Here is a 1,153,433-nt window from a genome sequence, read left to right on the forward strand (position 1 = left end):
AAGTGGAGGAGTGAAGCGGCTCCGGCGCCGGATACAGCCAGGCGCACGGAGAATCACTCAGAATGGGGACCAACTAGCAGCATTCCACGTGTATGCACGGATGCTGGGAAACTGCATACCAGCGGAAAGGAAACCTGAACCCGCTTACAGCTGCGGTGGCGGTGAAAGAAACACCTGCTGACAGAAGCAAAGTACAGGTACCATTAGATAGTGAAAGATAGTTTGTTCACATCCCTATTTATCATTAAAGTGCAAACAGCATTTATTGGAACCTACTCCTTCATGGACAGTAATTTATCTTAAAAGAGCTATAAACATTATTTTAATCTTTTTTACTTTTACGGGTTTTGCGTACACATATTAATTTTACTCTCAAGTGCTCTATGTTTTATATTTATAAAATGGTGCATGGCCTACATCACAAAACTTAACAGAAAAGACTAAAAGATCTTAACAAGTACAGTTTGGAGCAGGGAAGGGAAAGGGAGACATGATCGAAACTTTCAAATATACCAAGGCTTTTAACAAAGTACAGCAGGGAAACATTCTTCAAATATAGATAAATATTAGAACTCAAGGACATACACTGAAAATTGAGGGAGGCAGGTTCAGGGGAAATTTAAGGAAATATTACTTCACAGAAAGGGTAGTGGATAAGTGGAATAGCCTCCAGTCAGAGGTGGTAGAGGCTAAGACAGTAGAGCAATTTAAACTTGCTTGGGGTAGGCATATGAACATCCTTACAAAGAACTAAGGTTCAAAAAGGTTTGAGATTGCCTGAAGATTAAAAAAGGGGTAGACTAGATTGGCCAAGTGGTTCTTATCTGCTGTCAAATTCTATGTTTCTGCGACCTGTCCAGGCATGGACTCCACAAGGCCTCTGAAGGTGTCCGTTGGTATCTGGCACCAAGACTTTAACAACAGATCCTCAATGTCCTGTAAGCTGCAAAGTGGGGCATCCATAACTTGGATTTGTTTTGATGGCAAAGTTAACACTTTGAAATTTTACCATGTTCCTCAAACGTTCCTGAACAATATTTGTAATGTGGTAGGGTGCATTTTCCTAGTGAAAGAGGTCACTGCCTTCAGAGAATACTGTTGACATGAAGGGGTGTACTTGGTCTACAATAAAATTTAGGTAGGTGGTACCTATCAAAGTAACATCCACATGATAGTCTAGATTAAGGCTGAAATGGACACCGTCATGCAGACATAATCAAGGGGGGACTGCTGGAACTGGAGTTCCAGGCCTGGAAAGAGGGGGGCCAGGGAGTACACTCCCACTGCCTGCAGGCACAGGCTGATCCAAACCTTTGACAGGTCATCTGCAGTGCTTCTAGGATTTGCATTCCACTGTGGAATGTAAACTGGAAGCTGTCATCTGCTCTGGCTAACAGGCACTTTCAGGTGCCATTAGCCAGGTGTAGTGGTGACCGTATACCTAAGGCCGAGTAGAATGGAGCCATGTGCTCTGATGGCCGCACCACCTTGTGTTGTTTTGGGTAACCTGGTGTCCAACACAATCCACTGAGTGAGCATGAATCAGTGGCATGTGAGTGATTGTTCTATATTACTTCTCGATAAGAGCCTGCAGGAGGCAGAGCAATTTTTTTTATATTGTTTTGGAGGAAGGGGGGGGGCGTGGCCTGACTTTGAATCGAGTCCCGATGGCAGAATATGGGGGAGGATGCAGGTAGGAAGGGATATTGCTGATATGGGAAACTTAGAAAAAACCTGAGAGGCTGATAGAGGATAGCTGCCCACACAGGCAATTGCACTGAGCTCATGCAGCCTATTGAAGGATGGTGCATCCCGGCTTCCAGTAGTGTAGGTACTGACTGAAAACTTTATTTTCATCTTGTATGACCCTACTACCAGTACCACCCACAGCTGACATCTGTGTCCCAACTATCACACTGCTACTACTGCCATCTGCCACCTGTGTCTCTGCTACTACTGCCATTTGTCACCTTTGTTCCTGCTACTACCGCCATTGTCTTCTGATTTACTACTGCTACCAATACCTGTCATCTGTGCCCCTGCTACTAGCACCATCAGACTCCTGTGTCCCTGTTACCACTGCCTTCTATGCTGTTTCTACTATGGATATCTGTCATCTGTGCCACTGCTACTACCACCATATGTTTTCTGTGTCCCTGCTACTAGTAATATCTATCACCTTTGCCCCTGCTACTACCAATATCTGTCATCTGTGACCCTGCTACTACCAATATTTGTCATCTGTGCCTCTGCTACTTCCAATATTTGTCATCTGTGACTCTGCTACTACCACCTTCTGTCACCGGTGTCCCTGCTAACACTGCAATCTGTCATATGTGCCTCTGCTACTACCTACCTACTGCTAAATAGCGTGTACCTGCCTGGGGCACTGCAATACCTTGTAATGCCTCTGGCTGGGATATGGACCATCTGGGAGCCCTGCAGTTTCCTCTAAGACCTTGGCCTGCATTTAAGTATGATAGACAGCTCAGCTTTCTGTGGGAGACTAGGAAAATTTTGTACAGTTGTGTCCCCATACAACTTTCCCTTTTTTTTGTTTACTTCATTTGGCATAAAATGCGTAGCATGGCTGAGATACTCAACCACGAGTAGCAATTGGATGGATTATCACATTTTTTTGCCACAAAAGAATTTGTATAATGTAGCAGATTAAAGTAGCATATCTTGAAAAATCAAAAGGAATGACTACAGTATGTATGTCGCAGATTCCATTGCATGGCTAATTTGACAATACAACTTAAATGGGGAAAGGTGTATGTGGATACATCTGTATGTTCTATTTTTCCCTGTGGGGCCAATGTGTGTGTTTTTCCCTGTCGGGGGCTAGTGTGTTTCTTTTTTGTGGGGGCTATTTTGTCAATCTTGCCCCTCCCCCCCGGTCTCCTCCCTCCTCCCCGATGGCAGCCCTGGATTTTATAAATTTCTTTGTTGGATTAAAAGTTTCTCAATGTTCTTCTTTGACGGGACCTCCCTTTCACTCGTGTAGATGTCACCATGAAAAGAAAGGATTGTATAAATGTGTGACAGAGTCTTTAATAGTCCATGAATATCTTTTTATTAACTGAACGTATCAGACAGTGAAGAACGTGATTATTTCACCAAAGAGGCGTACCCCAACTCACTTTTCCAAAGAAAAGATTACACTCATAAAGGTATCTTTCATCCACCACTGTGTTAGACAGAATCACTCTCACGGTCAAACCCTTTTGCACGGGAAGAAGATGGGCATACCTCACTCACAATAAAGGAGGCTGCTTCAAACACATCAAGGTTTCTTTTGCTGATAGTTCTTTCTTCCTCCTAAGCAAAATGTCCTTCCCTCTCGTATGGGTGTTGCCGTGAAAAAAATATATATATGTGTGAAATCATTTTCACCTGTACAACACTTTTCTAAAATGTAGATTTGTAGGATTATATAATAAAGATTCTTTAACAGTCCATAAAATATCTTTTGTTTCTGGACTTATCATACAGTGAAGAACGTGATTATTTCACCAAAGAGGCGTACCCCAACTCACTTTTCCAAAGAAAAGGTTAAACTCATAAAGGTATCTTTTATCCACCACTGTGTTCAAAAGATTTGCTCTCACGGTAAACCCTTTTACACGAGAAAGATAGGCATACCTCACTCACAATAAAGGAGGCTGCTTCAAGCGTGTAAAGGTTTCTTTCGCTGCTGATACCTTCTTCCTTCTAAGCAGAATGTCTCTCCCTCTCGTGTGGGTATTGCCGTAAAAAAAGGAATATATATATATGTGTGATATCGTTTTTACCTGCACAACACTTCTCTACACTGTACAATATTCTCTTTCCTTAATATATGCATTCATCCATAAAGGAATGGTGATCACTCTCCACGCGGGGGTGTACCTTGACTCACTCTTTCTATAGAGGGGAAACGCCCATCAAGGTATCTTTTTATTCCACCACTATGATCAACTCGTAAGCCCACTTTGCCCAAAGAGAAGGAAGCGTACCTCACTCACACAAAAGAATGCTGATGGAAGCACATCAAGGTTTCTTTATATTTAGTGAGAAAATATCAGGCGTACCCTACTCACAGAAAAGATGGTTGTGTGTAAGCTCATCTGGGTTTCTTTGGGAGACTGACCAGGGTAAAAGAGAAAGTTCCTGTCTCCGTGTGTATTAAATCCACCGTAGTGGTAGGTTTCTCAAAAAAAATGTGTTCCAATCACAATGGATCCATATGCAAAAAACACAATTTTTATTGTTAAAAAATACCCCACACACTCGGGGAGACATACAGCTGACAGAAACAATTCTTTTAAAAAACGGAGTCTAAAAAAGGATTGTAGCAGCAAGACTCACGATGGTAAAATGACTCAAAAAAAAACATATATATTTAAAATCCATATATACAAAAAAATCCTTGGAAAAGTACTTGATTCATACCTATGTGGAGTGTGGATCTATTACATAGGTATGAATCAAGTACCCTGGTCAGTCTCCCAAAGAAACCCAGATGAGCTTACACACAACCATCTTTTCTGTGAGTAGGGTACGCCTGATATTTTCTCACTAAATATAAAGAAACCTTGATGTGCTTCCATCAGCATTCTTTTGTGTGAGTGAGGTACGCTTCCTTCTCTTTGGGCAAAGTGGGCTTACGAGTTGATCATAGTGGTGGAATAAAAAGATACCTTGATGGGCGTTTCCCCTCTATAGAAAGAGTGAGTCAAGGTACACCCCCGCGTGGAGAGTGATCACCATTCCTTTATGGATGAATGCATATATTAAGGAAAGAGAATATTGTACAGTGTAGAGAAGTGTTGTGCAGGTAAAAACGATATCACACATATATATATATTCCTTTTTTTACAGCAATACCCACACGAGAGGGAGAGACATTCTGCTTAGAAGGAAGAAGGTATCAGCAGCGAAAGAAACCTTTACACGCTTGAAGCAGCCTCCTTTATTGTGAGTGAGGTATGCCTATCTTTCTCGTGTAAAAGGGTTTACCGTGAGAGCAAATCTTTTGAACACAGTGGTGGATAAAAGATACCTTTATGAGTTTAACCTTTTCTTTGGAAAAGTGAGTTGGGGTACGCCTCTTTGGTGAAATAATCACGTTCTTCACTGTATGATAAGTCCAGAAACAAAAGATATTTTATGGACTGTTAAAGAATCTTTATTATATAATCCTACAAATCTAAATTTTAGATAAGTGTTGTACAGGTGAAAACAATTTCACACATATATTTTTTTTTTTCACGGCAACACCCATACGAGAGGGAAGGACATTTTGCTTAGGAGGAAGAAAGAACTATCAGCAAAAGAAACCTTGATGTGTTTGAAGCAGCCTCCTTTATTGTGAGTGAGGTATGCCCATCTTCTTCCCGTGCAAAAGGGTTTGACCGTGAGAGTGATTCTGTCTAACACAGTGGTGGATGAAAGATACCTTTATGAGTGTAATCTTTTCTTTGGAAAAGTGAGTTGGGGTACGCCTCTTTGGTGAAATAATCACGTTCTTCACTGTCTGATACGTTCAGTTAATAAAAAGATATTCATGGACTATTAAAGACTCTGTCACACATTTATACAATCCTTTCTTTTCATGGTGACATCTACACGAGTGAAAGGGAGGTCCCGTCAAAGAAGAACATTGAGGAACGTATTGTAAAGTACCAATCACGTTAATATCATAGCGCCTGTATTTGTTTGAGTCCCACACATTCTTTGTGTTAAATTTGTTTAAACTTTGAGTTTTGGTGAGATTCAATTGTGGTGAATCACGGCTTGGGCAGCTTCCAGGGCGCCATTTACAAGGGTTCTCAAATCCGTATTCTCCCGGATTAAAAGTTTCTCCTCTTTTATTCATCACAACAATAAGTGCCAGTCCTTCATTCCTTTCTAATTTTCCACAGATTGCGCTTGAACTGAGGGAACCCCCTGTGCCTCCCCCTTTAATCTGACTCTGATTTATGTGCATGAAGCTGACTTAAAAAAGGTGTTTTACCCCAGGTGTCGGTGTGCATTGGGTATTCTTGACCGGTGGCCAGTATCCCGGCAGTCAGCATACTGATGCCGAGATCCTGGCTGCCAAAATGATGGCAGGGGGGCAAACGTAATGAAGTCCCTTGCAGGCTCGGTGGCTCACTGCGCTATCCACAGGTTCAATTTCCACTCTACGGGTGCCGTGGACACCCATGAATGGGAATAGCCCTCGGCCCCCTGCCGGCTCTGATATGCTGACCAGTGGGATCCCGACCACCGGGATTATAAACACTTGGGTATATGCAATTGCGGTCGAATTTCCGCAAATGTCGAAAATCGGGGCATTTTCGACACAAATTTTTTTTTCGACAATGCATTACAGTACTTTTCGACAAAAAAACGGCAGTTTCAGATTCGACTTTTTGAAATTCGACAGTTGTCAAATTCGACATGTCCGCAATGGTAAAAATGCGGCTTTTCGACAAAAGCATTCGGGGAAAGGGGTCCCATGTGTAAACATGGGACCCCTTTCAGTGCGTGGTCTGGGTTTTGCATTTTTTTTTTTTGCCAAGTACGTGGATTACAAAAAAGAAGAGGACAGATCTACACTGGATTTTGGTGAGTAGAATTTTATTTTCAGGTACCCCGTTGATTCTACTTGGAGAAGTGGACAGAGTCGGCGTGTGAACAAAGGTAAGTATGTGTGTGTCGGCATGCATGTATGTAATAAAGTTTTACTTTCACGGTGTGCGTGTACTGTTTTTATTTGGGTATTTTTTTTGCAGTAGAACTACAGGTATCAGCGGCCTGTTTTCCCCCCGCATGCTGGTACTTGTGGTTCTCCAAGTACCAGCTTGCGGGGGAGGCTTGCTGGGACTTGTAGTTCTGCTACAAAAAACAATATCCACAGCCCTTGGATGGGGGGGGACAGCCTCGGCTTCACCCCTGGCCCTTGGGTGGCTGGAGGGGGGGGGACCCCTTGATTTAAGGGGTCCCCACTCCTCCAGGGTACCCCGGCCAGGGGTGACTAGTTGGGGATTTAATGCCACGGCCGCAGGGACCGGCATAAAAGTGTCCCCCGGCTGTGGCATTATCTCTCCAGCTAGTGGAGCCCGGTGCTGGTGTTAAAAATACGGGGGACCCCTACGCTTTTTGTCCCCTGTATCTTTTGCACCAGGACCGGACGCAGATCCCGGTGCTGGTTGTAAAAATATGGGGGATCCCCTGTCAAATTTTCCCCCGTATTTTTACAACCAGGACCAGCTCAAAGAGCCCGAGGCTGGTTATGCTTAGGAGAGGGGGACCCCACGCAATTTTTTTCTGGATTTTTTAAACACTTTTGTGCCGTCCAAAAAGTCGAATCCAGGACGCCTACTATCCGTCAATTGGTCCATTTTTCAACAGCGGGACTGTCGTATCCGTTTTTTATTGAATATGTCGAATTCGGGTCCCAGCGGCAGGGTGTCTGACTGTCGAATTGTGTCGAATTAAAAAACGGTCGAGTTCCAGCCGTAATTCGACCACAATTGAATATACCCATATATCTCCTTGGTGTGGGCACAAACAAGTTAGGTCTAGATGGTTCCTTACAGTAGAGACAGCAGCTCCAGTGGATCTCCTTTTCTCTCTATAGGAATGATTCCACAAGCTTGCCCTTGTTAGTCTGTAGCAGAGAGGCTAGCACCATACACACAGAAAAATGACATAATGTGACAGCCTTGATAAATAGAATAATTTAGCAAATTAATTAAAGGGGAGTAAGGGTATGTAAGTCCAGTAAACGGGGTATGAAGAAAATAAGGATCGTCATACAAATGACATGCATTCCAAACAAATGAAGCACTATAACTATATAACAATAGTTAGCAAATCAATAATAGCTAAGCAATACTATAGTTCTAATTATAGTTAAATATACTTCTTTACCCTATCTGCTGCAGCACGTCTTTAGCTATGACTACAGAAATACAGTTTTACTATTGCTTCAGTACATTATATTCTAATCACAAAATAACCTTCTCAAAAACACATATACTGAAATATAAAAAAAAAATATCACTTTGCAAACTAGCAAAACCTAAATAATTTACTTTAAAGTGAACACTAAGGGGGTCATTCCGAGTTGATCGCTAGCTGAAAATGTTCACTGCGCTGCGATTAAGTAAAAAAATGGCACTTCTGCGCATGCATATGTGGTGCAGTGCACACGCGCGACATACTTTCACAATGGCCGATGTACTTTCACACAAGTTATGCAAAAATAACAAGAAGGCGCTTTCAAACTTTAGACATACAGTAGATGAATAACACAAATCAGTAGTTACGTTCCTGTTGTAAAACAGTATTCCAGGATGTATCTCCTCTCTTTAAATGAATGAATTGTCTCAAACTTTTCACTATTCCAAACACCTCATTCACGATAATCATAAAAGATAAAAAGTGTCGGATTCTCGATAAAATAGCAATAAAAACCATAAAAAAGTCCTGAATAAGGACTTGTGAAGCACACTCAGCAATCAGTGAAATCCTTAAGAGTGTGTTTCACTGATTGTTGAGTGTGCTTCACAAGTCCTTATTCAGGATTTTTTTAATGTTTTTTTATTGCTATTTTATATGGAGTCTTTTTGTTTTGTATGTTTTATGTGAATAAATGAACGTACACTTTTTATCTTTTATGATCATCGTGAATGAGGTGTTTGGAATTGTGAAAAGTTTGAGAAGATTCATTCATTTAAAGAGAGGAGATACATGCTGGAATACTGTTTTACAACAGGAACGTAACTACTGATTTGTGTTATTCATCTATGTCTAAAGTTTGAAAGCGCCTTCTTGTGATTTTTGCATAACTTTTTGTATATTTATTCATTTAGAGTGAGGGAGTCACTCTTATATATGCATTTGTTGTGAGGGCAGCTTTGCGCATGAAAGGAAGCTTCTATCTTTTTCTACTTTCACACAAGGTCTAGCGAAGCTTTTCAGTCGCAATGGCCGCCGCAGAGTGATTGACATGCAGTGGGCATTTCTGGGTGTCAACTGACCGTTTTCAGGGAGTGCTCGAAAAAACACAGGCGTGCCAGGAAAAACGCAGGCATGGCTAGGCGAACGCAGGGCGTGTTTGTGATGTCAAATCTGGAACTGAATGGTCTGAAGTGATCGCAAGCGCTGAGTAGGTCTGAAGCTACTCAGAAACTGCACCATATTTTTTTGTAGCCGTTCTGCGATGCATTCGTTCGTACTTCTGCACTCCCAGAGGGTGGCGGCTTAGCGTTTGCACGGCTGCTAAAAACTGGTAGCGAGCGATCAATTTGGAATGACCCCCTAAGTTATTTATTTAGAGTACTCTTGCCATGTTGTCACAGTCCTATTACATGCATTCCTGTAATCCACTATAGACAAAGGTAGTAGAATTATCATGTAATGCTGCTCTTTCTTGCTTCAGAGAAAATAGCTTCAGTGCTCCAATGAGAAGACACAGTAAATATACAGTAGTTCAGGTTTAATCTCACAATTATCTTCAGCACTCAATAGTATTTGAATATTAGTACCAAAAAGTACACTTTAAGTCAGTTCTTATTATTAATCTCTCCCCAAAAAATATACATTGTTTCTGTGCTATGAGTGCCACCCATTTGTCTGAATTATAGAGATAGTATACAGCTGTACACATACTGTACATTTATACACATGGAATTATTTATGTTATTTTGCAAGTTGCATGTGATTTAATAAATATAATTGAAACTTTTAATTTACCAACAAATTAATAATTATATACATCTAATCAATTGTTCATATTCATTTATGTTATCCTGCAAGCTACATGTGATGTAACGTAAAATGTTTAGGCACTTTAGTCATTTATTAAAGTTTTTAAATAATGAATTATGATACAACAATAACAATATATTTCAAGTTCTTTAGTCAGTTTAATAAAACACTTACAGACTGGACCTTTGAGACATAGAATGGGTTTCAGCACCTGGGGCTGTGACGACTGTAGGAGGCTTGATTGGTGGGAGTACAGCATAACAAAAGTGATTGTAATGACCCATGGCTTATTACTTGTAAGTGAGGAAGTAGTCTGGGAGACACTCAGCAAAATTAAGATTAATAAATCTCCAGCTCCAGATGGACTTCACCCAAGGGTTCTCATGGAGCTTAACTCAGAACTAGCTAGACCCTTATATTTGATTTTCTATGAGTCAATTACATAAGGCATGGTACCGAAGGACTGGTGTATAGCTGAGGTAGTGCCATTATTTAAAAAGGGAATCAAAACTCATCCTGAAAACTACAGACCGGTAAGTTTGACATCTATAGTGGGGAAAATATTGGAAGGTATATTAAGGGATAGCATACAGGAGTACATGCAGAACTCCAAGGTTATTAATAGGAACAAGCATGGGTTTGTGAAGGATAGGCTTTGTCAGACTAACCTAATTAGCTTCTATGAGGAAGTGAGTGGCAATCTTGACAAGGGAAACGCTGTGGATGTGGTCTATGTAGATTTTGCAAAAGCCTTCGATACAGTGCCTCACAGGAGGCTGATTATCAAATTAGAGGAACTTGGCCTAGGAAAAACTATTCGTACTTGGATAAGTAATTGGCTGGATAACAGGGAACAGCAAGTGGTGGTAAATGGGATGTTCTCCAACTGATCATCAGTATTCAGTGCAATACCGCAAGGGTCCGTACTCGGGCCACTATTGTTCCACATATTTATTAATGACCTACAGTAGGAATAGGACTGGAAAGCACAGTGTCAATTTTTGCAGATGATACTAAACTGTGTGGGGTAATTAATTCAGAAATAGATGTTGAGTCTCAACAGAACGACTTATTTAAACTGGAAAAATGTGCATCTAAATGGAGAAAGAGGTTCAATATAGTAAAATGTAAAGTTATGCACTTTGGGACAAAAAATAAACGTGCAACCTATAAATTCAATGGGGAAAAACTAGGGGAAACGGTAGTTGAAAAAGATTTGGGGGTGCTCATTGATAATAGGCTTAGTAGCAGCATCCAATGTCACAGTGCAGCAAAGAAGGCAAAAAAAAGTGCTAGAGTGCATAAAACATGGAATTGAGACAAGGGATGAGAGTGTGATCCTTCCACTGTACAAATCATTGGTACGGCCGCACCTGGAATATTGTGTACAGTTCTGGGCACCACATTATAAAAAAAATATCTTGGAACTTGAAAGAGTTCAGAGGCGAGCTACAAAATTGGTTAAGGGGTTAGAGGCACTGGATTATGAGGAAAGACTTACTACGCTGAATATGTATACACTAGAAAAGAGGCATCTAAGAGAAGACATTATTAATATCTTCAAATATATAAAGGGACATTACAAGGAGCTACAGTATCTGGAGATTTGTTTATTGAGAGAACACTGCACAGGACACGCGGTTACCCTCTGAGGCTAGAGGAGAGAACATTTTGTACCCAACATAGGAAAGGGTTTGTCACAGTAAGAGCCATGAGGATTTGAACGTCTCTGCCAGAGAAGGTAGTAATGGTGGACTTTGTAAATACATTTAAAAATGGTTTAGATAAATGTCTAACTGATATCCAAGGATATGGAATTTAAAATAATTATATTTTAGGAAGAGCACTAATTATAGTTGTTAATTAGTCTTAAAACATCACTTCAGCTGGGACATTATAGTAAGCTTTAGCTAAATACAGAATAGGGTAAGAATTATAAAACAGGTTGAACTCAATGGGCAACTCGCCTTTTTTCAACCTCATTAACTATGTTACTATGTTACGATACCCCATAGTAGACTATTTATATATGGGGGAGTGGTTGTTGTTGTGGGTAGTTACATTTTCTCCGCCGTCTAGGGCACCTTAAGAAGCCAGGGCCTGGCTACTTTGTACTTGTACCCCTTCTTGACACACCTAGGTACATATTTAATTAAGCAAAAGATGTTGTAGTTTTATTTATTTATTAACAGTTTCTTATAAAGTGCAGCAAATTCTGTTGTGCCTTAAAATTGGAAACAACAATGATAAAACAAAACTGGGTAATAGCAAACAGTCAGAGGTAGGAAGGCCCTGCTCACAAATTTACAATCTATAGGGAATTAAGCATTGATAAACAAAGATAGATGCTATTTATTGCATTATTGTCCACCAGATTACAAAGGTTCTTGGTGGGTTGCATGAGATGGCCACACAGCAATGATCAACCAGGGTCAGGAGGAAAGGAAAGTGAAGAAATAGAAAATATGTGAGGATATGTTTGGACTCTACAGTGGGGACGTAATTGGAGAGGAAAGCTTATGAAGGTTATGTGAGCGGTTCTGGAATTTGATAAGCTAGCCTGAAGAGGTGAGGTGTGGAGACTAGAGAAGAGTCTTATGGTGTGTGGTAGGGCATTCCACAAGGTGGTTGCAGCCCGAGGTACTGTAAGTCCTTCAATCGTGAATGGGAGCGAATAATAAGTGTGGATGAGAAATGTAGATCTTGTGAAGAGGTTGGGAGATATTTTGAGATAAACAAAGTAATGTACGTTGGTGTAGTTTGGTTAATGGCCTTATGTGTGAGTAAAAGTATTTTATATTGAATACAGGTAACCAATGGAGGGACTGACAGAGTGGATCCACATGTAATGAACGTCTAACGAGAAAGATTAGCCTTGCAGCTGCATTCTGAATGGATTACAGTGGTGAGAGTCTCTTTTTGGTAAGACCAGTAAGCAGACTATTGCAATAATCAATGAGGGAGATAATGAGAGCATGGAATAGAGTTTTTACAGTGTCTTGTGTAAGGTATGGTCATATTTTGGATATGTTTTTCAGATGTATGTAACGTGATTTTGAGACAGATTGAACGTGGAGAACAAAGGACAGTTTAGAGTCAAGAGTTGAGTCAGAGTCCAGTTTTGGGTTTTGAGTGTTCTGGTAATTACAGTATAGAATACTTGACTTATCTATGAGGTGCAAGCAAATAAGAATAGGGTTTACTCTAATAAAACATCTTGCAAAGCTATAATATGTACTTGCACAAAACTGAGTCTCCCCTTCCCTCCCCCCTTTATAAGATCTCCTGGTTACACTTCCCTAAATTTGCAGGGGCCTCACTATTAATTTTGCATGTCTATTTCCTATCTAGGCTGACTCAGCTTTTCCAATTGCATTGGACAAAACTAGGACAAATTTTCCTGTATTTTTAGTCAAATCTTTCCCAAGCATTTGTATAACTCCAACTATTTTATTTTGTCTAGTATTTTTTATATATTTTTTGTTTATGCAGAACCCTAAAATTGAATTTTACATGTGTTATAAAGACATGTAACCCGCATTTGTAGCAAATCAGTGTGCAAGAGCCCATAGATGGCGAGAGAACAGTGACAGTGCCATCTTGTGGCCAGGTTTTCTTAAGCGCTGCACAAACATTCCAGAAAAAAACATATTATAAAGCATATTCAATGTCCCTGAACAAAGTTTTTATGTAAGTTTTTATGTAAGTCACAATCCTCTTTTTAGTTAGCAGATTGGAGGCATGATTTGTCCTCACTGTAGTTGAATTGTGAGCATTGGTTTAATATGCAAACTTATTTCGTTAACATTTTAGAAATGTAGAGGTTCCATTCATAGGCGTGCGCACGGGGGGTGCCTGGTGCGCACCCTATCCGTTTGATAGATAGACAGTGTCTAGTTAGACAGTCAATAGATAGACACCATATATTAGACAGACATTAGGTCGACAGGGTCAAAAGGTCGACATGGTCAAGAGGTCGACATGGAAAAGGTCGACAGGTCAAAAGGTCGACATGGTCAAAAGGTCGACATGAAAATGGTCGACATACAAAAGATAGACAAATGTTTTTTTTTTATGTAACATGTTTTTGGATTATTTCATACTTTCTCTATCCATGTCGGCATAGAGTTGGTTATAAACCTTGTGGCGAGCGCAGCGAGCCACCGTGCCCGAAGCGTGGCGAGCGAAGCGAGCCCCGCGAGGGTATGCCTTTCTACAATTGGGGGTCCCAGATGAGAAAACTATCCACACAAACCACAAAAATGCAAAAAACATGGTGTCTACCTTTTTCATGTCGACCATTTTCATGTCGACCTTTTGACCCTGTCGACCTATTGACCTGTCGACCTAATGTCCTTCTAACATATGGTGTCTTTCTATTGACTGTCTAACTAGACACTATCTATCTTTCATACCGGAACCGGTACGCACAGGCACCCCCTAATGTGCGGCACCCTCTCACACACTGACGCCAGGAAGCCGGGACAGTCACAGATCATCCTAGGCTGGTCCCGTTGTCCCCTCAACGGAATGCACTCACCCCTTCTTTGCTGCGATGTGCGGTTAGAGGCAACATTTGTGAAGATCTGCTGCGCGCAGAGCCGGCGCAATGAGCTCGGCGTGGTCAGCAATACAGGGAGCCGCCGGGTTACAGAGGTGCTCTTCCTGCTCCGCCGCTATCTGTTGCTGTGCTGTGCGGCTCCTGTCAAACTGTATGACAGGTAGCTGCAGACCAGCAGAATCAAGGCACCTCAGCTGAGCGCCGATCGGATTCCCCGACAATGCTGCTGCTGCTGTTGACAAAAAAGTTTCTCTTCTGCTACAGCAGCTATAGTTGCTGAAGCCCCGCCCCATAGCTCAAGCCCCACCCCTTCTACGGGCCGCGACTGTCCTCCATCTTCTCCTGGGAACCACCAAGTAGAGCATGGTGGCTACTCAGTGCTTGAGTCTGCAGACACTGCGGAGGGCTGTGCAGTGAGGCACTAAGGTACTGGGGGTCCCAGGAAATGTCCTGTAGAGGTGAGCCAGAGCCAGTGCTGGTAAGTGGTCTCCTTGGAGCACTTATTGCATAAGTTATTCTGGGTGAGAAGGATGTGGGTAATACTGTGGCTGCTGGGGATGGGGCAGTACTCTGGCTGGGGAGAATGGGAGTGGTGCTCTCTGGCTGTGGAGGATGGGGGCAGTACTCTGGCTGGGGAGAATGGGAGTGGTGCTCTCTGGCTGTGGAGGATGGGGGCAGTACTCTGGCTGGGGAGGATGGGAGTGGTGCTCACTGGCTGGGGAGGATGGGAGCGGTGCTCACTGGCTGAGGAGGATGGGAGTGGTGCTCACTGGCTGGGGAGGATGGGGACAGTACTCTGGTTGGGGAGGATGGGAGTGGTGCTTACTGGGTGGGGAGAATGGAAGTACTGCTGAGGATGAGGGCAGTACTTTCTGGGGCGGTGGAAGGTAGTACTTTAGCTGAGAGGTGGGGAGGATAGGGGAGTAGTGCCAGAGCTATTTCTTGTGGCGAGCGAGGCGTGCATTCCCACGGGGCGCCCGCCACAGCTCTAGGTTGCTTTGTTTGTGCTCCTCCTCCTCACCGTCATTACTATTCCGCTCAGGGGCAGCGTTTTGTGCAATAATGCATTTGCGTCGTGACGTCGCGACGCAAACTACACGAAACTCCGTCCCCAAGCCGAGTACTGATGACAGGGAGGAGGGGAGCCGGGGTGACGGCGGCAGAGGCGGGCCGAACGAAGAGCATGCAGTGGGATGGAAGAAGACCTCTGGCCGGCGGATGCCGCTGCAGTGCAAACGTAAGTATAACTTTTTTTCTCTCTCTCACTCTTTCTTTGTAGCAGGGGACTCTGCCTGCTATAATGTGTAAAATGGGGACTCTTGCCTGCCGTAACGTGTAAAATGGGGACACTTGCCTGTCGTAGTGTGTAAAGTGAGGACTCTTGGCTGCCGTAATGTGTAAAGTGGGGACTCTTGCCTGCCGCAATGTGTAAAATGGGCACTCTTGCCTGCCGTAATGTGTAAAGTGGGGACTCTTGCCTGGAGTACTGTGTAAAATGGGGACTCTTGCCTGCCGTAATGTGTAAAATGGGGACTCTTGCCTGCTGTAATGTGTAAAATGGGGACTCTTGCCTGCCGTAATGTGTAAAATGGGGACTTTTGCCTGCCGTAATGTGTAAAGTTGGGACACTTGCATGCCGTAATGTGTAAAATGGGGATTTAATGTATCAAGGGCATTGCGGTGTGTGGCATAATATGGTGCAGGGGGCATTACTGTGTGGGGCTTAATATGGTAGAATTTTTTTTTTCCTGTGGTGGCCTTGATCTGTTGGTGCAGGGTCAAAAACTGGGGTGTAAGCTAGCCATTTATAGACGAGGCCATGCCCATTCTAATTATGGCCATGTCCATTTAAACGAGGCTACGCCCCTTGCATAGTTTTTATTTTTATATCTATGGGGCATATATATATTTTTATATCAAGGGGGGGGGGTAGGCGCATTTTTAAATCTCGCACTGGGAGCCAAAGAAACAGCCTTGGGTAGTGCTCTCTGGGTGGGGTCCGTACACTCTGTATAAGAGTTGGGGGCATTACTCTTTGGCTTGGGGGGATGGAGGTAGTACTTTGGCTAAGAGCTGGAGAGGATGGGAGCAGTGCACTCTGGGTGAGAGCTGGGGCAGATGGAGGTCATATTCCTGGTGATAGCTGGACCAGATGGTAGTAGTACTCTGGTTGAGAGCTGTGGAGGAGAGGGTAGGTACTCTGGCTTGGGAGGATGGGGGTAGTACACGGTGGATTGGGAGGATGGAGGTAATAAGCTGTGGATGGGGAGGATAAGGTTAGTACATTCTGGCAGGGGAGAATGGGGGTACTACTTTGGCTGAGATGTGTGGCGGATGCGGGTAGTGATTTCTGGATGAGAGGTGGGGAGGATTGGGGTCATAAACTCTGGATGAGAGCTATGGAGGATGGGGGAAGCACTCTCTGGTTTAGAGGTGAGAAGCATAGGTTAGGTATTTTACTTGGAGAAGATGGGGGTCATACTCTTGGGAACTGGGCCTGGTGATGGTAGAACTACCTGGGTGAGAGCTGGAATAGATTGGGGTAGTACTTTCTGGATGAGAGCTGGGACCAAATGGTATGGCTGGAAAGTATGGGGTTAGTAATCAATGGGTGAGAGCTGGGCCTGATGAGCATAATACTCTCTGGGTGAGAGCTTCGGAGGATATAATAGGTACTCTCTCGGTGAGAGCTGGGTCTGATGGGGGTAGTACTCTATGGATGAGAGCTGAGGTGGTTGTGGCTACAGTGGGTATCTGAACGCTGGGGCAAATGTGGATACTCTGTAACTTAATGTTGGCTAGATTTGGTCGGGATCGTGACTACATTCCCAGATTTGGTGCTGTGTAATTCAAATAATTCTGCAATCTCCTCTCCAATATACATCTAGCTGGGTGCCATCCAAAAACAGCATGTAGCAAAATAAACAAATTGACATCACTCACAGCATATACCTGTTACGCACACCAGTGCTAACAGGAGTATACCGGTGTATGAACAGAGAGGGAAGCGAAGCAAACGAACTCACAGACAGGATAACATAACATACACAGGAGGTGATGGAATAACTAATAAACACAAAGTGAACGGAGAAGCCCAAAGGCTCAGGAATTGGGTGTCTCCCTAGTGTCAGGAATGCTCAGATGGAATAGAGCGGACAATGAAGCGATGTGTAGTGATTTAACATGTGGAGCACCTGAAATGATGTTGCTAAGAGCAACAGAAAAAACCCCAAAGGGTTACCAACGGGTGTGGGAATAAACTCCTTGGTCAGAGATAGAAATATAGACACAAGGGGGTATATTTACTAAGCTCCCGATTTTGACCGAGATGCCGTTTTTTCATCAAAGTGTCATCTCGGTCAATCTCGGTCATTTACTAAACACTAATCACGGCAGTGATGAGGGCATTCGTAATTTTTTTCTAGTTCAGGTAAAAAATTACGAATGAATACACCATCGGTCAAATTACGCCTGTTTAAGTATGAATCTCGGTCATTTACTAAGAAGTGCAAAGCAAAAAAACCCAAAACACTGCCGTGAAAAATTACAATTCGTAAAAAAGTCCTAAAAAAAAACAGACCTGCTTTTTTTATTCGTGATTTGAGATGCATGCAGGGATCCATGAGATCCGTGCATGTATATCAGTGGGAAGGGGTTGGAAAGTGCTTTTTTTTGCCAAAAAAAATTGCGTGGGGTCCCCCCTCCTAAGCATAACCAGCCTCGGGCTCTTTGAGCCGATCCTGGTTGCAGAAATATGGGGAAAAAAATGACAGGGGTTCCCCCATATTTAAGCAACCAGCATCGGGCTCTGCGCCTGGTCCTGGTCCCAAAAATACGGGGGACAAAAAGAGTAGGGGTCCCCCGTATTTTTAAAACCAGCACCGGGCTCCACTAGCTGGACAGATAATGCCACAGCCGGGGGTCACTTTTATACAGCGCCCTGCGGCCGTGGCATCAAAAATCCAACTAGTCACCCCTGGCCGGGGTACCCTGGGGGAGTGGGGACCCCTTCAATCAAGGGGTCCCCCCCCCCAGCCACCCAAGGGCCAGGGGTGAAGCCCGAGGCTGTCCCCCCCCATCCAATGGGCTGCGGATGGGAGGGCTGATAGCCTTTGTTGTAAAATAAAAGATATTGTTTTTAGTAGCAGTACTACAAGTCCCAGCAAGCCTCCCCCGCATGCTTGTACTTGGAGAACCACAAGTACCAGCATGCGGCGGAAAAACGGGCCCGCTGGTACCTGTAGTACTACCACTAAAAAAATACCCAAAAAAAACAAGACACACACACCGTGAAAGTATAATTTTATTACATACATACACACATACATACATACATACATACTTACCTTATGTTCCCACGCAGGTCGGTCCTCTTCTCCAGTAGAATCCAAGGGGTACCTGTTGAAGAAATTCTACTCACCAGATCCAGTGGTCCAGGCTCCTCGGCAAATCCAGGGATAATCCACGTACTTGAATAAAACAAAAAAACGGTTGCCCGACCACGAACTGAAAGGTGACCCATGTTTGCACATGGGTCACCTTTCCACGAATGCCAGAAACCCACTTTGCCTTCTGGCTAAGTGGGTTTCTTCAGCCAATCAGGGAGTGCCACCAGTGCCGTTTCTAGCGGCGGGCGAGCCGTGCAACCGCACGGGGCGCCCGCCGCGGCACTTCGTGACTACTCCTCTCTTTCCTCTCTCTTCCACCCGAGCGCTCCTGCTCGGGGGGCGGGGCTTCGCGGAATGACGCGTTTGCGTCGTGACGTCACGACGCAAACGCGTCATTCCGCGAAGCCCCGCCCCCCGAGCAGGAGCGCTCGGGTGGAAGAGAGAGGGAGGAGAGGACTGGAGAAGATAACCATCGACGGAGGAGGCGGCCGGCCCGCGGGACCCGAAGAGCGGCAAGTTGTAAGTATTCTCTTTCTCTCTCTCTCTCTTTCTCTCTCCCTCCCCACTTGACACCTGCCGCACTGTGTAAAATGGGGATACCTGCCACACTGTGTAAAATAGGGATACCTGCCGCACTGTGTAAAATAGGGATACCTGCCGCACTGTGTAAAATGGGGGCACCTGCCGCACTGTGTAAAATGGGGGCACCTGCCGCACTGTGTAAAATGGGGGCACCCTCCACACTGTATAAAATGGGGATACCTGCCGCACTGTGTAAAATGGGGATACCTGCCGCACTGTATAAAATGGGGATACCTGCCGCACTGTGTAAAATGGGGATACCTGCCGCACTGTGTAAAATGGGGATACCTGCCGCACTGTGTAAAATGGGGGCACCTGCCGCACTGTGTAAAATGGGGATACCTGCCGCACTGTGTAAAATGGGGGCACCTGCCGCACTGTATAAAATGGGGATACCTGCCGCACTGTATAAAATGGGGATACCTGCCGCACTGTATAAAATGGGGATACCTGCCGCACTGTGTAAAATGGGGATACCTGCTGCACTGTATAAAATGGGGATACCTGCCGCACTGTATAAAATGGGGATACCTGCCGCACTGTATAAAATGGGGATACCTGCCGCACTGTGTAAAATGGGGGCACCTGCTGCACTGTATAAAATGGGGATACCTACCGCACTGTGTAAAATGGGGATATCTACCGCACTGTGTAAAATGGGGACACATGCCTGCGTACTGTGTAAAATGGGGATACCTGCCGCACTGTGTAAAATGGGGGCACGTGCCTGCGTACTGTGTAAAATGGGGGCACGTGCCTGCGTACTGTGTAAAATGGGGACACCTGCCTGCGTACTGTGTAAAATGGGGATATCTGCTTACCGTACTGTGTAAAATGGGGATACCTGCCTGCCGCACTTTGTTAAATGGGGACACCTGCCTGCCGCACTTTGTAAAATGGGGACACCTGCCTGCCGCACTTTGTAAATGGGGACACCTGCCTGCCGCGCTGTGTAATATGGGGACACTTGCCTGGTGTAATGTGTAAAAAGGGGACTTTTTTATTTTTATTTTTTCCCCCTGTGGTGGGTGTGATATCAGACGAGGCCACGCCCACTGAAATGAGACCACGCCCATTTTAAATCAGGCCACACAGCCTTGTTGGGAGCGCGCGCGCCTTCGGCGCGCGCATGCTTTTTTTCTGGCTATATGGGGGGGGGGGGGGGGCACGCAATTTTTTTTTATACCAATGGGGGGGCGCATTTTGAAATCTCGCACTGGGAGCCAAATTGTCTAGAAACGGCCCTGAGTGCCACGTTGTAGCACTCTCCTGATCAGCTGTGTGCTCCTGTCCTCACTGACAGGCGGCACACGGCAGTGTTACAATGTAGCGCCTATGCGCTACATTGTAACCAATGATGGGAACTTTCTGCCCTGCGGTTGACCTAAAGTGACGTCACCGCTGAGCAGAAAGTTCCCAGCATTGGTTACAATGTAGCGCATAGGCGCTACATTGTAACACTGCCGTGTGCCGCCTGTCAGTGAGGACAGGAGCACACAGCTGATCAGGAGAGTGCTACAACGTGGCACTCCCTGATTGGCTGAAGAAACCCACTTAGCCAGAAGGCAAAGTGGGTTTCTGGCATTCGTGGAAAGGTGACCCATGTGCAAACATGGGTCACCTTTCAGTTCGTGGTCGGGCAACCGTTTTTTTGTTTTATTCAAGTACGTGGATTATCCCTGGATTTGCCGAGGAGCCTGGACCACTGGATCTGGTGAGTAGAATTTCTTCAACAGGTACCCCTTGGATTCTACTGGACAAGAGGACCGACCTGCGTGGGGCCATAGGTAAGTATGTATGTATGTATGTGTGTATGTAATAAATCTTTACTTTCACGGTGTGTGTGTCTTGTCTTTTTTTGGGTATTTTTTTAGTAGTAGTACTACAGGTACCAGCGGGCCCGTTTTTCCGCCGCATGCTGGTACTTGTGGTTCTCCAAGTACCAGCATGCGGGGGAGGCTTGCTGGGACTTGTAGTACTGCTACTAAAAACAATATCTTTTATTTTACAACAAAGGCTATCAGCCCTCCCATCCGCAGCCCATTGGATGGGGGGGGACAGCCTCGGGCTTCACCCCTGGCCCTTGGGTGGCTGGGGGGGGGGGACCCCTTGATTGAAGGGGTCCCCACTCCCCCAGGGTACCCCGGCCAGGGGTGACTAGTTGGATTTTTGATGCCACGGCCGCAGGGCACTATATAAAAGTGACCCCCGGCTGTGGCATTATCTGTCCAGCTAGTGGAGCCCAGTGCTGGTTTTAAAAATACGGGGGACCCCTACTCTTTTTGTCCCCCGTATTTTTGGGACCAGGACCAGGCGCAGAGCCCGATGCTGGTTGCTTAAATATGGGGGAACCCCTGTCATTTTTCCCCCCATATTTTTGCAACCAGGATCGGCTCAAAGAGCCCGAGGCTGGTTATGCTTAGGAGGGGGGACCCCACGCATTTTTTTTTTTTATTTTACATTGTTTAATTAAATTAAAAAAAAATAAGAACCCCAGCACGGATCACACAGATCCGGCCGAGATTGATTGTAAAAAAAAATGGCAGTGTTTTGCTAATCACTGCCGTAAAATTAGGTAAAAAAACACGAATGACATCGACATCGGAAGAAAAGAAAAACCCGAATACGACAGCTTAGTAAATCCATCGTAATCAATTCAAAAAGTTGCAGTTTTACACTGTCGATGTCATTCGTGATTGAACTTTGACCTTTTTTCGGAAATTACGAATCTTAGTAAATTTACCCCAAGGGGGTTTATTTACTAAGATTCGTAATTTCCGAAAAAAGGTCAAAGTTCAATCACGAATGACATCGACAGTGTAAAACTGCAACTTTTTGAATGGATTACGACTAATTTACTAAGCTGTCGTATTCGTGTTTTTCTTTGCTTCCGATGTCGATGTCATTCGTGTTTTTTTACCTAATTTGACGGCAGTGATTAGCAAAACACTGCCGTTTTTTTTTACAATCAATCTCGGCCGGATCTGTGTGATCCGTGCTGGGGTTCGTATTTTTTTTTTTTTTTAAATTAAACAAAGTAAAATCCTAAAAAAAATTGCGTGGGGTCCCCCCTCCTAAGCATAACCAGCCTCGGGCTCTTTGAGCCGATCCTGGTTGCAGAAATATGGGAAAAAAAATGACAGGGGTTCCCCCATATTTAAGCAACCAGCATCGGGCTCTGCGCCTGGTCCTGGTCCCAAAAATACGGGGGACAAAAAGAGTAGGGGTCCCCCGTATTTTTAAAACCAGCACCGGGCTCCACTAGCTGGACAGATAATGCCACAGCCGGGGGTCACTTTTATATAGTGCCCTGCGGCCGTGGCATCAAAAATCCAACTAGTCACCCCTGGCCGGGGTACCCTGGGGGAGTGGGGACCCCCTCAATCAAGGGGTCCCCCCCCCCCCTGCCACCCAAGGGCCAGGGGTGAAGCCCGAGGCTGTCCCCCCCCATCCAATGGGCTGCGGATGGGAGGGCTGATAGCCTTTGTTGAAAAATAAAAGATATTGTTTTTAGTAGCAGTACTACAAGTCCCAGCAAGCCTCCCCCGCATGCTGGTACTTGGAGAACCACAAGTACCAGCATGCGGCGGAAAAACTGGCCCGCTGGTACCTGTAGTACTACCACTAAAAAAATACCCAAAAAAACACAAGACACACACACCGTGAAAGTATAATTTTATTACATACACACATACATACATACTTACCTTATGTTCTCACGCAGGTCGGTCCTCTTGTCCAGTAGAATCCAAGGGGTACCTGTTGAAGAAATTCTACTCACAAGATCCCGTGGTCCAGGCTCCTCGTCAAATCCAGGCATAATCCACGTACTTGAATAAAACAAAAAAACGCTTGCCCGACCACGAACTGAAAGGTGACCCATGTTTGCACATGGGTCACCTTTCCCCGAATGCCAGAAACCAACTTTGCCTTCTGGCTAAGTGGGTTTCTTCAGCCAATCAGGGAGTGCCACGTTGTAGCACTCTCCTGATCGGCTGTGTGCTCCTGTACTGAGTGACAGGCGGCACACGGCAGTGTTACAATGTAGCGCCTATGCGCTACATTGTAACCAATGCTGGGAACTTTCTGCCCTGCGGTTGACCTAAAGTGACGTCACCGCTGAGCAGAAAGTTCCCATCATTGGTTACAATGTAGCGCATAGGCGCTACATTGTAACACTGCCGTGTGCCGCCTGTCAGTGAAGACAGGAGCACACAGCTGATCAGGAGAGTGCTACAACGTGGCACTCCCTGATTGGCTGAAGAAACCCACTTAGCCAGAAGGCAAAGTGGGTTTCTGGCATTCGGGGAAAGGTGACCCATGTGCAAACATGGGTCACCTTTCAGTTCGTGGTCGGGCAAGCGTTTTTTTGTTTTATTCAAGTACGTGGATTATGCCTGGATTTGACGAGGAGCCTGGACCACGGGATCTGGTGAGTAGAATTTCTTCAACAGGTACCCCTTGGATTCTACTGGACAAGAGGACCGACCTGCGTGAGAACATAAGGTAAGTATGTATGTATGTGTGTATGTAATAAAATTATACTTTCACGGTGTGTGTGTCTTGTGTTTTTTTGGGTATTTTTTTAGTGGTAGTACTACAGGTACCAGCGGGCCAGTTTTTCCGCCGCATGCTGGTACTTGTGGTTCTCCAAGTACCAGCATGCGGGGGAGGCTTGCTGGGACTTGTAGTACTGCTACTAAAAACAATATCTTTTACATTTCAACAAAGGCTATCAGCCCTCCCATCCGCAGCCCATTGGATGGGGGGGGACAGCCTCGGGCTTCACCCCTGGCCCTTGGGTGGCTGGGGGGGGGGGACCCCTTGATTGAGGGGGTCCCCACTCCCCCAGGGTACCCCGGCCAGGGGTGACTAGTTGGATTTTTGATGCCACGGCCGCAGGGCGCTGTATAAAAGTGACCCCCGGCTGTGGCATTATCTGTCCAGCTAGTGGAGCCCGGTGCTGGTTTTAAAAATACGGGGGACCCCTACTCTTTTTGTCCCCCGTATTTTTGGGACCAGGACCAGGCGCAGAGCCCGATGCTGGTTGCTTAAATATGGGGGAACCCCTGTCATTTTTTTCCCCATATTTCTGCAACCAGGATCGGCTCAAAGAGCCCGAGGCTGGTTATGCTTAGGAGGGGGGACCCCACGCATTTTTTTTTAACAACAAAAAGCACTTTCCCACCACTTCCCATTGATATACATGCACGGATCTCATGGATCCCTGCATGCATCTCAAATCACGAAAAAAAAAAGCAGGTCTGTTTTTTTTTAGGACTTTTTTGCGAATTGTAATTATTCACGGCAGTGTTTTGTGTTTTTTTGCTTAGTAAATGACCGAGATTCGTATCTAAACAGGCGTAATTTGACCGATGGTGTATTCATTCGTAATTTTTTACCTGAACTAGCAAAAAATTACGAATGCCCTCATCACTGCCGTGATTAGTGTTTAGTAAATGACCGAGATTGACCGAGATGACACTTTGATGAAAAAACGGCATCTCGGTCAAAATCGGGAGCTTAGTAAATATACCCCAAGGAGAGTATCCACAATCCTAACCCCCACTTGCAGGGCACAGGTTCAGCTTACTGCCACTAAACTGACACCTGGACGCCCTGCACAGTGAGGGAGGATTAAGCAAGCAGGTCTGAGAGTACAGCCGCAAACCTGCTGGGTTCACAGAATAGCAAAAGAACCCCAGCAGGTCAAACAACTGACTCCAGTCTTACTGCTAGGTCCGGATTGGCAGAATGAAGTACCGAATCCCAAGGCCTATTCGCAGTAAGCAACAAGTAAATACAAAGTCACACAGTACTAGCTAACTCTCTGGAACTGACTAACAAACAAAGATTCAGCAGCATTTGCCTAGCCTGAGAGGATGGTTTATATAGCAGGTGCTGTCCACGCCCCACTCAGACCTCACAGACTGTGAGCACAAAACCAGCGCCGGATTCCCTGCCGTGCACAGAGCCTGTAACCACTACACAGTAAAAACCCGGACCGGAGTATCAGCTGCGCTCAGGTTACTTCGCTAACACTTGCCTCCCGGTTGCCATGGCGACGTGGCAGCACAGAGCAGGAGATCCTAACAATACCTGAGAATATTTTTTTTGGATGTATATGCTGTGAGTGCTGCCATATTTATTATTTATTAATTTTTTCTTTTTTCCGTCTCTCTCTCTCTTCAGTGAGGCAGGAATGTGCTCCTGTCAGTGAGACGGGGATGTGCTGCTGTCAGTGAGGCAGGAATGTGCCCCTGTCAGTGAGGAGGGGATGTGCTGCTGTCAGCGAGGCAGGAATGTGCTCCTGTCAGTGAGGCGGGGATGTGCTCCTGTCAGTGAAGTGGGATGTGCTCCTGTCAGTGAGGCGGGGATATGCTCTTGTCAGTGAGGCAGGAATGTGCTGCTGTCAGTGAGGCAGGAATGTGCTGCTGTCAGTGAGGCGGGGATGTGCTGCTGTCAGTGAGGCATGGGATGTGCTGCTGTCAGTGAGGCGGGGGATGTGCTGCTGTCAGTGAGGCGGGGGATGTGCTACTGTCAGTGAGGCGGGGGATGTGCTGCTGTCAGTGAGGCAGTGATGTGCTGCTGTCATGTTGACACCCCCCCCCCCCTCACTTGTTTGCAGTAGCAGGCCCCTTGTGGTATGTGATTTATATTGTATTGCGTGCCAATAAGCGGTGATAGACACGCCCAATAGGCAGTGCTAGACACGCCCCTCCGTCGGTGCACCCCCTAATAAAATGTTCTGTGCACGCCTATGGTTCCATTACTCCAGTTACATATCAGGTTTATTATAAAATCAGCAACCACTGAAAATACAAATACTACCAATTTTTCAATGCACATCCTGTGGATAAGAACATGATTATTATTTATTAAAAGTTATTTATATAGCAAACACATATTCCACAGCACTTAACAGAGAATAATTAATTTATATCAAGTTATTTATATAGCAAACACATATTCCACAGCACTTAACAGAGAATAATTAATTTATATGCTCCCCCAACCTCCCCCTCATTTGGGCTACTGGTGTGACGATGGTATGTGGCCTGTCCCACCAAAAGTGCTAATGCCCGGTATTTAAATGCTTTTACACAGCTAGGTCTTGCTAGTAACGGCATTGCTCATTTAAATATTGGGCATATAAATGAACAGATGTGCATGGTTTTACAACCCAACGCATTGTAAATAAACCCCAAAATTTATTTTTAATTGTCAACATTTAGTAAATAACTATATTTTGATTGTTGGTATTACATTTAAATGTCAAAATATTCATTGTTGACATTGGAAAAGTATATCTGAATAAATGCTGTAGAATTACAATGGAATAAGAAATGACAGGAGATGTATGTGGCGATTGATACATATGTGTCCTCATACACTGAGCGACTTGACGCCATACAGCGTGAGAAACTGTACCTGGCGTGACTGAGATGCTCTGAGATGAGTAGTATACCCTATGTAGCCACAGAGAACAGTGGCTTATAGTGTGCCAGAAATACTAGACTGTGACTTTAATTGCACAGTAATTGGTATAAATCACGTACAAAGATGCAGACAAAGCACAATTGAACTTGGCGTATGGAAAGCTGCAGATGATTGTATCAGAGCCCTTTGTACACAGATTCAGACTCAGTAGTAGACACATGTACTAATTAGAGATGTGCAGCGGGCATTTTTCGGGTTTTGTGTTTTGGTTTTGGATTTGGTTCAGCGGTCGTGTTTTGGATTCGGACGCATTTTGGCAAAACCTCCCTTTCGAATTTTTGTCGGATTCGGGTGCGTTTTGGATTCGGGTGTTTTAAAAAAAATAAACCCTCAAAAACAGCTTAAATCATAGAATTTGGGGATCATTTTGATCCTATAGTATTATTAACCTCAATAACCATAATTTCCACTCATTTCGAGTCTATTCTGAACACCTCACAATATTATTTTTAGTCCTAAAATTTGCACCGAGGTCGCTGGATGACAACGCTAAGCGACCCAAGTGGGCGGCACAAACACCTGGCCCATCTAGGAGTGGCACTGCAGTGTCAGACAGGATGGCACTTAAAAAAATAGTCCCCAAACTAGAGATGAGCGCCTGAAATTTTTCGGGTTTTGTGTTTTGGTTTTGGGTTCGGTTCCGCGGCCGTGTTTTGGGTTCGAACGCGTTTTGGCAAAACCTCACCGAATTTTTTTTGTCGGATTCGGGTGTGTTTTGGATTCGGGTGTTTTTTTCAAAAAACACTAAAAAACAGCTTAAATCATAGAATTTGGGGGTCATTTTGATCCCAAAGTATTATTAACCTCAAAAACCATAATTTACACTCATTTTCAGTCTATTCTGAATACCTCACACCTCACAATATTATTTTTAGTCCTAAAATTTGCACCGAGGTCACTGTGTGAGTAAGATAAGCGACCCTAGTGGCCGACACAAACACCGGGCCCATCTAGGAGTGGCACTGCAGTGTCACGCAGGATGTCCCTTCCAAAAAACCCTCCCCAAACAGCACATGACGCAAAGAAAAAAAGAGGCGCAATGAGGTAGCTGTGTGAGTAAGATTAGCGACCCTAGTGGCCGACACAAACACCGGGCCCATCTAGGAGTGGCACTGCAGTGTCACGCAGGATGGCCCTTCCAAAAAACCCTCCCCAAACAGCACATGACGCAAAGAAAAAAAGAGGCGCAATGAGGTAGCTGTGTGAGTAAGATTAGCGACCCTAGTGGCCGACACAAACACCGGGCCCATCTAGGAGTGGCACTGCAGTGTCACGCAGGATGTCCCTTCCAAAAAACCCTCCCCAAACAGCACATGATGCAAAGAAAAAAAGAGGCGCAATGAGGTAGCTGTGTGAGTAAGATTAGCGACCCTAGTGGCCGACACAAACACCGGGCCCATCTAGGAGTGGCACTGCAGTGTCACGCAGGATGTCCCTTCCAAAAAACCCTCCCCAAACAGCACATGACGCAAAGAAAAAAAGAGGCGCAATGAGGTAGCTGACTGTGTGAGTAAGATTAGCGACCCTAGTGGCCGACACAAACACCGGGCCCATTTAGGAGTGGCACTGCAGTGTCACGCAGGATGTCCCTTCCAAAAAACCCTCCCCAATCAGCACATGATGCAAAGAAAAAGAAAAGAAAAAAGAGGTGCAAGATGGAATTGTCCTTGGGCCCTCCCACCCACCCTTATGTTGTATAAACAAAACAGGACATGCACACTTTAACCAACCCATCATTTCAGTGACAGGGTCTGCCACACGACTGTGACTGATATGACGGGTTGGTTTGGACCCCCCCCAAAAAAGAAGCAATTAATCTCTCCTTGCACAAACTGGCTCTACAGAGGCAAGATGTCCACCTCATCATCACCCTCCGATATATCACCGTGTACATCCCCCTCCTCACAGATTATCAATTCGTCCCCACTGGAATCCACCATCTCAGCTCCCTGTGTACTTTGTGGAGGCAATTGCTGCTGGTCAATGTCTCCGCGGAGGAATTGATTATAATTCATTTTAATGAACATCATCTTCTCCACATTTTCTGGATGTAACCTCGTACGCCGATTGCTGACAAGGTGAGCGGCGGCACTAAACACTCTTTCGGAGTACACACTTGTGGGAGGGCAACTTAGGTAGAATAAAGCCAGTTTGTGCAAGGGCCTCCAAATTGCCTCTTTTTCCTGCCAGTATAAGTACGGACTGTGTGACGTGCCTACTTGGATGCGGTCACTCATATAATCCTCCACCATTCTATCAATGTTGAGAGAATCATATGCAGTGACAGTAGACGACATGTCCGTAATCGTTGTCAGGTCCTTCAGTCCGGACCAGATGTCAGCATCAGCAGTCGCTCCAGACTGCCCTGCATCACCGCCAGCAGGTGGGCTCGGAATTCTGAGCCTTTTCCTCGCACCCCCAGTTGCGGGAGAATGTGAAGGAGGAGATGTTGACAGGTCGCGTTCCGCTTGACTTGACAATTTTGTCACCAGCAGGTCTTTCAACCCCAGCAGACTTGTGTCTGCCGGAAAGAGAGATCCAAGGTAGGCTTTAAATCTAGGATCGAGCACGGTGGCCAAAATGTAGTGCTCTGATTTCAACAGATTGACCACCCGTGAATCCTTGTTAAGCGAATTAAGGGCTCCATCCACAAGTCCCACATGCCTAGCGGAATCGCTCCGTGTTAGCTCCTCCTTCAATGTCTCCAGCTTCTTCTGCAAAAGCCTGATGAGGGGAATGACCTGACTCAGGCTGGCAGTGTCTGAACTGACTTCACGTGTGGCCAGTGGCGGAACAAGCAAGCGGTGGGCCCAGGTGCAACAAAATGCTTTGGGCCCCCCCCCCCATCCCATCCAAGTCCACCCCATGGGCAGTGCGCGCCGTAGGCGTGGCTTCGTGGGGAAGGGGTGTGTCCACAAAATAATACCAATTCATAAAACGGTGCTCAGTAGTCTCCATTCTTCAAATTACGCCGCACAGTAGCACCACTACACCAGGTAGAGACCCTTTTACTCCTTACAGCGAACAGATTCCCCTTTTTACACATAACGGCAGACAGCGTGCCCTCGTTACACATAGCGGCAGACAGCATACACTTTTTACACAATGGCAGACAGCGTGCCCTCGTTACACATAGCGGCAGACAGCGTGCCCTCGTTACACATAGCGGCAGACAGCGTGCACTTTTTACACATTACGGCAGACAGCGTCCCCATTTTACACATTACGGCAGACAGTGTCCCCATTTTACACATTACGGCAGACACCATACACTTTTACACATAACGGCAGATAGCGTGCCCTTTTTACACATTACGGCAGGCAGATTCTACCTTTTTACACATAGCGGCAGGCAGATTCCCCATTTTTATACATAGCGGCAGGCAGATTCCCCATTTTTATACATAGCGGCAGGCAGATTCCCCATTTTTATACATAGCGGCAGGCAGATTCCCCATAGGGAAGGGGCGTGACCACATAATAGTGTCAATTCACATTACACCACACAGTAGTGGCGCTTATACACATTGCACCAGGTAGAACCTCCTATGCACACTGATCCAGGTAGATCACGTCATACACTTTGCTCCAGGTACAGCACGTCATACACTTTGCACCAGGTACAGCACGTCATGCACTTTGCACCAGGTACAGCACGTCATACACTTTGCACCAGGTACAGCACGTCATACACTTTGCACCAGGTAGAGCACGTTTTCATACACATTGCCGCTAGGTAGAGCACTTTATCATACACAGTGCACCAGGTAGAACACGTTATACACACTGCGCCAGGTAGAGCACGTTATCATAGACATTGCGCCAGGCAGAGCATGTTATCATACACATTGCCGCTAGGTAGAGCAAGTTATCATACACATTGCATCAGGTAGAGCATGTTATCATACACATTGCCGCTAGGTAGAGCAAGTTATCATACACATTGCCGCTAGGTAGAGCAAGTTATCATACACATTGCGTCAGGTAGAACACGTTATTATACACAATGCGCATGGTAGAGCACGTTATCAGCCACATTGCGCCAGGTAGAACACGTTATTATACACAATGCGCCTGGTAGAGCACATTTTCATACACATTGCGCCAGGTAGAACACGTTATTATACACAATGCGCCAGGTAGAGCACGTTATAATACACATTGCACTAGGTAGAACACGTTATTATACACAATGCGCCTGGTAGAGCACGTTATTATACACATTGCACTAGGTAGAACACGTTATTATACACAATGCGCCTGGTAGAGCACGTTATTATACACAATGCGCCTGGTAGAGCACGTTATCAGCCACATTGCGCCAGGTAGAACACGTTATTATACACAATGCGCCTGGTAGAGCACATTATAATACACATTGCACTAGGTAGAACACGTTATTATACACAATGCGCCTGGTAGAGCACGTTATTATACACATTGCACTAGGTAGAACACGTTATTATACACAATGCGCCTGGTAGAGCACGTTATTATACACAATGCGCCTGGTAGAGCACGTTATTATACACATTGCACTAGGTAGAGCACGTTATTATACACATTGCACTAGGTAGAGCACGTTATCATACACATTGCGCCAGGTAGAACACGTTATCATACACATTGCGCCAGGTAGAGCACGTTATCATACACATTGCGCCAGGTAGAACACGTTATTATACACAATGCGCCTGGTAGAGCACGTTATTATACACAATGCGCCTGGTAGAGCACTGAGGCACATTGCAGTAACCACTCACTTATCACCTCCAGTTGCACGAAGGAGCCGTTTGACACAAGTGGTTCCGCCCCCAGCAGCAACTCACTGACACTCACCATTTTTTCTGACAGCACAGTGCAGTGAGTGCACTGGCACAAGTAGCCAGACTGCGCCTGTAGTAGCCGCAGCCTGGAGGAGCTCTATGTGAAATCGCAAGCAGAGGCTGTTCTCTGGCAAGAAGGAGCTCGTCCAATCGCTTCCCCTGACGGGCTGGCCACTGCTAAATATACCGATAATCAGTTCCAACTGTGTCAAAGTAGTGGAGCCCCAGGTGCAATGGGAAAGTCAGTGTCACTGCACAGTTGTACTGATTACTGGTATATTTAGCAGTGGCCAGCCCGTCAGGGGAAGCGATCGGAGGAGCTCCTTCTTGCCAGCCTCTGCTTGCGATTTCACAGATAGCTCCTTCATGCTGCGGCGCAGGCTGGCTACTTGTGCCAGTGCACTCACTGCACTGTGCTGTCAGAAAAATGGTGTCAGTGAGGCCCTGACACTCTGAGCGGCCTCACATTGCACACACGGAGCTTGCAGCCCCCGGACATCCCGCATCTGCACCAGCTACTCCAGGTGAAGCGGGGCGATGCAGCACTGTCTACTGCTTACCTACAGCGGGAGCTGCGCAGCCCGGCCGGCTCCTGCTGGAAGGTAGTTGTCGGGTCTCGGTGGGGCGTTGAGCGGGTCCCGGGTAGGGGGGTGGCGGCGGGCAGATCCGGAGCTGTACTCCCAGTCGCAGAGGAGGGTGCTGGCGGCAGAGCGGCAGTGGAGCCGGATGAGCGGGGCCAGTCTGTCAGCCCTGCAGCACAGATTCATGTGCTGGCGGGGAGCAGGATTCAAAGCGGGAGATGCTGCAGGCTGTGATTGGAGGGAGACTACAGGAGGTGATTGGCCGAGGAAACAGCCAGTCACCTCCTGCATTCCGCTGACAGGCTTAACACATGCAAACACATATTCAGATGAGCGCGTCCTGTGGGACCCGCTCATCTTCTAAATGTGAGTCCTGGGCGGCTGTTTCTGGGTAAAATACGCGCCATAGCGCGTTTTTGCGATCACTGACAATAATGCACATGACACAATATGCACACACCGTAATGCCCCCTACACATTATGCCACACACTGTAATGCCCCCGACACATTATGCCACACACCGTAATGCCCCCGACACATTATGCCACACACCGTAATGCCTGTGACACATTATTCCACACACCGTAATGCGTGTGACACATTATGCCAGGAATCGCAATGCCCGTTATACATTATGCTACACACTGCAATGCCCCTGATACATTATAGCACATACCACAATGCCCGTGATATAGTATACAACACACCGTAATGCCTGAAACATTATGACACACACCGCAATGTCCGTGATACATTATGCCACACACCGTAATGCCCATTACACATTAAGTTCTACAGTAAGGCTTCCAATTACTTTTAAATTACCTGCTTGTTGCCAGGGGTTTCATGCACTTGGTTCCATGCACGGTGCCAGGATGTCATGCTCGTTGCCAGGGGTTTCATGCACTGGGTGTCATGCTCGTTGCTAGTGGGTAGTGCTTGTTGCTAGGGCCGTGCTCCCAGTGCCACATATGCTCCCAGTGCCAGATATTCCCCCACAGTGCCAGGTATATGCACCCAGTGCCAGATATTCTCCCACAGTGCCAGATATTCCCCCCCAGTGCCAGGTATATGCCCCCAGTGCCAGGTACATGCCCCCAGTGCCAGTTATATGCCCCCAGTGCCAGGTATATGCCCCCCCAGTGCCTGCTTCCCCCCCCAGTGCCAGGTATATGCCCCCAGTGCCGGGTATATGCCCCCCCAGTGCCAGATATTCTCCCACAGTGCCAGATATTCCCCCCCAGTGCCAGGTATATGCCCCCAGTGCCAGGTACATGCCCCCCAGTGCCAGTTATATGCTCCCAGTGCCAGGTATATGCCCCCAGTGCCAGATATTCCCCCCCCAGTGCCTGCTTCCCCCCCAGTGCCAGGTATATGCCTCCAGTGCTGGGTATATGCCCCCCCCCCAGTGCCAGGTATATGCCCCCAGTGCCAGGTACATGCCCCCAGTGCCAGGTACATGCCCCCCCCCCAGTGCCGGGTATATGCCCCCCCAGTGCCAGGTACATGCCCTCAGTGCCGGGTATATGCCCCCCCAGTGCAAGGTATATGTCCCCAGTGCCAGATCTGTCCCCCCAGTGCCAGGTATATGTCCCCAGTGCCAGATCTATCCCCCCAGTGCCAGGTATATGTCCCCAGTGCCAGATCTGTCCCCCCAGTGCCAGGTATATGCCGCAGTGCCTGCTCCCCCGCCCCCCCCTCCCCCCTCTATGTGTTGGAGGGACACGAGCGCATCGCGCGTCTCTCCTGTGTCCCTCCTGGCTCTCCCCCCGGCCGGTCTAATGAAGGAAGTGCCGTTCGTGAGCCAATCAGAGCTCACGAACGGCACATGCTTCCTTAGACAGCTGGGGGAGAGCCAGGAGGGACACAGGAGAGACACGCGATGCGCTCGTGTCCCTCCAACACATAGGGGGGGGGAGGGGGGGCCGGGGGAGCAGGCACCGCAGCCGGGAGGGAGAGGAGACCGCAGATTGACATGCGGACGTTCGTCCGCATGTCAATCTGTTCTAAATGCCGGCCGGCGGCTGTGGGCCCCTGAGTGCGGCGGGGCCCCAGTGCAATGCACTGCCTGCCCCGCCAGTAGTTCCGCCCCTGCGTGTGGCAAGTTCAAAGGGCATCAGAACCTTGCACAACGTTGAAATCATTCTCCACTGCGCCTGAGACAGGTGCATTCCACCTACTATATCGTGCTCAATTGTATAGGCTTGAATGGCCTTTTGCTGCTCCTCCAACCTCTGAAGCATATAGAGGGTTGAATTCCACCTCGTTACCACTTCTTGCTTCAGATGATGGCAGGGCAGGTTCAGTCGTTTTTGGTGGTGCTCCAGTCTTCTGTACGTGGTGCCTGTACGCCGAAAGTGTCCCGCAATTCTTCTGGCCACCGACAGCATCTCTTGCACGCCCCTGTCGTTTTTTAAAAAATTCTGCACCACCAAATTCAAGGTATGTGCAAAACATGGGACGTGCTGGAATTTGCCCATATTTAATGCACACACAATATTGCTGGCGTTGTCCGATGCCACAAATCCACAGGAGAGTCCAATTGGGGTAAGCCATTCCGCGATGATCTTCCTCAGTTGCCGTAAGAGGTTTTCAGCTGTGTGCGTATTCTGGAAACCGGTGATACAAAGCGTAGCCTGCCTAGGAAAGAGTTGGCGTTTGCGAGATGCTGCTACTGGTGCCGCCACTGCTGTTCTTGCGGCGGGAGTCCATACATCTACCCAGTGGGCTGTCACAGTCATATAGTCCTGACCCTGCCCTGCTCCACTTGTCCACATGTCCGTGGTTAAGTGGACATTGGGTACAGCTGCATTTTTTAGGACACTGGTGACTCTTTTTCTGAGGTCTGTGTACATTTTCGGTATCGCCTGCCTAGAGAAATGGAACCTAGATGGTATTTGGTACCGGGGACACAGTACCTCCAACAAGTCTCTAGTTGGCTCTGCAGTAATGATGGATACCGGAACCACGTTTCTCACCACCCAGGATGCCAAGGCCTCAGTTATCCGCTTTGCAGTAGGATGACTGCTGTGATATTTCATCTTCCTCGCAAAGGACTGTTGAACAGTCAATTGCTTACTGGAAGTAGTACAAGTGGGCTTACGACTTCCCCTCTGGGATGACCATCGACTCCCAGCGGCAACAACAGCAGCGCCAGCAGCAGTAGGCGTTACACGCAAGGATGCATCGGAGGAATCCCAGGCAGGAGAGGACTCGTCAGAATTGCCAGTGACATGGCCTGCAGGACTATTGGCATTCCTGGGGAAGGAGGAAATTGACACTGAGGGAGTTGGTGGGGTGGTTTGCGTGAGCTTGGTTACAAGAGGAAGGGATTTACTGGTCAGTGGACTGCTTCCGCTGTCACCCAAAGTTTTTGAACTTGTCACTGACTTATTATGAATGCGCTGCAGGTGACGTATAAGGGAGGATGTTCCGAGGTGGTTAACGTCCTTACCCCTACTTATTACAGCTTGACAAAGGGAACACACGGCTTGACACCTGTTGTCCGCATTTCTGGTGAAATACCTCCACACCGAAGAGCTGATTTTTTTGGTATTTTCACCTGGCATGTCAACGGCCATATTCCTCCCACGGACAACAGGTGTCTCCCCGGGTGCCTGACTTAAACAAACCACCTCACCATCAGAATCCTCCTGGTCAATTTCCTCCCCAGCGCCAGCAACACCCATATCCTCCTCATCCTGGTGTACTTCAACACTGACATCTTCAATCTGACTATCAGGAACTGGACTGCGGGTGCTCTTTCCAGCACTTGCAGGGGGCGTGCAAATGGTGGAAGGCGCATGCTCTTCACGTCCAGTGTTGGGAAGGTCAGGCATCGCAACCGACACAATTGGACTCTCCTTGTGGATTTGGGATTTCGAAGAATGCACAGTTCTTTGCTGTGCTGATTTTGCCAGCTTGAGTCTTTTCATTTTTCTAGCGAGAGGCTGAGTGCTTCCATCCTCATGTGAAGCTGAACCACTAGCCATGAACATAGGCCAGGGCCTCAGCCGTTCCTTGCCACTCCGTGTCGTAAATGGCATATTGGCAAGTTTACGCTTCTCCTCCGACAATTTTATTTTAGGTTTTGGAGTCCTTTTTTTTCTGATATTTGGTGTTTTGGATTTGACATGCTCTGTACTATGACATTGGGCATCGGCCTTGGCAGACGACGTTGCTGGCATTTCATCGTCTCGGCCATGACTAGTGGCAGCAGCTTCAGCACGAGGTGGAAGTGGATCTTGATCTTTCCCTAATTTTGGAACCTCAACATTTTTGTTCTCCATATTTTAATAGGCACAACTAAAAGGCACCTCAGGTAAACAATGGAGATGGATACTAGTATACAATTATGGACTGCCTGCCGAGTGCAGACACAGAGGTAGCCACAGCCGTGAACTACCGTACTGTACTGTGTCTGCTGCTAATATAGACTGGTTGATAAAGAGATGTCTATGTAACTATGTATGTATAAAGAAGAAAGAAAAAAAAACCACGGTTAGGTGGTATACAATTATGGACGGACTGCCTGCCGAGTGCAGACACAGAGGTAGCCACAGCCGTGAACTACCGTACTGTACTGTGTCTGCTGCTAATATAGACTGGTTGATAAAGAGATGTCTATGTAACTATGTATGTATAAAGAAGAAAGAAAAAAAAACCACGGTTAGGTGGTATACAATTATGGACGGACTGCCTGCCGAGTGCAGACACAGAGGTAGCCACAGCCGTGAACTACCGTACTGTACTGTGTCTGCTGCTAATATAGACTGGTTGATAAAGAGATGTCGTAGTAGTATGTATGTATAAAGAAGAAAAAAAAACCACGGTTAGGTGGTATATACAATTATGGACGGGCTGCCGAGTGCCGACACAGAGGTAGCCACAGCCGTGAACTACCGCACTGTACTGTGTCTGCTGCTAATATATAGACTGGTTGATAAAGAGATAGTATACTCGTAACTAGTATGTATGTATAAAGAAAGAAAAAAAAACCACGGTTAGGTGGTATATACAATTATGGACGGGCTGCCGAGTGCCGACACAGAGGTAGCCACAGCCGTGAACTACCACACTGTACTGTGTCTGCTGCTAATATAGACTGGTTGATAAAGAGATAGTATACTCGTAACTAGTATGTATGTATAAAGAAAGAAAAAAAAAACACGGTTAGGTGGTATATACAATTATGGACGGGCTGCCGAGTGCCGACACAGAGGTAGCCACAGCCGTGAACTACCGCACTGTACTGTGTCTGCTGCTAATATAGACTGGTTGATAAAGAGATAGTATACTCGTAACTAGTATGACTATAAAGAAAGAAAAAAAAACCACGGTTAGGTGGTATATACAATTATGGACGGGCTGCCGAGTGCCGACACAGAGGTAGCCACAGCCGTGAACTACCGCACTGTACTGTGTCTGCTGCTAATATATAGACTGGTTGATAAAGAGATAGTATACTCGTAACTAGTATGTATGTATAAAGAAAGAAAAAAAAACCACGGTTAGGTGGTATATACAATTATGGACGGGCTGCCGAGTGCCGACACAGAGGTAGCCACAGCCGTGAACTACCGCACTGTACTGTGTCTGCTGCTAATATAGACTGGTTGATAAAGAGATAGTATACTCGTAACTAGTATGTATGTATAAAGAAAGAAAAAAAAAACACGGTTAGGTGGTATATACAATTATGGACGGGCTGCCGAGTGCCGACACAGAGGTAGCCACAGCCGTGAACTACCGCACTGTACTGTGTCTGCTGCTAATATAGACTGGTTGATAAAGAGATAGTATACTCGTAACTAGTATGTATGTATAAAGAAAGAAAAAAAAACCACGGTTAGGTGGTATATACAATTATGGACGGGCTGCCGAGTGCCGACACAGAGGTAGCCACAGCCGTGAACTACCGCACTGTACTGTGTCTGCTGCTAATATATAGACTGGTTGATAAAGAGATAGTATACTCGTAACTAGTATGTATGTATAAAGAAAGAAAAAAAAACCACGGTTAGGTGGTATATACAATTATGGACGGGCTGCCGAGTGCCGACACAGAGGTAGCCACAGCCGTGAACTACCGCACTGTACTGTGTCTGCTGCTAATATATAGACTGGTTGATAAAGAGATAGTATACTCGTAACTAGTATGTATGTATAAAGAAAGAAAAAAAAACCACGGTTAGGTGGTATATACAATTATGGACGGGCTGCCGAGTGCCGACACAGAGGTAGCCACAGCCGTGAACTACCGCACTGTACTGTGTCTGCTGCTAATATAGACTGGTTGATAAAGAGATAGTATACTCGTAACTAGTATGTATGTATAAAGAAAGAAAAAAAAACCACGGTTAGGTGGTATATACAATTATGGACGGGCTGCCGAGTGCCGACACAGAGGTAGCCACAGCCGTGAACTACCGCACTGTACTGTGTCTGCTGCTAATATATAGACTGGTTGATAAAGAGATAGTATACTCGTAACTAGTATGTATGTATAAAGAAAGAAAAAAAAACCACGGTTAGGTGGTATATACAATTATGGACGGGCTGCCGAGTGCCGACACAGAGGTAGCCACAGCCGTGAACTACCGCACTGTACTGTGTCTGCTGCTAATATATAGACTGGTTGATAAAGAGATAGTATACTCGTAACTAGTATGTATGTATAAAGAAAGAAAAAAAAACCACGGTTAGGTGGTATATACAATTATGGACGGGCTGCCGAGTGCCGACACAGAGGTAGCCACAGCCGTGAACTACCGCACTGTACTGTGTCTGCTGCTAATATAGACTGGTTGATAAAGAGATAGTATACTCGTAACTAGTATGTATGTATAAAGAAAGAAAAAAAAACCACGGTTAGGTGGTATATACAATTATGGACGGGCTGCCGAGTGCCGACACAGAGGTAGCCACAGCCGTGAACTACCGCACTGTACTGTGTCTGCTGCTAATATAGACTGGTTGATAAAGAGATAGTATACTCGTAACTAGTATGACTATAAAGAAAGAAAAAAAAACCACGGTTAGGTGGTATATACAATTATGGACGGGCTGCCGAGTGCCGACACAGAGGTAGCCACAGCCGTGAACTACCGCACTGTACTGTGTCTGCTGCTAATATAGACTGGTTGATAAAGAGATAGTATACTACTAATATTATATATACTGGTGGTCAGGTCACTGGTCACTAGTCACACTGGCAGTGGCACTCCTGCAGCAAAACTGTGCACTGTTTAATTTTAATATAATATTATGTACTCCTGGCTCCTGCTATAACCTATAACTGGCACTGCAGTGCTCCCCAGTCTCCCCCACAATTATAAGCTGTGTGAGCTGAGCACAGTCAGATATATATATACATTGATGCAGCACACTGGGCTGAGCAGTGCACACAGATATGGTATGTGACTGAGTCACTGTGTGTATCGTTTTTTTCAGGCAGAGAACGGATATATTAAATAAAACAAACAACTGCACTGTCTGGTGGTCACTGTGGTCGTCAGTCACTAAACTCTGCACTCTCTTCTACAGTATCACAGCCTCAGGTCAATCTCTCTCTCTCTCTCTCAACCCTAATCTAAATGGAGAGGACGCCAGCCACGTCCTCTCCCTATCAATCTCAATGCACGTGTGAAAATGGCGGCGACGCGCGGCTCCTTATATAGAATCCGAGTCTCGCGAGAATCCGACAGCGTCATGATGACGTTCGGGCGCGCTCGGGTTAACCGAGCAAGGCGGGAGGATCCGAGTCTGCTCGGACCCGTGAAAAAAACATGAAGTTCGTGCGGGTTCGGATTCAGAGAAACCGAACCCGCTCATCTCTACCCCAAACAGCACATGATGCAAAGATAAATAAAAAAAAAGAGGTGCAAGATGGAATTGTCCTTGGGCCCTCCCACCCACCCTTATGTTGTATAAACAGGACATGCACACTTTAACAAACCCATAATTTCAGCGACAGGGTCTGCCACACGACTGTGGCTGAAATGATTGGTTGGTTTGGGCCCCCACCAAAAAAGAAGCAATCAATCTCTCCTTGCACAAACTGGCTTTACAAAGGCAAGATGTCCACCTCCTCCTCATCGTCCGATTCCTCACCCCTTTCACTGTGTACATCCCCCTCCTCACAGAGTATTAATTCGTCCCCACTGGAATCCACCATCACAGGTCCCTGTGTACTTTCTGGAGGCAATTGCTGGTAAATGTCTCCATGGAGGAATTTATTATAATTCATTTTGATGAACATCCTCTTCTCCACATTTTCTGGAAGTAACCTCCTACGCCGATCGCTGACAAGGTTACCGGCTGCACTAAACACTCTTTCGGAGTACACACTGGAGGGGGGGCAACTTAGGTAAAATAAAGCCAGTTTGTTCAAGGGCCTCCAAATTGCCTCTTTTTCCTGCCAGTATACGTACGGACTGTCTGACATGCCTACTTGAATGCTGTCACTCATATAATCCTCGACCATTCTTTCAATGGTGACAGAATCATATGTAGTGACGGTAGACAACATGTCAGTAATCGTTGGCAGGTCCTTCAGTCCGGACCAGATGTCAGCACTTGCTCCTGACTGCCCTGCATCTCCGCCAGCGGGTGGTTTTGGAAATGTTATCCTTTTCCTGGCAGCTCCAGTGGCGGTAGAAAATGAAGGAGGAGCTGTTGGCGGGTCACGTTCCGGTTGACTTGACAAGTGTCTCACCAGCAGGTCTTTGAACATCTGCAGACTTGTGTCTGCCGAAAAGAGAGATACAACGTAGGCTTTAAACCTAGGATCAAGCACGGTGGCCAAAATGTAGTGCTCTGATTTCAACAGATTGACAACCCGTGAATCCTGGTTAAGCGAATGAAGGGCTCCATCCACAAGTCCCACATGCCTAGCGGAATCGCTCCGTTTTAGCTCCTCCTTCAATCTGCTTCTGCAAAAGCCTGATGAGGGGAATGACCTGACTTAGGCTGGCAGTGTCTGAACTGACTTCACGTGTGGCAAGTTCAAAGGGTTGGAGAATCTTGCACAATGTTGAAATCATTCTCCACTGCGCTTGAGCCAGGTGCATTCCCCCTCCTTTGCCTATATCGTAGGCAGATGTATAGGCTTGAATGGCCTTTTGCTGCTCTTCCATCCTCTGAAGCATATAGAGGGTTGAATTCCACCTTGTTACCACCTCTTGCTTCAGCTGATGGCAGGGCATGATCAGGAGTGTTTGCTGGTGCTCCAGTCTTCGGCACGCGGTGGCTGAATGCCGAAAGTGGCCCGCAATTCTTCGGGCCACCAACAGCATCTCCTGCACGTCCCTGTCATTTAAAAAAAAAATTCTGCACCACCAAATTCATTGTATGTGCAAAACATGGGACGTGCTGGAATTTGCCCACGTGTAATGCACGCACAATATTGGTGTTGTTGTCCGATGTCACAAATTCCCAGGAGAGTCCAATTGGGGTAAGCCAATCTGCGATGATGTTCCTCAGTTTCCGTAAGAGGTTGTCAGCTGTGTGGCTCTTATGGAAAGCGGTGATACAAAGCGTAGCCTGCCTAGGAATGAGTTAGCGTTTGCGAGATGCTGCTACTGGTGCCGCTGCTGCTGTTGTTGCTGCGGGAAGCAATACATCTACCCAGTGGGCTGTTGCAGTTATGTAGTCCTTAGTCTGCCCTGCTCCACTTGTCCACATGTCCGTGGTTAAATGGACAGTGGGTACAACTGCATTTTTAAGGACACTGGTGACTCTTTTTCTGACGTCTGTGTACAATCTCGGTATCGCCTGCCTAGAGAGGTGGAACCTAGATGGTATTTGGTACCGGGGACACACTACCTCAAGCAATTCTCTAAATCCCTGTGAACTAACGGCCGATACCGGACACACGTCTAACACCAACATAGTTGTCAAGGCCTGAGTTATCCGCTTTGCAAGAGGATGACTGCTGTGATATTTCATCTTCCTCGCAAAGAACTGTTGGACAATCAATTGCTTACTGGAAGTAGTACAAGTGGTCTTCCGACTTCCCCTCTGGGATGACGATCGGCTTCCAGCAGCAACAACAGCAGCACCAGCAGCAACAGCAGCAGTAGGCGTTACACTCAAGGATCCATCGGAGGAATCCCAGTTAGGAGAGGACTCGTCAGACTTGCCAGTGACATGGCTTGCAGGACTATTGGCGTTCCTGTCTAAGGAGGAAATTGACATTGAGAGAGTTGGTGGGGCGGTTTGCAGGAGCTTGGGTACAAGAGGAAGAAGGGATTTAGTTGCCAGTGGACTGCTTCCGCTGTCACCCAAAGTTTTTGAACTTGTCAATGACTTCTGATGAATGCGCTCCAGGTGACGTATAAGGGAGGATGTTCCTAGGTGGTTAACATCCTTACCCCTACTTATTACAGCTTGACAAAGGCAACACATGGCTTGACACCTGTTGTCCGCATTTCTGTTAAAATAATTCCACACCGAAGAGGTGATTTTTTTTTTGTATTTTGACCAGGCATGTCAATGGCCATATTCATCCCATGGACAACAGGTGTCTCCCTGGGTGCCTGACTTAAACAAACCATCTCACCATCAGAATCCTCCTTGTCAATTTTCTCCTCAGCGCCAGCAACACCCATATCCTCATCCTGGTGTACTTCAACAGTGACATCTTCAATTTGAATGTCAGAAACTGGACTGTGGGTGCTCCTTCCAGTGCTTGCAGGGGGCGTGCAAATGGTGGAAGGAGCCACCTCTTCCCGTCCAGTGTTGGGAAGGTCAGGCATCGCAACCGACACAATTGGACTCTCCTTGGGGATTTGTGATTTAGAAGAACGCACAGTTCTTTGCTGTGCTTTTGCCAGCTTAACTCTTTTCATTTTTCTAGCGGGAGGATGATTGCTTCCATCCTCATGTGAAGCTGAACCACTAGCCATGAACATAGGCCAGGGCCTCAGCCGTTCCTTGCCACTCCGTGTCGTAAATGGCATATTGGCAAGTTTATGCTTCTCCTCAGACGCTTTTAATTTAGATTTTTGGGTCATTTTACTGAACTTTTGTTTTTTGGATTTTACATGCTCTCTACTATGACATTGGGCATCGGCCTTGGCAGACGACGTTGATGGCATTGAATGATCTCTGCCATGACTAGTGGCAGCAGTTTCAGCACTAGGTGGAAGTGGATCTTGATCTTTCCCTATTTTACACTCCACATTTTTGTTCTACATTTTTTAATGTGTGGAATTATATGCCAGTAATATGTCTGGAATTAGTCGGCAGTAATGTCTGGAATTACATACCACTAGAAAGATACCAGATACCACTGTGATTGGAATGATGATGACCTATGCACAGTGACAGGACACTACCACAGCACCCTACAGCAGCAAGATGCAGCACAAGACACTGGACTTTTAGTAATGTACTGTAGTATACTGGTCACCACAATGCAGCACAAGACAATGAGCAGTGATACTGAGCACTGATGAGGATACTAGAATTGACACTGAGCAGCGAGATGCAGCAATGGACTATTGTACTGTAGTATACTGGTCACCACAATGCAGCACAAGACAATGAGCAGTGATCCTGAGCACTGATGAGGATATTAGAACTAACACTGAGCAGCGAGATGCAGCACTGGACTATTGTACTGTAGTATACTGGTCACCACAATGCAGCACAAGACAATGAGCAGTGATCCTGAGCACTGATGAGGATACTAGAACTGACACTGAGCAGCGAGATGCAGCACTGGACTATTGTACTGTAGTATACTGGTCACCACAATGCAGCACAAGACAATGAGCAGTGACCCTGAGCACTGATGAGGATACTAGAACTGACTCTGAGCAGCGAGATGCAGCAATGGACTATTGTACTGTAGTATACTGGTCATCACAATGCAGCACAAGACAATGAGCAGTGATCCTGAGCACTGATGAGGATGCTAGAACTGATACTGAGCAGCGAGATGCAGCACTGGACTATTGTACTGTAGTATACTGGTCACCACAATGCAGCACAAGACAATGAACAGTGATCCTGAGCATTGATGAGGATACTAGAATTGACACTGAGCAGCGAGATGCAGCACTGGACTATTGTACTGTAGTATACTAGTCACCACAATGCAGCACAAGACAATGAGCAGTGACCCTGAGCACTGATGAGGATACTAGAACTGACACTGAGCAGCGAGATGCAGCAATGGACTATTGTACTGTAGTATACTGGTCACCACAATGCAGCACAAGACAATGAGCAGTGATCCTGAGCACTGATGAGGATACTAGAACTGACATTGAGCAGCGAGATGCAGTACTGAACTATTGTACTGTAGTATACTGGTCACCACAATGCAGCACAAGACAATGAGCAGTGATACTGAGCACTGATGAGGATACTAGAATTGACACTGAGCAGCGATATGCAGCACTGGACTATTGTACTGTAGTATACTGGTCACCACAATGCAGCACAAGACAATGAGCAGTGATCCTGAGCACTGATGAGGATACTAGAATTGACACTGAGCAGCGAGATGCAGCACTGGACTATTGTACTGTAGTATACTGGTCACCACAATGCAGCACAGATAATGAGCACTGATCCTGAGCACTGATGAGGATACTAGAACTGATACTGAGCAGCGAGATGCAGCACTGCACTATTGTACTGTAGTATACTGGTCACCACAATGCAGCACAAGACAATGAGCAGTGATTCTGAGCACTGATGAGGATACTAGAACTGACACTGAGCAGCGAGATGCAGCACTGGACTATTGTACTGTAGTATACTGGTCACCACAATGCAGCACAGATAATGAGCAGTGACCCTGAGCACTGATGAGGATACTAGAACTGACACTGAGCAGCGAGATGCAGCACTGGACTATTGTACTGTAGTATACTGGTCTCCACAATGCAGCATTGATACTGAGCACTGATATTGAGCTGATATTGAGCTTTCCACTCAGAGAATGTAGCCACGTCCTCTCGCTCTCTCTACAATGCACGAGTGAAAATGGCGGTGACGCGCGGCTCTTTATATGGAATCCGAATCTCGCGAAAATCTGACAGCGGGATGATGACATTTTGCCTCGTTCGGGTTTTCCGAGTCAGGCGGGAAGAACCGAGGCTGCCTCGGACCCGTGTAAACCACGTGGAGTTCGAGGGGGGGGGGGGGTTCGGTTCTCGGAGAACCGAACTCGCTCGTCTCTAGTACTAATAATGCAAGGCCCAGTGGTCAGTGTATGTGACCAATGTAGTTTTGTTGCTTCTAGTTGTTTTAGTGATGCAAATAAGATGCACATTTTGAGCAAAAAATTTAGGGTAACTGTACAGTGCTGAAAATAAGAAAATATATGTAACATAAACAGAATTGTTCAATACAATGTGTATCTAAACATAATAGGTGCTGTTCTGAAGTAAATGGCATTTCGTTTTTAGCTTGAAACAATCCAGAATAAGACACATGAATAATAACTTCTACTTAGTGCCATGAGAAAATGTAATAGTTATTTTGATGCAGCAAATATAAATAATGATTTGCTAGGAATATTAATGGCGCTGCCACAAATGATACCTTCAATTTTCTTCTCTGTTTCAGATGTGAGATAAGATACTCAGGTGACCAGAACGTCACCCTGAGATGCAGTGCCGTTTCTAGCGGCGGGCGAGCCGTGCAACCGCACGGGGCGCCCGCCGCGGCACTTCGTGACTACTCCTCTCTTTCCTCTCTCTTCCACCCGAGCGCTCCTGCTCGGGGGGCGGGGCTTCGCGGAATGACGCGTTTGCGTCGTGACGTCACGACGCAAACGCGTCATTCCGCGAAGCCCCGCCCCCCGAGCAGGAGCGCTCGGGTGGAAGAGAGAGGGAGGAGAGGACTGGAGAAGATAACCATCGACGGAGGAGGCGGCCGGCCCGCGGGACCCGAAGAGCGGCAAGTTGTAAGTATTCTCTTTCTCTCTCTCTCTCTTTCTCTCTCCCTCCCCACTTGACACCTGCCGCACTGTGTAAAATGGGGATACCTGCCACACTGTGTAAAATAGGGATACCTGCCGCACTGTGTAAAATAGGGATACCTGCCGCACTGTGTAAAATGGGGGCACCTGCCGCACTGTGTAAAATGGGGGCACCTGCCGCACTGTGTAAAATGGGGGCACCCTCCACACTGTATAAAATGGGGATACCTGCCGCACTGTGTAAAATGGGGATACCTGCCGCACTGTATAAAATGGGGATACCTGCCGCACTGTGTAAAATGGGGATACCTGCCGCACTGTGTAAAATGGGGATACCTGCCGCACTGTGTAAAATGGGGGCACCTGCCGCACTGTATAAAATGGGGATACCTGCCGCACTGTATAAAATGGGGATACCTGCCGCACTGTATAAAATGGGGATACCTGCCGCACTGTGTAAAATGGGGATACCTGCTGCACTGTGTAAAATGGGGATACCTGCCGCACTGTATAAAATGGGGATACCTGCCGCACTGTATAAAATGGGGATACCTGCCGCACTGTGTAAAATGGGGGCACCTGCTGCACTGTATAAAATGGGGATACCTACCGCACTGTGTAAAATGGGGATATCTACCGCACTGTGTAAAATGGGGACACATGCCTGCGTACTGTGTAAAATGGGGATACCTGCCGCACTGTGTAAAATGGGGGCACGTGCCTGCGTACTGTGTAAAATGGGGGCACGTGCCTGCGTACTGTGTAAAATGGGGACACCTGCCTGCGTACTGTGTAAAATGGGGATATCTGCTTACCGTACTGTGTAAAATGGGGATACCTGCCTGCCGCACTTTGTTAAATGGGGACACCTGCCTGCCGCACTTTGTAAAATGGGGACACCTGCCTGCCGCACTTTGTAAATGGGGACACCTGCCTGCCGCGCTGTGTAATATGGGGACACTTGCCTGGTGTAATGTGTAAAAAGGGGACTTTTTTATTTTTATTTTTTCCCCCTGTGGTGGGTGTGATATCAGACGAGGCCACGCCCACTGAAATGAGACCACGCCCATTTTAATCAGGCCACACAGCCTTGTTGGGAGCGCGCGCGCCTTCGGCGCGCGCATGCTTTTTTTCTGGCTATATGGGGGGGGGGGGGGGCACGCAATTTTTTTTTATACCAATGGGGGGGCGCATTTTGAAATCTCGCACTGGGAGCCAAATTGTCTAGAAACGGCCCTGCTGAGATGTAATCACAGTATAACAAATCATGATCTTCTGCTCTGGTACAAGCACAGTCCTGGTCTCGCTCTAGAGATTTGTGGTTCTGGTTATGCTACAGTAAATAACCACAATACAAGGTACTCAATTACAGTGGAGAAGAATACACTTACTACACAGCTCCATATAGTGAATGTGAAGGAGGAAGACACAGCTGTGTATTACGTGATGGAGATGGTATCCCAGCTGATGGAATGTCGGCTATCAGGAACGCGACAGCGGCATCCCGACAGTCATAATACAGCAGTGAGCGCAGCTTTGCTCGCCACGGGTTCTATTCTCCCTTGGATGGTGGCGTCAACCCACCACCCGAGTGGGAATACCGGGGAGTGGTCGGTATTCCGACCGCCGGCATTTTACCAGCTGTCAGGATTTCGGCTTTGGAATCCTGAACGCCAGGTTCCCAACAGCTGGTATATTAACTACATCCCGTGTATTACTGTACAGTGACACGGACAGACTGCAGCCTTGTACAGAACTCATACACCATCACACAAGGCACATCTAAAATGTATCAATAATAGAGTATTTAAAAGTGTTTGCAAGCAAGGTGCCTGGAATGGCACCCTGCAACAAGTATTGTTGTGGCAGTGCCACCCGGGGTGTCCTTTGGACACACTGGGCGAGCATCCCCAAAACACGGTGGACAGTGCTGTACTTCCAACTTCTGATGGATCTGCCTCCCTGCACCCACCCCTCTCTGCCCCACCCCTTATATGCAACATCATGACATGATATGCTCAGAGAGCTGGGCCGGCATAAGGCGTCTGGAAGTCCTGTTGTGGCATGAATGGACACATAGGACTGGAGCTGAAATTTATGAAGAGTCTATTGTGTGCCGTTACAGGTGGTCTGAAAAGCGCTCTGGCTGTGTGACCTGTGATTTTTATTAGAGATGAGTGGTTCGGATTACCTTAAATCTGAACCTGCTTCGCAATTTGCCATATGAGTCAAATCCAAGTCCTGGCTCGGATATCAAATCAAGGCCAAAAGTAATTCTCCCGGCATCGGATTCTTGTAGGTTTTTTATTCTAAATAAGGGTGCCGCGGCCAGGACTCTGTGTCATTTCACTCTCAGGCATGCTGCTGTATGCTGTGCTGTACTCTGCTGTATCGGCTATGTGGTGTCCAGACTCACAAGCTGTGCTTTATAGACAGTGTGTATAGGGGCATGCTACTGTATGCTGTGCTGTACTCTGCTGTATTGGCTGTGCGGTGTCCAGACTCACAAGCTGTGCTTTATAGACAGTGTGTATAGGGGCATGCTGCTGTATGCTGTGCTGTACTCTGCTGTATTGGCTGTGCGGTGTCCAGACTCACAAGCTGTGCTTTATAGACAGTGTGTATAGGGGGGTGGTCTTCTGTATGCCGGCGGTCGGGCTCCCGGCGCTCAGTATACCGGCGCCGGGAGCCCGATACCCGGCATACCGACACTTATTTTTCCTCGTGGGGGTCCACAACCCCCATAGAGGGAGAATAAAATAGTGTGGCGCGCATAGCGCGCCACCGTGCCCGTAGCGTGGCGAGCGCAGCGAGCCCGCAAGGGGCTCATTTGCGCTCGCCACGCTGTCGGTAAGCCGGCGGTCGGGCTCCCGGCGCCGGCATGCTGGTCGCCGGGAGCCCGACCGCCGGCCAGCCGTAGTGAACCCGTATAGGGGCATGCTGCTGTATGCTGTGCTGTACTCTGCTGTATTGGCTGTGCGGTGTCCAGACTCACAAGCTGTGCTTTATAGACAGCGTGTATGGGGGCATGCTGCTGTATGCTGTGCTGTACTCTGCTGTATTGGCTGTGCTGTGTCCATCTAAAGTGGCTGTTCACAAGCAGCAGTACATTGATTGCAAAACTACATTTTCCTCTAATGGGCAAAACCATGTGCACTGCAGGTGGGGCAGATATAACATGTGCAGAGAAAATTAGATTTGGGTGGGGTGTGTCCAAACTGAAATCTAAATTGCAGTGTAAAAATAAAGCAGCCAGTATTTACCCTGCACAGAAACAATATAGCCAACCCAAATATAACTCTCTCTGCAAATGTTGTTTTGCAATCAATGTACTGCTGCTGTTGTTTTGCAATCAACCTTGAATTAGACCCATTGTGTAGTGTCATTGTCAGTTACATAAAAAAAGTTTCAAAAAGTATTTTTTTCTTTTAAAAAAGTAAAAAAAAAGTTAAAAAAAACTGACAGTGATGTAACTAGACATTTTAGCGCTGTGTGCAAGAAACAGCATTGGTGCCTCCCCCTATATAAAACAGGGCCAGAGCACGCCGTAGGCCCCATTTTACATATTGATCCAGGTAGCTCCTATCACACATTATGCCAGGTAGAGTCCCCTTTTACAAAGTACGGCAGGCAGAGTCCCCTTTTACACATAACGGCAAGCAGAGTCCCCCTTTTTTTACATATTAGGCAGGCAGAGTCCCCCTTTTTTACACATAACAGCAGCAGAGTCTCTCTTTTTAAACATTAGGCAGGAAGAGTCCCCTTTTTACACATTAGGCAGGCAGAGTCCCCCTTCTATACATTAGCGAGGCAGAGTCCCCCATTAGGCAGGCACAGTGAGAGAAAGAGAGAGAGAGAGTAAGTATTATACTGACCAGCCGACAGGCCTCTCCTCCTTCCCACCCTATGCTGCGTTCTTTGCAGCGCAGGCCATTGTGGGTGGGCTGGGCAGGGCTGGCCTCAGAAATTGTGGGGCCCGGCACTGACAATATAGGCAGCCCCCCTTCCCCCCCGGAAAAAAAGTTAAATAAAAAGAAATATTTTAAAAAATAAAAAATAAAATTTCTATGCAGACACGAAGCCACCCCCTCAAGTCTCAACCTGTATATTTAAGGTAGGAATATATATATATATATATATATATATATATATATATATATACTTGCAATTCAGTCGGCACTCAATAGGTTAACAATACACTTCAATTCTGTATTCATTGCGTCCAGTGCCGTTTTCTTTTGGAGTAATATATATATATATATATATATATATATATATATTTTAAACTTTTTAAATTCCCCTTCAGACACCTCCAGATTTCACCTAATTTTCTTTTTTTTTTTTCTTTTCAGAGAACCCTATATAAAAAAAAGTCTATTTATAAAATTATATATGTATTACTGTATGTTGGTTGGTTTTATGTTAATTTTTAACCTGCAGTTTATCATCTGGACACTTTGTAGAAATTCTATTTACGGTCGTTAACTGTTTCCACTGTGGAGGAGTCAGCTTTAGAATTGCACCAGTTAACGTGTGTGTGTGTGTGTGTGTGTGTGTGTGTGTGTGTGTGTGTGTGTGTGTGTATATATATATATATATATATATATATATATATATATACACATACATACATGCATACATACATGTGCTGCTGTTGGGAGGGCCCAGGATGCTGATGCCGCTGCCTGCCCGCCTCCATCCCCGCTGTTCTGCTGCTCTCCTCTGTCCTCCTGCAGCTGTATTGAAAACGTCCCTCCCAAAATAGCCACCGCCTCAGAGGAGACAGTTATTCAAGATAGTAGAGGGCTCCTCTAGTATCTTGAATAACTGTCTCCTCTGTGGCTGCGGCCATTTTGGGAGGGAAGTTTTCAATACAGCTGCTGGAGGGCGGAGGACAGCTGCAGAACAGCGGGGACGATTGCGGAACGGCGGGGACGGCGGTGGGTGGGCAGGTGGCTAAATGAGCATCCCGGGCCCTCCTCTCTCTGTCAGAGAGGCTGGGCCCGGGACAGCTGTGTCCCCAGCACACCCCTGATGGCCGCCCTGGGGCTGGGGGCTGGCTGGGAGAGACATTATCTCTCCCAGCACACGGGGAGAAGTAGAGGGGGAGCTGCAGCGATGCCCAGCTACCTACAGTGCATCCGGAAAGTATTCACAGTGCTTCACTTTTTCCACATTTTGTTATGTTACAGCCTTATTCCAAAATGGAATAAATTCATTTTTGTCCTCAAAATTCTACACAAAATACCCCATAATGACTACATGAAAAAAAGTTTGTTTGGGATTTTTAAAACTAATAAATCACATGTTACGTCCCTGCACTGACAATAGGTTGACATGCTTAGGTCGACACTGACAAAAGGTCGACACATGACAATGTCGGCATGGAAAATGATCGACACAAAAAAAGGTTGACATCATTTTTTTTAATTATTTTTTTGTGTCGTTTTCACCGTCACAGCACAGTCCCCTTGTATGGCTCACCTCGATCGCAGCTTACTATTCTCAATCATAGTCCGCGCGGATGGTAAAGTATGAAAAAGGTGTATCTATCTATCTATCTATCTATCTATCTATCTATCTATCTATCTATCTATCTATCTATCTATCATCCCTACTTAATGGAATTCACACATTTTATCACTGGGAGCTGGCAATGGATCTGGTCAGGCACCTTACTGGAAGAATATCTGGTTAAACAGCACACCAGCACAGCCTGCCTCTGTCCTTTACTCCCTACACTGTCTTCCCGACTCCCTTTCTGCTGTGCCCCAACATCCAATGTGTCAACACAGACACACTGAGCCTATGGCTGCACTGTAGTGAAGCAGAGCCGAGGCAGCAGGCAGACATAGTCGCACTCCATGGCACCACAGTTGGGGGAAGTGGTGAAGCTAAAGTCGATGAAAAGGCACGCAAACAAGATATTTGATACTTAATATTGTACTCTATTAGAGATGTGCGTGGACCCCCGTGTTTTGGTCCTAATTTATCATCATGTTTTGTTTTTGGCAAAACCACCCTCAAGTGTTCTGGTTTGGATCTGGTTTCGGTTTGGTTTAAAATCTATATATAAAAAAATAATAATGATTGCTACAAATCGATAATAATCAAAAAAATCCTGTAATTTGCACTGAGGACTGCTGTATTTGTAGAAATAATTCTAGCAGTAACAAATTCATTATAAAAACAAAAACATCTATAAGGCTCTAAACCTGTCAGTTCAACTTACACAAGAGTTCAACTTACACAAGTTACACCCATTCTATACATTATTGTTTCACTATAGGGCTGAAATGTGTAAAAGATTTTATCAAATGCAATATATTCTGGAGAAAAGCTGTGTAATATCGGGGAGGGGGTAAAAGACCAGACAAGTGTTGGAAGTGATAATTTGGTAACACTGCACCTATATGTAAAACAGATGCTTGAGATAGAAGCTGTCACATCACATAAAGGGGAAGGAGGTGGAACTTCTGCAAAATGCTTTATCTCGTTTCTCAAAACCCCTCAGACATCCGGCTCGTACACCTTTCACTGTACAACATGGTTTGGAGAAAGAGCACAATTCTTATGCTGCAATTCTGTCTCTTTGCCGCTATTTTCACAGGTAGGACATATGATGTGTGTGTGAGAGAGCATTTAAACAATGTAAGAAAAGTCATTATTAGGAGATACAAATGCTACTTATTGTAGTATTAAGTATTTAAAGTTTTTGTTTATGCCATCAGTATTATAATGCTACAAAACATATCAATGATTTGTGTTAGGAATATACATATAGTATTGCACCTACTACTAATATCTGTATTAATATGGCTTACTCTTTTCCAGATGTGACATCAGACACTCAGGTGACCCAGGATCTCTATCACCAGATTAGAGAAGACCAGGACGTCACCCTGAAATGTAATCACAGTATAAAAAGTTACCAGTTGCTAGTCTGGTACAAGCACGTTCCTGGGCTTGGGTTAGAGATTTGTGCTCATGGTGTTACCACAGCTACTAACCTCATCCTAAGGTACTCAATGACTATGGAGAGAGACACACTTACTACAGAGCTCCATATAGTGAATGTGAAGGGGGAAGACACAGCTGTGTATTACTGTGCAGTGAGTGACACAGTGACACTGACAGACTGCAGCCTTGTACAGAAATCTACTATAGCAACATTGGTGTTTCTATAATGGGTGCAATATGTGCGGTGCACACGGGCCCCTTGGTCCAGGGGGGCCCACACCGCACCCATTGAAATACTTATCTTACCAGAGTCCAGCAGCGGGCGCAGCGGTCACGGCGGAAATTGCCGCCAAAATGGCTACCACGCATGTGCGGTAGTCAAATTGGTCTCCGGATCATGATAGGTGCCATGTTTCCGGAGACCTGCGCATGCGAAGTAGACTCCAGCACTAGGCCGGAGTCTACAGCGCCATCCAGAGGAGGGGGCCCACCTGGTGGTGCACACGGGCCCCCTCCTTTGTAGAAACTAGAAACGCCCCTGTATAGCAATGAACATAGCTGAGGGAGAATGCAACAAAACGTATACAGTATGTGAAATGAACACAAACACCATTTGCACTAGGGGGCGCCGTAATACTTACAGTATATAGACTCTAAAACCAGAAGGTTACTACATTAAAATTCATGGTTTAAGACAGTCTTTGTTAATAATGGTCAGGTACATTAAAGTACTAATCGTATTACACTACTCTCATCAGGGCCGGATTACAGGGTGGGCGACAGGGGCGGTCGTCCCGGGGCTCCCACACGTAGAGAGCCCCTACACATTGACCACAAATATTATATTAATGGAAAGCAGGTAAGCAGTTTGCTGCCTGCTCTCCAGTTCTCCTCCGCAGCTTATCTGTGTAGTGGCAGCTCCCGCCTCCTCCCCAGCAGAAGCTGCAGCAGCCGGTGAGCGGAAAGCAGAGCTGCTCGGCGCATACCCCAACCCGGGCTGTCTCTGTGCTCCAGGCTGGCCGCAGCTCCCAGCGCTCTCTGCAGTGCTTTAATGCTGTTCTCCCACTGCTTCCGCTCTCTTTCCATGCTATCGCACCAGGCAGAGGAAGCGAACCAGACCAAGGTGAGTATCCCGGCATGATAGGGCAGTGCCTGCACTACCTCCATGCAGACTATACAGACCTCAAACTATGTATATATATATATATATATATATTAAAACTATATATACACATATGTGTATATATATATATATATATATATACATACATATATATATATATATATATATATATATATATATATATATCCTATATAATAGCCCTATTCTGTGACCTTGAGATTCATTTGCTAATGCTGGGCGGAGTTACAACAGTGGGCGGAGTTAGTCAAATGAGTCACAGAGATCTGGCCAAATCTACAGGAGACTAGGAGCAGAAGTAGATAGCATGGGCATTGGGCATGGCACAGGCAGGGGTGCAGACCTCCCAGCTTTCTGCAGGAGCTTTATCCAGGCAGAAGGAGGGAAACACACTCGGCGAAAAGGGGGCGTGGCTTCACGGGAGGGTCCCCGTTTTCGTCAGTGAGGGAGCATGCCCAGCGCTCTGTGAGCTGCTGGCATGCTCCCAGGGGCTGATTATGAGTCCGGGGGACCCAGGGCACTTGTGACAGGGGAGCCTTATCTCATTGCTGTGCCTGCTGTGGGTTGGGGGCGTGGCCTAATCGCGGCCCGCGCGGCCACGCCCCCTTATGCAAATTCGATTTTTATTTTTTTGATGGGATTTTGGCCCCTCAGCTAGGGCTAAATCCAGAGGAGGTGGTCGCTCCCCCCCTACACACCCGCACAGGCAGAAGAAAGCAGGGAGACTGCTGCCTCCCTGCAACACCACAGACCTGCCTACACGTAGCAGCGTGCGCTGACTGTAGCACAATGCTGCCGCTGTTACTGGCAGGACGGGGGGGGGGGTAGCTTCTGAGCTGGGACAGAGCTACTCCAGCCGGGGGGTCCCCTAAAACTGTGGGGCCAACGGTACGTATCCCCCCCCCCCCCCCCACCTTAATCCGGCTCTGCTGCTGGAACCCCCCCATTAATCCGTACACCCTGATGCCCCCTCTCCCTCTGTCTCCACTATTCACCGCTGCTCTGCTAAGCAGAACAGCGAGTACAGGAGCTTTCCAACTGCCCCCCCCCCCACCGCCGGACACTGCGACCCGCGGGTGGGACAGCGGGACAGACCCCAAAAAATGGGACTGTCCCGCGAAAATCGGGACATTTGGGAGGTATGGGGGTGTGTGAGGGGTATGTCATACAGACAGACGGGCACCGGCTCACTGTGTGCTTGACCCCCCACATCGGCATACTCAGCAGGGTCTCTCTGATGCGGAGGAGCGTCACTTTCTGGCACACTCCACGCTTCTTAGCTGCAGTTTAGTGGGGCACCTGCTGCTGTGCAGGTTCCATACTGCCTCTGTTATCTCCAGCCCCGGCAACCCCACCGCTAGCTGCAGTGCTGCCACCCGCAGTGGAGTGCGCCCAGCTCATTCACACACTTTAGCTGGCGGGTAGCGCTGCAGAAATCCGAGCTGCTTGCAGGCTCTGACCCACTCCTCCCTCCAGCCGCAGCGTCTCCTGGGAGCTAACCAGTCACTCCCAGTCTCCCCTTACCACAGTGCCCGGAAGCCGTGAGGTCCGCGCCACGTGCATGCTATGACCCCCTCCTCCCTCCAGCCGCAGCATCTCCTGGGGGCTAACCAGTCATTTCCAGTCTCACCTTACCACAGTGCCCGGCAGCTGCGCGAGGTCTGCGGTGTGTGACTGAGGAGGGGGGAAGGGATGCGGACGGGCAGAGGAAGAAGGACTCCAGCCTGAGAGCGTCAGCCATGCCAAGTCTCCAGCAGCAGCAGATCCCACCAGGTTGGAGTGGAACAGCAGCAGCCAGCAGCAGTGACTCCGGTAAGACACATCTGTCTGTCACCACTGTTTTGTCCCTAATACCAATCTCTCCCGTGCCCTGTGTTCTGTCATGTCCCTGTCACCCCTGGCCTTGCCCTGCCACCCTTATCCTGGCCCTTTCACCCTTATCCTGGCCCTGTCACCCTTATCCTGTCCCTATCATTTCTGTCCTGGCCCCGTCACCCCTGTCCTGGCCCCGTCACCCCTTTCCTGGCCCCGTCAACCCTGTACTGACCCTGTCACCCCTGTCCTGGCTCTGTTACTGCATACACTCCAACTACCTTTTATGGCATGTACAGTACCCACAGCGCCTCCAGACCTCTCCCCAATGCACCACACCTCCGCACCTTCCCCTCCACCACATGCGGCACTCCACCCCTCCCCCACATGCTGTGCCTCCAGACCCCCTACACCACCCGTGGCTCCCACTCCTCCACCCCTTCACCACCCACAGCACCTCCAGGCCCCTTCCACCATTCACCCCCCTTATATGTCTCCCCCAACACCTGCTCCCCTCCACCCGCAGCATCTGCAGACACCCTCCTCCATCAGCGGTCCCCCCCTCACCCACTGCTCCCCCACCAATGGCACCCCCGCACCTGCCCCTCCACCACCTGCAGCACCTCCGGACCTCCTTTCCCATCCGCCGCAACACCCGTACCTGCCCCTACCCTACCCATGGTGCCTGCGATCCCCTACCCAACCCCCGGCACTCCCGTCCCTTCCCATCCAACAGCACCTCCGGAACCCTTCATCCATCCACAACATCCCCACACCTGCCCCTCTCCCACCCGTGGCACCCCTGCCCCTCCCCCACCTTCAGTGCCTCCGGACCCCTCCCCCATCTGCATCCCCCACTCCTCTGCCCCTCCCCCACGCGCAGCACCTCCCGAACCTTCCCCATCCGGGCCCCACCCCCACTTCTGCCTCCCTCCACCCGCAGCATCTACAGACACCATCCGCAGTCCCCCCCACACCCGCTACATTCTGTACATCGTGCCCTGCAGGTGCTGTTCACGCCGTCGCAAGGGGCTGCGCCTCCTTCACCATCGCACGCCCTTTCATTGTGCAATATTTAACAACTAACAAAGGAATGCAGGTAATACTCCATATAATACAAATATTAAACCCCAGAAAGGCATGCAAGGGTTAAGGGGGCGTAGCCCCTTGCGACGGTGTGAAGAGCACCCGTAGGGCGCGATGAAGCACCTAGTATATACATATTTGTTCATGGAATACACTCATATTTATAGGGGCCCCCACAAGTTTGCTGCCCAGGGCCCCCATGTTCCTTAATCAGGCACTGACTCACTTAATAAACATTTCTCTATTATTTAGCACTCCAGTTCTTGTTCCTTTATGTATTAAAAAATATTTATTCTAAAGTGTTGGCTATATTAGTTAGACAGTCAAAAGTTAGAAACTCAGATATAGACACCATAATGTTGACAGATACAATATTTAGAAACATTGGGCCTGATTCTGAGTTGAGAGTTAAATAAAGAGATGCTCCCTGCACCTACTCCCCCCCCCCCCCCCCCCCCCCCCCAATAATTAGCACCCTGGAGTCCCACATCGGCAGTGCTACACAAATCACCAGGAAAGTGACACGGCGGCCATTTTGCCAGCATTGTGCAGTAGGGAAATCACCGGGAAAAAAGACCACTGTGCCATTGTCCCAGAGACCTGCACATGCACAGTAGATTCTACAAGCACCCACTATTGTGCTGCTGCTAGAGAGGAGGAGGAGACTATACACAGCCCTTGTTCGCTTACAACAACCCTGTGTATTTCACAGAATCCAAATTATGTAATATAAGTGATTTTAGTGAATTTATTTAGCTGTATAATGTCTGTACATGCATTCTATATACTATTTGAGTCATGTCATACATTTTATTACAGTTGTAGCTGAAAATAATGTCATTGTAAGTAATAGGAAGTTTGAATATTTAGCATAATCAGAGTGATATACTGTAGGTGAGCATTAATACATGTTGCCCTGAATGAGAAAAGATGACAACAAGGAATGGGAGGAAGAGAGTGGGATATAATTTGTGAAGGAGACTACAGTAGATGTGGGAAGCAGGAGTGTTTTAAGAGAGGAGAGGGCCCATGTGCATGATCTGTGCCGGCCCCCTCCTCTCTGATAGCAAGTAGACTCTGGCTTTATGGCAGAGCCTTCTGTGCCTGCACAGGTCTCCAGGAACACGGTGCCTTTGCCTTGTTCTCTTGGACATCTCTACACCCCATGCGCAAATCAACCGGAAAATGGCCACTGCTGCGGTACTCCGGATGGATAAGTAGAATTATATGGGTGCAGGCTGTGCAGTGTGAGTGAACCGCACACTTTGCACCAATTAAAGATACGCCTATGGTGGACAAAAGAGAGTAAGGGGAGCTGTCTCATACCTTTTAGAGAGGACAGGTGGAAAAGTTGCCCATAGCCACCAATCAGCTTCTAGCTCTCATTTATCTTTATGTTATAATACAATGATACAGTAGCTAGAAGCTGATTGGTGGCTATGGGCATCTTTCCCAGATGTTCTTTCTAAAAGGCATTAGACAGCTCCCCCACCTTCTCTTTTATCTACCTGACACTTTTATCTCCAGTTGGATTTGCCAAGCTACAGTACCAAAATCTCAACATATACAAAATGGAGCTCACGATCTTCTCTCCTCATAGTGTCATGCTGATTGGTTGATGCATTATCACTCTCCACTTTCCCTATTTCCAAGGTTTAGTAGATCTCCTCCATAAAGAGAGGGAGGAAACTGATCCATTAAGGCTGCAAACACTCGTAATTGCCCCCTTAAAAAAAAAACTTCTGCACCTCCGGCGATCTCGGACTCCATTACATAAAAACCGAAAATGACAGAAATCATTAATACAGATAATAGAGAGAGAATAGAGAGAGACAGTTAGCCGGGATCATCATAGTACATATTGTATAACTATAAAACATTTGGCAAGAGGGAAAATACATGTAGCTTACACATTGCAGATTACAGCAGCCTGTTATTTCTTTATAGTGATAATCCTCATGAGCACTATTAATTAATTCACTTGCAAGAGAACTCATCTGTCCAAAGAGAGGAAATTAGATATACTGTACGTTACCTCTTTGCATAAGCAAACAATATTGTTTTATTAACATGTCTCGCTGTTGCTAGAGCCAGATTTACCGCTATGCAACCTAGGCGTCTGCCTAGGGCCCGGGGAGTCCCTGAAGTAATGTCTGCAGGGGAGGTTTGGGATGGGTATTCCCCTGCGTGCAATGAGTGCATGCTACAGAGTAACAATGACAACGCTTGTGGAGCACTTTGTCCTCCCACGAGCACTGAACTCCATTTATCCAGACTGTGGGCCTAATTCAGACCTGATCGCAGCAGCAAATTTGTTAGCTAATGGGAAAAACCATGGCCCTCATTCCGAGTTGATCGCTCGCAAGGCGATTTTAGCAGAGTTACACACGCTAAGCCGCCGCCTACTGGGAGTGAATCTTAGCTTCTTAAAATTGCGAACGATGTATTCGCAATATTGCGATTACAAACTACTTAGCAGTTTCAGAGTAGCTTCAGACTTACTCGGCATCTACGATCAGTTCAGTGCTTGTCGTTCCTGGTTTGACGTCACAAACACACCCAGCGTTCGCCCAGACACTCCCCCGTTTCTCCGGCCACTCCTGCGTTTTTTCCGGAAACGGTAGCGTTTTGATCCACACGCCCATAAAACGCCGTGTTTCCGCCCAGTAACACCCATTTCCTGTCAATCACACTACGATCGCCGGAGCGAAGAAAAAGCCGTGAGTAAAAATACTATCTTCATTGTTAAATTACTTGGCGCAGTCGCAGTGCGAATATTGCGCATGCGTACTAAGCGGAATTTCACTGCGATGCGATGAAAATTACCGAGCGATCAACTCGGAATGAGGGCCCATGTGCACTGCAGGTGGGGCAGATGTAACATGTGCAGAGAGAGTTAGATTTGGGTGGGGTGTCTCCTAACTGAAATCTAAATTTCAGTGTTAAAATAAAGCAGCCAGTATTTACCCTGCATAGAAACAATATAACCCACCCAAATCCAACTCTCTCCACACATGTTATATCTGCCACACCTGCAGAGCACATGGTTTTGCCCATTAGCGAACAATTTTTTTGCTGCGATCAGGTCTGAATTAGGCCCAGTATCAGGCTTTACAACCAATCTAAAATTCCCATCAGTGTGACGATCAGTGCTTTGCAGTGAGAATTTTAGATTCATTATAAAGTCTGAATGAATCTGCATCTTGTTACTAACCCCGAGGACAGCGGCTGTATATCACTCCTACAGCCTGCCTGTCACCATCATGCTGGATCACCCCCGCTGGCTGCTGTATGTCAGGACAGACAGGGATGTCTGCCTCATTCCTCATGACATCCTCACCATGATCATGAGCCCCCCCATGTGTCTCCCTCTCTCTCTTTCTCTCTCTCTCTCTCTCTCTCTCTCTCTCTCCCCTCTCTCCATGTCTCTCTATGTCTCTGGCTCTCTCTTGCTCTCTCCATGTCTCTCTCTGACTCTCCATGTCTCTCTCTCTCTGACTATCTCCATGTCTCTCTCTCCCTCTCTTTCCATGTCTCTCTCTCCCTCTCCATGTCTCTCACTCTGTCGCTCTCCATGTCTCTATCTCTGACTCTGTCTCTCTCCATTTCTCTCTCTGACTCTCTCTCTCCATCTCTTTGACTCTCTCCATCTCCCTCTCCATGTCTCTCTCTGAGTCTATCTCTCTCCATGTCTCTCTCTCTGTCTCTCGCCATATCTATCTGACTCTCTCTGTCTCTCTCTCTCCATGTTTCTCTCTCTCTTTCTCTCCATGTATTTCTCTCGCTGACTCTCTCTAAATGTCTCTGACTCTCTCTGTCTCCATGCCTCTCTCTGTCTCTCTCTTTCTCCATGTCTCTCTCTCTCCATGCCCCTCTCTATCTCTCCATGTTTCTCTCTTTTTGGCTCTCTTTGTCTCTGTCTCCATGTCTCTCTTTCTAGCTTTGTCTCTCTCCATGTCTCTCTGACTCTCTCCATGTCTATCTCTGACTCCCTTTCTTTGTCTCTCTCCATGTCTCTCTCTGTCTCTCTTTCTCCCTCTTGTGTCTCTCTGTCTCTCCCTCCCATGTCTGTGTTTCACTCTCCTTACCTGTGTCTTTCTCTCTCCCCCTCTTCAAGTCTCTCTTCCCCTTCCCATGTTTGTCTCTCTCCGTCCCCATGTCTTCCTCTCTCCCCATGTGTCTCTAACCCCCCACCCCCATTTGTGAGTGGACACAGATACACTTGCAGTGGGTTCCATATATGTGCGGTAAACACATACACACACGTATATAATCCTCCAGAAGAACTCAGCACTCGGAGACAACAAGTGATGAAAAAGAATTGTTTATCCAATAGTCAACGTTTCGGGACCATACGTCCTGTCGTCAGGACAGAAACAGCATACAAACAGGGAAGCAACATACTGACACTCCTAAATACCCCACCGGGACCGATTAGCCGCCTCTCCCGCTCTGCACAGCGTCCCTAAAGTTCTTCTGAAGGATTATGGTATTTTTGATTTGTGCACCGGAGCAGGCTGTAATTTAAATGAGAGTGCCGGCTGCTGCTGGAAGATTATATATATATATATATATATATATATATATATATATATATATATATATTAGTGATGTGCACCGGACGGTGTTTTGGTTTTGGATTCGGTTCCGCGGCCGTGTTTTGGTTTCGGACGCATTTTGGCAAAACCTTCCTTTCAAATTTTTTGGCGGATTCGGGTGTGTTTTGGATTCGGGTGTTTTTTTACAAAAAAACCCTCAAAAACAGCTTAAGTCATAGAATTTGGGGGTCATTTTGATCCCATAGTATTATTAACCTCAATAACCATAATTTCCACTCATTTCCAGTCTATTCTGAACACCTCACACCTCACAATATTATTTTTAGTCCTAAAATTTGCACCGAGGTCACTGAATGACTTAGCTAAGCTCTCCAAGTGGCCGAAACAAACACCTGGCCCATCTAGGAGTGGCACTGTAGTGTCAGACAGGATGGCACTTCAAAAAATAGTCCCCAAACAGCACATGATGCAAAGAAAAAAAGAGGTGCACCAAGGTCGCTCTGTGACTAAGCTAAGCGACCCAAGTGGCCGACACAAACACCTGGCCCATCTAGGAGAGGCACTGCAGTGTCAGACAGGATGGCAGATTTAAAAATAGTCCCCAAACAGCACATGATGCAAAGAAAAAAAGAGGTGCACCAAGGTCGCTCTGTGACTAAGCTAAGCGACCCAAGTGGCCGACACAAACACCTGGCCCATCTAGGAGTGGCACTGCAGTGTCAGACAGGATGGCAGATTTAAAAAATAGTCCCCAAACAGCACATAATGCAAAGAAAAAAAGAGGTGCACCAAGGTCGCAGGATGGCTAAGCTAAGCGACCCAAGTGGCCGACACAAACACCTGGCCCATCTAGGAGTGGCACTGCAGTGTCAGACAGGATGGCAGATTTAAAAAATAGTCCCCAAACAGCACATGATGCAAAGAAAAAAAGAGGTGCACCAAGGTCGCTGGATGGCTAAGCTAAGCGACCCAAGTGGCCGACACAAACACCTGGCCCATCTAGGAGTGGCACTGCAGTGTCAGACAGGATGGCAGATTTAAAAAATAGTCCCCAAACAGCACATGATGCAAAGAAAAAAAGAGGTGCAATGAGGTAGCTGTGTGACTAAGCTAAGCAACCCAAGTGGCCGACACAAACACCTGGCCCCTTCTAGGAGTGGCACTGCAGTTTCAGACAGGATGGCACTTCAAAAAATAGTCCCCAAACAGCACATGATGCAAAGAAAAAAAGAGGTGCACCAAGGTCGCTGGATGGCTAAGCTAAGCGACCCAAGTGGCCGACGCAAAACACCTGGCCCATCTAGGAGTGGCACTGCAGTTTTCTAGCGAGAGGATGAGTGCTTCCATCCTCATGTGAATCTGAACCACTAGCCATGAACAAAGGCCAGGGCCTCAGCCGTTCCTTGCCACTCCGTGTCGTAACTGGCATATTGGCAAGTTTACGCTTCTCCTCAGACGCTTTTAATTTTGATTTTTGGGTCATTTTACTGAACTTTTGTTTTTTTGATTTTACATGCTCTCTACTATGACATTGGGCATCGGCCTTGGCAGATGACGTTGATGGCATTTCATCGTCTCGACCATGACTAGTGGCAGCAGCTTCAGCACGAGGTGGAAGTGGATCTTGATCTTTCCCTATTTTACCCTCCACATTTTTGTTCTCCCTTTTTTAATGTGTGGAATTATATGCCAGTAATATATCAATAGCAATGGCCTACTGTACCGTACTGCTATATATTATATACTGGTGGTCAGCAAAATTATGCAATGTCCTCCTACTACTGTGCACAGCAACTAAAATGCACCACAGGTATGGATGGATAGTATACTTGACGACACAGAGGTAGGTAGAGCAGTGGACTACTGTACTGTACTGCTATATATTATATACTGGTGGTCAGCAAAATTATGCGCTGTCCTGCTACTACTGCGCACAACAACTAAAATGCACCACAGGTATGGATGGATAGTATACTTGACGACACAGAGGTAGGTAGAGCAGTGGACTACTGAACCGTACTGCTATATATAATATACTGTTGGTCAGCAAAATTATGCACTGTCCTCCTACTACTGCGCACAACAACTAAAATGCACCACAGGTATGGATGGATAGTATACTTGACGACACAGAGGTAGGTAGAGCAGTGGACTACTGTACCATACTGCTATATATTATATACTGGTGGTCAGCAAAATTATGCACTGTCCTCCTACTACTGCGCACAACAACTAAAATGCACCACAGGTATGGATGGATAGTATACTTGACGACACAGAGGTAGGTAGAGCAGTGGACTACTGTACCATACTGCTATATATTATATACTGGTGGTCAGCAAAATTATGCACTGTCCTCCTACTACTGCGCACAACAACTAAAATGCACCACAGGTATGGATGGATAGTATACTTGACGACACAGAGGTAGGTAGAGCAGTGGACTACTGAACCGTACTTCTATATATAATTTACTGGTGGTCAGCAAAATTATGCACTGTCCTCCTACTACTGCGTACAACAACTAAAATGCACCACAGGTATGGATGGATAGTATACTTGACGACACAGAGGTAGGTAGAGCAGTGGACTACTGTACCATACTGCTATATATTATATACTGGTGGTCAGCAAAATTATGCACTGTCCTCCTACTACTGCGCACAACAACTAAAATGCACCACAGGTATGGATGGATAGTATACTTGACGACACAGAGGTAGGTAGAGCAGTGGACTACTGTACCGTACTGCCATATATTATATACTGGTGGTCAGCAAATTATGCACTGTCCTCCTACTACTGCGCACAACAACTAAAATGCACCACAGGTATGGATGGATAGTATACTTGACGACACAGAGGTAGTTAGAGCAGTGGACTACTGTACCGTACTGATATAATACTGGTGGTCACTGGTCAGCAAAATTCTGCACTGTCCTCCTACTATATACTACAATGCAGCACAGATATGGAGCGTTTTTAAGGCAGAGAACGTATAATACTGGTGGTCACTGGTCAGCAAAACTCTGCACTGTCCTCCTACTATATAATACTGGTGGTCCCCAGTCTCCACAATAAAGCACACTGAGCACAGATATTTGCAGCACACTGAGCACAGTTATGGAGCGTTTTTCAGGCAGAGAACGTAGATATTTTCAGCACACTGAGCAGAGATATTTGCAAGCACACTGAGCACAGATATTTGTAGCACACTGAGCACAGATATTTGCAGCACACTGAACACAACTGAGAGAACGCTGCACACGTCCTCTCCCTATCATCTCCAATGCACGAGTGAAAATGGCGGTGACGTGCGGCTCCTTATATAGAATACGAATCTCGCGAGAATCCGACAGCGGGATGATGACGTTCGGGCGTGCTCAGGTTAACCGAGCAAGGCGGGAGGATCCGAGTCTGCCTCGGACCCGTGTAAAATGGGTGAAGTTCGGGGGGGTTCGGATTCCGAGGAACCGAACCCGCTCATCTCTAATAAATATATATATATATATATATATATATATATAAATGAACGTGTACGGCGGCACTCGGATAAATGAAGACAGAACAACAGCCTCTGTAGCCAACGTTTCAAAGCCTCCGCTTTTCCGCTTTTGCCCTGACGAAAAAGCGTAGGCCTTGGAACGTTGGCCACAGAGGCTGTTGTCCTGTCTTCATTCATCCGAGTGCCGCCATACACGTTCTTTCTCATACGTCCTAGAGAATGCTGGGGTCCACTTCATGACCATGGGGTATAGATGGTTCCGCAAGAGCCATGGACACTCTTAAGACTTTTCAATGGGTGTGAACTGGCTCCTCCCTATATGCCCCTCCTCCAGACCTCAGTTTTCGAAATGTGCCCAGGCAGACTGGATGCACTCTAGGGGAGCTCTACTGAGCTTCTCTGAAAAGACTTATGTTAGGTTTTTTGTTTTCAGGGAAAACTGCTGGCAACAGTCTCCCTGCTTCGTGGTACTGAGAGGGCAGAAGAAGGAACCAACTTCCTGAAGAGTTTCATGGCTCTGCTTCTGGCTGACAGGACACCATTAGCTCCTGAAGGGTACTGAATGCTAGCCGTGTCTAGATGCTCACTCCCACAGCACGCCGTCACCCCCCTCACAAAGCCAGAAGTCAGAAGACAGGTGAGTAGAAGAAGACAGATCTTCTATCAAGAAAAGTGACGGCTGAGGTACAGCACGGCTGGCGGGAGCGCAGCGCGCCATTGCTGCCCACACACACAGGCACTGCAGGGTGCAGGGCGTGGGGGGGGGGCGCCCTGGGCAGCAAAAACACCTCTATAAACTGGCAAAAAGGGGGCATAAGATGCCCAGCACAGCTGGTCCTCCTTCACTTCTGACTACAAGTATCAGGGTGCAAAACGGGGGGGGGGGGCACAAGTGAATTTGGTGCTTTACAAGTGTGTTTTACTGTGTAAAAAGCGCTACATGTCAGTGGGCATTCTGTGTTCACAGGCATTAGATACTGGCACAGGGGTTGTGAACTGGCTGCTCCTAAACTGTGTTCCTCTGACAGATTTTACTGTGGGTCTGTCCCCTATAAGTCCCAGTGTGTCTGTTTGTGTGTTGTACACGTGTGTAAGACATGTCAGAGGCAGGGAGTTCCTCCCCGGAGGATACCATTTTAGGGACACAGAAGTGTAATGTGGTGGCGCTGCCGAAATGCCAAGAGCCTGCATAGGTGAAAGAAATACGTGATAGTATGCATCATATCAATAGGAGATTAGATAAGTCAGAATCTCATGCTGAGTGCTGGAGAAAAACTGTGGAGGATGTGATTTTTCAGGGCTCTGTTCTTCCATCCGCAGGCGACCCCTCTGGGTCACATAAGAGACCATTTGCGAATATTGTGAATACTGACACTGATTCTTGTGTCGACGATAGTGACTCCAGAGAAATAAATCATAAATTGGCAAAAAATATACAATATATGATTGTGGCTATAATGGAAGTTCTTGAAGTCACGGAAGCCACTCCTGTACCTCAGGAGAAGGCTTATTTCTATAAAGAAAAGAAATCTAAAGTCACTTTCCCTCCTTCCCACGAGCTTAATACACTCTTTGAAGGGATGTGGGTGAATCCGAAAAGAAATTTCGTATTCCCAAGAGAATTCAGATAGCTTATCCTTTCCCGGTGGAGGACAGGAAAAAATGGGAGTCACCCCCTGTGTTAGACAGTGCACTGTCCAGGTTGACAAAGAAGGTAATTCTCCCTGCACCTGGCACGGCTTCACTAAAAGAGCCGGCAGACCGAAAGATGGAAACTACATTGAAATCCATTTATGTTGCCAATGGTACGCTACTCAGGCCCACATTTGCCTGCGCGTGGGTGAGTCGCGCTATTGAAAAATGGTCAGAAAGCGTGTCATCAGAAATTGACACGATTGATAAAGATGAGATACTCCTTAAGTTAGGGAATATCAAAGACGCTGCCGCATACATGCTAGAAGCGATGAAAGATATTGGACTCTTGAGTTCACAATCCACTACCATGGCAGTATCGGCTAGGCGGGCGTTGTGGATTCGCCAGTGGAACGCGGATGCAGATTCCAAAAGAAATATGGAGGCTCTCCCATATAGAGGTGAGGCCTTATTTGGCGATGGACTGGATGCGTTAGTCTTGGCGGCTACCGCAGGTAAGTCGACATTTTTGCCCTCTGCGCCTGCACCGGCAAAAAAGACATATCACTCACACATGCAGTCCTTTCAGCCCAGTAAATACAAAAAAGCGAGAGGTTCCCCCTTCTTTGTGGGTAGGGGAAGGGGAAAGGGAAAGAAGTCCACAGCAGCTTCAGGTTCCCAGGTGCAGAAGTCTACCCCTACTTCTGCCAAATCTTCAGCATGACGCTGGGGCTCCTTTGCGGGAGGTCGCTCGGGTGGGGGCACGTCTCAAACTGTTCAGCCAAGGTTGGATTCTGTCTGGCCTGGATCCCTGGGTGTTGCAAATAGTGTCCCAGGGATACAAGCTGGAGTTTCAAGACGTTCCCCCATACCGATTTTTCAAATCGACCTTGCCAGCTTCTCTTCCAGAAAGGGAAGCAGTTAACAGCGGCAATCCAAAAATTATGTCAGGATCAGGTCATAGTCCTGGTACCTTTGTCACAACAAGGGGAGGGGTTTTATTCAAGCCTTTTTGTAGTTCCGAAGCCGGACGTCTCGGTCAGACCGATCCTAAACCTGAAAAATCTGAGTCTCTACTTGAAACGATTCAAGTTCAAAATGGAATCAATGAGGGCAGTGATTTCCAGTCTGGAGGAGGGGGACTACATGGTGTCTGTAGACATAAAAGATGCTTACCTGCATGTTCCCATTTATCCTCCTCACCAGGCTTATCTGAGATTCGCGGTTCAGGATTGCCATTACCATTTCCAGACGTTACCTTTCGGTCTCTCCCCGGCGCCGAGGGTATTCACCAAGGTGATGGCGGAGATGATGGTTCTCCTGCGTCAAAAAAAAGTCAATATAATTCCTTATCTAGATGATCTCCTGATAAAGGCGAGATCCAGGGAGCAGTTGTTACAAAACATCACACTCCAACCACACGGTTGGATCATAAATTATCCAAAGTCACAGTTGGAATCGACGACAAGATTGTCTTTTCTCGGGATGATTCTGGACACAGAAGTTCAGAGAGTATTTCGTCCGGTGGAAAAGGCTGTGTCGATCCATCAGTGCATTCGGTTGTTGGGGAAGATGGTGGTGGCCTACGAGGCCATACAGTTTGGCAGGTTCCATGCCAGGGTATTCCAGTGGGACCTGTTGGACAAGTGGTCGGGATCCCACCTACACATGCACCGGAAGATAATCCTGTCGTCAAAAGCCAGGATTTCGCTCCTTTGGTGGCTACACAGTTCTCACCTACTAGAGGGATGCAGGTTCGGGATTCAGGACTGGGTCCTGGTAACCACGGATGCAAGTCTCCGAGGCTGTGGAGCTGTCACTCAGGGGGAAAGCTTCCAAGGAAAATAGTCTATTCAGGAAGCCTGCCTTCACATAAATGTGCTGGAATTGAGAGCCATTTACAATGGCCTTCAACAAGCGGTACATCTTCTTCAAGATCATTCCGTGCAGATCCAGTCGGACAATGTAACAGCAGTCGCGTACATAAACAGGCAGGACGGAACGAAAAGCAGAGCGGCAATGGCAGAGGTGACGAAGATCCTCCTCTGAGCAGAAAGACATGTAAAGGCTCTGTCGGCAATTTTCATTCCGGGAGTAGACAACTGGGAAGTAGACTTCCTCAGCAGACACGATCTCCATCCAGGAGAGTGGGGCCTCCACCAAGAAGTCTACGCAGAGGTGACAAGTCTTTGGGGAGTTCCTCAAGTAGACATGATGGCATCTCGTCTCAACAAGAAGCTTCAGAAATATTGTTCCAGGTCGAGAGACCATCAAGCAATAGTAGTGGATGCACTAGTGGCCCAGTGGGTGTTCCAGTCGGTGTATGTCTTCCCTCCACTTCCGCTGATCCCAAAGGTGCTCAGTATCATAAGGAGAACAAGAGTTCGAGCAATCTTCATTGCCCCAGACTGGCCAAGGAGGGCTTGGTACCCAGTTCTTCAGGAGTTGCTCATAGAAGATCCTCGGCCTCTTCCTCTTCGCGAGGACCTGCTGCAGCAGGGGCCATGCATGTATCAAGACTTACGCGGCTACGTTTGACGGCATGGCTGTTGAGCGCCGGATCCTAGCCTGTAAGGGTATTCCCAAGGAAGTCATCCCCACCCTTATTCAGGCCAGGAAAGGAGTAACGTCGAAACATTACCACCGTATTTGGAGAAAATATGTGTCTTGGTGTGAATCCAAGAAGGCTCCTACGGAAGAGTTTCAGTTGGGACGTTTTCTCCATTTTCTGCAGGCTGGTGTGGAGGCGGGCCTCCGATTGGGATCAATCAAGGTCCAGATTTCGGCCTTGTCAGTGTTCTTCCAAAAACAATTGGCCTCTCTTCCAGAGGTTCAGACCTTTGTGAAAGGGGTGCTACACATCCAGCCTCCATTTGTGCCTCCAGTGGCACCATGGGACCTTAATGTGGTGTTGCAGTTTCTTCAATCGGATTGGTTTGAGCCTCTACAAGAGATAGAGTTGAAGTTTCTCACTTGGAAAGTGGTGATGCTTTTGGCATTGGCATCCGCACGGCGGGTGTCTGAGTTGGGGGCCTTGTCTCACAAGAGCCCTTACCTGATCTTCCATGAAGATAGGGCAGAGTTGAGAACTCGTCAACATTTTCTTCCAAAGGTGGTTTCATCTTTCCACATAAACCAACCTATTGTGGTGCCAGTAGTTACGATTCAGCACGCTCATACTACGGCTGGATTGCCGTTACCGACATCGGTGAAGGCCCATTCCACTAGGAAGGTGGGCTCATCCTGGGCGGCTGCCCGGGGAGTCTCGGCATTGCAACTTTGCCGAGCAGCTATTTGGTCGGGGTCAAACACATTTGCAAAATTCTACAAGTTTGACACCTTGGCCGATGAAGACTTCAAGTTCGTCAATCGGTGCTGCAGGGTCATCCGCACTCTCCCGCCCATACTAGAGCTTTGGTATAAACCCCATGGTCATGAATTGGACACCAGCATCCTCTAGAACGTATGAGAAAACAGGATTTTGATACCTACCGGTAAATCCTTTTCTCCTAGTCCGTAGAAGATGCTGGGCGCCCGTCCCAGTGCGTACTTTACCTGCAGTTTTGTTTATTAGAAGTTACACATGTTGTATTTTATTAGTTTCAGCATGTTTGCTGTAATTGGTTCATGCCTGTTGGCGTGTTTTATGTTGAATGCCATGTTGTGCGGCATGGTTGAGGTGTGAGCTGGTATGTATCTCATCATTAGTATTAAAGTAAATCCTTTTCTCGAAATGTCCGTCTCCCTGGGCACAGTTCCTATAACTGAGGTCTGGAGGAGGGGCATAGAGGGAGGAGCCAGTTCACACACATTGAAAAGTCTTAAGAGTGCCCATGGCTCCTGCGGAACCGTCTATATCCCATGGTCATGAAGTGGACCCCAGCATCCTCTACGGACTAGGAGAAAAGGATTTACCGGTACGTATCAAAATCCTGTTTTCATATGGGGGAGCTGTAGAGGTCTCCTTCACGGAGGGCAACGGGAAAGGTACCAGCTTGTTTTGCGGAGAAGTGCCGGGCTCATTGACATTATATATATATATATATATATATATATAAAGTACTGAGGATTAAACTGACCACGTTGTTACCTGCTTAAGACGTCTGCTTGAGTGCCGCCTCTTTTCCTCACCAGTATGTATATATATATATATATATATATATATATATATATATATATATATATACCGACCTGTGAGGCAGCACACTCAATGTTCTGTATAACACAGCGCCGGTGCCCTCTGTAGGTCACGGGTAACATGATGTCATGTAACATGAGTAATACCATATTAGACATCATGTTACCCGTACTACCAGATTTATAGTCTATATGATAACATGCCCTTGCGGACTTAGCTATGTGGGAAAGACGGATAGAACTCTGAGGGAACGGATGGCCACTCATAGATTATCCATTAGATCCACAATAGATAGTGGACATAGTGACCAACCTGTCTCCCGACATTTTGTGAGTGCTGGGCATAACCTATCAACACTTCGCTATAAGATCATTCATCATATCCCACCGCACTTAAGGGGTGGTGATAGATCAACAGCATTATTGAAGTGTGAATCTCGGTAGATATTTAGATTGGGCACAATAGCACCTAGGGGTTTGAACGAAAATTTAAGATTGCATTGTTTTCTTTGAGGAATGTTCTGCTTCAATCTTTATGCATTAATCTGCATTTTAAAAAATGTACGAAATGTCCTACATGATTACTTGTAGTGACCTTATGGTTTTTGCCCAGTATGTGCTTATGTATGTAATTAGCATACCGCTCAACCTGCATTTTATTTTTCTGACAGCCTGTTTTTAATATTTTCACAGTTTGTAGTTTTATTTCTCTGACGTCCTAGTGGATGCTGGGTACTCCGTATAGACCATGGGGTATAGACGGGCTCCGCAGGAGACTGGGCACTCTTAAAAGAAAGATTAGGTACTATATCTGGTGTGCACTGGCTCCTCCCTCTATGCCCCTCCTCCAGACCTCAGTTAGTATCTGTGCCCGGCCAGTGCTGGATGCACCCTAGGGGCTCTCCTGAGCTTCCTAGAAAAGAAAGTATTTGTTAGGTTTTTTATTTTCAGTGAGATCTGCTGGCAACAGACTCACTGCTACGTGGGACTGAGGGGAGAGAAGCGAACCTACCTGCTTGCAGCTAGCTTGGGCTTCTAAGGCTACTGGACACCATTAGCTCCAGAGGGATCGAACACAGGCCCAGTCCTCGGTCATCCGGTCCCGGAGCCGCGCCGCCGTCCCCCTTGCAGAGCCAGAAGAACGAAGAGAAGTTGAAAATCGGCGGCTGAAGACTCCGGTCTTCATTAAGGTAGCGCACAGCACTGCAGCTGTGCGCCAGTGCTCCCTTAGCACACCACACACTCCGGTCACTGATGGGTGCAGGGCGCTGGGGGGGGGGGGGGGGCGCCCTGGGCAGCAATTAGATTACCTTACTTGACGAAAAGCACATAATACAGTCTGATAAACTGTATATGTGCATTAACCCCTGCCATTAAAGTACATAAAAGGACAGAAGCCCGCCGCTGAGGGGGCCGGGCCTTCTTCCTCAGCACACCGGCGCCATTTTCTCTTCACAGCTCAGCTGGAAGGAAGCTTCCCAGGCTCTCCCCTGCAGTATCCTGGTACACAAAGGGTAAAAAAGAGAGGGGGGGCACATAAATTTAGGCGCAAAACTGTGTATATAAGCTGCTATAGGGGAAAAATCACTCAGTATAGTGTACATCCCTGTATTATATAGCGCTGTGGTGTGTGCTGGCATACTCTCTCTCTGTCTCTCCAAAGGGCCTGGTGGGGGAACTGTCTTCAAATAGAGCATCCCCTGTGTGTGTGGTGTGTCGGTACGCGTGTGTCGACATGTCTGAGGTAAAAGGCTCCTCTAAGGAGGTGATAGAGCGGATATGTGTGTGGGAGGGTGTCTCCGTCGACAACGCCGACACCTGTTTGGATATGTGTAAGTGCTGAGGTAAAATTATTGCACAAAAGGTTAGGGAACAGAAAGGAAATCTACCCTGGTCTGTCCCTATGTCACCGAGTCCTTCAGAGTCTCTCTATGTTCACTATCCAAAATAACAAAGTATCGACACGGAGTTTAACTCCACTGTCGACTACGATAATGCAAAGTTACAGCCAAGCGGGCTAAAAGATATTCAATATATGATTATTGGAATAAAAGATGATTTGCATATCACTGATGACTCATCTGTCCCTGACACGAGAGTACACATGTTAAGGGGAAGAATGCTGAGGTAAATTTCCCTCCTCTCATGAGGAAAAAGAGCGGGAATCTCCAGACAAGAGACGGCAGCTTCCCACAAGAGAATTCTCAGGCTGTATCCTTTCCCCACTAGGGCCAGGATGTGTTGAGAATCTTCCCCTTGGGTGTCCTGTTTGCACTAGCTATTCTCAGGGATCCTGCAGATAGTGTGCACATTCTAGTATACTACCCAGACCGGCGATTGTGTCGGCATGGGTTTATAGCACTGTGGCAGCGTGGACAGGTACCTTATCAGCAGAGATTGAGACCCTAGTATGCATATAAATATTTTAAGATGCTGTCTTAAGTGATAGATATATAATTATAAAGCATGCCCAAAGGGACATGAGTATACTGGGTCCTAGAGACAAAAGCTATGTCGATTTCTGCTTGACGTGTCTTGTAGAATATACATTGGACAGATGATGCCGACTTAAGAGGCATATGGAAGGCTGAGGATTGTGTGGAGAAAGGTTCTCGGGCCTGGTCTCCATAGCTATAGCTGGTAATTCTGATATTTGCCCTATATTCCTGCACAGCCTAGGAAAGCACGACATTATTAAATGCTATTTTTTCGAATAAAGAAACAAGAAAGTCTGAGGTGCGTCCTTTCTTGTCAGAGCCGGGGGCAGAGGAAAGAAGCTGTACAACACAGCTAGTCCCCAGGAACAGAAGTCCTCCCCGGCCTCTACAAAAATCCACCGCATGTCGCTGGGGCTCCACAGGCGGAGCTAGGCCCGGTGGGGACACGCCTTCGTAAATTCAGCCACAAGTGGGTTCACTCCCTGTTAGATCCCTGGGCAATAGAAATTGTATCGCAGGGATATAGGCTGGACTGTGAGAAGATGCCCCCTCACCGAGGACCCGGCGGGCTTCCCCCCAAGAGAGGGAGCCAGTGTTAACTGCAATTCGTAAATTGTATCTTCAACAGGTGGTGGTCAAGGGTCCCCTCCTTCAACAAGAGGGTGTTATTATTCGACCATGTTATAATCCCGAAACCAGACGGTTCGGTTAGACCCATATTGTATTAAAATCCCTGAACATATACCTGAAAAGGTTCAGGTTCAAAATGGAATCGCTAAGAGCGGTCATTGCAAGCCTGAAATGAATCGGGACATAAGGGATGCATACCTTCGTGTCCCCATTTATCCACCTCATCAGGCGTACCTCAGAATTGCGGTACGGGATTGTCATTACCAATTTCACCAAGGTAATAGCGGATATGATGGTGCTCCTGCGGAAGCAAGGTGTCACTATTATCACATACTTGGATGATCTCCTCATAAAAGCGAGATCAAGAGAGCAGTTGCTGGACAGCGTATCACCTTCTCTGGAAGTGAAACGGCAACACGACTGGATTCTATATATTCCAAAGTCGCAGTTGGTTCCTACAGCTCATCTGCCTCGCCTAGGCATGATCCTAGACACAGACCAGAAGAGGGTTTATCTCCCGATAGAGAGAGCTCAGGAGCTCATGACACTGGTCAGCAATCCATTGAAAACCAAAACAGGTGTCAGTGCATCACTGCACTCGAGTCCTGGGAAGGATGATGGCATCATACGAGGCCATCCCCTTCGGCTGGTTCCATGCAAGGACAATGGAACTTACTGGACAAGTGGTCCGGATCACATCTTCAGATGCACCGGTTAATCACCCTATCCCCCAGGGCCAGGGTGTCTCTCCTGTGGTGGCTGCGGAGTGCTCACCTTCTCGAGGGCCGCAGATTCGGCATTCAGGACTGGGTCCTGGTGACCACGGATGCAAGCCTCCGAGGGTGGGGAGCAGTTACACAGGGAAGAAAATTCCAAGGTTTGTGGTCAAGCCAACAGACTTGCCTTCACATCAATATCCTGGAACTAAGGGCCATATACAACGCCCTAAGTCAAGCGGAGTTCCTGCTTCGCGACCAACCGGTTCAGATCCAGTCAGACCGCAGGGGCTCATGTAAACCGCCAGGGCGGCACAAGGAGCAGGGTGGCGAGGGTAGAAGCCACCAGAATTCTTCGCTGGGCGGAGAATCAAGTAAGCGCACTGTCAGCAGTGTTAATTCCGGGAGTGGACACGACCTCCACCCGGGAAAGTGGTGACTTCATCAGGAAGTCTTCACGCAGTTTTGAAAATTGATGGAAACTACCTCAGGTGGACTACATGGCGTTCCACCTCAATAAAAAGATAAAAAAGGTTTTACGCTGGGTCAAGGGACTCTCAGGCGATAGCTGTGGTCGCACTAGTAACACAGTGGGTGTTCCAGTCGGTCTATATATTCCCTCCTCTTCCTCTCAGACCCAAGGGCTGAGAATTGTAATAAACGGAGGAGTGTGAACAATATTCTTTGCTCCGGATTGGCCAAGAAGGACTCGGTACCCGGAACTGCAAGAAATGCTCTCAGAGGACCCATGGCCTCTGCCTCTCAGTCAGGACATGTTGCAACAGGGACCCTATCTGATCCAAGACTTACCGCGGCTGTGTTGGACGGCATGGCGGTTGAACGCCGGATCCTAGCGGAAAAGGGCATTCCGGATGCAGTTATTCCTACGCTGATATAGGCTAGGAAAGATGTGACAGCAAGACTTTTTCACTGTATATGGCGAAAAAAGGTTGCTTGGTGTGTGGCCGGGAAGGCCCTATAGAGGAATTCCAGGGGGGTCGATTCCTGCACTTCCTACAGTCAGGAGTGACTATGGGCCTAAAATTAGGATCCATAAAGGCCAAGATTTCGGCCCTATCCCTTTTTCTCTCAAAAAGAACTGGCTTCACTGCCTGAAGTTCGGACGTTGTTACAGGGGTGCTGCATATTCAGCCCCTTTTGTGCCTCCAGTGGCACCTTGGGATCTTAACGTGTGTTGGATTCCTAAAATCCCACTGGTTTGAGCCACTTAAAACCGTGGAGCTAAAATATCTCACGTGGAAAGTGGTCATGCTTTTGGCCTTAGCTTGGACTAGGCGTGTGTCAGAATTGGCGGCTTTGTCATGTAAAAGCCCATATCTGATCTTCCATATGGAAAGGGCAGAATGGAGGACTCGTCCCCAATTTCTCCCTAAGGTGGTATCATCGTTTCATTTGAACCAACCTATTGTGGTGCCTGCGGCTACTAGGGACTTGGAGGATTCCAAGTTGCTGGACGTAGTCCGGGCCCTGAAACTTTATGTTTCCAGGATGGCTAGAGTCAGAAAAACTGACTCGCTATTTATCCTGCATGCACCCAACAAGCTGGGTGCTCCTGCTTCAAAGCAGACTATTGCTCGCTGGATCTGTAGCACGATTCAGCTTGCACATTCTGCGGCTGGACTGCCGCATCCTAAATTAGTAAAAGCCCATTCCACGAGGAAGGTGGGCTCTTCTTGGGCGGCTGCCCGAGGGGTCTCGGCTTTACAACTTTGCCGAGCTGCTACTTGGTCGGGTTCAAACACTTTTGCAAAATTCTACAAGTTTGATACCCTGGCTGAGGAGGACCTTGAGTTTGTTCATTCGGTGCTGCAGAATCATTCGCACTCTCCCGCCCGTTTGGGAGCTTTGGTATAATCCCCATGGTCCTTACGGAGTACCCAGCATCCACTAGGACGTCAGAGAAAATAAGAATTTACTCACCGGTAATTCTATTTCTCGTAGTCCGTAGTGGATGCTGGGAGCCCGTCCCAAGTGCGGACTCTCTGCAATACATGTATATAGTTATTGCTTAACTAAAGGGTTATTGTATGAGCCATCTGTTGAGAGAGGCTCAGTTATTGTTCATACTGTTAACTGGGTATAGTTATCACGAGTTGTACGGTGTGATTGGTGTGGCTGGTATGAGTCTTACCCTGGATTCCAAATCCTTTCCTAGTAATTAGAGATGAGCGCCTGAAATTTTTCGGGTTTTGTGTTTTGGTTTTGGGTTCGGTTCCGCGGCCGTGTTTTGGGTTCGAACGCGTTTTGGCAAAACCTCACCGAATTATTTTTGTCGGATTCGGGTGTGTTTTGGATTCGGGTGTTTTTTTCCAAAAACACTAAAAAACAGCTTAAATCATAGAATTTGGGGGTCATTTTGATCCCAAAGTATTATTAACCTCAAAAACCATAATTTACACTCATTTTCAGTCTATTCTGAATACCTCACACCTCACAATATTATTTTTAGTCCTAAAATTTGCACCGAGGTCGCTGTGTGAGTAAGATAAGCGACCCTAGTGGCCGACACAAACACCGGGCCCATCTAGGAGTGGCACTGCAGTGTCACGCAGGATGTCCCTTCCAAAAAACCCTCCCCAAACAGCACATGACGCAAAGAAAAAAAGATGCGCAATGAGGTAGCTGTGTGAGTAAGATTAGCGACCCTAGTGGCCGACACAAACACCGGGCCCATCTAGGAGTGGCATTGCAGTGTCACGCAGGATGGCCCTTCCAAAAAACCCTCCCCAAACAGCACATGACGCAAAGAAAAAAAGAGGCGCAATGAGGTAGCTGACTGTGTGAGTAAGATTAGCGACCCTAGTGGCCGACACAAACACCGGGCACATCTAGGAGTGGCACTGCAGTGTCACGCAGGATGTCCCTTCCAAAAAACCCTCCCCAAACAGCACATGACGCAAAGAAAAAAAGAGGCGCAATGAGGTAGCTGTGTGAGTAAGATTAGCGACCCTAGTGGCCGACACAAACACCGGGCACATCTAGGAGTGGCACTGCAGTGTCACGCAGGATGTCCCTTCCAAAAAACCCTCCCCAAACAGCACATGACGCAAAGAAAAAAAGAGGCGCAATGAGGTAGCTGTGTGAGTAAGATTAGCGACCCTAGTGGCCGACACAAACACCGGGCCCATCTAGGAGTGGCACTGCAGTGTCACGCAGGATGTCCCTTCCAAAAAACCCTCCCCAATCAGCACATGATGCAAAGAAAAAGAAAAGAAAAAAGAGGTGCAAGATGGAATTATCCTTGGGCCCTCCCACCCACCCTTATGTTGTATAAACAAAACAGGACATGCACACTTTAACCAACCCATCATTTCAGTGACAGGGTCTGCCACACGACTGTGACTGATATGACGGGTTGGTTTGGACCCCCCCCCAAAAAAGAAGCAATTAATCTCTCCTTGCACAAACTGGCTCTACAGAGGCAAGATGTCCACCTCATCTTCACCCTCCGATATATCACCGTGTACATCCCCCTCCTCACAGATTATCAATTCGTCCCCACTGGAATCCACCATCTCAGCTCCCTGTGTACTTTGTGGAGGCAATTGCTGCTGGTCAATGTCTCCGCGGAGGAATTGATTATAATTCATTTTAATGAACATCATCTTCTCCACATTTTCTGGATGTAACCTCGTACGCCGATTGCTGACAAGGTGAGCGGCGGCACTAAACACTCTTTCGGAGTACACACTTGTGGGAGGGCAACTTAGGTAGAATAAAGCCAGTTTGTGCAAGGGCCTCCAAATTGCCTCTTTTTCCTGCCAGTATAAGTACGGACTGTGTGACGTGCCTACTTGGATGCGGTCACTCATATAATCCTCCACCATTCTATCAATGTTGAGAGAATCATATGCAGTGACAGTAGACGACATGTCCGTAATCGTTGTCAGGTCCTTCAGTCCGGACCAGATGTCAGCATCAGCAGTCGCTCCAGACTGCCCTGCATCACCGCCAGCGGGTGGGCTCGGAATTCTGAGCCTTTTCCTCGCACCCCCAGTTGCGGGAGAATGTGAAGGAGGAGATGTTGACAGGTCGCGTTCCGCTTGACTTGACAATTTTGTCACCAGCAGGTCTTTCAACCCCAGCAGACCTGTGTCTGCCGGAAAGAGAGATCCAAGGTAGGCTTTAAATCTAGGATCGAGCACGGTGGCCAAAATGTAGTGCTCTGATTTCAACAGATTGACCACCCGTGAATCCTTGTTAAGCGAATTAAGGGCTGCATCCACAAGTCCCACATGCCTAGCGGAATCGCTCCGTGTTAGCTCCTTCTTCAATGCCTCCAGCTTCTTCTGCAAAAGCCTGATGAGGGGAATGACCTGACTCAGGCTGGCAGTGTCTGAACTGACTTCACGTGTGGCAAGTTCAAAGGGCATCAGAACCTTGCACAACGTTGAAATCATTCTCCACTGCACTTGAGACAGGTGCATTCCATCTCCTATATCGTGCTCAATTGTATAGGCTTGAATGGCCTTTTGCTGCTCCTCCAACCTCTGAAGCATATAGAGGGTTGAATTCCACCTCGTTACCACTTCTTGCTTCAGATGATGGCAGGGCAGGTTCAGTAGTTTTTGGTGGTGCTCCAGTCTTCTGTACGTGGTGCCTGTACGCCGAAAGTGTCCCGCAATTTTTCTGGCCACCGACAGCATCTCTTGCACGCCCCTGTCGTTTTTTAAAAAATTCTGCACCACCAAATTCAAGGTATGTGCAAAACATGGGACGTGCTGGAATTTGCCCATATTTAATGCACACACAATATTGCTGGCATTGTCCGATGCCACAAATCCACAGGAGAGTCCAATTGGGGTAAGCCATTCCGCGATGATCTTCCTCAGTTGCCGTAAGAGGTTTTCAGCTGTGTGCGTATTCTGGAAAGCGGTGATACAAAGCGTAGCCTGCCTAGGAAAGAGTTGGCGTTTGCGAGATGCTGCTACTGGTGCCGCCGCTGCTGTTCTTGCGGCGGGAGTCCATACATCTACCCAGTGGGCTGTCACAGTCATATAGTCCTGACCCTGCCCTGCTCCACTTGTCCACATGTCCGTGGTTAAGTGGACATTGGGTACAACTGCATTTTTTAGGACACTGGTGAGTCTTTTTCTGACGTCCGTGTACATTCTCGGTATCGCCTGCCTAGAGAAGTGGAACCTAGATGGTATTTGGTAACGGGGGCACACTGCCTCAATAAATTGTCTAGTTCCCTGTGAACTAACGGCGGATACCGGACGCACGTCTAACACCAACATAGTTGTCAAGGCCTCAGTTATCCGCTTTGCAGTAGGATGACTGCTGTGATATTTCATCTTCCTCGCAAAGGACTGTTGAACAGTCAATTGCTTACTGGAAGTAGTACAAGTGGGCTTACGACTTCCCCTCTGGGATGACCATCGACTCCCAGCGGCAACAACAGCAGCGCCAGCAGCAGTAGGCGTTACACGCAAGGATGCATCGGAGGAATCCCAGGCAGGAGAGGACTCGTCAGACTTGCCAGTGACATGGCCTGCAGGACTATTGGCATTCCTGGGGAAGGAGGAAATTGACACTGAGGGAGTTGGTGGGGTGGTTTGCGTGAGCTTGGTTACAAGAGGAAGGGATTTACTGGTCAGTGGACTGCTTCCGCTGTCACCCAAAGTTTTTGAACTTGTCACTGACTTATTATGAATGCGCTGCAGGTGACGTATAAGGGAGGATGTTCCGAGGTGGTTAACGTCCTTACCCCTACTTATTACAGCTTGACAAAGGGAACACACGGCTTGACACCTGTTGTCCGCATTTCTGGTGAAATACCTCCACACCGAAGAGCTGATTTTTTTGGTATTTTCACCTGGCATGTCAACGGCCATATTCCTCCCACGGACAACAGGTGTCTCCCCGGGTGCCTGACTTAAACAAACCACCTCACCATCAGAATCCTCCTGGTCAATTTCCTCCCCAGCGCCAGCAACACCCATATCCTCCTCATCCTGGTGTACTTCAACACTGACATCTTCAATCTGACTATCAGGAACTGGACTGCGGGTGCTCCTTCCAGCACTTGCAGGGGGCATGCAAATAGTGGAAGGCGCATGCTCTTCACGTCCAGTGTTGGGAAGGTCAGGCATCGCAAACGACACAATTGGACTCTCCTTGTGGATTTGGGATTTCAAAGAACGCACAGTTCTTTGCGGTGCTTTTGCCAGCTTGAGTCTTTTCAGTTTTCTAGCGAGAGGCTGAGTGCTTCCATCCTCATGTGAAGCTGAACCACTAGCCATGAACATAGGCCAGGGCCTCAGCCGTTCCTTGCCACTCCGTGTGGTAAATGGCATATTGGCAAGTTTACGCTTCTCCTCCGACAATTTTATTTTAGGTTTTGGAGTCCTTTTTTTTCTGATATTTGGTGTTTTGGATTTGACATGCTCTGTACTATGACATTGGGCATCGGCCTTGGCAGACGACGTTGCTGGCATTTCATCGTCTCGGCCATGACTAGTGGCAGCAGCTTCAGCACGAGGTGGAAGTGGATCTTGATCTTTCCCTAATTTTGGAACCTCAACTTTTTTGTTCTCCATATTTTATAGGCAGAACTAAAAGGCACCTCAGGTAAACAATGGAGATGGATGGATTGGATACTAGTATACAATTATGGACGGACTGCCACGGTTAGGTGGTATAAAAAAACCACGGTTAGGTGGTATATAATACAATTATGGATGGACGGACTGCCTGCCGAGTGCCGACACAGAGGTAGCCACAGCCGTGAACTACCGCACTGTACACTGGTTGATAAAGAGATAGTAGTATACTCGTAACAACTAGTATGACGACGGTATAAAGAATAAAAAAAAAACCACGGTTAGGTGGTATATATTATAATACAATTATGGTTGGACGGACTGCCTGCCGAGTGCCGACACAGAGGTAGCCACAGCCGTGAACTACCGCACTGTACACTGGTTGATAAAGAGATAGTAGTATACTCGTAACAACTAGTATGACGACGGTATAAAGAATGAAAAAAAAACCATGGTTAGGTGGTATATATTATAATACAATTATGCTTGGACGGACTGCCTGCCGAGTGCCGACACAGAGGTAGCCACAGCCGTGAACTACCGCACTGTACACTGGTTGATAAAGAGATAGTAGTATACTCGTAACAACTAGTATGACGACGGTATAAAGAATGAAAAAAAAACCACGGTTAGGTGGTATATATTATAATACAATTATGGTTGGACGGACTGCCTGCCGAGTGCCGACACAGAGGTAGCCACAGCCGTGAACTACCGCACTGTACACTGGTTGATAAAGAGATAGTAGTATACTCGTAACAACTAGTATGACGACGGTATAAAGAATGAAAAAAAAACCACGGTTAGGTGGTATATATTATAATACAATTATGGTTGGACGGACTGCCTGCCGAGTGCCGACACAGAGGTAGCCACAGCCGTGAACTACCGCACTGTACACTGGTTGATAAAGAGATAGTAGTATACTCGTAACAACTAGTATGACGACGGTATAAAGAATGAAAAAAAAACCACGGTTAGGTGGTATATAATACAATTATGGTTGGACGGACTGCCTGCCGAGTGCCGACACAGAGGTAGCCACAGCCGTGAACTACCGCACTGTACACTGGTTGATAAAGAGATAGTAGTATACTCGTAACAACTAGTATGACGACGGTATAAAGAATGAAAAAAAAACCACGGTTAGGTGGTATATATTATAATACAATTATGGTTGGACGGACTGCCTGCCGAGTGCCGACACAGAGGTAGCCACAGCCGTGAACTACCGCACTGTACACTGGTTGATAAAGAGATAGTAGTATACTCGTAACAACTAGTATGACGACGGTATAAAGAATGAAAAAAAAACCACGGTTAGGTGGTATATATTATAATACAATTATGGATGGACGGACTGCCTGCCGAGTGCCGACACAGAGGTAGCCACAGCCGTGAACTACCGCACTGTACACTGGTTGATAAAGAGATAGTAGTATACTCGTAACAACTAGTATGACGACGGTATAAAGAATGAAAAAAAAACCACGGTTAGGTGGTATATATTATAATACAATTATGGTTGGACGGACTGCCTGCCGAGTGCCGACACAGAGGTAGCCACAGCCGTGAACTACCGCACTGTACACTGGTTGATAAAGAGATAGTAGTATACTCGTAACAACTAGTATGACGACGGTATAAAGAATGAAAAAAAAACCACGGTTAGGTGGTATATAATACAATTATGGTTGGACGGACTGCCTGCCGAGTGCCGACACAGAGGTAGCCACAGCCGTGAACTACCGCACTGTACACTGGTTGATAAAGAGATAGTAGTATACTCGTAACAACTAGTATGACGACGGTATAAAGAATGAAAAAAAAAACCACGGTTAGGTGGTATATATTATAATACAATTATGGTTGGACGGACTGCCTGCCGAGTGCCGACACAGAGGTAGCCACAGCCGTGAACTACCGCACTGTACACTGGTTGATAAAGAGATAGTAGTATACTCGTAACAACTAGTATGACGACGGTATAAAGAATGAAAAAAAAACCACGGTTAGGTGGTATATATTATAATACAATTATGGATGGACGGACTGCCTGCCGAGTGCCGACACAGAGGTAGCCACAGCCGTGAACTACCGCACTGTACACTGGTTGATAAAGAGATAGTAGTATACTCGTAACAACTAGTATGACGACGGTATAAAGAATGAAAAAAAAACCACGGTTAGGTGGTATATAATACAATTATGGTTGGACGGACTGCCTGCCGAGTGCCGACACAGAGGTAGCCACAGCCGTGAACTACCGCACTGTACACTGGTTGATAAAGAGATAGTAGTATACTCGTAACAACTAGTATGACGACGGTATAAAGAATGAAAAAAAAACCACGGTTAGGTGGTATATATTATAATACAATTATGGATGGACGGACTGCCTGCCGAGTGCCGACACAGAGGTAGCCACAGCCGTGAACTACCGCACTGTACTGTGTCTGCTGCTAATATAGACTGGTTGATAAAGAGATAGTATACAATACTACTAATATACTGGTGGTCAGGCACTGGTCACCACTAGTCACACTGGCAGTGGCACTCCTGCAGCAAAAGTGTGCACTGTTTAATTTTAATATAATATTATTTATCATGTACTCCTGGCTCCTGCTATAACAACCTGCAGTGCTCCCCAGTCTCCCCCACAATTATAAGCTTTATATACAATACATTGATGTGCAGCACACTGGGCTGAGCAGTGCACACAGACTGAGTCACTGTGTGACTGTGTATCGTTTTTTTCAGGCAGAGAACGGATATATTAAATAAAACAAACAACTGCACTGTCTCTGGTGGTCACTGGTCACTGTGGTCGTCAGTCACTAAACTCTGTCTGCACTCTCTTCTAATCTACAGTATCACAGCAATCTCTCTCTCTCTCTCTCTTCTAAATCTAATCTAAATGGAGAGGACGCCAGCCACGTCCTCTCCCTATCAATCTCAATGCACGTGTGAAAATGGCGGCGACGCGCGGCTCCTTATATAGAATCCGAGTCTCGCGAGAATCCGACAGCGTCATGATGACGTTCGGGCGCGCTCGGGTTAACCGAGCAAGGCGGGAAGATCCGAGTCGCTCGGACCCGTGAAAAAAAAAGTGAAGTTCGTGCGGGTTCGGATTCAAAGAAACCGAACCCGCTCATCTCTACTAGTAATGTCAGCTCTTCCGGGCACAGTTTCCCTAACTGAGGTCTGGAGGAGGGGCATAGAGGGAGGAGCCAGTGCACACCAGATATAGTACCTAATCTTTCTTTTAAGAGTGCCCAGTCTCCTGCGGAGCCCGTCTATACCCCATGGTCCTTACGGAGTACCCAGCATCCACTACGGACTACGAGAAATAGAATTACCGGTGAGTAAATTCTTATTATTTGTCACTATGGGAACGGGGGAACTGATGATGACGTCATGTGTGGGCATCGTCAGCCAGCCTCCGGATCCCGCGATGTCACGTGGTGTAGGGGATTAAATGGTGAGTTGTTTGTTCAGTTTTTATCCTGATGAGGAGGGAATAAACACCTTTGAAACATTGAGGCATTTATCCTGCCTATGTGTGACCTTATATGCTGAGTGCCGCCGATTGGAAAATTTTATATATATACAGGTTGAGTCTCCTTTATCCAAAATGCTTGGGACCAGAGGTATTTTGGATATCGGATTTTTCCGTATTTTGGAATAATTGCATACCATAAGGAGATATCATGGTGATGGGACCTAAATCTAAGCACAGAATGCATTTATGTTACATATACATCTAATACACACAGCCTGAAGGTCATTTTAGCCAATATTTTTTATAACTTTGTGCATTAAACAAAGTGTGTCTACATTCACACAATTCATTTTTGTTTCATATACACCTTATACACCCAGCCTGAAGGTCATTTAATACAATATTATTAATAACTTTGTGTTTTAAACAAAGTTTGTGTACATTGAGCCATCAGAAAACAAAGGTTTCACTATCTCACTCTCACTCAAAAAAGTCCGTATTTCGGAATATTCCGTATTTCGGAATATATGGATATGGGATACTCAACCTGTGTATATATATATATATATATATAGCAACAGGAATCACGGGCGGCACTCTCCAGACTTTAGATATTCTTAAAAAATAGTCCTTTATTCCTACGTCACGTTTTGGGCTCACGCCCATCGTCAGGGACATACATGATTGTCCCTGACGATGGGCCTGAGGCCGAAATGTGACGTAGGAATAAAGGACTATTTTTTAAGAATATCTAAAGTCTGGAGAGTGCTGTCAGTAATTCCTGTTACTACATTGGGTCAGCGGACCTGGGGAGGGCACCAGAGTAAGATACGTGTATGAGACCTGCAAATAAGAGTGCCAAATTAAACCGAATATCTATCTATCTATCTATCTATCTATCTATCTATCTGTCTGTCTGTCTGTCTGTCTATCTATCTTATCTGGAACCCCCAGCACCGAATGAGCAAACACAAGGTCCTCCTCAGCCAGGGTATCAAACTTGTAGAACTTTGCAAAGGTGTTTGAACCCGACCAAGTAGCCGCTCGGCAAAGCTGGAAAGCCGAGACCCCTCGGGTAGCCGCCCAAGAAGTGCCCACCTTCCTTGTGGAATGGGCTTTTACTGATTTTGGATGCGGCAATCCAGCCGCAGAATGAGCCAGCTGAATCGTGCTACAGATCCAGCGAGCAATAGTTTGCTTTGAAGCTGGAGCACCCAGCTTGTTGGGTGCACGCAGGATAAACAGCGAGTCAGTCTTCCTGACTCCAGCCGTTCTGGAAACATATATTTTCAAAGCCCTGACTACATCCAGCAACTTGGAGTCCTCCAAGTCCCGAGTAGCCGCAGGCACCACAATAGGTTGGTTTAAATGAAACGATGATACCACCTTTGGGAGAAATTGGGGACGAGTCCTCAATTCTGCCCTGTCCGTATGGAAGATCAGATATGGGCTTTTACATGACAAAGCCGCCAATTCCGACACACGCCTAGCCGATGCTAAGGCCAACAGCATGACCACTTTCCACGTGAGATACTTTAGTTCCACGGTCTTAAGTGGCTCAAACCAGTGGGATTTCAGGAAATCCAACACAACGTTAAGATCCCAGGGTGCCACTGGTGGCACAAAAGGGGGCTGAATATGCAGCACTCCCTTAACAAACGTCTGAACCTCAGGCAGTGAAACCAGTTCTTTTTGAAAGAAAATGGATAGGGCCGAAATCTGGACCTTTATGGACCCCAATTTTAGGCCCATAGTCACCACTGACTGTAGGAAGTGCAGGAATCGACCCAGCTGGAATTCCTCTGTAGGGGCCGTCCTGGCCTCACACCAAGCAACATATTTTCGCGATACACGGTGATAATGCTTTGCTGTCACGTCCTTCCTAGCCTTTATCAGCGTAGGAATAACTTCATCCGGAATGCCTTTTTCCGCTAGGATCCGGCGTTCAACCACCATGCCATCAAACGCAGCCGCGGTAAGTCTTGGAACAGACAGGGCCCTTGTTGCAGCAGGTCCTGTCTGAGAGGCAGAGGCCATGGGTCCTCTGTGCGCATTTCTTGCAGTTCCGGGTACCAAGTCCTTCTTGGCCAATCCGGAACAATGAGTATTGTTCTTATTCCTCTCTTTCTTACTATTCTCAGTACCTTGGGTATGAGAGGAAGAGGAGGAAACACATATACCGACTGGTACACCCACGGTGTCACTAGGGCGTCCACAGCTATCGCCTGAGGGTCCCTTGACCTGGCGCAATATCTTTTTGGCTTTTTGTTGAGGCGGGACGCCATCATGTCCACCTGTGGCAGTTCCCATCGCTTTGCAATCTGTGTGAAGACTTCTTGATGAAGTCCCCACTCTCCCGGGTGGAGGTCGTGTCTGCTGAGGAAGTCTGCTTCCCAGTTGTCCATTCCCGGAATGAACACTGCTGACAGTGCTTGCACGTGATTTTCCGCCCACCGAAGAATCTTTGTGGCTTCCGCCATTGCCATCCTGCTTCTTGTGCCGCCCTGGCGGTTTACATGGGCGACCGCCGTGATGTTGTCTGACTAAATCAGCACTGGCCGGTTTCGAAGCAGGGGCTCTGCTTGACTCAGGGCGTTGTAAATGGCCCTTAGTTCCAGTATATTTATGTGTAGAGAAGTCTCCAGACTTGTCCACAGCCCTTGGAAGTTTCTTCCCTGAGTGACTGCCCCCCATCCTCTGAGGCTTGCATCCGTGGTCACCAGGACCCAGTCCTGTATGCCGAACCTGCGGCCCTCGAGAAGGTGAGCACTCTGCAGCCACCACAGAAGAGACACCCTGGCCCTTGGGGACAGGGTGATCAGCCGATGCATCTGAAGATGCGATCCGGACCACTTGTCCAACAGATCCCACTGAAAGATCCTTGCATGGAACCTGCCGAAGGGAATGGCTTCGTATGAAGCCACCATCTTTCCCAGGACTCGCGTGCAGTGATGCACCGATACCTGTTTTGGTTTCAGGAGGTCCCTGACCAGAGATGCTAATTCCTGGGCCTTCTCCACCGGGAGAAACACCTTCTTCTGTTCTGTGTCCAGAATCATGAGGAGATCGTCCAAGTAAGGGATAACTATAACTCCCTTCTTCCGAATGAGTATCATCATTTCGGCCATTACCTTGGTAAAAATCCTCAGTGCCGTGGACAGGCCAAACGGCAACGTCTGGAACTGGTAATGACAGTCCTGTACCACAAACCTGAGGTACTCCTGGTGAAGTGGGTAAATGGGGACATGCAAGTAAGCATCCTTGATATCCAGAGACACCATAAAATCCCCCTCTTCCAGGCTTGCAATAACCGCTCTGAGTGATTCCATTTTGAACTTGAATTTCTTTATATAAGTGTTCAAGGATTTTAAATTCAGAATGGGTCTCACCGAACCGTCCGGTTTCGGTACCACAAACATTGAGGAATAGTAACCCCTTCCCTGTTGAAGGAGGGGGACCCTGATAATCACTTGCTGGAGGTACAGCTTGTGAATTGCCGCCAGTACTACCTCCCTTTCCATGGGGGAAGCTGGCAAGGCTGATTTGAGGTAACGGCGGGGGGGAGTCGCTTCGAATTCCAGCTTGTATCCCTGAGATACAATTTGTACAGCCCAGAGATCCACCTGTGAGCGAACCCACTGGTTGCTGAAGTTTCGGAGACGCGCCCCCACCGCACCTGGCTCCGCCTGTGGAGCCCCAACGTCATGCGGTGGATTTAGTGGAAGCAGGGGAGGACTTTTGTTCCTGGGAACTGGCTGCATGGTGCAGCTTCTTACCTCTACCCCTGCCTCTGGCAAGAAAGGATGTGCCCCTGACCCTCTTGCCTTTCTGAGAACGAAAGGACTGCATTTGATAATACGGTGCTTTCTTATGCTGTGAGGAAACCTGAGGCAAGAAAGTCGACTTTCCAGCTGTCGCTGTGGACACGAGGTCCGATAGACCGTCCCCAAACAATTCCTCACCCTTATAAGGCAAAACCTCCATGTGTTTTTTTAGAATCAGCATCTCCTGTCCATTGCCGAGTCCATAAGACCCTCCTGGCAGAAATGGACATAGCATTAATTCTAGAGCCCAGCAGGCAAATGTCCCTCTGAGCATCCCGCATATATAAGACGACGTCTTTTATATGGCCCAGGGTTAGCAAAACAGTATCCCTGTCGAGGGAATCTATGTCGTCTGACAGAGTATCTGTCCATGCTGCTACAGCACTACACATCCAGGCTGAAGCAATAGCAGGTCTCAGTAGAGTACCAGAGTGTGTATACACTGACTTCAGGATAGCTTCCTGCTTCTATACGCAGGCTCCTTTAGGGCGGCCGTATCCTGAGATGGCAGGGCCACCTTTTTAGATAAGCGTGTCAGTGCCTTGTCCACCCTAGGGGATGTTTCCCAACGTAACCTGTCCGTTGGCGGGAAAGGGTACGCCATCAGTAACCTCTTAGAAATCACTAGTTTCTTATCAGGGGAACTCCACACTTCTTCACATAATTCATTTAATTCATCAGATGGGGGAAAAGTCACTGGCTGCTTTTACTCCCCAAACATATAAACCCTCTTGGTATTAACAGGGTTAATCTCAGAAATGTGTAATACATCTTTCATTGCAATAATCATGTATCGGATGGCCTTGGTCATTTTAGACTGTAAATGTGCCTCATCATCGTCGACACTGGAGTCGGACTCCGTGTCGACATCTGTGTCAACCATCTGAGATAGAGGGCGTTTATGAGCCCCTGACGGTTTCTGAGTTGCCTGGGCAGGCGCGGGCTGAGACCCCGGCTGTCCCAAGGCTGCAGTGTCATCAAACCTTTTATGTAAGGAGCTTACGTTGTCGTTTAAGACCTTCCACATATCCATCCAATCAGGTGTCGGCCCCGACGGGGGCGACACCACACTTATCTGCCCTTGCTCCGCCTCCACGTAACCCTCCTCATCAAACATGTCAACACAGCCGTACCGACACACCGCACACACACAGGGAATGCTCAGACTGAGGACAGGACCCCACAAAGTCCTTTGGGGAGACAGAGAGAGAGTATGCCATCACACACCACAGCGCTATATAACACAGGGATTTTCACTTATAATAAGTGATTACCCAATAGCTGCCTTATATGTTTTATTTGCGCCTAAATTTATGTGTCCCCCCTCTCTTTTTTACCCTTCTTGTACCTGGATACTGCAGGGGAGAGCCTGGGGAGCTGCTTCCAGCGGAGCTGTGAAGAGAAAATGGCGCTGGTGTGCTGAGGAAGAAGGCCCCGCCCCCTCAGTGGCGGGCTTCTGTCCCGCTTTCTGTGTAAAAAAATGGCTGGGTTTTTTACATATATACAGTGCCAGACTGTATATATGTATTTTTATTGCCAAAAGGTACTTCAATTGCTGCCCAGGGCGCCCCTTCCCCCCCCCAGCGCCCTGCACGCAACAGTGACCGGAGTGTGTAAGTGTGCTGGGAGCAATGGCGCACAGCTGCGGTGCTGTGCGCTACCTTAAATGAAGACAGGAGTCTTCTGCTGCCGATTTCGTCATCTTCAAGCTTCTGTTCTTCTGGCTCTGCGAGGGGGACGGCGGCGCGGCTCCGGGAACGGACGATCGAGGACAGGTGCCTGTGTTCGAACCCTCTGGAGCTAATGGTGTCCAGTAGCCTAAGTAGCACAAGCTAGCTGCAAGCAGGTAGGTTTGCTTCTCTCCCCTTAGTCCCACGTAGCAGTGAGTCTGTTGCCAGCAGAAGCTAACTGAAAATAAAAAACCTAATAAATACTTTCTTTACTAGTAAGCTCAGGAGAGCCCACTAGGAGCACCCAGGTCTGGCCGGGCACAGATTCTAACTGAGGTCTGGAGGAGGGGCATAGAGGGAGGAGCCAGTGCACACCAGATAGTACCTAATCTTTTCTTTAGAGTGCCCAGTCTCCTGCGGAGCCCGTCTATTCCCCATGGTCCTTACGGAGTTCCCAGCATCCACTAGGACGTCAGAGAAAGGATGTTATTAGCCTGATCTTTTATTCAAACACCAACTACAGGTGAGAGGGGTTACATGAGCATTCAGAAAGTTAAGAGGTGAACCGGGGAGAAGAGTGCTGTTAAGGCCAAGGGAGTAAAGAGCATAGAGGAGATGTGAGCAGGCTGCATAAAAATCTGTAGAGATGTTCAACTGAGACATTAATAGATCATTGGCTATTTAAAGGCAATCATAGTGGACTGTAGAGGTTGTAAGTCTGATTGCAAAGGGTGAGAAGAGAGTAAGTGGAGAGAATGTGGTGAAAGGGAACTGAATGAAAATGAATGAAAAGCACAGCTTTGTAGATTGAATAAAATAGACATTTTCTAGTGCTTTTGATAGATTTGCAAAAGGTTGTCAAGTTGGCACTTAACAGATCACTGCGTCTTCATTATTTATTACCAGTTATTTATATAGTGCAGCGTTTTACAGAGAATATTTGACCATTCTCATCAGTCCCTGCCCCAGTGGAGCTTACAATCTATATTCCCTACCACATGTATATGCACACACATTCACACTAGGGTTAATTTTGTTAGGAAATATTAACCTACCAGTATATTTTTGGATTGTGGGAGGTAACCAGAATACTAGAGATGAGCGGGTTCGGTTCCTCGGAATCCGAACCCCCCCGAACTTCAGCCTTTTTACACGGGTCCGAGGCAGACTCGGATCTTCCCACCTTGCTCGGCTAACCCGAGCGCGCCCGAACGTCATCATCCCGCTGTCGGATTCTCGCGAGGCTCGTATTCTATCGCGAGACTCGGATTCTATATAAGGAGCCGCGCGTTGCCGCCATTTTCACACGTGCATTGAGATTGATAGGGAGAGGACGTGGCTGGCGTCCTCTCCATTAGAATAGATAGAGACACTTGAGTTGATTACTTAGTAATTTTGGGGAGCATTAGGAGTACTCAGAGTGCAGAGTTTTGCTGATAGTTAGTTACTAGTGACTGACCACCACCAGTTTTATTTATTATTTAATATAATCCGTTCTCTGCCTGAAAAAAAACGATACACAGTCACATACCATATCTGTGCTCAGCCTCAGTGTGCTGCATGATAATATCATCTATGTATATCTGACTGTGCTGAGTGCTCACTGCTCACACAGCTGAATTGTGGGGGAGACTGGGGTGCAGTTATAGCAGGAGTACAGTGCACACTTTTGCTGCCAGTGTGACTGACCAGTGACCACCAGTATATTGTCTGCCTGAAAAAGTTAAACACTCCTGTGGTGTTTTTTTTTTTTATTCTATAAACGCATTCTGCTGACAGTGTCCAGCAGGTCCGTCATTCATTATATTATATAAATATTTACCTGCAGTAGTGTTATATTTTTTTTGTTCATCTCTATCATCTTTATCATCTCTATATTAGCAGACGCAGTACGGTAGTCCACGGCTGTGGCTACCTCTGTGTCGTCAGTGCTCGTCCATAATTGTATACCTACCTGTGGTGGGGTTTTTTTTTCTATCTTCTTCATACTAGTAGTTTAGGAGTCTGCTGACAGTGTCCAGCAGGTCCGTCATTATATTATATATACCTGCAGTAGTGATATATATATATTTTTTATATCATTATCATCTCTATACTAGCAGACGCAGTACGGTAGTCCACGGCTGTAGCTACCTCTGTGTCGTCAGTGCTCGTCCATAATTGTATACCTACCTGTGGTGGGGGTTTTTTTTCTATCTTCTTCATACTAGTAGTTTAGGAGTCTGCTGACAGTGTCCAGCAGGTCCGTCATTATATTATATATACCTGCAGTAGTGATATATATATATTTTTTTTATATCATTATCATCTCTATACTAGCAGACGCAGTACGGTAGTTAACGGCTGTAGCTACCTCTGTGTCGTCAGTGCTCGTCCATAATTGTATACCTACCTGTGGTGGGGGTTTTTTTTCTATCTTCTTCATACTAGTAGTTTAGGAGTCTGCTGACAGTGCCCAGCAGGTCCGTCATTTTATTATATATACCTGCAGTAGTGATATATATATATTTTTTATATCATTATCATCTCTATACTAGCAGACGCAGTACGGTAGTCCACGGCTGTAGCTACCTCTGTGTCGTCAGTGCTCGTCCATAATTGTATACCTACCTGTGGTGGGGTTTTTTTTTCTATCTTCTTCATACTAGTAGTTTAGGAGTCTGCTGACAGTGTCCAGCAGGTCCGTCATTATATTATATATACCTGCAGTAGTGATATATATATATTTTTTATATCATTATCATCTCTATACTAGCAGACGCAGTACGGTAGTCCACGGCTGTAGCTACCTCTGTGTCGTCAGTGCTCGTCCATAATTGTATACCTACCTGTGGTGGGTTTTTTTTTCTATCTTCTTCATACTAGTAGTTTAGGAGTCTGCTGACAGTGTCCAGCAGGTCCGTCATTATATTATATATACCTTCAGTAGTGATATATATATATATATATATTTTATATCATTATCATCTCTATACTAGCAGACGCAGTACGGTAGTCCACGGCTGTAGCTACCTCTGTGTCGTCAGTCACTCGTCATCCATAAGTATACTAGTATCCATCCATCTCCATTGTTTACCTGAGGTGCCTTTTAGTTGTGCCTATTAAAATATGGAGAACAAAAATGTTGAGGTTCCAAAAATAGGGAAAGATCAAGATCCACTTCCACCTCGTGCTGAAGCTGCTGCCACTAGTCATGGCCGAGACGATGAAATTCCATCAACGTCGTCTGCCAAGGCCGATGCCCAATGTCATAGTACAGAGCATGTAAAATCCAAAAACACAAAATATCAGTAAAAAAAGGACTCAAAAATCTAAAATAAAATCGTCGGAGGAGAAGCGTAAACTTGCCAATATGCCATTTACCACACGGAGTGGCAAGGAACGGCTGAGGCCCTGGCCTATGTTCATGGCTAGTGGTTCAGCTTCACATGAGGATGGAAGCACTCAGCCTCTCGCTAGAAAAATGAAAAGACTTAAGCTGGCAAAAGCACAGCAAAGAACTGTGCGTTCTTCGAAATCACAAATCCACAAGGAGAGTCCAATTGTGTCGGTTGCGATGCCTGACCTTCCCAACACTGGACGTGAAGAGCATGCGCCTTCCACCATTTGCACGCCCCCTGCAAGTGCTGGAAGGAGCACCCGCAGTCCAGTTCCTGATAGTCAGATTGAAGATGTCAGTGTTGAAGTACACCAGGATGAGGAGGATATGGGTGTTGCTGGCGCTGGGGAGGAAATTGACAAGGAGGATTATGATGGTGAGGTGGTTTGTTTAAGTCAGGCACCCGGGGAGACACCTGTTGTCCGTGGGAGGAATATGGCCATTGACATGCCTGGTGAAAATACCCAAAAAATCAGCTCTTCGGTGTGGAATATTTCAACAGAAATGCGGACAACAGGTGTCAAGCCGTGTGTTGCCTTTGTCAAGCTGTAATAAGTAGGGGTAAGGACGTTAACCACCTCGGAACATCCTCCCTTATACGTCACCTGCAGCGCATTCATCATAAGTCAGTGACAAGTTCAAAAACTTTGGGCGACAGCGGAAGCAGTCCACTGACCAGTAAATCCCTTCCTCTTGTAACCAAGCTCACGCAAACCACCCCACCAACTCCCTCAGTGTCAATTTCCTCCTTCCCCAGGAATGCCAATAGTCCTGCAGGCCATGTCACTGGCAATTCTGACGAGTCCTCTCCTGCCTGGGATTCCTCCGATGCATCCTTGAGTGTAACGCCTACTGCTGCTGGCGCTGCTGTTGTTGCTGCTGGGAGTCGATGGTCATCCCAGAGGGGAAGTCGTAAGACCACTTTTACTACTTCCACCAAGCAATTGACTGTCCAACAGTCCTTTGCGAGGAAGATGAAATATCACAGCAGTCATCCTGCTGCAAAGCGGATAACTGAGGCCTTGGCATCCTGGGCGGTGAGAAACGTGGTTCCGGTATCCATCATTACTGCAGAGCCAACTATAGACTTGATTGAGGTACTGTGTCCCCGGTACCAAATACCATCTAGGTTCCATTTCTCTAGGCAGGCGATACCGAAAATGTACACAGACCTCAGAAAAAGACTCACCAGTGTCCTAAAAAATGCAGTTGTACCCAATGTCCACTTAACCACGGACATGTGGACAAGTGGAGCAGGGCAGACTCAGGACTATATGACTGTGACAGCCCACTGGGTAGATGTATTGACTCCCGCCGCAAGAACAGCAGCGGCGGCACCAGTAGCAGCATCTCGCAAACGCCAACTCTTTCCTAGGCAGGCTACGCTTTGTATCACCGCTTTCCAGAATACGCACACAGCTAAAAACCTCTTACGGCAACTGAGGAAGATCATCGCAGAATGGCTTACCCCAATTGGACTCTCCTGTGGATTTGTGGCATCGGACAACGCCAGCAATATTGTGTGTGCATTAAATATGGGCAAATTCCAGCACGTCCCATGTTTTGCACATACCTTGGTGGTATGAATTGGTGGTGCAGAATTATTTAAAAAACGAGAGGGGCGTTCAAGAGATGCTGTCGGTGGCCAGAAGAATTGCGGGACACTTTCGGCGTACAGGCACCGCGTACAGAAGACTGGAGCAACACCAAAACGCCTGAACCTGCCCTGCCATCATCTGAAGCAAGAAGTGGTAACGAGGTGGAATTCAACCCTCTATATGCTTCAGAGGTTGGAGGAGCAGCAAAAGGCCATTCAAGCCTATACAACTGACCACGATATAGGAGGTGGAATGCACCTGTCTCAAGTGCAGTGGAGAATGATTTCAACGTTGTGCAAGGTTCTGCAACCTTTTGAACTTGCCACACGTGAAGTCAGTTCAGACACTGCCAGCCTGAGTCAGGTCATTCCCCTCATCAGGCTTTTGCAGAAGAAGCTGGAGACATTGAAGGAGGAGCTAACACTGAGCGATTCCGCTAGGCATGTGGGACTTGTGGATGGAGCCCTTAATTCGCTTAACAAGGATTCACGGGTGGTCAATCTGTTGAAATCAGAGCACTACATTTTGGCCACCGTGCTCGATCCTAGATTTAAAACCTACGTTGTATCTCTCTTTCCGGCAGACACAAGTCTGCAGGGGTTCAAAGAACTGCTGGTGAGAAAATTGTCAAGTCAAGCGGAACGCGACCTGTCAACATCTCCTCCTTCACATTCTCCCGCAACTGGGGGTGCGAGGAAAAGGCTCAGAATTCCGAGCCCACCCGCTGGCGGTGATGCAGGGCAGTCTGGAGCGACTGCTGATGCTGACATCTGGTCCGGACTGAAGGACCTGACAACGATTACGGACATGTCGTCTACTGTCACTGCATATGATTCTCTCACCATTGAAAGAATGGTGGAGGATTATATGAGTGACCGCATCCAAGTAGGCACGTCAGACAGTCCGTACGTATACTGGCAGGAAAAAGAGGCAATTTGGAGGCCCTTGCACAAACTGGCTTTATTCTACCTAAGTTGCCCTCCCACAAGTGTGTACTCCGAAAGAGTGTTTAGTGCCGCCGCTCACCTTGTCAGCAATCGGCGTATGAGGTTACTTCCAGAAAATGTGGAGAAGATGATGTTCATTAAAATTAATTATAATCAATTCCTCCATGGAGACATTCACCAGCAGCAATTGCCTCCACAAAGTACACAGGGAGCTGTGATGGTGGATTCCAGTGGGGACGAATTGATAATCTGTGAGGAGGGGGATGTACACGGTGATGAATCGGAGGATGATGATGAGGTGGACATCTTGCCCCTGTAGAGCCAGTTTGTGCAAGGAGAGATTAATTGCTTCTTTTTTGGTGGGGGTCCAAACCAACCCGTCATTTCAGTCACAGTCATGTGGCAGACCCTGTCACTGAAATGATGGGTTGGTTAAAGTGTGCATGTCCTGTTTATACAACATAAGGGTGGGTGGGAGGGCCCAAGGACAATTCCATCTTGCACCTCTTTTTTCTTTCATTTTTCTTTGCGTCATGTGCTGTTTGGGGAGTGTTTTTTGGAAGGGCCATCCTGCGTGACACTGCAGTGCCACTCCTAGATGGGCCAGGTGTTTGTGTCGGCCACTAGGGTCACTTATCTTAGTCACACAGCTACCTCATTGCGCCTCTTTTTTTTCTTCTTTGCGTCATGTGCTGTTTGGGGAGTATTTTTTGAAAAGGGCCATCCGGCCTGACACTGCAGTGCCACTCCTAGATGGGCCAGGTGTTTGTGTCGGCCACTAGGGTCGCTTAGCTTACTCACACAGCTACCTCATTGCGCCTCTTTTTTTCTTTGCGTCATGTGCTGTTTGGGGAGTGTTTTTTGGAAAGGCCATCCTGCGTGACACTGCAGTGCCACTCCAAGATAGGCCAGGTGTTTGTGTCGGCCACTAGGGTCACTTATCTTAGTCACACAGCTACCTCATTGCGCCTCGTTTTTTTCTTCTTTGCGTCATGTGCTGTTTGGGGAGTATTTTTTGCAAGGGCCATCCGGCCTGACACTGCAGTGCCACTCCTAGATGGGCCAGGTGTTTGTGTCGGCCACTAGGGTCGCTTAGCTTACTCACACAGCTACCTCATTGCGCCTCTTTTTTTCTTTGCGTCATGTGCTGTTTGGGGAGTGTTTTTTGGAAGGGCCATCCTGCGTGACACTGCAGTGCCACTCCTAGATGGGCCAGGTGTTTGTGTCGGCCACTAGGGTCGCTGAGCTTAGTCACACAGCTACCTCATTGCGCCTCTTTTTTTCTTTGCGTCATGTGCTGTTTGGGGAGTGTTTTTTGGAAGGGCCATCCTGCGTGACACTGCAGTGCCACTCCTAGATGGGCCAGGTGTTTGTGTCGGCCACTTGAGTCGCTGAGCTTAGTCATCCAGCGACCTTAGTGCAAATTTTAGGACTAAAAATAATATTGTGAGGTGTTCAGAATAGACTAAAAATGAGTGGAAATTATGGTTATTGAGGTTAATAATACTTTGGGATCAAAATGACCCCCAAAATCTATGATTTAAGCTGTTTTTTAGGGTTTTTTGAAAAAAACACCCGAATCCAAAACACACCCGAATCCGACAAAAAAAATGCGGTGAGGTTTTGCCAAAACGCGTTCGAACCCAAAACACGGCCACGGAACCGAACCCAAAACCAAAACACAAAACCCGAAAAATTTCCGGTGCACATCTCTACAGAATACCCGGAGGAAACCCATGCAAGCACAGGGAGAATATACAAACTCCACACAGTTAGGGCCATGGTGGGAATCAAACCTACCTTTAAGGTAGTAATGCTATCCATTACACTATCCGTGCTGCCCCAATATTTTCTATTGTGCTTATTAGAGATGAGCGGGTTCGGTTCCTCGGAATCCGAACCCGCCCGAACTTCAGCTTTTTTTACACGGATCCGAGCGACTCGGATCTTCCCGCCTTGCTCGGTTAACCCGAGCGCGCCCGAACGTCATCATGACGCTGTCGGATTCTCGCGAGGCTCGGATTCTATCGCGAGACTCGGATTCTATATAAGGAGCCGCGCGTCGCCGCCATTTTCACACGTGCATTGAGATTGATAGGGAGAGGACGTGGCTGGCGTCCTCTCCATTTAGATTATAAGAGAGAGAGATTTACTGGAGCTTAGGACTAGGAGGAGTACTGTAGAAGTGTAGAGAGTGCAGAGAGTTTACTAGTGAGTGACCACCAGACAGTGCAGTTTATTTAATATATCCGTTCTCTGCCTGAAAAAAGCGATACACACAGTGACTCAGTCACATACCATATCTGTGTGCACTGCTCAGGCTCAGCCCAGTGTGCTGCATCATCTATATATATTATATATCTGTCTGACTGCTCAGCTCACACAGCTTATAATTGTGGGGGAGACTGGGGAGCACTGCAGTGCCAGTTATAGGTTATAGCAGGAGCCAGGAGTACATAATATTATATAGTGAGTGACCACCAGACAGTGCAGTTTATTTAATATATCCGTTCTCTGCCTGAAAAAAGCGATACACACAGTGACTCAGTCACATACCATATCTGTGTGCACTGCTCAGGCTCAGCCCAGTGTGCTGCATCATCTATATATATTATATATCTGTCTGACTGCTCAGCTCACACAGCTTATAATTGTGGGGGAGACTGGGGAGCACTGCAGTGCCAGTTATAGGTTATAGCAGGAGCCAGGAGTACATAATATTATATTAAAATTAAACAGTGCACACTTTTGCTGCAGGAGTGCCACTGCCAGTGTGACTGACCAGTGACCTGACCACACTGACCACCAGTATAGTTAGTAGTATACTTATATTGTGATTGCCTGAAAAAGTTAAACACTCGTCGTGTGACTTCACTTGTGTGTTGTTGTTTTTTTTATTCTATAAAAATAAAACTCATTCTGCTGACAGACAGTGTCCAGCAGGTCCGTCATTATATAATATATAATATATACCTGTCCGGCTGCAGTAGTGATATATATATATTTTTTATATCATTTATCATCCAGTCGCAGCAGACACAGTACGGTAGTTCATGGCTGTGGCTACCTCTGTGTCTGCACTCGGCAGGCAGTCCGTCCATAATTGTATACCACCTAACCGTGGTTTTTTTTTCTTCTTTATACATACATACTACTACGACATCTCTTTATCAACCAGTCTATATTAGCAGCAGACACAGTACAGTACGGTAGTTCACGGCTGTGGCTACCTCTGTGTCTGCACTCGGCAGGCAGTCCGTCCATAATTGTATACCACCTAACCGTGGTTTTTTTTTCTTTCTTCTTTATACATACATAGTTACATAGACATCTCTTTATCAACCAGTCTATATTAGCAGCAGACACAGTACAGTACGGTAGTTCACGGCTGTGGCTACCTCTGTGTCTGCACTCGGCAGGCAGTCCGTCCATAATTGTATACCACCTAACCGTGGTTTTTTTTTCTTTCTTCTTTATACATACATAGTTACATAGACATCTCTTTATCAACCAGTCTATATTAGCAGCAGACACAGTACAGTACGGTAGTTCACGGCTGTGGCTACCTCTGTGTCTGCACTCGGCAGGCAGTCCGTCCATAATTGTATACCACCTAACCGTGGTTTTTTTTTCTTTCTTCTTTATACATACATAGTTACATAGACATCTCTTTATCAACCAGTCTATATTAGCAGCAGACACAGTACAGTACGGTAGTTCACGGCTGTGGCTACCTCTGTGTCTGCACTCGGCAGGCAGTCCGTCCATAATTGTATACCACCTAACCGTGGTTTTTTTTTCTTTCTTCTTTATACATACATACTACTACGACATCTCTTTATCAACCAGTCTATATTATTAGCAGCAGACACAGTACAGTACGGTAGTTCACGGCTGTGGCTACCTCTGTGTCTGCACTCGGCAGGCAGTCCGTCCATAATTGTATACCACCTAACCGTGGTTTTTTTTTCTTTCTTCTTTATACATACATAGTTACATAGACATCTCTTTATCAACCAGTCTATATTAGCAGCAGACACAGTACAGTACGGTAGTTCACGGCTGTGGCTACCTCTGTGTCTGCACTCGGCAGGCAGTCCATAATTGTATACTAGTATCCATCTCCATTGTTTACCTGAGGTGCCTTTTAGTTGTGCCTATTAAAATATGGAGAACAAAAATGTTGAGGTTCCAAAATTAGGGAAAGATCAAGATCCACTTCCACCTCGTGCTGAAGCTGCTGCCACTAGTCATGGCCGAGACGATGAAATGCCAGCAAGGCCGATGCCCAATGTCATAGTACAGAGCATGTCAAATCCAAAACACCAAATATCAGAAAAAAAAGGACTCCAAAACCTAAAATAAAATTGTCGGAGGAGAAGCGTAAACTTGCCAATATGCCATTTACGACACGGAGTGGCAAGGAACGGCTGAGGCCCTGGCCTATGTTCATGGCTAGTGGTTCAGCTTCACATGAGGATGGAAGCACTCAGCCTTTCGCTAGAAAAATGAAAAGACTCAAGCTGGCAAAAGCAGCACAGCAAAGAACTGTGCATTCTTCGAAATCCCAAATCCACAAGGAGAGTCCAATTGTGTCGGTTGCGATGCCTGACCTTCCCAACACTGGACGTGAAGAGCATGCGCCTTCCACCATTTGCACGCCCCCTGCAAGTGCTAGAAGGAGCACCCGCAGTCCAGTTCCTGATAGTCAGATTGAAGATGTCAGTGTTGAAGTACACCAGGATGAGGAGGATATGGGTGTTGCTGGCGCTGGGGAGGAAATTGACCAGGAGGATTCTGATGGTGAGGTGGTTTGTTTAAGTCAGGCACCCGGGGAGACACCTGTTGTCCGTGGGAGGAATATGGCCGTTGACATGCCAGGTGAAAATACCCAAAAAATCAGCTCTTCGGTGTGGAGGTATTTCACCAGAAATGCGGACAACAGGTGTCAAGCCGTGTGTTCCCTTTGTCAAGCTGTAATAAGTAGGGGTAAGGACGTTAACCACCTCGGAACATCCTCCCTTATACGTCACCTGCAGCGCATTCATAATAAGTCAGTGACAAGTTCAAAAACTTTGGGTGACAGCGGAAGCAGTCCACTGACCAGTAAATCCCTTCCTCTTGTAACCAAGCTCACGCAAACCACCCCACCAACTCCCTCAGTGTCAATTTCCTCCTTCCCCAGGAATGCCAATAGTCCTGCAGGCCATGTCACTGGCAATTCTGACGAGTCCTCTCCTGCCTGGGATTCCTCCGATGCATCCTTGCGTGTAACGCCTACTGCTGCTGGCGCTGCTGTTGTTGCCGCTGGGAGTCGATGGTCATCCCAGAGGGGAAGTCGTAAGCCCACTTGTACTACTTCCAGTAAGCAATTGACTGTTCAACAGTCCTTTGCGAGGAAGATGAAATATCACAGCAGTCATCCTACTGCAAAGCGGATAACTGAGGCCTTGGCATCCTGGGTGGTGAGAAACGTGGTTCCGGTATCCATCATTACTGCAGAGCCAACTAGAGACTTGTTGGAGGTACTGTGTCCCCGGTACCAAATACCATCTAGGTTCCATTTCTCTAGGCAGGCGATACCGAAAATGTACACAGACCTCAGAAAAAGAGTCACCAGTGTCCTAAAAAATGCAGCTGTACCCAATGTCCACTTAACCACGGACATGTGGACAAGTGGAGCAGGGCAGGGTCAGGACTATATGACTGTGACAGCCCACTGGGTAGATGTATGGACTCCCGCCGCAAGAACAGCAGCGGCGGCACCAGTAGCAGCATCTCGCAAACGCCAACTCTTTCCTAGGCAGGCTACGCTTTGTATCACCGGTTTCCAGAATACGCACACAGCTGAAAACCTCTTACGGCAACTGAGGAAGATCATCGCGGAATGGCTTACCCCAATTGGACTCTCCTGTGGATTTGTGGCATCGGACAACGCCAGCAATATTGTGTGTGCATTAAATATGGGCAAATTCCAGCACGTCCCATGTTTTGCACATACCTTGAATTTGGTGGTGCAGAATTTTTTAAAAAACGACAGGGGCGTGCAAGAGATGCTGTCGGTGGCCAGAAGAATTGCGGGACACTTTCGGCGTACAGGCACCACGTACAGAAGACTGGAGCACCACCAAAAACTACTGAACCTGCCCTGCCATCATCTGAAGCAAGAAGTGGTAACGAGGTGGAATTCAACCCTCTATATGCTTCAGAGGTTGGAGGAGCAGCAAAAGGCCATTCAAGCCTATACAATTGAGCACGATATAGTAGGTGGAATGCACCTGTCTCAAGCGCAGTGGAGAATGATTTCAACGTTGTGCAAGGTTCTGATGCCCTTTGAACTTGCCACACGTGAAGTCAGTTCAGACATTGCCAGCCTGAGTCAGGTCATTCCCCTCATCAGGCTTTTGCAGAAGAAGCTGGAGACATTGAAGGAGGAGCTAACACGGAGCGATTCCGCTAGGCATGTGGGACTTGTGGATGGAGCCCTTAATTCGCTTAACAAGGATTCACGGGTGGTCAATCTGTTGAAATCAGAGCACTACATTTTGGCCACCGTGCTCGATCCTAGATTTAAAGCCTACCTTGGATCTCTCTTTCCGGCAGACACAAGTCTGCTGGGGTTGAAAGACCTGCTGGTGACAAAATTGTCAAGTCAAGCGGAACGCGACCTGTCAACATCTCCTCCTTCACATTCTCCCGCAACTGGGGGTGCGAGGAAAAGGCTCAGAATTCCGAGCCCACCCGCTGGCGGTGATGCAGGGCAGTCTGGAGCGACTGCTGATGCTGACATCTGGTCCGGACTGAAGGACCTGACAACGATTACGGACATGTCGTCTACTGTCACTGCATATGATTCTCTCAACATTGATAGAATGGTGGAGGATTATATGAGTGACCGCATCCAAGTAGGCACGTCACACAGTCCGTACTTATACTGGCAGGAAAAAGAGGCAATTTGGAGGCCCTTGCACAAACTGGCTTTATTCTACCTAAGTTGCCCTCCCACAAGTGTGTACTCCGAAAGAGTGTTTAGTGCCGCCGCTCACCTTGTCAGCAATCGGCGTACGAGGTTACATCCAGAAAATGTGGAGAAGATGATGTTCATTAAAATGAATTATAATCAATTCCTCCGCGGAGACATTGACCAGCAGCAATTGCCTCCACAAAGTACACAGGGAGCTGAGATGGTGGATTCCAGTGGGGACGAATTGATAATCTGTGAGGAGGGGGATGTACACGGTGATATATCGGAGGGTGATGATGAGGTGGACATCTTGCCTCTGTAGAGCCAGTTTGTGCAAGGAGAGATTAATTGCTTCTTTTTTGGGGGGGGTCCAAACCAACCCGTCATATCAGTCACAGTCGTGTGGCAGACCCTGTCACTGAAATGATGGGTTGGTTAAAGTGTGCATGTCCTGTTTTGTTTATACAACATAAGGGTGGGTGGGAGGGCCCAAGGACAATTCCATCTTGCACCTCTTTTTTCTTTTCTTTTTCTTTGCATCATGTGCTGATTGGGGAGGGTTTTTTGGAAGGGACATCCTGCGTGACACTGCAGTGCCACTCCTAAATGGGCCCGGTGTTTGTGTCGGCCACTAGGGTCGCTAATCTTACTCACACAGTCAGCTACCTCATTGCGCCTCTTTTTTTCTTTGAGTCATGTGCTGTTTGGGGAGGGTTTTTTGGAAGGGACATCCTGCGTGACACTGCAGTGCCACTCCTAGATGGGCCCGGTGTTTGTGTCGGCCACTAGGGTCGCTAATCTTACTCACACAGCTACCTCATTGCGCCTCTTTTTTTCTTTGCGTCATGTGCTGTTTGGGGAGGGTTTTTTGGAAGGGACATCCTGCGTGACACTGCAGTGCCACTCCTAGATGGGCCCGGTGTTTGTGTCGGCCACTAGGGTCGCTAATCTTACTCACACAGCTACCTCATTGCGCCTCTTTTTTTCTTTGCGTCATGTGCTGTTTGGGGAGGGTTTTTTGGAAGGGCCATCCTGCGTGACACTGCAGTGCCACTCCTAGATGGGCCCGGTGTTTGTGTCGGCCACTAGGGTCGCTAATCTTACTCACACAGCTACCTCATTGCGCCTCTTTTTTTCTTTGCGTCATGTGCTGTTTGGGGAGGGTTTTTTGGAAGAGACATCCTGCGTGACACTGCAGTGCCACTCCTAGATGGGGCCGGTGTTTGTGTCGGCCACTAGGGTCGCTTATCTTACTCACACAGCGACCTCGGTGCAAATTTTAGGACTAAAAATAATATTGTGAGGTGTGAGGTATTCAGAATAGACTGAAAATGAGTGTAAATTATGGTTTTTGAGGTTAATAATACTTTGGGATCAAAATGACCCCCAAATTCTATGATTTAAGCTGTTTTTTAGTGTTTTTTGAAAAAAACACCCGAATCCAAAACACACCCGAATCCGACAAAAAAAATTCGGTGAGGTTTTGCCAAAACGCGTTCGAACCCAAAACACGGCCGCGGAACCGAACCCAAAACCAAAACACAAAACCCGAAAAATTTCAGGCGCTCATCTCTAGTGCTTATACCTAATGTTATGTGCTACTACGGCTGGTAAAAAGCATATATTGGTGGTCATTCCAAGTTGTTCGCTCGCTAGCTGCTTTTAGCAGCATTGCAAATGCTTGGCCGCCGCCCTCTGGGTGTGTATCTTAGCTTAGCAGAATAGTGAACGAAAGATTAGCAGAACTGCTCCTAAATATTTTCTTGCAGTTTCTGAGTAGCTCCAGACCTACTACTAGACTGCGATTAGCTCGGTCCGTTAGTTCCTGGTTTGACATCACAAACACGCCCTGCATTCGGCCAGCCACTCCCCCGTTTCTCCAGCCACTCCTGCATTTTTCCCTGACATGCCTGCATTTTTTAGCACACTCCCAGAAAACGCTCAGTTACCACCCAGAAACGCCCCTTTCCTGTCAATCATTCACCGATCAGCAGTGCGACTGAAAAGCGCCGCAGGAACACCAGCAAATCTACTAAGTTTTGTGTTAAATAACTTAGCGCATGCGCTCTGCGTGCCATGCGCAAATGCATTTAGCAACAAATCGCAGCATTGTGAAAATCGGCAACGAGCGAACAACTCGGAATGACCCCCATTATGCATTGCATATGCATTTCACTAGTCCTTCAGTGCTTGCTGACAGCTTCTCAATGTATTTACATATGGCTAATACAAAATATGCATCATACAGCACTCTGAAAAATGTTAATGCAACACAAGTCAAAGACGAATAGGTATGGAAAAACTAGAAACAATGTTTTATAGTGCAAAACCCATTTATATACATTTTACATACGTTAGCATGTGACATTCATTTGTAAAATTTAGAATATGAGGCCTTGGACTGCCATAGAATAATTACAGTGCCATCTAGTGGCCAAATTCTCTTAAAACCTATACAATTATTTTTAAAACAAACTGTCTTTATTAACAATATTCCCCAACAGTCTCAATTTTTATGGAAGAGTCACAATTATCTACCTATTCTAACAGATTGGGTGCATGGCAATAATTTAATGGTGGTAGAGCAGCTGACTACTGTAGGTCAGGAAATGGCCTGGGTAATTGAAAAGTAATTTTCTAAGATTTTTTAAGTTTTACATTTTAGTACAGATGAGTACTTCCTTAATTGCTCTCAGCGCAACATAACTTAGAGTGCCGTGAGATGAGTAATGCAGATGCTGCTATCATTAGACTCTATTACATGCATGCTGGCTGTCATCTTGAGTACTGCACTTTAATTTAGGCTTAGTATTGTACTGTATTAGAGAGGTGCATGGACCCCTGTCTTTTGGTTTTAGTTCTAATTTCTCATCATGTTTTGGTTTTAGCAAAACCACCCTCAAAGTGTTCAGGTACGGATTTGTTTCTTGGTCAATTTTAAAAATAAATCGATCATCGTTGATAAAAATTGGTACTAATCAATACAATTATGGAATTTAGATCTGTTTACATGCAATCCAAAAAACGAGTTTGGTTTTTAAATCCGAGATCTGAAGAGACCCGAGCCAGGACTTAGATCCACTTGGAACCCCAAAGTGATTCCGAACTGGGACTCAATTCAAATCAAAACCCCTAAGTTCAGGTGTGTTCGTATTGAATGCTGTATTTTTGTACTGTACGCTGCACTGGGGGAGAGTGTCATGTGTGAAAGACAGTGCAAACAGGGACGGAACTGATGGAGACAATGCAGTCAGTTGCCGCCGGGCTCCAGCCATGAAGGGGTCACTTGTACTCCATTGTCTCCGCAAGTTCCCAGACAAGGCCTGAGAAGATTCAGCTCCACCTCTACACTTACATGTTTGAGGCAAGATTGGTGATTAGATCTGCGCTTATAAATATAGAGGCAGCCTGTGTGGTACAAAAGAGCCTTCACCAAGACCCCAATATAGGACAATAAAAACAGAAAGTGACCACACCTGGCGCCACCATACACCAATTAAAAATTAAACAGGCTTACTTTAATAACAACCAATTAGAGTAGGTAACCTCTTTTTCAGAGGATGTTGACAGAGAGATGTAATAGTCCACTCTTTTCATGTTTCACTGTATTGCAGCAATGACCCTACATACAATACGGAGCAGATTGGTACACAGGCCAACATGCAGTTGTGCTATTCACTAGAGTTTGGAAAACATGACGCACAACAGTATTTGTCTTTGCGGTGTGAGGGTAATGGATCATTAAGTTGACAGTAAAAAGATTGAAAGTGTCTAAGTCGGCCTCAAAAGGTCAACACAAACAAATGGTCAACACATGAAAAGGTTGACATTAATTTTTTATGTTTTGGGGGTGTCAATTTTAAAGTTTGAGCACATGGACCCCCAATTAGTGCACCGTGTTCCCTCACATGGCTCGTGAAGGTTCCTTGCTCACTGCCGTTGCTTGCGGCACAGGTTACCATTCCCAGTCGTAGTCCATGTGGATGGTAAAGTTTGAAAAAATTATAAACATTTTAAAAAATCACGAAAAACTCATGTCAACCATATGCTGTGTCAACCATTGTCAAGTGGACCTTTTGACAATGTCGACCCATTGCATGTCAACCAATAGTGGTCGACCTATTGACTGTAGACTGTTCTACTGTCGACCTAAAGACTGGATACCAACATAGAGGCTATGTGTGGAGATAGAGAAATAGAACTATATACTGTACAGTACAGTATGTTTCCTACAAGAAAGAATATTTTTTTAATGTGACATTGCTTTACATGTTCTTATTTCTTAAGGTATTTTGTGGTCAGGCTGTGTTGAAGGTGTAAGTGAGCTAACATGTTTGCTACATAGAGAAACATCAACAAACACTGGTCTAATATGCAAATAAAGATAATCTATTTTGTTAATATTGAGATTATCTCAAATCACCACACATTTGTATTAACAAATACATGACTATTTACTATCCAATGCTGGAGTTTATGTCATCTTCTATAATGTATGTACTGTGTCAGCTTGAACAGATCCTGTGATTGCACAGGAAGACTCTGATTTACATCTAAGAAAGGGTGCTATGTATATTATTATTACTAGGTGATTCATCGTGCCCTACGGGCGCTCTTCACACCGTCGGTAGGGGCTACGCCCCCTTAACTCTTGCATGCCCCAACATTTTTATTATATGGAGTATTTGCGCCATGCATAATTTAGTGAGTGGTGAAATATTGCATGGACAAAGGGCGTGCGATGGTTAAGGGGCTGTAGTCTGTTGTGACGGTGTGAACAGCGCACGATAAGTCACCTAGTAAGTGCTGTGGTTGAGGGAGTGGCAGGTGCAGGGGAGACGTGGATGGGGAAGGGGTGCCATGGGTGGGGGAGGGGCGGTTGCGGAGGTTTTGTGGGTGGGGGAGGGACGGGTGAGGGCATATCACGGATGGGGAGGGTGCCCGGAGGTGCTATGGTTGGGGGAGGTGCGTATGGGGGGGGGGGGGTGAGGATGCGCAGATGAGGGAGGGGGTGGGGAGGTGCTACGGGTGGGACAGGGTCAGGGGTGTGGGGGCGGCAAATGGGGGAAGGGGTCCGGTGGGGCTGCAGGTGAGGTAGGTATGGGCGTGATGTGTGTGTGGGAGGGGCAAGTGCGGGGCTGCGATGGATGGGGGAGGGGTTCCAGAGGTGCTGCGGGTGAGGAAGGGGCGGGAAGGGTAGAAGGTCTGAAGGCGCTGCAGGTGGGGGAGGGGCAGGTTCAGAGGCGCTGCGGAGGGTAAAGGGGTGGGTATGTGGGTGTCACGGGTGGGGTAGGGGGGCAGGAGGCGACGCTGGTGGAGGAGGTGCGGGTGCGGGGTTTTCGCGGATGGGGTCCAGGGCCTCTGTGGGTGGTGTAGGGGCGGCTGCGAGGTTCCTGTGGGTGGTGGAGGAGCAGGTGCGGTGGTGGTGTGGGTGGGGGAGGGGCACTGTACATGCAGCCAACCATTCACACATGAGACACTGTCCACATACCCCATGCACGCACTATACCCCAGACAGCACACACACAATCTCCTGGAGCAACAGTAGCTGCTTGCTGCTTACTTGCTACTGGTGCTGCTCCTGCTGTCCGGGTAATGGCGGCAGGGGCTCAGAGACGGGGTCGTGGCTAGTTTGCAGCAGGTGATGAGAGGGAGCGTGCCGCCCAGTGACAGTGGGTGCGCCTCCGGTGGCTGACAGTGAGAGGGGATTCGGGCCGCAGCGGTGGGAGGCGGCCTCAATCTGTGCTCAGCCGCCCTCCTAACCGCAGCACAGGATCCGTGCAGGTGTGCTACAGAGCATCCCCAGCTCCCTCCATACAGCGGGGACGGGGGGGTGAGGCCGGGAGTGGATCTGTGTCAGGTGCATGGCAACGTAGTGTCCGACAGCGTCTTGCTGTGTGAGCAGGGACCCAGCAGGTGTCAATCATTTCACTGCTAGCTGCAGGGGTGGCCAATCACAGCGCGGCCTTCCACCAACTGTCCAATGGTTGGCGGGGGGAGGGGCGGGGTTTGGACGGAGCTTTCACCTGCTCAGCTGGCGCTGCTGCTGTCTCCGCACAATCTCCTGCACTCACTCACTAATTATATCTATTTTGCCTAGTATTCAGCTATTATCGATATATCCTCCTCTCCCATGTATTATCCTACTCTCCTATATATTAGGGCAGATCTGTGACTTGACTCCGCCCAGCATCGTGTTGTGGACACCCATAGAGGGAGAATAGCCGGGGGCGCCGGTATTCCAGCGGCAGTATTTCACCGCCTGTCGGGATTCTGGCGTCAGCATTGTGACCACCGGGATCCCGACAGGCGGTCTAGTGATTACCTACCAAAATAAGGGGTCCTTTAAGAAAGTATTCCAAACAAATAGAATCATCATAATAATGACTGCAATATTCGACCTGCACCTTTTACTTATTACACTCCAATCATATTGTTCCATTTGCTTTCCTGTCCCTCTTGTTACCTCCTGCCTTGACCTTTGGAAAGTTTGCATTGCCCCTCACTTATTTTTATGTTGTTCTTTTTATTTTACAGATTTAAACATATAGCTGCTGTGTGTAGTGACTGGGTAACAAAGAAGAGTCTGAGCACAATACTAAGCGTGACATACAGTAGATGCTCTGCCTCTGTCACACTGTATAAAGGGGAGGGGCATAGAGACTTGTGCAATGTTTCATCTTGTTCTGCAAAATCCCTCAGACGCCCGGCTGAAACATCTCAGTCTGCCCCTGTGTAACATGATTCAGAGTAATAGCATAACAGTTATTCCGTGGGTCTTACTCCTCACTACTGTGTTTACAGGTGAGAGATTTTATTCTTCTTACTTTAAAGGTCATTGTATAGTGCTGGAAAGAAGGGAATATATTTTATATAAAACATAAAAACAATTGTTACACAATATAAGTGTAGCTAGACATAATACTGTAATAAACATGATTAATGTTTGTATGTTGAAACTATACAGATTGATATAGACTTATATAATAGTTATTTTAATGCAGCAATTATAAAATCATTCAGGGGAATGTAAATATTATTGCATAAATACTACAATTCTCTTCTCTGTTTCAGATGTGAGATCAGATACTCAGGTGACCCAGGATCTGTACCATCAGACTATAGAACACCAGAGCGTCACCCTGAGATGTAATCACAGTATAAAAGGTTACGATCTTCTGCTCTGGTACAAGCAGGTTCATGGCCTTGGCTTAGAGATTTGTGTTTCTGGTTATACTACATTTACTGGTCGTAATACAAGATACTCAATGACAGCGGACAAGAATTCACTTACTACAGAGCTCCATATAGTGAATGTGAAGGGGGAAGACACAGCTGTGTATTACTGTGCAGTGAGTGACACAGTGACACTGACAGACTGCAGCCTTGTACAGAAATCTAGCAGCAACCACATCAAAAAGAGAAAACAACCAAAAGTGTATACAGTATGAAATGAATACCCTACAACAGTGGTTCTCAAACTCGGTCCTCAGGACCCCACACAGTGCATGTTTTGCAGGTAACCCAGCAAGTGCACAGGTGTATTAATTACTCACTGACACATTTTAAAAGGTCCACAGATGGAGCTAATTATTACACCTGTGATTCTGTGAGGAGACCTGCAAAACATGCACTGTGTGGGGTCCTGAGGACCGAGTTTGAGAACCTGTGCCCTACAATATATAAATAGAAATGTATAGTAACAGTAAAAATGGGCACAATATGAGGCTCAGCTATGAGGACAATTGTGCCTTGGTGTCACCCAACGCCGTAACTACGTGTGTGCCAAGTGGGCTTGGCACACAGCGCAGTTGCCCTGAGGGCGCAACGGCCAGCGGCATGTAATAAGTCAAATTGACTCATTACATGCCGCCTCTGTGTGCGCCGTGCGCGGCTGGTGGGAGAAGAGACCAGCGCCGGGTTCAAGGAGGGAGGGGGAGCAGGGAGCCGCAACAGCGCTATTTGATTGGTAGTAAGCGCCGCTGCAGCATTCCCCTCTCCTTCTGTATTGGCTGCCCGGCGCTGCTATGGATGCTGGGATGCGGTTCCTTCATCCCAGCATCCATAGCAGCGCCGGGCAGCCAATACAGAAGGAGAGGGGGATGCTGCAGCGGCGCTTACTACCAATCAAATAGCGCTGTTGCGGCTTCCTGCTCCCCCTCCCTCCTCCTCCTTCTCATCTCACTGCCTGCACCGAGAGGGAGATGCCAGCACGAGGAGCCTGTCAGCGGGGAGAAGGTAAGTATATCCCTCTCTCTCTTTCTTTCTCTCTCTCTCTCTCTCAGGGGGACACCGTCTGCCGCAATGTGTGAAAAGGGGTCCTGGCTGCCGCAATGTATAAAAAGGGGGTCTGGCTGCCGCAATGTGTAAAAAGGGGGGGTCCTGGCTGCCGCAATGTGTAAAATGGGGTCCTGGCTGCCGCAATGTGTAAAAAGGGGGCCTGGCTGCCGCAATGTGTAAAAAGGGGTCCTGGCTGCCGCAATGTGTAAAAAGGGAGACTGGCTGCCGTAATGTGTAAAAAGGGGGACTGGATGCCGTAATGTGTAAAAAGGGGTCCTGGCTGCCGCAATGTATAAAAAGGGGGTCTGGCTGCCGCAATGTGTAAAAAGGGGTCCTGGCTGCCGCAATGTGTAAAATGGGGTCCTGGCTGCCGCAATGTGTAAAAAGGGGGCCTGGCTGCCGCAATGTGTAAAGAGGGGGCCTGGCTGCCGCAATGTGTAAAAAGGGGTCCTGGCTGCCGCAATGTGTAAAAAGGGGGACTGGCTGCCGTAATGTGTAAAAAGGGGGACGCTGTCTGCTGTAATGTATAAAAGGGGCTCTACCTGGTGTAGTGGCGCTACTGTGCAGCGTAATTTGAATAATGTAGACTACTGTGCACCGTAGTATGAATTGCTATTATTTTGTGGTCACGCCCCTTCCCCGTGAAGCCACGCCCCTATAAATTTTTACGGCACGCACTGCCCCTATCTTACATGGGGGGGCGCCACTGTCGTTTCTTGCACACAGCGCTAAAATGCCTAGTTACGGCACTGGTGTCACCCAATTAATAATAATAATAATAATAATAATAATAATGTTAAATATATAGTGCTCTTTCTCCAATAGGACTCAAGGTGCTAAACAGATAGAATGAACATAATACAGTACGGCAACAATGAAGTACAGAAAAGCTTATCATAAAAAACAGAGAGCATGGAGATACTTAAGGGACATTATGGAAATGCTTGAGTAATCAGGAAAGTCTTGAGTGTATTTTTGAAGGATTCTTTAGTTGGGGCCTCTCACACTGTGCAGGGAAGTGAGTTCCATAGAGTCGGAGCCGCATGACTAAAAGCTCGACCCCCAGATGAATTACTGGAGATTCTAGGTACTGCTAAAAGTCCTTCATCTACAGATCGCAGTAATCGAGTGGGGCAGTATGGGGTCAGTAGCTGCTTCAGGTACCTTGGGCCCTGGTCATATAGTGCTTTGAAAGTCAGTAAGCCAATCTTGAAAATGATTTGCCATCTTACAGGCAGCCAGTGCAGGGAGTATAGAGTGGGTGTTATGTGGGTGGAATGGGGCTGGTTGGTTAACAGCCTGGCCAGCTTTAAGATGTGCTTTTCTTTTGCTGGAAGACCAATGTACAGGGCATTGCAGTAATCTAATTTAGATGATACAAATGCATGTATGACTTTTGGCAGATTATCAGAGGGAATGAAGTGCTTGATTTTGACTATGTTCCTTGGATGAAGGTGGAAATATACAACAGTATATCAGCCTCCCTGTCTGGGAAGACTTCCGTGCCAAAGAAAAAACATCTGTGGCAAAGGGTCTATGATGCAGTGTATGTGATTCACTTCTGGGGAATTTCTGGCTTTGACCCTATAAACAGCATTTAAAGAAACTTGCTGATTGCAGAGAACACACTTGCCTTGACAAAGAACACAGAGTAGCTTGAAACTCATAGGCTCCTAATGGATTTTGCATGACTCTTTTTATTTCTGTTTTGCAACCTTTGGAATCTTATCCATCAGAACTTGAAGCAATATTTCTGGATAGAGAGGATCCAGAGACCCTCATTTCTTAGTGCAATGTTCAAATTATTCTGATTTCCAATACAGTGCTTACCAAATTCTTTTATTATGCAATATTTGCCATTAGTCTCATGTGTGTTTATCTACAGTATTGTTGCAATAAACAGACTACTTCCTGTATATAGTTGTAATTTCCTTACATGTTTTAGGCCAGATTGGTATGAAATTACAATATCTTATGACATGCCCAGAGATCCATCTATGTCCAGAGAACATTGATTGCTTCCTCACTGCACCTAAGGGAAGAATTATTATTAATTATGTAACTACACAATCCTATCTGCTGATCTTTGGCACCAGCACCATCTACTGTATCTGTACCTGTTTTATCTATCTAACTTACATTATAGATTTTAAAACATTACAGAACACTATTTTTGCTGTTCCAGCATGATTCTTTATTTCTTTGCCATGTTTACAATGAAATTATTCACATCATTGAAGAATTTAAGATAATGTGATACTTACACATGCTTTTATGTTTCACATGTCTAATATATGGCTATTAGCCCACCAACACAAACAGCAGGTGGATAGGCGGAATATCCTAACCTTAATTCAAGAGAATGTTCCTGCAGTAGACGCTTCACCTCTTAGACCCCATCACTCCCCTCTCCTACTCACCACAGTACTAGTGAATTCAATAGTGTTTTGAATACAGTCGATTGTAGTGAATAGTTTTTAGACTGTTCCTTTATCCCAGCCTGCTGCCTTACAGTGGATAGTGTGCACCATATTCATCAAGCAGAAAATAAGTTGAGGAAGAAAGCAGCCAAGGTCAAAGGAGTGCAGTAAGCAGGAGCATACCAGTGTGAACTGGGGCAATAAATAGAGTGTGGCATAAAGTGATCAGGGAGCCCAAGAGAGTGGCATAATGTGAATTGGGGCCACCAGAGTAAGACATAATGTGAACTGGAGCCACTAGAATGTGACGTGAACTAGGGGCACCAGACTGTGGTATAATGTGAACTGGGTTTTCTAGAGTGCCACTTAATGTCAACAGGCACTTAATGTCAACAGGGTGCTCTAGAATGTCAATGTGAACTTGGGTGGGGGGCTCTAGAGTGTGGCATAATGTGAATTGGTCACACTTTATAGTTGCATGATGTGAATTTGGTGCACTACAATATTACATAAAATAAACTGGGGTTACTAATATGTGGCATAAAATTAACTGGGGAACTACTATGGAGCATAAAATAAACAGCTGCTATGGATAGAGGTGTATCTCTAGAAGCATTGGCAGGCCCTCAAAACGTTTGCTATGGGGCTCACTAAGATCTGGTTATGCCACGCACTACACCAAAGGATGCACAGAACATTATGGTGTTTAGAAACTTGAAAGAGAACATGTTTTCTTTGTGAGACAAAATGGCACAGATAAGAATTGGATGAGAAGGTCATGTACAAATATTTTGCTGATAAATATTTAGCTTTTACTACATATAGCAGGTTATTCACAGTTGTTAGCAAACCAAAAGAGTTAGCAATTGGGCAAAACCATGTTGCACTGCAGCCCCGAACACACTGTGCTAAAATAGCTCAGTGTGTACATGCTTCTATATCATCGAGTGGTCGGTCGTGGCCTCCCAATCCCAGCTGTTGCAGGAGTGTTAAAGGGTTATGGATTAACCCTCCTGCAATGGTACAGTGCACACACCTCTATACAATGGTCGACCCAATCACCCGATATTGGAAGAATGGACCAATGATTGTTTGCATCCATACACATAAACTGACTATTCTGGAACAGCATATCACAATCACCACTGCAGATTTTGAAATATATCAAGGGTTTTAAGAAGGTGCAGGAGGTCATAACCCCGTAGGCAGATGCTACTGCACCAATGTACCCCTAAGAAAACAACTGGTATTTTCCCATGGGTTACACAAATAGTTCAGCTAGTGACAACATTAATAGAACATCTAAAAAACTTTGGCCTATGATACAAAGTGATGGGGATCTTAAACTGCAGGATACCAATTTACTGGCCAGGTACAGGTGTGGCCGTAGTCAAAGAGATCATCTTGTGAAACTGAATAACACACAATCTAATGGGACCGGGTCCTCAAATTTCTTGTCCAATAAAAAAGGATGCTTGAATTACACATGCACTACACGTAGCTTCTTTATACCCGGAGACACATTCTTCCAACCCCATTCGGGTAAACGGTATGTCATTAGATACAAATTAACGTGTAACTTTATACTTATTTTATACAAGATCATTTGCCCCTGTGGGCTGTCAGATATATATATGTAAGACCGAACGCACCTTCAAAGAGTGGATGACGGCTCACATGTCAGTAATTAGGGCGGCACTACTAAATGGTAGTAGCGACCAGCCAGTTGTTAGACATTTCTGTCAAATTCCACACCCCTTATCGACGGTCAGGTACAGGATGATTGACCACATTCCCACATCCATCAGGGAAGGCAACCGTGCTTTACGATTGTTTCAATGTGAAAGTAAATGGATACATACAGTAGGTTGGGTACTTTAGCACCAAAGGGCCTTAATGAACACTTGGCTTGTCCAATTTCATATAATTTATGTTTACTTTACATCAGATTCTAATGTATGCTTATACTGTTCCTAAAGATGTTTTCTTAGCTCTTAGTAGATCAATATAGGGATGTGGTACAAAAAGTCAATATTCAGAATGTTGACATAACATCTTTTATGGCATTCACAATGTCAACATAATTTGTACATTGTCAGCATGTTAACATTCTGAATGTTGCCAGTCTGAAGAACGGAGGAGCTGCATATGATTATCTTTAGAGTGTCGCTCACATTCCCCATAAACCAAAGTGTTCTTTACATTACACAAGCATCATTAGATGCCAAGATCAAATGCACCAGTTGCATAATAAACATGATCACCGGCATATGTGCAGTATGAATGGTGATCTTCCTGTTCATGCATACACACAGGGGGTCATTCCGAGTTGTTCGCTCACTAGCTGCTTTTAGCAGCATTGCACACGCTAAGCCGCCTCCCTCTGGGAGTGTATTTTAACTTAGCAGAATTGCGAATGAAAGATTAGCAGAATTGTGAATAGAAAATTCTTAGTAGTTTCTGAGTAGCTCGAGACTTACTCCTACACTGCGATCAGCTCAGCCCGTTTCGTTCCTGGTTTGACGTCACAAACACGCCCTGCGTTCGGCCAGCCACTCCCCCGTTTCTCCAGAAACTCCTGCGTTTTATCCTGGCACACCTGCGTTTTTCCGCACACTCCCAGAAAACGGTCAGTTTCCGCCCAGAAACACCCACTTCCTGTCAATCACACTACGATCACTTCAACGATGAAAATTCTTCGTTTGGACGTGAGTAAATCTAGTTAAAATACTTAGCGCATGCGCACTGCGTAAAATGCGCATGCGCATTTTTGCCTTAATCGCTCCGTTGCGAAAATCGGAAACGAGCGAACAACTCGGAATGACCCCCACTGTGCTCTGCATTTAGCAGCATTACAGGGAGCATTACAAGTATATTAACCTAGTGGATCCAGAACCCTTAAACAAGCCATGCCATAATGCTAATTGTGGAAAAATGTCAATGTGCCCTAGAGTCATACACGTTTAGTCAGTCTCTTCCCTGCACCCAGTGCTCACATTGGGCCAGAGCAAAGTTAAGTGTAAGAGGCATAATAAATGTACCTGGAAACTATATGCAGCGTGATGTCCCTATCTGTAGGTCTGGTTCTATACCTGTTATTATCACAATCATTGCACACTTGCATCAACCCTGTTTTTATGTTGCAAATGAATGTACTTGGGGGGTCATTCCGAGTTGATCGTAGCCGTGCTAAATTTAGCACAGCTACGATCGTTAACTCAGACATGCGGGGGGATGCCCAGCGCAGGGCTAGTCCGCCCCGCATGTCAGTGCCGGCCCCCCCGCACAAATACAAAAGCATCGCACAGAGGCGATGCCTTTGTATTTGAGGAGTAACTCCCGGCCAGCGCAGCTCTTGCGGCTGGCCGGGAGTTGCTTGTCACTCCTGCTGGCCGCAGCGGCTGCGTGACACGTCACACAGCCGCCGTGGCCCACCCCCCCAATAGTCCGGCCATGCCTGCGTTGGCCGGACCGCTCCCCCTAAACGGCAGCTTAACGTCGCCGTTCAGCCCCCTCCCTTCTAGCGACCGCCTCTGTCTCAGAAGCGATTGCTAGGTAACGAAAGCTGCCATGCGCTTGCACACTGCGGTGCCGGCGCATGCGCAGTTCCAACCCGATCGCTGCACTGCGACAAACTGCAGTGAGCGATCGGGTTGGAATGACCCCCTTGATTTGCTACTTGGCTACTTGGTGGATGATACATTTCAAAGTAGCATCCACGTGAACATCAGGACCCAAGGTTTCCCAGCAGAACATTGCCCTGAGCATCACACCACCTCGGCCGGCTTGCCTTATTTCCATAGTGCATCCTAGTATTATCTCTTCCCCAGGTAAATGATGTACAAGCACCCAGCCATCTAAATGAAAGAAAATGTAATTCATCAGACCAGGCCACCTTCTTCCATTGCTGCATGTTCCAGTTTTCACGCTCTTGTGCAAGCTGCAATGCACGGTGTATTCTGACACCTTCTGTCATAGCCAGCATTAACTTTTTCAGTTTGTGCTACAAAGCTCTTCTGTTAATTGGACCTAACCGGCTATCCTCTGCTCCCCATCATTAACTTTTTCAGTTTGTGCTACAAAGCTCTTCTGTTAATTGGACCTAACAGGCTATCCTCTGCTCCCCATGTGCATCAAAGAGCCCTGAGTGCCTATGACCCTGTTGCCAGTTCCCTGGTTGCAGTTCCTGGACAACTGTTGGCAGGTGCTAACCACTGCATATCGGAAACACCCCACAAGACCTCTCAGTCTCAGAACAATCAACATAAATGTAAATAAAAAAGGGAGGGCAGGAGGAGGGACTTGGGTGGTGGTGGTGGGGGGGGGGGGGGGTGCATTATATATAAAACCTTTACCTCTCAAGATAGTGCCCAATTTTATGTGTATTTTCTATACAGTGCTGGCTTCCCTCATCTTCTTACTGACTGAAGCCCAAGTCACAGAATACTTGTACAATTTCCTCTTCAACAAATATAAATGCACGATACCATAGACACAATTCCAATGTATTACAGTTAAACAAACATTTCCTATTGTATTATGATTCCAGATAATAAATCAATATGATGCTTATCTGATTAGATATCCAGACACAGATCTGGTCTTTCTACACATTGTTGTGGACACAACAATTAAAGGTTCTTTAAAAGTCTAAAACTTGGTCCAAGTATGTTTCAGCCAGGGGTGTGGCCTCCCATCTGTGATTCTGCCATTTTATAGCACCCACTCACGAGTTCTCATTTTCGTAATTACATAGATCTAAAACATTGCACATACTTCAAAATACATATAATATAATGTATAAATTTGTGATCTACTTACAATAAATGTCCATACTCCTATATTTGTCCCTAGTTACTAAAATTATAAATGATAGATCCTCATACTTGCTGAAAGAGGAGTACACTACTGCACTGACTCCAGTCTTCCTGTCCTCCAGGAAGGCTTCAGGTCCTATCACAAGATGGCCACCAAGATCTCTACTGAGCATGTGCAGGGGCCATTGTCTTTACTGTATAGAGTGGGAGACAGATGTCTCCTGCTTAGCTCTTATGAGTGCCCTGGTTATTACCAGCTAGCAAGCTGATCCAGTATCCCTGCACCACTAACTATTTGCTGTATACCCTCACCGGCTTGTGAACTATATGGACTCCTGGTATCCGGTCTCTAGGTCGACCACAGTTAGTCATTAGGTTGACCACTATTGGTCAACATGCATTAGGTCGACATGGTTTCTAGGTCGGCATGGTCACTAGGTCAACATTTACTAGGTTGACATGACAAAAGGTCGACATGAGTTTTTTTTATTTTTATTTAATTTTTTGTAACTTTTTTCCTACTTTAAGATCCTAATGGACTGTGATTGGGAACAATGCGAGGGGACACAGTGCACTAATTGGGGTTCCCGTCACTGTACAAAGAAAACGACACAAACCCCCCCATAAAAACTCATGCCGACCTTTTGTCATATCGACCTTGCTCATGTCGACCTAATGCTTGTGTTGACCTATTTAGGTGTCAACTTAGTCACTGTAGACCAATAGTGGTTGACCTAGACACTGTCGACCTAAGTGTGGTTGACCCTATGAACCACACCCGGACTCCTGCGCCACTCTGTCACCAGTGTATATGTAACAGGGACGTGCAGTCAGGGGAGGCAGTGCCTCCCCTGTCATTAATGATTAAGATAATACAAAGAAGATGCATATGACACATATTCTGTGTCATATGTATCTTCTTAATATTATTCTTTACATTGCTCCTCTCTTTATGTCATACTTGCCTACCTGACCCTCTCCATGAGGGAGAAAATGCTCTGTTCCTGGACTTTCCTGGTAATGTATGATTGCCATCACCTGTGGTGAGCTAGTTAATTGATAAGAAAGGTGTTTCACCACAGGTGATGGCAATCATACATTATCAGGAAAGTCCAGGAACAGAGCATTTTCTCCCTTATGGAGAGGGTCAGGTAGGCAAGTATGCTTTATGTGCTTGGGAGGCACCGATCGTGGTGCCTCCCGTTGTCACTGGGGAAAGTATGGGGAGCGGGGGGCGGGCACGGGCGGGGACTAGCCATGGGCTGTAAAAGCCCATTGAAAATATATGGGAAAGCGGCACCATTAGTGGTGCCGCTTTCCTACAGGGACGTGCTTTCAACCTATGAAAGCACGTCCCTGTCAGTGAGGCCACAGTGATTGGCCAGCGGATCCGTCACTGGATCCGCTGTCAATCACTGTGTGGGCGACGCTGGCGGAGGAGGTGCGGGCGGCTGGATGCGGCGATGGTCCGGGCGGCGGGATGCGGCGGTGGTTCGGGCGGCGGTGGAGCAGGCGGCGGGTTGCGGCGGCGGAAAATTACCTTGATCCTGCAGAGTTTGGCAGCGGAGCGGTTCCAGTTTCAAAAATGGCGCCTCAGCGTCATTTTTGAAATTCAAGATGGCCGCCGCGAGCCAATCACGGCTCGCCGCGTCATCGCCCCGCCCCCCGGCTGACTTATATAAGTCAGCGCGAGGCGGAGGAGAGTCAGTCCGACGGCGGAGGAGGAGCAGTGAAGAGCTCCTGAAGAAAGAAGACGGCCGGAAGTCCTGGCTGGGCGGCGGCTATGCAAAAGAGCTTAGCAGCCGCCGCCAACCAGGTGAAGACGCTGGAAGCCCTGGGGGGGTGGCGCCCCCCAGGTGAAGACGCCGGAAGCCCTGGGAAGGCGGCGGCCACGCAAAAGAGCTTAAAGGCCGCCGCCCCCAGGTGAAGACCCAGATTAATAAAGCTTCTTTTCAAGACGTGTGGAGTTTTATTTTAATATTTTCTTTACAGGTGGACTACAGGTGCCAGCGGGCCCTTTATGTCCGGGCATGCTGGCACTTGTGGTTCTCCAAGTGCCAGCATGCTGGGGCAGGCTTGCTGGGACCTGTAGGCTACCTGTAAAGAACAATATTACTATTCTTTGCAGGTGGACTACAGGTGCCAGCAGGCCCTTTATGTCCGGGCATGCTGGCACTTGTGGTTCTCCAAGTGCCAGCATGCTGGGGCAGGCTTGCTGGGACCTGTAGGCCACCTGTAAAGAACAATATTAACACACAATGAACCCCGCACCCACCGCCACCAGGGGTGCGGGGCACCCAGTGCTGGTTATTGCTCGGGAGGGGGGACCCCATTTTTATTTTTTGGGGTTCCCACTTTCCGAGGAATTCCAACCCTGGGCTGACTGGCTGGGGGGCAGATTAATGTTATGGCAGGGGGACCCCACACTGAGTGTCTCCCCTGCTATGGCATTACTCCCCCTGGCTGGTTCTGCCTAGTGCTGGTTTTCCTGATGTGTTGGGGGATCACACTTTTTTCTTTCTGGAGGGGGGGGGGGGGGGCGGCTAGTTAGCTGTCAGTGCCTCCCCAACCAGTGACCTCACCGCACGTCACTGATATGTAATAGTAAGTATGGCTGTACTTGCTATGTTTGAATAAACCAAAACCACTGGTTAAGTAACCGGGCTGTTCATAGTTTGAGTCATCTGCTGGTGTGCCTATATAACAATGTAATATTAACACCTGCACACACATCATTTCCAACAGTACTTCTTACATTCAAACCAAAGATTGGTCTGTCTTAAGGAGGGTACACACATACAGATTTCTCCCAGAGATGTGTGCTGAGCGATCTAGCACAGATCGCTCAGCACACATCTCAGGACCAGAGTCGACCCTAGGCATAGGCAAACAAGGAAAATGCCTAGGGCATTTGGTATGCCTAGGGTCACAAGCAGCTTCTGCTGATTAAAATTATATGCGGCATGCCTATATTCTGTGTGTAACAGCGGCTGTATCTGCATACGAAATGCTACATTACAGTGTATTCCTATAAATCCCTGTAATGTAGCATTTCGTATACAGATACAGCCACAGTCGTACACATTATATAGGCATGCCAAGTATCATTTTAATCAGCAGAAGCTGCTTGTGCATCCTAGCACATAGCAATGCAAATAAGATGCATTTTTAGCAAAAAAAAGGTGACCGACGTTAGCAGAGCTGCCATCTGACTCACGCCAGGCATCTCCTGCTGCATGGCGTATTGAGGCAAGATGTATGAGGACACATCTATATCCAAGCAGAGGCAGAGGTCACAGTGTTAGCAGCCATGTGAATGCTGTGTGTGTGTGTGTGTGTGTGTGTGTGAGTGAGTTGGTTGTGCAATAGTGGTTGACATATGTGTAAGGGGCATTATGCATGTCATGTGTATAAATGAATTAATAATGTGTGGCAACTGTTTAAGGGGCACTGTGTGTGTCATTATGTATATAAGGGCAAAAATTATGTGTGGCATATTTGTAAAGGACATTGTGTGTGTTATTATGTGTATAAGGGCATTAATAATGTGTGTCATATGTGAAAGGGACATTATGTGTATAAGGGCATTAATTAAGGTTGGCATAATGGTGCACTATGTTTATAAGGACATCAATAATGTGTGTCATATGTGTAAGGGGCATTACTGTGTGGTATTATGTATATAAATGCATTAGTAATGTGTGGCATTTTGTGTATAAGGTGCTCTACTGTGTGGCATAACGTTTATAAAGGGCATTACTGTGTGGTCTAATGTGAACAAAGAGTAATACGGTGTGGTGTAATGTGAATAAGAAGCAATTCAGTGTGATGTAATGTGAATTAGGGGCAATACTATGAGGAGTAACGTTTATAAGGTAAAGTGGTACTACTGTGTGATGTAACTTGAATTAGGGACACTATCGCATGATAAATTGTGAATAAAGTTGCAGTGCCGTATGGCGGAATTTGTATTGGGGGTACTATTGTGTGGCCATGCCCCTTGCTAGCAAAAACACACCCCTTTTTGGGCTGTGCGCCGAATGTGCGCACTGTTCCTATTTAAAATATAGGGGGTAGGAACACCAAAATAAGGACTGCTATGGGTGAAGGGTGATGGTGCTCGAAAAGGGGTGCAGGGTCAGAGGCAGAACTATCAGTGGTGCTAGGGGCAGCAGCCAATATCTTGCCTAGGGCATTATATTGGTTACGGCCGGCTCTGCTCAGGACACTCAGCACACAGTGCGATGTGTGCTGAGTGAGGGGGGAAAAAAACAAAAAACGCTCACTTCACCCAGAAGTCACAGTTCTGACTAGATTTGGATTGCGTGCAGGCCAATATAGAGTCAGTGATAGCGACACGTGGAGCCGCACATCGCTATTGCTATGGGTTATACACACGGAGCGATGTGTTCTTATATTCTAAGCAATCTAGTCAGATTGCTTAAAATTTAAGCACACATCTCTACGTGTGTACCTTCCTTTAGACTTCTAGAGATAGATTTACTAAAGCCTCTAAAACAGACAAGTGATGATGTTGCCCATAGCAACCAATCAGATTCTGTCTATCATTTTCTATAATGCAATAAGGAGTCTGATTGGTTGCTATTGGCAACACCACTTGCCTGTTTTAGAAGCTTTAGTAAATCTACTAAATCTACTAAGTGGCTTCTGTTCCAATAAAATTGGTTGGGATGCTGGCGCACGAAATGCTGAATGTCAGTATACTGACATCGTTATCCTGTTTGCCAGAATGCCAGTGGGGGGGTGAGCGCAAGGAAGCCCCTTGCGTGTTTGCTGCACTCGCCACACTGTGGGCTTGGTGGCAAACAGGTTCTAGTCTCCCTCCCCTCTATGGGTGTCGTGGACACCCACAGAGGGGGAATCACCTACATACCGTACTTTGCCGGTATAGTACCCCTGCTGGTATCAGGGCATCGGTAATGAGAAAGCCGGGATACAGACAGGCGGTATTTGAACCACATACCATAACATACAACAGATTGCTGTTTGATAATCATGTATTTACTGCCCATTAGGGTTGAGCATCAATTAAAGTCCAACTGCGATGTCCATCATATAATTTCTGCTAAACCCCAGCTGGATCACCTATTTCCGATAGCAAGCTGCAGTCAATCTGCACCTGGGTTTAAGCACTACACAGATGCTTATGATCTCTGAAGGCTTTATTTTTTTATTAATATTTAAAAGGATTAAAATATTTTGTAAAAATTAAATGTGGTCCCCTCTTAATCACAACCAGCCATGGGCCTTGGAGCCTAGGCTAATACTGGAAATTAGGCAGAAAAATGGAGCCAGGTCCCCTATTTTCCAATAACAAGCAACAGGCGGTACCAGCCATGGCAGAAGGACACACAATGTGGGATCCCCTTGCCATAACAGCAATGAACCCCAAACTGGCCAGCCCAAGGCTGTAATCACAGGGAAGTGGGGACCGCCCCCCTAAAAAAATAAAAAATAAAAGACATATATAAATGCATATCTTTTGTAAAACAACAACAACAACAACAACAACAACAAACACTGTACAAACAGTACTTTTTAACAAAACACAATAACAGGATCAGAATAAATATATCATTAAAATTTGACTTTTGTGGTAGGGTGAAAAAATGTCAGTTTGCACCAACTCTAATCACAATTTATTGCCTTATACTCGACAATATAAAAGCTGTGGAATGACAGGGATGTAAAAGACAGTTACAGGTATTGTATGTGATACAGTTCATGAGCGAAGTATCAGGCTTGAGATGCATGCTGGGTATCTGTCACACCACATAAAGGGGAGTGGGAGGTGTGACTTGTATAAAATCTTCGATCTCATTCTACATAATCCCTCAGACATCCGGCTCATACACTACACTGTACTGGCTTGGAGTAGGAGCATAACACTTTCTCTGCGAGTATTACTGTTTAGTACAGTTTTAGCAGGTATAGAAGTCATTTTATGATGATAAAGAGATGTTAAAAACTGGTCACATGGTTTAGAGTGGAAAACAATACAATATAAAGAAAATTGGAACAATGTATGCAGTAAAAATTATTTTGTGTTTAATCAGGAACAGAGAGTACAAATTTAATGTTACAAGTATTTATTTTTAGCAATTGCCATTATATTATGCTATAAAATTATGAATTGTTAGTAAATGTGTAAAATGTATTTCCCTAATTATATATGTAATTAACGTTTTACTATTTTCCAGATGTGTTATCAGACACTCAGGTGACCCAGGATCTCTATCACCAGATTACAGAACACCAGGATGTCACCCTGAGATGTAATCACAGCATAAAAAATTATGATCTTCTGATCTGGTTCAAGCACGTATCGGGGCTCGGCTTGGAGATTTGTGCTCATGGTCTTAGCACAGCTACTTACCTCATCCCAAGATACTCTATGACTATAGAGAGAGACACACTTATTACACAGCTCCATATAGTGAATGTGAAGGGGGAAGACACAGCTGTGTATTACTGTGCAGTGAGTGACACAGTGACACTGACAGACTGCAGCCTTGTACAGAAATCTAGCAATGAGCACATCAGAAAGAAGATGCAACCAAAGTTAAATATGAAAAACCAACTAAATCACCAAAAGTTCGCATAACTATTTTTTACTTAACATAAAGTTGGAGGGTTTGAAAAAAAAAAAATGTAAAGTTGACATTGATATTTGTTTTTCTCTATCGTCCTAGTGGATGCTGGGGTTCCTGAAAGGACCATGGGGAATAGCGGCTCCGCAGGAGACAGGGCACAAAAAGTAAAGCTTTAGGATCAGGTGGTGTGCACTGGCTCCTCCCCCTATGACCCTCCTCCAAGCCTCAGTTAGATTTTTGTGCCCGGCCGAGAAGGGTGCAATCTAGGTGGCTCTCCTAAAGAGCTGCTTAGAAAAGTTTAGCTTAGGTTTTTTATTTTACAGTGAGTCCTGCTGGCAACAGGATCACTGCAACGAGGGACTTAGGGGAGAAGAAGTGAACTCACCTGCGTGCAGGATGGATTGGCTTCTTTGGCTACTGGACATTAGCTCCAGAGGGACGATCACAGGTACAGCCTGGATGGTCACCGGAGCCTCGCCGCCGGCCCCCTTGCAGATGCTGAAACGAGAAGAGGTCCAGAATCGGCGGCAGAAGACTCCTCAGTCTTCTTAAGGTAGCGCACAGCACTGCAGCTGTGCGCCATTTCCTCTCAGCACACTTCACACGGCAGTCACTGAGGGTGCAGGGCGCTGGGAGGGGGGCGCCCTGGGAGGCAAATGAAAACCTTTTTTGGCTAAAAATACCTCACATATAGCCTCCGGGGGCTATATGGAGATATTTAACCCCTGCCAGAATCCATTAAAGAGCGGGAGACGAGCCCGCCGAAAAAGGGGCGGGGCCTATCTCCTCAGCACACAGCGCCATTTTCCCTCACAGAAAGGCTGGAGGGAAGGCTCCCAGGCTCTCCCCTGCACTGCACTACAGAAACAGGGTTAAAACAGAGAGGGGGGGCACTAATTTGGCGTTAGAAATATATAAAAGATGCTATAAGGGAAAACACTTATATAAGGTTGTCCCTATATAATTATAGCGTTTTTGGTGTGTGCTGGCAAACTCTCCCTCTGTCTCTCCAAAGGGCTAGTGGGTCCTGTCCTCTATCAGAGCATTCCCTGTGTGTGTGCTGTGTGTCGGTACGTGTGTGTCGACATGTATGAGGACGATGTTGCTGAGGAGGCGGAGCAATTGCCTGTAATGGTGATGTCACTCTCTAGGGAGTCGACACCGGAATGGATGGCTTATTTAGGGAATTACGTGATAATGTCAACACGCTGCAAGGTCGGTTGACGACATGAGACGGCCGACAAACAATTAGTACCGGTCCAGACGTCTCAGAAACACCGTCAGGGGTTTTAAAACGCCCGTTTACTTTAGTCGGTCGACACAGACACAGACACGGACACTGAATCCAGTGTCGACGGTGAATAAACAAACGTATTCCTTATTAGGGCCACACGTTAAGGGCAATGAAGGAGGTGTTACATATTTCTGATACTACAAGTACCACAAAAGAGGGTATTATGTGGGATGTGAAAAAACTACCGTAGTTTTTCCTGAATCAGATAAATTAAATGAAGTGTGTGATGATGCGTGGGTTCCCCCCGATAGAAAATTATGGGCGGTATACCCTTTCCCGCCAGAAGTTAGGGCGCGTTGGGAAACACCCCTTAGGGTGGATAAGGCGCTCACACGCTTATCAAAACAAGTGGCGGTACCGTCTATAGATAGGGCCGTCCTCAAGGAGCCAGCTGACAGGAGGCTGGAAAATATCATAAAAAGTATATACACACATACTGGTGTTATACTGCGACCAGCGATCGCCTCAGCCTGGATGTGCAGAGCTGGGGTGGCTTGGTCGGATTCCCTGACTAAAAATATTGATACCCTTGACAGGGACAGTATTTTATTGACTATAGAGCATTTAAAGGATGCATTTTCTATATATGCGAGATGCACAGAGGGATATTTGCACTCTGGCATCAAGAGTAAGTGCGATGTCCATATCTGCCAGAAGATGTTTATGGACACGACAGTGGTCAGGTGATGCAGATTCCAAACGGCACAAAGGTGTATTGCCGTATAAAGGAAGAGGAGTTATTTGGGGTCGGTCCATCGGACCTGGTGGCCACGGCAACTGCTGGAAAATCCACCGTTTTTACCCTAAGTCACATCTCTGCAGAAAAAGACACCGTCTTTTCAGCCTCAGTCCTTTCGTCCCTATAAGAGTCATATCTGCCCAGGGATAGAGGAAAGGGAAGAAGACTGCAGCAGGCAGCCCATTCCCAGGAACAGAAGCGTTCCACCGCTTCTGCCAAGCTCTCAGCATGACGCTGGGACCGTACAGGACCCCTGGATCCTACATGTAGTATCCCAGGGGTACAGATTGGAATGTCGAGACGTTTCCCCTTCGCAGGCTCCTGAAGTCTGGTTTACCAAGGTCTCCCTCCGACAAGGAGGCAGTATGGGAAACAATTCACAAGCTGTATTCCCAGCAGGTGATAATCAAATTACCCCTCCTACAACAAGAAAAGGGGTATTATTCCACATTATATTGTGGTACTGAAGCCAGAAGGCTAGGTGAGACCTATTCTAAATCTAAAATTTTTTTAACACTTACAAAGGTTCAAATCAAGATGGAGTCACTCAGAGCAGTGATAACGAACCAGGAAGAAGGGGACTATATAGTGTCCCGAGACATCAGGGATGCTTACCTCCATGTCCAAAATTTGCCCTTCTCACTAAGGGTACCTCAGGTTCGTGGTACAGAACTGTCACTATCAGTTTCAGACGCTGCCGTTTGGATTGTCCACGGCACCCCGGGTCTTTACCAAGGTAATGGCCGAAATGATGATTCTTCTTCGAAGAAAAGGCGTCTTAATTATCCCTTACTTTGACGATCTCCTGATAAGGGCAAAGTCCAGGGAACAGTTGGAGGTCGGAGTAGCACTATCTCGGATACTGCTACAACAGCACGGGTGGATTCTAAATATTCCAAAATCGCAGCTGATCCCGACGACAAGTCTGCTGTGCCTAGGGATGATTCTGGACACAGTCCAGAAAAAGGTGTTTCTCCCGGAAGAGAAAGCCAGGGAGTTATCCGAGCTAGTCAGGAACCTCCTAAAATCAGTGCATCATTGCACAAGGGTCCTGGTAAAGATGGTGACTTCCTACGAAGCAATTCCATTCGGCAGATTTCACGCAAGAATTTTTCAGTGGGATCTGCTGGACAAATGGTCCGGATCGCATCTTCAGATGCATCAGCGGATAACCCTATATCCAAGGACAAGGGTGTCTCTCCTGTGGTGGTTACAGAGTGCTCATCTTCTAGAGGGCCGCAGATTCGGCATTCAGGATTGGATGCTGGTGACCACGGAGGCCAGCCCGAGAGGCTGGGGAGCAGTCACACAAGGAAAAAATTTCCAGGGAGTGTGATCAAGTCTGGAGACTTTTCTCCACATAAATATACTGGAGCTAAGGGTAAATTTATAATACTCTAAGCTTAGCAAGACCTCTGCTTCAAGGTCAGCCGGTATTGATCCAGTGGGAAAAACATCACGGCAGTCGCCCACGTAAATAGACAGGGCGGCACAAGAAGCAGGAGGGCAATGGCAAAAACTGCAAGGACTTTTCGCTGGGCGGAAAATCATGTGATAGCACTGTCAGCAGTGTTTCATTCCGGGAATGGAAACTGGGAAGCAGACTTCCTCAGCAGGCACGACCTCCACCCGGCAGAGTGGAAACTTCATCGGGAAGTTTTCCACATGATTGTAAACCGTTGGGAAATACCAAAGGTGGACATGATGGCGTCCCGTCTGAACAAAAAACGGGACAGGTATTGCGCCAGGTTAAGAGACCCTCAGGCAATAGCTGTGGACGTTCTGGTAACACCATGGATGTACCAGTCGGTGTATGTGTTCCATCCTCTGCTTCTCATACCTAAGGTACTGAGACTTATAAGACGTAGAGGAGTAAGAACTATACTCATGGCTCCGGATTGGCCAAGAAGGACTTGGTACCCGGAACTTCAAGAGATGCTCACAGAGGACTTATGGCCTCTGCCGCTAAGAAGGGACTTGTTTCAGCAAGTACCATGTCTGTTCCAAGACTTACCGCGGCTGCGTTTGACGGCATGGCGGTGGAACGCCGGATCCTAAGGGAAAAAGGCATTCCGGAAGAGGTCATTCCTACCCTGGTCAAAGCCAGAAAGGAGGTGACCGCACAACATTATCACCACATGTGGCAAAAATATGTTGCGTGGTGTGAGGCCAGAAAGGCCCCACGAAGAAATTTCAACTCGGTCGATTCCTGCATTTCCTGCAAACAGGAGTGTCTATGGGCCTCAAATTGGGGTCCATTAAGGTTCAAATTTCGGCCCTGTCGATTTTCTTCCAGAAAGAAGTGGCTTCAGTTCCTGAAGTCCAGAAGTTTGTCAAGGGAGTATTGCATATACAACCCCCTTTTGTGCCTCCAGTGGCACTGTGGGATCTCAACGTAGTTCTGGGATTCCTCAAATCACATTGGTTTAAAACCAGTCAAATCTGTGGATTTGAAGCATCTCACATGAAAAGTGACCATGCTCTTGGCCCTGGCCTGGACCAGGCGAGTGTCAAATTGGTGGTTTTTTTCTCAAAAAAGCCCATATCTGGTTGTCCATTTGGACAGGGCAGAGCTGCGGACTCGTCCCCAGTTCTCTCCCTAAGGTGGTGTCAGTGTTTCACCTGAACCAGCTTATTTTGGTGCCTTGCGCCTACTAGGGACTTGGAGGACTCCAGGTTGCTAGATGTTGTCAGGGCCCTGTAAATATAGGTTCCAGGACGGCTGGAGTCAGGAAAACTGACTTGCTGTTATCCTGTATGCACCCAACAAACTGGGTGCTCTTGCTTCTAAGCAGACTATTGCTAGTTGGATGTGTAATACAATTCAGCTTGCACATTCTGTGGCAGGCCTGCCACAGCCAAAATATGTAAATGCCCATTCCACAAGGAAGGTGGGCTTATCTTGGGCGGCTGCCCGAGGGGTCTCGGCTTTACAACTTTGCCGAGCGGCTATTTAGTCAGGGGCAAACACGTTGGTAAAATCCTACAAATTTGATACCCTGGCTAAGGAGGACCTGGAGTTCTCTCATTCGGTGCTGCAGAGTCATCCGCACTCTCCCGCCCGTTTGGGAGCTTTGGTATTATCCCCATGGTCCTTTCAGGAACCCCAGCATCCACTAGGACGATAGAGAAAATAAGAATTTACTTACCGATAATTCTATTTCTCGGAGTCCGTAGTGGATGCTGGGCGCCCATCCCAAGTGCGGATTATCTGCAATACTTGTACATAGTTACAAAAATCGGGTTATTATTGTTGTGAGCCATCTTTTCAGAGGCTCCGCTGTTATCATACTGTTAACTGGGTTCAGATCACAGGTTGTACAGTGTGATTGGTGTGGCTGGTATGAGTCTTACCCGGGATTCAAAATCCTTCCTTATTGTGTACGCTCGTCCGGGCACAGTATCCTAACTGAGGCTTGGAGGAGGGTCATAGGGGGAGGAGCCAGTGCACACCACCTGATCCTAAAGCTTTACTTTTTGTGCCCTGTCTCCTGCGGAGCCGCTATTCCCCATGGTCCTTTCAGGAACCCCAGCATCCACTACGGACTCCGAGAAATAGAATTATCGGTAAGTAAATTCTTATTTTAAGTAACATATTTTATTTCCTCTAACGTTCTAATCACCTCACCAAGCTTTATCATTATATATTTTCAAATAATAATTTGTTAGGTAAAAGGTATTATTTATTTATCAGATTATGGCTCAATGGGTCGACAAATGAAAATGGTCGACATGGGACAGGTCAAAACATAAAAAGGTAAACATGACATTTTATACTTTTTTTGTGTAGTTTTTTTGCATAACATGACCAGGAACCCCAGTTCGTGCACTGCATCCCCTTGCATGGCTTGCTTCGCTCACCATGCTTCGGGCAAGGTACCTTACTCAGCTGCCACTGCACTTGGCACAGATTACTGTTCCCAATAGTAGTCCAGGTGGATGATAAAGCATAAAAAAGTTACAAATCTCATTTATATTTTACTAATGTCATGTCGACCTTTTCATGTATCAACCTGTCCCGCGTCAACCATTTTAATGTGGCAACCCTTTTCCCATGTTGACCAATAGTGGTCGACATACTGACTGTCGACTTAATCCATGGGAACCTACCATCCGGATACCATTTATCATTAGATTTGTTTATACATGAGATACAAAATTGATTTTAATGAGGTAATACTTAGGGGATCCAGGGCTGCCACCAGAAATTGAGGGGCCCGAGACTGACAGAATTGGGACCCCCCCCTCTCCCCCCCCACACACACTTTTACAAAAGCATATCCCTCCACCATATTTATCCCTACATCTTTATTTTCATTCTCGTCTTACCTCTGACCTCTCTACTTACTATATAGGCTCATATACACTTTTTTTCAGAGAATAATCCCTTTTATATTATATTGCATGACATGCCTGAGCCAGCCACGGGCCCCCTTCTCAGAGTCGCAAACACACAAATAGTGTTCACTCTAGGATTTTTTTAGGGCAGGGTGCTGAGTATTGAAGAGGGCACATTTTTATTTTGAAGGGCGCATTTTTGATGTGACGTTTTGTGCACAAAGCATAGCGCATATGTTTATAGTTTTTGTACATACATTTTGTCCTTAGTAAATCATATACCCATGCATACATATAAGAAACCTGACATCTGTACTGAGATACATACTGTATATGTCCAGTCTTCTATGTGTTATAAAACAGAAAAGTTTTAAACAATGGGTTAAAATATATAGGGAAAAAATAAGTCTGTTCTACTAGGGAAATACTGTAAGCAGTACATGCTCACTGCTTACCCTGTTCTTTCCCTCTTTATCAGAGTGCTGTGTTATTTACAGTGCCTCCTCTGCCATCCAGTTGGCTAAAGGATAGAAATTGTGTTCCAATTTCAGAGGTAGGCAAGGAGTAGACGACAACATTGTAACATGCACTCTGACTGTTGCATTCTGTATACAAGGGGGCAATTTATGGTCCTGCAGGGTGCACTGAAAAAGGGCAGGGTGCTTTTTCACATTTCAAAAATGGGCAGGGTGCAGCACCCTGCTGAAACAGCCTAGAAGGAACACTACAAAAACACATACTTACCTTTCCAAATCCGTCCTGAGAGTCCTCTCTGCTCTCTCCCATGCTGTCTACTCCTGGCCACAATCAGCAGCTTGATGTTTTATTAAATAGTAAGCTGCTGATTGTGATCGGCGGCAAGAACCTATGGCAGGTGGCAGCAGAGGCAGCGGGTGGGCGGCAGTGGGCGGAGGGGTGCAGCCCGGGTCGCGATGATAGCCTCAGCAGAAGGGGAGCAGTGGCGGTGGCCACAGGCAGTCTCAATGGTGGCGGCGGCCGGGATATGAAGGGCTGTTTAACTCGTAGCAGCTGCGGTCACTGATCAGTCTCACTGGCGGCGGCCGCCGCCGGGAATAGCCATGGATGACTGTTTGAGCAGCCCGGGCAGGGGCAAACGCAGGATTTAGTCAGGGGGGTTTCAGTGTATGTGTGTGCATGTATGTATATATGTATATTTATTTATATACATATATATGTACATATACAGGTATATGCAGTATATATATATATATATGACAACCCATGATATTTATGATCCATTCCAATCAGGATTCAGGAGAAGACATAGCACTGAAACAGCCCTGGCGTGTGTGTGTTAAATGATCTTCTGATGGCAAGAGACAGAGGAGACTGTTCAATATTAATCCTTCTGGATCTCTCGGCAGCATTTGATACCGTGGACCATGGGCTTCTGATTGAGCGACTGATACATTTCTGTGGTCTGGATGGCACAGTTATAAGTTGGTTCAAATCATTTCTCACAGGCAGGTCACAGAGAGTATCGTCTGGATTATACTCATCACCACCAGTGCCATTGCCATGTGGTGTCCCACAAGGTTCTATACTATCCCCCATGCTTTTTGCAGTATACATGCTCCCATTGGGCGAAATAATCAGGCGCCATGGTCTGGTCTACCACTGCTATGCAGATGATACACAACTGTACTTGTCCTTTGCTCCGGGCACTGATAACCCAATAGCAACCATAAATGGCTGTCTAGCTGAGCTACAGGAGTGGATGAGTGCCAGTTGGCTGCGACTGAACCCGGATAAAACAGAGGTCCTTATGATATGACCGAAACATCAAAGGACAAGACCGCAGCATAGCCAACCAACTGGACTTACACTCGGGGATTCAGAATTACAGACCAGTGATCGTGTGCGGAATCTTGGTGTTGTCCTGGATGGTGGCTTGACACTTAAACATCAGATATCAGCCACAATCAAATCCTCATTCTTTCACCTGAGGAACATAGCCAGAATCAAGCACTTAATTCCCTCTGATGATCTGCCAAAAGTCATAGATGCATTTGTATCATCTCGATTAGACTACTGTAATGCCCTCTACCTTGGTCTCCCAGCAAAAGAATTGCACCGCTTACAGCTGGTGCAAAACACAGCTGCCAGGCTGTTAACCAACCAGCCCTATTCTAGCCACATAACACCCATCCTCTACTCCCTTCACTGGCTGCCTGTAAGATGGCGAATCATCTTCAAGATTGGCTTACTGAGTTTCAAAGCATTACATGACCAGGGCCCAAGGTACCTGAAGCAGCTTCTGACCCCATACTGCCCCACTCGATTACTGCGATCTGTAGATGAAGGACTTTTAGCAGTACCTACAATCTCCCGTAATTCATCTGGGGGTCGAGCTTTTAGTCATGCGGCTCCGACTCTATGGAACTCACTTCCCCGCACAGTGTGAGAGGCCCCAACTATAGAATCCTTCAAAAGTAGTCTCAAGACTTTCCTGTTTACTCAAGCATTTCCATAATGTTCCTTTTAGTATCGTCATGCTTCTGTATTTTATGAAAATGTACTTCATTATTTTCTGTACTATATTATGCTATGTATCTGTTAAGTGCCTTGAGTCCTATTGGAGAAAGAGCGCTATATAAATAAAATTATTATTATTGTTATTATTATATATATGTATGTATATATATATATATAGCACACAAATTCATACATACATACATACACAAACATACATACATACATACATACACAAGCACACAATCAAACACACATACTTACATAAATACATGCCTACAAATACATACAAACACGCAAACTTCATATACAGTATACTGTACACACTGTATATGTTATACATACCAGGCACCAGGGTCTGGGAGGCAGGAGCACACTAGCGGCAGTCACTGTGAGGACAGAGGGAGCTGCTGTGGCTGTCGCTGAGCATGCACAGCCAGCAGCTCCCCCCCGCCCCCCTCCTCACACGCCCGCCCCAACAGAGAGCCAGAGCTGGATTAAGGCCCGGGGAACGAAAGACAGGGGGGTCCTAAGGTATAAAAAAAAAAATCATAATACACATATATATATATATATATGGTCGAAGAGCCACTAGAAGAGGACGACAGTGTGAAAGACAAAAGAAAAAAGAATACAAAAGCAAAGAAGTAATTTTTAATCTTTCTTCCACTCCTCTTTCTGGAACGGAAACTAAATTACTACAAAAAGGTTTGAGTTTTGTCCCTACCACTGTACACAAGAGCTTCGAGAGCAAAATTGATCTGGCACGTTTTAATCGGCAGCTGAGACTGAAAGAATTCTTCAATGATAAAGCACCAGATCAAGAACTGTCTTCCAGATGCCCGGTAAGAGCCAAATCTACTTTTGACCCGCCTTCAGTTAACCCTGCCATTCGGGCTTACACTAAGACTATGACTAATCAAATAGACTGTGTCACTAAGACTCCGCCTAAATATATGAACAACCTTTCATCTGATGAGCGTACTGCCCTGCACAATTTGTCAGCTAGAACTGATATTACAATCCGCCCCGCGGATAAGGGAGGCGGTATTGTGATTCAGGACTTAGAAGATTATCTATCTGAAGCTTATTCACAGTTAAATGACTCTAAGGTCTATATCAAATTAACACATGATCCAACTGAATCATATGCTAGAGAATTGTATGAATTACTACTGAATGCTGTGGATAGGAATATCATTGATATGGAATTGTTGAATTCTTTATATGTGTCTACACCTATGGTACCTGTGTTCTATACCTTACCCAAGTTGCACAAGAATGTTCATAAACCACCGGGTCGCCCCATTGTTGCGGCCAGAGATTCACTGTTTAGTCATGTTGCTCGTTATCTAGATTTCTTGTTGCAACCAGTCATTCAGCATGAAAAATCCTATTTGAAGGATTCATTTTGCTTTTTTAGATAAATTGAGGGCTTTGTCATTAACCACCAATGAATTCTGGTTATGCACGGCAGATGTTGTGAGCTTGTATACGAATATCCCCCATGAGAGAGGTATATCAGCTGTTAAAGAATTGATCTGTGACAATATGTACTATACTGGTTTCTCTTTAGATTTATTTTTTGACTTATTACGACTGGTTTTGACTCGTAATTATTTTTTATTTAATAATGAATTTTTTTTGCAAGTACACGGCTGTGCGATGGGATCCCCAGTCGCTCCGGCTTACGCTAACGCGTTCATGTTTAATGTGGAACAAAATCTATTTTTCGATGTACCAGAATATAGTGAGAACATTGCCTTTTTTTACTAGGTACATAGATGATGTGTTCCTGATTTGGACTGGTACCCAGGAGGCTTTTATCACCATGATGGCTGATATTAATTCCCGTGATGAGAATATTAAGTTCACATTTAATATACAAAAGGAAAGTATACACTTTTTAGATGTGAATGTTACCCGCAACTCTGTAGGTCTTAAGACCTCTGTCTATACTAAACCTACAGATTGCAATAAATTTCTCATGGCCTCTAGTCACCATCCTCCATCTTTAATTCAGGGTTTACCATTCTCACAATTACTGAGAGTACATCGCATTTGCAGTGATTCATCAGAAGAACAAGTGCAGATGGAAATGCTTATTTCCAAATTTTTGGAAAGAGGCTACTCTAATAAATCACTACAGGATGCTAAGAAAAGAGCACTAGCAGCCCCAAAAATTAAACAGGATGTCAGTACTAAAAAAACAAATGATAAAATTATCTTTGTCAACCAATTTTCCACAGCCAGTAAACAGTTAACTAAATGTGCTAAGAGATATTGGCCTGTAGTACAGTCTGACCAAGCTCTGACCTCTCTTGCGTCCAAAGGTTTAACACCTTGTTATCGTAGAGGACGTAATCTACGTGATCTATTAGTGCACTCTGACATCTCGGATTTTAAATCCACTAAACCAGCTCATTTTCTTAGCAGGAAACCAGGTAATTTTCGCTGCCTTGGTTGTACTACTTGCATGTATATGGAGACGGGAGACACTTTTTATCATCCCCAGTCTGGTAAAGCTATTAAGATCACTCACAGCCTAACCTGTAGTTCTAGATTTGTTGTATATTACATCAGATGCCCTTGTGGGCTTTTTTATGTTGGCAAGACTTCCTGCACGTTTAAAGAACGCATGACACAACATCGTAGTGCAATTAAGCAAATCCTTGAAGGTAAATTAATAGACCAGCCTGTTGCCAAACATTTTAAACAATTTAATCACTCTTTATCCAGTTTACGTTATAAAATGACTGACCACATCCCAGCAAATAAAAGAGGTGGAGATAGAAATAAAAAATTATTACAACGTGAGACACATTGGATTTATCAGCTGAACACTCTCACTCCTAACGGATTGAATGAGTCATTATCTTTCAGCAGCTTTTTATGAATTTATAAAACTGTTTTTCTTTATATATATCTATAATTGATATCATTGTTTCATTAATTGCTCTGATGTATTTTTGCAAGTCTCCTCGTATCTGCTGGATTCACTGACATTCATATAGATTTTATGTCTGTTTTTTTTTTTTTTTCTCTCTCCAGTGTTCCGTTTATCTCACGGTGAAGGGTTAAGTGTTAATTGATGTTTATTGATGTTAATTGGTGAGGTCAACTCTGACGGACGTCAGAGGAAGTCCAGGGCTCTGGGCATCCTGTGGCCAGTTCACGTGTTTTCTGTGTGTTATTTAAAGGTAAGAATGTCTGCTTATATGTTATTATGCCTGACGACGGTTGAAATAAAATTACCGAAACGTTGCAAACTTATGATGGGCTGAGGACTCGTTCTTTGTTAAAGTCCTGAGAGTGACGCTCAATTCTATTTGTTTGTATATATATATATATATATATATATACACACACACACACATGTACATACACACATACGAGATACACGCTGTATCATTTGATCTAGGGAATATTGGGTAATTTGGATAAAAAAATAAAATAAAATAAATATATATGTCTCTGTCTCTCTCTCTCTTTCTATATATTTATATATATATAGAGAGAGAGACATATATATATTTTTTCTTTTATTTTTATATTATATTATATTATATATTATATTTTTCCATCACAAGTCTCTGAGTTCCACAGCATATATTATATATAATATATATTATATATTATATATTATATTTTTCCATCACAAGTCTCTGAGTTCAACAGCATCCTTCCTATATACATATATACAGTATGTATATATATATATATATATATATATAAATAGATGATGAAAACCGAACTTCACCAAGTCACAAAATATCGGGTGCCAGGTCAAATAGTAGCATATCCAATCGTCCACACCATGAGGCTCCGGCAGGGGCTTATGTAGCAGACCAGACCAGCACTCCTTTAACTGATGAGTTATTTTAATGCTTTAAAAGACAATGGCCCTCATTCCGAGTTGTTCGCGCGCAAGCTGCTTTTAGCAGCTTTGCACACGCTAAGCCGCCGCCTACTGGGAGTGAATCTTAGCTTATCAAAATTGCGAACGAAAGATTAGCAAAATTGCGAATAGACACTTCTTAGCAGTTTCTGAGTAGCTCCACACTTACTCGGCAACTGCGATCAGTTCAGTCAGTTTCGTTCCTGGTTTGACGTCACAAACACTCCCAGCGTTCGGCCAGACACTCCTCCGTTTCTCCAGCCACTCCCGTGTTTTTCCCAGAAACGGTAGCGTTTTTTCGCACACACCCATAAAACGGCCAGTTTTTGCCCAGAAACACCCACTTCTTGTCAATCACATAACGATCACCAGAACGAAGAAAAAACCTTGTAATGCCGTTAGTAAAATACCTAACTGCATAGCAAATTTACTTGGCGCAGTCGCACTGCGGACATTGCGCATGCGCATTAGCGACTAATCGCTCCGTTGCGAGAAAAATATAACGAGCGAACAACTCGGAATAACCCTCAATGTGCAATACAAGCATAGTTCAAGCATAGTTGGCAATAAAATTGTTAGTATCTCACGATTCCTCTGGGGTCCTCAGACCAAACCAGCTACAGCTCCCAACAGCCGTTTCGGACCATGCCGTCATCAGGGGAGTATATATATATATATATATATATTAGAGATGAGCGGGTTCGGATGTAACGCCAGAATTAACGCCAGTTCGGTTTTATCCGGACTTTTCTTATTGGCTATCCAAAACACGTGACGTCTGTGAGCCAATAACATGCCGTTTTGAGAACCGAGTAAATCCGAGTAAAACCGAACCCGCTCATCTCTAATATATATATAAATATATATATATACATACATACACACATACATACATATATATATATATATATATATATATAGTGGTAATCCCTGCACTCTCACATAATACAGGCAATTACTGGGGTGCCAATCAGGATCTAATCTTGTGAAAGATGGGGCCCATAGTACAACATACAGTATCTCCACTATGTGGAAAAGACAGCACTCTCCAGATTAAATTTTGAAAAATCAAAAAGTGGATATTTATCATAAAGTCTATCTCACAGTTTATTACGTCAACCTCCCACCGGACCACCAGTGGGATTCCTCTTGGACCTAGCTAGTCTAGTCCTTAAACAAAATCACTTCTTGTTTTGAGGAAAATACTATCTACAACGTGAGGGGACCGCCATGGGATCGAATCTGGCACCGGCCTATGCGAACATATTCATGACCGAATATGAGCAATCATACATCCTGTCCAACTATGGGACTGAGATATTATTTTATAAATGTTTCAAAGATGACATTTTTCTAATATGGAAAGGTAACAAAGACACATTTAACCAGATGGTGAGCTCCTTGAATGGTCTTGAAAGCCCGGTTAAATTCACCTGTCAGAGTGACCCACATAGCATCAATTTTTTGGACATTACTGTCACCTTGGTAGAGGGCCGTATCATCACTAGTCTGTATAGAAAGCCCACAGACAGAAATACTCTGCTACTCTCTAGTAGCCAACATCCACCAGCCTTAAAAAACAACCTCCCAGTTTCGCAATTCCTCAGGGTGATGCGGAACAATTCAGAAAAGGACACCATGAAGAGCCAATTATCAGAGATGACCACGCGATTTATACAACGAGGCTACAAGAAGGAAATAGTTGCCGGGTGCCTGCTGAAAGCCAGGAAGAAGTTTGCTGAGCCGACTACCAACACACAGGGCACAGTAACTACAAATTGGATGGTGTTTACTACCACATACAGTAATCAATCTAACAAGATCGCCAGATCGATCCGTAAACATTGGCCGATACTTACAACAGATGACCACCTTAAACTGAAAAAAAGCACTCCCCCGATGATGGCCTATCGTAGAGCATCAAACCTGAAACAGCTGCTGATGAGACCCTTGATTGAACACAGTCCCTCCACGACACATACATGGCTTCATGAACAACGCCCAGGTTGCTTCAAATGTACAGGCTGCACTACCTGCAGAGGCATGCTCACAGGATCATCCTTTCCACATCCTCATTCTGGACGACCGATAGCGATTAAATACAGACTACACTGTTTGCTGGACCACCTCATCTATATCCTAACCTGTCCTTGTGGACTCTATTATGTTGGGATGACCTCCAGGCGATTCAGAGATAGGATGGCCAACCATAGAACCTCCATCCACCAAGCAATCACAACTGGCACAGCTACATTGCCAGGTGCTCGGCATTTCATGACATCACGACATCAGGTATCGGACCTCAGATCGAAACTTATAGACTGGATACCCCCACCACCTCGAGGGGGAGACCGTACCCTGCTGCTCAAGAAGAGAGAGAGTTCATGGATCTACAGATTGGACACTATTGCCCCTGGGGGCATGAATGAAAATAATCCGTTGTCAATTTTTTTGAAATAACCTTGAACCTTAATGTACATTAATATCCCATTCTTTGTACCCTTGTAGACACACAGTATATTTTCAGTATGTTTAGTGTGATTAGTTTAACATCACTCTTGTCATTATTTGCACTTTCCTGTTATAGCACTATGCACGCATGTTTATCCTCAAGTGATCTCACAGGTCTCTATGTATACCCTATCCATATTGACCCCACTGGGATACCCATTATTAATGGGTAAACACATATGGATCTCTAAGCCCACTGCCTACAAGAAGTAAATGCAATTTGGACATTTACTCCTGCTGCACATTAGTGTGACGCAGCCCACTTCCGGTATCACCGGAAGTGACGTCTGCGGTCCACTATGTATTTCATTTAGCTCTGACGTAAGCGGCGCCATCTGAATATCACACACCACCCTCTGTTGTGTACTCAATACATGTTCCCTTATGGTGCCCTATTCTTTAAATATGATAAGTCAAACCCCACTGTCCGGCTGTTGGCGTGGCTCACTTCCGGTTAATACCGGAAGTGACGCCTGCGTCTCAGCATGCGTTCCGCCAGGCACATCACCTGGCCCTGGCGCGAGGGCGCTACCATGAGTAGTTCCCCCTTGGGCTCCAGGTAATTTTGAGCATTCTGCTCCACACCATGGGTGCCTAATGACATGTAGTTTGACATTTAAAGAGCGTGTATGATTTGTTAACATAGCGCGACTCACTTCCGGTGTTACCGGAAGTGATGTTTGCGTTTCACCTTGCGTTCCACCGCGTCTCCAGTGACATTGGAGGCGGGAATGGCGCCATTTTCAGGGTATATAATAGGGGCCTGTGAGGCCCATTCGGTGCTCCAGTTTCCCTACTTCATTTGACTTATGCTGCACTGCTGTACTGGATGGTTTGTTGCTGTATACCTTGAAAAAGGTCCCGGTGTGGACCGAAACGTTGGACATTTCCTGGAAACTGTGAGATAGACTTTATAATAAATATCCACTTTTTTGATTAGGACATTTCCTGGAAACTGTGAGATACTGTAGACTTTATAATAAATATCCACTTTTTTGATTTTTGAAAATTTAATCTGGAGAGTACTGTCTTTTCCACATAGTGGAGATACTGTATGTTATATATATACAACCCCTGAGGAAGTCCCAAGAAAGCTGTTAAAGGGACGAAACGCGTTGGGCCAGCTTCCACTACCTCTCCAACTACTTGTATAACAGATAAGCCTATTATTGATTTTTAAATTGTACGATTCCATTGCTTATGTATGTGTGTGATTAAAACTGTGAAAAACTATATCACACTATTAGTTCCCTCTTTTTTCCTTCTTTGTTTTTTTCCATGAGAAAAAAACTTTCTCTATAGAGGTACCAGACTAGGTCAATGATCGCCTCATAGGAGCAGCATTCTTAAAAGGAGTGAGTTATTACCTTCCTTTTATTATTTTATTATTCTTTTAGCCACTGGGGTGTGATTCTGATTATCTATATTAGAAATCACAAGAAATATAGTGGTTTATAGAAACACTATAGGCACAGAGCACTTTATATATAAAAAACATTTTTTTGGCACAATTATGGCACGAGTCACTTTATAACAGTAAGAGCATTCTTGCTGACACATCTTCCCTCTCTGCCTATGTAAATTGTGGTTCAACACCCCGCTGAGGGCGTTTACACATGGAGTAAGAAGACAAGGGGAGATGACCAATTAAAGATACCACTACAGGCACAATTTGATCATACTTCCGGTACGCATATAAATATCATTTTGGTTATACACAGATGGAAGTTTCCATACCCAAGCACTGAAGGCGCAGAGACTTTATTCCTATTTGAACATTTGTAATTGTGACTCAGCGAAATACGAGTCAATAAGAGAGTCTATACTGCAGCCCCTACACGTGGGAGTGCTGTTTGGAATTAACGTGAATGGTTATGCACGAATTTTTATGTATTTATTGTAAACGGTTTAGGTTTTAAGCGCTCATTATACACCTTTATTGTACATATATATATATATATATATATACATACATACATACATACATACATACACACATACATACATACATACATACATACATACATATACAGGGCAGTGGCGTGCGGTGAGGTCAGTGGCTGGTGAGGCATGCCCATTACCACCACCATTATGGCCGCCGCCAGTGCCCGCTACTGTACTGCTGCCCATGCCAGCTGCCAGTGCCTGCTAAAGTCACCGCCCCCACAGCTAATTCCCCATCTGATACTGTCGCCAATGCCTGAGAAGTCTGGGGAGTAACAGCAGCCAGGGCCTGGGCAGCAGAGGTGCCCGAAGTTAAAGAGAGCAGTGGAGGGTCTGCCTGGAAGCAGGATTACAGCTGCAGGTCGGTTGATTGAGACAGCGGTAGTAATCGCCCCCCTGCCCTTATACCCCGGCACACACGCAGTAATCACCCCCCCTCTCCTTATACCCCGGCACACACGCAGTAATCACCCCCCCTCTCCTTATACCCCTGCACGTATGCAGCAATCACCCCCCCTCCCCTTGTACCCCGGCAGTCACACAGTAATCACCCCCACCCCTTAAACCCCAGGACATATGCAGTATTCACTCCCCCCGCCCCCCCGAAAGACACACAGTAATCACCCCCTCCCCCCCCCCCTTATACCCCAGCACATATGCACTGCAGTAATCTCCCCTCCCCCCGGCAGACCTACAGTAATCACCTAATCACCCCCACCCCAGCACATATGCAGTATTCACTCCCCCCCCCCTGCAGGCACACAGTAATCACCCCCTCCCCTTACACCTCAGCAAGTATGCAGTAATCCCCCCACCCCTCCCCTCATACCCCAGCACACAAGTGCAGTAATCACTCCCCTTCCTCCGGCAGACCTACAGTAATCATCATCACCACCACCACTGCAGTAATCACCACCCGCCTGCAGGCACACAGTAATCACCCCCCCTCCTTTAACCCCTTATATCCCGTCACAGTGCGCAAATCTCCGTGCTGAGCGCTGCTGTGTACTGACCATGGGCTGCTCTGCTATCTGAAACACAGAGCGCACAGCAGCCCATGGTCAGTATACGGCAGCGCTCAGCACAGACTCTGGGAGATGGCGGGTTATACACACCATCCGGCTGGCAGCGCTGCTGACAGCGGGGACAGTCACTGACCTGTGGAGGAGTTCACAAGACGAGGAGGCTCGAGTATGTCGGGCGGCGCCCCCCCCCCCCGTACCTGGAGTAAAGTCAGTGAGAGCGGCTACCCCCGTTACCGGCAATCAGCGTGAGGTGACCAAGGGAACTGGTGCAGGGGCCTCTCTCGGGGAGGAGAGTGGGCTGGATCCCAGGGATAGCTGTCATTCTGGTGCCCAATCATATATGCATCGGTGACAGGGGCGTGCTTTCATATGGGCTGAAAGCACACCCCTGTCACTGAGGCACATATACTAGTGCCGCTTACCCCGCTCTTTTAAATGGGCTTTTTACTGCCGTTCCTTGGCTCCGCCCCCCGCTTCCTACCCTTTATTATTGTCCGCGGGAGGCACCACTCTGGGTGCCTCCAAAAGTTATTTAAGCATGTTTTTAAATTGTAAAAAGGATTATAATAATATAAAACATATACTTATGACACGGAATGTGTCTTAAGTATCTTTATATTAATGTAATCATTAATGACAGGGGAGGCACTGCCTCCCCTGACTGCACGTCCCTGATACAGGGGCAGATTTCGAACACCAGAGGTGTAAGGTCTAGCCATGGGCCATGCAGCAGCACCCTCTCCCCAAGACTTTCCAGATAGTGGGCATGTCCAACATCAAGGGGGAAGTTAAAAGGAAATAAAATTAAATATTATGAGCACATTATATGTGACACCTTTAGAATTTAGGAAACTATATAATTCTTTAAAAATATATATTTTCTTGCTTATTACACCAACCGTGTCCCAATCACTATTCACTCAGTCTTATATGTCAGCCAAGCAGACAGACAGAGCATACACTAGATCATCTGCAATAACAGGCTAAGTGGCAAAGAAATTTTCATATATGCAAATTATTTTGCATCTTATTCATTATGTCTATAAATAGGACCACATGTCCTCAAACAAAACAGGCCCCGCGGGTGCGCCGGCCCACCGGGAATCTCCCCTGTAAGCCCTATCGTGTGTGAAGGCAGGGATTCCTTTAACCAAATAATCCAAACAATTCTGACAATCTTCCCCCCAACACCCCCCTTTCACACACACTCCCCCATAGCATCTCGTTTAGCATTTACCTGGCTGGCATCCAAGGAGTGGGAGGAGCGGGTGCAGGAGAGAGCACACATGAAGAGAGTTGGGAGGACACTGTACAGGAGGAGAACATGTACAGCGCTGCGTAGTATCTTTATGTAACATGCAGGCAGGGGTAGGTGGATCGGCGGCTGCCAGCAGCAGCTGTCAGTGAGGAGCCCCGCGCTGCGCCGCAGATCTGTCCCCAGAGCACCCCCTAATCCGGCTCTGCAGAGAGCTACTGTATGTAGCTCTCTGCTGCAGGAGCAGGTCCGCGGTCGCGATTGCGGTCGCGATCGCGGCTTTTACTGAGGCGGAGACACTAAAAAGAAAAGTCTGGCTCATCAGGGGAGGTTTCCAGGTACTGGGAACCCCCCCCCCCCCCCCCCCTGCGTGAGCCACTGCCGGGCCCTCCACTCTGTCAGAGTGGCCGGGCCCGGGACAACTGTACACAGGGCACCCCCTTGATGGCAGCCCTGAGGGGATCTATTAGTTTTAATTTGCAGAAATAGACACTTTTTTTTATGATTTACAGACACAAAACCACCAAAACAAGGCAAATTGATGTAGAAATCATCTTTTTTCAAAACGTCAAAAACTTTTAAAAATATAAATAATTCAGGTATATTTTTACAATGACATATTTATTTGCTGCCTCTTATAGAGAGCTTGGAAACCTGAAGTGTTAAGGGGGGAACTCACGGAGAGATCCATGCTTAAAATATAAGCAATCTGACTAGTTTGCTTAGATTTTAAGCACAGATCACTCGTGTGTACCGCCCACAGAGATAGCGATGCACGCCACGCGCATCACTTTCGCCAGTGCTAGATTGAGCTTGCATGCAGGCCAATCTAGCACGTCGCTCATTTCACCCGCTGGTTGAAATGAGCGTCTCCCCGTCATCGCCCGCATTGCTCAGCACACATCGCGCTGTGCTGAGCGGCGGGAGAGATGTGTGCTGAGCGGTTCGCTCTGCACACATCTCTCCCATGTATATGTATATGGGCCTTTAGACAAAAGATACTAAATACAAAAATAAAGGTGCTGACAATTATATCAATATAACCAATTTATTAGTTGTAACAGTTAAAATGTTGACAAATATCTCGACACATTTAAAACCAAATATATAACTAGTATAAAACTTGCCAGTTCTCTTCCTTTCCTCTTCTCCATCGCACGATGCCACCCCACTGCCGCCAGCCAAGCCAATTTACAGTGGGGAGGACCGAGGGAGCAACACGCACCACTCAGAAGGTGGCAGCCATCACCGGAGGACAAGAGAAGCCAGCGTGACAGGATTAGCAGCAATACTGTAACCTGTCAGTGTGCTCGAGAAAAAAAGCCCCTCCGGCCAGCCGTAGTGTCCTCCCAATCTGTAGGTAAGTAAGGTCCAGGGCACCCTCACTTTTACAGTGAAGTGTTTTTTTTTTAAGTGTGCAGATGCAGCCCTGTGCAGTAGGAGGTGGATAGGACATGTTTGCAATAGTACAGCTTTCTGGTTCTCTCACCCGGCTGGGAAGAGAGAGTGCAGACTAGAGTCCCAGGAGCGACTATCCACCTGCTGGGAACTCTCTCCCCTGCCTCCTGGTATGTCCTGCTCTTTGCCTCTCTGGTCCGCACACTGCCTGAGAGGAGGCTCCAGAATCTGCCCCCACTACAGGGGTACTGCTGCTATTGCCTTATGGTCATGCGAGGGAAGGAGGCACAGCCAGGAGCGGTGATGACAGGATATAGTGCTATGGATTGTTTGAGGAAGGGGGGCCCCAAATTGGTATCTTGCTTAGCGCCCCATGAGGTCTAAATACGCCTCTGCATGCAAGCACTGTGAAGCAGCCTCAGGTGGTTCCTGAATCAGGGTGTGTGGTGCAAATAAGCCATGGGGACCGGGAAAGCCGCACCCCACATCCTGCATGTATATAATTATTCTTAATTTCTTCAAAGTCCCTCATCAGCCAGCACTGCAGAGCAGCAGAAATCATCCATTTTCCCAGTGATTTGTGTCTGTGCTTTGGATACGTCACCAGGAACATGGAGCAGCCATGAGAATGTGCAGTAAACTACAGCACAGAGCCAGTCTACTGTGTTGCCAGAGATTAGGGGGCCAGCGTGGAGCCTGCACATGGGACCTCTTCTCTCTTAGCCCCTCTCTGAAAATGAACCTGAATATACAGTAACAGCGCAAAGCCATATTATGTGTGCACATTATACACAGGTTTGTAATTACTTTGATGGTATAGGGGGTTATACCGAGTTGATCGCTCGCTAGTATATATATATATATATATATATATATACATACATATACACTGCTCAAGTAAATAAAGGGAACACTAAAATAACACATCCTACATCTGAATGAATGAAATATTCTTATTAAATACTTTGCTCTTTACATAGTTGAATGTGCTGACAACAAAATCACACAAAAATTATCAATGGAAATAAAATTTATTAACCCATGGAGGTCTGGATTTGGAGTCACACTCAAAATTAAAGTGGGAAAACACACTACAAGCTGATCCAACTTTGATGTAATGTCCTTAAAACAAGTCAAAATGAGGCTCAGTAGTGTGTGTGGCCTCCACGTGCCTGTATGACCTCCCTACAACGCCTGGGCATGCTCCTGATGAGGTGGCGGATGGTCTCCTGAAGGATCTCCTCCCAGACCTGGACTAAAGCATCCGCCAACTCCTGGATAGTCTGTGGTGCAACGTGGCGTTGGTGGATGGAGCGAGACATGATGTCCCAGATGTGCTCAATTGGATTCAGGTCTGGGGAAAGGGCGGGCCAGTCCATAGCATCAATGCCTTCGTCTTGCATGAACTGCTGACACACTCCAGCCACATGAGGTTTAGCATTGTCTTGCATTAAGAGGAACCCAGGGCCAACCGCACCAGCATATGGTCTCACAAGGGGTCTGAGGATCTCATCTCGGTACCTAATGACAGTCAGGCTACCTCTGGCGAGCACATGGAGGGCTGTGCGGCCCCCCAAAGAAATGCCACCGACCACCATTACTGACCCACTGCCAAACCGGTCATGCTGGAGGATGTTGCAGGCAGCAGATTGTTCTCCTTGGCGTCTCCAGACTCTGTCACGTCTGTCACATGTGCTCAGTGAGAACCTGCTTTCATCTGTGAAGAGCACAGGGCACCAGTAGCGAATTTGCCAATCTTGGTGATCTCTGGCAAATGCCAAACGTCCTGCACGGTGTTGGGCTGTAAGCACAACCCCCATCTGTGGACGTCGGGCCCTCATACCTCCCTCTTGGAGTCTGTTTCTGATCCTTTGAGTAGACACATGCACATTTGTGGCTTGCTGGAGGTCATTTTGCAGGGCTCTGGCAGTGCTCCTCCTGTTCCTTCTTGCACAAAGGCGGAGGTAGCGGTCCTGCTGCTAGGTTGTTGCCCTCCTACGGCCTCCTCCACGTCTCCTGATGTACTGGCCTGTCTCCTGGTAGCGCCTCCATGCTCTGGACACTACGCTGACAGACACAGCATACCTTCTTGCCACAGCTCGCATTGATGTGCCATCCTGGATGAGCTGCACTACCTGAGCCACTTGTGTGGGTTGTAGAGAGGTCATACAGGCAGGTGGATGCCACACACACTACTGAGCCTCATTTTGACTTGTTTTAAGGACATTACATCAAAGTTGGATCAGCCTGTAGTGTGTTTTTCCACTTGATTTTTGAGGGTGACTCCAAATCTAGACCTCCATGGGTTAATAAATTTGATTTCCATTGATAATTTTTGTGTGATTTTGTTGTCAGCACATTCAACTATGTAAAGAACAAAGTATTTAATAAGAATATTTCATTCATTCAGATCTAGGATGTGTTATTTTAGTGTTCCCTTTATTTTTTTGAGCAGTGTATATATATATATTAGTGATGTGCACCGGACATTTTTCGGGTTTTGTGTTTTGGTTTTGGATTCGGTTCCACGGCCATGTTTTGGATTCGGACGCGTTTTGGCAAAACCTCTCTGAAATTTTTTTGTCGGATTCGGGTGTGTTTTGGATTCGGGTGTTTTTTTACAAAAACCCCTCAAAAACAGCTTAAATCATAGAATTTGGGGGTCATTTTGATCCCATAGTATTATTAATCTCAATAACCATAATTTCCACTCATTTCCAGTCTATTCTGAACACCTCACACCTCACAATATTATTTTTAGTCCTAAAATTTGCAACGAGGTCGCTGGATGGCTAAGCTAAGCGACCCAAGTGGCCGACACAAACACCTGACCCATCTAGGAGTGGCACTGCAGTGTCAGACAGGATGGCAATTCAAAATATAGTCCCCAAACAGCACATGATGCAAAGAAAAAAAGAGGTGCACCTAGGTCGCTGAATGGCTAAGCTAAGTGACCCAAATGGCCGACACAAACACCTGGCCCATCTAGGAGTGGCACTGCAGTGTCAGACAGGATGGCACTTCAAAAAATAGTCCCCAAACAGCACATGATGCAAAGAAAAAAAGAGGTGCACCAAGGTCGCTGGATGGCTAAGCTAAGCGACCCAAGTGGCCGACACAACCACCTGGCCCTTCTAGGAGTGGCACTGCAGTGTCAGACAGGATGGCAGATTTAAAAAATAGTCCCCAAACAGCACATGATGCAAAGAAAAAAAGAGGTGCACCAATGTCGCTGGATGGCTAAGCTAAGCGACCCAAGTGGCCGACACAAACACCTGGCACATCTAGGAGTGGCACTGCAGTGTCAGACAGGATGGCAATTCAAAATATAGTCCCCAAACAGCACATGATGCAAAGAAAAAAAGAGGTGCACCTAGGTCGCTGAATGGCTAAGCTAAGTGACCCAAATGGCCGACACAAACACCTGGCCCATCTAGGAGTGGCACTGCAGTGTCAGACAGGATGGCAGATTTAATAAATAGTCCCAAACAGCACATGATGCAAAGAAAAAAAGAGGTGCACCAAAGTCGCTGGATGGCTAAGCTAAGCGACCCAAGTGGCCGACACAAACACCTGGCCCATCTAGGAGTGGCACTACAGTGTCAGACAGGATGGCAGATTTAAAAAATAGTCCCCAAACAGCACATGATGCAAAGAAAAAAAGAGGTACACCAAGGTCGCTGGATGGCTAAGCTAAGCGACCCAAGTGGCCGACACAAACACCTGGCACATCTAGGAGTGGCACTGCAGTGTCAGACAGGATGGCACTTCAAAAAATAGTCCCCAAACAGCACATGATGCAAAGAAAAAAAGAGGTGCACCAAGGTCGCTGGATGGCTAAGCTAAGCGACCCAAGTGGCCGACACAAACACCTGGCCCATCTAGGAGTGGCACTGCAGTATCAGACAGGATGGCAGATTTAAAAAATAGTCCCCAAACAGCACATGATGCAAAGAAAAAAAGAGGTGCACCAAGGTCGCTGGATGGCTAAGCTAAGCGACCCAAGTGGCCGACACAAACACCTGGCCCATCTAGGAGTGGCACTGCAGTTTTCTAGCGAGAGGATGAGTGCTTCCATCCTCATGTGAATCTGAACCACTAGCCATGAACATAGGCCAGGGCCTAAGTCGTTCCTTGCCACTCCGTGTCGTAAATGGCATATTGGCAAGTTTACGCTTCTCATCAGACGCTTTTAATTTTGATTTTTGGGTCATTTTACTGAACTTTTGTAGTATACTTGACAACACAGAGGTAGGTAGAGCAGTGGACTACTGTACCGTTCTGCTATATATATTATATACTGGTGGTCACAGCAACATTCTGCACTGTCCCCTCCTACTATATACTGTGCACAACTAAAATGCGGCACAGGCATGGATGCATAGTATACTTGACGACACAGAGGTAGGTAGAGCAGTGGACTACTGTACCGTACTGCTATATATATATACTGGTGGTCACAGCAACATTCTGCACTGTCCCCTCCTACTATATACTGAGCACAACTAAAATGCAGCACAGGTATGGATGCATAGTATCCTTGACGACACAGAGGTAGGTAGAGCAGTGGACTACTGTACCGTAGTGCTATATATATTATATACTGGTGGTCACAGCAACATTCTGCACTGTCCCCTCCTACTATATACTGTGCACAACTAAAATGCAGCACAGGTATGGATGCATAGTATACTTGACGACACAGAGGTAGGTAGAGCAGTGGACTACTGTACCGTACTGCTATATATATTATATACTGGTGGTCACAGCAACATTCTGCACTGTCCCCTCCTACTATATACTGCGCACAACTAAAATGCAGCACAGGTATGGATGCATATTATACTTGACGACACAGAGGTAGGTAGAGCAGTGGACTACTATACCGTACTGCTATATATATTATATACTGGTGGTCAGTGGTCACAGCAACATTCTGCACTGTCCGCTCCTACTATATACTGCGCACAACTAAAATGCGGCACAGGTATGGATGCATAGTATACTTGACGACCCAGCGGTAGGTAGAGCAGTGGACTACTGTACCGTACTGCTATATATATATACTAGTGGTCACAGCAACATTCTGCACTGTCCCCTCCTACTATATACTGCGCACAACTAAAATGCAGCACAGGTATGGATGCATAGTATACTTGACAACACAGATGTAGGTAGAGCAGTGGACTACTGTACCATACTGCCAACATTCTGCACTGTCCTCCTACTATATACTACAATGCAGCACAGATATGGGCATTTTTCAGGCAGAGAACGTAGATATTTTCAGCACACTGAGCACAGATATTTGCAGCACACTGAGCAGATATTTGCAGCACACTGAGCACAGATATTGGCAGCACACTGAGCACAGATATTTGCAGCACACTGAGCACAGATATTTGCAGCACACTGAGCACAGATATTTGCAGCACACTGAACACAGAAACTGAGAGAACGCTGCACGTCCTCTCGCTGTCATCTCCAATGCACGAGTGAAAATGGCCGCGACGCGCGGCTCCTTATATAGAATACGAATCTCGCGAGAATCCGACAGCGGGATGATGACGTTCAGGCGCGCTCGGGTTAACCGAGCAAGGCGGGAAGATCCGAGTCTGCCTCAGAACCGTGTAAAATGGGTGAAGTTCGGGGGGGTTCGGATCCCGAGGAACCAAACCCGCTCATCACTAATATATATATATATATATATATATATATATATATATATATATATATAAATAAACCAAGGGTACAGGCGGCACTCGGAGACTTACACAAAGTGGGTGAGAAACAGCCAGGTGAGTTTTATTGGAGTCAACGTTTCGGGGGACGCACCCCCTTCCTCAGGACACAACACACTAAGTGCAACACAGTGATACAAACTTAAATAACTTACTTACCAGGACCCCAGCCGCCCCACAGTGTCAGCGCCATCCCGGCGCACGCGACCCGCACTTCCGGTCACGGCTCTCGCCCGGCGCAGAAAGTGACGTCATCGCGCCGCCGGGACCCGCCTCCACTGCAGCTGCGTACACAGAGGGACTGGTTACCATGGGAGCAGCACGCACACCCTGTACTCAGCGCGCATGCTGCTGCCAGGTACAGAAACAACATATTAACACACAAAACACATGTGAATGAGCTGCACAATGAAAAAAACACATGGTGACAATATGAACAATAAAAACACTAGAAGTAGTTGATTACGACACACCCCGGATCTCTCCGTGTGTGATGAGTGATAAGAATAAATACCTAATATGTAAGGTGCCTGGTGAACACTTACAATTCAAAACTATAAATAAATAAAAAAATAAAAATCTGGGCAGTCTTGCTACCTCAGCAGTGTATACAAAATCCCTGAATACCAATCAATAGCACAAACTGACCTAACTGACTATGCATGAATCTATGTAACAATAGCAAACATGTGTAACTAACAATATTTTTTGTCGACCTGTCTATGTGACAAAATTGATTAATTCAAGTGGATTCCTTCTACGGCGGAAGGACAGAACGTAATGTGCTAGAGATATGTCTCTAACACTGTATTGAATAATGTGGCGCCAGGGATATCATAAGAAGCACTCAGTGGCGGTTCTTGCCACGGGCAAGCGGTACTTTTGCCCGGGGCGCCGCCTTCCAGAGGGCGCCGGCGCCATCCGGAGGGCGCCACACCAGGGCAAGATCCGCCACTGTGCTCCCCGCAGTGCCCTGCTGTGCCCCCCCGCTTTTAAGGGAACCAGACGCATAGCGTCTAGTTTCCCTTCATTGAGAGGACCTTAGTTGTGCGGTGCTCGATGACGTCATCGCGCACCGCACAGCAAAGGTCCTCTCCGTGAAGGGAAACTAGATGCTACGGTCTAGTTTCCCTTCGTGTAGAGGACCTTTGCTGTGCGATGCGCGATGACGTCATCACGCACCGCACAGCATAGTGGCACAGACACTAGGGGTCATAATTGACCTCTAGTGTCTATGCTGTTCTATGGGAGAGACGTAATAACGTCTCTCCCATAGATCGAAGAGAAGAGAGAGGGGAGAAGAGCGGTGCCGCCGGCGGAGGGGGTCTGGATCAGGAACGGGGATGGTATTCTTTTTATTTATTTATTTATTTTCTTGCAGCGTCGTGACCACGCCCCCAATTGAAGCCACGCCCCCATATTTTGCCCAGGGCGCCACAAGTCTTAGAACCGGCCCTGGAAGCACTGTAGGCTTAAATGTTCATTCAAGCCTCGTGGATAGATGGTGTCGAGTTTATAGATCCCTCTTGCCTCACCTGTAGTTCAATGTTTATAATTTATGTTTTAATCTGCCCGTGTAGCATGTATTATGTTGGCAAAACGCAGTGCCACTTTAAAGAAAGGATGGCCCAACATAGGTCTTCCATCAGGGCAGCTTTGCAATCAGGGAAAAGTGATCAACCGGTGGCACGCCACTTCGCACAGATGCGACATTCCCTGTCATCCGTGCGTTATAAAATTGTAGACCACATCCCAGCCACAATACGAGGTGGCGACCGTATCACTAAATTATTAAAACTTGAGGCAAGATGGATCTATAAACTCGACACCATCCATCCACGAGGCTTGAATGAACATTTAAGCCTACAGTGCTTCTTATGATATCCCTGGCGCCACATTATTCAATGAAGTGTTAGAGACATATCTCTAGCACATTACGTTCTGTCCTTCCGCCGTAGAAGGAATCCACTTGAATTAATCAATTTTGTCACATAGACAGGTCGACAAAAAATATTGTTAGTTACACATGTTTGCTATTGTTACATAGATTCATGCATAGTCAGTTAGGTCAGTTTGTGCTATTGATTGGTATTCAGGGATTTTGTATACACTGCTGAGGTAGCAAGACTGCCCAGATTTTTATTTTTTTATTTATTTATAGTTTTGAATTGTAAGTGTTCACCAGGCACCTTACATATTAGGTATTTATTCTTATCACTCATCACACACGGAGAGATCCGGGGTGTGTCGTAATCAACTACTTCTAGTGTTTTTATTGTTCATATTGTCACCATGTGTTTTTTTCATTGTGCAGCTCATTCACATGTGTTTTGTGTGTTAATATGTTGTTTTTGTACCTGGCAGCAGCACGCGCGCTGAGTACAGGGTGTGCGTGCTGCTCCCATGGTAACCAGTCCCTCTGTGTACGCAGCTGCAGTGGAGGCGGGTCCCGGCGGCGCGATGACGTCACTTTCTGCGCCGGGCAAGAGCCGTGACCGGAAGTGCGGGTCGCGTGCGCCGGGATGGCGCTGACACTGTGGGGCGGCTGGGGTCCTGGTAAGTAAGTTATTTAAGTTTGTATCACTGTGTTGCACTTAGTGTGTTGTGTCCTGAGGAAGGGGGTGCGTCCCCCGAAATGTTGACTCCAATAAAACTCACCTGGCTGTTTTTCACCCACTTTGTGTAAGTCTCCGAGTGCCACCTGTACCCTTGGTTTATATTGGGGTTCACCCCCCTGGGAGGGCACCGGAGCTCATACCTCTAAGGGGAAGCTGAGTGCCGGACCTATCTATGGACTATATATATATATATTAGAAAATCTATCTTCTGTTATAAAATCCTGCATCTAATTATATTACAAATTCCCCTGAGATAATAATACTTAGTGGGAAAAGAATCCTGCACTCTCTGCCAGAGAATTACTACTGTCCTTGTTTTTGTACAAGGTTGTGTGGACAGACAGCATCATTTAATAGTCTGCAGAAGCAAAGAAACCATAGTGGAATACATAACCACTGTTTAGAAGTACAGTTTTACTGCACTGTTACTTTGGAAAGAAACAAATGTATCATGTAAATTGGGGTGTGGTATGGAAGGTAGATAGTAACTAGGACAGTGTCTAGGTCGACCACTATTGGTCGACAGTAACTGGGTCGACAGGGTCTATGTCGACAGGTCAAAAGGTCGACGTGCTTTTTTTATTGGGGGTTTGTGTCGTTTTCTTCTTAGAGTGACCGGGAACCCCAATTAGTGCACCGTATCCCCTCGCATGGCTCGCTTTGCTCACCATGATTCGGGCTTCAGGTTATCATTCCCAATTCTAGTCCACGTGGATCGTTAAGTATGAAAAGGTTCAACAAAAGAATAAAATCGTGAAAAACTCATGTCGGCCTTTTGACTTGTCGACCTAGAACATGTCGACCTAGAGAACCTGTCAATCTAGAAACCCTGTCGACCTAGTTACTGCTGACCAATAGTGGTCGACCTAGATGGTGACAACCTAGTTACTGTCAACCTAGAGACCGGATCCCGTTAACTGCAAGATCTGTAACATAGTATGAGCATTATTGTAATTGTTGTAACCAGTAGCTTGTAGTTTGTGACAAATTCATAATATTCACAGAGTTGATCATTGAGAACGTATGTCTCACAATGATAAAAGCTATATTTATACACATTCACCATTTAGCTTCTTTTTATTTTTCATTACATTTAACTATTACTATAATCTGTTTATAAGTTGCTTGATATAGCCCTAATATAGGGTAATAAATGATTGAGTCATATTATTATAACTAATAACCAACTAATAGCCAGCTAATAACTAATAACTTGTTCAGTTCGTTTTAATTACAAGGAAAAGCAATACATTATCACACTGTGGTCTGAGCAGCTGCGTCCGCTAATCATATACCGCTAAAACGTGTATATACTGTAAATGCTGATCTACTTACAGGACTAAAGGCAATACTTTAAAATACACTCAATACACTTTAAAATCGAGCCGCTGCGGCCGCTGTATTCAATCCTTAATCTACGTACTTTTTACTCAGTTAGCATACAAAGCCCCGTACCGTGTACGCACTTTGCATACAAACGCCGCGACGGACGTACAAAGTACACGCGGTGCATACACCCACAACGACACACCGTGAGCACTATGCAGCTTCACGTGTGTCTGAAATACACTTACAAATCTAGCAGGGAAAGAGACACGACACCAATTGTATTTCAAAAACTATGTTGGGGTCTAACCCAGCAACGGTTATTTTACTTAGCAGGGGGTTACAATAATAACACAATACAATAAAAGATAAAGGCTACAGTCAATGGTACATACGTTTGTTCGCCTGCGCTTCCTAGTCCGGTCCCCAGTCATCAAGGTAGATGACTTTCAGAGATTGTGAGTGACCGGGCCTGCAGCTGGCTTTTTATACATTTGTCCAAAATGGGAACTGTAATCTCTTTGTCCATTGGTCACAGGGATGGTCGTTTACAGTACAGGAGAGGTCATAGGTCGGTTTGAATAGGTGGGCGATGTCTGGTCCAGGTGCACTTGCAGATGTTTTCCACTGGGTTCCCGCCGAATACCAGGAGTACAGTAAATACAGTTAATATTAATATTCCGTTCCTGCACATATCTATACGCAGGAACGTGCTATCTTCCGCAAACCAACACCGGAATATTGCTCTTAAAATACCCTTCAGCTGGATACCAAACACCACCTCATAACCTAATTCTGTCCCCTCCTATCCTGTAAAGGTGAATCCCTTAGTTATTATACCCTTTAAGCAAGTGTAATGCACTGGTGTCGTGCCTGTAGACTATGTGTACTTTGTGCACTATGTGGATTAAATATGTAATGTTTTTTAATGGCTTTTCCATGCAATTACAAATACTACCGTAATTACCCATACCACGCACTAATACGCAACTTGCGAATATGTGCACGCACAGCAGAAAAAGTACGTGCATGGAGGCCATCTGTGTATAGTTTGTACGTGATGTGTGTACTGCAATATTTTTGACTTCGACAGTCCACCCGTTGGCAGTCATCAATAACTGCCGCACTTGACTACTAAACAGAAAATATTATCTACACATTATATACAAGTTTGGATGATCGGGGGAGAGTTGTAGGTGGGAAATGTATGGCCTAATGGGATAGTAAAAAAGCATGTTGGGGTCTAACAGACCAATGGTTATTGATATAGGCATGTATGTATGAATCAATGTCTGAGGGGCATGTATCATCGTGCCATATATGTAGTAAGCTTCGAGGTATTGCAAAGTATACATTAAATCCTTCTCATCCCTTATTAAGGGTCTGGTAATGGGCAAACAAACACTACCGAGCTCTTTTCGGCTTCTTATTCTAACAAATGGGGAGCACATTAAGTTGATGATACATGGAGGGGGAACATATGTGAATGCTACTATATGTGTATGACACCTGTCGACTATTTGCCATTAACTGAGGGTTGCAAAGATGAAGATAAGACACATATATAGAAAAATACATTCACATAAACATTTGGGTAGGGCTGACGTCTTTTCCGGTTGGATGTTTTCTGGGTAAAGGGGGAAACAGAGAAAAATGGTGAAATAAACAGGCCATGAAATTCATTTGCAATCCTTATCATAACACTGTCTCTATGGATGGATCATAAATCAAATCTGCTGCTGTAACAGCGCTCTCGCTCCTTAGACTCATCAAATTTGTGCTGTGCTTGTGCTGCGTTAGAATTCGAACACACCTAAATATCAGACCAATAATTATGATGACTCCCAGGATACAAGGATAAACTTCCCCACACTCATAATAACATTCTGTGCCCACTCTCCTAACCCTGAGAACCATTTCCGTGGGTTCAACCATGAGACCCAGCCAGTCAGTTCATTACCCACAGTCGCTAAGTTAAGATTGTGCTTCCTCCTGAACTCCCACTTCAACTGCAAGATCTCGTCCATCTTCTGATCGGCGATCTCTGTGGGGTCGTCAGTGCTGTTTGTAATATACGTACAGCACTTCACACCATACTCACCTGTCACGGCTGTAACATAACTAAGGACCATCCTGTGCTGGATCAGTTCCTTCTTGTAGGCTTGTAACTCTTTTCCTGTATACCTGAAGGTGTCATCATACATTTCGGTGATATTGTCTATCAAGTTCACTAGCGCATGGATGTACCTATTATTTATAGTTCCTCTGGCAGTACGGGTGATATCCAATGCGAGAAGGAACTGAATCCCGGTGGATTCATGGATCAAATCAGAGGCTGCGTTCTCTGCCCTATCTATGAGGTGTCTCTTGATGATGTGTTCATAGTGGGTATGAGTATAAGGAGTCTGAGCACTGCGGTGAACGTCTTTTATTTTGTCGTTAGTTATAGTCATGACCTCTGGTAGTACTCTCCCAATATAACACAATCCCTCAGAGCTCGGAGAAAGCCACTTGTACGCTTTCCTCCCACATATGAAATAGGCATCATCTGGGAGAACATAGGGGACAAAATGTAACATCACCATATTGCAAACCTTCCAGGTAAAGAAACCAATCCCTAGTTCTCTCATTTGCTCAGTACAAGTATCGGGCTGGATGATATGGGCACAATACCCTGGCGATACTTTTCCAACCCACATGGTCTTGCTTCCACGTGTATACCGATACCGAAAATACCTCCCACTGTTGGTTATCTTGCGTACAAGTTCAGAGTCAATAGGTATCCTATCAGCTCTGTGTGAAAAAGTCATTGTCTGGTTATTCCAAGTCACTTCCCAATTTCCTGGTTTCCGGAAATTGGAAATATTAAAACACAACAGGGACCTATCTTCGTTGTACTGGTGGAGCTTCAAGCTAGGGGGCCTAGAGATATTGAATTTCTTGTCCACCGGTCTCCCACCCCGTAATTTGAGTATCTCATCTATTGCTAAAGGGTACGGTACTAATCCTGACTTACTCTGTCCTTGAGGTACCTGTGAGCACACCCAACATTCTGTCTGGTTTAAGACCTTACCCACTAATGAGTGGTAATCACTCAACGGATGTCGGTCCATGTCGATATTAATGTTGGACTGACACCTCTGGATGCACCCATCTTCGACTATGTTCTCACAATTTCTACAAATGCAATATTCATCAGACAATAACCCTTCACATTGCCCCCGAGCTCCATGACTACCAGAGAGCTTACTGATACTCGAGTGATGTGCTGCTCCTGAGATCCTACAAATTCGTACTCGCCATCAGAACCCATTCCAGATCCTTGCTCGACCTCTCTGGGACCCTCACCAAAACAAATTGTCCTGATCAAAAACAGAATTACTAGCAGAACCCGAAATGCAGTCTCTTGTGATAGATCCATTTCGTTAGGGGAAAGAAGGAAAATAAGGAGGAGAAAAGAAAGGAAAATGCCGGGGGGGGGGGGAGGGTGAAAAAAGAAAATGGTGCGACAACCGTCCTTGATCTTGTTGCTCTCCACGCTCAGGTGCTGTTCAACAGTCCTGCCTCTCAGCTTTCCCGGAATAGACTCTCTAGTGATATGAGGTTCTCTTCACCTTGCTCTTTGTCACGAGTTTTCTTCGGGTCAGCGACCTTCTTGCAGTGGGACGAGTGGACCCAAGTCTCTCTTTTGGCGACCTTTAATGCTGTAGTGCTGGTTAGCAAGACTTGATACGGTCCTTCCCACCTGTCAATGAGGCAACCTGAGTGTAGAAAATTTTGTATCATCACATAATCCCCAGGCTCAATGTCATGACAATTACTGTTCGGTAGGTCAGGAATCACCAGCTTTAGATTTATTTGTTGATTTCTCAGCTGCCGGCTCATCCTAAACAAATATTTCACAGTTATTTCATTATTGCATTTCAAATCATCCTTGGGGTCTATCATTACATGGGGTTGTCGACCAAAAACAATTTCAAAGGGTGATAAGTTAAGCGGTGACCTGGGAGTGGTTCTGATGCTGTACAACACTAGTGGCAAGGCCAGTGCCGTAACTAGACATTTTAGCGCTGTGTGCAAGAAACAGCAACAGCGCCCCCCCATATACACAAAACAGGGCCAATGCGCACCGTAGGTGTGCGTAAAAAATATAGAGGCGTAGCTTCATTGGGAAGGGGCGTGGCCACAAAATACAAATTCATATTATGCTGTACAGTAGTCTCCATTATTCAAATTACGCCGCACAGTAGCGCCACTTACACACATTACACAAGGTAGACCCCCTTTTTACACATTATGCTGACAGAGACCCCTTTTTACAAATTAGGCTGGCAGAGACTCCCTTTTTATACTTTATGCTGGCAAAGACCCCTTTTATTCACATTAGGCTGGCCAAGACCCCTTTTTACACATTATGCTGACAGAGACCCCTTTTTATCACATTAGGCATTAGGCTGGCAGAGACCCCTTTTTTACAAATTAGGCTGGCAGAGACCCCTTACATATTAGGCTAGCAGAGACCCCTTACAAATTAGGCTGGCAGAGACCCCTTACAATTTAGGCTGGCAGAGACCCCTTACAAATTAGGCTGGCGGAGACCCCTTACAAATTAGGCTGGCAGAGACTCCCTTTTTATACTTTATGCTGGTAGAGACCTCTTTTTTTACATTAGGCTGCTGGCAAAGATCCCATTTTTTACAAAAAAAGAGAGAGAGACAGAGAGACAGAGACAGACAGAGAGCGAGACAGAGACAGACAGAGAGAAGAGAGAAGACCAATATATCCGCACTCACTGGTCACTGGGAAAGGGGGCCAAGGGGCAACACTTTCCCTCCAGCGCTGAGGCTGGCCGAGTGCTGTGCTGCTGCCGGGATCACGGACTGCATGGGCGGCAGATGGCAGGACTCCTCAGTGGCAGCGGGTGCTCATGCAGGCTGCAGATGGGGCCGTGGCTGTTGCTTGTAGGCGGGTACCCCCGCACGCCGTAGCTCCCACCACCGCGTCCGCTCCCAGAATGCTGTGTGCGAAGACCTCGCGCCCGCACCTGCATTCTCGGAAGGTGGGACATTCTGGAGAGGGGTAGACGTTACAGGGTGCATTGGGAGTGTCGAGTGGGAGGCGGGGCAGCTCGGGCAGGCAAGGGGACAGCACCGGAGCTGTCCTGCTTGCTTATTCCTCCATTCGGTGTACTGGCTCCCAGCTGACCCCCGCAGCACAGCGATGCGCTCCCTCCACAAGTGCGCTGTGTGCAAGGCACACTTCGCACATACATAGTTACGGCACTGGGCAAGGCTTCTGGCCACAACAATCCAGTTTCAGCCATCACTTTGCTCAGCTTGTTCTTAATAGTGCTATTCATTTTCTCTACCTTCGCACTTGCCTGTGGTCGGTACGGAGTGTGTAGCTTGCTATTAATTCTCATCAGTTTGCACATGACTTGAAAGACTTCATCTGTAAAATGGGTACCCCTATCACTTTCAATCACTCTAGGGATACCATATCTGCACACAAATTCCTGCACAATTTTCTTTGCAGTGAACGTGGCAGTATTTGTGGCAGCAGGGAACGCTTCTACCCAGTTTGAAAACACATCAGTACATACTAACACATATTTCAAATTCCTACAGGGTGGTAACTGTATGAAGTCGATTTGTATTACCTGAAAAGGTCCATCTGTAGGAGGGATATGGGATGGCTCTGTTGGTATTGTCTTACCAATATTCTTCTTCAAGCAAGTAAGACATGTCAGTGCTCTCTTACCGGCATGGGAAGAGAATCCTGGCGCACTCCAGTAGGCTCTTACCAGCTTGCACATACCCTCTTTGCCCAGATGAGTCAGACCGTGTGCCGCCTCAGCTAGACTTGGAAGATATGCTCTGGGGGTCACTGGCTTACCGTGTCCATCTGTCCAAAGTCCTGAGGACTCCTGACCATACCCCTTCGCCTTCCAGACCGCCTTTTCCTGTAGGGAACACAAATTTTGCATTTCAATTAGCTACTGTGTGTTGACCGTATTAAATGTCATCAGTGGTGTGATGTTCGTTTGTATGGTGGTGCTTGCTGCTGATTTAGCAGCTTCATCTGCCCGGCTGTTACCAAGTGATTGGGTCTTGGTTGTAAGTGTGTGCTTTACACTTGATAACAGCCACTCTGCCTGGTTCCTGTATTGCTGTCAGAAGCCTTTTGATGTGGGACGCATGCGCTACTGGTGTACAAGCTGCCGTCATGAAATTTCTGAGGCGCCATAGGGCCCCAAAATCATGCACCACTCTAAAAGCATACCTAGAGTCTGTGTATATATTAGCTGACTTACCTTTGGCCAACTTGCATGCTCGGGTCAGAGCTACCAGCTCAGCGACTTGTGCTGAGTGTGATGGGACAGGCCAAGGGGTTCAGCTTCTATGATACCTTCGTCATCTACAACTCTATATCCGGTGCACAAGTCTCCCGATTCCGTCTGTCTGTGGCAACTACCATCAGTGTAGAAGGTAAAGTCCACTCCTTCCAGTGGGTTGTCACTGATGTCAGGTCTCCCTGTAAAAGTTTGGTTCAGGTATTCAATACAATCATGCGTATCAGTATCTGCACTAAATCCTCCTTTACCATCATTCTCATCCTCCACCCTTTGTGCCTGTCCAGGCACACTTGGCAAGTAGGTTGCAGGATTTAGTGAGCTGCATCTCTTAATGGTGATGTATACAGGGGCCATCAGTGATAATTCCCACTATGTAAACCGAGCAGATGAGACATGTCTGGTTTGGGCGGAGTTCAGCAAGGCTGATACTGCATGAGGTGTATGAATGAATCAAGTCGTGTTCTAACACTATGTCCTCGCTTTTACTTACCAGCAAAGCTATCGGTGCAACACTTTGCAAGCAAGTGGGGAGAGGCCGCGCTACAGTGTCCAACTGTGCACTGTAGTAAGCTACCGGTCTGCTGGCATCACCATGTCTCTGTGTTAAGACTCCTACCGCACACCCAGCACTTTCAGTACCGTACAATTCAAAGGGCTTCTCATAATCTGGCATACCTAATGCAGGTGCTTGTGATAGACACTGTTTTAGCCTCTCATTCGCCAGTTCAGACTCATCTGTGTGAGAGATCCGTTCCAGTTTGCTCGAAGAGACCATTTCTTGCAAAGGTAAAGCCAGTATGGAGAACCCCGGAATCCGGTTATGACAATACCCACACATTCCAAGGAAAGTGCAGATCTGTTGCTGAGTTTGTGGCAGAGTCATGTCGCGAATCGCCTGTATTCTATCAGCGGTCAGGTGCCTAAATCCTTGTGTAAAGCGGTGTCCCAAGTATTTGACCCTGGTCCGGCACAACTGCAACTTATCCTTTGAAACCTTGTGTTCTGTCTGGGAAAGATGAAACAGAAGCTGTTTAGTATCCTTCAAGGATGATTCGAGTGAGTCAGAACACAACAACAAGTCATCGACATACTGTATTAGCACTAATCCATTCTCAGGTTGAAAGGATTCTAAACAGTTATGCAAGGCCTGGAAGAAAATATTTGGGCTGTCAATGAAACCTTGGGGGAGACGAGTCCAGGTGTACTGTACTCCCCTGTACGTAAAGGCAAAGAGGTATTGGCTGTTAGGGTGAAGAGGGACAGAAAAGAAAGCAGAACAGAGGTCAATGACAGTGAAGAATTTTGCAGTAGAGGGAATTTGCATGAGGATGACAGCTGGATTGGACACTACGGGGAATTGGCTCTCAACTAATTTGTTTATCCCCCACAGATCAGGCACTAGCCTGTAACCCCTCCCCCCACTCTTTTTCACAGGGAAGATGGGACTATTGGCGGTGCTGGACGTTCTGACTAGGATGCCCTGCTGTAGCAGCCGCTCTATGACGGGGTACACTTCTAATTCTACCTCTGGCTTCAGAGGATATTGAGGGATTTTTGGAGCTATACTGCCATCTTTTACTTGTATTGCTACTGGAGCTTCATTCGCCATCAATCCAGTGTCCTGTCCATCTTTGGTCAAAAGGGAACCCAGTATTTGCGAGATCATTTCATCTACCTCTGAAGGACACGCGTCAATAACAGTAGAGTGCGACATTAGTCTATGAGGGGTGTCTAATATATCTTACACTTCTTGAGCATGGTTCTCAGGTATATCCAAGAAGGCACCCTCAGGAGTACAGTATATGACAGACCGCATTTTACACAATAAGTCTCTGTCGAGTAGATTAGTCGGAGCCGATGCAGCCAACAGGAAAGACTGTTTGGTTTGCAAGGGCCCTATCGTAATCTCTGCAGGTCTACTCAAAGGGTATTGTTGCACCGTTCCTGTTACTCCCATTGCCGAAATCGTTTTACCCGTGGTTTTTACACCTGATGTAGAATTCAACATTGACCTGGCCGTCCCTGTATCTACAAGGAATGGTAATGGTACACCAGCCTCATCAACCATGACCTCAGGTTCACTACCAAGGCTAGCAATCAATTTCACTGGCTGCAGACTACATGTGTGGCCCAACCCCTATTGTGTAGTGGGACCCTCCCGCAGCGCATTGGCAGCTACAATATGTGAGATGGGTAGCTGTGATTTTTCGGAGGCCTGCCAGTCCCTCCTTGGTGGGTACCTCCTTGTTTCCCCTCTATGTGGCTCGTAATCTCTACTATATGGTCCCTGATCCCAATTATGTGAATTGTAGTATGGCTCATATTCAGGTCTAGGGGGTCTGTATACTTTATGTGTCCCTTTTTTCCTACAGTCCCTTGCAAAATGTCCTTCCTTATTACAATAGAAACATACTATTGACCGTGACTTACCATCAGGGGTCTGGGGTTTTGGCTGATAGGACTTTCCTGTAAGAGCCTGTATACTCACCATCATCAGCTTATCCCCTTGCGACTCCCTGTGTTTACTGATGTTCCGATCGTGCTCGACAGCGGACTCTCTCAACGCAGCCACCGAAATACCCCTACAGTTAGGTAGAGAGGTTTGCACCCTTGTCCTCAGTGCCTCCTTTAACCCGTCCATTAACACAGAGACAGCTACCTCCCTGTGATGTGCATTATCCTTAATATCCTCGATCCCAGTGTATCTAGTTATCTCCTGCAGTGCTCGATGGAAATATTCTGATACCATTTCACCTTCCTTTTGTCTTATGGAGAAGATTTTATTCCATTTAACAACAGTAGGGAAATACACTCCTAATTGCAGGTTGATTTGCCGTACATTCTCCTGATAGTATTCATCAGTGAGAGGTACCTCTGCATCTAACTTACAATCCGTTATGAATTTCGTGATGTCAATATTTGAGGGTAAACACACTCGTAGCACTGTTCGCCAATCTTTATTTGTGGGATCGTGGGCGTTACCTAACTCTTTAATGAACCTCTGGCATCCGACTAGATCTTTTCTGGGATCGGGGAATTCTGACATAATTGACCTTAACTCTGCTCGGGACCAAGGACAATGCATGGCAATGTTCCTGATGGGAGTCACTCCCTGACTGTTAGTCTTCCCATTGGGGACTGCAATCACCCTGACAGGATTTAGTTCAATTATATCATTTTGACTTGATTCTATAATGCGGGGAGCTATTGTCTCTGCATAGTGTGTGGTACCGTACTTACCAGTGGACACAACCTCACTCACCCCTCCGCTGGGGGGCATCGCTACTATTCTTGGTGGTTGGGCCGTGCCCACCTGGGTGTCCTGTATGGTTGCTGCTAGAGAGAGTGCCGATAATATCGTGCTGGGCTCATCTTCCTGCTCACAATCCTGTGAAAAATTTAAAATGGGATACAGCTGGCAAGGGTTAGGGTTAACACATTTATCTATCACTTTCCTATCTTTAACTGATGCACCATTGCTTGTAGCCAATTTCTCCCCATCAATATATGGTGGTGGTGGTGGTGCGCTCGCAATCGCTTTCCCGCTAGATTTGGAACTTGCTGTGCAAGCCAGTTCCTTCAGCACCTCCCCCTTTTGCTGCCACAGGTTTAAACAATTTGTATGTCTGACCCTTTGTTTTCTGGATTCAATCAGACATATTTTAATCCTTATGTTCTGTAACACCTCTGATTCAAAGCTACCCACCTTTGGGAATGAGGCCCTATCTTCCGTAGTCATACATACCCACTCATTGCAAAAAGCCTCCATGTGTGAACCATATTTCTCACACATAATAAACCTCGCTGACCCTCTCGGCCACAATTCTGACCTTCTCGTTACCAACTCTTCAGCCTGAACACTAGCTACCAAATGCCCACTGCTTGTGCAATTGGTTCCCATCGCTGACTTTTTGCCTATAAACGCAATCCCCAAATGCACAACACAAAAGACGGTGAAAGACACCTAACGCTTTCACTCGCTCCTTCTCCGCTGACGTACCACGACTCACTCCAATAGTGACCACCGCGTACCCAGTGAGGCCCTAACTGTCTTCTATTCACTGGAAGTTTTAGAAGTAACTTACCTTTTCCAGTGAATATCTACCGTTGAAGATTTTCCTGAGAGAGACCAGCGAAAACTTCCCTTTTTGACTTACACATATCACACTTGCGTATGCTCTACACAGCACTAATGATACCGCGATTTTATGCAAAAGCTCGTAAAGGGGTATCAAGTTGCGCTATGTATCACACCCACAAACATGTGGTCCAATCGCACAGCATATAGGTACTTGTTACCTATCCGCCCTACGACCACTGGAATCGAATATACAAGCTGCGATCTTCAGCCGGAGCGTAATACAAAACCTTTAAACTTCAACTCACAATTTCATTACTTCTGCACAATGCACAATTCTATATCACGCTCCTCTACAAATCTCTTCACGATTTGCATATTATCTCTATCTATATTAACGTAAGTCAGCCGCCTCACGCCACCAAGCCTCCACTTACTTGGTGTACCACGCGACCAGAATTTCCGGGGTTCAAATCCTATCACAGCCTTTTACGCCACGAGCGCTCTCCTGTACTTTGTCCGGAACACATGTACAAACGTGCATCCACAATAAAACAAATCACACAATCTCTATAAATGTGAGCAATACCAACTATAATCGCTCACAAACACAACCCACACTTGTTCTGTATAACCCTTTACGACTGGGCAAGAACTGCGTTTTGTGTTTTTATAATTACTCCCTTGAATACATTTATTTCTAATTTATCTATATAGCAAACAAATGTATCCGATTTCACACAGGTTTAGAAATGACTAATAACCTATGGCAACACTATGTGGGGGGGGGGGAGTATGCAAAATATTAGTATGCTTTGTTACGCTTTTGGCGCCAAAGAAAATGACACAAATTTTTAAATAGCTTTTTTCCTGTTTACCTACGGGTTCTTTTAGCACCTCTGCAGACCAGAAAGAGCAGACGCAATCTAACAGCACACAAATAGGGTTTTAAAACATACAGCAACCAGAAAAAGGTTTAACGTAAAGATGTATTTCCACCCTTTGATGATAGATTAAAGGCTGCTATGATCTGCTAGCCTTTGAGTGTGTGAAAAACCGGATCGAGCCCCCAATTGTAAATGCTGATTTACTTACAGGACTAAAAGCAATACACTCAATACACTTTAAAATCGAGCCGCTGCGGCCGCTGTATTCAATCCTTAATCTACGTACTTTTTACTCAGTTAGCGTACAAAGCCCCGTACCGTGTATGCACTTTGTGTACAAACGCTGCGACGGACGTACAAAGTACATGCGGTGCATACACACACAATGACATGTCGTGAGCACTATGCAGCTTCACGTGTGTCTGAAATACACTTACAAATCTAGCAGGGAAAGAGACACGACACCAATTGTATTTCAAAAACTATGTTGGGGTCTAACTCAGCAACGGTTATTTTACTTAGCAGGGGGTTACAATAATAACATATACAATAAAAGATAAAGGCTACAGTCAATGGTACATACATTTGTTCACCTGCGCTTTCCGGTCCAGTCCTCAGTCATCAAGGTAGATGATCTTCAGAGATTGTGAGTGACCGGGCCTGCAGCTGGCTTTTTATACATTTGTCCAAAACCTAACACAATGGGAACTGTAATCTCTTTGTTCATTGGTCACAGGGATGGTTGTTTACAGTACAGGAGAGGTCATAGGTCAGTTTAAATAGATGGGCGATGTTTGGTCCAGGTGCACTTGCAGATGTTCTCCACTGGGTTCCCGCCGAATATCAGGAGTACAGTAAATACAGTTAATATTAATATTGCGTTCCTGCACATATCTATTCGCAGGAACGTGCTATCTTCCGCAAACCAACACTGGAATATTGCTCTTAAAATACCCTTCAGCTGGATACCAAACACCACCTCATAACCTAATTCTGTAAAGGTGAATCCCTTAGTTATTATACTCTTTAAGCAAGTGTAACTAACTGGTGTGGTGCCTGTAGACTATGTGTCCTTTGTGCACTATGTGGATTAAATATGTAATGTGTTTTTATGGCTTTTCCATGCAATTACATATACTATGTAATTACCCATACCACGCGCTAATACGCAGGACTGCGGGAGCAGTCATACGCAACTTGCGAATATGTGCACGCACGGCAGAAAAAGTACGCGCACGGAGGCCATCTGTGTGTAGTTTGACCGTGATGTGTGTACTGCAATATTTTCGACTTCGACAATACGTTGCATATACACACCGACACGTTATGCGCACAATATAGCGACACGTGTGGCTGAATACACCTTACCCCAAACAAGAATGGAATGCAACACCGGTAGTTAAATGTAATGTTGTGGTCCAACGCATCAACAGTATTTACTTGAAAACAGTTAAAAGGTAAAACAATACACAGAGAAGAGCTACAACTAATAATACATACGTTTCCGTGAGCACTCCTGGATCCAGGTCTCAGCCAGTCTTGGCAAGATGACTTTAGAGAAATAGGGACTGAAGCCTGGATCAGGAAACCTCTATTTTATACAATGTGTCCAAATGCAGTACAATGGGAAATGTAAGCTCTTCTTTCATAGGTCAGAGGGCAAGTCATTTACAGTACATGAGGGGTCATAGGTTGGTTTGAATCAGTGGGCGATGCTTGCTCCAGGGTGCACTTGCAGGTGTTCACCTCTGATTTCCTGCCGAATATCAAGAGTACAGTATAATAGCAATTTGTGAATATTCCCTTTCTGCGTATATCTACACGCAGAAGTATGTGATATACTTGAAATAGCCACTGGAATGTAGATAGTAAAAAAATGCACATCTGAATAGCAAACACTAAGTCCTAATACTGCCCCATCCCCTCACACCACATAGAGCTGAATAGCTCAGTTGTTTTACCTTTAAAGTGTAGGCAAGTCACTGACAATGTGTATGGGGACTATGTGTAAATTATGCACTATGGGGGTCATTCCGAGTTGTTCGCTCGCAAGCTGCTTTTAGCAGCTTTGCACACGCTAAGCCGCCGCCTACTGGGAGTGAATCTTAGCTTATCAAAATTGCGAACGAAAGATTTGCAATATTGCGATAAGACATCTCTGTGCAGTTTCTGAGTAACTCGAGACTTACTCGGCATCTGCGATCAGTTCAGTGCTTGTCGTTCCTGGTTTGACGTCATAAACACACCCAGCGTTCGCCCAGACACTCCTCCGTTTCTCCAGCCACTCCCGCGTTTTTCCCAGAAACGGTAGCGTTTTTTCACACACTCCCATAAAACGGCCAGTTTCCGCCCAGAAACACCCACTTCCTGTCAATCACATTACGATCACCAGAACGAGGAAAAAAACGTGAGTAAAATTCCTAACTGCATAGCAAATTTACTTGGCGCAGTCGCAGTGCGGACATTGCGCATGCGCATTAGCGACTAATCGCTCCGTTGCGAGAAAAAAATTACGAGCGAACAACTCGGAATGACCCCCAATATGAATAAGGTATTATATATGTCTTTGTGGCTTTTCTGTGCGAATGCATATGCTACCGTTTATACTCTTACCATGCGATAATACGCAAGGCTCGTGAACCTGTATACATACCGTGCGTGTATGCATATGCACAGCGGTAACGCGCCCGAACAGAGGCCACTCTGTTTGGAGTTTGCATGTTGTGTGTATGTATTATTTTTGACTTTGAAAAACTAAAAACAGCTAATAAGTAGCTAATAGCCATAGTAACTACCATGTGCAGCATGGACAGCAGCTAGACAGGCTGAAGCGTGGGAGCATGCCTTGATTATTAACTCGGATGGAGATGTGAGTGCGGACTTCTATTTCTATTTATCTATCTAATGCTGGCCATATATCAGGATGACCCGCATCCCATGCAAGTTGTATAACAATTTTCTTCAACCTCCTGGCAGCTTCCTGGCAGTCCCGGACAACATGAGTGACACATACAATCATGTGCCTCACAAAAAAAAAAAGTCCAGGGAAATGCCACTCAAAATTGTATGATTCATCATATGTGCATAAAACAGTCTGTTTAACCATACTTTACTTAATACCGCTGATTGACGTATTTTTATATTGCATTGCCACCATGTCCCTAGCGCAACCACTCCTAGAAACATAGTACTGCTTGGCTCCATCTATCATATCCTAGTCCCTTGCACTGTTCTGCTGCCTTGTCCCTAGACACACATTCCCATACTCGGTCGCACACAGCATTGGCACTGAGCTCACTTGGCACGTCATTGCTATGTCCATTGGGATCAGCCAGCTGGTGGCTGGTCTCAACGGTCGGTGGCCATTTTGCGCCTGACCTTGCACCTACTCATCTACAGTAAAATCCCATTGTGCTACATACAGTATATCATATCTGTGTTCTTTTTGCACTGGCCTTGTCTCTAGATGAACTTCTGTGTACTTAGTCACAGTGTACTTGGAACATTACTGTCACGATCTGGGTAACTGGACGCCATTTTCTACCAGTTAGGTGTCTCCTGAGATTGGCCCAGCGTGCCAGGGCCGGGTTATAACTATGTTTTGTTTACAATGCATTTGGTATTGCCCGCAGCGCTGGTTCAGCGGCCTTCTTAGTGTGTTCACTTATCTGTGGTATGGCACTCTCAGTCCGGCCGCGGCCGTCATCGCTGTGCCCGTGGTCCTTGCTGCATGTAAGCTGAGTGTGGCATCCTCCGTGTGCTGCGGCCGCCACCGCCATCCCTGTGGCCGCTGTGCGTGTGAGGAGAGCGTGAAGCCTCTGCTGCTGCGGCCTCCGCCGCCATTACTGTTTGGCACATGGTTCTTCAGGTCATCATTTCCCCTTCAAACTCTGTTGGGCGCAGCCATGTTGGATACAATCACGTGTCACTCTCCTCACTAATCCGCAGCGCTGCTGCTGCCTTTGCATAATTGTCAGCCAATCCCTGCTACCCAGCAGGTATAAATATCCTGTCCCAGCAACCAGGAAACTGTCAGTGCTTCAATTGTCTCTCCAGTGATTCCAGTCTTCAGCTTCACTAAAGACTCTCCTGTGAATACCCTCTGTGGTGCAGCTCCAATTCTCCTGTGGATACTCTGTGGTGCAGCCTACTTCCCTTGCTTCCGCACCCAGCGTTAGCAGAGTGTATAACTCCGGCTTCCAGCAGCCACTCTTTAGCAGCCCTCTGTTTCCACTACCATCAGTATTCACCATTATAGTGGAGTGTTTTACCTGCGATCCCCAGCATCACTTAATGCTTTACCTGTGATCCCCAGCATCACTTAATGCTTCACCTGCAATCCCCAGCATCACTTAATACTTTACCTGTGATCCCAAGTATCATAAAGCACTTCAAACTTATACTCTGGTTACTGGGCTCAACCCAATAGGAATTCAGAGACTCTCTTTGACAGCTATTGTTTTGTTGCACATTCTATAACTTTTATTATTTAATAAAAACCCTTAAAGGCACTTCCAGTTGTCGTGGTCACGCCTTCGGGCATTGGTACTACAGTTCCTGTGCATGTCTAGGAGTCCCATATCACCTTCTAAGTTCAGGTACCCATCAGCCCGTACAACTGAGGCTTCCCGCTACCGACACCAGCCCTCAGTTGTGACAATTACCGGTGTTAAAACAATTGAATATCCCCCTGTGTGTAATAAATGATGCAATACAATACGCTACAGTGACTCCACTTCATATTGTGCCATATTACAGTGCACCAATTCATATTTTGTAACATGATAATGCTCTGTAGTTCATTCGTTATCATAATACAAAAAGCACATCCAGGGGCATAGCTAGATATATTGTAGACCCCAAGGCAAAAGTTTGGGAGGGCCTCTATGTACCACCCAGGAGTGGAAAATGTATATAACATGTCATACTTGCCTACTTTTGGAAAAGCATTTCAGGGAGATTGTGAAAGTAACACCTATCAGCGCAGACGTGTCATAAAGATTGCTTACATCCAAATAAAAATGAGCAGCATAACTTTGACGTAAGATCTACTTGCTGAAGTAAAGGCACTGTTATTTTTCAGGATTTGTTTGTGTATTGTGTTTTACAAGAGGTTCCATATACTGTAAGTGGCAGTGATGTGCGGTTGGGTAGGGCAGGTGAGACAGAGCCTTTCCTGTCATACTAACGTTATTGTGTGTAAATCTGGCTCTGATGCTAGCCAGTGCCTCCTGAGCCATTTAGCTCACCGTACATCCCTGGTAAGTGGCCACGACCACCAGTGCAGGGAAATTGCGCTGATGATCCCCTTTGAATGTATGTGTGATAGCCGGGCAGAGGCAGCTCCATCAGTTATTTTTAAAAGCATTGAACACCAGGCCGTCTCATCACATAAGCAAGCAGTTTATTCACAGTTCAGACAGGGTTATCACGACAGTAACATTTAACTTCTTTTTCTTCTCTCCAGCATAATATTCATATGGGTTACATCAGGTTACATCTCCTTTCATTTGCTTCAAAGGCAATAACAGCATTTACAGTGATGTGGCAGCATTACAGTACAGTACATACCAGCGCAGTCTCTGGGAATCAGTAGTGCGGCTTCCGCAAACTGAGATTCATTTCAGTGTGCTCTCCCCCATTCGCTAGGGGCTCTATCTAAACGGGATCTCTCATGGACACGTTACTGGGGGCCTTCCGCCAAACGTGGTTCCTACCACTCACCCAGGTCGTCCTCTCCCACAGACTCACACCTCCTGTCCTGCTTCTTGGGTACCCCTGAAGGTCCTTTGTTCCTGGTTCCTTCCACTGTACTCTGCATACTGTGGCTCTCACACTGCACTCTCCATCTCTCGCTGAAGCTGCTGGCTCTCCTGTCACACTGCAGATATAGGCTCTCCCTCTCCTCATAGCAACACCCACACGCTGCTCTTCTCTCCATCATGCCAGGGACTGTGGAGTGCCATTCTTGTTCCACAGTCCCCAGCCTGCGTTTCTCCTGGACACTTAGCCTGTGCCTTCCATCCTCAGTCCTCAGCTCACACTGAACTGTCCTGTGCTTTGTTCCTTTTACTAAAATCCCCCTGCACTTCCTGTCCTAACCCCCTACATGTGGCAGGGTCTGCAAGTAACTGGTGTTGGGGCCATAAAACTCCCCCACTCACTGATAAGAATCAAAAGGCTTTTGGAACTTTCCAAAATCTGTTGTCTCCTAACATTCCAGTATGCCACATACACCCCTGCTAAAATCTTGCGTGTCCCCACGCAATCTACCTATGAGCTTGCAAAAAGTCTAGCAAGGAACAGTCTCTTATACTCTATAGCAAGGTCAAAACATAACACACAGTAAACAAGGATAATTGCAGTATACATCACACACAGTATAACAATCACATGAGCAGAAAAACATGGCATGCAAACACACAATATAACAATCACATGAGCAGAAAAACATGGCATGCAAAACATCACATGAAATACAAATCACATATACTGCTGCCTATTTCCTGTGAATTACAGTCCTGGGTCACAGATGATCATGAATGTTCCAACATCTTCTGGCAATTGTGCCAAACACTAAGAACCTGCCCGTGCCGGCCCTTGTCTCCCCCAGTTCGCTGGGTCAAAAGAGATAGGTGGCTTTCATGGGCCCCTCCCAATAAAGTTTTCCCCAAATTGTCAAATAAATCTTCGGTACCGATCCTGTTCGCGGACGCCAAGTTGTGATAGCCGGGCAGGGGCAGCTCCATCAGTTATTTTAAAAAAGCATTGAACACCAGGCCGTCTCATCACATAAGCAAGCAGTTTATTCACAGTTCAGACAGGGTTATCACGACAGTAACATTTAACTTCTTTTTCTTCTCTCCAGCATAATATTCATATGGGTTACATCAGGTTACATCTCTTTTCATTTGCTTCAATGGCAATAACAGCATTTACAGTGATGTGGCAGCATTACAGTACAGTACATACCAGCGCAGTCTCTGGGAATCAGTAGTGCGGCTTCCGCAAACTGAGATTCATTTCAGTGTGCTCTCCCCCATTCGCTAGGGGCTCTATCTAAACGGGATCTCTCATGGACACGTTACTGGGGGCCTTCCGCCAAACGTGGTTCCTACCACTCACCCAGGTCGTCCTCTCCCACAGACTCACACCTCCCGTCCTGCTTCTTGGGTACCCCTGAAGGTCCTTTGTTCCTGGTTCCTTCCACTGTACTCTGCATACTGTGGCTCTCACACTGCACTCTCCATCTCTCGCTGAAGCTGCTGGCTCTCCTGTCACACTGCAGATATAGGCTCTCCCTCTCCTCATAGCAACACCCACACGCTGCTCTTCTCTCCATCATGCCAGGGACTGTGGAGTGCCATTCTTGTTCCACAGTCCCCAGCCTGCGTTTCTCCTGGACACTTAGCCTGTGCCTTCCATCCTCAGTCCTCAGCTCACACTGAACTGTCCTGTGCTTTGTTCCTTTTTCTAAAATCCCCCTGCACTTCCTGTCCTAACCCCCTACATGTGGCAGGGTCTGCAAGTAACTGGTGTTGGGGCCATAAAACTCCCCCACTCACTGATAAGAATCAAAAGGCTTTTGGAACTTTCCAAAATCTGTTGTCTCCTAACATTCCAGTATGCCACATATGTACCTCTGATTTGTTTTTTTTCACCAAGAATGAAACAGCTACATAATGAGGGTAAGGTGCAATCAGGGAGATTGCTGGACTATTCAGGGAGTCAGGGAGATTGCTGCTATTTCAGGGAGTCTCCTGCAGGAAGCAGGAGGGTAGGCAACTATGGCCCTCAGTCCGAGTATTTCGCTCGCTAGCTGCTTTTAGCAGCATTGCACATGCTAGGCCACCGCCCTCTGGGAGTGTATCTTAGCATAGCAGAATTGCAAACGAAATATTAGCAAAACTGCTACTAAATAATTCTTTGCAGTTTCTGAGTAGCTCCTGACCTACTCACAGATTGCGATCAGCTCAGTCCGTTTAGTTCCTGGTTTGACATTTAAACACGCCCTGCGTTCGGCCAGCCACTTCCCCGTTTCTCCAGACACGCCGGCGTTTTTCCCTGACACGCCTGCGTTTTTTAGCACACTCCCGGAAAACGCTCAGTTACCACCCAGAAACGCCCCTTTCTTGTCAATCATTCACCAATCAGCAGTGTGACTGAAAATCGTCGCTCGAACACCAGCAAATCTACTAAGTTTTGTGTTAAATAACTTAGCGCATGCGCTCTGTGTACCATGCGCATGCACAGTTAGCAACAAATCGCATCATAGCGAAAATCGGCAACGAGCGAACAACTTGGAATGACCACCAATGTGTGTAACTGCGACAGAGAAGGTGGCCCCTCTCAGCTTTGGGCCCCATAGCAGCTGCACTAACTGCCCCTATAGTAGCTATACCCTTGACTCTACTTCATTACATATCTTCAGTCATAAGATAAGCAACTTTTTGGATAGCTGTGTCTACAGGTAATCCACATCAGCAGGAAATGTAATTTGATTGCAGACCACAAGATGACACTGTTTTACACTCTTTTTACTATTGTGATTCTGTTTACTTCCTAAGTGTTCATGATAGGTCTAACACCATAGCAAACTCTACATACTGTACATTATTGTGTTTTAGTATTTTTAATACCTGTGGTTGCTTATACAGTAAAGTAGGTTTTTCGGTTTGATAAAAAAAAAAAGTTAAAATATTTTTATATTAATGAAAAAAATATTTTGACTGAGTTTAATCAAAAACACTAATTTAATGCAAACTTTGAACATACTCATTGGGGTGTGGTTCATTAGGTCGACACGAGTTAGCTCGAGACATACATTGGGTCGACCACGTTTGGTCAACATGCATTAGGTCGACATGATCACTAGGTCGACATGGTCATTAGGTCAAAGTGCTAGGTCGACATGAAAAAGGGTCGACATGAGTTTTTTTAACTTTTTTTTGTGTTGTTTTCTTCAAAAAGTGACAGGGAACCCCACTTAGTGCATCTTAACCCCTCGCTGGCTCGCTTCCCTCGTCATGCTTCGGGCACGCTGCCCCACCCCGCTACCACTGGTTAGCATTCCCAATTGTAGTCCACATGGATCGTTAAGTATGAAAAAGGTCAAAAAAGTAAAAAAAAATTGTGCAAAACTCACGTCGACCTTTTTCCATGTCGACCTAATGACCATGTCAACCTAGTGATCATGTCGACCTAATGCATGTCCACCAAACATGGTCGACACAATGTATGTCGTCCTAACTCATGTCAACCTAATGACCACCATCCTGCTCATTGAATATGAGTGACGAAAATTAACTAAGAACAATTATCAAGCTGCAAGTTCAACTTTGGGATCAGGGCCATTTAAATGAAACATGTTGTTGGTCATCACATTTGTAAAGTGATACATTTTTGAAGGGGTGTGAAATTTTGGAACAATTCTGTTAATGATCACATTATCCAATCTCAAAAATATATATAAGTAACACAGAAATTACAAAATATTAAGTGATTAAAAAAAGCAAATGTTTGCTGGCACAGCAAAAATAAATATTTTTGAGATTCAGAATTGAGCTGAGAACAAAACATTGCCAGCTGTATTCCGTTACAGGATGGCATCTGACTATCGTAATTTTAGCCAGAAATCTGTGCCTTGCAGTATATCCATTATCATTGTATTTTATGTGTTTTAAAGGGGATGCGTTCAGCATCTCGGCCGTCAGGATGCCAGCGGTCATGTGACCTGTGCCGGAAAACCAACAGCCAACATCCTGAAGGCAAGTATCAGGGTTCAGGTCAGGGTTAGGCACTAGGGGGGCTTAAGATTAAGCACTAGGGGGGTGGTTAGTCTTGGTCGACACCCCCTGAGGGTTAGCCCTAGCCGCCACCATCCAAGGGTTAGCCTCAGTTACCACCCTTCGTGGATTAGGGTTAGGGGAGGGGAGAGTAAAAATATTTACCCCCTTTAATGTTGGGATCTTCAGTGTCAGGAATCCGCGGTCAATCATGTGAGTGCCGACATCACGACCACTGGTACTGAACACCTTTAACGTATTTGAAATACCAAAAGTAATTTTACTCTATGAAGCAACTCGAACATAGCCTTGCTCAAGGTGATGTTCCTCATCAGGTTGGTGTCATCTTGTCATATTGTTTGCTGAACTGTAGCCTAGCATGGTGGCAGGATGCCATTTATTTTATCTATCATTATCTACCGATTTATTTATTTATTTATCTGTTTCTATATTTTTGTAAAATAAAGTAGCACCAGTAGCAATCCAGATGACACAGACTAATAAAATAACCACACTATCTTAAAAATGAAATCAGCAAATATATCTAAAATTATATTGATTCATAATGATAAAGTAAAGGCAGGTACACACTAGTCGATTCTGGATGGACGACTATATTGTTGAATGATGTAGCTTTCAACAATATAGGGCATGCGCACAGCGTCTATTCACCGCTGCTCGGCTAGATAGAACAGTGACTGACAGGAGCCTCCCAACTGATCCTCCCCCCCCCCCCCCCCCCCCCCCCCCCACCACACACACACACACACACACATACGCTCCATAGGACACTGTGGCCTGCGGGTGGGACAGCGGGACAATCCCCAAAACATGGGACTGACCTGCGAAAATCATGACAGTTGGGAGGTATATGAACGGCGTGCGGGAGCGTGCATCGTTCATCGGTCACCAATATTACCCCATACACACTGGACGATATAAGCCTAAAAATAAATGATGACGACATTTATGTCATTATTGTTTATTTTTTAGGCTGAAATCGCCCAGTGAGTACCCCCCTTAAGAGTTATCACTTATTGTAATGTCATAAATAAATGTTATTTTATTTCAGTTCATTTTAAAGACAGTGCAGTTATTTTTAACACTAAGCAGTGAGACACCTGACACGACTTGAAAAGCGATGACTGGCTGCATTTCCTCCTATTTCCTGTGTAATTCCTATAACCTGCAGTTTGCTACTTGTGCCTCATTTACAGCACCAAACATGCATTGCTGTGTATGCCTTCCACTTTTACTTGAAGTCATTTTTATTAGTAAGTACCAGTATGCATGAGTGAGTAGCAGCTTTAGTGAGGATCAGCAGTAATAGTAAGTACCAGTATGTATGAGTGAGTAGCAGCTTTAGTGAGTACCAGCAGTAATAGTAAGTACCAGTATGTATGAGTGAGTAGCAGCTTTAGCGAGTACCAGCAGTAATAGTAAGTACCAGTATGTATGAGTGAGTAGCAGCTTTAGTGAGTACCAGCAGTAATAGTAAGTACCAGTATGTATGAGTGAGTAGCAGCTTTAGCGAGTACCAGCAGTAATAGTAAGTACCAGTATGTATGAGTGAGTAGCAGCTTTAGTGAGTACCAGCAGTAATAGTAAGTACCAGTATGTATGAGTGAGTAGCAGCTTTAGTGAGTACCAGCAGTAATAGTAAGTACCAGTATGAGTGAGTAGCAGCTTTAGTGAGTACCAGCAGTAATAGTAAGTACAAGTAGTAGGGTCATTTGTCAAGTATCATGTTCTTAGACCCACTAATTAAAATGTAATATCGCTGCTTATCGCAACAATATGAAGTTAAGGATCACAAGGATGTGTTACAAAACACCAGCAGGGAAAGGCGTTTCCTGTTCTCTTCATTACCCCATGCAGTCTGCTGACAGACAACATATGTGTGGGTAGTCATTGCCAGGGAGGGATCCTATGGATCCAGGGAGGGATCCTATGGATCCAGGGAGCTATTTCCCAGTAAATAATGAGGTAAATATTCTAAAGGCTATAGGAAAGCTACAGGTGCAGCGTTCGCTTCTGTTGCGATCCCCCATGTATACATTCAAGGAAACTTAATATTTGCAAGTACTATCCGGAAACGCATGTTTTTAGAGGATATTCCGCAAATATTGATTGATGAATAAGACTCCTAGTGAGTACCAGCATTAGTGAGCGGCAGTATTAGTGAATGGCAGTATTAGTGAGTGGAAGTATTAGTGAGCGTCAGTATTAGTGGAAGTATTAGTGAGCATCAGTATTAGTGAGTGGCAGTAGTAGTGAAAAGCAGTAATAGTGTGAATAGTAGAATTTCAATGTTTTTCTGCTTTAGAGTGCAAGCTTCAACATTACATGTACCAAACAGGAAATAATGAAAACTAATCAGTGAGACAAGTGCATTATAGTGATTGTATGTCAGGCTTTATGTTCTCTAACTGTCTTAACCTAATATTCACTTATATATTTAAAATGCCTTTTTTAAATATATTATATTATATATATTACTATTTATTTATTTTTTAAATTCTTGCTAAACTTTCAGGTTCTGCAGCAGCGGAACAAGTTACCCAGACATCTCATGAACTGACACCGCTGGAAGGAATGGAAATAACTGTGGACTGCAGTTATGATGTGAGTGCTTATGCTATGTTCTGGTACTTACAGAAGCCAGGGAAAACACTGCAGTTTCTCCTACAAGATCGCTCAGAAGAGACTGACTTAGCAGAGGAGATGAAAGGTCGATTGGAGTACTCGCACAATACCCAAGGTCGTCTGTTCCCTCTGAAAATTAAAGAGTTGAAAACCTCTGACTCTGGGATATATTACTGTGCTATGAACCCCACACTGTGTGTAGGCCATGTAGAAGACATACAATAAAGTTGCTTTTCCAAGTCTCAGTTTAGCACAACTCTAGGTCACTAGGTGGCAGCATGTGCTAAATTTCATTAAGCCTGTAGTGAATTAATGCACTTCATTGACTTACTCTTGTGCCCTGGGCTGTCATCAGGGGAGATACATGTGGTACGCCAGTATAGGGTCTGGGAAGACAGGGGGGATCCAGACAAAACAAAATAATTGTTTTCAAATAGTGCAGTTTATGTAAGATCCCAATTGGAGCATTTCACACATTTAGTAACAACACTTACAGTTAGTGATGGTCCTTAACCACTTAACTGATGATTTTCTTCTCTCCAAAAAATGCTCAGAAATTGTCTGGGTTTTTTGTATGAAAGAATTAGGTGAAGAACATGTATTTTTGTATCCAAAGTGATTTCAGTGATTTTTATTTTTATTTTTTTTTTTGGGGGGGGGGGGGATATTTGAAAAATAAATTGATTTTTAATACATTGCAACATCAGTCAACACCATTGAAACCATCGGAAACATTGTGATCATCGCTACTTTAATTTTAACAGCTGGAACAGCCGCCAGGTACACAGGTGGGTTTGGGGGGTTAATTTACACTTCCCCAGTGGCTGCTATTGTCTGCAGCCACCGGATAGGATGTTCTGCCATGCTGACTGAACACCAATGCTCAGCAGCACAGCAAACACTGGGCTAGGGTGCAGGGAGGCAGAGGGACTTTCCGGTTCCTCTGAGAGCGGCAGCAGAGGGAAGTTTCTCTTCTCTGCGGCTGTAAACACAGTTTATCTGACTGGTTGCATCCTGTGCGACCAGGTCATGTAAGGCACCTGCTGGTGTGGTTGCATTCGATGCGACCATGCCAGGCAAGTGGTAATGGGCAATTTGCAGGTACTAGCTAGGATTTAGTGTTTTCACATCTGCTGTGTTTTATGATCTACAGTACTTTGTAGACAAATAGATAAAAGGGTATATGCAATTGCAGTCGAAATCCGGCTGGAATTCGACCATTTTTGGATTCGACACAATTCGACAGTCGAATCCCGGGCGCCGGGACACGAATTCGACATATTCAATAAAAAACGGATTTGACAGTCCCGCTGTCGAAAAACGGACCAATTGACGATAGTGTGCGTCCTGGATACGACTTCATGGATGGCACAAAAGTGTTCAAAAAAGCCTGAAAAAAATTGTGTGGGGTCCCCCCTCCTAAGCATAACCAGCCTCGGGCTCTTTGAGCCGGTCCTGGTTGCAAAAATACGGGGAAAAAATAACAGGGGATCCACCATATTTTAACAACCAGCACCAGGCTCTGCGTCCGGTCCTGGTGCCAAAAATACGGGGGACAAAAGATGTAGGGGTCCCCCGTATTTTTAACACCAGCACCGGGCTCCACTAGCTAGAGAGATAGTGCCACAGCCAGGGGGACACTTTTATACCGGTCCCTGCGGCCGTGGCATTAAATCCCCAACTAGTCACCCCTGGCCGGGGTACCCTGGAGGATTGGGGACCCCTTAAATCAAGGGGTCCCCCCCTCCAGCCACCCAAGGGCCAGGGGTGAAGCCTGAGGCTGTCCCCCCATCCAAGGATGGCGGATGGGAGGCTGATAGCCAAGTCTCAAAAAAAAGAATATTGTTTTTTGTAGCAGAACTACAAGTCCCAGCAAGTCTCCCCCGCAAGCTGGTACTTGGAGAACCACAAGTACCAGCATGCGGGGGAAACAGGCCCGCTGGTACCTGTAGTTCTACTACAAAAAATACCCAAATAAAAACAGTACACACACACTGTGACAGTATAACTTTATTACATACATGCACACCGACATACACACATACTTACCTATGTTGACACGAGGCTCGGTCCCCTTGTCCACGTAGAATCCACGGGGTACCTGTAGATAAAATTATACTCACAACAATCCTGTGTAGATTGGTCCTCTTCAGAGTTTGTAATCCATGTACTTGGCAAAATAAAAAAACGCAAAACACGGACCACGCACTGACAGGGGTCCCATGTTTACACATGGGACCCCTTTCCCCGACTGCCGGGACCCCTCGTGACTGCTGTCAAAGAGGGTCCCTTCAGCCAATCAGGGAGCGCCACGTCGTGGCATTCTCCTGATTGGCTGTGCACGTCTGAGCTGTCAGGCGGCGCACTCGAGATACAATGGAGCGCATAGGCGCTCCATTATATTCAATGGTGGGAACTTTGCTGTCAGCGGTTGACCGCGAGTAACCTCAACCGCTGACCGCAAAGTTCCCACCATTGAATATAATGGAGCGCCTATGCGCTCCATTGTATCTCAAGTGCGCCGCCTGACAGCTCAGACGCGCACAGCCAATCAGGAGAGTGCCACGACGTGGCGCTCCCTGATTGGCTGAAGGGATCCTCTTTGACAGCAGTCACAGGGGGTCCCAGCAGTCGGGGAAAGGGGTCCCATGTGTAAACATGGGACCCCTTTCAGTGCGTGGTCCGTGTTTTGCGTTTTTTATTTTGCCAAGTACGTGGATTACAAACTCTGAAGAGGACCAATCTACACAGGATTGTTGTGAGTATAATTTTATTTACAGGTACCCCGTGGATTCTACGTGGACAAGGGGACCGAGCCTCATGTCAACATAGGTAAGTATGTGTGTATGTCGGTGTGCATGTATGTAATAAAGTTATGCTGTCACGGTGTGTGTGTACTGTTTTTATTTGGGTATTTTTTTGTAGTAGAACTACAGGTACCAGCGGGCCCGTTTCCCCCCGCATGCTGGTACTTGTGGTTCTCCAAGTACCAGCTTGCGGGGGAGACTTGCTGGGACTTGTAGTTCTGCTACAAAAAACAATATTCTTTTTTTTGAGACTTGGCTAGCAGCCTCCCATCCGCCGCCCTTGGATGGGGGGGACAGCCTCGGGCTTCACCCCTGGCCTTTGGGTGGCTGGAGGGGGGGACCCCTTGATTTAAGGGGTCCCCACTCCTCCAGGGTACCCTGGCCAGGGATGACTAGTTGGGAATTTAATGCCACGGCCGCAGGGACCAGTATAAAAGTGTCCCCCGGCTGTGGCATTATCTCTCTAGCTAGTGGACCCCTACATCTTTTGTCCCCCGTGTTTTTGGCACCAGGACCGGACGCAGAGCCCGGTGCTAGTTGTTAAAATACGGTGGATCCCCTGTCATTTTCCCCCCCGTATTTTTACAACCAGGACCAGCTGAAAGAGCCCGAGGCTGGTTATGCTTAGGAGGGGGGACCCTACGCAATTTTTTTCTGGAATTTTAACCCATTCCCACCCCTTCCCACTGAAAAACATGAACTGATCTCTCCTATTTTTTTTAGTCAGTAAAAATATATATATATATTCTTTTAAAAAATCTATTAAATAATACTTGTGGCTCCTAAATAGACAAACCAAGTAGATATTCTAATTGTAAAGCGCAACGGAATATGCTGCGCTATATAAGAAACTGTTAATAAATAAATAATAAATAAATAATCCCTTCTAATATAAATAGATATGCTATCAGCAATCAAAAAAACACAAAAAAAATACGTTCTTAAATTTTTTTATTAGATCACGACAGCAAAATGATTCGGAATGAAATTGACGAAATGACTGTCGAAAAGCGCTGTTGTCGAATCGACATTCTTCAATTGAATATACTTTTGCTGAATTGCCGCATTTTTACCATTGCAGACATGTCAAATTTGAGAAATGTCGAATTGCAAAAAGTCGAATCTGAAACGGCAGGTTTTTTGTCGAAAAGTACTGTATTGCATTGTTGAATCCAATTCGACAGGTTTTTTTTGTCGAAAATGCCCCGTTTTTCGACTTTTGCGGAAATTCGACCGCATTTGCATATACCCCATAGCATCATACCAGTAATTCCGATTGATATCTAGGTTTGCTGTACTATACCATCAAACTGGTAAACTCATGAATTACACAGATTATATGGCTGGTTGACTACAAGCCTGCATTTCACCTGGTTTTTATAAGCCACGGAACCTGTGTAATTCATGAGTATCTGGTTTAAAGGGACATTATGGTAAGGCTGTTCACTAAGGATCAAATATCCAGCAATTTATTGTAACTGCATAACTCCCAACTGTCCCAATTTTCACGGGACAGTCACATTTTTTGGGCACTGTCTTGCTGTCCCACCTGTGGACCACAGTGTCCCACCCATGGGGGGGCAGTTGGGAGGCAATCTGTCACTCACGGTGAATAGGCACTGTGTGCAGGAACAGAGGAGACACAGGGTTTAAGGGCATGCCAGCAGCTCACAGAACGCTGGGCATGCCCCCACAGTAAGGAAAATGGGAGACTTGGCTTGCTTGGCTTGTTAAGCCATGCCCCCTTTTCTCAAGGACATGCCCCCTTTTGGATGTGCGCTACTTCACCACGCACAAAGGTCACGCTATGAGAATGCAGAATGTTGAGAGGTATGATAATGCAGAGAGTAATCAATGATTTTGGCAATTTTCTAGCTCTGAAATCAGGTTAATAGCGTACTATAGGTGTAAATATATGCATGGGGGTGACTTATTTGAAGATTACCACTGTGTAACTACAGTATTATTATTATTATTATTATTATTATTATTATTATTATTTAGAGATGAGCGCCTGAAATTTTTCGGGTTTTGTGTTTTGGTTTTGGGTTCGGTTCCGCGGCCGTGTTTTGGGTTCGAACGCGTTTTGGCAAAACCTCACCGAATTTTTTTTGTCGGATTCGGGTGTGTTTTGGATTCGGGTGTTTTTTTCAAAAAACACTAAAAAACAGCTTAAATCATAGAATTTGGGGGTCATTTTGATCCCAAAGTATTATTAACCTCAAAAACCATAATTTACACTCATTTTCAGCCTATTCTGAATACCTCACACCTCACAATATTATTTTTAGTCCTAAAATTTGCACCGAGGTCGCTGTGTGAGTAAGATAAGCGACCCTAGTGGCCGACACAAACACCGGGCCCATCTAGGAGTGGCACTGCAGTGTCACGCAGGATGTCCCTTCCAAAAAACCCTCCCCAAACAGCACATGACGCAAAGAAAAAAAGAGGCGCAATGAGGTAGCTGTGTGAGTAAGATTAGCGACCCTAGTGGCCGACACAAACACCGGGCCCATCTAGGAGTGGCACTGCAGTGTCACGCAGGATGGCCCTTCCAAAAAACCCTCCCCAAACAGCACATGACGCAAAGAAAAAAAGAGGCGCAATGAGGTAGCTGTGTGAGTAAGATTAGCGACCCTAGTGGCCGACACAAACACCGGGCCCATCTAGGAGTGGCACTGCAGTGTCACGCAGGATGTCCCTTCCAAAAAACCCTCCCCAAACAGCACATGACGCAAAGAAAAAAAGAGGCGCAATGAGGTAGCTGTGTGAGTAAGATTAGCGACCCTAGTGGCCGACACAAACACCGGGCCCATCTAGGAGTGGCACTGCAGTGTCACGCAGGATGTCCCTTCCAAAAAACCCTCCCCAAACAGCACATGACGCAAAGAAAAAAAGAGGCGCAATGAGGTAGCTGACTGTGTGAGTAAGATTAGCGACCCTAGTGGCCGACACAAACACCGGGCCCATCTAGGAGTGGCACTGCAGTGTCACGCAGGATGTCCCTTCCAAAAAACCCTCCCCAATCAGCACATGATGCAAAGAAAAAGAAAAGAAAAAAAGAGGTGCAAGATGGAATTGTCCTTGGGCCCTCCCACCCACCCTTATGTTGTATAAACAAAACAGGACATGCACACTTTAACCAACCCATCATTTCAGTGACAGGGTCTGCCACACGACTGTGACTGATATGACGGGTTGGTTTGGACCCCCCCCAAAAAAGAAGCAATTAATCTCTCCTTGCACAAACTGGCTCTACAGAGGCAAGATGTCCACCTCATCTTCACCCTCCGATATATCACCGTGTACATCCCCCTCCTCACAGATTATCAATTCGTCCCCACTGGAATCCACCATCTCAGCTCCCTGTGTACTTTGTGGAGGCAATTGCTGCTGGTCAATGTCTCCGCGGAGGAATTGATTATAATTCATTTTAATGAACATCATCTTCTCCACATTTTCTGGATGTAACCTCGTACGCCGATTGCTGACAAGGTGAGCGGCGGCACTAAACACTCTTTCGGAGTACACACTTGTGGGAGGGCAACTTAGGTAGAATAAAGCCAGTTTGTGCAAGGGCCTCCAAATTGCCTCTTTTTCCTGCCAGTATAAGTACGGACTGTGTGACGTGCCTACTTGGATGCGGTCACTCATATAATCCTCCACCATTCTATCAATGTTGAGAGAATCATATGCAGTGACAGTAGACGACATGTCCGTAATCGTTGTCAGGTCCTTCAGTCCGGACCAGATGTCAGCATCAGCAGTCGCTCCAGACTGCCCTGCATCACCGCCAGCGGGTGGGCTCGGAATTCTGAGCCTTTTCCTCGCACCCCCAGTTGCGGGAGAATGTGAAGGAGGAGATGTTGACAGGTCGCGTTCCGCTTGACTTGACAATTTTGTCACCAGCAGGTCTTTCAACCCCAGCAGACCTGTGTCTGCCGGAAAGAGAGATCCAAGGTAGGCTTTAAATCTAGGATCGAGCACGGTGGCCAAAATGTAGTGCTCTGATTTCAACAGATTGACCACCCGTGAATCCTTGTTAAGCGAATTAAGGGCTGCATCCACAAGTCCCACATGCCTAGCGGAATCGCTCCCTTTTAGCTCCTTCTTCAATGCCTCCAGCTTCTTCTGCAAAAGCCAGATGAGGAGAATGACCTGACTCAGGCTGGCAGTGTCTGAACTGACTTCACGTGTGGCAAGTTCAAAGGGCATCAGAACCTTGCACAACGTTGAAATCATTCTCCACTGCACTTGAGACAGGTGCATTCCACCTACTATATCGTGCTCAATTGTATAGGCTTGAATGGCCTTTTGCTGCTCCTCCAACCTCTGAAGCATATAGAGGGTTGAATTCCACCTCGTTACCACTTCTTGCTTCAGATGATGGCAGGGCAGGTTCAGTAGTTTTTGGTGGTGCTCCAGTCTTCTGTACGTGGTGCCTGTACGCCGAAAGTGTCCCGCAATTTTTCTGGCCACCGACAGCATCTCTTGCACGCCCCTGTCGTTTTTTAAAAAATTCTGCACCACCAAATTCAAGGTATGTGCAAAACATGGGACGTGCTGGAATTTGCCCATATTTAATGCACACACAATATTGCTGGCGTTGTCCGATGCCACAAATCCACAGGAGAGTCCAATTGGGGTAAGCCATTCCGCGATGATCTTCCTCAGTTGCCGTAAGAGGTTTTCAGCTGTGTGCGTATTCTGGAAAGCGGTGATACAAAGCGTAGCCTGCCTAGGAAAGAGTTGGCGTTTGCGAGATGCTGCTACTGGTGCCGCCGCTGCTGTTCTTGCGGCGGGAGTCCATACATCTACCCAGTGGGCTGTCACAGTCATATAGTCCTGACCCTGCCCTGCTCCACTTGTCCACATGTCTGTGGTTAAGTGGACATTGGGTACAACTGCATTTTTTAGGACACTGGTGAGTCTTTTTCTGACGTCCGTGTACATTCTCGGTATCGCCTGCCTAGAGAAGTGGAACCTAGATGGTATTTGGTAACGGGGGCACACTGCCTCAATAAATTGTCTAGTTCCCTGTGAACTAACGGCGGATACCGGACGCACGTCTAACACCAACATAGTTGTCAAGGACTCAGTTATCCGCTTTGCAGTAGGATGACTGCTGTGATATTTCATCTTCCTCGCAAAGGACTGTTGAACAGTCAATTGCTTACTGGAAGTAGTACAAGTGGGCTTACGACTTCCCCTCTGGGATGACCATCGACTCCCAGCGGCAACAACAGCAGCGCCAGCAGCAGTAGGCGTTACACGCAAGGATGCATCGGAGGAATCCCAGGCAGGAGAGGACTCGTCAGAATTGCCAGTGACATGGCCTGCAGGACTATTGGCATTCCTGGGGAAGGAGGAAATTGACACTGAGGGAGTTGGTGGGGTGGTTTGCGTGAGCTTGGTTACAAGAGGAAGGGATTTACTGGTCAGTGGACTGCTTCCGCTGTCACCCAAAGTTTTTGAACTTGTCACTGACTTATTATGAATGCGCTGCAGGTGACGTATAAGGGAGGATGTTCCGAGGTGGTTAACGTCCTTACCCCTACTTATTACAGCTTGACAAAGGGAACACACGGCTTGACACCTGTTGTCCGCATTTCTGGTGAAATACCTCCACACCGAAGAGCTGATTTTTTTGGTATTTTCACCTGGCATGTCAACGGCCATATTCCTCCCACGGACAACAGGTGTCTCCCCGGGTGCCTGACTTAAACAAACCACCTCACCATCAGAATCCTCCTGGTCAATTTCCTCCCCAGCGCCAGCAACACCCATATCCTCCTCATCCTGGTGTACTTCAACACTGACATCTTCAATCTGACTATCAGGAACTGGACTGCGGGTGCTCCTTCCAGCACTTGCAGGGGGCGTGCAAATGGTGGAAGGCGCATGCTCTTCACGTCCAGTGTTGGGAAGGTCAGGCATCGCAACCGACACAATTGGACTCTCCTTGTGGATTTGGGATTTCGAAGAATGCACAGTTCTTTGCTGTGCTGCTTTTGCCAGCTTGAGTCTTTTCATTTTTCTAGCGAGAGGCTGAGTGCTTCCATCCTCATGTGAAGCTGAACCACTAGCCATGAACATAGGCCAGGGCCTCAGCCGTTCCTTGCCACTCCGTGTGGTAAATGGCATATTGGCAAGTTTACGCTTCTCCTCCGACAATTTTATTTTAGGTTTTGGAGTCCTTTTTTTACTGATATTTGGTGTTTTGGATTTGACATGCTCTGTACTATGACATTGGGCATCGGCCTTGGCAGACGACGTTGCTGGCATTTCATCGTCTCGGCCATGACTAGTGGCAGCAGCTTCAGCACGAGGTGGAAGTGGATCTTGATCTTTCCCTAATTTTGGAACCTCAACATTTTTGTTCTCCATATTTTAATAGGCACAACTAAAAGGCACCTCAGGTAAACAATGGAGATGGATGGATTGGATACTAGTATACAATTATGGACGGGCTGCCGAGTGCCGACACAGAGGTAGCCACAGCCGTGAACTACCGCACTGTACTGTGTCTGCTGCTAATATATAGACTGGTTGATAAAGAGATAGTATACTCGTAACTAGTATATATGTATAAAGAAAGAAAAAAAAACCACGGTTAGGTGGTATATACAATTATGGACGGGCTGCCGAGTGCCGACACAGAGGTAGCCACAGCCGTGAACTACCGCACTGTACTGTGTCTGCTGCTAATATATAGACTGGTTGATAAAGAGATAGTATACTCGTAACTAGTATGTATGTATAAAGAAAGAAAAAAAAACCACGGTTAGGTGGTATAAACAATTATGGACGGGCTGCCGAGTGCCGACACAGAGGTAGCCACAGCCGTGAACTACCGCACTGTACTGTGTCTGCTGCTAATATAGACTGGTTGATAAAGAGATAGTATACTCGTAACTAGTATGTATGTATAAAGAAAGAAAAAAAACCCACGGTTAGGTGGTATATACAATTATGGACGGGCTGCCGAGTGCCGACACAGAGGTAGCCACAGCCGTGAACTACCGCACTGTACTGTGTCTGCTGCTAATATATAGACTGGTTGATAAAGAGATAGTATACTCGTAACTAGTATGTATGTATAAAGAAAGAAAAAAAAACCACGGTTAGGTGGTATATACAATTATGGACGGGCTGCCGAGTGCCGACACAGAGGTAGCCACAGCCGTGAACTACCGCACTGTACTGTGTCTGCTGCTAATATATAGACTGGTTGATAAAGAGATAGTATACTCGTAACTAGTATGTATGTATAAAGAAAGAAAAAAAACCACGGTTAGGTGGTATATACAATTATGGACGGGCTGCCGAGTGCCGACACAGAGGTAGCCACAGCCGTGAACTACCGCACTGTACTGTGTCTGCTGCTAATATATAGACTGGTTGATAAAGAGATAGTATACTCGTAACTAGTATGTATGTATAAAGAAAGAAAAAAAAACCACGGTTAGGTGGTATATACAATTATGGACGGGCTGCCGAGTGCCGACACAGAGGTAGCCACAGCCGTGAACTACCGCACTGTACTGTGTCTGCTGCTAATATAGACTGGTTGATAAAGAGATAGTATACTCGTAACTAGTATGTATGTATAAAGAAAGAAAAAAAAACCACGGTTAGGTGGTATATACAATTATGGACGGGCTGCCGAGTGCCGACACAGAGGTAGCCACAGCCGTGAACTACCGCACTGTACTGTGTCTGCTGCTAATATATAGACTGGTTGATAAAGAGATAGTATACTCGTAACTAGTATGTATGTATAAAGAAAGAAAAAAAAACCACGGTTAGGTGGTATATACAATTATGGACGGGCTGCCGAGTGCCGACACAGAGGTAGCCACAGCCGTGAACTACCGCACTGTACTGTGTCTGCTGCTAATATATAGACTGGTTGATAAAGAGATAGTATACTCGTAACTAGTATGTATGTATAAAGAAAGAAAAAAAAACCACGGTTAGGTGGTATATACAATTATGGACGGGCTGCCGAGTGCCGACACAGAGGTAGCCACAGCCGTGAACTACCGCACTGTACTGTGTCTGCTGCTAATATATAGACTGGTTGATAAAGAGATAGTATACTCGTAACTAGTATGTATGTATAAAGAAAGAAAAAAAAACCACGGTTAGGTGGTATATACAATTATGGACGGGCTGCCGAGTGCCGACACAGAGGTAGCCACAGCCGTGAACTACCGCACTGTACTGTGTCTGCTGCTAATATATAGACTGGTTGATAAAGAGATAGTATACTCGTAACTAGTATGTATGTATAAAGAAAGAAAAAAAAACCACGGTTAGGTGGTATATACAATTATGGACGGGCTGCCGAGTGCCGACACAGAGGTAGCCACAGCCGTGAACTACCGCACTGTACTGTGTCTGCTGCTAATATAGACTGGTTGATAAAGAGATAGTATACTACTAATATTATATATACTGGTGGTCAGGTCACTGGTCACTAGTCACACTGGCAGTGGCACTCCTGCAGCAAAAGTGTGCACTGTTTAATTTTAATATAATATTATGTACTCCTGGCTCCTGCTATAACCTATAACTGGCACTGCAGTAGTGCTCCCCAGTCTCCCCCACAATTATAAGCTGTGTGAGCTGAGCAGTCAGACAGATATATAATATATATAGTAGAGATGAGCGGGTTCGGTTTCTTTGAATCCGAACCCGCACGAACTTCACTTTTTTTTTCACGGGTCCGAGCGACTCGGATCTTCCCGCCTTGCTCGGTTAACCCGAGCGCGCCCGAACGTCATCATGACGCTGTCGGATTCTCGCGAGACTCGGATTCTATATAAGGAGCCGCGCGTCGCCGCCATTTTCACACGTGCATTGAGATTGATAGGGAGAGGACGTGGCTGGCGTCCTCTCCATTAGAATAGATTAGAAGAGAGAGAGAGAGATTGTGCAGACAGAGTTTACCACAGTGACCAGTGCAGTTGTTGTTAAGTTAACTTTTATTTAATATATCCGTTCTCTGCTATATCCGTTCTCTGCCTGAAAAAAACGATACACAGCAGTCACACAGTGTGACTCAGTCTGTGTGCACTCAGCTCAGCCCAGTGTGCTGCACATCAATGTATAAAAGCTTATAATAATTGTGGGGGAGACTGGGGAGCACTGCAGGTTGTTATAGCAGGAGCCAGGAGTACATAATATTATATTAATTTAAAATTAAACAGTGCACACTTTTGCTGCAGGAGTGCCACTGCCAGTGTGACTAGTGGTGACCAGTGCCTGACCACCAGTATAGTAGTATATTGTTGTATACTATCTCTTTATCAACCAGTCTATATTAGCAGCAGACACAGTACAGTGCGGTAGTTCACGGCTGTGGCTACCTCTGTGTCGGCAGTCGGCACTCGGCAGGCAGTCCGTCCATCCATAATTGTATAATTATATACCACCTAACCGTGGTATTTTTTTTTCATTCTTTATACCGTCGTCATAGTCATACTAGTTGTTACGAGTATACTACTATCTCTTTATCAACCAGTGTACAGTGCGGTAGTTCACGGCTGTGGCTACCTCTGTGTCGGCAGTCGGCAGGCAGTCCGTCCATCCATAATTGTATTATTATAATATATACCACCTAACCGTGGTTTTTTTTTCATTCTTTATACCGTCATAGTGTCATACTAGTTGTTACGAGTATACTACTATCTCTTTATCAACCAGTGTACAGTGCGGTAGTTCACGGCTGTGGCTACCTCTGTGTCGGCAGTCGGCAGGCAGTCCGTCCATCCATAATTGTATTATAATATATACCACCTAACCGTGGTTTTTTTTTCATTCTTTATACCGTCATAGTGTCATACTAGTTGTTACGAGTATACTACTATCTCTTTATCAACCAGTGTACAGTGCGGTAGTTCACGGCTGTGGCTACCTCTGTGTCGGCAGTCGGCAGGCAGTCCGTCCATCCATAATTGTATTATAATATATACCACCTAACCGTGGTTTTTTTTTCATTCTTTATACCGTCATAGTCAGTCATACTAGTTGTTACGAGTATACTACTATCTCTTTATCAACCAGTGTACAGTGCGGTAGTTCACGGCTGTGGCTACCTCTGTGTCGGCACTCGGCAGGCAGTCCGTCCATCCATAATTGTATTATAATATATACCACCTAACCGTGGTTTTTTTTTCATTCTTTATACCGTCATAGGGGTACATTTACTAACATTCGTAATTCCCGAAAATAGGTCAAAGTTCAATCACGAATGACATCGACAGTGTAAAACTGCAACTTTTTGAATTTATTACGATGGATTTACTAAGCTGTCGTATTCGGGTTTTTCTTTTCTTCCGATGTCGATGTCATTCGTTTTTTTTTACCTAATTTTACGGCAGTGATTAGCAAAACACTGCCGTTTTTTTTTACAATCAATCTCGGCCGGATCTGTGTGATCCGTGCTGGGGTTCTTTTTATTTTTTATTTTTAATTAAACAATGTAAAATCCCCAAAAAAAATGCGTGGGGTCCCCCCTCCTAAGCATAACCAGCCTCGGGCTCTTTGAGCCGATCCTGGTTGCAGAAATATGGTGAAAAAAATGACAGGGGTTCCCCCATATTTAAGCAACCAGCATCGGGCTCTGCGCCTGGTCCTGGTCCCAAAAATACGGGGGACAAAAAGAGTAGGGGTCCCCCATATTTTTAAAACCAGCACCGGGCTCCACTAGCTGGACAGATAATGCCACAGCCGGGGGTCACTTTTATACAGCGCCCTGCGGCCGTGGCATCAAAAATCCAACTAGTCACCCCTGGCCGGGGTACCCTGGGGGAGTGGGAACCCCTTCAATCAAGGGGTCCCCCCCCCCCAGCCACCCAAGGGCCAGGGGTGAAGCCCGAGGCTGTCCCCCCCCATCCAATGGGCTGCGGATGGGAGGGCTGATAGCCTTTGTTGTAAAATAAAAGATATTGTTTTTAGTAGCAGTACTACAAGTCCCAGCAAGCCTCCCCCGCATGCTGGTACTTGGAGAACCACAAGTACCAGCATGCGGCGGAAAAACGGGCCCGCTGGTACCTGTAGTACTACCACTAAAAAAATACCCAAAAAAACACAAGACACACACACCGTGAAAGTATAATTTTATTACATACATACACACATACATACATACTTACCTTATGTTCCCACGCAGGTCGGTCCTCTTCTCCAGTAGAATCCAAGGGGTACCTGTTGAAGAAATTCTACTCACCAGATCCAGTGGTCCAGGCTCCTCGGATAATCCAGGGTTAATCCACGTACTTGAATAAAACAAAAAAACGGTTGCCCGACCACGAACTGAAAGGTGACCCATGTTTGCACATGGGTCACCTTCCCACGAATGCCAGAAACCCACTTTGCCTTCTGGCTAAGTGGGTTTCTTCAGCCAATCAGGGAGTGCCACGTTGTAGCACTCTCCTGATCAGCTGTGTGCTGCTGTCCTCACTGACAGGCGGCACACGGCAGTGTTACAATGTAGCGCCTATGCGCTACATTGTAACCAATGATGGGAACTTTCTGCCCTGCGGTTGACCTAAAGTGACGTCACCGCTGAGCAGAAAGTTCCCATCATTGGTTACAATGTAGCGCATAGGCGCTACATTGTAACACTGCCGTGTGCCGCCTGTCAGTGAGGACAGGACCACACAGCTGATCAGGAGGGTGCTACAACGTGGCACTCCCTGATTGGCTGAAGAAACCCACTTAGCCAGAAGGCAAAGTGGGTTTCTGGCATTCGTGGGAAGGTGACCCATGTGCAAACATGGGTCACCTTTCAGTTCGTGGTCGGGCAACCGTTTTTTTGTTTTATTCAAGTACGTGGATTATCCCTGGATTTGCCGAGGAGCCTGGACCACTGGATCTGGTGAGTAGAATTTATTCAACAGGTACCCCTTGGATTCTACTGGAGAAGAGGACCGACCTGCGTGGGAACTTAAGGTAAGTATGTATGTATGTGTGTATGTATGTAATAAAATTATACTTTCACGGTGTGTGTGTCTTGTGTTTTTTTGGGTATTTTTTTAGTGGTAGTACTACAGGTACCAGCGGGCCCGTTTTTCCGCCGCATGCTGGTACTTGTGGTTCTCCAAGTACCAGCATGCGGGGGAGGCTTGCTGGGACTTGTAGTACTGCTACTAAAAACAATATCTTTTATTTTACAACAAAGGCTATCAGCCCTCCCATCCGCAGCCCATTGGATGGGGGGGGGACAGCCTCGGGCTTCACCCCTGGCCCTTGGGTGGCTGGGGGGGGGGGACCCCTTGATTGAAGGGGTTCCCACTCCCCCAGGGTACCCCGGCCAGGGGTGACTAGTTGGATTTTTGATGCCACGGCCGCAGGGCACTATATAAAAGTGACCCCCGGCTGTGGCATTATCTGTCCAGCTAGTGGAGCCCGGTGCTGGTTTTAAAAATACGGGGGACCCCTACTCTTTTTGTCCCCCGTATTTTTGGGACCAGGACCAGGCGCAGAGCCCGATGCTGGTTGCTTAAATATGGGGGAACCCCTGTCATTTTTTTCACCATATTTCTGCAACCAGGATCGGCTCAAAGAGCCCGAGGCTGGTTATGCTTAGGAGGGGGGACCCTACGCAATTTTTTTTGTAAAAATAAGCACTTTCCCACCCCTTCCCACTGATATACATGCACGGATCTCATGGATCCGTGCATGCCTATCCAAACACGAATAAAAAAAAAAGTTCTGTTTTTTTTTAGCACTTTTTTACGAGTTGTAATTTTTCACGGCAGTGTTTGTTCTTTTTTTGCTTTGCACTTCTTAGTAAATGACCGAGATTCATACTTAAACAGCCGCGTTTTGACCGATGGTGTATTCATTCGTAATTTTTTACCTGAACTAGCAAAAAATTACGAATGCCCTCATCACTGCCGTGATTAGTGTTTAGTAAATGACCGAGATTAACCGAGATGACACTTTGAAGAAAAAACGGCATCTCGGTCAAAATCGGGAGCTTAGTAAATATACCCCATAGTGTCATACTAGTTGTTACGAGTATACTACTATCTCTTTATCAACCAGTGTACAGTGCGGTAGTTCACGGCTGTGGCTACCTCTGTGTCGGCAGTCGGCAGGCAGTCCGTCCATCCATAATTGTATTATAATATATACCACCTAACCGTGGTTTTTTTTTCATTCTTTATACCGTCATAGTGTCATACTAGTTGTTACGAGTATACTACTATCTCTTTATCAACCAGTGTACAGTGCGGTAGTTCACGGCTGTGGCTACCTCTGTGTCGGCAGTCGGCAGGCAGTCCGTCCATCCATAATTGTATTATAATATATACCACCTAACCGTGGTTTTTTTTTCATTCTTTATACCGTCATAGTCAGTCATACTAGTTGTTACGAGTATACTACTATCTCTTTATCAACCAGTGTACAGTGCGGTAGTTCACGGCTGTGGCTACCTCTGTGTCGGAACTCGGCAGGCAGTCCGTCCATCCATAATTGTATTACAATATATACCACCTAACCGTGGTTTTTTTTTCATTCTTTATACCGTCATAGTCAGTCATACTAGTTGTTACGAGTATACTACTATCTCTTTATCAACCAGTGTACAGTGCGGTAGTTCACGGCTGTGGCTACCTCTGTGTCGGCACTCGGCAGGCAGTCCGTCCATCCATAATTGTATTACAATATATACCACCTAACCGTGGTTTTTTTATACCACCTAACCGTGGCAGTCCGTCCATAATTGTATACTAGTATCCAATCCATCCATCTCCATTGTTTACCTGAGGTGCCTTTTAGTTCTGCCTATAAAATATGGAGAACAAAAAAGTTGAGGTTCCAAAATTAGGGAAAGATCAAGATCCACTTCCACCTCGTGCTGAAGCTGCTGCCACTAGTCATGGCCGAGACGATGAAATGCCAGCAACGTCGTCTGCCAAGGCCGATGCCCAATGTCATAGTACAGAGCATGTCAAATCCAAAACACCAAATATCAGAAAAAAAAGGACTCCAAAACCTAAAATAAAATTGTCGGAGGAGAAGCGTAAACTTGCCAATATGCCATTTACCACACGGAGTGGCAAGGAACGGCTGAGGCCCTGGCCTATGTTCATGGCTAGTGGTTCAGCTTCACATGAGGATGGAAGCACTCAGCCTCTCGCTAGAAAACTGAAAAGACTCAAGCTGGCAAAAGCACCGCAAAGAACTGTGCGTTCTTTGAAATCCCAAATCCACAAGGAGAGTCCAATTGTGTCGGTTGCGATGCCTGACCTTCCCAACACTGGACGTGAAGAGCATGCGCCTTCCACTATTTGCATGCCCCCTGCAAGTGCTGGAAGGAGCACCCGCAGTCCAGTTCCTGATAGTCAGATTGAAGATGTCAGTGTTGAAGTACACCAGGATGAGGAGGATATGGGTGTTGCTGGCGCTGGGGAGGAAATTGACCAGAAGGATTCTGATGGTGAGGTGGTTTGTTTAAGTCAGGCACCCGGGGAGACACCTGTTGTCCGTGGGAGGAATATGGCCGTTGACATGCCAGGTGAAAATACCAAAAAAATCAGCTCTTCGGTGTGGAGGTATTTCACCAGAAATGCGGACAACAGGTGTCAAGCCGTGTGTTCCCTTTGTCAAGCTGTAATAAGTAGGGGTAAGGACGTTAACCACCTCGGAACATCCTCCCTTATACGTCACCTGCAGCGCATTCATAATAAGTCAGTGACAAGTTCAAAAACTTTGGGTGACAGCGGAAGCAGTCCACTGACCAGTAAATCCCTTCCTCTTGTAACCAAGCTCACGCAAACCACCCCACCAACTCCCTCAGTGTCAATTTCCTCCTTCCCCAGGAATGCCAATAGTCCTGCAGGCCATGTCACTGGCAAGTCTGACGAGTCCTCTCCTGCCTGGGATTCCTCCGATGCATCCTTGCGTGTAACGCCTACTGCTGCTGGCGCTGCTGTTGTTGCCGCTGGGAGTCGATGGTCATCCCAGAGGGGAAGTCGTAAGCCCACTTGTACTACTTCCAGTAAGCAATTGACTGTTCAACAGTCCTTTGCGAGGAAGATGAAATATCACAGCAGTCATCCTACTGCAAAGCGGATAACTGAGTCCTTGACAACTATGTTGGTGTTAGACGTGCGTCCGGTATCCGCCGTTAGTTCACAGGGAACTAGACAATTTATTGAGGCAGTGTGCCCCCGTTACCAAATACCATCTAGGTTCCACTTCTCTAGGCAGGCGATACCGAGAATGTACACGGACGTCAGAAAAAGACTCACCAGTCTCCTAAAAAATGCAGTTGTACCCAATGTCCACTTAACCACGGACATGTGGACAAGTGGAGCAGGGCAGGGTCAGGACTATATGACTGTGACAGCCCACTGGGTAGATGTATGGACTCCCGCCGCAAGAACAGCAGCGGCGGCACCAGTAGCAGCATCTCGCAAACGCCAACTCTTTCCTAGGCAGGCTACGCTTTGTATCACCGCTTTCCAGAATACGCACACAGCTGAAAACCTCTTACGGCAACTGAGGAAGATCATCGCGGAATGGCTTACCCCAATTGGACTCTCCTGTGGATTTGTGGCATCGGACAACGCCAGCAATATTGTGTGTGCATTAAATATGGGCAAATTCCAGCACGTCCCATGTTTTGCACATACCTTGAATTTGGTGGTGCAGAATTTTTTAAAAAACGACAGGGGCGTGCAAGAGATGCTGTCGGTGGCCAGAAAAATTGCGGGACACTTTCGGCGTACAGGCACCATGTACAGAAGACTGGAGCACCACCAAAAACTACTGAACCTGCCCTGCCATCATCTGAAGCAAGAAGTGGTAACGAGGTGGAATTCAACCCTCTATATGCTTCAGAGGTTGGAGGAGCAGCAAAAGGCCATTCAAGCCTATACAATTGAGCACGATATAGGAGATGGAATGCACCTGTCTCAAGTGCAGTGGAGAATGATTTCAACGTTGTGCAAGGTTCTGATGCCCTTTGAACTTGCCACACGTGAAGTCAGTTCAGACACTGCCAGCCTGAGTCAGGTCATTCCCCTCATCAGGCTTTTGCAGAAGAAGCTGGAGGCATTGAAGAAGGAGCTAACACGGAGCGATTCCGCTAGGCATGTGGGACTTGTGGATGCAGCCCTTAATTCGCTTAACAAGGATTCACGGGTGGTCAATCTGTTGAAATCAGAGCACTACATTTTGGCCACCGTGCTCGATCCTAGATTTAAAGCCTACCTTGGATCTCTCTTTCCGGCAGACACAGGTCTGCTGGGGTTGAAAGACCTGCTGGTGACAAAATTGTCAAGTCAAGCGGAACGCGACCTGTCAACATCTCCTCCTTCACATTCTCCCGCAACTGGGGGTGCGAGGAAAAGGCTCAGAATTCCGAGCCCACCCGCTGGCGGTGATGCAGGGCAGTCTGGAGCGACTGCTGATGCTGACATCTGGTCCGGACTGAAGGACCTGACAACGATTACGGACATGTCGTCTACTGTCACTGCATATGATTCTCTCAACATTGATAGAATGGTGGAGGATTATATGAGTGACCGCATCCAAGTAGGCACGTCACACAGTCCGTACTTATACTGGCAGGAAAAAGAGGCAATTTGGAGGCCCTTGCACAAACTGGCTTTATTCTACCTAAGTTGCCCTCCCACAAGTGTGTACTCCGAAAGAGTGTTTAGTGCCGCCGCTCACCTTGTCAGCAATCGGCGTACGAGGTTACATCCAGAAAATGTGGAGAAGATGATGTTCATTAAAATGAATTATAATCAATTCCTCCGCGGAGACATTGACCAGCAGCAATTGCCTCCACAAAGTACACAGGGAGCTGAGATGGTGGATTCCAGTGGGGACGAATTGATAATCTGTGAGGAGGGGGATGTACACGGTGATATATCGGAGGGTGAAGATGAGGTGGACATCTTGCCTCTGTAGAGCCAGTTTGTGCAAGGAGAGATTAATTGCTTCTTTTTTGGGGGGGGTCCAAACCAACCCGTCATATCAGTCACAGTCGTGTGGCAGACCCTGTCACTGAAATGATGGGCTGGTTAAAGTGTGCATGTCCTGTTTTGTTTATACAACATAAGGGTGGGTGGGAGGGCCCAAGGATAATTCCATCTTGCACCTCTTTTTTCTTTTCTTTTTCTTTGCATCATGTGCTGATTGGGGAGGGTTTTTTGGAAGGGACATCCTGCGTGACACTGCAGTGCCACTCCTAGATGGGCCCGGTGTTTGTGTCGGCCACTAGGGTCGCTAATCTTACTCACACAGCTACCTCATTGCGCCTCTTTTTTTCTTTGCGTCATGTGCTGTTTGGGGAGGGTTTTTTGGAAGGGACATCCTGCGTGACACTGCAGTGCCACTCCTAGATGTGCCCGGTGTTTGTGTCGGCCACTAGGGTCGCTAATCTTACTCACACAGTCAGCTACCTCATTGCGCCTCTTTTTTTCTTTGCGTCATGTGCTGTTTGGGGAGGGTTTTTTGGAAGGGCCATCCTGCGTGACACTGCAGTGCCACTCCTAGATGGGCCCGGTGTTTGTGTCGGCCACTAGGGTCGCTAATCTTACTCACACAGCTACCTCATTGCGCCTCTTTTTTTCTTTGCGTCATGTGCTGTTTGGGGAGGGTTTTTTGGAAGGGACATCCTGCGTGACACTGCAGTGCCACTCCTAGATGGGCCCGGTGTTTGTGTCGGCCACTAGGGTCGCTTATCTTACTCACACAGCGACCTCGGTGCAAATTTTAGGACTAAAAATAATATTGTGAGGTGTGAGGTATTCAGAATAGACTGAAAATGAGTGTAAATTATGGTTTTTGAGGTTAATAATACTTTGGGATCAAAATGACCCCCAAATTCTATGATTTAAGCTGTTTTTTAGTGTTTTTGGAAAAAAACACCCGAATCCAAAACACACCCGAATCCGACAAAAATAATTCGGTGAGGTTTTGCCAAAACGCGTTCGAACCCAAAACACGGCCGCGGAACCGAACCCAAAACCAAAACACAAAACCCGAAAAATTTCAGGCGCTCATCTCTAATATATAGATGATGCAGCACACTGGCCTGAGCCTGAGCAGTGCACACAGATATGGTATGTGACTGACTGAGTCACTGTGTGTATCGCTTTTTTCAGGCAGAGAACGGATATATTAAATAAACTGCACTGTGTGTCTGGTGGTCACTCACTATATAATATATTATGTACTCCTGGCTCCTGCTATAACCTATAACTGGCACTGCAGTAGTGCTCCCCAGTCTCCCCCACAATTATAAGCTGTGTGAGCTGAGCAGTCAGACAGATATATATAATATTATATATAGATAATAGATGATGCAGCACACTGGCCTGAGCCTGAGCAGTGCACACAGATATGGTATGTGACTGAGTCACTGTGTGCTGTGTATCGCTTTTTTCAGGCAGAGAACGGATTATAAATAAAACTGGTGGTCACTGGTCACTATCAGCAAAACTCTGCACTGTACTGAGTACTCCTAATGCTCCCCAAAATTAGTAAATCAAGTGTCTCTCTAATCTATTCTAAACGGAGAGGACGCCAGCCACGTCCTCTCCCTATCAATCTCAATGCACGTGTGAAAATGGCGGCGACGCGCGGCTCCTTATATAGAATCCGAGTCTCGCGATAGAATCCGAGCCTCGCGAGAATCCGACAGCGTCATGATGACGTTCGGGCGCGCTCGGGTTAACCGAGCAAGGCGGGAAGATCCGAGTCGCTCGGACCCGTGAAAAAAAACATGAAGTTCTGGCGGGTTCGGATTCAGAGAAACCGAACCCGCTCATCTCTATTATTATTATTATCCTCTGTTTATATGGTGCCACAAGAAAACCGTGACTTACAGCACAAAACAGTAGGACATGTAGGACAAGGACATGGTTTATAAACATTGCTACATCAGCGATCACACCACTCAAATAAGCAGCAGGGTGGCAGCAACAAAGGATTAGGTGTTCTTGTAGGGAGTATGGAGTAGGTCATAACAAAAGCAAGGAAAGGAGAATCACATGAGGGAAGAGGGACCTGCTTGTAAGTGCTTATATCAGTGGTTCCCAAACTGTGTGACTTTGTGCACTTGCAGGGGTGCCTTGGATTGGTAGTCCAGGGTCAATTAAAATTATTTATATAGTCAATGTAACAGGCAAAACCAGTGTTGGTGACTGTCAGTCATATAATATGTGGACAAGCAGAAGCGAATCTTGTCCCTCTCCACATAACTGAACCTAAGGTTTACATATAAATACAATTTACTTCATTTAAGATTTGTTTTTATACATTTCTCAATAATAAACCTTTGGCCTAGGGGTGCCCTGAAAAACATTCTGATACTCTAGGGCAGGGGTGGCCAACCAATCAGTGACTAAGAGCCAAAAAACCTTGTTAGGTACGTGAAAGAGCTGACATGGAGCCGAAGGCACACATGCAAAAATGGAATGTGGCCTTGTGCCTGCTAGACCACACCCCTGGTATAAAATACATTAAAAAAGCCAGAACAACATAAAATACATTTTTAACACCAGATCCACTGAAAAAGCAACTTTCACATAAAATAACTGAAAAGGCCAGATTCACATAATAAACTTCAGCTCCCCTATGTGTCACTCCAGCCAACACTCTGCTGTCACTCCAGCCAGCTCCCCCATGTGTCACTCCTGCTAACACCCTCCTATGTTACTCCAGCCAGCTCCCCGTGAGTCACTCTTGCCATCACCCCCCAGTGTCACCTCAGCCAATTCTCCCATGTGTCACTACTGCCAGGACCCTGCTGTGTCACCTCAGCCAGCTCTCCCATGTGTCACTCCTGCTACCACCCTCCTATGTCACTCCAGCCAGCTCCGCCTTGTGTCAAACTAGCCCACCCTCATGTATCACTACAGCCCCCCCACCAACTCATGCCATTGCAGCAGCCCCTTATAAGTCCTCTGTTTTCCAGCGGGTGTCTCACCTCTAGTATCTGGCTCCTTCAGTTTTCAGTTTGTAGTGCTGCTGTGTGTCTGGCTGGAGTGCAGCGGTTTCTGTATCTGTTGCGAGCCACATTTGAATTAAGAAAGAGCCGCATGCGGCTCAAGAGCCACTGGTTGGCCACCACTGCTCTAGGGCACCATGAATCAAAAAAGGTATGGGGACCACTAGCTTATATTCTAAAGGGGAGGGGCAGACAGACAAGGGTGACACAAATAGACAGTAAGGAAGGAACAAGGTGCTACGGGTTGGGATGAGAGCTGGGTGGCATTGATGAAAAGGTGGGTCTTGGGAGCCCACTAGAAATTTTGAAGAGAGGTGTAGAGTCTGAAAGTATGAGAGAGAGATTCCAGAGGCAGGGCGCAGCACAGATGAAATCTTGGAGGCAGGAGTGGGAGGAAGTAATCATTTGGTAGGAGAAACAGCATGCATTTCTGGTGCGAAGCAGATGGGCTGGAGTTTGAATGGAGATTAGGTTAGAGATATAGGGGTCATTCCGACCCGATCTCTCGCTGCAGTTTGTCGCAGCGCAGCGATCAGGTCGGAATTACGCGGCGCCCGCGCATGGCAGCTTTCGTTGCCTAGCGATCGCCTCTGAGACAGAGGAGGTCGCTGGGCCGGAGGGGGCTGGACGGCGGCGTTAAGCCGCCATTTAGGGGGAGCAGTCCGGCCAACGCAGGCGTGGCTGGACCGTTGGGGGGGCGGGCCGCGGCGGCTGCGTGACGTCTCCCGCTGCGGCCAGTGGCAGCGACAATTAACTCCTGGCCACCCGCAGGAGCTGCGCTGGCCAGGAGTTACTCCTCAAATACAAAGGCATCGCCGCTGTGCGATGCTTTTGTATTTGTGCGGGGGTGCGGGGTGGCACTGACATACGGGGCGGACTAGGCCTGTGCTGGGCGTCCCCCCGCATGTCAGGGAAGATGATTGTAGCTGTGCTAAATTTAGCACAGCTATGATCAACTCGGAATGACCCCCATAGATGGGAGAGGATTGGATTAGGGCTTTGGAAGTGAGTGTGAGCTTGAATTGGGGTCTGAAGGGCAAGGGGAGCCAGTTTTGTGCTTGTAGGAGATAGAGATGAGCGCCGGAAATTTTTCGGGTTTTGTGTTTTGGTTTTGGGTTCGGTTCCGCGGCCGTGTTTTGGGTTCGACCGCGTTTTGGCAAAACCTCACCGAATTTTTTTTGTCGGATTCGGGTGTGTTTTGGATTCGGGTGTTTTTTTAAAAAAACCCTAAAAAACAGCTTAAATCATAGAATTTGGGGGTAATTTTGATCCCAAAGTATTATTAACCTCAAAAAACATAATTTACACTCATTTTCAGCCTATTCTGAACACATCACACCTCACAATATTATTTTTAGTCCTAAAATTTGCACCGAGGTCGCTGTGTGAGTAAGATAAGCGACCCTAGTGGCCGACACAAACACCGGGCCCATCTAGGAGTGGCACTGCAGTGTCACGCAGGATGGCCCTTCCAAAAAACCCTCCCCAAACAGCACATGACGCAAAGAAAAAAAGAGGCGCAATGAGGTAGCTGACTGTGTGAGTAAGATTAGCGACCCTAGTGGCCGACACAAACACCGGGCACATCTAGGAGTGGCACTGCAGTGTCACGCAGGATGTCCCTTCCAAAAAACCCTCCCCAAACAGCACATGACGCAAAGAAAAAAAGAGGCGCAATGAGGTAGCTGTGTGAGTAAGATTAGCGACCCTAGTGGCCGACACAAACACCGGGCCCATCTAGGAGTGGCACTGCAGTGTCACGCAGGATGTCCCTTCCAAAAAACCCTCCCCAATCAGCACATGATGCAAAGAAAAAGAAAAGAAAAAAGAGGTGCAAGATGGAATTATCCTTGGGCCCTCCCACCCACCCTTATGTTGTATAAACAAAACAGGACATGCACACTTTAACCAACCCATCATTTCAGTGACAGGGTCTGCCACACGACTGTGACTGATATGACGGGTTGGTTTGGACCCCCCCCAAAAAAGAAGCAATTAATCTCTCCTTGCACAAACTGGCTCTACAGAGGCAAGATGTCCACCTCATCTTCACCCTCCGATATATCACCGTGTACATCCCCCTCCTCACAGATTATCAATTCGTCCCCACTGGAATCCACCATCTCAGCTCCCTGTGTACTTTGTGGAGGCAATTGCTGCTGGTCAATGTCTCCGCGGAGGAATTGATTATAATTCATTTTAATGAACATCATCTTCTCCACATTTTCTGGATGTAACCTCGTACGCCGATTGCTGACAAGGTGAGCGGCGGCACTAAACACTCTTTCGGAGTACACACTTGTGGGAGGGCAACTTAGGTAGAATAAAGCCAGTTTGTGCAAGGGCCTCCAAATTGCCTCTTTTTCCTGCCAGTATAAGTACGGACTGTGTGACGTGCCTACTTGGATGCGGTCACTCATATAATCCTCCACCATTCTATCAATGTTGAGAGAATCATATGCAGTGACAGTAGACGACATGTCCGTAATCGTTGTCAGGTCCTTCAGTCCGGACCAGATGTCAGCATCAGCAGTCGCTCCAGACTGCCCTGCATCACCGCCAGCGGGTGGGCTCGGAATTCTGAGCCTTTTCCTCGCACCCCCAGTTGCGGGAGAATGTGAAGGAGGAGATGTTGACAGGTCGCGTTCCGCTTGACTTGACAATTTTGTCACCAGCAGGTCTTTCAACCCCAGCAGACCTGTGTCTGCCGGAAAGAGAGATCCAAGGTAGGCTTTAAATCTAGGATCGAGCACGGTGGCCAAAATGTAGTGCTCTGATTTCAACAGATTGACCACCCGTGAATCCTTGTTAAGCGAATTAAGGGCTGCATCCACAAGTCCCACATGCCTAGCGGAATCGCTCCGTGTTAGCTCCTTCTTCAATGCCTCCAGCTTCTTCTGCAAAAGCCTGATGAGGGGAATGACCTGACTCAGGCTGGCAGTGTCTGAACTGACTTCACGTGTGGCAAGTTCAAAGGGCATCAGAACCTTGCACAACGTTGAAATCATTCTCCACTGCACTTGAGACAGGTGCATTCCATCTCCTATATCGTGCTCAATTGTATAGGCTTGAATGGCCTTTTGCTGCTCCTCCAACCTCTGAAGCATATAGAGGGTTGAATTCCACCTCGTTACCACTTCTTGCTTCAGATGATGGCAGGGCAGGTTCAGTAGTTTTTGGTGGTGCTCCAGTCTTCTGTACGTGGTGCCTGTACGCCGAAAGTGTCCCGCAATTTTTCTGGCCACCGACAGCATCTCTTGCACGCCCCTGTCGTTTTTTAAAAAATTCTGCACCACCAAATTCAAGGTATGTGCAAAACATGGGACGTGCTGGAATTTGCCCATATTTAATGCACACACAATATTGCTGGCGTTGTCCGATGCCACAAATCCACAGGAGAGTCCAATTGGGGTAAGCCATTCCGCGATGATCTTCCTCAGTTGCCGTAAGAGGTTTTCAGCTGTGTGCGTATTCTGGAAAGCGGTGATACAAAGCGTAGCCTGCCTAGGAAAGAGTTGGCGTTTGCGAGATGCTGCTACTGGTGCCGCCGCTGCTGTTCTTGCGGCGGGAGTCCATACATCTACCCAGTGGGCTGTCACAGTCATATAGTCCTGACCCTGCCCTGCTCCACTTGTCCACATGTCCGTGGTTAAGTGGACATTGGGTACAACTGCATTTTTTAGGAGACTGGTGAGTCTTTTTCTGACGTCCGTGTACATTCTCGGTATCGCCTGCCTAGAGAAGTGGAACCTAGATGGTATTTGGTAACGGGGGCACACTGCCTCAATAAATTGTCTAGTTCCCTGTGAACTAACGGCGGATACCGGACGCACGTCTAACACCAACATAGTTGTCAAGGACTCAGTTATCCGCTTTGCAGTAGGATGACTGCTGTGATATTTCATCTTCCTCGCAAAGGACTGTTGAACAGTCAATTGCTTACTGGAAGTAGTACAAGTGGGCTTACGACTTCCCCTCTGGGATGACCATCGACTCCCAGCGGCAACAACAGCAGCGCCAGCAGCAGTAGGCGTTACACGCAAGGATGCATCGGAGGAATCCCAGGCAGGAGAGGACTCGTCAGACTTGCCAGTGACATGGCCTGCAGGACTATTGGCATTCCTGGGGAAGGAGGAAATTGACACTGAGGGAGTTGGTGGGGTGGTTTGCGTGAGCTTGGTTACAAGAGGAAGGGATTTACTGGTCAGTGGACTGCTTCCGCTGTCACCCAAAGTTTTTGAACTTGTCACTGACTTATTATGAATGCGCTGCAGGTGACGTATAAGGGAGGATGTTCCGAGGTGGTTAACGTCCTTACCCCTACTTATTACAGCTTGACAAAGGGAACACACGGCTTGACACCTGTTGTCCGCATTTCTGGTGAAATACCTCCACACCGAAGAGCTGATTTTTTTGGTATTTTCACCTGGCATATCAACGGCCATATTCCTCCCACGGACAACAGGTGTCTCCCCGGGTGCCTGACTTAAACAAACCACCTCACCATCAGAATCCTCCTGGTCAATTTACTCCCCAGCGCCAGCAACACCCATATCCTCCTCATCCTGGTGTACTTCAACACTGACATCTTCAATCTGACTATCAGGAACTGGACTGCGGGTGCTCCTTCCAGCACTTGCAGGGGGCATGCAAATAGTGGAAGGCGCATGCTCTTCACGTCCAGTGTTGGGAAGGTCAGGCATCGCAAACGACACAATTGGACTCTCCTTGTGGATTTGGGATTTCAAAGAACGCACAGTTCTTTGCGGTGCTTTTGCCAGCTTGAGTCTTTTCAGTTTTCTAGCGAGAGGCTGAGTGCTTCCATCCTCATGTGAAGCTGAACCACTAGCCATGAACATAGGCCAGGGCCTCAGCCGTTCCTTGCCACTCCGTGTGGTAAATGGCATATTGGCAAGTTTACGCTTCTCCTCCGACAATTTTATTTTAGGTTTTGGAGTCCTTTTTTTTCTGATATTTGGTGTTTTGGATTTGACATGCTCTGTACTATGACATTGGGCATCGGCCTTGGCAGACGACGTTGCTGGCATTTCATCGTCTCGGCCATGACTAGTGGCAGCAGCTTCAGCACGAGGTGGAAGTGGATCTTGATCTTTCCCTAATTTTGGAACCTCAACTTTTTTGTTCTCCATATTTTATAGGCAGAACTAAAAGGCACCTCAGGTAAACAATGGAGATGGATGGATTGGATACTAGTATACAATTATGGACGGACTGCCACGGTTAGGTGGTATAAAAAAACCACGGTTAGGTGGTATATATTATAATAATAATACAATTATGGATGGACGGACTGCCTGCCGACTGCCGACACAGAGGTAGCCACAGCCGTGAACTACCGCACTGTACACTGGTTGATAAAGAGATAGTAGTATACTCGTAACAACTAGTATGACACTATGACGACGGTATAAAGAATGAAAAAAAAACCACGGTTAGGTGGTATATATTATAATAATAATACAATTATGGATGGACGGACTGCCTGCCGACTGCCGACACAGAGGTAGCCACAGCCGTGAACTACCGCACTGTACACTGGTTGATAAAGAGATAGTAGTATACTCGTAACAACTAGTATGACACTATGACGACGGTATAAAGAATGAAAAAAAAACCACGGTTAGGTGGTATATATTATAATAATAATACAATTATGGATGGACGGACTGCCTGCCGACTGCCGACACAGAGGTAGCCACAGCCGTGAACTACCGCACTGTACACTGGTTGATAAAGAGATAGTAGTATACTCGTAACAACTAGTATGACACTATGACGACGGTATAAAGAATGAAAAAAAAACCACGGTTAGGTGGTATATATTATAATAATAATACAATTATGGATGGACGGACTGCCTGCCGACTGCCGACACAGAGGTAGCCACAGCCGTGAACTACCGCACTGTACACTGGTTGATAAAGAGATAGTAGTATACTCGTAACAACTAGTATGACACTATGACGACGGTATAAAGAATGCAAAAAAAACCACAGTTAGGTGGTATATATTATAATAATAATACAATTATGGATGGACGGACTGCCTGCCGACTGCCGACACAGAGGTAGCCACAGCCGTGAACTACCGCACTGTACACTGGTTGATAAAGAGATAGTAGTATACTCGTAACAACTAGTATGACACTATGACGGTATAAAGAATGAAAAAAAAACCACGGTTAGGTGGTATATATTATAATAATAATACAATTATGGATGGACGGACTGCCTGCCGACTGCCGACACAGAGGTAGCCACAGCCGTGAACTACCGCACTGTACACTGGTTGATAAAGAGATAGTAGTATACTCGTAACAATTAGGATGACACTATGACGGTATAAAGAATGAAAAAAAAACCACGGTTAGGTGGTAGGTATATAATAATAAATAATACAATTCTGGTCGGACGGACTGCCTGCCGTGTGCCGACACAGAGGTAGCCACAGCCGTGAACTACCGCACTGTACACTGGTTGATAAAGAGATAGTAGTATACTCGTAACAATTAGGATGACACTATGACGGTATAAAGAATGAAAAAAAAACCACGGTTAGGTGGTAGGTATATAATAATAAATAATACAATTCTGGTCGGACGGACTGCCTGCCGTGTGCCGACACAGAGGTAGCCACAGCCGTGAACTACCGCACTGTACACTGGTTGATAAAGAGATAGTAGTATACTCGTAACAATTAGGATGACACTATGACGGTATAAAGAATGAAAAAAAAACCACGGTTAGGTGGTAGGTATATAATAATAAATAATACAATTCTGGTCGGACGGACTGCCTGCCGTGTGCCAACACAGAGGTAGCCACAGCCGTGAACTACCGCACTGTACACTGGTTGATAAAGAGATAGTAGTATACTCGTAACAATTAGGATGACACTATGACGGTATAAAGAATGAAAAAAAAACCACGGTTAGGTGGTAGGTATATAATAATAAATAATACAATTCTGGTCGGACGGACTGCCTGCCGTGTGCCGACACAGAGGTAGCCACAGCCGTGAACTACCGCACTGTACACTGGTTGATAAAGAGATAGTAGTATACTCGTAACAATTAGGATGACACTATGACGGTATAAAGAATGAAAAAAAAACCACGGTTAGGTGGTAGGTATATAATAATAAATAATACAATTCTGGTCGGACGGACTGCCTGCCGTGTGCCGACACAGAGGTAGCCACAGCCGTGAACTACCGCACTGTACTGTGTCTGCTGCTAATATAGACTGGTTGATATTTAAAGAGATATTAGTAGTATACAACAATACTATACTGGTGGTCAGGCACTGGTCACCACTCCTGCAGCAAAAGTGTGCACTGTTAATTAATATAATTGTACTCCTGGCTCCTGCTAACAACCTGCAGTGCTCCCCAGTCTCCCCCACAATTAATTATAAGCTTTTAATTTATACATTGATGACTGTGCAGCACACTGGGCTGAGCTGAGTGCACACAGACTGAGTCACACTGTGTGACTGACTGTGCTGTGTATCGGTTTTTTTTTCAGGCAGAGAACGGATATAGCAGAGAGAAGTGAACGGATATATTATATTAAATAAAAGTTAACTAGCAACTGCACTGGTCACTGACTGTGGTAAACTAACTCTGTCTGCGACTCTGCACAATCTCTCTCTATCTAATCTATCTATCTCTATTCTAATGGAGAGGACGCCAGACACGTCCTCTCCCTATCAATCTCAATGCACGAGTGAAAATGGCGGCGACGCGCGGCTCCTTATATAGAATCCGAGCCTCGCGAGAATCCGACAGCGTCATGATGACGTTCGGGCGCGCTCGGGTTAACCGAGCAAGGCGGGAAGATCCGAGTCGCTCGGACCCGTGGAAAAAAAAGTGAAGTTCGTGCGGGTTCGGATTCAAAGAAACCGAACCCGCTCATCTCTAGTAGGAGAGGGGAGGCATGTGTAGTACGTTAGATAGCAAGATGAGTTGGGCATTAAGGACAGATTGAAGTGGAGAGAGGTGGGAGTATGGAAGGCCAATTAAGAGGAGATTACAGTAGTCAAATCTGGAGATGACCAGTTAGTGGATGAGAGTCTTAGTAACATCCAAGGGGAGAAAGGGCCTGATCCTAGAAAAAAATTCTGAGATAAAAATGTCAGGATTGCAAAAGGCACTGAATGTGTAGATTGAAGGAGAGGGAACGGTCAAGGATAAATCCAAGACAGCGAACTTGGGGGATAGAGGAGATGGTTGTGCTGTCAATAGATAATGAAATAATTGGAGGTGAAGTTATGCAGGAGGACAGGAGGATGATCAGCTCACTCTTAGACATGTTAAGTTTAAGAAAGCACTGGGACATCTACTAAAATTAATACAGATGTGTCCTCATACATTTTTGCATTAGTTACGACTAACAGCCCCTCCTGCCATGCCAGGTCTCGTGAGACTGTATTGAGTGTCTATCTATGTACTCCCTATCTACCATCCAGATACTCTCTTTCCTACCATTTGCCTACAAACTCCTTGAGCGTATTGTCTACAACCGCCTTATCACTTTTACTCTCACTCCCTGCTTGACGTATTTCAGTTTGGCTTTCAACCTCTCCACTCTGTCTCCAACTTGGGGGTAAATTTACTAAGGTGGGAGATTTTTAGAACTGGTGATGTTGCCCATAGCAACCAATCAGATTATATCTATTATCTGCTAGAAGCAGCTAGATAAATGGTAAGTAGAATCTGATTGGTTGCCATGGGCAACATCACCAGTTCTAAAAATCTCCCACCTTAGTAAATTTACCCCTTGGTCTATGAATCTATATTTGAAGTGTTGTGATGCAGTTGCTGTGGCTTTTATCCATGCCAACTTCCATTATACTACATAAAGACTCAGTCCCACACAGATATACAAGTGTTGCGTATCAAATAAATCAGCACAGTCTCCTTGTGCATCCTAGTCATATCATGGCATATTGAGGATAAAAGTATAAGGACACACTTGTAGCAGAGAGACAGATGAATATGAGTAAGAAGTGAGGGTGAAGAGGTCAGGGAAGGAGTGGTAGATCTCAGTGTCAGCAGCATAGAGATGATATTGGAGGCCAAAAGAGCTGATGAGCTCACCTAGAGAAGATGTATAAAGGGAGAATAGGAGAGGTCTCAGAACAGAACCTTTGGGGACACCTAACATCACTGGAAGTGGGGAATAAGTGGAGTCATAAGCGGAGACACAGAAAGAACAGTAAGATAGGTAGGAGCACAGCTAGTAGAGGGTGAAGGAGTGAAGAATTTGTAGGAGGAGAGTGTGATCCATAGTGTCAAAAGCAACTTAGAGGTCAAGGGCGTAGCTACCATAGGTGCAGGCGGTGCAGCTGCTTTGGGGCCCAGAGCTGAGAGGGGCCCACCTTCCCTGTCAAAGTTACATGTGTTATATACATTTATCGCCATTGGGTGGTACATAGGGGTCCATTCAAACTTTTTCCTTGGGGCCTGCAATATATTTAGGTATGCCCCTGGACCTGCTCATTGCAGTGTGGTATAAAATTAACTGGATGGCATTTTAATATTATATAATATGAACCGGGGCACTGTAATGAGGCAAAATATGAACGGGGAGCACTATATATCATAATGTGAATTGAGGGTACTGTTTGGCATAATGTGTACTGGCAGCTCTGAAATGTGACATGGGGGAACTTAAGCACTACTACGATTCATAAAAGAAGCTAGGGCACTACTATAGGACATAACATTAAATAAGGCTCTACTATGGTTCAGAAAATGAACTAGGGCACTATTATAGGGCATAAAATTAACAACTGTTGAAGAGAAGCATTGGGATGGGGGCTTCTTCAAAATGTTGCTATGGGGCCCGCAAAGTTCTGTCTACGCCCCTGATAGAGTTCAAGAAGAGCAGAGATTAATGGCCCTTGGAATTGGCAGCAAGGGGATCATTGCTGACTTTTGTGAGGGCAGTTTCAAGTAGAGTGCATAGAAAGGAAGCCAGACTGAAATACGTCAAACAGGGAGTAGGAGTACAGAAAAGTGATAAGGCGGTTGTAGACAATACGTTCAAGCAGTTTGTAGGCAAATGGTAGGAAAGAGAGTATCTGGATGGTAGATATGGAGTACAAGGATCAGTACTAAATGCCGCCGGCCGGAATCCCGGCGGTCGAAATCCCGACGCTGGAATCCCGACCACACAATCCCGACAGGGGTTGCGAGCGGAACGCAGCCCCTTGCGGGCTCGCTTCGCTCGCCACGCTCGGCACACTATTATATTCTCCCTCTATGGGTGTCGTGGACACCCACGGAGGGAGAATATGTCGGGATTGTGGCGGTCGGGATTCCGGCATCAATATTTAGAACGACGGGATTCCGGCCGGCGGCATCTTGACCGCATCCCGGAGTACATAGTTAGACACTCAATAGATCAACAGCAGATGATCTACAGGCAATAGGTCAACAGGGTCAAACGGTCAACAGTTAAATGGTCGACAGACTTAGGTCAACGTGGTCAAACGGTCGACAGGTTCAAAAGGACAACGTGCAATGGTCGATAAAGAAAAGTTTGGCACATTGGTTTTTTTTATGTTTTCCATAACCCTAACCCTTCACCCCATTGCGTAACCCTAATCTTCCTCCTGGTGCCTATCCCTAACCCTCCATCTGGTGAAACCCTAACCGTGCCCTTCCGCAGCCTAAACATAACCCTCCGCCAAGTGCCTTACCCTAACCATACCATCTGGCAGTCTAACCATAATCCTATCCCAAAACCTAACTCTAGGGGTCGTGGCCTAGCTGCTAAAGGAAGAGGACATGTATGAGAGGAGCTCTGTAGCTTACTTCACTTCTAACTCCTCTAATCTGCCAGCCACCGCTCCTGTCCGCTCCTGTACCCTCTCCCCTGCCACAGCATACTGCGGGGAACAGCTCCTGAGAGCCGCGGAATTGGGGAACCGTCTCATATGCTCCCACGGATTGTGGCCTAGCTGCTGTCCAGAAGCTGGGGACTTGATTTTGAAACTTCCCCTGGCCAAACTTCCGGAGCCATTAAACCCCTCCCGCAGCGCCACCCAGCAGCCTAGGCTTGCTGCACATACATCTGGAGGGACCCCCGGCACTCCCCTGAGACCGTGGGTCATAGGAAACGCTGGGCCCTTTCTCACAGCAGCTGGGTGAGTGCACTGTGGAGCTGAGTCCTGCAGAGAGTTAGTGATAGCAGTGGCCATTTTGGATCCTGGACCATCCTGCAGCCTTCAGCCCTGCAACATTCAGACTTGGAGACCCAGACTTAGGCAAGACCTGGACTGGTGCTTTTTACCCTGAGTTACCCTCCACCACTCATTCTCATTAACTCACTCTGCTGGGAATATTACAATATTGCACTGTGCTGCAAGATCTATCCTGCAGTCTGTATCCTTGGTATATGTGATTATATGATGAGGTGTCATGCTGTTAGTGAGTGAGTGATTGATGTGACACACTGCCTTACATGTCCACAGGGTCTCTCTGCTCAGCACATATTATTGCAGTAGAACCGACATTATTCCATCTCCTTCAATCATCTGCCACTGAAGCTAATTGTTACCTGCTTGAACCTTTTTAATTCTAGTGCTCTCTCTCTCTCTCTCTCTCTGATATTATGCCACCTAAGATGTCTGAGGAGTCATTACCCCGCATGTTTCTTTTCCAAGTCAGAAATTTGCCGCGATCCTCACCCGTGGCTCCTGGGGTACTGGCCTCCTCCTCCACTGCTAATATTGGCCAGCTGGAGAAGACATGTTTGCTCTCTGTACCGGGAATTGACCCTAACTCTACTGACCCTTTAACGGTAAAGACTCTCTGTTAAGTCTTAGCGGCTTTTAAGTCACTTTTATCTCAAGATTTAACTGCAGCTATCTGAGAGGTTAAAGTAGAGCTGACCGCTATCGGAGATAGGACTGATCATTTGGAACGCAAAATGTAAGAGTTAGTCACCTCACACAATGACCTTATAAATGCCCATGACCACCAGCAGGCCGAAATGGAAGTGTTCAAAGATAAAATAGCGGATATTGAGGACCGTTCGCGCAGGAATAAATATTAAAATACATGGGATTCCTGACTCTGTATCGAACTCAGAATTACTGGATTATGCAACGTCCTTGTTGTGTAAGCTTCTACCGAAGGCAGACGTTAAAGACCTACTGATTGACAGTCCCCATTGTCTTCCCACACCATGGTCCTCGTCGTCTCCCTTCCCTAAAGACACTCTACTTAGAGTTCACTTTTTTACTATCAAGGAAAGTATCTTACATGCCGCTCGGGATGCAGAGGACTCTGATGTCGTGGGAGGCTTGCAACTTTTCCCAGACTTCTATGCCTACACTATCTTCAAGAGGAGACTATTAGCTCCAGTCACTGCTGCCCTGCGAGCTCACAATAAATGACACAGGTGGGGATTTCCAGTGAAACTGATTATCACCTATGACAACTCCTCGTACATTGTCTTTGATCTAGATGCTGGAGTGAAGTTTCTTATGGACTGGGATATTTCGGTGAAACTTCCCGCAGCTCCTGTTCGGCGTACTCCGCTTCAACCTGAATGGTCTACTACTTGACTTTCTTCCTGATTGATATCTCTACTAATATATTTATGTTCAGTGAGATTACCTTCCTTTTTTCCGCTGGATATCTCTCGGAGACAGTCAAATCACCTTGGTCGAGTTCTGTGAGTTACTGTGTTGGTTCTACATGTATTTGATTTCTTGTATATTGTCAGTGTCTTCACTGTTTTCACTAATTCTCGCTTATCTTCTCATAATATTTAAATGTTGTTTTTGTTGTGCTGATGTATGCTGATAGTTTAAATGTATCTATATTTAAATTAGCTATCATTATTATCTATTCCTTAACACATTTTTGTGAAGGTTATTTATGTCCAGATTGACCCTGGGTGGAATGTTGTTGCCACCCCCCCCCCCCCCTACTCTACTGTATCCTTTCCCCTACAGTAGAAATGCAGATCTGATACGCTGGATTTTTTGGGAGGGGGGGGGGGGGGGGCGGTTATCCCTTGTGCCCCCTTTTTTCTTTTTCTTTCTCTTTCTATCTCTGATTACCTTCGCCTCCCCCTCCCCCCCCCCCTCTGGATATTAGTTTATTCACTATTTGCTGTTTTCTGTACGATGGTTAGACTTCTTTCTCTAAATGTTGAAGGTTGAAATTCTCCCAATAAGTGTAGACTAGCTTTGTCCTCTTTTTATAAACTAAAAGGCGGACATTGTGGCCCTACAGGAAACTCATTTCTCTTCATTAGGCTCCTGGTATTGAAATATCAAAGATTCCCAACAGGTTACTTCGCCAACGGTCCCTTTAAAAGAAATGGGGTAACCATTTTAATCCAAAATTCTGTGTTTTTTGTTTTGCATTCAGAAATTGCTGATAAGTCAGGCCGATATCTTATCCTCACGGGGTTACTAGAGGATAAACTATTGAGTCCCTTTATGCTCCCACTCGAACCAAATTGCTTTTCTTAGGAAGCTCTGTTTATTAATCCAGAAGGTCTGAGTTGGTTCGTTAATTCTCTTAGGAGACTTTAATTTAGTAGTTGATCCAAATTTTGATAGGACACCTCCACCTGCTTCAGCCTCCTCCAAATCGCGCATAGGTCCCTCCCTGGCACTTCGCAATCTCCTCACGGAATTTGATCTGTATGATGTGTGGAGAATCCAGAACCCAACGGGAAGGGACTATACGTTGTTCTCTCCGGTCCATAATTCCTATTCCCGTACAGACCTAATTCTTTGCGATAAATGGACCCTCCAACATTCTGGATCTTTAGATATCTTACCAATATCTTGGTCGGACCATATCCCTTTGCTTTGGAGATGGCATATCTCCAATAATCACATTCCCCTTAGACCATGGTGCCTCTCCCCACATTTATTAACTAACCCTTTAGCAAGGAAAATTATATCTGATTCCATCTCTTTATATTTTGAAACAAATTCCCCTTCTGAAACTTAAATTTTTAACTTCTGGTGTGCTTTTAAAGCGGTAACCATAGGAGCGGCTATTAAAGCTGGAGCCACTCTTAAAAGCGAACTATATAACTGGCTGATTTAGAATCCAAACTCAAAGATCTTGAAGATCGGAATAAATCCCACCCTATTATTATTATTATTATTATCCTTTATTTATATGGCGCCACAAGGGTTCCGCAGCGCCCAATTACAGAGTACATAAATAATCAAACAGGAAAACAGCAACTTACAGTTGATGACAGTATAGGACAAGTACAGGGTAAATAAACATAGTTACATCAGCAGATGACACTGGAATAAGTATCAGGTGGCAGAAGACTCCTGGATGTGGTACAGTTGAAGATTATTAAAGTAAGACAAAGGATAAGCACATGAGGGAAGAGGGCCCTGCTCATGAGAGCTTACAATCTAAAGGGGAGGGGTAGACAGACAGGGGTGACACAGATGGGGTACATAGAGAATGTGGAACAGAGGCTTAGGATGAGATTTGGCTGGGTTTGGTGAAGAAGTGGGTCTTGAGAGCCTGTTTGAAGTTTTGTAGAGAGGTGGAGAATCTGAGAGGGAGAGGTAGGGAATTCCAGAGAATTGGTGCAGCACATGAAAAATCTTGGAGGTAGGAGTGGGAGGAAGTAATCCGTAGGCAGGAGAGTCGTCGTGCATTAGCAGAGCGAAGAGGACGGGTGGGAGTGTAAAGGGAGATAAGGTCAGAGATGTAGGTGGGAGAGGAGTGGGTGAGGGCTTTGTAAGCAAGTGTGAGAAGCTTAAAATGGATTCTGAAAGGGAAGGGAAGCCAGTGAAGGTCTAGTAGGAGAGGAGAGGTAGACGTAGTGTGTTTGGTGAGGAAAATGAGCCGGACAGCAGCATTGAGGATAGATTGGAGTGGAGAGAGGTGTTTGTCAGGAATGCCAGTCAGGAGGAGATTACAGTAGTCCAGTCTGGAGATGACCAGTGAGTGGATAAGAGTCTTAGTAGCATCCTGGGTCAGAAAGGGTCTGATCCTGGAAATATTTTTTAGATGAAAATGACAGGTTTGTGAGAGGTGCTGAATGTGTGGTTTGAAGGAGAGGGAGGAGTCAAGGATTACTCCAAGACAGCGCACTTGGGGCTAGAGGAGATAGTAGTGCCATCAATAGATAATGAGATTGTAGGAGGTGAGGTTATGCGGGAGGGAGGGAAGATGATCAGCTCGGTCTTAGACATATAATATAAAACACAGAAGAGCGGTCCTCAAGCGCTGCTAGATTTTCTCAAATTACTTTCGCGAACACAGTTCTGTAGGCATATATGAGAAGAGATCACCACAACACCATAATGCTCAATAATCAGTGTCAGCTCTGATCTTTCCTAGAATGGACTCCTTTACTCACCGTTAAACAGTGAGATGCATGCACATAAAGGTATCTTTTTACTTGGTACTCCACTTGTTCATAATAAACTGTACTCGTATGGAGCAACACTCACCTGGGTCAAAGACCCTATATGCACAAAAAGGTTTCTTTTTCCTCAAGATATCCTTCACGACACATCCAAGTCCCAAAGATACACAGGATAAAATCCAAAAGAGTATAAAAGGATTTTATTTACTTGAAACAAGATCCATAAAATGGTTAAAAAAGATTCTTTAATTTTTTGTTATAAAATACAAAAATAAAAATGACAAAAACCTGGAGGGCATAAGATTTTGTATCACTCTATACCCATCGGCACTAGGAATGCAAAAAATAAGGAGCCGGACTAATTCACCTCTTTGTTCCCGGGAAAAACAAAAAGGGAACCTCAAAATACTCCTTAAATTTAGATGGTATGCAGACCAAGATGGAATAAAGCCAATAGATAAAATAAGAGTGAATGCCAGTCTCCAGGAATACCTCAACACCAACGCGTTTCGGAAATCCTTTTCCTTCCTCAGGGTGTCTGAGGAAGGAAAAGGATTTCCGAAACGCGTTGGTATTGAGGTATTCCTGGAGACTGGCATTCACTCTTATTTTATCTATTGGCTTTATTCCATCTTGGTCTGCATACCATCTAAATTTAAGGAGTATTTTGAGGTTCCCTTTTTGTTTTTCCTGGGAACAAAGAGGTGAATTAGTCCGGCTCCTTATTTTTTGCATTCCTAGTGCCGATGGGTATAGAGTGATACAAAATCTTACGCCCTCCAGGTTTTTGTCATTTTTATTTTTGTATTTTATAACAAAAAATTAAAGAATCTTTTTTAACCATTTTATGGATCTTGTTTCAAGTAAATAAAATCCTTTTATACTCTTTTGGATTTTATCCTGTGTATCTTTGGGACTTGGATGTGTCGTGAAGGATATCTTGAGGAAAAAGAAACCTTTTTGTGCATATAGGGTCTTTTGACCCAGGTGAGTGTTGCTCCATATGAGTACAGTTTATTATGAACAAGTGGAGTACCAAGTAAAAAGATACCTTTATGTGCATGCATCTCACTGTTTAACGGTGAGTAAAGGAGTCCATTCTAGGAAAGATCAGAGCTGACACTGATTATTGAACATTATGGTGTTGTGGTGATCTCTTCTCATAAAACCTACAGAACTGTGTTCGCGAAAGTAATTTGAGAAAATCTAGCAGCGCTTGAGGACCGCTCTTCTGTGTTTTATATTATATGTCGATTAAAGAAGTGGTGTTCTTGTGAGCAGGACTGAGCTGCAGCTAGGAAGGCGCAAGTTGCATCACTCTATTTTTTGTTATACGGTCTTAGACATGTTAAGTTTAAGAAAGCACTGGGACATCCAGGAAGAGGTAGCAGAGAGACAATTGGAGATACGAGTGAGGAGAGCAGGGGAGAGGTCTGGAGAGGAAAGATAGATTTGGGTGTCATCAGCATAGAGATGATATTGGAAGCCAAAAGAACTAATGAGCTTACCTAGTGAGGATGTATAGAGAGAGAATAGAAGAGGACCAAGTACAGAACCTAGGGGTACACCTACAGTTAGTGTAAGTGAGGCGGAGGTGGAGTCATGAGAGAAGACAGAGAATGAACAGTCAGAGAGGTATGAAGACAGCCAAGAGAGGGAAGTGTCACGCAGACCAATGGAGTGAAGGATTTGCAGTAGGAGAGGATGGTCCACAGTGTCAAAAGCAGCAGAGAGATCAAGTAGAATAAGTATAGAGTAGTGTCCCTTAGATTTAGCAGCATGGAGGTCATTGCATACTTTTGTAAGGGCAGTTTCAGTGGAGTGGAGAGGACGGAAGCCAAACTGGAATGGGTCAAGTAGTGAGTGTGAGGAAAGAAAGGAAATAAGGCGGTTGTAGACAATACGCTCAAGGAGTTTGGAGGCAAAGGGAGGAGAGAGATGGGTCGGTAGTTGGAGAGAGTGTTTGGATCAAGGGTTGGTTTTTTAAGAATAGGAGAAATGAGTGCATGCTTGAAGGCAGAGGGGACAGTGCCTGATGAGAGGGAGAGATTGAGAAGGTGGGAAAGATGGGAACAAGCAGAAGGAGAGAGGTAGCGGAGGAGGCGGGAGGGGATAGGGTCAAGTGGGGAGGTGGTGAGGGGACAGGAATGAATGAGGGCCATGACTTCCTCTCCAGATGCATGGGAGAAAGATGTCAGAGTTGGTGGGAGGCATGGGGAGGGGTGGTAAGGGATGGGAGAAAGCTGGTTACTGATGGTCTGGTGTGATGTGATGTCCTTATGTATGGAGTCAATTTTGGATGGGAAGTAAGTGGCAAAGTCAAGAGCAGAGAGTGAGTAAGGGAGACGAGGTGGAGGTGGGCAGAGGAGTGAGTTGAGAGTGGCAAAGAGACGCCAGGGGTTGGAAGACTGGGAAGAGATGAGGTTCTTGAAGTATGACTGTTTAGCAAGAGAAAGGGCAGCACTGAAGGATGAGAGCATAAGTTTGAAATGGAGGAAGTCTACCTTAGAGCGTGATTTCCTCCAGTGACGCTCAGCAGTACGTGAGCATTTTTGCAGATATCTGGTGCATTTGGTGTGCCAGGGTTGAGGTGTTAATTTACGAGGGTGAATAGTGGTTGGAGGAGCAACAGAGTCAAGAGCAGAAGTGAGGGATGCATTGTATATGGAAGTGGCTTGTTCAGGGCATGAGAGAGAGAGAATAGGAGAGAGAAGTGAGTCAAACAGGGAGGAAAGGAATGTGGTGTCAATAGCCTCAATGTTACGCTTAGTGATGGTAGCCTTAGGAGGTAGAGATGGGGAAGTCGAGAGAGATAGGTTAAAGGAAAGCAGGTGGTGGTCAGAGAGGGGAAATGGGGAATTGGAAAAATCAGAAATATCACAGCGGTGAGTGAAGACCAGATCCAGTAAGCTCCCATTAACATGGGAGGGCGAGGAGGTCCACTGGGAGAGACCAAGTGAAGATGTGAGGTTAAGGAGTTTAGAGGCAGGGGATTGTGCGGGGATGTCAATAGGGATATTAAAATCGCCTAGGATAAAGTGAGGAAGCCAGGAAGCAAATTTGTCGATGAATTTGGAAGCAGCGCCAGGGGGGGGGGGGGGGCGGTAAATGACAGCTACTCTAAGATGGACTGGTTGGAAGAGGAGTATAGTATGGACTTCAAATGTAGAGAATGTAAGGGATGGTTCTGGTGGTATGAGTTGGTAGGAGTAACTAGAAGGTAAAAGGACCCCAACACCACCTCCATGGCGACCCCCAGGTCGGGGTGTGTGTGTGTGAATGTGAGGCCCCCAGCAGAGAGAGCAGCAGGAGAAGTAGTGTCAGAGGGTGTAATCCAAGTTTCAGTAATGGCTAGTAGGTGTAGGGAGTTGGAAATGAAAAGGTCATGAGTGAGGACCAGTTTGTTACAAACAGATCTGGCATTCCAGAGGGCACAGGATAGGGGGTATGAGTTTGTGGGAGAGATGTGAATGAGATTATCAGGGTTGCTGTAGCGATGAGGAGAGATAAACTTTGAGGGCTGGGATGATGAGAGAGTAGTAATGGTGCGGGTGCCTGAGCTAGGAGGGGAAACTGCAGGAGGTGGGCAGGGAGAGAGGTCAGTGTGATGTGGATGGGGGTGTGGGGAGGTGGCAGGGATGGGAGGGATGGAGCAGGGCTGAGTTGTGGGGTAGATGTGAGTGAAAGTGGTGTAACAGGAAAGGAGGGGGAAGGAAACAGAGAGATGGAGGGGAGACAGAGGAGGGGAGGGAGGAGGAGGTGTAGGAGACTAGGGGGGAAGGATAAAGACACATGATTAGGTAGACACTGAGTGATGTGGGGAGTATAAGAAAGCCTTGACATAGTGTTTAGTAGGTAAATAGGTTGTGGGAAAGTGGAAGTAGGAGTGGAGGCTGTAAGGGATTCAGAGCCGAAGAATTGCAGAAATGCAGGTGAGAAAAGCAGTGTCGGCTCAATGGGTGTTGATTTAGTATGAAATGAATCAGAAGCTTAGATAAAGTGGGTGCAGAAATGTATTTGGACAGTAAGAAATGAAAAGAATTGTGAGGTTTGAGATGCAATGGTAATTCTGTACGATTTTAAGTGTTTGTAGGTAAGATTGCATTGGTGCAGCTGTGCATTAAGAACAAAACGACAATAATACAGATACAAGCATATGTTGGTGAAGTGGATGGTTTATGAAATGTCCAAGTAAGGTAGTTCCGTGCTATTTAATCAGATGCAACAATCAGGAGGTGAGTGATCTGAAGAGTAAGTGACTCACATTTGTTATTAGTTCCTCTGTTTTCTTTGTTTTGTTAGATTGGTGTGCTTCTGTATTCCTTCGTTTTCACTTCGATTGAACGCTGATGGAACGCTGCTATGTGTCAATTTAATCACGCTTTGATAAAAATGTACGCTTCGGAAACAAAATTCACAGCCAAGCGGCTTTGCACAGCCTACACCATTGGACTTAAGTAGAGGACTACTACAAGTGAAACCAATAATTGAAATCTGTAACCACACCCCACCCCCTCAAATGCCAGGCAATAAATTACCTTTAAAAAAACAACAACAACAACAACAACAACCAGGCATTCCACAAAGATTAAACTGGGTCTATATCATTCCTAACTAAAAAAAGAACTTCAAAATAACATACTAAGCAATAATGTTTCACTTTGCATTACCTAGCAGAATTAGCTTTGCATATACAGATATTGTGCAGCAGAATATGTTGGTGGGAGTAGTTACCTAGCAGAATTAGCTTTGCATTGTCAGGTCCGGGTGTTTTTGTGAATCCGTTAACCCGGGACCAACCACAGGTGTAGGTGCTGGGGTATGAAGAAAGCAGGGAGGATGAAGAAAGTTCCGTTTCATATGTTTATTAAAAATAACAATTCAGTAGAGAGTTGAATGACAAGTTGTTAATCATCATATTATACTGAAGTATTGTAGGAATGGCAGAAATAATATACAGGATAAAACTCAAAGACAAATAAAAGAAATGTTCATGGAAACGTATGCAAAACAAGCTGATGAATAAATGTTGAATTGTCCAAATATAAACAAGCTTTGATGCTGAACTGTAGAATGTGATTAACTGGATAATGCAGACATGAAGAAATAACTGTAAGGATTTGCAATGGAATTTTGAGAGTTAACTGAGAGACTGTGAAGAATTATCCTTGTTATGACAACATAGCAAATATAAAGTACTGAATAGGATTACTTGCGGGTTCTGGAGATCACTGTGAAACTGTAGTAGATGACAAGGTGATGAATGGGTTAAATGCAGAGTTGAACAAACGAACAGCTGAGGGTAATGGAATCCTCCAAACTTTGTATGGTAGGCAGACAAGGTAACCTCATGCAAGACTCTGGGAATCCAACAATTTCCAGAAGGTGTGCAATTAATTGACAGCACAGCGGGGAGCTGGTGGATCTTTTAGCAGTGAAGGCTGCAGACGGACCTCTGGGAACGGAGGCGATATCTGGACCACGGGAATCACACAGGAATGCACGGAGAGAGCTCAGAGCTAGAGCACAGCGTTGATACAACAAAGCACTGGCCCAGAGTAACATAATCCCAGCCTACTTAAAGGCAGCACAAGCACGGGATTGGCTTACACCTGCCCACAGGTGTTTTCACAAGTGCTCTGTATTACCTATTTGGTCTCCAACATGGCCACCTCCTATACAGCAGACACACCGCAGTGCCTTAGGCCATTTGGTCCCCGCACTCACAGTTCCCAGATTCTGCATTACCTGTGCCACCGATCACGCCGCATCCCCACACGGGCGCACAGCACCGCGAGCAACCACACTGGCAACGGATGAACCCCAGAACCCGCAAAGGTAAGAGACCGGTTCGTGACAGTACCCCCTCTTCTACGGGTGGTCTCCGAACACCTTTGAACCTTGTCAGGATTTTTGGAGAAGTATTTCTGTACCAGTCTTGGAGCATGAACATCTTCAGAGAAAACCCAGGATCTCTCCTCCGGACCGTAACCCTTCCAGTCGACCAAAAACTGTAAACGTCCATATCGGGAACGTGAGTCCACAATCTCTTTAACTTCAAATTCCTCATTCTGCAAAGAGTGAACTTTAGGAGATTTGGACTGGATAGTACGGAACTTATTGAGAATCAAAGGCTTCAGTAAAGATGTATGAAAGGCGTTAGGAATTCTCAAAGACGGTGGCAACTTGACTTTGTATGACACAGGGTTGAGTACCTTTACAATGGGAAATGGACCAATAAACTTGGGAGCAAATTTCTTAGAAGGAACTTTGAACCTGAGATTGCGCGTAGAAATCCAAACTTGGTCTCCCACTTTGTAATTCAGTACAGCTTTACGTTTTCTATCTGCAAAAGATTTATAACGAGCGGAAGTTTTGACCAAGGATTTACGTACACAACTCCAGATTCTAGATAGACGTTGAAGCTCTTGATCTGCCGCTGGAACCTCTAGGGCTGGCACACGAGGATGAAAGCCGAAGTTAATATAAAAGGGCGTAGATTCTGAAGATGAATGGAAGAGATTATTATGAGCAAATTCTGCCAATGGAAGGTAGTCAACCCAGTCATCCTGTGAGGACGATATATATAGCCGGAGAAATGTTTCAAGGTCTTGGTTGACTCTCTCAGTTTGTCCATCTGTCTGAGGATGATATGCAGAAGAAAAATTCAACTTGACATTTAAAGATGAACAAAGCGACCTCCAAAACTTGGCCACAAACTGTGTTCCCCGATCAGAGATAATCTCTCGAGGAAGGCCATGCAACTTGAAGATTTCAGAGATGAACAATCTGGCTAGTAAAGGGGCTGATGGTAACCCAGTTAATGGAATGAAATGTGCCATTTTCGAAAATCGATCCACTATCACCCAAATGGTATTTCGCCCTTTTGATGGAGGTAGATCGGTCATGAAATCCATTGAGATATGAGTCCATGGTTGTTTGGGTATGGATAGTGGATGTAATAAACCTGGTGGAGAACTTCTTGGACTCTTATGTTGGGCACATTTAGGACATGCTGCTATAAACTCTTGGACATCGGCTTTGAGACGTGGCCACCAATAAGACTGTTGAATAAATTTGAGAGTCTTTAGAACCCCAGGATGACCCATGAAGGAAGAGGAGTGAGCCCAGGTAAGCAGCCGTTTTCGAAGACTTGTGGCGACAAAGGTCTTGCCAGGCGGAGGAACTGGAGAGGTTCGAGTCATTAAAAAGAACGTAGGATTCACAATGGCTTGATTCGTGGTAGCATCATTTAATTCAGAAGAAGCAAAGGACCGGGAAAGGGCATCTGCCTTTTTGTTCTGAGACCCTGGACGATAGGTGAGCTTGAAATCAAATCGTGTGAAGAAAAGCGCCCATCGAGCTTGTCGTGGATTCAAACACTGAGCTGACTGCAGATACAGAAGATTCTTATGATCAGTATAAACTGTAATGCGATGTTGTGCTCCTTCTAGAAGGTATCTCCACTCCTCAAATGCCAACTTGATGGCAAGTAACTCTTGCTCACCGATTGCATAATTACGTTCTGCCGGGAGGAACTTACGGGAGAAATATCCGCAGGGATGGACCTTTTTATCTTCAAAGACTTGTGATAACACAGCTCCTACTGCTTCTGTAGATGCATCCACCTCTAGTAGAAAGGGACGATTCAAATCAGGCTGTCGAAGAATGGGGGCTGACCCAAAGGCTTGCTTTAAATCAGAGAAGGCTTTGATTGCTTCAGAAGACCAGTTCGTAGGATTTGCTCCCTTGCGAGTTAGGGCTGTGATGGGAGCAGCTAACGAATAATAATTCTTAATGAATCTCCTATAGAAATTAGCAAAGCCAAGAAATCGCTGAATCCCCTTGAGAGTTGTAGGAGTGGACCAATCTCGGATAGCTTGTACCTTACCGGGATCCATACATAGCTCTGATCCAGAAATTATGTAACCAAGGAACGGTATGGAAGATACTTCAAAAGTGCACTTCTCTAACTTACAATAGAGTTGATTTTTCCTCAGACGTGTCAGTACCTCTTTAACTTGGTGACGGTGAGACTTTAGATCCGTAGAGAATATTAGGATATCATCCAAGTACACTACTAGACACTTGTAGAGAAGATCACGAAAAAGTTCATTCACATAGCTTTGAAAAACTGCAGGTGCATTACAAAGACCAAAAGGCATTACAAGGTATTCGTAATGCCCATCCCGGGTATTAAAAGCAGTCTTCCACTCGTCCCCTGCCCGGATGCGGATTAAATTGTAGGCCCCTCGGAGATCCAATTTTGTAAACACAGTAGCTCCCTTTACCCGGTCAAATAATTCTGGAATTAAGGGTAATGGGTACTTGTTTTTCACAGTGATCTCATTGAGTCCACGGTAATCTATGCATGGTCGTAACCCACCGTCCTTCTTCTTAACGAAGAAGAATCCGGCTCCTGCAGGTGAAGAAGATGGTCTGATAAATCCTTTGGTTAGATTTTCCTGTATATAATCAGACATAGCTTGCGTCTCTGGGATGGATAGCGGATAAATTCGTCCCCTAGGAGGTGTTTTACCCGGAACCAGGACGATTGGGCAGTCCCATTCGCGATGAGGAGGTAGAGAGTCTGCTGCTTGTTTACTGAAAACATCCGCAAAGGATTGATACACCGGAGGTAGGTCGGGAAGGCTAATTGACCGGAGAGGTACAATTGAGGCTAAACAGTCCTTGGTACAAGATTTACCCCACGAAAGGACTTCCATGGTTTGCCAATTAAGTTGAGGATTATGTTTCTGCAGCCAAGGTAAACCAAGTATCACATCTTGAGAGGCTTTTGGAATCACGTAGAAGGAGAGGTATTCGGAATGGAGCACACCAACTTTCATCTTGAGACATACGGTTCGATGAGTAATTATACCATCTGGAATTCGACTTCCATCCACTGCTGTAACAGCAACTGCTGCTTCCAGAGGCATGGTTTGAACTTTAGACCGTATGACAAAGGCTGAGGAGATGAAGTTCTCGGCTGCCCCGGAATCTAGGAAGGCTGAAACTTTCACTGTAGAACTTGGAACTTTTAATTGAATAGACAAGGTCGGCTCTTTCCCAGAACGTGATTCTAAAGTAACTCCTAGCTTAACCTCCCTTGGATAAGCTAGGAGCGAGAGTCTCCCAGGCCAGAGTTTGCAGGATTTAACTAAATGTTCGGAGGACCCGCAGTACATGCAGAGGTTACCCTGTCGACGACGAAGTCGTTTTTCCTCTGTGAGGCGAGAGCGCCCAATCTGCATAGGTTCTTCTGTTGTTACCGGCGACTGTGATGAAGAATCTTGTCGAGGCCTAGGATGATAACGTGGACTGGATCGCTCTGTCCTGGATTTCTCTAAACATCGCTCTCTGTAGCGTAGGTCAAGTTTGTTACAGAGAGAAATCAATTCATCCAGCTTAGTAGGCACATCCCGGATGGTTAAATCATCCTTGATTTTCTCTGAAAGTCCATTCCAAAACGCGGCGATCAAGGCCTCCTCATTCCAATTAAACTCTGAAGACAACGTGCGAAACTGAATAATATATTGACTGACAGGACGTAAACCTTGACGTAGACGGAGAATCTCCAAAGATGCTGAGGTGGTTCTGCCTGGTTCGTCAAAGATTCTCCGGAAGGATGATACGAACTCCTTGTAATTAGAGAGGATAGGATCACCTCTTTCCCATAATGGTGATGCCCACTCCAGAGCCTGACCGGAGAGGAGGACAATAATATATGCAACCTTAGAACGAGCTGATGGGAAACTGGCGGACAACAGTTCGAACTGGATCTCGCATTGATTCAGGAATCCTCTGCAAAGATTTGGAGTTCCGTCAAACTTACTCGGAGAGGGTAACTGCAAGCGGGACGTAGGCAGCGTCACAGGAGAAGCTGTAGTGGTAACTGGGACAACCGGAGTTGGAATCTGGATTTGAGACGTTTTAATAGCCGTATGAAGAGTCTCTAAACGGTCTGCCATAGTTTGCATAAACTGCACTATTTGTGTCTGTATAGACTCCTGGTTTTCCAGACGGGAAAGGATATCTGACGTAGCACCGCCTCCTGCGAATTGGTCACTTGACGGATCCATGGGCCAGTGCTTACTGTCAGGTCCGGGTATTTTTGTGAATCCGTTAACCCGGGACCAACCACAGGTGTAGGTGCTGGGGTATGAAGAAAGCAGGGAGGATGAAGAAAGTTCCGTTTCATATGTTTATTAAAAATAACAATTCAGTAGAGAGTTGAATGACAAGTTGTTAATCATCATATTATACTGAAGTATTGTAGGAATGGCAGAAATAATATACAGGATAAAACTCAAAGACAAATAAAAGAAATGTTCATGGAAACGTATGCAAAACAAGCTGATGAATAAATGTTGAATTGTCCAAATATAAACAAGCTTTGATGCTGAACTGTAGAATGTGATTAACTGGATAATGCAGACATGAAGAAATAACTGTAAGGATTTGCAATGGAATTTTGAGAGTTAACTGAGAGACTGTGAAGAATTATCCTTGTTATGACAACATAGCAAATATAAAGTACTGAATAGGATTACTTGCGGGTTCCGGAGATCACTGTGAAACTGTAGTAGATGACAAGGTGATGAATGGGTTAAATGCAGAGTTGAACAAACGAACAGCTGAGGGTAATAGAATCCTCCAAACTTTGTGTGGTAGGCAGACAAGGTAACCTCATGCAAGACTCTGGGAATCCAACAATTTCCAGAAGGTGTGCAATTAATTGACAGCACAGCGGGGAGCTGGTGGATCTTTTAGCAGTGAAGGCTGCAGACGGACCTCTGGGAACGGAGGCGATATCTGGACCACGGGAATCACACAGGAATGCACGGAGAGAGCTCAGAGCTAGAGCACAGCGTTGATACAACAAAGCACTGGCCCAGAGTAACATAATCCCAGCCTACTTAAAGGCAGCACAAGCACGGGATTGGCTTACACCTGCCCACAGGTGTTTTCACAAGTGCTCTGTATTACCTATTTGGTCTCCAACATGGCCACCTCCTATACAGCAGACACACCGCAGTGCCTTAGGCCATTTGGTCCCCGCACTCACAGTTCCCAGATTCTGCATTACCTGTGCCACCGATCACGCCGCGTCCCCACATGGGCGCACAGCACCGCGAGCAACCGCACTGGCAACGGATGAACCCCAGAACCCGCAAAGGTAAGAGACCGGTTCGTGACATGCATATACAGATATCGTGCAGCAGAATATGTTGGTGGGAGTAGTTACCTAGCAGAATTAGCTTTGCATATACAGATATCGTGCAGCAGCATATGTTGGTGGGAGTAGTTACCTAGCAGAATTAGCTTTGCATATACAGATATCGTGCAGCAGAATATGTTGGTGGGAGTAGTTACCTGTAGGTGGCAAGAATAGAAGAAACGTCAATTCACAATCGATATCAGCTGAAGATAAATTAACGCTGATGGAACGCTGCTGTTATGTGTCAATTTTATCACGCTTTGATAAAAATGCACGCTTTGGAAATAAATGCACAGCCAAACGGCTTTGCACAGCCCACACCACTGGACTTAAGTAGAGGACTACTACTAAAGCTAGAGGAGCCTACTAAAGCTCTACGGGAGGAACTATTAGAGGTTCGTAGTCAACTACAAAAATTCCTCATGGTTAAAACTAGAGATGAGCGCCGGAAATTTTTCGGGTTTTGTGTTTTGGTTTTGGGTTCGGTTCCGCGGCCGTGTTTTGGGTTCGACCGCGTTTTGGCAAAACCTCACCGAATTTTTTTTGTCGGATTCGGGTGTGTTTTGGATTCGGGTGTTTTTTTCAAAAAACCCTAAAAAACAGCTTAAATCATAGAATTTGGGGGTAATTTTGATCCCAAAGTATTATTAACCTCAAAAAACATAATTTACACTCATTTTCAGCCTATTCTGAACACATCACACCTCACAATATTATTTTTAGTCCTAAAATTTGCACCGAGGTCGCTGTGTGAGTAAGATAAGCGACCCTAGTGGCCGACACAAACACCGGGCCCATCTAGGAGTGGCACTGCAGTGTCACGCAGGATGGCCCTTCCAAAAAACCCTCCCCAAACAGCACATGACGCAAAGAAAAAAAGAGGCGCAATGAGGTAGCTGACTGTGTGAGTAAGATTAGCGACCCTAGTGGCCGACACAAACACCGGGCCCATCTAGGAGTGGCACTGCAGTGTCACGCAGGATGTCCCTTCCAAAAAACCCTCCCCAAACAGCACATGACGCAAAGAAAAAAAGAGGCGCAATGAGGTAGCTGACTGTGTGAGTAAGATTAGCGACCCTAGTGGCCGACACAAACACCGGGCCCATCTAGGAGTGACACTGCAGTGTCACGCAGGATGTCCCTTCCAAAAAACCCTCCCCAATCAGCACATGATGCAAAGAAAAAGAAAAGAAAAAAGAGGTGCAAGATGGAATTATCCTTGGGCCCTCCCACCCACCCTTATGTTGTATAAACAAAACAGGACATGCACACTTTAACCAACCCATCATTTCAGTGACAGGGTCTGCCACACGACTGTGACTGATATGACGGGTTGGTTTGGACCCCCCCCAAAAAAGAAGCAATTAATCTCTCCTTGCACAAACTGGCTCTACAGAGGCAAGATGTCCACCTCATCTTCACCCTCCGATATATCACCGTGTACATCCCCCTCCTCACAGATTATCAATTCGTCCCCACTGGAATCCACCATCTCAGCTCCCTGTGTACTTTGTGGAGGCAATTGCTGCTGGTCAATGTCTCCGCGGAGGAATTGATTATAATTCATTTTAATGAACATCATCTTCTCCACATTTTCTGGATGTAACCTCGTACGCCGATTGCTGACAAGGTGAGCGGCGGCACTAAACACTCTTTCGGAGTACACACTTGTGGGAGGGCAACTTAGGTAGAATAAAGCCAGTTTGTGCAAGGGCCTCCAAATTGCCTCTTTTTCCTGCCAGTATAAGTACGGACTGTGTGACGTGCCTACTTGGATGCGGTCACTCATATAATCCTCCACCATTCTATCAATGTTGAGAGAATCATATGCAGTGACAGTAGACGACATGTCCGTAATCGTTGTCAGGTCCTTCAGTCCGGACCAGATGTCAGCATCAGCAGTCGCTCCAGACTGCCCTGCATCACCGCCAGCGGGTGGGCTCGGAATTCTGAGCCTTTTCCTCGCACCCCCAGTTGCGGGAGAATGTGAAGGAGGAGATGTTGACAGGTCGCGTTCCGCTTGACTTGACAATTTTGTCACCAGCAGGTCTTTCAACCCCAGCAGACCTGTGTCTGCCGGAAAGAGAGATCCAAGGTAGGCTTTAAATCTAGGATCGAGCACGGTGGCCAAAATGTAGTGCTCTGATTTCAACAGATTGACCACCCGTGAATCCTTGTTAAGCGAATTAAGGGCTGCATCCACAAGTCCCACATGCCTAGCGGAATCGCTCCGTGTTAGCTCCTTCTTCAATGCCTCCAGCTTCTTCTGCAAAAGCCTGATGAGGGGAATGACCTGACTCAGGCTGGCAGTGTCTGAACTGACTTCACGTGTGGCAAGTTCAAAGGGCATCAGAACCTTGCACAACGTTGAAATCATTCTCCACTGCACTTGAGACAGGTGCATTCCATCTCCTATATCGTGCTCAATTGTATAGGCTTGAATGGCCTTTTGCTGCTCCTCCAACCTCTGAAGCATATAGAGGGTTGAATTCCACCTCGTTACCACTTCTTGCTTCAGATGATGGCAGGGCAGGTTCAGTAGTTTTTGGTGGTGCTCCAGTCTTCTGTACGTGGTGCCTGTACGCCGAAAGTGTCCCGCAATTTTTCTGGCCACCGACAGCATCTCTTGCACGCCCCTGTCGTTTTTTAAAAAATTCTGCACCACCAAATTCAAGGTATGTGCAAAACATGGGACGTGCTGGAATTTGCCCATATTTAATGCACACACAATATTGCTGGCGTTGTCCGATGCCACAAATCCACAGGAGAGTCCAATTGGGGTAAGCCATTCCGCGATGATCTTCCTCAGTTGCCGTAAGAGGTTTTCAGCTGTGTGCGTATTCTGGAAAGCGGTGATACAAAGCGTAGCCTGCCTAGGAAAGAGTTGGCGTTTGCGAGATGCTGCTACTGGTGCCGCCGCTGCTGTTCTTGCGGCGGGAGTCCATACATCTACCCAGTGGGCTGTCACAGTCATATAGTCCTGACCCTGCCCTGCTCCACTTGTCCACATGTCCGTGGTTAAGTGGACATTGGGTACAACTGCATTTTTTAGGACACTGGTGAGTCTTTTTCTGACGTCCGTGTACATTCTCGGTATCGCCTGCCTAGAGAAGTGGAACCTAGATGGTATTTGGTAACGGGGGCACACTGCCTCAATAAATTGTCTAGTTCCCTGTGAACTAACGGCGGATACCGGACGCACGTCTAACACCAACATAGTTGTCAAGGACTCAGTTATCCGCTTTGCAGTAGGATGACTGCTGTGATATTTCATCTTCCTCGCAAAGGACTGTTGAACAGTCAATTGCTTACTGGAAGTAGTACAAGTGGGCTTACGACTTCCCCTCTGGGATGACCATCGACTCCCAGCGGCAACAACAGCAGCGCCAGCAGCAGTAGGCGTTACACGCAAGGATGCATCGGAGGAATCCCAGGCAGGAAAGGACTCGTCAGACTTGCCAGTGACATGGCCTGCAGGACTATTGGCATTCCTGGGGAAGGAGGAAATTGACACTGAGGGAGTTGGTGGGGTGGTTTGCGTGAGCTTGGTTACAAGAGGAAGGGATTTACTGGTCAGTGGACTGCTTCCGCTGTCACCCAAAGTTTTTGAACTTGTCACTGACTTATTATGAATGCGCTGCAGGTGACGTATAAGGGAGGATGTTCCGAGGTGGTTAACGTCCTTACCCCTACTTATTACAGCTTGACAAAGGGAACACACGGCTTGACACCTGTTGTCCGCATTTCTGGTGAAATACCTCCACACCGAAGAGCTGATTTTTTTGGTATTTTCACCTGGCATGTCAACGGCCATATTCCTCCCACGGACAACAGGTGTCTCCCCGGGTGCCTGACTTAAACAAACCACCTCACCATCAGAATCCTCCTGGTCAATTTCCTCCCCAGCGCCAGCAACACCCATATCCTCCTCATCCTGGTGTACTTCAACACTGACATCTTCAATCTGACTATCAGGAACTGGACTGCGGGTGCTCCTTCCAGCACTTGCAGGGGGCATGCAAATAGTGGAAGGCGCATGCTCTTCACGTCCAGTGTTGGGAAGGTCAGGCATCGCATACGACACAATTGGACTCTCCTTGTGGATTTGGGATTTCAAAGAACGCACAGTTCTTTGCGGTGCTTTTGCCAGCTTGAGTCTTTTCAGTTTTCTAGCGAGAGGCTGAGTGCTTCCATCCTCATGTGAAGCTGAACCACTAGCCATGAACATAGGCCAGGGCCTCAGCCGTTCCTTGCCACTCCGTGTGGTAAATGGCATATTGGCAAGTTTACGCTTCTCCTCCGACAATTTTATTTTAGGTTTTGGAGTCCTTTTTTTTCTGATATTTGGTGTTTTGGATTTGACATGCTCTGTACTATGACATTGGGCATCGGCCTTGGCAGACGACGTTGCTGGCATTTCATCGTCTCGGCCATGACTAGTGGCAGCAGCTTCAGCACGAGGTGGAAGTGGATCTTGATCTTTCCCTAATTTTGGAACCTCAACTTTTTTGTTCTCCATATTTTATAGGCAGAACTAAAAGGCACCTCAGGTAAACAATGGAGATGGATGGATTGGATACTAGTATACAATTATGGACGGACTGCCACGGTTAGGTGGTATAAAAAAACCACGGTTAGGTGGTATATATTATAATAATAATACAATTATGGATGGACGGACTGCCTGCCGAGTGCCGACACAGAGGTAGCCACAGCCGTGAACTACCGCACTGTACACTGGTTGATAAAGAGATAGTAGTATACTCGTAACAATTAGGATGACACTATGACGGTATAAAGAATGAAAAAAAAAACCACGGTTAGGTGGTAGGTATATAATAATAAATAATACAATTCTGGTCGGACGGACTGCCTGCCGTGTGCCGACACAGAGGTAGCCACAGCCGTGAACTACCGCACTGTACACTGGTTGATAAAGAGATAGTAGTATACTCGTAACAATTAGGATGACACTATGACGGTATAAAGAATGAAAAAAAAAACCACGGTTAGGTGGTAGGTATATAATAATAAATAATACAATTCTGGTCGGACGGACTGCCTGCCGTGTGCCGACACAGAGGTAGCCACAGCCGTGAACTACCGCACTGTACACTGGTTGATAAAGAGATAGTAGTATACTCGTAACAATTAGGATGACACTATGACGGTATAAAGAATGAAAAAAAAAACCACGGTTAGGTGGTAGGTATATAATAATAAATAATACAATTCTGGTCGGACGGACTGCCTGCCGTGTGCCGACACAGAGGTAGCCACAGCCGTGAACTACCGCACTGTACACTGGTTGATAAAGAGATAGTAGTATACTCGTAACAATTAGTATGACACTATGACGGTATAAAGAATGAAAAAAAAAACCACGGTTAGGTGGTAGGTATATAATAATAAATAATACAATTCTGGTCGGACGGACTGCCTGCCGTGTGCCGACACAGAGGTAGCCACAGCCGTGAACTACCGCACTGTACACTGGTTGATAAAGAGATAGTAGTATACTCGTAACAATTAGGATGACACTATGACGGTATAAAGAATGAAAAAAAAACCACGGTTAGGTGGTAGGTATATAATAATAAATAATACAATTCTGGTCGGACGGACTGCCTGCCGTGTGCCGACACAGAGGTAGCCACAGCCGTGAACTACCGCACTGTACACTGGTTGATAAAGAGATAGTAGTATACTCGTAACAATTAGGATGACACTATGACGGTATAAAGAATGAAAAAAAAACCACGGTTAGGTGGTAGGTATATAATAATAAATAATACAATTCTGGTCGGACGGACTGCCTGCCGTGTGCCGACACAGAGGTAGCCACAGCCGTGAACTACCGCACTGTACACTGGTTGATAAAGAGATAGTAGTATACTCGTAACAATTAGGATGACACTATGACGGTATAAAGAATGAAAAAAAAAACCACGGTTAGGTGGTAGGTATATAATAATAAATAATACAATTCTGGTCGGACGGACTGCCTGCCGTGTGCCGACACAGAGGTAGCCACAGCCGTGAACTACCGCACTGTACACTGGTTGATAAAGAGATAGTAGTATACTCGTAACAATTAGGATGACACTATGACGGTATAAAGAATGAAAAAAAAAACCACGGTTAGGTGGTAGGTATATAATAATAAATAATACAATTCTGGTCGGACGGACTGCCTGCCGTGTGCCGACACAGAGGTAGCCACAGCCGTGAACTACCGCACTGTACACTGGTTGATAAAGAGATAGTAGTATACTCGTAACAATTAGGATGACACTATGACGGTATAAAGAATGAAAAAAAAACCACGGTTAGGTGGTAGGTATATAATAATAAATAATACAATTCTGGTCGGACGGACTGCCTGCCGTGTGCCGACACAGAGGTAGCCACAGCCGTGAACTACCGCACTGTACACTGGTTGATAAAGAGATAGTAGTATACTCGTAACAATTAGGATGACACTATGACGGTATAAAGAATGAAAAAAAAACCACGGTTAGGTGGTAGGTATATAATAATAAATAATACAATTCTGGTCGGACGGACTGCCTGCCGTGTGCCGACACAGAGGTAGCCACAGCCGTGAACTACCGCACTGTACACTGGTTGATAAAGAGATAGTAGTATACTCGTAACAATTAGGATGACACTATGACGGTATAAAGAATGAAAAAAAAAACCACGGTTAGGTGGTAGGTATATAATAATAAATAATACAATTCTGGTCGGACGGACTGCCTGCCGTGTGCCGACACAGAGGTAGCCACAGCCGTGAACTACCGCACTGTACACTGGTTGATAAAGAGATAGTAGTATACTCGTAACAATTAGGATGACACTATGACGGTATAAAGAATGAAAAAAAAAACCACGGTTAGGTGGTAGGTATATAATAATAAATAATACAATTCTGGTCGGACGGACTGCCTGCCGTGTGCCGACACAGAGGTAGCCACAGCCGTGAACTACCGCACTGTACACTGGTTGATAAAGAGATAGTAGTATACTCGTAACAATTAGGATGACACTATGACGGTATAAAGAATGAAAAAAAAACCACGGTTAGGTGGTAGGTATATAATAATAAATAATACAATTCTGGTCGGACGGACTGCCTGCCGTGTGCCGACACAGAGGTAGCCACAGCCGTGAACTACCGCACTGTACTGTGTCTGCTGCTAATATAGACTGGTTGATATTTAAAGAGATATTAGTAGTATACAACAATACTATACTGGTGGTCAGGCACTGGTCACCACTCCTGCAGCAAAAGTGTGCACTGTTAATTAATATAATTGTACTCCTGGCTCCTGCTAACAACCTGCAGTGCTCCCCAGTCTCCCCCACAATTAATTATAAGCTTTTAATTTATACATTGATGACTGTGCAGCACACTGGGCTGAGCTGAGTGCACACAGACTGAGTCACACTGTGTGACTGACTGTGCTGTGTATCGTTTTTTTTTTCAGGCAGAGAACGGATATAGCAGAGAGAAGTGAACGGATATATTATATTAAATAAAAGTTAACTAGCAACTGCACTGGTCACTGACTGTGGTAAACTAACTCTGTCTGCGACTCTGCACAATCTCTCTCTCTCTATCTAATCTATCTCTATTCTAATGGAGAGGACGCCAGACACGTCCTCTCCCTATCAATCTCAATGCACGAGTGAAAATGGCGGCGACGCGCGGCTCCTTATATAGAATCCGAGTCTCGCGATAGAATCCGAGCCTCGCGAGAATCCGACAGCGTCATGATGACGTTCGGGCGCGCTCGGGTTAACCGAGCAAGGCGGGAAGATCCGAGTCGCTCGGACCCGTGAAAAAAAACATGAAGTTCGGGCGGGTTCGGATTCCGAGGAACCGAACCCGCTCATCTCTAGTTAAAACACAAGCTGCTCTTAATAGAATGTGCCAGAAATTTTATTTGATAGGTAACAGACTAGGGAAGGTTCTGGCACGTAAACTATGCGCCCAACAAGCTCAGAATAGAATTAAACATATTCTCTCCCCGTCAGGATCTAAATGAGCAAATCCTCTTGATATACAGTAGCTAATCAATTCACAAGTTACTATGCCCAATTATACAATCTATGTTCTGATTCATCTACTCCACAACCCACTTCTAAAACTGTCCATTCTTTTCTCTCTTCTGTTCGTCTCCATACTCTGACTACTTCTCAGCTGGATACTTTGAATGCTCCCTGGTCTGCACAGGAAATAGAAATGGTAATTAAATATTTTCCTAAAACAAAGCCCCGGGGCCCAATGGCTTCACTAATAATTTTTACCTCTCCTTCAACAATGTACTCTCCTCTACTTTGACATCCCTATTCAATGAGGTAAAGCATGTGGGCTCCTTCCCTCCAGAAATGCTGGAAGCACAAATAGTTGCAATTCCCAAACCAGGGAAGGACCCAACTCAATGTTCCAATTATCACCTGATCGCCCTATTGAATGGTGATAGCAAACTTTCTGCTAAACTGATAGCATCCTGTATTAATGTTTACCTGCCCTCCCTGATACACCCAGATCAAGCCATTTTTTCGTACCCGGCAGGCAAGCCGCAGACAATACCTGAAGAGTTTTTAATTTGCTTGACTCTCTGATGGGGAGAGATTTCTATTGCTTTCTCTTGATGCTGAGAAAGCATTTGATAGGTTAAACTGGCTATATATGCACACAGTTTTGACTACAATGGGTTTCTGTGATCAAATTTTGAGCATTAGTAACATAGTAACATAGTAACATAGTATCTGAGGTTGAAAAAAGACAATTGTCCATCGAGTTCAACCTATTTGTGGTGTCCTATGCATGATGATTTGACTAAAATTTCTGACTGATGCTGCTGTCAGCCATTGCATTTTATCCCTATTTATAGTAACTAAAATGCATGACTATGCACCATACCCCTGGATATCCTTTTCCAATAGGAATTTATCTAACCCATTCTTAAAGGTGTTGACAGATTCCGCCATTACAACTCCCTCGGGCAGGGAATTCCTACAGCTAGGGTATTTAGTAATGGCTTCCTGTCAGACACGTTCCCTATCTCTAAGGGTGCCCTCTCTCCCCCTTAATTTTGTGCTAGTAATGGAGCCTTTAGCAGCTAAAATAAGATCTGATGGGAACTTTCCTGTATTGATACGAGGCGAGACCTCACATAAATGGGATCAGTACGAAATCCCGATGGACCGGATCCCAGCGGTTGGAATACCGACACCGGGATCCCGACCGGTACAATCCCAACAGGGGGTCGAGCGCAACGCAGCCCTTGTGGGCACGGTGCCTCGCTGCGCTCGGCACACTAATTTATTCTCCCTCTATGGGTGTCGTGGACACCCACGGAGGGAGAATATGTTGGGACACTGCCGGTCGGGATTCCGGTGTCGGTATTCTGACTGCCGGGATTCCGTCCGGCAGGATCTTGACCACATCCCACATAAATTATGTCTCTTTGCAGATTACGTACTTCTCTTTGTCTCCCACCCTACCTCTTCACCTTCATGACATTTTAGCTTCAGTGATGCTTATTTTTATAAATTGAATACTACAAAGATGGACGCTCTCCCTATTAACTTACCTGAATCTCTTATAGCCACTTTACGTTCTCACTATCCTTATAACTGGAAATCTGAGTCCCTCCAATACCTTGGAATACATATTTCCCCTTCCACTTCCTCTCTCTTTGACATAAATATGCCTCCTCTTCTTGCAGCTCTTCAGTCTCTCACGTCTTCTTTGACGTCATATGAAATCTCATGGCTGGGTAGATTAGCAGCGTTTAAAATGACTTTATTGCCCAAGCTTATGTACCTATTTCAAACTTTACCATTTACATTTCCAAAACAATATATGGATAAGTGCAAACTTCTACTTACTAAATATATCTGGCAATCTCACCCTCCTTAGTTGGCTCGTAATAGGATGATCTTACCTCAAAATCACATTGGTTTCTCACTCCCGGATTTAAATCTTTATCAGAAAGCTTGTCTCTTAGCATCTCTTAAATATTGGAGGTGGCCTTCCTCTACTTTGACTTGGGTTCCCATTGAAAAAACTGTATGCTCTGACTATCCACTAGAAGACCTTTTGCTTACCCCTAAGCACCTGAGACCACTCCATCTATACTTCCCTCTACAGCTTCTTCTTTACGAGTCTGGGACAGTTTAACTTCTAAACTTAAAGGATACACCTCTCCATACTCTGCTCTTTCCTTAGATGCAATTGTTAAATTAATTCCTAATTTAAAACTCTCATCTTGGACCTCTTGCCAGATTTGAACCCTAGTTGATATACTTGATGGAGGTGTCTTCATAAAATTTTCCCAACTGCAAGAACGATTTCACTCCATTCTATAGAAATGAAATGTATTGATATCTTCAAATTAAACATTGGTTTAACAGTTTACCCAAATCTCGGCACTCTCCCTGTCCTGTAACTCAGTCCGTTTTATCACGTATGTCATTAACCTCCTCTTCGAGGGATATTTCCTTCTGGTACTGTATAATGTGCTTATTCAAATGGTTCCTTCCCAGAAGTCTAATGCGCAGCTTCGGTGGGAAAAGGATCTATATGTTTCGATGTCTAATGCACAATGGGTACTTATATATGATTTGGCTTTCCATATGTCTAGGTGTTTGAACCATACAGAGATGCACATTAAGCTTTTGTATAGGTTATATCTAACCCCGGAGAGATTGCATACTTTTTGGCATTCCTGCTCTAAGTTCTGTTGGTGGAATTGTGGAGAAATAAGCCATTTGTTCCACGTTTTTTGGTCCTGCCCTCGGTTACAAGCTTTCTCGATAGGGGTTTTTGAGTTAATTAATAAAGTCCTAAACCTGTCCCTTAGTTTAACGCCTTTCTTAGTTTTGTTACATACTTACCCACCTGAGGTTCCGTTGTATCATAGATATTTACTGGGACATATGCTTATTGCCGCAAGGGCTACTGTAGCTCAGGTTTGGAAACAATCCGCATATCCTCCGATTATAAAGGTTTTTCACACGATACACTTTCATTTCCTTATGGAAACAGAGAATATACCTTATTCTTCCTTGATTTCTTCTCCCCTTGTATATGGAGGTCTTAGTACGAATACACTAAAGATGGAGAGGGAGCGGTATTGCTACCACACTCTTCTAAGACTTCCCCTTTACAGTTTATTCTAAATGAAGCTTCCTACTCTTAATGTACTTCTTTCATATATTTGTAACCCTCATAATTGTATTTTGTTGTCTGGTTTTTGTTTTTGTTTGTTTTCTAGAGATACCTAGTGGAAGTTATGTTCCCTTTGCGTACTATATCTCACCGATGTCTCCATATATTAAAATTTGATGTATTTTTTTAAATGTATCTGTGTATATTAGAGATGAGCGGGTTCGGTTCCTCGGGATCCGAACCCCCCCGAACTTCACCCATTTTACACGGTTCCGAGGCAGACTCGAATCTTCCCTCCTTGCTCGGTTAATCCGAGCGCACCCGAAAGTCATCATCCGCTGTCGGATTCTTGCGAGATTCGTATTCTGTATAAGGAGCCGCGTGTCGTCGCCATTTTCACTCGTGCATTGGAAATGATAGCGAGAAGACATGGCTGCGTTCTCTCAGTTTCTGTGTTAAGTGTGCTGCAAATATCTGTGCTCAGTGTGCTGCAAATATCTATGCTCAGTGTGCTGAAAATATCTGTGCTCAGTGTGCTGAAAATATCTACGCTCTCTGCCTGAAAAACGCTCCATATCTGTGCTGCCTTGTAGTATATAGTAGGAGGACAGTGCAGAATTTTGCTGACCACCAGTATATATATAGCAGTATGGTACAGTAGTCCATTGCTCTACCTCTGTGTCGTCAAGTATACTATCCATCCACACCTGTGCTGCATTTTAGTTGTGCGCAGTATATAGTAGGAGGACAGTGCAGAATTTTGCTGACCACCAGTATATATATAGCAGTACGGTACAGTAGTCCATTGCTCTACCTCTGTGTCGTCAAGTACACTATCCATTCATACCTGTGCTGCATTTTAGCTGTGCGCAGTATATAGTAGGAGGACAGTGCAGAATTTTGCTGACCACCAGTATATATATAGCAGTACGGTACAGTAGTCCATTGCTCTACCTCTGTGTCGTCAAGTATACTATCCATCCATACCTGTGCTGCATTTTAGTTGTGCGCAGTATATAGTAGGAGGACAGTGCAGAATTTTGCTGACCACTAGTATATATATAGCAGTACGGTACAGTAGTCCATTGCTCTACCTCTGTGTCGTCAAGTATACTATCCATCCATACCTGTGCTGCATTTTAGTTGTGCGCAGTATATAGTAGGAGAACAGACCACCAGTATATATATAGCAGCAGTACGGTACAGTAGTCCATTGCTCTACCTCTGTGTCGTCAAGTATTCTATCCATCCATACCTGTGCTGCATTTTAGTTGTGCGCAGTATATAGTAGGAGGACAGTGCAGAATTTTGCTGACCACCAGTATATATATAGCAGTACGGTAAAGTAATCCATTGCTCTACCTCGGGGTCGTCAAGTATACTATCCATCCATACCTGTGCTGCATTATAGTTGTGCGCAGTATATAGTAGGAGGACAGTGCAGAATTTTGCTGACCACCAGTATATATATAGCAGTATGGTATAGTAGTCCATTGCTCTACCTCTGTGTCGTCAAGTATACTGTCCATATGTGTGCTGAACGTGCTGTTTGGGGACTATTTTTTAAATCTGCCATCCTGTCTGACACTACAGTGCCACTCCTAGATGGGCCAGATGTTTGTGTCGGCCACTTGGGTCGCTTAGCTTAGCCATCCAGCGACCTTGGTGCACCTCTTTTTTTCTTTGCATCATGTGCTGTTTGGGGACTATTTTTTAAATCTACCATCCTGTCTGACACTGCAGTGCCACTCCTAGATGGGCCAGGTGTTTGTGTCGGCTACTTGGGTTGCTTAGCTTAGCCACCCAGCGACCTTGGTGATCCTCTTTTTTTCTTTGCATCATGTGCTGTTTGGGGACTATTTTTTAAATCTGCCATCCTGTCTGACACTGGAGTGCAACTCCTAGATGGGCCAGGTGTTTGTGTCGGCCATTTGGGTCGCTTAGCTTAGACATCCAGCGACCTTGGTGCACCTCTTTTTTTCTATGCATCATGTGCTGATTGGGGACTATTTTTTAAATCTGCCTTCCTGTCTGACACTGCAGTGCCATTCCTAGATGGTCCAGGTGTTTGTGTCGGCCACTTGGGTCGCTTAGCTTAGCCATCCAGCGACCTTGGTGCACCTCTTTTTTTCTTTGCATCATATGCTGTTTGGGGACTATTTTTTAAATCTGCCATCCTGTCTGACATTGCAGTGCCACTCCTAGATGGGCCAGGTGTTTGTTTCGGCCACTTGGGTCGCTTAGCTTATCCATTCAGCGACCTTGGTGCACCTCTTTTTTTCTTTGCATCATGTGCTGATTGGGGACTATTTTTTAAATCTGCCATCCTGTCTGACACTGCAGTGCCATTCCTAGATGGTCCAGGTGATGGTGTCGGCCACTTGGGTCGCTTAGCTTAGCCATCCAGCGACCTTGGTGCACCTCTTTTTTTCTTTGCATCATGTGCTGTTTGGGGACTATTTTTTTAAATCTGCCATCCTGTTTGACACTGCATTGCCACTCCTAGATGGGCCAGGTGTTTGTGTCGGCCACTTGGGTTGCTTAGCTTAGCCATCCAGCGACCTTGGTGCACCTCTTTTTTTCTTTGCATCATGTGCTGTTTGGGGACTATTTTTTAAATCTGCCATCCTGTCTGACACTGCAGTGCCATTCCTAGATGGTCCAGGTGTTTGTGTCGGCCACATGTGTCGCTTAGCTTAGCCATCCAGCGACCTTGGTGCACTTCATTTTTTCTTTGCATCATGCACTGTTTGGGGACTATTTTTTAAATCTGCCATCCTGTCTGACACTGCAGTGCCACTTTTAGATGGGCCAGGTGTTTGTGTCGGCCACTTGGGTCGCTTAGCTTAGCCATCCAGCGACCTTGGTGCACCTCTTTTTTTTTTTTTTGCATCTTGTGCTGTTTGGGGACTAATTTTTAAATCTGCCATCCTGTCTGACACTGCAGTGCCACTCCTAGATGGGCCAGGTGTTTGTGTCGGCCACTTGGGTCGCTTAGCTTAGCCATCCAGTGACCTTGGTGCACCTCTTTTTTTCTTTGCATCATGTGCTGTTTGGGGACTATTTTTTAAATCTGCCATCCTGTCTGATACTGCAGTGCCACTCCTAGATGGGCCTGGTGTTTGTGTCGGCCACTTGTGTCGATTAGCTTAGTCATACAGCGACCTCGGTGCAAATTTTAGGACTAAAAATAATATTGTGAGGTGTTCAGAATAGACTGGAAATGAGTGGAAATTATGGTTATTGAGGTTAAAAATACTATGGGATCAAAATGACCCCCAAATTCTATGATTTAAGCAGTTTTGAGGGTTTTTTGTAAAAAAACACCCGAATCCAAAACACACCCGAATCCGACAAAAAAATTTCAGGGAGGTTTTGCCAAAATGCGTCCGAATCCAAAACACGGCTGTGGAACCGAATCCAAAACCAGAACACAAAACCCGAAAAATTTCCGGTGCACATCACTAGTGTATATCCCATTTTTCTTTCACTGTGTTTTCTCCCCTTCCCATCCCCCCTGCTTTTTTCTGTACCCCACTGTTTGCATATTTCTCAATAAAAAACAGTATATATATATATAGCAGTACGGTACAGTAGTCCATTGCTCTACCTCTATGTCGTCAAGTATACTATCCATCCATACCTGTGCTGCATTTTAGTTGTGCACAGTATATAGTAGGAGGACAGTGCAGAATTTTGCTTACCACCAGTATATATATAGCAGCAGTACGGTACATTAGTCCATTGCTCTACCTCTGTGTCGTCAAGTATACTATCCATCCATACCTGTGCTGCATTTTAGTTGTGCGCAGTATATAGTAGGAGGACAGTGCAGAATTTTGCTGACCACCAGTATATATATAGCAGCAGTACGGTACAGTAGTCCATTGCTCTACCTCTGTGTCGTCAAGTATACTATCCATCCATACCTGTGCTGCATTTTAGTTGTGCGCAGTATATAGTAGGAGGACAGTGCAGAATTTTGCTTACCACCAGTATATATATAGCAGTACGGTTAAGTAAACCATTGCTCTACCTCTGTGTCGTCAAGTATACTATCTATCCATACCTGTGCTGCATTATAGTTGTGTGCAGTATATAGTAGGAGGACAGTGCAGAATTTTGCTGACCACCAGTATATATATAGCAGTACGGTACAGTAGTCCACTGCTCTACCTCTGTGTCGTCAAGTATACTGTCCATATGTGTGCTGAACGTGCTGTTTGGGGACTATTTTTTAAATCTGCCATCCTGTCTGACACTACAGTGCCACTCCTAGATGGGCCAGATGTTTGTGTCGGCCACTTGGGTCGCTTAGCTTAGCCATCCAGCGACCTTGGTGCACCTCTTTTTTCTTTGCATCATGTGCTGTTTGGGGACTATTTTTTAAATCTACCATCCTGTCTGACACTGCAGTGACACTCCTAGATGGGCCAGGTGTTTGTGTCTGCTACTTGGGTTGCATAGCTTAGCCATCCAGCGACCTTGGTGATCCTCTTTTTTTCTTTGCATCATGTGCTGTTTGGGGACTATTTTTTAAATCTGCCATCCTGTCTGACACTGGAGTGCCACTCCTAGATGGTCCAGGTGTTTGTGTCGGCCACTTGGGTCGCTTAGCTTAGCCATCCAGCGACCTTGGTGCACCTCTTTTTTTCTTTGCATCATATGCTGTTTGGGGACTATTTTTAAATCTGCCATCCTGTCTGACACTGCAGTGCCATTCCTAGATGGTCCAGGTGATGGTGTCGGCCACTTGGGTCGCTTAGCTTAGCCATCCAGCGACCTTGGTGCACCTCTTTTTTTCTTTGCATTATGTGCTGTTTGGGGACTATTTTTTAAATCTGCCATCCTGTCTGACACTGCAGTGCCACTCCTAGATTGGACAGGTGTTTGTGTCGGCCACTTGTGTCGATTAGCTTAGTCATACAGCGACCTTGGTGCAAATTTTAGGACTAAAAATAATATTGTGAGGTGTTCAGAATAGACTGGAAATGAGTGGAAATTATGGTTATTGAGGTTAATAATACTATGGGATCAAAATGACCCCCAAATTCTATGATTTAAGCTGTTTTTGAGGGTTTTTTGTAAAAAAACACCCGAATCCAAAACACACCCGAATCCGACAAAAAAATTTCAGGGAGGTTTTGCCAAAATGCGTCCGAATCCAAAACACGGCCGTGGAACCGAATCCAAAACCAAAACACAAAACCCAAAAAATTTCCGGTGCACATCACTAGTGTATATCCCATTTTTCTTTCACTGTGTTTTCTCCCCTTCCCATCCCCCCTGCTTTTTCTGTACCCCACTGTTTGCATATTTCTCAATAAAAAACAGTATATATATAGCAGTACGGTACAGTAGTCCATTGCTCTACCTCTGTGTCGTCAAGTATACTATCCATCCATACCTGTGCTGCATTTTAGTTGTGCACAGTATATAGTAGGAGGACAGTGCAGAATTTTGCTTAACACCAGTATATATATAGCAGCAGTACGGTACAGTAGTCCATTGCTCTACCTCTGTGTCGTCAAGTATACTATCCATCCATACCTGTGCTGCATTTTAGTTGTGCGCAGTATATAGTAGGAGGACAGTGCAGAATTTTGCTGACCACCAGTATATATATAGCAGCAGTACGGTACAGTAGTCCATTGCTCTACCTCTGTGTCGTCAAGTATACTATCCATCCATACCTGTGCTGCATTTTAGTTGTGCGCAGTATATAGTAGGAGGACAGTGCAGAATTTTGCTGACCACCAGTATATATATAGCAGCAGTACGGTACAGTAGTCCATTGCTCTACCTCTGTGTCGTCAAGTATACTATCCATCCATACCTGTGCTGCATTTTAGTTGTGCGCAGTATATAGTAGGAGGACAGTGCAGAATTTTGCTTACCACCAGTATATATATAGCAGTACGGTTAAGTAAACCATTGCTCTACCTCTGTGTCGTCAAGTATACTATCCATCCATACCTGTGCTGCATTATAGTTGTGTGCAGTATATAGTAGGAGGACAGTGCAGAATTTTGCTGAACACCAGTATATATATAGCAGTACGGTACAGTAGTCCACTGCTCTACCTCTGTGTCGTCAAGTATACTGTCCATATGTGTGCTGAACGTGCTGTTTGGGGACTATTTTTTAAATCTGCCATCCTGTCTGACACTACAGTGCCACTCCTAGATGGGCCAGATGTTTGTGTCGGCCACTTGGGTCGCTTAGCTTAGCCATCCAGCGACCTTGGTGCACCTCTTTTTTTCTTTGCATCATGTGCTGTTTGGGGACTATTTTTTAAATCTACCATCCTGTCTGACACTGCAGTGCCATTCCTAGATGGTCCAGGTGATGGTGTCGGCCACTTGGGTCGCTTAGCTTAGCCATCCAGCGACCTTGGTGCACCTCTTTTTTTCTTTGCATCATGTGCTGTTTGGGGACTGTTTTTTAAATTTGCCGTCCTGTCTGACACTGCAGTGCCACTCCTAGATTGGCCAGGTGTTTGTGTCGGCCACTTGTGTCGATTAGCTTAGTCATACAGCGACCTCGGTGCAAATTTTAGGACTAAAAATAATATTGTGAGGTGTTCAGAATAGACTGGAAATGAGTGGAAATTATGGTTATTGAGGTTAATAATACTATGGGATCAAAATGACCCCCAAATTCTATGATTTAAGCTGTTTTTGAGGGTTTTTTGTAAAAAAACACCCGAATCCAAAACACACCCGAATCCGACAAAAAAATTTCAAGGAGGTTTTGCCAAAACGCGTCCGAATCCAAAACATGGCCGTGGAACCGAATCCAAAACCAAAACACAAAACCCGAAAAATTTCCGGTGCACATCACTAGTGTATATCCCATTTTTCTTTCACTGTGTTTTTTCCCCTTCCCATCCCCCCTGCTTCTTTTTTCTGTACCCCACTGTTTGCATATTTCTCAATAAAAAACAGTATATATATAGCAGTACGGTACAGTAGTCCATTGCTCTACCTCTGTGTCGTCAAGTATACTATCCATCCATACCTGTGCTGCATTTTAGTTGTGCGCAGTATATAGTAGGAGGACAGTGCAGAATTTTGCTTACCACCAGTATATATATAGCAGCAGTACGGTACAGTTGTCCATTGCTCTACCTCTGTGTCGTAAAGTATACTATCCATCCATACTTGTGCTGCATTTTAGTTGTGCGCAGTATATAGTAGGAGGACAGTGCAGAATTTTGCTAACCACCAGTATATATATAGCAGTACGGTACAGTAGTCCACTGCTCTGCCTCTGTGTCATCAAGTATACTGTCCATATGTGTGCTGAACGTGCTGTTTGGGGACTATTTTTTAAATCTGCCATCCTGTCTGACACTACAGTGCCACTCCTAGATGGGCCAGATGTTTGTGTCGGCCACTTGGGTTGCATAGCTTAGCCATCCAGCGACCTTGGTGATCCTCTTTTTTTCTTTGCATCATGTGCTGTTTGGGGACTATTTTTTTAATTTGCCATCCTGTCTGACACTGGAGTGCCACTCCTAGATGGTCCAGGTGTTTGTGTCGGCCACTTGGGTCGCTTAACTTAGCCATCCAGCGACCTTGGTGCACCTCTTTTTTTCTTTGCATCATATGCTGTTTGGGGACTATTTTTAAATCTGCCATCCTGTCTGACACTGCAGTGCCATTCCTAGATGGTCCAGGTGATGGTGTCGGCCACTTGGGTCGCTTAGCTTAGCCATCCAGCGACCTTGGTGCACCTCTTTTTTTCTTTGCATCATGTGCTTTTTGGGGACTATTTTTTAAATTTGCCGTCCTGTCTGACACTGCAGTGCCACTCCTAGATAGGCCAGGTGTTTGTGTCGGCCACTTGTGTCGATTAGCTTAGTCATACAGCGACCTCGGTGCAAATTTTAGGACTAAAAATAATATTGTGAGGTGTTCAGAATAGACTGGAAATGAGTGGAAATTATGGTTATTGAGGTTAATAATACTATGGGATCAAAATGACCCCCAAATTTTATGATTTAAGCTGTTTTTGAGGGTTTTTTGTAAAAAAACACCCGAATCCAAAACACACCCGAATCCGACAAAAAAATTTCAGGGAGGTTTTGCCAAAATGCGTCCGAATCCAAAACACGGCTGTGGAACCGAATCCAAAACCAAAACACAAAAGCCCAAAAAATTCCGGTGCACATCACTAGTGTATATCCCATTTTTCTTTCACTGTGTTTTCTCCCCTTCCCATCCCCCCTGCTTTTTTCTGTACCCCACTGTTTGCATATTTCTCAATAAAAAACAGTATATATATAACAGTACGGTACAGTAGTCCATTGCTCTACCTCTGTGTCGTCAAGTATACTATCCATCCATACCTGTGCTGCATTTTAGTTGTGCACGGTATATAGTAGGAGGACAGTGCAGAATTTTGCTTAACACCAGTATATATATAGCAGCAGTACGGTACAGTAGTCCATTGCTCTACCTCTGTGTCGTCAAGTATACTATCCATCCATACCTGTGCTGCATTTTAGTTGTGCGCAGTATATAGTAGGAGGACAGTGCAGAATTTTGCTGACCACCAGTATATATATAGCAGCAGTACGGTACAGTAGTCCATTGCTCTACCTCTGTGTCGTCAAGTATACTATCCATCCATACCTGTGCTGCATTTTAGTTGTGCGCAGTATATAGTAGGAGGACAGTGCAGAATTTTGCTGACCACCAGTATATATATAGCAGCAGTACGGTACAGTAGTCCATTGCTCTACCTCTGTGTCGTCAAGTATACTATCCATCCATACCTGTGCTGCATTTTAGTTGTGCGCAGTATATAGTAGGAGGACAGTGCAGAATTTTGCTTACCACCAGTATATATATAGCAGTACGGTTAAGTAAACCATTGCTCTACCTCTGTGTCGTCAAGTATACTATCCATCCATACCTGTGCTGCATTATAGTTGTGTGCAGTATATAGTAGGAGGACAGTGCAGAATTTTGCTGAACACCAGTATATATATAGCAGTACGGTACAGTAGTCCACTGCTCTACCTCTGTGTCGTCAAGTATACTGTCCATATGTGTGCTGAACGTGCTGTTTGGGGACTATTTTTTAAATCTGCCATCCTGTCTGACACTACAGTGCCACTCCTAGATGGGCCAGATGTTTGTGTCGGCCACTTGGGTCGCTTAGCTTAGCCATCCAGCGACCTTGGTGCACCTCTTTTTTTCTTTGCATCATGTGCTGTTTGGGGACTATTTTTTAAATCTACCATCCTGTCTGACACTGCAGTGCCACTCCTAGATGGGCCAGGTGTTTGTGTCTGCTACTTGGGTTGCATAGCTTAGACATCCAGCGACCTTGGTGATCCTCTTTTTTTCTATGCATTATGTGCTGTTTGGGGACTATTTTTAAATCTGCCATCCTGTCTGACACTGCAGTGCCATTCCTAGATGGTCCAGGTGATGGTGTCGGCCACTTGGGTCGCTTAGCTTAGCCATCCAGCGACCTTGGTGCACCTCTTTTTTTCTTTGCATCATGTGCTGTTTGGGGACTGTTTTTTAAATTTGCCGTCCTGTCTGACACTGCAGTGCCACTCCTAGATTGGCCAGGTGTTTGTGTCGGCCACTTGTGTCGATTAGCTTAGTCATACAGCGACCTCGGTGCAAATTTTAGGACTAAAAATAATATTGTGAGGTGTTCAGAATAGACTGGAAATGAGTGGAAATTATGGTTATTGAGGTTAATAATACTATGGGATCAAAATGACCCCCAAATTCTATGATTTAAGCTGTTTTTGAGGGTTTTTTGTAAAAAAACACCCGAATCCAAAACACACCCGAATCCGACAAAAAAATTTCAGGGAGGTTTTGCCAAAACGCGTCCAAATCCAAAACATGGCCGTGGAACCGAATCCAAAACCAAAACACAAAACCCGAAAAATTTCCGGTGCACATCACTAGTGTATATCCCATTTTTCTTTCACTGTGTTTTTTCCCCTTCCCATCCCCCCTGCTTCTTTTTTCTGTACCCCACTGTTTGCATATTTCTCAATAAAAAACAGTATATATATAGCAGTACGGTACAGTAGTCCATTGCTCTACCTCTGTGTCGTCAAGTATACTATCCATCCATACCTGTGCTGCATTTTAGTTGTGCGCAGTATATAGTAGGAGGACAGTGCAGAATTTTGCTTACCACCAGTATATATATAGCAGCAGTACGGTACAGTTGTCCATTGCTCTACCTCTGTGTCGTAAAGTATACTATCCATCCATACTTGTGCTGCATTTTAGTTGTGCGCAGTATATAGTAGGAGGACAGTGCAGAATTTTGCTAACCACCAGTATATATATAGCAGTACGGTACAGTAGTCCACTGCTCTGCCTCTGTGTCATCAAGTATACTGTCCATATGTGTGCTGAACGTGCTGTTTGGGGACTATTTTTTAAATCTGCCATCCTGTCTGACACTACAGTGCCACTCCTAGATGGGCCAGATGTTTGTGTCGGCCACTTGGGTTGCATAGCTTAGCCATCCAGCGACCTTGGTGATCCTCTTTTTTTCTTTGCATCATGTGCTGTTTGGGGACTATTTTTTTAATTTGCCATCCTGTCTGACACTGGAGTGCCACTCCTAGATGGTCCAGGTGTTTGTGTCGGCCACTTGGGTCGCTTAACTTAGCCATCCAGCGACCTTGGTGCACCTCTTTTTTTCTTTGCATCATATGCTGTTTGGGGACTATTTTTAAATCTGCCATCCTGTCTGACACTGCAGTGCCATTCCTAGATGGTCCAGGTGATGGTGTCGGCCACTTGGGTCGCTTAGCTTAGCCATCCAGCGACCTTGGTGCACCTCTTTTTTTCTTTGCATCATGTGCTTTTTGGGGACTATTTTTTAAATTTGCCGTCCTGTCTGACACTGCAGTGCCACTCCTAGATAGGCCAGGTGTTTGTGTCGGCCACTTGTGTCGATTAGCTTAGTCATACAGCGACCTCGGTGCAAATTTTAGGACTAAAAATAATATTGTGAGGTGTTCAGAATAGACTGGAAATGAGTGGAAATTATGGTTATTGAGGTTAATAATACTATGGGATCAAAATGACCCCCAAATTTTATGATTTAAGCTGTTTTTGAGGGTTTTTTGTAAAAAAACACCCGAATCCAAAACACACCCGAATCCGACAAAAAAATTTCAGGGAGGTTTTGCCAAAATGCGTCCGAATCCAAAACACGGCTGTGGAACCGAATCCAAAACCAAAACACAAAAGCCCAAAAAATTCCGGTGCACATCACTAGTGTATATCCCATTTTTCTTTCACTGTGTTTTCTCCCCTTCCCATCCCCCCTGCTTTTTTCTGTACCCCACTGTTTGCATATTTCTCAATAAAAAACAGTATATATATAACAGTACGGTACAGTAGTCCATTGCTCTACCTCTGTGTCGTCAAGTATACTATCCATCCATACCTGTGCTGCATTTTAGTTGTGCACGGTATATAGTAGGAGGACAGTGCAGAATTTTGCTTAACACCAGTATATATATAGCAGCAGTACGGTACAGTAGTCCATTGCTCTACCTCTGTGTCGTCAAGTATACTATCCATCCATACCTGTGCTGCATTTTAGTTGTGCGCAGTATATAGTAGGAGGACAGTGCAGAATTTTGCTGACCACCAGTATATATATAGCAGCAGTACGGTACAGTAGTCCATTGCTCTACCTCTGTGTCGTCAAGTATACTATCCATCCATACCTGTGCTGCATTTTAGTTGTGCGCAGTATATAGTAGGAGGACAGTGCAGAATTTTGCTGACCACCAGTATATATATAGCAGCAGTACGGTACAGTAGTCCATTGCTCTACCTCTGTGTCGTCAAGTATACTATCCATCCATACCTGTGCTGCATTTTAGTTGTGCGCAGTATATAGTAGGAGGACAGTGCAGAATTTTGCTTACCACCAGTATATATATAGCAGTACGGTTAAGTAAACCATTGCTCTACCTCTGTGTCGTCAAGTATACTATCCATCCATACCTGTGCTGCATTATAGTTGTGTGCAGTATATAGTAGGAGGACAGTGCAGAATTTTGCTGAACACCAGTATATATATAGCAGTACGGTACAGTAGTCCACTGCTCTACCTCTGTGTCGTCAAGTATACTGTCCATATGTGTGCTGAACGTGCTGTTTGGGGACTATTTTTTAAATCTGCCATCCTGTCTGACACTACAGTGCCACTCCTAGATGGGCCAGATGTTTGTGTCGGCCACTTGGGTCGCTTAGCTTAGCCATCCAGCGACCTTGGTGCACCTCTTTTTTTCTTTGCATCATGTGCTGTTTGGGGACTATTTTTTAAATCTACCATCCTGTCTGACACTGCAGTGCCACTCCTAGATGGGCCAGGTGTTTGTGTCTGCTACTTGGGTTGCATAGCTTAGACATCCAGCGACCTTGGTGATCCTCTTTTTTTCTATGCATTATGTGCTGTTTGGGGACTATTTTTAAATCTGCCATCCTGTCTGACACTGCAGTGCCATTCCTAGATGGTCCAGGTGATGGTGTCGGCCACTTGGGTCGCTTAGCTTAGCCATCCAGCGACCTTGGTGCACCTCTTTTTTTCTTTGCATCATGTGCTGTTTGGGGACTGTTTTTTAAATTTGCCGTCCTGTCTGACACTGCAGTGCCACTCCTAGATTGGCCAGGTGTTTGTGTCGGCCACTTGTGTCGATTAGCTTAGTCATACAGCGACCTCGGTGCAAATTTTAGGACTAAAAATAATATTGTGAGGTGTTCAGAATAGACTGGAAATGAGTGGAAATTATGGTTATTGAGGTTAATAATACTATGGGATCAAAATGACCCCCAAATTCTATGATTTAAGCTGTTTTTGAGGGTTTTTTGTAAAAAAACACCCGAATCCAAAACACACCCGAATCCGACAAAAAAATTTCAGGGAGGTTTTGCCAAAACGCGTCCAAATCCAAAACATGGCCGTGGAACCGAATCCAAAACCAAAACACAAAACCCGAAAAATTTCCGGTGCACATCACTAGTGTATATCCCATTTTTCTTTCACTGTGTTTTTTCCCCTTCCCATCCCCCCTGCTTCTTTTTTCTGTACCCCACTGTTTGCATATTTCTCAATAAAAAACAGTATATATATAGCAGTACGGTACAGTAGTCCATTGCTCTACCTCTGTGTCGTCAAGTATACTATCCATCCATACCTGTGCTGCATTTTAGTTGTGCGCAGTATATAGTAGGAGGACAGTGCAGAATTTTGCTTACCACCAGTATATATATAGCAGCAGTACGGTACAGTAGTCCATTGCTCTACCTCTGTGTCGTAAAGTATACTATCCATCCATACTTGTGCTGCATTTTAGTTGTGCGCAGTATATAGTAGGAGGACAGTGCAGAATTTTGCTAACCACCAGTATATATATAGCAGTACGGTACAGTAGTCCACTGCTCTGCCTCTGTGTCGTCAAGTATACTGTCCATATGTGTGCTGAACGTGCTGTTTGGGGACTATTTTTTAAATCTGCCATCCTGTCTGACACTACAGTGCCACTCCTAGATGGGCCAGATGTTTGTGTCGGCCACTTGGGTTGCATAGCTTAGCCATCCAGCGACCTTGGTGATCCTCTTTTTTTCTTTGCATCATGTGCTGTTTGGGGACTATTTTTTTAATTTGCCATCCTGTCTGACACTGGAGTGCCACTCCTAGATGGTCCAGGTGTTTGTGTCGGCCACTTGGGTCGCTTAACTTAGCCATCCAGCGACCTTGGTGCACCTCTTTTTTTCTTTGCATCATATGCTGTTTGGGGACTATTTTTAAATCTGCCATCCTGTCTGACACTGCAGTGCCATTCCTAGATGGTCCAGGTGATGGTGTCGGCCACTTGGGTCGCTTAGCTTAGCCATCCAGCGACCTTGGTGCACCTCTTTTTTTCTTTGCATCATGTGCTGTTTGGGGACTATTTTTTAAATTTGCCGTCCTGTCTGACACTGCAGTGCCACTCCTAGATTGGCCAGGTGTTTGTGTCGGCCACTTGTGTCGATTAGCTTAGTCATACAGCGACCTCGGTGCAAATTTTAGGACTAAAAATAATATTGTGAGGTGTTCAGAATAGACAGGAAATGAGTGGAAATTATGGTTATTGAGGTTAATAATACTATGGGATCAAAATGACCCCCAAATTCTATGATTTAAGCTGTTTTTGAGGGTTTTTTGTAAAAAAACACCCGAATCCAAAACACACCCGAATCCGACAAAAAAATTTCAGGGAGGTTTTGCCAAAATGCGTCCGAATCCAAAACACGGCTGTGGAACCGAATCCAAAACCAAAACACAAAACCCCAAAAAATTCCGGTGCACATCACTAGTGTATATCCCATTTTTCTTTCACTGTGTTTTCTCCCCTTCCCATCCCCCCTGCTTTTTTCTGTACCCCACTGTTTGCATATTTCTCAATAAAAAACAGTATATATATAGCAGTATGGTACAGTAGTCCATTGCTCTACCTCTGTGTCGTCAAGTATACTATCCATCCATACCTGTGCTGCATTTTAGTTGTGCACGGTATATAGTAGGAGGACAGTGCAGAATTTTGCTTAACACCAGTATATATATAGCAGCAGTACGGTACAGTAGTCCATTGCTCTACCTCTGTGTCGTCAAGTATACTATCCATCCATACCTGTGCTGCATTTTAGTTGTGCGCAGTATATAGTAGGAGGACAGTGCAGAATTTTGCTGACCACCAGTATATATATAGCAGCAGTACGGTACAGTAGTCCATTGCTCTACCTCTGTGTCGTCAAGTATACTATCCATCCATACCTGTGCTGCATTTTAGTTGTGCGCAGTATATAGTAGGAGGACAGTGCAGAATTTTGCTGACCACCAGTATATATATAGCAGCAGTACGGTACAGTAGTCCATTGCTCTACCTCTGTGTCGTCAAGTATACTATCCATCCATACCTGTGCTGCATTTTAGTTGTGCGCAGTATATAGTAGGAGGACAGTGCAGAATTTTGCTTACCACCAGTATATATATAGCAGTACGGTTAAGTAAACCATTGCTCTACCTCTGTGTCGTCAAGTATACTATCCATCCATACCTGTGCTGCATTATAGTTGTGTGCAGTATATAGTAGGAGGACAGTGCAGAATTTTGCTGAACACCAGTATATATATAGCAGTACGGTACAGTAGTCCACTGCTCTACCTCTGTGTCGTCAAGTATACTGTCCATATGTGTGCTGAACGTGCTGTTTGGGGACTATTTTTTAAATCTGCCATCCTGTCTGACACTACAGTGCCACTCCTAGATGGGCCAGATGTTTGTGTCGGCCACTTGGGTCGCTTAGCTTAGCCATCCAGCGACCTTGGTGCACCTCTTTTTTTCTTTGCATCATGTGCTGTTTGGGGACTATTTTTTAAATCTACCATCCTGTCTGACACTGCAGTGCCACTCCTAGATGGGCCAGGTGTTTGTGTCTGCTACTTGGGTTGCATAGCTTAGACATCCAGCGACCTTGGTGATCCTCTTTTTTTCTATGCATTATGTGCTGTTTGGGGACTATTTTTAAATCTGCCATCCTGTCTGACACTGCAGTGCCATTCCTAGATGGTCCAGGTGATGGTGTCGGCCACTTGGGTCGCTTAGCTTAGCCATCCAGCGACCTTGGTGCACCTCTTTTTTTCTTTGCATCATGTGCTGTTTGGGGACTGTTTTTTAAATTTGCCGTCCTGTCTGACACTGCAGTGCCACTCCTAGATTGGCCAGGTGTTTGTGTCGGCCACTTGTGTCGATTAGCTTAGTCATACAGCGACCTCGGTGCAAATTTTAGGACTAAAAATAATATTGTGAGGTGTTCAGAATAGACTGGAAATGAGTGGAAATTATGGTTATTGAGGTTAATAATACTATGGGATCAAAATGACCCCCAAATTCTATGATTTAAGCTGTTTTTGAGGGTTTTTTGTAAAAAAACACCCGAATCCAAAACACACCCGAATCCGCCAAAAAAATTTCAGGGAGGTTTTGCCAAAACGCGTCCAAATCCAAAACATGGCCGTGGAACCGAATCCAAAACCAAAACACAAAACCCGAAAAATTTCCGGTGCACATCACTAGTGTATATCCCATTTTTCTTTCACTGTGTTTTTTCCCCTTCCCATCCCCCCTGCTTCTTTTTTCTGTACCCCACTGTTTGCATATTTCTCAATAAAAAACAGTATATATATAGCAGTACGGTACAGTAGTCCATTGCTCTACCTCTGTGTCGTCAAGTATACTATCCATCCATACCTGTGCTGCATTTTAGTTGTGCGCAGTATATAGTAGGAGGACAGTGCAGAATTTTGCTTACCACCAGTGTATATATATAGCAGCAGTACGGTACAGTAGTCCATTGCTCTACCTCTGTGTCGTAAAGTATACTATCCATCCATACTTGTGCTGCATTTTAGTTGTGCGCAGTATATAGTAGGAGGACAGTGCAGAATTTTGCTAACCACCAGTATATATATAGCAGTACGGTACAGTAGTCCACTGCTCTACCTCTGTGTCGTCAAGTATACTGTCCATATGTGTGCTGAACGTGCTGTTTGGGGACTATTTTTTAAATCTGCCATCCTGTCTGACACTACAGTGCCACTCCTAGATGGGCCAGATGTTTGTGTCGGCCACTTGGGTTACATAGCTTAGCCATCCAGCGACCTTGGTGATCCTCTTTTTTTCTTTGCATCATGTGCTGTTTGGGGACTATTTTTTAAATCTGCCATCCTGTCTGACACTGGAGTGCCACTCCTAGATGGTCCAGGTGTTTGTGTCGGCCACTTGGGTCACTTAACTTAGCCATCCAGCGACCTTGGTGCACCTCTTTTTTTCTTTGCATCATGTGCTGTTTGGGGACTATTTTTTAAATCTGCCATCCTGTCTGACACTGCAGTGCCACTCCTAGATGGGCCAGGTGTTTGTGTCGGCCGCTTGTGTCGCTTAGCTTAGTCATCCAGCGACCTCGGTGCAAATTTTAGGACTAAAAATAATATTGTGAGGTGTGAGGTGTTCAGAATAGACTGGAAATGAGTGGAAATTATGGTTATTGAGGTTAATAATACTATGGGATCAAAATGACCCCCAAATTCTATGATTTAAGCTGAATCCAAAACACACCCGAATCCAACAAAAAATTTTCAGGGAGGTTTTGCCAAAACGCGTCCGAATCCAAAACACGGCCACGGAACCGAATCCAAAACCAAAACACAAAACCCGAAAAATTTCCGGTGCACATCACTAGTGTATATACCATTTTTCTTTCCCTGTGTTTTCTCCCCTTCCCATCCCCCCTGCTTCTTTTTTCTGTACCCCACTGTTTGCATATTTCTCAATAAAAATTATTGAAGTTAAAAAAATAATAATAATCTAACCCTAAATATCATGAAAAGTCATGAAAGAACAAGTGTCATCCTTTTCAGTGTTGACCAAGGGGGTAATTCTGAGTTGATCGCAGCAGGAAATTTTTTAGCAGTTGGGCAAAACCATGTGCACTGCAGGGGAGGCAGATATAACATGTGCAGAGAGAGATAGATTTGGGTGTGGTGAGTTAAATCTGCAATCTAAATTGCAGTGTAAAAATAAAGCAGCCAGTATTTACCCTGCACAGAAACAAAATAACCCACCCAAATCTAACTCTTTCTGCACATGTTATATCTGCCCCCCCCTGCAGTGCACATGGTTTTGCCCAACTGCTAAAAAATTTCCTGCTGCGATCAACTTGGAATTACCCCCCATGTGCATGTCGACCTTTTGATCACGTTGACCTTTTGACCCTGTATAGCTAAGTTCATGTCAACCATTTTACTCTCGACTGTTTGTCCCTGTTGACCTTTTGCCTGTTGATCATCTGGTGTCTATCTGTTTACCATCTGTCCTTCAATCCACACCTAGTTTATCAGAGCAAGAGATACAATGGGCGATATGAACTAAAGGGAAAATATGGGCAAAAACCTGAAAACTTCCATTTTTGGACATTGACCACATTTTCCATATATACTAAGCCTTTGATGCGGTGGGTAACGCCAACAGCTGGCACCACCCTATAGAAGCTTATGGACTTCTTTCCGCATTTTCGAATCTGATCCCTCCCAGCACCCCCCGTAGCCGTCGTGTCCTGCAGAGGGACTCCAGGGCCAAAATCCAGAAGTCCCAACATCACAAAGGACACATACCTGAAAGGTATGTAAGGCTCTGCCTCCCCTGCCTCACCCCACCGCATGTCACTGATTGTACACAATGTGTGGTGGGATATACTGCATCAAGGATGCTATGACTGAAAAAGAGAACTGGCTGCGCTGAATTTCAGAAGGATTCAAATAACAAAGGAGAGAGCCAATGTATCAATATAAAAAGACAGCAGGTTTATTTAAAATATAATGTTAATTAGTAAAAATAATGATAAACAGACATATTGCATTAAGGATAACACAGTCCGGTGTCTCACAGTGTCAGCAGTATGTTGGACTTTCACAGAACTGCCTCTGTAAGTGTGATGTATTAACGTCCATTATGGATTTTGGACGTTAATACATCACACTTACAGAGGCAGTTCTGTGAAAGTCCAACATACTGCTGACACTGTGAGACACCGGACTGTGTTATCCTTAATGCAATATGTCTGTTTATCATTATTTTTACTAATTAACATTATATTTTAAATAAACCTGCTGTCTTTTTATATTGATACATTGGCTCTCTCCTTTGTTATTTGAATCCTTCTGAAATTCAGCGCAGCCAGTTCTCTTTTTCAGTCTATGCCTCCACACTATTACACATATAGTTGCAGGCTGCGCAGTAATTCAGAGGGCTTCTGATATATACATATATTTATCACATTGAGGCGCTTTTTCACAGTTAAATTTGTTTGATCAAGGATGCTATACTTAGTACATCCTATACAATGTACAGTACAGTATCTGTTAATAGGTGCCAGCTAAAAAGATTTCTCATGTCATTTGCTGTGTGTAGGAGTTATACCATTGTTATATGATCTTTGCATATACAGTATTACAAATCTGGAAATATATGTACTGTATATAATCACAGTGTAACACACCCTTTTAATTATATTTAATACATATTGTGGTTCCAGCAGGAATACACACTATATCCCGGCTGTCAGGATGCTAGTAGTCACATCTGACCACGGCATCCCGACATTGAAGATCCCGAAATTGGAGGGGGTAATTATATCTACCACCCCCCTTACCCTACCCTAACCCTGCCCCCCCCCTCCAAGTGCCTAACCTAATCCAACACAACTACCTGGGCCCTAACCCTAACCCCCACCCTGATACTTAACTTCAGGATGTTAACGTGTATGGAGTAGGTACAATAGGGTGCGCTTAATAAGTGGATATCAAATGTGGCAAGTTAAATCCCTTTAACGTGGAAAAAAGAAAAACAATACTTCCCTTAATACTTCATATATGCATAAGTTCTTGAATTGGTTCCATATGCAAGGAAACAGATAAAAAGCATATAGTGTAGTATATTTATATAGTGAAAATTTAGTACAATAAACATTCAAGTACAGATGAAACAAATGTCACACACATAAAATGCAAGTCTCTTTTCTTTAAAAGTTTTCACCCAAATGGAGGGTGATATGGGTGAGGATTACCAGATAAGAGTGTTTTGCGGGCGTTCAGATGTAACCTTAGGGTAACTGGCTCCGGAACCTGGTTCCCTCGTCCACATCACAATCGTCTGGTCAGCCTTTCCCCTGTTCAAGGTCCAGTAAGTACTCCACTCTCCTTCTGCTATGCGTTTCGGGATTGTCCCTTCATCAGGCAGACACTGCCTGATAAAGGGACAATCCCGAATGCGTAGCAGCAGGAGAGTGGAGTACTCACTGGACCTTGGACAGGGGAAAGGCTGACCAGACGATTGTGACGTGGACGAGGGAGTAATCCCCCCACCCATATCACCCTCCATTTGGGTGAAAACTTTTAAAGAAAAGAGACTTGCATTTTATGTGTGTGACATTTGTTTCATCTGTACTTGAATGTTTATTGTATTAAATTTTCCCTATATAAATATACTACACTATATGCTTTTTATCTGTTTCCTTGCATATGGAACCAATTCAAGAATTTATGCATATATGAAGTATTAAGGGAAGTATTGTTTTTCTTTTTTCCACGTTAAAGGGATTTAACTTGCCACATTTGATATCCACCTGTTAAGCGCACCCTATTGTACCTACTCCATACACATTCACGTATACACTTTGGTATAAGGGAATACCATTGGTGCAAAGGGGGTAGCTGCTTGTATCCAGAGTTGGCGCCACATTAGCTCTTTTTACCTTCTTTACACCAACTTCAGGATGTTGGCTGATGGTGATCCAGCGCAGGTCTCTTGAGTGGTGTCGGTATTCCAGTGTCCCTTCCAGCAGAGCATGTGAGACTGGTTATGTAATGTTCTTTAATGATTACAGTACATCCATTTGGTACATTTTACTAGCTATATAAATCTGTTCTAGCCTCATGGGCTGGCTCCCACATTTTAGCTAGCCCTGCTGCAACGATATCTTACTGCATATACTGTACATGAACATTGTAATGTACACATTAGGTGGTAAGCACACCTCCAAATTTAGCATTACGAGATTACGCTCCAGAAATACAAGCATTTGGGAAGAAAGATCTCTTACGTAATACAGGATTATATCAATTCGACTGATAACTAATTACTTTTTATTCTGTGCTGGACAACTCCCTAATCTATGTTGCTCACTTGCAGTTGTATAAATTGTTCTTTAAGCAAGCACTAGTTAGCCTATTAGCAATGTCCCACATATAAGAATTCAGATCTTACTGGTAAGCATAGTACTTTCACACTCACAGTCAGATTGTGTGTCCAGTGTCTAGCTCTGCACTATATACCCAACTGGATGTCGTGCTAGTGGCACTGCTTTAAGGAAGAGACTTGGGGGTCTATTCATGAAGCAGTGAAAAGTGTGGAGACATGAGCCAGTGGAAAAGTTGCCCATGCAAACCAATCAGCATTGACGTAACATTTATAATTTGCATACTATACAGTTGTACGGAGCAGCTGATTGGTTGCCATGGGCAACTTCTCCACATGCTTACTTCTTCACTCTTTTTACTGCTTCATGAATAGAGTAGACCCCTTGTTCTTGAAATGCGCTTCATCTAACTGCCATGTCACAGGCTGGGTTTAAAAAATGACAGGAGCTGGTTGGTTGGTACTTTATCTCCTTCCACTTTATCTCCATGCAAGGCTTAGTAAATAGACCCCTTTGAGTACAAATAGGAGAAAAGTGCTATATAAATAATGTTGTTATTATTATTATTATTATTATTATTAAACTGGCTTGCATTCCTCTGCAGAATCTAGTTTACCCTCCCTTTTAAAGCACTTTTTCCCTTCTACATTGCCAACCTCACCTCAATCCACACTTCTTCCAGCCCTTTCTGCTCTTCTTGCTAACTGGCTAAATACCTCCTCCCATTCCTGCATCCAGGCCTTCTCTTATGCTGCTCCCCTCATTTTAAACTCAATCCCCTGACCTATCAGACTGTCGACAAGTCTGCATGGATTCAAATGTGCCCTAAAAAGCCTCATAAAAAATGTTTATTAAAGCTCACAAACTCTTACTTATTGCCCTCCATACCCCCTCCTCATTTTTTCCTGTTGATCTCACAGTTTAACCCCTACACCCATATACTGTACCCTCTCACAGAGGCCATCATAGTAATGATGTTAATAAATGCATTTTCATGATTTTTGAAATATATTAAGCTGTTAGAATTCATGAATGTTGGAGTATATTGAAAACATATCACACTGTACATGGATAAACTTATTAATATTTTTTTATTCTGCTATGCAATGAATTCTCCTGAGCTGTAATAAATTATGAGCCTTAATCAGGTTTGTTTGCAAACCAAAAAAGCACAATAATGGGCAAAACCATGTTGGGGTAGATGTAACATGTGCAGAGGAATTTAGATTTTAGTGGGGTGTGTTCAAACTGTGGTGGATTATATTTTTTCTTTTCATGGTAAATACTGGCTGCTATTTTTACACTACAATTTAGATTTCAGTTTGAAAATACCCCACCCAAATCTAAATATCTATGTACATGTTATATCTGCCCCACCTGCAGTGCAACATGGCTTTACCCAGTTGCTTGATATTTGCTTTATTTACAAACATGAATCAGGTCCAATATATCACTTAGTGGCACTGTGGTTTAGATTCTTATTGCTGTTCTAGTTACCTTACAAAATATATTACTGTGGCTTTATGCTACGGTGGCTTCTTTTTTGAACTCCTTTGTTTAATTTTATAGTGGGTGTGGTTATACCCTGCAAAAGAGAAATAGGGTTATAAAAGGAAATGACTGAGATCACAACAAACATACTGCACATTTCTAACATACATTAGTCACACACATATAATGTCACGTATAATGGATACATTTCCAAAAATCAGTACTTGGAAGTAGAGATGAGCGGGTTCGGTTCCCAGACAACCGAACCCCCCTGAACTTCACGTTCCGAGGCGGGAACCGAGCCCGGCTCGGGACTTCCCACCAGACTCGGAAACCAGAACGAAGCAAAACGTCATCATCCTGCTGTCGTAATTCTCGCGGGTTTTGGATTCCATATAAACAGCCGCGCGTCACCGCCATTTTCACTCCGGACTTGGAGAGTGAGGGAGACAGACCTCTGTCTCTCTCTGTGGGTGGTGGCATCGGGTGAGGTCAATGTGTGCTCTCTAGTGGTGCTGTACTGTCACTGTGGTGTCTCTGTGATGTTAGGGTTGCTGTCCTGGCTGTCACTGGTTTTTCATGTGCTGCAGCTGTACATGGGTGTTGCTGTCCTGGCTGTCCCTGTGTTGTACAGGGGGCAGGGGCGCTGTCCTCCTGTATGTTGTGAAAATACAGGGGTGCTTGTATGCTGTAAAAAAGTGCAGTGAAAATAAATGTACGCTGGTCCTGTCTTGTCTGATCTTTGACTATATAAATTGCAAAACAGTAGGGGTTATTTATTGCTTAACATGCCTCTGTGATATGATGTATATAGGAATGACAAGCAGACAGTTGAGGACAAGAATCATGGAGCATATAAGAAATATTAAGAACGCTTCCATGGACATCCAAAAATACAAAAAAATTACAAGTGTGGCACGTCATTTTTTGAAAATGCCTCAACGGAACCCCAAAAATCTAAAAGCGTTTGGTTTGGAGCAAATCCATTTGGGAATTAGAGGTGGTGATACCACAAAGGAACTTCTGAGGAAGGAAACCAAATGAATCTTTCTCATGAACACCGTTGATCCCATGGGGATGAATGAATATAATCAATACTCAGCATTTCTGTGAAACCATTATAACAATATTAATACTCAATATTCTGGATTCCTACAATAGAAAGAAATAGGAGGGGAATTAGAAATCATCTAGATGATCTTTAAGAAATATGCAGAAGAAAGTCACATGAATATCTAAATTTATATTATCTTGAATCGAGGATACTATACGGGAAGCAAGGAATGATAAAAGGATTACTCTTAAGGGGCAAGAAAATAAGAAAAATACTTTTGTAGGACTTTCCTGTGAACTGAAGTAGACAGTTGTCAATAAATAATATAATAAAAATAATAAGAAGCATACTCATTCATGACCTGTGGGATAATGGTGGAGCTACTTCTATAAATCTATTATGAATAAGGGTAATCAAGGGAAGGAAAACAAGGAAAACACTTACCTGTATTTGTCTGGGAACTGAATGAGATTGTTATTTATAAATCATATAGAAACAATTAAGAAATATACCTACCCATGATCTGTGAAGAATAAGTGGAGACACTCTCATGAATATATTAGGAATAAATAAATAACAATAACAACTAATTCCAAACGATTATGAATTATTTAGAAAGAACTAATGGTGAGAAGTTAATCTGTCTGTAATATCATTCACTTCGGATTTGAGGTTTTCGATCATCTCCTAAAAAATCTGGATTATCGCTAAATAATAATATTTAGTATTCTGGTGAGACTATTATAATAATACCAGTATTCAACAGACTGGATTCTTATAATAGAAAAATGGAAAGATATACTATCTTAGTGACCTCTTTGAAAATATGAGGATGACCCCAATGGGGTAAGAATCCTATGTAGGAGGATCCCCTATGGGAAAAATAAGAAGGATGCAATACTTACATAGGAACTATTTGGAACTAAATGATGGTAAACAAAAATAAAAAATGAAAAATAAATATTATACTTACCCATGATGTGTGAATGAATGTGGAGACATCTCCATGAATATACATTAAATAAGTTATAAAAAATAAGAACACTTCATTTCAGAGGGAAACTAGTGATGAGGGATCTATCTGTCCATAGTGTCACCCACTTTGGATTAGAGGATACTTATCACCCTCTAGAATTATCACCCACGCTTTTGTTTTTTATATTTATTTTTCACCTTTTTTTATAAGTGAGGCACATTTTGGGTTTTGCTTTATCACTAATTTGAAATGTATTAGGTTTTAATAAGAATTGGATTCATTATACTGTCATTTATAATAATTGAATGAAGGGATGGAATATGACTATATTAAATATGCCTAAATGATATACATATTGTCATAATACAATACAAAAACATATATGACCAAAAGAATAAGTTGTGACTCATCATCATAACACAGGTAAAATGGATAAGATTATAAACATACTATTATACAAATAAAGGAAATCATATGAGTCTATGATATATGAGTCTAATTAATATGCAGTTCACTCACTGTCTAAATACACCAATATAACACAATTTGTTTTAATAATCAACAACACTTAGGTCACGCAGTTTTACACTAACAGAGAATAGCACTACTATTTTATTACAAAAGTAACACTAAATATATTAGCAACTTTAGTCACTTTATTAATATCACATTAATATTAGATTATTAATGAACCATATAAATATATTTTTTCACATTTACATAGAGCTTGATAATGTGTCTTCATATACGTGAGTGGATACGTTTTTTTTATGGAGGAACCCATGGAAATATGGTAGATGAATAAAAATTATTATTATTAATTCTAAATAAGTATATATTGGAGTTAAATTTATAGTGGGTATGTAGAAATCTATATGTTCAAAACACCATATGTATAATATAAATAATTCAACACTAAGATTAGATTAGATTAAAAACAAGAGGGTATAAATCAACTATTGAAATTAAAAAATAAAATTAATCATATATATATATCTTAGTAAAGCAGTATGAGTTAATTTATATGAAGAGAATTGCACCAAGACAGGACTTTCAAGATAAATGTATACAAATATATTCAACAATGTATTTGGACGACAAAAAAACAGTAAAAGATGTCACTAGAACTAGAAAACTGAGTTTTAATAGGATTCAATGGGATCTGTGATTGACAGATCCTTTGACCAATAAGAGACTGACACAGGGGATAAAAACCAGCGGAAACAACAGCTCGGGTTAGAGCCCTGAGGAAGTCAATGGTGAAATGCCCGTAGGCTATTTTCCAGGCTGTTACCCAAAGTGTGAACTTATTTTGTGCATGTATAATAATATAAATCTGTAAAAATACAGGGGTGCTGTTGTTAAAATAAAAGTACACTGGTCCTGTATACTGTTCAAAGATATCACAATTCCCCAAGGAGAGTCCATAGGGTAAATTTACTAAGCTGGGAGTTCTATTTAAGATGGGATGTTGCTCATAGCAACCAATAAGATTCCAGGTATTATCTTCTAGAAGGTGCTAGATAAATGAGAAGTAGAATCAGATTGGTTGCTATGGGCAACATCCCATCTTAAATAGAACTCCCAGCCTAGTAAATTTACCCCCAAGTGTGTCCGCGGTTGTGATGTCTAGGCCTGTATAGAAAGAGGAGGCTCTTACCACCATTTGTACGCCTCCTGCAAGTGCTGGGAGGAGCACCGCCAGTCCAGTTGCTGATATTGAGATTGAGGATGTCACGGTAGAAGTACACCAGGATAAGGAGGATATTGGTGTAGCTGTCACTAAGGAGGAAGTTGATGATGAGGATTCTGATGGTGATGTAGTTTGTTTGAATAAGGCATCAGTGGAGACAGTTGTTGTCCATGGGATGAAAAAGCCCATTGTCATGCCTGGGCAAAATAACCAAAAAGTCACCTCTTCGGTGTGGAATTATTTCTCCACAAATCCGGACAACAGGTGTCAAGCCATGTGTTGCCTTTGTCAATCCATAATAAGTAGGGGTAAGGACATTAACCACCTAGGAACATCCTCTCTTATATGTCACCTGCAGCGCATTCATCATTAGTCATTGTCATGTTCAGAAACTTTGGGTAATAGCATAAGCAGTCCACTGACACCTAAATCCCTTCTTCATGTTGTACCCAAGCTCCTGCAATCCACACCACCAATTCCCTTAACGTCAATATCCTCCTCAGTCAGGAGCATAAGTATTCCTGCAGGCCATGTCACTGTCATGACTGACGAGTCCTTTCCTATCCGAGATCCTTGAGAGCCGTAACTTCGGGTTAGCGGGGTATAGGAATGTTTTGTTATGTTTAATGTAATAATTATTTATATACAGAGTAACATCTTTATTTAGGATAAGCCCTCACTTAATGCCCGGGGAGATGAGCTAGAAATAAATAAATAGTTTTGAGATCTGAATTAGACCAGCCTCCAATAATTACATGAGGTAATTTCCTGCTTTATCTCCATTGGCAGTTGGTCCTATAAATACCTAGCCTCAGACACACTCCAGTACATCTTGATAAAGGTCACCTGACCGAAACACATTGATGATTTGAGGAGTGTGAGTAATTCTAAACACTGTTTTTATACAATTTTAACCTATTGCAGCTACTTTTTTGTACTTTGACCTGCCTAGTCATTTTTTTGTATTTATTTTATGTGGATCTATTTATCCTCTATGGATTTATGTATATTCCAATAAATTTTGTTATTTTTGGAAAAAACTGTGGAATCGAGTCTGATTGGCCTCCTTGAAAAGGGGCATATGGGAAATACTTCCCTATAAAGATACCTTTATGAGAACATATTTGCATCAATAACTGTGAGTTGGGGTATGCTATACTATACCCTAAAAAGATACCTTGTTGTGTTCACTGCATACACTTATCCTGTGAGTTTGGGTACGCTCTATATAGAGTAAGCATCTCTTGTCTATATTTAAACCATCCATACTCTTTGTGTACCATGGGACTATCGGTGACTTCTGGTCTTTAGAGTTTGAGAAGCTTTCGGTGAAAGATACCTTTATACTCCATTTGTGTGAGTGGGGAACGCTTCAAGTCTCCATTGTGATAACTCTTCTGCCTCTAAAATAAATTTCTGGACATACTACACCAGGGGTGGCCAACCAGTCAGAGACAAAGAGCCAAAAAAATCGAGTTCGGTATGTCAAAGAGCTGACGTCAAGCCAAAGATCTGCGTGCAAAAATGGGGCCTTGTGCCTAATAGACCACGCCCCTGGTATAAAATAAATTTTGTTACTCCAGCCAGCTCTCCCATGTGTCACTACTGCCAGCACCCTCCTGTGTCACTCCAGCCAGCTACCCCTTGTGTCACGGCAGCCCCTACAACTCGTGACATTGCAGCATCCCCTTATGTGTCCTCTGTTTGCCAGTGGGTGTCTCACCTCTACTATCTGACTCCCTCAATTCTCATTACCCGGATTGCTGCTGTGTGTCTGGCTGGAGTGCAGCAGTTTCCGTATCTATTGTGGTCATGTGATTTTGAGTGTTGGGAGCAGGGGTGTATCTAGGGGTCTGAGCGCCCCTTGCAAAGTAAGGAACTGGCGCCCCGAACCTCCCCCACCCAGGGACACAGAGCGGGGATTTACAGATAGGCTGAGGTCAGGGACACTGAGAGGGAATTACGGGGAGGGTGCGGGCAGGGACACTGAGTGGGAATTACAGGAGTGTATGGGCAGGGTCACGGAGGGGGCAGTTACAGAGATGGTGCAGGCAGGAACACTGAGGGGGAATTACAAGAAGGATGTGGACAGGGACACAGAGGGGATATATGCATACATACATACAGTTAAAAAACCCTCTCTAGGTGTGATGACACTACATGTCCCAGCAAATCCAGTTGACAAGGTGTGCTGGGACTTGTAGTCTCAACACAACTGGACAGGCAGTCACTGGTCTAGATACCTCTCCATACAGAGCTCTTTGTTAACCTGTGATCCAGACTACCAGGATCAGTGTGGGGTATGAAGGGCCCACCGGGGAATGCAGTTATAGGGGCCCATATTTAGGGGTGTAACCAGCCTACAAAGGGGGTGTGGCCAGCCTCCAAAGAGGCTTGAAATGCACAATAGTCTTGTGCAGTGTAATGCAACATATCTACCACGTATAATATAAGTGCACAGTGTGTAAACTTGATCCCCAGAGGAAGGAGTGGGCCCTCAGGCAGTGGGGTCCACTGGTGGTTTCCCTGGTGCCCCTGTGGACCAGTCCGACCCTGGCCAAAATAGACCATGCAGTGCAGCTACGGTACCGCAGAAAATGTACAGGTATGCTCATGCTGCACTGCTGACTGGTGCTGATTGTAGTGGCTGCTGTTTGGTGACAGACCACATGGGACCAATGTGAAGGGGAGTGGATGAGGAAGAGGACGTGCCTCGCCCCACCCCATACCTGGAAGTGCCCCGCTCCATGGCTATATTCACCATCATTGTGACTGTAGTCACAGAGAGTGTCAGAGTGGAATAGGCTTCTGAGAGTCCGGCAGTGGATGAGCACTGCTAAGAGATGTACTCAGTGATAACTACTTTGTCATTCTACCCCCTGGTGCGGGTGGCACTGCTGGGCGGCACCCCCCCTTGGCCGGCGCCCCTGGTAAGTGCCATCCTGGCCAATAGGAAAATACACCCCTGGTTGGGAGCCACATTTGAATAAAGAAAGAGCCACATGCGGCTCAAGAGCCACTGGTTGGCCACTGCTGTACTACACATTGGATTGTTATTTGTGTATATTTTTTACATGATCGGAGCCCTTCCTCTGTATACTGTTCAGGACAGGAGAACCTACAACAAAGAACATCGATCTCATAAACAAGTAATGTATTTCATATTAGTGCTCAGTGTGTTATAGTGGCTGCTACCTTTGTTTTGGATCTTTGAGTGGTACGCCTACTGCTGCTGGCGCTGCTGTTGTTGCTGCTGGGAGTCGATCGTCATCCCAGAGGGGAAGTAGGATGACCACTTGTACTACTTCAACTAAGCAATTGACTGTTCAACAGTCCTTTGTGAGGAAGATGAAATATGACAGCAGTCACACTGTTGCAAAGCGGATTACTGAGGCCATAACAACTATGCTGGTGTAAGATGTGCGTCCGGTATTCGCAATTGGTGCAGTGGGATGTAGACAGTTGCTGGATGCACTGTGTCCCTGGTACCAAATCCCGTCTAGATTTCACTTCACTAGACAAGCGGTTCCCGGACTGTACAGGGACATTACGAAAAGTTTCTCAGTGTCCTGAAAAATGCGGTTGTACCAACTGTCCACTTAACCACGGCCATGTGGACAAGTGGAGAAGGGCAAACTAAGGACTACATGACTGTGACAGCCCACTGGGAAGATGTATTGCCTTCCGCAGCAAAAACAGCAGCCAGTGGCAAATGTAGGATTTGTAGAGGGGGGTTTCCAAATGCATTCTGCAATCTCCCACTCAGCGGAACATTGGCACAAGCACAGGTGTCAGGGTAAGCAGTAGAAGAACCTAGTAACAATCCTGGGCATTAATGTAAACATTGGTATTTTTATACACTATATACTGTAGGGAATACAGTTTTAGGGGTAGATTCAATTAAGGTCGAAACTGCCATCTTGTCGAAAAGACAGCAGTTTTCGACTTTTTCAGGTCAGAAGCGGTTCCGACCTATTCAGTCCCCAGCTTTTTTATTCGACAAGTCGGGGAATTCGACTTGTCGAATAGTACGTGAATCGGCGGTATAGCTGCCGAATCACATGCTTCTGAGGGAAACGTTGCCAAAGTTGACAGGATAACGCCCCGTTTCCGACCATCTCAGTCCAACTTAAAAAAAAGTTGAGATGAGGGACCGGAGAGGAGGAGAGGGGGGAGAGCTGCGGGCAGACGGGGGAGAGCCGCGGGCAGATGGGGGACAGCAGCACTACAGCACAGCGCTGCAGGAGGATGTGGCACAGCTGCCGGACCTCACGGCAGCATCCACCCGGCTCCAGCAAGTGAGGTACCGCTTGCTGGAGCCGGGTGGATGCTGCCGTAAGGTCTGGCGGCTGTGCCACATCCTCCTGCAGCGCTGCTGTCCCCCGTCTGCTCGCGGCTGTCCCCAGTATCCCCACTGGTCTCCCCCCTCTCCGGTCCCTCATCTCAATTCGACTTTTTTAAGTTGAATTGAGATGGGCATTGAATAGCCCTTGTTGGATCCATTCCGACAAATGCATGTCGGAATGGATCCGACCTCAATTGAATATACCCCTTAATATCTATCACTATAGAAGGTCTATAGTATAGACTGTATTGAACATTTAAATAATATAAATAATATCAACTAGTGGTCAGGAAAAGGTTAAACATACCATAATAAATAAATACACAAACATAATAGAACCAGTACTGCACTTTCTAAGCACACATTCTCCAACCTCATGGAAAGGCTCCTGTCTCTTCTTCCTGGTAGCTACTCTCTGGTCCAGTGCATTCGGTTCCACACACACAGCAAACTTGGTAGAAGATGCTGCTACCACTGAGCATGTTGCGGCAGCTCTAGAATTCATATTATAAACCACTGTTATTGTTGTCATAATTTGAGCCACTTGCCAAGAGGAGGGGGTTTCCGGGCAACTGGAACCCCCCTGCATTTGCCTATGGCAGTGGCACCAGTAGCAGCATCTCAGATACGCCAACTTGTTCCTAGGCAGGCTACGCTGTGTATCACTGGTTTCCGTAAGAGGAACACCGCTGACAACCACTTATGGAAACTGAGGGACGTCATCGAACTACCCCACTTAGACTCTTCTGGGAATTTGTGATATTTGACAATGCCACCAATTTTGTGCGTGCATTACATCTGGGCAAATTTCCGCACGTCCCATGGTTTGCACATACAATTAATTTGGTGGTGCAAATTTTTTTTTTTAAACGACAGGGGCATGCAGGAGATGCTGTTGGTGGCCTGAAAAATTGCGGGCCACTTTCGACATTCAGCGACTGCAAGCCGAAGACTGGAGCGCTAGAAAACACTCCTGTATCTGCCCTGCCATCACCTGATGCAAGAGTTGGTAAGGAGGTGGAATTCAACACTCTATATGCTTCAAAGGATAGAGGAGCAACAAAAGGCCTTCAAGCCTAAACATCCACCTATGATATAGGCAAAGGAGGGGGAATGCACCTGACTCAAGCACAATGGAGAATGATTTCCGTGTTGTGCAAGATTCTCAAACCCTTCAAACTTGCTACACATGAAGTCAGTTCAGACACTGCCAGCTTGAAGCAGGTCATTCGCCTCATCATGCTTTTGCACAACCAGCTGGAGAAATTGAAGGAGGAGCTTAGATGGAGCGATTCCGCAAAGTATGTGGGACTTGTGGATGGAGCCCTTCATTTGCTTTGCCAAGATTCAAGGGTGGTCAATCTGTTGAAATCAGAGCACTACATTTTGGCCACCGTGCTCGATCCTAGGTTTAAAGCCTACATTGTAGCTCTCTTTCTGGAGGACACAAGTCTGCAGAGGTGCAAAGACCTGCTGGTGAGAAAATTGTTAACTCAAGCGGAACATGACCCGTCAACAGCTCCTCCTTCATTTTCTCCTGCAACTGGGGCTGCGAGGACAAGAATACATTTTCCTAGCCCACCTGCTGGAGTGATGCAGGGCAGTCAGGAGCAAGTGCTGACATCTGGTCAGGACTGAAGGAGCTGTCAACTATTACTAACATGTCTACTGTCACTGCATATGATGCTGTCACCATTGAAAGAATGGTGGAGGATTATATCGGTGACAGCATCCAAGTAGGCAAGTCAGACAGTCCATATGTTTACTGGCAGGATAAAGTGTCAATTTGGAGGCCCATGCACAAACTGGCTTTAATTTACCTAAGTTGCAAAGTCCAGTGTATACTCCAAAAGGGTGTTTAGTGCAGCCGGTAACCTTGATAGCAATCAGCGTAGAATGAGATGATGATGTTCATCAAAATGAATTAAATATTCCTCAAGGAAGACCTTTACCAGCAATTGCCTCCAGAAAGTACACAGGGACCTGTGATGGTGTATTCCAGTGGGGACAAATTATTACTATGTGAGGATGAGGATGTACACACTGAAAAGGGTGAGTAATCAGAGGATGAGGATGATATCTTGCCTCTGTAGAGCCAGTTTGTGCAAGGTGAGATTGCTTCTTTTTTGGTGGGGGGATTAATTGCTTCTTTTTTGGTGGCGGCCCAAACAAACCAATCATTTCAGCCACAGTCATGTGGCAGACCCTGTTTCTGAAATGATTGGTTAAAGTGTGTATGTAATTTTTTTACAACATAAGGGTGGGTGGGAGGGCCCAAGGACAATTCCATTTTGCACCTGTTTTTTTCTTTGCATTATGTGATCTTTGGTGCCTAGTTTTTAGAACTGCCATCCTGTCTGCCACTGCAGTGCCACTCCTAGATGGGCCACGTGTTTGTGACGCCCACTTGTGTCACTTAGCTTAGTCATAGAGCCCCCTCGGTGCAACCTTTTGGCCTAAAAACAATATTGTAATGTGTGAAGTGTTCAGAATAGACTGGAAATGAGTGGAAATGAGTGTTATTGATGTTAATAATACCGTAGGATCATAATTACCCCCAAATTCTGTGATTTTAGCTGTTTGTATGGTTTAAAAAAAAAAAACCCAGATCCAAAACCAAAACCTGAAAGGGTGGTTTTGGCAAAACCAATCCAGATCCAAAACACGAACAGAGATCCAGATCCAAAACCAAAACACAAAACTCGAAAAGTGTCCGCCGCACATCTCTACTTGGAAGCTGTTTTATTTCAAAGTAATAATCATCTTCTTTCTATGTGAGCAAAACACCTCATATGGGACATATTGATCTACCAATGAAAATATTATTTGGTTGGTAAAGATTACTAAATTATAAACCATCTACAATTATTTAATGCACACTGTTTTGTATCTAAAGTAGTGGCTAATAATGTACTAATTTTTCTATTGTTTCTGCCTGCATCTCTAACTTAATACAGACCCCAAATATGGAGGCTTTGGCAGATGAAGATATTAATCTTACCTGTCACCATGCCTCCCTTCCAGGTAGTGACTATACAGGCTTAAACACACTGTGTGGAGTGCTCTCCCACACACAATAAGACTCTACTCTAGTCTTGAAACCTTCAAGTGTTCTCAGAAAACTCATCTCTTCAGGAAAGCTTATCAAATTCTGAACCACCCACATAATCATACCCACTGTACAGTCCACACATATCCTTATACATTATCTCTTTGTTCACTTTCACATCCTCCTGACCCTGGGCCAACATTGCTGTGTGACCATATCATAGAGCTTATTTCTCTATACATTGTAAGATTGCAAGCAGGGCCTTCCTACTTCTATGCATGTCTGTTATCACCGGTTTTGTTTTATTACTGTTGTTTCCAATTGTAAAGCACAAGGGAATTTGTTGTGCTATATAAGGAACTGGTAATAAATAAATAATAGATATAAATCAGACCCTCCAACTTGACCCGCCCCACTAGGTACAAAATGCTCTGTTTCTGGACTTCCCTCTTAATTTATGATTTCCATCACCTGTGTTGAACTAGTTACATGATAAGAAAGCTGTTTCTTCACAGGTGATGGCAATAAATTAAGCGGGAAGTCCAGAAACAGAGCATTTTGTACCTAGTGGGGCGGGTCATGTTGGAGGGTCTGATAAATCACTTGGTCTTCTGCAACCTCTCATGACCTGCCCAAGCTGTCCCCCTCTATAACATCTCCTTCATGTCTGCCCTTGACTCCACTGTCACTGCTGCTACAATTAGTAACTGTCAATCTGGAAACCCAAACCTGGCACTCCAAATTTACGCGCTTCTTGGGGAAGTGCTCATGCACTGCTGAGCAGTGCTCCAGTTAATCCCAATCTCATGCCAACTTCCCCTACATTAAATTCATACTGTCTTCATACAGCTCTGCCTTTACCCATGCTCACTCTCACACCAAGTCAGACTGCTACTAGTCTCACCTGCTTCAAATGTTCACTCAATACTTAACTGTTCAACAAACCTGCCATCCCTCCTCCTAAATCACTCAAACATCAAAACACTTCCAATTGTTATTCTTGACCTCATTTTGAGTAAGCTGTAAGGTCATTATTGTTGTATAAATATATGTCGTTCCATGCTGCAAATGCATACAAAGATGCATTCATGGTCCCCTGATGTGTAGAAAGATAGGCTTCTCTATACTATGACAAATATGCTCCTATATTATTATACATGTCATAAGATATGGTAAAACATAAGGTAACTCCTTACTTTTGGAGACAGCTCCTAAATTTTAGACAGATTTGTTGAAGCATGCTCATTCTATAAGTATCCCTGGAACCTGCCCTGTTAGCAGTTTAATGAACTGGACCCAAAACCTGAAGATCCTGTTACTTTATATTTGTTTATTATCATTTATTTATATACAGTAGCATCATAGGGCTTTACAATGAAGAGTGCATCAAGTACTGTTGATGTGCAGACATATTTACCCAACGTCATATACTGCGGATATTTCAAGACTTCTTTTCTTGTGGTTTATAGTTTTTTTTAAGTAGGTGTGGTTATACACTGAATAATAGAAGGTGGGTGAAAAAGGAAGTGACTAAGAGGACACCACACAGACATCTTTCACACACTCACATATCCTGTCACTTATAGAAGCTGCATTGTAATCAAATCACTAAGTGCAAGATGCATTGCTTCAATGTCATATTCATCTTCTTTCTTTGTGAGTAGTAAACATTATATAGGACATACTGTACTATAGCAGAAGAAATGTGCTGTACTTGTTTTGTAGCTACAATACACTAGTGATTAATAATTTCCTTTATTTCTCTTTTATCTTTGTTTTCCAGTTTCTAAAGGATCCTCTAATATAATGCAGATGCCCGCAATGGAAACTGTAGCAGGAAAAGACTTTAACCTTACTTGTGAACATGCCTCTCTCACTATTGGTGACTACATCCACTGGTATAAATTGTTTCCTGGTCAAGGACCAGAATTCCTAATCAGCGGCTACCAGTCTTCTCAAAACAATCAATTCCAAATGATCTTCAGTGAGGGCAGAAAATCCAGCATCCTCAGTATACAGAATGTGAGACCTGAAGAGAGTGCAGTGTATCTGTGTGCTCATGGTGACACAGAGCTACTGGCTTATTTCCTGCCCGTACATTATGTCACCCAATACAATAACAGCTGGGAAAGATACTGTAATCTATAGAACATTCTTATGCTAGATACACCAGTATCCGGTCTATAGATCTACACTAAAATATGTCTACAGTCAATAGGTCCACCACTAATGGTCAACATATGCATTAGGTTGACAGGGTCAAAAGGTTGACTTGTAAAAGGTAGATAGTTCAAAAGGTTGACAGGTTGAACAGGTCGACAGGCATATGGTCGTCACACATATGGTTGACACACTTTTCCTCCAACTTTTTCATACTTTACCATCCACGTGAACTACGATTGGGAAAAGTAAATTTCGCTCGCCATGTGAGGGGACACGGTACACTAATGAAGCTTGTTAAGTGACAAAACACCCCCACAAAAAAAAAATTGTGTCTACCTTTTTGTGTCGACCATTTCCATGTCAACTTTTTGACCCTGTCAACCTTTTCTACTGCCTACCTATTCCATGTCAAGCTCTTGACCCAGTCAACCTTCTGACCTGGTCGACTTAATGCATGTTGATCATTAGTGGTCTACCTACAGACCTTTTTAATGTAGATCTAATAATACACATCTTATACACCTGCCCAATTTCACTCATAATCTTACCAACATTTAGATTTTTTGAACACAATGTACACACTAGTGATATACTGTTCCAATCCAAATGATTATCTGTCCTATGATCATCATGCTTTTAAATGATTCTTTTAAATGAACTACTGTTTTATCAGAAATATCAGACATGACCAGAAAATTATAACCACCAGTGCCGTAACTAGACATTTTAGCGCTGTGTGCAAGATAGGGCATCGGCGCCTACCCCCCATGCAAAAAAGGGGCAGTGCGCGCCGTAGGCACATGCAATAAATATGGGCGTGGCTTCACGGGGAAGGGGTGTGGCCACAAAATAATACCAATTCATATTACATATTATAGTAGTCTCTATTATTCATATTACGCCGCACAGTAGCGCCACTACACCAGGTAGAGCCCCTTTTACACATTACGGTGGACAGATTCCCATTTTACACATTACGGCAGACCGAGTCCACCTTTTTACACATTACAGCAGACAGAGTCCATCTTTTTTTGGCACATTACGGCAGACAGAGTCCGACTTTTTACACATTATGGCAGACAGAGTCAACTTTTACACATTACGGCAGACTGCATCCTCCTTTTTACACATTACGGCAGACAGAGTCCACCTTTTACACATTACGGCAGACAGACTGTTAAATAGATAGAAAGAAAGACAGACAGACAGAATAGAATAGATGATACTTACCATCTCTTTGCTGGCTCAGGCAGTCAGGCTCCTCGATGCTGGCAGCTCCGGTGGCAGGGGAGAAGGAAGAGAAGAAAAGGGGGGGGGGGGGAGGGAGCCACAGCAGCTCACTGTAATTGCCGGCGGCGCCGCTGCAGCAGTCCCTCTCCTTCCGCATTGGATGGCCACCGCCGCTGTGAATGCTGGGATGACGGAAGCGCATACCAGCATTCACAACAGCGGCGGCCAGCCTATGTGGAAGGAAAGGGACTGTTGCAGAAGTCGCTGCCACCAATTACATAGCGCTGCTGCGGATCCCTCCCTCCTCCCCCTCCTTCCTCTTCCTTCTCCGCTGCTCCTCTAATCCTCTAGCATATGCGGCTTGTAATGAGTCAATTTGACTTATTACAAGCCGCTGACTTTAGGGAATGGGGGCCGTTGCGCCCTCAGGGCAACAGCGCTGTGTGCCAGGCACACCTGGCACACACATAGTTACGGCACTGATACCCACTATAAAGTGTGTGCAATATTGGCTCATGTTCTGCAGCAGGTCAAATCCAATAATCCAATCTGACTGGCTTCATCTTTTCATTTTTTCTATTTTTCTTCACTCCCATCTCACGATTTTTATCATTATAGACCAATCATATAGGACATGACATTACCAAATTTCTTCTGCGCCAATCACATTCTGTTTTATTATATATATATATATATATATATATATATAAATATCCAAAAAACAAGAATGTCTTTATCCTTGCGCTCAATCCACCAGCAGCAATTTGGAGAAAATCCTTGTTAGTGGACTCCCAAAGAATACATACAATACAAACACCAAATGCGCTTAGTGTATAGTCTTCTAAAACTCTGGTATCTCCAGTGAATGTTCTTCCACAGTGTGGGTTATAAAAACTGGTGTCACATGTAAATATACCCTCATACCAGAAACACACCCAAAACAAAAAAGGCCAAATGGCCCAATTGGTTATGATACCAATTGACTTTTATTAAAAGTACATAAAATTCCATAAATTCATAAGAACATTTAAAAAAAAAAAATACATTGAGACACAGTCCATTAGTTTGTTGTCAGTTTTAGCCTTTTTATATAATCACCATCACCCTATACAGGTTTAAATTCTATAGGGTGCAGTGGCACATATATATATATATATATATATATATACACACACACGTTGCACATTAATTGTGTCAGTATGACACAAAGTTATTTAACTCTGATCACTCTGATTAACGCATAGGTCCACTTATAATCATGACTTTAACTATGGGTACCTTCCACGGACCTTAATGAGGTGGCGTTGTCACAAAATTACAGTATACCAAAAATTATTTTGATTTAGTTCTCCCTCTTTCCCCTATGCACTAAGACACGGTCATGTGAATTATCCTAAACACTTGAATGAGATATACACATACTTGCCTACTCTCCCGGAATGGCCGGGAGGCTCCCGAAAATCGGGTGACCCTCCCGGCCCCACGGAAGAGCAGGCAAGTCTCCCGGAACGAGCTGTCACCCTGCCCGTCCGCCCAGTTACTGTGTAAAGTGGGCGGTCCGGGCAGTTGATGACGCGATTCTTGCTGAATCGCGTCATCATTGCCACGCCCCCCTGCAGTGTAATGCCGGGGATCGCGGCATTACAGAGCGGGGGCGTGGCTTAAACGATGTCCCGTGTAACTCCGCCCCCGCCCCGCCCCTGCTCCGCCTCCGGTCCACCTCCTCCCCACGTCAGAGCCTGCCCCTGCCCCCCTGCTGAGCCGACCTGGCTGCTCTCTCCCGCAGAGCATCTACCCCCGCAGAGAGCAGCCAGAATATCGGCAAGTATGGATATACATATTTTAATTTAAATTTATATTTTATATAAGGGTTACAACTAGTAAATTACATCTTATATATTATGCACTCCAGTTATTAGTATTACTGCATGGCAGTGTTTGCGGGGAATAGGAATATTTGTGTAACACCCCTATCCCCCGCTTATCTTACAGTGGCACAAAATATAAATCCTGCCCACTGAGCATTTTGTTGTTGGTATGCAGGTCTTGTTTTCAGTGTCACCGAGAATAAATTGTTATGATGCCACTCTATGAGCGGCACCCCCTGATGTCACAATTGCTCATCTACAGGGCACTAACTTCCTCCTCCCACTTTCTGCCCCTACCACAGCAGCGCCTACACACCTCTGTCAATCAGGGATGACTGACGTATACGTGGAGAGGGTTAGCACCACCTCCGGACTTCCATAACCGGAAATAGTGCTATAAGAAGCGGCTCATGCTGTTAGCAATTGTGAGCAGTTCCTCTTTGTGAGCAAGCCCCCCCACAGTGAAACGTACGTCAAAGGGAGCTTCCAGGCAGTCCCGCTGACTGCGCATAGCGGGAAGCCCGTCACACAGGTTCCCCATGGTGGTCTATGTGATATAATAAGCAGGCACTGTATGTGTTGTCTAGAATAGGTTATGCATTTCCAGGATGTAATTGACAGCAGCAAGAAGGATAGTTAAGTTGGTTAGATCCTGAGTGACATCACCATACCCTCCAACATTTTACACACAAAAATCGGTACAAATCAGAAAAGGGGCGTGGCCACGGGTAAAGGGGGGGGGGGGCGTGGTCACGCCCCTTTTCCTATACTTTCAATGGAAGTTTGGAAGGCCAAAAATAGGTACAGACCATAAAAAAAGGTACTGTACCTATTAAAAAGGTACAGTTGGAGGGTATGCATCACTGGATCACAAATAGTCCTGTACATACAATGACCATGGTGTAAGGCATATTGCGTTAAATACAAAGGTGTCATATTGCACAGATGTTGTAAAATCACCAAGATCATTAGCTGATTAAGCTGCAACTGAATGTGTGGTTTATTCTTCTATACACAACCTTCCAGAGTGGCTGGGTTATTTAAGCCTAGATGATACAGGCTGCAATGAGAAGGGATACATTCCGTAGTGATACATGTGTAACAAAAATGTTTCATATACTGCACTAAAAAGGCAACAGTGTTCCTAGCTTCTACAGCTGATTGAATATGCTCAATAGTAAGAGAATAAATTGCCACACTATTTTCTCCTAAATGGATGAAGTTGAAATTATTAACCCTATATATCATCCAGTCCATGCACCAACTGTCTCCATTACATCTTTTTCTTAATTCCATAGCTGGGTTTCCAGGGTGCCAGCAGTTCTCTCATCAGCTGCGCTGGCTTTTTTAGCCATCATCTGAAAGCAGAAACAAAGTCACGTACCTGTATAGCCCGGATATCCTTCTGCTTTTCCATAGGCTGATGTGAGTAGGGATCTCTCACCCCATATTCAATGCTGAGGCAAATGCGGGGCAGCAGAATCCAGAAAACACAGGAATAACCTTGGCTGTCTATTTTCTTTCCTTACAGTATATACGGATAACTGAACATCAATGCACAGCGATTGACTGAGGCTAAACATGATACATTTAACCTGAATACATGTTTAACCATGTCTTGTCTATGCATGTTATGTGTTGATATTTCGCCTTTTTAAATTTTGTGGAGTAATTTGTCACTTCAATTTTATCTTGTAGTAAAGTATTAAAGGTTAAGTTTTAGATATTACTTGTTATAATCCCAAGTATCAGGAACCTTGATTGGAGGTATATCAGTGTGCCCCACCCTGAAAGAGTCTACCCAGACGCGTCTTAGCATCCACCTTGTCTTTATAACATACTTCATACTCTCAGGGAGCACCCAAGTGTCCATATTAATATTGACCTATATGTATTTCGGATCTAGGCAATATTAAGCCATATTTATCTATTAGTACCTTGACACTTTGTTGTATATACTCAAATCTGTGCTGTCAATACACCCTTTTCTCCCACATAATCTGGACACCCAACCCTGGCACTCCAAATTTACGCACTACCCGGGGAAGTGCTCATGTACTGCTGAGCAGTATTCTAGTTAATCACACTCTCATGCCGACTTCCCCCACATTAAATTCATACTGTTTTCATACAGCTCTGCCCTTACCCATGCTAAAGAGTTCTATTTTTAATCTCTAATTTTCCCAATCCTCCAACTTTGTCACCTTCAGTCCCTTATGTCTTCTTATTCCTCTCCCCATTTTCAGCCCTCGACTTCACCAACACCTTCTTCAAGCCCAAGATTGATTCCATTCACAAAGATATCTCACCACACAGCGCTCCTCCTATCTCTCCTCTGCAACCTTGTTCTCCTTTTCCCCACTATAGGTGATGAAGGTTGAGGCCTCCTCTCAATATATCACCTGTCCACTTGCCAATTATACTATATCCTTTCTAACTTCCTTTGCTCCCTCACAACTGTTGTTTGCTCCCACCTTGGCCATCTTTTCAACCTGTCCTCCTCTGACTTTCAGAAGTACTAACTAGTCAGCACATAACTGCAATGTTACAGGCTATGTTTGAAAAATGACAGGAGCTGATTGGTTGGTACTTTATCCCTCTCCAAGCTTTGATAAATCATCCCCTTTGTCCTTGCTCAGGTCTCTTCGTGTCTCTCAGCTATCTCATCTCGGATGTCTTATCATTTTCTGCAGTTAAACATGTCCTAAACTGAACTCAACATCTTTCCCCCATTCAGAGCCGTGTCCTCTCTCCCTCTACCTGTCCATAACAAGGTACCCTGCATGGGTGGCATCCTTGACTTCTCCCTTTCCTTCACCCCATACACTCAAAATATATGTCTTTCTTGCTGTTTCTACATCCCAATATCTATAAGGTCAGGCCCTAGTCACTCCTTATGCACTAAAACTCTTGTCTACTCATCATCTCACATCTCGACTATTGTAACCTCCTACCGCATTCTCTGGCCGCACTTACTCCCCTTGTCCACACTTTATCATGAATGCTGCTGCTCATTTCATTTTGCTTTGTGAATATTTTGTGATGGCCTACTTCTTCTGCAAACTGCTTAATTGGCTCCCCAGGTAAAACTCTTAATGCTCACTTACAAATCATGTAATAACTTTGCACCCTCCTACTACATCTCCAACCTCGCTCCCGCCCATTCTGCTCTTTCTTTGTTTGACACCTATACTCCCCACTGGTCTCCTCCTCTCATGCCTTCACCAAGATCTCACCTACTCTTCTGTAGCTCACTCTCACACCAAGTCAGACTGCTACTAGTCTCACCAGCTTCAAATGTTCACTCAATACTCACCTGTTTAACGAACTTGCCATCCCTCCTCCTAAATCACTCAAACATCAAAACACTTCCAATTGTTATTCTTGACCTCATTTTGAGTAAGCTGTAAGGTCATTATTGTTGTAGAAATATATGTTGTTACATGCTGCAAATGCATACAAAGATGCATTCTTGGTCCCCTGATCTGTAGAAAAATATTCTTCTCTATACTATGACAAATATGCTCCTGTAATTTACTTGTCATAAGATATAGTACAGCTTAAGGTAACTCCTTACTTTTGGAGACAGCTCCTAAATTTTAGACAGATTTATTGAAGCCTGCTCATTCTATAAGTATCCCTGGAACCTGCCCTGTTAGCAGTTTAATGACCTGGACCCAAAACCTGAAGATCCTATTACTTTATATTTGTTATTATCATTTAATTATATAGCATCATAGTGCTTTACAATGAAGAGTGCAGCATGTACAGTTTATGTGCAGACATATTTAACCAGCTTCATATACTGCGGATATTTCAAGACTTCTTTTCTTGTGGTATATAGTTTTTTTTAAGTGGGTGTGGTTATACACTGAATAATAGAAGGTGGGTGAAAAAGGAAGTGACTAAGAGGACACCACACAGACATCTTCCTCACACTCACATATACTGTCACTTATAGAAGCTGCATTGTAATCAAATCACTAAGTGCAAGATGTATTGCTTCAATGTCATATTCATCTTCTTTCTTTGTGAGTAGTAAACATTATATAGGACATACTGTACCATAGCAGAAGAAATGTGCTGTACTTGTTTTGTAGCTACAATACACTAGTGATTAATAATATTTTATTTCTCTTTTATTATTGTTTTCCAGTTTCCAAAGGATCCTCTAACATAATGCAGATGCCCGCAATGGAAACTGTAGCAAGAAAATACTTTAACCTTACTTGTGAACATGCCTCTCTCACTACTGGTGACTACATACACTGGTATAGATTGTTTCCTGGTCAGGGACCAGAATTCCTAATCAGTGGCTACCAGTCTTCCCAAAACAATCAATTCCAAATGATCTTCAGTGAGGGCAGAAAATCCAACATCCTCAGTATACAGAATGTGAGACCTGAAGAGAGTGCAGTGTATCTGTGTGCTCAGAGTGACACAGAGCTGCAGGCTTATTTCCTGCCCATACAATATGTCACCCAATACAATAACAGCTGGGAAAGATACTGTAATCTATAGAACATCTTATGCTAGATACACCAGTATCCGGTCTATAGATCTACACTAAAAAGGTCTACAGTCAATAGGTCCACCACAAATGGTTGATAAGTATTAGATCGACAGGCTCAAAAGGTTGACTTGTAAAAGGTAGATAATTGAAAAGGTTGACAGGTTGAACAGGTCGACATGCATATGGTCACCACACATATGGTCGACACACTTTTCCCCCAAACTTTTTCATACTTTACCATCCACGTGAACTGCGATTGGGAAAAGTAGACTTCGCTCGCCATGTGAGGGGACACGGTACACTAATGGTGCTTGTTAAGTGACAAAACACCCCCAAAAAAAATTTGTCTACCTTTTTTGTGTCAACCATTTCCATGTCAACCTTTGGTCCTGTCAACCTTTTCTACTGTCTACCTATTCCATGTCAAGCTTTTGACCCGGACGACCTAATGCATGTTGATCATTAGTGGTCTACATACAGACCATTTTAATGTAGATCTAATAATACACATCAGATACACCTGACCAAGTTCACTCATAATCTTACCAACATTTTGAATTTCTGAGCACAATGTACACACTAGTGATATATCGTTCCAATCCAAATGATTATCTGTCCTATGATCATCAATTTTAAATGAACTACTGTTTTATAAGAAATATCAGACATGACCAGAATATTATTCCCACCAGTGCAGTAACTAGACATTTTTGCGCTGTGTGCAAGATAGGGCATCGGCGCCCCCACGTGTAAAAAAAGAGCTGTGTGTGCCGTAGGTGTGTGCAAAAAATATGGGCGTGGCTTCATGGGGAAGGGGTGTGACCACAAAATAATACCAAATCCTATTTCGTATTATAGTAGTCTCTATTATTCAAATTACGCCGCACAGTAGTGCCACAACACCAGGTAAAGACCATTTTACATATTACGGTGGACAGTGAGAATGCTGATTTATATACAGGAATGAAAAGCTATACCTTAAACACACTTTAAATACACTTTAACATGGAGCCGCTGCAGCCGCTATACTTAATGCACAACTTGCGTACTTTTTACACCATTAGCGTACAGAGTCCTGTACCGTGTACGGACTTTGCGTACAAACGCCGCACTGACTGTACAAAGTACACTAAGCGCGTACACACCCAGAGATACACCGCGAACCCTTAGCAGCTATGCATGCGATAGTAATACACTTTAAACCTTAGCAGGGAAAGGAAGACACGACACCAGATTGTAATTAAACTGCTGGGTTCCGACACCACAGCATATTATTACTGAAAGGGGGTTACAATAACAAAGCAATACAATACAAAAGAATAATGGCTACATTCAATGATACATACTTGTTTGGATTTCGCCGCGCTACCCAGTCTGGTCCTCGGTCATCTAGATAGATAACTTTGTGAGTCTTGTGTGACCAGGCCTGCAGCAGGCATCTTTTATACAATCTTCCAAAACTTAACACAATGGACACTGTAATCTCTTTGTCCATTGGACACAGGGATGGTCATTTACAGTACAGGAGTGGTCATAGGTCGGGTTGAATAGGTGGGCGATGTCTGTTCAAGGTGCACTTGTGGGTGGTCTCCTCTGGGTTCCCGCCGCATACTTAATGCACAGTAAATACAGTTTATTTCTATATTCTGCTCCTGCACATAACTATTCGCAGGAACATGCGATCTTCTTCAAACCAACACCGGAATATTACCCTTAAAATACCCTACAGCTGGATACCAAACACCATCTTATAACCTTGTTCTGTCCCCTCCTATCCTGTAAAGGTGAATCCCTTTGTTCTGTTACCATTTAAACTGCAGTAACTTACTGATGTGGTGCAGGTAGACTATGTGTACATTGTGCACTATTTGGATTAAATATGTAATGTGTTTTGATAGCTTTCCATGCGTTCACAAACTCTGCCGTAAATACTCATACCATGCGCTAATGCGCAGGACCGCGGGAGCGACCATACGCAAATTGCGGATATGTGCACGCACGGCAGAACAAGTACACACGCGGAGGCCATCTGTGAGTAGTTTGTACGTGATGTGTGTACCGCGATATTTTTTCGACTTTGACAGTCCACCCTTTGGCAGTCACCAATAACTGCCACTACCTAATCAATAAGCAGAAAAATATCTACACAATATCTACAGGAGTTTGGATGGTCGGGGCAGAGTTGTAGGTGGGAAATATATGACCTAGTGGGATAGTAAAAAGCATGTATGTATGAAAACATGTCTGAGGGGCATGTGTCATCGTGCTGTATATGTAATAAGCTTCGAGGTATTGCAAAGTATACATTAAATCCTTCTCATCGCGTATTAAGGGTCTGTAAATGGGGCAACAAACACTACCGAGCTCTTTTCAGCTTCTTGTTCCAACAAATGGGGTGCCCATTAAGTTGATGATACATGGAGGGGGAAGCATATGTGAGTGCAGTGGCGGATTTAGCGGGGGGGCGATTAGGGCGAACGCCCCCCCTACATGTACCGGCACCGTGATGGAGACCGGGTCCCGCTGTGGTGGTGGGAACGAGGTGGAGAGCGGTACAGCGCAGCGGAGGACGAGGAGAGAGAGGAGCGTCCTGACGAGCGTACAGCGGCCTCTGTTCTAACCACGCCCCCTCCTTCCTGTACGCGCGTCAGGACGCTCTCTCTCTCTCTCCTCGTCCCCCGCTGCGCTGCACCGCTCTCCACCCGTTCCCAATACCGCGGCGGGACCCGGCCTCCATTCACTGTCAGGTGTGTGTGTGTCTGTCAGGTGTGTGTGTGTGTGTGTGTGTGTGTGTGTGACTTTCTCATACAGTGTGCTATAATGTGACTTAAGTTTCTCCTCATACAGTGTGCTATAATGTGACTTAAGTTTCTCCTCATACAGTGTGCTATAATGTGCTATAATGTGACTTAAGTTTCTCCTCATACAGTATGCTATAATGTGCTATAATGTGACTTAAGTTTCTCCTCATACAGTGTGCTATAATGTGCTATAATGTGACTTAAGTTTCTCCTCATACAGTGTGCTATAATGTGACTTTCGCCTCATACCGTGTGCTATAATGTGACTTTCTCCTCATACCGTGTGCTATAATGTGACTTTCTCCTCATACAGTGTGCTATAATGTGACTTTCTCCTCATACAGTGTGCTATAATGTGCTATAATGTGACTTTCTCCTCATACAGTGTGCTATAATGTGCTATAATGTGACTTTCTCCTCATACAGTGTGCTATAATGTGACTTTCTCCTCATACAGTGTGCTATAATGTGACTTTCGCCTCATACAGTGTGCTATAATGTGACTTTCGCCTCATACCGTGTGCTATAATGTGACTTTCTCCTCATACAGTGTGCTATAATGTGACTTTCTCCTCATACAGTGTGCTATAATGTGACTTTCTCCTCATACAGTGTGCTATAATGTGACTTTCTCCTCATATCGTGTGCTATAATGTGACTTTCGCCTCATACCGTGTGCTATAATGTGACTTTCGCCTCATACCGTGTGCTATAATGTAACTTTCTCCTCATACCGTGTGCTATAATGTGACTTTCGCCTCATACCGTGTGCTATAATGTGACTTTCACCTCATACCGTGTGCTATAATGTGACTTTCTCCTCATACCGTGTGCTATAATGTGACTTTCGCCTCATACTGTGTGCTATAATGTGACTTTCGCCTCATTCTGCGTGCTATGATGTGCATTTCGGATCATTCAGTGTGCTATGATGTGACTTTCGCCTCATTCAATGTGCTATGATGTGCATTTAGGATCATTCAGTGTGCTATGATGTGAATTTCGGATCATTCTGCGTGCTATGATGTGCATTTAGGATCATTCTGCGTGCTTTGATGTGAATTTCGGATCATTCTGCGTGCTATGATGTGCATTTAGGATCATTCTGCGTGCTTTGATGTGAATTTCGGATCATTCTGCGTGCTATGATGTGCATTTAGGATCATTCTGCGTGCTATGATGTGCATTTCGGATCATTCAGTGTGTAACAATGTGAATTTCGGCTTATTCACTGTGCTATAATGTGAATTTCGGATCATAATGTGTGCTACATGGTGAATTTCAGCTCATACAGTGTGCTATAATGTGTGCTGTAGAAAAAGAATTTGTCGGCAGATAAGAACCACTTAGCCCATCTAGTCTGCCCCCTTTTTTTTTTTTTTTACATTATTTTTATCTCTAACCTTATCTGATCCTTATTTCTTTGTAAGAATATCCTTATGTCTATCCCATGCATGTTTAAATTGCCCTACTGTCTTAGCCTCTACCACCCCAGATGGAAGGAATGGCGATTCGCCAGTCTGTATCACCAGTGCGCAGGGTTCTCTCCACTAACTGGCAACATTTTATTAGTAATGGCAACAATAGGAAATTTTAGAAGTGAACGGGAAGGGCATTACTAAGTGGGAGGTGCTATGATTAGGGGGAGGAGTCATAATTCTTGAACCGCCCCCCCCTAAAAGTTAAGTCTAGATCCGCCACTGTGTGAGTGCTAGTATATGTGGATATCACCTGTCGACTATGTGTGCCACTAACTGGAGGTTGCAGAGATGAAGATAAGATACATATATAAAATACATTCACATAAACATTTTGGGTAGGGCTGATGTCTTTTCCGGATGGATGTTTCTGGGCAGAGGGGGAAACAAAAGAAAAACGGGTGAAAGAAACAGGCCATGAAATTATTTTGCAATCCTTATCATAACACTGTCTCTATGGATGGGTCATAAATTAAATCTGCTGCTATAACAGCGCCCTCGCTCCTTAGACTCATCAAATTTGTGCCGTGCTTGCGCCGCATTAGAATTTGAACACACCTAAATATCGAACCAATAATTATGACGACTCCCAGGATACAAAGGAGAAACTTCCCCACACTCATAATGACATTCTGAGCCCACTCTCCTAAACCTGAGAACCATTTTCGTGGATTCAACCATGAGACCCAGCCGGTCAGTTCAGTACTCACAGTCGCTAAGGTAAGGTTGTGTTTCCTCCTGAACTCCCACTTCAACTGCAAGATATCGTCCATCTTTCGATCGATAATCTCCGTGGGGTCGTCAGTGCTGTTTGTAATATAAGTACAGCACTTCACACCATATTGAGTTGCCAGAGTAACACAGTACCCACCTGTCACGGCTGTGACATAATTAAAGACCATCCTGTGCTGAATCAGTTCCTTCTTGTAAGCTTGTAACTCCCTTCCCATATACCTGAAGGCGTCGTCATACATCTCAGTGATATTATCTATCAAGTTTGCTAGCGCATGGATATACCTATAATTTATAGTTTCTCTGGCAGTACGGGTGATGTCTAATGCGAAAAGGAACTGAATCCCGGTGGATTCGTGGATCAAATCAGAGGCTGTGTGCTCTGCCCTATCTATGTGGTGTCTCTTGATGATGTGTTCATAGTGAGTATGAGTATAAGGAGCCTGAGCACTGCGGTGAACGTCTTTCATCATATCATGGGTTATGGTCATGACCTCTTTCAGTACTCTCCCAATATAACACAATCCCTCTGAGCTCAGGGCAAGCCACTTGTATGCCTTCCTCCCACATATGAAATAGGCATCATCTGGGAGAACATAGGGGACAAAATATAACATCACCATATTACAAATTTTCCAAGTAAAGAAACCAATCCCTAGTTCTCCCATCTGCTCAGTACAAGTATTGGGCTGGATGATATGGGCACAATACCCTGACGACACTTTTCCAACCCACATGGTCTTGCTTCCACGAGTATACCTATACCGGAAATACCTCCCACTTTTGGCTATTTGGCGTACAAGTTCAGAGTCTATGGGTATCCTATCAGCTGTGTGTGAAAAGGTCATTGTCTGGTTATTCCACGTCACTTCCCAATTTCCCGGTTTTCGGTAATTGGAAATATTAAAACACAATAAGGACCTGTCTACATGATACTGATGGAGCTTCAAACTAGGGGGCCTAGAGATATTGAATTTCTGGTCCACCGGTCTCCCACCCCGCAATTCGAGTACCTCATCTATTGCTAAAGGGTACGGTACTAATCCTGACTTGCTCTGACCTTGAGGTACCTGTGAGCACACCCAGCATTCTGTCTGGTTTAAGACCTTAACCACTAGTGAGTGGAAATCACTCAATGGATAACTGTCCATGTCGATATTAAGGTTGGACTGACATCTCTGGATGCACCCATCCTCATAAGGAAAGATGCTTGGCTGAACAACAGCCAGCTGAACAGGGCTTTATTATAAGGGCTTTTTTAAAAGGGTTATGAAAATATTACAATATAGACTTACCCAGGACTTCTACATAGTGGCTGTATGTTTGCCATATACTGAAGGGCTGTGCCGGACCAATATGACAATTGCTCTCCTTTCTCTGCAGGTAATCTACACTCCTTTGCATTTTGGATCTGCTCAGAATATATATGCATCAGTGATAGTGTTATTATAACTAGGTAATCTACACTCCTTTGCATTTTGGATCTGCTGAGAATATATATGCATCAGTGATAGTGTTATTATAACTAGGTAATCTTCACTCCTTTGCATTTTGGATCTGCTGAGAATATATATGCATCAGTGATAGTGTTATTATAACTAGGTAATCTACACTCCTTTGCATTTTGGATCTGCTCAGAATATATATGCATCAGTGATAGTGTTATTATAACTAGGTAATCTACACTCCTTTGCATTTTGGATCTACTCAGAATATATATGCATCAGTGTTAGTGTTATTATAACTAGGTAATCTTCACTCCTTTGCATTTTGGATCTGCTCAGAATATATATGCATCAGTGATAGTGTTATTATAACTAGGTAATCTACACTCCTTTGCATTTTTGATCTGCTCAGAATATATATGCATCAGTGATAGTGTTATTATAACTAGGTAATCTACACTCCTTGCATTTTGGATCTGCTCAGAATATATATGCATCAGTGATAGTGTTATTATAACTAGGTAATCTACACTGTCAATTTGTATATCATAAGCTATATTGTATTCTAGGATGAAACTGTTTTGCAGCTTTATATAGTTGGTAACTGCTATCTTAGTATTTGTTTTAGTTGAGTTTTATGGCATGCTCTGTAAACGGGGGTGGGATGTATTGCAATTACTAGAGACACATGGATACTTACCATTCATAAGGAAAGATGCTTGGCTGAACAACAGCCAGCTGAACAGGGCTTTATTAGAAGGGCTTTTTTAAAAGGGTTATGAAATATTACAATATAGACTTACCCAGGACGAAAACAGACGGAAACAACCCACCGACAAAACAGAAAACATCGTCCCTTCCTTACATTCCCAATCATCTGTGTATTTCAGCGTATGTAAATATTTTACCAACTAAAATCCTTATGACCTCTAAGAACAAAATGCAAACAATTTGGTAGACAACTATATACATTGTGATTTACATGTAATTGTACATACCTGTTTGTCACTTTGCTCTATAATGCACAGTTAACATACAGCAGAACAACACCAGTAGGCACCTGCACTTTTAACTTGAACAAGTAAAACCTTACACTCTCAGCCTAGAAAACACTGATTTCATCTCAAACTAACTATGTTCCACAAATTGATTTTCTGCATTGCTCTTCATGGAGTATTCATAAAGGCCATTGCATCATTCAGTCTCCCAGCAACTCACCCCTCTGTACATGTTGCCCCCTCAATTCTACACTCCCCTCTTATTAGCACTCATGAGCTTTTTACTTCCCGATACTCATTGACAATAACATCTACAACCTCTCACCATAAAAAACTTTCACAAACCTCTGACACCCACATTTATCTCTCTCTTCTGCTTCTGATAGCTGGTGACATTTCACCAAATCCAGGACCCAGCCACTTGCATCACTCGAATTCACCTGATTCACAGCAACATAGAAATCCAGCTAACCTCATAAACATCACATGTCTTCCATTACACTCCAGATCACTAAAATGTGCCTTATGGAATGCACGCTCTGTTTGTAACAAATTAACATCCATCCATGACCTCTTCATATCTAACAACATCAATCTGCTGGCTATAACAGAAACCTGGCTCACACAATCTGACACAGCCTCCCCTGCAGCACTGGCACATGGTGGTCTCCACTTTACACACACCTCCAGACCCGATAACCATAAAGGAGGAGGAGTTGGACTTTTACTTTCCCAATCTTTTGCATATACTGTTCTACCACAGGTTCCATCACTCACATTTACATCATTTGAAGTACATCCCATTAGGGTTTACTCTCCTTTCTCTCTGCGTGTTGCAGCTATCTACCGCCCACCTGGGCATCCAAAACAATTTTTGGAAGATTTTTCTGCCTGGCTCCCTCACTTCCTATCTTCTGACATCTCCACCATTATCATGGGTGATTTCAATATTGCTATTGATTGTCCAAAATCTGCTGCGCATGCCTCCAAACTACTCTCTCTAACCTCCTCTCTTGGCCTCTCCCAATGGACTGACTCCTCTACTCATCAGGCGGGCCACTGCCTTGATCTAGTATTCACCAGACTATGCTCCATCGCTGAACTCACTAACACTCCTTTCCCCCTCTCAGATCACAACCTTATCACCTGCATGCTTTCCTCTGTTAATTCAAACCCCGTGTTGCGGAAGTTCTCCAATCTTCCTCAAACTCGCAGAAATATTAACACAATTAATCTTCAAGAACTTTCCACTTCACTCCAACAACTGCTTTCACCTATTTCTGCATTCACCTCTCCTGAGATGGCTGTATCACACCTTAATGAGACTCTAGAACTAGCCCTTGATGAAGTGGCTCCAGCTACCCATCACACTCCACGTAGGCCTAGATGTCAACCATGGCACTCCAAATTAACAAGACAACTACAAAAATTCACACGAAAACTTGAACGTCAGTGGCGTAAATCTCGTATTTCAAGTGACTTCCTCACATATAAGACAGTCTACCATTCTTATAAAAATGCCCTGGACACTGCCAAACAAACATATTTCCAAACTCTTATCTCTGCTCAAGCCTCTAACCCCAAACGACTCTTTAATACATTTAAATCACTTCTGAATGCTCCCGCACCTACCCCACCAGCCACTATCAAGGCACAGGATCTTGCTTCCTACTTCAAGGAGAAGATTGCTAAGATCCGAGATGAAATGGTATGCTCTTCGGCAGCCAGTGACCTGCTCCGTTCTTTACCTGAACCCTCTGGCACTCTTTCTTCATTTGATCCCACAAATGAAGATGAAGTATCATCACTCTTCTCATCCTGCTTCTCTACTACCTCTCCTCTTGATTCTTTACCCTCACAAATAAGTAAAGCTCTGTCTCTGGTGCTCATCCCTACCTTAACTAACATCTGTAATCTCTCTCTCTCTACTGGTATTTTTCCTTCACTCTTCAAGCATGCAGTGATTACTCCCATTTAAAAAAAACAAAATTCTGACCCTAATGCTCTCTCAAACTACCGCCCTATCTCTCAGCTCCCTTGTCTCTAAGCTACTTGAGAGACTTGCCTACACTCGACTCACACATTTTCTTAACTCATACACTTTGTTGGACCCACTTCAGTCAGGCTTCCGTTCCCAACATTCCACAGAGACGGCACTGATAAAGTGGTTAATGATTTGGTCACTACGAAGTCTAAAGGCCACTACTCACTACTTATTCTTCTAGACCTATCTGCTGCATTTGACACTGTAGACCACTCTCTTCTCATACAGACACTACAATCCCTAGGTCTTAAAGACACAGCCCTTTCTTGGTTCCTATCGTACCTATCTAATCGCTCCTTCAGTGTTCGCTTCTCTGAATCTACCTCCTCTTCGCTACCTCTTTCAGTTGGAGTACCGCAAGGCTCAGTCTTGGGTCCTCTGCTTTTCTCTATCTATACCTCATCTCTTGGTAAACTAATCAGCTCTTTTGGTTTTCAGTATCATCTGTACGCAGATGATACTCAAATCTACCTTTCCTCCCCTGACTTGTCCCTATCTGTACTGGACCGTGTCACTGAATGCCTTTCTGCCATCTCATCCTGGATGACATCTCGCCACCTCAAACTTAATATTTCAAAGACAGAGTTAATTATATTTCCACCGGTCAATAGTAGGTACCAACCTGATATCTCTATCACTGTTGAAAACTCGACTATCTACCCTACCCCACAAGCTCGCTGCCTAGGTGTCATCCTTGACTCTGATCTGTCCTTTGTTCCCCACATTCAATCTGTCTCAAGATCATGTTACATGCATCTAAAAAACATATCCAAAATACGACCATACCTTACACAAGACACTGCTAAAACTCTAATCCACGCTATCATTATCTCCCGCATTGATTATTGCAATAGTCTCCTAACTGGTCTTCCCAAAACGAGACTCTCACCACTACAATCCATTCTGAATGCAGCGGCGAGGCTTATCTTCCTCGCTAGACGTTCATCGTCTGCAGATCCACTCTGTCAGTCCCTCCATTGGTTACCTGTACTCTACCGCATTCAATATAAAATACTTTTACTCACACACAAGGCCATTAACCAAACTACACCAACGTATATCACTTCGCTTATCACAAAATATCTCCCAACCCGACCTCTTCGCTCTTCACAAGACCTGCGTCTCTCATCCACACTCATTACTCGCTCCCACTCACGACTGCAGGACTTTCATCGGGCTGCACCCACTCTGTGGAATGCCCTACCACGCACAATAAGACTCTCCTCTAGTCTCCAAACCTTCAAGCGTTCCCTCAAAACTCACCTCTTTAGGCAAGCGTATCAAATTCCTGAACCGCCCACATAACTTTCATAAACCTTCCTATCAAATTACATCCACTCTGTACAGTCCACACATATCCTCACATGTCTTTTCATTCTATGCAATAGATAGCACCTTTCCTTGTGTACATATGCCTATTTCCCTATAGATTGTAAGCTTGCGAGCAGGGCCTTCCTACCTCTATGACTGTTATCACCCAGTTTGTTATTGTTATTTCAAATTGTAAAGCGCAACGGAATTTGCTGCGCTATATAAGAAACTGTTAATAAATAAATAAATAAATAAAATAATCCTCAACTATATTCTCACAATTCCTACAAATACAATATTAATCAGACAATAACCCCTCACAGTGCCTCCAAGCTCCCTGACTACCAGAGCGCTTACTGATGCCAGCCTTTACTAAAGTGATGTGCTGATCCTGAGATCCTACAAATTCATACTTGCCATCAGAACCCATTCCAGATACCTGCTCGACCTCTCTGGGACCCTCACCAAAACAAACTGTCCTTATCAAAACCAGAGTTACTAACAGAACCCGAAACGCAGTCTCTTGTGATCGATCCATTTTGTTAAGGGAAAGGAGGAAAATAAGGAGAAAAGAAAGGAAAAATGCAGGGGGAGGTGAAAAAAAAAGTGGTACGACAACCGTTCTAGGTCTTGTTACTCTCTGTGCTCAGATGCCCTTCAACAGTCCTGCCTCTCAACTTTCCCGGAACAGACACTCCAGTGATACGAGATTCTCTACACTCTGCTCTTTGTCACGAGTTCTCACTGGGTCAGCGACTTTCTTGCAGTGGGACGAGTGGACCCAAGTCTCTCTTCGGCGACCTTCAATGCTGTCGTGCTGGTTAACAAGACGTGGTATGGTCCTTCCCACCTGTCTATAAGGCAACCTGAGCGTAAGAAATTTAGAATCATCACATAGTCCCCAGGCTCAATGTCATGACAATTACTGTTCGGTAGGTCAGGAATCACCAGCTTTAAATTTCTTTGTTGATTTCTCAGCTGCTGGCTCATCCCAACCAAATATTTCACAGTCACTTCATTAATACATTTCAAATCATCCTGGGGGTCTATCATTACATGAGGTTGCCGACCAAAAAGAATTTCAAAGGGTGATAGGTTAAGGGGAGACTTGGCAGTGGTTCTGATGCTGTACAACACTAGTGGCAAGGCTTCTGGCACGACAATCCAGTTTCAGCCATTAATTTGCTCAGGGGTAGCATCAGTTTGCACATGACCTGAAAGACTTCACCTGTAAAATGGGTACCCCTGTCACTTTCAATTATTCTAGGGATACCATATCTACACACAAATTCCTGCACAATTTTCTTTGCAGTGAACATAGCAGTATTTGTGGCCGCAGGGAAAGCTTCTACCCAGTTGGAAAATACATTAATATAAATGAATATAAACTAACACATATTTTAAATTCCTACAGGGTGGTAACTGTATGAAATCGATTTGTATTATGTGAAAAGGTCCGTCTGTCGGAGGGATATGGGATGGCTCTGTTGGTATTGACTTTCCAATATTCTTCCTCAAGCAAGTAAAGCATGTCATTGCTCTCTTACCTGCATGAGAAGAGAATCCTGGCGCACACCAGTAGGCTCTTACCAGCTTGCATATACCCTCTTTGCCCTGATGAGTCAGACTGTGTGCCACCTCAGCTAAGCTTGGAAGATATGCTCTGGGGGCCACCGGCTTACCTTGTCCACCTGTCCACAGTCCTGAGGATTCCTGGCCATACCCCTTTGACCTCCAGACTGCCCTTTCCTGTAAGAACACAAATCTTTTTCATTTTAATTTACTATCGTGTGTTATCAGTTGTGTGAAGTAAACCGTCTCGGATGAGAGAAGAGAGGGGGATATAGTAAATAAAGAAAAGAAAAATGTCAGATTTGGAAATGTCAGGTTTGGCATTCACCAACAGGCTGTCACACCATCATGCATATCAGTGTCTGTGCACAGTCTCCCTTCACCAGTATTCTCATTCTCCACCCTTTGTGCATGACCAGGCATACTGCATTAATACTGGTGTCCCTATGCTGGTGAGATATACTGGATTTGGGCAGAACTTTGAAGGACCGAGTAGGCATGTGGCGTCTGAACTGTAAACCTGTCGGTGAACGCAAGAGATGAAGAGGAAACTTTGAAGACAAATCACATAGAGTTTAGTAACAGATAATTTTGTAGAGGCAAAGAAGATTTTACAAAATTTGACATCTGGATTGGGCACTACGGGAGAATGATTCTCTACTCGGTCTGCTCCCCTAAAAAAATTCTATGTATGTTATATCTCTACTGGGACTATCCCAGCCATCAATCCAGTGTCATGTCCATTCTAAGTTCATAGGGAACCCGGTATCTTTGAGATAATTTCCTCTACCTGTGATGGACATGCATCTAGAACAGTGAAATGCAACATTAGTCTTCGTGGGTACCCAATATACTTTGTGCTTCCTGGGTGGGAGCACTCAATATGTATACCATCTCTAACAAAACTCCTGTTAAGTTAATTAGAGGTCACTTCTGCTAGAAGAAGATGCAAAAGTTTAGAGGCCTCCTCCTAACCCCAGCAAGTTCTGTCAAAGGGTAAAATTGCATTTATTCTGTTCTTCCCATTAACCGAATCTGTGTTTTCTATATGGCTCGTGATTCCTTATTATATGTCCCTTGATCCCGTCTATGTGTTTAATAACGTGTCTTGTTTTCTCTGTCTAGGGGTCTATATTGACTATGGCCCTCATTCCGAGTTGTTCGCTCGGTATTTTTCATCGCATCGCAGTGAAAATCCGCTTAGTACGCATGCGCAATGTTCGCACTGCGACTGCGCCAAGTAACTTTACTATGAAGAAAGTAATTTTACTCACGGCTTTTTCTTCGCTCCGGCGATCGTAATGTGATTGACAGGAAATGGGTGTTACTGGGCGGAAACACGGCGTTTCAGGGGCGTGTGGCTGAAAACGCTACCGTTTCCGGAAAAAACGCAGGAGTGGCCGGGGAAACGGTGGGAGTGCCTGGGCGAACGCTGGGTGTGTTTGTGACGTCAACCAGGAACGACAAGCACTGAACTGATCGCACAGGCAGAGTAAGTCTGGAGCTACTCTGAAACTGCTAAGTAGTTAGTAATCGCAATATTGCGAATACATCGGTCGCAATTTTAAGAAGCTAAGATTCACTCCCAGTAGGCGGCGGCTTAGCGTGTGTAACTCTGCTAAATTCGCCTTGCGACCGATCAACTCGGAATGAGGGCCTATGTGTTCTACTATACCTACAATCTCTGGCAAAATGCCCTTCCTTCCTACAAGTGTAACATATTCTTGGCCTTTTCTTACCACCAGGGTTTTGGGGTTTAGGCTGATGAGACTTTGGTGTACGAGCCTGTATACTTTCAATCCTCAGCCTCTCCTTCTGTTGTTTTCTACGCCCAACAATATTCTTGTGGTGTTCAATTGCGCACTCTCTAAAACAAGCTAGTGTAACCCCTCTCCAATTAGGCAAAGATGTTTGTACCCTGTCCCTTACTGTCTTATTGAGTCTGTCCATTAGCACAGAGACAGCTACCTCCCTGTAATTCGCATCGTTCCCTGTATCTGATACCCCAATGTATCTATCCATTGTTTGCAGGGCTCGATGAAAATATTCAGATGCTATTTCATTTTCCCTCTGTTTTATGGAGAAAATTCTTCTCCACTTAACATTAATGTGGAAACACAACTCTAGTTGCCTATTAATTCGTTCTATATTTTCCTGATTGTTTCTGTCAGTCATAGGACTATCCAACTCTAATCTACAATCAGTGATACATTTTTGCATGTAAATATTAGGGGGCAGGCACGCTTTCAAAAATATCCGCCAGTGTTTGTTTGTCGGTTCATACGCATTACCCAGATCTCTAATAAACTTCTGACATCTGGCTAAATGCTTCCGAGGGTCGGGGAATTCTGAAATGATTGATCGCAGCTCATCTCTGGGCCACGGGCAATACATTGCATTATTCCTGGTGAGGATTACTCCCTGACTATCAGTTACCCCATTGGGAGTTACTATTTCCAAGACAGGGTGTAATTCTACCATTCCGTTCCTAATCTGTTTACCGTGAGGTGTTGTTGTCTCTGTGCAATGAACCGTCTCACACTTACCGGTAGCTGTGACCTCACCAGTTCTTTCATTGGGGAATATTGTTACTGCTCTACCTGGTTGGACAGGCCCCACCTGAGTTTCCTGCAAGGTGACTGCTTGGAGGAGAGCTGCGATTTGGCTGGATCCTTCATCTTCCTGTGACCTATAACCTTGAAAAGACTTCAAAACAGGATACAACTTGCAAAAGTTAGGGTTAATACATTGCTCTTGCATACTATTATCATTTACAGATGTACCATTGATTGCAGCCATCTTTTTTCCTTCGACCTGTGTCGGTAATGGTGTGTTTGTGTCTCCATTGCTGCTAGGTTTGGAACCTGCTTTACGAGTTAATTCCCTTTGCACATCCCCCTCCTGCTGCAATAATTTTAAACAATCGTTATGTCTAATCCTTTGTTTTCTGGATTTAAGAAAACATATTTTACTGCTTACATTCTGCATTACCTCTGGTTCAAAGCTGCCCACCCTAGGGAATGGTTCCCTATCTTTGTCAGTCATAGGTTCCCATGCAGACAAAAAGTCTTCAGCATGTGGACCATATTTCCCACACATAATACTTTTTCCTTTAAACTTCGCTGACCCCCTGGGCTACGGCTCTTCAACCTGAACCCTGGCTACAAAACGTCCCTTACTTGAGCAACTGGCTCCCATAATTGTGGGGCTTTTCCCACAAACACCAAAATACTCAATATAAGGTGACGGTGAAAGTTCTACGAGCGCTATTCACCCGTTCACGCCCACATTGGCCAGTACTACCATACACTGTCGATAGCGAAGGCAATGTACCCAACTTAGGGCCCCTATTGACTTATATTTACTGGAAGTTTTATAACTTACCCTTTCCAGTAAAATATCTGTCGTTGGAGATCTTCCTGAGAGAGACCAGCGAAAACTCCCTATGCACTTTATTATACACAAATCACGCTTGCGTATGCTCTATACAGCGCTAATGATACCGCGATTTTACGCAAAATCTCATAAAAAGGATATCACGTTGCGCTATATATCACACCCACAAACGCGCGGTCCAATCGCACAGCGTATAGGTACTTGTTACTTATTTGCTGTACGACCACTGGAATCGAATCACAAGCTGCGAAACCTCAGCCGTAGCGTATCAAAAACTATATGGGTCACAACACAATTCACAATTCCCTACCATGCTCCTGTGTAAGTCTCCTCACGACTTACGTATTAAACCTTATACTAACATGAGTCAGCCGCCTCACGCCACCAAGCCTCCACTCACTCGGTGTACCACACGACGGGATCCTGAATTCCCTGGGTTTGAATATCCACTCACTCCTACGTTCGCTCACTCAAATACACTTTGTTTTTCTGTACAGAAAATTTTGATTCATTCAGATTGGCAGCTTAACCCCCAGAGGCAATACAGTTTAAAAATGTTTTATACTAATCTGCTTTAGAAACTGGGCAGTTTTGTGCTATTGTAGCATGGCTACTGTCCCACCTTTGAACTAAAGGACACTATTGCGTAATTTGTACTTAGCGCCCATACTCTTACGCACTTTGCGTAAACACGCGACCGTGCGTGTCTTTTACGCTGCGTGCGCAGTCCTGTACTTTGTCCGAGACACGTGTACAAAACCGTACGTCCGAAATAAAACAAATCCCACAACTTCTATAAATGTGAGCAATACTAACTACAATCGCTCACTTAACACAACACACAGTTTTTTCTGTATAAACCTTTACAACCAGGCCAGACTGCGTTTGTGCTTTACACTTACTTCCTTAAACATCTATTTTAGTTTTAACTATATAGCAACAAATGTATCCGGTTTCACACAGATCTAAATGAATCTAGCAATCTGAGTCTTATGGCAACAATGTGAGAGGGTATACAAAGAGTATTGATGCCTTTTGTTGTGTACGCATTTGGCGCCAAAAAAAAATTCACAGATTTTTAAATAGTTTTTTCCCTGTTTATTTTATGGGTTCTGCCAGCATCTCTACAAACCATACAGAGCAGATGTCATCTAATCAGCACACAAGTAGGGTTTTCAGTGCATCCATCGACCAAGAAAAGGTTACGTTGGATACTTTCTGTCTGCCATTTTGCTGATAGATTAAGTCTGCTGTGACCTGTTAGGCTGTGAGTATGTGGAAAACCGGACGGAGCCCCCAATTGAGAATGCTGATTTATATACAGGAATGAAAAGCTATACCTTAAACACACTTTAAATACACTTTAACATGGAGCCACTGCGGCTGCTATACTTAATGTACAACCTGTGTACTTTTTACACCATTAGCGTACAGAGTCCCGTACCGTGTACGGACTTTGCGTACAAACGCCGCGCTGACTGTACAAAGAACACTCAGCGCGTACACACCAGAGATACACCGTGAACCCTAACAGCTATGCATGCGATAGTAATACACTTTAAACCTTAGCAGGGAAAGGAAGACACAACACCAGATTGTAATTAAACTGCTGGGTTCCGACACCACAGCATATTATTACTGAAAGGGGTTTACAATAACAAAGCAATACAATACAAAAGAATAATGGTTACAGTCAATGATACATACTTGTTTGGATTTCACCGCGCTACCCAGTCTGGTCCTCGGTCATCTAGATAGATAACTTTGTGAGTCTTGTGTGACCAGGCCTGCAGCAGGCATCTTTTATACAATCTTCCAAAACTTAACACAATGGACACTGTAATCTCTTTGTCCATTAGACACAGGGATGGTCATAAACAGTACAAGAGAGGTCATAGGTCGGTTTGAATAGGTGGGCGATGTCTGTTCAAGATGCACTTGTGGGTGGTCTCCTCTGGGTTTCCGCCGCATACTTAATGTACAGTAAATACAGTTTATTTCTATATTCTGCTCCTGCACATAACTATTCGCAGGAACATGCGATCTTCTTCAAACCAACACCGGAATATTACCCTTAAAATACCCTACAGCTGGATACCAAACACCACCTTATAACCTTGTTCTGTCCCCTCCTATCCTGTAAAGGTGAATCCCTTTGTTCTGTTACCATTTAAACTGCTGTAACTTACTGATGTGGTGCAGGGAGACTATGTGTACATTGTGCACTATTTTGGATTAAATATGTAATGTGTTTTGATAGCTTTCCATGCGTTCACAAACTCTGCCGTAAATACTCATACCACGAGCTAATGCGCAGGACTGCGGGAGCGACCATACGCAAATTGCGGATATGTGCACGCACGGCAGAACAAGTACATGCGTGGAGGCCATCTGTGTGTAGTTTGGGGGTGATTCCGAGTTGTTCGCTCTTTAGTTTTTTTTTCGCTACGGAGCGATTAGTTGCAAACTGCGCATGCGCAATGTTCACAGTGAGCCTGCGCCAAGTAAATTAGCACAAAATAGAAATAAACAACCGTGCCTGATTAAGTTACGAGATGCATACCCAAAAACTTGTCATAAATATATTGTCAATTCTGAATATTTAGTATATAGCCCAATTGTCAATGAAAATGATATCTTACACAATGTGTTCTTTTTGGGGATTTTAATCAGAAAAAATTATGTATTAAAATCTTTTTGGTTATTGCATACATATAAAGGTATGATGCAAAGTATAAGAGAGAGGAAGGGGGGGGAGAAAGGGGGGGGGGGAATGGAGGAGAGAGACATACACGGGAAACGAATAAATGAGAGGATGAAAACAGTTGCTGCAGTGTTCAGGGGGAGAAAAATCTAGATGTTCTGATTTGTTTGGGAAAATTATAAACACTGCAGTGATCAGTCTGTGATGCACTCAGATCGGTGGCGTCCCACCTCTGTAGTACTAATGTCCTTCTGGATGTCTTGTGAGCTCAGTGCCGATGAGGTAGTGTGTACAAGTGTCCTTTTGAGGTTGCAGAATATGGGGTACCCCTGGTGACCTGCTGGCAATTTAGGATAAGATTGGGGCTGGTACTGTGGTAATTAGGACTCCGGACGCATTGTTATCCCTTGCGCCCCAATCAGCCGCAGTGTCGCTCTGAAAAGCGCACCGTGGTTCTCAGGGCAGCTGGGATGCAGTCACCGTCTTGGAGAGAGAGAGAGAGAGAGAGAAGGGAAATGCTTCCATCCCTGTTCGGCTGTCCGCCTTGCCTTCTCCTCTCCTACGGGGTCCCTTACCTCGTTCCCTCAGCTCCGTCTTTCCTCTTCTTGCCCGCAGCGTCTCGCTTCTCCTTGGTAACCTCTCTTCCTTCCGGGTCGGTCCGGTCACGTGACCACAGCAGCGGCTCTCTCAGTATGCTGTCCCCTCGCTCGTTCTCTGCTTCCTCTCCTTCTCCACGGCTCTGTCTTATGTGTGATCACTTGCAAAGATCGATAGAACAATGCTTGGGGTCCTTCTTTCGTTTTGCCTACTGCAGGCGAGCCAGCAACCGATCGCCAAGAGCACTTTGGCAACTGGGAGGAGAGTGCACAAAAGTTTGGTATTTTACTCACGGCGTAACAAAGATTTTTCATCGTTCTGGTGATCGTAGTGTGATTAACAGGAAGTGGGTGTTTCTGGGCGGAAACTGGCCGTTTTATGGGAGTGTGCAGAAAAACGCTGGCATTTCTGGGAAAAACGCAGGAGTGTCTGAAGAAACGGGGGAGTGTCTGGGCGAACGCTGGGTGTGTTTGTGACGTCAAACCAGAAACGAAACTGACTGAACTGATCGCTATGTGTGAGTAGGTCTGGAGCTACTCAGAAACTGCTAAGAAATTTCTATTCGCAATTCTGCTAATCTTTCGTTCGCAATTCTGCTAAGCTAAGATACACTCCCAGAGGGCGGCGGCTTAGCGTGTGCAATGCTGCTAAAAGCAGCTAGTGAGCGAACACCTCGGAATGACCCCCTTTGTACATGATGTGTGTACCGCGATTTTTTTCGACTTTGACAACAGATTCCCATTTTACACATTACAGCAGACAGAGTCCACCTTTTTACACATTACGGCAGACAGAGTCCACCTTTTACACATTACGGCAGACAGTTCCCCTTTTTACATATTACGACAGACTGCGTCCCCCTTTTTACACATTACGGCAGACAGCGTCCCCTTTTTACACATTACGGCAGACAGACTGATAAATAGATAGATAGATAGATAGACAGACAGAATAGATGATACTTACCATCTCTCCGCTGGCTCAGGCAGTCAGGCTCCTCGGTGCTGGCAGCTCCGGTGGCAGGGGAGAAGGAAGAGAATGGATGGGGGAGCCACAGGAGCACACTGTAATTGCCGGTGGCGCCGCTGCAGCAGTCCCTCTCCTTACGCATTGACTGGCCACCGCCGCTGTGAATGCTGGGATGAGGGAAGCACATTTCAGCATTCACAGCAGCGGCGGCCAGCCTATGTGGACGGAGAGGGACTGCTGCAGCAGGTGCCGCCACCAATTACATAGCGCTGCTGCGGATCCCTCCCTCCCTCCTCCCCCTCCTTTCTCTTCCTTCTCCACTGCTCCTCTCATCCTCCAGCACATGCGGCTTGTAATGAGTCAGTTTGACTTATTACAAGCCGCTGACTTTAGGGATTGGGGCCGTTGCGCCCTCAGGGCAACAGCGCTATGTGCCAGGCACACCTGGCACACACGTAGTTACGGCACTGATACCCACTATAAAGTGTGTGCAATATTGGCTCATGTTGTGCAACAGGTCAAATCCAATCATCCAATCTGACTGGCTTCTTCTTTTCATTTTTTCTATTTTTCTTCACTCCCATCTCACGATTTTTATCATTATAGACCAATCATATAGGACATGACATTACCAAACTTCTTCTGCACCTATCACATTCTGTTTGATATATATATATATATATATATATATCGACCAAATACTCTCCTTCTGCGCTGTTCTGAGGCTAATTGGATACAATGAGATACAGTGTTCCTTGGGAGGGGCTGCCTATTTCACTAAGTCACCTTTTTAGGAGGGACTAAATACAGAAAATATGAAAAGAAAAAAGGAAATTGGCGCCCAAAGGTTATTACAACCTATAAATACAGGGAACCCAGTGGGTTTCACAATTATCATTAATTTTAAAACATAAACATGAACTGTTCTTTCATAAAAAATTTATTAAAATGTACAGAAGCAAAGAAGCATGTCCATCATATTACACAGACGAAATTATGTAATTTCTCTTCGAATAATCTATCATTGAAGTTGGTAGAGGAATATCGGCAACTTAGTGCAGTATCTTTAGTCTTCCTCATATGATATTCAGAGATAACATCACATATAACAATCCAACGCGTTTCGTCTAGTAACTAGACTTCATCAGGGGTATGTCTTTTGGTATTAACGCCTATCAAAATGTAATCAATCAAGGTGGACAATCAGGATTTTTCAAAGAATAATTTCAGAGCATCACAAGAAAGGCTGCCGAGGCTTCAAGCCGGTCTCATATGTTCAACTGATCAGAATTCATCTACTTCCTATGTTTCTAACTTTCAAAAGGAAGGTGAAAACAGCAAGATCCTGCCAAAAGTGGACCTCATGGGTCAAATACAATCCGAACCCGCTCATCACTACCCTATACTATAGACCATCTATAGTTAAATATTAATACTGTATTCCATACAGTATCCAGTGTATAAAATGACCAATGTTTATATTAATGTCCAGTGTCGTTATTAGGTTCTTTTACCGCTACTACAGACTCCTGGGAGATTGTGGACTGCATTTGGAAACCTCCCATCTAGAAATCATGAGTTTGCCACTGCATCCACTCTACTACTGTAACATTTTGTAAATCAGTTTAAAACTAATTCTTTCTTAAAAAGCACTTAAGTCTGTGAAGTATAAAATGTGTGCCACCTCATATGAACATTTCTTTTACAGGAAGTGGGACAGATCACATGATACAAGACTATACCTCTACAGGCACATCTCACCCCACATATGGGCAGACTGTTTGAAGAACAGCACAGAACACAACATGAATTTTATCACGTATATCTTGTCCTGGGCTTTTCTAATTGGTAAGCACATTTTGAAATCTATAAAGGGCTGTTGACGACAGTCCAGTCCAGTATGTTTAGATGTGGATGAAGGAATCAGTAAAATGACTTTTTTATAAATATATGCATATGTATTGCTGGATCAATTGGTAATGCTGGTATTTATTTGCAGGCGGATATAATGCGCAATCCATAAACCAAACAGCAGCTTCTCTGACTGTCTCCAACGGAAAGTCTGTTTTATTGGAATGCACATATACATATTCTGGATCACCTTATCTGGTTTGGTATGTTCAGTATCCTGGTAAAGCTCCTGTAATGCTGTTAAATTACCTGACACTAGAAGAGGAGAAAGGATTTTCAGCCAAGCATGATAAAAGCAAAACATCCTTCCATCTGAGGAAAGCAAAAGTTGATCTGAGTGACTGTGGCGTGTATTTCTGTGCAGTGAGTGACACAGTGACTAGGCTGCCCAGCTCACCAGTCACATAACTCTCTGTGTGTCTCATGTCCTATTAGATTATCCTGTTCTACAAGGCTATTTAATCACTGAACTGTGTATAGAGCCATTGCGCAGGCAACTAAAATGAAGCTCTTGTCATTAGTTATACATCTACTACATGTCTACTCATTATAAGGTTTATAATGAAGGTAGAAACAGCGGCATAGCCAGTTTTGATGTGAGACATATAAACATTGAAAAATAGGTTTCCCATATACACCTTATAAGATTCATTGGACCCCCATCTGCATGTCCTGTTGTGTGCCCCCTTATCCGCTTTTCTAATATTGTGCCCCCAATCTCCTCCCTATCTGAAGATCCTGTATTGTTCTCTTGCCCCCTCTCCTGTTTGATCTGAATTATGTCCTATATCACCCTCCCACACAAAAAAATCTTTATGTCCTATATTGTGCCCTTGCTCTACCATCATCCGTATGCTGGGGGTGATTCTGAGTTGTTCGCTCGTTAGTTTTTTTCGCAATGGAGCGATTAGTCGCAAACTGCGCATGCGCAATGTTCGCAGTGCGCCTACGCCAAGTAAATTAGCACAAAAGTTTGGTATTTTACTCACGGCCTAACAAAGTTTTTTCATCGTTCTGGTGATTGTAGTGTGATTGACAGGAAGTAGGGTTTTCTGGGCGGAAACTGGCTGTTTTATGGGAGTGTGCGGAAAAACGCTGGTGTTTCTGGGAAAAACGCGGGAGTGTCTGAAGAAACGGGGGAGTGTCTGGGTGAACACTCGGAATGAGGGCCGCTGTCTACACACCCCTGTTTTTATGTTTTGCATTGTACCCGTACACTCAGTTTGTATGTTCTATACTGTGCTGCTCCATCTACATATTTGCTATCGTTTCCTATCATCATCCCAGTCATGCCCATTTCTAGCCAGTGCGAACTGTAAAAAAAATGTGCCCCTCCCCCATTACATTCTAAAAAAATTATTTTTTGTGCGCGCCGCCTGCCCATTGTAGAGGTGGCATGACCTCAGTAAAATAGACGTGGTCATGAAGGAAAAGACTACCTTACACCTCAGTTTTTTATCCTGCATCCTCAGACCTCAGCCACCACAGGAAATAAAAAATTCTGCCATATTATGCCACACACAGTAATGCCCCCTGCTCCATATTAAGAAATACACAGTAATGCCACTTGCACCATTTTAAGCCATATACAGTAATGTCCCTTGTACCATGTTAGGCCATTCACAGTAATGTCCCTTGCACCTTAATATGCCCCACACAGTAATGCCCCCTGCACCATATTTGGCCACACACCATAATGCCCCTTAAACATTGTGCAACACCACAAAATGCCACAGACCATAATACCCAATAATTTAACAGTAAGTGCCCCTTACACCTTATTATGCTCCACCCAATAGCGCCCATTAACACCATATTATGCCCCACACAAATAGTGCCCCTTACACCATATTAATTATGCCCCACACAATAGAGCCGCTGACATCATATTATGCTCACACAGTAATGCCCCTTATAAATTATGCCTCTACCTGCTTGTTGTCAGGGGGTTATATGCAGCCTCTGACAAAAAGCCCAGCATCTTGTATGTGCTCCCCCACCTCGCTAGTCAGGGATGCTGGCACTCCCGGGGAGCAATGTTCATGCCTGCATTACTCTCCTAATGTCCCTTCCAAAATGGCCACCAGCAACTCTAGCATCCTTCAGAACTTGCCTCAGGTAGTTGCCATTTTGGGAGCGACATTTTCACAGTATTATATGCGGCTAACCAGACTGCAGAATACTGCACACACTGTCCACGGGCCGGTGCATGGTTAGCCCGGTCTTCAAAATGGTCCTGAACCCAGTCTCTGTATTTTGTTTTTTTAATCATTTTTAACACACACACACACACACACACACACACACACACACACACACACACACACACACACACACACACACACACACATTAAATTCATCTCTTACCACCTCAATTGTTTTGGTTTTGTTTCTGGATCTGGATTTCTTAGTAAATTTATAAAAACAGCTACATTTAAATTTAATTTGGACTTGGCTTTTGTTCCTACAGTATTATTAACATCAATAGCATTAATTTTCAGTCATTTCCAGTGTAAAATGGGACTTGCAATCATGAGGGAGGGACTTACAGGCAATCCAAAACACATGAGATTCAGTGTTTGATCGGAGAACTGAACTTGGCAATATGAACCGAGCTGGGACTCTGGGAGTGATTCAGAGCTGACCGTAGATGTGCTAAATCTAGCACATCTACGATCAGATACTCCGACATACAGGGAAGGGGGGGACACCCATCACAGGGCTAGTCCACCCCGCATGTCAGGCCCTGCCCCCCTCGCACCTGCTGAGTTGCTCCCTGCCTGCGCAGCCTGGCTGTGCTGGCAGGCGGCTACCCGTTGCGTACTGGGTCGCATCCTTTGGCGTTTCTATAATGGGTGCAGTGTGTGCGAGGCACACGGGCCCCCAGGTCCAGGGGGGCCCACCCCGCACACACTGCAACCATTTGCTTAATACTTACCTCTCTGAAGTCCCCCGTCGAAGCCATCCCTTTTCGGCAGCGCAATAGAGTTTGAACACTAGGGGGAACAAACTCTATTGCTCCTGCTGATAACACTGGAAAGATGGCACAGCGGCCATTTTTCCAGAGTTTCGTGAAACGCATTAGCAAAATCTTCCGGAAAATGGCTGCCGTGCCGTGTTCCCAGAGGTTTGCGCATGTGCAATAGAGTCTGTTCTCAGACTCTATTGCCGCTGCCGCGGAGCAGGATGGCACCGCCGGGGGACTCCGGAGAGGTAAGTATTAAATCCTGTGCATCAGTCAGAGAGGAGGGGGCCCCTGAAGCAGAAGGCTGCACACGGGCCTCCTCCTCTCTTAAAACGCCCCTGGTTGCATCGGCAGCGCGTGTCGTCATGCAGCCGCCGCAGCACACCCCCGCAACTGTCCGGCCACGACAAAACAAAGGACGGCCGGGCACTGGTCTAGATTAGATTACAGTTTATGTGTGAAAAACCAAATGTGGACGATTGTAATTCGTGGAAAGAGAATTTATATCTTTCAATTATGGTCCTAGTTGGTGTGTGCGCCCAGAGCTAGGAAGTACAAGTACTAGCAAAGGGAGAGAAAGAAAGCTCTTGTGTGGGCGCACTCTTATACAAAGAAGAAGAATTCTTCAATTATGTATCAAAGAAATATTTTTAAAACATCTGTTTATTATTCAAAATTAAAATAGTTACCTATATATGATCCAAAATGTGAATAAAGAAAGTTGTGAAAAAATGTTAAAATGTTCTGGTCTATTTTTCACAGGGAGTGATTAGAAAGGTTGTAGACACCTGATTGTCTAACACCCATTTCTCCTGACCAGTACAGAAATTCTGTATTAATGGGACCGAGGAGAGGTCAAGATTGTGTTTGGTGTATCTTAAAAGGACCACTTTAATTGGGTAAATACCATACACTTTGCTGGTCACCAGTTAATCCAAATACACACATATTAGGTATATATTAATGCTCTCTATGTACCCCATCTGTGTCACCCCTGTCTGTCTACCCCTCCCCTTAGATTGTAAGCTCTCACGAGTAGGGCCCTCTTCCCTCATGTGCTTATACTTTTCTTACTTTAATAATCCTCAACTGCCCAAATCAAGCAGTTTTTTGGCCACCTTGTAACTTCTCTGTCATTTACTGGTGTAGTTATGCTTAGTTGCCCTGTACTTGTCCTATATTGTCTTCAACTGTAAGTCACTGTTTTCCTGTTTTGATTATGTGCATATGTACTCTGTAATCGGGCGCTGCGGAACCCTTGTGGCGCCATATAAATAAAGGATAATAATAATAATAATAATAATATTGTCAAGGCCTGACGCTGAATTCATGTGTAGAGAAAGGGAGAAGGAAAAAGATTAGTGGTGATACTGCTGTTGGTGTTCACCCTTTAAATAAAGGGAATAGTTCCTACTCTACAACACCAGGTATTCCCAGGAAGTCTCCTCTCCAGGTACTAAACCAGCCCAACGCTGTTTGGCTTCCAAGATTGGACGAGATCGGGCATTGGCAGCGTGGTATGATAGTAGAGGAACTATATACCAATAAGAGTGCACCTATATACGAATAGTAGAAAATATAGATATTAAAGAAAGAGAAAGTATAATATGTGGATCTGCTTTCCACGTTAGGCACGGCGCAACAAACACCACTACTGTGGCGTTGTGCGCCCTGGATCGTGGATGAGAGTCCACAGAAAGATAGTAAGCCGAAAGAAGGTTATAGAAAGAATTATATATTTTTACAATTTTGCTAATTATTTGGTAAATCTAGTGGGAGTAAGAAACTCCAAATTAGTCTCAAGCGTCAAGCAGATTTGTAAACCATATAAGAGTCAGACATACATTCTCCTATATGGAGACACCCGATATTATTGTAGCCAGAGATCATTCATTGGGGTGGTCTTCTGTATGCCGGCGGTCGGGCTCCCGGCGCTCAGTATACCGGCGCCGGGAGCCCGACAGCCGGCATACCGACACTTATTTTCCCTCGTGGGGGTCCACGACCCCCATAGAGGGAGAATAAAATAGTGTGGCGCGCTTAGCGCGCCACCGTGCCCGTAGCGTGGCGAGCGCAGCGAGCCCGCAAGGGGCTCATTTGCGCTCGCCACGCTGTCGGTAAGCCGGTGGTCGGGCTCCCGGCGCCGGGATGCTGATCGCCGGGAGCCCGACCGCCGGCCAGCCGTAGTGAACCCCATTCATTGTTTAGGCACAAGTTAAACCAAGCTTTTAGGTAAAATTGAGTGCAATCATTACACTGCTGATTATGGTCTAGGAATAAGTTACAGATGAATCTAAAGACAAGTGGCCTAAGGATAACAATGGTACCCCTTAGTAGGTGAGCTGTACTTTTCTATATCAATCAAGACAATATATTGGTTATTAATTACGAATCAGACAGATCACTGACACTTATAAACTGTATTCTGCATCAAAATCTAACTGTACCTAAAATGCATTGGTCACATGTAAATAAGTGTGTACCAGGTGAACTGTACTTGTCTATGTCAATCTGGACAGTGTATTAGTTATTCTTTACGAATCAGACAGATCACTGAAACTTATGGACTATATTCTGCACACAAAATCTAACTGTACCTAGAATACAATGGTCACATGTGTACCAGGTGTGGATATGACACCCTGATCATTCCTTTATGACTGTCACAGTTGGATTTTTTGTAAGCCTGCACCCGCTGGGTGAATATCTCTTCAGACAGCAATTTTATTACCCACATATGTAAATCCACACCTGGTACACACTTATTTACATGTGACCATTGTATTCAGAAGCCTTCAGAGTACGATCGCTGCCGTTGCAGCGATCGCCTCTGAATCACCCCCTCTGTTTGACTCGGAACTCTTAAGTTTGGCTATGTTCGATTTTCAGTAAAACTGAACCATTCATCTTTAATAAATCTTTAATAAATAAATAACAGTAGAGTTTCATCAACTGTGCATATGACTCGTGCTAAACAATATAAACTTTAATGAAAAAAACATACATTAAACATATGAATGAATAAGGAATGTTAAACGTCTTCCTCTAAAGACAATTGTTCTTCCTCATATGCAGCATCTCAGAAGAATGAATAAAAGGGACATTTTAAATCTTAGCAAAATAAAATATGCTTTATTGGCATTGAAACATGACCTAAGGGGGTCATTCCGAGTTAGCTAGCTATTTTTTTCAGCGCTGCGAACAGATAGTCGTCGCCTATAGGGGAGTGTATTTTTGATTTGCAAGTGTGTGAACCATGTGCAGCCGAGCGGTACAAAAAAGTTTTGTGCAGTTTCTGAGTAGCTCAGAACTTACTCAGCGCTGTGATCACTTCAGCCTGTCCGAGACCGGAATTGACGTCAGACTCCCGTCTGCAAACGCTTGGACACACCTGTGTTTTTCCAAACACTCCCAGAAAATGGTAATTTGCCACCCACAAACGCCCTCTTCCTGTCAATCTCCTTGCGATCGGCTGTTCGAATGAATTCTTCGTTAAATCCATTGCTCAGCAATGATCCGCTTTGTAGCCTTACGACACGCCTGCGCATTGCGGAGCATACGCATGTGCAGTTGTGACCTGATCGCAGCACAGCAAAAAATCCTAGCGTGCAATCAGGTCGGAATGACCCCCTCAGTACAGGATTCATTCATTATTGTTGGTTTGCATTTTTTTTTTCAGTATTTCTTGTATTTCTCACAATATGTTTTCATTACTATATATGCAATGGATTACATGGGATATCTCGGCACTTTAGATGCCGGCTGTCAATATACCGACAAAGGCATCCCGGAGTTTTAAATCCCGACATTAGTTAAGAAAGTAAGCTAACCCCTAACCCACCTTTCCTACAGCCTAACCCTAACCCCCCTCAGCCTTAGCCTAACTCTCCCCAGTGTTGCCTAATCCTAATCCCCTTCCCCCAGTTTAACCTGCCCACCCCTGTGGCCTAACCCTAACCCTCCCCCCATGGCTTACCTCTCTAGAGTCCCAGTAGTGCCTCATTCAGGATCCCAGCATTCGGGAAACCTGCATTGGCATTCTGAGCAGTGTTGGGATTGCAGCGTTAGTGTTCAGACTGCTGGGATTCCGAACACCGGGATCCTGAGATTTCGAACACCGGGATCCTGACCGCGTCCCTATGAAATATAGGATTTTACAATATGCATATTTAATTTGTATGTTTACACTAGAGATGAGCGGGTTTGGTTCTCTGAGAACCAAACCCGCCCGAACGTCACCACCCGAGCCCGGATCCGAAACAGGCTCGGGTTTTCTCACCTGACTAAGAAACCAGAATGAGGCAAAACATCATCGCAGGGTTTGGATTACATAAGTCGCTACGTGTCGCCGACATTTTCACTCCAGCATTGGAGAGTGTAGAGAGAGGACGTATCTCCGTCCTCAGTGTCCTGCATCAGTTCAGTGTTAGTGTCTTGTGCTGCATCAGTCCACAGTTGTGTCCAGTGCTGCTGTATAAGTCCAGTCCAGTTGTGCTGCATCAGTCCAGTGGTGGTGTCTTGTGCTGCATCAGTACAGTCACAGTGGTGGTGTCCTCTGCTGCCATATGTCCAGTGCTGCTGTATAAGTCCAGTCCAGTGGTGCTGTGTTGTGCTGCATCAGTCCAGTGGTGGTGTCCCTGTGCTGCTGTATATGTCCAGTGGTACTGCCGTATATGGGCAATGATACTGCCGTTTATGTCCATTGATACTGCCGTATATGTCCAGCAGTACTGCCATATAAATCCAGTGATCCTGCCGTATAAATCCAGTGATCCTACCGTATAAATCCAGTGATCCTGCCGTATAATTCCAGTGATTCTGCCATATAATTCCAGTGGTACTGCCAGATAAATCCAGTGATCCTGCCGTATAATTCCAGTGATCCTGCCGTATGATTCCAGTGGTACTGGCGTATAAGTCCAGTCCAGTGATACTGCCGTATATGTCCAGTGTTACTGCCGGATAAATCCAGTGGTACTGCCGTATAATTCCAGTGATCCTGACGTATAATTCCAGTGGTACTGGCATATAAATCCAGTCCAGTGATACTGCCGTGTATTTCCAGTGATACTGCCATATAAATCCAGTGGTACTGCTGTATAATTCTAGTGATCCTGCTGTATAATCCCAGTGGTACTGGTGTATAAGTCCAGTGATCCTGCCGTATAATTTCAATGGTACTGGCGTATAATTCCAGCGTGCCTGCCGTATAATTCCAGTGGTACTAGCGTACAAGTCCAGTGATCCTGCCCTGTAATTCCAGTGGTATTGGCGTATAATTCAAGTGATCCTGCCACATAATTCCAGTGGTACTGGCGTATAAATCCAGTGATCCTGCCATATAAATCCAGCGGTACTGCCATATAAATCCAGTGATCCTGCCGTATAATTCCAGTGATCCTGCCGTATAAATCCAGGGATCCTGCCGTATAATTCCAGTGATTCTGCCATATAATTCCAGTGGTACTGCTGTATAAATCCAGTGATCCTGACGTATAATTCCAGAGATCCTGCTGTATGATTTCAGTGGTACTGGCGTATAAGTCCAGTCCAGTGATACTGCCTTATATGTCCAGTGTTACTGCCAGATAAATCCAGTGGTACTGCCGTATAATTCCAGTGATCCTGACGTATAATTCCAGTGGTACTGGCATATAAATCCAGTCCAGTGATACTGCCATGTATTTCCAGTGATACTGCTGTATAAGTCCAGTGGTACGGCCGTATAATTCTAGTGATTCTGCCGTATAATTCCAGTGGTACTGGCGTATAAGTCCAGTGATCCTGCCGTATAATTTCAGTGGTACTGGCGTATAATTCCAGTGATCCTGCCATATAATTCCAGTGGTACTGGCGTATAATTCCAGTGATCCTGCCGTATAATTCCAGTGATCCTGCCGTATAAATCCAGTGATCCTGCCGTATAATTCCAGTGATTCTGCCATATAATTCCAGTGGTACTGCCGTATAAATCCAGTGATCCTGACGTATAATTCCAGAGATCCTGCCGTATGATTTCAGTGGTACTGGCGTATAAGTCCAGTCCAGTGATACTGCCTTATATGTCCAGTGTTACTGCCGGATAAATCCAGTGGTACTGCCGTATAATTCCAGTGATACTGACGTATAATTCCAGTGGTACTGGCATATAAATCCAGTCCAGTGATACTGCCGTGTATTTCCAGTGATACTGCCATATAAATCCAGTGGTACGGCCGTATAATTCTAGTGATCCTGCCGTATAATTCCAGTGGTACTGGCGTATAAATCCAGTGATCCTGCCGTATAATTTCAGTGGTACTGGCGTATAATTCCAGTGATCCTGCCATATAATTCCAGTGGTACTGGCGTATAAGTCCAGTGATCCTGCCGTATAATTTCAGTGGTACTGGCGTATAATTCTAGTGATCCTGCCGTATAATTCCAGTGGTACTGGCGTATAATTCCAGCGATCCTGCCGTATAATTCCAGTGGTACTGGCGTATAAGTCCAGTGATCCTGCCGTATAATTCCAGTGGTATTGGCGTATAATTCAAGTGATCCTGCCACATAATTCCAGTGGTACTGGCGTATAAATCCAGTGATCCTGTCGTAAAATTCCAGTGATCCTGCCATATAAATCCAGTGGTACTGCCATATAAATCCAGTGAAGTGGTGCTGTCTTGTGCTGCATCAGGCCAGTGGTGGTGTCTTGTGCTGCCATAAGTCCAGTGGTGGTATCGTGTCCTGTGCTGTATATAATTTACTCCAAATAAAAGGCTTATATACATTACTTATATTATTATCCAAATAATTTTTACAGGGTTTGCCATGTGTGGTGTAGGGTACGCTAGCCTGTGCTGCATATTATAATAAAAGCTCCAAAAAAAAGAGTTATTATCCAAATTAATTTTACAGACTTTGCCGTGTGTGTGTGTGGTTTAGGGGTACGCTCTCCTGTGCCACCAATATTGTGCGTATATTACATCTGGGCAAATTCCAGCACATCTCATGTTGTTTGTGCCGCACACTTGTGTCACCTAGCTTAGTCATACAGCTACCTCATTGTATCTATTTTTTTTCTTTGCATGATGTGCTGTTTGGGGCCTAGTTTTTTTAAGTGCCATCCTGCCTGCCATTGCAGTGCCACTTCTAGATGTGACAGGTGTTTGTGTCACACACTTTTGTCGCTTAGCTTAGTCATACAGCCACCTCGGTGCAACCTTTTGGCCTAAAACAATATTGAGAGGTGTGAGGTGTTCAGCTTCAGAATAGAATGGAAATGAGTGGAAATTAATGTTATTGAGGTTAATAATACCGTAGGGTCAAAATTACCCCCAAATTAGCTGTTTTTATGTTTTTTTCAAAAATCATCCAGATCCAAAAACAAAAACAAAATACGAAAGGGTGGTTTTGGCAAATCCAATCCAGATCCAACACTTGAGGCTGAATCAAAACACAAAACATGAAAAGTGCCCGCCACACATCTCTAGTTTACACTCAAAGGCACTAATTAAATTTAGTTTTTACTGTATACTGTATATCACACAGGAATAATTTGCTGAAGCTTCCATTTTTCTCACAATATTTTGTCTAGTAATGATCATTGGGGTAATTCAGAGTTGATCGCAGCAGCAAATTTGTTAGCAGTTGGGCAAATCCATGTGCACTGCAGGTGTGGCAGATATAACATTTGCAGATAGAGTTAGATTTGGGTGGGTTATTTTGTTTCTGTGCAGAGTAAATACTGGCTGCTTTATTTTTACACTACAATTTAGATTTCAGTTTGAACACATTCCACCCGAATCTAACTCTCTCTGCACATGTTATATCTGAACCCCCCCCCCCCTGCAGCGCGCATGGTTTTGCCCAACTGCTAACAAATTTGCTGCAGTGATCAACTCTGAATTACGCCCAAGGAGGTCATTCCGACCCGATTGCTCGCTGCAGTTTTTCGCATGCACCAGTGCCGCATTGCGCCGGCGCATGGCAGCTTTCATTACCTAGCGTTCGCCGCTGAGACAGAGGCGGTCGCTAGGCGGGAGGGGGCTGAACGGCGGTGTTAAGCTGCCATTTAGGGGTAGCGTCCGGCCAACGCAGGCGTGGCCGGTCCGTTGGGGGGGCAGGCTCCGGCAGCTGCGTGACGTCTCACGCAGCCGCTGAGGCCAGCGGGAGCGACGAGCAAATCCCAGCCAGCCACAGGAGCTGTGCTGGCCGGGAGTTACTCCTCAAATACAAAGGCATCGCCTCTTTGCGATGCTTTTGTATTTGTGCGGGATGGGGCGACACTGACATGCGGGGCGGGCTAGCCCTGTGCTGGGCGTCCCCCCGCATGTCTGAGTTTACGATCGTAGCTGTGCTAAATTTAGCACAGCTACGATCAACTCGGAATGACCCCCATTGTTCCTTTGGCCTAATGTTTCTTGTAGCATGCTAAAGTTCTAAAATATGTAAAATGATCAATTTGTGGTTTAAAGCAAAGTATTTAGGCAAAATGCATCTCCTACTGTAGCTTAAATTTTGCTATAAGGTTAGAAGTATTGATACAGTATCACTTCAAATACTTTTTCATAGATGCTCATTTTGCTTGGCCAACATTGCGCCATTTCAAGCAAACAGGTTGATACCTACACAACAAATATATATTTATTAGCTACAATATGATGTATCATGGGATGTATAGTACTAAGGGAAAAAGTCAGTCAAATATCTAAAAACCTAATTTTTTGGAGGTTTGCCTCATTCCCCATGTATCAAGCTCATTGTCAGGCTTGGGTTAGTTCATGGGTTCGGATAGGTGTTGCCATGGGAGTGGGGCGTGGAAGGCTGGGCAGGAACCTAGGCAGCCTGATATAGGGCTTCTTCATACAGGATAAGGAATGGAAGTGGTTGAATCAGGTCCGTGATTGGAGTGCTTGAAGGCAGAGTAGTACCAGCTACAACAGGAGTGGTCGAATGTACAGTAATAGCTATAACAGGAATGCTAGGATGCAGAGCAGAACCAGCTACACAGGTTTGTCGGGGTGTGGAGTAATACCAGCTAATAAAGACTTTGATGCTGGTATGCGGAGCAGAACCAGCTATACAGGTTTGCTGAGATGCGGAGCAGTACCAGTCACTTAGACTTTGATGCTGGGTTGTTGCAGTAACAGATATGCGGGAGCACTGGGATGTTTGCAGTACCAGCTATGCAGGATTTATTGGTATATCACCGTGCCATACATGCAGGTTTACTGGGATATTGCAGTACCAGTTATGCAGGAGCACTGGGATATTGCAGTAGCAGTTATGCAGGAGCACTGGGATATTGCAGTAGCAGTTATGCAGAAGCTCTGGGGATGTCAGTGAGGGCTGAGGTGAAAACTGCACTGAAGTCAAACAGCTGAACGTTAGCTATAGAGATACTCGGTAGAGGTCTCAGCAGTTTATGGACAACAAAGCAATGACAACAGGAAGTGCCTCTGAAGGAACTTTATACCACTGGATCTCAGACTTAGATGTTCACTGCTGATGCTGCTTCCTGCCTGGTTCCATTAGTGCTCCCTCAAGCATGTGACAAGAACTAAGATGGCGGCGCCCATCACCAGCTCCACGTGGGATGACGATCACCGCAGCCAGAGGGGAGAGATGGACAGCAACCCTAAGCAAGAGGACGCTGTCGATGGAGCGGAAGAGGTGAGAGAGTGCCTGACAGGTGAGACTCAAACCTGATAGGCATTCCATCTCTAGAAGGCATTACCTATAGAAACTTATGGGCTTTTCACTGCAGAATTCCCCTGGGAGAGATCTGAAACACACAGACGTGCATGCGCAGTTAGGGCTCCCGGGTCATAAACTTGGGCATCCTCACAACGCAAAGGGCAGCTCTTATTGGAAGCGCTGTCCTTTGCGTTTATATTTGCAATTATTCATGCATATGGCATTATTAAATGCTGCTACTGTATGCGTGCGATAAATGATGGAATGTATTGCATGATTCACCCCACCATTAAACTTTTCACTGGCTGAATGCGTATTGCCCTGCCTTCTCTTCTAAAAGAGGGGCACTTCCAAATCTGCAGACTCTTCCTCTCCAGGCATAAAGTAGTACAGCTCCATAATAGGGGATAGGCTGGTTTCCTCACCTTCAGTTCCTTCATGGATCATTCCTACACAGGCTCTTCCTGTTTAAGGTATCTGCTCCTGTTGTGGGCCCTCTTCTTGTTCGTGCACTGTAAAACATACTGTTAGTGAAAAGAACTTGGTGGTTGTCAACAATTTAAAAAAAACAACAACAATTAACACTTTAGATGCTGCAGAAATTACTTTTAATGAAGATTTGCAATCATAATTATCACAAAATGACCATTAACATTAAATACTCCTCTCAGTGTAATGAATTTGAAGACACAAGATTCATTTATAGTACAGGTACGACACCAATTATCTCTCACCAGATGGTCCGGGGGGGAGTTAGGCTGCAGGGGGAGAGTTAGGCTGCAGAAGGGCTCAGTAAGTCTGCGGGAGGGCTCGGTTAGGCTGTAGGGTAGAGTTAGGCTTGGGGGGTGGGAGTCAGGCTGCGGGAGGTTTGGGTGCTGCAAGGTGGCGTATGGCTGCGGGAAGGCTTAGTTGGTTGGTGGGAGGGCTCAGGCATCAGCGTAGAGTTAAGCTTGGGGGGGGGGAATCAGGCTGTTGGAAGTTTGGGTGCTGCAGGGGGGATAAGGGAGGGCTCAGTTAGGCTGTGGTTGAGCTCAGTTAGGCTGTGGAAGGGAGTCATGCTGTGGGAGGTTTAGGATTAGGTGGTGAGTGGTTGGAGGCTTAGCTGTCGGGATGCTGCTGTATGTACCACAGATAATCCAGCAAAATGGATCATCTAGTACAGTGCTAGAGCCAAGGGTGCCGGATTATCGGTGGTGTACCATGTAAAATACAAGATACAGTAACAAGATCAGTTAAAAACAAACAACATTATGAGAAAATATAAGACATTTGAATGTATTTCCTTACGGTATACTGTGCGCCGGGATCCCGACAGCCGGCATACTGAAGACCACCCCCTTATTGTGCATGGTGAAAACAAAACAGCACAAGCACTTTCTCTGATTTAAAAAGAAGTCCCAAGTCCCTTTTCTTAGTATATTTGTTAAAATTGATACTTGAATTCCAACTTATACAGTATATTGGGGGTAATTCCAAGTTGATCGCAGCATCAAATTTGTTAGCAGTTGGGTAAAACCATGTGCACTGCAGGGGGGGGGGGCAGATATAACATTTGCAGAGAGAGTTAGATTTGGGTGGGTTATTTTGTTTCTGTGCAGGATAAATACTGGCTGCTTTATTTTTACACTGCAATTTAGATTTCAGTTTGAACACACCACACCCAAATCTAACTCTCTCTGCAAATGTTATATCTGCCACACCTGCAGTGCAAATGGTTTTGCCCAACTGCTAACAAATTTGATGCTGCGATCAACTTGGAATTACCCCCATTATACTCAAAGTAAGTAAAAAATAGATGAATTTACAAAAGTTGTATAAAAAACTGAAGAAAGACAACCTCTCACAATATTGATAGGAGATCTTAAACATCAGTGACTGAAAGCATACTTATCACCACAGTTTCCATAATGGATAAAAAAATAATCTATCACATATAACTTTTCTTCCAAACAGAAAATGTTTCCAATACTCCACAATGAAACAATATACATAGTGTAGCACCATCAAATTGTCTTAATGCTTCCCAGGATGACAGTACGCTCACATCCCCATCTAAGGGTTTGCCATAAAAAAAAATGAAAATTCCTGGATTCATTAGTTGATTTGGCTCAAAGTCATTTATCCCTTCAACACGTAATCAATACTTCTCTTGAGATAACAGAATTACATTAAGCTTGAGCCTACAAGACGTGTAGAAGAATATAAGGGTCTAAACATCAATATCAAGGGTGAGTTAGTTTAAAGAAGAGGGAAAATTGTCCTCTTTAATATTGGTTTCTAAAACAGAATTCAGAGTCTCAGCACCTAAAAAATTGTTCAACAGTGGCACTGATTGATTCCGGTTCAATGAGAAACCATATTGATCAGGGTCTTGTACAATCCTACCAAATGCCAGTAATTGCCAGAGATATCAATATGCCTTTAGAACCATTGATGGATCTCCATAGTGTCACACTGTCTTAATTTGGAAATAAGTATTGAGTATTAAAACAATAAACAAACACTGTGAAAATCTGATATTTGATGGAGTATATGCAACCTAGTTCCCTATCGCACTGAAAACACTATGAGTGAAGAATATACCCTAAAATAAATTGGGAGACACAAGTTTTCTTTCCCAATTGCGGTGAAACACAAAGTATGTGTAGGTTCTGCTGGGGCACGCTGTTAAAGAACAAAAAGTTAATTATTTGGATGTTTTGCCAAAGGTATGGCTCTCAGTTCTTTGACAGTATTGCCCAGGGCTACAAACTGAGAAACAGTTCCAAGCATTACTGTAACAAACTGCACATGTGCACAATTAAGAGACATGTCCAAACCGATAGACCAAGTGCCATGTGATTAAGGTCCATTTCCAAATTCTGACCTGAACCTTGCTCCAGTATGCTTGACTAAGCAATTTTAACCTCTGGCTTCGCTGTGTCCATCCCTTTGCCTCAGTGGTTAATATGATAACCTGCGTACCTACACAGCTCATATCTGGGCTTTGAGAGGTCTGGTAATCTGTGTACTGACCCAACTCATATCTGGCCTGTTTATCCACCCAGCTTTTCAAGCAGCATAAAGGTTGATCAGTAATTATTTTTACAATTCCTGTTATGGAAGCCATTTTGCAATGCTGAAACGTTGTAGAAATTAATAATGAAAATGTTAGAATAAAGTTTCATGAGCAGGAACACAAGTAATAATTTCACAGCAGTCATTAGCAGTAACTTGGATGGCATTGCCAATTCAGATTACATAGTTTCTAATGTCATATTCTTGGTTTTTCTAATGCAGTTTCTACTTGAAATAGAGAGGTGTGTTGACTCCCATGTTTTGGTTTTGGGTTTGGTTCTATTTCATCATCGTGTTTTAGTTTTGGCAAAGCCACCCTCAAGTGTTTTGGTTTAGATTCGGTTTTTGGGTCTTTTAAAAATGAGGGGGGGGGGGGGAATCAATAATCATTGATAAAAAAAATCAATAAAACACCTAAAATCATGTAGTTTTTGCAATCCAAAACCCGAAATTTGGATTTCAAATTCAGAATTCTGAACCATGGGAAGATCCTAACTGGGACACAGTTCAGAATGGATCTCCTTGGGAGATCCAGACAGGGTTTTGTTTTTTTTCAGATCCACAAAATTTGGGTGGATTTGGATTTCTGGAGAACCAAACCACATTTCAAGCTTCTGATGCTAGTAGGTAAACAGAAATAAAGTAATATAATATGTTCTTATAACTATTTCACTGTATTTTGCATCCAGCAGAAAGTAAATTAAGCCTGTACTGACCCATACAATTTCAGAATGACAGATGTCACAGTTTTCCATTTTGGAAATATAGGAAGCCAATATAAATCTATAAACAAGGTTATTCAAAAAATAACTTTATATGCTTTATAGATTCATTATCCTTTATTGATAAAGTGTCAGCATGGACGATGTAATGGTTAACATCACTGCCTCACTGCACTGAGGTCATGGGTTCGATTCCCATCATGGCCCTAACTGTGTGGAGTTTGTATATTCTCTCCTTGCTTGCGTGGGTTTCCTCCCATATACTGGTAGGTTGTTTGGCTACCAACACAATTAACCCTAGTGTGAATGTGTGTGCATGTGCATGTGATTGGGAATAAAGATGGTAAGCTCCACTGTTCAGGGACTGATGTGAATGGGCAAAATATTTTCTGTAAAGTGCTGCGGAATATGTGTGCATTATATAAATAACTGGTAATAAATAAATAAATGTCAAAAGATTATGTAGTGCTGTACATTATTACTAACATTAGATGTATTGGTATGACACCAGTGTACTGTGCTGCACTTTGCAACTGGTAGAAGCTTAGCAATACAGAACTGGATATTAATGGCCATACAAGTTGATAAGAGGGCCCTGTTCACAGTCTATAGGAAAATAGAAGTTTTATACAAGAGATTAAGTGTCACTTATTGGATATTGGTAAAGTCATATAACAACGGGAAAAATTGCTTAGTGTCATTATGTGATCCAGTCAGAAGTCAGAGGGTGTGTCAAGTAGATGACTTTGGAATTCTTCAAGCTTGTCTAAAGAAGAACATTTTCAGGGAATGCTTCACAGTTTGGAGGCTAGAAGAAAGTCTTTTTGCATTGTAGAAATTCTTAGAGGGATGCTCTAGTTAGGGAGGACCACCAAATAAGGAATTCCAAGAATCAATATGGGAGTTAATGAGTGCATTACTTCTTATGTAAGATATGTGTATATTGAAATGTATCTTATTTGTTTGTAATGAGATTTGAACACAGACTGCATGTGGAGGACAATTCTCAGTCAAAGATTATACCTAGGAAGACAATTCAGGGCTTAATTCTGAGTCACATGCAAGACTTAATGAGGCCAGACTGCAAATGTGCTGCTGTGAACATATGCATCTCTGCATACTGTATCTCCATGTGATTCTGTCGAATGCATCTCAGCCATCTCTTGTCTTTGAAGTTAGCAATACTGTAAGAGTACCATCTCATGTAGTGAAAGTGTAGAGTTACAAGATTCTAAGTTGTGCATATGTCGAGGTAGGTGCAGTGCGTATCATGGAGTATGTGTAAGTGGCAATAATAGTGATGACAGCTGCTCTAGCATGTGCAGGCTGGGGCAGTAAAGTCACAGAGATTATGCAACCCAAAGTACAGGTGGACCTTTGCGCTAAAAATAAAAATTTTAGCCAATGGGCCTTATTCAAAGTTGATCGCAATCGCACAAACGTCCACTTTTCAGCTGTCTGCACACACGCAGCGGCTGCAGTGCGTGTGCATGAACAATCATGATGTGATCACATCCCAGAATGAGGCATTTGCATCATGAGTAACAGGCAGCATGCGTCCGGGATCGGCGACTCAGCATTGGGGAGGGGAGAGGGTGCACCAGGAAACACAGGCATGTCATGGCCATTTTTAGGCCATGACCGAATGGTCAACATCTATTTGAGGTTTTTGCAATGCGATAGCAATTGAATTGCAATCGCATGACGGGGCTGCGCCACACATCCTAGGCAGCCTTGCCATTGCTCGGCTGTCCACAGCATGTAATTTTAGTGGTCACAGATTTTGCTAAAATAGCTAAATCTACAACCAACTTTGAATAACCACCAATGTACGGAATATTATCAGAGTTGCGAGTGCCTTAGAATCATGCCCTAATTGGGTAGAGCTTCTTTTGTATTGTCTATGGATATCAGGTAGGCACCATTGGTTAACTGGTGAAAAGATTAAAAGCTCACTTTTTGGAAGATTGAGATTGAGGTGATCCTAAATTCCAGATGAGCTTTTTAGTTTTCCAATAGAACTGGAATACATAGATCAGCGTAAAGGACCTACAGTAGGACCGAGCCAACTACTAGTTTAATCGGAGAGGATGTGGACCCAAAGAACATTAGCCATCATGAGTAAATCACCCGTTATCGGCCGATAACACATGGAATCTGTGATAACATCACGGACCCATGTGTTCGTGTCCGATAACGGGTTTCAAGGGGCACCTTATCGGGGATTCTGCCTTGCGTGCCTCAGACACGTGAAGCATAAACCCCAATAAGTGCCACTTTAGGGGGCTAATTGAATAGCCCTGGCGGAAACCTTTAGCTTCTGTAACACACTGCATCTAATAGAATACCGCCATTAATCTTTCTACATATTTACATATTTTTTTCTAAATAATTAGACTTTTTCAATTTAAGAAATCTCCTAAAACAGATTAAAATGAAGGTGAACCTGAAAGGGAACATACAGTAATCTGACAAAATAATATTTTGAATATTCTTTCTACATCTAATTAATATTGAAGGTGATGAAGGGAGTTACACTCTAAATAAATAAAAAAAAATACAGCTGATTGACATCCTTGGTTTGAGTTATGAATTGAATACAGGACATCACAATAAAACATATTGAAATTGCCACTATCCCTTTGTAACACATGATGGCACCAGCATCACAGAAGTGTTACTAGGCTAATGGAGAAAGGACTTCTACATTTAGAAATGATTATTCTAATGTAACCTATTTAGTTCCTTATCTGTGAGGTACTATAACAAAGCATTCTCACATGCACAAAATGAAATAATAAGTCACTTTAGAGTCTCATGTCCAAGAAACAGTGACTTGTTTAGTTTTCTTTGCTTTAGCTTTCTGTTTTATTGGCTGGATTTGGCTGCCACACACTGCACTGAGGTCTATTACCACAACCCTGACAGCTGAGCCACGTATTTCAGCAAAGAGAAATTAAATTAAAAACAAAATACCAAATTAAAAATGTATTTATAATAAATAACGACACCCATTTTCAAGCCTCATTCACAAATTAACTGCTAAGTCCTGGCATCTGGGGAGGTCCTTATCAATCAAGTTATGCATCTACAGCTTGGCAAAATAAGAAACAACTAGTCAACCCCGTTGTTGGAAATCGTGCAAAATAAATATATATATATATATATATATATATATATATTTTTTTTTTTTTTTTTTTTTGTGTCCTACAATGCATTCATTTATATAGATGTGCAAACTTTTTCTTTTTGATGCTAAACTTAACTTTGGTACTTTCAACTATGTGTAAGTTTGACATGTTCGGAATTAGAGAGCGGATTTTTGGTAAGAAAGCTTTGAATTTCTTAGAAATATTTACTACTTTTTTATTTTGTTGCATCATCTGTGGCATTTGTTTTATAAAGGAAACTATTTGTTAGTAGGAAATAACATTCTCGAAACAATGTGTGAAATTTAATGGCAATTTTTTTGAAATTTTTTTTTGACCAACGAACTTTTACTGTATCCATAATTTTACTGTATTTCGAAAGTTTACTGTTTCCGAAAAGTTTACTGTATCCCAAAATGTATCTATATCCTGAACTATTATTGTATCCCGAAAGTTTACTGTATACTGAAAGTGTAAACTTTCGTGAAACATTAAACTTTCGGGATACAGTATTTAGAAAGAATTCACAATATCAACTGAATTAAGGGCAGAAAAAAAATGGCAAGGGCATTTGCCCGTTATGTTCACGCATCCTTTTGGCATAGTTAAGCTTTAAGAAAAAAATATCTTTTAGTATTCTCATTAAAACAGTAATAAAAAAGTATAATGTGAGTAATTATTGTATCCAGAAATGTAACTGTTTACCAAAAGTTTACTGTATACTGACAGTGGCATTGATTCAGCATGAGTTGTAGCACATCTACAACTCTTTACTCTGACTTGCGGGGAGGACGCCCAGCACAGAGCAAGTCCGCCCTGCATGCCGGGTCCTGCCCCCAGCCCCTCCCCCTGCAAGCATGCAAAAGCATTGCACGACGTCAATGCTTTCGCATGTTTAGGGATGCCTCTGCCTACGCAGCCAAGCTGCGAAGGCAGATGGCTACCCTCCATCTGTTGGCTTGCAGCAGCTGCGTGTGATGTCACGCATCTGCCGCAGCCTGCCCCGCGAACGGTCTGGACACGCCTGTGTTGTCTAGACCACACACCCCATGCCGAAATGTCGATGCGACGCCCCCTCCAGTTCCGTGAACTCCTCTGCCTGTCAATCTGCATGTGCGCACTCTTCAAATTGATTCAGCATGCGAACACTGTCGGAGCAGCATTCCATGCTGAATCGGCCCTGTTTGCTGTATCCTGAAAGTTTACTGTATCCCGAAATTAAATTGTATCCAGAAATTTTACAGTATTCCAAAAGTTTACTGTATACCGAAAGTATAAACTTTTGGGATAAAGTATTTAGAAATAATTATATCAACTGAATTTAGTGCAGAAATAAATTGGCAAGAGCTTCGCTGCAATGTACAACCCAAAGGGAAAAAGCAGTCGTCGTCCCCCCACACACACACACACACACACACACACACAGGCCCACACACACACACACACACACACACACACTCAGACACACAGGCCCACACACACACACTCAATGCTGTTTTGCTTAAAGTATGAATAATACACCTTTTATGTATGATGCATAGTTGCACAAATATTGATTGAATGCGGCAGTCGGCATGTCAACAATGGCATTTTTTCTTGACTTATCAACTAACACTAACTGCTGCCTAAAAATAACCATAACCAAAGCCTAACCATAGCCCTAAAATCGGGAAAATAGACTGCTGACAATCTGTCTGTCGACATTGGGACATGATGAACGTGTACCATATCAACATGGGGCAGATTGCTAAGGAATTTATCAAACACTTTGTTGCGCAGAATTCAGGCTGTTTTGATTGTAAATAGGAGTATTAGTACTAAAAAAGTATACCTAATAAAATGGTATATGTGTAAGTTGGCACTTTATCTTTGCATCATATACAATAACAGTAAAGCATTGACTATGGTGTAAGGGTCCAGGATGTACAGTATATAGTGCATGTATACCATATGATACTTCAGTACTACAAATGAATTCAGCATTCACACTGTGCCCATACTATATACAAAATTGTAACAGGATGGAAATATTGCACATATGAAGAAAGTGTTAACCTTCTGCTCAGGAAAGAACCACACAATTTTTTTCAATTGAGAACAGCTACTGTATATAACCAACTCATGTGTTGTCAGTCAAGTGGAGATACAGGAGGGTGTGCACCTTGTTGCAGACCCTGACTTACCACATTGCTGCTCTGCTGTGAAGCTACAGGATATTGCTACATTCCTGAGTTGCTGTTTCTACTCCTGTGTAAGAAGCTATTGCACCAGGTGTACATTTTGCTAGAATAAAAGCCTATTTTGCTTTACCTGCTATCTGTATAAACATGCACAGATTATACCTGTATATTAAAGGCATCCAAGTAAGACTAGTTGTACCCATTCCCATAGCTCTACATTATTATACAGCAGTACTCGCATGAAATGTGCTAAAAACATTCCAGAGGTGTCCAGATTATGTCAATGAATATATAATAGATGTGTCAAGATTGTATGTCCTTTGATCAGGGTAGTGCTATTTTAAGGTAGATTTTGTTTGCACTGTTCTATACTCCCAGGGGGTAATTCAGACCTGATCGTAGCAGTAAATTTGTTAGCAGTTGGGCAAAACCATGTGCACTGCAGGGGGAGGGGAGGGGGGGGGGGGAGATATAACATGTGCAGAGAGAGTTAGATTTGGGAGGGGTGTATTCAAACTGATATCTAATTGCAGTGTAAAAATAAAGCAGCCAGTATTTACTCTGCACAGAAACAATATAACCCACCCAAATCTAACTCTCTCTAAAAATGTTATATCTGCCTCCCCTGCAGTGCACATGGTTTTGCCCAACTGCTAACAAATTTGCTGCTGCGATCAGGTCTGAATTACCCCCTTAGTCTCAAATACTCTGGAGGGATGCTGCACATGTCGCTTCTTAGGAGTTGGGGGTATTCTCCTGATATTTGCTAAGGGAGAAGCAGTGAACTTCAGATATGTTCTGTTGAACTCCAGTCAAGTGCAACCATAATGTAATTTCCAGTCATTTCTTCTCCTAAGCCATGCAATGTAAATACATTTAGAACAGCACTGCTGGCTCGGTCACAGCCCAAATTTAAATTAACTACAATAATTAAAAATAGATTAGTAAAGCAGGTGGCTGCACCAAGTTCCTGAGCCCGGGAGTTCTGATAAGCCTGACCACTGTGTGATAGAGACCGGGATATGAATACATTTAGGATAGATCTACATTTTCAGCTAGGTAGTTTAGGCTTAGAAAACGCTCTATGCAAATAATTGATCAGATACTATTCATTAGGTGGGTACACATTAGGCAATGTGCTCCGTGAGCGACATCGTCTAGTGTTTCCCCTCCCAGCCACCTGTTGGCGGGCACACTGTGAGATATCGCTAGCGATATCGCACAGTAACATCATACCACAGCTGGGCTGTACATGCAGCTTTGGACAATGAGTCCAAATTTACCTGCATCTATGGCTGACACCAAGGGTCGTTAACAACCCGCGGGGACGTGCATTGGCCGTCGTCAGCTGCATACACACTGGCCCATATAGTAAACAATATCCCTCAGGAGAGGGAAACTGGGCGATATAGTTTACTATATTGCTAAGTGTGTATGCACAAATTGACCTATTAGTTTAATTTTCAGATTATTTTAGTTTTAATTTCATTACAATGACCAAGTACTGTAGATACTGTTGCTTGAAAAGGGAGTCTTCTCTGTTACATAAGGGGCTCCTGTGTTACAAGGACATTAAGGAACCATTCCTGTAGAGGGTAAATTAGTAGTCTTAATTAAAACATCCTCTTCTGCTGTAACATTTATAATATCAATGTGAAACAAATAGTTTCTTCAGAAGCACATTGAAACAGTGCGGTATAAAATGTGGGTCATTCGGTGTAGAACATTTGTATTGCAGGAAGTGGGACAGATCACATGACACACGACAGACCACAAGTATACATTTATAAGCACTTCTAGCAACATACAGTATCAAACTGTTTGTAGAACGGCCCATGAACACATCATGCATTCTGTTACATGTATTCTCTCCTGGTCTCTTCTAATAGGTAAACAAATTGAAGCAAGAGTGCTGCTTATACGGTATAACAATGTGGATGATGGATAAGTAAAAACAATATACATACATTTATTAATTGATGGATGGATTAATTGTTAATGTTTATACTTTACTTACAGGTGGAATAAGTGGTCAGACAATAACAATAAACCAAACAGCATCATCTCTGACTGTACTCACAGGAGATTCTGTATTATTGAACTGTACATATAAAGTTTCTGGCACACCCTACCCTGCTTGGTATGTTCAGTATCCTGGTGAAGCTCCTGCACTGCTGATACATTACCTGACACAGAAAGACTATAAAGGATTTTCAGCTAAGCATGATACAGACAAATCATCCTTCCATCTGAGGAAAGACCATGTTGATCTGAGTGACTGTGGCGTGTATTTCTGTGCAGTGAGTGACACAGTGACTAGGCTGCACAGCTCACCTGTCACATAACTCTCTGTGTGTCTCATTATACTCCTGTCACGTTAGGTAATCCTGTTCTATAAAGAATGATTTTATAAGCTCACTGGACTTTTTCTATAAAGCAAGACAATTGGCAGTGTATTATTTACATACTGCATTCAGTGCAGGCAACTGAAAGGCTAACTAGGCAACAATAAATGATGTATTAGATGATGAGCTTAAGAACAAGAAATAATTCACCTGGAAGGATTCTTCCTTGTTCTATTTGGGAATCTCTCCATTCCTTCTCACACCCAGCATGTCCATACTTTTAACTATGTCCACTTACTGACTCAACTGAAGTCCTTAGCCACTGCTTGGATGAGTTACGAGGTCTCTTGGTTGGGCCTACTAGCGGCATTTAAAATGATGCTGCTGCCAAAGTTGATGTACTTATTTTGAGGTATCCCTTATGCTATTCCCTGTAAACTATTGTGCCAGATGCCACATTTAATGACTTCTTACATGTGTCAACATAAGCCCCCAGACTGGCTTATTTCCGTGTGATTCACTCCAAATCTCAGGTCTCACCCTTCCTGATTTGACTAGGTACAATGAGGCCACTTTGCTCTCTCAACTGAGTGATTGGTTTCTTCCCCACATTCTAAGCCCTGGGTAGATTTGGAACATGCCCTACTACATGATTTCCCCCTCCCTGACCTCCTTTGGTTACCCCAACAGCTTTGCCCACAATATCCATTGTCTCCTTTAGCTATTCTCGATACCCTGAGAGTCTGGGATCTTAGACACCCAACCCATTTTGACCTTACCCACCCTACTAGTACTATCTCTATTCAGGTGTTGGACAGCTCTTTGCCACACCTCCGCATTTCCTATTGGGTTCATTGGGTATTAAGTACTTAGTGGGTTTTTTCTCTGCGTCCTCCTTACTATCATTTACAGACCTTAGTGGCAAATTTTAATTAGGTACCTCAGCCTGGTTCTACTGGTTTCAGCATGAATACTGGTTTCAGACCCCCACCCCACCTCCTCCCAGATCATATCCTGGGCAGACTGTCTAGATCCTCCTCCCATGGTGCCATATCCTTTTGGTATGGTTTATTGTAACCCCCAGACTTGACGGTCAAATCTGCTAACCTTAACTGGAAGGCTGACCTTCAGCGTACTTTCACCCTTAAACATTGGTAATGTATCCAACTTTCCTCTTTCTCCTTATTTAATAGTAAATGCATGTTGATCTACTACATAGATTATATATAGCTCCTTCTAAGCTACACAGAATAAGGCCTGCAGCTTCCAAATTGTGCTGGCACCTCTGTAACTTTCATGGTACTGTTTTTCATGTCTTGTGGGACTGTCTCGCTTTACATCCTTTTTGGGTAGAAGTGTTTTCTCTTATATATGATGTTTTAGGCATTGTTTTAACTATGAATCATTCTCTGGTCCTTTTACACGGTATCACAACAGAATTCCCAAATCTGGCCGTTATGTACTTGGACACATTCTAATATCTGCTAGAGCCACTATTGCTCAGCACTGGAAATCTCCCTTCCCTCCTTCATTTGCGAAAGTTATCTCTAAAACCCAATTCCATTTAGAAATGGAGACTAGAGAGATTCAATATTCTACAACCCCACTTTTTCCATTATGAAATGGCTTCCGTGGCACATACATTTTATATGTGTATATATATATATATATATATATATATATATACTGTGCAAATTGAAGCAGCACTCCCAGTGCTTGAATACCTGTCCCGGTGCCAATCCATAGGAAACCACAGCGGGGATCAAAAGTATATCACACTTGTGTAGGCGGCACCAGGTAAAAACACTCTCATAAGCGCAGGTAAGTAATCAATGTTTCAAAGCTTTTAATACCACTTCTTTGTCAGGATACCTGACGAAGAAGCGGTATTAAAAGCTTCGAAACGTTGATTACTTACCTGCGTGTGTGAGAGTGTTTTTACCGGGTGCCGCCTACACACGTGTGATATATATATATATATATATATATATATATATATATATATGAAATTGATTTAGTAGGCACTCAATAGGATCCACATCTGCCCTGGTGCCTTCCACAAAAACAATGTGTAGCAAGCAAGGTGTTCCTGTTAGAGGTGGTGAAGTATCAATCCAATCCCTCAATTACAAGAACAGGCGGCACTCCTGGGTCTTGGTGAAATAAATTCAAGTGTATTTGAAAAATCAATAAGAAAGATGGCACATTACGCCAACGTTTCAGCGCCACGCAGGGCGCTTTTTTCAAGGCTGTGTGCTATTGCTGCAAACAAAAAACAGAATGATGTGTTTGTCTTACCTTTTAAACCCTGTAGTGAGAGAAACCGGCTGACGGTGCTGCGGGCACTGGCGTTCAGCGGGGCTTCTGGTAGGCGTTCCCTTCACTCAGCCAGGACGTGACGTTGCTGGTTGCTAGGGAACCCGCGGGCGTCCCTGTTGCCGCAGTTAGCTCACTGCTTCTGTCAGACCTAAAAGAATGTGGCACCGATGTGTGAAAAAATAGCTGTTATATTAGACTTATGTGCATGTATTGATGCTAATGGTGTAAACTGTGAAGGAATGTGAGGACTATTAAAAGGTTAAAAAGCCGATAAGAGCTGTTCCAGTTCATGAAGCCAGGGTTAGCACCTATGTGGGTGCTGATGTATATAGTTCATTATTTAACAAATATTGTATGTTGACCAAATTCTTGGATGAAATAATCATAATGATGCTGATACGTTGTGTATTTGTTGCACCAATTCCAAAGTGTCTATATGTCAATGGAACCTTGTGATATATTATTATATAAATGAATGGAAATGCTATGAAAATCTTCCTGTTTGTGTGTGATGTATTAAAAAGAGACAGGAAACTGCGTGACTGGGGTACTATGTGACATGAAGATGTTAGATCACCGTGCTGCCCAGGTATTACTGATTGTGTTCTATAGAATAATAGTAATATAAGGGATTTCCCAAGAGTGCCATGTATGGTAGTCAGATGTTAATCACATTGAATGGCTGTATTTTGCCCGAACAGGGCCAATTCATTGCCAAAAGACACTCCAAGCAACATGTTCGTTGAGACCATGTGGGGTCAATGTGGATAATCGATATATCCATTCGATTTCCCTTTGGGCTAGGATTTTAGCTCGATCTCCTCCTCTTGCACTTGCTGGAATGTGATCCACAATCATGTGTCTCAAATGGTGTAATTGATGTTGTGCTTGCTTGAAGTGTCGTGCTACCGGTTGATCATTTGGTTTGCCCTCCAAAGCTGCCTTGATGGCTGATCTGTGTAGAGCCATTCGTTCTCGAAAGGTACGAATGGTTTGGCCCACGTATAGTAAGCCACAGGGACATGAAATAACATATATCACAAATTGTGACAAACACGTTACATGATGGCGAATTTTGAATGGCTTCTTGCTGATAGGATGGATGAACTGTGAGCCTGTGTCCATGTGCTTACATGTGGTGCATGTGAGACATCTTTGGCATCCCGTTTTGTATGCTGTATGTTTTCTTTGGGTAACGTCCGTTTTTACTAGTAGATCTCTGAGGTTACGTCCCCTTTTAAAGCATGGCATAATTGTGGTATTTTTGAATACTGGTACTGTTGGATCCGTGTTGACGATGGGCCACAGAGCCCGTGTGGCCCTTGTAGTGACTGAGCTGGCCGTGGTGTATTCTGTAATGAAAGGTATCTTCTTTGAGGGTTGTTGCTTTTTAGAGACTAATAATTGTTCTCGGGGTATACATGAGACCTCTTGTTTGATGTCCGCCAACTGTTTCTGATTATATCCTCTTTGTGTAAACTTAAGTACTACTTGGTCAAGTGCACTGTCCAATTGTTCCCTGTTGCTAGTAATTCGGGCTACACGTAGCATTTGAGACCTTGGTAAGCCCTTTTTTAGGGCTGGCGGATGAAAGCTGTTCTTTCTCAATAATGTGTTTCGATCCGTTGGTTTATGATATACCGAGGTGGTGATAGTCTCGTTGCAAATGTTTATTTGAACATCCAAAAAATGTATGGACTCCGAACTGGTTTCAGTGGTGAGTTTAATTGGCGTGTCACTGTGGTTGATGTTATTTAGAAGATCCTTCAGTTCATCTTCCGTACCGGTCCAGAAAAGTAGAAGATCATCTATGTACCGTGTGTACAATAGGGACTTGCCTTGTATGTCTTCTGAGCTTAGATGTTGCTGTTCAAATGCATACATATACACGTTGGCATAACTCGGGGATACGTTAGAACCCATTGAACATCCTGCGAGTTGGACAAAATAATCGCCATTATGCAAAAAGTAATTGTGCGTTAGGATGTATTCCAGAAGTTTCATGAATAGAGGTATGTTAATGGTGTTGAAATTCTGCGTGGTTAGAAATTGTTGCATTGCTGCAAGGCCTTCGGAATGGGGAATGACCGTGTACAGACTTTGTACATCCATAGTACACATGATTGTGTTCTTCGGTACCCTGGGTATTTCCCGTAACTTAAGTAATAGTTGAGTGGTATCTTTTAAATACGTGGTTTGTTTACTAACCAATGGTTGTAGTAATGAGTCCAAAAAAATGGAAATCGGCTGTATCAGTGATCCTCTTGCTGATGTGATCGGACGACCAGGAGGATGCAACGGGTTTTTATGTATTTTAGGGACCGTGTACAATACTGGAACCACAGGATGCGGTTGTTTCAATGCAGCTGCAGTTTTGGAATCCAAATGTCCATCTAATACTGCTTGTTTTAGGATGTTATCTATTTCCAATTTGTATTGTACAGTAGGATTGTTGCGTAATTTTTTGTACGTGATGGGGTCCATTAGCTGTCGATCAATCTCAGCAATATAGTCCTTCCTGTCCTGTATGACTATTGCTCCCCCTTTGTCCGCCGGCCGTATAGTGATGTCCTTATAGGAACTGAGATCTTTAATGGCTTGTTGTTCTTGTGTGGTGATGTTTTTGTATATGGTCGGAGCTGCTTGATCATATCTTTTTATTGAGGAGTCCAGTAATCTGGAAAAGGTTTTTATAGCAGCGTTGTTGGATTGAGGGTCAAAAGTCGATCTGGACGGCAGGTTAACAAGTGGTTCACTGGTGATGGATGTGTTTTGGTGTTGAAAGTGCTCCTTGAGTCTTAATGTTCTGCTGAATCGATGTTGTTCTACTGTCCATTTAAAGTCGTTGTAAGGATTGGTGGGTATGAACGAGAGTCCCTTTTTGAGGACTTGTTTTTCTGGATCCGTAAGAATTCTTGAAGACAAATTAAAAACTAAGTCTTCTTCTTGTACCTCGCACCGCGCGGTGGTTTTCCTGAGTCTGAGGTTTTGTCCCCCCCGTCTGGTAGGTCTTGTCCTCCGGGTTCGTGTGAGGTCTTCATAGCCACCCCTAAAGGGGCCTGTTTAGGAGATTTAGAACCATCTGTTTCATACCCACGGAAATCACTATCAGAGTTAGATGAATATGTACGTCTCCCTGATTGGGCTCTTCTATCCCTCCAGGATTGTCGTTGGGTTCTTCTGCTTCCAGGCCGTGCCTCTGATATGCCGTATAGCCATCGGTACACCCGATTATCCTCGTAATCAATGTTGACAGTTTGGAGTTTGGATCTCTTGAATGTTATGAGTTCCCGTTTGTATTTTTCCAATTGGGTTTTCAATTTTTCCCAAGTGCTGGCATATTGTGCATCGTTGAGTACTGTCTGATGGTCTGTAGTATATTGGGCAATGGTGTTTCTGTATTTCTTTAATTCTTTCCCCGATTCTTCTATTACCAGCAGCATGAGGTCCATGCTGCATTTATTAAGGACTGATATCCAACGGTGGCAGAATTCAGGGCTATTTCTGCCTATAGTGGGGACATTTTTAACTCTGAACCCCCTGGGGATGCGTTTGGCCCGGAAATAATCTGACAACGAAGTTCCGTGTAACAAGAAATCCACTTCTTTTTTCTTTAGTCTTAAAAGAGTGTGATAAATCTCTTCAGGGGTGGTTTTCTTCTCTGTCGTTCCTGTATCTTCAGTAAATAATATGGCTGCTGCTTCAGAGTCAGTGAAAACCAACATGTCATCAATGGCCATAGACATACTGTGTGCAGTTGTAGTCTTTTTAGAAGTGCTGGCTGCATTCATGCTGGAGTGTTCAAGATGTGACCGAACACAGTATTCTTGTTTTGTGATGCAAACTGAAATGTCAATTGTGGAAATATCACTCAGACCAACCGAATGAGTGTATAGGTTGTTGTCGATATGTAGATAATTTTGAAAAATAAAGTCAGGTGCCGTACCGCTGGAGACTGCATGCGCAGTCCAATTGATATGAAATTGATTTAGTAGGCACTCAATAGGATCCACATCTGCCCTGGTGCCTTCCACAAAAACAATGTGTAGCAAGCAAGGTGTTCCTGTTAGAGGTGGTGAAGTATCAATCCAATCCCTCAATTACAAGAACAGGCGGCACTCCTGGGTCTTGGTGACATAAATTCAAGTGTTTTTGAAAAATCAATAAGAAAGATGGCACATTACGCCAACGTTTCAGCGCCACGCAGGGCGCTTTTTTCAAGGCTGTGTGCTATTGCTGCAAACAAAAAACAGAATGATGTGTTTGTCTTACCTTTTAAACCCTGTAGTGAGAGAAACCGGCTGACGGTGCTGCAGGCACTGGCGTTCAGCGGGGCTTCCGGTAAGCGTTCCCTTCACTCAGCCAGGACGTGACGTTGCTGGTTGCTAGGGAACCCGCGGGCGTCCCTGCTGCCGCAGTTAGCTCACTGCTTCTGTCAGACCTAAAAGAATGTGGCACCGATGTGTGAAAAAATAGCTGTTATATTAGACTTATGTGCATGTATTGATGCTAATGGTGTAAACTGTGAAGGAATGTGAGGACTATTAAAAGGTTAAAAAGCCGATAAGAGCTGTTCCAGTTCATGAAGCCAGGGTTAGCACCTAAATCTCTTCAGGGGTGGTTTTCTCCTCAGTCGTTCCTGTATCTTCAGTAAATAATATGGCTGCTGCTTCAGAGTCAGTGAAAACCAACATGTCATCAATGGCCATAGACATACTGTGTGCAGTTGTAGTCTTTTTAGAAGTGCTGGCTGCATTCATGCTGGAGTGTTCAAGATGTGACCGAACACAGTATTCTTGTTTTGTGATGCAAACTGAAATGTCAATTGTGGAAATATCACTCAGACCAACCGAATGAGTGTATAGGTTGTTGTCGATATGTAGATAATTTTGAAAAATAAAGTCAGGTGCCGTACCGCTGGAGACTGCATGCGCAGTCCAATTGATATGAAATTGATTTAGTAGGCACTCAATAGGATCCACATCTGCCCTGGTGCCTTCCACAAAAACAATGTGTAGCAAGCAAGGTGTTCCTGTTAGAGGTGGTGAAGTATCAATCCAATCCCTCAATTACAAGAACAGGCGGCACTCCTGGGTCTTGGTGAAATAAATTCAAGTGTATTTGAAAAATCAATAAGAAAGATGGCACATTACGCCAACGTTTCAGCGCCACGCAGGGCGCTTTTTTCAAGGCTGTGTGCTATTGCTGCAAACAAAAAACAGAATGATGTGTTTGTCTTACCTTTTAAACCCTGTAGTGAGAGAAACCGGCTGACGGTGCTGCGGGCACTGGCGTTCAGCGGGGCTTCCGGTAGGCGTTCCCTTCACTCAGCCAGGACGTGACGTTGCTGGTTGCTAGGGAACCCGCAGGCGTCCCTGCTGCCGCAGTTAGCTCACTGCTTCTGTCAGACCTAAAAGAATGTGGCACCGATGTGTGAAAAAATAGCTGTTATATTAGACTTATGTGCATGTATTGATGCTAATGGTGTAAACTGTGAAGGAATGTGAGGACTATTAAAAGGTTATCGATTATCCACATTGACCCCACATAGTCTCAACGAACATGTTGCTTGGAGTGTCTTTTGGCAATGAATTGGCCCTGTTCGGGCAAAATACAGCCATTCAATGTGATTAACATCTGACTACCATACATGGCACTCTTGGGAAATCCCTTATATTACTATTATTCTATAGAACACAATCAGTAATACCTGGGCAGCACGGTGATCTAACATCTTCATGTCACATAGTACCCCAGTCACGCAGTTTCCTGTCTCTTTTTAATACATCACACACAAACAGGAAGATTTTCATAGCATTTCCATTCATTTATATAATAATATGTCACAAGGTTCCATTGACATATAGACACTTTGGAATTGGTGCAACAAATACACAACGTATCAGCATCATTATGATTATTTCATCCAAGAATTTGGTCAACATACAATATTTGTTAAATAATGAACTATATACATCAGCACCCACATAGGTGCTAACCCTGGCTTCATGAACTGGAACAGCTCTTATCGGCTTTTTAACCTTTTAATAGTCCTCACATTCCTTCACAGTTTACACCATTAGCATCAATACATGCACATAAGTCTAATATAACAGCTATTTTTTCACACATCGGTGCCACATTCTTTTAGGTCTGACAGAAGCAGTGAGCTAACTGCGGCAGCAGGGACGCCCGCGGGTTCCCTAGCAACCAGCAACGTCACGTCCTGGCTGAGTGAAGGGAACTCCTACCGGAAGCCCCGCTGAACGCCAGTGCCCGCAGCACCGTCAGCCGGTTTCTCTCACTACAGGGTTTAAAAGGTAAGACAAACACATCATTCTGTTTTTTGTTTGCAGCAATAGCACACAGCCTTGAAAAAAGCGCCCTGCGTGGCGCAGAAACGTTGGCGTAATGTGCCATCTTTCTTATTGATTTTTCAAATACACTTGAATTTATTTCACCAAGACCCAGGAGTGCCGCCTGTTCTTGTAATTGAGGGATTGGATTGATACTTCACCACCTCTAACAGGAACACCTTGCTTGCTATATATATATATATATATATATATAAAACAGAGGGTAAGGGTGACCGCCCTGCCCTCCCTCCTTCTTTCAACTTAAACGAACCCTCAATGGGGGACTCGGATGCTTGAACTTTATAATTTCTTGATTTCTTGCTTACTGTTTGATGCCTTTGGATGACCTGTCTCCCCTGTCCCACCTGTATCTTTGCTCCCCTCCCCATTACCCCTTTTCTTTTTTGCACCCCATAATTATCTTTGCATATTTTCAATAAAAAAATTTATGATGAGAAAAAAAAGAACAAGAAAATAAAAATGGGTGTACTATGATTGGCCGGCTGTGGGCACGGTGGTGCGCTAATCGTGCCATGCTATTTATTCTCCCTTCAGGGGTGTTGTGGACAAGAGGGAGAATAGTTGTCGATATCCCGGCGGTCAGGATCTCGGTGCCGGTATCCTGAGCGCCGGGACCCCGACAGCAGGTATATCGAGTGCCACCCATAAAAAGCTGTTAGGTGCCGCGGTCCGTGGCGCCGCTCGGTCTGCTTCCGAGCTACGCTCACGGCCGCCGCACCTCTCTCCCTGCCCGCCCGGCGCCTAGCAATGCCAGGACGCTGTGCGTACTGTAGCCGCTGGGTCCCTGGCAACGCTAGGACGCCGGGCGTCCACAGCCGCTGGGTCCATAGCAACGGGGACGCCATTGGCGGACCGCGTTCCCCGTTGCCAGATAAAGATTGATTAGTTGCTTGTGCAGCAGGGCAGCTGCACGGCAACTAGTAATTAGGGTCTGGGGGCTGGTCTTGCTGGCCCTCCTGTCATTGGCCAGCAGGGCCTTTTTTATGGGAGCCAGCACACTACAGCCTCGCCGGTGATAGCTTCCTGTATGCTGTTCCTGCCTTGCAATGTCTGTTCCTGTATATGCACAAGAAAAGAAGTATGACTCTTGTTTGGGCGCACTCTTATTTTAGTATCTAAATGTCAATGGGTGACTGATAACTTAAAAATAAGGAGGTAGTCTTTGTTTCTGCTCTTATGGGATACGAAGAGACTCAGTATGCCCTTATAGGCCCTATATATAAAAAATTATTAATGGAATGTTCAGATCTTAGTTATGCCTGGATAACCGCATATTGGAAGGTAGCTACATATTAAACTACTTCCGTCTGCCAAAGATCTGTACAAACTATGTTTGTATTAATGCACCCTTAGTTGGGTTGTGTAAGTGGGTGGGAAAACCCACAGTATAGGAAAATCTGATAGGCAGCCCCTGTCATAGATAGTTCATGGCGATTGAGGATACAAAGGTATGGAAATAAAGTATAAGTGGTGATACTGCTGTTGGTGTTCTTCTAACAGGGAAGAAAAGCCTCCTACTCCACTGGGTATTCCCTAGCGGTCGCCCATCTAGGTACTGACCCAGCCCGCCTTCGTTTAGCTTCCAAGATCGGACGAGATTGGGCGTGAGCGCAGGGGTATGGTCGTAGAAAGATTTCACCCTGTGCCACCAATGAGAGTGCACCGAAACAGAAGAATGGAGTACTTCTTCAAAAAAGAGTTTAGGGTAGGATAAGGTGGTAGCTGCAGTTAAAGAGAGGTTGCAGCGGTTGGATCAGTGTGAATCTGCTGTCCACGTTAGACTGAGGAGACGTGTCCCCTGGGGGGCCCGCTCCCCAGAATCGTGGATGAGAGTTCACAGAAGGAAGGCAGATGGAAATTGGAGGGGGTATAGGGTGGGAAGATGGGTGCTGAGCAGAAGAGATGATGACATGTACAGTAATTGGAAACAAGGAAAATCCCTTGCTGGTTAGACTGTCACATGCTGTTTGAACCAAGTTGGACAGGAACAGAGGTTCGTTTAGAAAATTGTCTGAGGGTTGCACAAACTGTTTCACAATTGCAGAATTAATTTGCTAAAGTAAACAATTCATATATATGCAGGATTATTCTGCTAGATATCGGTTCTAAGTCAATAAAGTATCAGATATCACCCATTCAAAGGTCAAAGAAGCAGGTGCCCATGAGGAATCAAAAAGTCAGCAGGCAGGTACCCATCGGGGACCTCTCTATAAACACCCTGGCTGGCTGAGCCAGCAGTGTTGATAACACAAAAAATATATCCAATGGTGCCACAGGCTGTTTTACAATTTGCAGAGTTAATTTGCTAAAGTAAGCAATTCTAATATCAGGCATTAAATAATCCCCATTGGAGATACCAGTAATCTTAATAACATAAGCAATATATGTGCATATATATACAGAACTATTCTGCAGTAACACAAGAAATATATATATATATGCAGGATTATTCTGCTAGATATCGGTTCTAAGTCAATAAAGTATCAGATATCACCCATTCAAAGGTCAGAGAGGCAGGTGCCCATGGGGAATCAAAAAGTCAGCAGGCAGGTACCCATCGGGGACCTGTCTATAAACACCCTGGCTGGCTGAGCCAGCAGTGTTGGTAACACAAAAAATATATATATGTACTAGTTAGGCTGGAAATACCAGCAATTCATTTAAAGAAAATAACAAGGCTGGAGATACCAGCAATCTTAGTAACACAAGAGATATCGGTTCTAGGTCAATAAGGTATCAGATATCACCCATTCAAAGGTCAGAGAGGCAGGTGCCCATGAGGAAAACGCGTTTCACCCGGTCACGGGCTTGTTCACTTCCATTCTAATGGAAGTGAACAAGCCCGTGACCGGGTGAAACGCGTTTTCCTCATGGGCACCTGCCTCTCTGACCTTTGAATGGGTGATATCTGATTGTCACGATCCGGGTATCTGGACACCATTTCTTACCCATCAGATGCCTCCTAAGCCTGGCTCAGCGCTCCAGGACTGGATCCCATCTGTTATCCTGATGTTTACATTCCTGTATCCTCTCCTGTCACTCTGAGACGCTGTCACAGTAAACGCCATATTACACCTGGCATGGCGTCTCCCGCGGCCTCCGCCGCCGTCCCTGAGCTTCTGCATGCAGAGTGTCTGAGTGGCGATTACGTCAGCCGCGGCCTCCGCTGTGTCCGCGTGGTTGGATGTGCACCTGTCAGCTTGGCGCCTCCTGTCTCCGGTGGCCGGCGCCGCCATTACTGTTTTCATTACCACATGGATTACAAACCAAACTTCCCTCCAAGTGTCTGCATGGGCGCAGCCATCTTGGATTTTGTCAGCTGATCATTTCCACCAATCTGTTCTCAGTATTGATAATCTGCATAATTGCCTAGCCAATCCCTTCCTTGCTGCAGGTATAAATACACTGTGCCTGAGCAAGGAAGGCGTCAGTGCTTTGGTTGTCAAACCTAGTTCCTGTTTGTCTCTCTCCTGTGATTGTCTTCCAGGTTCCAGCTCCTGTCTCAAGACTTCCACCATAGAGACCCGCACCAGCATTCCACCTGCGGTGTAGCCTGACTCTCCGATCCATTGTGGATTCATCTGTTTCCAGCTACAACATTACCTGCTTCCAGCCCAGCTTCCAGCAGAGTACAGCTTCTCTTAAAGGGCCGGTGTCCTTTCTACACTTTACCACTCTCCACCGGTATTATAATTTCACCGCTCTCAAACTCCTAACTTCAGCTCATATTTCATCGCTCCCAAGTTCATTTATTATTTAACTGGTTCCAGCCAGTATCCACTCCGTGCCAACAACAGTCTGGTTCCAGCCAGTATCCACAGCAGACGTTCTATCTTCAGCAGCCCAGCTTTTCCTGGAACACCAGCTGGTACAATCCTGGGTTATCTCCATTGCTACAGTCGGGCCTGGTAAGGACTTTCCATCTAGAAGATTATAAGAACTATCTCACACTACCAGTGCCCTGTGGCTCCTGCCACCCTGTAGTTCCCAGGAACTGTATTTATTCTTTGCTGACTTTTATGTTTCTTTTACTGCTACTGTGATGCATGGAGTTTGTCATAAATAAACATCATTGACTTCTATTCAAGTTGTCGTGGTCACGCCTTCGGGCGGTTCTTCTTCATGTTACTTACATGTCCAGGGGTCTGATACAACCTCCCAGGTTCCGGTACATCTCAGCCCCTACAACTGAGGCTGCCTCCCGTCAGCTCAGGCCCTCAGTTGTGACAGTAAGCACTGACCTAATGAATCCAGCCGGAGACCAGGATCAAGCGGCCAGGCCGATGCAAGAACTGGCAGCCCGACTAGAACATCAGGAGGCTGCACAGGGCCACATCATCCGCTGTCTCCAGGATCTCTCTACTCGGCTGGATGGGATTCAGACAACTCTCCGTGGATCAGACGCGTCTGGTGCGTCAACCACAGTGACTCCAGCTATAACCCCACCCACCTTACCCATTTCTGCTCCACGTCTTCATCTTCCAACGCCAGCAAAATTTGACGGATCTCCAAGATTCTGCAGGGGATTTCTCAACCAGTGTGAGATTCAGTTTGAGCTACAACCTGGCAATTTTCCCAGTGACCGTACAAAAATTGCCTACATTATTTCTCTTCTCAGTGGCTCAGCCCTTGATTGGGCATCACCGTTATGGGAGAGGTCCGACACCCTGCTATCTTCTTACACTGCATTCGTCTCAACATTCAGGCGCATCTTCGACGAGCCAGGCCGGGTAACCTCAGCTTCATCCGAGATTCTCCGTTTACGCCAGGGGTCATGTACTGTAGGACAATATCTGATACAGTTCCAGATCCTGGCATCCGAACTGGCATGGAACGACGAGGCCCTGTATGCTGCATTCTGGCATGGCTTATCTGAGCGTATTAAAGATGAGTTAGCTACCAGAGACTTACCTTCTAAGTTAGATGAGCTAATCTCACTCTGCACGAAAGTTGATTTACGTTTCAGAGAGAGAGCAACTGAGCGTGGAAGATCATCTGCTCCAAAATCTTCTGCTCCTCCTCCTCGCCAACTGTCACCAACTAAAGATGAGCCCATGCAAATTGGCCGTTCCCGTTTAACTCCTGCTGAGCGCCGAAGACGTCTCTCCGAGTCTCTCTGTCTTTATTGTGCAGCTCCGTCTCACACCATTAATGCCTGTCCCAAACGTCCGGGAAACTCCAAATCCTAGCTCGCCAAGGAGAGGGCCGGCTAGGAGTAATGATCTCCTCTCCATCTCCTCAAGATTGTAATCTCCCAGTCTCGCTTCAAGTTGCTCAACGTTATCGGAACGTCATTGCCCTCCTTGATTCCGGAGCAGCTGGGAACTTTATTACCGAAGCCTATGTTAAACGGTGGTCCCTACCCACCGAGAGACTTCCTTCGTCCATTTCTTTAACTGCCGTGGATGGCAGCAAAATTTTTGATGCAGTTATTTCTTTAAGGACTCTACCAGTTCGTCTGAGAGTGGGAGTTCTTCATTCCGAACTTATTTCTTTTTTAGTGATTCCAAGAGCCACACATCCTGTGGTCCTGGGCCTTCCATGGCTCCGTCTTCACAATCCTACAATTGATTGGACGACTACGCAAATCCTGGCATGGGGTTCCTCCTGTGCTGAGACATGTTTGTTTAAAGTATTGCCTGTCTGTTCTTCCTCCCCCAGGTCGTCTGATGTTCCACCTCCTCCATATCAAGATTTCACGGATGTGTTCAGTAAAGCTTCTGCTGATATCCTTCCTCCTCATAGAGAATGGGACTGCCCGATTGATCTCGTTCCAGGGAAGGTTCCACCTCGAGGCCGAACTTATCCGTTGTCTCTGCCTGAGACGCATTCTATGGAGGAATACATTAAAGAGAACCTAGCAAAGGGGTTCATTCGACCTTCTTCTTCTCCAGCCGGCGCAGGCTTCTTTTTTGTAAAAAAGAAAGATGGTGGTCTGCGGCCGTGCATCGACTACAGAGGTTTGAACGACATTACCATCAAGAACCATTATCCTTTACCCCTGATTACTGAGCTCTTTGACAGAGTTAGCGGAGCTACCATCTTTACAAAGCTGGACTTGAGAGGTGCATACAATCTCATCCGGATCCGTGAGGGTGACGAGTGGAAGACCGCCTTTAACACCCGTGACGGACATTATGAGTACCTCGTCATGCCCTTCGGATTGAGCAATGCTCCAGCTGTCTTCCAGCATTTTGTCAATGAGATCTTCAGAGACATTCTATACCGTCATGTCGTGGTCTATCTAGACGATATCCTCATTTTTGCCAACGATTTAGAGGAACATCGTTTTTGGGTTAAAGAGGTTCTGTCCCGTCTCCGTGTCAATCATCTCTATTGCAAATTAGAGAAATGCGTCTTTGAAGTCAAGTCCATTCCGTTTCTAGGGTACATTGTGTCCGGTTTCGGACTAGAGATGGATCCTGAGAAACTACAAGCAATCCAAAATTGGCCGGTACCCTTAACCCTCAAAGGGGTACAGAGGTTCTTAGGGTTCGCCAACTATTACCGAAAGTTTATACGAGACTTTTCCACCATTGTGGCGCCTATTACTGCTTTCACTAAGAAGGGTGCTAACCCGTCCAAGTGGTCTGAAGAAGCCAGGCAAGCATTTCATCTTTTAAAACAAAGGTTCATCTCTGCGCCTGTTCTGAAACAGCCTGACATCGACTCTCCTTTCATCTTAGAGGTGGATGCCTCCTCCGTTGGAGTGGGAGCGGTGTTATCTCAGAGGGCTAAAGATGGCCATTTACACCCTTGCAGTTTCTTCTCCCGGAAGTTCTCCCCAGATGAGCGCAACTATGCCATTGGCGATCAGGAGTTGCTAGCCATCAAGCTCGCTCTAGAAGAGTGGAGGTATCTGTTGGAGGGAGCTTCTCATTCAATCACCATACTTACAGACCACAAGAACCTTTTATATCTGAAAGGCGCACAATGTCTCAACCCTCGTCAGGCCAGATGGGCACTTTTCTTTTCCAGGTTCGACTTTAAACTCCAGTTCTGTCCGGGCTCTCAGAATCGCAAGGCCGATGCCCTTTCCCGTTCATGGGAGCAAGAAAATGAGTCAGAGTCTTCAGACAAGCATCCTATTATAAATCCGTTGGCATTCTCCACGGTAGGGATGGACTCTACGCCCCCATCAGGGAAAAGTTTTGTGAAACCGATGCTAAGGAAGAAGCTCATGCATTGGGCCCATGCTTCCCGTTTTGCCGGACATACAGGTATCCAAAAAACCCTGGAGTTTATCTCTAGGTCCTATTGGTGGCCAACTCTGAAAAAGGACGTCTTGGAGTTTATTGCATCTTGCCCAAAGTGTGCTCAACATAAGGTATCCCGCCAGTCGCCTGCGGGGCAACTGGTTCCACTATCTGTTCCCCGTCGACCTTGGACCCATTTGTCGATGGATTTTATTACAGATTTACCCATGTGCAACAAGTTCAATACCATCTGGGTGGTAGTTGACCGGTTCACCAAGATGGCACACTTCATTCCTCTCACCGGTCTCCCGTCAGCTTCCAAGTTGGCTCAAGTATTCATACAAGAGATCTTCCGACTCCACGGTCTTCCTGAAGAAATTATTTCAGATCGAGGAGTTCAATTCACAGCCAAACTCTGGCGAAGTTTATGTCAAGTCCTCCAAGTCAAGCTAAAGTTTTCCACGGCTTACCATCCTCAGACCAATGGTCAAACCGAGAGGGTGAATCAGGACTTGGAGGCCTTCCTCCGCATCTATGTGTCCTCCTCTCAAGATGACTGGGTTCAATTACTTCCCTGGGCCGAGTTCTGTCATAACAACCAGTATCATTCTTCCTCTGCTTCAACACCATTCTTCACTAACTTTGGATTCCACCCTAAAGTCCCTGAGTTCCAACCGCTTCCAGCAACTTCTGTTCCCGCAGTGGATATCACCTTGCATCAGTTTGCCAATATCTGGAAGAGCGTACGATCAGCTCTGCTCAAGGCATCGTTCAGGTACAAGAAGTTTGCGGATAAGAAGCGTCGAGCAGTTCCTGCTCTCAAGGTGGGTGATCGGGTATGGTTATCCACGAAGAATTTGAGGTTAAGAGTTCCCAGTATGAAGTTTGCACCTCGCTATATCGGTCCTTTCAAGATTGAACAAGTCATCAATCCTGTTGCTTACAGACTCCAGTTGCCTCCCTTCTTATAAATACCCAGGACATTCCATGTTTCCCTGTTGAAACCGCTGATCTTGAATCGGTTTCATTCCTCACTTCCTCCAACTCCGAAAGTCCAAACTCAACGAGGCGTTGAGTATGAAGTAGCCAAGATCCTGGACTCACGTCACCGTTACGGTCAACTACAATATCTTATTGACTGGAAGGGTTATGGCCCTGAGGAACGTTCATGGACCAATGCTTCTGATGTCCATGCTCCTGCCTTGGTCCGGAGATTCCATTCCAAGTTTCCTCAAAAGCCAAAGAAGTGTCCTGGGGCCACTCCTAAAGGGGGGGGTGCTGTCACGATCCGGGTATCTGGACGCCATTTCTTACCCATCAGATGCCTCCTAAGGCTGGCTCAGCGCTCCAGGACCGGATCCCATCTGTTATCCTGATGTTTACATTCCTGTATCCTCTCCTGTCACTCTGAGACGCTGTCACAGTAAACGCCATATTACACCTGGCTAGTTCCTGTTTGTCTCTCTCCTGTGATTGTCTTCCAGGTTCCAGCTCCTGTCTCAAGACTTCCACCATAGAGACCCGCACCAGCATTCCACCTGCGGTGTAGCCTGACTCTCCGATCCATTGTGGATTCATCTGTTTCCAGCTACAACATTACCTGCTTCCAGCCCAGCTTCCAGCAGAGTACAGCTTCTCTTAAAGGGCCGGTGTCCTTTCTACACTTTACCACTCTCCACCGGTATTATAATTTCACCGCTCTCAAACTCCTAACTTCAGCTCATATTTCATCGCTCCCAAGTTCATTTATTATTTAACTGGTTCCAGCCAGTATCCACTCCGTGCCAACAACAGTCTGGTTCCAGCCAGTATCCACAGCAGCCGTTTTATCTTCAGCAGCCCAGCTTTTCCTGGAACACCAGCTGGTACAATCCTGGGTTATCTCCATTGCTACAGTCGGGCCTGGTAAGGACTTTCCATCTAGAAGATTATAAGAACTATCTCACACTACCAGTGCCCTGTGGCTCCTGCCACCCTGTAGTTCCCAGGAACTGTATTTATTCTTTGCTGACTTTTATGTTTCTTTTACTGCTACTGTGATGCATGGAGTTTGTCATAAATAAACATCATTGACTTTTATTCAAGTTGTCGTGGTCACGCCTTCGGGCGGTTCTTCTTCATGTTACTTACATGTCCAGGGGTCTGATACAACCTCCCAGGTTCCGGTACATCTCAGCCCCTACAACTGAGGCTGCCTCCCGTCAGCTCAGGCCCTCAGTTGTGACACTGATACCTTATTGACCTAGAACCGATATCTCTTGTGTTACTAAGATTGCTGGTATCTCCAGCCTTGTTATTTTCTTTAAATGAATTGCTGGTATTTCCAGCCTAACTAGTACATATATATATTTTTTGTGTTACCAACACTGCTGGCTCAGCCAGCCAGGGTGTTTATAGACAGGTCCCCGATGGGAACCTGCCTGCTGACTTTTTGATTCCCCATGGGCACCTGCCTCTCTGACCTTTGAATGGGTGATATCTGATACTTTATTGACTTAGAACCAATATCTAGCAGAATAATCCTGCATATATATATATTTCTTGTGTTACTGCAGAATAGTTCTGTATATATATGCACATATATTGCTTATGTTATTAAGATTACTGGTATCTCCAATGGGGATTATTTAATGCCTGATATTAGAATTGCTTACTTTAGCAAATTAACTCTGCAAATTGTAAAACAGCCTGTGGCACCATTGGATATATTTTTTGTGTTATCAACACTGCTGGCTCAGCCAGCCAGGGTGTTTATAGAGAGGTCCCCGATGGGTACCTGCCTGCTGACTTTTTGATTCCTCATGGGCACCTGCTTCTTTGACCTTTGAATGGGTGATATCTAATACTTTATTGACTTAGAACCGATATCTAGCAGAATAATCCTGCATATATATGAATTGTTTACTTTAGCAAATTAATTCTGCAATTGTGAAACAGTTTGTGCAACCCTCAGACAATTTTCTAAACGAACCTCTGTTCCTGTCCAACTTGGTTCAAACAGCATGTGACAGTCTAACCAGCAAGGGATTTTCCTTGTTTCCAATTACTGTACATGTCATCATCTCTTCTGCTCAGCACCCATCTTCCCACCCTATACCCCCTCCAATTTCCATCTGCCTTCCTTCTGTGAACTCTCATCCACGATTCTGGGGAGCGGGCCCCCCAGGGGACACGTCTCCTCAGTCTAACGTGGACAGCAGATTCACACTGATCCAACCGCTGCAACCTCTCTTTAACTGCAGCTACCACCTTATCCTACCCTAAACTCTTTTTTGAAGAAGTACTCCATTCTTCTGTTTCGGTGCACTCTCATTGGTGGCACGGGTCAAATCTTTCTACGACCATACCCGTGCGCTCACGCCCAATCTCGTCCGATCTTGGAAGCTAAACGAAGGCGGGCTGGGTCAGTACCTAGATGGGCGACCGCTAGGGAATACCCAGTGGAGTAGGAGGCTTTTCTTCCCTGTTAGAAGAACACCAACAGCAGTATCACCACTTATACTTTATTTCCATACCTTTGTATCCTCAATCGCCATGAACTATCTATGACAGGGGCTGCCTATCAGATTTTCCTATACTGTGGGTTTTCCCACCCACTTACACAACCCAACTAAGGGTGCATTAATACAAACATAGTTTGTACAGATCTTTGGCAGACGGAAGTAGTTTAATATGTAGCTACCTTCCAATATGCGGTTATCCAGGCATAACTAAGATCTGAACATTCCATTAATAATTTTTTATATATAGGGCCTATAAGGGCATACTGAGTCTCTTCGTATCCCATAAGAGCAGAAACAAAGACTACCTCCTTATTTTTAAGTTATCAGTCACCCATTGACATTTAGATACTAAAATAAGAGTGCGCCCAAACAAGAGTCATACTTCTTTTCTTGTGCATATACATTTGTTCCCTTTTTTTGACTCTGGGCGCACCGCCATACGGACAGATAGGAATTTCCATAAACTATGTCCATCTCTGGCTAATATGTGATTTATAACGTACTTTGAATCTAAGGTTGGTGCAGGATCAAAAACCCTCTCTTTTTTTGTATAATGTCTGTTCCTGGTCAGCTGTATCTGGTCGATCCTGCTCCCTGCGCTCCTGAGTCCTGGAGTTCTGAAGCCGGTCCTGGGAATCCTTCCTGTCCAAGTGAACCTGTTGCAGTCATCTGAGGGTTCTCGCTTGTTGGGGTTCTCTCCCGGTTTCGTGAGTAGCGGCTTCTGCCGCGGGTTGCGGCCTAGGCCGCTTAAGTCCTTGTGTTAATTTTGTATTGGTGGTTTTTGCGGAGGTTTCCGCTTTTCACTGTCCTCCCCGGTACACGGCGGTGCCGTGTGGGGGTGTGGACAGTGGTGTCTTTTGTTGTTCTTTTCCTTTGGCGGCGTGCCACACATATATTTAGTTTTAGGGCAGTTATTAGCCCCTAGCTTTCTGTTTGCTTTAGTTAGAGGTCCCCTTGTTATTATCCTGTCTCGGCTCACGCCTTGTCTCACTCTAAGACCTGGGGGCATCGCAGTTGGGCAGACCTAATCCGCCCTTCAAACGCGGCTGCCGTGGGCCCAAGAAACCATAGTCACTCAGGCGTGAACTGACCACACGGGTAAAACAATGGAGGTAGGGTGATAGGGGCTATTCCCGTACCATCCCTTATTTCAGCGTCACGTCCTGGTGCTCTGGACTCACTACACAACATCTCTCTAGTTCTGAGCATCAGGAACGTAACATTATCACCGGCCCAAAAAAAAAAAATATATAAAGAGTTATTTGTTTTTGGTGGGCCTTGAAATTCGGCCTCTTGAATACGGCAGTATTAGGACCGAATCCCAGCCAGCTTTTGGCCAACCAGATTCAGGAACTAACTCAGATGGTTCAGGATCTTACTCTTCGGGTGAGATCGCAGGAAGATCTTTTGTGAGCCTCCCCGAGTATGATTCCAGAACCAAAGATGCACCTTCCTGACCGTTTTTCAGGTAACCAAAAGGATTTTTTTAATTTCAAGGAAGCTTGTAAGCTTTATTTTCGTTTAAGGCCCCGATCCTCTGGTACTGAGTCTCAACGGGTCGGGATTGTGATGTCATTACTACAAGGCGATCCGCAAACCTGGGCTTTTGGGCTAAAAGCCGATGATGTTGCCTTGCTTTCTGTAGATGCCTTTTTTAAGTCCCTAGGCCTTTTGTACGATGACCCTGATAGGGAAGCGTCGGCTGAGAGCCACCTGCGTGCACTTAAGCAAGGGAAATATCCAGCAGAGGCGCATTGTACCGAGTTTCGCCGTTGGTCGAATGACTGTGGCTGGAATGACCCGGCCCTGCGCAGTCAGTTTCGCCTCGGTTTATCTGAAGTTATTAAAGACAGTCTCCAGCAGTACCCCGCTCCAGAGACTTTAGACAAACTCATGGAGCTTGCTATTAAAATTGATCGTCGTCTCCGAGAGCGGTGGGCTGAAAGAGGAGCTAGTTTCAGGCCTAGTCCATGTGTGTATACTTTCCCTGAGGACGTCGAGGAGCCCATGCAAATGGGTCTCTCCCGGCTGTCCCCACAGGAAAGAACCAGAAGGCTAAATTCTGGTCTTTGCTTGTATTGTGGTGGCAAGGGACATATCGCGCGTAATTGCCCGAATAAGCAGGGAAACGCTCTGACCAAGTGAATTGTGAGGGGGTTCACTTGGGTCTGCAACTGATCTCCTCTAATGATTCCTTATTAGTTCCTGTAAAAATTTCCTTTGGTAGTCTCAGTTCGTTGGTGTCGGCCTTCGTCGACAGTGGAGCTGCGGGAAATTTCATGGATCTTGGTTGGGCTCAGGCTTTGGGCGTTCCACAGATACCTTTGGATAAACGTATCACCATGCACGGTTTGGATGGTGGTCCGCTTTCTAATGGGGTAATCACTCACCGCACACCTCCAGTACAACTGACAGTGGGGGCCCTACATTCGGAGAAAATCGAATTTAACCTTACCCATTGTCCGGCTGTCCCCGTAGTGTTGGGTCACCCCTGGCTTGCCTTTCATAATCCCACCATAGATTGGCGGTCTGGGGAGATTTCCCGATGGGGTCCCTTTTGTGTTAAGGAATGTATTTCCCGTCCAGTCCGGGCACGGCAGTCACCCCAGAACTTATTCCTTTGGAATATCAGGACTTTGCCGATGTTTTCTCCAAGGGTAATGCGGATATTCTGCCCCCTCATCGGTCCTATGACTGCGCTATTGACCTAGTTCCCGGTGCCTCTTTGCCTAAAGGGAGACTATATGCCCTGTCTGGGCCGGAAACTACGGCAATGAATGATTATGTACAGGAGAGCCTGAAAAAAGGCTTCATTAGGCCCTCGAAATCTCCCTTGAGTGCAGGGTTCTTTTTTGTTGAGAAAAAAGATGGGTCGCTCAGACCATGTATTGATTATCGGGCTCTGAATAAAATTTCTGTTAAAAACACCTACCCCTTGCCACTGATTTCAGTACTATTTGATCAGCTCCGGACTGCCGTTATCTTTTCCAAGATCGATCTTAGAGGGGCTTACAATCTCATCCGAATAAAATCTGGGGATGAGTGGAAGACGGCTTTCAGCACACAGTCGGGACATTATGAATACCTGGTGATGCCGTTTGGGCTGTCTAATGCTCCTGCTGTATTTCAAGATCTCATTAACGACGTCCTTCGCGACTTTCTAGGAAAGTTCGTAGTCGTTTATTTAGACGACATTTTGATTTACTCTGAGTCTTTTGAACAACATATTACCCATGTGCAACTGGTCCTTCAGAAGTTACGGGAAAATCATTTGTACGCCAAACTGGAGAAATGTGATTTCCACATCACAGAAGTGTCCTTCCTGGGGTATATTATTTCTCCTAAGGGGTTTTTCATGGAACCAAAAAAACTCCAGGCCATCCTAAATTGGGCACAACCCACAAACTTAAAAGCAATTCAGCGCTTTTTAGGGTTTGCAAATTACTATAGGCGTTTTATTCATACCTTCTCAGATTTGGTTGCTCCTATTGTGGCATTGACTAAAAAAGGAGCGGACCCTTCCAATTGGTCGCCTGAAGCCAAGTCTGCCTTCCTTGCCTTAAAGCAAGCCTTTGTCTCAGCTCCAGTACTCAGACACCCTAACCCGGATCTCCCCTTTATTGTCGAGGTAGATGCCTCAGAGGTTGGAGTGGGGGCTATCCTTTCTCAGGAAGACCCGGAGTCTCAGGAATTACACCCATGTGCCTTCATGTCCAGAAAATTCTCCTCCGCAGAATCCAACTATGATGTTGGTAATCGAGAATTGTTGGCAGTTAAATGGGCTTTCGAGGAGTGGAGGCACTGGTTGGAAGGAGCAAGGCATACCATTACGGTGTTTACTGACCACAAGAACCTGCAGTATATTGAGTCAGCTAAACGGCTTAATGCTCGACAGGCACGTTGGGCACTGTTTTTTACTCGTTTCAGGTTTATAATCACCTTCAGGCCCGGTTCCAAGAATACAAAAGCCGATGCCCTGTCACGTCATTTTCTTCCGGTTCACAATAACCACCCGGCTACTACCCCCATAGTCCCATCGTCTGTCATCCGGGCTGGCCTCACACAGGATTTATTTACACAGCTAGTCCAGCTTCAGCAGCAGGCTCCCAAAGTCACTCCTGCAGATCATCTCTTCGTCCCTGAATTTCTGAGGGGCACTGTTCTAGCTGAGTTTCATGATAATAAGATTTCTGGTCATCCGGGCATCACTAAGACCTTGGAGTTAATATCTCGCTCAGTGTGGTGGCCTAATCTTTCTAAAGATGTAAGGGAATTTGTCCGTTCCTGTCAGGTTTGTGCTCAGTACAAGGTATCTCGATCGTTGCCGGTTGGGCAACTCATGTCTCTAGCCGTTCCTCTCAGGTCATGGTCACATATATCCATGGATTTCGTGGTGGACCTTCCTCTTTCAGCTGGGTTTCGAGTCAATTGGGTGGTAGTAAACCATTTTAGTAAGATGGCCCACTTCATTGCTCTCCCCCGATTACCCTCTGCTCAAGGGTTGGCAGTTTTGTTTCTCCGCCATGTGTTCAGGCTCCATGGTTTACCCAGGGATATTGTCTCTGATCGGGGACCGCAATTCATCGCCCGTTTCTGGAAACGTTTTTGTGCCTCATTAAATATGAAACTCTCTTTAACATCTGGGTGCCATCCACAGTCTAACGGACAAACTGAACGAGTTAATCAGTCGTTAAAACAGTATTTACGGCTATATTCAGCCAAACTTCAGAATGATTGGTCTGAATTTCTTCCTTTGGCCAAGTTTGCCTATAATAACTCTTGTCATTCTTCCACCAAGCAGTCCCCATTCTTTTCGGTCTTAGGCTTTCATCCTAGAGCCAATTCTTTTTACCCTCATTCTCCAGTCTCCTCGTTGACCTTAACTTCCTGTCTCAGAATGATTTGGAAAAAGGTGCACCTTGCCCTTAAGAAGGCTGCCTTCCGAGAAAAAAAAATTTCTGATAGGTTTCCGACGCCCATGCACTTTTAAGGTGGGAGATAAGGTGTGGTTGTCAACCCGCGACATCAAGCTCCGACAACCCTCGGCTAGATTGGGACCCAAATTTATTGGACCGTTCCTTATCGTTAAGAAGGTCAACCCAGTTGCTTTTCGGCTACGCTTGCCTAAATCACTCAAAATTGGCAATACTTTTCACTGTTCCCTTCTGAAGCAGTATATTTCTTCCAGGAGATTCCCTCGGAAGACTTCCCAGGGTAGACCTCCGGTGGATGTTCAGGGGCAACAAGAGTTCTTGGTGGAGAAAGTTTTAGATTCCAAAGTTTCTCGGGGCCGGCTTTATTTTTTGGTTCACTGGAAAGGCTATGGGCCGGAAGAAAGGTCTTGGGTCCTGGATAACAATTTATATGCCCCTAAATTTAAGAGATTATTCTTTCAGGAATTTCCTCATAAACCCGGCTTTAGGGGTTCTTTAACCCCTCCTCAAGGGGGGGTACTGTTAGGTGCCGCGGTCCGCGGCGCCGCTCGGTCTGCTTCCGAGCGACGCTCACGGCCGCTGCACCTCTCTCCCTGCCTGTCCGGCGCCTAGCAACGCCAGGACGCCGTGCATACTGTAGCCGCCGGGTCCCTGGCAACGCTAGGACGCCGGGCGTCCACAGCCGCTGGGTCCATAGCAACGGGGACGCCATTGGTGGACCGCGTTCCCCGTTGCCAGATAAAGATTGATTAGTTGCTCATGCAGCTGGGCAGCTGCACGGCAACTAGTAATTAGGGTTTGGGGGCTGGTCTTGCTGGCCCTCCTGTCATTGGCCAGCAGGGCCTTTTTTATGGGAGCCAGCACACTACAGCCTCGCCGGTGATAGCTTCCTGTATGCTGTTCCTGCCTTGCAATGTCTGTTCCTGGTCAGCTGTATCTGGTCGATCCTGCTCCCTGCGCTCCTGAGTCCTGGAGTTCTGAAGCCGGTCCTGGGAATCCTTCCTGTCCAAGTGAACCTGTTGCAGTCATCTGGGGGTTCTCGCTTGTTGGGGTTCTCTCCCGCGGGTTGCAGCCTAGGCCGCTTAAGTCCTTGTGTTAATTCCTCCCCGGTACACGGCGGTGCCGTGTGGGGGTGTGGACAGTGGTGTCTTTTGTTGTTCTTTTCCTTTGGCGGCGTGCCGCACATATATTTAGTTTTAGGGCAGTTAGTAGCCCCTAGCTTTCTGTTTGCTTTAGTTAGAGGTCCCCTTGTTATTATCTTGTCTCGGCTCACGCCTTGTCTCACTCTAAGACCTGGGGGCATCGGAGTTGGGCAGACCTAATCCGCCCTACAAACGCGGCTGCCGTGGGCCCAAGAAACCATAGTCACTCAGGCGTGAACTGACCACACGGGTAAAACAATGTAGGTAGGGTGCTAGGGGCTATTCCCGTACCATCCCTTATTTCAGCGTCATGTCCTGGTGCTCTGGACTCACTACACAACATCTCTCTAGTTCTGAGCATCAGGAACGTAACAAAAGCACACAGTGAACACCAACACATCTCAAGGATATCTTGAATATGTTACTACAATGAAGTGCGAGTTGACATTCCTTATTTTTTTGTCTCACCAATCTACACACACTACTTATTGTTAGCTATTTAGCATGTTACAGTCCGTGGCTATAAATTGTATTACTTTGTCACAATAACAACATGATCTGACAAAGAAGACTGTCTCAGAAAATTTTCAACACAGTTCTCTGATCATCAAACAATAAAATATATATGATGCGCTCAACCCCTTGGTGTCTGTGTGTGAGTGTGTTAGGAAGACTGTACAATACAGTATATATGTATATATTCAAAAATAAATTAATTTGGAGGATCAATGTGTTGATTATTATAATTCACTGGACTAAAATATGTGGTACAATAAGCAATATATCAATTAGTCAAATAAAACAAAAACAAAAATGATAGCAGATTAAGCAATAGGAAAGATTAAGGGAAGTCAGTACATTGGCCCTCATTCCGAGTTGTTCGCTCGCTAGCTGCTTTTAGCAGCATTGCACACGCTAAGCCGCCGCCCTCTGGGAGTGCGTCTTAGCTTAGCAGAATTGCGAGCGAAAGATTAGCACAATTGCGAATAGAAATTTCTTAGCAGTTTCTGAGTAGCTCCAGACTTACTCCTACACTGCGATCAGTTCAGTCAGTTTCGTTCCTGGTTTGACGTCACAAACACACCCAGCATTCGCCCAGACACTCCCCCGTTTCTCCAGCCACTCCCACGTTTTCCCCGGAAATGCCTGCGTTTTTCCGCACATTCCCATAAAACGGCCAGTTTCCGCCCAGAAACACCCACTTCCTGTCAATCACACTCCGATCACCAAAACAATGAAAAATCTTCGTTAGGCCGTGAGTAAAATACCAAACTTTTGTGCTAATTTACTTGGCGCAGGCGCACTGCGAACATTGCGCATGCGCAGTTTGCGACTAATCGCTCCGTTGCGAAAAAAACTGACGAGCGAACAACTTGGAATGACCCCCATTGTCCCCACAGGTCAATCTGGAATGTCTTTTTGTGCAAATATGCAGTGCTGTTTTCTAATATTATTCATGTGGCAGGGAGCGGAACTCTGTATCTTATAAAAGCCCCCATACATCAGCAAACACAAAAAAAAATGTGCAGATTCTGAATTTTTTTCCCCCAGATTTAAAGATTCTTCAGTCTACCAATCTGCGCCCATACATTACGGATATTTTTCTACTCTAAAGAAAAATATATTATTTTTTTTATTATTATGTGGCACAATAAGAAAAATAAAAATTATGCTAATTAAACAAAATAAAAATTATAACAGATAATATCAATTAGGCAAATAAAACAAAATAAAAAATGATAACAGAATTGTGCAGTGAATAGAAAGACATTGCAGACTGAACCGTGCTGACACTGTCCTCTATGCTTTTATTCTTTCCTATCTCTTAATCTGCACAATTCTGTTATCATTTTTTATTTTGTTTTATTTGCCTAATTGATATTTTTCTTATTGTACCACATAATAATAAAAATATATATTTTTTCTTTAGACTAGAAAAATAAGTGCTGAAACCTATAGGAATCATTATTCATTATATAATTTTGAAATGTTTGGGGGATAGGGATAATAAACATTTTAGCAATAAGTATGCTTTTAAGACTAGGAACTATGTATAAAATTTGTATAAAAAATTAAATGAATGTGGAGCATAATCTGTCAAATTAACATTGTGAATTTCATTTTCATTTCCATTTAAAACTGAAGTCCAGGGTGGGGGATTAGTTATTCTTTTGCTTATTGATTGCAGGACACTTCTGTATAGTTAAGAAAGAGCAAAAACACATTTCCAAATAAGTATTCCCTTAGCTAACACATGGTGGCAGAAGCATCATGTAGAAGTATCTATCTATGGCCGTCAGACCCAAGTAGTATGATGATTACTCCCTCGCTACTTATATCTTAGCTTTATTATGTTTTGAGAATTGTGGTGCTTTGTTATCTGTACTCTATTTTTGGTATTTATTTACTGTAATGCTAACTTTTGTCTCCATGTACTGTCTTTTGTACGGCGCTGCAAAACACTTGTGGCGCATTATAAATAAAATGTAATAATAATAATAATAATAATAATAATAATGTAAGTCAGTTCGCAAACTTTTCTGAAGGGTGCCACGGCGTACAGTTGAGAACCACTGGTGTAAGTTTTAACCAAATGAAAATAGAGGATTGTCCTCACTGCATTATTAATAATGCTTTTCTAGTGTATTTAATAGTCAGGAGATTTGCAGGAAGCTCATACAGTGTTCTTCACACAACTACCCAGTTGCTACCTTCCCTATGATACAGTAAAGAATGGGTATGAGCAGTGCACTCGACGTAACAAATACTGAATACCACAAACAAAAATATAAAGGGAGCACATGAAGTAAAAGCACTATACATATTTTGTGTAATCGTGTCAACTCAATTTAGAACATTTCTTTTGCAGGAAGTGGGACAGATCACATGACGGATGGCAGATGTGTACATCGTCATCACCTTTATAAGCACATCTGTACTAGTACAGTGTAACACTGTTTGTAGAACAGCCCATAACACATCATGCATTCTGCTACATTGATTCTCTCCTGGGCTCTTCTAATAGGTAAACAAATTATTAAAAACTTAAAAAGTGATTACTACACTGCATATAAATGGGGAGGTGGAATCATTAAATAAATGAATATATATATATATATATATATATATATATATATATATATATATTAATTATGCATGGATGGATAAATTGCTAATTCTGATACTTTATTTGCAGGGGGAAATAATGCACAATCCATAGACCAAACATCAGCATCTATGACTATCCCTGAAGGAGGTTCAGTATTGTTGGAATGTACATATAAAGTTTCTGGCTCACCTGTCCCTTCTTGGTATGTTCAGTATCCTGGTGAAGCTCCTGCACTGCTGATACATTACCTGACACAGAAAGACTATAAAGGATTTTCAGCTAAGCATGATACAGACAAATCATCCTTCCACCTGAGGAAAGACCATGTTGATCTGAGTGACTGTGGCGTGTATTTCTGTGCAGTGAGTGACACAGTGACTACGACACACAGCTCACCGGTCACATAACTCTCCGTGTGTCTCATTATGCTCCTGTCATGTTATGTTATGTTCCAGTGGCGTGCGGTGAGGGCAGTGGCTGGTGAGGCACTGTAACCATAATGTCCACTGAGTCCCGCCGATGCCCGCTACCACCCTCAAGCCAATGCTCACTACCAAAGGCCTTCAAAATCGCCGCCATCAGCCCCCTGGCCCCTCTTGCCGCTAATTTGCATCTCAGGGTGACAGGAAGAGGGTGACACCATGGAGAGGGTGACAGGGAGAGAATGACGTCAGGGAGAGTGTGACAGCGGTGGGAGCTAGGAGAGGGTGACAGCAGTATGTGACGCCAGGGAGAGGATGACACCAGGGAGAGGGTAACAGCAGTGGATGACAGGGAGAGGGTGACAGCAGTGACAGGGAGAAGGTGACGCCGGGGAGAGGGTTACCCAAGGGAGAGGGTGACAGCAGTAGGTGACGCCAGGGAGAGGGTAACAGCAGAGGATGACAGGGAGTGGGTGACACCAGGGAGATTGTGACATGGAGCGGGTGATGCCAGGGAGAGGGTGACAGCGGTGGGTGACGGAGAGAGTGACAGCAGTGGGTGACGGAGATTGTGACAGGGAGCGGGTGTTGTCAGGGAGAGGGTGACAGCGGTGGGAGCTAGGAGAGGGTGACAACAGTATGTGACACCAGGGAGAGGATGACACCAGGGAGAGGGTAACAGCAGTGACAGGGAGAGGGTGACAGCAGTGACAGGGAGAAGGTGATGCCGGGGAGAGGGTTACCCAAAGGAGAGGGTGACAGCAGTAGGTGACGCCAGGGAGAGGGTAACAGCAGAGGATGACAGGCAGTGGGTGACGACAGGAAGATTGTGACAGGGAGCGGGTGATGCCAGGGAGAGGGTGACAGCAGTGGATGACAGGGAGAGGGTGACAGCAGTGACAGGGAGAAGGTGACGCCGGGGAGAGGGTTACCCAAGGGAGAGGGTTACAGCAGTAGGTGACGCCAGGGAGAGGGTAACAGCAGAGGATGACAGGCAGTGGGTGACGCCAGGAAGATTGTGACAGGGAGCGGGTGATGCCAGGGAGAGGGTGACAGCAGTGGATGACAGGGAGAGGGTGACAGCAGTGACAGGGAGAAGGTGACGCCGGGGAGAGGGTTACCCAAGGGAGAGGGTGACAGCAGTAGGTGACGCCAGGGAGAGGGTAACAGCAGAGGATGACAGGGAGTGGGTGACACCAGGGAGATTGTGACATGGAGCGGGTGATGCCAGGGAGAGGGTGACAGCGGTGGGTGATGGAGAGAGTGACAGCAGTGGGTGACGGAGATTGTGACAGGGAGCGGGTGATGTCAGGGAGAGGGTGACAGTGGTGGGAGCTAGGAGAGGGTGACAACAGTATGTGACGCCAGGGAGAGGATGACACCAGGGAGAGGGTAACAGCAGTGGATGACAGGGAGAGGGTGACAGCAGTGACAGGGAGAAGGTGACGCCGGGGAGAGGGTTACCCAAGGGAGAGGGTGACAGCAGTAGGTTACGCCAGGGAGAGGGTAACAGCAGAGGATGACAGGGAGTGGGTGACGCCAGGGAGATTGTGACATGGAGCGGGTGATGCCAGGGAGAGGGTGACAGCGGTGGGTGACGGAGAGAGTGACAGCAGTGGGTGACGGAGATTGTGACAGGGAGCGGGTGATGTCAGGGAGAGGGTGACAGCGGTGGGAGCTAGGAGAGGGTGACAACAGTATGTGACACCAGGGAGAGGATGACACCAGGGAGAGGGTAACAGCAGTGACAGGGAGAAGGTGACGCCGGGGAGAGGGTTACCCAAGGGAGAGGGTGACAGCAGTAGGTGACGCCAGGGAGAGGGTAACAGCAGAGGATGACAGGCAGTGGGTGACGCCAGGAAGATTGTGACAGGGAGCGGGTGATGCCAGGGAGAGGGTGACAGCAGTGGATGACAGGGAGAGGGTGACAGCAGTGACAGGGAGAAGGTGACGCCGGGGAGAGGGTTACCCAAGTGAGAGGGTGACAGCAGTAGGTGACGCCAGGGAGAGGGTAACAGCAGAGGATGACAGGCAGTGGGTGACGCCAGGAAGATTGTGACAGGGAGCGGGTGATGCCAGGGAGAGGGTGACAGCAGTGGATGACAGGGAGAGGGTGACAGCAGTGACAGGGAGAAGGTGACGCCGGGGAGAGGGTTACCCAAGGGAGAGGGTGACAGCAGTAGGTGACGCCAGGGAGAGGGTAACAGCAGAGGATGACAGGGAGTGGGTGACACCAGGGAGATTGTGACATGGAGCGGGTGATGCCAGGGAGAGGGTGACAGCGGTGGGTGACGGAGAGAGTGACAGCAGTGGGTGACGGAGATTGTGACAGGGAGCGGGTGATGTCAGGGAGAGGGTGACAGCGGTGGGAGATAGGAGAGGGTGACAACAGTATGTGACACCAGGGAGACGATGACACCAGGGAGAGGGTAACAGCAGTGACAGGGAGAAGGTGACGCCGGGGAGAGGGTTACCCAAGGGAGAGGGTGACAGCAGTAGGTGACGCCAGGGAGAGGGTAGCAGCAGAGGATGACAGGCAGTGGGTGACGCCAGGAAGATTGTGACAGGGAGCGGGTGATGCCAGGGGGAGGGTGACAGCAGTGGATGACAGGGAGAGGGTGACAGCAGTGACAGGGAGAAGGTGACGCCGGGGTGAGGGTTACCCAAGGGAGAGGGTGACAGCAGTAGGTGATGCCAGGGAGAGGGTAACAGCAGAGGATGACAGGCAGTGGGTGACGCCAGGAAGATTGTGACAGGGAGCGGGTGATGCCAGGGAGAGGGTGACAGCAGTGGATGACAGGGAGAGGGTGACAGCAGTGACAGGGAGAAGGTGACGCCGGGGAGAGGGTTACCCAAGGGAGAGGGTGACAGCAGTAGGTGACGCCAGGGAGAGGGTAACAGCAGAGGATGAAAGGGAGTGGGTGACACCAGGGAGATTGTGACATGGAGCGGGTGATGCCAGGTAGAGGGTGACAGCGGTGGGGACGGAGAGAGTGACAGCAGTGGGTGACGGAGATTGTGACAGGGAGCGGGTGATGCCAGGGAGAGGGTGACAGCGGTGGGAGCTAGGAGAGGGTGACAACAGTATGTGACGCCAGGGAGAGGATGACACCAGGGAGAGGGTAACAGCAGTGGATGACAGGGAGAGGGTGACAGCAGTGACAGGGAGAAGGTGACGCCGGGGAGAGGGTTACCCAAGGGAGAGGGTGACAGCAGTAGGTGACGCCAGGGAGAGGGTAACAGCAGAGGATGACAGGGAGTGGGTGACGCCAGGGAGATTGTGACATGGAGCGGGTGATGCCAGGGAGAGGGTGACAGCGGTGGGTGACGGAGAGAGTGACAGCAGTGGGTGACGGAGATTGTGACAGGGAGCGGGTGATGTCAGGGAGAGGGTGACAGCGGTGGGAGCTAGGAGAGGGTGACAACAGTATGTGACACCAGGGAGAGGATGACACCAGGGAGAGGGTAACAGCAGTGACAGGGAGAAGGTGACGCCGGGGAGAGGGTTACCCAAGGGAGAGGGTGACAGCAGTAGGTGATGCCAGAGAGAGGGTAACAGCAGAGGATGACAGGCAGTGGGTGACGCCAGGAAGATTGTGACAGGGAGCGGGTGATGCCAGGGAGAGGGTGACAGCAGTGGATGACAGGGAGAGGGTGACAGCAGTGACAGGGAGAAGGTGACGCCGGGGAGAGGGTTACCCAAGGGAGAGGGTGACAGCAGTAGGTGACGCCAGGGAGAGGGTAACAGCAGAGGATGACAGGCAGTGGGTGACGCCATAAAGATTGTGACAGGGAGCGGGTGATGCCAGGGAGAGGGTGACAGCAGTGGATGACAGGGAGAGGGTGACAGCAGTGACAGGGAGAAGGTGACGCCGGGGAGAGGGTTACCCAAGGGAGAGGGTGACAGCAGTAGGTGACGCCAGGGAGAGGGTAACAGCAGAGGATGACAGGCAGTGGGTGACGCCAGGAAGATTGTGACAGGGAGCGGGTGATGCCAGGGAGAGGGTAACAGCAGAGGATGACAGGGAGTGGGTGACGCCAGGGAGATTGTGACATGGAGCGGGTGATGCCAGGGAGAGGGTGACAGCGGTGGGTGACGGAGAGAGTGACAGCAGTGGGTGACGGAGATTGTGACAGGGAGCGGGTGATGTCAGGGAGAGGGTGACAGCGGTGGGAGCTAGGAGAGGGTGACAACAGTATGTGACACCAGGGAGAGGATGACACCAGGGAGAGGGTAACAGCAGTGACAGGGAGAAGGTTACCCAAGGGAGAGGGTGACAGCAGTAGGTGACGCCAGGGAGAGGGTAACAGCAGAGGATGACAGGCAGTGGGTGACGCCAGGAAGATTGTGACAGGGAGCGGGTGATGTCAGGGAGAGGGTGACAGCAGTGGATGACAGGGAGAGGGTGACAGCAGTGACAGGGAGAAGGTGACGCCGGGGAGAGGGTTACCCAAGGGAGAGGGTGACAGCAGTAGGTGACGCCAGGGAGAGGGTAACAGCAGAGGATGACAGGGAGTGGGTGACACCAGGGAGATTGTGACATGGAGCGGGTGATGCCAGGGAGAGGGTGACAGCGGAGGGTGACGGAGAGAGTGACAGCAGTGGGTGACGGAGATTGTGACAGGGAGCGGGTGATGCCAGGGAGAGGGTGACAGCGGTGGGAGCTAGGAGAGGGTGACAACAGTATGTGACGCCAGGGAGAGGATGACACCAGGGAGAGGGTAACAGCAGTGAATGACAGGGAGAGGGTGACAGCAGTGACAGGGAGAAGGTGACGCCGGGGAGAGGGTTACCCAAGGGAGAGGGTGACAGCAGTAGGTGACGCCAGGGAGAGGGTAACAGCAGAGGATGACAGGCAGTGGGTGACGCCAGGAAGATTGTGACAGGGAGCGGGTGATGCCAGGGAGAGATTGACAGCGATGGGTGACAGAGTGACAGCGGTGGGTGATGGAGAGAGTGACAGCAGTGGGTGACGGTGAGAGTGACAGGGAGCGGGTGATGCCAGGGAGAGGGTAACAGCGGTGGGTGACAGAGTGACAGCAGTGGGTGACGGAGAGATTGACAACATACACTGCATACCCCTCTACCCCACAACATACCTTACTCCCCCTTTCCCCCCACATACAATAAATATCCCTCTGCTCCAATATACCCAGCAATCCATCCCCCCACATACACCTCATATCCCTCTACCACTCACACACCCTAATCCCTCTGTCTCCTCACATAAAACCCTAGTCTACCCACATACAACCCTCTACCCCAACACATAAGCTAGTCCCCCTGTTCCCTTACATACACCAAATAATGCACTACCCCCACCACACACCCTACTCCCACTGTCCCTCCACATGGTCATGCACACCCCATAATCCCACTTCCCGGTGTAGCCCGCACCTGGGTAGTGATCTCCTGATCTCGGCCGGAGCTCCAGCAGCAGTGCATGGCCCCATCAGCACAGTCAGAGTGTAGCTGGCGGCTCTGCAGCTCAGCGTGAGCTCCACTCAGGGCTCCTCTCCTCAGGATAGCCGAGCGGGACCAGCGCAGCTGGGGAGCTGAGACAGCCGCGAGCAGGGAGCAGAGCAGTGTCCAGCCGGAGATACTGCTGCTGCCAGCGTCCGTCATCCTCCTTTTGAGGGTGTACAGGTGCCGGACGGGAGGCGGGTGTGTGAAGGTGCCGCCGCCGGAGGGCATAAGGTGTGTTCAGGCGCCAGGTGGAGGGAGGGAGGGGGGGGGGGAGCGGCCGGCTCTGGACGTTGCACAGCTTTTAGTGCTACCCCCTACCACTGCCCAATCACAGCTAACTGTGACGCCCCTGTCAAAGAGGCACTTATAGTAAGTGCCGCTTCAGCCGCTTTTTTTAATGGGCTTTTGCTGCTCATTGCTTAGCCCCGCCCTCCGCTTCCGGCCATTTCATATTAATAGCGGGAGGCACCGAGAGTGGTGCCTCCTACACACATTCAAAATAATATTTACAATGTAAAAATTATTAAAATAATACAAAGTCTAAAACATATACCTCTTTGTATTATTTTAATCATTAATGACAGGGGAGGCACTGCCTCCCCTGCGTCCCCTGACTGCACGTCCCTGTAAATATGTTCTGGAGAGACACAATAAGAAGGATATATTCACACACATATATGTAGTATGTGCCATACTGCAGAACATGCTCTCAGTGCAGAATTTAAATTCACAACTTCGTTTTTCTAAGCTCAGGTTCTGTTAATGATTTTATTTGTTATTAATATACTGCAGAACAGTAGCTAACTGACACTAATTTACAGGGTAATCAAAGGTTTTTGATTGATGTCCTTGCAAGTTATTGTCTCTATAAATGTCTGCCTTTTATTAATATTCCCAAATTGTCTTAGATGTAAATGTTATCAGGGCCGGACATGTAAAGGAAATATTCAAATGAAGACAGTACACACGCTGATAGTTGTATTCTTTTATTACATTCTCACACCCACACTCAGGCCCGCCATCAAATGGGTACTGCGGGTGCTTCAGTGCCAGGCCCAGCCATAAGGGGGGCCCGGGTGGCAGTGGTGTAGGTAGTTCCGGGTCATCACTGTTACAGCTAGTGCACCTACGGCAGCAGGTACAGTATGTAGGAACAAGGACAGCAACAAGTTAAATATGCCACAGGCCGCATGCCAATAGGAGCTCGCGGACCGGCAGCCAATCAGGAGCGTCTGGCTCCTGATTGGCTGCCAGTCCGCAAGTTCCTACTGGCTCGTGGGCCGCGGTCGCTGTCACATGTGAAATACAGCTGTCCTTGTCCCTACAAGACTGCTGCATCCTGCCGCCGGTGCACTAGCTGTAACTCTGGTGACCCAGCGCTACCCACATCACTGCCACCCGGGCCCAGAAGCCACTACTGCTGTGAAGCCCAGAGGGTGAGGAGGAGCCGCTCTCTCCTCTCGTGCCCTCCCCTTTTCCCTTTGTGACTGGTGATGTGCTTCTGCTGCAGCTTTGCCATACCTAGGTACGTAAATCATAATTAGCACTATATCATCCTCTCCCTCTCTATTTCTCCCTATCACCCACTCCCATTCACTCTCTTCCTGTCACCATCTAACAATCCCTGTCACCCTCTAAACCTCCCCGTCACCCTCGCCCCGTCATCCTCTCTGTCACATCTATCCAATGCCCCGCCCACATCTGCATCCTGGCTAACCCCCGTGGGGCCCTTTCCATTTTGTCAGTCCCAGGCCCCACAATTTCTGATGGCAGCCCTGCCCACACTCACACTCACTGTACATACATTGTCCCTGGCGCTGGTCGATCCCCTTGTCCAGTCAAAATCCTAGGTGGCACTTGGTCCTATTTTCCAGTAGACATGCCGGGGGATGAAAATAAAAAAATGCATGAGACAATCCATCAGACATAGCTCTGTTAAATGGATATAGTGTGCTTATAGCACAGATTCCAAAAGTGAAGGAACACGTGCGTGTTCCTTCACTTCAATCTTCGTCAGTGGCCACTATCATGGCCACTGATTGACTGTGAATGGACTGTCTCATAGCCAATCAATGGCCAGCCTCTGTTCACATGGTAGCCCCGCTGATTGGCTGACTGGCATAGAAGTGAAGGAACACATGTGGGTTCCTTAGCTTTTGAGAGCCACAACATAAGCACTGTAAACCACTTGGATGCCTACTGGAGAAGAAGACTGAGCACCTCCCAGGATGCATACTGGACACGGGGCACGACTGGTGACAGGGACAAGGTGATTATGTACAGTGAGTGTGTTTGTGTGTAATAAAGGAATTGTTAGGGTCTCCTGCTCTGTGCTGCCACGTCATCATGGCAACCGAGAGACAAGTGCTAGCGGAGTAACCTGAGCGTAGCTGATACTCCGGTTCGGGTCTTTTGCTGTGCAGTGGTTACAGGCTCTGTGCACGGCAGGGGATCCGGTGCTGGTTTTTGTGCTCACAGTCTGTGAGGTCTGAGTGGGGCGTGGACAGCACCTGCTATATAAACCCTCTTCTCAGGTTAGGCAGATGCTGCTGAATCTTTGTTGGTTAGTCAGTTCCTGAAAGCTAGCTAGTACTGTGTAAACTTTGGATTTGTTTGTTGCTTACTGCAAATAGGCCTTGGGATTTGGTATTACACTCTGCCAATCCAGACCTAGCAGTAAGACTGGAGTCAGTCGTTTAACCTGCTGGGGTTCTTTTGCTACTCTGTGAACCTAGCAAGTTTGCGGCTGTATTCTCAGACTTGCCTGCCAAAATCCTTTCTCACTGTGCAAGGTGTTCAGGTGTCAGTTTAGTGGCAGTAAGCTGAACCAGTGCACTGCAAGTGAGGACTAGGATTGTGGAGACTCTCCTTGTGTCTATTATTCCATCTCTGACCAAGAAGTTTACTGCCACACCCGTTGGTAACCCTTTAGGGTTTTGCTGTTGCCCTTAGCAACAGCATTTCGGGTTCTCTACGTATTAAATCACTACATCTCGCTTCTTTCCATCTGAGCATTCCTAATACGAGGGAGACACCCAGTTTCTTAGCCTTTGGGCTTTTCTGTTCACTTTGTGTTTATTTTGTTACCCTATCACCTTCTGTGTATGTAATGTCATATTCCCCAGTCTGTCTGTGAGTTCATTTGTTTTGCATCCCTCACCGTTCAGACACCAGTACATTCCTGCTGGCACTGGTGTGCATAACATATTCAGCAGCCCAATACTCCTGTTGAAATTTTGTGGGAATATGGAGCATACCCCTCAAAATACTTTGCAACAGGTGGTCGATCAGGTGCAGGTCCTGACTCGACATTTTAATGATTTGTCCATTAAAATGCACACCTCGCAGGCCGCTGGCGGAGCTCCCGCAGCAGCAGTACCTTCAGGGGTTAAGGAGCCGAAAGTAAATCTCCCGGATCGTTTTTCTGGAGATCGCTCGCAGTTCTTTTGTTTCAAGGAGAGCTGCAAGCTATATTTCCAGCTTAGGCCTCAGTCTTCTGGGTCGGAGATTCAGCGGGTGGGCATAGTGATTTCCTTGCTACAAGGAGACCCACAGGTCTGGGCATATGGGTTGCAGCCTGACTGTCCGTCGCTTAAAAGTGTTGATGCTTTTTTTACGGCACTGGGCATGTTGTATGATGACCCTGACAAGACGGCCTCAGCCGAGGCTCAGATTTCGATCCTTAAGCAAGGGCGAAGGCCAGTTGAGGTTTATTGTACGGAGTTTCGGAGGTTGGCCCATGATACCCAGTGGAATGACCCAGCCCTGAGACACCAGTACCAAAGAGGTCTTTCTAACCAGTTAAAAGACCAACTGGTACAATATCCCTTGCCTGATAGCTTGGATCAGCTCATGCAGTTATCCATTTGGGTGGATAGACGGCTGAGAGAGCGCAGGCTTGAAAGGGAGACCGAGGTTTCCTTCTTTCCCAAGGGAACCTCAGACTCTGAGGAATTTTCCGAGGAGCCTATGCAGATTGGGGCTACCCGCCTCTCCTCGCGTGAGAAGACACGGAGGAGACAGCAGGGGTTATGTTTGTACTGTGGGAATAAAGGTCATGTGGTAGTATCATGCCCAGAAAAGCCGGAAAACTTCAGGGCCTGAGGGTGATGGGAAATATCCTGTCAGGCCAGAAGTCAGAATTTCCCAAGAAGACTTTTATCATTCCGGTGACCTTGAAGATCCTCGGTCAAACTGTCAAGACTGAGGCCTTTGTGGACAGTGGGGCCGACGGGGTTTTTATGGACCGCCAATTCGCCATGAAACACTCTGTTCCCTTAGTACCCTTGGCATCGGAAATTGAGATCTGTGGGTTAAACGGGGAACCATTATCCCAGGGTAAAATTACTAGAGATGAGCGGGTTCGGTTTTACTCGGTTTTACTCGGTTCTCAAAACGGCATCTAATTGGCTCACGGATGTCACGTGTTTTGGATAGCCAATAAGATTCGGTTTTGAGAACCGAGTAAAACCGAGTAAAACCGAATCCGCTCATCTCTAAAAATTACCTCTTGCACTAGCCAGATTTCTTTGTTTATTGGAGCCACACACTCTGAAAAATTGTCCTTTTATGTGACTGTCTGTACTTTTGCCCCATTGGTGTTGGGGTTACCCTGGTTAAGGGCCCACAATCCTCAATTTGACTGGGTCTCTGGGGAGATTCTTAGTTGGGGTACTGATTGTTTCAGGAGTTGCTTGAGCCTTCCAGTCAGGCTTTCGCAGCTAAGTTTGCCAGGATTGCCAGGATGTTATGCAGATTTTGCGGACGTGTTCTCCAAAAGAGTTACAGAGGTACTACCTCCCCATCGCCCCTATGACTGTGCCATTGATTTGTTGCCGAATGCTAAGCTTCCCAAGAGCAGGTTGTACTCCCTGTCACGTCCTGAGACTCAGGCTATGGCAGAGTACATTCAGGAGAACTTGGCTAAAGGATTTATCAGACCTTCACAGTCTCCAGTTGGGTCGGGGTTCTTCTTCGTGGGTAAAAAGGACGGTTCGTTGCGACCCTGCATCGACTTCAGGGAATTGAACAGTATCACGATTAAAAACTCATACCCACTGCCTCTCATTTCGGTCTTGTTTGACCAGCTTCGTACTGCCACCATTTTTTCTAAGATTGACCTACGCGGTGCGTACAATCTAATCCGAATAAGAGAGGGGGATGAATGGAAGACTGCCTTTAATACTCACTCAGGGCATTATGAATATTTGGTGATGCCTTTTGGGCTCTGTAATGCCCCGGCAGTCTTCCAGGACTTCATGAACGATGTGCTCAGGGAATATTTGGATAGATTCTTAGTTGTATACTTAGATGACATCCTAATCTTCTCCCATTCCCTGGAGGAACATCGGAAGCATGTACGCTTAGTCCTCCAGAAACTCAGAGACCACCGGCTTGGGGCGAAGCTGGAGAAGTGCGAATTTGAAGTTCAGCAAATCGCATTTCTAGGATATATTATCTCCCCAGAAGGTTTCCAAATGGAGGGTTCCAAGGTACAGGCAGTCCTGGATTGGGTGCAGCCCACTAGTTTGAAGGCGCTTCAGCGTTTTCTGGGCTTTGCGAGTTTTTATAGACGATTTATCGCTGGATTTTCGTCTATAGTGGCGCCCTTGGTGGCACTCACTAAGAAAGGGGCGGATGTTGCTCACTGGTCTTGTGAGGCCAAAGCGGCTTTTGCCCGTCTCAAAAGGGCATTTGTCTCGGCCAAGGTGCTGCGACACCCAGATCCAGAGCGTCCTTTTGTGGTGGAGGTGGATGCTTCTGAGATGGGTATTGGGGCAGTGCTCTCTCAGATGGGGGTGTCTGATAATCGCCTTCATCCCTGTGCTTACTTTTCCCGTAAATTTTCGCCTGCCGAGATGAATTATGACGTGGGTAACCGGGAATTGTTGGCTATTAAGGATGCACTCGAGGAGTGGAGACACTGGCTTGAGGGGGCTAAGTTTGTGGTCTCAATTCTCACCGACCATAAGAATTTGGCATATTTAGAGTCAGCAAAGCGCCTCAATGCCAGTCAGGCACGATGGGCTTTGTTTTTTGCTCGCTTTAATTTTTTGATAACATATCGCCCTGGGTCAAAAAACATCAAGGCTGATGCGCTCTCGCGGAGTTTTGCTCCAATCCAGGAGACCACCGAGGAGCCATTGCCCATTGTGTCCCCATCATGTATTAAAGTGGGCATTACCCAGGACCTCTTGTCATTAGTCCTTAGAGCACAGGAGCAGGCTCCTCCAGACCTTCCGGTAGGTCTTTTGTTTGTGCCTCCTAGGTTAAGACAGCGAGTGTTCCTGGAATTCCATGCCAAGAAGTCGGCAGGTCACCCGGGTATTGCCAGAACTCGGGAGTTGCTATCTAGGGCGGTGTGGTGGCCCTCGGTGGCTAGGGATGTGGATCAGTTGGTTCGGGCATGTGACATCTGTGCCCGAAATAAGACTCCTAGAGGGGTTCCTGTTGGCCCATTACATCCACTCTCTATTCCATCTAAGCCATGGACCCACATTTCAATGGATTTTGTGGTGGACTTGCCCAAATCCTCGGGAATGACAGCCATCTGGGTTGTCGTTGACAGGTTTTCGAAGATGGCGCACTTCGTTCCATTGGTTGGGCTGCCATCGGCCAGACGCCTGTCTGAATTATTTATGCTGCATGTTGTGCGCCTCCACGGGTTGCCACTTGATGTGGTCTCTGACCGCGGATCCCAGTTTGTGGCCAAATTCTGGAGGGCATTTTGTTCCGATCTCCAGATTTCTGTCAGCTTGTCGTCAGGCTACCATCCGCAGTCTAATGGGCAGACTGAAAGGGTGAACCAGTCCTTAGAGCAGTTCCTCAGGTGTTATGTCTCCAAGTGTCAGACTGACTGGGTGGCTCATCTGTCCATGGCGGAGTTTGCCTATAACAACGCGGCTCACTCTGCTACAGGGATCTCTCCCTTCCTTTGTGTGTATGGGCATCATCCTAAGGCCAATTCTTTTGACCCCCTGGACTCCACGCCTGGTGGTTCCTCTGTGGTTTCGGTCCTTAGAGGTATTTGGAGGAAAGTGAAGAAAGCCCTTGTGTCTGTGTCATTAGTGACCAAAAGGGTTTTTGATAAGCGGAAAAGACCCTGCAGCTTCAAATTAGGAGACTTCGTCTGGTTGTCTACCAAGAATTTGAAGTTGAGACAGCCATCTCATAAGTTAGGCCCCCGGTTCATCGGTCCTTATAAGATCACTAGGGTTATCAATCCGGTGGCATTTCAGTTAGATCTACACCGTTCTTTAAGTATCAATAAAACATTTAATTGTTCCCTTTTAAAACGGGCGATTAGTAATCCTTCTTCCAGTGGAAGACCTTCCCCTCTTCTGATACGTGGCCAGAGGGAGTTTGTTGTTGAAAGGATTCTTGACTCCAAGATGGTTCGGGGTCGGCTGTCATTTTTGGTGCACTGGAAGGGGTATGGCCCGGAGGAGCGGTCGTGGGTGCGCAGTTGTGATCTTCATGCCCCCAGACTGTTACGCTCTTTCTTCTCGCAGTTCCCCGATAAACCCGGTGGTAGGGGTTCTTTGACCCCTCGTCAGAGGGGGGGTACTGTTAGGGTCTCCTGCTCTGTGCTGCCACGTCGTCATGGCAACCGGGAGACAAGTGCTAGCGGAGTAACCTGAGCGTAGCTGATACTCCGGTTCGGGTCTTTTGCTGTGCAGTGGTTACAGGCTCTGTGCACGGCAGGGGATCCGGTGCTGGTTTTTGTGCTCACAGTCTGTGAGGTCTGAGTGGGGCGTGGACAGCACCTGCTATATAAACCCTCTTCTCAGGTTAGGCAGATGCTGCTGAATCTTTGTTGGTTAGTCAGTTCCTGAAAGCTAGCTAGTACTGTGTAAACTTTGGATTTGTTTGTTGCTTACTGCAAATAGGCCTTGGGATTTGGTATTACACTCTGCCAATCCAGACCTAGCAGTAAGACTGGAGTCAGTCGTTTAACCTGCTGGGGTTCTTTTGCTACTCTGTGAACCTAGCAAGTTTGCGGCTGTATTCTCAGACTTGCCTACCAAAATCCTTTCTCACTGTGCAAGGTGTTCAGGTGTCAGTTTAGTGGCAGTAAGCTGAACCAGTGCACTGCAAGTGAGGACTAGGATTGTGGAGACTCTCCTTGTGTCTATTATTCCATCTCTGACCAAGGAGTTTACTGCCACACCCGTTGGTAACCCTTTAGGGTTTTGCTGTTGCCCTTAGCAACAGCATTTCGGGTTCTCTACGTATTAAATCACTACATCTCGCTTCTTTCCATCTGAGCATTCCTAATACGAGGGAGACACCCAGTTTCTTAGCCTTTGGGCTTCTCTGTTCACTTTGTGTTTATTTTGTTACCCTATCACCTTCTGTGTATGTAATGTCATATTCCCCAGTCTGTCTGTGAGTTCATTTGTTTTGCATCCCTCACCGTTCAGACACCAGTACATTCCTGCTGGCACTGGTGTGCATAACAGGAATACAACAATCGGTGTGTGTGTACTGTCTTAATTTTAATATTTCCTTTACAGGAAAACTATAGTTACCAGCTTGCCCTTAATGCCATGCATGCTGGCACTTGTGATTCTCCAAATGCCAGTATGCATGACAGGCTAGCTGGAATCTATAGTCTCACTGTAAAGGACTATATTATTTTAAATCTGGTGTTCACTACTATCAACCTTGCACCCATCATCAAGGTGCGTTGGGGATAGCCCCGGGCTTCAGCCCAGACCTGGGGTATATTCGAGAGGGGGTACCCCTCTATAGGGAGTCCCCCCTTCCCAAGAGATCCCAGGCCTGGGCTGACTAGTTGGGGAGGTTAATGCTTTGGCTGGGGTGACCCCATCAAATGTGTCCCCTGGATGTGGCATTACCCAACCGCTAGTGGAGCCCAATGCTGGTTCTGTAAATACAGTTTTCCCATATTTTTAGGACCAAGGCCGACCCACTGCTGGTTATGCTTTGGTGTAAATATACACACAATGTATATTTACATATAGAGAAGTACAGATCAGTGTGATCTGTGCAGGTTTCTCCAAACTCACTGCTTATAGGATCCTCTATTTGAAAAGTGTATTTTGTTTTGGGTTTGTTTCGTGTTTATAAGCACACTTTTTTGTAAATTTCCATTTTGTATTACTACTATTGAAAGCACAGTACTTGCAAGTTAGTTCAATGTTGTTATGACTTCTATTTGCAGATGTGGTCGTGTTTTGCAGTTCAAATCATGATTTTACTCCTGTGTTTAGCCTAACTAAACTCCAAGTTTGAAATTAAGGTTAACTTGCATGAGAATTGTAACTCTGACCAACATGGTTTTTAATAAATGTACCCCTCGGAAACAGGCCCTCAGTCTCCGGTGGATTATAATAGGTGTCACTACACACTTTCTGCAGCAAGCTAGTTGGTGAATTACTGCCACAGATAAAGTAGTTCATAATCACAAAGGGTGTCAGATATCTTGATAAAATAATGCTCATGGGGCCTCAGTTAGATGCGGTCACAACTTTGATGGTGTTGCAACTACACCTTCTATGGACTGCATCGGCTGCAGCCCATAGAAGCCAGCAAGGGTTGCCCGAAAGATCGGGAGTGGCTTCTTACTGGTAGCCAGCTCTCTGCTAATCGCAGCCCAGTCTGGCGGAGGGAAACACCTCCCAGTGGGACTGCCTGTCTTACGTGTGACAGGCAGGTAGGACTTCAAAAAGGAAGTAACTGCCAGTCATAGTGTAGCCGGTGTAGTCACGGACTGCATCTGGCTCACTCTCATAAGCTGAGGTTGCGGTTTTCACTGAGGGGGCTGCAGTTCATAGGTAAAATCCACCACTGGTTGCAACTGATCGATTATCGGCAGACTGTGCGCACACCAAGGTACCTTCACAATGCCGCTAGCAGTAAGATATTAGTCACAGAGGGATTCACAGTATGAGACTGTTTGCGGGAGGTAACGGAGCGTCTGTAAAACATGCAGGTGTGTCAAGACCATTTGTAAGGCGTGTCTAGGTGTGCCACTGTGATCTCGTATGCATAATACATGGTGCCAGTGTTGCAGCTTCCAAAATCATTCTGCACAGTCATGGAGGCACTCAGGGAGTCAATGTTATTTGCATCTGCATCATGGTTGCAATGGAGTAATCAATACCTTAGTAAGTTGTGATGGCTTTGGTGGGTGTCTCTGTTCACTTGCAGACTGCTGCTTCACTTGTAGGGGTAAAGGACTCCTAAAAAACTTTACAGTGCTGTTCTTATTTCAGCTTCAAAAATGGCAACTGGTTATGAAAAACAATGAGTTATGGAGAAATAATGAAAATCAAAATCTGTCAGACAATTTCAAATCTCCCACATTCTCCTTCAAAAACCTTTTGCATGGCATACCAAGGATTGTAAAATGGAAGGCTTTCTTATGCTCTTTCTATGCTCTTTCTATGTCAGAAAATCAAAAACAAGTATGCAAGGCCGGTGCTAAGGTGTTTGGCACCCTCCTGCAAACTATGAATTTTGCGCCCTCCCACAAATACACATGCGGCTGCTCTCATCCTACCCGAAAGCGGCCGCATTATGCTTTTGACTAGCTGCAGTAAGCTGCAGTGTGCGATAACATAGACACCATGCGATCATATGGATTGCAGGTGCATACACACCCATGCATATCCATGGGCAAGCTTACTGCAACAAATGAGTCCCATTTGCAGCGATTAGCCTTTAAGCTGAATAGGGACACATCTGTATGTCCTCTTGACATGTCTCTACAATGTTTCATATTTTGAAATGTTAAAAGGGTGAGAGGGTGATGGGGAGAAAGGGAGAGTCAGTGGGTAACAGAGAAAATTTGGCAGGAGAGAGAGGGTGACGGGGAGAGGTTTAGAGTCAGTGGGTGACAGTAGAGAGGTGACAGGAAGAGGGTAACAGCAGGGAGAATGCAGAATGCAGGAGTGTAGGCAACTGTGTAGTAACATAACAATAACTCTGGACTGACAGACCCAGGGGGAGAAAACACCTCCTGCCTGTCTGGCTGTAATTAGCAGGGAACGCTTCCTATGGGAAGTCACCACCACAGCTAGGCATTCCCTTCAATGGGAAGATTTTACTAGGCATGTGTCAGCACTGCTGCCCCAAAGCTTAAATCCATCACTGCTAGTGACCTTTACACAACATTGAGTGCACCTCAATGACTGATACCAAGCTGTAACAAGAGCATTTTAATGCCATCCATATCTACTGGCCTGGGACAAAATGTCAGAGATTCTTATTCCCCACCCACTGCAAACAGCCAGAGGAGCAGGAGGAGGGGAGCAGCAGACCCTATGAACCCCATTTTTGCAATATGTAGGTCACAGGCTACAATGGATAGCACCACTGTATATAAAGATGGTGTCAGCTACCGGGAGAATATAACTCCTGAAAACATTGGTCAATTGTTACAAATACTTCAATATCCTTTATTATTATCATCACAACAAGAGGTTCGCACCACCTTACAAAGTTAATAAACAGGAACAGAATGAACAGAACAATATAAAAGTGACTTACAGTAGAAATTATTGCAGGACGTGGCAAGGTTTACAGACATTGCGGCATCAGCAGTCACAATACCCAAATAAGCAGCAGGCAGCAGAACCATTGAAGGTAGTGGGGAGATGATGATGGTATAAGTGGCAAAAGGAAAAGCATATAAGGTAAGATGGCCCTGCTTGTGAGAATAAATATTTTGGCTTTTCTAGCACACTATATATGGTTTGTACAGTTTACACAGCAACTAAAGGGAGAGTTCTACCATGTCCGAACTGTATGTTTCATGATTTGGGACAACACGGGATGTTTTAAGAGAAGAGGGGACCCGCGTGCAGCCTCCATTGCCATGGGACTTCCTGAGTGGTAAGCATAATATATGGGTGCAGTGTGTGCGGTGTGGGACCCCCAGGACAGGACCCAGCATGAATACTGGTTTCAGACCCCCACCCCCTCCCAGATCATATCCTGGGTAGACTGTTTAGATCCTCCTCCCATGGTGCCATATCCTTTTGGTATGGTTAATTGTAACCCCCAGACTTGACGGTCAAATCTCCTGCTCAGTTTAACTGGAAGGCTGACCTTCAGCATACTTTCACCCTTAAACATTGGAAATTTATCCAACTCTCCTCTTTCTCCCTATTTAATTGTACCAATCACACTGAAATGCATGTTGATCTACTACATAGATTATATATAACTCCTTCTAAAATACACAGAATAAGGCCTGCAGCTTCCAATTTGTGCTGGCACCTCTGTAACTTTCATGGTTCAGTTTTTCATGTCTTTTAGTACTGTCCTGCTTTACATCCTTTTTGGGTAGAAGTGTTTTCTCTTATATATGATGTTTTAGTCATTGTTTTAACCCTGGATCTTTCTCTGGTACTTTTACATTGATATCCCAACAGAGTTCCCAAATCTGCCCGTTATGTACTTGGTCACATTCTAATATCTGCTAGAGCCACTATTGCTCAGCACTGGAAATCTCCCTTCCCTCCTCCATTTGCGAAAGTTATCTCTAAAACTCAATTCCATTTCAAAATGGAGACTAGAGAGATTCCATATTCTACAACCCCCTTTTTTCCATTATGAAATGGCTTCCATGGCACATATACTGTATATATAAAACAGAGGGAAAGGGTGACCCCCCACCTGCACATACTACTTCACAGTGCCCTCCCCCTTCTTTCAACTTAATTAACCTTCAATGGGGGACTCGGATGCTTGAACTTTATAATTTCTTGATTTCTTGCTTACTGTTTGTTTGATGTCTTTGGATGACCTGTCTCCCCTGTCCCTCCTGTATCTTTGCACCCCTCCCCCGTTACCCCTTTTCTTTTATGTACCCCATAATTATCTTTGCATATTTTCAATAAAAAATTTATGATGAGAAAAAAAAAGAACAAGAAATAAAAAGGGGTGTTCTATGATTGGCCGGCTGTGAGCATGATGGTGCGCTAAATGCGCCATGCTATTTATTCTCCCTCCAGGGGTGTTGTGGACAAGAGGGAGAATAGTTGTCGGTATCTCGGCGGTTGGGATCCCGGTGTCGGTATCCTGAGGGCTGGGATCCCGACAGCCGGTATATTGAGTGCCACCCATAAAAAGCACACAGTGAACACCAACACATCTCAAGGATATCTTGAATATGTTACTACAATGAAGTGCGAGTTGACATTCCTTATTTTTTTTTCCACCAATCTACACACTATTTATTGTTAGCTATTTAGCATGTTACAGTCAGCGGCTATAAATTGTGGCTTCAGAGAAAAGGATTACAGCACAATAACAACATGATCTGACAAAGAAGACTGTCTCAGAAAATTTTCAACACAGTTCTCTAATCATCAAACAATAAAATATATATGATGCGCTCAACCCCTTGGTGTCTGGTGTCAGTGTGTTAAGAAGACTGTACAATACAGTATATGTTTTTAATCAAAAATAAATTAATTTGGAGGACCAATGTGTTGTTATTATTATTATTATAATTCACTGGACTAAAATATGTGGTACAATAAGCAATATATCAATTAGGCAAATAAAACAAAAACAAAATGATAGCAGATTAAGCAATAGGAAAGATTAAGGGAAGTGAGTACATTGTCCCCACAGGTCAATCTGGAATGTCTTTTTGTGCAAATATGCAGTGTTGTTTTCTAATATTATTCATGTGGCAGAGAGCGGAACTCTGTATCTTATAAAAGCCCCCATACAGTGCATCAGCAAACAAAAAAAAAAGTGCAGATTCTGAGATTTCCCCCCCCCCCCAGATTTAAAGATTCTCCAATCTACCAATCTGCCCCCATACATTACGGATATTTTTCTACTCTAAAGAAAAATATATATTTTTATTATTATGTGGTACAATTAGAAAAATAAAAATTAGGCTAATAAAACAAAATAAAAATTATAACAGATAATATCAATTAGGCAAATAAAACAAAATAAAAAGTGTGAACAGAATTGTGCAGTGAATAGAAAGACATTGCAGATTGACCCGTGCTGACACTGTCCTCTATGCTCTTATTCTTTCCTATCTCTTAATCTGCACAATTCTGTTATCATTTTTATTTTGTTTTATTTGCCTAATTGATATTTTTCTTATTGTACCACATAATAATAAAAATATATATTTTTTCTTTAGACTAGAAAAATAAGTGCTGAAACCTATAGGAATCCTTATTCATTACATAATTTTGAAATTTTGGGGGGATAGGGATAATAAACATTTTAGGAATAATGATGCTTTCAAGATTAGGAACTATGTATAAAATTTGTATAAAAAGTAAAATGAATGTGGAGCATAATCTGTCAAATTAACATTGTGAATTTCATTTTAATTTCTGTTTAAAATTGAAGTCTAGTGTGGAGGTTTAGTTTTTATTTTGCTTATTTACTACAGTACACTTCTGTATAGTTAAGAAAGAGCAAAAACACATTTCCAAAGAAGTATTCCCTTAGCTAACACTCTATTTTTGTTTTTTATTTACTGTAATGCTAAGTTTTGTCTCCCTGTACTGTCCCTTGTACGGCGCTGCAAAACACTTGTGGCGCCTTATAAATAAAATGTAATAATAATAATAATAATAATAATAATAATAATGTAAGTCAGTTCGCAAACTTTTCGGAATCATGATGCCCCAGAGTATCAGAATTTGTTTCACGGTCCCCCCAGGCCAAAAGTTTCTTATTGGGACATTTTGAAAAAAATATAAAATTAGGTAAATTGTGTTTATATGGGGAGATAAGATTTGATTCTGTTTGTCCACATATTTTATGATTGGCAGCCACCAGCGCTGGTTTTTATATATTACGTTCACCATAAATAATTTGACTTGGTCCTGGACCACCAATCCAATGCACCCCTGCAAGTGCCCTGAGGCACCCCAGGGTGCCACGGCATACAGTTTGAGTTTTAACTAAATGAAAATAGAGGATTGTCCTAACAATAATGCTTTTCTAGTGTATTTAATAGTCAGGAGATTTGCAGGAAGCTCATACAGTGTTCTTCACACAACTACCCAGTTGCTACCTTCCCTATGATACAGTAAAGAAGGGGTATGAGCAGTGCACTTGATGTAACAAATACTGAAAATCACAAACAAAAATATAAAGGGAGCACATGAAGTAAAAGCACTATACATATTTTATTTTTTACATGTTTTTTTAGGTAACCAGAACCCAGCAATCGTGTCACCTCAATTTAGAACATTTCTTTTGCAGGAAGTGGGACAGATCACATGACGGATGGCAGATGTGTTCATCGTCATCACCTTCATAAGCACATCTGTACTAGTACAGTGTAACACTGTTTGTAGAACAGCCCATAACACATCATGCATTCTGCTACATTGATTCTCTCCTGGGCTCTTCTAATAGGTAAACAAATTATTGAAAATTTAAAAAGCACTGCCTACACTGCATATAAATGGGGAGGGGGGATTAATTAAATGAATGAATATATATATATATATATATTATTATATATATTATGCATCGATTGATGGATGGATAAATTGCTAATTCTGATACTTTATTTGCAGGGGGAAATAATGCACAATCCATAGACCAAACACCAGCATCTATGACTATCCCTGAAGGAGGTTCAGTAGTGTTGGAATGTACATATAAAGTTTCTGGCTCACCTGCCCCTGCTTGGTATGTTCAGTATCCTGGTGAAGCTCCTGCACTGCTGATACATTACCTGACACAGAAAGACTATAAAGGATTTTCAGCTAAGCATGATACAGACAAATCATCCTTTCACCTGAGGAAAGACCATGTTGATCTGAGTGACTGTGGCGTGTATTTCTGTGCAGTGAGTGACACAGTGACTACGACACACAGCTCACCTGTCACATAACTCTCCGTGTGTCTCATTATGCTCCCTGTCATGTTATATTACGTTCTGGAGAAACACAATAAGAAGGATATATTCACACACATATATGTAGTATGTGCCATACTGCAGAACATGCTCTCAGTGCAGTATTTAAATTCACAACTTAGTTTTTATCAGCTCAGGTTCTGTTAATGATTTTATTTGTTATTAATATACTGCAGAACCGTAGCTAACTGACACTGATTTACAGGGATAATCCAAGGTTTTTGATTGATGTCCTTGCAAGTTATTGTCTCTGGAAATGTCTGCCTTTTATTAATACAGGTTGAGTATCCCTTATCCAAAATGCTTGGGACCAGAAGTATTTTGGATATCGTATTTTTCCGTATTTTGGAATAATTGCATACCATAATGAGATATCATGGTGATGGGACCTAAGTCTAAGAACAGAGTGTATTTATGTTTCATATACACCTTATGCACCCAGCCTGAAGGTAATTTTACCAAATATTTTTAATAACTTTGTGCATTAAACAAAGTGTGTGTACATTCACACAATTCATTTATGTTTCATATACACCTTATACACACCGCCTGAGGGTCATTTAAAACAATATTTTGAATAACTTTGTGTATTAAACAAAGTTTGTGTACATTGAGCCATCAGAAAAGAAAGATTTCACTATCTCAGTCTCACTCAAAAAAATCCGTATTTTGGAATATTCCGTATTTTGGAATATTTGGATATGGGATACTCAACCTGTATTCCCAAATTGTCTTAGATGCAATTGTTATCAAGGCCGGACCTGTAAAGGAAATATTAAAATGAAGACAGTATACACGCTGATAGTTGTATTCTTTTATTACATTCTCACACCCACACTCGCAATCACTGTACATTCATTATCCCTTGTGCTGGTCGGGCCCCTTGTCCAGTCGAAATCCTAGGTGGCACTTGGTCCTCTTTTCCGGTAGACATGCCGGGGATGAAAATAAAAAAATGCATGAGACAATCCATCAGACATAGCTGTGCTAAATGGACAATGTGTACTTATAGCGCAGATCCTAAAAGTGAAGGAACACACGTGTGTCCCTTCACTTCAATCTTTGTCAGTGGCCACTATCATGGCGCTGATTGACTGTGAATGGACTGTCTCATAGCCAATCATTGGCCAGCCCTCTGTTTACATGGTAGCCCCGCTAATTGGCTTACTGGCATAGAAGTGAAGGAACACATGTACATAGACACCGTGATAGCAAAACTTTATTACATACATGCACGCTGACATACACATACTTACCTATGTTGACACACCGCCCCGGTCCCCTTCTCCAAGTAGAATCCACGGGGTACCTGAAAATAAAATTATACTCACCAAAATCCAGTGTAGATCTTTCCTCTTCTACTTGTAATCCTCGTACTTGGCAAAAAAACAAAACGAAAATCCCAGACCACGCACTGAAAGGGGTCCCATGTTCACACATGGGACCCCTCTCCCCGAATGCCGGACCCCCCGTGACTCCTGTCACAGAGGGTCCCTTCAGCCAATCAGGGAGCGCCACGTCGTGGCACTCTCCTGATTGGCTGTGCGCTTCTGAGCTGTCAGACGGCGCATAGCACTATGCTGCTCCATTATATGCAATAGTGGGAACTTTGTGGTCAGCGGTGAGGTTACTCGCGGTCAACGAGTGGGCCCATTTCCCCCCCGCATGCTGGTACTTGTGGTTCTCCAAGTACCAGCTTGCGGGGGAGGCTTGCTGGGACTTGTAGTTCTGCTACAAAAAACAATATTCTTTATTTTGTCACTTGGCTATCAGCCTCCCATCCGCAGCCCTTGGATGGGGGGGACATCCTCGGGCTTCACCCCTGGCCCTTGGGTGGCTGGAGGGGGGGACCCCTTGATTTAAGGGGTCCCCACTCCTCCAGGGTACCGCGGCCATTGGTTACTAGTTGGGGATTTAATGATACGGCCGCAGGGACCGATATAAAAGTGTCCCCCGGCTGTGGCATTATCTCTCCAGCTAGTGGAGCCCGGTGCTGGTGTGAAAAATACAGGGGACCCCTACGTCTTTTGTCCCCCGTATTTTTTGCACCATGACCGGACGCAGAGCCCGGTGCTGGTTGTGAAAATACGGGGGATCCCCTGTCAGACTAGATGGGCCAAGTGGTTCTTATCTGCCGACAAATTCTATTTTCCCCCCGTATTTTTACAACCAGGACCGGCTCAAAGAGCCCGAGGCTGGTTATGCTTAGGAGGGGGGACCCCACGCATTTTTTTTCAGGATTTTTAACCCATTCCCACCCCTTTCCACTGAAAAACATGCTCTGATTATTTTAATCTGTAAAAAAAAAATATATATATTCTTTTAAAAAATATATAAAATAATACTTGTGGCTCCTAAAACACAAACCCAAGTAGATAATCCCTTCTAATATAAATATATATGCTATTAGCAATAAAAAAAAACACAAAAAAAATGTTTTAAAATTTTTTTATTAGATCCCGCCAGCAAAATGAGGTGGACTGAAATTGCCGAAATTACTGTCAAAAAGCACTGTTGTCGAATCGACATTCTTCAATTGAATATACTTTTGTCCTAAAGCCACATTTTTACCATTGCAGACATTTCGAATTTGACAACTGTCGAATTGCAAAAAGTCGAATTTGAAACGGACGTTTTTTTGTCGAAAAGTACTGTATTGCATTGTCGAATCATTTTTTTTGTGTCGAAAATGCCCCGTTTTTCGACATTTGCAGCAATTCGACCGCAATTGAATATGGCCCATGGTCTTTTATATGGAAATTTTTTATTGTTAATTATTTTACTCTCATATGTATTAAATATTTTTTAAATATTTTTACATCCGTTTGCTCTTAAATTATAAAAGTATTAACCACATCTAGCAACACTTGTCGCCGCTACCCCTATCCCTCCATTTCATATATGCCTAGCAGTACTATACCGGTACTGCATATTTAGGGTTTGGCTGACACCTATAATAAGGTCATGTGTGTTTTTTATGGTAATTTTACTGTTTTTTTGTAGATCACTTAGAGAGTTTTACTGAGATCCCACCTCACAAGTGGCGCTATACTCCCCCCTTTTTTTGCACTATATATATATATATATATATATAAATTTGACACTTTCTCCCCCTTGCCAGCACACATTAATATATATAACACCCCCCCCCCCCCCCCCCCAGCACTCACTAACATACAAAGGAGATGACAATCATACATTAATGCTGGATACACACATGTAGATATATCTGCAGATCAATTGATCTGCAGATATATCTACAGACGGACCGGGCAGTGTGTTGTGCATATTACATGTGTCCGCCCAGTTCTCCTGTCAATCACCACTAACTGCTGCAGCATGTGTATGTACAGTCGGCTGACTGACCATACACACACACAGCGATGCGCTAATATAACTTTAGATATATTGGCTGCCGGCTGTGCTGCAGGGCCGATGCAATATGTCTGTGAACGATGGTGTTCACAGACATAGCGCTCATACACACTGCAGGGACGTGCAGTCAGGGGAGGCAGGGGAGGCAGTGCCTCCCCTGTCATTAAGGATTAAAATAATACAAAGAAGATACATATGACACATATTCAGTCATATGAATCGTCTTTATATTATTCTTATCATTTTACTGTATTAAACTAGCTTGGGAGGCACTGATAGCTAGTGCCTCCCGCTGACAGTAGGAACGGAGATAAAGCTGGGGGCGGGGCCAAGCGATGGGCTGTAAAAGCCCATTAAGAAAAAACAGTGAAAGCGGCACTTCTACAAGTGCCTCGCTGGCAGGGAAAGCACACCCCTGCTAGCGAGGCACATGTGATTGGACAGCGGATCCACTGCTGGATCCGCTGGCCCAATCACCCACATGCAGCGTCAGGACAAGGAAGGGACTCCTTCTCCTCATCCCCCTGACAGCATCCGCCAGCCCTCAGTGATCTACAGCTAGAAGCAGGGCCAATCCAGGCGGAGCTTTTCACAGGAGGACGGAGGAGGCTGCGGTGCAGACACTTCACACAGCCGGGTAACGGCCTGCCCGTCTCTCCTGATCGTCATCCGTCCAACAGTACCCACAGCGGCAGCGGCCAGCGCAGCACAGAGCCGTCTTCTCTCGACGGGGTCCACGCCATGTCCCGGCGGCTGCTACTGAATGTGGATTCCGGAGGCCAAAGCTTGGGAGAATCCCAATTTCTACGGGGAGTAAGTACACAGGGCTCCCAGCGGTGGGTGCGGAACCGCAGGTCACTGACTGTAGATGTGCGGGAGTATGCAGTGCCATGCATAGCGGGTGTCAGCGTCACAGCGCAGAGGTCAGGATCAGCAGCTGTATATACCTGTACTGTATATTAGTATTAGGGTGAATCACATTGTAAACAAACAACGTACAATTCTTATTACTTACTGTGAGTGATTTTATTATTACAGTTTGTAAGACCATTGTCGCGCAGCCGTGGCCCCCCAAGGCGAGTAAAACACACAAACACATACACACAATAAAAAAAAAAAAAAAAGCTGCCGTAATGAGTAAAAGAGGGGGATGCTGTCTGCCGTAATGTGTAAAAAAGGGGACTGTCTGCCGTAATGTGTAAAAAGAGGATGCTTTCTGCCGTAATGTGTAAAAAAGGGGACTGTCTGCCGTAATGTGTAAAAAGAGGATGCTTTCTGCCGTAATGTGTAAAAAAGGGGGACGCTGTTTGCCGTAATGTGTAAAATAGGGCACGCTGTCTGCCGTAATGTGTAAAAAAGGGGGACTGTCTGCCGTAATGAGTAAAAGAGGGGGATGCTGTCTGCCGTAATGTGTAAAAAAGGGGACTGTCTGCCGTAATGTGTAAAAAGAGGATGCTTTCTGCCGTAATGTGTAAAAAAGGGGGATGCTGTTTGCCGTAATGTGTAAAATAGGGCACGCTGTCTGCCGTAATGTGTAAAAAAAGGGGGACTGTCTGCCGTAATGAGTAAAAGAGGGGGACGCTGTCTGCCGTAATGTCTAAAAAAAAGGGGGACTGTCTGCCGTAATGTCTAAAAAGGGGGGCGCTGTCTGCCGTAATGTGTAAAAAAGGGGTACTGTCTGCCGTAATGCAAAAAAGAGGACGCTGTCTGCCGTAATGTGTAAAAAAGGGGGACTGTCTGCCGTAATGTGTAAAAAAGGGTGACTGTCTGCCGTAATGTGTAAAAAAGGGTGACTGTCTGCCGTAATGAGTAAAAGAGGGGGACGCTGTCTGCCGTAATGTCTAAAAAAAAGGGGGACTGTCTGCCAAATAGTTTAAAAAGGGACACTGTCTGCCGTAATGTGTAAAAAGGGGGACGCTGTCTGCCGTAATGTGTAAAAAGGGGACGCTGTCCGCCGTAATGTGTAAAAAGGGGGACTGTCTCCTGTAATGTGTAAAAAGGGGTACCTAACTCTGATCCCAAATCCCCCAACTATTTCAACTCAAGGGCTACCTAAAACACATTTTCAAAAATATATAAATGTTTAAATAGAAAAATAGAAGTAGACAGGCACTGTCAGCCTACTTCCATGACATCACAAGTGGCGGTAAGGTTAATCGCCGGACTTTGCGGATCATTGTGGCTGCAGTGCCTCACCAGCCAATGACCTCACCGCACGCCACTGACACACTGGCCCATCATTGGAATGGTTGCTATATCAACCAGTGTGTATGCACCTTAAGAGAAGTCCAGGAGCAGAGCATTTTATCCCTCCTGAAATGGGTCATGTTGGGAGGTATGCATTAATATATATGCCCACCCCCCTCTCCAGCACACATTAATATATATGCCCACCCCCCTCTCCAGCACACATTAATATATATGCCCACCCCCCTCTCCAGCACACATTAATATATATGCCCACCCTCCTCATTGGCACACATTAATATATATGACACTCACCTCTCCCAGCACTCATTAATATATATGACACTCCCCCCCAGCACACATTAATATATATGACACTCCCCTCCCTAGCACATATTAATATATATATATATATATATGACACCCCCCAAGCACACATTAATACATATGACACCCCCCCTCCCCAATACACATTGATATATATGCCCCCTTTCCTCCCCAGCACACATTAATATATATGACACCCCCCTCCTCAGTACACAATACACATTAATATATATTACACTCCCCCTCCCGCCCCAGCACATATTAATATAGATTCCACGTGATAAATTGACTGTCATTTGGACTCTGGCTTTTTTCATAAATTAAGAACTGCCACGATCTAGGTAATTCCTTATCAGTATTTACCTTCCAAATGCCTCCTGAGACTGTCCCAGTGTTCCAAGCCTGGATTCCATCTGCACTGTCTGTGTGCAGCACGCTGCATCTCATTGTCTCAAATCTCTTTACTGTGATTCTGGCAGCTTCATGGTTAAAGCTCACATTCAAGTTACAAACAATCTTTCCCTCCAAAAGCTACCATGGGCGCAGCCATGTTTTCCTAATCACATGTTACCTTTCAGCCTATCTGCTGCACTCTGCTCCCAGCCTGATTACACAGCAGCTGCACTCTGGTCTCTGGTTAATCAGCCAGCCAATCCCTGCTTCCCAGCAGGTATAAATATCCTGTTCCTGGGGTGGAAAGATGTCAGTGCTTCAATTGTCTTCAGTGATTCCAGTGTGCAGTTCTCCCATGGACTTTCTCTGCAGTACAGCCTGACTCCCTGGTGATTATACTCTGCAGTGTAATCCGACACTCCAGTGATTAACCCTCTACAGTCTACCCTGATTCACCTGTGTCTGAACTCCGGCTTCCCAGCAGCCATTCCCAGCTTCTTCTCCAGCGATCCCCAGCATCACTTCATGCTTCACCTGTGCTTCTAAGTACAATAGTGCATTTCTATCTGCGAACCCCAGCTTCACTCAAGGCTTACCAACGATCCCCAGCATCACTTATGCTTCACCTGTGCTTCTAAGTACAATAGTGCATACCACTTACACCTCAGATTACTGGTCACAACCAGTAATATTTCAGAGACTCACTTGTCACTGTTTTGTTTGGTTGCACATTATCTGACTTTTCGTTTAATAAAAGCACTTAAAGATATTCTTGTTGTCGTGGTCACGCCCTACTAAATTCAAGTACCCGTCAGCCCCTACAACTGAGGCTCCCAGTCACGGTCACCAGCCCTCAGTTGTGACAGTAAGCACTGACCTAATGGATCCGGCCGGATACCAGGTCCAAGCGACCAGACCGATGCAAGAACGTGCAGCCTGCCTTGAACGTCAGGAGACTGCATAGGGCCATGTGATCCGCTGTCTCCAGGACCTCTCCTCTCGGCTGGATGGAATACTAGTAACCCTCCGTGGTTCAGGGGCGTCCAGTGTGCCGACTGCAGTACCTTTGGTGGTATCCCCACCCACCATTCCCGTTTCTGCTCCTTGTCTCCATTTACCAACACCTGCCAAGTTTGATGGTTCCCCAAAAGCCTGTCGGGGTTTCCTAAATCAGTGTGAGATATATTTTGAGTTACAGCCTGGCAGTTTCCCAACTGACCGCACGAAGGTTGCTTACATCATCTCCCTCCTCAGTGGCTCCGCCCTCGATTGGGTATCACCTCTATGGGAGAAGTCTGATGTCCTGCTCTCTTCATATCCAGATTTCGTGGCAACCTTCAGGCGCATCTTTGATGAACCAGGTCGTGTGACCTCTGCCTCCTCTGATATCCTTCGGCTACGTCAGGGGACACGAACAGTCGGTAAATATCTGGTACAGTACCAGATCCTAGCGTCCGAACTTTCCTGGAATGATGATGCTCTTTTCTCAGCCCAAGGAGGGGCGTCTGTGTCTACAGCCCTAGGAGGGGTATCCAATGTTCAAGCTCTAGTAGGGGCATATGAGTCTTCTCAAAAAGGAGTTTCCGATCTGTCAACCCCAGGAGGGGTGCTGGAGAAAACAACCCTGAGAGAGGTGTCTGATTCATCAACCCCAGGAGGGGTCACCAAAGTTTCAGTCCCAAGGGAAGTATCCAGAGCCAAGTTCCCAGATGGAAATTTTTGTGCTACAGATGCAGTTATGAACTCCTGTTTGCCGTCTTCAGAGAGCACCACCCTGTTGGCATCCAGCATGGACCAGGTCCAGGATGGTCTAACTGAACACTCGGATACCACTCATTCCGGTTCTAACCGGATTCTGACTCCTTCAGTTCCAGCTGATTCAACTGTCTTTAGACTCAATCCGGTTCCATCCGTATTGTCTGAAGATTCCTTCGGTTCCAGCCGATTCCGGTATCTCTGGACCCAATCCGGTTCCATCCGTAGGTCCAAAGACTCCTTCAGTTCCAGCTGATTCAACCGTCAATCCGAAGACTCCTCCGGTCCCAGCCGGTTCAAGCTTTTCTGGACCCAATCCGATCCCATCCCTCTGTCCGGATCAGCCTCCTTCGGTTCCAGCCTATTCCAATACCTTCTGATCTAATCCGGTCCTATCCGTCGGTCTAAAGTCTCTGCCGGTCTCAACCGGTTCAAGTTTGTCTGGACTTAATTTGGTCTCGTCCATAGGTCCGGTACAGTCTCCTCTGGTCCCAGCCAGTTCAAGTTCATCAGGTTTCAATCTAGATCCTTCCATTTGTTCAGGTAAAGAACTTATAAGAAGTGTCCTGGGGCCACTCCTAAAGGAGGGGGTGCTGTCACGATCTAGGTAATTCCTTATCAGTATTTACCTTCCAAATGCCTCCTGAGACTGTCCCAGTGTTCCAAGCCTGGATTCCATCTGCACTGTCTGTGTGCAGCACGCTGCATCTCATTGTCTCAAATCTCTTTACTGTGATTCTGGCAGCTTCATGGTTAAAGCTCACATTCAAGTTACAAACAATCTTTCCCTCCAAAAGCTACCATGGGCGCAGCCATGTTTTCCTAATCACATGTTACCTTTCAGCCTATCAGCTGCACTCTGCTCCCAGCCTGATTACACTGCAGCTGCACTCTGGTCTCTGGTTAATCAGCCAGCCAATCCCTGCTTCCCAGCAGGTATAAATATCCTGTTCCTGGGGTGGAAAGATGTCAGTGCTTCAATTGTCTTCAGTGATTCCAGTGTGCAGTTCTCCCATGGACTTTCTCTGCAGTACAGCCTGACTCCCTGGTGATTATACTCTGCAGTGTAATCCGACACTCCAGTGATTAACCCTCTACAGTTTACCCTGATTCACCTGTGTCTGAACTCCGGCTTCCCAGCAGCCATTCCCAGCTTCTTCTCCAGCGATCCCCAGCATCACTTCATGCTTCACCTGTGCTTCTAAGTACAATAGTGCATTTCTATCTGCGAACCCCAGCTTCACTCAAAGCTTACCAACGATCCCCAGCATCACTTATGCTTCACCTGTGCTTCTAAGTACAATAGTGCATACCACTTACACCTCAGATTACTGGTCACAACCAGTAATATTTCAGAGACTCACTTGTCACTGTTTTGTTTGGTTGCACATTATCTGACTTTTCGTTTAATAAAAGCACTTAAAGATATTCTTGTTGTCATGGTCACGCCCTACTAAATTCAAGTACCCGTCAGCCCCTACAACTGAGGCTCCCAGTCACGGTCACCAGCCCTCAGTTGTGACAAGAACAGGGTGATTAACATCAGCTGTACCAAAGAGACTGCAGTGTGATACATTGTTATGCTTGTATCCAAATGTACCACAATTAAGTGAGCTCAGAAGATACTGTTGCCAAACTGAATACTGCTAGACAGAGATTCAACATTATATGTTTTAAATTATATGCTATGAAGTTGTATGGTTATGATTCATTGATACATTTTTATATGTTTTAATAAAATTGTTTATATCCAATTGCTGTGCGCTGTAATACCAGTTCCTTTTTCTTATTTTATCTATCTAATAGGGGTGAGTAGCCCTATATCACTGGCTGCACATTAATTGGAGTGATACAGCGCTTGGTTAAAATATATATATATATATATATATATTCTGTCTAGTTACAGCACTGTGGGACATTATTCTATATTTGCAACATCATATGGACATAATCATCCATTTCATAAGCTACTAAATAGAGTTATGTAAGAAATATAACCTATGTTATGTTCGATGAGTAGTGGATGCTTGTTGGATTCATAGGGGTAAATTTACTAAGGTCCCGATTTTGACCGAGATGCCGTTTTTTCATCAAAGTGTCATCTCGGTAATTTACTAAACTCAAATCACGGCAGTGATGAGGGCATTCGTAATATTTGGAAGTCCTAGGAAAAAATCACGAATGAATACACCATCGGTCAAAACGCGGCTGTTTAAGTATGAATCTTGGTCATTTACTAAGAAGTGCAAAGCAAAAAAAAACAAAACATTGCCGTGAAAAATTACAACTCGTAAAAAAGTGCTTAAAAAAAACAGACCTGCTTTTTTTATCCGTGATTGGATAGGCATGCACGGATCCATGAGATCCGTGCATGTATATCAGTGGGAAGGGGTGGGAAAGTGATTATTTTCTCAAAAAAAATTGCGTGGGGTCCCCCCTCCTAAGCATAACCAGCCTCGGGCTCTTTGAGCCGATCCTGGTTGCAGAAATATGGGAAAAAAATTGACAGGGGTTCCCCCATATTTAAGCAACCAGCATCGGGCTCTGCGCCTGGTCCTGGTTCCAAAAATACGGGGGACAAAAAGAGTAGGGGTCCCCCGTATTTTTAAAACCAGCACCGGGCTCCACTAGCTGGACAGATAATGCCACAGCCGGGGGTCACTTTTATATAGTGCCCTGCGGCCGTGGCATCAAATATCCAACTAGTCACCCCTGGCCGGGGTACCCTGGGAGAGTGGGGATCCCTTCAATCAAGGGGTCCCCCCCCCAGCCACCCAAGGGCCAGGGGTGAAGCCCGAGGCTGTCCCCCCCATCCAATTGGCTGCGGATGGGGGGCTGATAGCCTTTTGTGAAAATGAAAAGATATTGTTTTTAGTAGCAGTACTACAAGTCCCAGCAAGCCTCCCCGCATGCTGGTACTTGGAGAACCACAAGTACCAGCATGCGGCGGAAAAACGGGCCCGCTGGTACCTGTAGTACTACTACTAAAAAAATACCCAAAAAAAGACAAGACACACACACCGTGAAAGTAAAGATTTATTACATACATGCACACAAACATACATACATACTTACCTTATGTTCACACGCAGGTCGGTCCTCTTCTCCAGTAGAATCCAAGGGGTACCTGTTGAATAAATTCTACTCACCAGATCCAGGGTCCCAGGGTCCTCGGGGCAACCATTTGTAATCCAGGTACTTGAATAAAATAACAAAACGGATACCCGAGCCACGAACTGAAAGGGGCCCCATGTTTTCACATGGGACTCCTTTCCCCGAATGCCAGAAACCCACTCTGACTTCTGTCTAAGTGAGTTTCTTCAGCCAATCAGGGAGCGCCACGTTGTAGCACTCTCCTGATCGGCTGTGTGCTCCTGTACTGACTGACAGGCAGCACGCGGCAGTGTTACAATGTAGCGCCTATGCGCTCCATTGTAACCAATGGTGGGAACTTTCTGCCCTGCGGTTGACCTAAAGTGACGTCACCGCTGAGCAGAAAGTTCCCACCATTGGTTACAATGGAGCGCATAGGCGCTACATTGTAACACTGCCGTGTGCCGCCTGTCACTCAGTACAGGAGCACACAGCCGATCAGGAGAGTGCTACAACGTGGCGCTCCCTGATTGGCTGAAGAAACCCACTTAGACAGAAGTCAGAGTAGGTTTCTGGCATTCGGGGAAAGGAGTCCCATGTGAAAACATGGGGCCCCTTTCAGTTCGTGGCTCGGGTATCCGTTTTGTTATTTTATTCAAGTACCTGGATTACAAATGGTTGCCCCGAGGACCCTGGGACCCTGGATCTGGTGAGTAGAATTTATTCAACAGGTACCCCTTGGATTCTACTGGAGAAGAGGACCGACCTGCGTGTGAACATAAGGTAAGTATGTATGTATGTTTGTGTGCATGTATGTAATAAATCTTTACTTTCACGGTGTGTGTGTCTTGTCTTTTTTTGGGTATTTTTTTAGTAATAGTACTACAGGTACCAGCGGGCCCGTTTTTCCGCCGCATGCTGGTACTTGTGGTTCTTCAAGTACCAGCATGCGGGGGAGGCTTGCTGGGACTTGTAGTACTGCTACTAAAAACAATATCTTTTCATTTTCAAAAAAGGCTATCAGCCCCCCATCCGCAGCCAATTGGATGGGGGGGGACAGCCTCGGGCTTCACCCCTGGCCCTTGGGTGGCTGGGGGGGGGACCCCTTGATTGAAGGGGTCACCACTCCCCCAGGGTACCCCGGCCAGGGGTGACTAGTTGGATTTTTGATGCCACGGCCGCAGGGCACTATATAAAAGTGACCCCCGGCTGTGGCATTATCTGTCCAGCTAGTGGAGCCCGGTGCTGGTTTTAAAAATACGGGGGACCCCTACTCTTTTTGTCCCCCGTATTTTTGGAACCAGGACCAGGCGCAGAGCCCGATGCTGGTTGCTTAAATATGGGGGAACCCCTGTCATTTTTTTCCCCATATTTCTGCAACCAGGATCGGCTCAAAGAGCCCGAGGCTGGTTATGCTTAGGAGGGGGGACCCCACGCAATTTTTTTTTTTATTTTACACTGTTTAATTTAAAAAAAAAAAAAAAATGAACCCCAGCACGGATCACACAGATCCGGCCGAGATTCATTTTTAAAAAGTCGGCAGTGTTTTGCTAATCACTGCCGTAAAAAAAAAAAAAAAACACGAATGACATCGACATCGGAACAAAAGAAAAACCCGAATACGACAGCTTAGTAAATTAGTCGTAATAAATTCAAAAAGTTGCAGTTTTACACTTTCGATGTCATTCGTGATTGAACTTTGACCTGAAACGGGAAAATACGAATCTTAGTAAATTTACCCCAATGTTTCAAACTGCATCATTCTCTAAACACAGTTGTTACATACTGTACCAAATAGTTTCTAAATGAGTAGAAAGCAAATACCAAATAGTAGTTTCCATACGATTTTAAGACAATTAAGCTGTTATTAGTGTGACCTAATAGATCCTGCTCTTTTTATACAACCTATTCAGTACCATTACACCCATTTCTTTCCAGTATTCTTTTCAGAAGCTGCGGAAGGGGAAGAAAGGGGGGGGGGGTGTCCTTATGTGGGTGGGGCTGCAGAGCAGTGGAGTAAAAACAGCGTATAAATAAAACAATGATTGTCCTTAAGAGGGAGCATAATCTGACAGAACGTCTAGTACACTGTACGTGTAAGGGCATAAAACACATGTTCATGAAGTATTTCTTAGCAAACACATGGTGGCAGCAGCATCACATAAGCTTCACATGAGCCTGTATTAGGCTAATCTGTTATCATTTTAGACTGCTGATACTGGGGAGGGGGGTTCTCAAGTCAAACATATATAGTCATCAGTGACAATAAACTTGAGTCCAACAATATTGCTGTAGAAATACTATTACAAGTACTTCCTTACTCTATTCTGTTTTATTATCTGGATTTTTGTTAATGTGCACTTTACAAGAAAACTATCTAAACTCTGAGATCAATTATTTAGGCTATTTTGTAATCTTCATTTAGTAGTTAAATGTTTAAGGGTGTATTTTGCATCTATAACCTCTATACTATCTGTGAAGGGGCGTTAGTTCATATGCCGACGTCAGAACGTTAAAAATGCCGCCAGTCAGAATGCTGACCAACAGAGTTTATTTAACATGTGATGTGCAACAATATTTGAGTTCTGTGATTAGAGGTGGGGCAACAGATAATTTGTTATTTTGTGAAATGTGGCCTTGGTAGACTGGGAATACGTATGGCCAATTTAAGCTGATGAAAAATGGTACTTGTAGCTGTTAAATGTTGAGGTTTTCACTCATCAGTAAGTAAATTGTAGATAGTATTTGGAGATGCTAAAGCTCTTGTCATCTATACCAGCAGCCAAAAATGGCTTTAATAGCAGGATCGATATCATAGCAGCCAGTATCCATATTGCAATATCAATAGGTTCATATATTGGCACTAGCTTCTGGCATGGCAAATAGGGATGCGGTCAAGATGACGGTGCCGGAATCCCGATATGCGGCTAGTATGCTGATGCTGGAACTCCAAGATTGGACAAAATGCCACTGCTGGAATCCCAACACCTAGCATCCCAATCATAAGCATGCGGCCCACTGTAAGTTAGGGTCAGACTGAGATGGAGGGAGGGTTAGGTTCAGGCTGCTGGGAGGGGGGGTTAGATTTAGGCACCTCTAGGGAGGGTTAGCGGGGTATTGGGGGAGGTCAAGTATACTTACCTAGCCCCTGTCAGAATTCTCTCCATCTGGATGCTGTGGTCTTCTGACCGCTGGCATCCTGACCACTGGTAAAACATATCACTCCTAGCAAATATAAGGCTAATGGCATATGGTCACTACATGTACAACAAAAACAATGGTGCTTACAGTATATACCATCTAGGCAGAGGTGCCAATGGAAGGCAAGGGGAGGCAGAGGGTGACAGCGGATGGCAAGGGGAGGCAGACAGTAATGGGGGAGGGTGACAGGGAGAAACAGTGAGTGACAGGTGTACAAGCACAATTATTGGGTCTATTTACAGTACTAAGCATTGGATGGAAATAAAGTACCAGCCAATCAGCTCCTAACTGCCATACCACCGGCTGCGTTTGAAAAATGACAGTTAGGAGATGATTGACTGATACTTTACCTCCGTCCACTTTATCTCTATCCAAGGCTTAGTAAATAGACCCCATGTCCTGCATGATGCAAAGAACAGGGAGCATGTACCTTGGTGGGGGCAGGAACACAGCAGCATCTGCACTGTCTATGACAGGGGCTCCTGTCCCTTGTGCTTTCCTCAGTTTGGCACTCCGTCAGGCAGACTCTGTTAATGCCAGTTACACCAGTTATGAGCTGCCTTTAATTCACAGACAGCAGTGAATCAGAAATAATGTACATCTGTCTGTAAATTAGAGGCAAAGGGGGTCATTCTGACCCATTCGCTCGCTGCATTTTCATGCAGCAGAGCAAATGGGTCCCTGTTGTGCATGCGCTGGCGCCTTTGTGCGCCTGCGCATGCGGGACGGCTGTAGCAGGACAGCGATCGCCTCTGCCTGATTGATAGGCAGAGGTGATCGATGGGCGGGAGGGGGCAAAACGGCGGCGTTTGGCCACCGTTTCGTAGGCGCGGTCCGGCCAACCCAGGCGTGGCCGGACCAGATGGGGGATGGGCCGCAGCGGCTGCGTGATGTCATACGCAGCCGCAGCGGGCCAGGGAGCAAGGAGTAGCTCCCGGCCAGCACACTAAAGCTGCGCTGGCCAGGAGCTACTCCTGAAGTGCAAAGGCATCGTTGCTGTGCATTGCCTTTGCACTTCTGCAAGAGGGGCCAGACTGACATGCGGGGCGGACTAGCCCCGTGCTGGGCGTCCCCTCGCATGTCAGGAAAGTTAAACATAGTTGTGCAAAATTTTGCACAGCTACGATCAACTCGGAATGACCCCCAATATGTGGCTGTGATCATCAGCACTGATAAGTGGCTGGACTTTCTATCAGTCCGGCACACACAAGATCAGATCTGCCTCCTTAAGGTAAAGGACAGGTTACTCAGGCAATGGGACCACCCTGCTCTCTGCACTGAGCCATTTGCTGACATTGCTCAAAATGGTCTACAAGGGGGCTAAGTGATAACTCATTGCTGGTCTGGGCAACAGTGGCTCCTTAGTCCTCAGGGGTCCTCGTGCAATGCACCTGATGCACCAATGGAAGTTCCGCCTCTGCAATGGTAAACATTATGCCCTGTCCTTCCCAGCATTATTTAATAGTGCTCTCATAGCACATATCCCAGTCATGCTGGTAGTGTATATACACAGGCGTGCGCAGAGACTGACTGGCGGGTGCCGCTCCGGACTTCCCCCCCTCCACGGCATTATAGTGTTCTCTCACCTCCCCTGTCCTGGATATAAACTGCTCACCTGGGCGGCCCAGGTGAGCGGACCAGGTGAGCAGTCTATATCCAGGACAGGGGAGGCGAGAGATCACTATAATGCCGTGGAGGGGGGGGGGAGTCCGGAGCGGCACCCTCCAGTCAGTCTCTGCGCACGCCTGTGTGTATATATACATGATGTATGCAGAATAAGAAGCAGTTCCCATCAATCAGAGGTGTAGAAATGATGCTATAACAGGGACATTCAAATAGTCTCAAAGGGCGGTTGCAATGTACAGTTGAAATCTATATAAACATTGTGCATGAATTCCCATTAATTTCCTCCCCACAGCTCCTGCACTTTAAGGGGCCTATTTATCATTGTATGACGGTGGATTGAAAAGTAATGAGAATCAGATGATTACACAATACTTGCCTACCTGACCCTCTCCATGAGGGAGAAAATGCTCTGTTCCTGGAGATTCCTGGTAATGTATGATTGCCATCACTTGTGGTGAAACACCTTTCTTATCAATTAACTAGCTCACCACAGGTGAAGGCAAGTATGGACTACACAGGATATGAACATATTTAGAGTCCTTCATATTCAATACATTTTTGTCAGCGTTTCAAGAATTCAAAGACTTGCAGTAGACTGTTTTGTGACATCCCTTTTAGTGTTGCAGATGTGGCATTTTTTACTTCATCATCTGTTGAGAACTTCTTTCTGTGCAGTAGTTTTTTCAGGGTTGGGAATGCCTAGAAATCACAGGGCGCTACGTCCGGGGTGTTCTAGTGCTGTCCCATTAATTTCAGTGAGTGCAGCAGCAGCAGCAATGTGTGGTCGGGCACTGGCCCTCATTCCGAGTTGATCGCTCGCTAGCTATTTTTTGCAGAGCAGCGATCAGATAGTCGCCGCCTCTAGGGGATTGTATTTTTACTTTGCAAGTGTGCGAACGCTTGTGCAGCCGAGCGGGACGAAAAAGTTTTTAGCAGTTTCTGAGTAGGACTCAACTTACTCAGCCCTTGTGATCACTTCAGCCTGTCCGGTCCCGGTATTGACATCAGAAACCCGCCCTGCAAACGCCTGGACACGCCTGTGTTTTCCCTGCCACTCCCAGAAAACGGTCAGTTGACACCCACAAATGCCCTCTTCCTGTCAATCTCCTTGCGATCGGTTGTGTGAATGGATTCGTTGCTAGAAGCATTGCACAGCAACGATGCTGTTTGTACCCGTACGACACGTGCGCATTGCGATGCATACGCATGCGCAGTAGTAACCTGATCGCTGCGCTGCAAAAATCTGCAGCATGCGATCAACTCAGAATGACCCCCATTGTCTTGGAACAAAAAACACTGTTTCTTCAACAAATGTGGTCTTTTCTTCCTCATGGCTCCATGTAAATAGGTCATTTGCATAGTAGTCACCATTAATTGTCTGTCCACTCCACGGGGGACCCAGTGCTGTAGGATCATACCGTGTGCATCAAAGAACAGCAGAAGCATGACTTTACATGCTGAAGGAATCACACAGAATTTTTGTCAGAGGCTATGTAACCATGGTGGATGGTCTCTCGGAGAACGTTTTGTCAGTCGCTCGCGTATTACCCTCTTTGAAGTACTTCCACCACTGAAATACTGCAGCACGGCTAATTGTTTCTCAACAGTATGCTTACCGAAACATTACATGAGTTTCATTTCCACTTTTTCCAGGTTTAACACAAAATTAAATTGCACATCACTGACGTAATCTGACAGATACATCTTCCTCATCCGCCATGAAGAAATGTATGAAGATCTTCCACTCACTGTGATCAAACAAAGAAGACTGCTGCAGTCCAACCACAGGTTCAGACACATCGATGTATGAGCTTCACAATAACCAGCATAGTGTTGCCACATCTACCTTTGGGATAGAAACAGAGGCAGTCCCATTGATTTTCAATTAGTCCTTGTTTATTTGCAGCCTCTAACACAGCACAGAATTGAATCTCCTATATAATAGCCCAGATCTGTGACTCTGTGCCTGTGTGTATAATGCTGGGCGTAGCTAGGAGCCCTCATTGGGTTAGCAGCAGGTCTATCACACCCAGTCCACAGCTGATTGGGTGAGAAACGCCCTCTCACACAGGTTACATCTAATGGGAGGCTCTGCCCTTTGGCTGCTGTGTGTTCCTAGAGCAGGATTAACAATGGGGCTGATGGAGCTGCAGCTCCAGGTCCACACCCCAAAATAGGCCCACTGCATCTGCAGCAACATACCCTCCAACAATTTACTCATAAAAATCGCTACAAATCCCAAAAGGGGGCATGGCCATGGGTACAGTGACGTGACAATACCCCTTTTCCTATACTTTCAATGGAAGTTTGGAGAGTCAAAATCAGTACAGATCATTAAAGAAAGGTCCTGTACCTGCCAAAAAGGTACAGGTGGAGGGTATGCCACTGCATCTGCAGCAAGTCTCTGTGCTGTAAATAGGGGAAAAAAATATTTTACTGCAGCATCCTATGTCCTGCTGCCAGTACGCCTGCCCCCTCCGGCATCAACAATCCCCACTCCCTAGCCACACCGCAGGTAGAACAAAAGCTGCTGCGGCCACCGGCATAGGTGTGTTTGAAAGCTGTACAGCCAAAGGCTTTCATAGTTCTCCCTGCACCACATACTCTCTGAGCCCCAGAGCCTTCTCTTGCGCGTGATGTCACAGAAGTGCCTCCCCACTACAAACGCGCACACATCCCCAGAGGCCCTGATTCCGCAACACAGCATGTAGGCTGCCGGCCTGGAAGCCCCGAGATGGCTAATGTAACGGATAGAGTGGGTGATATTGTGGAGGGTAATGCCTGGATGCTAAATCAATGTAAAAGGTGACAGTGCTGTGCAGTACAGAGGGTGTGCAGTGTCACTGACACTGCACAGCACTCTCACCTTTTATACTGATTCAGCCAGTCAGTCAGTTCTGCCAGCCAGTCACTATTGATAGCGCCGGTGTCCCAACGCGCCGCATTACAGTGAAGTAGATGCTCTAAATAAATAACAGCTCCCAGCAGCCCTTAGTGCTGAAGCATTCCATTGCTAAGGCCTGCTGGGAGCTGTAGTTTATTGAGTGCATCTTCTTCCCTATAATGCGGTGCGCTGGGACACCGGCGCTAACAATAGTGACTGGCTGCTTGGCTGCTGTGCGAGTCTTCGGGAGAGCCACTGCCAAAGGGTGGAGAGCAGCTCAGCTGCTTCCAGGAAGAGAAGCATTACCCGCCCCTCCCCCACTTGCAGTACCTCCGGGCCCCATCCGCGGAACCCCCACTCACCCCCTCCACCACCCGAGATGGCTCCGGATCCCCTCCCCCACCAGCAGCACCTCCGCACCTGCCCCTTCCCCACCCACGGCACCACCGCACCCATGGCATCCCCGCAACTGCACCTCCCCCACTCGCGGGGGCTCCGGACCCCCACCCGCATCACACCCACACCTGCCCCTCCCCCGCCCGCGGCACCACCACACCTGCCCCTCCCCCACCCACGGCACCCCCGCAAACCACCCCACCTGCATCTCCCCTGGACCCCCTCCCCCATCCGCATCTCCCCCGCACCAGCCAATACCCCAACCACAGCACCTACTAGGTGATTCATCAGGCCCTGCGTTGCTCTGTTCATGTCAATGCAAGGGGCTACAACTCCTTAACCATCGCGCGCCCTTGGTCCATGCAATAGTTAACCACTCCCACAATTATGATTGGCGGTAATACGCCATATAATTAAAATATTGCACGCCACAAGGACATGCAAAGGTGTAGCCCCTTACGACGGTGTGAAGTGCGCCCGTAGGGTGCGATTAAACACCTAGTCATCTATATTAACTAATAATAAATACTGTAAGTAAAGCTGGTGACCATGCCTTGGTCCTGCGCCCTCTGTTGCTTTTTTTGAATAGTGGATCTGAGTAGCCTTAAACATATGTTATGAGCAAATGTTTTTATTAAATGATTATGAGCTTGGGGTAGGGGGAGGGGGATGGTAACCTCAATTTGCTCCTCTATCTTAGAATCACTGTGAACAAGTAAATCATTTAAAAAAGGAATCTACACGTTTTGTAATGCATGGTCTTTTTAGGGCAACAGGAGGCTGAAATAGAATATATCTGGGAGACTCTCATATGGTGGGTCAGTTTGTAGGAAGATTAATGCTTAGTCCTATCCTGTGATAAATTATCCTTTCCTTTTCATTGAAACCTCCATCTCTTCCTTGATGTCTTTCTAGCAAATCAATTTGAAACAATTTATTTAAAAGTGCAATGAAACTGAAATATAAAATGTGTGTCACCTCCATAAGAACATTTCTCTGTCAGGAAGTGGGACAGATCACATGACACAAGGTAGTACATGTCTACATCTTCATAAGCAGCTCTAACCATATATGTTGTCACAGTGTTCATAGTAACGCACATAACCACATCATGGATTTCATTCCATTTATTTGCTCCTTGGCTTTTCTAATAGGTAAAAACATCTGAAAAAAAATGTGTGTGTGTGTGTGCGTGCGTGTGTGTGCGTGCGTGCGTGCGTGCGTGTGTGTGTGTGTGTGTGTGTGTATTTGTTATTTTGCTATTATTATACATATATTATTGGTTGAGTGGGTAATGCTGTCATTTTTCTTGCAGGTGGAAATAATGCTCAATCCATAAACCAAACATCAGCACCTCTGACTGTCCTCACAGGAGATTCTGTACTTTTGGAATGTACATATAAAATTTTCACCTCACCTTATCTGTTTTGGTATGTTCAGTATCCTGGTCAAGCTCCTGTAATGCTGATATATTCCCTGGCACAAACAGATAACAAAGGATTTTCAGCCGAGCATAATACAAGGCAAACATCCTTCCATCTGAGGAAAGCTAGAGTTGATCTGAGTGACTGTGGCGTGTATTTCTGTGCAGTGAGTGACACAGTGACTAGGCTGCACAGCTCACCTGTCACATAACTCATATGTGTCTCATACTGTTCCTGTCAGTAACCCTACAGTCAGGAGACTGACAGCGGGATCCCAGTGGCCAGAATCCCAATGGATCCTGTGTCACGATCCGGGTATCTGGACGCCATTACTTACCCTTCAGATGCCTCCTAAGGCGGGCTCAGCGTTCCAGGACCGGATTCCGCTGTTCCTGAGTTTCCACATACAGAGTGGTCTTTTCATCAGCCGCGGCCTCCGCTGTGCCCGCGTGGTTAAATGTGCATCTATCAGCCTGGCGTCTCCTGTCTCCGGTGGCCGGCGCCGCCATTACTGTTTCCCAGACCACATGGATTACAAACCAAACTTCCCTCCAAGTGTCTGCATGGGCGCAGCCATCTTGGATTCTGTCATCTGATCATTTCCACCAATCTGCTGTCTGTGTTGTTGATTTGCATAATTGCCTAGCCAACCCCTTCCTTGCTGCAGGTATAAGTAAGCTGTACCTGAGCAAGGAAGACGTCAGTGCTTTGGTTGTCAAACCTAGTTCCTGTTTGTCTCTCTTCTATGATTGTCTTCCAGGTTCCAGCTCCTGTCTCAAGACTTCCACCATAGAGACCCGCACCAGCATTCCACCTGCGGTGTAGCCTGACTCTCCAATCCATTGTGGATTCATCTGTTTCCAGCTACAACACTACCTGCTTCCAGCCTCAGCTTCCAGCAGAGTACAGCTTCCCTTAAAGGGCCGGTGTCCTTTCTACACTTTACCACTCTCCACCGGAATTATTATTTCTCCGCTCTCAAGTTCTACATTTCAGTTCACATTTCATCGCTCCCAAAGTTCATTTATTATTTAACTGGTTCCAGCCAGTATCCACTCCGTGCTAACAACAGTCTGGTTCCAGCCAGTATCCACAGCAGCTGTTTTACCTTCAGCAACCCAGCTCTTCCTGGAACACCAGCTGGTATAATCCTGGGTTATCTCCATTGCTACAGCCGGGCCTGGTAAGGACTTTCCATCTAGAAGATCATAAGAACTATCTCACACTACCAGTGCCCTGTGGCTCCTGCCATGCTGTAGTACTCAGGAACTGTATTTATTCTTTGCTGACTTTTACGTTTTCTTTTATTGCTGCTGTGATGCGGAGTTGTCATAATAAACATCATTGACTTTTATCTAAGTTGTCGTGGTCACGCCTTCGGGCAGTTATTATTCATGTTGCTTACATGTCCAGGGGTCTGATACAACCTCCCAGGTTCCGGTACATCTCAGCCCCTACAACTGAGGCTGCCTCCCGTCAGCTCAGGCCCTCAGTTGTGACAGTAAGCACTGACCTAATGAATCCAGCCGGAGACCAGGATCAAGCGGCCAGGCCGATGCAAGAACTGGCAGCCCGACTAGAACATCAGGAGGCTGCACAGGGCCACATCATCCGCTGTCTCCAGGATCTCTCTACTCGGCTGGATGGGATTCAGACAACTCTCCGTGGATCAGGCGCGTCTGGTGCGTCAACCACAGTGACTCCAGCTATAACCCCACCCACCTTACCCATTTCTGCTCCACGTCTTCATCTTCCAACGCCAGCAAAATTTGACGGATCTCCAAGATTCTGCAGGGGATTTCTCAACCAGTGTGAGATTCAGTTTGAGCTACAACCTGGCAATTTTCCCAGTGACCGTACAAAAATTGCCTACATTATTTCTCTTCTCAGTGGCTCAGCCCTTGATTGGGCATCACCGTTATGGGAGAGGTCCGACACCCTGCTATCTTCTTACACTGCATTTGTGTCAACATTCAGGCGCATCTTCGACGAGCCAGGCCGGGTAACTTCAGCTTCGTCTGAGATTCTCCGTTTACGCCAGGAATCACGTACTGTAGGACAATATCTTATACAGTTCCAGATCCTGGCATCCGAACTGGCATGGAACGACGAGGCCCTGTATGCTGCATTCTGGCATGGTTTATCCGAGCGTATTAAAGATGAGTTAGCTACCAGAGACTTACCCTCCAAGTTAGATGAGCTAATCTCACTTTGTACGAAAGTTGACTTGCGTTTCAGAGAGAGAGCAACTGAGCGTGGAAGATCATCTGCTCCAAAATCTTCTACTCCTCCTCCTCGCCAACTGTCACCAACTACAGATGAACCCATGCAAATTGGCCGTTCCCGTTTAACTCCTGCTGAGCGCCGAAGACGTCTCTCCGAGTTTCTCTGTCTGTATTGTGCAGCTCCGTCTCACACCATTAATGCCTGTCCCAAACGTCCGGGAAACTCCAAATCCTAGCTCGCCAAGGAGAGGGCCGGCTAGGAGTAATGATCTCCTCTCCATCTCCTCAAGATTGTAACCTCCCAGTCTCGCTTCAAGTTGCTCAACGTTATCAGAACGTCATTGCCCTCCTGGATTCCGGAGCAGCTGGGAACTTTATTACTGAAGCCTATGTTAAACGGTGGTCCCTACCCACCGAGAGACTTCCTTCGTCCTTTTCCTTAACTGCTGTGGATGGCAGTAAAATTTTTGATACAGTTATTTCTCTAAGGACTCTACCAGTTCGTCTGAGAGTGGGAGTTCTTCATTCCGAACTTATTTCATTTTTAGTGATTCCAAGAGCCACACATCCTGTGGTCCTGGGCCTTCCATGGCTCCGTCTTCACAATCCTACAATTGATTGGACGACTACGCAAATCCTGGCATGGGGTTCCTCCTGTACTAAGACATGTTTGTTTAAAGTGTTGCCTGTCTGTTCTTCCTCCCCCAGGTCGTCTGATGTTCCACCTCCTCCATATCAAGATTTCACGGATGTGTTCAGTAAAGCTTCTGCTGATATCCTTCCTCCTCATAGAGAATGGGACTGCCCGATTGATCTCGTTCCAGGGAAGGTTCCACCTCGAGGCCGAACTTATCCGTTGTCTCTCCCCGAGACACATTCTATGGAGGAATACATTAAAGAGAACCTAGCAAAGGGGTTCATTCGACCTTCTTCTTCTCCAGCCGGCGCAGGCTTCTTTTTTGTAAAGAAGAAAGATGGTGGTCTGCGGCCGTGCATCGACTACAGAGGTTTGAACGACATTACCATCAAGAACCGCTATCCTTTACCCCTGATTACTGAGCTCTTTGACAGAGTTAGCGGAGCTACCATCTTTACAAAGCTGGACCTGAGAGGTGCATACAATCTCATCCGGATCCGTGAGGGTGACGAGTGGAAGACCGCATTTAACACCCGTGACGGACATTATGAGTACCTCGTCATGCCCTTCGGATTGAGCAATGCTCCAGCTGTCTTCCAGCATTTCGTCAATGAGATCTTCAGAGACATTCTATACCGTCATGTCGTGGTCTATCTAGATGATATCCTCATTTTTGCCAACGATTTAGAGGAACATCGTTTCTGGGTAAAGGAGGTTCTGTCCCGTCTCCGTGTCAATCATCTCTACTGCAAATTAGAGAAATGCGTCTTTGAAGTCAAGTCCATTCCGTTTCTAGGGTACATTGTGTCCGGTTCCGGACTAGAGATGGATCCTGAGAAACTACAAGCAATCCAGAATTGGCCGGTACCCTTAACCCTCAAAGGGGTCCAGAGGTTCTTAGGGTTCGCCAATTATTACCGAAAGTTTATACGAGACTTTTCCACCATTGTGGCGCCTATTACTGCTTTCACCAAGAAGGGTGCTAACCCGTCCAAGTGGTCTGAAGAAGCCATGCAAGCTTTTCATCTTTTAAAACAGAGGTTCATCTCTGCACCTGTCCTGAAACAGCCTGACATCGACTCTCCTTTCATCTTAGAGGTGGATGCCTCCTCCGTTGGAGTAGGAGCGGTGTTATCTCAGAGGGCTAAAGATGGTCTTTTACATCCTTGCAGTTTCTTCTCACGGAAGTTCTCCCCAGCGGAGCGCAACTATGCCATTGGCGACCAGGAGTTGCTAGCCATCAAGCTCGCTCTAGAGGAGTGGAGATATCTGTTGGAGGGAGCTTCTCATTCAATCACCATCCTTACAGACCACAAGAACCTTCTATATCTAAAAGGCGCACAATGTCTCAACCCTCGTCAGGCCAGATGGGCACTTTTCTTTTCCAGGTTCGACTTTAAACTCCAGTTCTGTCCGGGCTCTCAGAATTGCAAGGCCGATGCCCTTTCCCGCTCATGGGAGCAAGAAAATGAGTCAGAGTCTTCAGACAAGCATCCTATTATAAATCCGTTGGCATTCTCCACGGTAGGGATGGACTCTACGCCCCCATCAGGGAAAAGTTTTGTGAAGCCGACACTAAGGAAGAAGCTCATGCATTGGGCCCATGCTTCCCGTTTTGCCGGACATACAGGTATCCAAAAAACCCTGGAGTTTATCTCTAGGTCCTATTGGTGGCCAACTCTGAAAAAGGACGTTTTGGAGTTTATTGCATCTTGCCCAAAGTGTGCTCAACATAAAGTATCCCGCCAGTCGCCTGCGGGGCAACTGGTTCCACTATCTGTTCCCCGTCGACCATGGACCCATTTGTCGATGGATTTTATTACAGATTTGCCCATGTGCAACAAGTTCAATACCATCTGGGTGGTAGTTGACCGGTTCACCAAGATGGCACACTTCATTCCTCTCACCGGTCTTCCGTCAGCTTCCAAGTTGGCTCAAGTATTCATACAAGAGATCTTCCGACTCCACGGTCTTCCAGAAGAAATTATCTCAGATCGAGGAGTTCAATTCACAGCCAAATTCTGGCGAAGTTTATGTCAAGTCCTCCAAGTCAAGTTAAAGTTTTCCACGGCTTACCATCCTCAGACCAATGGTCAAACTGAGAGGGTGAATCAGGACTTGGAGGCCTTCCTCCGCATCTATGTGTCCTCCTCTCAAGATGACTGGGTTCAATTACTTCCCTGGGCCGAGTTCTGTCATAACAACCAGTATCATTCTTCATCTTCTTCAACACCATTCTTCACCAACTTTGGATTCCACCCTAAAGTCCCTGAGTTCCAACCGCTTCCAGCAACTTCTGTTCCCGCAGTGGATATCACCTTGCATCAGTTTGCCAATATCTGGAAGAGCGTACGATCAGCTCTGCTCAAGGCATCGTTCAGGTACAAGAAGTTTGCGGATAAGAAGCGTCGAGCAGTTCCTGCTCTCAAGGTGGGTGATCGGGTATGGTTATCCACGAAGAATTTGAGGTTAAGAGTTCCCAGTATGAAGTTTGCACCTCGCTACATCGGTCCTTTCAAAATTGATCAAGTCATCAATCCTGTTGCTTACAGACTCCAGTTACCTCCCTTCTTAAAAATACCCAGGACATTCCATGTTTCCCTGTTGAAACCGCTAATCTTGAATCGGTTTCATTCCTCACTTCCACCAACTCCGAAAGTCCAAACTCAACGAGGCGTTGAGTATGAAGTGGCCAAGATCCTGGACTCACGTCACCGTTACGGTCAACTTCAGTATCTCATTGACTGGAAGGGCTATGGTCCTGAAGAACGCTCTTGGACCAATGCCTCTGACGTCCATGCTCCTGCCTTGGTCCGAAATTTCCACGCAAAGTTTCCTTTAAAGCCTAAGAAGTGTCCTGGGGCCACTCCTAAAGGGGGGGTGCTGTCACGATCCGGGTATCTGGACGCCATTACTTACCCTTCAGATGCCTCCTAAGGCGGGCTCAGCGTTCCAGGACCGGATTCCGCTGTTCCTGAGTTTCCACATACAGAGTGGTCTTTTCATCAGCCGCGGCCTCCGCTGTGCCCGCGTGGTTAAATGTGCATCTATCAGCCTGGCGTCTCCTGTCTCCGGTGGCCGGCGCCGCCATTACTGTTTCCCAGACCACATGGATTACAAACCAAACTTCCCTCCAAGTGTCTGCATGGGCGCAGCCATCTTGGATCTGTCATCTGATCATTTCCACCAATCTGCTGTCTGTGTTGTTGATTTGCATAATTGCCTAGCCAACCCCTTCCTTGCTGCAGGTATAAGTAAGCTGTACCTGAGCAAGGAAGACGTCAGTGCTTTGGTTGTCAAACCTAGTTCCTGTTTGTCTCTCTTCTATGATTGTCTTCCAGGTTCCAGCTCCTGTCTCAAGACTTCCACCATAGAGACCCGCACCAGCATTCCACCTGCGGTGTAGCCTGACTCTCCAATCCATTGTGGATTCATCTGTTTCCAGCTACAACACTACCTGCTTCCAGCCTCAGCTTCCAGCAGAGTACAGCTTCCCTTAAAGGGCCGGTGTCCTTTCTACACTTTACCACTCTCCACCGGAATTATTATTTCTCCGCTCTCAAGTTCTACATTTCAGTTCACATTTCATCGCTCCCAAAGTTCATTTATTATTTAACTGGTTCCAGCCAGTATCCACTCCGTGCTAACAACAGTCTGGTTCCAGCCAGTATCCACAGCAGCTGTTTTACCTTCAGCAACCCAGCTCTTCCTGGAACACCAGCTGGTATAATCCTGGGTTATCTCCATTGCTACAGCCGGGCCTGGTAAGGACTTTCCATCTAGAAGATCATAAGAACTATCTCACACTACCAGTGCCCTGTGGCTCCTGCCATGCTGTAGTACTCAGGAACTGTATTTATTCTTTGCTGACTTTTACGTTTTCTTTTATTGCTGCTGTGATGCGGAGTTGTCATAATAAACATCATTGACTTTTATCTAAGTTGTCGTGGTCACGCCTTCGGGCAGTTATTATTCATGTTACTTACATGTCCAGGGGTCTGATACAACCTCCCAGGTTCCGGTACATCTCAGCCCCTACAACTGAGGCTGCCTCCCGTCAGCTCAGGCCCTCAGTTGTGACATCCTGGATGTAAGTATTGGGGTTGGCGTTAGAGTTAGGCAATAGGGGGAGAGTTAGGGTCAGTGGCGTATCTATAATGGGTGCAGTGTGTGCAGTGCAAACGGGCCCCTGGGTCAAGAGGGGGCCCACACTGCACACACTGCACCCATGTCTTCTATACTTACCTTTCTGGCGTCCATCGGTGACCGAGTCTAAATCGCTTGTGCAGGACTCTAAAAAGATGGTGTGGCGCCCATTTTTTCGGACTCTTGCACATGCGTTGTAGACTCTGGAACTGTGCCAGAGTCTCAATGCTCACAGCACTAACAGCGGCACTGATGGTTACAGGGGAGGAGGGGGCCCACACACGGAGACTGCACACAGCTCCCCTCCTCTCTAGATACGCCTCTGGTTAGGGTTATGCTGCTGGGTGGGGGAGGTTAGTATTAGGCTGCAGGAGGGGATAGTTAGGGTTAGGCTGTCACGTCTGAGGATTCTTGTGGATCCAGATTTGGGGAAGATGATTCTGGTGCACTTGGATCTCTGAATAACAAACGAGCGGGACGGATGAAGGTCTTGCGCATTTATTACTTGGAATAGTTTAACAGAGTTCGCCAAAGACAGGTGAATAGAGATACTACTGTAGGTTAGCGGGTGGCTGAGGATACCGGAACCGTGACCCAGTACTTTAAGGAGAAATTCCGAAGGCTGGTTACTGCGGTGTCCAGAACAGGTAGCTGGGAAGGACACGGGAACAGAGTCGGCAGTCTGCGTAAGGCTAAATCAGGAGGCTTGGGTATTTTGCTGTAACAAGAACCTGACACTGGAGATGCTGCAGGAGCACAGAGAACTAGCTTCAGAGATACTGTGAAAGACGTTGCACTGGCAATTTCCCTCCTCCAGGCCTTCCTGTCTTATAGCAGCTGCTAGAGCTAATTGCCCACAGGGAAGTGATAAATTGGTGAAGTGTGGGCAAGACAGGCTTTTTGCCCACATCCAAGATGGCCACCGGGAACACAGCCCAGCCTGTTCACAGAAGCCCTGCTCCACAGCAGCACTGCTAACATGCTGCCAGTCTGCTGAGCTGCCAAACAGTGCCCCTGCCTGTCCTCCCAGCACACCCTGCCCGACGCCAGCAGCCCGCACCTCCGCCAGCTGGTCCTCTCCAAAGGGACCGGACAGGTAAGAGCCGGCTCCTCTGCACAGTCTCCCGCCGGACCGTGACATTACCCCCCTCTTTAGAGTGGCCCCTGGACACAATTTCGGCTTCTCTGGATGTTCAGAATGAAATTTGCGAACTAATGCTGGGGCATGAACATCTGTTGCGTACTCCCAGGACCGTTCCTCTGGACCATATCCTTTCCAGTCCAATAGGTACTGTAACCGGCCATAACGAATTCGGGAGTCAAGTACCTTTTTAACCTCAAACTCTATTCCACTCTGGGTGAGTACTTTGGGTGGTTGTGGTAACAGTCTCCGAAATCGGTTCAAAACTAAAGGTTTTTGCAAGGAAACATGGAAAGAAGAAGGAATTTTGAGGTAAGGGGGTAGTTTGAGTTTATAAGCCACTGGATTAATTATTCCCACAATTGGAAAAGGACCTATAAAGCGGGGGGCAAACTTCATTGAAGGTACTCGTAAGCGTAAGTTCCTTGTAGAAAGCCAAACTTGGTCTCCTACCTTGAGACTAGGAATTGTTCTTCGTTTTCTATCAGCCCATTTCTTGTAACGAAGAGAAGCCTTTTGAAGATTGGTATGAACCTGATTCCAGATGTTCAAAAAACGCTTAAGGGAAGTTTCCACTGCTGGTAAATCGAGTGCCGGTAGACTTTGAAATGCTGGAACTTTAGGATGGGCTCCGTAAACAATGAGGAAGGGTGTAAGCCCAGTAGAAGAATGGTAAGTATTGTTGTGGGCGAACTCAGCCCAAGGTAAATGTTCTACCCAATCATCCTGAGAAGAGGAAAGGTGAATGCGTAGAAAGGTCTCCAAATCTTGATTAACTCGTTCCGTTGAACCGTTGGACTGTGGATGATAGGCTGTGGAATACTGCAATTTGATTTGTAAGGCTGTGCAAAGGGATTTCCAGAACTTTGTTACAAATTGCACCCCTCGATCAGATACTATTTCGGTGGGAAGACCGTGAAGCCTGAAAATCTCGGAAATGAAATGATGGGCCAATTCAGATGCTGTTGGTAATTTCTTCAATGGTACAAAGTGGGCCATTTTGGAGAATCGGTCTATCACCACCCAGATTGTAGTGTAGCCTCTAGAAGATGGTAAATCTGTTATGAAGTCCACTGATAAATGGGACCACGGTTGAAAGGGTACAGAAAGAGGCAGTAACTTCCCAGCTGGAGGTTGCCGAGAGACTTTGTGTTGGGCACACTTAACGCAGGAGGAAATGAAGGCTGTCACATCTGCTTTCAGTGTGGGCCACCAATAGGATCTTTGCAGAAATTCCATTGTCTTGTGAACACCTGGATGACCTGAAAATCGGGAAGTGTGAGCCCAAGATATGAGTTTCTTCCGTAGTTGGGGAGTGACAAAAGTTTTCCCTGCAGGAGGTTGTAGACGAGTGGAGGCAAAAACTTTTGCATCTAGGACGGGGTGTGTTTGAGGAGGTTCTTCAGATTCAATGGAGGTAGTTGACCGTGACAGAGCATCTGCTTTTAGATTCTGTGAACCGGGCCGATAAGTCAGGATGAACGAAAAGCGGGAGAAGAACATGGTCCAACGAGCAAGACGCGGACTCAGACATTGTAGATCTTTCAGGAAGGTTAAGTTCCGATGATCTGTGTAAATGGTAATAGGGAAGTTAGCTCCTTCCAGGAGGTATCGCCATTCCTCTAGGGCTAGCTTGACTGCCAACAACTCCTGCTCCCCGATAGTGTAGTTCTTCTCGGCGGGGAGAAACTTCTTCGAGAAGTAACCACAAGGATGGAACTTATGATCTTCGTACCTTTGAGAGAGTACTGCTCCTACCGCTTCTGAGGAGGCGTCCACTTCGAGAAAAAAGGGTTTATTTATATCTGGTTGCCTTAATACTGGTGCTGATATGAATGCTTGTTTAAGCAGATGGAAAGCGGACTCTGCCTCTGGGGACCAATGAGACGGGTCTGCTCCTTTCCGAGTAAGAGCGGTGATGGGGGCTACCAAGGCGGAGAATCCTCTAATAAATTTCCGATAGTAGTTAGAAAACCCTAGGAAACGCTGCACCGCTTTAAGAGAGGAAGGTCTTGACCAGTTCAATATGGCTTGTACTTTCTCCGGATCCATCTGTAATCCAGAGCCTGAAATTATATACCCTAGAAAGGGAACTGAAACCTGCTCGAAGATGCATTTCTCTAGCTTGCAATACAGATGATTCTCCCGTAGTCTACGTAGAACCTCTAGGACGTGTCGTCGATGTGTGCCAAGGTCTGGGGAAAAGATTAAGATGTCGTCCACATAGACCACGACAGATTGATATAGAAGGTCTCGGAAAATTTCATTGACGAAATTTTGGAATACAGCAGGGGAGTTACTCAGACCAAATGGCATGACGAGATATTAAAAATGACCATCCCTGGTATTAAACGCGGTTTTCCATTCGTCGCCTGCTTGTATCCTGATCAGATTGTAGGCTCCTCTTAGGTCTAGTTTGGAGAAGATGGACGCTCCCTTGACTCGATCAAATAATTCAGAAATGAGGGGTAAAGGGTAACGATTTTTTTACCGTGATGTTATTCAGGCCCCGGTAATCTATACACGGTCTTAACCCCCCATCTTTTTTCTGGACAAAGAAGAAGCCAGCTCCGACTGGTGAGGTAGATGACCGAATGAACCCCTTGGCCAAGTTTTCTCGGATATACTCGGACATAGCCTTAGTTTCTGGAATTGATAAAGGGTAGGTCCGACCTCTGGGTGGATCTTTCCCTGGTTCGAGGTCTATAGTACAGTCCCATTTCCTATGGGGTGGCAAGATATCTGCTCCCTGTTTACTGAAGACGTCGGAGAAGGAAGCGTACTGAGACAGAATCTGCGGGGGTGATGTGACAAGGGTTTTATTGAGTGGTTTGATGCACGGCAAACAAGAGGTCAAACAAGTCTTCCCCCAGGATAAGATTTGCATGGAGTGCCAATCGATATGCGGGTTATGCCTACTAAACCAAGGGTAACCCAGCACAATTTCATGTGATGCCTTGGGTATAACTAAAAGTTCCAATTGCTCTTTATGAAGAGCACCGATATCAACTGAAATAGGAAGAGTCCGTTGAGAAATTACTCCACCAGGAATACGGCTTCCATCAACCGCAGATAACGAAATGGAATGGGACAAATCTCGCACAGGGATCTGAAGCTGCTGAACCAGATGGGCTGTGATGAAATTATCTGCTGCTCCTGTATCTAAAAGAGAGAGAATGGACTTAGTACCTTGCGAGAGTTCAATAGTGAATGGTAGAGTAGGTTCAGAGGATTTTGGAGACCGAGACAAGACTCCTAACCTGGTGTCTCCTTGGCCAGTTAGGAGCGGGAGTTTCCTGGACGCTGCAGGCATGATGCCACCAAGTGTCCCGGTGCTCCACAGTAAAGACACAAATTTTCTCGCCGCCGTTTCTGACGCTCCTCAGGAGTAAGTCGGGCCCGATTCAGCTGCATGGGTTCGTCAGGAGAATCTACTGCTAGCGGAGGGGGTGCCAGAGGTACAGGGCAGAAACGATAGCGATCGCCCTTGCTTTTTTCGGCCTGCCTCTCCCGGAATCGTAGATCGACTTTGTTACATAATGAAATGAGGTCATCCAGTTTTGGTGGTAAGTCTCGAGTCGCTAGATCATCCTTCAAACGGTCAGAAAGGCCACTCCAAAACGCTGCAACCAAAGCTTCCTCATTCCATTGCAGTTCAGAGGCGTAGGTTTGAAACTGAATGATATACTGGCCGACTGGCCTATTCCCTTGGCGTAGACGCATAATCTCAATGGATGCTGATGTCGAGCGTCCCGGTTCATCAAAGATCTTCCTAAAAGTGGCTAGGAATTTTGGATAGTCACTCAGCAGAGCATCATCTCTTTCCAAGAGCGGTGAGACCTATTCCAGGGCTGCCCCTGAGAGTAAGGAGACTATGTACGCCACCTTCGCCTTTTGCGTTGGGAAATTGGCTGACTGTAACGTAAAGTGCACATCGCACTGATTAAGGAATCCACGACAGAGTTTAGAGTTCCCGTCGAACTTGTTGGGGGTTGGCAAACGGAGAGAGGATGGTGATGACCCCAATGACGCCGGAACGGCCTGAGAAACTTGTGACTCCGGTCGACGGACAGGAGTAGTATTCGCTATAGAGGCTTGGATGGAATCCTGCCGAGTGGATATCTCCTGGAGGCACTGCGCCAAATGTCGCTGTGAATTTTCCAATCCCTCCAGACGCCTCGCTATGCTGTATAGGAGATCCGAGCCAGAATCCTGTCCAGTTCCTGGATCCATATGGCCAGTGCAAACTGTCACGTCTGAGGATTCTTGTGGATCCGGATTTGGGGAAGATGATTCTGGTGCACTTGGATCTCTGAATAACAAACGAGCGGGACGGATGAAGGTCTTGCGCATTTATTACTTGGAATAGTTTAACAGAGTTCACCAAAGACAGGTGAATAGAGATACTACTGTAGGTTAGCGGGTGGCTGAGGATACCGGAACCGTGACCCAGTACTTTAAGGAGAAATTCCGAAGGCTGGTTACTGCGGTGTCCAGAACAGGTAGCTGGGAAGGACACGGGAACAGAGTCGGCAGTCTGCGTAAGGCTAAATCAGGAGGCTTGGGTATTTTGCTGTAACAAGAACCTGACACTGGAGATGCTGCAGGATCACAGAGAACTAGCTTCACAGATACTGTGAAAGACGTTGCACTGGCAATTTCCCTCCTCCAGGCCTTCCTGTCTTATAGCAGCTGCTAGAGCTAATTGCCCACAGGGAAGTGATAAATTGGTGAAGTGTGGGCAAGACAGGCTTTTTGCCCACATCCAAGATGGCCACCGGGAACACAGCCCAGCCTGTTCACAGAAGCCCTGCTCCACAGCAGCACTGCTAACATGCTGCCAGTCTGCTGAGCTGCCAAACAGCGCCCCTGCCTGTTCTCCCAGCACACCCTGCCCGACGCCAGCAGCCCACACCTCCGCCAGCTGGTCCTCTCCAAAGGGACCGGACAGGTAAGAGCCAGCTCCTCTGCACAGTCTCCCGTCGGACCATGACATAGGCTGTGAGAGGGGCAGGTAAGGGTTGGTCTGCAGGAGGAGTAAGTTAGGGTTAGGACTAGGGGTAGGGAGAAGATACTTACCGGGATGTGTCTGGATTCTGGCCATCGGGAACCTGCTGTCAGTCTCCTGATTGTCAAGATCATGACTGACGTAATTTCATACTGCAGCTGGTGTGTGCGCGCAGACTCTCTGGATGCAGCTGCTGCGTACAGACATACGGCTGCGTCTGTACTATATTATGCTATGTACTATATTATGCCTTGAGTCCTATTGGAGAAAGAGCGCTATATAAATAAAATTATTATTATTATTATTATTATTATTATTATTATTATTAATAAGACCCAATGCATGCCACACATGGATTTATATAGAAAATTCAGTAGATGTTACATCTTACCCCAACATTTTAGTGCTAACTGAAACACCATGTCAAGGAAGACATGCAAACAGAGGCGTCACTTACGCCTTGGGCACCCGGTGCGGAGGCGCCAGAAACTGGGGCGTGGCTTCACGGAGGGGGTGTAGCTTCGCAGGAGGAGGCAAGGCTCATGGGAAGGGGCGGGGCTTCACTTCCCAACACCCCATTTTTCGTCACTTGGGGGGTTTGGGAGGTGCGTACTGCCTCCCGCGGAGTGCTTTTTATGCAGTTCCAGCTCCTGCTCAGAGACAGGAGCCGAGTGCTGCACATAATGTAACAGTGCAGCACTCAGCTCCTGTCACTGAGCAGGAGCTGGCATTTTGGTGGTACCCCTCGGCGGGTGACACCCGGTTGCGGGTCGCACCCCCCTTGTGACGCCACTACATGCAAATAAAGTGTTTGAAAATGCACCAGGTTGTCTATGGATTTTATTTTTTACTATCAAGTGCCGTTCAATATTAGTTAGATCAATAGATATTAATTTGATTATTGACATCTCCAGCAAAGTACATATTGGTTAAAAAATTATCCCAAATTGCCTCAATCTACAGAGGGTTATATGGCTACAGCTAGTGCTTAAAGTGGTCCTGGAGAGGAGATGGAACTCACCCCCCCCCCCCCCCCCCCGCCCCAGCACTAAAGGGATTGTGCACGCCATTGGCACGTGCCACAAAAAAGGGACATGGTCTCAAAAAATAAAGGGGTGTGGTCACCCAATAGTATCCACAATTTAAATTATGTAGAGCTGCCCCCTGTAGAGCTACCCCAAGTACAGATGCCCCCAGTAGAGCTGCCCCCTGTAGAGATGTCCCCTGTAGTTATGCCACCAGTACAGATGCCCCCTGTATTTATGCCCCCCGTAGTTTTGCCTCCAGTACAGATGCCCCCTGCAGTTATGCCCCCAGTAGAAGCTGCCCCCTGTAGGTATGCCACCCAGTACAGATGCCCCCAGTAGAAGCTGCCCCCAGTACAGATGCCCCCAGTAGAAGCTACCCCCAGTACAGATGCCCCCTGTACTTATACCCCCAGTAGAAGCTGCCCCCTGTAGTTATGCCCCCAATAGAAGCTGCCCCCAGTACAGATGCCCCCAGTAGAAGCTGCCCCAAGCACAGATGCCCCCTGTAGTTATGCCCCCTGTAGAAGCTGCTCTCAGTAAAAGCTGCCACCTGTATAGATACCCCCTGTAAGTGGATTGTGCCAGTGCACTGGGTACTTAGTGGTTCAGCGAGCTGCTGCAACTAGGGGTGACCAACCTATGAGATACAAATTAACAGGGGAATGTATCTAGATCTAGTGCTGTGAATGAACACTATGTATAAATGTAAAATATAAAAAGTAACTTTTATTGCTCCCACACGATACTATGTATATGACAATTGTCAAAATGCCACACGATACTATGTATATGACAATTGTCAAAATGCCACACGATACTATGTATATGACAATTGTCAAAATGCCACACGATACTATGTATATGACAATTGTCAAAATGCCACACGATACTATGTATATGACAATTTTAAGAATGCCATTACATGACTAGTTTAGAAGCGTCATGAACCAGTGATATGGAAACACATAATAATGGAACTAAAATTGATAGTTGATAAATTGAAGAAATCTCTATAAGGCATAAACAATTTCATGCACTGTGCGTATGTGGTATTGCACTGTGCTGTGATCACAATCAGAAATTAGGTCACAAATAATTGTCCATATTAAGACTCCCTGATGGAGAGTACAGTGTGATTATTGAGTCTGCTATAGTCCAGCTCATAGAAAAAAAACCTTAATGCTGTGAACCAGCTGAGGGTATAGGTTAAAGTTCAGTCAGTGCGAAACAGTTCTTAACAATAGAGAGTGCGGCGTCCCGCTTATCTGTCCGTGGGTACTAGTACTTGCCAGCAGAGATAAGGCATCTGGTTACTATTATCATCATCGATAGAGATAAGGGTTAGATGGGGGTACATATTATGATACCACCAAGATCAAGCTAACACATAGCAATCATAGAGATATGGGTTAGAGGGCGAGCATGCATTACAATGCCCACGGAGATCAGGCATCTGATTATTATTATTATTATTATTATTATTAGTATTATTATTATTATTATTATTATTATTATTATTATTGATAGAGATAAGGGTTAGATGGGGATAAACATCATAATGCCATCAGAGATCAAGCTTTTGATTATTAGTACCAAAAGAGATATATGTTGGATATCGGTATATATTATAATGTATATGAAAAGAAAGTTACTATATGGGCATGTCCATGTTGAGTAATCCTAGAAGGCAAAAATATGGTTTCCAATGCAGTACAGGTTTCCCAGGGGATCCTCATTCATTCCCCATAATCTCTCATAGAGAAGAAAAGCCACATGTGTAGATGGTTAAAGCACCAAACAAATACAGTAGGCAGCTTGATAAATAATCACAATTTGATCTCAGTATATCATGCTATCCCCAGTAATATACAGAAATACAAAAGCTGGCTGGTAAGGGGGCAGGGTGCCATCTGCCCCCTGGGCCAGTAAAATTTAATTGCTACAGGGCCGCCTGGCTGCGGGAGGCAAATAGAGGTCCTTCTGCTTCCCAATGCTCTGAGTTATAACGTTTAACACCCCCCGCCTGGATGCTGAACAGTAGGGGCTATCAGAAAATGGCTGCCCCCATAGCTGGCTATGGGAAAATGGCCACCGCTGACCAATGGGGAGCCAGGTGTCATTTCCCAGGACCCTAGGGGCTGGAGAGTGGATAAAGGGTGTCAGGGCTTATCTGAGGAGTCGGGCTGCTTTTCCTTCTGCTGGAGTATGTACCGGGAAGGGGTAGGGGGGAGAGGGGAAGGGGGGAGAAGACGACAGGCTGGTGCAGAAAGGAGCATTCTATGTAAGCTACCTACATAAATAATGAAGTTCTGGGCCAGCTTCAGCTCTGGAGAGATTGTATTGGGAGTCAGCAGCTGTCTGCAAACTGAGGCAGCTAAAAAATAGTACACTGGTATTTTACTGTATAGATCTGCCCCCACCCTGTAGACACTGCCACTGTAAATACCTGCCTTCATATACACTGACACTGTGCAGTCCCACCTGTTCCCCCACTGTTTATACTCTGTCACTGTGCAGCCGTCCTCTGACTCCACCCCGTGCAAACTTGTACAATGCAGCCCCACCTGTGCCCACTGACACTGTGCAGTCCCACCTCTGCCCCGATCCTGTGTACACTGGTACAATGCAGCCCCACCTGTGCCCTCACTGCTTATACTCTTTCACTGTGCAGCCCCCCTCTGTTCTCACTCTGTGTACATATTACTATAAAGCTCCACTCTGTGCCCACTGACATCATGCATCCCACCTGTTCCCTCACCCTTGTACCAGTGGCGGCTCCTACTTACATTTACTGGGGGAGCTGCCACTACCCATATGCCCAAAGAAGAGAGGAGACAGCCAGTCCCCGGGTCCCGGCACCTGGGCAGTGGATCCGGCATGTGCCAGGACCGGCGCATGCACAGACGCCGCAGTGCAACTGCCCATGCGCAAACCACTGGCTTCTATGGACTGCACTGTTTGGCAGTCCCAGAGGAGGATACTTCTCCTAATTGGACTGATTTGTGTGTCTGTGACTGACAGGTGGAATTTCCAATAGGAAGTCACTGCCAGTCACAGTGAAACCAGTGCAGTCATGGACTGCATCTAGCTTCACTCACACTGTGGGGTGGTGGATTTTACCTGAAGATCATAGGTAATACTGCAGCCCAGAAGTCCTACAGCCCGGGAGGCATTTGATATGCCGGCTGTCAGGATCCCGGCGCTCACCATACTGATGTCAGAAACCCGACAGCCGGCATACCGACAACTATTCTCCCTCTTGTGATGTCCACTACACCCTTGGAGGGAGAATAAATAGCGTGCATGCGTAGCCCGCCACTGTGCCCGCAAGGGGCACTTTTGCACTCACCCCACTGCCTGCATGCCAGCGGTCAGGATACCAGCACCGGGGGAGAGAAGAGGCCAGGAATCTCTGCAAACTGCCCAATGGGGAGTCAGTGATCCGATGCCTGCATCTTAGGATGCAGGTCAGATCACTACTGCAGCAGGAGGCGTCTACTTGTAATAGACACCTCCTGCTGCTTGCAAGGAAGAGACAGCCACTCCATCTGAATTAGGCCCATTGTTTCCTATGTTTTACATAAGTCATTAGAATAGTTTATATGTTTCAGACAGGGCTGATAGGCAATTTATTGTTCTAAAACATAATGATTTTTCAGATATTTCACTACACATTTAAACTGCATCCCCATTAGATAAAGCCTGCAGTAATTCTGACACATTTTGCCATTGTTTTTTGCTGGTAGAGAAGCCGGGGTCACTTGAATGTATTTGCCCCCAGTCTAAAAGTTGCCAGCCAGCCCCTGGTTATATATATATATTCAGAATTTAATTCTACTAACTGACTGCGCTATAAACTCTTTCTGAGTACACACTGGAGGATGGGCAACTTAGGTAAAACAAAGCCAGTTTGTGCAAGGGCCTTCAAGTTGCCTTTTTTTTTCTGCCAGTATTCAAACGGACTGTCTGACATACCTATTTGGATGCTGTGACTGAAATAATCATCAACCATTCTTTCAACGGTGTGTTGGATACCTCTTTAGGGTTAATTAAATTAACCATCTTGTTGCTGTTTGAGTTGTTAGGTAAAATAATGAATTGAACGTAGATTTATAAAATCAATAATTATTTATTAAAAAGGCCACGCCCGTATACAGGTTGAGAGGGAACATCCTCTCAAGCCTGGGTCAAAATGCTTCAACAACAGATACACGTAAAAACAATGATTTTTATAACATACCAGTTACGCCCCATTCTTATAACCCTCCCATATGAGTTAATTCATCTGAAATACAGTGTTATGCAATATTAGGACAATTGGCAAAGAAAACTAAAAGATACTCGTGATCTTCAACTATGTGTCCATATTAGGTATTAAGCTGGACTCTATGAGCTTTTCGGATGTGCGTATGTGGAATTAATACTTAGCCAACAAAGTTGTTATTGTACTTTGTATAGAGTTCAAATGAAATACAAATGAATCTGCTGTATCATCTAGCTAGAAACAAAATGGATTCTCTTATGCTTTATACTATACTAGTGAATATAGATCACCTTTGATATTGTGATTATTAGGTGTATGCATAATATACGTACTATCCCGTAGTACATATATATATCTGTTAGGCCTTCAGCAGGTTGTCTCTGTCACAGTATTCAACAGCTCCACCCTTTGATCAGGGACATTATCCATGTGCCCTGTCATCTCAGGAGAATTTCTGGGAACGTATAGTTCGCTAATAATCATTTCATGTAGTATTGCTATTCTGCGTCTGGCAGTAGCCTTCTAAATACAACATAGGCCGCACCTGTAGGCAGTGAACATATGTTATGAGCAAATGTTTTTATTAAATGATTATGAGCTTGGGGTAGGGGGAGGGGGATGGTAACCGCAATTTGCTCCTCTATCTTAGAATCACTGTGAACAAGTAAATCATTTAAAAAAGGAATCTACACGTTTTGTAATGCATGGTCTTTTTAGGGCAACAGGAGGCTGAAATAGAATATATCTGGGAGACTCTCATATGGTGGGTCAGTTTGTAGGAAGATTAATGCTTAGTCCTATCCTGTGATAAATTATCCTTTCCTTTTCATTGAAACCTCCATCTCTGCCTTGATGTCTTTCTAGCAAATCAATTTGAAACAATTTATTTAAAAGTGCAATGAAACTGAAATATAAAATGTGTGTCACCTCCATAAGAACATTTCTCTGTCAGGAAGTGGGACAGATCACATGACACAAGGTAGAACATGTCTACATCTTCATAAGCAGCTCTAACCATATATGTTGTCACAGTGTTCATAGTAACGCACATAACCACATCATGGATTTCATTCCATTTATTTGCTCCTTGGCTTTTCTAATAGGTAAAAACATCTGGAAAAAAAATTGTGTGTGTGTGTGCGTGCGTGTGTGTGTGTGTGTGTGTGTGTGTGTGTGTATTTGTTATTTTGCTATTATTATACATATATTACTGGTTGAGTGGGTAATGCTGTCATTTTTCTTGCAGGTGGAAATAATGCTCAATCCATAAACCAAACATCAGCACCTCTGACTGTCCTCACAGGAGATTCTGTACTTTTGGAATGTACATATAAAATTTCCACCTCACCTTATCTGTTTTGGTATGTTCAGTATCCTGGTCAAGCTCCTGTAATGCTGATATATTCCCTGGCACAAACAGATAAAGGATTTTCATCCGAGCATAATACAAGGCAAACATCCTTCCATCTGAGGAAAGCTAGAGTTGATCTGAGTGACTGTGGCGTGTATTTCTGTGCAGTGAGTGACACAGTGACTAGGCTGCACAGCTCACCTGTCACATAACTCATATGTGTCTCATACTGTTCCTGTCAAAATAATGGCAGTCGGTAACCCTACAGTCAGGAGACTGACAGCGGGATCCCAGTGGCCAGAATCCCAATGGATCCTGGATGTAAGTATTGGGGTTGGAGTTAGAGTTAGGCAATAGGGGGAGAGTTAGGGTCAGTGGCGTATCTATAATGGGTGCAGTGTGTGCGGTGCAAATGGGCCCCTGGGTCAAGAGGGGGCCCACACTGCACACACTGCACCCATGTCTTCTATACTTACCTTTCTGGCGTCCATCGGTGACCGAGTCTAAATCGCTTGTGCAGGACTCTAAAAAGATGGTGTGACGCCCATTTTTTCGGAGTCCTGCACATGCGTTGTAGACTCTGGAACTGTGCCAGAGTCTCAATGCTCACAGCACTAACAGCGGCACTGATGGTTACAGGGGAGGAGGGGGCCCACACACGGAGACTGCACACAGCTCCCCTCCTCTCTAGATACGCCTCTGGTTAGGGTTATGCTGCTGGGTGGGGGAGGTTAGTATTAGGCTGCAGGAGGGGATAGTTAGGGTTAGGCTGTGAGAGGGGTAGGTAAGGGTTGGTCTGCAGGAGGAGTAAGTTAGGGTTAGGACTAGGGGTAGGGAGAAGATACTTACCGGGATGTGTCTGGATTCTGGCCATCGGGAACCTGCTGTCAGTCTCCTGATTGTCAAGATCATGACTGACGTAATTTCATACTGCAGCTGGTGTGTGCGCGCAGACTCTCTGGATGCAGCTGCTGCGTACAGACATACGGCTGCGTCTGTACTATATTATGCTATGTACTATATTATGCCTTGAGTCCTATTGGAGAAAGAGCGCTGTATAAATAAAATTATTATTATTATTATTATTATTAATAAGACCCAATGCATGCCACACATGGATTTGTATAGAAAATTCAGTAGATGTTACATCTTACCCCAACATTTTAGTGCTAACTGAAACACCATATCAAGGAAGACATGCAAACAGAGGGGTCACTTACGCCTTGGGCACCCGGTGCGGAGGCGCCAGAAACTGGGGCGTGGGTTCACGGAGGGGGTGTAGCTTCGCAGGAGGAGGCAAGGCTCATGGGAAGGGGCGGGGCTTCACTTCCCAACACCCCATTTTTCGTCACTTGGGGGGTTTGGGAGGTGCGTACTGCCTCCTGCGGAGTGCTTTTTATGCAGTGCTTAAAGTGGTCCTGGAGAGGAGATGGAACTCACTCCCCCCCCCCCGCCCCAGCACTAAAGGGATTGTGCACGCCATTGGCACGTGCCACAAAAAAGGGACTTGGTCTCAAAAAATAAAGGGGTGTGGTCACCCAATAGTATCCACAATTTAAATTATGTAGAGCTGCCCCCTGTAGAGCTATCCCCAGTACAGATGCCCCCAGTAGAGCTGCCCCCTGTAGAGATGTCCCCTGTAGTTATGCCACCAGTACAGATGCCCCCTGTATTTATGCCCCCCGTAGTTTTGCCTCCAGTACAGATGCCCCCTGTATTTATGCCCCCAGTAGAAGCTGCCCCCTGTAGGCATGCCCCCCAGTACAGATGCCCCCAGTAGAAGCTGCTCCCAGAACAGATGCCCCCAGTAGTAGCTACCCCCAGTACAGATGCCCCCTGTACTTATGCCCCCAGTAGAAGCTGCTCCCAGTACAGATGCCCCCAGTAGAAGCTACCCCCAGTACAGATGCCCCCTGTACTTATACCCCCAGTAGAAGCTGCCCCCTGTAGTTATGCCCCCAATAGAAGCTGCCCCCAGTACAGATGCCCCCAGTAGAAGCTGCCCCAAGCACAGATGCCCCCTGTACTTATACCCCCAGTAGAAGCTGCCCCCTGTAGTTATGCCCCCAATAGAAGCTGCCCCCAGTACAGATGCCCCCAGTAGAAGCTGCCCCAAGCACAGATGCCCCCTGTAGTTATGCCCCCTGTAGAAGCTGCTCTCAGTAAAAGCTGCCACCTGTATAGATACCCCCTGTAAGTGGATTGTGCCAGTGCACTGGGTACTTAGTGGTTCAGCGAGCTGCTGCAACTAGGGGTGACCAACCTATGAGATACAAATTAACAGGGGAATGTATCTAGATCTAGTGCTGTGAATGAACACTATGTATAAATGTAAAATATAAAAAGTAACTTTTATTGGTCCCACACGATACTATGTGTATGACAATTGTCAAAATGCCACACGATACTATGTATATGACAATTGTCAAAATGCCACACGATACTATGTATATGACAATTGTCAAAATGCCACACGATACTATGTATATGACAATTGTCAAAATGCCACACGATACTATGTATATGACAATTTTAAGAATGCCATTACATGACTAGTTTAGAAGCGTCATGAACCAGTGATATGGAAACACATAATAATGGAACTAAAATTGATAGTTGATAAATTGAAGAAATCTCTATAAGGCATAAACATTTTCATGCACTGTGCGTATGTGGTATTGCACTGTGCTGTGATCACAATCAGAAATTAGGTCACAAATAATTGTCCATATTAAGACTCCATGATGGAGAGTACAGTGTGATTATTGAGTCTGCTGTAGTCCAGCTCATAGAAAAAAAACCTTAATGCTGTGAACCAGCTGAGGGTATAGGTTAAAGTTCAGTCAGTGCGAAACTGTTCTTAACAATAGAGAGTGCGGCGTCCCGCTTATGTGTCCGTGGGTACTAGTACTTGCCAGCAGAGATAAGGCATCTGGTTACTATTATCATCATCGATAGAGATAAGGGTTAGATGGGGGTACATATTATGATACCACCAAGATCAAGCTAACACATAGCAATCATAGAGATATGGGTTAGAGGGCGAGCATGCATTACAATGCCCACGGAGATCAGGCATCTGATTATTATTATTATTATTATTATTAGTATTATTATTAGTATTATTATTATTATTATTGATAGAGATAAGGGTTAGATGGGGATAAACATCATAATGCCATCAGAGATCAAGCTTTTGATTATTAGTACCAAAAGAGATATATGTTGGATATCGGTATATATTATAATGTATATGAAAAGAAAGTTACTATATGGGCATGTCCATGTTGAGTAATCCTAGAAGGCAAAAATATGGTTTCCAATGCAGTACAGGTTTCCCAGGGGATCCTCATTCATTCCCCATAATCTCTCATAGAGAAGAAAAGCCACATGTGTAGATGGTTAAAGCACCAAACAAATACAGTAGGCAGCTTGATAAATAATCACAATTTGATCTCAGTATATCATGCAACCCCCAGTAATATACAGAAATACAAAAGCTGGCTGGCAAGGGGGGCAGGGTGCCATCTGCCCCCTGGGCCAGTAAAATTTAATTGCTACAGGGCCGCCTGGCTGCGGGAGGCAAATAGAGGTCCTTCTGCTTCCCAATGCTCTGAGTTATAACGTTTAACACCCCCCGCCTGGATGCTGAACAGTAGGGGCTATCAGAAAATGGCTGCCTCCATAGCTGGCTATGGGAAAATGGCCACCGCTGACCAATGGGGAGCCAGGTGTCATTTCCCAGGACCCTAGGGGCTGGAGAGTGGATAAAAGGTTTCAGGGCTTATCTGAGGAGTCGGGCTGCTTTTCCTTCTGCTGGAGTATGTACCGGGAAGGGGTAGGGGGGAGAGGGGGGGGGGGAGAAGAGGACAGGCTGGTGCAGAAAGGAGCATTCTATGTAAGCTACCTGCATAAAGAATGAAGTTCTGGGCCAGCTTCAGCTCTGGAGAGATTGTATTGGGAGTCAGCAGCTGTCTGCAAACTGAGGCAGCTATAAAATAGTACACTGGTATTTTACTGTATAGATCTGCCCCCACCCTGTAGACACTGCCACTGTAAATACCTGCCTTCATATACACTGACACTGTGCAGTCCCACCTGTTCCCCCACTGTTTATACTCTGTCACTGTGCAGCTGTCTTCTGACTCCACCCCGTGCAAAGTTGTACAATGCAGCCCCACCTGTGCCCACTGACACTGTGCAGTCCCACCTCTGCCCCGATCCTGTGTACACTGGTACAATGCAGCCCCACCTGTGCCCTCACTGCTTATACTCTTTCACTGTGCAGCCCCCCTCTGTTCTCACCCTGTGTACATGATACTATAAAGCTCCACTCTGTGCCCACTGACATCATGCATCCCACCTGTTCCCTCACCCTTGTACCAGTGGCGGCTCCTACTTACATTTACTGGGGGAGCTGCCACTACCCATATGCCCAAAGAAGAGAGGAGACAGCCAGTCCCCGGGTCCCGGCACCTGGGCAGTGGATCCGGCATGTGCCAGGACTGGCGCATGCACAGACGCCGCAGTGCAACTGCCCATGCGCAAACCACTGGCTTCTATGGACTGCACTGTTTGGCAGTCCCAGAGGAGGATACTTCTCCTAATTGGACTGACTTGTGTGTCTGTGACTGACAGGTGGAACTTCCAATAGGAAGTCACTGCCAGTCACAGTGAAACCAGTGCAGTCATGGACTGCATCTAGCTTCACTCACACTGTGGGGTGGTGGATTTTACCTGAAGATCATAGGTAATACTGCAGCCCAGAAGTCCTACAGCCTGGGAGGCATTTGATATGCCGGCTGTCAGGATCCCGGCGCTCACCATACTGACGTCAGAAACCCGACAGCCGGCATACCGACAACTATTCTCCCTCTTGTGATGTCCACTACACCCTTGGAGGGAGAATAAATAGCATGCATGCGTAGCCCGCAAGGGGCACTTTTGCACTCACCCCACTGCCTGCATGCCAGCGGTCAGGATCCCAGCACCGGGGGAGAGAAGAGGCCAGGAATCTCTGCAAACTGCCCAATGGGGAGTCAGTGATCCGATGCCTGCATCTTAGGATGCAGGTCAGATCACTACTGCAGCAGGAGGCGTCTACTTGTAATAGACGCCTCCTGCTGCTTGCAAGGAAGAGACAGCCACTCCATCTGAATTAGGCCCATTGTTTCCTATGTTTTACATAAGTCATTAGAATAGTTTATATGTTTCAGACAGGGCTGATAGGCAATTTATTGTTCTAAAACATAATGATTTTTCAGATATTTCACTACACATTTAAATGCATCCCCATTAGATAAAGCCTGCAGTATTTCTGACACATTTTGCCATTGCTTTTTACTGGTAGAGAAGCCGGGGTCACTTGACTGTATTTGCCCCCAGTCTAAAAGTTGCCAGCCAGCCCCCGGTTTTATATATATATATATATATATATTCAGAATTGAATTCTACTAACTGACTGCGCTGTAAACTCTTTCTGAGTACACACTGGAGGGTGGGCAACTTAGGTAAAACAAAGCCAGTTTGTGCAAGGGCCTTCAAGTTGTCTTTTTTTTCCTGCCAGTATTCAAATGGACTGTCTGACATACCTATTTGTGACTGAAATAATCATCAACCATTCTTTCAACGGTGTGTTGGATACCTCTTTAGGGTTAATTAAATTAACCATCTTGTTGCTGTTTGAGTTGTTAGGTAAAAGAATGAATTGAACTTAGATTTATAAAATCAATAATTATTTATTAAAAAGGCCACGCCCGTATACAGGTTGAGAGGGAACATCCTCTCAAGCCTGGGTCAAAATGCTTCAACAACAGATACACATAAAAACAATGATTTTTATAACATACCAGTTACGCCCCATTCTTATAACCCTCCCATATGAGTTAATTCATCTGAAATACAGTGTTATGCAATATTAGGACAATTGGCAAAGAAAACTAAAAGATACTCGTGATCTTCAACTATTTGTCCATATTAGGTATTAAGCTGGACTCTATGAGCTTTTCGGATGTGCGTATGTGGAATTAATACTTAGCCAACAAAGTTGTTATTGTACTTTGTATAGAGTTCAAATGAAATACAAATGAATCTGCTGTATCATCTAGCTAGAAACAAAATGGATTCTCTTATGCTTTATACTATACTAGTGAATATAGATCACCTTTGATATTGTGATTATTAGGTGTATGCATAATATACGTACTATCCCGTAGTACATATATATATATATATCTGTTAGGCCTTCAGCAGGTTGTCTCTGTCACAGTATTCGACAGCTCCACCCTTTGATCAGGGACATTATCCATGTGCCCTGTCATCTCAGGAGAATTTCTGGGAACGTATAGTTCACTAATAATCATTTCATGTAGTATTGCTATTCTGCGTCTGGCAGTAGCCTTCTAAATACAACATAGGCCACACCTGTAGGCAGTGAACATCAAATGAATGGCTATAATCACATCGGGGTCACCAAAGAATAAACCTCATCACAGAATACATCATCACATACAATCACATACAATATACTTAAATAACATTTTCCTAATCCTGAAAATTGAATACTAGGATTTAAACATTTATCTTTTCCAGTCCATATCATAATGCCTTGGTTAAAGTTCTTCTTTTATATCATGGACCTCCTTTATATACTTGGCAATACACGTATCGGGATCTGTAATGTCTTTGGTCAAATAAGCACAGCAGTGAGCTCAAAGTGCTGTTTCCGGAAATCAACAATATCCTCCAATTTGTGGTATTAAAGAATGTAGAACAATGTGGTATCGTAATAGTTCATGTCCAATGTCCTGGAATCATCATAAAGTTCAATCATGTTATTAATAACTTAAAAGAAATAAAACGTCAACTCCCAGTTGATTAATCATACGACTCCATTAGCCATAGGAGAACTTATTAGCCACTTTTACCAATTCGAGGTTTTATTGATGCTCTGGTGGCAGGAACATGTTTCCTGATTACTTAGTCAATTACTCTTTTTAGGAATAGTTCATACTGCAAGAAAACTTTTCTCAAGTTATTATGTGTTTTTGTATAAGATTGCTAAATGAATCTTCTTAAATAACAAACATCTTCAGAATTAATAGGTAACCAATTATATATCATATCCTAAGGACATAGTGACAACTAATATTCTCCGTTATGTATGATATCTTCTTTAGCTTTTGAATCTACTCCTGGTAAAGTACATTTACTAAATCATAAACTTTAATGAACATCCTATGTAACCATTACTATTTATATACCTAACTCATTATATCTAGCACATCTAGAAACATTAGGTTAGTATATTGTAACAATCCTTTCACATTCCCTTAAATCAACCTTTCCTATCTGCATAAGATAATTTTTTTTTCTGTATTATTGACCTATTTTATTTCCACTAACTGAAATACACCTGATATGTGTAGCTTATATTATCACTAGTGGTTTTATCTTGAGATACTGTTGTATCTATACACATGTACCTGTTTCACTATTATCACAACTCTATAAAGATTTGTGAATCACATCAAATGTAACTTACATAGAGAACTTTGGCCTGCTACTATACAATGCTAGTGTCTATGTATACATATCTAACAATTATAATAATAATAATTAGCAATAATATTTATTTAGCAGCAGTACCCAAAATCTTTACAACAATTAATGGTATTGCTGGACTGGATACTCCTCAGAATAATATCCTAAATTATTAAATTATCCATACATTAATCAATATATCTCTCTTCAAGTGGAGTATAATACTCACAACCACGTTTTTCTAAGGGTGTTCGTTACACCAGTCATAAATCTCTCTGGATTTCCTGCTTAGAAAAAAAAAGAGGAAGGAAGGGTCTTATTGAAATAATTCCCATCAAAAATAATGGATGAGTACTCATACCTACACCACAGGTTTGCTCGCTCTCTCTTCAAAGAAAAATAAATTAAGTCCTAATGCTGTTATAAATAACGTCGCTCCCAGTATACTTTCAGAAATGTTAAAAGTTCTGTAGGATATTAGCTTATAAGCACATAGTCTATTATCAATTATCATAATCATCTCCATCTCGATTGAAGGGTTCATTCAAATATAACTCTGTGGTAGTAACAGTAGTAATAGTCTCTGTATCTCCATACAATTGTTTTTAGTTTTAGGTTCCTTTAAGCTCCGGTCTCTGACCTTTTCATTTCATTGCAAGCTCATGGATCTAGGTGTCCTTCTTCTGCAGCCTTTGCAACGGCTGTATCAGTAGTCAGCGGTACTTGCCCAGGACCATCCTATGAGATCTGTAATGGAACCGAAACATAACCAACTTCTCACCATAACACCGTCTTCACTCTCTCAGTGATTTGTCCTGTGCCGGACTGTGTGTTTTCGTGTTGGTTAAATATCTTTCCAAGGTTCTTGCAGCTTTTGATACTCTTGTAACTGTTTAACTAATTTGTGTGACACATTTGAACCATCAAATCATTTTGTAGTTTTGAATCAGTCTCTGGATAATATATCTTTGCTCTGGATAATATATCTTTGCTGGATTCCAAAAAGAATAACAAAAAAATGATATAGAAGAGAGACTAAGCAGAGGCTTAGGTGTAATTCTACCAGTATTGAACCAACGATTGGACCATGCCATGATTCAAATTCTGCCTTTCCTGTCTCTTTTGTAGATTAATAATGCTTAATTCTTTAAACTTTCCCTTTCATATTATGACTTTTTATTCTCAACATTACACATATTGGCCCTCATTCCGAGTTGATCGCTAAGAGTCTTCGCAACGCAAATGTACGAAACGTAAGTATCTGCGCATGCGCAAATGCGTGATTACGCATGCGCGAGTACATACGTACGACAACTGGGCAAAATTACTCAGAAAAAAAAAAGCCGTAACTGGCAAACAAAAACGAGGAGTGGCGTGGGCGTGGCGGAGGCGAGACTTCGCAATGCTCCGACATGGGCGTGAAAGTGGGCGTACAGTGTGGGAGTATGCAACTCGCAATGGGCGTGTTTTTCGCAAATAAACATTGTCGCTGTTAAAACTAACATAGGAAACCGTAGCAACATTCACGCAGCAGCCGAGTAGGTCTGCAGTTACTCTACATTTGCGAAGTACTGGTACAAGTGTGTATGCAGTAATTAGCAGTTAATTGGATATCACATTCATCTGATGTCCAATTACTTGTTAATTAATGAGCAGATGAAAGTTACCAACCAGCAATTGTCTGAACACACATCACATGTTTATTCTACTCACATATAAATCTCACACACTGCCAAATAAGGGTGTGATTTTTGTTGAATTTGTTGTGTAAGCATTTGTAAAACTTGTTTTAATGTGTGTAAGACTCCCAAATACAAGCAAGTGAAAATATTTGTGAAAGTGTTTGAAATCTGCAACATTTTTACAAATAAACCAACACCCACATAATGCAGCATACACTTTAATTTAGTCTTAAAAGTCACAATAATATTTGATTATAATATCTGACAATGTTTGAAATGATGTCCTGTTGACCATAGATATTTATAAAAAGCTTCGTGTCTGTTTACTTAATATGGACATTAAAGTGTGGTGCAAAGCATACCTTTTTTTTGTTTTTTTTTCCAAATTTTAAGGAGAATTAGCAGATTGGTCTACAAGTGTCTATATGCTGACCTAATCTTTCTTGAACTGCATTACCTTGAAGAAACTGCTCAAATTTTTAAAATATATTTTTTATTACTATAATAATATTTCACAACATTTAAACATGGCTCCACGTGAGTCGCACGGGCAGAGATGGACCAAGCAGCAAGCAGATGGCACTGACAATCATTAGATAGCAGAACTCAGTACTCTGCAAAATTCTGCTTCTGACAAAAGTATATTTTTAAAGCATAAATAAAACATGACACACCCTGCCACACACAAATTTTAAACCAAATGAGAAAGAATTAGGATCCACCACACAAACACAACAATACATAGCACACTAGTAAGAGGAAGATGGCTCTGGTGTTTATACACATAAACTCACAGGCTACAATACATCCAAACAGAAAGAATACATTTCACTAAGAGGGAGTTATCCATTCTGGTCACACAAGCCAACTCCAAAAATACATAGAGGCAACATCAAAAACATGGGTGCTGCCCATCTGGAGAGACATCATTTTCTTCTTTTTCTCCCCGCCTGAGGCTGTTCTTCTTTGGAAGGTCTGCGGAGCGACCTTCGTTGGGCCTGCCCAGTGGGCTGTTCTTCCTGGGCAGGGGCAGGGGAGGGAGCCGATGTGGGTGGCTCTCTGCCACTGTGGGCAAGGGAGACAGCGATGGCCTGGAGCCCTTGCAAGATGTTATTTGCAAGGGTTTGGAATGAGGAGGCAAGTTGTTCTTGGCCCTGCCTGATCTCTGCCAGACCTTGGCAGAGTTGAGCAACACCTTGCTCAACACAGGTTCGGTGCTCAGTGAGCCGGACAGCTATCTGGCTTACCTCCCGGATGACCCCGTCTTGAAACCGATTTAGGCTCTCACCATACCTAGCGATTTCAAGCAGGATCTCCGGGATAGCAGAGGGTTGGGTGGGGGGGCCAGTAGGAACCTGCAGAGGTGGGATTTGTTGGCCCACACTGCCAGACTCACTAGGTCCCTCCACCTCAGCCTCAACCACATAACCGTCCTGTGACTCAAACGGATCACCCCCCTGTGCTGTGTTTTGTGGCAAGCAAATAGAAGAATGTGTGGGAAAAAAGTAGGATACAAAATTAGTTTATTATTATAAATACTGTCAAAATTACAGACAACTAAATGTGTAAACTTACCTTCCAAGTCATGTCCCGTCAGGATCTCAGGCAGGTCCGTGTCCATATGAGACACCCCTTGGCCCTCCTCATAACTGACACAGGGCATCGCCATCTCCTCCAAGTCAGTATACTCCACAGCGACAGGTGCTCCTCCACCTGTAGCCCTTGAGGCATTCCACTCCGCAGCTCTCTTTGCCTTCAGGCGGGATTTGAAGTCGGCCCACCTACATATGTATTGTGAAAGAGGGACAAAGTAGAGTCTTATTATTTGTCTAAGCTAATATATAGGACACGTGTTCTGCTTGTGTTTGCTAGACATAACATCACATGTAACTACATTTTTTAGTCAACTTAGCACAGAAAAAGGACTGTCAATATGCACTTACCGTCGTCTCACTTCCTGTGATGTTCTGACGACAGAGCCAACTTCATTCACAGATTTTGTGATGTCTCTCCAGATTCGTTCTTTTGAAGCAGCCCCCATGTTTTTTGGCCCTCTATGGATTTTGGACATGGCCTGCGTGACCAAGACACGCAACTCCCTCTTAGTGAATGCAGGCTGTCTTTTCTTCCGTCTGGAGGTAGCCTGTGAGGTTTCTTCTTGTTGGTCATCACCATCTTCCTCCTCACTAGCAGCTTCTGTCTGTTGTGTTTGTGTGGCTAAAGCCAATTCTCCCTCAGTTTGGTCACTTTGTGTGTGTGGCAGGGTATCCCCAGTCAATTGTTGTGGTTCAGAAGCAGACATTTGCAGAGTACTAGGTCCTGCCTCTTCAACATCCGCAGAGGCGGATTCCAACATGCGCCTTTGGCAATCTAGGCGTCTTTTCCGCAATGCCATCTCCTGCTCTGCAATGCGGTCCATCTCTGCTGCGATTTGCTCACGAGAAGCCATGTTTGTGATGACGTGTGTACGCCGAGGTGTGTGCTTATATACCTACGTGCGTAGCGTTAATTCACACAGGTGTACACTGTTAATCTGATTAATGATTGCACTGCTTATTTAAGGGCCTACTTTGCACGCTGTGAGTGTAGGTAGTTTGGAGTTTCACTTGAGTTTGTTGGCTTGTGCGTGAAGGTGCTATAGGAATTTTCAGAGTGAGTAATTGTCAAGCATACATTTGTCCTTTCGTTTGCGTTTAGAATATAGTCAGTGTAGCATTTTGTCTGCGATTTTTCGTTTGTGAGTATTCTGGAATTCGTCTTGTTGTTCATTTTTTGATTTCAAAGTGTTTATTTTATGTTGATTGTTTGTTATTCTTTTTTACACATATATATTTAGCTAGTCCATTTTTGCAAATAAACCTGTGCTTCATTGCTTTTACTGACATTTTTGTTCTCTTGTAGGAGATTTTTTTGGGGAGACGTAACCCTAGTTGATTTTGTTTCTTTGGTGTGCTGTATAACACAAAGAGTTCCTTTCTTTATTTTGGATCAGGTAAGTTCCCTGGGCCTGTGTTGGTGCCTGTTTTGTTTCTTGGTCTGTATGTTGTTTTTGACTGTCATATTTGCTCTCTTGTAGGAGTTTTTTTTTGGGTGACGTAACCCTAGTTGATTTTGTTTCTTTGGTGTGCTGTATAACACAAAGAGTTCCTTTCTTTATTTTGGATCAGGTAAGTTCCCTGGGCCTGTGTTGGTGCCTGTTTGTGTTTGTTCAAAGTGTTTTGATTATGTTTGTTTTCCATCTTGATAATAAATGTTATGTTTTGTACCGGGATTGATCAGCAAAGTAGTGTTGTTCTTGGCTGGGCTAGCTACTAAAGGGCTAACTTTTTATTTTTTTAATTTAAATTTTTTTAACCAATTATTCTTAATTTTGTAGTAGTTGTTTGTGATGTGTTTGATGTTCTGTTTTTTTTAAATAATAGTATTTTTAACAATTACAATTTAACATATGTAGCTTTCATTATAAATTTTTTTTTTTTTTTATATTCTTTTTGGTCCTGAATTGAACCCAGAAAAAATGTCTTACGCTCCTGCAGTAAGTTGACACACCCTTTTTGTAATAATTTTTTGTTTGCATATTTTTTGGACTTTGTTTTTGTCTTATTCAATTTTTTTTTGTTGTTTTTATAAAAGTGTGTGATGTCTATATTTATCGCAGCAGAAGCCCTACCTCCCCAACCCACGCCAGCACTCCCACCCCAACCGCCAGCCCCACAACCACAACCGGCTCCTCATCAACCAAGGCAACGGAGGCGTGCTAGGCCACCAATTTTCCGACCCCGTGTCCTACTTTTTGGGATGCCAGATGATGTGGTTGTACGTAGATACAGGCTGCCACCACATCTAATCCTAGACACTCTCTCCATAATAGAGAGTGATCTGGAGTCTGAAATTCGGTATCCTACAGCAATACCACCATTGACACAATTCCTTGCTGTGTTACATTTTTTGGCAACAGGGTCTTACCAGCATGTGGTTGGAGACCTGGTTGGCATGTCGCAGGGCAAGTTCAGTAAGGTCCTGCGGCGTGTCTGCCAGGCTTTCCTCAAGCGTGTGAAGCAATTTATTGCTATGCCTTTGGATGTTGGTGCCCTAGATGTGGTGAAGCGGCAATTTGCGGAAGGTGGTAGTCGCTTCCCACATGTTATTGGGGTTGTGGATGGCACACATGTAGCTATTCAGCCACCAAAACATAATGAAGAAATTTATAGAAACAGGAAACTGTTTCATTCTCTGAATGTAATGGTTGTTTGTGGGCCATCCCTCCAGATCCTTTCCCTGAACGCAAAGTTTACTGGAAGTTCCCATGATGCGTATGTCATTAGACAATCAGGGATATGGCACAGATTAAGATCAAGTCAACGAGCAGACATGTGGTTATTGGGTGAGTTGTTGCACATATTTTGTTCTTAATTTTGTATATTTTTCCAAATTGACTATTTCTAATTTTTTTTTTTGCCTCAAACAGGAGACCGTGGATATCCTTGCACCCCCTGGCTCATGACTCCTTACCGTAATCCCAGGCCAGGACCACAGACGGCATTTAACTCCACGCTTACTGCCACTAGGCAGCTGGTGGAGCGCACAATTGGGGTCCTTAAAGGGCGGTTTCGTGTGCTCCACCGCACTGGTGGCGACATCATGTATTCGCCGGAGATGGCAAGTAAAATAGTGGTCCTGTGCGCTATACTCCACAATATCGCGGTAAGGAGTAGCGTAGAGCTTCCTCAGACAGAGGAATTGCCTGATGAGGAGCCAGGGGTTGTCCGACACTTCGGTGGGGGGAGTGTTACAAGGAGGGGGAGCCAAGTCAGGGCAAGCATTGTTGCGGAATTTTTCAGGTATAGTGTTTTTTTTTACTCTATTGTTACCAAAATAAAAGCACAGTATGCATCATTTTGTATTTAAATGTAGAAATTGTGTTTGCTATTGTAAGGTCATTGTGTAATGCTTTTTGTGTGTTTGAATCTGTTTTTTTTTTTAACTTCAAAAAACAATAACACGTTAAGCTGACAATTTAATTTTGTGTCAAACAATACTGTGATGTTGCTAAATAGTGTCCTTATTTTTTTACTATTCTAACATCATGATTATTTAAACAAAAACACAAACAAATGAAACTGAATGTTGCCCACTTTGTGAATGTCCAGCTGAAAGACCACACAAACTGAGGTGAGTACTCAGATATGTTTATAAATTGATCTAAAACTGTGTGTGTGTCTGTGTCTGTGTTTTTTTTGTTTTAAATTTTATGGTTGTGTTTTGCTTAAAATTTGCTTATGCGAATGCGTAGTTCCGCTCGTGCGAAATAACACTCTGCTCTTCACAGCATTGCAAAGATCAATAAAGTTATTATAAATGACATATGACAGCATAGATTGTGGACCAATCACATGCTAACAGACATTATAAATATATGCCCAAATAAGGAAAACGCCATTGCCATGATGCGTGCGGCACCTTTCACCAGGCGGGAGCTCCGCGTCCTGGTTGCGGTGATGGACCGCCGCGTAGGCCGCGTTGGGCGATTCATCCCCAATCGTGTTAAGCGCGAGGCCTATGCGGAGGTCCGTCGCCTGCTGCGGTCTCGCATCCGCAGCAGGCGGACCATCATCCAGTTAGAGCGGAGATGGAGTGATCTCCGAAGGAGGACTCCAGAGCTGTTGGCGGAGATCCGCCAGCAAATCCGCACTATGCATGCACGCAGTAAGTAACATTACATAAGATTATTAGCATAAATAGTGCAAATTTTCACTAAGTGGTAGGCTAATTGCAACACTGAGTGAACATTTTGAAAAAATAGGACAGTGTGTGTGGTTAGGGCAAACATTACTGACTGTAGCAAAGTGTCCCTAAACAAGTGCATGTTTTACATAATTAGTAACCAGGCAGGAAACTGTACCAAAAAACTTGATCAGTGCTGTCTATATAATAAGGTAGCTTGAATAGTGATCTGGTGATGTTGGCTAGACAAATCAATATGTCTCAATGAAATAGATACAGGAATGACCGACAAAATTTCTAAAATTCATAATTTTGTTTGCAGTGGGCAACATGAAGAGGTTTGAATAATTATTTTTTTTAAATTCTTACAAAAACTTTCTTTTACATGGAACCGAACAGTGAAAATTACAATTGATTAGTATGTAATTCAACATGCAAATTGAAATATATTTTACCAATCATTCTAGGACGACCACAACGGCAAGCACCACATGATGCACCAGCTCAGCACCCTTCCCCTTCTCACTCCCCCTCCACTTCCCAGTCCCCCACCCCTTCTCACTCCCCCTCCCCTTCTCACTCCCCCTCCCCTTCTCACTCCCCCTCAGCTTCCCAATCCCCCTCAGCTTCCCAATCACCCTCAGCTTCACAATCCACCTCAGCTTCCCAGTCACCCTCAGCTTCCCAGGCCCCCTCAGCTTCCCAGGCCCCCTCAGCTTCCCAGGCCCACTCCACTTTCCACTCCCCTTCTCAGCCAACCTCTCCTTCTCTTTCTGTGACCCCTTCTCCTCCTTCCCATACCCCTTCTCCTTCTACTTCCAACTCACCTTCTCAGCCCCCCTCACCCTCTATTGGCCTAACATTTTCACCGCCCCCCTCGCCCTCTCAATCAGACCCACCCTCTGAAATTACATCCCCAATCCAACCTCCTTCCCCCATCCAGCCTCCTTCCCCCATCCAGCCTCCTTCCCCCATCCAGCCTCCTTCCCCCATCCAGCCTCCTTCCCCAATCCCTCCTCCTTCCCCCATCCAGCCGCCTTCCCCCATCCAGCCGCCATCCCCACCCAGTGAATGGGCAGAGGAAGCCCCTGAAGACAGTTCAGGGAGTCTTCATGTTGCCGAGGAAAGTAAGTGTTTTAACATTTTGTTAAAAATGATTACCTACTTACACTTACAATGACAAAACATGCAGTGTTGTACTGTTGGAATTCTTGTACCAAGGAAAATTAAATGTGTTTTTCTTCATGGTGTACATGTTGCATTTACATTTATTTGAGTGTCATTATATGTCCAGTGTTTATGTGTGCCATGTTTTGTGTGTCCACTCTAGGTCGACACTCATTAGGTCAACAGGGTTGGCCGGACAACAGGGTTTATATGTGTTAGGTTTTCTGGGAAACAGTTAGACCTGAGTGGAGTTTAGTATGTTGTTGTTCTTTTACACTTGTGCCTGTGTATTCTTAATATTTACACTTACAAATCACATGCTTCACTTTGTTAGGCAGCCTAACGACCCAATGATTTGTGGTGTGAAAGTTACACTCACAAAATGATTATTGGATAAAGTCAAACCTGTTTGACCTTATTTAGTAAGGGCAGCTTTCATGGAGTGTGGGCATGCTAGGATATGTTGTCCTTCTGAAGATGTTGATATGCAGTGTGATGATGCAGGACCAACACCCTAAAAAAAAAAAAAACGATAAAAAAAAAAACCAAATGGGAATGAATGCCAACATGGTGTAACATTGACGAAGATGGTAGTTATCTTTAACATGGGATGTCGGCCATAGCAACCAATAAGATTATACTTTAAAAATTGGGAACCACTTCTACAATATAATAATCATATTTTTGCTTGTTTGCTATGGGCAACGTTCCATCTTAAATATAACTCACATAGTAGTAAATGTAACCCATGGTCTGGAACACTTTAAAATCTTAAAAAAAGGCTGAGCAGGCTTGTGTGTTGTTCTGCTAATGATTGTACCATAAAACAGGCAGGATGTAGTAACTTTGCCATTAAAGCAGGCCTGTCCAAACTGCGGCCCTACAACTGTTGAGAAACTACACATCCCAGCATGCCCTGACACAGCTTTGGCATTCCCTGACCACAAAACTGTGTCAAGGCATGCTGGTATATGTAGTTTCACAACAGCTGGAGTCCAGCAGTTTGGACATGCCTGCATTTAAGTGTGCTTTGCGCCTTGCTTGGATAATAAGTAATGTAATTAAGTTATTAATGTTTGTGTTGCATCTTAATTTCAGATGTTGCAGTTGGAGATCCTACAAGTTTTGGAGGCATCCTTTACACCATGCGCCAACACCTGCAAGGATTAATGCATTGTGTTGAAAATTTGCAAAAATTTGCATGATTTTGTTTATTTTAAGAAAAAAAAATGATTTATTTTAAAAAATAAAATAAAAAAAGTTGATTAAAGTTAACCGGGTGTTGTGTTTATTAATGCAAAAAAGGATCAGCTGATTGGCAGGCAGAAATTGTTTGCAAAAAACATTACACACATCTTACGTTAGATTATTAACAAAAAAAACAGGAGATTATTGTGTTAAGAAACATGTAAACACCTTCATTCACAAACAACACCTTTAAAAACAAAGAAAGGGAAAAAAAAAATATACACTTTTACATGTTGATGGGCAATTATGGCAACAAAGTGTTAATCTGGTTTGTTTTGCAGACTTAATTGTTTAGGAACATTATTAATCATTACACTAATTGGATTCGTTATTGAAAAGGGCTTGTTGACTTTAAAAGGAATGGTGTAATTTCACTTAATAGCTTTAAAAAAACATTTTTGAGCGTTTTTCCTTAAAAGTGTGCACTTTTACGGTAAAATGTGTAAATCTACTAAAACTTAGTATTTTTACGATTAAGTATGTGTTATTGCGATGGATTCGCAATGCTGCGATGGTTTCGCATTACTGCGATGTCATTTGGCGTACGCCCACTTTGTGTAATACTGCGTACGAATGTGCAAAAATACGTTGGGGGCGGAGGTTCGCATATTTACTACATTAACGCAACTTTGTGAATATGTTGTGCGACCGAAAAACTTAGCGATCAACTCGGAATGAGGGCCATTAAACACAAAATATTTTTCAAACTCCTATAAACTCTTATTATCAGTGAAACAATAGATCCCACATCTGGCCTTATTATCCATTATCCATTTCTCAAATAGCGCAGCAAACTCCGTTGCTTTACTTTAACCCTTAACACCTGTTACACATACTATAGTTCCTTTTTTAACATTAAACTATGTTGTATTAAAACAATGTTGTTTTTAATTAACCCAAACATCTGCAGTAAACATGTTATAGCTTTCTTTGTCACCATCACTATCCCTCTCATTATCACATAATTTGTTATTTTGGTCATATGTACACTTCTTCATTAAACTTCATCCTACCATAGAAAGCTTGTGGATCTATTTCATGCTAGTTACCCTTAGATTTGCATAACTTGTGACATTTCCCATAGTAAAAGTCGGCAGCAACACTTTACTATTACTAATACTAATATACTAATGCACATACTAATTTCAGTTAACACACTGTAATTCATCATCCCATTATCCCCTATGGATAGTTTTCTCCTGTTACTGTCAGTTTTTTTTTTTTAATGCAATGTAATTCTTTTTAATTGTCTTACTCATCCACATTATATTCCTTATACTCCCCACTGTTGGGGGTGAGGAAGACAAGTATGCAGCTGTATCTAAGTTGTATACTGTCAGAGGTAAAATGTACACATCATACAAAATCTACTGCTTAACCACAGTCTTAAACATATTTTTTTTTTCTTGCTTATACATAAGTTGATGGTTTGGCTCTGACTTTGTATCCATAATGTCTTATTTATGATAAAGTGTAATGTTGTATTACCTTCTATAATTTCTTTGGTTATGAACTTGAATGCATGCACATAGCATTTACAAAAAAAATTACTGTATCGAGAGATTTATCATCTGGTCATACATATATATCTATTAATAAATGTGTACCAAGGCTCCAGCCTCTGAGGGTTTTAACTGTCTTTGGCCTAGCGCCAAATAATGACCTAGGTAGTTAACTATGTCAGCACACAGTTGACTTTTGTCTTGCGACACCTTGTGTTCTGCAAGAAAACACAGCTGTTTAGTATCTGACACCAACACTTCAGGTAATTTATAGCACCACAGTAGATCATCCACATACTGGGTACATCAGGTACATCTTCTGTAGGTACAAAAGAATATAGGTTATTTTTGCAAGTACAAAGAAAGATTGTCTATAAATCTTTAGCATAATCTAGTCCAATACAGTGTAATTTATTACATCAACATTACATTTTTCTCATTGGGTAGTCTGTATTTTGCCATTACTTACATACCAGGTTAGTAATCATACTACACATACATACTATACATTTCTTTGCTTATCTCAAAATATCTTTCAGACTGGCCAGTCCACTCTTCACAAGATCTACGTCTCACATCCACACTCCTTACTTGCTTCCATGCACAACTACAAACTTTCCTTGAACTGCATCCATTCTATGAAATGCCTTGCCACATACACGGATTTCCTGAACACTTACAAACTTATCAACTTACAAACTTAACAACACCGCTCACATTATCTGTATAGCTTTTCTATACAATCATATCCCCACACTTTCTGGCTACGGAACCTGGTTCATCACTGCATATCGTGCAGTCCACTAAGAACTTTTGCAATCTATATCTAATATATCAATGCTTATACTTTGTTATGGATTTTAGCAAGCATATCCTTTACCTCCATTCATAGAATCACAGGGTAAGTGATATATATGTATGCTATGTATCCAACTGAATATGTCCCTACTCTATACTTTCTGGAATCTGTAGAAATACCTCATCCGTGATACAGTATATTTTACACTGTAACTTACAAATTAGGTTTCTTCCGAATAAATTTGAAGAATTGCCTAAAAGTATATTAATACTGGAAGCGTAGTGATTAATTGCTTGTAGCAATCTGTGATTTACAGCATATACTTTACAGAATGATACCTTTATCTTTCCCTATGATTCTAGCTGCAGCAGCTTTGAAAAACTCCCCCCCCCCGTATAGCCCACATCTGAGAGAGAGATCGGTATCGTGTGCAGCGATAGGGCATCGTCTTCATGACTGTCTGCCAGATGCAGATATGTTAGCTTTTTAGCTTTAACGCTGTTAGCGCTGACATTTCTAGCCTGTATATGCTGCTGGGATTTTTCCTGATTACAGTTATGCTCCCATAACCACACTTTTTTTATTATTGGCAGCTTTCTCTACAGACTATCTGTTTAAGATATTAGTTCTTATATTAAAACTAGAGATGAGCGCCGGAAATTTTTCGGGTTTTGTGTTTTGGTTTTGGGTTCGGTTCCGCGGCCGTGTTTTGGGTTCGACCGCGTTTTGGCAAAACCTCACCGAATTTTTTTTGTCGGATTCGGGTGTGTTTTGGATTCGGGTGTTTTTTTTAAAAAACACTAAAAAACAGCTTAAATCATAGAATTTGGGGGTCATTTTGATCCCAAAGTATTATTAACCTCAAAAACCATAATTTACACTCATTTTCAGTCTATTCTGAATACCTCACACCTCACAATATTATTTTTAGTCCTAAAATTTGCACCTAGGTCGCTGGATGACTAAGCTAAGCGACCCTAGTGGCCGACACAAACACCGGGACCATCTAGGAGTGGCACTGCAGTGTCACGCAGGATGTTCCTTCCAAAAAACCCTCCCCAAACAGCACATGACGCAAAGAAAAAAAGAGGCGCAATGAGGTAGCTGTGTGAGTAAGATAAGTGACCCTAGTGGCCGACACAAACACCGGGCCCATCTAGGAGTGGCACTGCAGTGTCACGCAGGATGTCCCTTCCAAAAAACCCTCCCCAAACAGCACATGACGCAAAGAAAAAAAGAGGCGCAATGAGGTAGCTGTGTGAGTAAGATAAGCGACACTAGTGGCCGACACAAACACCGGGCCCATCTAGGAGTGGCACTGCAGTGTCACGCAGGATGTCCCTTCCAAAAAACCCTCCCCAAACAGCACATGACGCAAAGAAAAAAAGAGGCGCAATGAGGTAGCTGTGTGAGTAAGATAAGCGACCCTAGTGGCCGACACAAACACCGGGCCCATCTAGGAGTGGCACTGCAGTGTCACGCAGGATGTCCCTTCCAAAAAAACCTCCCCAAACAGCACATGACGCAAAGAAAAAAAGAGGCGCAATGAGGTAGCTGTGTGAGTAAGATAAGCGACCCTAGTGGCCGACACAAACACCGGGCCCATCTAGGAGTGGCACTGCAGTGTCACGCAGGATGTCCCTTCCAAAAAACCCTCCCCAAACAGCACATGACGCAAAGAAAAAAAGAGGCGCAATGAGGTAGCTGTGTGAGTAAGATAAGCGACACTAGTGGCCGACACAAACACCGGGCCCATCTAGGAGTGGCACTGCAGTGTCACGCAGGATGTCCCTTCCAAAAAACCCTCCCCAAACAGCACATGACGCAAAGAAAAAAAGAGGCGCAATGAGGTAGCTGTGTGAGTAAGATAAGCGACCCTAGTGGCCGACACAAACACCGGGCCCATCTAGGAGTTGCACTGCAGTGTCACGCAGGATGTCCCTTCCAAAAAAACCTCCCCAAACAGCACATGACGCAAAGAAAAAAAGAGGCGCAATGAGGTAGCTGTGTGAGTAAGATAAGCGACCCTAGTGGCCGACACAAACACCGGGCCCATCTAGGAGTGGCACTGCAGTGTCACGCAGGATGTCCCTTCCAAAAAACCCTCCCCAAACAGCACATGACGCAAAGAAAAAAAGAGGCGCAATGAGGTAGCTGTGTGAGTAAGATAAGCGACACTAGTGGCCGACACAAACACCGGGCCCATCTAGGAGTGGCACTGCAGTGTCACGCAGGATGTCCCTTCCAAAAAACCCTCCCCAAACAGCACATGACGCAAAGAAAAAAAGAGGCGCAATGAGGTAGCTGTGTGAGTAAGATAAGCGACCCTAGTGGCCGACACAAACACCGGGCCCATCTAGGAGTGGCACTGCAGTGTCACGCAGGATGTCCCTTCCAAAAAAACCTCCCCAAACAGCACATGACGCAAAGAAAAAAAGAGGCGCAATGAGGTAGCTGTGTGAGTAAGATAAGCGACCCTAGTGGCCGACACAAACACCGGGCCCATCTAGGAGTGGCACTGCAGTGTCACGCAGGATGTTCCTTCCAAAAAACCCTCCCCAAACAGCACATGACGCAAAGAAAAAAAGAGGCGCAATGAGGTAGCTGTGTGAGTAAGATAAGCGACACTAGTGGCCGACACAAACACCGGGCCCATCTAGGAGTGGCACTGCAGTGTCACGCAGGATGTCCCTTCCAAAAAACCCTCCCCAAACAGCACATGACGCAAAGAAAAAAAGAGGCGCAATGAGGTAGCTGTGTGAGTAAGATAAGCGACCCTAGTGGCCGACACAAACACCGGGCCCATCTAGGAGTGGCACTGCAGTGTCACGCAGGATGTCCCTTCCAAAAAAACCTCCCCAAACAGCACATGACGCAAAGAAAAAAAGAGGCGCAATGAGGTAGCTGTGTGAGTAAGATAAGCGACCCTAGTGGCCGACACAAACACCGGGCCCATCTAGGAGTGGCACTGCAGTGTCACGCAGGATGTCCCTTCCAAAAAACCCTCCCCAAACAGCACATGACGCAAAGAAAAAAAGAAGCGCAATGAGGTAGCTGTGTGAGTAAGATAAGCGACACTAGTGGCCGACACAAACACCGGGCCCATCTAGGAGTGGCACTGCAGTGTCACGCAGGATGTCCCTTCCAAAAAACCCTCCCCAAACAGCACATGACGCAAAGAAAAAAAGAGGCGCAATGAGGTAGCTGTGTGAGTAAGATAAGCGACCCTAGTGGCCGACACAAACACCGGGCCCATCTAGGAGTGGCACTGCAGTGTCACGCAGGATGTCCCTTCCAAAAAAACCTCCCCAAACAGCACATGACGCAAAGAAAAAAAGAGGCGCAATGAGGTAGCTGTGTGAGTAAGATAAGCGACCCTAGTGGCCGACACAAACACCGGGCCCATCTAGGAGTGGCACTGCAGTGTCACGCAGGATGGCCCTTCCAAAAAACATTCCACAAACAGCACATGACGCAAAGAAAAATTAAAGAAAAAAGAGGTGCAAGATGGAATTGTCCTTGGGCCCTCCCACCCACCCTTATGTTGTATAAACAGGACATGCACACTTTAACCAACCCATCATTTCAGTGACAGGGTCTGCCACACGACTGTGACTGAAATGACGGGTTGGTTTGGACCCCCACCAAAAAAGAAGCAATTAATCTCTCCTTGCACAAACTGGCTCTACAGAGGCAAGATGTCCACCTCATCATCATCCTCCGATATATCACTGTGTACATCCCCCTCCTCACAGATTATCAATTCGTCCCCACTGGAATCCACCATCTCAGCTCCCTGTGTACTTTGTGGAGGCAATTGCTGCTGGTCAATGTCTCCGCGGAGGAATTGATTATAATTCATTTTAATGAACATCATCTTCTCCACATTTTCTGGATGTAACCTCGTACGCCGATTGCTGACAAGGTGAGCGGCGGCACTAAACACTCTTTCGGAGTACACACTTGTGGGAGGACAACTTAGGTAGAATAAAGCCAGTTTGTGCAAGGGCCTCCAAATTGCCTCTTTTTCCTGCCAGTATAAGTACGGACTGTGTGACGTGCCTACTTGGATGCGGTCACTCATATAATCCTCCACCATTCTTTCAATGTTGAGAGAATCATATGCAGTGACAGTAGACGACATGTCCGTAATCGTTGTCAGGTCCTTCAGTCTGGACCAGATGTCAGCATCAGCAGTCGCTCCAGACTGCCCTGCATCACCGCCAGCGGGTGGGCTCGGAATTCTGAGCCTTTTCCTCGCACCCCCAGATGCGGGAGAATGTGAAGGAGGAGATGTTGACAGGTCGCGTTCCGCTTGACTTGACAATTTTCTCACCAGCAGGTCTTTCAACCCCAGCAGACTTGTGTCTGCCGGAAAGAGAGATCCAAGGTAGGCTTTAAATCTAGGATCGAGCACGGTGGCCAAAATGTAGTGCTCTGATTTCAACAGATTGACCACCCGTGAATCCTTGTTAAGCGAATTAAGGGCTCCATCCACAAGTCCCACATGCCTAGCGGAATCGCTCCGTGTTAGCTCCTCCTTCAATGTCTCCAGCTTCTTCTGCAAAAGCCTGATGAGGGGAATGACCTGACTCAGGCTGGCAGTGTCTGAACTGACTTCACGTGTGGCAAGTTCAAAGGGCAGCAGAACCTTGCACAACGTTGAAATCATTCTCCACTGCGCTTGAGACAGGTGCATTCCACCTCCTATATCGTGCTCAATTGTATAGGCTTGAATGGCCTTTTGCTGCTCCTCCAACCTCTGAAGCATATAGAGGGTTGAATTCCACCTCGTTACCACTTCTTGCTTCAGATGATGGCAGGGCAGGTTCAGTAGTTTTTGGTGGTGCTCCAGTCTTCTGTACGTGGTGCCTGTACGCCGAAAGTGTCCCGCAATTCTTCTGGCCACCGACAGCATCTCTTGCACGCCCCTGTCGTTTTTTAAATAATTCTGCACCACCAAATTCAAGGTATGTGCAAAACATGGGACGTGCTGGAATTTGCCCATATTTAATGCACACACAATATTGCTGGCGTTGTCCGATGCCACAAATCCACAGGAGAGTCCAATTGGGGTAAGCCATTCCGCGATGATCTTCCTCAGTTGCCGTAAGAGGTTTTCAGCTGTGTGCGTATTCTGGAAACCGGTGATACAAAGCGTAGCCTGCCTAGGAAAGAGTTGGCATTTGCGAGATGCTGCTACTGGTGCCGCCGCTGCTGTTCTTGCGGCGGGAGTCCATACATCTACCCAGTGGGCTGTCACAGTCATATAGTCCTGACCCTGCCCTGCTCCACTTGTCCACATGTCCGTGGTTAAGTGGACATTGGGTACAGCTGCATTTTTTAGGACACTGGTGACTCTTTTTCTGAGGTCTGTGTACATTTTCGGTATCGCCTGCCTAGAGAAATGGAACCTAGATGGTATTTGGTACCGGGGACACAGTACCTCCAACAAGTCTCTAGTTGGCTCTGCAGTAATGATGGATACCGGAACCACGTTTCTCACCACCCAGGATGCCAAGGCCTCAGTTATCCGCTTTGCAGTAGGATGACTGCTGTGATATTTCATCTTCCTCGCAAAGGACTGTTGGACAGTCAATTGCTTGGTGGAAGTAGTAAAAGTGGTCTTACGACTTCCCCTCTGGGATGACCATCGACTCCCAGCAGCAACAACAGCAGCGCCAGCAGCAGTAGGCATTACACGCAAGGATGCATCGGAGGAATCCCAGGCAGGAGAGGAATCGTCAGAATTGCCAGTGACATGGCCTGCAGGACTATTGGCATTCCTGGGGAAGGAGGAAATTGACACTGAGGGAGTTGGTGTGGTGGTTTGCGTGAGCTTGGTTACAAGAGGAAGGGATTTACTGGTCAGTGGACTGCTTCCGCTGTCACCCAAAGTTTTTGAACTTGTCACTGACTTATTATGAATGCGCTGCAGGTGACGTATTAGGGAGGATGTTCCGAGGTGGTTAACGTCCTTACCCCTACTTATTACAGCTTGACAAAGGCAACACACGGCTTGACACCTGTTGTCCGCATTTCTGTTGAAATACTTCCACACCGAAGAGCTGATTTTTTTGGTATTTTCACCAGGCATGTCAGTGGCCATATTCCTCCCACGGACAACAGGTGTCTCCCCGGGTGCCTGACTTAAACAAACCACCTCACCATCAGAATCCTCCTGGTCAATTTCCTCCCCAGCGCCAGCAACACCCATATCCTCCTCATCCTGGTGTACTTCAACACTGACATCTTCAATCTGACTATCAGGAACTGGACTGCGGGTGCTCCTTCCAGCACTTGCAGGGGGCGTGCAAATGGTGGAAGGCGCATGCTCTTCACGTCCAGTGTTGGGAAGGTCAGGCATCGCAACCGACACAATTGGAGTCGGACTCTCCTTGTGGATTTGGGATTTCGAAGAACGCACAGTTCTTTGCGGTGCTACTGCTTTTGCCAGCTTGAGTCTTTTCATTTTTCTAGCGAGAGGCTGAGTGCTTCCATCCTCATGTGAAGCTGAACCACTAGCCATGAACATAGGCCAGGGCCTCAGCCGTTCCTTGCCACTCCGTGTGGTAAATGGCATATTGGCAAGTTTACGCTTCTCCTCCGACAATTTTATTTTAGGTTTTGGAGTCCTTTTTTTTACTGATATTTGGTGTTTTGGATTTGACATGCTCTGTACTATGACATTGGGCATCGGCCTTGGCAGACGACGTTGCTGGCATTTCATCGTCTCGGCCATGACTAGTGGCAGCAGCTTCAGCACGAGGTGGAAGTGGATCTTGATCTTTCCCTAATTTTGGAACCTCAAAATTTTTGTTCTCCATATTTTAATAGGCACAACTAAAAGGCACCTCAGGTAAACAATGGAGATGGATGGATACTAGTATACTTATGGATGGACTGCCGAGTGCCGACACAGAGGTAGCTACAGCCGTGGACTAACGTACTGTGTCTGCTGCTAATATAGACTGGATGATAATGATATGAAATCAATATATATATGTATATATAATATCACCAGTACTGCAGCCGGACAGGTAGATAATATATTTATTAGGTAATGATGACTGATGACGGACCTGCTGGACACTGTCAGCTCAGCAGCACCGCAGACTGCTACAGTAAGCTACTATACTATAGTAGTATGTACAAAGAAGAAAGAAAAAAAAAACCATGGGTAGGTGGTATATAATTATGGATGGACTGCCGAGTGCCGACACAGAGGTAGCTACAGCCGTGGACTAACGTACTGTGTCTGCTGCTAATATAGACTGGATGATAATGATATGAAATCAATATATATATGTATGTATATATAATATCACTAGTACTGCAGCCGGACATGTAGATAATATATTTATTAGGTAATGATGACTGATGACGGACCTGCTGGACACTGTCAGCTCAGCAGCACCGCAGACTGCTACAGTAAGCTACTATACTATAGTAGTATGTACAAAGAAGAAAGAAAAAAAAAAACCACGGGTAGGTGGTATACAATTATGGATGGACTGCCGAGTGCCGACACAGAGGTAGCTACAGCCGTGGACTAACGTACTGTGTCTGCTGCTAATATAGACTGGATGATAATGATATGAAATCAATATATATATGTATGTATATATAATATCACTAGTACTGCAGCCGGACAGGTAGATAATATATTTATTAGGTAATGATGACTGATGACGGACCTGCTGGACACTGTCAGCTCAGCAGCACCGCAGACTGCTACAGTAAGCTACTATACTATAGTAGTATGTACAAAGAAGAAAGAAAAAAAAAACCCACGGGTAGGTGGTATACAATTATGGATGGACTGCCGAGTGCCGACACAGAGGTAGCTACAGCCGTGGACTAACGTACTGTGTCTGCTGCTAATATAGACTGGATGATTGATAATGAGATGAAATCAATATATATATATATGTATGTATATATAATATCACTAGTACTGCAGCCGGACAGGTAGATAATATATTTATTAGGTAATGATGACTGATGACGGACCTGCTGGACACTGTCAGCTCAGCAGCACCGCAGACTGCTACAGTAAGCTACTATACTCTATAGTAGTATGTACAAAGAAGAAAGAAAAAAAAAACCACGGGTAGGTGGTATACAATTATGGATGGACTGCCGAGTGCCGACACAGAGGTAGCTACAGCCGTGGACTAACGTACTGTGTCTGCTGCTAATATAGACTGGATGATTGATAATGAGATGAAATCAATATATATATATGTATGTATATATAATATCACTAGTACTGCAGCCGGACAGGTAGATAATATATTTATTAGGTAATGATGACTGATGACGGACCTGCTGGACACTGTCAGCTCAGCAGCACCGCAGACTGCTACAGTAAGCTACTATACTATAGTAGTATGTACAAAGAAGAAAGAAAAGAAAAAAACCACGGGTAGGTGGTATACAATTATGGATGGACTGCCGAGTGCCGACACAGAGGTAGCTACAGCCGTGGACTAACGTACTGTGTCTGCTGCTAATATAGACTGGATGATTGATAATGAGATGAAATCAATATATATATATGTATGTATATATAATATCACTAGTACTGCAGCCGGACAGGTAGATAATATATTTATTAGGTAATGATGACTGATGACGGACCTGCTGGACACTGTCAGCTCAGCAGCACCGCAGACTGCTACAGTAAGCTACTATACTATAGTAGTATGTACAAAGAAGAAAGAAAAAAAAAAAAACACGGGTAGGTGGTATACAATTATGGATGGACTGCCGAGTGCCGACACAGAGGTAGCTACAGCCGTGGACTAACGTACTGTGTCTGCTGCTAATATAGACTGGATGATTGATAATGAGATGAAATCAATATATATATGTATGTATATATAATATCACTAGTACTGCAGCCGGACAGGTAGATAATATATTTATTAGGTAATGATGACTGATGACGGACCTGCTGGACACTGTCAGCTCAGCAGCACCGCAGACTGCTACAGTAAGCTACTATACTCTATAGTAGTATGTACAAAGAAGAAAGAAAAAAAAAAACACGGGTAGGTGGTATACAATTATGGATGGACTGCCGAGTGCCGACACAGAGGTAGCTACAGCCGTGGACTAACGTACTGTGTCTGCTGCTAATATAGAGTCTAGACTGGATGATAAATTATTGATAATGAGATGAAATCAATATAATATCACTAGTACTGCAGCCGGACAGGTACTATATATATTTATTATGTAATGACTGATGACGGACCTGCTGGACACTGTCAGGTCAGCACAGCACCGCAGACTGCTACAGTAAGCTACTATAGTAGTATGTATAAAGATGAATGAAAAAAAAAACCACGGGTAGGTGGTATACAATATTATATATATATATATATTATATACAATTATATATATATATATACATATATATTAAACTGGTGGTGATTGATTATTAAACTGGTGGTCACTTCAGGTCACGTTGCAACTTGCAACTAGTACTCCGAGGCCTAAGCAGACAATCACAAAATATATTATTATACTGGTGGTCAGTGTGGTCACAACAATGGCAGTGTGGCACTGACTCTGGCAGCAAAAGTGTGCACTGTACGTTATATGTACTCCTGAGTCCTGCTCTCAGACTCTAACTGCTCCCCACTGTCAGTGTCTCCCCCACAAGTCAGATAATACACTTACAGTCACACTATCTATTATCTAATCTAGTATAAATATCACTTCAGCAAGTAGTATAGTAGTATACAGTATAGTAGTACTCCTCCTAATAATGCTCCCCAAAATACTGTGTCTCTCTCTTCTCTAAACGGAGAGGACGCCAGCCACGTCCTCTCCCTATGACTCTCAATGCACGTGTGAAAATGGCGGCGACGCGCGGCTCCTTATATAGAATCCGAGTCTCGCGATAGAATCCGAGCCTCGCGAGAATCCGACAGCGTGATGATGACGTTCGGGGCGCGCTCGGGAGAGCCGAGCAAGGCGGGAAGATCCGAGCCTGCTCGGACCCGTGTAAAAAACCTGAAGTTCGGGCGGGTTCGGATTAGAGATGAGCGGGTTCGGTTTCTCTGAATCCGAACCCGCCCGAACTTCATGGTTTTTTTCACGGGTCCGAGCAGACTCGGATCCTCCCGCCTTGCTCGGTTAACCCGAGCGCGCCCGAACGTCATCATGACGCTGTCGGATTCTCGCGAGACTCGGATTCTATATAAGGAGCCGCGCGTCGCCGCCATTTTCACACGTGCATTGAGATTGATAGGGAGAGGACGTGGCTGGCGTCCTCTCCATTTAGATTAGAAGAGAGAGAGAGAGAGATTGACCTGATTTACTGGAGCTTAGGAGTACTGTAGAAGTGTAGAGAGTGCAGAGTTTACTAGTGACTGACCACAGTGACCACCAGACAGTGCAGTTTTATTTAATATATCCGTTCTCTGCCTGAAAAAAACGATACACACAGTGACTCAGTCACATACCATATCTGTGTGCACTGCTCAGCCCAGTGTGCTGCATCATCTATGTATATATATCTGACTGTGCTCAGCTCACACAGCTTATAATTGTGGGGGAGACTGGGGAGCACTGCAGTGCCAGTTATAGGTTATAGCAGGAGCCTGGAGTACATATTATATTAAAATTAAACAGTGCACACTTTTGCTGCAGGAGTGCCACTGCCAGTGTGACTGACCAGTGACCTGACCACACTGACCACCAGTATAGTTAGTAGTATACTATATTGCAGTGGTTCTCAAACTCGGTCCTCAGGACCCCACACAGTGCATGTTTTGCAGGTAACCCAGCAGGTGCACAGGTGTATTAATTACTCACTGACACATTTTAAAAGGTCCACAGGTGGAGCTAATTATTTCACTTGTGATTTTGTGAGGAGACCTGCAAAACATGCACCGTGTGGGGTCCTGAGGACCGAGTTTGAGAACCTGTGCTATATTGTGATTGCCTGAAAAAGTTAAACACTCGTCGTGTGACTTCACTTGTGTGGTGTGTTTTTTTTTATTCTATAAAAAACTCATTCTGCTGACAGACAGTGTCCAGCAGGTCCGTCATTATATAATATATACCTGTCCGGCTGCAGTAGTGATATATATATATTTTTTATATCATTATTTATCATCCAGTCGCAGCAGACACAGTACGGTAGTTCACGGCTGTAGCTACCTCTGTGTCGGCACTCTGCAGTCCATCCATAATTGTATACCACCTACCCGTGGTTTTTTTTTCTTTCTTCTTTATACATACATACTACTACATCTCTTTATCAACCAGTCTATATTAGCAGCAGACACAGTACAGTACGGTAGTCCACGGCTGTAGCTACCTCTGTGTCGGCACTCGGCAGTCCGTCCATAATTGTATACCACCTACCCGTGGTTTTTTTTTCTTTCTTCTTTATACATACATACTACTACATCTCTTTATCAACCAGTCTATATTAGCAGCAGACACAGTACAGTACGGTAGTTCACGGCTGTAGCTACCTCTGTGTCGGCACTCGGCAGTCCGTCCATAATTGTATACCACCTACCCGTGGTTTTTTTTTCTTTCTTCTTTATACTTATACATACTACTACATCTCTTTATCAACCAGTCTATATTAGCAGCAGACACAGTACAGTACGGTAGTCCACGGCTGTAGCTACCTCTGTGTCGGCACTCGGCAGTCCGTCCATAATTGTATACCACCTACCCGTGGTTTTTTTTTCTTTCTTCTTTATACTTATACATACTACTACATCTCTTTATCAACCAGTCTATATTAGCAGCAGACACAGTACAGTACGGTAGTCCACGGCTGTAGCTACCTCTGTGTCGGCACTCGGCAGTCCGTCCATAATTGTATACCACCTACCCGTGGTTTTTTTTTCTTTCTTCTTTATACTTATACATACTACTACATCTCTTTATCAACCAGTCTATATTAGCAGCAGACACAGTACAGTACGGTAGTCCACGGCTGTAGCTACCTCTGTGTCGGCACTCGGCAGTCCGTCCATAATTGTATACCACCTACCCGTGGTTTTTTTTTCTTTCTTCTTTATACTTATACATACTACTGCATCTCTTTATCAACCAGTCTATATTAGCAGCAGACACAGTACAGTACGGTAGTCCACGGCTGTAGCTACCTCTGTGTCGGCACTCGGCAGTCCGTCCATAATTGTATACCACCTACCCGTGGTTTTTTTTTCTTTCTTCTTTATACTTATACATACTACTACATCTCTTTATCAACCAGTCTATATTAGCAGCAGACACAGTACAGTACGGTAGTCCACGGCTGTAGCTACCTCTGTGTCGGCACTCGGCAGTCCGTCCATAATTGTATACCACCTACCCGTGGTTTTTTTTTCTTTCTTCTTTATACTTATACATACTACTACATCTCTTTATCAACCAGTCTATATTAGCAGCAGACACAGTACAGTACGGTAGTCCACGGCTGTAGCTACCTCTGTGTCGGCACTCGGCAGTCCGTCCATAATTGTATACCACCTACCCGTGGTTTTTTTTCTTTCTTCTTTATACTTATACATACTACTACATCTCTTTATCAACCAGTCTATATTAGCAGCAGACACAGTACAGTACGGTAGTTCACGGCTGTAGCTACCTCTGTGTCGGCACTCGGCAGTCCGTCCATAATTGTATACTAGTATCCATCCATCTCCATTGTTTACCTGAGGTGCCTTTTAGTTGTGCCTATTAAAATATGGAGAACAAAAATGTTGAGGTTCCAAAATTAGGGAAAGATCAAGATCCACTTCCACCTCGTGCTGAAGCTGCTGCCACTAGTCATGGCCGAGACGATGAAATGCCAGCAACGTCGTCTGCCATGGCCGATGCCCAATGTCATAGTACAGAGCATGTCAAATCCAAAACACCAAATATCAGTAAAAAAAGGACTCCAAAACCTAAAATAAAATTGTCGGAGGAGAAGCGTAAACTTGCCAATATGCCATTTACCACACGGAGTGGCAAGGAACGGCTGAGGCCCTGGCCTATGTTCATGGCTAGTGGTTCAGCTTCACATGAGGATGGAGGCACTCAGCCTCTCGCTAGAAAAATGAAAAGACTCAAGCTGGCAAAAGCAGTAGCACCGCAAAGAACTGTGCGTTCTTCGAAATCCCAAATCCACAAGGAGAGTCCAATTGTGTCGGTTGCGATGCCTGACCTTCCCAACACTGGACGTGAAGAGCATGCGCCTTCCACCATTTGCACGCCCCCTGCAAGTGCTGGAAGGAGCACCCGCAGTCCAGTTCCTGATAGTCAGATTGAAGATGTCAGTGTTGAAGTACACCAGGATGAGGAGGATATGGGTGTTGCTGGCGCTGGGGAGGAAATTGACCAGGAGGATTCTGATGGTGAGGTGGTTTGTTTAAGTCAGGCACCCGGGGAGACACCTGTTGTCCGTGGGAGGAATATGGCCGTTGACATGCCTGGTGAAAATACCAAAAAAATCAGCTCTTCGGTGTGGAGGTATTTCAACAGAAATGCGGACAACAGGTGTCAAGCCGTGTGTTCCCTTTGTCAAGCTGTAATAAGTAGGGGTAAGGACGTTAACCACCTCGGAATATCCTCCCTTATACGTCACCTGCAGCGCATTCATAATAAGTCAGTGACAAGTTCAAAAACTTTGGGTGACAGCGGAAGCAGTCCACTGACCAGTAAATCCCTTCCTCTTGTAACCAAGCTCACGCAAACCACCCCACCAACTCCCTCAGTGTCAATTTCCTCCTTCCCCAGGAATGCCAATAGTCCTGCAGGCCATGTCACTGGCAATTCTGACGAGTCCTCTCCTGCCTGGGATTCCTCCGATGCATCCTTGCGTGTAACGCCTACTGCTGCTGGCGCTGCTGTTGTTGCTGCTGGGAGTCGATGGTCATCCCAGAGGGGAAGTCGTAAGACCACTTTTACTACTTCCACCAAGCAATTGACTGTCCAACAGTCCTTTGCGAGGAAGATGAAATATCACAGCAGTCATCCTACTGCAAAGCGGATAACTGAGGCCTTGGCATCCTGGGTGGTGAGAAACGTGGTTCCGGTATCCATCATTACTGCAGAGCCAACTAGAGACTTGTTGGAGGTACTGTGTCCCCGGTACCAAATACCATCTAGGTTCCATTTCTCTAGGCAGGCGATACCGAAAATTTACACAGACCTCAGAAAAAGAGTCACCAGTGTCCTAAAAAATGCAGCTGTACCCAATGTCCACTTAACCACGGACATGTGGACAAGTGGAGCAGGGCAGGGTCAGGACTATATGACTGTGACAGCCCACTGGGTAGATGTATGGACTCCCGCCGCAAGAACAGCAGCGGCGGCACCAGTAGCAGCATCTCGCAAACGCCAACTCTTTCCTAGGCAGGCTACGCTTTGTATCACCGCCTTCCAGAATACGCACACAGCTGAAAACCTCTTACGGCAACTGAGGAAGATCATCGCGGAATGGCTTACCCCAATTGGACTCTCCTGTGGATTTGTGGCATCGGACAACGCCAGCAATATTGTGTGTGCATTAAATATGGGCAAATTCCAGCACGTCCCATGTTTTGCACATACCTTGAATTTGGTGGTGCAGAATTATTTAAAAAACGACAGGGGCGTGCAAGAGATGCTGTCGGTGGCCAGAAGAATTGCGGGACACTTTCGGCGTACAGGCACCACGTACAGAAGACTGGAGCACCACCAAAAACTACTGAACCTGCCCTGCCATCATCTGAAGCAAGAAGTGGTAAAGAGGTGGAATTCAACCCTCTATATGCTTCAGAGGTTGGAGGAGCAGCAAAAGGCCATTCAAGCCTATACAATTGAGCACGATATAGGAGGTGGAATGCACCTGTCTCAAGCGCAGTGGAGAATGATTTCAACGTTGTGCAAGGTTCTGCTGCCCTTTGAACTTGCCACACGTGAAGTCAGTTCAGACACTGCCAGCCTGAGTCAGGTCATTCCCCTCATCAGGCTTTTGCAGAAGAAGCTGGAGACATTGAAGGAGGAGCTAACACGGAGCGATTCCGCTAGGCATGTGGGACTTGTGGATGGAGCCCTTAATTCGCTTAACAAGGATTCACGGGTGGTCAATCTGTTGAAATCAGAGCACTACATTTTGGCCACCATGCTCGATCCTAGATTTAAAGCCTACCTTGGATCTCTCTTTCCGGCAGACACAAGTCTGCTGGGGTTGAAAGACCTGCTGGTGAGAAAATTGTCAAGTCAAGCGGAACGCGACCTGTCAACATCTCCTCCTTCACATTCTCCCGCAACTGGGGGTGCGAGGAAAAGGCTCAGAATTCCGAGCCCACCCGCTGGCGGTGATGCAGGGCAGTCTGGAGCGACTGCTGATGCTGACATCTGGTCCGGACTGAAGGACCTGACAACGATTACGGACATGTCGTCTACTGTCACTGCATATGATTCTCTCACCATTGAAAGAATGGTGGAGGATTATATGAGTGACCGCATCCAAGTAGGCACGTCACACAGTCCATACTTATACTGGCAGGAAAAAGAGGCAATTTGGAGGCCATTGCACAAACTGGCTTTATTCTACCTAAGTTGCCCTCCCACAAGTGTGTACTCCGAAAGAGTGTTTAGTGCCGCCGCTCACCTTGTCAGCAATCGGCGTACGAGGTTACATCCAGAAAATGTGGAGAAGATGATGTTCATTAAAATGAATTATAATCAATTCCTCCGCGGAGACATTGACCAGCAGCAATTGCCTCCACAAAGTACACAGGGAGCTGAGATGGTGGATTCCAGTGGGGACGAATTGATAATCTGTGAGGAGGGGGATGTACACGGTGATATATCGGAGGATGATGATGAGGTGGACATCTTGCCTCTGTAGAGCCAGTTTGTGCAAGGAGAGATTAATTGCTTCTTTTTTGGGGGGGGTCCAAACCAACCCGTCATATCAGTCACAGTCGTGTGGCAGACCCTGTCACTGAAATGATGGGTTGGTTAAAGTGTGCATGTCCTGTTTTGTTTATACAACATAAGGGTGGGTGGGAGGGCCCAAGGACAATTCCATCTTGCACCTCTTTTTTCTTTTATTTTTCTTTGCGTCATGTGCTGTTTGGGGAGGGTTTTTTGGAAGGGACATCCTGCGTGACACTGCAGTGCCACTCCTAAATGGGCCCGGTGTTTGTGTCGGCCACTACGGTCGCTAATCTTACTCACACAGCTACCTCATTGCGCCTCTTTTTTTCTTTGCGTCATGTGCTGTTTGGGGAGGGTTTTTTGGAAGGGACATCCTGCGTGACACTGCAGTGCCACTCCTAAATGGGCCCGGTGTTTGTGTCGGCCACTAGGGTCGCTTATCTTACTCACACAGTCAGCTACCTCATTGCGCCTCTTTTTTTCTTTGCGTCATGTGCTGTTTGGGGAGTGTTTTTTGGAAGGGCCATCCTGCGTGACACTGCAGTGCCACTCCTAGATGGGCCCGGTGTTTGTGTCGGCCACTAGGGTCGCTAATCTTACTCACACAGCTACCTCATTGCGCCTCTTTTTTTCTTTGCGTCATGTGCTGTTTGGGGAGGGTTTTTTGGAAGGGACATCCTGCGTGACACTGCAGTGCCACTCCTAAATGGGCCCGGTGTTTGTGTCGGCCACTAGGGTCGCTAATCTTACTCACACAGCTACCTCATTGCGCCTCTTTTTTTCTTTGCGTCATGTGCTGTTTGGGGAGGGTTTTTTGGAAGGGACATCCTGCGTGACACTGCAGTGCCACTCCTAGATGGGCCAGGTGTTTGTGTCGGCCACTAGGGTCGCTTAGCTTAGTCATCCAGCGACCTCGGTGCAAATTTTAGGACTAAAAATAATATTGTGAGGTGTGAGGTATTCAGAATAGACTGAAAATGAGTGGAAATTATGGTTTTTGAGGTTAATAATAATATGGGATCAAAATGACCCCCAAATTCTATGATTTAAGCTGTTTTTTAGGGTTTTTTGAAAAAAACACCCGAATCCAAAACACACCCGAATCCGACAAAAAAAATTCGGTGAGGTTTTGCCAAAACGCGGTCGAACCCAAAACACGGCCGCGGAACCGAACCCAAAACCAAAACACAAAACCCGAAAAATTTCAGGCGCTCATCACTAGTTCGGATTCAGAGGAACCGAACCCGCTCATCTCTAATTAAAACTAGAGTAGATCGTTTGTATAACAAACATTTAAAATTGCAAATCATTGTCTTCCAACAGCATTTGTAGCACAAATTATATTTAGAGTGCTGCTTATTATGATCCATCTTATTAGATGAAAAAAAAATCAAAACTCACTGAACCCTTTCTCTCTCATGGCTTATGCTGCTGCTGGAAGGGAGGGTTAGGCACACGAGTTTGGGCTGTCACAGCTCCCTAGCTCTCCGTGCTACAAAGCATTGGAGACTGAAGACTTATTTTACAGGGGATTTAAGACAATCTAGATATTAAACAATACCATATAGAAAACTTTACTTCCATAATTTTTAATTCGATTTTCTTTCCTCAGTTCACCACATATATAAAAATGTTTCACAAGACTTGTAATCATGCAAAACAGTCACAGACAGAAAGTTTCTGTTAGACACAGATCTGAGAATATACTTAACGGAACAAACACTGAACTTTTATGTCCCACACAGAAGACACCATAAAACACAAATTGACATACAGTTTCGCAAGCGCAAGGTGTGTCCTTTTGGTACCATAGTTTTATATTCTTTTATAGTTTCATAAGTTTCATAAGTTTCATAAGTTGGGCGTCAATAAATTAAATAATAAAAATCAGTTTGCAAATTTTAACCGTTTGCAGACTTTAATATCTTGCAGATTTCAACAGTTTTGCCGATTTCAAAATACGCTTAGTATTGGTTGATCAGGCCAATATTATGCAGCATAATTGAAATGCACAACATAGTTTGTTTTTTCTTCACATTTTCTGTAGACTGTACCCTTAGGTCACAGTACTGTACAAACTCTATGCATATATGGAATATTTCTTCCATAACATGATATGCACACTTAGGGTTAATCCTCCCTGCACTTCCCATACGCTGAAAAATTTGCAATCCCTGCAATCTTTCACATACGTGACACGTCTGTCAACTGGGAACCTGCAGTAGTCCGTCTTATCATAAACTACAATCACAAAGCAACATGCCAATTTAAAAGTTGCTTGTCTCTCAGTGTACTACAATGTTAGCAAACAGACTTAGGTTATGGTTAACAAAACACCTCATTAGAGTTGCTCAGTTCTTTTTTTTTTACAATAAACAATGTTAATAAACAGGTTTAGAGTATACTTGGGACTTTAGTCCGTAGATTCCGTTATTTACCAGAATCCATATATGATTAAAACAATCAGCAGCTGCATAGTATTCCATCTTGCACCTCTTTTTTCTTTCATTTTTCTTTGCGTCATGTGCTGTTTGTGGAGTATTTTTTGGAAGGGCCATCCTGCGTGACACTGCAGTGCCACTCCTAGATGGGCCAGGTGTTTGTGTCGGCCACTTGGGTCGCTGAGCTTAGTCACACAGCTACCTCATTGCACCTCTTTTTTTCTTTGCATCATGTGCTGTTTGGGGAGTATTTTTTTGAAGGGCCATCCTGTCTGACACTACAGTGCCACTCCTAGATGGGCCAGTTGTTTGTGTCGGCCACTAGGGTCACTGAGCTTAGTCACACAGCTACCTCATTGCACCTCTTTTTTCCTTTGCGTCATGTGCTGTTTGGGGAGTATTTTTTTGAAGGGCCATCCTGCATGACACTGCAGTGCCACTCCTAGATGGGCCAGGTGTTTGTGTCAGCCACTAGGGTCGCTTAGCTTACTCACACAGCTACCTCATTGCGCCTCTTTTTTTCTATGCGTCATGTGCTGTTTGGGGAGTATTTTTTTGAAGGGCCATCCTGCGTGACACTGCAGTGCCACTCCTAGATGGACCAGGTGTTTGTGTCGGCCACTAGGGTCGCTTAGCTAAGTCACACAGCTACCTCATTGCGCCTCTTTTTTTCTTTGCGTCATGTGCTGTTTGGGGAGTATTTTTTGAAGGGCCATCCTGCCTGACACTGCAGTGCCACTCCTAGATGGGCCAGGTGTTTGTGTCGGCCACTTATGTCGCTTATCTTAGCCATCCAGCGACCTCGGTGCAAATTTTAGGACTAAAAATAATATTGTGAGGTGTTCAGAATAGACTGAAAATGAGTGGAAATTATGGTTATTGAGGTTAATAATATTATGGGATCAAAATGACCCCCAAATTCTATGATTTAAGCTGTTTTTTAGGGTTTTTTGAAAAAACACCCGAATCCAAAACACACCCGAATCCGACAAAAAAAATTCAGTGAGGTTTTGCCAAAACACGTTCGAACCCAAAGCACGGCCGCGGAACCGAACCCAAAACCAAAACACAAAACCCGAAAAATTTCCGGTGCACATCACTACTGTTTACACAACATAAGAGTGGGTGGGAGGGCCCAAGGACAATTCCATCTTGCACCTCTTTTTTCTTTCATTTTTCTTTGCATCATGTGCTGTTTGGGGGCCATTTTTTGAAGTGCCATCCTGCCTGACATTGCAGTGTCACTCCTAGATGGGCCAGGTGTTTGTGTCGGCCACTTGTGTCACTTAGCTTAGTCACACAGCGACCTTGGTGCGCCTCTTTTTTTCTTTGCATCATGTGCTGTTAGGGGACAATTTTTTTGAAGTGCCATCCTGCCTGACACTGCAGTGCCACTCCTAGATGGGCCAGGTGTTTGTGTCGGCCACTTGTGTCGCTTAGCTTAGTCACACAGCGACCTTGGTTTACCTCTTTTTTTCTTTGCATCATGTGCTGTTTGGGGACAATTTTTTTGAAGTGCCATCCTGCCTGACACTGCAGTGCCACTCCTAGATGGGCCAGGTGTTTGTGTCGGCCACTTGTGTCGCTTAGCTTAGTCACACAGCAACCTTGGTGCGCCTCTTTTTTTATTTGCATCATGTGCTGTTTGGGGACAATTTTTTTGAAGTGCCATCCTGCCTGACACTGCAGTGCCACTCCTAGATGGGCCAGGTGTTTGTGTTGGCCACTTGTGTCGCTTAGCTTAGTCACACAGCGACCTTGGTTGCCATCTTTTTTTCTTTGCATCATGTGCTGTTTGGGGACAATTTTTTTGAAGGGCCATCCTGCCTGACACTGCAGTGCCACTCCTAGATGGGCCAGGTGTTTGTGTCGGCCACTTGTGTCGCTTAGCTTAGCCATCCAGCGACCTCGGTGCAAATTGTAGGACTAAAAATAATATTGGCCCTCATTCCGAGTTGTTCGCTCGCAAGCTGCTTTTAGCAGCTTTGCACACGCTAAGCCGCCGCCTACTTGGAGTGAATCTTAGCATAGTAAAATTGCGAACGAAAGATTAGCAGAATTGCGAATAGACACTTCTTAGCAGTTTCTGAGTAGCTCCAGACTTACTCGGCATCTGCGATCAGTTCAGTGCTTGTCGTTCCAGGTTTGACGTCACAAACACACCCAGCGTTCGCCCACACACTCCCCCGTTTCTTCAGCCACTCCCGTGTTTTTCCCAGAAACGGTAGCGTTTTTTCGCACACACCCATAAAACGGCCTGTTTCCGCCAAGAAACACCCACTTCCTGTCAATCACATTACGATAACCAGAACGAAGAAAATACCTCGTTATGCCGTGAGTAAAATACCTAACTGCATAGCAAATTTACTTGGCGCAGTCGCAGTGCGGACATTGCGCATGCGCACTAAGCGGAAAATCGCTGCGATGCGAAGAAATTTACAGAGCGAACAACTCGGAATGACCACCATTGTAAGGTGTGAGGTGTTCAGAATAGACTGGAAATGAGTGGAAATTATGGTAATTGAGGTTAATAATACTATGGGATCAAAATGACCCCCAAATTCTATGATTTAAGCTGATTTTTAGGGTTTTTTGAAAAAAACACCCGAATCCGACAAAAAAAATTCTGAGAGGTTTTGCCAAAACGCGTCCGAATCCAAAACACGGCCGCGGAACCGAACCCAAAATCAAAACACAAAACCCGAAAAATGTCCGGAGCACATCACTAGCTGAAACGGCCGTCGGCTGTTTGTCATGTGCAGTTCAGAACTGATCGGCTGCTGTGCGAAAACACACAGCACCGATCAGGTCTGAATTAGGCCCCATGTGCACTGCAGGGGGGACAGATATAACATGTGCAGAGAGAGTTAGATTTGGGTGGGGTGTGTTTAAACTGAAATTTAAATTGCAGTGTAAAAATAAAGCAGCCAGTATTTATCCTGCACAGAAATATAACCCACCCAAATCTAACTTTCTCTGTACATATTATACCTGCCACCCCTGCAGTGCACTTGGGGGGTGATTCAGAGTTTATTTAGCACAGCTACGTTCAGGCACACTGACATGCGTGAGGGATGCCCAGCACAGGGCTAGCCCACCCCGCATGTCAGTCCCTGCCCCATCCCAGAAGTACAAAAGCATCGCACAGCCGCAATGCTTTTGTACTTCAGGAGTAGCTCCCTACCAGCGCAGCTCCTGCGCGCTGGCAGGGAGCTACTCGTCGCAGCCCAGGTCGCAGCTCAGCGGCTGCCCCCCAACGGTCCGGGCACGCCTACGTTGCCCGGACCACGCCCAGTAAACGGCGGCTAAGCACTGACGGCCCACCCAGCGACCGCCTCTGCCTGTCAATCAGGCAGAGGTGATCGCTAGCCTAAGACAGCCGTCGGCTGTCTGCCATGCGCCGGCGCACTGCGGCACATGCGCAGTTCAGGCCTGATTGCTGCTGTTCAAACACGCACAGCACCAATCAGGTCTGAATTAGCCCCATGGTTTAGCCCATTAGAGAACAATTTTGATGTTGCGATCAGGTCTGAATTAGGCCGAGTATCTTTTTTTTTTAACTCCAATTAGTTACTGTACATTGATACTTAGTTAACTCCGCTTCCCAGCACTGTTTTTTTTTTTCCTTTTACAATTTATTCTCATGTTAGATCAGGGCTGGTTCTAGACCTTGTGCCCCCCCCCCCCCCCCCCCACCACCACCCCCAAGGTAAAATAGAGTTTGTGTGCGCCTAAGGTGTGCGCCCAAAAATAGGGGTGTGGCTTCTTCATAGGGAAGGGGCATGGCCATGCTATCCCCCCGTACTTGTGCCTCCCCTGTAGCTGTCCACCCAGTAGTTGTGCCCCCAGTAGCTGTGCCCCCAGTAGTTGTGACCCCTGTAGCTGTGACTTCCTGTAGCTGTGCCCCCAGTAATTGCGCCCCAGTAGATTTGCCCCAGTAGCTGTGACCACTGTAGCTGCGCCCCAAGTAGATTTACCCCCAGTAGCTGTGCCCCCTGTAGCAGTGTCCCCCAGTAGTTGGGATCCCAGTAGCTGTGCCCCCTGTAGGTGTGCTCCCAGTAGCTGTGCCCCCAGTTGATTTGCCCCCTATAGCTGTGCCCCCTGTGCCCCCTAGCTGTGCCCCAAGTAGCTGTGCCCCCAGTAGTTATGCCCCCAGGAGCTGTGCCCCAGTAGCGCCGCTTACAAACACACAAAAAAAAACCCAGCAACACAATACTTACCAGCCCCACTCCTGCTTCCCGACTGCTGCTGCGCTGCCCTCCGGCTCTGGCTGCCGTCTCCTCTCTATGGGAGAAACGTCATGACATCTCTCCCATAGCAGCGCCGCACAGACACTAGAGGTCATGACCTCTAGCGTCAGTCAGTGGTGCCTGCTGCAGCCGGGGAGCGGGAATCAGGATTCAGCTGTTGCAACGGCGGCGGCAGCGGCACCCTCGGGACAGCGGTGCCCCAGGCAAAAAACCTGCTTGCCAATGGCAAGAGCCGCTACTGTGTTAGATACTAGGTTAGTTTCAATTGGAAACCTTCCATAGACCTGTTTGTTTGATTCTGTGGATTGTAGAGTTATTATTATTATTATTATTATTATTTTTAGTATTATTAACTTATCAAACAGATCACTTAACACGGCCATTTACTAGTGATGTGCACCGGACATTTTTCGGGTTTTGTGTTTTGGTTTTGGGTTCGGTTCCGCCGCCGTGTTTTGGGTTCGAACGCGTTTTGGCAAAACCTCACCGAATTTTTTTTGTCGGATTCGGGTGTGTTTTGGATTTGGGTGTTTTTTTCAAAAAACCCTAAAAAACAGCTTAAATCATTGAATTTGGGGGTCATTTTGATCCCATAGTATTATTAACCTCAATAACCATAATTTCCACTCATTTTCAGTCTATTCTGAACACCTCACACCTCACAATATTATTTTTAGTCCTAAAATTTGCACAGAGGTCGCTGGATGGCTAAGCTAAGCGACCCTAGTGGCCAACACAAACACCTGGCCCATCTAGGAGTGGCACTGCAGTGTCAGGCAGGATGGCCCTTCAAAAAATACTCCCCAAACAGCACATGACGCAAAGAAAAAAAGAGGCGCAATGAGGTAGCTGTGTGAGTAAGCTAAGCGACCCTAGTGGCCGACACAAACACCTGGCCCATCTAGGAGTGGCACTGCAGTGTCACGCAGGATGGCCCTTCCAAAAAATACTCCCCAAACAGCACATGACGCAAAGAAGAAAAAAAAAGGCGCAATGAGGTAGCTGTGTGAGTAAGCTAAGCGACCCTAGTGGCCGACACAATCACCTGGCCCATCTAGGAGTGGCACTGCAGTGTCACGCAGGATGGCCCTTCCAAAAAATACTCCCCAAACAGCACATGACGCAAAGAAGAAAAAAAAGAGGCGCAATGAGGTAGCTGTGTGAGTAAGCTAAGCGACCCTAGTGGCCGACACAAACACCTGGCCCATCTAGGAGTGGCACTGCAGTGTCAGGCAGGATGGCCCTTCCAAAAAATACTCCCCAAACAGCACATGACGCAAAGAAAAATGAAAGAAAAAAGAGGTGCAAGATGGAATTGTCCTTGGGCCCTCCCACCCACCCTTATGTTGTATAAACAGGACATGCACACTTTAACCAACCCATCATTTCAGCGACAGGGTCTGCCACATGACTGTGACTGAAATGACTGGTTGGTTTGGGCCCCCACCAAAAAAGAAGCAATCAATCTCTCCTTGCACAAACTGGCTCTACAGAGGCAAGATGTCCACCTCATCATCATCGTCCGATTCATCACCCCTTTCACTGTGTACATCCCCCTTCTCACAGATTATTAATTCGTCCCCACTGGAATCCACCATCTCAGATCTCCGTGTACTTTCTGGAGGCAATTGCTGCTGGTGAATGTCTCCATGGAGGAATTGATTATAATTCATTTTAATGAACATCATCTTCTCCACATTTTCTGGAAGTAACCTCGTACGCCGATTGCTGACAAGGTGAGCGGCGGCACTAAACACTCTTTCGGAGTACACACTGGAGGGAGGGCAACTTAGGTAGAATAAAGCCAGTTTGTGCAAGGGCCTCCAAATTGCCTCTTTTCCCTGCCAGTATACGTACGGACTGTCTGACGTGCCTACTTGGATGCGGTCACTCATATAATCTTCCACCATTCTTTCAATGGTGAGAGAATCATATGCAGTGACAGTAGATGACATGTCAGTAATCGTTGGCAGGTCCTTCAGTCCGGACCAGATGTCAGCATCAGCAGTCGCTCCAGACTGCCCTGCATCACCGCCAGCGGGTGGGCTCGCAATTCGTAGCCTTTTCCTCGCACCCCCAGTTGCGGGAGAATGTGAAGGAGGAGATGTTGACAGGTCGCGTTCCGCTTGACTTGACAATTTTCTCACCAGCAGTTCTTTGAACCCCTGCAGACTTGTGTCTGCCGGAAAGAGAGATTCAACGTAGGTTTTAAATCTAGGATCGAGCACGGTGGCCAAAATGTAGTGCTCTGATTTCAACAGATTGACCACACGTGAATCCTGGTTAAGCGAATGAAGGGCTCCATCCACAAGTCCCACATGCCTAGCGGAATCGCTCTGTTTTAGCTCCTCCTTCAATGCCTCCAGCTTCTTCTGCAAAAGCCTGATGAGGGGAATGACCTGACTCAGGCTGGCAGTGTCTGAACTGACTTCACGTGTGGCAAGTTCAAAGGGCAGCAGAACCTTGCACAACGTTGAAATCATTCTCCACTGCGCTTAAGACAGGTGCATTCCACCTCCTTTGCCTATATCGTGGGCAGATGTATAGGCTTGAATGGCCTTTTGCTGCTCCTCCATCCTCTGAAGCATATAGAGGGTTGAATTCCACCTCGTTACCACCTCTTGCTTCAGATGATGGCAGGACAGGTTCAGGTTTTTTTGGTGGTGCTCCAGTCTTCTGTACGCGGTGCCTGCACGCCGAAAGTGGCCCGCAATTCTTCTGGCCACCGACAGCATCTCTTGCACGCCCCTGTCGTTTTTTAAATAATTCTGCACCACCAAATTCAAGGTATGTGCAAAACATGGGACGTGCTGGAATTTGCCCAGATGTAATGCACGCACAATATTGCTGGCGTTGTCCGATGCCACAAATCCCCAGGAGAGTCCAATTGGGGTAAGCCATTCTGCGATGATCTTCCTCAGTTGCCGTAAGAGGTTTTCAGCTGTATGCGTATTCTGGAATGCGGTGATACAAAGCGTAACCTGCCTAGGAACGAGTTGGCGTTTGCGAGATGCTGCTACTGGTGCCGCTGCTGCTGTTCTTGCAGCGGGAGGCAATACATCTACCCAGTGGGCTGTCACAGTCATGTAGTCCTGAGTCTGCCCTGCTCCACTCTTCCACATGTCCGTGGTTAAGTGGACATTGGGTACAACTGCATTTTTTAGGACACTGGTGAGTTTTTTTCTGACGCCCGTGTACATTCTCGGTATCGCCTGCCTAGAGAAGTGGAACCTAGATGGTATTTGGTAACGGGGGCACACTACCTCAAGAAATTGTCTAGTTCCCTGTGAACTAACGGCGGATACCGGACGCACGTCTAACACCAATATAGTTGTCAAGGCCTCAGTTATCCGCTTTGCAACAGGATGACTGCTGTGATATTTCATCTTCCTCGCAAAGGACTGTTGGACAGTCAATTGCTTACTGGAAGTAGTACAAGTGGTCTTCCGACTTCCCCTCTGGGTTGACGATCGACTCCCAGCAGCAACAACAGCAGCGCCAGCAGCAGTAGGCATTACACTCAAGGATGCATCGGAGGAATCCCAGGCAGGAGAGGACTCGTCAGACTTGCCAGTGACATGGCCTGCAGGACTATTGGCTTTCCTGGGTAAGGAGGAAATTGACACTGAGGGAGTTGGTGGTGTGGTTTGCGCGAGCTTGGTTACAAGAGGAAGGGATTTACTGGTCAGTGGACTGCTTCCGCTGTCGCCCAAAGTTTTTGAACTTGTCACTGACTTATTATGAATGCGCTGCCGGTGACGTATAAGGGAGGATGTTCCGAGGTGGTTAACGTCCTTACCCCTACTTATTACAGCTTGACAAAGGCAACACACGGCTTGACACCTGTTGTCCGCATTTCTGTTGAAATACTTCCACACTGAAGAGCTGATTTTTTTGGTATTTTCACCAGGCATGTCAATGGCCATATTCCTCCCACGGACAACAGGTGTCTCCCCGGGTGCCTGACTTAAACAAACCACCTCACCATCAGAATCCTCCTTGTCAATTTCTTCCCCAGCGCCAGCAACACCCATATCCTCATCCTGGTGTACTTCAACACTGACATCTTCAATTTCACTATCAGGAACTGGACTACGGGTGCTCCTTTCAACACTTGCAGGGGGCGTGCAAATGGTGGAAGGCGCAAGCTCTTCCCGTCCAGTGTTGGGAAAGTCAGGCATCGCAACCGACACAATTGGACTCTCCTTTGGGATTTGGGATTTCGAAGAACGCACAGTTCTTTGCTGTGCTTTTGCCGCAAGTCTTTTCTTTTTTCTAGCGAGAGGATGAGTGCTTCCATCCTCATGTGAAGCTGAACCACTAGCCATGAACATAGGCCAGGGCCTCAGCCGTTCCTTGCCACTCCGTGTCGTAAATGGCATATTGGCAAGTTTACGCTTCTCCTCAGACGCTTTTAATTTTGATTTTTGGGTAATTTTTTTACTGATCTTTTGTGTTTTGGATTTTACATGCTCTGTACTATGACATTGGGCATCGGCCTTGGCAGACGACGTTGATGGCATTTCATCGTCTCGGCCATGACTAGTGGCAGCAGCTTCAGCACGAGGTGGAAGTGGATCTTGATCTTTCCCTATTTTTTTAACCTCCACATTTTTGTTCTCCATATTTTGCGCACAACTAAAAGCCACCACAGGTATACAATGTAGATGGATGGATAGTATACTATTATTACTTATACTTATGGACGATGAGTGATGACACAGAGGTAGGTACAGCCATGGCCTACCGTACTGCTTATATATATATATATATATATATATATATATATATATAATATACTGTATAATGGACCTGGTGGACACTGTCAGCAGACTGCTAAACTAGTATGAAGAAAGAAAAAAATAACACCACAGGTATACAATGTAGATGGATGGATAGTATAGTATTATATTACTTATGGACGACGAGTGCACTGACGAAACAGAGGTAGGTACAGCCGTGGCCTACCGTACTGCTACTTATATAATATACTGTATAACGGACCTGGTGGACACTGTCAGCAGACTGCTAAACTAGTATGAAGAAAGAAAAAAAAAAACACCACAGGTATACAATGTAGATGGATGGATAGTATAGTATTATATTACTTATGGACGACGAGTGCACTGACGACACAGAGGTAGGTACAGCCGTGGCCTACCGTACTGCTGCTTATATAATATACTGTATAACGGACCTGGTGGACACTGTCAGCAGACTGCTAAACTAGTATGAAGAAAGAAAAAAAAAACACCACAGGTATACAATGTAGATGGGTGGATAGTATACTATTATTACTTATACTTATGGACGACGAGTGACGACACAGAGGTAGGTACAGCCGTGGCCTACCGTACTGCTGCTTATATATATATAATATACTGTATAACGGACCTGGTGGACACTGTCAGCAGACTGCTAAACTAGTATGAAGAAAGAAAAAAAAAACACCACAGGTATACAATGTAGATGGATGGATAGTATAGTATTATATTACTTATGGACGACGAGTGCACTGACGACACAGAGGTAGGTACAACCGTGGCCTACCGTACTGCAGTGCTTATATAATATACTGTATAACGGACCTGGTGGACACTGTCAGCAGACTGCTAAACTAGTATGAAGAAAGAAAAAAAAAACACCACAGGTATACAATGTAGATGGATGGATAGTATAGTATTATATTACTTATGGACGACGAGTGCACTGACGACACAGAGGTAGGTACAGCCGTGGCCTACCGTACTGCTACTTATATAATATACTGTATAACGGACCTGGTGGACACTGTCAGCAGACTGCTAAACTAGTATGAAGAAAGAAAAAAAAAACACCACAGGTATACAATGTAGATGGATGGATAGTATAGTATTATATTACTTATGGACGACGAGTGCACTGACGACACAGAGGTAGGTACAACCGTGGCCTACCGTACTGCAGTGCTTATATAATATACTGTATAACGGACCTGGTGGACACTGTCAGCAGACTGCTAAACTAGTATGAAGAAAGAAAAAAAAAACACCACAGGTATACAATGTAGATGGATGGATAGTATAGTATTATATTACAGCACTGACGACACAGAGATAGGTACAGCCGTGGCCTACCATACTGCTGCTTATATATATATAATATACTGTATAACGGACCTGGTGGACACTGTCAGCAGACTGCTAAACAAACTAGTATGAAGAAGAAAAAAAATACACAGGAGTATTTTTCAGGCAGACAAACGTATACTGGACTGGTGGTCACTGTCAGCAAAACTGTGCACTGTACTCCTGCTATAACTGCTCCCCAGTCCCCACAATTAGGCAGTGTGAGCAGTGCACTCAGCACAGATATATCATGCAGCAGACAGTGCAGCACACTGAGTGAGCACAGATATGGTGGAGCGTTTTTTTCAGGCAGAGAAACAATGGATTAAACTCACTGGTGGTATAATCAAAACCCTGCACTGTACTCCCTAACAGCTGCTCCCCGTCCCCAATCCTCCCCACAATTATAACAATGTCACTCTTAGTCTTTTCTATTACGGAGAGGACGCCAGCCACGTCCTCTCCCTATCAATCTCAATGCACGTGTGAAAATGGCGGCGACGCGCGGCTCCTTATATAGAATCCGAGTCTCGCGAGAATCCGACAGCGGGATGATGACGTTCGGGCGCGCTCGGGTTAACCGAGCAAGGCGGGAGGATCCGAGTCGCTCGGACCCGTGTAAAAAAAAGGTGAAGTTCGGGCGGGTTCGGATTCCGAGGAACCGAACCCGCTCATCACTACCATTTACCCTGTTTTAAATAAGGAGTCTGTCTTCCTAGGACACTAGAAGCTATTTTGAGGTTCTCCTAAGGAAGGCCAGTTAGTGGAAAGTAGTACAGTATGTTTCTATCCTGTGGGCCAAAGACAACTGCCACATTTACTATCATCTCTGATCTGACATTTTGCTGAAATCAAATTAATAGTTAAGTATAAAATATGTGTCACTACGAACATTTCTAAAACAGGAAGTGGGACAGATCACATGTCACCAGACAGCCCGTGTCACTCTGTAGCTCTATAAGCACTGCTAGAACCATATACAGCAGACTGTTTGTAGAACAGCCCACGACACATCATGTACTCTATCACATTTATTATCTCCTGGGCTCTTCTAATAGGTAAATACATTTCTGAAATATATAAGTTTTCTGACTACAGTGTATATAAATGTGGATGAGGGATAAGTAACAATATATGCATGTTATGTATTGCTGGGGAAATTATTAATGCTGGTACTTTATTTTCAGGTGGAAATAATGCACAATCCATAAACCAAACAGCAGCACCTCTGACTGTCTTCCCAGGAGACTCTGTATTATTGGAATGTACATATAAAGTTTCTGGATCACCTTATCTGTTTTGGTATGTTCAGTATCCTGGTGAAGCTCCTGTAATGCTGATACATTACCTGACACTGACAAAGAACAAAGGATTTTCAGCCGAGCATAATACAAGGCAAACATCCTTCCATCTGAGGAAAGCTAGAGTTGATCTGAGTGACTGTGGCGTGTATTTCTGTGCAGTGAGTGACACAGTGACTACGACGCACAGCTCACCTGTCACATAACTCTCTGTGTGTCTCTCATTTCCCCCAGTTACATTATGTTATTCTATTTTGCAAAGATATAGCATTGCTTCTGCTGTAAGCGCTAACTGAAGTTGGCATACATAGTTTACATTCAAAGACAAAAGTAAAAAAAAACTCACTCCATTCTTGCCTAGTTTCCAGGACACTCCCAACCCCCAACTTACCTGGCCCCTATCAGCATTGTCTCCATCAGGATGCCACGGTCAGCCTTTTGACCGCTGGCATCCAGAACACTGGCATATCATATCACACCCTCCAGGAGTACAGTGTCTGCATCATCCTCACGGTGATCTCTGTACTGTGCATCTGCAGGTCAGGTATGGGTCTTTGGGACAACACAACTTAGGTCGAGGTCATTAGGTTGACCACTGAAGGTCGACATGGGCATTAGGTTGACATGGGATTAAGTTGACATGTGGTATATTGACAGGTGAAAAGGTCGACATGAGTTATTGGACTTTTTATTGGTGTCGTTTTCTTCGTAAAGTCACGGGGAACCACAATTAGTGCACAGTGTCCCCTCACATGGCGAGCGAAAGCTGCCTCGCTCTGCTACCGCTGCGCATGGCACAGGTTACAGTTCCCAATTATAGTCCATGTGGATCGTAAAGTATGAAAAAGGGGTAAAAATGCATCAAACCCTTAAACCCCCCCCCCCAAAAAAGTGAAAAACTCATGTCGACCTTTTGGACTGTCAATATAGTACATGTCGACCTGATGCCCATGTCATCCTTCAGTGGTCGACCTAGTCACTGTTGACCTAAGCTGTGTCGACCTAACAACCGTATCCCCTGCAGGTCTCTGGGAAGATGGCAGCCACACCACTTTCCCAGTGATTTGTGCAGTGCCGATGCAGGACTCCAGAGAGATTATATACTAAATGAGCACTGCATACGCTGCTCCAATTATAGATACGCCAATGTGTTCAGGGTCTAATTCAAGTTTGTATACACATGCGTTTGCAGCTGCGTTTTTTCAGGCTACAGATTTGCTAACCATCGCAAGTGAAGCTGCTGCCCAGAAAAAGATATAAATGCCCACCGGAGCCATTGTGTACACATACGAAGCATCAACGCAATATTGAAGAACATTGGGGCCGATTCAGACCTGATCACTGCTGTGCATTTTCTCACAGGCTGCGATCAAGTCTGAACTGCGCATGTGTATGCACTGCACTGCGCAGGTGTGAAAAACCGCAGCAGTGGGGATCGCCGGTCAGTGATGGGATGGTCTGAAAATTACGAATGCACCGGCGATCGCAAGGAGAGTGACAGGAAGAGGGCTTTGTGGGTGGCAACTGACCGTTTCTAGGGAGTGTCCCAGGAGGTACCCAGCGTTTTGTGGGAGGATTTCTGACATTAGATTCAGCCCAGATCATCGCAGTGAGTGAGTAAGTTCTGGGCTGAGCACAAACTGTACAAACTGACGTTTGTGCAGTTCTGCTACACATGCGATCGCACACCTACACACACACACACACACACACACACACACACACACACACACACACACACACAATACCCTCCCCCTGTAGGTGGCGACTACCTGATCGCAGGGATACAAAAAACGCACTCTACCGATCAGGTCTGCATTACCCCCATAACCTTCTCGAGTGAGTCTATGGTAATGCAGACTGGCCGCAGCAGTAGCAACACTGGCGCCATGTTTCTCTACATACATGATCACAGCTGAATATAGATACACGCCCCAAAAATGGCCATGAACCAGACAGCATTTTTGCCACCACTCATCATTAACTCTCTCTAACGGCCCCTTCCTGTCAATCACTCACTCTGTATTAAAAATCTCCCTGCGAGCAAAGGTACCTTTCCACGTGCAGAGTGCAATCACAATGCATGCACAGTCTACTGATAATTGCTCAGTTGCGTGAACATAGCATTGCATACAAACATGAATTAGGCCCATAGTGCCATAACCATTTATAGGGTGAAATATATTAAAGCTTGGCTTAGGCCATGAATTAGACCCATAGTTTCATTTATAGGGGGAAACTTATCAAAGCTTGGAGAGAGATAAAGTGAAGAGAGAGAAAATACCAACCAATTAGCTCCCAGCTGTGCTTGACAGTTAGATGAAGTGGAGACAATGGGGTAAATTTACTAAGGTGGGAGATTTTTAGAACTGGTGAAGTTGCCCATAGCAACCAATCAGATTAGATCTATTGTCTGCTAGAAGCAGCTAGATAAATGGTAAGTAGAATCTGATTGGTTGCCATGGGCAACATCACCAGTTCTAAAACTCTCCTACCTTAGTAAATTTACCCCAATGATGCAAATTTAATGAGCTTCATTACTGAAAATATATTCCATTTCTAGAAATGCCCAGGGGCCCACATTTCCAGGGGCCTCTGTACAGGGCAGGTGGTGGTCACACAATCAGAGTGGTCAGGCAGCAGTCTCTTCCTCCCTCCCAGTCTGCAGCCAGATAGTGAATGGCTGTCAGCACGCTGATTGGTGTATGGCTGGAGCTATCCACGAATCAGAGTGGCAACAGCCCTTCACTGTATGGAAGCATGTGGAGAGACAACACTGGACCGCATGAGGGGCATGTTAAGATTTTTTTCCATTGGCTTCTGTGAATGGGTGGGTAGGGGCCCCAGTACATTGCATTGCCCACGGCCTACAATACCCTGTTTCAAAGTAAAACCATATAACTGTATCAGGAAGAAATGGGTGTGTTCATGTTGTTGGATCCAACCTGACAGCCAGTCACAGTGTGAGGTCTTTGTTCTGTTTAGGTGCAATTGAAGCACATTTATTCTAGGAAGTGACATTGAGTGTATATATAGATTTGGTGATGATAAGACTTCCACATCTCTAGTTCTCTTAACCTCATACAGCATACACAGGCATATGGTTTACAAAACTGCAGAGCAATAAATCATGAATTTTATCATCACATTTATTCTCTCTGGGACCTTATTCATAGGTATGTAATACTTTGCATAAAATATGTTTTTTGTGAGTATAAAGGGGATTTTGATTTGTGGTTAGAATGTATATAACTATAATAAATATATAGGACCATACAACTGTCATTATCATTATATACATCATAGTTTTAAGGAATTAATTGCTAATGCTATTACTATATTTACAGGGGAAAGTACCACACAGAGTGTAAACCAGACATCAGGACCACTGACTGTCCGCTCCGGAGATTCTGTATTATTGGAATGTACATATAAAGTTTCCACCTCACCTTATCTGTTTTGGTATGTTCAGTATAATGGTAAAGGCCCTTCAGCGCTCATTAATGATCTGACACAGAGAACGTACAATGGATTTTCCATCATAGAGGATAAAAGCACATCATCCTTCCACCTGAAGAAAGACCAAGTTACACTGAGTGACTGTGGTGTGTATTTCTGTGTAGTGAGTGACACAGTGACTAGGCTGCACAGCTCACCTGTCACATAACTCTCTGTGTGTCCCATACTTCTTCTTCTACATTGTTATACTGTTCTAGAAACACAGAAAGAAGATTCAAGATATTTCTTATTCACTAGATTTACATATATTATATTCTGAGAACATCCATATGCAGAGGAAACACACGCTGGATCCTTGTTACTCCAACAATGCAGAATTAAAGTTTTTCTCTAGGGTAATAGTAGTACTGTATGTGTTAGACTGGTGCCAGGAGAAAGTAGTAGTATGCCTGCTTGACATTAGGTGATATGGCTTGACAGTGTTAGTAGTGAATACTACAGTTATACTTCATAAATAATATTAACTAACTTTAATTATCATATATATCAATAAACTCTAATTTACTATATAAAATACAATTAACACAGATGCATATACAAAACAAAAGTACTTATCAAGTTCAATAAAAACATCTATTATCTCAACTTTGAAATATCAAAAATAAATCTGCTTTCTTGCAGCAGACTAACTGTAAATACACTGTATGTATCAATTAAATAATGCCATTTGATTGTAGGAGCTGCACTAATATTAGTAATAGTCCCAGTGAGTAGGATTAAGATGCACTCAGCCATTTAGAAGTAGTGTCATCATCACATCAGTGTGTATTTTGTACAAGGGGGTCGAGAACAGAGATATACTGTATGTACCTTGTGAAGTGCTTGATCTGCATTTGCAAAATCATTCCCTTAAGTATTAGCCAGTTTTGCATGCCCTCTCCCAATCCAACTCTCTAAGTAGAAGGAGTCATAATTGCAAAATGTGAAGTCCAGAACACAAACACAAAATGATGAAGTCAAGAAAACATTATTTGGATGAAACGCATTCAGGCAGTTTTCCTGTTTGGGACACTTCCTTTTCTCTGACTGAGTTGTTCCATTTGTTCAGATAAGCTCTATTTCCACAAAACTGTTGTGCACTATTTTAAATGTATGCTTAATATTTTTTCTTTTGTATAATAAATTGATTTTTTTAAATGCATGAAACCATATTAGTATTTTCAATTCTATATACTTTGGGGCTCCTAAGACATTTGGAGCCTAAGATATCTGTATACATTATAATGTATATGAAAAGAAAGTTACTATTTGGGCATGTCCATGTTGAGTAATCCTAGAAGGCAAAAATATGGTTTCCAATGCAGTACAGGTTTCCCAGGGGATCCTCATTCATTCCCCATAAAGTCTCATAGAGAAGAAAAGCCACATGTGTAGATGGTTAAAGCACCAAACAAATACAGTAGGCAGCTTGATAACTAATCACAATTTGATCTCAGTATATCATGCTATCTCCAGTAATGTACAGAAATACAGAAGCTGGCTGGCAAGGGGGGCAGGGTGCCATCTGCCCCCTGGGCCAGTAAAATTTAATTGCTACAGGGCCGCCTGGTAGCGGGAGTCAAATAGAGGTCCTTCTGCTTCCCAATGCTCTGAGTTATAACCATTAACACCCCCCGCCTGGATGCTGAACAGTAGGGGCTATCAGAAAATGGCTGCCCCCATAGCAGGCTAAGGGAAAATGGCCACCGTTGACCAATGGGGATCCAGGTGTCATTTCCCAGGACCCTAGGGGCTGGAAAGTGGATAAAGGGTGTCGAGGCTTATCTGAGGAGTCGGGCTTCTTTTCCTTCTGCTGGAGTATGTACCGGGAAGGGGTAGGGGGGAGGGGGGGGGGGGGAAGGACAGGCCGGTGTAGAAAGGAGCATTCTATGTAAGCTACCTGCATAAAGAATGAAGTTCTGGGCCAGCTTCAGCTCTGGAGAGATTGTATTGGGAGTCAGCAGCTGTCTGCAAACTGAGGCAGCTAAAAAATAGTACACTGGTATTTTACTGTATAGATCTGCCCCCACCCTGTAGACACTGCCACTGTAAATACCTGCCTTCATATACACTGACACTGTGCAGTCCCACCTGTTCCCCCACTGTTTATACTCTGTCACTGTGCAGCCGTCCTCTGACTCCACCCCGTGCAAACTTGTACAATGCAGCCTCACCTGTGCCCACTGACACTGTGCAGTCCCACCTCTGCCCCGATCCTGTGTACACTGGTACAATGCAGCCCCACCTGTGCCCTCACTGCTTATACTCTTTCACTGTGCAGCCCCCCTCTGTTCTCACCCTGTGTACATGATACTATAAAGCTCCACCCTGTGCCCACTGACATCATGCATCCCACCTGTGCCCTCACCCTGGTACCAGTGGCGGCTCCTACTTACATTTACTGGGGGAGCTGCCACTACCCATATGCCCAAAGAGGAGAGGAGACAGCCAGTCCCCGGGTCCCGGGACCTGGGCAGTGGATCCGGCATGTGCCAGGACCGGCGCATGCACAGACGCCGCAGTGCAACTGCCCATGCGCAAACCACTGGCTTCTATGGACTGCACTGTCTGGCAGTCCCAGAGGAGGATACTTCTCCTAATTGGACTGACTTGTGTGTCTGTGACTGACAGGTGGAACTTCCAATAGGAAGTCACTGCCAGTCACAGTGAAGCCAGTGCAGTCATGGACTGCATCTAGCTTCACTCACACTGTGGGGTGGTGGATTTTACCTACAGATCATAGGTAATACTGCAGCCCAGGAGTCCTACAGCTTGGGGGGCATTTGATATGCCGGCTGTCAGGATCGCGGCGCTCACCATACTGATGTCGGAAACCCGACAGCCGGCATACCGACAACTATTCTCCCTCTTGTGATGTCCACTACACCCTTGGAGGGAGAATAAATAGCGTGCATGCGTAGTACGCTACTGTACCCGCAAGGGGTACTTTTGCACTCACCCCACTGCCTGCATGCCAGCGGTCAGGATCCCAGCACCGGTATGCAGGGCGCCAGGATCCCAAGCGCCGGCATGCAGGGTGCCAGGATCCCAAGTGCCGGCAAAATGTACTAGACCCCTACAGCCCATAGGTAAAATCCGCCACTGACTGGTACTATGCAGCCCCACTTTTGCCTACTGACACTGTGCAATCCCCCTGTGACCCCACCCTGCATACACTTGTACAATGCAGCCCACCTGTGGCCACTGACACCATGTAGCACCACCTGAACATCATCAGCAACTTTATAGGTGCTATAGTGTTTGGCAAAAAACACATTTGTGTACATACATCACCTCCATAAACTAAAAAACTGATGCTTACTCTGCATACATGTAGTTGCTGAAGTGAGTTACAGTACTGTGACATCTGTATTCTCCTGGAACAGTGGAGTAACGTTAATGGTTTATTGTGGTTTATGAATTGCTTATTCAAACGCCTCAGTGTTGTGTATGTGTTTCTTTTGTTCTCCACAATCTTACGTTTTTTATCTTGATGTACATTTTATGTAATTTGAACACTGAAGGAGCTGATGGAGGTGATGTAAAGTGGTTATTATACAGTATATTGGACATCATTCTGGTCCAGTTGATGCTGCTTCTTATTATCGGTACTTTGCTCATGCGCGTTGAGTGCATGCACAAATGGGTCCTGCAATGTAGGAAGTAGGATGGCAGCAGATTGTCAGTTATAGACAGTCTGCTGCAATTTTGGAGTTGGGAGGGATGGCAACGGCCTCAGTTTCCCATAATGGAGGCATGTCACCACTGTTTAGGGGGAGAGAAGAGGCCAGGAATCTCTGCAAACTGCCCAATGGAGAGTCAGTGATCCGATGCCTGCATCTTAGGATGCAGGTCAGATCACTACTGCAGCAGGAGGCGTCTACTTGTAATAGACACCTCCTGCTGCTTGCAAGGAAGAGACAGCCACTCCATCCACATCTGAATTAGGTCCATTGTTTCCTATGTTTTACATAAGTCATTAGAATAGTTTATATGTTTCAGACAGGGCTGATTGGCAATTTATTGTTCTAAAACATAATGATTTTTCAGATATTTCACTACACATTTAAACTGCATCCCCATTAGATAAAGCCTGCAGTATTTCTGACACATTTTGCCATTGCTTTATGCTGGTAAAGAAGCCTGGGGTCACTTGATTGTATTTGCCCCCCAGTCTAAAAGTTGCCAGCCAGCCCCTGGTAATAAATATATACAGAATTTAATTCTACTAACTGACTGCGCTATAAACTCTTTCTGAGTACACACTGGAGGGTGGGCAACTTAGATAAAACAAAGCCAGTTTGTGCAAGGGCCTACAAATTGCCTTTTTTTCCTGCCAGTATTCAAACGGACTGTCTGACATGCCTATTTGGATGCTGTGACTGAAATAATCATCAACCATTCTTTCAACGGTGACAGCATCATTTTCAGTGACAGTAGACATGTCAGTGATTGTAGGCAGCTCCTTCAGTCTGGACCAGATGTCAAAAGTCTTTTCTGACTGATGTTCATCACCGCCAGTGGGTCTCTTTGGAAAGTTTAGTTTTTTCCTTGAAACCGTAGTTGTGGGAGAAAATGAAGGAGGAGATGTTGGTTTTTCACATTTTGCTTTAGACGACAATTTTCTCAACAACAGCTCTTTTCATATCTGCAGCTTTGTGCCCACTGGAAAGAGGTATGACTTAAACCTATGATTAAGTACGGTCGCCAGCATGTAGTGCCATGATTTCAAGAGATTGACGACCATTGAATCCTGGAAAAGTGATTGATGGGCTTGATCAGCAAATCAGAAATACTTAGCAGCAGTGAAAATGCTCTGTTTCAGAACCTCCAGCTGCTTTTGCAAAAGCTGGATGAGGGGAATGACCTGACTCAAGCTGGCAGTGTCTGAACTAACTTCACATGTGGCAACTTCAAAGGGGTGGAGAACCATGCACAACATGGAAATTAATCTCCACTGTGCTTGACTCAGGTGCATTCCCGCTCCTTTCTCTATGTCATAGGTGGACGTGTAGGCTTGAATGGCCTTTGCTGACCCTCCATCCGCTGAAGCATATAAAGGGTAGAATTCCACCTCATTACTACTTCTTGCTTCAGTTAACGGCAGGGCAAATTCAAGAGTTTTTGATGGCGCTCCAGTCTTTGACATGCATGTGCCAAATGGGGAAAATGTCCACAAGTTTTGTGGCCCACAAACAGCATCTTCTGCACGCCCATGTCATTTAAAAAAAAATTATAGCACTACCAACTTAATTGTGTGAGCAAAACATGGGACGTGTTGGTATTTGCCCAGATGTAATGCTTTCACAATATTGTTGGCATTGTCAGATACCACAAATCCAGAGGAGAACCTAAGTGGGGTAAGCCATTGTGCAATGATTTCCCTGAGTGTTTGTAAGATGTTCTCAGCGGTGTGCCTCTTACCGAAGTTGGTGATACACAGCGTAGCCTGTCTCTGAATGAGTTGGCATTTGCAAGATACTGCTGGGTTGCTGCTGTTGTTGCTGCAGAAAGCAAAATATCTACCCATTGGGCTGTTACAGTCATATAGTCTTTAGTTTGCCCTGTTCTACTTGTCCACATATCCGTGGTTAAGTAGAGAGTGGGTACAATGGCATTTCAGAGGACACTAACAACACTTTTTTTAATGTCCATGTACAGGCTGGGAATGGCTTGTCTAGAGAAGTGGAATCTAGACGACATTTGGTACCGAGGGCACAGTACATCAACCAACTATCTAAATCCCACTGCACTAATGGCAGATACTGGATGCATATCTAACACCAGCATAATTGTTATGGCCTCAGTAATCTACTTTGCAACTGGATGACTACAGTCATACTTCATCTTCCTTGCAATGGATTATTGAACAGTCAATTATTTGAAGTAGTCTTCCTGGTCCCCTCCTGGGATGAAGACGATCGACTATCAGCAGCAGCAGTAAGCGTAGCACTCAAGGATCCTTCAGAGGAATACCGGATTGAAGAGGAGTCAGTCATGCCTATGAAATGAGATACAGGAGGACTATTTCCGATCCTGATTGAGGAGGAGATTGATGATGGGGAGGGTGTTGGTGGTGTGGATTTCAGGTACTTGGATCCTACAGAGAAAAAGGATCTAGGTGTCACCAGAATGTTTGCGCGCTTATCCAAAGTTTCAGAATTTGTCAACAACATGTGATGGAAACGATGCAAGTGGCATAATAGGTAGGAGGTTCCTAGGTGGTTACGGTCCCTACCTCTACTTACGCCTTTACAAAGGCTACAGATAGCTATACAGTAATTGTCCGGGTTTGGGAAGAAATATTTTCACACAAAAAGGTGGATCTTTTTGTCTTTTGCCCAGGCATGAAGACAATGGGATTTTTTTCATACAATGGGCAACAACTGTCTCCAACGGTGCCTTATTTAAATAAACCACATACCCATCATCAAAATCCTCATGTCATCAACATTCTCATTAGCGCCAGCTATACCAATATCCCACTCATCCTGGTGTACTTCTACAGTGACATCCTCAATCTCAACATGTGGACTTGCGTTGCTCCTCTCACCACTTGCAGAGGGTGTGCGAATGTTGGAAGGTGCTCAGCGGTACATCACAGTTAGACATTGCAACCATGGACAAACTTGGACTCTTCTCGGGAATTTGTGATATTTTTGAAGGCACACTTGGTACCTGTGCCTTTTTGTTAGCTCTTCTACAGGGAGGAGGGCTTACATAATCATTATGAGCTGCAGAACCACCATTCATAAACATAGGACAAGGCCTTAGCCTTTCCTTGCCACTTCATGTAGTATATGGCATATTGGCAGCTTTACATTTCTCTTCAGATAACTATAATTTTTTTTGTTTTTTTGTTTTAATCACCTTCAAATATTGCTTCTTTGACTTTACATGCCCTGTACGCCATTGGTCATCGGCTTTAGCCGATGAAGTTGAAGGGATTGCATTGTTGTCATGACTATTGGTAGCAGCTTCAGCACTGGTAGTAGGAAGTGGTTCCTAATCTTTTAAAATTGTTTGTCCTACATAATAATTACACACTGCAGTTGGCTTCACCCACAGCAATGCACAAATGAGTCAGAAATGTTTACAATAATAATTACCCACTGCGGTTGACTTCACTGACAGTGTCGCACAATACGTGTATGAGTATGAAATAATTTACTGCGGTCTGACCGGCAGTGTCACAGTACTTATGAAAATAGAAAAAAAAATTGTATAGTACACTGGGGTACAGCACAAACAAAACAAAACAAAATATATATATTTTATATAATTATAATTTTAGTTTTTTTGTTGTTTCATTTTACACTGGTGCGGAGCCCCTGGATGGATGGACAGATCACCCCTTTAAGATACAACAGACAGAGGACCCCATGACTTATACAGCAGACAGGGCACCCCTGGACTTATTCAGCAGACAGGGCACCTCTGGACTGATACAGCAGAAATAGCAGCACTCCTGGACTGATATGCAGGCAGGGCACCCGTGGACTGATATGGCAGACAGAGCATCCCTGGACGGATATGGCAGACAGGGCACCCCTGGACTGATATGGCAGACAGGGCACCCATGGACTGATATGGCATACAGGGCACCTCTGGACTGATATGGCAGACAGAGCATCCATGGACTGATATGGCAGACAGGGCACCCCTGGACTGATATGGCAGACAGGGCACCCATGGACTGATATGGCATACAGGGCACCTCTGGACTGATATGGCAGACAGGGCACCCCTGGACTGATATGGCAGACAGGGCACCCCTGGACTGATATGGCAGACAGGGCACCCATGGACTGATATGGCAGACAGGGCACCTCTGGACTGATACAGCAGAATTAGCAGCACTCCTGGACTGATATGCAGGCTGGGCACCCCTGGACTGATATGGCAGACAGAGCACCCCTGGACTGATATGGCAGACAGGGCACCCCTGGACTGATATGGCAGACAGGGCACCCATGGACTGATATGGCATACAGGGCACCTCTGGACTGATACAGCAGAATTAGCAGCACTCCTGGACTGATATGCAGGCAGGGCACCCCTGGACTGATATGGCAGACAGAGCACCCCTGGACTGATATGGCAGACAGGGCACCCCTGGACTGATATGGCAGACAGAGCATCCTTGGACTGAAATGGCAGACAGGGCACCCCTGGACTGATATGGCAGACAGGGCACCCCTGGACTGATATGGCATACAGGGCACCCCTGGACTGATATGGCAGACAGGGCACCCCTGGACTGATATGGCAGACAGGGCACCCCTGGACTGATATGGCAGACAGGGCACCCCAGGACTTAAACAGCAGACATGGTATCCCTGGACTGATACAGCAGACTTAGCAGCACCACTGGACTAATATGGCAGACAGGGCACCCCTGGACTTATACAGCAGACAGGATACCTCTGGACTGGTATGGCAGACAGGGCACCCCTGGACTGATATGGCAGACAGGGCACCTCTGGACTTATACAGCAGACAGGGCATCCTAGGACTGATACAGCAGACTTAGCAGCACCCCTGGACTGATATGGTAGACAGAGCACCTCTTTCAAATACAGCAGAGAGAGCACCCTTTTTAGATACAGCAGACAGAACACCCGCCCCATGCCACGTCAGAACACCCGCCCCACGCCACCCCACGCAGACACAGTACTGAGATGGACTCCTCCATCCAGTACACTCTCCAATGCCAGAGTGAAGATGGCGCTGATCACCGGGGATTTATATAGAATCCAAAACCTGTGAGAATCCGACAGTGGGATGATGATGTTTTGCCTTGATGACATCATCGAGGCGGGCGGGAAAAAACGAGCCGGGCTCGGATCCCGACTTGGATCACACGTTCTGGGAGGTTTGGTTCTCAGGGAACTGAACCCGCTCATCTCTAGTTGTTAGTCTCCTTCCCAGTCTCTGTTAGGATAGTTTAACTTTTGACAGTTTGACCAGTTACAATTTATCCTTACTTACAAGACATTGGGCGGGATGTCTGCTACCGCATTTTCCTAATATACTAACACGCGGCCGGCAGGACAGTGCTGCGGAGGGGTTTGCCAGTTTATGCTGGCGCTACCCCATAGAACACTTGTATTTATTAACTGACACTAATTAGTGAATAAAAACATGAATAAAATATAAAATTCACACAATCATATAAAATTAAGGGCATATATGGAGCTGAGAAAAAATTCAAATGTGCTGCTAATGAGTGTCCACTGAGGATCCCGGACTAGAACACTGGACAAAAGTTCCCTGGGGAAGAGAAATGGAATACAGCTGGTTTTACCCGTATAAGCGGAGGCTTCCAATTGCTTTTGAAAACAGCAGGCGAGCTGTATCACTTGTATTCAAGCTGGGTCTCTCCGATGAATGCTGTAATTGATATGTCCCACAGAGAACAATTCCAAGGCAGGTGTTCCAAAATAGATTGTCAAAAGTCCATATCTGGATCCTGTGATGAAGTGGAGCACTGGTGATAGTGGTGATGGCAGCTTTTTCACACTTAACGCGTTTCCCTAGGCACGGTCACCTAGCTTCATCAGAAGTAGAGCTCCCACTGATTCAGGGATCTATTTAAACCCTATTTAATCACCTGATGCCCAACAGGTGTGTAACAGGTGTATAACAATAATGAGTAATCAATCATCCATAGTATTTATAAAAACTATAGTTTTGCAATTTCACTAATCCCATTTAATAGATAGAGTGATGTGTAGGAAGCAAACCCACAAAAAATGTATATATATATGTAATCCATAAACATAAATAAAACTGAATAGGAAAGGTGTTAAAGGTCAGTACAGTCACATGACCTAATTCCGGACTCTTAGTTCTATAGATTTTTCATGTAAATCTCAGAAATCCCTATGTTATGTATATCCAAGCCTGCAGACCTTACCAATGATATTAAGATCACTTTTATATACCCTTTCCTGTAATGAATATAATCTTTCTTTTACTTCCATTTTTCACACTTCCAAAATTAATTTTTTGGATGTAAACCTTGAGATTATTGATAACAAAATAATCACATCCACATTTAATAAAAAAACAAACACCAATTCTTATTTACACTTCACGAGTTCACATTTTAGACCCTGGAAACAAAACATCCCTAAGGGACAACTCATTCGCCTGAGGCGGAATTGTTCCAACTTTGATACTTTTGTCGAACAAGCAGAAAGTTTACTTAAATCTTTCAGGGAATGTGGTTATCCCGATAACCTTCTACAAAAGGCATTTATAGAGGTTTCTAGTTTGGAAAGAAATAGCCTCCTACAATACAATTCTAGGAAAGAAGAATATGGGGAAAAAATGGATAGAAGTTCGGCATTTATATGCAAATTTAACAGTTGTGCAGGACAGATTCGCAACATACTAAATAGAAATTTCAAAATCCTGAGACAAGATCGTATGTTGACAGATACATTACCTAAAGTACCACAAATAATATATAGAAAGAATAGGTCACTAAAAACTCTCTTGGCACCTAGCCATTTGAAAACAATAGATAAGGATGATAAAAAGAGGCAATATATGTCAGGATCCGAATGGTTGACAAAGAAACCACTTGGCTTCTTCCACTGTGGTAAGAATAAATGCCAAGTTTGTACACATACACCAAGAAAAACAGTGTCTGTCGATCTACCAAACAAAACTGATGTATATTTAATTAAATCATTTATGAATTGCGATTCCTCATATGTCATCTATTTACTTTGGTGTAGTTGCCACTTATATTATGTAGGTCACACCACCAGGAAACTGCGCACCAGGTTCATGGAACACAAAAGAAATATTGCTAAAGGCTTCCTCAAGCATAGTGTATCTCGTCATTTCTTAAACACACATCAGAAAGATCCTGGATGCCTTTCAATCCTAGCTTTAGAACATGTGGCACCTACTGTGAGAGGTGGAGATAGATATACAACCTTATGTAAGAGAGAGATATATTGGATGTTACAGTTCAATTCAGTACACCCGACTGGTTTAAATGAGACAATGGAATTAAATATAGTAATATAAAACCATTGGGAGATGTCATGTTGAACTCTTATCTCTCAATAAATTTGAACATCTGTCGTCTGTGGTTGGTACAGGTGACAACTCTGTGACACCTGTGTGTGGTCTGTTCGGCCGTGGAGGCATCCACGCACAACCTGGACGGGACGGTGGTTTTTCCCTGTCAGCACGCCTGGGTAGTGCGTATATCCGGGACATATAGGGATATTTGGGACACCTCTGTTAACAGAGGACCCCCCACGGCCGGATAGCCACCCAATCATAGCGAAGATGACAGGTTCTGTGAGAAAAACAAAGCTCCATCCATTTGTACCGTCCCCTTTCTCTTCTTGTGTTGGTCTCCGCCCCCCCCCCCCCTCCCTCCCATTTTGGGTTCTATATAAATGTATAAAAAATTATGCATCTTTAATGTCTAAATTTTATTTATTATCAAGCAAGCATTACTAATTGCTACCATTAGTACTATTATTATCTTATGTGTGCCCTGTATCAAAATATATATCCTGAGGAGATCTAAGGAAGATCCGAAAGATATTATCGATTGAATCTGCATTATGTATAACTGTCTCATATAGTTCTAGTATATGAGTATTATCTGATTAATATTGCATGTATCTCATATAACATTTGATCTGAAGATAATCTCTTATCGTAAGAACCAGAAATTATAAGTATTCAATATAATTGGAAGTGTCACCATATGCTAAAAACAATGATTTATATATTTATGTATCCCATTTTCAAGATTTTCATATGTGGTCTATGTTCCTTATATGCCCACAGTGGGAAAAGGGGGGTTTTGGGTTTGGGAATACCGCACAGGATCAAAAAAAGAGAGATATGAAAGCAGTAAATAAGATATTGACTCCGAGAAAAACTGACTGATTAGACGGTAGTCTAAGATGAATCACCTTCTACCATCAGAATGAATCTCTATCGGCAGACAAAAATGGTGATTGTCAGCGGTGCTCCCAAAGGTCCAAACGTATTTGAATTTAGGAAAAGAAGAAAAAATGACCTTGGGTGGGAGCACTCATTCCCGGAGAGTTATTAGTAGATATGATGTCTGTATGAGTAGTAATGTGATAATGAAAAGATTAAAACATAACTTTTAATAATCTATATCTAAAAGGCTAGGTACACTAATTTGAGTTTACTGTAAAAGAATTTTTACTTTTGTTTTGAAAAACACAAGATACCCAATTTGATAATAAGATGGCTATGAACTTTCTTAAGCCATATAAAGTTAAATCTGCGAATATATTAATGGATAGTTACTGTGATAATTCAGTATCTGGCAAGCAAATGCCCATCCCTCCGTTGGTTCAGTGCAAACACCCATTCAATTCCACTGGAGACCCACAACACCTGGTATTCCCAAATGGTCTCCCACTGAAGTACTGACCAGGCCCAACACTGTATCGCCTCCAAGATCGGACGGGATTGGGCATACCCAGTGTGGTATGGTAGTGGGTGACGTATGGAAAAGGGCAGAGATTGCAACTGATTGCGGGATTTGTGTTATTGTGCCAGTTTTAGCCAAGTACAATCCTCCTTAAAATTTGTTGACCGTCATTGCACCAATTTAGCGACCCAAACACATGGGTATGCAGAGGTTAAATCATATGGTCAACAAGAGTTGATAACATAAGCCTCTATTGTTTTTGTTCGTGGCGTGAGGCAAAACAAAAATAGTAGCCTATTATGATTTTAAGGCATGTATAAAGAACAAACACAAAATTCCAATGAGCCAAGTGTCTGTTATTGCAGATTAAATCTGTCAGAAAAGCAAAAATTGAATAGTATCAACAATGGAAGGATTGGCTAAATTAGCACACAGATATATAGATAGATGTGCTTTAAAGTAATATATATTTTGCTGCAATAGGTTTTAGACAGTGTAAACCTATATTTTGCTGCAATGGGTTTAGACAGTGCAAACCATGAACACTCGCATACCAGCAGCTGATATAACCAATACAATTGTTGCCATAAATTTAACATGTGCTGATACTTAGAAGCCAAATGTAAACTTTTTTTATAGAGAAAGCACACATTGTTGCAGCTACCACTGCCCTGCACTGTGTTATAATTATATATTCAATTTACAATTTTTAAAGATACAAAACAGCCTAGACAATTTGCAGGCAGAAATTAGTGGCTAAATGCCACAAGTAATAGTGCAGTTAGTCATAGATAGCACCTATAATAAATTGATGTGTGCTTGACAAAGAAAAAGACGGCTATTTTCCGTATATAAACCATAAGAAGCAGCTCAAATAATTATCAGACAAAGAAATGGCAACTGAATATCACGGGTAGCGGTGTAACTATTAGTGCACAACACCTATAGTTAGTGATTCTAAGCATGTGCTTGCATCTCAAAACCAGCAAGATGAGATTACCCAAATAAATATTGGGTTGATGGTGGTGGTGGGGGCAGTGAACAGGGGGGAAGGGGGAGAGAGGATACTTATGCCGTGCGCCTCCCCGTCCCGTCGAGTGCCGCCGAGCCGCCTATGTCCGTGCGGTGTGCAGGCTGGCCGAAAGACAAGGCGGGGTCGGAAGAGGAGGAAGAGGCAGAACGCAACAGCAGTGGGATCTACCACCACCCAGAAGACAACCGGCACGGAACACACGGAGGAGATAATTATGGACTCTCCAGCCTCACCAGAGACTTCCTCTAAACTCAAAATCATCAACCTTTCTACACATATCCTAGACGATAACCAAATTCAAGTCCTGAGTAAGGGTCTTTCTTACTCCCCAACCGAACAATTCAATAGATTTCAGTGGGAAAAAGATCTAAGACTATTCAACAGAAAACTACTCCTCACTAAATTTCACAATAAAAGACTGGCATTTGAATCAACATCCATCCAACCAAACCAGACGGAGGAGTGTGAGAATGGTGATACACCAGAATTACTGGGACTGGAACAAGAAGCATTGGCAGCCCTAAGGGAATTAGAATCTGAATCTCAACCAACAACTGATACACAGTGGGAGGTCAGTACAAGATTCATCTGTAAGAAAAAATCTTCTTTCTTTCCGACAGAACAGACAAGCCCTGAGGTGCAGATCTTTACTAAATTAGTATCAAAGGAGTTTGATCGCATACATCTTAACAAAAGCAGAGGACAGCACAATTCCAACCTATCCAGACAAGAACGTAAGGCTCTAAGAGAAATTGAATCCTGGCAGGACGTGATTATCAAACCGTCTGATAAAGGGGGCAACGTGGTGATATGGCCTCAAGAACAGTACCTACAGGAAGCATACCACCAACTGGAAGATAAGTTATGCTATCAAAGGACAGTACTCAACCCCATGGAGAATTTTAAGACCAAATACAATAGAATTCTCACTCATGCGCACGCTGAGGGCACTATCACTACCTCTGAATACCATTATCTTCAGACAACTCATCCGATCATTCCCACGTTCTATATGCTCCCCAAGACACATAAAAACATCAAGAAGCCACCTGGCAGACCGATCGTATCGGGAATAGGATCACTCACTGAAAAAGCCAGTGTTTTCGTTGACCTACATCTACGACATCATGTTTTGGGGCTCCCATCTTTTGTTCAGGACACTACTGATGTCCTTCGAAAAATCCACGATATCAAACTTGAAAAAAACCAATACTTAGTTTCCCTCGACGTGGAAGCATTATATACTTCAATTGACCACTGCAAGGGACTAGATGCTGTCAACTATTTCATGCATACAGAAGGCATGGAAAATTTTCATTCATTTTTGGCTGACCTACTCTGGTTTATACTGAATCATAACCTTTTCACCTTTAATAACAGACTCTACCTGCAGGTTAGGGGCACAGCTATGGGGGCAGCGTGTGCCCCTACCTATGCTAATATCTTTTTAGGGTGGTGGGAAAGGGAATTTGTGTTCAGTGACTGTAATGACACTTTTACAGACAACATCATCATGTGGGTCAGGTATATTGATGATATCCTGATGATCTGGGAAGGAGATATAGAGACACTACTGCTATTTATTGAGCACTTGAACAACAATGATCTCAATATTCGGCTTACTCATCAGATAAGCCAGGAGGAACTCCCATTCCTAGATGTCCTCATTTATAAAGATGAAAATGACATGATTGCAACGAAACTATATAGAAAAGAGACATCATCTAATACCCTGCTACACCAGACCAGTTCCCACTTTCCTCCAACTATAGACAATATTCCAAAGGGAGAATTCTTACGTTTAAGAAGGAACTGCTCCAACGATTCGGACTTTGTAGCACAAAGCAAAGACCTTTCAAATCGATTACGTGAAAGAGGGTATAGTAATACATCAATCAAGAAAGCCAGTAGGAGTGTGCAGACCATTAACAGAGAACAACTAATCTTTAACAAAAAACAGAAGCAACAAGATTCAAATACTATTAGATTTGTCGGTGGTTTCTGTAAGGAATGGTACCAGGTGAAACAAGCCATTCAGAAACATTGGGGGATCTTACATTTAGACCCCATTTTATCTGAAAAACTAGGACCACGAGTCTCTATGAGTTGGAGGAGGGCAAAAAACGTTAAAGACAGATTGGTCACCAGCCATTTCCAACAATTTCCAGCTAAGCCACAGATCACAACTGGCACGCACCCATGTGGCCACTGCAAAGCTTGCCAGTACATCCACAAGACCGACAATATCCAAGACCGATATGGCAAGAATATTAAACTCAGACATTTCATTAACTGTTCCACAGAAGGCGTGGTTTACTGCATTTCTTGCAGCTGCCATAAAAGATATGTAGGGATGACTACAAGACCCTTCAAGCAAAGGATATTGGAACATATAGGCTCCATTCGAAATGCCACCAAAGATCTTGAAAGAATGAAGCAGATCACCTCTGTGGCACGTCATTTCTTGCATCAGCATGCCGGTCGATGGGACGAATTGAAAGTATGCGGTTTAGAAAAAGTGAAAATGGGCATACGTGGAGGTGACTTGACCAACACACTCCTACGTAAGGAATGTGAATGGACTTTCAAATTAGATTTTCTGCATCCGCAGGGACTAAATGAAACAATAAACTTTGGTGCCTTCCTTCCAATTTGATCATGTATATATTCCTTTGATTCTAGTTAATATAAAAAATGCTTTCTCTTTCTCTTCTCCTTACTGTTAACATGCACTTTTATTCACTACATTCAAGCAACACATGTTTTTCATCTCACATTATAAAAATCTTTTTCACACATTTGTTTGGAACCCGGGTTCAGTTCACTTTCACTTGTATTTTTAATTTTATTTTTATTTATATACTTTCATCACACAACCTCATCTTATTTACATATATTTTCAGGATCCACAACAGCATGCTTTATGCATACAGTCACTAATTTTATGCACACTCAGCACACCTCATTTTTTCTTTTCCAATTTCCTTTCCAATTATATAAGCTCCCACATTTTTATTATTTTTCTTACACACTTAACTACTATACTACCACTCAATCACCATTATTGTATATCTATCCCCTCACATCTTGCAATACAATTTTTTATTCCTACACAATCTTAATCCATTTCCTCTTTCCCACAAAAAAATTTTTTTTTGTTCAGTAAAGAGTAACAATCTCTGCACAAATATTTATTTTTCACTAAATGGTACAAAATATAATTATCCTATTCCAATACCTGTCAACACTATTAGCAATCAGCAGCAAATCCAGCTAGTGGTTCTCGTAGTTCAATTTGTATCCTTTAATTAAGCAACTACCGGCATTTGTTTTCACTGATTAACCAAGTTATCAACTCTTTACTAAGTATACATCTCAACCACCAATTAATATAACAACATTATTATCTCTGATTAGAGTTATTACGGTGCCTCTGTGTGTTTTCGGCTCTACATTCCCTAATCGATCATGGTCATAGGCTATTTCTAATTTACATAATATACCCCTTTCAAACGGCAAATTTACTCTCCTTCAAACATGTTTTTGCTCCTTGTAAACGCAATACTCTCATCATGTTTAAGCTGTTAATTCCCATTCAATTAATCAGAACAAATGGGTCTTGTATTAAGCCCAAGTTCCCCTGGCGTCAGGCACGGCATTATTAAATATATGTTTCCGCTGTGTTAATCCAGCCACTACAGCCGCTATTGGTGGTACTTCCCAATATATTGCTGCTGCCAGCGCCTCTATGCTCACGCTACCCGTGAACAAGCTGACTGCGAAACGTACGTTGGGTACGTGATTGTGGGTCACGGAGAGCGCTCTCACGTGACCAGTCTCAGACCAGCAACGGAGGATAGGAGACCGGGCGAGACGGCCAGCCTGCACACCGCACGGACATAGGCGGCTCGGCGGCACTCGACGGGACGGGGAGGCGCACGGCATAAGTATCCTCTCTCCCCCTTCCCCCCTGTTCACTGCCCCCACCACCACCATCAACCCAATATTTATTTGGGTAATCTCATCTTGCTGGTTTTGAGATGCAAGCACATGCTTAGAATCACTAACTATAGGTGTTGTGCACTAATAGTTACACCGCTACCCGTGATATTCAGTTGCCATTTCTTTGTCTGATAATTATTTGAGCTGCTTCTTATGGTTTATATACGGAAAATAGCCGTCTTTTTCTTTGTCAAGCACACATCAATTTATTATAGGTGCTATCTATGACTAACTGCACTATTACTTGTGGCATTTAGCCACTAATTTCTGCCTGCAAATTGTCTAGGCTGTTTTGTATCTTTAAAAATTGTAAATTGAATATATAATTATAACACAGTGCAGGGCAGTGGTAGCTGCAACAATGTGTGCTTTCTCTATAAAAAAAGTTTACATTTGGCTTCTAAGTATCAGCACATGTTAAATTTATGGCAACAATTGTATTGGTTATATCAGCTGCTGGTATGCGAGTGTTCATGGTTTGCACTGTCTAAACCAATTGCAGCAAAATATAGGTTTACACTGTCTAAAACCTATTGCAGCAAAATATATATTACTTTAAAGCACATCTACCTATATATCTGTGTGCTAATTTAGCCAATCCTTCCATTGTTGATACTATTCAATTTTTGCTTTTCTGACAGATTTAATCTGCAATAACAGACACTTGGCTCATTGGAATTTTGTGTTTGTTCTTTATACATGCCTTAAAATCATAATAGGCTACTATTTTTGTTTTGCCTCACGCCACGAATAAAAACAATAGAGGCTTATGTTATCAACTCTTGTTGACCATATGATTTAACCTCTGCATACCCATGTGTTTGGGTCGCTAAATTGGTGCAATGACGGTCAACAAATTTTAAGGAGGATTGTACTTGGCTAAAACTGGCACAATAACACAAATCCCGCAATCAGTTGCAATCTCTGCCCTTTTCCATACGTCACCCACTACCATACCACACTGGGTATGCCCAATCCCGTCCGATCTTGGAGGCGATACAGTGTTGGGCCTGGTCAGTACTTCAGTGGGAGACCATTTGGGAATACCAGGTGTTGTGGGTCTCCAGTGGAATTGAATGGGTGTTTGCACTGAACCAACGGAGGGATGGGCATTTGCTTGCCAGATACTGAATTATCACAGTAACTATCCATTAATATATTCGCAGATTTAACTTTATATGGCTTAAGAAAGTTCATAGCCATCTTATTATCAAATTGGGTATCTTGTGTTTTTCAAAACAAAAGTAAAAATTATTTTACAGTAAACTCAAATTAGTGTACCTAGCCTTTTAGATATAGATTATTAAAAGTTATGTTTTAATCTTTTCATTATCACATTACTACTCATACAGACATCATATCTACTAATAACTCTCCGGGAATGAGTGCTCCCACCCAAGGTCATTTTTTCTTCTTTTCCTAAATTCAAATGCCCACAGTGGGGCAAGATATGCCCGCTTTTCCGTCCTTGAGGTCCCGCCCTGTGAGTCACATGACAGGCGAGTGACGTCGTCGCGCATCGCGACGACGCTCACTGGGGTTGCTTAGCAACTAGACAACCCCGGTCCAGACACCGTACGCCGGAGTATACACGGGTTGCCTAGCAACCGAGTTACTTCCGCCAGGCCACATTTACTGGCCATTGCCGGTCACGTGACCGGGCTGCACGGGGCCGCAGGACGGAACATCGAGACTTGGCTATCATATATATAAAAGTGATCTTAATATCATTGGTAAGGTCTGCAGGCTTGGATATACATAACATAGGGATTTCTGAGATTTACATGGAAAATCTATAGAACTAAGAGTCCGGAATTAGGTCATGTGACTGTACTGACCTTTAACACCTTTCCCATTCAGTTTTATTTATGTTTATGGATTACATATATATATACATTTTTTGTGGGTTTGCCTCCTACACATCACTCTATCTATTAAATGGGATTAGTGAAATTGCAAAACTATAGTTTTTATAAATACTATGGATGATTGATTACTCATTATTGTTATACACCTGTTACACACCTGTTGGGCATCAGGTGATTAAATAGGGTTTAAATAGATCCCTGAATCAGTGGGAGCTCTACTTCTGATGAAGCTAGGTGACCGTGCCTAGGGAAACGCGTTAAGTGTGAAAAAGCTGCCATCACCACTATCACCAGTGCTCCACTTCATCACAGGATCCAGATATGGACTTTTGACAATCTATTTTGGAACACCTGCCTTGGAATTGTTCTCTGTGGGACATATCAATTACAGCATTCATCGGAGAGACCCAGCTTGAATACAAGTGATACAGCTCGCCTGCTGTTTTCAAAAGCAATTGGAAGCCTCCGCTTATACGGGTAAAACCAGCTGTATTCCATTTCTCTTCCCCAGGGAACTTTTGTCCAGTGTTCTAGTCCGGGATCCTCAGTGGACACTCATTAGCAGCACATTTGAATTTTTTCTCAGCTCCATATATGCCCTTAATTTTATATGATTGTGTGAATTTTATATTTTATTCATGTTTTTATTCACTAATTAGTGTCAGTTAATAAATACAAGTGTTTTTCAATCATCCATAGTTGTTTTAATTATTGGAAAGACAGCCAGCGCCGGCTTACTTGCCTTTTGTTGTAAAAACTCTGTATTGGGACTGACAATCCCTTGCTGGCAGCTGTGACAGCGCGTCTGGAATTGTTCTTCTCTTTTTCTTTTTTTGTCTATATCCAGACGCAGCAGTCATGAGCTGTTTTTCCAATTTTAAAGAGAGAAGCGATAGGAGGCAAACCTATATGACCAATTGGGGTGATTCAATGATAGATAAACCTGATTCTGAATTGTGTGATATGAATAAGGATTTCTATGCTCTTGAGGATCTCTTAAAAAATGAATCAAGGAATTGGTTAGACAGCACCAATCTGCAGAACTATCTGGATAAGGGGATGGTACCAAGGGGTCTTAGACTATTCAAAAATTCTATTTTCTCTGATTATCCTGAATTCCAGAAGGAGTGGGATAATCTGTTGGACAATTGCTCATTAGCCCTCATGAAAACCATCATTAAATTCAGAGCATTTAAGGTCCAACAAATTGAAAAAGAAATAGACTCTTTGAAAAAATCAATGGATAAATACATGTCATTAACAGAATTTAAAGAAAAGGATAAACGTATTAATGAAAGAGTCATTAATTTTGAAAAGAATTTGATGGATAACAAGTATAGGAAATTTAAGAGGGACTCTTTTGATTATAAAAATGATCAAATTAGAACCTATAGGAATAACTATAAACAAACCCGTAGACCAGGTACCCCTAGAAATATTCAGGGGAGGGAAAGGGATCACCCACGACAAAAGTCTAACACTAGAAGGGAAACATTTGAACATAAAAATAGATTTGAACCTCTTGACCATTTTGATAATTCTAGAAGGTCACCTAAACAAATGGGAGCAAGAAAGAAAGAATACCAACACTCTCTAGGCCATTATTCAGATCAAGCAGAATCCTCTATTGCAGATTCCTATAGAAGCAAAATTAGAAGCAGAGTGGATCATTTTTTAGACAGGGAACACAGACTCAACAGGTGGGAATCCCCACCAAAGAAACAGAGAGCAGCCTTTCGAAACAAAAGAGCAAGAAACCCAAGCTTAGAGGAACCAGAGGAGGACGATTAAAAAACAAACATGCCCATGGGATCACTAAGACTAAAAAAGCCCTTAGTATAGACCAAAATAGAAATCATAAAAAAGTCTTTAATCTTTCTTCCAAACAACTAACTAAATCTGAATTGGCACTCCTGGAGAAGGGACTTAAATTTCCCCCTACCAGGGGGCCAAACCTGTTCGATCTATATGTTGATTTGAACAGATTTGTACGTACGCTCTGTCGCAAACGTTATTTTGCAAATAAACGATTAAAAGAGACACAGGATACATCTATCCCTATAGTACTAGACAGCACAGACACCATCCTTATAAACACTTTAGAGAGTCTATGGCAGGAAGGGAACACAGAATCAGAAAATCCCATTAGAACTGAGGAAAAAATCTTTGATATAAAGAACAGAGATAAATTTAAGAAAAAATCGGAATTTTTCCCAATTAGTGCTAAGAGTAGTTCTATCGAGTCCTTCTATCGTATTACTTTGGAGGACTTTAGGGATATGTGTCAAAAATATTATGATAAAAAACAACCATCTAACTAGAAAGGAAAAAGAAGCAATAAAAATATTGACAGAAGATCACACTATCATAATAAAAGAAGCCGATAAGGGGGGGGGGGTAATAGTAATTCTTGACCGTTCAGACTATATAAGTGAGTCTTTAAGACAACTAAGTAATCAAGAGCACTACAGTGTACTTAAAGGGGATCCGACCATAAAATTCCAGTTAGAACTTAAAACCTTATTAGAAGGAGCCTTAGAGTCTGGAGTTATTACCAGAGATACATATAATTTTTTATACCCTGCACATCCTCACATTCCTGTTTTCTATTATCTTCCTAAAATTCACAAAACCATCACTGCACCTCCCGGGAGACCTATTATTTCTGGCATTGACTCTTTGACTTCCAACCTCTCATTCTATGTTGATTCTTTTTTACAATCTCGAGTGTCCTCACTGAGGTCTCATATCAAAGACACTACACATTTTTTGAATTTAATTAACACCATTACATGGAGAGACTCTTATGCTTTTCTCACTTTAGATGTTTCTGCTTTGTACACAAACATCCCTCATAAGTTGGGGTGTGAGGTTATTAAAAGGAGATTGGACTCCGATGATGACCTCAGTGAGGAACAAAAATCATTCCTTATCACGTCCATTTCCTTTATCCTTTCACATAATTATTTTTTGTTTCTCTGTGCATTTTATTTACAGGTGATGGGCACAGCCATGGGGACCAGGTTCGCGCCCAGATATGCCAACCTATACATGGGGGAGTTCGAACAAACCCATGTGTGGGATGGTGGCTGGGCGAAGAACCTGGTCCTCTATGGGCGCTATATTGATGATCTATTTATTATTTGGGATGGGGACCTTAATTCTGCGACACAATTTATTCAGTCCCTTTCCTGTAATGAATATAATCTTTCTTTTACTTCCATTTTTCACACTTCCAAAATTAATTTTTTGGATGTAAACCTTGAGATTATTGATAACAAAATAATCACATCCACATTTAATAAAAAAACAAACACCAATTCTTATTTACACTTCACGAGTTCACATTTTAGACCCTGGAAACAAAACATCCCTAAGGGACAACTCATTCGCCTGAGGCGGAATTGTTCCAACTTTGATACTTTTGTCGAACAAGCAGAAAGTTTACTTAAATCTTTCAGGGAATGTGGTTATCCCGATAACCTTCTACAAAAGGCATTTATAGAGGTTTCTAGTTTGGAAAGAAATAGCCTCCTACAATACAATTCTAGGAAAGAAGAATATGGGGAAAAAATGGATAGAAGTTCGGCATTTATATGCAAATTTAACAGTTGTGCAGGACAGATTTGCAACATACTAAATAGAAATTTCAAAATCCTGAGACAAGATCGTATGTTGACAGATACTAGAGATGAGCGCCTGAAATTTTTCGGGTTTTGTGTTTTGGTTTTGGGTTCGGTTCCGTGGCCGTGTTTTGGGTTCGAACGCGTTTTGGCAAAACCTCACCGAATTTTTTTTGTCGGATTCGGGTGTGTTTTGGATTCGGGTGTTTTTTTCAAAAAACACTAAAAAACAGCTTAAATCATAGAATTTGGGGGTAATTTTGATCCCAAAGTATTATTAACCTCAAAAAACATAATTTACACTCATTTTCAGCCTATTCTGAACACATCACACCTCACAATATTATTTTTAGTCCTAAAATTTGCACCGAGGTCGCTGTGTGAGTAAGATAAGCGACCCTAGTGGCCGACACAAACACCGGGCCCATCTAGGAGTGGCACTGCAGTGTCACGCAGGATGTCCCTTCCAAAAAACCCTCCCCAAACAGCACATGACGCAAAGAAAAAAAGAGGCGCAATGAGGTAGCTGTGTGAGTAAGATTAGCGACCCTAGTGGCCGACACAAACACCGGGCCCATCTAGGAGTGGCACTGCAGTGTCACGCAGGATGGCCCTTCCAAAAAACCCTCCCCAAACAGCACATGACGCAAAGAAAAAAAGAGGCGCAATGAGGTAGCTGTGTGAGTAAGATTAGCGACCCTAGTGGCCGACACAAACACCGGGCCCATCTAGGAGTGGCACTGCAGTGTCACGCAGGATGGCCCTTCCAAAAAACCCTCCCCAAACAGCACATGACGCAAAGAAAAAAAGAGGCGCAATGAGGTAGCTGACTGTGTGAGTAAGATTAGCGACCCTAGTGGCCGACACAAACACCGGGCACATCTAGGAGTGGCACTGCAGTGTCACGCAGGATGTCCCTTCCAAAAAACCCTCCCCAAACAGCACATGACGCAAAGAAAAAAAGAGGCGCAATGAGGTAGCTGTGTGAGTAAGATTAGCGACCCTAGTGGCCGACACAAACACCGGGCCCATCTAGGAGTGGCACTGCAGTGTCACGCAGGATGTCCCTTCCAAAAAACCCTCCCCAATCAGCACATGATGCAAAGAAAAAGAAAAGAAAAAAGAGGTGCAAGATGGAATTATCCTTGGGCCCTCCCACCCACCCTTATGTTGTATAAACAAAACAGGACATGCACACTTTAACCAACCCATCATTTCAGTGACAGGGTCTGCCACATGACTGTGACTGATATGACGGGTTGGTTTGGACCCCCCCCAAAAAAGAAGCAATTAATCTCTCCTTGCACAAACTGGCTCTACAGAGGCAAGATGTCCACCTCATCTTCACCCTCCGATATATCACCGTGTACATCCCCCTCCTCACAGATTATCAATTCGTCCCCACTGGAATCCACCATCTCAGCTCCCTGTGTACTTTGTGGAGGCAATTGCTGCTGGTCAATGTCTCCGCGGAGGAATTGATTATAATTCATTTTAATGAACATCATCTTCTCCACATTTTCTGGATGTAACCTCGTACGCCGATTGCTGACAAGGTGAGCGGCGGCACTAAACACTCTTTCGGAGTACACACTTGTGGGAGGGCAACTTAGGTAGAATAAAGCCAGTTTGTGCAAGGGCCTCCAAATTGCCTCTTTTTCCTGCCAGTATAAGTACGGACTGTGTGACGTGCCTACTTGGATGCGGTCACTCATATAATCCTCCACCATTCTATCAATGTTGAGAGAATCATATGCAGTGACAGTAGACGACATGTCCGTAATCGTTGTCAGGTCCTTCAGTCCGGACCAGATGTCAGCATCAGCAGTCGCTCCAGACTGCCCTGCATCACCGCCAGCGGGTGGGCTCGGAATTCTGAGCCTTTTCCTCGCACCCCCAGTTGCGGGAGAATGTGAAGGAGGAGATGTTGACAGGTCGCGTTCCGCTTGACTTGACAATTTTGTCACCAGCAGGTCTTTCAACCCCAGCAGACCTGTGTCTGCCGGAAAGAGAGATCCAAGGTAGGCTTTAAATCTAGGATCGAGCACGGTGGCCAAAATGTAGTGCTCTGATTTCAACAGATTGACCACCCGTGAATCCTTGTTAAGCGAATTAAGGGCTGCATCCACAAGTCCCACATGCCTAGCGGAATCGCTCCGTGTTAGCTCCTTCTTCAATGCCTCCAGCTTCTTCTGCAAAAGCCTGATGAGGGGAATGACCTGACTCAGGCTGGCAGTGTCTGAACTGACTTCACGTGTGGCAAGTTCAAAGGGCATCAGAACCTTGCACAACGTTGAAATCATTCTCCACTGCACTTGAGACAGGTGCATTCCATCTCCTATATCGTGCTCAATTGTATAGGCTTGAATGGCCTTTTGCTGCTCCTCCAACCTCTGAAGCATATAGAGGGTTGAATTCCACCTCGTTACCACTTCTTGCTTCAGATGATGGCAGGGCAGGTTCAGTAGTTTTTGGTGGTGCTCCAGTCTTCTGTACGTGGTGCCTGTACGCCGAAAGTGTCCCGCAATTTTTCTGGCCACCGACAGCATCTCTTGCACGCCCCTGTCGTTTTTTAAAAAATTCTGCACCACCAAATTCAAGGTATGTGCAAAACATGGGACGTGCTGGAATTTGCCCATATTTAATGCACACACAATATTGCTGGCGTTGTCCGATGCCACAAATCCACAGGAGAGTCCAATTGGGGTAAGCCATTCCGCGATGATCTTCCTCAGTTGCCGTAAGAGGTTTTCAGCTGTGTGCGTATTCTGGAAAGCGGTGATACAAAGCGTAGCCTGCCTAGGAAAGAGTTGGCGTTTGCGAGATGCTGCTACTGGTGCCGCCGCTGCTGTTCTTGCGGCGGGAGTCCATACATCTACCCAGTGGGCTGTCACAGTCATATAGTCCTGACCCTGCCCTGCTCCACTTGTCCACATGTCCGTGGTTAAGTGGACATTGGGTACAACTGCATTTTTTAGGACACTGGTGAGTCTTTTTCTGACGTCCGTGTACATTCTCGGTATCGCCTGCCTAGAGAAGTGGAACCTAGATGGTATTTGGTAACGGGGGCACACTGCCTCAATAAATTGTCTAGTTCCCTGTGAACTAACGGCGGATACCGGACGCACGTCTAACACCAACATAGTTGTCAAGGACTCAGTTATCCGCTTTGCAGTAGGATGACTGCTGTGATATTTCATCTTCCTCGCAAAGGACTGTTGAACAGTCAATTGCTTACTGGAAGTAGTACAAGTGGGCTTACGACTTCCCCTCTGGGATGACCATCGACTCCCAGCGGCAACAACAGCAGCGCCAGCAGCAGTAGGCGTTACACGCAAGGATGCATCGGAGGAATCCCAGGCAGGAAAGGACTCGTCAGACTTGCCAGTGACATGGCCTGCAGGACTATTGGCATTCCTGGGGAAGGAGGAAATTGACACTGAGGGAGTTGGTGGGGTGGTTTGCGTGAGCTTGGTTACAAGAGGAAGGGATTTACTGGTCAGTGGACTGCTTCCGCTGTCACCCAAAGTTTTTGAACTTGTCACTGACTTATTATGAATGCGCTGCAGGTGACGTATAAGGGAGGATGTTCCGAGGTGGTTAACGTCCTTACCCCTACTTATTACAGCTTGACAAAGGGAACACACGGCTTGACACCTGTTGTCCGCATTTCTGGTGAAATACCTCCACACCGAAGAGCTGATTTTTTTGGTATTTTCACCTGGCATGTCAACGGCCATATTCCTCCCACGGACAACAGGTGTCTCCCCGGGTGCCTGACTTAAACAAACCACCTCACCATCAGAATCCTCCTGGTCAATTTCCTCCCCAGCGCCAGCAACACCCATATCCTCCTCATCCTGGTGTACTTCAACACTGACATCTTCAATCTGACTATCAGGAACTGGACTGCGGGTGCTCCTTCCAGCACTTGCAGGGGGCATGCAAATAGTGGAAGGCGCATGCTCTTCACGTCCAGTGTTGGGAAGGTCAGGCATCGCAAACGACACAATTGGACTCTCCTTGTGGATTTGGGATTTCAAAGAACGCACAGTTCTTTGCGGTGCTTTTGCCAGCTTGAGTCTTTTCAGTTTTCTAGCGAGAGGCTGAGTGCTTCCATCCTCATGTGAAGCTGAACCACTAGCCATGAACATAGGCCAGGGCCTCAGCCGTTCCTTGCCACTCCGTGTGGTAAATGGCATATTGGCAAGTTTACGCTTCTCCTCCGACAATTTTATTTTAGGTTTTGGAGTCCTTTTTTTTCTGATATTTGGTGTTTTGGATTTGACATGCTCTGTACTATGACATTGGGCATCGGCCTTGGCAGACGACGTTGCTGGCATTTCATCGTCTCGGCCATGACTAGTGGCAGCAGCTTCAGCACGAGGTGGAAGTGGATCTTGATCTTTCCCTAATTTTGGAACCTCAACTTTTTTGTTCTCCATATTTTATAGGCAGAACTAAAAGGCACCTCAGGTAAACAATGGAGATGGATGGATTGGATAGTTTACTAGTATACAATTATGGACGGACTGCCACGGTTAGGTGGTATAAAAAAACCACGGTTAGGTGGTATATATTATAATAATAATACAATTATGGATGGACGGACTGCCTGCCGACTGCCGACACAGAGGTAGCCACAGCCGTGAACTACCGCACTGTACACTGGTTGATAAAGAGATAGTAGTATACTCGTAACAACTAGTATGACACTATGACGACGGTATAAAGAATGGAAAAAAAACCACGGTTAGGTGGTATATATTATAATAATAATAATACAATTATGGATGGACGGACTGCCTGCCGACTGCCGACACAGAGGTAGCCACAGCCGTGAACTACCGCACTGTACACTGGTTGATAAAGAGATAGTAGTATACTCGTAACAACTAGTATGACACTATGACGACGGTATAAAGAATGGAAAAAAAACCACGGTTAGGTGGTATATATTATAATAATAATACAATTATGGATGGACGGACTGCCTGCCGACTGCCGACACAGAGGTAGCCACAGCCGTGAACTACCGCACTGTACACTGGTTGATAAAGAGATAGTAGTATACTCGTAACAACTAGTATGACACTATGACGACGGTATAAAGAATGGAAAAAAAACCACGGTTAGGTGGTATATATTATAATAATAATACAATTATGGATGGACGGACTGCCTGCCGACTGCCGACACAGAGGTAGCCACAGCCGTGAACTACCGCACTGTACACTGGTTGATAAAGAGATAGTAGTATACTCGTAACAACTAGTATGACACTATGACGACGGTATAAAGAATGGAAAAAAAACCACGGTTAGGTGGTATATATTATAATAATAATACAATTATGGATGGACGGACTGCCTGCCGACTGCCGACACAGAGGTAGCCACAGCCGTGAACTACCGCACTGTACACTGGTTGATAAAGAGATAGTAGTATACTCGTAACAACTAGTATGACACTATGACGACGGTATAAAGAATGGAAAAAAAACCACGGTTAGGTGGTATATATTATAATAATAATACAATTATGGATGGACGGACTGCCTGCCGACTGCCGACACAGAGGTAGCCACAGCCGTGAACTACCGCACTGTACACTGGTTGATAAAGAGATAGTAGTATACTCGTAACAACTAGTATGACACTATGACGACGGTATAAAGAATGGAAAAAAAACCACGGTTAGGTGGTATATATTATAATAATAATACAATTATGGATGGACGGACTGCCTGCCGACTGCCGACACAGAGGTAGCACAGCCGTGAACTACCGCACTGTACACTGGTTGATAAAGAGATAGTAGTATACTCGTAACAACTAGTATGACACTATGACGACGGTATAAAGAATGGAAAAAAAACCACGGTTAGGTGGTATATATTATAATAATAATACAATTATGGATGGACGGACTGCCTGCCGACTGCCGACACAGAGGTAGCCACAGCCGTGAACTACCGCACTGTACACTGGTTGATAAAGAGATAGTAGTATACTCGTAACAACTAGTATGACACTATGACGACGGTATAAAGAATGGAAAAAAAACCACGGTTAGGTGGTATATATTATAATAATAATACAATTATGGATGGACGGACTGCCTGCCGACTGCCGACACAGAGGTAGCCACAGCCGTGAACTACCGCACTGTACACTGGTTGATAAAGAGATAGTAGTATACTCGTAACAACTAGTATGACACTATGACGACGGTATAAAGAATGGAAAAAAAACCACGGTTAGGTGGTATATATTATAATAATAATACAATTATGGATGGACGGACTGCCTGCCGACTGCCGACACAGAGGTAGCCACAGCCGTGAACTACCGCACTGTACACTGGTTGATAAAGAGATAGTAGTATACTCGTAACAACTAGTATGACACTATGACGGTATAAAGAAAGAAAAAAAAATACCACGGTTAGGTGGTATATATTGTAATACAATTATGGATGGACGGACTGCCTGCCGAGTTCCGACTGCCGACACAGAGGTAGCCACAGCCGTGAACTACCGCACTGTACTGTGTCTGCTGCTAATATAGACTGGTTGATAAAGAGATAGTATACAATACATACAACAATGAATATACTACTATACTGGTGGTCAGGCACTGGTCACCACTAGTCACACTGGCAGTGGCACTCCTGCCGCAAAAGTGTGCACTGTTTAATTTTAAATTAATATAATATTATGTACTCCTGGGGGCTCCTGCTATAACAACCTGCAGTGCTCCCCAGTCTCCCCCACAATTATTATAAGCTTTGCCTTTTATACATTGATGTGCAGCACACTGGGCTGAGCTGAGTGCACACAGACTGAGTCACACTGTGTGACTGGCTGCTGCTGTGTATCGTTTTTTTTCAGGCAGAGAACGGATATAGCAGAGAACGGATATATATTAAAATAAATAAAAGTTAACTAACAACAACTGCACTGGTCACTGTGGTAAACTCTGTCTGACTCTGCACAATCTCTCTCTCTCTTCTAATCTAATTTCTAATGGAGAGGACGCCAGCCACGTCCTCTCCCTATCAATCTCAATGCACGTGTGAAAATGGCGGCGACGCGCGGCTCCTTATATAGAATCCGAGTCTCGCGAGAATCCGACAGCGTCATGATGACGTTCGGGCGCGCTCGGGTTAACCGAGCAAGGCGGGAGGATCCGAGTCTGCTCGGACCCGTGAAAAAAACATGAAGTTCGTGCGGGTTCGGTTTCAGAGAAACCGAACCCGCTCATCTCTAACAGATACATTACCTAAAGTACCACAAATAATATATAGAAAGAATAGGTCACTAAAAACTCTCTTGGCACCTAGCCATTTGAAAACAATAGATAAGGATGATAAAAAGAGGCAATATATGTCAGGATCCGAATGGTTGACAAAGAAACCACTTGGCTTCTTCCACTGTGGTAAGAATAAATGCCAAGTTTGTACACATACACCAAGAAAAACAGTGTCTGTCGATCTACCAAACAAAACTGATGTATATTTAATTAAATCATTTATGAATTGCGATTCCTCATATGTCATCTATTTACTTTGGTGTAGTTGCCACTTATATTATGTAGGTCGCACCACCAGGAAACTGCGCAACAGGTTCATGGAACACAAAAGAAATATTGCTAAAGGCTTCCTCAAGCATAGTGTATCTCGTCATTTCTTAAACACACATCAGAAAGATCCTGGATGCCTTTCAATCCTAGCTTTAGAACATGTGGCACCTACTGTGAGAGGTGGAGATAGATATACAACCTTATGTAAGAGAGAGATATATTGGATGTTACAGTTCAATTCAGTACACCCGACTGGTTTAAATGAGACAATGGAATTAAATATAGTAATATAAAACCATTGGGAGATGTCATGTTGAACTCTTATCTCTCAATAAATTTGAACATCTGTCGTCTGTGGTTGGTACAGGTGACAACTCTGTGACACCTGTGTGTGGTCTGTTCGGCCGTGGAGGCATCCACGCACAACCTGGACGGGACGGTGGTTTTTCCCTGTCAGCACGCCTGGGTAGTGCGTATATCCGGGACATATAGGGATATTTGGGACACCTCTGTTAACAGAGGTCCCCCCACGGCCGGATAGCCACCCAATCATAGCGAAGATGACAGGTTCTGTGAGAAAAACAAAGCTCCATCAATTTGTACCGTCCCCTTTCTCTTCTTGTGTTGGTCTCCGCCCCCCCCCCTCCCTCCCATTTTGGGTTCTATATAAATGTATAAAAAATTATGCATCTTTAATGTCTAAATTTTATTTATTATCAAGCAAGCATTACTAATTGCTACCATTAGTACTATTATTATCTTATGTGTGCCCTGTATCAAAATATATATCCTGAGGAGATCTAAGGAAGATCTGAAAGATATTATCGATTGAATCTGCATTATGTATAACTGTCTCATATAGTTCTAGTATATGAGTATTATCTGATTAATATTGCATGTATCTCATATAACATTTGATCTGAAGATAATCTCTTATCGTAAGAACCAGAAATTATAAGTATTCAATATAATTGGAAGTGTCACCATATGCTAAAAACAATGATTTATATATTTATGTATCCCATTTTCAAGATTTTCATATGTGGTCTATGTTCCTTATATGCCCACAGTGGGGCAAGATATGCCCGCTTTTCCGTCCTTGAGGTCCCACCCTGTGAGTCACATGACAGGCGAGTGACGTCGTCGCGCATCGCGACGACGCTCACCGGGGTTGCTTAGCAACTAGACAACCCCGGTCCGGACACCGTACGCCGGAGTATACACGGGTTGCCTAGCAACCGAGTTACTTCCGCCAGGCCACATTTACTGGCCATTGCCGGTCACGTGACCGGGCTGCACGGGGCCGCAGGACGGAACATCGAGACTTGGCTATCATATATATAAAAGTGATCTTAATATCATTAGTAAGGTCTGCAGGCTTGGATATACATAACATAGGGATTTCTGAGATTTACATGGAAAATCTATAGAACTAAGAGTCCGGAATTAGGTCATGTGACTGTACTGACCTTTAACACCTTTCCTATTCAGTTTTATTTATGTTTATGGATTACATATATATATATACATTTTTTGTGGGTTTGCCTCCTACACATCACTCTATCTATTAAATGGGATTAGTGAAATTGCAAAACTATAGTTTTTATAAATACTATGGATGATTGATTACTCATTATTGTTATACACCTGTTACACACCTGTTGGGCATCAGGTGATTAAATAGGGTTTAAATAGATCCCTGAATCAGTGGGAGCTCTACTTCTGATGAAGCTAGGTGACCGTGCCTAGGGAAACGCGTTAAGTGTGAAAAAGCTGCCATCACCACTATCACCAGTGCTCCACTTCATCACAGGATCCAGATATGGACTTTTGACAATCTATTTTGGAACACCTGCCTTGGAATTGTTCTCTGTGGGACATATCAATTACAGCATTCATCGGAGAGACCCAGCTTGAATACAAGTGATACAGCTCGCCTGCTGTTTTCAAAAGCAATTGGAAGCCTCCGCTTATACGGGTAAAACCAGCTGTATTCCATTTCTCTTCCCCAGGGAACTTTTGTCCAGTGTTCTAGTCCGGGATCCTAAGTGGACACTCATTAGCAGCACATTTGAATTTTTTCTCAGCTCCATATATGCCCTTAATTTTATATGATTGTGTGAATTTTATATTTTATTCATGTTTTTATTCACTAATTAGTGTCAGTTAATAAATACAAGTGTTTTTCAATCATCCATAGTTGTTTTAATTATTGGAAAGACAGCCAGCGCCGGCTTACTTGCCTTTTGTTGTAAAAACTCTGTATTGGGACTGACAATCCCTTGCTGGCAGCTGTGACAGCGCGTCTGGAATTGTTCTTCTCTTTCGCTACCCCATAGAAGCCTATGGGCCTCTCTTCACAGCGCTGTGTGAGGGATCTGATCGGATCCCTCCCAGTATGCCCCATGGCCAGCCCCGTCATTCTACACATGAGCAAAATGACAACGGGGGCTGAATCCAGGAAGTCAAGGAGACACCAGGGATCACAGAGGACAGTTCTTATCTGAAGAGCAGTCCTTCGCAATGCTAAGCGCATATGTAAGTACATATGCGCTTAGTCTCGTGACGAATGGCGGCGATGGGCGGCCATGTCATTTAGTACATCCTGTCCATTGAGACTTAACATTTAGAGGGTGTACCCCCCTATATTTTGAACTATTTATTCCTAAAGGCTATTTTACTCCATTTAGGGATTATCTACGTTATATATATGAGTCTGTCTTCTGCTACTGCATATTTTATGGGTTAAATAATAATAATAATAATGAATTACATATCATTAGACATATGGCATATTTTATTTGTATGTCATTTGTTATTCATGTAATAAATTGTAGGCCTAATTCAGCCCTGATTGCAGCAGCAAAATTGTTCTCTTATGGGCAAAACCATGGGCCTAATTCAGACCTGATCGTAGCTGTGCTAAATTTAGCACATTTACGATCAGTCACACAGACATGCGGGGCGACGCCCAGCACAGGGCTTTTCTGCCCCGCATGTCAGACCCTACCTGCCCCAAGCACAAGTACAAAAGCATCACACAGCGCGCTGGCAGGTAGCTTCTCGTTGCAGTGACATCTCATGCAGCTACCGCGGCCCGCCCCCAGCATGGTCCGGGCACACCTGCGCTGCCTGGACCACGCCCCTAAAATGGCAGCCAAATGCCGCCGGCCCATCCCCTCCCGCCCAGCGAATTCCTCTACCTGTCAATCAGGAAGAGGCAATCGCAGGGCTGAAACGGCCATCGGCTGTCTGTCATGTGCAGTTCAGACCTGATCGGCTGTTGTGCGAAAACACACAGCACCGATCAGGTCTGAATTAGGCCCCATGTACACTGCAGGGGGGACAGATATAACATGTGCAGAGAGAGTTAGATTTGGGTGGGGTGTGTTTAAACTGAAATCTAAATTGCAGTGTAAAAATAAAGCAGCCAGTATTTATCCTGCACAGAAACAAAATAACCCACCCAAATCTAACTCTCTCTGCACATGTTATATCTGCCCCCCCCTGCAGTGCACTTGGGGGGTGATTCAGAGTTTATTTAGCACAGCTACGTTCAGGCACACTGACATGCGTGAGGGATGCCCAGCACAGGGCTAGCCCACCCCGCATGTCAGTCCCTGCCCTATCCCAGAGGTACAAAAGCATCGCACAGCCACAATGCTTTTGTACTTCAGGAGTAGCTCCCTACCAGCGCAGCTCCTGCGCGCTGGCAGGGAGCTACTCGTCGCAGCCAAGGTCGCAGCCCAGCGGCTGCCCCCCAACGGTCCGGGCACGCCTGCGTTGCCCGGACCGTGCCCAGTAAACGGCGGCTAAGCACTGACGGCCCACCCAGCGACCGCCTCTGCCTGTCAATCAGGCAGAGGTGATCGCTAGCCTAAGACAGCCGTCGGCTGTCTGCCATGCGCCGGCGCACTGCGGCACATGCGCAGTTCAGGCCTGATTGCTGCTGTTCAAACACGCACAGCACCGATCAGGTCTGAATTAGCCCCATGGTTTAGCCCATTAGAGAACAATTTTGATGCTGCGATCAGGTCTGAATTAGGCCGAGTATCTTTTTTTTTAAACTCCAGTTAGTTACTGTACATTGATACTTAGTTAACTCCGCTTCCCAGCACTGTTTTTTTTCCTTTTACAATTTATTCTTATGTTAGATCAGGGCTGGTTCTAGACCTTGTGCCCCCCCCCCACCCCCCAAGGTAAAATAGAGTTTGTGTGCGCCTAGGGTGTGCGCCCAAAAATAGGGGTGTGGCTTCTTCATAGGGAAGGGGCATGGCCATGCTATCCCCCCGTACTTGTGCCTCCCCCGTAGCTGTCCACCCAGTAGTTGTGCCCCCAGTAGCTGTGCCCCCAGTAGTTGTGACCCCTGTAGCTGTGACCTCCTGTAGCTGTGCCCCCAGTAGTTGCGCCCCAGTAGATTTGCCCCCAGTAGCTTTGACCACTGTAGCTGTGCCCCAAGTAGATTTGCCCCCAGTATCTGTGCCCCCTGTAGCAGTGCCCCCAGTAGTTGTGATCCCAGTAGCTGTGCTCCCTGTAGGTGTGCTCCCAGTAGCTGTGCCCACAGTTTATTTGCCCCCTGTAGCTGTGCCCCCTGTGCCCCCTAGCTGTGCCCCAAGTAGCTGTGCCCCCAGAAGCTGTGCCCCAGTAGCGCCGCTTACAAACACACAAAAAAAAAAAAACAGCAACACAATACTTACCAGCCCCACTCCTGCTTCCCGACTGCTGCTGCGCTGCCCGCAGTCTCTGGCTACCGTCTCCTCTCTATGGGAGAAACGTCATGACGTCTCTCCCATAGAAGCGCCGCACAGACACTAGAGGTCAATTATGACCTCTAGCGTCAGTCAGTGGTGCCTGCTGCAGCCGGGGAGCAGGGATCAGGATGACGCTGTTGCAACGGCGGCAGCAGCGGCACCATCGGGACAGCGGTGCCCCAGGCAAAAAGCCTGCTTGCCAATGGCAAGAGCCGCTACTGTGTTAGATACTAGGTTAGTTTCAATTGGAAACCTTCCATAGACATGTTTGTTTGATTCTGTGGATTGTAGAGTTATTATTATTATTATTATTATTATTTTTAGTATTATTATCTTATCAAACAGATCACTTAACACGGCCATTTACCCTGTTTTAAATAAGGAGTCTGTCTTCCTAGGACACTAGAAGCTATTTTTAAGTTCCCCCAAGGAAGGCCAGTTAGTGGAAAGTAGTACAGTATGTTTCTATCCTGTGGGCCAAAGACAACTGCCACATTTACTATCATCTCTGATCTGACATTTTGCTGAAATCAAATTAATAGTGAAGTATAAAATATGTGTCACTATGAACATTTCTAAAACAGGAAGTGGGACAGATCACATGTCACCAGACAGCCCGTGTCACTCTGTAGCTCTATAAGCACTGCTAGAAACATATACAGCAGACTACTGTTTGTAGAACAGCCCACGACACATCATGTATTCTATCACATTTATTCTCTCCTGGGCCCTTCTAATAGGTAAATACATTTCTGAAATATATAAGTTTTCTGACTACAGTGCATATAAATGTGGATGAGGGATAAGTAACAATATATGCATGTTATGTATTGCTGGGGAAATTATTAATGCTGGTACTTTATTTTCAGGTGGAAATAATGCACAATCCATAAACCAAACAGCAGCACCTCTGACTGTCTTCCCAGGAGACTCTGTATTATTGGAATGTACATATAAAACTTCCACCTCACCTTTTCTGTTTTGGTATGTTCAGTATCCTGGTGAAGCTCCTGTAATGCTGATACATTACCTGACACTGACAAAGAACAAAGGATTTTCAGCCGAGCATAATACAAGGCAAACATCCTTCCATCTGAGGAAAGCTAGAGTTGATCTGAGTGACTGTGGCGTGTATTTCTGTGCAGTGAGTGACACAGTGACTACGACGCACAGCTCACCTGTCACATAACTCTCTGTGTGTCTCTCATTTCCCCCAGTTACATTATGTTATTCTATTTTGCAAAGATATAGCATTGCTTCTGCTGTAAGCGCTAACTGAAGTTGGCATACATAGTTTACATTCAAAGACAAAAGTAAAAAAAAACTCACTCCATTCTTGCCTAGTTTCCAGGACACTCCCAACCCCCAACTTACCTGGCCCCTATCAGCATTGTCTCCATCAGGATGCCACGGTCAGCCTTTTGACCGCTGGCATCCAGAACACTGGCATATCATATCACACCCTCCAGGAGTACAGTGTCTGCATCATCCTCACGGTGATCTCTGTACTGTGCATCTGCAGGTCAGGTATGGGTCGTTGGGTCAACACAACTTAGGTCGAGGTCATTAGGTTGACCACTGAAGGTCGACATGGGCATTAGGTTGACATGGGATTAAGTTGACATGTGGTATATTGACAGGTGAAAAGGTCGACATGAGTTATTGGACTTTTTATTGGTGTCGTTTTCTTCGTAAAGTCACAGGGAACCACAATTAGTGCACAGTGTCCCCTCACATGGCGAGCGAAAGCTGCCTCGCTCTGCTACCGCTGCGCATGGCACAGGTTACAGTTCCCAATTGTAGTCCATGTGGATCGTAAAGTATGAAAAAGGGGTAAAAATGCAACAAACCCTTAAATCCCCCCCCCAAAAAGTGAAAAACTCATGTCGACCTTTTGTACTGTCAATATAGTACATGTCGACCTAATGCCCATGTCATCCTTCAGTGGTCGACCTAGTCACTGTTGACCTAAGCTGTGTCTACCTAACGACCGTATCCCCTGCAGGTCTCTGGGAAGATGGCAGCCACACCACTTTCCCAGTGATTTGTGCAGTGCCGATGCAGGACTCCAGAGAGATTATATACTAAATGAGCACTGCATACGCTGCTCCAATTATAGATACGCCAATGTGTTCCGGGTCTAATTCAAGTTTGTCTACACATGCGTTTGCAGCTGCGTCTTTTCAGGCTACAGATTTGCTAACCATCGCAAGTGAAGCTGCTGCCCAGAAAAGGATATAAATGCCCACCGGAGCCATTGTGTACACATACGAAGCATCAACGCAATATTGAAGAACATTGGGGCCGATTCAGACCTGATCACTGCTGTGCATTTTCTCACAGGCTGCGATCAAGTCTGAACTGCGCATGTGTATGCACTGCACTGCGCAGGTGCATACATTGCCGGTCAGTGATGGGATGGTCTGAAAATTACGAATGCACCGGCGATCGCAAGGAGAGAGACAGGAAGAGGGCTTTGTGGGTGGCAACTGACCGTTTCTAGGGAGTGTCCCAGGAGGTACCCAGCATTTTGTGGGAGGATTTCTGACATCAGCTCCAGCCCAGATCATCGCAGCGGGTGAGTAAGTTCTGGGCTGAGCAGAAACTGCACAAATTGACGTTTGTGCAGTTTTGCTACACATGCGATCGCACACCTACGCACACACACACACACACAATACCCTCCCCCTGTAGGTGGCGACTACCTGATCGCAGGGATACAAAAAACGCACTCTACCGATCAGGTCTGCATACCCCCATAACCTTCTCGAGTGAGTCTATGGTAATGCAGACTGGCCACAGCAGTAGCAACACTGGCGCCATGTTTCTCTACATACATGATCATAGCTGAATATAGATACACGCCCCAAAAATGGCCATGAACCAGACAGCATTTTTGCCACCACTCATCATTAACTCTCTCTAATGGCCCCTTCCTGTCAATCACTCACTCTGTATTAAAAATCTCCCTGCGAGCAAAGGTACCTTTCCACGTGCACAGTACATTCACAATGCATGCACAGTCTACTGATAATTGCTCAGTTGCGTGAACATCGCATTGCATACAAACATGAATTAGGCCCATAGTGCGATAACCATTTATAGGGGGAAACATATTAAAGCTTGGATTAGGCCATAAATTAGGCCCATAGTTTCATTTATAGGGGGGAACTTATCAAAGCTTGGAGAGAGATAAAGTAAAGATAGAGAAAGTACCAACCAATTAGCTCCCAGCTGTGCTTGACAGTTAGAAGTGGAGACAGTGATGCAAATTTAATGAGCCTCATTACTGAAAATATAATCAATTTCTAGAAATGCCCAGGGGCCCACATTTCCAGGGGCCTCTGTACAGGGCAGGTGGTGGTCACACAATCAGAGTGGTCAGGCAGCATTCTCTTCCTCCCTCCCAGCCTGCAGCCAGATAGTGAATGGCTGTCAGCATGCTGATTGGTGTATGGCTGGAGCTATCCACGAATCAGAGTGGCAACAGCCCTTCACTGTATGGAAGCATGTGGAGAGAAAACGCTGGACCGCATGAGGGGCATGTTAAGATTTTTTTCCATTGGCTTCTGTGAATGGGTGGGTAGGGGCCCCAGTACATTGCATTGCCCACGGCCTACAATACCCTGTTTCAAAGTAAAACCATATAACTGTATCAGGAAGAAATGGGTGTGTTCATGTTGTTGGATCCAACCTGACAGCCAGTCACAGTGTGAGGTCTTTGTTCTGTTTAGGTGCAATTGAAGCACATTTATTCTAGGAAGTGACATTGAGTGTATATATAGATTTGGTGATGATAAGACTTCCACATCTCTAGTTCTCTTAACCTCATACAGCATACACAGGCATATGGTTTACAAAACTGCAGAGCAATAAATCATGAATTTTATCATCACATTTATTCTCTCTGGGACCTTATTCATAGGTATGTAATACTTTGCATAAAATATGTTTTTTGTGAGTATAAAGGGGATTTTGATTTGTGGTTACAAAGTATTTAACTATAATAAATATATAGGACCATACAACTATCATTATCATTATATACATCATAGTTTTAAGGAATGAATTGCTAATGCTATAACTATATTTACAGGGGAAAGTACCACACAGAGTGTAAACCAGACATCAGGACCACTGACTGTCCGCTCCGGAGATTCTGTATTATTGGAATGTACATATAAAGTTTCCACCTCACCTTTTCTGTTTTGGTATGTTCAGTATAATGGTAAAGGCCCTTCAGCGCTCATTAATGATCTGACACAGAGAACGTACAATGGATTTTCCATCATAGAGGATAAAAGCACATCATCCTTCCACCTGAAGAAAGACCAAGTTACACTGAGTGACTGTGGTGTGTATTTCTGTGTAGTGAGTGACACAGTGACTAGGCTGCACAGCTCACCTGTCACATAACTCTCTGTGTGTCCCATACTTCCTCTTCTACATTGTTATCCTGTTCTAGAAACACAGAAAGAAGATTCAAGATATTTCTTATTCACTAGATTTACATATACCATATTCTGGGAACATCCATATGCAGAGGAAACACACGCTGGATCCTTGTTACTCCAACAATGCAGAATTTAATTTTCTCTAGGGGAACAGTAGTACTGTATTAGTACCTCAGTCAGTTTAATTTAACCTTGTGGACTCAAGCATGAATATCCTTGAAACCTGGACCGCAGTGGCGTATATATATAATCGGTGCGGTGCACCCTGCATTTTCTGTACTTACCTCTCCAGAGTCCAGCTGCAGTGACAGTGTTTCTGAGCACTAGGTGGTGTACAGGTCTCCAGAAAAATTGCTGAGAAAATGGCCGCCCCCGCCATTTTCCCGGAGACCTGTACACCACCTAGTGCTCCGAGACACTGTCACTGCCATTACCTGATAGAAGGGAAGGGAGCGCTGACGGGGACTGCACACGGGTCCCCTCCTCTATTGATACACCCCTGCTGGACTGGAAGAGCTTGGGAACCTCTGCTGTAAGCTTCTGACAGGAATCTTCTAGTATATTGCTATCAATCACTACGGGTTATTGCGTAGACCCATAGATCTAACATATTCCTTGTATTTAATGTTACACTACAAATGTAATATTCAACCTCTCAATACCAGCAACGTGTGTATTCTGAAACCCATGGTAATTAATTTGATGGTCGCTATGATTGAGTCTAGTTAATTATAATCTAGTTGCTCTCGGTATTACAGAGTAAACATTGTTTTATGTTTTTTTCTTTAGAGTAGTGATTCAGAAGCTATTCTGAACCTCTCACCAAAACCTCCACGGCACATCTTGGCATTTGTAAATCCTCAAGCATCATGGGAAGATTTTCTGAGACAGTTAGGCGGCTGCGGAGTGAAGACACAACTAGAAGCCAAAGGCGGAAACAAGATGGCTGCCGGTAGCTGGACAACAGTTTCGGACTTGTGCATTTCACATGTATGTGCAACAGAAGAGCTTGTGTCTGATAAACCAATGAACTCACAAATGCCCCATAACATCTGCACAGGTAACTGTGTAGCATGCTCTTGTGATGGTGGAACCACTACGGGACAGTGCCATTTGCCATTGAATACATTTGTGTTAACAGGACTCCATGCATGTGGAGACCTAAGTGTAGCTATGTTACGCCATTTTGCCAGGTGTCCCACTATTGTGGGTATCACGTCAGTTGCTTGCTGCTACATGAAGTTAACCACACTCGAGGAGCCGCAACCACCTGGTGTCCTGGCTAATTCTCATCCGGGTATCTCAGATCTACAAGAGTATGGCTATCCCATGAGCTCCTGGGTGTCCGTGCTCCCGGGGCACAAGCTGTCTTACAAATCTAGGGAGGTGGCGTGCCACGCCATAGAAGATTATATGGAGCGTCTTAAAGGTGACAGCAAAATTTTGAGAACTCATTGCTACAGAGCTGTGCTGGAAACTGTCATCCGAGGTGTAGAGCTGACCATTAAACGCGTTGGTGTGCAGACAATCAAAAAGGCTCACAAGCTTCCCTTCAAAGAGTAAGTATGTATAATAAAAACACTCAGACGCTTATTTTGATCAACTAAGGGGGGAATTCAATTACTCGCAGTCATGCCCGTGAGTATTTTTCTGATTACAATGAGTGATCTTATGGCCAGCGGATTCATCACCGTCACCTCTAGCAGACAGAATCAGAATCAGACTTTATTAGCCATGTATACTCATGTATACTAGGAATTATTTGCAGTTTACAATGCATCGCCAGATAACATAAAAGGAAAAGACATAACATAACACACGTACGTACGTACGTACGTACGTACGTACGTACGTACGTACGTACGTACGTACGTACATAACATACATCAGTATAAAACACTCTCTACAATCACATAGCAGTTCATTGCACCAGACTTGTTAGGCATAATTTAGTAAGTGGACAGCTAGTGGAAAGAAGCTTTTTTTTGGGTTCTGGTCAACTTGGCGAGAATGGACCTATAACGCCTGTCAGATGGAAGTGTTTCAAACAGGACGTGACCAGGGTGCAGCTAGTCTGCTACGATTTTCCCTGCACGCTTTTTGACTCTGGACAGGTAGGGGTCGTGAACAGAGGGGAGAATGGCTCCAATGATTTTTTCTGCGGTCCTCACAACCCTCTGTAGCCTCCGTCTGTCACACTCGTTGGCAGCTCCATACCAGACTGTGATTGAAGAGCATAAAACAGACTCCACAATGGCCGTATAGAAGATAATCAGCAGTTTCTGTGAAATATTGAATTTCCGAGTTGCCTCAGGAAGATCAACCTGTGTAACATAATAATAGTACTGTCTGTACCGGGCATTACATGCTTCTAATGGTCAGGGGCTAAAAGAGAGGAGGTTTTGCTCTTCAGTCTGTGTCTAATTCTGCTTGTTGCACGGAAATATGCGGAGTGATTGATAACTCACTGATCGGCCTATAGATACCTATTCCCCCATACTGCAGGGCTGTTACCTCCCGAACCAGATGCAGGAAGTTAGAGGGAGGCAGATGGAAGCTCCTGCGTGGTTTCTCCTGCCCAGTAGTGGTGCTCTGAGATGGCTCTGAAGTCCATTTGGTGATTGTGTAGAGTTTTGCAGGTCATATCTTGCTATAGGGATCCCGATGACAGTGGGTGTAGAGTCTTGGTAGGTGTTCTGGGTGGGCAGCGCCGTCATACAAGGCAATGTTTCCAGTTTTACAGCATTACAGGGCAACACTGCAACCACATATGTCTACAGCTTCTCAGAGCTAATGCAGTTCTGTACAAAGACTGATAAGTAATCAGGAGAATTTGTACAATATTTAGGGCTCATTCTTATTATTGTTAGAAAAATTAGTAAAAACCCATGAAAATTAACGTGCGCTTTAGACGTGTGCAAGCACATGGTGCAACATATTGGAAGAAGTGAGATCACAGCGAAGGGGAAGCGATTAGTGAAACAATGGAACCGACCTAGATACACATAGAAACATAAGTTTCTATGTGTATCTAGGTCAGTTCCATTGTTTCACTGATTGCTTCCCCTTCTCCGGCCGCATTTGCTGTGCTATATGAGAATGTAGCGTAAACTAGAGGCTTTGTCTTCTTCATTATCGAGATCAATTCCTAAATCCACATGTAATGTGAGTGTATGTTACTTACATATTTTAATATGTGAATTGACACATTCTCCATTTATTATTGTATAATGGCTTTTATTGGTGCATTATTTTCCTCCATCAGATACGCCAAGCTAGGACTAAAGCGAGTAGGTCTGGATCCCAGCACCCCCATGGATGAGACCTTATTAGAACACATGCTGTCCCAGCATCGGAATGTGGTGGCATTCTTCAGTCTGGCCTTACTGCTGGCGCCTCTAGTGGAGACTCTTATACTGCTGGACAGGATGATCTTCCTACAGGAGAAGGGTAGGTGTTGTGGGCTGGTAACCTACCCAGGGAGACCAGACCTTTATATTCCTCCATCACACCCTCATTTAATAGGAAACAACATTGAATATTGGGGGTCATTCCGAGTTGTTCGCTCGTTGCCGATTTTCGCAACGGAGCGATTAAGGCTAAAATGCGCATGCGCATGGTACGCAGTGCGCATGCGCATGGTACGCAGTGCGCATGCGCTAAGTATTTTAACACCAAACTTAGTAGATTTACTCACGTCCGAACAAAGAAGTTTCATCGTTGAAATGATCGGAGTGTGATTGACAGGAAGTGGGTGTTTCTGGGTGGAAACTGGCCGTTTTCTGGGAGTGTGCGGATAAACACAGGCGTGTCAGGAAAAAACGTGGGAGTGTCTGGAGAAACGGGGGAGTGGCTGGCCGAACGCAGGGCGTGTTTGTGGCGTCAAACCAGGAACGAAACGGGCTGAACTGATCGCAGTGTAGGAGTAAGTCTCGAGCTACTCAGAAACTGCTAAGATTTTTCTATTCGCAATTCTGCTAATCTTTCGTTCGCTATTCTGCTAAGCGAAGATACACTCCCAGAGCGAGCGAACAACTCGGAATGACCCCCATTGTTGGCTGCACTCGGTGGTGAGGTCATAAGGTGGGCTGACCAATCTTTATGGTAACATAGCCCGGAACCAGAGACACCGCGGAGGCTGCCCCATTGACTCACGTTGGTATGGAACGTCCTTTAAGAACATTGTGATAACTTGATAACATACATTTGAGCCATCAGATTATTATTTATGATTAACACTAGGGGTTGCCAGTGAGAAACCATTTTCTTAATGCCCTCAGCAAAGCAATTGAGGCACTTTGGGCAGCGGGTTATCTGAAACATGAATCTGTCTCTCTTGCAGGATTCCATTGTGATGTGATCCCTCTGTTTAAACCGCACTTCTCACTGTCACAACTGAGGGCCTGAGCTGACGGGAGGCAGCCTCAGTTGTAGGGGCTGAGATGTACCGGAACCTGGGAGGTTGTATCAGACCCCTGGACATGTAAGTAACATGAATAATAACTGCCCGAAGGCGTGACCATGACAACTTGGATAAAAGTCAATGATGTTTATTATGACAACTCCGCAACACAGCAGCAGTAAAAGAAAACGTAAAAGTCAGCAAAGAATAAATACAGTTCCTGGGTACTACAGGATGGCAGGAGCCACAGGGCACTGGTAGTGTGAGATAGTTCTTATGATCTTCTAGATGGAAAGTCCTTACCAGGCCCGACTGTAGCAATGGAGATAACCCAGGATTGTGCCAGCTGGTGTTCCAGGAAAAGCTGGGTTGCTGAAGATAAAACAGCTGCTGTGGATACTGGCTGGAACCAGACTGTTGTTAGCACGGAGTGGATACTGGCTGGAACCAGTTAAATAATAAATGAACTTGGGAGCGATGAAATATGAACTGAAATGTAGAACTTGAGAGCGGAGAAATAATAATACCGGTGGAGAGTGGTAAAGTGTAGAAAGGACACCGGCCCTTTAAGGGAAGCTGTACTCTGCTGGAAGCTGAGCTGGAAGCAGGTAATGTTGTAGCTGGAAACAGATGAATCCACAATGGATTGGAGAGTCAGGCTACACCGCAGGTGGAATGCTGGTGCGGGTCTCTATGGTGGAAGTCTTGAGACAGGAGCTGGAACCTGGAAGACAATCACAGGAGAGAGACAAACAGGAACTAGGTTTGACAACCAAAGCACTGACGCCTTCCTTGCTCAGGCACAGTGTATTTATACCTGCAGCAAGGAAGGGATTGGCTAGGCAATTATGCAGATTATCAATACTGAGAACAGATTGGTGGAAATGATCAGCTGACAGAATCCAAGATGGCTGCGCCCATGCAGACACTTGGAGGGAAGTTTGGTTTGTAATCCATGTGGTAATGAAAACAGTAATGGCGGCGCCGGCCACCGGAGACAGGAGGCGCCAGGCTGACAGATGCACATCCAACCACGCGGACACAGCGGAGGCCGCGGCTGACGTAATCGCCACTCAGACACTCTGCATGCAGAAGTTCAGGGACGGCGGCGGAGGCCGCGGGAGACGCCATGCCAGGTGTAATATGGCGTTTACTGTGACAGCGTCCCAGAGTGACAGGAGAGGATACAGGAATGTACACATCAGGATAACAGATGGGATCCGGTCCTGGAGCGCTGAGCCAGCCTTAGGAGGCATCTGATGGGTAAGAAATGGTGTCCAGATACCCGGATCGTGACAGCACCCCCCCCTTTAGGAGTGGCCCCAGGACACTTCTTTGGCTTTTGAGGAAACTTGGAATGGAATCTCCGGACCAAGGCAGGAGCATGGACATCAGAAGCATTGGTCCATGAACGTTTCTCAGGACCATAACCCTTCCAGTCAATAAGATATTGTAGTTGACCGTAACGGTGACGTGAGTCCAGGATCTTGGCCACTTCATACTCAACGCCTCGTTGAGTTTGGACTTTCGGAGTTGGAGGAAGTGAGGAATGAAACCGATTCAAGATCAGCGGTTTCAACAGGGAAACATGGAATGTCCTGGGTATTTTTAAGAAGGGAGGCAACTGGAGTCTGTAAGCAACAGGATTGATGACTTGTTCAATCTTGAAAGGACCGATATAGCGAGGTGCAAACTTCATACTGGGAACTCTTAACCTCAAATTCTTTGTGGATAACCATACCCGATCACCCACCTTGAGAGCAGGAACTGCTCGACGCTTCTTATCCGCAAACTTCTTGTACCTGAACGATGCCTTGAGCAGAGCTGATCGTACGCTCTTCCAGATATTGGCAAACTGATGCAAGGTGATATCCACTGCGGGAACAGAAGTTGCTGGAAGCGGTTGGAACTCAGGGACTTTAGGGTGGAATCCAAAGTTAGTGAAGAATGGTGTTGAAGCAGATGAAGAATGATACTGGTTGTTATGACAGAACTCGGCCCAGGGAAGTAATTGAACCCAGTCATCTTGAGAGGAGGACACATAGATGCGGAGGAAGGCCTCCAAGTCCTGATTCACCCTCTCGGTTTGACCATTGGTCTGAGGATGGTAAGCCGTGGAAAACTTTAGCTTGACTTGGAGGACTTGACATAAACTTCGCCAGAATTTGGCTGTGAATTGAACTCCTCGATCTGAGATAATTTCTTCAGGAAGACCGTGGAGTCGGAAGATCTCTTGTATGAATACTTGAGCCAACTTGGAAGCTGACGGAAGACCGGTGAGAGGAATGAAGTGTGCCATCTTGGTGAACCGGTCAACTACCACCCAGATGGTATTGAACTTGTTGCACATGGGTAAGTCTGTAATGAAATCCATCGACAAGTGGGTCCATGGTCGACGGGGAACGGATAGTGGAACCAGTTGCCCCGCAGGCGACTGGCGGGATACTTTATGTTGGGCACACTTTGGGCAAGATGCAATAAACTCCAAGACGTCCTTTTTCAGAGTTGGCCACCAATAGGACCTAGAGATAAACTCCAGGGTTTTTTGGATACCTGTATGTCCGGCAAAACGGGAAGCATGGGCCCAATGCATGAGCTTCTTCCTTAGCATCGGCTTCACAAAACTTTTCCCTGATGGGGGCGTAGAGTCCATCCCTACCGTGGAGAATGCCAACGGATTTATAATAGGATGCTTGTCTGAAGACTCTGACTCATTTTCTTGCTCCCATGAGCGGGAAAGGGCATCGGCCTTGCGATTCTGAGAGCCCGGACAGAACTGGAGTTTAAAGTCGAACCTGGAAAAGAAAAGTGCCCATCTGGCCTGACGAGGGTTGAGACATTGTGCGCCCTTCAGGTATAAAAGGTTCTTGTGGTCTGTAAGTATGGTGATTGAATGAGAAGCTCCCTCCAACAGATACCTCCACTCTTCTAGAGCGAGCTTGATGGCTAGCAACTCCTGGTCGCCAATGGCATAGTTGCGCTCAGCTGGGGAGAACTTCCGGGAGAAGAAACTGCAAGGGTGTAAATGGCCATCTTTAGCCCTCTGAGATAACACCGCTCCTACTCCAACGGAGGAGGCATCCACCTCTAAGATGAAAGGAGAGTCGATGTCAGGCTGTTTCAGAACAGGCGCAGAGATGAACCTTTGTTTTAAAAGATGAAATGCTTGCATGGCTTCTTCAGACCACTTGGACGGGTTAGCACCCTTCTTAGTGAAAGCAGTAATAGGCGCCACAATGGTGGAAAAGTCTCGTATAAACTTTCGGTAATAGTTGGCGAACCCTAAGAACCTCTGGACCCCTTTGAGGGTTAAGGGTACCGGCCAATTTTGGATTGCTTGTAGTTTCTCAGGATCCATCTCTAGTCCGGAACCGGACACAATGTACCCTAGAAACGGAATGGACTTGACTTCAAAGACGCATTTTTCTAATTTGCAATAGAGATGATTGACACGGAGACGGGACAGAACCTCTTTAACCCAAAAACGATGTTCCTCTAAATCGTTGGCAAAAATGAGGATATCGTCTAGATAGACCACGACATGACGGTATAGAATGTCTCTGAAGATCTCATTGACAAAATGCTGGAAGACAGCTGGAGCATTGCTCAATCCGAAGGGCATGACGAGGTACTCATAATGTCCGTCACGGGTGTTAAAGGCGGTCTTCCACTCGTCACCCTCACGGATCCAGATGAGATTGTATGCACCTCGCAAGTCCAGCTTTGTAAAGATGGTAGCTCCGCTAACTCTGTCAAAGAGCTCAGTAATCAGGGGTAAAGGATAACGGTTCTTGATGGTAATGTCGTTCAAACCTCTGTAGTCGATGCACGGCCGCAGACCACCATCTTTCTTTTTTACAAAAAAGAAGCCTGCGCCGGCTGGAGAAGAAGAAGGTCGAATGAACCCCTTTGCTAGGTTCTCTTTAATATATTCCTCCATAGAATGCGTCTCAGGCAGAGACAACGGATAAGTTCGGCCTCGAGGTGGAACCTTCCCTGGAACGAGATCAATCGGACAGTCCCATTCTCTATGAGGAGGAAGGATATCAGCAGAAGCTTTACTGAACACATCCGTGAAATCTTGATATGGAGGAGGTGGAACATCAGACGACCTGGGGGAGGAAGAACAGACAGGCAATACTTTAAACAAACATGTCTCAGCACAGGAGGAACCCCATGCCAGGATTTGCGTAGTCGTCCAATCAATTGTAGGATGGTGAAGACGGAGCCATGGAAGGCCCAGGACCACAGGATGTGTGGCTCTTGGAATCACTAAAAAAGAAATAAGTTCGGAATGAAGAACTCCCACTCTCAGACGAACTGGTAGAGTCCTTAAAGAAATAACTGCATCAAAAATTTTGCTGCCATCCACGGCAGTTAAAGAAATGGACGAAGGAAGTCTCTCGGTGGGTAGGGACCACCGTTTAACATAGGCTTCGGTAATAAAGTTCCCAGCTGCTCCGGAATCAAGGAGGGCAATGACGTTCCAATAACGTTGAGCAACTTGAAGCGAGACTGGGAGATTACAATCTTGAGGAGATGGAGAGGAGATCATTACTCCTAGCCGGCCCTCTCCTTGGCGAGCTAGGATTTGGAGTTTCCCGGACGTTTGGGACAGGCATTAATGGTGTGAGACGGAGCTGCACAATAGAGACAGAGAAACTCGGAGAGACGTCTTCGGCGCTCAGCAGGAGTTAAACGGGAACGGCCAAGTTGCATGGGCTCATCTTTAGATGGTGACAGTTGACGAGGAGGAGGAGCAGAAGATTTTGGAGCAGATGATCCTCCACGCTCAGTTGCTCTCTCTCTGAAACGTAAATCAACTTTCGTGCAGAGTGAGATTAGCTCATCTAACTTAGAAGGTAAGTCTCTGGTAGCTAACTCATCTTTAATACGCTCAGATAAGCCATGCCAGAATGCAGCATACAGGGCCTCGTCGTTCCATGCCAGTTCGGATGCCAGGATCTGGAACTGTATCAGATATTGTCGTACAGTACGTGACCCCTGGCGTAAACGGAGAATCTCGGATGAAGCTGAGGTTACCCGGCCTGGCTCGTCGAAGATGCGCCTGAATGTTGACACGAAGGCAGTGTAGGAAGATAGCAGGGTGTCGGACCTCTCCCATAACGGTGATGCCCAATCAAGGGCTGAGCCACTGAGAAGAGAAATAATGTAGGCAATTTTTGTACGGTCACTGGGAAAATTGCCAGGTTGTAGCTCAAACTGAATCTCACACTGGTTGAGAAATCCCATGCAGAATCTTGGAGACCCGTCAAATTTTGCTGGCGTTGGAAGATGAAGACGTGGAGCAGAAATGGGTAAGGTGGGTGGGGTTATAGCTGGAGTCACTGTGGTTGACGCACCAGACGCGCCTGATCCACGGAGAGTTGTCTGAATCCCATCCAGCCGAGTAGAGAGATCCTGGAGACAGCGGATGATGTGGCCCTGTGCAGCCTCCTGATGTTCTAGTCGGGCTGCCAGTTCTTGCATCGGCCTGGCCGCTTGATCCTGGTCTCCGGCTGGATTCATTTGGTCAGTGCTTACTGTCACAACTGAGGGCCTGAGCTGACGGGAGGCAGCCTCAGTTGTAGGGGCTGAGATGTACCGGAACCTGGGAGGTTGTATCAGACCCCTGGACATGTAAGTAACATGAATAATAACTGCCCGAAGGCGTGACCACGACAACTTGGATAAAAGTCAATGATGTTTATTATGACAACTCCGCAACACAGCAGCAGTAAAAGAAAACGTAAAAGTCAGCAAAGAATAAATACAGTTCCTGGGTACTACAGGATGGCAGGAGCCACAGGGCACTGGTAGTGTGAAATAGTTCTTATGATCTTCTAGATGGAAAGTCCTTACCAGGCCCGACTGTAGCAATGGAGATAACCCAGGTTTGTGCCAGCTGGTGTTCCAGGAAAAGCTGGGTTGCTGAAGATAAAACAGCTGCTGTGGATACTGGCTGGAACCAGACTGTTGTTAGCACGGAGTGGATACTGGCTGGAACCAGTTAAATAATAAATGAACTTGGGAGCGATGAAATATGAACTGAAATGTAGAACTTGAGAGCGGAGAAATAATAATACCGGTGGAGAGTGGTAAAGTGTAGAAAGGACACCGGCCCTTTAAGGGAAGCTGTACTCTGCTGGAAGCTGAGCTGGAAGCAGGTAATGTTGTAGCTGGAAACAGATGAATCCACAATGGATTGGAGAGTCAGGCTACACTGCAGGTGGAATGCTGGTGCGGGTCTCTATGGTGGAAGTCTTGAGACAGGAGCTGGAACCTGGAAGACAATCACAGGAGAGAGACAAACAGGAACTAGGTTTGACAACCAAAGCACTGACGCCTTCCTTGCTCAGGCACAGTGTATTTATACCTGCAGCAAGGAAGGGATTGGCTAGGCAATTATGCAGATTATCAATACTGAGAACAGATTGGTGGAAATGATCAGCTGACAGAATCCAAGATGGCTGCGCCCATGCAGACACTTGGAGGGAAGTTTGGTTTGTAATCCATGTGGTAATGAAAACAGTAATGGCGGCGCCGGCCACCGGAGACAGGAGGCGCCAGGCTGACAGATGCACATCCAACCACGCGGACACAGCGGAGGCCGCGGCTGACGTAATCGCCACTCAGACACTCTGCATGCAGAAGTTCAGGGACGGCGGCGGAGGCCGCGGGAGACGCCATGCCAGGTGTAATATGGCGTTTACTGTGACAGCGTCCCAGAGTGACAGGAGAGGATACAGGAATGTACACATCAGGATAACAGATGGGATCCGGTCCTGGAGCGCTGAGCCAGCCTTAGGAGGCATCTGATGGGTAAGAAATGGCGTCCAGATACCCGGATCGTGACACTCACCCAGGAATCTGGTTCTCGTGGCTGCTAAAGCATCTTCATCTATAGGAGATATTCTGGAGGAGGTTGCAGCTAGTGACCCAGGAATATAACCTAAGAACAGATCACACCTTATTAGCATTCTTTATACTTGTACGTTTTTATTTATTCTACAAATAAAGGTTTCATCTTAGAATATGTTCTGTAAGAGTTACTATGACTGCAGTGGGAGGCCAGTGGGAGCCCTGCACTCCCTGTTACTTGGCTAGATGCCTGCTGTAGCTCACATTTGTCTAGTTACAGTAGATGCATGTTCTAATTGGCACTGTCACCGGAGTCACAGCTATGACGGATAAACTCAGAGAACACTGTAACATTCACAGTGATTCCCATTCTTGGCGGGCCATGGTGCCTGCACTGCTTTCTGCCACCTGGTGCCATGGTGCTTGCACTGCTTTCTGCCACTTGGTGCCTACATTGCTTTCTGCCACATGGTGCTTCCACTGCTTTCTGTCACATGGTGCCTGCACTGCTTTCTACCACTTGGTGCATACACTGCTTTCTGCCACATGGTGCCTGCACTGCTTTCTGTCTCCTGGTACCATGGTGCCTGCACTGTTTGCTGTCATCTTCTGCCATAGTGCCTGCACTGCTTTCTGTCACATGGTACCTGCACTGCTTTCTGTCACATGGTGCACAGCAGTACAGCAGAGTCTCCCGCGTTCCTGCGCTCTGTATTTCTCCTCTGCCCATAACAGTTTTATATCTAGGATTTTATCAGTTAATCAGACAGGTACAATTGTTGGCAGAACATTGAGCTTACAATACATGTTGCCTGCTATATAGAGCTACCAGTAATACTCACACGTGTATGTGTAATATTATCACTTGTTGTTGGCTGTGTTGCTTATTTTCGTGCCAGAGATGTGATGACAATGGAACAATTTTCCAGCATCGCCTACTGTGGGAGCGCCTGTACGGCCGCTGGCTGTGGGTACTTCTGCGTATAAGGAGCAGCCCCCACACTACACACAGTCCAGGGACCTGCACTCAAGGTAGACAATAATTCACAAGGTAGAACCAGGAAGTTGCATCCTCATGGTGATCACATAGCCATCCTTCTGCATCTCTATATACACGTAGATAATAGATAACAAACGCTTTGCCTATACACATGTATGGACACTGACTTATTAGGGATATTTTTTTGTCGGGAGCAATTAACCTACCTGTATTGTTTGTATTTTTTAATTGTGGGAGGACACCGGAGTACCTGGAGGAAACACACGCAAGCACAGGGAGAATGTACAAACTCCTCACAGTTGGGCCGTGGTGGGAATTGAACCCGTGACCATAATGCTGTGAGAAAGTAATGCTAATCTGAAAGACTTTTGCTATTGGCGCTTTCAATATACCGCAAACCTGTGTGTGTGTGTGTGTGTGTGTGTGTGTGTGTGTTTGTGTGTGTGTGTGTGTGTGTGTGTGTGTGTGTATGTGTGTGTGTAGAAAATAAAATAGAGGGGATTTTGTCATATTTTGATCAAAACATTTGAGCTTGCAGCCCAAGTCAGTGGACCCCAATTTTCTGCAAGTCCCCACACTGGCCTATATGCTCAGCACACCATTACATTGCAGTTACATGTACTCCCCTCCCAGATACAGGGCTGGGTAGTGAGCCTCCCCCAACTAGGCCTTTTATAGTCCTATTTGTAATCTGCCATGATAGCACTAGGCATTATTTATTTGAACAGAAATGAAATATGCTCGTACTTGTGTTTACCCACATTGTATAAGGTACCAGCTGCGTGGCAATATATATGTATACAAAACAGAAAGACTTTTGCTACTGGCACTAACAATAATATACTGTGAATCTGTCTGTATGTAGCACATAAAATAGAGGGGAATTTGTCATGTTTTGATCAAAACATTTAAGCTTGCAGCCCACGTCAAGGGACCCCAATTTTCTGCAAGACCCTACACTAGTCTGTATGCTCAGTATTCACCAGGGACCCCCCGCAAGGAGGTTTGAACTTAGCTGCACCCGACACGTAGGTCGCGGCCCTCTGTCTATGTACCCCAGGTATTGAGCTGGTATGCACTGTAGCAGACACTGGAATTTGGTAATTGGTGTGCTGACACTGGAACGGCAGAGCGCTGGAAGCTCGATGACAGGAACGTGGATGGAAACACGGAGAAACAGGGTCTCAACTTTTGGCAAGCCTGGAATTCCTGTGGGAGCCGCCACCGCATACAGAGGGTAGGGCAGCCTTGTGGCTGTTGCTGGTGGGGTGAGAGAGGCCGGGGCAGAAGGGATCCTCGGTGCAGCAGTGGCAGCGGCTCCAGCAGTTGTACTGTATGCTTCAGGTAACGTCCACATCCATGACGGAGCCAGGCCATTTATACGCAATCCGGGATCTGCGTCCTCAGAGTGATCGCGTAGCCATTCTCCTGCTTCTCTATACATAAACGCTGATCCAAGAGGAGAGACAAGAACATGATATAGTCACATTAGTCCATGTACTGTCATTGTACAAACATAAATTATTTAATATAGAAACTGCGAATTTCCTGGACATTCCGAGAGTTTAGGTAAGTATGGTATAACGCATTATAAGCAGGGCCAGTGAGATAGCTGCGGGTCCTGGGTACCAAGCCTTCTGTATTTGGCCACGCCCCCTCAGGGGAAACCTATGGAAAATACAATTTGCAGTGCTATGAAGTAGTGTCACGTGCTGCAAAGGGGTCTCAGGACAAAGCAGATGGTGCAGGACCCTCCAAGAGACCCAGGTAGTAATACCATATACCCCCCACTCTGCTACTGTATATAAGCGTGTGCTGTTGTTCCTCCCCATTCATATAAATGACTGAAGGGCACGGACTTCCACTCGGGGGACTGAGTGGTAACGTTGGCAGGAAATCTGGACTCTTATGCTGGGTATACACTAGGTGATATTTGAAACGTTGTCGCTCATTTTGATCCTTCTGAGCGATATCGTTTGTAATATCGTCCAGTGTGTACGCACAATATCGTTAACGATGCGCGCTCCCGTTAATGAGGTGTTCTGTCATCTGTACATGCAGGTCAATTTTGGCTATATGGTCCAAAACTGCATGTTCTGGGTGGTGGCCGGGTGATGTCACTGAATGATATCGTTAGCGATATCGTTCCGTGTGTAGGCACTATATCGTTTACCGGGAGTTCAAGGGAAAACACTGACGATATCGCTCATACAGCTAGCTAGATGTGTTATATATGTATACAGTATATGTTCTGTTCTCCTGTGTATTATATATAATCCATACAGATAGCTAGATGTGTTATATATGTATACAGTATATGTTCTGTTCTCCTGTGTATTATATAGAATCCATACAGATAGCTAGATGTGTTATATATGTATACAGTATATGTTCTGTTCTCCTGTGTATTCTATATAATCCATACAGCTATCTAGATGTGTTATATATGTATGTGAATTAGTAGCAGTGAAAGGCAATGTGGAATATATACAGATAGACATATACCAACCTGGAAATCTGTGACGTAAGTGATGTAATTGATCATATAGGTGGCGGCCGCCAACCATTCATAAGATATCGCCGTCACAGTGCAGATCTAGCAACAAAGAGCAGAGAAGACGTTCTGGTCAGTGACTGCATTGTACGTTATGGGATTATAGTACATACTATAGGACTATATTATATATGTGTGGGTGTGTCTATATATATATATATATATATACACACACAAATGGGGGGGGGGGTTAGCGACCACTGGTGTCTAAAATGATAAAAGCTCACACTATAAGTGAATAAGTAAAAATATAAAATACAGTTTATTCACAAACAATTTTAAAACAACAAATCTTTTTCTAAAAAATGGGATAAAAAGTATACATATAAAATATAATACCAGTTAAAATATATAAATAATGAATTTTTCCTTAACTTGGTATGCAGTCACTGCCAGGTTGTCCAACGCGTTTCGTCATTCAGACTTTATCAAGGGGTGTTGGCAGAGTGGGACCAGGCTTCTATTTATACCTGTACTGATCTAGTGTCAATTATGACATCACTTCCTGTTGTTACCACATGGTGTTGTATGACAGACTAGAACCTACTAGTTTAAGTTAGTGAGTATCATGATTAGATAGTGTATGCATATAACTTGTTCACTATATGCATTAAAAACAGATTTGGAGCATAAAAGTCCGGATAAGCATCTCAAATACATGCGCCGATGTGTGTTCCGCCCCACTTCCGGTTTCTCGGCGCCGCGTCACTTCCGCCCCACTTCCGGAAACGGGACTGCGCATGCGCCCGCGGTTTCCACTGGTTCAGTTGTTTCTAGAGGACTGGAGTGTTTGATCAGGTTACTCCAGCGGCGGCCATCTTTGTGTTGGTTTTTTCCTTAGCATCTTTATGCGGCGGCCATGTTAGTGGAGATCGGCATAGTGGACGTTTATTTCTGTCCTCCGTGGTGCTCAGCATAAGGAAATAAAAAATAAATAAAGAAGGAAGATTAATAGATGTAAAAACGATCTAGTTAGCCTAGTGACAGTTATTACCCATACAGTAGTCTATATTAAGGTGATTAAGCTAGCATAAAGATGAGGAAATACATTCTGTAAAATACTAGGTGTGCTTGGTAAATAAATTGGTATTAGAAAAGTGCAGATTCAGTAAATGTAAAGTGCTTTGTGCAAGTTTATAATAATAAGGTGGATATTGGGATTAGTGTAGATAGTGACAAGTTATTATGTGCTTTTTTAGTCAGGGTAGTAATAATGACATGCTCATGTAGGCTTTTTTGAAAAACAGTTTGGTTACAGTACCGGATCTTCCCAGGTGGTCTCCCTGTTCTGGTACTGATCAGGCCCGACACTGCTTCGCTTCCAAGATCGGGCGAGGTTGGGCATATCCAGTGTGGTTTGACTGTAAAAATCACTTACCATACATGTGTCAATATTATTTATAATATGACTAAATACATATTGTGACCGGCCTTAGGCGGATGGTGATATCAGTTGGTATGGTGAGGAAGGGGTGGGATGGGGGAGGGGGGGGGGTTGTGTGTGTGTGGGGGGGGGGTTGGTCGGGGGTGGTAGTGGGGTAAGTGAAAAGGGAGTGGTGGGGGTGGTGGTGGTGGGGGGGTTTGGGAGTGAGCAGTGGCAGGGGGTGGAGGGAGGGAAAGCAGTGGGTTGGGATCCGACCGTAGGATCATGAAGACAGGAACGAAATCACAGGAACGGAGCAATTTCATAATAGTCATTGAATCCCTTCGGGTGGAGTGTCTGCAGTTGGAATATCCAGTACATTTCTCTGCGTGAAAGTTTATTGGCCAGGTCACCACCCCTTTCTCCCAGCTTCACAAGTTCAATTGCTTTAAAAGTCAATGCTTCTGGGTTGGAGTTGTGCACTGTGTTAAAATGTCTGGATACTGCATGGGTTTCAATTTTGTTCTTTATATTACGGACGTGTTCCTGGATTCTTATTTTGAGGGGTCTCTTTGTTTTTCCCACATATTGCTTTCCTCACCCACATTCCAATAAATAAATCACCGATTGGGTATTGCAGTTTATAAAATCTTTGATTTTGTAAACTTCCCTTTTTTCTGTGTCTGTGAAGGTCTACCTCACTGGGTGTAGATACCTACAGATGTTACATCGGCCACACTTGAAGGATCCAGTGCATCTTGGCATTCGTGTGTCTTCTTTGGAGTCCTTATGTAACATGCTGGGGGCTAGTGCATCTTTAAGATTTTGTGATTTCCTGAAGACGATCTCGGGGCGAGGAGGCAGGATTTCTTTAAGGACTGGGTCCATTAATAAGATTCCCCAATGGTTATTGAGTGAGTCTCTGATAGTTTTTTCATGACGGTTATATGTTGTGATGAATGAAACAGAGTCTTTTTTGGTTTCTTTGGTCTTGTATTCTAGCAGTGTTGATCTTTCTAATGCTTTTGCTTTGGTGGCTGCTTCTTCCAATATGTTGGTTGGATAGTCTTTATCCTTGAATCTGTTTTTGTACTTCTCAATTTGGGCTTCAGATTCTTCCTGATTGCTGCAGTTTCTCTTTATTCTGTTAAATTGGGAGAAGGGGATGTTATTTTTCCATTTCTTTAGATGATTACTTTTATAGTGCCGGTAGCTGTTTGTATCAACTTGTTTGATGAAGTTCTTAGTCTCGACTCTTCCATCCTTCCCCATTAAAACCAGATCGAGAAATTCAATGGACTCTTGGTTTATCTTAGATGTAAAAACGAGATTCATATCATTGTTGCTCAGAAATTCAAGGAATTCATAAAAACTTTCTTCTGTACCATCCCAGATGATTAAAATGTCATCTATGTAGCGACGGTAAAAGATTAGATGTTTCTTAAAATCATGGTTACCATAAATAAAATTCTTCTCCCAACTGCCCATAAAAAGATTTGCGAAGCTTGGTGCAAAAATCGTACCCATAGCGGTCCCACATCGTTGTAGATAAAAGTCATCTAAAAATTTAAAATAATTGTGCTGAAGAATAAAAAACATGACATCACAGATAAAATCTTTATGGATGGCTGTTAGTGTGGTATCATTCTCCATGAATTCTCTGCATGCTGTTACACCTTTTTTGTGGTTTATACAAGTGTATAGCGATTGAACGTCTATTGTTGCCCACTTAAAGGTGTCTTTCCATTCAAAATCTTTGAGGGAATTCAATACGGCAGTGGTGTCCTTTAAATATGATGGTAACTCTTTGACGTAGGTGTTTAAGAAGACGTCTACATATTCTGATAAATTTGACGTGAGTGAATCAATACCCGCCACAATGGGTCTTCCGGGCGGGTTTACCAGATCTTTATGGATTTTAGGCAAGAAATAGAAAATAGGGGTAATGGGGTCTGATTTCATCAGAAATTGGAATTCTCCCTTTGTAAGAATGTCTGTACGTAGACCATGTACTAAAAGTGTTCTCAGTTCTTCAATAAAGACATCTTTGGGGTCACCGGACAATTTCATGTAAGAAGCGTCATCTCCCAGTAGTCTCTGAGCTTCATTAATGTATTTTTCACGGTCCATGATAACCAGACCCCCCCCGCCCCTTTGTCAGCTTGTTTTATAATAATTCCTTGATTTTTCTGTAGCTTTTTTAATGCCTCTTTCTCTCGATTCGTGATATTCCTCTCCTTGATTTTTCTAAGTCGGTTTCACATAGGTCCTTTTTTACCATTTCATAAAAGATATTAATATTACTCCCTTTCGACTCCAACGGATAAAACTTGGAAGTTGGTTTTAAGCCTGATTTGATTGGTTTTCATAGTTACTAATAATAGCATCATCTTTCCTTAAAAAGTGTCTTTTCAGTGTTAATTTTCTAATGAATTTATTTAGATCAATGAAGGTCTCAAATTTATTAAGACCCCCTGTGGGTGCGAATGTGAGGCCTTTGTTGAGTAAGGATGTTTCTGGTTTTGATAAAGTATGTTTTGAGAGGTTGAAGATTCCTTTTTCCTTTATATCCGTCATTACAGTGCTCTTTTCTTGTTCTCTCTCCCTCCTACTGCCCCGTTTTCCTCTTCCTCTGTATACCTTCTTTTCAGCGGTGATGCAAGGCGGATATCTTCCTTCAGGGAATTTCTTGTGGCTTCTTTCGGTCTTGTTCCTGTTCTTTGGGCTAAAAAGTCTGGTCACTATTAGAGTTGAATCTTTGTAGTGCTGTGAATCTGTTCTGCGTCCTTATGGTTGGAGATGGTGTATTTCCTTCGAAGTTCCGTGAGGGTTTTCTTTTCACTGGTACGGTTTTCCAATATTGTCTGTCTGTTCGGTTCATTTGCTGATTCATGGTTCCAAACCTGCTCCAATTCTTTATTTTTCCTTGTTCGTAGTCTGTTTTGTCCCTTAGAAATTTTTTCTCTTTATTCTTGGTGACTTCTTCTTCAATATTTTCCATTTTCATATGAAGAACTTTTTCATTAATTTTAAAGTCCTCTTTATCTTTAAAAGGTTCCAGTTCTGTTTCTTTGCACTTAATGTTCTTCTCTAGTTCCAAGAGGGAGTTCTTCTTTTCCTCAATCAAAAGTTTCATGAGGTCAATGGAACAGTTGTGTAGTGTTTTATCCCATTTTTCTAAAAAGGCTGTATCAAGATTGCCGAATGTAGGTTGTTTTAGGAGTCTAAGCCCCCTAGGAATTCTATTAACCGATATGTAGTGCTCCAGACCCTTAATATCCCACCATGTTTTCACTTCTTTGGTGAGGAGTCTTTCTATACCCCAAAATAATTCATCTAAATCACATGGTGGTGAGGGTTCATTGGATTGCTGTTTCTCATTAAATATTTTTTGGCACCAATTTTGTTTTTTGGTTGCCCTATCTGAATTCCTCCACATTTTTCTAGAAACGTTGTGATGCACCAGGCAGCAATAAAAATAATTGCCAAAGAATTAAAAATAGAAAGAAGTTATTGCGCCACTTGTGTTCACCAACGTTTACAGATACTAAATGTGTAATGTAATATACAAGTGAACCTGACACTCCCTAGAAATTTAAAAGGGCGTCTGCTTACCCCCAAACAGGGATAGCGGTTCCCTGGAGCATAAAATTAAATACACAAAGGGGGGGGGGGGTTAGCGACCACTGGTGTCTAAAATGATAAAAGCTCACACTATAAGTGAATAAGTAAAAATATAAAATACAGTTTATTCACAAACAATTTTAAAACAACAAATCTTTTTCTAAAAAATGGGATAAAAAGTATACACATAAAATATAATACCAGTTAAAATATATAAATAATGAATTTTTCCTTAACTTGGTATGCAGTCACTGCCAGGTTGCCCAACGCGTTTCGTCATTCAGACTTCATCAAGGGGTGTTGGCAGAGTGGGACCAGGCTTCTATTTATACCTGTACTGATCTAGTGTCAATTATGACATCACTTCCTGTTGTTACCACATGGTGTTGTATGACAGACTAGAACCTACTAGTTTAAGTTAGTGAGTATCATGATTAGATAGTGTATGCATATAACTTGTTCACTATATGCATTAAAAACAGATTTGGAGCATAAAAGTCCGGATAAGCATCTCAAATACATGCGCCGATGTGTCTTCCGCCCCACTTCCGGTTTCTCGGCACCGCGTCACTTCCGCCCCACTTCCGGAAACGGGACTGCGCATGCGCCCGCGGTTTCCACTGGTTCAGTTGTTTCTAGAGGACTGGAGTGTTTGATCAGGTTACTCCAGCGGCGGCCATCTTTGTGTTGGTTTTTTCTTTAGCATCTTTATGCGGCGGCCATGTTAGTGGAGATCGGCATAGTGGACGTTTATTTCTGTCCTCCGTGGTGCTCAGCATAAGTAAATAAAAAATAAATAAAGAAGGAAGATTAATAGATGTAAAAACGATCTAGTTAGCCTAGTGACAGTTATTACCCATACAGTAGTCTATATTAAGGTGATTAAGCTAGCATAAAGATGAGGAAATACATTCTGTAAAATACTAGGTGTGCTTGGTAAATAAATTGGTATTAGAAAAGTGCAGATTCAGTAAATGTAAAGTGCTTTGTGCAAGTTTATAATAATAAGGTGGATATTGGGATTAGTGTAGATAGTGACAAGTTATTATGTGCTTTTTTAGTCAGGGTAGTTATAATGACATGCTCATGTAGGCTTTTTTGAAAAACAGTTTGGTTACAGTACCTGATCTTCCCAGGTGGTCTCCCTGTTCTGGTACTGATCAGGCCCGACACTGCTTCGCTTCCAAGATCGGGCGAGGTTGGGCATATCCAGTGTGGTTTGACTGTAAAAATCACTTACCATACATGTGTCAATATTATTTATAATATGACTAAATACATATTGTGACCGGCCTTAGGCGGATGGTGATATCAGTTGGTATGGTGAGGAAGGGGTGGGATGGGGTAGGGGGGGGGGGTTGTGTGTGTGGGGGGGGGTTGGTCGGGGGTGGTAGTGGGGTAAGTGAAAAGGGAGTGGTGGGTGTGGTGGTGGTGGGGGGGTTTGGGAGTGAGCAGTGGCAGGGGGTGGAGGGAGGGAAAGCAGTGTGTTGGGATCCGACCGTAGGATCATGAAGACAGGAACAAAATCACAGGAACGGAGCAATTTCATAATAGTCATTGAATCCCTTCGGGTGGAGTGTCTGCAGTTGGAATATCCAGTACATTTCTCTGCGTGAAAGTTTATTGGCCAGGTCACCACCCCTTTCTCCCAGCTTCACAAGTTCGATTGCTTTAAAAGTCAATGCTTCTGGGTTGGAGTTGTGCACTGTGTTAAAATGTCTGGATACTGCATGGGTTTCAATTTTGTTCTTTATATTACGGACGTGTTCCTGGATTCTTATTTTGAGGGGTCTCTTTGTTTTTCCCACATATTGCTTTCCGCACCCACATTCCAATAAATAAATCACCGATTGGGTATTGCAGTCTATAAAATCTTTGATTTTGTAAACTTCCCTTTTTTCTGTGTCTGTGAAGGTCTTCCTCACTGGGTGTAGATACCTACAGATGTTACATTGGCCACACTTGAAGGATCCAGTGCATCTTGGCATTCGTGTGTCTTCTTTGGAGTCCTTACGTAATCCTTCTTTGGATGCCCCCAGCATGTTACGTAAGGACTCCAAAGAAGACACACGAATGCCAAGATGCACTGGATCCTTCAAGTGTGGCTGATGTAACATCTGTAGGTATCTACACCCAGTGAGGAAGACCTTCACAGACACAGAAAAAAGGGAAGTTTACAAAATCAAAGATTTTATAAACTGCAATACCCAATCGGTGATTTATTTATTGGAATGTGGGTGCGGAAAGCAATATGTGGGAAAAACAAAGAGACCCCTCAAAATAAGAATCCAGGAACACGTCCGTAATATAAAGAACAAAATTGAAACCCATGCAGTATCCAGACATTTTAACACAGTGCACAACTCCAACCCAGAAGCATTGACTTTTAAAGCAATCGAACTTGTGAAGCTGGGAGAAAGGGGTGGTGACCTGGCCAATAAACTTTCACGCAGAGAAATGTACTGGATATTCCAACTGCAGACACTCCACCCGAAGGGATTCAATGACTATTATGAAATTGCTCCGTTCCTGTGATTTTGTTCCTGTCTTCATGATCCTACGGTCGGATCCCAACCCACTGCTTTCCCTCCCTCCACCCCCTGCCACTGTTCACTCCCAAACCCCCCCACCACCACCACCCCCACCACTCCCTTTTCACTTACCCCACTACCACCCCCGACCAACCCCCCACACACACACAACCCCCCCCCCCCTCCCCCATCCCACCCCTTCCTCACCATACCAACTGATATCACCATCCGCCTAAGGCCGGTCACAATATGTATTTAGTCATATTATAAATAATATTGACACATGTATGGTAAGTGATTTTTACAGTCAAACCACACTGGATATGCCCAACCTCGCCCGATCTTGGAAGCGAAGCAGTGTCGGGCCTGATCAGTACCAGAACAGGGAGACCACCTGGGAAGATCAGGTACTGTAACCAAACTGTTTTTCAAAAAAGCCTACATGAGCATGTCATTATTACTACCCTGACTAAAAAAGCACATAATAACTTGTCACTATCTTCACTATAAGTGAATAAGTAAAAATATAAAATACAGTTTATTCACAAACAATTTTAAAACAACAAATCTTTTTCTAAAAAATGGGATAAAAAGTATACACATAAAATATAATACCAGTTAAAATATATAAATAATGAATTTTTCCTTAACTTGGTATGCAGTCACTGCCAGGTTGCCCAACGCGTTTCATCATTCAGACTTCATCAAGGGGTGTTGGCAGAGTGGGACCAGGCTTCTATTTATACCTGTACTGATCTAGTGTCAATTATGACATCACTTCCTGTTGTTACCACATGGTGTTGTATGACAGACTAGAACCTACTAGTTTAAGTTAGTGAGTATCATGATTAGATAGTGTATGCATATAACTTGTTCACTATATGCATTAAAAACAGATTTGGAGCATAAAAGTCCGGATAAGCATCTCAAATAGATGTGCCGATGTGTCTTCCGCCCCACTTCCGGTTTCTCTGCGCCGCGTCACTTCCGCCCCACTTCCCGAAACGGGACTGCGCATGCGCCCACGGTTTCCACTGGTTCAGTTGTTTCTAGAGGACTGGAGTGTTTGATCAGGTTACTCCAGCGGCGGCCATCTTTGTGTTGGTTTTTTCCTTAGCATCTTTATGCGGCGGCCATGTCAGTGGAGATCGGCATAGTGGACGTTTATTTCTGTCCTCCGTGGTGCTCAGCATAAGGAAATAAAAAATAAATAAAGAAGGAAGATTAATAGATGTAAAAACGATCTAGTTAGCCTAGTGACAGTTATTACCCATACAGTAGTCTATATTAAGGTGATTAAGCTAGCATAAAGATGAGGAAATACATTCTGTAAAATACTAGGTGTGCTTGGTAAATAAATTGGTATTAGAAAAGTGCAGATTCAGTAAATGTAAAGTGCTTTGTGCAAGTTTATAATAATAAGGTGGATATTGGGATTAGTGTAGATAGTGACAAGTTATTATGTGCTTTTTTAGTCAGGGTAGTAATAATGACATGCTCATGTAGGCTTTTTTGAAAAACAGTTTGGTTACAGTACCTGATCTTCCCAGGTGGTCTCCCTGTTCTGGTACTGATCAGGCCCGACACTGCTTCGCTTCCAAGATCGGGCGAGGTTGGGCATATCCAGTGTGGTTTGACTGTAAAATTCACTTACCATACATGTGTCAATATTATTTATAATATGACTAAATACATATTGTGACCGGCCTTAGGCGGATGGTGATATCAGTTGGTATGGTGAGGAAGGGGTGGGATGGGGGAGGGGGGGGGGGGTTGTGTGTGTGGGGGGGGGGTTGGTCGGGGGTGGTAGTGGGGTAAGTGAAAAGGGAGTGGTGGGGGTGGTGGTGGGGGGGGGGGGTTTGGGAGTGAGCAGTGGCAGGGGGTGGAGGGAGGGAAAGCAGTGGGTTGGGATCCGACCGTAGGATCATAAAGACAGGAACGAAATCACAGGAACGGAGCAATTTCATAATAGTCACTGAATCCCTTCGGGTGGAGTGTCTGCAGTTGGAATATCCAGTACATTTCTCTGCGTGAAAGTTTATTGGCCAGGTCACCACAACTTTCTCCCAGCTTCACAAGTTCGATTGCTTTAAAAGTCAATGCTTCTGGGTTGGAGTTGTGCACTGTGTTAAAATGTCTGGATACTGCATGGGTTTCAATTTTGTTCTTTATATTACGGACGTGTTCCTGGATTCTTATTTTGAGGGGTCTCTTTGTTTTTCCCACATATTGCTTTCCGCACCCACATTCCAATAAATAAATCACCGATTGGGTATTGCAGTTTATAAAATCTTTGATTTTGTAAACTTCCCTTTTTTCTGTGTCTGTGAAGGTCTTCCTCACTGGGTGTAGATACCTACAGATGTTACATTGGCCACACTTGAAGGATCCAGTGCATCTTAGCATTCGTGTGTCTTCTTTGGAGTCCTTACGTAATCCTTCTTTGGATGCCCCCAGCATGTTACGTAAGGACTCCAAAGAAGACACACGAATGCCAAGATGCACTGGATCCTTCAAGTGTGGCTGATGTAACAACTGTAGGTATCTACACCCAGTGAGGAAGACCTTCACAGACACAGAAAAAAGGGAGGTTTACAAAATCAAAGATTTTATAAACTGCAATACCCAATCGGTGATTTATTTATTGGAATGTGGGTGCGGAAAGCAATATGTGGGAAAAACAAAGAGACCCCTCAAAATAAGATTCCAGGAACACGTCCGTAATATAAAGAACAAAATTGAAACCCATGCAGTATCCAGACATTTTAACACAGTGCACAACTCCAACCCAGAAGCATTGACTTTTAAAGCAATCGAACTTGTGAAGCTGGGAGAAAGGGGTGGTGACCTGGCCAATAAACTTTCACGCAGAGAAATGTACTGGATATTCCAACTGCAGACACTCCACCCGAAGAGATTCAATGACTATTATGAAATTGCTCCGTTCCTGTGATTTCGTTCCTGTCTTCATGATCCTACGGTCGGATCCCAACCCACTGCTTTCCCTCCCTCCACCCCCTGCCACTGCTCACTCCCAAACCCCCCCACCACCACCACCCCCACCACTCCCTTTTCACTTACCCCACTACCACCCCTGACCAACCCCCCCACACACACAACCCCCCCCTCCCCCATCCCACCCCTTCCTCACCATACCAACTGATATCACCATCCGCCTAAGGCCGGTCACAATATGTATTTAGTCATATTATAAATAATATTGACACATGTATGGTAAGTGATTTTTACAGTCAAACCACACTGGATATGCCCAACCTCGCCCGATCTTGGAAGCGAAGCAGTGTCGGGCCTGATCAGTACCAGAACAGGGAGACCACCTGGGAAGATCAGGTACTGTAACCAAACTGTTTTTCAAAAAAGCCTACATGAGCATGTCATTATTACTACCCTGACTAAAAAAGCACATAATAACTTGTCACTATCTTCACTAATCCCAATATCCACCTTATTATTATAAACTTGCACAAAGCACTTTACATTTACTGAATCTGCACTTTTCTAATACCAATTTATTTACCAAGCACACCTAGTATTTTACAGAATGTATTTCCTCATCTTTATGCTAGCTTAATCACCTTAATATAGACTACTGTATGGGTAATAACTGTCACTAGGCTAACTAGATCGTTTTTACATCTATTAATCTTCCTTCTTTATTTATTTTTTATTTCCTTATGCTGAGCACCACGAAGGACAGAAATAAACGTCCACTATGCCGATCTCCACTAACATGGCCGCCGCATAAAGATGCTAAGGAAAAAACCAACACAAAGATGGCCGCCGCTGGAGTAACCTGATCAAACACTCCAGTCCTCTAGAAACAACTGAACCAGTGGAAACCGCGGGCGCATGCGCAGTCCCGTTTCCGGAAGTGGGGCGGAAGTGACGCGGCGCCGAAAAACCGGAAGTGGGGCGGAAGACACATCGGCGCATCTATTTGAGATGCTTATCCGGACTTTTATGCTCCAAATCTGTTTTTAATGCATATAGTGAACAAGTTATATGCATACACTATCTAATCATGATACTCACTAACTTAAACTAGTAGGTTCTAGTCTGTCATACAACACCATGTGGTAACAACAGGAAGTGATGTCATAATTGACACTAGATCAGTACAGGTATAAATAGAAGCCTGGTCCCACTCTGCCAACACCCCTTGATGAAGTCTGAATGACGAAACGCGTTGGGCAACCTGGCAGTGACTGCATACCAAGTTAAGGAAAAATTCATTATTTATATATTTTAACTGGTATTATATTTTATGTGTATACTTTTGTCCCATTTTTTAGAAAAAGATTTGTTGTTTTAAAATTGTTTGTGAATAAACTGTATTTAATATTTTTACTTATTCACTTATAGTGTGAGCTTTTATCATTTTAGACACCAGTGGTCGCTAACCCCCCCCCCCACCTTTGTGTATTTAATTTTATGCTCCAGGGAACCGCCATCCCTGTTTGGGGGTAAGCAGACGCCCTTTTAAATTTCTAGGGAGTGTCAGGTTCACTTGTATATTACATTACACATTTAGTATCTGTAAACGTTGGTGGACACAAGTGGCGCAATAACTTCTTTCTATTTTTAATTCTTTGGCAATTATTTTTATTGCTGCCTGGTGCATCACAACGTTTCTAGAAAAATGTGGAGGAATTCAGATAGGGCAACCAAAAGACAAAATTGGTGCCAAAAAATATTTAATGAGAAACAGCAATCCAATGAACCCTCACCACCATGTGATTTAGATGAATTATTTTGGGGTATAGAAAGACTCCTCACCAAAGAAGTGAAAACATGGTGGGATATTAAGGGTCTGGAGCACTACATATCGGTTAATAGAATTCCTAGGGGGCTTAGACTCCTAAAACAACCTACATTCGGCAATCTTGATACAGCCTTTTTAGAAAAATGGGATAAAACACTACACAACTGTTCCATTGACCTCATGAAACTTTTGATTGAGGAAAAGAAGAACTCCCTCTTGGAACTAGAGAAGAATATTAAGTGCAAAGAAACAGAACTGGAACCTTTTAAAGATAAAGAGGACTTTAAAATTAATGAAAAAGTTCTTCATAAGAAAATGGAACGTATTGAAGAAGAAGTCACCAAGAATAAAGAGAAAAAATTTCTAAGGGACAAAACAGACTACGAACAAGGAAAAATAAAGAATTGGAGCAGGTTTGGAACCATGAATCAGCAAATGAACCGAACAGACAGACAATATTGGAAAACCGTACCAGTGAAAAGAAAACCCTCACGGAACTTCGAAGGAAATACACCATCTCCAACCATAAGGACGCAGAACAGATTCACAGCACTACAAAGATTCACCCTCACGGAACTTCGAAGGAAATACACCATCTCCAACCATAAGGACGCAGAACAGATTCACAGCACTACAAAGATTCAACTCTAATAGTGACCAGACTTTTTTAGCCCAAAGAACAGGAACAAGACCGAAAGAAGCCACAAGAAATTCCCTGAAGGAAGATATCCGCCTTGCATCACCGCTGAAAAGAAGGTATACAGAGGAAGAGGAAAACGGGGCAGTAGGAGGGAGAGAGAACAAGAAAAGAGCACTGTAATGACGGATATAAAGGAAAAAGGAATCTTCAACCTCTCAAAACATACTTTATCAAAACCAGAAACATCCTTACTCAACAAAGGCCTCACATTCGCACCCACAGGGGGTCTTAATAAATTTGAGACCTTCATTGATCTAAATAAATTCATTAGAAAATTAACACTGAAAAGACACTTTTTAAGGAAAGATGATGCTATTATTAGTAACTATGAAAACCAATCAAAATCAGGCTTAAAACCAACTTCCAAGTTTTATCCGTTGGAGTTGAAAGGGAGTAATATTAATATCTTTTATGAAATGGTAAAAAAGGACCTATGTGAAACCGACTTAGAAAAATCAAGGAGAGGAATATCACGAATCGAGAGAAAGAGGCATTAAAAAAGCTACAGAAAAATCAAGGAATTATTATAAAACAAGCTGACAAAGGGGGGGTCTGGTTATCATGGACCGTGAAAAATACATTAATGAAGCTCAGAGACTACTGGGAGATGACGCTTCTTACATGAAATTGTCCGGTGACCCCAAAGATGTCTTTATTGAAGAACTGAGAACACTTTTAGTACGTGGTCTACGTACAGACATTCTTACAAAGGGAGAATTCCAATTTCTGATGAAATCAGACCCCATTACCCCTATTTTCTATTTCTTGCCTAAAATCCATAAAGATCTGGTAAACCCGCCCGGAAGATCCATTGTGGCGGGTATTGATTCACTCACGTCAAATTTATCAGAATATGTAGACGTCTTCTTAAAAACCTACGTCAAAGAGTTACCATCATATTTAAAGGACACCACTGCCGTATTGAATTCCCTCAAAGATTTTGAATGGAAAGACACCTTTAAGTGGGCAACAATAGACGTTCAATCGCTATACACTTGTATAAACCACAAAAAAGGTGTAACAGCATGCAGAGAATTCATGGAGAATGATACCACACTAACAGCCATCCATAAAGATTTTATCTGTGATGTCATGTTTTTCATTCTTCAGCACAATTATTTTACATTTTTAGATGACTTTTATCTACAACGATGTGGGACCGCTATGGGTACGATTTTTGCACCAAGCTTCGCAAATCTTTTTATGGGCAGTTGGGAGAAGAATTTTATTTATGGTAACCATGATTTTAAGAAACATCTAATCTTTTACCGTCGCTACATAGATGACATTTTAATCATCTGGGATGGTACAGAAGAAAGTTTTTATGAATTCCTTGAATTTCTGAGCAACAATGATATGAATCTCGTTTTTACATCTAAGATAAACCAAGAGTCCATTGAATTTCTCGATCTGGTTTTAATGGGGAAGGATGGAAGAGTCGAGACTAAGAACTTCATCAAACAAGTTGATACAAACAGCTACCTGCACTATAAAAGTAATCATCTAAAGAAATGGAAAAATAACATCCCCTTCTCCCAATTTAACAGAATAAAGAGAAACTGCAGCAATCAGGAAGAATGTGAAGCCCAAATTGAGAAGTACAAAAACAGATTCAAGGATAAAAACTATCCAACCAACATCTTGGAAGAAGCAGCCACCAAAGCAAAAGCATTAGAAAGAGCAACACTGCTAGAATACAAGACCAAAGAAACCAAAAAAGACTCTGTTTCATTCATCACAACATATAACCGTCATGAAAAAACCATCAGAGACTCACTCAATAACCATTGGGGAATCTTATTAATGGACCCAGTCCTTAAAGAAATCCTGCCTCCTCGCCCCGAGATCGTCATCAGGAAATCACAAAATCTTAAAGATGCACTAGCCCCCAGCATGTTACGTAAGGACTCCAAAGAAGACACACGAATGCCAAGATGCACTGGATCCTTCAAGTGTGGCCGATGTAACATCTGTAGGTATCTACACCCAGTGAGGAAGACCTTCACAGACACAAAAAAAAAGGGAAGTTTACAAAATCAAAGATTTTATAAACTGCAATACCCAATCAGTGATTTATTTATTGGAATGTGGGTGCGGAAAGCAATATGTGGGAAAAACAAAGAGACCCCTCAAAATAAGAATCCAGGAACACGTCCGTAATATAAAGAACAAAATTGAAACCCATGCAGTATCCAGACATTTTAACACAGTGCACAACTCCAACCCAGAAGCATTGACTTTTAAAGCAATCGAACTTGTGAAGCTGGGAGAAAGGGGTGGTGACCTGGCCAATAAACTTTCACGCAGAGAAATGTACTGGATATTCCAACTGCAGACACTCCACCCGAAGGGATTCAATGACTATTATGAAATTGCTCCGTTCCTGTGATTTCGTTCCTGTCTTCATGATCCTACGGTCGGATCCCAACCCACTGCTTTCCCTCCCTCCACCCCCTGCCACTGCTCACTCCCAAACCCCCCCACCACCACCACCCCCACCACTCCCTTTTCACTTACCCCACTACCACCCCCGACCAAAACCCCCACACACACACACAACCCCCCCCCCCCTCCCCCATCCCACCCCTTCCTCACCATACCAACTGATATCACCATCCGCCTAAGGCCGGTCACAATATGTATTTAGTCATATTATAAATAATATTGACACATGTATGGTAAGTGATTTTTACAGTCAAACCACACTGGATATGCCCAACCTCGCCCGATCTTGGAAGCGAAGCAGTGTCGGGCCTGATCAGTTCCAGAACAGGGAGACCACCTGGGAAGATCAGGTACTGTAACCAAACTGTTTTTCAAAAAAGCCTACATGAGCATGTCATTATTACTACCCTGACTAAAAAAGCACATAATAACTTGTCACTATCTACACTAATCCCAATATCCACCTTATTATTATAAACTTGCACAAAGCACTTTACATTTACTGAATCTGCACTTTTCTAATACTAATTTATTTACCAAGCACACCTAGTATTTTACAGAATGTATTTCCTCATCTTTATGCTAGCTTAATCACCTTAATATAGACTACTGTATGGGTAATAACTGTCACTAGGCTAACTAGATCGTTTTTACATCTATTAATCTTCCTTCTTTATTTATTTTTTATTTCCTTATGCTGAGCACCACGGAGGACAGAAATAAACGTCCACTATGCCGATCTCCACTAACATGGCCGCCGCATAAAGATGCTAAGGAAAAAACCAACACAAAGATGGCCACCGCTGGAGTAACCTGATCAAACACTCCAGTCCTCTAGAAACAACTGAACCAGTGGAAACCGCGGGCGCATGCGCAGTCCCGTTTCCGGAAGTGGGGCGGAAGTGACGCGGCGCCGAAAAACCGGAAGTGGGGCGGAAGACACATCGGCGCATCTATTTGAGATGCTTATCCGGACTTTTATGCTCCAAATCTGTTTTTAATGCATATAGTGAACAAGTTATATGCATACACTATCTAATCATGATACTCACTAACTTAAACTAGTAGGTTCTAGTCTGTCATACAACACCATGTGGTAACAACAGGAAGTGATGTCATAATTGACACTAGATCAGTACAGGTATAAATAGAAGCCTGGTCCCACTCTGCCAACACCCCTTGATGAAGTCTGAATGACGAAACGCGTTGGGCAACCTGGCAGTGACTGCATACCAAGTTAAGGAAAAATTCATTATTTATATATTTTAACTGGTATTATATTTTATGTGTATACTTTTTATCCCATTTTTTAGAAAAAGATTTGTTGTTTTAAAATTGTTTGTGAATAAACTGTATTTAATATTTTTACTTATTCACTTATAGTGTGAGCTTTTATCATTTTAGACACCAGTGGTCGCTAACCCCCCCCCCCCTTTGTGTATTTAATTTTTTGCTCCAGGGAACCACCATCCCTGTTTGGGGGTAAGCAGACGCCCTTTTAAATTTCTAGGGAGTGTCAGGTTCACTTGTATATTACATTACACATTTAGTATCTGTAAACGTTGGTGAACACAAGTGGCGCAATAACTTCTTTCTATTTTTAATTCTTTGGCAATTATTTTTATTGCTGCCTGGTGCATCACAACGTTTCTAGAAAAATGTGGAGGAATTCAGATAGGGCAACCAAAAGACAAAATTGGTGCCAAAAAATATTTAATGAGAAACAGCAATCCAATGAACCCTCACCACCATGTGATTTAGATGAATTATTTTGGGGTATAGAAAGACTCCTCACCAAAGAAGTGAAAACATGGTGGGATATTAAGGGTCTGGAGCACTACATATCGGTTAATAGAATTCCTAGGGGGCTTAGACTCCTAAAACAACCTACATTCGGCAATCTTGATACAGCCTTTTTAGAAAAATGGGATAAAACACTACACAACTGTTCCATTGACCTCATGAAACTTTTGATTGAGGAAAAGAAGAACTCCCTCTTGGAACTAGAGAAGAATACTAAGTGCAAAGAAACAGAACTGGAACCTTTTAAAGATAAAGAGGACTTTAAAATTAATGAAAAAGTTCTTCATAAGAAAATGGAACATATTGAAGAAGAAGTCACCAAGAATAAAGAGAAAAAATTTCTAAGGGACAAAACAGACTACGAACAAGGAAAAATAAAGAATTGGAGCAGGTTTGGAACCATGAATCAGCAAATGAACCGAACAGACAGACAATATTGGAAAACCGTACCAGTGAAAAGAAAACCATCAAGGAAATACACCATCTCCAACCATAAGGACGCAGAACAGATTCACAGCACTACAAAGATTCAACTCTAATAGTGACCAGACTTTTTTAGCCCAAAGAACAGGAACAAGACCGAAAGAAGCCACAAGAAATTCCCTGAAGGAAGATATCCGCCTTGCATCACCGCTGAAAAGAAGGTATACAGAGGAAGAGGAAAACGGGGCAGTAGGAGGGAGAGAGAACAAGAAAAGAGCACTGTAATGACGGATATAAAGGAAAAAGGAATCTTCAACCTCTCAAAACATACTTTATCAAAACCAGAAGCATCCTTACTCAACAAAGGCCTCACATTCGCACCCACAGGGGGTCTTAATAAATTTGAGACCTTCATTGATCTAAATAAATTCATTAGAAAATTAACACTGAAAAGACACTTTTTAAGGAAAGATGATGCTATTATTAGTAACTATGAAAACCAATCAAAATCAGGCTTAAAACCAACTTCCAAGTTTTATCCGTTGGAGTCGAAAGGGAGTAATATTTATATCTTTTATGAAATGGTAAAAAAGGACCTATGTGAAACCGACTTAGAAAAATCAAGGAGAGGAATATCACGAATCGAGAGAAAGAGGCATTAAAAAAGCTACAGAAAAATCAAGGAATTATTATAAAACAAGCTGACAAAGGGGGGGGTCTGGTTATCATGGACCGTGAAAAATACATTAATGAAGCTCAGAGACTACTGGGAGATGACGCTTCTTACATGAAATTGTCCGGTGACCCCAAAGATGTCTTTATTGAAGAACTGAGAACACTTTTAGTACGTGGTCTACGTACAGACATTCTTACAAAGGGAGAATTCCAATTTCTGATGAAATCAGACCCCATTACCCCTATTTTCTATTTCTTGCCTAAAATCCATAAAGATCTGGTAAACCCGCCCGGAAGACCCATTGTGGCGGGTATTGATTCACTCACGTCAAATTTATCAGAATATGTAGACGTCTTCTTAAAAACCTACGTCAAAGAGTTACCATCATATTTAAAGGACACCACTGCCGTATTGAATTCCCTCAAAGATTTTGAATGGAAAGACACCTTTAAGTGGGCAACAATAGACGTTCAATCGCTATACACTTGTATAAACCACAAAAAAGGTGTAACAGCATGCAGAGAATTCATGGAGAATGATACCACACTAACAGCCATCCATAAAGATTTTATCTGTGATGTCATGTTTTTTATTCTTCAGCACAATTATTTTACATTTTTAGATGACTTTTATCTACAACGATGTGGGACCGCTATGGGTACGATTTTTGCACCAAGCTTCGCAAATCTTTTTATGGGCAGTTGAGAGAAGAATTTTATTTATGGTAACCATGATTTTAAGAAACATATAATCTTTTACCGTCGCTACATAGATGACATTTTAATCATCTGGGATGGTACAGAAGAAAGTTTTTATGAATTCCTTGAATTTCTGAGCAACAATGATATGAATCTCGTTTTTACATCTAAGATAAACCACGAGTCCATTGAATTTCTCGATCTGGTTTTAATGGGGAAGGATGGAAGAGTCGAGACTAAGAACTTCATCAAACAAGTTGATACAAACAGCTACCTGCACTATAAAAGTAATCATCTAAAGAAATGGAAAAATAACATCCCCTTCTCCCAATTTAACAGAATAAAGAGAAACTGCAGCAATCAGGAAGAATCTGAAGCCCAAATTGAGAAGTACAAAAACAGATTCAAGGATAAAGACTATCCAACCAACATATTGGAAGAAGCAGCCACCAAAGCAAAAGCATTAGAAAGATCAACACTGCTAGAATACAAGACCAAAGAAACCAAAAAAGACTCTGTTTCATTCATCACAACATATAACCGTCATGAAAAAACCATCAGAGACTCACTCAATAACCATTGGGGAATCTTATTAATGGACCCAGTCCTTAAAGAAATCCTGCCTCCTCGCCCCGAGATCGTCTTCAGGAAATCACAAAATCTTAAAGATGCACTAGCCCCCAGCATGTTACGTAAGGACTCCAAAGAAGACACACGAATGCCAAGATGCACTGGATCCTTCAAGTGTGGCCGATGTAACATCTGTAGGTATCTACACCCAGTGAGGAAGACCTTCACAGACACAGAAAAAAGGGAAGTTTACAAAATCAAAGATTTTATAAACTGCAATACCCAATCGGTGATTTATTTATTGGAATGTGGGTGCGGAAAGCAATATGTGGGAAAAACAAAGAGACCCCTCAAAATAAGAATCCAGGAACACGTCCGTAATATAAAGAACAAAATTGAAACCCATGCAGTATCCAGACATTTTAACACAGTGCACAACTCCAACCCAGAAGCATTGACTTTTAAAGCAATCGAACTTGTGAAGCTGGGAGAAAGGGGTGGTGACCTGGCCAATAAACTTTCACGCAGAAAAATGTACTGGATATTCCAACTGCAGACACTCCACCCGAAGGGATTCAATGACTATTATGAAATTGCTCCGTTCCTGTGATTTCGTTCCTGTCTTCATGATCCTACGGTCGGATCCCAACCCACTGCTTTCCCTCCCTCCACCCCCTGCCACTGCTCACTCCCAAACCCCCCCACCACCACCACCCCCACCACTCCCTTTTCACTTACCCCACTACCACCCCCGACCAACCCCCCCCCCACACACACACACACACACACACAACCCCCCCCCCTCCCCCATCCCACCCCTTCCTCACCATACCAACTGATATCACCATCCGCCTAAGGCCGGTCACAATATGTATTTAGTCATATTATAAATAATATTGACACATGTATGGTAAGTGATTTTTACAGTCAAACCACACTGGATATGCCCAACCTCGCCCGATCTTGGAAGCGAAGCAGTGTCGGGCCTGATCAGTACCAGAACAGGGAGACCACCTGGGAAGATCAGGTACTGTAACCAAACTGTTTTTCAAAAAAGCCTACATGAGCATGTCATTATTACTACCCTGACTAAAAAAGCACATAATAACTTGTCACTATCTACACTAATCCCAATATCCACCTTATTATTATAAACTTGCACAAAGCACTTTACATTTACTGAATCTGCACTTTTCTAATACCAATTTATTTACCAAGCACTCCTAGTATTTTACAGAATGTATTTCCTCATCTTTATGCTAGCTTAATCACCTTAATATAGACTACTGTATGGGTAATAACTGTCACTAGGCTAACTAGATCGTTTTTACATCTATTAATCTTCCTTCTTTATTTATTTTTTATTTCCTTATGCTGAGCACCACGGAGGACAGAAATAAACGTCCACTATGCCGATCTCCACTAACATGGCCACCGCATAAAGATGCTAAGGAAAAAACCAACACAAAGATGGCCGCCGCTGGAGTAACCTGATCAAACACTCCAGTCCTCTAGAAACAACTGAACCAGTGGAAACCGCGGGCGCATGCGCAGTCCCGTTTCCGGAAGTGGGGCGGAAGTGACGCGGCGCCGAGAAACCAGAAGTGGGGCGGAAGACACATCGGCGCATCTATTTGAGATGCTTATCCGGAGTTTTATGCTCCAAATCTGTTTTTAATGCATATAGTGAACAAGTTATATGCATACACTATCTAATCATGATACTCACTAACTTAAACTAGTAGGTTCTAGTCTGTCATACAACACCATGTGGTAACAACAGGAAGTGATGTCATAATTGACACTAGATCAGTACAGGTATAAATAGAAGCCTGGTCCCACTCTGCCAACACCCCTTGATGAAGTCTGAATGACGAAACGCGTTGGGCAACCTGGCAGTGACTGCATACCAAGTTAAGGAAAAATTCATTATTTATATATTTTAACTGGTATTATATTTTATGTGTATACTTTTTATCCCATTTTTTAGAAAAAGATTTGTTGTTTTAAAATTGTTTGTGAATAAACTGTATTTTATATTTTTACTTATTCACTTATAGTGTGAGCTTTTATCATCTTAGACACCAGTGGTCGCTAACCCCCCCCCCCTCCCCCTTTGTGTATTTAATTTTATGCTCCAGGGAACCGCCATCCCTGTTTGGGGGTAAGCAGACGCCCTTTTACATTTCTAGGGAGTGTCAGGTTCACTTGTATATTACATTACACATTTAGTATCTGTAAACGTTGGTGAACACAAGTGGCGCAATAACTTCTTTCTATTTTTAATAAATATATATATATATTTTAGTGTGTATGCGTAATGTAATAAACATACCTGGATACAGGTCTCTCCATTGCATAGGTCCAGTTGTATTGGGGCCATAAATGCCGCAACTGAAAGGTGTTTGTGTAAAGGAAAATCACATTATACCTGTAAATACTAGAATGCCATCACTTACCTCATCAGTCTGTGCTGATTGCTACTAAACTAGACACAGGTTATACTTACCTACTTTATCCATCTATCAGGAGGGGAGAGGAGAGGACTGTTACTATCTGATATTACACCTCTCAGGAGGGGAGAGGAGAGGACTGTTACTACCTGATATTACACCTCTCAGCAGGGGAGAGGAGAGGACTGTTACTACCTGATATTACACCTCTCAGGAGGGGAGAGGAGAGGACTGTTACTATATTACACCTGTCAGGAGGGGAGAAGAGAGGACTGTTACTATATTACACCTGTCAGGAGAGGAGAGGACTGTTACTACCTGATATTATATCTCACAGGAGAGGAGAGGACTGTTACTACCTGATATTATATCTCACAGGAGAGGAGAGGACTGTTATTACCTGATATTATATCTCACAGGAGAGGAGAGGACTGTTACTACCTGATATTATATCTCACAGGAGAGGAGAGGACTGTTACTACCTGATATTATATCTCACAGGAGAGGAGAGGACTGTTACTATATTACACCTGTCAGGAGGGGAGAGGACTGTTACTATATTACATCTGTCAGGAGGGGAGAGGAGAGGACTGTTACTATATTACACCTGTCAGGAGGGGAGAGGAGAGGACTGTTACTATATTACACCTGTCAGGAGGGGAGAGGAGAGGACTGTTAGTCTGTTACTATATTACACCTGTCAGGAGGGGAGAGGAGAGGACTGTTACTATATTACACCTGTCAGGAGGGGAGAGGAGAGGACTGTTACTGTCTGATATTACACCTCTCAGGAGGGGAGAGGAGAGGACTGTTATTATATTACACCTGTCAGGAGGGGAGAGGAGAGGACTGTTACTATATTACACCTGTCAGGAGGGGAGAGGAGAGGACTGTTACTGTCTGATATTACACCTCTCAGGAGGGGAGAGGAGAGGATTGTTACTATATTACACCTCTCAGGAGGGGAGAGGAGAGGACTGTTACTATATTACACCTGTCAGGAGGGGAGAGGAGAGGACTGTTACTATATTACACCTGTCAGGAGGGGAGAGGTAATAAAATCTTATATTAAGCTCTCAGATGTCAGCTTGTTACTTTGCTGATCACATGAAGAGGATACACATAAAAATGGATGTTCCCATCACCACAGAGCATATCATTCTTATGTGGCACACAGGGCGGCTGCTGAATGATTTGCTGTATAACTTTACAGTCTGTATGATGTTATATGCAGCGCCAAATCCAAACGCCAGTGTTGCTCCTGTCCTATACATGATGTCAGAATATAATGTGACTTTCTGTATTTATAGGTCAGAATTATCCTGCAAAATAACAGCTGATTATAATGAACAAGCGCCTCTAATTCTAAAATAAACAAATATTATCTCATAATGTGCCCCTTACTGTGAGCTCAGCAGATGTGTTACCATACAGAAGCACATGGATGCAGGATGAGTCATTTATACAGCAGTGGCGCACACAGAGGGGGTTTCTGAGAACCCATAAACCCTGCCTGGTGTGCCAAATTAAATTTTTCTCAGAGACTGGGACAGCTGTGTATCTGTCTCAACACAAACCACAACCACGGATCACAGCTGCCACTCAATGGCATTCTGTGTTCTGACCGCCAGGATCGGACGCCATACCCAAACTCTTAGGACTTCTGAGGCTGATGTAATATTACACCACGAGTACAAATCAATACTTTTATGAATATTAATTGGCATATAGTTTAGCTGAAATCTAACATAAGCATTAAAGAAATGCATTTATTGGTGATAAGAGATGATAAGGGAGGAGCCATAGTAACAGGGATACACAACAAATGTCTCTGTGATATCCCTTCCTCATCAGCCATTCCAGCGCAGTATATAGATGTCACATCTGATCCCACTGGAGAGATCAAAGAGACAACTACCCAGTATAATTTGGAAGCATTGTAAAGGTGGGTGTGGTATGTAGGGATCCTGGCTGCAGAATGCCGGTGGCAGGTCGAGTGCATGCAGAGCCCCCTGCTGCATTGTGAATCCAGGATAATACTTATAGATGAGGTTCCCTCCTCCTGCAGCTTCCATGCTACCTGATAAGCGGCTCTGGTCATTTATTGCAGCTAGTACCATTACAGCCGCTGTGTTATCATATTATTCTTCTCTTCCTCAGCATTTAGGAGTCTATTCAGGAAAGGGTCAGGTCCCATAGCAGATATTAGAGGAGCATCCTGTGATAGGGCACAAAGGTCAGGAGAGCCTGGCAGTGTCCGTCCACCCTCCCTAGGCCCCAGCTCTGCTCTTCTGCACGCTAAGGATGCTGGGAGCGGGAACCTTGGGAGGGCGGTTTGGCATTGTGATGCCTCCCAGCGGCCACACCCAGCACGGATGGCAGCGTCACCACTGGGTCTATGTACTATGAGCGGCACATTTCCACTCCTGCCATCAGTAATATATAAAACATTGGAACCTACCGGATAGATCGCCTGTGTCAGTATCCCGAGGTTTGAGATGAATCCCATACCCAGCAATATTCTCTGCAGCAGCAGCTGGTGTTTTTCACTGTCCACGTCCCTCAGATACATAAATCTGTACCTGATGTATACAATAGCCGATCCAAGCACAGCACAACCGGAGAAGACCACGGTAAACACAGTGGACTCCGGGAAGTGCGATCCGGTGTCGCTGTGAGGAGAAGACAACAGATAAATGTGATATAATATTGTAGAATTGGACATATACTACTTGTATAAGCCGGAGCTTGTGTACATAGTGATTCTGTGTAACACAGTCAGCCTATATGTGTAACCCGGCAGCAGAGATACTGGACAGTATAATGCCAACACATCTGTCCCAGAGGAGAAGACCAGGTTACACGTCAGTAACTAATTGACACATTCTTCCTCAAAAGAAAAGAGATCCACATATGCAGATTGGGGGACTGCTCTGTCATTCCAGAGACCCACTGCCCCCCATGCCCAGCCCAGGACCCCATGGTGTAAACCATCCAGCGTTATATAAAGTCTCACGAATATTAATAGTATTGTTCTCTTACCTAATTAGCATAATCCATGAATCATGATGACCACAGAGTATGGTCAGAAGAAACGCAGTAAAGAGTCCAGCCAGGGTCCAGAAGACCCAGACAAACGGTACTATTGCTAGTCCAATCATCTTTACAATGCCTGGATACTGCCCCTGCTGTCTGTTATAGCTGGTCTGGGCATTGTGACATCATAATGACATCACAAAAGGTGCAGGATGCTACAGCTGGTCTTGTGACATCACTGAGGGGCTGTAACCATGGTTACTGCAGGTGCACTACGTGGTGCAGCGTGACGCTTACTCCATGTTACCACAGAGTATTAGAGGCTGTATTTTTATTTGGGATGATTATAGTTTTTCAGCCAACTTAATTTTATTTCACTTTTATATATATATATATATATATATATATATATGTATGTATATGTGTGTTCAGGAGTGTGTTTCTAAAGCTGACAAGCCCTTTCTTTTTTGTTCATTCTATCTATGTACCCTGACTAACAGAGGGTACCTCCAGAGTACCAGCGCAGAATTTGGGCTTAATTGTCATTGCGCTCGGGGTCACATGACATAGGGGCGAGTGTACATTTATATTTCATGTACTTTGAATCTGTAACTACTAGTACAAGTTTTTAAGCCTAAACCCCATACTTGCCTACCTGACCCTCTCCATGAGGGAGAAAATGCTCTGTTCCTGGACTTTCCTGGTAATGTATGATTGCCATCACCTGTGGTGAGCTAGGTAATTGATAAGAAAGGTGTTTCACCACAGGTGATGGCAATCATACATTACCAGGAAAGTCCAGGAACAGGACATTTTCTCCCTCATGGAGAGGGTCAGGTAGGCAAAACCCCACAGTAACCAATAGCAATGCAGAATTTGTGTTGTGTGTATAAAGTTTGTTGTTTTGAAAAAAAAGAAAAAAGAAAAAAAAAGTGATCAGAGTAACCTGCAGCTCCCATGATGCCCTGGGGCAGCAACACAGAGCACAGATAAACCAGACACAGAGGTGGCACCTGGAGGGTATTAGTTGTATATTGCGTGTGTGAGATTTAAAAATGCGCCCCCCATGACATAAAAAAATGTGCCCCCCCCCACACACACACACACACCTAGATAAAAAAAAAACTTGCGTGCGCACTCGACAAGGGGGTGTGGCCTCATCTAAATGGGTGTGGCCTCATTTAAATGGGCGTGGCCTCGTCTGAAAAGACTACCTCACAATCCAGTTTTTGACCCTGCTCCAACAGATCACGACCACCACAGGAAAAAAAAATTCTACCATATTAAGCCCCACACAGTAATGCCCCCTGCACCATATTATGCCACACACTGCAATGCCCTTGATACATTAAATCCCCACACTACGGCAGGCAAGACTCCCCATTTCACACATTACGGCAGGTGTCCCCATTTTACACATTGAGAGAGAGAGAGAATACTTACAGAGGCGATTACTGCTCTTCGGCCCGCCTCACAAGTCGCTCCTCGCGCCTGCCTTTCCCTCTTCCTAACTTGGATCCCCCTCTGTACTCCGCTCGGGGGGGGGAGTTTTGCAGAGTGACGGGGCTGCGTCGTGACGTAACGACGCAACTACGTCATTCTGTGAAACTCCACCTCCCGAGCGGGTTACTCGGGGAGAAATAGGAGGGGGAAGTAGGGAGCCACAGTTAGTGAGTGGCAGGCGCCCAGTGCGGATGCACTGCTCGCCTGCCCCAAGAAACGGCCCTGACTGTATGTGTTAGACTGGTGCCAGGAGAAAGTAGTAGTATGCCTGCTTGACATTAGGTGATATGGCTTGACAGTGTTAGTAGTAAATGCTAAAGTTATACTTCATAAATAATATTAACTAATTTTAATTATCATATATATCAATAAACTCTAATTTACTATATAAAATACAATTAACACAGATGCATATACAAAACAAAAGTACTTATCAAGTTCAATAAAATAAAAACATCTATTGTCTCAACTTTGAAATATCAAAAATAAATCTGCTTTCTTGCAGCAGACCAACTGTAAATATGTATCAATGAAATAATGCCATTAGATTGTAGGAGCTGCACTAATATTAGTAATAGTCCCAGTGAGTAGGATTAAGACGCACTCAGCCATTTAGAAGTAGTGTCATCATCACATCAGTGTGTATTTTGTACAAGGGGGTCGAGAACAGAGATATACTGTACTGTATGTACCTTGTGAAGTGCTTGATCTGCATTTGCAAAATCATTCCCTTAAGTATTAGCCAGTTTTGCATGCCCTCTCCCAATCCACCTCTCTAAGTAGAAGGAGTCATAATTGCAAAATGTGAAGTCCAGAACACAAACACAAAATAATGAAGTCAAGAAAACATTATTTGGAAGAAACACATTGAGGCAGTTTTCCTGTTTGGGACACTTCCTTTTCTCTGACTATGTTGTTCCATTTGTTCAGATAAGCTCTATTTCCACTAAACTGTTGTGCACTATTTCAAATGTATGCTTAATATTTTTCTTTTGTATAATACATTTATTTTTTAAACGCATGAAACCATATTAGTATTTTCAATTCTATATACTTTGGGGCTCCTAAGACATTTGGAGTGTGAGATTTGATACACCTGTTAAAAGATCACCATTCACAAACAAGGCAATCCTTTGGGTTAATCACATAGTACGTGTGCATTTGGTATCATATTACATTTATTTGCAAGTTTCACTAATGTATTGCACTAGGAGGTGTCTGTTGTTCTCATTTGTTTCTGAATTATCTCCTGTGTAAAACGTAGGATTCTGCTAAAAAGTGTATGTGTAGTATACTGAGTCAGGATGCTACTTCCCCTCCAAAAGGTAAGTACAGCATTCACTTCAGCGAGACTCACTGCATGGAACCACAATTCTCAGCCAGTCTGCTTGCTGCAGTTTCTCCCTCTCCACTGCTTATCTCTTTATTTGCTTCATGCTATAAACCATTGGTGGGGAACCTGCGGCCCTCCACCTGTTGTTGAACTACACATCCCAGCATGCCTTGCAACAGTTTTAGCATGGCCAAATAGCAAAACTGTAGCAGGGCATGCTGGCATGAGTAGTTCAACAACAGATGGAGGGCCAAAGGTTCCCCATCCCTGCTATAAACAGTGCCCAAGCTGTCCTCTCTCCACAGGTCCAACTATCATCCCTCCAACTGCTATTTTGTTTTTATAATAGGCCTTCATGACCTTTTCCAAAATGGCCTAAATTGAGTAGGATCTCATTGCCCACGAAATGGCTGTCATCAGAATCACTGTAATGTAATAGCTTGTGACAGGACAGGTCTGGGGCAGGTCTCACAACTGCAGGGTATCACACATGGAAAAGATTTAATTTCCTTATATGAAAAAGTGTCATAGGGCGGGATGTACTAACCTCTCCCGCAGCGGAAACACCCCTCCCTTTTCTCCCTGTAGTTTTTTTATCTCCCATTCCACCTCCTCACCGCCGTGGCCACTCAGGACTCTGCATTGCCTCTTGCGCAAGCGCATACAACACAGCCTCCCACTATGCGCACACTGGACTGTGGGATGCCAGAACTCAGTCCAGTGTGCACATAATGGGAGGCGGTGTTGTATGTGCATGCGCTAGAGGCAACGCAGAATCCAGAGTGGACGCGGCGGTGAGGAGGCGGAGATGAGAAAACTACAGGGAGCGAAGGGAGGGGTGTTTACGAAGTGGGAGAGGTTAGTACATCCCGACCATAGTGACCAATGAAAAAGCGACAGTTTACACTGATGTCAGACAGTAATAAGAATCAGAAAACCTGGAATGAAGGAACATTGGCTAGAGGAAAGGTACCCTATTCATGTAAATGATAGTACTCGATTTAGACCCGATTCACATTGCACAGAATAGCCTGAATACAGGTGGGTCTGGGACTCAGGGTCGACAGCACAAAGGTCGACACACTTTAGGTCGACGCCAATTGGTCGACACACCTTATGTCGACCTGGACAAAAGGTCGACATGGACAAAAGGTCGACAGGAACAAGGTCGACATGGAAAAAGGTCAACATGAGTTTTTTATGCTTTTTTGGTGTCGTTTTCTTCGTAGAGTGACCGGGAACCCCAATTAGTGCACCGCGTCCCCTCGCATGGCTCGCTTCGCTCACCATGCTTCGGGCATGGTGCCTTCGCTCCGCTACCGCTTCGCTCGGCACACTTTACCGTTCCAATCGTAGTCCACGTGGATCGTTAAGTATGAAAAGGTTCAAAAAAATAAAAAAATCGTGAAAAACTCATGTCGACCTTTTTCCATGTCGACCTTGTTCCTGTCGACCTTTTGTCCATGTCGACCTTTTGTCCACGTCGACCTAAGGTGTGTCGACCAATTGACGGCGACCTAAAGTGTGTCGACCTTTGTGCTGTCGACCTGGAATCCGGATACCAATACAGGTGACAGGCCTGCAGCACCACTATGAGAAGGGTAATCAGAAAATCTGTATCTATGGAAGCAGATCACATTCTACCGATTCTTCATCTTTTCTTTTCAAGTTCCCTCCTGCTACTCTTCTAGTGTAAGTGTTATCACCTGCAAGGGATTATTCTACCTTTAGTCACAGTATTGTTAACATATTTTATGGCTTGCTTATCCTTCATGTGGGATGTAAACTTCCCTTTCTCTCAGTACTGTGCTTTCTGTGTGTGTAGGAAATGTTCTGACCTGATTGTTGTCAACTTGTTTAACCATTTGTAGTAGCAGTGATTCTGATTTCTGCCTTATATCAATAATACCAACTGTTTGGAGGATGCTGGATACAAACTAGAAGATTATCTGTCCAATATATCTGGTTTGAACAAAAATCTGATAATGTATGGGAACAAATGACTAATCAACTATTTGCTCCTAAACACTGGAAAACAGACAAAAATGGATGCTCAGACAAATTATTTAATTCCATTTGATTTAACCAATTTATTCAAATTACCATTTTGCCCATTTTCTGGATTTTGGGCGCAAATGGCTGATCGTCACTTGCTCCCATACATTACCAGATTTTCGCTCCAGACAGAAATATTGGGCAGATTATTTTGTAGTGTGTATCCAGATTATGTGATTTCAGAGATAATTACATCTGTAAATACTGTACATTGGGGAGCAACTATTACATGCAGGGCATCCTGTTCCACAAATACTATTCTGTCATACTTGAATAGGTTGCGGGATTGGGTACCGGGTAGGACTGGCCCACAGGCGCACAGGGGAAATCCCCCAGTTGGCCCCACTGCATGGCCCCCCTTCCCCCTCCTCTAGGTATCAGGTTCCAGACTGTGTTCTTTAATTATACGTTATACATATGTTACCTTATACTGCATAGGACTATTATGTATTCTCTACAGTGCATTGCCAATATTTATCTGGTACATTATCATGCACGCACTAGAAGTATTTATATATTTGTCAAGGGGCACAGTCATGCACTCACTTATGGTTATGCAAACCAATGTAGGGGTTGGCCACACCCCCTCTGTAGACTGACCACACCCCTAAACATGGATTCCTGTACTGCATTCCCCGCTGGGCCCTTCATGCTCCAGTCCGACTCTGACTGGGTATGTGAGGTTGACAGTGATAATGTCACCAGTCACTATGCTAAACTCACTATGCCGGCACAGGAATCTTGACATGGCTGAAATGATACATGGAGCAGTTCACATACAGAGCCGGCCTTAGCTATAGGCAGGCTAGGCATTTGCCTAGGGCATTCAAGCATGTCTAGGGGCATCCAAACATGTCCCTGCAGCATCTCATGCTGAGAGGGACAGTCCGCAAACTAACTGTTACTTTCCAAATGTATTCAATCAGTACTTGTATACACTGCTGTTTACATTTGTCAAAAAAAATGCACACTGTGCCTTAAACTTCCTCTGACATGCTTGAATGCCCCTGACTTGTGAGACCTCAGACAGACAGCAGAAGCCCAGTAAATGCAATTCCTGGACCTGTGACATTTTTACTGACTATATAAGGTTATTACTGGATGGCTTCTTATGATAACACATGTGTATTTTGGAAGACTGCTTCACATAAACCTGACATCACCTATACTGCTTGTGCACATGGGGGAGGGGGACCCTGCCATCCTGTGTGTGTCCCTTATCCCTGTGCAAACCCCAGGTGTCTGCAGGGACATAACATGGGCAGTGTTCTCCCCACACTTTATTTCCTAGTCAGTCCATGCCGTAAAATTCCCCTGCCATCTAGCACTGTAACGTGGTCAGTAAGTTGCGTTGTGCTATTTCTATATGAAACATCAGTGCAGCGTGACTTTTGGACACATCAGACTGGAGGGCAGAGCATTTAGCTCCCACAGTATAAAGTAAAGTGCATGCAGTTAACGGGAGTAACAGACACCAGCAAACACACTGAATAGTGAAGAGAATGGACAGTTTCTACATGTTTGATACTGATCTTTTTGTATAACCAGCAAGTGTGGCAGTATCTGTGGCAGTATATGTGTATTATGGGCATTACTAATGTGGAGCATATGTGTAAGGTGCATTACTGTGTGGCATTATGTGTATTATGGGCATTACTAATGTGGGGCATATGTGTAAGGTTCCTTTACTGTATGGAATTATATGTATTATGGTCATTACTGTGTGGCATTGTGCAGAGTTGAACTGGCCCACAGGGTAACCCCCCGGTGGGCCCCACTACCTGAGCGTTGCAGGTACAGATGCAGAACTAGCGGCGGAGCTAGGGGCACCAGACAAAATTTTGCCTAGGGCATCAAATTGGCTAGGGCCGGCTCTGTTCACATATAAGAGTATTGTAACTTTAAACATGCCAGTAAGCATTTAAGCATGTAAGCATGGTTGTTATTCTTTAGTAACGCTCCATATCTGTGCTCAGTGTGCTGCATATATCTGTGCTCACACTGCTTTACTGTGGGGACTGGGGACCAGCAGAGGAGTACAGTGCAGAGTTTTGCTGACAGTGACCACCAGTATATATAGCAGTATGGTACGGAAGGCCACTGCTCTACCTACCTCTGTGTCGTCAAGTATACTATCCATCTAGATTCTATACCTGTGGTGCATTTTAGTTTTGCAGTTTGCTGACAGTGACCACCAGTATATATAGCAGTACGGTACGGAAGGCCACTGCTCTACCTACCTCTGTGTCGTCAAGTATACTATCCATCTAGATTCTATACCTGTGGTGCATTTTAGTTTTGCAGCTTGCTGACAGTGACCACCAGTATATATAGCAGTACGGTACGGAAGGCCACTGCTCTACCTACCTCTGTGTCGTCAAGTATACTATCCATCTAGATTCTATACCTGTGGTGCATTTTAGTTTTGCAGTTTGCTGACAGTGACCACCAGTATATATAGCAGTACGGTACGGAAGGCCACTGCTCTACCTACCTCTGTGTCGTCAAGTATACTATCCATTTAGATTCTATACCTGTGGTGCATTTTAGTTTTGCAGTTTGCTGACAGTGACCACCAGTATATATAGCAGTACGGTATGGAAGGCCACTGCTCTTCCTACCTCTGTGTTGTAAAGTATACTATCCATCTAGATTCTATACCTGTGGTGCATTTTAGTTTTGCAGTTTGCTGACAGTGACCACCAGTATATATAGCAGTACGGTACTGAAGGCCACTGCTCTACCTACCTCTGTGTCGTCAAGTATACTATCCATCTAGATTCTATACCTGTGGTGCATTTTAGTTTTGCAGTTTGCTGACAGTGACCACCAGTATATATAGCAGTACGGTACGGAAGGCCACTGCTCTACCTACCTCTGTGTCGTCAAGTATACTATCCATCTAGATTCTATACCTGTGGTGCATTTTAGTTTTGCAGTTTGCTGACAGTGACCACCAGTATATATAGCAGTACGGTACGAAAGGCCACTACTCTACCTACCTCTGTGTTGTCAAGTATACTATCCATCTAGATTCTATACCTGTGGTGCATTTTAGTTTTGCAGTTTGCTGACAGTGACCACCAGTATATATAGCAGTACGGTACGAAAGGCCACTACTCTACCTACCTCTGTGTTGTCAAGTATACTATCCATCTAGATTCTATACCTGTGGTGCATTTTAGTTTTGCAGTTTGCTGACAGTGACCACCAGTATATATAGCAGTACGGTACGAAAGGCCACTACTCTACCTACCTCTGTGTTGTCAAGTATACTATCCATCTAGATTCTATACCTGTGGTGCATTTTAGTTTTGCAGTTTGCTGACAGTGACCACCAGTATATATAGCAGTACGGTACGGAAGGCCACTGCTCTACCTACCTCTGTGTCGTCAAGTATACTATCCATCTAGATTCTATACCTGTGGTGCATTTTAGTTTTGCAGTTTGCTGACAGTGACCACCAGTATATATAGCAGTACGGTACGGAAGACCACAGCTCTACCTACCTCTGTGTCATCAAGTATACTATCCATTTAGATTCTATACCTGTGGTGCATTTTAGTTTTGCAGTTTGCTGACAGTGACCACCAGTATATATAGCAGTACGGTACGGAAGGCCACTGCTCTACCTACCTCTGTGTCGTCAAGTATACTATCCATCTAGATTCTATACCTGTGGTGCATTTTAGTTTTGCAGTTTGCTGACAGTGACCACCAGTATATATAGCAGTACGGTACGGAAGGCCACTGCTCTACCTACCTCTGTGTCGTCAAGTATACTATCCATCTAGATTCTATACCTGTGGTGCATTTTAGTTTTGCAGTTTGCTGACAGTGACCACCAGTATATATAGCAGTACGGTACGGAAGGCCACTGCTCTACCTACCTCTGTGTCATCAAGTATACTATCCATCTAGATTCTATACCTGTGGTGCATTTTAGTTTTGCAGTTTGCTGACAGTGACCACCAGTATATATAGCAGTACGGTACGGAAGGCCACTGCTCTACCTACCTCTGTGTCGTCAAGTATACTATCCATCTAGATTCTATACCTGTGGTGCATTTTAGTTTTGCAGTTTGCTGACAGTGACCACCAGTATATATAATAGTACGGTACGGAAGGCCACTGCTCTACCTACCTCTGTGTCGTCAAGTATACTATCCATCTAGATTCTATACCTGTGGTGCATTTTAGTTTTGCAGTTTGCTGACAGTGACCTCCAGTATATATAGCAGTACGGTACAGAAGGCCACTGCTCTACCTACCTCTGTGTCGTAAAGTATACTATCCATCTAGATTCTATACCTGTGGTGCATTTTAGTTTTGCAGTTTGCTGACAGTGACCACCAGTATATATAGCAGTACGGTACGGAAGGCCACTGCTCTACCTACCTCTGTGTCGTCAAGTATACTATCCATCTAGAGTCTATACCTGTGGTGCATTTTAGTTTTGCAGTTTGCTGACAGTGACCACCAGTATATATAGCAGTACGGTACGGAAGGCCACTGCTCTACCTACCTCTGTGTCGTCAAGTATACTATCCATCTAGATTCTATACCTGTGGTGCATTTTAGTTTTGCAGTTTGCTGACAGTGACCACCAGTATATATAGCAGTACGGTACGGAAGGCCACTGCTCTACCTACCTCTGTGTCGTCAAGTTTACTATCCATCTAGATTCTATACCTGTGGTTCATTTAAGTTTTGCAGTTTGCTGACAGTGACCACCAGTATATATAGCAGTACGGTACGGAAGGCCACTGCTCTACCTACCTCTGTGTCGTCAAGTATACTATCCATCTAGATTCTATACCTGTGGTGCATTTTAGTTTTGCAGTTTGCTGACAGTGACCACCAGTATATATAGCAGTACGGTACGGAAGGCCACTGCTCTACCTACCTCTGTGTCGTCAAGTATACTATCCATCCATACCTGTGGTGCATTTCAGTTGTGCGCAGTATATATAGTAGTAGGCCATTGCTATTGATACTGGCATATAATTCCACACATTAAAAAATGGAGAACAAAAATGTGGAGGTTAAAATAGGGAAAGATCAAGATCCACTTCCACCTCGTGCTGAAGCTGCTGCCACTAGTCATTGCCGAGACGATGAAATGCCATCAACGTCGTCAGCCGAGGCTGATGCCCAATGTCATAGTAGAGAGCATGTAAAATCCAAAAAACAAAAGTTCAGTAAAATGACCCAAAAATCAAAACTGAAAGCGTCTGATGAGAAGCGTAAACTTACCAATATGCCATTTACGACACGGAGTGGCAAGGAACGGCTGAGGCCCTGGCCTATGTTCATGGCTAGTGGTTCAGATTCACATGAGGATGGAAGCATTCATCCTCTCGCTAGAAAAATGAAAAGACTTAAGCTGGCAAAAGCACAGCAAAGAACTGTGCGTTCTTCTAAATCACAAATCCCCAAGGAGAGTCCAATTGTGTCGGTTGCGATGCCTGACCTTCCCAACACTGGACGGGAAGAGCTTGCGCCTTCTACCATTTGCACGCCCCCTGCAAGTGCTGGAAGGAGCACCCGCAGTCCAGTTCCTGATAGTCAAATTGAAGATGTCACTGTTGAAGTACACCAGGATGAGGATATGGGTGTTGCTGGCGCTGGGGAGGAAATTGACAAGGAGGATTCTGATGGTGAGGTGGTTTGTTTAAGTCAGGCACTCAGGGAGACACCTGTTGTCCATGGGACGAATATGGCCATTGACATGCCTGGTCAAAATACAAAACAAATCACCTCTTCGGTGTAGAATTATTTCAACACAAATGCGGACAACAGGTGTCAAGCCGTGTGTTGCCTTTGTCAAGCTGTAATAAGTAGGGGTAAGGACGTTAACCACCTAGGAACATCCTCCCTTATACGTCACCTGGACCGCATTCATCAGAAGTCAGTGACAAGTTCAAAAACTTTGGATGACAGCGGAAGCAGTCCACTGACCACTAAATCCCTTCCTCTTGTAACCAAGCTCCTGCAAACCACACCACCAACTCCCTCAGTATCAATTTCCACCTTACACAGGAAAGCCAATAGTCCTGCAGGCCATGTCACTGGCAAGTCTGACGAGTCCTCTCCTGCCTGGGATTCCTCCGAGGCATCCTTGAGTGTAACGCCTACAGCTGCTGGCGCTACTGTTGTTGCTGCTGGGAGTCAATCGTCATCCCAGAGGGGAAGTCGGAAGACCACTTGTACTACTTCCAGTAAGCAATTGACTGTCCAACAGTCCTTTGCGAGGAAGATGAAATATCACAGCAGTCATCCTGCTGCAAAGCGGATAACTCAGGCCTTGGCAGCCTGGGTGGTTAGAAACGTGTGTCCGGTATCCACCGTTAATTCACAGGCAACTAGAGACTTGATTGAGGTACTGTGTCCCCGGTACCAAATACCATCTAGGTTCAATTTCTCTAGGCAGGCGATACCGAAAATGTACACAGACGTCAGAAAAAGAGTCACCAGTGTACTAAAAAATGCAGTTGTACCCAATGTCCACTTAACCACGGACATGTGGACAAGTGGAGCAGGGCAGACTCAGGACTATATGACTGTGACAGCCCACTGGGTAGATGTATTGCCTCCCGTAGCAAGAACAGCAGCGGCGGCACCAGTAGCAGCATCTCGCAAACGCCAACTCGTTCCTTGGAAGGCTACGCTTTGTATCACCGCTTTCCATAAGAGGCACACAGCTGACAACCTCTTACGGAAACTGAGGAACATCATCGCAGAATGGCTTACCCCAATTGGACTCTCCTGGGGATTTGTGACATCGGACAACGCCACCAATATTGTGCGTGCATTACATCTGGGCAAATTCCAGCACATCCCATGTTTTGCACATACATTGAATTTGGTGGTGCAGAATTATTAAAAAAAAAATGACAGGGGCGTGCAAGAGATGCTGTCGGCGGCCCGAAGAATTGCGGGCCACTTTTGGCATTCAGCCACCGCGTGCCGAAGACTGGAGCACCAGCAAACACTCCTGAACCTGCCCTGCCATCATCTGTAGCAAGAGGTGGTAACGAGGTGGAATTCAACCCTCTATATTAGGGGTGGGCAACAGGCGGCCCGCGGGCCGGATGCGGCCCGCGGACCGATCGTACCTGGCCCGCTGTGCCCCATTAGAGTGCAATGACAAGCGGCCCGACAGGCCGCTTGTCATTGCACTGCTCTCAGACGAGGCGCCGCTGAGGAAATCCCGGTCACGTCACAGGGTCAGCTGACCGGGATTTCCTCTGTTACCAAGCGCGCTGGGCGGCACGGGGGGCGGGCACTGCAGTAAGCAGGAGCGAGGAGAAGAAGCAGCGGCCAGCGAGCGGGAGCAAGAGAGGCCACATCAGCAGTGACTCCAGGCGGCATCATCGGACAGCGGGGATCGTCTGCCACTGTGACGAACAGGTAAACCCCCTGTCCTGCCAGACCCTGGATCACTGCTTAAGCTGCCATATAGGTTTAGGGGTGGTGAGGCAGCTGAGTTAAAAACTACAATATGGGTTTAGGGGAGGGAGGGGATAGGGGGGTAGGGACTGTCTGCCGTAATGTGTAAAAAAGGGTGATGCTGTCTGCCGTAATGTGTAAAAAGGGGGACGATGTCTGCCGTAATGTGTAAAAACGGAGGCACTGTCTGCTGTGATGTGTAAAAAGGGAGACAATGTCTGCCGTAATGTGTAAAAATGGGGGCACTGTCTGCTGTAATGTGTAAAAAGGGGGACGATGTCTGCCGTAATGTGTAAAAAGGGGACGCAGTCTGCCGTAATGTGTAAAAAGTGGACGCAGTCTGCCGTAATGTGTAAAAAGGGGGACGATGTCTGCCGTAATGTGTAAAAAGGGGGACAATGTCTGCCGTAATGTGTAAAAACGGGGGCGCTGTCTACTGTAATGTGTAAAAAGGGGACGATGTCTGCCGTAATGTGTAAAAACGGGGGCGCTGTCTGCTGTAATGTGTAAAAAGGGGGACGATGTCTGCCGTAATGTGTAAAAAGGGGACGCTATCTGCCGTAATGTGTAAAAAGGGGACTCTTTTTGAGTATTTTGTGTGTGGCCCTCGAATATTCGCTGGAAGTGTTAAGCGGCCCCCCAGCTGAAATAATTGCCCACCCCTGCTCTATATGCTTCAGAAGATGGAGGAGCAGCAAAACGCCATTCAAGCCTATACATCTGCCCACGATATAGGCAAAGGAGGGGGAATGCACCTGACTCAAGCGCAGTGGAGAATGATTTCAACGTTGTGCAAGGTTCTGCAACCCTTTGAACTTGCCACACGTGAAGTCAGTTCAGACACTGCCAGCCTGAGTCAGGTCATTCCCCTCATCAGGCTTTTGCAGAAGAAGCTGGAGACATTGAAGGAGGAGCTAAAACAGAGCGATTCCGCTAGGCATGTGGGACTTGTGGATGGAGCCCTTAATTCGCTTAACCAGGATTCACGGGTGGTCAATCTGTTGAAATCAGAGCACTACATTTTGGCCACCGTGCTCGATCCTAGATTTAAAACCTACGTTGTATCTCTCTTTCCAGCAGACACAAGTCTGCAGAGGTTCAAAGACCTGCTGGTGAGAAAATTGTCAAGTCAAGCGGAACGTGACCCGTCAACAGCTCCTCCTTCACATTCTCCCGCAACTGGGGGTGCGAGGAAAAGGCTAAGAATTCCGAGCCCACCCGCTGGCGGTGATGCAGAGCAGTCTGGAGCGAGTGCTGACATCTGGTCCGGACTGAAGGACCTGCCAACGATTACTGACATGTCGTCTACTGTCACTGCATATGATTCTGTCACCATTGAAAGAATGGTGGAGGATTAAATGAGTGACCGCATCCAAGTAGGCACGTCAGACAGTCCGTACGTATACTGGCAGGAAAAAGAGGCAATTTGGAGGCCCTTGCACAAACTGGCTTTATTCTACCTAAGTTGCCCTCCCTCCAGTGTTTACTCCAAAAGAGTGTTTAGTGCAGCCGCTCACCTTGTCAGCAATCGGCGTACGAGGTTACTTCCAGAAAATGTGGAGAAGATGATGTTCATCAAAATGAATTATAATCAATTCCTCCGTGGAGACATTCACCAGCAATTGCCTCCAGAAAGTACACAGGGATCTGAGATGGTGGATTCCAGTGGGGACGAATTAATAATCTGTGAGGAGGGGGATGTACACAGTGAAAGGGGTGAGGAATCGGAGGATGATGATGAGGTGGACATCTTGTCTCTGTAGAGCCAGTTTGTGCAAGGAGAGATTGATTGCTTCTTTTTTGGTGGGGGCCCAAACCAACCAGTCATTTCAGTCACAGTCGTGTGGCAGACCCTGTCGCTGAAATGATGGGTTCGTTAAAGTGTGCATGTCCTGTTTATACAACATAAGGGTGGGTGGGAGGGCCCAAGGACAATTCCATCTTGCACCTCTTTTTTCTTTCATTTATCTTTGCATCATGTGCTGTTTGGGGACTATTTTTTTAAGTGCCATCCTGTCTGACACTGCAGTGCCACTCCTAGATGGGCCAGGTGTTTGTGTCGGCCACTTGTGTCGCTTAGCTTAGTCACACAGAGACCTTGGTGCGCCTCTATTTTTCTTTGCATCATGTGCTGTTTGGGGATAATTTTTTTGAAGTGCCATCCTGTCTGACACTGCAGTGCCAATCCTAGATGGGCCAGGTGTTTGTGTTGGCCACTTGTGTCACTTAGCTTAGTCACACGGCGACCTTGGTGCGCCTCTTTTTTTCTTTGCATCATGTGCTGTTTGCGGACTATTTTTTTGAAGTGCCATCCTGTCTGACACTGCTGTGCCACTCCTAGATGGGCCAGGTGTTTGTGTCGGCCACTTGTGTCGCTTAGCTTAGTCACACAGCGACCTTGGTGCACATCTTTTTTTCTTTGCATCATGTGCTGTTTGGGGACTATTTTTTTGAAGTGCCATCCTGCCTGACACTGCAGTGCCACTCCTAGATGGGCTAGGTGTTTGTGTCGGCCATTTGTGTCGCTTAGCTATCCAGCGACCTCGGTGCAAATTTTAGGACTAAAAATAATATTGTGAGGTGTGAGGTGTTCAGAATAGACTGAAAATGAGTGTAAATTATGGTTATTGAGGTTAATAATACTATGGGATCAAAATGACCCCCAAATTCTATGATTTAAGCTGTTTTTGAGGGTTTTTTGTAAAAAAAACACCCAAATCCAAAACACACCCGAATCCGACAAAAAATTTCAAGGAGGTTTTGGCAAAACGCGTCCGAATCCAAAACACGGCTGCGGAACCGAATCCAAAACCAAAACACAAAACCCGAAAAATTTCCGGTGCACATCTCTAGTTTTGCCAAGGTGCTAAGTTACTTCTTTTTTTCTTGGTTTTGCCACCAAATCAGAATCAGCCACTTTATGACCATCTTTTTATATAAGAGTTTTAAAGTATTAGAGAGTACTTAATATCCGGCATCTCATCCAGGGACATCTTCAGATTGTTAGATGGTTGACATATGGTGGACAACTTAAAAATGTCCCCTGTGGCAAAAACACATTGTCACTGGAGCTTTTTATGAAAATAAACCTTCATGTACAGATATAGTAAAATGTGTCTGAGCTCAAAGTGATAAACAAATATGTATGTTAATGGAGTTGCATTATAAATGTCAAACATAGTGTTAAATGTAGAGTCACATCTTATGTTTCTGACCCATCTTGTTCAGCAGTGGTGCAGTGAATCTCCTGTGATATGGAGACAGCAGAAATAATTGGCCTAAAAGGCTAAAATTAGAAATCATTGCTTAGAACATAATTATTTCATGTGTAGAAATGCAAAGAGCAGAATTATGGCTATCATTATCACATTTTCAATCGGTACCTTGCTATTAGCTCTGCAATGCATTTATAAAGAAAAAAACATCTAAGTTGCATAGAAACATGTTTGCACTGTATAAGTATAATAAACATGTTTGCACTGTATAATGTACTTAGATAAGGTAAATGAAAACTACCATATATGGGTTTATAGAATATAGAATTTTCCTATCAAGGAAAGCCTGGACCTGGAATGAACATACAACACTGATATCACACACTGATCACTATACACAGGTTACACTGATATCCGGTGGTGCCGAGAGAGAGGGGGGGGTACTAATTACCTGGACCCGGGCTGCTGTAGGGGCCTGATAGAGGCACAGCAAGGGTCCAGGTCCGCCCACCCTCCACCATGAATATACTTGCTCCTACAAGGTTTCGTATCTGTGTGAGTTTGCCGTATCTGCTGGCAATTATTCCTAGAGAGCAGCGGAATGCAATTGAATTTTTTTTTGGTGATAGTGTCACAATAGATGCAACTAATAATAGCGAATAATATCACACAAAACTGGTCATAAATAGGTTGTATTCAGCCAGAGGCTACACATAAAGATACCTGAACTATTCCTTACTGCTGTGATGGTGTGTGTAGCATCAAACAAATAAGCATAAGAAGTGTATGACCCGCATGTCCAATTCACCCAACTTCTGCTGTTGCGCTGTCATAACGAGTCGAGGACGGCGGATAAGAGAGTGAAGGGGACCGTTGGGATGAAATGTATACAAAGGGAGATCCCTTCTACTGTCAGCACCTCTCCGGCATTCTGATATCATAAGACATTGTAGAACACCAGTTGGTGTACAGTCCACGTGTGACATCTGCTTGTGATGTCTCAGAATGTATTTTGAGAGAGCTGCTATTATTCTGCAGTGTTAACCATGCACAGTGACTGATCCTGCATACTCTGATTTACAGGAAATGAAAGTATAGAACAAATAAGCAATTGGAGATAAAATAAAAAGATCTCATAGATTCATTTTGGTTTACAATTTAATCTAAAATATTGGCTCATCAAAGTAGCCACCTTTTGCAGATATAGCTGCCGAACACACTTTAGGCATTCTTTCTTACTGCACAGTGACTGATACGGTATACAGTCATTTACATGAACCTCTCAGACTACTGTATTTAGGTTATGTTAAATGTTAAGCATAGAATTCAGGTCACATATGAAAGACACAGCTCTTTAACTAAACTCCATATATGGAGCACCTGTGCCTTTTGTCTATTCTGAAAATAAATTCACACTGTTTGGAAGAAGTGCTCATAATTCAGTACTATGGTTTCACTTTGTACCTTAAGTCAGTGGTTTCCAAACTTTTTTGAATCACGGCGCCCTAGAATATCAGAATTTTTTTCATGGCACCCCAAGGCCAAAAATTTCTTGTTGAGAAATTTAGAAAGAAATATTACATTAAGTAGATCACGTTTATATGTCATCCTTAGGGTCAGTTGTGTGGTGAGGGATAAGATTTGCTTCTGTTTGGCCACATATTTTATGACTGGCAGCCACCAGCACTGGTTTTGCCTATTATATTGACCATGAATAATTTGAATTGGTCCTGGACCACCCACCCAGGGCACCCCTGCAAGTGTCCTGAGGCACCCCAGGGAGCCACGGCACACAGTTTGGGAACCTGTTCCTTAAGTAAAGCCCAGCTAAATGGGTTAATCTGATAGACAATTGTGTGAAAAGGTAGTATGATGACAAAAACAAAGGTAAAAAATTTAAAATACAAATATTTTCCTTAGCCAGGAATACGCACATCACAGTCTACTGTAAAACATTGTCAGCATCTGATGCTAATAACCAGTAACAGTAGGACAAGATTTACTGTATCAAGTGTTAGCTTTTGCAGGGTTTTGAAACAGATCCGCTGCAGATTGTTAACAGATTCTAAAGCTAAAATAAAGTAGTAAAGGTCAGGTTGACCTTCTAAACAGAACCCACCTTCAATCCCCTTTTGGTTTCAAAATGTAATCCATGTCATCTAAACTGGTCAGCCAAGGGATGGGCTTTATGTATAGAGGTAATTATTCCAAAATATTAATAATAATATTATTCATTACAGGTGGACTAGTGGTCCTGTCCCAGCAAGGATGACATTTGGAGAATGTCAATCTCCAGCATGCCCAGACATCAAGGGCCCACAGGCACCTGTAGCTTACCTGTAAACAAAACTACTTTACAAAAAACAAGGCATATCAAATATTATAATTCTTTAGTAAATAAACACACCTGCAACCCCCACCCCCCACCCCCACCCCATTCACCAATTTATTACATACTAATTCTTGGAACAGGTCCTTTTCAGTCCATCTAGCATCTACAGCATGGGTCTTGGCAAAACAACAAACTGATGAGATTGCTCCCTCCAGGATCCCAATGCTATTTGCAGGTAATTTGTGGACAGAGGTCCACAAAGGTGTAGAGGTGAATAGGGCTGCACTGATTGGTAGGAGTGTGGCTGCACCTGCAGTTCTGACCAATCAGCATTAGTATGTAGAGTTAGTAACATTAGGGTTCCATCTGATGGGGTTCACCTTGATGTGGTAGTCTTACATGTCACATGCGCTAAGAACTTCATTTATATTCTATGTTATTTGAAGAGACAGTTTTGACTACAGTGTTCTTAGTGCTTAGAGTGTGCACCAGCATCTTCTTTGTCCTGCATAGTTCACCCTAATGCTGGTTAGTGAAAAATTTGTGGCGGATCCCATATAATTTTGTAACATAATAGCTTGCACAGATCCTACTGCTATTTGCAGTGTATTCTTCAAACTTACCTACCACATATGTAATTTAATTGGGTGGGGTTTGCTGAGGGTTCTAATCTCATTGCATAGTAATCTGGGGTTTCTATCCCAATGTTAGTTTTTTCTAATACAGGGATAGAAAACACAATAGTCAATATTCTATTAAATTCTAAAGTGTGGTTTCTCAGAAGATTTCCTTTGGTTTGGGCCCTAGTAAGTCTGAGGCTTGTGAAACCAACTCTTAGCCTAGGTACACACTATACAATTATCTGTCAGATAATCTGCCAGATCTAGCTGATTAGAATGAAAATTTGGTAATGGATGAGAGCAAATGGCTATCGACCATTTGCTCCCAAAAACTGCAAAATGGACAAAAACAGTCATTCATCCATGGTTGGTTAAATTTGTGTTTAACCAATTTGTATGAACAGCAGGTTTTGTTAGTTTTCCAGTGTTTGAGAGCAAATGGTTGATTGTCATTTGTTCTAATCCATTACCAGATTTTCATTCCAACCAGCTAGCTCTGGCAGATAATCTGACAGATAATTGTATAGTGTGTACCTAGCTTTAGGGTTTTAGACTCGATACTTAGAAACAGGAGGTAAGTACTCTAGAGATGAGCGGGTTCGGTTCCTCGGAATCCGAACCCGCCCGAACTTCAGCTTTTTTTACACGGATCCGAGCGACTCGGATCTTCCCGCCTTGCTCGGTTAACCCGAGCGCGCCCGAACGTCATCATGACGCTGTCGGATTCTCGCGAGGCTCGGATTCTATCGCGAGACTCGGATTCTATATAAGGAGCCGCGCGTCGCCGCCATTTTCACACGTGCATTGAGATTGATAGGGAGAGGACGTGGCTGGCGTCCTCTCCATTTAGATTAGAAGAGAGAGAGTGAGATTGAGACAGAGACACTTGATTTACTGGAGCTTAGGAGTACTAGAGAGTGCAGAGTTTACTAGTGACTGACCACTGACCAGTGACCACCAGTGCAGTTTTATTTAATATAATCCGTTCTCTGCCTGAAAAAAACGATACACAGTGACTCAGTCACATACCATATCTGTGCTCAGCCCAGTGTGCTGCATCATCTATGTATAATATCTGACTGTGCTCACACAGCTTAATTGTGGGGGAGACTGGGGAGCAGTTATAGGTTATAGCAGGAGCCAGGAGTACATATTATTAAAATTAAACAGTGCACACTTTTGCTGCAGGAGTGCCACTGCCAGTGTGACTGACCAGTGACCTGACCACACTGACCACCAGTATAGTATACTATATTGTGATTGCCTGAAAAAGTTAAACACTCGTCGTGTGACTTGTGTGGTGTTTTTTTATTCTATAAAAAACTCATTCTGCTGACAGACAGTGTCCAGCAGGTCCGTCATTATATAATATATACCTGTCCGGCTGCAGTAGTGATATATATATATTTTTTATATCATTATTTATCATCCAGTCGCAGCAGACACAGTACGGTAGTTCACGGCTGTAGCTACCTCTGTGTCGGCACTCGGCAGTCCATCCATAATTGTATACCACCTACCCGTGTTTTTTTTTTCTTCTTTATACATACTACATCTCATTATCATCCAGTCTATATTAGCAGCAGACACAGTACAGTACGGTAGTCCACGGCTGTAGCTACCTCTGTGTCGGCACTCGGCAGTCCATCCATAATTGTATACCACCTACCCGTGGGTTTTTTTTCTTTCTTCTTTATACATACTACATCTCATTATCAACCAGTCTATATTAGCAGCAGACACAGTACAGTACGGTAGTCCACGGCTGTAGCTACCTCTGTGTCGGCACTCGGCAGTCCGTCCATAATTGTATACCACCTACCCGTGGTTTTTTTTTCTTTCTTCTTTATACATACTACATCTCATTATCAATCCAGTCTATATTAGCAGCAGACACAGTACAGTACGGTAGTCCACGGCTGTAGCTACCTCTGTGTCGGCACTCGGCAGTCCATCCATAATTGTATACCACCTACCCGTGGTTTTTTTTTTTTTCTTTATACATACTACATCTCATTATCATCCAGTCTATATTAGCAGCAGACACAGTACAGTACAGTAGTCCACGGCTGTAGCTACCTCTGTGTCGGCACTCGGCAGTCCATCCATAATTGTATACCACCTACCCGTGGTTTTTTTTTCTTTATTCTTTATACATACTACATCTCATTATCAACCAGTCTATATTAGCAGCAGACACAGTACAGTACGGTAGTCCACGGCTGTAGCTACCTCTGTGTCGGCACTCGGCAGTCCGTCCATAATTGTATACCACCTACCCGTGGTTTTTTTTTCTTTCTTCTTTATACATACTACATCTCATTATCATCCAGTCTATATTAGCAGCAGACACAGTACAGTACGGTAGTCCACGGCTGTAGCTACCTCTGTGTCGGCACTCGGCAGTCCATCCATAATTGTATACCACCTACCCGTGGTTTTTTTTTTCTTCTTTATACATACTACATCTCATTATCATCCAGTCTATATTAGCAGCAGACACAGTACAGTACGGTAGTCCACGGCTGTAGCTACCTCTGTGTCGGCACTCAGCAGTCCATCCATAATTGTATACCACCTACCCGTGGTTTTTTTTCTTTCTTCTTTATACATACTACATCTCATTATCATCCAGTCTATATTAGCAGCAGACACAGTACAGTACGGTAGTCCACGGCTGTAGCTACCTCTGTGTCGGCACTCGGCAGTCCGTCCATAATTGTATACCACCTACCCGTGGTTTTTTTTTCTTTCTTCTTTATACATACTACATCTCATTATCATCCAGTCTATATTAGCAGCAGACACAGTACAGTACGGTAGTCCACGGCTGTAGCTACCTCTGTGTCGGCACTCGGCAGTCCATCCATAATTGTATACCACCTACCCGTGGTTTTTTTTTTCTTCTTTATACATACTACATCTCATTATCATCCAGTCTATATTAGCAGCAGACACAGTACAGTACGGTAGTCCACGGCTGTAGCTACCTCTGTGTCGGCACTCAGCAGTCCATCCATAATTGTATACCACCTACCCGTGGTTTTTTTTCTTTCTTCTTTATACATACTACATCTCATTATCATCCAGTCTATATTAGCAGCAGACACAGTACAGTACGGTAGTCCACGGCTGTAGCTACCTCTGTGTCGGCACTCGGCAGTCCGTCCATAATTGTATACCACCTACCCGTGGTTTTTTTTTTCTTTCTTCTTTATACATACTACATCTCATTATCATCCAGTCTATATTAGCAGCAGACACAGTACAGTACGGTAGTCCACGGCTGTAGCTACCTCTGTGTCGGCACTCGGCAGTCCATCCATAATTGTATACCACCTACCCGTGGTTTTTTTTTTCTTCTTTATACATACTACATCTCATTATCATCCAGTCTATATTAGCAGCAGACACAGTACAGTACAGTAGTCCACGGCTGTAGCTACCTCTGTGTCGGCACTCGGCAGTCCATCCATAATTGTATACCACCTACCCGTGGTTTTTTTTTCTTTCTTCTTTATACATACTACATCTCATTATCATCCAGTCTATATTAGCAGCAGACACAGTACAGTACGGTAGTCCACGGCTGTAGCTACCTCTGTGTCGGCACTCGGCAGTCCGTCCATAATTGTATACCACCTACCTGTGGTTTTTTTTTCTTTCTTCTTTATACATACATACTACATCTCATTATCAACCAGTCTATATTAGCAGCAGACACAGTACAGTACGGTAGTCCACGGCTGTAGCTACCTCTGTGTCGGCACTCGGCAGTCCATCCATAATTGTATACCACCTACCCGTGGTTTTTTTTTTCTTCTTTATACATACTACATCTCATTATCATCCAGTCTATATTAGCAGCAGACACAGTACAGTACGGTAGTCCACGGCTGTAGCTACCTCTGTGTCGGCACTCGGCAGTCCGTCCATAATTGTATACCACCTACCCGTGGTTTTTTTTCTTTCTTCTTTATACATACATACTACATCTCTTTATCAACCAGTCTATATTAGCAGCAGACACAGTACGGTAGTCCACGGCTGTAGCTACCTCTGTGTCGGCACTCGGCAGTCCGTCCATAATTGTATACCACCTACCCGTGGTTTTTTTTTCTTTCTTCTTTATACATACATACTACATCTCTTTATCAACCAGTCTATATTAGCAGCAGACACAGTACGGTAGTCCACGGCTGTAGCTACCTCTGTGTCGGCACTCGGCAGTCCGTCCATAATTGTATACCACCTACCCGTGGTTTTTTTCTCTTTCTTCTTTATACATACATACTACATCTCTTTATCAACCAGTCTATATTAGCAGCAGACACAGTACGGTAGTCCACGGCTGTAGCTACCTCTGTGTCGGCACTCGGCAGTCCGTCCATAATTGTATACCACCTACCCGTGTTTTTTTTTCTTTCTTCTTTATACATACATACTACATCTCTTTATCAACCAGTCTATATTAGCAGCAGACACAGTACAGTACGGTAGTCCACGGCTGTAGCTACCTCTGTGTCAGCACTCGGCAGTCCATCCATAATTGTATACTAGTATCCATCCATCTCCATTGTTTACCTGAGGTGCCTTTTAGTTGTGCCTATTAAAATATGGAGAACAAAAATGTTGAGGTTCCAAAATTAGGGAAAGATCAAGATCCACTTCCACCTCGTGCTGAAGCTGCTGCCACTAGTCATGGCCGAGACGATGAAATGCCAGCAACGTCGTCTGCCAAGGCCGATGCCCAATGTCATAGTACAGAGCATGTCAAATCCAAAACACCAAATATCAGTAAAAAAAAGGACTCCAAAACCTAAAATAAAATTGTCGGAGGAGAAGCGTAAACTTGCCAATATTCCATTTACCACACGGAGTGGCAAGGAACGGCTGAGGCCCTGGCCTATGTTCATGGCTAGTGGTTCAGCTTCACATGAGGATGGAAGCACTCAGCCTCTCGCTAGAAAAATGAAAAGACTCAAGCTGGAAAAAGCACAGCAAAGAACTGTGCGTTCTTCGAAATCCCAAATCCACAAGGAGAGTCCAATTGTGTCGGTTGCGATGCCTGACCTTCCCAACACTGGACGTGAAGAGCATGCGCCTTCCACCATTTGCACGCCCCCTGCAAGTGCTGGAAGGAGCACCCGCAGTCCAGTTCCTGATAGTCAGATTGAAGATGTCAGTGTTGAAGTACACCAGGATGAGGAGGATATGGGTGTTGCTGGCGCTGGGGAGGAAATTGACCAGGAGGATTCTGATGGTGAGGTGGTTTGTTTAAGTCAGGCACCCGGGGAGACACCTGTTGTCCGTGGGAGGAATATGGCCACTGACATGCCTGGTGAAAATACCAAAAAAATCAGCTCTTCGGTGTGGAAGTATTTCACCAGAAATGCGGACAACATTTGTCAAGCCGTGTGTTCCCTTTGTCAAGCTGTAATAAGTAGGGGTAAGGACGTTAACCACCTCGGAACATCCTCCCTTATACGTCACCTGCAGCGCATTCATAATAAGTCAGTGACAAGTTCAAAAACTTTGGCCGACAGCGGAAGCAGTCCACTGACCAGTAAATCCCTTCCTCTTGTAACCAAGCTCACGCAAACCACCCCACCAACTCCCTCAGTGTCAATTTCCTCCTTCCCCAGGAATGCCAATAGTCCTGCAGGCCATGTCACTGGCAATTCTGATGATTCCTCTCCTGCCTGGGATTCCTCCGATGCATCCTTGCGTGTAACGCCTACTGCTGCTGGCGCTGCTCTTGTTGCTGCTGGGAGTCGATGGTCATCCCAGAGGGGAAGTCGTAAGCCCACTTGTACTACTTCCAGTAAGCAATTGACTGTTTAACAGTCCTTTGCGAGGAAGATGAAATATCACAGCAGTCATCCTGCTGCAAAGCGGATAACTGAGGCCTTGACAACTATGTTGGTGTTAGACGTGCGTCCGGTATCCGCCGTTAGTTCACAGGGAACTAGACAATTTATTGAGGCAGTGTGCCCCCGTTACCAAATACCATCTAGGTTCCACTTCTCTAGGCAGGCGATACCGAGAATGTACACGGACGTCAGAAAAAGACTCACCAGTGTCCTAAAAAATGCAGTTGTACCCAATGTCCACTTAACCACGGACATGTGGACAAGTGGAGCAGGGCAGGGTCAGGACTATATGACTGTGACAGCCCACTGGGTAGATGTATGGACTCCCGCCGCAAGAACAGCAGCGGCGGCACCAGTAGCAGCATCTTGCAAACGCCAACTCTTTCCTAGGCAGGCTACGCTTTGTATCACCGGTTTCCAGAATACGCACACAGCTGAAAACCTCTTACGGCAACTGAGGAAGATCATCGCGGAATGGCTTTCCCCAATTGGACTCTCCTGTGGATTTGTGGCATCGGACAACGCCAGCAATATTGTGTGTGCATTAAATATGGGCAAATTCCAGCACGTCCCATGTTTTGCACATACCTTGAATTTGGTGGTGCAGAATTTTTTAAAAAACGACAGGGGCGTGCAAGAGATGCTGTCGGTGGCCAGAAGAATTGCGGGACACTTTCGGCGTACAGGCACCACGTACAGAAGACTGGAGCACCACCAAAAACTACTGAAACTGCCCTGCCATCATCTGAAGCAAGAAGTGGTAACGAGGTGGAATTCAACCCTCTATATGATTCAGAGGTTGGAGGAGCAGCAAAAGGCCATTCAAGCCTATACAATTGAGCACGATATAGGAGGTGGAATGCACCTGTCTCAAGCGCAGTGGAGAATGATTTCAACGTTGTGCAAGGTTCTGATGCCCTTTGAACTTGCCACACGTGAAGTCAGTTCAGACACTGCCAGCCTGAGTCAGGTCATTCCCCTCATCAGGCTTTTGCAGAAGAAGCTGGAGACATTGAAGGAGGAGCTAACACGGAGCGATTCCGCTAGGCATGTGGGACTTGTGGATGGAGCCCTTAATTCGCTTAACAAGGATTCACGGGTGGTCAATCTGTTGAAATCAGAGCACTACATTTTGGCCACCATGCTCGATCCTAGATTTAAAGCCTACCTTGGATCTCTCTTTCCGGCAGACACAAGTCTGCTGGGGTTGAAAGACCTGCTGGTGAGAAAATTGTCAAGTCAAGCGGAACGCGACCTGTCAACATCTCCTCCTTCACATTCTCCCGCAACTGGGGGTGCGAGGAAAAGGCTCAGAATTCCGAGCCCACCCGCTGGCAGTGATGCAGGGCAGTCTGGAGCGACTGCTGATGCTGACATCTGGTCCGGACTGAAGGACCTGACAACGATAACGGACATGTCGTCTACTGTCACTGCATATGATTCTCTCAACATTGAAAGAATGGTGGAGGATTATATGAGTGACCGCATCCAAGTAGGCACGTCACACAGTCCGTACTTATACTGGCAGGAAAAAGAGGCAATTTGGAGGCCCTTGCACAAACTGGCTTTATTCTACCTAAGTTGCCCTCCCACAAGTGTGTACTCCGAAAGAGTGTTTAGTGCCGCCGCTCACCTTGTCAGCAATCGGCGTACGAGGTTACATCCAGAAAATGTGGAGAAGATGATGTTCATTAAAATTAATTATAATCAATTCCTCCGCGGAGACATTGACCAGCAGCAATTGCCTCCACAAAGTACACAGGGAGCTGAGATGGTGGATTCCAGTGGGGACGAATTGATAATCTGTGAGGAGGGGGATGTACACGGTGATATATCGGAGGATGATGATGAGGTGGACATCTTGCCTCTGTAGAGCCAGTTTGTGCAAGGAGAGATTAATTGCTTCTTTTTTGGGGGGGGTCCAAACCAACCCGTCATATCAGTCACAGTCGTGTGGCAGACCCTGTCACTGAAATGATGGGTTGGTTAAAGTGTGCATGTCCTGTTTTGTTTATACAACATAAGGGTGGGTGGGAGGGCCCAAGGACAATTCCATCTTGCACCTCTTTTTTCTTTTATTTTTCTTTGCGTCATGTGCTGTTTGGGGAGGGTTTTTTGGAAGGGCCATCCTGCGTGACACTGCAGTGCCACTCCTAGATGGGCCCGGTGTTTGTGTCGGCCACTAGGGTCGCTTATCTTACTCACACAGTCAGCTACCTCATTGCGCCTCTTTTTTTCTTTGCGTCATGTGCTGTTTGGGGAGGGTTTTTTGGAAGGGACATCCTGCGTGACACTGCAGTGCCACTCCTAGATGGGCCCGGTGTTTGTGTCGGCCACTAGGGTCGCTTATCTTACTCACACAGTCAGCTACCTCATTGCGCCTCTTTTTTTCTTTGCGTCATGTGCTGTTTGGGGAGGGTTTTTTGGAAGGGACATCCTGCGTGACACTGCAGTGCCACTCCTAGATGGGCCCGGTGTTTGTGTCGGCCACTAGGGTCGCTTATCTTACTCACACAGCTACCTCATTGCGCCTCTTTTTTTCTTTGCGTCATGTGCTGTTTGGGGAGGGTTTTTTGGAAGGGACATCCTGCGTGACACTGCAGTGCCACTCCTAGATGGGCCCGGTGTTTGTGTCGGCCACTAGGGTCGCTTATCTTACTCACACAGCGACCTCGGTGCAAATTTTAGGACTAAAAATAATATTGTGAGGTGTGAGGTATTCAGAATAGACTGAAAATGAGTGGAAATTATGGTTTTTGAGGTTAATAATACTTTGGGATCAAAATGACCCCCAAATTCTATGATTTAAGCTGTTTTTTAGGGTTTTTTGAAAAAAACACCCGAATCCAAAACACACCCGAATCCGACAAAAAAAATTCGGTGAGGTTTTGCCAAAACGCGGTCGAACCCAAAACACGGCCGCGGAACCGAACCCAAAACCAAAACACAAAACCCGAAAAATTTCCGGCGCTCATCTCTAAAGTACTCATTCCTACAGCTGCAGTATCTCATTTATGTGACACTTCATTACAATTTGTGTGTAGATCTGCAACCTCTGTGCAGTACATTTGGAGACATTTGGAGAAAGCAGCTTTCTACTTCAGCAGTGCACTATTACAGCAACACTGATTTGCAGTTCATCTGAATATTACCGACAGGAGGGTCACATTAACCATCTAAAGTGCGTGCTCACCGGTATCCCGAGGACTATATAATTACTACAGCTAAATAGTTGGGATTGATAAATGAAATAGCAGCCTGCTTATTTATTTTACAACCCTTCATTGTTCAGTTGAGATTTCCTCATACAACATCCTACTGTTTCAAGAAAATAGTGGACCACCTGACTCATTCACCATTGATTGGATTTTGGATAATTTGAGCATAGATTAAGGGTTCAAATGGACATTTGACTGCTGAGTTTCACTGCTTGATCTATAAATTGTATTAGTCTCTTATACAGTATATACTGCTTGCTGTCTTCCGTTCCATTCCACTAATAACTTATTGAAGTACAAAGCTGTTTTCTCCTTCAGCATAAGAGCTTCACACCAACTTTTATTTAATGTTACATATCACTTATTAGCCCAATTTCTGGTTTTAGGATTTTGAGATAATTACTGTATCTGTTTTAAGAACAATGGCCACTGTTACAGAGGTTAGGTTTTTATAGTACTGGAATAAACTTTAAGGGGGGAATTCAAGTGTTTGAAAAGTCAATTGTGTGTCTGCTTTTTCCTATCTAATAGACAGGAAAAACAGACACCCAACCAACTTTTCAAACATTTGAATTCCCCCCTAAATGTTTGAATTTTGACTGATGGTATTTGTCCTAAAAAGTCATGAAAATACCCATTTTATGTTAAAAATATGTGGACTTTCCTCAGAACCCCTATTAAACATCTCCCCCCCCCCCCCCCATAATGACCAATTAGGCAATTGGAAGTTTCCAATTAGCTTAATTAATTAGTCCAATAATTACATGTCATTATTGCTTGTTGAAAAAAAAATGGTCTCAAATGTCCCTAAAATAAACTTTTTGGTAAATTTTTATTGAGCTTTTACAATAGTAAACAAGGGAATACAGAGGGCAAGAAAAACAGGGGGTGGGGGGAAGCAACACACACAAAATAATGTCCACAGACCAAAACATAACAATAAGAACACATAACAATAATAACATCACAAACCCAATGAAATAATGGGGCTACTCTTGAGTCAAAGCGTACAAACAGGGCACAAGAGCATATAAGTCTAGATATAAATAAAATGTAATCAGATATCAAGGATAATGTATGAGCGCGTCCCGTTCCACCAGCGGACCTCTTATGAGCCCAGTAATCGGTGCACCCGAACAAGCGAATCAGTGAATTAGATGCAGAGGATGAGTATGGGCAACTTGCTGTTTCAAACTCACAGTAAATTTATAGCCTGGTTTCGATAGTATCTGTACAAGGGATGACTGCAGAGTGCCAATGGTGCACAATCAACAGCTTAGTCGCAATGAGTATATGTCCCATTATATTGATCCTTATTAGTACGTTCCCATTGATATATATGAAATGGCTAGCAAAGGGTTTGGGGAAACTGTAACATCTAGAATGCTAGATATAAGCACAAACACACAGGACCTACATTGAGACAAAGCCAGATATGTCCAGAACATGTGTAGCAAAGAGCCGACTTGGCCACAATTAAGCCAACATTGATGGCAAATTTATTTAAACTATTTAATTGAAGGAAAATTCATTGCTTTTTTGAATTTTTTTTAAATTAGCCTAAAATTACCCCAAAATCACTTTTTTCTACTTTTTTTCTTTTGCATTTATCATTTAATTTGTTTTTAATTAAACAAATTTTGTTTGTTCATTATCATTTGTGCATTTTACTACAAAAATGCACAAATCAACCATTTAATACAATTTATGAACAATATTTTTTTTTCTTTGGGACAGTAGTAATCATTATTACTGTTACCCAATATTTTTTAAAATATTTTAGGGTACAGGCTGTATGACAATGTTTTGTTTTGTTTTCAAAATTAAAAAATTTCCATAGGTTTCATGCCCCCCATGGCTATCGCTAACGCAAATAGCCGTGGTAATAGAAAAATTGGCGCAATAGCCCCTATCATATTAGAGGTGATTGAGATGCTGACTTCATTCCTGTTGATGCTAGCATTGTCTCATGCTACAGAAATGGATGTAGTTGTGGTCCTACAGTACATCACAGGCCTTATTACAATGCCTTATAGGCCCTACACACTGAGCGTTATTACTGAAAGATATGAATGATCTTGTTCATTAATGAATGAGATACCGTTCATATCTTTCAGTGTGGAGGCACCAGCAATGAACGATGCGCGGCCCTGCGCTCGTTCATCGTTGGTGCCCCGTCCATATTTGCATGCACTGCTATGGAGCCGGGTGATGGGGGGAGTGAAGAAACTTCACTCCTCCCCCCGTCACTGCCTCCCCGCCGCTGGGTCGCACGCCGGCCGTATCCGCCGTAGGGCAGCTCGGGGGCGGATCGCATAGTGTGTAGGGCCCTTTAGTGTAACAGAGCAGAGCAAGAAGAAGGCATCCAGGGACCTAAATCTTGTTGAATCCTGTGAGAAATTTCATGTTGTCAGTGACTTAGCATTTGCCAAGATGGTTTAACATTTCAGAGAATTTACATACTGATAATCTATTTTTATGATATATTTATGTTTTCATTATTTTTCCAAAAACATCACAATTGTCATGGTTGTTTGGTTTGGTTTTAGTGATCCAATTTGGGATTATTGGCCATGATTGCAGCGTAGGATTCTCTCTCCTAATTGTGCTTTCCACCTACGGAGCTTCAGCTAATCTACAGTATTATCAGTGTACACTTGCCTGTTGTTTTCAAGATCTACAGAGTTCTGTTCTTATCTGCTGCTCAGGCAGTTGCATTCCACTCTCTGGAATAGGTACAGTATATCCATCTTACTTCAGATCTCCTGGATCTTTGTGTGCAGTTAAGCTATGATATTCCTGCCAGAAAGTTACCCGTCTGCTACAACTACCATATCTCCCAACTGTCCTGATTTTCGTGGGATAGTCACATTTTTTGGAACTGTCCCGCTGTCCCACCCGTGGGCTGCAGCGTCCCACGGCAGGGGCAGTTAGGAGGCTCTTGTCACTCGCTGCTCTGCTCTGTGGTGAATAGTCCGGCTCCGAGCTTCAGTAATGTTGGGAGGTATGAAGTACAAGTTCCAACCTAATTACTGAATGCTTATTCAACTGGACATTACCATCTCAGCCATGTGCTTCTAGCACAGTGATCTTATGTTGTCTTGTCTCCTGTATTCCACTGCAGTAAACATACAGTAAAGTGTGTTCATTCTCTCAGTTTTCTAATACAGCATGAGCACTATACACACACAGATGCAGCATTCAAGTGTTCTGAGACGCTGCTAAGCATTACCAGACCCTGCCTGGTTTCATTGTTAAGCAGTACTTGTCCAAACCCAATTTCAGTGTTAATTAGTACTGGTTCCAGCCCAGTTTCAGTGTTAATCATCACCGGTTCCAGTTCGATCTCAATCATGACTAGTTCTAGTTCGGACTTCAGCGTTACTGATTCCTGTGTGGTTATCTAACCTGCCTCCCATTATAATATTCAGCCTTGCCTCTTTAACCCAGAGCCTTCTCCATGAGTAGCATCATTTGTGTTCTTAGCAGTACTCATATCAGCTTTCATCAATATAGCCCAGTGGTCCCAGTTTCTGTGCCCTCAAACAAATTCAGATTCCAATGGATACTGACTCATTGGTGGGCAGTGGGGCTGCCGCTGCCCATGTAGTAGAGAGATAAGTGAGAGCCGCCATCCCAGCCCAGCCGGATCCCAGCGACTGTGCAATATATCTGGCAAGTGCCAGGACCTGTGCATGCATACAAGCGGTGGCTTGTGTGCGCATGCGCATACCCCCAGCTTCTATGGGCTGCATTAATTGCTGCCCATAGAAGCTGAGTAGCGATGACAATGAGGCAGGGAGTGGCTTCCTACAGGAAACCAGCTCTCTGCTTATCGCAGCATGGTCTGGCAGTCTCGGAGGGAGGATACACCTCCCAATGGGACTGCCTATCCTGCTGGTGACTGGCAGGTAGGACTTCCAATAGGAAATCTCTGCCAGTGTCCCTTCACCCTTCAGCGTCCCTGTCCTCACCCTCCCTGTAACCACCCTTCAGCATCCCTGCCCTCACCCTCCATGTAACCACCCTTCAGCATCCCTGCCCTCACCCTCCCTGTAACCACTCTTCAGCATCCCTGCCCTCACCCTCCCTGTAACCACCCTTCAGCATCCCTGCCCTCACCCTCCCTGTAACCACCCTTCAGCGTCCCTGCCCTCACCCTCCCTGTAACTCCCTGTTACTGCCCTTGCCTTCACTCTTCCTGTAACTCACTGTCAGTGCCCCTGCCTTCACTCTCCCTGTAAATCTTCCTCTTTTGTGACACACACTGACCCTTTATGAGTTAAGGGAGGGAGGGCGCAATTTTATAGTTTGCAGGAGGGCGCCGAACATCCTAGCACCGACCCTGGTACCCCCCTTAACTCTGTCCCCAGCCAGGCTTCCCAGGCAAGCCCAAGGTAATTAGTACACCCCCTCCCCCCATACCCCTCTAGGTTCCCCTGGGTTGACATGTAAAATATACATATATATTAAGCAAATTAGATGTAGAATTCTACATTTACGACAAAGGCAATTACTAATTATTCTACATATAAAAATACAAATAATTGTAAAAGTAAGCATTTCTGCCATACATGATCTGCATAAACTACTATGTGCCTTTAAGCCATACAATTTCCACATGTTCCCTATAAGTTATATTTAGCATTCATATTTGTTTTGTTCAGTAAACTTTTTCACATACAGTATAATAAATAAAGTAAATTTCATTCATCCTTATGTGGAAATACAAATATGAATTTTCCCAGAACTTACTTAATTTTTTATTATTATTATTATTATTATTATTATTATTATTATTATTATATATTTGTGACAGCTGCTGGTCATAATTGGCATTTACCTCCCTATGAGCAAGTGATGGAATGTAGGTCATAGAAAGTAATGGAATGTAGGTCATACAGTACATATCCTGTTATAGTGCCTGTTGGTAATCTGCAGCAGCAATACTACAGTACTTTCACAGGTATTATGTTTTTGGATGGATGTATAACACAGTGGGTTGCTCTAGGACAACTGAAATCTCCTTAAAAGTACCTGAAATGACTATGATGGAATGTAAGTTCTGATGTAGAATATCTATACATGTTATGTTATGAATTATATAGAAATGTGTTATTTTTATTATATATAAAATGTGACTCACAATAAATGAGAGAAACAGAATATTTAGCAAATAGAGAGGATAACTAATTTCTGATATATTGGAAACCCATGTTGATATTTTTATGGACGGTCATTCATATAACAGGGACTCTGCACTTTTTGCAACATTGTTCTACATAGAGACTATGAATAGAGACTGCTCTCTGTAATGGTGAAGTAAATATATCTGTTCAAAAGATACTTTACTATGTATATGGGGAGTATATAGATAACATATACTGCAATACTGCAATGTATCATATAACCAGAAAACAAATAAGTAAAAATAAAAAGAAATGTAACGCTGCATACTAAACGCAAGTAAATTTTAAATTGTATGGGTACCAAAAACCATGGTGTTGTCTTGTGTGATCACATGATGTTCTAGCTAAGCCCTTATGCTGGAGTCATGGCCTTACTGGTCCTTCTTATTTCACTGCATACTTGGGCAGGATTTAAACATACCGTAACTGTAGCAAATGATGGTTCTTAATATCTGGGAAGTTAAAATATATAGCTTGATACTTGTGTGAAGGTTATGTTTGCTCCGAATAGTAGCATAAAAATATATCAGCCCATAGAATGATAACATTTATTTTCAGTATTGTTAGGTTCTTAGAAAGTATGTACAAAGTGTGTGAATAATGGTACAGAACTGTAATCAGACATATAGATTTAGTTTTGAAATGAGCAATGAATGGTATATAAATGAAGACATGTGCAATTGGGGTTATAATATTATCTATTTATATTACACGTTATGAGATTTACTGCTGCCAAACTATGGGCAGAGGGTTTTGCTTTTTTTATCAATCATTTCATTAAATTGGATTTAATATACTGTATTGACAATATTTGGGACATAGCACATTCAGATGGATGATACACAGACAGTCACTTTGCTGTCACCAGCGGTACATGTAGTACAGTATTGCTCTAGGGAGGCTTTGTGTAACGGGAGTTTTCACTGTGTAACCAGCGGGTCCTCTTATAAACTCACTTTTGGAGATGGAACCAAAGTTATAGTTCAAAAAAGTGAGTTATTTATTACACTCTTCCTGTTAATAAGTCTACAATTAAAGAAAATTATTCACCCATTGAGAACTATATTTAATTTTTTATGTTTCTATTTAATGGTATTCAGTTTCAGAAGACTTTTCCGTCACTTTTTTGGTCCATGTATTTGTTTTAGTATAGTGGAGATGAAAGAGAAATCACTAAGTATTTCAGCAAAGAAGAAATATGGTGGGTGAGAATGATGATACTACAGTATAGTATATTTGTAGGAGAACATCTACTGTACTGTAATCTTTGTGTTGTGATCCGTACAAAATCTCAGGCATCTGTATACGTAACATGAAATTCACTAGAGAGAAGGTGTTAGGTTTTAGTTGAGGATGAATTTGTTGTAGATGAGCAAAATGTGTATATCCAAACCTGAATACCGGCAGGATAAAGTCCTGAAAGGGAACGCATTAAAATTAGTTGTAGAATAAACATAGTAACTTTATATTTTTCATTATCTGAATTTTTAATATTTGTTTTTCTTCACTACCTAATATACTATATTATACAGAGTCTAATAAAACACAGAAACACATAGTCTACAGTATGGCCTTACATTAATTTATGCATATAGTATATTTATTTGGGCAGTTTTCAATTGTAAATTAGTTTATAGTAAATATAGTACAACAAGTCTCAGCCTGATAGCACCTCTTATTTTGTTTGAAATTAGGATGTGCAGTCCACAGTGCCCCCACCTCCTAAATATAGAAAACACATTGCTACAGAGACAAATGTATTTTCATTGTACAGTTTATGAATGGGGAACTAGCCACATGCATGGCTTGTTACTATAGCGATTGTAGTATGAAGTATGGAGATCCTGTAAACTTTACAGAGTAAAATGATTGTTATCAAATGAATTTCTCAGCCAGCAGAATCTTCTCTTCTGTTGTCATTCATTTTATAGAAACCTGTGAGAGCGTGCATTATATTATGAAATATTCATATTCCCACACATCTGTACATCTCATGCTATATACAATGGGTTTACACTAGAATTGGTGATGTAGAAATGTTTGCCAGGTCATACAAAGTACCTATAGCAGGGGTATTTAACATGCAGCCTTCCAGCTGCTGTGGAACTACACCTCCCAGCATGCCTTGCCACAGTTATAGCTTATCCTAATAGCAAACCTGTAGCAGGGTATGCTGGGATGTGTAGTTCTACAGCAGCTGGAATGTCTCTTGTTGAGTGCCCCTGCCCTATAGAGTATACACAGATGTGTATATGAGGTGTGTATTGTAAGCTATATGTGTGGGCCTGCAGACATAAAACACAGCTTCTTACAGAGCTTACATTGTCAGATCATTATCATGCAACTTATGGGCCCTACACACTGGCCAATTACACTGAAAGATGTGAACGATCTCGTTCATTAATGAATGAGATATCGGCAGATTTTTCAGTGTGTAGGCACCGATGAATGATGCGCGGCCCCGCCCAGGCCGGCTCGTTTAAACATGCAAGTCAATATGGACAACCTCGTCCATATTAGCATGAAGGGCTGTGGGGCCGGGTGACGGTGTTCCCCACCAGCAACCCCCGCCGCCTGGCACCTCGGCCGGCATTCGGACAGTGTGTAGGGGCTATTAATTACTTGGCTTTGTATTAGGTCTTTATTGTCATGTCTAGAGGACATACTTTTTTGTATTACCCTGTCTATCATACTATTCACAGAAAATACATATCATCTATCTCCTGTATGTTCTATTCATTTACAGTGTGTGTGTGTGTGTGTGTGTGTGTGTGTGTGTGTGTGTGTGTGTGTGTGTGTGTGTGTGAAAAAGATAATAATAAAATATATATATAGTTATAGATGCAAATGGCAAATGTTTTTACTTTTTATAACAGAGAATATCACTGTGTAGGATCCAGCAACAAGCTCATATTTGGCAGAGGGACATTTGTGGCTGTGACACCCAGTGAGTACTGATGATAGTTAGATTTTGCTAATTTGATTCAATAGATACAGAAGAGCTCACCAATAATAATACGTTTGTGGTTTGTGATATTTCATTGTAATTGATATTTGTAGAAGAAAGGTGATAAGGGGATATTTTTACATGAGGGACAAACTCTCTGGTATGTATTGTATGTACCATCTGTGTGACACTGGGAAATACACATAAATATTCTCTAGTCAAGAACTGGTTTTGTTACTAGTCCAACATTATCCATATAATAAATAATTCCTAATAAGTAGGATACTTATGGGTGAGAAATTAAAATATATATAGTTGCAAAATGAATTCTTACTAGTAACATTTCTAATTAATAAAATCAAATTTTTTTTTTCACAACCTCTACATTTCTACATGTCAGCAGAGTTTTATCATAATGTAATAGTTCTAGTGTGGAACATATGGAAGCTTTGTAAGTGTGAATGTAAGAATTACAGGGGATCCGGTCTGAAGATCGACACGGTCTAGGTTGACAATATTTAGATCGACCACTATAGGTTGACAGTCACTAGGTTGACAGGGTTGGAAGGTCGACAGGGTTTCTAGGTCGACATGTGCTAGGTCGACAGGTCAAAATGTCGACATGAGTTTTTCACTTTTTTTTTTTACTTTTTCATACTTAACGATTCACATGGACTACGATTGGAATGGTAATCTGTGCTGAGCAAAGCGGTAGCGGAGCGAGGCACCTTGCCCAAAGCATGGCGAGCGAAGCGAGCCATGCGAGGGGACACGGTGCACTAATTCGACTTCCCGGTCACTGTACGCAGAAAAAGACCACCCCCCAAAAAACAACAACCTCATGTCGATCTTTTGACATGTCGACCTAGCACATGTCGACCTAGAAACCCTGTCGACCTTCCAACCCTGTCGACTTACTGACTGTCACCCTATAGTGGTCAACCTAAACATTGTCGACCTAGACACTGTTGATCTAATGATCCACACCCAAATTACAGCGTCTAGGCAGATATTAACAGTGTTTCTACATTAGACAAGATGAGGTTATTGTTATCAGATGAAGCACAGTGTATAGTACAACTGACAGGATAGCATTTGGAAGTGGAACCAGACTCCATGTTACACCAAGTAAGCACCACATATTTCCTGTAAAGCAGTATAACCTATTGGATAGTCATACTTATTGATTTTAAATCTTTGCTACACACCAATGTTAATAGATACTATTTCTGAATATACACAATGTTTTGCAAAGTCTGATATAAAATATACATAATTCTAGAAAGGTAAATATTTTGGGTGATAGATCTTATATTTATAATAAATTGACATATTATTATTACTCATTGTTACTAAAGAAAGGAAAGTTTAGATTATAGGCACCAAATACAGCATTACACATTAGGGAACACTCACTGCATGGGAGTGGGAGTGCATGAAATTAGACATCAATATGGTGTAAAATAGGAAGCTGGCTGACTATATGGATATTTAAGCAGAATTACCTGTAATAGTGCACTATTTGAGCAGCAGATTGTAACATTTGGTAACCTTATATACTATTTTATTGGGAAGGAATGCTGACTTTTGGACAATAGATATATTAATTTATAATAAGTTTATAGCCCTTGTACCTCTACATTACATGATTTGTTCCACAATGTCATAGTAAATGAGGAAAAGTTGATTGTACGTTATATGAATGTGAAAGCACTTTAATGTACTAAAAATATGAGTAAAGGGAGAGAGGCTAGTTACATGCTTAGCTGGTTTATATGGCAGGTATGGACATTTAATAGAGTGTGATGTGAACTTGGCTGATTCATATTTGATTCATATTTGAAGCAGAAGCCAAGTTTCTTGTTAATACCAGTTAATATTATCTTCTGCTGTTATGCATTTTCTATAAACAAGTGCATGCTTTATGGCATGGGTTTTCAACCTGTGGCCCTACAGCTGCTTTGGAACTACACATCCCAGCATGCCCTGACATAGTTTTGGTATTAAGGCATTAAGGCATGCTAAAACTGAGGCAGGGCATGCTGGGATGAGTAGTTCCATAGCAGCTGTATGGCCACAGGTTGAAGACCCATGCTTTATGGTAAGGAAATAGTTCAGATTTCTACACTTATCTGTAGATCCCATTCTCAATGGACAGTGGGTATAGACCAACAGTGGTGAAAGTAGAAATATTGTGGAACTTTATAGAAACCCCAGACCATCACCACTCCAGTCCTCGATAGAGTATCGGTTGAACCCTTACCTAGGTGTACATATGATTAAGTTATTAAAGTTGGATGTGTTGGTCTGCAGAACTAAAACACAACTTTTTTTTTAGTGCATACATTATCAGATTGTTATGATACAGCTTATTTATTTGGCTTTCTGTTACATTCTTGTTGGCATAACTAACAGATATCTAGATTTCTCTTAATGTACCATCCTTTTCTCCGAAAATGTATTATAGCCCTTTTTCTATTTAATAAAATCATACAAGTGATTACAGACGTACTGTACAGAATCCTATTTGTCACTCTGCCATCACATTACAGCCCATAGATCTCAATTGAGAACAGATGTTTTTATATTAGACAATATCACTGTGTGGAATTTGCCAATAAGCTCATATTTGGGAGAGGGACGTCTGTGTATGTTACCTCCAGTAAGTATTGATATTACTTAATTTTATCTGGGTTTATTAGATGGTAACAGAAAAGTCTACAATAATAATTTTGTGTGGTTTGTGATATTTTCATGTAAAGGTATTTGTAGTAGAAAGATGATATTTGGAAGAGGGATAAGGTAACTGGTACATATAGCAAGTATATTCTATGTGACACGTCACACACAAATACAGTAACTACAAAATGAAAGACTACAAATTGAAACAAATAAATATATAAATACAGTATACTCCACTCAAGACCTGACTTTGTTACTAGTCAAACAATACCATATTCGGATACAATTCCAAATAGGCTACTTGGGAGAAAATAAGCCACATATTTAGTTTTTCCATAGAACAATACATGCATAATTCCATCTACTTTGATATGTACGGAAGTTTTGTAACTGCAATTGTAAAAACTATGATTTTTTTGTCAGTGTATTTGGATTAGTCAAGATTACATTATTGTAATAAGATCAATCACTGTGTATAATGCAGCTGATAAACTAGTGTTTGGAAGAGGAACCAGACTCCATATAATACCAAGTAAGCATCAACCAGCAATATATTTTCTTGTAAATTGGTGTATCCTGTTGGAGAATTACACTTATCAGTAAAAACTTTTCATCTCTGTACAAAATTAACATCATATTCATATTGTAAGTAGAAAAAGAAAAGCTTACTATAGGCATTACATTGTTGCAAATAGTCACTGCATAGGAGTGAGGGAGAGAGAAAAAATGGAGGTGCCATTGCATAAGAACCCCAATAACATCATTGCATTTTGTCCTTCAGCAATCATATCCAATTACCAGAAAAAAGTTTATTGTCCTAATCAGTAAATGGGTTTAGAAAATGTAACTTGCAATAATACTTTATGAACAAATGGAAGGGGTATAACTATAATAATAATAATAATAATAATAATAATAATTTTATTTATATAGCGCTCTTTCTCCAGTAGGACTCAAGGCGCTTAACAGATACATAGCATAATATAGTACAGAAAATAATGAAGTACATTTTCATAAAATACAGAAGCATGAAGATACTAAAAGGGACATTATGGAAATGCTTGAGTAAACAGAAAAGTCTTGAGTCTACTTTTGAAGGATTCTATAGTTGGGGCCTCTCGCACTGTGCGGGGAAGTGAGTTCCATAGAGTCGGAGCCGCATGACTAAAAGCTCGACCCCCAGATGAATTACGGTAGATTCTAGGTACTGCTAAAAGTCCTTCATCTACAGATCGCAGTAATCGAGTGGGGCAGTATGGGGTCAGAAGCTGTTTCAGGTACCTTGGGCCTTGGTCATGTAATGCTTTGAAACTCAGTAAGCCAATCTTGAAGATGATTCGCCATCATACAGGCAGCCAGTGAAGGGAGTAGAGGATGGGTGTTATGTGGCTAGAACGGGGCTGGTTGGTTAATAGCCTGACAGATGTGTTTTGCACCAGCTGTAAGCGCTGCAATTCTTTTGCTGGTAGACCAAGATAGAGGGCATTACAGTAGTCTAAACGAGATGATACAAATGCATGTATGACTTTTGGCATATCATCTGAGGGAATTAAGTGCTTGATTCTGGCTATGTTCCTCAGGTGAAAGAATGAGGATTTGATTGTGGCTGATATGTGATGCTTAAATGTCAAGCCACCATCCAGGACAACGCCAAGATTCCGCACACGATCACTGGTCTGTAATTCTGAATCCCCGAGTGTAAATCCAGTTGGTTGGCTATGCTGCAGTCTTGTCCTTTGATGTTGCAGTCGTATCATAAGGACCTCTGTTTTATCCGGGTTCAGTCGCAGCCAACTGGCGCTCATCCACTCCTGTAGTTCAGTTAGACAGCCATTTAGGGTTGCTATTGGGTTATCAGTGCCCGGAGCAAAGGACAAGTACAGTTGTGTATCATCTGCATAGCAGTGGTAGACCAGGCCATGGCGCCTGATTATTTTGCCCAATGGGAGCATGTATACTGCAAAAAGCATGGGGGATAGTATAGAACCTTGTGGGACACCACATGGCAATGGCACTGGTGGTGATGAGTATAATCCAGATGATACTCTCTGTGACCTGCCTGTGAGAAATGATTTGAACCAGCTTAGGACTGTGCCATCCAGACCACAGAAATGTATCAGTCGCTCAATCAGAAGCCCATGGTCCATGGTATCAAATGCTGCCGAGAGATCCAGAAGGATTAATATTGAACAGTCACCTCTGTCTTTTGCCATCAGGAGATCATTTAACACACACACCAGGGCTGTTTCAGTGCTATGTCTTCTCCTGAATCCTGATTGAAATGGATCATAAATATCATGGGTTGTCAGGCGGGTTTCCAGTTGATTTGCAACGACTTTCTCAATAACCTTTCCTAGGAAAGGAAGGATTGATACCGGTCTGTAGTTGGTCATGCAGTCGGGATCTAAATTAGGTTTTTTAAGAAGCGGTCTAACAATTGCTTCCTTTAGGGGTCCAGGAAAAATGCCTGTCTGCAAAGAGCATTGAACAATTTTTGTAAAGACAGGACCAATTATAGCCATACAACCTATTAGAAGCTTGGTTGAGGCTGGGTCCAGATCACAGGTGGTGGGACGCAAAATCCGAGCAATTTCAGCAGTGTCCTTTACATCCACTGGATCAAAGCTGGACTAGAGATATATTGGGTGTATAATAGTGATCCAGCTGATAATAAGCCTTTGTAAGTGGAGTATTTACATTACTTTAGCCACAGATATTGTTGAGAATAATAATAGTTGGAATCCCTACATACTGTTTAATTGGTAATGAATATTTCCTTTTTGTAATGATGTGAATCACTGTGTAATAACAACTATGGGAAGCTATTCCTTGGAAAAGGAACCAAACTTGTTGTGAATATAAGTAAGTGTATCCTTATCATATTGCAACTAGTTAATAATATAGATATATAGTTATCAATAACTATATAAAAGAAAACAATTAAAATAAATATGTAACTAATAATAGTAAATAATATACCAGATACTCTGTAAAAAGCAGTATTATTCTGGTTATTCATACTTAATGATGTGAATAAATCTCCATAGTTGATGGTTACAGACAGTGTGAGTTATTGTTATGAAGTGTACTACTGTGATAATAACAACGACAAGTATACATTTGGAAGTGGGACCACACTGTCTGTGTTACCCAGTAAGTACCTCTCTGTTCTGTGTAGTGATACCAATATTATCCAAAGTGAACCTCACATTAGTCCATATCAGGCATTCCCAACCTCGGTCCACAAGTCACACTAACAGTGCAGGTGTTAGGGATATCCTGGCATCAGCACAGATAGCTCAAATTACTGAGGAACTAATTAAGTAACCTGTGCTCAAGCATGGATATCACTATAGCCTGGATTGCTAGTGTGCCTTGAGGGACGAGGTTGGGAATCCCTGGTCCATACATTTCAGAAATTATAAATAATTAGTATTTGTGTCTCATGGCCTGTGGAGTGGACACTGTATATTTCTGTATCAAAAAATCTTGCCAATTACACAGTGACAGCAGAGAATATCAATTAATATGAAGTTGCTAGCATTTTTTCAGTATTTAGTAATGTCTATTGTATGATGTCATTTAGTTAATAATATACTGTTTGTTTCTATTGTACACCAAATTAGGTATGTATAATCTGTGCAGTCATTTTCCATGTTACAGAGAGTGACCTCACTTTAGCTCGAGGGACGCTTATTGCCCACCTCTGCCCAGATGGTAGTTCCCTGGTTCAATAGGAGGTTTTTGTTATTGACAATGCCATTGTGGGACTATGGAGGTGCCAATAAGCTCACTTTTGGTGGAGGCACAGATGTAACTGTTAACCCTAGTAAGTATTATTATTCACATACTGCACATGTTCATGCACGTTCTGAATACATATATAGGTCTTCGGCTTGCCAATACCTTTCTCATATTTACAAGGATCAATTTAAAATCTAGTAATATATTAGAATAGGAGATAAGTCATTTCTGTTTATTCCTCTTTTATGCCTAAGTGCAGTACTAACTTGTGCTCATTTATATATTGCTGTTTGAACTCATGCTCATTTACAGATTTATAGTTACAATACAGCAGAAAAGCAACATAACAATTGAAAAAGTTTATATTTGAAAACCCAGTGTTAATAAAATCTCAGTATTAATCAAATACAATTAAAAGTAAAGGAAAATAACAGGAACAAAAATAGTAAATTGTTAAAAGAACATTATAAATATTTTATTGACTTTCTGAAAGAAAACAAAAATGAGTCCATACAACGCAATGTTACAATAATCAGTGGCTGTGTGTAGTTGTGAAACAATTAGATACAAATAAGCTACAATTTGAACCAACAGAAAAGTAACTTTATTGCCAATAAGCTGTCACAGTCATTGAGAAATATTACCTCTAAAAACATAAAGGAGTAAGTCAAAATGTGAATTATTTCTGCATAAACTATGTACAGTAACATAAGTTGTGTTTTATCACTCTCTCTAAAATAATGGAATATTGGATAATCAATGTACTGTAGCATAATTAGTAATGTTTATGTGAGTACATTGTTACGTGCATTTGTTTGACCCAATCATACATGCATACCTACTAACAGTGGTAGCTACTACCTCATGAAGAGAGGACGGCTGCCTGTACGCTATTCATTTAAGGCAGCAGGGTAGGAAAACGCCTGCTGTATGCACACAAAACCCAGCTTCTAATGACTACATCGGCTGCAGCCCCAAGATGCCAGGTAGCGCTGGCTTACCAAACGCAGAAGGAATAAATTTCTGCTAGCAGCCGTCCATGCTGGCAATCCCAGGGGAATAAAACTCCTCCATCAGGAATAACAGTCCAATGTGTAACTAGCAGAAAGCACTTCCAATGGGAAGCCTGCCAGCTGATAGAACATGGAATAGGAGACTGGGAGCATACTGGGGAGTAGTGATTGATTTTACTGCAGCTCCCATGTTAAATCCGCCACTACCTACTTATCTTATCTGTTTAAGTGAACCCTAAGAAATACATTTTTTAAATAAAAGTTTGAAAAAAAAAATGTCATGCAACTTTTAAAATCCTAGTTTATTGTACAGTATTTGTGATATACACAATTTAAACAATATTCATCTTCATCGGTAATGGTAAGGAGAGGGACACTTAAATATACTGTAATGTTTAATCAAAAGCATCTGTTAGTTTATGCAAAGTCTTCAAACATTGTGCTAGATCTGGTTATGAGAAACTTATATTCGGGCAGGGGACCAGACTAAATGTGATTCCAAGTAAGTTCCCAAAACACCTTCTCACTTGTGCTGTGATAATAAGATAATATATATTAGTCATTTTATTATTATTAACATGTAGACATGCAGGAAAAGGACTTTACATATATCATGTGATAACCTGGTGTAATATGAATTGCTGAGTTACAGTATCATGATAAGAACTCATATTTCACTAAATGAATGATGCCTATCTGTTTAAAATGCTGACCAAGGTAAATGACTCAGTTGTATGAAATGCAATACAAGTGTTTCTGTTTCCAAAAAAAAACATTCTGTGCAACTACAACCAGAATGAAATAAATGTAAAGTTATTAACATGTTGTAAGATATTTGCACAATGCATAGTACTGAAGTTTATACAGTGTTAATAGACAGTAGATTTCTTGGCAACATTTGTAGCAGGACATTACCTGAATTCATACTTTTAAACAGTTGAAGTGGTGTTTCTGGCATCACTCACTGTAAGTATAATTATATACAGTACATTCTTATGTATTTGTTATGGAGTTGCACATTGTGGCTGCTACTGGCAGCTACAAACTCATATTTGGTGGCGGAACTAAGTTATTAGTGGTTCAGAGTAAGTTTACAGATTTTATTGTTGTATTAATTTATCTATTTTTACATGTATTGACTGTTTAAAAAAATTAATTTTTTTAATATAAATAGTTTGGTAGAAAATCAATATACAGTGTCTGTCACTAAAGTATTATTTGTGTATAGGGGTACAATAGTAAACAATAATATGATCTATGAGTATTGCATACAGTATATAATTTAAATTATTATTATTATAATTATTATTATTATTATTATTATTAACAGTTTCTTATATAGCGTAGCATATTCTGGCCCACTCTACAATTGGAACAACAGTAATAGAACAAAACTGGGTAATAACAGACAGACAGAGGTGGGAAGGCCATGCTCTCAAGCTACAATCTATAGGGAAATTTATATAAAACAGACTATCCAAAGCACAGACCAAGATCCTTTTATATGGTTAAGAAATAGTCTTAAAATCGTCAATAAATATAGAGGTTGATGGATTTTAAATGATACCACACAGTAATTTAGTTGAAAGATAGTGTAAAGCTGTGAGTTGGTGTGTTACTTCAGGTACTTGGGGAAAGCTGGTATTTGGAGGAGGAACACAGCTAAATATTATTCCAAGTAAGTTTTTAAAACTTTTACTTGATATATCTTGTAATTCTCCAGTATGTGTGATGCGATAATAGCAATATAGACAATATTTCAAAACTACTTTGGTCTTTTTATCACTAAAGCATCATACAAATGAGGTAATGGATGGATTTGACTTGTATTCTGGAGTAAAAGCCTCCCCACTCATGCGTCAGTTAGTGAGTTCATGAAAAGTCATTGAACACTGTGGTAGATCTGGAAATGACAGACTTATATTCGGAAAGGGGACCAGACTGAATGTGATCCCAAGTAAGTGCTGGAACCACCCTCTCTCCTGTGTTTTTATAAAAAGCTGTACATTATACATTCATCACATTATGAACTTCCAAATACGTAGGAAGATATTTTCACCAATATGGTTCTGTTTACCAAGTCTGATGTCAAATGAGATGTTCAGCAATACTGTATTGATGGGAAGCCATATTTAATTGAATGAATAGTACTCATTTGTCTAAAATGTATACAGAGATAAAAACTCAGCTCTGTAAAATGTTATAGAGATGTTCCTGTTCTCAGAAAACAAAATATCCCTATCACTAATTTTTTTTTTAGTTAAGCAGATTTTATGGAAATATATATTTAATTTTGGTTATGGTTTACACTCGCAGAATTAAAATGATTTAAACTTTTTTTTTTAAACAGACATGTTCCATATGCTGGCATTAATAGTTCCAATTATAAATACCCAAATATGACATTTCTTCATGAAGAGGCTCATGATATCAGAATTATGATATAACATAAGTGTACAGTCTATACCTATTTAGTAGTAGAATCTAAGCTTTGTATGAATAGAGTAGATAGCTTCCATCCAACTTCCCCAGTAGATAATAGTTTTCTTACCAACATTATAGGACATTATATAAGTTCATACTTTGAAATAACTGAAGGTGTGTTTCTGATACTGTGGCATCTCTTTTTTTAGCATTCCGGTACTATGGAGATTTTCAATTATGTCTATGTTCATTATTTCCAGCACATATTTCATTATGTTTTCTCGCCTGACATGCTGAACATGACATCAGAGTAGGGCATCATTTACAGTACAGTACTGTATTATTACAATGGCAACCTAGTGCTGTGGTGATAAAAGAGAAGTATCAGCTTCTTGCTTTAAATGCCAAGTTAGAAATACTTACATTTAGTGAGCAAGGCATGTCTATGTCTGCATGTGCAACTGAAAACAAGCAATAATCTGCTTTCCAGTGCTTTTCCATTTTAATCAGGGGTCTGGAACCAAACCCCACTGGTATGAGTGAGGCTCTACTGTATTATTGTATTCCGATACATAGATATTATTTTGGGTTTACACATTGTGCCTGCTTCAGGTAGCTAGAAACTCATATTTGGTGGAGGAACAAAGATAACAATAATTCAATGTAAGTTCAAAGACTTTATCTACTGTATATATAAAATACCAACCAATATACAGTACTTTTAGAAGTAAAGGCATCCGAGATCATGGGGATGATTTAATAAATGTAAACTTGCAAAAGCTGACACTTTCAAGTTTGTTTAAGCCTGAAATTTACAAGGACAATGCTATTAACAGTTATTAGTAAATAACCCCCACAAACTATAAATCTTCACTGCAGTGAATGTACATACAGATGGTTGGGCATAAAACCTTTCAGTGCAGACTGCAAAGTACTGTAGCTGAAGTATAATGTAAAGCTGTGAGACAGTGTGTTACTTCAGGTGGTTGGGGAAAGCTGGTATTTGGAGGAGGGACCCAACTTAATATTTTTACAAGTAAGTTTTTTTTTAACTTTTACATAATATATCTAATTGTAATCCAATATTTGCAATGAGATATAGGTAATATGTCAACACTAGACTAGTCAAATGGAATATACTCAGTTCTTAAAACTAATAGCAACTAGGTGTCAAATGAAGTGGTTAGAAAAAAAAAATATTATTTACCAGCAGCAATACTAAAGGGTAAACTTGTAAAATCCATAAAAGAAATTGGACTAAAGATGATAAGAACTGTGCTGGTGAATAAATTGACTGATAGATTAGATATAAAAATTAAATAAACATCACAATGTATTAATGCACTCTATTTAAAACATCTAATCAACACACTGATATAAAAACTTGAAATCAGATTGCTAAAACAATATCAATTATATAGCAACATGCACCAAATACTAATCTCCCTGACTTGTGTTACAATTTGTATTTGGTGCATGTTGCTATATAACTAATTTCATCTCTGTGTTGAATAGATGTTTTAAATAGAGTGCATTAATAAATTGTGATGTTTATTTCATTTTTATTTCTGGTCTAAGCAGTTTATTCACCAGCACAGGTCTGATCTTTTTTGGTCCAATAAGTCAGCACTGTTTAGGTCTTATCATCATCCTTTCATGTGTGTGAGTTTATGAAAAGTTATTGATCACTGTGCAACTTCTGGATATAACAAACTTGTATTTGGACAGAGGACCAGACTAAATGTGATTCCAAGTAAGAGCTCAACCACATTCTCTCCAGTGCTGTGATAATAAGTTATATATACATCACATTAATAACATAAAGACTTGGAAGAAGATATCTTCACCTTAATGCTATTGTTATGTATTTAGGGAGATTATGTTTACAAGTCTGATGTCATATGAGCTGCTCAGTTATACTGTCTCGATAAGAAGTTATATTTAATTTTATTAATAGTTCTCATTTATTGGAAAATGTAAATAACTCAGTATTATGAAATATTACAGAGATTTTTCTGTTCTTAGAAAGTACAACTTTCTGTGGTAACAGTGCAGAATAATGACGGTAAGGCCGAGTACACACTAGAACGATATCAGCACGATTTGCCATATCGGGACCACAAATCATGCATATCACCTGGTGTGTATCCCTGATTGCGCATTCCCACAGGTCACATGCAACATCTTCTGGTTGACCTTGCTGCAAGGACAACGTCAAGCTATCGTATGTGGTGCTGTGCATGTTAATGAAGAATGGAACGAGATGTCATTCCATCATTCATGACATCGGGCAGGGTATACCGGCAATCTTGCTTGGTCCGGGATGAAGGGAATTTCTCCTGACCATCATAGAATTGACGGTTAGCCTAATGTATATCCGGCTTTAAGGATATCTCATAAAACATCTTCTAGACTGCTGGTAGAGAAGTGTATGCTTTGTCACACTGCATACTATCTATTTATGAATCTTCACATTTGTAATTAATCAGCTGTGTAAACAAGGAATATCATCACTGGTTACATGTACAGTAACCAGTGCTGAAGTATAACTGCATTATTTAGTTTTTATTTTGTCTTCCTGATGGAGACTATTAAATGGAGAATGTAGTATTAGAGTGTGGGTCTATGTGTAAAATAGTTTGGGTACAGTACATTACATAAATGTTTGGCAAAGGCACAAAAGTACATACCATATTACCTGTACGATAATTTCATTACAGTATGTTAATAACATTTAACAACTGTAAGGCTATCTATTATATTTGAGTACAAGCTTAGTCTCTCAGAAATGGCAAAGCTTCCAAAATCCTAGGTTTTTTTACATACACATGTTCACATGTTGATTTTTGCACTAATAGACCTTATTACAAATATGACATCTCTTTTTGTGAAGCCCTCACTGTCAGAAGTATATATTTACTATCTATCTATCTATCTATCTATCTATCTATCTATCTATCTATCTATCTACAGTATCTATCCATCCTTCTATACACACACACACACACACACACACACACACACACACACACACACACACACACACACACATTGGATGGAAAGGCTGATCCTGACAATGTACTCAATTATTTTATTGCTGAGTCTGCGTGGCAGCTGCCGCACTTTCCTGCAGCGGGAATTCACACAAAAGTGTTTGCTTCCTCATAAGGTAGTGAGCACTTTTGTGCGAATCAGACATTCATCGGCCAGGCAAATGGTGAGAGATGGGGTCGGTCGCCGGCCTTTAAACGCACCCTTTGATTAGAATTGAATTCCCCCCAGAGGCTTGCATAGCAGACAAAGTGTTTTTTTACTCACTAGCCAATAGATTTGCAATCACAGTTTGTGGTGGCTGAACATTATCTTAGTTCTTACTGCAAAAATAATATAAAAATAATATAAATTGTGTTTTGGGTTAACTGTACTCAGATACATAATATATATATATATATATATATATATATTGCAATCGGGTTACATACTGTGCCTACTTCAAGTAGCTATAAGCTCATATTTGGCAGTGGGACTAAGTTAATAGTGTCTCACAGTAAGTATACAGCTATTTTTTATTTAGATTTATTAATTGATTTATTTCTTTGTTTATCTATCTACAGTATGTACACATTTTCATAAAAGAAAAGAAAATGTTTAGGATTTTTTGCATCTGATAGATTCTAAATTAGAATACATTTACAATAACTGCCCTTACAATATTGTGTGTGGGTGGTCTTCAGTTTGCCGGCTGTCTGGGAACCCGGTGCACAGTATACCAGTGCCGGAATCCCGACACCCGGCATACCAACACTTTTTCTCCCTCTTGGGGGTCCACGACCCCCCTGGAGGGAGAATAGATAGCGTGACCATGCCCGCAGCATGGTGAGCGCAGCAAGCCCGCAAGGGGCTCATTTGCGTTTGCCACGCTGTCGGTATGCCGGCGGTCGGGATTCCCTACTACACCCTTGTGTGTTTGTGTGCAATGTTAAGTACTGTAGTGCACACAATTACAATATGAGAGTGGAACTTACATGCTTTATACTGTATCATCCCAACTGTCCACAATAAGTCCACCAAGATAAGTAAAGATTTAGAGAAAACCCTCTTAACAGAACCTTCACTTCAGTGAATGTGTGTACAAGTGGGCTGAAAAGTAGCCCTTACAGTTAGACAGATAAAGGATAGTGTAAAGCTGTAAGCTAGTGTGTAAATACAGGTACTTTTAGAAAGCTGGTATTTGGAGGAGGAACAAAGTTACATATTATTCCAAGTAAGTTTTTTTTATTTACTTAATATGTCTTTATGTACTTCAAAGCTTAACACCCCCCCCCCCCCCCCCCCCCAAAAGAAAATGTTTAGTATAATTAAGGTGAATTTTATTTCCAGGCAACATTTAAACATAATCTTTATTACTATTGCAAATGTGTAGAACTGAGTAGTCACCTGACCTTACTACACTACATTTATATTATGCAGACAGTGAGTAGACTGCCTTAACCACTGTATAAAGAATGAAGACACTACATACTGTACAAATTTAGACTGCAAATGTAACATTTTAATATAATAACTTTTATAAAGATTAACTGTTTTCTTGTAGTCAGCATGAAATCTATTATTAATGGAGTTATATACAGTTATTGTAATTTTAATGACTAAATAGTTATTTGTTGGTGAGAACATTTAGCAAATTAGACCTACAGTATAAAACTGAATGGTTTTTGTAATGACTTTGAGTACTGTGACTACAACTGGAGTCAATAAGTTTATATTTGGTAAAGGGACAAAGCTAAATGTGTCACCAAGTAAGTCTGTACATCTTATTTGTTAACACTGATATTGTGTAGTTGGTAAGAATAATGTGATGTAATTAATAATAATATTTATTAATTAATATAATAATAATAATAATAATAATAATAACCATTATAAGTGTGATTTTTATTGCATTTTGCTTTGTTTTTAAAGTATGGAAATTCTTTATGTTATATCTGCTAAAAACATTGTTTGGTCAGGTAATACTGTCATACCTAATACCTATATAGAGTCCTGTTCCTGTATTGTTATATAAAGCTGGAACACATCTGTGCAATTATCGAGCTGATCAGTCAGTAATTCATAAATGCATATGCAGGAGCAATAGTCATAAATGGCTTCAGATGCTCCTGCATTGGTCGACTTCCCGACTTAAGAAAGCATAGATTGAGCTAAAAATGACTTAGTGTGCACAGGATGTACGCTGCTCCGATATTTAGGAGCATTTATCAGATCTACAGACTGATCTGCACAGTGTGTACGCAGCTTACTTATATCAATATTAGTATTTAGCAAGTAGTTTCTCTACTATTTCAAAGCAGAATTTTAGTCACTAATATCCACAATAATTGATATTAATGAGCGAACACCTATAAAACACACATACACACACACACACGCTGTAATTAACTGGTTGATTTATGAGAAAAAGTTCAGGGATAGAGAGTATCATCAAAATGTATTGACATAACTTTCAATATGATTACCGAAAAAGCATATACTCTGAGTAACTGTGCATACACTAGGTTTTTGTTGAGGGTCCTCTTACTGTGATAATGCCAACTACAAATATGTCTTTGGATCAGGGACACAGCTGTCAGTAATTCCCAGTAAGTAGTCCTTCATTTGCTTCAGTAACATGACAAGTGGTCACATCTGTGTCAGCTGAACAGATTGTTTGGACTGAAGAAACCAAACCATGGAAGGGCTGCTATTCATCTACATACTGGTCATGGTTATGTGATGTAGTCTCTTCTAGGGGCACATCTATCATTATCTAAATGCAAATATCGCCTACAGAACAGTCTATTTCTTTCTTTGGTCCGTTCAGAAGGATGATTTGACAGCAGCAATGACACTGTCTCTCATATAATAAAGTAGTCTGCAGGTGGCTGGTACACTGGTGTGTTTTTGCTAGTGAGGATGTCAGTGTCGGGTAGTGGAAATGGGTATAAGCTCACATTTGGAATTGGTACAGTGTTATCAGTCTCACCCAGTAAGTACCGACATGCCTATTATAGTCTTAACAATGCATTTAATAACTAGAACAAACTGTGAGCAAATAAAATAATTGAGGGTCAAAGTAAAACAAGATAAGTTCCCAGTCTCATGCAATGAGTGTATTTGAACATATATATCTTGGAAACTATTTAGAAGCTACAGTATCTAATTACTTATCTCTATAAACTACAGATAGTAAATGAATGTATGCGAGTAACCCTGGGTACATAATCTTCTAGCCCTGTAAATGCATTTGGGGTTTTACAGTTAAAGTTATAGATTTTACTATAACAGTCTTACTAAATATAACATTATTGGAATGGATGCAATGCATACTGTGCTTCATCATAGACAAAATGTAAAATAAAGTTGTCACCTAAAGGACAGTGTTATGCTGTATGGCACAAGGCTTTTTGTTGTGGCATAAACTGCTGTGATAATAACAATGTGAAGGTTATTTTTGGAAGTGGGACAAAGCTAGAGGTTTTACCAAGTAAGTGTTTCTACTTTATATTTGTATTATTAAATGTGTCTTTAATTGTGATTTCTGTACATACTCCTATCGTCTAAGGAGAATATACACTATTTTTCATGAGAATAATAGTATCTGCCATGATTGTTACCTATCTATCCCTACATATTATTTTAACCTATACTTACTATGCATTATTTGTGCAATAGGTAGACAACAGAAGTCCTTTATATACTATGTGCCAGATTACAAATGCTCAGGGTCTGACTGCAGGGCATTATTCTATATTTTTATAACTAATCACTCACCATTCTTAAACTACATAGATACAGTCCAGTGTGAAGCTGGGTTACTTATATCACAAGGTATTTGCAGCAGGTATCAAATATTTAGGTCTCCATTTACTATATGCTTTTCATTTTGAGGCTGATTGTCTAAAATACAATATGTGTGTCCTTAACTGCTTTGCTGTCACTGTCAGGGACAGCTTCATATTAGCATACCTCCCAACATGACCCTCTCCAGGATGGAGAGAATGCTCTGCTCCTGGACTTTTCTCTTAATTTATGATTGCATCACCTGTGCTGAAACACCTTTCTTACTCATTAACGTGTTCAACACAGGTGATGGCAATCACAAATTAAGAAAAAAGTCCAGGAGCAGATAATTTTGTCCCTCCTGGAGATGGTCATGTTGGGAGATATGTATTAGGCGCTAGGTATTCTATGCACTAGGGGTAAATATACAGTACATGGCACCTGCTGACAACTCGTTATCATCCTGGGATGTGGTCAATTTACCTACAATCAAAATCCCCACGGTCAAAATACCGACAACCAAAGACCGAAGGTCAAAGTCCCGACAAGGTCGAAATCCCAACATGGTTGAAAAAACAACATTTAAAATACAGAGAAGGTCAAAATACTGACATTTAAAATATCAACAGGTCAAAGAGTCGACATGAGTTTTTCATGATTTTTTTATTGAAACCGACTTGTTCATACTTTACCATCCCAGTGGATCTGGAGGGGGAATATAATAGTGTGCCAAGCGCAGCGAGGCACCATGCCCGAAGCATGACGAACGCAGCAAGCCATGCCAGGGGATGCGGTACACTTATACGGTGTCCATGTCAACCTATGTTGACATACACACCAAAAAAACAATTAAAAAAGTGTGTCGACTTTTTGACCTGTCGACATGTTAACTGTCGGTAATTTGGCCTTGTCAGTATTTTAAATGTCGGGATTTTGACCTTGTCAGTATTTTGACCTTGTCGGGATTTTGACTGTCGGTCAATTGTTATCGGGATTTTGACCGTCTGGATTTTGTAGGTATTTTATACTGATCCCATTATCCTTTCATCTATTATTTTAACAGGAATAAAAAGGATTGCTGGCAAAACAAGTAGTTAAACAGTTATAAAATAAGAAAAAGAATAGAACCCCATTGCTGTACTGTCCCCCCTAACTCTGCACCTCTACGCATGTGGTAGATATAACTCAGGTAGTTATGACCTGCATGTTTCACATATCCATGCTGGTTATATATACTAATATTAATTAGAAGCAGTTATATAGAAATCTCAGCTGAGTTTGTCACAGCACATAGTATAATTGTAATGACAAGTGTCACTGTGTTTAGGAAGTGCAAATAGGCTGCTCTTTGGACCTGGAACTAACCTCATTGTAAATCCAAGTAGGTGTCAAAACAATATATATATAAGTGATAATGAGGGTTATTTACAGTGTCTGTGCATTCACTCATATTATTTAAAGTATGTAAAGGTCAGTGTATGAAATCAAGTACTTAAGTATATTTGAATTGTCTTAGTTTGCCATACTAATAATCAGATGTGTGCATGCTGTATTATTTTCATGTTTTTTTTTTATAAATTCACTGTAAATGTCATAATTTATGTACAGATATTGAGAATTCCCATCTTCCTTAATTCCAGACTGTAGAGAAATTAAAAATCTTTATATTTATGTTCTTTAATACCATACTCTATTCTACACACGCCTGGATTGGTATGGAATGATATATTATCAGCAGATTAATTTTTAATTCTTATTTATTTGAAACCTATTTACATGACAAATGGTCATCTTAATGTACCGTACCTATTCACTTGCTCTGGCCCCTTTACATTACACTGTTGTATTTTTGAATTGCCCCCTAACACTGTGGTACTACTAGTTACAACAAACTTATTTTTGGAGAAGGTACTAAACTAAATGTAATTCCAAGTAAGTAAACATTGTACAGCCCATGTTAGTAGGGCTTTGGTCTTATTTACGCATTGCAGGCTTAAATACTGACTATTACATGCAAGCCTATCATTTGGAATCAGATATCACCTTGTATACTTTTGAAACTCTTGGGGAAAACCCTGTACCCCATGGCAGTATAATAAGGTGTGCTTTGGGGCTCATAAAACTGATAGAATCATTATATTAAGGGGAACAACCTCAGGAATAAAACAGGTTTTCAGCTAAATTGATGAAGCTGTACTATACCTGGTGTGTTACTTTATAGACAGAGCTGATCAAGGTACAGTATTAATAGAAGTCATTCTGTTTAGTCAGTACTAAGCTCTACGTATGGCTCTCCAATATATGGTTCCAATACAAGTAGAATAAAAAAAAAAACAGACAATGTCAATTGTGCAGTGTTCAAATTAAAATACATTTGTTCCATAGATAAAGCACAGTGAGTAGTTTCAGTTAAGCTAATACTGCAGACAAGTTTCTCAGAATCATTGCTAAAGAAAGTAAAATGAACACAGTGTTTTACTTATTAGGCTAATGAATGCTGTAAATCCAAATATTAGCTGATAACAGCATGGAGATAATACAGTTGCTGTATGACAGTAGTGAATATACATAGCAAGGCACTATATTGTTTTTGCTATGATGTGAAGTGATGTGCAGCAAGTAGTTCAGGCTACAAGCTCATATTCGGAGATGGCACCAGACTACAGGTTATATCAAGTAAGACTTGTTTTGTATTAAGTCAGGAAGAGACATAGAAACATAGAATTTGACAGCAGAAAAGAACCACTTGGCCCATCTAGTCTGCCCCTTCTTTTATCCTTTAGGTAATCTGAATCTCAAGATGAGGATTAAGCCGATGAAAATACTATTTGTACAGAAAAACAGTAATGTTAATCACTACCATCTTACACCTTGTGCAACTGAGGCTGTGTGTGATTTGAGATACATACTTCTATATTTGTATATATTTGTTAAGTGAAGATTGTAGCAAGCATTATCCTATATCCTGAACATCATTATTTATTATTTATGTATTACCAGTTATTTATACAGTGCACACATATTCTGTCTGCAGTGCTTTACAGAGAACAGAGAATATTTGGCCATTCACAAAAGCCATGAAAGAACTAAAAAGGAGTACAAGATTATTAATTGGAGTTATATGTTAAACTTATTATTATTATTATTATTATTATTATTATTATTATTTTTAATGCTATAGCTTAAGGTAAGGGCCCTACACACTGGCAGATAACACTGCACGATATGAACGTTCTCATTCATTAATGAACGAGAACGCGTTCATATCGTACAGTGTGTAGGCACCAACGATGAATGATGTGCGGCCCCGCGCTCATTCATCGTTGGTGCTCCGTCGCTTATGTATGCAGACCAATATGGACGAGATTGTCCATATTAGCATGCATTGCTATGGCACCGGGTAACGGGGGAGTGAAGAAACTTCACTCCCACCTGTCACCTCCCCCCGCCACCGTGTCGCTCGTCTGCCATATCGGCGGTCGGGCGGCTCGGCGGCGGGTCACCCAGTCTGTAGGGCCCTGTAGTTGTGTTGTGTATTTTTTACAAATTGAAAGAAATATTTTTTTCACTGAAGTCTTCAGCTTTTGCACCAAGCCACAATCAAGTTCCATTTTCTGATTGAAATGGGAACTGTAGAATGGGGTGTTAATTGCTTGATTTATACATTAATGAGGTCACCTCATACTGCGAATTAATGGTATATGAAACTGATAATGGCTAAATACATTCATTTCTAAATACAACAGTTGAAGAAAAATAACAAAAAATACTAGAAATTGAAGCAAACTTATTTGAAATAGGAAATGTTTATCACTCTTTCCTGTTATGATCACAATTGCCAGTTTATGCTATGAGGTTACTCACTGTGTACAAACAATTTCAAGTACACATTTGGCAGTGGGACAAAGTTAACAGTGATTCCCAGTAAGTAAACAATATACAGAATTCTTAGATGTATTTTCTACAATCTAAAAGCAACAATAAAGTGTTATGTTATTATAGTAAGATGTAAAAAATATATAAACTGAAGCATTTTTGTGCTACAGTATCTTTACAAAACTGCAAGCTAGAATAACACATGTATTATAGTAGTCACCTTTGCCACTTTGTCCATAGAGGAAGCAAAAAGCTTATATTTACAGCTGGGACTATTTTAGCTGTTCATCTTAGTAAGTTACTTGTATCTGATAACAAAAGTAAATTCTCTCTTACCTTTTCTAACCACAGGAACTTCAGCCCTAAGTTTATCCTGCACCTAAGTCATTTGTTAGCTCCAAGTTCCAACCTATTATAATGACTTTGGGAAAGTCTTTTCTAATGCATGTAAAATTAATATGGCCTTCCGGATAAGTTTGGATATCAGTGATTAGACTGCATCAGCAATGAATAGCTTTCTGCTCTGGTTACCAGTATACTGTATGTACTGGGATTTCTGACTGTGCTAATACTGGCAACTGGAACTTTATATTTGGTGAAGGCACAAAGCTCACTGTTCAGCCCAGTAAGTTACTATCACTGAACTCAATTTCAAACATTAGCTTTATGTATCGATCTCAATGTATTTATTATTAACTTCTTATACTATATATATATATTTAGTGCTGTATATGTTAGATCTGTAGGATACAGGTATACTGAGCAAACTTCCAGTTATTCAGAGGTAGATACGCCACAGTAAAAAGCATAATGATAAGACATGAATCAGAGTGTGATGCTGGAAGTAACTATGGGAAACCGATATTTGGACAGGGGACAAAATTAAAAGTTAACCCAAGTAAGTTATAATATTATACTTTCCTTACTGTCCATGTCACACCGACAGCTCCCTAAATGCCATGTAATAATTAGCTATCATATTATTAAGTCATTACAGCAACCAATATAAAGATATACTAATATATATATATATATATATATATATATATATATACAATAATATTATATTTCTGTGTAGTCTTGCTACATTCATATTTAAAGTTTACTAATATGATGTGAAGTTTAACTTCTGTATATTGACAGACACCATAATTATAGATTATGGTTTCCAAATACAAAATTATTAAGATTAAATATTTTTCTGGATATTCTTTTACTTGATCCCAATCTTGACATCATCGTCATTATAGATAATTGTTGATAAGGACAAAGCTTTTCCATATTAATGTTATGTATCCTATGCCATTTATGTGAAAACAAGTTTTATAGGATACAATATCCACAAAACATCGTTACAATAATGCCTAAACTAAAGCATTAGGTGACAACACTTTTTGCAATGAAGTTGATCATTGTGTAGTAATGATGGAAGGAAGCTTATATTCGGGAAAGGGACCAAGCTCAATGTGAGACCAAGTAAGGCAATGTTATTTATATTACAAGCTGCATATGATAAATAACATGAACACATGTATATTTCATTGATAGATTAATGAGAACAAATACAATCACTATAAAGAAGAAGGAAAGTAAAAATGTATATGTCATAGACATTATAAGAGACATACTGTAGCTTTCTATAACTTTCTAATCTAAGGATTGACATTTATAAACTTTTGGTGATGGATTTGTGCTCCAGTGTGTGGTATCAGATTAGACAGACAGCAGCGTAGCCTTTATCAAGTACAGTTGAAGAGTAAGAATAATTATCTATTGGCTGCAGCTTTCTAGAGAACATTAAGTTACAGTATTATGTTGCTGCACAAATGATGAATATTTTTGCACACACAATCCCTAATTAAAATTATCTCCTTGCCTAAACTATCAATATGCATTTCCCTTTTATCTAGATCTTCCACATAAAATAAGACAGTGTTCTGCCAAAATTAATTTATTTGGATTATTGAAAATGATAATATAATGATTTTGATCTTACATTTAATAGAGGAATTTATAGAAATTGATTTACATGTATAGAAGAATTGTGCAGGATGAATTTCTTACATAAAATGTAACAAAAAATATCATAAATAATTAACAATGAAACTTGAATTTATATGATTTGTAAATTAGTGGTGGATTCTCATTTTTGCATGCTATGAAATTCAGTCCTGACTGTGGGTTAAAATAGAGCTTTATGTAAAGGGAACAGTGAATGTGTAAATAGTGGCGCTGGATGGGCAAAGCTTATATTTGGGTCTGGAACACAACTGCATGTAATTACAAGTAAGTGCCTGTTTCTTGCACATTTGCAGAAGCTTTCACTGTAATGGTTGTACGTACGTACTTATGTATGAATGCATGTATGTCCAGTATGTATGTATGTATGTATGTATGTATGCATTTAGAGCATACTGTATCTGTGGATATCTGTAATACATATTTCTTCATATTGTATTACAGAAAAATACATACACAACACATATACTCACATTATATATATATATATATATATACATACACATAATACTTACATTTTTCTAATCACACCCAAATTGATACAATCAGTACTCACTGATTATACATATAGAACATACAACATTTATAAATCTTTGAGCAATACTTTTATTTATATGTTAAAACAAGTTATTTGTGAGTTGAATTTATTTGGCTATTGAAGAGTTACAATTACAAATAGAATTTCAATTCTGGAATAGTGAAAGTAATCAAGTATACATGATAACAGATTACTCAGAACGATGTGGCATTTTTGTGAGAAATTATAACAATCTTAAATTGTATAAATCAAAATAGATTCTACTGTTCCTCTGTGGTTTTAAGTGTCTCTGTAAAATGGTGACAGTGTAGACTATAGATATCTGTCTTGCAATACTGGGAAGTGCAGTATTTGCTATGTGATAATTCATTGTGTGATTATGGTAGTGGATTAAATAAACTCACATTTGGACAAGGAACTGTGCTGACAGTCAGTCCCAGTAAGTATGTCTCATTTTATAGTAGAGGAGATTCAGTAATCTACTTTATATGAACAATGAAAAATGTAATACAGGTATAACATTACAGATGATAATAAATATTCGACATGGGCTTCTTTAGAGACAAATTGTTACAATATAATATGGGCTATACATGCCATATACAGAGCACTCAGTGATGTCAATTCAATTATTGTCATAATATGACTCACGTATTGCTCCATGTGTGCAGCTAAACATATAGCAAACCTGTTCAAAATAGTATCCATCCCAGAAAATGTGGTTGGCAGATGGCTGTAATGTGCAAAGTATAATTCAGTCTTTCATGATCTGGCTGTTTGATTTGCTAGTTGGATGGCATGGCTATATCTGTTGAGTTTGTGGCTATCATAAATAATGCATACTTGTGGCAAGTGTTGTCCAACATGCAAACTATGGTAATAGTCACACTGTACTATACAGTGTTCATGAGAGCCTGACATTCATAAGACATGAAGCTGTAATACATTGTCCTTTTTTTGCAGTATCAATATACAACAGGAGCCATTTGGATTTGAATTGTGTTTTGGTTTATTCCTTCAAGCGTCCATTTTTAAAACTTGTAACCACGAGTGAGGGGCCGTGTGAAGGTAGATTTGTTACACATAGACGAGTGAGGGGCCGTGTGAAGGTAGATCTGTTACACATAGACGATTGAGGGGCGTGTGAAGGTAGATCTGTTACACATAGACAGGTAACTGTAATGACATATATTACTGTGCTAATACTGGCACCGGGAAGTTCATTTTTGGACAAGGCACAAAGCTGTCTGTATACAACAGTAAGTGAGGCTCATTATTCAATCAGCAAGAACATTCATCATTAGTTTAGTGCCCAATAGGCAGACAGTTACATTGGTGTAAAATGTGTTACACTGAAGCATTCCTAATGTGGCAATATTTTTGCAAGCATCTCTTAAACACATAAATATAAATAATGTAGATAGATAGATAGATAGATAGATAGATAGATAGATAGATAGATAGACAGACATAAATTAATATAAAAAATAAAGCATCTTGAGATAATAATTGACATGTTAAAATATAAAATGTAAACTCTTTTATTTAAGGTGATGTAATTAATGGTTTCCTTTAAAAATGAATAATCATCCAACTTAAGTATGTGTCAAAATGACATGTAGTGGTATTTACCACTTTTTCTATAACTTGCAGATTGCTTAGAAATGTTGCTGCAAACAGTTAATTTCTGATTGAGCTAAGCAACAAATAACTCAGTTCATTCTATTATACAGGAATCTAAGAAAATAATTGTACAGTAACTCAGATAATGCTACTGATATTAAATCAATGTTACCATTACAGACACTGATGTCTTAAATGGGTGATGATTTTCTGTATTCAGATTTAGACAGTAAAGTGCATCTAGGTCTGGTTTTTGTGTTGGCGTTTGTGACTGTGCTTATAGTGGGAATAACTGGAAGCTGATATTTGGAAGAGGGACACGGTTGATTGTACAGCCCAGTAAGTACAAGTTTACTGCTTAAATTTTGCACACGGATCCTCATATACATAGAAGGCTATACATATTTATCTTCATATAAAATAAATAAGGATACTTTATTTAAGATGTTGCTCTGCTGCACTGCTCCTTAAAAATTTATCCATCCAGCATTAATTATTATATAGAAGTGGTGGAATATACTGTCCTGCCACCTATAACTGTGACAGTAATAATAATTACAAGTTACCAAGTTCCAAAACTCTATAAAGGATGAGGCTGCAGGTTAAGTAATTATATATAGCCCCGGAAGTCCGATTTAATTTTAATATATTTATTATAAATTACAGGATCATATCATTAATTGAAATATAGACATATGATTTAAATATAGAATACAAACAAATATTCTTTAAGTAACTTGTGCATTATATGTATCTATTGTGTTGTTTTGCAATTATAGAACCCTTTATAAAAAGAAGCCATGATGGCCATAATGCAGTCTGTAGTTTGACCTATTTTATTAGCTTTTTAGCAGTGCTCCTCATAGTATGAATAGAAAGAAACTATCAGTGATCATGTCCATGCTATGACATTCCTACCAAGAAGCAAAAATAATTCAACAAGAATTTCAGGATAACTGACTTCAGTATAGAGACCCCCAATCTTTATAGGAATACACAATATCTACCATTTCATTCAATATATGTTATCTCTGTGATCTTGATTCAGTTTTATTGGTTTTGTCTGTGTTACATATAGCATACTGCATGTTTATTAGGTAAAACTGTACAAAGGTTTACTGGCCTGTAAAAGCAGCTACTCAAGTTACAGAAAGAAATATAAAGAGTGTATTCATTTGGTTTGTATACTGGTGTGTGTGACTGTGCTTATACTGGGAGTAACTATAAACTGATATTTGGCAGAGGGACAAAACTGGCTGTCCAGCCCAGTAAGTACAATTATATTTTTATTTACATTAAAGTATGCTATTGCTGAATAGTTTTTACATACAGAATAGTATATATGATATATTCCAGCAAATGAGAATCACACTACACATTTACCACTATTCGGAAATAAGTGACTAGAGTTTACAGTAGTATATACTCTATAATATCCTAATAGTTAAGATGTATACATGTAGTAATCATAAGTTAGTAATTGTAAAGTAGATTTAAATCAGAATAAAGGTTCTGATATATGAAGCCTAGGACTCTTGATACGAGTTAAATACTTCAAATATGAATAGATAAATTAATACATACATGTATACTAGTAGGAATAATGGAACCATTGTCTAGTTGTCCATGACAGACAGCAGTAACCAGCATCCCCCAGACAGGCCTGGTTAATGTCATGGTGTATGTGACTGTGCTAATACTGGTGGCTCCTGGAATCTGATTTTTGGCAAGGGGACCAAGCTGACTATTCTGCCCAGTAAGTAACGTATTTTACTCCCATCATGCATACTTAACTATACTGCAACTAGTGAATTATCTCTCTGTAAGGTTCATTTATTTACAGCCATTTCCAGGAGTACCTATGTAGATCAATCATTGTTCTCCTTTATGAATGAACAGTAGCAGACACCATGCTTCTCTGATAAATAATATATGGAGCAGTCTGTCTAGGCTTATTTTGGTGTTTCATAGTTTCCATGATATATGACTTAAGGTAAAACTAAATAATGATAAAGTTATAAAAATAATATTGTGTGGGAGGTATTTGCAGCCCTAGATCCATTGTGCATAGCAATGTTTCAGATCCCTGTGACATGACTCCTGTATATATTATACAGACAAGTTGCCTTACTCAAGAGAGCTAACATTCACAATATACTGTAAAAAATACATGGAAAAGTTTGAGGAGATGTATTTGGGGGAATACCACACCGGTATGTAGTAGGTATCAAGTATCGATGTAGTAACCAAAATAGAAAGATAGAGAGAAAACACGGTTTTCTAATTTTTTAAGTTTTTCAAGTTTGAGGAGATATATTATAAATGAGAAGATTTAACATACAGTTGAAGAGATAAGTGGATGAAGGTGTTATATAACAATTTTCTTTAAAGAAAATGTTTTTTTTTTAATGGATACAGGTGTTATGACCTAGGGATCATAGTAATAATGTTATATTAAAATGCTGACAGTCTACTTACTGATATATTTTATGAATAAAAGTGCTACAGTATGTCCAATGTTTAAATCAGTTTTTAGTGGAATAGGAAGTTTTTGGTCAGTTTCTCTTGAATGAAACATAACATCTTCATCCACTCACCTATTCACTTGTTACTGTAAGTGAATCTACACCAATCTGACCAAACTGCCTTGCACTATATGCAGTGGTTCTCAAACTGGGTCCTCATGACATCAAACAGGCCATGTTTCCAAGTCACCTGTGGATCTATAAAATGTGACAGTAGGTCATACACCTGAGTCCCTCTTGGTGACCTGGAAAATATTAACTGTTAGGGGCCCGGGGTACATGGGATTGAGAAACACTTCTCTATGGTATCCAGGGGAATGTTGCTTTATTAGCCACCTATAGACAATGATCATGCAATTTAGGACAGTGGGCAGATTACAGTATATGGGCAGCTTCATCTTTTGCAAAAACAGTTTTAATTATCTCAAGCTCAGTTAAGATGTGAAAACTTTTACATGTATGTGTGAAAAACACTATCTCTTTTATGTAATGTAGCTTATTTTTAAAGTTTATTGGTTTTTTAACATTGTTTCTATCTTTAATATAGTGTGCAATATTTATGGTTATAATACAAATTCATAAATTCATATATTTATGTACAATTGATCCTGAGCTATCTTTATTCTATATTTCCAACACAAATTCCAGTTATGAAGAGAAAGGCAAAGTTACAAACACACTTAGGGGTATATTTACTAAAGTGTAGGTTTAAAAAATGGAGATGTTGGCCATAGCAACCAATCAGATTGTACTTATCATTTATCTAGCACCTTCTAGAAAATAATAGCTAGAATCTTATTGGTTGTTATGGGCCACATCTCCATTTTGTAAACCTGCACTTTAGTAAATATAGTCATTGGAAGTAAACTGAATTGTTTAGTAATCTGAGAATTAATCAATCAGTCATATAAACATGTGAACATTTACTTACAGTAGAGATGACTGCTCTGTCACTGTACTATGGGCATATTACAATTAGGGCTTCTGCAGAGCACATATTGTATAACTCTGTATCACTGTGATACTGGAGCAGGATATGGAAAACTTATTTTTGGTTCTGGAACAACATTAGTAGTTAACATTGGTAAGTTATTTTATGTGTAGTTACAAATGTATCATTATTAAGGTTGGATCATCATATTGCTATTTAAAGTGCAGTCTGCTTTTATACATACAATTGAGATAGACTGAAACTTACGGACTCACACAAAAGGTTTATTATATTTTTTCCACTACAGCAACTATTGTGACATCTTGAGCGTAGGAAAGTAGTTATGCTTATAATGCATCTGTCACTAAACACTAATTAGCAAAAAAATAAAAATAAATAGCATACAACATATTATAAACATAGAAAACATACCTGCTGTCTCGGGATTCTGTATAACATTTCCAAACACAATGTAAAATGATACCGGTATTATCTATGTTTATTGGTTTGACAGTAATAGTTCTACACATGGTGTAACCCAGATGTTACCGCAGAAATACTGGATCAGTAAACAGTTTGGTCACGCAACAATGTGGCCAGTTTTCACTGATGATGCTGTTTGGGTGCTGGGGCAAAGAAATAGACAGCAATGCAGTCATGTGCATCTCTACATACAGTACATACAGTAGAGTCATTTTTTTATCTGAAATAATCAAATATTATTCATTAGGAAGAAAATTACAAAGTTAAATGCTTCCCATCTATTGTTGGAGTACTGTAGATCATTAAGCTCATGTACTTAGATTCCATAAACAGAGCTGTAGTGTTACTGTAGAGGGCTGTCTGGCAGTGTGAATAATGTTGGCTGGAAGGTCACATTTGGATCTGGCACTGAGCTAACTGTGCTGCCTAGTAAGTAACACATCATAATTACCTATATTTTTTATATCCAAATCTCATATTTAATTATTAATTTTATGTAGTTTTTGTGATCTATAATAAGGATAATTTAGATAAGTATTGCTAGACAGATTGATTGATAGGTTGATAAACTTCAATGAGATAGATAGATAGATAGATAGATAGATAGATAGATAGACAGACAGACAGACAGACAGACAGACAGATATGTCTGTTAAGTTAACAGTCACAGTTTCTAATGTCGAGTGCAGTTTGAAGTAGCTAGAATAGCATTAATAATGTATGTTATGAGAGAAGAGGGGATGTCTTTTTGTTTACACAATTTACACCCTAGGTTTTAGTAGTTCATTAAATGTTTGTGGTACTTTTTCATGTGTATATCACACACACACACACACACACACACACACACACACACACACACACACACAGAGAGAGAGAATATAATCTGTAAATACTATCTTTATAAATGATGACTGAATGCTTATAATTGGTTTGTTCTGCTGTCATCACTTCAGTACTCATTAGTAACACTTGGGCAATATAAAGAATAATATACCCCCATTGTAAATTATTATGGATATTATAGGTTACTTTGTATTTAAAAGGCTATTGGTCTGTATTTATAAGGTCAAGGAACACCTCTGTTTCTTCTATGTGATCCCCAGTAGAGGGTATACTGTACAATTCAGTATAATTACATTACTGTACCCCTGTCTACTGGAAGTACCGTACTTAATAATTCAAACATAGTATCATGAAAAGAGCCATGATATTCAGGTTGTCCTGTTGAAACAAAAAAAAGGTTTTTGTAAGGATATACTTCAATGTGCGACTTATGCTAGCAGCAAAATAACATTTGGAACAGGAACCATGCTGACCGTGATGCCCAGTGAGTAGTAATGCTGAAAAAGTAATAAATGTCACAGAAATACACAAATAAAGTGTATTCGCTTAAAAGACCACACATATTTTTCTTTAGACATTTGTATGACTGCTGCAGTACAATTGAAAGAGACACTAAAATTAAATGCAAAGCACTTCAGGATTTGTGTTTAATATTAGTGCAGCATTCAATTTAGAGGTCAAATTTGCTTCACAAGTATACCCCCCTTGCATCTTCTGTGTGAGATTTGGTGATTAAATGAATGTCTATATATATACATTAACCACTTAACTGGCATGGTCAGGTCACATACGACCGTGCCGCCCCACTGTGTCCCCCAGTTTTTGATGAGGAGATCCATTCTGCAAATGTGCATAATATAATATTTAAATATTTAAAAAAAGACTTTTTAAACTATATTAATTAAAACATAAAAAAACTATATGAAGGGAAAAATCATCAATTAAGTGGTTAAGCAATGATAGTATTCTTGCATTACTGTCTCTTTTTATAAGTGATATGTAATGGAGATTGTGAGCGATAGTTACATAAAATGTGCTACATTGTTTAAATGCATTATTTATTTTGTGAAGAATAAATTATGAGATATTCTGGAAAACACTGTATTTTGAATTTAGAAAAGTAAAATTGTTATGTCTATTTCTGCAGCTGACCTTGATAACTCCCTCCAACCCCCCCCCCCCCCCCCCCCCCATGTCTCTTAATATTAAAGACATTGGAAAATAATTTCCAACTACCTAAATTTCGGCAGAAAGTGTGCTAGCAACTGATGCTGAAGAGAAAACATTAATAAAATAATATTGTGTCTCCCTGTAAATACCACTTATTATATGGCAAGTGATTAGCTACTGTATCTAAAATAAATGTCTGTGGTCTGAGTTAGTGTTATGGGATGTGTCACTGTGCAGATAATGCTGGAAGAAAGATAATCTTTGGATCAGGGACCAAGTTAAATATCAAACCCAGTAAGTCAATAATATACGTACCTGTAAGTAATTGGGAAGCATATGAACAGTATTTTGCTTGTTTCATAATATATAACATGACCATTTTAACAACAGTATATTGCTCATATATATGTTGGATGTATGGGAACATATAAGATACTACTACTGCAGCAAGATATTAAAAGACAATATAAGAGTAATAAGATATAAAGACTAGATATCTGAGATCAGACATTCCATAACAAAATGTTCCCCCTGCAAGAGTTAATGCTTATTGTTCATAATGTCTACATATTACATAGTAACATAGTATCTAAGGTTGAAAAATGACAATTTGTCCATCGTGTTCAACCTGTTTGTGGTCTCCTATGCAGTTTTATTTTAGGACTAGTTATTTTTATTTTAGGACTAGTTATATTAACTATAATGCTTTTCTAGCACCATATCCCTGAATATCTTTATCCAATAGGAATTTATCTAACCCATACTTAAAGGTGTTAACTGATTCCGCCGTTACTACTCTCTCAGGTAGGGAATTCCAAACACGTATAGTGTCCTTACTGTGAAAAAACCTTTTCGCCTCATTGTGCGGAAAGTGTCCACGTGTCCTCTGTGCTGAACTTATTAAAAACAGGTCCCTCGCAAGTTCTGTGTTTTGTCCCCTTATATATTTGTAGATGTTGATCATGTCCCCCCTTAGTCTCCTCTTTTCTAATGTAAACATACCTAGCCTTACAAGCCTTTCCTCGTATTCCAGCGTCTCCATGCCCTTAATTAGTTTGGTTGCCCGCCTCTGAACCTTTTCTAGATCCAGGATATTTATCGTACATGTGTATTACTGTATTACATATATATATATATATATATATATACACTGCTCATTAACATTTACATTTTAAACACAGTGCCTACATTAATCCTTTGTTGAATACTTTTGACCCAAATTGTGTCAGAATTCTACAAACAAAATGTTAGTGGTAAGTAAACAAATATAAGGCAAATACTGTACATAATTAATTGAAAAAATACAGTTTGCTGTAACTACAGAAAATACTTGGAAAATGCAACATATGTACTTTAAATAGGAAATGTTCTTCACTGCTTCATATGTATGATCACAATTTCCCATTTTTGTAATGAGGTTACACACTGTGTACAAATAATGTCAAATACACATTTGGCAGTGGGACAAAGTTAACAGTGATTCCAAGTAAGTACACCTAATACAGAATTCTCAACTATATTTGCTGTATGTTATTTGATCAAGAAAGAAGAATATGTTATATGATATATAAAAGAAAAAATAATAATTTGAGATGATCCTACCATGTAGGAGTCTCCCAGTTGTACTTTGTTTTATACACTGTATCTCTCCTACACACACAGTCACTTTTATTAAGCTACATTATGAGCAATGTATGACAATTTATACATTATAACTAAGCAATGTATGACAATGTCAGTCCACCACATAGAAGTGGTGGACTGACATGAAACTGTAAGGTTAACAAGATTTAGAGACTGATGACTGATGACTGCTTTGGAATGCTTATAGCTGATAAACTATTTAAGCTTTAAATATCAGTTAATTTATAAAGAAAGTTGTCACATTTAGATAATTAATTTTCTTATTTTGCTAATATTATCACTTGACAATTAAACCATTGAGTTCTACTGAGTGGGAACCCCCTGCATACGTTTTCCTAATGTGTACAGTACTATGTGCACAGGAAAATGGATTTCTTGCAAAGACATAGAACACAGTGCTATAATAGTGGCTTCACTAAACTTATATTTGGACAAGGGACCAATCTCCATGTGAGAATAAGTAAGTTTGTACTCATTTATGTTACAGATGTGCAGTTTAATTAGTGAGGTTGTTATGTATTAAAATATTTGAAATAAAATGTAACATCAGTATTACACTTATGGTGAGATGTTCTACATCAGTATTACACTTATGGTGAGATGTTCTACATCAGTATTACACTTATGATGAGATGTTCTACTGGCAAACTTTACAGTATTCCTAAATATAATATACAGTAGTACCCAACTGTAACTTATTAAATAAATATTATGGGAGGTATCCAATTACCCGCGGTCAATGAAAACGGGTAATTGTATCACCGAGGGAAATCCTATTAGCCTCGATGTGACGTGTTCCTACTCCCGATACCGGCATTTATCATGGTTTATGCTTCAGGTGCCTCAGGCACCTCAAAGCATAAGCCACAATAAGCTGCTGCCGGAGCCATGATAACACATGTCCCCGATCCCATGTGTTTTCATGCGATCGCAGGTTCTTTTTCGGGTAATCGAAGCAGACCCTAATTGGATACCATGATTTTTGACTGAAAACAGATTGCACCTAATTGGATACCCTCCTATTTCTACTAATGTCTTTACTCAACATGTGTTATGCTGCTAATCTGTATTATCTGCTCAGGCAGACTTTTTTAGGTAACATTGACTGAAATTATGTGAATAAATATGCTTATATACAGATGGGTCCACGTTTATCTTGGCCTTTAATAGGATTAATTGAGCCAGATCAGTCAGACTTAATCCCCTGCTGTAATGACTGTTTGTGATTGATATTGACTGAGTGATTGATATGTCCTGTTGAATATTAAAACCTATTCCCAGTGGCCCTGTATTGCTAACAATGGCTAAAAGTTGCAAAAACCAGAAATGGTCTGATATTGACAAGAAAAGTGCAATAATACATAGACAATGTTTACGCAAGGCTACCTTTCTTTAGCTGGCAGCTAGAGAAACAGAAAATTTAATACTGTAGGCAGATCTATCACTGTGCCTATGGAGGCAGCTACAAGCTTATATTTGGAGCTGGGACTATTTTATCTGTTAAGCCAAGTAAGTTACTTGTATCTGATAACATAAAGGGCTAAATGTAATAGCCTGCGAGAAGCAGAAAGTGCTGGATTTCATGCGAGTCTGGCTGGATATTTAAAGCAGCAATCATTTAAACAGCATAACCAGGTAGGTTTTGACATGTAAATGATTGGCGCTTTTAAAATATAAAAATAAAAATATCTGCTTCTCACAGGCTATTACATTTAGCCCAAAGACCCTCTGACCATTTTTAATCTATGGACTTCAGCCCTATGTTTATACTGTCCCTTAAGTCATTTGCTCTGCTGCATCTACTTACCTATCATTATACTTGCTTGTATATATAGCTACTAATTCAAGCCTTAGCAAACGCCAACTTGAATTCTAAAGCTATTAGATTGCATTTTCTTGCTGTATGTCTGCCAGCACCCATTTAGATTGAAAGTTTTTTAGGGCAGTGCCCTCCATCATAATTGCTTTTCCTCTCTTTTCCTCTCATTGCACGCCTGTATGTGTTTACTTTACCAGTGATATAAAGCACAAATTATAGTAAGCAGGGGGAAATAAATACATTTATACATACATATAAACATGCATATATACATATATAGTACAGTTATGACACATGTTGATAAGGAGTGTTGTTACAGTACATTTAGAGAAAAGTTTATGCAAATGATTAATAATAATTATAAATAACACATTAATGATTGTATACTGAAATAGATGAAGACTGGAGAATTATGCATGAGCAGTAGCAATGCATAGCTTTCTGCTCTGGTTACAAGTTTATGTATTGGGTTTTCTGACTGTGCTAATACTGGCAACTGGAAGTATATCTTTGGTGATGGCACAAAGCTCACTGTTCAGCCCAGTAAGTTATTAATACTCCAAATACTTTAACCATATGCCTTATGTTGTATCTTTACCAACAACCACCCATAAACAAACATACAGTATATCGCATTTTCTGATTAGACGCATGGGAACCTTTGTTTAAATAATATTGTCACATCTGTCTTGCACCCCAGCTACATAAGTGGTGAGATATTTAAATAAAACTGAATATTAGAGTTATCCCAATTATCCTTGTTCTGCCAAAATATATCAATAATAATGTTAATAATAATAATTTGTACTCTGTATTTTCACAATTCTGATTAACATAGGGCAAATATAATCATGTAACATAAAATGTATATTTAGGATTTTTACTTGCTCCAAATCTTCACATAATAATAATAATAATAATAATAATAATAACCACCACCACCATCATGTTTTATATCGTTATTAATGTACCATAGACCACTTATATAAAACACATTTGAAAGGGATACAATATCCCCAAAACAATGTTGCCATAAAGCCTAAACTACAGCTCTGTGTTGCACAAACAGTCAGCTATTAGAATACTGGGCACTTTTTGTACTGCTGTTGAGCACAGTGTAATACTGGAGCCAGGAAGTTTATATTTGGGAAAGGGACCAAGCTAAATGTGAGACCAAGTGAGTAAATAGAATTAAACAATACACCCTGTATTTTCAATATACTTAGTGAACTTTATACTATTTTATCAAGTAGTACATAATTTCTGTTTTAATATGTAGATTATGCAGTAATGTAATGCTTCTAGTTATGTAACCTTATATAACTATACAGTAAGCATAGTTGAGTATTGTTCAAGAGAAAGCCATTCAGATATTGATGTCTATGCTGCTTCTTTCTACAGAGTAGTATGTTACTGTATAAATAATGGATAAATATATGGCACATGGTAGGCTATTGTACTCAATTACTATTTAGCCTTTACCTCCAAAGTACACAGACATCCTAATAAATGTCCCCCACCAGATTACTTTTCTCCTTATCCAATTGCTTACATTAAATTGATGATCTGTTCAAATTCCACTAGTTCAATTACTGAAATTAAAAATACCTAGGTTTAAGACTATTGAGGGACTTACATGCCAGTTTGCATTATGGATTTCTGATATGATATGTATCAAAATCTGAGGCAAAGACTTAAGAATCAAACCTGCCTTTAAATGATCTTTTGGTGATATTTGAAAGTTAGTGCTGGGTTCCTAACTTTGCATGACATGAAAATCAGTCCTAGCTATGAGCTACTGTAGGGCTTTATGTAAAGATAACAGTGGATGTGTGAATACTGGCTCTGGATGGGGAAAGCTTATATTTGGCACTGGGACACAATTATATGTGATTACAAGTAAGTCCTTATTTTTTATCTGACAGACAATATCAATAATTTGAACGTACAGTTTATTGGTGATATGTGTGAAGAGCACAATTGTGAAACAGTTTTACTATATACAATACTATGTTAAGACTTTTTCAAGTATGGTTTACGTCAGTTTCTAATCAAATTATTCCTGGGTATTGATGAGATAATCGGGGAAATTCAATTCTGCGTGATATGTGCTGAGTACCTCCGGAACAGTCAGAGAAAGGCAATCCGCTTCCAATAACTTTTCTCATTTATTATAACACTCCATAGAGGTGCACAGGAAAATAACCAAATTGGTCACTGTAATAAGTGGTAATGTACCAAGCAGGACATTGCAGTGATGTCAGGTGGCCCATTGCACTGAATTCAGTTTCCCCCTAATTGTCTTATTCAAGGTCACAATGAGTATCTCAGTATCATTATTAGTTTGAAAGTGCATTTTACTTCTGGGCAGATCCTTCTCCTATGTCAGCCATTTGTTACTTAAATCTTCAGGAAATACTCTGACGCAGTCTCCCCGGTCAATAACAGAGCACCTTTACTGTATCGTGCATGCTATAACTATGGCACAGAACCAAGGCACTGTCTAGATGTAATGCCAGGAACCCAATCTTTCCTGACAAGATTAATCAACAGCCGGTAAAACTTCAAAGCCTCACAGAATCTTCACTCATCATCCAGGAGACCACACCAGAAAAAAAGGGAATACTCAGAAATGTAAGAGAAGCCCTTGTAGCCAGATTCTTATGAAGAAGAGACTCCTTAGGCACTGACCTTAAAATAGTGCCCTATATGCACTGAAAGGTATCGTTGTATGTAGCCCTCAGATTTCCCCTATTTCTTCAGGAAAATACATCAAGCTCCTCATGCTCTCAGATATATACATTGAAAAACATGATAGTCCAATAAAAAAAATATGTAAAATGTATTGGTTATGCACCGATCAACCATGGAGGATGTCTTCAGTTCTATTCCCACAATACACATATTTTTTATTGGACTATCATGTTTCTCAATGTATATATCTGAGAGCATGAGGAATTGAAAACGCATGAGGATATCAACCCCCTTCGAATTATCTGTATCGGCACAAAAGAAACCTTTATGGGATCATAGGGTATTGTATGAAGGTCAGTTCACTTCCTATGTTTGAGCTTGCTGTATTTTCCTGAAGAAATAGGGGAAATCTGAGGGCTACATATAAAGATACCTTTCAATGCATATAGGGCACTATTTTAAGGTCAGTGCCTGGTAGTTTTCTATCTGCAGACTATATTCTATATGAGAATCTGATTTCTGCTATAGAAGAAAAAGAAGGTCTATGAGCCGGATGTATAAAGAAATCTTGTAGTGCATATAGGGCACTATTTTAAGGTCAGTACCTAAGGAGTCTCTTAGTCATAAGAATCCGGCTAGAAGGCCTTCTCTTACATTTCTGATTATCCCCTTTTTGTTTCTGGTGTGGTCTCACGGATGTTGAGTAAAGATTCTGTGAGGATTTGAAGTTTTACGGCTGTTGATTCTTGTCGGGAAAAGATTGGGTTCCTGGCATTACATCTAGACAGTGCCATGGTTCTGTTTAATTTTTGTGTTGTAAAGTTGTATAGGAGCTGGTAGTGGATCTGAAACGGGATCTGGCTGCAGTCATAGTTTGGTGCAAGTGAAGAACAGTTATTTTTGCATTTCAGTATAACTAGGGCACAGACCATGTATTTAGTAACCATGCCCTATACCATAAGCATTAGGTCAAATTTTGTAATACTGCATTACAATTAAAAATATGCTCTTTAAAATGTATTAATTAAGCATAATAATTGACAATTCTGGTTCAAATATATACATTTTAATAGAAAAGTATATAGTGGGTGAGATACAAGAAGCTAAAATATGCAGCCAAACCTCAGAAAATGCTGTATCCGGAGGTTTGGCCAAGTACCGATTATGCACCAAGCCCCGGAATGAGATAGATTCCGGGGCTTGGATGCGGTGGGCAATGTCATCTTCAGATGGCGTTGCCCAATAGAAGTCTATGGGCTTCTTATCGCACACTGCCCCTTCTAAGAAGGATCCAACCAGATCTCACCCAGAACCCCCCACAGCACGCACATCACTTGACGCATGCACAGATAGGATGCCGCGTCCTAAATCCGGAAGTCCTATCATAGCAATCGACAGCTCTTGCCGCAAGAGCTGTTCTTTGTTATTTTCTTTATGCATATGGCGTTAGTAAATGCAAATAGGCATGCGGAGAGTGGCGGTATGCATTGCAAGCAAAATGTGATTCTTGCTGCATCCCGCCCACTGACATTGTAGGTGACAGTGATAGAGAGGAAATATGGTTTATCATACCAATATTATTATATTGTGATGATGATGATGATACTGATGTACACCTACTAGCAAGATATCTGCTATTTAGAGATATGTAACATGTACAGTTATTTTCTTGCTCATAGTAGTTGTACAGTACAGTATGTTAGAGCCATCCTTATATAAGCACCTTTTGTTACAAGGTTATCTTTAGAAGTGGGACCATATTAGTAGATTAACCAAACAAGTAATAAATTCTTAACTCAATTTTAACATTCAGGAAATAATGAAATTGATACCTATGAATTGATGGGATGCGATCGGGAGACCGCCAGTCACATTACTGATGCTGGGATCCTGAACGCTCAATAGCCTGACAGTCGGCATGCCAACCAACAGGGACTATTCCTACTCCTAGGCATTCACGACACCCATAGAATGGCAATAGAACCTGTGGAAAGAGCAGCAAGCCACCAAGCCCGCTGCGTGGTGAGCGCAGCGAGCCCACAAGGGGCTTCGTTGTGCTTGTCCCCCTGCCAGCCATCTAAAAACCTGGATCCCAGTGTCTCTATGGTGACAGGCGGTCTCCCAACCGCCGGTCACCCGAACCCAACCCAAATTGATACATATTGAAATAGTTTTTAATGTGTTTCCAACTATTCCTATTTATTTTCCTAATAAGATACAAACTCTAGAAAATAGTGAGAGCAGGCAGAATAAGACAATTGTAACTGTAACACTGCTGATGAAAGTTTATTTTAAAATAATGATATTACAGTTTACTGTCATATACTCGAGTGAACAGTATGAAAAGACAGCAATATAGGACACATAACAAAACAATACTAATGTAAAATAGAATGTATATGGGATATCAGTTTTTACTGTACATAGGGTATGTAAACATGGTAATATATATGTAATAATGTATAGATGTGGGTGCATTTTATCATTATTGAAACTACATAAATAGCACCTCTATAGATTATAAACCTTTATCCTACATACCGGGAAGTTCATTATTTGTTATGTGATAATTCACTGTGTGATTATGGTAGTGGGGGATATAAACTCATCTTTGGACAAGGAACTGTACTCACAGTCAATTCCAGTAAGTACGCAGAGATACCTGGGAATACTTTGCATGTCAATTTAAAATGTAAGAACTTTGTATGAAAAACATTTTAATGAGAGTTTAGTGAAATGTTCAAAACTGTTTTGTGAAGCGTTCACCACATTCTATATTTGGTGCAAAATTTTACATGTTTCACCATTTGGCTTTAAGTGTTCCTATTCCTACTGCATTCACACAAGGTTTTTGGGAAGCAGTTAAAATACCGCCAGTCGGGATATAGGCGGTCACCATGCCAACGCCGGAATCCTGTCTAGCAGTGAAATCCCGACTTTGGAACACCAGTGCCACAGGCTATCCTCCCACTGTGGGTGTCCATGACACCCATAGAGGGAGAATATAACCTGTGGCGAGTGCAGCGAACCCGCAAAGGGCTTTCTAACGATCGCCCCGCTGCCGGCATCCTGGTGGCCTGGATGCCGCTGTCGGTATACTGATGGCCGGCATCCCAGACGCAGGTAATTCCTACTGAACCCAGGTCTGTGATGTTCTGAAAAGTACTAGCCATCTACAGTCAATTTGCTTGCCGTGCATCTATTATAGTCTTAGCATACTGATTGATTTTATATGAAGCCTGGCATAGATATATTATCCCTGTAAGCAGCCTGGAGATTCAGAGCTTCCCAATATTGTCAAAGGACAATTTATTAAACATGGAATACTGGATAGTGAGGAACCCTATGAAGAAAGACAGTGTAACATAGGCAGCTAAATGTAATGACATATTGCACTGTGCTAATACTGACTACAGGATGCTCTTGTTTGGACAAGGTACAAAGCTGTCTGTTTATCAAAGTAAGTAATACACAGTACATTATTCAGTAAGGAACAACATTATAGTGCTTATTGGACAAACAGTAACAATATAATATGTTAAACTGTATTCCTGATGAGCCCGTATTACTGTATATTAATTAAAAAGAATAGCCATAATTTTTGGTAGGAGAACAAAATATACTAAAATGAAAAATATATATATTTTTAACTTCAGATACAAAATCATATTTTTTTAGATGATGTCGTTTTTAGTTTCATTTGACATTTAGAAAATAATCCAATTTAGGAGTCTATTTATTAAGCCTTGGACAGAGATAAAGTGGACGGAGATAAAGTACTAGTCAATCAGCTCCTAATTGTCATTTTTCAAACCCAGCCTGTAACATGACAATTTGGAGCTGATTGGCTGGTACTTTATCTCTGTCCACCTTATCTCCATAGTAAACACAAGGAAATAAAAAAACAGTAGACTCTTATTAGGGAGCACTCAGTTTCAGAAGCACTAGTGTATATTATAAAAAACTATTAAGAGCATAAGAATTTTTATTATTGTATTATTAATATTATGGAGTTCCAATGTTGCCAGTAAGGGCGAATTTATAAAAAAATAGATAGACAGTAAATAGCCAAAGGCAGTAAGAAGTCTCCAGGTGTATGGTTACCTAACTATGAAGCAATTTCATTGGCGTATATCAGTTTTTTCAGACGACAATCATCATATATACACTACTATTTTCTAACTTGTGCGGTTTCCCCCACAACTACTTTCTAACACCTTATCTCCATCCAAGGCATAGTAAATAGACCCCTTAATGTCATAAATGTCATAATGTGTGGTATTTGCCATAAATCCCAAACATACTTGCAAATATTGGAATCCTGTGTGAAAAAAGAAACAGATAGCTCATTCTAAATTCTATACTAATATACATTACACAAATAAAGCTGCAAATGTTACAATATTGCTATCATCACAGATACTTATGCATTATAGTATGATGGATCAATACTGATGCCTTAAATGGCTAATACAGTAGATTCATCTTCTGTATTTAGTGAAATGCAGGTCAGCCTGGTTTTTGTGTTGGTGCTTGTGACTGTGCTTATAGTGGAAACAGCTTGAAACTAATATTTGGAGTAAGAACACGGTTTATTGTTCAATCCAGTAAGTTACATTTTTGCTATTTATAGTTTACACTCTGAACTTCTAATAACAATGTAATGGAAATCTATTCTGTAAATCCACCATAAAAATGTATCCATGCAACATTATTTATTTACATTTTTTTCCCAAAGTGAAGGAAACTCATTTTTCACCACCTCTATATCTGCATAGGAAGCCATAGCACTGGTTTTGCCAATTACATTGACCATAAATAATTTGAATCGGTCTTGGACCCAGGACACCCCTGCAAGTGCCTTGAGGCACCCAGTTTGGGAACCACGGTCTATTATATGCTGCTAAGGGACTTCAAACCCATATGAAGCAGGAGGTGCAGGATAAATAGTTGTATATAGTCATAGAGGTCTGAATTATAATTTTAAATATTTACTGTAAACTGAAAGGATTAATAACTCATTAATATACATGAATGGAACAATTTTATAAATATTAATATAGGAGCTTCTACATTTATCAATGTGTATTTTATATATGTCCATTGCATTTTACAGGTTTCACATTTATTACTTGAAAACCTTGTGTTTACTTTATTAAATCTAACAACCATTGGCTTTTACAACACTATACTTTCATTATTATATTAGTGGGTTTATTATCTAAACAGCTAAAAAGAAAAGAAATCAGCTTTCTTGGCTGTTTGGGACTTTGTCGATAAATGGATTTGGGTTAACCTCTACCATTATAATACATATTGTTTATCACTATATTCCACATTATATATACTGTGAATAAATAAATAAATATATATATATATATATATATATATATATATATATATATAATATCTATCCAGAAGTATATTGGAATAGTTGCATACCATACTGAGATATCTAAAATCTATTCACAGAAAACATTTATGTTTCATAAACATCTTATACACATAGTTTGAATGTAAGTTTATACAATATGGTTACAAATTGTGTGCATTGAGTCATCAGAAAATATACATATAGCTGTTGGACAATACAAAAATAAAAAATCTATACTAGAGCATGTTCATGAGGAAGTTTGGTTTGTGTACTGGGGTTTGTGACTGTGCTGATACTGGGGGCATCTATAAACTCATATTTGGCAGAGGGACACAGCTTATTGTCCAGCCCAGTAAGTAAAACTATTTTTTGTTCCCTAGTAAATTATGATAAGAAGGAATGCACTTAGGACACTAGAAAAGGGTAAATGTGCTTAAAATATGTTATATTTATACATACACATATTTATACCGTATAGAGCATGAGACCATTGTTTAGTTGCTAAGATGCCACATATATAGAAATGGTAAATGTCATGGTGTATGTGACTGTGCTGATAGTGGTAGCACATGGAAGCTGATATTTGGCAAGGGCACTAAGCTGACTGTTCTACCAAGTAAGACAGCAATTTTTTCCTCATCATGTGAGATTAACAATAACATATTTAGTAAATTATCTGTATGAAAGCATAATTTTTCTACAGGAGTGCTTACGGTATGTGGAGAAATGATTGATCCCAAAGTATAAGCTTATAAATGTGTTTCTTTGATAAATATGTAACAGTCACTCTGTATTTATGTTGTTGTCAAATTATGTTTCTATTAAATGTGGTGACACATAATGCAAATTAGCTAGCATAAAAAATCTTCACTAACATTAACAATCAGTAGATATGTTAAATTACATTTAAATTAATTGTGTTATTAAAAGTTGTTGTAAGTTGAGCAAGTTGAAGTTCACAGAAGCCAAACTCTTTTAAGGTGCCCTTACCATACACATTTATCACATTTTAGTGAGAGATAAAGTGAAAAGAGATTTGGGTGTCTATTAACTAAGCCTTGAATGGTGATAAAGTTGATAGAGATAAAATACTAGCCAATCAGCTCCTAACTGCCATGTCACAGGCTAGGTTTGAAAAATGACGGGAACTGGTTGGCTGGTACTTTATCTCCATTCACTTTATCTCACGCCAAGGCTTAGTAAATAGATCCCAAAGTACCAACCAACTAACTTTTAACTGTCATGTTACAGACTGTCACATGGACAGATCAGGGATGTGCGGTGAGCTAAATGGCTCAGGAGCACTGGCTAGCACCAGAGCCAGATTTACACACAATATATGAGCCAAAGGGTACATCTGGGCATTATACACAGGTGCAGCAGTATATACTTCTGGAAATTTGGTGAGTTTTGATCAGAGATGTGTGGAAAAGATAGGCAGGGGAGGCACTGCCTCTCCTGCCATAGACTTTTTACTCCAGAGTTTTGACTTTAAAAATGATTAGAAAAATACAAAGATATTTCTAACATATTCTTTGTATTTTTCATATAATTTATATAGTCAAAACTCTGGCACAAAGGTTAGTATGACAGGAGTGGCTCTGCCTCACCTGCCTCATTCCACCGGACGTCACTGGGGCAGATGTGCTAAGCCTTGGAAGGAGATAAGTGGACGGGGAGATAAAGTAAGAACCAATCAGCTCCTAACTGTCATTTTTTCAAACACAGCCTGTAACATGGCAGTTAGGAGACGATACTGTTTCTTTATCTCCGTCCACTTTATCTCTCTCCAAGGCTCAGTACATCTCCCCCACATGAACAGTGAGTTAGAAGATGATTGCTTGGTACAATAGCTTATTTCTCTACACTTTATCTATCAACAATATTTGATAAAACTCAGCCAAAAAGTTATTATGTTAGTGAACTCATTGGCTGTAAACCTCAAATGAGTGCATCAGCCACAGTAAGACTATAGATCAAATCAATATTAAATAATTGGGATATCTTAGCTGTCGATTGATCTGAGACAACAACTGGTGTGTAACACTGTTTCCATTTTTTCTGTAATACTTCTATAATATTTCCAAATATATGTTTTCTGGTTGTGTTTAATATTTTAATTGAGTCTAGCCCAGCTGTTACCATAGGATCAATGAATATTTTAGTCACTCAAGTTTATGATCAATTCACACTGAAGATACTCTTCTGATGCTAGGACAAACAAATGGACAACAATGGAGGACTATGCCTCCGCATACAGTATAAAGTACTAAGGGAAATCATTTGGCCATTTTTCCATTATAATCAATGGAATATGGAATAGGAAGAAGAAATACTAGTAACCCATCTAGTGTAGGAATAGAAATGATAATGTTCATAAGTTGTCACTGAGGGTACAAAGTGCTGTATTCTATACAGTCACATATATGTTAGGATCAGAGTGGCCATTTTCACCTGTACAGTACAGTATGTATAAAATAATGAGCTGCCATGTTACTGTAGAGGGCTGTCTGGCAGTGTGACTAGTGCTGGCTGGAAGGTCACATTTGGAGCTGGCACTGAGCTAAGTGTGCTGCCTAGTAAGTAACAAATCATTATTCTCTTTATGTTGAGTATTCAACTTTAATTATAATGTTTATATGATTTAATTAGAAAAAAATGTGTTTGATTTGTAAGGAATAACCCTGCTGTAACTTATCATGACATTAGTAGTCACCTTGTATTTCCAAGGCTTACATAAAAGAAATTGGCCTGAGTTACATAGCCATGGAACTCCTCCTTAACTTATAAAGTCTATAATTTACAGTAGACGGCATATCATCCAATATAACTACACCATGTCACCAGAGTAACTGAAGTCTTACACTGCATTTAATACCTTTGTATTTCCTACTAGAGATACATTCATCTTAAGAATTCAGGCACAATGTAAGGTCATGAAAAGAGGCATCATTTGCAGGTTTTCCCCTTTAAATGTACAGAGGAAAGAAACAATGGTTTTTGGCAGGATCTGTTTCATTGTGTGACTTATGCTGCAAATAAACTTATATTTGGAACAGGAACCACACTGATTGCGCAGTCCAGTGAGTATTAATGGGAAAAGAACTACAGAAATGCAAGACATATGCTTTATAGGCCCTTCATATTAAGTATTTATTTATTAACAGTTTTATTTATTAAGTTTCTTATATAGCGCAGCATATTCCGTGGCGCTTTACAATTAGAGCAACAGTAATATAACAAAACTGGGTAAAAACAGACAGACATTCATATCCCAGTAGCATAATGCTGACAGGGGGGGGGGGGGCATAACAAGTCCTGTGCGGGCTTGCTGTGCTCGCCATGCTGCAGGCTCGGTGGCGACCTATGGTTGCCACGGGTTCTATTCCCACTCTATAGGTGTCGTGGACACTCTTGACTGGGAATAGTTCCTGTTGGTTGACATGCCGACCATTGGGATTGTGAAGGTGCGGGATGTAGTGGGAGGTATAGTGACCGGAGGTCTCCTGACCGCCGGTCACATAACTACATCCCCTTCATATGTTTTATTAGTTTATGGTAAACACAGTCTGGAAACAAGCTGATATGGTTGTAGATGGAAAACACAAGTCACAGTTGTGATTAGCGGAGGTGAACTGTGTGCTGTAGTCCAGTTCCGTTTTTTTGTTTGGTGGCTTAGCAAATGTTACTACATTAAGCAATGGTGGTTTTCTAAGTTATGTTACCATCTCTTTTTAAAAGTGTTACATAATGGAGGGCACACTTACATGACTGATAATTCCATAATATATTCTTCATAGTTTATATTAACATAGAGCATTTATTGTATAAGTATAATAACAATGACACCGTTTGGGGGGAGAACAGAATTTAGCAAATAATAAGGATTTTGTTTTTGCAACATGATATGAACAGTGCTTATCTCCTTCATATATGTTTTCTAGTATAACATCACAAACCTCAGCAACCAAACTTCTTTTTACAGGGGCATAACCAGAATTTTGTGGGCCCCATAGCAACATATTGAAGGTGCCCCTGTCCCAGTGCATCTTGAGAGACACCTCTCTGCAGCAGTTATTCATTTTCTGCCCCATAATAGTGCCCTAGTTAATTTTCTGTACCATGGGAGTTCTCGAATTTACATGATGTCACATTGTAGGGCTGCCAGCACACATTATGCCACACAGTATCCACAATTCACATTATGTCATACAGTGTCCCCAGTTCATATTATACCATATTACAGTGCCCTCCTACTGTTATAACATCCACTAAACACTCCTCTAATTGAAAATGTAATGTTACGCAATTCAGGCTGGGCAATGGATCAGACCCAATTATTAGCAGGACAGCTGGGAAATTGGTATGCAACTTTATAACCTGGATCCAGGCCCCCTTAGGCCTCTGTGCCCCATAGCAATGGCACACCTTGCACCCACTATAGTTATGTCCATGTCTTTTATATTTATTAGCATACAACATAAACCTGTTGACTCTGTGGTTAATTATCATTGAGTTTAATTGAGTAAATCTATACCATAGTCGATATATATATTTCAGACAGCTTCTTCTTGATGTAATATTTTTCAAAATAAATTGTTTCTAAGATGTACACAACATGTACAGTATACTAAACATTACATTATGCATGTCTCACTAATCAGTGAGATAGACTCATCATATGTTCTTGGCATAGCGTACATCACTGTGCTTATTCAAACACGGGAAAACTCACATTTGGTCATGGGACTAAGCTGGTGGTGAAACCAGGTGAGTTTATGTGAAATCGTAGCAATAAATGCTGCATTCCATGAATCTATAATCCAAAATTTAGGAAATTCTAACAATAAATGTAATAATAAAGAGGTTAACAGAAGATTAAAGTATGAGTGATTGTGTATTTTACTTTCTATTGAATCACTCACAATACCTCACGGAATAAAAATGTGTCAATAAGCCTAAAAAATGATTAACAATTCTGATGAATATAAATAGCACAACAGTCCTATATGATAGTGTGTATTGCAGAACACTTTGTGTAAATTTGACTTTATTAAATCTTAATAATATACATATGTACATCACACAGTATCAGTAATTCATCAGCAAAAATATCCAGAATCACGTGTTATTAATTTTAAAAATAGCTGCTAAAACCTACGGTATACAAACTTGCATTAGCTGCTCAAATTATAACTACATTGGGCGTATCCTATTAGCCGGGAAAACACATTTTCAAGATAAAAGCAGGGTTTTTTATTGCAAATGCGAAAACTCGGTATCCAATTAGCTGTGAAAAGTTATCCACAAAAAGTTTCCATAGGTTTTACTGCAAATTTGCTTTCAGCATCTCTGAGCAGGTGATAACTAGTACAAAATCCCTATTTTAAGGTAAATATATGGGGATTTGGTTCAGAACCCCTGGGACAACCCCCTTAGAAGTTTTTAATTACGGGGAGGTCCCATGTACAAATCCTGGGTGCGACTCACTTTATCTGTGTGAAAGCGGTATTAGTTTGTTACTAAAGTACTGGACAACACTGGAGTATTGTTTCTGTGCAGGGTAAATACTGGCTGCATTATTTTTACACTGCAATTTAGATTGCAGATTGAACACACCCCACCCAAATCTAACTCTCTCTGCACATGTTATATCTGCCCCCCTGCAGTGCACATGGTTTTGCTCATTTGCTAATAAATTTGCTGCTGCGATCAGCTCTGAATTAGGCCCTTAGAAATATTTGCTAGGAAATCTATCACTGTGCAAGTATTAGAGATGAGCGCCTGAAATTTTTCGGGTTTTGTGTTTTGGTTTTGGGTTCGGTTCCGCGGCCGTGTTTTGGGTTCGAACGCGTTTTGGCAAAACCTCACCGAATTATTTTTGTCGGATTCGGGTGTGTTTTGGATTCGGGTGTTTTTTTCAAAAAACCCTAAAAAACAGCTTAAATCATAGAATTTGGGGGTAATTTTGATCCCAAAGTATTATTAACCTCAAAAAACATAATTTACACTCATTTTCAGCCTATTCTGAACACATCACACCTCACAATATTATTTTTAGTCCTAAAATTTGCACCGAGGTCGCTGTGTGAGTAAGATAAGCGACCCTAGTGGCCGACACAAACACCGGGCCCATCTAGGAGTGGCACTGCAGTGTCACGCAGGATGTCCCTTCCAAAAAACCCTCCCCAAACAGCACATGACGCAAAGAAAAAAAGAGGCGCAATGAGGTAGCTGTGTGAGTAAGATTAGCGACCCTAGTGGCCGACACAAACACCGGGCCCATCTAGGAGTGGCACTGCAGTGTCACGCAGGATGTCCCTTCCAAAAAACCCTCCCCAAACAGCACATGACGCAAAGAAAAAAAGAGGCGCAATGAGGTAGCTGACTGTGTGAGAAAGATAAGCGACCCTAGTGGCCGACACAAACACCGGGCCCATCTAGGAGTGGCACTGCAGTGTCACGCAGGATGGCCCTTCCAAAAAACCCTCCCCAAACAGCACATGACGCAAAGAAAAAAAGAGGCGCAATGAGGTAGCTGACTGTGTGAGTAAGATTAGCGACCCTAGTGGCCGACACAAACACCGGGCCCATCTAGGAGTGGCACTGCAGTGTCACGCAGGATGTCCCTTCCAAAAAACCCTCCCCAAACAGCACATGACGCAAAGAAAAAAAGAGGCGCAATGAGGTAGCTGTGTGAGTAAGATTAGCGACCCTAGTGGCCGACACAAACACCGGGCCCATCTAGGAGTGGCACTGCAGTGTCACGCAGGATGTCCCTTCCAAAAAACCCTCCCCAAACAGCACATGACGCAAAGAAAAAAAGAGGCGCAATGAGGTAGCTGACTGTGTGAGAAAGATAAGCGACCCTAGTGGCCGACACAAACACCGGGCCCATCTAGGAGTGGCACTGCAGTGTCACGCAGGATGGCCCTTCCAAAAAACCCTCCCCAAACAGCACATGACGCAAAGAAAAAAAGAGGCGCAATGAGGTAGCTGACTGTGTGAGTAAGATTAGCGACCCTAGTGGCCGACACAAACACCGGGCACATCTAGGAGTGGCACTGCAGTGTCACGCAGGATGTCCCTTCCAAAAAACCCTCCCCAAACAGCACATGACGCAAAGAAAAAAAGAGGCGCAATGAGGTAGCTGTGTGAGTAAGATTAGCGACCCTAGTGGCCGACACAAACACCGGGCCCATCTAGGAGTGGCACTGCAGTGTCACGCAGGATGTCCCTTCCAAAAAACCCTCCCCAAACAGCACATGACGCAAAGAAAAAAAGAGGCGCAATGAGGTAGCTGACTGTGTGAGAAAGATAAGCGACCCTAGTGGCCGACACAAACACCGGGCCCATCTAGGAGTGGCACTGCAGTGTCACGCAGGATGGCCCTTCCAAAAAACCCTCCCCAAACAGCACATGACGCAAAGAAAAAAAGAGGCGCAATGAGGTAGCTGACTGTGTGAGTAAGATTAGCGACCCTAGTGGCCGACACAAACACCGGGCACATCTAGGAGTGGCACTGCAGTGTCACGCAGGATGTCCCTTCCAAAAAACCCTCCCCAAACAGCACATGACGCAAAGAAAAAAAGAGGCGCAATGAGGTAGCTGTGTGAGTAAGATTAGCGACCCTAGTGGCCGACACAAACACCGGGCCCATCTAGGAGTGGCACTGCAGTGTCACGCAGGATGTCCCTTCCAAAAAACCCTCCCCAATCAGCACATGATGCAAAGAAAAAGAAAAGAAAAAAGAGGTGCAAGATGGAATTATCCTTGGGCCCTCCCACCCACCCTTATGTTGTATAAACAAAACAGGACATGCACACTTTAACCAACCCATCATTTCAGTGACAGGGTCTGCCACACGACTGTGACTGATATGACGGGTTGGTTTGGACCCCCCCCAAAAAAGAAGCAATTAATCTCTCCTTGCACAAACTGGCTCTACAGAGGCAAGATGTCCACCTCATCTTCACCCTCCGATATATCACCGTGTACATCCCCCTCCTCACAGATTATCAATTCGTCCCCACTGGAATCCACCATCTCAGCTCCCTGTGTACTTTGTGGAGGCAATTGCTGCTGGTCAATGTCTCCGCGGAGGAATTGATTATAATTCATTTTAATGAACATCATCTTCTCCACATTTTCTGGATGTAACCTCGTACGCCGATTGCTGACAAGGTGAGCGGCGGCACTAAACACTCTTTCGGAGTACACACTTGTGGGAGGGCAACTTAGGTAGAATAAAGCCAGTTTGTGCAAGGGCCTCCAAATTGCCTCTTTTTCCTGCCAGTATAAGTACGGACTGTGTGACGTGCCTACTTGGATGCGGTCACTCATATAATCCTCCACCATTCTATCAATGTTGAGAGAATCATATGCAGTGACAGTAGACGACATGTCCGTAATCGTTGTCAGGTCCTTCAGTCCGGACCAGATGTCAGCATCAGCAGTCGCTCCAGACTGCCCTGCATCACCGCCAGCGGGTGGGCTCGGAATTCTGAGCCTTTTCCTCGCACCCCCAGTTGCGGGAGAATGTGAAGGAGGAGATGTTGACAGGTCGCGTTCCGCTTGACTTGACAATTTTGTCACCAGCAGGTCTTTCAACCCCAGCAGACCTGTGTCTGCCGGAAAGAGAGATCCAAGGTAGGCTTTAAATCTAGGATCGAGCACGGTGGCCAAAATGTAGTGCTCTGATTTCAACAGATTGACCACCCGTGAATCCTTGTTAAGCGAATTAAGGGCTGCATCCACAAGTCCCACATGCCTAGCGGAATCGCTCCGTGTTAGCTCCTTCTTCAATGCCTCCAGCTTCTTCTGCAAAAGCCTGATGAGGGGAATGACCTGACTCAGGCTGGCAGTGTCTGAACTGACTTCACGTGTGGCAAGTTCAAAGGGCATCAGAACCTTGCACAACGTTGAAATCATTCTCCACTGCACTTGAGACAGGTGCATTCCACCTACTATATCGTGCTCAATTGTATAGGCTTGAATGGCCTTTTGCTGCTCCTCCAACCTCTGAAGCATATAGAGGGTTGAATTCCACCTCGTTACCACTTCTTGCTTCAGATGATGGCAGGGCAGGTTCAGTAGTTTTTGGTGGTGCTCCAGTTTTCTGTACGTGGTGCCTGTACGCCGAAAGTGTCCCGCAATTCTTCTGGCCACCGACAGCATCTCTTGCACGCCCCTGTCGTTTTTTAAAAAATTCTGCACCACCAAATTCAAGGTATGTGCAAAACATGGGACGTGCTGGAATTGGCCCAGATTTAATGCACACACAATATTGCTGGCGTTGTCCGATGCCACAAATCCACAGGAGAGTCCAATTGGGGTAAGCCATTCCGCGATGATCTTCCTCAGTTGCCGTAAGAGGTTTTCAGCTGTGTGCGTATTCTGGAAAGCGGTGATACAAAGCGTAGCCTGCCTAGGAAAGAGTTGGCGTTTGCGAGATGCTGCTACTGGTGCCGCCGCTGCTGTTCTTGCGGCGGGAGTCCATACATCTACCCAGTGGGCTGTCACAGTCATATAGTCCTGACCCTGCCCTGCTCCACTTGTCCACATGTCCGTGGTTAAGTGGACATTGGGTACAACTGCATTTTTTAGGAGACTGGTGAGTCTTTTTCTGACGTCCGTGTACATTCTCGGTATCGCCTGCCTAGAGAAGTGGAACCTAGATGGTATTTGGTAACGGGGGCACACTGCCTCAATAAATTGTCTAGTTCCCTGTGAACTAACGGCGGATACCGGACGCACGTCTAACACCAACATAGTTGTCAAGGACTCAGTTATCCGCTTTGCAGTAGGATGACTGCTGTGATATTTCATCTTTCTCGCAAAGGACTGTTGAACAGTCAATTGCTTACTGGAAGTAGTACAAGTGGGCTTACGACTTCCCCTCTGGGATGACCATCGACTCCCAGCGGCAACAACAGCAGCGCCAGCAGCAGTAGGCGTTACACGCAAGGATGCATCGGAGGAATCCCAGGCAGGAGAGGACTCGTCAGACTTGCCAGTGACATGGCCTGCAGGACTATTGGCATTCCTGGGGAAGGAGGAAATTGACACTGAGGGAGTTGGTGGGGTGGTTTGCGTGAGCTTGGTTACAAGAGGAAGGGATTTACTGGTCAGTGGACTGCTTCCGCTGTCACCCAAAGTTTTTGAACTTGTCACTGACTTATTATGAATGCGCTGCAGGTGACGTATAAGGGAGGATGTTCCGAGGTGGTTAACGTCCTTACCCCTACTTATTACAGCTTGACAAAGGGAACACACGGCTTGACACCTGTTGTCCGCATTTCTGGTGAAATACCTCCACACCGAAGAGCTGATTTTTTTGGTATTTTCACCTGGCATGTCAACGGCCATATTCCTCCCACGGACAACAGGTGTCTCCCCGGGTGCCTGACTTAAACAAACCACCTCACCATCAGAATCCTCCTGGTCAATTTCCTCCCCAGCGCCAGCAACACCCATATCCTCCTCATCCTGGTGTACTTCAACACTGACATCTTCAATCTGACTATCAGGAACTGGACTGCGGGTGCTCCTTCCAGCACTTGCAGGGGGCGTGCAAATGGTGGAAGGCGCATGCTCTTCACCTCCAGTGTTGGGAAGGTCAGGCATCGCAACCGACACAATTGGACTCTCCTTGTGGATTTGGGATTTCGAAGAACGCACAGTTCTTTGCGGTGCTTTTGCCAGCTTGAGTCTTTTCAGTTTTCTAGCGAGAGGCTGAGTGCTTCCATCCTCATGTGAAGCTGAACCACTAGCCATGAACATAGGCCAGGGCCTCAGCCGTTCCTTGCCACTCCGTGTGGTAAATGGCATATTGGCAAGTTTACGCTTCTCCTCCGACAATTTTATTTTAGGTTTTGGAGTCCTTTTTTTTCTGATATTTGGTGTTTTGGATTTGACATGCTCTGTACTATGACATTGGGCATCGGCCTTGGCAGACGACGTTGCTGGCATTTCATCGTCTCGGCCATGACTAGTGGCAGCAGCTTCAGCACGAGGTGGAAGTGGATCTTGATCTTTCCCTAATTTTGGAACCTCAACTTTTTTGTTCTCCATATTTTATAGGCAGAACTAAAAGGCACCTCAGGTAAACAATGGAGATGGATGGATTGGATACTAGTATTGGATACCTGCCGACTGCCGACACAGAGGTAGCCACAGCCGTGAACTACCGCACTGTACACTGGTTGATAAAGAGATAGTAGTATACTCGTAACAACTAGTATGACACTATGACGACGGTATAAAGAATGAAAAAAAAACCACGGTTAGGTGGTATATATTATAATAATAATACAATTATGGATGGACGGACTGCCTGCCGACTGCCGACACAGAGGTAGCCACAGCCGTGAACTACCGCACTGTACACTGGTTGATAAAGAGATAGTAGTATACTCGTAACAACTAGTATGACACTATGACGACGGTATAAAGAATGAAAAAAAAACCACGGTTAGGTGGTATATATTATAATAATAATACAATTATGGATGGACGGACTGCCTGCCGACTGCCGACACAGAGGTAGCCACAGCCGTGAACTACCGCACTGTACACTGGTTGATAAAGAGATAGTAGTATACTCGTAACAACTAGTATGACACTATGACGACGGTATAAAGAATGAAAAAAAACCCACGGTTAGGTGGTATATATTATAATAATAATACAATTATGGATGGACGGACTGCCTGCCGACTGCCGACACAGAGGTAGCCACAGCCGTGAACTACCGCACTGTACACTGGTTGATAAAGAGATAGTAGTATACTCGTAACAACTAGTATGACACTATGACGACGGTATAAAGAATGAAAAAAAAACCACGGTTAGGTGGTATATATTATAATAATAATACAATTATGGATGGACGGACTGCCTGCCGACTGCCGACACAGAGGTAGCCACAGCCGTGAACTACCGCACTGTACACTGGTTGATAAAGAGATAGTAGTATACTCGTAACAACTAGTATGACACTATGACGGTATAAAGAATGAAAAAAAAACCACGGTTAGGTGGTATATATTATAATAATAATACAATTATGGATGGACGGACTGCCTGCCGACTGCCGACACAGAGGTAGCCACAGCCGTGAACTACCGCACTGTACACTGGTTGATAAAGAGATAGTAGTATACTCGTAACAACTAGTATGACACTATGACGGTATAAAGAATGAAAAAAAAACCACGGTTAGGTGGTATATATTATAATAATAATACAATTATGGATGGACGGACTGCCTGCCGACTGCCGACACAGAGGTAGCCACAGCCGTGAACTACCGCACTGTACACTGGTTGATAAAGAGATAGTAGTATACTCGTAACAACTAGTATGACACTATGACGACGGTATAAAGAAAGAAAAAAAAATACCACGGTTAGGTGGTATATATTGTAATACAATTATGGATGGACGGACTGCCTGCCGAGTTCCGACTGCCGACACAGAGGTAGCCACAGCCGTGAACTACCGCACTGTACTGTGTCTGCTGCTAATATAGACTGGTTGATAAAGAGATAGTATACAATACATACAACAATATACTACTATACTGGTGGTCAGGCACTGGTCACCACTAGTCACACTGGCAGTGGCACTCCTGCAGCAAAAGTGTGCACTGTTTAATTTTAAATTAATATAATATTATGTACTCCTGGGGGCTCCTGCTATAACAACCTGCAGTGCTCCCCAGTCTCCCCCACAATTATTATAAGCTTTGCCTTTTATACATTGATGTGCAGCACACTGGGCTGAGCTGAGTGCACACAGACTGAGTCACACTGTGTGACTGGCTGCTGCTGTGTATCGTTTTTTTTCAGGCAGAGAACGGATATAGCAGAGAACGGATATATTAAAATAAATAAAAGTTAACTAACAACAACTGCACTGGTCACTGTGGTAAACTCTGTCTGACTCTGCACAATCTCTCTCTCTCTTCTAATCTAATTTCTAATGGAGAGGACGCCAGCCACGTCCTCTCCCTATCAATCTCAATGCACGTGTGAAAATGGCGGCGACGCGCGGCTCCTTATATAGAATCCGAGTCTCGCGAGAATCCGACAGCGTCATGATGACGTTCGGGCGCGCTCGGGTTAACCGAGCAAGGCGGGAGGATCCGAGTCTGCTCGGACCCGTGAAAAAAACATGAAGTTCGTGCGGGTTCGGTTTCAGAGAAACCGAACCCGCTCATCTCTAGCAAGTATAAGTGGTTACAAACACATATTTGGAGCTGGAACTGGCCTGACTGTGAAACCCAGTAAGTATTATTACAAACCCTAGCTTATAGTTATAGAACCCATTTATCTGGAAATCCCCTTTCACAGAGTTCAGAAAACTAAATATGAAAAAAAATAATGAATAAAAGCTCCCGGTTGTCATACACAATGTCCTACAGAAAAACATTATTATCAAGCATTGTTTAGTCACTACAAAGAGCTCTACTAGATAATTTAATGCAAAGAATAATGCCCGGAGCCATCTGGCAAACAAAATATACAGTATTTTATCAATTAAATTGAATAAGTTCTAGGTAGTGTGCTTCAAATTAAGGAAAACACCCTTTTACTGGGAACACTAAATCAAAAGCTTATCAGGTATTAGATCCCATGAAAATGTGCAATATATTATGTACAAATCACTTTATGTGTTTTTGGAACTTTCAAGATAACAGGCTCCAGTAGGTATATTTCTCTTATAGCGATGCCTACTATACCTAATATAATGAGTTTTTTGTATATAGATGTATGGCTGGAAGGAAGTTGATTTTTGCATTAGAGACCAAAATGAATGTGTTGGCTTTTACGCTACTTCAGTAATCCTTTCTGTGTCATAGGCAAGTGCTGAGGGGGATAACAGGTACCCGGAATACACTACTTTAGACTACTACTTACTGAGTAGAAAAATAGAGATAAAGTGTTGCCCTACTATATCCAGCACTGTACTATAACTTGTAGAGACTACTCTTTACAACAGTATAATTTGTAGGCAGTTCCAAAGTAGGATATTGCCCTACTGGAATCCAAGTCCTGTGCTATGCCCCTGTGTTGCTGTTGTTAGTGTTGGAATATTGTAAGCTTTTTCAAGTTTCCTTTAAATATTCTGCCACAACAACATACAGTATTTAGATAATTTAAATATAGAATACCAGAAATACCTCTGACACTATAATGTATATACTGTATGATATAAAGTATAAATGATACATTTCTATGGGCTGTGCCAGCTTAATGCTGCATGAATGTCTAGGTTTACTATATGAATAGGAATCTTCTTCATATGACATGGTTGTCTTTGATCCAGAAGGTAGTTAAATGTATTCAATATTTCACCTGCATATGTCTCAATGACCTCAACAGAGAGAACACATATAAAAATCATGATTGCATGTCAAGGCGACAGAAAACATTTATAAATTGTAGATATGTATCAAAATGATTCATTTTTTATTAATTTGCATTGCACAAAGAACTGAACAGTAATATCAAACATACTGGTATTAGCAAGTAAACAAGGTGGAAAGTTACTATTCATAGACTTATGTCATTTTTTTCACACAATTTTGACATTTGTAAAGAAAAGCATACAAACAATTGTAAAATAACAATTCTTTCTTCTAAATGTAATAATTTGCAGAATAAAAACACAATATTTGTTAGTACATTAGCCTTTGAAGTCATCGCTGTGTGGCAAAAATGTTCTTGCTATGCTGTTTGTCATTGTGATAATGTTAATGAAAAACTTATATTTGGAAAAGGGACTAAACTGGTGATGACGCCAGGTGAGTTTACCTAAATGACAAACGTATAATGCAATTCAAATAAATCTGACACAAATCTGAACAAATAAATAATTTATTGTGGGCTAATTGACCCCCTGATTCAGCTAGCGACAAAGCGCGGTCACCGTCAGCACTTATTAGAGATTTTTTTCGGAAACTCAGCAGGCTCCAAAAGATAATTACACTGTTTTCATGATCACGGAGGCAAAAAACACACATGTCCATGAACTTATAATGTATTTTATGTGCTTTCTCCAGAAAAAAAGGTAATTTTTGGGTGCAAAAAAAGGGCTTTAATTGAATAGCCCAAATCAAAACATCAGGAAAAATAGCTAAAAAACATAAAAAAATAATTTGTGCCCGAAATTTTTTTTGGAGCTAATTGAATTCCCCCCTAAATATGTGCATTTTACCCATACATTACATGGTTATTTTAGGTAACATTTTCAGTCACCATATATTACAAAACATAAAAATCAAATTAGTAGCTATATTTAGTTAATCATGGAATTCTAAGATACAGAAAAATAGAATAAAGTATATTAATATATTTTATAGCATACTGTCAGTAGTTATTGTCTTGTCTGCTGTTATGATTTTACTGTTAAGTTATGTTTTTATTACACATATGTTTATCACTCTATATGACAGTGTTGGATATGGCAAAGTCATTTGTTCAGGTTCAATACTGGTATTACTGTAAGCCTGGTATGTATTTATTATGGGTGTAGTATGTTATGCCGGCAGTCGGGCTCCCGGTGGCCAGCATACTGGCGCCGGAATCCCGACCGCCGGCATACCGACAGCTGGGCGAGCGCAAATGAGCCCCTTGCGGGCACGGTGGCACGCTGGCATGCTACGCGCACCATGCTATCTATTCTCCCTCCAGGGGGGTCATGGACCCCCAAGAGCGAGAAAAGCTGTCAGTATGCCGGTGGTCGGGATTCCAGCACCGGTATGCTGGTCGTTGAGAGCCCGGCCGCCGGCAAACTGAAGACCACCCATATATTATTTATGCTCAGAATTATCTGCTTGCACAGTGTATCTAAGACAGTGGTTACCAAACATAGCCCTCATGGAACACTCCACAGTCCAGGTTTTAAGTATATCCATGGCTCAGCACAGATAGTTAAATTATATTGACTGAGGTGCTAATTATGTCTCCTGCAGCCAAACATGGATATACTTAAAACCTGGACCATTAATGCTCTTTGAGGATTGATTTTGGGAACCACTGGTCTAAGAAAAATGCATTGTGATTAATTTAAATAATTTTGATTAAAATATTATATTGATGACAAAGAAAAAAGGATGAATACGGTATACACTTTTAACTCCTATTAACACAGATGTTCCGAGCTCAAGTCCTCTATCCCACATGCTGTAAGAAGTGCCCAATTGTATCTACTCATATCAGTATAATTCCTTTGCTTGATAACAAAAACATTGCTATAAACAATCCTGTACAATCCTAACAATTCCCAAACATCACACAGCTAGGTCACTTTAAGCTATGTCAGCTACTCAGCATGCTTGTGTATTCTTGAGAAGCTGTTTATCACAGTGAATATACTAATTATGGTAAATTGCTGTTTGGACAAGGGACAAAACTCACGGTGAAGCCTGGTGAGTTTATCTGTATCATATCAATACTATAAAAAAATAGCGTATATTATTTTACATAGCACTATATAAACGTTTTAGAGGACAATTTCAATGCTTAAATATGCTCTAGTCCAAGAACATATGCAAACTGACTTCTACACTACTAATATCGCTTATTGAATGAATGAAAATACAGATAACTTGTTAAATATTTTTTTTTATGTGATGTTAGTCACCATGAGGAGGAATATTAATATTTGGTTAGGGAATTAAACTGGTGTGTATGTAAAAATGGTTTTAGATTTTTTTTTTTAAGCATATTACTGTATCAACTTTGGATTTAAATTATTGAATATCTATTACATGTCCATTGGCGTTATACCTAGTATTATATTTTGGTTACTTCCAAATTTCAGTTATTTTTATTATTATTATTATTATTGTTATTATTATTAGTTACATTTATATAGCACACACATATTCTGTCCTGCTTTAATATTGGAGCAGCACAGTAATAACAGGAGACCTGGTTATAACAGAAAGGCAATGAGGTGACAGGGTCTTGTTCGCAAGCTTACAATCTATAATGAAACATATCAGGGATGTATTTTAACTTTAGAAAAGTACATTTAGTTTTGAAGAAGTTTCCAGTTGTGGCCAGAACTAGCCATACAGTAGCCATATAATGGCTGCCCCCTTATAAGAGTTACTTCACAGGCCAGATGTGGAGCGATCATTGTTTCCTTCCAGTAACATACAATTAAAAACTCACAATTTCAATTACCTTTTGTTCGGTATTCTTGTGGAATGATTACTTTAACATTTGTAGATTACTATATTTCTTAATGGCAAGTCATAACATTGTGGATATATTTTTTGGGTGCTACTATTTAGGTTTTGTGGTAAATGTGAACAAAAAATATATCCTGCAATGAAATATGTAAATTTTACAAATTACAGTTCAAAATGATGTTGTATGTAGGCTATTTAAAAAAGTTTAACCTAAAAAACAGTGGTGGCTTTGGTCGTTTGATTGGGCAGCCTTTGCAAGATGAACTATGAACAAGACGATGGTCATATAAAGCATCTTAAGAGTCTGTGGTCATAACCACTGTCTTTCACGCTATATATATATGTATATATATATAGAGAGAGAGATATATATCGATATATATATATATATATATATATGTGTGTGTATGTATATATATATATATATATATATATATATATAGATTTAGATCCTTATTATGCTGCCCTCTGTACCAAAGAGCAATAAGAGGTAGACAGTGTTATTGTCATGAACATTTATAGTGTGTGACTTACGGAGGGTTAAACAAACTGATATTTGGCTCTGGAACATTCATCCATGTGTGCCCACGTAAGTAAAATACAGAATACATGTAATGAATTTTTTTTATTATACAGAATTATTTAGATATTTTTTAAATACCTGTAAGTACACATCTCTGATATGCTATTTGTCCCTGGTCATGATGATTATACCTGGAATGTAAATGTAGTCCACTGAATTCACATCAAAAATGGATGTTGACAGTCTACCATATTGTTTTTGAATGTGTCTGTGTGTGTGTGTGTGTGTGTGTGAGTGTGTGTGTGTGTGTGTGTGTGTGTGTGTGTGTGTGTGTGTGTGTGTGTGTGTGTGTGTGTGCGTATCTGTGCATAACATCCAAAATAGTTATGTATGTATCGGCAAGCTATGGTGAACATAGTGAAGCGCATATTGTTAAAAAAAACAATATAACAATTATATGTCTACTCCTAGTTTCAGTTTATTTTAAACACAGAATAATTTATCCCACTTTATACCTTAAATGGAGTTCAACATTTCAGTACCACACACTAGAAAATCTTTGAGTGGCAATATTTAGCAAATCACTGTGAATGGGAGGATAACACCGTGGTCTTGGGAGTGTAAGAATGGTGCTAACACTAAAATTGGGGCAATTCTTTCACACATCATGGAAAAAAATAATGTAGAAAACAGAAGAAAAACAGAGCAAAATAGGTCCCTATTCAAATCATACTTTTCATGCTTATTGGGTTCTTTGTCAAACTGATCATGGACAAATAATATTGTACATCAATACATTTTCATCATATGCTGAGTAAATAGCTGCAATATTAACTTTTAAAATAATTTAAAAAAGTAATCTCTTCTTTCCTTTCTGATTGTTTTCAGAAACAGACAGGGACCGTCCTTCGGTTTATCACCTCAATTCATCTAAGCCAGTGACAGGAGTGCCAGAGTCAGTCTGCCTGATCACCGACATCCCATCTGTGAAAGAGACACTGCTCCTGGATAATAGAAAACTATCATCAGAAGCTGTGCTGGATAAGTCTGACAGTGATGTGTGGAGGAACAGTATAGCGACATGGAATGATGGAGATTCTTCTCAGCCACTTCACTGTGCACTAAAATATGGTGGAATAAATATAGTTCCAGAATATGACACAGGTAATGAGACATTTACTGCAGATAGTACTAGGATACACTATTGTCTTTATTCAAAATATATAAACTATGATGAATAGATAATCTATTTCACAAAGGTCTCATGTATTTAGGTGCAGTAAATTAGTAACATTTTCTTGTGAAGCATTTGTTTGAAATCTAGCTACAAAATTAAGGAGTTTATTTACTAAGCCTTAGAGAGAGATACATTGGAGAGAAAATGAGTACCAACCAATAAGCTTCTAAATATACTTTTTCAAACACAGCCTGTAACATGGCAGTTAGGAGCTGATTGGTTGGTACTTTATCTCTCTCTCTCTCTCTCTCTCTCTCTCTCTCTCTCTCTCTCAGGCTTACTGAATAGACCCTAAATGTATATTTTAAAATATCATATTCTAACATTAAGATCTTAATAACTACAGTAGCAAATATTTTCATTTATTGCCATTCCCTCCTTACTTTTCATCCAGAAGGTTTCATATAAGAATATTTAATTTGGATCCTATTCCAACTTGTCTTAACCTTCTTTTAAAATAATAATTGACAGTTGCAGACTATTGACGAGGTCATAAATATACATATAGATAGAGTGACCATATTATCCCTTTTACCTGGGGCGCTCATGGATTACACAGGTTCTGTGACTGATTAAAACCAGGTGAAATGTAGGCTTGAAGTCAGCCATCCACAGAACCCGTGTAATTCATGAGTGTCCCAGGTAAAAGGAATAATATGGTCACTCTAACATAGAAGCCCATGTGACTACTGTGATTTCGGGCAGCATAGGATTCTAATTTTGGAAAGAAAATCGATTCAGCATCCAAACAAATATTTGTGGAATTGTGACGTGTGCATATTTAAGTTATCAATGTAAAATTAGTAAAGATGTAATTGATGATGCAGTGTTTGGTATTGGAACAACTTTAGGTGTTCAACAAATTACTTTAACTTATCTTTGCTGTATTTTAATGTACTAAGGAAATTGAATGCAATGTTTTGTCCTTAGTTCATTTATCTGATAACTTATTGTTTTTTCCAGCTGAAACCATTAATACATGCTCGTCACTGTCCATTGATGAGAATTTCCGTACAAGTAAGTTACTCCTACGTAATACTCTGTGACGTTTCCCTAGATTTAAAATAGTTGCTACAGTATTTAGATAGCGTTTATCATTAAACTTTTATTTCACCAATCTGATTTTTATATACAGTTCAAAAAGTGTATCCTTGAATATGCTATGCAGGATTAAAGTAGCACGTGGATGCAGTTTCTGACAATTATTTTACGGTTAATACTAAAGAACTTGTTATAATGGATTGTAGCACTTTATGCTCAATCTGACTCTTTATAACTTTAGTTACAATGACTGTATATTAACAACTGAAAGTACAGTAACTGATAGTTTTGTTTGTACTTTTTCTGAGTAACAATGGCAGAGGCCATTCTAGTCCCAGATTTATCACGCATTGGAGAGTGATAAATTGCACGGGGATAAAGTACCAACCAACCAGCTCCTAACTTCCATGTTACAGGCTGTTTGAAAAATGACAGTTGGGAGCTTATTGGTTGGTACCTTGGTGTCTATTTACTAAACCTTGGATGGAGATAAAGTGGATGGAGATAAAGATCCAGCCAATCAGCTCCTAAATACCATGACACAGGCTGTGTTTGAAAAATGATATTTAGGAGCTGGTTGGTTGGGACTTTATCTCTGTCCACTTTATCTCCATTCAAGGCTTAGTAAATAGACCCCTTTATCATTGTGCAATTTAACACTTTTCAAGGCTTGATAAATCTGGGCTTAAAGGAAGGGGGTACTCACGGAACGATCGCTGCTTAAAACCTAAGCAATCTGACTAGATTGCTTAGATTTTAAGCATGATCGCTCCATGTGTACCCCCCACAGTGATAGCGATGTGCAGCCCCGAGCATCGCTATCACTGGTGCTAGATTGGCCTGCATGCAGGCCAATCTAGCAGGTCGCTCACTTCACCCGCTGGGTGAAATGAGCGGCCCCCCGTCTCCCCCCTCATGCTCAGCACACATTGCGCTGTGCTGAGCAGCGGGAGAGATGTGTGCTGAGAGGTTCGCTCAGCACACATCTCTCCCACATCGGCCCATGAGTAATGGCCTTTAGAATTAACAGTTGAATATTATTAAATACCTTTGCTTCCTGGCTTACATAAGGAGTTACCATATGCAACAAATATAGATATAGATAACAAAAACTATATTTCAGAGTATCATATTTAATTGACTAGTACACCTAAACCAAGTTGATACTGATCTATAATGATAAAACATATTGCCTTATTTATGTTTGGATGTCATATCTTTTCTCTACAGGCCCAAGCATGAATGAATTATCATTAACAGTTCTGGGATTGAGGGTTGTTACTGTCAAAGCTATTGTCTTCAATCTGATAATAACCCTGCGACTTTGGTCTTCTTAAGGTGAGTGGTGTTACTTTACATCTTTACTCATCATCTTACCTCTTGTGTTGAATGTTTAGGTCTATTAAAATAATCTGTATTTAAAATGGCAGCATGTTGCATGGTGGTTCGAATTGCTGACACACAGCACTGGGCTCAATTACAACCAGGATGCTTACTATGTCAAAGCTGTGTTTGCATTATTTTCCTGTGTGGTCAGGTTTCCTCCCTCAATGCAAAAATATACTGATATATCTCTGACAAAACAATTAACCCGTGTGTATTTGTGTGTGTCTGTATGGTAGCACTAACAAATTGAAAGCTCCAATGGGGCAAGGACTGATATAAATGACTGAATATTATCTATAATTCTAACAGCTCATGCAACATATTCAATTAGCTGTGGGGTTTACCCAGCAGCTAATTAATCATGAAGCATGGGGAAAAGGTATTCAATTAAACACTGGGCAGTAAACCAGGGATTAATGCTCACTAACCTAATGACTCCATGTAAACTGCAGAATCAAAGGGTTTCTCATGCGATAAAACACAGATTCTGGATTTTATCACATAATGTCTTTGCAGCTCCTGAGGCTGTCAGAAAAAATCCTGTCCCTGGTCACTAGTGCACGGGGTTCCTGTAGCTAACTGAATCGGGCAGCACCAACAATTAGCTATGGCGTAAACCCTGCAGTACCCCTATGTCTGCAATTCTATACACTGTGATTGAGTCTGAAAGGACCATAACAGTGCAGTGTAAAGATAATTTACTTAAAAATTAATGCAAATATTTATATTAAAATACAAAAAATACAATGTTGAGAGTATACTCTTGTCTTAAATCATGCTTTATTTGTTTTGAAGACATATACCTGATAGAATATACATATATAATGTACCATCTTTTAGACATATATGAATTGAAATAACTCATTATCAGTATAATGGTATAATATAATATTTAAGTGGCATTGCAGTTTAATTATTAGTAGCTAAACTGACCAAGCATTGCTGGGTAACCTCAACCTGTCCCTTCTCTGCCCCATTCTGCACCTCCCCTCCACACTGCGCATACTTATAGGTTACTGTCCTCTCATGGTGATCTGTACTATCTCCATTACTGCAGTGGAAGCTGTTGAGAGGGCACCGTCCCCTAGCTCAAAGCGCATGACAGTGAAAGGTCACCTCACCCTCAAATATTGTATAGGGTGAGATGTACTTAAGCAGATAATGCAGTAAAAACTCCAAAAATGCCTTACCAAGCTGCTTGGAGCTATAGGGTAATGCAATCTGTAGCTGGTGTTACCCAATCGGATCCCTCCCAGCACCCTCCATGGCTGCCACGTCCCTCTACATATGCACTGAGGGACTAGCGGGCCTAAAGCTGGAACTCCAGTGATCACAAAGAACAGCTCTTATCGGGAGAGCTGTTCTTTGTGATACTAATTGCATTTATTAGTGCATACCCAAAAGCTGGAGTTCCAGCTTTAGACCCACTAGTCCCTCTACACAATAAGTGATGGGATGACTGCATTGCGGATGCGCTGCATAGTACATTCCGCCCATAGACATGTTACATAAAACTAACACATGATTGAGGGGTCTATTCATGAAGCAGTGAAAAGTGTGGAGAAGTGAGCCAGTGGAGAAGTTGCCCATGGCAATCAATCAGCTGCTACGTATAATTTTATAGAATGCACTTTATAAATGTTACCTGAACACTGATTGGTTGCCATGTTCAACTTCAACACTGGCTCACTTCTCCACTCTTTTCACTGCTTCATGAATAGACCCCTAAGCTAGAAAATCACATTTTCTGAAAGCTATATTTACAGAAAGACTTTAGTGTCTCCTGACACAAATATTCAAAGTGCTGTATACTCCCTCAGAAAGCAACATCCGCACACTGTACCACATAATCATAGCATATAATTAACCATATTTTCCTTTCCTTTTATAGGAACTGAACATCTGAACTGGGTACAAACTACAAGGGAATGTCTATCTTGCACATTTTTTTTCTGAGTATGTTATTACTCTTGCAATTAAACTAAAACCATTCTTGTCATTCTAAAACTATATATACTGTATATGTATGTATATAGTGCCTTCATCTTCAAGTGATAGTCATATTTTCCTTCAAATACATGGAACTAATTGCACAGTAGGCACAGGAAAAGTATTGTTAGCTATTATGTTTCATAACATATGCATCAAAGAATTGGAAATATCTAATAATGGAATAAAGTATCAAGTTCATGTTTAATAGATAACTCACTATATAAATATGTCATATAAACATTGTATTAGGTATCATACTCAGTAGACTGTAAGTTCATTTAAGAAGAAACTGTTCACTGTAAGTGCATATTGGTATATCTTTCTCTATAACGTACTATTTTGCCATTAAATTAATTGCTATGTATTGTTAACTTGTGTTTGACACCATTTCCAAGAATGTTAAATGTATATTTGTTGTATTATATATGTTGCTTGTGTACAATGTAAACATGACTATAAAACACTTTATTAAAATGTTTATTGTTAAAATAAATCAGTGTTTTGTTTTATTAACTAGTATATATTGTGACATTTCAGGTGTTCAATACAGTTACATATGATGACATATACATTTATAAGGCACTGTCATTTAACACACTGTAAGATAAAGTAAAAGTGTACTTACATTACATATAGGGGTAAAGCACCTTTGATAGACCATGAATAATACTGTAGTTGAACACGGAGCTGCTTGGACATGTAGTGAAATAGAATATAATTAGTGGTAACATAATAACAATAAAAAAATAATTAATTAAATAGATGTTGTTCTTCTCATTCCCATATGTGTGTTTGTGTTCTCTTACATAAAGTGATGCCATATTTTACTATAGAATTACTGTAAATACATTACATTTCATTATCAACAAATGTTTCCACAATTACCCGTTGTCATTATATAGTAACTTAGTAATATAATTTCAACATAAGAAAATTAGTCTTCTTGTGTCACTAACTAGAAGCACCTTTGATGTATTTTGTAGTTCTTAGTGGCACTGGAAAGTATAGGTATGAGAGGCCATTCAAGTCAAAATTACATCTTTCTGGAGATGACATACAGTATGGCTTAATGGTGCTTTCTGTATAAAACATATAGCAAGGTGGATATGTCATACAGCAAGGTGGATATAACATACAGTATAGCAAGATAGATATGACATGTCACAAGATGGATAAGACATGTCACAAGATAGATATGACATTTAACAAGATGGATATAACATACAGCATGATGGATATGTTATATAGTGAGATGGATAGTAATATGTCAATTTTCTTCTGAGTATAACATAAACTAAGAAGCTCATGACATAGTCAGCCATTCACAGCTCTCCAACTGCTGACATGGAAGAGAAGTGCAATGTGGAAGAGCTCATGCAGTTCAATATACCTGTATAGCTGAAATCAGAGCAGTAACTAGACATTTTGGTGCAACACGTTTGCAACACTGGAGGGGCCATGGCCAATGCAGAGCATCCACCTCTCCCCCTGCATATTATATCTCTGCTCACCCTGCAGACCATCACTCCTCTCCCCTGCATATTATCTCTCTGCTCTCCCTGCAGAACATTACTCCTTTACTCCTGAAGATCATCACTCAACTCCTCCTGAAGTTCATCACTTCTCTCCCACTGCAAACCATCAATACGCTCTCCCTGCAGACCATTCCTCCTCTCCCCCTGCAGATCATGCCTGGTCTCCCTCTGCATACCCTCTCTGCTCTCCCTTCACATCTTCACTCTTCTTCCCTGCAGATTATCCCTCCTCTCCTCTTGAAGATCATCAGTCCTCTCCCTCTACATATCATCTCTCTGGTTTCCCTGCACACCATTAATCCTCTGCCATGCAGATCATTGCTCCTATCCTTTTGCAGATCATCCCTCCTCTCCCCCTGCATATCATGTCTCTTTTCTTCCTGCACACCATCACTACTCTCCCCTGCAGATCATCCCTGCTCTCCTCCTGCAGATCATCACTCCTTTTCCTCTGCATATCATCTCTCTGGTCTCTCTGCAGACCATCCCTTGTCATCCCCAACTTGGGACAGAGGATCCCAGTGTTCATAATACTGACGCCAGGATCCTGATGTATGAAATCCCGACAGAAGTAAGTAGAGGCTATTTCCCCCTCTCCCCTACCCCCTAAACCTATGTTCCTGCAGCTTAACCCTAACCTTCCCACTTAGTGGCTGACTCGAACCACCCCCCAGAGGTGCCTAAACCTAACCTCCAATCCCAGCTACCTAGACCTAACAGTCCATCCCCCGCAGTCTGACCCTAACATCCAGAGGTGTCTAACCCTAAACCCCCTCCCTGCAGCTTAACCCTAACCTACCCCACCCCTGCAACCTTACCCAAACCCCCCATACCCATCCCTAAATCTAACCAGCCAGCTGTATTTACGGTCAGGAAGCTGACTGTTGAGATTCCGACGTTACTCTACTGCCCCTTTCGTAGTTCCAGCATCGGGCTTCTAATGGGTGTCAGAATTCCGGTGCATGTATTTTGACTGCCAGGTTCCCGACAGCCAGCATCTTGATGTAATACATGTTCTTGTTTTGTTGTTTCTCTATTATTTAAGGAACCTAGGTAAATTTTATACCTACACAACACAGACAGATTTATTGGTGGTCGGGAACAAGTAAGTGATGAGAGTCAGTCCAACAAACCCTGCAAGTTAACTTCATACCCTCCAGGAAGATTAGGCACAGCACTCACAGGTTAAAACATGATCCACACTGGAAAATAACTAATCCAATTTGTTTTTAAATTGCTGCATAGAATTTACCTAGGTTCCTTAAATAATAGAGAAACAAGTACATGTATTATTACTAGGCCCAGGATTTTTAGGATCTAAAAAAAAATAGTTTTTTGACATCCATGTTTTAGGACTTTATAGGTTTTCAAAATTTATGTAGGCATTTATATGTAGGCATGAAAATAAAATAAAACCATGCAACATATTATTATGTGGGAAATGCTGGGCCTTTATTACAGATGTGTCCTGCTACTACCTTGCAACATTTGCTCCTGCCATGGGAGACTGCAAGTAGCACTTCCAATAGGAAGTGGGAGACTGCAAACCATTCGCAGCCACGGCTTTCACACAGAAGCAAATGGATTCATGGGTGCGTTCATACACTCGCACCCATGCATCTCTGGAGCTGGCAGTCGCGCTGCGTGTGCTACCCAGCAAGGCTGTGACAGGACACATCTGTATATATGAATTACATATGAAAACTACTCATTCCACACATCTCCACAGTAAATTTATATAAGTTCAACTTCAGTTACAGAATTAGGGCTTTTTAGTTTCTATCAGTCAAAATAGGTAATTTTAGGTACTAACACCCGGAATAGGTCATTTTAGGTCCTGTAGAAATGAAGTATGTTATTCCCAGGTACATAAAGCATTCACAAGTTGGAGATGACAAAGGATAGTCTGCAGGGAGAGCAGAGAGATGATATGCAAAGGGCGATCTGCAGGGGTGAGGCGTGAAGCTGTGCAGGGAGATCAGAGAGAGGATATGTTGGAGGAGATGAGGGATGGTCTGCAGGAGGAGAAGCGGAATGGTCAGCAGAGGACTGGAGCAATGATCTGCAGGGTAGAGGAGGAATGGTCTGTGGAGAGAGCATATAGATGGTATGCAGGGTAAGAGGAGTGGTGATCTTCAGGAGGAGAGAAGTGATGATCTTCAGGAGAAGAAGAAGGATGATCTGCAGGGGGACTGGAGTGATGGTCTGCAGGGAAAACAGAGAGATGATATACGAGGGAAGAGGAGTGAGGATAAGCAGGAGGAAAGGAGGGATGATCTGCAAGGGCAGAGGAGTGATGGTCTGTAGAGGAAAGGAGTGTTGGTTGTGCAGGGATGGCAGAGAGATCAAATGCAGGGAAAGAGGAGTGATGATCTACAGAAGGAGAGGAGTGATAATCTGCAGGAGGAATTGAAGTACTGTATGATCTGCAGGGGTAGAGGAGTGATGGTCTGAAGGGAGAACAGAGAGATAGTATGCAGGGGGAGAGGAGTGATAACGTGCAGGAGGAGAGAAGGGATGTTGCAGGTGGAGAGGAGTGATGGTCTACAGGGAGAGCAGAGAGATGATATGCTGGGGGAGAGGATTGATGATATGCAGGAGGAAAGGAGGGATGATATGCAGGAAAAGAGGAGTGATGGTCTGCAGCAGTGTCAGATTTTACCTATGGGCTGCAGGAGGAGAGGAGGGATGGTCTGCAGATGGGGAGGAGGAATGGTCTGCAGGGAGAGCATATAGATGATATATAGGGAGAGATAAGTGATGATCTTCAGGAGGAGAGGAGTGATAATCTTCAGGAGGACAGGAGTGATGGTCTGCTGGGAAAACAGAGAGACAGTATGAAGGGGATTTGGAGTGATGGTCTGTAGGGAGAGCAGAAAGATGATGTGTAGAAGAGGGGAGTGATCTGCAACAGTGGCGGATTTTACCTGTCCTGCAGCCCCCACCAGTAAAATCCGCCACCTCAGTAAGCCAGTTGCAGCCTGTGACTGCACTGGCTTCACTGTGACTGTCAGTGAATTCCTATTGGAAGTGCTACTTGTCAATCACCCGCAGGATAGGCAGACCTGAGGTGTTTCCTCCTTCTGGAACTGCCAGTACAGGCTGTAATTACCAGAAAGTGTGCTTTCTGTGGGAAGCTACTCCCTGTCTTTCGGGCAGCCCTACTGGGCCTCTATGTGCTGCAGCCCACAGAAGCCAGTGTCTTGCGCATGTGCAATCCACACCACCGTTTATGCGCATGTGCCAGTTCCGGCGCCTGCCAGGTCCATTGTGCAAGTGCCGGGACCAGGCTGGGAAAGCACAGAGATGATATGCAGGAGGAGAGGAGTGAAAAACTGCCACAGTATCACAACCCCTCCAGTGTTGCAAACATGTGTTGCACCAAAATGTCTAGTTACTGCTCTGATTTAAACTACATATTGAATTGCAACAGTTCTTCCACGTTGCACTTCTCCTCTTCCATGTCAGCAGTAGGAGAGCTGTGATTGGCAGACTCTGTCATGTGCTTCTTGGTTTATTTTATACTCAGAAGAAAGCTGACATATTCATATCCATCTCACTGTATGTCATATCCATCTTGTTACATTCCATATCAGTCTTGCTATATATCATCTCCAGAAAGCTCCATTTAGCTATATGTCATATATGTCATATCCAGTATGCTGAAATTTTGAATTTAATGGCCTCTCATATATAGAGCAACAGAACACAAAATACAGTGACATGAGAATATACTCAGTAAGCCTCTATGGCTCAATGTGACGTACTTATTTAACAAGACTAATATGACTGGACTGGTTTTTTGATGAATTAGTTTGTCCATGGACAATATTTTCATTTGTTAGTCTCCACAAAGGAAATCTCTTATGTTTTATTTTATTTATTGCCTCTTTATTTAGTTAATCAAAAACTAGCCAAAAAACAAAAATCAATAAAAATATTATTTTACTTCAGACCAAGTTTCCCTCTTAAGCTGGGTAGACATTAGATGATCTATGTACCCAACCGATGACAGATGCGATTGAACAGCATATCGGGCGGTCCGTACATAGCATTATCTGGTGAACGACCATATAATATGACGTTCCCCCGCCGCATCCAAGTACATGAGGTCATCAGTCACAACTTCAGATTGGGCTGCACGTACAGCAGATATGACGGAAGACCCGTGGGAGTGTGCAAAAGTGAGTACACATTTGACAATTTGAAAGATTTGTCCTTCCAATCCGTCAGAAATCAGACAATCATTCAAAAAAAATTCTGATGTGTACCTAGCTTAAGCTGTACAGTACGAAATGACTTCTTTGAGTGATATATATTCCTTAAGGATATCTCCTATATTTCAGGGTATAATGATCAACAAATTGTCCACAATGGAACAAGAAATTTATTTCAATGTTTAAAACAACACAATAAAAAAGCACATTAAAATCTTGCAATAAAACATCATTGGGGTGTGCGAATTGTTCAAATAAGGTGACTTGTGCCATAAACAAGATCTCCCACCATAGACCCAAAGTGCGGTGGGCTAGCTTAGTAATAACCGAGCTTGGACAGAGGAGCTATACAAGAAGGATCGGGGTACACTGTCTGCTGTCTGCTGAAAAAAGCTCAGTGTGGTGGTGCCGGGTTATTCAGCCTTGGACCACACTTGCTTATTACTAAGCCTACCGCACTATGGGACTATGGTGAGAGATCTTGTTTATGGCACAAGTCACCTTATTTGAACAATTCACACACCCCAATGATGTTTTATTGCAAGATTTGAATGTGCTTTTTTATTGTGTTGTTTAAACACTGAAATAAATTTCTTGTTCCATTGTGGACAATTTGTTGATCATAATACCCTGAAGTACAGGAGATATCCTTAAGGTTTCAGCGCCAGTGGTACCCTTTGTATTATTTCACATTTGATTGAAGGGAATTGGTGTTTTTTCCCCCCATTTGAAGGTGTACTAAGGCAGCTTTTTCTTTTTCACTGCGCAATTCTGAGAGTGTATGTCTATTTTCATTTGATATATATTCCAACTACTTTTTAACACATCAATGTTTCCAGAGCACATAGCCAATACATTACTGTGTGAATGACTTTTACACAAAAATTAAACCCAATATATAATCACCAAGGGCAGAGTCAGACTGGGGCATGAAGGGCCTACTGGGGGAATGCAGTGGTAGAGGCCCATGCCAACCACCACATTGGTTTATATTAGAGATGAGCGGGTTCGGTTCCTCGGAATCCGAACCCGCCCGAACTTCATGTTTTTTTTCACGGGTCCGAGCGACTCGGATCTTCCCGCCTTGCTCGGTTAACCCGAGCGCGCCCGAACGTCATCATGACGCTGTCGGATTCTCGCGAGGCTCGGATTCTATCGCGAGACTCGGATTCTATATAAGGAGCCGCGCGTCGCCGCCATTTTCACACGTGCATTGAGATTCATAGGGAGAGGACGTGGCTGGCGTCCTCTCCATTTAGATTAGAAGAGAGAGAGTGAGATTGATTTTAAACAGAGACACTTGATTTACTGGAGCTTAGGAGTACTGTAGAGAGTGCAGAGTTTAGTAGTGACTGACCACAGTGACCACCAGACAGTGCAGTTTTATTTAATATAATCCGTTCTCTGCCTGAAAAAAACGATACACAGTGACTCAGTCACATACCATATCTGTGTGCACTGCTCAGCCCAGTGTGCTGCATCATCTATGTATATATCTGACTGTGCTCACACAGCTTATAATTGTGGGGGAGACTGGGGAGCAGTGCCAGTTATAGGTTATAGCAGGAGCCAGGAGTACATATTATTAAAATTAAACAGTGCACACTTTTGCTGCAGGAGTGCCACTGCCAGTGTGACTGACCAGTGACCTGACCACACTGACCACCAGTATAGTTAGTAGTATACTATATTGTGATTGCCTGAAAAAGTTAAACACTCGTCGTGTGACTTGTGTGGTGTTTTTTTTTTTATTCTATAAAAAACTCATTCTGCTGACAGACAGTGTCCAGCAGGTCCGTCATTATATAATATATACCTGTCCGGCTGCAGTAGTGATATATATATATTTTTTATATCATTATTTATCATCCAGTCGCAGCAGACACAGTACGGTAGTTCACGGCTGTAGCTACCTCTGTGTCGGCACTCGGCAGTCCATCCATAATTGTATACCACCTACCCGTGGTTTTTTTTTCTTTCTTCTTTATACATACATACTACATCTCATTATCAACCAGTCTATATTAGCAGCAGACACAGTACAGTAGTCCACGGCTGTGGCTACCTCTGTGTCGGCACTCGGCAGTCCGTCCATAATTGTATACCACCTACCCGTGTTTTTTTTTTCTTTCTTCTTTATACATACATACTACATCTCTTTATCAACCAGTCTATATTAGCAGCAGACACAGTACAGTAGTCCACGGCTGTAGCTACCTCTGTGTCGGCACTCGGCAGTCCATCCATAATTGTATACCACCTACCCGTGGTTTTTTTTTCTTTCTTCTTTATACATACATACTACATCTCATTATCAACCAGTCTATATTAGCAGCAGACACAGTACAGTACGGTAGTCCACGGCTGTAGCTACCTCTGTGTCGACACTCGGCAGTCCGTCCATAATTGTATACCACCTACCCGTGGTTTTTTTTTCTTTCTTCTTTATACATACATACTACATCTCTTTATCAACCAGTCTATATTAGCAGCAGACACAGTACAGTAGTCCACGGCTGTAGCTACCTCTGTGTCGGCACTCGGCAGTCCATCCATAATTGTATACCACCTACCCGTGGTTTTTTTTCTTTCTTCTTTATACATACATACTACATCTCTTTATCAACCAGTCTATATTAGCAGCAGATACAGTACAGTAGTCCACGGCTGTAGCTACCTCTGTGTCGGCACTCGACAGTCCGTCCATAATTGTATACCACCTACCCGTGGTTTTTTTTTCTTTCTTCTTTATACATACATACTACATCTCTTTATCAACCAGTCTATATTAGCAGCAGACACAGTACAGTAGTCCACGGCTGTAGCTACCTCTGTGTCGGCACTCGGCAGTCCATCCATAATTGTATACCACCTACCCGTGGTTTTTTTTTCTTTCTTCTTTATACATACATACTACATCTCTTTATCAACCAGTCTATATTAGCAGCAGACACAGTACAGTAGTCCACGGCTGTAGCTACCTCTGTGTCGGCACTCGGCAGTCCATCCATAATTGTATACCACCTACCCGTGGTTTTTTTTTCTTTCTTCTTTATACATACATACTACATCTCTTTATCAACCAGTCTATATTAGCAGCAGACACAGTACAGTAGTCCATGGCTGTAGCTACCTCTGTGTCGGCACTCGGCAGTCCGTCCATAATTGTATACCACCTACCCGTGTTTTTTTTTTCTTTCTTCTTTATACATACATACTACATCTCTTTATTAACCAGTCTATATTAGCAGCAGACACAGTACAGTAGTCCACGGCTGTAGCTACCTCTGTGTCGGCACTCAGAAGTCCATCCATAATTGTATACTAGTATCCATCCATCTCCATTGTTTACCTGAGGTGCCTTTTAGTTGTGCCTATTAAAATATGGAGAACAAAAATGTTGAGGTTCCAAAATTAGGGAAAGATCAAGATCCACTTCCACCTCGTGCTGAAGCTGCTGCCACTAGTCATGGCCGAGACGATGAAATGCCAGCAACGTCGTCTGCCAAGGCCGATGCCCAATGTCATAGTACAGAGCATGTCAAATCCAAAACACCAAATATCAGTAAAAAAAGGACTCCAAAACCTAAAATAAAATTGTCGGAGGAGAAGCGTAAACTTGCCAATATGCCATTTACCACACGGAGTGGCAAGGAACGGCTGAGGCCCTGGCCTATGTTCATGGCTAGTGGTTCAGCTTCACATGAGGATGGAAGCACTCAGCCTCTCGCTAGAAAAATGAAAAGACTCAAGCTGGCAAAAGCAGTAGCACCGCAAAGAACTGTGCGTTCTTCGAAATCCCAAATCCACAAGGAGAGTCCGACTCCAATTGTGTCGGTTGCGATGCCTGACCTTCCCAACACTGGACGTGAAGAGCATGCGCCTTCCACCATTTGCACGCCCCCTGCAAGTGATGGAAGGAGCACCCGCAGTCCAGTTCCTGATAGTCAGATTGAAGATGTCAGTGTTGAAGTACACCAGGATGAGGAGGATATGGGTGTTGCTGGCGCTGGGGAGGAAATTGACCAGGAGGATTCTGATGGTGAGGTGGTTTGTTTAAGTCAGGCACCCGGGGAGACACCTGTTGTCCGTGGGAGGAATATGGCCGTTGACATGCCTGGTGAAAATACCAAAAAAATCAGCTCTTCGGTGTGGAAGTATTTCACCAGAAATGCGGACAACAGGTGTCAAGCCGTGTGTTCCCTTTGTCAAGCTGTAATAAGTAGGGGTAAGGACGTTACCCACCTCGGAACATCCTCCCTTATACGTCACCTGCAGCGCATTCATAATAAGTCAGTGACAAGTTCAAAAACTTGGGCCGACAGCGGAAGCAGTCCACTGACCAGTAAATCCCTTCCTCTTGTAACCAAGCTCACGCAAACCACCCCACCAACTCCCTCAGTGTCAATTTCCTCCTTCCCCAGGAATGCCAATAGTCCTGCAGGCCATGTCACTGGCAATTCTGATGATTCCTCTCCTGCCTGGGATTCCTCCGATGCATCCTTGCGTGTAACGCCTACTGCTGCTGGCGCTGCTGTTGTTGCTGCTGGGAGTCGATGGTCATCCCAGAGGGGAAGTCGTAAGACCACTTGTACTACTTCCACCAAGCAATTGACTGTCCAACAGTCCTTTGCGAGGAAGATGAAATATCACAGCAGTCATCCTACTGCAAAGCGGATAACTGAGGCCTTGACATCCTGGGTGGTGAGAAACGTGGTTCCGGTATCCATCATTACTGCAGAGCCAACTAGAGACTTGTTGGAGGTACTGTGTCCCCGGTACCAAATACCATCTAGGTTCCATTTCTCTAGGCAGGCGATACCGAAAATGTACACAGACCTCAGAAAAAGAGTCACCAGTGTCCTAAAAAATGCAGCTGTACCCAATGTCCACTTAACCACGGACATGTGGACAAGTGGAGCAGGGCAGGGTCAGGACTATATGACTGTGACAGCCCACTGGGTAGATGTATGGACTCCCGCCGCAAGAACAGCAGCGGCGGCACCAGTAGCAGCATCTCGCAAACGCCAACTCTTTCCTAGGCAGGCTACGCTTTGTATCACCGGTTTCCAGAATACGCACACAGCTGAAAACCTCTTACGGCAACTGAGGAAGATCATCGCGGAATGGCTTACCCCAATTGGACTCTCCTGTGGATTTGTGGCATCGGACAACGCCAGCAATATTGTGTGTGCATTAAATCTGGGCAAATTCCAGCACGTCCCATGTTTTGCACATACCTTGAATTTGGTGGTGCAGAATTTTTTAAAAAACGACAGGGGCGTGCAAGAGATGCTGTCGGTGGCCAGAAGAATTGCGGGACACTTTCGGCGTACAGGCACCACGTACAGAAAACTGGAGCACCACCAAAAACTACTGAACCTGCCCTGCCATCATCTGAAGCAAGAAGTGGTAACGAGGTGGAATTCAACCCTCTATATGCTTCAGAGGTTGGAGGAGCAGCAAAAGGCCATTCAAGCCTATACAATTGAGCACGATATAGGAGGTGGAATGCACCTGTCTCAAGCGCAGTGGAGAATGATTTCAACGTTGTGCAAGGTTCTGATGCCCTTTGAACTTGCCACACGTGAAGTCAGTTCAGACACTGCCAGCCTGAGTCAGGTCATTCCCCTCATCAGGCTTTTGCAGAAGAAGCTGGAGACATTGAAGGAGGAGCTAACACGGAGCGATTCCGCTAGGCATGTGGGACTTGTGGATGGAGCCCTTAATTCGCTTAACAAGGATTCACGGGTGGTCAATCTGTTGAAATCAGAGCACTACATTTTGGCCACCGTGCTCGATCCTAGATTTAAAGCCTACCTTGGATCTCTCTTTCCGGCAGACACAAGTCTGCTGGGGTTGAAAGACCTGCTGGTGAGAAAATTGTCAAGTCAAGCGGAACGCGACCTGTCAACAACATCTCCTCCTTCACATTCTCCCGCAACTGGGGGTGCGAGGAAAAGGCTCAGAATTCCGAGCCCACCCGCTGGCGGTGATGCAGGGCAGTCTGGAGCGACTGCTGATGCTGACATCTGGTCCGGACTGAAGGACCTGACAACGATTACGGACATGTCGTCTACTGTCACTGCATATGATTCTCTCACCATTGAAAGAATGGTGGAGGATTATATGAGTGACCGCATCCAAGTAGGCACGTCACACAGTCCGTACTTATACTGGCAGGAAAAAGAGGCAATTTGGAGGCCCTTGCACAAACTGGCTTTATTCTACCTAAGTTGCCCTCCTACAAGTGTGTACTCCGAAAGAGTGTTTAGTGCCGCCGCTCACCTTGTCAGCAATCGGCGTACGAGGTTACATCCAGAAAATGTGGAGAAGATGATGTTCATTAAAATGAATTATAATCAATTCCACCGTGGAGACATTCACCAGCAGCAATTGCCTCCACAAAGTACACAGGGTGCTGAGATGGTGGATTCCAGTGGGGACGAATTGATAATCTGTGAGGAGGGGGATGTACACGGTGATATATCGGAGGATGATGATGAGGTGGACATCTTGCCTCTGTAGAGCCAGTTTGTGCAAGGAGAGATTAATTGCTTCTTTTTTGGGGGGGGTCCAAACCAACCCGTCATATCAGTCACAGTCGTGTGGCAGACCCTGTCACTGAAATGATGGGTTGGTTAAAGTGTGCATGTCCTGTTTATACAACATAAGGGTGGGTGGGAGGGCCCAAGGACAATTCCATCTTGCACCTCTTTTTTCTTTTCTTTTTCTTTGCGTCATGTGCTGTTTGGGGAGGGTTTTTTGGAAGGGCCATCCTGCGTGACACTGCAGTGCCACTCCTAGATGGGCCCGGTGTTTGTGTCGGCCACTAGGGTCGCTTATCTTACTCACACAGTCAGCTACCTCATTGCGCCTCTTTTTTTCTTTGCGTCATGTGCTGTTTGGGGAGGGTTTTTTGGAAGGGACATCCTGCGTGACACTGCAGTGCCACTCCTAGATGGGCCCGGTGTTTGTGTCGGCCACTAGGGTCGCTTATCTTACTCACACAGTCAGCTACCTCATTGCGCCTCTTTTTTTCTTTGCGTCATGTGCTGTTTGGGGAGGGTTTTTTGGAAGGGACATCCTGCGTGACACTGCAGTGCCACTCCTAGATGGGCCCGGTGTTTGTGTCGGCCACTAGGGTCGCTTATCTTACTCACACAGTCAGCTACCTCATTGCGCCTCTTTTTTTCTTTGCGTCATGTGCTGTTTGGGGAGGGTTTTTTGGAAGGGACATCCTGCGTGACACTGCAGTGCCACTCCTAGATGGGCCCGGTGTTTGTGTCGGCCACTAGGGTCGCTTATCTTACTCACACAGTCAGCTACCTCATTGCGCCTCTTTTTTTCTTTGCGTCATGTGCTGTTTGGGGAGGGTTTTTTGGAAGGGACATCCTGCGTGACACTGCAGTGCCACTCCTAGATGGGCCCGGTGTTTGTGTCGGCCACTAGGGTCGCTTATCTTACTCACACAGTCAGCTACCTCATTGCGCCTCTTTTTTTCTTTGCGTCATGTGCTGTTTGGGGAGGGTTTTTTGGAAGGGACATCCTGCGTGACACTGCAGTGCCACTCCTAGATGGGCCCGGTGTTTGTGTCGGCCACTAGGGTCGCTTATCTTACTCACACAGTCAGCTACCTCATTGCGCCTCTTTTTTTCTTTGCGTCATGTGCTGTTTGGGGAGGGTTTTTTGGAAGGGACATCCTGCGTGACACTGCAGTGCCACTCCTAGATGGGCCCGGTGTTTGTGTCGGCCACTAGGGTCGCTTATCTTACTCACACAGCTACCTCATTGCGCCTCTTTTTTTCTTTGCGTCATGTGCTGTTTGGGGAGGGTTTTTTGGAAGGGCCATCCTGCGTGACACTGCAGTGCCACTCCTAGATGGGCACGGTGCTTGTGTCGGCCACTAGGGTCGCTTATCTTACTCACACAGCTACCTCATTGCGCCTCTTTTTTTCTTTGCGTCATGTGCTGTTCTGGGAGGGTTTTTTGGAAGGGCCATCCTGCGTGACACTGCAGTGCCACTCCTAGATGGGCACGGTGTTTGTGTCGGCCACTAGGGTCGCTTAGCTTAGTCATCCAGCGACCTAGGTGCAAATTTTAGGACTAAAAATAATATTGTGAGGTGTGAGGTATTCAGAATAGACTGAAAATGAGTGGAAATTATGGTTTTTGAGGTTAATAATACTTTGGGATCAAAATGACCCCCAAATTCTATGACTTAAGCTGTTTTTTAGGGTTTTTTGAAAAAAAACACCCGAATCCAAAACACACCCGAATCCGACAAAAAAAATTTGGTGAGGTTTTGCCAAAACGCGGTCGAACCCAAAACACGGCCGCGGAACCGAACCCAAAACCAAGACACAAAACCCGAAAAATTTCAGGCGCTCATCTCTAGTTTATATATATGCATGATAATGTTGCAGATTAATAACAGCAATGCATGATAGAAAATATACCATAGTTCTGTGCATTATAATGGAACATATGCGTAATGTACTGTATGATTCAAGTGCACATTCTGGAACCTCCAGGCAGTAGGGCCCACACTGGGGGTTTCCCCTGTGCCCCTGTGGGCCAGTCCGACCCTGACCAAGGGTTATTGGACCTATGTACAGTAATATATAATTTTATATCAACATCTTTATAGTGGTAATGTATAATTTTCAGGCTGCGGAACTGCTAAACACCATGAGTAAAGCTGTCACCTAGAAAAGTAAAGTCCTCAGCAACTACGCATGCAAACACAGCACCGACACAACAATGAGGAACATTGGCTGCTATAGTAGGTCTATGGCTAAGCAGACGGGCCTCAGCAGTAGCAAAGCTGGCGTCTTCTGCTCTACATACATGAGATCATCAGAGATGAAGGCAGAAACATTCCCTGAAAACGGCCATGACAGGCCTGCGGTTTTGCTGCCCCTCCCAGTTACCTCCCCAAATGGTCCTTTCCTGTCACTCTTAGTGCGAGCACAATCGCAAAGGAACCTTGGCGCGTGCACAGTGCGATCACAGAACATGCACAGTCTGCGGATAATCACTTGTCACGTGAACATTGGTGACTGAACATGAATTTGGCTCTACAGTACGTACACTAAGTATAGTCAGATATTAGCTGATAGAGGGCCGGATTCAGGATGGATCACAAAAGCAAAGTCTTTCTCTAATGGGCAAAACCATATGCATTGCAGGTGGGGCAGATACAGTAGCGGATCTTGCCACGGGCAAGCAGGACTTTTTCCTGGGGCGCCGCCTTCCGGAGGTCGCCGGCGCCATCCGGAGGGCGCCGCACAATGGCAAGATCCGCTGCTGTTGTGCCGTGTGCCCCCCGCTGCCCGCTGCCGCTGCCCCCCGCCGTGAAGGGAACTAGATGCGTAGCGTCTAATTTCCCTTCGTGGAGAGGACCTTTACTGTGCGGTACATCATTTCAGCGGCGCTACTACTGTACAGTGGGCGTAACTGACCACGCCCCCTGTATGAAGCCATGCCCCTATTGCTTGCCCGGGGCGCTGAAAACCCTCGAGGCGGCCCTGGGCAGATATAACATGTGCAAAAGATGTGCATGTGTAAGAGAGTTAGATTTGGGTGGGTTGTGCTGAATTAGGCCCAGAGCAGGGGTGTATATAGGGGTCCCGGCGCCTCTGGCAAAGTAAAAGACTGACGTCTCCCATATTTGAAATAGGGAAAGTGTATGTGCAAAAAAGGGACATGATCTTGTGGGAAAGGGGCATGACCATACAATAGTACCCCCAGTTCAAATTACGCTACACAGTAGTACCCCTTATACATATCATGCCCACACCGTAGCAGTTCCCTTTACACATTATGCCCACACAGTAATTCTTATAACACTGAGGAGACATCAGCAGTTCCTGGCCTGGCTGAGGCAATGCCACCCAAGACCAGGTAGTATAATCAAATAGTAGTGCAAAGACGTGCAGTGCAGTGCACTACCTAACTCTCCTATTCAAATGTACATAGCTGTAGTAACTAGAGATGAGCGCCTGAAATTTTTCGGGTTTTGTGTTTTGGTTTTGGGTTCGGTTCCGCGGCCGTGTTTTGGGTTCGAACGCGTTTTGGCAAAACCTCACCGAATTATTTTTGTCGGATTCGGGTGTGTTTTGGATTCGGGTGTTTTTTTCAAAAAACCCTAAAAAACAGCTTAAATCATAGAATTTGGGGGTAATTTTGATCCCAAAGTATTATTAACCTCAAAAAACATAATTTACACTCATTTTCAGCCTATTCTGAACACATCACACCTCACAATATTATTTTTAGTCCTAAAATTTGCACCGAGGTCGCTGTGTGAGTAAGATAAGCGACCCTAGTGGCCGACACAAACACCGGGCCCATCTAGGAGTGGCACTGCAGTGTCACGCAGGATGTCCCTTCCAAAAAACCCTCCCCAAACAGCACATGACGCAAAGAAAAAAAGAGGCGCAATGAGGTAGCTGACTGTGTGAGAAAGATAAGCGACCCTAGTGGCCGACACAAACACCGGGCCCATCTAGGAGTGGCACTGCAGTGTCACGCAGGATGGCCCTTCCAAAAAACCCTCCCCAAACAGCACATGACGCAAAGAAAAAAAGAGGCGCAATGAGGTAGCTGACTGTGTGAGAAAGATAAGCGACCCTAGTGGCCGACACAAACACCGGGCCCATCTAGGAGTGGCACTGCAGTGTCACGCAGGATGGCCCTTCCAAAAAACCCTCCCCAAACAGCACATGACGCAAAGAAAAAAAGAGGCGCAATGAGGTAGCTGTGTGAGTAAGATTAGCGACCCTAGTGGCCGACACAAACACCGGGCCCATCTAGGAGTGGCACTGCAGTGTCACGCAGGATGTCCCTTCCAAAAAACCCTCCCCAATCAGCACATGATGCAAAGAAAAAGAAAAGAAAAAAGAGGTGCAAGATGGAATTATCCTTGGGCCCTCCCACCCACCCTTATGTTGTATAAACAAAACAGGACATGCACACTTTAACCAACCCATCATTTCAGTGACAGGGTCTGCCACACGACTGTGACTGATATGACGGGTTGGTTTGGACCCCCCCCAAAAAAGAAGCAATTAATCTCTCCTTGCACAAACTGGCTCTACAGAGGCAAGATGTCCACCTCATCTTCACCCTCCGATATATCACCGTGTACATCCCCCTCCTCACAGATTATCAATTCGTCCCCACTGGAATCCACCATCTCAGCTCCCTGTGTACTTTGTGGAGGCAATTGCTGCTGGTCAATGTCTCCGCGGAGGAATTGATTATAATTCATTTTAATGAACATCATCTTCTCCACATTTTCTGGATGTAACCTCGTACGCCGATTGCTGACAAGGTGAGCGGCGGCACTAAACACTCTTTCGGAGTACACACTTGTGGGAGGGCAACTTAGGTAGAATAAAGCCAGTTTGTGCAAGGGCCTCCAAATTGCCTCTTTTTCCTGCCAGTATAAGTACGGACTGTGTGACGTGCCTACTTGGATGCGGTCACTCATATAATCCTCCACCATTCTATCAATGTTGAGAGAATCATATGCAGTGACAGTAGACGACATGTCCGTAATCGTTGTCAGGTCCTTCAGTCCGGACCAGATGTCAGCATCAGCAGTCGCTCCAGACTGCCCTGCATCACCGCCAGCGGGTGGGCTCGGAATTCTGAGCCTTTTCCTCGCACCCCCAGTTGCGGGAGAATGTGAAGGAGGAGATGTTGACAGGTCGCGTTCCGCTTGACTTGACAATTTTGTCACCAGCAGGTCTTTCAACCCCAGCAGACCTGTGTCTGCCGGAAAGAGAGATCCAAGGTAGGCTTTAAATCTAGGATCGAGCACGGTGGCCAAAATGTAGTGCTCTGATTTCAACAGATTGACCACCCGTGAATCCTTGTTAAGCGAATTAAGGGCTGCATCCACAAGTCCCACATGCCTAGCGGAATCGCTCCGTGTTAGCTCCTTCTTCAATGCCTCCAGCTTCTTCTGCAAAAGCCTGATGAGGGGAATGACCTGACTCAGGCTGGCAGTGTCTGAACTGACTTCACGTGTGGCAAGTTCAAAGGGCATCAGAACCTTGCACAACGTTGAAATCATTCTCCACTGCACTTGAGACAGGTGCATTCCACCTACTATATCGTGCTCAATTGTATAGGCTTGAATGGCCTTTTGCTGCTCCTCCAACCTCTGAAGCATATAGAGGGTTGAATTCCACCTCGTTACCACTTCTTGCTTCAGATGATGGCAGGGCAGGTTCAGTAGTTTTTGGTGGTGCTCCAGTTTTCTGTACGTGGTGCCTGTACGCCGAAAGTGTCCCGCAATTCTTCTGGCCACCGACAGCATCTCTTGCACGCCCCTGTCGTTTTTTAAAAAATTCTGCACCACCAAATTCAAGGTATGTGCAAAACATGGGACGTGCTGGAATTGGCCCAGATTTAATGCACACACAATATTGCTGGCGTTGTCCGATGCCACAAATCCACAGGAGAGTCCAATTGGGGTAAGCCATTCCGCGATGATCTTCCTCAGTTGCCGTAAGAGGTTTTCAGCTGTGTGCGTATTCTGGAAAGCGGTGATACAAAGCGTAGCCTGCCTAGGAAAGAGTTGGCGTTTGCGAGATGCTGCTACTGGTGCCGCCGCTGCTGTTCTTGCGGCGGGAGTCCATACATCTACCCAGTGGGCTGTCACAGTCATATAGTCCTGACCCTGCCCTGCTCCACTTGTCCACATGTCCGTGGTTAAGTGGACATTGGGTACAGCTGCATTTTTTAGGACACTGGTGACTCTTTTTCTGAGGTCTGTGTACATTTTCGGTATCGCCTGCCTAGAGAAATGGAACCTAGATGGTATTTGGTACCGGGGACACAGTACCTCCAACAAGTCTCTAGTTGGCTCTGCAGTAATGATGGATACCGGAACCACGTTTCTCACCACCCAGGATGCCAAGGCCTCAGTTATCCGCTTTGCAGTAGGATGACTGCTGTGATATTTCATCTTCCTCGCAAAGGACTGTTGAACAGTCAATTGCTTACTGGAAGTAGTACAAGTGGGCTTACGACTTCCCCTCTGGGATGACCATCGACTCCCAGCGGCAACAACAGCAGCGCCAGCAGCAGTAGGCGTTACACGCAAGGATGCATCGGAGGAATCCCAGGCAGGAGAGGACTCGTCAGACTTGCCAGTGACATGGCCTGCAGGACTATTGGCATTCCTGGGGAAGGAGGAAATTGACACTGAGGGAGTTGGTGGGGTGGTTTGCGTGAGCTTGGTTACAAGAGGAAGGGATTTACTGGTCAGTGGACTGCTTCCGCTGTCACCCAAAGTTTTTGAACTTGTCACTGACTTATTATGAATGCGCTGCAGGTGACGTATAAGGGAGGATGTTCCGAGGTGGTTAACGTCCTTACCCCTACTTATTACAGCTTGACAAAGGGAACACACGGCTTGACACCTGTTGTCCGCATTTCTGGTGAAATACCTCCACACCGAAGAGCTGATTTTTTTGGTATTTTCACCTGGCATGTCAACGGCCATATTCCTCCCACGGACAACAGGTGTCTCCCCGGGTGCCTGACTTAAACAAACCACCTCACCATCAGAATCCTCCTGGTCAATTTCCTCCCCAGCGCCAGCAACACCCATATCCTCCTCATCCTGGTGTACTTCAACACTGACATCTTCAATCTGACTATCAGGAACTGGACTGCGGGTGCTCCTTCCAGCACTTGCAGGGGGCGTGCAAATGGTGGAAGGCGCATGCTCTTCACCTCCAGTGTTGGGAAGGTCAGGCATCGCAACCGACACAATTGGACTCTCCTTGTGGATTTGGGATTTCGAAGAACGCACAGTTCTTTGCGGTGCTTTTGCCAGCTTGAGTCTTTTCAGTTTTCTAGCGAGAGGCTGAGTGCTTCCATCCTCATGTGAAGCTGAACCACTAGCCATGAACATAGGCCAGGGCCTCAGCCGTTCCTTGCCACTCCGTGTGGTAAATGGCATATTGGCAAGTTTACGCTTCTCCTCCGACAATTTTATTTTAGGTTTTGGAGTCCTTTTTTTTCTGATATTTGGTGTTTTGGATTTGACATGCTCTGTACTATGACATTGGGCATCGGCCTTGGCAGACGACGTTGCTGGCATTTCATCGTCTCGGCCATGACTAGTGGCAGCAGCTTCAGCACGAGGTGGAAGTGGATCTTGATCTTTCCCTAATTTTGGAACCTCAACTTTTTTGTTCTCCATATTTTATAGGCAGAACTAAAAGGCACCTCAGGTAAACAATGGAGATGGATGGATTGGATACTAGTATTGGATACCTGCCGACTGCCGACACAGAGGTAGCCACAGCCGTGAACTACCGCACTGTACACTGGTTGATAAAGAGATAGTAGTATACTCGTAACAACTAGTATGACACTATGACGACGGTATAAAGAATGAAAAAAAAACCACGGTTAGGTGGTATATATTATAATAATAATACAATTATGGATGGACGGACTGCCTGCCGACTGCCGACACAGAGGTAGCCACAGCCGTGAACTACCGCACTGTACACTGGTTGATAAAGAGATAGTAGTATACTCGTAACAACTAGTATGACACTATGACGACGGTATAAAGAATGAAAAAAAAACCACGGTTAGGTGGTATATATTATAATAATAATACAATTATGGATGGACGGACTGCCTGCCGACTGCCGACACAGAGGTAGCCACAGCCGTGAACTACCGCACTGTACACTGGTTGATAAAGAGATAGTAGTATACTCGTAACAACTAGTATGACACTATGACGACGGTATAAAGAATGAAAAAAAAACCACGGTTAGGTGGTATATATTATAATAATAATACAATTATGGATGGACGGACTGCCTGCCGACTGCCGACACAGAGGTAGCCACAGCCGTGAACTACCGCACTGTACACTGGTTGATAAAGAGATAGTAGTATACTCGTAACAACTAGTATGACACTATGACGACGGTATAAAGAATGAAAAAAAAACCACGGTTAGGTGGTATATATTATAATAATAATACAATTATGGATGGACGGACTGCCTGCCGACTGCCGACACAGAGGTAGCCACAGCCGTGAACTACCGCACTGTACACTGGTTGATAAAGAGATAGTAGTATACTCGTAACAACTAGTATGACACTATGACGACGGTATAAAGAATGAAAAAAAAACCACGGTTAGGTGGTATATATTATAATAATAATACAATTATGGATAGACGGACTGCCTGCCGACTGCCGACACAGAGGTAGCCACAGCCGTGAACTACCGCACTGTACACTGGTTGATAAAGAGATAGTAGTATACTCGTAACAACTAGTATGACACTATGACGACGGTATAAAGAATGAAAAAAAAACCACGGTTAGGTGGTATATATTATAATAATAATACAATTATGGATGGACGGACTGCCTGCCGACTGCCGACACAGAGGTAGCCACAGCCGTGAACTACCGCACTGTACACTGGTTGATAAAGAGATAGTAGTATACTCGTAACAACTAGTATGACACTATGACGACGGTATAAAGAATGAAAAAAAAACCACGGTTAGGTGGTATATATTATAATAATAATACAATTATGGATGGACGGACTGCCTGCCGACTGCCGACACAGAGGTAGCCACAGCCGTGAACTACCGCACTGTACACTGGTTGATAAAGAGATAGTAGTATACTCGTAACAACTAGTATGACACTATGACGACGGTATAAAGAATGAAAAAAAAACCACGGTTAGGTGGTATATATTATAATAATAATACAATTATGGATGGACGGACTGCCTGCCGACTGCCGACACAGAGGTAGCCACAGCCGTGAACTACCGCACTGTACACTGGTTGATAAAGAGATAGTAGTATACTCGTAACAACTAGTATGACACTATGACGGTATAAAGAATGAAAAAAAAACCACGGTTAGGTGGTATATATTATAATAATAATACAATTATGGATGGACGGACTGCCTGCCGACTGCCGACACAGAGGTAGCCACAGCCGTGAACTACCGCACTGTACACTGGTTGATAAAGAGATAGTAGTATACTCGTAACAACTAGTATGACACTATGACGGTATAAAGAATGAAAAAAAAACCACGGTTAGGTGGTATATATTATAATAATAATACAATTATGGATGGACGGACTGCCTGCCGACTGCCGACACAGAGGTAGCCACAGCCGTGAACTACCGCACTGTACACTGGTTGATAAAGAGATAGTAGTATACTCGTAACAACTAGTATGACACTATGACGGTATAAAGAATGAAAAAAAAACCACGGTTAGGTGGTATATATTATAATAATAATACAATTATGGATGGACGGACTGCCTGCCGACTGCCGACACAGAGGTAGCCACAGCCGTGAACTACCGCACTGTACACTGGTTGATAAAGAGATAGTAGTATACTCGTAACAACTAGTATGACACTATGACGACGGTATAAAGAAAGAAAAAAAAATACCACGGTTAGGTGGTATATATTGTAATACAATTATGGATGGACGGACTGCCTGCCGAGTTCCGACTGCCGACACAGAGGTAGCCACAGCCGTGAACTACCGCACTGTACTGTGTCTGCTGCTAATATAGACTGGTTGATAAAGAGATAGTATACAATACATACAACAATATACTACTATACTGGTGGTCAGGCACTGGTCACCACTAGTCACACTGGCAGTGGCACTCCTGCAGCAAAAGTGTGCACTGTTTAATTTTAAATTAATATAATATTATGTACTCCTGGGGGCTCCTGCTATAACAACCTGCAGTGCTCCCCAGTCTCCCCCACAATTATTATAAGCTTTGCCTTTTATACATTGATGTGCAGCACACTGGGCTGAGCTGAGTGCACACAGACTGAGTCACACTGTGTGACTGGCTGCTGCTGTGTATCGTTTTTTTTCAGGCAGAGAACGGATATAGCAGAGAACGGATATATTAAAATAAATAAAAGTTAACTAACAACAACTGCACTGGTCACTGTGGTAAACTCTGTCTGACTCTGCACAATCTCTCTCTCTCTTCTAATCTAATTTCTAATGGAGAGGACGCCAGCCACGTCCTCTCCCTATCAATCTCAATGCACGTGTGAAAATGGCGGCGACGCGCGGCTCCTTATATAGAATCCGAGTCTCGCGAGAATCCGACAGCGTCATGATGACGTTCGGGCGCGCTCGGGTTAACCGAGCAAGGCGGGAGGATCCGAGTCTGCTCGGACCCGTGAAAAAAACATGAAGTTCGTGCGGGTTCGGTTTCAGAGAAACCGAACCCGCTCATCTCTAGTAGTAACCCCTCAGCACATAGCCATAGCCCCACCAGAAAACAGCACGTAGGTATTTCCCTTCTCCCAAAACAGTCATAGTCCCCATCCCCCTCCCAGCACATAGCCATAGTCCCCTCCCAGTGAATAGCCACAGCCTCCACCTCCCCAACACATAGCCGTAGTCCCCCCAGCACACAGCCGTAGTCCCCCCAGCACATAGTCGTAGTCTCCACCTCTCCCAACAAAGTCATACAGTAGTCCCCACCCCCCTCCCGTCACAATAGTTCCCTGCCAGCATAGTTAGCTATAGTCCCCCTCCCTGCACATAACCCCTCACCTTTCCAAGCAAATAGCCATAGTCCCCATCCCCCTCCCAGCACATAGCTGTAGTCCGCCCTTAGCACATAGCAGTAGTCTCCCCAACTCCCAGCATATACATAGCCTCCTCACATAACATATATCCCTAGTCCCACCCTAGCACATAGCTCTATTCCCCACCCCACAACATCCCAGCAGATAGCCGTAGTGTCTGGCAATACCTGCTGTGCTGGGCTGCCTGTGATGGAGGGCAGAGGATCGCTATGCAGGCAGGAGCTGGCGCCAGTGTCCGGCACCGCACCAAACTACGCGAAGAATCTGAAAATAAACTACAGCTCCCAGCAGCCCTTGCCACCAGGAGCTCCCGATAGCAAAGGTTGCTGGGAGTTGTAGTTTATTTTCAGTTTCTTCCTGTAGTGCATTGCGGTGCCGAACACCGGCTCCAGCTCCTGACTGCTGAGCGATCCTCCGCCCTCCATCTCAGGAAATGCACAGGCAGCACAGCACAGCAGGTATTACCAGACACTACGGCTTAAGGGATTCCACCCATTGGCCAAGGGTGGCACTGTCGGGTGGTGCCCCCTGCTCGGCTGGCACTCCTGGCGAGTGCCATCCTGGCCAATGGGTAGATACGCCCCTGGCCCAGAGTCTAGAGATTAGAGTCTGTGCCATGTTCTGAACAGAATAAAGCAACAAATATGACCATGTACAGTAAGACCGAATGTATGCAAGAAGATTCTATGCCAGTGATTACAATACACTACCCTATATATAAGAACAACTAAATGTAGGATTACCAGATGATCTATAGAAGTCTGGAAACCTATACATAGCAACATGATTGCTGAGCCTACATGCTGCATGCCCGCTTATTTTTCTGTGCAAGCATTTAATAAGTATCTGTGTTTTTCATGACTGACCTAAGCATAAAATGTTCTTATAAGAATGATTATACAGTATGCCTAAAGTTTGGCAAAATTATCAGAATAATTATAAATATCTTAATATGAGGGACAGAACACACTTGTACACATATACAAAAAGTGACATAATACAGTAATCTCCTTTCAACTTTGATCTAACATTCCAGCACATCTAGGGTTACTAGATTAACAGTGTCCGTGGTTACTAGGTCAGGAGGGATGCGTTCGGTATCCTGGCGGTAGGGACGCCAGAACACAGACAGTCGAAATCCCAAAGGTGAGTATCGGGGTGGAGGTTATGGCCCAGAGGGTTAGGGTTAGGCACTTGGGGGGGAGGGGGGATGCTAGGATAGGCACTAGAGGGGGGAGTTAGCCATAGGCAACACCACCGGAGGGCTAGCCTAGCCAACACCCCTTGAGGGTTAGGGTAGGGGAGAGGAGGGGAGAGGGATAAAATACTTACCCCAATCCGGTGTCAGGATTCTTACTATCGGGATGCTGAGATCGGTTATGTTTCATACCCAACCCGGTCAGGATAGCTGGAAAAATATAAAATAAATATCCTCTGTACTGCAGTTAACATAGTTATTATAAATCTGCAATAACACATGCCAACCAACCAAACATTTGCTTATAGCAGAGTATCAGTACAGCTGTCATTATATAAATAAATGTTAATAAATAATATATAGATTTTGTAAACTGTGCTTGAAAACTGTCAGTTTGGAACAGTTTGTCTGCTGTAGATTTTAACAGCCATTACCTAAGCACAAGGTTGTGTCTATGTTACCTTCGTGCTCAGGACCTGGAAGTGACAAAACGAGAGGGCAGGAGAGTACTTCCGCCCTTACAGCACCTAAATGTTTTCTTCGTTCTCCGTTCGTTTGGGGTAAAAAAAAAATTCTATGCAGCATTGGACCCTCGTGGGCTCGCTTCGCTCGCCACGCTTTGGGCTCGGTGTCTCGCTCCGCTCTGCTTCGCTCGCCACAGGTTACTATTCCAAATAGATTGTGACATGGACCCAGGGGGTTATGGGAAAGGTCCTCTTCATGAAGGTAAACTAGACGCTACCCTAAGCACAAGGGACAGTCAGTGTCTCGTGGGATTTTAGATCATTCTCCCGTGAGACTCTGACTGTAGTAAAGCTCCTCGGTGGCCAACGCGGCCGAAGAGGAAGAAAGTGTAGACAGCAGCTAAATACTGTACTCCGGTTTTATATCATTTGCAGTGGTGAGTGTGGGGGACAGGGTTTGGGGGCCCCTAATGTGTAGGGGCCCAGGGACGACTGCCCCTGTCGCCGCTCCTTTAATCCAGCACTGCCTAAGCACCACATTATATTATTGTTTAACTTTTTATTTTTGCGAACACCATCTGTAATCTGTAATGTCCTCCTAGGTAATAAGACACATTTTTCTTCTGGGAATGCAAAGTGCAACTTTAAACCAATATAAAGCAGAATGTTAATATTATTACATACTGTATACCACACCTTGGTAATACATATATTTTAGATTAGTAAACAGGCCCTCTCTGAAGTCTACAGCATTTTCTCTTACAAAATCTGCATTACTCAAAGAAAAAATAGTTTTGTGTTTATTTTTAACTTATTGCCTGTCGATCTCTCCCACGACCTTTCCATGACGTCAGAATTGCCAGTTAGTTACTGACTTCTTTCCACCACGTCAGATTAAAAATAAAACTAGGTTAAGAACGGTGGTTTTGAAAGGGGAGCTGCACAGGTGCAAGGGGCCAATCTATTGTTCTAGAAACTGCTCCATAGCAAAACTAGGTCACCTTTGAAGCCTCTCCCAGTGTGCAGACCACATCCTTGTCAATGATGCACAGTTAAAAATACAGTCAGATGTGATCACAGGATGCTTGTGACAAGTGTATAAGTGAGGCAGGTGGGCGACCACAATTGCAGACAAGTGTGCCATAATGCTCTTGTGGTAAAGTGTCACACAAATAAAAAAGGATAACAATAATATATTTTTATGTAAGAAAAAAATAGGGCCTATGTTTCAGAGCGTAAATTTGTATCTAAACAATCACGTAAGTGACACCTGTATAATATATATTTCCTATAAGTAAAAAATCCCTATCATTGTATCTTTCTTATAATAACAAGAAGCAGCCATTACACAGAAATTGCAGCTTTACCTAAACTTTAGTAAGAGTGACATATTTAAGCTGATATAATTGTTATAAAAAGATTCTTTGTCAATCTAATTTTCATTTTAGCACATGCTTTCGTTTGGTGGATTTAGTATTGGATTACCTTCTGAAAGTTTATATATATATAAACTGTATATATTTTCTCATTAGCAAATTACACATGCATTGCTTACTTTAGGAGTAATACAAAAACTGGGCAACACTGCCACCTACAGTATGCTTTGGAAACAGAACAGCAATGTAAATGGAGTGAATGGTGTACATTTACTAAAGCTTTGAAAAAAAGACAAGTGGTGGTGTTGTGCATAGCAACCAATCAGCTATTGTCTATCATTTTCTAGGACGCAAACAAGAAATGATAGCTAGAATCTGATTAGTTGCAATGGGCAACACCACCACTGTTCAATTTTTAGAAGCTTTAGTGAATCTACCCTATAGTATTTTACCTGTATAGTGCTAGAATAATATTTAGATGACAGGACTGAAAAGGGAAGTCCCTAGGTTTGGTAATGAGAATATAATGAAATTCCTTGTGTGTTGGATTAAGTATACTCTGCAATGCACTTCCCCATACATAGCACCTATTGACTATGGTTTTTATGTTTGTTTTGGTGGCGAACATCAGAAAATTTTATATGGTCTCAGGCAGTGCCGTAACTAGAGGTCTGAGCGTCCATGGCAAAATGAATGACTTGTCCCCCTTCTCCCATAAATAAGTTTCACTTTTCTAGCTTTAATTGAGGCAAAATATCTGATTATGCCATCCAGATCCATATTCAACACCACCTTTTGCTCAATTGAATGTATACCAAGATCCTCTAATCTCCCCCTCCCAAACAAACTGTCAGCTGGGGCTGTTGCACCATCACCTGACTAATTTCTACAGTTAAACTGACCAACGCTTAGGTCACATTTAATGAACCTAATTAAGATAAGGTTTTACAGCTGGCCGACTTAAAGTGCATATTGGACCTTATTCAGACCTGGATGCAGCTGCTGCATTCGCATGCAGCAGCTGGGTCCAAATGGTCTGTGCATGCACAGCGGCTATCATGCGCGACCCTTCACCCTGCGATCACATCCTGGTAGGATGCGATCACATAGTGATTGACAGACAACTGGCATCTGGAAGCAGCAACATGGCTTTGGGTGGGAGGAGAGCAGGAAAGGAGTGTTATGGCCATTTTCAGAACCAGCCAATGATGTTGCCTGCATTTCCTCTGATAGTCCAGTGGTGGTGTCTTGTGCTGCATCAGTCTATTCACAGTGGTGGTGTCCTGTGCAGCCATAAGTCCAGTGCTGCTGTATAAGTCCAGTCCAGTGGTGGTGTCCTGTGCTGCCATAAGTTCTGTGGTGGTGTCCAGTGCTGCCATAAGTCCAGTGGTGCTGTATAAGTCCAGTGCAGTGGTGCTTTGTTGTGCTGCATCAGTCCAGTGGTGGTGTCCTGTGCTGCCATAAGTCCAGTGCTGCTGTATAAGTCCAGTCCAGTGGTGCTGTCTTGTGCTGCATCAGTCCAGTGGTGGTGTTATGTGCTGCCATAAGTCCAGTGGTGGTGTCCTGTGCTGCCATAAGTCCAGTGCTGCTGTATAAGTCCAGTCCAGTGGTGCTGCCTTGTGCTGCATCAGTCCAGTGGTGGTGTTCTGTGTTGCCATAAGTCCAGTGGTTCTACTGTATAAGTCCAGTCCAGTGGTGCTGCTGTACAAGTCCAGGGGTACTGCCATATAAGTCCAGTGGTGCTGCTGTATAAGTCCAGTCCAGTGGTGCTGCCGTATAAGTCCAGGGGTACTGCCGTATAAGTCCAGTGGTACTGTTGTATAAGTCCAATCCAGCGGTGCTGCCATATAAGTCCAGTCCACTGGTGCTGCCATATAAGTCCAGGGGTAGTGCCGTATAAGTCCAGTTGTGCTGACATATAAGTCCAGTCCCGTGGTGCTGCCATATAAGTCCAGTCCAGTGGTTCTGCCTGCCATATAAGTCCAGTCCAGTGGTGCTGCCATATAAGTCCAGGGGTACTGCTGTATAAGTCCAGTCCAGTGGTGCTGCCATATAAGTCCAGGGGTACTGCCGTATAAGTCCAGAGGTGCTGCGGTATAAGTCCAGGGGTACTACCGTATAAGTCCAGTCCAGTGGTGCTGCCGTACAAGTCCAGGGGTACTGCTGTATAAGTCAAGGGGTACTGCCATATAAGTCCAGTACAGTGGTGCTGCCGTATAAGTCCAGTCCAGTAGTGCTGACATATAAGTTCAGTGGTGCTGCCGTATAAGTCCAGGAGTACTGCCATATAAGTCCAGTCCAGTGGTGCTGCCGTATAAGTCCAGTCCAGTGGTGCTGCCATATAAGTCCAGGGGTATGGCTGTATAACTCCAAGGGTACTGCCGTATAAGTCCAGGGGTACTGCCGTAAAACTCCAGTCCAGTGGTGCTGCCGTATAAGTCCAGTCCAGTGGTGCTGCCGTATAAGTCCAGTGGTACTGTCATATTAGTCCAGTCCAGTGGTGCTGCCGAATAAGTCCAGGGGTACTGCTGTATAAGTCTAGAGGTACCACCATATAAGTCCAGTCCAGTGGTGCTTCCGTATAAGTCCAGTCCAGTGGTGCTGCCATATAAGTCCAGTGGTGCTGTCATATAAGTCCAGGGGTAATGCCGTACAAGTCCAGTGGTGCTGCCGTATAAGTCCAGTCCAGTGGTGCTGCCATTTTAGTCCAGTCCAGTGGTGCTGCAGTATAAGTCCAGCCCAGTGTTGCTGCTGTCTAAGTCCAGGGGTACTGCCGTATAAGTCCAGATGTGCTGCCGTATAAGTCCAGTCCAGTGGTGCTGCCGTACAAGTCCAGGGGTACTGCTATATAAGTCAAGGGGTACCGCCATATAAGTCCAGTCCAGTGGTGCTGCCGTATAAGTCCAGTCCAGTGGTGCTGCCATATAAGTCCAGTGGTGCTGTCGTATAAGTCCAGGGGTACTGCCATATAAATCCAGTCCAGTGGTGCTGCCATACAAGTCCAGGGGTACTAATGTATAACTCCAGGGGTACTGCCGTATAAGTCCAGGGGTACTGCCATAAAAGTCCAGTCCAGTGGTGCTGTGGTATAAGTCCAGTCCAGTGGGGCTGCCATATAAGTCCAGGGGTACTCCCATAGAAGTCCAGGTACTTCCGTATAAGTCCTGGTACTGCCGTACTGTCCAAGTACTGCCATTTAAGTCCAGGTACTGCCGTATAAGTCCAGTCCAGTGGTGCTGCCGTGTAAGTCCAGTCCAGTGGTGCTGCTGTATAAATCCAGGGGTAGTGCCGTTTAAGTCCAGGGGTACTGCCATATAAGTCCAGTCCAGTGGTGCTACCGTGTAAGTCCAGTACAGTGGTGCTGCCATATATGTCAAGGGGTACTTCTGGATAAGTCATGGGGTACTGCCATATAAGTCCAGGGGTGCTGCCGTATAAGTCTAGTCCAGTGGTGCTGACGTATAAGTCCAGTGGTGCTGTCCTGTGCTGTATATTATTTACTCCAAATAAAGGGGTTATTAATATTTAATCCAAATAAGTTTTTACAGGATTTGCCCTCTGTGGTGTAGGGGTATGCTCTCCTGTGCTGCACATTGTTATATGACTCCAGAAAAATAATGGAGAACAAAAATTTGTGGGATAAAATAGAGAAAAATCAAGAACCACTTCCTCCTATTGCTGCCGCTGCTGTTGTTGCTGCTGGGAGTCGATCGTCATCCCAGAGTGGAAGCCGGAAGTCGGAAGATCACTTCAACTAAGCAATTGACTGTCCAACAGTCCTTTGCAAGGAAGATTAAAATGACAGCAGTCATCCTGTTGCAAAGCGGATAACTGAGGCCTTGACAGCTATGTTGGTGTTAGACGTGCGTCCGATATCCACCATTAGTGCAGTGGGATTTATACAATTGATGGAGGTAGTTTGTCCGCGGTATCAAATCCCATCTAGATTCCACTTCACTAGGAAAACAATTCCCGGACTGTACAGGGACATTAAGAAATGTGTCCTCAGTGTCCTGAAAAATGCGGTTGTACCCAGTGTCCACTTAATTTTTTTCGATATCCTCTGCCTGATTAAAAAGCAGAGGCTGTCAGAGTTCGGGAGCTCCTCTGTCTGGGGGTGCCACCATTGTACCCAGCATCCACATGCTGGGAATAGTCCAATGGTGGTCCCCGGCCATCACATGACCCCAGCAACCAATAGGAGGTAGGCGGGGGATTCAAAAGGAAGTGCTGGGCAGAGACCAAGCCCCCGAGTATCTTCGCTGCATATCTACCCCCAGGCTCACGCTGCAGTTCATGGAAGTATGTTTCCAGCTCTCTGAGTTCCAGTGCTCCCAGCATTACACTGTGTATCCAGTTCTCTGAGTGCTTCCAGCATTACAGTGTGTATCCAGCTATCTGAGTGCTTCCAGCATTACAATGTGTATCCAGCACTCTGAGTTCCAGTGCTTCCAGCATTACAGTGTGTATCCAGCTCTCTGAGTGCTTCCAGCATTACCTTGTGTATCTGGCTCTCTGAGTTCCAGTGCTTCCAGCATTACAGTGTGTATCCAGCTCTCTGAGTGCTTCCAGCATTACCAGTTCTTCAGCATCGTTCACAAGTCATCACTCATTTCTTCATTCAGTGTTCTTCAGCATCGTTCACAAGTCATCGCTCATTTCTTCATTCAGTCTTCTTCAGCATCGTTCACAACTCATCACTCATTTCTTCATTCAATGTTCTTCAGCATCATTCACAAGTCATCACTCATTTCCTCATTCCGAGTTCTTCAGCATCTTTCTCAAATCATTTTATCTTTTCATTCAGTGTTCTTTTGGCATCGTTCTCAAACATTAGTTAATAATAAAGCTGCATGAGGAAGACCTACATCCGGCCATCTCTATTTCGACCCAGCTACGGTTCCTCTTCCCGACCATCGGAAGAATCCCCGAGTACCCAATCCCCACAACCCAGGTCTGTGACAGAGGCATTCGGGAGGTGGAGCTGGCCGGGATTTCCGGAAACGAAGGCGTGTCGCCCCTGTTTTCTGGGAGTGGCGAGGCCAAGGTCTGCATCTGAGATGGTCCCAGCTACGGTTCCTCTTCCCAACCATCGGAAGAATCCCTGAGTACCCAATCCCCTCGACCCAGGTCTGTGACAGAATACTCAGGTCCAATGGACTCGGAGGATCGGAACGTGGAAGCAAGCGCCATACAGAGTTTAGCTTCCCGTGTACAGAGTCAGGAGGCGGCACATGGTCAGGTGATGTAGTATCTCCAGGAGTTGTCTGGTCGTCTGGATCAAATACAAGCAACCTTGGCTTCGGTGGCTCCGGCCCCGCTCCAGTAGTAGTCTCCAGTAGAGCCCAGCCTTCGGCAGTGGTTAGGTCTCGTCTCCAGCATCCTAATCCATCCCAATATAATGGAGATCCAAAACATTGTCGCGGGTTCTTGAACCAGTGCGAGGTGCACTTTGAACTGCTCTCACATAATTTCCCTATGGATCGATCTAAAGTGGCATATATCATTTCCCTGCTCGAGGTTTCAGCGTTGGATTTGGTATCTCCGTTGTGGGAACGTTCTGACCCACTACTCTCCAATTACACCGACTTTGTAGCTTCCTTCAGAAGAAATTTTGATGAGCCCGGTAGGTTCACCGCAGCTTCTACCGAACTGCTCCATGTACGAAAAAGGCTCCTGTTCCATAGGCCAGTTCATAATTCAATTCCAGACCATCGCATTAGAGTAACAAAGCTGTCAGGGCCGCTTTCTGGAGGGGACTGTCTGATCGTCTCAAGGATGAGCTGGTCACCAGGGATCTGCCTGACCAACTTGAAGAGTTAATCTTGCTCTGTGTCAAAGTGGATCTTCGCATGCGGAAGTGTGGTAGTGAGCGTAGCCAGACGGATCAGCCTAAATTCCCTCCCAGACAAGCTGCATCACCAGTTCAGGATGAACCCATGCAAGTAAATCGGTCCCGTTTGTCCCCTGAAGAACACCAGCGTCGTCATGAGGGAAGACTGATTATTTTATTAAGTTTTGCAAGTCCCGTCCGGGAAATGGGCAAACCTAGCTTGTTCCAGAGAAGTTGGGTGCCACAACCAAGTCTTCTCCGGCAAAGAACTGTTTGCTTCCTGTATTATTGTTTCCTGAGTTAACCACTAAGTCCCTCAATGCCTTGCTGGATTCCAGGGCCGCTGGGAATTTTATCTCTGTCTGTTGCGCCCAGGAAATGGGTCTGAAGCTGAAATCTCTTGACCGACCCATTATGCTGACCTCTATTAATGGTACACAAATCTCCAATGGAGTTATTTCCAGTCGCACAGAGCCAATAAAGCTGCAGGTGGGAGCTTTACATCTTGAACATCTGGAGTTTCTAGTGATTCTGGAGATGTCTCATGACCATGTCCTCGGCCTACCCTGGCTCAAGATCCATAACCCCCACATCGATTGGGAGTCTTCACAAATTTTATCCTGGAGCTCCTACTGTCATTCAAGTTGCCTCATGCCCATTTACCCGCTTCGGGTGTCCTCCAAATCAGACCAAGAACTTCTTCTGGAGCCTTATCAGGAATACGCAGACGTGTATTCCGAGCAAGCTGCTAATCAATTGCCACCCCATAGACCTTGGGACTGTCCAAAAGATTTAATCCCTGGGAAGGTGCCGCCCCGAGGTCACACGTATCCCATGTCTTTGCCAGAGACCCAAGCTATGTCAGATTATATCAAGTCAAATCTCCAAAAAGAGTTCATTCGCCCCTCTACCTCTCCTGCTGGAGCTGGTTTCTATTTCATTAAGAACAAGGACGGGGGATTAAGACCATGTATTGACTATCGTGGGTTGAATGATATCACCATCAAGAATAGATACCTGTTGCCATTGATCACGGATCTGTTTGATAAGGTTCACGGAGCCCATGTCTTCACAAAGCTTGATTTAAGGGGAGCTTATAACCTCATATGCATTAGACAGGGGGACGAGTGGAAGACCGCTTTTAATACCCGGGACGGGCATTATGAGTATTTGGTAATGCCGTTCAGTCTTAGTAACGCTCTTGCCGTCTTTCAGGGATTTGTAAATGAAATCTTTCATGACATGCAGTACCAGAGCGTAGTGGTCTATTTGGACGACATTCTGATCTTCTCTAGAAATTTCTCGGAACATAGGATGCAGGTCAAGGAAGTTCTTCACCACCTCCGTAAGAAACATTTGTATGTCAAACTCTCTAAGTGCACCTTCGAAGTACCATCAATTCCGTTCCTTGGATACATCATCTCGGGCACAGAGCTTCGTATGGATTCAGAAAAGGTTAAAGCCATCTGGGATTGGACTCAACCACTCTCCCTGAAAGTGGTACAAAGGTTCCTGGGCTTTGCTAATTACCACAGGAAGTTCATAAAAGGTTTCTCCATCATAGTTGCACCCATTACCGCCCTGACCAGGAAAGGCTCTAACCCAAGTCTATGGCCTCCTGAGGCCGTAGAGGTGTTTCTCATTTGAAATCAGCATTCATGTCTGCTCCAGTACTCCAGCAACCTAATCTTGAGAAGACCTTTGTTTTGGAAGCAGATGCTTCCTCTGTTGGTGTCGGAGCTGTCCTTTCACAGTACTCTTCGGGTGGGAAATTGCACCCATGTGGCTATTACTCCTGAAAATTTACGCCTGCAGAATAAACCTATTCCATAGGAGAACAGGAAATTTTGGCAATAAAATCTGCCCTGGAGGAGTGGAGATATTTATTGGAAGGTGCTAAGAATCCTATCACCATCTACATGAATCACAGGAATTTGCTCTACATCAAGACCGTTCAATGCCAAACCCCCCGTCAAGCTAGGTGGGCACTCTTTTTCACTCGATTCTCATTTATCATTAAGTATCAGGCAGGAACTCTCAATGTAAAAACCGACGCGTTGTCTCGCTCCTTGACCACTTCGGACGAGTAAAGTTCGCTTGAAAAAAGCCTAATTCTCAATCCAGTGTCCATCACTGCAGTTCCCACCTCTCTGGGTCCTTCTCCAGGAAGATCGTCCGTTCTGGCTGAGCTTCGCCCGAAGTTATTACAGTGGGCTCATATCTCCAAGTTTTCCGGTCACCCAGGACTACAGAAAGTGTTTGAGTTTTTGCAATGGACTTACTGGTGGCCCACCATGAGGAAAGATATTCAAGATTACGTCAGCTCGTGCTCTCAATGTACTCAACACAAAAACCCTCATCTTCCTCCTGCAGGGTTGCTCCGCCCATTGCCCATTCCTAGAAGGCCCTGGACTCATATCTCAATGGACTTTATCACTGAGTTACCACTCTCTAAGGGATATAATACCATCTGGGTGATCAATGACAGATTCTCAAAAATGGCACATTTCATTCCATTAACAGGTCTACCTACGGCTCCTAAGTTGGCTCAACTCTTCATCCGGGAATATTTTTGGTTGCACGGGTTACCTCAGGAGGTGGTCTCCGACTGTGGGGTTCAGTTCACAGCAAGATTCTGGAGAGCTATCTGCACTGCTCAACAAATTAAACTCAAATTTCCCTCCACGTACCACCCACAAACCAACGGACAAACCAAAAGAATCAATTATGACCTTGAGACTTTTCTGCGTATTTATCTCTTTCCTTCACATGATGACTGGGTGGAGTTGTTGCCCTGAGCAGAATTTGCTCATAATTATCAGTATCATACTTCCACTGGCGAAACCCCGTTCTACATCAATGATGGATTCCCTCTATGTGTTCTTGAATCACCGCATTTCCCTACAAAGGATGTTCCGGCCATCACCACCATGCTACAGCACTTCAGTCACATCTGGAACAAGGTTCATGCTAACCTCAAGAGAATCTTCATCAGATATAAACTCTTTGCGGACAAAACAAGGTTGGTGACAGGGTATGGCTCTCTACCTGCAACCTTAATTTAAAGGTACCTACCATGAAATTTGCTCCGAGATTCATTGGCCCTTACCCTGTTCTGCAAGTCCTGAATCCTGTTGTCTGCAAATTGGGCTTGCCCTCTCACTTTCAAATACCAAACTCTTTCCATGTTTCTCTTCTCCATCCTCTCATTCTAAATCGTTTCCATTCAGATTCTCCTAGACCAACCCTGGTGGAGACTGAAGCTGGAACAGAATTTGAGGTCAAGACAATTCTTGATTTTCATTACTATCTCAAGAATCTGCAGTATCTGGTGGAATGGAAGGGTTATGGACCTGAGGAGAGAAGTTGGGTGAATCTACAGATGTCAGTGCTTCCACTCTAAGTATCCACAGAAACCAGGAAAGTGTCCAGTGGCCACTACTAGAGGAGGGGGTACTGTCAGAGTCCAGGAGCAGCTGCTGCCATGCTTACAGCTCCGCTGGCTTCCTCTCTCTGTGGCTGGTGCACACCACTCTCCTCCAGGCTGCCTACAGGCCACACCGGGCGGCCCCGCTGGCAGAGTGCAGGTAACGGAGTCCCTGTCTTCCTCGGTCCGGGGGCGCCGCCATTGTTCCCAGTGACCACATGTGAGGAATAGTCCAATGATGGTCCCCGGCCATCATATGACCCCACTAACCAATAGGAGCAAGGCGGGAGATTCAAAAGGAAGTGCTGGGCAGAGACCCAGCGCCTGAGTATCGTCGTTGCATAGCTACTCCCAGGCTCACGCTGCAGTTCATGGAAGTGTGTTTCCAGCTCTCTGAGTTCCAGTGCTTCCAGCATTACAGTGTGTATCCAGCTCTCTGAGTGCTTCCAGCATTACAGTGTGTATCCAGTTTCTGAGTTCCAGTGCTTCCAGCATTACAATGTGTATCCAGCCCTCTGAGTGCTTCCAGCATTACAGTTTATATCCGGCTCTCTGAGTTCCAGTGCTTCCAGCATTACACTGTGTACCCAGTTCTCTGAGTGCTTCCAGCATTACAAGTTCTTCAGCATCTTTCACAAGTCATCACTCATTTCTTCATTCAGTGTTCTCCAGCATCATTCACAAGTCATCACTCATTTCCTCATTCAGTGTTCTTCAGCATTATTCACAAGTCATCACTCATTTCCTCATTCAGTGTTCTTTTATTCACAAGTCATCACTCATTTCCTCATTCAGTGTTCTTTTATTCACAAGTCATCACTCATTTCCTCATTTCGAGTTCTTCAGCATCGTTCTCAAATCATCATTTCATCTTTTCATTCAGTGTTCTTTTGGCATCGTTCTCAAACATTAGTTACTAATAAAGCTGCATGAGGAAGACCTACATCCGGCCATCTCTATTTCTACCCAGCTACGGTTCCTCTTCCCGACCATTGGAAGAATCCCCAAGTACCCAATCCCCACGACCCAGGTCTGTGACAGAGGCATTCGGGAGGTGGAGCTGGCCGGGATTTCCGGAAACGAAGGCGTGTCGCCCCTGTTTTCTGGGAGTGGCGAGGCCAAGGTCTGCGTCTGAGATGGTCGCAATGTTGAATCTAGGCTGCGATGCGGTTGTAGCTTTTACAAATGCTGCTAATTCACATTATATGCCACACTGCACACGATGCTAATTCACATTATATGTCACAATGGGGTTGGGTACGGAATCCCGACAGTCAGGATCCCGGCGGTCAGAATACCAATGCCGGGATCCCGACCACCAGAATGCCGGCAGGGGGGAGAGCGCAATGAAGCCCCTTGTGGACTTGCCGCACTCACCACACTGCAGGCTCGGTGGCTCTCTGCTCTCACCACAGGTTCTATTCCCACTCCATGGGTATCGGGGACACTCAGGAATGGGAATAGCTGTGGCGGTGCTGCCGGCATTCTGGCGGTTGGATCCAGGCGTCGGTATTCTGACCGCCGGTGTCCCGGCCGCCAGGATCCTGACTACATCCCTCACACTGTGCATTCCCCAATCAACATTATGACATACAGTGCACCCAATAGGACTGCTGTAGTTTTGCCTACAGCCAGAATGGTATACCCCTTCAATTAGCGCTGCTGTAAGAGAGAGCGCATAACAATTAAAAATATTTATTATACAATATCATCAATAATAAAAACAATGTATTGAAAATCTTTCTGATTAAACTGTTATACTGACTGAACAGAGAAACGCGTTAAGGTACACCTGCACCTTTGTTTGTTTCCTTCTGCATACCCGGCTCTGAATCTACTGCTCCCCACCTGAGGCAGCGCACTCCCTCCCCGCCGCAGACTTCACTACATGGGTGTTACGCTGGAATAGCCAGACCTTGGGGGTCATTCAGACCTGATCGCTCGCTAGCAGTTTTTTGCAGTACTGCGATCAGATAGTCGCCGCCTACAGGGGAGTGTATTTTAGCTGTGCAAGTGTGCGATCGCATTGTGCAGTCTCTGAGTTGCCCAGAACTTACTCAGCCGCTGCGATCACTTCAGCCTGTCCAGACCCGGAGTTGACGTCAGATACCTGCCCTGCAAACGCATGGACACGCCTGCGTTTTTCCAAACACTCCCAGAAAACAGTCAGTTGCCACCCACAAACGCCTTCTTCCTGTCAATCTCCTTGCGAACGGCCGTGCAAATGGATTCTTCGTAAAACCCATCGCACAGCAACGATCTGCTTTGTACCCGTGCAACGTGCCTGCGCATTGCGGTGCATACACAGGCGCAGTTCTGACCTGATCGCAGCACTGCGAAAAAAGCTTGCGTGCGATCAGGTCTGAATGACCCTCCTTGCCCGGTAAATATTTACATAAGCACCTGGTAACTAACACTGCGGACCCCACTTTATGAATTTATCCACACCTGCGGTCTGTGCACGGACTAGTTTGTATGGTGCTGCTGGATTCAAATTCTGCTCACAAGTGACTGATATCTTGGATTAATTATAGCGGCTTTCCTTTGGTGGAGGTCGATCACGGTACTGCCCTGTACACTCCACGGTGGTAAAGCGCTGTACAGAGTGTCAGAGTGACAGTGACTTTTTAGTGTATAAAACAATATCACACTGGCTTCGGGTTAACAGACTGTTACCTAATAAACCGGATGATTAATCCAACACTAAGGGTGCTTTATAAGTGATAAAGTGCATATAAATACATTGTTTTTATTATTGATGATATTGTATAATAAATATTTTTAATTGTTATACGCTCTCTCTTATATATGCTTTTGTTTCTGCTATTGTAGAATATTTTCAGACTATTATATGGGAGCTGCAGTGAAGGTAATATAGTGATCAGCACATCAACTAATGAGTTTTCAACTTAATATAAAATTCCTTTTTTCGCCTGAAATTTGTATATATATATATGTGCATGTGCTTTCTTGGATTTGTGATCCACACACGCACACACACATATATACGAGTGGCAGCAGGGAGGAAGCTAGAGACCATTGTTTCCCAGTGTAGATTTTGAGTAGGAAATATTCTCATATTTTCTATTCTAATATTATCAATTAGTATTCCTCGGTACATAACATACTGTATAATCATCATCCTATAATATTTTACTTACTTATAATAATGTACATAATACAGCCCTATTACTTACCAGTATTCAGGGGCGGATTGGCCATAGGTACCGAAGGGAAGATCCCCGGTGGGTCGTTGCGCATGTGGGGGCTGTTTTGTTTGTAGACATGTGAGTGATGGTGCTGCTGCTGCCATGGCTACACAGTATACCTCTGGTGCTGCCCATGGGGCATATTCATCATGAAAAACATTGTGCAATGAGAATTTTTAGTTTTCAATTCTCATTGCATTCTCTCACAATTTTTTCATGATTCATTATGCCAGCAGGAGAAAATTATCACTTTCTAAAAACTGGTCTTTTTGAGAAGACAGTTTTTCGGAAAATGATAACTTCCCCTCTGCAGCCGAGGCCCCCCCACTACCCCGCAGGGACATCATTGAAGGTCTCCGGCTGCAGAGTCCTCCACACCCCACACCCCCTGCTAGGCATCATTGCCGATCTCCGGCTGCAGAGACCCCCACACCCCACCTCCCTACAGCCGCGCTCTCCCCTTCCCCCTGTGGGCATGTTATTGCTGGGGCTGCATTAGTGCCGGCTGCGACTGCTCCCCTATGGGTAACTCCTGTTCACACCCAGGTGCATGTGCAGTGGAGACGCTGGCACTGTGCCAGGGTGTGTGTTGTGTATTCCCTTGACTCAGAGGCCTGCATGCACAGTCCACACCCTACACACATTATAGATGCACAAGTGACTGGGACGCCTGGCATGGCATTTTAGCCATCTCAGTGATCCCTAGGATCCTGCTCATTATATTAAAATAGAGTAAACAGCAAACTTACATGATTTACAAATAAAGCGTAATAATAGACTCACTCTGTGATAATTAAACTAAAAATATTCTTTCCTCTTGATGTGTTATAGCAAAGTGGATGTGTGGGGGGGGGGGGGGCGGGAATAGGGACCCATAAACAACAATATATAACCATTTAGCAATTGCTAAAGAAGCTATATCCTCCTTTCAGCACTAAACAAACAGCGGTAAACTAATATTAGGTAAAGATCAATGAGAATGACCTTTGTGAGCCTCGCGGTGGTGGTGATTCAGATGTGGAGGCAGGGAAGCCATTGGGTGCAAGTGGCTGATTGTTTTGCATTTGCATGCACTGTGCCACACTGCACATAAGACCCAATGGTTAACGTACGGAGATGAACATCGAAACTGTATGCAGATCCATGAAATGTCAATGGATCTTTCTGGGTATTAACCAGAGGGTGGCTACCAGACGCGGGCATGTCAGTGTCAGCAGTTGCATCTAAAGAGGCAGTTGCAATGACAATGGCGGCCATGTTCAGTCTTTGTCTGCTATAGGCTGGTGCAATGGGCGATGGTGCAGCCAATGGTACACCAATAATGTGTCTTTGTATGCATACCAGTGGATTTACAGCATAGCCTGTGGGAGTCTCAATAGGATGCACATCGGCTGGGGCTTTAGCACAAGCATAACAATGCAGTAGTGGCTGTGACAAAGACGCAGCCGCTACTGCATTAGTGTCCACCTCTGAATCACCCCTTGGGTGTGGAATAGAAGGGTTCTGGTATGAATGGTCGACCATGTTAAGGTCAACAGTCATTAGGTCGACCACTATTGGTCAACATTGACATGGTTGACATGGACAAATAGTCGACACGTGAAAATGGTCGACGCAGGACAGGTCGACACATGAAAAGGTCGACATGGATTTTTGTACTGTTTTTGGTGTCATTTTTTCCGTAACATGACCAGGAACCCCAATTAGTGTACTGCGTCCCCTTGCACGGCTTGCTTCTCTCGCCATGCTGCAGGTTACTATTCCCAGTCGTAGTCCACGTGGATGTTATAGTATGAAAAAGTTAAAAATCTAATGTTTTTTTTTTTAAAAAGCCATGTCGACCTTTTCAGGTGAAGACCTGTCCTGTTTCAACCGTTGTCATGTGTCGACCATTTGTCCATGTCGACCATGTCAATGTCGACCAATAGTGGTCGACCTAGTGACTGTTGACCTAAGTAGGGTCGACCTGCCAAACGGATACCGTACAGAAGTCTACATTGAAAATGTCAACATATCGATATTCATATTATTGACATGGCCAGAATGCAAACAGTCGGCATGCTGACACTGGTTTGTGCTGTTTATTGTACATATGCAGCCTTAAATCATCTGTTGACATTATGTGCTAGATGCATCATCGCTCGAAGAGTGATAAAATGAAGAGAGTGATAAACAATCAGCCAACCAGCTCCTGTTATTTTTCAGACAGGGCCTGTGACATGACATTTAGGAGCTGATTGGCTGGTGTTTTCTCTCTCTCCATTTTATCACTTTCCAAGCGATGACGCATCTAGCCCCTAGCCAACATTCACAATGTTAACATCAATGTCAACTTTGTTGACATTGTGAATGTGACATTTTCATTGTCGACATTCTGTCCATGCTGACATTCTGAATATAAACCTCTACCTTGACCATAATAATAATGGGTGCAGGGTGCACCTATTTAATTTCCTTACTTGCATTTGCTGGCATCATTTTCCTAGAGATACTGCATATGGAAGCAAAGTTTGGAACAGTGGCAGAGTCTTCAGGACATGCCATTATTCCTGCCTAACGGACATTGCATACCGGCCTTCTCCTATTATAAAATGCCCCTGCCCAGATAACTGGTGTGGGAAGTGGGTGATGACAGGACAGCACAGTTGCCGGTCCACAAGCTCTGATTGGCTCACGAACCAGCGCCTCATTTGAGAGACATGCCGCCGCTGGAGACCGGATAAACACTGAGGGACACAGGAGAGGCGCACGCTGTGCTCTCCTTTCCAGCCTCACACACAGCACAGCAGCGGTGAGCAGCGTGGGGAGTGTGTGTACCTGGCACTGGGGGGGCATATGTGTATCTGGCACTGTGGGGGCTTATCTGAGACTATGGGGGCATATCTGGCACTGAGAAGAATATGTGTATCTGGAAATGTGGGGGCATATCTGGCACTATGGGGGCATATTTGGTACTGGGAGGCATATGTGTATCTGGCACTGTGGTGGCATATCTGGCACTGTTGGGGCATATGTGTATCTGGCACTGTACTACTGGGGGCATATGTGTATCTGGCACTCCACTATTGGGGGCATATGTGTATCTGGCACAGCACTATTGGGGTCATATGTGTATCTGGCCCCCCATATGTGTATCACACCCCTATTTTCATTGGCCATGCCCCATGTGGCCACCCCCATTTTAGGAGCAGAGCCAACCCTTCCTCCCAGTAAGAATGACTTTGAAGAGACCTGCAGTCATACTTGCCTACTCTCATTGAACAACTGGGTGACTTCCAAATTCTCGGGAAGTCCCCATGGGCTCTGGTAAGAGTAAGTCACCCTAGCAAAATAGGCAGGACGGATGAGGGGGGCATGATGATGCAACTCCCACAGAATCATGACATCTTTGACCCACCTACACTTCCTTATCCAGCAATTTTTGTGAAGATGTCCCTCTTCAGAGGACAAAGAAGTTGTGAGGTATGTTTATGAGTTTGTACTCAGGGTAACGAGCACTTTTGCAAATCTGTATATACCTATCAGAAAATACAGTAAGTATGAGGTATGAGGGTTTAGTTGCTATTCTTATCATAATAAAGCACGCTGCCCTTGTCATGAGTCCAGAAATAAGTGCAAGTCCCACACTGACAGGATGCATCAAATAACAATTAATTGCAATTAAAAATCAACTGCACTCACCTCTAATCTGCGTTTATATGTTTATAGCTTGGTGTATAATGGCCCTCATTCTGAGTTGATCGCTTGCTAGCTGCTTTTTGCAGCCGCGCAAACGTATAGTCACCGCCCACGGGGGAGTGTATTTTCGCTTTGCAAGTGTGCGATCGCATGTGCAGCCGAGCGGGACGAAAAAGTTTTTTGCAGTTTCTGAGTAGGTCTGAACTTACTCAGCCCTTGCGATCACTTCAGCCTGTCCGGTCCCGCAATTTATGTCAGACCCCCGCCCTGCAAACGCCTGGTCACGCCTGTGTTTTCCCTACCACTCCCAGAAAACAGTGAGTTGACACCTACAAACGCCCTCTTTCTGTCAAATCTCCTTGTGACCGGCTGTGCAAATAGATTTGTCGCTTGAAGCATTGCACCGCAACAATGCTGCTTGTACCCGTACGACGCGTGTGCGCATTGCGGTGCATGCGCATGCGGAGTAGTAACCTGATCGCTGAGCTGCGAAAATCGGCAGAGTGGGATCAACTCGGAATGAGGGCCATTGTCATGAGTGGTAACCATTACTCTAGTAAATTTAATATATTAAAATATTTAAAACTTATTACAAATAATTCCATAGTTAATATTAGAGCACAGTGAAATCATCCACTAGATGTCACTGTAACACCACTCATGTTACGGCTAGTGCTTTTTGCTAGTTACCTTCAAACTTAGTCTATTACAGAAATAACACACTAGAGGGAGCTTTAACTTGGCGGCAGCTTACAGTCTTGTCTTTACTTTGTTTTTGTTTTGTTTTTTAATAACAGTTTCACAGGCATGATACCTGTAGAACATTATTTAAACGGCAACATTTAATAAAAAAACAAAAACAAAACAGAAACACATAATGTTTCCCACTTCTTGGATAATGTGTACCTGCTGCAAAGTGGGTGAGATTCTGATTTGGACACTGCCAATATTCTTTCAAATGATTGATGTTTTTCTGTTGTACTGTACATGCGTCTGAGTAGCTAAAAAGTCACACAGCACATGTGTTCCACGGTTTCTTTTGTTTTAAACATAAACTTACATGTAACTCCTTCAAGTAGTTGGTGTTGTACAGTTAAAAGTTTATTTTTATCAATTAACAAAATGCAAAGTGAATGAACAGCAGAGATATCTAAATCAAATCAATATTTGGTGTGACCACCATTTGCCTTCAAAACAGCATAGATTCTTCTAGATACACTTGCACAGTTTTTAAAGGACCTCGGCAGGGAGGTTGTTCCAAACATCTTGGATAACTAACCATGGATCTTCTGTGGATGTAGGCTTGCTCAAATCCTTCTGTCTCATCATGAAATCACAGATAGACTCGATGATGTTGAGATCAGGGCTCTGTTGCGTTCATATCATCAGTTCCAGGACTCCTTGTTTTTCTTTATGCTGAAGATATAGTAGTTCTTAATGACATTGGCTGTATGTTTGGGGTCGTTGTCCTGCTGCAGAATACATTTGGAGCCATCAGACGCCTCCCTGATGGTACTGCATGGCACAGGGTCTTTCTTCCTTGATGAGGGTGTGCAGGATTAACCAACGCGCTCATTTGAAGAGAAACTTTCTCAGGGATACTATCCCTGAGGATGTTTGTGGCAAAGGATGCAGAGCAATTCACATGTTTTTGTGAGTCCGTATAAGGATTGGCCAGATGGGAAGACATTGATGTAGTTGGCCAGCTTGACAAATTAGTGCAATATTTTGGAACAAACATTCCCTGAATCAAAATGTAATACAGTTATGAGTGTAATTAAGTGAGTGCATAGCATGTATGATTTTTCTATTTAAATTATGTGGTCACATATCTCAAACAACACAGATATTTGAAAGCCATGGATTAAAGCCTATAGTTTATAATACAATTCTGTGGGCACATTTTTATTCGAACCTTATTCTCCCATATGAAAGCCAATTCTTGTCACTCAATTTCCCAGGTGATCATTCTTTGACATGCTTAGTGAGGTTATTTCTCTTTAAGCCTATAACATAGGGGGTAATTCCAAGTTGATCGCAGCAGGAATTTTTTTAGCAGTTGGGCAAAACCATGTGCACTGCAGGGGAGGCATATATAACGGTTCCGGTATGAATGGTCGACCATGTTATGGTCGACAGTCATTAGGTCGACCACTACTGGTCGACATTGACATGGTCAACATGGACACATGGTCAACAAGTGAAAATGGTCGACACATGAAAGGTCGGCATATGAAAAGGTCGACATGAGTTTTTTAACTTTTTTTGGTGTCGTTTTTTGCGTAAAGTGACTGGGAACCCCAATTAGTGCACCGCGTCCCCTCGCATGGCTCGCTTCGCTCGCCATGCTTCGGGCATGGTGCCTTCGCTCCGCTACCGCTTCGCTCGGCACACTTTACCGTTCCAATCGTAGTCCATGTGGATCGTAAAGTATGGAAAAGTTCCCCAAAAGAAAAAAAAAGTTAAAAAACTCATGTCGACCTTTTCATGTGTCGACCTTTCATGTGTCGACCATGTGTCCATGTCGACCATGTCAATGTCGACCAATAGTGGTCGACCTAATGACTGTCGACCATAACATGGTCGACCATGTGAACGGATACCATATATAACATGTGCAGAAAGAGTTAGATTTGGGTGGGTTATTTTGTTTCTGTGCAGGGTAAATACTGGCTGCTTTATTTTTACACTACAGTTTAGATTTCGGTTTGAACACACCCCACCCAAATCTAACTCTCTCTGCAAATGTTATATCTGCCCCTCTGGCACTGCACATGGTTTTGCTAACAAATTTGCTGCTGCAATCAGATCTGAATTAGGCCCAAAGTCCGAGTTTTGCAGCCGTGCGGGATGCCAGACAAACTGACATTTTTTTAAATGACTTTCATTTACAAGGCTAAACCATGCCTTGTGAATGATTGCCCCTTTAAAAAAAATTCTGAGTTCGGCTGGCATCCCGCCAAACTCAGAATTCATTACATCCTGGCCATTGAATTTAAATTAAATAGTTAAAGAATGGAATTAGGTGAATACAGAGCATGTACAGAGCATATATGTCCCTTCCCCAAAGCTCCACCCCTTTAGGATTCACGGGTGCCGAGGGGTCCTGCATTAAACAGCTACAAAGTTGGGAGGTATGGTGCAGTTTGCAGTGAGGAATCAGTTGCTGAGTGATTGACAGGAAAAGACCGTTTGGCGGGTAACGAGGAGATTCTACAATAATACAGGAGTGCCATCACCATTTTCTGTGTAGCATGGAGGCACTCAGGGACCAAGCTGTGATGTCTTTCTATGCATAGGAATCCTGACAGGCAGATAACCTATTGGGTTGCCATTTCCCAGCAGAGCAGAACTGTGCAGTTGCTCAGCCATACCTTGACAAAGACTTGTACTGTAAGTGCCATGAGCTGCGGCAATCGGCTGTGAAACCGCTGTTCAAGTGATATACCCTTCTCGATACCATCCTCCATGTATGATAAAGTTGCCTGTTACCAGTATTTTTTTTTTATCAATAAATGTTCTAAAACTGATACGGTTATCCTTTTTTTAATTCAACTGTCACACGTTCTATATGTGAGGAAGAGAAGATGCCATTTACCAGGGGGAGATACTTTTTGTATCAAAAAGAAACTGCTATAGTATATGATTGTTTCTAATCGTTGCTGTGTGAGTGTGATACAAATTTTTGCTTGAGACGTCAGCTTATCTTGATGAATTGTCCGGTTACCTTTTCAAGTGGTGGGCATTTGGCAGTTAAAAGATACCTTATGTGCATATTTAGTAACGGAGTTTGGTATACCATCCTTGTCCCTGTAGATAAATTGAATTGGTGGATGAACTAGTACATCTATCATCACATTTCCTCTTATATACCCTTAAGGGTGTTATATTCCTGTACACATACCATGAGTGTTGTCCTTACATGAATGGGTTCTGCTATAGGACACAGAACTGGCACATACAACTAACTGAATCATTTTGGATGGACTAAGTATCAGTATTTGTGTACTCAGTGTTAATTCACACAGTTCTTTCTGAAACTGGGCCGAGCGCCAGACCTGTTTTCATATTGTTACATAATAAAAAAATACAGTGTGAAAATCTGTTATGTGTAATTGACAAATCTGTTTACTTTTTATGGAGTTGAATACTTTTGTAAACCATGATATACATACACACACACACACACACAGAGAGAGAGAGACTAACACACTAACACATTAAAACAGGCAATGTTCGTTCCACATTTTGCGAGTCTTCCTCTTCTGAGCATTGAACAGTAGAGAATCTTTACATGCTACTCACTATGGGGCAGAAGTATTGAGAAGTGATAAAGCAGTGCTAAGTGGAAAGGTGATAACGCACCAGGCAACCATTACAGGCCTAAAATAATGACAGGAGCCGATTGGCTGGTGCGTTATCACCTTCCACTTATCACTACTTTAACTCTTCTTCAGGCTTAATACATCTGCTCCTGTATTATTTGTTTCTGTGTACCATTATAAAATTAAAGTAATACCTATATAATCTACTAAATCAGTATGGTTCCTTCTCCTAAGGAATGGCTGAATTCTCTCACGTGAAGACATTTGCAATGCAGTGCTCATTGGTTTGAACCCAATACAAGGAGATTAAAGGGATGCTTCTTTTGTATAGTATCTATATTAAACATGGAATGTATTCAAATATTGTTATTATAGTTTATGATGCTTAGAGCTTCTATTGGAGTCAGTAAACCTGCTTATACTGCTCCCAATGCACTAGAGAGCTGACACTGTTTTTCTTCTGTACCCCATCAGCCATTTTTCTGTTAGTCTAATGGAGAAATTAAAATCCTCTCACTACTACACGATAGCGTAGATGCATGGCTAAGCAGAGCGTTACGTGTGACATCACGACGAATATGATTAAGTATAGAAAAGGACAGAAAACAATAAGATAGCAGACATCTTCTAGAGCTTGCTCACAGCCTGCAGAGATATGTCAAACAGCTACAGTAGGTCTGTCTGCTCTGGGACAATATCTGCAGAGCAACAACACATTTTTGTTCACAGTCACCCAAATGGATTTTCAATACACTTACATTAAGCACTATGACACAATTAACTAATTGTATGAAATAAGGAAAGTGGTGTTCAAAATATAAATGTTTGAGGTTACTTGTTGCAAACAGCCATCTGTTGCATGTTATGTGAACACTTCATAAAGTTTGTAGGAGTACAGTTTCTTTGACCGGTAACTACAATATATTCACATTACAATAAAGCGCTTGATTACTTTCCACCCTCCAACCACAAAAGATTGTTCCTGTGATAGCCAGCATCAATAACGCACACTGCTTTCACACCTGTGAGCTTCCTGTTTGCTGCCAGTATGGCAGGAAAACATTTATCATAGTCACTGAATTCATGTAGCTGAGGAAGTGGTGTGGAAGGCAGGGGCTCTAGTATACTGTTAGCAATTATTGGGTGTGGTATGCAAGGTCCACAGTAACTAGGTAGAGCACTATTGGTTGACAGTAACTAGGTCAACAGGGTCTCTAAGTCGACAGGTCAAAAGGTCAACATGAGTTTTTTATGTTTTTTTGGTGTCTTCTCCGTACAGTGACCAGGAACCAAAATTAGTGCACCGCTTTGGTCGCCATGCTTCGGGCATCGTAGTCCGCTTGGATCGTTAAGAATGAAAAAGGTCAACAACAACAAAAAAATTGTGAAAAACTCATTTCGACCTGTCCATCTAGTTACTGTCGACTAAGACTAAGAGTGGTCAACTTAGTTACTGTCGACCTAGAGACCGGATCCCGTAATTATTATATCAATAAATTACAACAATATTGAAAAACAAATATGCAGAAAAGAGAACTAGCAAAAAAAAAAAAGAAAAAAAAATCCTATATATATATATATATATATATATATATATATATATATATATATATATATATATATATAGGTTGAGTCTCCCTTATCCAAAATGCTTGGGACCAGAGGTATTTTGGATATCGGATTTTTCCGTATTTTGGAATAATTGCATACCATAATGAGATATCATGGTGATGGGACCTAAATCTAAGCACAGAATGCATTTATGTTACATATACACCTTATACACACAGCCTGAAGGTAATTTTAGCCAATATTTTTTATAACTTTGTGCATTAAACAAAGTGTGTCTACATTCACACAATTCATTTATGTTTCATATACACCTTATATACACAGTCTGAAGGTCATTTAATACAATATTTTTAATAACTGTGTGTATTAAACAAAGTTTGTGTACATTGAGCCACCAGAAAACAAAAGTTTCACTATCTCACTCTCACTCAAAAAAGTCCGTATTTCGGAATATTCCGTATTTCGGATATTTGGATATGGGATACTCAACCTGTATACACACACACATATATATACATACATACATGCATACAAACACATACATACACTTTTTAATGGAATTACATTAATTAATTACAGACCTTTTTTTAGGTAGGAAATGGACAAACGAGATACAATTCAGCCTGCTATTAACATGTCAGACCTTGCTATGGATAGGACCAATCAGGTCTAAAAAACAGCCTACACAAAGTATGAAAATAAATAAATTTGAAAAGGCTTTTATAGTAAAATTATTCAACAATAAATAAAAAATGAAATAGAAAACAGGATTTTAATACCTACCGGTAAATCCTTTTCTCATAGTCCGTAGAGGATGCTGGGGTCCACTTCAGTACCATGGGGTATAGATGGTTCCGCAGGAGCCATGGGCACTCTAATACTTTTCAAGAGTGTGAACTGGCTCCTCCCTCTATGCCCCTCCTCCAGACCTCAGTATAGGAACTGTGCCCAGGGAGACAGACATTTCGAGGAAAGGATTTACTTTTAAGTTAACGGTTAGATTCATACCAGCTCACACTTCAACCATGCCGCACAACATAGCATTCTACATAACACATGCCAACGGGCATGAACTATTGCAGCAACATGCTGAAATGAATTTCAACACAACACTTGTGTAATTACAACTAAATAACAACTACAGGTGAAGTACATACTGGGTTGGGTGCCCAGCATCCTCTGCGGACTAGGAGAAAAGGATGCGGGAATCCTAGAGGACGCTGGTTTCCACTTCAGTACCATGGGGTTATACCAAAGCTCCAGTACGGGCGGGAGAGTGCGGATGACCCTGCAGCACCGAATGACCAAATTTTAGGTCCTCATCGGCCAAGGTGTCAAACTTGTAAAACTGCTTGGTCCCTGACCAAGCAGCTGCTCGACAAAGTTGTAAAGCCGAGACCCCCCGGGCAGCCGCCCAGGATGAGCCCACCTTTCTAGTAGAATGGGCTTTTACCGAAGTCGGTAACGGCAATCCTGCCGTGGAATGAGCGTGCTGAATTGTACCTCTGATCCAGCGCGCAATAGTCTGCTTAGAAGCAGGACACCCAGTCTTGTTGGGAGCATACAGGACAAACAGAGCCTCTGTTTTCCGTATCCGAGCTGTTCTTGCGACATAAATTTTCAAAGCTCTGATCACATCCAGAGACTTAGACGCAGCGAAGGTGTCAGTAGCCACTGGCACCACAATAGGTTGGTTTATATGGAAAGAAGAAACCACCTTAGGCAGAAATTGCTGACGAGTTCTTAACTCAGGCCTATCTTCATGGAAGATCAAGTAAGGGCTCTTGTAAGACAAGGCCCCTAACTCAGACACCCTTCTTGCGGATGCCAAGGCCAACAGCATGACCACTTTCCAAGTGAGAAACTTCAATTCTATCTCCTGGAGAGGTTCAAACCAATCCGATTGAAGGAACTGCAACACTACGTTAAGATCCCATGGTGCCACAGGAGGCACAAATGGAGGTTGGATGTGCAAAACCCCCTTCACGAAAGGTCTGAACTTCTGGAAGGGAGGCCAATTGTTTCTGAAAGAAAACGGACAATGCCAAAATCTGGACCTTGATGGATCCCAATCGTAGGCCCGCATCCACACCCTCCTGGAGAAAACGTCCTAACTGAAACTCTTCCGTTGGAGCCTTCTTGGATTCACACCAAGACACATATTTTCTCCAAATACGGTGGTAATGTTTAGACGTTACCCCTTTCCTGACTTGAATCAGAGTGGGAATGACTTCTTTGGGAATACCCTTTCGGGCTAGGATCCGGCGCTCAACAGCCATGCCGTCAAACATAGCCGCGGTAAGACTTGATATACGCATGGCCCCTGCTGCAGCAGGTCCTCGCGAAGAGGAAGATGCCGAGGATCTTCTATGAGCAACTCCTGAAGATCTGGATACTAAGCCCTCCATGGCCAGTCCGGGACAACGAGGATCGCTTGAACCCTTGTTCTTCTTATGATCGTAAGAACTTTTGGTATTAGTGGAAGTGGAGGGAAGACATACACCAACCGAAACACCCACTGGGTCACTAGTGCATCCACTGCTATTGCTTGAGGGTCTCTCGACCTGGAACAATATCTCTGAAGCTTCTTGTTGAGACGAGATGCCATCATGTTTACTTAAGGAACTCCCCAAAGATTTGTCACCTCTGCGAAGACTTCTTGGTGGAGGCCCCATTCTCCTGGATGGAGATCATGTCCGCTGAGGAAGTCCGCTTCCCAGTTGTCCACTCCCGGAATGAAATTTGCAGACAGAGCTCTTGCATGTCTTTCTGCCCAGAGGAGGATCTTTGTCACCTTTGCCATCGCCGCTCTGATTTTCGTTCCGCCCTGACGGTTTATGTACGCGACTGCTGTTACATTGTCCAACTGGATCTGTACGGGTTGATCTTGAAGAAGATGTACCGCTTGTAGAAGGCCATTGTAAATGGCTCTCAACTCCAGAATGTTTATGTGAAGACAAGCTTCTTGACTTGACCATCTTCCTTGGAAGCTTTACCCCAGTGTGACTGCTCCCCAGCCTCGGAGACTGAGAACTGTGTAGCCACCACAGAAGCGAAATTCTGGCTTTGGATGACAGGATTATCCTCTGGTGCATGTGTAGGTGGGATCCGGACCACTTGTCCAACAGGTCCCACTGGAATACTCTGGCATGGAATCGGCCAAACTGTATGGCCTCGTAGGCCGCTACCATCTTTCCCAACAACCGAATGCATTGATGAATCGATACTTTTGTTGGTTTCAGAATTTGTTTGACCATTCTCTGGATTTCCGGAGCCTTTTCTACTGGAAGAAATACCCTCTGTACTTCTGTGTCCAGTATCATCGCCAGAAAAGACAATCTTGTCGTCGGTTCCAACTGTGACTTTGGAAAATGTATGATCCAACCGTGTTGTTGAAGTACTGTCAGGGAGAGTGCAATGTTCTGCACCAACCTTTCCCTGGACCTCGCTTTTATCAGGAGATTGTCCAGGTAAGGAATTATATTTACTCCTTTCTGTCGAAGGAGGACCATCATCTCCGCCATCACCTTGGTGCCGTGGAGAGTCCAAACGGCAACGTCTGAAATTGGTAATGACAACCCTGTATCGTGAATCTCAGATAAGCTTGATGTGGAGGATAAATGGGAACATGTAAGCAGGCATCTTTTATGTCCACTGACACCATGAAGTCCCCTTCCTCCAGACTGGAAATCACTGCCCTCAGAGATTCCATCTTGAACTTGAACCTTTGCAGGTAGAGATTCAGAGTTTTCAGGTTTAGAATCGGTCTGACCGAGCCGTCCGGCTTCGGAACTACGAATAGGCTTGAATAAAACCCTTCTCCTTGTTGTAACAAGGGAACCAGGACAATAACTTGATCCTGACACAATTTTTGTATTGCTGCCGCTATCACTTCCCTGTCTGGGATAGAAGCTGGTAAGGCAGATTTGAACAATCGGCATGGGGGAATGTCTTGAAACTCCAGTTTGTACCCGTGGGACACTATTTGTAAGACCCACGGGTCCAGGCCAGATTGAACCCAGACCTGACTGAAGAGTTTCAGACGTGCCCCCACCTGAGGGGAGTCCCAGCATCATGCTGCAGATTTGGCAGAAGCAGATTTCTGCTCCTGTGACCCTGTAGACGCTGCAGACTTTTTCCTTTTCCCCTTCCTTTACCCGCAAAGAAAGGGGAACCTTAACCCTTTTTGTATTTATTGGGCCGAAAGGACTGCATCTGAGAGTGATGTCTTTTTCGTCGATGCAGGAGCATTAGGCAAGAATGTCGACTTACCTGCGGTAGCCGCAGAAACTAACGCATCCAGACCATCTCCAAACAAGGCCTCATCCTTATACGGGAGAGCCTCCATATTCCTTTTGGAATCTGCGTCAGCATTCAATTGGCGAATCCACAACGCCCTCCTTGCTGAGACTGCCATGGTTGCGGCTCTTCATCCCAAGAGACCAATATCTTTCATGGCCTCTAGCATGTATGCAGCAGCGTCTTTGATATGACCTAACGTTAGGAGTATCTCGTCTCTATCTATTGTGTCAATGTCTGATGACAAGTTTTCTGACCACTTTTCAATAGCACTACTCACCCATGCACAGGCAATGGTAGGTCTGAGTAGTGTCCCATTGGCCACATAAATAGATTTCAACGTATTCTCCAACTTGCGGTCTGCCGGCACTTTCAGTGAAGCCGTCCCAGGCGCAGGGAGAATCACCTTTTTTGTTAACCGTGACAGGGCACTGTCTAAAACGGGGGGTGACTCCCACCTTTTCCTGTCCTCTGCAGGGAAAGGGTAAGCTACCTGAATTCTTTTGAGAATCTGAAATTTCTTTTCAGGATTTGTCCAGACTCCCTCAAAGAGACTCTTCAGCTCATGAGATGGAGGAAAAGTTACTGTCGGTATCAGTCTGTACAACCTGTGTAAATGACCTTTTATGTGACCCAGAGGGGTCCCCTGTGGATGAAAAGGCAGAACAATTAAAAATCACATCTTCCACAGATTTTCTCCAGTTTTCTGCATGAGACTCAGACTTATCCAATCTCTTACTGATATGATTCACACTATCACGTATTCTTTCACAAATTCAGGCTCGTGGTGTGCCGGCAGCGCCACCACATTACAACTCTGTGTCCCTAAAATGGCTCCCTCAGGGGAAGAGCTCCCTGCCTCAGACATGTCACACACGTGCACAATCACACCACAGATACTCCGGGGCTTAATGGGGACAGTCCCACAGTAAAGTCTGTCAGAAGGACACAGAAAGGAATTGCCAGTTCACAACTCAGCGCCAAAATAAAAAATCCCTGTGTCGCGTACTTTGTACACAGAAACAAAATCCCTGTGTCGCGTACTTTGTACACAGAGATCTTCATGCGCTTTCTATTATGAATAATAGGTTTTAGCACCGAATCTTACACTCCCCCCCCCCCCTTTTCTTTGCACCCTGATACTTGATTCAGAAGTGGAGAGGAGGATCAGTGTTTCTTGCCCTGCAGCTGCTTGGAGAAAATAGGATTTTAGTACCTACCGGTAAATCCTTTTCTCTTAGTCCGTAGAGGATGCTGGGGACTCCAAAAGGACCATGGGGTATAGACGGATCCGCAGGAGCTTGGGCACACTATAAAGACTTAAACTGGGTGTGAACTGGCTCCTCCCTCTATGCCCCTCATCCAGACCTGTGTTAGAAAACTGTGCCCAGGAGAGATGGACATTTCGAGGAAAGAATTTATTGTTATAAACACAGTGAGTGTCCTACCAGCTCACACCTCAAACACACCGTAGAACGTGGCATTCAGTAGAATACCAGCCCACAGCATGAACAAAACACAGCCACATGCTGAGAGAATATGTAACACAAACCGTGTGTCCACATAAGCAAAAATAAGACCCCGCATGCCATAGCATGAAAAACGGTAGCAACCGCCTGACAGAGAAGACACACCAACAGGGTGTAACCAAAAACAATAACTGCAGACACCGTACGCACTGGGATGGGCGCCCAGCATCCTCTACGGACTAAGAGAAAAGGATTTACCGGTAGGTACTAAAATCCTATTTTCTCATACGTCCTAGAGGATGCTGGGGACTCCAAAAGGACCATGGGGATTATACCAAAGCTCCAAAACGGGCGGGAGAGTGCGGACGACTCTGCAGCACCGAATGAGCCAACAAAAGGTCCCCAAAAATCAGGGTATCAAACTTGTAGAGCATAGCAAAAGCGTTTGATCCCGACTAATAATCCGCTCGGCAAAGTTGAACCGCCGAGACTCCTCGGGCATCCGCCCAAGAAGAGCCCATCTTACCATTAGAATGGGCTTCCACCGACTTCCGTAACGGCAATCCAGCCGTAGAACAAACATGCCAAATCGTATCACAGATTCAGCGTGTAACAGACTGCATACTGCAGTCGCCCCAAGCATGCTGGGAGCATACCGGACAAACAGAGCCTCTGTTTCTCCAAACTGAGCCAAATTTGCGACCTAAATATTCAAATCCCCGGTAACATCGAGAGACTTTGAATCAGCTAATGCCTAAGTAACCACCGGCATCAAAATAGACTGATTTCTGCGAAACCCAGAAACCACTCTTTGGCAGAACTACAATCCAAGTTCACAATTCCTCTCTATCCACATGGAAGATCAAACAAGGCTCTTGTGAGACAAACCTACCACTTCCGATACCCGCCTTGCGGATGCCAAAGCCAATAGCATGACCACTTTCCAAGAGAGAAATGTTTTTTGTTTTGTTTTTTAAATAAAATAATAAGGCCATACTGCCCTGAAATGGAGCCTAACTGTAGGCCTGCATCCACACCGGCTTGTAATGTATGGATAAGAACGACCTAGCTGAAAGTCTTCCATAGGATTCACACCAAGACACAGAGTTACGCCAAGTACGGCGGTAAGGCTTTGTCGATACTTCTTTCCTAGCCTGAAACATTGAGGAAATGACTTCACTGGGAACATCCTTCCGGCTTAGGATATGGCATTCAACCGCCACGCCGTCAGACGCAGTCGCGGTAAGTGTTGACACACGCCCTGATCTAGTTGCAACAGTTCCTCACGTAAAGGAAGAGGGCAGGAATTTTCATGAGCAAATCATGAAAAACTGTATAGCAAACCCTCCTTGGCTAGATAGGATCCGAGAGGATCGCCTGAACCTTTGTTCTTCTTACGTTTATCACCTTCAGAAAAAATGAAAGAGGAGAGGCCACATAGACCGACTAAAAAACACCCACGGTGTCACGAGGGTGTCCACTGCTATAGCCTGAGTGTCCCTTGACCTGAAACAATATCCCTGAGGCCTCTCGTTGAAGCGAGCCGCCAACATGACCAATTGCGACCCTCCACAAAAAGTTGTCACGTCTGTGAAAACTTCTCGATGATGACTGAATTTCTCCCGGATGGAGATCGCGTCAGCAGAGGAAATCTATTTCTCCTTCGTTTACCTCCGGAACGAATACTGCTAATATAGTGTTTACCAGACTTTCCGCCCCACGGCAAAACTGTGCATCTTCTGCCATTGCCGCTTTGCTCCTTGTTCCGTCATAGCGGATTACATACGCCACTGCTGACAAGTGGTCTGGCAGAACTAACATGGCCCGAACACGAAGAATACGTTCGTCAAAAATAGCTCTTAAACCAAGAAAGCTTTTTACAGACAAGCTTTCCAACTTAACCTTATCCTCTGGAAATACGACCCTTGCCAGGACTGCTCCCCAGCCTCAGAGATCTGTATGCACGGACACCAGGATCTAAACCTGGAACCCGAACCTTCATCCCTCTAGAAGGAGAGAACCGAGCAGACACCACAGGAGTGATGTCATGGCCTTTAGAATTATATTCCGGTGCATGTACAGGTGAGACCCGGACCACAATTCCAACTGGCCCCTTGAAAGCAACTCTGGCAGTAGACCTGCTCACCAAAAAAGGCCTCGTAGGGCGTACCCATCTGTTTTAGTAACAGAACATATTGATGAAGTGTCACAGCAAAGCTGATCCAACTCTGGATCCTCAGACCTCTTTCCACAGGAAAAACACTGAACATTAACCGGTCAGTACGTACTCTGAAACCCACCTCCGACAACTGTGTCGATGGGAACAACAGCCAATACCTGTGTCGAAGAACAGTCAGAGAGAAACAACGATTTGCACCTCCATACAGGGACAACCGGACAATGTCCTGAACCTGACGCACCTCTGTATGACGTAGCGTACTACCTCCCCTTCCAGAGGGGAACGGCAAGATCTATTAGAAAAAACAGTAAGGGGAACAACCGTAACTCAGAATGCTCCCCTTTTGTATTCTATAAATAACTCACAGGTCCTAGTCTATTCCTGGACTAACTGAAATTAGTAGATAAGTGGTCACCGGAGTGGGGACCAGCCAGATAGACTCAGCGACAAGTGGTGGATGCGTTGGAAACAGAAAACGACATCCACTTCTGCGAACCTAACAAGGCTGCAGAACTCTTACCTTTCAACATTCCACTGTCTGCACAGAAAAGGAAAAAAGAACGGTATCGAACCGGTTAAACGACTGCATCCCACAAAAGAATGCGTCACCAACCGTTGTGAATGAGGCTAACTCACGAAGGTAGACTTACCAGTTGTATCCGCCGAGAGTGACTGAACAGAGGGCTCATCAAACAGCTGTATACCTCCCTCGAGAATCTCTTGGAGACAACCACAGCATTTTTCCGGCTACACCTCCTGCTGTCACGCGGCAGCCTGCTGCAATGTTATAAAGTAGAATCAACATAAGCAAGCTTACCCACTCTGGGTAGGGTAATTCTATCGGATGCCCCCCCCTCCCGAATACAACACTCCCTCATGTGCATGCAATACAAATAAGGCCAAAGTATAGAAATAAAATATCACTTAGCTTCCTGTGTATGATCCCTTTGCGACCGGGCTCTGCGTCGACCAGGAGTTGACTGCCGTAATGTTCTCTCCTCGTCGGGAAGAGAATAATATTCGGACTCCATGAGATGATCGAAAACCAACTCGTCACGGCCAATCTAAAGCTTAATCAACAGAGCGGTCAGCACATGAGAAGAATACCACTATTTCAGAATTCATGGATATACATAATGTAATACACAATAAAACACACATAAACTAACCATGCATATATAAACATATATCTACATATATATACATATAGATATAACCTATACGCAAGTGGATTGTCCAGACCCGTCAGGTCCCTAGTGACAGTAATGTGTTGTGAATGTGTATGACCATGTACTGACGTGCCCCCGATGTGGATCTACCAGGAACGTTATGGTCGACAGAAACGGAGTAAATGTCGACAGCAAGGAATAGTAAGCGGGCAAAAAATAATAATAATCTTGGAACCCCGAGGGGTCTGAGGGAAGCATACATATACAATCTCAATAACACTCCCCCCACATATACCTATAAATATATATATATATATATATATATATATATATATATATATATATATATATACACATACACAAATACAGGTACAAGGCAATAACAGCCTGTTAATTTTTTTTTTTTACCCAGGAAAATAAGATTTCACTTACCGGTAAATCTATTTCTCGTAGTCCGTAGTGGATGCTGGGGACTCCGTAAGGACCATGGGGAATAGACAGGCTCCGCAGGAGACATGGGCACTTTAAGAAAGAATTTAGATTCAGGTGTGCTCTGGCTCCTCCCTCTATGTCCCTCCTCCAGACCTCAGTTAGAGAAACTGTGCCCGGAAGAGCTGACAGTACAAGGAAAGGATTTTGGTAATCCAGGGCAAGATTCATACCAGCCACACCAATCACACCGTATAACTTGATATAAACATACCCAATCAACAGTATGAACAACAACAGAGCAACAGGTCCAACCCTGATGCAACCATAACATAACCCTTATTGAAGCAATAACTATATACAAGCATTGCAGAAGAAGTCCGCACTTGGGACGGGCGCCCAGCATCCACTACGGACTACGAGAAATAGATTTACCGGTAAGTAAAATCTTATTTTCTCTAACGTCCTAGTGGATGCTGGGGACTCTGTAAGGACCATGGGGATTATACCAAAGCTCCCAAACGGGCGGGAGAGTGCGGATGACTCTGCAGCACCGATTGAGCAAACACAAGGTCCTCCTCAGCCAGGGTATCAAACTTGTAGACCTTTGCAAAAGTGTTTGAACCTGACCAAGTAACCGCTCGGCAAAGCTGTAATGCCGAGACCCCTCGGGCAGCCGGCCAAGAAGAGCCCACCTTCCTAGTGGAATGGGCCTTAACTGATTTTGGCAGCGGCAATCCAGCCGCAGAATGAGCCTGCTGAATCGTGTTACAGATCCAGCGAGCAATAGTTTGCTTTGAAGCAGGAGCACCAAGCTTGTTGGAAGCATACAGGATAAACAAAGACTCTGCTTTCCTGACCCTAGCCGTTCTGGCTCCATAAACCTTCAAAGCCCTGACCACATCAAGCAACTCAGAATCCTCCAAGTCAGTCGTAGCCACAGGCACCACAATAGGTTGGTTTATATGAAAGGATGAAACCACTTTCGGCAGAAATTGTGGACGGGTCCGCAATTCTGCTCTATCCGCATGGAAAACCAGATAGGGGCTTTTATGTGACAAAGCCGCCAACTCTGACACACGCCTAGCCGAAGCCAAGGCTAATAGCATGACCCCCTTCTACATGAGATATTTCAACTCCACCGTTTTGAGTGGTTCAACCAGTGGGATTTCAGGAAACTCAACACCATGTTAAGATCCCAAGGTGCCACTGGAGGCACAAAAGGGGGCTGAATATGCAGCACTCCCTTTACAAACGTCTGAACGTCAGGTAGAGAAGTCAACTTCTTTTGAAAGAAAATGGATAGGGCCAAAATCTGGACCTTAATGGAACCCAATTTTAGGTCCAAATTCACTCCTGACTGTAGGAAGTGAAGGAAATGGCCCAGCTGGAATTCCTCCATAGGGGCATTCCTGGCCTCACACCAAGCAACATATTTTCGCCATATACGGTGATAATGTTGAGCTGTCACGTCCTTCCTAGCCTTTATCAGCATAGGAATGACCTCCTCCGGAATGCCTTTCTCCGCTAGGATCCGGCGTTCAACCGCCATGCCGTCAAACGCAGCCGCGGTAAGTCTTGGAACAGACAGGGCCCCTGTTGCAACCAGTTCTGTCTTAGAGGAAGAGGCCACGGTTCCTCTGTGAGCATTTCTTGCAGATCTGGATACCAAGTCCTTCGTGGCCAATCTGTAACAATGAGTATCGTTCTCACTCCTCTTTTTCTTATTATTCTCAGCACCTTGGGTATGAGAGGAAGAGGAGGAAATACATAGACCGACTGGAACTCCCACGGTGTCACCAGGGCGTCTACAGCTATCACCTGAGGGTCTCTTGACCTGGCGCAATACCTCTGTAGTTTTTTGTTGAGGCGGGATGCCATCATGTCCACCTGTGGCAGTTCCCACCGACATGCAGTCTGTGCGAAGACTTCCTGATGAAGTCCCCACTCTCCCGGGTGGAGGTCGTGTCCCGGGATGAACACTGCTGACAGTGCGCTTACGTGATTTTCCGCCCAGCGAAGAATTCTGGCGGCTTCCGCCATCGCTTCCCTGCTTCTTGTACCGCCTTGTCGGTTTACATGAGCCACTGCGGTGATGGTGTCTGACTGAATCAGAACCGGTTGGTCGCGAAGCAGGGTCTCCGCTTGACGTAGGGCGTTGTATACGGCCCTTAGTTCCAGGATGTTGATGTGAAGGCAAGTCTCCTGACTTGACCACAGACCTTGGAAATTTCTTCCCTGTGTGACTGCTCCCCACCCTCGGAGGCTTGCATCCGTTGTCACCAGGACCCAGTCCTGAATACCGAATCTGCGGCCCTTGAGAAGGTGAGCACTCTGCAGCCACCACAGGAGAGACACCCTGGCCCTGGGGGATAGGGTGATTAACCGATGCATCTGAAGATGTGATCCGGACCACTTATCCAGTAAGTCCCATTGAAAGGTCCTCGCATGGAACCTGCCGAAGGGAATGGCCTCGTATGATGCCACCATCCTTCCCAGGACTCGAGTGCAGTGATGCACTGACACCTGTTTTGGTTTTAATAGGTTCCTGACTAGTGTCATGAGCTCCTGAGCTCTCTCTATCGGGAGAAAAACCCTTTTCTGGTCTGTGTCTAGAATCATGCCTAGGAAAGGCAGACAAGCCATAGGAACCAACTGCGACTTTGGAATATTTAGAATCCAGCCGTGTTGCCGTTACACTTCCAGAGAAAGTGCTACGCTGATTAGCAACTGCTCTCTTGATCCCGCTTTTATGAGATCGTCCCAGTATGGGATAATTGCGACCCCTTGCTTCCGCAGGAGTACCATCATTTCCGCCATTACCTTGGTAAATATTCTCAAGGCCGTGGAGAGACCAAACGGCAACGTCTGAAATTGGTAATGACAATCCTGTACCACAAATCTGAGGTACGCCTGATGAGGTGGATAAATGGGGACATGAAGGTATGCATCCTTTATGTCCAGAGCCACCATAAAATCCCCCCCTTCCAGGCTTGCGACGACCGCTCTCAGCGATTCCATCTTGAACTTGAACCTTTTCAGGTATATGTTAAGGGATTTTAAATTCAATATGGGTCTGACCGAACCGTCCGGTTTCGGGACTACAACATGGTCGAATAATAACCCCCTCCTTATTGAAGGAGGGGCACCTTGACCACCACCTGTTGAAGATACAATTTGTGAATTGCAGTTAACACTATTTCCCTCTCGTGGGGGGAAGCCGGCAGGGCCCTCGGTGAGAGGGCATCTCCTCGAAGTCCAGCTTGTATCCCTGAGACACAATATCTATTGCCCAGGGATCCAGTTCAAGTGAACCCACTTGTGGCTGAAATTTCAAAGACGTGCCTCCACCGGGCCTAGCTCCGCCTGTGGAGCCCCAGCGACATGCCGTGGATTTTGTAGAGGCCGGGGAGGACTTCTGTTCCTGGGAACTAGCTGTGTTGTGCAGCTTCTTTCCTCTGCCCCTGCCTCTGGCAAGAAAGGACGCACCTCGGACTTTCTTGTTTCTTTGTGATCGAAAGGACTGCATTAGATAATGTCGTGCTTTCCTAGGCTGTGCGGGAATATAAGGCAAAAGATCAGAATCACCAGCCATAGCTGTGGAGACCAGGTCCGAGATCCCTTCTCCACATAATCCTCAGCCTTGTAAAGTAAACCTTCCATATGCCTCTTAAGTCGGCATCACCTGTCCATTGCATGTTCCACAGGACACGTCAAGCAGAAATCGACATAGCGTTGACTCTAGAACCCAGTAGACTAATGTCTCTTTGGGCATGTATATATATATATATATATATATATATATATATATATATATATATCTAAGACAGCATCTTTTATATATATATATCTATATATATACAGGTTGAGTGTCCCATACCCAAATATTCCGAAATACGGAATATTCCAAAATACGGACTTTTTTGAGTGAGAGTGAGATAGTGAAACCTTTGTTTTTTGATGGCTCAATGTACACAAACTTTGTTTAATACACAAAGTTATTAAAAATATTGTATTAAATGACCTTCAGGCTGTGTGTATAAGGTGTATGTGAAACATAAATGAATTGTGTGAATGTAGACACACTTTGTTTAATGCACAAAGTTATAAAAAATATTGGCTAAAATTACCTTCAGGCTGTGTGTATAAGGTGTATATGTAACATAAATGCATTCTGTGCTTAGATTTAGGTCCCATCACCATGATATCTCATTATGGTATGCAATTATTCCAAAATACGGAAAAATCCGATATCCAAAATACCTCTGGTCCCAAGCATTTTGGATAAGGGAGACTCAACCTGTATATACATACTAGGGTCTCAATCTCTGCTGATAAGGTATCTGTCCACGCTGCTACAGCACTATAAACCCATGCCGACACAATCGCCGGTCTGAGTAGTGTACCAGAATGTGTGTAAATGGACTTCAAAGTACTTTTACTGCATGCTATCTGCAGGATCCCTGAGGATAGCTGTTAAGTCAGCGCTACCTTTTGGGCAAACGTGACACCCTAGGGGAAGATTCCCATGGTATCCTGGCCCTAGTAGGGAAAGGATACTCCCTAAGAATTCTTTGTGGGAAACTGCAGTCTCTTGTCTGGAGATTCCCACTCTTTTTCTTCATGAGAGGAGGGAAATTTACCTCAGCTTTCTTCCCCTTAAACATGTGTGCCCTCGTGTCAGGGACAGATGAGTCATCAGTGATATGCAAAACATTTTTTATTACAATAATCATATATTGAATACTTTCCTGCCATTTTGGCTGTAACTTTGCATTAGCGTAGTCGACACTGGAGTCAGACTCCGTGTCGATATCAGTGTCTATTATTTTGGATAGTGAGCATTGAGAGACTCTGAAGGTCTTTGCGACATAGGGACAGACATGGGTAGATTCCAATCTAGACTCTAATCTTTTGTGCAATAAATTTACCTTAGCACTTAATTTCACATATCCAAACAGGTGTCGGCGTTGTCGACGGAGACACCACTCACACACACATTTGCTCCATCTCCTCCTTAGGGGAGCCTTTTACCTCAGACATGTCGACACACACGTACCGACACACCACACACTCGGGGAATGCTCATCTGAAGACAATTCCCCCACAAGGCCCTTTGGAGAGACAGTATGCCAGCACACACCCCAGCGCTATAAACCCAGGAATAACACAGTAACTTAATGTTAACCCAGTAGCTGCTGTTTATATTGATTTTTGCGCCTAATTATGTGCCCCCCCTCTCTTTTTACCCTCTTCTACCGTGTATCTGCAGGGAAGAGCATGGGGAGCTTCCTCTCAGCGGAGCTGTGGAGATAAAATGGCGCAGGTGAGTGCTGAGGAAGAAGCCCCGCCCCCTCGATGGCGGGCTTCTGTCCCGCTTAAATATGCATTTTCGTGGCGGGGGCTCATACATATATACAGTGACCAACTGTATATATGTGTACTTTTGCCAAAAGAGGTCCATATGCTGCCCAGGGCGCCCCCCCCCCCCCTGCGCCCTGCACCCTTACATTGACCGGAGTATGTGAAGTGTGTGGGAGCAATGGCGCACAGCTGCAGTGCTGTGCGTTACCTCAGTGAAGAACGGAGTCTTCTGCCACCGATTTCGAAGTCTTCTTGTTTCTCATACTCACCCGGCTTCTGTCTTCCGGCTCTGCGAGGGGGACGGCGGCGCGGCTCTGGGATCGGACGACGAGGGTGAGATCCTGTGTAAGATCCCTCTGGAGCTAATGGTGTCCAGGACCTAGCTTCAGAGAGTAGGGCTGCTTCTCTCCCCTCTGTCCCACGATGCAGGGAGTCTGTTGCCAGCAGAGCTCCCTGAAAATAAAAAAACTAACAAAATACTTTCTCACAGCAAGCTCAGGAGAGCTCACTGAACAGCACCCAGCTCATCCGGGCACAGTCTCAAACTGAGGTCTGGAGGAAGGACATAGAGGGAGGAGCCAGAGCACACCAGAATCTAAATTCTTTCTTAAAGTGCCCATGTCTCCTGCGGAGCCCATCTATTCCCCATGGTCCTTACGGAGTCCCCAGCATCCACTAGGACGTTCGAGAAATACCGTTGATGCCGACAGGGCATCCACAAACAACTGTGTCTCCCCTAGCGTGTTAACTTGTTTTTAAGCACACAAAATCAACCAGCTAATACTTAATTTTTTTAATCAAGTACCGCCAAGCGTCGGCGAAGCCGACAGTTATCCCCACAGGAGCTTGTGACAAAGCCCTCACACCTGTCGACATATGTCGACTAACCGATAGTGGGTAAATAAACAGGGAAACAGTGAATTTATGTATCATAACAAGGATTATGCATCCATTATTAAACATAATGCTATATGACACCCATATAGCATTAAAAACACTGTGCCCCCCCTCCTTATTACTATACAGTAAATCTTGGCGGGGACCTGAGGAAAATGGCGCTGCCTCCTCTGTAAGGGCTAAGCTCCGCCCCCTCCCGGCGCGCTTAAGCCCGCTCAAACATATATACCTATATAATCTTAAATTGAGCTGGTGGCTTATATACAGGGATTAACCCCCTGTATATACCCCTATATGTCCAAAGCGCAGCCCAGGGCGCCCGCACCCACAGAAACCGTTGGTGTGTGGGAGCGATGGAGCGCAGCGCGCACGCTGCGGTGCCCTGGCGGGGTGAAGACACCCGGTGTCCGGGTATGTTCCCCCGCCCGGGATGATTCAAGAAATGCTGCTCAGGGCGCTCCCCCCCAGCGCCCTGCACCCATGGAGCCGGTGGCTGAGGAGAAATGGCGCGCAGTGCGCTACAACACGCTGGCGGGGGTCTGGGACACGGAGCCCCGGCCCCGCCAGCTTAACTATTCACAATTACCTGTGATATGCTGCGCAGGGCGCTCCCCCCCAGCGCCCTGCACCCGTGAGAGCCGGCGGCGGGGAAGAAATGGCGCATAGTGCGCTACACATGCTGGCGGGCGTCCGGGACACGGAGCCCCGGCACCGTCAGGTCACACAGAGACCTGTAAACTGTTTGCCCAGGGCGCTCCCCCACCAAGCGCCCAGCACCCGTGAAAGCCGGCGGCGGGGAGGTAATGGCGCGCAGCGCGCAGTTATATGCTGGCGGGGGTATGAGACATGGTGCTCAGGCACCCAAATGCTTTTATGCCAGCCATAAAAAGAAATCAGCAACCTGCTGCCCAGGGCGCTCCCCACCAGCGCCCTGCACCCTGTGAGTGCGTTGGTGTGTGGGAGCATGGAGCGCAGCACGACCGCTGTACCTCCGTTACTGAAGTCTTCTGCCGTCACTGAAGTCTTCTGTTCTTCACATACTCACCCGGCTTCTTTCTTCTGACTTCTGCTAGGGGGGTGACGGCGTGGCTCCGGGAACAAGCAGCTAGGCGCACCAAGTGATCGAACCCTCTGGAGCTAATGGTGTCCAGTAGCCGAGAAGCAGAGCCCTTGAACTAAGAAGAAGTAGGTCCTGCTTCTCTCCCCTCAGTCCCACGATGCAGGGAGCCTGTAGCCAGCAGGTCTGCCTGAAAATAAACAACCTAACAAAGTCTTTCAGAGAAACTCAGGAGAGCTCCCCTAGTGTGTGACCCATCACTCCTGGGCAAAGTGTCTAACTGAGGTCTGGAGGAGGGGCATAGATGGAGGAGCCAGTTCACACCCAGTTTAAGTCTTTATAGTGTGCCCAAGCTCCTGCGGATCCGTCTATACCCCATGGTCCTTTTGGAGTCCCCAGCATCCTCTAGGACGTATGAGAAAATGGCACTGAGCAGTGTGCTGGCTGCCTGAGGAAGAAGCCATGCCCCCTGTAATGGCGCTTTTTTCCTCAGCTTTAGAATAGATATTTATCCTGGCGGGGGTGCAGGACAGTGTAAATACAAAGTATGCTACCTTTTGCCAGTGAGAGTAGGTTTCATACTGCCCAGGGTGCGCCCCCCGCCTCGCGCCCTGCTGTGCACTGTGTTATGGATAGCATGTTCGCGCAGCATTCCCGCTCGCTGCGCTGTACCTTGAGCCGAAACGATGACCGGAGATCCCTCTCTGCAGATCACCGGTAATAATACTCGCGTCTTCTGGCTCTGTTAGGGGGGTGACGGCGTGCTGTGGGAGTGAGCGCGTAGCCGCAGCTAGTGTTCAGTACCCTTCAGGAGCTAATGGTGTCCTGTCAGCAAGAAGCAGAGCCATGAAACTCTTTAGGAAGTTGGTTCCTACTTCTTCCCCCTAAGTCCCACGAAGCAGGGAGACTGTTGCCAGCAGTCTACCTGAAAATAAAAAACCTAACAAAGTCCGTCAGTGAAACTCAGTAGAGCTCCAATGGAGTGCGACCAGTCTGCCTGGGCACATTTTCTAAACTGCAGTCTGGAGGAGGGGCATAGAGCCTGCGGAACCGTCTATACCCCATGGTACTGAAGTGGACCCCAGCATCCTCTAGGACGTATGAGAAAACAGCAATATGTACAGTAACAGTTAACAGTCATAACCACAGAGCTGACAGATTACTATATGATGAGCATATGTACCGTATATACTCGAGTATAAGTCGACCCGAATATAAGCCAAGGCACCTAATTCTACCATAAAAACCTGGGAAAACTTATTGACTCGAGTATAAGCCTAGAGTGCCAGATATGCCCCCACAGTGCCAAATACTGCCAGATATGCCCCCTCAGTGCCACATATGCCCCCCCCCCCCCCCAAGTGCCAAATATGCTCCCCCAGTGCCAGGTACAACTTACCCTCCCCGCTCCCCCGCTGTTTTGTGAAGGAGGGACGCGCCTCTCCTGTGTCCCTCCTGCGTCTCTGGCGGCAGCGGCGGGTCTGTTAAATGAAGTGCCGGTTCGTGAGCCAATCACAGCTCACGAACAGGTACTTCATTTAATCGGCGGCAGCGGCGGCTCTATTAAATAAAGTACCCGTTCGTGAGCTCTGATTGGCTCACGAACCGGCACTTCATTTAACAGACCCAACGCTGCCGCCGGAGGGACACAGGAGAGGCGCGTGCTGTGCCCTCCGTGTCCCTCCTTCCCAGGCACTGACTCGAGTATAAGCCGAGGGGGCTTTTTCAGCATAAAAAAAATGCTGAAAAAGTCGGTTTATACTCGAGTATATACGGTAGTTAGTGTGATTAGCATTTCTTACAATGCACAGTAACGCTAACCATAATATTGAGATATTAAAGGATAAATACATTTGTTAACATTTCGCTCTGCCTTAGGAGCAATTGCCATTTTAAATCAGAGTGCCAACTCACTGAAATCACGGCATTTAAAAAATAAAATAAAATAAAAATGCTACCTACAACATTTGTCTCTATGGCACAAATATATTAAGCCTTAAAAAGTGATAAAGTGGAGAGTGATAAAGTACCAATCAGCTTCCTAACTGTTATGTTAAGGCCCACACACACTTGGCGAGAAAGTAAAAGATCTCGCTCAGAAGGGCCAATCTGAGAGATCTTTTTTGCACTGTCGTCCAGTGTCTACACTCGATGTCGATAACGATGTGCACTCCCGCTCATCGTTAACGACCCCCTCCCTTGTCTGAACATGTACAGACGAGGGAGGTCCTCGTTAATGAAAGCCATGCTGCAGATGCAGCATGAGCGTCGTTGCCCCCTGCCGTCGTTCCTTGCACGCTGGCATCGGGAAGTCTGTATGCACTTGCCGATGCCAGCACCCCACCAGGTCTCTGCCGCCACCAATATCGGCAGGGACTTAGTGTGTATGGGCCTTTACAGGAGAATATAGTCACGATTCCGGCTGCCAGGGGGCCGAGGGCTATTCTCACTCGTGGGTGTCCATGACACCTATAGAGTGGGAATAGAAAAGAGCCTGCAGAATGGCGAGTGCAGCAAGCCCGCAAGGGGCTTCATATCGCTCACCCCCTGCGGCATTCTGGTGGCTGGGATCCCAGCGTCAGCATGCTGACCGACGGTATTCCGTACCCTTTACATCTACGATCTCCGACACAGGGCTATTCCGCCCCGCATGTCGTGTCCCAGCGGCTGCGTGACGTCACATGCAGCCGCAGCGACCCGGGACACGGCAGGTAGCGGCCTGTCAGCGCACAGAAGCTGCGCTGGCAGGGAGCTACTCACCAGGTGCAAAAGCATTGCTGCCGTGCGATGCTTTTGCACCTGTGCTGGGGATGGGGGGGGGTTAGGGCCTGACATGCGGGAGGACTAGCCCCCCCACCTGCATTGTCCGGACCGCGCCCAGCCAACGGCGTGCTAACACCGTTGCCACGCTCCCTCCAGCCCCGCGTCCGCCTCTGCCTGTCAATCAGGCAGAGGTGATCGCAGTCGAGAGATGCTGTTAGCATCTCACTAGGCTCCCGGCGTGCGCGATAAGGCCCTATGTTTGGTCTTCTGTTTATCAGCAGAGTCCCAGAAATGTAACAGTAAAAAAAATTTCAAAATAACAATGGCCAGCTTACATGCTCAGCATTATAAGTTTGTTTTAACTCCTAGGTTTCAGTGCACCACCAAGAGCTAGGAACCAAAATTATATACTGGGACTTAAGAGTTGCTAAGGAACTTGTAATCTAAAGGTGGGTACACACTGGCCGACATATCGGCTGTTCTCTTGAACGGCTGATATATCGCTGGTCCGTCGGCCAGTGTGTATGGTCGATATGTCTGTGAACTCCGTCGTTAAGACATATCGCGTCGGCCCCGCAGCACAGCCGACGGCCAATATATCTACCGATATATTGACGCGTCACTGTGTGTGTACGGGCGGTCGGACGACTGCCCGTACACATGCTGCGGCGGCCGGCGGTGATTGACAGCTGAACTGGGCGGGCGTGTGTACACACCTGCCCAGTTCATGACGTCAGTCCCGGACGGATCGGGCAGTGTGTATGCTCAACACACTGCCCGATCCGTCCATAGATATATCTGCCGATCAATTGATCAGCAGATATAGATATCAGTGTGTACCCACCTTAAGAGTCTGTTCTTTCATATTATAATTTTCTGATCTTTGGTATAGTTCATGTATGTATCTTGGAACATTGCTCATCAACCAATTATATTAGCTTCTTACGAATGTGCAATTACAACTGTTAACTAAATATATTTAAAGCCATGCATCTGTTTTTAAGTCATTCTGCCATACAGACTGTTTTTAACATATTTTGAATTTGTATATGTGCTGTTCTCAGTTGTTTATTTCTTATGGACCCTACACACTGGGCGATGTTACCGATATTCTCGATTTTGGCTACACACTGGACGATATCGATGGTCAATCTGGACGATATGAGAGTACATACAGCTCTATATCATCCAAATTGACTTGCATGTATAAATGAGGATAGATCAAAGATGAGCGATCGTGGGGCCGCGCATCATTCATCGTTGATGCATACACACTGGAAGATATGAACAATTTATCGTTCATTTTTTAAACTACACTGCTTAAAAAAATAAAGGGAACACTAAAATAACACATCCTAGATCTGAATGAAATATTCTTATTAAATACTTTGTTCTTTACATAGTTGAATGTGCCGACAACAAAATCACACAAAAATTATCAATGGAAATCAAATTTATTAACCCATGGAGTTCTGGATTTGGAGTCACACTCAAAATTAAAGTGGAAAAACACACTACAGGCTGATCCAACTTTGATGTATTGTCCTTAATACAAGTCAAAATGAGGCTCAGTAGTGTGTGTGGCCTCCATGTGCCTGTATGACCTCCCTACAACACCTGGGCATGCTCCTAATGAGGTGGCGGATGGTCTCCTGAGGGATCTCCTACCAGACCTGGACTAAAGCATCCTCCAACTCCTGGACAGTCTGTGGTGCAACGTGGCGTTGGTGGATGGAGCGAGACATGATGTCCCAGATGTGCTCAATTGGATTCAGGTCTGGGGAACGGGCGGGCCAGTCCATAGCATCAATGCCTTCGTCTTGCAGGAACTTCTGACACACTCCAGCCACATGAGGTCTAGCATTAGAAGGAACTCAGGGCCAACCGCACCAGCATATGGTCTCACAAGGGGTCTGAGGATCTCATCTCGGTACCTAATGGCACTCAGGCTACCTCTGGCGAGCACATGGAAGGCTGTGCGGCCCCCCCAAAGAAATGCCACCCCACACCATTACTGACCCACTGCCAAACCGGTCATGCTGGAGGATGTTGCAGGCAGCAGAACGTTCTCCTTGGCATCTCCAGACTCTGTCACATGTGCTCAGTGAGAACCTGCTTTCATCTGTGAAGAGCACAGGGTGCCAGTGGCGAATTTGCCAATCTTGGTGTTCTCTGGCAAATGCCAAACTTCCTGCACGGTGTTGGGCTGTAAACACAACCCCCACCTGTGGATGTCGGGCCCTCATACCACCCTCATGGAGTCTGTTTCTGATCATTTGAGTAGACACATGCACATGTGTGGCTTGCCGGAGGTCATTTTGCAGGGCTCTGGCAGTGTTCCTCCTTGCACAAAGGCGGAGGTAGCGGTCCTGCTGCTGGGTTGTTGAACTCCTACGGCCTCCTCCACGTCTCCTGATGTACTGGCCTGTCTCCTGGTAGCACCTCCATGCTCTGGACACTACGCTGACAGACACAGCAAACCTTCTTGCCACAGCTCGCATTGATGTGCCATCCTGGATGAGCTGCACTACCTGAGCCACTTGTGTGGGTTGTAGACTCCATCTCATGCTACCATTAGAGTGAAAGCACCGCCAGCTTTCAAAAGTGACCAAAACATCAGCCAGAAAGCATAGAAGCTGAGAAGTGGTCTGTGGTCACCACCTGCAGAACAACTCCTTTATTGGGGTTGTCTTGCTAATTCCTATAATTCCCACCTGTTGTCTATTCCATTTGCACAACAGCATGTGAAATTGATTGTCAATCAGTGTTGCTTCCTAAGTGGACAGTTTGATTTCACAGAAGTGTGATTGACTTGGAGTTACATTGTGTTTAAAGTGTTCCCTTTATTTTTTTGAGCAGTGTATATCGTTCATATCGACCATCGTAATTGCCAAGTGTGTAGGGCCCATTAGAGAAGCAGTTCTCAATCCGGGGTACAACTTTTTTTCAGGGGCAAGCAAAAACATTTAGGTATTGGCTGGAAAGTGTAGGTGCAAGGCAGGTTTTGCCTCCAGTCAATAGCAGACATGCTTTCCTAATCATCCCTGAGCATTTTTTTTTTTTAAACACATTTTGTTTAAACTATGGTGGTTTAAACTAGCCAACCCTAATAGAGGGGTCTAAGCCTTTTATCTTATATTAACTGTATACATTACAAATGTTTTGTTGCAAGTATTAGGGGAACAAACAACATAAATGAGCTGATAAGGGGTAACCAAGTGAAAAAAAGTTGAGAACCATTGATTTAAATGTATTTTAAAGGGTAAGAGCAACTACCCTTTTCTATGTACTGCTGCTGAAAATTCACACTATTTTTTAATATATATTTTGGGACAACACATTTTATGGGGGGGGGGAATTCAACTGTATATCGTGTCAACAGCCACTAGATAACACCCAATGGAGCAATTCAATTGTTGCTCCATTTGGGCACGAATAGCTGCCAGCACCAGCATTTCAGCTTCCAGTACCCGGAGATGGCGAAGCTGAAAGGAGTGAAATGTGACCCGTCTGGGTGCCCAAAAGGCACACAGAACTTTGGTCGGGGTTAGCCATTTTACGTGGCTAAACCCAATCTGTTTGGCCGCAACAACAGCAATGACTGCGCTTGCAGCTGGCGTGATAAGCAATTGAATTCCACCCTATATGTTACAACTAATTTAAAAAAAAAAAATTGTGACTTTAGTGCCCAAGTAGGTTTTTTCTTTTCTACTATAGAGGAAAGTGTCCAAAAACAGAAAAAGCTGGCATCAAAAACTGAATAAATATGCTCTAGTGCATTCTTTTAAATAGGTGGTTCAGCTACTCACAGTTTGGAGTATATATATTTTGTGGCATGATATACATTGTAGTGTAGTATGTTCAAGATTACTGTAAGCTTGAACATATCACTAAAAAGATTATTCCTTGTGTCCCGTCTTCACATTTTTTTTTTTGTTATTTTAAGGTAAGGATTGCACCACATAAGAGAGGACTGGAGTTTCTGTCCATAGCAATGGTTCTCAACTTCAACCCTCAAGTTTTCCTAACAGGTCGTGGTTTGTAGCAAAATAGCTCAACTCACCTGTGTATTGTTTAAAGAAAACCACAAAACACAGCCTGATGTTGGTACTAGGGGACTGGAGTTGAGAAACCCTGATCTACAGAATGAAAAATGGTAAGGCAATGCCTGTGATTCTTACCGTTTGCTCTTGAAATGGGAAACAAGATGTCAAGGTGCTGTATAGTAGAAAAATAAACCAGAGGTCTAGGTACAGTATGTGAGCAATACTATAGAAAATATACTCTGAGCTTCTCCCTAAATATTACATGCCTGAACGATAGCTCAAAAATTCACAAAGCAAATGGACTCTGAACAAAAAAAGTAGTTGGGGAAATATACCAGCATGATAATCTGCAGCAAGGGACCATGGACTTTGGGATTCTTCCATAAGCATGCTCCCTGCTACTGTCTGCAGCCTATCGCTCCTGGGTTACATGTGTGGTAGGAGAGTTGGCAATATACAGATATCACTATCTAAACTTAGCGTCAACATAAAATTAAACACCAGCCAACACAATGTAAGAAAGTGAAATCTTTATTGGCCAGGTCACCCATAAACAGACTGTAAAATGGGACAGAGTCATCATCTTGGAGAGGCACAAAACCAATTATCACAGAAGGAAAAGGATGCTAATGGAATTTCTTGATGTCCAACAATGTGCAAACCTTGTTCAATCCAACAGTGTATCAGCAGCTCTGGCAACTATAAAAGAATAAAGAACACATGGATATCATCATATTCTGTTCTTTAGGAAATACAACAGATCTAGTAACATATCTTAATAAATAAATAAAATATAAATGCTTTTCTTGAATACAATTATTAAGACCAGGTAACATCAATAGGTTACAAAACAAGACTTTTAGATAAGCCCATTTTATTACATATGCATCAATTGTGGCTTGTTGTACACAACAATTTGTAGTACAGATTCTTTACAAAACTAAATTTATATTAAGAGCATTTGTGGTGTTGCAATTTACCGCTAACTTGTAAACAAAAATACTAAAAAGGTAGTATCCAATTACCCACAGTCAATGACCACGGGTGATTGCTTCGCCGGGGACTAACCTATTAGTCCTGATAAAACGGTACGAGCTGTGGTTTATTGGGGGTTTTGTTTCACCTGCCTCAGGCAGGCGAAGCAAACTCCCTGATAAGTGCCGGATTTTTGGTACTACGGTGGCAATAACACACAGGTTTCACTGAATCCTTGCGTTTTCGCATGAAAAAAGTTTTTTTCTTTTTTTTCTTACATGGTAGATCTAATTAGATACCCCATAAAAAGAATATTGGTGAAACATCAGGAAAAACTACAGTTTTTCGCTCTCGATGTTTCATCACGGGTAATTGGATAGTGCCATAAGTTCACAACATATACAAGTTTTGCAAGATTAAGGCTTAAAAAGAAGAAAAAGTTAAATCTGCTTTCTAACATTTTAGTACTGATTTCTATTTCCTTTTAACATGTCACCTTCAGTCATCTCCAAAACTGTCAAAACACTGCACTCTGTTGGATAAATTAGCACACACACAAAAAAAAAAAAAAAAGTGATACTGCCACCTTATTGCAACAGTTCAGCAATACATATATTTATTCTGTATATAGCAGTGGATAGATTTTCTTTATTGCTGTGTAAATCAAATTGCATTCAACATGTTTTATTGTACAACCATCAGTCTATTAATATATAGTACAGGATCATAATCAACATCTAATATAACTGATAGCAAAACAATAGGGTAGCAAGAGTAAACACGTCATAACATCTGACAGGGCTATTTCCATCTACATAACACAGTGAGTGCTCGAGACAAACAAGATGCATCTCGTTTGCAGCTTGTACAGATACGTCCACATACATACATCCTCCTATTGCACCAAGTAGCCATGAACTTTGCCACATAGCCATGACCAAGCACTAATCCTAAGTACTTAGTTCACTATGGGGGTTATTCAGATGTGGTTGGAGTTGCTTCTCCTGCTGCAAAGTACAGATGCATGCACAAACTGGTCCTGTGATGTCAGAAGCAGGACAGCAGCAGACTGCTGCCGTTTGTGGGGCAGTGATGGCTTTTATTTCCCAAAATGGAGGTGTGATGCCACGGTTTACAGGGAGAGAAGAGGCCAGGGATCTCCATGGTTGCACAGAGATCTCCTGGCTGCTGCGATCTGATGCTACGTCCTAGGACGCAGGTTGGATCACTACCGATACAAGAGGAGTCTGCTTGTAATAGATGTCTCCTGCTGCATTACTATACAGTGCTTCCAAGGAAGCAACAGTGATAGCAACTCTATCCACATCTGAATCCGGACCTATAAGTGAATAAAGATGCAAAAATTGTGCAAAAGTACAGTAGCACAATGGAGGAACAATTGCTCCGTGCAGGAATCACGCCATATTCCATAAAAGGATAGTTGTATGAGGACAATTGCTTCTTCTGCTCGTCTCTTTCTCCCAGCTTTTGGCCCAGGACTGGAGGAGCCAAGGAAGGAACATCTGCAATGAATCAGCAACCTGGGTCCAGCTAGGGCAGGAGTGGGGAACCTTTAGCCCTCCAGCTGTTGTTGAACTACACATACCTGCATGCCTTGCTACAGTTTTGCTATTTGGCCATGCTAAAACTGTTGCAAGGCATGCTGGGATGTGCAGGTTAACAACAGCTGGAGGGCCGAAGGTTCCGCATCCCTGAGCTAGGGGGAATGGCACCTTAGTATAATTGTTTTATAGGTGCAAATTTATTTCCTAGGCCATGTGGTCTTGTACACATATTTGTGAATGACCTATGATTACTTTTCGGATTGGATAACACTGTATTTTAAGTCTTGCGTCTATTCAATCCACACTTAGGAGATGTACTAAGCAGTGATAAGTGGAGAAATGAGCCAGCGGAGAAGTTGAAGTGAAACAGTGGAGAAGTTGCCCCTGGCAACCAATCAGCTGCGCTGTATACTTTTATAATATGCAAATTATAAATGTTACGTCAATGCTGATTGGTTGCCATAGGCAACATCTCCACTCGCTCTCTTCTTCACTTTTATCACCACTTAGTATAACGCCCCCTAAGTTGCTGTGCTACACACATTAGCAGAGATGCAAAATGGGCCCAAACATAGGCTAAATCACTGCTATGAACTGTAAGCTGTGCAAGTAACTGTATTAGACTTTTCTATCAGCCAGTAAGTTACTTACCTTGCATTTCTATTGACAACACAAACACTAAGCTCTAAACTTGCTTCCAAGGTTTTATCCTTGACTCAGAACTGTCTTATGTTACTGCACATTCAATCTGTACCCAAATCCTGTTTCATACACCTAAGAAAGAGCGCCGATACATGCCTCACACACCACACTGCAAAACCTTTACGTTGTGCACTCATGAGCCATGCTAACTGGCCTTCCCCCAACCAAACTTCCACAAACCAACATATTAAAGACCCCCAGAACACTGTTGTGTGACTGGATCACATAGCTCCAGAAAGCCAATCCCGCCCCCACACGCGCTTCCTCTTTACCATCTGTCTGGACCCACATACATTATAAGGCACTCAAAAATTATTCGTTTAAAACAGTGGTTCTCAAACTTTGAGTCACGGCGCCCTAGAGTATCAGTATTCTTTTCACGGGATCCCTAGGCCAAACGTTTCTTAGAAAGAAATATTACATTATGTAAATTGTGTTTGTCATCCGTAGGGTCCGCTATGTGGTGACGTACAGGATTTGCTTCTGTTTGTACACATATTTTATGATTAGCAGCCACCAGCTCTGGTTTTGCCTATTACACCGACCATAAATAATTTAAATTGTTCCTGGACCACCAATCCAAGTCACCCTGCAAGTGTCCCGCGTCACCCCAGGGTGCCACGGCACACAGTTTGAGAACCACTGGTTTCAAATATACATACCTAACAACATGACTGAAGGGAAGAAACTTCATCCAACAAAGTTAACGACAACCAGATGCAGAATAGTGTTGGCAAACAGAAAGTCGGCAAATGCTCTTTCCGGAGAGATGCCTAAAAAATCTCCTTTGTTCTGGGGGTTAATCTGGATCCTTAAACACACTGCAGAGAGAAACAAATACCAGGTTAGTATGCAGTTCCCATTTCGACAGTTAAATAGGTTGACATTGAGAATACAGACCTGATAGGTCACGTCACATACAAGATGCCCACCTACTAATAACACGATTTACAGCAGGGGGATAATTCAATTGTTTTTGGGTGCCCATAAGTAAAGAGTCTGACGGTAGCTATTCAATTGTTTCGCAGATGGGCAAGAGTGCTGCGGGCACCTATCATTTATGCTCTCACCCCCCGGAGTCGAGCAAAAATCCACCCGAAGTTGGGCTTTTAGCACCCAAACCTTTGCATGGGTTTAGCGGCTATACCCGATGCATTTGGAAGCAACATGGCGATAAGCAATGGGCACCCGCACCACTTACACCCATTGACAAAACAACTAAATATTGTCAATCAGGCACCCATTACCTATGGGGGCCCAAGAACAATTCCATTCCCTGCCAACAGTGTTGGCTTTAGAACTTCAAACATGATGGTAAAGCACATTAGCAGTTTGACATCTTATGTCAACAGTGCATCCTAAAGGGCCCCATACACTAGAGCAGGCATTCCCAACCACGGTCCTCAAGACACACTAACAGTGCATGTTTTCGTGATATCCAAGCTTTAGCACAGGTGACTTAATTAGTAGCTCAGTTATTTTGATTTAACCATCTGTGCTGAAGCCTAGATATCACTAAAACCTGCACTGTTGGTGTGCCTTGAGGACCGTGGTTGGGAATGCCTGCACTAGAGCGATAATGTCCGATTTCATCCGATTTTAGCCCGATATATCGGATGAAATCGGGCATTTTGGAGGCATTTCCGATCCGCATTCCCACGAGCATCGGATCGGATCCTCCAGATTGAATGTGCTGCACATTCAATCAGGTCCGACCTGGGGGCATGGCTGGGATCGTCCAAGATGCACTGTATGCAAAAGGTCAGCATACGATGTATCTTGGGGATCCTGCCGGGGTGATCGCCTACGACATGTGGTCGCATAAGTGTATGGGGCCCTTTAGGGTTAGCCTTTTAACTATCTAACTTCCATACCGATCCCTTACAAACAACAGAAAACACCTTAATGCAAAACAGCATTTGGTATAACAACGTGATGCTATTGGTTCGGTATGATTTCCTGGCATATGGGATACCGGCGGTCAGAACACTGGCATCTAGATACTTGAAATCCCAGATGCTGGCATCCAGATAGTTGAAATCCCCGACAGGAAGGTAAGACTAACATGTCCCTTAGTGTATACTGGATATACAGTCAGTCGAGTCACATTATTATGACTACCAACTAAGTGCGACCATCCGTTTGCTTCTGAGCTCAATCAGCAAGGTAGCCCCCAGGTTCATTTTGACAGTAGGCTGCTGTCAGTCGCCCTCAGACCTTCGTAGCCGATGTTCACCTCTCACACCAATGGCACGTGGTGCTCCACAGTTTTCATAATGGTTATTCGCAATGGTGCCACCACACCTTCACCACAGCAGCACGCGAACAGTCCACAAACTGCGCTGTTTCAGAAATACTATCACCCTTGGCCCGAAATCCGATAATTATCCCTTTTTGCAACTCAGATAAAAATTGCCCCTTTTACCCATGACAGCAATGAGTTATGTGCATGCAGACGGCCTATCGCACACCTTATATACCCACCAAGCCTGCGCATGGCATCAGACGTAATTCATGGGCTACGCACTGTTGACATCAAATGTAGGAGGTGGTCATAATAATGTGACTCTACCATCTATTAGCATAAAAATAGAGGAACCTATTGGGAGTGTAAATTGATTTTGTGCCTATTGGCTTGTGGGCACTTAAAAGTGCCAGCGTGTTCTTGTCTGATAACTGAATAGAGTTCAGCCACTTTCTACATCTAAACTTGATGCATTTGAGCGCAACATTTGCAACAACTAATTAGTGCCCAGGTACTTGCACCCGATCAGCAAAACAATCAAATATCACCCGTCCCTTTAGACAGAAGATCAGACGCAAAAGCGTGCAAATTAAGATTTTACTCACCGGTAAATCTATTTCTCGTAGTCCGTAGTGGATGCTGGGAACTCCGTAAGGACCATGGGGAATAGACGGGCTCCGCAGGAGACTGGGCACTCTAAAAGAAAGATTAGGTACTATCTGGTGTGCACTGGCTCCTCCCACTATGACCCTCCTCCAGACCTCAGTTAGGATACTGTGCCCGGAAGAGCTGACACAATAAGGAAGGATTTTGAATCCCGGGTAAGACTCATACCAGCCACACCAATCACACCGTATAACTCGTGATACTATACCCAGTTAACAGTATGAAATATAACTGAGCCTCTCAACAGATGGCCCAACAATAACCCTTAGTTAGGCAATAACTACATACAAGTATTGCAGACAATCCGCACTTGGGATGGGCGCCCAGCATCCACTACGGACTACGAGAAATAGATTTACCGGTGAGTAAAATCTTATTTTCTCTGACGTCCTAGTGGATGCTGGGAACTCCGTAAGGACCATGGGGATTATACCAAAGCTCCCAAACGGGCGGGAGAGTGCGGATGACTCTGCAGCACCGAATGAGAGAACTCAAGGTCCTCCTCAGCCAGGGTATCAAATTTGTAGAATTTAGCAAACGTGTTTGCCCCTGACCAAGTTGCAGCTCGGCAAAGTTGTAAAGCCGAGACCCCTCGGGCAGCCGCCCAAGATGAGCCCACTTTCCTCGTGGAATGGGCTTTTACTGATTTAGGATGCGGCAATCCAGCCGCAGAATGCTCCAGCTGAATTGTGCTACAAATTCAGCGAGCAATAGTCTGCTTAGAAGCAGGAGCACCTATTTTGTTGGGTGCCTACAGGATAAAAAGCGAGTCAGTTTTCCTGACTCCAGCCGTCCTGGAAATATAAATTTTTAAGGCCCCGACTACGTCCAGTAACTTGGAATCTTCCAAGTCCCTAGTAGCCGCAGGCACTACAATAGGTTGGTTCAAGTGAAAAGCTGATACCACCTTAGGGAGAAACTGGGGACGAGTCCTCAATTCTGCCCTATCCATATGGAAAATCAGATAAGGGCTTTTACATGACAAAGCCGCCAATTCTGACACACACCTGGCCGAAGCCAAGGCCAATAACATGACCACTTTCCACATGAGATATTTCAAATCCACAGTTTTAAGTGGCTCAAACCAATGTGATTTTAGGAAACGCAACACCACGTTGAGATCCCAAGGTGCCACAGGAGGCACAAAAGGGGGCTGAATATGAAGCACTCCCTTTGCAAATGTCTGAACTCCAGGCAGTGAAGCCAGTTCTTTCTGGAAGAAAATCGACAGAGCCGAAATCTGGACCTTAATGGAACCCAAGTTTAGGCCCATAGTCACTCCTGACTGTAGGAAGTGCAGAAAACGACCCAGCTGAAATTCCTCTGTTGGGGCCTTCCTGGCCTCACACCACGCAACATATTTTCGCCAAATACGGTGATAATGGTTTGCGGTTACTTCTTTCCTGGCTTTTATCAGCGTAGGAATGACTTCCTCCGGAATGCCCTTTTCCTTTAGGATCCGGAATTCAACCGCCATGCCGTCAAACGCAGCCGCGGTAAGTCTTGGAACAGACAGGGCCCCTGCTGTAGCAGATCCTGTCTGAGCGGTAGAGGCCATGGGTCCTCTGATATCATTTCTTGAAGTTCTGGGTACCAAGCTCTTCTTGACCCATCCGGAACCATGAGTATCGTTCTTACTCCTCGTTTTCTTAATATCCTCAGTACCTTTGGTATGAGAGGCAGAGGAGGGAATACATAAACAGACTGGTACACCCACGGTGTCACTAGAGCGTCCACAGCTATTGCCTGAGGGTCCCTTGACCTGGCGCAATATCTAGTTTTTTGTTTAGGCAGGACGCCATCATGTCCACCTGTGGCCTTTCCCAACGGTTTACCAACAGTTGGTAGACTTCTGGATGAAGTCCCCACTCTCCCGGGTGTAGGTCGTGTCTGCTGAGGAAGTCTGCTTCCCAGTTGTCCACTCCCGGAATGAACACTGCTGACAGTGCTAAGACGTGATTTTCCGCCCATCGGAGAATCCTTGTGGCTTCTGCCATCGCCATCCTGCTTCTTGTGCCGCCCTGTCGGTTTACATGGGCGACTGCCGTGATGTTGTCTGATTGGATCAGTACCGGCTGGTTTTGAAGCAGAGGCCTTGCCAGACTTAGGGCATTGTAAATGGCCCTCAGTTCCAGAATATTTATGTGTAGGGACGACTCCTGACTTGACCAAAGTCCTTGGAAATTTCTTCCCTGTGTGACTGCCCCCCCAGCCTCGAAGGCTGGCATCCGTGGTTACCAGGACCCAGTCCTGTATGCCAAATCTGCGGCCCTCTTGAAGATGAGCACTCTGCAGCCACCACAGTAGAGATACCCTGGTCCTTGGAGACAGGGTTATCAGCCGATGCATCTGAAGATGCGATCCCGACCACTTGTCCAAGAGGTCCCACTGAAAGGTTCTTGCATGGAACCTGCCGAATGGAATTTTGCTTCGTAAGAAGCTACCATTTTTCCCAGGACTCGTGTGCAGTGATGCACCGATACCTGTTTTGGTTTCAGGAGGTCTCTGACTAGAGATGACAGCTCCTTGGCTTTCTCCTGCGGGAGAAACACTTTTTTCTGTTCTGTGTCCAGAACCATCCCCAGGAACAGTAGGCGTGTGGTAGGAACCAGCTGTGACTTTGGAATGTATAGAATCCATCCGTGCTGTTGTAGCACTTCCCGAGATAGTGCTACTCCGACCAACAACTGCTCCTTGGACCTCGCCTTTATAAGGAGATCGTCCAAGTACGGGATAATTAAAACTCCCTTTTTTCGAAGGAGTATCATCATTTCTGCCATTACCTTGGTAAAGACCCTCGGTGCCGTGGACAGTCCAAACGGCAGTGTTTGGAATTGGTAATTGCAATCCTGTACCACAAATCTGAGGTACTCCTGGTGAGGATGGTAAATGGGGACATGTAGGTAAGCATCCTTGATGTCCAGGGATACCATGTAATCCCCCTCCTCAAGGCTTGCAATAACCGCCCTGAGCGATTCCATCTTGAACTTGAATTTTGTTATGTATGTGTTCAAGGATTTCAAATTTAAAATGGGTCTCACCGAACCGTCCGGTTTCGGTACCACAAACAGTGTGGAATAGTAACCCCGTCCTTGTTGAAGTAGGGGCACCTTGACTATCACCTGCTGGGAATACAGCTTGTGAATTGCCTCTAGCACAGCCTCCCTGCCTGAGGGAGTTGTCGGCAAGGCAGATTTGAGGAAACTGCGGGGGGGAGACGCCTCGAATTCCAGCTTGTACCCCTGAGATACTACTTGAAGGATCCAGGGATCCACCTGTGAGCGAGCCCACTGATCGCTGAAATTTTTGAGGCGGCCCCCCACCGTACCTGGCTACGCCTGTGGAGCCCCCACGTCATGCGGTGGACTCAGAGGAAGCGGGGGAAGAATTTTGATTCTGGGAACTGGCTGACTGGTGCAGCTTTTTCCCTCTTCCCTCGTCTCTGTGCAGAAAGGAAGCGCTTTTCTGAAGCCGAAAGGACTGTACCTGATAATACAGTGCTTTCTTAGGCTGTGAGGAAACCTGAGGTAAAAAATTTTCTTCCCAGCTGTTGCTGTGGATACGAGGTCCCAGAGACCATCCCCAAACAATTCCTCACCCTTATAAGGCTCTATGTGCCTTTTAAAGTCAGCATCACCTGTCCAGTGTCGGGTCTCTAATACCCTCCTGACAGAATGGACATTGCATTAATTCTGGATGCCAGCCGGCAAAATATCCCTCTGTGCATCCCTCACATATAAGACGACGTCTTTAATATGCTCTTATGTTCGCAAAATAGTATCCCTGTTTGACAGGGTCACAGACCACGCTGCAGCAGCACTATCTGCAGGTCTCAGTCTAGTACCTGAGTGTGTAAATACAGACTTCAGGATAGCCTCCTGCTTTTTATCAGCAGGTACCTTCGAAGTGGCCGTATCCTAAGACGGCAGTGCCACCTTTTTTGACAAACGTGTGAGCGCCTTATCCACCCTAGGGGATATCTCCCAGCGTAACTTATCCTCTGGCGGGAAAGGGTACGCCATCAGTAACTTTTTAGAAATTACCAGTTTCTTATCGGGGGAACCCACGCTTTTTCACACTTCATTCACTCATTTGATGGGGGAACAAAACACTGCCTGCTTTTTCTCCCCAAACATAAAACCCTTTTTTAGTGGTACTTGGGTTAATGTCAGAAATGTGTAACACATTTTTTATTGCCGGGATCATGTAACGGATGTTCCTAGTGGATTGTGTATATGTCTCAACCTCGTCGACACTGGAGTCAGACTCCGTGTCGACATCTGTGTCTGCCATCTGAGGGAGCGGGCGTTTTCGAGCCCCTGATGGCCTTTGAGACGCCTGGGCAGGCGCGGGCTGAGAAGCCGGCTGTCCCACAGCTGTTACGTCATCCAGCCTTTTATGTAAGGAGTTGACACTGTCGGTTTATACCTTCCACCTATCTATCCACTCTGGTGTCGGCCCCACAGGGGGCGACATCACATTTATCGGCATCTGCTCCGTCACCACATAAGTCTCCTCATCATGTCGACACAGCCGTACCGACACACCGCACACACACAGGGAATGCTCTGACTGAGGACAGGACACCACAAAGCCCTTTGGGGAGACAGAGAGAGAGTATGCCAGCACACACCAGAGCGCTATATAATTTAGGGATTAACACTATATTAAGTGAATTTTTCCCAATAGCTGCTTGTATATACAATATTGCGCCTAAATTTAGTGACCCCCCTCTCTTTTTAACCCTTTGAGTCTGCAAACTACAGGGGAGAGCCTGGGGAGCTGTCTTCCAGCTGCACTGTGAAGAGAAAATGGCGCCAGTGTGCTGAGGGAGATAGCTCCGCCCCTTTTTCGCTGACTTTTCTCCCGCTTTTTTATGGATTCTGGCAGGGGTATTTATCACATATATAGCCTCTGGGGCTATATATTGTGATATATTTGCCAGCCAAGGTGTTTTTATTGCTGCTCAGGGCGCCCCCCCCCAGCGCCCTGCACCCTCAGTGACCGGAGTGTGAAGTGTGTATGAGGAGCAATGGCGCACAGCTGCAGTGCTGTGCGCTACCTTGGTGAAGACCGATGTCTTCTGCCGCCGATTTTCCGGACCTCTTCTTGCTTCTGGCTCTGTAAGGGGGACGGCGGCGCGGCTCCGGGAACGAACACCAAGGCCAGTTCCATGCGGTCGATCCCTCTGGAGCTAATGGTGTCCAGTAGCCTAAGAAGCCCAAGCTAGCTGCAAGCAGGTAGGTTCGCTTCTTCTCCCCTTAGTCCCTCGATGCAGTGAGTCTGTTGCCAGCAGGTCTCACTGTAAAATAAAAAACCTAAAATAAACTTTCTTTCTAGGAGCTCAGGAGAGCCCCTAGTGTGCATCCAGCTCGGCCGGGCACAGAAATCCAACTGAGGTCTGGAGGAGGGTCATAGTGGGAGGAGCCAGTGCACACCAGATAGTACCTAATCTTTCTTTTAGCGTGCCCAGTCTCCTGCGGAGCCCGTCTATTCCCCATGGTCCTTACGGAGTTCCCAGCATCCACTAGGACGTCAGAGAAACAAATTGAATTCTCCCCTTTGACTCTTGAAGGTCTCTAGCACTTAACCACTAGCCTATGGTGATCACACCAGATGCGACCACATCAGGCTGGGCTTTTCATGACATGGGGGGTCATTCTGACCCGATTGCTCGCTGCAGTCTGTCGCAGCACAGCAAACTGGTCGGAACTACGCATGTACTGGCGCATGGCAGTCGTCGCTGCCTAGCGATCGCCTCTGAGACAGAGGCGGTCGCTGGGCGGGAGGGGGCTGAACGGCGGCATTAAGTCGCCGTTTAGAAGGCATGGTCCGGCCAACGCCTTTGGGGGGGGCGGGCCGCGGCGGCTGCGTGACGTCAGCGGCAAGCAACTCCCGGCTAGCCGGAGGAGCTGCGCTGGCCGGGAGTTACTCCTAAAATACGAAAGCATCGCCGGTGTGCGATGCTTTTGTATTTGTGCAGGGGGGTGCGGCACTGACATGCGGGGCGGACTAGCCCTGTGCTGGGCGTCCCCCCCGTATGTAAGGCAAGATGATCGTAGCTGTGCTAAATTTAGCACAGCTACGATCAACTCGGAATGACCCCCATGGTCACATCTGATACAACCAATCAGAAACGCCCACTGTGCGGCTGGTGGAAGAAACTTCCAGCAGCTGCCACTCTGACCTCCCAGTCCCCTCCCCGAGTACCTGTCTTGCAGCTGATCACCACTGATCGGAAAGCCCAGTGGCAACCCACAGCTACAGAGATTAGCAGCTGTCGGGAAATATAAAAACAGCAGCACTTAGCTTTCCTGTATACACCCGGCGGCTGCAGAGAGGCCGCCACTGGGAAAATGTAGTCACAATGTACCGACTATCAGTGGACTGATATGCCCATTATCAATGTTTGTAGTTATGTTAATAAAAAAAACCACTTTTTTTTTTCTAATCGTGTTGGATATGTTTTAATAAAAAAATAGTTGGACAGAACTTATCAGCGCTTCTGTATAAAGATGAGCATATGATGGATGCAGATGCCTCTCAGGTCATCCTCTTTCCATTTTCGGTAGATGTTACCAAGTGGAAAAGGAAAAATATGTTTCATATAGTGAAGTACTGTTTTATACAACATATTTGACATACATACGTAAACAAGGACAATGTATAAAAAGTATAATATACGAGACACACAGATGGCAGTCTCGACAGACGGCCAAAGCTGTAGAAATTACCAGAAATGGTGTGAACTGTTGATTTAAACCAGTTCAAACTGTGCCTGATGCAATAAAAGTCCAGAGTGTTTCGCTGAAACAAGCGTGTATCACCAACATTGGGCAATGTTTGGGTCATGCCCTCTGGTGATGCCGCTCAGGCCCATCGCGTTTCTACTCCTTCTGGAGTCTTTTTTCAAGGTCCACAAAATCTGTGTCACATTTCTGGTAATTGCTGCGGTTTTGACCGTCAACTGCCATCTGTGTGTCTTGTATATTATACTTTTTATCCTTATAGACAGGTGTGTACCTTTCCAAATCATGTACAATCAACTGAATTTACCACTGGTGGACTCCAATTAAGCCAGGGATGGGGACCTTCGGCCCTCCAGCTGTTGCTGAACTACACATACCAGCATGCCTTGCTACAGTTTTGCTATTTGGCCATGCTAAAACTGTTGCAGGGCATGCTGGGATGTGTAGTTCAACAACAGCTGGAGGGCCAAAGGTTCCCCATCCTTGAATTAAGCTGTAGGGACATCTCAAGGATGATCAGTGGAAACAGGATGCACCTGAGCTCAATTTTAAGCTTCATGGCAAAGGCTGTGAATACTTATGTACATGTGATTTCTTAGCTTTTTATTTTTCAGAAATTAGCAAAAATCTCAAAAAAAAAAAACAACAAAACTTTTCACGTTGTCATTATGGGGTATTGTGTGTAAAATTTTGAGGGAAAAAAAACTTGACAATTTTCAAGTGGTTTTTGTAATAAATATTAGCCAGTTAAGTAGTACAACAGCAGTCCCCATAACTTGCTATGGGGACTACGAAAATGCTACATTTACCAAGTTCCAAAAGGCTGTTTTTTAAGCTGGTCTCTGTTAGCTAATTTAGGGTGATCTTTAGATTGCGTTAGCCATTGTAGCATACATGCTACATTACTACATCATTTTTCGGAGAGAATTACATAGGTGCCTTGTGAATTAAATTAAGGAAGCTGGGTTCTAGCCTGAAGGTAAAGTGAAACATAAGCCATAGATTTACTATTTTCTGTATTCCCAGGGTGGTCTCTTATTGGACACTATGGCCCAGATTTATCAAGTACCAACCAGCCAGCTCCTAACAGGCTGTGTTAGAAAAATGACAGTTAGGAGCCGATTGGTTGGTACTTTATGACCGGGCAATTTATCAGTCTCCAAGGCTTGATAAATCCGGACCTAAAGGGGCCCAATCACTAGATCGCTAATGTCCGATTTCGGCCCGATATATCTGATGAAATCAGCCATTTTGGAGGTGTTTCCGATCCGATGCGCGTTCCCGTGAGCATCGGATCGGATCGGATCCTCTAGATCAGGGCTGGCCAAACCAATCCTCAAGATCTACCAACAGTTCACATTTTCCAGGCCACCTAGCTGGTGCACAGGTGTAATCATTACTAATTAAGATGTGCTGCATTCATTCCTAACTGACAATTCTACAGATCTCCAGGAGGCCTGGAAAACATGTACTGTTGGTAGATCTCGAGGACCGGTTTGGCCAGCCCTGCTCTAGATTGACTGTGCTGCACTAGCGATCATGTCCGACCCCGCAGGCATGGCTGGGAACGCACAAGATACATCGTATGCAAAAGGACAGCATACAATATACCTTGGGCGATCCTGCCACCGGGGTAATTGCCTGCGACATACCGGTTGGACATGTTGCATAAGTGTATGGGGCCCTTAAGTCCTGTCATCTGCCCTTTAACAGAAAGACACAAAAAAGCATTTCAAATTGATATGCCATTGGCCCAGATTTATCAAGCCTTGGAGTGATACATTGCACAGTGATAAAGTACCAACCAATCAGCTCCTGACATTTTTCAAACACAGCCTGTAACATGGCAGTTAGGAGCGGATTGGCTGGGACTTTATCATTGCATAATTTCTCTCTCCAAGGCTTGATAAATCTTGACCCCATCGAATGCTCATTTTTCAGGGTGATATCACAGACCTACACTAAAAAGAACACAAAAATGTATACGTATGTTTGGAGACCCCTTATTTTGGGGGACTACAGGTGTAACCCATCCTCAGGAAGTGGCCACCGTGCACAGCCTCAATACTCAGCGCACACAGCTGGGGCAGCTCATACGGAGAATATGGGAAGCCTCTGTCTTACCGCCCAGGATGAAGGAGCCAACACAAGAAGTGAAGCCGGACAGGAAGGAGTTGAATGGGAAGGTGCCCACCAGCAGGCAATACAGAAACTGCATGGCGCCCGTCAGCAATATATACAACAGGTAGGCGTCCAGCAGCTTGAGTCGCTGCGGGGTGGAGCTGACATACTCCTCGAAGAAACGGGACACTACCGACAGAACCGACACTGACATGTCTGCTACAGGGGTAGGAGGAGACGCAGCGGAAACCGGCTCTAACAAGACGTGGCGCTGCTACAACATATGTGTCGTCATCATTCCTAGCCGGAAGTTGTTGCCGCGCGTCACTGGTTGTCAGGCACGCTCAGCGCATAGGAAGGGAATGGCCGTCAGTCGCCGCATATATTATGATTGCTGCACGATCTACCATCTGGGTTACCGGGGTACAGCCTGCGGAGAGCGGCTTCCCTCAGACATGTGACATATCTCATAGATAGTGTGATGTTATCCCACAGTGTACTGCGTTCATCTGGTACTGGGCAGAGTGCTACTATGGGATTGCTGGGGTGGGTCAGATATATAGATTAACACTACCTGAGTACATATTTCTATTTCTCGTCCTAGAGGATGCTGGGGACTCCGTAAGGACCATGGGGGATAGACGTGCTCCGCAGGAGACATGGGCACTAAAAAGAACTTTAGATATGGGTGTGCACTGGCTCCTCCCTCTATGCCCCTCCTCCAGACCTCAGTTTGATACTGTGCCCAGAGGAGACTGGGTGGATTACAGGGAGCTCCCCTGAGTTTCTCTGAAAGAAAGAATTTTGTTAGGTTTTTTATTTTCAGGAAGCCCTGCTGGCAACAGGCTCCCTGCATCGTGGGACTGAGGAGAGAGAAGCAGACCTACTTAAATGCTAGGCTCTGCTTCTTAGGCTACTGGACACCATTAGCTCCAGAGGGAGTCGGAACGCAGGTCTCCCCTCGCAGTTCGTCCCGGAGCCGCGCCGCCGTCCTCCTCACAGAGCCGGAAGATAGAAGCCGGGTGAGTATGAGAAGATAGAAGACTTCAGAGGCAGCAGAAGACTTCAGATCTTCTCTGAGGTAACGTGCAGCGGTAACGCTGCGCGCCATTGCTCCCACACACAACACACACAGCAGGCACTGATGGGTGCAGGGCACAGGGGGGGCGCCCTGGGCAGCAATTTTAAACCTCTAGGACTGGCCAAAATAAATATATATATATATATATATATATATATATATATATATATATATATAGGCTCTGAGGGCTGTATACAGGAAATCCCCCGCCAGTTTTTTAAAGAAATCGAGCGGGACCGAAGCCCGCCGCTGAGGGGGCGGAGCTTGATCCCTCAGCACTAACCAGCGCCATTTTCTCCACAGCACACCGCTGAGAAGCTGGCTCCCCGGACTCTCCCCTGCTGAACACGGTGATAGAGAGTTTTAAAGAAGGGGGGGGGGGGAGGGGGCACATAATTTGGCACAGTAAATATATAATAATAAAAGCGCTATATCTATCTGGGAAATTTTTCCAAGGTCATTGGCGCTGGGTGTGTGCTGTCATACTTTCTGTCTCTCCAAAGGGCCTTGTTGGGGAACTGTCTCCAGATTAGAGATTTCCCTGAGTGTGTGGGGTGTCGGTACGCGTGTGTCGGCATGTCTGAAGCGGAAGGCTCTTCTAGGGAGGAGGTGGAGCAAATGAGTGTGGTGTCGAGTGTGGTGTCTCCGTCGGCAACGCCGACACCTGACTGGTTGGATATGTGGAATGTTTTAAATGCAAATGTGAATTTATTACACAAAAGGTTGGACAAAGCAGAGTACAGGGAATGTACAGGGAGTCAAGCCCTGCCTTTCACTATGTCGCAGGGACCTTCTGGGTCTCAAAAGCGCGCACTATCCCAAGTAGTAGACACTGATACCGACACGGATTCTGACTCCAGTGTCGACTACGATGATGCGAAGTTGCAGCCAAAATTGGCTAAAAGTATTAATTATATGATTATTGCAATAAAAGATGTGTTGCATATCACAGATGACCCCTCTGTACCGGACACGAGGGTCCACATGTTTAAAGAAAAGAAGCCTGAGGTTACTTTTCCCCCTTCACATGAGCTAAATGAGTTGTTTGAAAGGGCTTGGCAAACTCCAGACAAGAAACTGCAGATTCCCAAAAGGATTCTTATAGCGTATCCTTTCCCGGCTAAGGACAGGATACGGTGGGAATCCTCCCCAAGGGTGGACAAAGCGTTGACACGCTTATCCAAAAAGGTAGCGCTGCCATCTCAAGATACCGCAACCCTCAAGGATCCTGCTGATCGCAGGCAGGAGACTACCTTGAAGTCAATTTACACACATACTGGTACATTACTCAGACCGGCGATAGCGTCGGCTTGGGTTTGTAGCGCTGTAGCAGCGTGGACAGATACCTTATCTGCTGATATTGATACGCTGGATAAGGAAACCATTTTATTGACCCTGGGTCATATTAAGGATGCTGTCCTATATATGAGGGATGCTCAGAGAGACGTTGGCCTACTGGGTTCCAGAGCCAACGCTATGGCGATTTCTGCTAGGCGAGCCCTATGGACCCGACAATGGACGGGTGATGCCGACTCGAAGAGGCATATGGAGGTTTTGCCTTACAAGGGTGAGGAATTGTTTGGGGAAGGTCTCACGGACCTGGTTTCCACAGCTACTGCAGGTAAATCCACTTTTTTGCCTTATGTTTCCTCACAGCCTAAGAAAACTCCACATTATCAGATGCAGTCCTTTCGGTCGCATAAATTCAAGAGAGTACGGGGATCTTCCTTTCTTGCCAGAGGTAAGGGCAAGGGGAAAAGGCTGCCAACTACAGCTAGTTCCCAGGAGCAGAAGTCCTCCCCGGCTTCTACAAAATCCACTGCATGACGCTGGGGCTCCACCGAGGGAGTCCGCCCCAGTGGGGGCACATCTTCGACTTTTCAGCCATGTCTGGGTTCAATCACAGGGGGATCCCTGGGCAATAGACATTGTTTCCCAGGGTTACAGGCTGGAATTCGAAGAGGTGCCTCCTCGCCGTTTTTTCAAATCGGCCCTACCGGCTTCTTCCCCAGAGAGGGAGGTCGTTTTAAATGCGATTCAAAAATTGTATCTTCAACAAGTGGTGATCAAAGTTCCCCTGCTTCAGAGGGGATGGGGTATTACTCAACCCTGTTTGTGGTCCCGAAACCGGACGGTTTGGTCAGACCCATTCTGAATTTAAAATCCTTAAACCTATACTTAAAAAGGTTCAAGTTCAAGATGGAATCGCTCAGAGTGGTCATCGCCAGCCTGGAGGGGGGGGGGATTATATGGTGTCCCTGGACATAAAGGATGCATAGCTTCATGTCCCCATATATCCTCCTCATCAGGCGTTCCTGAGATTTGCTGTACAGGATTGTCATTACCAATTTCAGACGTTGCCATTTGGGCTTTCCAGGGCCCCAAGGGTTTTCACCAAGGTTATGGCGGAAATGATGGTGCTTCTGCGCCGGCAGGGTGTCACAATTATCCCGTATTTGGACGATCTCCTAATAAAAGCGAGATCAAGAGAGCAGTTGCTGAACAGCGTATCACTCTCCCTGAGGGTGTTGCAGCAACACGGCTGGGTTCTCAATCTCCCAAAGTCACAGTTGGTTCCAACGACCCGTTTGCCTTTCTTAGGCATGATTCTGGATATAGAACAGAAAAGGGTTTTTCTCCCGATGGAAAAGGCCCAGGAACTGCAGAGCTTGGTCAGGGACCTATTGAAGCCGAAAAGGGTGTCGGTCCATCAATGCACTCATGTTCTGGGAAAGATGCTGGCGTCTTACAAGGCCATTCCATTCGGCAGGTTCCATGCAAGGACTTTTCAGTGGGACCTTCTGGACAAGTGGTCCGGGTCACATCTACATATACATCAGATGATCAGCCTGTCCCCAAGGGCCAGGGTATCTCTCCTGTGGTGGCTGCAGAGTGCTCACCTTCTAGAGGGTCGCAGGTTCGGCATTCAGGACTGAGTTCTGGTAACCACGGACGCGAGCCTCCGAGGATGGGGAGCAGTCACACAGGGAAGAAAATTCCAAGGTCTGTGGTCAAGCCAGGAGGCTTGTCTACACATCAACGTACTGGAATTAAGGGCCATATACAACGGCCTTCGTCAAGCGGAGAATTTGCTTCGCGACCTACCGGTTCTGATTCAGTCAGACAACATCACCGCAGTGGCTCATGTAAACCGCCAAGGCAGAACACAGAGCAGAGTGGCAATGGCAGAAGCCACCAGGATTCTTCGCTGGGCGGAAAATCATGTAAGTGCTCTGACAGCAGTCTTCATTCCGGGAGTGGACAACTGGGAAGCAGACTTCCTCAGCAGACACGATCTACATCCCGGAGAGTGGGGACTTCATCAGGAAGTCTTTGCAGAGTGGGGACTGCCTCAAATAAACATGATAGCGTCACGCCTCAACAAGAAGCTTCCGAGATATTGCGCCAGATCAAGTGACCCTCTGGCGGTAGCAGTGGACGCACTGGGCACACCGTGGGTGTTCCAGTCGGTCTATGTGTTCCCTCCTCTTCCTCTCATCTCAAAGATATTGAGAATCATAAGGCGAAGAGGAGTACAGACAATTCTCATTGTTCCAGATTGGCCTCGAAGGGCCTGGTATCCGGATCTGCAGGAAATGCTCACAGAAGATCTGTGGCCTCTTCCTCTCAGGGAGGACCTGTCTATTCCAAGACTTACCGCGGCTGCGTTTGACGGCTTGGCGGTTGAATGCCGGATCCTAGCTGAAAAGAGCATTCCGGATGAGGTAATTCCTACGCTGATGAAGGCTAGGAAGGAGGTGACGGCGAAACATTATCACCGTATTTGGAGGAAGTATGTGTCTTGGTGTGAGTCCAAGAATGCTCCACCGGAAGAATTCCATCTGGGCCATTTTCTTCACTTCCTCCAGACTGGAGTGAATTTTGGCCTAAAACTAGGCTCCATTAAAGTTCAGATTTCGGCCCTATCCATTTTCTTTCAGAAGGAATTGGCTTCTCTCCCAGAAGTCCAGACTTTTGTGAAGGGAGTGCTGCATATCCAGCCTCCTTTTGTGCCTCCAGTGGCACCATGGGACCTTAACGTGGTGTTACGGTTCCTTAAGTCTCACTGGTTTGAGCCGCTTCAAACGGTGGAATTAAAGTATCTCACTTGGAAGGTGGTCATGTTGTTGGACTTGGCATCTGCTAGGAGAGTATCTGAGTTAGCGGCTTTGTCTCACAAAAGCCCCTATCTGATTTTCCGTGTGGATAGAGCTGAGTTGCGGACTCGTCCTCAATTTTTGCCTAAGGTGGTTTCCTCTTTTCATATGAACCAACCTATTGTGGTGCCTGTGGCTACGCGGGACTTGGAGGATTCCGAGTCCCTTGATGTGGTCTGGGAACAGGGCTTTAAAAAATTTATGTAGCCAGAACGGCTCGGGTTAGGAAAACAGAGGCACTGTTTGTCCTGTATGCAGCCAACAAGGTTGGCGCTCCTGCTTCTAAGCAGACTATTGCTCGCTGGATTTGTAATACGATTCAGCAAGCTCATTCTACGGCTGGATTGCCATTACCAAATTCGGTAAAGGCTCATTCCATTAGGAAGGTGGGCTTTTCTTGGGCGGCTGCCCGAGGCGTCTCGGCTTTACAGCTGTGCAGAGCGGCGACTTGGTCGGGTTCAAACACCTTTGCGAAATTCTACAAGTTTGATACCCTGGCTGATGAGGACCTCATGTTTGCCCATTCGGTGCTGCAGAGTCATCCGCACTCTCCCGCCCGTTTTGGAGCTTTGGTATAATCCCCATGGTCCTTACGGAGTCCCCAGCATCCTCTAGGATGTAAGAGAAAATAAGATTTTAAACCTACCGGTAAATCTTTTTCTTTTACGTCCTAGAGGATGCTGGGGACTCCGTAAGGACCATGGGGATAGACCGGCTCCGCAGGAGACATGGGCACTTTAAGAAAGACTTTAGATCTGGTGTGCACTGGCTCCTCCCTCTATGCCCCTCCTCCAGACCTCAGTTTGATACTGTGCCCAGTGGAGACTGGGTGCTTTTCAGAGAGTTCTCCTGAGCTTTCTGACAAAGTATATTTGTTAGGTTTTTTATTTTCAGGGAGCCTGCTGGCAACAGACTCCCTGCATCGAGGGACTGAGGGGAGAGAAGCAGACCTACTTCTGTGAGTTTCAAGGCTCTGCTTCTTAGGCTACTGGACACCATTAGCTCCAGAGAGAGTCAGAACACAGGTCTCACCCTGGAGTTCGTCCCGGAGCCGCGCCGCCGTCCTCCTCACAGAGCCGAGAGATAGAAGCCGGGTGAGTATGAGAAGAAAAGGACTTCAGAGGCGGCAGAAGACTTCATGATCCTCACTGAGGTAACGCACAGCAGTGCAGCTGTGTGCCATTGCTCCCACACACCTCACACACGGCAGTCACTGTAAGGGTGCAGGGCGCAGGGGGGGGGCGCCCTGGGCAGCAATATAAACCTCATTTCTGGCAAAAGATATATAAACAGCTAGGTGTCACAACTGAGGGCCTGAGCTGACGGGAGGCAGCCTCAGTTGTAGGAGCTGAGATGTAACGGAACCTGGGAGGTTGTATCAGACCCCTAGACATGTAAGTAACATGTAGAATAACTGCCCGAAGGCGTGACCACGACAACCAGGATAAAAGTCAATGATGTTTATTATGACAAACTCCGTAACACAGCAGCAGTAAAAGGAAACATAAAAGTCAACAGAGGATAAATACAATTCCTGGGTACTACAGGGTGGCAAGGGCCACAGGCACTGGTAGTGTGAGACAGTTCTTATAATCTTCTAGTTGGAAAGTCCTTACCAGGCCTGACTGTAGCAATGGAGAGAACCCAGGATCGTACCAGCTGATGTTCCAGGAAAGGCTGGGCTGCTGAAGGTAAAACGGCTGCTGTGGATACTGGCTGGAACCAGACTGTTGTTGGTACGGAGTGGATACTGGCTGGAACCAGTTAAATAATAAACGAACTTGAGAGCGATGAAATAATAATGAAGTTTGGAGTTTGAGAGCGGTGAAATAATAATACCGGTGGAGAGTGGTAAACTGCAGAAAAGGACACCGGCCCTTTAAGAGAAGCTATACACTGCTGGAAGCTGGGCTGGAAGCAGGTGATTGTTTGAGAGCGGTGAAATAATAATACCGGTGGAGAGTGGTAAACTGCAGAAAGGACACCGGCCCTTTAAGAGAAGCTGTACACTGCTGGAAGCTGGGCTGGAAGCAGGTGATTGTTGTAGCTGGAAACAGGTGAGTCCAGAATGGATCGGAGAGTCAGGCTACACCGCAGATGGAATGCTGGTGCGGGTCTCTATAGCAGAAGTCTGGAGACTGGAGCTGGAACCTGGAAGACAACCACAGGAGAGAGACAAACTGGAAATAGGTTAGACAACCAAAGCACTGACGCCTTCCTTGCTCAGTCACAGCATACTTATACCTGCAGCAAGGAAGGGGTTGGCTAGGCAATTATGCAAATCAACAATACAGACAGCAGATTGGTGGAAATAATCAGATGACAAAATCCAAGATGGCTGCGCCCATGCAGACACTTGGAGGGAAGTTTGGTTTGTAATCCATGTGAGAATTGAAACAGTAATGGCGACGCCGGCCACAGGAGACAGGAGACGCCAGACTGACAAGCGCACATTTAACCACGCGGGCACAGCGGAGGCCGCGGCTGATGAAATCACCACTCTGACATTCAGCATGTGGAAACTCAGGAACAGCGGGATCCGGTCCTGGAACGCTGAGCCAGCCTTAGGAGGCATCTGAAGGGTAAGTAATGGCGTCCAGATACCCGGATCGTGACAGCACCCCCCCCTTTAGGAGTGGCCCCAGGACACTTCTTAGGCTTTAAAGGAAACTTTGCGTGGAAATTTCGGACCAAGGCAGGAGCATGGACGTCTGAGGCATTGGTCCAAGAGCGTTCTTCAGGACCATAGCCCTTCCAGTCAATGAGGTATTGTAACTGACCGTAACGGAAACGTGAGTCCAAAATCTTGGCCACCTCGTACTCGACTCCCCGTTGAGTCTGAACTTTTGGAGCTGGAGGAAGTGCGGAATGAAACCGATTCAGGATCAGCGGTTTCAACAAAGAAACATGAAATGTCCTGGGTATTTTCAAGAAGGATGGTAACTGTAACCTGTAGGCAACAGGATTGATGACTTGTTCAATCTTGAAGGGTCCGATGTAGCGAGGTGCAAATTTCATGCTGGGAACTCTCAACCTCAAATTCTTCGTGGACAGCCACACACGATCACCCACCTTGAGAGCAGGAACCGCTCTACGCTTCCTATCGGCAAACTTCTTATACCTGAATGAGGCTTTAAGCAGGGCTGCGCGGACGTTCCTCCAGTTATTTGAAAACTGACGCAAGGTGACATCCACTGCTGGAACAGAAGTTGCGGGAAGCGGTTGGAATTCTGGGACTTTAGGGTGGAATCCATAATTAATGAAGAATGGTGTAGAAGAAGATGAGGAATGGTATTGATTGTTGTGGCTGAACTCGGCCCAAGGAAGGAGTTGAACCCAGTCATCTTGAGAGGAAGACACATATATACGGAGGAAGGCCTCCAAGTCCTGATTCACCCTCTCGGTTTGACCATTGGTCTGAGGATGGTAAGCCGTGGAAAACTTTAACTTGACTTGGAGGGCTTGACACAAACTTCGCCAAAATTTGGCTACAAATTGTACTCCACGATCCGAGATGATCTCTTCAGGAAGACCGTGAAGTCGGAAGATCTCTTGTATAAACACTTGAGCCAACTTGGAAGCTGACGGAAGACCGGTGAGAGGGATGAAATGTGCCATCTTGGTGAACCGGTCAACTACCACCCAGATGGTATTAAACTTGTTGCAGATAGGTAGATCGGAAACAAAGTCCATCGACAAATGGGTCCAAGGTCGACGGGTAACAGATAATGGAACCAGTTGCCCCGCAGGCGACTGGCGGGAGACTTTGTGTTGGGCACACTTTCGGCAGGAGGCAATAAATTCCATAACGTCCTTCTTCAGAGTTGGCCACCAGTAGGACCTAGAAATAAATTCAAGGGTTTTCTGAATGCCTGTATGTCCAGCAAAACGGGAAGCATGGGCCCAATGCATGAGCTTCTTCCTTAGAACTGGCTTAACAAAACTTTTCCCTGGTGGAGGCGTAGAGTCCATCCCTACCGTGGAGAATGCCAACGGATTAATAATAGGATGCTTGTCTGCAGACTCGGACTCATTTTCTTGCTCCCATGAGCGGGAAAGGGCATCGGCCTTACGATTCTGAGAACCCGGACAGAACTGGAGTTTAAAGTCAAACCTAGAGAAGAAAAGTGCCCATCTGGCCTGACGAGGATTCAGACATTGTGCGCCTTTGAGATATAAAAGATTTTTGTGGTCGGTAAGTATGGTGATTGAGTGGGAAGCTCCCTCCAACAGGTATCTCCACTCCTCCAGAGCGAGCTTGATGGCTAGCAACTCCTGATCGCCAATGGCATAGTTGCGCTCAGCTGGGGAGAACTTCCGGGAGAAGAAACTGCAAGGATGTAGATGTCCATCTTTGGCCCTCTGGGATAACACTGCTCCTACTCCAACGGAGGAGGCATCTACCTCTAAGATAAAAGGATAGTCGGTGTCGGGCTGTTTCAGAACTGGTGCAGAGATGAACCGTTGCTTCAGAAGGTGAAAGGCCTGTGTAGCTTCCTCGGACCACTTGGACGGATTAGCACCTTTCTTGGTTAATGCAGTGATAGGCGCCACGATGGTGGAAAAGTCTCGTATAAATTTTCTATAATAATTGGCGAACCCTAAGAACCTCTGGACCCCTTTGAGGCTTAAGGGTATAGGCCAATTCTGGATTGCTTGGAGTTTCTCAGGATCCATCTCTAGTCCGGAACCGGACACAATGTAACCTAGAAACGGAATGGTTTTAACTTCAAACACACACTTCTCCAATTTACAATAGAGGTGATTGACACGGAGACGGGAAAGAACCTCTTTTACCCAGAAACGATGATCTTCGAGATTATTAGCAAAGATGAGGATGTCGTCTAGATAAACCACGACATGGCGGTACAAGATGTCCCTGAAAATCTCATTCACGAAGTGCTGGAAGACTGCTGGAGCGTTGCTCAATCCGAAGGGCATGACGAGGTACTCATAATGTCCGTCACGGGTGTTAAAGGCGGTCTTCCACTCGTCACCCTCACGGATTCGGATGAGATTGTAGGCACCCCTCAAGTCCAGCTTTGTGAAAATAGTTGCACCACTAACTCTATCAAAGAGCTCGGTAATCAGGGGTAAAGGGTATCGGTTCTTGACGGTAATGTCGTTCTGACCTCTGTAGTCGATGCACGGACGCAGACCACCGTCTTTCTTCTTAACGAAGAAGAAGCCTGCGCCGGCTGGAGAAGAAGATGGTCGGATGAAACCCTTCGCCAGGTTCTCTTTGATGTACTCTTCCATGGAGTGTGTCTCAGGCAGAGACAACGGATAAGTTCGGCCTCGCGGTAAATCTTTTTCTTTTACGTCCTAGAGGATGCTGGGGACTCCGTAAGGACCATGGGGATAGACCGGCTCCGCAGGAGACATGGGCACTTTAAGAAAGACTTTAGATCTGGTGTGCACTGGCTCCTCCCTCTATGCCCCTCCTCCAGACCTCAGTTTGATACTGTGCCCAGTGGAGACTGGGTGCTTTTCAGAGAGTTCTCCTGAGCTTTCTGACAAAGTATATTTGTTAGGTTTTTTATTTTCAGGGAGCCTGCTGGCAACAGACTCCCTGCATCGAGGGACTGAGGGGAGAGAAGCAGACCTACTTCTGTGAGTTTCAAGGCTCTGCTTCTTAGGCTACTGGACACCATTAGCTCCAGAGAGAGTCAGAACACAGGTCTCACCCTGGAGTTCGTCCCGGAGCCGCGCCGCCGTCCTCCTCACAGAGCCGAGAGATAGAAGCCGGGTGAGTATGAGAAGAAAAGGACTTCAGAGGCGGCAGAAGACTTCATGATCCTCACTGAGGTAACGCACAGCAGTGCAGCTGTGTGCCATTGCTCCCACACACCTCACACACGGCAGTCACTGTAAGGGTGCAGGGCGCAGGGGGGGGGCGCCCTGGGCAGCAATATAAACCTCATTTCTGGCAAAAGATATATAAACAGCTAGGTGTCACAACTGAGGGCCTGAGCTGACGGGAGGCAGCCTCAGTTGTAGGAGCTGAGATGTAACGGAACCTGGGAGGTTGTATCAGACCCCTAGACATGTAAGTAACATGTAGAATAACTGCCCGAAGGCGTGACCACGACAACCAGGATAAAAGTCAATGATGTTTATTATGACAAACTCCGTAACACAGCAGCAGTAAAAGGAAACATAAAAGTCAACAGAGGATAAATACAATTCCTGGGTACTACAGGGTGGCAAGGGCCACAGGCACTGGTAGTGTGAGACAGTTCTTATAATCTTCTAGTTGGAAAGTCCTTACCAGGCCTGACTGTAGCAATGGAGAGAACCCAGGATCGTACCAGCTGATGTTCCAGGAAAGGCTGGGCTGCTGAAGGTAAAACGGCTGCTGTGGATACTGGCTGGAACCAGACTGTTGTTGGTACGGAGTGGATACTGGCTGGAACCAGTTAAATAATAAACGAACTTGAGAGCGATGAAATAATAATGAAGTTTGGAGTTTGAGAGCGGTGAAATAATAATACCGGTGGAGAGTGGTAAACTGCAGAAAAGGACACCGGCCCTTTAAGAGAAGCTATACACTGCTGGAAGCTGGGCTGGAAGCAGGTGATTGTTTGAGAGCGGTGAAATAATAATACCGGTGGAGAGTGGTAAACTGCAGAAAGGACACCGGCCCTTTAAGAGAAGCTGTACACTGCTGGAAGCTGGGCTGGAAGCAGGTGATTGTTGTAGCTGGAAACAGGTGAGTCCAGAATGGATCGGAGAGTCAGGCTACACCGCAGATGGAATGCTGGTGCGGGTCTCTATAGCAGAAGTCTGGAGACTGGAGCTGGAACCTGGAAGACAACCACAGGAGAGAGACAAACTGGAAATAGGTTAGACAACCAAAGCACTGACGCCTTCCTTGCTCAGGCACAGCATACTTATACCTGCAGCAAGGAAGGGGTTGGCTAGGCAATTATGCAAATCAACAATACAGACAGCAGATTGGTGGAAATAATCAGATGACAAAATCCAAGATGGCTGCGCCCATGCAGACACTTGGAGGGAAGTTTGGTTTGTAATCCATGTGAGAATTGAAACAGTAATGGCGACGCCGGCCACAGGAGACAGGAGACGCCAGACTGACAAGCGCACATTTAACCACGCGGGCACAGCGGAGGCCGCGGCTGATGAAATCACCACTCTGACATTCAGCATGTGGAAACTCAGGAACAGCGGGATCCGGTCCTGGAACGCTGAGCCAGCCTTAGGAGGCATCTGAAGGGTAAGTAATGGCGTCCAGATACCCGGATCGTGACAGCACCCCCCCCTTTAGGAGTGGCCCCAGGACACTTCTTAGGCTTTAAAGGAAACTTTGCGTGGAAATTTCGGACCAAGGCAGGAGCATGGACGTCTGAGGCATTGGTCCAAGAGCGTTCTTCAGGACCATAGCCCTTCCAGTCAATGAGGTATTGTAACTGACCGTAACGGAAACGTGAGTCCAAAATCTTGGCCACCTCGTACTCGACTCCCCGTTGAGTCTGAACTTTGGGAGCTGGAGGAAGTGCGGAATGAAACCGATTCAGGATCAGCGGTTTCAACAAAGAAACATGAAATGTCCTGGGTATTTTCAAGAAGGATGGTAACTGTAACCTGTAGGCAACAGGATTGATGACTTGTTCAATCTTGAAGGGTCCGATGTAGCGAGGTGCAAATTTCATGCTGGGAACTCTCAACCTCAAATTCTTCGTGGACAGCCACACACGATCACCCACCTTGAGAGCAGGAACCGCTCTACGCTTCCTATCGGCAAACTTCTTATACCTGAATGAGGCTTTAAGCAGGGCTGCGCGGACGTTCCTCCAGTTATTTGAAAACTGACGCAAGGTGACATCCACTGCTGGAACAGAAGTTGCGGGAAGCGGTTGGAATTCTGGGACTTTAGGGTGGAATCCATAATTAATGAAGAATGGTGTAGAAGAAGATGAGGAATGGTATTGATTGTTGTGGCTGAACTCGGCCCAAGGAAGGAGTTGAACCCAGTCATCTTGAGAGGAAGACACATATATACGGAGGAAGGCCTCCAAGTCCTGATTCACCCTCTCGGTTTGACCATTGGTCTGAGGATGGTAAGCCGTGGAAAACTTTAACTTGACTTGGAGGGCTTGACACAAACTTCGCCAAAATTTGGCTACAAATTGTACTCCACGATCCGAGATGATCTCTTCAGGAAGACCGTGAAGTCGGAAGATCTCTTGTATAAACACTTGAGCCAACTTGGAAGCTGACGGAAGACCGGTGAGAGGGATGAAATGTGCCATCTTGGTGAACCGGTCAACTACCACCCAGATGGTATTAAACTTGTTGCAGATAGGTAGATCGGAAACAAAGTCCATCGACAAATGGGTCCAAGGTCGACGGGGAACAGATAATGGAACCAGTTGCCCTGCAGGCGACTGGCGGGAGACTTTGTGTTGGGCACACTTTCGGCAGGAGGCAATAAATTCCATAACGTCCTTCTTCAGAGTTGGCCACCAGTAGGACCTAGAAATAAATTCAAGGGTTTTCTGAATGCCTGTATGTCCAGCAAAACGGGAAGCATGGGCCCAATGCATGAGCTTCTTCCTTAGAACTGGCTTAACAAAACTTTTCCCTGGTGGAGGCGTAGAGTCCATCCCTACCGTGGAGAATGCCAACGGATTAATAATAGGATGCTTGTCTGCAGACTCGGACTCATTTTCTTGCTCCCATGAGCGGGAAAGGGCATCGGCCTTACGATTCTGAGAACCCGGACAGAACTGGAGTTTAAAGTCAAACCTAGAGAAGAAAAGTGCCCATCTGGCCTGACGAGGATTCAGACATTGTGCGCCTTTGAGATATAAAAGATTTTTGTGGTCGGTAAGTATGGTGATTGAGTGGGAAGCTCCCTCCAACAGGTATCTCCACTCCTCCAGAGCGAGCTTGATGGCTAGCAACTCCTGATCGCCAATGGCATAGTTGCGCTCAGCTGGGGAGAACTTCCGGGAGAAGAAACTGCAAGGATGTAGATGTCCATCTTTGGCCCTCTGGGATAACACTGCTCCTACTCCAACGGAGGAGGCATCTACCTCTAAGATAAAAGGATAGTCGGTGTCGGGCTGTTTCAGAACTGGTGCAGAGATGAACCGTTGCTTCAGAAGGTGAAAGGCCTGTGTAGCTTCCTCGGACCACTTGGACGGATTAGCACCTTTCTTGGTTAATGCAGTGATAGGCGCCACGATGGTGGAAAAGTCTCGTATAAATTTTCTATAATAATTGGCGAACCCTAAGAACCTCTGGACCCCTTTGAGGCTTAAGGGTATAGGCCAATTCTGGATTGCTTGGAGTTTCTCAGGATCCATCTCTAGTCCGGAACCGGACACAATGTAACCTAGAAACGGAATGGTTTTAACTTCAAACACACACTTCTCCAATTTACAATAGAGGTGATTGACACGGAGACGGGAAAGAACCTCTTTTACCCAGAAACGATGATCTTCGAGATTATTAGCAAAGATGAGGATGTCGTCTAGATAAACCACGACATGGCGGTACAAGATGTCCCTGAAAATCTCATTCACGAAGTGCTGGAAGACTGCTGGAGCGTTGCTCAATCCGAAGGGCATGACGAGGTACTCATAATGTCCGTCACGGGTGTTAAAGGCGGTCTTCCACTCGTCACCCTCACGGATTCGGATGAGATTGTAGGCACCCCTCAAGTCCAGCTTTGTGAAAATAGTTGCACCACTAACTCTATCAAAGAGCTCGGTAATCAGGGGTAAAGGGTATCGGTTCTTGACGGTAATGTCGTTCAGACCTCTGTAGTCGATGCACGGACGCAGACCACCGTCTTTCTTCTTAACGAAGAAGAAGCCTGCGCCGGCTGGAGAAGAAGATGGTCGGATGAAACCCTTCGCCAGGTTCTCTTTGATGTACTCTTCCATGGAGTGTGTCTCAGGCAGAGACAACGGATAAGTTCGGCCTCGCGGTGGAACCTTCCCTGGAATGAGGTCGATTGGGCAGTCCCATTCTCTATGAGGAGGAAGGATATCAGCAGAGGCTTTACTGAACACGTCCGTGAAGTCTTGATATGGAGGAGGCGGAACATCAGATGACCTGGGGAAGGAAGAACAAACAGGAAGAACTTTGGCTAAGCAAGTCTCAGCACAGGAGGGACCCCATGCCATTATTTGCGTAGTCGTCCAGTCAATTGATGGGTTGTGGAGACGGAGCCATGGAAGGCCTAAAACCACTGGATGTGTGGCTCTTGGAATCACTAAAAAAGAAATATACTCAGAATGATGAACTCCACTCTCAGACGAACTGGAAGAGTCCTTAAGGAAATGACTGCGTCAAAAATCTTGCTGCCATCCACGGCAGTCAAAGAGATGGACGAGGACAGTCTCTCGGTGGGTAGGGACCACCGTTTAACATAAGCTTCGGTTATGAAATTCCCAGCTGCTCCGGAATCAAGGAGGGCAATGACGTTCCTGTAACGTTGAGCAATTTGGAGCGACACTGGGAGGTTACAGTCATGAGGAGATGGAGAGGAGATCATTACTCCTAGCCGGCCCTCTCCTTGGCGAGCTAGGATCTGGAGTTTCCCGGACGTTTGGGACAGGCATTGATAGTGTGCGACGGAGCTGCACTGTAGAGACAGAGAGACTCAGAGAGACGTCTTCGGCGCTCAGCGGGAGATAGACGGGAACGACTAATTTGCATAGGCTCATCCTTGGATGGAGATGGTTGACGAGGAGGAGGAGCAGAAGATTTAGGAGTAGATGATCTTCCTCGCTCGGTTGCTCTCTCTCTGAAACGTAGATCAACCTTCGTGCAAAGAGAAATTAGCTCATCCAACTTAGAGGGCAAGTCTCTGGTAGCTAACTCATCCTTGATGCGTTCTGATAAGCCATGCCAGAATGCAGCATACAGGGCCTCGTCGTTCCATGCCAGTTCGGATGCCAGGATTTTAAACTGTATAAGATACTGTCCCACAGTACGTGTTCCCTGGCGTAAACGGAGAATCTCAGATGAAGCAGATGTTATCCGGCCTGGCTCGTCGAAGATGCGCCTGAATGTAGCTACAAAGTCAGTATAGGAGGATAGCAGGGGATCAGACTTCTCCCATAAAGGTGATGCTCAGTCAAGGGCTGAGCCACTGAGAAGGGAGATGATATAGGCAATTTTGGTACGGTCACTGAAGAAATTGCCAGGTAGAAGCTCAAAGTGGATTTCACATTGATTGAGAAATCCCCTGCAGAACCTTGGAGATCCATCAGATTTTGCTGGCGTTGGAAGATGAAGATGTGGACTGGAAATGGGTAAGGTGGGTGGGGTTACAGCTGGTGGACTGTAGTGGATGCACCGGACGTGCCAGGTCCACGGAGGGTCGTTTGAATCCCATCCAGCCGTGTAGAGAGATCCTGGAGACAGCGGATGATGTGGCCCTGTGCAGCCTCCTGATGTTCAAGTCGGGCTGCCAGTTCTTGCATCGGCCTGGCCGCTTGATCCTGGTCTCCGGCTGGATTCATTAGGTCAGTGCTTACTGTCACAACTGAGGGCCTGAGCTGACGGGAGGCAGCCTCAGTTGTAGGGGCTGAGATGTAACGGAACCTGGGAGGTTGTATCAGACCCCTAGACATGTAAGTAACATGTAGAATAACTGCCCGAAGGCGTGACCACGACAACCAGGATAAAAGTCAATGATGTTTATTATGACAAACTCCGTAACACAGCAGCAGTAAAAGGAAACATAAAAGTCAACAGAGGATAAATACAATTCCTGGGTACTACAGGGTGGCAAGGGCCACAGGCACTGGTAGTGTGAGACAGTTCTTATAATCTTCTAGTTGGAAAGTCCTTACCAGGCCTGACTGTAGCAATGGAGAGAACCCAGGATCGTACCAGCTGATGTTCCAGGAAAGGCTGGGCTGCTGAAGGTAAAACGGCTGCTGTGGATACTGGCTGGAACCAGACTGTTGTTGGTACGGAGTGGATACTGGCTGGAACCAGTTAAATAATAAACGAACTTGAGAGCGATGAAATAATAATGAAGTTTGGAGTTTGAGAGCGGTGAAATAATAATACCGGTGGAGAGTGGTAAACTGCAGAAAAGGACACCGGCCCTTTAAGAGAAGCTATACACTGCTGGAAGCTGGGCTGGAAGCAGGTGATTGTTTGAGAGCGGTGAAATAATAATACCGGTGGAGAGTGGTAAACTGCAGAAAGGACACCGGCCCTTTAAGAGAAGCTGTACACTGCTGGAAGCTGGGCTGGAAGCAGGTGATTGTTGTAGCTGGAAACAGGTGAGTCCAGAATGGATCGGAGAGTCAGGCTACACCGCAGATGGAATGCTGGTGCGGGTCTCTATAGCAGAAGTCTGGAGACAGGAGCTGGAACCTGGAAGACAACCACAGGAGAGAGACAAACTGGAACTAGGTTAGACAACCAAAGCACTGACGCCTTCCTTGCTCAGGCACAGCATACTTCTACCTGCAGCAAGGAAGGGGTTGGCTAGGCAATTATGCAAATCAACAATACAGACAGCAGATTGGTGGAAATAATCAGATGACAAAATCCAAGATGGCTGCGCCCATGCAGACACTTGGAGGGAAGTTTGGTTTGTAATCCATGTGAGAATTGAAACAGTAATGGCGACGCCGGCCACAGGAGACAGGAGACGCCAGACTGACAAGCGCACATTTAACCACGCGGGCACAGCGGAGGCCGCGGCTGATGAAATCACCACTCTGACATTCAGCATGTGGAAACTCAGGAACAGCGGGATCCGGTCCTGGAACGCTGAGCCAGCCTTAGGAGGCATCTGAAGGGTAAGTAATGGCGTCCAGATACCCGGATCGTGACACTAGGCACTGTATATATAAAGAGCCCCCGCCAGTATTTATTATATTTAAGCGGGACAGAAGCCCGCCGCCGAGGGGGCGGGGCTTCTCCCTCAGCACTCACCAGCGCCATTTTCTCCACAGCACAGCTGAGAGGAAGCTCCCCGGACTCTCCCCTGCTTATCACACAGTGAAAGGGGGTTTCAGAGAAGAGGAGGGGGGGGGGCACATAATTGGCAGCAAATAATAGTATTACAGTGCTACTGGGTAAACACATTGTGTGTTTTTCCTGGGGTATTAGCGCTGGGTGTGTGCTGGCATACTCTCTCTCTATCTCTCTAAAGGGCCTTGTGGGGGAACTGTCTACAGATAAGAGGATTCCCTGAGTGTGTGGTGTGTCGGTACGTGTGTGTCGACATGTCAGGCAAAAGGCTCTTCTAAGGAGGAGATGGAGCAAATGTGTGTGTGTGGTGTCTCCGTCGACAACGCTGACACCTGACTGGATATGTGGAATTAAGTGCGGAGGTAAATTTATTGCACAAAAGATTAGAGAACAGACAGGGAATCTACCCATGTCTGTCCCTATGTCGCAGGGACCTTCAGAGTCTCAAAACGCCCACTATCCAAAATAATAGACATTGATACCGACACGGAGTCTGACTCCAGTGTCGACTACGATGAGGCAAAGTTACAGCCAAAACTGTCAGAAAAGTATTCAATATATGATTATTGTAATAAAAGATGTTTTGCATATCACTGATGTCCCATCTGTGTCACTGACCTAGATTGAGTATGTTGTGGACTCGGGGATTCTTCCGATGGTTGGGAAGAGGAACCACAACTGGGCCGGAACAGGGGTGACCTGATATAGGATTTCCTCATACAGGACACTGACAGTAAGGTTTGGTGAAATATTGAAGAGCTTTATTGCAGGAAAAGAACAACTCAAAATCATATAGCATAAAGAGAACTTATGAAGGAATGTCCAGGCCCATTGAAAGGTTTATGAGCAATGTTAAAGATACTGGTGACGGAAGAAATTGTGAGCGATGTTTTAAAAGACACTGATGATTTGAAGAACTTGTAAACGGTGGTTAAAGACACGGATGACTTAAAGTACTTGAGAACGGTGACTGAGACGCTGATGATTTGAAGAACTTAAGTGCAGTGGTTTAAGACGCTGATGATTCGTAGAACTTGTGAACGGTGACTGTGACGCTGATGATTTGAAGAATTTGAGAACGGTGATTAGGGCCCACAGCCCACGCTGATTCCTAGGAGCCCTGGTGACTGGACCGCAGAGAGACACACCAGCCGCTGAGAACGCTGGAACCTGTGCAGCGAACTGGCACCTGGAAATGCCGGAGACACTGGAGTACAGCTTCAGAGATTCTCGCCGGGAACAAGAGCGCTGGCATCCACTTCAGGGGAAAGACGATACTCAGGCGCCGAGGCTCTGTCCGGCGTCTGACTTTGAATCTCCCGCCACCGCTGGATTGGCGGAACAGTCTGATGACGTCACCTGCCCCCCGCCCACGTGATGCCGGGTGTCATGGCGCCGCCCCTGCCCTGGAGAGCCGCGCCAGCCAGACGCCGGAGCCCGTGGCCCACCGAAGGCGGAGGCCGCAACACAGACCAGCAGGCCCGCAGGAGTAAGCGCGGCGAACGCCGCCTCTGGCGTGTGACAATCTGTCCCTGACACGAGGGTACACATGTTTAAGGGGAAGAAAGCTGTGATAACATTTCCCCTCTCTCATGAACCAAATGAATTGTGTGAAAAAGAGCGGGAATCTCCAGACAAGAAACTGCAGTTTCCCAAAAGAATTCTCAAGGCGTATCCTTTCCCTGCTAGGGCCAGAATACGATGGGAATCCTCCCATAGGGTGGACAAGGCGTTGACACGTTTACCCAAAAGGTAGCGCTGACATACCAAGATACAGCTACCCTCAGGGATCCTGCAGATAGCATGCAGAAAAGTACTTTGAAGTCCATTTACACACATTCTGGTACACTACTCAGACCGGCGATTGTGTCGGCAGGGGTTTATAGCGCTGTAGCAGCGTGGACAGATACCTTATCAGCGGAGATTGAAACCCTAGATAAGGATACCATGTGATTGACCCTAGGATATATAAAAGATGCTGTCTTATATATAAGACATGCTCAAAGAGGCATTGGTCTACTGAGTTCTAGAGTCAACGCTATGTCGATTTCTGCTAGACGTGTCCTGTGGAACATGCAATGGACAGGTGATGCCGAGTAAAAGTGGCATATGGAGGTTTTACCTTACAAGGGTGAGGAATTGTGTGGAGAAGGGCTCTCAGACCTGGTCTCCACAGCTATAGCTGGTAAATCTGATCTTTTGCCTTATATTCCCTCACAGCCTAAGAAAGCACGACATTATCAAATGCAGTCCTTTCGGTCGCAGAAAAACAAGAAAGTACGAGGAGCGTCCTTTCTTACCAGAGGTAAGGGCGCAGCTAGTTCCCAGGAACAGAAGTCCTCCCCGGCCTCTACTAAATCCACCGCATGACGCTGGGGCTCCGCTAAGGGAGTCCGCCCCAGTGGGAGCACGTCTTCGACTCTTCAGCCACATCTGAGTTCACTCACAGGTGGATCCCTGGGCAATAGAAATTGTTTCTCAGGGTTACAAGCTGGAATTCGAAGAGGTGCCTCCTCGCCGGTTTTCCTCATCGGCCCTACCGGCTTCTCCCCCAGAAAGGGAGATAATATTAAATACAATTCACACATTGTATCTCCAACAGGTGGTGCTCAAGGTTCCCCTCCTTCAACAAGGAAGGGGATATTACTCAACCTTGGCTGTAGTCCCGAAACCGGACGGTTCGGTCAGACCTATTTTTAAAAAATTAAAAATCTCTGAACCTATACTTGAAAAGGTTCAAATTCAAGGTGGAATCGCTCAGAGCGATCATCGCCAGCCTGGAAGGGGAGGATTTTATGGTGTATCTAGACATAAAGGCTGCATACCCTCATGTTCCCATTTATCCACCCCATCAGGCGTACCTGAGAATTACGGTACAGTATTGTCATTACCAATTTCAGGGTAATTGGCGGAAATGATGGTGCTCCTACGCAAGCAAGGAGTCACAATTATCCCATAATTGGACGATCTCCTAATAAGGGCGAGATCAAAAGAGCAGTTGTTGAACAGCGTGTCACTTTCGCTGAAGGTATCACAGCAACTCGGCTGGATTCTCAATATCTCGAAGTCACAGTTGGTTCCTATGACTCGTCTGCCCTTCTTGGGTATGATTCTGAATACGGACCAGAAATGGGTTTATCTTCCGATAGAGAAGGCCCAGGAACTAATGACTCTGGTAAAACACCTATTAAAGCCAAAACAGGTGTCCGTGCATCACTGCACTCTGGTCCTGGGAAAGATGGCATCTTACGGGGCCATTCCCTTCGGCAGGTTCCATGCGAGGACTTACCAATGGGATCTACGGAACAAGTGGTCCGGATCACATCTACAGATGCATCAGTTAATCACCCTGTCCCCTAGGGCCAGGGTGTCTCTCCTATGGTGGCTGCAGAGTGCTCACCTTCTGCAGGGTCACAGGTTCACCATCCAGGACTGGATTCTGGTGGCCACGGACGCGAGCCTCTGAGGTGGGGGAGCAGTCACACAGGGAAGAAACTTCCAAGGTCTTTGAGTCAAGTCAAAAAAACTTGTATTCAAATCAACATCCTGGAGCAGAGGGCCATATACAACGCCCTTCGGCAAGCGGAAACATTGCTTCGCAACCTACTGGTTCTGATCCAGTCAGACAACATCACCGCAGTGGCTCATGTAAACCGTCAAGGCGGCACAAAGAGCAGAGTGGAAATGGCAGAAGCCACCAGGATTCTCCGCTGGGCGGAAAATCATGTAAGCGCATTTTCAGCAGTACATTCTGGGAGTGGATAACTGAGAAGCAGACTTCCTCAGCAAACACGACCTGCATCCAAGAGAGGACTTCTTTAGGAAGCCTTCGTACAGATTGCAAGTCAGTGGGAACTGCCACAGATAGACATGATGGCGTCCTGCCTCAACGAGAAGCTACAGTGGTATTGTACCAGGTCAAGAGACCCTCAGGCAGTAGCTGTAGATGCCCTAGTGACACCGTGGGTGTTCCAGTCGGTCTATGTATTTCCCCCTCTTCCTCTCATACCCAAGGTGTTGAGAATGGTAGGAGGGAGAGGAATGAGAACAATCCTCATTGGACCTGGTATCCGGATCTGCAGGAAATGCTCACAGAAGATCCGTGGCCTCTTCCTCTAAGACAGGACCGGTTGCAACAGGGACCATGTCTATTCCAAGACTTACCGCGGCTGCGTTGAACGGCATGGCGGTTAAACGCCGGATTCTAGCGGATAAGGGTATTCCGGATGAGGTCATTCCTACGCTAATAAAGGCTAGGAAGGACATGACATTGATAATGTCGATATTATCTTAAACCATAAAGCTATACCTCTAAACACACTCTTACCATTGAGCCGCTGCGGCCGCTAGACTTAATACACACGCTACGCACTTCGTACGCTATTTGCGTACAGAGTCCCGTACGACGTACGTACTTAGCGTACACACGCCGCACTGGGTGTACAGAGTACGCACAGCGCGCGCACACTCTTGATAACCTTTAAACCTTATTAGTAATACAATACAATTTAATGATATGATTATACTTTAAACCTTTATGCAGCAAAGCACTGCAACGATGTTACACCTTAAACCTTTACGCAGCGCTGAAGGTATAAAGTACCCACTATGCGCACACACCTTATCAATACACTTTAAACCTTATACAGTTAAATACGCTTTAAACCCTAGCAGGGAAATGAGGACACAACACCGATATGTAGTGAACCACAGGGTTCTAAGGCCACAGTGGATTATTTCAAAAGGGATAACAGTACAAGTTATACACTACACAGCTAACAAGATAAATCTAAAACAGAATAATGGCTACAGTCACTGTACATACGTGAGAATGTTCGCTTGCGCAACCCGGCCGGTCCTCCGCTTATCAGGTAGAAAGCGTTCAGAGTCTTCTGACCGGCCAGGCAACAACGGGCTTTTTATACACAACTTCCATACTGAATACAATGGTTACTGTAATCTCATTGTCCATTGGACACAGAGATGCATCTCTACATTACAGGAGAGGTCACAGGTTGATTTGAAAAGGTGGGCGATGTCTTTCTCAACTGCTCTTTGGGGTGGTATCCTCTGGATTCCCGCCGCATACATAATATACAGTAAATACAGTTTATATTTATATTCTACTTCTGAACATAACTATACGCCGGAACATGCGATCTTTCTCTAACCAACACCGGAAGGTTACCCTTAAAATACCCTACAGCTGGATACTAGACATCACCTTCTAACCTTCGTCTGTCCCTTCCTATCATGCAAAGGCGAATTCCTTACCCCTGGAATCATTTAAACTGTTGATACTTGCTGATGTGGTGCGGGGTGGCTATGTGTAAAATGTGCACTATTAAGGTTAAATATGTAATGTGCTGATAACCCTCTATGCGCTCACAAACCCCGCCGTAAATACCCATACCACGCGCAGGAGCGCGGGAGCGATCATACGCAAATTGCGGATATGTGCACGCACGGCGGAATAAGTGCACGCGCAGCGGGCATGTGTAAAGGGTTAGTACATGGTGTATGCATTACAATATTTTTCGACTTTGACAGTCCACCCTTTGGCAGTCAACAATAACTGCCACTATCTAACAGAAAACAGAAAAATATACTATACAATATCTACAGATGATTGGATGGTAGGAGGAGACGTGTAGGTGGGAAATGTATGACCTAGTGGGATAGTAAAAGCATGTATGTATGAAATCCATGTCTGAGGGGCATGCATCATCGTGCCGTATATGTTCTAGATAAGCTTCGAGGTATTGCGAAGTATACATTAAATCTTCTCATCCCGTATTAAGGGTCTGTAAGTGGGCCAACAAACACTACCGAGCTCTTTTCGGCTTCTTGTTCCAACAAATGGGGTGCACATTTAGATGATGATACATGGAGGGGGAACATATGTGAGTGCTAATATATGTGGATATCACCTGTCGACTATGTGTGTCACTAACTGAAGGTTGTAGAGATGAAGATGAGAAACATATCAAAAATACATTCACATAACATTTGCGTAGTCATTCTTGGGTGTTGATTGAAGTCTTTTCCGGATGGGTGTATTTTTGCTGAGGGAAAACAAAGGAAAAACGGGTGAAAGAAACGGGCCGTGGAATTAATTTGCAATCCTTATCACAACATCGTTTCTATAGATGGATCATAAATTAAATCTGCTGCTGTGCCAATGCCCCCGCTCCTTAAGCTCATCAATTTTGTACTGCGCTTGCGCCGCGTTAAAATTCGAACACACCTAAATATCGAACCAATAATTATGACGACTCCCAGGATACAAAGGAGAAACTTTCCCACACTCATAATAACATTTTGAGCCCATTCTCCTAAACCTGAGAACCAATTGCGTGGGTTCAACCATGAGACCCAGCCGTTCAGTTCATTACTCAGAGCAGTCAGGGTAAGGTTGTGTCTCCTTCGGAACTCCCACTTCAACTGCAAAATATCGTCCATCTTTTGATCAATGATCTCAGTTGGGTCATCAGTGCTGTTTGTAATATACGTGCAGCACTTCACACCATATTGAGTTGCCAATGTGACACAGTACCCTCCCGTCACGGCTGTGATATAATTGAGGACCATCCTGTGCTGGATCAATTCCGTTTTGTAAGCTTGCAACTCCCTTCCTGTATACCTGAAGGTGTCATCATACATCTTGGTGATATTATCTATCAGGTTCGCTAGCGCGTGGATATACCTATAATTTATAATTCCTCTGGCGGTGCGGGTGATATCTAATGTGAGAAGGAATTGAATCCCAGTGGATTCATGGATCAAATCAGAGGCTACGTGCTCTGTCCTATCTATGAGGTGTCTCTTAACGATGTGTTCATAATGAGTATGAGTATAAGGAGCTTGAGCACTGCGGTGAACGTCTTTCATCTTATCATGGGTTATGGTCATAACCTCTGGCAACACTCTTCCAATGTAACACAATCCCTCTGAGTTTGGGGCAAGCCACTTATACGCCTTCCTCCCGCATATGAAATAGGCATCATCGGGGAGAACATATGGGACAGAATATGACATTACCATATTGCAAACTTTCCAAGTGAAAAACCCAATCCCTAGTTCTCTCATCTGTTCAGTACACGTATCAGGCTGTATGATATGCGCACAGTACCCTTGTGATACTTCTCCAACCCGCATGGTCTTACTTCCTTGAGTATACCTATACCGAAAATACCTTCCACTGTTGGCTATTTGGCGTATAAGTTCAGAGTCTACGGGTATCCTATCAGCTCTGTGCGAAAATGCCATGGTCTGGTTATTCCATGTCACCTCCCAATTTCCCGGCTTTCAGGAATTGGAAATGTTGAAACATACTAAGGATCTATCTACGTGATACTGGTGGAGCTTCAAACTAGGGGGCCTAGAAATATTACATTTCTTGTCCACCGGTCTCCCACCCCGTAATTCGAGTACCTCATCTATTGCTAAAGGGTACGGTACTAATCCTGACTTGCTCTGACCTTGAGGTACTTGTGAGCACACCCAGCATTCTGTCTGGTTTAAGACCTTACCCACTAGTGAGTGGTAATTGTTAGGGTCTCCTGCCCTGTGCTGCCACGTCGTCATGGCAACCGGGAGACAAGTGCTAGCGGAGTAACCTGAGCGCAGCTGATACTCCGGTTCGGATCTTTTGCTGTGCAGTGGTTACAGGCTCTGTGCACGGCAGGGGATCCGGTGCTGGTTTTTGTGCTCACAGTCTGTGAGGTCTGAGTGGGGCGTGGACAGCACCTGCTTTATAAGGCCTCTTCTCAGGTTAAGCAGATGCTGCTGAATCTTTGTTGGTTAGTCAGTTCCTGAAAGTTAGCCAGTACTGTGTAGCTTTGTATTTGTTGTTGCTTACTGCAAATAGGCCTGGGGATTTGGTACTACACTCTGCCAATCCAGACCTAGCAGTAAGACTGGAGTCAGTCGTTTAGCTTGCTGGGGTTCTTTTACTACTCTGTGAACTTAGCAAGTTTGCGGCTGTATTCTAAGACTTGCCTGCCTAAATCCTGTCTCACTGTGCAAGGTGTCAGGTGTCAGTTTAGTGGCAGTAAGCTGAACCTGTGCACTGCAAGTGAGAATTAGGATTGTGGAGACTCTCCTTGTGTCTATCATTTCATCTCTGACCAAGGAGTTTACTGCCACACCCGTTAGTAACCCTTTAGGGTTTTGCTGTTGCCCTTAGCAACAGCATTTCGGGTTCTCTACGTATTAAAACACAACATCTTGCTTTTCCCATCTGAGCATTACTAATACTAGGGAGACACCCAGTTCCTTAGCCTCTGGGCTTCTCTGTTCACTTTGTGTGTATTTTGTTACCCTATCACGTTCTGTGTACGTAATGTCATATTCCCCAGTCTGTCTGTGAGTTCATTTGTTTTGCATACCTATCCGTTCAGACACCAGTACATTCCTGCAGGCACTGGTGTGCATAACAGTTCAAACACCAGTACATTCCTGCAGACACTGGTGTGCATAACATTAATCACTCAATGGATGACGGTCCATGTTGATATTAAGGCTGGACTGACATCTCTGGATGCACCCATCCTCAACTATGTTTTCACAATTCCTACAGATGCAATCTTCCTCAGCCAATAACCCTTCACAGTGCCTCCTAGTTTCTAGACTACCAGATCGTTTTCTGATACTCGCCTTTGCTCGATGGATGTGTTGCTCTTGGAATTCTACAAATCCGTCCTTGCCATCAGAACCCATTCCAGATCCTTTCTCGACCTCTCTGGTACTCTCACCGAAACAGACTGTTCTCGTCAACACCAGCATTAACAGGAAAACCCAGAATGCAGTCTCTTGGGGTTAAGTCCATCTTGTTAAGGGGAGAGAAAGGGAACAAGAAGGGGGAGGAAAGGAAGGTAATGGGAGATGGAGAAAATAATAAAAAGGAAAAAGAAAACTGGTGCGACAACCGCCTCTGATCTTGTTGTTCTCCGCACTCAGGTGCCGTGACAACAGCCCTGCCTCTCAGCCTTTCTGGAACAGACACTCCAGTGATACGATGTTCTCTACACTCTGCTCTTTGTCACGGGCTCTCTCTGGGTCAGCGACCTTCTTACAGTGGGACGAGTGGACCCAAGTCTCTCTCTCGGCAACCTTTAATGCTGTCATGCTGGTTAGTAAGACTTGGTACGGTCCTTCCCACCTGTCAATGAGGCAACCTGAGCGTAGAAAATTTTGAATCGTTACATAATCCCCAGGTTCAATGTCATGACAATTACTGTTTGGTAGGTCAGGAATCACCAACTTTAGATTTCTGTTTTGATTCCTCAGCTGCTGGCTCATCTTAACCAAATATTTTACAGTCACCTCATTATTGCATTTCAAATCATCCTGGGGGTCAATCATTACATGGGGTTGTCGACCAAAAAGAATCTCAAAGGGTGATAGGTTAAGGGGGGACCTGGGAGTGGTTCTGATGCTGTACATTACAAGTGGCAAAGCTTCTGGCCACAACAATCCAGTTTCAGCCATCACTTTGCTCAGCTTGTTCTTAATAGTGCTGTTTACTCTTTCCACCTTCGCACTCGCCTGTGGGCGGTACGGAGTATGCAGCTTGCTATTAATTCCCATCAGTTTGCACATAACCTGAAAGACTTCACCTGTAAAATGGGTACCCCTATCGCTTTCAGTTATCCTAGGGATACCATATCTGCACACAAATTCCTGCACGATTTTCTTTGCAGTGAACGTAGCAGTATTTGTGGCAGCCGGGAACGCTTCTACCCAATTGGAAAACACATCAATACAGACTAACACATATTTTAGATTTCTGCAGGGTGGTAACTGTATGAAATCAATCTGTATTACCTGGAAAGGGCCGTCTGTTGGCGGGATATGGGATGGTTCTGTTGGTATTGACTTTCCAATATTCTTCCTCAAGCAGATAAGACATGTCATTGCTCTCTTACCCGCATGAGAAGAGAATCCTGGCGCACACCAGTAGGCTCTCACCAGCTTACACATACCTTCTTTGCCCAGATGAGTCAGACCGTGTGCCGCCTCAGCTAAACTTGGAAGATATGCTCTGGGGGCTACTGGCTTACCCTGTCCATCTGTCCAGAGTCCTGAGGACTCCTGGCCATACCCCTTTGACCTCCAGACTGCCTTTTCCTGTGGAGAACACAAATTTTGCATTTCACTTAATTTTTGTGTGTTGACGGTGTTGAATACCATCAGTGGTGTGATATCTGTTTGTATGGGGGTGCTGGCTGCTGATTTAGCAGCTTCGTCTGCCCGGCTGTTACCAAGTGATACTGGGTCTTGACTGTAAGTGTGGGCTTTGCACTTGATAACAGCCACTCTGTCAGGTTCCTGTATCGCTGTTAGAAGCCTTATGTGGGATGCATGCGCTACAGGTGTGCCAGCTGCCGTCATGAAATTTCTGAGGCGCCATAGGGCCCCGAAATCATGCACTACTCCAAAGGCATACCTAGAATCTATATATATATTGGCTGACTTACCCTTGGCCAATTCACACGCTCTGGTTAGGGCGACCAGCTCAGCAACTTGTGCTGAGTGCGGTGGGCCCAGGGGTTCAGCTTCTATGATACCTCTGTCATCTACGACTGCGTATCCAGTACACAGGTCTCCCGAGTCCGTCTGTCTGTGGCAACTACCGTCAGTGTAAAAAGTAAAATCTACGCCTTCCAGTGGGTTGTCACTAATGTCGGGTCTTGCAGTGAAAGTTTGGTTCAGATATTCCATACAATCATGTGTGTCAGTGTCTGTACTAAATCCTCCTTCACCATCATTCTCATCCTCCACCCTTTGTGCCTGTCCAGGCACACCTGGTAGATAAGTTGCAGGATTTAGTGCGCTGCATCTCTTTATGGTGATGTTTACAGGGGCCATTAGTGCTAATTCCCACATTGTAAACCGTGCTGATGAGACATGTCTGGTTTGGGCAGAGTTCAGTAAGGCTGACACTGCATGAGGTGTATGGATGGTCAGGTTGTGTCCTAACACTACGTCTTCGCTTTTACTCACTAGCAAAGCCTTCGCTGCAACACTTCGCATCCAGACTGGATGTAGCTCCTTATAAAGGGAAAGGTGATGATGTCATCATCACATGCCCTATTTTGATTGGTACACAAATAAAGGTTTAATTTGACCTAGTTATTAATGGTACACACTAACCAACCTATGGATTCTATCCTCTCTTAATTGGGAATAATTCACTATAATAATATTCACTCTTATAACCACCAAATGTGAGTAAAACATTAATTGTTAATTGTTATATGACCCATAATGCATTGCGGTATTAAACTCAATGAATAGCAGCTATTCATTGAGTTTAATACCGCAATGCATTACGGGTCATATAACAATAAGGAGCTACATCCAGTCTGGTGCTTCATTGCACTGGTACTGAGCGTCCATAGCAGACACATAGAAGGTGAGAGAATATGATACCACTCTGAACAAAGCTCTGTTTGTGTGTAAAGGTTATTTTGTATAATTTATCTATGTACATTTGTAATACTGCACTCTAGTGCTTTTAATGGTTGGATGTATTCACTTTCACACTTTCCCTTGATATTTTGATAGTGGGGAGTTTATGCAATTAAAAGCCCATTTTTTTCTGATAATTTATACTAACAACTTTAATGTTTGGGTCTAGAGGTCTGTACCTCTATTGTGTCAACTAACAAAGCAGCTGGACCCATAAAAGTAGTCAATAGCTATGAGTATAAATGGCAGTTATGACCAGTAACATAGTTTCCTGCCTCATAAATCTCCAGTATATATTATTATATTATTATATCCGTAAGGAGAAGTTGTCTTTCTAATAAAGCTCCATTGTAAAATGTATTAACCATCTTTAGTAAAGATTGGTAAATTGACTAATTAAATATCAGATGATGATTATCTATTAATTTGCCCTAAATATGAATCTATCAGGTCTCCTTTCTAAAGTGACCCTTCAGTACCTGGGTTTCCGAATTTTTGTACAAGTTATCTCACCATAAGGTATGTGAGGGGACATTATGATTTTTCATATATATATATATACACAATATGAACATTCAGTATATATGATGAGATCAATATTTTTCCAGTTAGGCTACACTGATTGTTCATCAGAAAGCCTCGGTGTTATATAGGAGTTTCCATCATGCGTGTATGAACAAGTTTTGTCGCATTATACTTTTTGTATAAACAACTATACTTCTCAGCCACTTGAGGTATGACCTAAGATTCAATTGTAATATCCTTTTCTTCTCTTTCATCCTGTCTGCTCGGATATATCCTTGTTCCTCTGTAATGATATGTTCCTCATATGTTTTAATGGAATGTATTATGTTTTCTCTATTAAGGAATGTTTATGTTTAGCTCTGATAAGATCTTTCACAATTATAGAGAAAACCCTTATGAAGTCTTTTGGATAAGACGAAACGCGTTGGGTTATCTGTGTTGTGAAGCTATCTCCGAACCAACTGTAAGGAGAAGGAGGAGATTGTTGTGAACCTTCAACATTTTGTATTCAGCGCTAAGAGTTATACATCCTAAAGTGTGGAATAATAATCTGTATTGATTTGAATATGTTTTTAATAAATGTTTCTCTAACGTCCTAAGTGGATGCTGGGGACTCCGTAAGGACCATGGGGAATAGCGGCTCCGCAGGAGACTGGGCACAAAAGTAAAGCTTTAGAACTACCTGGTGTGCACTGGCTCCTCCCCCTATGACCCTCCTCCAAGCCTCAGTTAAGATTTTGTGCCCGAACGAGAAGGGTGCACACTAGGTGGCTCTCCTGAGCTGCTTAGTGAAAAGTTTAGTTTTAGGTTTTTTATTTTCAGTGAGACCTGCTGGCAACAGGCTCACTGCATCGAGGGACTAAGGGGAGAAGAAGCGAACTCACCTGCGTGCAGAGTGGATTGGGCTTCTTAGGCTACTGGACATTAGCTCCAGAGGGACGATCACAGGCCCAGCCATGGATGGGTCCCAGAGCCGCGCCGCCGGCCCCCTTACAGAGCCAGAAGACAGAAGAGGTCCGGAAAATCGGCGGCAGAAGACGTCCTGTCTTCAACAAGGTAGCGCACAGCACTGCAGCTGTGCGCCATTGCTCTCAGCACACTTCACACTCACACTCACACTGAGGGTGCAGGGCGCTGGGGGGGGGCGCCCTGAGACGCAATAAAAACACCTTGGATGGCAAAAAATGCATCACATATAGCTCCTGGGCTATATGGATGCATTTAACCCCTGCCAGAATACATAGAAAAACGGGAGATAAGGCCGCCGATAAGGGGGCGGAGCCTATCTCCTCAGCACACTGGCGCCATTTTCCCTCACAGCTCCGTTGGAGGGAAGCTCCCTGGCTCTCCCCTGCAGTCACTACACTACAGAAAGGGTTAAAAAAGAGAGGGGGGCACTAGTTACGCGCAGTATTAAAGATACAGCAGCTATAAGGGGAAAAACACTTATATAAGGTTATCCCTGTATATATATAGCGCTCTGGTGTGTGCTGGCAAACTCTCCCTCTGTCTCCCCAAAGGGCTAGTGGGGTCCTGTCCTCTATCAGAGCATTCCCTGTGTGTGTGCTGTATGTCGGTACGTTTGTGTCGACATGTATGAGGAGAAAAATGATGTGGAGACGGAGCAGATTGCCTGTAATAGTGATGTCACCCCCTAGGGGGTCGACACCTGAGTGGATGAACTCTGTTGGAAGGAATTACGTAACAGTGTCAGCTCTGTATAAAAGACAGTGGTTGACATGAGACAGCCGGCTACTCAGCTTGTGCCTGTCCAGACGTCTCATAGGCCGTCAGGGGCTCTAAAGCGCCCGTTACCTCAGATGGCAGATATAGACGCCGACACGGATACTGACTCCAGTGTCGACGGTGAAGAGACAAATGTGACTTCCAGTAGGGCCACACGTTACATGATGGAGGCAATGAAAAATGTTTTACACATTTCTGATAATACGAGTACCACCAAAAAGGGGTATTATGTTCGGTGAGGAAAAACTACCTGTAGTTTTCCTGAATCTGAGAAATTAAATGAGGTGTGTGATGATGCATGGGTTTCCCCCGATAACTGATAATTTCTAAAATGTTATTGGCATTATATCCTTTCCCGCCAGAGGTTAGGGTGCGTTGGGAAACACCCCCTAGGGTGAATAAAGTGCTCACACGCTTGTAAGGGCTCTACCCTCTCCTGAGATGGCCGCCCTTAAGGATCCTGCTTATAGAAAGCAGGAGGGTATCCTAAAATGTATTTACACACATACTGGTGTTATACTGCGACCAGCAATCGCCTCAGCCTGGATGTGCAGTGCTGGGTTGGCGTGGTCGGATTCCCTGACTGAAAATATTGATACCCTAGATAGGGACAGTATATTTTTGCCTATAGAGCATTTAAAAGATGCATTTCTATATATGCGTGATGCACAGCGGAATATTTGCTGACTGGCATCAAGTCTAAGTGCGTTGTCCATTTCTACCAGTAGAGGGTTATGGACACGACAGTGGTCAGGTGATGCGGTTTTCAAACGGCATTTGGAACATGAGAAGACGCCGTATTATCAGGCGCAGTCTTTTCATGGACAAGCGGGCAAAAGGTTCCTCATTTCTGCCCCGTGACAGAGGGAGAGGAAAAAGGCTGCAGAAATCAGCCAGTTCCCAGGAACAGAAACCCTCTCCCGCCTCTGCCAAGCCCTCAGTATGACGCTGGGCTTTACAAGCAGAATCAGGCACGGTGGGGGGCCCGTCTCAATGAATTTCAGCGCGCAGTGGGCTCACTCGCAAGTAGACCCCTGGATCCTTCAGGTGATATCTCAGGGGTACAAATTGGAATTCGAGACGTCTCCCCCTCGCCGTTTCCTAAAGTCGGCTTTACCGATGTCTCCTTCTGACAGGGAGACAGTTTTGGAAGCCATTCACAAACTGTATTCCCAGCAGGGAACGGGGTATTATTCCACACTGTTGTGGTACCGAAGCCGGACGGCCCGGTGAGACCGATTCTAAATCTAAAATCTTTGAACACTTACATACAGAGGTTCAAATTCAAGATTGAGTCACTCAGAGCAGTGATTGCGAACCTGGAAGAAGGGGACTACATGATGTCTCGGGACATCGAGGATGCTTACCTTCATGTCCAAATTTACCCTTCTCACCAAGGGTACCTCAGGTTTATGGTACAGAACTGTCACTATCAGTTCAGACGCTGCCGTATGGATGGTCCACGGCACCCCGGGTCTTTACCAAGGTAATGGCCGAAATGATGATATTCCTTCGAAGGAAGGGAATTTTAGTTATCCCTTACTTGGACGATTCCCTGATAAGGGTAAGATCCAGGGAACAGTTGGAGGTCGGTGTAGCACTATCTCAGGTAGTGTTGCGGCAGCACGATTGGATTCTCAATATTCCAAAATCGCAGCTGGTTCCGACGACTCGTCTTCTGTTCCTAGGGATGATCCTGGACACAGTCCAGAAAAAGGTGTTTCTCCCGGAGGAGAAAGCCAGGGAGTTATCCGAGCTAGTCAGGAACCTCCTAAAACCGAGCCAAGTCTCAGTGCATCAATGCACAAGGGTTCTGGGTAAAATGGTGGCTTCCTACGAAGCAATCCCATTCGGCAGATTCCACGCAAGAACTTTCCAGTGGGACCTGCTGGACAAATGGTCCGGGTCGCATCTTCAGATGCATCAGCGTATAACCCTGTCACCAAGAACAAGGGTGTCCCTCCTGTGTTGGTTGCAGAGTGCTCATCTTCTAGAGGGCCGCAGATTCGGCATTCAGGACTGGGTCCTGGTGACCACTGATGCCAGCCTGCGAGGCTGGGGAGCAGTCACACAGGGAAGGAATTTCCAGGGCTTATGGTCAAGCCTGGAGACATCACTTCACATAAATATCCTGAAGCTAAGGGCCATTTACAATGCTCTAAGCTTAGCAAGACCTCTGCTTCAAGGTCAGCCGGTGTTGATCCAGTCGGACAACATCACGGCAGTCACCCACGTAAACAGACAGGGTGGCACAAGAAGCAGGAGGGCAATGGCAGAAGCTGCAAGGATTCTTCGCTGGGCGGAAAATCATGTGATAGCACTGTCAGCAATTCCGGGAGTGGACAACTGGGAAGCAGACTTCCTCAGCAGACACGTCCTCCACCCGGGAGAGTGGGGACTTCACCCAGAAGTCTTCCACATGATTATAAACCGTTGGGAAAAACTCGACAGGTATTGCGCCAGGTCAAGGGACCCTCAGGTAATAGCTGTAGAGCTCTGGTAACACCGTGGGTGTACCAGTCAGTGTATGTGTTCCCTCATCTGCCTCTCATACCCAAGGTACTGAGACTGATAAGATGGAGAGGAGTAAGCACTATATTCGTGGCTCCGGATTGGCCAAGAAGGACTTGGTAACCGGAACTTCAAGAGATGCTCACGGAGGATCCGTGGCCTCTACCTCTAAGAAGGGACCTGCTCCAGCAAGGACCCTGTCTGTTCCAAGACTTACCGCGGCTGCGTTTGACGGCATGGCGGTTGAACGCCGGATCCTGAAGGAAAAAAGGCATTCCGGATGAAGTCATCCCTATCCTGATCAAAGCCAGGAAGGATGTAACCGCAAAACATTATCACCGCATTTGGCGACAATATGTTGCGTGGTGCGAGGCCAGTAAGGCCCGACGGAGGAAATTCAACTGGGTCGATTCCTACATTTCCTGCAAACAGGAGTGTCTATGGGCCTGAAATTGGGGTCCATTAAGGTTCAAATTTCGGCCCTGTCAATTTTCTTCCAAAAAGAACTAGCTTCAGTCCCTGAAGTTCAGACGTTGTAAAAGGGGTACTGCATATACAGCCTCCTTTTGTGCCTCCAGTGGCACCTTGAGATCTCAATGTAGTTTTTGGGTTCCAAAAGTCACATTGGTTTGAACCACTTAAATCTGTGGACTTAAAATATCTCACATGGAAAGTGGTCATGCTGTTGGCCCTGGCCTGGGCCAGGCGCGTGTCAGAATTGGCGGCTTTATCCTGTAAAAGCCCTTATCTGATTTTCCATTCGGACAGGGCGGAATTGAGGACTCGTCCTCAGTTTCTCCCTAAGGTGTTTTCAGCGTTTCACCTGAACCAACCTATTGTGGTGCCTGCGGCTACTAGGGACTTGGAGGACTCCAAGTTGCTAGACGTTATCAGGGCCCTGAAAATATATGTTTCCAGGACGGCTGGAGTCAGAAAATCTGACTCGCTGTTTATCCTGTATGCACCCAACAAGCTGGGTGCTCCTGCTTCTAAGCAGACTATTGCTCGTTGGATTTGTAGTACAATTCAGCTTGCACATTCTGTGGCAGGCCTGCCCCAGCCAAAAATCTGTAAATGCCCACTCCACAAGGAAGATGGGCTCATCTTGGGCGGCTGCCCGAGGGGTCTCGGCTTTACAACTTTGCCGAGCAGCTACTTGGTCAGGAGCAAATACGTTTGTAAAATTCTACAAAATTGATACCCTGGCTGAGGAGGACCTGGAGTTCTCTCATTTGGTGCTGCAGAGTCATCCGCACTCTCCCGCCCGTTTGGGAGCTTTGGTATAATCCCCATGGTCCTTACGGAGTCCCCAGCATCCACTTAGGACGTTAGAGAAAATAAGAATTTACTTACCGATAATTCTATTTCTCGTAGTCCGTAGTGGATGCTGGGCGCCCATCCCAAGTGCGGATTGTCTGCAATACTGGTACATAGTTATTGTTACCAGAAAATCGGGTTATTGCTGTAGTGAGCCATCTTTTCTAGAGGCTCCTCTGTTATCATGCTGTTAACTGGGTTTAGATCACGAGTTATACGGTGTGATTGGTGTGGCTGGTATGAGTCTTACCTGGGATTCAAAATCCTTCCTTATTGTGTACGCTCGTCCGGGCACAGTATCCTAACTGAGGCTTGGAGGAGGGTCATAGGGGGAGGAGCCAGTGCACACCAGGTAGTTCTAAAGCTTTACTTTTGTGCCCAGTCTCCTGCGGAGCCGCTATTCCCCATGGTCCTTACGGAGTCCCCAGCATCCACTACGGACTACGAGAAATAGAATTATCGGTAAGTAAATTCTTATTTTTATGATGGAACATGTTATTATTTTATGTTAAAAAGTGTCAACCAATTTAGGGTTGGAATAGTGGGAGTTGATGTGACTCCTTGGCGCCAATTCTTCTATTGTTGCATATATATATATATATATATATATATATTTTTTTTTTTTTTTTTTTTAAATTGGAGGGGAGGGCCCTGCCTATTTTGTCAGTCCCGGGGCTCACAATTTTTGATGGCAGCCCTGGAGGCACCAGCGATGAATGATGCGCGGCCCCACGCTCGTTCATCGCTGGTGCCCCGTCGGCTGTGCATGCAGGCCAATATGGACGATCTCGTCCATATTTGCCTGCACTGCTACGAAACCGGGTGACGGGGGGAGTGAAGAAACTTCACTCCCCCCGTCACTGGCCCCCCCACCGCCGGGTCGGCCGTATCCGCCGTCGGGCAGCTCGGCGGCAGATCAGCCAATGTGTAGGACCCTTTAGTCCAGGTCTGTGACCAGTGGTGGTCACTCAATGACAGTAAGTAGGTGTGGCAGCAGCGTATCTACACAAACACAGCAGCAAGTGGTTTCAGGTGCCGATGGTAGGAGCCTGAGCAGAAAAGTGGTTTCAGGGCCAGTGACAGGACCTGCTGGTGTCAGTAACATACCTGCCCACTGTGCCGTGGGTGGAGTCAGTAACAGGTAGTGATGAGCGGGTTCGGTTCCTCGAAATCCGAACTTCACCCATTTTACACGGTTCCGAGGCAGCCTTGGATCCTCTCGCCTTGCTCGGTTAACCCGAGCGCGCCCGAACGTCATCATCCTGCTGTCAGATTCTCGCGAGATTCATATTCTATATAAGGAGCCACGCGTCGCCATCATTTTCACTCGTGCATTGGAGATGATAGGTAGGGAGAGGATGTGCAGCGTTCTCTCAGTTTCTGTGTTCAGTGTGCTGCAAATATCTGTGCTCAGTGTGCTGAAAATATCTACTGTACGTTCTCTGCCTGAAAAACGCTCCATATCTGTGCTGCATCGTAGTATATAGTAGGAGGACAGTGCAGAATTATGCTGACCACCAGTATATATATATATATATATATATATATAGCAGTACCGTTCAGTAGTCCACTGCTCTACCTACCTCTGTGTCGTCAAGTATACTATCCATCCATACCTGTGCTGCATTTTAGTTGTGCCCAGTATTATATAGTAGGACAGTGCAGAATTTTGCTGACCACCAGTATATATATATAACAGTACGGTACATTAGTCCATTGCTCTACCTCTGTGTCGTCAAGTATACTACAAAAGTTCAGTAAAATGACCCAAAAATCAAAATTAAAAGCATCTGATGAGAAGCGTAAACTTGCCAATATGCCATTTACGACACGAAGTGGCAAGGAACGGCTGTGGCCCTGGCCTATGTTCATGGCTAGTGGTTCAGATTCACATGATGATGGAAGCACTCATCCTCTCGTTAGAAAACTGCAGTGCCACTCCTAGGTGGGCCAGGTGTTTATGTCGGCCACTTGGGTCGCTTAGCTTAGCCATCCAGCGACCTTGGTGCACCTCTTTTTTTCTTTTCTTTTTTAAACACATTTTATTAGGTGGATCACGAAATTGTTACATTAATAACAGAACATACCAGGAAAAGTAGGTAACCGAAGTACAAATGTAACTACAATAGGTTGTAACATCAACAGAGTGGATCCTTTTTTTTTTTTTTTTAAAGTTAAGGCAATTGAAAAGGGTAACTCTCGGCCACGGAGTGGCCGTCCGTCAAAAAGAGTTGACAGTGGGAATTAGATGAAAATAATACTCGGAGAGAAAATAGAAGGGGTCAGGGAAATAGAGGAGATAGAGCAAATTCAGTCAAAAAGAAAGAAACGGAGTAGAAAGGGGTGGAGGGGTGGCCTCCAGAGACAAGAGGTAGGTAGAGCTGCAATGCACGGTGTCAAGTTGCAAATGGGGAAGAAGCCTGTTGTAAGGTTAGCCATGGGGACCATATTTATCAAATTGTTTCGAGGTGTTACGAATAACAGCGGTCATGTATTCCATTTTATGTACATACCAAATTCGGGAGATTATTACCGGTATTGGGGAGGGAGTCGGGTTCTTCCAGTCCGTGGCTATTTGGCATGTCATTGCCGAAACTACATGTCGAAATAGCTTGTTTTGGTGTCTGTTAAGAGTAGGGAGGGTCATAGGGAGCAGAAAGTATTGGGGGTCAGGAGAAATGGAGGTGTCAAATAAGCGCGAGAGCAATGTAATGAGCTCACCCCAAATTGTAAAAATTTTTGGGCAGGTCCACCATATGTGTAAAAACGAGCCAACGTCCGCACAACCCCTCCAGCATCTATCCGGAGTGTCGGGAAACATAGTGTGTAGACGGGATGGGACATAATACCAGCGGTAGAGTAAGTTGTAGATATTTTCTTTAATTCTTACACATATGGAACTGGAGGCTGCATTATCCCAGATATCCACCCAATCTTCATTGTCTATAGTGAATCCCAGCTCCTTTTCCCATGCCAACTCGTGAGGAGCCCGGGATGAAGGAGGGTGGTCGCTAAGTAAAGCGTAAATATTGGAAATGAGGCCCTTAGTGTTGGTGCGTTTCCAGCTAATGTATTCGAAGGGGAATAGTTGTCTGTGGAGAAGGGTATTGGTAATGGTGGAGTGAAAATGTCTAATTTGCAGATAGTGAAAGAAGTCCGAAGAAGGGATTACTGTTCCTTCTCAAATATCTGCAAATTGAGGGAAGGTAGCGTTAGAAGTGATGTCATTAATATATAGCATACCGCTCGAGCGCCAGGATGTATACGAGGACCTACACGTACCCGGGGGGAAGGCTGGATTATGAAATAACGGAATTAGCGGGGACGGGTATGGGGCCAAAGTGAACCGTCTATTTGCCAGGTCCCATATCGCTAATGAGCGACTTACCATGGGATGTGAAAGGGCCATACGGGGGCGCTGGTTCCGGCGAAGCCATAGTAGGGAGGATAGTGTAGCTAGACCCATCTCCTCTGCCTCAATCCTCACCCAAACTTTCCCCGTCCCGCCCTCGTTGCACCATTGTGCACATTGAGAAAGTTGCGCAGCATAGAAGTATTTTCTAAAGTCCGGGATACCCAGCCCTCCGCCTCTGGAAGGGCGTTGAAGCAGTTTAAGTCTGACGCGAGGGCGTTTACGGCTCCAGATAAAAAAGGAGGTTTGGCGTTGCAAAGTCTTAAAGACATAGGTAGGAACATAAATCGGGAGAGTTTGAAACAAATACAGAAGTCGGGGGAGTACACTCATCTTGACAGAATTTATTCTGCCTATCCATGAGATGAAGTAGCTGGACCATTCCAACAAGTCATCTTTGATTTTCTGCAATAAGCGGGGGTAATTTGCTTGGAAAAGTTGGTGGTGATGATGGGTCAAGTACGTACCAAGGTACTTGATTTTCTTTGTATACCAATTACAGGGTAGGATAGTTTGTAGGTCTTGTTTGAGAGCTGCCGGTATATGAAAGTCAAGGACCTCTGTTTTGTTAACGTTAATTTTATAACCGGAAAACTGTGAATATGAACGGATCTCAGTTAAAAGAGAGGGGAGGGATTGGGCTGGATCTGTGAGGGAAATTAGGACATCATCAGCGTATAACGCTATCTTGTGCTCGGATAGGCCTGTGGATACTCCGTGGATAGTGGTGTTATTACGGATCTTTGCTGCCAGGGGCTCCATGACTAGTGCGAAAATTAAAGGAGAGAGGGGGCATCCCTGCCTGGTGCCATTGGCAATCCCAAAACTGGCGGATGAAACACCGTTAACCAAAACCTGGGCTGATGGGGAGCGGTAGAGTGCTTTAATCCCCTCTAAATATTTTCCAGAGAATCCCATTTTGCCAAGGACTGCGAAGGCAAAAGACCACGAAATGCGGTCGAAAGCCTTCTCCGCGTCGAGAGCCAGAATGAGAGAGGGAGACTTCCACTTTTGAATGGAGTAAATTAGGTCTATAGCCCTTCTAGTGTTGTCAGACGCCTGGCGGCCAGGAATGAAGCCGACCTGGTCCGGGTGGACCAAACCGGGCAACAGGGGAGCCAGACGGTTGGCTAATATTTTCGCATATATCTTCAGATCGACATTCAATAGTGAGATTGGTCTATAATTTGAGCAACTAGTCGGGTCTTTGTCAGGCTTTGGGATTACCACTATGTCGGCCCGGGTCGTCTCCGGCAGAAAGGAGGCTCCCTCAAGAATATCAGTGAATAAGGAGGAGAGATGCGGGGCGAAATCTTTCGCAAACAGTTTATAGTATTGGGCTGTGAAACCATCCGGTCCCGGAGCGGCTGACGAACGCATGGAGCGTATAGCGGCCATTGTCTCCTCATCCGAGATCCGACTATTAAGGGTATCTAACTGAGTGTCAGATAGGGCTGGGAGGGGGGTATCAGACAAGTATGAGTGTACTCCTCCAACCCCGTCAGGAGATAGAGGGGGCGAGTCAGACAAGTTATAGAGGGAGCTATAAAACAAGCGGAAATCTTCGGTCATCACTTCAGGGTCATATGTGTAGGTTCGCCTTTGTGGCGAGTACAACGTATCTATTGCGCCCAGCGCCTGTTTACGACGTAGTTTGTTGGCCAGTAGGGAGTCTATTCTATCCATTTTATTATAAAAGCGTTGCTGTAGCTTCCGGAGAATTAGTGCTGCACGGTTAGAAAGAAGGGTATTAAGTTGTCCCCAGAGGGAGTCAATCTGAGAGAGCAGAGAAGCGTCGGGGGTTGCTTTATGTCTAGTTAGTAAGGTGGCTATTTCTGATTCGAGTGAGGTAATCTCCTGCGCAGATTTTTTCCTAATTGCCGACGATTTTGCCAGCAAAGCGCCGCGAATCGTGGCCTTGTGAGCTTCCCACAGGATACTAAGCGAGATGTCAGGAGATATATTTTCGGAGAAGTAATGTGTAATTGCTAATCGAATTTCCTCCAGTGCTGAAGGGTGTTGCAAAAGCGAATCGTCAAGACGCCATTTATATTTCCTATGAGGTGAGCGGTATATATCTATGAGGAGTTAAACCCCAGCATGATCCGTCCATGTCAGTGGCGTGATAACCGCATCGGAAATCAGTTGTACAAGGGCAGAGGAGATGTGGATCATATCGATCCTAGAATAGTGTTGGTGTGGAGCCGAGAAATGGGTAAAATCTTTAGTGTGGGGGTGTTGGGATCGCCAGGTGTCACAGAGGCCGTGGTGTTTCAAGGTAGCAGTGAGAGTACGAGAGGCCCGAGGCAGGGATGTCATGGACGCGTGAGGTGGAGGGCCGGATCTATCTAACAACGGGTCGATAATGGTGTTAAAATCACCGCCCATAATAATGTTTCCCTGTGCTTCTCTGGACAGGCGTTTAGACAGAGAGTCAAAAAACAGAGATTGGTCTTGGTTGGGAGCGTAAGTGGAGACCAAAGTGAGAGTCACAGAGCGGAGGGTACCCATCACCTTAAGAAACCATCCATCTGGGTCCATCACTGTCCTAGAGTGGATAAACGGAATATTACAGTGAATTAAAATGGCTACACCACGTTTTTTACAGTCCGCCGAGGCAAAGTAGGACTGGGAGAACCATTTACCCTTAAGCAGAGTATGGGAACCAGTGAGATGTGTTTCCTGAAGAAAGGCTATGTCGACTTTCTCTCACCTGCAAGCACTCAGAAACACAGTACGCTTCCTAGGGGAGTTCAGGCCATTTACATTGACCGAAAATATTTTAAGGGACATGGCTATTCACATGAGGGAGTACGACATATTGCAAAACATGACCAGATAAAGTACTATTTGTGTCAGGAGGAGGCCACCCCTCGGGGCAGAGAGAGAGAAGGAGCGGGAGGGTCAGACAGAAGCCACAAGAAAAAAGAGAAGGGGAAAAACATAGAGAAGAAAAAACCCAAACGGGGAAAAATCCCTGAAATTGTGGGTCCCACTCGAGGACCGCAGGAAAGGAAAACTGCATAAACAACAATGTATACAACAAAAAGGGAATGTTGGGGGGTAACTGAGGTACCATGTGAGAGAGGGTAGACTACCCGGACCACAAGGGTTGAGTGTGGTCGTGGCCACTTTACAGCTATGAAGAACATAATATAATATATAACATATAGGGCTGTGTCCAGACAAAAAAAAAAGGGGGGGGGGGGATTACCACGGGAGTACAGACTAATATAACTTAACTGTAACAGCAATAACAGAAAATAGTTACGACATGGGATTTTGAACGGAGGTCAAATCCTCCGCAGCCATTGCTCATTACGAGGCATGGAGGCGCTGCTTCCGACAGTTTGAGGGCAAACCACTGGTCCCCCCAGGTCAGGGAGGATCTCTGTCCACAGTGCGCTGGCGGGTCACCCTTGTCCATTCAGGCAGGGGAGACTGAGGGTGTGGCGATTTAGAGGATGAGGTCGCCATGTCGACTGCAGATGATACCGGGAGGAGATCCAGCTTTGCCAGCAATTCCTGTCCTTGGGTCAAAGTTTTGACAGAATGAACGGAGTTGTTGACTGAAACATGAAGTTGAAAGGGGAATCCCCATCTATATCTTATCTGGTGCTGTCGCAGGACCCGGGTGACCGATTGGAGGTCCCGTCGTTTTTGGATAGTGGAGGGAGCCAGATCCTGAAAGATTTGTAACTGCGTTCCTTTAAACAGGATCTCTGGGGAGTCCCAGACAGAGGACAGGATTTTCTCTTTTGAACGGAAATAATGGAAACGGACAATAACATCCCTGGGCGGTTGAGCGGGAGAGGGTTTTGCACGAAGTGCTCTATGAGCCCTATCACAGAGACACTCTTCGTCTGTGAGGTCTGGTACGAGGTGTATAAAGAATTCTCTCAGGAATGACGGCAGCGATGAGCCGAGGACTGATTCCGTAACATTGCGTATTCGTAAGTTATTCCTACGCGAGCGATTTTCTTGGTCCTCTTGTCGCTCTTTAAGAGTCTCTATTTCTTCGTGCAATCTAGTGAGCTCTCTATCAAGGCGGTGCTGGGAGCGGCAGAGATCATCAGTCTTTGTTTCCAATGCATCCGTTCGGTTACCGAGAGCTGTTAGGTCCGATTTAAATTCTGCAATAGCGTTAGAGAGTTCCTGTTTAAACGCGGACTGCACTCCCTCCAGCAGGCTCGACATTACCGCCTGAATCTGAGGGTCGATACCCGCCTCTGAAGAGCACGGAGAAGGAGGGGAGTTTGTGGTCAGGTTGGGGTTCTGCGGGCCCTTCGACTTTGAGCCAAAGAAGTTAGTCGGAGCTTGCGTTACTTTCTTGTTTTGGACATAATGGGATATATAAAAAAAGAAAAGAAAAAAAAAAAGGGTGGGGAAAAAAAAGAAAAAAGAAGAAAAAATTATTAAAGAAAGGACACAGTCCGTAAATTGTATAGTAGGTGAGCGGCCCAGGCATGTCAGGTTGCTGACTTACGGCTCCATCCCGGGCTCCTATGGGAGTGAGAAAGCAGGTATTTCAGGCTTTAGAAAGCTCGAAGGGCGAAGGAGGGAGCTGCAGCAGCTTCGTAGAGAATAACCGTGGTCCAAATTGTGAGTTATTCCAGGCTTCAGTTAGTGTAGATCAAGTAGCTAACAGCAGCGGCCACCAGAGGGGGACGGATTGTCAGCTTCAGGTACACCAACAAAGGAGTCGGGAGGAAGGTGCCAGAGATTATTATATATAAAGTCCAGCTACATAAATATGGCACGCGTAGTATTTTATTATATTGTATTATATCATAATAATAATGATTTGAGGATACGAGGATCCGTGTGTCACAATAATGGAGCTGTAACTCTTTCAGGTGCTATCCCTGCAGCTGGGGTTAAATCGCAGCCCAACCTCTCATCCAGTGGTCTAGGTACACATGGTAAAAATTAAAGCATTTTTACGGCCGTCTCAGTTACGGGCGGTAGTGTGAGCAGGTTCTGCAATCTTGCAGGGGTGAGGAAAGTGTGATGCAGTGCAGCTTTACCTTTACTCCGGCTGGTTGCCAGGGAGCAAGATGGCGGCTTTGGATTCCTGTCACAGGCCTTAGTGGAAGGGAGAGGAAATTCCCCCCAGATTCGGTGGTGGTGTTAGTGGGCCTGGTCCCCGCGGCCACAACCTCCTCCGCCGGGTCTGATGTCCGCAATGAAGTTGATTACAGCGGCAGCAGCAGCCGCGGACAGACCGAGCGGCGCAGCCGCGGTCTCGCTCTCCCACGCCGTCCGGCCACCCAGCGGGGTCGTAATCAGCTCCGGGAGAGTCCTCCGGCCCGGCCGGCTCGCTGCAGGCGGGGAGACCGTCCAGAGACCCCGATCCACCGCTGCGGCCCCGCTCACGATCTCGTCGCGACACTTCCGATCCGGGTGCTGCACTACTCCAGCCCCCGGCTTCTGCCGAGCAGGTAGGCCGCAACCTGCACGGGTCTCAGGGTCACCCGCCGGCTCCGCAACCCACCGCTCCACAGCCAGCAGGGGCTCGACAGCCCCGGGGTGCAGATTATTAGGCTGTATCTGTTGCCGGGAGGGTGACATATATAGTCGGGGTCAGGAGCACTGAATCAGCACGTCTTCCTCTCTCCATGGCCAGGCCACGCCCCCGGTGCACCTCTTTTTTTTCTTTGCATCATGTGCTGTTTGGGGACTATTTTTTAAATCGGCCATCCTGTCTGACACTGCAGTGCCACTCCTAGATGGGCCAGGTGTTTGTGTCGGCCACTTGGGTCGCTTAGCTTAGTCATCCAGCGACCTTGGTGCAAATTTTAGGACTAAAAATAATATTGTGAGGTGTGAGGTGTTCAGAATAGACTGGAAATGAGTGGAAATTATGGTTATTGAGGTTAATAATACTATGGGATCAAATTGATCCCCAAATTCTATGATTTAAGCTATTTTTGAGGGTTTTTTGTAATAAAAAAACAAATCCAAAACACACCAGAATCCGACAAAAAATTTTCAGGGAGGTTTTGCCAAAACGCGTCCGAATCCAAAACACGGCCGCGGAAACGAATCCAAAACCAAAACACAAAACCCGAAAAATTTCCGGTGCACATCACTAGTAACAGGCAGTTACTGATGGAAGAGGGAATCCCTTATTGGCTCCGGTCCCGTGGGACTCGCTCGCAAAAACAATCTGTGATCAATTGGCGCAGGCAGGGAGGCGTATCCAGTCACATTTTCTCTGTGCACTTGCAGTGCTGTTTAATTTAAAAATCAAAGAGAAAATGGTGCTTGAGGTAGATTACTGCTAGCATCAGGATCATCACTGGGAAAATTAACAAGTTTAGGGTGGCTGTAAGCATTGCTAGGGGGTGTTGCCTTGCCAAAGAGCTTGCTGTATAGTCAGGATGGTACGGCAGCTCCTAATGCTATGGCAGCTCCTCTTGTGAACTGCAGTTTGGCAAATTGGGTATTTTCTGAGCTTGCTGATGCTGGCATACTGTAGGTCATTCAGAACATTGGCTAATGTGGCTAACAAGCAATCTCCCATAGCCAAGATTGTACTTCTGGACCACATCTCTTTGGAGATCCATCCATAACTGCAACTTTCTGGACCACTTTGCCAGCTCCCCCAGATAAGTCATAGAACTGCAATGTGCACTTTTTTCTAGAGTTCACAAGCTACTATTCATACAAACCCTACACAGAACCAGTGCCGGATTACCACATAGGCAGAGTAGGCACCAGCCTATGGATCTCATGCCTTTTAGGGGTTCGCAACAACAAATCAAAATAATCTTGATTTGATCTTGAAAGAAAATTGCAATCAAGCTTTCTTAAATTGTTTCCAAAAGAGAGAAAAAAATTAATCAACTCCAAGATACAAAAACTTTCCATTAAAGACTGTATATAGAAAATATTGTATTAAGTTAATGAACCCATAAACAACTTAAAGGACATAAACTATAGACATCAGATTCACATTACAGTTTCCAGTTCTTGAGTGTTGGTTAATCAATGAAAAACATATTAGGAGATAGTCTGTGAGAGGTGCCCCCTTTTTATTTTATCCTTTAGGCAATCTCAACCCTTTTAGAAACTTAATTCTTTGTAAGGATATTCATATGCCTATCCCAAGCATGTTTAAAGTGCTCTACAGTCTTAGTCTCTAAAACCTCTGATAGGAGGCTATTCCATTTATCCAGTGCCAGATTAAGGTCCTCATGGGCCTGGAGCTGAAATTTATGAAGGGCCTATTTTGTGTCGCCGCAAAGTGTGTGGCCAGCATGGTGGGGGTGTGGCTACTGGTATGGGGGTGTGACCAGTGGTGTGTGTGTGTGTGTGTGTGTGTGTGTGTGTGTGTGTGTGTGTGTGTGTGTGTGTGTGTGTGTGTGTTGAAACAGAGAAATCTCAGTACTTAAATAATTATATTACAATAATTATTTTATTAAGAGGGGAGGAAAAAAGGGAGAAGAACAGTGGAAGATGGGAGGAAGACAGGAGGAAAAACAGGGTCTAGATGGAAGGAAGACAAGAGAAAGACAGGGAGAAGAATAGAGGCTAGATGGGAGGAAGACAGGAGGGATATAGGGGGAAGAACAGTGGGAGATGAGGGAGACAGGAAGATGGCAGGAAGAAGGGAGGGAGCAGTGGCGGGACATGCGCCGGTGCATTGCACCGAGGCCCGCCGCTGTGAAGGGGCCCACAGTCGGTAGCAGTATAATGAGACAGACTAACTCATTACATGCTGCCCGCCATTACACGGCAGGCCCTAACAATGGGGGTCATTCCGAGTTGTTCGCTCGTTGCCAATTTTCGCAACGGAGCAATTAAGTCAAAAATGCACATGCGGTTAGTATTTTAGCACAAAACTTAGTAGATTTACTCACGTCCGAACGAAGATTTTTCACCGTTGAAGTGATCGGAGTGTGATTGACAGGAAGTGGGTGTTTCTGGGCGGAAACTGTCCGTTTTCTGGGAGTGTGCGGAAAAACGCAGGCGTGCCAGGAAAAAACGCGGGAGTGTCTGGAGAAACGGGGGAGTGGCTGACCGAACGCAGGGCGAGTTTGTGACGTCAAACCAGGAACGAAACGGCCTGAGCTGATCGCAATCTGTGAGTAAGTCTGGAGCTACTCAGAAACTGCTAAGAATTTTCTATTCGCAATTCTGCTAATCTTTCGTTCGCTATTCTGCTAAGCTAAGATACACTCCCAGAGGGTGGCAGCTTAGCGTGTGCAATGCTGCTAAAATCTGCTAGCGAGCGAACAACTCGGAATGACCCCCAATGAAGGAAGCCTGAATGCGGTCTGCGGCACCAGCAAAGGAGAAGGGTGATGAGATCAATCATCACCCTTCTTTGAACTCTGCACAGTGCGCACTGCTGGCTGTCACAATCTCCTCCAACCAGCTCCATACCTCCCAGCATTTTGAATCCCTAAATAGGTACTCTGGGTGAATGCCCAGCATTCTATGAGCTGCTGGCATGCCCCCAGTCCCTCTGTCACCTGTATATACACGCTGTGCGCATGGGACTGTCCCGCGAAAATCGGGACAGTTGGGAGGTATGCAGCTCTGTCTCTGCTGGCCGAGGGTCCACCACTGCATGCTGGGAGAAGGGGGAGGGAGCGTCTCGGGAGCATGCTGTGTCCAGGAGACGTCAGCAGTTGCCCTGAAGAGCGTTGCTGGAGCCAGAGAGCTAGCCAGGAGGGGCGCACAGTACAGTATGTTGTGGAAAAAACCCCATAAAAAACTGTAAATACCAGACTGTGTACAGTATATATGTGTTTTGCTGTGTGTGTGTTTTGCTATGGGTGTTTTGCTGTGTGTTTTACTATGTGTGTGTTGTACTTTGTGTGTGTGTTTTTTACTTTGTGTGTATATATTTAACTATCTGTCTATAAAAATAGTGCACTCACATACTGTGTGTCATAACGTGTATAAGGAGTACTACAGTGAGTCGCAACATGTATAAAGTGCTCTACTGTGTGGCGTTGTGTATAATGAGCACTACTGTGTGTGGCGTTACATGTATAAAGAGCACTACTGTGTGGCGTGTATAATGAGCACTACTGTGTGCGGCATTACATGTATAAGGCATACTACTGTGTGGCATTATGTGTATAAGGAGCGCTGCTGTGTGGTGTTACATGTACAAGAAGCACTGCTGTGTGGAGGGACATGTGTAAGGAGCGCTGCTGTGTGACGTTACATGTATAAGGAGTGCGGCTGTGTGGGATTACATGTATAAGGAGCACTGCTGTGTGGCGGGACATGTGTAAGGAGCGCTGCTGTGTGACGTTACATGTATAAGGAGTGCGGCTGTGTGGGATTACATGTATAAGGAGCACTGCTGTGTGGCATTATGTGTATAAGGAGAGTTGCTGTGTGGCGTTACGTGTATAAGAAGCACTGCTGAGTGGCGGGACATGTGTAAGGAGCACTGCTGGGTGACGTTACGTGTATAAGTAGTGCTGCTGTGTGGTATTACAAGTATAAGGAGCGCTGCTGTGTGGTGTAAGGTGTGTAAGGAGCGCTGCTGTGTGGTGTAAGGTGTGTAAGGAGCACTGCTGTGTGGTGTAAGGTGTATAATGAGCGCTGCTGTGTGGCGTAAGGTGTATAATGAGCGCTGCTGTGTAGTGTAAGGTGTATTAGTACTGCTGTGTGGTGTAAAGTGTATAATGAGCGCTGCTGTGTGGTGTAAGGTGTATTAGGAACGCTGCGTGTGGTGTAAGGTGTATTAGGAGCGCTGCTGTGTGGTGTAAAGTGTATTAGGAGCGCTGCTGTGTGGTGTAAGGTGTATTAGGAGCGCTGCTGTGTGGTGTAAGGTGTATAATGAGCGCTGCTGTGTGGTGTAAGGTGTATAATGAGCGCTGCTGTGTGGTGTAAGGTGTATAATGAGCGCTGCTGTGTGGTGTAAGGTGAATGAGCGCTGCTGTGTGGTGTAAGGTGTATAATGAGCGCTGCTGTGTGGTGTAAGGTGTATTAGGAGTGCTGCTGTGTGGTGTAAGGTGTATTAGGAGCGCTGCTGTGTGGTGTAAGGTGTATTAGGAGCGCTCCTGTGTGGTGTAAGGTGTATAATGAGCGCTGCTGTGTTGCGTAAGGTGTTTAAGGTGCACTGCTGTGTGGTGTAAGGTGTATAATGAGCGCTGCTGTGTGGCGTAAGGTGTATAATGAGCGCTGCTGTGTGGTGTAAGGTGTATTAGGAGTGCTGCTGTGTGGTGTAAGGTGTATAATGAGCGCTGCTGTGTGCTGTAAGGTGTATTAGGAGCGCTGCTGTGTGGTGTAAGGTGAATGAGTACTGCTGTGTGGTGTAAGTGTATAATGAGGGCTGCTGTGTGGTGTAAGGTGTATAATGAGCGCTGCTGTGTGGTGTAAGGTGTATTAGGAGTGCTACTGTGTGGTGTAAGGTGAATAATGAGCGCTGCTGTGTGGTGTAAGGTGTATAATGAGGGCTGCTGTGTGGTGTAAGGTGTATAATGAGGGCTGCTGTGTGGTGTAAGGTGTATAATGAGCGCTGCTGTGTGGTGTAAGGTGTATTAGGAGCGCTGCTGTGTGGTGTAAGGTGTATTAGGAGCGCTGCTGTGTGGTGTAAGGTGTATTAGGAGCGCTGCTGTGTGGTGTAAGGTGTATAATGAGCGCTGCTGTGTGGTGTAATGTGTATAATGAGCGCTGCTGTGTGGTGTAAGGTGTATAATGAGCGCTGCTGTGTGGTGTAAGGTGAATAAGCGCTGCTGTGTGGTGTAAGGTGTATAATGAGCGCAGCTGTGTGGTGTAAGGTGTATAATGAGCGGTGGTGTAAGGTGTATAATGAGCGCTGCTGTGTGGCGTAAGGTGTACAATGAGCGCTGCTGTGTAGTGTAAGGTGTATTAGGAGTGCTGCTGTATGGTGTAAGATGTATAATGAGCGCTGCTGTGTGGTGTAAGGTGTATTAGGAACGCTGCTGTGTGGTGTAAGGTGTATAATGAGCGCTGCTGTGTGGTGTAAGGTGTATTAGGAGCGCTGCTGTGTGGTGTAAGGTGTATAATGAGCTCTGCTGTGTGGTGTAAGGTGTATAATGAGCACTGCTGTGTGGTGTAAGGTGTATAATGAGCGCTGCTGTGTGGTGTAAGGTGAATGAGCGCTGCTGTGTAGTGTAAGGTGTATTAGGAGTGCTGCTGTGTGGTGTAAGGTGTATAATGAGCGCTGCTGTGTGGTGTAAGGTGTAAAATGAGCGCTGCTGTGTGGTGTAAGGTGTATTAGGAGTGCTGCTGTGTGGTTTAAGGTGTATAATGAGCGCGCTGCTGTGTGGTGTAAGGTGTATTAGGAGCGCTGCTGTGTGGTGTAAGGTGTATAATGAGCGCTGCTGTGTGGTGTAAGGTGTATTAGGAACGCTGCTGTGTGGTGCACTTTGAGGGTACTATTATGTGGTGATGCCCCTTCTCAATGAGACCGAACCCCACTTTTTGGGTGGTCCCTATTTTATATATGGGAGGGGGTCCCAATGCATATTGATGCGCCTGGGCCCACCACTCTCTAGTTCCTCCACTGGGAGGGAAACAGGTGGAAGAACAGGGTTGGGAGGAAGAATAGGGGCTATATGGGAGGAAGACGGAAGGGAGATATGGGAAGAGCAATGGAAGATGGGAGGAAGACAGGGGGAAGAACAGTGAGGTGATGAGGTAGGAGGGGGATTAGCCTGGTGGCAAGGGATGGAAAGGGGATTAGCCTGGTGAGGAGGAGGGGGGGGGGATTAGTCTGGTGAGGGGGGGGGGGGTTAGCCTGCTGACAGGTGTAAGAGTAATATTGATTAAAATGCTTTTGCTGTATTAATGTTTCACTATATTCTAAAGACTGTATATATGTCCCTTTACATATATTACAAGGTCATCGTTGCTTGTATTGTATGTGTGAGACAACAGGTGGTTTCCTTTAAAATACTTTACAAGATAAGAATGTGAAGCCAGGAGACAGAGAATGACAGAAATAGAGATCTTCAGCAATCGCCTCATTCTCTGACAAGACAGACTCCAGGAATAGTTTGGGACTGTGTCTTCTGAATATTACCTTCTATGTCACTGAAACTTGTAATATATATATGATTAGCTAACTTTATACTTCACTGTGATTGGAGGGCATGAAAAAGCCCAGTTCTCTTTTGGTATAAATAAAGGCTCTCTCTGTCACAGGACAGAGCAGTGTTATACATACAACTGTGTAGTGTGACTTCTTGCTCTCCGGCCGGCTGTATCCAGTACTTTGAATCTCCAAGACAGAAGGGCTACTAAGGCGTTGATAGTTGAGGTGTAAGCTTATTACCCTAACATTTCCTGGGTGCTCGTCTGGGATTCCCCTACATTCCTGCCGTCACTGACCAGACCAACCGCTGATGCCCAGGAACCAGCTGAAATAAATCTGTACAGTGGGGTAAGCAAAGACAAGTGCTTTGGCACCTTCTTACTCTCTTTCAGCTCTTCCTGAGGTATGGTGGGGCTCAGTGGGGACGGGTTAGCGGGATCCAAGAATCCAGTAACCTTCTGTCTTTAAAGTATAAGTTGTCTCGTTATCAGTGTATGACTGCATGATATGAGTGTGTTGTATGAGTGGTACATGAGATGTATATAAAAGGCTGGCAGAATTGATCAGAGGACCAAAGACTACCCCTTCCTGAATGCAACCTAAAGGCTTGTCCTGTCTTCTTGGGAATAGGTGCCCCTGGGTCCAAAGATCTTTTCTGCATATAAACCTTGGCTCTCATGAGAAAGAAGTGATACGTGGACATTCTTATGTAAGGTGTCCGGATACGTACCCGCAATTCCAGGTCAGGGTCCTTCACGTTTCCTCTAGGTGACCCTACGGGGCTCCTAAGGCTGGAGGGTGTCTTGTATGACATTTGTGTTATATGTCTAGATTGCCAGACTTATGTTAAAACTGCATTTGTTTTTGCTTAAATGTTCAGTCTTTGCAGCATCAAAAATTGTAGGAATTGCAGATAGGTCTGTTGGTTGTATTTGGGTGAAAAACAGGGTGATGGGGGAAACAGTGGTCATTGTAGGAACACATCTCAGTAGAAAATATCTGTCACAAGTTGTAGGATAAGATTGGTGTAAGGTGATCACATACTATCCAGTAAGTTTTATTTCTGTATAGATACATAGTGTGTGTCCTATGGTCCAGCCCTATATACCTGTTGCATCAGATATACATACATATATAGGAAACAATTATTATTATTATTGTTTTTTTTTTTTTTTAAGAGGATACCCTGAAGTTCAGAGTATCAGAAATAGTATACACACAGACTCTTTGAACATGAATGACTTATGTGTATGAATTCAGTAAAGAACTTATAAGGCTGCACTATTGAAAGGTTTCCTCACTATATTAATGAGGGAAGCTGTCAAATACCTTATAATAAAACCATCAGACATATTATGAGATCTACCGTGGTATTATATACTGAAGTTATGGGAATTTATTACAATTCATAAACAGCTTAGTGAATATATTGTAATATAGCTGTAGTGAATACAGTCAGCTGTCTCTTCCAACAGTCACATTTATATCCATGTTATAACCACTACTGAATGGATGACACATTAAGGAGCATATAAAGGTTCAACCACCAGTGACAATTTCATTTTCTTTTGCATTATGTAAGTTTGGATTATGAATACAAAACTCAATTTATAAGTAACTTAGCGATCTTATGAAAATGTAACTGGAGGGAGTACTCAGTGATTCTGATAAATAGTCATATTTGTATCAATCTGTAACAACTTCAGCTATTACTGAACAGATGGAATAATTACACTTATATTAATTTGTGACAACTGTAAACACTATTGAATAGCTGGTAGTTTAAGAAGTCTATAAAGATATATCTGTCATAGGTAGCAGGCTCTCACTTAGAGATAACATGAATGTGATCTATATAGTATGAACAATCTATATGTATGTATGTATGAGCTCAGTATAATGGAGGTAAATAATCACCAGGCAGACTACAATATATATTGACACAGTATATGTGGAACATTGAATAATTATTCTTGGTGTAATTATGGAACACTTAGGTGATGGTTGTTAATACCCTCTTTCCCCACACATAACGGTTCAATCAGAGATTGATATTTGGACTCTGATCTATAGTAATATATTCAAACTATTTGATGAATAAATACATGATACAGGTAGCGAGCCTTGATTTTTTTTTTTAAATTTCACTTTATTAACCACTTTATTCACTGAAAAGTATGTATGATAAATATATTATTGTTATATTATTTTTATTTCGTTATCAGACATTTTTTAATGTATTTATTAAAAGTTAATTTTTAATTATTCTACGTGCACCAACAAAGAGACATTCTTTTCTCTTCTACTGGTCAACTAATTTTGTCTCTGAATATCCAGTAGTAGATTCATAACTTATTGACGGATATTAGTCAGGATCTTTTCATAGATATGACAAAAGGAATTGTTAGCTGGTGCAGAGTGTTTCCAATTTCCCCATTCTTTCTATGATTCTAGATGGAGGGTACAGAAATTGGGATAATTACTTTAGTGTGTCTCTAAGCGCTGTTAGTCATATTATACTGTCTTTGATAACTTAGGCAGGGGGCACAAGGTGTTAGGAAAATACTGAATGGTGGAATAAGGGTCTAATCTTAGTTGTGTGTATTGTACAGGAGTTATAGTATTCCAAACAGAGGGAGATCCCATACCCACACTTACAGGAAATCCTGCTTCTAGGAACAACTCCAGGGGTGTACATTAGAGAATCACATAAAGGCACAACACGCACTGACCATATTAGTCAGAGAACACACTCATCATACCACAATTATCTAAAGAAATTACAAGGCATTATTTGGGTATCACTGATGTTAAATTTGCCCATGAATAAAAGCAGGGCAAATATTTTTGTCTTTACAAAATAATACAGGAGGTAATAGAAGTTGCAGTATATAAGGTAATTGAATCTAGAGAGAGGGGAATATAAGGACCTTGAAAGGGTCAGACTATACATAAAGTATCTGTGACCAGGAACTCATACGGGGGCACTAAGGTAACTGTGACCAGTAACCCATATGGGGGCACAGGGGAGCATGGGTTTGGCGGACCTAGCGCCCAAGACTCCCATTGAGATAGTCAGACAAAAGGAAGGTCCTGAAGCCATTAAGGGAATACAAAAAGTATTCAAAAGGGCAGGATTTTCCCCTCAGGGAACTCTAGATTTCAAGAGATGGGAAATATTTTTAAGGGAACAGAATGTTTGGATAGAAAAGAAAGAAAAGAACCATCAAGTAGAAATGTGGAAGAAAGTAGCTGCAGAATATCTGCCCAAAAAAGAACAAACATTTTTAGAAGACATAGCATGGGACATACAGATACCAGTACCAACACCAGTAGTAAACCCACCACCACCACCACAAGTGACACCATTGATTCAGGTACCACCACCATTTGTACCTAACACAGCACCAACTCTGACTACAACTGCAGCACCCTTACACTCACAAGAACCTAATGTGGTACTGAAGAAAAGAGATGGCAAGTGGTATACGATTTCTTCAGAACCATACAATCCAATATATCCAGATCTGCAAAAGGAATTGAGACAGAGAAAGTGTCCACAATGTCACCAATGTATACCTGAAGGATATGAACATTGCCCCTTTTGTGACAATTGGGTATCCCCCAACGAACCACACTCTGACAATAGCCAGAACACACCCATAATCTCTAAGAACAACCCGTTTCTGGCAAATAGTCCCCAGACTATTGGGACAAGGATAATACATAGAAAAGAACAGTGTAAGAAAATGCAATCAGGGGACTTTAGTACACCATGTCCATGTAATACCTGTGCACCACATGTCCAGATGTTTTATCAGATGCAGCCACCACCATATCCTGAAGAGACTATCACGGCATACCCAGTATCTGTACAAATCACTAGAGACCTTAATGCCGCGGGACTAGCAGACAGGAACACCACAGACTATGGGCTGCATCAGACATGAATGACATTATTTCCAAAGCTCCAGACCCACACAAGCATCCAATTGCATATTTGAATTATATGAAGAGAATAAATCTTGTTTGGACAGGATCTTGGATAGATCTTCAAGAACTAAACTCAGTGTTATTGGGTTCATCAGCTGAAGCTGAAGTAAGAGGATATCCAGCAGGAGCAGCTGCAAACATAGTAGCTCCACTAGCAGAAGATGCACAAAGGACAAAGATAAGCGGGGAACAGTACATGCACAGATTAGAACACTGGTGTAACCAGCAAAGAGACAGAGTACCTGCATTTCCAGATGTTAAACAGAAGAGTGGTCAGACTGTCAGACAGTACCATGATATAGTGCATCAAGGACATATAGATGGAGGATTTGATGTGGCCAATGCCCAACATGAAAGTCTTTTGAAAACACATTTCTTAAATGGTCTCACAGAAGCCCTGAGAGGAGAATTGTTCCAGGTTAGACCAGAAGCCTCTACCTTAACCATGGAATCACTCCTACAAGTCTTAGAGGCCATAGAAGAAATACAAGAAGAGAAGAAAAGAAAACAGAAAGAAAAGAGCTCTGTACCCAGAATAACTGTCCATGTATGCAAGAAACAGGAACAAGATCCAAGTTACAGATGTCCAGAAACACAGGAAAGAAGCCCCAAAGGAAAGTCTCTTCAGAAGAAGCGAAGACAAAGGGTTTGTGTTTCTTCAGCAATGAACAAGGACATATGAGGAAGGAATGTTCCAAATACAAGACATGGGCTCAGAACAGGGCGGCCTCTGAAGCCAGCCCATAGGAAACAGGCGCTTCAGAACTGTACCTTTCGGTCCAAGTAATTGACTCTCCTGGACCCAAAGTAACAACCACACTTACCCTACCAGGAGGGGAACAATTGGACTGTATTATAGATACCAGAGCAAGATGAACTATATTAAGATAACAGGAGGTACCAACAAAACTGCAAGCAAAATAAACTATATTGGGAACAGGAATGGCAAGTACAACAGTCCCTCTAAAGAAAAGCAATCCTGCAAAATCAGTGTGGGACAAGAAGTCATTTTAGTACCTGTGCAGTTCCTCATCTCTGAAGACTGTCAAGTCAATTTATTTGGAACCAATGTGTTATCAGCCATTCAAGCCACAGTACAGTATACAAGTAAAGAAATAACATTATCCACAAGAACAAGCGACAAGCTTCAACAAGCTGTACTAGCTGCTATAATGTTGATGGAAGAACAGAAGCCACAAGGTGATCAATTTCCAGAATAGCTAGACCAGGTACCATCCAAAGTCTGGTCTAAAGGAAAGACGGATGTTGGATTATTGACAGTACAACCTGTCCACCTGAAACTTAGAGAGAAGACTTCAGATATTGTGCTTAACCACCCCTTAACAATACAGGTACTGCATGCAGTTACAGAAATTCTGAATCAAGCAAGAACCAAACATCTCTCCGCAGCTAGATTAACCAAATACGAAGTAGTGCTGTTGAGTCCTACGAATGTCACCATTTCACGTTGTACGGTATTGAATCCTGCTACATTGTTACCAGTAGAGGATTCAAAAGAGGGGAGAAAGTACACATTATCTGATTAACTATATGATGACAGAAGAAGATACAGCAAACTCTGGAAATACACAACAACAACAAAAAAAAAAAAAATTTCATCATGTTTGTTTTGAACTTATGAGATCAGAGATGTCTCCTCTTGATAATGTTATCAAACTGGTATTGGACAAGGCAAATCTTACCCTGTTTATGGATGGATCCAGGTATTATCATGAATGGTCACCATGTACAGTTTATGCAGTAACAACAATGGATGAAGTCCTGGTCCAAGAACTCCAACCACACTTTTCTGCGCAAGAAGCTGAACTAAATGCACTTTAAACAGCATGTATAATAGTGGAAAACCAAACAGCTAAGAAACTGATGGAAGATGTGGTCTGCAGATATGGAGTTCCAGAAACAATTGATCAGACAGAGGAACTCATTTTATAGGAGAAATAATGCAACACATAATGCAGGACTTGTGTATCAGTTAGGCATTTCACACACACCCTCCACAGGTCAGAGGCGAGTGGCAGGGTAGAACACCTGAATAGCAGCCTTAAATTAAAAAAGATACAGGAAATAATGGCAGAAACAAAGAAAATATGGTTAGAGTATCTACCTATAGCCCTATATTCAGAACCACACACAATAAGAAACACAAACTGACACCATATGAAGTGTTATTCCACACAGCACCTAAGACAGGATGTTGTTTTCCCCAGCAGATGTGCTGTAATCATGGAGATATGACTACTTATGTTACCTCATTAAGCAAACAAATGACTAATGTACACAATACAGTGTTTCTATCTCTTCCAGATCTTGTCTCCATTGTAGGAGGATGTTCATTACAACCAGGAGATTGGGTCTATACTAAGCGGCATGTCAAGAAAGCACTAGAACCACGCTTTGATGGTCCATTCCAGGCTCTGCTAACAACCCCTACAGCAGTCAAGCTTGAGCTAAAAGAGACCTGAATACACGCCTTGTAAAGCTGGCTGTGAAGATCGAGTCACCATGAATCCTTTTTACGTGTTAATAACAATACTTAGTTTAGAGATATTACAGAACAGGTGACACCAGGGGGGCAAATTATGTTCTCAAAAGAGGTTCAAGGTATTAGCAATGCCATTAACAAGACAATAAAATGTGTACTATATCTAGAGAAAGTAAACTATTCAGCTCGTCACGTTCAGATGTAAACAATTATAGAAGCAGCAAAATTTGCAGAAATAGCAGCAGAATTAAAGGGAAACGTACAGCATCATTGGTGGGATATATTTACAGGTAAATTTCCATCATTCTCTAAAGCATATAACATTCTGCTACATCCAGTGATAGGGGTAACAGTACTATTGATTCTGCTAATCCTTTGGAACTGTTATCTATCCTGTAGTTTCAGAAAAATGATTACTAGAAGTATGACCCCAGTAAAAGCGCTTGTTGTGAGCACAAAGGAAGAAACATGTAGCAAATGCAAAAGACCTAACATAGGAAACAGAAGTACATGTATGTATTGCTCACATCCCCTAATGGTTTAAGTAGAAATAGTATTGTCATAGTTTAATCGGAGTATGGGTTCCGAATGATCGGTTGACATCCATCCATATGTGGTTCTTATGATAACATATGAGGTGATATAAGGTATCAGAAGTGCTCAGGTTATTACTATTACAATATGTGTAAGGCAGGATCAGAGTAAGATTTTAATCAAAAGAGGGGTTTGTAAGAGTAATATTGATTAAAATGCTTTTGCTGTATTAATGTTTCACTATATTCTAAAGACTGTATATATGTCCCTTTACATATATTACAAGGTCATCGTTGCTTGTATTGTATGTGTGAGACAACAGGTGGTTTCCTTTAAAATACTTTACAAGATAAGAATGTGAAGCCAGGAGACAGAGAATGACAGAAATAGAGATCTTCAGCAATCGCCTCATTCTCTGACAAGACAGACTCCAGGAATAGTTTGGGACTGTGTCTTCTGAATATTACCTTCTATGTCACTGAAACTTGTAATATATATATGATTAGCTAACTTTATACTTCACTGTGATTGGAGGGCATGAAAAAGCCCAGTTCTCTTTTGGTATAAATAAAGGCTCTCTCTGTCACAGGACAGAGCAGTGTTATACATACAACTGTGTAGTGTGACTTCTTGCTCTCCGGCCGGCTGTATCCAGTACTTTGAATCTCCAAGACAGAAGGGCTACTAAGGCGTTGATAGTTGAGGTGTAAGCTTATTACCCTAACACAGGGGGAGGAGGGGGATTAGCCTGGTGATGGGGAGGAGGGCAGATTAGTCTGGTTGGGGGGGTTAGCCTGGTGACGGGGAGGAGGGGGATTAGTTTTGTGAGGGGGAGGGTTAGCCTGGTGACAGGGGGAGGAGGGGTATTATTTCTGTGAGGGGGTTAGCCTGGTTATAGGGGGATTTGCCTGGTGACAGGAGGAGAATGGGAGGATTAGCCTGGTAAGTGGGGGCATGTTAGCCTGGTGACAGGGTGAGGAGGGGGGATTAGCCTGGTGATGGGGAGGAGGGCAGATTAGTCTGGTTGGGGGGGGGGTTAGCCTGGTGACAGGGGGGAGGGGGATTAGTTCTGTGAGGGGGAGGGTTAGCCTGGTGACAGGGGGAGGGGGGGTATTTTTGTGGGGGGGATTTGCCTGGTGACAGGAGAATGGGAGGATTAGCCTAGTGAGTGGGGGCAAATTTGCCTGGTGACAAGAGTAGGAGGGGGGATTAGTCTGGTGAGGGGTGTCGATTAGCCTGGCGACATGGTGAGAAGGGGGGATTAGTCTGGTGAGGGGTGTCGGTTAGCCTGGCGACAGGGTGAGAAGGGGATTAGTCTGGTGAGGGGTGTCGGTTAGCCTGGCGACAGGGTAAGAGGGGGGATTAGTCTGGTGAGGGGGGGGGGTTAGCCTGTTGACAGGGTGAGGAGGGGTGATAGACTGGTGACAGGGGCAGGAGGGGGGGTTGGGCTGGTGAGGAGGGGAGGCAGCCTGGTGACAGGGGAAGGAGGGGGGGGGTTAGGCTGGTGAGGAAGGGGGTAGTCTGGTGACAGGGGAAGGAGGGGGATTAGTCTAGTCTTGGGGATGGGGGGTTAGCCTTGTCCGGGGAGGGGGATTAGCCTGGTGACAGGGGGAGGAGAGGGGATTAGTCTTGTCTTGGGGGGGGGGGATTAGCCTGGTCTGGGGAGGGGGATTAGCCTGGTGACAGTGGGAGGAGAGTGTCACGATCCGGGTATCTGGACGCCATTACTTGCCTTTTAGATGCCTTCTGAGGCTGGCTCAGCGTCCCAGGGCCGGATCTCATCTGTGTTCCTGATGTCCACACTCTGCATGTCCCTCCTGTCACACTGAGACACTGTCACAGCGGCGCCATGTTTGAATCTAGCATGGCGTCTCCCGCTCCTGTGTTACAGTATGCAGGTTGTCAGAGTGGTGCCCCATGCCTGCCGCGGCCTCCGCTGTCATCCATGTGTCTCAGTGTGCAGTTGTCAGTTTGGCGTCTCCGGTCCTCCGCGGCCGGCGCCGCCATTGCTGCTATGTTTCCACATGGTTTTCCAAACCAACTTTCCCTCCAAGTACTAACATGGGCGCAGCCATGTTTGTTCCAGTCACATGTTCAGTCTCCACCAATCTGCTGCACAGTGAACCTGCATGATTGGCCAGCCAATGCCTGCCCTGCAGCAGGTATAAGTATCCTGTGCCTGAACCAGGAAAGTGTCAGTGCTTTGAATGTCAAACCTTGTTCCAGTGTCTCTCTCCTGTGGTTGTTTCTCCAGGTTCCAGCTCCTGTCTCCAGCATCCACTACGAGACCCGCACCTGCCTACCATCCTGCGGTGCAGCCTGACTCTGCAGCCCTCCGTGGCTATTCCAGCTTCCAGCTATTAACTCATCTGCTTTCAGCGGTCAGCTTCCAGCAGTATCCAGTTTCTTCAAAGTGCCGGTGTTATTCCAGCGGATCCCTACTTACCAGCAGTATCCACTACCACCGGTAACCTCTCCACTACTCTTCTGTTTCCACGCTCCCTAGCATCTTCCAGTATCTACTCCGTGTCTTCATCACCTGTCTGGTTCCATCCAGCATCCACTCCGTGTCTTCATCACCTGTCTGGTTCCATCCAGCATTCACTCCGTGTCTTCATCACCTGTCTGGTTCCATCCAGCATCCACTCCGTGTCTTCATCATCTGGCTGATTCCATTCAGCATCCACTCCGTGTCTCTACCACCTGGCTGGTTCCATCCAGTATCTACAACAGTCTGTTCAATTTACCAACTACATCTATACTTCCACTGGCGTGTTCCTCGGCTATCTTCACTACTACAGCCAGGCCTGGTAAGGTTAATCCATCAAGGGACTTTAACATCCATTCCTCAACCTACCAGTGCTCTGTGATACCTTTCATGGTTATAAGTGATCCAGGAACTGTATTATATGCCATTTGCTTTTATCAACTGTGAATACTGTTGTTTATACACGGAGTCTGTTAATAAAACCTTTTATTGACTTTTAACCTGGTTGTCATGGTCACACCTTCGGGTAATCCTTTCGCACTTACATGTCCAGGGGTCTGATTAAACCTTCCAGGTTTAATTTCATTCCTGCCCCTACAACTGAGGCTTCCTCCTGTCAGCCTAAACCCTCAGTTGTGACAGAGAGGGGATTAGTCTTGTTGGGGGGGGGGGGGGCGCAGGTGGTACTTTCACTTGTGATGCTGTTGCTACATATTGCAGAGCTCCGGGTTATGTAATTTATACTATATATGACAGTACCTGTCACTTGCAGATGGCGGCTCAGTTGATGCTATAATAGGGGGCTCCAGCGTTTCTGACCTACTTGCACCGGACAGTGTGAGGGGGACACCCGGCCTTCCACGGCCGCCACTCACTGCACATTCGCAGACGGCCCGTCGGGCATCTAGAGGGAGCCGCGGCTGAGATCAGAACAGCGCGGGAGCCGCCAGAGACGGGAATTCAGCAAGGGCTTCCTGGTAGGCTGGGGTCGTGGTCCAGCCAGGCTGCTCGGCGCATACGCGGTGTAATGGTAGGGCCTTCCCTGTCCCCTCCCACTCATCCCCACTGCGGAGAAGCCGCCAGCGGCAGCAGCAGAGCAGTGCTGGGTCCTAATGCCGCTGGCTAGATTGTCTTGCCCTGCAGCCGGCAGTAAACAGAGGTGCTTGCGGGGTGGCTCTGCACTGCAGCTGTGCTCAACACACCGCATCGTCACTGGCAATGTGCTGTAGCAGGAATGTTTTTTTCCTGTTTACAGCAGCACAGCAGTCTGCAGTTGCTGTGGGCCTATTTTTTAAGGTGGGCATGGAGCTGCAGCTCCATCAGCCCCATTGTTAATCCGGCCCTGCACTTATCCACTACCCTTTCTGTGAAGTCATTTTTCCTTAAATTTCCCCTGTACCTGCCTCCCTCCAGTTTCAGTGTATGTCCTCGAGTTCTAATGCTTCTCTTCCTCCTGAACTTTGTTAAAACCCTTGGTATATTTGAAAGTTTCTATCATGTTTTTCCCTTCTCTCCTCCAAACTGTACATGTTAAGATCTTTTAGCCATTCCGGGTAAATTTTGTGATGTAGGCCATGCACCATTTTAGTTGCCCTTCTTTGTACACTTGCTAATGTATTTATATCCTTCTGGAGATATGGGGGGGTTATTCTGAGTTGATCGTAGCTGTGCTAAATTTAGCACAGCTACGATCATGTTCCCAGACATGCGGGGGGATGCCCAGCACAGGGCTAGTCCGCCCCGCATGTCAGTCCGCCCCCCCCCCCCCCCCCCCCCCGCACAAGTACAAAAGCATCACACAGCGGCGATGCTTTTGTACTTGTAGAGTAACTCCCGGCCAGTGCAGCTCCTGTGGCTGGCCGGGAGTTGATCTACGCTGCCCCTAGTTGCAGCGGCTGCATGTGACATCACCCCACATGGTCCAGCCACACCTACGTTGGTCGGACCACACCCCCATAACGGCAGGCAGAGGCGATCATCCATGCAGTTCCGACCCGATCGCTGTGCTGCAATAAACTGCAGCGAGAGATTGGGTCGGAAAGACCCCCATGGTCTCCAGTACTGGACACAGTATTCCAGATGAGGGCGTACCAATGACCTATACAGTGGCATTATTACTTCTTTTCTCATACGTCCTAGAGGATGCTGGGGTCCACTTCAGTACCACGATGTATAGACAGTTCCGCAGGAGCCATGGGCACTTTAAGACTTTTCAAGGGTGTGAACTGGCTCCTCCCTCTATGCCCCCCCTCCAGCCCTCAGTTTAGAAAGTGTGCACAGGCAGACTGGATGCACTCCAGGGGAGCTCTACTGAGTTTCTCTGAAAGACTTTATGTTAGGTTTTTTATTTTCAGGGAGGACTGCTGGCAACAGTCTCCCTGCTTCGTGGGACTTAGGGGGCAGAAGTAGGAACCAATTTCCTGAATAGTTTCATGGCTCTGCTTCTGGCTGACAGGACACCATTAGCTCCTGAAGGGTACTGAACGCTAGCTGGTGCTATGTGCTCACTCCCACAGCGCGCCGTCACCCCCCTTACAGAGCCAGAAATCAGAAGACAGGTGAGTGTACAAGAAGTCTTCATCGTGACGACTAAAAGGTACCGCGCAGACCGCGCAGCGGCGGGAACGCTGCGCACCATGCTGCCCAGTAACACAGGCACAGTAGGGTGCAGGGTGCGGGGGGGGGGGGGGGGGGGGGGGGGGCGCCATGGGCAGCATGAAACCTACTCAAAACTGGCAGATAAGGGGACATAAGATGCTGAGGCACAGTCCTACCCCCGCCAGTATAAAAATTAGTATTAAAACATCTGAGAGGAAACGCACCATTACGAAGGCGGGGTTTCCTCCTCAGGCAGCCAGCACACTGCTCAGCGCCATTTTCTCTCCTAGCAAGCTGCAGAGAAAAACGCTGGTCCTCCTACACTTCTGAGCCAAGTATCAGGGTAAAAAACATGGGGGGCACAATGTAATTTGGTGCTGTATTGTAAATGTATCAATTTAAAAGCGCTATAGGTTTGTGGGCATTTTGTATTTCACATGATTTTTATAACTGGCGCTGGGTTGTGAACTGGCAAATCCCTTCTGTGTCCTTCTGACAGATTTTACTGTGGGTCTGTCCTCTATTAGTCCCGGAGTGTCTGTGGTGTGGTTGTGCACGTGTGTGACATGTCTGAGGCAGGGAGCCCTTCCCCTGAGGGAGCCATTTTAGGCACACAGAGTTGTAATGTGGTGGCGCTGCCGGCACACCACGAGCCTGAATGGGTGAAAGAATTACGTGATAGTGTGAATCATATCAGTAAGAGATTGGATAAGTCTGAGTCTCATGCAGAAAACTGGAGAAAATCAGTGGAAGATGTGATTTTTCATAGTTCTGCGTTTTCATCCACTGGAGACCCCTCTGGGTCACATAAGAGACCATTTGCACAAATAGTACAAACCGATACCGACACGGACTCTGATTCCTGTGCCGACACTAGTGATTCCAGGGGAATAGATCCTAAATTGGCATAAAGCATTCAATACATGATTGTTGCTATAAAGGAGGTCTTAGAAGTTACGGAAGCCCCTCCTTTACCTCAAGCGAAGGCTTATTTTTATAAGGAAATAAATTAAATGTAACTTTCCCTCCTTCTCATGAACTAAATACTCTCTTTGTAGGAGTTTGGGCAAACCCTGAAAAGTAGTGTCAGATTCCCAAAAGAATTCAGGTTGCTTATCCTTTTCCGGCAGAGGACAGGAAAAGATGGGAGTCACCCCCAGTTTTAGACAGTGCTCTGTCACGATTAACTAAAAAGGTGATTCTTCCTGCACCTGGGACGGCTTCACTAAAGGAGCCGGCTGACCGCAAGTTAGAGACTACGTTAAAATCTATTTATGTGGCCAATGGTACGCTACTCAGCCCACCGTTGCTTGTGCGTGGGTGAATAGTGCTATCGAGAAATGGTCGGACAATTTGTCATCTGAAATTGACACAATAGATAGAGACGAGATACTCCTAACGTTAGGTCATATCAAAGTCGCTGCTGCATACATGCTAGAAGCCATGAAAGATATTAGGCTCTTGGGTTCAAAAGCCGCTACCATGGCTGTCTCAGCTCAAAGGGCGTTGTGGATTCGCCAATGGAATGCTGACACAGATTCCAAAAGAAATATGGAGGCTCTCCCACATAAAAGTGAGGCCTTGTTTGGAGATGGGCTGAATGCGTTAGTCTCTGCGGCTATTGCAGGTAAGTCGACATTCTTGCCTTATGCTCCTGCGCCGGCGAAAAAGTCACATCACTCTCAGATGCAGTCCTTTCGGCCCAACAGATACAAAAAGGGTAAAGATTCCCCTTTCTTTGAAGGTAGACGGAGGGGAAGAGAAAAGAAGTCTGCAGCGTCTCCCGGATCGCAGGAGCAGAAATCAACCCCTGCTTCTGCCAAATCAGAGGCATTACGCTGGAGCACGTCTGAAACTTTTCAGTCAGCTCTGTGTTCAATCGGGCCTGGACTCATGGGTTTTGCAAATAGTGTCCCATGGATACAAACTGGAGTTTCAAGTCGTCCTTCCCCCCCCCCCCCCATGCCAATTTTTCAAATCGACCTTGCCAGCTTCTCTTCCGGTACAGAGAAGTAGTTTCAGCTGCAATTCAAAAATTATGTCAGGATCAAGTCATTGTACTGGTACCCTTGTCGCAACAGGGAGAAGGGTTTTATTCAAGCCTCTTCGTAGTTCCGAAGCTGGACGGCTCGATCAGACCGATTTTAAACCTGAAATCTCTGAATCTTTACCTAAAAAGGTTCAAGTTCAAGATGGAATCTCTGAGAGCAGTGATTTCCAGTCTGGAGGAAGGGGACTTCATGGTGTCAGTAGACATAAAAGATGCTTACTTACATGTTCCCATTTATCCTCCTCATCAAGCGTATCTGAGATTCGCAGTACAGGAGAGACGTTGTCGTTCGGACTCTCCACGGCACCGAGGGTATTCACCAAGGTGATGGCAGAGATGATGGTCCTCCGACAACAAGGAGTCAATATAATTCCTTACCTGGATGATCTCCTGATAAAAGCGAGATCCAGGGAACGGTTGGTGCAGAACATTGCACTCTCCCTGTCAGTACTCCAACAACACGGTTGGATCATGAATTATCACAGTTGGAACAGACAACAAGATTGTCCTTTCTGGGGATGATACTGAACACGGAAGTACAGAGGGTATTTCTTCCAGTGGAAAAAGGCTCTGGAAATCCAGAGAATGGTCAAGCAAATTTTGAAACCAACAAGAGTGTCGATCCATCAATGCATTCGGTTGCTGGGAAAGATGGTAGTGGCCTATGAGGCCATACAGTTTGGCCGATTCCATGCCAGAGTATTCCAGTGGGACCTGTTGGACAAGTGGTCCGGATCCCACCTACACATGCACCAGAAGATAAGCCTGTCCTCCAAGACCAGGATTTCGCTCCTGTGGTGGCTGCACAGTTCTCACCTGTTAGAGGGATGCAGGTTCGGGATTCAGGACTGGGTCCTAGTAACCACGGATGCAAGTCTCCGAGGCTGGGGAGCAGTCACACAGGGAAAAAGCTTCCAAGGAAAATGGTCAAGTCAGGAAACGTGTCTTCATATAAACGTTCTGAAATTGAGAGCCATTTACAATGGCCTTCTACAAGCGGTGCATCTTCTTCAAGATCAACCCGTGCAGATCCAGTCGGACAATGTAACAGCAGTCACATACATAAACCGTCAAGACGGAACGAAAAGAAGAACGGCAATGGCAGAGGTGACAAAGATCCTCCTTTGGGCAGAAAAACATGTAAGAGCTCTGTCAGCAATTTTCATTCCGGGAGTGGACAACTGGGAAGCAGACTTCCTCAGCAGACACGATCTCCATCCAGGAGAGTGGGGCCTCCACCAAGAAGTCTTCGCAGTGATGACAAGTCTTTGGGGAGTTCAAGTAGACATGATGGCATCTCGTCTCAACAAGAAGCTTCAGAGATATTGTTCCAGGTCGAGGGACCCTCAAGCAATAGCAGTGGATGCACTGGTGAACCAGTGGGTGTTTCGGTCGGTATATGTCTTCCCTCCACTTCCACTAATACCAAAAGTTCTCAAAATAATAAGAAGAACAAGGGTTCAAGCAATCCTCATTGCACCAGACTGGCCAAGGAGGGCTTGGTATACAGATCTTCAGGAGTTGCTCAAAGAAGATCCTCTGCCTCTTCCTCCTCGTGAGGACCTGCTGCAGCAGGGGCCGTGCGTGTATCAAGACTTACCGTGGCTACGTTTGACGGCATGGCTGTTGAGCGCCGGATCCTAACCCGAAAGGGTATTCCCAAAGACGTCATCCCACACTTATTCATGCCAGGAAAGGAGTAATGGCTAAACCTTACCACCGTATTTGGAGAAAATATGTGTCTTGGTTTGAATCCAAGAAGGCTCCTACGGAAGAGTTTCAGTTAGGACGTTTTCTCCATTTTCTGCAGGTAGGTGTGGATGCGGGCCTAAGATTGGGTTCAATCAAGGTCCAGATTTCGGCCTTATCAGTTTTCTTTCAAAAACAATTGGCCCCCCTTCCAGAAGTTCAGACGTTCGTGAAAGGGGTGCTGCACATCCAACCTCCATTTGTGCCTCCAGTGGCACCTTGGGACCTTAATGTGGTGTTGCAGTTCCTTCAATCAGATTGGTTTGAACCTCCGCAGGAGATAGAATTGAAGTTTCTCACTTGGAAAGTGGTGATGCTCTTGGCCTTGGCATCCGCAAGGCGGGTGTCTGAATTGGGGGCCTTGTCTCACAAGAGCCCTTACCTGATCTTCCATGAAGATAGGGCAGAGTTGATAACTCGCCAACAATTTCTTCCAAAGGTGGTTTCGTCTTTCCATATAAACCAACCTATTGTGGTGCCAGTGGCTACTGACACCTTCCCTGCGTCAAAGTTTCTTGATGTGGTTAGAGCTTTGAAAATTTATGTCGCAAGAACAGCTCGGATACGGAAAACAGAGGCTCTGTTTGTCCTGTATGCTCCCAACAAGATTGGGTGTCCTGCTTCTAAGCAGACCATTGCGCGCTGGATCAGAGGGACGATTCAGCACGCTCATTCCATGGCAGGATTGCCGATACCGAAGTCGGTAAATGCCCATTCTACTAGAAAGGTGGGCTCATCCTGGGCGGTTGCCCGGGGAGTCTCGGCATTACAACTTTGCCAAGCAGCTACTTGGTCAGGGGCAAACACGTTTGCAAAGTTTTACAAGTTTGACATCTTGGCTGATGAGGACCTCAAGTTTGGTCAATCAGTGCTGCAGGGTCATCCGCACTCTCCCGCCCATACTGGAGCTTTGGTATAACCCCATGGTACTGAAGTGGACCCCAGCATCCTCTAGGACATCTGAGAAAAATAAGATTTTACTCACCGGTAAATCTATTTCTCGTAGTCCGTAGTGGATGCTGGGACTCAGTAAGGACCATGGGGATTAGCGGCTCCGCAGGAGACTGGGCACAACTAAAGAAAGCTTTAGGACTACCTGGTGTGCACTGGCTCCTCCCACTAAGACCCTCCTTCAGACCTCAGTTAGGATACTGTGCCCGGAAGAGCTGACACAAATAGGAAGGATTTTGAATCCCGGGTAAGACTCATACCAGCCACACCAATCACACCGTATAACTCGTGATACTATACCCAGTTAACAGTATGAAATATAACTGAGCCTCTCAACAGATGGCTCAACAATAACCCTTTAGTTAGGCAATAACTATAAACAAGTATTGCAGACAATCCGCACTTGGGATGGGCGCCCAGCATCCACTACGGACTACGAGAAATAGATTTACCGGTGAGTAAAATCTTATTTTCTCTGACGTCCTAAGAGGATGCTGGGACTCCGTAAGGACCATGGGGATTATACCAAAGCTCCCAAACGGGCGGGAGAGTGCGGATGACTCTGCAGCACCGAATTAGCAAACTCTAGGTCCTCCTCAGCCAGGGTATCAAACTTGTAGACTGTTGCAAAAATGTTTGAACCCGACCAAGTAACAGCTCGGCAAAGTCGTAAAGCCGAGACCCCTCGGGCAGCCGCCCAAGAAGAGCCCACTTTCCTCGTGGAATGGGCTTTTACAGATTTAGGGTGCGGCAGTCCAGCCGCAGCATGTGCAAGTTGAATCGTGCTACAGATCCAGCGAGCAATAGTCTGCTTAGAAGCAGGAGCACCCAGCTTGTTGGGTGCATACAGGATAAATAGCGAGTCAGTATTCCTGACTCCAGCCGTCCTGGAAACATATACTTTTCAGGGCCCTGACTACGTCCAGTAACTTGGAATCCTCCAAGTCCCAAGTAGCCGCAGGCACCACAATAGGTTGGTTCACATGAAAAACTGATACCACGTTAGGAAGGAATTGGGAACGAGTCCTCAATTCCGCCTTATCCATATAAAATACAGATAAGGGCTTTTGTATGACAAAGCCGCCAATTCTGATACACGCCTGGCCGACGCCACGGCCCACAGCATGACCACTTTCCACGTGAGGTATTGTAGCTCCACGGATTTAAGTGGCTCAACCCAATGCGACTTCAGGAAATCCAACACCACGTTGAGATCCCACGGTGCCACTTGAGGCACAAACGGGGGCTGACTATGCAGCACTCCCTTAACAAAAGTCCGAACTTCAGGCAGTGAAGCCAGTTCTATTTTGGAAGAAAATCGATAGAGCCGAAAACTGGACCTTCATGGAACCCAATTTTAGGCCCATAGTCACCTCTGACTGTAGGAAGTGCAGAAATCGACCTAGCTGAAATTTCTCCTTTGGGGCCTTCCTGGCCTCACAGCACGCAACATATTTCCACCATATGCGGTGATAATGGTTTGCATTCACTTCTTTCCTAGCTTTAAATAGCGTAGGGATAACTTCCTCCGGAATGCCCTTTTCCTTCAGGATCCGGCGTTCAACCGCCATTTCGTCAAACGCAGCCGTGGTACGTCTTGGAACAGACAGGCCCCCTGCTGCAGCAGGTCCTGTCTGAGCGGCAGAGGCCATGGGTCCTCTGAGATCATTTCTTGGAGTTCTGGTTACCAAGCTCTTCTTGGCCAACCCGGAACAATGAGTATAGTTCTTACTCCTCTCCTTCTTATTATTCTCATTACCCTGGGTAAGAGAGGCAGAGAAGGGAACACATACACCGACTGGTACACCAACGGTGTTACCAGAGCGTCCACAGCTATCGCCTGAGGGTCCCTTGACCTGGCGCAATATCTTTGTAGCTTTTTGTTGAGGAGGGACGCCATCATGTCCACCTGTGGCCTTTCTCAACGGTGTACAATCATTTGGAAAACTTCTGGATGAAGTCCCCACTCTCCCGGGTGGAGGTCGTGTCTTCTGAGAAAGTCTGCTTCTCAGTTGTCCACTCCGGGAATGAACACTGCTGACAGTGCTAACACATGATTTTCCGCCCATCGGAGAATCCTTGTGGCTTCTGCCATCGCCATCCTGCTTCTTGTGCCGCCCTGTCGGTTTACATGAGCGACCGCCGTGATGTTGTCTGACTGGATCAGCACTGGCCGGTGTTGAAGCAGGGGTCTAGCCTGACTTAGGGCATTGTAAATGGCCCTTAGTTCCAGAATATTTATGTGTAGGGAAGTCTCCTGACTTTTCCATAGCCTTGGAAGTTTCTTCCTTGTGTGACTGCCCCCCAGCCTCGAAGGCTGGCATCCGTGGTCACCAGGACCCAGTCCTGTATGCCGAATCTGCGGCCCCCTAGAAGATGAGCACTCTGCAGCCACCACAACAGCGACACCCTGGCCCTTGGAGACAGGGTTATCCGCCGATGCATCTGAAGATGCGACCCGGACCACTTGTCCAACAGATCCCACTGGAAAATCCTTGCATGGGACCTGGCGAATGGAATTTCTTCGTAAGAAGCTACCATCCTTCCCAGGGCTCGCGTGCATTGATGCACCGACACATGTATACGTATTAGGAGGTCTCTGTCTAGAGACGACAACTCCTTGGACTTCTCCTACGGGAGAAACCCTTTTTATCCTGTTCTGTGTCCAGAACCATACCCAGGAACAGTAGACGTGTCGTAGGAACCAGCTGCGACTTTGAAATATTCAGAATCCAGCCGTGCTGTTGTAGCACTTCCCGAGATAGTGCTACTCCGCCGAACAACTGCTCCCTGGACCTCGCCTTTATAAGGAGATCGTCCAAGTACGGGATAATTATTTCGGCCATTACCTTGGTAAATACCTCGGTGCCGGGGACAGACCAACGGCAACGTCTGGAATTGGTAATGACAATCCTGTACCACAATTTTGAGGTACTCCTGGTGAAGAGGGTAAATAGGGACATGCAGGTAAGCATCCTTGATGTCCAGTGATACCATGAAATTCTCCAGGCTTGCAATAATCGCCCTGAGCGATTCCATTTTGAACTTGAACCTTCGTATATAAGTGTTCAAGGCTTTCAATTTTAGAATGGGTCTTACCGAACCGTCTGGTTTCGGTACCACAACATTTTGGAATAGTAACCCCGGCCTTGTTGAAGGAGGGGTACCTTGATTTCACCTGCTGGAAGTACAGCTTGTGAATTGCCGCCAGTACTACCTTTCTCCGAGGGCAGCAGGCAAGGCTGATGTGAGGTAACGGCGAGGGGGAGTCGCCTCAAACTCCAGCCTGTATCCCTGTGATACTATTTGCAGAACCTAGGGATCCACCTGTGGGCAAGCCCACTGGTCCCTGAAGTTCCCGAGACGCGCCCCTACCGCACCTGTCTCCACCTGTGGAGCCCCAACGTCATGCGGTGGACTCAGAGGAAGCGGGGGAAGATTTTTGATACTGGGAACTGGCTGCTGGTGCAGCTTTTTCCTTCTTCCCTTGTCTCTGTGCAGAAAGGAAGCGCCTTTGACCCGCTTGCTTTTCTGAAGCCGAAAGGACTGTACCTGAAAATACAGTGCTTTCTTAGGCTGTGAGGAAGCCTGAGGTAAAAAAAAAATATTTTTTTTTCCAGCTGTTGCTGTGGATACGAGGTCCCAGAGACCATCCCCAAACAATTCCTCACCCTTCTAAGGCAGAATCTCCATGTGCCTTTTATAGGCAGCATCACCTGTCCACTGCCGGGTTTCTAATACCCTCCTGGCAGAATGGACATTGCATTAATTCTGGATGCCAGCCGGCAAATATCCCTCTGTGCATCCTTTATATCTAAGACGACGTCTTTAATATGCTCTATGTTAGCAAACTATTATCCCTGTCTTAGAGTATTAATATTATCTGACTGGGTATCAGACCACGCTGCAGCAGCACTATTTATGCTGAGGCAATTGCAGGTCTCAGTATATAACCTGAGTGTGTATATACAGACTTCAGGATAGCCTCCTGCTTTTTATCAGCAGGCTCCTTCAAGGTGGCCGTATCCTAAGACGGCAGTTTTATCAGCAGGCTCCTTCAAGGTGGCCGTATCCTAAGACGGCAGTGCCACCTTTTTTGACAAACGTGTGAGCGCCTTATCCACCCTAAGGGATATTTCTAAACGTGACCTATCCTCTGGCGGGAAAGGGTACGCCATCAGTAACTTTTTAGAAATTACCAGTTTCTTATCGGGGGAACCCACGCTACTTTACACACTTCATTCATTCATCTGATGGGGGAACAAAACACTGGCTGCTTTTTCTCCCCAAAAATAAAACCCCTTTTATGTGGTACTTGGGTTCATGTCAGAAATGCGTAACACATTTTTCATTGCCGAGATCATGTAACGGATGTTCCTAGTGGATTGTGTATATGTCTCAACCTCGTCGACACTGGAGTCAGACTCCGTGTCGACATCTGTGTCTGCCATCTGAGGTAACGGGCGCTTTTTTGAGCCCCTGATGGCCTTTGAGACGCCTGGGCAGGCGCGGGCTGAGAAGCCGGCTGTCCCACAGCTGTTTTACGTCATCCAGCCTTCTATGTAAGGAGTTGACATTGTCGGTTAATACCTTCCACCTATCCATCCACTCTGGTGTCGGCCCCACAGGGGGCGACATCCCATTTATCGGCCTCTGCTCCACCTCCACGTAACCTTCCTCATCCCACATGTCGACACAGCCGTACCGACACACAGCACACACACAGGGAATGCTCTGACTGAGGACAGGACCCCACAAAGTCCTTTGGGGAGACAGAGAGAGAGTATGCCAGCACACACCAGAGCGCTATATAATGCAGGGATTAACACTATAACTGAGTGATTTTTCCCCCAATAGCTGCTTGTATAAACAATATTGTGCCTAAATTTAGTGCCCCCCCTCTCTTTTTAACCCTTTGAGCCTGAAAACTACAGGGGAGAGCCTGGGGAGCTGTCTTCCAGCTGCACTGTGAAGAGAAAATGGCGCCAGTGTGCCGAGGGAGATAGCTCTGCCCCTTTTTCGCGGACTTTTCTCCCGCTTTTTTATGGATTCTGGCAGGGGTATTTATCACATATATAGCCTCTGGGGCTATATATTGTGATGATTTTGCCAGGCAAGGTGTTTATATTGCTGCTCAGGGCGCCCCCCCCAGCGCCCTGCACCCATCAGTGACCGGAGTGTGAGGTGTGCATGAGGAGCAATGGCGCACAGCTGCAGTGCTGTGCGCTACCTTGGTGAAGACTGAAGTCTTCTGCCGCCGATTTTCCGGAACACTTCTTGCTTCTGGCTCTGTAAGGGGGCCGGCGGTGCGGCTCCGGGACCGAACATCAATGGCCGGTTCCATGCCGTCGATCCCTCTGGAGCTAATGGTGTCCAGTAGCCTAAGAAGCCCAAGCTACCACCAGTTAGGTAGGTTCGCTTCTTCTCCCCTTAGTCCCTCGCTGCAGTGAGTCTGTTGCCAGCAGATCTCACTGTAAAATAAAAAACCTAAAATATACTTTCTTTCTAGGAGCTCAGGAGAGCCCCTAGTGTGCATCCAGCTCAGCCGGGCACAAGAATCTAACTGAGGTCTGGAGGAGGGTCTTAGTGGGAGGAGCCAGTGCACACCAGGTAGTCCTAAAGCTTTCTTTAGTTGTGCCCAGTCTCCTGCGGAGCCGCTAATCCCCATGGTCCTTACGGAGTCCCAGCATTTTCTTTCAAAAACAATTGGCCCCTCTTCCAGAAGTTCAGACGTTCGTGAAAGGGGTGCTGCACATCCAACCTCCATTTTTAAAAAAAAAGCTGTACCTTGTGACAGTGAAACGCGTCAGGACCCTTCATTTGGACTTTAAAGAAAAGGACCTTAACTGCAACATCCAGACAATCGGACAGTGGACCTTAAAGCCTGGGATTTACAATTCTGGTGTGCCAGCCAGTTTACAACCACCTTCCAACTCCCTCAACTCTTGCGTTGGAGTTCGTGCTGTTCGGACCTTCGCTAAGGGAGTATTCCATCTCTAAGAATGGTAACTATTGTGGAAAAATTAGATTTATCCAAAAGGCTTAACATCTTCTAGGTCCATCTACCACTGGATAACACTGCCATCTGTCCTTAAAACGTCCAAATTTACCAGAGACTGGTTTTTATCAATTGGCTCCATTTTTTATTTTTTATGTTTTAGATATAAATTTAAAACATTGAATAATTTAGAATAATTAATGAGTATTTAATGTTACAATAAATTTGTTTTTATTAATCATTCACACCCGTCTGCTTGTAATATTATCTCTATATAATTTTAAAGCGCTGTGTATTGTCTATATACCTTGAAAAGTCTTATGCTGCTTTCAGATCGCAAATGCCGGATCCCACCCGGTAAGAGAAACGTGTCCTTACCGGGTGGGATCCGGCATTTGCGCTCCTTTGCTGGCTTTCCGACCCGGCAATATACCGGGTCGGTTGCCATAGCAGCGGGGGGCACAGCAGCAGCAGCAGGGGCGGGGGTGGAGGCGGCGCTGGGAGATGAGCTCATCTCCTGCGCTGCCTCTCCCTATGCTGTGAATGGGAGCCGTGTCGCATCGGAACGGCTCCCATTCACACTGCACCTGACCCGGTATTCAACCCGGTAATAACCCTTCTTTTTTACCGGGTTGAATTACCGGGTCAGGCGACCCGCTAATTCAGCAAAGGAGCTTTCACATCGCACACTGACCCGTTTCGACACGGCATATTGCCGTGTCGATACCGGGTTATTTGTGCGATGTGAAAGGGGTATTAAAGAGCCCATGGCTCCTGCGGAACCATCTATACCCCATGGTACTGAAGTGGACCCCAGCATCCTCTACGGACTAGGAGAAAAGGATTTACCGGTAGGTATTAAAATCCTGTTTTTTCCTGCTACTGATTCCTCTCCCTATACAACCAAGCATCTGACTTGCCTTTCTCATTGCTTTGTTGCATTGCTTCGCTGCCTTTAAGTCACTTGAAATAGTGACTCCTAAATCCCGTAACTCCTCAGTAGTTTCCATTATAGTACCCTTGATACTATATTTAGCCTTTGTGTTTTTGAGACTTAAGTTAAACTGTAGTTGCCACGTTCTTGACCATTTCTCAAGCCTAGCTAGGTCATCAATCATTTGTTTTACCCCTCCCGGTGTGTCTACCCTGTTGCATATCTTTGTATCATCTTCAAAAAGGCATGCTTTCCTACTACTAATGTAAGGCTTACTGGTCTGTAGTTAGGCACCTGTATTTAGTGACTGGTTAAATAATTCTGTTAATGGTGCCAGCAGCACACCTTTTAGCTCTTTTAGTATCCTTGGGTGTACCCTATCTGGCCCCATTGATTTATCCACTTTTAGTTTTGAAAGTTCTGTTAGGACCTTCTCCTCAGCTTCTGCCTTTGCATGTCTGATCACTTTCTTAGCATCCTTCCGTCTGATACACCTCTTTGTCGTTATTATTTTGAGTCTGTTTGTATTTCCTAAAAGCCATCTTTTTTGCTTTCACACTAGTTGATACTTCTTTTGTGAACCACACTGGCTTCCTTTTCCTGGGGCTTTTCTTAACTCTTTTGATACAAAGGTCTGTTGTCCTTCGTATTGCACTTTTCAGTTTTTCCCACCTCTCCTGCACTCCTTCCAAGTTCCTCCAGACCACCAATGAATCACTTAAACATCTCCCCAGTTTTGCAAAGTCAGCATTTATAAAATCCAACACCTTTGTTTTTGTGTGACAGGAGTTGGATCCTGTCTTTTTACTAAACCATACTGCTTGATTCTCACTGGATCCCAGGTGCTCACCCACATATATGTCTGATATCCTGTCACCATTTGTAAGAATTAAATCTAATATTGAGTCTTTGCGAGTGGGCTCCCTCACCAATTGCTTGAGAGATGCTCCCTGTAAGGAATTTAGAAATTTGCCACTTGTAGCAGAACTTGCAAAGACCCCTTCCAACTTACATCAGGTAAATGAAAGTCTCCCATGATTATGACTTTTCCCTTTAAAGCCATTTTAGTGATGTCCATCAATAGGTTCCTGTCCAAATCCTGCCCCTGGCCTGGTCGTCTATAGATCACCCCAATACGAATAAGGTCCTTCTCTCCGGTTTCTGTGGTAACCCAAAGGGCCTCAGTTTTGTCTTCAATATTTTGTGTCAAAGTAGCATTTATGCTTTTTTCACATACATTGCTACCCCTCCTCCTATTTTTCCTATTCGATCCATCCTAAATAAATTGTATCCTTGTATAGCTATGTCCCAGTCATGATTCTCATTACACCATGACTCTGTAATTGCCACAATATCCAGTTTATCCCTTGTCATTATCGCAATTAGCTCTGGAATTTTGTCTCCTAAGCTCCTAGCATTTGCACACATAGCTTTAAGAATGTTGTTTGTGCATCTGTTATTAGTAGCCATGTCCAGACAGTACAAAATAAATGACAAGTTTAAAGTTGAATTACCTGTTTGGTGATGTTGCTCAGTGTTTGCTATTTGTTTTTTTTAGTAATTAGGAATCACCCTCTGTCCTTTACACCACAACTACACCTCACTAAATGTAAAGATATAGGGGGTAATTCTGAGTTGATCGCAGCAGCAAGTTTGTTAGCAATTGGGCAAAACCATGTGCACTGCAGGGGGGGGGGCAGATATAACGTTTGCAGAGAATGTTAGATTTGGGTGGGTTATTTTGTTTCTGTGCAGGGTAAATACTGGCTGCTTTATTTTTACACTGCAATTTAGATTTCAGTTTGAATACACCCCACCCAAATCTAACTCTCTCTACACATGTTATATCTGCCCCCCCTGCAGTGCACATGGTTTTGCCCAACTGCTAACAAATTTGCTGCTGCGATTAACTCAGAGTTACCCCCTATATCTTTACATTTCGTGAGGTCTAAAGGACAGAGGGTGATTCCTAATTACTAAAAAAAAACAAATAGCAAACACTGAGCAACATCAACTCAGAATTAGGCCCATAGTACACCTGACCACAATGGCCAAATGATCAAAGGAGGTAAACACCAAACAGCATGCAATAATAAACTATGTTTCACTGAGCAACTTCCCCACACATGCAATACAAATTACAAGTCCACACATATCCTCACATATCTTCCTTCACTTTTCCTTCATCATGACCCCGGTTTATCATTGTTGTGTTGATATCATGCAGCCCACCAGGAAGGAACCTTTGCAATCTGGTGGACAACCATGCAATAGATAGCAGATGTCCTTGTGTATAAATGCTTATTTCCCTATAGATTGTAAGCCTTTGAGCAGAGCCTTCCTACCTCTATGGAATAAGGGTATATACAGCGCTAAAAAACTGGATATGGAAAAACAATCACAATTTATTATAAAAATTGTTGCAAATAGACCATTAAATTCATATATATAAAAGAATTTTTCATATAAAAATGTGTCAAACAGGGCAGGCACAGCAAGTTTGTTTGGTGTATTACCACACGAGGAAGCCGGACATGATGCACTGATAAGGATCCCTGGAATTATGCCACAGTCCTGGATGCAGTTTTCAATGCTAGCAGATTAAAGTCCAAATGTAGAGGCAGACCTTTAATCTGCTAGCATTGAAAACTGCACCCAGGACTGTGGCATAATTCCAGGGATCATGTAATAATAAATTGTGATTGTTTTTCCATATCCAGTTTTTTAGCGCTGTATATACCCTTCATCGCAGGGATTGATTCCCTCACCAGCCACCTATCAGAATACGTTGACATATTTTTGTGTAAATATGTGACCAATTTACCATCATTTCTGAAGGATACTAACAGCGCGATCAACATACTGTCCACAGTGGAATGGAAAGATTCCTATCTATGGATTACGATTGATGTGCAAAGCTTATATACTTCCATTATCCATGATAAAGGAATAGAAGCCTGCAGAAGATTCCTGGATAAAGATCTTGAACTATCAATAAATCATAGGAATGCAATTTGTGACTTTATAAAATTTATTTTAAGTCACAACTACTTCACATTCCAGCGGACTTTTTATTTACAAATCTGTGGAACAGCCATGGGCACATCATTTGCTCCCAGTTTTGCTAATTTACTAATGGGCTCATGGGAAGATGAGTGCATCTACAACAACAATCCATTCTTGAAAAATCTGATCATCTATAAACGGTATATAGATGATATATTGATCATCTGGGAAGGAGACGAAGAAACATTCAAAAACTTCTTTGAAATACTTACTGCAAACCAATATAACTTGAAATTCACCTACGAGATCAGTAAAGACAGTGTGCATTACTTGGATCTTACCCTTTCAAGTGCCGATTCAAAGGTCATAACCAGTAATCACATAAAAGAAGTAGACACTAACAGCTACCTTCATTTCAAAAGTTGCCATGCTCGGAATTGGAAAACAAACATTCCTTACTCTCAGTTCCATCGCATTAAACGCAATTGTAGTAACGAACAGGATTGCAAGAACCAACTATCAACCTATGCTACAAGATTCAAGGAAAGGAGATACCCGGAACACGTGATAAGTGAAGCGTTGGAGAAGACGGCTAATGTACAAAGAACGGATTTATTCAAAAAACAAACACAAAAGAAATCTGACAAGTTCATTCCGTTCATCACTACATTTAGTAACCAAGAACGCATCATTAAAAAATCCATTAACAAACACTGGAACATCCTACTAATGGATCCAATACTGAAAGACATTCTTCCATCAAAACCAGACATTGTATTTCGAAAAACTAGCAGCCTGAAAGACATTCTGGCTCCAAGTCATTTACAGAGTAAGAATAAATCCGGGAATAACACATTCATTAATTGCAAAGGATGTTACAAATGTGGTAGCTGCAACATCTGCAAATTTCTTCACCCGAATAGGAAGAAATTCAGTAACCACGACGGCACCAAAGACTACAGCATTAAGGATTTCCTTAATTGTAACTCAACCATGGTAGTATACTTGTTGGAGTGTACATGTGGATTAAAATACGTCGGAAAGACAAAACGAGCTCTTAAGCTACGAATCCAAGAACACATCAGAAATATTAAAAATAAGGTAGACAACCACACCGTCTCCAAACACTTCACAGAAAAACATAAATCCAACCCTGAAGACATCTCGTTCAAAGCTATTGAATTGGTTAAACTTGGAGAAAGAGGAGGTGATGTCCTAAACAAGTTGTCGAGACGGGAAATGTTTTGGATATATGAACTCAAGACCCTATCCCCACTAGGACTTAATGAGGCGTTTGAAATTGCCCCTTTCCTCTGATAATTCATCCTTGTATTCTCTTATCACATTAGTCTTACCCCCTTTTTTTATCACCTTTATCACATTATATCTATATAATTCTTAATATACCTTTCTTAATATACCTTTCTTGATTTATGAAATTGGTTCTTGTATATCGGTATTGATTTAAGACATAAGCCATTTTTATGGTCTTTTCCAGTTGAAGTATTCAATGGACAATTCCGCTAATAAATATGAAAAGCACCACAAGACTTAAACAAGCGATGAATAAGACTGAGTTTATTGATACAACAAAAATTATGGACATCTTCTATAAAGACTGAAGAAGAATTAATCCACATGACTGTCCCGGATATAGAAGAATTTTTCTTCTTTCTCTTTATTTTTTATAAAAAAAATATTTTTTATAAAAAAAACTATTTTTTATGAAGCATAAAAATTACACACATTTATTTTTAAAAAAAATTTTTTATATTAATTTTAAACATCCAATTGCACTCAAAATAAATTAGCACAACACTTGCACCTTAAATATAAATTATTCCAGGGCACTGTCACCTTTAGTAATTATCACATATGTTAGATATGTGTATGTATCCACTTGTATGTATATATTTGCATACATGAAATGTGTGTATATATATACATGCATAGAATCTTTCACATCTTGTTCACTGATAAATGTACCCTATTAAAATTATGCACCTATTAACGCCACTAGATTTAGGTGCGTTCCATAGTATATCACTTCCGCATCGCGCCGCTCACGGAAGTGACGTCAGCGGCATAGCGTTCCATCGCGATGTCATATTTCTTTCTTTTACAATGGCGGTGCGTTCCACCGTCCGACTGAGCCCACTTCCGTGTATCGTCATAGCGGTGCGTTCCACCGCTATCTTCATTTAATGGCGGTGCGTTCCACCGCCGCACTGCGCTCCTCTCCGTGCTTCTCACGGATAAGGGGTGGCTGCTGTAGCGGTACACACCGCCAATCACCACCTCTTCTTCTCCCTGTGATTTAGCACTCCACTGGGCTATTATAAATAGTATAACTAACTCACTATATAAATCCATATCACGCCGGACCGGAAATGACGCATGCGTTCCACATGCGTTCCACCATCATTTCCGACGGAAAATATATAATCCTTCACCCTTTTCACTACTGATTCATGTTCTACATTAAAGTTTTGGTTCTTTCTTACCTCACTACAACTCTAATTATGTCCTACTGTTTTGAGTGCATATTAGATTGTAGTTATACGAATTTTTTAACTAAATTAATGACTATCACAGGAAGTGATGTCATGGTCAATTTCCTCCCTCTGGGCATAAATAGAGCAAAGGTTGCTCAGTGTGGTTATCCCCTTGATGAAGTCCTGTTGCTGACGGACGAAACGCGTTGGGAGTACCTGCAGACACCCCCTCTTGATGGACAGATAAGCCTAAAACTATTTTAAATCCTGTACGCATGCATTTTAATCATTTCATGGACAGATAAGCCTGATTTAATTTTTATCCTGTACGCATGTTATACAGCTATTTTCATGTGTGTTTTTATGTGATTATGTTATTAAAAACCTGTTTGTATTTTTAAACCGTATACTACTCAGGCTACAAATTGTTGCTTTGTGGGAATAAGCTAAGTTCCCTAATAAGGCCTGTGAAACTAAACAGTAACATAATATGCAACATAAACGGTACACACTATGTTAGTTTTTTCTGTTTTATCCGCATGTTCTTAATCCTCAAAAAGACCACTACTTGAGTCAAGTCTCTACCTGCCAGATAAGTTTTTTAATCGATTCTTATCATATATTTTGTTATACCTTCATTTTCCCTAACCCTAATAATTTCACTCTTGGGCGCTTGTTCTTCCAATTCCTGTAACAAATTTTATATGCATGCCAAGCATATTTATATGTATTACAAGCTGCCGCTCTAATAATCTAATGAGAAGTGCTTTTATATGAAATAGGGATTTTTTACCTCACGTATCCTTTTTTTTAAAAATTTTTTTTATTATATTTACTACGTTTTAATATATAATACTTTTTTACTGTGCACTATTACCACATAAATTGCACCCGAGCGCCGAGGTCTTCAATTCTATATTCTAGTTCTGTGGTTCTTTTCTGTCGGCAGCTGGGGCTTTTCTTGTGTGTATCTACCAAAAATGTTTAAAAACAGAGGTCATGAGAAAAGGAATGATCTCTGTCACCAAATATTTAATGAAGGTTCCACAAATGTTGATACAAATACTCATAATGAGACTGATATAGATTCCCTATTCTGGGAAGCAGAAAGACTTCTCACCAAAGAGACTAAAGCATGGTGGGAAATAAAGGGTCTTGAACAATATATAAAGGTCAACAGGATTCCAAGAGGCCTGAGATTAATAAAAAGGCCTACCTTTGGCCTAGACAACATCGAATTTATATCTAAGTGGGATGAGATTCTGCACAATTGCTCAATTAACCTGATGAATCTCATAATCCTAGAAAAACAAAAAATTCTGGCTAAAATTGAGGACGAACTCAAAGTGAAGGAACAACAATTAGTCTTACATAAAGACAAGGAGGAATTTAAGGCAAATGATCTTACATTAACAAAGAAACTTGAACACATTGAGGAGGATGTCATTAAAGGTAAACAAAAGAAATTTTTAAGAGATAAGCATGATTATCTGCACAACAAAATACAAAACTGGAGCAGATTCCAAGACAAGCAATACCAGCACATTCCTGTATATCAGGACCCAGGAGCGAGAAAATGGAAAAAGACACCATATAGGAATAAAAATTATCATAATCAAAATCGACAACAAATACACCACGAAAAAGAAAGAACTTATCCTACAACTTCAAAAACTACGGCCACATACAACAGATTTTCAGCACTACAAAGATTAGAATCAAATAGTGACTCAGATTTTTTATCCCCGGACCCGACAACAGACAACATCTTCTCCACAAGGAAAACATTCTTCAGAGAGAGACTGAAAGGGAATTCCCCCATGAAAAGAAGCCTCCAAGAAGAAGAGGGACAAGGGGCGGGCACAGGAAGAACAAACAAAAGACGCTATCAACCATAAAGAACCCGATGGAACAAGGGATATTTAACCTTTCGGGCTACATCCTTAATGAAGCAGAGATATCACTTTTAAGCAAAGGATTAAAATTTGCACCTGACAAACAGATGAATAAATTCGATACATTCATAGACCTTAACAAGTTCTCAAGGGCACTCACCTTAAAGAGACACTTTGCAAAGAAAGAACAACAACCGGATCTAATGGAACCATCAAAATCAGGACTAAAAAGGAAATCGAAGTACTATCCTCTTGAATCGAAAGGGAATCACATAAATGTGTTTCAGGAATTAGTAAGAAAGGACCTTTGTGATGTCGAGTTTAAAAAATCCACCTTCTCAAATTTAAAGAATAAAGAAAAAGAAGCTCTTAAAAAATGACAAGACAACAATGATATTATCATAAAACAAGCAGATAAAGGAGGTGGTATTGTCATCCTCGACAGAGAGGCATACGAATGCGAAGCCTTACGTCTTCTACATGATGCCTCATCCTATAAACAGCTTCCACAAGATCCTACTAATCCTTTTGTAGAAGAACTCAGAATACTACTGGTACACTACTTCCAAAAAAATACCCTTGATAAGAATGAATTCCAGTATCTTATGACAACAACACCGGTAATACCAACTTTCTATCACTTACCAAAGATACACAAGAATCTCTCCAAACCCCCTGGCAGACCTATCATCGCAGGGATTGATTCCCTCACCAGCCACCTATCAGAATACGTTGACATATTTTTGTGTAAATATGTGACCAATTTACCATCATTTCTGAAGGATACTAACAGCGCGATCAACATACTGTCCACAGTGGAATGGAAAGATTCCTATCTATGGATTACGATTGATGTGCAAAGCTTATATACTTCCATTATCCATGATAAAGGAATAGAAGCCTGCAGAAGATTCCTGGATAAAGATCTTGAACTATCAATAAATCATAGGAATGCAATTTGTGACTTTATAAAATTTATTTTAAGTCACAACTACTTCACATTCCAGCGGACTTTTTATTTACAAATCTGTGGAACAGCCATGGGCACATCATTTGCTCCCAGTTTTGCTAATTTACTAATGGGCTCATGGGAAGATGAGTGCATCTACAACAACAATCCATTCTTGAAAAATCTGATCATCTATAAACGGTATATAGATGATATATTGATCATCTGGGAAGGAGACGAAGAAACATTCAAAAACTTCTTTGAAATACTTACTGCAAACCAATATAACTTGAAATTCACCTACGAGATCAGTAAAGACAGTGTGCATTACTTGGATCTTACCCTTTCAAGTGCCGATTCAAAGGTCATAACCAGTAATCACATAAAAGAAGTAGACACTAACAGCTACCTTCATTTCAAAAGTTGCCATGCTCGGAATTGGAAAACAAACATTCCTTACTCTCAGTTCCATCGCATTAAACGCAATTGTAGTAACGAACAGGATTGCAAGAACCAACTATCAACCTATGCTACAAGATTCAAGGAAAGGAGATACCCGGAACACGTGATAAGTGAAGCGTTGGAGAAGACGGCTAATGTACAAAGAACGGATTTATTCAAAAAACAAACACAAAAGAAATCTGACAAGTTCATTCCGTTCATCACTACATTTAGTAACCAAGAACGCATCATTAAAAAATCCATTAACAAACACTGGAACATCCTACTAATGGATCCAATACTGAAAGACATTCTTCCATCAAAACCAGACATTGTATTTCGAAAAACTAGCAGCCTGAAAGACATTCTGGCTCCAAGTCATTTACAGAGTAAGAATAAATCCGGGAATAACACATTCATTAATTGCAAAGGATGTTACAAATGTGGTAGCTGCAACATCTGCAAATTTCTTCACCCGAATAGGAAGAAATTCAGTAACCACGACGGCACCAAAGACTACAGCATTAAGGATTTCCTTAATTGTAACTCAACCATGGTAGTATACTTGTTGGAGTGTACATGTGGATTAAAATACGTCGGAAAGACAAAACGAGCTCTTAAGCTACGAATCCAAGAACACATCAGAAATATTAAAAATAAGGTAGACAACCACACCGTCTCCAAACACTTCACAGAAAAACATAAATCCAACCCTGAAGACATCTCGTTCAAAGCTATTGAATTGGTTAAACTTGGAGAAAGAGGAGGTGATGTCCTAAACAAGTTGTCGAGACGGGAAATGTTTTGGATATATGAACTCAAGACCCTATCCCCACTAGGACTTAATGAGGCGTTTGAAATTGCCCCTTTCCTCTGATAATTCATCCTTGTATTCTCTTATCACATTAGTCTTACCCCCTTTTTTTATCACCTTTTATCACATTATATCTATATAATTCTTAATATACCTTTCTTAATATACCTTTCTTGATTTATGAAATTGGTTCTTGTATATCGGTATTGATTTAAGACATAAGCCATTTTTATGGTCTTTTCCAGTTGAAGTATTCAATGGACAATTCCGCTAATAAATATGAAAAGCACCACAAGACTTAAACAAGCGATGAATAAGACTGAGTTTATTGATACAACAAAAATTATGGACATCTTCTATAAAGACTGAAGAAGAATTAATCCACATGACTGTCCCGGATATAGAAGAATTTTTCTTCTTTCTCTTTATTTTTTATAAAAAAAATATTTTTTATAAAAAAAACTATTTTTTATGAAGCATAAAAATTACACACATTTATTTTTTAAAAAATTTTTTTATATTAATTTTAAACATCCAATTGCACTCAAAATAAATTAGCACAACACTTGCACCTTAAATATAAATTATTCCAGGGCACTGTCACCTTTAGTAATTATCACATATGTTAGATATGTGTATGTATCCACTTGTATGTATATATTTGCATACATGAAATGTGTGTATATATATACATGCATAGAATCTTTCACATCTTGTTCACTGATAGGTGCGTTCCATAGTATATCACTTCCGCATCGCGCCGCTCACGGAAGTGACGTCAGCGGCATAGCGTTCCATCGCGATGTCATATTTCCTTCTTTTACAATGGCGGTGCGTTCCACCGTCCGACTGAGCCCACTTCCGTGTATCGTCATAGCGGTGCGTTCCACCGCTATCTTCATTTAATGGCGGTGCGTTCCACCGCCGCACTGCGCTCCTCTCCGTGCTTCTCACGGATAAGGGGTGGCTGCTGTAGCGGTACACACCGCCAATCACCACCTCTTCTTCTCCCTGTGATTTAGCACTCCACTGGGCTATTATAAATAGTATAACTAACTCACTATATAAATCCATATCACGCCGGACCGGAAATGACGCATGCGTTCCACATGCGTTCCACCATCATTTCCGACGGAAAATATATAATCCTTCACCCTTTTCACTACTGATTCATGTTCTACATTAAAGTTTTGGTTCTTTCTTACCTCACTACAACTCTAATTATGTCCTACTGTTTTGAGTGCATATTAGATTGTAGTTATACGAATTTTTTAACTAAATTAATGACTATCACAGGAAGTGATGTCATGGTCAATTTCCTCCCTCTGGGCATAAATAGAGCAAAGGTTGCTCAGTGTGGTTATCCCCTTGATGAAGTCCTGTTGCTGACGGACGAAACGCGTTGGGAGTACCTGCAGACACCCCCTCTTGATGGACAGATAAGCCTAAAACTATTTTAAATCCTGTACGCATGCATTTTAATCATTTCATGGACAGATAAGCCTGATTTAATTTTTATCCTGTACGCATGTTATACAGCTATTTTCATGTGTGTTTTTATGTGATTATGTTATTAAAAACCTGTTTGTATTTTTAAACCGTATACTACTCAGGCTACAAATTGTTGCTTTGTGGGAATAAGCTAAGTTCCCTAATAAGGCCTGTGAAACTAAACAGTAACATAATATGCAACATAAACGGTACACACTATGTTAGTTTTTTCTGTTTTATCCGCATGTTCTTAATCCTCAAAAAGACCACTACTTGAGTCAAGTCTCTACCTGCCAGATAAGTTTTTTAATCGATTCTTATCATATATTTTGTTATACCTTCATTTTCCCTAACCCTAATAATTTCACTCTTGGGCGCTTGTTCTTCCAATTCCTGTAACAAATTTTATATGCATGCCAAGCATATTTATATGTATTACAAGCTGCCGCTCTAATAATCTAATGAGAAGTGCTTTTATATGAAATAGGGATTTTTTACCTCACGTATCCTTTTTTTTTTAAAAATTTTTTATTATATTTACTACGTTTTAATATATAATACTTTTTTACTGTGCACTATTACCACATAAATTGCACCCGAGCGCCGAGGTCTTCAATTCTATATACTGTATATACCCTTATTCCATTGTTCTTCCAGGGACTAACTATCCCTTTAAACAGCAGCTTAAAGGTCAAGCATATCCTCTTGACAGCGCCGGGCAAATTACCTAGGTAATTTCGTTTCCTACCTCTATGACTGTTTTTATTACCCAGTTTTGTTTTATCAGTTTCCAGCTACAAAGCACAACGGAATTTTCTGCGCTATATAAAAAAAGTTAATAATAATCGGTGGTGCAAGTAGAAATATTTTCTTAGTGGTACTGAGTGTGCTGAGAAATTAGCGTTGTCACGTGTCATGATGGGGCATGGCCATATGACACTAGGGGGAGTGGCTACATTACATTAGGGGTGTGGCCACACAGCACAGTCCCTTTTCTTTGCACTTTGGAGGCAAGGCTAGAAATAATAAGATTTTAAACCTACCGGTAAATCTTTTTCTCGTAGTCCGTAGAGGATGCTGGGACTCCGTAAGGACCATGGGGATAGACGGGCTCCGCAGGAGACATGGACACTTTAAGAAAGACTTTGACTCTGGGTGTGCTCTGGCTCCTCCCTCTATGCCCCTCCTCCAGACCTCAGTTAGAGAAACTGTGCCCAGAGGAGACGGACAGTACAAGGAAAGGATTTTTGTAATCCAAGGGCAAGATTCATACCAGCCACACCAATCACACCGTATAACTTGTGATATACTACCCAGTTAACAGTATGAAAAAAAAAACCATAGCATAAGTCCAAGACCGATGAAACTATAACATAACCCTTAAGTAAGCGATAACTATATACAAGTCTTGCAGAAGTAGTCCGCACTTGGGACGGGCGCCCAGCATCCTCTACGGACTACGAGAAAAAGATTTACCGGTAGGTTTAAAATCTTATTTTCATTAACGTCCTAGAGGATGCTGGGACTCCGTAAGGACCATGGGGATTATACCAAAGCTCCCAAACGGGCGGGAGAGTGCGGATAACTCTACAGCACCGATTGAGCAAACAGGAGGTCCTCCTCAGCCAGGGTATCAAACTTACAGAACTTTGCAAAGGTGTTTGACCCCGACCAAGTAGCAGCTCGGCACAGCTGTAGTGCCGAGACCCCTCGGGCAGCCGCCCAAGAAGAGCCCACCTTCCTAGTGGAATGGGCCTTAACCGATTTTGGTAATGGCAATCCTGCCGTAGAATGCGCCTGCTGAATCGTGTTACAGATCCAGCGAGCAATAGTCTGCTTTGAAGCAGGGCCGCCAACCTTGTTGGCTGCATACAGGACAAACAGTGCTTCTGTTTTTCTGACTCTAGCCGTTCTGGCCACGTAAATTTTCAAAGCCCTGACCACATCAAGGGACTCGGAATCCTCCAAGTCACGTGTAGCCACAGGCACGACAATAGGTTGGTTCATATGAAAAGATGAGACCACCTTAGGCAGGAATTGAGGACGGGTCCGCAATTCCGCTCTATCCATATGGAAAACTAGATAGGGGCTTTTATGGGATAAAGCCGCCAATTCCGAAACTCACCTAGCCGAAGCCAAGGCTAACAACATACCACCTTCCAGGTGAGATATTTTAACTCCACTGTCCTAAGTGGTTCAAACCAATGTGACTTCAGGAAACTTAACAAGTTAAGGTCCCAAGGCGCCACCGGAGGTACAAAAGGAGGCTGAATATGCAGTACCCCCTTCACAAAAGTCTGTACTTCAGGTAATGAGGCCAATTTCTGAAAGAAAATGGATAAGGCCGAAATCTGAACTTTAATGGAGCCTAATTTTAGGCCCAAATTCACTCCAGTTTGTAGGAAGTGAAGAAAACGGCCCAGGTGGAATTCTTCCATAGGAGCATTCCTGGCCTCACACCAAGAAACATATTTTCTCCATATTCGGTGATAATGTTTAGATGTCATGTCCTTCCTAGCCTTTATTAGCGTAGGAATGACCTCATCCGGAATACCTTTCTCAGCTAGGATCCGGCGTTCAACCGCCATGCCGTCCAACGCAGCCGCGGTAAGTCTTGGAACAGACAGGGACCTTGTTGTAACAGGTCCTGCCTTAGAGGAAGAGGCCACGGATCGTCTGCGAGCATTTCTTGCAGATCTGGATACCAGGTCCTTCGTGGCCAATCTGGAACAATGAGAATTGTTCTCACTCCTCTTTTTCTTATTATCCTCAACACCTTGGGTATGAGAGGAAGAGAAGGAAACACATATACCGACTGGAACACCCACGGTGTCACTAGGGCGTCCACAGCTACCGCCTGAGGGTCTCTTGACCTGGCGCAATACCTTTGTAGCTTTTTGTTGAGACGGGATGCCATCATGTCTATTTGGGGTAGTCCCCACTGACTTACAATCTGCGCGAAGACTTCCTGATGAAGTCCCCACTCTCCCGGATGCAGATCGTGTCTGCTGAGGAAATCTGCTTCCCAGTTGTCCACTCCCGGAATGAACACTGCCGACAGGGCGCTTACTTGATTCTCCGCCCAGCGAAGAATTCTGGTGGCTTCCGCCATTGCCACTCTGCTCCTTGTGCCGCCTTGGCGGTTTACATGAGCTACTGCGGTGATGTTGTCAGACTGGATCAGAACTGGTCGATTGCGAAGTAAGATCTCCGCTTGACGTAGGGCGTTGTATATGGCCCTTAGTTCCAGGATGTTGATGTGAAGACAAGTCTCTTGACTTGACCAAAGTCCTTTGAAGTTTCTTCCCTGTGTGGCTGCTCCCCAACCTCGGAGGCTCGCGTCCGTGGTCACCAGGATCCAGTCCTGAATACCGAACCTGCGGCCCTCTAGAAGGTGAGCACTCTGTAGCCACCACAGGAGAGACACTCTGGCCCTGGGGGACAGGGTGATCCGCTGATGCAATTGCAGATGCGACCCGGACTATTTGTCCAATAGGTCCCATTGGAAGGTCCTTGCATGGAATCTGCCGTATGGAATGGCTTCGTATGTTGCCACCATCTTTCCCAGAACTTGAGTGCAATGATGTACTGACACTTGTTATGGTTTCAACAGGTTCATGACTAGAGTTATGAGTTCCTGCACTTTTTCCGTCGGAAGAAAAACCCTTTTCTGGTCTGTGTCCAGAATCATGTCCAAGAAGGGCAGACGAGTTGTAGGATTCAGCTGCGACTTTGGAATATTGAGAATCCAGCCGTGTCGCTTTAACACATTCAGTGAAAGTGATACGCTGCTCAGCAACTTCTCCCGTGATCTCGCTTTTATGAAGAGATCGTCCAAGTACGGGATAATTGTGACACCCTTCTTGCGCAGGAGCACCATCATTTCCGCCATTACCTTGGTGAAAATTCTCGGGGCTGTGGAAAGCCCAAACGGCAACATCTGAAATTGGTAATGACAATCCTGTACCGCAAATCTCAGGTACGCCTGATGAGGAGGATATATAGGGACATGCAGGTATTCATCCTTTATGTCCAGAGATACCAAAAAATCTCCCCCTTCTAGGCTGGCGATGACCGCCCTAAGTGATTCCATCTTGAACTTGAACTGTTTTAAGTAAAGGTTCAGTGATTTTAAATTTAAAATGGGTCTGACCGAACCGTCCGGTTTCGGAACCACAAACAGAGTTGAGTAGTACCCCTGCCCTCTTTGAAGCAGGGGAACCTCTTCCACCACTTGTTGCCGACACAATTTGTGAATCGCATGTAACACTATCTCCCTTTCCAGGGGTTGTCTTGGTAGGGCCGATTTGAAAAACCGGCGAGGAGGCACTTCTTCAAATTCCAGCTTGTAGCCCTGGGAAACAATTTATATTGCCCATGGATCCACCTGTGAGTGGACCCAGACGTGGCTGAACAGTCGAAGATGTGCCCCCACAGGAGCTGACTCCCTCAGGGGAGCCCCAGCGTCATGCAGTGGGTTTAGCAGAGGCCGGGGAGGACTTCTGTTCCTGGGAACTAGCTGTGTTGTGCAGCTTTTCCCCCCTGCCCTTACCTCTGGCAAGAAAGGAAGATCCACGTGCTCTCTTGCTTTTAGTGGAACGAATGGACTGCATTTGATAATGAGGCGCTTTCTTAGATTGTGAGGGAATATATGGCAAAAAATTTGATTTACCTGCCGTAGCCGTGGAGACGAGGTCCGAGAGTCCCTCTCCAAACAATTCCTCACCCTTGTAAGGCAACAACTCCATATGTCTCTTGGAGTCGGTATCACCAGTCCACTGTCTGGTCCATAAGACACGCCTAGCAGAAATAGACATAGCGTTTATCCTGGAACCCAGTAAACTAATGAGTCTTTGAGCATCCCTCATATACAAGACTGCATCTTTTATATGCCCTAGGGTCAATAAAATGGTATCCTTATCAAGAGTCTCAATATCCGTGTTAGGGTCTCCTGCTCTGTGCTGCCACGTCGTCATGGCAACCGGGAGACAAGTGCTAGCGGAGTAACCTGAGCGTAGCTGATACTCCGGTTCGGGTCTTTTGCTGTACAGTGGTTACAGGCTCTGTGCACGGCAGGGGATCCGGTGCTGGTTTTTGTGCTCACAGTCTGTGAGGTCTGAGTGGGGCGTGGACAGCACCTGCTATATAAACCCTCTTCTCAGGTTAGGCAGATGCTGCTGAATCTTTGTTGGTTAGTCAGTTCCTGAAAGCTAGCTAGTACTGTGTAAACTTTGTATTTGTTTGTTGCTTACTGCAAATAGGCCTTGGGATTTGGTATTACACTCTGCCAATCCAGACCTAGCAGTAAGACTGGAGTCAGTCGTTTAACCTGCTGGGGTTCTTTTGCTACTCTGTGAACCTAGCAAGTTTGCGGCTGTATTCTCAGACTTGCCTGCCAAAATCCTTTCTCACTGTGCAAGGTGTTCAGGTGTCAGTTTAGTGGCAGTAAGCTGAACCAGTGCACTGCAAGTGAGGACTAGGATTGTGGAGACTCTCCTTGTGTCTATTATTCCATCTCTGACCAAGGAGTTTACTGCCACACCCGTTGGTAACCCTTTAGGGTTTTGCTGTTGCCCTTAGCAACAGCATTTCGGGTTCTCTACGTATTAAATCACTACATCTCGCTTCTTTCCATCTGAGCATTCCTAATACTAGGGAGACACCCAGTTTCTTAGCCTTTGGGCTTCTCTGTTCACTTTGTGTTTATTTTGTTACCCTATCACCTTCTGTGTACGTAATGTCATATTCCCCAGTCTGTCTGTGAGTTCATTTGTTTTGCATCCCTCACCGTTCAGACACCAGTACATTCCTGCTGGCACTGGTGTGCATAACATATTCAGCAGCCAAATACTCCTGTTGAAATTTTGTGGGAATATGGAGCATACCCCTCAAAATACTTTGCAACAGGTGGTCGATCAGGTGCAGGTCCTGACTCGACAATTTAATGATTTGTCCATTAAAATGCACACCTCGCAGGCCGCTGGCGGAGCTCCCGCAGCAGCAGTACCTTCAGGGGTTAAGGAGCCGAAAGTAAATCTCCCGGATCGTTTTTCTGGAGATCGCTCGCAGTTCTTTTGTGTCAAGGAGAACTGCAAGCTATATTTCCAGCTTAGGCCTCAGTCTTCTGGGTCGGAGATTCAGCGGGTGGGCATAGTGATTTCCTTGCTACAAGGAGACCCACAGGTCTGGGCATATGGGTTGCAGCCTGACTGTCCATCACTTAAAAGTGTTGATGCTTTTTTTACGGCACTGGGCATGTTGTATGACGACCCTGACAAGACGGCCTCAGCCGAGGCTCAGATTTCGATCCTTAAGCAAGGGCGAAGGCCAGTTGAGGTTTATTGTACGGAGTTTTGGAGGTTGGCCCATGATACCCAGTGGAATGACCCAGCCCTGAGACACCAGTACCGAAGAGGTCTTTCTAACCAGTTAAAATACCAACTGGTACAATATCCCTTGCCTGATAGCTTGGATCAGCTCATGCAGTTATCCATTCGGGTGGATAGACGGCTGAGAGAGCGCAGGCTTGAAAGGGAGACCGAGGTTTCCTTCTTTCCCAAGGGAACCTCAGACTCTGAGGAATTTTCCGAGGAGCCTATGCAGATTGGGGCTACCCACCTCTCCTCGCGTGAGAAGACGCGGTGGATACAGCAGGGGTTATGTTTGTACTGTGGGAATAAAGGTCATGTGGTAGTATCATGCCCAGAAAAGCCGGAAAACTTCAGGGCCTGAGGGTGATGGGAAATATCCTGTCAGGTCAGAAGTCGGAATTTCCCAAGAAGACTTTTATCATTCCGGTGACCTTGAAGATCCTCGGTCAAACTGTCAAGACTGAGGCCTTTGTGGACAGTGGGGCCGACGGGGTTTTTATGGACCGCCAATTCGCCCTGAAACACTCTGTTCCCTTAGTACCCTTGGCATCGGAAATTGAGATTTGTGGGTTAAACGGGGAACCATTATCCCAGGGTAAAATTACCTCTTGCACTAGCCAGATTTCTTTGTTTATTGGAGCCACACACTCTGAAAAATTGTCCTTTTATGTGACTGTCTGTACTTTTGCCCCATTGGTGTTGGGGTTACCCTGGTTAAGGGCCCACAATCCTCAATTTGACTGGGTCTCTGGGGAGATTCTTAGTTGGGGTACTGATTGTTTCAGGAGTTGCTTGAGCCTTCCAGTCAGGCTTTCGCAGCTAAGTTTGCCAGGATTGCCAGGATGTTATGCAGATTTTGCGGACGTGTTCTCCAAAAGAGTTGCAGAGGTACTACCTCCCCATCGCCCCTATGACTGTGCCATTGATTTGTTGCCGAATGCTAAGCTTCCCAAGAGCAGGTTGTACTCCCTGTCACGTCCTGAGACTCAGGCTATGGCAGAGTACATTCAGGAGAACTTGGCTAAGGGATTTATCAGACCTTCACAGTCTCCAGTTGGGTCGGGGTTCTTCTTCGTGGGTAAAAAGGACGGTTCGTTGCGACCCTGCATTGACTTCAGGGAATTGAACCGTATCACGATTAAAAACTCATACCCACTGCCTCTCATTTCGGTCTTGTTTGACCAGCTTCGTACTGCCACCATTTTTTCTAAGATTGACCTACGCTGTGCGTACAATCTAATCCGAATAAGAGAGGGGGATGAATGGAAGACTGCCTTTAATACCCACTCAGAGCATTATGAATATTTGGTGATGCCTTTTGGGCTCTGTAATGCCCCGGCAGTCTTCCAGGACTTCATGAACGATGTGCTCAGGGAATATTTGGATAGATTCTTAGTTGTATACTTAGATGACATCCTAATCTTCTCCCATTCCCTGGAGGAACATCGGAAGCATGTACGCTTAGTCCTCCAGAAACTCAGAGACCACGGCTTGGGGCGAAGCTGGAGAAGTGCGAATTTGAAGTTCAGCAAATCGCATTTCTAGGATATATTATCTCCCCAGAAGGTTTCCAAATGGAGGGTTCCAAGGTACAGGCAGTCCTGGATTGGGTGCAGCCCACTAGTTTGAAGGCGCTTCAGCGTTTTCTGGGCTTTGCAAATTTTTATAGACGATTTATCGCTGGATTTTCGTCTATAGTGGCGCCCTTGGTGGCACTCACTAAGAAAGGGGCGGATGTTGCTCACTGGTCTTGTGAGGCCAAAGCGGCTTTTGCCCGTCTCAAAAGGGCATTTGTCTCGGCCAAGGTGCTGCGACACCCAGATCCAGAGCGTCCTCTTGTGGTGGAGGTGGATGCCTCTGAGATGGGTATTGGGGCAGTGCTCTCTCAGATTGGGGTGTCTGATAATCGCCTTCATCCCTGTGCTTACTTTTCCCGTAAATTTTCGCCTGCCGAGATGAATTATGACGTGGGTAACCGGGAATTGTTGGCTATTAAGGATGCACTCGAGGAGTGGAGACACTGGCTTGAGGGGGATAAGTTTGTGGTCTCAATTCTCACCGACCATAAGAATTTGGCATATTTAGAATCAGCGAAGCGCCTCAATGCCAGGCAGGCACGATGGGCTTTGTTTTTTGCTCGCTTTCATTTTTTGATAACATATCGCCCTGGGTCAAAAAACATCAAGGCTGATGCGCTCTCGCTGAGTTTTGCTCCAATCCAGGAGACCACCGAGGAGCCATTGCCCATTGTGTCCCCATCATGTATTAAAGTGGGCATTACCCAGGATCTCTTGTCATTAGTCCTTAGAGCACAGGAGCAGGCTCCTCCAGACCTTCCGGTAGGTCTTTTGTTTGTGCCTCCTAGGTTAAGACAGCGAGTGTTCCTGGAATTCCATGCCAAGAAGTCGGCAGGTCACCCGGGTATTGCCAGAACTCGGGAGTTGCTATCTAGGGCGGTGTGGTGGCCCTCGGTGGCTAGGGATGTGGATCAGTGGGTTCGGGCATGTGACATCTGTGCCCGAAATAAGACTCCTAGAGGGGTTCCTGTTGGCCCATTACATCCACTCTCTATTCCATCTAAGCCATGGACCCACATTTCAATGGATTTTGTGGTGGACTTACCCAAATCCTCGGGGATGACAGCCATCTGGATTGTCGTTGACAGGTTTTCGAAGATGGCGCACTTCGTTCCATTGGTTGGGCTGCCATCGGCCAGACGCCTGTCTGAATTATTTATGCTGCATGTTGTGCGCCTCCACGGGTTGCCACTTGATGTGGTCTCTGACCGCGGATCCCAGTTTGTGGCCAAATTCTGGAGGGCATTTTGTTCCGATCTCCAGATTTCTGTCAGCTTGTCGTCAGGCTACCATCCGCAGTCTAATGGGCAGACTGAAAGGGTGAACCAGTCCTTGGAGCAATTCCTCAGGTGTTATGTCTCCAAGTGTCAGACTGACTGGGTGGCTCATCTGTCCATGGCGGAGTTTGCCTATAACAACGCGGCTCACTCTGCTACAGGGATCTCTCCCTTCCTTTGTGTGTATGGGCATCATCCTAAGGCCAATTCTTTTGACCCCCTGGACTCCACGCCTGGTGGTTCCTCTGTGGTTTCGGTCCTTTGAGGTATTTGGAGGAAAGTGAAGAAAGCCCTTGTGTCTGTGTCATTAGTGACCAAAAGGGTTTTTGATAAGCGGAAAAGACCCTGCAGCTTCAAATTAGGAGACTTCGTCTGGTTGTCTACCAAGAATTTGAAGTTGAGACAGCCATCTCATAAGTTAGGCCCCCGGTTCATCAGTCCTTATAAGATCACTAGGGTTATCAATCCGGTGGCATTTCAGTTAGATCTACCCCGTTCTTTGGGTATCAATAAAACATTTCATTGTTCCCTTTTAAAACGGGCGATTAGTAATCCTTCTTCCAGTGGAAGACCTACCCCTCTTCTGATACGTGGCCAGAGGGAGTTTGTTGTTGAAAGGATTCTTGACTCCAAGATGGTTCGGGGTCGGCTGTCATTTTTGGTGCACTGGAAGGGGTATGGCCCGGAGGAGCGGTCATGGGTGCGCAGTTGTGATCTTCATGCCCCCAGACTGTTACGCTCTTTCTTCTCGCAGTTCCCCGATAAACCCGGTGGTAGGGGTTCTTTGACCCCTCATCAGAGGGGGGGTACTGTTAGGGTCTCCTGCTCTGTGCTGCCACGTCGTCATGGCAACCGGGAGACAAGTGCTAGCGGAGTAACCTGAGCGTAGCTGATACTCCGGTTCGGGTCTTTTGCTGTACAGTGGTTAAAGGCTCTGTGCACGGCAGGGGATCCGGTGCTGGTTTTTGTGCTCACAGTCTGTGAGGTATGAGTGGGGCGTGGACAGCACCTGCTATATAAACCCTCTTCTCAGGTTAGGCAGATGCTGCTGAATCTTTGTTGGTTAGTCAGTTCCTGAAAGCTAGCTAGTACTGTGTAAACTTTGTATTTGTTTGTTGCTTACTGCAAATAGGCCTTGGGATTTGGTATTACACTCTGCCAATCCAGACATAGCAGTAAGACTGGAGTCAGTCGTTTAACCTGCTGGGGTTCTTTTGCTACTCTGTGAACCTAGCAAGTTTGCGGCTGTATTCTCAGACTTGCCTGCCAAAATCCTTTCTCACTGTGCAAGGTGTTCAGGTGTCAGTTTAGTGGCAGTAAGCTGAACCAGTGCACTGCAAGTGAGGACTAGGATTGTGGAGACTCTCCTTGTGTCTATTATTCCATCTCTGACCAAGGAGTTTACTGCCACACCCGTTGGTAACCCTTTAGGGTTTTGCTGTTGCCCTTAGCAACAGCATTTCGGGTTCTCTACGTATTAAATCACTACATCTCGCTTCTTTCCATCTGAGCATTCCTAATACTAGGGAGACACCCAGTTTCTTAGCCTTTGGGCTTCTCTGTTCACTTTGTGTTTATTTTGTTACCCTATCACCTTCTGTGCATGTAATGTCATATTCCCCAGTCTGTCTGTGAGTTCATTTGTTTTGCATCCCTCACCGTTCAGACACCAGTACATTCCTGCTGGCACTGGTGTGCATAACAATCCGTTGATAAGGAATCTGTCCATGCTGCTACAGCACTACAAACCCTGGCCGACGCAATAGCCGGTCTGAGTAACGTACCAGAATGTGTGTACATGGACTTCAAGGTAACCTCCTGCTTGCGGTCAGCAGAATCCTTGAGGGTAGCCGTATCTTCGTGCAGCTCATGTAAGGAGGGAAAGGAGACCTCAGGCTTCTTTCCCTTATACATGTGTACCTTCGTGTCAGGGACAGGGGGTTCCTCAGTGATATGCAACACATCTTTTATTGCGATAATCATATATCGAATACCTTTAGCCACCTTTGGCTTTCATTTTGTATCATCGTAATCGACACTGGAGTCTGAATCCGTGTCGGTATCTGTGTCAACTATTTGGGATAGCGGGCGCTTCTGAGACCCCGAAGGTCCCGGCGACATAGGGACAGGCATGGGTTGACTCCCTGACTGTGCCCCAGCTTCGGCTTTGTCTAGCCTTTTGTGCAATAAATTAACATTTGCACTTAAAACATTCCACATATCCATCCAGTCCGGCGTCGGCACCGCCGACGGAGACCTAACAGTCATAAACTCCCCCTCCTCCTTAGGTGAGCCTTCAACCTCAGACATGTCGACACACACGTACCGACACACCACACATACACAGGGAATCTCTTTTCTGAAGACAGGTTCCCCACCAGGCCCCTTTCGAGAGACAGAGAGAGAGTATGCCAGCACACACCCCAGCGCTATATGACCCAGGAATAAACACAGTAAATTAATGTTTACCCAGCAGCGCTGTTTTATGTATCTGCGCCAATTATGTGCCCCCCCTCTACTTTAAAACCCTCTGTCACCGTTTGTCAAGCAGGGGAGAGTCCGGGGAGCTTCCTCTCAGCGGTGCTGTGGAGAAAAAATGGCTCTGCTGAGTGCTGAGGGAGAAGCCCCGCCCCCTCGGCGGCGGGCTTCTGTCCCGCTCAAATTATTCCATACATGGTGGGGGCTCTTTATATACATGTACAGTGCCCAGCTGTACATGTATATACACATCTGTGCCATAAGAGAGGTTTATATTGATGCCCAGGGCGCCCCCCCCCCCTGCGCCCTGCATCCTTACAATGACTGGAGTGTGTGAGGTGAAGGGGAGCAATGGCGCACAGCTGCAGTGCTGTGCCTTACCTCAGTGAAGAATCAAGTGTCTTCTGCCGCCTCAGATGGGTCTTTTCCTCACATACTCACCAGGCTTCTTTCTTCCGGCTCTGCGAGGAGGACGGCGGCGCGGCTCTGGGACGGACGGTGAGGGTGAGACCTGCGTACCGATCCCTCTGGAGCTAATGGTGTCCAGTAGCCTAAAAAACAGAGCCCTGAAACTCAGAGAAGTGGGTCTGTTTCTCTCTCCTCAGTCCCTCGATGCAGGGAGTCTGTTGCCAGCAGGCTCCATGAAAATAAAAAACCTAACAAAAATGCTTTCTTACAGGAAACTCAGGAGAGCTCCTGAAATGCACCCAATCTCCACTGGGCACAGTATCAAACTGAGGTCTGGAGGAGGGGCCTAGAGGGAGGAGCCAGAGCACACCCAGAGTCAAAGTCTTTCTTAAAGTGCCCATGTCTCCTGCGGAGCCCGTCTATCCCCATGGTCCTTACGGAGTCCCAGCATCCTCTAGGACGTTAGAGAAATATAGTAATAACCCCATTATAATAGAAATATATTGTAATGCCCCCGGTATAACAGGAATATATACTGTAGTAGTGCCCCCGGTATAATAGAAATATATAGTAGTGTCCCACATTACAACAGAAATATATAGTAATACTCCCATAAAAATAGACATATATAGTAGTGTCCATATTACAATATAAATCTAAAGCAATGCTCCATAATAATAGAAATATATAGTAGTGTCCACATTACAATAGAAATATATAGTAATGCCCTATAATAATAGAAATATATAGTAGTGTCACATTACAATAGAAATATATAGTAATGCCCCATAATAATAGAAAATAGGAATGTAATACCTACCTGTAATTCCTTTTCTCATAGTCTGTAGTGGACACTGGGGTGACATTAGTACCATGGGGCATAAAGCGGGTCCATTGGAGCCTGGTACTTTAAGAAATCAGTCAGTGTGTGCTCCTCCCCTGTATGCCCCTCCTGCAGACTCAGTCTAGGAAAACTGTGCCAGAGGAGATGGACATACTTTGAGAGATGGATATAAACACAAATAGCGGTGAGGTAACGAACCAACACACAACAATAACGAAGATAGCAGAGCTAACAAGAACAGAGGAAAGCAACGCTAAGTATAATAAAGGATAGCAACGCTACCCAAACATGGAACAGGGACAGCAGCAGCAGACCCAACCAAGAACCCTTACCACCAGGTAGGCAGGAACTCGAAGCACTGAGGCGGGCGCCCAGTATCCACTACAGACTCCGAGAAAAGGAATTACCGGTAGGTAATAAATTCCTATTTTCTGTAACGTCCTAGTGGATACTGGGGTGACATTAGTACCATGGGGAAGTCCGAAAGCTCCCAGAATGGGTGGGAGAGTGCCAAGACCCCTGTAAAACCGCCTGACCAAACTGAAGGTCATCACTGGCCAAGGTGTTGAACCCATAGAACTTATCAAACATATTTGAATCAGACCAGTTAGCTGCATGGCACAACTGTAAGGCCGAGACGCTCCGGGCAGCTGCCCAGGAAGAACCCACTGACCACGTGGAGTGGGCCTGGATAGAACTCGACAGCGGCAGTGTTGCTGAAGCATAGGCTTGTTGAATGGTCAACCTGAGCCAACGAGCAATGGACTGCTTAGAAGCATAACGGCCAATCCTGGTAACGTCATAAAGGACAAAAAGGGAGTCAGACTTCCTGTGATGAGCTGTCCTCTTGACGTAAATCCTCAAAGCCCTCACAATATCCAAGGACTTTGGAGCAACAGATGAGTCAGACAGTACTGGAACCACTATCGGTTGATTAATGTGAAATCAGCAGAAATTGTGGGCGAGTCCTGAGCTCCGCCCTATCCACGTGAAATATCAATTATGGTCTCTTACAGGATAAGGCCCCCAATTTTAACTCATGTCTTGCAGAGGCACAGAGCTGTGGGAGGGACAAAGAGTGGCTGAATGTGAAGAACACCCTTTAGAAAAGTCTGTACTTCTGGGAGTACTGCTGTTTTTTTCTGGAAGAATATAGAGAGCCAAAATCTGAACTTTGATGGAGCCTAACCGTAGCCCTTTAGCCACACCTGCTTGCAGGAAAAGCAGAAAACGGCCAAGTCAAAAGTCCGTAGTAGGATATTTCCTACCCTTACACCACAAGACATATTTCTTCTAGATGTGGTAGTAATGTTTGGACGTGACCACCTTATGGGCCTGGACCATAGTGGAAATAACCTTGGATGGGAGAGCTTTTCTAGCTAAGCTCTCCCTCTCAACTTCCAAGCCATCAAACGTAGCCGCAGTAAGTTTGGATAGATGAATGGTCCTTGTTGAAGAAGGTCCTTGAGTAGCGGTAGAGGCCATGGTTCCTCCAGAGACATGTTTAGGAGGTCTGCGTACCAGGCTCATCGAGGCCAATCCGGGGCAATTAGAATTGCCTGAACTCTTTCCCTTTTGATTCTGTTTAGAACTCTTGCAATAAGAGGGATTGGAGGGAACAGGTATACAAACTGGTAGTTCCACGGCGCCGTCAGAGCATCCAATGCTGCAGCCTGTGGATTCCTCTTTCTGGAACAGTAACGATGGAGCTTCGTGTTGAGATGAGATGCCATCAGGTCTATCTGCAGACAGCCCCACCGGTGAACCAGTTGGTGGAACACCTGAGGGTGAAGGCCCCATTCCCCCGGATGGAGGTCATGCCTGCTGAGGAAGTCTGCCTCCCAGCTGTCCACTCCTGGAATGAATATGGCTGAGATGGAGCTTGCATTGGCTTCTGCTCAGAGGAGTATCCTTAACATCTCTCATATTGCGGCCCTGCTTCTTGTTCATCCCTCTCTGTTGATGTACGCCACCGCCGTGGCGTTGTCCAACTGCACCTGGATGGTTTGAGTCCAAAGGAGATAGGAGGCCTGCAGAAGAGCATTGTAGATCGGCCTGAGTTGCAGGACAATTATGGGAAGGGCAAATTCTGACTCAACCACTTCCCCTGGAACTGGGCCCCTTGGGTCACAGCACTCCAACCCCTGAGACTGGCATCTTTTGTCAGTAGGGTCCAAGACTGGGTGCTGAAAGCCCAACCCTCCACAAGGTGAGAGAGCTGTAGCCACCACAACAGGGACATCTGTGCCTTTGGCGAGAGAGTTATACTCTGGTGCATGTGCAGGTGAGAACCTGACCACTTGTCCAGCAGATCCAGATGGAACGAACGCACATGAAACCTGCCATACTGTATTGCCTTTACTAAGAGGCTACCATCTTGCCCAGCAATCGAATGCAAAGATGAATCGAGACTTTGTGGGGTCTGAGCACCGAGTGGATCATAGCCTGTATAGTCAAGGTCTTGTCCGTAGGAAGGAATACCTTCTGAGATACCATGTCCAGGATCAGTCCTAGGAACTAAATTCTCTGAGACGGTTCCAGGTGAGACTTCTGGAAATTTAGGATCCACCCGTGGTCCGTAAGCAGGCGAGTTTTCAAGGCAATGCTGTGTAGCAGTTGTTCCCTGGACACCGCCTTTATCAGGAGATTGTCCAAGTATGGGACAATGTTGACACCCATCTTGTGCAATTGCAGCATCATCTCCACCATGACTTTTATGAATACCCTTGGGGCTGTGGAGAGACCAAAGGGTAAGGCCTGAAACTGGAAGTGTTGATCTAGTACAGCGAACCGAAGGTAAACCTGATGGGGTGGCCATATTGGGATATGAAGGTATGCATCCTTGATATCCACAGATACCAGACCGGAGATCACTGCCCTTAGGCATTCCATCCAGAATTTGAAAACACAAAGATACAGGTTCAGGGATTTGAGGTTCAAAATCGGCCATGCCAGGCCGTCCGGCTTCGGAACCACAAAAAGACTGGAGTAAAAACCCTTTGTGTGCAATGGAGGTGGTACTGGAACAATAACTCCTGTGGAAAGCAGTTTTTGAATTGTGTTTTGCAAGGTAACTCTTGCTACAGGTGAAGCTGGTATTGCCGTCTTGAAGAATCTGAGAGGAGGTAGTTCCTGAAATTCCAGCCGGTATCCTTGGGATATGAGCTCCTTCACCCAAGAATCCCGGCAGGACTTTGCCCATACATGGGCGAAATTCTGAAGGCAAACACCTACCTGGAAGTCGCCTTGCTGCTGGAGCCAACCGTCACGCGGAGGTCTTTGTGGATGAGGATCCGGACGCCTGGTCCAGAGCTCCAGCTGTTGCTGGTTTACGGGACTTACCGCAAGTTCCTTTAGCAGCATTGGACGCACCTCTGGCTCTCCCTCTGAAATTTGCTACACGAAAGGACTGCAGAGAGGGCCCAGGGTAGGGATGTCTAGCAGGAGGTGCAGTAGATGGCAGATAAGTAGATTTACCTGCCGTCGCCTGAGATATCCACTTGTTTAGTTCTTCTCCAAACAAGGCATCCCTTGTAAAAGGAAGGTTTTCAACACCCCTTTTGGAATTAGCATTTGCTGACCATTGTCGCAGCCACAGGGCTCTGCGAGCCGAGACCGCCATAGCCGTGGTACGGCCATTAATGACACATAATTCCTTAACTGCCTCACTCATAAAGTTTGCAGCATCTTGGATACGCTGCAGTAGTGAAATTATCTCATACTGAGGTAGGGAGTCAAACCCATTTATTATATTATCAGACCATTTAACAATGGCCCTAGATATCCAGCTGCAAGCAATAGTGGGGCGCTGAGCTACGCCCACTGCAGTATAGATTGATTTGAGTGTAGTCTCAATTTTGCGATCAGCTGGGTCTTTGAGGGAGATAGCCCTAGGTACAGGCAGCACGATTTTACGTGACAGCCTGGACACTGAAGTATCCACGGACGGGGAATTTTCCCATACTTTCCTATCCTCAGGAGGGAAAGGAAAGGAATATAATAACTGCTTAGGAGTAATAAATTTCTTGTCAGGATTTACCCATGCCTCTTTGGAAAGGGAATTTAATTCTTTTGAAATAGGGAAGGTGACAGAGGACTTTGGTTTTATATTAAAAAACAATTCCTCTTCTGGTTCTGTCTCCTTATCCTGTATGTTGAGGACTTCTTTAATAGCATAAATCAGGGCCTCAACTCCCGGGGACAGAGCATTGTCATCTCCTACCTCCAGTTCTCCCTCATCTATCTCTGGTATTTCAGTATCAGAGTCAGACTGGAGCACCTGTAGGATTGTGTGTTTATGAGAGACCACCAGAGGGGGCTGAGCAGCCTGTCTGTGGTCAGCAGTCTTAACCAAGAGATCATCTACAGACTGTTTTACAGTCTGCCTTTCTTGCTTCGCAGCAGCTAACTCTGAATTTATAATATATTAGTAATCATTGTTTTAAATGATTCTAACCATTCAGGTTCCTGCAAGCCACTACTTTGTGAAGGCAGAGAACACTGGGTACATAGTAGGGACCCTTGTGAAGGCGTAAACTTGTTGTTGCAAGAGGGACACAGATTTTTTCCCAGACATGCTTACAGCAGAAAACACAGAGTTATAACACAGTGCAGTGACAACACGTTAGTGAAACAGCACAATAAGCCCTGAAGGGAGTGACACAGAGAGGATTGTGACCAGCACACAATACCTCAGTCCAGAGCAGCGCTCCGCTGGGTATATTTACATGTTTGCTATTAGCACATCGGTGTAACCGCTGTATATATGCTCCCCCCTATCTATCAGACCCCCTGGAACCAGTATAATTGGTGGTTCCTTCAGTGGGCACTGTGGAGGAGCAGTCTCAGCGTGCAGCCTGTAGTTAGCAGCAGCAGCAGGAAATGGCCCTTTCAGCTTCTGGTCCCGCACTCCAGGAAGCCCCGCCCCTTCAATGGCGCGCAGTCCCTATAAAGATTATACTGGAAATAATGTCATATTGTGTAAAAAGAGAGATTAGGATCCCCCTTTTACTCTGCGCCACTGTGGGCCCCCAGCGGGCACCGCAACTCGAGGCCCCATGACCGCCATGCCCTAATGTCGCCATTGTCACCGGGGACCCACTAACCGGGACCCCGGTGTAGTACTCACCACACCGCGTCTATTTGGCATCTGTTAGGGATGGCGGCATGCTGCCGACGTGGGCTCACACCCTGGGGCGTGAGAAACAGCGCCTCAGGAGCTCAGTGTCTTGTCAGCGGGGATACGAACCATTAACTCTATATTAAGTTGGTTCGGTCCCTCCCCAAGTCTCACGATGCAGGCAGACTGGTTGCCAACCAGTGCTGTCTGAAAATAATAAACTAACATAAAGACTAAAGAAAACTCTCTGGAGCTCCAGAGGAATGCACCCGGCTCCTCGGCACATTTTTCTAAACTGAGTCTGCAGGAGGGGCGTAGAGGGAAGGAGCCAGCACACACTGACTGATTTCTTAAAGTGCCAGGCTCCAATGGACCCGATCTATACCCCATGGTACTAATGTCACCCCAGTATCCACTAGGACGTTAGAGAAATACAGGTTGAGTATCCCTTATCCAAAATGCTTGGGACCAGAGGTATTTTGGATATCGGATTTTTCCGTATTTTGGAATAATTGCATACCATAATGAGATATCCTGGTGATGGGACCTAAATATAAGCACATAATGCATTTATGCTACATATACACCTTATACACACAGCCTGAAGGTAATTTTAGACAATATTTTTTATAACTTTGTGCATTAAACAAAGTGTGTGTACATTCACACAATTCATTTATGTTTCATGTACACCTTATACACAGAGCCTAAAGGTCATTTAATACAATATTTTAATAACTTTGTGTATTAATCAAAGTTTATGTACATTGAGCCATCAAAAAACAAAGGTTTCACTATCTCACTCAAAAAAGTCCGTATTTCGGAATATTCTGTATTTCAGAATATTTGTTTATGGGATACTCAACCTGTATATAGTAGTATCCACATTATATTACAAAATTAATTATCCCACACAGTGAAGTCAGAGACATGCCCAGCCCGTGAAGAACAAAACCTGCTCAGTGCCGATGCATCACTTGTAATGTGATCTCATGTCATCACCGTTGCGCTCCTTGTAACCCTGACAAAGTGGGAGGTGCCGTCATGCTGCTGAACACCATGGTCTTGTTGCTTGACAGCACATTATAATTGCGGTAATGGCAGTCACAGGTGCAAAGTGTGCAGTGTGTGGTACTGACCTGCTGCAAAATTCTTAAGGGTACTCCGTCCCCGGCGTACCTGCACACTTACACCACTGATAATAAATAAATAAACTGCCAGAGGATGCATCTAGAAAATTGTTAAATTCTATATACCGTATATACTCGAGTATAAGTCGACCCGAATATAAGCCGAGGCACCTAATTTTACCACAAAAACCTGGGAAAACTCATTGACTCGAGTATAAGCCTAGGGTGGGAAATGCAGCTCTAGCCGTACACAGCCCTCAGTGCCAGATATGCCCTCATACTGCCAGATATGCCCTCATGCTGCCAGATATGCCCCACAGTGCCAGATATGCCCTCATGCTGCCAGATATGCCCCACCGTGCCAGATATGCCCTCATGCTGCCAGATATGCCCCACAGTGCCAGATATGCCCTCATGCTGCCAGATATGCCCCACAGTGCCAGATATGCCCTCATGCTGCCAGATATGCCAGATGTGCCCTCATGCTGCCAGATATGCCCCACAGTGCCAGCTATGCCCTCATGCTGCCAGATATGCCCCACAGTGCCAGATATGCCCTCATGCTGCCAGATATGCCCCACAGTGCCAGATATGCCCTCATGCTGCCAGATATGCCCCAGTACCAGATGTGCCCTCATGCTGCCAGATATGCCCCACAGTGCCAGGAAGGGTACTTACCCTCCATCGCTCCCGCGTTGTCTTCTGAAGGAGGGACACGGAGGGCACAGCGCACGGCTCTCCTGTGTCCCTCCTCGTCTCCGTCTCCGGCGGCGTGTGTATTAAATGAAGTGCCGGTTCGTGAGCCAATCAGAGCTCACGAACGGGCAGTTCATTTAACACACATACACGCCGACGGAGACGCAGGATGGACACAGAGTCGCACGCTGTTTCCTCCGTGTCCCTCCTTCCACTGACTCTGGTATAAGCCGAGGGGGCTTTTTCAGCACAAAAAAATGTGCTGAAAAAGTCGGCTTATACTCGAGTATATACGGTATTTACTTTTTTTGTAGCCAGACTATAAGCCTGATTCAAAGGTATATGATTTCAAACCCTAATCTGCAGCCTGATTCATGGACTGCAGTTGTTTGGCGGCTGCGCTGGTTAGTTACTGAAACTGGTGTCAGCAATATTACATACATTACATGTACAGTAAGTTTATATGTGTTAGCCCCCCATATGCAAAGGGCAGTTGCCATCACTGGTTCAGATAGTGATCCAATGCGCACGTGAATCCAACATTATTTGTCTCATGCCGCCTTAGCATATTTTAGCAGATGCAGCAGCGATGCTATTAAGCCTTGTACACATTGGGCAACCTCCCCTAATTAGCAATCAGTGATGACTGCTAATTAGGGGAGATCGCCAGTGCATACACACTGAACGATATTGATGAACGATATCGTTCCGTGACGTCATCCCCTGTACTCTCCGAACATGCAGCTCAACAATATAGTGAAAGTTGAGCTGCATGTTCGGTAGATCATGGATCAACGAGAACGACCGGCGGGTGTTTTGCGTCATTCATCCATACACAGTGGACGATATGAACAATAGATCTTGTAAAAAAAGATCGTTATCGTTCATATCATCCTCTATTGTCCCCCAATGTGTATGGGGCTTGTCAATCTCTCATCCCCCACGATACGTGGCCAATGGGATCCGGTCTCTAGGTCAACAGTGTCTAAGTCGACCACTACTGGTCTATAAAGTTTTTCTGAGCAATGTGCGCAATAAACCTTTAAGTGCAGCTACACCAAGTACTTGAGAGGAAATCCACAACCAGAAGATTAAACAAAGTACAAATAGAATAGTACAAAGCAATACAGCGCACTCTCAGGGACCATGTGTCCTTCCACCAAATAAATATATACAAAATAAAATAAAAGGAATTCACCCTTTAGTTATCCGATTTCTCAAACTGGCAAAGTGATCTTATTCAAAACATCCACAGAATTTAATCTGAAAAGACAAGTGTTTCTCTTCTCCCCCAAGTTTTTACAAGAAAACAGGGTCAGAGAAACACAATTAACCATATAGTGTAGTAGACCCTGTCGACCTAAAGACCCTGTCGACAAATTGCGGTCGCCCCAGTCAGGGGTGTATCTACCCATTGGCCAGGATGGCACTCGCCTGGGGCGCCATCCGAGGAGGGGGCGCCGCCCGGCAGTGCCACCCTCGGTCAACGGGTGGTCACTAGTACACCACAATACACTAGTGAAGAACGTGAAAGTAAACTACAGTTCCAAGCAACTCTGTCTGTCGGGAGCTCCTGGCAGCAAGGGTTACTGGGAGCTGTAGTTTACTTTCACTTCAAGAAGCGTGGTGCGGTGCCGAAGTATGGTGTTCCTGCTTACTGTGCAATCCTCCAGCCCAGGCGATGCCCAGCTCATCACACTAGGTACTGCAACATATTAATTGATATGTGCTTTGAGGGGGAAGGACTATATGCAGGGAGGGGAGAGGACTATATGCAGGGAGGGGGAGATTATGTACTGGGAGGGGGAGACTATGCGCAGGGGGGACTGTGTGCTGGGAGGGGAGAGGACTATATGCAGGGGGGAGACTCTGTGCTGGGAGGGGAGAGGGCTATATGCAGGGAGGGGGAGGATTATATGTAGAGGGGGGAGACTCTCTGCTGGGAGGGGAGAGGACTATATGCAGGGAGGGGGAGACTCTGTGCTGGGAGAGGAGAGGACTATATGAAGGGGGAGAGACTCTGTGCTGGGAGGGGAGAGGACTATATGTGGGGGGGACACTGTGCTGGGAGGGGAGAGGACTATATGCATGGGGGGAGACTCTGTGCTGGGAGGGGAGAGGACTATATGCAGGGAGGGGGTGACTCTGTGCTGAGAGGGGAGAGGACTATATGCACGGAGGCGGAGACTCTGTGCTGGGAGGGGAGAGGACTGTATGCAGGGGGTAGACTCTGTGCTGGGAGGGGAGAGGACTATATGCAGGGAGGGGGGAGACTCTGTGCTGGGAGGGGAGAGGACTGTATGTAGGGGGAGAGACTGTGCTGGGAGGGGAGAGGACTATATGCATGGGGGGAGACTCTGTGCTGGGAGGGGAGAGGACTATATGCAGGGAGGGGGGAGACTCTGTGCTGGGAGGGGAGAGGACTATATGCACGGAGGGGGAGACTCTGTGCTGGGAGGGGAGAGGACTGTATGCAGGAGGGAGACTCTGTGCTGGGAGGGGAGAGGACTATGGCCCTCATTCCGAGTTGTTCGCTCGCAAGGCGATTTTAGCAGAGTTACACACGCTAAGCCTCCGCCTACTGGGAGTGAATCTTAGCTTCTTAAAATTGCGAACGATGTATTCGCAATATTGCGATTACAAACTACTTAGCAGTTTCAGAGTAGCTTCAGACTTACTCGGCATCTGCGATCAGTTCATTGCTTGTCGTTCCTGGTTTGACGTCACAAACACACCCAGCGTTCGCCCAGACACTCCCCCGTTTCTCCAGCCACTCCCGCGTTTTTTCCGGAAACGGTAGCGTTTTTATCCACACGCCCATAAAACGCCGTGTTTCCGCCCAGTAATACCCATTTCCTGTCAATCATATTACGATCGCCGGAGCGAAGAAAAAGCCGTGAGTAAAAAAACTATCTTCATAGCAAAATTACTTAGCGCAGTCGCAGTGCGAACATTGAGCATGCGTACTAAGCAGAAAAACGCTGCGATGCGAAGAAAATTACCGAGCGAACGACTCGGAATGAGGGCCTATATACAGGGAGGGGGAGACGCTGTGCTGGGAGGGGAGAGGACTGTATGTAGGGGGAGAGACTGTGCTGGGAGGGGAGAGGTCTATATGCAGGGGGGGACACTGTGCTGGGAGGGGAGAGGACTATATGCATGGGGGGAGACTCTGTGCTGGGAGGGGAGAGAACTATGGGGGTAATTCCAAGTTGATCGCAGCAGGAAATTTTTTAGCAGTTGGGCAAAACCATGTGCACTGCAGGGGGGGCAGATATAACATTTGCAGAGAGAGTTAGATTTGGGTGGGTTATTTTGTTTCTGTGCAGGGTAAATACTGGCTGCTTTATTTTTACACTGCAAATTAGATTGCAGATTGATCTCACCACACCCAAATCTCTCTCTCTCTGCACATGTTATATCTGTCCCCCCTGCAGTGCACATGGTTTTGCCCAATTGCTAACAGAATTCCTGCTGCGATCAACTTGGAATTACCCCCTATATCCAGGGAGGGGGGAGACTCTGTGCTGGGAGGGGAGAGGACTATGGGCCTAATTCTGAGTTGATTGCAGCATCAAATTTGTTAGCAGTTGGGCAAAACCATGGCCCTCATTCCGAGTTGATCGCTCGCAAGGCGAATTTAGCAGAGTTGCTCACGCTAAGCCTACGCCTACTGGGAGTGTATCTTAGCTTCTTAAAATTGCGACCGATGTATTCGCAATATTGCGATTACAAACTACTTAGCAGTTTCAGAGTAGCTTCAGACTTACTCGGCATCTGCGATCAGTTCAGTGCTTGTCGTTCCTGGTTTGACGTCATAAACACACCCAGCGTTCGCCCAGACACTCCCCCGTTTCTCCGGCCACTCCTGCGTTTTTTCCGGAAACGGTAGCGTTTTTATCCACACGCCCCTAAAACGCCGTGTTTCCGCCCAGTAACACCCATTTCCTGTCAATCACACTACGTTCGCCGGAGCGAAGAAAAAGCCGTGAGTAAAAATACTATCTTCATTGTAAAATTACTTGGCGCAGTCGCAGTGCGAATATTGCGCATGCGTACTAAGCGGAATTTCACTGCGATGCGATGAAAATTACCGAGCGAACGACTCGGAATGAGGGCCCATGTGCACTGCAGGGGGGAAGATATAACATGTGCAGAGAGAGTTAAATTTGGGTGGGGTGTGTTCAAACTGAAATCTCAATTGCAGTGTAAAAATAAAGCAGCCAGTATTTACCCTGCACAGAACAATACAACCCACCCAAATCTAACTCTCTCTGCTAATGTTATATCTGACCATTCTGCAGTGCACATGGTTTTGCCCAATTGCTAACAAACTTACTGCTGCGATCAACTCAGAATTACCCCCTATATGCAGGGAGGGGGGATACTATGTGCTGGGAGGGGAGAAGACTATATGCAGGGAGCGGGGAGACCATGGCTATGTGCAGGGAGGGGGGAGACCATGGCTATGTGCGGGGAGGGGGGAGACCATGGCTATGTGCTGGGAGGGGGATGGGGCTACGGCTATGTGCTGGGAGGGGAATGGAGAGTACGGCCATGTGCTGGGAGCGGAATAGAGACTACGGCTATGTGCTGGAGACAGGAGGTTATCTACCCATTGGCCAGGATGGCACTCACCAGATGCACTGCCGAGGAGGGGGCGCTGCTTGGTGGTGCCACCTTTGGCCAGGGAGTCGAATCACTTAGTAGTGGCAGTTCCAGGGCTGGCGGTTCGCACAGCAGCCAAGAGCTGGCGCTGGTGTTTGGCACCACAATGAAGAGACTCAAAATAAACTACTAGAATGCTATTCTTAGGGTGAGATTCAAATGACATATCACGCCCAATTTCCTTCTAAAATGATCTCCGTTATTGCGCATATTGCGCCCATAGTGATCAGGTTTAGCTGTGTAAAGGGTTGGGTGCCTCCATACTCCGGAGGTAGCAAGCTGAATTAATGATACCACGCCCCTGAGGGCAGAAACAGAATGGGTATGAAAAGGGGTGAAAAGAACTGAATCTCCCCCTTAATATATCACTACATCACCACTACTAGGTAGTGCGCAGAGATACCTTTTCACTGCCATTAATATTTGATTATAGCTCCTGACTGCGGGTGGCATCGCTGGGCAGTGCCATTCCTTGCCTGCGCCAGGCACTGCTGATTTCTCCACAGTGTGACAAGGATTATTGTGTGGGCATGATGTGTAAGGGGCACTAGTGTGTGACATACTGTGTATAAAGGGTACTACTTTATTTGGCATAAAGTAGCAAAAAACATACGTGTACATTGACAAACATAAGTACCGTGTCGCAGCACAGCTAAAACACAATACAGATGCAGACGGTATAGTGCAGTCGAAGAGCTACGACGCAGGCCAGCCTACACTATAGCTCTCAGACTGCACTATGCATTTAAACTATACAAAGATACAACAGTTAATAAGGCTATGGGTGTGGAGGGTAGGAGGGTGAGGGAGGGTGAATCACATGCCCGAAGCTTTATTGAAGGACAGACACATATAAGGGGAGGGGCAATAAATAGAAAGACATCAATAAAACAACAGACATTGTGAGTGAGGGGGAAGGGGCCACGGTCCCAAAGTCTCATTATTCAGTTCAAACAAGGGGAGAGGGGCAGAAAAAGGGTTTTTTTAGTCCTCTTCTTCCTCAGGGCTGTCCATGGTGGAATAGTCTCTGAGCAAGCTGTGAACCAGCCTGCAACAGTCCTGGATGGACATCCTCTCCCTCCGCAGAATGAGGCGGTTCCTGGCTAGCCACGAAGCGTCCTTAATACAGTTCATAAGGCGCCAGGCTTCCTGGATCGCCCCAACGGTGTGGGTGCCAGGGAATAGTCCGTAGAGTACCGAATGGTACGTGAGACAGTTCCTTGGCACACAGTTTTTCAGTTCGTTTTCCAGGGCATCCAACAACAACTGGGCCCAGGCACAGTCCCAAAACAGGTGCATAGATGTTTCCTCATGTATGATGCACCTGGGGCAATGTTTGTACCTGCACAGGTTCCGGGAGTGCATGAATGACCTGAGGGGTAAACCCCCTTGGATGGCTATCCACGACAGGTCTTTGTGTCTGTTTGTGAGCCTTTTGGAGGCCACATTCTCCCAGACCTGTTTGGCAGTCGCTGAAGGGAGCCCCGGAATCGGCTCCAAATCGTCTTTAGCTCTGATGAGCTTGTAGATCGTCTTCGGTTTCCATAAGTCAGGCTTAACTCCCTCCAGTTGGTGTTCCCTCACGAACTTGGGTACTACTATGTAACGTAATTTGAATTGGGAGTATGATTGTGTGGTCATGCCCCTTTCCCACAAGATCATGCCCCTTTTTTGCACATGCACCTTCCCTATTTCAAATATGGGGGGGGCGCCAGTCCCATACTTTGCCAGGGGCGCCCGGTCCCCTAGATACACCTCTGGACCCAGTTACTATCTACCTTCCATACCACACCCTTGGCCATTACCCCCTTGACAAAAATCTTTAATTGGGACAAGTTCCAACCAAAACTCTATAGTCTATATTAGTGCTTCTGCAGTGTACTCTCTGTATGCACAGTGACGCCCAGAACTCTGCGTCACGGCAGAGATAGCAAACTTAATTAAACACTAGGTGAATTCCTCAGAGTGACACAGCACGATTTGCTACCTGCTCATGATGTAACAGGGTGCAATGACAGTATCGCCGTCCTCCTTACGGACTTCAGTACAGTAAAACTAGTTCCTGACTCCTCCTACCAACTTTGTAGACGTCAGCAAGCCCCTCCTGCTCCATTGATAATCCTAATACATTGCTAGCGTCTACCATAGCAGGCGTCTTCCACGGTGCACGTCAATCAAGCATTGTCTCCACCTCTTTTTATATTTCACCTACCATCTCCGCCCACAAGCCTTCTGAGCGCTCTATCCCCGCCCTGTTTCTGTCAATTTATCTATTTTCTTCGTAATTGATCAGCTGTACCTTCCCAGTTGTGTAATGCCCGGACTTCGGGACTCAGATCCTGCGATGGCCGAGCAGCTGGAGGAACAGTAAGTGCTCCCTTGATAGATAATGGGGAGGAGGAGGATGTGTTATGTTAGTCAGGCAGGACCGGTTAGGCCTTCGTTACACAACAGATTGATCAAAACAATCTGATGGAATGGAACTCTCAATGTTAGTGCATTACACGGATATAATGGGCAGCTTGGGGTATTTGCTTTTACATCCGTTCAAGTAGTTGTCTAAATACTGTCACATGTATTTCCATACAGCTACAGGTGGTTCGTTTAAAACAATGTAAGGAACTAGGAGCACATCATGTGAACACCAACAAAATTGTTAATATGGACTTGCCTGCATTATATTTTCTTTTAAGTAAACTGCTCATACATTAAAAAACATTTGCTTTTAAATAAACGTTACATACAGTTATTTAGTGCAGATAGTGCTATTAAAGTGCTTTAGTGATTCTGGCAAGTTACAGGGTTCCCAGTCAAAATCATTTAGTGTTCAGTACAATGTAATCTTGCTTTAAAACACATTTGTCTTACTTTAACTTCATTTGCATTTAAGGATGTGACTTAGATGTATGTGACCAATCAGACGCATCCTGCACCCACCATCTTAATAACTAAATTAGCCCTGATAATTAGAATTTCTTATCACTGCTATTCATGGCAATAGGAAATTAACTTTCGCCCTAATGTACTAACAATCACACACAGGGACAGATTGAAAGGAGCCCGTCCCTGCGATGTGTAAAGAAGTGAAATAACCGCAAAATAAATCATTTCAGTTCCACTTTGGGAGCTGGTGCCGTTCTGCATATGCGCAGTGTGAATGGAACCCTCTCGGTGATACTTATCGGGGCCAAACTTCGAAATGCTTGGTAAATCGGACAGCCCCCATAGTAACCTATGGAGGCTTGGGCTGCTGTTGGAAATGTAAGGACTGCAGCAGTTATCAGAGATATCTGATGTGTTCACTCCATGGTACATTTAAGGCAGACATGTCCAAATTGTGGCCCTCCAGCTGTTGAGAAACTACACATCCCAGCATGCCCTGACACAGCTTTAGCATTCTCTGACAGCAAAACTGTGTCAGGGCATGCTGGGATATGTAGTTTCACAACAGCTGGAGGGCCGCAGTTTGGACATGCCTGATTTAAGGGATACTTCGTTTTGTTGATAATGGGTGCTTGTGGGGAATATCTCAAATATTTTTTAATAATAGAGAAATGAAGCGTCATTTTCTCTCAAGCTGAAGAACAGCATTTTGTGTCTTTTATAAACAGACCCGAGATCTCTTCCTTATGAGTGTGATGCTGCAATTATGTAACTATCTCCCAAGTGTGCTGGTGTCTTCGGCTGTGAAGTACAGATCACACCGGAAGTTGGAGAAAAGGGAACATATCCACACCAATCTTGACTTACTACAGAGAACACTTGGCAAGTCATGGTGACTCAGCATGTGTTGGCAGTATTAGCTTCAAGTCTGTCGTATGCAGCTGTACAATATAGCCATTATTTACTATAAAAGATTACAAAATAATGTAAAGTAAAACAAGATTCCTTAATGATGGTACAAAAATACAAAAATGTGGCTACATATAAAGTCTAAATACTTGCAATAATCCCTGATATATACGTAAATGTTTAGCAATCCTATAAAATCATGACCTTCAAAATGAGTTTTCTAAAATAAACTTAACCCTCAAAGTTTTCCAGAGTTAACAGATAGCAAATAGGTTACATTCAGCTTTAACATATCATGGTAAGGAAATGTAAGGATTTACTTTATGTGAATAATAACAATGGTTGAAAATATATTTATGATTTTTTTTATGAGACCAATATTCTCTGTATAGTGTTTGTGGTTTTCCAGATTGGCTTTGCTCTCATTATTGGCTATAAAGTTTATTTCACATTGTAACCTCAAGTTTTCACCTTAACCAGTGGTGCAATCAGGCTTTTTAAGTTCCATTTTTAATAACCAAGATACAGAGAATCTCTCATACCCTTTTGCAGACAGAAAGGCAAATTCCTAGGTGAAGAAGTTCTACGTAGTAATTTTCCGAAAAACATGGGTCCCTTTTCTGTGTGAAGGGTCAACCTGGGACTTCGACCCGGGTTGACCTTTTCACACAGACAAAATACCTGTTTTAATCAGCAAATTAGTGGGTAGAAATTCTTGACCCGGTAATACCCCTTTAACACTGCCACCCCTGAACACGAGTTATTGGCACATAAACGCGCATAACCCGTGTGGTGTGAAAGGTGCAAGTCGAGTGACCCAGTATTTCAACTCTGGTCGTGAACAGGGTTGAACACGTGTTCGACACGGCTCACTGTGTGGTGTGAACGGGAGCCGGGTCGAAGTGACCCATTTCCCGTTCACTCTCTGTGTACGGGCGGCGCTTGGAGATCATGTGATCTCCAAGCGCCACCCCGCCGCGTCACCGCTGACGTCCGCAATCAGGCAATATGCTGGGCCGCTGACTGCGGTGTGAAAGGTGCCGAGGCGGGTCGCACCCTTGGAGCTCTCGTGTCAGGCTCCCGGGTGCGAACCGCCTCAGGCGGTGTGAAAGGGGTATCATTTGCTTGTCTGTGTAAAAAGGGGGTCAGGCAGGGACCGGCAAAACCACCCGGCACTGAAATCCAGGTAAATCCTGGCTATTCAGACATTTCTGTCTGAAAAGGGTATAATTTTGTTGAGCCAACCTTTGTTGATATACTTTGTGTATTGACAACTATATGGTACCAGTTGTATTGTTCTCTGTGCACGGATGTTCACAGGTGTTGCTTATGAGTTAATGTTTTTAAAACTATTAACTTTTTCTTTACATTTTCATACAAACCTACACACCCATTACCTACATTTTTTTTTTGCATGACATATCTATCTTAATGCTCTTTGTGTGCCGCAGTATGCTTGCTTATAGACTGGCATGTATGGCCTCTGCAATTTATTCTTATTGTTTTATACTATAGTACCTACTGTATAACTGATTTAGCACACCAACTGACATTTTATGGCGGCTGGGATGGTGCACAAATAGGTCAGCTTGTTAGATTTCTTCTATATTTTACATATCTCTTTCCTTTCCATTCTTTTCAGGTGCATTTTGACTAGGGTCAGAACACCTATTGTAGTCATTCCTCATCTGTGTGTTGAAGTAGGCGGGGCTAGATCAACATCTAATCTATCAGAGCAATATCATCCGCAAAGCAGCACAGATTATTTCAGAATTTAAATGTACTGTTCCTGAGTCTTGGGAAAAGTGGGCAGTGATCGGTCAACTCAAGTGATTAAATAAGTAAGGGCAGTTTTGCATGTGATTGGGGTATTGCCATAATGAATACAGTACATGCAAAATAGTGAAAGGAACAATGGGGGTCATTCCGAGTTGATCACAGCTGTGCTAAATTTAGCACAGCTACGATCAGGCACTCAGACATGCGGGGGGGACGCCCAGCACAAGGCTAGTCCGCCCCGCATGTCAGTGCCGCTTTCCTCCCGCAGAAATGCAAAAGCATCGCACAGCGGCGATGCTTTTGCAATTAAAAAGTAACTCCCAGCCAGCGCAGCTCCTGGCCGGGAGAACCTCTTCGCTGTGACGTCACGCAGCCGCCGCGGACCGCCCCCCCCCCCCCCAACGGTTCGGCCACGACTGCGTTGGCCGGACCACACCGCCGTCCAGCCCCCTCCCGCCCAGCGGCCGCCTCTGCCTTAGAGGCGATCACTAGGCAACAACGGCCTTCAGCCGTCTGGCATGCGCCGGTGCACTGTGGTGCCGGCGCATGCGCAGTTCCGACCCGATCGCTGCGATAAACTGCAGCAAGCGATCGGGTCGGAATGACCCCCAGTGTCTCTAGAACTGGCGTGTTGCATTGCATGTAATACTTTTGGACCACATATATTAAGGCAAGCCTGCACAATTGGATCCAAAATTTGGTAAGGAGTGATATTGTAATGAAACGCTTGTGAGCTTTGCACATTGGCAATGATTACACACTTGTTTCTCCACAAAATTATTGCCCAGGCCTGTTTCCCCTAAATAACATTACTTAATGGCCATTTTGCTTCCACACTAACAGTATGTATCTGCCTCCAAAATGTAATTACACCATATTGTAAGTATCCCACAAAAAGTCTGTTACACCATACCAAGTATGCCTACAAAAAAGCACACATTTTGCCATAATCTGTACATTTGCAAAATAGTCTTATAAAAATTGTTGCTTTAGACTCTAAAACACAGCATCGATTTTGATCAATTAAAATCCATCAACATCAATCTTTAGTATATTTACCCCCAGTTGTGATCTCAATAATAGCAGTTCAAAGCAATGAGGCCTCTATCTGAAAATACTGAACATCCATCAACATTTTAATTGATCTTTTGCCCCAAATATGGGACAAGTGTCCAGTGCAAGGAGGGATGAACCATCAAGTCCCAGGCACTATTAACCCCGTGTGTGCTGCAGCCCAGCCAGCTCTTGTGTGTCCATCTGAAATTAGTTTGAAGCATGATGGGCATGGCCAACATGTAACCAGTCAGAGCATCTATTGCTTAACAGGAGTGCAATGTAGCCATATGAACCTTATGTCAAACATAACCCTATGTGAAATAAAGTTCAGTATATTAATGATATCTTGCACCAAACTTATTTTGCCTTTTTTCTGCATAGATCTCAAAGCTGGTTAACTGGCTGGATCCCGTCTTGGTGTCCAACATCCATGTCCAAATTAAAGGCTGTGGAGTCAAGGATCCTTCAATGTAAGTAAATAATGTTAATCGCACTGAGATATTTCAATTTTGTATATGCTGATTCTGCACCATTTAAAAGCTAGTTCCACTTTGGGTGCACTCTTTTTGTAGCTGTACGTTTTGCAGAACAGAGCTCAAATAATTTTGCCCAAATAACCCATAGCCATATTGTTGTAAAGTGCTCTAATGAGTAGCTTGTTGATCTCTTCTGCTTTGTGGGGCAAGATGTTTGCAGTCCTTGTTAATCCTGGCCTCCTCTTTTGTGTCTCCAAGTTGCTGAAAACAGAAAGAAGTCTTTGAGGGTTATTCAGGTTGGATTGCAGATTCTGCTAAAAAATAAAACGAACATACAATCCTTTTCTTTTGCATGCTGGGGCCACCCATCGCAGGGCAAGGCCGCCCAGCATGCTGAACTTCCTGCCCAGCGGCTGTGTCGCAACAACTGTGCACGACCCCCTGCAAAGGCAGATACACTGCCACCATGTTTTCCTTAGGAGCGGCTGCACGTGACAACACATAGCTGCCACGAAAATGCCGTTGACACGACCCCGTTTTCACCATGCCACCACTGCAGTGGTCTGTCGCCGCCCCTGCCCGCCCTGTGAACGCCTCTATCGGTCAATCAGGCAGAGGCATTCACAGACAATGCGATGTGATCGCATTGGCCAGGCCATGCACGCACAGGACAGGGCAAATTGCGCTATCGTGATGCGACCTGAATAAATCCCTTTATGTCCATATTTGTACATTTTCACTGCCCGGATGCTAGTGACGCCCTTGTGAAGAATAATTTTGCAGACCACTTATCAGTATTCCCATGGATAAACTCAGTGTACCTGTTCTATATTATTGCTTATTTTATATAGCACCAATCATATTATACAGCGCTTTATAGAAAATAAGGTTTGAGATAAAAAATATAGTAAAAACAAAAAAAAGGGGCAGACTAGAGGGCCAAGTGGTTCTTATCTGCTGTCAAATTCTATGTTTCTATATTTCATCCTTAATATGTAATTGTTATTGGTGTATATTCTAAATTTAGGATCACGCAGAGATACACAACCTATAGACCTACGCTGTCAGGTGCCAGTTCAAAGTTTGTTTCTATAATCACAGGTCTTGCTAAGGAAGGTCAGTTCTTTGCCATCTGTCAGATGACAGCAACCATGTAACTTAGGGGGTAATTCAAACTGCATCGCTGCAGCGGCAGTGATCGCAGTCTCAATTACTTCGTGGAGTGCGCACGCGCATCAGCCGCACTGCACGTGCGCACCCGAGGAGCCCAGTGAGGGCTATCAGCATCTCACTGGCTGCAATCGCCTCTGCCTGCTTGACAGGCAGAGGCGGAGCGGGAGGGGGCTTGCCAATGTTGTTAGGATGCCGTTGGGCAGAAGCGGAGCGGGAGGGGGCTTGCCAATGTTGTTAGAATGCCGTTGGCGGGGCACGGTCCGGACAACGGAGGCGTGTCCGGGGGGGGGGGGCGGACCACGGCGGCTGCGTGAATGCCGCCGTGCAACGCTTTTGTACCTGTGCGGGGGGTAGGGCCTGACATGCAGGGCGGACTAGCCCTGAGATGGGCGTCGGTCCGGAATACCGGCGTGCGATGCTTTTGTACCTGTGCAGGGGGTAGGGCCTGGCATGCGGAGCGGACTAGCCCTGCGCTGCCCCCCCCCCCCACATGTCAGAGTAACTGATCATAGATGTGCTAAATTTAGCATTTCTATGATCAACTCTGAATTACCCCCTTTGTTTTCAACAAGCTATTTCATGAAGAAGTCATTTGAATAGCATGCATAGTGATTTCAGTAATACTTGCCTACTCTTCAAGAACATCCTACAGACACCTGGAAGAGTAAGTCACACACCCACATCCTGCCTATTTACTAATGAAATGGGCAAGATGGGGTACAAGTGATTCCCAGTGAATCAGGCCTAATGATAATAAGCCCCCGGGAACATTTTTAAATTTGGCAGTTATGCAGTAGGTACTATGACCAATACTAGTTCTATTCTAAATCAACATTTTTACTAACACCGACAACTCCCAAATAGCAGAACTGTTGGACTCCTGCAGTTCAAGAAACATATGGATTGCAGTGTGCTAAAGCATTACAATACAATTATATCTAGAGATGTACGCTGACCCCCGTGTTTTGGATCTGTAATTTTTTTTAACAATTGATAAAAACAGCTAAGATCACATAATTTGGGCCTTTTTTGTTCCTACAGTATTATTAACCTCAATAACATTAATTTCCAGTCAATTTTGACCACCTCACAGCTCACAGTATTGGTCACCAACATAGGCCAAAGGCTGACTGGCCAAACGAAGCAACAGAGCAGCGGCACAAACACACGGCAGTTATTTCTGTTTAAAAATGTTTCACAAATTAGTAATGTATTAGCAATAATCAATCAAACCAACTTGCAAGTAATGTACTTTTAATAGAAAACAATCCAATACAGAAATTTACTAAGAATCCTGTGTGGATTATCATTGATCAAAAGTAGAGGTAGTTAATAAACCACAAATAAAACCCCCTAAACCATGTGTAAAATAGCAACAGCAGACACACAAGTGCACATGCCTATTCTCAGTGCCCAATCTGTACCTTTCTCCTGGGGGCCCTGTACCAGTGATGACTGGCACTCTGTGCCCATGTAATGCCCCAATCAATCAGCCTTTTTGATGAGCAGATACCCAAAATCTACCCAGCCATAAAAACAGCTTTCCGTACATGTGGGGTACAGTGTGGAATGCTTTGGGAAACACCGTTAAATATTGAGCAGGTTACAGTGAGGGACACACAGTGTCGGATACAGTGCTGGTTGGATACATGTGTGGGTCCGCTACAGTGCAGACTACAATGCAAGTTGGCTACAGTGCGGGTCTGATGCAGGCCGGATACAGTGAGGTTTACAATGTGTGTCGGATACAGTGTGGGTCAAATACAGTGTAGGATACAGTGCAGGTTACAGTGAGGGCCAGATACGGTGCGGGTTACAGTACAGGTCGGATACGGGTAATAGTGCACGGTGTGGGTTACAGTGCGGGTCGGATACAATTCAAGGCCATACAATACTAGTTACAGTGTGGGTTGTATACAGTTCAGATCGGTTACCATGTGGGTAATCGTGCACTTACTGAGACCCAGGCAGGAGGGTACCACCCAATGGTAAATTTCTCCGGTGGTGTCTGTGAGGATTATGATGGTCCGAGAGCTGCTGTGTACACAGCACTTTCTCAGTGCCTGTCATGCCTGGCTTGTGTAGCTGCAGTGCAGCAGCAGTCTCTGGGTAGACGCAGCGGCAGGGATCCACTGGCTGAGAGCCGTGGAGACGGCTCTCTCAGCCAATCAGTGGTCAGCCTATTGATTTCCATGGGACTTTCAAAAACCTGCAGATCCGACAGTGGGAGGATAACGTTTTGCCTCGTTTTGGGACTCAAGGAAGGTGGTAAGATCCGAGCCGGGTCTCTGATTCCCTCTGATCCCGTAAGTTCTGGTGGGCCAACTTAACTCCTTGTTGTGAAGACTTTACTGTTGCTTACACATTTCAGATAAGGGTTAAAAACATAGAAGACAATGATTTATATTCCTTTAAACGTCTCGTCTAGTTCTCAAGTGGTGGTTTAAAAATTTTGAGTATATACTAAGTAATTTTTTCAGTGTTTGATCTGACTTGGCAACTGCAAATAGGTGAGAGAATATGTAGAGGAGGTGGATGAGGTGTAAAGAAAGTAAAATATAAATAATAGTGAAAGAGTGAACGACAGAATTATGGTAAAGTGCATTGGTGCCAGCTCTGTGGGTGCCTGAGCCTCCCAATATTTGTGCTGCCTCTGCCACTATCTATATCTATGCATGTCATTATTAGTCCTGTAGGAAGTATTGTGAGCACTATTTAATTATATAAGTTTAGTTTTTCAAAGCACTAAACTTGGTAGTAATAGATGGGAGACCTTGTGTGTTTTCATCTGCAATATATTGTCATTATATAGTTATGTTATTATTTAGTTTCTTTAAACATCTCCTACAAATCTGTAAATCTGTCTTAATGCTCCAGTAGTGACATTCTTCTTCTTACTTCTTCAGGTATCCAGAACAGATTTTCTGCTCGTTATGTTTCTCTCCCCGATCAAAACAAGATTTGGACTTTGACAGTGAGCCCTGAGCTCCAGGACAAGACACCTTTAGTGATGATCCATGGGTTTGGAGGAGGAGTAGGACTATGGGTTCAAAACATAGATGCCCTAAGCTCACGCCGAGCTCTCCATGTTTTTGATTTGTTGGGATTTGGACGTAGCTCCCGGCCAACCTTCCCAAGTGACCCAGAGGGAGCGGAGGAGCAATTTATTTCTTCCATTGAGCAGTGGAGAGAAGAAATGGGAATCAAGGACATGATTCTTCTGGGCCACAGTTTAGGTGGATTCCTAGCTGCAGCCTATTCAATCAAATACCCCAGGAGGTGAGACTTTGACGGAACTAGAGCCGACATAAACTAAGGTTTTATGGTTTATAAACCATGATAAGTAAAGTAGATCATTGATCTTATTAGATATGGGGAAATTGATTTGACTAATCAGAATTTTGCAGAGATCTTTCATATGTGAACCTATAAATCAGCCTGATGCATGCATATTTCAGAGTATAAAAATGCACATAATATAATCGTGGGATTGTGGCTTGTGATTGCTCACAGGTCACAATTATAGTTGGAGAGCTACATTTATTAACCATCAGACACCAGGGGAGTGGCAATTTATGCAAGAATTGTTACCGCAGTGGTAGTGCAGGTTTAACAAGTACACATACCTTCACAAACTTGTAGGACTGGTGTATATTTTATGTTAAGTGTACTTTATGTTCACAATAACATTATGAAACTGTCTGCTAGATAACTGGTTCCTGATATTTCGTGGCTGCAGTTTTTTGGCTGCCATTGTTCCTTGCAGGATATACTTATTCCAGTGACTGTTGTCTTAACCTGTTGTATTCATCCAATTTCAGGGTGAAACACCTTGTTCTTGCTGATCCTTGGGGCTTCCCCCTCCTACCTACAGACCCCAGTGAGGTGCGTTCTCCCCCTGCATGGGTGAAAGCTGTGGCTGTAGTGCTTGGACGATCCAATCCTTTGGCGGTTGTGAGAGCAGCAGGACCTTGGGGTGAATTTACTTTCTATTATATCTCATATGTTACATTAACTAAACTACTTCATTAAAGGGGTTTGTACTGGTTAAAAACACATATCAAATAAACATCTTTGTTTTGAAATCATTAACTAGGAGAGAGCAGGCAAACGTATTAAAAATAGCAAATTATACTTACCCACAATTTCATTTCTTCAAGATACTTTATGGCAGCCGTGCACATGGGTTTGTGGGGTAAATGTATGAACTGGCGATATGGTGGGAAGCAGTATCAGCGCGTGTTATGTGCGCTATACTGCCTCCCCCCCCCATGTATGTTAGCTGCAGTGCAGGCACAGTGACAGGGGCTGTCTGTATCAGCGCTGCTATCTAAAAGATTGCAAGCAGAAATGCGCGGACAATGTATGAACGGCTACATGGTGTTGCTGCTCATACACCACTGCAGGGACAGAGCTGTCTCTGGCTATGGCGGGTGCTGGTTCCGGACTGTGCTGGGGATCTCCCGCGAGTAGCGAGATCCCACTCAAGTGCGGAGATGCTGGCCCAGCAGGGAGGCACAGCGCCTCGACACTGAGTTGATGCGATGTGAGCTCAGAGGGACATTGCCAGAGGGGGAAGCGCGCTTCGGCAGACAAGATGTTCTTACATCTTGTCAATGTCCCTTCCTGCTTCGCCTTGGTAATGAGATGAAGTAGGAAGTGTTATAGCGGCACAGTTCTAGACAGGAAGTTCTTTTGGACTTAGGACTGCCCACTTACGGTATATAGCTTCACCCCTGCCTTTCCCCCTCAGTCTTTTTAGTGTCTCCTCCATTCAATCTGTAAAAATATATAAATAGAGAGGGCATGAAGTATCTTAAAGAAATGACATTATCAGTAAGTATAATTTGCTATTTTTCTTCTACAATACTTCATGGCAGCCTTACACATGGGACCTTACCAGCAGTATGCACAGGGTGGGCCAATAGTCAATAAAAAAAGAACACTATATATGATGCTTAAATAATCAGTTATTCAAGATGTTGCTCCTCCTAGGACACAATTCCCAATGGGGGCAATAGACACATTCAAAGCATAATGACTTGAAATAGAATGAACAGGTGACCATGTAGCCACTGCACAAATGTCTCTCACTGATACTCGTGCCTTCCTAGCCCAGGAAGTCGCCACAGCTCTGGTCGAGTGTGCCTTAATATTTTGCGGAACTTCACAACCATTCTTTTCGTACACGGAGGTAATTAGCTCCCTAAGCCACCTTGCAATGGTGTGCTTTATGCAGAACAAATAAATGCTTTGTCTTCCGAAAGTCCTTCACACTAGTTAAGTAAACAGAAATTGCTCTTAACATATCCAACATATGCAATCTTTCTTCCTTCTCATTCTTTGGTTGCGGAAAGAACAAAGGTAAAAGGATTTCGTAATTCAAATGAAATGTTGACGCCACTTTGGGCACGAAGAACGGATTTGTTCTTGGACCCACTTTATCTGGCAAGATATTTAAATAGGGCTCCTTTGCCCATAGTTCTTGAAATTCACTGACTCTTCTGGCTGAAGTGATAGCAGTTAAAAACACAACCTTCCATGTTAGCAATTTTATTGGAATCCCTTGCAACGGCTCAAATAGAGACAGTGTTAAAGTGTTCAGAATCAGATTCAAATCACATGGAGCTAGAACTGACCTAACCGGAGGTCGTACTCTCTTCATGGCTTGATAGAAATTTTTTCGCCAACTGTTCTTCAGACAACTTTCTATCTAATGACACATTTAAAGCTGTAGTGTGAACTTTAATGGTATAGATTGCCAGACCTTTCTGAAATCATTCATGCAGGAACTCTAATACTTGAGGTGTGTTAGCTTTCATGACATTAAATCTAGAATTAGTCCTTGAAACAAAAGTTCTCCAAACTCCATAATAAGTTAGAGATGATACTTTCTTCCTTGCGTTCATCAGAAACTGAACCACTTGATCAGATAATCCTTTTTGACTTAATATCTCCCGTCCAATATCCACACCATCAAATGCAGACTCTGTGGGTTTGGGTGAAACAAGAGGCCTTCACCTAATATCCCTGGCGAAAGTGGTAACTTCCATGGGACTCCAACTTCCGTTCTCAGTACGTTCGGAACCAGACTCTCCTTGGCCAATAGGGAAGGATCATAATCACTTCTACTTTTTCCTCTCTGATTTTCCTCAAGACACGAGCAATCATGGGAAACGGAGGGAACACATAACCCAGCGTGAACTTCCATGTTAGGGAGAAAGTGTCCACTCCACTTGTTTGTGGTAGATAGTACCTGGAAAAGAAACGGGACACCTTTGTGTTCTGATGCGTGGCCATAAGATCCACTTGTGGTTTTCAAAATTTTGTTACAATTTCCTGGAATACATTCAGATCTATCTCCCATTCACCTGGGAGTACCATGTGCCTGCTGAGAAAATCTGCGACAATGTAGTCCTTGCCTGGTACATACAGAGCTGATAGGGAACATAGATGATGCTGTGCCCATTCCAAAATCTTTGTTACCTCTTCCAGTACTACTCCTGGTGCCCCCTTGTTAATTCAAATAAGACACCACAGTTGCATTGTCTGAAAATACTTTCAGATGGTTCTCTATCAACTGGGACTGAAAGAATCTTACTGCATTCCAAACTGCTCTCATCTCTCTTTGGTTTGAAGACGTCTTCCTTTCCCATGGAGTCCAAGATCCCTGACAGTTTTGATTTGCTAGACGTGCTCCCCAACCTGCTGCACTTGCATCGGTTGTCAACACCAAATAGTGAGGTTCTGTTAGGGATGTTGTTCTGAGCTATAGACTGTGATATGTTCACCAAGACAGAGATTTTTTTGTAATCCTACTTAGTTTCAGCCGGTAATTTAAAGACACTCTTTTTCGACTGTATTTCAGCAACTCCCATTGTAACTAACTTCCTCATCTACCATCTTGTAAGAAAGAGTACAAGATTTATATTGCACCAGGACTTATTGATGTTACATTTAATTTCAGGGTACCTAAATGAGTATCTTTTAATAATATATCTCAAAGGAGGTGCTGCTTCAGACTAATATTTCATATAAAGGAGAGGTGAAAGAAACAAGCGTCTGATTGTGGCATACTATGCAGAACAAAATCTATTAAAAGATACCTTTTACACCTCTTATCCTGTTAAAGCTTTACTGGGAAGCGTGTGTTGGTGTTTCACTGTGCACCGATTGTCTCTATAAAAATAGAAATGTGAATTTTGTTTGTTGCCATCTGTGATCTTATGTATCTGCAGCCTGTTGTTACAGTCATGTACTATTTCCCAGAGTTAGAGCATATTAATTGAATGATAAATGAACATGTTTAGAACCTAATTTATAGCAAATTAAGGGGTATGGGGCCTAATTCAGACCTGATCGCAGCAGCAACATTTTTCTCTAATGGGCAAAACCATGTGCACTGCAGGTGGGGCAGATATAACGTGTGCAGAGAGAGTTAGATTTGGGTGTGGTGTGTTCAAACTGAAATCTAAATTGCAGTGTAAAAATAAAGCATCCAGTATTTGCCCTGCACAGAAACAATATAACCCACCCAAATCTAACTCTCTCTGCACATGTTATATCTGCCACACCTGCAGTGCACATGGTTTTGCTACTGCGATCAGGTCTGAATTAGGCCCATGGTTATATAAAGCAACAGGGGTCATAGAACTGTCTGGACTATCCAATACCCCTTTCAGACAGAAAGGACCCGGTAATTTCCCGGCTCGGGAAGGGTCGACCCGGGATTTTTTGCTGTCTGAAAGGGTCAACACGGGACTGAATTCCCGGGACTTCAACCCAGGTTTCTACCTGGGTATTTCCCGGCTCTTACACGGGTTGCCGGCTGTCTGAAAGGGTCCGACCCGGGATTTTAGAAACGGGTCACGGTTAACATAGCTTTTTGGCTGAGCTGGCGGGCACTGGCGATTGGCTGAGCAACAGGGTCTCTCTGTTTGGCTGAGCGGGCATGGCACTGACTCTGGCGTCTGAGGTCACAATTGTGCTGCAGGGGAGACGGATGGCATAACACTGCCAGGTAGCACAGTGCAAGCAGCTGTAACATTTGCTGTGTGAAACGGCAACAAACAGCAAGAACTCAGGAATTCCGGGCTACTCAGCAGTAACTCATCAGCCATGGCTTACACAATGCTGTGAGCAGTCACCACCCACTTTTCATTACCTCATCTCTGTGTGCCATAAAAACAGTCCATTTCTTATGACTCACCAGTCTATTGCAGGGCTGACACGGGTTCTGTCTGAAAGGGGTCTACCCAGGAATAATCCGGATTAAATGTGCTGTGTGAAAGTGGGTTAGGAACTATAACCCGGGTTTTTCCCGGCTTCACGAAACCAGTAAAAAACCGTGAATTTGAGATTTTATCTGTCTGAAAGTGGTATAAATGACCCAATGCAACACATGAGTCTATCTGCTTAACAGCGATTGGATAATATATAGGATAATATATATTATATTTGTCCTTAGCAGGACAAACAACTGTTTACCTTAACACAAAGCAGAATAAAAACACAGCTGTAGCAGGGACGTGCCTCCCCTGTCATTAATGATTAAAATAATATAAAGAAGATACTTATGACACATATTCTGTGTCATAAGTATCTGCTTTATATTAATGTAATCATTATCACTGTTTAAATGTGTTTGGGAGGCACCAATCGTGGTACCTCCCATTGTTAATGGGGAAAGGTGTGGGTGAGGCCTAGCCATGGGCATTAAAAGCCCATTGGAAATACATGGGAAAGCGGCACCATTAGAGGTGCCGCTTTCATACCGGGACGTGCTTTCAACCCATGAAAGCACGACCCGGTCAGTGAGGCCACAGTGATTGGCCAGCGAATCTGTCACTGGATCCGCTGTCATCATTGTGTGGGTGCGGCGGAGGTGCGGACGGCGGAGTTGCAGGCGGCGGTGATAGTATTAGTGGCAGACATGAATCCGAGATCCCTGCCTGCCATTCTGCAGAGTTTGGCAGTGGAGCGGTACCAATTTAAAAAATGTCGCCTCAGCGTCATTTTTTTAAATTCAAGATGGCCGCTGTGAGCTAATCACGGCTCGCTGCATCATCGCCCCGCCCCCTCTGGCGGACTTATATAAGTCAGCGCGAGGCAGCGGCGTCAGTCTGACGGCAGAGGAGGAGTGGAGAAGAGCTTAACAGCCACCGCCCACCAGGCGAAGATGCTGGAAGCCCTGGGGAAGGCGGCGGCCATGCAAAAGAGCTTAAAGGCCGCCGCCTCTCTGGTGAAAACGCCAGAGGAAGATAGGAAGATGCTGGAAGCCCTGGGGAGGCGGCACCCCCCCAGGTGAAGACGCCGGAAGCCCTGGGGAGGCAACGGCCATGCAAAAGAGCTTAAAGGCAGCCGCCCCCAGGTGAAGACCCTGACTAATAAACTTTTTTTTAAAGATGGTGTGGTGTTTTTATTTCAATATTTTCTTTTCAGGTGCCAGAGGGCCCATTATGTCCGGGCATGCTGGCACTTGTGGTTCTCCAAGTGCCAGCATGCTGGGGCAGGCTTGCTGGGACCTGTAGGCCACCTGTAAAGAACAATATTAACAATGAACCCCGCACCCACCATCACCAGGGGTGCGGGGCATAGCACTGTGCTATCAGCCCAGTGCTGGTTATTGCTCAGGAGGGGGGACCCCATTTTAATTTTTGGGGTCCCCACTCCTGAGGAATTCCAGCCCTGGGCTGACTAGTTTGGGGGGCAGATTAATGTTATGCCAGGGGGACCCCACACTGAGTGTCTCCCTTGCTATGGCATTACCCCCCCCCCCCCCCCCCTCCCCTGCCCCCGGCTGGTTCTGCCTAGTGCTGGTTTTAGCAATGTATGGGGGACTACACTTTTATTTTATTTTTTTTCCCCCTACTGAGCTGTAGGACTGATCCTAATTGGATTTCTGTAAAAATAACACTTTAAATATATATTTAAATGTTTATTCTAACAATAGAGGATTGATAACACAGTAACCTAAGGTGATCTACTGAGGACAAAGTGAGTATATGAATAAATAGTACTCGGCAATGAGTCAGAAATTCTATTCGGAGAATTAATTAAAAATCTATATGTGACATTCAGTAATGATTTACAAGCTTTATTCTGAGGATAAAAATTTTACACCAGGAACATACCATTGCTAAAACCTGTTCAAATAGTGGGTGTGTCTGCTTTGTCTTTTTCTGCACATTCCAGACTGAACTGGAGAGTTGCAATTGTTTTTAAAATTAATACCTATAAACAGACACTTTGTAGCGAATTGATTTTTCAGTGGCTGAGCAAAACTTAGGAGTAACTACTTGTTGATACATTTATACTTTTGAATTGTAACACCTGCAAGGGGTCTTTCGAACTAATACAAGTTTACAGGCTAAATCTACACACCTGACATCTTATAGTGAGCATGTTCCCAGAGCCGGCCCTAGGTTTAGGCAAACTAGGCAAATGCCTAGGGCATTTGGTATGCCTAGGGGCATCTGCAGCTTCTGCTGATTAAAATTATATGCAGCATGCCTATATTCTGTGCGTATCATTTCATATGCATATACAGCCACAGTCTCACACAGTATATAGGCATGCTGCATATCATTTTATTCAGCAGAAGCTGCTTGTGCATCCTAGCCATATGCAAATAAGATGCATTTTCATCAAGAAAAGTCGCCCGACATTAGCATTGAGACAAGATTTATGAGGACACATCTGTATCCAAGCAGAGGCAGAGGTCACAGTGTTTACGGCTGTGTGAGTGTTGTGTGTGCGTTGGTGAGTTGAGTGCAGTAGTGTTCGGCATATGTGTAAGGGGCATTATGTGTGTCATGTGTAAAAATGCATTAATAATGTGCAGCAAATGTGTAAGGGGCACTATGTGTGTCATTATGTGTATAAGGGCATTAATAATGTGCGGCATATGTGTAAGGGACATTATGTGTATAAGGGCATTAATAAAGGTTGTCATAATGTGTAAGGCACATTAAGTTTATAAGGACATTAATAACGTGTGTCATATGTGTAAGGGGCATTACAGTGTGGTATTATGTGTATAAATGCATTACTAATGTGTGGCATTATGTGTATAAGGTGCTCTACTGTGTGGCGTAATGTATAAAAAGGGCACTACTGTGTGGTCTAATGTGAATAAGGGGCACTACTGTGAGGAGTAATGTATATAAGGTATAGTGGTACTACTGTGTGATGTAACGTGAATTAGGGACACTATCACATGATAAAATGTGAATAAAGTTGTATTACTGTGTGGTATAATTTGAATTGGGGTTACTATTGTGTGGCCATGCCCCTTGCCAGCAAAAACACCCCCCTTTTTGGGCTGTGCGTCGACTGTTCTTATTTAAAATATAGGGGGTAGGAAACTCAAAATAATAACTGAGGGGTGATGGTGCTGGGAAAGGGATGCACTGTTAGAGGCGGAACTAGCGGTGGTGCTAGGGGGGCACCAGCCAAAATCTTGCCTAGGGCATCATACTGGTTAGGGCCGGCTCTGCATGTTCCCCAGTGTCTGAGTGTGTATGGGTCAGAGAAGGATTTACCACAAGGCAACCAAAGCAGCTGCTTAGGGCCCTGTTGGTCTCAGGGGGCTGTGCTGGTCCCAGGGGGCCCACCGACAAGGCTGTATAAAGGGCATTTCTGGCAGACCACAAGCTTCACCGAAATTGTCAGAAAGCTGAGCTGGCTGAATACTCCCGGCAAGCTGTCAGTGGTTAGACAGCTGTTGGGTGTCGGCTCCAGCACATGCCTGTGTCTCCAGTCCTGCAGTACTGTGCATGTGATGAGACGTGACACACGTCCGATGCTTAGAGAGAGGAGCCAGGATGTGCACAGAAAAAAACATGAGGTTCTCCAGTGTACTTCATTACAGTATTTTTTACACTTTGTATTACATCTACCACCTACTTCAAATTCCAATCAGGTGTGAGTGGGGGATGAAGGGGAGGGGGGGGGGGGGGTAGGCAGTGCTTTTTTAAGTACATTATGGCTGTACGGATGGTGTAATGGTTAGCATTTCCTCCCACAGTCCAAAAATATATACTAGTAGGTTAATTGGCTCCCAACAAAATTAACCATAGCGCATACCTTCCAACATGACCCTCTCCAGGAGAGACACAATGCTCTGCTTCTGGACTTTTCTCTTAATTTATGATTACTGGCACCTGTTTTGAACAGGATAAAGGATAAAAAATGTGTTTCACCACAGGTGATGGCAATCTTAAATTAGGAGGGAAGTCCAGGAGAAGAACATTTTGTCCCTCCTGGAGATGGTCATGTTGGGAGGTATGCTAGCGTGAATGTGTGTGGTAGGGAATCTAGACTGTAAACCCCACTGGGGCAGGGACTGATGTGAATGGCCAAATATTCTCTGTAAAGCACTGTGGAATATGTGTGTGCTATATAAATAACTGGTAATAAATATTAATCAATACACTAGTACAACTACCATCCGCCTGCTATAATCCACTATGGGCAGATTGAGCAGCAGCAAGATCTGTCTGCTACAATTGGTGTGTGTGTGTGTGTCTGTGTGTGTGTGTGTGTGTGTGTGTGTAAGGGGGGGGGGCACACACTGAGGATTATTTGAGGAAGGGGGGCCCCAAATCGGAAACTTGCTTAGGGCCCCATGAGGTCTAAATCCGCCTCTGGTATGGGTGAATTTTATATCAGACATTTTATAATGATCAGTTGCTGTAGTATCTGAATAAATATATACCTGGATACCTGTAAACAAGTTGAATGGTAATTAACTACAACTAATTAAAAAGTGTCACTCAAGTTTCCCCATAATGATAAATGTCACTCAGAATCTGATGAACTGGCTAGCACTAACAGGTGCACAATAGTGAGGCTCATCTCATCTGTGCTTGGTCTATAGAATAATAGAACACGCAATGTAAGACTCCAGTGCACGTTGAACATAATAATAAAATACGTAATATAATACTCTTACAATTTATGTAACTAAAATAACAGAAATAGTAACACTATTTACTGACTTACCTATTGGAAGTGACAGTGGCTACCTGACTGTATATGATTCAATCCAACTACTGAAAATTCATCAAAACAGAAAGTATTGATAATAACAACGGACACGCAATAGTAAGCTGTATCTCCAGTGTCTGTTTATTAAGAATAATAAACACTTTGTACTATTTAAAGATAAGGCTCAATAACTGTGTAGCAATTACAATACTCCTGCCCTTAATAGCTGTACAGTGCATAAGATAAATTACATAAAGCACTTTTTGATATCCTTATAGCATATACAGTCATGTACTGCTTATCCCCCTAAGAACACTATATTAAATAATTCACAATAAATATATGTATTCTCATTGAAGAAATAATATTCCTAGCAGAATACATGGATATAGGCAACATTGTACTAAACTTGAACACTAATAAAAGAGACAGACAAAAATTGGATACACAGTTGAGTTTTTAATACCCAAAAATCTTTTCCTTTCATTCACTTATTGCTTTTTAACCAATATTTTGCTGTTTTGATCTATGACTATAATTGAATACTTTTAATATTTTAATAATAAAAGGTATATTTTAATAGATTTTGTTCTGTATAGTGCGCCACAATCAGACGTTTTTTTTTTCTCCTGTCCTCCATCTGCTATCTTGCCCAAGGAATAATATTTATGGTCGAGGACTTCATTCCCAACAACCGAAGTCCCACACGCAGAGTTATACTGTTGCTTATTTGTATTGATGTGGCCAATTCCTGAATCTTTCTGCATCTTTCTTGTGACAGAGTGATGACATACTGAAGGGTTTCCACTTGTACCCCCAGGAACTGAATTTGTTGAACTGGATCTAATTGACTTTTTTCCGAATTTATCATCTATTCATGAGACCAAAGGATCTGTAAAGTTTTGTTTACAACATTTTTCCCTGTTTCTCTTGATCTTCCGCAAATTAATTGATTGGATGACTTCCACAACCTTTGATTTGATTAGTTTCTGCACACTGTCCTCCAGAGCTTCAAATTCTTGAGTCATAGAGGGGTTCTTTTGATTCTACAAACTTGTCTCTTTCTGAAATCTCTGAAAATTCTATCGGGTATCCATGAGATATTACATCTAGAACCCACAAAACTTAAGAAGTCTGCCTACCACTGATACTGCAGGGGGGACTGGCATAGTCATTGTCTCTGACCTCCTTTCTTATAGGGTTGACTAAAGGACTGCCTTGACATTCCTGTTGAAAATCTGCCTCCATACTGCCAACCTGGCCGGTAACTTCTGTCCTCTCTAAACTGCTGTCTAGATGACATATGCAGATACTTGGATCTTCTGTCCTGAGGCAACCTTGCTGACTTGCCTCCCGTAATTTTCTGTATTATTGCTTCCAATTTGTTACCAAACAATAAGGAGCCTTCATACAGTAAATAACCCAGCCTATTTTTACAGTGTGCATCTGCTGCCAATGAACGCAACCAGAGTGCTCTTTTCGCTATAACCACTGCTGTCATTGACTGTGCAGTAAATTTCAATGCATTGAGCAATGTTTCACATAAATATTCTATTGCCTTAAGCAAAACAGACAAATTTCTCTGCAAATATTGTCTTGAAATTTTCTGTTCTAAATTGGTAATCAATATAGACACCCCACAGTCTCAATGCTCTAGAAACTGAGGCTATGGCCACCCCAGATCTTAAAGAAACAGAATAGAACTATTCAATTTGTCCAATGCATTCTCAAGATGTTTATCAAAACCTTCTCTTAAGACAGCACCATCTGCAGCATAATGATGGTTTTGGAAACCACCTCTGATACTGCAGCATCAACTTTAGGAATAGTACACCAATTCAAGTATTGCTCATCATTAATCGGGAACAAATGTTCAATTCTCTTAATGTTACCCAAACACTTATCCACACTTTGCCCTTCCTTAAGCTGGACATACACTATACAATTATCCGGCAGATCATCTGCCAGATCTGGCTGGTTGGAATGAAAACCTGGTAATGGATGAGAGCAAATGAAAAGTGACTATTTGCTCCCAAACACTGAAAAATGGAACAGAACTGATGTTCATACAAATTGATATTCTTTAATAGACTATTCACTAGATCCAAATTAAACAGTCTAGTTTCTTCTTGAATTTCTCAAGATTCTGCACTAGACATATTCTTTTCATCCTCTTCAAACACATACTCTGTCGTAACAGCCATATCTTAAATCCAGACTCGCCTGAGATCTAGACCTCTTGGCACTCTGCATTTCTAATGGGCCCTACATACCTGGTGATGTGCCACCGAGGTGCCAGGCAGCCGATACAGCCAACTGGCGACCCGGCTGCGTGCGGGGGGGGAGTACAATGATGGGGGGAGTGAAGTTTCTTCATTTCCCCCGTCACCCAGCTACATGGCAGTGCATGCTAATATGGACGAGATTGTCCATATTGGCATGCATGTATATGCGACCCGGCACCAACGGTGAACAAGCGCAGGGCCGCGCATCGTTCATCGTTGGTGCCTACACACTGAACGAAATGAACGAGTTCTCGTACATTAATGAACAAGAACGTTCATATCATTCAGTTAAACTGATTAGACCCATGTGCAGGTTCACAAAACTTAGCATCCTGACTCCCAGAGAAGATATAAAATATTGATCTTTTTTTGAAGTCTTCTTTCTTGCTCACAAGTCCCGAGGCACACTGTAATAGGATAACCTCATTACTATCCAAACTAACTTGCTAAAAATTAGTAACATCGCCCTCTATGAGGACTTACCTCCTTAGGGCATTCTCGGGCTTTTGGGGAGAAGTCTCTTTATCCATGGCACAGAAAAATCCAAAGCAGAATGCTTCTAGTTTATAGAAAGCACCAAAAACTAATAAGGAGGGCACCAGCATCCCCTATAGATCATCAGTGTGCAGCACCATCTTTTATTGCTTATCCGGGGCGGGCGCATGCTCAGGCCACCCCCTCAATGAATGCTGGGGAAGCTGTGTCATTACATTTCCACTAGCAATGCACGCTGGGGGAGCCATCTCACTGGCACTCTCCCACTACCCTTGCCAACCACCACAAAGGCTGCTGGAGGACCGTGAATTGGGACTTCCATCTGCCGCCAACTACTGTTGGATTGTATCACTTTTTGCAAGCGCTCCTGGCTCAGAACACCATGCGGCAGCGGGCAAGTGTAGTAACAGGTGACATCAGTTTAAACCCCTTGCACTCACTTACTGGCCCAAATCACAGCTACACACCTGGCCTCTCCCAGAGAGCCATCCATCCAGATTGCAGCTTACAGAAGCGCACCAGCTGGAAATAAATAAAGGTGTATCAAACTAAACAAACCTAACCTGTTCTGAGAAGGAGAGAGGAAAAAAGACTCAGAGGTAAAGGCAGGGGTGAGGCTATATACCCTTAGTGGGCAGTCCCAAGTCCAAAAGAACTTCCTGTCTAGAAGTAGAGGAATTTAGTACAATCCTGCCATGAAGTATTGCAGAAGAAAAAAAAAGTTTCCATACTGTTTCTGCTAGTTCCTGTAATATAATTAGTTCTCCAAATACAGGTTTCTACACAATACTACTGGCTAGTTCTCCTTCATATACCTAGGACCAGATTCAAATATTCACGGGGAATTTTCTGCAAAAGTGCAATAACCCATAGGTTCCCTATATATACCTGTAGCTAGGGCCGGACTGCCCATCTGGCACTTCTGGCAAATGCCAGAAGGGCCGATGGACTGGTGGGCTGGTCTTGTCATACAGGTACCCGGGAAGGTCGCATGCAGTGCAGCTTACAGCTATCCGGTTTGCCCACCCCCACCCGCGTGCCGGCCAAAGTACTCGCTTCTATGAAATATGGGGGCGTGATGGTAGTCCATGCCCCCCTGGCTTGCGACACACCTCCGTGAGCCATGTCAGTGTGCCTCTTTCATGCTGCACGTGCCCCCTTCCACTTGCACATGCATGTCAGGGCTGAAAAGTGTCCCCAGTCCGTCCCTGCCTGTAGCCATGGGTAAACATGTTTGCGGCACACACAATGAGGGCACTTACTGTAGATTTATGTCTGAGCCTCCCTCAAATCATTACATCATTTATTTATTTTACTATATGTATTGAGCTTAATGCAAAAAATCTTTAATTGTTGGTAAAATATGTGGTTTATCTCTAAAAGGGTAGTAACTACTACTTATTTTTACTAGTGGAATAGCAATAGAGGTACCTTTAAAAAAAACATCAAAGTTGCATAGACAAGTCTGGAGGTGTGTACACATGGTGCGATGCACTGTACAGCCCTACACTGAGTATTTGTTGTGGCCGGAGCCTGGCCCCACCGATATAGTCAGTGTTAGGCTGCCTGCACAGTCTATTTTTCCTTCCGATGCCGATCTCGCGGGACTACGCATCAGCATCGCAGGGACTATACACACGGTGTGATATTCACTATATTTTCTTACAATTTTGACTGAATAGTCAAAATCGTAAGAAAAATCGCACCGTGTGTACACACCTTATGACCACATTTGATTAATTAGAGCAAAAAGGCCAAAGGTGTATATGCATGCATGCATTTTAAGCATCACTTAGGCAGTGTTTTATTTGTTCCACATAGATAATATTTACTTACAGTATATGCTTCACTTTCCTTCTTTATGTGCCATATTTATCTCTCTACTCCTCTAAAATGTCTCCACACAGAATTACATAAGGGTCATATGTATATTGGGATATTTCTCCCCTAGCCAGTTGTGTTTGTTTTGTTGTTCCTATTATAAGATTGATCTATGATCTCCAGGTCCCAGATTGGTGCAGAGATTTCGTCCAGATCTGAAGCAGAAATTTGAGGAGTTCTTTGAAGATGACACCATTATGGAATATATTTATCACTGCAATGCCCAGACACCCAGGTAACAAGAACCTCATTAAAAGGTAACATTTAATGTATGTTTTTAGTCAGTTATTCACTAATCAAGTCTACTCTTCGTGTTACTGATAGTGGTGAAAGTGCCTTTAAAACAATGATGGAGAAGTTCGGTTGGGCTAAGCGCCCAATGATGTCCCGAATTCACTTGATTCCAAAAGACGTCCCCATCACATTTATCTATGGAGCAGAGACCTGGATTGATCGCAGTATAGGGGAAAAGGCCAAACAGCAGCGTTCTGATTCTTATGTGCATACACTGGTAAGAGCTAGTGGCTGACATGGACAAATCAGTATGCTTCAAACACTAGTGTGTGTTGTTTATTTAAACAGTTATTGCATTCTATTTAGAATTAAGGGGTCTGTGTACTAAACCCTGGAAAGAGATAACATGGACGGAGATAAAGTACCAACCAACCAGATCCTAACTACCATGTCACAGGCTGTGTTTGAAAAATGACAGGAGCTGGTTGGCTGGTACTTTATATCGCTCCTCTTTATCTCTGTCCAAGGCTTAGTAAATAGACCCCAAAGGTTATCACCATCCACTCTATATCCATCCACGGCTTAGTAAATAGACCCTTAAATCTGAATTGTCAAGGCTGACTCTTTTGATAATGATTGGACGTTGGAGGTGCTCATTACTTGGCTGTATATTTCAATTACATTTTCACTTAGTTAACTAGATTATATGAGAAAAGATAAAACAGTTTATATTCATAGGGGGATATTCTCCCGCATTGATTATTGCAATAGTCTCCTTACTGGTCTTCCCAAAAATAGGCTCTCACCACTACAATCCATTATGAATGCAGCTGTGAGGCTGATTTTCCTCGCTAGATGTTTTTAGTCTGCATATCCACTCTGTCTACTTATTATTATTATTATTATTATTATCTTTTTTTTTTAATATACTGTATATATGGCACCACATGGGATATACAACACACAGTTACAGAGTACATAAACAAATAAGCATAACAAGAAAACCGTGACTTACAGTTCAAGACAATATAGGACAAGGAAGATAGGTTAAGTCAGAGATGGAAAGGCACATTAGGGAAGACAAGCTTTACTAGCATACAAAGCTATTCACCAAACTGCTCTTTGCTCAGCTCAAAATATCTCCCTACGTGACCTCTCCGCTCTGCACAAGATCTGCGTCTCTCATCCACATGCGTTAGTTGCTCCCACTCAATATTACAGGACTTTTTACGGGCTGCACTCACTCTGTGGAATGCTCTACCATGTGCAATAATACTCACTTCTAGTTTACAAACCTTCAAGCGTTCCCTGAAAACTCACCTCTTCAGACAAGCTTATCATATTCTGGATCCCAATCTAATTACATCCTCTCAGTACAGTCCACACATTACCTTACATATTTTGATACTTCACTATCACATCCTCCTGACCCTTGGCCAACATTGCTGAGTGACCATATCATGTAGCCCATTTATAACCTTTGCAATCTGGTGGACCATTATGCAATATATAGCACCTATGCTTGTGTATCAATGCCTATTTCTCTATAGATTGTAAGCTTGCGAGCAGGGCTCTCCTACCTCTAGGTCTGTCTGTTTTTACCCAGTTTTGTTCTATTACTGTTGTTCTAATTGTAAAGCGCAACGGAATATGCTGTGCTATATAAGAAACACTTAATAATAATAATAATAATATTATTGATTTATTGGCAATTTGCCGCCATGATGTTCAGCCTCACATTTCAGCATGTATTACAATATCCAAACATTTCTAAGTTTTTTGAGCACCAAGGGTAGCAAAGTAAAATTATCAATGTACCTTCGCCATTAATTTCAGAAGCCACTTTGCTAACATCGCAGAGAATTGAATCCACCCTATCACATTTATTGCAGCACATAGGAATCTGGCAGAGTGAAATATACTCACTATAGATCTTTAAGACAAAGATGGTAATATCCTCGTTAAGAATACACTAATTCATGTACACTAATCAGTTACTTCTTTTCCACAGGCTATCAAAGGTGCTTCTCACCATGTCTACGCAGACCAGCCACGTATCTTCAATGCCGTGGTGGAAGAGATTTGTGATGCCGTGGACTGAGATTTCCTTACAGCACTTGGAGAGGAGTCTGATAGGTTCTATGAGCAAATGCATCCAAAGCTGAAGACTTAATATAAAATGCCAGGCTGACTTAATTCTGAGCTTTATACTTCTGACAGGATAGATTACAGCACATTCTGAATACAGTCGGTCTCTAACAGTACCACAAATTGTTGTCACACTGACCAACTGCGCACGTGATGTCTCTCAACCACTGATACTATTAACTTGCTGTCATAAGGATCCTAAACAATGATTATTTAAACTTTTTTTTTTAAGGTGCCAATTTACAATATTTTAGGTGCCCTCTTACAAACTAACAGAGGAGCATCTTGAAGCTTTCCTTCTCTAAAATATGACAAATGGTTATGTGTGATGTTCATTCCACAACCATACTAGGATGACCATCTCCGTGTTCACGAAAAAAAGCACAAAACTAAATTTGCACCTAGACGGTTACGGGCATGTATGGGAGACTGTGTCTACCCAAAACCTGTGGGTCTCTCCTTAAATGTTAGAACTACCTCTTTCAGGTGCCAGACATGTGTATCCGTTTTGTTCTGTTTTTTGTCTACTGTAGTGATCAATGTTAGTGATGCATTTTTGTGCCATTCTTTTGATCATTTGTTTGTCCAGTTTTTATAAATGTTTATTAATGTATTATTATCGTAGGGTAACATTGAGCATAGTCACTAAAATTCTCTGCAGCTGTTCTAGTCCTACTGTACAAGGTGCTGCATTGCCATTATGTGCTCTCTTCTACTTTTATACACTGGAAGGTTTTTTTTTTTTTACAGAATACCAGAAGCAGAAAGGAAGGAAAATCAATGTTATGTTTATGCCAATTGCCATGTAAAATACAGATTCTTGAATTGATAACTGAAGCTAGAAATTACAAATCTTCTAATATATATTAATACATTATTTATAAATGTTTTCAAGCCCAGATGACATATATAAATCCAGTTAGTGCATTATATTTAGAATAAAGGGGTCTATAATTACTTAGGTTGAGTTGAAGTAAATAGCAGTTTACAATACAGTGATTTTTAAAAAAAAGTTATCTTTAGTGTAATTAATAATTTGTTATTTAAAGTTACTTCCATTTGCGCCTAAGAGTCACAGTCATGTCAAAACAGGTTATGGGCGATATCCAATTAGCCACTGTAAATTACTGCAACTTATTGTCCTGCAGGAGATACAAAATCCCCGGAACAGTCTCCTTTTCATGCGAAAATAGAGATGTTTCTCATGGAAGCACACAACCTGTATGTTTTTGGGAGCAAAGCTGTTTTTTTACGGGTGATCCTAATTGGATAGCCTGTAAAAAAAAAAAAAAAAAAATTTGGTTAATTGGATACCACCCTATGTGAGACTGGATTGTTTAAAGGACATTATTATAAACCATTGGATCAAGCCCAGTTTCACACCTCTGCCATCTGCAGCATGTAACCCAGCAATTTCTTACTATCTCAGGGCGTGATATTGTCACAGAGTGCCTTGAATGTGAGAAACTCTTTTAAAACAAAGTTTTCTATACCACTCTATCTGTGCATGACTGGTTACTGTGCTGCCGGGACATGCTAATTACTCCTTAATGTTTTATTACAACCTCTGAATTTGTCAACTTTCAATTGTTGCAAAATGAGAGCAGTAGCTCTCTATGTTTACAAGATGGGTAATGCCATACTGTAGCTGTCTTTTACTGTACCCTATATCAGAACAGCTAAACAGCATGCTGTCGATATTGTTTATTGTGCTCTAAACAATTGACTTATTCAGTGCTTAAAGTGAACATCCACACAATGCTGGTGTATTGTGTGATTAACCACACTTCTGTAGGTTGTTACATTTATTCAGTTGCATGTTGTCTGATGTTATTTGTGCATCTTGTGAGAGAAGGGGTTTTTGGGTTTTTGGGTTTTTTTGGTCCCCAATTCCAGATTATTTCTCTCTCTCTCTGAGTGAAGCTGGTGTAAAAATAATAGCCACAAGATAATATGCCATTGTATTCAAAACATAATTGGCAGGTAAACTTGTGCATTTAATATCTTCATGGTGCCCCCTCATTGGCTAGCTGTGCATATGTTATAGCAAAGTTAACTGTTTTCAAAAGTACACAGTCCCAGCACTTGAGTTATCAGTACTAATGTATGGTTGTTTTTAATTTCCTTTCACAATCTTTTGTTTTTATTATTAGATAGAAAATCATAATGAGTAAAGTAAGAGTGAATGGTACATTGTGGATATTCCAGATATGTTACTGATATGCAATGGAAAATCATTGCAGTACGCAGGACTGTATTAAGCACTTGCCAAGAACCATTAATTGAGTTATACTTAATGTATGTCTCAATTGCAACATTTGATTATCTTTCTTTCTTTAGATTGTAGTTTATGTTGACAAAACGCACAAGGCCAGTATGTAAAGCGACCACATATTCACTATACAGTGTATATGTGTTACTGGTATTGCACAAACTGTATTGTTTGTATTCTGATTAACAACATATATTGCAATGTTTGTTTTCTTTCAGTTAAACTAATCTGAAGATCTCATGGTGCGTTTTAAAGTTAATTAACTTTATACTCATTTCTATTTAAAATAAAGTCTTGTAAAGATGTTTGTCAAGTGGGTTTTCTGTAGACATACTTGTAATAAAATCCATTATCTGAACAGATTTATAATACAGGATCTGATGAACAACAAGACTTTTAGCTTTCAACCAATAAGTGAAACAAATTATATTAGCAATACTGTCATACACTCCAAAAATCCCATGGAGCCAGGGCAGCCATCAAGGTAGGGGGGGGGGGGGGCCTGTGGTGACTGGTGTCCCTGGCCATTACAGAGAGGGGGGCCCACCCCTGTCTCCTACCTGTAGAGCTGCACCAGTGTGTGGATCAACAGCAGTCTGATGTACAAGGAGGACTTCTTAAAACAAGCCTTATATGCGCACCAGCTCTTTGTAAACCATTCCTGTGGGTCTGCAACCCTCCGCCTGTATGTATCGTCACAATGTATGGGGACCGTTCAGCGGGACCTGCTTGGCTGGAAGGAGACTGCAGATGGCGCCCACACATATGCGGCGGTCATGCAGTTTAAAAGCTCTCCTAAGCTGGTGACAGCAATGGTCATTTTGAGGATCTGTTATTACTTATGTAGTAAAGGTACTCCCCTGCTATTTAGAGAAAATACCTACGGCGAGAAGTCCTCTAGGACAGAAGAACACTAACAGTATAAGGTGATTCAGCTGGTAAACTGGGAGGCTTCTTGGACCAGATGTGATCCCAAGCCCTCTCTGCAGGTTATCATACATAACCTGCTTTGTGTCTGCAAACTCTTAAGAAAAGATCAGTCTTTCCATCGTTCTATTTATCTGATTTCCATGACAACTGACTTCATTTAGGCAAAATAAACTAATTTCTGTAGTTTTTTAGGGTGATGGGACAGAGGAGGGATTACCCCTGCCATATATGGCATTACATTTGAAATGGTTTTAGGTGGATTTAGAAATGAGTATGAATACCTGGCCAACTCGGTGTATTGAGCAAAATGTTTATATAAGCTCTATTGTCATGGTTTGGCAAGGTGTAGCCACCAGGTCATATGTATAAGCTGAGTGCATGCAGATCTGGTCAACTTTCAGTGCACACCTTATGGTGCCCATACACTGGGGCGATCGGCCGCAATGCGATATCGAGCTGCGATTTCCCTGGCAGGCAAGGCTGTGATAAATCGCATCTGAAGTGGGGTTTTTTTGTATTCAATGTGCATGCGATCATGCAATAAATCGCATAACCCATGCGACCTGAAATCAATGGGTGGAGGGCAGTGTCCAGAAAGTGAGCTCAAAACAACACAGATTGCACATCGCAGTGCAATAAATCGCATGTGCTTAAAAACCACATGCTATGCAATAAATATTAAGTGCAGCACATAATATCTGGAGATGCGACATTCAACCAGCGTGCCCACGCATTGCATTGGGAGGGGACATGCGATTGACATGCGATCCATGCAATATATCGCACTGATGCGGTTGAAATCGCATGATAGAACCCGATATCCCCTAGTGTTGGGCACCATAACAGATCTGGGTGCCTGTCATATAGAGGTGTGTAGACACAACAGTTTCCTGCATCTGGGTGTCAGGAGCCTGATATCACTACTATTTGCTAGTGGGCAAATGCCCATTCTGTAATGGTCTGTAGTTTTCTTGCTTGCCCTCATTACTCTTCTCACATCTTAACACTGTCCAGGTCACATGCATCCCAGAACTCATTAGTATAATTGCACAAGACCAGCATGTTGACTGAAACACTCTGTACAACTGTGAACAGTCCACTGAGGGTTTGCTGATGAGCTGGGCACATTATAAACAAGCAGGAGAAGTTCCAATGCAGTCATGCAATCAGACCCTAGTCAAAAATGAACCTTAACCTTTTCAGTAAAATTGTGAGTGTTGTTGGCAAGTAACTCAACAATGGTGAACTGATATTTTATTTAAAACCATGCTGCACTGCAAGGAGGAGGGGAGGGGGGGCAGATATAACATGTGCAGAGAGTTAGATTTGGGTGTGGTGTGTTCAAACTGAAATCTAAATTGCAGTGTAAAAGTAAAGCAGCCAGTATTTCTCTGACGTCCTAGTGGATGCTGGGAACTCCGTAAGGACCATGGGGAATAGACGGGCTCCGCAGGAAACTGGGCACACTAAAAGAAAGATTAGGTCCTATCTGGTGTGCACTGGCTCCTCCCTCTATGCCCCTCCTCCAGACCTCAGTTAGAATCTGTGCCCGGCCAGAGCTGGATGCACCTAGTGGGCTCTGCTGAGCTTGCTAGAAAAGAAAGTATTTGTTAGGTTTTTTATTTTCAGTGAGATCTGCTGGCAACAGACTCACTGCTACGAGGGACTGAGGGGAGAGAAGCAAACCTACCTGCTTGCAGCTAGCTTGTGCTTCTAAGGCTACTGGACACCATTAGCTCCAGAGGGATCAAACACAGGGCCCGACCTCGATCGTCCGTTCCCGGAGCCGCGCCGCCGTCCCCCTTGCAGAGCCAGAAGACACGACAAAAACGGCGGCTGAAGACTCCTGTCTTCATTAAGGTAGCGCACAGCACTGCAGCTGTGCGCCATTGCTCCCACAGCACACCACACACTCCGGTCACTGGTGGGTGCAGGGCGCTGGGGGGGGGGGGGGGCGCGCCCTGGGCAGCAATTAGATTACCTTTTGGCAATAAAAACACACACAATACAGTCTAGCACTGTATATGTGTAAAAACCCCCGCCATTAAGTTACACAAAAGGACAGAAGCCCGCCGCTGAGGGCGCTGGGCCTTCTTCCTCAGCACACCGGCGCCATTTTCTCTTCACAGCTCAGCTGGAAGGAAGCTCCCCAGGCTCTCCCCTGCAGTATCCTGGTACACAAAGGGTGAAAAGAGAGGGGGGGGCACATAAATTTAGGCGTAAAATTTGTATATACAGCAGCTACTGGGTAAACACTGAGTTGTAGTGTAATCCCTGGGTTATATAGCGCTGGGGTGTGTGCTGGCATACTCTCTCTCTGTCTCTCCAAAGGGCCTGGTGGGGGAACTGTCTTCAAATAGAGCATCCCCTGTGTGTGTGGTGTGTCGGTACGCGTGTGTCGACATGTCTGAGGTAAAAGGCTCCTCTAAGGAGGTGATAGAGCGGATATGTGTGTGGGAGGGTGTCTCCGTCGACAACGCCGACACCTGTTTGGATATGTGTAAGTGCTGAGGTAAAATTATTGCACAAAAGGTTAGGGAACAGAAAGGAAATCTACCCTGGTCTGTCCCTATGTCACAGAGACCTTCAGAGTCTCTCTATGCTCACTATCCAAAATAACAAACACTGGTATCGACACGGAGTTTAACTCCACTGTCGACTACGATAATGCAAAGTTACAGCCAAGAGGGCTAAAAGGTATTCAATATATGATTATTGGAATAAAAGACGATTTGCATATCACTGATGACTCATCTGTCCCTGACACGAGAGTACGCATGTTAAGGGGAAGAATGCTGAGGTAAATTTCCCTCCTCTCATGAGGAAAAAGAGCGGGAATCTCCAGACAAGAGACGGCAGCTTCCCACAAGAGAATTCTCAGGCTCTATCCTTTCCCCACTAGGGCCAGGATGTGTTGAGAATCTTCCCCTAGGGTGTCCTGTTGCACTAGCTATTCTCAGGGATCCTGCAGATAGTGTGCACATTCTAGTATACTACCCAGACCGGCGATTGTGTCGGCATGGGTTTATAGCGCTGTGGCAGCGTGGACAGTTACCTTATCAGCAGAGATTGAGACCCTAGTATGCATATAAATATATTAAGATGCTGTCTTAAGTGATAGATATATAATTATAAAGCATGCCCATAGGGACATGAGTATACTGGGTCCTAGAGTCAAAGCTATGTCGATTTCTGCTTGACGTGTCCTGTAGAATATACATTGGACAGATGATGCCGACTTAAGAGGCATATGGAAGGCTGAGGATTGTGTGGAGAAAGGTTATCGGGCCTGGTCTCCACAGCTATAGCTGGTAATTCTGCTAGTTTGCCCTATATTCCTGCACAGCCTAAGAAAGCACGACATTATTAAATGCAGCTTTTCGAATAAAGAAACAAGAAAGTCTGAGGTGCGTCCTTTCTTGTCAGAGCCGGGGGCAGAGGAAAAAAGCTGTACAACACAGCTAGTCCCCAGGAACAGAAGTCCTCCCCGGCCTCTACAAAAATCCACCGCATGTCGCTGGGGCTCTACATGCGGAGCTAGGCCCGGTGGGGACACGCCTTCGTAAGTTCAGCCGCAAGTGGGTTCACTCCCTGTTAGATCCCTGGGCAATAGAAATTGTGTCGCAGGGATACAGGCTGGACTGTGAGAAGATGCCCCCTCACCGATGGCCCGGCGGGCTTCCCCCCAAGAGAGGGAGCCAGTGTTAACTGCAATTCGCAAATTGTATCTTCAACAGGTGGTGGTCAAGGGTCCCCTCCTTCAATAAGAGGGTGTTATTATTCGACCATGTTGTAATCCCGAAACCAGACGGTTCGGTTAGACCCATATTGAATTAAAATCCCTGAACATATACCTGAAAAGGTTCAAGTTCAAGATGGAATCGCTAAGGGCGGTCATTGCAAGCCTGAAAAGGGGGATACTTTATCGTGAATCGGGACATAAGGAATGCATACCTTCATGTCCCCATTTATCCACCTCATCAGGCGTACCTCAGAATTGCGGTACGGGATTGTCATTACCAATTTCAGACGTTGCCGTTTGGTCTCTCCACGGCCCCGAGAATATTCACCAAGGTAATGGCGGATATGATGGTGCTCCTGCGGAAGCAAGGTGTCACTGTTATCACGTACTTGGATGATCTCCTCATAAAAGCGAGATCAAGAGAGCAGTTGCTGGACAGCGTATCACTTTCTCTGGAAGTGTAACGGCAACACGACTGGATTCTGTATATTCCGAAGTCGCAGTTGGTTCCTACAGCTCATCTGCCTCGCCTAGGCATGATCCTAGACACAGACCAGAAAAGGGTTTATCTCCCGATAGAGAGAGCTCAGGAGCTCATGACACTGGTCAGGAATCTATTGAAAACCAAAACAGGTGTCAGTGCATCACTGCACTCGAGTCCTGGGAAGGATGGTGGCATCATACGAGGCCATCCCCTTCGGCTGGTTCCATGCAAGGACAATGGAACTTACTGGACAAGTGGTCCGGATCACATCTTCAGATGCATCGGTTAATCACCCTATCCCCCAGGGCCAGGGTGTCTCTCCTGTGGTGGCTGCGGAGTGCTCACCTTCTCGAGGGCCGCAGATTCGGCATTCAGGACCGGGTCCTGGTGACCACGGATGCAAGCCTCCGAGGGTGGGGGGCAGTTACACAGGGAAGAAATTTCCAAGGTTTGTGGTCAAGTCAACAGACTTGCCTTCACATCAATATCCTGGAACTAAGGGCCACATACAACGCCCTAAGTCAAGCGGAGTTCCTGCTTCGCGACCAACCGGTTCTGATCCAGTCAGACCGCAGGGGCTCATGTAAACCGCCAAGGCGGCACAAAGAGCAGGGTGGCGAGGGTAGAAGCCACCAGAATTCTTCGCTGGGCGGAGAATCAAGTAAGCGCACTGTCAGCAGTGTTCATTCCGGGAGTGGACAACTGGGAAGCAGACTTCCTCAGCAGGCACGACCTCCACCCGGGAAAGTGGTGACTTCGTCAGGAAGTCTTCACGCAGTTTTGCAAATTGATGGGAACTGCCTCAGGTGGACTAGATGGCGTCCCACCTCAATAAAAAGATAAAAAAAGGTTTTACACCGGGTCAAGGGACCCTCAGGCGATAGCTGTGGTCGCACTAGTAACACCGTGGGTGTTCCAGTCGGTCTATGTATTCCCTCCTTTTCCTCTCAGACCCAAGGGCTGAGAATTATAATAAAAGGAGGAGTGTGAACAATATTCTTTGCTCCGGATTGGCCGAGAAGGACTCGGTACCCGGAACTGCAAGAAATGCTCTCAGAGGACCCATGGCCTCTGCCTCTCAGACAGGACATGTTGCAACAGGGGCCCTGTCTGTTCCAAGACTTACCGCAGCTGCGTTTGACGGCATGGCGGTTGAACGCCGGATCCTAGCGGAAAAGGGCATTCCGGATGCAGTTATTCCTACGCTGATAAAGGCTAGGAAAGACGTGACAGCAAGTCTTTTTCACTGTATATGGCGAAAATAGGTTGCTTGGTGTGTGGCCTGGAAGGCCCTACAGAGGAATTCCAGCGGGGTCGATTCCTGCACTTCCTACAGTCAGGAGTGACTATGGGCCTAAAATTAAGATCCATAAAGGTCAAGATTTCGGCCCTATCCTTTTTTCTCTCAAAAAAGAACTGTCTTCACTGCCTGAAGTTCAGACGTTGTTACAGGGGTGCTGCATATTCAGCCTCCTTTTGTGCCACCAGTGGCACCTTGGGATCTTAACGTTGTGTTGGATTCCTAAAATCCCACTGGTTTGAGCCACTTAAGACCGTGGAGCTAAAATATCTCACGTGGAAAGTGGTCATGCTTTTGGCCTTAGCTTGGGCTAGGCGTGTGTCAGAATTGGCGGCTTTGTCATGTAAAAGCCCCTATCTGATCTTCCATATGGAAAGGGCAGAATTGAGGACTCGTCCCCAATTTCTCCCTAAGGTGGTATCATCGTTTAATTTGAACCAACCTATTGTGGTGCCTGCGGCTACTAGGGACTTGGAGGATTCCAAGTTGCTGGACGTAGTCTGGGCTTTGAAAATTTATGTTTCCAGAACGGCGGGAGTCAGAAAGTCTGACTCGCTGTTTATTCTGTATGCAGCCAACAAGGTTGGCGCTCCTGCTTCGAAGCAGACTATTGCTCGCTGGATCTGTAGCAAGATTCAGCAGGCTCATTCTGCGGCTGGATTGCCGCATCCGAAATCAGTAAAAGCCCATTCCACAAGGAAGGTGGGCTCTTCTTGGGCGGCTGCCCGAGGGGTCTCGGCTTTACAGCTTTGCCGAGCTGCTACTTGGTCGGGTTCAAACACGTTTGCAAAATTCTACAAGTTTGATACTCTGGCTGAGGAGGACCTTGAGTTTGCTCATTCGGTGCTGAAGAGTCATCCGCACTCTCCCGCCCGTTTGGGAGCTTTGGTATAATCCCCATGGTCCTTACGGAGTTCCCAGCATCCACTAGGACGTCAGAGAAAATAAGAATTTACTCACCGGTAATTCTATTTCTCGTAGTCCGTAGTGGATGCTGGGCGCCCGTCCCAAGTGCGGACTCTCTGCAATACATGTATATAGTTATTGCTTAACTAAAGGGTTATTGTTATGAGCCATCCGTTGCTTGAGGCTCAGTTGTTGTTGTTCATACTGTTAACTGGGTAAGGTTATCATGAGTTGTACGGTGTGATTGGTGTGGCTGGTATGAGTCTTACCCTGGATTCCAAATCCTTTCCTTGTAATGTCAACTCTTCCGGGCACAGTTTCCCTAACTGAGGTCTGGAGGAGGGGCATAGAGGGAGGAGCCAGTGCACACCAGATAGGACCTAATCTTTCTTTTAGTGTACCCAGTCTCCTGCGGAGCCCGTCTATTCCCCATGGTCCTTACGGAGTTCCCAGCATCCACTACGGACTACGAGAAATAGAATTACCGGTGAGTAAATTCTTATTTTACCCTGCACAGAAACAATATAACCCACCCTGACATACGGGGGGACGCCCAGCACAGGGCTAGTATGCCCAGCACAAGGCTAGTACGCCCAGCAAGTCTTGTCCTCCTCCCGCCACACAGGTACAAAAGCATTGCACGGCGACTATGCTTTTGTACCTGAAGAGTAGCTCCCTACCAGTGCAGCTCCTGCATGCAGGCAGGGAGCTACCCATCGCTCTCCGGGTCACAGCGGCTGCATGTGATGTCACGCAGCTGCCGCGGCCACCCCCCACTCGGTCCAGGCATGCCTGCGTTGCCCGGACTGCGCCCTCAAAACGGCAGCCCAATGCCGCCGGCCCGCCCCCTCCTGCCCAGCGAACGCCTCTGCCTGTCAATCAGGCAGAGGCGATCACTAGGCAGATATGACGATCACATCTCTGGCATGCACCGGTGCACTGCGGCACCTGCGCAGTTCAGACCTGATCGCCCGCTTTACAAAAACACAGCAGCGATCAGGTCTGAATTGGCCCCCAGATGTACAACATGCACATATATGATTCCAGGGGCTAAGTTTTCACATCCCTGTACCACTAAATCATACATTATAAAACACCCCCTCACCTACATGTCCACCTTTGTTGTCTATTTACTGTCTTGCCCATGTGGGTTACACTATGTGGGCAAGACAGAGAGACAGTTCAAGGAACATATGGCACAACATAGAACAGCAATCCGTGCTGCTTTGATAAAAGGGCACAGCGAACAAACAGTGGCCAGGCACAGGGCCGGTGCTAGGGTGTTCGGCGCCCCCCTGCAAACTATAATTTTGCGCCCTCCCATATTTTACAAAGGGACAGTGTGCATCAAAAAAAGGGGTCTGTTCTCTCAAGGAAGGGGCATGGCCACACAATAGTACACCCATTTCAAATTATGCCACACAGTAGCACAATCTTATTCACATTACCCCGCGCATAGCAGTGCTGTTTACACACATAATGTTACCAGTAGTGGTGCCGCTTATATACATAATATCTGATGTAGTAGCGCTGCTTATATACATAATACCTGCTGTAGTAGCGCCGCTTGTACACATAATGGGCCTAATTCTGAGTTGATCGTAGCAGCAAATTTGTTAGCAGTTGGGCAAAACCATGGGGGTCATTCCGAGTTGTTCGCTCGCAAGCTGCTTTTCTCTAACGTCCTAAGTGGATGCTGGGGACTCCGTAAGGACCATGGGGAATAGCGGCTCCGCAGGAGACTGGGCACATCTAAAGAAAGCTTTAGGACTATCTGGTGTGCACTGGCTCCTCCCCCTATGACCCTCCTCCAAGCCTCAGTTAGATCTCTGTGCCCGAACGAGAAGGGTGCACACTAGGGGCTCTCCTGAGCTTCTTAGTGAAAGTTTTAGATTAGGTTTTTTATTTTCAGTGAGACCTGCTGGCAAAAGGCTCACTGCATCGAGGGACTAAGGGGAGAAGAAGCGAACTCACCTGCGTGCAGAGTGGATTGGGCTTCTTAGGCTACTGGACATTAGCTCCAGAGGGACGATCACAGGCCTAGCTTGGATGGGTCCCAGAGCCGCGCCGCCGGCCCCCTTACAGAGCCAGAAGGCAGAAGAGGTCCGGAAAATGGCGGCAGAAGACGTCCTGTCTTCAACAAGGTAGCGCACAGCACTGCAGCTGTGCGCCATTGCTCTCAGCACACTTCACACTTCGGTCACTGAGGGTGCAGGGCGCTGGGGGGGGGCGCCCTGAGACACAATAAAAACACCTTGGATGGCAAAAAAAATGCATCACATATAGCTCCTGGGCTATATGGATGCATTTAACCCCTGCCGGAATCCATAAAAAAGCAGGAGAAAAGTCCGCGAAAAAGGGGCGGAGCCTATCTCCTCAGCACACTGGCGCCATTTTCCCTCACAGCTCCGTTGGAGGGAAGCTCCCTGTCTCTCCCCTGCAGTCACTACACTACAGAAAGGGTTAAAAAAAGAGAGGGGGGCACTAATTAGGCGCAGTATTAACTATACAGCAGCTATAAGGGGAAAAACACTTATATAAGGTTATCCCTGTATATATATAGCGCTCTGGTGTGTGCTGGCAAACTCTCCCTCTGTCTCCCCAAAGGGTTAGTGGGGTCCTGTCCTCTATCAGAGCATTCCCTGTGTGTGTGCTGTATGTCGGTACTTTTGTGTCGACATGTATGAGGAGAAAAATGATGTGGAGACGGAGCAGATTGCCTGTAATAGTGATGTCACCCCCTAGGGGGTCGACACCTGAGTGGATGAACTGTTGGAAGGAATTACGTGACAGTGTCAGCTCTGTATAAAAGACAGTGGTTGACATGAGACAGCCGGCTACTCGGCTTGTGCCTGTCCAGACGTCTCATAGGCCGTCAGGGGCTCTAAAGCGCCCGTTACCTCAGATGGCAGATATAGACGCCGACACGGATACTGACTCCAGTGTCGACGGTGAAGAGACGAATGTGACTTCCAGTAGGGCCACACGTTACATGATTGAGGCAATGAAAAATGTTTTACACATTTCTGATAATACGAGTACCACCAAAAAAGGGGTATTATGTTCGGTGAGGAAAAACTACCTGTAGTTTTCCTGAATCTGAGAAATTAAATGAGGTGTGTGATGATGCGTGGGTTTCCCCCGATATCAACGGATAATTTCTAAAATGTTATTGGCATTATATCCTTTCCCGCCAGAGGTTAGGGTGCGTTGGGAAACACCCCCTAGGGGGGATAAAGCGCTCACACGCTTGTAAGGGCTCTACCTTCGCCTGAGATGGCCGCCCTTAAGGATCCTGCTGATAGAAAGCAGGAGGGTATCCTAAAAGGTATTTACACACATACTGGTGTTATACTGCGACCAGCAATCGCCTCAGCCTGGATGTGCAGTGCTGGGTTGGCGTGGTCGGATTCCCTGACTGAAAATATTGATACCCTAGATAGGGACAGTATATTTTTGCTTATAGAGCATTTAAAAGATGCATTTTTATATATGCGTGATGCACAGCGGAATATTTGCCGACTGGCATCAAGTCTAAGCGCGTTGTCCATTTCTACCAGTAGAGGGTTATGGACACGTCAGTGGTCAGGTGATGCGTATTCCAAACGGCATTTGGAAGTATTGCTTTATTAAGGGAGGAGTTATTTAGGGTCGGTCTTTCAGACCTGGTGGCCACGGCAACAGCTGGGAATTCCACGTTTGTACCCCAGGTCGCCTCTCAACATGAGAAGACGCCGTATTATCAGGCGCAGTCTTTTCGTGGACAAGCGGGCAAAAGGTTCCTCATTTCTGCCCCGTGACAGAGGGAGAGGAAAAAGGCTGCAGAAATCAGCCAGTTCCCAGGAACAGAAACCCTCTCCCGCCTCTGCCAAGCCCTCAGTATACGCTGGGGCTTTACAAGCAGAATCAGGCACGGTGGGGGGCCCGTCTCAATGAATTTCAGCGCGCAGTGGGCTCACTCGCAAGTAGACCCCTGGATCCTTCAGGTGATATCTCAGGGGTACAAATTAGAATTCGAGACGTCTCCCCCTCGCCGTTTCCTAAAGTCGGCTTTACCGATGTCTCCTTCTGACAGGGAGACAGTTTTGGAAGCCATTCACAAGCTGTATTCCCAGCAGGTGATAATCAAGATACCCCTCCTGCAACAGGGAACGGGGTATTATTCCACACTGTTGTGGTACCGAAGCCGGACGGCTCGGTGAGACCGATTCTAAATCTAAAATCTTTGAACACTTACGTACAGAGGTTCAAATTCAAGATTGAGTCACTCAGAGCAGTGATTGCGAACCTGGAAGAAGGGGACTACATGATGTCTCGGGACATCAAGGATGCTTACCTTCATGTCAAAATTTACCCTTCTCACCAAGGGTACCTCAGGTTTATGGTACAGAACTGTCACTATCAGTTCAGACGCTGCCGTATGGATGGTACACGGCACCCCGGGTCTTTACCAAGGTAATGGCCGAAATGATGATATTCCTTCGAAGGAAGTGAATTTTAGTTATCCCTTCCTTGGACAATTCCCTGATAAGGGTAAGATCCAGGGAACAGTTGGAGGTCGGTGTAGCACTATCTCAGGTAGTGTTGCGGCAGCACGATTGGATTCTCAATATTCCAAAATCGCACCTGGTTCCGACGACGTGTCTTCTGTTCCTAGGGATGATCCTGGACACAGTCCAGAAAAAGGTGTTTCTCCCGGAGGAGAAAGCCAGGGAGTTATCCGAGCTAGTCAGGAACCTCCTAAAACCGAGCCAAGTCTCAGTGCATCAATGCACAAGGGTTCTGGGTAAAATGGTGGCTTCCTACGAAGCAATCCCATTCGGCAGATTCCACGCAAGAACTTTCCAGTGGGACCTGCTGGACAAATGGTCCGGATCGCATCTTCAGATGCATCAGCGGATAACCCTGTCACCAAGGACAAGGGTGTCCCTCCTGTGGTGGTTGCAGAGTGCTCATCTTCTAGAGGGCCACAGATTAGGCATTCAGGACTGGGTCCTGGTGACCACGGATGCCAGCCTGCGAGGCTGGGGAGCAGTCACACAGGGAAGGAATATCCAGGGCTTATGGTCAAGCCTGGAGACATCACTTCACATAAATATCCTGAAGCTAAGGGACATTTACAATGCTCTAAGCTTAGCAAGACCTCTGCTTCAAGGTCAGCCGGTGTTGATCCAGTCGGACAACATCACGGCAGTCACCCACGTAAACAGACAGGGTGGCACAAGAAGCAGGAGGGCAATGGCAGAAGCTGCAAGGATTCTTCGCTGGGCGGAAAATCATGTGATAGCACTGTCAGCAGTATTCATTCCGGGAGTGGACAACTGGGAAGCAGACTTCCTCAGCACGACCTCCACCCGGGAGAGTGGGGACTTCACCCAGAAGTCTTCCACATGATTAAAAACTCGACAGGTATTGCGCCAGGTCCAGGGACCCTCAGGCAATAAGCTGTAGACGCTCTGGTAACACCGTGGGTGTACCAGTCAGGGTATGTGTTCCCTCCTCTGCCTCTCATACCCAAGGTACTGAGATTGATAAGATGGAGAGGAGTAAGCACTATATTCGTGGTTCCGGATTGGCCAAGAAGGACTTGGTAACCGGAACTTCAAGAGATGCTCACGGAGGATACGTGGCCTCTACCTCTAAGAAGGGACCTGCTCCAGCAAGGACCCTGTCTGTTCCAAGACTTACCGCGGCTGCGTTTGACGGCATGGCGGTTGAACGCCGGATCCTGAAGGAAAAAAGGCATTCCGGATGAAGTCATCCCTATCCTGATCAAAGCCAGGAAGGATGTAACCGCAAAAACATTATCACCGCAATTGGCGAAAATATGTTGCGTGGTGCGAGGCCAGTAAGGCCCGACGGAGGAAATTCAACTGGGTCGATTCCTACATTTCCTGCAAACAGGAGTGTCTATGGGCCTGAAATTGGGGTCCATTAAGGTTCAAATTTCGGCCCTGTCAATTTTCTTCCAAAAAGAACTAGCTTCAGTCCCTGAAGTTCAGACGTTTGTAAAAGGGGTACTGCATATACAGCCTCCTTTTGTGCCTCCAGTGGCACTTGGGATCTCAATGTAGTTTTGGGTTCCAAAAGTCACATTGGTTTGAACCACTTAAATCGGTGGAGTTAAAATATCTCACATGGAAAGTGGTCATGCTGTTGGCCCTGGCCTGGGCCAGGTGCGTCTCAGAATTGGCGGCTTTATCCTGAAAAAGCCCTTATCTGATTTTCCATTCGGACAGGGCGGAATTGAGGACTCGTCCTCAGTTTCTCCCCAAGGTGGTTTCAGCGTCTCACCTGAACCAACCTATTGGTGGTGCCTGCGGCTACTAGGGACTTGGAGGCCTCCAAGTTGCTAGACGTTGTCAGTGCCCTGAAAATATATGTTTCCAGGACGGCTGGAGTCAGGAAATCTGACTCGCTGTTTATCCTGTGTGCACCCAACAAGCTGGGTGCTCCTGCTTCTAAACAGACTATTGCTCGTTGGATTTGTAGTACAATTCAGCTTGCACATTCTGTGGCAGGCCTGCCACAGCCAAAAATCTGTAAATGCCCACTCCACAAGGAAGGTGGGCTCATCTTGGGCGGCTGCCCGAGGGGTCTCGGCTTTACAACTTTGCCGAGCAGCTACTTGGTCAGGAGCAAATACGTTTGTAAAATTCTACAAAATTGATATCCTGGCTGAGGAGGACCTGGAGTTCTCTCATTTGGTGCTGCAGAGTCATCCGCACTCTCCCGCCCGTTTGGGAGCTTTGGTATAATCCCCATGGTCCTTACGGAGTCCCCAGCATCCACTTAGGACGTTAGAGAAAATAAGAATTTACTTACCGATAATTCTATTTCTCATAGTCCGTAGTGGATGCTGGGCGCCCATCCCAAGTGCGGATTGTCTGCAATACTTGTACATAGTTATTGTTACAAAAATCGGGTTATTATTGTTGTGAGCCATCTTTCAGAGGCTCCTCTGTTATCATGCTGTTAACTGGGTTCAGATCACAGGTTATACGGTGTGATTGGTGTGGCTGGTATGAGTCTTACCCGGGATACAAAATCCTTCCTTATTGTGTACGCTCGTCCGGGCACAGTATCCTAACTGAGGCTTGGAGGAGGGTCATAGGGGGAGGAGCCAGTGCACACCAGATAGTCCTAAAGCTTTCTTTAGATGTGCCCAGTCTCCTGCGGAGCCGCTATTCCCCATGGTCCTTACGGAGTCCCCAGCATCCACTATGGACTATGAGAAATAGAATTATCGGTAAGTAAATTCTTATTTTAGCAGCTTTGCACACGCTAAGCCGCCGCCTACTGGGAGTGAATCTTAGCTTATCAAAATTGCGAACGAAAGATTAGCAAAATTGCAAATAGACACTTCTTAGCAGTGTCTGAGTAGCTCCAGACTTACTCGGCATCTGCGATCAGTTCAGTGCTTGTCGTTCCTGGTTTGACGTCACAAACACACCCAGCGTTCGCCCAGACACTCCTCCGTTTCCCCAGCCACTCCCGCGTTTTTCCCAGAAACGGTAGCGTTTTTTCGCACACACCCATAAAACGGCCTGTTTCCGCCCAGAAACACCCACTTCCTGTCAATCACATTACGATCACCAGAACAAAGAAAAAACCTCGTAATGCCGTGAGTAAAATACCTAACTGCATAGCAAACTTACTTGGTGCAGTCGCACTGCGGACATTGCGCATGCGCATTAGCGACTAATCGCTCCGTTGCGAGAAAAAAATAACGAGCGAACAACTCGGAATGACCCCCCATGTGCACTGCAAGGGGGGCAGATATAACATGTGCAGAGAGAGTTAGATTTGGGAGGGGTGTATTCAAACTGAAATCTAAATTGCAGTGTAAAAATAAAGCAGCCAGTATTTACCCTGCACAGAAACAAAATAACCCACCCAAATCTAACTCTCTCAGCACGTTATATCTGCCCCCCCTGCAGTGCACATGGTTTTGACCAATTGCTAACAAACTTGCTGCTGCGATCAACTCAGAATTACCCCCAATATCTGCTGTAGTAGCGCCACTTATACACATAATGCTCCCTGTAGTAGTACCGGTTACATACTGTATAATGCCCACAGAAGTGCCACTTATACACATTATGCCCCCCACACACACACACAAACACACACATACTGTAGATACACGCACACATAGCTACACACAGACACACATACATACACATAGATGCACACACACATACACACACTGTAGATACACAATCACATACATACGTAAATACATACATACATACATACACTGTAGATACACACACATACATACACACACACAGATACACCATACTTGCCTACTTTTGGAAACTCATTTCAGGGAGATTCTAGTCAGTAGTAGTATGCGCCGTCGAGGGGGTGTGCCATGCTCCGCCGAAAGGGCGTGTCTAGCTTCACCCATGGGCATATCTTTTGGCACTCAGGGGTCTTTTTAGCATATTTTGCTGTTTGCATCTGTGACTTTATGCCAATACCATTAAAATCCCTTTCACTGGGTGTACAATGTGCGTCTGAATGCGTCAGGCCTGGAATGTCCACTTTACGTGTCTTCAGTTGCAATCATCGGAACCAACAGCAGGACTTGCATCAACCCAATGCTAGGTCAGAATATCTGTCAGAGTATGACTCCAATGTGCACAGTTCAGTCGCCTGAGTCCAAAACCACACATGCTACGCTCCAATAAAACACCCATCACAAAATGTTTCTGCATCTGATAAGTGTGCCCTTAGCACAGGCTAGACAGGTTAAACAACCCTATATATATATATATATATATATATATATATATATATATTTATACATACACAGCCCTTTTTGCCCAGTACAAGCAGCAGACACTGTACACACTGCAGACGTTCCATACTACTGTAGCTGCCTCGCCTCCACGGGACCTCACTGCAGCTTGTTTCCCAGCCACAGACCTCCACACTAGCAGCAGCAGGAGACACACTGACCTCCCACCCATTATGTCCCACCATGACTCCTGCAGATTCTGGTGACCACTAAGTTACATAACATTAATATTAGAGAGTGTCCACCATACATTTCCCTCACTTACTGTAGGAGGCGACACATTATATTTTGTATGTAAATGTTTTTTGTTCCATGGACGCGGTACATGTGCAGTATCGGCAGACGCCAGCACTGTGCGGGCTCCAGCACGCCACAGTCTACATGTACTGTACACAGGGAAAGCGGCGGTGTGTATTGTTTGTCAGTATCAGTAGCCGGCTGCTGCTGGCCCGGTAGCTGCAACCAGAGAGGCAGCATATGGAAATAGCATTGACGTTCTATAATGGGTGCAATGTGTGCGATGCACCAGGGCCCATGAGTCTAGGAAGGCCCACACCACACACACTGCACCTACTTAAATACTTACCTTACCGGAGTCCAGTCACGGGCGCAGCGATTGTGGTGGAAATCGAGGCCAAATTTGGTCTCTGGATCATGGCGGTCACCATGTTTCCGGAGATCTGCGCATGCGCAGTAGACTCCGGCACAATGCCGAGTCTACAGCGCTGTACAGAGGAGGGGGCCTGCCCGGAGGTGCACATGGGCCCCTCCTCTGTAGAAACGCCCCTGGGAAATAGTCAATAGAGTAGGCAGCTGTAGGAGGCATACAGCAAGCAGTATTGCAATGAGCACCTGTCACACAATATGCACGCCGCAGTAACACAGGGACGAGTGAGGCGGGTACCACCCTGGGTCCATCCCCTTCCCCCACTTGTATCTCACTCACCGAGACTGTGCCTGCAGGGTGCCGGTATTCGGCGTATGGCGCCTAACCATCCCGGCGCCCAGGTTATCATGCTGACAGTCAGTACGGTGTTACAGAGGGATCAGTACGAGAATCCCACTGGATGGGATTCCGGCGGTCGGAATACCGACACCGGGATCCTGACCAGTACAATCCCGACAGGGGGGCGAGCCACACTGCGCTCGCCATGCTGCGGGCACGGTGCCTCGCTACGCTCGGCACACTAATTTATTCTCCCACTATGGGGGTTGTGGACACCCACAGAGGGAGAATATGTTGGGATTGTGCCGGTCGGGATCCCTGTGTCAGTATTCCAACCATCAGGATCCTGTCCGGCGGGATCTTGACCGCATCCCGTTACAGATTAGCAGCACACCCTGCCAGTGGGAGAAGCACAGGCTGGTACACACTGCTGCATACACCTCTTATTAACACAGATAGGCTAAAGCTGAAGCAGGGGACCACTACTTGACTCACTGGGGAATTTAGGAGATTTTTTTAAATTCCGGGGGCCTTTGTAAACCAAGAGCTGCGGCAGGGTATGCAAAACTTACCATCTGGCTGGCAGGCTCTGTAGCAGTTTCACTTTCTGTCCTCCTCTGCAGCCAGACCTGGTCCCGTGTAGCTCCGCCCCTCGGCTTCATGTAGCCCCACCCCCTTTTCATGCTTGACAGTGGAGTGGACTGTGACACAGAACCTGAAGATGACGCTGTCAGGGCCAGGGGGTAAGAGGAACTTCAAGCTGCCGACGCTGCTGCCTGTCACTGTGACAGGCACAGCAGCTGGCAGCAGTAGGGAGGCCAGGCGCAGCAGCGGGGATGCAGGGCAGCTAGAGCGCCTCTCCTGCCAGGCGCCTACCTGCACTGCTTTCCTTTGCTGAGCGGGTAGCACCAGGCCTGGTAGGCATATCTATGAAGCGAAACATAGCATAGTGATGCTACATTTTTGCATTATTGACCAGATCCCTCAATTGAATAGAGGAGGAGATAGATCTAAGAAGCTTCTCCAATTGGAATGTAAATGGATCTACGCACTGGACACTATCAGTCCTAGAGGACTGAATAAAGCTTTAAAATTGAGTTGTATTCTGTAAAACTTTAATATGACGTTGTCTATTTAAATTTAAAGAAATAGCAATGGGCCAGTAAAATATAATGCAATATGTACATTATGACATACTAATAGCTATATAGCTTAATACTTTATATGATGAAATCATACATTTTAAATTTTACATCTTATAATAATAAGATTTCATGTAACATCTCAGTAATGTGATGTAGTGGTCAATGAGATAAAGTATCCCATATGTGTATATCCATGGAATCGAATTGTGAACACTGCATATTGTATGTTTCATATATTTTAGGTATTACTACATTGTTTACACTGTATTGCACTTCAACTTTTTTTGCATATATATCTTTTTTTTCTTCTTATATATATATGTTGTAATTTTATATGGGAATACCAGGGAAACTCCAGCACATACCAAAGATTCTCTAAGCACTATTTATTTATGTATAATCTACATTGCGTGGACTTTGTTGTATGCACACTGTGAATTTTAATTAGTTGCACTGATTTTCAAGCTCCATGAGAGGGAGCCCTAACACTATTTATCACACTTCTATGGTGAGCTTGTACATTTTACAGTACGTTTTAATAGCACGTTTTACATCAGTGTTTTATAAATGTTGGACCACTGATCACATATATTTATCTTGTTTATGTGTTAGATGTTGTTTTTACTTATTTGCGCCTATGTATCAATGTTGCCCTTTTCCTGTGCCTAAAGTCCTCCAGCAGCGGGAGCTGGCGGAAGTCACTTCCGGTATGATGTCAGCGCCGCTGTGGAGGTACGGTAGATGCTAGAATCAAGTGGGCTAAGGGACCTTTTCTGTAAGGGGGAGGAATTATGACACAAGGGGGAGGAGCTAGGCCAGCGGGATAGTTCCTCTACTATCCACGCCACCAACTATTACCTTTAGTAATCAGGTGGCGAGCGGAGCGGAGCGAGCCACCAAGCCCGAAACGTGGCGAGTGAAGCGAGCCCGCGAGGGTACTTTTCGGGTACCCTGTTCGCCCGTAGCTCCTCCCCCTGGTGACGTGTCTCCTCCCCTAGATACGTCAGAAGGTCCCTTCTCCCACTCCGAAAGAGAATCAACCAAGCAGGGACTGGAGGGTAGATGCTGGATTCAAGTGGCCTAAGGGACCTTTTACGTCAGGGGAGGAGCCACAACACAAGGGGAAGGAGCTAGGCCAGCGGGATAGTTCCTCTACGATCCACACCACCAACTATTAGATGCTAGAATCAAGTGGGCTAAGGGACTTTTTCTGTAAGGGGGAGGAGTTATGACACAAGGGGGAGGAGCTAGGCCAGCGGGATAGTTCCTCTACTATCCACGCCACCAACTATTACCTTTAGTAATCAGGTGGCGAGCGGAAAGGAGCGAGCCACCAAGCCCGAAACGTGGCGAGCGAAGCGAGCCCGCGAGGGTACTTTTTGGGTACCCTGTTCGCCCGTAGCTCCTCCCCCTGGTGACGTGTCTCCTCCCCTAGATACGTCAGAAGGTCCCTTCTCCCACTCCGAAATAGAATCAAACAAGCAGGGACTGGAGGGTAGATGCTGGATTCAAGTGGCCTAAGGGACCTTTTACGTCAGGGGAGGAGCCACAACACAAGGGGAAGGAGCTAGGCCAGCGGGATAGTTCCTCTACGATCCACACCACCAACTATTACCTTTAGTAACCCGGAGGCGAGCGAAGCGGAGCGAGCCACCGAGTCCGAAGCGTGGCAAGCAAAGCAAGCCCTGTTCGGCCGTGGCTCCTCCCCCTGGTTATGTGGCTCCGCCCCTGGTGACGTCAAAGGTCCCTTACCCCACTCCGATTTAGAACCAACCAGGACTGGAGGCTGGGGGAGACTCCAGGGGTCCTTTAAATATTTGTAACTGTTCGGTTGGCATCCTGATCACGTGGCCACATGCCCCGAAATGTTGAGCACAATAAAGCAGTTAATGATTCTATGACAAGTCTTGTAGAGCCGCCCTCACCTCTGCTGTTGCTATATTTGGGGTTTACCCCACAGGAGGGCACACAAGCAAGTTTCATTGTATTTTATTATATGACTGCTGTAAAGTGTGGAGTGCCAGATTGTCTGGATATATATATATATATATATATATATATATATATATATATATATATATATATATATATATATATATATATATATATATATACATACATACATACATACATACATACATACATACACACACACATATAAGTAGTATGTACTATAATATAGTTAATCATATGGTTCCTTATGACACGTTATAAACTATTATTCAAACATCCTTCAGGATGTCTGTGTGCTTTAGCAAACTCAAAAACAGCCAAAATTCAGTTCATTGTCTACTCTCCATCTAGAGATCTGCTTCTGACATCTCTATCACTGTAGACAACACCATCTCCTCTCAAAGGCGTCACCGGGTGTGGTGCCACCCGGTGCGCACCCCTGATCTCCTGCCACGCTCGTGGCAAAAGGGGGCATGGTCTTACACATAGGGGCATGGCTTCGTGGGGATTCCGGAATCGTCACTGTGGGGGAAGCCCAGCATGTCCTTCCCCCAGAGACAGTCTCCGTGCGCTGTCGGCTCCTCTTCTATGACAGGAGCCGGGTGCTGTAGGAGACTTTCTCACGGCAGCACCTGGCTCCTGACACTGCGGAGGAGCTGACATTTGGTGTCACCCCCTGCCTCACCCCACCACACGTCACTGATCCAGGTGTTACACCCGGGTGCAGGCAGCACACCCCGCACCCTCCTTGTGACGCCACTGTCTCCTCTGTTCTCCAACTCTGTGTCACGATCCGGGTATGTGGACGCCATTACTTGCCTTTTAGATGTCTCCTGAGGCTGGCTCAGCGTTCCAGGGCCAGATTTCATCTGTAATACTGATGTCCACATTCTGCTTCCCTCTCCTGTCACCCTGAGACGCTGTCACAGCGGCGCCATGTTTACTTCCTGAATGGCGTCTCCCGTCCTCTGCGGCCTCCGCCGCCGTTCCTGTGTTTCAGTATACAGGATATCAGAGTGGCGCCTCATGCCAGCCGCGGCCTCCGCTGTCGTCCGCGTGGTTCTAGTGTGCAGTCATCAGTCTGGCGTCTCCTGTCCTCTGTGGCCGGCGCCGCCATTGCTGCTAAGTTTCCACATGGATTACCAAACCAACTTTCCCTCCAAGTGCCTACATGGGCACAGCCATGTTGGATTCTGTCACCTGTTCAATTTCCACCAATCCATTGCTCCACTGAAATCTGCATAATTGCCTAGCCAATCCCTTCCTTCTTGCAGGTATAAGTATTCTGTGCCTGAGCAAGGAAGGCGTCAGTGCTTTGGTTGTCAAACCTAGTTCCAGTCTGTCTCTCTCTTGTGGTTGTTTTCCAGGTTCCAGTTCCTGTCTCCAAGCTTCCACTAAAGAGACCCGCTCCAGTCTACCACCTGCGGTGCAGCCTGACTCTCCAGTCCTCTGGGACTCATCCGTTTCCAGCTACAGATTCACCTGCTTCCAGCACTTAGCTTCCAGCAGAGATCAGTTCTTCTTAAAGTGCCGGTACCATTTCTGCAGATTTCTATTTACCACCGGTACTAATATTTCACCACTCTCAAGCTCCATATATCATTTGTATTTCATCGCTCTCAAGCTTCATTTATCATTTGGCTGGTTCCATCCAGTATCCACTCCATGTCTACATCTGTCTGGTTCCAACCAGTACCCACAGCAGCCACTTTATCTACAGCAGCCCAGCTTCCCATGGAACATCAGCTGGTACGATCCTGGGCTATCTCCATTACTACAGTCGGGCCTGGTAAGGACTTTCCATCTAGAGGACAATAAGAACTGTACCCATACTACCAGAGCCCTGTGGCCATTGCCATCCTGTAGTACCCAGGAACTGTGTTATATTACTGCTGATTTTACGTTTTTCTTTTACTACTCCTGTGTTGCATGGAGTTTGTCAAATAAACATCATTGACTTTTATCTTGATTGTCGTGGTCACGCCTTCGTGCAATCTTCCTACGTGTAACTTACATGTCTAGGGGTCTGATACAACCTCCCAGGTTTTTCTACACCTCAGCCCCTACAACTGAGGCTGCCTCCCGTCAGCTCAGGCCCTCAGTTGTGACAGTAAGCACTGACCATATGAATCCAGCCGGAGACCAGGATCAAGCGGCCAGGCCGATGCAAGAACTGGCAGCCAGACTCGAACATCAGGAGGCTGCACAGGGCCACATCATCCGCTGTCTCCAGGATCTCTCTACTCGGCTGGATGGGATTCAGACAACCCTCCGTGGATCAAGCGCGTCCGGTGCGTCACCCACAGTGACTCCAGCTGTAACCCCACCCACCTTACCCATTTCTGCTCCACGTCTTCATCTTCCAACGCCAGCAAAATTTGACGGATCTCCAAGATTCTGCAGGGAATTTCTCAACCAGTGTGAAATCCATTTTGAGCTACAACCTGGCAATTTCCCCAGTGATCGTACTAAAATTGCCTACATTATTTCTCTTCTCAGTGGCTCAGCCCTTGACTGGGCATCACCGTTATGGGAGAAGTCTGATACCCTGCTGTCCTCCTATACTGATTTTGTAACAACATTCAGGCGCATCTTCGACGAGCCAGGCCGGGTAACTTCAGCTTCATCTGAGATTCTCCGTTTACGCCAGGGATCGCGTACTGTAGGACAGTATCTTATACAGTTCAAGATCCTGGCATCCGAACTGGCATGGAACGACGAGGCCCTGTATGCTGCATTCTGGCATGGCTTATCAGAGCGCATCAAGGATGAGTTAGCTACCAGGGACTTGCCCTCTAAGTTGGATGAGCTAATCTCACTATGCACGAAAGTTGATCTACGGTTCAGAGAAAGAGCAACTGAGCGAGGAAGATCATCTGCTCCAAAATCTTCTGCTCCTCCTCCTCGTCAACCGTCTCCATCCAAAGATGAGCCCATGCAAATTGGTCATTCCCGTCTATCTCCTGCTGAGCGCCGAAGACGTCTTTCTGAGTCTCTCTGTCTCTACTGTGCAGCTCCGTCTCACACCATCAATGCCTGTCCCAAACGTCCGGGAAACTTCAAATCCTAGCTCGCCAGGGAGAGGGCCGGCTAGGAGTAATGATCTCCTCTCCATCTCCTCATGATTGTAACCTCCCAGTCTCGCTTCAAATTGCTCAACGTTACAGGAACGTCATTGCCCTCCTAGATTCCGGAGCAGCTGGGAATTTCATGACTGAAGCATATGTTAAACGGTGGTCCCTACCCACCGAGAGACTTCCCTCGTCCATTTCCTTGACTGCCGTGGATGGCAGTAAGATTTTTGAAGCAGTTATTTCTCTAAGGACTCTACCAGTTCGTCTGAGAGTGGGAGTTCTTCATTCAGAATTTATTTCTTTTCTAGTGATTCCAAGAGCCACACATCCAGTGGTTTTGGGCCTTCCATGGCTCCGTCTCCACAATCCATCGATTGACTGAACGACTACGCAAATACTGGCATGGGGTCCCTCCTGTGCTGAGACATGTTTGTTTAAAGTACTTCCTGTTTGTTCTTCCTCCTCCAGGTCGTCTGATGTTCCACCTCCTCCATATCAAGACTACACGGACGTGTTCAGTAAAGCTTCTGCTGATGTCCTTCCTCCTCATAGGGAATGGGACTGTCCAATTGATCTCATCCCAGGGAAGGTTCCACCTCGAGGCCGAAGTTATCCATTGTCCTTACCAGAGTCGCATTCCATGAAGGAGTACATCAAAGAGAATCTGGCGAAGGGTTTTATTCGACCTTCCTCTTCTCCAGCTGGCGCAGGCTTCTTTTTCGTAAAGAAGAAAGACGGTGGCCTGCGGCCGTGCATCGACTACAGAGGTTTGAACGACATTACCATCAAGAACCGATATTCTTTACCCCTGATTACAGAGCTCTTCGATAGAGTTAGCGGAGCAACCATCTTTACAAAATTGGATTTGAGGGGTGTCTACAATCTCATCCGGATCCGCGAGGGTGACGAGTGTAAGACCGCCTTTAACACCCGTGATGGACATTATGAGTACCTCGTCATGCCCTTCGGATTGAGCAACGCTCCAGCTGTCTTCCAGCATTTCGTGAATGAGATCTTCAGAGACATCTTATACCGCCATGTCGTGGTTTATCTAGATGGTATCCTTATCTTTACCAATAATCTAGAGGAACATCGTTTCTGGGTAAAGGAGGTTCTGTCCCATCTCCGTGTCAATCATCCATATTGCAAATTAGGGAAATGTGTCTTTGAAGTCAAATCCATTCCGTTTCTAGGTTACATTGTGTCCGGTTCCGGACTAGAGATGGATCCTGAGAAACTACAAGCAATCCAGAATTGGCCGATACCCTTAACCCTCAAAGGGGTCCAGAGGTTCTTAGGGTTCGCCAATTACTACAGAAAGTTTATACGAGACTTTTCCACCATTGTGGTGCCTATCACTGCGTTGACTAAGAAGGGTGCTAATCCGTCCAAGTGGTCTGAAGAAGCTACGCAAGCTTTTCATCTATTAAAACAACGGTTCATCTCTGCACCAGTTTTGAAACAGCCCGACATCGACTCTCCTTTCATCTTAGAGGTGGATGCCTCCTTCGTTGGAGTAGGAGCGGTGTTATCCCAGAGGGCTAAAGATGGCCATCTACATCCTTGCAGTTTCTTCTCCCCGAAGTTCTCCCCAGCTGAGCGCAACTATGCCATTGGCGACCAGGAGTTGATAGCCATCAAGCTCGCTCTAGAGGAGTGGAGATATCTGTTGGAGGGAGCTTCTCATTCAATCACTATACTTACCGACCACAAGAATCTTTTATATCTGGAAAGCGCACAATGTCTTAACCCTCGTCAGGCCAGATGGGCACTTTTCTTTTCCAGGTTCGACTTTAAACTCCAGTTCTGTCCGGGCTCTCAGAATCGCAAGGCAGATGCCCTTTCCCGCTCTTGGGAGCAAGAAAATGAGTCGGAGTCTTCAGACAAGCATCCTATTATTAATCCGTTGGCATTCTCCACGGTATGGATGGACTCTACGCCCCCACCAGGGAAAAGTTTTGTGAAGCCGGTGTTAAGGAAGAAGCTCATGCATTGGGCCCATGCTTCCCGTTTTGCCGGACATACAGGCATTCAAAAAACCCTTGAGTTTATCTCTAGGCCAACTCTGAAGAAGGACCTCATGGAGTTTATTGCATCTTGCCCAAAGTGTGCCCAACACAAAGTATCCCGCCAGTCTCCTGCGGGGCAGCTGGTTCCATTATCTGTTCCCCGTCGACCGTGGACTCCTTTGTCGATGGACTTTGTTACAGACCTACCTATGTGCAACAAGTTCAATACCATCTGGGTGGTAGTTGACCGGTTCACCAAGATGGCACATTTCATTCCTCTCACCGGTCTTCCGTCAGCTTCCAAGTTGGCTCAAGTGTTCATACAAGAGATCTTCCGACTCCACGGTCTTCCTGAAGAGATCATCTCAGATCGAGAAGTACAATTCGTAGCCAAATTCTGGCGAAGTTTGTGTCAAGCCCTCTAAGTCAAACTAAAGTTTTCCACAGCTTACCATCCTCAGACCAATGGTCAAACTGAGAGGGTGAATCAGGACTTGGAGGCCTTCCTCCGCATCTATGTGTCTTCCTCTCAAGATGACTGGGTGCAACTACTTCCCTGGGCCGAGTTCTGCCATAACAACCAATATCATTCCTCATCTTCTTCAACACCATTCTTCACTAACTATGGATTCCACCCTAAAGTTCCAGAATTCCAACCGCTTCCAGCAACTTCTGTTCCAGCAGTGGATATCACCTTGCGTCAGTTTGCAAACAACTGGAAGAATGTACGAGCGGCTCTGCTCAAAGCATCGTTCAGGTACAAGAAGTTTGCTGATAAGAAGCGTAGAGCGGTTCCTGCTCTCAAGGTGGGTGATCGTGTGTGGTTGTCCACAAAGAATTTGAGGTTAAGAGTTCCCAGCATGAAGTTTGCACCTCGTTACATCGGTCCTTTCAAAATTGAACAAGTCATCAATCCTGTTGCTTACAGACTTCAGTTACCTCCCTTCTTGAAAATACCTATAACATTCCATGTTTCCCTTTTGAAACCGCTGATTCTGAATCGGTTTCATTCTACACTTCCTCCGGCTCCGAAAGTCCAGACTCAAGTATGAAGTTGCCAAGATTTTGGACTCACGTCACCGTTACGGTCAATTACAGTATCTTATTGACTGGAAGGGCTATGGTCCTGAGGAACGCTCTTGGACCAATGCTTCAGATGCCATGCTCCTGCCTTGGTCCGGAATTTCCACTCCAAGTTTCCTCAAAAGCCGAAGAAGTGTCCTGGGGCCACTCCTAAAGGGGGGGGGGGGTGCTGTCACGATCCGGGTATGTGGACGCCATTACTTGCCTTTTAGAGGTCTCCTGAGGCTGGCTCAGCGTTCCAGGGCCGGATTTCATCTGTAATACTGATGTCCACATTCTGCTTCCCTCTCCTGTCACCCTGAGACGCTGTCACAGCGGCGCCATGTTTACTTCCTGAATGGCGTCTCCCATCCTCCGTGGCCTCCGCCGCTGTTCCTGTGTTTCAGTATACAGGATATCAGAGTGGCGCTTCATGCCAGCAGCGGCCTCTGCTGTCGTCTGCGTGGTTCCAGTGTGCAGTCATCAGTCTGGCGTCTCCTGTCCTCTGTGGCCGGCACCGCCATTGCTGCTAAGTTTCCACATGGATTACCAAACCAACTTTCCCTCCAAGTGCCTACATGGGCGCAGCCATGTTGGATTCTGTCACCTGTTCAATTTCCACCAATCCGTTGCTCCACTGAAATCTGCATAATTGCCTAGCCAATCCCTTCATTGCTGCAGGTATAAGTATTCTGTGCCTGAGCAAGGAAGGCGTCAGTGCTTTGGTTGTCAAACCTAGTTCCAGTCTGTCTCTCTCCTGTGGTTGTTTTCCAGGTTCCAGTTCCTGTCTCCAAGCTTCCACTAAAGAGACCCGCTCCAGTCTACCACCTGCGGTGCAGCCTGACTCTCCAGTCCTCTGGGACTCATCCGTTTCCAGCTACAGATTCACCTGCTTCCAGCACTTAGCTTCCAGCAGAGATCAGTTCTTCTTAAAGTGCCGGTACCATTTCTGCAGATTTCCATTTACCACCGGTACTAATATTTCACAGCTCTCAAGCTCCATATATCATTTGTATTTCATCGCTCTCAAGCTTCATTTATCATTTGGCTGGTTCCATCCAGTATCCACTCCGTGTCTACATCTGTCTGGTTCTGTCTGGTTCTGTCTGGTACTCACAGCAGCCACTTTATCTACAGCAGCCCAGCTTCCCATGGAACATCAGCTGGTATGATCCTGGGCTATCTCCATTACTACAGTCGGGCCTGGTAAGGACTTTCCATCTAGAGGACAATAAGAACTGTACCCATACTACCAGAGCCCTGTGGCCATTGCCATCCTGTAGTACCCAGGAACTGTGTTATATTACTGCTGATTTTACGTTTTTCTTTTACTACTGCTGTGTTGCATGGAGTTTGTCAAATAAACTTCATTGACTTTTATCTTGGTTGTCGTGGTCACGCCTTCGGGCAATCTTCCTACGTGTAACTTACATGTCCAGGGGTCTGATACAACCTCCCAGGTTTTTCTACACCTCAGCCCCTACAACTGAGGCTGCCTCCCGTCAGCTCAGGCCCTCAGTTGTGACACTCTGCTACTTGGGTGTCATTTTTTACTTCTCCCTTCCCTTTGTCAGCCACATTCAATCTCTGTGAAGGATACAGAATGTATCATTTGAAGGAGAGGAAAGAGTCAAGGACAGTGTCATACTGGGGCATGAAGGGCCCACCATGGCGATGCAGTGGTATGGGCCCATTCTTAGGGTTGTGGCCAGCTAATAAAGAGGCTTGGCTAACCATTAGAGAGTGAATGGTTTGGGCCCAGAACCTTGGGAGACACCAACAGTTAATGGAAGTGAAGTCATAATAGTCATATTTCATATTAGTATCACCTATATATATTTTTACACTTTATTTTCAAATATGGGATTCACACTTATTACACAATGCTATCACATAGTTACCTTTTGCATCATCACATTATCTTTATTTTATTTTTTAGGTCACTGGTAATGGGTTTAGATTGCTTGACTAGCGTCCGGGATTCTGGCGTTCAGCATGCCGATGCCAGGATCCTGACTGCCGGGGGAAGGGGGAGGGGGGGGCAGACATAACATGTGCAGAGAGAGTTAGATTTGGGTCGGGTGTGTTTAAACTGAAATCTAAATTGCAGTGGAAAAATAAAGCAGCCAGTATTTACCCTGCACAGAAACAAAATAACCCAACCAAATTTAATATAAATCTAGCAGGCACTGGAAAGAATATGTGGCCCACATGCTGGAATTACAGTATCTGGCATAAAACGTAAGTGTATTGTAACTTATGACTATTAACCAGCAGAACATGCATGATGTGTTACATTTATAACAAAATGCAATCAACACACGGCCAACTCCCTACATATTAATATCCACATATCCTGCTGAAAATAACAGCAGTGGAAGTTTGCTGATACAAGTAGCTATCTGTCAAACAGTGTTGTGAAAGAAGAAACTTTGGGGTTAATTCAGAGTTGATAGCGGCAGCAAATTTGTTAGTAGTTGGGTATAACCATGTTGCACTGCAGGTGTGGCAGATATAACATTTGCAGAGAGTTAGATTTGGGTGGGTTATTTTGTTTCTGTGCAGGGTAAATACTGGCTGCTTTATTTTTTCACTGCAATTCAGATTTCAGTTTGAACACACCCTACCCAAATCTAACTCTCTCTGCACATGCTATATCTGCCCCCCCTGCAGTGCACATGGATTTGCCAAACTGCTAACAAATTTGTTGCTGCGATCAACTCTGAATTAGGCCCATTGGCCCTCATTCCGAGTTGTTCGCTCGCAAGCTGCTTTTAGCAGCTTTGCACACGCTAAGCCGCCGCCTACTGGGAGTGAATATTAGATTATCAAAATTGCGAACGAAAGATTAGCAAAATTGCGAATAGACACTTCTTAGCAGTTTCTGAGTAGCTCCACACTTACTCGGCATCTGCGATCAGTTCAGTGCTTGTCGTTCCTGGTTTGACGTCACAAACACACCCAGCGTTCGCCCAGACACTCCTCCGTTTCTCCAGCCACTCCCGCGTTTTTACCAGAAACGGTAGCGTTTTTTCGCACACACCCATAAAACGGCCTGTTTCCGCCCAGAAACACCCACTTCCTGTCAATCACATTACGATCACCAGAACGAAGAAAAAACCTTGTAATGCCGTGAGTAAAATACCTAACTGCATAGCAAATTTACTTGGCGCAGTCGCACTGCGGACATTGCGCATGCGCATTAGCGACTAATCGCTCCGTTGCGAAAGTAAAATAACGAGCGAACAACTCGGAATGACCACCATTGTGTTTATTTCTGCATCCAGCTCCCAGGGAAAGTATAACATAATTTGACTGACAAATACCTTAACAAAGGTGATATATAAATATAAGAATCATCTCCATTGATCAGTGAACTCCATCTCTGAAACTATTATTGAATATTGATGAGAATACCAGTATCGCATTGGGACAATACTTTTTTGCAATAATAATGTCAGGAAATTAGAATTGGATATAGAGTACAATGAAGTCACGGACACACATATAATGATTTATGTGGTATATGAGATATTGTATCCTTACACAAAAAAGATGAACGGAACAGACATTCTTTTTTTCTTTATTATAATTTTCACAGATTTTCATTTCAAGCACAATACCTAATTGTTTTAACCTCTATATTTAACTGTTGCTTAAACCGTCCATAGTGACGGAAGTTTTAATATAATTATTAAAAGTGACATTTTAATATTTAATGTATACACCTTATCCATACAACCCCTTTTTTCTCTCTTGTCTTTCGGGAAGTGGAGCCTTTAAAGGAGACAGAGAAGGAATGGTTGGAGAAGTAAGAGGACAGCCAGGAGAGGGCAGTATTATGCAAACCAAGGTAGGGAAGTATTTGCAGGAGGAGAGGGTGGTCCACAGGGTTAAAAGCAGCAGAGAGGTCAAGGAGAATAAGCAGGGAGTAGAGGCCCTTGGATTTTGCAGCAAGGACGTCATTGCAGGCTTTCGTGAGGGCAGTTTTAGTGGAGAGAGGATGGAAGCCAAATTGAAATGGGTCAATCAGGGAGTGGGAGGAAAGGAAGGCAGTAAGGCAGTTGTAGACAATATGCTCAAGGACTTTGGAGGCAAAAGGGAGTAGAGTGATGGGTCGGTAGTTGGAGAAAATGTTAGGATCAAGCAGGGACGGACTGGGGATTGAATTCAGCCATGGTATCCTCATAAGGTTGCTGGCTGTCGCCTGCAGCAGCCAGGGGGAGAGGCCACAAGCAATCAGGAGGGTGCTTCACCATGAGGAGCGCCAACCAGCACCCACCTGCAATGGAGCCTGCACTGTCCCCGGGAACTATCATCACCAGACTCAGTAAAAAGGAACCGGGCTCTGGCCAATGGCATTTTATAATGGGTGCAGTGTGAGTGGTGTACATGAGCCCCTGAGTCCCTGGGGGGCCCACACCGCACACACTGCACCCATTTCTCCTATTCTTACCTTTCCAGAGTCCATTGCTGACCTGTGTGGGGCCCCTCCTCTCCTGTAGCCATCACGCCGCTGCTAGCGCACTGAACACTAGAGACTCTGGCACAGTGCCAGAGTCTACAGCGCATGCGCAGGACTCTGAAAAATTGGTGCGGCGGCCATTTTTCGGAGTCCTGCGCATGCACTGTAGACTCTGGCACTGTTCCAGAGTCTGCAGCACTCAGAGCGCTAACAGCGGCGTGACGGCTACGGGAGAGGAGGGGCCCCACACAGATTCTGCACGTGTCCCCTCCTCTCTAGAGATGCCCCTGGCTCTGGCGTACTGTGACATTTTGGACCTAAACAATGTAGAGAGCCAGGCGTATCCTTCTGATGACTTATTCAGAACTGAAGAGTTGGAGAGAAAAAAATCTGTATTATTTCCTTTAACTTCCCAGATATCTTACTTAATTGTGGAACCATGGTTACATCCAGATAAGAAATTTAAGATCCCATGTAGATTTCCTATTCTGTATCCAGCGCTACATAGGAAATTTGCCTTAACAGTCTTTTAGAGTGGATGTTCTGGTAGCTCACTTATCTAAGGCTATGGTTCTGCTTTCTTAAGGGAAGACTAAAGTGCAAAAGCAATTTAAAGTCAATTTATGTAGCCAGGGGGCAGCATTGAGGCCTAGTATTTCCTTGTCTTGAAAGGCTATGTAAAAGTAGACTGACCGTTTGATAGAAGGTATCCACTCAGACATATCTCAAGATCAGCTATTAATTATCACACAGCAGATTAAAACAGAAGCAGATTATTTATGTGAGGCTGCCAAGATTTTTGGATTTGCATTTGTGGCACTGCATGGGTTAGGTATGAAACCCTGGCAGTCCTAATCCCGACGCTCAGGAAGATTCCAGTAAGTATTTAACCCTATCCCTATTGCTAACGCCATCCCACCACTCCTGCAGTGTAACACTAACAGCCCCCTACTGCAGCTAACACCCCCCCCCTCCACCCCCCGCCCCCAAATGCCTAACCCTCACCTCCCCATATCTGCAGTATGTAGATTCTGAAACAAAGACATTTTTGGGTGGTTTACCTTTTAAAGGAAAGTTTTTAAATATTTTATTAATCCAAGTTTCATTCCTGTGGTCTGCCCTTTAGACATGGACATCGATCAAGATCTTACTGGGCCAAGGGGTATACCACTGAGAAGTTACTTTTCCACAAAGTTACCAAGAAACAAATGAAAATGTATGGCCCTAGATAATAATAATAATAATAATTATTATATATAGCGCCCTTTCTCTAAAAGGCTCAAGGCGCTTAACAGATAGTATGAGCATAATACAGTTTTGCATGAAATATGAAATAAAGAAACCAAGAAGATAATACAAAAGCAATTTTGGATCAGATGGCACACAATAGGTGAGATAAAAAATACTAGACATTATCTCTGCAAAGTCAACAGAGCAATGCTTTGATCATTGTACACAGAGTTCCAGATGAGGCAGCCATGTTTGGTCTATTACTTCCCATCTAGAATAATTATTCCAGTTCCAGAAATCAGAGGTCCCTGGGATTTTACGCCAATCTATTATTAGTAAAAAACAAACAAAAAAAAGCAGATGGGAGTCACAGACCTATTTTAAATTTAAAGGTTCTAAACACAAGACTGCGTAAAGAAAGACATATTCAGAATGCATTCAGTAAGAGCCAGTGGCGGATCTAGACTTAACTTTTAGGGGGGGGCGGTTTAAGAATTATGACTCCTCCCCCTAATCATAGCCCCTCCCACTTAGTAATGCCCTTCCCGTTCGCTTCTAAAATTTCCTATTGTTGCCATTACTAATAAAATGTTGCCAGTTAGTGGAGAGAACCCTGCGCACTGGTGATACAGACTGCCAAATCGCCATTCCTTCCATCAGAGGTGGTAGAGGCTAAGACAGTCGGGCAATTTAAACATGCATGGGACATAAGGATATTCTTACAAAGAAATAAGGATCAGATAACGTTAGAGAGAAAAATAATGTAAAAAAAAAAAGGGGGCAGACTAGATGGGCCAAGTGGTTCTTATCTGCCGACAAATTCTGTTTCTACAGCACACAGAATGAGCCGAAATTCACATTGTAGCACACTGAATGAGCCGACATTCACATTATAGCACACTGAATGAGCCGAAATTCACATCGTAGCACACTGTATGAGCTGAAATTCACATTGTAGCACGCTGAATGAGCCAAAATTCACATTATAGCACACAGAATGAGCCAAAATTCACATTATAGCACGCAGAATGAGCCAAAATTCACATTATAGCACGCAGAATGAGCCAAAATTCACATTATAGCACACTGTATGAGCCAAAATTCACGTTATAGCACACTGAATGAGCCAAAATTCACGTTATAGCACACTGAATGAGCCGAATGATGCGAAATTCACATTATAGCACGCAGAATGAGGCAAAATTCACATTATAGCACACTGAATGAGCCGAATGAGGCGAAGTGCACATTACAGCACACTGAATGAGGCAAAATAATGCAGGGAGAAGAGAGGGGGGGGGGGGAGAAATGGGACACACACACACACACACACACACACACACACACACACACCTACTCATAGATGGAGGCCGGATCCCGCCAGGATATTGGGAACGGGTGGAGAGCGGTGCAGCGCGGCGGGGGACAAAGACAGAGAGAGAGCGTCCTGATGCGCGTACAGGGAGGAGGGGGCGTGCTCAGAACAGAGGCCGCTGTACGCGCTTCAGGACGCTCCTCTCTCTCCTCGTGCCCCGCCGTGCTGCACCGCTCTCCAACCCGTTCCCAACACCGCGGCGGGACCCGGCCTCCATCCCGCTGCCGGTATATGTAGGGGGGGCATTCGCCCTAATCGCCCCCCGCTAAATCCGCCACTGGTAAGAACAGTCCTAAATGAAATGGCAGTAGACAAATTCTTGGCATACATAGACATCAAGAATGCCTACATCCATGTGCCTATTTGGGAAGGACATTTGTGCCTTCTAATATTTGCAATAAATGGAAGGTACTACTTTTTTGTCTAGCCACAGGCCCTGTATATTTATAAAAATACTGGCAGGACTGCTAATATCTATATGAGTAAGGACTGGTCTTTGTTTGGACAATCTATTCTTCCTGAGTAGTCTCTAAAATCTTGTAAGGTCTGTAGAAGTTCTAGTGTATCATGCCTGGATAATTCATTTACAGAAGTTGAAACTGATCCACAGTCAGCATATGAGATTCCTAAGGCCCATATACACTAGATGATATTGTGAACGACATTGCTTATTTTGGGCCTTATGAGCGATATAGTTCACAATATAGTCCCTCATTCCGAGTTGTTCGCTCGCTAGCTGCTTTTAGCAGCAGTGCAAACGCTAAGCTGCCGCCCTCTGGGAGTGTATTTTAGCTTAGCAGAAGTGCGACTGAAAGGATCGCAGCGCTGCTACAAAAAAAGATTGTGCAGTTTCTGAGCAGCTCGAGACTTACTCCTAGCTAGCGATCACTTCAGACTGTTTAGTTCCTGTTTTGACGTCACAAACACGCCCTGCGTTCATCCAGCCACGCCTACGTTTCCCCAGCCACTCCTGCGTTTTCATACGACACGCCTGCGTTTTTACACACACTCCCCGAAAACGGTCAGTTACCACCCAGAAACACCCACTTCCTGTCAATCACTCTGCGGCCAGCAGTGCGACTGAAAAGCGTCGCTAGACCTTGTGTGAAACTGCATCGGCTTTTGTGAAAGTACGTCGCACGTGCGCACTGTGCCCCATACGCATGCGCAGAAGTGCCGCTTTTTTACCTAATCGCTGCGAACGAAAGCAGCTAACGATCAACTCGGAATGACCACCATAGTCCAGTGTGTATGCAATGAATGATAAACAATGTGCGCTAGGATTTCTGTCTTCTGAACTTGCAAGCCAAGTTTGTCTATATCGTTGATGTAAAAGTGTATATTGTTCAGTGTGTACACTGGGAACGATGAACAATGGACGATATAAACTATATTCATCATAATAGCCACTCCCCTGACAGCCCTCAGCGCCATTTTATGCTGACTGCTCTACAAGAAGTGGCAAATGGAGCAACAGGTATAAACCTAACCAAACTAGCAGCAGAGCAAAATGCAAAGTTTTTAAAATGGCAGACATTATTTATACCCCTAGAAGTCATGCCTACCTTTCTCTGTAATGCCAGCCCATTATTTAAATTACTATTGTCTCAGACGATGCTAGCAATATTGTTCATCATTCATATTATTTGAAAAATCGTTTAGTGTTTATGCACAATATCTTTCATCAAGTATGCCTGGAAGCTCAAGGGAAATCGTTCACCAACATCGTTCATCATTCATATCGTTTAGTGTGTATAAGCCATTAGGTCTTGTTTTCAATATCCAGTTAGGAAGGATCTTTTTTCTGACAAACATGGTCAGAGACGTTCAGTCACTAGTTTGTAAAAAAATAATAATAAAAAATTGGATGGAAGAAGTCTGTTGGTTCTCTAGGCCATGAAATTCATGGGGAAGATGATATTCTCATTTGAAGTGGTCCAAGATAGTTTAGTTAAACATTCTGAGAAGTCTATGCAATTGATGATGCCGTCACCCCCGCTGGGTCCCATCGCGGCCGATGTCGTGCTGGGTATACATTGTCTAATGTTTACCCAGATTTACAATTAGCCGAGTAATAAGATTCAAAGGGGTAAATTTACTAAGGTGGGAGATTTTTTAGAACTGGTGATGTTGCCCATAGCAACCAATCAGATTATATCTATTATCTGCTAGAAGCAGCTAGATAAATGGTAAGTAGAATCTGATTGGTTGCCATGGGCAACATCACCAGTTCTAAAAATCTCCCACCTTAGTAAATTTACCCCAAACTGTGCACCATGATGAGAGAAAGGCAGAATAAACAAACTGCTGCCATCTAGTGGCAGCAGAATATAATGCAGAATTCTTACAATGACACAAGTAAATAACATTTTAAGGTGTACGATAGACCCAGGGGAATACACAGGATTTTGTGAGGGGGGTTTCCTTGGGAGGGTGTGTGTATGTGTATATTTATATATATATATATATATATATATATATATACAGTTGTGCTCATAAGTTTACATACCCTAGCAGAATTTTTGATTTTCTGGCCATTTGTCAGAGAATATGAGTGATAAGTCACAACACTGGCGTTTCTATAATAGGTGCAGTGTGTGTGCGGTGCACACGGGCCCCTGAGTCCAGAGGGGGCTCCCACCGCACACACTGCACCCATTTGTAAAATACTTACCCCTCCGAAGTCCAGCGCCGGCATCCGTAGCGCCGCTAGAACACAGTGAAAATGGCCCAGCGGCCATTTTCACGGCGTTCTGCATATGCGCAGTAGAGAGATCTCAGGGAAAATAGCCGCCGCCCCATTTTCACGGAGATCTGCGCATGCGCAGTAGAGTCTGAGCCCTCTAGTGCTCAAATTCTACGGCGCTCCGGGCAGAGAGGAGGGGGCCCGACGGAGGAGGCTGAACACGGGCCTCCTCCTCTCTTAAAACGCCCCTGACTCACAAACTTTTCTTTCACTCATGTTTAGTGGTTGGGTGAAGCAATTTATTGTCAAACAACTGTGTTTACTCTTTTTAAATCATAATGACAACAGAAACTACCCAAATGACCCTGGTCAAAAGTTTACATACCCCAGTTCTTAATACCGTGTATTGCCCCCTTTAACATCAATGACAGCTTGAAGTCTTTTGTGGTAGTTGTGGATGAGGCTCTTTATTTTCTCAGATGGCCACTCCAGAACCACTTTCTGAGATGGCCACTCCAGAACCTTCACTTTATTCTGCTGTAGCCAATGACAGGTCGACTTGGCCTTGTGTTTTGGATCATTGTCATGTTGGAACGTCCAAGCACGTCCCATGCGCAGCTTCCGGGCTGATGAGTGCAAATTTTCCTCAAATATTTACTGATAACATGCTGCATTCATCTTGCCATCCATTTTGACCAAGTTTCCAGTGCCTTTGTAGCTCACACATCCCCAAAACATCAGCGATCCACCTCTGTGTTTCACAGTAGGAATGGTGTACCTTTCATCATAGGCCTTGTTGACTCCTCTCCAAATGTAACGTTTATGGTTGTGGCCAAAAAGCTCAATTTTGGTTTCATCACTCCAAATGACTTTGTTCCAGAAGTTTTGAGGCTTGTCTCTGTGCTGTTTGGAGTATTGTAAGCGGGATGCTTTGGGGCATTTTCGTAGTAATGGCTTTCTTCTGGCGACTCGACCATGCAGCCCATTTTTCTTCAAATGCCTCCTTATTGTGCATCTTGAAACAACCACACCACTTTTTTTCAGAGAGTCCTGTATTTCAGCTGAAGTTATTTGTGGATTTTTCCTTGCATCCCGAAAAATTTTCCTGGCAGTTGTGGCTGAAATTTTTTGTTGGTCTACCTGACCGTGATTTGCTTTCCACAGAATCCCTCATTTTCCACTTCTTAATTAGAGTTTGAACACTGCTGATTGGCATTCTCAATTGCTTGGATATCTTTTTATATCCCTTTCCTGTTTTATACAGTTCAATTACCTTTTTCCCGCAGATCCTTTGACAATTCTTTTGCTTTCCCCATGACTCAGAATCCACGCACGTCAGTGCAGCATTGGATGAAAGATGCAAGGGTCTTTCTGGAGTCCAGAAACTCACTGACCTTTTATACACACACACTGATTACAAGCAAACAGATCACAGGTGAGTATGGTTACCTTTAGTAGCCATTCAAACCCGTTTGTGTCAACTTGTGTGCATGTTATCAGGCCAAAATCTCCAGGGTATGTAAACTTTTGGTCTGTGTCATTTGGGTAGTTTCTGTTGTCATTATGATTTAAAAAGAGTAAACATAGTTGTTTGACAATAAATGGCTTCACCCAACAACTAACCATGAGTGAAAGAAAAGTTTGTGAGTTATCATTTATATTCTCTGACAAATGGCCAGAAAATCACAAATTCTGCTAGGGTATGTAAACTTATGAGCACAACTGTGTGTATATATATATATATATATATATATATATACACACGCACACATATACAAACACACACACCCTCCATGCAGTAGTAACCAAGCAGCACTCAGCGCTCTTTGTGAGTAAATTAATGTATAAAAGTACAAATGGCATATAGTACCGATGTTTCAATGCCGAGCAGGGTGTTTTTTTCAAGCCTACAGCATAGCACCTTGAAAAAAATGCCCTGCGCAGCGTTGAAACATCGGTACACTATTGGGGTAATTCTGAGTTGATCGCAGCAGGAACTTTGTTAGCAGTTGGGCAAAACCATGGCCCTCATTCCGAGTTAATCGCTCGCTAGCTGCTTTTAGCAGCAGTGCACACGCTAGCCCGCCGCCCTCTTGGAGTGTATCTTAGCTTAGCAGAAGTGCAAACAAAAGGTTAGCAGAACTGTTCGTAAAAATTTTCATGCAGTTTCTGAGCAGCTCAAAACCTACTCCTACCTTGCGATCACTTCACTAAGTTTAGTTCCTGCTTTGACGTCACAAACACGCCCTGCGTTCGGCCAGCCACTCCCCCGTTTCCCCAGGCACACCTGCGTTTTTACCTGTCATGCCTGCGTTTTTTAGCACACTCCCTGAAAACAACCAGTTACCACCCAGAAACACCCACTTCCTGTCAATCACTCACCAATCAACACAGCGACAGAAAAGCGTTGATTGGCCTTGTGTAAAACTGCATAGTTTTGTGTGAAAATACTTTGCGCGTGCGTACTGCAGCCCGTACGCATGCGCAGAAATGCCGCTTTTTCACCTAATCGCCGCGCTGCGACCGAAAGCAGCTAGCGATCAACTCGGAATGAGGGCCATGTGCACTGCAGGGGAGGCAAATATAACATGTGCAGAGAGAGTTAGATTTGGGTGTGGTGTGTTCAATCTAAATTGCAGTGTAAAAATAAAGCAGCCATTATTTACCCTGCACAGAAACAAAATAACCCACCCAAATCTAACTCTCTCGGCACATGTTATATCTGCCCCCCCTGCACTGCACATGGTTTTGCCCAACTGCTAACAAAGTTCTTGCTGCGATCAACTCAGAATTACCCCCTATGTCTTTTGTACTTTAATACATTAATATACTCACAAAGGCCCTCATTCCGAGTTGATCGCTCGCTAGCTGCTTTTAGCAGCAGTGCAAACGCTAAGCCGCCGCCCTCTGGGGGTGTATCTTAGCATAGCAGAAGTGCGAACGAAAAGGTTAGCAGTTCTGCTACTAAAAAATTTCATGCAGTTTCAGAGTGGCTCGATACTTTCTCCTACCTTGCGATGACTGCAGAATGTTTAGTTCCTGGTTTGACGTCACAAACAAGCCTTGCGTTCGGCCAGTCACTCCCCCGTTTCCCCAGCCACTCCTGCGTTTTTATCAGGCACGCTTGCGTTTTTCAGCACACTCCCTGAAAACGCTGAGTTGCCGCCCAGAAACACCCACTTCCTGTCAATCACACTACAAACACTCGAGCGACTGAAAAACGTCGCTCAAGCTTGTGTAAAATTGCATAGTTTTGTGTGAAAGTACTTCGCGCGTGCACGCTGCGTACCATACGCATGCGCAGAACAGCCGATTTTTAGTCTGATCGCTACGCTGTGAAAAACGTCAGCGAGTGATCAACTCGGAATGAGGGCCAAAGACCGCTGAGTGCTGCCTGGTTTCTACTGCACGGAGGGGGAGGGAAGTGGGGGGGGGGGGGGAGGCAAGCCTGTTTCTACCCAGAGTACCATTGCACACACACACACATATATATATATATATATATATATTTATACATATATACACAAACACACACATACAAAAACACACATACATACACAAGCACATACACACATACACAAACACACATACATACACAAGCACATACACACAAACACACATACATACATAACTACAAATAAATATTCACATACCTACTGTACATAGGGTTCCACCAGGGGCTGGGAGAAGACGGGCAGCAGTGTGGGGATGGAGGGAGCTGCTGTGGCTGAGCATGCGCAGCCAGCAGCTCTCCCCTACAACCCTCCGGCAATTCTACAAGTAGAGAGCTACTGTAGCTCTCTGCTGCCGCAGCAGCTCTGCGGTCACGATCACGGTCACTGCTTTTAACTGAAACGGAGACAGCTGTCTCTCCGTCTCAAAACTAGAAGATTCAGCTCATCAGGTAGGGTTTCCAGGTAGGGTTTCCCCCCCTGCGTGTGCCACTGAGACCGTCTGCACACATATCATGCGTTGCTGTCATGGGTGAAAGGGGCGATTTATCTGAGTTGCAAAAAGGGATGATAATCAGCTTTTGGGCCACAAGTTGCAGTATTTCAGAAACAGCGCAGTTTATGAACTGTTCGCATGCTGCTGTGGTGAAGGTGTATCGTGACTAGACAAATGGCACCATTGCAAATAACCGACATGGAAGCTGCGGAGCATAATGTGCCATTGATGTGAAGTGAATGTCGGCTACGAATGTGTGTAAGGGACGACCGACACTCTACAGTGGAGCAGCTCACCACCAAAATGAATCTGGGGGCTACCAGACGTGTGTCTAAAATGACAGTGCAGCCTATCTAGCTGCTGTGCATGCTGCACACAGCGGTTATTCTGGCTATTAGCTGGTGGTCATAATAATGTCACTCAACCGTGTAATAATAATAATAATAATAATAATAATAATAATAATAATGATAATACTCAAAATGATTTAAATATGTATTTAAAAAACTCAGTATATGAAATAAAAAGTAAAGAAAACAAATTTTTGAATTGTAGATTTTAGAAACAAAAGGGATATTAGTGAAATGCCTGTGTGAAACGGGTAATATCTAATAGTATTATTCAGGTAAATAAAATATTCTAATGAGATTGAGGAGTGTCATGTTTTCAGGAATAAATTAAATTCATTAATAAACATGGTAGAAATAAGAAATAAATATTTTACCAATAGAGTAGTAGAGAAACATTTCAGTTAGGGATGTCAGAGACCCATCTTATAAAGGTTCACCTTGCCATGGTAGGTGGGCTTACATTTTTGTCCCAACTTGTACTAAGAAACCTTATTATTACTCCATGTTCAGTTGTAGAGATTATTATAATTGTTTAGATTATTAGTATTATTAGTGCTTAAAATGTGCACCAGCTTTTTTCTTTTTTTCTGCATGGTACTATAAGACTCAGCATGGCAGCACCTCTTATTATGTTTAAAATTATCACTTGAAGGTAAGACTCCTTCTGTCAGGACCAGCTCCCACCCACTTTCTCGTAGGTGATTTTAATTAGTGTATGGTCCTTGCATAGCAGTCTACACATTAGGTACAGCAAAAAAAGATAGAAACAACCTTGCGCTTATAATACACTGAATGGCAGCAAGCAGGACTGGCTCCAGGCCTACTAGCACCCTGAGTGAGAAAATATAAAAGCCCCCCCCCCCCCCAAACCCCTATGCGCGCGCCAAAGGCGCGCGTGCTTCAGGGAAAGTGGTTGTGGCCTCCTGGAAAAGTGGGTGTGGCCTCATATATTATCAGACTATAAATATATTTTCACATCCCCTCTACGCACACAATTAGCAGCCTTACACATAACAGCCACAGTAGTGTTCCTTACACATAATGTCTCCAGTATAGTGCCAGATACACATAATGTGCAGTGCCAGATAGATATGATATGCCCCCCAGCAGTGCCAGCTACACATGACATGCCCGCAGCAGTTCCAGCTACACATGACATGCCCCCAGCAGTGCCAGCTACACACAATATGCCCCCCAGCAGTGCCAGCTACACATGATAGTGCTCACTTTGTAGGGCAGGATGCTGATCACAGAGAGGGCACATTTTTAAGTTAGGAGGGCGAAATTATGTACATACTGTAATGCTTGGTGCTCACCTACCCACATGCCAGAGCATGGACAGTGCGCGCCGAAATTTAGGGGTGTTGCTTCGTGGGGAAGGTGTGTGGCCTCATAATAGTGGCAATTCGTATTACACCACACAGTAGTGCAGCTAATATACACTGCACCAGGTAGAACCTCCTACACACTTTGCGCCAGGCAGAATACGTTAGACACTTTGCGCCAGGCAGAGCACGTTAGACACATTGCGCCAGGCAGAGCACGTTAGACACATTGCGCCAGGCAGAGCACTGAGACACATTGCGCCGGGAAGAGCACTGAGACACATTGCGCCAGGAAGAGCACTGAGACACATTGCGCCAGGAAGAGCACTGAGACACATTGCGCCAGGAAGAGCACTGAGACACACTGCGCCAGGAAGAGCACTGAGACACATTGCGCCAGGCAGAGCACTGAGATACATTGCGCCAGGCAGAGCACTGAGACACATTGCCTAGCCACAGACGCCTAGCGGGAACACTACATGATATGCTCTCCAGCCATGCCAGCTACACGTGACATGCCCCCCAGCAGTGCCAGCTACACGTGACATGCCCCCCAGCAGTGCCAGCTACACGTGACATGCCCCCCAGCAGTGCCAGCTACACGTGACATGCCCCCCAGCAGTGCCAGCAACACGTGACATGCCCCCCAGCAGTGCCAGATACACCTGACATGCCCTCCAGCAGTGCCAGCTACACGTGACATGCCCCCCAGCAGTGCCAGATACATAAATGCCCCCACAGTGCCAAATAAATGCCCCCACAGTGCCAAATAAATGCCCCCACAGTGCCGATATGCCCCCCAGCAGTGCCAGATACATAAATGCCCCCACAGTGCTAGATAAATAAATGCCCCCACAGTGCCAGATACATAAATGCCCCCACAGTGCCAGATAAATATATGCCCCCACAGTGCCAGATAAATATATGCCCCCACAGTGCCATATAAATATATGCCCCCACAGTGCCAGATAAATATATGCCCCCACAGTGCAGATATGACCCCACAGTGACAGATCTGCCCCCACACAGTGCCAGTGCCCTCACAGTGCAGATGACCCCACAGTGCCAGATATGCCCCCACAGTGCAGATATGACCCCACAGTGACAGATATGCCCCCACACAGTGCCAGTGCCCCCACAGTGCAGATGACCCCACAGTGCCAGATATGTCCCCACACAGTGCCCGATGATCCCCACAATACCTGCGGCGGCACTGGGAGGGGGAGTGCTGCTATCTGAGGGCACCGACTTCCCTACCGATTGAGCGCTCCATGCGCACCGCGCAGCACACACACAGTCAAAGGCCGGGGACGGCGGGGAGAGCTGCAGTGTACAGGGCCGGCTCCAGGTAGACTATGGCGGCGCCCATTAAGGGTGGCGCCCCGCGCGGCCGCTCTAGTCGAACATGCCTGGAGCCGGCCCTGGCAGCAAGTTTCAAACACAAAAAGTACACCCAATACTCTGAAATGAACTAAATCTAAGACCAGAAACGTTTTGAAACTAGCGCTGTGGTGAAACCTTAATTATATATAAGGTATTGAATACAAGGTATAGACTAAAACACACTAGGAGGGAGATGTGTGTTCAATCTTCCCCTACAGCTGTAATGCTTGTATTCTTTTCTAATTAGAACAGAACTTACATTGCGTTCCTTTCACGAGTGCATGTAAAGGTATCTTTTAAACAGACATCCCATCCACACTTGAATACAGCAGGAGATATCACAAAAAGATTCTCTTACATATGATTTCTGTCTCGAATGCACGTAGCGGTGTCTTTTGGTCTTCTGGTCACATACACATTGATCAATATGAAGTTTTCCAAAATAATTTTTTTAATAATTAAAAGTTCTACATAAAATCACACAAGACGGAACAGGGAATCACAGTAGGTCCCGGCTACCCATGGAGTGAATTAGATCTTTGAGGACTCAAACACACGTCCCGGCTGCAGACTCAGATGCCGTGGTGTCAGGGTTGAACTGGCCCACAGGGTTACAGGGAAAACCACCGGTGGGCCCCACTGCCTGGGGATCAAGTTCCAGGCTGTGCTGTTACTAATCTAGTACATTATCATGCATGCACTGCAGTATTTACTGTATATATTTATCTAGGGGACCAACCCATACAAAATGGTTAGGCAAACCAATGTGGCGGCTGGGCACACCCCCTTGAGAGACTGGCCACACCCCTAAACATGGACCTCTACCACTGTATTCCCCCGGTGGGCCCTACATGCTCCAGTCCGATTCTGCATGGTGTAGATGGTTAAAAAGTCCGGGTTCTCTTAGGTAGCTTTTCTGACACGATTACCGGTCCCCACACGAATGGCTTCAACGCGTTTCTAGGAATCCTTTCCCTTTTGTCAAGAAGTGCCGTTCTCGCTGACTCGATGGCGATTTTATCCCTGCTTCATTACATCACATGACATTCCTTTAATTAATCTACACCTGGGGGGTCATTCCGAGTTGTTCGCTCGCAAGCTGCTTTTAGCAGCTTTGCACACGCTAAGCCGCCGCCTACTGGGAGTGAATCTTAGCTTATCAAAATTGCGAACGAAAGATTAGCAGAATTGCGAATAGACACTTCTTAGCAGTTTCTGAGTAGCTCCAGACTTACTCGGCATCTGCGATCAGTTCAGTGCTTGTCGTTCCTGGTTTGACGTCACAAACACACCCAGCGTTCGCCCAGACACTCCTCCGTTTCTCCAGCCACTCCGCGTTTTTTCCAGAAACTGTAGCGTTTTTTCGCACACACCCATTAAATGGCCTGTTTCCGCCCAGAAACACCCACTTCCTGTCAATCACATTACGATCACCAGAACGAAGAAAAAACCTTGTAATGCCGTGAATAAAATACCTAACTGCATAGCAAATTTACTTGGCGCAGTCGCACTGCGGACATTGCGCATGTGCATTAGCGACTAATCGCTCCGTTGCGAGAAAAAAATAATGAGCGAACAACTCGGAATGACCACCTTGGTCATGAGGACACGTATCACACATTTTACAAGGCAAATAGCTTTCTTTTAAATCCTGCTGTGATGGCGTGCCAATACATATAAAGGACATCAGCTTCAAAGTATAAAATATTATATATTCAAATCCCTTAATGCCTTTATCTATACAAATTTAGATCCGTGGGATATGCTGTGGAGCAGAATCTTAATTACATTATTTTTTTTATTTTTTATAGTTTATTTTTTATTTTTATTTTGTATTTTTTGCAACATGCATATAAGAACAAACATACTTTGTTTAAAAGGTAATACCAGTTGGTATTTAGCTGATCTTAAAGCCAGTTAAGGAGGTGTCAGGGGTCACGTGGTGCCCCATTTTATCTATTTATTATTATTTTTTATTTCTTTACCTTTTCTTTCTCCCACTGATCGGACCTTCAGACCATTATTCAAGGTCTTTTAAGGAAGGGGAACAGTGATCAGGGGACATATATTTCGAGGGGGTGTAGTATGTTATGCCAGCGTTCGGGCTCCTGGAGGCCAGCATACCGACGCCGGAATCCCGACTGCGCCGGAATCCCGACTGCGCCGGAATCCCGACCGCCGGCATACCGACAGCTGGGCGAGCACAAATGAGCCTCTTGTGGGCTCGCTGCGCTCGCCACACTGCGGGTACGGTGATGCACAACGCTATCTGTTCTCCCTCCAGGGGGGTCATGGAACCCCAAGAGGAAGAAAAGCTGTCGGTATGCTGGCGCCGGTATGCTGCTTGTCGGGAGCCCGGCCGCCAGCAAACTGAAGACCACCCTTTCGAGGATCCATTTTGTAGCAAGCTGTTATTGTATGCTTTTTATCCTTCTGATATTTGGTGTCATGCCCCCTTTTTTCTTTGCAGGCTTTAAGATAAAATGTAAGTGTGGATCGGGTGTTTTAAAAGAAATTTTTATATGCGCTATGGATCCATCTGAGGTTTTGTAAAGCTGATTTTGAAGCCTGCGGATTGGCTGCCAACGGTCACGTGACATCAAGTCTAGTTTTGTAGCGGTGTCCCGCTAATTCATCTGATAGCGAACTAATATATATATATATATATATATATATATATATATATACTTCCAGGTATAGTCGCACTCTCACTGACCCAATATATCAACAACTGGGGTGACTCCCGAGAGGTCCAGTATAAAGTCCAGACTCCAACATATAGAAAACCAATATAAAGGGGCACTCACCAGAGATTTTCATTTAAAAAGCATTGAATTTTAATGCATACTTATCAGAATAATGTTTCAAACAGATAATTCATTTGTTCTTCGACGTTTCGATCCCTCAGGATCATCATCAGGAAATTGCAACAAGCACAGCATACACAGCAGGTTACATCTGTTCATATGCACCAGTATCAAGTGATCAATGCCTAGCAGGTCTCCTAAATACCCCCAGCACCTTCAGGACAGGCAGCATGTTCAATTAACTAATTAAATTCATGGAGCCATCCAAACATGGAAAGAGGGCAATTTGTACCAGCAACACAATGTATCTAATTCCCTCAAATGGACAGAGAAACAAAAAACACCCCTATTCCAATAGCACTTACCAACAGCCAGAATGGTCTTTAATCAAGCATAGAGAACAGCTGGGATTATACCAGCGTGCGTTCCATTATATATAAATGGAACGCACTCAGCTTCAAATGATGTGTGCAGGACCTCCCCTAATCAAACGTGTTCCCTGTACTCTGCCGGCACACATCCAGCACAGAGCGCTCGCGTGCGTTCCACCGAGCCCGGCTGGAACGCACAGCACTTCCGCATTACGTACCCGCGTCACTTCCGGTTGCGGCTATACGGCATCACTGGACACAGAGGATTACCTTAACAACGGTTGCCATGAATACAAAACGGGAGAGTGCTGTGTGTATATTCACAGCCACTTTCCTGAATACTGTGGCAAACAGCGCTTATACCTTGCATCTAACGCTGCTGGAAGCTATTCGCTTGACTGTATAAAAAAATTTCTTTTAATTCAATAGCTGATTGTATAATATTCTAGATCTTTAGAAAAAATTACCTTTGTATTTTTACTGCAAACACCGAAAGCCCAACAGATCATTTGAAGCTGAGTGCGTTCCATTTATATATAATGGAACGCACGCTGGTATAATCCCAGCTGTTCTCTATGCTTGATTAAAGACCATTCTGGCTGTTGGTAAGTGCTATTGGAATAGGGGTGTTTTTTGTTTCTCTGTCCCTATGAGGGAATTAGATACATTGTGTTGCTGGTACAAATTGCCCTCTTTCCATGTTTGGATGGCTCCATGAATTTAATTAGTTAAACAACCAAATAAGACAGCGCTTCTCACTTTGTATGAATTAAATTTATTTTACTTTTAAATATACACAATTAATACAGTAAGATACCGGCCAGTATCAATATACACATAATATAAAAAAATACAATAAAAACAATTGTTTAAAGTAATTCCAAAAACTAAGGAATTTTATTTAAAGCGCATTGGTATCATCAGATTACCATCCATATATATTATGGCATAATCCCAATGAAGCTCTAAACAAACAATCAGTTTGATTATACTTTCATTTTCAAATTTTTTTTAACCATACACAATCTGATTGTTAGACCCACGTCTAACTAATTCAAGGTGTTGATCAAGCAAGCAGCAGATGGTTAATAATAAAGTCCGCACATGCAAGGAATCAGATGTTAAACAGGCGAGTGATTAATCAAGCAAGCAGCAGACGGTTACTAATAAAAGTCTGCATATGCAAGGAATCAGATGTCAAGCAAACGAGTGATTTGAAAGCAGAGATAATTGCTTTAGAATCCATCCATACTAATAGGCAGTTTTTTAGTATACTTTGTAGGTTGTTAGTAATATGCTGGCATTTAAGCTCAGCTAGTCCCAAAACAGTTGAATGAATGGCAAATTGAACACTACAGTCCCAAATCAACTTTAGAGTACAATAAGCTATGTACCCAGATTTGTACCTCTCCTAATTATGTTGTGGGCATTGCAGCCTCATCCAAGGAGTATAGTGGATAGTGGAAGACCTGTGCAGCGTGTTCTTTGCAGGTGCCTCTCCTCCGTATTACCAGCAGCTGGATCTTCAGTGCTGCTATAGGTAATAATAAAATGGAGACTCATTTCTGGCTAAAAACCACATCTTATTACCTATAGCAGCACTGAAGATCCAGCTGCTGGTAATACGGAGGAGAGGCACCTGCAAAGAACACGCTGCACAGGTCTTCCACTATCCACTATACTCCTTGGATGAGGCTGCAATGCCCACAACATAATTAGGAGAGGTACAAATCTGGGTACATAGCTTATTGTACTCTAAAGGGGGGTACTCACAGAGCGATATTCTAAGCAATCTGACTAGATTGCTTAGAATATCGGCAGGATCGCTCCGTGTGTAGCCCCCTCGGCGATAGCGATGCGCGGCCCCGCACATCGCTATCGCCGCTGCTAGATTGGCCTGCATGCAGGCCAATCTAGCGGGTCGCTCACTTCACCCGCTGGGTGAAGTGAGCGGCTCCCCCGTCTCCCCTTGCACGCTCAGCACAGATCGCGCTGTGCTGAGCGGCAGGAGAGATGTGTGCTGAGCGGTTCGCTCAGCACGCATCTCTCCTTGATCGGCCCGTGAGTACTGGGCTTTAAGTTGATTTGGGACTGTAGTGTTCAATTTGCCATTCATTCAACTGTTTTGGGACTAGCTGAGCTTAAATGCCAGCATATTACTAACAACCTACAAAGTATACTAAAAAACTGCCTATTAGTATGGATGGATTCTAAAGCAATTATCTCTGCTTTCAAATCACTCGTTTGCTTGACATCTGATTCCTTGCATATGCGGACTTTTATTAGTAACCATCTGCTGCTTGCTTGATTAATCACTCGCCTGTTTAACATCTGATTCCTTGCATGTGCGGACTTTATTATTAACCATCTGCTGCTTGCTTGATCAACACCTTGAATTAGTTAGACGTGGGTCTAACAATCAGATTGTGTATAGTTAAAAATTGTTTTGAAAATGAAAGTATAATCAAACTGATTGTTTGTTTAGAGCTTCATTGGGATTATGCCATAATATATATGGATGGTAATCTGATGATACCAATGCGCTTTAAATAAAATTCCTTAGTTTTTGGAATTACTTTAAACAATTGTTTTTATTGTATTTTTTTATATTATGTGTATATTGATACTGGCCGGTATCTTACTGTATTAATTGTGTATATTTAAAAGTAAAATAAATTTAATTCATACAAAGTGAGAAGCGCTGTCTTATTTGGTTGTTTGGTTTTTTACATTTTGGGGAAATTGGGATCAGTTGCCCGAGATCAGCTGCTCTCACTCTGTAAGTGACAGCGCCAGGTGTATATATTGGTATTACTTAATTTAATTAGTTAATTGAACATGCTGCCTGTTCTGAAGGTGCTGGGGGTATTTAGGAGACCTGCTAGGCATTGATCACTTGATACTGGTGCATATGAACAAATGTAACCTGCTGTGTATGCTGTGCTTGTTGCAATTTCCTGATGATGATCCTGAGGGATCGAAACGTCGAAGAACAAATTAATTATCTGTTTGAAACATTATTCTGATAAGTATGCATTCAAATTCAATGCTTTTTAAATGCAAATCTCTGGTGAGTGCCCCTTTATATTGGTTTTCTATATATATATATATATATATATATATATACCTTTTGGGATTAAGGTTACCTACATTTGTTTTAAGTAAAGGAATATACTGGAAGCAGGTAGGTGTAATATGATTCCGCACCACAGTTTTTCCAGGGCCGAAACTAGGATTTTCATCACCCGGGGAAAGGCAGTAATATGGCACCCCCTCCCTCCTCCCCTCAAAAAAACCCCCACAAAACAAAAAACAGACAAACAAACCCTATCACACAAACCCTATCACACTAAAATAATCAGATTATCAAAAGTTTTGAAAAAAGGGGATACTATTGGACAAAGGCCCTCATCCAGAGTTGTTCGCTCGCTAGCTGCTTTTAGCAGCATTGCACACGCTAGGCCGCCGCCCTCTGGGAGTGTATCTTAGCTTAGCAGAATTGCGAACGAAAAATTAGCAGAACTGCTACTAAATAATTCTTAGCAGTTTCTGAGTAGCTCCGGACCTACTCACAGATTGCGATCAGCTCAGTCCGTTTAGTTCCTGGTTTGACGTCACAATCACGCCCTGCGTTTGGCCAGCCACTCCCCCGTTTCTCCAGACACTCCCTCGTTTTTCCCTGACACGCCTGCGTTTTTTGCAAACGCCGGGAAAATGCTGAGTTTCCGCCCAGAAACGCCCCTTTCCTGTCAATCATTTACCGAACAGCAGTGCGAGTGAAAAGAGCCGCAGAGCCACAGAAAAACTGCTAAGTTTTGTGTTAAATAACTAAGCGCATGCGCCCTGCGTACCTTGCACATGCGCAATTTGCAACAAATCGCAGCATAGCGAAAATCGGCAACGAGCGAACAACTCGGAATGACCCCCAATATTCCCCTATGTGCCTCAAATGCCCTATGCGTCACATGCCCCGCCAGCGTGATCAACTACATGCTCCTCTGTGTCCCCCCATACATTGCACTATATCATACATCCCCTTATATGCTACACCACATAAGTGCACTACATGCCCCTTTATACTGCAATACATTACAACACTATATACCCTATATGGTACACTACATCACTGCACTACACCACCCTATAAGCTACACCAAATCCCCCCATCGCAAAGCGGGGGCTGATATTGTTAACTGGGAGCACAGTGCGCTTCTATAGCTTGTATGGTGCACCGCACGCTAGTCGCAGCACTGCATAGCAAAAAAGAGAGTTTAAGACAGAAGCCGACATAGGAAAGATCCCAGGTACTGGGGTTCACCCGCACTGCGTCGCAGCCAGCTGCGGGCAGACAGGTGGGTCAGATACATTGCCCTGGGAGCTGTCTGCTGTGTCACTGGAGCAGCACAGCACTACCAGTAAAAACAAAATACCTGTTTCTCTGTAACTCCTTGGCACCCCTACAGATCCTGCACCCGGGGCTCATGCCCCCCTAGCCCCCCCCCCCCCCCTAGTTACGGCCCTGGTTTATCCCATGGATTTAAATAGATAAGGACTTTAAGGGATTTTAAAATAGTTTATACTTTAAAGTTTTGCCATGGTTTCCTGCTAATTTATTTTTCGGTATATATATATACAGGTTGAGTATTCCATATCCAAATATTCCGAAATACGGAATATTCCGAAATACGGAATTTTTTGAGTGAGACTGACATAATGAAAACGTTATTTTCTGATGGCTCAATGTACAAAACTTTGTTAAATACACAAGGTTATTAAAAATATTGTATTAAATGACCTTCAGGCTGTGTGTAAAAGGTGTATATGAAACATAAATGAATTGTGTGAATGTGCACACACTTTGTTTACTACACAAAGTTATTAAAAATATTGCCTAAAATTACCTTCAGGCTGTGTGTATAAGGTGTATATGAAATATAAATGCATTCTGTGCTTACACTTGGGTCCCATCGCCATGATATCTCATTATAGTATGCAATTATTCCAAAATACGGAAAAATCCGATATCCAAAATACTTCTGGTCCCAAGCATTTTGGATAAGGGAGACTCAACCTGTATATCTACGATCTAGGGGCCGTGTTAATATAAAGTAAGCCAACGGATATTGGCGCTCATTCTGAGTTGTTTGCTAGCTGCTTTCGTTCGCAGCGCGGCGATTAGGTGAAAAAGCGGCATTTCTGCGCATGCGTACGGGCCGCAGTACACACGCGCAAAGTACTTTCACACAAAACTATGCCGTTTTACTCAAGGTCGAGCGACGCTTTTCTGTTGCTCTGTTGATCGGTAACTGATTGACAGGAAGTGGGAGTTTCTGGGTGGTAACTGACCGTTTTCCGGGAGTGTGATAAAAAATGCAGGCGTGTCAGATACAAACGCAGGCGTGCCTGGGGAAACGGGGGAGTGGCTGGCCGAACGCAGGGCGTGTTTGTGACATCAAAGCAGGAACTAAACTGTCTGCAGTGATCGCAAGGTAGGAGTAGGTTTTGAGCTGCTCAGAAACTGCGTGAAAATTTTTACGAGCAGTTCTGCTAACCTTTCGTTCACACTTCTGCTAAGCTAAGATACACTCCCAGAGGGCGGCGGCCTAGCGTTTGCACTGCTGCTAAAAGCAGCTAGCGAGCGATCAACTCGGAATGAGGGCCATTGTAAGGAAAGGGATGGACTGGAAGCGGGTAGATGTGATTAAGATTCCGCTCCACAGTATATCCCACGGATCCAAATTTGTATAGATAGGGGCATTAAGGGATTTGAATATATAATATTTTATACTTTGAAGCTGATGTCTTTTATATCTGTTGGCACCCAATCACAGCAGGATTTAAAAGAAAGCTATTTGCCTTGTAAAATGTGTTATACGTATCACGACCAGGTGTAGATTAATTAAAGGAATGTCATGTGATGTAATGAAGCAGGGACAAAATCCCCATCGAGTCAGCGAGAACGGCACTTCTTGACAAAGGGGAAAGGATTCCCAGAAACGCGTTGAAGCCATTCGTGTGGGGACCAGTAATCGTGTCGGAAAAGCTACCTAAGAGAACCCGGACTTTTTAACCATCTACACCACGCAGCATCTGAGTCTGCAGCTGGGACGTGTGTTTGAGTCCTTAAAGATCTAATTCACTCTAGGGGTAGCCGGCACCTACTGTGATTCCCTGTTCCGTCTTGTGTGGTTTTATGTAGAACTTTTAATCATTAAAAAAAATAATTTGGAAAACTTCAAATTGATCCATGTGTATGTGACCAAAAGATACCGCTACATGCATTCGAGACAAAAATCATATGTAAGTGAATCTTTTTGTGATCTCTCCTGCTGTATTCAAGTGTGGATGGGATGTCTGTTTATAAGATACCTTTACATGCACTCGTGAAAGGAACTCAATGTAAGTTCCATTCTAATTAGAAAAGAATACAAGCATCACAGCTGTTGGGGAAGATTGAACACACACCTCCTAGTGTGTTTTAAATTATATCTTGTATTTTGTAATTATATATAATTAAGGTTTCACCACAGCGCTAGTTTCAAACCGTTTCTGGTGTTAGATTTAGTCTACACATTAGAATTGCACTATGAAAGGTAAGTCCTTGATACATTTATATAATGTGTTAGTATTACGGATGTTAGGGACCCAGCTGTTAAAGGTTCATCTTTTGTGGTATGTGGGCTTACATTTTTGGCCAAACATGTACTAAGAAACATTATTATTCCATGTTAAATTGTAAAGATTATCTTGGAGTAATCCTTGACTCCTTTCTCTCCTTCAAACCATACATTCAGCAACTCTCACAAACCTGCCGTTTTCATCTAAAAAATCTGGGATCAGAGCCTTTCTCACCCAGGATACCACTAAGGGGGACATGTACTACACAGTGATGAAAGCGGAGAAGTGAGCCAGTGGAAAAGTTGCCCTTTGCAACCAATCAGCTACTCTGTATGCTTTTATAGTATGCAAATCATAATGTTACATCAATGCTGATTGGTTGCCATGGGCAACTTCTCCACTGGCTCACGTCTCCACTTTTATCACTGCTTGTGACATGTCCCCCTAAGACCCTTATTCACTCACTAGTCATCTCCACACTGGACTACTGTAATCTTCTCCTATCTGGCATCCCTGACACATGCCTATTTCCACTCCAATCTATCCTCAATGCTGCTGCCTATATCATCTTTCTCACCAAACGTACTATGTTCACCTCTCCACACTTACAAGCCCTTCATTGGAACTCCTTCATAATCTAAATCAAGCTTTTCACACTCACTTACAAAGCCCTCACCCATTTACATTTCTGACCTTATCTCCATTTACACTCCTTCCCATCTTCTTCACTCCACTAATGCATGCCACCTCTCCTGCCTACTGATTTCCTCCTCCCACTCCTACCGCCAAGATTTTGCATGTGCTGCTCCCATTCTCTGGAATTCTCTACCTCTCCCCGTCAGACTCTCCGCCTCTCTACAAAACTTCAAACGGGTTTTCAAGACCCACTTCACCAAACCCAGCAAATTCTCATCCTAGATCCTTTGTCCCACGCTCACTGTCTACCCCATCTGTGTCACCCCTGTCTGTCTGACCCTCCCCTTTGGAATATAAGCTCCCACAGCAGGGCCCTCTTCCCTCATGTGCTTTTCCTTTTCTTACGTAACTTCTACTCCATACTCCCTTCGACAGCACCAAACCCCTTGGTTTTCTGCAACTTTATACTTATTTCAGTGTCACCTGTTGATGCAGCTATGTTTATATTCCCTGTACTTGTCCTATATTGTTTTAAACTGTAAGTCACTGTTTTCTCATTTTGTTTATTTGTTTATGTACTCTGTAATTGGGCACTGTGGATCCCTTGTGGTGCCATATACATAAAGATTGATGATAATAATAATAATAATAATAATAATAATAATAATAATTGTTCTGCTTATTAGCATTCTTAGTGCTTGAAGTGTGCACCTGCTTTTTTTTCTGTATGACACTGTGGGTGGAATATAAATGATATATCATGCCCAGTCCTAGATACCTTTATATAATGTGTCAGTATTAAGGATGTTAAGGACCCAGCTGCGAGAGGTTCACCTTGCCATGGTAGATGGGCGCACTTCCCCCCACCCCCAAGAAACCTTATTATTACTCGGTTCTAAAATGTAGAGATTTTTGTAATTGTTTTAATTATTAGCATTCTTAGTGCTTGAAGTGTGCACATGCTTTTTATTTTTCTTCATTTAAACACACAGACATTAATGGTGGTTTTACTTTAGAAAGTGATAAAATAAACACATAGTACATTTAGGCTGCTGTGTTTGTAATAGTTATCACAGAGAATAGGTATGATTCCGCACCAGTCCTGTTATGGTTCAAAAGAAGTAGTTAGGTACCAGAATAAACTACAATGTAGAGGAATAATTCCTAATATTATTGCCTGGTGGTGCACCCAGAGTCAGGGGAAAGCTTAGAAGAAAATTAATTTACAGAAGACTCTTGTGTGGGTGCACTCTTGTATTGATTTGTTTATATGAGAATATTAAAACATAACTTTTATTATTTAATTAATTTAAAATGAATCCACATTTATATAGTCCACCACAATTAATCAATAAAATATGCTAATACATATATGTGACTCGGCCCGCCAGCATCTCGGAGAGATATCATATATAATTGATATGGCTGATTATTGTAGAAGGCTAGAGCGAGTATAAGCAAAAGCCAATCAATTCGTAGATTGAAAAAATTGGAACTGTTCTGGTTAGTCTATGTTGATAGACTTAAGGAGGGATGTAGACACTATGGCTCTACACCCCAATCCTATCCCACCAGCACAAGCTCAGCTTGTGTTAATAAGACCTCCAGGGGTCAATGAACTGGACTGTTGTGGGGAGTATAGATCCTGGATTGTATTGAAACTTATCAGATCTATAAGGTATCAGGGAAGGCGGTACTTGAGAGGAATATTCAGTGTCAAGTAAAATAATGAACTAGAGGGATGATTGAAGAAAAAATGTGGTGATCCTGCTGTTGGTATATAGTCGAGAAAGGTCATGAATTACAACACCGGGTATTCTCTGGGGGTCCCCCTCACAGATACTGGCCCAGCCCACCACCGTTTTGCTTCCAAGATCGGACGAGATCGGGCTCTGTCGGTGGGGTATGGTAGCAATTTCTCGGGCCCACTTTGACCGACTTACCAATGAGAGTGCACCTAAGGAAGATTTGAGAGAGAGGGCAGAAAAAGTGGCAGATCTGCTGCCTACGTTAGGCACAGGATGACCCTGTGGATCATAAATGAGAGTCTGCGGATATAATAGAGGGGAAAATTAGAAGGAGAGGGTAGAAAAGAGGAGAGAGAGATAAATTGGGACTGTCACTGGTGTGAATAATGATATCAGACCAGAGCTATATCAAAATTGAGTTTGTTGTGCATATGACACAAATGATTGGCAATATTAGATATATTAGGTCATCACCCTCATTACCGGCGAAATCAAACAAAAAAGAAATGGTACATAGGTCCTAGTAGATGCTAATTGACCCACTTACTCACACAAATGCTGCATCAAATCCCATAGCTTTTAGAGAAAGAGTAAATGGAGCCAGGAAACAAACAAACAAAACAGTATCTGTACACATTAATAACTGACAAATGACTGAGAAATGATGATATAATGATCCCTGCCCAGATCCCTGGGTCACCCTTAGTAAGGTCAAGGGGATACACATGCAGGGATAAGCCAGAATAATTTGCAATATTGGGTATGTTGAGCAATAACCCTCTTTCACAGCAGAATCAAGTGAAAGGGGGGCATACCAGCCTTAATAGGTGCTGATTAAACCACCTGCTCATACACATGCATGTATTAAATTCCTATGCAAAATATTCAGAGAAAAGTTATCAAAGCCAGAAAAACAAAAAACAATCCGTGTCAGTTATGTAATGTTACTCGTGCATAGACAAACAAACTAGATAATTGAAATGTATGCTGAATTGATTCCTGCTTCCCTACTGGATTGGGGAATATATTGTACACTGTATTAATTATTTTTTTATATGTTGCCTTTTCTTTAGAAGTGTAGAAGATTATCTAGTGATTTAATTTGTTAATCTCATTAAAAGGTGGATTGGGAATTTAAACTAGCACTAGAAAATTATGAATGGGGCCTCCAGCAACAGGCTCAAACTAATTGTAGGCAGTGTGAACAGTAAAGTACTCAAGGTTAGTACTCCATTAACTGTAGTCATAACAGAGGTACGTAGGTGAGGTCAATGCAACATGTAATGATACAATCTGAAAAGCAAGCATAACTACAGTACAGCAAGCAATAAAAAGGGTAATATACATTTTTTCTGCAGCAGGGTACACTGGTATCCCACAGGGAATAACATCGGGGGGTGTAGAGTAGGATCTTAATCCGAGGCACCAACAGGCTAAAAGCTTTGACTGTTCCCAAGATGCTCAGTGCCGCCTCCTCTATAACACTGTGGTAGTACAGGGACCCCACTAGACCACCAGGGCAAGGGCACAGGTCGGATTAGGCTATAATCCATTTTATTAAGTACCACAGCACCCGGTGTTGAAGTCCATCAAGAGGATAAGACTCTGGCCTGTAGCCCCTCCCCCAGCCCCTGGGTGCCATTTAGAGTAAATGTCCCGCCCTGGAGCTGCATCTCTCTGTCTCCCTCACTCGCTGTCAGCGTTTGGGTGCCATTACACACAGCTGCGCTGATTCTGGGACTGCTGGGTGATGCCTCTTCTGTAAAGCCGCCTGCATCATCAGCGCTGTGCATTTACAGGACACTTAAGTATTCTACATGTTGTTTAGACAGTGTTAGTTAAGAACAAGTGCATACTTCAGGGTTATTTAGGACAAGTACCCTGTGATATTCATCCAGTTTTTACTGTGCATTGATATATCTGTTTATATACATAGCTTTACTCAGTAATAGTATTGCTAGTCCAGTGCAGTTTTATTGTTTGTCATAATTCCTACATTGTACATGTGACTGTGTGTGTGTGCCTATAGCTGCTGGGTGATTTCTACACCGTGTATCTCACTCCTACTGCTATCCCTATATTCTGTAACCTGAAGGGGCTCCGTGCATCAGGGTTATTAGATAATATAGGTATTTCAAAGGATATACGTATTTTGTATTTTTCTCTGTGTTTTTCAGTCACATCTTACCTCAGAAATCCTCCGGTTTGTGTTAGGTATTATATCTGCTGATATTGTACTGTGTCGCCCATGGTTTACGCTTTCATATTATGTCAGCTACAGGGGGCGATGGGTCTGGGGCTGATTCCGCCATGCGCGGTTATGATGTCCCAGATGCATTTGAGGATAACATGGCTATGGAGGGTTCAGGTTTTGGGGGTTCTGTACCCCCCAGTCAGTTTGTAACAACGGGGGCACATCAGGACCCGCCTTGGTCTGCCTTTTCTAATTTACTGACTAAGCTGGTAACTAGACTTGCACCCCCTATGGGATCTCCTGTGCCTTATCAGCCTTATATGGTCCCTGCGGTTAATCCACCATGGACAGATGCTCTGTCCACTCAGTTATAGCACTTGAATAACTCTTTGGATAAACGTATTCCTGCCCCTCGCCCACCTTAGACTAAACCTAAGAAGTTCTCTAAGCGTGCTGTTACTTCCTCTCAAACCACGCATGTTACGGATACCTCTACTGATGAAGATGGCGTGTATACTGACCCCACAAACTCTGATGGGGAATCTGTTTCACAGGTGGATGTTCCTGATCTATTAGAGGCTATCAGGCTCATTCTTCAGATTGATGATGATCCTGAGTCTGCTACTACTTCTAAGAAACTGGAGAGGTTCAAATGTCAGAAGGTTACTAAATTGGTTTTACCTCATTCTGACCACTTGGTTGACATACGTCAGGAATCCTGGGAGAACCCAGGAAAGAAATTCACCCCACACAATAAGATGCTAGCCTGCGATCCTCTTGCGGCAGAATTGAGTAAATATTGGGAAATGCCACCGCTGGTGGATTCGCAAATCGCTCGGCTGGTGGTGTCATCTGCTCTTCCTGTCACTACTGTCACTTCTCTCAAGGAGCCGATGGATAAGCGTGTGGAGGGCTGCTTAAAAGCTATCTATACCCTTGCAGGGGCTGCGCATAGGCCCACCATTGCGGCTATTTGGGCCGCAGAAGCTATTGAGGCGTGGGCTCAGGAAATAGAGGCTGAGTTTCCGTCCAATTTTTCTGAACATGCCAGACAATGTCTCTCTTATATTGTCACGGCATCTCATTACATTAAAGAAGCAGCTTCAGATGCAGGTGTTCTGGTGGCCAAAGCTGCTACGACATCCATTTTGGCTCGCCGTATTCTCTGGTTGCGGTCCTGGTCAGTGAACTTGGACTCTAAGAATACTCAGGAGGTGCTCCCGTTTAAAGGAAACATCCCCTTTGGTGAGGATCTCAATAAGATTGTCGCTGACTTGGCGTCTGCTAAGAGTGCATGTCTACCTAGTACTACTCCTTTGGCCCCGAAGGCTAAGAGTACTTCCTTTCATTTATTTCGCACACCTGGTAAAACAAAAGGATCAGGCGTACCCGAAACAGTCTTGCACAAGCCCAAGCCTAAATGTGCCTGGGCTGCCCGTCAGCCGGCTTCCAAATCTGACAAGCCTGTGGTATGACGGAGCGGGCCTCCCCCTGGGGGATCCCAGGGTGGGAGGCCGACTTCAACAGTTCACCTAGGTATGGTTGAAGACCACTTCAGATGCTTGGGTATGGGAAGTCATCACTCACGGATACGCTATATCCTTCAAGACACATCCCCCTCCTCGCTGTTGCCTGATGGACATCCCTTCGGATCAGGTGAAGGCAGCAACTCTCCGTTTAGTGATACAATCCCTCCTGGACAACAGAGTGGTAGTACCGGTGACTCTGGCTCAGAGGGGCAGGGGGTACTATTCAACGCTGTTCCTAGTCCCCAAACCGAATGGTTCCTCCAGGCCCATTCTCAACCTCAAATCCTTGAACAAGTTTGTGAGGGTCTCCAAGTTTTGTATGGAGACCCTTCACTCTATTGTCCTGGCTTTGGAACCAGGGGTCTATATGGTATCCCTGGATATACAGGATGCTTACCTGCATATCCCTATTGCCATGTCACATCAGCATTACCTGCGGTTTGCTATTGGCAATCTCCATTACCAATTCCGGGCCTTACCGTTTGGTCTGACCATGGCTCTGCGAATTTCCACCAAGGTCATGGCAGTTATGACAGCTTCACTCCGCCGTCGGGGCATCCAGATCCTACCATATCTGGACGACCTGCTGATCCTGGCCAATTCCCCAGAATTTTTCCTCCAGTCCAGTTTCTGCAAGCCCATGGGTAGCTCATCAGCTGGAAGAATCATCCCTGGTCCCTGCCTAGAGCATGATGTATCTGGGAGCGTTGTTGTACACACACAGCCAGAGGTTGTTTTTGTCACAGGAGAAAGTCCTGAAGCTTCAGGACAAGATACGTTGCTTCCTTTCTCGTCCGTGTGTGTCGATACACTCGGCGATGCATGACTAGGCCTCATAGTGTCGGGTTTCATCATGGTGGAGTATGCTCAATTTCATTCCCGCCCTTTGCAGAAACTGATTCTTGCCAAGTGGGATGGCCTGCCTCACCGGATCAGGTCTCAAATGATCTTCTTGTCTCCGGAGGTCCGTCTGTCACTGACCTGGTGGCTGCAGGACCAACGATTGAGCAGGGGTCGTCCCTTATGGATCTCCAACTGGGTCCTTCTGAGGAAGGATGCCAGTCTGAGGGGTTGGGGTGCGGTGTTGGAGCAACACTCTCTTCAGGGTCGGTGGACCAGGGTGGAGTCACTCCTCCCGATAAACATTCTGGAATTGCGGGCAGTGTTCAATGCTCTGAAACTGGCCCGGCATTTGGTACTGAACAGGCCTGTTCAAGTACAGTCAGACAATGCCACCATGGTGGTATACATAAATCATCAAGGTGGCCACCCGAAGCAGCATGGCAATGATGGAAGTGTCAAAGATTCTTCAATGGGCAGAACGCCATCTGCCAGCCATATTGGCAGTGTTCATTCCGGGGGCCTCAACTAGGAAGCAGACTTCCTCAGTCGTCAGGACGTACACGCCGGAGAGTGGAGCCTTCATCCAGAAGTATATCAACTCCTAGTGGACAAGTGGGGCCTACCAGATGTAGACCTGATGGCGTCTCGACACAATCACAAGGTTCCGATCTTCAGAGCAAGAACAAGGGATCCTCAAGCGGCGTTCATGGATGCACTGGCAATTCCATGGAACTTTCAGCTGCCGTACGTGTTCCCTCCAGTGTCACTCCTGCCCAGAGTAGTGAGGAAGTTCAAGCAAGAAGGAGCAATCCTTCTTCTAATAAATCCAGCGTGGCCCAGACGGCATTGGTTATCAGACCTACAGGGTCTCTTGCTAGAGCGTCCTCTTCTGCTTCCGCAACGACCAGACCTCCTCGTTCAGGGCCCTTGTGTTTACCAGGATTTAAGGTTTTTTTTAGACGGTCATTCAAACTATGTTGAAGGCCCTTAAGCCAGCTTCTTCTCGGATTTACCATAGGGTCTGGAATTCTTACTTTGCTTGGTGCGCATCCAACAATAATGACGTTTATAAGTTTAGTACGGCCAAACTTTTGGCCTTCCTACAACAAGGCCTGGACTTGGGCCTTCGGCTGGCCTCCCTCAAGGTTCATATTTCTGCCTTGTCAGTATGGTATCAGAGAAAAATTGTGATTCTGCCTGATGTTCATAAATTCACTCAGGGTGTTTTATGGATTCAACCTCCCTATGTCCCACCTGTGGCTCCTTGGGATTTGTTGGTGGTTCTGGAGGCTTTGCAAGAGTCCCCATTTGAACCTCTTGAATCTGCGGACCTTAAGTGGCTTTCCCTCATGGTCTTGCTTTTGCTGGCTATTGCCTCTGCTAGACGGGTATCAGATTTGGGTGCCTTGTCTTGTAGGTCCCCCTAACTGATTTTTCACCGTGACCTGGCGGTTCTTCGAACGCGCCATGGTTATCTACCTACGGTGGTGTCTTCTTTCCACCTTAACCAGGATATTGTGGTTCCGACCTTTGTCTCTCCGGATTTATCCTCCAAAGAGCGGTCTTTGGATGTGGTACGGGCTCTCCGTATCTATGTGAAGAGGACAGCCTCCATTAGGAAGTCTGATTCTCTCTTTGTACTGTTTGGTTTTCACAAACGTGGCTGGCCTGCTAACAAGCAGACCTTGGCCAGATGAATTAGAATGGTGATTGCACATGCTTATGTACAGGCTGGCCTTCCAGCTCCTGCTACCATCAAAGCCCATTCTACTCAGTCTGTTGGACCTTCTTGGGCGGCCCGCCGTGGTGCGACACATGAACAATTGTGCAAGGAGGCTACATGGTTCTCAGTGTACACGTTCATAAGGTTCTATGCCTTCGATACTTCTGCCTCCCAGGATCCTTCCTTTGGACGCCGGGTTCTTGTGCCCACTACAGTGCGTCCCCTTCCATAAGGAACTGCTTTAGGACATACCCGATGTTATTCCCTGTGGGATACCAGTGTACCCCGCTGCAGAAAAGGAGATTTATGGTAAGAACTTACCCTTGTTAAATCTCTTTCTGCGAGGTACACTGGATTCAACAGGGTGCCCACCCTGATGCACTTAGCATCATTGGGTTGGTATGGCATTAGCCGCTGATACCTTCTCCTGTCGTGAGAATATGGTGTACGTGGCTACTAACGGTTGTCGTCTCTTTTACCTGCTACTGCATTGGACTGCTTGACAAAACTGAGCTCCTGTTCACGGAGGCGGGGTTATAGAGGAGGCAGCGCTGAGCATCTTGGGAACAGTCAAAGCTTTTAGCCGGTTGGTGCCTCAGATCAAGATCCTACTCTACACCCCTGATGTTATTCCCTGTGGAATCCAGTGTACCTCGCAGAGAGAGATTTAAGAAGGATAAGTTCTTACCATAAATCTACTTTTAGAGAGTGTCATAGAGTCTGCTATAAACTATAGAGAGCATCATAGTGCCCTCCATGCAATAGAAAGAACATTCCAGAGATCAGTATATAATACAGGAGATGTAATTATGTGTGGTTACATTACCTTCCCGTACATCCTGCCCCCTCAGAATCCCAATGGTCGCAATGCTGACCAGCAGGGACTATTACCACTTGTGGGTGTCCATGACACCCATAGAGTGGGAATATGACCATGGCAACTGCAGGTCTACACCAAGCCCACAGTGCGGCGAGTGCAGTGAGCTCACAAGGGGCTTGCTACGCTTCCCTCACCCGCCAGTATTTTGCGGCAGGGATCCCGGCGTTGGGATGCTGACCACCGGGATCCTGAATGCCGGCATCCCGATACATACCCTAATACAGGGAGCATTATAGAGACTGTCATACAATATAGTGGAAATTAGTTAATGCATACAATAGAGAGAGCATTCCAAAGTTCGATAATGAATACAGACAACATGGATCATTTCACAAAACGATATGCAGTACAGAGAGTACTCCAGAGGCTACCATACAATACAGAGAATATTCCAGGGGCTGCCATAAAATACAGAAAACTTCCTAGTGAATGACATAGAATAGAGAGAGCATTTCAAGGATCAATAAACAATACAGATATCATTCCAGTGAATTACATGAAATACAGAGAGCATTCCAGAATATGCCATAAAATGCAGAGAGCATCCCAGAGACAATCACATAATATAAACAGCATTCCATAACCCAACATACAATATAGAACACACTCCATAGACAAATATACAATACAAAGATAATTCCAGATGCAGCATTACACTGCAGTGAGCATTCCAGAGATTTATATACAATATAGGAAACATCCCAGAGACAAATTGTTGCAATACTACCAAAAGTTATGTTTCAAGTACATTTCTCCTTGTTATATACTCCAAAGGCTGATAGCAGATGATAGTATTTACACACGGCAGAATAGCAGACTAGGAGAAAAATCAGATAAGCAGGAGACTGAGATGAGAAAAGGTTGAGGCAAAACAAGACATGATTCATGATAATTCCAGAAGAACATCAGTACACAGTGGGGAAGAGATGAGGCAAGGCTCAATTCAAAGCAAATCTAGAAGCAGTTAAGAATTTAGGGGGATTTGTACTAAGCAGTGAAGAGAGCGGAGAAGTAAGCCAGTGGAGAAGTTGCCCCTGGCAACCAATCACCATTAACGTAACATTTATCATTTGCAAACTTTCAAATTATACAGAGCAGCTGATTGGTTGCCTTCGGCACCTTCTCCACTGGCTCGTTTATCCATGCTTATCACTGCTTAGTACATTTCCCCCCACAGTCAGAAGTCGGTACACAGTGAGGTGGAGATGCGGCATAATTCAAGGGAAATTCAGAAGCGGTCAGAACACAGGCAGACATTGGTACATGGCAGAATTAAGCAAGGCACACTGGGCATCGGAAACAATGAGGCACTGCAGACACCAGGAACTTGATGGAATAACCAAGCACTGAGGCCTAGGACTTAGCATCTTAAATAGGGAGCCGTTTGATTACATAATTGATAGAGAGTGCTAGAGGCCTGCATAATGCATAAAGATGTGCTGCTGGATACGGATACTGGTGGTGCCCCAAGGAGTACCAGGTTAACATTTTGGCAAACTGCTGTGATCAATATACAGTACATAAAAGCTAATCGCCAGCCCTAGACTACCATTGAAAACTGTCCTGGGCCCTGTAATCTGCCATCCTGCTGTGCTCTGGTGAGTTGTTACAGTTGTTACACTTTTATGGGTTGCAGAGGAACTTGGTTACTGAAACATGGTGAAGTCTTTTAGATTTGGACACTATATAAAATTCTGGATGGAGACATTGCATACTACTTAGTAACAAGAGTACCAAGGTAAACTGAGGTCAAAACTGCAGTTTGTGGACATCCTTGTAATGTTAAAATGCAATGAATGAAAATCTTTGCAGTTTTCAGAGGCACAGGGTGGGCCATATTTGTGAACCAATCTACAACCACCAGGATTTCCATGAAACCTGAGTAGTCCTTCCATGTACCTAACAGAATCCATAGGAATTGCAATAAACCTGTAGGAAGAGTATGTGAGGTCTTACTTTGAGTGCAGACCGAACAGGTTGAGAGATAGACAGTTGAGGCCACTTAAAATAGTGGGACACTAATTCTATGGTCTTCTAGAATCCAGGATGCTCGACTGTTTGGCATTATTATATTTCCAAATGATTTCTGAAAGAGTTTCATTCTCTGAGTCCAGAATTTGTTGACAAAGGGCATCAGCCTTTTTATGTTGTGAAAACAACCAAAATGTTACCACAGTATTAAAATGTGAAAAGAACAGCACCTGGCATGCTTGTTTGGAGTTGAGTCTTCAAGTATTCCAGAGCCTTATGATTTGTAAAGATGCTATTTGATTCAAAGTCCCTTCCAAAAGATGCCACTTTTTTCAGACTACTTACCTGCCAGGTGTCGGGATTCTGACTGCTCTGATCCCGACACAATCCTGCTGCCATACTATTAATACACTGAACTGTTCTACTTAATGCTTCTCACTTGTATTAATGTTTTCTGATGGGCGTGAGTGACCAGCTGAACCCTAAATGAATTCTGATACTGCTTGTAAGGATTCCCCCATAATGACTGCTGACTGCTCGCAATATAACAAAATAATTTACTGCAGAAAGATACTGTACAAGTAATAATGGACCATAGATGGATCAAACCATTGATACCCTTCCGGTAATGGTTGCCTTCCATCGATTGAGACCCCTTTGATGGAGAATTTTAGCCCACGATGATATAGCCACATCCCTGTTCATTTTGCCACCGAATTTGATTTCCAATGTAATTCCTACTGCAATGAAGTCGCTTTTACTAAGCCCTTTATGTTGCAATACCTATACTAATGACCACTTTACAATTAAGCTTTTATTCTGGGGACCCCAGAGTTCAATCCAAGTGACTACACTAAATTGACTAGTGACTGATGCTGACCCCTGCTTCATTTGGTCTTATCAGCCTGAGCTAAAATATGCTGAGAACACAGGTGAGTAATTCAGACCTGGGGGCTAATTCAGACCTGATCACTGCTGTGCATTTTTGCACAGCAGGTGATCAGGTCTGTACTGCACATGCATATGCACCACAATGCACATACACGACGGTCCGCAGCGACGGGGAGCGCCGTAAAGTGACGGGATGGTGCAAATAAGCCAGTGTGATCGGATTTTTCACACCATCCTGTCTTTTCCCGGCGCTCCCAGTTTCTGCGGACCGTTGCGTCTGTGCATTACGGTGCATATGCATGCGCAGTTCAGACCTGATCGACCGCTGTGCGAAAATGCACAGCAGTGATGAGGTCTGAATTAGCCATATAATTTACTATCGATGCTGTAAACTCCATTTTACTGTTTGAAATCACACGGGCACAGAGACAATGCATGGGGAACCATTTAGGACTTTCAAAACCTGAGACCTCCAGGCAAAAAATGAATAGGTAGTCAGGAGCGCAGGGAAGGCAGTTCCGGTGGAGCACAAGCTCCAGACACCAAAACTTTCAGAGGGCACTGGTGGGTCCCGTAGCTGTGAAGAGCATGAGGAGTGGAGCGGCAGGCCCGGAGCAGCAGGGATGGAATGGCAGGTCCCAGAGCTGCAGGGAGCGCAGAAATGGAGCGGTGGGTCCTGGAGCTGCAGAGAGCAGAGGAACAGAGTGGAGGTTCCCTGAGCTGCAGGGAGAGGAGGAATGGAGCGGTGAGTCCCGGAGCTACAGAGAGCAGAGGAACGGAGCGGCGGGTCCTGGAGCTACAGAGAGTGGAGGAATGGAGCGGCTGTTCCCGGAGCTGCAGGGAGCAGAGGAATGGAGCAGCAGGTCTAGGAGCTGCAGGAAGTGTGACACAAGCAGAATGTGTATGTAAGGGCTACCTGGTGCAATGATTATATGAGGCTGCCTGGTGCAATGTGTATAAAGGGCTACCTGGCACAATGTGTATTTGACGCTATCTGGTGCAATGTGTTAGGCGCCGGGGTCCGCTCGTCGGTGCGGCCCGGCGCCTAGCAACCAGGGACGCTGTACGCGTACAGCCGCCGGCTCCCTGGCAACGCTAGACGCCGGGCGCGCGGAGCCGCACGGACCCTAGCAACGGGGACGCCACTGGCGGACCGCGTTCCCCGTTGCTGGGTCCATTTAAATTAAGTAGGGCACCTGTTTCCTGGCCGTGCAGCAAGGCAGCTGCACGGCATCCACGCAATTAGCCCTGTCAGCAGTTGATTGGAGGGCTTCAGTTTATATGCTCTTGCAGTGCCTCACACAGACGCTGGTAATAGCTTCCTGCATGCTGTCTCTGTTTGCTGAGAGTGTTTCCAGTCTTGCTGTATCCGGTCGTTCCAGTCCTCAGTTGTCCTGCACTCGGAAGTCGTCATCTTGTTCCTGGAGTCCTGACTGAGCACCGTTTAAACATCCAGTGGTGTTCGTGAGTCGCGGCGTTGCCGTGTGTTGCGGCTTGGCCGCTTTATTATTTATTACTTATTATTTGTGTTCGGAGCATTTTGCGGAGGATTCCGCTCCCACAGATCCACTCTGGTATCCAGCGGTGCTGGGTAGGAGTTATGGACTAGTGGATTTTGGTTGTCCTTTTACCTGGCGGTTTTTCCGCACATACTTCAGGTTTGGTTAGTTAGCTTGTTGCCCTTGGCCTGTTGTTAGTCAGAGGTCCTCTTGTCATCATCCTGCCTCGGATTTCCCTTTGTCTCTCACTAAGACCGGGGGGCACCGGAGTTGGGCAGACATAATCCGCCTTTCAAACGTGGCTGCCAGGGGCTCAAGAAACCATAGTCTCGCAAGGGATTTCCGATAGCACGGGTGAGACAATAGAGTTAGGGCGCCAGGGGCAACTAGTCTTTCCTGCTCCCGTAACCAGCATTCCCTTCCAGTACTCTGGCCATTGTCATAAGATCTCCTCCGGTCAGGAGTACTGGAATCATAACATTATTACCGGCCAATACCAAAACTTAAAATTAAAACAGGGTTTAATTTTTTCCTTATTCAGTTTTGTAAGAGTTATCGGCCTCATGAATCCCACAGGTTTAGGGCCAAATCCTGGTCAGCTCCTAGTCAGCCAGATTCAAGAACTTACTCAGATGGTTCAGGATCTTTCCCTTCGGTTGAAGTCGCAGGAAGATCTTTTACGAACTTCCCCGAGGGTAGTCCCTGAACCAAAAATGCACTTGCCTGACCGTTTTTCTGGTGATAGGAAAGAGTTTTTTAATTTTAAAGAATCCTGTAAACTTTATTTTCGTTTAAGACCGATCTCCTCAGGTACTGAATCTCAGCGGGTCGGGATTATTATTTCTTTGCTCCAGGGGGATCCTCAGACCTGGGCATTTGGTTTAAAAGCAGAGGATCCGGTGTTGTTGTCAGTAGACGCTTTTTTTGGGTCTTTAGGGCTTTTGTATGATGACCCTGATAGAGAGGCATCCGCTGAGAGTCAGTTGCGCGCTCTCAGACAGGGTAGAAATCCTGCAGAGGTTTATTGTACGGAGTTTCGCCGTTGGTCGAACGACTGTGGCTGGAATGACCCAGCCCTGCGCAGTCAGTTTCGCCTCGGCTTATCAGAGTCTATAAAAGACAGTCTCCTTCAGTATCCCGCTCCTGAGACTCTCGATAAAATCATGGAGCTTTCTATTAAGATTGATCGTCGTCTCAGAGAGCGGAGGGCTGAAAAAGGAGCACCTGTCAGGTCTACTCCATGTGTATATTCCATTCCTGAGGACGTAGAGGAGCCCATGCAGATGGGTCTCTCCCGGCTGTCTCCAGAAGAAAGAGCCAGAAGGCAAAACTCTGGTCTTTGTTTGTACTGTGGGGGTAAGGGACATTTTGCCCGTAATTGTCCGAACAAGTCGGGAAACGCCTCGACCAAGTGAATTGTGAGGGGGTTCACTTCGGTCTGCAGCTTATCTCCTCGAATAACTCCCTTTTAGTCCCAGCTAAAGTTTCCTTTGGCAGCCTCAGTTCTTCGGTGTCGGCTTTTGTTGACAGTGGAGCTGCAGGGAACTTTATGGACTTAACTTGGGCCAAGGCCTTAGGCATTCCTCAGTTAGCCTTGGGTAGGTGTGTCACCATGCATGGTTTAGATGGGAGTCCTTTGTCCAATGGGGTTATTTCCCTCTGTACACCCCCTGTACTACTTACGGTAGGAGCTCTTCATTCCGAAAAGATCGAGTTCTTCCTTACCCATTGCCCAGCAGTTCCAGTGGTTCTGGGTCACCCTTGGCTGGCCTTTCATAATCCCACCATTGATTGGCGGTCGGGGGAGATTTCACAATGGGGTACCATCTGTAATAAGGAATGTATTACGTTTCCCGTCAGAATAGCAACTGCCATTCCTGAACTCATTCCCGTGGATTACCAGGACTTTGTTGATGTGTTTTCCAAGGGCAATGCGGACATTCTGCCTCCCCATCGGCCTTATGATTGTGCTATTGAGCTAATTCCTGGTGCCACATTGCCAAAGGGAAGGTTATATGCTTTATCTGGGCCAGAAACTGCGGCCATGAATGAGTATGTTAAGGAGAGCCTAGGGAAAGGATTTATTAGGCCATCTAAATCCCCTTTAAGTGCAGGCTTCTTCTTTGTGGAAAAGAAAGATGGATCACTCAGACCTTGCATTGACTTTAGAGCCCTGAATAAGATCTCAGTTAAAAATACTTATCCTCTGCCGCTGATTTCTGTCCTCTTTGATCAGCTGCGTTCGGCTGTGATTTTTTCTAAAATTGACCTAAGGGGAGCGTATAACCTCATCCGAATCAAGTCTGGAGATGAGTGGAAGACGGCATTCAGTACTCAGTCGGGTCACTACGAGTATCTGGTGATGCCGTTCGGCTTGTCTAACGCTCCAGCAGTTTTCCAGGATCTCATTAACGATGTGCTCCGTGACTTCCTAGGAAGATTCGTGGTCGTTTACTTAGACGACATCCTGATTTATTCTGACTCAATTGAACAACATGTTACCCAGGTGCGTCAGGTTCTTCAAAAATTACGTGAAAATCATCTATATGCCAAGCTGGAGAAGTGTGAGTTTCATGTCACGGAGGTATCCTTTTTAGGGTACATTATTTCCCCTCGGGGATTCTACATGGAACCTAAGAAGCTCCAAGCCATCCTTAGTTGGGCGCAACCCACCAATTTAAAAGCAATTCAGCGCTTTTTAGGGTTTGCGAATTATTATAGAAGATTTATTCATTCTTTTTCCGACCTGGTTGCTCCCCTTGTGGCACTGACTAAGAAGGGAGCGGATCCTACCAACTGGTCACGTGAAGCTGAGTTATCCTTGCAGGCCTTGAAACAAGCTTTTGTCTCAGCTCCAGTCCTCAGACATCCCAACCCAGAATTGCCCTTCGTTGTTGAGGTTGATGCTTCGGAGGTTGGAGTGGGGGCTATCCTATCTCAAAAGGATCCGGAGTCTCTGGAACTACATCCTTGTGCCTTTATGTCCAGGAAATTCTCATCCGCTGAATCCAACTACGATGTTGGTAACCGGGAGTTACTGGCTATTAAATGGGCTTTCGAGGAGTGGAGGCATTGGCTTGAGGGAGCAACACATACCATTTCAGTATTGACTGACCACAAAAATCTTCAGTACATCGAATCAGCTAAGCGGCTGAATGCCCGGCAGGCTCGTTGGGCTTTATTTTTTACTCGTTTCAAGTTTATTATCACTTTCAGGCCAGGTTCCAAGAATACCAAGGCAGATGCCCTGTCACGCAGTTTTCTTCCAGTTCATAATAACAGTCCTGTTACTCCCATACTTCCGTCTTCAGTCATTCGGGCAGGCCTCACACAAGATTTATTTACCCAGTTAAAGCAGCTTCAACATCAAGCTCCTGGAAATACTCCTGCTGGTCGTCTTTACGTCCCTGAGTTTTTGAGAGCTACTGTTTTGACTGAGTTTCATGATAGCAAAGTTGCCGGGCATCCGGGGATCTCTAAGACTTTGGAATTAGTCTCCCGCTCAGTATGGTGGCCTGGTCTTTCTAAAGACATTAAGGAGTTTGTTTTTTCTTGTCAGGTCTGTGCACAGCATAAGGTTCCCCGTTCCTTGCCTATCGGGCAACTTATGCCCTTAAATGTTCCTCTCAGGCCATGGTCTCATATTTCCATGGATTTTGTGGTAGACCTCCCTCTGTCAGCCGGATTCCGAGTCATATGGGTGGTAGTGGACCGTTTTAGCAAGATGGCTCATTTCATTGCTCTTCCCCGACTGCCATCTGCCCAGGGATTGGCTGTTTTGTTTCTCCGCCATGTTTTCAGACTTCATGGGTTGCCCACTGATATTGTTTCTGATCGGGGTCCACAATTCATTGCACAATTCTGGAGGTCTTTTTGTGCTTCATTAAAGATGAAATTGTCTTTAACATCCGGCTACCATCCCCAGTCCAACGGGCAAACCGAGCGAGTTAACCAATCATTGAAACAGTATTTGCGTTTGTACTCAGCCAAACTCCAGAATGATTGGTCCGAGTTTCTTCCTTTGGCGGAGTTTGCTTACAATAATTCTTGTCATTCCTCCACTAATGTGTCTCCATTCTTTTCAGTTTTTGGTTTTCACCCCAGAGCTAATTCTTTTTTTCAACATTCTTCAGTTTCCTCGCTAACCTTAACCTCTCATCTCAGAGTCATTTGGAAAAAAGTGCACCTTGCTCTCAGAAAAGCGGCCTTTCGAGAGAAAATTTTTTCTGACAGGCTCCGACGTCCTTGCACTTTTAAGGTGGGAGATAGGGTATGGTTGTCGACTCGTAACATTAGACTTCGACAATCCTCAGCTAGATTGGGCCCCAAATTTATTGGACCATTTCATATTATTAAAAAAATCAACCCAGTTGCTTTCCGGTTACGTTTACCAAGAGCTCTCCGGATCGGAAATACGTTCCATTGTTCCCTGTTGAAACCATACGTTTCTTCCAGTAGATTTCCTCGGAAGATCTCTCAGGGGAAATCTCCAGTAGATGTACAGGGACAACAGGAGTTCTTGGTGGAGAAGGTTCTCGATTCCAAATTGTCCCGGGGTCGGCTTTATTTTCTGGTGCACTGGAGAGGCTATGGTCCAGAGGAAAGGTCTTGGGTCCTGGATAAGGATCTCCATGCCCCGAGGCTCAAGAGGGCATTTTTTCGGGAATTTCCTCAGAAACCTGGCTTTAGGGGTTCCTTGACCCCTCCTCAAGGGGGGTGTACTGTTAGGCGCCGGGGTCCGCTCGTCGGTGCGGCCCGGCGCCTAGCAACCTGGGACGCCGTACGCGTACAGCCGCCGGCTCCCTGGCAACGCTAGACGCCGAGCGCACTGAGCCGCACGGACCCTAGCAACGGGGACGCCACTGGTGGACCGCGTTCCCCGTTGCTGGGTCCATTTAAATTAAGTAGGGCACCTGTTTCCTGGCCGTGCAGCAAGGCAGCTGCACGGCATCCACGCAATTAGCCCTGTCAGCAGTTGATTGGAGGGCTTCAGTTTATATGCTCTTGCAGTGCCTCACACAGACGCTGGTAATAGCTTCCTGCATGCTGTCTCTGTTTGCTGAGAGTGTTTCCAGTCTTGCTGTATCCGGTCGTTCCAGTCCTCAGTTGTCCTGCACTCGGAAGTCGTCATCTTGTTCCTGGAGTCCTGACTGAGCACCGTTTAAACATCCAGTGGTGTACGTGAGTCGCGGCATTGCCGTGTGTTGCGGCTTGGCCGCTTTATTATTTATTACTTATTATTTGTGTTCGGAGCATTTTGCGGAGGATTCCGCTCCCACAGATCCACTCTGGTATCCAGCGGTGCTGGGTAGGAGTTATGGACTAGTGGATTTTGGTTGTCCTTTTACCTGGCGGTTTTTCCGCACATACTTCAGGTTTGGTTAGTTAGCTTGTTGCCCTTGGCCTGTTGTTAGTCAGAGGTCCTCTTGTCATCATCCTGCCTCGGATTTCCCTTTGTCTCTCACTAAGACCGGGGGGCACCGGAGTTGGGCAGACATAATCCGCCTTTCAAACGTGGCTGCCAGGGGCTCAAGAAACCATAGTCTCGCAAGGGATTTCCGATAGCACGGGTGAGACAATAGAGTTAGGGCGCCAGGGGCAACTAGTCTTTCCTGCTCCCGTAACCAGCATTCCCTTCCAGTACTCTGGCCATTGTCATAAGATCTCCTCCGGTCAGGAGTACTGGAATCATAACACAATGTCTATATGGGGCTACCTTGTGCAATGATTATATGGGGCTACCTGGCGCCATGATTATATGGAGCTACCTGGCGCAATGTGTATATGGGGCTACCTGGCGCAATGTGTATATGGGGCTACCTAGCGTAATGTGTATGTAAGGGCTACCTGGCATAATGTGCACGCAGGGGCTACCTGGCATAATTTGTATGTAGAGGCTACCTGGTGTAATGTGTATGTAAGGACTACCTGCCACAATGTGTATATGGGGCTACATGGCATAATGTATATATGGGGCTACCTGGCCTAATGTGTATAAGGGGCTCTACTGAGGTGTAATGTGTGTAAGGGGCTCTACCATGGCATAATTCAGGTTGCTGCTGCAGGGAATGTGTTGGAGCTGAGGTCTGAGGAAGGTGAGGGCTGAAGTTGGTGATAGGGTTGGGGACGGTGAGGGGGCTGGGAGCTGAGGGAGGTTATGGAGCTGGGGTCTGAGGAAAGTGATGGTGCGGGGGGTTGAGGAAGGTGAGGGGATGATGGCTGAGGAAGGTAATGTGGGGCTGAAGAATGGTCTGTGGCTGAGGAAGATGATGGTGATGTGTTTGAGTATACATGGGGGAGCACTGTGACGTGAGCTTGCTCCAGGTTCCATGGCCACATGCTACGCCTCTGGGTAGCATAAAGATGGCAGTTAGAGTTAGCAGCATTGTAGCCCAGCTCTTTGAACCTTCTTCATCGTTTTTTATTTTCACAAATATAAAGGGTTGCATATTTGTGTATACTGTTTCTAAATGATTGCCTTAATTTGTGGAAATAGTACTTCACTATCCCTAATAAATGTTTGCAGTGGCTGATTAGGGAGTGTAGGCTTGCCACAATATCCATTTAAGCTGGGATACTCATGACTTACACAGGTTCTGTGGTGGATTAAAACCAGGGGAAATACAAGCTTGATGTCAGCCAGCTACAGAACCTCTGTAATTATGAGTGTCCTAGTTTAAAGGGGTAGTATGGTAAGGCTAAATCTAGGCCATGTCCACAATTGGAAATGGAAACATGTAATCAAAAGGATTTTGCTAAAATCTCTGGTGTTGGGCATAAACAAAGTATTATGAGATTAATATCTTACTGAGAACACTGGAGTACTGCTGGGGAGGTACAAAGGCCAAAAAGCATCACCTAGTATTTGTAATGTCCACCTTGGGTGATGAAAGCAGTCTACCGCTCAGTTCACTCTTTGACATGAATAAGACTGCAAGCTCCCCTGGGGTTCAGCTTACAGATGTATTGTAAGGAACTGTCTCTCTCTGTCCTCTGTGTGACTTATTGTGATCATATGTGCATATCTTAGACACAAATTAATACATTTGTTACAAAAGTGAGACTTAGGGGTAAATTTACTAAACATCAGTTTACCACCAATGCATATAGATGATTATCAACATCTGATTACAGCCTAAAAAACCCTGTGATAATGGTAACCAGCCCCAAACTGGTAAGAAAAAGATTAGAATTACTAGGGAAGTGGTGGCCTCACCTTGAAAAAATGAGTCCCTCCTACCTAAAGACTACCAGCCTTGGGCTGAAAGTGGAGGTGCTACAATCAGCCGGTTCCCAGATACATAAGTCTGAAACCACTGTCAAGGATCATGGTTACGTCAGCACTCTTGAATAATCACACGGCTCTCGTGGCCATCGCTAAGGGTTAATTTGGAGCCCTTAAGTTCTCCTGATGATTCACTGTTACACAATTCTTATTCTTCAAACGATAATGTCACACATATGCATATACAATTATTTTAAGATACACAAAGTCTAAAACTAAATGTAAAGACTAAAACTAAATGTAGGTTTCATTGGAGTACAATTACTCAAATACTTAAAAGTTACAAAAATAGTTATATACTAGCATAGCAACTAAAACATATGCAAATAAATTTGAAAATAAAAAGGGGTAAAACAGAGTCATGAACTTACAAAGTATGAGTGAAACTAGTGAGAGGAGTTCACTTTAGAAAGGTGGCAGGTGCCTGGTACGCCAGACGGGTGATCTGGTCCTGGGTTCACCTACAGGAACAGGAACCCTAAAATAAAGGGTTGTCATAAGTGAAATGTGTACTAAAATAGGAAATGCATGACTATAATAAATGAAATAATTGTTCTGGAAAGCAGAGAGAGTGGAACTGGGGATCAGTTATAGCATATTAATTTATTCAGAAATTATATGAATATAGTATAGAAGTTTAATAACTTATAGGGAAACCTAGTACTATAATGTTTACAATGTCTTAGACAGACATCAGAACGCTCATGAAAATGTGGGCCTACAAAAAAGTAATTTCTGTTTCCATGCAATATGGATCAACGGGAATTAGCAGTGTGCAGTCTTTGTACTGTTTGCTTTACACTGGATTATCAAATAAGTGATGTACAGTAAGGACAAATAAAAATGTACTATGGAATGGACTTTATTATCATTATTATTATTATTATTATTATGTAAATTAGGTGGTGACAGAAAATAAATAATGTAAAAAAGTGTAATTGCTACTGCATTTTTTTACTGAACCATAACATCAAAAAATTCTGATGAGTTAACATCTATATGGAATTGTCAAAGTCAGAAAAATATCACTATGCACACTGCCATATTTACACCTCATGCGTGTTCTCGCTGCGCGTGCATGTGCTCTCCCGTGCGTGCGCATACTCGCTGTTGCGTGCACCCGCAGGCGCACGGTATGCGCATTTACGGTAGAGTTTGTATGCGTCTAGCGTGCGACTCAATCGTTACATATTTTAACCATACAATGTATTTTGTAGATCATGGTCTCTTTGATAGAATCTGAAAGTTTAGTTAATGTAGCATGTTCATGGACAAAGAGATCTCTCTTTGTTTGATACGAAGGGTCAGACAAGGGTTATATAGTGGTGTTTAGTATCCATCGGAAGAGTATTTAATTAGCAATATTCCGGTGTTGGTTTGAAGCGGATAACTCGCTCGTGCAAATAGTTATGGACATAAGAAGTTTATGGACTTTTACTATTTTTGCACTTTATTATCCATGCGGCGGGAAACCTAGTTTCCCACCCACCTGAGCAGTTAGGAATAGTCACAGCCCACCTGTATGAATCAACCTATGACCTTTTGTTATAATGCGGAGAGGAATTCCTGTGTCCAATGAACAATAAGAATATAGGGACCATTGTACTGTATTGTGTGTAGTGTATAAAAGGACAAGCCGATCTGGGCCAGCTCTCTATTCTCTTCAACGGTTCTCATCACTGATAATCGGGAGCTGGATATCCAGGAGGCGCATGCGATTGTTACCCTTTGTGCGTAAGTTTCTCTGCAATCATATTGTCTTTGTTTATTGTTATAAGCCATTCTCTCTCTCTCTCTCTCTCTCTTTCTCTCTCTCCCTCTCTCTCTCCCTCCCCCTTTAAAAGTGATTGTATCTTTATTGTATTTTATGTGTAGTTATCTGGTTAGGAATTCTATGTTATTTTGGTAGTGTATAACTTGTATTGTATTATTCTTTTTGAACGTTCATTCATTTCCTTAAAAGGCGTTAGACCCTTAGACCGGTATTGTGTGTGTTCATTATATTGCAGTGGGTAATAGGAGCGTCTCTATCGCTCAAACAGCTTTAGTGTAAACAAGGTTAAGCAGCGTTATATCACTACAGTGTTTCAGTACAAGGTTTACAGTATAAGAATATCATTTCTGTGTGTTACATTCAAGGTCTGCTGATTGTTATCTTGTGAGCGTCTGCGCCGCTCGTGATCTCCTCGTGGTCTCGAGCGTCCGCTACGCTGATAGCGTAGCATTACGGTAGTCGCTTACCTATAGTGTGCCCGATACCAACAGCGTATTCTCGCGAGCGTTTGTGTCGCTCGAGCGGCTCGCTCCCGATACAGCGTCCGCTACGCTAAGAGCGTACCCTTACGGTACCTCGTGCGCCAATTGCGTACTGTGTCTCTTAACCTCTTTATAGTGTGTTATATAGGATAAATATTAGGCTTTATCAATTGGCGGCTCGTCCGTCCTTCACATATCTGCACTAGGTAATTACAGCAGACATTATCGATCAGCAAAGGGCGGGAGGTAATATTCCTCATAGTGCTGACCCGATAAGCGTCTGCTTCGCTTAGTAAAGGGTGCTGAAGGAATCCGGAACCGGAGGTAAGAACAATACGCTAGTGTCTTTTTAAACTGTTTTTTTTCTCTGTTCTGTCTTGCGTACGCACGCACGCATACATCTGCATTTCTTTTCATTTGTGTATTTTCACATTTCACTCTCCTGTTTGCCATTTCATAATTGATAACGTGCTAAGAAATATTTGTTGCTATTAGTAGTTAAAGAGTAAAAGTAATACATTAAGGGGTAATTTGTAAAGCACGCACACAGCTTTGCCTAAGATACAAGGAGAGACCTGTGTGGTGCTCGGTAGATGATTACAATTAACGATCATCTACATTGATAAACGTGTTGATTGTATTTCGGTGGACATATCTGGCCAGCGTACACGTGTCTCTAACAAAAGGGTGAGACAAGAGTACGCAACACAAGGGCCGACGCACGCAGCGTATATTACGCAACGGAGCGTCTGGGTACGCCCACGTAACTCAAATAACATGATAGTATTATTTTAGCAGGCGAAAAGGAAGCAACGCGATAAATAGCGCAAGTCAATTTTAGTGTCCAAAATTTTAAGCTAATAGATCCTTCTCCAATTTGTGACTCATCTGGTCTAGACTATTACTGAATGAAAGGAATTTCTGCGCAGAAATAACAATTAAAGTGTACATGTGGTGAGTGTGTGTATATATATATAAGTTTTACAATTTTTGGGTTGAACCACAGGAAATCGAGTTCTCGTGAGGTACATACATGTAAGTGACGTGCATGGTGGCTAGGGAGGCATCCCTTGTTAAACATAAATTTGAGCATTAGAGTATAGCAGACCAGGAGGTCTACTGTAGCACAGACCAGGAGGTCCGGAACAGACCAAGAGGTCTAGGTACAGCAGACTAAGAAGTCCGATATAGAGAAAAGTAGCACAACACCAGGAAGGGTTGGTGCGGAACCCATATAGGCCATTGAAGCTCAGGCTGAAGGAATTCGCAGCCACAATTTTCGATTCCACTGGTCGCTCCGCACATAAGATTAGTTGCTTATGTGCAGAACGATTGTACCGCACGTAATTGTGTGCATTAGTTAGTAACCTGACCAGTACCATTTGTGTACGAAAGGGGTCATAAACGCTATTTGTACACTCTAACGTGATTTGTGTAATTTTTTTATTTTAAGGGAGGTTCGCTGGTCACTCGGGAACTATCCAACAACCGATACTTGCTGGGGACTGGTAGGTCCAACACGCCCCAGTAAGTAAAGGTTCATAGGGGCCCTAAGTTGGGTACAGCAGCTCTGGATTCAGTGATTGCAGTACTGGCCAACGTGGGCGAGGAGTGAGTGGAGTACTCGGTAAACTTCGCCGCCGGCCTGCCCCGGACATCTTGGTTTTTGTAAGGGTTCGCTGAAGACCCTGATTTGAAGGTCAGAGGTAGTGAAAGCAACACCTGCAAGTTATGGGGGCCAGTTGTTCAGGTAGGGGGCGATCAACCTCGGTTCGGGTTGACTTAATAAACCGACCAATCGGGTCGGCAAGGTATGTAATGTGTGAAAAATACGGTTCACACACACAGGTTTTATGTGATGAATGGGAAAGAATGACTGTACGTGACGAGGATAAGTTCCCTCGGGTAGGTAGTTTTAGCCCAGATGTGTTACAAAACCTTAGGAGAAGGATATGTCTCATTAAATCAACAAAGAGACGGATCAAACATTATGATTATTTACAGTTATGGCAACAGGAAGGTGAAATACAGAGAGGATTGGCTCAGGCGGCTGGATCCAACCCTATCGGGAAACTGATAGCTACGGCTCCACCGCCACCTTACATAACGGGAGAGAAGTTGGTTGCAGAGAATGACGCAATAAGGTGTAATAAACATGTACTTAGTAACTGCATAAATTTTAAGGATAATGTGGATAAGATGAGTAATGCAAGTATTAACCCGTGCAAGTTGTACCCTGTTTTAAACTTTCCCCAGGAGTATGATCAAGAAGACGAATCAACAACACTATCGGCGCTCTCTCTAGCAGCCACCATATCAGAAACAGCAGTGGGTACGGCCCAACCAGTAAGATTAGTATCAAAGGCCCCTAGCGGAGGGACAGGTGAGGTCGTATCAACAGGTAAGTACGGCACCATACACTATGCTGAAACCATTTCACCACAAGCTGTAGAATCTATTCAGAATGATGTTAGTAGACTTAATCCCGTTAGGGTAATAGCAGTGCCAAATGGGAAAACGGACACTTCAGGAGTCACTCCTGTCAGAAACATTGCCATGCACTGTCCATTTTCCCGAATGGAATTAAGAACAATAGTGTCTGAATTCCCTGATCCTAGGAAGGATCTAGTTGCTAGCCAGAAATACATTAGAGATCTAGGGAATACTGTAGAGCCCAATAACAAAGACTGGCAGATATTGTTGAGGGCATGTTTACCCTCCAATGTCGACTCAGCACAATTCTTAGCCGACTGTAAATTAAATGAGGATGTACCCCTTACGGATGTGTACAACCAAGACAATGTAAAGAGGATAAATTTACAGTTAAAAGAGTATTTTCCAGCTGTAGTTAAATGGAACAAAATTTTCTCCATTAAGCAAAAAGAGTCAGAAACAGCTGCTGAGTATTTTCTGGAAATGGCTAAATACACAGGCATAGAAGACATTAAAACAAATGCAAATCATAGAGAGGTAGCAGTATCTGTGTTAATGGATGGTTTAAAGGAGGTGTTAAAGACAAGGGTACAGACCACGCAACCATGTTGGCGAGGTCTGTCGGTGGCTACTTTGAGAGAGGCTGCTATTGATCACGATCGAAATATCACCAGACACAGGGAGTCACAAAGTGATAAGTTAATGGCCGTAAGTATACAGGCCCTGACCACAAGGCCACCTTTGTATAAATCTCCAAACCCTGAGGGTAAGTCAAATGTGGTAACCTGTTATTACTGTCATAAAGAGGGACATTTTGCACGAGACTGTAGATCGAAAAACACACAAAAATCATATCAACCCCCTAGACAACGACATGACACACGAAATTGGGATCAGGGACCGCAGAGACGGAGTCATGAGCCACATGCAGGGGAAACAAAAAGGTATCCCCCAAAAAGAGACTGGCAAGTCTCTGGTAGTTCCCATTTACCCCCTTCTCAAGTAGTTGCTGCCAGCGCGATTCAGGGAGGTCACCATACCCAATAGGGGTGTGGCCATACCTGTAATCTGCAGCCAGTGAAATTGATCGCAAGCCTTGGAAGTGAACCCGAGGTCACAATTGATGTAGCTGGTAAATCATTAAACTTCCTTGTAGATACGGGGGCGGCCAAATCAGTGATAAATTCGACAGTGGGCATGAGAACCACTGGTAAGACAATTCCAGCCATGGGAGTAACGGGAGTAGTCCAGCACTACCCTGTTAGCAAACCAGCAGAGATTACAATAGGGCCTTTGCATACCAAGCATTCCTTTTTGCTGGCGGCATCGGCACCGACTAATCTCCTGGGAAGAGATTTATTGTGTAAAATGCGGTGTGTCATTTATTGCACTCCTGAAGGTGTATTCTTAGACATACCTGAGAATCACGCTCAGGAAGTGCGAGACATGCTAGACTCCCCATCAAAATTAATGTCCCACACTGTTATGTTAAATAGGAATCCATCCCAGGTAGAAGAAATTACATCCCAAATACCAGAGTCACTGTGGACTAAAGATGGACAAGACACTGGATTAATGGCAAACGTAGCTCCAGTAGTTGTGCAAGTAAAAGATGGTAGGATAGCTCCAAAAATCCCACAATACCCTCTGAAGCCAGAGGTGGAATTAGGAGTATACCCCGTAATAGAGCGCTTGCTACAACAGGGCATTCTGGTAAGAACATCCAGCACTGCCAATAGTCCCATCTTCCCCGTGAAAAAGAGTGGGGGAAGGGGTTACAGGCTAGTACAGGATCTAAGGGGGATTAACAAAATAGTTGAGTCAGTTCCCCGTAGTGCCAAATCCAGCTGTCATCCTTATGCAGATCCCTCCCACTGCGAAATTTTTCACTGTTATTGACCTTTGCTCCGCCTTTTTCTCGGTACCCCTGCATCCTGACAGACAATATTTGTTTGCATTTACATACAGAGGAGTCCAATACACATAGACTCGATTACCACAAGGGTTCATAGATAGTCCAAGTATATTTTCACAGGCTTTGCATGAGTGTTTACAGTCTTTCCAACCAGAGAGTGGATCAATATTGATACAGTATGTGGACGATTTACTACTGTGTTCAGATTCACTGGAAGCGTCCCTGAAAGATACGAAACAGCTCCTGTTTCATCTTTCAGACACAGGACACAAGGTTTCCAAAGACAAACTACAATTATGCCGGCCTAAAGTAAAATATCTTGGACACTGTCTAACACAAGGACTGAGACACCTGACCGCTGATAGAATTCAAGCAATTAGAGACATGACTCTGCCACAAACCCAGCAACAGATCAGAACGTTTTTAGGAATGTGTGGGTATTGCCGTAACTGGATCCAAGGGTTTTCCATTCTAGCATTACCTTTGCAGGAGATGGTTTCATCAAACAAACCTGATCGGATTTCGCATACAGACGAATCCGAGATGGCATTTGAGAGACTCAAACAGTGCCTAACGCAGGCATCAGCATTAGGTATGCCAGACTATGGGAAACCCTTTGAGCTGTACGGAACAGAAAGTGCTGGTTGCGCGGCAGGCATCCTAACCCAAAAGCACGGTGATGCCAGCAGGCCGGTAGCATACTACAGCGCTCAGCTAGACACGGTAGCGCGATCCCTCCCCACATGCTTGCGAAGTGTCGCTGCAATAGCATTGCTAGTTACAAAAAGCGAAGATGTAGTGCTAGGACACAACCTCACAATTCATACGCCACATGCAGTGTCAGCCTTGTTGAATTCTGCCCAAACCAGGCACGTCTCATCAGCGCGGTTTACAAGATGGGAATTGGCATTAATGGCCCCCGTAAACATCACCATAAGGAGATGCAGTGCATTAAATCCTGCAACATATCTCCCTGGTGTGCCTGGACAGGCACAAAGGGTGGAGGATGAGAGTGATGGGGAAGGAGGATTTAATACAAAGGATGACACACATGATTGTATGGAATATTTGACCCAAAATTTCACGGCAAGGCCTGACATCAGTGACAACCCACTGGAAGATGTAGATTTTACTTTCTACACTGACGGTAGTTGTCACAGACAGACGGACTCGGGAGACTTGTGTACTGGATACGCAGTCGTAGATGACCAAGGCACCATAGAAGCAGAACAGCTAGGCCCACCTCACTCAGCCCAGGTTGCTGAATTGTTTGCCCTAACCAGAGCATGTGAATTGGCTAAGGGAAAGTCAGCCAATATCTACACCGATTCTAGATACGCCTTCGGAGTAGTCCATGATTTCGGAGCCCTATGGCGTCTCAGAAATTTCATGACGGCAGCTGGTACACCAATAGCGCATGCAACTCACATCAAAAGACTCCTAACAGCGATACAGGAACCCGACAGAGTGGCTGTTATCAAGTGTAAAGCACATACATATAGCCAGGACCCAGTATCACTTGGTAACAGCCGAGCAGACGAAGCTGCTAAGTTAGCAGCTGGTACCCTCAGACAGACAGACGCCACACAATTGATGGTATTTAATACCATCAACACACAGAAGTTGTGTGAGATGCAAAATTTGTGTTCCTCACAGGAAAAGGCAGTCTGGAAGGCAAAAGGATATGGCCAGGAGTCCTCAGGACTCTGGACAGATGGACAGGGTAAACCAGTGGCCCCCAGAGCATATCTTCCATGTTTAGCTGAAGCAGCACATGGGCTGACTCATCTGGGCAAGGAGGGAATGTGCAAGTTGGTAAGAGCATATTGGTGCGCCCCAGGATTCTCATCCCATGCAGGTAAGAGAGCAATGTCATGCCTTACCTGCTTGAGGAAGAATATCGGAAAGGCAATACCAACAGAACCATCTCATATCCCACCTACAGGCGGCCCTTTTCAGGTAATACAGATTGATTTTATACAATTACCCTCTTGTCGAAATTTGAAATATGTACTTGTTTGTATAGATGTGTTTTCAAATTGGGTCGAAGCATTTCCTGCGGCCACAAATACCGCTATGTTTACTGCTAAGAAAATTGTGCAGGAATTTGTGTGTAGATACGGTATCCCTAGAATAATTGAAAGTGATAGGGGTACCCATTTTACAGGTGATGTCTTTCAAGGAATGTGTAAGTTGATGGGAATTGATAGTAAGCTGCACACTCCATACCGCCCCCAGGCGAGTGCGAAGGTGGAAAGAGTGAACAGCACGATTAAAAATAAACTGAGCAAAGTTATGGCAGAAACAGGATTGACATGGCCAGAAGCTTTACCCATTGTACTATACAGCATCAGAACCACTCCCAGGTCCCCTCTTAATCTGTCCCCCTTTGAAATTCTGTTTGGTCGACAACCGCATGTTATGATTAACCCTCAGGATGATTTGAAGTGTAACAATGAAGTGACTGTAAAATACCTGGTTAACATGAGTAAACAGCTAAGGAATCAGAATGACAATCTGAAGTTAGTGATTCCTGATTTGCCAGATAGTAATTGTCATGACATTGAACCTGGGGATTATGTAATGATACGGAATTTTCTACGCTCAGGTTGCCTTATTGACAGATGGGAAGGACCATACCAAGTCTTATTGATTAGCACAACAGCATTGAAGGTTGCCGAGAGAGAGACTTGGGTTCATTCGTCCCATTGTAAGAAGGTTGCTGATCCAGAGAGGTCCTGTGATAAAGAACAGACGGTAGAGGAAGTTGTATCACTGGAGTGTCTGTTTCAGGAGGACTGAAACGGCACCTGAGCATTGAGAAAATAAGATCGGAGGCAGTTGTCGGTTCCCTGTTCCCTTTTATTGTTTTTCTCCACTTCCCATCCCATCTCCCTCAATTACTTCTTTCCCCATTCTCATTCTTTTCCATTTCCTCCAATAAGATGGACTTGCCCCAAGAGACTGCGATCTGGATTTTCCTGTTGACCATGATGTTGACCAGAGCAGTCTGTTCCGGCGAGAGTACCATGGAGGTCGAGAGAGGTTCTGGAATGGGTTCTGATGACAAAGATGGAGGCGTAGATTTCCAAGAACAACACAATCGTCAAGCAAAGGCGAGTATCAGAAAACGATCCGATAGCATTGACCATAGAAGGAATTGTGAAGGATTGTTAGCTGAAGAAAATTGCATCTGTAGGCATTGTGATAACGTAGTTGAGGATGGGTGCATCAAGAAATGTTAGTCCAGTTTTAATATCCACATGGACCAGCATCCATTGAGTGACTATCACTCCTTAGTGGGTAAAGTGTTAAATCAGACAGATTGTTGGGTATGCTCTCAAGTACCTCAAGGCCATAGCAAATCAGGATTAGTGCCCTTCCTTTTAACGGTAGGGGAGGTACTTGAGCTAAGTGGTGGGAGGCCGGTGGACAGGAGATTTAATATCTCCAGTCCTCCTAGTTTGAAGCTCCACCAATATCATGTGGATAGATCCCTAGTATGTTTTAACATTTCCAAACCCCGAAAGCCGGGAAATTGGGAAGTGTCATGGAGTAATCAAACCATGACATTTTCATATAGAGCCGACAGATTGCCCATACATACAGAACTTATACGCCAGATAGCCGACCATGGGAAATTCTTCCGGTATAGGTACACCTTGGGAAATAGGATCATAAGAGTTGGAGAGGTATCACCAGAATACTGTGCACATATCATACAAACTGATACGTGTACTAAACAGATGGGAGAATTAGGGTTAGGAGATTTCATATGGAAACTGTGTAATATGGTTATGTCCTACTCCGTCCCATATGTTCTCCCCGATGATGCCTATTTCATATGCGGGAGGAAGGCGTATAAGTGGCTTGCCCCAAACTCTGAAGGATTGTGTTATATTGGAAAAGTACTGCCTGAAGTAATGACTGTATCGCATACCAAAATGAAAGATATTCACCGCAGTGCCCAAGCTCCTTATACTCACACCCATTACGAGCACGTAGTTAAAAGGCACCTGATAGAAAGAACAGAGCATCCGGCCTCTGACCTGATCCATGAATCCACCGGGATTCAGTTTCTACTCGCGTTAGACATCACTCGCACCGCCAGAGGAGTGTTGAACTATAAATATATATCTGCGCTTGCAAATTTATTAGACAATATCACAGAAATGTATGACGACACTTTTAGATATACCGGAAGGGAGCTCCAAGCTTACAAAACAGAACTGGTTCAGCATAGGATGGTTCTTAATTATCTCACAGCAGTGACAGGCGGATATTGTGTCACACTGGCAACGCAGTACGGCGTAAAATGCTGCACTTATATTACAAATAGCACGAGGACCCGGTCGAGGTCATAGACCAAAAGATGGACGACATTCTCCAATTAAAGTGGGAATTCCGCAGGAGACACAATCTCACCCTTGCTGCTGTGGGTAATGAGCTGACCAGTTGGGTGTCATGGTTGAACCCGCAAAATTGGTTCTCCGGTTTAGGAGAATGGGCCCAAGGAGTTATAATGGATGTAGGGAAGTTTCTTCTATGTATCTTGGGTGTTGTCATATCGATTGGCTTGATATTTAGATGCGTTCAGGCTTTAACGAAGTGTAAACGGAGTACTAAAGTGATGAGTCTAAGGAGTGAGGACATTATAATTCCAATGGATGTGATTTATGACCCAACGATAGAGACACTGTTGTGATGAAAATGTGATTCAACGGTCCGTTTCTTTCACCCGTTTCTCCTTTGTTTCTCACCAAGGTAAAAAGACCCGCCTGCAAGAGGAATTTGATGACCCGGTATACAGACGATAGATGGACTAAAGAAGAAGTTTGACAACCTTGTACACAGACATCAGATGGACTATGCCATAGACCCCCATGTCCCTAGTACTTTAATTTTACGCTAGCCCAACACTTTTTGTAAGTCTATGGACATTGATAAAGCTTTGCCTGCGTTTATTGGCAAAAGCACAAAGAGACTACAGTCAACATGTACATCAAGACAAGACACCAGACAAGACTTCAATCGGCGAAATGTAAATTAACCTCACATAATGGTATCTCTACCCCGTAACGACACTTCTTTTTTTTCACCTCTACAACCTTCAGGTAATGACACACATAGTCGATAGGGAATACAGGCACAGATATCAGCACTCACATATTCCCCCATTCATGTATCATCAACTAAAATGTGCTCCCCCATTTTGTTGCAACCAAAAGCCGAAGAGAGCTCGGTAAAGTTTGATAGCCCATCCACAGACCCGTACCACGGGATAAGAAGGAATTCAAATGTATACTTCGCAATACCTCGAAGCTTGATTTAAAACATGTACGGCACGATGATATATGACCCCCCAAACATGGATTCATACACACATGCTTCTGCTATCTCACTAGGTCATACCCTTTTCCTACCTTCTCCTCTCCTCCCCTACCCAATCGTAGAAATGTATTATACATGACATATATTTTTCTCTTTTTGAAATGTTTTAGAAAGTGGCAGTTATTGGTGACTGCCAAAGGGTGGACTGTCAAAGTCAGAAAAATATCACTATGCACACTGCCATATTTACACCTCATGCGTGTCCTCGCTGCGCGTGCATGTGCTCTCCCGTGCGTGCGCATACTCGCTGTTGAGTGCACCCGCAGGCGCACGGTATGCGCATTTATGGTAGAGTTTGTATGCGTCTAGCGTGCGACCCAATCGTTACATATTTTAACCATATAATGTATTTTGTAGATCATGGTCTCTTTGATAGAATCTGAAAGTTTAGTTAATGTAGCATGTTCATGGACAAAGAGATCTCTCTTTGTTTGATACGAAGGGTCAGACAAGGGTTATATAGTGGTGTTTAGTATCCATCGGAAGAGTATTTAATTAGCAATATTCCGGTGTTGGTTTGAAGCGGATAACTCGCTCGTGCAAATAGTTATGGACATAAGAAGTTTATGGACTTTTACTATTTTTGCACTTTATTATCCATGCGGCGGGAAACCTAGTTTCCCACCCACCTGAGCAGTTAGGAATAGTCACAGCCCACCTGTATGAATCAACCTATGACCTTTTGTTATAATGCGAAGAGGAATTCCTGTGTCCAATGAACAATAAGAATATAGGGACCATTGTACTGTATTGTGTGTAGTGTATAAAAGGACAAGCCGATCTGGGCCAGCTCTCTATTCTCTTCAACGGTTCTCATCACTGATAATCGGGAGCTGGATATCCAGGAGGCGCATGCGATTGTTACCCTTTGTGCGTAAGTTTCTCTGCAATCATATTGTCTTTGTTTATTGTTATAAGCCATTCTCTCTCTCTCTCTCTTTCTCTCTCTCTCTCTCTTTCTCTCTCTCCCTCTCTCTCTCCCTCCCCCTTTCTCTCTCTCCCTCTCTCTCTCCCTCCCCCTTTAAAAGTGATTGTATCTTTATTGTATTTTATGTGTAGTTATCTGGTTAGGAATTCTATGTTATTTTGGTAGTGTATAACTTGTATTGTATTATTCTTTTTGAACGTTTATTCATTTCCTTAAAAGGCGTTAGACCCTTAGACCGGTATTGTGTGTGTTCATTATATTGCAGTGGGTAATAGGAGCGTCTCTATCGCTCAAACAGCTTTAGTGTAAACAAGGTTAAGCAGCGTTATATCGCACAAGTGTTTCAGTTCAAGGTTTACAGTATAAGAATATCATTTCTGTGTGTTACATTCAAGGTCTGCTGATTGTTATCTTGTGAGCGTCTGCGCCGCTCGTGATCTCCTCGTGGTCTCGAGCGTCCGCTACGCTGATAGCGTAGCATTACGGTAGTCGCTTACCTATAGTGTGCCCGATACCAACAGCGTATTCTCGCGAGCGTTTGTGTCGCTCGAGCGGCTCGCTCCCGATATAGCGTCCGCTACGCTAAGAGCGTACCCTTACGGTACCTCGTGCGCCAATTGCGTACTGTGTCTCTTAACCTCTTTATAGTGTGTTATATAGGATAAATATTAGGCTTTATCAGAATAGACTAACAAAACATAATTAACAAAATACAAACAAGGCTTATTAGAGGGCAAAATAAGGAAAACAAAAATAATTTTCCTCTTGTGGTATCTTTATTTTCTCCACTGAACTGCCCCCAAGAGAAACTGTGGATAATAACAGTTCCAATTTAATGGACACACTAATTACACCTAAATTGAGAAAATTATTAAAACCCTTGTGTGCAATGCTACACATTAGGAAGGAGAAAATGTTAGACATTTAGATTTATAATGACCAACATATTTCCAAAATATTTTTTTATGCATTTTTTTTATTCTCAAACACTTTTCAGGAGAATTTTTGTAAAATATATGTATTTTATTTTAACATATGTATAATCTTGATTGACCTTTTCTAAAACTCATCTAAGAATTGGATATGAGCATTACATGATTTTTTTCTCATTCTGCTGTGAGATGACCTTTTGACCACCCTTCTATATTTCCCACTTCTGCCCAGTCCCATTCTGCGTAGTGATGTTCAGATGGCACATGGGGCAGTTCATACTAATATCTACAGAAGGTATATTCACACCACACAAATGTTTTTCATACCTCCTAATATTTACTAATTAAAAAAATAGAAAGGTAAATAATATTAATATATTGAAACTAGCTCTTTATTAGGAAGGTGAACCTCAGAATAGAATAATGTACACAAAAAAAGGAATATACAGTATAATAATCCAAGTGGAGGCACTCATTGGTTTTAAATACCTCTTTTATGGGTATGTAAACACACGTTAATCCACTTATAATGGGGCCAACTATAAATACATGAAAGAAAGATGGTAGTGAAGCGTCTAAAGTGAATATTAAGGCTAGAGATTTAAAAAGCATTCTTATGTAGTCAAACAAACTACAGATCTGTCACCTATATGAAATAACAGCCTTAGGGGGTCTAGTATGTACTAAGCCTTGGAGAGAGATAAAGTGGACAGAAATATTGTACCAATCAGCTTCTGTCATGTTACTGGCTGTGTATGAAAAAGTACAGTTAGGAGCTGGTTGGATTGTACTTTGGCACATATTTATCAAGTCTTTATATAGTACCAGCCAATGAGCTCCTTACCGCCATTCTACAGACTGTGTGTTTGAAAAATAACGGTTGGGAGCCGATTGGTTGGAACTTTATCACCCTGCAATTTATCACACTCAAGGCCTGATAAATCTGGCCTAAATCTCTCTCCAAGGCGTAGACCCCCCTATAAATCATGAGCGCAGTGTGAGTTCATGCCTACCATATGGTTCCTCGGTATATACTGTAGTAATGATTCTATCTAATAATACAATAACCAACTATGGAGATTTGCTGTGTAATCTGTTTTTTTTTTTACCATAAAGCCATAATATACAGTCCTTGTATAGATTATTCCCTAAACACACCATCTGGATTGAGGATATAACCTATTAGACATCCATGATACCTATGCTAATAGTGAAGGTGCCTACATACTATAAGATTTTGGCTCTGAACGATTTTGGCTTAATGATTTCCTCTGACCTTCCTGAGCTCTCGTACAAATAATATAATGCGTATACACTGTGCGATTTTACAAACGACAAACGATATACAGGTATCGGACGATATTAGGGCTTCTCAGCTAATTTAATTAATGGGCAAGAATTTCAAGAGTGTGGGCAGGGCTTCAAGAGGGGATAAATAGATGGTGGCCATTTTAACTCTTTGCATTTTTGCTCTGTGGCTAGTTTGGTGTGGTTTATACCTGCTGAACGCTGTTACATTGCTAGATTGTTCTACTTTATTTTTGGCTTGCCTTAACAATACAGTCGCTGTGGTGAGAGCACCCAGAAAAAAAAGAAGGCTTCACTCTTGCTGGATGAAGCAGTGGCTGCAGCAGAAGGAAACTCTTTCACATGACAATGCTTACGGAGATCCATGAGAATAACTCGAATAACTGCCGCAACTTCCTGCGCATGGATGACGCCACCTTCCAGGAGTTGCTGAGTCTGGTGATGCCCTACATCTGGAGACAGCATAGTAGCCATACCTGCTGAAGAGAGGCTGATATCTACCCTGTGCTTCCTGGTGACTAGCAGATCCTTGCAAGACTTGAAGTTCGGGTCTGTCATCTCACCTCAGGCTTAATGTCACCTGCTAATGTTTTATTCTGCTGCACACCACTGTTCGCCCCCAAAAGTTATTTGCAGCCTACTAATTTTTTAAATTTTTTTCAAACTAGTTCATTTCATCCGTGGAGTAATGACAAAGAAATGCAGAGGAGTATTAGTCACCGTGCAACTTCCTTAACTGTAAGGGAGCCATTGATGGGAAACACGTTAGGATATCTCAACCTGCCAACAGTGGACATTTATACTACAACTACCAGAGATTCTTCCGCATTGTCATGATGGCCACCGTCAATGCAAAATATGAATTTATGTATGTGAATGTTGGCAAAAATGGACGTTCCTCAGATGCTGGCTGTCTCAGGGACACATTATGTTAGAAGAGGCTCACCTCAAAAAGGCTAAATTAACCTACTGTAGAGGAATGCAAATATGGACTAAGTTATGTGTTTGTTGTTGATGAGGCCTTTGCACTGCATGAGCACGTCATTAAGCCATGTGCACAAGGAGGGCTGACTAAGGAAAAGAGTATCTCCAACTATCAGCTTTCTAGGGCACATTGTGCGTCCCCCCCAACCCCCCCCCCACACGCCCCACCCCCCGGTACCCCCCCAGTACACTAAAAAATTACCTAAAACCATACCTGAACCTATCTGGTAATAGAATTTAAGAGAATTGGTCACATGCGTTTGCAAAGACATGTTTAGCTGCTGAGCCACACCAAGGCTTCTCTGATATCAGCAGTCCTAACACTACATAATAGCAGTGCCCCAAAAGGGCCATGTGATTTGTCTACTGTAAGGCCTCATGATAAAAGGCTCATACTAAAATGCATCCAGACAAAGAGCTAACTTACCCAGGAGCTATCCCCAGGATCTCCAATTAGCACTACAAGGAACAGCATGCCTTCCAAATACTGCTCCCATTCAATGCCTATCTCACACATGCAGACAAACAGTGGCAGTTGCCCTTTCTAGCAGCTGATTTATAATTATCTCCAGGAATGATAGAGCAATTGCCACTATTTGTCTTTATTTCTCACTCCATAAACCTATGAGTGGATGCGATACAGTTGGTTTTCTTGGCATGTCAGTGCCCTACATAATATACTGAGGCGGAAGAAGTTACTACAAACGCAAGCAATTTCAGCAGTACCAGATGACGCAGAACCTACTGAGGACATAGATGTGTGGACTTCTCTGTCTGCATCATGGATTACTTAATTCTCTTCTGCACGCCCTAATAAAGACCCATTTTTAATGATGAGGGGGCAGTGCCATGGCAGGAAAAATCTTTAAACTAAAGTAATGTACTAAAAATGTGCTGTGGTGCACAATAATGATGATTTTTGACTGCTGTTCATATGTGTAGTGAAAAGGAAAGGAAAAGAACAAAGTGGGCTCTATTTATTAAAACTCGGTGGTTAAATAGAGCAATTAATGTTTTTAAAGCTGCTCACACTTTTCTAGCTGCCCACAACTGGGGATCTGGACATCCACCAATTCTAGAGTACAATCAAAAAATAACAATGATGTAGGCGCTCCAAAAAGATAGATTAGCAACAGCTGCTGGTTTTGTAAATATACAAATTTTAATATAATATTTCTTCTTAGGTAATTGCTGTACAACTTAGATCCTAAGTATCTCAATATAAAGACAAATAAACAAATTAATAAAACATTTTTAAAAAACAACAAATGTCCAAAAACTCAGAGCTTGCTGGCAGTCATAAAAGTAGCCTGTTGGATAGCGTGGTTAGCATGCATAAGCCGGCTGTTAGTGATCGTTTAGTAATTTAGGCACATTGAGCTCAATAGCAAATTTAGTAGAAGCAGTTCTTTGCTTAATATAGCCTATTTATACTTTACCAAGTTCGAGCAGATCATATGAAAGTCCAGTGATGTGTAGCATGCAATGACTGCAGACGGATATTATCTACGTCTGTATTGCATCTGTGAGTAACTCTCACTTACTCCGCTGGCTGCTTTGTAGATAGGCCGCTCGGCGGCGGTTCCCCGGAGTGGGGGCTTCTGCCTTGTTGGTAATGGCCTGCGCCGACGGGCGCCGTTTGTTTGCCAGGGAGAGCGGTGTGGACAGCAAGCCCAGAGCTGCAGGAGACGCTGTGTTTGGCTGCGATCAGCGGCTTCCGGGTTCGGGGCTTCCGGTTTCCGGTTGCGTTCCACCTGCATTCCACAGTCAGAATTCAGTCACCTGACGCGTTTCTCCGCCTCTCCCAGGGGCGGTTTCATCAGAGGTATGACTTAGAGTGTTCTAAGTCTCTATTTATACCAGCTTCCATTTCCTCATTAGTTACCAATAAGAGAGGTTATTTTTAACCCTTTTTATGCATTGCCATTAAATTGTAATAAAAAGACCAGCAGTTGGACAACATTAGTCATATATAGAATATATTTTAAAAATACATACTCTACTTAATATTATTACTTGCCTTTGCTATTAAAAAATATATATAAGAATATATGTATATGTGAAATAAATGGATACATAATTTTTTCACAAAGTACATAAATATACAAATCTACAAATATGACAACAAAACCACATTGGGATGCCTGACAGCGAGAGACCCCACAAATACGAATTCCTTTAAAGCTTCATACTCTTAATTTTATTATTTGCTAGCTAGCAACATTATTATAAACATACAAGAGTTAAGTGTAAATTATCTCTGTATTTCCAACTGTGTATTTAATTAACACTTTAACCTGTTCCATATAGGTGCATTAGTAACGTTCACACCTGGGGAAAAAAACAGTTATGCAGACAAATGTAGGGACAGATAGTTAATCTAAAACGACACATTGGTTAGTAAACGACCAATACATTTGTCAGAGACAAATGTATTGGGATTTGAGTAATAATAATTCCACTGAATGGGCTAATTTAAATGAGCATTCAATAATCATACATTAATTACATCTGGAGAATCTTGACCATAAGTCCCCAAAGACCCTTAAGTCTGAGTTTCAGAATAATATATTAGTTTATGAATATTTTCTTGTAAAAAGTAATACTTTTTTTGTTAAAAAAAGAAAAATTAAATTTCCATGTAACAAAATACATTTTTGTATGGTATTTATTTACAGTGGTGTTCAGTGCTGACCTTATGTTATTGTTGCCACCATTCTGTTATTGCTATCCCCTTATGTTAATTATATAAGGGGATCAACAATATAAGAAGGGGGGCAGCAATACCATAATGGGAGTGCTATTATGAAATTGCTGTCCACTTTCTGTTATTGCTGACCCCTTATGTAATTAACAGAAGGGGCTCATCAATAAGAGAAGGGGGCAGCAATACCATAATGGGAGTTACATTATGATATTGCTGCCCCCTTCTGTTGATTACATAAAGGGGGCATCAATAACAGAAGGAGGTAGCAATATCATAATGGAACTCCCATTATGGTATTGCTGCCCCTTCCATTATTGCTGACCCCCTTATGCTATGAATCTCATGCACAGTGAAAGGTACAACACTTAAAAAAAATTTTTTTTAAATTAATATAATTTAAAATTATATTTTCTAAAAGCATGTTTTTGAACTGGATTCATCAATTTATTTCACGCCAACAAGTGCCTCTAGATCAAAAATTACAATTCAACACAGTCAAGTTCAATAAGGCATTTCAAGAAATTGCTCTCATACAGTAGAGGCCCAAAGAGTGAAGCTGATATAACTTTGGGTCCAGAAGAAGATCCAAAATAGAGAACAGTCTTTTTGAAAAACATACGAAATATAAGGAATTAAAATGTCAAGGAACAGGGGCTAATGAAGTTCATAACCCAACTTTATGATATGACCAAGACCAATTCACCCTGTTTCAAGATACCAAAGTCAAGTTGAAGAGCAATTTCTCAAACAAGAAAAAAAACAATTAAAAAAATCCAAATTAATAAAAACTAGGGTCTTCATAGAGGGTGGAGTGTGCACTCTGTAGAAGAGTTTACATTCCACTCGATGTGGTGCGGGGATAGGCGGGACCCTTTGAAAAAAAGGGGATGCTGCCGAGGATTTGCCATTGCAGGATATGTGGGTGGTTGTGGTAAGATAGGGGCAGTGCTAGGGGCCGGTGTGGTGCCAGGCTGTCTGATGGGTGGTGTTATGATGCAGACCTCATATAGTTGGCCACTGACTGCACACATCATAACGTCATACATCAGATACTTGTAATGCATCCTTTGGGTTGGATCCATTATCCGCAACTCATTCGCAATGTTGAGACTGTAAATCTCAAATTCATCCGGTGTTCTAATCCTCTGTGTATTTAAGAAGTTGCTCTGCACTTGTTGGAGCAGATGAAGTGGCTGTCTTGTTTGCTGCCATCTTCCGCTTGCTCTTGGATGGTGACTGGGGTGCAGGATCCTCCACTTCGGTCTCTTCCACCTCTACGGGCACAATTGTGTAAGAGTACAGGTTTGTTTCCAATGACGCGGCCTATAAAAAAAAAAAAAAAACAAGTTCTTTTAATAATCATGTTTTTTTTAAATGAAAAGTTCCCTTCGACATCACCATGATCACATTTTAATTAAGTGTTTTATTTAAAAAAAGAAGGGTTTGTACTACATGACTACTTACCAGTTCCTGACTCTCCAGTTCCTCCTCTTCATGCTCCTCTGGCGAGCATGGCTCCATTGTGCACCGTAAAGGGACTTTTGGATCTTTCTCCTCGGTGAAAAGGAGGTTATAGTACCTTAAGTTGGACAAAACCATGTGCACTGCAGGGTGGGCAGATATAACATGTGCAGAGAGAGTTAGATTTGGGTGGGGTATATTGTTTCTGTGCAGGGTAAATACTGGCTGCTTTCTTTTTACACAGCAATTTTGATTTCAGTTTGAACACACCTCACCCAATCTAACTCTCTCTGCACATGATATATCTGCCTCCCCTGCTGTGCACATGGTTTTGCCCAACTGCTAACAAATTTGCTGCTGCGATCAACTCTAAATTAGCCCCATAGAGCGGACACACTTGGAGATATCACTAGTGACATCACTGAGAAGTATGAAAATTAGCTATATTGGGCTAAATACTGCAGAGTGTGTATGGGGCTTAAGACATTTAGAAACAGGCATCATTAATATTCAGACAGTTTTTTTTCTGTCCAATCTGTGTTTATTGAGATTAATTCAACCACAATACACACGTTCAAAATAAATAATATAGACACACTATTTTCAGAAGTGACCACTCCAAGAGTGAGAAGGTCAGACCACGAACAACAGTAATAATATATACTCTTAGCTCCTGGGTGAGATAAAGGAACTTTACTATAAACAGAATATAGGCATGATATGGCTTTTTGCTAGAAAAATGGGGAAACATAGAGCATGACAGAAAGAGTATGAGTGGGGAGAGGAAGAGCAAGAGAAGTGAGGGGAGGTAAATGGTAAACCATGATGTCTACTAGGCAGAGAGGTAAGCGCTACATGTGGGTGATCAGTTAAATTATAACCATGGCAACCAAGTGTCAGCATCCAGAGTCTTACCTCCGGTTCTGGTTCCTGTGGCCTTCCTGTCAGCTGGCTGGTGTGGCTGTGGTGGATAGCAGCTGCGGCAGCGAGGTCCTCCGGTGCGGCTGCCGGGTGTCTGGAGGCTGGATCCGGGTCCTGAGGAGTGGAGCATGGCAGCTGGAGGTGTCGGTTTCCAAGTGTTCTGTTGCTGGAGTGTGCCGCTTGAGGGGCTGAGGCCTTAGGTAGTGACTGTGTGCTGGTTCCACATGTGTCCTCTGTGCAGGGAGCCGCCATGTTGGAGACCAAGCCAAGCCAATAGGTATGCCAGTTCGCACCCAGCCAATGCAGTCTTCCCTTGTAAAAAGGGGTTGATGATTAGTCATAGTGCCAGTGCTTCAAGTTACTTGCTGATGTAAGGTGTTCAAGCTCTTTGCTCCCAGGTTAAGCCCTGGTATCCTGGTTCTGTTGTGGCCGCCCGGTGGTCAGTTCTGTTATTGCTGTCCTTTGCTCCCAGTCCACCTGCTCTTGAGGTTTAACCACTGGGTCCTCTATCTGGCAGAGGGTCTCCGTTTGCTGACGGTGCTCACAGCGATCCTCTCTTCAACATCGTTCTTCAATTCAACTGTTCATTCGGTGTTCTTCAGCATTGTTTACAAATCACAAGTCATCTCTTCATTCAATCTTCTTCAGCATTGTTTATAAATCACAAGTCATCTCTTCATTCAATCTTCTTCAGCATTGTTTATAAATCACAAGTCGCTTCTTCATTCAGTATTCTTCAGCATAGTTTACAAGTCACGAACATTTCGTCTTTCAGAATTCACTCAGACTTATCTCCCAGTCATTGTATATGATTAAGGTCTCAGTAAAGCTGAATTAATCTTTCTTCGGTGTATTGTTCTTGTTCATTGTCCTCATTGACTACCCCTCTACATCTTCGGGCCTAAGTCTTCAATCCAGGAGTAAGAACTACATTCAGTCACCTCGTTTCCTTCCTTTGCCGAAAACTGCTCCCTCAGTAAATTATCAGTCGTCAGATCCCCATCTCAAGCCAAGCGTGACACCAAGTGGAACAAATGAAAGAGTGTTTTTCATGTCCTGTGGTGATCATATCATCCATGTTCATGCAGAAATCTATTTTCATTTACAGTACCTGTCAGAATGGAGTGTAGAGGGCTTGTACAATATTGGGGTTAATTAGTACTAGAAAAAAATGGCATGACATTTGTTTGTTCCCATTTGTAGGGGTTTAGCAAAGTTGAGCACTCAGAATCCAGGTCTTCGTTTATCTATTCTTTCTGAATGATCTAGGAGCACAAATAACTTCCTGTAGTAGTGATAATATTATCTCTCATTCTGTTTCATAGAACTCCATCCCCAATCCGTCTCTCAGGTTTTCGTAAAAAGATGTTTGAAGAAAAATAGATTCTCAATAATAAAAAATGTAAAGGCTGAGGTAGTGTCCTGTGGGGATTGAGGAATCAAAAAAAGAGAATAAAAAATATTTTAAAAACATATTTTACAAGTGTGTGGTATCATAGATGTACTGTACAGAGTCATAGAGGTGACATAAAATGTAAATGTGATTTAACATAACAAGAAAGATTAGCAGTGAGAGTGCCTGAAACAGAAAAAATAGGGCGTTCCGTGGGTGAGTTTAGTGACTTGTGAATATTAGGTGGGTAATAGTAAATGGTAGTAACAGGCAGGGATACAGTGGGGAGGGGAGGGGGGGAATGAGGTGGATCTAAGTTCCACCACCTGTAATGATAGTGAAAACTACTTCCACCTCCTTCATTGCCCAGCACAGTGATTCCAACAGAAAAGTCTGTCCCATCACCTACTTCAATAAATGTTACAGGTGGCACTAGTGTTACTGATGAGCTGCAGTCACCTCCCCCTTCATGAGGTCCTGGTGGCTCCATGGTCTTCCTCCATCTACAGCCCACCCCTTCTGTTACTCACACATGCTGTGTCTGTTGGACAGCATTCATTTCTTACCCAGGCCTCAGTGGTTTCCTTTTCCGGCACGGCGTATGTGATGGCATGGTGTCACCGCTGCTGAAGTGAAGAAGAGCCATGAAGATGTGTAGGCTCTGTGCATCTAGAAGATAAGATGAAAAGTGGCTTGAGGGATAAGAGAGGTGGGGAAGCTCCTAAAGGGATACAGGGCATTGAGCTGCTGGAGGGACACAGGCGGTGAGCTGGACAGAGGCAGAGATGTGTATAAAGGGCACTACTGTGGGCATTATGTGTATAAGCAGCAATAAAGTGGTCCTTGTGTGTAAGGGGCACTCCTAATGTGGGCATTCTGTATATATGCAGTACTACTACTACTGTGGGCATTTTGTGTATAATCAGCACTTCTGTGGGCATTATGTGTATAAGCAGCACTGCTGTGGTCATTATGTGTAAGGGGCACTACAACTGTGGGCATTATGTTTAATGGACAGTACTACTGTGGAAATTGTGTATAAGGTGTCAAAGTCGAAAAATATCATGACTCACAATGCCTTGTACTAACCCCAATGCACATGCCCGCTGCTCGTGCACCCACTTCCCCGTGCATATGCATCCCCTCAGGTTGCGTAAGGGACGCTCCGACATATCCTGCGCATGGAGATGTGTATTTACGGCGGAGTTTGTAAGCGTCTAGCGAGCGACTCGATCGCAACATATTTAACCCATATAGTGTGTTATATAGATAATATTCCCCTTAACAATGTCAGCAAGTATGTTCAGTTTAAATGGTTCGTGGACAGAGGGATTCCTCTTTGCATGATAGGAAGGGTCAGATAAAGGTTGAACGGTGGTGTCTAGTATCCAGCTGTAGAGTATTTTAATAGTAACATTTTGGTGTTGGTTAGGAAGAGATTGCTCGCTCCTGCGTATAGTTATGTATAAAAGTAGTTTATAGACATTCACTGTATTTGCTGTTCATTATCCATGCGGCGGGAATCCTGAGGATACCTCCCACCTGAGCAGTTGGAGAGATACACAACCAACCTGTTCGAACCCACCTATGACCTTTTGTTATAATGCAGAGACACATTCCTGTGTCCAATGAACAATGAGATTGTAGGGACCATTGTATTGTTACTGTATGCTGTGTATATAAAGACCACCATTGCTGGGCCAGTCACTCACTCTCTGCAAGGTTTTCACATTGAAGGCTGAGGGCTGGTTCCAGGATGCGCTTGCGAATCATTCCCACGTGTGTAAGTTCTCTGTAGCCATTTTGTTATCCTTTGTGTTTGCCATTTCATTCTCTTTCTGTTTGCTCGTGTTTGCGATCGCTTCGCTATTGTTCATATTATTCCTTGTTATTCTGTTTAGATTTTGATGTTAGTTTTGTAGTGTATAAGCTGTATTGTTTTCCCCTTTTTATACTAAAAGAATCATCCACGAAGGTGTTAGAGCCGGAGTGGTTTTTAAATCCATACCAGGTCTTGTGTATTTCACCATTTACTACAAAGGGTTTCTGAGCGTCTCAATCGCTCAAACAGCTTTCATATTATCAAGGTCAATAAGCGTTACATCATTGTAGTATTACAGTACTTAGGTTTACAGTATAAGCATACCCTTACAGTGTGTTGTAAATAAGGTTTACTGTGTATCATTCTGTAAGCGTCTGTGCCGCTCGTGTCCCACTCTCACGGCACAGCGTCCGCTACGCCAATAGCGTAGCATTATGGTACTCGGGCCGCCTATAGCGTGCTCGATACTAAGCATAAGCCCGTGAGCGTACGTGTCGCTCGTGCGTCGCGCCCACTGCCTAGCGTCTGCTACGCTAAGTGCGTACCATTACGGTACTCCGTGCGCCAATTGCGTACTTAGTCCATAATAAGTATATAGCTTACGTTTAAAGGTAATATTTGACTTTATCAATTGGGGGCATCGTCCGGGCCTCCTCATATCCACAGCCTAGCGGAACCAGGCAGACTTTATCCATCAGCAAAGGGCTGGAAGGTAGTATCCCCTGTTAACCGTTTGGTGGTTGGGGATACGGTAGTGCTGATCAGATAAGCGTCTGCTCCGCTTGGTTTGTAGGGATGCTGTTGGGATCCGGATCCGAAAGGTAAGAACATTAAGCTATTGTCTTTTAAAACTGTTTTAATTTCTGTTTGGTGCAAATTGCGCACGCAACACACGCACACACCTCTATTTTCATTTGTGTACTTTCACATACCTACCTTTCTGTTTGCCATTAGCATTGATCACGTGCTGGGAAAATTTGTTGCTATTTTTAGTTAAAAGTAAAGAGTAATACTTAAGGGAGTAATTGTAAAACACGCACGCAGCCTGACCCAGTTATAAAGGTTATACAGGAGATACTGTGTGGTGTTTGGTAAACGATTATAGTTAAATATCGTTTGCATTTATAGAAGCGTGTTATTTGTGTTACTGCGGACGTATCCGGCCTGTGTACACGTGTCTCTGACCGAGTGCGAGACAGCGTACGCTACGCAAAGGCCTACACACGTGGCGTAAATTACGCAACGTGCGTACAGATACGCCCACTAGATACAAATCACACGATAGCATTGTTTTAGTAGGCGATACGGAAACCACGCGATAAAAGCACAAATTTGTTCAGTTTCCAAAATTTAGTTTAAAGATCCTTCTCTCGTTGCATCTCCTCTGGGATTAGCCTGTGTTACCTGAATGAAAGAAATTTTCTGTACAGAAAAATCAAAGTATATATGAAGTGAAAGAGCGTGTGTATGCAAGTAAAGTTTTCTTTTGTGTGAACCACGGAAATCGAGATCTCGTAGAAGGACACCCGTGAAGTGAACACGTGGTGGCGTGGGAGAAGGCCATCTCACGTTAACAGTGAATAAGGTAAAAGGAGCAATTAGTGTTACAGCAGACCAGAAGGTCCGCGAAAGTCAGAAATCCGTTAAAAGTACCAATACGAAGTTTCTGAAGACCCTGACTTAAGAAAGGTCAGAGGTAGTGAGCGCAGCCCCGGGGGTTGGCGCAATACCCATATAGGCCCGTTTTGAGAATACGCTCCGGCTGAAATTTTCGCAGCCTAAACAACCGATTCCGCTGGTCGTGCGGCGGATAAGTAATAGTTACTTATACGCAGTGCGACTGTACCGCATGTAATTGTGTGCATTAGTTGGTTACCTTGATACCCATTACGCAATTTGCGTACGCTTTGCGGGATCATAAACGCTATTTGTACACTTTAACGTGATTTGCGTAGGTTTTTTTTATTTTTAAGGGAGGTTCGCTGATCACTCAGGAATTCTCCAGCAACTGATACTTACTGGGGAGGGTAGCATACTCCCACACGCCCCAGTAAATAGAGGTTACACAGGGGCCCTGGGTTGAGTACGCCAGTGCTGAAGCAGTGTGTGGGCGTATTGGTCGTCGTGGGCGAGAGTGGGTGAAGGCACTCGTTGGACTTTCACCGTTGCCTTACCTCTGGGAACGTGGTTTTTGTAGGAATTCGCTGAGAAGGCAATACCTGCAAAGAATGGGGGCCAGTTGCTCAAGTAAGGGACGATCAACCAAGGTTCAGGTTGATATAATTCTGCGGCCAATAGGGTCGGCGAGGTACATAATGTGTGAAAAATATGGATCACATGCCGAGGTTTTATGCAATGAGTGGGAACGTATGACTGTGAACGATGGAGAGGAGTTTCCCAGGGTAGGCAGTTTTAATCCTGAGGTTTTGCAAAATTTAAGGAGAAGGATATGTCTGATAAAATCCGGGAAGCAACGGATTAGACATTATGATTATTTACAGTTATGGCAACAGGAAGGTGAGATACAACGGGGATTAGCTCAAGCAGCTGGTTCCAATCCTATCAGGAAACTGATAGCTACCGCACCACCACCACCATACATAACAGGAGAAACAATGGCTACAGAGAATGGCATACTGGGATATGATGATAATAGTGCACTTAATAAATGTATTAATGATGATAATAGTAAGCGTAATAAACGTAATAATGATAGAAGTAAAACTGATAAATGTACAAATTCTAACCCGTGCAAGTTGCACCCCATGTTAAACTTCCCTCGGGATTACAAGCAAGAAAGTGAGCCCAGCACGATGTCGGCACTTTTTCCAGCAGCCATCATACGAGACACCCAGGTGGGCACGGCCCAATCGGTAAAGGCAGTAGTCAAGCCCCCTTACGGAGGGTCAGGTGAGGTCGTGCCCACAGGTAAGTACGGTATTGTATGTTATGCACAGACAATTGCACCTCACATTGTAGAGTATAGAGAGGTAGCGGCTTCTGTATTAATGGATGGTTTAAAGGAAGTGTTGAGAACGAGGGTACAGACCACTCAACCAAATTGGCGAGGTATGTCGGTGGCTGCTTTGAGAGAGACCGCTATTGAACATGGTCGGAACATCATAAGACACAGGGAGTCACAGGGCGGTAAGCAAATGACAATAAGTAGACAGGCCCTGACAACGAAGCCACATCAGCTCAAACCCCAGACCCCTGTTGGTAAGTCGAAGGTGATAAAATGTTATAACTGCCAGAGGGAAGGACATTTTGCATGAGGTTGTATGTTTAAAGATCCACATAAGGTATATCAACCCCCTAGACAACGACATGACCGTAATATCCAAAGAACCAGGGAAGCACAGGGAGAGCGGTTGATGGTGATGAGCATCCAAGCACTAGAGGAGGCATCAAATCGACCAAAACCCCAGGCCCCTGGCACATGGAGGAAGCCAAGGGTTTGTTACCTGTGTAAAAGGGAAGGGCATTATGCCAGCAACTGTAACAGCCCACATAAAGTCAGACCTCCTAGACAAGAACACGAGCAAAGTTATGACACACGTAATTGTAATCAGGGATCATATAAGAAAAATTTTGTCCCGCACCTGTAATTTGCAGCCAGTAAAGTTGATTGTTAGCCTTGATAGTAAGCCTGAGGTTACAGTCGATGTAATTGGTAGGTCATTCCTTGTAGACACAAGGGCGGCCAGGTAAACTCTGTGATTATCTTTAAATGTTTCCTTTTCATCTCTGACGTTCACCAGCAGAAATACAGCTCAAACGTCACATGTCTACTTGGTCTTTTCAGAGGTCTACCCAGCCCCAGTATATCTTACCGTCATCGTTGTGTCTGGCCAAACACAAAGGGTGGAGAGTGGAAATGCTGGTGGGGGAGACTGTGCAGAGATACCGATGGGCATGTTGGTGTGACAGCCTGATGGTGAACGGAAATCTGACAATGTTTTTTTCTATTGTTCTCTCTCTTTTTGTTCTTTCATGTTTTACGGATGATATGTCACACAACAGCTAGACAAATGGTAATGCAAGATTTATGCTCCTTACAGAAATATCGCTGATTCGGAAAGAATATTGTATCACCAAAGTGTTCGTTTTGGGAAGACTGAGAGACAGCACCTTTGAGATGACAACTGAGCACGAAGAACAACAAGACTAGAGGACAAATTATCGTAACAAGTTTTTTTCCCTTCCATTATTTTCTGTACCCCCATTACAACTTTCTCTTTGTCCTCCTGTAAGATGGACTCGCCCCAAGAGACTGCAGTCCGTGTTTTCCTGTTGACCCTGTTGTTGACCAGAGCAGTCTGTTTCGGTGAGAGTACCAGTGAGGTCGAGAAAGGATCTGGAATGGGTTCTGATGATCAGGATGGATTCGTAGAATTCCAAGAGCAACACAATCACCGAGCAAAGGCGAGTATCAGAAAACGATCTGGTAGCCATGACACTAGTAGACATTGTGAAGGATTGTTAGCTGAAGAGAATTGTATCTGTAGGAATTGTGAAAACATAGTTGAGGACGGGTGCATCCAGAGATCTCAGTCCAGCCTTAATATCAACATGGACCGTCATCCATTGAGTGACTATCACTCATTAGTGGGAAAGGTTTTAAACCAAACGGAATGCTGGGTGTGCTCACAAGTACCTCAAGGTCATAGAAAGTCAGGACTAGTGCCATACTCTTTAACGATAGATGAGGTACTTGAATTAAGGGGTGGGAGACCGGTGGACAAGAAATTTAATATTTCTAAGCCTCCTAGTTTGAAGCTCCATCAATATCATGTAGATAGGTCCCTCATATGTTTTAACATTTCCAATCCCCGAAAGCCGGGAAATTGGAAAGTGACATGGAACAACCGAACCATGACATTCTCACACAGAGCCGATAGAATGCCCGTAGACTCAGAGCTTATATGCCAAATAGCCAACAGTGGGAGATATTTTCAGTACAGGTACACTCTAGGAAGTAGGACCATGCGAGTTGGAGAAGTATCACCAGGATACTGTGCGCATATCATACAACCTGATACGTGTACTAGACAGATGAGAGAGTTAGGGATAGGATTTTTCACCTGGAAGGTTTGTAATATGGTGATGTCATATTCTGTCCCATATGTCCTCCCCTATGATACATATTTCATATGTGGGAGGAAGGCTTATAAGTGGCTTGCCCCAAACTCAGAGGGATTGTGTTACATTGGAAGAGTGTTGCCGGAAGTAATGACCATTACCCATGATAAAATGAAAGACGTTCACCGCAATGCTCAAGCTCCTTACACTCACACCCATTACGAACACATTGTAAAGAGACACCTTATAGATAGGACAGAGCATGCAGCCTCTGATTTGATCCACGAATCCACCGGGATTCAACTCCTACTTGCGTTAGATATCACCCGTACCGCCAGAGGAGTTATAAATTTTAGGTATATTACCGCACTAGCAAACCTGATAGACAATATCACCGAGATGTATGATGACACCTTCAGGTATACTGGGAGAGAATTGCAAGCTTACAAAATGGAACTGATCCAGCACAGGATGGTTCTCAATTACCTCACAGCAGTGACAGGAGGGTATTGTGTCACCCTAGCAACTCAGTATGGTGTGAAATGTTGTACGTATATCACAAACAGCACTGAGGACCCAACAGAGGTCATAGATCAAAAGATGGACGATATCTTGCAATTGAAGTGGGAGTTCCGAAGGAGACACAACCTTACCCTTGCTTCTGTGGGTAATGAACTGACCGGCTGGGTTTCATGGTTGAACCCACGTAATTGGTTCTCAGGTTTAGGAGAATGGGCTCAAAATGTTATCGTTACTGTAGGGAAATTCCTCTTATGTATACTAGGAGTTGTCATAATGATTGGTATGATATTCAGATGTGTTCGGATTTTAATGAATTGCAAGCGCAGTACCAAATTGATGAGTTTGAGGAGCGAGGGTATTGTAACAACAACTGGTTTAATTTATGACCCATCAATCGAGACAATGTTGTGATAAGACGTGATTCCACGGTCCGTTTCTTTCACCCGTTTCTCCTTTGTTTTTCACCAAGGTACAAAGACATCCACTTGGAAGAAGAATTTGATGACCCTTCATACAGACCACTGATGAACTGTGTCACAGACACTTGATGAGCTTTTAGAGACTTTAATTTTTTATGGACACTTGAAGAGCTTTGCTTGCCACTTACAGCAAAGATACAGCAAAGATACAGCAATCCGGACAAGACATCGACAAGACTTCAACAAGACACCCAAAGACGACCACACATAATCATACGAATGCATTTATAACGCATGTTTCTTATCTTCATCTCTACTATCTTCAGGTAGTGACACACATAGTCGATAGGTAATATAGGCACATATATTAGCACTCACATATTCTCCCCCTTCATGTATCAACTAATGTGCACCCCATTTGTTGGAACTAAAAAGTCGAAAAGAGCTTGGTAGAGTTTGTTAGCCCATTTACAGACCCTTAATACGGGATGAGAAGGATTCAATGTATACTTCGCAATACCTCGAAGCTTATTTTAGAACACGTACGGCACGATGATACATGACCCCTCAGACATGGATTTCATACATACATGCTTTTACTATCTCATTAGGTCATACATTTCCCACCTTCTCCTCTCCTCCCTACTCCCAATCATAAATAGATAGTTCATGGTATTATATATTTTTCTGCTTAAATTGTTTAGATAGTGGCAGTTATTGGTGACTGCCAAAGGGTGGACTGTCAAAGTCGAAAAATATCATGACTCACAATGCCTTGTACTAACCCCAATGCACATGCCCGCTGCTCGTGCACCCACTTCCCCGTGCGTACGCATCCCCTCAGGTTGCGTAAGGGACGCTCCGACGTCTCCTGCGCATGGAGATGTGTATTTACGGCGGAGTTTGTAAGCGTCTAGCGAGCGACTCGATCGCAACATATTTAACCCATATAGTGTGTTTTATAGATAATATTCCCCTTAACAATGTCAGCAAGTATGTTCAGTTTAAATGGTTCGTGGACAGAGGGATTCCTCTTTGCATGATAGGAAGGGTCAGATAAAGGTTTAACGGTGGTGTCTAGTATCCAGCTGTAGAGTATTTTAATAGTAACATTTCGGTGTTGGTTAGGAAGAAATTGCTCGCTCCTGCGTATGGTTATGTATAAAAGTAGTTTATAGACATTCACTGTATTTGCTGTTCATTAACTATGCGGCGGGAATCCTGAGGATACCTCCCACCTGAGCAGTTGGAGAGAGACACAACCCACCTGTTCGAACCCACCTATGAACTTTTGTTATAATGCAGAGACACATTCCTGTGTCCAATGAACAATGAGATTGTAGGGACCATTGTATTGTTACTGTATGCTGTGTATATAAAGACCACCATTGCTGGGCCAGTCACTCACTCTCTGCAAAGGTTTTCACATTGAAGGCTGAGGGCTGGTTCCAGGACGCGCTTGCGAATCATTCCCACGTGTGTAAGTTCTCTGTAGCCATTTTGTTATCCTTTGTGTTTGCCATTTCATTCTCTTTCTGTTTGCTCGTGTTTGCGATCGCTTCGCTATTGTTCATATTATTCCTTGTTATTCTGTTTAGATTTTGATGTTAGTTTTGTAGTGTATAAGCTGTATTGTTTTCCCCTTTTTATACTAAAAGAATCATCCACGAAGGTGTTAGAGCCGGAGTGATTTTTAAATCCATACCAGGTCTTGTGTATTTCACCATTTACTACAAAGGGTTTCTGAGCGTCTCAATCGCTCAAACAGCTTTCATATTATCAAGGTCAATAAGCGTTACATCATTGTAGTATTACAGTACTTAGGTTTACAGTATAAGCATACCCTTACAGTGTGTTGTTAATAAGGTTTACTGTGTATCATTCTGTGAGCGTCTGCCCTGCTCGTGTCTCACTCTCACGGCACAGTGTCCGCTACGCCAATAGCGTAGCATTACGGTACTCGGGCCGCCTATAGCGTGCTCGATACTAAGCGTAAGCCCGTGAGCGTACGTGTCGCTCGTGCGTCGCACCCACGGCCTAGCATCTGCTACGCTAAGTGCGTACCATTATGGCACTCCGTGCGCCAATTGCGTACTTAGTCCATAATAAGTATATAGCTTACGTTTAAAGGTAATATTTGACTTTATCAAAGGGCACTACTGTGGGCATTGAATATAAGAGGCACTACTGTGTGGCATAGCATGTATAAAGGGTTCTATTGTGTAGCACAATGTGAATAAAGGGCACTACTGAGTGACGTAACCTGAATAATGGGCATTACTGTGTGGTGTAAAATGAATCGGGGCACTACATGCAGTGTAATGTGAATAAGATTGTGCTACTGTGTACTGTAATTTGAATTAAGGGTGCTATTATGTGACCTTGCCCCTTCCTTGTGAGACCACTGTCCATTTGGGATCTGGTCTCTAGGTCGACATTAACTAGGTCGACACTATCTAGGTCAACCACTATTAGTCGACAGTAACTAGGTCGACAGGGTTTCTAGGTCCAGAGGGTCTCTAGGTCGACATGTTCTAGGTCAACAGGTCAAAAGGTCAACATGAGTTGTTGTTTTTTTAAATATTTTTTTGAACTTTTTCATACTTAACGATCAACGTGGACTACGATTGGAACTGTGCCGAGCGAAGCAGTAGCTGAGCGAGGCACCTTGCCCAAAGCATGGCAAGTGAAGCGAGTCATACGAGGGGACACGGTGCACTAATTGGGGTTCCCGGTCACTCTACGAGGAAACAGACACCAAAAAAACATAAAAAACTAATGTCAACCTTTTGACCTGTTGACCTAGACCATGTCGACCTAGAGACCCTGTCGACCTAGTTTCTGTTGACCAATAGTGGTCGACCTACACACTGTCGACCTAGTTACTATCTACCTTCCATACCACACTCATCCATTTATAAAGTATGTGAAGCAGTGCACAATATTATAGTTTAGGGGGGTGCTGAAAACACTAGCACTGGCCCTGGCTCCACTTAATGTGAAGCGTTTGGGGTGGCAGGGTAAATGAGTTCCACCACCTCTCCAGGACCACTTTAAGCCCTTAGCAACAGGAAATTAAATAACTTGCTTCATTTCTTTCTGTATATAACACCATCCGCCAAGGCACTGTCTAATATATTATTAAATTATGTTTGATTGACTGCCAATTTGGCATAGGAAATAGTTTTATCAAATTGTCTATTGGCTTCTATAAGGTAGCCAACTCTAACTTGTACTGCCAAACCGCCCCCCTTGTCTACTGACTTGGCTATGGAGTATCTAGCTGTAAGATTTTTGAGGCACTGTCACAGCATGCCAAAATTCGGAACTCTCTTACTGGTTCTAGCAGCACTGGTCTCCCTGGACTGCTATGGTCTTGTTGTGGATGGCTGTCTGTCATGCCTGCCATGGTGACATAAGAGTCTATTTACTCAGCCTTGGATGGAGATAAAGTACCAGCAAATCAGCTCCTAACTGAACAAAAGTAACAGCACTTTTTACCTTGATCTCAATTTTATCCAATAAACATTAAAACATATAAACATACACATCAATATAGATACCGGCCAGTATCACATATACATTTTTTTACAATCAAATGTTAAAATATAACTATCACAATTGAGCCCTTTTTTTTCAAATATTTGCAACCAGGTTACCACATAACTGAGTCACATTTATTCCTGTATCTCTGAAAAAGTTGTGATCCTCAATTACAGTCCCAGTTAAAGCTTTCCCACAAAGGGTGTTTTGTCCTGGGTTAATGAAGCGAGTTAATTCAGCATGCAGCTTGTTCCAAACATTAAGCAAAAAAGCAACTGGTATTCACTTATGTGCAGACTTGGAAAGCAGCATGAATGAGTCCAACAAGCACTCCAGAAAGGCACCGTTTATTAAGCAAATGTATACAGAAGCCCTTGGCATTCACTTGTGTGCAAATGTGCAAAACAGCATAGATTCAACAAGCTCTCCAGAAATAGTATTCTGTCCCATGCAAACGCATTTCTCCACCTCCAGACCCGTGTCAGCAGCTTCCTCAGTGTCATACATGACACTGAGGAAGCCGCTGTCATACATGACACTGAGGAAGCCACTGACACCGGACTCGAGGCGGAGAAATACATTTGCATACGACAGAATACTATTGTTCATTATTGCTGCAATCATCTGCTCATTTTAAAACATTGTGGAGCCGGCCGGTTCATTATTTGTCTGCTATGCCCCAGTGCTAAGGGGAAGAGACATTAGGAGCTCATATACCAGTGTGTAATCCCAGGTGAAGCTGTTCATCATCCCACCAATGGGGAGAGGTACTATCCATTTGGGTGCAGTGCATGGTGCACCCTAACTGCTTGCCGGATCATAATATATGCTGCATTACATGTGTACACTCAAAGCTATTACTAACTGCTTCTAATGAAAAGTGCATTTCTGGAGTGCTTGCTGAATCTATCTATGTTGTTTTGCACATTTGCACACAACTACTGTGTGGACATTGTGTATGGGTCACAAGTACAGTGGGCATTGTGTAAGAGGCACTACTACTATGGGCATTGTGTAATGGGCACTGCTACTATGAGCATTATGTAAGGGGCATAACTACTGTGTGGACATTGTGTAAGGGGCACAACTACAGAGGCCATTGTGTAAGAGGCTCTACTATTATGGGCATTGTGTAAGGGGCACTGCTACTATGGACATTGTGTAAAGGCCACTGCTACTATGGGCATTATGTAAGGGGCACTGCTACTGTGGGCACTGTGTAAGGGCATTACTACTATGGGAATTGTGTAAGGGGCACTACTACTGTGTGCATTGTGTTCTAAGTGGCACTAGACACAGAATGAAGGGAGGTAGAGGCTGAAAGACACAGAGTAAAGGGATCAGGCTGAGAGACATGGAGTGAAGGGTTGGAGGTTGAGAGACACAGAAAGAAGGTGGGAGGCTGAAAGATACAGAATGAAGGGTGGGAGACTGAGAGACACAAAGTAGGATGGAATGTGAGAGACACATGGCAGGGAGACGCAGGGAGAAGATGATGGTGTAGATAAGAGATGACACAGGGAGGGGATAATGGTGTGGCTGAAAGACAATACAGGTAGGGGAGAAGATGGTGTGGCAGAGAGACACAGGCAGGAGATGAGGGTGTGAGCGAGAGACACAGAGAGGAGATGATGGTGTGGCTGAGAGACACAGAGGGCAGGAGGTGATATAAGTGATATAAGTCTGCTTGAACCTCTGTTGCATGATGATGATGATCTTGGTTGTATTCCTACACAAACAGGTCTCTTCTGGACCATGTAATTTCATACATGAATAGTGATTACCGACTGAAGAAGCCTTCTGCCCAGGGAGAACATAAGGTGCATATGGAATGGAAAGTAATACTCCTAGAGTGTTGAAAAACAGGTATTGTCACATTGCCATGCCCCCATTTGCAGTGGCCACGCCCCTTGTGTTATGTCATTTATATTGCTTTGAGTGCCAATGGGTGGTGTTAGACACACTCAATAGGTGGGCCAGATACGCTCAGTAGGTGGGACTAAGCATTCCCCTCTGACGGTGCACCCCCTAATAAAATTTCCTGCACACGCCTATGACTGTAATTGATCAACTTTATTAGAGATACAGGAATAAATGTGACTCAGTTATGTGGTAACCTGGTTGCAAATATAAAATAAAAAAAAGGGCTCAGTTGTGATAGTTATATTTTAACATTCGATTGTATTTTTTTTTATATGTGATACTGGCCGGTATCTGTATGTGTATGTTTATATGTTTTAATGTTTATTGGATGAAATTGAGATCAAGGTAAAAAGCACTGTCTCATTACTTTTGTTTAGTTCTTGCTCTTTGAGGTATTTGGGATCAAATCCTCAGGAACAGCTGCTCTTACTTTGATTAATGACGGCACCAGGTATATTTGTAGTACAGCTCCTAACTGCTATGCCACAGGTGGTGTTTAAAAAAATGACAGTTAGTAGCTGGTTGCCTGGTACTTTATCTGCAGCGACTTTATCTCCATCCAAAGCTTAGTAAATAAAACCCATAGTCCTGGCCAGTTCTTCCCTTCTGCTGGCTTCTTTCATCACACTGTCAATGTAAACAGGAGGCTGCAGCTCCCATAGGGACGCGCGTGCCAACCTGTTTGAAATTTGAAGGGTCACATTTGGCAACTAATTCAAATCTCCTCCCTATAAATAGGAGTCTCTGAGCACTGGCAAATACCAGAGTATACCAAATCTTGCCTCAGTGATTAGTCTGTGTGCAATTCCCTGTGCATATCTGATCTGAATTCCTGTTCCTGACCTTGGCTATTCTGTGACTTGCTTCTGCCTGATCCCTGGCATCGTGTTTGCCCATCTGGTTCAGACCCATTTTGACAACTATGCCTCTGAACACATCACGCCAATTAAAACTTGTTGCTAATTTCAGTGTCTACCAGCCCCGTACTTGGAAATCCAGAAAGAGGCACGATACTTGCGAGTGAGTCACAGAGAAGGCCAAACTTTCTCGCAAAGGTCCCTGGTGAAAACTACTGGCATGTTAGACTTTGTAAAATATATCTCTTATCTCTACACTATTGATCATTAAAGCTGCCCATTTGCTAAGTTTAAATATATATGATAATAAATATAGTAGTATAGTAGTGGCCGCTGTAGAAATAAAAAATTTTTTACAGCCCTTTTAGGAATATGTGAAAGAGCCGGTGTGGTTAGCAATAAGAAGCAGTCCACTGTTAACAGTCCCTGTCTTACCCTACTGTGGATATTTCATCTTCCGCCTGGTTGTTGCTGGTGCGATCGGCAACTGATGATGATGTCACCGCGGAGCCCAGAAGTCAGCTCCATGTGAATACTGGACTCTTCCTATTCAGGCTCCAACGTGTTTCATGCCTAGGCAGCACTTTGTTAAGGATGCCTGTGCTTACGGCACAGCAGTATATTCCATAGTCAATGAAAAAAATATAATGTTCATTTGTTTTTAACCGAAAGTCCTCCCAAATGTCATTTACTAAAAATAGCGGCAAGCACATGTTAAGTACTTCATAGAGAGTTTTAATAGGTTCTCTCATAAAAAAATATGAAAAAATGATTACTTTAAAAAGTATCGTTAAAGCAGATACACTAAAATGAAAAAAAAAAAATAGATTTTAAAAATGTTGTAAAAAAAGTTTAAAAAAATATTTTCACTCGATATTGATGTATATTCCAGACGGTTGTAGTGTTTGTAATTCATAAATCCATTTCATTTCTTAGTTGTTTTAAGTTTTTTTTTTACAACAGCTCCTCTTCTTCAGTCTGAATTGACTCAGTTTTTGTATAGCCATACTATTCAACCCTGTTGGGTTTTTATTATGTACATCCAAAAAGTGTTTTGAGACACTATAGGTTGTCAGACCTCATTTGATGTTATAAATGTGTTCTGCCAAGTAGGTTTTTACCTTCCTTTTTGTGTATCCAATGTATTGACTGACTCCCGCATTGCCATTCTACTAGGTATAAATGGCGCCTTCTGTTTCGCATGTTAAGTGTTTTCTTAGTGAGTATGTCTTCCCAGTTGATTTGATTTGAATTCTGTTTTGGGTTTTGTGCCTTTTCTTCCTTCATTTTTACATGCTTGGCAGTTCTGGCATTGGTAGTATAATTATTTACCCTTCTCTTTAGCTTTTGTTTCTGTTTCAGCATACCTTATGACCAATTCTTGTCACAAATTCTTTGCGTTTTTGAAGATGAATTTTGGTTTGTTTGAAATAGTTGTCTTTAAATCATTGTCTAGTAATAAGATGTTTCAGTGCTTATGTATTATTAATTCTATGATGTCGTGGTTACTGTTAAACTGAGTTATAAATGCCATAGCGTGATTGTCTTTTTCCATATTGTCATTTTTGTATTGTATCAATTCCTTGCGGTTCATTATAATTGTTTTTTTTCTATTAGTTTGTAAAGAAAATTATTCTGATATCCTTTCTTGATGAATTTGTAATGATTTCCTTACTCTGTGACGGTTTCTACTTCCATGCAATTTGCTCTAACACTTCTAAATTTGCCTCCAGGGATATTCCTTATCCATGGTCTATGTCTATGATGATTGCTTGACATGGGTGGCATATTACCACCATTTTGCTCATGCTATATGATTGTTGTATTTATTGTGTTATTAGGTATATGCTGCGGGGAGGGGTTTTTAGCTTTAGTCAAAAGTGGGGAAAGTTTGTTTATTTATAACATTTATTTATATAGCACACATATTCCGCAGCGCTTTACAGAGAATATTTGGCCATTCACATCAGTCCCTGCCCCAGTGGAGCTTACAGTCTATATTCCCCACCACATATACACACATTCATGCTAAGGTTAATTTGTAGGGAGCCAATTAACCTACCAGTATATTTTTGGATTTAAGCTTAGGCTGTATGGGGGGGTGGGGGGAGTGACTAGGTTTAGGCAAAAAAAGCTAATTAAACACAAACCAAAAGGGATGTTTTTCTCTTCTGTGATTTCTCTTTTCCCTGTTCAAAATTTCCCTTGAGATACTGTAGATAGAGATGAGCGGGTTCGGTTTCTCTGAATCCGAACCCGCCAGAACTTCATGTTTTTTTTCACGGGTCCGAGCGACTCGGATCTTCCCGCCTTGCTCGGTTAACCCGAGCGCGCCCGAACGTCATCATGACGCTGTCGGATTCTCGCGAGGCTCGGATTCTATCGCGAGACTCGGATTCTATATAAGGAGCCGCGCGTCGCCGCCATTTTCACACGTGCATTGAGATTGATAGGGAGAGGACGTGGCTGGCGTCCTCTCCGTTTAGAATAGATTAGAGAGACACTTGATTTACTAATTTTGGGGAGCATTAGGAGTACTCAGTACAGTGCAGAGTTTTGCTGATAGTGACCACCAGTTTTATTTATAATCCGTTCTCTGCCTGAAAAAAGCGATACACAGCACACAGTGACTCAGTCACATACCATATCTGTGTGCACTGCTCAGGCTCAGGCCAGTGTGCTGCATCATCTATTATCTATATATAATATTATATATATCTGTCTGACTGCTCAGCTCACACAGCTTATAATTGTGGGGGAGACTGGGGAGCACTACTGCAGTGCCAGTTATAGGTTATAGCAGGAGCCAGGAGTACATAATATATTATATAGTGAGTGACCACCAGACACACAGTGCAGTTTATTTAATATATCCGTTCTCTGCTTGAAAAAAGCGATACACACAGTGACTCAGTCAGTCACATACCATATCTGTGTGCACTGCTCAGGCTCAGGCCAGTGTGCTGCATCATCTATATAATATATATTATATATCTGTCTGACTGCTCAGCTCACACAGCTTATAATTGTGGGGGAGACTGGGGAGCACTACTGCAGTGCCAGTTATAGGTTATAGCAGGAGCCAGGAGTACATAATATTATATTAAAACAGTGCACACTTTTGCTGCAGGAGTGCCACTGCCAGTGTGACTAGTGACCAGTGACCTGACCACCAGTATATATAATATTAGTAGTATACTATCTCTTTATCAACCAGTCTATATTAGCAGCAGACACAGTACAGTGCGGTAGTTCACGGCTGTGGCTACCTCTGTGTCGGCACTCGGCAGCCCGTCCATAATTGTATATACCACCTAACCGTGGTTTTTTTTTCTTTCTTTATACATACATACTAGTTACGAGTATACTATCTCTTTATCAACCAGTCTATATTAGCAGCAGACACAGTACAGTGCGGTAGTTCACGGCTGTGGCTACCTCTGTGTCGGCACTCGGCAGCCCGTCCATAATTGTATATACCACCTAACCGTGGTTTTTTTTTCTTTCTTTATACATACATACTAGTTACGAGTATACTATCTCTTTATCAACCAGTCTATATATTAGCAGCAGACACAGTACAGTGCGGTAGTTCACGGCTGTGGCTACCTCTGTGTCGGCACTCGGCAGCCCGTCCATAATTGTATATACCACCTAACCGTGGTTTTTTTTTCTTTCTTTATACATACATACTAGTTACGAGTATACTATCTCTTTATCAACCAGTCTATATATTAGCAGCAGACACAGTACAGTGCGGTAGTTCACGGCTGTGGCTACCTCTGTGTCGGCACTCGGCAGCCCGTCCATAATTGTATATACCACCTAACCGTGGTTTTTTTTTCTTTCTTTATACATACATACTAGTTACGAGTATACTATCTCTTTATCAACCAGTCTATATATTAGCAGCAGACACAGTACAGTGCGGTAGTTCACGGCTGTGGCTACCTCTGTGTCGGCACTCGGCAGCCCGTCCATAATTGTATATACCACCTAACCGTGGTTTTTTTTTCTTTCTTTATACATACATACTAGTTACGAGTATACTATCTCTTTATCAACCAGTCTATATTAGCAGCAGACACAGTACAGTGCGGTAGTTCACGGCTGTGGCTACCTCTGTGTCGGCACTCGGCAGCCCGTCCATAATTGTATATACCACCTAACCGTGGTTTTTCTTTCTTTCTTTATACATACATACTAGTTACGACTATACTATCTCTTTATCAACCAGTCTATATATTAGCAGCAGACACAGTACAGTGCGGTAGTTCACGGCTGTGGCTACCTCTGTGTCGGCACTCGGCAGCCCGTCCATAATTGTATATACCACCTAACCGTGGTTTTTTTTTCTTTCTTTATACATACATACTAGTTACGAGTATACTATCTCTTTATCAACCAGTCTATATATTAGCAGCAGACACAGTACAGTGCGGTAGTTCACGGCTGTGGCTACCTCTGTGTCGGCACTCGGCAGCCCGTCCATAATTGTATATACCACCTAACCGTGGTTTTTTTTTCTTTCTTTATACATACATACTAGTTACGAGTATACTATCTCTTTATCAACCAGTCTATATTAGCAGCAGACACAGTACAGTGCGGTAGTTCACGGCTGTGGCTACCTCTGTGTCGGCACTCGGCAGCCCGTCCATAATTGTATATACCACCTAACCGTGGTTTTTTTTCTTTCTTTATACATACATACTAGTTACGAGTATACTATCTCTTTATCAACCAGTCTATATATTAGCAGCAGACACAGTACAGTGCGGTAGTTCACGGCTGTGGCTACCTCTGTGTCGGCACTCGGCAGCCCGTCCATAATTGTATATACCACCTAACCGTGGTTTTTTTTTCTTTCTTTATACATACATACTAGTTACGACTATACTATCTCTTTATCAACCAGTCTATATATTAGCAGCAGACACAGTACAGTGCGGTAGTTCACGGCTGTGGCTACCTCTGTGTCGGCACTCGGCAGCCCGTCCATAATTGTATACTAGTATCCAATCCATCCATCTCCATTGTTTACCTGAGGTGCCTTTTAGTTGTGCCTATTAAAATATGGAGAACAAAAATGTTGAGGTTCCAAAATTAGGGAAAGATCAAGATCCACTTCCACCTCGTGCTGAAGCTGCTGCCACTAGTCATGGCCGAGACGATGAAATGCCAGCAACGTCGTCTGCCAAGGCCGATGCCCAATGGCATAGTACAGAGCATGTCAAAACCAAAACACCAAATATCAGTAAAAAAAGGACTCCAAAACCTAAAATAAAATTGTCGGAGGAGAAGCGTAAACTTGCCAATATGCCATTTACCACACGGAGTGGCAAGGAACGGCTGAGGCCCTGGCCTATGTTCATGGCTAGTGGTTCAGCTTCACATGAGGATGGAAGCACTCAGCCTCTCGCTAGAAAACTGAAAAGACTCAAGCTGGCAAAAGCACCGCAAAGAACTGTGCGTTCTTTGAAATCCCAAATCCACAAGGAGAGTCCAATTGTGTCGGTTGCGATGCCTGACCTTCCCAACACTGGACGTGAAGAGCATGCGCCTTCCACCATTTGCACGCCCCCTGCAAGTGCTGGAAGGAGCACCCGCAGTCCAGTTCCTGATAGTCAGATTGAAGATGTCAGTGTTGAAGTACACCAGGATGAGGAGGATATGGGTGTTGCTGGCGCTGGGGAGGAAATTGACCAGGAGGATTCTGATGGTGAGGTGGTTTGTTTAAGTCAGGCACCCGGGGAGACACCTGTTGTCCGTGGGAGGAATATGGCCGTTGACATGCCAGGTGAAAATACCAAAAAAATCAGCTCTTCGGTGTGGAGGTATTTCACCAGAAATGCGGACAACAGGTGTCAAGCCGTGTGTTCCCTTTGTCAAGCTGTAATAAGTAGGGGTAAGGACGTTAACCACCTCGGAACATCCTCCCTTATACGTCACCTGCAGCGCATTCATAATAAGTCAGTGACAAGTTCAAAAACTTTGGGTGACAGCGGAAGCAGTCCACTGACCAGTAAATCCCTTCCTCTTGTAACCAAGCTCACGCAAACCACCCCACCAACTCCCTCAGTGTCAATTTCCTCCTTCCCCAGGAATGCCAATAGTCCTGCAGGCCATGTCACTGGCAATTCTGACGAGTCCTCTCCTGCCTGGGATTCCTCCGATGCATCCTTGCGTGTAACGCCTACTGCTGCTGGCGCTGCTGTTGTTGCCGCTGGGAGTCGATGGTCATCCCAGAGGGGAAGTCGTAAGCCCACTTGTACTACTTCCAGTAAGCAATTGACTGTTCAACAGTCCTTTGCGAGGAAGATGAAATATCACAGCAGTCATCCTACTGCAAAGCGGATAACTGAGTCCTTGACAACTATGTTGGTGTTAGACGTGCGTCCGGTATCCGCCGTTAGTTCACAGGGAACTAGACAATTTATTGAGGCAGTGTGCCCCCGTTACCAAATACCATCTAGGTTCCACTTCTCTAGGCAGGCGATACCGAGAATGTACACGGACGTCAGAAAAAGACTCACCAGTGTCCTAAAAAATGCAGTTGTACCCAATGTCCACTTAACCACGGACATGTGGACAAGTGGAGCAGGGCAGGGTCAGGACTATATGACTGTGACAGCCCACTGGGTAGATGTATGGACTCCCGCCGCAAGAACAGCAGCGGCGGCACCAGTAGCAGCATCTCGCAAACGCCAACTCTTTCCTAGGCAGGCTACGCTTTGTATCACCGCTTTCCAGAATACGCACACAGCTGAAAACCTCTTACGGCAACTGAGGAAGATCATCGCGGAATGGCTTACCCCAATTGGACTCTCCTGTGGATTTGTGGCATCGGACAACGCCAGCAATATTGTGTGTGCATTAAATATGGGCAAATTCCAGCACGTCCCATGTTTTGCACATACCTTGAATTTGGTGGTGCAGAATTTTTTAAAAAACGACAGGGGCGTGCAAGAGATGCTGTCGGTGGCCAGAAGAATTGCGGGACACTTTCGGCGTACAGGCACCACGTACAGAAGACTGGAGCACCACCAAAAACTACTGAACCTGCCCTGCCATCATCTGAAGCAAGAAGTGGTAACGAGGTGGAATTCAACCCTCTATATGCTTCAGAGGTTGGAGGAGCAGCAAAAGGCCATTCAAGCCTATACAATTGAGCACGATATAGGAGGTGGAATGCACCTGTCTCAAGTGCAGTGGAGAATGATTTCAACGTTGTGCAAGGTTCTGATGCCCCTTGAACTTGCCACACGTGAAGTCAGTTCAGACACTGCCAGCCTGAGTCAGGTCATTCCCCTCATCAGGCTTTTGCAGAAGAAGCTGGAGGCATTGAAGAAGGAGCTAAAAGGGAGCGATTCCGCTAGGCATGTGGGACTTGTGGATGCAGCCCTTAATTCGCTTAACAAGGATTCACGGGTGGTCAATCTGTTGAAATCAGAGCACTACATTTTGGCCACCGTGCTCGATCCTAGATTTAAAGCCTACCTTGGATCTCTCTTTCCGGCAGACACAGGTCTGCTGGGGTTGAAAGACCTGCTGGTGACAAAATTGTCAAGTCAAGCGGAACGCAACCTGTCAACATCTCCTCCTTCACATTCTCCCGCAACTGGGGGTGCGAGGAAAAGGCTCAGAATTCCGAGCCCACCCGCTGGCGGTGATGCAGGGCAGTCTGGAGCGACTGCTGATGCTGACATCTGGTCCGGACTGAAGGACCTGACAACGATTACGGACATGTCGTCTACTGTCACTGCATATGATTCTCTCAACATTGATAGAATGGTGGAGGATTATATGAGTGACCGCATCCAAGTAGGCACGTCACACAGTCCGTACTTATACTGGCAGGAAAAAGAGGCAATTTGGAGGCCCTTGCACAAACTGGCTTTATTCTACCTAAGTTGCCCTCCCACAAGTGTGTACTCCGAAAGAGTGTTTAGTGCCGCCGCTCACCTTGTCAGCAATCGGCGTACGAGGTTACATCCAGAAAATGTGGAGAAGATGATGTTCATTAAAATGAATTATAATCAATTCCTCCGCGGAGACATTGACCAGCAGCAATTGCCTCCACAAAGTACACAGGGAGCTGAGATGGTGGATTCCAGTGGGGACGAATTGATAATCTGTGAGGAGGGGGATGTACACGGTGATATATCGGAGGGTGAAGATGAGGTGGACATCTTGCCTCTGTAGAGCCAGTTTGTGCAAGGAGAGATTAATTGCTTCTTTTTTGGGGGGGGTCCAAACCAACCCGTCATATCAGTCACAGTCGTGTGGCAGACCCTGTCACTGAAATGATGGGTTGGTTAAAGTGTGCATGTCCTGTTTTGTTTATACAACATAAGGGTGGGTGGGAGGGCCCAAGGACAATTCCATCTTGCACCTCTTTTTTCTTTTCTTTTTCTTTGCATCATGTGCTGATTGGGGAGGGTTTTTTGGAAGGGACATCCTGCGTGACACTGCAGTGCCACTCCTAGATGGGCCCGGTGTTTGTGTCGGCCACTAGGGTCGCTAATCTTACTCACACAGTCAGCTACCTCATTGCGCCTCTTTTTTTCTTTGCGTCATGTGCTGTTTGGGGAGGGTTTTTTGGAAGGGACATCCTGCGTGACACTGCAGTGCCACTCCTAGATGGGCCCGGTGTTTGTGTCGGCCACTAGGGTCGCTAATCTTACTCACACAGCTACCTCATTGCGCCTCTTTTTTTCTTTGCGTCATGTGCTGTTTGGGGAGGGTTTTTTGGAAGGGACATCCTGCGTGACACTGCAGTGCCACTCCTAGATGGGCCCGGTGTTTGTGTCGGCCACTAGGGTCGCTAATCTTACTCACACAGCTACCTCATTGCGCCTCTTTTTTTCTTTGCGTCATGTGCTGTTTGGGGAGGGTTTTTTGGAAGGGACATCCTGCGTGACACTGCAGTGCCACTCCTAGATGGGCCCGGTGTTTGTGTCGGCCACTAGGGTCGCTTATCTTACTCACACAGCGACCTCGGTGCAAATTTTAGGACTAAAAATAATATTGTGAGGTGTGAGGTATTCAGAATAGACTGAAAATGAGTGTAAATTATGGTTTTTGAGGTTAATAATACTTTGGGATCAAAATGACCCCCAAATTCTATGATTTAAGCTGTTTTTTAGTGTTTTTTGAAAAAAACACCCGAATCCAAAACACACCCGAATCCGACAAAAAAAATTCGGTGAGGTTTTGCCAAAACGCGTTCGAACCCAAAACACGGCCGCGGAACCGAACCCAAAACCAAAACACAAAACCCGAAAAATTTCAGGCGCTCATCTCTAACTGTAGATCAGTTGCAGTTATTTAAAAAGCACTGTGATCCTCACTGTCTTACACAAACCCTCCTACTCATAGAAGGCTGGCATGCTCTCGGTGTGTGTGTGTGTGTGTGTGTGTGTGTGTGTGTGTGTGTGTGTGTGTGTGTGTGTGTGTGTGAACTGTGGAGATCATATGACAAGAACATAATTATTTCATCCTCAATGTATAGAATAAATGCTTAAAATAGATAATATTGTATGTACAGTATGTGGGAGCCTGTGGGTACATGCAAGCACTTACCTCTCTTGCAGCTCCCGCCAGCATCAGCGTGTTCCTGCTTTCCTGTTGAAATAAAATACCGCCTATCATCCCTTAGTAACAAGGATTGTAAACATATATTCTAGTAAAATATTTGTAACAGATGTCAATTCATTTTTGATAAATTGTCTTCACTACGATATGATACTGTGCTCAATTATTATGAAGACCTGCTGAAGATGTAATGATGGGGAGATCAGTAACATGATAGCCTCTCTCTTATTTATCATTTATTTATTAACAGTTGGGAGATATTTTGAGATAAGCGAGGAGAAGTACTGTATGTTGGTGAACAGTAGTTTGGTTAATAGCCTTGTATGTAAGTAAAAGTATTTTATATTTTTTATACAGCAGAGTACAGGTAACCAATGGAGGGACTGACAGCAGACTAGCAGATTATGAACGTTTAGCAGTTGCTTTCATAATGGTTGTAGGGGTGAGAGTCTGTGTTTGGCAAGACTAGTAAGGAGACTATTGCTGTAATCAATGCACAAGATAATGGGGTGTATTTACTAAGGCTAAAAATGAAAAGTGGTGATGTTGCCCATAACAACCAATCAGATTCTGTGTACCATTTCTCTATTGCATCCTAGAAATGATTGGTTGCTATGGGCAACATCACCACTTTTCAATTTTTAGAAACTTTAGTAAATGTACCCCAATAAGTGCATGAATTACAGTTTTTCCAGTATGTGCAAGATGTGGTCGCACTTTGGATATGGTTGTTAGATGTATGTATAGGAGCATGATTTTAAGACAGATTGAACGTGGGGACAAAGCACAGTTCAGAGTCAAGGATAACACCTAGGCAGTGAGCTTGTGGGTTAGGATTGACTGTTGAGTTATAAACAGTGACAGAGATATCAGGATGGTAATTACTATTGTCCGGTGGAAATATAATTCATTCTGTTATGGAAAGATTAAGTTTGAGGTGGCGAGATGACATCCAAGATGAAATGGCAGAAAGGCCATCAGTGACACGGACCAATACAATCTGGGGAGGATAGGCAGATCTGAGTATCATCTGCATACATATCTCTTCAATTCCTTTTATGTGATTTACAGATGTTTTGTGTTCTCAAGACTATATTTTTATTTTATGAGGTTATTGTTGCTACAGACATTTAGCCTACCATGGAAATTACAAATGAAACCATGATTCCATATTTTGTCCTAAATGGTTTTGCAGGTGGTCCCACACTTCATATCACTGTGTTTGTGATAATGTTGTTAGTTCTCTTTACTACAATAGCTGGGAACACATTAATAATTATCATTATATGTTCTGACTATCGTCTCCATTCTCCAATGTACTTTTTCCTGATAAATTTGTCTGCTTTGGAAACATGTGGAATTTGTGCAATATCACCTAAATTTCTATCCATCCTAATAGGAGATAGGACAATTTCTGTGCCTGGGTGCTACACACAAGCCTTTTTATATTTTTTCACATCTGGCTGCAGTTTCTTACTGTTGTCTGTTATGTCTATTGATCGTTTTATGGCCATCTGCCATCCGCTCAGATACACCACTCTCATGAGACCTACAGTCTGTGTACAGCTAGTATGTGTCTGTTTGGCAATTTCCTTTGTATGTGTAATATATATACTTACTCTGATTTCAAAATTGCCATTTTGTGGCCATATATTGGATCATTTCTTTTGTGACAGTGCAGCTATGCTGAAACTGGCCTGTGCAGCAGATATCAGCATAATCAAACTGTCCGTAGTCATAGCATGTATTTTCATCTTAGTCATACCTTTAATAATCACAGTAATATCTTATATTTTCATTGTATACACTGTTATGAAGATTCCGTCAGAAAAAGGACGAAAGAAAACATTTTCTACATGTGCCTCCCATCTCACCATGGTGTCTATAGTGTTTGGCAGTGCCCTGTTCATACAGATTAGACCATCGCAAAACTCCTCAGTGCAGACTGATAAAATAGTGAATCTTGTTAGCACGGTTTTAGCTCCATTGGTAAACCCTTTTATTTATACACTGAGAAACCAACAGGTGAAGAACTCATTAAAGGGCCTATTTTATAAAGTCAAATTGCGGGAAATCCCCTAAAATTAGCCATCTTTGGAGATCCCCATAAAAGCTAAGCATCCATAGGATGTACAGTAACAAGGGACTGCAGCAGATAGTTTATATGAGCCACTGTCCCTACATTTCTGATCACAAGGAGTAGCCTTGGTAGAAATAGGGGTTTCTAAACTAGTGTTAGCATTACATACATACATAACTTCTTAGAAACAAGTCTACAAGGTTTGATCATATACAACTCATGATGAAAGTATTACTCCACTGAAAGTAGATACAAAATCAGTAATGTTGGTTTGTCTCCCCACTGAGATCCTTTGTCAGGAGCGCAGATAATATGAGGTAAATGGTGTGTGATGGAACTTTATTCAATAAAGAAAAACAGCAAGGTGGGTTTCACCTATGTTTCCACATTAACATTTTTGTCAGGGTGTAAACTACAAAAAGTGCAAAAGTAGTTTACCTTTATAGCATCAGGACAATGATGCTGTCACCACTTGTGAAAAATGCCCTTTAGGGGTACACACCCAGTTGCAGTTAGAGAACCCTGTAGATGTTGCACCAGGTGGTAGGCCAGAACAAGAGGTTGAGGTGTCAAATGCCCAACCATACCAAAGAGGATATAATTGTCAATTTATACTCATGTACAGTACACTGACCCCTTCTAAAAGCAAAGTAGTATCTAAAGCCTTAAATTTTGTGCCCATATCTGTTTTTGATCCTTTTAAGTGGAAAGTAGAGCACAGTAAGTTGGATAGTCCCAGCTCGCCCCACACATGGCGCTCCTCCCATGAGCCAATGAAAATATTAGCGAAGCTGGGGGCAAATCTCGTACCCATACGTTAGGTGGATGTGACTGATAAAAATTGAAGAGGCGATAGATACCACTGCGATTCATATAGAAGAGGCAAGGAGACAGTTGATATTATAATTTGTTTTATTTTCCATACAATTTAAGCTGACTAAGGACAGCGCTGTAAAGTTTTTCAAGGTTTTTTGTATTTGCATATGGTATGGAGCTGATTGGCTGATCAGCTTTCCTTGAAGGAATACAGCTGCAGTTTATCTTTGAGCGCTTGGAAAAAGGATCCCTTGTGCGGTACGATGGATAGTCAGTTGCAGTTAAAAAAATTCTTTCAATCTCAAGAATTGGTGGTTCCCTTGAAATCTAAGGAGGATAATTTGGTGCCATCATCACAAAATATGTGTATCAAGCAGTCATAAATAATACCACATAACATCTGAATCTAAGCATGAATGGCAAGCCCTACAAACCTTGAGTGAGTATACAGACTTAACTATTACACCGATAAAGGCGGCATAATTGTTATCCAAATCTTGTGGACTATGTTGCTGTAATAGATCACAAACTGAGGTACAATTTACCGCCGATTAAATGAAGAGCTTATGGACATATATAAAACTGAATTGGATAACATTCACATGGTTGCAGCACAGAGTAATGTATTTTCAGCAACAATGAAAGATGCCCTCTTAACAGTATTTCCTATCAAGCCAAAAAGTTATTTAAACAATACAACATTATTGCACAAATTACAGGAGATCAGTTCTGTTCCAGGCCATTGTCTTTTGCCTAAAATTGATGTAAAAAATATCCACACTTGCATCTCTCATGAGGAGGGACTGAAAGTAGTTTGCAATTACTTCAGGAAAATTTATAGTACAATAGTCCTAATTGTAATTTGTTTTGACATCTATTAAACGAAATGTGAAGTGCAACTTTTCCTGTTCAATGGCTTCTTCTACCCGCAGCTAAAAGGCTAAGCTATGGGGTCAAATGCATAGGCGTGCGCAGAACATTTTATTAGGGGGTGCACCGCCGCAGGGATGTGTTTAGCACCACCTACTGGGCGTGTCTAGCACCGCCTATTGGGCATGTCTAGCACCACCTACTGGCACTCAAAGCAATATAAATCACATACCACAAGGGGCGTGACCACTGCAAATGTGAGCGTGTCAACATGACACACCACCTGTTTCTCGTCACTCTGGGAGCATTCGTTTCCATTTCATATGCACCTTACTTACAGTATATGGTGGTTTCTCACAACGGGGAACCTCTGAAGAAATGTCCTCCCTGGGCAGACGGCATCTTCTATCATTAATCACTATACATGTAGGAAATTACATGGTCCAAAAGATGTAGAAGAAGATGAAGATCATCATAATGTCACAGAGGTTCATCCAGACACATGTCACCTCCTACCCCCTGCGTCTCTCAGCCACACCATCATCTCCTCCCTGTGTCTCTCAGCCACACCATCATCTCCTCCCTGTGTCTCTCAGCCACACCATCATCTCCTCCCTGTGTCCCTCAGCCACACCATCATCTCCTCCCTGTGTCCCTCAGCCATACCCTCATCTACTCCCTGTGTCTCTCAGGCACACCCTCCCCTCTCTGCGTTGTCTTCCACCCCAACCATCATCCCCTCCCAGAATTGTCTGTCATCCACATTCATCTCCCGCCTGCGTCTCCCTGTCACACATCTTTTCCAATCTGCCTCACTTGTGTCTCTCAGTCTTCCCTTTACTCTGTGCCTCTCAGCCTCCCACCCTGCACTCTGCCTATCAGCCTGCCCCCTGCACTCTGTGTCTATTAGCCTTCACCTCCCATCATGCTGTGTCTAGTGCCCCTTACACATATGCCCCAAGTAATGCCAGACACATATATGCCCCCCAGTGGTGCCCCTTACTCAATGCCATCAGTGGTGCCATATACACATATGCCCCCAGTGGTGCCAGATAAACATATGCCCTCATAGTGCCAGATACACATATGCCCCCAGTGGTGCCAGATACATATATGCCAGATACATAAATGCCCCCAGCGGTGCCAGATACACATATGCCCCCAGTGGTGCCAGATAAACATATGCCCTCATAGTGCCAGATACACATATGCCCCCAGTGGTGCCAGATACATATATGCCCCCAGCGATGCCAGATACATATATGCCCCCAGCGGTGCCAGATACACATATGCCCCCAGCGGTGCCAGATACACATATGCCCCCAGCAGTGCCAGATATATATATGCCCCCAGCAGTGCCAGATACACAAATGCCCCCAGCGGTGCCAGATACATATGCCCCCAGTGCTGCAAAATACATATATGCCCCCAGTGCTGCCAGATAATATGACCCCGGTGCCGCCAGATACATATGCCCCCAGTGCTGCCAGATACATATATGCCCCCATGCTGCCAGATACATATGCCCCCAGTGCTGCAAAATACATATATGCCCCCAAGGTGCCAGATACATAAATGCCCCCAGTGGTGCCAGATAATATGCCCCCAGTGCTGCCAGATACATATATGCCCCCATGCTGCCAGATACATAAATGTCCCCAAGCTGCCAGTTACATAAATGTCCCCAAGCTGCTAGATACATAAATGCCCCCAGCGGGGACCAAATAATATGCCTCCAGTGCTGCCAGATACATAAATGCCCCCCAAGCTGCCAGATACATAAATGCCCCCTGCGGTGCTCACCCTCCTCTGCTGATGCCAGTTCCTGTCTCTGATGCTGAGGGGAGGAGAACGCACCATGCGTCTCTCCTGTGCCTCACCTCACTCACTGTGTCCCTGGCTGTCAGCCAATCAAAGCTCACGGGCCGGCAGCCAATCAAGAGCCGGTCCGCGAGCTCTGATTGGCTGACAGCAGAGAGACATTTTAAATGACAGCCGGAGACAGGGACTCAGTGAGGGGCAGGAGAGACGCGCGCTGCGCTCTCCTCCCTTCAGCGTCAGAAACGGAAATTGCCGGCGGCAGCAGCAGCAGAAGGCGGCGTGTGTGCGGGGGTGCCGTACATTAGGGGGTTCCTGTGCGCACCAGGCACCCCCCGTGCGCACACCTATGGTCAAATGTATAAGTTTGAGCACAAATTAGTCTTTGAATGTGAGTTTATTAATTCAAATATTCTCTTGTATTTGCGCTATATTGAGAACCTACTGCTATTGTGGACTGGGTACTATGAACTCTTGGTATCTTTGTTTGAGCTGTGCAATGATTCTAATTCACCTGTCAAACTTACCTATCTTATTGATCAGCACACTATAAGCCACCTGGAGGTGAGGATTGCAATATTTGACAATTGGTTTACAACATCAGAACAATACTTTTTTGGCTTCCAGCTATCATCAGTTTGCCTTGAAAAAAAGGATTACCCTATTCCCAAATGCTTTGTGCTTGCAGAATCACAAATGTTGATGCTCAGTTGAAATTGTAACTTTTGGCGGTGGTTGGTAACCTTATGAGTTGCAGATACAACAGAGTTAAAATGGAAAAATGAAGAGTAAGTATCTGCATTACAAACAGCTCTAGAAAAGCAACATGATGATTTTATTTGGGTAATTTTTTTCAATTCCTCACTTCCAGCCATTTACAATATCTCCAAATCCCATTGGCCTGTACTTCAGAATGATACCTAACTTTCGGGTCAGACTGATAAGACTTCTTACAAATGTGCAAGGAATATTACAAGTTTTGTAATAAAAACTGATGTGTCTACAAAGCAAGTCAATAATTCCAACTTTTTAAATAAACGATGACTGTGCACAACTTGACAATACATACTGTAATTGCAGGAAACACTTATTTTTCATCCCTTTAATAGGAAGAAGTTCAGGATCCAACATAGAATAACCAGCTCATCTACAGTAGATTTGTTATCTCATTAGTTGCCCTTTTATTGGCCACTGTGTGTGAAAGAACGATCGAGTGAACATCCAGTAGGAAGACAATTCTATGAAGCACACAATTGTTTGGTGACACTTTGCTACTGAATTATAGACCACATAACACAGCTGAAGAGAGGTGCCGATTGTTCAACCTACTGTTACAAGCCGAATACCATTGGATCCACCGGTTGGAGACTGTGGGCAGGATGTAATGAAGTCCGACTTTGGCGGCCGCGTGGAAAACAGTCATATACTAGGCATGGTTAAGCCATTATTGCTCTTTTAAAAAACGTCCAAGTTTGACTGGCATCCCGCATGGCCGTGGTACTCAGACTTCATTACATCCCGCCTTTGTTCCCAAAAGGTTTAAATGAGAATTTAGAATTATCTTGTTTTTTTATTCTTATAATTTATGGATGTGTGGATATTGGAACTAATTCAGCAAGGATCGCAAGGCAGCAAAAATCGCAAAAAATGCGGAAAATCGCAAAACCTGCACCATATACCACAAAAACTGAGAAAAAAAAGCAACTTCTGAGATTAAGCAAAAACTGCGTATGCACTACAAAAAGTAGGCATGTAGGGGGCGTACTAAAGGGCTGGACTCACAAAAACTACGATCCGGGGTGTGTTGTGGGGCATGTTGTGGGCATATGCTGATGATCAGTGGCCGGTGTATTCGCAATTTTTACAACTGATCGCACATTTATGGTGTGCAGTTTGAGTGACTACAGGTCTACTTTAAAAATTGCACAAGCTGACCTTAGTTGTAGAATGTTAGATGTATACTGCAATTATTGCTTCATTACACCCAGCTGAAGAAGCTCACATCTCAGACCCAGAGCCGGCCCTAACCAATATAATGCCCTAGGCAAGATTTTGGCTGGTGCCCCCTAGCACCGCCGCTAGTTCTTCAAGAGATGCCTGGCATGAGTCAGCTGGCAGCTCTGCTAACGTCGGGCACCTTTTGTTTATGAAAATGCATCTTATTTGCATTACTATTTGGCTAGAATGCAAAAGCAGCTTCTGCTGATTAAAATGATATCCAGCATGCCTGTGCAACTGCAGCTGTATCTGCATATGAAATTCTACATTACAGTGATTTCCAGGAATACACGCAACTTAGCATTTCGTATGCAGATACAGCCGCAGTCACACACAAAATATAGGCATGCCGCATATCATTTTAATCAGCAGGAGCTGCTGGTGCCCCTAAGCATACCAAATGCCCTAGGCATTTGCCTAGTTTGCCTATGCCTAAGGCTGGCTCTGCTCAGACCACAACACACTTCATTCAGCTGAATTGAAACTTCTAAACATGTAAGGGAGCTTTAAACTCTGTAACACAAGTTTCTTTATAAAATATAGGTTAGTAACCCAATTGTTTTTACACTTACTAACATTCGATGTTTGACAACCACACAATTTTTTAAAAGCAAATGTTAATTAACATTTCAAAGCATTTTGTTTTGTAGGATCTGCTTAATGTTTTTTAGCTTCATAACAGTTTTTTAATGCTTTTTAAGCAACCAACACGTTTTTGGTTAACAAAACATACCCATATACATTTTTTTTTATGTCGCTACACGCACACAAACATTTGTTCAAGGACAGCAACACCATTTTTTTTTGGGCCCGGACAGTAGGTAATGCAATATTTGAGGTTAAAACAGTTGTTTGCAAAAATTGCAACATCAGAAACATGTAAGCAAAAAATTAGTAAACTTGTAAATTTATACGCAAATAATGCGTTTTTTTTTAGGTCTTTGCAATATTTGCACATTTCACAAGCCCACCTTCCTTTTGAAACATTAAATTAGTGTTGCAGTTTTTCCGTTTGGGCGTGCTTTTCGCAATTTTACGATTGCTCGCAATTTTTTCAAATTTGTATTTTTTTTACAATCCTTACTGAATTGGCCCCTTTATATTAGTCTACTGTATATTGCAGTGAAGCACTGGTAAGGTTGTACATGGGATATATAATTGTCCCAGGTTTCTGACCTATATTTTATAACTCCAGGAAAATGTCGGATTTGAAAACAGACTGGTTAAAGGTTTTGTGCTTTAGTAAAAGCCAGGTAAGGGTTCCTGGGTTTATGGATGGTGAGAGAGGGTGGGGTTCATCCACTAGGCCCATTGTGGGTCTTTAGGCCTTCATCCTGAGATCAGGCTGATTAGTGCTTGCTCCGTTAGTGGCCAATAAAGCTGTGTCAAGGCTTTACTCAGGGTCTCACTTTCTGGTGGAACAAGTAGCATGCTTGCTCAGAGACAGTGTGATGCATTAACGGTCAGTACTGTGCCTTTGTTGTGGTGGGGGCATTAGGTTCTACCACTCTGAGAGAGGGAATCTCTGTGTTAGTTAGTGCCCAGATGGATTTATTTTATATTTTGTTTAGCTGTACTGCACAATAAACCTAGTTACGGGTAGTTAGCATGACAACCCTGGACTGGTGTGCTGTTGTCCTGGCTGCTGTGTGTTTGGAGGTGCCCATGTACCCTAGGAGAGGACACCCCTACCTGGATCTCCTGACAAATGGTGGAAGCGAATGTGAGCAATAAACTTAAAATTGCAGCCATAGGAAAAAATGTAATTTAAAATTTAAAGTGACAGTGAAGATCCAGGCTCCCAGGCTCAGCTCCACATGTCAGTGACTACACTTAACCCCAGCAGAACCCTTTCTAGTTCCTGCCTCTGCATTATGTCATATGACTTTTGCAGTCACATGATCTATACAGTGCACAAGTGCATGGTGAGGCAGGCCATGTGATCTCCTGGTCCTCATGTAGCTAAGGGTGGGCTTCTGCTATTCTAGGGCCATACGAGAGGGCTGACAGAGCACAGCAGTAAATCCAGGTACTGTAAGTGTAAATCTTCTTACTTGATAGATTAACTAATGATCTAGGGCCCTTGTGTGCAATACAAGTGAAAGACCAATAAAATTCTGCCTCTTTCTCTTGAGACCAAGCTCACATTTTTAAAGGTTCTCTAATTTGGAACATTATGGGTTATGGATATTAATCGGTGGAGTATCCTCTTGTCTAGAACATTTGCATAGGCTATTTGGAGTGCCACACACCACTACCCACTCTATATCCCCATTTTTGTCTTCTTATATTTTATCTCTCACTTGTTTCGTTATTTCTTTCTCTTTGCTCTCTGACATGTTTTTTGTTGCCGCTTGAAGTCGCATAGGCTGGATTTACTACTAGGTCACTATGTTGATTGACCTTTCGGTTAACGTTTTGGATGCTGTGGACTGTTATTGATTTAATGTGTCTTCACTCTTGTATTTACAAGTTGAAGTATGCTTCTTTGTAGTTCCTCATTTTTGTGTTTCTCTTTGTTTGACATGCAAAATTCAATAAAAACATATTGAAAAAAAAAATCTGCCTCTTTTATGCCCTCTTATGACCATCTCCCTTTGATTTTTTTATCTAATCTTCCATGCAGGTCTCACCTGATGTAATGGTGTAAGGATCTCTACCTGGCGTAATGTGTATAAAGGTGCTCTACCTGGCGTAACATGGATAAAAGGGGCTCTGCTCTACTGTGGTTTAATGCATGAAAGGGGCTCTAACATAGGGCCTAACTCAGACCCGATCGCTGCAGCGATCGCAGTCTGAAGCCCTTTGGGGAGTGCGCACACGCAGCGAGCTCATGGTGCGTGTGCACCCCGTGAGGCCCAGTGAGATGCTAAAAGCATCTCAAGGCTGCAATTGCCTCTGCGATTGACAGGCAGAGGCAGTCATCTGGTGGGAGTGAGCGTGCCAACGGAGTTAGAATGCCATTGGTGCGGTGTGGTCTGGAGAACGCAGGTGTGTCCAGACCATTGCGGGGGTGGGCCACGGCGGCTGCATGACATCACACTCAGCCGCTGCGACATGGTGGGTAGCCACCTTCCAGTGCAGCTAGGCTGCACAGGTAAGGAGCTACTTGGTGGGTGTTGAATTTATCACATCTACGATCAGCTCTGAATCACCCCCATGGCACAATGTGAATAAGGGGTACAACTTTGTGATGTAATGTGACTGATGGACACTACTGTGCAGTGTAACGTGAATTGGTCATTCTGTGGCCACGCCCCTACCCCATGAAAGCACAACCCTATATTTTTGCCATGTGCCTCCGACGCACACTGTCCCTGTTTTGAATGGGGGAGATGCCAAAGTAAACACTACAAGGTCTAGAACCAGCCCTGCTTAAGAGAGGCGATACAGCAGCCAGACCCAGCAACAGGATGGGGACAAAGGGGACACAGGGATCAGGTACATACAATACAGGTCTGCAGCACTTATTACTACTTTTAAAACTTAATTTGCCGGCATTCCCACCCACCAATTACCTAAACTAATTACCACTGCACCGGCCCTTCTGACTCTGTCTCCTGCCACCTTCACTACCGCCACCAAGGAGCTTCCCTGACCAAGCTTAGCAGTTGTGTGTGCTCAGCCTTTCACCGGTACTGGGCACAAGTGAAGTGTGTGCTCAGCCTTCCACCGCAGCTGCCCTCAACCCCACCACTATACGGTCCCTACAGACACTATTGCTGAGGCATATCCAATATGGGGGAGCAGGGTGTAGTCCCCAGGTGCCATGGCAGGCCCAGCAGAGCGGGGCACCACCACCACCTGCATGGCTTACTTGCCCCATGCGCCCACTACTGCTCCACCATTCCTCCCTACCGTCCACAGTCATGCCTTCTCTGAGCTGTCCTCCCTCAGGTCTTCCTGCTGGGAACATGATGCTCCCCTGTCTGATCAGTCTGCTGCCTGCCACCTCACCCCACCGGTTCCTGGCTCCCACTAGGTAAGGAAAATGGGGAAAAGGTGATACTTTGATAGGTTTAGATAGGGGGTGGGGAAGGGGGGTAGAGAGACACTTAGAGACATAGAAGGGAGGGAGAGATACACTGAGAGACATAGAAAGGGGAGAGACACAGACATAGAATGGCAGGAGAGAGAGACACACACTAAGATATGGGGGGGAGAGAGAGACACTGAAAGACATACAGATAGAACAATCTTTATCTTGGTCTTTAATAGGATTAACTGAGCCAGGGCAGTCAGACTTAGGGGGTCATTCCGACACGATCGCTCGCTACAGTTTATCGCAGCTCAGCGATTGGGTCAGAACTGCGCATGGCAGCCGTCGTTGCCTAGCGATCGCCTCTGAGGCAAAGGCAGTTGCTGGGCGGGAGGGGGCTGGATGACGGCGTTAAGCCGCCATTTAGGGGGGCACGGTCTGGCCAATGCAGGCATGGCTGGACTGTCGGAGGGGCGGGCCGCGGCATCTGCGTGGCATCACATGCAGCCACTGCGGCCCGGGGAGCAGCGAGAAGCTCCCGGCCAGCACGTTAAAGCTGTGCTGGTCGGGAGCTGCTCTTGAAGTGCAAAGGCATTGCCGCTTGTGATATCTTTGCACTTCTCAGGTGGGGGGAAATGGCACTGACATGCGGGGCGGACTAGCCCTGTGCTGGGCGTCTTCCCGCATGTCAGTGTGAATGATCATAGCTGTGCTAAATTTAGCACAGCTACGATCAACTCGGAATGACCCCCTTAATCCCTTGCTGTAATGACTTAATCCTCTGCTGTATTGTTCTCTCTGTATTGTATTACAGCTGAGAACAATAGAAGGCCTTATGCTAATAATCTAATCTGCCTAGGCACAGCAGAGAAGCCAAGATAAGCGTGGCTCCATCTGTAGATGGGAAGAGAGACACTGAGAAACATAAAATGGGGAGAGAGAGAGAGATCCTGAGAAACATAGAATGAATGAGAGAGAGAGAGAGACACACACAGAGACATAGAAGGGGGGGAGAGAGACACTGAGAGACATGGAAGGGGGAGAGAGAGACACACACAGTGAGACATGGAAGATAGAGAGAGACACAGAGACATGGAAGGGGGAGAGAGAGAGACACAGAGAGACATGGAAGGGGGAGAGAGAGACACAGAGACATGGAAGGGGGAGAGAGAGACACAGAGACATGGAAGGGGGAGAGAGAGACACAGAGACATGGAAGGGGGAGAGAGAGACACAGACATTGAAGGGGGGAGAGAGACACAGAGACATGGAAGGGGGCGAGAGAGACAGACATGGAAGGGGGCGAGAGAGACATCGAAGGGGGAGAGAGAGAGACATGGAAGGGGGAGAGAGAGAGAGAGAGACATGGAAGGGGGAGAGAGAGAGACATGGAAGGGTAGAGAGACACTGAGAGACATGGAAGGGGGAGAGAGAGAGAGAGAGAGAGAGACACACACACACAGAGAAACATGGAAGGGGGAGAGAGAGACAGAGAGACATGGAACGGGGAGAGAGAGAAAGAGAGAGACACTGACATGGAAGGGGGAGAGAGACACAGAGAGACATGGAAGGGGGAGAGAGAGACATAGAGAGACAGAGACACACACAGAGAGACATGAGAGAGAGAGAGAGAGAGAGACATGGAAGGGGGAGAGAGAGAGACAGAGACATGGAAGGGGGAGAGAGAGAGACAGAGACATGGAAGGGGGATAGAGAGACAGACATAGAAGGGTTAAGAGAGACACAGAGAGACATGGAAGGGGGGAGAGAGACACTGAGAGACATGGAAGGGGGGAGAGAGAGAGACATGGAAGGGGGAGAGAGAGACACACACAGACATGAGAGAGAGACATGGAAGGGGGAGAGAGAGACACTGACAGACATGGAAGGGGGAGACAGACACACAGAGACATGGAAGGGTGGGGGAAAGAGAGAGACACACACACAGACATAAAAGGGGGAGAGAGACAGAGAGACATGGAAGGGGGGAGAGAGAGAGAGACATGGAAGGGGGAGAGAGACAGAGACATAAAGTGACACAAATAGACATGGAATGGGGGGAGAGAGACACACACACACACACACACACACACACACACACACACACACACACACACACAGAGACATGGAATGGGGAGAGAGACATGGAAGGGAGAGAGAGAGAGAGAGAGAGAGAGACATGGAAGGTGGAGAGAGCGACACAGACATGGAAGGGGGAGAGAGAGACATAAAATTAAGGGGGAGAGAGGTGACACTTTGATAGGATTACATAGGGGGTGGGGTGGGTAGAGGGACACTAAGAGACATACAGTAGAACGGGGCAAAGAAACAGACATAGAAGGGTGAGATAGACACTGCAAGACATAGAAGTGGGAAAGAGACACTGCGAGACATAGAAGAGGGGAGAGAGACACGAGAGACATAGAAGGTTTTGAGAGAGACACTAAGACATGGGTTAGAGACACAGAGATAGAAGGTGAAGAGAGACATAGAAGAGTGGAGATAGACACTGAGAGACATAGAAAGGTGGGAGAGACACTAAGACATGGGGGGAGAGAGAAACAGAGACATAGAAGGGAGGGGAGAGAGACACAGAGACATAGAAGGGGAGAAAGAGAAACTGAGCGACATAGAATGAAGTGGGGTCAGAGCAGTTTCTAGAAATGTTGGCTTCCAACGTGAACAGTAAAAAAAATGCACCCCCCCATAGACATTATAAAAAGTATTTTTTTGCATGCACCAACATAGAAGGAGTGTGGGCTCACTAAAATGGGTATGGTCTTGCAGGAAAGAAAAAACATTGCACCAAATTATTCCCCACAATAATGCCCCCTGCACCATAATATGCCCAAAACAGTAATGCCCCCTGTACCATGATATGCCCCACATGGTAATGCCCACTGCACCATAATATGCCCTACAAAATAATGCCCCTTGCACAATAATATGCCCCACACAATAATTCCCCATGCACCATAATTATCTGTAAACTGTGGGGTATAATAAGTTGTCCTGGACAGTACTGTGTGGGGCATAATAAAGTGTCAGGGGCATTACTGTGTATGATACACCGTAATGCCTCTGACAATTTATTACGACCCACACAGTACTGCCAAGCATAACTTATTATATTATTACATTTTATCAGTATTCTATGTGGTCAGCAAGACCGCATAGAATACTGCTGAAAACAGTGGCCGCGGCTCTCCTTGCGATTGCACGGTGCATCTGGCTCAAGAAATGGCCCTGAGTGTGGGGGGGGGGGGAGTGGGGGGGTGGGTGGACACAGAGAAATAGAACGAAGGGCGGGGAGACACTGAGAGATATAGAATGAAAGGGGGGGACGGACACTGTGAGACTTAGAATGTGATGATATGCTGAAAGACGACACAGCGCTATTCTTAACCTTAGTCATGCCTCTAGATGTGTATGTGTTTCCTTTTTGCAGGAGAAAAATTATCCTTATGATCTCGTTGAGAGATGTAATAAAATTAGGGGTGTGCGCCGGGCCATTTTTTGGGTTTTGTGTTTTGGCTTTGGATTTGTATCTCCTTCGTGTTTTGGATCTGTATTGGTTTTGCCAAAATCACCCTTCCGGGTTTTGGTTTAAAAAAAAAACAAAAAACCATACAAACAAGTAAAATAAAAGAAATTGCACGGAAGAAAACTTCACAAAAGAGTGAAAAGAAATGAAAGCAGAATTCATCAAGAAAGGATATCAGTGGGATTTTCTAGAAAAACAAATTGAAAAAAACCAATCAAGCTGAACTGCAAGGAATTGATACAATACAAAACAACAATATGGAAAAAGAAAATCACTGTGGAATTCATCACTCAATTTAAACAGTAAGGACAACATCATAGAATCAATAAGGCATAAACATTGGAACATCTTATTATTAGACAATGACTTAAAGACACCTATTTCAAACAAATTGAAATTCATCTACAAAAAAAAAAAGCAAATAATTTGTGACAATAATTGGCCACAATCTTTGTCCAAACAGAAACAGAAGCTAAAAAGAGAAGTGTAAAAAAAGTATACTATCAATGCCAGAACTGCCAAGCATGTATAAATTGAAGATAGATAAAACACCAAACCCAAAACAAAAACAAATAAAACTGGGAGACACTCAAAAAGAGAAGACTTAACATGTAAAAGAGAAGGCGCCATTTAGCTATTAGAATGCCATTCATAGGAGGATTTACCACAAGGCAACCAAAACAGCCGCTTAGGGCCCCGTTGGTCTCAGGGGACCCTGCTGGTCCCAGAAGGCCCGCCGACAAGGCTGTATAAAGGGCATTTCTGGCAGACCAAGAGCTTCACCGAAATTGTCAGAGAGCTGAGCTGGCTGAATACTACCAGCAGGCTGTCAGCAATTAGACAGCTGTTGGGTGTCGGCTCCAGCGCATGCCTGTGAGTGGGGGATGATGGAGTGGGGAGTTGATGGGGGGGGGGGGGGCGGTTAGACAGTGTTATTTTAAGTACAGTGTCTAACATCTGCCTCCGACAGTCATGGATGGCGAGGAGGCACATACTGACTGGCGATATATCAATATGCTATAATACTGTAGTTTAAGTACTACCGTATATGGGAGATGTTTGCTACAATCAGTGTGGCACTGATTTTATATATATGGATCGGCTAGTGTGTAGGGCCCCTTAGATACAGGGGCGGATTGGGATGGAAAAGCAGCATGGGAAAATTCTGTAAGCAGCCATAATGGTGGCAGGGTCTGTTGAGGGGGTGGGATCCCTCCTCAAAGGGCCTGATACTGAAGACCCATAGGCAAAGGCAGAGGGGGTTTCCGGTTGGCCAGAAACTCCCCTACTCTTGGCAAGTGGCTCAAATTATGACCACAATAGCAAAGGTATATAATACGATTACTAGAGCTGCACCACATCATGCAGGAAATTTCTCCTTAGCATCAGCAAGACATGAAGACTCATTAACTGGAACAGTTAGATTATCTTTACAGACCGGAACAGATGGACATTGACTGGAAATAGATACGACAGAATATGAATCTTTAGATACCTTTGAGCAGTCTGATTTTGGGGTGAATCTTTGGTTGTACCGCTTTAATGAAGGCAGGAAGATCAGCGAGCAATGGATCTTTGGACTTGATGAATGGCTTGTCCCAGACACCTCTTGGACCTCTGGCAAGGCAGACTTGGATGACTGAGGGACCCAGAAAGACAAGACAACATTTGGACTGAACGTTGATATGGCAGTCCTCACTTGCCCGACGGAAGGGGTTACAGCGACCTCATGCTGTGAGGCAAGGGCAGACAGGTCCCAACGCCGTGAGGCAAGGGCAGACAGGTCCCAACGCCGTGAGGCAAGGGCAGACAGGTCCCCATGCCGTGAGGCAAGGGCAGACAGGTCCCCATGCCGTGAGGCAAGGGCAGACAGGTCCCCATGCAGTGAGGCAAGGGCAGCAAGGGCAGTGGGGACTCCCAATTGGGGATTTGGCACGCGAGTCCCCTCCTGGGGATATGGCACACGAGTCCCCTCCTGGGGATATGGCACACGAGTCCCCTCCTGGGGATATGGCACACGAGTCCCCTCCTGGGGATATGGCACACGAGACCCCTCCTGGGGATATGGCACACGAGACCCCTCCTGGGGATATGGCACACGAGACCCCTCCTGGGGATATGGCACACGAGACCCCTCCTGGGGATATGGCACACGAGACTCCTCCTATGCATTTGGCACACGAGACCCCTCCTATGCATTTGGCACACGAGACCCCTCCTATGCATTTGGCACACGAGACCCCTCCTGGGCATTTGGCACACGAGACCCCTGCTGGGACACAGCCACTCGAGACCCCACCTGGGGCACAGCCACTCGAGACCCCTCCTGGGGCACAGCCACTCGAGACCCCTCCTGGGGCACATCCACTCGAGACCCCTCCTGGGGCACAGCCACTCAAGACCCCTCCTGGGGCACAGCCACTCAAGACCCCTCCTGGGGCACAGCCACTCAAGACCCCTCCTGGGGCACAGCCACTCAAGACCCCTCCTGGGGCACAGACGGTGAACACCTCACCACTGATGAAAAACTTAATAGTCTCCTGCTGGTTCCCAAATTTGAGTTCAGAGCCCATCATCACAGGACTCCAATTGTAAATAAGAGTTTTCTTTTGGGCAACCTTATTGGGAGTAATAGGGTCTGGAAGAACATAGAGTGATTTATCAGCTTGAACCCTGGAATGCTGAAGTTTATCACTATTTCTGTGACTTGATAACGAACAGTCTTTAATCAGTTGTTCAGCACTCCCACGATAGAGACAGAGACCATTCTCCATAATCCGCTGGCGTTCGGCTTCAGAGAGCCTGGGTCGCAGGTAACTCCGAAATCTCCCTTCACTGCAATCTGACGAGGAAATTTCAGTAGTGGGGGAGCAAGAGTCTGTAGTCACGTTGGTCTCAGAAACTTGAGAGTAAGCTTTGGAAATGTCCAGAAATCTCCCCAAAATTTCTGGTATCAATTGAGTTATACCAGTAAAAATTTTTTGTAACTGCTCAATTTTCACGAACATTGGCCCTCATTCCGAGTCGTTCGCTCGTTCTTTTTTTTCGCATCGCAGTGAAAATCTGCTTAGAGCGCATGCGCAATGTTCGCACTGCGACTGCGCTAAGTAATTCTGCTATGAAGAAAGGATTTTTACTCACGGCTTTTTGTTCGCACCGGCGAACGTAGTGTGATTGACAGGAAATGGGTGTTACTGGGCGGAAACACGGCGTTTTATGGGCGTGTGGCTGAAAACGCTACCGTTTCCGGAAAAAATGCAGGAGTGGCCGGAGAAACAGGGGAGTGTCTGGGCGAACGCTGGGAGTGTTTGTGACGTCAAACCAGGAACGACAAGCACTGAACTGATCGCACAGGCAGAGTAAGTCTGGAGCTACTCTAAAACTGCTAAGTTTTTTTTGTTCGCAATATTGCGTAAACTTCGTTCGCACTTTTAAGATGCTAAGATACACTCCTAGTAGGCGTAGACTAAGCGTGTGTAACTCTGCTAAATTCGCCTTGCGACCGATCAACTCGGAATGAGGGCCATTATACTCAGTCGCTCAGGATTCACTCCACCGTGGGACTGAGAGGACCTGGAACAGTTGCAAGAAAATGTACCAACAAAATAAACGTTATGGTAAGAACTTACCGTTGATAACGTGATTTCTCTTATGTCCACAGGTATCCACAGGATAACATTGGGATATTGTCGAGCGACAGCGAAAATGGCACCAACACGGTCACGAGCTTTCTGGCCTCCCAGGATGCATTGGGGCCTCCACTATATAGTCCCACCCACTGACTCAGTCAGATCAGTTCTTTCCACAGCGATTATAGGCAGGAACATTAGGTAGAGACCTGTACAGGCGATACGAACACACATGCACACCCTTCCATACAAGAAGGAAGAGGTTTTTAGTGTTTGTCTAGATCCTCAAATCAGATGCGTCTGGGTGGGATCCCTGTGGACATAAGAGAAATCACGTTATCAACGGTAAGTTCTTACCATAACGTTTATTTCTCTGGCTGGGTCCACAGGATTATCCACAGGATAACATTGGGATTCCCAAAGCCATTTTAGTGGTGGGGATGCTCCTGATTGCACAGGAGGACCTTTCGCCCGAAGTCTGCGTCATGAGAGGCAAAAGTATCCAAGGCATAATGTCTGATGAATGTGTTTATGGAAGACCATGTGGCTGCCTTACATATCTGTTCTGCTGATGCACCCTGTTGTGCTGCCCAAGAAGGACCTACCTTACGTGTAGAGTGTGCAGAGACATTAGCCGGAATAGGGAGATCTGCATGAGAATAAGCTTCAGATATTACCACTCGGAGCCATCTCGCCAGCGTCTGTTTACTAGCAGGCCAACCTCTCCTATGGAATCCGTAGAGGATGAAGAGGGAATCTGTTTTCCTGATGGCACTAGTACGATCTATATAGATTTTTAAAGACCGGACCACGTCCAGTGATGCTTCTCCCGCAGATAGTCCCGATACCTGAAAAGCTGGGACTACAATCTCTTCATTCAGGTGAAACTTTGACACCACCTTTGGAAGATAACTAGATCTCGTTCTGAGAACTGCTCTGTCTGGAAAAAAACTTAGGAAAGGAGACTTACATGATAATGCTCCTAAATCTGACACTCTTCTGGCTGACGCCATTGCCAGTAAAAAAAGAACTTTAATCGTTAACCACTTAAGATCCGCTCTCTCAAGTGGTTCAAACAAAGGACCCTGGAGAAATTTAAGAACTAAATTCAAATCCCAGGGAGCTGCAGGAGGAACAAATGGAGGTTGAATATGTACTACTCCTTGGAAAAACGTACGTACATCCTGTAGGTCAGCAATCTTCTGCTGAAACCATACAGTCAACGCTGAGACTTGCACCCTCAAGGAAGCAACCTTCAACCCCTTATCCAATCCTGCCTGCAGAAAATCCAAAATTCTAGCTACTTTAAAGGCTCTTGGATTGTAATTTTTTCCAGAACACCAATGAATATAGGCTTGCCATATTCTATGATATACACGGGCCGAAGAAGGCTTTCTTGCTCTAAGCATGGTTTGGATTACTTGCTTTGAAAATCCTTTAGCCTCTAAGATAGAGGTTTCAACAGCCACGCCGTCAAAGACAGGCGATCCAGATGACTGTGACAACAAGGACCCTGCATTAACAGATCTGGACGTTGAGGGAGCAGTATCGGTGCTTCCACGGACATTCTCCACAGATCTGTGTACCAATGCCTTCTTGGCCAAGCTGGAGCTATTAGAATGATTGCTCCTTTTGCCTGTTTTATCTTTCTCACTACTCTGGGTAACAGAGATATTGGAGGGAACAGATATGCCAGCTGAAACCTCCATTCTACTGACAGTGCGTCTACCAGGACTGCTCCTGGGTCCCTTGTTCTTGATCCGTACCTCGGAACTTTGTTGTTTAGACGAGACGCCATAAGGTCTATCTCCGGTAGACCCCATCTGTTCACCAGTGTCTGAAACACTTCTGGGTGTAGTGCCCATTCGGTTTCCTGAATGGTGTGCCGACTGAGAAAATCCGCTTCCCAATTTAGTACACCCGGGACAAATACTGCTGACAATGCTGGGAGATGGAGTTCTGCCCACTTTAGAATGGGAGTTACTTCCTCCATCAGACTCTTGCTGTGAGTCCCTCCTTGATAATTTAGGTAGGCTACTGCCGTCGCATTGTCTGAGCGGATCTGGACTGGTCTTCCTTGTAGATTGTCCTTTGCCTGAACTAGGGCCAAGTAAATGGCTCTTATTTCTAACAGATTTATCGGCAGGCGACTTTCCCTTGCGGTCCATTTTCCCTGGAACCATAGGCTTCCGAGTACCGCCCCCCAACCTTGCAGGCAGGCATCTGTCGTCAGGACTTGCCACTCTTTTATCCAAAAGGGTCTCCCCTTGTTTAAATGGTCTGTCTGTAGCCACCATGCTAGAGACCTTTTTACATTTACTGGAATCTTTATCATCTGCTTCTTTATTGTTTGATGATTTCCGTTCCATTTTGTCAAAATGAGATGCTGCAATGGTCTGGAGTGGAATTGCGCATATTCCACCATGTCGAACGTTGATACCATCAGACCCAACAGTCGCATTGCTGCATGGACTGACATTGTCTGGGCTTGCAATGCTTCCTGAGCCATGACCTGCACCTTGACTATTTTCTTCTCTGGTAAGAGAACTCTCTGTAGGTCTGAATCCAATATGGCTCCCAAATGAACCATCCGCTGTGATGGATTCAGGGACGACTTCTCCCAATTTATGAGCCACCCGTGTCTCTGTAAACAAACTATCGTCTGTTGGAGATGGCTCAACAGTAAATCTTGCGACTGTGCTAAGATTAATAGGTCGTCTAGGTATGGGAATATCCTTATCCCTTGTTTGCGCAGACAAGCTGCCATAACCACCATGATCTTGGTAAACACCCTGGGTGCTGTAGCTAGCCCGAAGGGCAGAGCTTGGAACTGGAAGTGTTCCTTGAGGATGGCAAACCTGAGGTAACACTGATGTGATAGTGCTATAGGCACATGTAGGTAAGCATCCCGCACATCCAGAGATACCATATAGTCTCCTGGTTCCATAGCCAACATTATGGAGCGTAATATCTCCATGTGGAACTTCGGGATCCATATGTAATTGTTCATCATCTTCAGATTTAGAATTGGTCGATATGACCCATTTGGTTTCTGGATTAGAAACAGATTGGAGTAATACCCCTGTCCCTTTTGTGATGGAGGTACTGGGACAATCACACCTGACTGCAGTAATTTTTGGACTGCTTCTTGCAGGGCATTGGCCTTCGACTCTATACGAGACGGGCTGGTGCAAAAAAATCTTTGAGGAGGCTGCCTCCTGAATGGGAATCCATACCCCTGAGATACTACCTTCTGCACCCAGGTATCTGTTGTTGACTGTTGCCATGTGGGTGCAAATTGCAGGAGTCGGCCCCCAACCCTGGAATCCTCCAGGCGGAGGCCCGTCTCTTCAGGCTGAGGGCTTTTGTTCAGGTTTGGAAGCTGGCTTTTTGCTAGCCCACTGCTTCCTACCCCTGGATTTAAACTGGGGTTGTTTAGGCTCCTCTTTACCTTTCGCTTTGCCAGCGAAATGAGCGAAATTTTAAACCCTTGGACTTAGGGTTGTAGGTAGCCGGAAATCTGACCTTCTTCAATTCAGCCTCTGACTCTAGGATATCCGATAAAGGTTTTCCAAATAATATATTACCCACGAAAGGCAATGCTTCCAATTCCTTCTTGGACTCCGCATCTGCCTTCCAGGTCCATAGCCAGACTGCTCTGCGAGCGACTACTGCCAGGGCTGAAGCTTTAGAAGCAACAGTGCCTACATCAATGGCTGCTTCTTCTAAATACTGGGCAGATTGTCTTAAACGGCAAAGACTATCCTCTTGCTCCCTAGTAGGAGAGGGGATGTCATTCTCTAGTTCCTCTATCCATTCGCCCATTGCCTTTGCTACCCAGGCCGAAGCCATAGCAGGTCTTACCACTGCACCCACAAGAGAAAAAATATTTTTCAATAGGCTCTCTACCCTCCTGTCTGTGACATCATTCAAAGAGGTAGATGACAGTGGCAAAGCAGATTTGTGCACTAGTCGCAGAACATGTGCATCTACTTTTGGAGGAACTTCTCTCTTCGAACAATCTCCAGCAGGAAATGGATAATAAGAATCCCATCTCCTAGGAATCTTATACTTTTTACCGGGCGCTGCCCAAGACTCATCCATCATTTCCGTCAACTCCTCTGACGCTGGAAATTCAGCTTTCACTGACTTTGTTCGTTTGAATACAGGTGCTTTTGCTTTTAACGCTGTCTTGGCTGGTTCTTCCAGAGAAAGCACAGCCTTTACTGCATTAATGAGTTCAGCTACATCATCTGAACTAAAGCTCTGCGACTGATCATCATACGGAGTTGAATCTATTGTTTCCGCATCATCATCCGATGTATCCTCTTGTGTAGTCTGCCATACAGACGTATCTGTATTAGTCTTACCTACCCCTTGGTTGCTTGTAGAGGCTACTGGAACCAAACCATAGGAAGGGAGCTGCATGTATGGGTTCATAGTGTAACCTAACCCTTGAGGTGGTGCTACTGGAGCTAACCTGTCCGCTGTTGAAGACAGAGTCTTTGCGAACATATTCCATGGTGGCTCTACACGAAGGTTGAACTAACTCCTGTTTTTTACTTCGCTGAAAAGCAAAACAGTTTGCACACAAACCCTCATAAGTGACCAATTGAATCATATCAATTACCCCTGACTTACAAGATAAACATGTTAGGGCTGTAGGAGTGCTTGACAAATTCTCCTCATCACTTTTGCCGCTCACAGACATTTTTTCTGATATTGACTACACAATTTTGTGACTGAACCACACCCTATAATCAGTATATAGAGGTGAAATCAATCTGACCACAGTGCACCTGATTTGAGGGTCAGAACAGGACTGACATTACACAGAAAAGTCAGCACACATACTAGCAGTCAGTCACATGTTAAAGCATTAGACATTGTCATATGAGAATACAACCTCCATAATAACTTATACATAAGTAGGAAAATTGTACTTCTGTTTAACTGGTTCTTTTTCAACATAACATGCAGAAAACACAGTAATATACAGGTCTCATATGCAATAGGTACTAAAAATTAACAGTGCACACTAAGAAGTAGAAGGAATTTTTAGTACTGTATACCCTGCCTCCAGGGAGCGGGATACAGGGAGACTCACCACACTTCCATATCCAAGCAAAGACGCTCGAAAGATGCTGAGTGGATTCAGACGCTACTGGTGTACACTGCCGCTCTTGGTAACTGATAACGTACACGGACGCTCACCAACGGACACGGACGCTGAGCGACTCCACGTGCATGCAGACACTAAAGGCCTGCGACTCGGTCTGGGCGGGTTTATATCCAGTGTACACAACCGCAGCGTCTAAGCTGCGACCGAGTACCCTCGTGGTAGCATCTGAGCCGGAAGTGAGGTCATTCAGTTCATGAAACGAGAGACCCACGGGAACTGGCCATGAACTCGGAGGAGGGACGGCCAGGAGAACGTCTGAAACCCCCTGTTGACTTAAACTCCCAGGATCGCGGCCTCACCTAGTCCTGGCGCCTATGATCCCCGGAGCGTAGCGCTGTCACACTCGAGATGTTCGGCGCATCAACACGCTGTTTGTAGTCTCCACCAAATCAGCGAAGCTGTGTCCTGACCCCTCTAGTAAGAGGAAGTCCATATACTCACTGTCTCCCCATGCTCCGGCCACAGCCTGGTAACGTCTGCTGGACCTGCTAGAACATCCGACACAGACGCCCGTCGAGACAGCACTGTACCGCGAAGGTAAGCGTTGTTGCGACCCGGTGGTGAGTTGTTGGAGCGACTCTTTCTAATACACGTTTAAGACGCTGTTAAGAGAAGTCGCTCAAACCAAAACAGTAAGTCTATAAAAATAAACTAATGAAAACTTGAGGCTGCTTTCACTGCAGCCCTGTGACCATGCGGCTTCCTGCCGCACCAAGCAAAAAACTGATCTGACTGAGTCAGTGGGCGGGACTATATAGTGGAGGCCCCAATGCATCCTGGGAGGCCAGAAAGCTCGTGACCGTGTTGGTGCCATTTTCGCTGTCGCTCGACAATATCCCAATGTTATCCTGTGGATAATCCTGTGGACCCAGCCAGAGAAATTCTCCTTACCAGGCTGATTATGGCAAGGATTAACTGCATCCAGGACACTTTGAGAGGTTGGAATACTCTGCTGCTGCAGCAAATCCACACGAGAAGACATTCCTAAAAAGGCCTGCAACAGCAGTGTCTGTATACTCTCAAAGTTCTGCAGCTTGCTCAGAACACCCAGAACTGGATCTGCGACATGAGTCTGACCGGCTGAGATCTGGACTGGACTTGACACGACAGGGTCCATTCTGAGCATACTACTCCAGTAGTGTGTTTTGGGCCGGTGATAATGTTACAATTCCCCTGCCTCTAATGTTTGGCAGGTGAATTACAAGAAGAGGTTTACCATTGGAGATGCAGAGTGGCACAGAAATGGTTAACCAGACTTGACTGTGGAATACTGTATTAATTTGAGCGAGGTGTAGCAGAATTTTAACTTTAGCAGACTATAGACTTTCCCTTTAAGACAGGAATTTACATCATCATACTTTAACACTGATTATGGACAGCAGACAAGTAGTTACACAGCTATGAGCCAAGGCTTGAATTCAGGACCAGAATGTATCACAATCACAGTTGCAGGTAATGAATGTCCACAGATGTGAGGAAATACTAAGTACTTTATTGTAGCAGTGATATAATAATGTATGGCAAAGGAATCACAGTAACAATCCAAGGTACAATATGAGCAGAGAGTAAATGGTTATCCAGAATGAGATTTACAGCAGAATAATGAAATAGTTGAAAAAGAATCCAGAGTAATATAATCCACAGAATTTAGATTGCAGGATTTGCACAATAAATCAGAAATGCATGCAGCATAGAGGAAGTCCACAGTAGTATGTAAACATAGGTAATGAATGCTTAGAGAATCCACAGGGCACAGTGAAAGTCCATAATACTTAGCTGAGGTTGTCCTGGAACACAAACTGGCAAGAACAGGAGTTGCTGGATAACATGAACTGGCAAACCAGGTTTCTTGGCATGAACATGATGAGCTAGGACTAACACATCAGACAATGCAAATAGTTCAGGCAAGAAAATTGTATAATATCACTGGCGTGGGAGAACTCATCTAGCTGGTTTATAACAGCCACACTAACCAATGAACAAGGCCAGGCTGAACGTGAAAACTCTAATTACAAACCCTGTGCACCTGCTGAGCTGCATGTACACAGAGCCTAAGAAACAGAAAACACAGGAAGACACAGATGGATCAGCTGACACCAGGTGCATTCTGAACACAATCATAACATGATTTTGTTAATACCAACTTTAATGAACTTGTACCTTTCAGGTATCTTAAGAATCTTTTGACTGCAATCCAGTGTTGCCTCCCAAGTATTGGGACTCGCCCCAACATCACTGCATGTGTGATGTTGGGGCAAGTCCCAATACTTGCATATATCAAGCTACCAACAGCATTTAAATATGGAATCTCTCACATTTCCTCTATCTCCTCCTGGCTGGTTGGTGACATAGCCTTTACCATTTTTATGCTTTTTATGAATAGGGGTGCTCACTGGTTTTGCATTATACATTTGCCCTTTGCAAACTGGACTCTGTAACCCTTTCTCTCCAGGACACTTATAGCAATAAGATCGCTCCCCAAATCTGTCAGGAACAAGATGTCTTGGATTTCTGTAATGACTGTTTCACCTTTCATTCTTAGACGCACTGTGATTGTCCCAATTTCTAAAACAGTAAGGACTTTGTCTCAAGTCCCTTTTACTGTAATGGGTTTACATGCTGTCAGTGAATTGAACCACTCTTGATTACAACTGAAATGCCTGGTGGCCCCTGAGTCCATGTACCAGCAATCCTTCTTGTGACTATCTGCTACATTCAATGTTGACTCATTTGGTTTGTCACGCTTTTTCTGCGTACCACTCAAATTTTTCAGTCTGCAATTTGAGGGCTTGTGCCCCATCTTGTGAAATACAAAGCACTTAAACTTGAGCTTTTTGGACTTAGTACCTTGTGTGCTTAAGGCAGAACCCTCAGCATGTGTCTTGACAGGAATACATTCTTGTAACTGTAGCAACTTGGCTCATACAACTTCTGTTGTCAGCTTGGCATTGTTAGACTCATGATACTACCAGGAAATCAAACTCTGGTGTCAGATTTTGTAATATCACCATAGCCACTACCTCATCATCTGCCTGTGCTCCCACAGATGCCAACTGCTGAGCTGTTGACAATATTTTATCAATGTAATCATTAGTGATGTGCACCTGAAATTTTTCGGGTTTTGGTTTTGGGTTCGGTTCCGTGGCCGTGTTTTGGGTTCGAACGCGTTTTGGCAAAACCTCACCGATTTTTTTTGGTCGGATTCGGGTGTGTTTTGGATTCGGGTGTTTTTTTCAAAAAAACCAAAAAAACAGCTTAAATCATAGAATTTGGGGGTAATTTTGATCCCATAGTATTATTAACCTCAATAACCATAATTTCCACTCATTTTCAGTCTATTCTGAACACCTCACACCTCACAATATTATTTTTAGTCCTAAAATTTGCACCGAGGTCGCTGGATGGCTAAGCTAAGCGACACAAGTGGCCGACACAAACACCTGGCCCATCTAGGAGTGGCACTGCAGTGTCAGGCAGGATGGCACTTCAAAAAAATAGTCCCCAAACAGCACATGATGCAAAGAAAAAAAGAGGCGCACCAAGGTCGCTGTGTGACTAAGCTAAGCGACACAAGTGGCCGACACAAACACCTGGCCCATCTAGGAGTGGCACTGCAGTGTCAGACAGGATGGCACTTAAAAAAATAGTCCACAAACAGCACATGATGCAATGAAAAAAAGAGCTGCACCAAAGCCGTTGTGTGACTAAGCTAAGCGACCCAAGTGGCCGACACAAACACCTGGCCCATCTAGGAGTGGCACTGCAGTGTCACGCAGGATGGCCCTTCAAAAAAATACTCCCCAAACAGCACATGACGCAAAGAAAAAAAGAGGCGCAATGAGGTAGCTGTGTGACGACTAAGCTATGCGAACCTAGTGGCCAACACAAACACCTGGCCCATCTAGGAGTGGCACTGCAGTGTCAGACAGGATGGCACTTAAAAAAATAGTCCCCAAACAGCACATGATGCAAAGAAAAAAAGAGCTGCACCAAAGTCGTTGTGTGACTAAGCTAAGCGACCCAAGTGGCCGACACAAACACCTGGCCCATCTAGGAGTGGCACTGCAGTGTCACGCAGGATGGCCCTTTAAAAAAATACTCCCCAAACAGCACATGACGCAAAGAAAAAAAGAGGCGCAATGAGGTAGCTGTGTGACGACTAAGCTAAGCGACCCTAGTGGCCGACACAAACACCTGGCCCATCTAGGAGTGGCACTGCAGTGTCACGCAGGATGGCCCTTCAAAAAAATACTCCCCAAACAGCACATGACGCAAAGAAAAAAAGAGGCGCAATGAGGTAGCTGTGTGACGACTAAGCTATGCGAACCTAGTGGCCAACACAAACACCTGGCCCATCTAGGAGTGGCACTGCAGTGTCAGACAGGATGGCACTTAAAAAAATAGTCCCCAAACAGCACATGATGCAAAGAAAAAAAGAGCTGCACCAAAGTCGTTGTGTGACTAAGCTAAGCGACCCAAGTGGCCGACACAAACACCTGGCCCATCTAGGAGTGGCACTGCAGTGTCACGCAGGATGGCCCTTTAAAAAAATACTCCCCAAACAGCACATGACGCAAAGAAAAAAAGGGGCGCAATGAGGTAGCTGTGTGACGACTAAGCTAAGCGACCCTAGTGGCCAACACAAACACCTGGCCCATCTAGAAGTGGCACTGCAGTGTCACGCAGGATGGCCCTTCCAAAAAATACTCCCCAAACAGCACATGACGCAAAGAAAAAAAGAGGCGCAATGAGGTAGCTGTGTGACGACTAAGCTAAGCGACCCTAGTGGCCGACACAAACACCTGGCCCATCTAGGAGTGGCACTGCAGTGTCAGACAGGATGGCACTTAAAAAAAAAGTCCCCAAACAGAACATGATGCAAAGAAAAAAAGAGCTGCACCAAAGTCGTTGTGTGACTAAGCTAAGCGACCCAAGTGGCCGACACAAACACCTGGCCCATCTAGGAGTGGCACTGCAGTGTCAGACAGGATGGCACTTAAAAAAATACTCCCCAAACAGCACATGATGCAAAGAAAAAAAGAGCTGCACCAAAGTCGTTGTGTGACTAAGCTAAGCGACCCTAGTAGCCGACACAAACACCTGGCCCATCTATGAGTGGCACTGCAGTGTCACGCAGGATGGCCCTTCCAAAAAATACTCCCCAAACAGCACATGACGCAAATAAAAAAAGAGGCGCAATGAGGTAGCTGTGTGACGACTAAGCTAAGCGACCCTAGTGGCCGACACAAACACCTGGCCCATCTAGGAGTGGCACTGCAGTGTCAGACAGGATGGCACTTAAAAAAATACTCCCCAAACAGCACATGACGCAAAGAAAAATGAAAGAAAAAAGAGGTGCAAGATGGAATTGTCCTTGGGCCCTCTCACCCACCCTTATGTTGTAAAAACAGGACATGCACACTTTAACGAACCCATCATTTCAGCGACAGGGTCTGCCACACGACTGTGACTGAAATGACTGGTTGGTTTGGGCCCCCACCAAAAAAGAAGCAATCAATCTCTCCTTGCACAAACTGGCTCTACAGAGGCAAGATGTCCACCTCCTCATCATCGTCCGATTCATCACCCCTTTCACTGTGTACATCCCCCTCCTCACAGATTATTAATTCGTCCCCACTGGACTCCACCATCTCATGTCCCCGTGTACTTTCTGGAGGCAATTGCTGCTGGTGAATGTCTCCATGGAGGAATTGATTATAATTCATTTTAATGAACATCATCTTCTCCACATTTTCTGGAAGTAACCTCGTACGCTGATTGCTGACAAGGTGAGCGGCGGCACTAAACACTCTTTCGGAGTACACACTGGAGGGAGGGCAACTTAGGTAGAATAAAGCCAGTTTGTGCAAGGGCCTCCAAATTGCCTCTTTTTCCTGCCAGTATACGTACGGACTGTCTGACGTGCCTACTTGGATGCGGTCACTCATATAATCCTCCACCATTCTTTCAATGGTGAGAGAATCATATGCAGTGACAGTAGACGACATGTCAGTAATCGTTGGCAGGTCCTTCAGTCCGGACCAGATGTCAGCATCAGCAGTCGCTCAGACTGCCCTGCATCACCGCCAGCGGGTGGGCTCGGAATTCGTAGCCTTTTCCTCGCACCCCCAGTTGCGGGAGAATGTGAAGGAGGAGATGTTGACGGGTCGCGTTCCGCTTGACTTGACAATTTTCTCACCAGCAGTTCTTTGAACCTCTGCAGACTTGTGTCTGCCAGAAAGAGAGATCCAACATAGGTTTTAAATCTAGGATCGAGCACGGTGGCCAAAATGTAGTGCTCTGATTTCAACAGATTGACCACCCTTGAATCCTGGTTAAGCGAATGAAGGGCTCCATCCACAAGTCCCACATGCCTAGCTTAATCGCTCTGTTTTAGCTCCTCCTTCAATGCCTCCAGCTTATTCTGCAAAAGCCTGATGAGGGGAATGACCTGACTCAGGCTGGCAGTGTCTGAACTGACTTCACGTGTGGCAAGTTCAAAGGTTGCAGAACCTTGCACAACGTTGAAATCATTCTCCACTGCGCTTGAGACAGGTGCATTCCACCTCCTTTGCCTATATCGTGGCCAGATGTATAGGCTTGAATGGCCTTTTGCTGCTCCTCCATCCTCTGAAGCATATAGAGGGTTGAATTCCACCTCGTTACCACCTCTTGCTTCAGATGATGGCAGGGCAGGTTCAGGTGTTTTTGGTGGTGCTCCAGTCTTCTGTACGCGGTGCCTGTACGCCGAAAGTGGCCCGCAATTCTTCTGGCCACCAACTGCATCTCTTGCACGCCCGTGTCGTTTTTTTAAATAATTCTGCATTACCAAATTCAAGGTATGTGCAAAACATGGGACGTGCTGGAATTTGCCCAGATGTAATGCACGCACAATATTGCTGGCGTTGTCCGATGCCACAAATCCCCAGGAGAGTCCAATTGGGGTAAGCCATTCTGCGATGATCTTCCTCAGTTGCCGTAAGAGGTTTTCAGATGTGTGCGTATTCTGGAAAGCGGTGATACAAAGCGTAGCCTGCCTAGGAACGAGTTGGCGTTTGCGAGATGCTGCTACTGGTGCCGCCGCTGCTGTTCTTGCAGCAGGAGGCAATACATCTACCCAGTGGGCTGTCACAGTCATGTAGTCCTGAGTCTGCCCTGCTCCACTTGTGCACATGTCCGTGGTTAAGTGGACATTGGGTACAACTGCATTTTTTAGGACACTGGTGAGTCTTTTTCTGACGTCCGTGTACATTCTCGGTATCGCCTGCCTAGAGAAGTGGAACCTAGATGGTATTTGGTAACGGGGGCACACTACCTCAAGCAATTGTCTAGTTCCCTGTGAACTAACGGCGGATACTGGACGCACGTCTAATACCAACATAGTTGTCAAGGCCTCAGTTATCCGCTTTGCAACAGGATGACTGCTGTGATATTTCATCTTCCTCGCAAAGGACTGTTGGACAGTCAATTGCTTACTGGAAGTAGTACAAGTGGTCTTCCGACTTCCCCTCTGGGATGATGATCGACTCCCAGCAGCAACAACAGCAGCGCCAGCAGCAGTAGGCGTTACACTCAAGGATGCATCGGAGGAATCCCAGGCAGGAGAGGACTCGTCAGACTTGCCAGTGACATGGCCTGCAGGACTATTGGCTTTCCTGGGTAAGGAGGAAATTGACACTGAGGGAGTTGGTGGTGTGGTTTGCACGAGCTTGGTTACAAGAGGAAGGGATTTACTGGTCGGTGGACTGCTTCCGCTGTCGCCCAAAGTTTTTGAACTTGTCACTGACTTATTATGAATGCGCTGCAGGTGACGTATAAGGGAGGATGTTCCGAGGTGGTTAACATCCTTACCCCGACTTATTACAGCTTGACAAAGGCAACACACGGCTTGACACCAGTTGTCCGCATTTCTGTTGAAATAATTCCACACTGAAGAGCTGTTTTTTTTTGTATTTTGACCAGGCATGTCAATGGCCATATTCCTCCCACGGACAACAGGTGTCTCCCCGGGTGCCTGACTTAAACAAACCACCTCACCATCAGAATCCTCCTTGTCAATTTCCTCCCCAGCGCCAGCAACACCCATATCCTCATCCTGGTGTACTTCAACAGTGACATCTTCAATTTCACTATCAGGAACTGGACTGCGGGTGCTCCTTCCAGCACTTGCAGGGGGCGTGCAAATGGTGGAAGGCGCAAGCTCTTCCCGTCCAGTGTTGGGAAGGTCAGGCATCGCAACCGACACAATTGGACTCTCCTTTGGGATTTGTGATTTCGAAGAACGCACAGTTCTTTGCTGTGCTTTTGCCGCAAGTCTTTTCTTTTTTCTAGCGAGAGGATGAGTGCTTCCATCTTCATGTGAAGCTGAACCACTAGCCATGAACATAAGCCAGGGCCTCAGCCGTTCCTTGCCACTCCGTGTCGTAAATGGCATATTGGCAAGTTTACGCTTCTCCTCAGACGCTTTTAATTTTGATTTTTGGGTCATTTTTTTACTGATCTTTTGTGTTTTGGATTTTACATGCTCTGTTCTATGACATTGGGCATCGGCCTTGGCAGACGACGTTGATGGCATTTCATCATCTCGACCATGACTAGTGGCAGCAGCTTCAGCACGAGGTGGAAGTGGATCTTGATCTTTCCCTATTTTTTTAACCTCCACATTTTTGTTCTCCATATTTTAATGCGCACAACTAAAAGCCACCACAGGTATACAATGAAGATGGCAGTGGCGTGCGGTGAGGTCGGTGGCTTTCATCCCCCCCCCCCCACAGAGTGGAAAAAAAAAAAAGTGTAGCCCCCTCCCCACATTCGTGAAACCAGCACCGAGCAGAACCAGCTAGGGGGGGTAATGCCATAGCAGGGGAGACACTCGGTATGGGGTCCCCCTGCCATAACATTAATCTGCCCCCCCAAACCAGTCAGCCCAGGGCTGGAATTCCTCGGAAGTGGGGACCCCAAAAAATAAACATGGGGTCCCCCTCCCGAGCAATAACCAGCACTGGGCTGATAGCCCAGTGCTATGCCCCGCACCCCTGGTGGCGGTGGGTGCGGGGTTCATAGTTAATATTGTTCTTGACAGGTGGCCTACAGGTCCCAGCAAGCCTGCCCAGCATGCTGGCACTTGGAGAACCACAAGTGCCAGCATGCCCGGACATAAATGGCCCGCTGGCACCTGTGGTCCACCTGTAAAGAACAGTAATATTGTTCTTTACAGGTGGCCAACAGGTCCCATCAAGCCTGCCCCAGCATGCTGGCACATGGAGAACCATAAGTGCCAGCATGCCCGGACATAAATGGCCTGCTGGCACCTGTTCTCCACCTGTAAAGAAAATATTAAAATAAAAACACCAGTCCCTTAAAAAAAAAAATAGTTTATTTGACAGGGTCTTCACCTGGGGGCGGCGGCTTTAAGCTCTTTTGCATGGCCGCCGCCTCCCAGGGCTTCCGGCGTCTTCACCTGGGGGGCGCCACCTCCCCAGGGCTTCCAGCGTCTTCATCTGGCGTCTTCACCTGGGAGGTGGCGGCCATTAAGCTCTTTTGCATGGCTGCCGGCTTCCCCAGGACTTCCAGTGTCTTCACCTGGTGGGCGGCGGCTGCTAAGCTCTTTTGCAAAGCCGCCGCCCATCCAGGACTTCCGGCATCTTCAGCCTTCAGGAGCTCTTCTCCGCTCCTCCTCCGCCGTCGTACTGACAGCCGCTCCCTCACGCTGACTTATATAAGTCAGCCAGATGGGGCGGAGCGATGAAGCAGCGAGCCGTGATTGGCTCGCGGCGGCCATCTTCAATTTAAAAAATGACGCTGAGGCGCCATTTTTGAAATGGGTTACCGCTCCGCTGCCAAACTCTGCATCGCCGCCGCCCGCATCTCCGCCGTCACCTGCCCTCCGCCGCCTACACCGCCGCCGCCCGCACCTCCGCCGCCAGGACCTCCGCCGACACCCGCACCTCCGCCGACACCCGTACCTCCGCCGCGCCCACAACAGTGATTGACAGCGGATCCAGTGACGGATCCGCTGGCCAATCACTGTGGCCAGACTGACAGGGGACGTGCTTTCATAGGTTGAAAGCACGTCCCTGTGTGAAAGCGGCACCACTAATGGTGCCGCTTTCTTATGCTATTTCAATGGGCTTTTAATGCCCATTGCTAGGACCCTCCCGCTCCCGCCCCCCGCTCCCCATACTTTTCCCTATCTGACCGGGAGGCACCGCGATCGGTGCCTCCCAACCCCATTTAGAGTCGGGATAATGGTTACATTGATATAAAGGAGATACTTATGACACAGAATATGTGTCATAAGTATCTTCTTTATATTATTTTAATCATTATTGACAGGGGAGGCACTGCCTCCCCTGCCTCCCCTGACTGCACGTCCCTGGTAGATGGATGGATAGTATAGTATTATATTACTTATGGAGGACGAGTGACTGACGACACAGAGGTAGGTACAGCCGTGGCCTACCGTACTGCTTATATATATATAATATACTGTATATAACGGACCTGGTGGACACTGTCAGCAGACTGCTAAACTAGTATGAAGAAAAAAAAAACCACCACAGGTAGGTATACAATGTAGATGGATGGATAGTAAGTATAGCATTATATTACTTATGGATGACGAGTGCACTGACGACACAGAGGTAGGTACAGCTGTGGCCTACCGTACTGCTCATATATATAATATACTGTATATAACGGACCTGGTGGACACTGTCAGCAGACTGCTAAACTAGTATGAAGAAAAAAAAACCCACCACAGGTAGTTATACAATGTAGATGGATGGATAGTAAGTATAGTATTATATTACTTATGGACGACGAGTGCACTGACGACACAGAGGTAGGTACAGCCGTGGCCTACCGTACTGCTTATATATATAATATACTGTATATAACGGACCTGGTGGACACTGTCATCAGACTGCTAAACTAGTATGAAGAAAAAAAAAACCACCACAGGTAGGTATACAATGTAGATGGATGGATAGTATAGTATTATATTACTTATGGACGACGAGTGCACTGACGACACAGAGGTAGGTACAGCCGTGGCCTACCGTACTGCTTATATATATAATATACTGTATATAACGGACCTGGTGGACACTGTCAGCAGACTGCTGAACTAGTATGAAGAAAAAAAAACCCACCACAGGTAGGTATACAATGTAGATGGATGGATAGTATAGTATTATATTACTTATGGACGATGAGTGCACTGATGACACAGAGGTAGGTACAGCCGTGGCCTACCGTACTGCTTATATATATAATATACTGTATATAACGGACCTGGTGGACACTGTCAGCAGACTGCTAAACTAGTATGAAGAAAAAAAACCCCACCACAGGTAGGTATACAATGTAGATGGATGGATAGTAAGTATAGTATTATATTACTTATGGACGACGAGTGCACTGACGACACAGAGGTAGGTACAGCCGTGGCCTACCGTACTGCTTATATATATAATATACTGTATATAACGGACCTGGTGGACACTGTCAGCAGACTGCTAAACTAGTATGAAGAAAAAAAAAAACCCACCACAGGTAGGTATACAATACAATGTAGATGGATGGATAGTAAGTATAGTATTATATTACTTATGGACGACGAGTGCACTGACGACACAGAGGTAGGTACAGCCGTGGCCTACCGTACTGCTTATATATATAATATACTGTATATAACGGACCTGGTGGACACTGTCAGCAGACAGCTAAACTAGTATGAAGAAAAAAAAACACCAAAGGAGTGTTTTTCAGGCAGACAAACGTATGCTGGACTGGTGGTCACTGTCAGCAAAACTGTGCACTGTACTCCTGCTATAACTGCTCCCCAGTCCCCACAATTAGGCAGTGTGAGCAGTGCACTCAGCACAGATATATCATGCAGCAGTGCAGCACACTGAGCACAGATATGGTGGAGCGTTTTTTTCAGGCAGAGAAACAAAGGACTAAACTAACTCACTGGTGGTAAACCCTGCACTGTACTCCCTAACAGCTGCTCCCCGTCCCCAATCCTCCCCACATAACTAAGTCACTCAGTTTACTCTGTTCTTTTCTAATATAACGGAGAGGACGCCAGCCGCGTCCTCTCCCTATCAATCTCAATGCATGTGTGAAAATGGCGGCGACGCGCGTCTCCTTATAAAGAATCCGAATCTCGTGAGAATCCGACAGCGGGATGATGACGTTCGGGCGCGCTCGGGTTAACCGAGCAAGGCGGGAGGATCCGAGTCGCTCGGACCCGTGTAAAAAAAAGGTGAAGTTCGGGCGGGTTGGATCCCGAGGATCCGAACCCGCTCATCACTAGTAATCATTCATGTCTTTACAGGCACTTAACTTTGTCCTGTATAGCATACGCCTCAAGTTTATTCTTCTCATCAGACCTTTGTCCACATATGCCATATGCAGAGCTACCCACATGTGTTTTGCTGAAACTTTCCCACTGATAATGGAGTAGACGTGTTGTTCCATGGCCAAGCCTATCGTCCTGGTGGCTCTATCCACTTCAACAAGATTTGGATCTACTCCTGGTTCAATTCTGACTTTCCACAACTTTTCCTGCTTAAGCTGCATTTCCATGGTAAATTTCCACATTGTGTAATTCTCTGAGCCTTTTATTTTTGTGAAGTTCACACTGTTCCTGTACTGTACATTCTTTCTTGTGTTTAATGAAATATTCCTTTTTTACTCAGCTGCCATTTTATTTCTGTGTAACTCCATTTTAGAAGGCCTTTCCAACTTGTGCTCCTGGGCCCATAACCTGTTGGCAGAGTGCCGCGGTGTTGGATAGGGATGTTAGTCCACACAACTGCACTTAACCAGAATGTTGGTTTATTCAGAGAACAGAAGGTAACTGTTTGTTATACATATAAAAGGTTCTTCAGCAGCAGTAACTTACATCAAGGTGACAGGGTGATACAGCGGTTACACAACGGCTATATCTATGCAGGATGCGGCTGTGCTCAGACAAGGTCTCACTATGCAGTAGACTATAAGCTGCACGTCCGTACAGTCAGACTCACCCAGGAAGAACTCAGAAGAAGTGTGCCTGGACAGTATCATCAGGCACCTCCTTCCGCATGAGCTAACACTAGGAGAGAAACACTAGAGCAGGGAAGCTGACTCCATAACTGGGACGGAGACAGATCACTGAGTGCTCTACTCTCCAACAATGACAACACCCCCCCCCCCCCCCCCCCCCATCATGGTACCTGACTTTCTTTCTACAGTTCTTCCTGCTGAAAGAACAGAGAACCAGGACAGTCAATTGGAATAAATGGAGACGGCCACAGCACATACAATTAGCAATAAGCAGGCAGAGGAGGGAGCAGCCGCTGTGAGGCATACAAAGCACATGTGGTGCCCTGCCTGCCGAGACCTCTGCTGTATTGTACTGGTGATTTCCTTTCTATGAGGTGATTTCGCCAGCCTGAGCTGGCAAAAATATCACAGGGCACACTGCAATGTTTTTTTACAATTTTATTTTAGTAAATGTAGCCACATCGCATTTTCCATTATAAGTATGGGGAATGCGAGTGGGTTAGTAAAAAAATTACAATTAAAGGGTTTGGAGCAGTTTTTTATGAAAACTGCTCCAAATGCCCTTTAATACATTGGAGTGATACTAAAAAAAATGTGAAAAGGTTGTGAAAACACCTTTTTTCACATTTATTTAGTAAAAATAATTACAATAAATGTACCTCAAAGTCTGCACACTTATACATGTGTCTGGGGCCATTTTAGTGGAACTGAAAGCCCTGAATCACAGTTCTCAGATGACTATGATAAATATAAACACTGAGGAAATTACTTGATATAAACAACAAACTTTGCAGAGCAGTTCATAACTATCAAGGTTGCAGGGAATGCAGCTGCCATGGGGCCCAATCTGCTTACAGAGCCTGCTGCTCCTCCTGCACCGAGTCATGTGCTCCTTCTAAGGACCGCCGCTACCCCCCTTCACCCCCGCCTATGGTGAGAACGGCCACTGATAGCACCCCCCTCTTGCGCAGACTGCAGCCATGTGAAGGATATAGAGGGAGTGCAGGGGCCCTCTTCCGAGTCCTGGCTGCTGGCGCCAGGATTCGTGGGTATTTAGGGATGGGGCCTAATTATGTGCAGTGCACACCTCCATCAGGGACCTCTGCTGTCATCAGGGCAGGTAATGTATCATCTGCTCATTCCCCCTCTCCCCCCCTCCCCGAAACTCTCTCTCTTGCTCCTCTCTCTTTCTCTCTCTCCCTGACATACTCTCAGTCTCTGACACTGTCTCTCTCTCCCTGATATTGTCCCACTCTCCCTGACATTCTCTCTCCCTCCCTCCCTGACACTGTATCTCTCTTCCTCTTTCTCCCCCTTTCTCCCTGAAACTCTCTCTCTTGCTCCTCTTTTTTCTCTCTCTCCTTGACACACTCTCAGTCTCTCTCTGACACTGTTTCTCTCTCCCTGATACTGTCCCTCTCTCTCTCAATGACACACTCTTTTTCCCTCTCTCTCTTTTTCCCTCCCTCCCTGACACTGCATCTCTCTATCTCTTTTTCTCTCTTTCTGACACATTGGGGTATATTTACTAAAATTCGTATTTTCCCGTTGGAGGTCAAAGTTCAATCACGAATGACATCGAAAGTGTAAATATGCAACTTTTTGAATTTATTACGACTAATTTACTAAGCTGCCGTATTCTGCATTTTCGGTTTTACCGATGTCGATGTCATTCGTTTTTTTAGGCAGTGTTTTACGTGAGTGACTTGTAAAACACTGCCGACTTTAATACAATGAATCTCAGCCGGATCTGAGAGATCCGTGCTGGGCTTCATTGTGCACCTTGTAAAAAAAAAAAAAAAAAAGTTTTACATTTAAAAAAAAATTGCGTGGGGTACCCCCTCATAAGCCAAAAGCAGCCTCGGGCTCTTTGAGCCGATCCTGGTTGCAAAAACATGGGTAAAAAAATGATAGAGGTTCCCCCATATTTAAACAACTAGCACCGGGCTCTGCGCCTGGTCCTGGTTCCAAAAATACGGGGGACAAAAAGCGTAGGGGTCCCCCGTATTTCTGAAACCAGCACCGGGCTCCACTAGCCAGATACATAATGCCACAGCCGGGGGACACTTTTATCTAGCTCCCGGCGGCCCTGGCATTACATAACCAACTAGTCACCCCTGGCCGGGGTACCCTGGAGAAGTGGGGACCCCTTCAATCAAGGGGTCCCCCCCCCTCCAGCCACCCAAGAAACAGGGGTGAAGCCCGAGGCTGTCCCCCCCATCCAAGGGCTGCGGATGGGAGGCTGATAGCCATTGTGTAAAAAAATGAATATTGTTTTTAGTAGCAGTACTTCAAGTCCCAGCAAGCCTCCCCCGCAAGCTGGTACTTGGAGAACCACAAGTACCAGCATGCGGAGGAAACCTGGGCCCACTGGTACCTGTAGTACTATTACTAAAAAATACCCCAATAAAAACATAAGACACACCTTGAAAGTATAACTTTAATGCATACATACACACCTCCATATACACATACTTACCTTATGTTCACACGAGGGTCGGTCCTCTTCTCCATGTAGAATCCATGGTGTACCTGTTGAAAAAATTATACTCACAAAATCAAGTGTAGAAGGCTCTTCTTCTTGTAATCCATTTGTAATCCAGGTACTTGTCAAAATATAAAAACGGACACCCGACCTCGCACTGAAAGGGGCCCCATGTTTTCACATGGGACCCCTTTCCCCGAATGCCAGAATCCCCCTCTGACTTATGTCTAAGAGGGTTCCATCAGCCAATCAGGGAGCGCCACATTGTGGCACCCTCCTGATTGGCTGTGTGCTCCTGTACTGTATGACAGGCGGCACACGGCAGTATTACAATGTAGCGCCTATGCGCTCCATTATAACCAATGGTGGGAACTTTGTGGTCAGCGGTTGACCGAAAGTAACCTCACCGCTGACCACAAAGTTCCCACCATTGGTTACAATGGAGCGCATAGGCGCTACATTGTAACACTGCCGTGTGCCGCCTGTCATACAGTACAGAAGCACACAGCCAATCAGGAGGGTGCCAAAATGTGGCGCTCCCTGATTGGCTGATGGAACCCTCTTAGACATAAGTCAGAGGGGGTTTCTGGCATTCGGGGAAAGGGGTCCCATGTGAAAACATGCGGCCCCTTTCAGTGCGAGGTCGGGTGTCCGTTTTTTTATTTTGACATGTACCTGGATTACAAATGGATTACAAGAAGAAGAGCCTTCTACACTGGATTTTGTGAGTATAATTTTTTCAACAGGTACACCATGGATTCTACATGGAGAAGAGGACCGACCCTCGTGTGAACATAAGGTAAGTATGTGTATATGGAGGTGTGTATGTATGCATTAAAGTTGTAACCACCCCTTGGTTAGTATTATTAGTATGATGTGCCTCCACCTGAGCTATTATAATTTTGGGCTCGCTCAGGTAAGCCCAAACCTCCCTAGCCTTTATTATCCTTTCAGAACGAGACTATTGTGAGCAGGGAGTTATATTGTGTTGGTTAAGGCAGTATAATAAGTTATAATTATAAAGTAAATACCTTCCTCTTCTTTTCCAGGTCAGTCACGTCCTGCTGAACCCTTCGACGGTAAGTATAATTGTATGTTTCTGTCATATAGGTTCAACACAATAAGGGCTTTATTAATACTTACATCCATATAATTTATATAAGGTATAATGAGATAGACATACAGTTTTCGCTATTCCATATACAAAAACATCTGCATGCAATACAAAAAAAGTAAATTATCAATAGACCAAAAAATGTAACTCTTGCGTAATAGAGGCTAATACCTGAATACCCGGGTATTCTAAGAATAAGTTACCAGTAACTCAAGCAACTCTTCTAACTGCAGTGTATATACGTTGGGGCCCTTAGTTATGTCACTACTAAAGAGAGTCAAATTAATTCCAGATGTGTCCGAGAATATAGTATGTATATATATATCTTGTAGATTCAATGTTCACTGTATTCCCTTAGGATTTAAATCAGCATAAGCAATTCCTTTTATTCCTAAATCAGGAAACATGTAGTTATATGGTAACTGTTACTATTTGTTACCATTACTCTGAGTCAATAGGTCGTATCCTGTATCCACTCTTGCTCTTTCTATAAATATATTTTCTCTTGCTCCATTTCAATATAATAACTACAGCTGGGGTTATATTAGTTGTTGGATCAGATGCAATAGAGAAATGTCAGACGGCTGCTATACAGTTCAACTGCTGACAACTTACTCCCCCAGCCTCTTACTGAGCAGAAATACTTAGTGGCCAAAAGTACCTATAGTATCTATTGTAAAAGATACTGCTTTACTATCTTTCAACTGGGCTGTGCAGTTATCATCCTACTGCTGTCACTCCTAGGCGCGTGCTGTGTAAATGATGCTTGACGCACAGATACCCTCCGGCTGTCGCGAGCGCTTTGGGTAGTGTTTGTAGTGTTATACACTATCCTCGCTCTCTGACTATACTGATGTTAGTCTGTATTTTGATTATATGGTCGTCTGTGCGTATATAGTACTCACAAGTACAGCGGAGGCAGCGGTATGATATCTCCCTTCTCAGGAGGCTGCTACGTCCCAGCTCCCCTCTCCAGAGGACCTCGGCCGCTCATCCGTCACACGGAGACCATGGCTGCCCAACAGTATAGCTCCTCCCTGGAGTCTCGTCTCGCTGTCTCGCTCCTCACCGCGTCTGTTGCCTTAATACTGGCGGCTTACACTGATATGTTTATGCCGCCGCTGACAGCGCTGCTTTGCGGCTCCGCCTCCACTCCTTTGCTCCCGGGTTAATTCCGGTCAGACACAGTGACGTCCGTCCTCTCCTCAATTACGCTCTCCTCTCCTCAGGCATCCGACCACAGCTCCAACCGAACAGCCTCTGCCCTCGCTCAGCCCCGGCAGTTTTATTTCTAACCTCCTCCTGGACTGCTCGTGCTCCTCCCGTGAGCCCAGGTATGGCAGTTAGGTCCCTCGTGAGCATATTTCTAGATCCTTCTATACTAGTGTTAGGTCCCTCGTGAGCATATTTCTAGATCCTTCTATACTAGTGTCCATATATTCTGATATAATACATACATATATTCACAGGCATTTCAAATAGTGCCTATATATATTTACAATATTATTACTATTGATCTTTATGCATATACATATATTCAGTCCAGTCCATATATGTGGGTTACACTCTCCCCCTGGTGATTAACATTCAGCTATGCAATAAAATCACCATCTACAAATAAATGCTTCATCCCCTTCCTTTATACACTATATGTAAGTATCTCCAAAATACGGCCAACTATATATTAGATTAGAGTTTAAAGAGTATACCTCCCTTGGAACTACCCTTGGTACCCCTAATTCATCATATGTAAGTATAGAAGGTGGTTGGCAGATCCGTCTTGGCCTCTCTTTTATTTCAAATAGCTCATTTCCTCCATCATTCATTACAGGAGGAATATTTCCTATACCACCTACTCTATTCATTACCGAAGAAATACTCTCTGAGCCCTCGGAATCTTCTCCTAAATTAGTGGTATCATTAATGTTATCTACAATATACTGAGAATCCTTATCACTTACGATCTCACGCTCATTCCCATTTGTATAATTTACATCATACTCCGAAATAGGATTATTTTTATCTAGGGATTGAAAGGGCCCTTTTTTAGGATTCACAAAATCAATATCCCCACTCTTATAATAGTATCCCAAGTTTTCACAATCCTCGTCTTCCGAACTTTCCCAGTCTTTTTCGGTTGGCATTTGTGGGTTTATCACCCCCTGTTTGCTCTTATTAGAATGGTCGTCTTCCTTTCTATCATACATTCTTAGCCTGACTTCCCGTCCAATCGGGAGTAGGTGTTGACGATGATAAGTAAGTATAGTGTTTCCTCCATTTTCTGGTTTAATTTTATACACAGGTAAGTCATGGAATTTCTCTACCACAACATATGGTTCCTCCTTCCAACGATTGGCTATCTTGAACTTTTTCGGCATCCCAAGATGCCTCAACAGTACCCTATCTCCGGGAGCTAAAACTCGGTCTCGTACTTTCCTATCGTAATACACTTTGTTTTTCTTTCACAGCTTTTTGGCTGATTCATTGGCTAATTCATATGCTAATTTTAGGTCTTCCCTCAGTTTTTCTACATATTTGGAGTGGGAGGGGACAATTTGTCCATCAGGGTATACCCCCAAACACACGTCAATAGGCAACTTAGCCTCTCTTCCAAACATGAGGAAATAAGGGGACATTCCAGTAGCTTCATTTCTTGTACAATTATAGGCGTGTACTACTCTATTGATATGTCTTTTCCATTTAACTTTGTCTAAAGGATTAAGGGTTCCCAACATATTTAATAAAGTGCGGTTGAACCTCTCTGGTTGAGGATCCCCTTGCGGATGATACGGGGTTGTCCTAGATTTTTTGATTCCACAAGTGGCACACAATTCTTTAATAAGCCTACTTTCTAAATCCCGCCCCTGGTCAGAATGTAGCCTATTGGGTAACCCATAATGAATGAAGAACCTGTCCCATAGGGTATTGGCCACTGTCGAAGCTTTCTGGTTAGGTGTCACGTAAGCTTGCGCATAGCGAGTAAAGTGGTCAGTCACAATGAGTATATTACACTTTTTTCCAGGTTCAACTTCTAAAGACAGGTAATCTATACATACGAGATCCAAGGGGCCATTACTTTGTATTGTGACTAATGGGGCGGTTTTCATAGGTAATGATTTTCTTACTATGCAATTTCCACAAGTCTTCCAATATTCCTCTATCTTCACTTTCACATTAGGCCAGTAAAACCTGTCAGTTATCAACCCTGTGGTTTTATCAATTCCTAGATGTCCATGGTCATCATGTAAGGCCTTCAACACTTGGGGTTGATACTTCTGTGGGAGTACAAGTTGGAGTTTCCTTCTTCCATTTATATGTCTTCGGTTCCGGTATAGAATCCCTTTATTGAATAGCAGATTCTTCATTTGTCTTTCCAGCATTTGAATATCTCTAGCCCATTCCGGGGGTTTGGATACAGTTACATTCCCATTCATCTTAGATATTATATATCCTATACAGGGGTCGTGCTCTTGATCTTTTTGAAATTGGTTAGGACGGACTTTGGATAATCCTTCAAGTTCAATGTTACTAATTCAGCAGTAAGATAAAGGTATAGCCTGTCCAGTAGCTCCCAGGCTGCTGAGTAATTCCAGCGCGTCCATACCATTCACTGTACTGTTTACATTGTGACACATCCCTTTTATTTCTCCGTTCGGCACTTCTATCCATTCTTCTTCAATATCAGTTGGTTGATTAGGTATCCTTGACAAGGAGTCAGCATCAGTGTTGGTACTACCTGGTCAATATTTGATCTTGAAATCATACAATGTTAGAGCAGACAGCCAACGGTGCCCAGTGGCATCTAACCTTGCGGTAGTCTGAATATAAGTAAGGGGGTTGTTATCTGTATGGACTTCACAATAGGAGCCATACAAATAATCATGAAACTTCTCAACTATGCACCATTTCAGTGCCAAAAACTCCAACTTATGAGTCGGATATCTTTTTTCACTTTTTGATAACCCCCTACTTACAAAGGCTATTGGTCTCAATTTGTTTTGATGCAGTTGATATAGTACCCCCCCTATACCTTCTTGAGAAGCATCTGTATGTAGCGTATATGGTAGTTTAAGGTTAGCATATGCTAAAACAGGAGCATTTGTCAAACATTCTTTTAATTCTTCAAAAGCTCTTTCGCATTGAGTACTCCATCTTTCTCCGAATGGCTCGCTTAATCTAAAGTAACCATCAGAGGCTAATTCCGGCTTCTTTTGTGACGGGTTTTTCTTTTTCCAAATTGGTGGATATCCTTTCGTAAGGTCAGTCAATGGCTTAGCAATTCTTGAATACCCCGGGACAAACTTCCGGTAATACCCGCAAAACCCTAAGAATGATCGCAGATCTTTCAATTTAGCGGGACGGGGCCATTTATTTACTACTTCTACTTTAGCTGGATCAGTGGCGACTCCCTCACGGCTGACAATGTGTCCTAGATATTTTACGGAGGACTGACACAAGTGACATTTGTCCAAAGACAATTTCAAACCCCCCTCAATCAGCCGGTCTATCACTTTAAGCAAGCGGACATTGTGTTCTTCCAAGGTACTGCCAAAGACTATTATATCATCTAAGTATACTATTACCTCTCGGTAATTCATATCTCCGACTACCTTGTCCATAGTTCGTTGAAAGGTTGCTGGAGCTCCTCTAATTCCCTGCGGCATCATTAAGAATTCATAAAACCCTAAAGGACAGATGAACGCTGTTTTCTCTCTATCGCTAGGGCACATGGGAATTTGGTAGAAACCACTTCTCAAATCCAGAACCGAAAACCAGATACTGCCTTGAAGGCAGTCTAAAGCCTCATCAATCTTGGGAACAGTGTATTGGTCAGGTATCGTCCGTTGATTCAAAGTTCTGTAATCCACACACATACAAATTTTCCCGGTTTTTTTTCTAGCGACAACAATAGGCGAGGCATATGGACTTTTGGATTCGATAATGACTTGATTTTCTAATAACCCTTTTAAATGTGTCCTCACGTCATCAAAGTCGGCTGGAGCGATTCTTCGTGACCGCTCACGGAAAGCGTTATCATTGGTTAATTTGATGTAGTGTTCAACTCCCTTAGCTTTCCCTAAATCCCATTCTTCTGCTGAGAAAGCTTGGTCTCTCTTCAATAATTCCCGTATTAAAGCATCCTTTTCAGGCCCAGAGATATCGCTTCCCTCAAAACACAAGTCATATCTCTTTCCACCAACAGATGAAACGTTTATTAGCAGTTTAACATTCTCTTCAGCACTTTCAGCACTCTCTGATTTTATACATGCCGTTGTTTTTTCATGAGTCTGAGTTTGAATAACAAATGTATTACTACTACCCTTATTATCTTCCTCCCTACACCAGTCAGTCAAGGCTTGGTATAATTTGGTATTCGTTCCTACAATAATGGGGAGATTTTATCTGTCTTCAGGAATTTCAGGACATATTAATGCAACAAATGGGATCTGATTAATCTCATTAGTCCCATCTTTCTCAAATTCCAGGGTGACATTGACATAGCCCAAATAAGGGTACTTCTATACACTGAGTCCCCATATTACCAGTCCAGATAATGACTGTATCCTCACATCAGGTATATTTGTTCGATACCATGACTCAAAAATGATAGACACTTGTGAACCACTGTCTAAAAGAACTTTACATTTTTTTCCATTTATTTTAGCTACTCTCATGGGAACGGGTCCCAAAAGACCCTCTGGGATGTCTCTGTTCCACCATGAGCTCCCCATAGCACATCTACCAATTTCTAGGGGGCCGGTGAGGGGATGACCACTGACCTCCCCCTCTCGTTTCCCTGATCAGTTCCTGCTGGGTTATTATTATCATCCCTGATATTATCATCATTATTACTACTCCTATTCTGATAGCATTTAATCGCCCTGTGGCCATATCGTCCACACTTGAAACATCCTCTGGTGTTCCTATATCCTCGTCCTATGCCTCGTTGGGAGACATTAATACTTTGAGTAGTAAAGAATCGATCAATTTTTTTATTTTGTTCTTCCATTAGTTTTAACATCTTTTCCTCAAATAAGTTAGGTTTAGATTCTATAGTAGGAACCACCACTTTTACTTTTTTTACGGTTTGTTCTCTCATTTCGATCAGAGGCTCTTCCTGCTTTATCTCTTTCATTAGATCATTAAAACTAGGAGGAATTAGACGAGTCTCAGAACACCTTAATTTCTGCGCCACAGGGTCTGCAGTCAATGCACCTCTCAATAGCTGTTTCATTCTGCTAGCATCCACCTCTGTTTTCTGTATTCATCCTTTATCTACTATTTTATACAACAATCTGTCTAATCTGTATAAAAAATTGCTTAATTTTTCTCCTGAATCCTGGAAAGTGTGATGCATCCTTGATACTAAATCCCCTATATCCTCAAGAGTACCGTAAGCATAGTTGAGAGCTTCAAAATATGTTTCCAGGGTTGCATTCAGCTTGTATTACACCCATCGCAGGTCCCCGTAAACTCTCAACCACTCGTTGCTTTTTTATGTGGTCCAGACACTGCCACTCCTCCATTTGTTGTTTAGCCGCCTCCTTCCATGAATCATATGTTTCCTCATCCTGAGGTATTGGCTGGATTCCAGAGAAAATGCATAATCTCCTATAGCTCCCTTCATAATGCCACCTCTCAAGCTGAGTAACAACACAATCCATTATGGACTCGAACTGGCCCCCTAGTCGGTCTTCACTATTCTTGAAGGTGGAATCACTCCCTTCTTTCTCTCCATCTTTGGATTTTTTTGAATTACCCACTTCATCCGTTGATGACATCTCGGGGTTGCATCCTCAGTTTCTCTGCCACTCAGACGTTGACTTGGCCAAAGAATATCCCATTTCCTTCCTGAGTCTTCATCTGCTATTATTCTACTGGGAATTAAACTAGCATCTAGGTCTTTTCCCGTTTCTATAAGTATAGCACATACTTCTCCCAGCTCTCCTCTCCACTTATCCACTATGCAAGGTTCATATACTCCATACAGTGTCCTGACCTTGGATGTTATATCACTGTCAGAAAATTCCAAAAAACTTCCTTTTATACTGAAACACCTTTGGGAATTTTTCCCTTTCTGTTGACACCACAGATACATGTCCTCTCGTGTAACGCAATCCATATCTCTATCCACGTTATTTATACACTAGTCTTTTCAAACTAGGCGCTAACCTGGGATCTCAGCAGTGCCTCCAGTTGTAACCACCCCTTTATCCGTGTTAGTATCCGCTAACACCAGATGGTTAGTATTATTAGTATGATGTGCCTCCACCTGAGCTATTATAATTTTGGGCTCGCTCAGGTAAGCCCAAACCTCCCTAGCCTTTATTATCCTTTCAGAACGAGACTATTGTGAGCAGGGAGTTATATTGTGTTGGTTAAGGCAGTATAATAAGTTAGAATTATAAAGTAAATACCTTCCTCTTCTTTTCCAGGTCAGTCACGTCCTGCTGAACCCTTCAACGGTAAGTATAATTGAATGTTTCTGTCATATAGGTTCAACACAATAAGGGCTTTATTAATACTTACATCCATATAATTTATATAAGGTATAATGAGATAGACATACAGTTTTCGCTATTCCATATACAAAAGCATCTGCATGCAATACAAAAAAAGTAAATTATCAATAGACCAAAAAATTTAACTCTTGTGTAATAGAGGCTAATACCTGAATACCCGGGTATTCTAAGAATGTTACCAGTAACTCAAGCAACTCTTCTAACTGCAGTGTATATACGTTGGGGCCCTTAGTTATGTCACTACTAAAGAGAGTCAAATTAATTCCAGATGTGTCCGAGAATATAGTATGTATATATATATATCTTGTAGATTCAATGTTCACTGTATTCCCTTAGGATTTAAATCGGCATAAGCAATTCCTTTTATTCCTAAATCAGGAAACATGTTGTTATATGGTAACTGTTACTATTTGTTACCATTACTCTGAGTCAATAGGTCGTATCCTGTATCCACTCTTGCTCTTTCTATAAATATATTTTCTCTTGCTCCATTTCAATATATTAACTACAGCTGGGGTTATATTAGTTGTTGGATCAGATGCAGTAGAGAAATGTCAGACGGCTGCTATACAGTTCAACTGCTGACAACTTACTCCCCCGGCCTCTTACTGAGCAGAAATACTTAGTGGCCAAAAGTACCTATAGTATCTATTGTAAAAGATACTGCTTTACTATCTTTCAACTGGGCTGTGCAGTTATCATCCTACTGCTGTCACTCCTAGGCGCGTGCTGTGTAAATGATGCTTGACGCACAGATACCCTCCGGCTGTCGCGAGCGCTTTGGGTAGTGTTTGTAGTGTTATACACTATCCTCGCTCTCTGACTATACTGATGTTAGTCTGTATACAAGTACAGCGGAGGCAGCGGTATGATATCTCCCTTCTCAGGAGGCTGCTACGTCCCAGCTCCCCTCTCCAGAGGACCTCGGCCGCTCATCCGTCACACGGAGACCTTGGCTGCCCAACGGTATAGCTCCTCCCTGGAGTCTCGTCTCGCTGTCTCGCTCCTCACCGCGTCTGTTGCCTTAATACTGGCGGCTTACACTGATATGTCTATGCCGCCGCTGACAGCGCTGCTTTGCGGCTCCGCCTCCACTCCTTTGCTCCCGGGTTAATTCCGGTCAGACACAGTGACGTCCGTCCTCTCCTCAATCACGCTCTCCTCTCCTCAGGCATCCGACCACAGCTCCAACCGAACAGCCTCTGCCCTCGCTCAGCCCCAGCAGTTTTATTTCTAACCTCCTCCTGGACTGCTCGTGCTCCTCCCGTGAGCCCAGGTATGGCAGTTAGGTCCCTCATGAGCATATTTCTAGATCCATCTATACTAGTGTTTATAAAGTCTATACATATATATAACCAATTGTAAATATATATATATAGAACCCAGCGCTCTTATCAAAACTTTATCTATTACACCAATTTGTTGCTTATTTAATCTTTATACATCTATCAATTTTCACCATATATTACAAAATGCTGCTTCTATAGGTAGTACTGTTCTACCAATAATAAACCAATTTATAGAAGATAATCACACTTGTTATCAAGGGAGCGCAGTGTCCATATATTCTGATATAATACATACATATATTCACAGGCATTTCAAATAGTGCCTAAATATATTTACAATATTATTACTATTGATCTTTATGCATATACATATATTCAGTCCAGTCCATATATGTGGGTTACAAAGTTATACTTTCAAGGTGTGTGTCTTATGTTTTTATTGGGGTATTTTTTTAGTAGTAGTACTACAGGTACCAGCGGGCCCGGTTTTCCTCCGCATGCTGGTACTTGTGGTTCTCCAAGTACCAGCTTGCGGGGGAGGCTTGCTGGGACTTGAAGTACTGCTACTAAAAACAATATTCATTTTTTTACACAATGGCTATCAGCCTCCCATCCGCAGCCCTTGGATGGGGGGGACAGCCTCGGGCTTCACCCCTGGTCCTTGGGTGGCTGGAGGGGGGGGATCCCTTGATTGAAGGGGTCCCCACTCCTCCAGGGTACCCCGGCCAGGGGTGACTAGTTGGTTATGTAATGCCAGGGCCGCCGGGAGCTTTATAAAAGTGTCCCCCGGCTGTGGAATTATGTATCTGGCTAGTGGAGCCCGGTGCTGGTTTCAGAAATACGGGGGACCCCTACGCTTTTTGTCCCCCGTATTTTTGGAACCAGGACCAGGCGCAGAGCCCGGTGCTGGTTGTTTAAATATGGGGGAACCTCTATCATTTTTCCCCCCATATTTTTGCAACCAGGGCCAGCTCAAAGAGCCCGAGGCTGGTTTTGCTTAGGAGGGGGGACCCCACGCATTTTTTTTAAAGAAAATAACACTTTCCCATCCCATTCCCACTGATAAACATGCACGGATCTCATGGATCCGTGCATGCCTATCCAAACACGGGATAAAAAAGCAGGTTTGTTTGTTTTTTAGCACTTTTTCACGATTTGTATTTCAGCACGGCAGTGTTTGCCTATTGTCGGCAGTGTTTGTGATTTGTACTTTTTAGTAAATGACCGATTTCTACCAAATTGCAGGCGTATTTGACTGATGGTGTATTGATTCGTGATTTTTTCCTAGGACTTCCAAAATATTACGAATGCCCTCATCACTGCCGAGATTTTTGCTTAGTAAATTACCGAAATGACACTTTGAAGAAAAAACGGCATCTCGGTCAAAATCGGGACCTTAGTAAATATACCCCTATATCTCTCTCTCTCTGATACTGCCCCCTCTCTCTCTCCCTGATGCTGCCTGTATCTCTCTCTGACATTGGCCCTCATTCCGAGTTGTTCTCTCGCTAGCTACTTTTAGCAGCATTGCACACGCTAGGCCGCCGTCCTTTGGGAGTGTATCTTAGCTTAGCAGAACTGCGAACAAAAGAGTAGCAGAATTGCGATTAAATAATTCTTAGCAGTTTCTGAGTAGCTCGAGACTTACTCCTACACTGCGATCAGCTCAGCCCATTTCGTTCCTGGTTTGACGTCACAAACACGCCCTGCGTTTGGCCAGCCACTTCCCTTGTTTCTCCAGACACTCCTGCATTTTATCCTGGCACGCCTGCGTTTTTCCGCACACTCCCAGAAAATGTTCAGTTTCCGCCCAGAAACACCCACCTCCTGTCAATCACACTCCGATCACTTCAACAATGGAAATTCTTCGTTTGGACGTGAGTAAATCTACTAAGTTTTGGGCTAAAATACTTAGCACATGCGCACTGCATACCATGCGCATGCGCATTTTTGCCTTAATCGCTCCCTTGCGAAAATTGGCAACGAGCGAACAACTCGGAATGACCCCATTGTCTCTCCCACTAATACTGTCTTTCCCTGACACTGTCTCTCTCCTTATTTCTCCCCCTAACACTGTCTCTAGCTCTCTCTGACTCTGTCTCTCCCTTTCTCTGACACTGTCTCATCCTCTCTCCCTAATACTGTCTCTCTCTCTCCCTGATACACTCTTTCTCTCACTGACACTGTCTCTCTTACCCTGACACTGTCTCTCTATCCTTCTCTCTGATGCTGTCTCCCTTCCTGACACTCTATGTCTATCCCTCTTTCTCTCCTTGACAGTCTTGACACTCTTTTGCTCCCCTGTCTTTCTCCCTCACTGACACTCTCTCACTCTCACTTGCTCCCGTTCCTCTATCTTACTCCTCCCCATTCTCTCTGTCCCTGACACCCTCTCTCTCTCCCCACTCTCATTCCTTTCTCTCTCTTTCTCCCTGACACCCTCTTCCTCACCATTATCTCTCTTTATCTTATTCCATGAAATCATCTTTCTGTCTTTCCCTGAAAACCCCTCTCTCTCTTCCTCTCTTTCGTGCTCCCCTCTCTCTCTCCCCCTGACACACCCTGTGTCTCTCTCCTTCCCCTCACTTTCTTTTTCTCTCCTGCTCTCATTAGGGGTATTGCAGTGACAGTGGTGGGGTGGTGGAGGAGGGCTTTCAAGATCTTGCTATGTTGCCCACAAAGTCACACCACTGAAGCAGAGAATTGCTAATCACAGTACTGGAGATTCAGGCAACAGATCTGAAAATTCAGTAGATTTTTGCTGAAATAGCACAGGTATAAATGATGCAGAAACAGGCTCAGTAATGGAACTTGCAAATGGTGGGCACAGGAGCAAAATAATTCTATCGGCCCCCTCACCACACACCCGCAGGGAGAGGCAATGGGCAACAGAGAGAGGTAGTGGGTAATGGGGAGAGGCAGAGAGTGTTAGGGCAAGGCAGGGGTGGCAAGCGGAAGCAGAGGATGACAGGTGAGGCAGAGATGACGATAAGAGGCAGAGGGTGGCAGGGGAAGGCAGTGGGTGATGGGGTAACAGGGAGAGGCAGAAACTGGCAATGAGAGGCAGATGGTAGGAGGGGGAGATGGTGTGTGCGTGGGGGGGGCAATCAGTGTCAGTGGCTAACTGGGGTAGTAGTGGGTGGCAGGGAGAGGCAGAGAGAGTAATAGGGAAAAGAAGGTGGCAGGGAGAGGCAGGGAGTGACAGGGAAATGCAGTTGGTAAACAAGGGGGCAAAGGGAGGCAGAGGGTGACAATGAGAGGAAGAGGGTGACAGCAGGAGTCAGAGGCTGACAGAAGTATCTGTCTATCTATCTATCTATCTATCTATCTATCTATCTATCTATCTATCTATCTATCTTGTATTGCGGATATAATATGGAAGATGACAGTGCAGCCTAAAATATGCATGAATCAAACAGCAAAATATTGGTTAAAACATGTATATAACTGTGAGTGAAAACAAAAATTGGTGAATTAAAAAATTAAACTGTGTATACTCTACCCCGAGATTTTGTATTTTGGAGGTGGGCGATTCTGACTCAGGGTCCCGATGGGAAAGCATGTATGCCCGCAGTGTGTGCGCTCTTGCAAAGGTGTGTATTGCACGGACATGGATGGCCCCGCGTCCTCCCACGATACCTGCTTTCAAAAGCTTGGTAAACGATACTCTATTAAAAGAACGCTATGTATATATGAAATATAATGCCCTTACCAAATACGAGAAGTTATGGTCTCCCTGGATCAATTCCACATACTCCTCCCTTGCCCTTCAGATTTAGAGGGCACCGGCTTCCGCTGCGGAGCGTTAATTGGGCCCTTGGGCGCTGGGCCGAGCCTTTACCTCCCCTTTAACGTAGTTGTTTGACTATCTAGCTGCCACACCGCACCATACACACCTTGGCTTGACTAGGCTTGAGTTTGTTTCAGAGGGTTCTGTTCGGGGGTAGTGGGGTTGTGGGCTATATAAGGCCTACTAGACGGGGTAATTACAATAAAGGTTTGGGGAGAAAATATCTAAAATGATAAGTATGTGAATCATGACCTGTTTACAGACATCAGAAAATATGCATATTGTGGGAAGACTGCACGGGAATAGCAGTACGGGGAATGTCATTCGTATATGTGTACCCTTGGAAAAACGTATGACTCTGAATATCGTGTAATTCTAATTGTGCTTCCCAGTGTACACTGAAATGTCTGTATCTTTAATATGCTGTTGAATAAAAATTACTCTATTTAAAAAAAAAAAACCTGTGTATACTCTTTGTGTCTGTCTTTATTTGAATTGTATTATTTATTATTTATTTATTTATTATAGTATAGTATTTTGATGTATTGCCGCCTATCCCAAAAGTATTTAATAGAGATATATTTCTCAAACAGTGATGTATTCAATCAGAATAATCTAATGACATTTTCTTATCCACTCAGGGAGAGCAGATGCTGATCTAGGAATATTAAACAGATTATTCCAATAGCTTTGTGGTATATGTCCTGTCTGATCAGGGCCGGTGCTAGGGTGTTCGGCGCCCAGGGGCGTATCTACCCATTGGTGAGGATTGAACTCGCCAGGGGTGCTAGGCAAGGAGGGGGCGCCGCCTGGCGTTGCCACCCACGGCCAAAGGGTAGAGAAGTAGTAATGTCAGACTGTACCTGGTGAGAGTCTGTTACTGCTGGAGTGGCACCGGTATCCGGCAGCACCGCACTTGTAATCAGACTCAAAATAAACTAAAGCTCCCAGCAGCCCTTGTTGCTGGGAGCTCCTGGCAGCAAGGGCTGCTGGGAACTGTAGTTTATTTTAATTCTGATTACAAGTGCAGTGCTGCCGGGCACTAGTCTGATCACTAGTGCAATGCAGTGCTGATGGACACTGGCGCCGCTCCAGCAGTAACAGACTCTCACCAGGTACACAGCAATTGTTACATAGCACAGTGCTATAGATCTATTTGTTGTTGAAGATAATAAAAAAGTGGCAGTGTTTGGGAGAAGGGACTGTAGAACCTGGAAAACTACACAATTTTCATACATGTTAGATGTAAGTAAGTAGTAAGCGAAAACTTTAACTTGTTGAGTGTAATAAAGAAAATACAAATCTTACCTATTTTAAGGCCATGTTCAAGGAAATGTATATCAGTTAATTGTATAATTGATCATTTTATCTAAGAAGTGATGGTACCCTGATGTTTCTTCTAACAGGAAAAACTTCTACCATCCAACTAATGGTGTTTGATTAAAGGCTGGGTCCATTTGAGGCTCATCTCACAGCATCTCATTAGCATTTTCATTTGGGATGCAGTAGGGATACCAGCATTTGGCATCCTGGCGGTTGGAAAGCTGACGCCAGCATCCCGAAACTGCTCGGAATGCTGATGCTGGCAGCCCAAAATAGATAGCGATGCAGAATGCCAAAATCTGGATCGAGTTAGTGCCAAAGTCACCATTGGCAAGCCGCATGGGAGGGTTAGGGTTAGGCTGCGAGGGTGGGAGCGTTAGGCTGCAGGGAGGGAGATTAGGAGGGTGGATTAGGGTTAGGCACCACTGAAAAGGCTGTGGGTGGGGGCAGGGCCGGTGCTAGTGTGTTCGGCGCCCCCCTGCAAATAATACATTTGCGCCCTCCCATCCGTAAAAAAAGGATAGTGCGCACTGCAAAAAGGGGTGTGGCCACAAAAGGAAGGGGCGTGGCCACAATGGTACCCACAATTCAAATTACGCAACACAGTATTACAATCTTATGCACATTAACCCAAACGTAGTGTCCCTGATTCATATTATGCCACATAATAGTGCCCCTTATTCACATTTAAAATCGATGACAGGGCCGATTCTAGATCTTGAAGAGCTCAGGGCAACAGTTTCCTTTGGCCATGCTCAGAATAGGAACAGTGTGCGCCGAAGGCGCGCGCCAAAAATATAGGGCCACAGAATAGTACCAGTTCACATAACCCCACACAGTAGTGTCCGTTAGTCACATAAACCCGCACAGTAGTGTCCATTAGTCACATTACACCACACAGTAGTGTCCGTTTGTCACATTACACCGCACAGTAGTGTCTGTTAGTCCCATTACACAGCACAGTAGTGTCCGTTAGTCACATTACACCGCACAGTAGTGTCCGTTAGTCCCATTACACCGCACAGTAGTGTCCGTTAGTCACATTACACCGCACAGTAGTGTCCGTTAGTCACATTACACCGCACAGTAGTGCCTGTTAGTCACATAACCCCGCACAGTAGTGTCCATTAGTACATTACACCACACAGTAGTGTCCGTTTGTCACATTACACCGCACAGTAGTGTCCGTTAGTCCCATTACACCGCACAGTAGTGTCCGTTAGTCCCATTACACCGCACAGTAGTGTCCGTTAGTCCCATTACACCGCACAGTAGTGTCCGTTAGTCACATTACACCGCACAGTAGTGTCCGTTATTCACATTACACCGCACAGTAGGGTCCGTTATTCACATTACACCGCACAGTAGGGTCCGTTAGTCACATTACACCGCACAGTAGTACCCTTATACACCTTACGCCATACAGGAGAGCCGCTGTTACACATTATGAAGGTCATTGAGACCCGCTGTAATAGCGGCCCTCAGCGCAGTTTGCCAGTGGCAGCAAACTGTGCATGTGCAGTGGGTATGAGGCCACACACATTGCGGTCGCTTCCCCAATGGATGCGACCACAATGTGATTGATAGGCGACAGCGTAGCGGAGTTAAGGTGTTGCGGGGGTGACGCTGATAAAAAAGGGGCCAGGCCGGGACGTCACACACAGCCGCTCCCATAAAAAAATGGCTGCTGACCAGGCTTCACTGCCAGGGGTCAACCTTAGATCAGATGCGTCCGCAATCAAATTGCGGATGCATCGGGAGGCGGCGCCACACATGCTGGGCGGCCTTGCCTTGTGCTGGGCGGCCCTCAGCATGTGCAGAGATGAACGCAGATCTGGCTGCATATACACTATCTGCATTCATCTTTGAATTACCCCCTATGCCAGGTACAGCCACTCATTCCCTCCACAGTGCAGCCCCGTTACCTGCAGGAGGTCCCGACGCTGGCGCTGCTCCTCCTCTCCCTTCTCCGCCTTCTTGCAGGCTCCGTTACTTCAGCGGCTGTAGGATGTCGGCAGTGATGATGGGGGGGGGCGGGTACTAATTACCCAGGCCTGGGACTTATGGAGTGGCCCAGCATGGACCCTGGTCTGCCACACTCCCACCACCATCCCTCTTTACTGGGCAGCAGCATATTGCTGAGCCTCTGCCTGTTACTGTATAGGTGGGGTGGGGGGCGGAGGGTGCTCACACTGTTCATGTTTCTACTCCGAATTTACCCTGCCGGAGGGCTGGCCAGGGGCTCAGGGATCATCAGGCGCCATAAAGATAAAAAAAAACACTTTTTCCATAAGGGGGCGTGGCCACGCTTCCCGCGATTAGGCCACGCCTCCAATACAGTTCGGAACGGGGGATGGCGGCGGCAGCAGAGTTGTGTGAGGGGTGAGTCTGCACAGTGCCTGCACTGCCCTGCAGTCTTACTGGGGAGGAGGAGAGGAGGGAGCCACGCTACCCGCTGCCAGCGCCGCTACCTGTCATCCAGACTGACAGGCGCAGCGGCAGGGTAGCAGAGCAGGGAGAGCGCCTCTTCACCTCAGCGCCTCCCTGCAATGCATGCCCTTGCTGAGCGGGTAGCGCCGGCTCTGGGTGGGGGGGATGCTGGTTTAGGGCGAGGCTGTGGGAAAGGAGAGTTAGGGTTAGGGGGGAGTGGTGGTGTAACGTGAATACGAGACACTACTGTGCAGTGTAATGTGAATAAGAGACACTACTGTGTGGCATAATTTGAATTGGAAGTACTATTGTGGCCACGCCCTTACCCCACAAGACCATGCCCCATTTCCAATACTCACACCTTATTTCTAAAGAGTGTAGGGGGCTCCAGCCCCTTAGTTTGCCAGGGGCACTCCGACCCCTAGATACACCCCTGTCGGCGCCCTCCCATACTTCACAAAGGGTCAGCGTGCAACTTCGGCGTGTGTCAGGAAAAGGGGTGTAGTCTTGCAAGGAAGGGGCGTGGTCACACAATAGTACCTACATTTGAATTTACGCACACAGTAGCACAAACTTATTCCCATTACACCACATGTAGTAGTGCTGCTCATTCACATAATGCTCCCCAGTAGTAGCGTTCTTATCCGTAATGCCCACCAGTAGTAGCGTCCTTATCCGTAATGCCCACCAGTAGTAGCATCCTAATTCGTAATGCCCGCCAGTATTAGCGTCCTTATCTGTAATGCCCAGCAGTAGTAGAGACCTTATATGTAATACCCACCACTAGTAGCGTCCTTATCCGCAATGGCTGCCAGTAGTAGCGTCCTTATCCGTAATGCCCGCCAGTATTAGCATCCTTATCAATAATGCCCACCTGTAGTAGCGTCCTTATACGTAATGCCTGCCAGCAGTAGCGTGCTTATCCTTATTGCCCGCCACTAGTAGCATCCTTATCCGTAATGCCCGCCAGTAGTAGCGTCCTTATCCATAAAGCCCGCCAGTAGTAGCGTCCTTATCCGTAATACCCGCCAGTAGTAGCATCCTTATCCGTAATGCCCCCCGTAGTAGCGTCCTTATCCGTAATGCCCGCCAGTAGTAGCATCCTTATATGTAATACCCGCCAGTAGTAGCGTCCTTATCTGTAATGCCTGCCAGTGGTAGCATCCTTATACGTAATGTCCGCCAGTAGTAGCGTCCTTATCCGTAATGCCCGCCAGCAGTAGCATCCTTATCCGTAATGCCCGCCAGTAATAGCATCCTTATATGTAATGTCACCCAGTAGTAGCATCCTTATCCGTAATGCCCGCCAGTAGTAGCATCCTTATATGTTATGCCCCCCAGTAGTAGCATCCTTATCCGTAATGCCCGCCAGTAGTAGCATCCTTATCCATAATGCCCGCCAGTAGTAGCATCCTTATCCGTAATGCCCGCCAGTAGTAGCGTCCTTATCTGTAATGCCCGCCAGTAGTAGCATCCTTATATGTAATGCCCCCCAGTAGTAGCATCCTTATCCGTAATGCCCGCCAGTAGTAGCGTCCTTATCCATAATGCCCGCCAGTAGTAGCGTCCTTATCCGTAATGGCTGCAAGTAGTAGCGTCCTTATCCGTAATGCCCACCAGTAGTAGCGTCCTTATCCGTAATGCCCACCAGTAGTAGCGTCCTAATTCGTAATGCCCGCCACTATTAGCGTCCTTATCTGTAATGCCCAGCAGTAGTAGAGTCCTTATATGTAATACCCGCCATTAGTAGTGTCCTATCCGCAATGGCAGCCAGTAGTAGCGTCCTTATCCGTAATGCCCGCCAGTAGTAGCATCCTTATCAGTAATGTCCACCAGTAGTAGCGTCCTTATCCGTAATGCCCGCCAGTAGTAGCGTCCTTATCCATAAAGCCCGCCAGTAGTAGCGTCCTTATCCGTAATGCCCACCAGTAGTAGCGTCCTTATCTGTAATGGCTGCCAGTAGTAGCGTCCTTATCCGTAATGCCCACCAGTAGTAGCGTCCTTATCCGTAATGCCCGCCAGTATTAGCGTCCTTATCTGTAATGCCCAGCAGTAGTAGCGTCTTATACGTAATGCCTGTCAGTAGTAGCGTGCTTATCCTTATTGCCCACCACTAGTAGCGTCCTTATCCGTAATGCCCGCCAGTAGTAGCGTCCTTATCCGTAATGCCCACCAGTAGTAGCGTCCTTATCTGTAATGGCTGCCAGTAGTAGCGTCCTTATCCGTAATGGCTGCCAGTAGTAGCGTCCTTATCCGTAATGCCCACCAGTAGTAGCGTCCTTATCCGTAATGCCCGCCAGTATTAGCGTCCTTATCTGTAATGCCCAGCAGTAGTAGCGTCTTATACGTAATGCCTGTCAGTAGTAGCGTGCTTATCCTTATTGCCCACCACTAGTAGCGTCCTTATCCGTAATGCCCGCCAGTAGTAGCGTCCTTATCCATAAAGCCCGCCAGTAGTAGCGTCCTTATCCGTAATGCCCAACAGTAGTAGCGTCCTTTTCTGTAATGGCTGCCAGTAGTAGCGTCCTTTTCTGTAATAGCTGCCAGTAGTAGCGTCCTTATACGTAATGCCCACCAGTAGTAGCGTCCTTATCCGTAATGCCCTCCAGTAGTAGCGTCCTTATCCGTAATGCCTGCCAGTAGTAGCATCCTTATACGTAATACCCGCCAGTAGTAGCGTCCTTATCTGTAATGCCTGCCAGTAGTAGCATCCTTATATGTAATGTCCGCCAGTAGTAGCGTCCTTATCCGTAATGCCCGCCAGCAGTAGCATCCTTATCCGTAATGCCCGCCAGTTGTAGCATCCTTATATGTAATGCCACCCAGTAGTAGCATCCTTATCCGTAATGCCCGCCAGTAGTAGCATCCTTATATGTAATGCCCCCCAGTAGTAGCATCCTTATCCGTAATGCCCGCCAGTAGTAGCGTCCTTATCCGTAATGCCCACCAGTAGTAGCGTCCTTATCCGTAATGCCCACCAGTAGTAGCGTCCTAATTCGTAATGCCCGCCAGTATTAGCGTCCTTATCTGTAATGCCCAGCAGTAGTAGAGTCCTTATATGTAATACCCACCATTAGTAGTGTCCTTATCCGCAATGGCAGCCAGTAGTAGCGTCCTTATCCGTAATTACCGCCAGTAGTAGTATCCTTATCAGTAATGTCCACCAGTAGTAGCGTCCTTATCCGTAATGCCCGCCAGTAGTAGCGTCCTTATCCATAAAGCCCGCCAGTAGTAGCGTCCTTATCCGTAATGCCTGCCAGTAGTAGCATCCTTATACGTAATACCCGCCAGTAGTAGCATCCTTATCTGTAATGCCTGCCAGTAGTAGCGTCCTTATATGTAATGTCCGGCAGTAGTAGCGTCCTTATCCGTAATGCCCGCCAGCAGTAGCATCCTTATCCGTAATGCCCGCCAGTTGTAGCATCCCTCTATGTAATGCCACCCAGTAGTAGCATCTTTATCCGTAATGCCCGCCAGTAGTAGCATCCTTATATGTAATGCCCCCCAGTAGTAGCATCCTTATCCGTAATGCCCGCCAGTAGTAGCATCCTTATCCATAATGCCCACCAGTAGTAGCGTCCTTATCCGTAATGCCCTCCAGTAGTAGCATCCTTATCCGTAATGCCTGCCAGTAGTAGCATCCTTATACGTAATACCTGCCAGTAGTAGCGTCCTTATTGTAATGCCTGCCAGTAGTAGCATACTTATACGTAATGTCCGCCAGTTGTAGCGTCCTTATCCGTAATGCCCACCAGTAGTAGCATCCTAATTCGTAATGCCCGCCAGTATTAGCGTCCTTATCTGTAATGCCCAGCAGTAGTAGAGTCCTTATATGTAATACCCGCCATTAGTAGTGTCCTTATCCGCAATGGCAGCCAGTAGTAGCGTCCTTATCCGTAATGCCCGCCAGTAGTAGCATCCTTATCAGTAATGTCCACCAGTAGTAGCGTCCTTATCCGTAATGCCCACCAGTAGTAGCGTCCTTATCCATAAAGCCCGCCAGTAGCAGCGTCCTTATCCGTATTGCCCACCAGTAGTAGCGTCCTTATCTGTAATGGCTGCCAGTAGTAGCGTCCTTATCCGTAATGCCCACCAGTAGTAGCGTCCTTATCCGTAAAGCCCACCAGTAGTAGCGTCCTTATCCATAATGCCCGCCAGTATTAGCGTCCTTATCTGTACTGCCCAGCAGTAGTAGCGTCTTATACGTAATGCCTGCCAGTAGTAGCGTGCTTATCCTTATTGCCCACCACTAGTAGTGTCCTTATCCGTAATGCCCGCCAGTAGTAGCGTCCTTATCCATAAATCCCGCCAGTAGTAGCGTCCTTATCCGTAATGCCCACCAGTAGTAGCGTCCTTATCTGTAATGGCTGCCAGTAGTAGCGTCCTTATACGTAATGCCCACCAGTAGTAGCGTCCTTATCCGTAATGCCCTCCAGTAGTAGCGTCCTTATCCGTAATGCCTGCCAGTAGTAGCATCCTTATATGTAATGTCCGCCAGTAGTAGCGTCCTTATCCATAATGCCCGCCAGCAGTAGCATCCTTATCCGTAATGCCCGCCAGTTGTAGCATCCTTATATGTAATGCCACCCAGTAGTAGCAACCTTATCCATAATGCCCGTCAGTAGTAGCATCCTTATATGTAATGCCCCCCAGTAGTAGCATCCTTATCCGTAATGCCCGCCAGTAGTAGCGTCCTTATCCATAATGCCCGCCAGTAGTAGCGTCCTTATCCGTAATGGCTGCAAGTAGTAGCGTCCTTATCCGTAATGCTCACCAGTAGTAGCGTCCTTATCCATAATGCCCGCCAGCAGTAGCATCCTTATCCGTAATGCCCGCCAGTTGTAGCATCCCTCTATGTAATGCCACCCAGTAGTAGCATCTTTATCCGTAATGCCCGCCAGTAGTAGCATCCTTATATGTAATGCCCCCCAGTAGTAGCATCCTTATCCGTAATGCCCGCCAGTAGTAGCATCCTTATCCATAATGCCCACCAGTAGTAGCGTCCTTATCCGTAATGCCCTCCAGTAGTAGCATCCTTATCCGTAATGCCTGCCAGTAGTAGCATCCTTATACGTAATACCTGCCAGTAGTAGCGTCCTTATTGTAATGCCTGCCAGTAGTAGCATACTTATACGTAATGTCCGCCAGTTGTAGCGTCCTTATCCGTAATGCCCACCAGTAGTAGCATCCTAATTCGTAATGCCCGCCAGTATTAGCGTCCTTATCTGTAATGCCCAGCAGTAGTAGAGTCCTTATATGTAATACCCGCCATTAGTAGTGTCCTTATCCGCAATGGCAGCCAGTAGTAGCGTCCTTATCCGTAATGCCCGCCAGTAGTAGCATCCTTATCAGTAATGTCCACCAGTAGTAGCGTCCTTATCCGTAATGCCCACCAGTAGTAGCGTCCTTATCCATAAAGCCCGCCAGTAGCAGCGTCCTTATCCGTATTGCCCACCAGTAGTAGCGTCCTTATCTGTAATGGCTGCCAGTAGTAGCGTCCTTATCCGTAATGCCCACCAGTAGTAGCGTCCTTATCCGTAAAGCCCACCAGTAGTAGCGTCCTTATCCATAATGCCCGCCAGTATTAGCGTCCTTATCTGTACTGCCCAGCAGTAGTAGCGTCTTATACGTAATGCCTGCCAGTAGTAGCGTGCTTATCCTTATTGCCCACCACTAGTAGTGTCCTTATCCGTAATGCCCGCCAGTAGTAGCGTCCTTATCCATAAATCCCGCCAGTAGTAGCGTCCTTATCCGTAATGCCCACCAGTAGTAGCGTCCTTATCTGTAATGGCTGCCAGTAGTAGCGTCCTTATACGTAATGCCCACCAGTAGTAGCGTCCTTATCCGTAATGCCCTCCAGTAGTAGCGTCCTTATCCGTAATGCCTGCCAGTAGTAGCATCCTTATATGTAATGTCCGCCAGTAGTAGCGTCCTTATCCATAATGCCCGCCAGCAGTAGCATCCTTATCCGTAATGCCCGCCAGTTGTAGCATCCTTATATGTAATGCCACCCAGTAGTAGCAACCTTATCCATAATGCCCGTCAGTAGTAGCATCCTTATATGTAATGCCCCCCAGTAGTAGCATCCTTATCCGTAATGCCCGCCAGTAGTAGCATCCTTATCCATAATGCCCGCCAGTAGTAGCGTCCTTATCCGTAATGGCTGCAAGTAGTAGCGTCCTTATCCGTAATGCTCACCAGTAGTAGCGTCCTTATCCGTAATGCCCACCAGTAGTAGCGTCCTAATTCGTAATGCCCGCCAGTATTAGCGTCCTTATCTGTAATGCCCAGTAGTAGTAGAGTCCTTATATGTAATACCCGCCATTAGTAGTGTCCTTATCCGCAATGGCAGCCAGTAGTAGCGTCCTTTTCCGTAATGCCCGCCAGTAGTAGCATCCTTATCAGTAATGTCCACCAGTAGTAGCGTCCTTATCCGTAATGCCCGCCAGTAGTAGCATCCTTATCCATAAAGCCCGCCAGTAGTAGCGTCCTTATCCGTAATGCCCACCAGTAGTAGCGTCCATATCTGTAATGGCTGCCAGTAGTAGCGTCCTTATCCGTAATGCCCACCAGTAGTAGCGTCCTTATCCGTAATGCCCACCAGTAGTAGCGTCCTTATCCGTAATGCCCGCCAGTATTAGCGTCCTTATCTGTAATGCCTAGCAGTAGTAGCGTCTTATACGTAATGCCTGCCAGTAGTAGCGTGCTTATCCTTATTGCCCACCACTAGTAGTGTCCTTATCCGTAATGCCCGCCAGTTGTAGCGACCTTATCCATAAAGCCCGCCAGTAGTACCGTCCTTATCCGTAATGCCCGCCAGTAGTAGCGTCCTAATCTGTAATGGCTGCCAGTAGTAGCGTCCTTATCCGTAATGCCCACCAGTAGTAGCATCCTTATCCGTAATGTCCACCAGTAGTAGCGTCCTTATCCGTAATGCCCGCCAGTATTAGCGTCCTTATCTGTAATGCCCAGCAGTGGTAGCGTCTTATACGTAATTCCTGCCAGTAGTAGCGTGCTGATCCTTATTGCCCACCACTAGTAGTGTCCTTATCCGTAATGCCCGCCAGTAGTAGCGTCCTTATCCATAAAGCCCGCCAGTAGTAGCGTCCTATCCGTAATGCCCACCAGTAGTAGCGTCCTTATCTGTAATGGCTGCCAGTAGTAGCGTCCTTATACGTAATGCCCACCAGTAGTAGCGTCCTTATCCGTAATGCCCTCCAGTAGTAGCGTCCTTATCCGTAATGCCTGCCAGTAGTAGCATCCTTATACGTAATACCCGCCAGTAGTAGCGTCATTATCTGTAATGCCTGCCAGTAGTAGCATCCTTATATGTAATGTCCGCCAGTAGTAGCGTCCTTATCCGTAATGCCCGCCAGCAGTAGCATCCTTATCCGTAATGCCCGCCAGTTGTAGCATCCTTATATGTAATGCCACCCAGTAGTAGCATCCTTATCCATAATGCCCGCCAGTAGTAGCATCCTTATCCGTAATGCCCACCAGTAGTAGCGTCCTTATCCGTAATGCCCACCAGTAGTAGCGTCCTAATTCGTAATGCCCGCCAGTATTAGCGTCCTTATCTGTAATGCCCAGCAGTAGTAGAGTCCTTATATGTAATGCCCCCCAGTAGTAGCATCCTTATCCGTAATGCCCGCCAGTAGTAGCGTCCTTATCCGTAATGCCCACCAGTAGTAGCGTCCTTATCCGTAATGCCCACCAGTAGTAGCGTCCTAATTCGTAATGCCCGCCAGTATTAGCGTCCTTATCTGTAATGCCCAGCAGTAGTAGAGTCCTTATATGTAATACCCACCATTAGTAGTGTCCTTATCCGCAATGGCAGCCAGTAGTAGCGTCCTTATCCGTAATTACCGCCAGTAGTAGTATCCTTATCAGTAATGTCCACCAGTAGTAGCGTCCTTATCCGTAATGCCCGCCAGTAGTAGCGTCCTTATCCATAAAGCCCGCCAGTAGTAGCGTCCTTATCCGTAATGCCCGCCAGTAGTAGCATCCTTATCAGTAATGTCCACCAGTAGTAGCGTCCTTATCCGTAATGCCCGCCAGTAGTAGCGTCCTTATCCATAAAGCCCGCCAGTAGTAGCGTCCTTATCCGTAATGCCCACCAGTAGTAGCGTCCTTATCTGTAATGGCTGCCAGTAGTAGCGTCCTTATCCGTAATGCCCACCAGTAGTAGCGTCCTTATCCGTAATGCCCGCCAGTATTAGCGTCCTTATCTGTAATGCCCAGCAGTAGTAGCGTCTTATACGTAATGCCTGTCAGTAGTAGCGTGCTTATCCTTATTGCCCACCACTAGTAGCGTCCTTATCCGTAATGCCCGCCAGTAGTAGCGTCCTTATCCGTAATGCCCACCAGTAGTAGCGTCCTTATCTGTAATGGCTGCCAGTAGTAGCGTCCTTATCCGTAATGGCTGCCAGTAGTAGCGTCCTTATCCGTAATGCCCACCAGTAGTAGCGTCCTTATCCGTAATGCCCGCCAGTATTAGCGTCCTTATCTGTAATGCCCAGCAGTAGTAGCGTCTTATACGTAATGCCTGTCAGTAGTAGCGTGCTTATCCTTATTGCCCACCACTAGTAGCGTCCTTATCCGTAATGCCCGCCAGTAGTAGCGTCCTTATCCATAAAGCCCGCCAGTAGTAGCGTCCTTATCCGTAATGCCCAACAGTAGTAGCGTCCTTTTCTGTAATGGCTGCCAGTAGTAGCGTCCTTTTCTGTAATAGCTGCCAGTAGTAGCGTCCTTATACGTAATGCCCACCAGTAGTAGCGTCCTTATCCGTAATGCCCTCCAGTAGTAGCGTCCTTATCCGTAATGCCTGCCAGTAGTAGCATCCTTATACGTAATACCCGCCAGTAGTAGCGTCCTTATCTGTAATGCCTGCCAGTAGTAGCATCCTTATATGTAATGTCCGCCAGTAGTAGCGTCCTTATCCGTAATGCCCGCCAGCAGTAGCATCCTTATCCGTAATGCCCGCCAGTTGTAGCATCCTTATATGTAATGCCACCCAGTAGTAGCATCCTTATCCGTAATGCCCGCCAGTAGTAGCATCCTTATATGTAATGCCCCCCAGTAGTAGCATCCTTATCCGTAATGCCCGCCAGTAGTAGCGTCCTTATCCGTAATGCCCACCAGTAGTAGCGTCCTTATCCGTAATGCCCACCAGTAGTAGCGTCCTAATTCGTAATGCCCGCCAGTATTAGCGTCCTTATCTGTAATGCCCAGCAGTAGTAGAGTCCTTATATGTAATACCCACCATTAGTAGTGTCCTTATCCGCAATGGCAGCCAGTAGTAGCGTCCTTATCCGTAATTACCGCCAGTAGTAGTATCCTTATCAGTAATGTCCACCAGTAGTAGCGTCCTTATCCGTAATGCCCGCCAGTAGTAGCGTCCTTATCCATAAAGCCCGCCAGTAGTAGCGTCCTTATCCGTAATGCCTGCCAGTAGTAGCATCCTTATACGTAATACCCGCCAGTAGTAGCATCCTTATCTGTAATGCCTGCCAGTAGTAGCGTCCTTATATGTAATGTCCGGCAGTAGTAGCGTCCTTATCCGTAATGCCCGCCAGCAGTAGCATCCTTATCCGTAATGCCCGCCAGTTGTAGCATCCCTCTATGTAATGCCACCCAGTAGTAGCATCTTTATCCGTAATGCCCGCCAGTAGTAGCATCCTTATATGTAATGCCCCCCAGTAGTAGCATCCTTATCCGTAATGCCCGCCAGTAGTAGCATCCTTATCCATAATGCCCACCAGTAGTAGCGTCCTTATCCGTAATGCCCTCCAGTAGTAGCATCCTTATCCGTAATGCCTGCCAGTAGTAGCATCCTTATACGTAATACCTGCCAGTAGTAGCGTCCTTATTGTAATGCCTGCCAGTAGTAGCATACTTATACGTAATGTCCGCCAGTTGTAGCGTCCTTATCCGTAATGCCCACCAGTAGTAGCATCCTAATTCGTAATGCCCGCCAGTATTAGCGTCCTTATCTGTAATGCCCAGCAGTAGTAGAGTCCTTATATGTAATACCCGCCATTAGTAGTGTCCTTATCCGCAATGGCAGCCAGTAGTAGCGTCCTTATCCGTAATGCCCGCCAGTAGTAGCATCCTTATCAGTAATGTCCACCAGTAGTAGCGTCCTTATCCGTAATGCCCACCAGTAGTAGCGTCCTTATCCATAAAGCCCGCCAGTAGCAGCGTCCTTATCCGTATTGCCCACCAGTAGTAGCGTCCTTATCTGTAATGGCTGCCAGTAGTAGCGTCCTTATCCGTAATGCCCACCAGTAGTAGCGTCCTTATCCGTAAAGCCCACCAGTAGTAGCGTCCTTATCCATAATGCCCGCCAGTATTAGCGTCCTTATCTGTACTGCCCAGCAGTAGTAGCGTCTTATACGTAATGCCTGCCAGTAGTAGCGTGCTTATCCTTATTGCCCACCACTAGTAGTGTCCTTATCCGTAATGCCCGCCAGTAGTAGCGTCCTTATCCATAAATCCCGCCAGTAGTAGCGTCCTTATCCGTAATGCCCACCAGTAGTAGCGTCCTTATCTGTAATGGCTGCCAGTAGTAGCGTCCTTATACGTAATGCCCACCAGTAGTAGCGTCCTTATCCGTAATGCCCTCCAGTAGTAGCGTCCTTATCCGTAATGCCTGCCAGTAGTAGCATCCTTATATGTAATGTCCGCCAGTAGTAGCGTCCTTATCCATAATGCCCGCCAGCAGTAGCATCCTTATCCGTAATGCCCGCCAGTTGTAGCATCCTTATATGTAATGCCACCCAGTAGTAGCAACCTTATCCATAATGCCCGTCAGTAGTAGCATCCTTATATGTAATGCCCCCCAGTAGTAGCATCCTTATCCGTAATGCCCGCCAGTAGTAGCGTCCTTATCCATAATGCCCGCCAGTAGTAGCGTCCTTATCCGTAATGGCTGCAAGTAGTAGCGTCCTTATCCGTAATGCTCACCAGTAGTAGCGTCCTTATCCATAATGCCCGCCAGCAGTAGCATCCTTATCCGTAATGCCCGCCAGTTGTAGCATCCCTCTATGTAATGCCACCCAGTAGTAGCATCTTTATCCGTAATGCCCGCCAGTAGTAGCATCCTTATATGTAATGCCCCCCAGTAGTAGCATCCTTATCCGTAATGCCCGCCAGTAGTAGCATCCTTATCCATAATGCCCACCAGTAGTAGCGTCCTTATCCGTAATGCCCTCCAGTAGTAGCATCCTTATCCGTAATGCCTGCCAGTAGTAGCATCCTTATACGTAATACCTGCCAGTAGTAGCGTCCTTATTGTAATGCCTGCCAGTAGTAGCATACTTATACGTAATGTCCGCCAGTTGTAGCGTCCTTATCCGTAATGCCCACCAGTAGTAGCATCCTAATTCGTAATGCCCGCCAGTATTAGCGTCCTTATCTGTAATGCCCAGCAGTAGTAGAGTCCTTATATGTAATACCCGCCATTAGTAGTGTCCTTATCCGCAATGGCAGCCAGTAGTAGCGTCCTTATCCGTAATGCCCGCCAGTAGTAGCATCCTTATCAGTAATGTCCACCAGTAGTAGCGTCCTTATCCGTAATGCCCACCAGTAGTAGCGTCCTTATCCATAAAGCCCGCCAGTAGCAGCGTCCTTATCCGTATTGCCCACCAGTAGTAGCGTCCTTATCTGTAATGGCTGCCAGTAGTAGCGTCCTTATCCGTAATGCCCACCAGTAGTAGCGTCCTTATCCGTAAAGCCCACCAGTAGTAGCGTCCTTATCCATAATGCCCGCCAGTATTAGCGTCCTTATCTGTACTGCCCAGCAGTAGTAGCGTCTTATACGTAATGCCTGCCAGTAGTAGCGTGCTTATCCTTATTGCCCACCACTAGTAGTGTCCTTATCCGTAATGCCCGCCAGTAGTAGCGTCCTTATCCATAAATCCCGCCAGTAGTAGCGTCCTTATCCGTAATGCCCACCAGTAGTAGCGTCCTTATCTGTAATGGCTGCCAGTAGTAGCGTCCTTATACGTAATGCCCACCAGTAGTAGCGTCCTTATCCGTAATGCCCTCCAGTAGTAGCGTCCTTATCCGTAATGCCTGCCAGTAGTAGCATCCTTATATGTAATGTCCGCCAGTAGTAGCGTCCTTATCCATAATGCCCGCCAGCAGTAGCATCCTTATCCGTAATGCCCGCCAGTTGTAGCATCCTTATATGTAATGCCACCCAGTAGTAGCAACCTTATCCATAATGCCCGTCAGTAGTAGCATCCTTATATGTAATGCCCCCCAGTAGTAGCATCCTTATCCGTAATGCCCGCCAGTAGTAGCATCCTTATCCATAATGCCCGCCAGTAGTAGCGTCCTTATCCGTAATGGCTGCAAGTAGTAGCGTCCTTATCCGTAATGCTCACCAGTAGTAGCGTCCTTATCCGTAATGCCCACCAGTAGTAGCGTCCTAATTCGTAATGCCCGCCAGTATTAGCGTCCTTATCTGTAATGCCCAGTAGTAGTAGAGTCCTTATATGTAATACCCGCCATTAGTAGTGTCCTTATCCGCAATGGCAGCCAGTAGTAGCGTCCTTTTCCGTAATGCCCGCCAGTAGTAGCATCCTTATCAGTAATGTCCACCAGTAGTAGCGTCCTTATCCGTAATGCCCGCCAGTAGTAGCATCCTTATCCATAAAGCCCGCCAGTAGTAGCGTCCTTATCCGTAATGCCCACCAGTAGTAGCGTCCATATCTGTAATGGCTGCCAGTAGTAGCGTCCTTATCCGTAATGCCCACCAGTAGTAGCGTCCTTATCCGTAATGCCCACCAGTAGTAGCGTCCTTATCCGTAATGCCCGCCAGTATTAGCGTCCTTATCTGTAATGCCTAGCAGTAGTAGCGTCTTATACGTAATGCCTGCCAGTAGTAGCGTGCTTATCCTTATTGCCCACCACTAGTAGTGTCCTTATCCGTAATGCCCGCCAGTTGTAGCGACCTTATCCATAAAGCCCGCCAGTAGTACCGTCCTTATCCGTAATGCCCGCCAGTAGTAGCGTCCTAATCTGTAATGGCTGCCAGTAGTAGCGTCCTTATCCGTAATGCCCACCAGTAGTAGCATCCTTATCCGTAATGTCCACCAGTAGTAGCGTCCTTATCCGTAATGCCCGCCAGTATTAGCGTCCTTATCTGTAATGCCCAGCAGTGGTAGCGTCTTATACGTAATGCCTGCCAGTAGTAGCGTGCTGATCCTTATTGCCCACCACTAGTAGTGTCCTTATCCGTAATGCCCGCCAGTAGTAGCGTCCTTATCCATAAAGCCCGCCAGTAGTAGCGTCCTATCCGTAATGCCCACCAGTAGTAGCGTCCTTATCTGTAATGGCTGCCAGTAGTAGCGTCCTTATACGTAATGCCCACCAGTAGTAGCGTCCTTATCCGTAATGCCCTCCAGTAGTAGCGTCCTTATCCGTAATGCCTGCCAGTAGTAGCATCCTTATACGTAATACCCGCCAGTAGTAGCGTCATTATCTGTAATGCCTGCCAGTAGTAGCATCCTTATATGTAATGTCCGCCAGTAGTAGCGTCCTTATCCGTAATGCCCGCCAGCAGTAGCATCCTTATCCGTAATGCCCGCCAGTTGTAGCATCCTTATATGTAATGCCACCCAGTAGTAGCATCCTTATCCATAATGCCCGCCAGTAGTAGCATCCTTATCCGTAATGCCCACCAGTAGTAGCGTCCTTATCCGTAATGCCCACCAGTAGTAGCGTCCTAATTCGTAATGCCCGCCAGTATTAGCGTCCTTATCTGTAATGCCCAGCAGTAGTAGAGTCCTTATATGTAATGCCCCCCAGTAGTAGCATCCTTATCCGTAATGCCCGCCAGTAGTAGCGTCCTTATCCGTAATGCCCACCAGTAGTAGCGTCCTTATCCGTAATGCCCACCAGTAGTAGCGTCCTAATTCGTAATGCCCGCCAGTATTAGCGTCCTTATCTGTAATGCCCAGCAGTAGTAGAGTCCTTATATGTAATACCCACCATTAGTAGTGTCCTTATCCGCAATGGCAGCCAGTAGTAGCGTCCTTATCCGTAATTACCGCCAGTAGTAGTATCCTTATCAGTAATGTCCACCAGTAGTAGCGTCCTTATCCGTAATGCCCGCCAGTAGTAGCGTCCTTATCCATAAAGCCCGCCAGTAGTAGCGTCCTTATCCGTAATGCCTGCCAGTAGTAGCATCCTTATACGTAATACCCGCCAGTAGTAGCATCCTTATCTGTAATGCCTGCCAGTAGTAGCGTCCTTATATGTAATGTCCGGCAGTAGTAGCGTCCTTATCCGTAATGCCCGCCAGCAGTAGCATCCTTATCCGTAATGCCCGCCAGTTGTAGCATCCCTCTATGTAATGCCACCCAGTAGTAGCATCTTTATCCGTAATGCCCGCCAGTAGTAGCATCCTTATATGTAATGCCCCCCAGTAGTAGCATCCTTATCCGTAATGCCCGCCAGTAGTAGCATCCTTATCCATAATGCCCACCAGTAGTAGCGTCCTTATCCGTAATGCCCTCCAGTAGTAGCGTCCTTATCCGTAATGCCTGCCAGTAGTAGCATCCTTATACGTAATACCTGCCAGTAGTAACGTCCTTATTGTAATGCCTGCCAGTAGTAGCATACTTATACGTAATGTCCGCCAGTTGTAGCGTCCTTATCCGTAATGACCACCAGTAGTAGCATCCTAATTCGTAATGCCCGCCAGTATTAGCGTCCTTATCTGTAATGCCCAGCAGTAGTAGAGTCCTTATATGTAATACCCGCCATTAGTAGTGTCCTTATCCGCAATGGCAGCCAGTAGTAGCGTCCTTATCCGTAATGCCCGCCAGTAGTAGCATCCTTATCAGTAATGTCCACCAGTAGTAGCGTCCTTATCCGTAATGCCCACCAGTAGTAGCGTAATTATCCATAAAGCCCGCCAGTAGTAGCGTCGTTATCCGTAATGCCCACCAGTAGTAGCGTCCTTATCTGTAATGGCTGCCAGTAGTAGCGTCCTTATCCGTAATGCCCACCAGTAGTAGCGTCCTTATCCGTAAAGCCCACCAGTAGTAGCGTCCTTATCCATAATGCCCGCCAGTATTAGCGTCCTTATCTGTACTGCCCAGCAGTAGTAGCGTCTTATACGTAATGCCTGCCAGTAGTAGCGTGCTTATCCTTATTGCCCACCACTAGTAGTGTCCTTATCCGTAATGCCCGCCAGTAGTAGCGTCCTTATCCATAAATCCCGCCAGTAGTAGCGTCCTTATCCGTAATGCCCACCAGTAGTAGCGTCCTTATCTGTAATGGCTGCCAGTAGTAGCGTCCTTATACGTAATGCCCACCAGTAGTAGCGTCCTTATCCGTAATGCCCTCCAGTAGTAGCGTCCTTATCCGTAATGCCTGCCAGTAGTAGCATCCTTATATGTAATGTCCGCCAGTAGTAGCGTCCTTATCCATAATGCCCGCCAGCAGTAGCATCCTTATCCGTAATGCCCGCCAGTTGTAGCATCCTTATATGTAATGCCACCCAGTAGTAGCAACCTTATCCATAATGCCCGTCAGTAGTAGCATCCTTATATGTAATGCCCCCCAGTAGTAGCATCCTTATACGTAATGCCCGCCAGTAGTAGCGTCCTTATTCATAATGCCCGCCAGTAGTAGCGTCCTTATCCGTAATGGCTGCAAGTAGTAGCGTCCTTATCCGTAATGCCCACCAGTAGTAGCGTCCTTATCCGTAATGCCCACCAGTAGTAGCGTCCTAATTCGTAATGCCCGCCAGTATTAGCGTCCTTATCTGTAATGCCCAGTAGTAGTAGAGTCCTTATATGTAATACCCGCCATTAGTAGTGTCCTTATCCGCAATGGCAGCCAGTAGTAGCGTCCTTTTCCGTAATGCCCGCCAGTAGTAGCATCCTTATCAGTAATGTCCACCAGTAGTAGCGTCCTTATCCGTAATGCCCGCCAGTAGTAGCGTCCTTATCCATAAAGCCCGCCAGTAGTAGCGTCCTTATCCGTAATGCCCACCAGTAGTAGCGTCCATATCTGTAATGGCTGCCAGTAGTAGCGTCCTTATCCGTAATGCCCACCAGTAGTAGCGTCCTTATCCGTAATGCCAACCAGTAGTAGCGTCCTTATCCGTAATGCCCGCCAGTATTAGCGTCCTTATCTGTAATGCCTAGCAGTAGTAGCGTCTTATACGTAATGCCTGCCAGTAGTAGCGTGCTTATCCTTATTGCCCACCACTAGTAGTGTCCTTATCCGTAATGCCCGCCAGTAGTAGCGTCCTTATCCATAAAGCCCGCCAGTAGTACCGTCCTTATCCGTAATGCCCGCCAGTAGTAGCGTCCTAATCTGTAATGGCTGCCAGTAGTAGCGTCCTTATCCGTAATGCCCACCAGTAGTAGCGTCCTTATCCGTAATGTCCACCAGTAGTAGCGTCCTTATCCGTAATGCCCGCCAGTATTAGCGTCCTTATCTGTAATGCCCAGCAGTGGTAGCGTCTTATACGTAATGCCTGCCAGTAGTAGCGTGCTGATCCTTATTGCCCACCACTAGTAGTGTCCTTATCCGTAATGCCCGCCAGTAGTAGCGTCCTTATCCATAAAGCCCGCCAGTAGTAGCGTCTTATCCGTAATGCCCACCAGTAGTAGCGTCCTTATCTGTAATGGCTGCCAGTAGTAGCGTCCTTATACGTAATGCCCACCAGTAGTAGCGTCCTTATCCGTAATGCCCTCCAGTAGTAGCGTCCTTATCCGTAATGCCTGCCAGTAGTAGCATCCTTATACGTAATACCCGCCAGTAGTAGCGTCCTTATCTGTAATGCCTGCCAGTTGTAGCATCCTTATATGTAATGTCCGCCAGTAGTAGCGTCCTTATCCGTAATGCCCGCCAGCAGTAGCATCCTTATCCGTAATGCCCGCCAGTTGTAGCATCCTTATATGTAATGCCACCCAGTAGTAGCATCCTTATCCATAATGCCCGCCAGTAGTAGCATCCTTATCCGTAATGCCCGCCAGTAGTAGCATCCTTATCCGTAATGCCCGCCAGTAGTAGCGTCCTTATCCATAATGCCCGCCAGTAGTAGCGTCCTTATCCGTAATGGCTGCAAGTAGTAGCGTCCTTATCCGTAATGCCCACCAGTAGTAGCGTCCTTATCCGTAATGCCCACCAGTAGTAGCGTCCTAATTCGTAATGCCCGCCAGTATTAGCGTCCTTATCTGTAATGCCCAGCAGTAGTAGAGTCCTTATATGTAATACCCGCCATTAGTAGTGTCCTTATCCGCAATGGCAGCCAGTAGTAGCGTCCTTATCCGTAATGCCCGCCAGTAGTAGCATCCTTATCAGTAATGTCCACCAGTAGTAGCGTCCTTATCCGTAATGCCCGCCAGTAGTAGCGTCCTTATCCATAAAGCCCGCCAGTAGTAGCGTCCTTATCCGTAATGCCCACCAGTAGTAGCGTCCATATCTGTAATGGCTGCCAGTAGTAGCGTCCTTATCCGTAATGCCCACCAGTAGTAGCGTCCTTATCCGTAATGCCCACCAGTAGTAGCGTCCTTATCCGTAATGCCCGCCAGTATTAGCGTCCTTATCTGTAATGCCCAGCAGTAGTAGCGTCTTATACGTAATGCCTGCCAGTAGTAGCGTGCTTATCCTTATTGCCCACCACTAGTAGTGTACTTATCCGTAATGCCAGCCAGTAGTAGCGTCCTTATCCATTAAGCCCGCCAGTAGTAGCGTCCTTATCCGTAATGCCCACCAGTAGTAGCGTCCTTATCTGTAATGCCTGCCAGAAGTAGCATCCTTATATGTAATGTCCACCAGTAGTAGCGTCCTTATCCGTAATGCCCGCCAGCAGTAGCATTCTTATCCGTAATGCCCGCCAGTTGTAGCATCCTTATATGTAATGCCACCCAGTAGTAGCATCCTTATCCGTAATTCCCGCCAGTAGTAGCATCCTTATATGTAATGCCCCCCAGTAGTAGCATCCTTATCCGTAATGCCCGCCAGTAGTAGCATCCTTATCCGTAATGCCCACCAGTAGTAGCGTCCTTATCCGTAATGCCCTCCAGTAGTAGCGTCCTTATCCGTAATACCTGCCAGTAGTAGCGTCCTTATCTGTAATGCCTGCCAGTAGTAGCATCCTTATGTGTAATGCCACCCAGTAGTAGCGTCCTTATCTGTAATGCCCGCCAGTAGTAGCATCCTTATATGTAATGCCCCCAGTAGTAGCATCCTTATCCGTAATGCCCGCCAGTAGTAGCGTCCTTATCCATAATGCCCGCCAGTAGTAGCGTCCTTATCCGTAATGGCTGCAAGTAGTAGCGTCCTTATCCGTAATGCCCACCAGTAGTAGCGTCCTTATCCGTAATGCCCACCAGTAGTAGCGTCCTAATTCGTAATGCCCGCCAGTATTAGCGTCCTTATCTGTAATGCCCAGTAGTAGTAGAGTCCTTATATGTAATACCCGCCATTAGTAGTGTCCTTATCCGCAATGGCAGCCAGTAGTAGCGTCCTTTTCCGTAATGCCCGCCAGTAGTAGCATCCTTATCAGTAATGTCCACCAGTAGTAGCGTCCTTATCCGTAATGCCCGCCAGTAGTAGCGTCCTTATCCATAAAGCCCGCCAGTAGTAGCGTCCTTATCCGTAATGCCCACCAGTAGTAGCGTCCATATCTGTAATGGCTGCCAGTAGTAGCGTCCTTATCCGTAATGCCCACCAGTAGTAGCGTCCTTATCCGTAATGCCCACCGGTAGTAGCGTCCTTATCCGTAATGCCCGCCAGTATTAGCGTCCTTATCTGTAATGCCTAGCAGTAGTAGCGTCTTATACGTAATGCCTGCCAGTAGTAGCGTGCTTATCCTTATTGCCCACCACTAGTAGTGTCCTTATCCGTAATGCCCGCCAGTAGTAGCGTCCTTATCCATAAAGCCCGCCAGTAGTACCGTCCTTATCCGTATTGCCCGCCAGTAGTAGCGTCCTAATCTGTAATGGCTGCCAGTAGTAGCGTCCTTATCCGTAATGCCCACCAGTAGTAGCGTCCTTATCCGTAATGTCCACCAGTAGTAGCGTCCTTATCCGTAATGCCCGCCAGTATTAGCGTCCTTATCTGTAATGCCCAGCAGTGGTAGCGTCTTATACGTAATGCCTGCCAGTAGTAGCGTGCTGATCCTTATTGCCCACCACTAGTAGTGTCCTTATCCGTAATGCCCGCCAGTAGTAGCGTCCTTATCCATAAAGCCCGCCAGTAGTAGCGTCTTATTCGTAATGCCCACCAGTAGTAGCGTCCTTATCTGTAATGGCTGCCAGTAGTAGCGTCCTTATACGTAATGCCCACCAGTAGTAGCGTCCTTATCCGTAATGCCCTCCAGTAGTAGCGTCCTTATCCGTAATGCCTGCCAGTAGTAGCATCCTTATACGTAATACCCGCCAGTAGTAGCGTCCTTATCTGTAATGCCTGCCAGTAGTAGCATCCTTATATGTAATGTCCGCCAGTAGTAGCGTCCTTATCCGTAATGCCCGCCAGCAGTAGCATCCTTATCCGTAATGCCCGCCAGTTGTAGCATCCTTATATGTAATGCCACCCAGTAGTAGCATCCTTATCCATAATGCCCGCCAGTAGTAGCATCCTTATCCGTAATGCCCACCAGTAGTAGCGTCCTTATCCGTAATGCCCACCAGTAGTAGCGTCCTAATTCGTAATGCCCGCCAGTATTAGCGTCCTTATCTGTAATGCCCAGCAGTAGTAGAGTCCTTATATGTAATGCCCCCCAGTAGTAGCATCCTTGGCCCTCATTCCGAGTTGATCGCTCGGTATTTTTCATCGCATCGCAATGAAACTCCGCTTAGTACGCATGCGCAATGTTCGCACTGCGACTGCGCCAAGTAACTTTGCTATGTAGAAAGTAATTTTACTCACGGCTTTTTCATCGCTCCGGCGATCGTAATGTGATTGACAGGAAATGGGTGTTACTGGGCGGAAACACGGCATTTCAGGGGCGTGTGGCTGAAAACGCTACCGTTTCCGGAAAAAACGCAGGAGTGGCTGGAGAAACGGTGGGAGTGCCTGGGCGAACGCTGGGTGTGTTTGTGACGTCAACCAGGAACGACAAGCACTGAACTGATCGCACAGGCAGAGTAAGTCTGGAGCTACTCTGAAACTGCTAAGTAGTTAGTAATCGCAATATTGCGAATACATCGGTCGCAATTTTAAGAAGCTAAGATTCACTCCCAGTAGGCGGCGGCTTAGCGTGTGTAACTCTGCTAAATTCGCCTTGCGACCGATCAACTCGGAATGAGGGCCCTTATCCGTAATGCCCGCCAGTAGTAGCGTCCTTATCCGTAATGCCCACCAGTAGTAGCGTCCTTATCCGTAATGCCCACCAGTAGTAGCGTCCTAATTCGTAATGCCCGCCAGTATTAGCGTCCTTATCTGTAATGCCCAGCAGTAGTAGAGTCCTTATATGTAATACCCACCATTAGTAGTGTCCTTATCCGCAATGGCAGCCAGTAGTAGCGTCCTTATCCGTAATTACCGCCAGTAGTAGTATCCTTATCAGTAATGTCCACCAGTAGTAGCGTCCTTATCCGTAATGCCCGCCAGTAGTAGCGTCCTTATCCATAAAGCCCGCCAGTAGTAGCGTCCTTATCCGTAATGCCTGCCAGTAGTAGCATCCTTATACGTAATACCCGCCAGTAGTAGCATCCTTATCTGTAATGCCTGCCAGTAGTAGCGTCCTTATATGTAATCTCCGGCAGTAGTAGCGTCCTTATCCGTAATGCCCGCCAGCAGTAGCATCCTTATCCGTAATGCCCGCCAGTTGTAGCATCCCTCTATGTAATGCCACCCAGTAGTAGCATCTTTATCCGTAATGCCCGCCAGTAGTAGCATCCTTATATGTAATGCCCCCCAGTAGTAGCATCCTTATCCGTAATGCCCGCCAGTAGTAGCATCCTTATCCATAATGCCCACCAGTAGTAGCGTCCTTATCCGTAATGCCCTCCAGTAGTAGCGTCCTTATCCGTAATGCCTGCCAGTAGTAGCATCCTTATACGTAATACCTGCCAGTAGTAGCGTCCTTATTGTAATGCCTGCCAGTAGTAGCATACTTATACGTAATGTCCGCCAGTTGTAGCGTCCTTATCCGTAATGCCCACCAGTAGTAGCATCCTAATTCGTAATGCCCGCCAGTATTAGCGTCCTTATCTGTAATGCCCAGCAGTAGTAGAGTCCTTATATGTAATACCCGCCATTAGTAGTGTCCTTATCCGCAATGGCAGCCAGTAGTAGCGTCCTTATCCGTAATGCCCGCCAGTAGTAGCATCCTTATCAGTAATGTCCACCAGTAGTAGCGTCCTTATCCGTAATGCCCACCAGTAGTAGCGTCCTTATCCATAAAGCCCGCCAGTAGTAGCGTCCTTATCCGTAATGCCCACCAGTAGTAGCGTCCTTATCTGTAATGGCTGCCAGTAGTAGCGTCCTTATCCGTAATGCCCACCAGTAGTAGCGTCCTTATCCGTAAAGCCCACCAGTAGTAGCGTCCTTATCCATAATGCCCGCCAGTATTAGCGTCCTTATCTGTACTGCCCAGCAGTAGTAGCGTCTTATACGTAATGCCTGCCAGTAGTAGCGTGCTTATCCTTATTGCCCACCACTAGTAGTGTCCTTATCCGTAATGCCCGCCAGTAGTAGCGTCCTTATCCATAAATCCCGCCAGTAGTAGCGTCCATATCTGTAATGGCTGCCAGTAGTAGCGTCCTTATCCGTAATGCCCACCAGTAGTAGCGTCCTTATACGTAATGCCCACCAGTAGTAGCGTCCTTATCCGTAATGCCCTCCAGTAGTAGCGTCCTTATCCGTAATGCCTGCCAGTTGTAGCATCCTTATATGTAATGTCCGCCAGTAGTAGCGTCCTTATCCATAATGCCCGCCAGCAGTAGCATCCTTATCCGTAATGCCCGCCAGTTGTAGCATCCTTATATGTAATGCCACCCAGTAGTAGCAACCTTATCCATAATGCCCGTCAGTAGTAGCATCCTTATATGTAATGCCCCCCAGTAGTAGCATCCTTATCCGTAATGCCCGCCAGTAGTAGCGTCCTTATCCATAATGCCCGCCAGTAGTAGCGTCCTTATCCGTAATGGCTGCAAGTAGTAGCGTCCTTATCCGTAATGCCCACCAGTAGTAGCGTCCTTATCCATAAAGCCCGCCAGTAGTAGCGTCCTTATCCGTAATGCCCACCAGTAGTAGCGTCCTTATCTGTAATGGCTGCCAGTAGTAGCGTCCTTATCCGTAATGCCCACCAGTAGTAGCGTCCTTATCCGTAAAGCCCACCAGTAGTAGCGTCCTTATCCATAATGCCCGCCAGTATTAGCGTCCTTATCTGTACTGCCCAGCAGTAGTAGCGTCTTATACGTAATGCCTGCCAGTAGTAGCGTGCTTATCCTTATTGCCCACCACTAGTAGTGTCCTTATCCGTAATGCCCGCCAGTAGTAGCGTCCTTATCCATAAATCCCGCCAGTAGTAGCGTCCATATCTGTAATGGCTGCCAGTAGTAGCGTCCTTATCCGTAATGCCCACCAGTAGTAGCGTCCTTATACGTAATGCCCACCAGTAGTAGCGTCCTTATCCGTAATGCCCTCCAGTAGTAGCGTCCTTATCCGTAATGCCTGCCAGTTGTAGCATCCTTATATGTAATGTCCGCCAGTAGTAGCGTCCTTATCCATAATTCCCGCCAGCAGTAGCATCCTTATCCGTAATGCCCGCCAGTTGTAGCATCCTTATATGTAATGCCACCCAGTAGTAGCAACCTTATCCATAATGCCCGTCAGTAGTAGCATCCTTATATGTAATGCCCCCCAGTAGTAGCATCCTTATCCGTAATGCCCGCCAGTAGTAGCGTCCTTATCCATAATGCCCGCCAGTAGTAGCGTCCTTATCCGTAATGGCTGCAAGTAGTAGCGTCCTTATCCGTAATGCCCACCAGTAGTAGCGTCCTTATCCGTAATGCCCACCAGTAGTAGCGTCCTAATTCGTAATGCCCGCCAGTATTAGCGTCCTTATCTGTAATGCCCAGTAGTAGTAGAGTCCTTATATGTAATACCCGCCATTAGTAGTGTCCTTATCCGCAATGGCAGCCAGTAGTAGCGTCCTTTTCCGTAATGCCCGCCAGTAGTAGCATCCTTATCAGTAATGTCCACCGGTAGTAGCGTCCTTATCCGTAATGCCCGCCAGTAGTAGCGTCCTTATCCATAAAGCCCGCCAGTTGTAGCGTCCTTATCCGTAATGCCCACCAGTAGTAGCGTCCATATCTGTAATGGCTGCCAGTAGTAGCGTCCTTATCCGTAATGCCCACCAGTAGTAGCGTCCTTATCCGTAATGCCCACCAGTAGTAGCGTCCTTATCCGTAATGCCCGCCAGTATTAGCGTCCTTATCTGTAATGCCTAGCAGTAGTAGCGTCTTATACGTAATGCCTGCCAGTAGTAGCGTGCTTATCCTTATTGCCCACCACTAGTAGTGTCCTTATCCGTAATGCCCGCCAGTAGTAGCGTCCTTATCCATAAAGCCCGCCAGTAGTACCGTCCTTATCCGTAATGCCCGCCAGTAGTAGCGTCCTAATCTGTAATGGCTGCCAGTAGTAGCGTCCTTATCCGTAATGCCCACCAGTAGTAGCGTCCTTATCCGTAATGTCCACCAGTAGTAGCGTCCTTATCCGTAATGCCCGCCAGTATTAGCGTCCTTATCTGTAATGCCCAGCAGTGGTAGCGTCTTATACGTAATGCCTGCCAGTAGTAGCGTGCTGATCCTTATTGCCCACCACTAGTAGTGTCCTTATCCGTAATGCCCGCCAGTAGTAGCGTCCTTATCCTTAAAGCCCGCCAGAAGTAGCGTCTTATCCGTAATGCCCACCAGTAGTAGCGTCCTTATCTGTAATGGCTGCCAGTAGTAGCGTCCTTATACGTAATGCCCACCAGTAGTAGCGTCCTTATCCGTAATGCCCTCCAGTAGTAGCGTCCTTATCCGTAATGCCTGCCAGTAGTAGCATCCTTATACGTAATACCCGCCAGTAGTAGCGTCCTTATCTGTAATGCCTGCCAGTAGTAGCATCCTTATATGTAATGTCCGCCAGTAGTAGCGTCCTTATCCGTAATGCCCGCCAGCAGTAGCATCCTTATCCGTAATGCCCGCCAGTTGTAGCATCCTTATATGTAATGCCACCCAGTAGTAGCATCCTTATCCATAATGCCCGCCAGTAGTAGCATCCTTATCCGTAATGCCCGCCAGTAGTAGCATCCTTATCCGTAATGCCCGCCAGTAGTAGCGTCCTTATCCATAATGCCCGCCAGTAGTAGCGTCCTTATCCGTAATGGCTGCAAGTAGTAGCGTCCTTATCCGTAATGCCCACCAGTAGTAGCGTCCTTATCCGTAATGCCCACCAGTAGTAGCGTCCTAATTCGTAATGCCCGCCAGTATTAGCGTCCTTATCTGTAATGCCCAGCAGTAGTAGAGTCCTTATATGTAATACCCGCCATTAGTAGTGTCCTTATCCGCAATGGCAGCCAGTAGTAGCGTCCTTATCCGTAATGCCCGCCAGTAGTAGCATCCTTATCAGTAATGTCCACCAGTAGTAGCGTCCTTATCCGTAATGCCCGCCAGTAGTAGCGTCCTTATCCATAAAGCCCGCCAGTAGTAGCGTCCTTATCCGTAATGCCCACCAGTAGTAGCGTCCATATCTGTAATGGCTGCCAGTAGTAGCGTCCTTATCCGTAATGCCCACCAGTAGTAGCGTCCTTATCCGTAATGCCCACCAGTAGTAGCGTCCTTATCCGTAATGCCCGCCAGTATTAGCGTCCTTATCTGTAATGCCCAGCAGTAGTAGCGTCTTATACGTAATGCCTGCCAGTAGTAGCGTGCTTATCCTTATTGCCAACCACTAGTAGTGTCCTCATCCGTAATGCCAGCCAGTAGTAGCGTCCTTATCCATTAAGCCCGCCAGTAGTAGCGTCCTTATCCGTAATGCCCACCAGTAGTAGCGTCCTTATCTGTAATGCCTGCCAGAAGTAGCATCCTTATATGTAATGTCCACCAGTAGTAGCGTCCTTATCCGTAATGCCCGCCAGCAGTAGCATCCTTATCCGTAATGCCCGCCAGTTGTAGCATCCTTATATGTAATGCCACCCAGTAGTAGCATCCTTATCCGTAATGCCCGCCAGTAGTAGCATCCTTATATGTAATGCCCCCCAGTAGTAGCATCCTTATCCGTAATGCCCGCCAGTAGTAGCATCCTTATCCGTAATGCCCACCAGTAGTAGCGTCCTTATCCGTAATGCCCTCCAGTAGTAGCGTCCTTATCCGTAATACCTGCCAGTAGTAGCGTCCTTATCTGTAATGCCTGCCAGTAGTAGCATCCTTATATGTAATGCCACCCAGTCGTAGCGTCCTTATCTGTAATGCCCGCCAGTAGTAGCATCCTTATATGTAATGCCCCCAGTAGTAGCATCCTTATCCGTAATGCCCGCCAGTAGTAGCGTCCTTATCCATAATGCCCGCCAGTAGTAGCGTCCTTATCCGTAATGGCTGCAAGTAGTAGCGTCCTTATCCGTAATGCCCACCAGTAGTAGCGTCCTTATCCGTAATGCCCACCAGTAGTAGCGTCCTAATTCGTAATGCCCGCCACTATTAGCGTCCTTATCTGTAATGCCCAGCAGTAGTAGAGTCCTTATATGTAATACCCGCCATTAGTAGTGTCCTATCCGCAATGGCAGCCAGTAGTAGCGTCCTTATCCGTAATGCCCGCCAGTAGTAGCATCCTTATCAGTAATGTCCACCAGTAGTAGCGTCCTTATCCGTAATGCCCGCCAGTAGTAGCGTCCTTATCCATAAAGCCCGCCAGTAGTAGCGTCCTTATCCGTAATGCCCACCAGTAGTAGCGTCCTTATCTGTAATGGCTGCCAGTAGTAGCGTCCTTATCCGTAATGCCCACCAGTAGTAGCGTCCTTATCCGTAATGCCCACCAGTAGTAGCGTCCTTATCCGTAATGCCCGCCAGTATTAGCGTCCTTATCTGTAATGCCCAGCAGTAGTAGCGTCTTATACGTAATGCCTGTCAGTAGTAGCGTGCTTATCCTTATTGCCCACCACTAGTAGCGTCCTTATCCGTAATGCCCGCCAGTAGTAGCGTCCTTATCCATAAAGCCCGCCAGTAGTAGCGTCCTTATCCGTAATGCCCAACAGTAGTAGCGTCCTTTTCTGTAATGGCTGCCAGTAGTAGCGTCCTTTTCTGTAATGGCTGCCAGTAGTAGCGTCCTTATACGTAATGCCCACCAGTAGTAGCGTCCTTATCCGTAATGCCCTCCAGTAGTAGCGTCCTTATCCGTAATGCCTGCCAGTAGTAGCATCCTTATACGTAATACCCGCCAGTAGTAGCGTCCTTATCTGTAATGCCTGCCAGTAGTAGCATCCTTATATGTAATGTCCGCCAGTAGTAGCGTCCTTATCCGTAATGCCCGCCAGCAGTAGCATCCTTATCCGTAATGCCCGCCAGTTGTAGCATCCTTATATGTAATGCCACCCAGTAGTAGCACCCTTATCCGTAATGCCCGCCAGTAGTAGCATCCTTATATGTAATGCCCCCCAGTAGTAGCATCCTTATCCGTAATGCCCACCAGTAGTAGCGTCCTTATCCGTAATGCCCACCAGTAGTAGCGTCCTTATCCGTAATGCCCACCAGTAGTAGCGTCCTAATTCGTAATGCCCGCCAGTATTAGCGTCCTTATCTGTAATGCCCAGCAGTAGTAGAGTCCTTATATGTAATACCCACCATTAGTAGTGTCCTTATCCGCAATGGCAGCCAGTAGTAGCGTCCTTATCCGTAATTACCGCCAGTAGTAGTATCCTTATCAGTAATGTCCACCAGTAGTAGCGTCCTTATCCGTAATGCCCGCCAGTAGTAGCGTCCTTATCCATAAAGCCCGCCAGTAGTAGCGTCCTTATCCGTAATGCCTGCCAGTAGTAGCATCCTTATACGTAATACCCGCCAGTAGTAGCATCCTTATCTGTAATGCCTGCCAGTAGTAGCGTCCTTATATGTAATGTCCGGCAGTAGTAGCGTCCTTATCCGTAATGCCCGCCAGCAGTAGCATCCTTATCCGTAATGCCCGCCAGTTGTAGCATCCCTCTATGTAATGCCACCCAGTAGTAGCATCTTTATCCGTAATGCCCGCCAGTAGTAGCATCCTTATATGTAATGCCCCCCAGTAGTAGCATCCTTATCCGTAATGCCCGCCAGTAGTAGCATCCTTATCCATAATGCCCACCAGTAGTAGCGTCCTTATCCGTAATGCCCTCCAGTAGTAGCGTCCTTATCCGTAATGCCTGCCAGTAGTAGCATCCTTATACGTAATACCTGCCAGTAGTAGCGTCCTTATTGTAATGCTGGCCAGTAGTAGCATACTTATACGTAATGTCCGCCAGTTGTAGCGTCCTTATCCGTAATGCCCACCAGTAGTAGCATCCTAATTCGTAATGCCCGCCAGTATTAGCGTCCTTATCTGTAATGCCCAGCAGTAGTAGAGTCCTTATATGTAATACCCGCCATTAGTAGTGTCCTTATCCGCAATGGCAGCCAGTAGTAGCGTCCTTATCCGTAATGCCCGCCAGTAGTAGCATCCTTATCAGTAATGTCCACCAGTAGTAGCGTCCTTATCCGTAATGCCCACCAGTAGTAGCGTCCTTATCCATAAAGCCCGCCAGTAGTAGCGTCCTTATCCGTAATGCCCACCAGTAGTAGCGTCCTTATCTGTAATGGCTGCCAGTAGTAGCGTCCTTATCCATAATGCCCGCCAGCAGTAGCATCCTTATCCGTAATGCCCGCCAGTTGTAGCATCCTTATATGTAATGCCACCCAGTAGTAGCAACCTTATCCATAATGCCCGTCAGTAGTAGCATCCTTATATGTAATGCCCCCCAGTAGTAGCATCCTTATCCGTAATGCCCGCCAGTAGTAGCGTCCTTATCCATAATGCCCGCCAGTAGTAGCGTCCTTATCCGTAATGGCTGCAAGTAGTAGCGTCCTTATCCGTAATGCCCACCAGTAGTAGCGTCCTTATCCGTAATGCCCACCAGTAGTAGCGTCCTTATCCGTAATGCCCACCAGTAGTAGCGTCCTTATCCGTAATGGCTGCAAGTAGTAGCTTCCTTATCCGTAATGCCTGCCAGTAGTAGCGTCCTTATCCTTAAAGCCCACCAGTAGTAGCGTCCTTATCCGTAATGCCCGCCAGTAGTAGCATCCTTAACCGTAATGCCCGCCAGGAGTAGCGTCCTTATCCGTAATGCCCGCCAGTAGTAGCATCCTTATATGTAATACCACCCAGTAGTAGCATCCTTATCCGTAATGCCTGCCAGTAGTAGCATCCTTATATGTAATGCCCCCCAGTAGTAGCATCCTTATCCGTAATGCCAGCCAGTAGTAGCATCCTTATCCATAATGCCCGCCAGTAGTAGCATCCTTATCCGTAATGCCCGCCAGTAGTAGCGTCCTTATCCGTAATGCCCGCCAGTAGTAGCATCCTTATCTGTAATGCCCCCCAGTAGTAGCATCCTTATCTGTAATGCCTGCCAGTAGTAGCGTCCTTATCCATAATGCCCGCCAGTAGTAGCGTCCTTATCCGTAATGGCTGCCAGTAGTAGCGTCCTTATCCGTAATGCCCACCAGTAGTAGCGTCCTTATCCGTAATGCCCACCAGTAGTAGCGTCCTAATTCGTAATGCCCGCCAGTATTAGCGTCCTTATCTGTAATGCCCAGCAGTAGTAGAGTCCTTATATGTAATACCCGCCATTAGTAGTGTCCTTATCCACAATGGCTGCCAGTAGTAGCGTCCTTATTTGTAATGCCCGCCAGTAGTAGCATCCTTATCAGTAATGCCCACCAGTAGTAGCGTCCTTATCCGTAATGCCCGCCAGTAGTAGCGTCCTTATCCATAAAGCCCGCCAGTAGTAGCGTGCTTATCCGTAATGCCCACCAGTAGTAGCGTCCTTATCTGTAATGGCTGCCAGTAGTAGCGTCCTTATCCGTAATGCCCACCAGTAGTAGCGTCCTTATCCGTATTGCCCACCAGTAGTAGCGTCCTTATCCATAATGCCCGCCAGTATTAGCGTCCTTATCTGTAATGCCCAGCAGTAGTAGCGTCTTATACGTAATGCCTGCCAGTAGTAGCGTGCTTTTCCTTATTGCCCACCACTAGTAGCGTCCTTATCCATAATGCCCACCAGTAGTAGCGTCCTTATCCGTAATGCCCACCAGTAGTAGCGTCCTTATCCGTAATGCCCACCAGTAGTAGCGTCCTAATTCGTAATGCCAGCCAGTATTAGCGTTCTTATATGTAATGCCCAGCAGTAGTAGAGTCCTTATATGTAATACCCGCCATTAGTAGTGTCCTTATCCGCAATGGCTGCCAGTAGTAGCGTCCTTATTTGTAATGCCCGCCAGTAGTAGCATCCTTATCAGTAATGCCCACCAGTAGTAGCGTCCTTATCCGTAATGCCCGCCAGTAGTAGCGTCCTTATCCATAAAGCCCGCCAGTAGTAGCGTCCTTATCCGTAATGCCCACCAGTAGTAGCGTCCTTATCTGTAATGGCTGCCAGTAGTAGCGTCCTTATCCGTAATGGCCAGCAGTAGTAGAGTCCTTATATGTAATGCTCGCCACTAGTAGCATCCTTATCCGCAATGGCTGCCAGTAGTAGCGTCCTTATCCGTAATGCCCGCCAGTAGTAGCATCCTTATCAGTTTTGCCCACCAGTAGTATCGTCCTTATACGTAATGCCTGCCAGTAGTAGCGGGCTTATCCGTAATGCCCACCACTAGTAGCGTCCTTATCCGTAATGCCTGCCAGTAGTAGCGTCCTTATCCTTAAAGCCCGCCAGTAGTAGCGTCCTTATCCGTAATGCCCGCCAGTAGTAGCATCCTTAACCGTAATGCCCGCCAGGAGTAGCGTCCTTATCCGTAATGCCCGCCAGTAGTAGCATCCTTATATGTAATACCACCCAGTAGTAGCATCCTTATCCGTAATGCCCGCCAGTAGTAGCATCCTTATATGTAATGCCCCCCAGTAGTAGCATCCTTATCCGTAATGCCAGCCAGTAGTAGCATCCTTATCCATAATGCCCGCCAGTAGTAGCATCCTTATCCGTAATGCCCGCCAGTAGTAGCGTCCTTATCCGTAATGCCCGCCAGTAGTAGCATCCTTATCTGTAATGCCCCCCAGTAGTAGCATCCTTATCCGTAATGCCCGCCAGTAGTAGCGTCCTTATCCATAATGCCCGCCAGTAGTAGCGTCCTTATCCGTAATGGCTGCCAGTAGTAGCGTCCTTATCCGTAATGCCCACCAGTAGTAGCGTCCTTATCCGTAATGCCCACCAGTAGTAGCGTCCTAATTCGTAATGCCCGTCAGTATTAGCGTCCTTATCTGTAATGCCCAGCAGTAGTAGAGTCCTTATATGTAATACCCGCCATTAGTAGTGTCCTTATCCACAATGGCTGCCAGTAGTAGCGTCCTTATTTGTAATGCCCGCCAGTAGTAGCATCCTTATCAGTAATGCCCACCAGTAGTAGCGTCCTTATCCGTAATGCACGCCAGTAGTAGCGTCCTTATCCATAAAGCCCGCCAGTAGTAGCGTGCTTATCCGTAATGCCCACCAGTAGTAGCGTCCTTATCTGTAATGGCTGCCAGTAGTAGCGTCCTTATCCGTAATGCCCACCAGTAGTAGCGTCCTTATCCGTAATGCCCACCAGTAGTAGCGTCCTTATCCATAATGCCCGCCAGTATTAGCGTCCTTATCTGTAATGCCCAGCAGTAGTAGCGTCTTATACGTAATGCCTGCCAGTAGTAGCGTGCTTATCCTTATTGCCCACCACTAGTAGCGTCCTTATCCGTAATGCCCACCAGTAGTAGCATCCTTATCCATAAAGCCCGCCAGTAGTAGCGTCCTTATCCGTAATGCCCACCAGTAGTAGCGTCCTTATCTGTAATGGCTGCCAGTAGTAGCAACCTTATCCATAATGCCCACCAGTAGTAGCGTCCTTATCCGTAATTCCTGCCAGTATTAGCGTCCTTATCTGTAATGCCCAGCAGTAGTAGAGTCCTTATATGTAATACCCGCCACTAGTAGCATCCTTATCCGCAATGGCTGCCAGTAGTAGCGTCCTTATCCGTAATGCCCGCCAGTAGTAGCATCCTTATCAGTAATGCCCACCAGTAGTAACATCCTTATACGTAATGCCTGCCAGTAGTAGCGGGCTTATCCGTAATGCCCACCACTAGTAGCGTCCTTATCCGTAATGCCTGCCAGTAGTAGCGTCCTTATCCATAAAGCCCGCCAGTAGTAGCGTCCTTATCCGTAATGCCCGCCAGTAGTAGCATCCTTATCCGTAATGCCCGCCAGGAGTAGCGTCCTTATCCGTAATGCCCGCCTTAGTAGCGTCCATATCCGTAATGCCCGCCAGTAGTAGCATCCTTAAACGTAATACCCGCCAGTAGTAGCATCCTTATACGTAATACCCGCCAGTAGTAGCGTCCTTTACTGTAATGCCTGCCAGTAGTAGCATCCTTATACGTAATGCCCGCCACTATTAGCGTCCTTATCCATAATGGCCGCCAGCAGTAGCATCCTTATCCGTAATGCCCGCCAGTAGTAGCATCCTTATATGTTATGCCCCCCAGTAGTAGCATCCTTATCCGTAATGCCCGCCAGTAGTAGCGTCCTTATCCATAATGCCCGCCAGTAGTAGCATCCTTATACGTAATACCCGCCAGTAGTAGCGTCCTTATCTGTAATGCCTGCCAGTAGTAGCATCCTTATACGTAATGCCCGCCAGTAGTAGCGTTCTTATCCATAATGCCCGCCAGCAGTAGCATCCTTATCCGTAATGCCCGCCAGTAGTAGCATCCTTATATGTAATGCCCCCCAGTAGTAGCATCCTTATCCGTAATGCCCGCCAGTAGTAGCGTCCTTATCCATAATGCCCGCCAGTAGTAGCATCCTTATCCGTAATGCCCGCCAGTAGTAGCGTCCTTATCAGTAATGCCCGCCAGTAGTAGCAAACAAACACACAAATAAATACTCCTGCACCACCTCGCAATCAACAACACATGTGGCTCATCTGGGGAACTCCGGCATCGGGCATCGTGATGGTGTTTGATGCCGGCGTCCCCAAGGTGAACCACATGTTGATTGCGTGGTGGTATTTAGTTGTGTGTGTGTACATTTTGCTTCATTGTTGTCCCTGATGACGGGGAAACCCCAAAATGTATGATTAAAGGACATGGTTGGAGTTTCCCTGACACGGTTGCATCTGGAGCCTGATTCAGATGTGGTTGGAGATGCTATCACTGCTGATTACATGGAAGCAGCAGCGATAGCACATTTATTTTAATGCAGCAGGAGCCTTCAAGCCTCCTGTTTGCATATGATGTAGCATTGGATCACCTGTGACTCTATCGGCTAGCTGTGTGACAGAGAACTTGACTCGTCACTCATCCATAATGGTGATTACACCGTGACCACACCCTCTCTACCCCCAAATGACAGCAGACTGTCAATCACTTGAACAATAACTGCTTCCAGCTATTCCCTGTGTGTGGGTAATCTTCATCTTGATCATTTTAGCAGTCTTCAGTACCTGCAGTACCCAGTTTCCATTACTGGATACTTCCTATTGAGCCATCCAATCTGCCGTGCTAAGTTTTGAAGTACCCGCCAGTCTTCTAAGCACTATTTTTACTCCTTGATGTCACAACTGAGGGCCTGAGCTGACGGGAGGCAGCCTCAGTTGTAGGGGCTGAGGTGTAATGGAACCTGGGAGGTTGTATCAGACCCCTGGACATGTAAGTAACACGTAGAAGAATTGCCCGAAGGCGTGACCACCACAACCAGGATAAAAGTCAATGATGTTTAATTTTGCAAACTCCATGCATCACAGCAGTAATAAAAGAGAAACATAAAATCAGCAGAGAAATAATACAGTTCCTGGGCACTACAGGATGGCAAGGGCCACAGGGCTCTGGTAGTATGAGACAGTTCTTATTATCTTCTAGTTGGAAAGTCCTTACCAGGCCCGACTGTAGCAATGGAGATAGCCCAGGATCGTACCAGCTGGTGTTCCTGGAAAAGCTGGGCTGCAGTGGATAAAATGGCTGCTGTGGGTACTGGCTGGAAAAAGACTGATGTAAGCACGGAGTGGATTGCTGGATGGAACCAGCCAAATAATAAATGAAGCTTGAGAGCGATGAAATATGATTGATATATGGAGCTTGAGATCGGTGAAATAATAGTACCGGTGGTGAGTGGTAATCTGCAGAAATGGTACCGGCACTTTAAGTAGAGCTGATCTCTGCTGGAAGCTAAGGCTGGAAGCAGGTAAATCTGTAACTGGAAACAGATGAGTCCCAGAGGACTGGAGAGTCAGGCTGCACCGCAGGTGGTAGACTGGAGCGGGTCTCTTTAGTGGAGGTTTGGAGATGGTAACTGGAACCTGGAAAACAACCACAGGAGAGAGACAAACTGGAACTAGGTTTGACAACCAAAGCACTGACGCCTTCCTTGCTCAGGCACAGAATACTTATACCTGCAGCAAGGAAGGGATTGGCTAGGCAATTATGCAGATTACAATGGAAACAGCGGATTGGTGGAAATGAACAGGTGACAGAATCCAACATGGCTGCGCCCATGCAGACACTTGGAGGGAAGATTGGTTTGGTAATCCATGTGGGAACTTTAGCAGCAATGGCGGCGCCGGCCACAGTAGACAGGAGACGCCAGACTGATGAGAGCACATTTGAACCACGCGGGCACAGCGGAGGCCGCTGCTGACGTAAACGCCACTCTGACATCCTGCATGCAGAAACTCAGGGACGGCGGCGGAGGCCGCGGGAGACGCCATTCCGGATGTAAACATGGCGCCGCTGTGACAGCGTCTCAGAGTGACAGGAGAGGAAGCAGGAATGTAGACATCAGTATAGCAGATGAGATCCGGTCCTGGAGCGCTGAGCTAGCCTTAGGAGGCATCTGAAAGGTAAGTAATGGCGTCCAGATACCCGGATCGTGACAGCACCCCCCCTTTAGAAGTTGCCCCAGGACACTTCTTTGGCTTTTGAGGAAACTTGGAGTGGAAATTCCGGACCAAGGCAGGAGCATGGACATCAGAAGCATTGGTCCATGAGCGTTCCTCAGGACCGTAACCCTTCCAGTCAATATGATACTGTAATTGACCGTAACGATGACGTGAATCCAGAATCTTAGCCACTTCGTACTCAACTCGTCGTTGAGTTTGGACTTTCAGAGCTGAAGGAAGTGTAGAATGAAACCGATTCAGGATCAGCGGTTTCAACAAGGAAACATGGAATGTCCTGGGAATTTTTAAGAAAGGAGGTAACTGGAGTCTGTAGGCAACAGGATTAATGACTTGTTCAATTTGGAAAGGACCGACGTAACGAGGTGCAAACTTCATGCTGGGAACTCTTAACCTCAAATTCTTTGTAGACAACCACACACGATCACCCACCTTGAGAGCAGGAACCGCTCTACGCTTTTTATCAGCAAACTTTTTATACCTGAACGATGCTTTGAGCAGAGCCGCTCGAACATTTTTCCAGTTGTTTGCAAACTGACGCAAGGTGATATCCACTGCTGGAACAGAAGTTGCTGGAAGCGGTTGGAATTCAGGAACTTTAGGGTGGAATCCATAGTTAGTGAAGAATGGTGTTGAAGAAGATGAGGAATGATATTGGTTGTTATGACAGAACTCGGCCCAGGGAAGTAGTTGAACCCAGTCATCTTGAGAGGAGGACACATAGCCGCGGAGGAAGGCCTCCAAGTCCTGATTCACCCTCTCAGTTTGACCATTGGTCTGAGGATGATAAGCTGTGGAAAACTTTAGCTTGACTTGGAGGACTTGACACAAACTTCGCCAGAATTTGGCTGTGAATTGGACTCCTCGATCTGAGATAATTTCTTCAGGAAGACCGTGGAGTCGGAAGATCTCTTGTATAAACACTTGAGCCAACTTGGAAGCTGACGGAAGACCGGTGAGAGGAATGAAGTGTGCCATCTTGGTGAACCGGTCAACTACCACCCAGATGGTATTGAACTTGTTGCACATAGGCAAGTCCGTAACAAAGTCCATTGATAAATGGGTCCATGGACGACGGGGAACGGATAATGGAACCAGTTGCCCCGCAGGCGACTGGCGGGATACTTTGTGTTGGGCACACTTTGGGCAAGATGCAATGAACTCCATGACGTCCTTCTTCAAAGTTGGCCACCAATAGGACCTAGAGATAAGCTCAAGGGTTTTTTGGATACCTGTATGTCCGGCAAAACGGGAAGCATGGGCCCAATGCATGAGCTTCTTCCTTAACACCGGCTTCACAAAACTTTTCCCTGGTGGGGGCGTAGAGTCCATCCCTACCGTGGAGAATGCCAACGTATTAATAATAGGATGCTTGTCTGAAGACTCTGACTCATTTTCTTGCCCCCATGAGCGGGAAAGGGCATCGGCCTTGCGATTCTGAGAGCCCGGACAGAACTGGAGTTTAAAGTCGAACCTGGAAAAGAAAAGTGCCCATCTGGCCTGACGAGGGTTAAGACATTGTGCGCTTTTCAAATATAAAAGATTCTTGTGGTCGGTAAGTATAGTGATTGAATGAGAAGCTCCCTCCAACAGATACCTCCACTCCTCTAGAGCGAGCTTGATGGCTAGCAACTCCTGGTCGCCAATGGCATAGTTGCGCTCAGCTGGGGAGAACTTCCGGGAGAAGAAACTGCAAGGATGTAGATGGCCATCTTTAGCCCTCTGGGATAACACCGCTCCTACTCCAACGGAGGAGGCATCCACCTCTAAGCTGAAAGGAGAGTCGATGTCGGGCTGTTTCAAAACTGGTGCAGAGATGAACCGTTGTTTTAATAGATGAAACGCTTGCGTAGCTTCTTCAGACCACTTAGACGGATTAGCACCCTTCTTAGTCATCGCAGTGATAGGCGCCACAATGGTGGAAAAGTCTCGTATAAACTTTCTGTAGTACTTGGCGAACCCTAAGAACCTCTGGACCCCTTTGAGGGTTAAGGGTATCGGCCAATTCTGGATTGCTTGTAGTTTCTCAGGATCCATCTCTAGTCCGGAACCGGACACAATGTAACCTAGAAACGGAATGGATTTGACTTCAAAGACATTTCTCTAATTTGCAATAGAGACGATTGACACGGAGACGGGACAGAACCTCCTTTACCCAGAAACGATGTTCCTCTAGATTATTGGCAAAGATGAGGATATCATCTAGATAGACCACGACATGGCGGTATAAGATGTCTCTGAAGATCTCATTCACGAAATGCTGGAAAAAAGCAGGAGCGTTGCTCAATCCGAAGGGCATGACAAGGTACTCATAATGTCCGTCACGGGTGTTAAAGGCGGTCTTCCACTCGTCACCCTCACGGATCCGGATGAGATTGTATGCACCTCTCAAGTCCAACTTTGTAAAGATGGTGGCTCCGCTAACTCTATCAAAGAGCTCAGTAATCAGGGGTAAAGGATAGCGGTTCTTGATGGTAATGTCGTTCAAACCTCTGTAGTCGATGCACGGCGGCAGACCACCATCTTTTTTCTTTATGAAAAAGAAGCCTGCGCTGGCTGGAGAAGAGGAAGGTCGGATGAACCCCTTCACTAGGTTCTCTTTAATGTATTCCTCCATGGAATGCGTCTCAGGCAGAGACAACGGATAAGTTCGGCCTCGAGGTGGAACCTTCCCTGGAACGAGATCAATCGGGCAGTCCCATTCTCTATGAGGAGGAAGGATATCAGCAGAAGCTTTACTGAACACATCCGTGAAATCTTGATATGGAGGAGGTGGAACATTAGACGACCTGGAGGAGGAAGAACAGACAGGCAATACTTTAAACAAACATGTCTCAGCACAGGAGGGACCCCATGCCAGAATTTGCGTAGTCGTCCAGTCAATTGATGGATTGTGTAGACGGAGCCATGGAAGGCCTAAAACCACTGGATGTGTGGCTCTTGGAATCACTAGAAAAGAGATAAATTCAGAATGAAGAACTCCCACTCTCAGACGAACTGGTAGAGTCCTTAGAGAAATAACTGCGTCAAAAATCTTGCTGCCATCCACGGCAGTTAAGGAGATGGACGAAGGAAGTCTCTCGGTGGGTAGGGACCACCGTTTAACATAGGCTTCAGTTATGAAATTCCCAGCTGCTCCGGAATCAAGGAGGGCAATAATGTTCCTGTAACGTTGAGCAATTTGGAGTGAGACTGGGAGATTACAATCATGAGGAGATGGAGAGGAGATCATTACTCCTAGCCGGCCCTCTCCTTGGCGAGCTAGGATTTGGAGTTTTCCCGGACGTTTGGGACAGGCATTGATGTTGTGAGACGGAGCTGCACAGTAAAGACAAAGAGACTCAGAGAGACGTCTTCGGCGCTCAGCAGGAGTTAGACGGGAACGACCAATTTGCATGGGCTCATCTTTGGATGGTGACTGTTGGCGAGGAGGAGGAGCAGAAGATTTTGGAGCAGATGATCTTCCACGCTCAGTTGCTCTTTCTCTGAAACGTAAATCAACTTTCGTGCAGAGTGAGATTAGCTCATCTAACTTAGAAGGCAAGTCTCTGGTAGCTAACTCATCCTTAATACGCTTTGATAAGCCATGCCAGAATGCAGCATACAGGGCCTCGTCGTTCCATGCCAGTTCGGATGCCAGGATCTGGAACTGTATAAGATACTGTCCTACAGTACGCGATCCCTGGCGTAAACGGAGAATCTCAGATGAAGCAGAAGTTACCCGGCCTTGCTCGTCGAAGATACGCCTGAATGTTGACACAAAATCAGTATAGGAGGACAGCAGGGTATCAGACCTCTCCCATAACGGTGATGCCCAGTCAAGGGCTGAGCCACTGAGAAGAGAAATAATATAGGCAATTTTAGTACGGTCACTAGGAAAATTGCCAGGTTGTAGCTCAAAATGGATTTCACACTGGTTGAGAAATCCCCTGCAGAATCTTGGAGATCCGTCAAATTTTGCTGGCGTTGGAAGATGAAGACGAGGAGCAGAAATGGGTAAGGTGGGTGGGGTTACAGCTGGAGTCACTGTGGGTGACGCACCGGACGCGCCTGATCCACGGAGGGTTGTCTGAATCCCATCCAGCCGAGTAGAGAGATCCTGGAGACAGCGGATGATGTGGCCCTGTGCAGCCTCCTGATGTTCAAGTCGGGCTGCCAGTTCTTGCATCGGCCTAGCCGCTTGATCCTGGTCTCCGGCTGGATTCATATGGTCAGTGCTTACTGTCACAACTGAGGGCCTGAGCTGACGGGAGGCAGCCTCAGTTGTAGGGGCTGAGGTGTAGTGGAACCTGGGAGGTTGTATCAGACCCCTGGACATGTAAGTAACACGTAGAAGAATTGCCCGAAGGCGTGACCACGACAACCAGGATAAAAGTCAATGATGTTTAATTTTGACAAACTCCATGCATCACAGCAGTAATAAAAGAGAAACATAAAATCAGCAGAGAAATAATACAGTTCCTGGGCACTACAGGATGGCAAGGGCCACAGGGCTCTGGTAGTATGAGACAGTTCTTATTATCTTCTAGTTGGAAAGTCCTTACCAGGCCCGATGGTAGCAATGGAGATAGCCCAGGATCGTACCAGCTGGTGTTCCAGGAAAAGCTGGGCTGCTGTGGATAAAATGGCTGCTGTGGGTACTGGCTGGAACCAGACTGATGTAAGCACGGAGTGGATTGCTGGATGGAACCTGCCAAATAATAAATGAAGCTTGAGAGCGATGAAATATGATTGATATATGGAGCTTGAGAGCGGTGAAATAATAGTACCGGTGGTGAGTGGTAATCTGCAGAAATGGTACCGGCACCTTAAGTAGAGCTGATCTCTGCTGGAAGCTAAGGCTGGAAGCAGGTAAATCTGTAACTGGAAACAGATGAGTCCCAGAGGACTGGAGAGTCAGGCTGCACCGCAGGTGGTAGACTGGAGCGGGTCTCTTTAGTGGAGGTTTGGAGATGGTAACTGGAACCTGGAAAACAACCACAGGAGAGAGACAAACTGGAACTAGGTTTGACAACCAAAGCACTGACGCCTTCCTTGCTCAGGCACAGAATACTTATACCTGCAGCAAGGAAGGGATTGGCTAGGCAATTATGCAGATTACAATGGAAACAGCGGATTGGTGGAAATGAACAGGTGACAGAATCCAACATGGCTGCGCCCATGCAGACACTTGGAGGGAAGATTGGTTTGGAAATCCATGTGGGAACTTTTGCAGCAATGGCGGCGCCGGCCACAGTAGACAGGAGACGCCAGACTGATGAGTGCACATTTGAACCACGCGGGCACAGCGGAGGCCGCTGCTGACGTAAACGCCACTCTGACATCCTGCATGCAGAAACTCAGGGACGGCGGCGGAGGCCGCGGGAGACGCCATTCCGGATGTAAACATGGCGCCGCTGTGACAGCATCTCAGAGTGACAGGAGAGGAGGCAGGAATGTAGACATCAGTATAGCAGATGAGATCCGGTACTGGAGCGCTGATCCAGCCTTAGGAGGCATCTGAAAGGTAAGTAATGGCGTCCAGATACCCGGATCGTGACACTTGGTAATCTACAATACTATTGTGCCATCCTGAGTGCCCTCCAGTTTCCTAGCACTGCTCTGTACACCAGGTGTTCCACAATTCCTGAGAGCTCTCTTCACTGTTTGCTCCACTTGCGATGATATTATCTACCTAAGCACATCTACCAGAGTTCCACAGAATCCTCTTTCTACATCATTGGACATTGCAGAATCACTGTACCGGTCGTATTCGCCAGCCTGCTGATAACTAGAGACTTTTTCCATGTCTTTAGTTTGTATTCTGCTAATAAATACCCATTTTTTATGAAGAGAATCCTGTTAAGGTCTCCCAGTTTTCTCCACACTCCATCCAGCCTTAATAAAATCTTGGGCTCTGCCATGAATCCACACAAATCCTGACATTGAGAACGTTTTAGCATATGCAGTGAAACAGCAGTTGGGCCTTGCTGACAAATGATGAATGGTTCTATACCTGCCTGAACATAACTATCTTGCTTAAACCTTTCCTAATATACAGATGTGGCTGCGCTGATCTTACCAGCTAACGGGTCCAGTGAGTGGCTGCATTGATATTATGACTAGCCATGACAACCTGCTGCTCGTTCACGGGAATGTATGCACCATGCGATCCTATGGATTGGGGGTGCGTGCGCACACCCATGGGCACTTTATTCACATCAAACTAGTCGTGGTTGCCATGAACAGAGTGTAGGTTCCATACGGCCACATCTGTATGACATATAACTCATTTTACAGCCTTGTTAGTTAAGGCAAGAATTAATTATTATTATAATATATTAAGACAGGGTTAATAGACACTTTTTATTATTGACAAATTGCTAAATAAAACAAAGAAAATTAAACACAAACCAGAACGGACATTTTTCTCTTCTGTGATTTCTCTTTTCTCTGTTCAAAATTTCCCTTGAGATACTGTAGATCAGTTGCAGTTATTTAAAAAGCACTGTGATCCTCACTGTCTTACACAAACCCTCCTACTCATAGAAGGCTGGCATGCTGTGTATGTGAACTGTTGAGATGATATGACAAGAAGATAAGTATTTTGCCCTCAATGTATAGAAAAATGCTTAAAATAGATAATATTGTATGTACAGTATGTGGGAGCCTGTGGGTACATGCGTGTAAAGAAAGAGGAAAGTTTTACATTACATGAACATTTAAAAAAAAACATTTTGATTTTGAGGGAAAAATGTCTAAAACTGGCAAAATGTGCCTTTTGTTATTTACTTTCTCTAGTAGACTATACTTACCTCTAGTAGCACTAACCTCTCCTGCAGCTCCTGCCAGCATCAGCGTATTCCTGCTTTCCTGTTGAAATAAAATACTGCCTATCATCCCTTAGGATCCCAAGTATTGTAAACATACATTCTGAGTAAAATATTTGTAACAGACGTCAATTCATTTTTGATAAATTGTCTTCACTACGATATGATACTGTGCTCAATTATTATGAAGACCTGCTGAAGATGTAATGATGGGGAGATCAGTAACATGATAGCCTATCTCTTATTTATCATTTATTTATTAACAGTTGGGAGATATATTGAGATAAGAGGAGGAGGTGTACAGTAGTTTGGTTAATAGCCTTGTATGTAAGTAAAAGTATTTAATATTTTTTATACAGCAGAGTACAGGTAACCAATGGAGGGACTGACAGCAGATTAGCAGATTATGAACGTTTAGCAGCTGCTTTCATAATGGTTGTAGGGGTGAGAGTCTGTGTTTGGTAAGACTAGTAAGGAGACTATTGAATTACAGTTTTTCCAGTATGTGCAAGATGTGGTCGCACTTTGGATATGGTTGTTAGATGTATGTACAGGAGCATGATTTTGAGACAGATTGAATGTGGGGACAAAGCACAGTTCAGATTCAAGGATGACACCTAGGCAGCGAGCTTGTGGGGTAGGATTGACTGTTGAGTTATAAACAGTGACAGATATCAGGATGGTAATTACTATTGTCCGGTGAAAATATAATTCATTCTGTTATGAAAATATTAAGTTTGAGGTGGCGAGATGACATCCGAGATGAAATGGCAGAAAGGCCATCAGTGGCATGGACCAATACAATCTGGGGAGGATAGGTAGATCTGAGTATCATCTGCATACTGATCTCTTCAATTACTTTTATGTGATTTACAGATGATTTGTGTTCTCAAGACTACATTTTTATTTTATGAGGTTATTGTTGCTACAGACATTTAGCCTACCATGGAAATTACAAATGAAACCATGATTCCATATTTTGTCCTAAATGGTTTTGCAGGTGGTCCCACACTTCATATCACTGTGTTTGTGATAATGTTGTTTGTCCTTTTTACTACAATAGCTGGGAACACATTAATAATTATCATTATATGTTCTGACTACCGTCTCCATTCTCCAATGTACTTTTTCCTGATAAATTTGTCTGCTTTGGAAACATGTGGAATTTGTGCGATATCACCTAAATTTCTATCCGTCCTAATAGGAGATAGGACAATTTCTGTGCCTGGGTGCTACACACAAGCCTTTTTATATTTTTTCACATCTGGCTGCAGTTTCTTACTGTTGTCTGTTATGTCTATTGATCGTTTTATGGCCATCTGCCATCCGCTCAGATACACCACTCTCATGAGACCTACAGTCTGTGTACGGCTAGTATGTGTCTGTTTGGCAATATCCTTTTCATGTAATTTTTATATGCTTATCCTGATGATAAAGTTGCCATTTTGTGGCTATATTCTGGATCATTTCTTTTGTGACAGTGCAGCCATGCTGAAACTGGTCTGTGCAGATATCAGTTTAATCAAACTGTCCTCAGTCATATCTTCTATTTTCATCTTAGTCATACCTTTAATAATCACAGTAATATCTTATATTTTCATTGTGTACACTGTTATGAAGATTCCAACAGAAAAAGGAAGACACAAAACATTTTCTACATGTGCCTCCCATCTCACCATGGTGTCTATAGTGTTTGGCAGTGCCATGTTCATACAAATTAGACCATCGCAAAGCTCCTCAGAGCAGACTGATAAAATAGTGAATCTTGTTAGCACGGTTTTAGCACCATTGGTAAACCCTTTTATTTATACACTGAGAAACCAACAGGTGAAGAACTCATTAAAGAGCCTATTTTATAAAGTCAAATTGGGGGAAGTCCCCTAAAAACAGCCATCTTTGGAGATTCCCATAAAAGCTATGCATCCCTAGGATGTACAGTAACAAGGAGTGACTGCAGCAGGTAGTTGATATGAACCACTGTCCCTACATTTCTGATCACAAAAAGTTGCCTTGGTAGAAATAGGGGTTTCTAAACTCTCTGACTAGTGTTAGCATTACATAAATACTTACCCAGTGAGAAACAAGGCTACAAGGTTTGATCATATACAATCCATGATGTAAGCGTTACTCCACTTGAAATAGATACAAAATCAGTAATGTTGGTGCCCTCCCCACTGAGATCCTGTGTCAGTTATATGAGGTAAATGGTGTGTGATGGCACTTGATTCAGTAAAGAAAAACAGCAAGATAGGTTTTCATGTTTCTACATGAACATTTTAGTCAGCGTGCAAATTACAAAAAGTGCAAAAGTGGCTTATCTATATACCATCTGGACCATGATCCTGTCACCACTTGTGAAAAATGCCCTTTAGAGGTACATACCCGGGTGCAATTAAGAACCCTGTATATGTCACACCAGGTGGAGGATCCAGAACAAAAGGTTGAGGGGTCAAATGCCCACCCATACCGAAGAGGTAATAATTGTCAACTTATCCTCACATACAGTACACTGACCCCTTCTGAAAGCAGAGTATTATCTAAAGACTTAAACTTTTGGCCCACATCTGCTTTTGAACCTTTTAAGTGGAAAGTAAGGCACAATAAGTTGGATAGTCAGTTGTGGTCAGGGCAATAGAGAGCCTGGCCGGGCCCAAGTACTTTTTTGGGGGCGTGGCCTACTTATCGGATGCATGTCCCTGCACTCTTAAAATACAGAAAAATGTAGTACTTTAAGTGCCTCCCTGGCCACACAGCAGCCCAGTACACAGCAAGGTGTACTGGGCTGAGGAGAAGAACTGCAAGTGCTGCAAGTGCTGCTGCCAGGTAAGGGGAGATAGGGTCTTGGGCCCCCACTGAGCCCCTCAATAAGGCGTGGGCCTGGGCAAAGCCAGATTAAGCCTTGGCACTTAAATCAGGAGGCCTGGACAAAAGGGGTTGGAGGGGCGGTATATTAGATTTTGCCTCTCTCAACATGGCCCATTCCAGGATATACAAAATGCTCTCTAGTTGGACATCCTGCTTCATATATGATTGGCAACACCTGTGTTGTACTATTTAATTGATAAGAAATGTATTTCAACAGAGGTGATTGCAATCATAAATTAAGAGGGATGCCCAGGTGTAGAGCATTTTGTTCCTACTGGATTGGGTCATGTTGGGAAGTATGGCTTGTGTATAATAAATTTAAACCAAAGGTGTATATTAGATTGAAACAGTTTAGTTTAATAATGCCTGGGTACTGTTTAAAGCTCCACCTAAATGAGAGACAACTATTTTATAAAATTTTCTTGAAGTGGAACAAAGACAATTTAAACAACCTCAAAACAAACATAGAAAAATAAAATCTATAATTTATCTTGTCACATGCAAGAATAGCAGCAGCCTCTGTACTACTTACACACTAGGACAGTACTCAGGTGCACTCTTATTAGATAACAGGTTACACAGGACACAGGTGGAGAGGAGGAGAAGCTGGGATCCCAGGGACACTTAAAACTCTCTCCCCCTCCTATCTTTCCTCTGGTCAGGAAGCCCAGGCAGTAGCTCATAAAAACGGATACTCCCGTGTTTCTGCCTGCACTGCATACTGTACTGCTAACATTCTGGCTACTTAGTTCTGCTGCTACACAAGAGGGAGAACTAGTGATGCCAGTGTGCTCCAGCTGGGGGGTCCACTGACAGAGGGGTGTGCCCTGGGTAGTGGGCACAGAATACCCTGCATAGCCCCCTTAATCTGGATGTGGTCCCAGGCAATTAGTACCTGCACCGCCACCTCCACTCCCACCCTCTGAGCCACTGGTTGCGGTTAAAATAAATATTTCAAACTCAAGAATTTGTGGTCCCCTTGAAATCTAAGGAGGATAATTCGGTGCTGTCATCATTTTGACCCAGGGTCTAGCAATGCTTCAATTAAGATGTTTAGTCGGATGGATGAAAATGATGTGTAGCAAGCAATTATAAATAATCCCACATAACATCTAAATCTAACTAAGAACAAATGGCAAGCCCTACAAACCTTGAGTAAGTATACAGACATAACTATTAGAAATGGATATATGCAATACAGAAAGAGGACTACTCCTGATTGGCGCTTGTCAGATAACACCCACATAAAACATTATGATTGAGCCATGATTGGTAGGAAATAAAGCATGTGTCTAGTGTTATGTAAAAACAATCTCTGTTTTAATTTAAACAAACACTTAAAATCAAAACACATATAAAATGGAAGTAGATAACACAGAGAATCCTACCAAGATGGTGGCCGGAGCCGCAGGTGTTATATGCAAGGTATACCCGGGAAAGATACCCTGCATAAGGCTCCGGAAGGCGAGATTTTCCCTGTGGTATAAACTGAGTCCAAAAACGTCCTTGGAAGTCCAGAGCACTGGTAGGCAGACACCTTCCGGAGCCTTATGCAGGGTATCTTTCCTGGGTATACCTTGCATATAACACCTGCGGCTCCGGCCACCATCTTGGTAGGATTCTCTGTGTTATCTACTTCCATTTAATATGTGTTTTGATTTTAAGTGTTTGTTTAAATTAAAACAGAGATTGTTTTTACATAACACTAGACACATGCTTTATTTCCTACCAATCATGGCTCAATCATAATGCTTTTGCATCTCACTTGGTGCACGAGTGCACTCCACAAAGGGCTTCAGAGTACAACGCTGCCGTTGCAGCAGAAATCGCCTCTAAATTAGGCCCTATGCTGCTGAAATAGATCACCAACTTAATCACAGTACAATTTACCGCCGATTAAGTTAAGATCCACATGATTGCAGCACAGAACACTGTACTTTTAGCAACAATGAAAGATGCCCTCATAACAGCATTTCCTATCAAGCCTCTTTTATACTCACTGCCCAAAATGCACAAGGACAACAAATCTCCTCAGGGGAGACTGATTAGGCTAAAGCAGTGATGGCTAACCTTGACACTCCAGCTGTTGTTGAACTACACATCCCAGCATGCCCTGCTACAGTTTTGCTATTTGGCCATGCTAAAACTGTTGCAGGGCATGCTGGGATGTGTAGTTCAACAAGAGCTGGAGTGTCAAGGTTAGCCATTACTGGGCTAAAGGCTCACTATATCAGCCTACTACAGTATGTCTACTTTTTTTTAGATTCTCTTCTACAACCGTGTGTACATAAGAAACAAAGTTATTTAAAAGATACAACATTATTGCACAGATTACAGGAGATCAATAGTGTCCCAGACCATTGTCTTTTGCTTAAAATTCATGTGAAAAATGTATACACTTGCATCTCCCATGAGGAGGGACTGAGAGCAGTTTGTAATTACTTCAGGACTATCCATTGTACAATGGTCCTGATATTAATTTGCTGTTATATCTATTAGAATGAACTATGAAGCACAACTATTTCATGTTCAATGGCTCCTTCTACCTGCAGCTACAAGACTAAGCTATGGGGTCGAATGTCAGAATTTCCTTTGCAAACAACTTTATGTATGAGGTTTAGCATAAATTATTCTTTGAATGTGATTTTATTAGTTCAGACATTCTCTTGTACTGTATTTCCGCTATATTGAGGACCCACTGCTATAGTGGACTGGGTCCCATGAACTAATGGTCTTTCTGTTTGAGTCGTGTAATGATTCTAATTCACCTGTCAATTTACTTATCTTATTGGTCAGCACACTATAATAAGATTTTAAACCTACCGGTAAATCTTTTTCTCCTAGTCCGTAGAGGATGCTGGGGACTCCGTAAGGCCCAGGGGGTATAGACAGGCTCCGCAGGAGACATGGGCACTATAAAAAACTTTTAGTATGGGTGTGCACTGGCTCCTTCCTCTATGCCCCTCCTCCAGACCTCAGTTAGAGAAACTGTGCCCAGAGGAGATGGACAATATGAGGAAAGGATTTTGTAATCTAAGGGCAAGATTCATACCAGCCCACACCATCCACACCGTATAAGTTGGAATATACGCAACCAGTTAACAGTATGAACAAACATAGCATCAGTCAACGACCGATCTCAACTATAACATAACCCTTATGTAAGCAACAACTAAATACAAGTCTTGCAGATTTAGTCCGCACTGGGACGGGCGCCCAGCATCCTCTACGGACTAGGAGAAAAAGATTTACCGGTAGGTTTAAAATCTTATTTTCTCTTATGTCCTAGAGGATGCTGGGGACTCCGTAAGGACCATGGGGTTTATACCAAATCTCCAAACCGGGCAGGAGAGTGTGGATGTCTCTGCAGCACCGATTGAGCAAACGCGAGGTCCTCATCAGCCAGGGTATCAAACTTGTAGAATTTTGCAAAAGTGTTTGTACCCGACCAAGTAGCCGCTCGGAACAACTGTAATGCCGAGACGCCTCGGGCAGCCGCCCAAGAAGAGCCCACCTTCCTAGTGGAATGGGCCTTTACCGAATTTGGTAACGGCAATCCAGCCGTAGAATGAGCCTGCTGAATCGTGTGACAGATCCAGCGAGCAATAGTATGCTTAGAAGCAGGCGCGCCAACCTTGTTGGCTGCATACAGGACAAACAGAGCCTCTGTCTTCCTAACCCTAGCCGTCCTGGCTACATAGATTTTTAAGGCCCTGACTACATCCAGGGACTTGGAGTCCTCCAAGTCACTCGTAGCCACAGGTACCACAATAGGTTGGTTCATAGGAAATGAAGAAACCACCTTAGGCAAAAATTGAGGATGAGTCCTCAATTCTGCTCTATCCACATGAAAAATCAAGTAGGAGCTCTTGTGAGACAAGGCCGCCAACTCCGACACCCGCCTTGCAGATGCCAAGGCTAATAACATGACCACCTTCCAGGTGAGAAATTTTAATTCAACCGTTTGAAGGGGTTCAAACCAGTGTGATTTAAGGAACTGTAACACCACGTTAAGGTCCCATGGTGCCACTGGTGGCACAGAAGGAGGCTGGATGTGCAGCACTCCCTTTACAAAAGTCTGGACTTCTGGGAGAGAAGCCAATTCCTTCTGAAAGAATATAGATAGGGCCAAAATCTGTACCTTAATGGAGCCTAACTTTAGGCCCATATCCACTCCTGTCTGTAGGAAGTGGAGAAAATGGCCCAGATGGAAATCTTCCGTAGGAGCATTTTTGATTTCACAACAAGATACATACTTCCTCCAGATACGGTGATAATGCTTCGCCGTTACCTCCTTCCTAGCCTTTATCAGAGTAGGGATAACTTCCTCTGGAATCCCTTTCTCAGCTAGGATTCGGTGTTCAACCGCCATGCCGTCAAACGCAACCATGGTAAGTCTTGGAACATGCAAGGCCCCTGCTGCAACAGGTCTTCCCTGAGAGGAAGAGGCCACGGATCTTCTGTGAGCATCTCCTGAAGATCCGAATTAGAGATGAGCGCATGAAATTTTTCGGGTTTTGTGTTTTGGTTTTGGGTTCGGTTCCGCGGCCGTGTTTTGGGTTCGAACGCGTTTTGGCAAAACCTCACCGAATTTTTTTTGTCGGATTCGGGTGTGTTTTGGATTCGGGTGTTTTTTTCAAAAAACACTAAAAAACAGCTTAAATCATAGAATTTGGGGGTCATTTTGATCCCAAAGTATTATTAACCTCAAAAAACATAATTTACACTCATTTTCAGTCTATTCTGAATACCTCACACCTCACAATATTATTTTTAGTCCTAAAATTTGCACCGAGGTCGCTGTGTGAGTAAGATAAGCGACCCTAGTGGCCGACACAAACACCGGGCCCATCTATGAGTGGCACTGCAGTGTCACGCAGGATGTCCCTTCCAAAAAACCCTCCCCAAACAGCACATGACGCAAAGAAAAAAAGAGGCGCAATGAGGTAGCTGTGTGAGTAAGATTAGCGACCCTAGTGGCCGACACAAACACCGGGCCCATCTAGGAGTGGCACTGCAGTGTCACGCAGGATGGCCCTTCCAAAAAACCCTCCCCAAACAGCACATGACGCAAAGAAAAAAAGAGGCGCAATGAGGTAGCTGTGTGAGTAAGATTAGCGACCCTAGTGGCCGACACAAACACCGGGCCCATCTAGGAGTGGCACTGCAGTGTCACGCAGGATGTCCCTTCCAAAAAACCCTCCCCAAACAGCACATGACGCAAAGAAAAAAAGAGGCGCAATGAGGTAGCTGACTGTGTGAGTAAGATTAGCGACCCAAGTGGCCGACACAAACACCGGGCCCATCTACGAGTGGCACTGCAGTGTCACGCAGGATGTCCCTTCCAAAAAACCCTCCCCAATCAGCACATGATGCAAAGAAAAAGAAAAGAAAAAAGAGGTGCAAGATGGAATTGTCCTTGGGCCCTCCCACCCACCCTTATGTTGTATAAACAAAACAGGACATGCACACTTTAACCAACCCATCATTTCAGTGACAGGGTCTGCCACACGACTGTGACTGATATGACGGGTTGGTTTGGACCCCCCCCAAAAAAGAAGCAATTAATCTCTCCTTGCACAAACTGGCTCTACAGAGGCAAGATGTCCACCTCATCTTCACCCTCCGATATATCACCGTGTACATCCCCCTCCTCACAGATTATCAATTCGTCCCCACTGGAATCCACCATCTCAGCTCCCTGTGTACTTTGTGGAGGCAATTGCTGCTGGTCAATGTCTCCGCGGAGGAATTGATTATAATTCATTTTAATGAACATCATCTTCTCCACATTTTCTGGATGTAACCTCGTACGCCGATTGCTGACAAGGTGAGCGGCGGCACTAAACACTCTTTCGGAGTACACACTTGTGGGAGGGCAACTTAGGTAGAATAAAGCCAGTTTGTGCAAGGGCCTCCAAATTGCCTCTTTTTCCTGCCAGTATAAGTACGGACTGTGTGACGTGCCTACTTGGATGCGGTCACTCATATAATCCTCCACCATTCTATCAATGTTGAGAGAATCATATGCAGTGACAGTAGACGACATGTCCGTAATCGTTGTCAGGTCCTTCAGTCCGGACCAGATGTCAGCATCAGCAGTCGCTCCAGACTGCCCTGCATCACCGCCAGCGGGTGGGCTCGGAATTCTGAGCCTTTTCCTCGCACCCCCAGTTGCGGGAGAATGTGAAGGAGGAGATGTTGACAGGTCGCGTTCCGCTTGACTTGACAATTTTGTCACCAGCAGGTCTTTCAACCCCAGCAGACTTGTGTCTGCCGGAAAGAGAGATCCAAGGTAGGCTTTAAATCTAGGATCGAGCACGGTGGCCAAAATGTAGTGCTCTGATTTCAACAGATTGACCACCCGTGAATCCTTGTTAAGCGAATTAAGGGCTGCATCCACAAGTCCCACATGCCTAGCGGAATCGCTCCCTTTTAGCTCCTTCTTCAATGCCTCCAGCTTCTTCTGCAAAAGCCTGATGAGGGGAATGACCTGACTCAGGCTGGCAGTGTCTGAACTGACTTCACGTGTGGCAAGTTCAAAGGGCATCAGAACCTTGCACAACGTTGAAATCATTCTCCACTGCACTTGAGACAGGTGCATTCCACCTCCTATATCGTGCTCAATTGTATAGGCTTGAATGGCCTTTTGCTGCTCCTCCAACCTCTGAAGCATATAGAGGGTTGAATTCCACCTCGTTACCACTTCTTGCTTCAGATGATGGCAGTGCAGGTTCAGTAGTTTTTGGTGGTGCTCCAGTCTTCTGTACGTGGTGCCTGTACGCCGAAAGTGTCCCGCAATTCTTCTGGCCACCGACAGCATCTCTTGCACGCCCCTGTCGTTTTTTAAAAAATTCTGCACCACCAAATTCAAGGTATGTGCAAAACATGGGACGTGCTGGAATTTGCCCATATTTAATGCACACACAATATTGCTGGCGTTGCCCGATGCCACAAATCCACAGGAGAGTCCAATTGGGGTAAGCCATTCCGCGATGATCTTCCTCAGTTGCCGTAAGAGGTTTTCAGCTGTGTGCGTATTCTGGAAAGCGGTGATACAAAGCGTAGCCTGCCTAGGAAAGAGTTGGCGTTTGCGAGATGCTGCTACTGGTGCCGCCGCTGCTGTTCTTGCGGCGGGAGTCCATACATCTACCCAGTGGGCTGTCACAGTCATATAGTCCTGACCCTGCCCTGCTCCACTTGTCCACATGTCCGTGGTTAAGTGGACATTGGGTACAACTGCATTTTTTAGGACACTGGTGAGTCTTTTTCTGACGTCCGTGTACATTCTCGGTATCGCCTGCCTAGAGAAGTGGAACCTAGATGGTATTTGGTAACGGGGGCACACTGCCTCAATAAATTGTCTAGTTCCCTGTGAACTAACGGCGGATACCGGACACACGTCTAACACCAACATAGTTGTCAAGGCCTCAGTTATCCGCTTTGCAGTAGGATGACTGCTGTGATATTTCATCTTCCTCGCAAAGGACTGTTGAACAGTCAATTGCTTACTGGAAGTAGTACAAGTGGGCTTACGACTTCCCCTCTGGGATGACCATCGACTCCCAGCGGCAACAACAGCAGCGCCAGCAGCAGTAGGCGTTACACGCAAGGATGCATCGGAGGAATCCCAGGCAGGAGAGGACTCGTCAGAATTGCCAGTGACATGGCCTGCAGGACTATTGGCATTCCTGGGGAAGGAGGAAATTGACACTGAGGGAGTTGGTGGGGTGGTTTGCGTGAGCTTGGTTACAAGAGGAAGGGATTTACTGGTCAGTGGACTGCTTCCGCTGTCACCCAAAGTTTTTGAACTTGTCACTGACTTATTATGAATGCGCTGCAGGTGACGTATAAGGGAGGATGTTCCGAGGTGGTTAACGTCCTTACCCCTACTTATTACAGCTTGACAAAGGGAACACACGGCTTGACACCTGTTGTCCGCATTTCTGGTGAAATACCTCCACACCGAAGAGCTGATTTTTTTGGTATTTTCACCTGGCATGTCAACGGCCATATTCCTCCCACGGACAACAGGTGTCTCCCCGGGTGCCTGACTTAAACAAACCACCTCACCATCAGAATCCTCCTGGTCAATTTCCTCCCCAGCGCCAGCAACACCCATATCCTCCTCATCCTGGTGTACTTCAACACTGACATCTTCAATCTGACTATCAGGAACTGGACTGCGGGTGCTCCTTCCAGCACTTGCAGGGGGCGTGCAAATGGTGGAAGGCGCATGCTCTTCACGTCCAGTGTTGGGAAGGTCAGGCATCGCAACCGACACAATTGGACTCTCCTTGTGGATTTGGGATTTCGAAGAATGCACAGTTCTTTGCTGTGCTGCTTTTGCCAGCTTGAGTCTTTTCATTTTTCTAGCGAGAGGCTGAGTGCTTCCATCCTCATGTGAAGCTGAACCACTAGCCATGAACATAGGCCAGGGCCTCAGCCGTTCCTTGCCACTCCGTGTGGTAAATGGCATATTGGCAAGTTTACGCTTCTCCTCCGACAATTTTATTTTAGGTTTTGGAGTCCTTTTTTTTCTGATATTTGGTGTTTTGGATTTGACATGCTCTGTACTATGACATTGGGCATCGGCCTTGGCAGACGACGTTGCTGGCATTTCATCGTCTCGGCCATGACTAGTGGCAGCAGCTTCAGCACGAGGTGGAAGTGGATCTTGATCTTTCCCTAATTTTGGAACCTCAACATTTTTGTTCTCCATATTTTAATAGGCACAACTAAAAGGCACCTCAGGTAAACAATGGAGATGGATACTAGTATACAATTATGGACTGCCTGCCGACTGCAGACACAGAGGTAGCCACAGCCGTGAACTACCGTACTGTACTGTGTCTGCAGCTAATATAGACTGGTTGATAAAGAGAAGATGTCTATGTAACTATGTATGTATAAAGAAGACTGAAAAAAATCCACGGTTAGGTGGTATACAATTATGGACGGACTGCCTGCCGAGTGCAGACACAGAGGTAGCCACAGCCGTGAACTACCGTACTGTACTGTGTCTGCAGCTAATATAGACTGGTTAATAAAGAGAAGATGTCTATGTAACTATGTATGTATAAAGAAGACTGAAAAAAATCCACGGTTAGGTGGTATACAATTATGGACGGACTGCCTGCCGAGTGCAGACACAGAGGTAGCCACAGCCGTGAACTACCGTACTGTACTGTGTCTGCAGCTAATATAGACTGGTTGATAAAGAGAAGATGTCTATGTAACTATGTATGTATAAAGAAGAATGAAAAAAAACCACGGTTAGGTGGTATACAATTATGGACGGACTGCCTGCCGAGTGCAGACACAGAGGTAGCCACAGCCGTGAACTACCGTACTGTACTGTGTCTGCAGCTAATATAGACTGGTTGATAAAGAGAAGATGTCTATGTAACTATGTATGTATAAAGAAGAATGAAAAAAAACCACGGTTAGGTGGTATACAATTATGGACGGACTGCCTGCCGAGTGCAGACACAGAGGTAGCCACAGCCGTGAACTACCGTACTGTACTGTGTCTGCAGCTAATATAGACTGGTTGATAAAGAGAAGATGTCTATGTAACTATGTATGTATAAAGAAGAATGAAAAAAATCCACGGTTAGGTGGTATTACAATTATGGACGGACTGCCTGCCGAGTGCAGAGACACAGAGGTAGCCACAGCCGTGAACTACCGTACTGTGTCTGCTGCGACTGGATGATAAATGATATAAAAAATATATATATATCACTACTGCAGCCGGACAGGTATATATTATATATTATATAATGACGGACCTGCTGGACACTGTCTGTCAGCAGAATGAGTTTTATTTTTATAGAATAAAAAAAAAAAAAACACACAAGTGAAGTCACACGACGAGTGTTTAACTTTTTCAGGCAATCACAATATAAGTATACTACTAACTATACTGGTGGTCAGTGTGGTCAGGTCACTGGTCAGTCACACTGGCAGTGGCACTCCTGCAGCAAAAGTGTGCACTGTTTAATTTTAATATAATATGTACTCCTGGCTCCTGCTATAACCTATAACTGGCACTGCAGTAGTGCTCCCCAGTCTCCCCCACAATTATAAGCTGTGTGAGCTGAGCAGTCAGACAGATATATAATATATATAGATGATGCAGCACACTGGCCTGAGCCTGAGCAGTGCACACAGATATGGTATGTGACTGACTGAGTCACTGTGTGTATCGCTTTTTTCAGGCAGAGAACAGATATATTAAATAAACTGCACTGTGTGTCTGGTGGTCACTCACTATATAATATATTATGTACTCCTGGCTCCTGCTATAACCTATAACTGGCACTGCAGTAGTGCTCCCCAGTCTCCCCCACAATTATAAGCTGTGTGAGCTGAGCAGTCAGACAGATATATATAATATTATATATAGATAATAGATGATGCAGCACACTGGCCTGAGCCTGAGCAGTGCACACAGATATGGTATGTGACTGACTGAGTCACTGTGTGTATCGCTTTTTTCAGGCAGAGAACGGATATATTAAATAAACTGCACTGTGTGTCTGGTGGTCACTCACTATATAATATATTATGTACTCCTGGCTCCTGCTATAACCTATAACTGGCACTGCAGTAGTGCTCCCCAGTCTCCCCCACAATTATAAGCTGTGTGAGCTGAGCAGTCAGACAGATATATATAATATTATATATAGATAATAGATGATGCAGCACACTGGCCTGAGCCTGAGCAGTGCACACAGATATGGTATGTGACTGACTGAGTCACTGTGTGTATCGCTTTTTTCAGGCAGAGAACGGATATATTAAATAAACTGCACTGTGTGTCTGGTGGTCACTCACTATATAATATATTATGTACTCCTGGCTCCTGCTATAACCTATAACTGGCACTGCAGTAGTGCTCCCCAGTCTCCCCCACAATTATAAGCTGTGTGAGCTGAGCAGTCAGACAGATATATATAATATTATATATAGATATTAGATGATGCAGCACACTGGCCTGAGCCTGAGCAGTGCACACAGATATGGTATGTGACTGACTGAGTCACTGTGTGTATCGCTTTTTTCAGGCAGAGAACGGATATATTAAATAAACTGCACTGTGTGTCTGGTGGTCACTCACTATATAATATATTATGTACTCCTGGCTCCTGCTATAACCTATAACTGGCACTGCAGTAGTGCTCCCCAGTCTCCCCCACAATTATAAGCTGTGTGAGCTGAGCAGTCAGACAGATATATATAATATTATATATAGATAATAGATGATGCAGCACACTGGCCTGAGCCTGAGCAGTGCACACAGATATGGTATGTGACTGAGTCACTGTGTGCTGTGTATCGCTTTTTTCAGGCAGAGAACGGATTATAAAGTAAACTGCACTGTCCTCACTAGTAAACTCTCTCCACTCAGTCTCTACACTTCTACAGTAACAGTACTCCTCCTAGTCAGCTCCAGTAAATCTCTCTCAGTCTCTTATAATCTAAATGGAGAGGACGCCAGCCACGTCCTCTCCCTATCAATCTCAATGCACGTGTGAAAATGGCGGCGACGCGCGGCTCCTTATATAGAATCCGAGTCTCGCGATAGAATCCGAGCCTCGCGAGAATCCGACAGCGTCATGATGACGTTCGGGCGCGCTCGGGTTAACCGAGCAAGGCGGGAAGATCCGAGTCGCTCGGACCCGTGAAAAAAAACATGAAGTTCTGGCGGGTTCGGATTCAGAGAAACCGAACCCGCTCATCTCTAATCCGAATACCAGGCCCTTCGAGGCCAATCTGGAACAATAAGTATTGTCTGTACTCTTTTTCGTCTTATGATTCTCAACACTTTTGAGATGAGAGGCAGAGGAGGGAACACATAGACCGACTGAAACACCCATGGTGTCACTAGGGCGTCTACCGCTACTGCCTGAGGGTCCCTTGACCTGGCACAATACCTCCAAAGCTTTTTGTTGAGGCGTGACGCCATCATGTCTATTTGAGGAAGTCCCCAAAGACTTGTTATCTCTGCAAAGACCTCTTGATGAAGTCCCCACTCTCCTGGATGGAGATCGTGCCTGCTGAGGAAGTCTGCTTCCCAGTTGTCCACTCCCAGTATGAAGACTGCTGACAGAACGCTTAGGTGATTTTCTGCCCAGCGCAGAATCCTGGTGGCTTCTGCCATTGCCACTCTGCTCCTTGTCCCGCCTTGGCGGTTTACATGAGCCATGGCTGAGACGTTGTCTGATTGAATCAGAACCGGTAGGTCGCGAAGAAGATACCCCGCTTGTCGTAGGCCGTTGTATATGGCCCTCAATTCCAGCACGTTGATGTATAGACAAGCCTCCTGGCTTGACCATAGTCCCTGAAAATATCTTCCTTTTGTGACTGCTCCCCATCCTCGGAGGCTCGCGTCCGTGGTTACTAGAACCCAGTCTTGAATGCCGAACCTGCGACCCTCTAGAAGGTGAGCACTCTGCAGCCACCACAGGAGAGACATCCTGGCCCTGGGGGACAGGCTTATCTTTTGATGTAGTTGCAGATGGGACCCTGACCACTTGTCCAGAAGGTCCCACTGAAACGTCCTCGCATGGAACCTGCCGAAGGGGATGGCCTCGTAGGCTGCCACCATTTTTCCCAGAACTCGAGTGCATTGATGAACAGACACTCTTTTTGGTTTTAGCAGGTCCTGACCAGGGCCCTCATTCCGAGTTGTTCGCTCGGAGATTTTCATCGCATCGCAGTGAGAATTCTCTTAGTGCGCATGCGCAATGTTCGCACTGCGCATGCGCCAAGTAACTTTACTAAGAAGAAAGTATTTTTACTCACGGCTTTTTCTTCGCTCCGGCGATCGTAGTATGATTGACAGGAAATGGGTGTTACTGGGCGGAAACACGGCGTTTTATGGGCGTGTGGCTGAAAACGCTACCGTTTCCGGAAAAAACGCAGGAGTGGCTGGAGAAACGGTGGGAGTGCCTGGACGAACGCTGGGTGTGTTTGTGACGTCAGCCAGGACCGAAAAGCACAGAACTGATCGCACAGGCAGAGTAAGTCTGAAGCTACTCTAAAACTGCTAACTCGTTTGTGATCGCAATATTGCGAATACATCGGTCGCACATTTAAGAAGCTAAGATACACTCCCAGTAGGCGGCGGCTTAGCGTGTGTAACTCTGCTACATTCGCCTTGCGAGCGAACAACTCGGAATGAGGGCCCATGTTCTGGAGATCCTGGGCTTTTTGCATTGGTAGAAAAACCCTCTTCTGTTCCGTGTCCAGAATCATGCCTAGGAATGATAGTCGAATCGTTGGAATCAACTGTGACTTTGGCAGATTGAGAATCCAACCGTGTTGTTGTAACACTCTCAGGGAGAGCGACACGCTTTTCAGTAATTGATCTCTCGATCTCGCCTTTATCAGGAGATCGTCCAAGTACGGGATAATTGTGACTCACTGCCTGCGCAGGAGCACCATCATTTCCGCCATCACTTTGGTGAAAATCCTCGGGGCCGTGGAAAGCCCAAACGGCAACGTCTGAAACTGGTAATGACAGTCCTGTACCGCGAACCTCAGGTACTCCTGATGAGGAGGAAATATGGGGACATGAAGGTAGGCATCCTTCACGTCCAGCGACACCATAAAATCTCCTCCTTCCAGACTGGATATCACAGCCCGGAGTGATTCCATCTTGAATTTGAACTTTTTCAAGTACAGGTTTAGGGATTTTAAATTTAAAATGGGTCTGACCGAACCATCCGGCTTCGGGACCACGAACAGGGTTGAATAGTACCCTTTTCCCTGTTGGACCAGGGGAACCTTGACAATCACTTGCTGTTGACACAGCTTTTGAATTGCATCTAATACTACTTCCCTCTCCGGGGAAGAGGCTGGCAAGGCCGACTTGAAAAATCGGCGAGGGGGCACCTCTTCGAACTCCAGTTTGTAACCTTGGGATACAATTTCCAATGCCCAAGGATCCACGTCTGACAGAACCCAGACCTGGCTGAAGAGTCGAAAACGCGCCCCCACCGGTGCGGACTCCCTCACTGGAGCCCCAGCGTCATGCGGCGGATATAGCAGAAGCCGGGGAGGACTTCTGCTCCTGGGAACTAGCCGAAGCAGGTGTTCTCTTACCTCTACCCTTACCTCTGGCGAGGAAAGAGGAGCCCTGGACTTATGTGACCGAAAGGACTGCATCTGATATTGTGGAGTTTTCTTTTGCTGTGGGGGAACAAAAGGCAAAAACGTAGATTTACCCGCGGTAGCTGTGGAAACCAGGTGTCCGCGAGTCCATCCTCAAACAAACTTCTCCCTTGTAAGGTAAAACCTCCATATGCTTCTTTGAGTCGGCATCACCCGACCATTGGCGGGTCCACAGAGCTCGTCTCGCCGAAACTGCCATGGCGTTGGCTCTGGAACCAAGCAGCCCCACGTCTCTTTGAGCGTCTCTCATATATAAGACTGCGTCTTTAATGTGACCTAAAAACAGTAAAATGGTATCCTTGTCCAGGGTATCAATGTCAGCTAATAATGTATATGTCCACGCTGCAACTGCGCGACAAACCCATGCCGATGCTATTGCCGGCCTGAGCAAAGCACCCGTATGTGTATAAATAGATTTTAAGGTAGTTTCCTGTCTACGATCTGCAGGATCCTTGAGGGCTGCGGTGTCTGGAGACGGTAGCGCCACCTTCTTGGACAGACGCGTTAAAGCCTTGTCCACCCTGGGCGAGGATTCCCACCGTACCCTGTCCTTTGCAGGGAAAGGGTACGCCATAAGGATCCTCTTGGGAATGTGCAGTTTTTTGTCTGGAGTTTCCCAAGCTTTTTCAAATAATTTGTTCAGTTCATGGGATGGAGGAAAAGTTACCTCCGGTTTCTTTTCCTTATACATGCGCACCCTCGTGTCAGGGACAGAGGGTTCATCTGTGATATGCAAAACATCTTTTATTGCCATAATCATATAATGAATACTTTTGGCCACCTTTGGGTGTAACCTTGCCTCATCATAGTCGACACTGGAGTCAGAATCCGTGTCGGTTTCAGTGTCTGCCATTTGGGATAGGGGACGCTTTTGAGACCCTGACGGGCCCTGTGACCCAGTCAAATCTGTGGATTGACTCCCTGCTGTTTCCCTGGACTCAGCTTTGTCCATTCTCTTATGTAATAAGGTCACATTTGCATTTAAAATATTCCACATATCATACCAATCATGAGTCGGCGTTGCCGACGGATACACCACAATCCTCTGCTCCACCTCCTCCTTGGAAGAGCCTTCCGCTTCAGACATGCCGACACACGCGTACCGACACCCACACACACACACAGGGACATATCTATAAGGGGACAGTTCCCCAACAAGGTCCTTTGGAGAGACAGAGAGAGAGTATGCCAGCACACACCCAGCGCCAACTGACACTGGAAACAATTCCCAGATAAAGCGCTTTTATATATATTATCTGTGATATACACTCACTGCGCCTACATGTGCCCCCCCCCCCACTTTTTCAGCCCTGTATCACCGTTCAGCAGGGGAGAGTCCGGGGAGCCAGCTTCTCTGCAGATGACTGTGGAGAAAATGGCACTGGTTAGTGCTGTGAGATTAAGCTCCGCCCCCTTCAGCAGCGGGCTTCGGTCCCGCTCAAATGTACAAATAATGGCGGGGAATGTATATATCTACTGCCTCCGCAGCCCATATATTAAAAATGCCAGTCCAGAGGTTTATATTGCTGCCCAGGGCGCCCCCCCTGCGCCCTGCACCCATGAGTGCCTGTCAGTGTGTGTAATGTGTGGGAGCAATGGCACGCAGCGTTACCGCTGCACGCTTACCTCAGGGAAGATCAGAAGTCTTCTGCCACCTTTGAAGTCTTCTTTCTTCTTATACTCACCTAGCTTCTATCTTCCGGCTCTGCGAGGAGGATGGCGGCGCGGCTCTGGGACGAACGGCTAGGGGAGACCTGCATTCCGATCCCTCTGGAGCTAATGGTGTCCAGTAGCCTAAGAAGCAGAGCCTATCACTTAAGTAGGTCTGCTTCTCTCTCCTCAGTCCCACGATGCAGGGAGCCTGTTGCCAGCAGTGCTCACTGAAAATAAAAAAACCTAACAAAATTCTTTTTCAGAGAAACTCAGGAGAGCTCCCCTGTAGTGCACCCATTCTCCTCTGGGCACACAATCTAACTGAGGTCTGGAGGAGGGGCATAGAGGGAGGAGCCAGTGCACACCCATACTAAAAGTTCTTTAGAGTGCCTATGTCTCCTGCGGAGCCCGTGTATACCCCAAGGTCCTTACAGAGTCCCCAGCATCCTCTAGGACGTAAGAGAAAAGCTATCTGGAAGTGAGTATTGTAATTTCTTTTTCGTCCACTAGGGGGGCACAGGATTCATTACACTGGGTATAGGCTTGATAAGGTGTGAGGCAGGCACCAAATAGTTATTTCCTTCTTCCCAGCATACCCTATCCTCCCTGTCCACCTTTTTAAAAGAGAGGGGCTGTACAGTATATCAGCCCTGATTTACTTTCTTTAATTTTTTTTCCCTTACAACAAGATGATCAGCGATGCGGGCCTACACTGCTCTGACACCCGTTGCCGCTGGTGGCTGCACTGGCGGCTGGGTCGGTGACTTCCGCCATGCACCTCCAGGACAGCTACACTTCTGGAGGACCCGCAGCTGCAAACGGAGCAGGGACGGTGAGTAAGACCGGCTCCATGTTTGCCGTGAGCCGCAACATGGCTACGATACCCCCGCTAGCGGAAGACGGCGGGGAGCAGGTGCAGTTGAGGACCGGATAAACTACACCTTTTTTCCACTAGACCTTAAGCAGAGCATTTGCCACAGGTCAGAGCTGGGTCCCTGGGGTTTTGCACCTGAGGGGAGGTGAGTCTAACCTGTAGCTCCTCCTCCGCCACTGAGGCTTACTTGAAACAAGGCTTTCTGTCTGCCTCAGGATTACTTCTCCTCCCTCTCATTTTGTGTCCTGCATCTGATACTGGTTAAAATCATTGTACTAGCAGGACTACTGTGTTAGTGGAATTTATCACATTACTACACCAGTGCTAAAGGAAAGGGAGGTTTGGGCACTGTCTCTCCTTTACCTTGCTCTTGGAGCCTGGTCCTTGTGTCACTCCTTCCTGCTATCTATAGTTGGACAGTTGAGCATAATTGCCCACTATGAGTGCATTTTAGTTGTGCGCAGTATATAGTAGGAGGACAGTGTAGAATTTTTCTGTGACCACCAGTGTAAATATATAGCAGTACGGTGAAGTAGTCCATTGCTCTACCTCTGTGTCGTCAAGTATACTACGCATCCATACCTGTGCTGCATTTTAGTTGTGCGCAGTATATAGTAGGAGGACAGTGCAGAATTTTGCTGTGACCACCAGTTATATATATAGCAGAATGGTAAAGTAGTCCACTGCTCTACCTCTGTGTCGTCAAGTATACTATGCAGCCATACCTGTGCTGCATTTTAGTTGTGCGCAGTATATAGTAGGAGGACAGGGCAGAATTTTGCTGACCACCAGTATATATATAGCAGTACGGTACAGTAGTCCACTGCTCTACCTCTGTGTCGTCAAGTATACTATGCATCCATACCTGTGCTGCATTTTAGTTGTGCGCAGTACATAGTAGGAGGACAGTGCAGAATTTTGCTGACCACCAGTATATATATATAGTAGTACGGTACAGTAGTCCACTGCTATACCTCTGTGTCATCAAGTATACTACAAAAGTTCAGTAAAATGACCCAAAAATTAAAATTAAAAGCGTCTGATGATTAGCGTAAACTTGCCAATATGCCATTTACGACACGGAGTGGCTAGGAACGGCTAAGGCCCTGGCCTATGTTCATGGCTATTGGTTCAGATTCACATGAGGATGGAAGCACTAATCCTCTCGTTAGAAAACTGCAGTGCCACTCCTAGATGGGCCAGGTGTTTGTGTCGGCCACTTGGGTCGCTTAGCTTAGTCACACAGCTACCTCATTGCACCTCTTTTTTTCTTTGCATCATGTGCTGTTTGGGGACAATTTTTTAAATCTGCCATCCTGTCTGATACTGCAGTGCCACTCCTAGATGGGCCAGGTGTTTGTGTCGGCCACTTGGGTCGCTCAGCTTAGTCACACAGCTACCTCATTGCACCACTTTTTTTCTTTGCATCATGTGCTGTTTGGGGACAATTTTTTAAATCTGCCATCCTGTCTGACACTGCAGTGCCACTCCTAGATGGGCAAGGTGTTTGCGTCGGCCACTTGGGTCGCTTAGCTTAGTCACACAGCTACCTCATTGCACCTCTTTTTTTCTTTGCATCATGTGCTGTTTGGGGACTATTTTTTAAATCTGCCATCCTGTCTGACACTGCAGTGCCACTCCCAGATTGGCCAGGTGTTTGTGTTGGCCACTTGGGTCGCTTAGCTTAGTCACACAGCTACCTCATTGCACCTCTTTTTTTCTTTGCATCATGTGCTGTTTGTGGACAATTTTTTTAATCTGCCATCCTGTCTGACACTGCAGTGCCACTCCTAGATGGGCCAGGTGTTTGTGTCGGCCACTTGGGTCGCTCAGCTTAGTCACACAGCTACCTCATTGCACCTCTTTTTTTCTTTGCATCATGTGCTGTTTGGGGACAATTTTTTAAATCTGCCATCCTGTCTGACACTGCAGTGCCACTCCCAGATGGGCCAGGTGTTTGCGTCGGCCACTTGGGTCGCTTAGCTTAGTCACACAGCTACCTCATTGCACCTCTTTTTTTCTTTGCATCATGTGCTGTTTGGGGACTATTTTTTAAATCTGCCATCCTGTCTGACACTGCAGTGCCACTCCCAGATGGGCCAGGTGTTTGCGTCGGCCACTTGGGTCGCTTAGCTTAGTCACACAGCTACCTCATTGCACCTCTTTTTTTCTTTGCATCATGTGCTGTTTGGGGACTATTTTTTAAATCTGCCATCCTGTCTGACACTGCAGTGCCACTCCCAGATGGGCCAGGTGTTTGCGTCGGCCACTTGGGTCGCTTAGCTTAGTCACACAGCTACCTCATTGCACCTCTTTTTTTCTTTGCATCATGTGCTGTTTGTGGACAATTTTTTTAATCTGCCATCCTGTCTGACACTGCAGTGCCACTCCTAGATGGGCCAGGTGTTTGTGTCGGCCACTTGGTTCGCTCAGCTTAGTCACACAGCTACCTCATTGCACCTCTTTTTTTCTTTGCATCATGTGCTGTTTGGGGACTATTTTTTAAATCTGCCATCCTGTCTGACACTGCAGTGCCACTCCTAGATGGGCCAGGTGTTTGTGTCGGCCACTTGGGTCGCTTAGCTTAGTCACACAGCTACCTCATTGCACCTCTTTTTTTCTTTGCATCATGTGCTGTTTGGGGACTATTTTTTTTAAAATCTGCCATCCTGTCTGAAACTGCAGTGCCACTCCTAGATGGGCCAGGTGTTGGTGTCGGCCATTTGGGTCGCTTAGCTTAGTCACACAGCTACCTCATTGCACCTCTTTTTTTCTTTGCATCATGTGCTGTTTGGGGACTATTTTTTTAAATCTGCCATCCTGTCTGACACTGCAGTGCCACTCCCAGATGGGCCAGGTGTTTGTGTCGGACACTTGGGTCGCTTAGCTTAGCCATCCAGCGACCTTGGTGCACCTCTTTTTTTCTTTGCATCATGTTCTGTTTGGGACTATTTTTTAAATATGCCATCCTGTCTGACACTGCAGTGCCACTCCTAGATGGGCCAGGTGTTTGTGTCGGCCACTTGGGTCGCTTAGCTTAGTCACACAGCTACCTCATTGCACCTCTTTTTTTCTTTGCATCATGTGCTGTTTGGAGACAATTTTTTAAATCTGCCATCCTGTCTGACACTGCAGTGCCACTCCTAGATGGGCCAGGTGTTTGTGTCGGTCACTTGGGTCGCTTAGCTTAGTCACACAGCTACCTCATTGCACCTCTTTTTTTCTTTGCATCATGTGCTGTTTGGGGACTATTTTTTAAATCTGCCATAATGTCTGACACTGCAGTGCCACTCCTAGATGGGCCAGGTGTTTGTGTCGGCCACTTGGGTCGCTTAGCTTAGTCACACAGCTACCTCATTGCACCTCTTTTTTCTTTGCATCATGTGCTGTTTGGGGACTATTTTTTTAAAATCTGCCATCCTGTCTGACACTGCAGTGCCACTCCTAGATGGGCCAGGTGTTTGTGTCGGCCACTTGGTTCGCTTAGCTTAGTCACACAGCTACCTCATTGCACCTCTTTTTTCTTTGCATCATGTGCTGTTTGGGGACTATTTTTTTTAAATCTGCCATCCTGTCTGACACTGCAGTGCTACTCCTAGATGGGCCAGGTGTTTGTGTTGGCCACATGGGTCGCTTAGCTTAGCCATCCAGCGACCTTGGTGCACCTTTTTTTTTCTTTGCATCATGTGCTGTTTGGGGACTATTTTTTTTAAATCTGCCATCCTGTCTGACACTGCAGTGCCACTCCTAGATGGGCCAGGTGTTTGTGTCGGCCACTTGGTTCGCTTAGCTTAGTCACACAGCTACCTCATTGCACCTCTTTTTTTCTTTGCATCATGTGCTGTTTGGGGACAATTTTTTTAATCTGCCATCATGTCTGACACTGCAGTGCCACTCCTAGATGGGCCAGGTGTTTGTGTCGGTCACTTGGGTCGCTCAGCTTAGTCACACAGCTACCTCATTGCACCTCTTTTTTTCTTTGCATCATGTGCTGTTAGTGGACAATTTTTTAAATCTGCCATCCTGTCTGACACTGCAGTGCCACTCCTAGATGGGCCAGGTGTTTGTGTCAGCCACTTGGGTCGCTTAGCTTAGTCACACAGCTACTTCATTGCACCTCTTTTTTTCTTTGCATCATGTGCTGTTTGGGGACTATTTTTTTAAATCTGCCATCCTGTCTGACACTGCAGTGCCACTCCTAGATGGGCCAGGTGTTGGTGTCGGCCATTTGGGTCGCTTAGCTTAGTCACACAGCTACCTCATTGCACCTCTTTTTTTCTTTGAATCATGTGCTGTTTGGGGACTATTTTTTTAAATCTGCCATCCTGTCTGACACTGCAGTGCCACTCCCAGATGGGCCAGGTGTTTGCGTCGGCCACTTGGGTCGCTTAGCTTAGTCACACAGCTACCTCATTGCACCTCTTTTTTTCTTTGCATCACGTGCTGATTGGGGACTATTTTTTAAATCTGCCATCCTGTCTGACACTGCAGTGCCACTCCCAGATGGGCCAGGTGTTTGCGTCGGCCACTTGGGTCGCTTAGCTTAGTCACACAGCTACCTCATTGCACTTCTTATTTCTTTGCATCGTGTGCTGTTTGTGGACAATTTTTTTAATCTGCCATCCTGTCTGACACTGCAGTGCCACTCCTAGATGGGCCAGGTGTTTGTGTCGGCCACTTGGTTCGCTCAGCTTAGTCACACAGCTACCTCATTGCACCTCTTTTTTTCTTTGCATCATGTGCTGTTTGGGGACTATTTTTTTTTAAATCTGCCATCCTGTCTGAAACTGCAGTGCCACTCCTAGATGGGCCAGGTGTTGGTGTCGGCCATTTGGGTCGCTTAGCTTAGTCACACAGCTACCTCATTGCACCTCTTTTTTTCTTTGCATCATGTGCTGTTTGGGGACTATTTTTTTAAATCTGCCATCCTGTCTGACACTGCAGTGCCACTCCCAGATGGGCCAGGTGTTTGTGTCGGCCACTTGGGTCGCTTAGCCTAGCCATCCAGCGACCTTGGTGCACCTCTTTTTTTCTTTGCATCATGTTCTGTTTGGGACTATTTTTTAAATATGCCATCCTGTCTGACACTGCAGTGCCACTCCTAGATGGGCCAGGTGTTTGTGTCGGCCACTTGGGTCGCTTAGCTTAGTCACACAGCTACCTCATTGCACCTCTTTTTTTCTTTGCATCACGTGCTGATTGGGGACTATTTTTTAAATCTGCCATCCTGTCTGACACTGCAGTGCCACTCCCAGATGGGCCAGGTGTTTGCGTCGGCCACTTGGGTCGCTTAGCTTAGTCACACAGCTACCTCATTGCACTTCTTATTTCTTTGCATCGTGTGCTGTTTGTGGACAATTTTTTTAATCTGCCATCCTGTCTGACACTGCAGTGCCACTCCTAGATGGGCCAGGTGTTGGTGTCGGCCATTTGGGTCGCTTAGCTTAGTCACACAGCTACCTCATTGCACCTCTTTTTTTCTTTGCATCATGTGCTGTTTGGGGACTATTTTTTTTTAAATCTGCCATCCTGTCTGAAACTGCAGTGCCACTCCTAGATGGGCCAGGTGTTGGTGTCGGCCATTTGGGTCGCTTAGCTTAGTCACACAGCTACCTCATTGCACCTCTTTTTTTCTTTGCATCATGTGCTGTTTGGGGACTATTTTTTTAAATCTGCCATCCTGTCTGACACTGCAGTGCCACTCCCAGATGGGCCAGGTGTTTGTGTCGGCCACTTGGGTCGCTTAGCCTAGCCATCCAGCGACCTTGGTGCACCTCTTTTTTTCTTTGCATCATGTTCTGTTTGGGACTATTTTTTAAATATGCCATCCTGTCTGACACTGCAGTGCCACTCCTAGATGGGCCAGGTGTTTGTGTCGGCCACTTGGGTCGCTTAGCTTAGTCACACAGCTACCTCATTGCACCTCTTTTTTTCTTTGCATCATGTGCTGTTTGGAGACAATTTTTTAAATCTGCCATCCTGTCTGACACTGCAGTGCCACTCCTAGATGGGCCAGGTGTTTGTGTCGGTCACTTGGGTCGCTTAGCTTAGTCACACAGCTACCTCATTGCACCTCTTTTTTTCTTTGCATCATGTGCTGTTTGGGGACTATTTTTTAAATCTGCCATAATGTCTGACACTGCAGTGCCACTCCTAGATGGGCCAGGTGTTTGTGTCGGCCACTTGGGTCGCTTAGCTTAGTCACACAGCTACCTCATTGCACCTCTTTTTTCTTTGCATCATGTGCTGTTTGGGGACTATTTTTTTTAAATCTGCCATCCTGTCTGACACTGCAGTACCACTCCTAGATGGGCCAGGTGTTTGTGTCGGCCACTTGGTTCGCTTAGCTTAGTCACACAGCTACCTCATTGCACCTCTTTTTTTCTTTGCATCATGTGCTGTTTGGGGACAATTTCTTAAATCTGCCATCCTGTCTGACACTGCAGTGCCACTGCCAGATGGGCAAGGTGTTTGCGTCGGCCACTTGGGTCGCTTAGCTTAGTCACACAGCTACCTCATTGCACCTCTTTTTTTCTTTGCATCATGTGCTGTTTGGGGACTATTTTTTAAATCTGCCATCCTGTCTGACACTGCAGTGCCACTCCTAGATGGGCCAGGTGTTTGTGTCGGCCACTTGGGTCGCTTAGCTTAGTCACACAGCTACCTCATTGCACCTCTTTTTTTCTTTGCATCATGTGCTGTTTGGGGACTATTTTTTAAATCTGCCATCCTGTCTGACACTGCAGTGCCACTCCCAGATGGGCCAGGTGTTTGCGTCGGCCACTTGGGTCGCTTAGCTTAGTCACACAGCTACCTCATTGCACCTCTTTTTTTCTTTGCATCATGTGCTGTTTGGGGACTATTTTTTTAAATCTGCCATCCTGTCTGACACTGCAGTGCCACTCCCAGATGGGCCAGGTGTTTGTGTCGGCCACTTGGGTCGCTTAGCCTAGCCATCCAGCGACCTTGGTGCACCTCATTTTTTCTTTGCATCATGTTCTGTTTGGGACTATTTTTTAAATATGCCATCCTGTCTGACACTGCAGTGCCACTCCTAGATGGGCCAGGTGTTTGTGTCGGCCACTTGGGTCGCTTAGCTTAGTCACACAGCTACCTCATTGCACCTCTTTTTTTCTTTGCATCATGTGCTGTTTGGAGACAATTTTTTAAATCTGCCATCCTGTCTGACACTGCAGTGCCACTCCTAGATGGGCCAGGTGTTTGTGTCGGTCACTTGGGTCGCTTAGCTTAGTCACACAGCTACCTCATTGCACCTCTTTTTTTCTTTGCATCATGTGCTGTTTGGGGACTATTTTTTAAATCTGCCATAATGTCTGACACTGCAGTGCCACTCCTAGATGGGCCAGGTGTTTGTGTCGGCCACTTGGGTCGCTTAGCTTAGTCACACAGCTACCTCATTGCACCTCTTTTTTCTTTGCATCATGTGCTGTTTGGGGACTATTTTTTTTAAATCTGCCATCCTGTCTGACACTGCAGTGCCACTCCTAGATGGGCCAGGTGTTTGTGTCGGCCACTTGGTTCGCTTAGCTTAGTCACACAGCTACCTCATTGCACCTCTTTTTTCTTTGCATCATGTGCTGTTTGGGGACTATTTTTTTAAATCTGCCATCCTGTCTGACACTGCAGTGCTACTCCTAGATGGGCCAGGTGTTTGTGTTGGCCACTTGGGTCGCTTAGCTTAGCCATCCAGCGACCTTGGTGCACCTTTTTTTTTCTTTGCATCATGTGCTGTTTGGGGACTATTTTTTTTAAATCTGCCATCCTGTCTGACACTGCAGTGCCACTCCTAGATGGGCCAGGTGTTTGTGTCGGCCACTTGGTTCGCTTAGCTTAGTCACACAGCTACCTCATTGCACCTCTTTTTTTCTTTGCATCATGTGCTGTTTGGGGACAATTTTTTTAATCTGCCATCATGTCTGACACTGCAGTGCCACTCCTAGATGGGCCAGGTGTTTGTGTCGGTCACTTGGGTCGCTCAGCTTAGTCACACAGCTACCTCATTGCACCTCTTTTTTTCTTTGCATCATGTGCTGTTTGGGGACAATTTTTTAAATCTGCCATCCTGTCTGACACTGCAGTGCCACTCCTAGATGGGCCAGGTGTTTGTGTCAGCCACTTGGGTCGCTTAGCTTAGTCACACAGCTACCTCATTGCACCTCTTTTTTTCTTTGCATCATGTGCTGTTTGGGGACTATTTTTTTAAATCTGCCATCCTGTCTGACACTGCAGTGCCACTCCTAGATGGGCCAGGTGTTGGTGTCGGCCATTTGGGTCGCTTAGCTTAGTCACACAGCTACCTCATTGCACCTCTTTTTTTCTTTGCATCATGTGCTGTTTGGGGACTATTTTTTTAAATCTGCCATCCTGTCTGACACTGCAGTGCCACTCCCAGATGGGCCAGGTGTTTGTGTCGGCCACTTGGGTCGCTTAGCTTAGCCATCCAGCGACCTTGGTGCACCTCTTTTTTTCTTTGCATCATGTGCTGTTTGTGACTATTTTTTAAATATGCCATCCTGTCTGACACTGCAGTGCCACTCCTAGATGGGCCAGGTGTTTGTGTCGGCCACTTGGGTCGCTTAGCTTAGTCACACAGCTACCTCATTGCACCTCTTTTTTTCTTTGCATCATGTGCTGTTTGGGGACAATTTTTTAAATCTGCCATCCTGTCTGACACTGCAGTGCCACTCCTAGATGGGCCAGGTGTTTGTGTCGGCCACTTGGGTCGCTTAGCTTAGTCACACAGCTACCTCATTGCACCTCTTTTTTTCTTTGCATCATGTGCTGTTTGGGGACTTTTTTTTAAATCTGCCATCCTGTCTGACACTGCAGTGCCACTCCTAGATGGGCCAGGTGTTTGTGTCGGCCACTTGGTTCGCTTAGCTTAGTCACACAGCTACCTCATTGCACCTTTTTTTTTTCTTTGCATCATGTGCTGTTTGGGGGACTATTTTTTTTAAATCTGCCATCCTGTCTGACACTGCAGTGCCACTCCTAGATGGGCCAGGTGTTTGTGTCGGCCACTTGGTTCGCTTAGCTTAGTCACACAGCTACCTCATTGCACCTCTTTTTTTCTTTGCATCATGTGCTGTTTGGGGACAATTTTTTTAATCTGCCATCATGTCTGACACTGCAGTGCCACTCCTAGATGGGCCAGGTGTTTGTGTCGGTCACTTGGGTCGCTCAGCTTAGTCACACAGCTACCTCATTGCACCTCTTTTTTTTCTTTGCATCATGTGCTGTTAGTGGACAATTTTTTAAATCTGCCATCCTGTCTGACACTGCAGTGCCACTCCTAGATGGGCCAGGTGTTTGTGTTGGCCACTTGGGTCGCTTAGCTTAGCCATCCAGTGACCTCGGTGCAAATTTTAGGACTAAAAATAATATTGTGAGGTGTGAGGTGTTCAGAATAGACTGGAAATGAGTAGAAATTATGGTTATTGAGGTTAATAATACTATGGGATCAAAATGACCCCCAAATTCTATGATTTAAGCTGTTTTTGAGGTTTTTTTTGTAAATAAAACACCCGACTCCAAAACACACCCGAATCCGACAAAAAATTTTCAGGGAGGTTTTGCCAAAACGCGTCCGAATCCAAAACACGGCCGCGGAACCGAATCCAAAACACAAATTTTAACGTCTAGTATACATAATGCCACATACTGCAATGGCCCTTAGACATTATGCCTTACACAATAATGCCCATGACACAATATGCCACACACCATAATGCCCCCGACACATTATGCCACACACCGTAATGCCTGTGACACATTATGACAGGCATCGCAATGCCCGTTATTCATTATGCTACACACTGCAATGCCCCTGATACATTATAGCACATACAATGCCTGTGACACATTATGACACACACCACAATGTCCGTGATACATTATGCCACACACCGCAATGCCCGTTATACATTATGCCACACACTGCAATGCCCCTGAGACATTATACCACATACCACAATGCCTGTGATATAGTATGCCACACACCGTAATGCCTGTGACACATTATGACACACACCGCAATGTCCATGATACACTATGCCACACACCGCAATGCCCATTACACATTAAGTCCTACAGTAAGGCTTCTAATTACTTTTAAATTACCTGCTCATTGCCAGAGGTTTCATGCTCTTGGTTCCATGCACGGTGCCAGGGGTTTTCATGCTCAGGGTGTCATGCTCGTTGCCAGGGGTTTCATGCGGTAGGTGTTATGCTTGTTGCCAGAGGTATCATGTGCTGGGTGTCAAGCTTGTTGCCAGGTGGTAATATTCGTTGCCAGGGGTTTCATGTAGTGGGTGTCATGCTCGTTGCTAGGTGGTAATGCTTGTTGCCAGGGATTTCATGAGCTGGGTGTTGTGCATGTAACCAGGGGGTAATGCTTGTTGCTAGGGCTGTGCTCCCAGTGCCACATATGCCTCCAGTGCCAGATATTCCCCCACAGTGCAAGGTACACATATGCCCCCAGGGCCAAAAATGCACCCCCCAGGGCCAAATATGCCCCCCCTAGTGCCAAATATGCTCCCCCAGTGCCAAACATGCTCCCCCAGTGCCATACATGCCCCCCCCCAAGTTCCAAATATGCCCCTGCAGTGCCAAATATGCTCCCCCAGTGCCAAACATGCCCCCCCAAGTGCCAAATATGTTCCCCCAGTGCCAAATATGCCCCCCCATGCCAAATATTCTCCTCCAGTGCCAGGTAACCCCCCCCCCCCTTGACTCCCCCGCTGCTGTGCTGTTTTGGGAAGGAGGGACACGGAGGGCACAGTGCGCGCCTCTGCTGTGTGTCCCTCCCTCCTGTGTCTCAGGTGGCAGCGGTGTGGATGTCAAATGAAGTTCCCGTTCATGAGCCAATCAGATCTCACGAATGGGCACTTAATTTAACAGACACACTTCATTTAACAGATCGCAGGGGCTGCGGAGCCCTAGTTACGCCACTGGGCTGGACCTAATTTCAGCAAAAAAGAGAGAGACCCCTGGTGCGCTTAAATACTAGTAGCAGCCTTGGAAGAACAAATAGAACCTTTCACCGTGATTCTAAATAATGAACAATGTAATATAAATGTGACTCCACGTGGCGCTACTTATATACCGTCAGAAAAAAAGGCTTACACAGTACAATCGCATGGAATTTCAGATCTCACAGATGATTGGTTTAGAACATTGCTAAAAAACAAAAACATACAGAACATAGTGCAACTCTGTTAAAAATCAAATGATGTTTTTATTTGCTCGATCCCACTCACATAAGGATGTAAATTAACTGCGTGTAGATAATCACAAGGTGGGAAAAGTAGCCTTTACTTCATAGAAGAGTCATCCTCCATATAAAAAAACATCAAGTAAAAGGAGCATAAAACACATCGAGGACATCCCCGTGGCATGGACTGCTAACAAGAGGAAACTCTAGGGCATAGTCACCGCAAAGTCCCAGTATTCAGGCGGCTTCACCAACTTGAAATGGCAGTTCCAATCCACAAGTCCTCGTCCACTCAGTCTCCCTGCTTAAGCGCTTTCGGACTTACGTCCTTCCTCAGAAGCATGGGAGCTAATCTAGCCAGTCCCTCCTTAAATAGCACCATAATCACTGTTATCCTCGGCACCTGCCTTTTCCGGAAACCGGACGTAACCGGATATGGAGTAGAGGCCATATTCTGCCCCGTGCGTCTCACCGCAGCAGAAAGAGTTTCCCTTCACAGCGGGCAGCGGGACAAAGCGGGCAGCGGGGGGCACAGCAGCAGCTGATCTTGCCCTGGTGCGGCGCCCTCAGGAAGGCGGCGCCCCGGGCAAAAGTTCTGCTTGCCCGTGGCAAGATCAGCTACTGCGCACACTACCATACCTCCCAACTTCTGAATATGACAAGGAGGGGCATGGCTTGGCAGATGGGGCGTGACCTTGTTGGTAGTGGGCATGGCCATGCGGCAAGAGCCACAATCACAGTCCACGCCACCCGTCTCCATCAGTATGGGGGCATGAACAGCGCTCACTGAGCTGCTGGCCATGCCCCCTGTCCCTCTCTGTCGGGGAATCATCTATTCACCGCTGCTCTGCTCAGAGCCACCAGTGACAGGGTGGATTTTCCAACTAGTGGGACACTGCGACCCACTCATGGGACAGCGGGACAGACCGTGAAATCAAGACTGTTCCGCCAAAATCGTATGTATAAGTCAGTATGTGTTTGGCAGTGCCATATTCATACAGATTAGACCATCACAAAACTTCTCAGTGCAGACTGATAAAATAGTGAATCTTGTTAGCACGGTTTTAGCTCCATTGGTAAACCCTTTTATTTATACACTGAGAAACCAACAGGTGAAGAACTCATTAAAGGGCCTATTTTATAAAGTCAAATTGCGAGAAATCCCCTTAAAACAGCCTTCTTTGGAGATCCCCATAAAAGCTATGCATCCCTAGGATGTACAGTAACAAGGAGGGACTGCAGCAGGTAGTTGATATGAACCACTGTCCATCCATTTATGATCACAAAAAGTATCCTTGGTAGAAATAGAGGTTTCTAAACTCTGACTAGTGTTAGCATTACATAAATACATACCTGCTTAGAAACAAGTCTACAAGGTTTAATCATATACAACCCATGATGTAAGCATTACTCCACTTAATGTAGATACAAAATCAGTAATGTCGGTGCCCTCCCCACTGAGATCCTGTGTCAGTAATATGAGGTAAATGGTGTGTGATGGCACTTGATTCAGTAAAGAAAAACAGCAAGATAGGTTTTCATGTTTCTACATGAACATTTTAGTCAACGTGCAAATTACAAAAAGTGCAAAAGTGGCTTATCTACTGTATATACCATCTGGACCATGATGCTGTCACCACTTGTGAAAAATGCCCTTTAAAGGTACATACCCGGGAGCAATTAGAGAACCCTGTAGATGTCGCACCAGGTGGAGGATCCAGAACAAAAGGTTGAGGGGTCAAATGCCCACCCATATCGAAGAGGTTATAATTGTCAACTTATCCTTACATACAGTACACTGACCCCTTCTGAAAGCAGAGTATTATCTAAAGACTTAAACTTTGGGCCCACATCTGCTTTTGAACCTTTTAAGTGGAAATTAAGGCACAATAAGTTGGATAGTCAGTTGTGGTCAGGAAAGTAGAGAGCCTGGCCGGGCCCAAGTACTGGTTTGGGTGCATTGCCTACTTATCGGATGCGTGCCCCTGCACTCTTAAAATACAGAGTGTACTGGGCTGAGGAGAAGAACTGCAAGTGCTGCTGCCAGGTAAGGGGGGATTAGTACCTGCACCGCCACCCCCCCCCCCCCCCCCTCTCAGAGCCACTGGTTGTGGTCCCCTTGAAATCTAAGGAGGATAATTTGGTGCTGTCATCACTTAGAAAAAAGTTAAATGTTGACCCAGGGTCTAGCAATGCTTCAATTAAGATGTTTTGTTGGATGGATGAAAATGATGTGTAGCAAGCAATTATAAACAATCCCACATAACATCTGAATCTAACTAGGAACGAATGGCAAGCCCTACAAACCTTAAGTAAGTATACAGACATAACTATTATACCCACTGATAAACGTGGCACAATTGTTATCCAAGATCTTGTGGACTAGGGAGGTAATTCTGAGTTGATCGCAGCAGGATTTTTGTTAGCAGTTGGGCAAAACCATGGCCCTCATTCCGAGTTGTTCGCTCGCAAGCTGCTTTTAGCAGCTTTGCACACGCTAAGCCGCCGCCTACTGGGAGTGAATCTTAGCTTTGCAGAATTGCGAACGAAAGATTTGCAGAATTGCGAAAATAAATTTCTTTGCAGTTTCTGAGTAGCTCGAGACTTACTCTGCCACTGCGATCAGTTCAGTCAGTTTCGTTCTTGGTTTGACGTCACAAACACACCCAGCATTCGCCCAGACACTCCCCCGTTTCTCCAGCCACTCCCGCGTTTTTCCCAGAAACGGCAGCGTTTTTTCGCACACACCCATAAAACCTGTCAATCTCACTCCGATCACCAGAACGAAGAAATTTCTTCATTAAGCCGTGAGTAAAATACCAAACTTTTTTGCAAATTTACTTGGCGCAGACGCATGCGCAGTTTGCGTCTCATCGCTCCGTTGTAAAAAAAACTAACGAGTGAACTACTCGGAATGAGCGCCATGGGCACTGCAGGTGGGGCAGATGTAACATGTGCAGAGAGAGTTAGATTTGGGTGTGGTGTATTCAATCTGCAATCTAAATTGCAGTGTAAAAATAAAGCAGCCAGTATTTACCCTGCACAGAAACAAAATAACCCACCCAAATCTAACTCTCTCTGCACATGTTATAGCTGCCTCCCCTGCAGTGCACATGGTTTTGCCCAACTGCTAACAAAAATCCTGCTGCGATCAACTCAGAATTACCCCCTAAGAGTCCAATTCAGAGCTGATCGTAGATGTGCTAAAATTAGCACATCTATCCAGAGGCGTCACCGGGTGTGGTGACACCCGGTGCGCGCCCCTGATCTCCTGCAGCGACATGATGCAAAGAAAAATGAAAGAAAAAAGAGGTGCAAGATGGAATTGTCCTTGGGCCCTCCCACCCACCCTTATGTTGTATAAACAGGACATGCACACTTTAACGAACCTATCATTTCAGCGACAGGGTCTGCCACACGACTGTGACTGAAATGACTGGTTGGTTTGGGCCCCCACCAAAAAAAGAAGCAATCAATCTCTCATTGCACAAACTGGCTCTACAGAGGCAAGATGTCCACCTCCTCCTCATCGTCCGATTCCTCACCCCTTTCACTGTGTACATCCCCCTCCTCACAGATTATTAATTCGTCCCCACTGGAATCCACCATCTCAGGTCCCTGTGTACTTTCTGGAGGCAATTGCTGGTGAATGTCTCCACGGAGGAATTGATTATAATTCATTTTGATGAACATCATCCTCTCCACATTTTCTGGAAGTAACCTCGTACGCCGATTGCTGACGAGGTGAGCGGCTGCACTAAACACTCTTTCGGAGTACACAATGGAGTGGGGGGGGGGCAACTTAGGTAAAATAAAGCCAGTTTGTGCAAGGGCCTCCAAATTGCCTCTTTTTCCTGCCAGTATACGTACGGACTGTCTGACGTGCCTACTTGAATGCGGTCACTCATATAATCCTCCACCATTCTTTCAATGGTGAGAGAATCATATGCAGTGACAGTAGACGACATGTCAGTAATCGTTGGCAGGTCCTTCAGTCCGGACCAGATGCCAGCACTCGCTCCAGACTGCCCTGCATCACCGCCAGTGGGTGGGCTCGGAATTCTTAGCCTTTTCCTCGCAGCCCCAGTTGCGGGAGAATGTGAAGGAGGAGCTGTTGACGGGTCACGTTCCGCTTGACTTGACAATTTTCTCACCAGCAGGTCTTTGAACCTCTGCAGACTTGTGTCTGCCAGAAAGAGAGATACAACGTAGGTTTTAAATCTAGGATCGAGCACGGTGGCCAAAATGTAGTGCTCTGATTTCAACAGATTGACCACCCGTAATCCTGGTTAAGCGAATTAAGGGCTCCATCCACAAGTCCCACATGCTAGCGGAATCGTTCTGTTTTAGCTCCTCCTTCAATGTCTCCAGCTTCTTCTGCAAAAGCCTGATGAGGAGAATGACCTGACTCAGGCTGGCAGTGTCTGAACTGACTTCACGTGTGGCAAGTTCAAAGGGTTGCAGAACCTTGCACAACGTTGAAATCATTCTCCACTGTGCTTGAGTCAGGTGCATTCCCCCTCCTTTGCCTATATTGTGGGCAGATGTATAGGCTTGAATGGCCTTTTGCTGCTCCTCCATCCTCTGAAGCATATAGAGGGTTGAATTCCACCTCGTTACCAACTCTTGCTTCAGATGATGGCAGGGCAGGTTCAGGAATGTTTGGTGGTGCTCCAGTCTTCTGTACGCGGTGGCTGAATGCCGAAAGTGGCCCGCAATTCTTCGGGCCACCGACAGCATCTCTTGCACGCCCCTGTAATTTTTTAAATAATTCTGCACCACCAAATTCAATGTATGTGCAAAACATGGGACGTGCTGGAATTTGCCCAGATGTAATGCACGCACAATATTGCTGGCGTTGTCCGATGTCACAAATCCCCAGGAGAGTCCAATTGGGGTAAGCCATTCTGCGATGATGTTCCTCAGTTTCCGTAAGAGGTTGTCAGCTGTGTGCCTCTTCTGGAAAGTGGTGATACAAAGCGTAGCCTGCCTAGGAACGAGTTGGCGTTTGCGAGATGCTGCTACTGGTGCCGCCGCTGCTGTTCTTGCTGCGGGAGGCAATACATCTACCCAGTGGGCTGTCACAGTCATATAGTCCTGAGTCTGCCCTGCTCCACTTGTCCACATGTCCGTGGTTAAGTGGACATTGGGTACAACTGCATTTTTTAGGACACTGGTGAGTCTTTTTCTGAGGTCTGTGTACATTTTCGGTATCGCCTGCCTAGAGAAATGGAACCTAGATGGTATTTGGTACCGGGGACACAGTACCTCAATCAAGTCTCTAGTTGGCTCTGAATTAATGGTGGATACCGGAACCACGTTTCTCACCGCCCAGGCTGCCCAGGCCTGAGTTATCTACTTTGCAGCAGGATGACTGCTGTGATATTTCATCTTCCTCGCAAAGGACTGTTGGACAGTCAATTGCTTACTGGAAGTAGTACAAGTGGTCTTCCGACTTCCCCTCTGGGATGACGATCGACTCCCAGCAGCTACAACAGCAGCGCCAGCAGCAGTAGGCGTTACACTCAAGGATGCATCGGAGGAATCCCAGGCAGGAGAGGACTCGTCAGACTTGCCAGTGACATGGCCTGCAGGACTATTGGCTTTCCTGGGTAAGGAGGAAATTGACACTGAGGGAGTTGGTGGTGTGGTTTGTAGGAGCTTGGTTACAAGAGGAAGGGATTTAGTGGTCAGTGGACTGCTTCCGCTGTCACCCAAAGTTTTTGAACTTGTCACTGACTTATGATGAATGCGCTGCAGGTGACGTATAAGGGAGGATGTTCCGAGGTGGTTAACGTCCTTACCCCTACTTATTACAGCTTGACAAAGGCAACACACGGCTTGACACCTGTTGTCCGCATTTGTGTTGAAATAATTCCACAGCGAAGAGCTGATTTTTTTTGTATTTTGTCCAGGCATGTTAATGGCCATATTTGTCCCACGGACAACAGGTGTCTCCCCGGGTGCCTGAATTAAACAAACCACCTCACCATCAGAATCCTCCTTGTCAATTTCCTCCCCAGTGCCAGCAACACCCATATCCTCATCCTGGTGTACTTCAACAGTGACATCTTCAATTTGACTATCAGGAACTGGACTGCGGGTGCTCCTTCCAGCACTTGCAGGGGGCGTGCAAATGGTGGAAGGCGCAAGCTCTTCCCGTCCAGTGTTGGGAAGGTCAGGCATCGCAACCGACACAATTGGACTCTCCTTGGGGATTTGTGATTTAGAAGAACGCACAGTTCTTTGCTGTGCTTTTGCCAGCTTAAGTCTTTTAATTTTTCTAGCGAGAGGATGAGTGCTTCCATCCTCATGTGAAGCTGAACCACTAGCCATGAACATAGGCCAGGGCCTCAGCCATTCCTTGCCACTCCGTGTCGTACATGGCATATTGGCAAGTTTACACCTCTCCTCAAGACACTTTTAATTTTGATTTTTGGGTCATTTTACTGAACTTTTGTTTTTTGGATTTTACATGCTCTCTACTATGACATTGGGCATCGGCCTTGGCAGACGACGTTGATGGCATTTCATCGTCTCGGCCATGACTAGTGGCAGCATCTTCAGCACGAGGTGGAAGTGGATCTTGATCTTTCCCTATTTTAACCTCCACATTTTTGTTCTCCATTTTTTAATGTGTGGAATTATATGCCAGTAACTATCAATAGCAATGGCCTACTACTATATATACTGCGCACAACTGAAATGCACCACAGGTATGGATGGATAGTATACTTGACGACACAGAGGTAGGTACAGCAGTGGCCTTCCATACTGTACTGCTATATATACTGGTGGTCACTGTCAGCAATCTGCAAAACTAAAATGCACCACAGGTATAGAATGTAGATGGATAGTATACTTAATGATGACACAGAGGTAGGTACAGCAGTGGCCTTCCGTACCGTACTGCTATATATAGTATGCTGGTGGTCACTGTGTCAGCAAACTGCAAAACTAAAATGCACCACAGGTATAGAATGTAGATGGATAGTATACTTAATGACGACACAGAGGTAGGTACAGCAGTGGCCTTCCGTACTGCTATATATAGTATACTGGTGGTCACTGTGTCAGCAAACTGCAAAACTAAAATGCACCACAGGTATAGAATGTAGATGGATAGTATACTTAATGACGACACAGAGGTAGGTACAGCAGTGGCCTTCCGTACTGCTATATATAGTATACTGGTGGTCACTGTGTCAGCAAACTGCAAAACTAAAATGCACCACAGGTATAGAATGTAGATGGATAGTATACTTAATGACGACACAGAGGTAGGTACAGCAGTGGCCTTCCGTACTGCTATATATAGTATACTGGTGGTCACTGTGTCAGCAAACTGCAAAACTAAAATGCACCACAGGTATAGAATGTAGATGGATAGTATACTTAATGACGACACAGAGGTAGGTACAGCAGTGGCCTTCCGTACTGCTATATATAGTATACTGGTGGTCACTGTGTCAGCAAACTGCAAAACTAAAATGCACCACAGGTATAGAATGTAGATGGATAGTATACTTAATGACGACACAGAGGTAGGTACAGCAGTGGCCTTCCGTACCGTACTGCTATATATAGTATACTGGTGGTCACTGTGTCAGCAAACTGCAAAACTAAAATGCACCACAGGTATAGAATGTAGATGGATAGTATACTTAATGACGACACAGAGGTAGGTACAGCAGTGGCCTTTCCGTACTGCTATATATAGTATACTGGTGGTCACTGTGTCAGCAAACTGCAAAACTAAAATGCACCACAGGTATAGAATGTAGATGGATAGTATACTTAATGACGACACAGAGGTAGGTACAGCAGTGGCCTTCCGTACTGCTATATATAGTATACTGGTGGTCACTGTGTCAGCAAACTGCAAAACTAAAATGTACCACAGGTATAGAATGTAGATGGATAGTATACTTAATGACGACACAGAGGTAGGTACAGCAGTGGCCTTCCATACTGCTATATATAGTATACTGGTGGCCACTGTGTCAGCAAACTGCAAAACTAAAATGCACCACAGGTATAGAATGTAGATGGATAGTATACTTAATGACGACACAGAGGTAGGTACAGCAGTGGCCTTCCGTACTGCTATATATAGTATACTGGTGGTCACTGTGTCAGCAAACTGCAAAACTAAAATGCACCACAGGTATAGAATGTAGATGGATAGTATACTTAATGACGACACAGAGGTAGGTACAGCAGTGGCCTTCCGTACCGTACTGCTATATATATTATACTGGTGGTCACTGTGTCAGCAAACTGCAAAACTAAAATGCACCACAGGTATAGAATGTAGATGGATAGTATACTTAATGACGATACAGAGGTAGGTACAGCAGTGGCCTTCCGTACTGCTATATATAGTATACTGGTGGCCACTGTGTCAGCAAACTGCAAAACTAAAATGCACCACAGGTATAGAATGTAGATGGATAGTATACTTAATGACGACACAGAGGTAGGTACAGCAGTGGCCTTCCGTACTGCTATATATAGTATACTGGTGGTCACTGTGTCAGCAAACTGCAAAACTAAAATGCACCACAGGTATAGAATGTAGATGGATAGTATACTTAATGACGACACAGAGGTAGGTACAGCAGTGGCCTTCCGTACTGCTATATATAGTATACTGGTGGTCACTGTGTCAGCAAACTGCAAAACTATAATGCACCACAGGTATAGAATGTAGATGGATAGTATACTTAATGACGACACAGAGGTAGGTACAGCAGTGGCCTTCCGTACCGTACTGCTATATATAGTATACTGGTGGTCACTGTGTCAGCAAACTGCAAAACTAAAATGCACCACAGGTATAGAATGTAGATGGAAAGTATACTTAATGACGACACAGAGGTAGGTACAGCAGTGGCCTTCCGTACTGCTATATATAGTATACTGGTGGTCACTGTGTCAGCAAACTGCAAAACTAAAATGCACCACAGGTATAGAATGTAGATGGAAAGTATACTTAATGACGACAAAGAGGTAGGTACAGCAGTGGCCTTCCGTACTGCTATATATAGTATACTGGTGGTCACTGTGTCAGCAAACTGCAAAACTAAAATGCACCACAGGTATAGAATGTAGATGGATAGTATACTTAATGACGACACAGAGGTAGGTACAGCAGTGGCCTTCCGTACTGCTATATATAGTATACTGGTGGTCACTGTGTCAGCAAACTGCAAAACTAAAATGCACCACAGGTATAGAATGTAGATGGATAGTATACTTAATGACGACACAGAGGTAGGTACAGCAGTGGCCTTCCGTACTGCTATATATAGAATACTGGTGGCCACTGTGTCAGCAAACTGCAAAACTAAAATGCACCACAGGTATAGAATGTAGATGTATAGTATACTTAATGACGACACAGAGGTAGGTACAGCAGTGCCTTTCCGTACTGCTATATATAGTATACTGGTGGTCACTGTGTCAGCAAACTGCAAAACTAAAATGCACCACAGGTATAGAATATAGATGGATAGTATACTTAATGACGACACAGAGGTAGGTACAGCAGTGGCCTTCCGTACTGTACTGCTATATATAGTATACTGGTGGTCACTGTGTCAGCAAACTGCAAAACTAAAATGCACCACAGGTATAGAATGTAGATGGATAGTATACTTAATGACGACACAGAGGTAGGTACAGCAGTGGCCTTCCGTACTGCTAAATATAGTATACTGGTGGCCACTGTGTCAGCAAACTGCAAAACTAAAACGCACCACAGGTATAGAATGTAGATGGATAGTATACTTAATGACGACACAGAGGTAGGTACAGCAGTGGCCTTCCGTACTGCTATATATAGTATACTGGTGGTCACTGTGTCAGCAAACTGCAAAACTAAAATGCACCACAGGTATAGAATGTAGATGGATAGTATACTTAATGACGACACAGAGGTAGGTACAGCAGTGGCCTTCCGTACTGCTAAATATAGTATACTGGTGGCCACTGTGTCAGCAAACTGCAAAACTAAAATGCACCACAGGTATAGAATGTAGATGGATAGTATACTTAATGACGACACAGAGGTAGGTACAGCAGTGGCCTTCCGTACTGCTATTTATAGTATACTGGTGGTCACTGTGTCAGCAAACTGCAAAACTAAAATGCACCACAGGTATAGAATGTAGATGGATAGTATACTTAATGACGACACAGAGGTAGGTACAGCAGTGGCCTTCCATACCGTACTGCTATATATAGTATACTGGTGGTCACTGTGTCAGCAAACTGCAAAACTAAAATGCACCACAGGTATAGAATGTAGATGGATAGTATACTTAATGACGACACAGAGGTAGGTACAGCAGTGGCCTTCCGTACTGCTATATATAGTGTACTGGTGGTCACTGTGTCAGCAAACTGCAAAACTAAAATGCACCACAGGTATAGAATGTAGATGGAAAGTATACTTAATGACGACACAGAGGTAGGTACAGCAGTGGCCTTCCGTACCGTACTGCTATATATAGTATACTGGTGGTCACTGTGTCAGCAAACTGCAAAACTAAAATGCACCACAGGTATAGAATGTAGATGGATAGTATAATTAATGACGACACAGAGGTAGGTACAGCAGTGGCCTTCCGTACTGCTATATATAGTATACTGGTGGTCACTGTGTCAGCAAACTGCAAAACTAAAATGCACCACAGGTATAGAATGTAGATGGATAGTATACTTAATGACGATACAGAGGTAGGTACAGCAGTGGACTCCGTACTGCTATATATAGTATACTGGTGGTCACTGTGTCAGCAAACTGCAAAACTAAAATGCACCACAGGTATAGAATGTAGATGGATAGTATACTTAATGACGACACAGAGGTAGGTACAGCAGTGGCCTTCCATACTGCTATATATAGTATACTGGTGGCCACTGTGTCAGCAAACTGCAAAACTAAAATGCACCACAGGTATAGAATGTAGATGGATAGTATACTTAATGACGACACAGAGGTAGGTACAGCAGTGGCCTTCCGTACTGCTATATATAGTATACTGGTGGTCACTGTGTCAGCAAACTGCAAAACTAAAATGCACCACAGGTATAGAATGTAGATGGATAGTATACTTAATGACGACACAGAGGTAGGTACAGCAGTGGCCTTCCGTACCGTACTGCTATATATAGTATACTGGTGGTCACTGTGTCAGCAAACTGCAAAACTAAAATGCACCACAGGTATAGAATGTAGATGGATAGTATACTTAATGACGATACAGAGGTAGGTACAGCAGTGGCCTTCCGTACTGCTAAATATAGTTTACTGGTGGCCACTGTGTCAGCAAACTGCAAAACTAAAATGCACCACAGGTATAGAATGTAGATGGATAGTATACTTAATGACGACACAGAGGTAGGTACAGCAGTGGCCTTCCGTACTGCTATATATAGTATACTGGTGGTCACTGTGTCAGCAAACTGCAAAACTAAAATGCACCACAGGTATAGAATGTAGATGGATAGTATACTTAATGACGATACAGAGGTAGGTACAGCAGTGGCCTTCCGTACTGCTAAATATAGTTTACTGGTGGCCACTGTGTCAGCAAACTGCAAAACTAAAATGCACCACAGGTATAGAATGTAGATGGATAGTATACTTAATGACGACACAGAGGTAGGTACAGCAGTGGCCTTCCGTACTGCTATATATAGTATACTGGTGGTCACTGTGTCAGCAAACTGCAAAACTAAAATGCACCACAGGTATAGAATGTAGATGGATAGTATACTTAATGACGACACAGAGGTAGGTACAGCAGTGGCCTTCCGTACTGCTATATATAGAATACTGGTGGCCACTGTGTCAGCAAACTGCAAAACTAAAATGCACCACAGGTATAGAATGTAGATGGATAGTATACTTAATGACGACACAGAGGTAGGTACAGCAGTGCCCTTCCGTACTGCTATATATAGTATACTGGTGGTCACTGTGTCAGCAAACTGCAAAACTAAAATGCACCACAGGTATAGAATGTAGATGGATAGTATACTTAATGACGACACAGAGGTAGGTACAGCAGTGGCCTTCCGTACCGTACTGCTATATATAGTATACTGGTGGTCACTGTGTCAGCAAACTGCAAAACTAAAATGCACCACAGGTATAGAATGTAGATGGATAGTATACTTAATGACGACACAGAGGTAGGTACAGCAGTGGCCTTCCGTACTGCTAAATATAGTATACTGGTGGCCACTGTGTCAGCAAACTGCAAAACTAAAACGCACCACAGGTATAGAATGTAGATGGATAGTATACTTAATGACGACACAGAGGTAGGTACAGCAGTGGCCTTCCGTACTGCTATATATAGTATACTGGTGGTCACTGTGTCAGCAAACTGCAAAACTAAAATGCACCACAGGTATAGAATGTAGATGGATAGTATACTTAATGACGACACAGAGGTAGGTACAGCAGTGGCCTTCCGTACTGCTAAATATAGTATACTGGTGGCCACTGTGTCAGCAAACTGCAAAACTAAAATGCACCACAGGTATAGAATGTAGATGGATAGTATACTTAATGACGACACAGAGGTAGGTACAGCAGTGGCCTTCCGTACTGCTATATATAGTATACTGGTGGTCACTGTGTCAGCAAACTGCAAAACTAAAATGCACCACAGGTATAGAATGTAGATGGATAGTATACTTAATGACGACACAGAGGTAGGTACAGCAGTGGCCTTCCATACCGTACTGCTATATATAGTATACTGGTGGTCACTGTGTCAGCAAACTGCAAAACTAAAATGCACCACAGGTATAGAATGTAGATGGATAGTATACTTAATGACGACACAGAGGTAGGTACAGCAGTGGCCTTCCGTACCGTACTGCTATATATAGTATACTGGTGGTCACTGTGTCAGCAAACTGCAAAACTAAAATGCACCACAGGTATAGAATGTAGATGGATAGTATACTTAATGACGATACAGAGGTAGGTACAGCAGTGGCCTTCCGTACTGCTAAATATAGTTTACTGGTGGCCACTGTGTCAGCAAACTGCAAAACTAAAATGCACCACAGGTATAGAATGTAGATGGATAGTATACTTAATGACGACACAGAGGTAGGTACAGCAGTGGCCTTCCGTACTGCTATATATAGTATACTGGTGGTCACTGTGTCAGCAAACTGCAAAACTAAAATGCACCACAGGTATAGAATGTAAATGGATAGTATACTTAATGACGATACAGAGGTAGGTACAGCAGTGGCCTTCCGTACTGCTAAATATAGTTTACTGGTGGCCACTGTGTCAGCAAACTGCAAAACTAAAATGCACCACAGGTATAGAATGTAGATGGATAGTATACTTAATGACGACACAGAGGTAGGTACAGCAGTGGCCTTCCGTACTGCTATATATAGTATACTGGTGGTCACTGTGTCAGCAAACTGCAAAACTAAAATGCACCACAGGTATAGAATGTAGATGGATAGTATACTTAATGACGACACAGAGGTAGGTACAGCAGTGGCCTTCCGTACTGCTATATATAGAATACTGGTGGCCACTGTGTCAGCAAACTGCAAAACTAAAATGCACCACAGGTATAGAATGTAGATGGATAGTATACTTAATGACGACACAGAGGTAGGTACAGCAGTGCCCTTCCGTACTGCTATATATAGTATACTGGTGGTCACTGTGTCAGCAAACTGCAAAACTAAAATGCACCACAGGTATAGAATGTAGATGGATAGTATACTTAATGACGACACAGAGGTAGGTACAGCTGTGGCCTTCCGTACCGTACTGCTATATATAGTATACTGGTGGTCACTGTGTCAGCAAACTGCAAAACTAAAATGCACCACAGGTATAGAATGTAGATGGATAGTATACTTAATGACGACACAGAGGTAGGTACAGCAGTGGCCTTCCGTACTGCTAAATATAGTATACTGGTGGCCACTGTGTCAGCAAACTGCAAAACTAAAACGCACCACAGGTATAGAATGTAGATGGATAGTATACTTAATGACGACACAGAGGTAGGTACAGCAGTGGCCTTCCGTACTGCTATATATAGTATACTGGTGGTCACTGTGTCAGCAAACTGCAAAACTAAAATGCACCACAGGTATAGAATGTAGATGGATAGTATACTTAATGACGACACAGAGGTAGGTACAGCAGTGGCCTTCCGTACTGCTAAATATTATATACTGGTGGCCACTGTGTCAGCAAACTGCAAAACTAAAATGCACCACAGGTATAGAATGTAGATGGATAGTATACTTAATGACGACACAGAGGTAGGTACAGCAGTGGCCTTCCGTACTGCTATATATAGTATACTGGTGGTCACTGTGTCAGCAAACTGCAAAACTAAAATGCACCACAGGTATAGAATGTAGATGGATAGTATACTTAATGACGACACAGAGGTAGGTACAGCAGTGGCCTTCCATACCGTACTGCTATATATAGTATACTGGTGGTCACTGTGTCAGCAAACTGCAAAACTAAAATGCACCACAGGTATAGAATGTAGATGGATAGTATACTTAATGACGACACAGAGGTAGGTACAGCAGTGGCCTTCCGTACTGCTATATATAGTATACTGGTGGTCACTGTGTCAGCAAACTGCAAAACTAAAATGCACCACAGGTATAGAATGTAGATGGAAAGTATACTCAATGACGACACAGAGGTAGGTACAGCAGTGGCCTTCCGTACCGTACTGCTATATATAGTATACTGGTGGTCACTGTGTCAGCAAACTGCAAAACTAAAATGCACCACAGGTATAGAATGTAGATGGATAGTATACTTAATGACGACACAGAGGTAGGTACAGCAGTGGCCTTCCGTACTGCTATATATAGTATACTGGTGGTCACTGTGTCAGCAAACTGCAAAACTAAAATGCACCACAGGTATAGAATGTAGATGGATAGTATACTTAATGACGACACAGAGGTAGGTACAGCAGTGGCCTTCCGTACTGCTATATATAGAATACTGGTGGCCACTGTGTCAGCAAACTGCAAAACTAAAATGCACCACAGGTATAGAATGTAGATGGATAGTATACTTAATGACGACACAGAGGTAGGTACAGCAGTGCCCTTCCGTACTGCTATATATAGTATACTGGTGGTCACTGTGTCAGCAAACTGCAAAACTAAAATGCACCACAGGTATAGAATGTAGATGGATAGTATACTTAATGACGACACAGAGGTAGGTACAGCAGTGGCCTTCCGTACCGTACTGCTATATATAGTATACTGGTGGTCACTGTGTCAGCAAACTGCAAAACTAAAATGCACCACAGGTATAGAATGTAGATGGATAGTATACTTAATGACGACACAGAGGTAGGTACAGCAGTGGCCTTCCGTACTGCTAAATACAGTATACTGGTGGCCACTGTGTCAGCAAACTGCAAAACTAAAACGCACCACAGGTATAGAATGTAGATGGATAGTATACTTAATGACGACACAGAGGTAGGTACAGCAGTGGCCTTCCGTACTGCTATATATAGTATACTGGTGGTCACTATGTCAGCAAACTGCAAAACTAAAATGCACCACAGGTATAGAATGTAGATGGATAGTATACTTAATGACGACAAAGAGGTAGGTACAGCAGTGGCCTTCCGTACTGCTATATATAATATACTGGTGGCCACTGTGTCAGCAAACTGCAAAACTAAAATGCACCACAGGTATAGAATGTAGATGGATAGTATACTTAATGACGACACAGAGGTAGGTACAGCAGTGGCCTTCCGTACTGCTATATATAGTATACTGGTGGTCACTGTGTCAGCAAACTGCAAAACTAAAATGCACCACAGGTATAGAATGTAGATGGATAGTATACTTAATGACGACACAGAGGTAGGTACAGCAGTGGCCTTCCATACCGTACTGCTATATATAGTATACTGGTGGTCACTGTGTCAGCAAACTGCAAAACTAAAATGCACCACAGGTATAGAATGTAGATGGATAGTATACTTAATGACGACACAGAGGTAGGTACAGCAGTGGCCTTCCGTACTGCTATATATAGTATACTGGTGGTCACTGTGTCAGCAAACTGCAAAACTAAAATGCACCACAGGTATAGAATGTAGATGGAAAGTATACTTAATGACGACACAGAGGTAGGTACAGCAGTGGCCTTCCGTACCGTACTGCTATATATAGTATACTGGTGGTCACTGTGTCAGCAAACTGCAAAACTAAAATGCACCACAGGTATAGAATGTAGATGGATAGTATACTTAATGACGACACAGAGGTAGGTACAGCAGTGGCCTTCCGTACTGCTGTATATAGTATACTGGTGGTCACTGTGTCAGCAAACTGCAAAACTAAAATGCACCACAGGTATAGAATGTAGATGGATAGTATACTTAATGACGATACAGAGGTAGGTACAGCAGTGGACTTCCGTACTGCTATATATAGTATACTGGTGGTCACTGTGTCAGCAAACTGCAAAACTAAAATGCACCACAGGTATAGAATGTAGATGGATAGTATACTTAATGACGACACAGAGGTAGGTACAGCAGTGGCCTTCCGTACTGCTATATATAGTATACTGGTGGTCACTGTGTCAGCAAACTGCAAAACTAAAATGCACCACAGGTATAGAATGTAGATGGATAGTATACTTAATGACGACACAGAGGTAGGTACAGCAGTGGCCTTCCGTACTGCTTAATATATTATACTGGTGGCCACTGTGTCAGCAAACTGCAAAACTAAAATGCACCACAGGTATAGAATGTAGATGGATAGTATACTTAATGATGACACAGAGGTAGGTACAGCAGTGGCCTTCCGTACTGCTATATATAGTATACTGGTGGTCACTATGTCAGCAAACTGCAAAACTAAAATGCACCACAGGTATAGAATGTAGATGGATAGTATACTTAATGATGACACAGAGGTAGGTACAGCAGTTGCCTTCCGTACCGTACTGCTATATATAGTATACTGGTGGTCACTGTGTCAGCAAACTGCAAAACTAAAATGCACCACAGGTATAGAATGTAGATGGAAAGTATACTTAATGACGACACAGAGGTAGGTACAGCAGTGGCCTTCCGTACTGCTATATATAGTATACTGGTGGTCACTGTGTCAGCAAACTGCAAAACTAAAATGCACCACAGGTATAGAATGTAGATGGATAGTATACTTAATGACGACACAGAGGTAGGTACAGCAGTGGCCTTCCGTACTGCTATATATAGTATACTGGTGGTCACTGTGTCAGCAAACTGCAAAACTAAAATGCACCACAGGTATAGAATGTAGATGGATAGTATACTTAATGACGACACAGAGGTAGGTACAGCAGTGGCCTTCCGTACTGCTATATATAGAATACTGGTGGCCACTGTGTCAGCAAACTGCAAAACTAAAATGCACCACAGGTATAGAATGTAGATGGATAGTATACTTAATGACGACACAGAGGTAGGTACAGCAGTGCCCTTCCGTACTGCTATATATAGTATACTGGTGGTCACTGTGTCAGCAAACTGCAAAACTAAAATGCACCGCAGGTATAGAATGTAGATGGATAGTATACTTAATGACGACACAGAGGTAGGTACAGCAGTGGCCTTCCGTACCGTACTGCTATATATAGTATACTGGTGGTCACTGTGTCAGCAAACTGCAAAACTAAAATGCACCACTGGTATAGAATGTAGATGGATAGTATACTTAATGACGACACAGAGGTAGGTACAGCAGTGGCCTTCCGTACTGCTAAATATAGTATACTGGTGGCCACTGTGTCAGCAAACTGCAAAACTAAAATGCACCACAGGTATAGAATGTAGATGGATAGTATACTTAATGACGACATAGAGGTAGGTACAGCAGTGGCCTTCCGTACTGCTATATATAGTATACTGGTGGTCACTGTGTCAGCAAACTGCAAAACTAAAATGCACCACAGGTATAGAATGTAGATGGATAGTATACTTAATGACGACACAGAGGTAGGTACAGCAGTGGCCTTCCGTACTGCTAAATATAGTATACTGGTGGCCACTGTGTCAGCAAACTGCAAAACTAAAATGCACCACAGGTATAGAATGTAGATGGATAGTATACTTAATGACGACACAGAGGTAGGTACAGCAGTGGCCTTCCGTACTGCTATATATAGTATACTGGTGGTCACTGTGTCAGCAAACTGCAAAACTAAAATGCACCACAGGTATAGAATGTAGATGTATAGTATACTTAATGACGACACAGAGGTAGGTACAGCAGTGGCCTTCCATACCGTACTGCTATATATAGTATACTGGTGGTCACTGTGTCAGCAAACTGCAAAACTAAAATGCACCACAGGTATAGAATGTAGATGGATAGTATACTTAATGATGACACAGAGGTAGGTACAGCAGTGGCCTTCCGTACTGCTATATATAGTATACTGGTGGTCACTGTGTCAGCAAACTGCAAAACTAAAATGCACCACAGGTATAGAATGTAGATGTATAGTATACTTAATGACGACACACAGGTAGGTACAGCAGTGGCCTTCCGTACCGTACTGCTATATATAGTATACTGGTGGTCACTGTGTCAGCAAACTGCAAAACTAAAATGCACCACAGGTATAGAATGTAGATGGATAGTATACTTAATGACGACACAGAGGTAGGTACAGCAGTGGCCTTCCGTACTGCTATATATAGTATACTGGTGGTCACTGTGTCAGCAAACTGCAAAACTAAAATGCACCACAGGTATAGAATGTAGATGGATAGTATACTTAATGACGATACAGAGGTAGGTACAGCAGTGGCCTTCCGTACTGCTAAATATAGTTTACTGGTGGCCACTGTGTCAGCAAACTGCAAAACTAAAATGCACCACAGGTATAGAATGTAGATGGATAGTATACTTAATGACGACACAGAGGTAGGTACAGCAGTGGCCTTCCGTACTGCTATATATAGTATACTGGTGGTCACTGTGTCAGCAAACTGCAAAACTAAAATGCACCACAGGTATAGAATGTAAATGGATAGTATACTTAATGACGATACAGAGGTAGGTACAGCAGTGGCCTTCCGTACTGCTAAATATAGTTTACTGGTGGCCACTGTGTCAGCAAACTGCAAAACTAAAATGCACCACAGGTATAGAATGTAGATGGATAGTATACTTAATGACGACACAGAGGTAGGTACAGCAGTGGCCTTCCGTACTGCTATATATAGTATACTGGTGGTCACTGTGTCAGCAAACTGCAAAACTAAAATGCACCACAGGTATAGAATGTAGATGGATAGTATACTTAATGACGACACAGAGGTAGGTACAGCAGTGGCCTTCCGTACTGCTATATATAGAATACTGGTGGCCACTGTGTCAGCAAACTGCAAAACTAAAATGCACCACAGGTATAGAATGTAGATGGATAGTATACTTAATGACGACACAGAGGTAGGTACAGCAGTGCCCTTCCGTACTGCTATATATAGTATACTGGTGGTCACTGTGTCAGCAAACTGCAAAACTAAAATGCACCACAGGTATAGAATGTAGATGGATAGTATACTTAATGACGACACAGAGGTAGGTACAGCTGTGGCCTTCCGTACCGTACTGCTATATATAGTATACTGGTGGTCACTGTGTCAGCAAACTGCAAAACTAAAATGCACCACAGTTATAGAATGTAGATGGATAGTATACTTAATGACGACACAGAGGTAGGTACAGCAGTGGCCTTCCGTACTGCTAAATATAGTATACTGGTGGCCACTGTGTCAGCAAACTGCAAAACTAAAACGCACCACAGGTATAGAATGTAGATGGATAGTATACTTAATGACGACACAGAGGTAGGTACAGCAGTGGCCTTCCGTACTGCTATATATAGTATACTGGTGGTCACTGTGTCAGCAAACTGCAAAACTAAAATGCACCACAGGTATAGAATGTAGATGGATAGTATACTTAATGACGACACAGAGGTAGGTACAGCAGTGGCCTTCCGTACTGCTAAATATTATATACTGGTGGCCACTGTGTCAGCAAACTGCAAAACTAAAATGCACCACAGGTATAGAATGTAGATGGATAGTATACTTAATGACGACACAGAGGTAGGTACAGCAGTGGCCTTCCGTACTGCTATATATAGTATACTGGTGGTCACTGTGTCAGCAAACTGCAAAACTAAAATGCACCACAGGTATAGAATGTAGATGGATAGTATACTTAATGACGACACAGAGGTAGGTACAGCAGTGGCCTTCCATACCGTACTGCTATATATAGTATACTGGTGGTCACTGTGTCAGCAAACTGCAAAACTAAAATGCACCACAGGTATAGAATGTAGATGGATAGTATACTTAATGACGACACAGAGGTAGGTACAGCAGTGGCCTTCCGTACTGCTATATATAGTATACTGGTGGTCACTGTGTCAGCAAACTGCAAAACTAAAATGCACCACAGGTATAGAATGTAGATGGAAAGTATACTCAATGACGACACAGAGGTAGGTACAGCAGTGGCCTTCCGTACCGTACTGCTATATATAGTATACTGGTGGTCACTGTGTCAGCAAACTGCAAAACTAAAATGCACCACAGGTATAGAATGTAGATGGATAGTATACTTAATGACGACACAGAGGTAGGTACAGCAGTGGCCTTCCGTACTGCTATATATAGTATACTGGTGGTCACTGTGTCAGCAAACTGCAAAACTAAAATGCACCACAGGTATAGAATGTAGATGGATAGTATACTTAATGACGACACAGAGGTAGGTACAGCAGTGGCCTTCCGTACTGCTATATATAGAATACTGGTGGCCACTGTGTCAGCAAACTGCAAAACTAAAATGCACCACAGGTATAGAATGTAGATGGATAGTATACTTAATGACGACACAGAGGTAGGTACAGCAGTGCCCTTCCGTACTGCTATATATAGTATACTGGTGGTCACTGTGTCAGCAAACTGCAAAACTAAAATGCACCACAGGTATAGAATGTAGATGGATAGTATACTTAATGACGACACAGAGGTAGGTACAGCAGTGGCCTTCCGTACCGTACTGCTATATATAGTATACTGGTGGTCACTGTGTCAGCAAACTGCAAAACTAAAATGCACCACAGGTATAGAATGTAGATGGATAGTATACTTAATGACGACACAGAGGTAGGTACAGCAGTGGCCTTCCGTACTGCTAAATACAGTATACT

The 1,153,433-nt window shown here is 44.9% G+C and overlaps 4 protein-coding genes, 1 long non-coding RNA gene and 13 pseudogenes across 7 annotated transcripts; 10 read left to right on the plus strand and 8 right to left on the minus strand.

Moving 5' to 3' along the window:
- Positions 1-109,928: 109,928 nt before the first annotated feature.
- Positions 109,929-654,957, plus strand: LOC134891357 (T cell receptor alpha chain MC.7.G5-like). The gene is made up of 8 exons (XM_063913527.1): positions 109,929-109,992; positions 124,927-125,208; positions 188,787-188,792; positions 597,955-598,008; positions 649,733-650,008; positions 651,045-651,098; positions 652,353-652,460; positions 654,400-654,957. Exons 1-7 carry the CDS (start codon positions 109,929-109,931, stop codon positions 652,457-652,459), a joined length of 843 nt encoding a protein of 280 aa, XP_063769597.1. The 3' UTR covers position 652,460; positions 654,400-654,957.
- Positions 309,777-309,895, minus strand: LOC134938238 (5S ribosomal RNA; annotated as a pseudogene).
- Positions 339,703-339,821, minus strand: LOC134943861 (5S ribosomal RNA; annotated as a pseudogene).
- Positions 348,721-348,839, plus strand: LOC134949288 (5S ribosomal RNA; annotated as a pseudogene).
- Positions 469,643-474,580, plus strand: LOC134891374 (uncharacterized). Its single transcript, XR_010171456.1, has 3 exons — positions 469,643-469,728; positions 469,858-469,972; positions 473,319-474,580. It is a non-coding gene; the product is annotated as an uncharacterized LOC134891374 (long non-coding RNA).
- LOC134933608 (5S ribosomal RNA) lies at positions 485,869-485,987 on the minus strand (annotated as a pseudogene).
- Positions 491,896-492,014, plus strand: LOC134933612 (5S ribosomal RNA; annotated as a pseudogene).
- Positions 513,856-524,621, plus strand: LOC134932065 (methyltransferase-like protein 25B). The gene is made up of 5 exons (XM_063926111.1): positions 513,856-513,921; positions 514,021-514,790; positions 516,497-516,681; positions 517,574-517,613; positions 524,491-524,621. Exons 1-5 carry the CDS (start codon positions 513,856-513,858, stop codon positions 524,582-524,584), a joined length of 1,155 nt encoding a protein of 384 aa, XP_063782181.1. The 3' UTR covers positions 524,585-524,621.
- LOC134947944 (5S ribosomal RNA) lies at positions 529,298-529,417 on the minus strand (annotated as a pseudogene).
- Positions 534,147-534,266, minus strand: LOC134946056 (5S ribosomal RNA; annotated as a pseudogene).
- LOC134946067 (5S ribosomal RNA) lies at positions 535,866-535,985 on the plus strand (annotated as a pseudogene).
- LOC134946078 (5S ribosomal RNA) lies at positions 537,092-537,211 on the minus strand (annotated as a pseudogene).
- LOC134946100 (5S ribosomal RNA) lies at positions 538,810-538,929 on the plus strand (annotated as a pseudogene).
- On the plus strand, positions 543,737-543,856 carry LOC134950900 (5S ribosomal RNA; annotated as a pseudogene).
- LOC134946111 (5S ribosomal RNA) lies at positions 548,584-548,703 on the plus strand (annotated as a pseudogene).
- A 72,235-nt stretch (positions 654,958-727,192) lies between the features above and the next one.
- DAD1 (defender against cell death 1) lies at positions 727,193-742,035 on the minus strand. The gene is made up of 3 exons (XM_063913528.1): positions 741,704-742,035; positions 730,582-730,740; positions 727,193-727,376 (listed from the first exon to the last, which is right to left on the minus strand). The coding sequence occupies exons 1-2, from the start codon at positions 741,912-741,914 to the stop codon at positions 730,610-730,612; spliced, it is 342 nt and encodes a 113-aa protein (XP_063769598.1). The 5' UTR covers positions 741,915-742,035; the 3' UTR covers positions 727,193-727,376; positions 730,582-730,609.
- A 112,533-nt stretch (positions 742,036-854,568) lies between these two features.
- Positions 854,569-883,271, plus strand: ABHD4 (abhydrolase domain containing 4, N-acyl phospholipase B). Of its 3 annotated transcripts, XM_063913531.1 has the most exons (9): positions 854,569-854,754; positions 855,999-856,152; positions 857,822-858,020; positions 859,396-859,484; positions 863,570-863,942; positions 864,485-864,639; positions 878,438-878,549; positions 878,639-878,825; positions 880,560-883,271. In XM_063913531.1, the coding sequence occupies exons 4-9, from the start codon at positions 859,445-859,447 to the stop codon at positions 880,647-880,649; spliced, it is 957 nt and encodes a 318-aa protein (XP_063769601.1). In that variant the 5' UTR covers positions 854,569-854,754; positions 855,999-856,152; positions 857,822-858,020; positions 859,396-859,444; the 3' UTR covers positions 880,650-883,271. The 3 variants fall into 3 exon arrangements, with proteins under 3 accessions (XP_063769601.1, XP_063769602.1, XP_063769599.1); XM_063913532.1 differs by lacking the exon at positions 855,999-856,152; XM_063913529.1 differs by lacking the exons at positions 855,999-856,152; positions 857,822-858,020.
- Positions 883,272-938,317: 55,046 nt separating this feature from the next.
- Positions 938,318-938,436, minus strand: LOC134952836 (5S ribosomal RNA; annotated as a pseudogene).
- Positions 938,437-1,153,433: the final 214,997 nt, after the last annotated feature.

The sequence above is a fragment of the Pseudophryne corroboree genome, chromosome 1 (genome assembly GCF_028390025.1).
Source record: "Pseudophryne corroboree isolate aPseCor3 chromosome 1, aPseCor3.hap2, whole genome shotgun sequence".
Classification (NCBI taxonomy): Eukaryota; Metazoa; Chordata; class Amphibia; order Anura; family Myobatrachidae; genus Pseudophryne; species Pseudophryne corroboree.

What these genes read in the sequence shown, in the direction of transcription:
- LOC134932065 (XM_063926111.1), top strand. Translation starts at nt 513,856, where the DNA reads ATGTTACACTACAAATGTAATATTCAACCTCTCAATACCAGCAACGTG. An exon ending in TGTGTATTCTGAAACCCATG is followed by an intron (nt 513,922 to 514,020) that starts GTAATTAATTTG and finishes TTTTTTCTTTAG; the next exon opens with AGTAGTGATTCAGAAGCTAT. An exon ending in CCTCTGTTTAAACCGCACTT is followed by an intron (nt 517,614 to 524,490) that starts CTCACTGTCACA and finishes CGGATCGTGACA; the next exon opens with CTCACCCAGGAATCTGGTTC.
- ABHD4 (XM_063913529.1), top strand. Translation starts at nt 854,702, where the DNA reads ATGCCCGGACTTCGGGACTCAGATCCTGCGATGGCCGAGCAGCTGGAG. An exon ending in GAGAGCAGCAGGACCTTGGG is followed by an intron (nt 864,640 to 878,437) that starts GTGAATTTACTT and finishes TATGATCTCCAG; the next exon opens with GTCCCAGATTGGTGCAGAGA. An exon ending in TGCAATGCCCAGACACCCAG is followed by an intron (nt 878,550 to 878,638) that starts GTAACAAGAACC and finishes TGTTACTGATAG; the next exon opens with TGGTGAAAGTGCCTTTAAAA.
- DAD1 (XM_063913528.1), bottom strand. Translation starts at nt 741,914, where the DNA reads ATGTCAGTGTCGGTTCTGTCGGTAGTGTCCCGTTTCTTCGAGGAGTAT. An exon ending in TGGCTCCTTCATCCTGGGCG is followed by an intron (nt 730,741 to 741,703) that starts GTAAGACAGAGG and finishes TTCTCTCTGCAG; the next exon opens with TGTGTTTAAGGATCCAGATT.
- LOC134891357 (XM_063913527.1), top strand. Translation starts at nt 109,929, where the DNA reads ATGATTCAGAGTAATAGCATAACAGTTATTCCGTGGGTCTTACTCCTC. An exon ending in ACAGCTAAATATTATTCCAA is followed by an intron (nt 598,009 to 649,732) that starts GTAAGTTTTTAA and finishes GATTGTTTTCAG; the next exon opens with AAACAGACAGGGACCGTCCT. An exon ending in AGTTCCAGAATATGACACAG is followed by an intron (nt 650,009 to 651,044) that starts GTAATGAGACAT and finishes TGTTTTTTCCAG; the next exon opens with CTGAAACCATTAATACATGC.